General features: G+C 47.0%; 4 protein-coding genes, 2 long non-coding RNA genes and 1 pseudogene across 24 annotated transcripts; 4 read left to right on the forward strand and 3 right to left on the reverse strand.

The window, feature by feature from the left end:
- Positions 1-63,951: 63,951 nt before the first annotated feature.
- Positions 63,952-554,705, reverse strand: LOC135896268 (carboxypeptidase N subunit 2-like). Of its 5 annotated transcripts, XR_011513793.1 has the most exons (5): positions 553,974-554,701; positions 345,600-345,746; positions 332,002-332,071; positions 216,997-217,145; positions 214,939-215,073 (listed from the first exon to the last, which is right to left on the reverse strand). XR_011513793.1 is itself a non-coding variant. In XM_065424626.2 (3 exons), exons 1-3 carry the CDS (start codon positions 554,603-554,605, stop codon positions 65,962-65,964), a joined length of 930 nt encoding a protein of 309 aa, XP_065280698.1. In that variant the 5' UTR covers positions 554,606-554,681; the 3' UTR covers positions 63,952-65,961. The 5 variants fall into 5 exon arrangements, 3 of the variants coding, with proteins under 3 accessions (XP_065280698.1, XP_065280699.1, XP_070392875.1); XR_010562657.1 differs by lacking the exons at positions 214,939-215,073; positions 332,002-332,071; positions 345,600-345,746 and adding exons at positions 65,978-66,110; positions 82,633-82,746 and having other exon boundaries at positions 553,974-554,689; XM_065424626.2 differs by lacking the exons at positions 214,939-215,073; positions 332,002-332,071; positions 345,600-345,746 and adding an exon at positions 63,952-66,110 and having other exon boundaries at positions 553,974-554,681.
- On the forward strand, positions 240,408-484,493 carry LOC135896275 (uncharacterized). 2 transcript variants are annotated; one of them, XM_070536773.1, is made up of 7 exons: positions 240,408-240,434; positions 276,357-277,412; positions 313,047-313,305; positions 320,302-320,583; positions 479,146-479,707; positions 482,398-482,712; positions 483,877-484,493. In XM_070536773.1, the coding sequence occupies exons 1-3, from the start codon at positions 240,420-240,422 to the stop codon at positions 313,209-313,211; spliced, it is 1,236 nt and encodes a 411-aa protein (XP_070392874.1). In that variant the 5' UTR covers positions 240,408-240,419; the 3' UTR covers positions 313,212-313,305; positions 320,302-320,583; positions 479,146-479,707; positions 482,398-482,712; positions 483,877-484,493. The 2 variants fall into 2 exon arrangements, with proteins under 2 accessions (XP_070392874.1, XP_070392873.1); XM_070536772.1 differs by lacking the exon at positions 483,877-484,493 and having other exon boundaries at positions 482,398-482,967.
- On the forward strand, positions 418,351-422,510 carry LOC139059567 (uncharacterized). The gene is made up of 4 exons (XR_011514200.1): positions 418,351-418,686; positions 419,835-419,891; positions 420,953-421,143; positions 422,447-422,510. It is a non-coding gene; the product is annotated as an uncharacterized lncRNA (long non-coding RNA).
- Positions 528,820-544,240, reverse strand: LOC135896273 (uncharacterized; annotated as a pseudogene).
- Positions 554,665-772,426, forward strand: LOC135896267 (carboxypeptidase N subunit 2-like). 13 transcript variants are annotated; one of them, XR_011513788.1, is made up of 5 exons: positions 561,520-562,309; positions 603,870-604,058; positions 604,144-604,449; positions 686,701-686,849; positions 766,839-772,426. XR_011513788.1 is itself a non-coding variant. In XM_070536771.1 (4 exons), exons 1-4 carry the CDS (start codon positions 554,665-554,667, stop codon positions 704,400-704,402), a joined length of 549 nt encoding a protein of 182 aa, XP_070392872.1. In that variant the 3' UTR covers positions 704,403-704,520. The 13 variants fall into 13 exon arrangements, 7 of the variants coding, with proteins under 7 accessions (XP_070392872.1, XP_065280694.1, XP_065280695.1 ...); XR_011513787.1 differs by lacking the exon at positions 766,839-772,426 and adding an exon at positions 704,260-704,520; XR_011513791.1 differs by lacking the exons at positions 603,870-604,058; positions 766,839-772,426 and adding exons at positions 671,168-671,285; positions 704,260-704,520.
- Positions 772,427-773,014: 588 nt separating this feature from the next.
- mRpL32 (mitochondrial ribosomal protein L32) lies at positions 773,015-922,471 on the reverse strand. The gene is made up of 3 exons (XM_065424628.1): positions 922,230-922,471; positions 839,216-839,404; positions 773,015-773,270 (listed from the first exon to the last, which is right to left on the reverse strand). Exons 1-3 carry the CDS (start codon positions 922,321-922,323, stop codon positions 773,071-773,073), a joined length of 483 nt encoding a protein of 160 aa, XP_065280700.1. The 5' UTR covers positions 922,324-922,471; the 3' UTR covers positions 773,015-773,070.
- On the forward strand, positions 820,895-824,414 carry LOC135896271 (uncharacterized). 2 transcript variants are annotated; one of them, XR_011513794.1, is made up of 3 exons: positions 820,895-821,160; positions 821,797-821,859; positions 824,226-824,414. It is a non-coding gene; the product is annotated as an uncharacterized lncRNA (long non-coding RNA). The 2 variants fall into 2 exon arrangements; XR_010562658.2 differs by lacking the exon at positions 824,226-824,414 and adding an exon at positions 823,889-823,995.
- Positions 922,472-1,047,500: the final 125,029 nt, after the last annotated feature.

The following is a 1,047,500-nucleotide window of genomic DNA, read 5'->3' on the forward strand; positions in this document are numbered from 1 at the left end:
TTAGCATACAGAGAAGAACAGAGCTCTTAAATGCATTATAGGGCCCACCTAAACACAAGTCATGCACAGTAGCTGTGGTGGTTCTCAATATCCTGGGTTTGGTTGTGTTGTGCAAGTGTGTTGTCACAGTTAGCAAAGGAAGTTATTTTACGAGTGATCACTCTGTCTGCATCACAATCAAAGCAATATTTTAGTGGTGCAATACTACACTTATTGGCTCCTGCTAATTGTATGTGGTGGCATGCTGTACCTTGTTTCATTCTACTGTGATTTACACGGAACATAAGGCGATTTCAAGTGGCTCCTCGAAAACATCCCATCGTAACTTGTATTAGTTTTGTTTGCCCGTAAACACCCACTACCTCATGTAATGTCTCAACAAGGGACCTTTCAGGAAATAAATAAATAAATAGAAATGACTAAATGCAAAACGCTCTGATTTCTTATTCTAATGCTCTTCAGTTGGGATTGGTACTGCAAGCATGAGTAATTAATATCTGCAAATAAATACTGGCTTCTTAACACCAAAACATATGATTTTAACTTTGTATTTATGTGTCTCGAAATGAGAAAATATTTGGTATTCGTGATCAGCGCCTTTCAGAAACTTCGCTACTTACGCAAGTGTACATAATTCGTAATTTGCTGAGCAGGCTCAAAGCCTGCCTACAGCAGACCGATAAATTTTTCGGAGCCCGCAATATGCGAAGAACCAAGCAGCGCTATGCAAGTTAATTATGCGGCAGCCGTATGGAGAAATAGTCACAGCACCTTTCGATTTGAGGCTGTGGCCATAGAGAAAGGGATGCTGTGGCGTTCCCTGACTGCGGAGTTTTGTTACTGTTTCGAAAAAAGCTATTTCGTTCCTAGATACACATGCTTGGAAAAGCTTTGTGGTCGCTGTTAATTATGCACGATTAAATCAGGATTCTGTTATGCCTCATAGTTGCGCGTTCCATTGGATTATAGCGCAAATGCTCGGTGCAGCTCGGTAGTGTATGTTCGGCTTCGTAGCTGAAGACGCGCATTGATGTCTCAGCCACGGCTATTCGTATTTCGTTCTCTAAATACATAATTAGATGCATAGAGAAATAATTATAGGTTGAACTTGAACTTAATAAAGGGGGGAAATTACGCAGAACTATTACGTCAAACTTGAACTTGCATCCACAAAAATCATATAGACAAAAATAAGCCACTGCCGACTGCTGTCAAAATTTGTTGCCAACCTTGAACACGGTTGCTCCGCCGAATGGTTGCCAGCTGTCAATAGACCGCGTCGTCCAATAGGAATGCGCATGTGATCCGCTCGTGCGGATGGAGCACGGCTGGTGCGAGGCGCACGGACGGTGTCGGGTGTCGTCACAGCAAACATGGCGCTTAAGGCTGTTTCACATGCTGCTACTGCAACGAGGGAAATCGGTGCTGTCGCACGCGTCGCAAAGCGATTTTTAGAGGGCCCATTTCACATGATTGCGACTTCAACAATGCGACTGGTGCGACGCCCAGGGTTGTTTACTGCCAGGTTTCGTGGCACACGCTGCGTAATTATTTTATTGTAATGAATAAAACGTTTACAGTATAATATTATTGACTTTTCTTGATTGGAAGCAAGTATTACGTACGTTTACTAATTTAAAAACGTTAGTTAAGATTTGTCATGGAGTGCGCGACGGCGGTTTCGGTAGTTCATTGCGACATGGCGCACGTAAACAGCTGTTCGCAGGTGGTTCTGCGCCGTGTGTTGTCTCATCTGCCTTCTATGACCGTTTCGTTCTGCCTGCGCTACAACAATCTCCAAGATGACCTATCGACCAGTTCATATTGCTACCCTCACCGCATATGCAGTATTCGGAATTCGGCTGCCACGAAGTCGTCGTGTCAGCCCAAGAAGATCCTCGCGCTACCCGTGATCAGCGCCAGCTTCTGAAGAAATGATTCGTGTATATTGCCCGTGATTACGCATATGTGGTGCCTGCTACTAGCCATATTCTTACGCCAAACGCATCAAGAAGCACCAACCCGAAAGCACGCGTGTGCCACTGAACGAAGCCTCAAATGATCTGTGTGATTACGACGTGGAATGAAAATTGTGTTGTGAAATTCAACCTTAGCGCTATCCTGGTTCGTCCATCGCCGTGCTTGCGCTGTGAATATATATATGGGAGCCCTCTCTAAATATTTCTAAAGGAGCAAAAGCTGACGCATCAAATGTGCCGAGCAGTTACCGTCACTTTTGTTGAAACCTGTTCGTTGTAACATACCATTCTAAAAGACACGCTTCTCGTCCACTTTGTTGTTCTGTGTCTCGCGCTGGCAGTATACTCGGAACTTCTAACAAGAAGACCATATCAATACGCGCTATTCATAATGCAGGATCGTAGGCCTGCGGCAAGCGCACTTGCCGTAGAATTTTTCAGCTTTCTGCTTCGCCTCGCACTTCTCTCACGGTTAGCCTGTTTTGTGGTAATAAATATTATTCTTATATTAATAATGTTATTAGATATTATAATTTCTTCGCTGTAATTTATAACAATCATCCAGATTTCTTGAGCTAGTCATGCATTAGCCCTGTATTAGATAAACATTGTTACGACATGCTTATGGGAGTCATTTCAAACTAGATTGCTCAGCCAGGGAAAGTACAAATGCAAGTCTCAATGTTTATTCAAATTTGGTATTCTTAAACAGATTATATTGGCAGAATTTTATGCCTGCTTGCATTCCCTGCAATTCAATGTTCAGAGCTGGAAAAACTGATTCCTTTTCTTGCTGTCGAAAGGCTGCTTCAATGTCGATAGCAAGCTATAATTATTCATTTCGAAAGTGTTAAGCAATGACTATATGTCTAAGCTTATCAATGCGTTTTTGTTCCACGAACACAATTAAGTTGTCTCTCTCCCTCTTTTGACAGCCATGGAATGAAACCGTTCACTTTCATGAGTATCAGGATGCAAACATTCTGGAGTTTGTCCTGAGCATTTGCCTGCATCCTATAGTGTGCATGTTTGCATCAAGTTCTGGTGTTACAATCGCAGTGATCTACACATATTGTTATATTGCAACAAAAAATTTATTTAACTTTGTTTTCAAATGTGGGCATACAGTAACAATTACATTATTAAGCAAAAAAAACTGCAGATTCAGTGTACGTGTTGGAATCTATGCGAAGTAAAGTTTTTGTGAAGTGGTCAATTAAATGCTGTTAAAGTAACTGCAATATATACTATTTGTCTTACTTTCAACCATCCAACATGTCATCTTTTGCAACGTTTGCTTATGCACCGCATAAGTCACAACCTTAATGTCATGTAATCTTTATGCATTACACTGTTCACAAACCATACCAAAACGCAAATGACAGGTAATGTAGATGCATGCTGCGAGACATCAACACAGTGACATTTGTTGAGCAAGGAATGGTGCGAGATGTATGCAGATGAATGAATGATGTGCTTATGTAGTTATTTGTTTATATACCTCGCAGGCTGCAAGGTTGGAGTATTATGCAAGGAGGAATAAAAAAGTTGTAACAAAAGGAAGAAGGGCACAACATTAAGAAAAAACCAGCAAAAAAAGCAGTACCAATACGTGGCACCAACTAGCCCAACATGTTTTACTGGCACAACATTATACAATACTTAACAAACAATAACAGAAAAAGTTACTGCCCATGCACCCTGTACAGACGGTAAACCTGCGAAGCTGAAATGTGCGGCCCCGGTGTTTATCACTGAGTTAATTCCAATGGTTTATTCAAGTCTTTCTATATTATTGGTTATGTCTGTGTTTCTTAATGAGGTTATGCACATGTTTGGCTTGGGTTTATCACATTGTTTATTTGTAATGCACATGTTTGGCTTGGGTTTATCACATTGTTTATTTGGAATGCCACACATCGCACTTTGCAAGATCACCATCATGGAAAGTGCAATGAGTGGTTCATTGTGTTAATCCAGCGGGTCCATCAAAGTATTTATGAATTATGTTACGCACTTGTGTTTTGTATTGCGTTAATCATAATGTTTATGACTCAGTTATGCACTGTAGTTACCGAGTGACGTACCCGGGCTGCACATTTCATTTAATTAAATACAGGGACACATCTTTGAACCTATTGGGAAGTCGGAGAGAGACTGTTGCACGCGCGCTCTGCTGCTAGAGAGAAACGACGTCACTATCGGTCTAATGAATGGCCCATCACACCTTTGCTGCGAGATAATAATGACATCATGATCTTGTTTAACCCCATCCCCCTCTGTGTCCCTTCCCTGCAATAATACGTAAATAAATGTATGTTTGAAATGCATAGGCATTTCTATGTCTACCCAACAAGAAATTTCTCCGTCCATCATGCAAGACCCATGCAATATGCAATGGCTCACACCCCCACACTAGGGTTTTTGTGATCGGACCATGAGTGTTTCGCATGGGCATATAGAGCTTCACTGTAAAAAGAATGAACAGCTTTCTGCTAGAGGCCAAGACAATTATGAGGTGTAATAACAAGTGAAAGTTTATTGAACATGGCGAGTAAATGCTGGTCGACAGGCAATAAATCGAATTTACACAAAAAGCAGAAGCAAGATCTGATGTGTGTCCATACAGATCCCAACAAGAAACGCATCCATCTCTGAAAGTGTAACAGAGGCCATGCTGACACAAGATTCTCCCAGTGTCGTTGCATCTACAGCTTCCGTAATTTCTCTAGGCAGCCGATCTCCACAGAATGCTAGCTTCCTCTACAATGCACTCTCCACATCTGAGCGTGCATTGTAGAGGAAGAAGCTAGCATTCTGTGCAGATCGGCTGCCTAGAGAAATTACGGAAGCTGTAGATCTAAAAATGCTGGGTTAATCTTGTCAGCACGGCCTCCATTAAAATGGATGCATTTCCTGTCAGAAAACGCACATGAATGTTTGCTTCTCCTTTTTGTGTATGTTCAGTCTATTGTCAGCGAGCATTTACTCAGTGTGTACATTAAAGTTTTGGTTGTTAGATCATCTCGGTTTTCTTGTTCGTCCTATGTGTTCTCTGGTGCCATTTGCAGCCAGGCTATTCATTTTTTCTTTAGTCTTCAACAAGTCACTTTAATAGCCCTTATGATGCTTCTGTGTACCTTATAATATCTTTTATTTGGCCATTGTAGCAAGAATGTATAGTGTGAAGCAGTAAGAACAGGGTCCGCTAACTTCTAATAAAAAGGTTTATTGTGAAAATGCAGTGATCTATAAAGGTTACCAGAAAGTAGTACAGCAATAAAACCTGATAAAGACTAGTGCTTGATGAAATCAAACACGAAAGCGGGAAAGGGAGAAAATACATATAAGATATACAAGTCCAGGGAAAAAAACATTGTGATCACCAAGTGTGCATGTGGCTACCTTCCAGAAAACTCATTTATTTCCCAATGGCATGGAACTGGAAGAATGTGCTTGCATAAGCAAGGTGTCAGTCTGTCTACTGGAATAACAACAGTGTTTCTTGAAATTCTTTAAAACTAATGGTAGCGCTAAAAAGGAACGGACACACGAAGAAAAGACGACACGACGACGAAGAAACGCTACTGACAACTGGTTTATTTTTCGCAAGAATTCTATATTTAAAAGAATCGCAACACATGCGCACAACCGAACTACACCAACCTTCTTATCGCCATATCAAAAACAATGTCATGCACGCGAAGCGAGATGATAAAACTCCCGAGCAGCAAGAAGTGAACACATGACCAATTGAAGAAAAGCCATACCGTTACGGTTTTTTAAATTTCTCCAGAAGTGTGCGCTCAGCCGAGTACAAATTAATTGAAGCATCGCTGATGCACAGACCCGCCTTTTCTTGTATGTGGAAAGCTTCCAGCAAAACTCTAGCTTTTGCACTTGCACTTCTGCCCAGAACCTTTGCTTCTTTAAACCGTGGCACGCACTCGCAAACTATCACATGCGAAACTAAATTCGCAAGTTTGTCTTGTTTTGTTATGTTTTGAGACTGTTCCCTTAAGCGGTCATTCAGGCAACGCCCCGTCTGCCCGATATAGCACTTGCCGCAGGACAGGGGAATAAGGTATACCACTCCTACGGCACAACTGACGAAGACATCTTCATGCTGTTTTTTGCAACCGCGCTGACCTTCACCGCAGATGCGGGGGCACAGCCTCGCCAACTTGTTTGGCGCAGAAAAAACAAGCGGCACGTTGTGCCTGCTGGCCACCTTTTTGAGGTTGTGTGAAACCTTATGAATGTAAGGCATCACCTCAGGTTTGGTCTTCACGCGTTCAGGTGCAGCCTTCATTCGTCGGGGCACTAATTTCTTGAGGAGGGTATCAGCGACAGCTACGAGGACCGAGCAAGGGAAACCTGCGGCCAATAGCCTGCGAACCTGATAGTCAAAACTAAAAGGCATTTCGTGCGGGCACGACTTTTGAAGCGCCGATTCTATGCAGAGCGATGCAACTGCTCTTTTCACGGTCTTTGAGTGGGATGATTCATAGGGCAAAAGTTCTTTCTTTGCACGTGGGAAATACCCCCAACAGGTGTGTCCCTTAGTTATCCTCAGCCTGAGGTCTAAAAAACGTATCTCGCTATTTTGCGGAAGTTCATGGGTAAAAGCCAGGCCTTTACCATGGTCATTAAAGGTAATTAAGACCTGTTGTACAGACTCTTCAAAAGAAATGTCATTACGATCTTTTAAAAAGATCAAAAAATCGTCGACATACCTAAAAACTTTTAAAACCGGGCCTCCAATAAAATCTTGATCCAAAAGGCGATCAACATGGGCTAAAAAGATGTCGCACAAGATAGGTGCAACACAGGACCCTATACAAATGCCATTGCGCTGCAGAAAAGGCTGCTTGTCAAAAAGGATAAAAGTGACAATCAGGTAAAATTCTAAAAGCTTTAAAAAATCATCAAGAGACACTCCTGCAGTGGACTGACAAGAGAGTTCGCCTGAATTTTCGACAGCTTCCTTCACAGCAACTAAGAGTTCAGGTTGAGGGACTGAATGTTGAGGATGTTGGATGTTGAGGACTGAATCCTCAACATCCACAGAGAAAGCATAACCGACACGGCGGTTATTCCCGAGACTGTTCGTAACTTCTTGGGATTTTTTGGTCAGGAAGGGGTCGTTCACTTTTGTCGACTTCAGTTTACTTAGCAGAAAGCGGCTGACACATTGCTGCCAGGTTCCGTTCTCACTAATAATCGTCCTAAAAGGAACACCGGCTTTGTGGGTTTTTGCTGTGAAGAAGGCGTTCAAGGAGTTCCCTCTGCAAATGGAGATATCATTGCCTAATTTTGTCAGATTCAACTCTTTGCAGAAGTTCGTGAACCTAGTTTTTACATGCACATCGCTTTTCTTTACTCGCACAAAGTTCTTCTCTACTGCTTGCAAGGCTTTTTCCTTGTACATGCCCGCGTGCATGACGACGAAGCCTCCGTCTTTGTCCGCTTCAAAAGAGAGAGCTTGTGTTCCTTGAAATGTGCAACAATCCCGTCTAACGCACGTCTCAAGGTACGACTGGCCGTGTTGGGAACAACCTTTGCGATGCTGTCTACTCCCTCAAGAAGGCACCTCTCACGGTCTTCTCCTTTAACCTTCTGGGCGATGTTTCTATTAGTGGCGAGCAGGTCGTGCACTGGCACAAATGCATCAACAGCGTATTTTGGCCCTTTTTGCAAAACTTGCTGAACCTTCTCGGGAATCGTGACATCCCCTACAACCACAACTGCCTTCTTGGGTGCACGCTCATTTCTTGCAACATTACTGAGAAGGTGCTTAAGTAAGAATGACCCATTTACCTCTGTGATTTGAGCAGCCTGAGACTTGAAGGCGCGATACATCCGTGCAGCGAGCCAATCTGGGTATTGGGTATTGCAGGCCAGGTGTAGCCAGTCTTGGAAGAGCCTTACTTGGCGCCAGACCTCTGCTCTGAGAATCTTGCACAGTCTCTTAACATGGGCCCAGGAAGGCTTGATCGGGCCGAAGAGCGCGACAACTTCATTCGGTATCCAGCCTTTCCGAAGGTAGAAGGCTAGGCGTCGTGCGCGGCAAGTGGCATTGACGATGTGGCTCAGAAGAAGGTTGATGAACGAGGGTGACGTGACGTGAGACGCCGAAGGTGAAAACACACAAAAAGATGGGCCCACTGTACTAGAAATATACTTCAATAAAACTTGGTGCTGGGCTAGTTGGTGATGCATTCTTTAAAACTAATTGACCAGCAGGCGCAACGTGCCGCTTGTTTTTTCTGCGCCAAACAACTTGGCGAGGCTGTGCCCCCGCATCTGCGGTGAAGGTCAGCGCGGTTGCAAAAAGCAGCATGAAGATGTCTTCGTCAGGTGTGCCCTAGGAGTGGTATACCTTATTCCCCTGTCCTGCGGCAAGTGCTATATCGGGCAGACGGGGCGTAGCCTGAATGACCGCTTAAGGGAACACTCTCAAAACATAACAAAACAAGACAAACTTGCGAATTTAGCTTCGCATGTGATAGTTTGCGAGTGCGTGCCACGGTTTAAAGAAGCAAAGGTTCTGGGCAGAAGTGCAAGTGCAAAAGCTAGAGTTTTGCTGGAAGCTTTCCACATACAAGAAAAGGCGGGTCTGTGCATCAGCGATGCTTCAATTAATTTGTACTCGGCTGAGCGCACACTTCTGGGGAAATTTAAAAAACCGTAACGGTATGGCTTTTCTTCAATTGGTCATGTGTTCACTTCTTGCTGCTCGGGAGTTTTATCATCTCGCTTCGCGTGCATGACATTGTTTTTGATATGGCGATAAGAAGGTTGGTGTAGTTCGGTTGTGCGCATGTGTTGCGATTCTTTTAAATATAGAATTCTTGCGAAAAATAAACCAGTTGTCAGTAGCGTTTCTTCGTCGTCGTGTCGTCTTTTCTTCGTGTGTCCGTTCCTTTTTAGCGCTACCATTAGTTTTAAAGAATGCATCACCAACTAGCCCAGCACCAAGTTTTATTGAAGTTTCTTGAAAGGTGCTGGCATGCAGGATTGGCAGACAGACAGACAGACAACGAACTTTATTTAGCCCTGAGGAGCTACTTTCAGGACCTCCTAACGGGAGGCCATTGTAGCCGCTGGCCGCGCCCACGTAAAGGACAGAACGCCGTGACGCTCCGCTCTTTCCTGGGCCCTCTGGATAGCCTGGGCTTGCTTTCAGAGTACCGTGCATCTGATGGCCTCCTCCCATTCGGCTTCGCTGGAGAGGAAGTCGTTAGGCAACGCGGGACATCGCCATGTGAGCCATTGAGCGAAAGGTTTCAGTGCAGTAAGGACAACTAGGGTCCACATCCGAGTACATCCTACTGAGGAATCCCCGCGACGGGAAAGATCCCGTCTGCAGTATTCTAAGTAATTATTTTTTTCCTGCACTTGGACTTTTTCTCTATTTTCTTTCTGTAGCATTTTTATTTATGTTTGGCTGCATCAAGCACCAATTTTTATCTATCCTTCAAAGATGTCTTTCTTTTTCTGGGAAAACTCGGGGAAGGCGGGAGATGGAAATTCAAGACGATGAGCAACATGAGAACAAGGTGAAAGTAGGAGCCAACGTTTCCACAAGTGGACCTTGAAGAAGACAAGTCCACTTGTCGAAACGTTGGCGCCTGCTTTCACCTTGTTCTCGTGTTGCTCATTGTCCTTTTTTTTCTGGTAATTTATATAACTCGCCACATTTTACAAATGAACCTCAGTTGAAAGTTAGTCCTCATCCATATCTCATCCATACATATCATGTTGACCGCAAATAAGACGGGGACAGAGGGAGAGAACACATAAACAGCACGGGCGGTCAAAGTGAACTAGGCCAAAGCGAAGTTCTTCTGACGCAGCAGCAACTAGGCCAAAGCACCAACAACACCAACTAGGTCAAAGAAGTTTTTCTGAAGCATATCTAGTGTTATCCTGTTGATACTGCGTCATGCTATGCACGCTTGCAACATTTGTGTGTCTGTGTGCGTGTGCGCGCGCGCGCGCGCGTGTGTGTGTGTGTGTGTGTGTGTGTGTGTGTGTGTGTGTGTGTGTGTGTGTGTGTGTGTGTGTGTGTGTGTGTGCACGTGGATTTGAATGTGAGATCGGGCCCTTGGGCAGAGGTATCATTCTTCTCCTGTGCAGCCTTATGAATTGATTAACTATTGTGCAACAGAAATGCGATGGAGAGGAACGAAGTGAACACGCAGAGCGCTTCATTCTTGTCTGTTTTATATCTGTTGCGCTTTAGTTAATAATGGATACACACAAACTCATCTAGTTTTCAGTTATTATGTCGGGCTTATAAGCCCGCTTGTGTCCTGGAATATTTTCATGGCTATGTATCCTGTAATTTAATTTCTGGCCATGTGCTTGCAAGTCGCGTGTCAATCTCCTGATTTTCCTGACAATCTTGTATGATCTGCAGGCCAAGACACTTTCTGGTGAATCCATGCAGGGTGTAATCTGCACTACAACTGCTGCTTTGATTGCTTTCATTTCAGCTTTTCTAGGTGTAGGATGACCTGGAATGGTAGTCACTTATATGGGGTTTAGTTTTATGTAGTGCCATATTACTGTTACACTGATATTGCCAGATCTGTGTACTAAATGTGCCTTATGTTTGCTTGCATCTTCATGATTAGCAACCTCCTCTGTGCGTTTGGCAGTTGCATATAGTCTCCTGGCCTAATTCTTTGCCCCCATATTTCACGGTATGGGCCTGTTGTTTTTCAAGTTCAGGTACTCCCGAGGTTGTGTTTGTGAAGGGAGGGGTAGTCGTCTTTGCATCTCATATGCTAGCTGGCATAGTACCTTGGGACGAGGTTCTGAGCTCTTGAGACAAAGAATTTGTGCTGCAGGCTGCGACTCTACTCTGTCTAGGTGCTTGTTCATTAGCTCTTTCTCATAGAGGTCTTCAAGCATGGTAAAGTTGGAAAGACCTGTTATTACTACCCGATGCCTGTATTCGATGAGTTGTCTTTTTCGTGTGCTGCTGGTAATTCATACCGTACCATACCTTGGACACAAGCACAGCATCTGCGATTTTCTATAGTATCCGCTCGCCCACCCCCGTTATTTCGAGATTATTCTTTTCACCAGGTTTGGAAGTTGCATCCAGGCATTGCATAATTGTTTCACCCACGTGCTGGCTCTGCCGTCATTGGCTTACACTAGCTGAGGATTTGTGGATGTTGACTTGCGGGCATATTTGTCCAGCTATGTGAATCACAATGTGCAATCTGGGGTAGTTCTTGATTCTAGTCTTTCTTTTTTTCTGACGTCGATATGAGCTGGCTTATCAGAAAGCGAGAGGCCAGACTGGCCAAGAAAGTCTGCAGTGTTGTCGAGGGCTTCTTGCATCATTCTTGATTTCTGTATAAGATAGCTTTCCCATGGACTGTAATACACCATAGGCTGTAGTGTCTCTTGTAGTATGCTCGTGTTGTTGGTGTGTGTGGGCCAAATGTACCTCCAACTCTCACCTGGAATTTTCGGTCTTTCAGGAAGTTACTGTTTAAGTGCTCTACCAGAAATGTTTCTGCTCATCGTTCCTCTTACTAAAGCAGCATGAAGTACTGCTGTTAAAAGCCTCTTCACTCTCTTCATTCTTTCATAAGCGGTATTACACAATGTCCTGCAATAAAGCTTCTGCTGCTTATGGCCCACTCATATCTGCCAGAAGGGACAACACTTGAAAAAGGTTTTCTTTGTACCATGTGTGCGACGAAGTATGAGCATTCATGCCTTGACATTTATACATCTGTAGAACCAGCTTCCTGACAGAGTACTTGCTATACCTGATCATGCTTATTTGTGCAGTGCTGTTGAACAATACATATTGATGCAATGAATATATACACACTCGAATTATCACGAAAGATGGTTGTTTTACAATTCTGCCCTTTGCTTTTCTATTGGTGTTAAATTTTGCATAAGCATGCCCCCCTATGCAATAGTATTTCGTAGTGGAAGGGTTCAATAAAAGGTGATGAACTAAATCTAAGTGCAAGGGCTTTTTTTTCACGTATGACTCCCATCGAAATGCAACTTCCATGGCTGGCAAATCAACTCTTCACCTTGTGTTAGCAGCAGAATGCTATAGCCACAGTGGCAGCTGAACAAATTGAAAAACAATATTTCTGTCTATAATTTTTTTCTTGCCTGTATGTAAGTAAAGTGTGGAATAAGTTTGTCATTGCAAAAAAGCCCAGTTTGTGGTCTTTTATTGAATAAAGCACATATTGTGTATAGTTGAAATGCAGAAATTTGTTCTAAAATCCTTGAGTGATATATCTTCTTGCAAGTAGCATGGTATTTCATTATTTATAAAGATAGTAATCGCAGCTCGCAGCAGATATCGTTATATGGGGTTACATACTGATATATGTGATCACAAACTTATTAGAAACTTACTAGAAACATGTAAGGCATGAATGTTTCTGCACACTTTATCAGCTGTGAACGTGCAAGAACTGCTTGTACTGGCTGACTTAACTGCGCAGTTTTGATATACTTTTCTTCAGCGTGTCGTTTTACACTGTTTTATCCCCACAAGACCAGGCCGTTTGCCTGCTTTTCGCATTGTTGCTCGAGTTCTACATGATTGTGCAGGAGGGTACGTTGTCACTGTGCCACTATAGCAAGCAGCTTACTTAATCTACTAGCTGTACAGTTAATTACTTTGCAGAGCGAGTGTTCATACAGATGCAGTAAGGATACAAAGTCCGCAACATAGTCAATGTTTATTGGTTTCTGTGCAAGAAAAAAAAATCTCCAGGGTAGAGGTGCGTGCACCGCTTCTCTTCCTCTTCCACGGATTTAATGTTATCGTAGCAAATTCATTACGATAGCCTATGCTTTTGCTCTGTCAAATTTAATAAGAGGAAAGATAAGCTTTCAAGATGCATCGGGAAATTCATGCTTGAAAACCGACAAGAAAATGCAACTGAACGGTACCGCGTTCAGCGCAACGTTGAAACTTCGGGTACTTTGCTGTCTTGTCATTTGCCCTTGCCGAGGTTGAAATAATTCAAGCTGCTCCGTAAGCGCGATTTTTCCATGCTACTCAACAAAAGCACATTGTGACGACCTCGTCGTCTGCTGGGGATCGAACACCTCCTAGCACTGACAACTCGCAAAGGCGTATGAATCGCACTTCCGGTGCGACGAAAATCGCATCATGAGAAACAGGCTTTACTCGAAGCGAAGCGGGGGCGCGAGGCGTAAGCTACAGCCGCGTCAGAAACAGTCTATTTTTCTCCTTCTTATGATTTTTACTAGAGTTATCTGGCGCCCACGGAGATAGTCACCGAAGGCAGCAAGCCGGTGCACCTTTCCAGGCATCACAGTCAGTGCGTGCGATCGCCGAAAGAAACAGACGGAGCGCAGGAAGTGTGTTGTGTTTACGATAGCGTCTGAAGAAATATTTGAAGCCGTGGACTTCGTGATTTTTTGTTCCGTGCTTCGCGTGCGTGTCGCAAACGAGAAGTCCATCACACACACGTGCATTCTGAGCAGCAGGACACATGTTCAGTACGTGGCGAAATAAGTAGCGTCCGATTAGCGTACCCAGTGAACACGATTGGTTTCTGTTCTGTGTATTCGGATCGTTGCCGCGAAGTGGTGAACGCCAGCCCTTCGAAACTTTCAGAAGTAATGATACGATCAGTAGCGATAAGTTTTTATCGCCTCGTTATCGCTGCCATTCTGCGTGTGCTATACTGCGCGTGAGCCGTTTTGCCGGCTGCGACGCGCCGAGGTGACCGCGACGTTCGAGCGGTGTTCTCGCTTTTACGAAGTGTGTTCGCAAGCTACAAACCGTGATATGTATGTGCGATGTGTCGCAGCGTTGCTGGGTGTAGAAGTGTTCGTTCTACGCGATGTGCGTTTGCTCAGAAGTGAACTGTGCAGAAGCGTTGCCGATCGCGTTTTCATATTTAGTACCCTTACAGATAAGCCCTATCACACCGGCCTTTTCTGCGTCGTACATCTATCGTTTCTTTCAATAGTTGTTACTGCATGGTTGAAGATATCGGTGGGGGGAAATTAGGGAACATCATAATAATTGCATACGTCAAGACGTTCAGCGCTGTCGTGAAATGTGGACGCGCCTGAGAGCACTAATGTCATGAATGCAAATTTCTGGCAGCCTTGATTTTCATAATGTGGACACTAGTGTGAAGATCAAGAATTTCTAGATTTCATGAAGTAAATTGCTTTATATTTTGTGATACAAGCGGCTTACATAGCCAAAAATCTGTGCTGCTTGTTTTTGACTAGTGACTAAGCACAGAGTCTGTTTGTGAAGACACAAGTGGCATGGTAGATGAATATGTTATAGGTAAGAACTGGATACTCCCTTCTTATTAACTAGCAATTTTACTTTTGCTGACAAAAAGCACTGTGAATGTAAAAATGAACACGTAGGACGAGTTGTAACTATAGTCGGATACAACTTTAGAAAAAAGGGGGCGTTTACACCTCCGAGGCGGGTGCACACGAGCATCCACCAATGGGCGCGCACTCTGGACCGACGTCATGCGCCGGACAGCCGGCGACTTCGCCGCTTCGGTCATCTGGGTGGGGCCTCCCCTTTTTTCTAAAGTTGTATCCGACTATAGTAAGTGTCACAGGTATGGTGTTATATAATATTCTGCTAGCAGCCAGCAGAACTGCGTGAAAGAAATTTTGCCCAGAGTTCTTTCTTCCTCACTGGCCAGCCATGGTCACGTTACTAATGCAGGCAGAATTCGGTAAGCGAAAGTTTGTGGTTACTTTGTTTATCCACCCTATTTGATTATTTGGCTTGTGTTGCCTGTTTTGTCACGAGCCTTCAGTTTAAAGCAAACAATAGCACAAGTAGCAGCATTATATGCCTGATAAGTGCTTTATTTTCTTTCCTTGTGTTCATTTTGCGAACATTCATTAGCACATAATGTGCATTATACTGACTTGGGCCAGTAAAGTATGTCCATTAAATGTTTTTCTTGTGCACTTTCATCTGCCAGTAAGTTTACTGCTACCTATCATTCATGGGTGTGGGATGTTGGACGCTATAAGTGGCTATCTGACTGATCTTTATTTTGAATAGGTCACGGTTCCACACATTAACTGAACTGTTTTCAGCTGCGCTGCCAGACTATCGAAAGGGGCACCTCGCCTCTTGTCATTCTTTAGCATGTTCATGGCCACAGTGCGTTGTCCCTCAGAAGTCAGCTGCTATCAAAATATAATACGTGCCTATTGGCTGCTATGAGTTTATCCTGAACACGAATTTTCACAGTTATGTAAGCATTAGTTATGTGACCGAAGCCAGCCAATGAACACGAACTGCTGGCAGAATTTTCAAGTTACTCTGCAGGCAGAGTGTCTGCTCCCTATATTATGTTAGCCACACTGATTTGTCAGTGTGCTGAATTGTTCTTTTTGACAGAAATTTACTACCCAGCCAGACAAGATATTGCCAAACCATCAATTTTAGGCCCATACACATGGTCACTTCTTTATTTTATGATTTTCTGGGCATGACAGCCATGGCTTAACTTATGCACGGGGTTGAGTTGCTGCATGTGAGAAAAAAAATCACTGCGTAGCTAATAGGAATTAGACTGGTACAAAAAATTATTTATCTTTATGGCTTGTAGTATAAGTGGTGCTGTTCATTTGATGCACACAGTAACACGTGAACACAAATGTATGTGTACCTTGCATTTATGTGCATGTGTGTGTGAATAAAACAGCACAACTTCTAATATCAAGGCACGTTGCACCAACTATACCCATTAAAGATGTTCTATGTGGTAGTCAGCTGATCGTATTGAAATTTTATCACATGGTGCAGTTACAACATTTCATACCTGTATGTAAACCTATTTAAGAACTGTATTCACTGCATGCGAGAATCCATATTTTAGGCCAATGCAGTACCTGGGAGAGCAGCTTTTTAGTTAGCTTTTGCCACAGCTCATTACAGGGATCTTGTTGATTATGCCATCCAAACAACTGATATAAAGGTTTGTGTTTAGTATACCAGCAGTGAAATACTCAATGCAGCTGCACTTCTTTGTATACTAGTGAGATTAATTCCACTGCTCATTGTTCTGTAACGTGTTGTTCTTCAGTCACACATGGTGACAGTATTTGGCGTCATGAGTTCTAGGCTATTTTTCACATGGGCCTTTTGATGAAGTGAAATCTGCCTCTTCAACAGTCAGTTTAGTGGAAAGCCACCACTGAACCAATAGCTGAAAGGCCAATTCCTGCATGCTTTTCGCCAATGGGTAGTGCGCGGAAACTATGTGTGATACATCACTTCAGCTACACCAATAATCACACAGCTAAACCTGCCACATATAGTTAAGTCATTGATATAGGCAGAGGAAGATGATTTACGTATGTAACAGTTACTCATCCTTTGAAATGTGAATGACCCAAACCTTCGCGAGCATATCAGTCACAACCATCCAGCAGCACAAGTGGGAACACTTGTGCTATCACAAACAAAAACAAGTAGAATAGTACCATCGTCTCAGCTGGTTTGTTGTGATTATCTTGCCTGCAAGTTTCTTGTTTATATGGGATAGGCTTCCTACTTCCTACAAATAGCTTGTACACATATTTGACCTGCACCGAAAAGAGCTGATGTGACAAAAAATGTGTACACCTTAGTGTTATGTTCCTTTTCATGGTGTCTCAGTTTACTTATTACAGTTTTGAATTTACAGATTGCTTCTCATGTTTATAGCTAAAAACCACTGAAAACTACTTGCATTGTGACTGCGAGGTCACAACACGAGGATTTGTGTGGTATCCTTCCTGTTCATCGGTGTGTCCTTGCACTATTAATGTAAAACGTCACACCTGCAAACCTGAGCATCCACCCTTAGATTTCAAACACTTTTCTGAATGCTCGGCAGTTATGCTTACAAGCACATTGTGACAGCAAATCTACATCACCTTAATTTAAGTGCGATGTAAAGGGTTGTTTGTGCATATCCAAGCTGTTCTAGCGTGCCTGCAGGGATACAGCATTGTCCAGTGGCACCGTATAGTTTAGGCGTAACAGTGAACTAGTAAACAAAGCGGCTGATAATACTAAGCTGACCCATATGTAGGAGCATTATATTATCTAACCCACACGCAAAGTTGCTTTCAGTGTACTGAATAACCGCAATTTACCAAGTTATATTACTGCACACACATAGCGCTGAAACAAAGTCTGTACAGTGGTGAGAAATGTGCCAAGGAATGAAAGATTACTTGTGATGTGTGAATTTGAATAGTAGATGTGAATGCATACCCAATTCACCAGTATGCATGTTTTCTTTTGGAACAATTTTACATTTGGCACAGAGGCTGAGCCACTACGGCCTCTTGACTGCAAATTTCTGTGCTCTCACAGTGCTAATGGGAGTATCGTTCATTTGGCTACCCAAATAGTGAATAGGTAATAGAGCACTACAATCTTTCAGTTTTACACAGACCACCTTGTGCATTATTCACAATACTGAACCTAAGGAACTATTCGCTGGTTTGTTATGGAAATAAAAAAATGACAATGGATGTTTCCTCGCTTTTTGTGTGGCCCTTTCTTCTGCCCTACGCACCTTCATTTCATTGTCATGTGCATGTTAAAACAGCAACTAAGTAAGAAAGACAAACACAAAACTACTAACTACATCAACCTTTTCTCACCACAAGAGGTCACTGAACTCACTGCTAAACTACACTTGATAATGTCGGTTTGCTTTCAAATAAATACAGGCGCTGGCCAGCTGTTTATGTTATGCTATGCATTTTTCATTTTCCTTAAATATGGCTGTGCATGAGCTAGCAAGGTTGTTACTACATAAATACATAAAGAACATGCAGCTCATGCCCAACAAACTCATATAACCTGACTAGAGCTTATTTTTTACATGTAGAGCAATCAAAATAGAACACGCATGTATGATGCCGACAGTATCAAACAATCTCAAGTCGAACATCCTTGTTTGGTGCCATGCATGGGTGAGAGAGGGAGCATGCCTGTCATGGTACTGCTTGATTTTGTGCAATTTGGTAATGTTTGTACATTGTTGAAATGTTAAATTAGGTATGTTAAGTAGTAAGGTGGCAACATATTGGGTAGCCAGGCTGGCAAGAAAGAATGCAATTGTTTGATTTCACTCAAAATAAGTTTTCTTATCAGCAATGTAAATTTTATGCTTTCAAATAAGTACTCCCCTTGGAAACATATCTCATGAGTATGCATATACCTGCATAAGGTCACCGCTATACATACATATTGCTTTAAGCCAGTCATAATGAATTGTACATTCACTGCTTAACCTTCAATTCCTTGCTGCATGAAGTTAACCACTTATGCATAACTTTTTTTTTGCACACGGTGAGAACTTCAGTCATCGCTGAGCAAATAATTTAAGGAAAAGGCATTCCATGCATCCAACTGCTTCACTCTCTTAAAATTGGCCGAGTGAAAAAAAAAAGCACGAGCAAGCGTATCAGCAAGCTGTACTCGGAGCCTCACACGCGTGCTCAGTGGTAAAAAGGTGCGTCTTGGCGACCTACGCAAATGCATTCTGCGACAGATGTGCGTGTGTTCCGTATTCTTGCAAGCTGTCACTAGCACTACAGAAACCGCGCCACCGCGCTTCCGGCGACACTATCAGTTTCGCGTGACGCATAACGCAGCACGTTGGATAATTAGAGAGGTTTTGTTCAACCAGCCAAGGCAGCGCGCACTGAAAGTAATCCTCCGAGAATACGTTGCGTGCTGCGACGTGATGCGATTGCAATACGTCTGTAAAAGGTGGCGCAGATAAGACGACTGTGCAATGTTTCGAAGAAGGATGACGGTGCCAATGCAACACATACGGCTTGCGAACAGAATGTGGCAGCCTAGAGTCGCATTTTCACCGGAACGCGGAAACTTGAAATCAGATCTGCAAAAATATGCCGGTGTCGTCTGCTGTCAAAGGTCGTTGCCAACCTTGAACACCTTTGCTCCGACGAACGGTTGCCAGCTGTCAACAGGCCGCGTCGCCCAATAGGAGTGCGCGTGCGTTCCGCTCGTGCGCATTGAGCGTGCATCGAATTTTGCGACACCTTCCGCCTTTCGGGCTTCCGCACACAGCCGGACGAGGGCGGAACGGACGGGCGGAGCGACCATGTACGGGCCCTAAGACAGCGATGTGGATTAGGGAGCGAACGGGGATAGCTGATATTCTGGTTGATATCAAGAGGAAGAAGTCGTGCTGGGCAGACATTGCAATGCGTAAGGGAAATAACTGCTGGTCTATTGGAGTTGCCGAATGGGTGCTAAGGGAAGGGAAGCACAGTCGAGGACGGCAGAGAATAAGGTGGACGTGATGGAATTAGGAAACTTGAAGACACGTGGAACCAGTTAGCACAAGACAGGGGTATTGGAGATCGCTAGAGAAGCTTGCGTCCTGCGATGGACATCAAAATAGGATGATGATGATGATGATGATGATGATGATGATGATGTTACGACATCCATGCCAGCTTCGCGGCATGTCATTCATGTTATGTCATACATGCGCGTCATGCACGTGCGTGCTTACAGCTGGATTTGCGTCGATTGCGCGTGGGGGGGGGGGGAGGGCGAGTAACGGCGTAGCCAAGGGGGCCACGCCGGGCACTTGTAGCGCTCACTAACAGTAAATTTTGTGCTACTATGGCAATGGCGGCGCTCCTTCCCCCTCCACGGTCAATTGGGACCCCTGCCCCCCCCCCCCCTTCACACGAAACATTTTCTGGCTACGCCACTGTGGGAAAGGGGGTGTAACATTGCTCAAGACCCCTCCCTCTAACTTGTCAACGGAAACGGGGGAGGGGATAGGAACTGCCGCCAGGCCGCAAACCTTAGGCAGCGCAATTACCAGCTGCATTTCCTTTTGGACGTGAATACTGCTCTTATGTCATTACACAGTAGGATTCATGGCAGTTCGAGGGGATGTGATAATAAAAAAAAAACACATACAGCCATCAACAAGTCTTAACTTGAGCATATCTTTGGGAGCTGGGCAAGAATCTCATAAAAAGAAAAGCTTCGCACCCCTCTTAAATGCATTGTCTACTCTGGGTCACCGCCGACTGCACACTTCCGGTAAAAAAAAAATCACACAGGAACTCCTGTGGGATTTGTCTGAGTATGCGTAAGCATTGTGACTCTTCATCTACACGCAGTCCATGTCGTTATCAATGTTATAAGACTTTATCCGACGCGTATAAGCGACAGCGCTGCGGTGACACGAGCTGCTGTGATCGACGGCGCCAAGTGAATGGCGCAAGCAAAGTACTGCAGGTGACGGGGCCAGGTGCGCTAGTGACGTTCCGTTCATTTTGAGCCGTTATCGCTTTTTAGCCCTTCTCATCCACGTCGAACCATTATCAACCGTTCTCCGGCGGCGGCTGCTTGTGGCACGGCCGCGCGAACCGTATCTTGAAAGCGAACTGCAATGCGGACAGTGTGTGCCCACTGCTGAAACCTTCACGCGCTGTATTCTCACCGTTTACTTCGCTTTGAAAACAGACGCATGTACACCTATCTTGAAAGTGATCTGCGAAAAGCGCATAGTGCGGCATGAGTTGAGAGCTTCGTGAGCGCTATGTTCTCGCCGCTTCGGTTGCGTTAAAGCGAGAGCTAGCACGAAGGTGAACTCACTCGCTGCTGCGGGTTCTATTTTGAAAGATATTGTGTGGCACGGACTGACGGACGGATAGTTTTTTCTTGTTGGGTAAGTATAGAAATGCTTACGTTATCAAAAAATCGCAGGGTTCGCGAATTTCGCGATAACAACCAACACCAACCTACTCCCCCGCTGAGCGATGCCGTCTTGGTCGCCCCCTCCCCACCCCCGGGAAAAGGAACACTACGCCTCTAAGTTGAAGTAACGATGATGAAACGTTAACAACGACAAGAACGCCGTATCCTTAGGCGTTGTCCCATGGCCTCTGAGATTCGCATGCGAAGCTGGCGCACGTGAATCTAGGAGGCCATAATTGACCTCGTAATCGCATAAAAAGACAAAAAAAATACTGCCAATTGACACAGTAGAAAAATGTAAACAAAGAACTGATTTTTACCATACTGTTTGGGGAAAGAAATAAAAAATTAGACAGCCGCAACACACGCCACTAAAGCCACCACCACAGGCATAACGTCGGAACAAACAGTTGGCAACATTGGTTCACCGCTACACCAGGGGCGCTATTCTGAGGCCGAATCTTATAACGGTTCGCTTGGGGAACCGTTCCTTTGGCCTCACCTGATTGGCCAAAATTTTGATTACGTCACAGGTCGTCAGAGGCAGCGGGGCGGTACCGCAATTTTCGAATACGTCACGCATCTGTCAATCATCTTCAAAGCGAACCGGTCGTAGGGACCGGCGAAGGGGTAGTCCGCTTTGGGTTCCGTTGCTGTGGCTTGGCTGTTGGCTTGTGACCCTGGCCGCGCGCGCCTGTCACTCGTCCCCGGAGACACGCGGGCGTCGCGCGCGCGTGCGTTGGTTGCTTCGGAGGCTGTTACGTGCCTTCGTCGTCTGCTTGGCGTTGCTCTTTCGGTGTCGACCAAGGCTGGAAAGCGATACGCTTTCGAAGAAGTAACGGATACTGAGTTGCACCGCCCTTGTTGGCTTTCTAAGTATACCTTTTGCAGGCTACGCTATCAAATGGAGGAGACTCGGGTGCAAGCGTACGAGTGGCCATTCCACGCAGAGGAAGGAATATTGCGCGCTGGGGTTCATTGCCACCGGCCTGCAGCTCCCAAAGCTCAGTCGGACGCGAAGCATTCGTCGGAATTGCCTAGATCTCTGCTGCCGACATTGTCCGCAAAGTTGCCCTCGCAATTACTGTGTTGGCACGTTGAAGGGCTGGGTCAGCTTTCCCCTGACCTCAGCTTCAAAGTCAATGCCAAGGAGATATTTGCACGGTGAGATCGAATTCCCAGTGCTATCGCCAGTGTGAATAGCTTGCAGATCGCCGTTCAGCAGTCAGAAGGGTTCAACCTAGGCTGGTTCAGCGCTTCCTTCGTTCGGCTGATAAAACTATACAGTCAGGACGGGAAGGTATTGTAGAGCTCTCTTATTTGGCTGCCCTTTTTTCTCTATTTCGGGAGTGCCATATTTTGTTTCTCAATTTCACGGCACAGCGCGCACCGTCAGCACCACAGGCTTCGATTTGACTTTGCGCAGGAAATGCAGGGCCCGTATACCGTAATGTTCGATTTGAGTTCCATTACTTCCATCATGCGACGCGCCGTGGGGCAGATCGCAAGGATAGCGGCAGCGCGGCGGCGAGCGAGTCATGTCCGAGCCGATGACGAAGGGCGAAAAAAGAAGGAAAATTGGTATATTCGGCTAGTAAAGGTGTCCCTAAGAACCAGTTCACGGTTTTGTCGCGCTGTCTATTTGAGAAGTGCTGGTAGTGCGTTCATGTTGCATGCATTGTGCGAGCTCCTGGTAGCAGACGACATAGCGCTGCGCTCTGCCCACTCCGTGGCCAACTCATTTACGCTTACGATACCGCCTGTGGGCTGAGAATGCAAAAGAATGACATTAATAAATTACTTCTGCATTGCGTAAACGCCCGGCACCACAAGCTTTTACTTCAAAAGATGGCGTATAATATTTAATTTATATTTTACATTTGTTTAGCAAGCAGAAACATTCTGCAACTCCTCGATTAGCTCGTCATATAGTGACGTACACTTCAGAGGTGGCACCCTCTCATCTATTGGTCGCGTCCTCCCCTTCTTCCACCGCCGGCTTGGGAGTGGCACATCTAGTGACGTAAGTGGCGAAGCGAATTGTTCGTATTCCGAACCATTATAAGATTCGGGCCCTGGACACGCATGGCGGCTGCACAGCCGCCATTATCCGCCATGTTTACTCTCTTATTGGCTGTGCTGAGCTCACGTGCCTAGAAATTTTTGCCGGGAAACGGAAGTTTTGCGAAAAGTCATTTTGCGTTTTCATCAAGATGACGAAACGTGACGTGGAGCTGCACATTTTATACACTAATACATTTTTTTGGTCCTTGGCAGATATATTGTGATGTTAGTGCTTCAAAAAGAATGTGAGCGGTAGCGTGCAGAAGCCAGTGCAATGTATCTGCGATTGCGCGAATATGTGGTGGCGATTCAAGATATGCGCCATGCCAGCTTGCTGATTGGCTGAAGGAATATCTCGTGAGGAGCGTCACAGGTAGGGCTGTTTCGTAATCGTCATTTTGACGATGCGTGACGTTGCACTGGGCCACCATTGCTGATATTTTCCGCCATAATTTTTGCTGCGACGAGCCGCGCGAATTATGCTAATGAGCATCCATATGCAATGGCAGCCGAGAGGAATGCGTATCGCCACATTTTCCCCATCGTTTGGCGCCACGAAAATCTTTTGTTCATAACGCGTGCTCATAGTATTTGCATCGCTCTCGGGTGGTGTTGGCATTTGTGTTTGGGGCAATCATTTTTTTAAAGAACGCGTTTCTACAAAATAATATTGGTTGAACATAGCAAACTTTCAGCAATGTTGTCCACTTTTCACTGCTGCATTTGTATTGTAATCGAGATTAACGCCTTTTCGCACAATCAGACGTTATGACAACGGCCTCTTTCTAATTTATAAAAAGAAATGTACGCAAGGTGGCGCCTTGAAGTTTCCTCCCGCGGTGCGAGTAACCAGCGAAATGAACAAGAGATGGCAGCGCCGGCGCTTGCGTCGCGCTAGTGGTTATCTCTGGCGCCCGCAACGCTATCGGTGATATTCGGCCGTTTCTCAGCCAGCCGAGTCGGGCTGAGTCACTTACGTTTCACGAAATAGCGATAACGTGGCCTAGAACGTGCGCGCATCACCATTGGTAGGTCGCGTATGTTGTCTCAAGCAAGAAAACAAGCGCGTTGGCGCCGACATGCGATGACTCATTGCATTTCCCGGGGACAGGCATCCTAGCTATTGAAGCAGACGACGGCTTGTACGCAGCAGACGACGGAAGCGCGATGCGTTTTCGATGGAACAATCATACGCTTTGAGATAGCTGCTTTATTTTTACTGCGGAGAAAAATTGTTTTGCTTTACCGATAACGCTACATTCAGTATCTTCATTTCAGTTTCTTAGGCGAAACGTCAAGTTGGCGTCAAGTTACGTAAGCAAAACTGGCCCACCAGCGTCATTTTGTTTGTGTCGAGCCTACGTCACGCACCGAAGAAAATGGGGGAATGTCCAGAATAGCGCCCCAGCTACGCCGCTGCTTCGTCCAGTGTTGCCAGGTTTGGCTATATATAGCCAAATTGGGCTACATAAAAACATTTTTGGCGTTGACTTGGGCGAGTTGGCTACGTGGCTATGTTTGGGCTACTGAAAATCTGCGAATTGGCTTTGTTTGGGCTTTGAGCGGCACCTTAATCCACGCTCCAGAGGTGACTCTCATAGAGTAGAAACAAATCTTGAAGGCTATGTTTTAGCTGGCTGAGCCAGCAGCGCGGCTGTGCGTGTGTGCGTGAAATACTCTCCTCCCCCTCAGTGAATCGTTCTCTGAGCCGATGATTTTATCATTGACGCACTTAAATTTACACCGTGCTTCACCATGCTAAGATTTACTCCAGCCATGTCGTCTCATCATCTTATCCCGACACCCAATCCCCGGGCATCAGGATGGGCCTGGGTGTGGAGGGTGCTTCACAGTACACTGTACTAGCATGGCTATGCTGAGAAACGGAGAGCAATACGGTTAGGCGATCGTGGCGCCCACATGAAAAAAGGGAAGCACGGGTAGATGACACGCTTCAATGTGCCCATGGCGAAGGCGTCTGGTTGAAGTATGGCGCTGGGCACAGTGTTCGACCTAGTCCGCGTTTCTCGCGGTAAGCTTTTTACTGCCATTTTCATTTGTGTGCGAAATACACTTTAACGCCACGGGCGTTAAGGGCGCCGTGTCGCGGAAAATCCGGCGTCGACGCCGTTGTCCGTGTGAGAAAAAATGATCGCGAACCACGTAGGCCCTTCGGTTGGCGCGTGTGCATTACTGAAATAATTGTTTTTCTCAAACTAAAACACCTCAGAAAATTCGTAAAGTATGACTTACACTCAACCTGCAAACATGGTAGCGTCGAATTGTAATTTAAGTATACGTGAAAACATGTTTGTTACGCGGAACCTCCAACACAAATCCCTTTTCCAGCTGCCGTTCGAAGTCTTAGTAGGGGGCCGATGGTTTGGGCTAGTTGGTTTTCCATGAGACTGAGTGATGCAGCGCGAAGCAGTACAGGGGACACTGAGAAAAAACGAGGACAAGCGGTTACTGCCAAGTAGGAGCGGCGCGCCTCGCTCGGTTTCATGCGACATCATCCAGAAGGCACTCGCCTCCGCGGCAGCGGTGGCGCTTGCCCTGTGAGTGGAATGAAAAAAAAAAGAACCAGGAAGCTCGCCTTCGTGTGTATTGTTCGCCTCCAGTGTTTGCAGGTAAGCATTATGGTTGCATACGCTGCAGTTGCCGGGAAGCGTGAGAAGCACTCGGGGATCTTTGAATGCTATCACGTTCCACTCTTCAATGTAAATATTAAAGAGCTGAGAACCAGTTTTCATGGTACCTATTTTTCAATGCAATGGAAAGTTTACCGGTCAGAGTGTGTATTCAAGAAGTGGTAACCCGGAAAACGCCGTGAAACATTTTTTTTATCGGAATTATTTTATCTGCAGTGAGGATGTAGTCTTTCACTGGCAGCTTGCTGAAAGCGGTGATAGGTGAGCGCGATAGTGATTATACGCCGGCATTAGTGGGAGGCAGACGAGAAGTGCGGCCGTAATTGTGACAAATTATTTTGTCTAGCAATTCGAAATTCCCGCGATTCATGTTTTCGGAAGTGCTAAGTACTTTTGCGGTAATGGCTACGTGTTTTCATTTCTTCCTGCCCAACTGCTTTGGATTTTGAACAGTCAAAGTAAAACTAACCGGATTGAAAACGAAACGACGATTTTACACGTGATACGCAGTTCAGCGTCTTGCCGTAGTCATGCGTGCGCTTTTGATTTCCGAAGCATAGAATGAAGTGAAAGTGTCTAATATTACAGCACCTGCAATATTAAGGAATATTTATGTTGTTCTTATTAACAGCTGACTTACAGTAATCTCATCGACTACATCCGAAGTACCAAGATTTCAATGCCAGGCCTCGCCACTTACTGGCTTTTGAGATAGTATAACTAACTAGTGTAACCTGCAAAATTATGGAGCATGTAATGTACAGTTGTGTTATGGCCCACTTAACTAAGCATAATCCCCTAAGTCCCTGCCAACATGGTTTCAGGCGTGGTTTATCGTGCAATACACAGTTGGTAGAGTTTATTCATGATTTAGCCTCGGCAGTTGATAAGCAACAAGTTGTGGACTGCGTTTTCTTGGATTTCAGTAAAGCGTTTGATCTAGTCGCACACAGTCTCCTACTCTCCAAATTAAAAGCTTATAACTTGGATGGTAAAATAATAGCGTGGACTGCCGAATATTTGTCATTGCGGAAACAGGCTGTGGTTCTGAACGGTATATCTTCGCAATATGCATCAGTTACGTCAGGAGTTCCCCAAGGCTCAGTGTTGGGGCCACTATTGTTTTTGTTGTATATTAATGATATTTCAGCTGATATACAGTCTTCATTCAGGATGTTTGCCTATGATTGTGTTGTTTATAGAGTCGTAGATGCCATTTCCGATTCACAAATCCTGCAAGTTGACCTAAACACTATCGCAGACTGGTGTGTGCGTTGGGATATGTCATTAAATATAAATGAGACTGTTCACGTCACCTTTACAAGAAAACGAGCTAATCATCCCTATAGGTATAGAATTCATTATTCAAATATAAAAGTAAGCAAGGAATTTAAGTATCTAGGTGTGTTTTTTACTTCTGATTTACGATGGAACAAGCATGTTAACTATATTGCAAATAAGGCAGCATCAGTTTTGGGATTCTTGCGGCGCAATTTTAGTCATTTACCGAGTAACTTGAAGACGCAGTTGTACTTTAGTCATGTACGTTCAATACTTGAATATGGATGTGTTTGTTGGGACCCACACACATCTGAGCTTATAAACAAATTAGAAGAAATCCAGAACAGGGCAGTTAGATTTGTTCTTGGTAATTATAGCCGGCAGCATAGCATGACAGAAAGCAAACATAAACTTAAATGGCAAGAGCTGAAGGATCGTAGAAGGCATATTAGATTAAAATTTTTCCACGATATTTATTATTCTAAAACAGGCATAATCCGCGATAAGTATATCCAGGCACCACACTATATATCTAGGCGACTTGACCACTGTTTGAAGGTCAGGGAATTTTCTTGTAGGGGTGACGTCTTCCGTTATTCTTTTTTTGTTAGAACTGTTCGAGATTGGAACAGTTTGCCATCGACCATTGTATATATTACAGAAAATGATGCTTTTTACCACGCGTTCAACTAATTTGTTGATGTATTGATTCAAGTTTGTAACCTCCCTGCTGTAATGGCCTACGGGGCGATGCAGGTAACTAATAAATAAAAATAAAAAAATCTTTGTGAATTTAAAATTATAATTCCTACTTCAATCGCGAACAGCATGCCTATTTCTATCACCATAAATCGTGATCAGTTCATTTCCATCAACGTCTCACAACACTTTCTGGCCAGTTGTCCTCCAAGCGTCCTCCAAGTTCTTTGTTCGTGCTCCCATTCGACATTCATTTCGATAGGTTCTCCCTCAGCAGCGATTTGCTGTAACTTGAGTTTCCGGGGCCTACAAAAAAAGTGTTTTGTGGGCAAGCATTATGTAGCTGTTGTAGATGTCAAGGGTCGACCGTCACGGCATCACGGAGATTTCTTTTTTACGACGGGTTGTACAAGAAGGGGTTTACATAGTCGAATGTGAAAATGTACATACAGACAAAACTGAAAATAGCAATGGCTATATTTGGCTACAAACTTGTTTTGCTATTTTTGTGTTTGGCTACATTTGGGCTACAGTTTCTGTAGCTTTGGGCTACGCCGCGTGGTCCAACCTGGCAACACTGGCTTCGTCTCCGCAGGGTGCAACTGTTTTCCATAGAGTTACTATACTGACTCTAGAGGACAAGCTACCCATAGGGCACATGCATTAAAATCGGGAACCGCAAGAGCGCCACCATGTTGCTACGCGCCGAGGTTGCCAGCTCCTGAGACGCTTGCTAGACTTGGTGACAGTAGACAGTTTTAATCCGGCAACAGTAGCAGCGTAGCAGCATGGCGTCTCGCTTGTGGTGTAGTGATGTGTGCGTGCAGCCGTGTGTTTGGGATTTATAAGTCGGTTTTTTATTCTATGTTGCGGGAGGGTGTGGGTGTGGTCCATGTTGGCCGTACAGGTGGCAGTTATGCAACCGAGGGATGATCCTGTTCAAGTTTCCGGCGGTATGCGGTTTTCAGCGGTCACGCCTGTTGCAGGAGTGTCACTCGACGACGTTACGAGCTCGAAGCTGTGGTCAGATTCCTCGTTGGCGTTCCGTATATCTCTTCGCAAGGGCGCGGTATGTTGCAAAAGCCGCTTTCGCGATCTATCGTCGTGACGATAGATCGGGTTTTTTATTATTATAAGTAATGATCCAGCTGTAGGGCACATGTAACCGACAAACGGAAGTCTCAGGAAAACACCTGAGATGATAGTAGAGCAGGCGGCGCAGGAACTCCAGGGCACCCGAGGTACAGTGGGAGGATCAAAGCTCGAAGCAGAACGGTACGTAGATTGGGGCCGCCTAGGCAGGTGTGTGCCAGGGAGTGTTCGCACGGACAGCTCCCCTGGCACGCGCAGCCGTGCCTCGCAAGGTCGAGATATTTAAAGGCACCTGCGCCCATGATCTTTCTTTTGCCTTGGCGCAGTGAGCACGACTAACGAGAATAATATGGAGGACATCCGGTGCAGTCGCGAATGCATCATGACAAATGTACCTCGCGTCGCTTGGCGTCTGTAGCAATATCAGAGTTGGTTGTATGAACTTTATGCATAATACGCTTTGTTACGGTACCTTAACGGAATGGGTCTAGAGGACGGTGTTGGTACATTTTTTCGTACCGCCCTAATCCTATACCCCCACTACAAACACACACATACCCCCTTTTTTGTGTATACATACAATTCCTTGCCATGACGGACCATAGCCTCCTTTTTTTTTGAAAAATAGAAGAGGCTATGGACCGATTGACCAGTTCAAGTTGTCAACTTGTCAGTAACTGTCGTAGGAATCACTGTAATAAACACAATTCCACGATCGGATTGTTTACTTTCATTTTTTGTTGTAACACTGAGGACTACATAGAACTTTATTTTGTATATGTGAGAGAAGTATGTGGATATCACGAGCTTAAGCCAATGTGCGATACACAGACAAAGCAGCTGCTACAACATGAACTGCATTGAGGGCCACACAACACATACGTAATTAAAGGTGCAATATATACGGGGAAGCTTCAAAATACGCTCTGTAGCACTGCAAAGTATAACATATATTGTATGTGTACAATAAATGTTCAAAAATACAATGCATCAATGTCCCATTTGCCTTCAAGTTTATTATGAAGTTCAAGTTTACTGAAGTTTATTATGAGCATATGTACAACAGGAATCTACTAACACATCCGCAGTCAAGGTGGCTGTTCGAGGTGTGCTGGCTGCCTCAGTGTAAGAAAAAGAAATTGGGTAAATGTTGACACCAGTGCCACTGCTTCTTGCCTCTGACCTGCACGTGTCTCTGCGGCATCTTTTTGCAAATTGTGCTGGCGTGGTGAGGCGTAGGAGTCATCCGAGAGAAAGAGTATTGTTTACATGGAGAAGTGCACGCTGTTCACATTGCCTGTCACTTTCCCTCAAATGCTTCCTGGGCGACTAGGGTGACACACCCGCAGTCAAGGTGGCTGTTCGAGGTGTGCTGGCTGCCTAAACGAAATAAAAAGAAATTAGATGAATGTCGATACCAGTGCTATTGCTTATTGCCTCTTACCTGCATTTGCCTCCACGGCCTCTTGGCTTGCGGAGTCTGTATGAGGGAGCTGCTGTAGCTAGGCGTAGGCACTGTCTAAACTAAAAGAAAAGGCCATTTAAATGGGGAATTATGGAAATAAATGCAGTTGTTATGTCTGCTTCTTGCACTCTTCTTGCCTAAAAGTTTTCAAACATAGTGTCCAGAACACGCCAGCACTTTGACTTTTTCTGCTTTTTACCTGCAGGTGTTGCTGCGAGATCCTTAGTATGGCTTCGTGCAGCATTGTAACACTTGGTGGAGGCATTTGAAGTGGTAGCCAAAAATATAAAGAATCATCCTTGTCTGCACGAATGTTTCAATTTCTAAATGCAGTGGTAACTATCACTATTGGTGCAAGGCCCCCCACATCTATGCAGCAAGTGCCATAGCTCGAAACTGAATTGTTCCTTTAGTGTTTCACAAGGCATCTGATATGTCCACATTAGATGTGACGTGTTTGTTTTTATTTATCCCAGTGTGGAGAGAGCATCATTAAATGGCTGAAGTACTATAGCGCCAAACAGACGACACAAGAAGAAGAGACGCGGACGAGCGCCCTGTGTCCGTGTCTCTTCTTCTTGTGTCGTCTGTTTGGCGCTATAGTACTTCAGTAATATGCACCAAATAGCCCAACAAAAAGTTCTGCTGGAATATCATTAAATTGTTTTTTTTTTATTTTCGCGCGTCTTGTTTTTTGGTTTATTTCTGAATTTATTATGATGCTAAAGTGACTTATGTAATTGCAATCAGCTTTTGTTTTGCAGAAAAACAATGCATTTCCTGACCCATTGTTTGACATCCCCTCACTCGCATAATTTTGCAGAGTATTCTACCAATATTGACTTGCTTGACCTCCACTAAAGAGTCTTGCATTTTCAAATACGACTCTTTCCTTAAAATCATTCGACACTTCTCATAATTTCTGTACCTTGGGCTTCTGATACTCTGCAGTCACAATTTTTGCTTGTTTCTGACTAGGAATATCTTCTTTAATTAGAGCTCAAATTTTACTCTTGGAACACATGGAAGGGCTTGCCATTGCATATCTGCATAAAAGGGAAACATGTTTCATTAAATATTTGCAAAATCCAATTGAAGATTGATGAATGCAGCTTGCAGTGTGATATGACTGAATGAGCCATAAAAGTAACTCATCTCACTTGGTAAATGAAAGCACATATTAATGTGATGCACAAGATACGTTACACTAACCTGGTGGGTTGTCTTGCTTATACAGCAAAATAGTCGGTGCGTGAGAAAAAAATTACTTTTGCATAACCCTTGTACACACTGACTTAAGGAAAATCAGTTGGAGCTGTCCACATGATGTACTTATTTTACCTGCGAGTATGGTCAACAAAAATGTGTCCCAGCTGCTTAGTGGTATTCGGGATTATGTCAGTATTGCATTTGTGCCTGTTGTCGAAAATTATTGAATTTTGAAAATGCTCGCAGGGATCTGATGTGCATATGGCCGTTTATGGATACATGTAAAAGACTCAGCATCAAGTGTAAGTGAACGGTCCCACAGGCCCGGAGTCGATCATGAAAATAGATTTGCTGCACAAATTTGTGACCAGAAAAGATATTCCACATAAAATGGCATGCAAGGAAGTGTTGAAAATATTGTACAGTTAATAAAACGCCTAAGCTATTAATATGTGGGTGGATGCACTTGTTATGCAAAACGGAGGTAAGGCGTGCAGACAGGACACAAGAGTAGAGTATTTACAAGTAAACAACACGAGCGCCGCCCACTTCTCTACTCTTGTGGCCTGTCTGCACGCCTCACCTCTGTTTTGCATAATGAATCCTTACGAACTAGCTCAGCTTTCTGTCGTTCTAAGTCTCGATGCACTCGATTTCGTCCACATTAGGCACTCGCCTCTTGATTACTTCGTGGCACAGAAATACTCGGCATCAGGCTGTTTTTCTGCTGTGGCCTTTGTAGAAGCATGATTGTTCAAAGTGCAACAATTAAACAGATTCTTTGAGTTGCTTGTGGCTTCGACAGTACAATTCCAGTGCGCTGGTCCGCCTGTCCAGCAATTTCCTACTGAAGGGAAACCTGCAAATAAAAACACCGCTCCGCATGCAGAAAAATGCTCTATTGTCACGCTTCTCAAACGATTGTGATGTACCACAAGAGCTGCCTACTCGCGTGATATTCTCAACAAGGAGATATATTCGTTTACTTACACGTGAAGGTATATTCCAGACCACTTCGGGGCTTCGATGGCACATAAGGCACGAGTGCTATGACGAGTGTGCCATAGCGTCCGATGTCGACGCGCGATCGCATGTCAAACCTAAACGAAACTACTACGCATAGAGTTTCTAATTAAGTACCCATATGAAACTCTATGCTACTACGCATCCAAAAAACAGATTCGAAACCGAAATTCGCGTCATCCTTTATTGCATGAATGCGTACATCGTGATTTACATAAGTAACGGACTTAGCGATCGCTTTCTGTAAACTTAATATTAAAGTACCACCTTCATAAAGCCATCAGGTATGCGTTTTTAGATGACAAAGCATAAGGTGACCTGTACCCTTTCTCAGCTCTTTCAATAGTAATTGCGCTGGCCACATTGACCAGTAGCAACAGGGCGGCGCCCTACAGGTTCCCACTTTTCCGGCCGAGCTTTTCCTCTAGAGTTGTTCTACTAACTCTATGCTGTTTTCACAAAAAATCCGTGCAGGGGCGGAGCCTCGCATCGATGACGTATCACCATTTTCTTTTTTTCCCCCTCTGTTTGGCGACGCGGTCGGTGTGCGGTGCTTCAGTTCGGATCAGCTTAAGGTCCCTCTATTTTAGATCAGCTCACTCCACGTGATCGAGAAGTTGGCGTGCCTATCATATTTGCGGCGTGCATTGTTTTGTTTCACACGGAATGCAACAATGAGCGAGCCTGACCGACAGATGGTGATCGAAAAGTACCTCCAAGGGTTACATCATCAATAAGACGGTAGCCATCATCCATGGCTACCTGAAGTCAGACGATGAGCTTAAGCTTCTTGAGAAGTCCTTGGCTGCCGTCAACGAGAGGTATGCTGTGCGGACATCAAGAGACCTGAACAAGCCGTCTAAATGTAAGTAGTATCGACTGCTTCTTAATGTTTCACTCTGCGCATAGATTTATCATTGTAAAACGAAGTAGTAATTTTAACCAGGGACTCAACCTGGCAGAACGACTTGTTTTCAGTTGCGGTTAGTGCGCAACACTAGACAATTGATTCATATTGAATCGCCTTTTTGAAGATGGGGTTATGTATTGTTCTGGTTACCGCGACATGACCCGATGTTCAGAAATTCCGATAAACGTAAAATTACCAACTGTTATTTTTCGGTTTTCAGTCATGATTACAACCACGCACGCAAGGTAACCACGAATACACAAAATGAAAGGTCTGCCCCTGTGCTCATTACATATTTGATTTGAATTCAAGACAGCTGCGCTTGGGCGTTTGTTTTGTATGCATCTGCACTTTTTTTTGAACATTGAAAAAGCAATCGCGCGCAACACCAGACACTATTTGCGGTGGGGCTGTACTCCATGTCGTGACACGGCCGTGTGTGCCATCCGTGGTCCTGCTAGAAGTGTGAATTGGACGTCTAGCGCAAGGCATAGGCCTGATGTTGAACTCTGTATATTAGCTGAAGCTGCAGCGTCGAGCTTTTTATCGTATTATATTAAAATCCCAAGGCCCAACCAAACTGCAGCATGTTCGTGCTGCTTTTAAGTTCTCACTTTTTAACACCATACAAAAAGTATGGGTAATTATTAATTAAAGTGATAATTATTATTCTCGTTGAGGAGAGCCAGATTTTCTTGCTAGAGGCAATGCATCTTAGTTTCTTTGCTGCCATTACATTACACAAACTAAATCTAGATTTGATATTGCCCTGTGCCATGCATAAATCTAGGCACCTTCATTAAATTGTCTTTATTGTTTATTTTCAGCCAATGTCGTCTTCTCCATGATCCACTCCGGGTGCAGAATCTCTCTAGACAATGTACCGTTTGTGGTTGTCAAAGAAACCATCAAAGCCTGCATATTTGGAACGGAATACTACAAAAAAACTCGAGAGAAAAACAAAGACCAGGTATGTTACATGATGGTGCACTTGCGAACGTTTCAGTCTCATGCAGATATCCAGCATCGTTCCAAATTTAAAGATTGTGTACAGGCAGTGTAAAGAGGATTTACTTCATGTTACTTTAGGTTAGGTTACTTTAGGTTTACACCATAAATAAATATTCTTGATTTCATTTACAGGGTTCAAGCACCACTGAATGGCCGAAGGAGGTGTATGAGAAGAAGCGAATGAACCTCCAAGGCGCAAATAAGAAAGGGTGTGCAGCAACAATGAATTTGAAGTGGATTGAATTGTACCCAGATTTCCAGGTACGTAATGTGCAACCACAAGTAAAAAATGTTTGCGGGTTATTTTCTGGGCGCCTTTATCATGGCATTTGTGTCTGTAAGCAGACACGAAACAAGCAGTTTTATAACATTACTACATTGTCCTTGCAGTGGCTCGTGAGAAATTTGTAGCTGACGTCCACTATCATTGCTTCTACATCTGGTGATAGTAGGGAGTTTTAGTAGAGGGATCCGATAAGGATGCCTTCTCTCCCCTCTGATAGCCCTGAGCACGCGTTGTGCATCGTTATGGTATTGTTATCGGGGCTAAAGAACGGTCTGGTAAAAATCCCTAATATCGGCTTTTCCTGTCGCTCTTGGTGCGCAGTGCAGGCAAATTTGTCGTGGCATAAGATGGGGCACGTTATACGTGGTTGACATATGCTCAACGAAAGGTCTGTTTGAGCTAGTTGGTTAACTAGCTCAAGCAGCAATGATCATTATGGTTAAAAACAGCATGCCAATATGAGGACAAATTGAAGACGAGACAAAAGACAGCACTGAACTAACAAGAGAAAATTTATTTCCACTATTTCCAGTATATATACGAGTACAAGTGGGAAATAGCAAAAAAAAAAACACTGCGAAAGATAAAGAGTACTACACATACAGTCTCGGCATCCAAGCCGAGGCTGTATGTGTTGTACTCCTTTTATCTTTCACACTCTGCTTATTTTGGTATTTCCCACGTGTGTATATAATGGGCAAGTGGAGATAAATTTCCAGTTGTTAGTTCAGCGCTGTCTTCTGTCTCGTCTTCACTTTCTTCTCATCTTGTCACGCTGTTTTAAACCATAAAGTATGCTCAATATACGTAACAATGCCTACTTTCTAGGTGGACCTTCCCCAGCCATGCGGCCAGACAAAAGAGGGTCGGCTGAAAGCAGACAAGGCCAAGCAGCTGCAGGAGGTGCTTGACGCAGAGCAGCAGACTGTGGCCAAAGAGACGCGGATATACATTAAAATTGCCAACTGCGGTTCCCATCGTAACCATGGTTTCGAGGACATGGAAGCTTTTAGCCAAAACATGGACAGGAACATTGCTGAGCGAATTCAAATGTTGGCAAGGGAAGGAATCACATCTGTATCAGATGTGAAAAAGTGTCTGCACTATTACGTGCACGATGTACTTTTTGCAAACAAGGAAAAGCCTGATAGCAGCTGCAGGGCCTTTTTCCCAACACATCGTGATATCAGCAACCAGATCCAAGCTGTTCTTAAATAAGATCGCTTCAGTACAGTAGATCAAGAAAATGCTAGCATCCTCATTGAAAAGATCAGGGGTGAGCAACCCGAATCCTCCATTTTCCATCGGCCATATGCAGCACGCAGCTGCGTGGGTAGCAACGATTCGAACAACGTGGAAGAGAGCATTGCCAACGAGTGCGAAGACACGTTGCTGTTCTGCTTCCAGACAAAGTTCATGAGAAACATGCTCAAAAAGTATGGAGGCTCAGTAGTTTGCCTGGACGCAACACACAAAAGTGGTGATTATGCCTTACCACTTTTCTTGCTTGATGTGAAAACCCGATCGGAATACACACCAGCTGGTGTGTTTATCATACAGTTTGAGACGACCCACTGTATCGCTGAGGCTTTAGACGTTTTCAAGCAGTGGTGTGATAACTGGTCCCCACAGTACTGGATGGTACATAACAGCAAGGCAGAAATAAGTGCCATCAAGCAAGTGCTCCCAGAGAGTCAAATCTCCATCTGTGATTTCCATAGACTGCAAGCATGGCAAAGGTGGCTGCGCAGAAAGGAAAACAGTATATCCGATCCGGATGATGCCCTGAGACTCATCAAACGCTTAGCCATTGCTTCAAATCAGGATGAGTTTGACAAGGCATTTGAACTCCTTGCTGCCGCAGAGTATTGGAAAAACGAAAAATTCCTCAGTTACTTTGAAGCAGTGTGGCTGTCTGTAAAGGAGCTGTGGGTCATGTCTTACAGGCTGGAGTTTGATGTTGTCTTGACCACAAATAATGGCATTGAGGCCTAAAACAGGGTGTTGAAGGCACAGTATGCGAAAAGTACCAGTGGGAAACGGTCGTTAACATCCCTAATCACAGCTGTCGTCCATGGCTACCTTCCCGACAAAGAAGTGAAATTCCATGAGGCAGCAAGGACGCAGTCATCAGTGTACAAACAGTACAGCGAAAATATTCCTGCATACCTGCACAACCGGCCGCACGGGTTTGTTAAACATATTGACACGTGTGCTTGTCTTTATCGGGCGACACGTTTTGCCGCCTAACAAATGTTATCGCACAGCGCGGGACGCGCCTGCATGTATTCGAAGTTTCTGGAAAGTTATCGATGCTTCTATATCCGCTGTCTGTTGTCGCCGAACGTTGTGTTATCTGATTTCATCGCTTGACACGAATGGTGTAGAACTTTGTAGAAGGCATGCGGGTCCCAACGAGTTAGCGTGCACTGGTCTCACCAGTGCGCGCCAACTACCTTCTTGTTGTCCCGTCAGGACTGCGTCCAGAAGTATTGCACGCCCTACAAGACAATCCAACCGCTGGGCACCTTGGATTCTCCCGGACGCTGTCGAGGATACAAGAAAGGTATTATTGGCCGCGCCTGACCGCCGACGTCGCCCGTTATGTCAGAACATGCCGCGACTGTTAGCGACGCAAGACACCACCAACAAGACCAGCCGGATTACTACAGCCAATCAAGCCTCCTTGCCGACCATTCCAGCAGATCGAGATGGACTTGTAGGGACCCTTTCCGACGTCAACAACCGGAAATAAGTGGATCGTCGTGGTGACGGACTACCTCACCCACTCCGCTGAAACTAAAGCACTGCCGAAAGGTAGCGCCGCCGAAGTAGCGAAATTCTTTGTCGAAAACATCCTGCTGCGACATGGTGCCCCAGAAGTCCTCATCACCGACAGAGGAATGGCCTTTACAGCGGAGCTCACCCAGGCCATTCTGCAATACAGTCAGACAATGCACAGGAGAACAACTGCCTACCACCCACAGACGAATGGTCTTACGGAGCGGCTGAATACCGTATTTACTCGCCTAATGATCGCACTTTTTTTGTCAGAAAAATTGAAGCAAATTCAGGGGTGCGATCATTACGCGGGTTAAATTTCCCGGGAAAAAAAAAATTTTTTTTTTCGTCCGCGTTTGCTGCGGGATGCGAGATTGCGGGTGCGGGACACCAAAACAAAAATGGCGGCTCGCGGAGCGAGCCGAACGCGCCGAACGCAATTTTTTTTTCTTCTCGTGAGTACATTGCGTGCATTGAAACAGTTTCTTCCGTATTAGTGATGAATAATATCGTTAATATCGGCAAGTTTGCGGCAATAACGTAGCCATGTCCACTTTGAGGGGACAGAAATAGGTGGGCGCGCTTAGCTGCCAGTGACAGAAACACATGACGGGCATGCTGCGGAAACTGCGGCATCTGTCTTCACTACTTTCCGCTAAGGGTGGGCGAATATCTTAGCTGTGTTACAAGCGTCGGCGTATGAATAGGGTACACTTTTAACTTATCAGAGTAAACGTGGCTACTATCATTGCCGCGCGCGATTTGTTGCGTGCTCACGAGTGCAAAAGCAGATGAAAATAATCGAAATGCGCCTTTATTGTTTTTGTTGACATCAGCCATTATAAAGCCAACCCATAATAAAGGCAAGTTTGGTTGTACCTCATTTTGTCATGGAAGTGCGGAAAGTGATGAAAGTAATGAAATGAGGCATCTACTTAAGAATGTTTAGTGCGTGCAGGCCGCTTGGCTTGTCTTGAAGAGTCGTTCGCGTAGCATTCGACAGGTGGTAAGCGCGATCATTATTCACTAGACTTAGCACACGACATATCGCTGCGGCAAGTTCGGGGTGCGATCATTACGCGGGAAATAAAAAAAATCGAATTTTGACGACAAATTTTAGGGGTGCGATCATTACGCGAGTGCGATCATTATGCGAGTAAATACGTAAGACCCTCGCCGACATGCTAGCAATGTACAGGCTCGTCCACTCTTAGGGTGAACACGGCTCACCGTGGCCGCGCTCCGCGGGGCGCCAGTGCGTCCGGAGCGGCGGCGCATCGAAGCGAAGCGGCGCAGGCGCACACGGACTTCGGGGAGGTGCTTCGCGTCGTCTGCTACAGCGCTGGAGCGCGCCGCTGTGGCTTTGCTGTAAAGTACACTTCGCTAGACCCAGGTGACTGAGCGACCGAGGCGGCGTGGCGGGAAGGCGCACTTCTCTTAGTGGAGCATTTTCCAGCTGGTTCGGTCTACAGCTTGTGAACAGCCTGCTTAATCAATATACGTTAACAGAAACAAGCTTATCACCACATAAATCCCTTAGCATGTTTTTAATAAGTGATGAGGGTAAAAATACAGTCATTTTTTCGCGCTCTTTATTAGGCTGGTGCCATTTTATTCGACTCTCACAGCACTTGGTGTAGTGCATACCGAGAAACCTATTAGGCGTGCTCTTCTTCGTTGGAGTCATCATGTGATGAGCCTAGCGCGCCATTTCGCGCATGAGCCTTAGAAACGAGCTGTTTCTAAGGCTCAGGCGTGCGTCGCTTGCTCAGGCGCACATTTCGTTGCCGCGCCGAACGCTGCGTTGCTCGACGCTCACCGCGTCCAATACGGGGCGCGTAGTAACTGCGCCGTAGCCCATTGTCATATACCCCTTGGCGGGTCGACGGGAACGCTATCGCGTTCCGCTCTTGAAGGCGAAGCAGAGTAACGCATGAGTTGTTTCTTCGTCTAGCCGAACCAAATATAGCCAAGCAACAGCAGTTCACCAGGCTAAACAGTGGTTCAACAACTAAAATAAAGGCTAAAAACAAGAAAGGGGCTGACAGATGGGATGGCACACTGTGATATAAAGTTTCTGAACAGGGATGAAGTACCTCGGACAGGCTGGCCAACGTTTCGATAGGAGGACCTATCTTCGTCAAAGGCGGCCTCGTCATCCTCGGCGTGTTAGTTTTAAAGGGTTAGTGCAGTGACGTCACGTGCGGGTGTTGTCGCTGGCGGCTGGTTTTAAAGAGAGAGATTACAAGAGGGAACAGGCGCTGTCGTCCGACGTCTGTGAGCCTCATTCTCAAGACGACAGGACAAGAGCGTGAGAGTGGGCATGCGGGGAGAAAAGAAAAGAAATAGAAGCAGAAAAAAAAGCGAAAAAAAAATAGAAAAAAATGAAGGGGGCGCCATGGCGGCACCAAGACACAAAAGGGGGGGAGTGAAAGAAAAAGAAAGAGAAAAATGAAATTTTAAGAAATACGGGGCCTTGGGAGCGTGTTGGGGATGCGAAAGGTTAGGAGGTATTCAGGGGGAGTCGGCGGCATGTTTTTGAGGCATTAGAAGGGCCGGTCAAGCGGTCTGTGCGCGAGGCGCGAGTAACACAAGAGACAGAAAAGAAGGAGAAAACCCAGACACACACACACACACGCAAAAAAAGCATGAGTTGAAAGTGACTTGAGTAGCATAGTAGTAATAGGTCGAGTAATTTTGAAATAGTTAAGGTGGCGACGAGGAGTCTGCGGTGCAATGTATGGGGTGACTGAAAGGCAGCGGCATGGTCTTTCAAGGGGCACTGCCCCACGCGCTTAACATAGGTGTCGTTACGGCGGCATCCAGAAGGCGATATTCTGGGTTGAGGCGCCGAAGAAGGCATATTGACTTCGGAATGTGTTGTCGAGGTGGTTTCAAGAAAAAAAAAAGATTAAAAAATTTGGGGAGGGGGAAGGGGGGGCGAAATCGGTATAACAAACAGGAGGGTGACGTGTGCAGAAGCGGGCGGGGGCAAGTGTACATGGAAGAAGGGGATCGTACAGTTGGTATAGACGTAAAAACCTGAATGAGTACATTAAATTGAGTAGTAAGCAGAAAAAAAAATTTTTTTCTTTTCTCGAAATGGAAGAGTAGGTGAGGTGAAGAATTAAAGTTGGCTGGTGGCCTAATGTGTTTTGTGTATTGGTTGATGATATGAGAGTTTCAGATTTAAGTTACAGCTTTTAAAGATTCTAAGTTGCCGCGTGCCAAATTATTTCCTGTCGGGTGTAGGCAATTAAACTTGTGTATGAGGTATGATTCCATATACTTCCTTTCGCGAGGGGAACGGAAATTTGTTTGTTGTATATAGAGCCTTGCTTTGTCAAACTTATGTCCATGTTCATTAAAGTGGCTGGCTACTGCTTTGGGTAAATTGTGTTTTGTGTCCGCGCGGTGACCATTGAGTCTTGTATTGATTGAGTCTATCTATGTAGTCTTGGTTTTCAAAACTAAGACTACATAGATAGACTCGATCACCTTAAAGAAACGCTATCAAACAGGAACCACCCAAACAGTGACCTTCAAACAGCTTACATCGCTGCAACCAAACTTGATCGAGCCGAGATCCTCAAGCCCCGCCCGAGGATCACAAGAACAACAACGCCTCTTCTTACTACTAAATTCTCAAACGCACTCCCAAACGTGAATAACATCCTAAGTAAATACTACCCGATTCTCACCAGCAACCAGAAACTTAAGAAGATTTTTCCCGTCCCTCCCAGAGTGGCCTACAGACGCAACACTAATTTTAAAGATGTTCTTGTGCACTCCAAACTACAGGAAAAGAAGAAGTTGGGAACCAATCCCTGTGGCCGCCCCAGGTGCTCCACATGCAAACACATTCAATCCACTACTACAGTAAAAAGTACAGCGTCGAATTACACACACAAGGTAACTTCGGCTTTCACCTGCACATCAAGCAACGTAGTCTACTGTCTAGAATGCGCCGTTTGTAGCAAACCATACATAGGTGAGACTGGACAACAAATCAATACAAGACTCAATGGTCACCGCGCGGACACAAAACACAATTTACCCAAAGCAGTAGCCAGCCACTTTAATGAACATCGACATATGTTTGACAAAGCAAGGCTCCATATACTACAAACAAATTTCCGTTCCCCTCGCGAAAGGAAGTATACGGAATCATACCTCATACACAAGTTTAATTGCCTACACCCGACAGGAATTAATTTGGCACGCGGCAACTTAGAATCTTTAAAAGCTGTAACTTAAATCTGAAACTCTCATATCATCAACCAATACATCAAACACATTAGGCCACCAGCCAACTTTAATTCTTAACCTCACCTACTCTTCCATTTCGACAAAAGAAAAAAAAATTTTTTTCTGCCTACTACTCAATTTAATGTACTCATTCAGGTTTTTACGTCTATAGCAACTGTACGATCCCCTTCTTCCATGTACACTTGCCCCCGCCCGCTTCTGCACGCGTCACCCTCCTGTTTGTTATACTGATTTCGCCCCCCCTCCCCCTCCCCCCATTTTTTTAAATCTTTTTTTTCTTGAAACCACCTCGACAACACATTCCGAAGTCAATATGCCTTCTTCGGCGCCTCAACCCAGAATATCGCCTTCTGGATGCCGCCGCAACGACACCTATGTTAAGCGCGTGGGGCAGTGCCCCTTGAAAGACCATGCCGCTGCCTTTCAGTCACCCCATACATTGCACCGCAGACTCCTCGTCGCCACCTTAACTATTTCAAAATTACTCGACCTATTACTACTATGGTACTCAAGTCACTTTCAACTCATGCTTTTTTTTTAGTGTGTGTGTGTGTGTCTGGGTTTTCTCCTTCTTTTCTGTCTCTTGTGTTACTCGCGCCTCGCGCACAGACCGCTTGACCGGCCCTTCTAATGCCTCAAAAACATGCCGCCGACTCCCCCTGAATACCTCCTAACCTTTCGCATCCCCAACACGCTCCCAAGGCCCTGTATTTCTTAAAATTTCATTTTTCTCTTTCTTTTTCTTTCACTCCCCCCCCTTTTGTGTCTTGGTGCCGCCATGGCCCCCCCATTTTTTCCCTTTTTTTCGCTTTTTTTCTGCTTCTATTTCTTTTCTTTTCTCCCCGCATGCCCACTCTCACGCTCTTGTCCCGTCGTCTTGAGAATGAGGCTCACAGACGTCGGACGACAGCGCCTGTTCCCTCTTGTAATCTCTCTCTTTAAAACCAGCCGCCAGCGACAACACCCGCACGGGACGTCACTGCACTAACCCTTTAAAACTAACACGCCGAGGATGACGAGGCCGCTTTTGACGAAGATAGGTCCTCCTATCGAAACGTTGGCCAGCCTGTCTGAGGTACTTCATCCCTGTTCACAAACTTTATATCAAATAAAGGCTAGTATGCTTCGCATCCTGGGCTTAACCTTAGCTAAGCCACAGCCATTTTTTTAGTAAGAAAAGTAGTTTCAGTCTTTGAATTTTCCGGCGCGGCTGTAATGTTTCAATACCGTGAGTTCGCATGAAAGTCGTTGGTGAGTCAGTTACACGATACTTAGAAAAAATAAAACGGACGGCTTTGCGTTGAATCATTTCAAGGGCCTCGATGTTACGTTTAGTGTAGGGATCCCAGACGGTGCACGCATATTCTAGTGATGGCCTTATTATTGAAAAGTAGGTTAATTTTTTAAGTTCAGGTGGGGAAAGTTTTAGTTTATGTCTAAGAAAGCACAGTTTACGAAAGGCTGAGGAGCATACGTTTGATACATGTTTATTCCAGCTAAGGTTTTTCGTTATTGTAACTCCTAGATACTTGTACTCGCTGACTTCGGTCAGAAGGTGAGATGAAATATTGTAAGGAAATGAGAAGGAAGCCTTTTTGTTAGTTATCGTCATGTGCACTGTTTTCTCTAAATTTAGCTTCATGTCCCATTTATTACACCATGTATGTATGTTCTGAAGATTGGAGTTTAGTAAAACTTGATCATCTTGGCAACTAATTTGGTGAAATAAAACGCAGTCATCTGCAAATAATCTAATTTGAACAGGGGTAGTTATAACGTTAGTAATGTCATTGATATATATCAAAAAGAGGAGAGGTCCGAGGACGCTTCCCTGTGGGACGCCTGAGATGACCGGCAGGTGGTTTGAATAGCAATCATCAATACAAACAAATTGTGTGCAGTGAGAAAGGTATGAGCAAATCCAACGAATTATGAAATAAGGAAGGCCGAGGAGTTCAAGTTTGTAAATTAGTTTGGCATGAGAAATAACATCAAAGGCTTTGCTGAAGTCTAAAAAATAACATCCATTTGACCAGCGCTATTTAGTACACTTGCAAAAGTATGAATGACAGACGTTAGCTGAGTGACAGTGGAAAAGCCTTTTTGAAACCCGTGCCGATGGGGGGTAAGTACCTTGTTATCGTTTAGAAATGTAGTTATGTAGTTAGCTATGATATGCTCAGCAAGTTTGCAACATGTGGAAGTTATTGATATGGGACGATAATTAGCAATCAAGGCAGGATCACCCTTTTTCAGCACGGGCACAATCCGCGCTTTCCTCCAGTCGGAAGGAATGTTTCCTGTTTCAAATAATTTGCGGAAAATAACAACCAGGAACTCTGTGATGGCTTCTGCGTAACGGCGCAAAAAAATATTTGGTATCCCGTCAGGTCCAGCGGACGCTTTAGTTTTGAGGTTGAGTAGCATGGAGAATACGCCAGATGAAGAAACAATGTCGGGGGTCGAGTTGGGAGACTTGGTACTGGGTTGAACAAATAAACCTTGATGGGAAAACACACTCTGAAAATACTTATTTAATGCCTCAGAGATTTGCGATTTATCAGCAAGCTGCACACCTTGACATGAAATGCGCGTAATTGTTTTTTTTCTTTTTCTATAAATATTTCCAGAACTTATGTGGTGAGTCACGAAGAAAATTTGGCACGCTATACTGAAAGCAATTTTGTTTAGCCTGGCGCAAAGCGCTTTTGAAGTTAGCCTGATATATTTTAACTCTATTTCGACAGGCACCCCCACGCTTCAGTCGTTTGATTTTTCTTTTCAAATGTATTATTTCTCGCGTGATCCAAGGAGTTTTTTTACAAGTTTTCTTTGTTCTATTAGGAATGTAGTTATCAATGCAGTACGTACAGGTTTCTTTAAATTTATTCCATTGTTCATACGTTCTGTTTCTTGGCTGAGAAAGACGAGGTCGAGAATAGATGCAGCTTCACCGTGTATGCGCGTTGGGTGCTTAACTCCTTGTTGCAAATTATGAATCAGCATAATATCACACATGTATGAAGCATTTATGTCATTGTTTGTACTAGGGAAGGGACTATTCCAGTCAATATTTGGGAGAATAAAATCACCGACAAGGTATATTTTATCACGGCGAAATTTAGACATGTGATCGGCCAGATCACATAAATATTGAGGTGGTGAATCAGGTGGTCTGCATACAGCAAAAAGCACAAACGATCTACCCCCGTACGACAGTTTCAAAGTCACACTTTCATGGTTAGCTATTTGCTGCAACATGTGAGCCTCTGTGTTTTGATTCACCAGGACCGCAACGCCCCCTCCACGTGTTGCTCTATCACGGCGAAAAACTTGATAAGAGCGGGGGAAAACAGTTTCATCATCAATATCATCTCTCAGCCAAGTCTCGGTTATAACTACGGCGTGTGGATTGTGAATCAACAAGATAGCCTCCAAAGCCTCCGATTTATTTACAACACTACGTGCATTTATATTAAGTAAGCGAAATTCCTTAACACGAGGTTCTGAAAGTCAGTCTTTGCCTTGATAACTGTTTTTATCACCGAGCTGAACTCTGCTGTTATCGCTGTCATCCCAGGTGTAAAGCATTTTTTCGATTCGCAGCTTGTCATTTATCAAGGTAATTTTTTTCCCTTCATCCCTCTCTCTTTTTGCGCTGTCCCACAGTAATTTACGCTTCCTAAGTGTGTTTCGTGAATAATCGTTCTGTATTGAAATATTACTGCCTTTTAATTTCTTGCAGTTTCTCAAGAGTTTTTGCTTTTCGTTATAGTCCTGGAAGAACCCAATTACAGGGCGGTTTGTTGCCTTTTTTCCCAGCATGTGTATTCTGCCCACAGAACTGCAAGATACATTAAGCTTTTCTGCGAAACCTTCAGTTAGAACCTTCTTTATCATGTCAGCCTCAGATTCCCCGGGTTCCTCTTTTACTCCAAAAACAAGAAGGTTTGAGCGGTGGCTCCTGTCTTCTAAATCAGTTATTTTCGACTGGAGTTAATATATTGTTTGTTCTAGAGTGTCAATCCTGTTTGTCTGCTTCTCCAAAGCTGTAAACCTTAGTCTCATGTCATTCATGAGTTTTTCCATATTGCTCTGTTGCTCTCTCAAAGCAGTCACTTCAGTGGCTAGGCCTTTTTGCCCTTTAAGTAATTCTTTCAGCATTTCACTAGTATCCGGACCGGGATTAGTTTCAACGTCTCCACATAGGAGCAGTTTGCACATACGAAAGGCATTGTAGGCATTTTCAACGAACTGCTGTGGGCACGGCAGGACCAGAAGACAGCGGCAATCACTTTTAACAGAACAGTAATCGGTACTAACCTGCACAAGGCAGAAGAGAAGCTTGTGAGACCACATGCCTACGCTGTTCCCGCCGCACCCACTGAAGACAAATTCCTGTTGACGTTCTTTTAAAGGCGATTCGGACAAGGTCACGTGGTGGCTAGGTGGCGTTCCAGGCTTGATGTCACGCGGGAACGGACAATCAAAAAGAAGAGGCTCCAAAGGTGACGGTGCAGCCTGAGAACACGTGTCGATTGCTGATCCATTTACTGCAGTCGTTGATGCAGCAGAACTGGGCAAGAAAACCTGCACAAGGCAGAAGAGAAGCTTGTGAGACCACATGCCTATGCTGGCCCCGCGGCGCCCACTGAAGACAAATTCCTGTTGACGTTCTTTTAAAGGCGATTCGGACAAGGTCACGTGGTGGCTAGGTGGCGTTCCAGGCTTGATGTCACGCGGGAACGGACAATCAAAAAGAAGAGGCTCCAAAGGTGACGGCGCAGCCAGAGAACACGTGTCGATTGCTGATCCATTTACTGCAGTCGTTGATGCGGCAGAACTGGGCAAGAAGACCTGCACAAGGCAGAAGAGAAGCTTGTGAGACCACATGCCTACGCTGGTCCCGCCGCGCCCACTGAAGACAAATTCCTGTTGACGTTCTTTTAAAGGCGATTCGGGCAAGGTCACGTGGTGGCTAGGTGGCGTTCCAGGCTTGATGTCACGCGGGAACGGACAATCAAAAAGAAGAGGCTCCAAAGGTGACGGTGCAGCCAGAGAACACGTGTCGATTGCTGATCCATTTACTGCAGTCGTTGATGCGGCAGAACTGGGCAAGAAAACCTGCACAAGGCAGAAGAGAAGCTTGTGAGACTGCATGCCCACGCTGGTCCCGCCGCGCCCACTCTAGCAGATCACTTGAGTTTTATCTTTTGGTTATCTTTAGTGCCCTCAGTATAATAAACTTGCTAAAGTAGCCTCCTCTGACTTGCATATAATTGGGGGGGGGCTAAAGTAATTATGCGTGATATGCTCCATACAGACTCTATAATCATCTAGCCAAATTGCCTTTATAAGAACCTCGTTGAGTTGCATGAGGTGGTCCAGACAAGTATAATTTTCATTATGCAGTCTTATGGAGTTAAACTCTCACACTATTGCCTGTGTGCCTATATTCTTCCCTCCAATCGGTCACACTTATGTATTGCATGCCATACTTCACCTCCTAAATACGTTTGCATAAAACAATAGGTTTTCTTGCTTTATTAGGTAGCTGCTGAATGCCTAGTCAGTATGAGTGTTGAATTCCTCAAACTTGTAACAAATCATTAACCTTTTAATGTTAGAAGCTCACAATGAGTCCCAAGTGCAGGTTCGTTTCAGGCTGGAAGCTGGTCGCCTTTATACATTACAGAAATTTGAGTTGGTAACATGGTATAGGAAACTGCTGTATCATATAACGACCAGCCCAGTGCAGTAGTTGCAAACCATACCATGACAGCACAGCTCAATGCTGACAATTCACTGTTACATTACCATAATTTTTCTCCATTGCTTTTCCCTTCTTCATTTGGCATGGGATAAAGCTTGTTCTTTGCAATTACTTATGTGTAATGCAAAGGATTGATTTTACTTTCCCTCGGGTTTACCAAGATGTCGCAAGGAGGCTTGCTTCAAGCTCAAGCTGCCCTGCACTTAATTTTTGAACTATTCACTTTTTGATATAGTGCAATTATTTGTTGCACTTCTTATCAAATTGAGCTTTCATACTGCGAATAATGCACTCTAGAGCACCTAGAAAATGTGTTCTGCTACCCACATACATGGTTTAGGCAAAAAGTACCTTAATGTTTTCGCACAAAAGTTCTATCATTGAGAGTTTGATGGAAGCTTGTCTGTCGCGGCGGAACATGACAAAGAGTGACATCTACTGATCAAATAAAATTTTAAAAGCTAGACAGTTTGGCGTGTATTCGAAAGCCTTATTCTCCATGAGGCAAAAAAAGTAGAAGTCCCTACTTAGTAAGTTTTAGCATGTGACGCATGCATCGTGCATAACACGGAGAGGGTTCTTTCGTTTCGATAAGTGTGTGTCCTGCTGATTGTATCTCTAAGGACCTCACAACTACAGGTGTGGCTTCCAGTTTCTTTCCTGGCCATTTGCACTGGAGTTCATGCAGTCACTGTTGTGCTTAATCATTGCTGTGTGCTCTGTCAAAGCATTCGATGCCATGAATTGCCATTTGCATCAAGCAAAGTTCTTTTCAGTTGCATGTCTGCCAAAGTTCAATCTAGCCGATAAAATACGAATTTACATGCACATTATACTTTTGAGTATAGGGCACGTAATGGTGGAACCTTGCTGTAAATGTGCATATAGATTTCTTTCATTGTGCATTCTGTGCATTTAAGTTTTTCAATCTACAAGCAATAAGATGTAGAATTTGGAAATTACTGTTATTGATATTTGTTCATAACTCTATTCAGTATGGAGCATTTCTTCTAAATACTTGTTCAGCAGTAATCTGTCAAATAGAACGTAGAATACTCTTTGTAAGACGCTGTTGTTATGGACATTCATGAGCTAATAAGTATGCCACTGACCAGGTGACACAAGTAAAGAAAGTAATCGTCTTGCCCTACCTGCATGAGATTAGTGACAATCTGAAAAAGCTCAAGAAATGTGTCGGTGTAGATATCGGTTTCGCTGCTCCTTCAAAGCTGTCTAGTTTGTGAACGAGGGTAAATGCGGATACGCGCAAGCCATGTGGGTGCAACAAGGCCCACCGAAAACCATTGGTTTCTTGTGTTGAAGGGGCGGTTTACTGCATCCCGTTGGGCTGTGGCAAAGAGTATGTGGGACAGAGAAGTAGATGCATCAGCAAGCGATTACGTGAGCACACAAACAACGTTGCGAAACTAGCCCTATCTGGCGACCTTGCCGGACATTGTGCATGCTGCAGATACAAGCCTCTGTTTTATCGCATTCCATCGCAGGCCAGACACCTGACCAGTTCACCAGAGAAATAGTAGAAGCTGCAGAGATTAGGAATAGTAATTGTGTTAGTTGCCCATCTGTCTCCTTATTGGAGAAAGAAATGTTTTTGTCACATTAGCTGCCTGTGTGAATTCATGTTGCTGGGTTGATTTGTTTGTGTCGTTCTTCTGCCTTCCTTTTCTGTGCAGTGATATCATATCTGCTCTCATGCAGTAAACACTCAGTTGATAGTTAGCACTGTGTCCCATTTCTTTCGTCCATGTGCTCCTGCGCTACTGCGTAAATAACCATTGTTAGAAATTGTTGAGGTAGAATGGGGCATTGCAGCAGTAATCACTAGGAACAGCATCACCAGCAAGTGAATTGCGTTAAGAATTGGCTGGAGTAGTCAGATCAACATGGGCACCTTCAACCAAGGTACAATTCGTTTGTTCACAGTGTGGTTTTGTTTTTTCAGACCCCTCAAGGATGGTAAGGAGGTTGAAACACATCCTTGATAAAACAAGTAGTGCCGGTAGTGCTGAGCCCGTCGCAGTCGTGTCAGCACCGAAAGTGCGAAGCTGATGTGATTTCTTGGGGCAGACTTGTGGGGAGGTAATTGACCCGTGGCAATTACGATATAGCAAAAGCATAAAAGGTCAATCCATTTCTTTTTTCTACAGTCAAGCAACAGCGTATATTAGCTTTCTTCTGTCAATTTATCTTATCAGAACTATTCTTATTTAGTAGAACATGTACAAGACCTTGTTTTTCATTAATTAGGAAAGCCTTCTGCACGGAGCAGCTACCGCAAACTCTCACATGTTGTACACTCTTAAGTGTAGTGCAATTGTTGATGTGGAACATTCTTGTAAAATGCATATAGCCGTCATTTGTAATGCACCATGCGCATTTAATACCGGTCTGCCTTTGTTCCTTCCCCAGTGTAGGGTAGCAAACTGAATATCTGTCTTCCAGTTAGCCTCCCTGCCTTTCGCATCTCATTTCTCTCCAGTGTACTAGCCAGAAAATATAGAATTTGGCAAATTTTCTTGAAATTTGTCCATGACTTTATTCAATAGGAAGAACTTGTTCTAAGGGCCTGTTCAGAAGTTATCTATAAAATACAGTGCAGTATACTATTTGTAAGACACTATTAAGATGGATATTCCATAGCCGAGCAGCCCGCATAGCTAGGTCTAGTGCGAATCACTTTAATTTTCTTAAATGTAAAATCATTTTAACAATAAAGACTATTTGAAGGATCTTTCATGTTTGCCTTTAAAGGTGGGCGTAACGCTTAAGTGATGTCACCACATTTATTGGCAGTTAGTGTAGCTCTGGTTGTCCTAAACTTTGAATATACCTACTGCAACTGATTTATGGCTACTTTGCTTCTTTTAGGTTAGTTCTCACAACGGTACAGTTCCAACATATAGCAGTTCATGTTCTGTGCAGCAGTACTAGTACTACTTCAGCAATTCCATTACATTGATTGCAGGTGCAGTTAATTCTGCTTTTATAAAAAAATGGAGCTTTGAAACAAGCAGCACGACTTCTGAGTATGTGTGATAGCGCAGACAACTAGAATGTTTGCTTTAATTCGTAATTTGAAATTAAAATCTTGAGGATCTCTCGCCGTCCTGCCCATATACATTAACACAGACATAAGGCTGAACTAACTCTTTACTTTTTCTCTTCCCTTAGGCTACGTAGCAAGGCACTTCGACACTGCGGAGATCAAAAACATGTCATCAATGCCTGCGCGCAGGTTTTGAAATATGCTAAATAAAAGTTAGTTGTCAAAAATATTGGAGTGTTTTGTTCATAGGCAAATACATTTAGACATACTACCCATGTTGAAGGTTACATTGGAACAGCACCAAAATCTATTAAAATATGCCGGATAAATTTGTTTGAATGTCACCAGCACATTTAAAGCATACTAAAATAGTTGCTAGAAAGTTTCTGGGGTGAGCAACAGAAAGTTGGTAGAATGTTACTAGGCCGTTTCTAGGTCGAGTTATAGAAAGTTGCTAGGATGTTTCTAGGTAAAGCAGTAGAAAGTTAGCGGAATGTTACTAAAAGGTTTCTAGATCGGGCAACAGGAAGTTAGCAGAAACTTACTAAAATGTTTCTAAATCGAGCAACAGAAAGTTACTAAAATGTTTCTAAGAAGTATGAAAATAGTCGATAAATCCTGCTTTTAGTGTCTAAAGGATGTTCATTCGTTGTCTAAAGAAAGTTTGTAAAAAGGCTTAGAACGACAGGAAGCTGAGCTAGTTGGTAGGGATTCATAATGTAAAATAGAAGTGAGGCGTGCAGACAGGACACAAGAGTAGAGAAGTGGACAACACGAACGCCGACTATCAACTGAAGGGAGCACTGAGGCAAAAAATGAAAGAAGACACAAAACTCATCTGCGCATGCTCAGGAATGGTAACACCACGTGTCAATCGGGTACACGTGCTGGTCTACGTGAGAGATAACTGTTAAGGCACTTAATCTCTTCCTTATGTAAAGTAATCGAAGGCTGACTCACGCACGCACTTCCACCATAATAGATATGCCATGTCTCTACCATAAGACGCGTATCTTCATTCTTATGCCTGTACAGTATCGCGCATTCATCTAACTCTGGCTTGCAGTGACAATCTCGGCAATGTAGCGAAAGATTAGAAGGCGATCCACCGGTTAACGACCTTTTATGCTCCATTAGCCTCTGATTCATACACCGTCCAGTTTGCCCTACGTAGAACTGGCCACAGCTAAGGGGAATTTGATAAACCACACCCATACGACATTCAGTAAAACTGTTGTTCTTATTGTGCTTCACTGGACAAATATCTGTTCGTTTTTTGCCTTTAACCTGCTCCTTTTTTATTCTGTACGGCAGCGCATAATTAGTTAGCCATGCAACATGCGGACTTCCTATGGAGGATGAAACTTCCGGAGCTTCAACAAAGTAGGAGGAAACACCTGTCTAATAATTCACCGTCAAATAATGTACTGGTTCTTGGAGACGCCATAGTAAGTGATAACCATAGAAGAACCCTTGCTTTAGGCCCTAAGCACTGTTTTAAGCCTAACATAAAACCCGTTGAAGATTTAAGCTTACCGCGCTGCATAACCAGGTTCGTTCCGGAAGAAGAACGCTCACGCTGTATTTCGGATTGCATTGCTAGCCTTAAACAATCTAATTCCCATTTTAAGACGCCTGACCCTGTCCGACTGTTAGTTGATTACCTTGTGGAGCATAAACTTAGACCTGTAATATCTGACAAGGAAGGTTATTTCGTAATTCTGCCAGATGACGTGTTTTCAGAAAAAGCGATTTCAGCCATAGAAAAAAATTTTCAACCAGTCAAACTCAAGCCTTCGGTAGTTAAGCAACGTGCGGTTGACCTCTTGTCAAAACATAATCTTGATAGGCTTGTTTGTAATGTCAAGATAGGTAAATCCCTCACCTTAGAACTGTTTTTCTCGGCCAAGACCCATAAACAAGAAATTCCTTTTCGTGCTATAGTGTCAGAAAAAGGGACGTGGCAGGTCTGTGTCGCTAGTTACCTACAGAACTGCCTAGCTTCACTAATTTTTTCAGATCCCTTTTGCCTACGTAATTCTGAGGCGCTAGTTCACTATTTAGGAGAGGAGAATCCGCGTGATTGTACAGCTTTTAGTATGGATATCGAAGACCTGTATTATTCCTTGCCGCATGACGGGTTGCTAAATTCCGTAAATGAGTGCATTAAAAAACAAGTGCAAGAGTCGGCTTTTATTGACAGATGCGGTGTTTCCACGGGAGCTTTTCTAGAAATTCTTTCAATGTACTTGAAGTCGACGCTGATTGGGTGGAGAGATGGCGTTTTTCTGCAGAAATCAGGCATTTGCATTGGCTCAAAGGTTGCCCCTATTCTTAGCAGCATTTACCTGAGTAAGGTTGACAACTGCTTAGAGAAAGCCTCAGGTGATAGCGTTATCAAGATATTTCGTTACGTTGATGATTACCTGATTTTCTGCAATAGGGAAGAATTAGACTCTGCTGCTACCTCGGTAAGTGAGCAATTTAAACTTTATGGGGGAGGATTAAAGTTTACCAAGGAATTACCTCAGCGACGCGTAATTCAGTTTCTTGACATTTCCTTGATCTTCGAACAAAATAATGTTTGTTGGCAGTACTCCCCAAGATCTTCGAAGCCGTTGCTAAACTTTCAATCCAAGCATTCTAAATTAGTAAAAAACGGAATCGCCATGTCGTGCCTTAAGTCTTCCCTCACAAGATCTTGCTTGCACAAAATGAGCGCCAATTTTAATGCGCAGGTCCGGCGCCTATTAGAAGCAGGTTATCCTAGTTTAGCGGTGGCCACTGTAGCTGAGCGCCTAAAGAAGTCGGTTTTGAGAAGGACGGACGTAATTACAGAGAGCAGTAATCGCAAAAAAAGAGTAGTGGCTATTCCGTATATTCATTCAGTGTCGCACAGGCTTAAAAAAGTTGCTAGTAGATATGATGTTAATGTTGCTTTCTCTGCTCCCAATAAGCTAGGAAGATATGCGCTGCCGTACAGAATAAAAAGGAACAGGTTAAAGGCAAAAAACGAACAGATATTTGTCCAGTGAAGCACAATAAGAACAACAGTTTTACTGAATGTCGTATGGGTGTGGTTTATCAAATTCCCCTTAGCTGTGGCCAGTTCTACGTAGGGCAAACGGGACGGTGTATCAATCAGAGGCTAATGGAGCATAAAAGGTCGTTAACCGGTGGATCGCCTTCTAATCTTTCGCTACATTGCCGAGATTGTAACTGCAAGCCAGAGTTGGATGAATGCGCAATACTGTAAAGGCATAAGAATGAAGATACGCGTCTTATGGTAGAGGCATGGCATATCTATAATGGTGGAAGTGCGTGCGTGAGTCAGCCTTCGATTACTTTAGATAAGGAAGAGATTAAGTGCCTTAACAGTTATCTCTCACGTAGACCAGCACGTGTACCCGATTGACACGTGGTGTTACCATTCCTGAGCATGCGCAGATGAGTTTTGTGTCTTCTTTCATTTTTCGCCTCAGTGCTCCCTTCAGTTGATAGTCGGCGTTCATGTTGTCCACTTCTCTAGAGAACTCCTGTGTCCTGTCTGCACGCCTCACTTCTATTTTGCATTATGTAAAAAGGGTTTAAATTCAATATCGGTGGCCAATAGTCGGTAGGATGTTGGTATGAAGTATATAAGAAGTTTGAAAACGGTCTAAAGAAATTCAATAGGCTGTTGGTAGGTTCTAGTAACATTTGTCTAAAGTAAGTTTATTGAAAGTTACTAGAAATTTTTGTAAGGGCAGGGTTCTACTAGGAAACATAAATACCAAAGAAAGTTGATGGGGAAAAGGCGCCGCAGTAGCTAAATCGGTTGAGCATCGCACGCGAAATGCGACGGTTGTGGGATCGTGCCCCACCTGCGGCAAGCTGTTTTTCATCCACTTTTATGTCCATCAATTTATCGTTTCTTTATTTCATTTCTTAAGCACAAGTAATTTCCCCTATGTTGTCCTCGGTGTCAGTGTTTGTTGGCTTCTGATGATATGCGGACACATGGCATTCATGTGGTCATATGAAGGAGATGGCATGTCTTGACAAACTGAATGCATCCGTGGCCTGTGTTGCCAACTAGACATAACAGAACCAACTAGTCGAGGCCTTAAAACATGCGATCCAGGCACCAAAAGTATGCTAAAGTCCCGCTAAGTGAAGATAACAATCAGAATCCTGTTCAAATTATGTTTTATTGCGTCTGCGTTAAACACAGCTGAAAAAAATTACACTGGATAGAAAAACTTATTTATTTTTACCCATAAAACCCATGTCATCGCTAAAGTTCACTAGGTGGGGACAGGTTCACAGGTGGGCTCGGTAGCTGTGCCACGACACGGCTTAACCCACTTCTGTTCACCATGCAGGAATTCGTTTGCGCTATCTCCTGCGTGCTGGTCCCCTTTCTTCTGGGCCCGGTATCAGCCATCCACGTGCACTACCCTTTCCCGGCCAGCCTCGTCACCGTGGACAACTGGCGCCCACTTCCAGCATTGGCCACTGTAGTTTCTGCGGCGCTGGAACCTGGAAACTGGACGCTCGAAGAGGAATTCAAGGTCACACCGTCATCGACTTCATCAGGCACACTGCGTATAAATCATCCCCGCCAGCCGGGCGCGCTCTGTGGGCTCGGTAGCTGTGCCACGACACGGCTTAACCCACTTCTGTTCACCATGCAGGAATTCGTTTGCGCTATCTCCTGCGTGCTGGTCCCCTTTCTTCTGGGCCCGGTATCAGCCATCCACGTGCACTACCCTTTCCCGGCCAGCCTCGTCACCGTGGACAACTGGCGCCCACTTCCAGCATTGGCCACTGTAGTTTCTGCGGCGCTGGAACCTGGAAACTGGACGCTCGAAGAGGAATTCAAGGTCACACCGTCATCGACTTCATCAGGCACACTGCGTATAAATCACCCCGCCAGCCGGGCGCGCTCTGTGGGCTCGGTAGCTGTGCCACGACACGGCTTAACCCACTTCTGTTCACCATGCAGGTCAGTAACCAGTGTCGCATTTTCGCTAAAAATTCGAGCAATAGAGGCCTTTTTCAGCTACCGAGCCCTCATTGCTGTGTTTGTATAATGTCTGATTGTATTAACAGTGTTTGCTCTTTGCTACTTATGCTATCCGGAGACATTGAAACTAACCCAGGACCCCCCACCCTAAATGAAATACTAAATGAACTAAAAGGCTTCTCTTCTGGTCAAGCCAAGCTCATTGGAGACGTGCAGAGCCTAAAGAGCCAGCTCTAAAGCACCAATAAAACCATTTCCGAACTAGGCAAAAGAATCGACAGTTAAGAATCGCACTACCACCAGCTTCAAACGCTTCGAACGGAATTAGACGCCGTTGCAACCACCACCTCCCAGACTACTCGACAGGTCTCGGTATTGGAGACTCGTCTGGACGACATGGAAAACCGCTCCCGACGAAACAACTTGTTGTTTTACGGCATTGCGGACGACACACCATCCGAGACCAACGCTCAGTCTGAGGAGCTAGTCACTGCGTTTTGCAAGGACCATTTCAATGTAGCCATTGAATCTAAGGAAATAGAGCGTGCCCACCGTCTTGGTCGCCACTTGCGAGACCGGTGCCGCCCCATAATAGTAAAATTTACCTCTTTTAAAACCAAGGAAACTGTTTTCGCTAATGGCCCTCAACTCAAAAATACACATTTTAGCATTGGGGAAGATTTCTCGCCTCACGTTCGGAACGCACGGAAGCACCTTCTCGCTTTTGCTAAAGAAAAATCTGGTCCTTTTCTTTTACGATATAAAACATTATTTATGGGCTCCAAACGCTACGTATTCGACGATGCAACCGAAACTGTCGAAGAAAAATCATAGCTACCCCCTCCCCACCCCAAATCATTAAATAGTTCCGTTCCTGGTCACAAAGCTAATCTCTCTTTTTCGATTATTTTCACATACATTCGCAGCTTTCTTTCTAAACGCCACCACGTGTCAAGCCTTATATCTTCATCCAGTAGCAATTTACTTATTCTAACTGAAACATGGTTGACCTCTGACGTCACCGATCGCGAAGTTTTATCCGACTTGCCCAACTTTAATCTTTTTAGAAAGGATCGTCTCGGCACACGCGGCGGGGGCGTCCTCATTGCTGCAAATAAACAGCTTTCGTGCTCTGTTATCAAAATACCCTGTGTCCTTGAAATTTTATGGTTAATCTGTGGTTCCGCACTACAGTCGGTGCTCTTAGGTGTTTGCTACAGGCCTCCTAGACACACTCCAGATTTTTCACGCGAACTCAACAATATTTTAACCAAACTTTCGACCAAATACCCTAATGCTCGCGTTGTTCTCTTTGGAGACTTTAACTTTCCGAATATCAATTGGATGACCCTAACCTCGTCAGCACCCAATGCGAAAGAAGCTAACGAATTTCTTGACGTTTGCCTAAACTTTAATCTTACTCAGCTGATATCACAACCTACACGAGTCACTTCCGATACCGCCAATATTCTTGACATAATCTTAACAACAGATCCAGGGAGCCTGTCTTCTATAACACTTCTAAAAGAAATAAGTGACCACAAAGTAATTCATGCTAATTTTGCCTTTGTTCCCGAAATACGCCAAGCTTGCAGGAAAACAATTCGACTATATGACAAGGAGAACTATGGGACCATCATTAGCGAACCTAATGCCTTTTTTCCATCGTTTCAAGACGGTTTTTGGGAACGAACTATTAACGAAAACTGGTCACTCTTCAAAAACAAAATGAACCGGTTAGCTGATGACTTCATCCCTAAGGTAACTTTCCGTCCCACCCGCCAAAAACCTTGGTTTACTAAGTCATTAAAATCGCTTGAAAACAAGAAGAAACGTCTTTTTCGTGTCGCCAAGACTAGAAACAGTGTTTGCGCATGGGACAAATACAACATTGCAGAAAAAGCATACTTAACAGAAGTGCGCAACGCTAAATACTCATTCTTTCACACTGAGCTACCGAAAATTCTTGCTGATTCACCCAAACGTTTCTGGCAAATTCTAAACCCACATGACACCCCTCCTGTTATCCTTACTAAGCAATCTGGTCAAGAAGCAAGTTGTTCAGAAAGTGCCAATATATTTAATATAGCCTTTTCGTCTGTCTTTACAAATGAACCCAACCCTACTGAAACAGAACTGTTTTCCGCTAGGTTACCTGAAATGCCACCCATAAGCATTAGTTTCTCTGGTATCTTGTCCTTAATTGAAAAAATGAAATTGTCGTCTTCTACTGGTACGGACGAAATAAATTCCAAGCTCTTAAAAAACACTAAGCACATATCTGTCGAACTTTTACTGCTACTGTTTTCCCAGTCACTCTCCTCAGGAATTCTCCCTTACGACTGGAAGTGTGGGAAGGTCATTCCAGTTCACAAAGCAGGTGACAGAGACTGTCCGTTAAATTACCGCCCCATATCTCTAACCAGTGTGTGCTGCAAACTCATGGAACATATCATATACTCTCAGGTCATGCAGTTCCTTGATTCTAACAGCTTTTTTAATCCCTCTCAACATGGATTTCGAAAAGGCCTCTCATGCGAATCCCAACTAGCCCTTTTTCTTCACGACCTAAATGCTAACCTCGACACTAACCTACAAACAGATGCTATTTTTCTTGACTTCACCAAGGCTTTTGATAAAGTAGCACACAAGCGTCTACTAATGAAGCTCTCTGAACTAAATCTGCCATAGGACATTCTAAACTGGATCACCCAATTTCTGACTAACCGCTCTCAGTTTGTTTCCCTTAACAATGTCAAGTCTGACTCGCTCCCTGGAACGTCCGGCGTGCCGCAGGGATCTGTCCTCGGCCGACTTTTATTTCTAATATATATCAACGACTTGCCTAATAATTTATCATGTAACATCCGCATGTTCGCTGACGAGTGTGTTATCTACCGCAAAATAAGTAACATATCTGACCAAACATCCCTACAGAATGATCTTAATAAAGTGTTCGACTGGTGTAACCGCTGGCTAATGACCCTTAATCCTAACAAATGTAAATTAGTTTCCTTCCACCGCCGCAAAAACCCGCTCCAATTTCCCTATAAAATCGCTAACATACCAGTTGAAACAAGTGAATCCTATAAATACCTTGGTATAACACTAACCCCTGATCTTTCCTGGCGCACCCATGTCACGAATATCATTTCATCGGCTAACCGATCATTAGGATTTCTAAAACGTCATCTGCGTCACTCACCCTACCACGTAAGGCTTTTGGCTTACCAATCGCTAATTCGACCCAAACTTGAGTACGCATCACCAATCTGGAGCCCTCACCAAGTTTATTTGATTAACGCTATCGAAGCAGTGCAAAATCGTGCTGCTCGCTTCATTCATTCTTCTTATTCATATGATATCAGCGTGTCATCCCTTAAGAATGACTCTGGTCTGCTCACTCTTTCGTCTCGCCGTAGAATCGCCACACTATCGCTTTACCACAAGTTTTATCACAGTTCGTTCAGCCATCCACCTTACATCGCTCCCGCCGCTCGCACATCCCCCCGCACGGGCCATCCACTTCAAGTCACCCGACCCCCGTTCCGGCACCACTACTTTTTCTGGATCATTTTTTTGCCGCGCAGCTTCAGAATGGAATGGCCTTCCCCACGACATTGTTTCAATCACCTGTCCATCACGTTTTATTCAAAGTTAATCCATATACCTGTCTTGTTAACAACCTGTGGCATTTGTAGCATCTCTGTACACCCCACCCCTTATGTAACACCCCCTTGTGGGGTCTTTAAGGGAATAAAGTGAAGTGAACTGAAAAGCACAAGGTGCTTCGATAGTTAATTGACCAGCTACCCTTCGAATGACGGCGTTTGGTCGTCTTCCATAGGAGGATCGTCGCTCGCTTTGAGGTGGAACGGAAGTGCCTGGGTGATTGTGCCGGTCGGCATCCTGCCAGGGACACCGGTCGGATCGTAGCCGTGGGGATGCCGGGGGAAGGGGGGGAGGTATTCTGTAACTTTCCATGTCGTCTGTTGCTGAAGTTCTGATAGACTGGGCTGCAGTACGCATCAGAAGGAGACAGGCGCTCCCAGCCAACCAGCACTTTTTGAGCAGACGAAATGGACCGGTCCCCTAGTCGGACACTTCCAGAATGCCCTCCAGGCCTGCGCCTGAGGGAGCTACTCAGGTTTAGGGTCCTCGTGCAGGTTGAAGACCTTGCCTGACTCAACCGCAGCTTACTCCTCTTGCCACAACGTCTAGAGCACTATCAAGCAAGGTGGTACTAGGCGAGATGCCGTACCGCCGTACCATTGCGACAGTTCATCGCAGGCCACACGCAACACCTTAACTTTTGCAGAGGTAGGGGCAGTGTGGGAAATATGTTTCGCGTGACAAGAACAGACATTCATATAACGCCCCTAGCGAAAATAACATCACCGTAGCACCGGCCTAAGCCTACTATGTAGTCTGTTGCTCGTTCAAAGTGTATTTTTTGTACTAAGCGAGGCAGGCAAGTGAGCAGTGAACGCTACTTCCACACACTGAATAAAGAAACAGAAGGAACACTTGCCATCTCACCCCAGAAGATGACTTACACATCATACTAATATCTGACGCTTTTTAAGGATTAATAGCATTATAACTGGTTTTGGGCGCACCGGTATAGACACGTCACCTTCGAAAAATTGTTAATCACCATGTGTCACTTCTCCTCTTTGTATTTCATCTTGTACTGACAGTAGCGATCAATAAGGATGTATATAACATTACTGCATTAAGAGTCAGCAAAGGACATTTGCGTTTTGTCATACGTTTCCTAGTCTACTATATAGTCTGTTGCTCGTTCAAAGTGTATTTTTTGTACTAAGCGAGGCAGGCAAGTGAGCAGAAAGTATGTGGGGAGAACAGCTAAAGAAATGCAAGGTGATTCCTAATGCCGTTTAACCTGTATAGCTAAAGCTGGGCGAGCTGGTTGATCGTCATGGCAAATGCAGCACAACACAGAAAAGTACGCAGCGCCTGTCTGGCGTACATCTCTGTCATGCGCTGCCGCTCTTCTTGCGCTGCTTTTGCTCTACAGGGAGTGGTTTTTGCTCAATTGAAAACGTGAATTAGACCACCAAGAATACCGAGTGCGCTGTATCATTGCTGGGAACGGGCTCACGCGTCAACTACGCTTGGTATAACGTAACGCATATTACCTTGGGCGCTTCGGCTGGAATGCTGCCCTAAATAGTAACAAAATAATATCGACAGGCATAATATCGACACGTGCCATGCCGCAAATTTGCGGATGCGATAAGATGCCTTTCTCTGTTGCCCATGGGAACTGCACAGGTCTCCTAATGGCGCACATAAATACTGACCAGAATCACTCGGCTTTGCCTTTTGTACTGGCTTGCCACGATGCCCACCTTAGCACTCTCCCGGGAAGACATGATTTATTGAAAATAACTGTAAATAGTACGCACGCAAAGTGGTAATAAGACACGATTATGTAAACTAAACTTTTTTCACAAATTGAGCGATTAGGATTCGTAAACAGGTCAAACGCTATATGCCCTTAAGCGCAGCACAAAGTATGCAATGTTTTGATTGGTTTCTATATTGTTATGCGGCTCAAACAAATGTAAGATGTGCGCTTTGATTATGTGGTAAGATTAGGCAGCGCGTACTGTGGATGCGACATTTCTGGTGCTCACCTGCTTTATGCACAAGGACGAGCACTTCTTTCAAGAATTCAAGCTTTAACAAAACTCCACAGGCTTCTCATTTCCTTTGGAAACATACATAAATCAAACTATACAAATTTGTAATTCTAAACTGGCTGGGGAAAGTGTCTGCGGGAAGGTTGTACTTTCACGATGCCAGCCATCATAATGTACCCAATACGTGTAGAGCCGATACAGACAGTAACCAGCAACCCAGGTAGCACACAAACTCTTGAAAACGTCGTATTAAGGGATTCAACGTCTGAAACGGATTTTTGACCAAAATCGACGCATCAAAGACGTTCCAAACAAGATAGCTTAAAAACGAGGAGTGAATACGTTTTTATAACGTTGGAAGCCCGGCAGCTTAAAAACGAGGGGTGAATACGTTTTGAAAACGACTCAAGGCGCCACGCCACGGCGCGTCAGCCTCTTTAGCGGCTTCTACAATATTCGACAACCCATCAACGCGATCCAACCTTGCGCAAGGTGGCGATACCGTCGTCAAATCATATGACCAAGGTGGCCACGTGATTCGTGATGCCGGGCAGCCGGGCGAGCCGGGCATAGTCGCGTCGTCATGGCGTCGTCGCGTCACCGCACTCGCATTGCGCTGTGGTGTGTTTGCGGCTGTTCTGAATGTGCTGCCGCTGCCCCTTGCTATGTAAGTGTTGCAGTGTTTTGCTGTCAAGAAAACGATATTCTGTGATCAGTTTGGGTTGTGCGATATGTTTGTGTGGTTTTAATGTGGAAATCTGTACTGTTTTCAATTGTTATGTGACCAAGGCGGCCACGTTATTCGTGAAGCCAGGCATAGTTGCGTTATCGCACTCGCATGGCACTATGGTCTGTTTGCGACTGTTCTGAATGTGCTGCCGCTGCCCTTTGTCATGTAAGTGTTGCAGTGCTATGCTGTCAAGAAAACGACATTCTGTGATTAGTTTGGGTTGTGCGATCTGTTTGAGCCGGGCATAATAGCGTTATCGCCCTTGCATTGCGCTGTGGTATGATAGCGGCTGTTCTGAATGTGCTGCCGCTGCCCTTTGTCATGTAAGTGTTGCAGGGTTTTACCGTCAAGAAAACGACGTTCTGTGATTAGTTTGGGTTGTGCGATCTGTTTGTATAGTTTAATTTGGAAATCAATAGTGTTTTCAATCGGAGGGCGCGGAGTGGAGGGCACTAATCAGCTCTTCAAGTTCATTGTCATGTTATGTAAGGCGCCTTTTCACTGACGCTGTAATTAAGGCGTTGAGGGCAGTATAAGGATGAAAGTTAGAGGGGCGAAATCGTGCCTGTGTGTCCCTAGCGTCGGGATCGGCCGCTATGCGTGATCCTAACAAGAAAGCATTTTTCAGAATGCGAAGAAAGGCGGCAAAATTGCTGTCTGTGCGCACCTTGCCGATCTCCGCAATAGAGCCGTCATCGTGGTATTTTAGTCTCCCGTTTAGCAAGAGTGTTGCAGACAAGGGAACTGGTTCAAACAAGCTTTTTTTAAATGATTCATTACTAGGGCGGTATTCCAAAAGGTGAGGTCAAGTGCTCGCCCTATTTTCTTCCCTCGCGCTACAGCGCACTGAGAGAATTTTGCGTGCACCATACCGTGCTTTTATCGTTTGCGCTTCAGGTTCTCGATTGTGTTTTCCCCCCTTTACCCACGTGATGGGTATTTCATGGTATTACCGGGTACCACATGCGTCCATACATTGTGTCCAATATATGAAACGGCCAAATTCGATTTTATTTGACGCCTGAAATGGTAGTAATGTGTTGAGCCCCTTGTAGCTTTGTTCTTGTTATCAATTTTTTTGGCGAATGGATACAGCATGTACGCTGCATAACTCGCTTGTGGATACTGTATACGTGAGTCGAGTATGCCCTTGGTATAAAATAACTTGTATGCTTTAGGTAGAACGATTGTTTGCAATTTGGGACATGTGTCGGAATGTACGCTCCGCCCTTCGCGCTTTACGGCGGCCTGCCGAGTTCGTGCGGGTGCCATGTGTGCGCATGGAGTTCGCGAAGCGCTCTCGCAGTTTATATATATATGTATATATATATATATATATATATATATATATATATATATATATATATATATATATATATATATATATATATATATGTGTGTGTGTGTGTGTGTGTGTGTGTGTGTGTGTGTGTGTGTGTGTGTGTGTGTGTGTGTTCTGTTCGCGTGCTTAGCACAACAGGGCATGTCGCAGTTCTTTGTCTTGTGCCACACATTTTCCTAGCGTACGTCTGTGCATTATTTGATACCGGTTTCACACGGGGCTCTTTTAACCGCTATCCCGTTTGTTACAAATCAAATTTCTCGGTCGTGATTGGCTCCTTTGCGCAAGTTACGAGAGTGAGCCAGTCGCATCGATAATTTCGATCAGGATCGGGCTTGATCGCGATCGAGAGTGGTCGTGTGATACCGGTTTTACACATGGCTCCCACATAGGGAACACTTTAAGTTCAATGCTACTGAGAGAAGAGCAAGTGCATATATATATGCCAGTGGTGGTATGTGGGCAAGTCTTTCTGGTGAAGCGAATACTTGTGCATTCAAAACATTTCAATTACCAGCGTAGTGCATCAATGTGTCTACTTCGACAAAATGGAGCACAAGTGCAGATATCTGAGCATACCTGTCCAGGGCAGCAAGTGTGTCTACATTGCAACCACTACCAGCATGTGCGGCAGTTCTATTTCCAGCAGCGGGACTGCACAATAATCAGTAGGGTGCTCTCAAGCTGTTTATCCATGAAGCTCTGCCTGGACTGTGTGCCAAATATTTTTGGACGTGAAAGTGGGGTTGAATTGGTAAACATCAGTGGAACTGTGCCTGGAGTTTGTGGCAAATGTTTTTGGATGTGAAAGTGTGAGTGAACTGGCAAAGAATTTGCTCTGGGCTACATGTGTTAAACGTTTTTCTCATTCAGAGTGCTTTTTATTTACTTTAGGAGACTGGAGATGTGCGCAAAGTGTGACATGTCAGTGTGCTAATTAATGTATTTGCTGGTTTGCAAATTATTCATTGCAACTTTGTTTTTGCCAGAGAGGTACAACTTTGCCTCTTGCAAAGGAATTTTTAGATAAAACACTTACTATTTATTATGACCATCGCTTCCTTTGTTAAACAAATGCAGCTTCCAGTGCGTTCCAGTTTATTTCCATGTTTATGCAAGTTTCTAATATGAGGCTTGCATATTCATTTCTCACGTTCTGGAGTGGCAAGATGCAGCATTACTGTCTCATCGTTCGCTGTACTACAGTAGTGTTCACTTGTTACACTGAATCCCCCGTTTAGGTATTCTGTACTAATTTCACTTTATTGCTTTTTGTTGTATGGTTATTTTTCTCGTCATTACCTTCATTGATATATCCTAAAGGCAATATTTCCAATTTTGCATTGTTCTCATTTTTTTATTTCTGTCACAGGATTGTTTTATGATGGTATGCGGTGGTATTTCTTTTTGTGCTTTTTTCAAGCTTCTTGCTGATTGGTAACATTACTTGGAGGCAGTTACCATCTGATTCATACTCTTGCATTTTTTAGTCTACTTCTTCCATTCGCTCCGATGTCACTTCTGCATAACTCTAGTCCATCTAATAGCACGTGCACTTTACTATGATAAATTAGACACTTTAGTACACACCAGGATTTTCTGTTCATTTTTGAATGTGTACTTGGAATTTTGTTTATGTGCTAGTGAATGTTCACTTTCGAGTTCATTACGAATCCTTTCTGCGACTTTTGTCATTGTTGATGTACTTTTATTACTATTTGCATTTCTCACACAGTTTGTTCGAACCTTGCATAAGCATTACATTTTAATAAAGTGTTTTTGCTTTCTCATTTCATGCACTCTTGGCATGAAGGGCTTGGTCTGGCCACCTGCCAAGACGTGGCCATTTGTTCTTCGCACGATGTCATTCCCATTGTGGTTTTAAGCTTCGTAGCTTACTAAAGGCGGTATTAGGAATTTATTATTCCTAACAGGCTCATTTTCGTACGACTTGATAGAGGATGCGCCGGCCATGCGGGGAACAGTGCTTGGCACTGCGCCATAGCTCTTACAGTCAACGCCGACGCTTCTACTCATTTGGGGCGCGATTGGAGATCGTTGTTCAAAATGCCCGATCAGTTCCACCTCACGCGATTGGCCTAGGCCGTGCCAACGGGTGCGGCTGACGACGTCTGCGCTGCATAGGCCAGTCGCGTGAGGCGAAACTAAACGCGTGTTTTGAACAACGATGTCTGATCACGCCCGTCACCCGCGAAAATTAGCTTCAGATGATCGTAAACCTTTCAAGACCGCTTCTAGACCAGCTGGTTGATGACGTCCTAAAAACGTTTAGAAATTGGTTACGAGTAGTTTTGGCAAAGGGATTACTTGCGTCTCTCCCAATCCTATTTCTAGACCAGCTTTTCGAATACGTCTTGCAGACCTGTTCTAGATCGTCTCAAGAAAGTAATTAAGCCGGACATTAGCAGAGATATACGACGTTTTCCCGCCGAAGTTCTCTCATTCGTGTCTTCTTTAACCCGTTTTTATCGTCTTGGATAAACGCTACGAAAACGTTACGTATCCCTGTTGTGCTACCTGGGAAGGACTAGAGAACGCCTCTGACGGTGCTGTGAATTATGTTGGGTCGTATAAGTTAGTCATATCTAAAAAAACGAAAAACAAATCTGGTGCGAGAATAAATCACAGGAAATGAAGAACGGATTTCTGAGCCGATGAAAGTAACAAACGCTCGAGCACTAAGGTGGAACGATGACCGAAAGAAAAAATAGCGCTCTTTGTGAAAGCCAGCGATGCTTCTGTGACGTTGCAGCGTGCAGATCCTGCGGCTACGCGACGCCAATGGCAACCTGCAATGATTAACGCTTGCGTCGTTTCATTCCCTCCTCAACGTGTGTTCGCTCAGGCGGCCCCGCACTGGAGGTCCTGCTCTGTCAGTTGGCTGAACGACGTGTTGCGCAGAGCTTCGGGTTCGGTACACTCCGCGTGGCGCCAGATGTCCGGGAAGCTCAGCAGGAACCGCAACCGGCAGTCACACTCGAGTGGGTTTCCTGCGCGGAACCGAAGGGTTCAATGCTTGTCACAAACAGTCAACGACATCATGACGAGACCGATGACGAGACATCTATGAACAAGGCGCACTTCTAGTGCAGGAGACCGGCCTAATCAGCCAAATGAGCGTGAAACACTTTGAGTGTCTACACTGCTATAAGTGAGAGAATAATAAAAAGTGCAAACAGGTTTTAATTTCTCGCGGCAGTGATCTGCGAAACGAAACAGGCATCGGTAACCATGGAATAAACATGGATGAACACCGCAGCAACATGAACGGTTAGTGGCGAACGATGTTTATGGGGGCGAGGGTGCCATAAATGAAGGTTCGGCGTGACAGAAAAAAAAAATGTTCGACAATTACGATACTCCCTAATGCGAAATTTGAGTGCAGCTGTATACGTGTCTTCATTTTGCGACATACTCAGCAAATAATTTGAGACCGCAATCACCATCTGGCAGTAGGCCAGTGCCGTCAGTGTCTTCGCAGAGGCTGTATCGGATTGCTGGAATAATTAGCGGCATCGGAGCCAGCTGTCGAAGACAACGACAATGAACGCGCTAGTAGTGCCACGAGCGCGTTCGCCTGGTTACGCCGAGGGACTCCGGCGCAGGAACGGCCGCCTAGGAGCTGCGCTGTAAAAAACTCCGACGACGGTAGCAAATTCGCAACGCCAATGTTTAAGATGCTAGTGCAGTTTAGGCGCGTTTACTCCCGATGCAGAGCTCGTCGAATCACTAGGGGCTCTGCAGATCCTATATGTTGCATGACATTTTAATGCATGTACTCACTGCGGCGGTGGCCGGTCCTACTACTGTTTTGTTAAAATCCGGGGGTCCTTTTTATGAAATCGCATGCTATGTACGCAAAGTAGCGCTAGTCAGTGGTTGTCCCGTGTCACTGGAGCACGCGAAACATAAGGTTAGCCGCTAGCTTTGCAGTGCGCTTTGGGGGCTCTCCATATTTGGCCAGCGTCAGAATTGCCAGTGCGAAGGCCGTCGACGATGGGCGCTAGCACGATAATCATCGGCACATACGCATTTGTTTGAAAACCTAATTATGGCACTTTCGACCTAAAAGCTGCGAACATAGACAAAGTTTTAATACTGCAACAATATTTCAAGCACGTGATTTGAACCGAAAAACTCCCAGTCATGAGTGCAATATATTCTATTGCGCGGCACCCAAAAACAATCTCTTTGAAAGCGAAGCATTTATTTGCCTCGTAGGAACCGAATTCAAACGCAAGGCCGTCCAAGGTCACATATTTTGTCACCGATGTGCGTCACGCACGCCCGCTTTCTGGCCGCTGTCGGCGCTATCCGCCCGCGCTGTTCCACGCACCCGCTCGCATGGCTTGGCGCTTCCTCTCCCTGCTCCACTGGCCGGGCGCCACAAACAGATGTGGCTCAGTTACACTAGCTCTGCTATGCGTCGCCTATGACTACTTGCAGATAAAAGGATGGGCCCTAGAAAGTGCCAAGCGGGAGACAAACGTGCATAGTCTGTAAAGATTACATAGGTGTGCGATGCGTACCGAGGCGGCGAGGCAGACGGCGAAGCCAACGAAATACGCGCGGCCGACAAAAGGCAGAACGCTATGCGAACAGCCGCTGAACAGGCGCCGCCGAGATCAAGAGACGCTCATCGGAGGACTCGCGGGATGCGTACTTTCAAAAGCACCGTTTTCGAAGGCAAATTTGGTTGGGCGCACGTCGCGAGGAGCCCGTGAGTTTGTTCGGGCGCCATGTGCAGGCGAGAAATGCCTCCTATTGACTTAAATAATCAGCGGCGATGGTTTCTGCAATTGTTTCGTTTGCATGGTATTAATTAGAATGGATGAGATGGTGTACGAACAGGAAATATTTACTACGAGCACCAGATGGTCATACCAAATGACAGGACACCCAGTGGTGCATGTGCAGAGTGCGCCTGGCCCTGTCTCGACACAATGCACTTTTACAGTTTCAATATTGTCACGTGGTGGTGACGTTGAATAACACAGTAGCAATACTGTGAACAACAAAACTAACTTTTATTGGGCGAACCTGTGCCCACAAAACAGGCTACACTTATAGCACAACGATAGCGGCGAACACAGTCGGCGATCGTCGAAAATCTGATCAGCGGGTCAAGCGCGTCGGCTTTTATAGATCAGTCGTCGAATGTTCCAGATTAACTGATGGGACCCGCGTGTCTTCCACAAAGTTCTACACCTTTCGTGTCACGCGATGAAATCTGATAACACAAGGTTCGGCGACAACTGACACGCGGATAGAAGCGTCGATAACTTTCCAGAAACGTTGGATACATGCAGGCGCGTCCCTCGCTGTGCGACTACAATTGTTGAGCGGCGAAACGTGGTTGCCCGATAAAGATAAGTACACGTGTCATTACCCCCCTCTTAAAAAGCATCGACCTGATGCTGCAAACAAACGAAGGTAATAAACAAAAGCACTTGTAGCAAAGAAAAGAACAAAAATGACGAAGTTCGTCAGCGTCCGTAAAACGGTTTAAGGCGCACCACGTGGACCACTTCAGATCGTGCGCGGCGCCGCTGTGAATGCGAAATGCCGTCTGGCACGACCTCATAGTCCAGAGCGCCAATACGTCGGATGACCTTGTAGGGTCCGAAATAGCGTCGGAGTAGTTTCTCACTGAGTCCTCGTCGGCGTATCGGTGTCTAGACCCAAACACGGTCGCCAGGCTGGTACTCGACGAAGCGTCGTCGGAGGTTGTAGTATCGGCTGTCGGTCCTCTGTTGGTCCTTGATCCGCAGGCGGGCGAGCTGTCGGGCTTCTTCGGCGCGCTGGAGATAGCTAGCGACGTCAACATTCTCTTCGTCAATGAAGTGGGGCAGCATGGCGTCGAGCGTCGTTGTCGGGTTCCTGCCGTAAACCAGCTTAAACGGCGTGATCTTTGTTGTTTCTTGCACCGCCGTGTTGTAAGCGAAGGTTACATACGGCAGGACCGCGTCCCACGTCTTGTGCTCAACGTCTACGTACATCGCTAGCATCTCGGCGAGGGTTTTATTCAGGCGCTCCGCGAGACCATTCGTTTGTGGATGGTAGGCAGTTTTCCTCCTGTGGCTTGTCTGGCTATATTGCAGAATGGCTCGGGTGAGCTCTGCTGTAAAAGCCGTTCCTCTGTCGGTGATGAGGACTTTTGGGGCGCCATGTCGCAGCAGGATGTTCTCGACGAAAAATTTCGCCACCTCGGCTGCGCTGCCTTTCGGTAAAGCATTTGTTTCAGCGAAGCGGGTGAGATAGTCCGTCGCCACGACGATCCACTTATTCCCGGATGTTGACGTCGGAAACGGCCCCAACAAATCCATACCAATCTGCTCGAATGGTCGACGAGGAGGTTCGATCGGTTGTAGTAACCCTGCTGGCCTTGTCGGTGGTGTCTTGCGTCGTTGACAGTCTCGGCATGTCTTGACGTAACGGGCGACGTCGGCGGTCAGACGCGGCCAGTAATACCTTTCCTGTGTTCTCGACAGCGTCCGGGAGAATCCGAGGTGCCCAGCAGTCGGATCGTCGTGTAAGGCGTGCAGTACTTCTGGACGACACATTGGATCGGCTCTGCAACGCTAAATACTTCTCCTCGGTGGACCTTAAGTCTGGCTATTGGCAAATAGAAGTCGACGAAAGAGATCGCGAAAAGACCGCCTTCATCACCCCAGACGGCCTCTACGAGTTCAAGGTTATGCCATTTGGACTGTGCTCGGCGCCTGCAACGTTCCAGCGCGTGATGGACACGGTTTTAGCAGGATTGAAGTGGCAGACCTGTCTCGTTTACTTGGATGACGTCGTTGTCTTCGCCGAAAATTTCAACGATCACCTTAGGCGGCTTGCAACAGTACTCGAGGCCATCAAGTCATCAGGGCTCACTCTGAAGCCAGAAAAGTGCCACTTCGCCTACGATGAGCTTCTGTTCTTAGGCCATGTCATCAGCAAGTCTGGAGTCTGCCCCGACCCGCAGAAGACAGCTGCCATCGCAAAGTACCCAGCACCTCCACCAGATGTCACGTGGTGGTGACGTTTAATAACACAGTAGCAATACTGTGAACAACAAAACTAACTTTTATTGGGCGAACCTGTGCCCACAAAACAGGCTACACTTATAGCACAACGATAGAGGCGAACACAGTCGGCGATCGTCGAAAATCTGATCAGCGGGTCAAGCGCGTCGGCTTTTATAGATCAGTCGTCGAATGTTCCAGATTAACTGATGGACCCGCGTGTCTTCCACAAAGTTCTACACCTTTCGTGTCACGCGATGAAATCTGATAACACAAGGTTCGGCGACAACTGACACGCGGATAGAAGCGTCGATAACTTTCCAGAAACGTTGGATACATGCAGGCGCGTCCCTCGCTGTGCGATTACAGTTGTTGAGCGGCGAAACCTGGTTGCCCGATAAAAATAAGCACACGTGTCAATATGCAAGTAAACCAACTAGCGGAGTTATGCATTTTGTTGCGTCATACTTAGTGCCTGCTTGCATCACAAGGAAAACTTGAAATTAAAATTGCAATCCGGCTGACGTTCGATTTGACCACAAGTGTCCTTCAAGTGCATAATCACTTGGAAAATGTACTCTTAAGAAAACTATTCTCTCTGCATTACGGTATAACATACGCGTTTCCCATTGGCTAGGCAGGCCTATGAGCAAAAACATATCGCATGGTATGTGATCACACGATACAAGATATAGGATACTCTGAGAATTTAGATGACACTATCTCTGCATACTCCTATTTAGAGCATTGCAGAATAAAATTGCATCTTCAGAGCCTATAAAGCAGTGTTTCATAGATTAAAATACGCTAAACGGGCAACATCGAATTGACAACACGAAAATATTATTTTTCCAAGGCCATATATATGCGCCAACCTGTTAACTGTACAATTCGTAAAATTCCTCGGGATAGCGGGAGCGAAGGGAAAGATAGCACAAATTATTTCAAAGCTGGCTCTGAGCACACGGATTGTTTTAGGAATAGATAGTGCGTACGCACACAAGAATAGCGATGATTTTAACTTTTAGACGCTCCGTCTAAGCCGAGCAGCAGGCAACTATGAACTGCAATCACTCATAAGCTGTAAACAGTTTATAGCTTGCTCGAAGCAAGCATCCCATTCTTCCACCATCAAAACACTTGCAATGGAAGCTACGCACGCACGGACACTGGCGTGGGATGCATTTTTCCAAATGGAAATAATGTTGCTTAAAGGGAAGCTGAAAGGTTTTCCAGAAAAAATGAGTGAAGAGCAGTACGCCGTGGTTTTCAACCCTCTGGATTCGAATATCGCATCGAAATTGAGTGAAACAAAGCACAAACATATTTTATTTCGACGAATAGTGCAGCAGCAGACACGCCCAGCTCGCGCGCCTCGTGACGTCAACAATGGTTCGGCTTGCAGACGACGAGTGAACGCGACAGCCATCGCCTCGCTTGCAGCTCTGTCACTGTCGCGAGCAAGATCACTTGTAAGGGGTTTATACTTGTACATACTACACGTAGGTACATACTTGTACGTACTACATGTACGAGCCGATTGCGAAGAGCCGGCCTCTCCAAGAAGCAAAAAATGCTGGTGCAAGCACTGCTTTCCACGCGAACGAAGGCGAAGTGTTAGTATCTCCTTGTGTTGCAAATGTTCTTTGGCGAGTATGTTTTGTGCTAAGCTGCATTCAGCGTTCCAGTGAGTATGTTTCCGGGCAAACAACTGTAGTGTTATGTTCCAGCATGCCTCCTCGTAGAACGTAAGCGGTGATGCGATCTTCAGCATTTGTGCGCTGCCCCAAAGCTGTCGGCAATCTACACAGACGGTTTAAACGCGGGAAAAGTTTACCGGCTGTTATAGCACGTGTAGTATACACCCTTCATCAGCGCGCCATCCGCACGCTACTCGTAACCGGCGAATTCCGTCGGCTACGTGCGATGGTCGGTTTCTTATGTGTGCGAGAGAAGGAGGAGTGCAGCGTCTTGGCGCAGGCAGGCTTTCCAACACATGCAAACTTTACGCTTGCACTGCGTTATGGTAGCTGCCTGCAGGCTGTTTCACAACACACGTGCGAATAGAAAATTCGCGGCGCTTGGCGATGAAACCTGCGTAAGGGTGGGCGATAAACATGCACCTTCCGTTCAGCGTGCGAATTTTTTTTTTTTAGGAGAACCCAAAGCACGCATTATTGATAAACTCCGGTAGTAATCGTCGCAGAAGTGGTTAGGGTACAACACTTGTTCTTGAGCGCTTGAAGTTGTTTCGCTTCACAGCAGCCTATCACTTAGCTGAAAGCTTCTTGTCTTGCAGGAACTAATGGAACATCGGAACATCGTCGCGGCCGCTGGTGTTCGTGCAAGCGTAGGCTGCACAGAACGCCGGCATGATCGGCCTACAAGTTCAATTGATGCTGCGCACGTCAACTACCACTCCTATATAAAAACAAATAAAGGAATGTAGGGTCGAGCGAAGGAGATTAGGACGGCACGCACGCAGAAATAAGCCCGGTCAGGCACGGTCACGGAGACGGCGAAAGAGCGGAACACCAGTGCTGACGTCACCACGCCGCGGTTTCCGGTCTCCGCTCGCATCGTCAGCGTCAGCAGCAGCGCGCGGCGCTTGACGGGAGGCGGAGCTACAACGCAATTTTAACTGACGATTGCGTCGCTCCTAAGTGAAAAATCCGCCCCAAAATTTTACCGTCATGGTTTATAAGGTTCCCGCATCCGTATATGAGCGTCTTATTGAATTCGACAGACTCTTCAGCTTCTTATTAGAAGTAGTAGCTTAGCGCAAATAAAACCACGGACACAAGGAAGACAGACAAGGACAAGCGCTACTCACAACTGTTTAATGGAAGGAAGGACAGTGCATATATCCTCTTGTCACGCATGCGCCTACCAAGCAGAAGAAAAGCCGGTACATGCACATCAAAGGCGGTTGCGCAAGAAGTTGAATTCGGCTGGCTGGCTGGCTGGCTGGCTGGCTGGCTGGCTGGCTGGCTGGCTGGCTGGCTGGCTGGCTGGATGGATGGATGGATGGATGGATGGATGGATGGATGGATGGATGGATGGCTGGCTGGCTGGCTGGCTGGCTGGCTGGCTGGCTGGCTGGCTGGATGGCTGGATGGATGGATGGATGGATGGATGGATGGATGGATGGATGGATGGATGGATGGATGGATGGATGGATGGATGGATGGATGGATGGACGGATGGATGGATGGATGGATGGATGGATGGATGGATGGATGGATGGACGGACGGACGGACGGACGGACGGACGGACGGACGGACGGATGGATGGATGGATGGACGGACGGACGGACGGATGGATGGATGGATGGATGGATGGATGGATGGATGGATGTTATGAGCGCCCCCTTTTGAAAGGGGTGGTGGGTTGCGCAACCAAGCTCTTGCTATTATACTGCCTAATGTCCTTCCTAGGTTAAGCAATAAAAAAAGAAAAAAACACGATGAACTCAAACAACCAAATTTTCTTATCCCCTATTGCGAACTGTGCTTTTGTACGTCTCCGTTTATTGTCGTTTGCCTAATTTTCTTCCACCAATCCTCCAATCGCCGCTTACTAATCCCTATTACGGACATGTTTACTTTTCCCCCGCTGTCGCTGAACCCAAGGGCTTCAAGTAGGCCAGTGGTGCCTAAATCGACCGCTGGGTAGACGTCTTCATATTCTAATAAAACTTGATACATAGTTTCCCTAGCTTTACCACAGAAAGCACATGCTTCTTCTTCCTTCTTATATCTCGCTTTATAGGTGCGTGTTCTAAGGCATCCCGATCTGGCGTCGAAAAGTAATGAGCTTCCCTTTGAGTTATCATAAATTCTTTCTTGCCTGATTTCGTTTTTTCCCTCTTAAGTACTTACTCATGGCAGGTTTCTATTCCATTGCCACCACCCATGAGATTATTTCTGAGCCTCTCTGACTTTCCCCTTGACGTTCTTGCTGCGTTGACCGCCCTACAGGCCGAATACTTGCTGGTAAGCTTCCTAGTTCTCTTCCTCCACTGAGAATCACTGTTTTTGCTGTACAGATACCTCAACACTATCCCAGTCCATTTACTTTCTTCCGTATTCCTCAGTCATTCTTAAAACTCATTTCTACTGCGAGCTTCCCTCACTTCAAAACTAGTTCAGCCCATATCACCCTGCACAGCTTCATCTGTAGTCTTTCCGTGAGCGCCCAATGCGAGGTGACCCACTGACTTTTGGTTCACATCGAGTCCTGATTGTACCCCTGATTTAAGGCAAACAACCGCATTTCCAAACGTGAGTCCTTGAACCATTACACCGTTCCACGTACCTTGGAGCATCTCGTCCATATTGTATTTCCATAACGCTCTGTGCTTCAATAGGCCTGCGTTTCTCTACCCCTTCACAGTTATTGTTTTTTCCTGTGTTTCCATATATCTCTCACCCTCGTTCATCCATACACCAACGTATTTATATCCCCACTGTCTGTTCACTGTTTTCATTGAATACCATAGCACCTGATTTTATAACACTAAATTTAAAACCTAAATTGTTACCTTCCTGTCCACAGATCTAAGCCCGACGTTGCAAATCACTTTGCTTGTTAGCTAGCAACAGAATGTCGTCCGCATAACATAAACCTGGAAGCTGCTGCTCTACTACTGTACCCACCTGTTTGCATGAGAGCTTAAAGCCGATATTGCTTTATTCTAGTGCCCTCTCCATCCTCACCATGTACATCATAAACAGCAGTGGGGATAAAGGGAACCCCTACCTCAGTCAATTGTTGATATAAACTTTCACCTCTCTCCTCATCCTTTCCCATTCAACGCAAACGGTTTTTTCTAGGTAATTCTCTCTCAAACGCTGCAGGCAATCGTCACCTAAGCCTTCCCCTTTCAGAATATCCCACAAAATGCGGCGGTCTACGTTTTGTCATAGGCTCCTGTAATGTCTAAAAAGGCCACATATAACGGTCTGCTTCCTACTTTTGAAATTTCAATACACTGAGTAAGAACAAACAAGTTGTCATCCAAACGCCTACCTATTCTGCAACCATGCTGAAGTTCTCCCAAAATGCGATTATACTGTGCCCATGCTTGAAGCTTTCATTTGATTGCCTGCTTTGCTAGCCTGTATATTACCAATGTTATGGTCAACGGTCTCTACGAGTGAATTCTATCTTTATTCCCCTTACCTTAATAAATTAAATTCATTCTACTTTGTCGCCAACTGTCTGGTAGTCGTCTATCTCGTAAAGTTTCTTCCACTGCTTTCACCAGAGCTTCCTTACTTTTTGGTCATAGTTCATTAATCAGCCTAACGGGAACCTCGTCTAGCCCTGTGGCTGTGAGCTTAGGAATTTTTTCTTCAGCTTTCGTCCAGCCGAAATTTGTCAGCACCAGCTTCTTTTCCACCTAGGTCTCTTTCATGCTCTTTTTTTTTTCAAATACAACCTCGTCATTGTGTTGGAAAGATTCGGCTGTTATTTTTCCGATGTAATTTAGTGCCACTTCTCCTTCCAGTCTGTTTCCAGCTTCGCCTAGGATACGTTGTCGTATTGTTGTGGACTTCCTGCCTAATTATTTCCTGTGGTTCCAAAATATTCTAGATGCGGCCTTCTTTTTCTCACGTATTTCTGACAACCAACATTCACTTTCACCTTTTAATTTTGCTTGCACCTCTATTTGAGCCATAGACTTTTTTTCCCTGTATATGTCCCATTTACTGTTTACTTCATCTTGCGGCAATTGCACCTTCTTTGCCTGCCTGCGATCTCGGGATGCTTTCTGTCGTTGGGCGATCGCTTCTCGTATCTCCCTGTTCCATCAGCTTTTCGCATTCTTTTTTCCTTTCAACGAATATGTTGTTTCTCTTTCCGTATTTCTATAGTTATTACACTTAGGAGCTCACTATATTTCCACTCTTTATTTGGCCATTTGCAAGTTCTTCCTCTGCTCTAGTGACTATATTTGTTATATGTTCAGCGTTCAAACTTGGACTAGGCAGTTTGCACTCCTTGCTCTCTTTCCCAACTACATATCCCATTTTCAAAATGATGCGTTTATGGTCACTGCCTATGCTGCTATCCCCTTCCTCATCAAGACCATTTCTCTCAACTTATCATGAATTCCTTCCGTTATCAGACAGTAATCAATTGTTGATTGCCGGTTTTACACTTCCCACGTGATATGCCCTTCACACTTAGGCCCGGTATTCACGATAACGAGATTATGTTGCTCACAAAGGTCACATTTACTTCCCGTTGTTGTTGGTATAGCCATATAAAACCTTGATGTGGGCATTCAGGTCAGCTAATAGGATAATTTCAGCACCATTCGCGAAACCCTTAATATCATCGCTTATGCATTCCGCTAAATCTTTATTCTTCTCGGTGCAGTTATTTCCGTTCCACAAGTACGTAATGCCCAGCCAAGTTTTTTTCCCACTCATTGTGCCTGATCACCATAGATGCTCTTGACATTTTGAATTTACCCTTTTCCATTTGGCTCCCTGATTGATGAGCATTCCTACTCCCCTTCCCTTTCTTTCCGACTTACTTCTGTTGTGCCCTTCCCAAACATAATTCTCAATCACTGGCGGCTCTTCCGAGTCTCTAAGGTGTGTTTCTGTAACCGCATACACCTCTATTTCTTCTCTATTTAACTGCTCCTCAGTCTCTGCCCACTTTTCCTTTTTCTGCCACACTGCATGTTTATGTAGCCTATTGCATGGCGAACTTTATTCCTTGCTTTCCTCCTTTTTCTGTTATCGACGGTGATGCTCTTCTGAGGTTCCTAGGGGACCATCTTCATTACTACCTACTCTGGCCTCATGAGCGTCCGTGGTCCCCCTAAAGAAGAAACAGCGCGTCCACCAAGTCGCCAGCCCACTTCTCGTGCAAGCCTTTAATTGGAGCTCATCCCGTCTCATTTAAAACCACCACACCTTCTTACTTCCCTGTTTACTTCGACAACCTCGAAGCTCTCGGCTCATTTTCCATATCATCTCATTAACAGCCCCTAACGGCTCTTTGTACGTGACTGTCACATACAGGCACCTCCGGCACCGCGCACACCACGATTTGCATCTGAGGGGATAGCTTGCGTAAGTCGTACCCGCCCTCCCCCCCCCCCCCTTCGCTAAGCGCTGGGGTAGTCCTGTCCCTTTCTTGTTTAGGACGTCATTTAGCCCCCCTGCTACCATGAGATGGTTGCGCACGTGGGCACCTTTGCGGTCCATGTTTCTCGGTAGGGGGCTAATCTGCAGTGTCTGGCGAACGCTGTCTGGGATACAAGGTGCCCGATCCTCTATTCCGTCTGTGTTATGCCCTATTTTGTTAGGAGTTTGCGGCCGGTGGCAGTCTGCTGGAGCCTGGCGATCTGTGCATTGAGGATCTTCTGGATACCGGCGCACACCGTGATAGAGGGCAACTCAAGGGTGGACAGCCTAGTTCGCGAACTCACGCACCGAGCAGGGCAGTCGGAAACCCTAGACGCCCCCTTAACGGTGGAGCCGACAAATGCAGAAATACTTTACCACTGCAGAGGAACGAGACTTAAATACCCCCCACCCCACACATCGCTCACACAACACGAGGCAGTCAACTGGCGACGACTGCAAGCAGGCACGTTCTTCAACCTGCACACACTACACAAAATGTTCCCTACCCAGTGCAGGGATACATGTCCGTTGTGCGGGGCAACCCCACGTTATACAACATCACGTGGGAATGCAAGCGTAATTTCGCATTCCATAAAGTAAATAACCCAAGTGCGGAACAATGGGAGGCTGTGCTCACCAGCAGCGAGCTCACAGCCCAACGGGCAATTGTGCAGCACGCCTGCGAGGCAGCAAGGCTCAGCGGTGCCCTGGAATAGGGGCGCCGACCTTGTGAAGCGGCCAGGACTCAAGACACGAAGACACCGGCCCACCGCCCATCTCTTTGAGATAAAGAGCAGTGAAGTTTTTTCATTCCATTTGCTCGCTCCATGACAGAACCCAGTGTCCGCCTTGAAAATGTCCCTACCGTGCCTCTTTCATCGCCTTTCACCCTCTCTACAATTGCTTCTGAGCACCTAGTCAGGTTTGAGTCGCAGGCGATAATCACCCTTTCACTCTCTCTCACCTCGCCCTGCTGCTCTTTGTCCGTTTCCGCGTGAGTCGGACTCGACAATGGACTCGACAGCCCATGTTCCTACAGCGCCATCTCGTGCTATCTCCATGAAGCGCCCCAGCGGCGAGCGCTTCCTGAATACACTGCCCCTATTCTAGTACACTGTAGTATGGGCATCAGTAGAGTCTCTTTGGTGTCCTGGCAATTAGAACGCACCAGCTACGCGGCAGCCTAGACAATGAGGCATGCCGCATTGGCAGCAGGGCGAGCACCATGACGTGTACCAAGCGCACGCCACCGGCGGGAAGCGGCCATATTTGATTTTGGTCTAAAAAAACTGCACTTCCACTTCCTGGTTGAGCAACGCGATCTGGCGTCCGACCCGCTAACTTCCACGCACTGCCGCTGCTTATTTTCATATCACTGTGGAAGGCACAGTTTCCCTTCTCTAAAGTTGGTTCTTTATTCTATTCTCTCCCTCCCAATGCTTATTTTCTTTTTTTTAGGCGCAACAATGTATTTATTAGTGTACTTCTTTTAACATAGATGAAGCCACCTTTCATTACTATCGAGGGACGACAGGCGTGTAGGAACACAATTTTCTAATGCGCTCCATCCTAATTGGCTAAGCAGTCCCTTCCTTCCACAAAAGAGCTTTTGAAATGAAGTGTAGCATTCACGCCTGCGTAGCAGGCAGAGAAGCACGAAATGTAAAGGTGCTAAGCTGCGACGCGTAGGAGTTCACCACAAAAGAAGCACAAACATAAAGAAATGAAGAAATAACTTTTTCTGTATTCTTGGCTCAACGCAAGGAAACACTGCATATTAAAGACATGGGTAAATGATTCCATAATGCGATCGCACAGGAGGACTATGAGGATTTACAGAAATTATTAGGCACGAAATGCTTTTTGCGCTGGTTGCTGGCCGCCTTCAAGTGACCTTGAGCCAAAAGCCAGGGCTGTTATTCAGGCACTGAAGACGAGAACGGAGCGAGAACATCCAGCCATCGTTGCGTGAACAAAACGAGATCATATTGGCGAGTAGTAAAAAAAAAAAAGAAAACTCTGGCTCCCGGCCAGAGTTACTGCCCAAACAAGTTACAAAAAAATAGTTTCCGAGTTGCTCCTAAATTTTGTTCACAATATCAGTCAAGCTGTAACTTATACTAAGCTGAAGTTTTATTTATCATTTCCATTAGCGAACGTTCAAAAGGCAGATGCAGTGCCCCGTACACTTGACTGTCATGTTTTGGCGCTGAGACAGATTTTGCTGTGTTCTTTTTAACTCCAGCGGTCCGTGAGTTTTGCGGCGTGGGTCTTAATTCTACTCTAGTCTTAGAGTAGAATTAGAGTAGGTCTTAGCTACTCTTAATTATGGCAAAGACAGAATGTTATAAACCTCTCGATGCAAAAAAATTGTATTATCAAAAATCTAAGTGCACTTAGTATACTCAGAATTAATAAAATTATTAGAAAGTTGATTTCACAGTAACACAGACTAAATCAAAACAAGTTATTAACAGTCAAGGTATCATTGCAGCGAAGCAGGGTATTGGCGCTGCCATTGAGAGAACTGCAAAAAATAATCTGAATAGAGGGATGTTGCAAAACCTGAAGTGATGAAAGATTATGTTGAAATGTATTCCCCTATGATACGATGCCATTATTAGTATAACTGAATATGTAAGCGAAGTAAAGAAAGAAAATGTGTATGATGAGAAAAAAAATGAGGGTGCTTTTAAGCGCTCGTCCCGTGTTCCTGCTTTGTCTTTGTGTCATTCTTGCGCTATGTATCCCAGTTTGTATGTATCCCACCAACACGCCCAAACTTCTTCCCAGCTAAAGTGCTTTTAAGCAGTGCCCGAATGCCAAAGACTTAGATATTTGTAATGCGAGCAATGCGGTTAACAAACATAACGATATCATCAACATGAACTTCAAATGAAGTCCAGTAATGGGAAAAGTTCGGCTAGTTGGTGATTGATCATCATACCTTGCTGGTGAAGCAGCGCACTGACACGGACACAGTGAAGACACACAAGAAAAGCAGCGAGTGTCGTCTTTTCTTGAGTGTATTCACTGTGTCCGTGTAAGTGCGCTTCTTCACCAGCAAGGTATGATGAAGGACATCAATGATTGGTCCACTATCACTGACACTAAAAAATGCGAGTCAATTGGAATGCCCAATAATGAGGTTAGCTTACGTTGACGTGACATAAAACAAGAAATTTTAATATATTTCAATGAATAAGTAATAATTCTCCTTGCACCTCTTGGACACGCTACGAAGAACAGCATTGCATTCAGTAGTGACAGCGTTATTGCATGATTTACCAAAAGAAATAGTACCACCGGCATTAAAACGCAATGAGTACTGTCAGTAAGATCATTTATATTAAATAAAGAAAACAATATTGTACCAAATATTCAACCTTGAGTCACTCCTTCACTGAGCAACAAAGGTTATATCGAACAAAATTGTTTGATCCGCTTTTAAGAAGAATTGATCATAACACGAAAGTAACACGTGTACCTTAAAAAATCGTGCCAGCGTCGTCGCACACTAACAAGTACAAGTCGATAAAAGGGCACCATATTCTATCAGATCTCGCTTATACAGATCTCGCAAACGTATTCGGGGAACCTAACACGTGAATAGACGTTAGCGCTGTACCTTCCATAACACTACAAATGTTGAAGAAGTTAGCCGAAGTAACTTACGAGGCGCGCTGCCGAAGTGTGCTTTCTTTCATGATACAAAATTTCCGTACAAAAGGAACAGAGAAAAGTGACGAGAAGGCATTACAGTATTCACGCAAAGAATAAGGAACAAGCACGTAGCGACACCATTTGTAATTTAGTAGAACTTCTTGTTGGGCGAGTTGGTAGATATTAGCGAACATCGTTTACCTGCGCGAGCAAACGAACCACAAAGACAGCGAGGGACAAGGACGGGCGCAGACGTGCAACTAAAGTTTATTCCACAAGGTACACATATAAGTACACACCCGACATACACCACTGCGCGTGCGCGAAAAAAGGCAAGGTAAAAGAAAAGTAAAACTTTGTAAAAGCGAAACGCGACCTACCTACGCTCGTCAATAAACCTCATCTCACTGTTATGTAAATAAACTGAAGTGTCACTGACACATTGCTGCCCCTTCTTTTTAATATGGTACGCCTCGAGTAGCTCTCTGGCTCGGCTATCTAGGCAGCGGCACAAAATCTTTGTTTCCGTCATTTGTAAAGTTGACACACAGATTTTCATCATGTAAGAACTTGTGTTCGTCTTCCTTCCGTTGTGCCGTCCCGTTGCGCTATATTTCAAGGTGGTTCTCATGTCAGAACGGCCGTATTTGCGTTCATTCCTTTCGTCTACTTTTGGGCTTATTCGTTCTTGCGTGTTTCTGTTTGTGTTCCCATGAATTGTACAACGAGCGCAGCGGCAAACAGGGCCGCCAATTGCTTCTACGCGCGAAGTATACAAACCATGTCTGACTGATCGCAGACGGTCTCGTTGTCGCCTAAATTAAGCATAGCATTCCTGACTTGCTAGCGTCTGGGTCTGAAGCGTTCCCGGTACGCTAAGGGGCCCGTTCCACCATTTCATTCTTCTTATTAGCTCTGGTATAGAGCTTTCCAAACCTGCAGAAAGGTCGAAGACACCTAAGCGCTGTCAAGGTCACCTGTTTTACGCGCCACTCAGAACCATATTGTTCTGGCGGCCCGTCTCGCCACTCTTAGTATTTGCCCGGGAGCTAAAGTTTCGGTGTAAATGCAAACGACAGCCAGAAAACGGCCGCAAAAAGACGGCCAGAAGCAGGCGGACGCGACAATAAGTGGACGGGTGTATCTCCGTGGGCCTCAGGGCTTCCCGCTAAACGTTCAAATTTTTTTCCTTTTTCTTCCTTTCTTTCACACACGTTTTAACTGCTGTTCAAGTTCGCGGAAAATATATCAAGTACCCAGTCATGCTCATGGCCGCCTACGTACGTGAAATTCTGGAACCATGATTTCAGAACTATTGAGAAATGACAGTATATAGATAGTGTCGGATAAATCAAGGGCTCTTTAAAGCATGTAAGGCCCTCTGGAATGGAGTTCTGTGTAATAAGTTAGCCTCGCCGCTTACAGGATTATCTGAATGAGCTATGTCGGAAGCTCGGTTGCCCTAGTCAGTAGTGCGAATCTTCCTATGAAAAAATATATTTTTCTTTATTTTTTACGCGGAAGATGGTAAGCTAGAATTTCACCTCCTCCAGTGTACTACATCTAAGGCTTGGAGTGGCACCTTACAACGGCAAAAGATGTCGAAAGTGAGTGCGGCTATACTAATCCAGGTACAACGAAATTAGAAAGGTCAACTAAGCTTCAACAACAGACGCTCCCTCACCTGAACAGGAACTGGCCTGCCTGGCGCAGTATTCTGCCACTGCCTCCCAAAGGACTCATTCGATCAACCAATGGCCCTTAGCTGCGGAGCAGCAGACCAAGGCGGCGGTCAGACCTGTAACGCAGCAGAGGGTGCTAAGAATCTCTGGACTTGTACAGGATGCCAAAGGAAACTGATCCTAGCAACCTTTAGCACCCGAACTCGAGTGATGCTAGCTTAGCGTGACTCTTTGAGGAACTATCAGGCATTGTTTGAGATATTATTGGCGCTAGTGAGATTAGAAGAACTGGTGAGGCTTATACAGTTCTGGCTAACGGCCATGTATAGAGGTCTCCCAGATAAGATACAATACGGTGTAGTATTTCTTATCCGTAAGGACATAGCGGGCAACACTGACGAATACCCGCCGTGGTTGCTCAGTGGCTATGGTGTTGGGCTGCTGAGCACGAGGTCGCGGGATCGAATCCCGGCCACGGCGGCCGCATTTCGATGGGGGCGAAATGCGAAAACACCCGTGTGCTTAGATTTAGGTGCACGTTAAAGAACACCAGGTGGTCAAAATTTCCAGAGTCCTCCACTACGGCGTGCCTCATAATCAGAAAGTGGTTTTGGCACGTAAAACCCCAAATATTATATATTATATATTAACACTGACGAATTCTATAGCAATAATGAGAGGGTTGCAATAGTCGTAATCCAACTTAATAACAGGTATAGAATAAAGGTAGTACAAGCCTACGCTCCAACATCCAGTCGTGACGATGGTGAAGTAAATCAGTTTCATGAAGATGTTGAATTAGCAATGAGAAAAGTGTAAACTCACTATACTATAGTAATAGGCGACTTCATTGGAAAAATGAGGGAAAAGCACGCTGATGAACAAGCAGTTGAAAACTACTGCGTCGATTCTAGAAACACCAGAGGAGAGATGCTGGCAGAATTCGCGGAGAGGAATGAGCTGCTAATAATGAACACCTTTTTCAGGAAGCCTACCAACTGCAAGTGCACCTGGAAAAGCCCTCATTGTGAAACAAGAAATGAAATTGATATCTCCTTTCTGCCGATCCCAGCGCAGTGCAAGATGTAGAAGTGCTAGGTAGGCCAAAGTGCATTGATCATAGGCTAGTGGAGGCTACGATTCACGTCAATTTGAAGAAAGGGCAAAATTGGTCAAGAAGAAACAGGCCCACCTAGATGCAGTCAGGGCAAAAACAGGCAAATTCAGGTTGTAACTTGCAAACGATATGCAGCCTTATATCTGAGAGAAGAAGACATAGAGGTAATGAATGAAACCGTAACAAGGCTGGCTTCAGAGGCAGCATGTGAAGTGGGAGGTAAGGCATCAAGGCAACCAGTAGCCAAGCTCTTCCAAGTAACAAAGGATCTAATAAAGAAACGACAAAAAAGGGAAGGGTCCCAGAGATAAGATAGATTTTCCGGAACTGTCAAAACTGAACAAGGAGAAAATAAGAAATATTCGAAATTATAACGTGAGAAAGACTGAGAAAGCAGTAAAAAATGGACAGAGCCTAAAATCAGTGAGAAGGAATCTTGGCATAGGACAAACCAAGACGTATGCAATCAAAGATAAGCAGGGTAATGCCATCAACAATGTCGAAGGTGTAAATGCAGCGAAAAAATTCTACACGGACCTGTGCAGTACCCAAACCAGCCACGATACCTGCATTCGAAGCAGTAGTGAACAGGTTGCAGAGGCTCCTTTAACTAGCCATAGGCTGGAAGGGCCTTGCAAGACATGAAATAGGGAAATGCGGCAGGAGAAGATGGGATAACAGTCGATTTAATAAAATCTGGAGGAAACATAATGCTTGAAAAACTGGCGGCTTTTTAGGAGGAAGCTTTAGCTCGGGCGCTCCTATCTAAATGCATGTAAAAGGAGAATTCGTTTTTCTTGACAACCAATGCACCAAATTTGACGAAGTTTGTTGCATTTAAAAAGAAAACTTAGTCTAGTGACTGCTGGTTTCGAATTTCTGAGTTAGGTTGTCAATTTTTTATTCAAAATTGGCAAAAATAAAAACTTTTCCGAGAACGAAACTATAAAGTTTACAACTCTAACTCACGAACGAAAAATGATAATACAATTCTGTAAGTTGCATCTAATAGGACATCTAAAGCGGACAATATGAATGTTACAGATGAATAAAAAAATTCTAATACGCAAATACAGCTTTTGCAGAACCATTGTAACCAACGTAACAAATTCGCGCAAGATGTAAAATGACAATCGAATTTGTCCACTTTATATTACCTAATGGATGCCGTTTACAGGACTGCTATATCTGTTCTTATTGCAGAGCTATGGACTTGTAAACATCGTGCTTCTATTTTTTTTAACTCCCGAATTTCTTAATATTTACGCAATAAAATTCAGGCCCAAAATCGAAATTCTGCTTCCAAGAGTCACTAGAATTTAATTTTCTCTCACAAATGCAACAAATTTTATTAAAATCGGTCCAGAGGTTATCTCAGAAAAACGTTTTTGCGTTTTACATGTATTTGAATAGGCCGCGTTGGAGTTGGGCCTGAGCTAAAGCTTCCTCTTAAAGGGAAGCTGAAACGGTTTTCAATTTCCATGAATTGCTGGGATTGGGAAGAACAGACCTAATAATTTACGGTTCTGAAATTTTTTTCTTCGTTTTGTTAATATAAGGGGCGGAAATCGCTTTCTAAATAACCCCCGCGGACACGCCCCCATCGCTTCCCGGAGCGCCGGGTGAGGTGGTTGCCAGAGGAGAGAACCGGCGAGAGTGACGTCACTGGCGGGGACCGAGCTGCCGGACCGGCGTGCTGGCATGCTCTGGCATGCCTCTTTCCGTCCTGCGCTTTACTGAAGGACGCTACGAGAGATTTGCCGCCACCGCCGCTCACGTTTGTTTTGCGATTTTCGTAAACTGTTCTTTCCTTCTGTGCTGCGTGAGTGCCTACAGCCAAGGGCGCTCAGCATGCCCTCGTTCAGTGCAGCATTCGGCTGCGCGAACACACGCGGGCGAGACGATGTGGTGTTTCACAGGTTCCCGAAGGACAAGAAGCTTGCAGCGCAGTGCGGTGAGGAGAGATAAGTTCGTGCCGACGAAATCAACTGTGCTGTGCTCGTACCATTTCCGCGATAGCCGGATAGCCTTACGACAAATGCGGAAACGCGTTGTTGCTAGCGTTGCTATACTCCGTTTCATACATCAGGTGCAACGCTGTGGAGGCTTGAGATACTTCTTGCAGTGGCTGCGTTCGCACTTAGAAAACGTTCGGTGTTTCTTGACCCAATTTTTGAGAAAACTTTTCATATATAAGCTCAGTTCTGAATGAAAAAAAAAGAATTTACCCATAGAAACAATCCGTCTACTTATACGGCTGCTAGCACGTTCTTTTAAATCAATTATCTTTTCGGCATTCTTTAATTGCAGCCCGTCGCGGCAGCTTCACGTGCATAATCGCGCGAGCAAACGCCGCTGGCACGCTGCGAACCGTAGACGGAAACGCACGCAGTAATAAATTTTGTTAACCGGACTTCGTGCGTAGCTTCACCAGCGTTGCACCTGAGGTATGAAATGGAGTATAGGCTTGCCTAGTGACATTCGACGTACTGTTGCAATTATCATGTTTACCACACGGCGGTGCTAAAACTGCCTAATATCTTTATGTCAGCACTAGCATGGAGCGCGCATACCGATTCTTGATCGAGCCACAATCGCAAAGTCGTTGAACCATATTCTGAATATTGCACATATAATCCACCTGACTATCTCGATCTGTATGTGTATGATAAGCAACTTCCATGACTGTACCTCGCAGCACTGCATGTGCGCGCTTTGAAATGCGGTACTTATGTTCGCGATCGTGTATCAACGCTCAGAAAACCACGGGACTTTAGACAAGCAGCGGCAAGGTGCTTGAGATCGCGGAATTGTACCCCTGTTTACAGTCTAATGAGAAGTTACTGCTTCGGCATTCTTCCAGTGACACTTTAGCGCATTTTTTCTCCCGCCATTGGAACGTGCAGCTACATGAAAAAAAAAAACATGTTTACCAGCTAAGATTTCCCACGCGCGAGAAGGTGCACACATCGCTCTCGCTTTTGGCGCACTCAACATCGTCGTTGCCGCTGTTGCCGCCATCGTTTTCCGTATCGGCTGTCGGTTCGAACATGTACGGCGAAAATACAAGCTGTCCGAGACAGCGAGAACGTTCCATAATGCTTACAACTCAGCTATGAAGCCAGAACAGAACACCGCGCTACGCTCTGAAACGGCGGCGCCGGCCGGCGACTGCCGCCATTGACGTCACAGCGGCTCCGACCAATCACGGGCAACAGCGGCGTTCGCGCGATACCCTGAGGCGCTGGTGCGCGTTTTCATGAAAAAACAGCCGCTTGCGCTTGTTTCCGCCCTTTTTGAACGAGATATTCGTGTTCAGTGGACTGAAAACTGTAGAATGCCGCAGAGAACTCATTTTTTTCGAAAAGTGTTTCAGCTTCCCTTTAAGGGAAGTTTTTATAGACGTCAAGGGTCCCGGAAAACTGGAAGAATGAAAACATCATACTAGTCAACAAAAAAGAGATAATGAATAATTAAAATGTTATAGGCCAATTAGGTTACTCCCATTATTATATAAGATATTCACCAATATAATCTCCAATAGAATAAGGGCAACACTGGACTTTAGTCAACCAAGGAAACAGGCTCGCTTGAGGAAGGGATACTCTACAATGTATCACATCCATGTCATTAATCAGGTTATCGTGAAATCCTCAGAGTACAATAAGCCTCTCTATATGGCTTTCATAGATTACGAAAATGCATTTGATTCAGTAGATACGCCAGCAGACATAGAGGCATTAGGTTATCAAGCAGTACAGGCATCTTACGTAAATATCTCGGGATATACCAACAGAGATTCCACAGCTACCTTAATTCTACACAAGAAAAGCAGGAAGATACGTATATAGAAAGGGATCAGACAAGGAGACACAATCTCTCCAATACTATTCACTGCGTGATTGGAGGAAGTATTCAAGCTATTAAACTTGGAAGGATTAGGAGTAAGGACCAACGGCGAATATCTTAGCAACCTTCGGTTTGCAGATGACATGGTCCTGTTCAGCAACACTGGAAACTAGTTACAACAACTGATTGAGGACCTTAACAGAGGAGGTGTAAGAGTGGGGTTGAAGAATAATACGGGCAGAAGAGAAAAATAATGATGAATAGCCGGGCAATCAAACAAGAGTTCAGGATCGCCAGCCAGCCTCTAGAGTCTGTGAAGGAGCATGTTAACCTAGGTCAATTATTCACTGGGAGCCCGGATTATGAGAAGCAAATTCACCGAAGAATAAGAATGGTTTGGAGCGCATTCGGCAGATCTTGTCAGATCTTGACTGGAAGCTTACGATTGTCATTGAAAAGGAACGGGTACAATCAGTGCATTTTAACGGTGCTACCATATATTGCAGAAACTTGGAGACTGACCAAGAAGCTTCAGAACAAGCTAAGGACGCTGCAAAGAGCGATGGAACAATGGAAACTGCTAGACTAATTTTTACCTTTTGCCATGCCGCGTACAGACACTATCATCAGTAAAATGTGACGATCAATATTTTTCTCTCGGGTTGACCTCTGTAAGAATAGTAGCAGGTGCCCCAGCAAGCTGACTGCAAGTAGTACAGTGCCTTTCAGGCGCCTGCAATGTCTACGAGTAGAACCATTTACCATTCGGCTGGAAGAATTCTGGAGCTTGGTTTCGGAAAAAGATGAATCGCATTTCTCGATGAGTTTATGGGAACGTTTGCTAATGTGTACGGTGACTACATCACCATATTGTTACGGGGAAGTAAGATGTATGTATTTACAATATATACAGTTACGGGGTTGTAGCTCAGTAGTCAGGGTACCACCATCTACATATCGTCGAGACATGTCAAGCTCCTCTTCACCTCACAACGTCCTTTCGTCCACAGCGGCACAAACTCGTACGTGACATTAAGCCCCGGCGGCAGAAGCATCGTCTCGATGCTTCCTATGGTGTCGAATCAGTGTGCGAATTACAGGGCTTTAGCCGCGAAACGTGTACGATATCTGTTTTTGGTGGGGTAGAAGACGTCGAAGTCACAAGTAATATCTCATACGTGAGGCTGGTGATTTGGGGAAGAACTCGGTATGGCCCGAGGTATTGCGGCTGCAGTTTTTCGCAAAGGCCGACGTGACGGGAGGGTAACCAAAGCAGGACAAGTGACCCAGGGCTGAAATGAACGTCCCGAAGACGACTGTCCTAACGATGCTTTTGGCTAGTATGAGACGCCAGAAGACGGTCACGGGCAATGCGACATGCTGTGGCCACGCGAACAATGGCGTCATGAGCATAGAACGTGGTAGTGGTGTATCGGAAGGGAGCAGCGAGTCAATAGGCAGGAGTGGGTCACGGCCATATAGTAGATAGAACGCAGAATAACCAGTAATATTGTGACACGACGAATTGTACGCGAACGTCACGAACGGTAAGGTGCAGTCCCAATCCCGTTGATCATCGGACACGTACATGGAAAGCATGTCCGTGAGTGTACGGCTGAGACGCTCAGTAAGTCCGTTTGGCTGTGGGTGTTAGGCCGTCGTGAACTTGTGGGGCGTGGAGCAAGAGTGAAGAAGGTCGTCGACAAGCTTAGAAAGAAAACAGCGGGCCCTATCAGTGAGTAGCTGACGTGGGGCACCATGATGTAGGATCACCTCATGAAGGAGAAAATAAGCCAGATCAGTTGCGCAGCTCGTAGCGAGGGCCCGCATTATGGCATAACACGTGGTATAGTCCATCGCAATGGCCACCCATTTGTTGCCCAAGGACGAAGTTGAAAATGGGCCAAGGAGGTCCAGGCCGACGCGGTAAAATGGCTCACTGGAGATATCTATAGGCTGAAGGTGCCCAGCGGGAGACAATGGAGGCTTTTTGCGGCGTTGACAAAGTTCGCAGGCAGCGACGTAACTTCGAACAGAGCGATATAGCCCAGGCCAGAAAAATCGCCTCCGCACACGGTCGCACGTACGAGAGACATCCAAATGACCAGCGGTGGGCACATCGTGCAACTGCGAGAGAATTGTCGAGCACAGGTACTGAGGAATGCCAAGAAGCAGTTCAGCACCATGTGGACTCATATTTCATCGGGTATAAGGTCCCGTCCTGGAGAACAAACATACCGAGGGAAACGTCCTGTTGCTCCGAGGTAAGGTGTTCGATGATGGATCGCGAATATGGAGCACGACGCTGCTCGTCAGTGATGCGTCAGAAGTCGGAGATCGACAAAACGCAGGTATCTGTATCGGTTTCGGTGCCATCGGGAGGGTCAATAGGATGACGGGAGAGGTAATCGGCGTCCTGCTGTAGCCGCCCAGATTTGTAGGACACGGAAAAGGTGTACTCTAGCAGGCGTAAAGCCCAGCGGCCGAGACGGCCTGTCGGATCCCTGAGTGAAGATAGCCAACATAAGGCATGATGGTCTGTCACGACGGCGACATGTCGACCGAACAGGCGGAACTTAGCAATGGAGCAAACAAGGGCCAAGCATTCACGTTCTGTTATAGAGTAGTTGCGCTCTGGTGCTGAAAGAAGACGGCTAGCATACGCGATCCCGCGATTGGTGTCCCGCTGTCGTGGGGGCAAGATAGTGCCAATGCCATGGCCGCTTGCATCAGTGCGACCTTCTGTGTAGGCATGCGGATCAAAATGACCCAACACGGGTGGATTGATAAGGCGACTGATAAGCGTTGAAAATGCTGCAGGCCTGGTCGAGTCCCCAACATAAAGTAGTGTCCTTTTTGAGGTCTGTGAGAGCACGAGCGATTTTGTCAAAGTTCTGGATAAATCGCCGGAAATAGGAACACAGCCCTAGGAAACTTCGGACATCGGTAGAAGAACGTGGCAGTGGAAACTCACCAACGGCATGAACTTTATTAGGATCAGACTGGACGCCTGCAGCGTCAATCAAGTGACCAAGTACTAGTATTTGGCGGTGGCCGAAATGACATTTCGCAGAATTTAGTTGAAGGCCAGCTCGTAGAAAAACAGCAAGGATAGCTGAGAGTCGGGGGAGGTGGCTCTCAAACGTTGGTGAAAAAACAATGACATCATAAAAGTAGCAGATGCGAGTGGTCCATTTGAATCCGCGCACAAGAGAGTCAATCATGCGCTCAAAGGTAGCAGGGGCATTGCGCAGTCCGAAAGGCGTCACTTGAAAATGGTAGAGACCATCTGGGGTGACGGAGGCGCCTTTTCGCGATCTCGTTCCTCCACTGCGAGTTGCCAGTAAAAAAAAATATTAAATTATAGGGTTTTACGTTCCAAAACCACTTTCTGATTATGAGGCACGCCGTAGGGAGGGACTCCGGAAATTTTGACCACCTGGGGTTCTTTAACGTTCACCTAAATCTAAGCACACGGGTTTTTTCGCATTTCGCCCCCATCGAAATGCGGCCGCCATCGCCCGGATTCGATCCCGTGACCTTGTGCTCAGCAGCCCAACACCATAGCCACTGAGCCACCACGGTGGGTGAGTTACCAGTAGCGAGAGCGCAAATCAATCAACGAAAAATAACTGGCACCGTGTAAGCAGTCCAGCGCGTCATGAATACGCGGAAGCGGATACACGTCCTTCTTGGTAATATGATTAAGGTGACGGTAATCGATACAATATCTCCAGGTGTTGTCCCTCTTTTTAACCAGGACGACAGGTGACGCCTACGGACTGCAGGAAGGCTCGATAATATCTTCGGAGATAATTTTGTCCACCTCCGTTTGGATCACCTGGCGTTCAGCCACAGACACACGGTAGGGCCACCGGTGTATTGTAGGAGCGTCACCAGTGTGGATTGGATGAGTGACGACACGGGTTCGACCTAGCGGGCGATTGCCAAAATGAGAGATTTCTTCATAGAACATGAGAATGCAGCGAAGGGCGTTGGCGTAAGCAGGTCGTAAATCAGGAGCTATCATTGGTGTAAACTTGTCATTGCGTGAAGTAGGAGGGGCAGAAGCTGCAGCAGTGTCGAATCGTAGTTCGGGCTTAAGAGCACCTACTCCACAGTGTTCCAAAGGGGACAGCACAATGAGAGATACACCTTCAGGAAGCACTTGCAGACACGAGCCAAAGCTCAGAAGAGGAAGAAGCGCTTGATTATTGACGAGAGTTACAATTGAACTTGGTAGCACCATTTGACGGGCCAGTAGGACTATATATATATATTTATAATAATCTCACCCACCCACCTAACTTTCTGCCGCCCTCTGCTACGCTTCCCTTCCCTTGGAATCCATTCTGTAACTCTTAATGACCATCGGTTATCTTCCCTCCTCATTACGTGTCCTGCCCATGCTCATTTCCTTTTCTTGATTTCAACTAAGATATCATTTCCTAGCGCTTGTTCCCTCACCCAATCTGCTCTTTTCTTATCCCTTAACGTTACACCTATCATTCTTCTTTCCATAGCTCGTTGCGTCGTCCTCAATTTAAGTAGAACCCTTTTCGTAAGCCTCCAGGTTTCTGCCCCATACGTGAGTACTGGTAAGACACAGCTGTTATAAACTTTTCTCTTGAGGAATAATGGCAACCTGCTGTTCATGATCTGAGAATGCCTGCCAAACGCACCCCAGCCCATTCTTATTCTTCTGATTATTTCAGTCTCATGACCCGGATTCGCGGTCACTACCTGTCCTAAGTAGATGTATTGCCTTATCACTTCCGATGCCTCGCTACCTATCGTAAGCTGCTGTTCACTTCCGAGACTGTTAAACATTACTTTAGTTTTCTGCAGATTAATTTTTAGACCCACCCTTCGGCTTTGCCTCTCCAGGTCAGTGAGCATGCATTGTAGTTGGTCCCCTGAGTTACTAAGAAAGGCAATATCATCAGCGAATCGCAAGTTACTAAGGTATTCTCCATTAACTCTTATCCCCAATTCTTCCCAATCCAGGTGCCTGAATACCTCCTGTAAACACGCTATGAATAGCATTAGATAGATCATATCTCCCTGCATTTCTTTATTGGGATTTTGTTGCTTTTTTCATGGAGGACTACGGTGGCTGTGGAGCCGCTATAGATATCTTTCAATATTTTTACATACGGCTTTTTGCACCGTGATTCCGCAATGCCTCCATGACTGCTGAGGTTTCGACTGAATCAAACGCTTTCTCGTAAACAATGGCAGCTATATGTAAAGGTTGGTTATATTCCGCACATTTTTCTATCACCTGATTGATAGTGTGAATATGGTCTATTCTTGAGCAGCCTTTACGGAATCCTGCTTGGTCCTTTGGTTGACGGAAGTCTAAGGTGTTCTTCATTCTATTTGCAATTACCTTAGTAAATACACTGTAGGCAACGGACAGTAAGCTGATCAGTCTATAATTTTTCAAGCCTTTGGAGTTGCCTTTCTTATGGGTTAGCATTATGTTAGCGTTTTTCCAAGCTTCCGGTACGCTCGAAATCATGAGGCATTGCGTATACAGTGTGGCCAGTTTCTCTAGAAGAATCTGCCCACCATCCTTCAACAAATCTGCTGTTACCTGATCCTCCCCAGCTGCCTTAACCCTTTGCATAGCTCCCAAGGCTTTCTTTACTTCTTCTGGCGTTGCCTGTGGGATTTCGAACTCCTCTAGACTACTCTCTCTTCCATTATCATTGTGGGTGCCACTGGTACTGTATAAATCTCTATAGAACTCCTCAGCCACTTGAACTCTCTCATCCATACTAGTAATGATATTGCTAGCTTTGTCTCTTAAAGCATACATCTGATCCTTGCCAATTCCTAGTTTCTTCTTCACTGCTTTTAGGCTTCCTCCGTTCCTGAGAGCATGTTCAATTCTATCCACATTATACTTCCTTATGTCAGCTGGCTTACGCTTGTTGATTATTTTCGAAAGCTCTGCCAGTTCTATTCTAGCTGTAGGGATAGATGCTTTCATACATTGGCGTTTCTTGATCAGATCTTTCGTCTCCAGCGATAGCTTACTGGTATCCTGTCTAACGGAGTTACCACCGACTTCTATTGCCCACTCCTTAATGATGCCCACACGATTGTCGTATATTGCTTCAACACTAAGGTGCTCTTGCTGAGTTAAAGCCGAATACCTGTTCTGTAGCTTGATCTGGAATTCCTCTATTTTCCCTCTTACCGCTAACTCATTGATCGGCTTTCTATGTACCAGTTTCTTCCGTTCCCTCTTCAGGTCTAGGCTAATTCGAGTTCTTACCATCCTATGGTCACGGCAGCGCACCGTGCTCAGCACGTCCACATCTTGTATGATGCCAGGGTTAGCTCAGAGTATGAGGTCTATTTCATTTCTAGTCTCACCGTCCGGGCTCCTCCACGTCCACTTTCGGCTATCCCGCTTGCGGAAGAAGGTATTCATTATCCGCATATTATTCTGTTCTGCAAAGTCTACTAATAACTCTCCCCTGCTACTCCTAGTGTCTATGCCATATTCCCTCACTGCCTTTTCTCCAGCCTGAGTCTTGCCTACCTTGGCATTGAAGTCGCCTATCAGTATAGTGTATTTTGTTTTGACTTTACCCATCGCCGATTCCACGTCTTCATAGAAGCTTTCGACTTCCTGGTCATCATGACTGGATGTAGGGGCGTAGACCTGTACAACCTTCATTTTGTACCTCTTATTAAGTATCGCAAAAGGACCTGCCACCTTCTCGTTAATTATGTTAGCGTTTTTCCAAGATTTCGGTACGCTCGAAATCATGAGGCATTGCGTATACAGGATGGCCAGTTACCTGTATTTATTTATTTATTTTAACAAACTGTTAGTCTCAATGGGACTGTTACAGGAGTGGATTTATCAGCAAGATACAGGAATACAGTATGCAGTACAGTACAGTAATACGCCAGTTACACATATAGCGGGCAACAATACAAACAGTATACAGTACAGTACAGTAATAGACCAGTTACACACCTAGTGGGCAGCAACACAAAATCAATACATTCTGAACATGATCATCAGGTCTTTATTGTTGACAAGACTGACGAGGCTGCGAGCTCAGCGAACTTTTTCAAGAAATCCTGTGCAGTTATAGATTTATCTAGGCCGTTCCATTCTCTTGTGGCTCGAGGGAAGAAGGAAAAGTAATATGTGTTGTTCGCACAAGAGTATTCATTAATCGTAAAGTCATGCTTGCGAAATGTTTCTCTAGAACGATTAAAACTAATGTAAGTAGCAGGATCCATGTTAAATGCGTTATGAATTAATTGATAAAGAAACTTCTGTCTATGGAGCGTGACGCGGCTTGATAAGGTGTCTAGGCCTGCGTAGGAAAGCAGCTCTGTGGGAGAATCAGTGCGCCGGTATCTATGGTAGATAAAACGAACAGCTTCTCGTTGAGCTGATTCGAGCATGTGTACATCTTTTTGCATATATGGAAACCATACGATGTTTGCATAATCTAAGATTGGATGGATAAGGACTTTATATGCGAGTAACTTGGTATCTGAAGTCGCAAAGCGCAAGGTGCGCTTAAGGAAGTATAAACTGTTCATTGCTTTCTTGGTAATGTTTTGTACTTGGGTTTTAGAGCTGAGATTATCAGAAATTATCACACCAAGGTATTTCTTTCCAGGTACTGTTCTGAAAACGCCGTTGCGAGTACCGTAAGGGAAATTAAGTTTTGTTTTCTTATTTGTGACAGACATCACTACAGTTTTTTCCATATTGATTGCCATGTATTGCACCACTTTATGACGTTGCCCAAAGCTGTGTTTAACCTTATTTGGTCTGCGTGAGTGTTCATTTTTTGGTATAGCACGGCTTGTATGTTACCAGCTATATTCTTATTAATCAGGAATCCGACTCCTAGTTCTCGTCTCTCCGCTAAGCCCCGGTAGCACAGGACGTGTCCGCTTTTTAGCACTGTATATGCTTCTTTTGGCCTCCTAACCTCACTGAGCCCTATTATATCCCATTTACTGCCCTCTAATTCCTCCAATAGCACTGCTAGACTCGCCTCGCTAGATAACGTTCTAGCGTTAAACGTTGCCAGGTTCATATTCCAATGGCGGCCTGTCCGGAGCCAGGGATTTTTAGCACTCTCTGCTGCGTCGTAGGTATGACCGCCGCCGTGGTTAGTTGCTTCGCAGCTGCTGGGGACTGAGGGCCAGGGTTTTATTGTTGTGTTCATATTGAAGGTTGTGGCCAAGTGCTGCACCAGGGTGGCGAATCTTGCTCTGGTGAGGGAGTGCGTTACCGGTTCTGGTCACCGGGATCAGGCCACACTTCAGGCCTGCTTGTGCAATCTAATCAACACGCGGATGTTTTTTTAATCCGGTGGAAAATTGCGCGGCACCGGGATTCGAACCACTGACCTCTTGCACGTGAGGCGGTTGTTCTACCTCTACGCCACTGCTGCTGACTTATGTACCGCGAACGATGGCAAACCGTCTTTCTTCAGACCACCAGATTCATGGAGTGCCATAGACCTCGTGATCCACTCTACAGACCTTGTTGTATCGTCAACAACGGCCCTAGTCAAGATGGGCAGTGACCACTTTCCAATCTTCACCAACATCACCGGATTTCACACTGCTGGGCGACAATTCTGTGCTGTGACAAGTTGGAACACATACAGAGAATCGTTGGATGAATCCCCTGGTGAGCTGTTCGCAGATATGCTTCGGAGTAAAAGAGTGGCTACCTCAATGTTGAAACTGCCAGATCATTTCCCTACTCCTGATTTGAAACTAAAGAACATCTGCGCAGCGCGTAGGAGTGGAGCGAAAACTAATGAAAAAAAAACGGGAAATTTATCTGCGAAAACTGAATACAACAGGATAAACGCTGTCGTCCGTCGTCACACAAAAAAGTTAAGACGAGTCCAATGGGCTGCTTTCTGTGAGAGTTTATCGGCGTTTACTCCCATGACAAGGATATGGGGAGTAATGAATAGCCTATCCCGAAAGATTCGCCTACACAGGCCATTCGAAGCACTTGCCTTAAAGCAAGGAAATGATATGCAAACCCTTGCAGAAGATTTTGCAGACGTACACACATCTGGCACATCAGCAGGAGTATCGAACGCTCTGTTGTCTGAAGCATTTCATACCATGGATACACCGTTCACCTTTCGTGAGTTGGATTTGGCGCTTAGCAAATTAAGAAGACGCTGTGCTGTGGGTCCCGATTCGATCAGCAATCAGATGCTGACAAATCTGCCATATGAACGACAACGAGCCTATCTGGACATATTTAATCACGTATGGAGCACAGGAGAGATCCCAGAAGCGTGGAAGACAGCATGGGTGGTGCCAGTGCTCAAGTCCGGAAAGGATCCTGCGAACCTCACCTCATATCGGCCAGTATCGCTAACAGCATGCGTATCAAAGTTGATGGAAAGGCTGATCATGTACGAGGTTAACATGGTATCTTGAGCAAGGAAATAGACTGCCATCATGTATGACCGGATTTCGTCCACGGTTGAGTGCCCAGGACAGTGTCTTGGATCTACTAAGCCATATCGAGCACCATCGCGTAGACGGCCTGTCCACACTCGCTATCTTTATGGACGTTGCCAAGGCATACGACTGTGTGCTTCATACAGGCATCATCAAAGGACTCCGAGCCATGGGCGTCTCGGGAAATGCTCTTCAATTCGTCCATGAATTTCTCAGTGATCGATGTGTCCAAGTTAAGCTCGGAAGTATAATGAGTGACAAGCGACGAATTTTTCTCGGCGTCCCACAAGGAAGTGGGACGCCGAGGAAAATTCGTCCTCTCCCTTGCTTTTTAACGTTGCCATAGCCAGCCTTCCAGATGCCCTGAAAGTAGGTGGGACCGCAGTTAAAATACCCATCTACGCAGACGACATTTGCATTTGGATCTCGGGGTACCAACACAAACGTTTGGCCCGGATAGCCCAGGTCGCAATCTCCACTATCGATCGCCACTTATCGACGCTTGGCCTATCTTTATCAGCAGAAAAATCTGCCTTCATACTTTTCCCGGGAGTAAGACTCAAGTCAACACGTCTGACGCTGAATATCAGAGGGCATTCAATTCTTCGTGCAACTCATGTTCGATTCCTGGGCGTCACCATCGACAATAAGCTACTATGACGTGGTGTGGTCGAAAGTGTTGTGGCTGCATCAGTGCAAAGAGTAGACGCACTTCGTCGATTGGCAGGTGTAGGTTGGGGAAACAATCCTATATCCATGCCTAAACTGAACGCTGCACTGATAACAAGCCGCATTCTCTATCAGCTCCCTCTGATATCACCGTCATCGAGTCAATTCGAGCGCTTGGAGGCAGTGCACAGAAAAGGACTTCGCTTGGCGATGGGAGTTCCATGGCGGCTTCAAACAAGAAAGTCACTAATGAGGCAGAGTCTCTTCCACTCAGCTTCTTGGCATCTCACGCCTTGCTGACGCAGCTATTAAGGCTGGGCGAGTCACGCGCAGGCAGGGCGCTTCTCCGGCGGCTAAAAGCAAGAACTCGCTCACATTTCCATGCGGCGCTGAACACTTTCCGATTTTTAGGATTGGAATGGCCTAAACGAAGTCGCCTTGACCTGCCATGGTCTTTTCCGGACGTTACCTGCAGCCTCAATGTACCCCACCTATCGACTAAACGCACCATTTCAGCTGCCGAAGCAAAGTTTATTGCGCTGGACCACTTGAGCACTGTGTTTCAAAGCCATCCACAAGAGTACACTGATGGTTCGGTGTGCGCACAAACAGATAGCTGTGCAGCGGCATTCTGCATACCATCCCTTGATGTGTCATGGTCTGGCCGACTGGATCGCATAGTTTCCTCTACAACAGTAGAAAGCGCCGCAATCACCGCGGCTTTGCGGAAACTACGGGCCTTTTCTGCACGATATGTCGTGGTGCTGACGGATTCCAAGTCAGCATTACAAAGATTACATTAGGGCCTACCTCTAGAGAAATTTACAAGGCAGTCTCTGGCACTGATTGACGACCTAACAAGCAAAGGATTTAACATAAGGTTTCAGCGCATTCCATCACACGTAGGAATTGATGGAAACGAGGAAGCTGACGCCCTTGCTCGCTTAGCGCTGACATGTGTCCCAAAAGTGAAAGCTCCAAAAGCTTTTCAAAACCCTAAGGGTTCTACCCGCCTTCACTTTAGAGAGATGCACAAGAATCCACACGAATCCTGTGTGACTCATTTATTTACACACGAACAAGCGACGCTTTTATACCGCATCAGGACCGACTTCGCGTACACCCCAGCTTGGTTATTCAAGACTGGGCTTCCCGCTTCCCCAATCTGTGTTTTCTGTGGTGACATTGGCGACATCGAACATGTCATTTGGCTATGCCCGCAGTTTGACACAGAAAGAAAAGCGATGGCCGACAACATACAAAAGAGCGGCCTTACGCACAGGACCTTTGAAGACGTTGTTTTCCCCGGAGGGCCCGCGGCATTCAGGAAGAGAGCGCAACGACTGCTGATAGCCTTCTTGCGAGACACGGGGCTCATCGACACCTGGTGACACACCCCTGATCTCAACTCGAAGGAGGATCAGGCGGAACAATTGCCGGCTATGTATGCCCGGCGAACCCCGCCTGCTTCAACATCACCACCACCACCACCACTTACCCATCATTAATTGCGAATTTGTCTGGATTGAAATAGTTAATTGTTCTCCCTCTATTGATGATTAAGATTTCATATTTGGTTCTATTTGCCGTTCCCCTTTATCAACAGTCGATGACTTTTTTTATAAATTTGATCATACTTTACATACCCTTTCACTAGAAAATAAAAAATGACATTATAAGGGGTGTTATTAGCATTATTCTACTCAATGACACAACACCAACAGTTATTTCTTACGCCAGTCTACTACAAAGTTACGGATATGAATGCTCAATTGATGTTCCTACACGACAGGTTCCTAATTGCACAGGGACGCTAATTGATCACGCCCTCTCTAACTTAAAGGGACACTAAAGCGAAACAATAAATCAGTTTAGACTAATGAAGCATTGTTTCAGAACCCTGCAGGCAGTCATTTCAAAAAGATAGTTTGATAATTAGACGAGAAAATGAAGGTCCAAGTATCAGTATTTGAGTTTCGCGCCGAAACCTCACCGCCTGTGCGTCAGCGTGACGTCAGGGATTCCAAAGTATGTTTTCGCATTTCGGCAGCTTTGGCTGAGTAAAGGTTTCTGAAACTTGCCATGTTTATTATTTGGTTCCTTTAGAACACCATGTAGTCAATCTGTACCGCTACATATAATTAGCAGGCCCTAGAAGATGCCATAAAAATCCATGACGTCACGGCCACGAGGTGCGGGAACTTCAGTAGGCGTCGCCACCCGTATTTCGTTCTTGCGCTTTTTCTGGCTTACCAAACGTGTTATCGTTGTAAGAGTGGTGTTTTTGGTGTTGTAGAAAGGTAATTTACTGATACAGAAGGAATGATTTTTCCATTTAGTGCCCCTTTAACAACTTCACCAGAGGTGAAAGTTCTTGATATTGACATATCCCATTGCTTCTATGTTTTAAATATAACTCGAGTCCTTGCTCTCTTCCACACTCTAAGTACGTTCTGGACAAAGAGAGCTTCATAACTGCCGTTGCTAATATACACCAGAACACCGCAAATTCAAAGCGCGCCGCCATATTGATGAGCGCCGGTCGCGCCACCTATCCCAAGCGCCGCGAAATAGCAGGCCTGGGCTGCCACGCCGGGAGATGCGACCCGGCGCAAAAGCAAAACTTGCGCTTTTTAGCTGGGCGGAAGGCGTGTTTCGCGTTTTAACGCGATAGCGTTAACGAGTTCGTGTCGCAGAAAAGCCGGTGTCATCGGCGTCGGCGTCCGCGGCGTTGACCGTGAGTGATAGATCATGGCAGGCACTTCATAAATAAAAAGGAACTTCCAAGATCGGCTGGGTGGGAATCGAACCAGGGTCTCCGGTGTGTGAGACGGAGACGCTACCACTCAGCCACGAGTTTTTTTTTTTTTTTTTATTACCGGCTTGGCAAAAGAAGGTACAATGTGAGTATTACATGGCCATAAAAACAACTAGTCAATGCCGGATCAGTGTGGTGTGATAAGAACGATGTAGGCTAGTCACTTTGTCCAAAGCGCTTAGCCAATCAGGAGGGTCACTCTGTGCACAGAAAAATTCGCGTATATATAACACACTTTCAATGAAATATTCATGTGCAGGGGCCTGAACAATGCGCTCATGTCTAATATCCATACGCGTTCGCCACACACTGTGCATGCACAAAAGCATTAACAGATCGACAGGCACTCCCTCTGGTTCCGCGCATGGCAGGAAGCGTATTCCGAAAGCACTTAAGGGCAACTCCTTTTTAAGGCTACGTTTTAGAATATCCCACAAAAACACTGCGTCATGACAGTCCAAAAAGATATGCTCAATCGTCTCCGGTTTTTTGCATATAAAGCAATTCACAGACCAAGGTACAAAAATGCCTTTGCTTTGCAGCCACGGTTTCACTGGGAGAGTGCACTCAGCCACGAGTTCGATGCTTCCAAGTGGTACAAACGCGCCTCTAGTGAATGCGGTGTTGCCTTCGAAACGAGCCATGGAAAGTTATACTGCGGTGTATATCGGTAATTATGAATATGTAACTTACAGAAGTCGCAATTACACGAGTAGCGAAATGCGTTTCCGCTGCATTCCTTCTGCGCTTTCCGCACACGCAGAGCCATCTTGCGGCAAACACAGAAGACCCCCTCCTCTCCATGTACGGCGCTGCCCCGACAGATGGTGCGCCACGCGCGCATTGGAGCTGTGCGAGGCGGGTCGCGGCACGGACTCTCCCCTGACAACGCTTCGCCTTGCTCTCTCTGCAGAATCAAGCGTCCTTCCTTTCTTTAGATCACTATCTGTATATCTCTCTGCCCGTGCTGATCACGACGTTTGGCTGGTGTGTATCATTTCCCCCTCCGAGATACCGGGTTCTTCGGTTCATTCCGCTTGCTCAGGCGCGCGTTTCGTTGCTGCACCGAACGCCGCGTTGCTCGACCATATGGCTCGACGCTCACCGCGTCCGATGCGGGGCGCCTCGTAAGTGATGGCTGCCCTGTAGCCCACTGTCTTACACCCCTTGGCGGGTCGACGGGAACGCTGTCGCGTTCCACTCTTGAAGGCGAAGCTTAAGCGTCCTCCAATTTTTTTCCAACCTGTCATTTTCGCTGTCTCGATTCAATCAAACTTCAAGACCTCATGTAAGTCCGCAATGGCCACACTGAGTGCTGTGCAGACTGCAGAAGCGAATACATCGGGTAAGTACGCTATTAAGTTTCTACAAACCGCGCGCTATATGCTAGAACACGTGTGAGCTGTAACATCTCCGCATTTTTGGCACGTAACCTGCGAAGGAATATACGGCACTGTGTTGCTGCATATATTATTAAAGGCTGCACGATAAGGCTTTATAAAAAGTCTACTTTTCAACATGCATCCCACGGCAAAATTTTGCCTGTGCGTACGCTTTCCGAAATCGGACAGTTTCTCGCGCCTGCGGCGCTCGTGCTGTATCAGTCAAGCCGAATTATACCATTCTCGCGCTTTCCAGCGCTCTACCTCCAAAACAGCATCACTTATTTTCCCGAGGGAGCAGTAGGGGCCGTTGTAGAGACAGGGCCTGCTCCCCTGGAACAGTATCTTTGCTCGTGCCGGTCTTTTCATTTTGTGCTCTCCGTGACTTTTCAAAAGCCTTTTTTAATGGTCCACTTTGAGTTAAAATGTTTTGAAAGCATGCAGTTGCCGAGCATCACCTGCGATTTAGAGTTCCAATAAAAGTGTATCGTTCATAAATCCCTTTCAGAAGCTACCTGTGACATCCTAATCCTGAGACAGCAATGCCTTAAAATTTAAATTGCGCTACTGTTAGCCAATCTGGTGCTGCTAATGTGCAGAATCCCACCATTCCTCATGATTACAGGTGTGCTATGCAAGCATAGACTAATAATTTAGCCATTGTTAGAACTAGCGCTTTAAGATTTTATAACTGCGTCTGTGAGCTAAAGGACATTGGCTTGAGTACTGTTTATGTGTCAATCCTATGTATTCTGTGCAGGTGCCTTGTATCCGCCTGAATTTCATGAAATCAAAGACTGGATCAAAGACATGAAGCTCTGGCCTCCTGTGCAGAAAGACAATATCATTTACTACCTTTTGAAGACAAAAGCTTGTGACCTTGAAGAAGTGAATGCCATCAAAAGTGGCAAGGTAGGCTGCTTGCTTGTGCACAAGAACATGGCCACAAACTCCATTTTTGTCAAAGGAGAAGTCGAAAAGGTCTCAGGCGTTAAGTGCGCCCCCGCATAAAGCTTGGGTCTGCCTTCAGCCCAGTGGAAGTGTCATGACAGCGGACTGCTCTTGCATGGCAAGTGCAGCGCATGCTTGCAGCCACATTAGTATGCTAATTATTTTACATGCTACCAACCTATGCATTACAAAGCCATGCAGTTTTGCTGCGTGAATTATGCACTTCAATGCGACCATCTACCATTTGCCTAAATGCAAAGTGAACTAAAAGTGAGAGAGAGAGACTATTAGAAAAACACATTTTTTTGCCGGCGCGTATAAAACCGCTGGCATGCTACTCTGTATAGGGAAGAGGAATGGGATTAAAATATTCCAGAGGAGGGTGGAAAAAAAAGAGAGTAAAGATATATATTAAATGCGCAAGTGGACCCGATACTGATATTTACAGGTGAAATGGCGGGTAAATGTAGGCTTTTCTATGTGAAATTGTGATTCCTTAAAGCTTTCCTATTAAACCAATTTATGACAGGTATTTGAGCAATAAATCCAAAACCCGCTGCTGCTTTGAAGGGCTGGGCATTGAACCTAAGATGCTGCGTAATGTTAGCGGTTCATGGCAAATCATGTTCATTTGTTGCTAAAAATTGTCTCTCGTCGTGTTACGCATGGCATTCAAATATTATGTGCTCCATTGTCTCTAATTTGCCACAGTTATCACTGTAGGGGTTAGTGGTACGCCCTATGCGGTACAGATAATTGTTCGTGTATGCCACGTCCAGTCGAAGATGTTGGTACAATGTCTCTAATAACTAAAGGTAACTGGTATTTTGATAAGTCTCAGTAGCGCAAAGGTTTTTAAGGAGTGTCTCTTATGAAGTATGAATTGGAACAAATTCTTTTCAGGAGCTCTACTCTGGAAGATGGAGTTTGCCGTCAGACTTGGTTTGACTGGCACGGCATGTACAGACAAGAGTGCTGAATGGAACCGTGGCACAAAGAAGAATGTAGTCCCAGGAGAAATACAAGACATAGACTTCAGGTTAGGAAGGCGAATACAGACTGGGAAACCTGCCCCGAGGCGACATGATCCTCAGTTTCAGAAGTTTAGGGACCATAATTCGTTTGTGTAAAGCTTTAATACAGTTCCTTTGAAAGGTCTTGCATCAGTACTGGGCCCAATGTTAAACTTAACGCTAAATGTACCAGCTGTAGAAACTACAGATGAAATACTTGCACCTCGTAGTGTCCCGTCTCATGGCTTTCATGGTGGTGCTGGACCTGACAACTGCCAGTGCTGTACCGATTTTTATAAAAAGTGTGTAGACATACCTCTAGATGAACAGCTTAGACTGGCCAAAGGAACAGTGGAGCAACGTGGCAGTGTGTGGGAAGGCAGTAGAAAGGTCAGAATAACAGCCTCAGTCACGTCAAAGATACCTAAGCGCAAGCAAACTTTGCCAGATAAAGCACTTGCTTCCCTACTGAGGCCTTACTTCAGAGGTAACAAGGCAACTATGCATGGTACACAGTGTGAAACTCTAGCCAGGGAGGCGTTTGAGCAAGAAACTGGCCTGAAAGTGGCAAGACTAGGAACTGTGGTGTCGCAAACTGAACCGTACAGGCGCCCAAATCTTTAACTGGTGTGCGCCAGCGGCCACTTTTCTGTGCGTCAGTGCCGTATGACGGGGCGAGGCTGGAAACAGCCTAGCAGACAATGGGTCCAGCTGAGCGCGCTGTGTCCGCCTGCGCTTAGCCTCAAACTGTTTCTAGCCTCGCGCCGTGATACGGCGCTGACGCATGGAAAAGTCGCCGCTCGCGCACACCAGTTAAAGATTTGGGTGCCTTTACCTATCTGCAAGTCCAGATGGACTTGTTGGCATAGACTCCATTCTTGAAATTAAGTACCCTTACACAGAAGACTGCTCCTCTTTGTTGGACAGCGGAAAATATGATGTAAGGAAGGGAAATGATGGATATTTTTTTTCTAAATCAGGCAGGGGGGTTACTACAGTCAAGTACAATTCACTATGTACTGTTGCCAAAGGAAACACTGCTTTTTTTATGTGTGGACCAGCAGGCGAACTGTCCTGGTTAATGTGAACTATGACCCAGCATACCAGCCTTGCAAGAGTGCGCAACTTGTACTTTTCTTTGTACCTTCCAGCCTTGGTAGACGACTCTCTGACTCAAAGGTCGACAGCACTTGAAGCATACAACATGTTTCTACGTGCTGCTACTTAATGACAGTATGGCAAAAGTGGTTAATTTGCAGCATATGGTTTTTTTATTGTAAATATCTTATAGTTAGTGCTCGAAGAACTGTGCGAAAAATTTTACCAACAAGAGATAACGATATAGCAAACCGAAACGCCAAATCAGCATAGAGCACACCCAGTCTAAGCCACATCAAAGTTAGCAGAACAGCATCACTAGTGCTTAATTTGAATTGAGGGCTTACCTTACTCTACACAAGTTTGACCAATTCACAGAAGGTGCAATGGCTCAATCCAGTGTAAAACTGGTACTGAATAGGTGGTAATGAAACAGTACTGTAAAAAGATGTTTGGGTTCCTGCATCAACATTTTTCACACTGCAAGAAAAGCAGCAGTGTCCATGCAAAATTCTTTGCGCACACTCGGATGAAACGTCCATTGGTACTATTGCTTGCTCGGGCTCTGAAAGTGGTGACACTGTAGACAGCTCAACAGTGTGCAGATTCTCTGCATCACAATATGTCTCAAAATAAAAATCTGGGGCTGCCTGTACCTCTTCAGTGCTTTCAACCACTACCTCGTATGTAGCAGGGACAATACCAAGCCATTCGGATGTCGACTGCTGCAGTTTGCTGTTATGCAGTTCTACTGTGCTTGTAGCTTCTAAACTTGTTTTAGTGTGACCTGGCGTCTCCATTTGCGCTGATTCACTCAGGGCATCCACTGCAGGTACGTGAACAGACGCTACCTGCTGTGATCTGCGCCCTTGATGCTGAACGATCTGTTGCTCTTGTTCTGGACAGGCAGCAGCTAGTGCTTAGGTATCAGCATGCAACAACGTTCCTAGGTTTCCAGCAGCACACAGAACATTGTCCTCTGCACTTTCAGTTTGGTCTGGTCTGTCATGGTCACTACTGGGGTGGCCGCGTTTGGCAACCAACTGGCGAGGTCGTTTGATTGGGCTTACAGCCTGCCTGATTAGCAGACGCCTGCCCATCACCACCTACACATTGAAAACAAAATACATGTTATAGTAAGAAGGGCTGTAGGTATTTCCCATGCCATCATTGTTGCGAAGATATAACGTATTCTCACAATGAAATAGAAAATACACCAGGCCAATTGTATCGAGCAACCACTTAAGAGTACAACATTCAGAACACAAGCCCACAGCACTCGAAGAAGCAGCATATGATGCTAAACCTGCTCTCATTGGAAGATGAGGAACTACAGTAGTTATAATGTTCAACTACATGTGCAGTCAAAGCCCGTATAAGAGGGTGAGCATGACAGATGCAGGTGTTGTACAGTTGTTGCACAAACCATGACAGGGCACATAAAATTGCCATCCCTACTTAAAGCTGCATCATTAGGGACCCTTTGGTACAAGACAACCACCCCACCTGCATTCCAAGAAATTAGCTCCACCAAATACAGGTTAGGCACCTGGTATCAGATCTGTTTCGCTTCTGCGAGGCCATATCGGATTGTTGGCGCTCCCTTAGAAAAGAAAACAGAAAAAAAAACACCGGTGAGAACGAGCAAAATTTTGTTACAAAATACAACAATTATTAACCACCCTATTTCCCTCCCTTTGAAAATAAAACCAGTTGTTAGAAAGCGCTCGTCCTTGTGTTTCTTCTATTCTTCGTCCCTGTTTGTTGCACACAATAAGTTTCAAGATGAATTTGTTCCAACTAGGCCGACTAGCAGTCTTGCTTCAGTTCATTTCTAGTTCTTCCGGCCCCCTTTCTACTTGTCCGAACTACAGCTTATACAACCCAGCAGTTCTGGTCCCTATTATCGCGGTCTGTGAGTGCAGAGCTCGAGTGTTAAGCTGGTTCCTGAAACTTGGTGAATGCCCAGATGAGGTGTTGCTGGTGACCGGATTGTTGCCCCCGTCTGCAGGACACGGGAGAAGAATGATAAAGATCTTGAGGTCAGAGAGCCGGAGACAGGTTAGGCATTTCAAAGAATGTCTAAAGGTGGCCTGTTCGTCTGCTTCCGATGGTCTTTGTGACGTGAAGGCTTTTGGGGACTGGTGCAGACAGACAAATATTGTGACTGAGGCTATATGGAACGATGTTCGTCGAAAATTGCCGAAGAAGAAGAAAAGAGAAGTGCCAGAGGGACGCCTTCTATTACTAGGGGGTGCAACGGTGGAAGCACGGCATCAGCAGGTGCTCAAGTTGGGGACGAAGTTCTGCGTGGAACCAAGGATCGACATCGTCGACAGGTTAGCACTTACAAGGGACATTGCCAGGAGTGTACCAGAGAAAGAAAAAGAACGATGTGTGGTGGAATGTGTGGACGTGGTGGCCAAAGCTTCGGTAAGCGATGGATGCAGACCCAATGTTGATAGGACTGCTAAGTATTTGGTTGGGAATAATCGTGTTGTTCAAGCAGACAAGGAAGGCTTTCTGGTTGTTTTACCAAATGATTGTTACTTAGAAAAGGCTTTCCTAGCGGTGAATAAGTGCTTTGAGAAATGTGACGTGAGTGTAGAAAACGTAAAAATGAAGGCGGTGGAGTTATTCAAGAAATGTGACCAAGAAAAGCCTGCGTCACATGTAAAGAACTCAAAAGGAATGAAATTGGAGATATTTTTTACAGCAAAAACCCACAAACAAGGAATTCCGTTTAGGCCAATTGTGTCCGAGCGAGGGTGTTGGCAGGTTATGGTCGCTGAGTTCCTGCAAAATATGCTGAATTCCTTAGAAGTACAGGATCCGTACTTATTGAAAAACTCGGAAGGCCTTGTGAATTTTCTGGCATCAGATAAGACAAGCTGCAGCTGGGGATTCAGCATAGATGTTCAAGATCTCTACTATTCCTTACTGCATGGGCCCCTAATGCGCAGTGTAAAAGATTGCATAACTAATGAGAATGATGAGGTGTCTTTCCACAGCACGTGTGGCATGGCCGTTGAATCCTTTCTGGAACTTCTGCACTTTTATTTAGCGAATACACATGTAGGACTCTGTGGTGAAACGTATATACAGGCAAAGCGTGTGTGCATCGGGTCAAAGGTAGCTTTCATCCTAAGTGGCATTTTTTGGGGAAGCATAGACAGAGAGTTGGCCAAAGATTTAGAAGGTGTAGTAAATAATTATACAGATATGTCGATGACTAATTGATTTTAGGCTGTCAAGTAGACAAGGGTGCTTTCAGGAATAGGGTTGTAGAAACCTTCAATTCTCAGGGCAAGGGTTGAACGTTTACTTCTGAAGTACCGGCAGATAATAAGCTACAATTTCTTGATGTCAAGTTAGAATTCCTACCGCAACATGTATATTGGTCATTTTCACCCCGAGCTGGAAAACCGCTACTGAATTATGCCTCAAACCATTCCAGGCTTGTGAAGACACGCGTACTTATCTTTATCGGGCGACCAGGTTTCGCCGCCTAACAAATGTTATCGCACAGCGCGGGACGCGCCTGCATGCATCCGAAGTTTCTGGAAAGTTATCGATGTCACGAGGTCACTGACTGAGGGCGAGCATCAGTCAGTGACCTCCTCAGAAAAAGTGGTTTACCCTCTATTCCTAACAGAAATCGCATATGTCGCTTAAAGTTTTTCTATCAATTAATTAATAATAATTTCAAAGTTGACACCTCCAATATCCTTATCTATTCCTCGGGGTACCAAACTAGAAATCGCCATTCTCTTTCTATAACACCATTAAATCCGCGAGTTAATTGTTTTAAATATTCCTTTTTTCCAAGGACCATCACTGATTTGAATAACCTCACGGATGTTGTTGTCAGACAGACATCATTACATTCATTTCAAGAGCATTTGAATTGATTGTTATTAATTGACCCTGTCGCTGTATTCTCTTGTTGAATTTCTATGTGCAATTTTATTCTTTTTGTGTCTGTAATTCTGTATCTTAACACAATGTTTCCCACCTGCTATGATCTTGCGTACAAGATCGCAGTATTCATAAATAAAAATAAAAAAAATTAAAAAACTGCTTCTCTTCGGTTGTCTGTTGTCGCCGAACCTTATGCTATCAGATTTCATCGCGTGACGCGAATGGTGTAGAACTTTGTGGAAGGCACGCGGGTCCCAACGATTAGTCTGGAACACTCGACGACTGTTGTATAAAAGCCGACGCGCTTGACCCGCTGATCAGATTTACGACGATCGCCGACTGTGTTCGCCGCTCTCGTTGTGCTTTAAGTGTAGCCTGTTTTGTGGGCACAGGTTCGCCCAATAAAACCTAGTTTTGCCTTTCACAGTATTGCTACTGTGTTCTTTGACGTCACGACCACGTGACATCTGGTGGAGGTGCTATTTGTTCATTCACCGGACGCCCCTGACAAGCTGTGATCCAAGCCCGGACCGCAAAGAGAACACCAACGTAGTCCCGGACCATCGAGCAAGCCGCCGTCTTCAACAGCTGCCCCCGGAGCACAGACTTCTACCGGACAAGACCAAGAAGATTGTGACCAAGGCAACCTGAATGGCAGCCCCAGCGTCCCCCATCGTGCTGCAGCAGCACAGGGAACCACCGACGTTCCGCGGTCCCACATTTGAGGACCCGGAAAGCTGGCTGGAAACGTATGAGAGGATCGCTACGTTTAACAACTGGGCAAGTGATGACAAGCTACGACATGTCTATTTCGCATTGGAGGACGCCGCCAGGACGTGGTTCGAAAATCGAGAAGCCACCTTGACGACATGGGACCTCTTCCGAAGCGGTTTCCTGCAAACATTTACAAGCGTCGTGCGAAAGAAGCGAGCCCAAGCTCTACTGGAGACCAGAACGCAGCTGCCGAATGAGACGATCGCGATCTTTACTGAGGAAATGAGCCGTCTGTTCCGCCACGCCGACCCAGAAATGTCCGAGGAGAAGAAAGTACGCCTACTGGTGCGTGGTGTAAAGGAGGAACTTTTCGCCGGAATGGTAAGAAGCCCACCGAAGACCGTCGACGAGTTTCTTCGTGAGGCGACAAGATTCGAGAAGACACTAGAATTGCGGAACCGGCAATTCGACCGACGCCACAAGCCGACAAGCTACGCCGGAATCCAATCACTGGCCACGGACGATCTGTGCGACACCATCGGGGCCATTGTGCGCGAAGAACTGCGCAAGGTCTTGCCATCGTCGCAGCCTCAAGTGGCCTCTATCGCCGACATCGTGAAAGAAGAGGTGCACCGATCGCTTGGAGTTCCTGAGGTGCAACAACAAGTACCGCAGCCCCAGCCAGAAGCGATGACTTACGCAGCCGTCGCACGCCGTCAAGGTCCCCCTCCGCGACCGCGCCAGGGCCCTGCAACGCCGCAATTCCGTCAACCACCGCCGCCACCGCCAGCACGCCCACCCGTCGCCCAGCGCAGCTACCCGAGAAAGACAGACATTTGGCGAGCCCCCGAACACCGCCCGCTTTGCTATCACTGCGGAGAAGCCGGCCATGTGTATCGCCGATGCCCATACCGCGACTTGGGACTGAGAGGGTTCGCCGTCAACGCGCCGCGTCCACAGCTTGGAGAGCGCCCACGTGACATCGCCGTCTACCTCACCGCTACTCAATGGAGCCCTCGACGACCGTCCCGTTCGCCGTCATCAGGCCGCTATCTGTCGTCGCAGCGCCGACCATACACCGGCCCAGCCCGGGGCCGCTCTGCGAGCCCATATCCGGAAAACTAAAAGCAGCAACCGATGGAGGTGCGGTTGCTGTTCGTCGAACTGACGAAGATTCTCCGCCGCTGACGAAGACGACGAAGAAACCATCTCGACGACCTGATGACGACACGCCGCCGTACCGAAGAAGTCGGGAAGCTAAGATTACACCGGCGAAGGACGACTTGACGACGCGACGTTCCAGCTTCAGTTCAACACGACACAGCCGTGATCCGACGCCAAGACCCAACGACGACGCTCGACGCCATGCTGCCCCACGTCACTGACGAAGAGAATGTTGACGTCGCTGGCTATCTCCAGCGCGCCGAAGAAGCCCGACAGCTCGCCCGCCTACGGATCAAGAACCAACAGAGGACCGACAGCCGACACTACAACCTCCGACGACGCTTCGTACCAGTGCCAGCCCGGCGACCGTGTTTGGGTTTGGACCCCGATACGCCGACGAGGACTGGGTGAGAAACTATTGCGCCGCTATTTCGGACCCTACAAGGTCATTCGCCGTATTGGCGCACTGGACTATGAGGTCGTGCCAGACGGAATTTCGCATTCACAGCGGCGCCGCGCACGATCTGAAGTGGTCCACGTGGTGCGTCTGAAGCCCTTTTACGCACGCTGACGAATTTCCTTATTTTGTTGTTTACTTTGCTACGGGTGTTTTCTTTATTACTTTCGTTTTTATGCAGCATCGGGTCGATGCTCTTTAAGAGGGGGGTATTGACACGCGTATTTATCTTTATCGGGCGACCAGGTTTCGCCGCCTAACAAATGTTATCGCACAGCGCGGGACGCGCCTGCATGCATTCGAAGTTTCTGGAAAGTTATCGATGCTTCTCTTCGGATGTCTGTTGTCGCCCAACCTTGTGCTATCAGTTTTCGTCGCGTGACGCGAATGGTGTAGAACTTTGTGAAAGGCACGCGGGTCCCAACGATTAGTCTGGAACATTCGACGACTGTTGTATAAAAGCCGACGCGCTTGACCCGCTGATCAGATTTACGACGATCGCCGACTGTGTTCGCCGCTCTCGTTGTGCTTTAAGTGTAGCCTGTTTTGTGGGCACAGGTTCGCCCAATAAAAGCTAGTTTTGCCTATCACAGTATTGCTACTGTGTTCTTTGACGTCACGACCACGTGACAATAAGGTGTACAGATATGTCGATGACTACTTGATTTTAGGCTGTCAAGTAGACAAGGGTGCTTTCAGGAATAGGGTTGTAGAAGCCTTCAATTCTCAGGGCAAGGGTTTAACGTTTACTTCTGAAGTACCGGTAGATAATAAGCAACAATTTCTTGATGTCAAGTTAGAATTCCTACCGGAACATGTATGTTGGTCATTTTCACCCCGAGCTGGAAAACCGCTAAGGAATTATGCCTCAAACCATTACAGGCTTGTGAAGAATGGCATAGTCATTTCGTGTTTCCGGTCAGCGTTGTTGAATTCATGTCACCACACCGTGTTAGGAATGGCCGTACGGGGTGGCAACGCGCCAGCTTTCAGCCCGCTGCGCTTGTTCCAAGCCCCCCAGACGAGGCGCCTTCTGAGAACTACGGATGACCGGCGGCCACGTGGCGCGCGGTCAGATCTGGAATGTGGTGTGCCGCCGCGCCACCCGGGACGGCGCACAGTTCTACGAGGCCCTCGGTCGGCGACACCGCGGGCTGTGCTGTACCGAGAGTTCTACAATGCCCTTTGACGTCGACTCCGGAGCCTTTGTGTGTGGGCCAAACGGCGGGGCGCTGACAAGTTTACAATGATTGGACGAACATTTCCGACCACTCGTGCTCCGTCCACGCCGAACGATGACGTCAAGCGGAGGCTTATAAGCAGCGTTTTCCGGCTGCTAGAGCATGCTCGTGTCGTGCTCGTGTCGTGCTCGTCGTAAGGAGCTGAGTCCTCGATGTTATGCTAAAAATGTAGTAGTGAGCTGTGTGCTCGAATGCTGTTTGCTGAATGTTAATCTTGCGGGCTCCATATGGGAGTCGCGCTAGACTGCCAATGTATCTTGTCTTAAAATGTCAAATCCTGTAAATAAATCCTGTTAACCGAGTTCCTCATCTACGACCTTTGACTCCTTCAAATGGTGGCAGCGGCGAGGTAGTCCGACGAGTCCTACATCTGCTTGACAGCCATAGGATCGTCCGACAACACTGACAACCGTAAAGAATGCATTTTTTGAGCAAGTTGATAGGTTGAGAAAGGCTGGGTACCAACTCGCTGTGATGTTGGCGTCGTGCGATAGGCTAATGAAAAAACTTAAACAGGATAAAGGACAATGCAAAAAGAATCAAAGGCAAAAGGATGTAGCTTCCAAGATTTCAGTGATTCCGTATGTGCACGGCCTTTCACACAGACTTAAAAAGGTGGCTGGTAGTTACGCAGTAAAAGTGGTATTTTCAGCGCAAAACAAAATAGGTAGTATGTGCTCTAAGGTTTAAAACAAGTTCGAAAGAAAGGATGATGCAAAGAAAGAATGTAGTGTCAAACATCCGCACAAGACCCAGTTTGTTGATTGCGCGATGAACGTTGTATATCAGATCCCTATGACGTGTGGTCATGTGTACGTAGGGCAGACTGCGAGATGCATTAACACCAGGTTAAGGGAACACTTGTCCAGTTTGAAAGGTCGCCCTAGCACGCATTTGCAATACATTGCCAAGAACATGTTTGCTCCCCCTGTCTTAGTAGCACCAACATTTTGTATAGGAATAGCAATCAAACCGCGAGGGAAATTGCGGAAGCACACTGGATTGAAAAACAAAAACGAAAAATGCATCAGCCATCCATCGGTTTCATTGTTAGATAAAGAAAATTCACTTCTATCATCAAATCTTTAACGCATTTTATCGTAAGTGGATGTTTCATGCACCTTGCTGTTCTTATGTTGACCGGGTGGCTTTGGCTCACGTCTTTGTTTTTTATCACAAGCGGTATATGTACTGTAGATGTGCTCTCTAGACTTGTTCGCGCAGATATGTGTGTATTATATGCGCTATAGGCGTGCTCTGGATGACTAGATCGCGCAAATCTGTGGGTTTATAAGCAGGTGGATCTTCAAAAACAAAACCAGTTGTTAGAAAGCGCTCGTCCTTGTGTTTCTTCTATTCTTCGTCCCTGTTTGGTGCGCACAATAAGTTTCAAGATGAATTTGTTCCAACTAGGCCGACTAGCAGTCTTGCTTAAATTTATACCAATTTAAAAGAGAACTAAAATCATTCTTAATAAATACTTACTGATATTGTCCATTATTTGTTTTTTTAATTTTATGCTGTTTTTTATATTGTCAGGCTGTTAAGAAGTGTACCTATTACTCATATTCTATAAACATTGTATTTACATTATAAGTGTCTTGAACAGCAAGTCCCAATACAGTCTTAGACTATGGGACCACCTTATGTATACTACGCACTTGTAATTATCTATATCTTTACTAATAAATAAATTATGAAATTATGAAATTATAAATTATGAAATTATCAGTGCGCTTTCTGTACCGCCTCTGCTATCAGCGCTGAAAATGCAGCGCTGATCGCACACATCGCATGGCGGGCATTTAAATTCTTAGAGAGCCCCTTGTAATCTCAACTCCCGCGTGCTGTCTGTCCTACGTCTCGTCTACAGTAACGTTGAACAGCAGGAACGAAAAGAAAATTGGAATTTACTTCAGTGCCACATATTTACAGCATTTATTATATACAACATGGACACGACCCTTGGAGTGCAGTGCATGGACGTCGCAAACAAATAACACGTCACCTATTTTCGTAACAATGTCAAGCAGAATGGCACAAGGTATAGAAAATAGTCCTGATAATTCAAAGCGGTGGACACATTACGTTAACTGTATAGCATTAGGGACGTGAAACAATGACGCATGCTGCCTTTTTAATATTTTTACGAAACGTTTTGCTGCAGTTCAATTTATACAAATCTTCCCCATTCGTTTCTTACTTTTGCAGTGCACTATTCATACATTTACTTATTTTTTGTCAGACTCGGAATGTGAGCAATTCTTTATGGTCATGAGCGTGATGACAGCCTATCTTCGCAGCTCGGGTACTAGCCCTTTCTGCGCTGTGTTTTTAAAATGCGCAGACAGTACACCAAGCCAATCTGTCCAGTGTTCCCGCATACTATTTCCAAAATGAAAGTGCTTAGTCAGTGGCCAGGCAAGTCACACGTCACCTATTTTCTATTTCCCGGCGGTAAGGCACTAAAGCACTGGAAGCGCAGCTAATGAAGCAGCAAGATCAATACAGAATGCCATTTGCCCTCAATAGCGGCGGGTTCATATGGCACCATCAAACCAAATAAAACATTACACAAGAGAAAAAAAGTCCTACTTTCCGGTCACTTCAATAAACTAAATCGTAGCTAAGAGCAAACATCGCTGAGATAGCTTTGTTGAGGACTCATGCATGCCTTCTTTTTTCTCGCAGCCCCAGCAAGCACAGGTACATTTCGAAAAAGCAAGAATAGACAATAACGCATTTGTAAAGCCCACTAGCTAGTCCTTGCGTGTACTACAACAAAAAACTAAAGCTAAGTTTAATACCCGGGTTCCGGTGCCGACATGAGGACCGCGCACTTAAGGCTCCTGTTTCTGCAGCTCTTTCAGGCACTTGGAGCGGTCCAGGGCACCGGCTCTTCGTCATGGGAATTCGAGGAAAATGCTATGGAGAGCCATATTCTTTGATTGTCCTGTTATTCATCTCTAAACATACCCTACTTTCTTTGGTAGTTAGTTACTTTGTTACTCACTTTGTTTGGTACTTTGTTAGTTTGTTTTCCGCTTTTGCGAATTTCAGCGCTTAAACAATGTTGTATTTACTGATATATTCTTTTGATGTTTGCTGAATATCTTTCCTCTGTGACCACCTGTATTCTAACCACCATACGATAACCGTACAGTCGATGTAGGTATACCGCATAAATAAATAAATAAATACCCCAGTCGCACGTTGCCTGACAAAGCTGAAATGTCGGAACACGTAATTCCTAAAATTTGTCAATGTCTGCCTGAATTTTCTTTGCGGGCTACATTGTAGTCCTGTTCTAACTCATGACCACGGGGAAAATATTAGGTAACCGAATACGTCGTGCACTGTTTGTGGTGTACTTGAAAAGAAAACCACTCACCTTTTCGAAAGAACAAACGGAGCAGTGCCGACACGTGTTGACTCGAAGAGCAGCCATCTTGATTACGGCACGGGGCATGAAAGCAGTGCCGCAAATAGCACGTCGTACGCGGTTTGTGCAAAAAACGGCATGGATGAAAAGAACAAAACCCCGAAACATTTTTTATAGTTTTCTATGCAGTTACAATAATTTAAAACGGCTATATTTTAGTTTTGACTTGATTTATAGGCTGGAGATTAAGATCCACAGAAAATTTCTGCTCTTTATTTGGACAGATTTCTGTCATAGAGCATTCACAGAAAATTTATTTTGTGGTACAGAAAATTTCTGTAAATTTTCTTCAAATTAACAACTTCTTTCTACACTGTGGGCGTATCAAGGCGCGAGGGTTGATAGCTTCTTTTTGACCAAGTTCTTAGCTGTCATTCAATTTAAACGCCCCGTTTTGGAGCAGCCTGTATATCTGCTAACTTCAGGGTAAGAATTTTTTTGTAAGTCTGCCCATGTTTGCACCTCATTGTTAAAACGTAGTAGTGCATGTGATATTACAGCTATCTCTTTCAACGAACACAGCAGGTCAACATCTCTACGTGTATGTGAGGGACGCCACTGTTTTAGTTTCTTCGTTATTATCGTTACGATAGTGCACCTGATAACTGAAAATAGGTGTTTTATAAGCTGCTCAGTTGAGCAAACGCAGAGTTAGGAACGGAATTACGCGCTGGTTTTAAATTAAAGATAAGCATAACCTGTTTTTCTGACAAGTCAGACTCGAAAATAATTGCCATTTTGTTTGCACGTATAGAAAGAAGCAGGACACAGCTACCTTATTTTCCAAGTAAGGAAATTCTGCGGTTCTAAGTGGCGAAACCGCGATATGATTTATGATTATGAGGCACGCGGTTTAGTTTTCACGACCTGGGGTTAATTAACATGCACCTTAATGTAAGTACACAACTCCTTTATTATTTCGCCTCCATTGAATTCCACAACCTGGATTTAAACCGCGAGTATAGCAGCGCAAGACCATAGCCGCTAATTAAGGTAAGGCGGCGGCATGACACAAACGTTCAGCATGGAGTGCAAAAATAATTGAACACGGCTTATGTGCCCAATATTAGTACAAGTTCAGTAAAACTGTTTTCGGCATCCAAGGTCCGACCGAATGAAAGACGCCATACCAATTACTCCGAAATTCCGTTAAGCGAGGGACATGCAAACATGAACGGAATGTTGCGCTGCATTCTTTTCTGTAAGACATCATCATCAGCAGCAGCCTATTTTAGGTCCACTGCGGGACTAAGGCCTCTCCCTGCGATCTCTAATTACATTTGTCGTGCGCCAACCAATTCCAACTAGCGCCTGCGAATTTTCCAATTTCATCAACCCACATAGTCTTATGCCGTCCTCGACTGCGCTTCCCTTCTCTTGGCACCCATTCTGTAACTCTAATAGCTCACCGGTTATCAAACCTACGCACAACATGGCTTGCCCAGTTACATTTTTTCTCTTAATATTAATTAGAATATTGGCTATCCCCGTTAGCTTTATAATCTACGCTGCTCTCTTCCTGTCTCTTAACTACTACGGCGTCGTTTCCCCATCCACTTTCTTGGGTATTTACGTTTCCTAGTAGAACCCTGGGAGTGTTAGCCAGCGCCACCAGTCGCAGACCTTGGCGGCGGACGTGGAACGTCCTTTCTGCCGCAGGCGTCTCGAGAACGTGTTCTTTTGGGTGAAGGCGACTGGTAAATAAACCCACACATGCTACCTGAAGGCATCAATGTTGCCGGATTCGAGACCCTCGTTATGTAATAAGTGAGAAGGAAGGGGGTTAACCGAGGGGCCCGCTTCTTTTATTAGTCATATCATAAGAATCCAACAAACACTGACACCAAGGACAACATAGAGTAAATTACTTGTGCTTGTCCTCTAATTCATCGTTTCTTTATTTCATTTATTAAGCACAAGCAATTTCCCCAATGTTGCCCTTGGCGTCAGTGTTTGTTGGCTTCTTATGACATGATTAATAAAAAAATCGGGCCCCTCGGTTCCTCCCTTCCTTCTCGTGCTTCTCAGTTGATGTTTAACATGTCCAGGAATTATGGACATTCTCCTTCGGAACTTCACAGCAACGCAAAAGTGTAAGTCAATGGGAAAATTTTTTTTCGAATTTATATTTCAGAATATAGGGCGAGGGTCAAAAAGTTTCAACTGACTACAACAAGAGGCTAGTCCCTTCTAGCAACATATGCATTTGGCACTTAGTCGGAACATTGGTGGTACGTTAAAGCAGTTAAAGAAAGTCACACAGGGAAGGTGAAGTCCAACGACAGGAGAAAATCGTTTTGCACCGTCCCGCCAGAGGGCACATTGGCTTGAAAAAGCGCCAAATTTAAACCATAAAGCGATTTATTACAGTTGGCATTGTGAAGGTATTGGTAGAGGGAGTGTTATGCAGCCTGTTGGCACGTGCAGGCTTTTGAGAAGCAGCCGAGATGGTACAGAGTGGTTATACATGTGCATGTCTTGAGCGTGCCTGGGTATGGTTCTATGCGCATGTTCGCTCTGTGTATGAGGGTGCGGGCGTGTGCCTCCGTATTTGCGTTTGCATGCGCGCGAGTGCGTGTGTCAGCGTTCGCGACGTGTGTGAGCGTTCGCAGCGTATGTGAGCGTTTGCAGCGTGTGTGCGTGCGCATGTGCGCGCGCTTACGGTGCATGCGTGGCGGCGTGTGAACGTGTACGCGTGCCAACGGGTTTTCGAATTTCAGCATGCACGATTGCGAAGAAATCTGTGCGTGTTTGTGTGGATGGCTGTGCGTGCGTATAGTGTGTGTGTGTGTGTGTGTGTGTGTGTGTGTGTGTGTGTGTGTGTGTGTGTGTGTGTGTGTGTGTGTGTGTGCGTGCGTGCGTGCGTGTGTGCGTGCGTGCGTGCGTGTGACGGATGGAGATAGAGTACGTGCGTGTGAGGGATAGTGCGTTTGTGTGCGGGGGAGACAGAAAGTGTGTTTGTGTAGGAGGGAGAAAGAGCGTGTGTATGCGCGAGGGAGAGAGAGACTGCGTGTGTGTGCGAGCAAGGGGAGAGTGTGTGTGCGTGCTAGTGCCTCCATATTTGCAAATGCATGCACGCGAGTACGTGTATGCGTGTGAGAGTGTTCGTGGTGTGTGTGCATGCCTGGATCTGCGCGTTAGTGCATGTGTGCGTGCGCTTGCGTGCTTGCGGCGCATGCATGGCGGCGTGTGAATGTGCACGTGTGCGACCGTGCGTATTCGTCTTTCAGCATGCATGCCCGCGGACAAAAGTGCGTGTTTGTGCGTGCATGGATATATGTGCGTGCGATGGAGAGAGCGTGCGAGTGCTTGTGAGGAAGAGAGTGTGTGCTTGTGCGAGGGAGAGAGAGTGCGTATGTGTGCGTGCGAGGGTGTTTGTGTGTTTTCGGGTGTGAGTGAACATTTTCCTGCTTACACCTACTCTTGGAAACAAACGCGGTGTGGAGAGCATTAAAACCCGTGTTTAAATCCTCGAGACAAGAACGAATGACACTGCATTTGTAGCATTATCTCTTTGTTAAAGGGAAGCTGAAACACTTTTCGAAAAAAATGAGTTCTCTGCGGCATTCTACAGTTTTCAGTCCCCTGAACACGAATATCTCGTTCAAAAAGGGCGGAAACAAGCGCAAGCGGCTGTTTTTTCATGAAAACGCGCACCAGCGCCTCAGGGTATCGCGCGAACGCCGCTGTTGCCCGTGATTGGTCGGAGCCGCTGTGACGTCAATGGTGGCAGTCGCCGGCCGGCGCCGCCGTTTCAGAGCGTAGCCCGCTGTTTTGTTCTGGCTTCATAGCTGAGTTGTAAGCATTATGGAACGTTCTCGCTGTCTCGGACAGGTTGTATTTTCGCCGTACATGTTCGAACCGACAGCCGATACGGAAAACGATGGCGGCAACAGCGGCAACGACGATGTTGAGTGCGCCAAAAGCGAGAGCGATGTGTGCACCTTCTCGCGCGTGGGAAATCTTAGCTGGTAAACATGTCTTTTTTTTTCATGTAGCTGCACGGCAAGAATGCCGAAGCAGTAACTTCTCATTAGACTGTAAACAGGGGTACAATTCCGCGATCTCAAGCACCTTGCCGCTGCTTGTCTAAAGTCCCGTGGTTTTCTGAGCGTTGATACACGATCGCGAACATAAGTGCCGCATTTCAAAGCGCGCACATGCAGTGCTGCGAGGTACAGTCATGGAAGTTGCTTATCATACACATACAGATCGAGATAGTCAGGTGGATTATATGTGCAATATTCAGAATATGGTTCGACGACTTTGCGATTGTGGCTCGATCAAGAATCGGTATGCGCGCTCCATGCTAGTGCTGACATAAAGATATTAGGCAGTTTTAGCACCGCCGTGTGGTAAACATGATAATTGCAACAGTACGTCGAATGTCACTAGGCAAGCCTATACTCCATTTCATACCCCAGCTGCAACGCTGGTGAAGCTACGCACGAAGTCCGGTTAACAAAATTTATTACTGCGTGCGTTTCCGTCTATGGTTCGCAGCGTGCCAGCGGCGTTTGCTCGCGTGATTATGCACGTGAAGCTGCCGCGACGGGCTGCAATTAAAGAATGCCGAAAAGATAATTGATTTAAAAGAACGTGCTAGCAGCTGTATAAGTAGACGGATTGTTTCTATGGGTAAATTCTTTTTTTTTTCATTCAGAACTGAGCTTATATATGAAAAGTTTTCTCAAAAATTGGGTCAAGAAACACCGAACGTTTTCTAAGTGCGAACGCAGCCACTGCAAGAAGTATCTCAAGCCTCCACAGCGTTGCACCTGATGTATGAAACGGAGTATAGCAACGCTAGCAACAACGCGTTTCCGCATTTGTCGTAAGGCTATCCGGCTATCGCGGGAATGGTACGAGCACAGCACACTTGATTTCGTCGGCACGAACTTATCTCTCCTCACCGCACTGCGCTGCAAGCTTCTTGTCCTTCGGGAACCTGTGAAACACCACATCGTCTCGCCCGCGTGTGTTCGCGCAGCCGAATGCTGTACTGAACGAGTGCATGCTGAGCGCACTTGGCTGTAGGCACTCACGCAGCACAGAAGGAAAGAACAGTTTACGAAAATCGCAAAACATACGTGAGTGGCGGCGGCGGCAAATCTCTCGTAGCGTCGTTTAGTAAAGCGCAGGACGGAAAGGGGCATGCCAGCGCATGCCTGCACGCCAGTCCGGCAGCTCGGTCCCCGCCAGTGACGTCACTCTCGCCGGTTCTCTCCTCTGGCAACCACCTCACCCGGCGCTCCGGGAAGCGATGGGGGCGCGTCCGCGGGGGTGATTTAGAAAGCGATTTCCGCCCCTTATATTACCAAACCGAAGAAAAAAATTTCAGAACCGTAAATTATTAGGTCTGTTCTTCCCAATCCCAGCAATTCATGGAAATTGAAAACCGTTTCAGCGTCCCTTTAAAGCAAAACCGACAAAAAAATGCGCCTGTGACGTCAGTATTGCCGCCCTTGGCTAGCGCGGCCCCGTAAGAAGCAGCCAAGCAGTTCAACTTCGTTATCTTGCTTCCGTTGGCGGCAGCGCAATGCCTTGAGAGCAATGACGCGCTAAATCTGCACTATCATTCAATCGTGCATCGTTTCTGCGATCAAGCATTCTTTCGGCAGCGCACGTTCGTTGCTACATTGACATTTTAACTTTAAATGGCTTGCCTTCGGAAGAACGATGTGAATAAATATCGACAGTCGCCTGGCCGCAAGGAACATGCTCACAGAGCCGTGCCATTCATCGCAATATCTCGAAAGGCTGGAAGCGGTCAGGTCGATGCTACCCACGATCGTTTTCCGCGTCAGTTAGGCTTTCAGAGAACGCTCAATTACAAAATATTTGTTCTTAGCTCTTACAGAAGCATGATTATTAAGCATATATTCGCTCAACTACAATATGTCGAAGACAGGCTCCAGACTGCTAATTTGCATTACCCACCCAAAACAATTATATAAATGGTAATTAACATACATTCGTAAATTGCGCACACAACTGCTCAACTTCATCCGTATCCGGAGGTTACTATCTGAACACTCGAATGTTAACAATAATGTCAGGAAGATTTACATTGATCTATTCCTTAATACTCGGTGCCATTAAAGAAGACCGCCTGTATATTGTTGGTGCAGTAGGCACCTAATAAAGCAAGTGCGAATACTCGGACAGGTTTTCTTGACGCAATTCAATTTGAACTTGGAACAGATGCACCCAACCATGCACCTCTGTCTTTACAATGTTTTCTCCTACATTGTGCAAGAAACGCCTCCGCGCCATGGTACATCAAAAAAGGTGTGCGAGAGCATTATTTGCGCTAATAGATTTCTGAGCATTGGTGGCATCAGGCTTGGTTTCCTTGCGTCATCAGGAATGAAAGGATCACATAGCTAGGGGCCCAAGCAGGTAGACTACTTCCGCCGCTGGGTCGGCGTAAGTGTACAGACAGACAGACGGACGGACGGACGGACGGACGGACGGACAGATATGTTCGAAATGGCTGAATAAAGGCAAATAATGCTATCTACCTTAATAGCAACTCTCTGGGGGAAAGCATTGGATAATGTTTTTCCGTAATTTGTAACAGATGGGGCAGTGCGGACCCGATTAGATCTGTGTTGGAACGGAAAATATCGGAATTTTAAGTTGAGTGCTTTGCCGCGAATAGATTGAATGTTTAAAGTGAAATATAATAAATCCTTCGGTTTTACGAGCAAAAACGACGATATAATTATCAGGCACATCGTAGTCGCATACTCCCGATTAATTTTGCTTACCTGGGCGTTCTTTCAACTTCAACACAATGCACGGTAAGCTACACTTCTTGCATTTCGTTGCCGTGGAATTGCGCTCGCCTCGGCTGGCATTCCAACCCACACCCTCTGACTTAGCTGCGCCACGCCGAAGTCACAGCTTTAGGGTGGCTGGAAAGGGGAGGCGTGAAAACCGACCTCTCCAAGCTTGTCGCGATGCGCAATCACTTCAATGTAATGTAGCACTGTTGTCGGGGGCGGGGGGGGCGACTGGAAAACAGTTAATTAGGGTCTGATTTATCTTGCACAAGTAATAGACAAATCGCGCAACAGAAGGTCCCCGGACTGATGTGGGATGACGACATTCTGCCACTAACGGACAACGCATGTGATTTAGACACTTGCGAATATTTGTGGCAAGGCAGCGACAAACCTAGACCTTAAGTTAACACAGAGAAATGGGGACTTATAATCTGTAATGTAAGGACGAATAATTACATGGTGTCAATTCAACAGCAAGTCATACGCATAGCCAAGCACTGTATATACCTATGCGTATATACAGGGTGTCCCACGTATCTTGAGAGAAACATTAAAAATGTGCAAATACAACGTAGCTGAACAGACTCAAGGTAATGTTGTTTGCCATCGCTTGGAGATACTCAGAGAGAGAGAGAGACAACTTCATGTAGTCGCCTGCAGAACGACACCATGACTAAATGGCGCCGTGACGCGGGCCCTGACGTCTTCTCAGCGGGTGGTCTCTACTCAACTCCAGCGCGTGTTACTCCGGCGGTTGGTCGCCCTGTGGGGCAACGTTCCGTCGGTTTCGCTCGGCCTTTGTCTTTCAAGAGCCGCCGAGACCTGCTGGACGGCCCAGGTTTGGCTTTCGTGGTCGTAGCATTCCGCCACAGCCGCGAGTCGCGGAGGAATCGTACTTGTCGAAGCCTCATTGGGGAACTTGGTGCAATCCCATAGGATGTGCGTCAGGGTGGCCCTCTCCCGCTGGCACACGCGGCACATATCACTCACATGTAATTTAGGGTATAGATGAGTCATTAACACTGGGGTGGGTAAAGAACCAGTTTGCAATTGTCTGAACAGCACCGCCTCCGCTCGGCTCAGCCCCGGGTGCGGGGGTGGGAAAGTCCTTCGAGCCAGGCGGTGGAACTGGGTAAGTTCCATGGTAGAGTGTATAAGCGCGACTGGACGAGGGCGAAGAAAGAAACAGATACACAGACACAGCGCTTCACTTTCAACTATGTATTTTATTTTCGCACGCATCGATAAATATATACCGTGTGAGCGGAAACAAACGTGACAGCAAAAAAGAACATTGAGTGGTACATTTCGTTGAACCGGACACGTGTGCAAGGCAAGGGAAAAAAGAGAAAAAAACATCTACTACAATTGTCACGAAGACAAACCAAGGAATCGTATCTCCTTTTCCGAAAGTGATACCGAAGGCTTGCTTACGCACTTTTGCTGTAATTTTGCTATCTCGTATGCCTCTACAATCTCCCTCGTCATCCTGGTATGAGCCTTATACAGAACGGAAGTGCTTTCAAACATGGGCTTGCAGGAACAATCTCGGCAGTGAATGCCCAAGTGACCCGAGATTACCTTATTGACATTGTATTGATGCTCCCTTAATCTCTCGTTGATGCATCTGCCGGTTTGACCAATATACGTATTTCCGCATGAAAGTGGGATGGCATAGACAACGTTATGAGTACAGGTTACAAATTGTTGGCGATGTTGGGTAGAACATGAGGGCCTTTTGTTATTTTCTGTGTTAACCTGTTTGCATAGCTTCTGTAGACGCTCAGGGGCAGAGAAAACTACGTCTACTCCCGATTTCGCCGCTATTCTTCTGAGATTATGAGAAATGCAATGAATGTATGGCACCACAGCAACTTTCATTGCTCTAGCATTGGTACTACTTGCATTCGACGCGTTTTTGCATTTTTTGCTTAAGCCCTCCGCGACAAAAGTTAGCATGCGCATCGGGTAACCAGAATCTGCCAGGCGCTTGGCCTGCTCTTTGAGACTGGCTTCCATTTTGTGGTCACATGACTTCGTCAAAGAATTGTTGAAACACGATGTCACTACTGCGCGTTTTACAAGTTTTGAATGAGCAGAATGAAATGGTAGGACTGGTTTATTGCCCCTCGGCTGATAACTCCAGCGTGTCATTTGTGGATAAAAGTACAAACCCAAGTCTAAAAACCTTATGAAATTGCCTATGGGGACTTCATGTGTCAAAGACAAAGGGGACAACACTTTAGTGAATGAGGTTACGGTTTTTGAAACCAGCGAGTCAAAATTGTGTGATTTGTTATTTAGAATGATTAGAAAATCGTCAACGAATCTGAACACTTTCGCGACATCGGTGTCATTTTTTAGACGTTCATCAAGAACCTGGTCACGGTTAGCTAGAAACAAGTCACTTAAGCAGGGAGCAATACATGACCCAATGCATATGCCATCTTTTTGTTTGACAACATTTCCTTCCCAAGTCGCGTAAGTCGAGTTAACATAAAAACGAAGAAGTTCTAAAAATCTGTCGCTTGTTAAACCACAAGCGTTCTGAAAACGAACCGCTCCAAACTTGTCAATGCTATCAGACACACATTGCATCACGTCATTCTGTGGGAGGGAATAGTACAGATCTTTTAAGTCAATAGAAAAAGCTCTAAAGAATTTAAAAAAAGTCTTTAAAGAATTCCACTACTTGTTCTGACTTAGTCACCAAAAATGGGTCGTCGATTGGCAAGAGCTTTAAGTGCTTTTGTAAGTAGGTCGCTACATGTTTCTGCCAAGTAGCATTCTCAGACACTATCACTCTGAGGGGACATTCCGGCTTATGCGTTTTTGCAGAAAAAAACAATTCAAGATCCCCCTTTGTGCTTTTTTTAATAGACCGGGATAAGCCATCTAGTTTGAAGCTTCTGCATAGCTTCTTTGCTTCATTTTGAACTTTCTTAAGTGTTACGTCCTTGTGGACCCTGAAAGTTGACGAAATGGCTTCACGAGCCTTTGAATTATACAGCGTCCTGTTCATCACCACGAAACCACCCTCCTTATCCGCAGGGATGAGCGTGAGCGCATTGTCTTTCAAGAACTTAACAGTCCTGTTCAAGGAGAACTTTTCGCTAAGGGGACGGGACCGCGTAAGCACATCCACAGCCTCTGATACACACCTTTCCGACTCGGCTTCAGGTACACGCTTTGACACTTGGCGTACCATTGCCAACAGATCGGGAGCAGACTTCTTTGGCTGAGTCGCGAACTTCGGCCCACATTTGAGTACTTGCTGTACCTTGTTTGGCAGTGTCACGTCACCGACGATGTGTACCTGGCTCGTCGATGCTGCAGGCTTCTTCTGTAGTCGCTGTCTCAGGCTTGGAAGAGCATGCAGCCATAGGAATTCCGTCGTGCGATTCGTAAGTTCGTTGAACATCATCATGTGGTCCTTGGCACTACACCACGTTGGACGGTCGGTTGCAGCGGCGCGGTTAGTTAGCGCTCGCGCCACTGCGTGTGCCGTCTCGTTGTGGTTATCGTGCTTCTCGGACGCATCGTTGCCCGCGTGCGCCGGGAACCACTTGATTCTAACACACCGATTCTGTCGTTGCAGGTCAGCCGAGCACAGAACGCGCACAGCCTCACCACACACTTTGCCCTTTGCATAATTCCGCACTGCACTTCGGGAATCGCACAACACCGTCTGGCACCAGGGGTCGGCAATGGCCAGGGCAATGGCAACCTCCTCCGCCTGACACGCCTCGCGGACCCGTAAGCTCGCCGCTGCCCTCGTCGCGCCGGACGACGCCTCGATGACGGTAGCTACGAACGCCGCGCAGTCTCCCTGGTATTCTGCCGCATCGACGAACCTTGCGTGCTCGTCCTTGGCATGAAAGTCGATGAGGGCCTTGGCCCTCGCCGCTCTTCTCTCCTTGTTGTACTCCGGGTTCATGTTTCTCGGGATGAGGTCTACCCGAATCCGGCGCCGGGTTCCGTCCGGGACAGAAACGTCGCTACTCGCCGCTTTCGCTCCGGGCGTGAAGCCCAAGTATTGAAGTATGCGCCTGCCGGCTTCGGTCATAGAGAGCCGCTCCAGCTGGGCGGTCCACTGCGCTTCCGCTATTTCGTCGAGGGTATTGTGTACCCCCAGGCTCAGGAGCTTGTTGGTGCTCGTACACTCAAATAGTCCGAGCGCCGCCTTGTAAGCTCGGCGTATCAGGGCGTCGATTTTATTCCTTTCACATTGCATCCAGTTGTGGAAGGCTGCAACGTAGGTGACGTGGCTGATTACGAAGGAGTGCACAAGCCGAATCAAGCTTTCCTCCTTCATCCCGGCCTTGCGGTTGGCGACCCGTCTCATGAGACGTATTGCGTTGGTAATATTGGCTGTAAGGCGGGAAATAGTCTCGCCGTTGCCCCGTCGCTTGTCTATGATCATGCCGAGCACCCGGATTTTGTCGACCTCCGGAATCACGTGGCCGTTCCTCGTCACGATCTTGATGGCTTCGTAATCCCTCGCTTCGCTCTTCTTACGTCTGACGTATTTCGGTGGTAACACCAGCAGTTCTGACTTGCTCGGTGAGCAGATCAAACCGGAACCGTTCAGCTGGTCTTCAATCGCGTCGACGGGTTCTTGCAGCGTGCTCTCAATGTGACCATCGCTGCCTCCCGGAACCCACAGCGTGATGTCATCGGCGTAGATGGTGTGCCGGACGCAATTTTGCATGTCTGAGACGCGTTCAGGTAAGGGTCGAGTTCCCTCTGATGAAACTTCATGGCCGAGGAATGTGACGACTGAAGCGCCGAGCGTGCTCTTTGGGACATTGACGAGAAGGCCGTGGTTGTCGAGGCGTTGGAAAAGCAGACGAAGGTGCCTGTGGTGTTCGTCGGCGTTGCGGGAAAAGACCAATATGTCATCAAGATAGGCGAAGCAGAAGTCGAGGCCGCGGACGACTTCGTCGATGAAGCGTTGAAAGGTTTGTCCAGCGTTCCTCAGGCCAAAGCTCATGAAAGGAAACTCGAACAAGCCGAAAGGAGTAATGATTGCAGTTTTCGGGACGTCGTCCGGATTGACGGGTATCTGCGTCTAGGCCTTGACAAGGTCTAGCACGGAAAAAACGTGGCAGCCGGAAATGCGATGTGCGAAGTCCTGTATGTGGTGAACGGGGTACCTGTCCGGAATTGTGCGGGCGTTGAGGGCACGGTAGTCCCCACAGGGCCGCCAGCCTTCGGTCTTCTTAGGGACGAGGTGAAGTGGTGAGGCCCATGGGCCGTCGGAGGGGCGGGTGATTCCCTCCTGGAGCATGGCTTCGAACTCTGCTTTGGCTATGCGCATGCGCTCCGGGGCAAGGCGACGGGCGTGACAGAAAACCGGGGGCCCTGGGGTGGTCCGGTTGTAGTGCAAGGTGGTATGCTGCACGTCGTGTGGCAACCCGCTGGGGCGCGTCAAACCGGGAAATTCGGCGAGGATGGCATGCTACGGCGAATTATGTTCGACGCTGAGTACTTTGATGCTTGGCTGGTGGGTAGTCGTTCGCTGTCCTGGCGCAGAACGTCCCGTTGTAGCGTTGATGAGACGGTCGTGGCGGCAGTCCGGAAGGAGGTTGTAGTGCGCCAAAAAGTCTGAGCCGATGATTGGCTCTGTGACGTCGGCGATGACAAAATTCCAATGAAGGTCACGGCGTAGGTTTTTAAGGTGGACGTGCAGGCGGAGCGAGCCGTAAGTTTTGATAGTGGACCGGTTTGCCGCGCTGAGCTGGAAAGACGTAGAAGGACGGGGACCTTGAAGGTGGGCTCGCGGGTAGCAGCAAATGTCGGAACCGCTGTCGACAAGGAACCGCTGCTTTGTGGCTTGGTCGGTGACGAAGATACGACGGCCTCCGGGTTGGCAGCTCGCAGCCGTGGCTACGAGCTGCCGTTGGCGTTTCCCTGATTTCTAGCGGAGCAGGGCGGTCGACATTGCCGTGCTCTGTCGCCGAAGCATCTATGGTAGTAACACCGGTCGTCGTCACCAGGATGCTGCGACGGGGTAGTGTTCTGGCCACGGCTTTGCGAGTGGCGCGTCGGGAAGTGTTGATCCAGGCGTCGTTGAATGGAGCTGAGCTGTCGGTTGATATCGTCGATACGCCGCGCAAGCTCTATGGTGTTCGGCGGTGCGGCGACAGTCTGGATGGTGGGCGATAACGGTGGCAAAGAGACCTCAATGACGCGGTCAGCGATCCCGGTGAGTTGGTCGAGAGGTAGCGTAAGCGTAGCCTGCAGAATTGCCTGGACGTGCGGTGGAAGTCATTGAAGCCAAAGTGCTCGCAGTAAGGAATCCTGGACTTCCATGTTGCCCGCGAGAGCACACATGTGGCGGAGGAGCTGCGAAGGTTTGCGCTCGGCAAGTTCTGCGGACTGAAGTTGTCGCACCTTCTGGTCGTCCGAGAGTGACAGGCAGCGAATGAGTTCCGTCTTGAGGGGTTCGTAAAGGTTGGCCGTTGGTGGATTGGCAAGGATATCCCGGACCTCGCTGGCGTAGCGGGCATCGAGGTGGGCGACGACATAGTCGTAGCGGGTCCGGTCTTGTGTGATGTGAGCAAGAGAGAACTGGGCCTCGACTTGGGCGAACCATACCTCGGGCGAGTCGGTCCAAAACGGCGGAAGCTTGACAGCGACACGCCAGACGCCGTGCGGGGCAGCGCGCGGGATGCCATCTGCCGGGGTTGTGGCGTCCTCGGCGGAACCGGCAGGATGCTGCTGCACGGAACCATTAAGCTGGTCGTGCCGTTCCTGAAGCTGCTGCTCTTGCCTCTGGACCACATCTTGCTGCGTGTGAAGCTGTCTGTTGAGGATTTCCAGCTGTCGTTGAAGGGCGTCTTGTTCGTCCATGGCGATGCGTTGTTGTTCGTTGCCCGGGTCACCAGATGTGGGGATGTCGCGGCTAGCGAAGGACGAATCCCAACATAAAAACGTAACGCTTCTTTATTCGGCGAACGATGTCAGTGGACGGGCGTACCAACGCTACGTTCGTCACAGTAGCGGATGGTAGAAGGCGGCTTTTCTCAGCCAGGCAGCCTGTTTTTATAGCCACCGTCGGTGACGCATACCTCGGGTGACATTGCGGTGGCGCTATACTTTATCGACCATGCAATCCAGCGTGCAGCTGTGGTATGCTTGGCCAGAAGATAAGATGGAAGGTGCGCAGAAATATGCGCAGAGTGTGTCGCCACACGGATGATAGCACTATACTCTTCTGTGGAAAAGACGCAAACGAACTAATTATCAGATGTAATGCATTGCTAATGAAACTATCTGATTGGTCACATTCAAATGTGATCAGAATTAATCCCACTAAAACGAAAGCTATTCTTTTCAGAGCCAGAAACAAACCTTTTCAGTTGGAACATTCAATCACTTATTTAGGCAAACACATAGCACTAGTTAATGAACACAAAATACTTGGAGTAATATTTTCATGTCATCTGAGTTGGGATGCCCATTTTAATAACCTTCGAAACAAGTTTTCTGCAGTCGCCGGTGTACTATCTCGCTGTAGAGCTTTCATGCCGACAAAAGCCAAGCTACAAATTTATCATGCACTGTTCACCTCGCAATTTAATTACTGCAGTTTAGTATGGGCAACGACAACGCAAACTAACATAAATAAAATAGTTACATTAAAAAAGACACTTTTCCGACACATTTCTAATATTGAAGCCCGATCAACAACGAAAACATTGTCGCAAACATACCAAATCATATGGGTAGATCGATACTACGAATATCGTCTTTTACAAATATTTTATTTTGCAATGAAAGAATGGAGAGATTTTCTTACATCACTAGCGACCTTGCAGCACCATGACATACCTGTGCATTTAAGAAATCCTGAACCTTGGCTTGTACCGCGCTTTCGCACCGAGTATAAGTTACAATCTATTAAACACTATTTGCCGAAAATGCTAAATAATCTTGTTCACGCTAATAAATTATCTCGTAAAGAGTTGAAGATGTATTTCGTTAACCTATAACACATATATTCATGTAAAACGATGCATATAAGTGACTGTTTTTTCTTTTTTGCCTATTTGTTTACTTGTATAAAAAGGGCATTTTTTATTTTTACATATCCATTCATAAGCATGTAACTCAGTTTTTTTCAATTTTATGTTTAGTTTATGTTTAGTAAACTTCTGCTTACGTTTTTTGTACTAAAAAAGTTATTGTTATCGCGCTGCCATGTATAACGCCTCCTGGGTCCAGTCAAGCTGCTGACGGCAGCTTTTAGCCCGGGAGGACGTTTCTAGTCTGTACTAGAACAAGAATAAACTTGAACTTGAACTTGGTGTGAGGGGAAAAGGCGGTTGTCGCTACTTAAGAAAGCGGCGGTGGCGCGTGGATGGAGGGGCTTTAGTGGGAGGTAGCGCGTAGGCGCATAGGAACGATGCCCGGCGGCCTTGTGTTTCGGCTTGAGGAGCGCGCACTGCTGCTACCAAGCCGGCGATTCAGCATGCGGAGAACACCGCTCGCTCTCGCGCGGTCGCCGCCACGGAGGAGAAGGGGGGGGGGGGAGGGTGCACGCTGTGGCGAACGGCGGCGTCGTTGCAGCACATCATTGAGATCAGCCGCCACCGAGCCGGCGCTCTGGGCCGAATCTTATAACGGTTCGGTTGGGGAACCGTTCCTTTGGCCTTACCTGATTGGACAAAAATTTGATTACGTCACAGCTCGTCAGAGGCGGCGGGGCGGTATCGCAATTTTCGAATACGTCATGCATCTGTCAATCATTCACGCCCGGTCGAAGGAACCGTCGAAGGGGTAGTCCGCTTTGGGTTCCGTTGCTGTGGCTTGGCTGTTGGCTTGTGACCCTGGCCACGCGCGCCGGTCGCGCGTCCCCGGAGACACACGGGCGTCGCGCGCGCGTGGGTTGGTTGCTTCGGAGGCTATTACTTGCCTTCGTCGTCTGCTTGGCGTTGCTCTTTCGGTGTCGACCACGGCTGGAAATGCGATACACTTTCGAAGAAGTGACGGATAATGAGTTGCATCGCCCTTGCTGGCTTTCTTAGTAGACCTTTAGCAGGCTACGCTATCAAATGGAAGAGACTCAGCTGCAAGCGTACGAGTGGCCATTCCACGCAGAGAAAGGAATATTGCGCGCTGCGGTTCATGTCCACCAGCCTGCAGCTCCCAGAGCTCAGTCGGACGCGAAGCATTCATCGGAATTGCCTAGATCTCTGCTGCCGGCATTGTCCACAAAGTTGCTCTCGCAATTACTGTGTTGGCCGGTTGAAGGGCTGGGTCAGCTTTGCCGTGACCTCAGCTTCAATGTCAATGCTAAGGAGATATTTGCATGGTGAGATCGAATTCCCAGTGCTATCGCCAGTGTGAATAGCTCACAGATCGCCGTTCAGCAATCAGAAGGGTTCAACCTAGGCTGCTTCAGTGCTTCCTTCATTCGGTTGATAAAACTATACAGTCAGGACGGGAAGGTATTGTGGTGCTCTCTTATTTGGCTGCCCTTTTTTCTTTAGTTCCGTAGTGCCCTAATTTGTCTCTCAATTTCACGGCACAGCGCGCACCGTCAGCACCACACTCTTCGATTTGACTTCGCGCAGGCAATGCAGGGCCCGTATACCATAATGTTCGATTTAAGTTCCACTGCTTCTATCACGCGACGCGCCGTGGGGCAGATCGCAGGGATAGCGGCAGCGCGGCGGCGAGCGAGTCATGTCCGAGCCGATGACGAAGGGCGAAAAAAGAAGGAAAATTGATATAGTCGGCTAGTAAAGGTGTCCCTAAGAACCAGTTCGCGGTTTTGTCGCGCTAGCTACTTGAGAAGTGCTGGCAGTGCGTTCCTGTTGCATGCATCGTGCGAGCTCCTGGTAGCAGACGACATAGCCCTGCGCTCTGCCAACTCCGTGGCCAACTCATTTACGCTTACGATACCGCCTGTGGGCTGAGAATGAAAAAGAATGACATTAATAAATTACTTCTGCATTGCGTAAACGCCCGGCACCACAAGTTTGTACTTCAAAACTTGGCGTATAATATTTAATTTATATTTTACATTTATTTAGCAAGCAGAAACATTCTGCAATTCCTCGATTAGCTCGTCATATAATGACGTACACTTCAGAGGTGGCACCCTCTCATCTATTGGTCGCGTACTCCCCTTCTTCCACCGCCGGCTTGGGAGTGGCACATCTAGTGACTTAAGCGGCGAAGTGAACGGTTCGTATTCCGAACCGTTATAAGGTTCGGCCCCTGATTGCCGCCGAAGGGAGCAAGGCTCGCGCCCAGAGATGGCTCCACGAGTGCGTGCAGCTAGAGCAGCGCCCCGGCTATGGAGCTGGTTACGGCGAGGGTTACGGCGAAACGCAACAATGGGCGCCAAAAGCTGCGCTCTAAAATGGACGCAGCATGACATCAGTGAGAAGGACACTTGCCATAGGACAAACCAAGATAAGCACGGTAATATCATCAGCAACGTTGAAGATATTGTAACTGCAGCGGAAGAATTCTATACTGACTTGTACAGTACCTAGAGCAGCCACTATACCTCCATTCGAAGTAGTAGTGAACAGGTTACAGAGGCTCCTTCTGTAACTAGCAATGGAGTTAGAAGGGCCTTGCAAGACATGAAAAGTGGAAAAACGGCCGGAGAAGAAGGAATAGCAGCCAATTTAACCAAAGATGGAGGAGGCATAATGGTTGATAAACTGGCGGCCCTTTACATGAACTGTCTATCGACTTCAAGCGTCCCAGAGGACTTGAAGAATGTCAAGATTATACTAATCCACAAAATGGAGACGTTAAAGAATTGAAAAAGTATAGGCCCATTAGCTTACTTTCAGTATTATATAAAATATTGCCCACTATAATCTATAATAGATTGAGGGCAGCACTGGGCTTCAGTAAACCGAGGGAACCGGGTGGTTTCAGTGAGGCATACGCTGCAATAGATGACATCGATGTCATTCGCATGGCATTCGCATATTTTAAAGCTCTGGTAATGTGAGCAGGGAGACCCTGTATATACTAATTTTTGGCTCGTAGGGCGTGTAAACTTTTTGGCCAGCACATGCTTAACGACAACCAAAAAAGATAGAAAAAGAAAGTGGCGTGGTTGCCTGTTAGTGACTAAATAGTGGATATGGCGTTGCGCTGCTTAACTCGAGCTCACTGGTTCCAACCACGTCGTGGAATTCGATGAGAAAGAAATGGAAAAACACTCGTTTACTTCTGTTTAGGTGCACATTAGAGAACCCCAGGTGGTGAGAACTCCACAGGGTGCCTCATAATCATATCGCCAGACGTAAAACGCCAGAATTTGTTTAATTAAAGAAACATAAAGGTAGCTGCGTCCATCGCCTTCTTTTCTAGGCGTGTAAACAAAATAAAGTATTCTCGAGTCTGATTTCCGAGAAACACTTTTTCAAATCAAATTCTTTCTTTTCGAAAACAAGTTTTGTGGTTGACAGGGCTAAAAGCTGCGGTCTGCAGCTTGACAGAGGCCCGGACACCATATTCAAGGCAGGGCTTGACCTCGACGTGAATGTCAAACCGTTAAACAAAATGTACAGAAAATAACAGTTCATAAGAATACATAATAACAGATATAATGCTTATATAAGACCAGATATATATATATATATATATATATATATATATATATATATATATATATATATATATATACCCACACATATATATATACATACATATATATATGCACACATGCATGTACATACATGAATTCACTTATGCATACACAGAAACACATTTAATACATCAGGAAAAGATATCACATTCCAAAAACACTACAATGTGAAATACAAGCGGTCACAGGAGTATTTAGCTTCTGTTAAAAAAAAAGAATATGAATGTACGTAGCTGCACGACAATAGTGGTAGTTATGATATTTCTTTTTTTTTTAGGAAAAGAGCTGTTGAAGTAATGCTAGTGTGGGCTCTACTATATCTTTGTATTTATTTAGGTTTAATGGAAGATTATATTTCAAAGACTGCCGTTTGTAAAATGTACGGAAACGCGGAATTATCCAAAAGTCAAGAGAACGTGTACGATCATTGGTATTTTGCTGAAGTAGTGCTATTGTACTAATAAAGTTTTTAAAAGTGGGTGAAGACACATAGAATGAACGCAAAACACGAAATTCATACATATGTTGTATTTTCATAATGTTGTACAACCTAAAATAATGTTCTGTGGAAGCTAAATAATCGATATTTGCGATATTGCGAACAACTTTCTTTTGTAATAAACAAATCCTCGTAATATTCCTTTGTGTAGTGGTCAACCATACGAGACTACAGTAATTAATATGAGAAGCGAACAATGCAGAATAAATTGGTTTTTTGGCTTCCACTGGGAGAATTGCACGGCAATGCGATAGAGCTCCTGTGGTCATTGAAAGTTTTTTGCATAAGTTGTCAACATGCGAATCCCATGTGAGATTAGAGCTAAATGTTACACCGACAATTTTATATGCACTGACGATTTCGATCCTGTGCCCATCGCAGTATATATCCTGTTCTAAATTGATTATTTTTTGCACGGAAGAAAAGTACTTTGGTTTTAGCTGGGTTAATCTTGAGGCAGTTAGAATTTGACCAGAATAAGAGCTTCTCAAGGACATGATTACATCTTGACGCTAGATCGGCTTCATCAGTTCCGGAGAGTAGGATAGTGCTATCATCGGCATATATGATAAATTTTGAGCTTGTGTCAATATGGACAATATCGTTTATGTATACGTTAAACAAAAGAGGACCTAAAATACTGCCCTGAGGTACACCACATTTTATATCGAGGCGAGATGAATGGTAATTGCCGATGTACACAGACTGAGTCCTGTTGGCTAAGTACGAACGGAATAGTTCGAGCTGCATACCGCGAACCCCGTAGTCCGAGAGTTTTAATATAAGTATGTTATGGATAAGTGAATCGAATGCCCTACTGTAATCTACGAAAAGACCGAGAGTTATGCGTTTATTTTCAATGTTTTGTAGCACACTTTTTTTAAAAGTTCATAAAGCTGTTTCGGTAGAGCGTCCTTTCCTAAAACCAAACTGCGCGTCGGAAAGAAGATTTATTTTGTCAAAGACGTTAGTCAGTCGAGGAAACAATATTTTTTCTAAGCCTTTAGAAAAAATTGGTATCACAGATATTGGCCTGTAATTTTTTGTCTCATTTTTATTGCCTCCCTTGACTGTTACCTTGGATCGTTTCAGTGCGTCAGGAATTTGACCTGACTGGATAGCGAGATTGAATATGTGAGCGAGCACAGGTGTAATGTATTCGATAACATATTTTATGGGCTTTATTTCTAGGTTGTCTATATCTAAAGCCTTGCTGTTCTTTAGACCTAGAAATGTTCGATAAACTTCAGCTTCACTTATATCATGCAGAGCAAAGCTTTCAGCAGGGCAATTGCTTGACGGTCTGATAACCTGTAGGTTAGTATCTGGAAGGGCGTGGTCTAGAAACGCTTGGTTGAAATGATCAACAAGCGCCTGACCGACTATTTCACGGTTATTGTGCGTTAACATTGAGGGCGTTTCCCTATTACTTTCGCGACCGAGCACTCTGTTTAGCACTTTCCAAGCGGCGTCAGGTTGCTGTTTCTTTATATCAGAAAACAACCGCTGATAATATCGTAATTTTGCCGACCGCAGCTCGGCGTTCAGTTTATTTCTGAAAGTTTTAAAATCTTTCAAATCAGACGGTACTCTTGTACGTAAGAAGGTGTGAAATAATCGATTTTTCTTATTGATAGCTTTCCTGTGGGCAGGAGTGACCCAAGGTTTTCTTATCCTTTTTGATAGTTTGAAACTTGTAAAAGGAAAATGTATCGCGTATATTTGCTGAAAAATTTCAATGAACTTAGAATATGCATCATTCACGTCCTTTATTCCTAATATAAAAGCCCAATCCTGAGCACTGATGTCACGCTTAAATATAAGTAAAGCATCGTCAGATATATACTGGACGGTGATTGCGTCCCTTCGACTATTCTCGTGAACTTTGGGGGGGAAGAAAATCATGAAGATTGGGCAGTGGTCGCTTATGTCACATGCTATGGTTTCTGCATCAGCAACTCTAGTTTCCGCATTGGTAATAAACAAATCAAGTGTCGATGAAGTTAGTACAGTGATGCGTGTCGGTGTAGTGACTATATTCACAAAGCCTATGGAAGAAATGGTGTCGTTGAAATCTTGAGCGGAAGTGCTAGCGTCAAGGGTATTTATATTGAAGTCTCCACCACAGATGAGTTTCAGACTATCTGAGGATACAAATTGCAAGAAGCTTTCGAAAAAGTTCATAAAGTGCCCAAAATTCCAATTTGGTGGGCGATAAACGACAGTAATGACGTCAGCGTTTCGTTTCAGTGTTAGTACCTCGTAATCGTTTGTGATGCATGTATAATCTGATATTACTTCATATTCTTCAGAAGCTTTAACATAAATAGCGACGCCACCGCCCCTACGACTACTGCGATTGATAAAAAAGTTTTTGTATCCATTAAGACGGAGCATTGCACACCCGTCGTAATACCATGTTTTAGTAAGCATTAAAATACTATGTTACACTTATCTTATGTAATGCCATTCCCGATTGCACGTCCACGCAACTAAGCAGCTTCTGTATTATAAACGGCTGCTTTAAGTTATCTGGTGCACTGCCTTTAGAAGCGCGAAACAGAAGGAAGGAACGACGATAGACACCGAATCAAAAGAGCGCTGACTTCCAACACTTTATTCTAATGTCGTGGCTATGCAAATGATACATACGAAGCGCCAGCAGGAAAGGCAAGAAAGAGAAGAAAGGAAAAGAACAACAATCAGCATGAGTGGCACAAGGTGATATCACCATGCTCCTAATCAGCAACCATCTAAAAGCCGTAGCTCTTTTTTGGTCAATGTAAGTGATGGCATGCTTACACGCCCCTCTCCTCCACGAGGAATCTTGACCGCCTCGATAATATCTCTGATGTACTCATCCTTGTATCTAGAAACTATCCCGCTTTTTCCGTACTCAGTCACGCAGCGCTTGGTACGATGACGCGTAGACTTATCGCATGTATGGCAGCGTAAGCTTGGGTGGCCCTAATTACCGTTACTTATATTCTTGTCGTCGTCTTTTAGTCTGGTGTTTACGCGTCTGCCAGTCTGTCCAATGTGTTTGCGTCCGCAAGACGACGGCAAGCAATAAACACCCTCGTCACAAGAGACACAACGTTTTTGGTGTTGAATGTAGCATGATTTCTTCTCTTTACTGTTGCACAGGTTTGTTTTCCTGCACAGGATTGAAAGTTTTAACGGAGCCGAAAACACATCAATGCCTACGCGTTTTCCCATTTCTTTCTTTCTTTTTGAGGCTGTGGGAAGCCTGGTGGATATACGGAATAATGGCTATTTTCTTGCGCGAAACCAGACCTGCGGCATGTTGCTTCTCAGATTGTCGCACTGTTTTCATTTTTCGCCACAACCCCTCGGCCACAGAAACCACAAGAAATTGTGGGTACCCTGCGACAGAGAGCCATCTAATTTGAAGTGCGAGGCTTTCTTCGAGCATATTGCCGCAGGGAACTCTACACATGCCAGTTACGAGCACTCTCGCGAGATACCTCATTGCTAAATTCCCTTGGCATTACTCATTGCGTCGCCATTAGAAGAGCACCAGAAACGGCTCACGCATGGCAAGACAGCACGTGTCTCTCGTGCACGCGACAGCGCCCAAGTCCGCCATCCATTGAGCAGTCACGGCGTGGGTGCTAGTCTTCAGGGCGCATGGAAGTGTGTTCGGTTTAGAGACGTGGTTGACTGTTGAATATGCTCCTGGGGCCGTATTCTGTAGCGGTTCGCTTTGGAACCGGTTCGGTCTGGCCGTTGCCATCGGTCGGCGCTTCGTTGTCGTCATCCCTGGTGGGCGGGACGACAAATTTCGTTGACGTCACACAGGTTGTCAATTATCTGGAAAGGAACCGGTTCCCTGCTACGAGAGGAACCGCGGAGAAATGGTTCGCTCGAGGGTCACGCGCGGTGGCGGGCATGATGTCGAGGGTTGCTAGGGCAATCGTGGCTGCCGGCTAGTCTCGCGCCAGCTGATGAGCCGGCACCTAGACGAGACGAGACAGAGACGGCAATGGCGGCTCCTTTGGTTGTGCTAGGTTGTGCTGCTGGCGAGCGCCGAAAGACAACGACGCGATGAGAGGCAACGACGCGACGCGTTCGGCATGGCCGAAGAAGAGTTTCGAAGGCATTTTAGGCTCTCAAAAGACATAGTGCGACGTCTTTGCGATGAGCTGGAAGAACATCTCGGACATCAAAGATTTCGTGGTGTCGACACTACGATGAAAGTGCTGTGCGCACTGCTGTTTTTTTGCCACCGGGAGCTTTCAACAGTGCGTCGGTAATGAAGAAGCGATTGCACTGTCGCAGCCTTCGGTCAACCGGATCATTACAGCCGTCGCCAAGGCCATTATGGTTGTGGGCAAAGAAAAAGGATGAGTTAGATTCACATCCACGGCGCAACAGAAAGCCGCCGTCAGCTGTCCTGGCCCAACACACACGACGCCTTTGCTAGGTAGGGGTGCTCCTCGACAAATAATACGAGTATTTCGCGCTGCCTCGCTGAAACATGAGGACCCAGCCGCCTGACCTTGTGCGAGGACATCGTTTCGGTTTCGGCGCGCGAACAAGTCCAAAACGTAAACAAGCGAGGCAAGTTGTTTTCACAACGTATGGCACACCACCTAGCGACTAAATAAGAAAACAACGCAAATAAAATTACAACTCCCAGTAGCCGTCTGCGCCGCAAGCTCACATTTATTACCGAAAATTATATTTGCAAGTGTTCTATACAAATCAATGTTTTTTATCAAACCAGCAACATCCTTCAATTGCTATACCGTCCCCCAAGTACAAACAAAAATGATGACGTGATCTTCCGGCAGACCGCCGCTCGTTTATTGGTTCCCCTCACGCCGCCCCGTTCCACTCTTTCTTCGAGTGACGTAATCCAGACGTAACAGCCAGACCGAACCGGTTCCAAAGCGAACCGCTACAGAATACGGCCCCTGTTAACTTTTCCTGTAAATTGTGAGTTTGCGGGCACAAGTTCGGCCCACATTAAGCCAGTTTGTTTATTGTGCCTCATTCAAGAGTGCTACATTTCTGGTGGAGGTGTGGCGTATGATTAGAAGTTCCCAGTTCGTAAAAGAGCGCAGCCCCGACACTCAGTGATTGGAACCCCGAGAAGTGACTACAGTACACAAGCGCACAAGCCGCCGCCTCCGTGGAGACCCGCCCGAGTTCGGACGGCTTCCTGTTGCTGCAGCAGTGTAGGCAACTGTTACCAGCGGTGGTGCAACCATGGCATCGTCACGGCATGGCATCGTCAACCATGGCATCGTCAACCGATGCCACGGTGAACCCGTGGCATCGTCCCAGCTCATCGTGGACCCGCCACGCACGCTTGAGTCCATCCACGGCGATACGTTCGGAGATGTGGAAGACTGGGTAGAACACTTCGAGCGAGTCGAATATTTCAGTGGTTGGCACGAGGCACGGAAGCTTCGCAACGTGTACTTCGCGTTAGAAGAATCAGCGATGACATGGTACGTGAAACATGAAGCGGCGCTATCTTCATGGGAAGAATTTCGGCGACAGTTGCTTGTGCCGTATACCAGCACCGATCGGCGAGAGAAGGCAGAGCACGCTCTACAATCCAGAAATCAGCGCACTAATGAGAGTGTCAGCATGTATATCGAGGACATGCCCCTATCTCTTCAAGCGCACTGATCCAAACATGACCGAAGAGAATACATTACGCCATCTGATACGTGGCGATAAGCAAGAGCTGCACAGTTTAGCTGAGTTTCGCGCCGAAGCGAGGAATATAGAGAAGGCGCTGCAGTAGTGTGCCCATCACTGCACTCGTGATGTCAACAGCGCACCAGCCCACCTCCTCCCAGCAGACCCCAGGCCGTAACACCGAAGCGCCAAGAGAACTGGTACGATCAGACGTAAAGGAGGAGCTTCGAATGCTTTAGCAACCGCAAGCCACGCTGAAAGTTTCAACTCTCGGCGCCGTCATTCAGGATGAAGTGCGGCACGCCATTATCCAGCCAGAACTTGAGACACCGCCTGTGCATCTTGAACCACCCCACCGGTGCGTCGCGGGCCGACGCACGGTGATGTGTTATGCCAACCGGCCGCGTATAGTGCTCCACTCGCGACCTCCAGCAGCCACTAGCCGACTCCGTGCAGTGGACCCCTTCTAGCAGAGCTGAGGCCACAAAAAAAGCGACGTGTACCCGACTGAACGCCACTCTGTTTCCACGGCGGAGAAGCTGGACACCTCTACAGACCATATTGCGGAGCAGGTCTTCATGGCTTTCCGATAAATGAACCTTGTCCCCATAATAGGGAAAAACCCATCGAAATTGAGGACTACTTGACCAGACAACAAGACCCGGCTGCTGCATACCAACACCAGCCACCATTGCCAGCGTCTACACGCTACCGATCACCAAGTTCACCGCCATCCTGGATTTTACCAAGGCGTCGTTCCCTGAGCCCACGTCAATAAACCTGAAGCACTTGACCTGTAGAGGCGAGGCCGCTGACGTTCGAAAAAGTCAAGATCCTTCGTCAAGTTTGCCGAGGAGCAGCGACGGATAGGAACAGAAGAATAAGATAAGTTAATAGAGAATGTCTTCAGACTTGCGTATTGCCATAGACGGTCGTGAATTGAGCGCATTATGACCAATGTTAGTGCCCTTCTGTGTGCATTAGTTGACACAGGTGCCGACTATTCTGTCGTAAGATATGCACTCACCAAGGAACTGAAAAACGTTTTATGCCATGGAGTGGACCCTATATACGTACGGCTTGTGGGCACCTCATTACACGCCTGGGAGATGTACAGCGAGAATTGGAATTCAAGGTTTTTGTTACGTCGCTGATTTTGTCGCACTACCGGAATGTTCGAAGGATGTAATACTCGGAATGGACTTTCTTCTAGCAAATTGTGCCATAGTGAATCTGCAGAATTCTAGTGCGTCCTTTTCTACAAAAGCAAGCTATAAACATGCAGGAGTCGGGGGAGCGAAAGCACGTTGCATTGCGGGTTAGCGACGATGACAAAACCATGCCACGACAACGCAGCATGCTGGTTCGATTAAGAAAAGAAGCACTAGACGACTCGGAACCTATATCGGACGCCAACGTCAAGGTACTGTTAAAGAAAGGTATTTGCGTAGGACGTGGAAATGTTCAACTACGCAATGGGTATGGTGAAGTATTGCTGTCGAACTTCGGAAGTGAATTTCAGCATGTCGGAATGCACACAGCCATTGCCTTCCTGCAGAGCGTTACTGCAGTCAGGGATGTATATAGGATACCGCCAAGGCTGCTTGCTGTACAAACTACGCATGACGCCGCAGCATCAGTTGCAATCAACCCAAGTCTGTCGCCAGCCCCGCAAAAAAAATGGCCAGGCTTAGCTTGGTTAAGCCAAGAATGCGCTGCATATTGCGCGAGTTGGGGCCCAGCTTTTCTTCCGGCTGTCGTGACGTCACGTCACGTGGTTGCGCTATAGGTCAATGGTGGCTGCGCGGCCGCACCCAAGGGCTGAACTGACTGATTGAAATATGCAACGCATGAAAATAGAAGCAACTTAATAACAAACATAGCAAACTTAAAAGAGAATAGACCCACATATGAGACGCGCAGCAATGAACAATGGCTCATACCCTCAATGGTGGCTGCCCGGCCGCGCCCAAGGGCTGAACTGAGTGATTGCAATATGCAACGCATAAAAAAACGATGGAGAGCTTTATAAACAACTTCGCAGAATGTTTCGCCACCTCGTAAAATGTACGGAGCACACCGATTATTAAGCAACGTATAATAACAGACTACGCGACCAGGCCAGTATATGGACGACCAACTTGGACGCCCAACTAGCCCAACAGTCAACTCTTCTAGTATACCAACATCCGCACCGAGTATCACCGGTTTTACCAGAGGTCACAAAAAATGTTTTCCTTGCCTGAATGAAGTTAGCATATTTACAGGAAGCCCCAAAACGGGGAATTTATGTTTAATGATAACTAGGAACTTGTTCAGCAGAACCCATTAGCACCCGTGCGTTAACTCTCTCATGAACAAGGCCACGGCTCTCCAGCAGCACAATCATTCGGAATAAGAGGCCTCACTTGCAACTGCCCCTCACTTTCGAGACCTAAATTGCTGTTATGCGTTAATTTCGAATGGAAACAGCTAATGGATAATTTTTAATAGTGAATTCTTAAGACGAATAAGATCCGAATAGACAATACCATTTGATCAGACTATGTTTCTACTTCATTTCGCATGCCGGCACGTTGAAGGGCATTGCCAGACAAAACACCGAGATCACATTGGTAAAGGCACACCGAGGATTCAGTCGGAGTACACAGGCAATACCTTTTACCTAAGAGTGCTGTTGATATTAACGTCCAATAATCGCATTGATTGCTTTTCTCGGAAAGTCGATTGGTTCACCTGGCGCTGGTCCAGCGTTTAAACGAAACGCGCTTATTCTGGTTGGCAGTTCTCGCTTTTTCATTCAGTGCATTTAGAATATTTTATAATGTTTCTTTTGCAGATTATGTCGTGGATATGTATGTCTATGTACCCTTAGATTTACCTAGAAGTGCATTGGTCGTCTGCATCTCTTCGCGCCCGCAGTTGATAAGCGTGGTTTATTTCACTATTCTTTTCTTTGATCATTATCCATGATCGATATTCCAAAAGCAAGAAAAGTGCGTTAAGTGACACGATATCAATAAAATTTTCTTACGTGGGTTCATGTTCCAGATAGGCGGTGTTAGGAATGGCCGTACGGGGTGGCAACGTGCCAGCTTTCAGCCCGCTGCGCGTGTTCCAAGCCCCCCAGACGAGGCGCCTTCTGAGAACTACGGATGACCGGCGGCCACGTGGCGCGCGGTCAGCTCTGGAATGTGGTGCGCCGCCGCGTCACCCGGGACGGAGCACAGTTCTACGAGGCCCTCGGTCGACGACACCGCGGGCTATGCTGTACCGAGAGTTCTACAAAGCCCTCTGACGTCGACTCCGGAGCCTTTGTGTGTGGGCCAAACGGCGGGGCGGTGGCAAGTTTACAATGATTGGACGAACATTCCCGACCACTCGTGCTCCGTCCACGCCGAACGATGACGTCAAGCGGAGAGCTTATAAGCAGCGTTTGCCGGCTGCTAGAGGGTGCTCGTGTCGTGCTCGTCGTTGGGAGCTGAGTGCTCGTTGTTATGCTCAAATGTAGTAGCGAGCTGTGTGCTCGAATGCTGTCTGCTGAATGTTAATCTCGCGGGGTCCATATGGGAGTCGCGCTAGACTGCCGATGTATGTCTTGTCTTAAAATATGTTAATTTGTAAATAAATCCTGTTCACCGAATTCATCTCTACGACCTTCGACTCCTTCAAATTGTGGCAGCGGCGAGGTAGTCCGACGAGTCCTACATCTGCTTGACAGTGGTAGGATCGTCCGACGAATCTAACAGCGGCTTCTGTGGCAAAAAATTGCGTGCTACTTTTGGAAAGCAATCTTAAATATAGCAGTTCACCTGGCTAAAGCTACAGTTGCTACCAGCCGACAAGTGTCGCGGGCGCACCAAAGCATGTAAAACCATAAACAAATTTTCCTGTACAGACTTTCTGCGAGAAAAACTGGGGGACTGCCAGCGTCCGCAGCAACAAACGCGCACTCGCTATAGGAGAAAAAACATTATGGGGTTTTACGTGCCAAAACCACTTTCTGATTATGAGGCACGCCGTAGTGGAGGACTTCAGAAATTTCCACCACCTGGGATTTAACGTGCACCTAAATCTAAGTACACGGGTGTTTTCGCATTTCGCCCCAATCGAAATGCGGCCGCCGTGGCCGGGATTCGATCCCGCGATCTCGTGCTCAGCAGCCCAACACCATAGCCACTGAGCAACCACGGCGGGTTCGCTATAGGAGACGACGCAGTCGACAACGACAACAAAATTGAAGACGATATGTTGCAATACCCATGCCTCAAATATCTATACGTAGAAAGAATGTGTCAATATAAATTTGCTGGCGAAATAAACGATCATTATAAAAGCGTGCGCGGGCAATTGGTCTCAGCGCCCACGGCGAAATTCCGTTGAATATGCCGCAAAGCGTGTTTCCGCCCCAGTGCAGTTAGCTCGAAGCGCCCTCGCACAAATGCTTCCACGTGCGCCTCCTCAGCTGGAGAGCACCGTTCGACCCACTTGATCATTCTCTAGTACACTCCAGGCAGCAGCTGCGTATGACGCGGCCGCGCGAGCCGTATATTGAAAGCGATGTGCAATGTTCCCTGGCAGCAGTGGCATTGCACGAGCCACACCTTAAATGTTCCTTGTTTACGCAGTTACCCTGACTGGACACTTTTCAGCCACCCCCCTCTGTCTCAAACGGCGATCTTCCTGGTGACACATCGACGTACTGCCCTCCCGGACGCTGAATCATCGCCACGTTGTGAAGCTGCGTCTGCGTGAATACATCGTGGCCTGCTGACAACATCAACAAGATTACCACTGGAGGTCGCTGCCCGGAACACCACACCTTTAAATAAGCACGCACCGACGCCCACCCTTCACTGGCAGCAGTGGCATTGCACGAGCCACATCTTAAAAGTTCCTTGTTTACGCAGGCACTCTTACCAATTCTTATTTTTGTTTTTCTTTTCTTTTTCCATACCATTGCCGCTGCTGCCACCAACTATGTGCTCCTCCTTCTTGTGTTAGAGTTTCTATTTGATTTTTATACCATGCCAACTAATGCTGAACTCTAAAAAAACATCGAGGATTTAGAGGCTAAAATTAACAGTTTAGCTAAAGACACCTCTTAAGGTGTTCGGTAGGTTCTTGCTAAAAATGAGAGATTCCGGCATTGACGTTGCGGAGTTAATGAAGGACGTTGAGTCCCTTCAATCAATTTGACAACACTGTAAGTCCACGACTTGTCGAGGACTTACATGGCCAAAATACCTCATTGGTAAACGAGAATAAAGAACTACAAACTCCTCTCACTCGTAATTACGGTCGAAGAACTTCAGCAATATTCATGTCTCAGCCATGTCGAGATCAAGGGCGTTCCCTGTTGCCAAGGGGAGGACTGCGTCGCAATCATGGAAATGCTAGGGGAGAAAGCTGGATGTCCCATATCGCCTAATGATCTCTACATTGTTCATCGTGTGCCTACACGGTCTACTGACAAAAAAAAATCATTGCGCGTTTCTGCTCTCGAACTAAGAAATCTGACTTCATCAGTAAAGCACGTAATGCCAAGCTTTGCGTCATTGATCTAGGCTTCTCTGGCATTTCTAACGCACCTATCTTCATAAACGATCATCTGACACCATGCAACAAGGCCCTGTTTTCCAAAGCCCTAACACTGATGAAATAAAAGAAGTGGATGTTTCTTTGGACTGACAACTGTGAAATCGAGGCTAGAAAGACTACTAACAACAGAGTTTTGCGCATCCGTGAGCATCCCGACTTGACTCGAATAGGCTAACAGCATATCAACCAGTGTTCATTGATGTTCATGGTTATATTGCGCTCAGTTTTACACAGACGATATTAAGGAAGGACATGACGTGGACGGACGTAGCGCAAACTACCAACTGTTTAATACTGTTAAATAACGCGCTTATATACAAGGAGGTATGGCGCGGCGGCGGGGGGGGGGGGGTATAAAAGATATGACAAGTTCACGAAATGTGATCATAGTTCGAGTCAGGCATACGTCGTTCACTTGCATTTCGTGAACTTGTCATATCTTTTATACCCACCCCCCGTGCCATATCTCCTTGTATATAAACACGTTATTTAACAGTATTAAACAATTGGTAGTTTGCGCTACGTCCGTCCACGTCCTGTCCTTCCTTAACATCGTCTGTGTAAAACTGAGCGCAACATAACCATGAACGTTCACCAACTAGCCCCCAAAGGCCGGGAGCTCGAGCGAGCGACCGAAGCAGATGATCTCCAACTCATCATTCTCCCTCAAAACCCGACAAGATTAGGTAACAGCGTCAGTGCAGACACCTTTCCAGATCTCACATTCACAAATAATGTCAACGAGGTATTCTGGACCAATCTAGGAGAGAATCTAGGCAGTGACCACTTCATTATCACTGTGTCGGTAGGCTCCCCGAAAATTCGGCGACCCTGTGGCTAGGTGGTATTCATGAACTGGGTAAATTATCGCAAAATCCCCATGCCGGAGATATCACCTGAGAACGCTGAAGAGTGGGCAACACACATACGAGACGCTCATAAAGCAACATCTAAGCGGCTAGCGCTCACAGCGGAAACGCCGCTAGTTGACAACCATCTGCTACATATGTGGGAAGCGAGAAGGGCGCTAACTAAACGATGGAAAAAACAGCGACTTAATCGCAAACTGCGCCACAGAATTGCTGAAATATCAGAGCGGGCAAACGCTTACGCACAGCAGTTAGAGACAGGGAGTTGGGCGAGCTTTTGCGACTCACTTCGCGAAACGTTACACACCTCCAAGACATGGGCGATACTTCGCAGCATAATGGAACCAGGAAAAACAAAAACGGCCAATAACCGTACTCTTCAAAAACTTGCCGGAGAGTTTTCAGGAACAGATCAGGCCCTCCTCACTAAGCTTAAATAGAAGTACGTAGGAGAAGTAAACACTCCCCCATGCACCTTGCCATACCAAGGGCAAGAAAACGCGGTGCTAGACGCTCCGATAACTAAGGCAGAACTCTTCGCGGCAGCGCAAGCTGCGAAGGGAAATACTGCTCCAGGACCAGATCAGCTCACAAATGCTATGATCCGGAACCTGAGCGACGAGCACCTAGAACAGCTTACCCGGTATTTTAATGAACAGATATCGGAGAGGGGGGGCGTGGTTCCACAACAGTGTAAGGAGGCTAAAATCGTGCTTATTCCGAAAGTAGGAAAACCTAATGATCTACAAAATCTCAGGCCGATATCACTAACCTCCTGTCTTGGCAAATTATTTGAGAAGGTGATCCACACACGTCTCACGTCTTACATTGAAGACCGCAACCTATTTCCCAGTAACATATTCGGCTTTCGCCAACATTTGTCGACACAAGATGTTTTCCTGCTACTTCGCGAAGAAGTTCTATGCAACACCATGGTTGGTGCGGAACATCTCGCCCTGGCTCTTGATTTAAAAAGCGCATTCGACACTATTTCACATGAACTTATCGTATCTGAGCTAAGTGACATCGGTTGTGGACAAAGAATCTATGATTACGCCCGCTCTTTCCTGACCTCTCGCATCGCGAATATAGGCATTGGCACTACGCGTTCGGACCCTTTTCCCATGCCCAATAGAGGTACACCGCAAGGGGCGATACTCTCCCCCCTTCTTTTCAATATCGGCATGAGACGCTTAGCCAAAACACTCGACGTCACACCTGGGCTAGGGTACGCAATATATATGCAGACGCTATTACCCTATGGGCAACCAGCGGCTCGTTAGGACAAAAAGAAGAACTCCTGCAAGAAGCAGCGACGGTTGTTGAAACCTTCGCTCGCAGCAGTGGAATGAGCTGCGCTCCCGATAAATCAGAATTTATCAGGATACGAGGTCGAGGCCGTCAAACTCACGAGCCGGTGAACCTCTTTCTAGGAGACAGCCAGATAAAGGAGGTCCAGAAAATGCGAGTCCTCAGACTGTGGCTGCGAAGCAACAAACGAATAGAACACACCATTAAAACCCTTAGGACTACGGTGAAACAGATCTCCCGTATGATCCGTAGAGTAACTTATCACCGAAAAGGTTTCAAGGAAACAGAGACGATCCGGCTCGTTCAGGCTTTTGTGCTAAGTCGTCTCACATATAGCCTCCCTTTCCAGGACCCCACGAAAACTGAACTAAAGGCCCTAGATGCGTTGATTAGAACGTCGTACAAAGCTGCTCTCGGCCTACCACAGGGAACCTCTACTGAACGCCTGCTGGCCCTCGGGATTCACAATAACTACGAAGAGCTACGGGCAGCGACGCTCATATCTCAACGGGAGCGGCTTAGCTTAACCTACTCTGGCAGAAAATTACTTTTTCGCGTGGGTTACCCTACTCGTCCACAGTATGCGGTAGAAGAACTTGAATCTCTGCCCAGAGTCCTTCGTGAAAGGATCATAGTAGCCCCAATCCCTAAGAACATGAGTCCGAAATACCACCGGGGACGTAGAAGTGCTCGAGCTCGAAAGTTAATGCAGCAATTCGGTGGAAACCCGGATACAGCTCTACACAGAAGTCTCTCGATGTGGTGCTTACAAATACGCACTCGCAGTGGTAGGAGCGGCCACAAATCAAGGGCTTGTGACTTGCGCCACGGCTAGAGTTGCATCTGCGAATACCGCAGAAGCTTCAGCCATCGCGCTAGCTATTAAAACTAAGGACGCTCTGGGACAATCGTCGATAACTCTTACAGATTCCCAAGTCGCATGTAGACTATTCCTCACCGGGAGGCTACCACACAGCACCACTCACCTATTAGGATCCAACCTAACGCAGAAACACATGATCATCTGGTGCCCGGGTCACGCAGGTCTCGAGGGCAATGAGAGAGCGGACGGCGCAGCTCGTGCTTTTGTCAACCGAGCGGTCGACCACTCTGACGAAAACCCTTTTTTACCACGAGACATCCTTGAGCACCAGCGGCGCGAGCGAAGAAAGTACAGTCCACCACACCCTGACCAATCCAGGCAGGACTCTTATGACTGGCGCCGAATACAGACGCACACATTTCCAAACCTTTATTTGAAAAATGCCATTCACCCAACGCTGTACAGCGTTCGCTGTCCTTGGTGCCGAGGCCGGCCAACTCTCGCCCACATTACGTGGGACTGCCAGAACAGGCCACCCAAAATTAATACACCAAAAATAGCCGGCAAGCTTTCCGGAAGGGAGCAGTGGGAGACTTGGCTCGCCAGCGAGGATCGGGAGATGCAACTAGCGCTCCTCGACCAAGCACGGCGGACCGCTCAAGCCAGTGGGGCCCTGGACTAGGGGCGCCACCCACTCGCTTTCTGCATTTTTCTTCTTTTAAATAAACGTATTGATATATATATATATATATATATATATATATATATATATATATATATATATATATATATATATATATATATATATATATATATATATATATATATATATATTTACACCAGTGTTCATTGTCTCACCGCTTATCATATCAATAATGGCCTTTTTCCTGGAACCTAATTAAGTTAACTCTTTCATAAGTGGATTTCATTCCGTCATTCACTTCAATGCTTGAAGTCTTGTCAAACACTTTGATAAGATTGGTAATTTCCTTTTATCATCTTCTAGCTCATTCTCATTAATTGCCTTGACTGAAGCTTGGTTATCAGACGTTGAAAAAAATCTTTATTGCTTCCTCAACTACAATTCAGAATATTTTAACAGATTAACTAGCAGTCATGGTGTTGCGGCAATATATATCTCTCCTGATCTTACTTATCGCAGACGACATGCTCTACACTTACCCATCACTAATTGCGAATCTGTCTGGATTGAAATAGTCAATTCTTCTCCCTTTAATGAACACAGGGATTTCATATTTGGTTGCATTTACCGTTCCCCTTCATCATCAGTTGATGGCTTTTTTTATAATCTTTATCATACTTACCCTTTCACTACATACCCTTTCACTTCATTACATATCCTTTCACTAGAAAATAAAAATGTCATTATAATTGGTGATATTAGCATTAACCTACTCAATGACACATCACCAACAGTTATTTCTTACACCGGTCTACTACGAAACTACGGATATGAATGCTTACTTGATGTTCCTACACGACAGGTTCCTAATGGCACAGAGAAGCTAATTGATCACGCCCTCTCTAACTTAATACCTTCACCAGAGGTGAAAGTTCTTGATATTTACATAACAGATCATTACCCATGGCTTCTACGTTTTAAATATAACTCGTGTCCTTGCCCCCTTCAACACTCTACATACGTTAAGGACAAAGATAGCTTCATAACTGCCGTTGCTAATAAAGACTTGTCTGAAATAAAAATGTTTATGATCCTTAGAAATCATTTTCTAAATTTCTTACTGTTGTTATATCACTTATGCATAAATTTACTTACAAAAGGAAATGTGCAAAAACCATTGCATTGTCTCACAATCCATAAAATGTCTAAAAAGTTATTAGCAGCTTTGCGCAAATGCGATAACCTGTACAAAAAAACTAAGCACCGGCCTTTTAATACGAAATCAATTGCCCAATAGAAAAGGTTACGTAGCCCTATAAACAGCCAGTTAAAAGTGACAAAACGAACGATTATATCTTGAACAAAAAATCTTACAAGCCGGCAATAACAGCAAATTGAAATGGAACATCGTCAACTCCTTCCTAAACAGTAATTCTAAACCAGAACAGGCATCAAAAATTATATACAATAACTCCGAGGTTAACTCCCCTATCCAAATAGCCAACGCCTTCAGCTACTATTTTTTTCATAATGAGACACCCTCTCCTTCAGAAGTAACTAGACTTAATCGTCTAGCTCCCTCACTCATTTCTTTCTTTTCCCCGCAACGCCAGAAGAAATTTGTAACATTATATGTCACCTAAAACCCACCAGTTCGGGAAAATATGAAGTTCTACCTGCTTACATTAAAATGACTGCCCACCTAATTTCTGATATCATGTATTACATTACTGATTCGATATTCAACACAGGTGTGTTTCCTAACGAACTTAAGTGCGGTAAATTTATTGCAGTTCCAAAAAAGAGGCGACAGCACGTTAATACATAACTACCGCCTTATTTGCATTTTAACTTTTTTCGGCAAAGTTGCGCTTAACCAAATATCTCACTAAATTTAACACTCTCTCCATGCCAATTTGGCTTTCGTAATGGAACTACATTTTCCTCGTCTTTTTTTTCCCGCACAGCATCAGATTGGAACGCCCTTCCCCACCACGTAGCTGCAATCACTTGCCCGACATCGTTTCAGGAAAATGTGTCCTTGTTGGCTAATCAATAACCTGCTTTTTCACGTGTTATTATTTCTGTTTTTATGCACTTGCGAAAATGTAGCTTCCATGTACTATTTTTTCTGTATACCTGTGTTTATATTTGCATATTCAACTGTACTGCCCTTATGTGATACCCCTAGCAAAGGGGTCTTTAAGGAAATAAAACTGAACTGAACTGAACTGAACAGATTTGGCACTCATTCCTCTAACTGAATAAAAAAAATAATTGACGATGGTCTATTAGCAGGTTCAGTTTTCATCGATCTAACAAAGGCATTCGACTGCTTAAACAACAGTATCATTTTTGCTAAGCGTGAGGCTATCGGTGTTCGTGGTCCCGCGCTCTCACGATTAAAAAGTTACGTATCAAAGAGAGTTCAGATAGTGTCTGTGTCTAATGTCTATTCGAGAGAATAAATCACTAACAGTGGCATACCTCGAGGATCCATCTTAGGACCACTATTGTTTTTGATTTATATCCATGACCTACCTAACTGTTGTCGTGTACTAAGTGCATTCTGTACGCTGATAATACTACCATATTTGCCTCTGATAAAAACGTGTCACTTCTTATTACCAAGCTAAATACTAATTTTGAAAATGTTTTAAGTAGATGCAATGCTAAGCTATTTTCTATTATTGCCGCCAAGACTAAATTAGTCGTATCTTCCTCACATCAACAACATTCAGCATCCTCCACTTTAACTTTTGGCTCACACACTATTTCTCCCAGGCCATGCTCATCTTATCTGAGGATTTCGCTTGACTGCAACTTGGAATAAAAAGATCACATCTCTCACATCAAAAAGAAAATAGCATACGGTATTCGAGTTCTAATTAAAACTCGTCCCTATACATTACACGTAATGCATTAATCTCGCTATACCACTCATTCATTCACTCTCACATTAACTGCGGCATAATATGCTGGGGTAACACATATAATACTCACTTGGCATCCCTCCAGGTAATGAAGAACCAATACATAAGTATTATTACAAGCAGTTCACGCTTTCCGAATGGAAAATCACCACTACATGAAACAGCCTCCTACATGAAAACAACATCGTTTCGCAGTTTTAGAAAAACGTGTCGCCCGTGCAGATCAACTCGAACAAACCGTTAAATCTCTAGAAACCAAGATAGTGGGATAGGAAGATAGGAGCAGGCGTTTCACTTTGATATTATTTGGCCTTCGGGGGGAAGCCGCTGAAACAAAAACCAAGCTTAAGCAAAAAATTGTGACTGACATATTTTCCCATATACTAAACGTAAATTGCAGCTCGATTGGAAGAATCCACCCTTTAGGGAAGACTGGTAAACAAAGACCCGTTATGTTCTTGCAGGATTTCAATGAAAAACACGCAATCAATTAAGAAACGCCCACAAGCTAAAAGGGACCAGCATTCCTGTACAAAATGATTATTCACATGAAACCTTCAGAAAATGTAAACTGCTTTGGGACAGCGCGAAGGCTGAAAAAAAAAACAAGTCAGAAAAATTAGTTTGATAGACGCGAAACTGTGGGTCAAAAATGAATACCTTAGATGGAACGATGACACAAACTCAAGGAGTAAAATCCATTACTATCGCAATACTTCAAAAAAGGACTGACTTGCTCCCCCTCAATAATTCCGAATCTTTAATAAATATCAATGAACGCAGTGTTATCAACAAGAGTGATCAGATTGACGTGATTATTCTTGTGCGTAACCCACACATTCTCGTCATCACAGAAACATGGCTGCATGACGAAATAGAAGATACAGATGTCTTTCCCTCTAATTACCGTGCTTTCCGTTGTGATAGACCTACTAGAGGTGGCGGTGTTGCTATTTTGGTGAAACAAGATATACCGGCAGTTCTCCTACGTCAAGCTGATAATCTTGAAGTTAAAATTTTACCTTCAAGATTCAAACTTCAAAAATTTTATACCATAATGCCTCTGTTTTTATTTTCGCAGTTTACCGAGCTCCCAATTCCGCTTCGCAGATTCTCAATGATCTGCGTGAACACATGGCGTCTTTTGTGCACGACAAAATTTTTCTCATAGGTGATTTCAATCTTCAGGGAGTTGACTGCATCCGCGGAACTCCTAGCGCTGATGTTATTTATTTATTTATTTATTTGAGAAATACTGCCAGCCTTCAGAGAAGGCCGTAGGCAGAAGTGGACAGTACATATGAAAAAAAAAGATTAAAAATAACAAGACAAGAACACTTTACACAAGGCTCGCACTGCGCACTGAAAAGCAGCGAAAGACCGATAGTTTGCACGTCGCTTGCACACAAACCCGTGCTACAGATATAAAAATTGTACAACGATATATTGACAGAGTGCTTGAGGAGGAAAGATTAAATCAGAACACGGATGATTCAAGCTGCGCATGCGCGTCGCTCGATATGACAAACTGCTGTAATTCTTCACTTATCGAAACATTTTGCGGGAGAACCATAGCATATGTCGCGAGATGATAAGTGTTGCAGAAAATTGAAGGTTGATAGAATTATAAAGCACTTAAGAATGACTGCATGGTGGGTTTCTCGACAATGTGTGCACTAAGACGATTCCATTCTCGAATAGTTCGAGGAAAAAATGAATTACTGAAGCAATCGGTTCTGCAGGCGAATTCTTTAACCTTTTTCGAGTGATTTCCTCGTGTGGAATGACGAGTCACCTGTTGAATGTACAATTCCTTACTGATACGCAAATTATCATGATATATTAAATACATATATTTCAACCTATCACGATGGCGTCTTAGTTGAAGTGTTTCTAAATTAGCTTTTTCTAGCAGTTGAGTCGGAGATGTGTGCCAGCTGTATGAATTAAAGACGAATCTCATTGATTTTCTTTGGACACTTTCGAGTTTACTTATATTTAATTCAGTAAATGGGTCCCATAAGACGGAAGCATATTCAAGAATCGGCCTAATAAATGTTTTTTATATGCCAGTAACTTTATTTCTTCTGTCGACTGACGTAAGGAATGTTTCAGATACCCAAGCTTCTGCATGGCCTTTTTTTGTATGTAGTTGATATGCGTGTTCCACCTGAGATCAGGCGTGATCATGACACCCAAGTATTTATAACTCTCTGCTGAAGAAAGACTGCGGCCACTTATTGAATATGGGAAGTGTACGGGAATCCGTTTTCTTGTTATTGTCATTGATACGGTTTTTTCTCATTTACCTTCATTTGCCACTCAGAACACGAACGGTCTATTTCAGATAGAGAGGAATTTAGAAGCGCCTCGTCATTCGGATACTGAATTACATTATACGATATACAATCGTCAGTAAACCACTGGTATGTCTTGAGTAATGTCATTAACAGAAATTTAAAAAAAAACAGTGGTCCCAGGATGGATCCCTGCGGTATGCCTGGCCAAACTGGGGCTGGACTGGAACTTATGCTGTCCATGGAAACACTCTGCTGTTGCAATGAAAGATATGCTTCTATTCAGGATATTATTGTAGTGTTCTTGAATATTGATTTCATTTTGATAAGTAGTTTAGGATGGGACACGCGATCAAAGGCTTTCTCGAAATCTAAGAATATAATGTCTACCTGGCTTTGCTTATCTAATGATGGGGCAAAATCATGAACGGTTTCGAGTAGTTGTGTTACCGTTGACAGGTTCTTACGAAAACCATGCTGCCTGGAATCGATCAGGTTGTTATTTTCAAGAAACTCCGATATATGTTTAAAAATGACATGTTCAAGTGTCTTCACACATGTGCATAAAATGGAGATCGGCCGGTATATCGCAATATGTGATGGATTTTGTGATTTGGGAACGGGCACGATTCTTCCATACTTCCAATCATGTGGAAGTTCCGCTCGCCGTAAGGATTCTTTAAATATTATGGTTAAATATTTCGAGCACCATTCGGCATACCTAATGAGGAAGGCATTCGGTATGCCGTCTATTCCGGGGGATTTTTTGCTGTCCACTTTCAAAAGAAGCGAGAGAACGCCTCCCTCAGTTATTGATACGTCACCTATAGCAGGGCATTCGTGAGGTAGTGTAAAGTGTGGCTGATTGCCGTCATCTTTCGTGAACACTGAACAGAAGTAATCATTGAATGAACTCGCAATGGCAAAATGGATCCGTAACAGGTCTACCAGTAATACATAGATTCGATATTGTACTCTTTTTTTGTTTGAAATGACGCCAAAATTTTGCCGGGAACGAAAGAAGACAGTTTTTCATAGTTACACTATCATAATGTAATTTAGCATTTTTGATAGCGCGTTTTAACAGTCTGCACATGTCGGAAAGTTTTTGCGCGGTATCTTCTGAGGGACTACGACGAAGTTTCTTTCGGATCTTTTTCGTCTTTCGTCCCAAGCGTACAATGTCTCTGGTCATCCATGGGTTTGTGGGGATCGCACGCGCATCCCGATATCTCCGGAGCGGCCACGCAGTTATCACGCGATAATCACGTGCTCGCTCGCGGAGGGTAGCGGGGAGAGGGCACCTTCGCCGCTCCCACTGCTCTTCGCGCCTGGCCGCGATGCTGCAGCCAAGGCACCCCGTTCCCTCCTTTACCTTTCTTGGAACCGGGGAGACTCCCCTCTCCGCCGCTCGGGGAGAAGCGCTATTCCCCCGATGCATCTTTGTCTTTCGGTGGAGGAGCTTGCGACTGTCCGCATCTCAAATCCGCCGCTGAGACCACCGCACGCCGTCCCCCTGTTGCGCCCGGCCTTTGTGTGCGACTCACCGCCCCAGGGCCCGAGCGCGGATCCACTTCGGGTGAGCTGAACTCTTATCAGCCTCTTTTGTGGTTCCCACATTGTGCGGTTTGTTTCACCCCAGACGTGCGGAATGCTCCGCCGCTGTGGTTTTGTTTTGTGTTGTATTTGGTTGTGTTGTGGCTGTTGTTGTCTGTTGGAATATTTGTACTCTAAGGTGAATAAACACCCTAGGTCGAGACTCACCCTGTCCCCCCTGGCCTGAACCCGCCGTGGTCGCAACTCACTGCGAACCGCGGGTTAGGGGTCACAGCTCTGACTGCTAGGGCTGCTGCGAAAGTGCTAACGAGCGACTGCCGCTCCATCGGCGCTGTGCGATCCAGAGAAGGGTCAGGTGCGCGCGCGCAAGCCTGAGTAATACCCCTATAGGTTTGAGCGTTGCACACACTTCCCTCGGAATGGTATGAAATATTTTATGCACCTTAAAACAAGGCTTTTGAAGAAAAGCCACAAATCAACGGAAATTTCTCCAGACTCAGAGAGGACAATAAATTGTGAAAACGAGATGTCAAGCAGGTCCAATATACTCACATCATCAGAACGCGCAAAAATCGGTACCATAGATGTATGTTTCTTGGTTTTCTGTATACAATTGAAATCTACATATAAGCTTACCATCTTATGATCGGATATACCGTCAATAACATACGTTTTCGGGCTGCGATTAAGGATGCTATTGCTGACAAGAAAAAGATCTAAAATAGAAATGGTTTGCCCTTGTATCCGAGTTGGTTCGGCAACTAGTTGTGTTAGGTCATGGAAAAGAATAATGTCAACGAAAGGCTCCGCAGAGCTGCATAAGGGGTCTGGGAATTTACTGTTCCCGTTTATGGACGGTACGTTAATATTGTTACGGGAAGGTAGAAGCGTTCGTCTATTTACAGGTAGCTTTTAATGGCTGAGCCAACAAGCGTAGAGCATCGATCCTGCTAAAACACTTCTTCGTCGTCTCCAAGACCACCATCAGCGTCGTCTTCTTTCCACATTACCGACTGTGACATCACCCCCGTCGGAAAAAGCACCTGATTGGTGCGGCTCATCGGGCGAAGAAAGGTAAGGTTTGAGACGGCTGACGTGGATGATGTCAGAGAGGGGTGAAGGCACCGTGGCATTCAGCGGAGACACTTCATATGTGAGAGGGGTCACCTGGCGAAGGATACGGTAAGGGCCATAGTATCGCGAGAGGAATTTCTCGGAAAGACCAACATGCCGAGCTGGATACAAGACTAGCACAAGAGCACCTGGTTCATAATGCACGTCGTGATGGCGCTGGTCGTAACGGCGCTTCTGGCGTGTCTGTGAAGCAGAAAGACGAATGCGGGCAATGTGGCGTGCTTGGGTCGCTGTGCCTATTACATCCCGAGTGTACTCTGTCGGCGAGTCGAGCGTGGTCGAGAGGAGTGTCTCGAAAGGCAAAGTCGGCTCACGGCCGAAGAGGAGATAGAAGGGTGAATAGCCAGCTGTGTCGTGGCGCGAGGAATTGTAGGCGAACGTGACAAATCGTAGAGCAATGTCCCAGTCGCGATGATCAGAGGAAACATACATTGCGAGCATGTCCGTTAATGTGCGGTTCAGGCGTTCGGTAAGACCGTTAGTTTGAGGATGGCAAGCGGTAGTAAGTTTATGTTTAGTAGCACATGATCGAAGTAGGTCGTCTATGACTTTGGCAAGAAAGTATCTGCCACGATCGGTGAGAAGTTGACGAGGTGCACCGTGGTGCAAGATAACGTCGTGAAGCAAGAAATCAGCGACGTCTGTAGCGCAGCTGGTCGGTAGGGCTCCAGTAATGGCATAGCGAGTTGTATAGTCCGTAGCGACGGCAATCCACCTATTTCCGTCCTTGGATATAGGGAATGGTCCAAGGAGATCAAGGCCAACGCGAAAAAAAGGGTCGGCCGGTATATCCAAAGGCTGCAGCAGTCCGGCAGGAGGCACAGCTGGTCTTTTTCGGCGTTGACACGACTCACACGCGGCAACATAGCGCCGGACGGAGCGGTTGAGGCGCGGCCAGAAAAACCGTCGCCGAATTCGGTCATAGGTCCGCGTGACGCCAAGGTGTCCAGTGGTGGGAACGTCGTGCAGTTGCTGCAGTACAAACGTTTGCAGATGAGACGGAATGACGGTTAGGAGCTCGGTCCCATCGGGGTGCATGTTGCGGCGATACAGGATGCCATTTTGTAGTACGAACATGTGAAGCGATGGGTCAGACGGAGCAGAGAGCATGCGTTCGATAATGGGGCCTAACAACTCGTCGCGTCGTTGTTCAGCGCCAATGTCTTGCAAGGCTGAGAGGGAAAGAACGCAGATCGGTGCGACATCCACTAAACCGTCCGGTACATCGACGGGATGACGAGACAGGCAGTCGGCGTCCTGATGTAGACGACCCGACTTGTAGACCACAGTGTAGGTGTATTCTTGCAGCCGTAGGGCCCAGCGACCGAGGCGGCCGGTGGGATCCTTGAGGGAGGAAAGCCAACAAAGGGCGTGGTGGTCGGTTGTAACTGTAAATGGTCGTCCATATATGTAGGGTCGGAACTTTTCCACCGCCCAAATGAGGGCGAGGCACTCGCGCTCAGTAATCGAGTAATTGCGCTCGGCGGGAGAGAGGAGGCGACTGGCGTAGGCGATAACGCGGTCGTGCCCACATTGGCGTTGAGCTAAAACTGCGCCGATTCCGTAGCCACTGGCGTCAGTGCGGATTTCTGTCGGAGCGGAGGGGTCAAAATGGGCGAGAACAGGAGGTGTAGTAAGCAGCGTGATGAGCTGCGAGAAAGCAGACGCTTGTTCAGAGCCCCAATAGAAAGGAACGTCTTTCTTCAGGAGGTCAGTCAGGGGACGGGCAACATGGGCGAAATTTTCCACAAACCTGCGGAAGTAAGAGCAAAGGCCCATAAAGCTGCGAACATCTTTGGCACAAGTTGGCCCAGGGAAATTCTGCACAGCATGAACTTTAGCGGGATCGGGGCGAATGCCTGACGAATCGACAAGGTGTCCGAGCATAGTTATTTGGCGGTGACCGAAGTGGCACTTGGACGAGTTGAGCTGTAAGCCAGCGGTGCGAAAAACAGAAAGAACAGATGAAAGTCTTTCAAGATGAGTCGCAGAAGTTGAAGAGAATACGATGACGTCATCCAAGTAGAACAAACAGATGGACCATTTCAAACCACGCAAGAGCATGTACATCATCCGTTCAAAGGTCGCCGGGGCATTGCACAAGCGAAATGGCATTACTCGGAACTGATATAGGCCGTCTGGTGTGACGAATGCGGTCTTTTCACGGTCCATGTCATCCACGGCAATTTGCCAATATCCAGAGCGAAGGTCAATAGATGAAAAATAAGTGGCACCGTGGAGTCAATCCAGAGCATCGTCAATGCGGGGAAGTGGATACACATCTTTCTTGGTGATCGTGTTTAGATGACGATAGTCAACGCAGAATCGCCAGCTGTTAGCCTTCTTTTTGACGAGAACCACAGGGGACGCCCACGGGCTGGAAGAGTGTGCAATAATCCCTTTGTCAAGCATCTTGTCAACCTCGCTCTGGATAACTTGTCGTTTAGAGGGCGACACCCGGTATATATGGGCGTCTGCGAACAGGTGCTGCATCGCCGGTATTTATCCGATGCGTCACGACCGTATACATTTGACGCAAAGGGCGATCATTCAGATCGAAAATGTCGGAGTAGGACTCGAGGAGGCCACGGAGCTGTGCGGCTTGTTGGGTGGAGAGGTTCGGTGCAATCATCTTTGTAAAGTCATCGGTCGGGGCTGATGCAGAAGGCGCAGAATGAGCAGTGGTCGAAGACGGCGCAACAGATAGAGCAGAAATGTGGCACTCGTGCGTTGGTGACAACGTGGCAAGAGACATGCCTCGAGGAACTACTTGCGGGCAATGTCCGAAATTTAGGATCGGAAGACATGTCTGATTGTCCGCAACAGAAACGATGGTGTGTGGGAAGGATACATTGTGAGAAAGCAGGACTGACGTCGCGGGAGTGAGGACATAGTCTCCATTAGGTACAGGTGGGCTGGCTAAAACAGGGATGAAGGTTGCTGCAAGAGATGGCAGGCGTATAAAATCCGCGGAACAAAGCTGAGCTGGAGCTTGAGCAGGAGGGTCAATGGGAACAGGTAGGGGTAAGTCAAGTTGTACGACGCCGGCGGAACAGCCAATCAGAGCAGAATGGGCGGACAAAAAGTTGAGTCCGAGGATCACATTGTGAGGGCAACGTTCAAGCACACTAAACAAAACGGACGTGTGGCGACCGGCGACACTGACACGAGCAGTACACATTCCAAGCACAGCCGGAGTTCCACCATCGGCGACCTGGAGCAGTCGAGTCGGAGCAGGAGTAAGTACCTTTTTCAAGCGCGTTCGAAGCTCAGCACTCATGATGGAAATTCGGGCTCCAGTGTCGATGAGTGCTGTAACGGGCAAACCATCCACGTCCACGTCCAGAAGGTTCCGATTAGTAGGCAGGGTCAGCAGAGGAATTTCAGGCCGGTGTTCTAGAGCAGCGTCACGTCCAGGAGCTGCCCCAGTTAGTTTCCCGTCGGCGAGCGGCGACGGTAAGCTGGGGATGAAGAGCGACGCAGCTGGGGCGAACGGGAGCGGCGACTATGTGGTGATGGCGATCGACTGGTCGCGGTGGCTCGAGTGTTGTCAGGTGCGTCTTCAACCTCGGTGGAGAGTGATGGCGGGCGAGGATTCAGTGGGGAGCGGCGGTAGGCGGGAAAGCTTGGTCGTGAGTGGGCTGGCCAGGAACTTCGACAGTGGCGAGAGATGTGGCCCACACGTCCACAGTAAAAACAGATGGGTCTGTCGTCATGGGTGCGCCATTCGGCCGGGTTGCGATAGCTCGGATACGGACCGTATTGGCTCCGGTGAACAGGGGCAGAGGCAGCAGACGAAGCAAAGTCAGGACGGCTGGCGGAGCAGATGGATGGAAGACCTACATTCGCAAGTTCTTGGCGAATGACCGACTGAATGAGTGACACAAGCGGCCGGGAATCGTCAAAGCACTGCGTCACAGGCATGGCAGGAGACGCTGCTTCGATTTCTCGCCGAACGATACGGACGACGTTCTCGGAGGAGGTGGGCTCACGCGGTGGACAAATGTCTTCGCAGGTCGACGAAGCTGCGGTATTGGGTGGACGCGTAAACTGTTGAACTATGCGGCGACTCTTCGCGTCGTCAAAGCGGCGACATTCGTTAATGATCTCATTGACCGTTGTGATGTTCTTATAAACAAGCAGGTTAAACGCGTCGTCCGCGATGCCCTTTAAGACGTGGCTGACCTTGTCTGCCTCTGCCATATTGTTATCTACTTTGCGGCAAAGAGCGAGGACATCCTGGATATAGGCCACGTACGATTCAGTGGACGTCTGTACACGGGTCCCAAGGTCCTTCTTTGCAGCACGTTGGCGGCCGACGGGTTTGCCGAACAAATCCCTAAGCTTCTGTTTGCAGTGGTCCCAACTCGTACTCTCTTCTTCATGTGTTTCGAACCAGACCCGTGCTGTTTTCTTGAGGCAGAAAATTACATTAGCCAGCAGAACCGTGTTATCCCACCTGTTGTGTGCGCTGACCCGTTCATAATTCTGTAACCAGTCATCGACGTCAACGTTGTCAATCCCGGAAAACATGCCAGGGTCGCGAGGCTGGGCCAGGATGACCGTCGGGGGCGACGACGGGGCCGCGGTTGAACTGTCCCCTTCGGAAGACATGGCGGCCAGGTTACGTCCGCTGCGGAGCTCCGTCTTGCTCGATTACCCCGCACCTCCACCAATGATGTTACGGGAAGGAAGAAGCGTTCGTCTATTTACAGGTAGCTTTTAATGGCTGAGCCAACAAGCGTAGAGCATCGATCCTGCTAAAACACTTCTTCGTCGTCTCCAAGACCACCATCAGCGTCGTATTCTTTCCACATTACCGACTGTGACAATATTGAGCAGTTGCGTAACATCAGCTTGATGCACAACTTGCAACAAGTGGTTACTGAGCCAAAAAAAATTACACTACTTCTGCCTCAATACTTGAGCTTGTGTTTATTAGCCGTACTTTAGATAATTATTGGGTCTCTGTTGAACATGGCATTTCTGATCATGAACTTGTGGTTTTTTCTTGCTACCTTGATCCTCTCAAATCTACTCATTGTAAAACTATTGCTGCAAAATATATTGCACGTGCCAGGGATGAGAGCATACTGGATTATCTTGACTTTCGTCTTAGCGCTTTTGGGGGACATGACACTGTTCAATTTTGGCATGAATTTAAGAACATTTGTATGCACTGTACTGACAACTTTATTCCGAATCTAGAGCTACTCCCCGGATGACGCGTGACATAGTGCACATAAAGAGAAAGGTCAAGCAACTAAGACGTCATTTCTCGTGACAAATTATAGCCCTACCAAGCAAAAGTAAATGAGGCTGTCAGTGTTGCTAAACTTCGCTATTACCAGTTAACCCTTCCTAACTACATCATAACTACTCCTTCCATGTTTTGGGGTTATCTTAGTAAAAAAAAGTAAATCAGTTGACATATTATGCATGACGGCAATCCTGTTGCCGCTAAAGAAGATATCGCTGTTCACTTCAATGCTTATTTTAACAGTGTGTTTTCGAACTCGCCCGTTTCCCCTCGTGTGAATGGCGTAGCACACAACGATGATTTTAGTTTTATTTCTTTGTCTGGCGTCTTTTCTATGCTTTTGAATATTAAAACAAGATCATCTCCTGGGCTTGATAACCTACCAAGCGTGTTTCTTCACAGGTATGCCGAAATGCTATCTCGCTTTAACCTAATTACCTTTCGTGCTTCCCTTTCATCGGCGGTTCTGCCTAACGACTGGCTTTCTGCTCGTATTGTCCCGATACTAAAGACAGGCAATCCATCACTAGTGGCAAACTACCGTGCCATTTCACTAACCTCATCTTGTTGCAAACTTTTAGAACACATTATTGCTTCTGAAATCAATAAATGTTTTGATGATAGAGCCATTCTATCTCCTATGCAGCATAGTTTTCGAAAGGGCCTCTCCACTGTAACCCAATTAACCACTGTAATTCACAGTCTCGCTAGCACTCTCGACAAATCAGGGCAAACTGACATCATATTTTTGGTCTTCAGGAAAGCATGTGATCTTGTATCGCAGGCAAAGCTAATAGAAAAACTTGAACATCTGAACATTCCTTCACATCTCGTAAATTGTATTCGCGGTTATCTTTCTAACCGTACGCGATTCGTAGTAGTTGATAATTGTTCTTACAGTATCCTTCCTGTCACTTCTGGTGTTCCCCAGAGTAGTGTTCTTGGACCATTATTATTTAACACATATATTAATGACATTGTAGACACTGTTACTCAACCCGTACAAGTAAAGCTATTTACTGATGACTGTCTCCTCTTTAATGAGATGACCTGCCAACAAGATCAAGTTACTCTAAACTCTAACCTCCAAGGCATACTAGCTTGGTGTGCGCGCTGGGTTATGCAGCTTAACATTCATAAAACAGTATTTATGAAGGTCACTAGAAAAATTTTTAAATTGTCGTTTACGTATAGCCTAGCATCCAAACCTCTTACGGAGGTGAATGAATATAAGTACCTCGGTGTTACAATGGCCAGTAACCTTAATTAGAACTCGCACATCTCTCATCTTTGCGACTCAGCTTTTAAATAGCTTTGCTACCTCAGGCATAAATTAAAGCACGCTCCTTCTGAAACTCGTCTTATCGCCTACACCTCTCTTGTCCGTCCTAAACTCGAGTATGCAGCTATTGTATGGGATCCCTATACATCGATGCGCTAGAAATGATACAACGTAAAGCAGTAAGGTTCATCTTCTCTAAATATCGCTCAAGTGATTCCCCAAGTCAGGTAATGGCTGAACACAATATTCAGTCTTTACAACTAAAAAGAAAAATTCACAGGCTTAAATTTCTCTTCTTACTGAGTAACAATAAACTATCTCTTTCTCCTGAACCTTACATAATACCCCTTACTGCCCCCCGAACAAGACATCGCCACGCTGCCTAATTAACGCCTTATAATGGTAGAACCAACGTCTTTATGTATTCCTTTTTCCCTCGCACAGTAACGGAATGGAACAGCCTGCCTTATAACAAAATTCTCAGCACTGACTCATTAGCGTTTATTACTATCTAATATTGGTGCGTGTTGTTACGAAATCTCGCTTCAATTTGTATCGTTGTGCAATATTTAATGATTTTGGCGTTGTAATAATTCTGAATTATGCGCTCCTCCTTTTTTCTATTACATTTCCAGTGCTTTGAAATTGGGCTTGTGAAACAATGTTTCAATTTGTGTCTGCCACTCTCTATGCATTTTTAGGTGCTTTACCCATCATGACTTTGAACTTTCTATTACATTTTTTTCCGGAGCTTGTTCTACTCGATCCTTCGTCAATCTATTGTGTTTTCTTTTTTTGTATGCACCATTCCCCTCCTGCATGAGCCAAGACCTGCAGTAGTCCTAAAAAATTAAAATAAATAAATAAATACTCATTTCAGAACTCACCAAACCTAATATAGGGATCTTATTCTACAAATATATGACTAAGGAACTAGCATCGATCTGCTTCTCACCTTGTGACCTGATAGCACATAGGCGCACTAGATTTGCATTCAATAATAATTCCTGTCTACCTAAAGTGCGAACTAACTGTGGAAAACAGACTGCGGAATTTTCCTCGATATCGCTTTGGAATACTCTACCACCTATAATCAAAAATGCAAAATATTTATACCAATTTAACAGAGAACTAAAAGCATTCATAATAAATACTTACTGATATTGTCCATTTTTTGAAAATTTTGTTGTTTTTATATTGTCATGCTGTCAACAAGTGTTTTTGTTACTCATATGCTATAAAGATGTTTTGATATTATTCTTAGCTCTCATCTCTACTGCTCTTGCTTTAAACATTGCATAACATCATAATGGTCTTAACAGGAGGTCCGGAAGCAGTCTTTGACTATGGGACCTCTTTATGTATACTACGCACATGTAATCATCTGTAATTTTACTAATAAATAAATTATGAAATAATGAAATAAGGTTGGGAAATTAATGTGTACCGAGTCTAGGTGCGTCGGTGGCTCATAGGTTGGTGTGCGCTGTGTTCTCTCCGCATAGATCGCATTTAGGCGAGAAGTTGCACGAAGCTGAATTCGCTCACTGTTTCTGCCACTCTTCCTCACGCAAGCGTTTTAACGCAATAGCATTAAAGAGCCCGTGTCGCAGGAAATCTGGTGCCGGCGTGCGGCGTCGGACATCGTTTAGGCAAAAATATTTTCGAACGACAGAACGACAGAAAGGTGAGCTAGTTCGTAAGGATTCATTATCGAACCACCCACACGCAGGCCATTTGATGCAAAGAATTTTACGGAATTATTTGAATTTCTCAAGCTAAAATACCTGGAAAAATCGTAAACTATAGCTTACACACAACCTACATACATACTAGCTCGCGGATTATAATTTCACTATGCGAGAAAACAATTCTGTTATGTGAAAACTCAAAGAAACCCCTTTTCCAGCGTTTCTACCATTCGCTGACCAACCGCGGCGTCTGCCATTCGCGCGCCGGCGCGCAGGTGCCTTGGGAGCCTCGCGCGTCCGGTTTCTTGCAATATCTCCAGCTGGCGCTCGCCTCCGTCGCGTCACGTGGGAAGTGGGAAACCGGCAATCGACCATTGAAATCTGTCTGATGAAAGAAGCAATTCATGATAAGTTGAGAGAAATGGTCATTGATGAGGAAGGGGATAGCAGCATAGGGAGTGACAATAAACGCATCATATTGAAAATGGGACATGTAGTTGGGGAAGAGAGCAAGGAGCGCCAAATGGCCAGTCCAAATTTGAACGCTGAACAAATACGAAATATAGCCACTAGAGACGAGGAAGAACTTGGCAAATGGCCAAGAGTGAGAATATGGTGAGCTTCTACGTGTAATAACGACAGAAACACGGAAACAGAAACAACTTGTTCTTTGGAAAGGCAGAAAGAAACCAAAAAGCTTGTGGAACGAAGAGATATGAGAAGCGATCGCCGAACGACAGAAAGCATCTCGAGAGCACAGGCAGGCACAGAAGGCGCAGTTGCCGCAGAAGGAAGTACCCACTAAATGGGAAATATACCGGGAGAAAAATCTATGGTCCAAATAATGGTGCAAGCAAAATTAAAAGGTGAAAGTGAACATTGGTTGTCAGAAATACGTGAGAAAAAGAAGGCCGCACCTGGAATATTTTTGAACCACATAAAACTATTAGGCAGGAAATCAACAACAATACAACAACATATCCTAGGCGAAGATGAAAACAGACTGGAAGGAGAAGCGGCAATAAATTACATCCGAAAAATAACAGCCGAATCTTTCCAAGCCAATGAGGAGGTTGTACTTGAAGAAAAAAAAGAGCATGAAAGAGATTTAAGGGGCAAAGGAGCAGGTGCTGACAAATTTCAACTGGAAGAAAGTGGAAGAGAAAATTCCTAAGCACACAGCCACGCGGGCTAGACTAGGTTCCCGTCAGGCTGATTAATGAACTAGACCCAAAGAGTAAGGAAGCTCTGGTGAAAGCAGTGGAAAAACCTTTAAAAGATAGATGAATACCAAACAGTTGGCGACAAAGTAGAATGAATTTCATTTACAAAGGTAGGGGGAGAAAGATAGAATTCATTCGTATATACCGTTGACCAATGCATCGGTAGTATACAGGGTAGCAATGCAGGCAATCACATTAACGCTTCAAACATGGGCAGAGAATAATGGCATTTTGGGAGAACTTCAGAATGGCTTCAGAATGGCTTCAGAATAGGTAGGCGTTTAGACGATAACTTATTTGTTCTTACTCAGTGTATTGAAATATCAAAAGTAGAAAGCATACCGTTATTATGTGGGCTTTTTAGACATTACAGGAGCCTATGACAACGTAGACCGCAACATTTTGTGGGATATTCTGAAAGAGGAAGGCTTATGTGACGATTTTCTACAGCTTTTGAGAGAGATTTACCTAGAAAATACCGTTGCGTTGAATGGGAAGGGATGAGGAGCGAGGAGAAGGTTAATACTGTTACGTAGGAAGACGCAGACGAGAAGCTATGTACAAGTATATTTACAAGAAAATACGTTGCGCTTCCCTCTTAACAGACCGCGCTAGCTTCTAATCGTCGTCGTCGTCTTCTTACTGCTTGGTTCTTCGTCACTGGAAATACTACCCCGTAGCACTACCCCCGGCGGCAAAAGCGCCGTCCCGGAGCGACTAAAGGCCGGCGTCTGAAGCAGTGTAGTAGGTCTTGAGCCTACTGACGTGCACGACATCACTAGATGCCAGAGTAGATGACGAGGTTGAGCTCACAGGAGCAATTTCGTACGTCACAGGCGTCACCTGGCGCAGCACGCGGTAGGGCCCTGTGTATCGCGAAAGGAGCTTTTCTGAAAGTCCGACGTGACGAGAGGGCTACCACAGGAGCACGAGTGCACCAGGTGAAAACTGTACATCACGGTGGCGGGCGTTGTACTGACGCTGCTGCGTGGTTTGCGAGTCCGTCAGTCGAGCACGGGCAAGCTGGCATGCATGGTCGGCGAGGGCGATGGCGTCGCGCGCATACTCGGTTGTTGAGATCACAGCAGGAGGAAGTACCGTGTCAAGGGACAAGGTCGGTTCGCGACCGTAGAGCAGATAAAATGGAGAAAATCCGCCGGTGTCGTGCCGGGCAGAATTATAAGCAAATGTGACGTAAGGAAGGGCAACGTCCCAGTCGTGGTGGTCCTTCAAAACGTACTACGACAGCATGTCGGTAAGAGTACGGTTTAACCGTTCTGTCAGGCCATTGGTTTGAGGATGGTATGAGGTAGTCAGCTTTTGTTGAACAAAGCAGGAACGCACAATGTCGGCAATAACTTTCGAGAGGAAGTTACGGCCACGATCAGTAAGCAGCTGTCGCGGGGCGCCATGTACTAAGATAACGTCACGCAAGAGAAATCTGCGACGTCAGTGGCGCAACTGGTAGGGAGAGCCCGCGTGATAGCGTATCGGGTGGCGTAATCAGTTGTGACGGCTGCCCATTTGTTCCCCGAGGATGATGTGGGAAAGGGACCGAGGAGGTCTAATCCAACACGAAAGAACAGCTCTACAGGGACAGTGATCGGCTGGAGATCACCGGAAGGTAGCACCTGAGGTGTTTTCCGACACTGGCAGGCATCACAGGCAGCAACATAGCGTCGGATGGAGCCAGCGAGACCAGGCCAATAGAAGCGGTGGCGGACGCTGTCGTACGTGCGGGTTACTCCAAAATGTCCTGCAGTGGGTGCGTCATGCATCTCAAAGAGCACAGTCCGTCGTAGAAGTTTTGGCACGACAAGAAGAAGATCAGAGCCATCAGGGAGGAAGTTCCTTCGGTACAGAATGCCGCCCGGGAGGACATATCGGCGAACGGATGCGTCGGTAGGTGTAGACCGCAGACGCTCGATAAGTAATAGCAGCCATAGGTCTCGGTACTGCTCATCGGCGGTGTTAGCGAAAACAGACACAGAGAAAATGCCGTTGGTGGTACTATTGTCGGCGTCGTCAGGCTCGTCTACCGGGTAGCGAGACAGGCAGTCAGCGTCCTTGTGTAGTCGGCCAGATTTGTAGGTGACAGAGAACGAATATTCTTGTAGGCGTAAGGCAATCTGGCAACGGCCGAATTGGCACTTCGATGCGTTGAGTTGCAGACCGGCTCGCCGAAAAACGTCCAGGACTGCTGAGAGGCGCTCGAGGTGCGTAGCGAATGTAGGGGAGAATACTGTAACGTCGGCCAAGTAGCACAGGCACGTGGACCATTTGAAACCGTGAAGAAGGGAGTCCATCATGCGTTCAAAAGTGGCAGGAGCGTTACATAGACCGAACGGCATCACTTTGAATTGACAAAGACCGTCGGGTGTTGTAAAGGCAGTCTTCTCGCGGTCGAGATCACCCACGGCAATCTGCCAATAGCCGGAGCGAAGGTCAATAGAGGAGAAATAGCGAGCACCGTGGATGCAGTCAAGGGCGTCATCAATCCGAGGTAGGGGATACACGTCCTTTGTGGTAACCCTGTTACGGTGCCGAAATCCAAGCAAAAGCGCCATGAGCCATCCTTCTTTTTTACCAGCACAACAGGTGACGCCCATGGACTACATGACGGTTCAATAATGTTCTTGGCAAGCATTTTGCGAACTTCGGTGTGAATAACTTGACGCTCAGCCGGTGATACTCGATACGGGCGGCGATGAATAGGAGGGGCATCGCCGGTATTAATGCGATGTTTGACAGCTGTTGTTTGGGCCAACGGACGATCGTTAAAGTCAAAAATATCTTGGTAGGAAATCAGAGCGCGGTAGAGCGCACGAGCGTGCTCGGAAGGCATGTCGGGTGCTATCAGTTTTTGTAAGTTGGCGATGGTACAAGTTGCCGACTGCGACGGTAGAGGAGGATCGGCTGAATTGTCGTCTACTGAAATCGATGCTACAGAGTGATCCTCGAATGAGCGAAGTTGGGCCAGAGACATCCAGCGTGGCAGCATTTGTGTCGTCAAGCCAAAATTGACCACTGGCAGGCAGACGCAATTCGCCGTAATAGATAAAACTGTGAGGCACTGTGATCCCGTGTGTAAGGAGGACGTCTTGCATAGGGGCCGTGATGTAGTGACCGTCAGGGACTGGTGGGCATGACAGGAAGTCAACGTAAGTCAGTGCCGAAGGTGGCAAGCGAACGAAGTCGACGGAACTGAGGCGAGTAGGGTGTTGTTCAGCGGGATCCAGAACAGGCAGGTCGAGGCGGAGAGTACTGGCGGAGCAATCGATGAGAGCAGAATGTGCGGAGAGGAAGTCTAAGCTGAGGATGATGTCGTGGGGACAGTGAGCGGTGACTGTGACTAGCACGATTGTTGAGCGATCGGCGAAGGAGACGCGGGCGGTACACATACCAATTACGGGGGCTGTTCCGCCATCGGCGACACGGACAAAAGGCGTCGTGGCGGGCGTGATAATTTTCTTGAGCCGGTTACGAAGGTCAGCGCTCATTACGGACAAATGCGCCCCAGTGTCTATGAGTGCAGACACAGAAACACCGTCGACTTGCACGTCAAGAAGGTTCAGATGAGTGGGCAACGTCAGTAGAGGATTTGGCGGCGTAGGGAGCAATGCAGCGTCACCTCGAGGCGCTGCATCGTCTAGTTTTCCGGCTGGCAGCGGCGTCCGAAGTAAGTCGGCGAATAGGAGTGACGGGGCTGGGGAGAGCGAGATTGTCGTCGTTGGGGCGAAGGCGAACGAGAATAGGAGCGGTTCGGTGCAGGGGAATCAGTGGCGGCGTTATCGGAGCGTGCGGCATAGGGACGAGAAGGGCCACCTGGGGGGCGAGAGTAGGCAATATAAGTAGGCCGGGTCGGGGAATTCCAGCGACTGCGACAGTGCCGAGAAATGTGCCCGATTTGATGGCAGTGGAAACAAATGGGCTTGTCGTCACCAGTGCGCCATTCAGATGGGTTGCGGAAACGTGGTGGGCAAGAAGATGCGGGACGGGGCGAAATCAAAAAGACGGGCGGGTATCAGGACAATGGGCCGAGCAGATGGTGTGAAGACCCATGTTTTCGAACTCTTGGCCGACAACTGCCTGGATCAGCCAGACCTTGACTGCAGATGTGTTGTTGGGACTGGAGTCGAAGGCAGCTGGATAGGCGGCCTCGATCTCACGCCGGCCGATCCTGGTAACATCGGCAGTGTTGTTGGGACGAGGAGTGTCGGCACAGGAAGATGTCGCTGGGGTGTTGGGCAGACGGGCAAAATGCTGGTCAATACGCCGGCTTTTAGCGAGTTCCAGGCGGCGGCACTCTCTTATAACAGCATCCACCGTCGCTACGTTGTTGCAAACGAGCAAGTTGAAGGCGTCATCGGCAATGCCTTTGAGGATGTGGGCAACCTTGTTGGACTCAGACATGTGGGTGTCAACTTTGCGGCACATAGCCAAGACGTCCTGAATGTAGGTGACATAGGACTCTTGACGTGTGCACACGGCCAGAAAGCGCCTTCTGCGCGGCAAGTTGGTGACCGTAGGGGTTGCCGAACAAGTCTCGAAGCTGTGTCTTAAGTGAATCCCAACTGGTGAGCTCATCTTCTTGCGTGCGATACCAAACTCTAGGTGTGCCGCCGAGGTAAAAGACTACGTTGGCGAGCATAATAGTAGGGTCCCACCGGTTATTGCGGCTGACGTGTTCATGCAGGCTGATGCAGTCATCGACGTCTTCCCCATCTTTGCCCGAGAATACGCCAGGATCACGGGGAACGGGGAGAGTGATGTAGGCCGTCGAGGTGGCAGCAGCGGTGGGAGCCGGCGGAATCGGGTTGCCGTCGCCGGGAGCCATGCAGGAAGGCTCGACGTACTGTCCACTGCGAAGCTCCGTGACGAGGTACAGGGAACGTCCACCTCCACCAGATATGTTACGTAGGAAGACGCAGACGAAAAGCTATGTACAAGTATATTTACAAGAAAATACAGCCCGCGCTAGCTTCTAATCGTCGTCGTCGTCTTCTTACTGCTCGGCTCTTCGTCATTGGAAATACTATCTCGTAGCAATATCAACAAGAGACTGAGGCAGGGGCGCCCTTTATCCCCGCTGCTGTTTATGATGTACATGGTGAGGATGGAAAGGGCGCTAGAAGGAAGTAATGTCGGGTTTCATCTCTCATACAAACAGGCGGGTACAGTAATAGAGCAGCAGCTCCCAGGTTTATTTTGTGCGGACGACAATGTGTTGCTAGCTAACAAGCAAAGTTATTTGCACCGTCTGGCTAATATCTGTGGGCAGGAAGGCAACAATTTAGGTTTGAAATTTAGTGTTAGAAAATCAGATGTTATGGTATTCAATGAAAACAGTGAACAGACAGTGGAGATATAGGGCCAGGAAATTCCTCGCGTAACAGAATATAAACACCTTGGTATATAGATAAATGAAGACAATAGATATACGGAAATACAGGAAAAAACAATAACAGTGAAGGGGAAGAAAAATGCAGCCATAATGAAGCACAGAGCGCTATGGGGATACAAAAGGTACGACGTCCTCCGAGGTATGTGGAAAGGGGTAATGGTTCCAGGACTTACTTTTGGAAATGCGGTTGTTTGCTTTAAATCAGGGGTACAATCAGGACTCCATGGGAACCAAAGGTCAGTGGGTCGCCTCGCATTGGGCGCTCATGGTAAGGCTACAAATGAAGCTGTGCAGGGTGATGTGGGCTGGACTAATTTTGAAGTGAGGGAAGCTCGCAGTAAAACTGTGTATGAAGAACGGCTGAGGAATATGGAAGAAAGTGAACGGGCTGGAATAGTGTTCATGTATCTGTACAGGAAAAACATTGATTCACAGAGGAGGAAAAGAACTAGGAAGCTTACCAGCCAGTATGCGGCCTGTAGGGTGGGCAACACAGCAACAAAGAAGGTCAAGCGGAAAGTCAGAGAGGCTGAAATAATCTCATGGGTGGCGTCAATGGAAGATAAACCTGCCATGAGTAACCACTTAAGAGGAAAAAACGAAATTACCAAAGAAACAACTTATGATAACTCAAAGCGAAGCTACTTTTCGAAACGAGATCGGGATGCCTTAGAACACTCACCTATAAAGCGAGATATAAGACGGAAGAAGAAGCATGTGCTTGCTGCGGTAAAGCTAGGGACACTATTGAGCATGTTTTATTACAATCTGAAGACGTCTACCCAGCAGTCGATTTAGGCACCACTGGCCTGCTTGAAGCCCTTGGGTTCAGTGAGAGCAGTGGAAAAGTAAACATTTCCGAAATAGGCACTACTAAGAGGCGATAGAAGAATTGGTGGAAGAAAAGTAGGGAAACGACTAAAAACGGAGACGTACAAAAGCACAGTTCGAAATAGGGGATCAGAAAATTTGGGTGTGGTAGCTCATAGTGTTTTTTTTTTTCTTTTTTTATTGTTTAACCTAGGTAGGACATTAGGCAGTATAATAGCAAGAGCTCGGTGGCGCAACCCACCACCCCGTTCCAAAGGGGACGCTCATAACATTCATCCATCCACGCCTCCTGTCGTGCCAGCCTCCTGCGCTCCGCCATTGGCCAATCTGTGTCACGTGGAAGCAGGCGCCGCGCTTTTGTATATATTTTTTCTTTCCAGCGCGCTCCGACCTCCATTGTTGGCCATGCGCGACGAAAGTACGGCAGACGGACTGACCGAGTGCGTTAGCGGAATGGGCGTCTTGCGCTGGAGTTTGAGGTATAGTAGCGGCGCCTGGTGGCGGCGCGCGAAACGTTATCTGGGTAGTACCGGCTTGGGTAGTATTGACACGTGTACTTGTCTTTATCGGGCGACACGTTTTTCCGCCTAGCAAACGTTATCGCACAGCGCGGGACGCGCCTGCATGTATCCGGAGTTTCTGGAAAGATGGAAAGATGTGATAAGAAGGAGGAAGAAGAAGTGCCTCGGAAGAAGAACGCCTATAGCTGTGGTCTCTTTATTTTCCTGTGTCTCGGACGTTTTTCAACATCAGAGACTGTGCAAAGGGCACAACGTCATCCTCCAGGATGGGGGATAGGAATCCCAACCAAGCGTTTGACCCTGGTCGTCCACCACTGGCTGCATCGAAGACGAGGGACCGCACTGGCCCTTCCACTGTCGCCCTTGAATCTTCCGACAGCTCAACGGTTGAAGAAATGGACTCGGACAACGATTTCACACTTGCCATGGGTCGCCGTTTGAAGAGAAAACTCAGGAGGACATCAACAGACAGTGAATCGTTGCCCAGGCAGGACAGCGGTAAGCAATCATTCACTGTTGCTTACGTCCCTACCACAGCTACCGACGATCTGAATACCTTGAACAGGCAGAGTTTAACAGAGTACTTTGAGCGAATTGCGCCAGGCCAAGTCAGCGAGATCAGAATTAACGCACGGAGGAACATCCTTTCGGTGGACGTGAACAACAAGACAATTCTGGATACGCTAAAGGCTGCCACACTACTAGGAAACATCCCAGTGCGCTCCTTCTTTGCGTATGGAAAAGGAACCTCGACTGGCGTTATTTCTGATGTGGACAAAGAAATCGCAGACACTGACCTCCAGCGGCTTCTGAATTCCACCGCACCAATAGTGCAGATTCACCGCTTCGGTCAATCCCGGTGTATTAAAATAGTTTTTGACTCTGAAGCATTACCTGACTACGTAAAAGTAGGATACGTAAGACACCGCGTGCGCCCTTACGTGCCAAAACTGGTGCAGTGTCGGAAGTGTTTCAATATAGGACACGTAAGCGCAGCTTGCAAGGGTGGAGTAACATGCCAACGGTGTGGAGGGGCCCATCAAAATGATAGCTGCGATGCTACTGCCCTAAAATGTCCTAACTGCGCCGGTCCACATGAAGCGACATCAAAGGAATGCTAGAAAATCAAGGACGAAATGTCAGTGCTTCGAAAGATGGTGCGGGACAACTCCACTCACAGACAGGCTGCTACATCGATACGCCGCCGCAGACGTCGATCGCGACACAGACGACAGCAAGGCAAGAGTACTTCTCATACAGATGGACCATCGACGGCATGGCAAACTCTTCGCTTGCCAAGTTTGCTTCTGCGATCAAGATGCGGGCCCGACGTGCCTTCTTCGGCAGCAGCACGTGGAACACATGCGCTGCATAAAATGACGCTTCCGCCGACCGACTCTGACATTGACTGGCCGTCGCTCCCACCCAAACAAACAGGCTTAAATGCGCCGGGTGATGTGTCTGCAAGGGTGGTTGAGAACGATAAGTCAGAAAATGAAAATGTACAAAGTATGCTGAAACAGCTGATAACTACGATGCGTTCACTTCTCTGCGGACTTCAGACGCCGGTTGCTAAGACCGCGCTACATGTTGTAGATGCTTTGGAACCGCTCCTCGCGGCTCTACAATAAGGCATCATGGCGCCCTCTTTTGAAAGCCAATTACGAAGATCTGCAATAATGCAGTGGAATGCCAGAGGCCTACGAGGCCGCCTCGCAGACTTTCGGCAGTGGATGTTCAAATACCAGTTTCCCGTAGCTGTAATATGTGAACCAAACATGACATCTTTACTACGCGTATCTGGATATGTGCCTCTGTGGTCAAGGAATGATCACAATTTAAGCAAAGTGCTCACTTTTGTTCGTCGGAATTTAACGTGCCTTCGTAAAGACATTCCTGCACACGCTTCCAACGAGTACGTTTGCATAACGCTGAAGCCCAAGCGGCGCACACTCTCAGTAATTGGCGGGTATATACGCCCAACATCGAGCATAGACTGTTCATATTTGCTGTCCATACTGAAAGCTTGTCCGGGTCCCCACATAGTCATCGGTGACTTCAATGCCCACCATCCCATGTGGGGCTCTGCTCCGACGAACGCCCGCGGTAGAGACTTGGCTGACTTCATGCTTAGTCAAGGCTTGATGGTGATCAATGATGGCTCGCCAACATACCTTCGAGGCTCTTACTACAGCAATTGTCTTGACATTGCGTTCGTTTCAAGAAGCCTGCTGTCTGCTACATGATGGTGTACTGATCTCGACACCCATGGAAGTGACCATCTACCAACATATGTTCAGTTGAAATGGTTACATCCCCCAGCTCCGCACACTGTGCGTTCCATCGATTGGCCAGCATTTCGAGAATCTGTGACCACCGCATGTCAAGGCATCCAAGCACCATCCAATATTGAAGATGTCATCGCGGCAACTTTACGTGACACAACAAAACACCTCAGTGCACCTTCACCTAGAGCATCTATTGATTACCAGTACGAGCGACTTCGCGCGATGCGGCGTCGAGCAGAACGAAAATACAGAAGGACCAAATCACCATTAGACGTCACTGCATCACGCCGGGCTCAGCGTCATGTCCTGCGCCACCTTGACAAGCTTGACAAACAACGCTGGAGATCATTCTGTGGCTCTCTGGATCCGAGAAAACCTCTATCTAGAATTTGGCAAATAGTACGAAGCCTTCGCTCGCCTCCACAACAGCTTCCCCCTTTCAGTGCTGTGGCCATACGGCAAGGCCGGCGTGAGGTTGAGGTCGCCGATGACTTTTGCAAATTACTCGTGAGCTCCTCGAACGATATACCAACCCATTCACGACTGACTTTCCCGTCATCTAGTGAACACCGTCTGGACGCGCCTTTTACCATGCACGAGCTCGACGCTGCGATATCTTCTTCCCGCCGATCAACTTGTCCAGGACCAGACGGAATTACATACTCCGCGATTTGTCATCTTGGAGTAGAAGCTCGAGAAATTCTCCTGGCGCTCTACAACTCTACGTTGGACACAGCAACATGTGCCTAATCACTGGAAGTGCAGTCGTCTTGTGGCTTTGCTAAAACCTGCGAAATGCCGGCAGGATCTCTCACATTATCGACCAATAGCCTTGGCAACCTGTGTCGGTAAAGTGATGGAGCGAATGGTACTGAGCAGACTGGAATGGCTACTCGAGAAAAGTGGTGGACTTCCTGATTTCATCAATGGATTCAGAAGAGGCCGATCATCCATTGACGGTGTGATCGACCTAGTATCTTCTGTTCAACAGGAAAAGAGATGCCGTCGCCTGGTATGCGCAATATTTCTGGACATCGAAAGTGCCTACGACAACGTCTTCCACCATTCGATTCTTCAGGCGCTTGAGGATATTGGTGTTGGTGGCCGGATGTATGCGTGGCTGCAGAGTTACCTCAGTGGCCGCACCATTTTCATGTCCACTTCGAATGGCGAGACTGATAGACATGAAGTTCGCAGGGGTGTTCCGCAGGGTGGTGTCCTTAGCCCAGTATTGTTCAATATGATACTGGTGGGCCTTGCAGACGAGCTACCTGAAACAGCGCGTATCAGTACGTACGCGGATGATATCTGTATTTGGTCATCTGGGGTCACACGTCCACAAGTGCGTGCATGGCTTCAACGTGCGGTTACCATGACGGCGAAGTACTTGCGCCGTAGAGGCCTGCAACTCTCAGCTACTAAGTTTGCAGTCATGGCATTTACGCGCAAATCGATGTCAAATTATCCAATCGTTGTCGACGGAACGGCGCTCCCTTTAGTCACCCACCACAGATTTCTTGGCGTGATAATACACCTCAGTCTTTCTTGGACCAAACATGTTACTGCGCTTAGGGCTAAACTGACCAACTTCATACACGTTCTTCGTGTAATATCAGGACTGAGATAGGGCCCCTCTGAGCGAAGTTTGCTCTAAGTGTACCGGGCACTTTTTGTGGGCTACATACGCTACAGCATGCCTGTGTTATCTAACATGGGGTCATCTTGTATACGCACGCTGGAGAGCCTTCAGGCTCAAGCACTACGGATATGTCTTGGCTTGCCACGCTGCACGTCAACTAAGGGCACAATAGCGGAAGCACGGGCTTGTCCTATCGACATATACAGGTCTTGTGAACCTGTGCGAACCTATCTTCACCTGCTAACCAGACACTCACGCCATCCACTGTCAACGCTTCCAAGCATCAACCTTGACTGTGCTTTTTCTAAAGCTATTGCATGTCACGCAAGCATTGTGCCTGCAAGATTCCAGGTAACCGACATCCTCGCGACACCTCCATGGACATTGCCAAGACCACTAGTGAGGCTTCAGATACCCGGAATTAGGAAGAAATCTCACGTTTCCTACATTGGCTTGAAGCAGCTCACCCTGTCCCATATATTTACTTTATATAGTGGGATTGTAGAAGTATATACCGATGGTTCGGTCACACCATCTGCCACAATGGCCGCATTTGTCATCCCACAACTTGGAATTACTCAACGATTTCGATTAGACCACAAATCGACATCTACGGCAGCGGAACTTGCGGGAACACGGGAGGTTGTCCGTTTTATGAGAACGCAGACACCCCATAAATGGACAATATTGTGCGATGCCAAATCAGCGCTACAGGCGCTAAAATACTTTTTAAACAAAGGACCATACTATCTGCTCGTGCTGGAAATCGTCGAACTTTATCACAGTGCCGAGTTAAGTGGCCACGTGATCACCTTTCAATGGGTGCCTAGCCATTGTGGTGTTTTTGGTAATGAACTCGCTGACAGTGAGGCAAGATCGGCCTCCCCTTCCTGTGATGAAGTACGGATTGCCTACTCGTGACCTGACACCAACTCCAAGATCAAGGCACTCATGCAGGACCTTACAAAGGCTTACAGAGCCCACTCTGATAACATTCACAGACGTCTACGTATGATTGACCCAGACGGTAAATTCTGTTTGCCCCCGAAGCTTACACGGAGCAAAACATCATTGCTACACAGGATTCGGCTCGGCGTTGCTTTCACCCGTCGCTACGCACACCTCATCGGCCAATCGAACAGCCCTGATTGTGTACACTGCCAGATGCCCGAAACACTGCAACACGTACTGTGCGACTGCCCAGCATATATGCTGGAGCGAAGGACATTAGACAGTTTCCTAGCCAGCGTTGGCAGAAAACTACTGTCGGAGGAAGCTATTCTCGGTCCATGGCCTGACACTGCAATTTTATTGCCTGCCACAAAAGTATTGTTGAAGTTCCTGCAGGACACCAAGCTCGACGAGCGGCTCTAGCGAGGCAACTGTCTCATGTACATAAGCACTCACCACTTCTCTTATCATCATCATCCATCCTAATACTTTCACTCCCCTTCCCTCTTCCCCAGTACAGAGTAGCAGACTAGAGCGCACTTGCTCAGGTCGACCTCTCTGTCTTTCCTATCAATAAATTCTATTCATTCATTCTGGAAAGTTATCGATGCTTCTATCCGCTGTCTGTTGTCGCCGAACCTTGCGTTATCTGATTTCATCGCTTGACACGAATGGTGTAGAACTTTGTAGAAGGCATGCGGGTCCCAGCGATTAGTCTGGAACATTCGATGACTGCTGTATAAAAGCCGACGTGCTTGACCTGCTTGACCCGCTGATCAGATTTTCCACGATCGCCGAGTGTGTTCGCCGCTACCATTGTTCTTTGAGTGTAGCCTGTTTTTGAGGGCACAAGTTCGCCCAATAAAACGCTCGTTTTGTTAATCACAGCTTTGCTGCCTTCTTAACCGTCACTACCACGTGACATCTGGTGGAGGTGCTTTGCTTTCATGTACCGGACGCCCCCACAAAGCCATGACCCAAGCCCTCACGCGGAAGACACCAACGTCGCCAAGAACCAGCGAGGTAGCCGCAGGCTGCAAGGACTGCCCCCGGAGCACGTTCTTTTGCCTGAGATGACTAGGAAGACGGCCACCAAGTCCACCCCAATGGCAGCCCCAACGTCCCCCGTCGTGCTGCAGCAGCCCAGGGAGCCTCCGACGTTCCGCGGTTCAACTTTCGAGGACCCGGAAAGCTGGCTTGAGACGTACGAGAAAGTCGCTACGTTTAAGAACTGGAACAGCGACGACAAACTGCGATATGTCTTCTTCGCATTGGAAGACGCGGCCAGGACGTGCTTCGAGAACCGAGAAGCCACCTTAACGACCTGGGCACTTTTCCGTAGCAGCTTCCTGCAAACATTTACAAGCGTCGTGCGTAAAGAGCGAGCCCAAGCTCTACTGGAGACCAGAGCGCAGCTGCCGAATGAGACGATTGCGATCTTCACTGAGGAAATGGGTCGTCTGTTCCGCCACGCCGACCCAGAAATGTCCGAGGAGACGAAAGTCCGCCTTCTGATGCGTCGTGTAAAGAAGGAACTTTTTGGCGAAATGATACGGAGCCCACCGACGACCGTAGAAGAGTTCCTTCGCGAGACCACGAGCATTGAGAAGACACTCGAAATGCGGAACGGGCAATTCAACCGCCGCACGAGCTCGACAAACTACACCGGAGTGCAGTCACTGGCCACCGACGACCTGCGCGAGACCATCAGGGCAGTCGTACGAGAGAAGCTTCAAAGGATCTTCCCTTCATCGCAACCTCAAGTGGCCACAGTGGCCGAAATTGTCAAAGAAGAAGTTCAGCGATCGCTCGGAGTCCCCGAGTTACAACCACAATCATAGCAGCCCCAGCCAGAAGCGATGACCTACACCGCCGTCGCCCGCCGTCAAGGTCCCCCTCCACGACCGCACCAGAACCCTGCAACGCCGCAATTCCGTCGACCACCGCTGCCGCCGCCAGCACGCCCACCTGTCGCCATGCGCAGCTACCCGAGAAAGACAGACATTTGGCGAGCCCCCGACCACTGCCCGCTCTGCTATCACTGCGGAAAAGCCGGCCATGTGTATCGCCGATGCCCATACCGCGACTTGGGACTGAGAGGGTTCGCCGTCAACGCGCCGCGCCCACAGCTTGGAGAGCGCCCACGTGACATCGCCGACTACCTCCCCGCTACTCAGTGGAGCCCTCGACGACCGTCGCGTTCGCCATCACCAGGCCGCTACCTCTCGCCGCAGCGCCGACCATACACTGGCCAAGCCAGGGGCCGGTCAGCGAGCCGATATCCGGAAAACTAAAAGCAGCAACCGGTGGAGGTGCGGTTGCTGTCCGTCGAACTGACGAACATCCTCCGCGACCGGGGAAGACGCCGAAGAAACTACCTCGACGACATAACGAAACGCCGCCGTCCCGACGAAGTCTGGAAGCAAAGAATACGACGAAGAAAAACGACCTGACGACGCGACATTCCAGCTTCAGTTCATCACGACGCAGCCGTGATACGACGCCAAGACCTAACTGCAACGCCAGACAAAGAACCACCGACCTCGACGTGCTTCTCGACGGCCACGCAGTTACCGCATTAGTGGACACAGGGGCCGATTACTCCGTAATGAGTGGGCACATCACCGCCCAGTTGAAGAAGGTTAAGAGCGCATGGGAGGGCCCTCAAATTCGGACCACCGGAGGTCACCTCACCACGCCGACTGGAATCTCCACGGCAAGAATAACCATTCATGACAGGACTTACCCTGCCACCTGCGTTATCCTCCAGCAGTGTTCACGAGACGTCATTCTCGGTATGGACTTCCTGAACCAACACGGCGCAATCATCGACCTGAAGTCGAAGTAAATAACGCTGCCGGAAGATAAAGTGATACTGCCGGAGAGCCCTCGTATTCACCACGCCTTGAGTGTGTTCGAAGATCAAGTGAGCATCCCGCCCCGCTCCAGCATTGTTATTTCGGTCGGGACCGAAACACCAGCTGACGTAGAAGGTGTCATCGAACGCGACGAACGTCTAGTGCTAGACCGTGAAATTTGCGTCGCAAGAGGGATCGCTCGACTGCATGGAGGGCAAACTGAAGTATTGCTGACAAACTTCAGCCAGGAGTTCAAGCACATCAACAAGGGCACGACGATCACGTACATCGAGGAAATTCTGGAAACCAGTGATGCGTTTGTCCTCTCGGATTCCGCCGCATCCACCCCGACGACGATGGTTCCCGAACCAGACTACGACATTAATCCAAGTCTCCCCTTGATTGGGCAACAGCAGCTGAGAAGTCTGCTCCGACGATACAAAGGCTGCTTTTCGACATCATCGAGGATTCGACAAACACCAGTCGCCAAGCATCGCATAATCACCGAGGAGTGCGCTCGACCACTCTGCCAGAGCCCCTACCTAGTTTCGACGCGAGAACGTGAAGCTATAAGAGAACAAGTCGACGAAATGCTGCGCGACGACATCATCCAGGCGTCGAAAAGCCCATGGGCATCCCCCGTTGTACTGGTGAAGAAAAAGGACGGAACCCTACGTTTCTGCGTCGATTATCGTCGTCAGAACAAGATCACGAATAAGGACGTATACCCCCTCCCACGAATAGACGACGCATTGGATCGGCTCTGCAACGCTAAATACTTCTCGTCGATAAACCTCAAGTCTGGCTATTGGCAAATAGAAGTCGACGAAAGAGATCGCGAAAAGACGGCCTTCATACCCCAGGCGGCCTCTACGAGTTCAAGGTTATGCCATTCGGACTGTGCTCGGCGCCTGCAACGTTCCATCGCTTCATGGACACGGTGTTAGCAGAATTGAAGTGGCAGACCTGTCTCGTTTACTTGGATGACGTCGTCGTCTACGCCGAAAATTTCGACGATCACCTCAAGCGGCTTGCGACTGTACTAGAGGCCATCAAGTCGTCAGGGCATACTCTGAAGCCGGAAAAATGCCGCTTCGCTTACGATGAGCTTCTGTTCCTAGGCCACGTAATCAGCAAATCTGGTGTCCGCCCAGACACGCACAAGACAGCTGCTATCGCACAGTTCCCGTATCCCATCAACAAGAAGGTAGTGCGTAGATTCCTTGGCATGTGTGCCTATTACAGGCGCTTTGTCAAGGACTTTTCACGCATCGCCGAGCCGTTGACACGTCTAACTAAATGTGATGTTGAGTTCATGTGAGAAACTATTGCGACGCTATTTCAGACCCTACAAGGTCATCCGACCTATTTGCGCACTGAACTATGAGGTCGTGCCAGACGGTATTTCGCATTCACAGCGACGTCGCGCACGACCTGAAGTGGTCCACGTGGTGCGTCTTAAACCGTTTTACGGACGCTAACGAACTTTCCTTATTTTGTTTTTTTTTCTTTGCTACGAGTGCTTATTTATTACTTTCGTTTGTTTGCAGCATTGGATCGATGCTTTTTAAAAGGGGGGTATTGACACGTGTACTTGTCTTTATCGGGCGACACGTTTTGCCGCCTAACAAATGTTATCGCACAGCGCGGGACGCACCTGCATGTATCCGAAGTTTCTGGAAAGTTATCTTTGCGTCTATCCGCTGTCTGTTGTCGCCGAACCTTGTGTTATCTGATTTCATCGCTTGACACGAATGGTGTAGAACTTTGTAGAAGGCATGCGGGTCCCAGCGATTAGTATGGAACATTCGATGACTGCTGTATAAAAGCCGACGTGCTTGACCTGCTTGACCCGCTGATCAGATTTTCCACGATCGCCGAGTGTGTTCGCCGCTACCGTTGTTCTTTGAGTGTAGCCTGTTTTTGAGGGCACAAGTTCACCAAATAAAACGCTCGTTTTGTTAATAGCAGCTTTGATGCCTTCTTAACCGTCACTACCACGTGACAGTGTAGACCCCTGGCTGTGGCGAAGCACGTTTCTAAGCCGAGTTTTACGTCGATTCCCACTTTTTTCTGCCCTGTTGCGAGTGCGGAGAGACTCGTCACTTCTCACAGACCACGCAGTATGTACCACCATAGAGAAAGAGATAGAACAAGAGCGGACACTCGGCGAAAATTGAAAACAGGAAACTAGTCACGCTATAGTATTGACACGTGCACTTATCTCTACCGGGCGACCACGTTTCGCCGCCTAACAAATGTAATCGCACAGCGAGGGACGCGCATGCATCCGAAGTTTCTGGAAAGTTATCGATGCTTCCATCCGGCTGTCTGTTGTCGCCGAACCCTGTCTTATCTGATTTCTTCGCGTGACGCGAATGGTGTAGAACTTTGTGGAAGGCACGCGGGTCCGAACGATTAGTCTGGAACATTCGACGACTGCAGTATAAAAGCCGACACGCCTGACCCGCTGATGAGATTTTCGACGATCGCCGACTGTGTTCGCCGCTATCGTTGTGCTTTAAGTGTACCCTGTTTTGTGGGCACAGGTTCGCCCAATAAAAGCTAGTTTGTCTTTCACAGTACTGCTACTGTGTTCTTTAACGTCACTACCACGTGACATCTGGTGGAGGTGCTTTTGGTCCATGTACCGCACGCCCCCGACAAGCCGTGATCCAAGCCCGGACCGTAAAGAGAGCACCAACGTAGTCACGGACCATCGAGTAAGCCGTCGTCTACAACAGCTGCCCCCGGAGCACGGACTTCTGCCTGAGAAGACCAAGAAGATTGTGGCCAAGACAACCACAATGGCTGCCCCAGTCTCACCCATCGTACTTCAACGACCCAGAGAGCCCCCTACCTTCCGTGGAGCTACGTCGGAGGATCCTGAAACCTGGCTCGAAACCTTCGAAAGGATCTCGACCTTCAATAGCTGGACCTCTGAAGATAAGCTACGACACGTGTACTTCTCCTTGGAAGATGCCGCGAGGACTTGGTTCGAGAACCGGGAGTCCACCCTAGCAACATGGGACCTGTTCCGCAGTAACTTCCTGAGGACGTTCACGAGCGTTGTCCGAAAAGAAAGGGCCGAAGTTCTGCTGGAAACCCGAGGCCAACTACCTAATGAGACCATCGCTATCTTTACAGAAGAGATGACCCGTCTTTTCCGGCACGCCGACCCGGAAATGTCCGAAGAGAAAAAAGTGCGCTTCTTGATGCGAGGCGTAAAGCAAGAACTTTTCGCCGGACTAATCCGAAACCCACCGAAGACCGTAGCCGAGTTCGTGACAGAGGCTACGACGATTGAGAAAACGTTAGAAATGCGCACTAGGCAATATAACCGCCAAGTGCTCACGCCTCAGTGCGCCGTCCAAGCGCTGGGCTCCGTTGATCTCCAGGAGACCATAAGGGCCATTGTGCGCGAAGAACTCCGCAAGGTCTTGAATTCGTCGCACCCTCAAGTAGCCTCGATTGCTGACATCGTGAAAGATGAGATTCAGCGATCACTGGGAGCTCCTGAGGTGCAACCTGAATTACCGCAGCCCCAGCCAGAAGCGATGACCTATGCCGCCGTCGCACGCCGTCAAGGGCCCCCGCCGCGACCGCGCCAGGGCCCTGTCACGCCACAGTTCCGTCGTCCGCCGCCGCCGCCGCCGCCAGCACGACCACCCGTCGCCCAGCGCCCCTACGCGAGGAAGACGAACATTTGGCGCACCCCCGACCACCGCCCGCTCTGCTACCACTGCGGCGAAGCCGGCCACGTCTACCGACGATGCCCATACCGGGAGATGGGACTTCGAGGTTTCGCCGTCAACGCTCCGCGCCCGCAGCAAGGTGAACGCCCTCGCGATATCGCCGACTACCTCGCCGCCACTCAGTGGAACCCTCGACGACCATCCCGTTCGCCGTCACCAGGCCGCTACCTGTCACCGCAGCGCCGACCATACAGCGGCCCAGCCCGGGGCCGCTCTGCGAGCCCATATCCGGAAAACTAAAAGCAGCAACCGATGGAGGTGCGGTTGCTGTTCGTCGAACTGACGAAGATCCTCCGCCGCCGACGAATACGACGAAGAAACTATCTCGACGACCTAATGAAGACACGCCGCAGTCCCGACGAAGTCAGCAAACCAAGACTACACCGACGAAAGACGACTTGACGACGCGACGTTCCAGTTTCAGTTCAACACGACGCAGCCGTGATCCGACGCCAAGACCTAACTGCAACGCCAGACAAAGAACCACCGACCTCGACGTGCTTCTCGACGGCCACGCAGTTACCGCCTTAGTGGACACCGGTGCTGATTACTCCGTCATGAGTGGACACATCGCCGCCCAGTTGAAGAAGGTTAAGACTGCATGGGAAGGCCCTCAAATTGGGACCGCTGGAGGACACCTGATTACGCCGACTGGAATCTGCACGGCAAGAATTACCGTTCATGACCGGATTTACCCTGCCACCTTCGTTATCCTCCAACAGTGTTCACGCGACGTCATTCTCGGCATGGACTTCCTAAACCAACATGGCGCAGTCATCGACTTGAAGTCGAAGTCGATAACCCTGTCTGAAGATCAAGCGATACCGCCGGAGAGCCCTCGTAGTCACCACGCCTTGAGTTTGCTCAAAGATCAAGTGAGCATCCCGCCTCGCTCCAGCATTGTTATTTCGGTCGGCACCGAAATACCCGCTGACGTAGAAGGTGTCATCGAAGGCGACCAACGTCTACTGCTAGACCGTGAAATTTGCGTCGCAAGAGGGATCGCTCGACTCCAAGGAGGGAAAACGGAAGTGATGCTAACCAACTTCAGCCAAGAGTTCAAGCACATCAGCAAGGGCATGACAATCGCGTACATCGAGGAAATTGTGGAAACGAGCAATGCCTTAGTCCTCACAGATTCTGCCGCATCTACCCCGCCGACCATTGTCCCCGAACCAGACTTCGACGTAAATCCAAGTCTCCCCATAAGCAAGCAGCAAGAGCTCAGAAGTCTTCTCCGACGATACAAGGACTGCTTTTCGACTTCATCAAAGATTCGACAAACACCAGTTGCAAAGCATCGCATAATAACCGAAGAGTGCGCTCAACCACTCCGCCAGAGCCCTTACCGAGTTTCGACGCGAGAACGTGAAGCTATTAGGCAACAAGTCGACGAAATGCTCCCCGACGACATCATCCAGCCGTCGAAAAGCCCTTGGGCATCCCCTGTGGTCCTGGTAAAGAAAAAGGACGGAACCCTGCGTTTCTGCGTCGATTACCGTCGTCTGAACAAGATCACGAAGAAGGACGTATACCCCCTCCCACGAATAGACGACGCATTGGATCGGCTCTGCAACGCTAAATACTTCTCGTCGATGGATCTCAAGTCTGGCTACTGGCAAATAGAAGTCGACGAAAGAGATCGCGAAAAGACCGCCTTCATCACCCCAGACGGCCTCTACGAGTTCAAGGTTATGCCATTCGGACTGTGCTCGACGCCTGCAACGTTCCAGCGCGTCATGGACACGGTCTTAGCAGGATTGAAGTGGCAGACCTGTCTCGTTTACTTGGATGACGTCGTCGTCTTCGCCGGAAATTTTGACGATCACCTTAGGCGGCTTGCAACAGTACTAGAGGCCATCAAATCATCAGGGCTAACGCTGAAGCCAGAAAAGTGCCGCTTCGCTTACGGCGAGCTTCCGTTCCTAGGCCACGTCATCAGCAAATCCGGAGTACACCCCGACCCGCAGAAAACAGCTGCCATCGCAAAGTTCCCGCAGCCCATTGACAAGAAGGCAGTGCGTAGATTCCTTGGCATGTGTGCCTACTACAGGCGCTTTGTCAAGGGCTTTTCACGCATCGCTGAGCCGCTAACGCATCTAACCAAATCTGATGTCGAGTTCAAATGGCAAACGGCGCAGGCCGACGCATTTCAAGAACTAAAACGACGCATGCAGTCACCGCCGGTACTCGCACATTTCGACGAAGACGCCGATACCGAAATCCACACTGACGCCAGTAGCCTAGGCCTCGGTGCCGTCCTAGTCCAGAAGAAAGACGGGCATGAACGGGTGATATCTTATGCTAGCCGGTCGCTGTCAAAAGCGGAAGGCAATTATTCTACGACTGAAAAGGAATGCCTCGCCATCATTTGGGCTACAGCAAAATTCCGCCCATATCTATATGGCAGGCCATTCAAAGTCGTCAGCGACCATCACGCGTTGTGTTGGCTAGCTAACTTAAAGGACCCTTCAGGACGGCTGGCGAGGTGGAGCCTCAGACTGCAAGAATATGACGTCACGGTGGTCTACAAGTCCGGACGAAAACACTCCGACGCCGACTGCTTATCGCGCGCCCCCATCGATCCCCCGCCGCAAGACGACGAGGACGACGATGCCTTCCTTGGGATAATAAGCGCGGAAGACTTCACTAAACAGCAACGAGCCGACCCGGAGCTAAAAGGTCTCGTCGAGTATTTGGAAGGGAACACCGACGTTGTCCCTAGGGTATTTAAGCGCGCGTTGTCTTCGTTCACGCTACAAAACAACCTGCTCGTGAAGAAGAACTTCTCGCCAGTCCGCGCCAGCTACCTTCTTGTTGTACCGTCAGCGCTGCGTCCAGAAATATTGCACGCCCTACACGACGATCCAACCGCTGGGCACCTAGGATTCTCCCGGACGCTGTCGAGAATACAGGAATGGTATTACTGGCCGCGTCTGACCGCCGACGTCGCCCGTTACGTCAAGACATGCCGAGACTGCCAACGACGCAAGACACCACCGACAAGGCCAGCAGGATTACTACAGCCGATCGAACCTCCTCGCCGACCATTCCAGCAGATTGTGATGGATTTGTTGGGGCCGTTTCCGATATCAACATCCGGGAATAAGTGGATCGTCGTGGCGACGGACTATCTCACCCGTTTTGCTGAAACTAAAGCTCTACCAAAAGGCAGCGCAGCCGAAGTGGCGAAATTTTTCGTCGAGAACATCCTGCTGCGACATGGTGCCCCAGAAGTCCTCATCACAGACAGAGGAACGGCTTTTACAGCAGAGCTCACCCAAGCCATTCTGCAGTACAGCCAGACAAGCCACAGGAGGACAACTGCCTACCATCCGCAGACGAATGGTCTCACAGAGCGCCTGAACAAGACCCTCGCCGATATGCTAGCAATGTACGTCGACGTCGAACACAAGACGTGGGACGCGGTCCTGCCGTACGTAACCTTTGCGTACAACACGGCGGTGCAAGAAACAACACAGATCACGCCGTTTAAGCTGGTTTACGGCAGGAACCCGACGACGACGCTTGACGCCATGCTGCCGCCCGTAACTGACGAAGAGAATGTTGACGTTGCTAGCTATCTCCAGCGCGCCGAGGAAGCCCGACAGCTCGCCCGCCTGCGAATCAAGAGCCAGCAGAGGACCGACAGTCGACACTACAACCTCCGACGACGCTTCGTCGAGTACCAACCTGGCGACCGTGTTTGGGTCTGGACCCCGATACGCCGACGAGGACTCAGTGAGAAACTACTCCGACGCTATTTCGGACCCTACAAGGTCATCCGACGTATTGGCGCTCTGGACTATGAGGTCGTGCCAGACGGCATTTCGCATTCACAGCGGCGCCGCGCACGATCTGAAGTGGTCCACGTGGTGCGCCTTAAACCCTTTTACGGACGCTGACAAACTTCGCCATTTTTTGTTCTTTTCTTTGCTACGAGTGCTTTTGTTTATTACCTTCGTTTGTTTGCAGCATCGGGTCGATGCTTTTTAAGAGGGGGGTATTGACACGTGTACTTATCTTTACCGGGCGACCACGTTTCGCCGCCTAACAAATGTAATCGCACAGCGAGGGACGCGCATGCATCCGAAGTTTCTGGAAAGTTATCGATGCTTCCATCCGGCTGTCTGTTGTCGCCGAACCCTGTCTTATCTGATTTCTTCGCGTGACGCGAATGGTGTAGAACTTTGTGGAAGGCACGCGGGTCCGAACGATTAGTCTGGAACATTCGACGACTGCAGTATAAAAGCCGACACGCCTGACCCGCTGATGAGATTTTCGACGATCGCCGACTGTGTTCGCCGCTATCGTTGTGCTTTAAGTGTACCCTGTTTTGTGGGCACAGGTTCGCCCAATAAAAGCTAGTTTGTCTTTCACAGTACTGCTACTGTGTTCTTTAACGTCACTACCACGTGACAGTATTAATATCGACGAATTGGGGTCGCGAGCATCGAAAAAAAGAAGAATGTGAAATGAGATTAACAGAAACTGTTTTATTTATTTTTTTTATTTTTTCCCGAAAAAATTAAGAATATCTGCGTATAAATTAAATTAAACTTTGCGGCTTACTTTCGTTGCGTAGCGACAGGCGAACCGGCGAATGACGAGCCAGATGTTTGTGTCATTCGTCAGACACGCCGCCTGGGGCACTGGGGCACGACGCCGCTGAAAGGATGGGACGCTTACCGCTGCTGTTTTTCCAGATTACGTTCCTCGGTGCCTTATCTCCGCGGGTTCTCGATACTTGGCCGCGCTGGGCTGATCAAGCATTCCTGTCCCGGTTTCCAAAAGTGCAAGGATGGCCAAGTTCGGTTCCTTCTTCTACTGGTGGCTGGCAACATGGTCCCTTCACTGACGCCCTCGCAAGCTATGAAGCGGGATATAAAGGCCAGCAAGGCACCACTTCGGTTGGGCACGACGCCGCTGAAAGGATGGGACGCTTACCGCTGCTGTTTTTCCAGATTACGTTCCTCGGTGCCTTATCTCCGCGGGTTCTCGATACTTGGCCGCGCTGGGCTGATCAAGCATTCCTGTCCCGGTTTCCAAAAGTGCAAGAATGGCCAAGTTCGGTTCCTTCTTCTACTGGTGGCTGGCAACATGGTCCCTTCACTGACGCCCTCGCAAGCTATGAAGCGGGATATAAAGGCCAGCAAGGCACCACTTCGGTTGGGCACGACGCCGCTGAAAGGATGGGACGCTTACCGCTGCTGTTTTTCCAGGTTGGTTACTTCAAAGATGCATCCTGTATAAAATGCAGCCATTACTGCCTTGTTGCGGTGTCGTGCCCGACCGAACTGTATGATAAGATGCGGCGTTTGCTGCTGTTCTTTTCATTCTTGCGCGAAAATTCTGCATGTCTGTTGTTGTTGCTGTCGGGTGATATTGAATCAAATCCCGGCCCTACCGTCGAACAAACACTTAACATTGTTCTTGAAACTGTGCGTAGGCTAGAAGCTGGTCAGAATACATTAATCGGTGAAATTAAGAGGCTGAGCGAAAAGCAAGATGCTACCGATAAAGAAATTAAAAGCTTGACCGAGAGAGTGGTCACTTTGGAGGCAAAGCTTGTTTCACATGCCACCTCACTGTCTAACAGCTCTGATCATGCTAGTGGCTCATTTGCCGATCAACTTCGGGCAGTAACGTCAAGGTGTGACGATGCTGAGAACAGAATGCGACGGTGCAATCTGTTGTTCTTTGGAATCCCCGACGAGGATAAAGAGATTTGGTCGACTACAGAAAGAAAAATTATTGCCCTATGCTCAGATAAGTTGGATATCACAACTGCCAGTTCACAGTTTGAACGTGTGCACCGGCTGGGAAAATTTGCTTCAAATAAATCAAGACCAATAATTGCCAAGTTTACGTTATTTAAGGATAAGCAGGAAATTCTCACTAGCGCACATAAGCTGAAAAATACTGGGATCTCTATTAGAGAAGATTTTTCACTAGCTACTCGACAGGCACGTAAGAAATTGCTTCAATTCGCCAGAGAACGTAATTGTCCCTACAAATTGAATGTTGACAAACTTCGTATCAATAATACCACGTATATTTACGATAGTTGTTCTGATTCCGTAGTACCTGCTCGATAGCTAGTTGCCGATGTGCGCGGTGCTAAAGTCCAGCGGCTATCAACTACACGCGCACCTTCACTTTCAGCATCATTCACCAACATCCGCAGTCTGTTGCCAAAACGTGTCATGCTTGCATCATATCTTGAAGATAGCATGTCTGATGTTGTATTGTTAACCGAGACCTGGCTTAATGCAGATGTAGGTGACTCCGAGTTATTTCATACTTCTAATCAGTACGCCATTTATCGCCATGATCGTTCACATAAAAGGGGGGGCGGCGTGTTGGTGGCCATCAATAAAACTATTCCTTCTTTTCTCGTTGACACTGACACTGCTCTTGAGGTAGTTTGGGTGGCTTGTCCTACTTTATACGGGAAGTTACTGATGGGTGTGTGTTATCGCCCACCTGCCACTGACCGCTTGTTCGTGTCTGATCTTCATAAAAGTATTACCAGGGCCCTTGAACAGTTTCCCACTAATAAAATATACCTATTTGGGGATTTTAATTTCCCTGACATTAATTGGTCTCGCTTGTCTTCATCGAGCACTGATTCAGGTGATTTTATTGAGCTGTGTTTAGAGTTCAATCTTACGCAAATTGTTTCTGAGCCTACCCGCGGTACTAACATATTAGATCTTATTCTCACAACAGAGCCACATAGCATAAGCCCTGTAATACAACTTGATGGATTTAGTGACCATAACCTACTGCAGTTCTCAATTTATATTCCACTAAAATTCGCTGGTGCTGAACGTAAGATAAGGGATTATAACAAAGCTAATTACGAACAAATTAACAATGAACTTGAGGTTTTCCTTCAGGAAACGTTTCTTCCATCATTTACAAATAATTCTGTTGAAGTGAATTGGAATTCATTTAGAAATATTATTTCACTCCTAGTAGACAAATATGTGCCACTACTCACTATATCTAATGACAAACGTAACTCATGGTTTAATAAATCACTTAGATCACTCCGAAATAAAAAGAAAAGGTTATACGCTTCTGCTAAACGGCTATCGTGTCCCTCGGCATGGTCTAAATATAAGGATTGTTTAAAATCTTACTGCCTAGCAATATGTGAAGCCAAAAAGAAGTATTTTTCCAAAGATCTGTCCTCACTTCTACACACTAACCCTAGAAAGTTTTGGCAAGCTATCTCTACTGATCGTGGCAGTAATACAGTAACATTACATGACGCTGACAATGTTCCTGTCCCTGCATCTGAGTGTGCTTCAACTTTCAATTCGTTCTTTAGCTCTGTGTTCACCAATGAAGACTGCTCTTCCATTCCCTGTGTCTCCGACCTTCATTATCGCTTCATGTCCCCTATAAATATTAGTGTTGAAGGCATTTCAAAACTAATACGCGATCTAAAGGTGTCTACATCAAGTGGCATTGACAATATTAATTCTAAAATTCTAAAGAACACGTCAGCTATATCCAGTCAGATTTAGTTCTACATCTTTCAGCAGTCTTTATCAACAGGTCTTCTACCTGCTGACTGGAAGATAGCCAAAGTTATTCCTATATTCAAAGATGGAAACAGGCACTCACCTGGTAACTACCGCCCCATTTCACTAACATGCATTTGTTGTAAGCTTCTCGAGCACATCATTGCCTCCCATTTATCCCACCATCTTGAATCTAATAACTTTTTCTTTCAAAATCAACATGGTTTCCGTAAAGCGTTGTCTTGTGACACCCAACTTTTGGAATTTACATCAGATTTACATTATGGCATGAATAACAGCAAAATGATTGATTGCATCTTTCTCGACTATGCAAAAGCATTTGACAGAGTGGCTCACTGTCGTCTAATAGCTAAATTAAGTGCTCTTAAGATTGACTCATTAACATTATCTTGGCTTCGCAATTTCTTATCTAATCGGCACCAGTTTGTATTTGTGAACAACTTTAACTCCTCCACGTCTGTTGTAACATCAGGTGTACCCCAGGGTAGTGTGCTAGGCCCTCTTCTTTTCCTAATCTTTATAAATGATTTACCGAGCAACATTTCCTCCTGCATACGACTCTTTGCGGATGATTGCGTCATCTACAGAACAATTAACTGCCATAATGATCACCTAACTTTGCAAAATGACCTTCACCTAGTTAATCAGTGGTGCGACCGTTGGCAAATGACACTTAACACATCTAAGTGCTGCGTTCTTTCCTTCACTCGTACGAAATCATATCCTAATTTCCCTTACAAAATCTGCTCATCGGAAGTTCCCCGTGACTCTACTTACAAATATCTTGGCATTCATTTTTCTACTAACCTAGCCTGGAGCTTTCACATCGAGAAAATATGCGCTAAAGCTAACAGAACGTTAGGGTTTTTACGTCGTCATCTGCACCTCACGCCATCTACCATCCGTCAACAGGCCTACCAAACTTTTGTACGCCCTCAACTTGAATACGCTTCTTCGATCTGGTCTCCTCATCAACAATACCTAATAGATAAATTGGAATCCATCCAAAATCGTGCTGCCCGCTTTATAACTTCTAACTACAGTCGTCAATCTAGCATTACCCAAATTAAACGCGATGTTCTCCTGCCGGACTTGGATTCCCGCCGCTCCGTTGCTCTCCTATGCCTCTTTCATAAATACTACTATAACTCATGGTCTAGCCGCCTGTCGCTTGAAACTCCTTCTCGCACATCTACTCGACTTCATAATCATCTCAGTTTCAGGCGCATTTTTGGCCGCACACAGTCATTCAATAACTCTGCATTACCACGCGCCATCGCACTATGGAATAGCCTTCCAAATAATATTGTTTCAATAAAAGATCCTGCGAAATTTCGTGAACATTTGGAACTTCACATGTTCCTTTGACTTTTTTGTACGACTTTGTATTGTATTCGCCTTTGTATTGTTTTTGGACTTTGTTTTCCATTGTATTTCCTTGAATTTGTATGTATTTTTCCAATGTTTAACACTGTTCTTTTTTTTCCAATGTACAAACGTATTTGTTTCTCTTGCCATGCAGTTCCCTTCTTTGCGTTAATTATTTGTCATTTTTCTGTAACCCCCCCTACTCAATGCTCCCCCGAGCCTGTAGGGTAAACTGAATAAATAAATAAACGAAGCGAGAGAGACCGGCCGCGTATCTGAGCGTTGGACTGTTCGGGCACCCGTCTGCCTGTTTTTCTATTTTGGGATTTAGCCTGGTTTGGTGGGCTCCTGGCGAATTATTGCGTTCATTCGGAACTTCGGCAAGGCAGCACTGCACTATTGGACAACGGCAAGGTGAGAAACTTTGTTCGACAGTCTACGACGCACTTCAAGCAATTGGGCTTACTGCCCGGCAACTAGGCTGGACTTGTGACGCAGTTAATGAAAAACAGCGTGGCCGACGTGGAGCAGTTATATTAGAATTAAAAAATCGTACTGGGAGATGTTTGCGACGCTTCCTATAAGCCCCAATATTGTTTTAACTAATTTCCCTAGTTTTTGGGCACGCTAGTCGCACAGGGTGCTGTGACGCAGTTTCGCGTGTACTGAATTTTGCGGCGACAAGTTTGGGGGCTTTCTCTGACTGCCAACATTATTGAAACTAATTTCATTACTTTTTGGGCTACCTTTAAAGCACAGTGGGCGCGCCTGGCGCTGTGACTCGGTTAGTGAAAATCAGCTCGGCCGTGGTGCGCGGTTTCGCGCTTTAATGCACGAACAAGTTCATGGCACTTTTCATTCTCTGACGCCCAACATTGTTGAAAATTATTTTCGATACTTTTATGCTATGAGGCCCGCTGGCCGCGCCTGTTGTGACGCAGCGAAAAGCAGCTCGGCCGTGGTGACAGTTTGGCGCGAACTGAATCTTACTGTAACAAATTTGTCGCAACCTTTATGTCCCTGCGACAATTTAAGCCTTCTTTCTTGACGAGCAATCGTCAAGGGTGATAACACGGGAGTGCGTTGGTTGCACCTGCAGAAAGCACAAGTGATAATCCAAGGAGCTCAAACGCCAGGAACTAGTAACTTGAAAATTCTCTCTTCTGTACGGTACCCACGCATTTTGTCTTGAGTGCGAGTAGAAGGAATTCTGCGAGCGTCCAGCATGCTCTGGTTGAGAGCCTGTGTTGTGGCCACCTCTGTGTATTCGTAGCGTACTATAGCGTCGGTTGTAGCCAAGTTCGCGAAACGCGCCGTTGCCCGCGTATTCGAGCTATTAAAGTGCAGGAAATAAGTATTGGGAAGAGGGGAATGCTTGGAATTAGAATGTGTTCGTGGTATGTACGGTATTGCTTGGGATGAGTCGGGTATTTTCTACGCCGTGTGTGTAAATACGAACTGCTTTTGTTTGTAATGCCGCCCGCTAACCACTTTCGCACGCTTCGCCTCTGCAGGCACTATTCTTACATGTTATACCAAAATAACGCTTGTAATTTTTTCAGCTCACGTCGTCTGGTGGAGCTTCCTGCGGAAACTACTGCTGCTTACTTGGTGCCACAACGCTGGATGAATGCACAAAAAGCCCGCGACGAGCATTTACAAAAAATAAAACAAACGTTAATTTTTCCACATTTCACAAGGTGTCTTGCGTCTTTATGAAATTGCACGTGGCACATATTCAATGGAGGCTTGTGAAGATCATTCGGAATCAATTTTACCTAAATCATTTGCAAATAAATATTTAATAAATAAAAAATAAATATGTAAATAAATATTTGCTGGAAAAGCAAAAAAAACGGATCTGCCGTGACGCGCATCAGCTAGAATTCAAAACGCGCGCGCGCAAAACCGAAACCGGAAGTGTGCTTCAGGTTTTAACATCCACGGCTTGGTGCGCTGCAGTCAATTCGGCCGCTGGTCTCTATGGGAGTGTCCGCTCTTGTTGTATTCCTTTCTCTATGGTACCACGCTGCGAGCTAGCCGCAGCCTATAGTTTAACGAAAACAGACTCTCTGTGAGACGTAATGCTGGAAGGAGAAGGAATCGGCGACGCCGATCTGGAGAAACCTGGCTCAGCCTCGAAAAAGCGTCACCGTCGATACTTCTGCGCCGTGGGCTGCCATGAACAAGAAGGCCTCAATCCCAACATCAGATGCTACCGTTTTCCTTCAAGGCATCACGAATCGGAGTGTCGGGCGCGCTAGATAGCTGCAATTCGTCGCGCAACTTCGCGCTATGCTGACTGCCTCGCCTGTCTTGAAGCTTGCTTGATTATCTGCGTTCTAAAATTCGGTGTTTTGCGCCTACAGTCCCGACAGCAGACCGACATATAGCAGCAGGCATGGCTGGTGATTCACGATTCGAGACCCGGCCACAGCGACAATCCACAATTCGACTGGTGCGAACTGGTGAAGTAGCCAGGTGTTTACAAATGACCACAAATGGTCGGGCTGATTCGGTGACAATTAATTCACTACCCCACTAGGATCAGCACAGGTTAGGGAGTTAAATGTGCTCATCCTTGACCTCAAGCCAGCACGCTGAGGTCATTTCTCTTCACCTAGGTACTACGGGGAAGAAAGTTGTTCACTCCGTTTCTCCCTAGCCGAGCTGGCAGACAGAATGCGAGGCCAGAAAGGCGAAGAAATCGTGTCCGAGGTGAGTTTGTTGCTATTGTGTTGCGACTGTAGCATATTAAATTTTTATAGACGCAGCGGGATACGTTTGGAAGTGAGGTGTCTTCTCGGATGACTTTAGTGGCAACGCATCACGTCGTGCCGAGCCGGTATTAGTAATACGCGCTACTTCATAATTACCCTTGCGCACAAGCACCTTAGAATCGCTACGAATCTGCGCTACGTAGCCAATATCAGTGTTACTGTACAGCTTTCACAAGGATCTACTGCTATGAAATTGCATAACGACCATTTTTCTATAGCATACATTTCTTCCGTATTAATCCGCAGGGCGTAGTGTTTTGCCAGTGTGGCTGTACAGCTCTCACAACGATTTACGGCTCAGATTGCATGGCGACGCAAGTTTTAGTACTTTCACATACAGAGTACAAGATATTCTATTCTCACGAATCTCCAAGTGTGTTGTATGCTCAGTTACATTAGGAACTAATGCATCAGCACGACGTAATTCTTTGCCGTTAAAGTCATCCGAGAAAACACCTCACGACCAAACATATCCCCCTGCGACTATCAGAATTTAATTACCTACCGCCGCTAAAAAAAAAGAATTCGCATCGCCACGGCAGTCGAATTCATAAAATGTTTCCGTTCCCGCGAATCTCCTTAAGTGTGCGGTATGCTGACCTCGTTCAACGACACTAATGAACAATGCACCGGCACGATGTAATGCTTTGCCACTAAAGTCATCCGAGAAGACACCGCACTTCCAAACGTATCCCCCTGCGACTATAAAAATGTAATATGCTACCGTCGCAACAAAAAAGTAACAAACTCACCTTGGACACGGCTTCGCTTTGCGGCCACGCATTCTGTCGATTGTGCTGCCAGCTCGGCTAGGGACGAACGGAGCTGTTTCCCCGTAGTACCTAGGTGAAGAGAAATCTCAAGGACCGATTTCTATCTAGCAACCACTGCTCCACGCGAATGCGCAGAAAGAACGGAGAAATCCAATTACGATGTGCTCGTTAGCGTTAAGGAGCTCGTGCCGCAGAAAAGCCGGTGTCGTCTCTGTCGGCGTCGGCGGCCTCGGCCATGAGTGATAAAAGGCACTTTTGAAATAAAAACAACTTGCAAGACAGGCTGGGTGGGAATTGAACCAGGGTCACCGGACTGAAAGACGGAGACGCTGCCACTGAGCCACGAGTTGGGTGGTTCAAAGCGGGATAAAAGCGCCTCTAGTGAATGCGGTGTTGCCTTAGAAATGTGCCGTAGAAACTTATACTGCGGTGTATATCGGTAATTATGAGCATGTAAATTACAGAAGTCGCAGTTACACGAGTAGCGAAGTACGTTTCCGCTACGTTTCTTCTGCGCTCTGTGCACACGCAGAGCCATCTTGCGGCAAACGCAGAACACCCCCCGCTCCTCCTCCTCCTCGCAATGTGCGGCGCTGCCCCGACACGTGACGCGCCATTCGCCCGCTTCTCCCCTTCGGACAGTGCGGAGACCGGTGTGAGGATGCCCCAAAAATTGGAGGACGCTTAAGCTTCGCCTTCAAGAGTGGAACGCGACAGCGTTCCCGTCGACCAACCATGGGGTGTAAGACAATGGGCTACGGCGCAGCGACTACGCCCCCCGCATCGGATGCGGTGAGCCCCGAGCAACGCAGCGATTGGCGCGGCAACGAAATGTGCGCCTGAGCAAGCGACGCACGCCTGAGCCTTAGAAACAGCTCGTTTCAAAGGCAACACCGCATTCACTAGAGGCGCTTTTTTACCGCTTTGAAGCATCGAACTCTTGGCTCAGTACTTTAACATGGGACGATTCAAGCTTATAACCATTGATTTTTTCGTTACTTATTAGAGATAAACAGAAAGGCTCTAAATAAATTGCAAAGAGCAGCGGTGACAATGGACAACCTTGCCTCACTGATGATCTGAGTTTAATGTTCTCAGTTAGTGTCTTATTCAGCACGATGTTTACTATGCAGTCATTGTATATCATTTTTAGACCATCGAGTATAACTGTGCCTATGTTAACGTGTTCAAGGATACAAAAAAGAGCTTCATGCGACACACTGTCAAATGCCTTTGCTAAGTCCAGCTGCAACATAGCGACCCGTCCGCCAAAAATGTCACAGCACTCAAGAATACTACGAGCTACATGCACATTTGTAGAGATAGAGCGACCTTTTATGCCACATGTCTGGTGTGGTCCGACTAGAAATGTGATGACACTCTGCAGTCGTTTTGCCAGCACTTTCGTATAAACTTTGTAGTCGGTGTTCGTGAGCGTTATCGGACGGTACGCGCCCACAGATAGCAGCGTAGCATGGTCGTCGATTTTAGGGATCAGCACCACGTGAGCAGCACGGAAAGAGAGCGGCATTTCTCTCGTTTCGTACGCCTCCGTGATGACTGCGTGTAAAATGGGCGCTAGTTCATCGGCATAAGCTTTGTAGAATGCGGCACCGAGGCCGTCTGGCCCAGGTGTCTTCCCCAGCGGTAGTTCAGTTATCGCCTGTTTTATTTCGTCTACGCTAATGGGTTTCTCCAAAAGGGCTCGAGTATCACCATCTAACCGTGGCATTAAATCAAGGGTATCCTGTGTCAGCGGAATGCTCCCACTTCTTTGTACACCTATTAAGTTCTCATAGTGCTCGACAAATGCACGTTCAATTTCTTCAATGTCGCTGGTAATAGTGTTCTGATACGTAATTTCTCTGATTTCATTTTGTGTTGCGTATCTCCTTTCGTCACACAATGCGCGCTTATTAGGAGTTTCCCCCAACCATATCTTCTCAGCTCGCGCCCTTATTACTGCCGATCGATACTTTTCGACGTCCATAGCCTCGAGCTCACCCTTAGCTTCACAGATGTCTTTACCGTATATCCGGGGATTTGAGGCTTCCATGCTGATCATAAAATCAAGCTGGCATTGCAATTCCTCGATTTTTTCCATTTCTTTATGACGGAGCAGTGTTCCCCCTTTCGATAGCTATCAATTTGACGTCGTTCTTGAATTGGTCCCATTCAGCCGCACGCGACTTTGCTGCAATGCCGGTCATGCTTTCTATTTTTTTCTTTACTTTTTCGTTAAATATCTCGTCCCCCAGTTATTTAACATTAAACTTCCATAACTGCCAATTGAATTGCGTTTTCTTTCTCTTGCCCCCAACTGTCACCATTACAAGACTGTGATCACTAAAAGAGACATGCTTTACCTCATACTTAGTGCACATGCTCACAAAGTCAACCGTGGCGTACACTCTATCGAGCCGCGCACTGCTGCCACGCTGGAAGTGTGTGAACACGGGTCGATTTCCATTTGAAAGCAACCAGCCCAGGTCTTCCAAATCATTCTCTTGGATTAGTGCATCTAGTACCTTTGCACTTTTGTTGCGGCAAAGTACAACTTTAGCTCTGTCCTCTGCCATCAGCACACAATTGAAATCACCAAGCATAACAATACGTTTCGAACACTGCAGATAAGACTCGATTCTTTCGAAAAAGGCTACGCGCTCAGTCGCGCTATTCGGTGCATAAACACAGATCACTCGCCAGGGGTGACCAGAAAATAAAAAGTCTATAATAAGCAAGCGTCCTGCTTCCGAGATAACAATGCTCACATCAGAGATTCCTATGTTGTCACGAATGAATATCGCGCAACCACCAGATGTGCTCACAGCATGACAAATGCAAACATTGTAGCGCGTTCGAAAGGTTTCCACCATGCGGGCCGTCTGATCCTCACTCTCGATTTTAGTTTCTTGCACTGCGACTAGATCTAAGTCATTTTCCAAAAACAGGCGGCTCACTTGGTACTGCCTTCTCCGGGCCGCTAAGCCCCTGACATTCAGTGTGGCTACTCGCATTGGCTTTTCAGTATCACCGTGCATATTATGTGAGGAGCAAACGGGTCGCACAGCGCTCACCTCTGTACATGACCGCACAGCATTCGCATCATTGCAGACGGCCATTCCTTGCAGTGTCATGTCTGGCACATCTGAACCTTCTTCGACGGACGGTTGCCGGCGCGACAATCCATTGCCATCCGTGCACTTGAAAAAATTGGAGGACGCTTAAGCTTCGCCTTCAAGAGTGGGACGCGACAGCGTTCCCGTCGACCCGCCAAGGGGTATAAGACAATGCGCTACGGCACAGCGATCACTTACGATGCGCCCCGCATCGGATTTAGCGCCCACCTATCACGCGGTGAGCGTCGAGCAACGCAGCGTTCGGCGCGGAAACGAAACGTGCGCCTGAGCGAACGAAACGAACCAAAGAACTCGGTGTCTCGGAGGGGAAACGATCTACGCCAGCCAAACGTCGTGATCGGCACGGGCAGAGAGATAGATAGTAATCTAAACCGGGAGCCCGGCGAAGCGTCGTCAGGGGAGAGGGAGTCCCGCGACGCGCCTGGCAGCGGTCCCAATGCGCGCGCGGCGCGCCTCCTGTCGGGGCAGCGCCGTACATTGAGAGGAGGGGGTCTTCTGTGTTTGCCGCAAGATGGCTCTGCGTGTGCGGAAAGCGCAGAAGAAATGCAGCGGAAACGCACTTCGCAACTCGTGTAATTGTGACTTCTGTACGTTACATGTTCATAATTACCGATATACACCGCAGTATAACTTTCCACGGCTCGTTTCGAAGGCAACACCGCATTCACTAGAGGCGCGTTTGCACCGCTTGGAAGCATCGAACTCGTGGCTGAGTGGTAGCGTCTCCGTCTCACACTCCGGAGACCCGGGTTCGATTCCCACCGGGCCAATCTTGGAAGTTGCTTTTTATTTATGAAGCGCCTGCCGTGATTTATCGCTCACGGTCAACGCCGCCGACGCCGACACCCGACGCCGACGACACCGGCTTTTCTGCGACACGAGCTCCTTAACGCTATCGCGTTAAAATCTTGCGCGACATGTTGTACAGGCACCCGTGAAGTGCAGACCCCAGCGCCTACTTCGGCGCCGCGTCCGCCTCGCGTTTATCTGGGGGAACGCTGGGCTTCGGCCTGAATGGTGAGCGTCGTACCGGTGCCGCTTTCGCAGGCGGCTCCTCGGCATTCAGGCCACCACCCGGGTCGTCACTTTTCACCGTCTCGATGTGCGCCCGCTTATTCGACGATGAAGTCACGTCGGTCTCCATTGCGCTCGGCGCGTCGGGATCCGTCGATGTTGCTGAGCCTTCCTTGGCTTTTTTCGACCGGTGCAGCGCGTCCTTTGACAGGTCAGGCTGCCTTTCTTGCAGTGGCTGCTGTTCGCTAGGCACCGAAGTAACGGCTCGCTGCAAGGGGGCGGGGGCCGTTGCCGGGGGCGTTGGTTGTGGTTCCAACTTCGCGTGCTCTACTGCCTCCGTTTCCTCAGCTTCTGCCTCGTCCATGACGAGCTCAGAAGAGTCAGTACTCCTTATGGGCCCTGTGACGTTCGCGTATGTAGGCGCACGCTGACTTTCGTCATGACCGAAACGTTTGCAGCGCGAGCATCGTGGCACCCGGCACTCTCTGCGAACGTGACCTTTTCCGTGGCAGCGCAAACAAAGCGGTGGCCTTTCAGGCACCACTAATAAAGCAGGCTCTCCGGCGACACGCAGCTGGTGCGGGATATCATCACTTTTTACACCAGGCTTCAACTTGAGAATCACCAGACGCGTAGTGGAGCCCTTGTCTGTCACGCCCAGGGCGCGCCAGCGCTCTCGTGAAACTTCCGTAACTTCGCCGTACGGCGCTAAGGCCTCGCGTACATCTTCATCGCTGACGTTATGGAGGACCCAGTGCATCTTAACACGTAGGTCTTGGTTGTTGGGATCAACCACCAGGCATCGCCGGCCCTTGACAGTAATTGTTGCAGCTGTTAGCAGTTTGTTGACGGCTTCCGAGCTTTTCATTGTTACGGCCCACACGTGGTTCATTTGGAAAGCTCCCAAGGCGACAACCTCGGGGAGCACTTTCAAGCTGTCCAGGGCGTCACGGTAGTCCTCAACTCTGCACGGCCGAGCACGGATATCCCCATGCAAAAAAAACAGTATTAAAAACAATCCGACCTTTCGGCAGTTGGGGCAGCATCACTTGGTAATCCTGGCTGTCTTCAACAACAGGCGATAAGCGGTGCTAAAAGATATTGCAGGCAAACCGGATGCGAGATCAATTGGAACAAGAGCATCGGATTTTGGCACGGAAGTTGGGACAACACACCGTCTGTCTTTGCGGAGTTACAATGGACCGTGTCTCCTTCGAAATATTTGGGGGTGCCGCTTGAGCACTACGAGAGTGCCGCGCAGTACTGGGAAGATGAGACGTCGCGCGTAAAAGAGAAAACCGGAGGATGGCAGGGTCGTGATTTGTCAATGTTTGCAAGGGCAACTGTTTGTAATTTGTTTTTAATTGCCAAAGTGTGGTATGTCCTCCAATTTTTGTCGATGACCCGTGTGAATGTACAGAAAATACACAGACTCTTTGCTGTTTTTATCTGGGGTTCCACTTGGGAAAGGGTCAGCCGTACCAACTTGTTTCGTCCTGTTCGAGATGGTGGTCTTGGATTGTCGCATTTGTTCTTACGACAGATTATTTCTCGTTTTGTCTTCTTACGAGATCAAAGTGATTCATTCTTGCGTACGATGATCCAGATCCGTTTGAAAAGCGTTTTGCCTGAATTTATTGTGTCTAGTGCACAGCCTGTACACTATCGGCTTAAAGGCTACTTGCGAGAGGTAGTCGACTCCCTTCGAATATTAAAAGCTCGGTTTTCCCTTCAGTACCTGAGCACAGTAACAAGAAAGAAACTTTACAAGGATTTAGTTGACGTTATGATGCCAGTGCCATTGTGCTGAATGAAATACTATGGAGGCCCAGGACAAGATGTTTTAAAACGAGTTAAAAAGATGCCAGTGAGAACAAGCGTAAAGTCGTTCTTCTTTAAATTGCATACATCTACCCTTCCGGTCAAAACATGGATAGCCGACAAAGGAATATCTGTACCATGGACGACCAACTGTGCGCTATGTAACAAGCCGGAGACCATTGAGCACGCTTTCATTGAGTGCTGGGACGCAATTTTTTATTGGGATGTCTTGCAAAGAACTCTTAAAAAGGAACTGCCGATAACAGCACAGGGTATACGTTTCCTGCCGGTAGACAGCCATCAGGGCTTTCCGTATGACATCATAATGCTCCTGGGCCTCCATAGTCTTTGGAAGACACGGATGGCGGTAACGCACGCCGATGTGAATGCGCGCCCAGCGCGAGAAAATTTTGTTGAAAGCATTATTTTCATACGTGAGATATATCGTGTACAGGCAGATCCGCCTGACTGGTTGGGTAATCTTGATGAATTAGTGAATTTCAAGAAATTTTAGCTTGTCACGTTGGTCCAAGTAGTCCAAAGTGTTTTTATGTATGTCATTTTGTGAATAAAGAAAAAAAAATGGCTGTGGCTTAGGTAAGGTTAAGCCCAGGATGCGAAGCATACTAGCCTTTATTTTAGATGTTGAACCACTGTTTAGCCTGGTGAACTGCTGTTGCTTGGCTATATGTGGTTCGGCTAGACGAAGAAACAACTCATGCATTACTGCTTCGCCTTCAAGAGTGGAACGCGACAGCGTTCCCGTCGACCCGCCAAGGGGTGTAAGACAATGGGCTACAGGGCAGCGACTACGCGCCCCGCATTGGACGCGGTGAGCGTCGAGCAAAGCAGCGTTCGGCGCGGCAACGAAATGTGCGCCTGAGCAAGAGACGCGCGCCTTAGAAACAGCTCATTTCTAAGGCAACACCGCATTCACTAGAGGCGCTTTTGTACCGCTCTGAAGCATCGTACTCGTGGCTCAGTGGTAGCGTCCCCGTCCCACACTCCGGAGACCCTGGTTCGATTCCCACCCAGCCCGTCTTGCAAGAGTTGAGCCAAAGCCACTTCTCCTCTGTCGTGACGTCACGGTGTCACGTGGTTTCAAGGCGACACCGCCGCGCCTGAGGAGCTGGGTTGAGCTCTCGTAATATGCTTCGCATAAAAGCTCTTGGCTCAGTGGTAGCGCCTCCGTCTCGCACTCCGGAGACCCTGGTTCGATGCCCACCAAGCCCATCTTGCGAGTTGTTTTTTATTCATGAAGTACCTGCTGGGATTTATCGCTCACAGCCAATGCCGCCGACACCGACGGCACCGGCTTTTCTGCGACACGAGCTCCTTAACGCTGTCCCGTTAATACGCTTGCGTTTGATAAGTTTTCTCGCTCTCTCTCCATCCAACTTCCAGCGTGCGTCGCTCGAACACTCGTGTTTAGGCGACGCGGCTCCTCTTTCCGCTCACAGCGCGATTCCTAGGTGCAGCGTCGAATGCGGGGACGCCTCTGACGTGATCGCTGCACCGTAGCGCGTCTGATGGGAAAGCGGCCCCTGCGATGTGTACCGAGCTGCTGCCGAGGAGTCATGCGTCTGCGTGGTGCTCCCAGCGAAATGGAGGACGATCCCATCGAGGCGTCAGCCCCATGATCGCGTCCGCCTTCATGGCGCGTCGCGGCCCGCCTCTCCGTGCCGATCACGACGTTTGGCTCGCGTAGATCGTTTCTCCCTCCGAGACAACCGAGTTCTTTGGTTCGTTCCGCTTGCTCAGGCGCACGTTTCGTTGCCGCGCCGAACGCTGCGTGTGACCCAAGAGCATGCCGAGCGAATGAGCGGGCAGTGCTAACGGGGTGCGATAACGCTATCGCGTTCCACTCTTGAAAGCGGAGCTTAAGCGTCGTCCAAGATTTTATGCGTAGCATATTACTAGAACTCAACCCAGCTCCTCAGGCGCGGCGGTGTCGCCTTCAATACCACGTGACACCGTGACGTCACGACAGACGAGACACGGGGCTCCAACTCGCGGCGTCGCCTTCAAGGCTGACCACGTGACACCGTGACGTCACGACAAAGGAGAAACGGGGCTCCAACTCGCGCCGTCGCGGCGGTATATAAGCAGCTGCGCTTGCCTCTGCTAGAAACTCACGAGGTGAGATGCCTCCTGGAGACAGAGCTGCTCGTTGGAATGAGAAGCGAAGGTTGTGGCGTGCTACAGAGACTGATGAAGAGCGGGAAGAACGTCTGGCCAGGCAACGTGCTCAGTATGCGGCTCGGCGACAAGTTACTTACCAAGCGCAGCATTCCGGGCAAGTTGGTAATCCATTGCTTAAATGATATTGCGCGACATAAAAAACGACACGGACGTGAAAGAAGACGACACACCAAGCGCTTGGTGTGTCGTCTTCTTTCACGTCCGTGTCGTTTTTTATGTCGCGCAATTTTTACTTACCAAGTTTAGCCACCAATATGCTTCGCATCTGACTAGGCGTAACCAAGCTAAGCCTCAGCCAATTTTTTTTTTACGTGAACCTCCGTGCTTAGCGTTCGCGGCTTGCGTTTCTCGGTAAACATTGCGCTTGCATACGCTCCAGTTGCTGGGAAGCAATCCGGGATCTTTGAATGCTATCGCGTTCCACTCTTAAAGGCGAAGCTTAAGCGTCCTTCACTTTCTTTTCACAGCGAGTATCCGGGCTCATCGAATGAGATGTGTTTCTGTTAAAGTGCGCGCATGACACTAAGCTTGTTAATTTAGTTAGCGAATGTTTACGAATTTACACGGCCGATAAAGCTACTAACCTCGATTTCATAGCTGTGTATTAATTTGCTATCGCAATCAATGCTCCGCCTCCTGGGCGAAACTGCACCTGTTTTGTGGTTTCTGTGATATCCAATCCGAACCGTGGTATGAATCTGAAGAAAGCGTTCGCGACATCTCATCGAGGCTACTTAACATGCAGCTATTCGAAGACGCCATTGAAGACAACCTATGTGGAAGCACACATAGGTTTGTGTAATATTGTTCCTTGTGAGCAACGTCCAATGATTCGGAAGTTATATATTTTTAATGCAGAGGTGTCGGTTCTGCCTGCCCGGTGTAAACTAAAGCTGTCGGGTATCCGAATATTTCTGCCTAACCACGCGTGTTTCTCGGAAGAAGTTGAACGAAATTGTGAAATTGAGCAGTCAGCAGTTTCCCATTAGGTACAGAAATTATTTATAAGCAAGAGTGTTAAGTGCTATGCCTATGTTCTTTCACGTGACAGTGTTGAAATAGGCACGGGAAATCATACATTAGATCAAACCAGTGGTATTTTTTGCTTAACCTGGGAAGCAAGCCTATGCTACACCATAGCAGAGTCCTTCCATTTTTTTTTTCTGGTCACGAAACTGCCGCCTCAGTTTCATATAGAGCCAGCGCCCACCGCTAGAGGCGCAACCGTGCATGAGAGGGCACGCGAACGCCGCTACCACTGTGGTTGTGTGTGGGGCAGCCTCGGTATTCTAGCTTTCTCAACTTCCTCAACCGTCACTTTAGTTTCACGTAACTATTTTTAACATTGAATATGCTTAAATTACTGCCTGAGCACGTCTTCTGCCTTGATACGAGCGCATGGGACGAAAAATAAAGCCGCTCATAACATGGAGCTTGCGGCGGTCTCAGACCAAAAAAAATAGAAAGAAATGTGGGATTTTAAGATCTAGAACCGCGATACGATTATGAGGCACGCCGTAGTGGGGGACTCAGGATTAATTTTGACCACCTAGGATCCTTTAAAATGCGCCTAAATTTAAATAAACGGGTACGGCGGGAACTATCAGCCTGTGGTTACCCGTGCTCTTTCTTGAATGCTGTCGAACGACAAATGGCACGTCCGCAGTTACCCCATGCTGCCTCTAGTCAAAAGCGCGCCGGAATACCCTATATCCCGTCCACGAGTGAAGCTCTAAGCCGTATTCTGCGTTCATACAATGTTCAAGTGGCACACATTCCAAACCAGAAACTACGGCAATCACTCGTCAATGTTAAGGACAAATTACCAAAAGAGAAATTCCCAGGTGTTGTGTACGTTGTCCCATGAGCGGATTGCGACTACGTGTACATTGGCGAAACTGGTGACTTTGAAAGGCGTCTCAAACAGCACAATTATGACGTCAGAAAAGAAAATGTGAAATCCAGTGCCTTCGCTGAGCATGCCACTTCAAGCGGCCACGCAATCGACTGGGGGAAGGCACGTGTTCTTGCCAGGGAAAAAGGGCTATCTCGACGCCTTTATCTTGAGTCCCTCATGATCCAGACTACTCCACACACTCTGAACAGGAGCGATGGCAATCTGCCGTCAGTGTATGCGCGCTGCCTGCGTCACGTGTTCTAGACTATTTAAGCGAGCTGCTCGAGCACCTTTGTTTATTTTACATGTGAACAAGGCTCCCGTGTGGGAGCCGAAACGTCTTCTTTTCTTTTAAATCTTTATTTGGTCGGCGAAGTGCCCCGGGTTTTTGTTTACCCTTTTAACCATGTTTCATCCCGACCAGACGGGCTTCCGTCAAACACTGAACTTCATGCAAGAAGTTTGTTAAAAGCATGACACTGATATAAGAAATAACATCAAACGTAAGCGATATGCATTGGGGGGCAGGAAACAAACACCAGCAAACGAATGGCAATAAATACAGAATGCATAATCGATTGTTTCTATAAACAAGAAAGTGCAAAGCATAAGCATTTCATAACACATGGCAAAACAACTCTCAAACAAACACAACTAGCTACATCACAAATACAGCAATCTTTTTAAATGGCTTGTTAGAGATACCACCATTCTACTTCTTCAGCTGTTACTTGCAACACGTGTTCGGTATCGTTGTCCCACCCCACCACTTCAATTAAACAGCCCAGCACTCGAAAAATAGCGCGGCACATGCACAGAACGCACCCGATCACTCAGCTCGCCTCGCACTGCGCACGCGTTTCGGTACGCGAACGATGCCCTCTGCGGCACAGTGGCGCCGCGTCGCGGTACCTTTGGGCAGCATATGAACCTCTCCCATAGCGTGACGGCGGAGTTTCGTGACCAGAAAAACATGGACGGACTCTGACCATAGCTATCGCGGCCTTGACCAAGGATAACAAGCGCCATTCCTTTTTAAAATATGTATTCTATATTTCAAATGCCACGTGGTAAGTGGGGTGATTTCTATTGACTTGTCGACACTTGCAATGCAGATGTCACTGCCTTCACCGATACGTGGATGCCCCTATTAGCAACGATGAACTATCGGAATGTGACAAATCGTTCAATATCTACCGATGTGACCATGACGCCGACAAATAGGAGGCGTTTTAATCGCTCTTTCTGATCCATTGTACTCATATATTATACCATTTCAGTATCACGTGTAATTTGATAGGGTGTGCGTTCGTATCAGTCATCGTGATATCGCTTCATATTGTCACGAGAGGAAAAGCCAGTCAGTCATTTCTAAGCGAACTGCCGTTTACAGTTCGTTTTTACAGCAGCTACCACGCACACTTCTTCTTCCGCGACTTCTAGCGTAACTAGTGTGTGCCATTACCCCTCCCTCCAAAAAAATAAAGATAAATAAATAAAGTTGGGGCGATGTTAAATGCCACAAGGAGAAAATAAAAGAAATGAGAAAGACAACGGACGTGAAGACAGGGGCCGCATCACAAAGTTTGTGGATGAGAGTCAGATGAGTTTTCGTTATCTTGTTCAGTTTGCGATAATTGACACAGAATCGTAGTGAACCGCTTACTTCTTTCTCGTTTATCAGGTCTGACAATGCAAAGAATTCTATCAGATCTCTTGATTTAGACCCTTTTATGAGTCGCCGCTTCTTTATTAGGTTCTTTCTTATTTGCGAAAGCTTAGTTAATGCTTGACTTCATGCCCTACCTCCCACTTCAATTGCTGCTTCTGAAATCACCCTAGTTACGGTTTCATTCATTACCTCTATGTTATGTTGATGTGCTGTGTCTTACCAGTACTCACGTACGGGGCACAAACCTGGTGGCTTACGAAAAGGGTTCTGCTTAAATTGAGGACGATGCAACGAGCTATGGAAAGAAGAGTGATAGGTGTAACGTTAAGGGATAAGAAAAGAGCAGATTGGGTGAGGGAACAAAACAAGTTTATGATATCTTAGTTGAAATCAAGAAAAATAAATGGGCATGGGCATGACACGTAATGAGGACGGAAGATAACCGATGGTCATTAAGAGTTACGGAATGGATTCCAAGGTAAGCGAAGCGTAGCAGAGGGCGGCAGAAAGTTAGGTGGGTGGATGAGATTAAGAAGTTTGCAGGGACAACGTGGCCACAATTAGTACATGACCGGGGTAGTTGCAGAAGTATAGGAGAGGCCTTTGCCCTGCAGTGGGCGTAAGAAGGGTGCTGCTGCTGCTGCTGATGATGATGTTGTTGATGTTCCTGTTTTAAAGCTACATATTTCTTTGCGAGCACCAGTCTCATAAGGGTATTTGTAAGCGTATGATACACATACAAGGGAGTGGACACACACAACACTAAACTTACGCCTGAAGTTTGGTTTCCTGAGCTCCGCTACAAATGCGCATGATCAGGAAAAAGTTGAAAAGGCACACAGGTGAGGAACTAAATGGTGATCAGCCGCAGGCACGTCACGATTATTTCTGGATAAGAATTCGCGCTTCTTGCTAGACAAGAGTGATGCGACGCTTACGCACTTGTCCCTTTTCGAAACCTTGTGGGCTTCGATCATTTCTCCCCTAAGGCTGTCTGCCTTTTGCGATTACACACGATTTACCAAACGGAAGCCGCCAGCCACAGTCGCGACAATGCCCACCAAGGTGCGCACTGGCAACGATTTTGTCATCATATGTGTGTTCACGAACACGTTCGTTCAGGCACCACCCGGTTAGCCGGAAATTCTCGTTATAACTATACAAACTTTATCAATACATAACGTATGAGACGGCTACCTTCTCGCCCCCGGTAGAAAATACCTCCGTAATGCAGATCCACTTAGCCCAGTGATTAGACTTGGTGAAGAAGCTGTTCTTTCTTCACTAATTTTACTGTCTCTCTTCAATACAAGAGAAATTATAGACTTTGCTAACCTATGACCATTGCCCATTACACGGCCTAAAACTTCTACATCCCGCACTATGTTGGGATTGGCAGAGAGTATGAAATCTATTTCATTTGTTGTTTCTCCAATAGGGCTTTTCCAGATCCCCTCCCTGTTACTGCGCTTCCTGAAGAAGATATTCATTATTAGGTATCTGCGAATTGTGCGAATTCTCTCATCTACTCTAATGTCCTGCTCACTACAGAGAAGCATGGACGAGTTCCCGGGTACGGATAAGGAATTAGTACAAGCCCTTAAAAACTGACATATCGGGCAAGACACCAATACTACGAGGAGTCCAATTAACTACACGGGTGTAAAAAACGAGAGCCTCGCCGCCCCAATAACCAAGGGAGAGGTCTTTGCGGGAGCTCAGGCGGCCAAAAGAAATACTAACCCTGGTGCAGACCAAATTACAAACGCAATGATTAGGAACCTCAGCGATAAGGCCATAGAGGTAGTGACAAACCATTTTAACGAACACTATTGGCTCAAAGGGAAGATCCCTGATGAATCGAAAGAAGCCAAAATTATAATGATACCGAAATCCGGGAAGAAGCCATCCCTGCAGGCACTGAGACCCATATCTCTGACGTCGTGGATGGGGAAGCTTTTTGAACGGGTTATTCCCACTCACCTTCAAAACTTCATAGAGGACAAGGGCCTATTCCCAACCACTATGGTGGGTTTCCGAAGTGGCCTGTCCACTCAGGACACATTCCTCCTATTAAAAGGGGAAGTCCTGAGCTCCGTACTCAAAGGAGGAGAACATTTAATACTAGCCCTTGATCTAAAAGGAGCGCTCGACAATGTCTTGCATAAAGACATCCTATCCGAATTAAACAACATCGGATGCGGTGGAAACACCTTAAATTACATAAAGGCTTTCCTAACAGGGAGGAGTGCTAGAATAAGCGTAGCACAAGTCACGTCGGAACCTTTTCAGATGCCAAACAAAGGTACCCCTCAAGGAGTCATCATCTCTCCTCTGCTCTTTAATATCGCGATGAAAGGACTCGCGCGGGCCCTGGTTGATGTACCGTGGTTGAGATGCACCTTATATGCGGATGATGTCGCTTTATGGGCAACGCGCGGATGCCTGGCTAGCAAGGAGCAGACACTTGAAGAAGTTGCAACAGCAGTTGAAAATTTCGCCAGGGCCAGCGGGCTCAATTGTGCCCCAGATAAATACGAAATTATCAGGGTACATGAAAAAAAATACAAAAGTAATGGACATATAGATACAAATTGAAGGAGTGAAAATAAAAGAGGTAACCATTGCAAGAATTCTGGGTTACCGGGTTCAGAGTAACGGAAGAGTAGACCACACAATAAACATGTTAAAATCAGCGACGAAACAAGTTGCCAAAATGAAACAAAGAATAACGTATCACAAAAAAGGAATGAAGGAGGCGGATACAATTAGATTAGTACAGGCCCTTGTATTCAATAAGGTAACGTACAGTCTACCTTTCCGCACTCTAAACAAAAGTAAAGAAGCCAATATTGAGTCTATTATTAGGAGCGCCTAGAGGGTGGACCTAGGGCTGCCGGTAGGCACACCAACCCAAAAACTATTAGAGCTCGAAATACATAATATCTACTCTGAGCTGAAGACGGCGGTACTGACCACGCAGAGAAGTCGTCTAAGCCAGGCGAGGGTGGGGAGAGAGATACTCACCAGGGTGGGCTTCCCACCGTACCCCCCTAACCTGGACGAGGTACTGGTGGCAATCACGGATCCCGTCCGATGCAAGATCTCGGTCACTCCCCTGCCCAAGAATGTGGACCCAAACCAAAACAAAATGCGGAAGAGTGCGTGAGATGGCTTGGTAAACACCTAAAAAACAAAACAAATGTTTTGTATGTGGACGCTTCCAGGTTCAACTGCAGTTGTACGTACAACTGCAGGTACAACTGCCGTAGCAACAGTAATTGGCAGCGACAGGAGAATGTTAATGAGTGCCTCCCTGTACACGTCCTCGATCGCCAAGGCGGAATGCTTTGCCTTTGCCCTGGCGATGAAAGAGCAAGAACGGAGGGAGGAACCACACACGATTATCACCTCCGACTCGCAAGATACGCGCCGTTTCTTTTTGAATGGCGGCCTCCCGATAAAAATTAAAGATTTCCCGGGCAGGATATTGACAAACGGATACAAGTTGATCTAGTGTCCGCGACACACAGGCCTGGAGGAAAATGAGAGTGCAGATGCTTTTGCTCAAGGGCTCACGAACCGAGCAGAGCCTCGACAGCACTGCGAATCCCGCCAAACATTCCAGAAGGAGTGAAGCGAGGAGGACAACGACCTATCCCGAATTACCCCTCACGAATTTCTTGCTCTCCAGCGCGGCACGCGACCAAAATACAGCACCGCCCATAAATCATTAGAAGGGGAGTACACCATAGACCTCCGCAGGATTCAAACGGGGGTCTTTCCAAAGCTACAAATATGTAACAAAATATTTCCAATGCTGTTTGGGCACACCTGTCCGTGGTGTGGCAGCCCGCCATCGCTATATCACATTTCCTGAGGCTGCCAAAATAGACCACCATATTTAAATACCTTTTTAGGGAAGTTTTACTTATCGAACACTTTGGAGAAATGGGAGGCACAACTCGCCAGCTCCGACCCGGAGGTGCAGCTTTCGCTTTTGGATCACGTCAGGCAGGCGGCAGCAGCCAGTGGAGCCCTGGACTTGGGGCCCCACCCATCGAGCTCATAACCTTTCATCCCAGCCCTTTCAATAAAGTTATTCGTCCTCCTCCTCCTCATCTACTATTCCTAGAATCGATGCCATAGTTGCCGATTGTTGTTCACCAGCCTACTTCTTCCCTACTCTTGCACTGAAATTGGAGCGTAAGCTTGTACTGCCTTTCACCTGTATCTCCTATTTAGCTTTATTTTGACAACTGCTGCACTCTCATTATTTTTGTAGAATTTGTCAATGTTGCCCGCTATGTGCTTATGAATGAGAAATCCTACCCCATATTCTCTCTTATCTAGAAAGTCTATGTAACAGAGGACCATTAGTAAGCACGGTAGTACCAGTTCTTTTAAGTTCACTAAGGGCGATGATATCCCAGGCGGTGCCTGATAATTACTCAAGTAGCCCCGCTAAGCTAGCCTCACTCGTCAGGGTTCATGTGCGTTGACAAGTTCAGTTTCCAGTGGTGGCCTGCCCGGATCTAAAGATACTTAGCACTCTCGCCCGCGGCGAAGGCATCACTGCCGCCTTGGCCAGATGCTCCACAGCCGCTGAGTACTGAATGCCACGGGTTTATTTCAGGAGTCATTCGGCAGGTAGTGGCCGAATACTACACCAGGGAAACCAATTGCTGTTTGGTAAGGGAGTGTCTTTTGTTGAAGCTTAGTTTGGTTGCACTGGTAATATTATAGCTCCACAGGCTTTCGGCATTTTTTCCCGAAAGCCAGTGTTTAAGCTTTAAAAATGTAGTGGCCTGGACGAGGATTTGTACAAATGACCTTCAGATTAGAAGCACGGTGTTCTAACTCTGCTACGCGCTACTACCTTTGTTGCACATAGTCAGTGACTAGACGAAAAGAAAGGAAGTTTACAACAGCAGAGTTTAGGGTCAGTTGGTAATGCAGGTTTGACCACAGTGAATCGTCATAGACGGGGAAAAAAAGATGAGACAGACGGGACAAGCACTTGTCTCGTCAATCTTACATTCTGTCCAGTCTATCGCGATTCACCGTAGTAAAATAAGTTAAATGAAAGATTCCGTGAAAAATATTTAACCATACCGCTATCAGATCGGCGTGCCCAGGATACGTCTGTAAGTGGACATTGAATACTCAGGTATTGTGTGCGGACCAATATTTTTTGTTACTCAGAACAGAGATGCGCATACTTTATTTATTTATTTATTTATTTATTTATTTATTTATTTATTTCGGATACTTTCCTGGCCCGAAGGCATTACAGAAAGGAGTGGTAAGTGAAAAAAAGTACATAATTATACAATAATAGGTATTACAAAATGGCAGAAAATACAGCGGTCTTGAAATTGCCAACGTCAGAAATGGCAGCGATGGAGGGAGGAAGGTCGTTCCAGTCGCCGCTGGTTTTAGGAATAAAAGAACCATGACACATCTTTGTTCTAAAATATGGAATACCAACTTTACACATGTGATCGAAACGGGATGAAATGTATGAAGGGCGAGTAATAAGATGATCCTTTAATAGTGGGTTGCGGTGATGCAGCCTGTGGAAAAGACACAGTCTAAAACATTTACGGCGCAATGAAAGCTCCGGTAATGTAAGTGTGTTTTTCATGGAAGTAATGCTGGCGCAACGGGAATAGTTAGATAAGATGAAACGTGCTGCGCGATTCTGGATGGATTCTAGTGTGTTTATCAGTGTGATTTCATGGGGATCCCATACGGTGGATGCATATTCTAGCTTTGGTCGCACTAATGTTTTGTAGAGGGTAAGCTTTATCGGCATAGACGCAGCAGAGAAATTTCGACGCAAGTATCCAAGAACCCGGTTAGCGTTATTAGTGACGTGTTTGATGTGCGTATGCCATGATAAATTACGTGAAATATGGACACCTAGGTATTTGTAAGAGTTGACGGATTCAAGAGAAGTATCGTGAAGTAAGTAAACACGCATGTTGTCAGTGTTAGTGCGGCTTGATACATGCATTGTTTTAAATTTATTAACGTTTAGTCGCATGACCCATTTACCGCACCAGTGGGATATGCTTCTAAGATCGTCTTGAAGCTTATTAGAATCAGTGTTGTTAGTTATTTAGCGATAAATGACGCAGTCATCTGCGGAAAGCCTGATAGATGAATGGGAAATGCATTTAGGAAGGTCGTTTATGTAAATCAGGAAAAGCAGGGGTCCCAGTACTGATCCCGGTGGTACACCCAATGTTACGGAAGTGCGAGAGGATGAACATTCATTAGCTGAAACGTACTGAGTTCGATTAGACAGAAAGCTTTTAATCCAGTTTAGTACATTAGGGTCAATGTTAAGCATGTAAAGTTTAAGAATGAGGAGATCATGTGAAGCAGTGTCGAAAGCTTTTGCGAAGTCCAAAAACACGCAGTCTACATCGAAGCCCATATCAGTATGGGTAAATAGGTCATTAGTGAAACATATGAGTTGCGTTTCACATGAAAATGTTTTTCTGAGACCGTGTTGTTCAGTCGAAAAGAAGAAATTAGACTCAAGGAAATCAATCAGATGAAAATGTATAATATGCTCCAATATTTTGCATAGTATACTTGTCAGTGCTATAGGACGATAGTTATTGGGGGAATGAGTGTTACCTGATTTAGGGACCGGAACAACCTTGCCAAGCTTCCTATCGCTTGATCAGCATATAAGAATGACCATATAAGCCAATTCACGGTTTCCCTTTAAAACACTGTATATATATATATATATATATATATATATATATATATATATATATATATATATATATATATATATATATATATATATATATATATATATATATATATATATATATATATATTTTCCATTGACTAACCCAGCGGGCCGCCATACCAAACCAGCGCAAGGAGGACGGTTTCGTCAATGACACGTCTGTGTGTTGCACAGCAGTGCACGAAACTTTAAAAAAATTCGCCTGAATTTGGCTGGACCACAAGATGGCTGAGGTTTCTCCCCACTTTTGCGAAGTGCCATAAGCGCGCCTTCTTTCATTCATTATATCCATGCTGTCCGCTCCAAAAAAAAAATTGCTACTAATTAACGCTTCTCCTCTATCTGCCTTGTCTTGGGTTGTGCACTTGCTGATACGTTAAATTATGAAGAAAGCTGACCATCAACACAGTTTGTCTGTCTGTCTGCCTGTCGGTCTGGTGATAACAGCGTCGGTTTTGATCAATTGGCCCTTTGGGTTATCCACATCTATGCCGCTCACACAACATAGGAAGTGTAGCTTTCTTGTACACGCATAGCTTCAAAGATTATGCTATAGCAAAGACCTTTGCGAAACTCTCACCGTCGAGACTGGCACTTGTTACACTGGCCTGCAGGGGTAGCAGGCTGGCCTCGAGCACGGTGGCGATTCGGTTGTGCGAGAGGTCGAGCACGCGAAGCGCTGGCAGCTCCTCGCCGAAGTCGACAGGCAGCGTCGTCAGATGGTTCCGGCTGCGCACGGGCACCATAAACATAAAACACGTTGAAGGATCGACATTTGGGCGAGTAGGTTCTGGCTGAACATCTTGAACATCTTGAACATTATGACGTAGGGAAACACCAGGTACAACAGAACCGGCATGGATCAGCCCATTTTTAACTATTTTATTTCCAGTAGAATACAGACTCTTAGGGTGTCCCAACTAACGTTAGCGAAGTTGTTCAACAATACAACCAGGTTAAGAAACATGTTGCAAGATACTATTTCAAGACTTCAATGTGTTCGGTCGAGCGAATACCATAGGAGTTATAATTTTATCTTGCATCGTTTTTCGAAATATTTTCAACAGCTTAGCTAAAGTTAGCTGGGACACACGGGTATATAGAGGTATACAGAACATGTCCCTTCCCATGTTCGCCTTTCCATGTTGGTTCTTCATTTCGTGGTCTTTTGCTGCACTCTAATTCTGGTACACCTATTATACACTTTTCTCTTGAGGGATAATGGCAACCTGCTGTTCATGGTCTGAGAAGGTCTGCCAAACGCACCCCCGCCCACTCTTATTCTTATGATTATTTCCGTCTCATGATCCGGATCCGCCGTCACTACCTGCCCTAAGTAGATGTATTCCCGTACCACTTCCAGTGCCTCGATACCTATTGTAAGTTGCTGTTCTCTTCCGACACTGTTAAACATTACTTTAGTTTTCTGCAGATTAATTTTCAGACCCACCCTTCTGCTTTGCCTCTCCAGGTCAGTGAGCATGCATTGCAGTTGGTTCCCTGAGTTACTAAGCAAGGCAATATCATCAGCGAATCGCAAGTTACTAAGGTATTCTCCATTAACTTTTATCCCCAATTCTTCCCAATCGAGTTCTCTGAATACCTCCTGGAAACACGCTGTGAGTAGCATTGGAGAGATCGTATCTCCCTGCCTGACGCCTTTATTTATTCGGATTTTGTTGCTTTCTTTATGGAGGACTACGGTGGCTGTGGAGCCGCTATAGATATCTTTAAGTATTTTTACATACGGCTCGTCTATACCCTGATTCCGTAATGCCACCATGACTGCTGAGGTTTCGACAGAATCAAACGCTTTCTTGTAATCAATGAAAGCTAATTGACAACAAAATTGGCTGATCCATCTTTGAGAGGAACTGGTCGTAATACGAAAGTGAAACGTGTAGCCTAAGAAGCCGTACAAATACATGCGTATAAATGTCCGGTCTTATTAATTAGAACCTATTGAATAAGGTCATTTGCTTATAACTCATACATCTAATTAGCCGATGTGAAACATATAGGATCCCATAGAAAATCCCGTTTTTCGCCTATAGCATAGTATGTTATTGAATATGGGAGTTATGGGGATTACGGGTTTCTTGCAGTGGAGCAGTATCGATAGAAGGGTGAAGCAGTGACAGCGATAACAGGCACGGAAGGCGTGTGCTGCTACGAGGCCTAAACACCACCTCTGAGCCTACCACGTGTCATTGCTTCGGAGCCGACGCTATGCTAGATGTGTATGTGGCGAAACAGCGTCGTTAGGCCTTACTCACACCGCCGTCAAACGTTTCGCTTCGTCACTGTCACGTCAAGAATAAGTACAACAGGCGCGACTGAGAAGTGTACTAATCGGCGACGGCGGCGTTGACGTCGACAGCAGCATTGTTTTGTGTTATCATACAGGAACATGTGAGGCTTGGCTAACTCAATTAACGATTGGGCGTTGAAACGCCCTTCGTCATTGTCCATGTCGCACATTTCAGCACCACCGAAACGCACAGCTCAATATTCGATGTGCCACGCGTGGAACGCAGATATAAACAAAGCAGCAGCCGCTGCTGTTGCCAGCTTCAGCTTTCTAAAATGGCTGTTTTTCGCGACGAATTCTTAATTTCTGATTGGTCCATTTTATAGCGGCGGGGCTCCGTCACCGTGATGGCGACGGAAACGTAAAACGCCGGCGACCCGTCCATGAGGAGAAAAGAACTCGGAAACCCTCTCCTTTGAAGAAAACCGGTGCCGTGATCGTGACGCAACGGAACGTTTGACGGCGGTGTGTACGATTGTGTTCATTCAAAGAATGCATGTGGGTTGTTTGGTGGCGCAAGGGCCAGGTACGTGCGCGTACATTTGTACATGCCTATCGCTATGCGGTACACGTTAGCACGAAGATGGCATTTGTACTCCGGCGAAGAAATGGTAAAACAGACAAGCATGGGCGATCATGAAGTCAATAGAACGTAGCACAATTTCCACCTGGCGTTATATGCTACGAGGAAAGTGCTGTGGAAAGATGGCCTGTCCTGGAGATAGCATATTCTAATATGGCGCCTCAGAACGCGAGCTGTCCCAACAAAAAAAGAGGAGAAAGTAACGTGGGGGGTGCCTCAAAGAGCTGGGTGGCTTTCCAGCACGAGTGGTATGCGTGCGATCGTGTCGTAAAATGATTTGTTCAATAGAAATGCAATAAAGCGAAAAACCCTATCTTGGCGTATTGGTCACATGGCTGTGTGTGACATCAAAGGCTCCATTTCTCGATCGGTATAACATTATTTCAACCTAGTGCAGCGGTGCACTAGGTCGAATTTTCCATCGGAATAAAAAAAAATTCCCCGTGTTGATAAAATTGCATAAATAGGCCTGGAGTGTGGCCTGATCCCGGTGACCAGAACCGGTAACTCACTCCCTCACCGAAGTGGGATTGGCCACCCTGGTGCAGTACTTGGCCAGAACCTTCTATATGAACACAACAATCAAACCCCGGCCCTCAGTCCCCAGCAGCTGCGAAGCAACTGACCAAGGCGGCAGTCAGACCTGCGACGCAGCAGAGGGCGCTAAGAATCCCTGGCTCCGGACAGGCCACCATTGCAGTATGAACCTGGCAACGTTTAGCGCTAGAACGTTATCTAGTGAGGCGAGTCTAGCAATGCTATTGGAGTAATTAGAGGACAGTAAATGGGATATAATAGGGCTCAGTGAAGTTAGGAGGCCAAAAAAAGCATATACAATGCTAAAAAGCGGGCACGTCCTGTGCTACCGGGGCTTAGCGGAGAGACGAGAACTAGGAGTCGGATTCCTGAATAATAAGAATATAGCTGATAACATACAGGAATTCTATAGCATTAACGAGAGGGTGGCAGGTCTTGTTGTGAAACTTAAGAGGTACAAAATGAAGGTTGTACAGGTCTACGCCCTACGTCCACTCATGATGACTAGAAAGTCAAAAGCTTCAATGAAGACGTGGAATCGACGATGGGTAGAGCAAAAGCAAAGTACACTATACTGAAGGCGACTTGAATGCCAAGCTAGGCAAGAAGCAGGCTGGAGACAAGACAGTGGGGGAATATGGCATAGGCACTAGGAATAGCAGGGGAGATTATTAGTTGCGTTTGCGGAACAGAATTATATGCGGATAACGAATACCTTCTTCCACAAGCGGGATAGCTGAAAGTGAACGTGGAGGAGCCCAAACGGCGAGATTAGAAATAAGATAGAACTCATACTCGGCGCTAACCCTGGCATCATACAAGATGTGGACGGGCTCAGCAAGGTGCGCTGCAGTGACCACAGGATGGTAAGAACTCGAATTAGCCTAGACCTGAGGAAGGAATGGAAGAGACTGGTACATAAGAAGCCGATCAATGAGTTAACGGTAAGGGGGAAAATAGAGGAATTCCAGATCAAGCTACAGAACAGGTATTCGGCTGTAACTCAGGAAGAGGACCTTAGTGTTGAAGCAATGAATGACGATCTTGTGGGCATCATTAAGGAGTGTGCAACAGAACTCGGTGGTAACTCCGTTAGACAGGATACCAGTGGGCTATCGCAGGAGACGAAAGATCTGATCAAGAAGCGCCAGTGTATGAAAGCCTCTAACTCTTCAGCTAGAATAGAACTGGGAGAACTTTCGAAGGTAATCAACAAGCGTAAGACAGCTGACATAAGGAAGCATATTACATATATAATTGAACATGCTCTCAGGAACGGAGGAAGCGTAAAAGCAGTGAAGAAGAAACTAGGAATTGGCAAGAATCAGATGTATGCGTTAAGAGACAAAGCAGGCAATATCATTACTAATATGGATGAGATAGTTCAAGTGACTGAGGAGTTCTATATAGATTTATACAGCACCAGCGGCACCCACGACAATAATAGAAGAGAGAATAATCTAGAGAAATTCGAAATCCCATAGGTAACGCCGGAAGAAGTAAAGAAAGCCTTGGGAGCTATGCAAAGGGGGAAGGCAGCTGGGGAGGATCAGGTAACAGCCCATTTGTTGAAGGTTGGTGGGCAGATTATTCTAGAGGAACTGTCCACCCTGTATACGCAATGCCTCATGACCTCGAGCGTACCGTAATCTTGGAAGAAAGCTAACATAATCCTAATCCATAAGAAAGCGGACGCCAAAGATTTGAAAAATATTAGACCGATCAGCTTACTGTCAGTTGCCTACAAACTATTTACTAAGGTAATCGCAAATAGAATCAGGAACACCTTAGACTTCCGTCAAGCAAAGGACCAGGCAGGATTCCGTAAGGGCTACTCAACAATAGACCATATTCACACTCTCAATCAGGGGATAGAGGAATGTGCAGAATATAACCAACCCTTATGTATAGTTTTCATTGATTACGAGAAAGCATTTGATTCTGCTGAAACCTCAGCAGTCATGGAGGCATTACGGAATCAGGGTGTAGGCGAGCCGTATGTGAAAATACTGAAAGATATCTATAGCTGCTCCACAGCCACCGTAGTCCTCCATAAAGAAAGCAACAAAATCCCAATAAAAAAAGGCGTCAGGCAGGGAGATACGATCTCTCCAGTGCTATTCACAGCGTGTTTACAGGAGGTATTCAGATTCCTGGATTGGAAAGAATTGGGGATAATATTAATAGGGAATACCTTAGTACCTTCCCATTCGCTGATGATATTGCCTTGCTTAGTAACTCAGGGGACCAATTGCAATGCATGCTCACTGACCTGGAGAGGCAAAGCAGAAGAGTGGGTCAAAAAATTAATCTGCACAAGACTTAAGTATTGTTTAACAGTCTCGGAAGAGAACAGCAACTTACAATAGGTAGCGAATCACTGGAAGTGGTAAGGGTATACATCTACTTAGGGCAGGTAGTCACGGCGGATCCCGATCATGAGACGGAAATAATCAGAAGAATAAGAATAGGCTGGGGTGCGTTTGGCAGGCATTCTCAGATCATAAACAGCAGGTTGTCATTATCCCTCAAGAGAAAAGTGTATAATAGCTGTGTCTTACCAGCACTCACCTACGGGGCAGAAACCTGGAGCCTTACGAAAAGGGTTCCACTTAAATTGAGGACGTCGCAACGAGCTATGGAAAGAAGAATGATGGCTGTAACGTTAAGGGATAAGTAAAGAGCAGATTGGGTGAGGGAATAAACGCGAGTTAATGACATCTTAGTTGAAATCAAGAAAAAAAATGGGCATGGGAGGACATGTAATGAGGAGGGAAGATAACCGATGGTCATTAAGGGTTAAGGACTGGATTTCAAGGGAAGGGAGGCGTAGCAGGGGGCGGCAGAAAGTTAGGTGGGCGGATGAGATTGAGAAGTTTGCAGGGACGACATGGCCGCAATAATTACATGACCGGGGTTGTTGGAGAAGTATGGGGGAGGCCTTTGCCCTGCAGTGGGCGTAACCAGGCTGATGATGATGATGATGATGATGATGATGACGACGACATTATTCGGTTTGTATTAAATAGAAGATAGACCACAACCTGGCACCTACCTAGTGGCGAGTTTGCAAGAATGAGTCAAAGAGTGTTTCACATGAACACGTACAGGCTCTATCATAGCATACCAAATCACGCGCACGCACACAAAAGAAAAGCGTTGTGACAGGGATCAAGTGCACGTCGTCGGATGAACGAACATAAATCGAAAGAGTTCACTGGCTGAGGAGCGACGCGAACATATTCAGGGAGGGCTGCACTACGGCATTGTTTGTGACTTCATTCCAGTCAGTTACTGCCCTTGGGGAAAGAAAGGCGAGTGTATCAAACAGTTATGGCGACTGTAAATATATCTGACTGCTCGTGCCTGCCTTTCTTTAATAGCTTGTCCCACAGAAAACGAGAAATATCTTATCATATATTTGCCTTGTAATTCCCTCAATGTAAGACTCAACATTTTAATCCTTAATTTTGTACAGGTAGCGTGACTACACTTAACAGAGATAGAAATCTCCCCCCTGCATTGTCGACATAATCTGCCCATCCATATTTTTACAACAGATCATTGACCATCTGCAACTACGTTATACATGATTTTCCTTATATATGTTGTTTATATTTACATAGGTGTATTAATGTCTACATATATAGGCTTTGATATGTGTGTGTACACGTGTGAATATACTTGAATATGTATTCTATGTATTTGTATATATATGGGCGCTTGAACTTGAACGTTACTTGAATGAGAGTAAATTCTAATCTTGTTCATAGTAAAATATTTAGCGCGCACAATTGACAAGGACACAGTGAAGGCGGACACACGAGTGCTTACTCACAACTATTTTATTTTCCGAAAGATAGATAACATATGTACCCCAGCTATCAGCGCTTAGCATGTGCAACAAGAGTGGTCAGTAAAACAGGAACAGAATAAAAACAGACTAAGAAGGTTCATCCAGTATTTAAAAATGCAAATTCATTTTCAGTGATTGCAACCGATGGTTGCCTTTTGCATTTTTCAGCGCACTTTTTCATATGAAATGCTTCTGTGATTTCACTTGTTAGTTTATTTGTATTTGAAAACAAAATGTCAGTGTTAAAAAATACCGGATCACAATGACATAGATTACAGTGGTTCGACAAGTGCGAACGGTTTTATTTTCTGAAAGAACGTTCATGTTCTTTTAGACGGGTGTTTATGCACCGACCGGTTTGTCCTATGTACATGTTGCCACAGGTCAGCGGAAGCCGTTACACACCACCTATTCTGCATTTTGTGAATTTTTTATCGTCTTTTAGGTCGCAGCTGCATTTTTTTACCCTATTGTCTAACTTATTGGAAATAGCTTGGCACAGTTTTTGCACCTTGCTAGGAGCGCTGAAAACCAATTCAACGCCATACCGGGTGGCAACACTCTTTAACCGATGGGAAAAATAATGGACGTAAGGTACAACCACAAGGCGCTTTTTGTTCGTGCTAAGCCTGTTCCTTGAATCTGTGGGTTGTAAACCCTTTACTATTTTTATTACCTTATCGGCCGCTCTGACTGTTTTTAATCTGTTTCTGCTTTACTGACCACTCTTGTTGCACATGCTCAGCTATGATAGCTGGGGTATATATGTTCTGCATCTTTCCGAAAATAAAATAGTTGTGAGTAGGCGCTCATGTGTCCCCCTTCACTGTGTTTTTGTCACTTGTGCGCGCTAAATATTTTACTGTGAATTCGTACCAACTCACCCGACTATCAGTTCTGCTGCAGTTCGAATCTCATACCCATCCCTTATGTAATACCCCTGAAATCGGGGGGTCATTAAGGAAAATAAACTGAACTGAACTGAATTGAAATGATGTGCGTTCGAAGTTGTTATGTAAGCTCTACTGGCAGTTTTTATATGCTTTCCATTTGACGAATTTTTTGGTTTGTCAAATGATAACGAATGATTAAAGCGTAGTCTAAAGTTCACTACGGAATTGCAATAAATGCCAAAGGGCACAGGAGTATTCAAACTGCGTGCTTGCCTTAGGAAAAAGAGAGGGTTTAGGTTAGACCAACTAGACACCAAAATAATGTGTTTTCCATACCACAAGTTCAGAACATCCTTAAATGATAGATTACAGCAAATCTGTATATGGCTAGGATTATATGCATGTTTGTTCTCTATGAACAAAAAATATCATCATGAATGGCTCTTGCCCCGATGAATATTCTTGCTCCCGTCATCAAGCAAAAAATGCAACGGCTCATAGCCCCGTAAGGCACAGGCTACCAACATTCATCAAAGTGAAGCCAAATGCGATTATATTCTTGCTAATCACGCATACAACATACAGAACAATATGCCGAAAACTGTCATCATGAATGGATCGTACCCCTGTGAGCAATAGCTCATATCTTTGTAAGCAAGCAAACAATGCAATGACTTATAGTCCCATAAGGTTCATGGCTACTCAATTTGCGCGACTTAGCTGCGATGACACTACCCCTGCTTTTGTCGGTGACTTCAATTTGGATGTGTCCGTACCAAAAAGGCAGCCGTTTACGCGTTCCGTGTGCGAACACAATGCTTGCGATTGCACACCGATCTGTCTACAACAAGGAAAGCGCAAACCGATGCATTTGCGGTATTGACACATCCTCATTGAAATCGCCAACAACGACAACAGGGGTAGTGTCATCGCGATCCGGCCCAACCGACCACCCAGCGGCGTACGTGCAATGATCTGACATTATCAAAGATTGTGATTGCAGTTGCGAGTGAAATAATGACCACCAATCAAGAAAACAAATGAGTATGCGTACCTTTCGTCACCATGACGACCAATCAAGACCATAAATGAGTTCGTATCTTTGTTTGAAATTATGTTATCACTTCCGTGTCGTGTGATAAACAGCTTCGCTGGTCAACCACCTTCACAAAGTCGAATGGCTCATGAATTTCAAGATGAGGCACTGTCTTCTTCTGAGTAAAAATTCATTACGACGATTACGACAGTCCCTAGTGCGAAATTTGAGCGGAGATGTATACGCATTTTCATTTCGCAACATATTGGCTGGCGCGGACAATCTGTCTCGTGTGGCACGTTCCAAATGGAGCGAAGTGTGATGCGACTGCCTCGCTAATCGAGAGGCAGCGCATAGGTCATGCGCAGCCGCGTTTCACGGCAGGCGCCGCACACAGAGCTCCCGTTTCTTTTCAGTAGACGGTCAAAGCTGGCGAGCAAAATTTTACAGAACATACGGGCTACGCCAGAGCCAATGAAGATGCCCTGCTTTTGTATGTACAAGTGATTTGCGAAAGAAATTAGGGCAGCACCAAGATCACTTTTCGGCAGCTCGAGGACGTGTTTTTTACGGCGAAAACACATAAGGAAGGACTACCGTTCAGATGTATCGTCAGGGAAAGAGGGGCTTGGCAGATCCATGTTAGTGGTTTCCTGCAAAGGAATCTTATGAAGCATCGTTCCAGCGCACAATTGAACAGGGACGAGGAGAGAAAGACAACACGAACGCCGGACTTCAACTAGAACGACGTTTCCTAATGCTAATCATAACCAACTAGCCCAGCTGTCCATACTTAAGGAATCTTAATAGTTTAGGTGTTGAAGACGCATTTGCTTGCAGGAACTCTCTTGATGTTGCTAGATTTTTGAATGACAATAAGTCTTCAGGTTATATGTTTTCTATTGACCTTGTTGATCTGTTCTATTCTATCCCACAGGCTGAGTTGTTAGCCGCTGTACTATCATGCATTGAAAAGAATGGGGCGGTTTCCTTCCAGAACTCTGCCGGTGTTTCTTTCGCGAATTTCTTGGCAACGTTAGAGTACTACTTGTCTTGCACGGTGGTATTATTTGAAGACCAGATGTTTGTTCAGAAAAAAAGAGTTTGCATTGGTTTCTGCGTGGCTCCTGTGCTATGTAACATCTTTCTTGCGCAGATGGACAGGTCACTGGCGGATACTTTTGACGAAGCCAGTGTGCTGAAAACTTTTAGATATGTTGATGATTCTTTAATTACTTTAAAGAAACAGGTTCGCTCATCTTACCTACAAATAGTGGAAGTTTTATCTCGTTTTAATCTACTTGGAAAAGGTTTGGACTTCACCCATGAGCTTGCCCAAGGCAACAGAATGCAGTTTTTAGACTTTGGAATCACCCTTAAAGACCAAAGCTTTTGCTGGATGCATCGCCCTCAAGCACAAAAAGAACTAATGCCCTATGATTCCTCACATTCAAAAACAGTAAAACGCGCCATTGCTCAGATGTGCCTGGAAGCGTCACTGAAGAAATCTTGTTGCCATAAGGCAGAGGAAAGCTTTCAAACCCAGATTCGGAAGTTGGAAAAAGCAGGCTTTCCAACTTCGGCCTTAACTGGAATAGCTGAAGCCTTGGTGCGAAAATGGAAGAAAGAAAGTAGAAAAAAGGGCGACCAAGATGAGGTCACAAAAAGAAAAAGTAGACCGGTTGTCATCCCGTACACCCATAAGGTAGCGCATAATTTGAAGCATGTGGCGACAAAATATAACGTTCCTGTGGTTTTTTCCGCCCCAAAGAAACTGGCTGGCTTGTGCGTTAAAACTGATCCCAATAAGGTAAACAAAACTGAATGTAAAAAGAGACATGCAGCTCCGCCTGTTAAATGTGCCGTGGGAATATCAAATTCCTCTCACATGCGGAGAGAAGTACATCGGACAAACCGGCCGCTGAATTAACGACCGATTAGAGGAACATAATCGGCATTTACAAAATGGCACTGGTTCTCATCTGCCGCATCATTGTAAAGCCTGCGGAAGAGAAAAGAAGATTGAGTGTGTAGCAAGGCTGAAAGAAGCAAAGGTTTTAAACAGAAGTAAGGACCAGACAGCCCGTGAACTGTTGGAGGCCTTCTATATTAAAAGAAACAGTAGCGATTGTATTAGCGCCCCATCTATCTCCATTTATAAGAATGAAACTGCTTTTTTAGATAGACGGGCGTGAGATACGTGTGTGCCTCACATATATTTCATCTGCTTTTTTTGTAAAACCCTTGCGCGCATGTTTGGTTCTTGCTACCCATCTTGATTTGTCCTTTTATTAATTCGTATACGCGGTGAATAAAAAGTTGGAAGTTGCGCCTGTCCCGTCTAGCTTGCTATGTGTTGCCTTTTTCGGCGCTACAGCCCTCGTCTGGAAATGGTCAGTAAGTTCAGTCACAGCTCGAAAGTGCCCCTCGTGTGGGACAGAGTAAAATAGTTCTTCGGCGTCGATGCAGTTCGCTCATCTGATACATTGCCGTAGAAAACCTTTCACACATTTGGAGCTCCTGATCTTGAAGGGATACTCTGGTGACAACTTATTCAGATGCTCTAGGAGGTAGCTGCTCAACCTGCCAGCAGCCCCTCTCGGAGAGCACATGCGGGCATGTCGCTCTCAGTGGGTGGCTTCCTTACTCCAGGATGCTATGGCCCTCGGCTTGCTCGATCAACCAGTTGTGTCTGGTCCTCCGGGTCAGCGCTGGTCAGCAGCTCCTTCCACTGCTCTTCAGATGGCGCTCTGTTTGCTGGCACCTCCGTGACACCATTGCACCCGAGAACTGACAGTTGTATTTGTATAGTGTGGGATGCATCTCGTGTAATAATGTGGCCTGTGTGCAGTCTTCGTAGGTTCACGGCTTCTTCCAAGAGTGGGATGAGGTAATGGGTATATTTTCCCGTTAACATGTAATGTTCTAAAATGTTTCTAAATGTTCGAAATGGCAAGCAATGGTCTATTCGCCGGGATTAAAAAAGTTGCCCCTAGTGAAGTATTTCAAAGAAACCAGCATGTCATGTCAGTCAACTTTTCGAAATGCACACGTTTACTATTGACGTCGCTCGCCGATGTGTGTCGTCTGTTTCTTTGGGAAGACGATGAAATTATAATTTGCTGTTTCTGCACCATGATTACACGCATAACGGTACACAGTGAGTCTTTCGATATCATTTTTTTTTATTACAGCGAAGCTGTCTGTGGCTACGATCTGGAAAAAAGAACATGTCGAAGATGTTGACAAAAACAAATCATGTGGTCCGATCCTGGTGATTGTGCAGAAAGGGTCCAAGCTCATACCCCATCACATACCCCTATGGGCTCTGGAACCTGTAAGGCGCCTTTGAACTACCCTTGTCACACATGGGACCCAAAGAGGTCCTAGGCACAAGGGTAAAAAGAAATGTTCTTGGAGAAAATGTGTTGTACAACTTTCTTAAAAACGAATTCTCGGGGCCAACCGCGCAAACGCTCTAGTGCCACTGCTCGCGCGTTCGTCGTCGTCTTCTTCTTCCATAGCTGGCTCTGTTGTGCAAAAAACTATCATCATCAGCAATGGCTTGAGCGTTGTCTTCTTCCACAGCTGGCTTCGTTGCTGCTCATCATTACAGCGTAGAATTTTACTTCTCCTCTGTCGTCGTAAAGGGGAGGCCGCATTTATGATGGTAGAGCCATTCCTTAAGGAGCTATAAGCCATTCATTGTCTTACGTGACAGACACATTTTACAACAGAGGTAATACGCAAATGTGTGTACGTAGCTATATCACCGCGTTGAGCACAGATTGGGACAATAAATATGTCCGTACCTCTGTTCAATATTCTGGGTCACCTCTGTGTCATGTGCTAAACAGCTTCGCTCGCCATCCACCTTCACAGAGTGAAACGGCTCATGATTGTTGTTGTTTTTTTGGCGGGGGGGGGGGGGGTCTGCGCGCGGCTACATCACGTCGGTTTGACAAACCACGAGGCAACTAATGACCTAAACCTAACCACTAATGACGCTAACTCACCTTTAGCCCCTGTTGACTCCGGCGTCCCGCAAGGGTCTGTGCTCGGTCCTTTATTATTCCTAATTTATATTAACGACTTGCCCACTCACGTTTCCTCGAACATTTGTCTTTTTGCGGATGACTGCGTCTTGTATCGTAAAATAACTAATTCTTCAGATATTCTACTAATTCAGGAGGATCTCAATAACATAAATGAGTGGTGTCGTACGTGGCGCATGGAATTAAACATTAGAAAGTGTAAGACAATGAGGATTTCTCGTACTAACGTCATCTGCCCCACCTATATGCTAAATAACATCCCACTAGAATGTGTAACGTCATATCGATACTTGGGGGTTCACATTGCCAGCAATCTATCCTGGAAAACTCACATTGATCACATAACATCTAAGGCCACTCGCACACTAGGATACTTTCGTCGAAAATTTTCTCAAGCACCATCATCACTAAAACTCTTACTGTACACAACTTACATTCGCCCACAACTAGAGTACGCGTCATCAGTATGGGACCCCGGTCATGACACCCTCATACAGTTTCTAGAGGCAATACAGAATCGATCAGCGCGTTTCATTCTCACCAACTACCAAAGAACTGCGAGTGTCACTAACATGAAAACTCTCCTTCACCTCCCGCTGTTATCAACCAGTAGAAAACTATCTCGCATATGTCTTTTCCATAAAATCTACTACCATAACACATATTTACGTTCTATCTTTGTCCAACGCCCACCATACATTTCATCTCGCTTAGACCACCACCAAAAGGTAAACATTCCGCACTGCAACACCGTCGGCTTTTCATATTCATTTCTTCCCCAAACGAGGAAAGATTGGAATAACTTACCCGCATTACTTACAAGCATTATTGACACCAATAACTTTAAAAGCACACTTCAAAGCTTCATGTTATAAATTATTGTTGCGTTTGCTTGTTCTGTATAATAACTGCTTTTATGTCATTGTTTTTACATTTTGGCTTGTATTTTTATATCGTATGTTCTTTCCTTTCTTTATTTTGTTATTCCGTGTATTTTTGCAACGCTCACAAGTTTCTTTTTACCATTATTATTTTGTATACGATGTTTTTTTCCCATGTTGTTTGCCTTCCTTTCTTATTTGTGATTTGCCTCTGTATTTACTTACTTTGCCCCTCCCCTCTGCAATGTACAACCGTACCTTGAGGGTATGATAAATAAATAAATAAATAAATAAATAAATAAACTTTTCAGAGCAAGCCGTATATGATAGCGTGTTTTGTGTCAAGCCTGAACCGGCTGGTTCTTGGCGCCACAGCTAGTGGTAAATAGTAAGGAGGACTCGCTAATAGTTTCAATTCCGACATACATTGCCTGGGCTGAAAGGACTAAAGGCAGCAAAACTCTGCCTGACTAGGTCCATCCACCCATACATTTGCTCAGAAGCAGTGGAAAAATATATATAGAACAATGGCTCTTCACATTAGAACAATACAAAAAATAGTTCAAATACAGGATGAGAGGATTAACATCACGAACAAGCGTCTCAAATTATGACACAGAATCAGCAATAGCTTATCACAAGAGCAAAAACACGCAAAAAGAAGAGAAAGCTATAACCGGCACGCAATAGTAAAAAGTACAACATGGTGCAAGCCCTATAGAGAATGTAACATAACAATTAGAAGCAAACTCTAGAGAATATAGCAAAGTACAAAGGAATGCATCACGTAACCGCGCAAACAACAAAAGACAAAGAAGGAAACACACAGGACAGGTGCGGAACTTCAACTTCAGACAGACGAAGTTCCGCGACTGTCCTGTGTGTTTCCTTCTTTGTCCTTTGTTGTATGCGCGGTTCCATGATGCATTCCAATATCGACCACCAACTAGCCCACCTCTCCCTATTAAATAAGTACAAAGGAAGTAGGATAATAAAAAGAAATATTTTCCTACTCAAAAACTTCTTTAGGACATGGTGCCAGAGGGTAAGTACATTTCGACATTTTTTAAAGTGAGTTTTGACCTACATTGTTTTACAAGTTCGTGGATATAACCATTGTTGTAGAGAAGATTAGGTATTTGGTGCAACAATGTTTGATTTCCGTAGATTGTTCTGCATAAACCATAAAAGTGTTCTAAATCGCTCGTGTGGGAGATCGTTATAAATTTCATTGTGAATATATAAGGCAAGTTTAAGGTTGCAAAGTTGGCTAATGGTGAGTAATTTAAGCATGTAACGTTAAGAGACAGGAAGAGAGCGGTATCACAGCGGAAACATGGATAGCCGATATTCAAGTTCACGTTAAGAGGAAGAAATGGAGCCGGGCAGGTCATGTAAACAAAAGATCTGATCAAGAAATGCCAATGTATGAAAGCCTCTAACCCTACAGCTAGAAAAGAACTGGCAGAACTTTCGAAGTTAATCAACAAGCGTAAGACAGCTGACATAAGGAAGTATAATATGGATAGAATTGAACACGCTCTCAGGAACGGAGGAAGCCTAAAAACAGTGAAGCAGAAACTAGGAATTGGCAAGAATCAGATGTATGCGTTAAGAGACAAAGCCGGCAATATCATTACTAATATGGATGAGATGGTTCAAGTGGCTGAAGAGTTCTATAGAGATTTATACAGTACCAGTGGCACCCACGACGATAATAGAAGAGAAAATAGTCTAGAGGAATCCGAAATCCCACAGGTAACGCCTGAAGAAGTAAAGAAAGCCTTGGGATATATGCAAAGGGGGAAGGCAGCTGGGGAGGATCTGGTAACAGCAGATTTGTTGAAGGATGGTGGGCAGATTGTTCTAGATAAACTGGCCACCCTGTGTACGAAATGCTTCATGACGTCGAGCGTACCGCAATCTTGGAAAAACGCTAACATAATCCTAATACATAAGAAAGGGGACGCCAAAGACTTGAAAAATTACAGACCGATTAGCTTACTGTCCGTTGCCTACAAACTATTTACTAAGGTAATCGCAAATAGAATCAGGAACACCTTAGACTTCTGTCAAGCAAAGGACCAGGCAGGATTCCGTAAAGGCTAGTCAACAATAGATCATATTCACACTATCACTCAGGTGATAGAGAAATGTGCGGAATATAACCAACCCCTATATATAGCTTTCATTGATTACGAGAAAGCGTTTGATTCTGTCGAAACCTCAGCAGTCATGGAGGCATTACGGAACCAGGGTGTAGATGAGGCGTATGAAAAAATTCTGAAAGATATCTATAGCGGCTCCACAGCCACCATAGTCCTCCATAAATAAAGCAACTAAATCCCAATAAAGAAAGGCGTCAGGCAGGGAGATACGATCTCTCCAATGCTATTCACAGCGTGTTTACAGGAGGTATTCAGAGACCTGGATTGGGAAGAATTGGGGATAAAAGTTAATGGAGAATACCTTAGTAACTTGCGATTCGCTGATGATATTGCCTTGCTTAGTAACTCAGGGGACCGATTGCAATGCATGCTCAATGACCTGGAGAGGCAAAGCAGAAGAGTGGGTCTAAAAATTATTCTGCAGAAAACTAAAGTAGTGTTTAACAGTCTCGGAAGAGAACAGCAATTTACAATTGGTAGCTAGGCACTGGAAGTGGTAAGGGAATACATCTACTTAGGGCAGGTAGTGACGGCGGATCCGGATCATGAGACGGAAATAATCAGAAGAATAAGAATGGGCTGGGGTGTGGTTTGCAGGCATTCTCAGATCATGAACAGCAGGTTGCCATTATCCCTCAAGAGAAAAGTCTATAATAGCTGTGTCTTACCAGTACTCACCTACGGGGCAGAAACCTGGAGGCTTACGAAAAGGGTTCTACTCAAATTGAGGACGACGCAACGAGCTATGGAAAGAAGAATGATAGGTGTAACGTTAAGGGATAAGAAAAGAGCAGATTGGGTGAGGGAACAAACGCGAGTTAATGACATCTTAGTTGAAATCAAGAAAAAGAAATGGGCATGGGCAGGACATGTAATGAGGAGGGAAGATAACCGATGGTCATTAAGGGTTACGGACTGGATTCCAAGGGAAGGGAAGCGTAGCAGGGGGCGGCAGAAAGTTAGGTGGGAGGATGAGATTAAGAAGTTTGCAGGGACGGCATGGCCACAATTAGTACATGACCGGGGTTGTTGGAGAAATATGGGAGAGGCCTTTGCCCTGCAGTGGGCGTAACCAGGCTGCTGATGATGATGATGAGGTCATGTAATACGTAGGTTAGATAACCGGTGGACCATTAGGGTTACAGGATGGGTGCCAGCAAGAAGGGAGCTCAGTCTAGGACGGCAGAAGGCTAGGTGGGGTGATGAAATTTAAAAATTTCTCAGGCGCTAGCTGGAATCGGTTGGCGCAGGACAGAGGTAATTGGACAACGCAGGAAAAGGCCTTCGTCCTACGGCGGACATAAAATATGCTGCTGCTGATGATGATAAAGTTAGGCCTGTTAAAAATGACACAGTATGTTCAGTTGGTTGCAGATTTTCTACGCAGCGAACAGCTCTCTTTTGTACAATTAATAACAATTCTAGGTTCGTTCTTGAAGTTGTACTCCACATTAAGAGACAGTGTTTCAGATGAGAATGAACTAGTGAGTATACAACTGGAGCTTGAGCCGGTTTGCTACCAGATGCCTAAGTTTGTATAAGACAGAAATTGATTTAAACATACTGGCATGTACTTTGTTGATTTACGACGCACAACTGAGGTTTTCATGAAAAAGTACACAAAAAAATTTAAGCAATGGGACACGCTCGACGTAATCGAAATCTAACGAGAATGGTGTAGTCTTCGCGCTTATTTGTGCTCTTGAATAAAATATATTGAGTTTTATTAATGTTTAATTGCAGCTGGTTAGAGTCAAGTCTGTAAAATGATGGCGATCGATAGGGCCATTCAGGCTACTCACCTATTTATGCACATTTTGCCATCGGTATTATACACACGTATACAGTGTTGATGTTTGTGCAGACTCCTTATGAGCGACTAACAAATGTTGCAAAATTGTCGCTCAGCGCAACGAGCCCCTTCAATGCATAATTTTATCTAATCTTGTCTCCGATTACATAGCGAAAAATCTGGTCTGTTATCATGGGCCGTATAACATAAAGCTATGACGTTTTAAGGAGCGTGCAGGTTTGGGCTACTTGGTAAGACATATTGACAGATTAACAGCACAATTGCGGACGATGGCATGCGCATCCTGTCAGCCGTCTTGTTTTCACCCACTGTTGGGCTGTTAATCTTTTAATATTCCATTCTAATTTCATTCCCTATCTCCTGACGTCGAATATATGTAACTGCTGAAGTTCGGGACGCGAGATCGGGATGCGACCAGCAGCGTTGTTGCAATAGCCGGAACACTCTCCTCAATTAGAGGGGGTCATGACCCGCCATGGCGGCGTAGTGGCTTGATGTTGCACTGCATTTCGATGTAAGCCGTATTGGGCGCACGGTAGACAACGCCAGCTGGTTGCTGTGGCGTCCCCACAATGACGTGCCTCCTAGTCATGCCGTGGTTTTCGTACGCAATTGGAACAAATAATTGACAGTTTCCTTTCTAGGCCGACTTGACAGCTCTGGCAAAAGAAAAGCATTGGGCAGTAGTGGAGACGGATTTGGTGCAGCCGAGCTAGCTCAGTGGAAGCAGATAATCGAGTATGGATAGTGGTGCCGGCCTGTGCGCTGGGTGCGCTTCCCTTGCTTAGCTTGCGTTGGCTGGTTGAAAACTGCAGAGGCCCGTGCAGCGGGAACCTAAAGGTCACCGCCCGAGCAGTCCATACAGAACGTACTGCCCCGGTGTTTATCACTGGATTAACCCTGACGGTTCGTTAAATGACGGCTTCGTAGGCTGCTCGTTCCTCGGTACGCAGTTGCCGCTTGCGCTCGGCTGCACGAGCCTGCTCTTGTGCCCGGGCTGCAAAATAGGCACAGCGTAGACGAGCTTGTTCCCGGTTCTGCTCGCGGCGTTCCTGATCGAAAGCTGCCTGCTGCGCAGGAGCACGCATGACGCGCGGCCTACCCATTTCGGAGCCGGAGAGAAACTGCTGCACATGCGCTCTGCTGCGACGGAGAGCAACGACGTCAGTACTGGCGCAGCCAAGAGCACGCCTCTCCCTATCTTTTTTTTTTCGCGCATGCTCACCATTGACTACGCTAGAATGTACGATGACTCACTTTATTCATTTAACACCGGGATTAATAACATCACAGAGAGGAGTAAGTAATATGGTGTAATTACATCAAGTGATTGGAAATGGCAGTCTTAAAATTGTTACTATCGATGATGCAGGCATACTCGGCAGTAAGGCGGTTAGGTCCCTGCTTGTGGTTGGCACAAAAAAAGAAACAATACATCATCATCATCAGCAGCAGCAGCAGCAGCAGCCTGGTTACGCCCACTGCAGGGCAAAGGCTCCTCCGATACTTCTCCAACTACCCCGGTTACGTACCAATTGGGGCCATGTCGTCCCTGCAAACTTCTTAATCTTATCCGCCCACATAACTATTTGCCGACCCCTGCTACGCTTCTCTTCTCTTGGAATCCAGTCCGTAACCCTTAATGACCATCGGTTATCTTCCCTCCTCATTACCTGTATTGCCCATGCCCATTTCTTTTTCTTGATTTCAACTAAGATGTCATTAACTCGCGTTTGTTCTCTCACCCCATCTGCTATTTTCTTATCCCTTATCGTTACACCCATCATTCTTCTTTCCATAGCTCGTTGCGTCGTCCTCAATTTAAGTAGAACCCTGTTCGCAAGCCTCCAGGCTTCTGCCCCGTACGTGAGCACTGGTATACACAGCTGTTATACACTTTTCTCTTGAGGGATAATGGCAACCTGCTGTTCATGATCTGAGAATGCCTGCCAAACGCACCCAAGCCCATCCTTATTCTTCTCATTATTTCAGTCTCACGATTCGGATCCGCGGACACTACCTGCACTAAGCATTCCTTAACCCCTTCCAGTGCCTCACTATCGTAAACTGCTGTTCTCTTCCGAGATGGCTAAACATTACTTTAGTTTTCTTCAGATTAATTTTTAGACCCACCCTTCGGCTTTGCCTCTCAAGGTCAGTAAGCATGCATTGCAGTTGGTCCCCTGAGTTACTAAGCAAGGCAATATCATCAGCGAATCTCAAGTTACTAAGGTATTCTCCGTTAACCCTTATCCCCAATTTTCTCAATCCAGGTCTCTGAATACCTCCTGTAAACACGCTGCAAATAGCATTGGAGAGATCGCATCTCCCTGCCTGACGCCTTTCTTTATTACGATTTTGTTGCTTTCTGTATGGAGGACTATGGTGGCTGCGGAGCCGCTATAGATATCTTTCAGTATTTTTAAATACGGCTCGACTACACCCTGATTCCGTAATGCCTCCATGACTGCTGTGGTTTCGACTGAATCAAACACTTTCTCGCAATCAATGAAAGCTATATATAATGGTTGGTTATATGCCGTACATTTCTCTATCACCTGATTGATAGTGTGAATATTGACACGTGTACTTATCCTTATCGGGAAACCACGTTTCGCCGCCTAACAAATGTAATCGTACAGCGTGGGACGTGCCTGCATGTACCTGAAGTTTCTGGAAAGTTATCGATGCTTCTATCCGCTGTCTGTTGTCGCCGAACCTTATGTTATATGATTTCATCACCTGACGCGAATGGTGTAGAACATTGTGGAAGGCACGCGGGTCCGAACGATTAGTCTGGAATATTCGACGACTGCTCTATAAAACCCGACGCGCTTGACCCGCTGATCAGATTTCCGACGATCGCCGACCGTGTTCGCCGCTATCGTTGTGCTATCAGTGTAGCCTGTTTTTGTGGGCACAGGTTCGCCCAATAAAAGCTAGTTTTGTATTCCACCGTATTGCTGTTTTCTTCACCGTGACTACCACGTAACAATATGGTCTATTGTTTAGTGGCCTTAACGGAATCCTGCCTGGTCCTTTCGTTGACGGAAGTCTAAGGTGTTCCTGATTCTATTTGCGATTGCCTTAGTAAACACTTTGTAGGCAACGGACAGTAAGCTGATCGGTCTATAATTTGCTAAGTCTCTGGCGTCTCCTTTCTTATGGATTTGGATTATGTTAGCGTTCTTCCAATATTCCGGTATGCTCGAGGCCATGAGGCATTTTGTATAGAGGGTGGCCAGTTTTTCTGGAACAATCTGCCCACCATCCTTCAACAAATCTGCTGTTACCTGATCCTCCCCAGCTGCCTTCCCATTTTGCCTAGCTCCCAAGGCTTTCTTTACTTCTTCCGGCGTTACTTGTGGGATTTCAATTTCCTCTAGACTACTCCCTCTTCCATAATCGTCATGGGTGTCACTGGTACTGTATAAATTTCCATAGAACCCCTCAGCCACTTGAACTATCTAATCGATACTAGTAATGATATTGCTGGCTTTGTCTCTTAACGCATACATCTGATTCTGGCCTATTCCTAGCTTCTTCCTCACTGCTTTTAGGCTTCCTCCGTTCCTGAGAGCACGTTCAATTCTATCCATATTATACTTCCTTATGTCAGCTGTTTAACGCTTGTTGATTCACTTCGAAAGTTCTGCCAGTTCTATTCTAGCTGTAGGGTTAGAGGCTTTCATATATTGACGTTTCTTCATCAGACTTTTCGTCTCCTGCGATAACTTGCAGGTATCCTGTCTAACGGAGTTACCAGCGACTTCTATTGCGCACTCCTTAATTATGTCTATAAGATTGTCGTTCATTGTTTCAATACTAAGGTCCTCTTCCTGAGTTAAAGTCGAATGCCTGTTCTGTAGCTTGATCCGGAACTCCTTAATTTTCCCTCTTACCGCTAACTCATTGATCGGCTCCTTATGTACGAGTTTCTTCCGTTCCCTCCTCAAGTCTAGGCTAATTCGTGTTCTTACCATCCTATGGTCACGACAGCGCACCTTGCCGAGCACGTCCACATCTTGTGTATTGCCAGGGTTAGCGCGCTGTATGATGCCAGGGTTATAAAGAATACATGTCAGTACGATAATGAGGCACACCATCTTCGAACAGGTGGTAGTTGTGTGAATAAATATAAGAGGATGCTATGTTTATGTAGAACGGGGTTGAAATAATAAATTGATTTGGGTGAGTTGGTTTATGTTGAGAGTTTGCATAACAAGGCGCGAAAAATGAAAATGAAGGAACACATGCTACAGGAATTGCGCTACTTACTACAAACGGTTATACATTTATGCTCTGAGCATCAGGTACATCATGCACTCATCATCATACACACAAAAATCAAAATGAGAGAGATCATACATACGATTGTATGTTCAATCAGTTCAAGTGCCTAGATACCTCGAAAGAAACGTCACTTCTTTTTCTTGCAAAACCAAAGATGGACAGCCGACGCACTTATCCCTGGTATCTGTATAAAATATGCCTCAACTATTTCTCGTTCTGTATTTGTGCTTTCTTTCCTCAAGAAGGGTGCCTCACCAAAGATGGGTGTGCACGTGCAATTTTTGCAATGCTCATTGTACAAACCGGTCAGTGCTTCAGTGACAGGGCTAGACAGCACAACAATGATCTTAGAAAAGGATACTGCAGTCACTTGGCTGAGCACTGCAAAAACGAATAGACAGAGTCGAGCAGATTTACGTGGAAGTGAGAGATCGGGCATATTGACATGACTTAATCGATATTGCGTTTGCAGTGCGGCAATACTTAAATAAAATGAAACCAGCAGAACGGTTTTTGATGATGAAAGGTGGTTAAATCAGCGCGTGTAATGACGGGACGGCGGCAGAATGCAGGGAGGACAATCGCCGAACTTCAACAGAGAGATAACAACTGAACATGTGGGTCTCCGATGCAAGAGCAATATCCGAGTTTCGAATGGAATAGTGTGTTATACGAAATAGGCTTTAGGTTAGTAGAGGCGAGGAAGAAGTTCCACTTTACGTAACCAAGCGAACGATTCAAAATACTGACTGTCTGGGCCTAAATATACATACACGTATTCAACAAAGTTTCGCACATACGCTGTCGCACATTGTTGCGTGTGGCCAGGTTGGCATCAGAGATTAGTATTAAACAGCGGCAAATAGCTAGGGCTACATGCCCAATGACCGAAGTTGTTTCGACGGTGTGTTTAGAACCGTGTTCGCTAAGCACACCAGCCCGACGCGCTATAAATTACAGCATGGACTGCCCAATTACCAGTGTTGTTTGGGCTCAAGAAATAAAGAAGGAAAGAAAGATAGACACACAGATTCACTTTCAATGAAGAGCCACACGTACCATTTTGCACTGTTAGATACGGACCATTAATAAGCATTGATCAAGTGCTCCGAACGCAACCACTCACCGTCGTATTTCAACTGTGGTGCGCGCATGCGCGTCGCCCATACTACTGGACCCGCCAGAGCTACAAAGGAAACCCATTTCTTTGTAGCACTTACCTACGTTTGGGTTGATGTCTCATTTTCCCCTGGTCATTTTCCCACGCCAGCTGGTCATCCGTCAGAGCCATGACCAACCCGTTCATGTTGTTTACGCAGATTCTTCTACCCGCTACGGCAGCGATGGCCGGCGCCCTTCAAAATACGACTGGCAGCGTCACCCCTGCACTCCCTTTCATACTCTGTGGAGACTGCGCAAACGGACCGCTGCCTCAGCTGGATTCTTGTGCAAGCCTTCACCGGAGACCAGCGCACTCAACTTCCATTCTACTCGACTACTTAAACATCTTCCTACCCCGGGGTACTCTCAGTGGGCACTCCAGCGGGTCATCCGTCAGAGCCATGACCAACCCGTTCATGTTGTTTACGCAGGTTAGTAACACATACTCACGAGCAATAAAAACAGCGCTAAACGACAGGACGAGTGAAAGGACACAGGCAACAGCGCTGACTAACAACCAAAGTGTCTTTATTCTTTCAGTCAGCATAATGTCACGTGGTAGTGACGTTAAAGAACACAGTAGCAGTACTGTGAAAGACAAAACTAGCTTTTATTGGGCGAACCTGTGCCCACAAAATAGGTTACACTTAAAGCACAGCGATAGCGGCGAACACAGTCGGCGATCGTTGAAAATCTGATCAGAGGGTCAAGCGCGTCGGCTTTTATAGAGCAGTCGTCGAATGTTCCAGACTAATCGTTCGGACCCGCGTGCCTTCCGCAAAGTTCTACACCATTCGCGTTACGCGATGAAATCAGATAACATAAGGTTCGGCGACAATAGACAGCCGGGTAGAAGCATCGATAACCTTCCAGAAACGTCAGACACATGCAGGCGCGTCCCTCGCTGCACGACTAGAGTTGCTACGCGGCGAAACGTGGTCACCCGATAAAGATAAGTACACGTGTCAATACCCCCCTCTTAAAAAGCATCAACCCGATGCTACAAACGAAGGTAATAAACAAAAGCACTCATAGCAAAGCAAAAATGTCGAAGTTCGTCAGCGTCCGTAAAAGGGTTTAAGACGCACCACGTGGACCACTTTAGATCGTGCGCGGCGCCGCTGTGAATGCGAAATGCCGTCTGGCACGACCTCATAGTCCAGAGCGCCAATACGTCGGATGACCTTGTAGGGTCCGAAATAGCGTCGGAGTAGTTTCTCACTGAGTCCTCGTCGGCGTATCGGGGTCCAGACCCAAACATGGTCGCCAGGTTGGTACTCGACGAAGCGTCGTCGGAGGTTGTAGTGTCGGCTGTCGGTCCTCTGCTGGCTCTTGATTCGCAGGCGGGCGAGCTGCCGGGCTTCTTCGGCGCGCTGGAGATAGCTAGCGACGTCAACATTCTCTTCGTCAGTTAAGTGCGGCAGCATGGCGTCAAGCGTCGTCGTCGGGTTCCTACCGTAAACCAGCTTAAACGGCGTGATCTGTGTTGTTTCTTGCACCGCCGTGTTGTACGCAAAGGTTACGTACGGCAGGACCGCGTACCACGCCTTGTGTTCGACGTCGACGTACATTGCTAGCCTGTCGGCGAGGGTCTTGTTCAAGCGCTCCGTGAGACCATTCGTCTGCGGATGGTAGGCAGTTGTCCTCCTATGGCTTGTCTGGCTGCACTGCAGAATGGCTTGGGTGAGCTCTGCTGTAAAAGCCGTTCCCCTGTCGGTGATGAGGACTTCTGGGGCACCATGTCGCAGCAGGATGTTCTCCACGAAAAATTTCGCCACTTCGGCTGCGCTGCCTTTTGGTAGAGCTTTAGTTTCAGCAAAACGGGTGAGATAGTCCGTCGCCACGATGATCCCCTATTCCCGGATGTTGATATCGGAAACGACCCCAACAAATCCATCCCAAACTGCTAGAATTGTCGGCGAGGAGGTTCGATTGGCTGTAGTAATCCTGCTGGCTTTGTCGGTGGTGTCTTGCGTCGTTGACAATCTCGGCATGTCTTGACGTAACGGGCGACGTCGGCGGTCAGACGCGGCCAGTAATACCTTTCCTGTATTCTCCACAGCGTCCGGGAGAATCCGAGATACCCAGCGGTTCGATCGTCGTGTAAGGCGTGCAGTAGTTCTGGACGCAGCGCTGACGGTACAACAAGTTCGTAGCCGGCGCGGACTGATAAGTTCTTCTTCACGAGCAGCTTGTTTTGTAGCGTGAACGAAAACAACGCGCGCTTAAATGCCCTAGGGACAACGTCGGTGTTCCCTTCCAAATACTCGATGAGGCCTTTTAGCTCCGGGTCGGCTCGTTGCTGTTTATTGAAGTCTTCCGCGCTTATTTTCCCAAGGAAGGCGTCGTCGACCTCGTCGTCTTGCGGTGGGGGATCGGTGGGGGCGCGCGATAAGCAGTCGGCGTCGGAGTGTTTTCTTCCGGACTTCTATATTACCGTGACGTCATGTTCTTGTAGTCTGAGGCTCCAACGCGCCAGCCGTCCTGAAGGGTCCTTTAAGTTAGCTAGCCAACACAATGCGTGATGGTCACTGACGACTTTGAATGGCCTGCCATAGAGGTAAGGGCGGAATTTAGCTGTAGCCCAAATGATGGCGAGGCCCTCCTTTTCAGTCGTAGAATAGCTGCTTTCCGCTTTTGACAGCGACCGGCTAGCATACGATATCACCTTTTCAAGTCCTTCTTTCCTCTGGACTATGACGGCACCGAGGCCTAGGCTACTGGCGTCAGTGTGTATTTCGGTATCGGCGTCCTCGTCGAAGTGTGCAAGTACCGGCGGCGACTGCATGCGTCGTTTGAGTTCTTGAAATGCCTTGGCCTGCGGCGTTTCCCACTTGATCGCAACATCACATTTGGTTAGATGTGTTAGCGGCTCCGCGATGCGTGAAAAGTCCTTGACAAAGCGCCTATAGTGGGCACACATGCCAAGGAATCTGTGCACAGCCTTCTTGTCGGTTGGCTGCGGGAGCTTTGCGATGGCAGCTGTCTTCTGTGGGTCGGGGCGTATTGATTTGCTGATCACGTGGCCTAGGAACAAAAGCTCATCGTGAGCCAAGGGGCACTTTTCCGGCTTCAGAGTGAGCCCCGATGACTTGATGGCTTCTAACACTGTCGCAAGCCGCCTAAGGTGATCGTCGAAATTTCCGGCGAAGACAACGACGTCATCCAGGTAGACAAGGCACGTCTGCCACTTCAGTCCGGCTAACACCGTGTCCATGAAACGCTGAAACGTTGCAGGCGCCGAGCACAGTCCGAATGGCATGACCTTGAACTCGTAGGGGCCGTCTGGCGTGATGAACGCAGTCTTTTCGCGATCTCTCTCGTCGACTTCTATTTGCCAGTAGCCAGACTTGAGGTCCATCGACGAGAAGTATTTAGCGTTGCAGAGCCGATCCAATGCGTCGTCTATCCGTGGAAGGGGGTACACATCCTTCTTCGTGATCTTGTTCAGTCGACGATAATCGACGCAGAAGCGTAGGGTTCCCTCCTTTTTCTTTACCAGGACTACAGGAGAGGCCCATGGGCTTTTCGACGGCTGGATGATGTCGTCACGCAGCATTTCGTCGACTTGTTGCCTAAGAGCTTCATGTTCTCGCGTCGAAACTCGGTAAGGGCTCTGGCGGAGTGGTCGAGCGCTCTCTTCGGTTATTATGCGATGCTTTGCGACTGGTGTTTGTCGAATCCTCGATGACGTCGAAAAGCAGTCTTTGTATCGTCGGAGAAGACTTCTGATCTGTCGCTGCTTACTCATAGGAAGACTTGGATTCACGTCGAAGCCTGGTTCGGGGACAATGCTCATCGGGGTAAATGCGGCTGAATCCGAGAGGACAAAGGCATTGCTGGTTTCCAGAGTTTCCTCGATGTACGCGACCATCGTGCCCTTGTTGATGTGCTTGAACTCCTGGCTGAAGTTGGTTAGCATAACTTCCACTTGCCCTCCGTGGAGTCGAGCGATCCCTCTTGCGACGCAAATTTCACAGTCGAGCAGTAGATGTTGGTCGCCCTCGATGACGCCTTCTACGTCAGCGGGTGTTTCACTGCCGACTGAAATAATAATGCTGGAGCGCGGCGGGATGCTCACTTGATCTTGGAGTATACTCAAGGCGTGGTGAGTACGACAGCTCTCCGGCGGTATCGCTTGATGTTGTGACAGCGTTATCGATTTCGACTTCAGGTCGATGACTGCGCCATGTTGATTCAGGAAGTCAATGCCGAGAAGGACGTCTCGTGAACACTGTTGTAGGACAATGAAGGTGGCAGGGTAAGTCCGGTCATGAACGGTAATTCTTGCCGTGCAGATTCCAGTCGGCGTAATGAGGTGTCCTTCAGCGGTCCGAATTTGGGGGCCCTCCCATGCAGTCTTAACCATCTGCAACTGGGCGGCGATGTGTCCACTCATTACGGAGTAATCGGACCCTGCGTCGACTAAGGCAGTGACTGCGTGGCCGTCGAGAAGTACGTCGAGGTCGGTGGTTCTTTGTCTGGCGTTGCAGTTGGGTCTTGGCGTGGGATCGCGGCTGCGTCGCGTTGAACTAAAGCTGGAACGTCGCGTCGTCAAGTCGTCTTTCATCGGTGTAGTCTTGGCTTTCGGATTTCGTCGGGACGGCGGCTTGTCGTTATGTCGTCGAGGTAGTTTCTTCGGTGTCTTCGTCGGAGGCGGAGGATCTTCGTCAGTTTGACGAACAGCAACCGCACCTCCATCGGTTGCTGCTTTTAGTTTTCCGGATATGGGCTGGCTGACCGGCCCCGGGCTGGGCCAGTGTATGGTCGGCGCTGCGGCGAGAGGTAGCGGCCTGGTGATGGCGAACGCGACGGTCGCTGAGGGCTCCACTGAGTAGCGGCGAGGTAACCAGCGATATCGCATGGGCGCTCGCCAAGCTGTAGACGCGGCGCATTGACGGCGAACCCTCTCAGTCCCAAGTCGCGGTATAGACATCGGCGGTACACATTGCCGGCTTCTCCGCAGTGATAGCAGAGCGGGCGGTAGTCGGGGGCTCGCCAAATGTACGTCTTCCTCGCGTAGGTGCGCTGTGCGACGGGTGGGCGTGCTGGCGGCGGCGTAGGTCATCGCTTCCGGCTGGGGCTGTGATGATTCTGGTTGCACCTCAGGAACTCCAAGCGATCGGTGCACCTCTTCTTTCACGATGTCGGTGATCGAGGCCACTTGTGGCTGCGACGAAGGCAAGACCTTGCGCAGTTCTTCGCGCACTATGGCCCTGATGGTCCCACGCAGATCGTCCGTGGCCAGTGATTGAATTCCTGCGCAGCGGGTAGATCTTGTACGGCGGTTGAATTGCCGGTTCCGCATTTCGAGTGTCTTTTCGATGCTGGTGGCATCGCGAAGGAACTCTTCTACGGTCTTCGGTGGGCTTCGTATCATTGCGCCGAAAAGTTCTTCCTTCACACCACGCATCAGAAGGCGGACTTTCTTCTCCTCGGGCATATCCGGGTCGGCATGGCTGAACAAACGTTTCATTTCTTCCGTTAAGATGGCAACGTTCTCATTAGGTAGCTGCACTCGGGCGTCCAGCATGGCTTCGGCCCTTTCCTTGCGCACGACGCTCGTAAAGGTGCGCAGGAAGCCGGTACGGAAGAGGTCCCATGTCGTCAAGGTCGACTCCCGGTTCTCAAACCACGTTCTGGCGGCATCTTCTAAGGCAAAGTATACATGCCACAGCTTGTCGTCGGAGTCCCAGTTGTTAAAAGTCGCGATTCGTTCGTAGGTCTCCAGCCAGGATTCTGGGTCTTCAGTCGCTGCTCCATGGAAGGTCGGTGGGTCCCGAGGTTGTTGCAGTATAACGGGGGACGCTGGGGCAGCCATTGGGGTTGTTTTGACCACGATCTTCTTTGTAGACTCAGGTAGAAGTCCATGCTCTGGGGGCAGTCCTTGCAGTCTGCGGCTAGCACGCTGCTCTTTGGCGATGTTAGTTTTGTCCTCGGGCTTCGGGCTTGGATCGCGGCTTTTCGGGGGCGTTCGGTACATGAACGCACTAGCATCTCCACCAGATGTCACGTGGTAGTGACGTTAAAGAACACAGTAGCAGTACTGTGAAAGACAAAACTAGCTTTTATTGGGCGAACCTGTGCCCACAAAACAGGCTACACTTAAAGCGCAACGATAGGGGCGAACACAGTCGGCGATCGTCGAATATCTGATCAGCGAGTCAAGCTCGTCGGCTTTTATAGAGCAGTCGTCGAATGTTCCAGACTAATCGTTCGGACCCGCGTGCCTTCCGCAAAGTTCTACACCATTCGCGTTACGCGATGAAATCAGAGAACACAAGGTTCGGCGACAATAGACAGCCGGGTAGAAGCATCGATAACTTTCCAGAAACGTCGGACACATGCAGACGCGTCCCTCGCTGTGCGACTAGAGTTGCTAAGCGGCGAAACGTGGTCGCCCGATAAAGATAAGTACACGTGTCAATATATATGATCCACCGCTATCTGAAACCACAGAAACAGAATTGCAATTGCGCAGGGGGATTGCAATTAATGTGATAGGAAGGCAATCTCCTTCGGAAGGAGAGAAATAGATGGAAGGCTAGATGGAAGGCGTCTGTGTGCCTTCACTCGTCCTGTCATTTGGCGCTGTTTTTATTGCTCGTAATCATGCACCAACCAGCCCAAATGCGTACTCTTCTGCAACGCATACTCCTCCGTCAAATCGGCTCACCGATGTCTAGTCTAGCTGGCGTGCCCTTCCAGCGTTAGCAATGCATGAATGCTCGCTTTAAAACATTTTGCTCTCAAATTTGCTCTCAAAAGAAGAAGAAGCCGTGGAGTGCGAATGCACATCGCGTCAGCTCCGCATTTTCTTATGATTCTCGGCAGAAAATCGCATTTTGTGGAGAAATCCATTGATCTTCAAAAGAACAGGTGCCAAGGAGTCCAAGGACACCATTCTCTACCAGGTGGGCCCGTTTTTCGGCCGTCAATCGGTCCTTCCTCTCGCTGCGTGTGGCGGTAGATCTACACCTAACTAGAACGCCTCGACACCTCGAACGGCTCCGCCGCAGCGGTGGCTGAGAGAGCTCGGCCTACCGACGGAGATACCCAGGCCCTGCTCCCTAATGGAAGTCGTGAGCGTGGGAGGCGAAGAAATGCAACCGGAGGAGTTCGGAAAAGAATCAGGTTGGTGCGAAGTTAGAAGAGGCACAAAGAAGCGATGCAGCGGTGGTGCCGGATTGGCGGGACACGAGCAGCAGGAAAGAACCTTCGTCGGGGAAGCAAAAAATAGAAACAAATGGAAGAACGAACGCAAGGTGCGACAAATCATCAAAGCAAGTAGGCTCCCTAACCTGCCAAAAGAGGACTACAGGGTTATCGTGCGTCCACGTGGCGGACTTAAGGTATCAGACTACAAGCTGGATCGCATTTACTACTGTCTGCGCAACGCTGCCGGGGTCGGCCGAGAGACAGCGGAGGAAGACAGCATATGCATAAACAGCAAACAAAATATAGTGGTGCTCAGCACGCCTTCCGAGGACCGAGCCAGGAAATATGGGGCTATCAATAAGCTACGCCTTGGAGAACAAGAATTTGAAGCAAGTGCTTACAGAGCAGCTCCTGATAATACATCCAAGGGTCTCATCAGAGGAATATCGCAGGAAGAAAGTCTGGAGGACATAGTGACCAGTCTGGTCACGCCACGCAATCCTGGAGTCTTGCACGCCAAGAGAATGGGTAACACTGACAACGTGATCGTTTTATTTGAAGGTTTTCATGTCCCAAGATATGTCAGGTATGGAGCGATGCTTATCCAATGCTCCTTGTATAAAAAACACATCGACATATGCTATGGATGCGGAAGAACAGGGCACAGGGCTGACGTGTGCCCCAACCCTGAAGACAAGATTTGCCGGGGGTGTGGGTGCAAGAATCCACAGCAGGATCACAACTGCAACGCGGAGTGCCAACTGTGCGGCAAAGACCACCTCACGGGAGACAAGAAGTGCCAAGCAAGATACAAGATACCGTACCTGGTCAGGAGACGCCGCTGGGAGCGACGGAGGAGGGAAGAAGAGGCCGAAGAAGAAAAGTACTACTACCACAACTACAATGAAAACAGAGGGAGCAACAACAATAATCTTAAGACTGTAGCGAGCAAGCAGCCCTCAACCGACAGAGAAGACACAAGCAGGAAAAACTATGGAAGACACCGCTCCGGTTCCTTCCCGAGACTGCCAGGGGAAGCCGGTCGCCAACGCTCCAGGTCCAGGTCCAGGACCAGATCGTGGACGAGATCAAGGTCCAGGTCCGGTTCGAGAACTCATCGAGGGGGAGACGGGAGCAAAGCACAGGTGAGCTGGGCAAGCGCGGTCTCCGGCACTGCTACTCAATCGCCTAAAGTTAAAGGGTCCGCCCTAGAACAGGAAATGACACAGATTAGAAACATGTTAGAACAGATTACCCGAGAGAATGCAATGCTTAAAGATGAGATCAAGCAGCTTAGGGCAGAAAACGCGAAGCTTCAGCAAGAAAAGAATGGCAACGCACCCTCCGCCAGTACGACGTCGACGCGGAGTCGGGCTCCTACGCCCGTTCCAACGCAAGCGAACGGAGAAGCACCACCACACAAAATGAGGGCGCAAGAAACGGCTGAAGAAAACAGCGTCTTTGCAATCAGCGAGGTTATGGGAACGTTTAAAGGAATGTTCGATGGGTTACAGCAACAAATCACAAACATGTATGTAGAGATTAAACAACGATTCGATGGATTAGATAATAGAGTAGCTGCACTAGAAAGCACACCAAAGGATATTAGGCCAGCAGGCGCAGGACCGGTTAAAAGCAAGCCGTATAGCAGGCCGAATGCGGTAGAAAATAGCAAGGCCACCGGGGAAGAACAGATAAATCAACATGGCGCCGCGTAACCAATACGCGATTTGGCAATGGAACTGCCGCGGGTATCGTCGCAAGCGAGGAAACCTGCAGCAGTTCATAACAAGTAAGGAGGCGCCAGATGTCATCGCCCTGCAGGAAACCGGGGGGATCGCAAAATTATCGGGGTATAAATCGTATAGTGCTTCCGGCGAGAAGGCAACCGTCACGACGCTCATACACAGAAACCTCTCGGCTGTCGAGCACGATACCGGTGTGCGCGGCATAGACCACGTCCTGATTGAAATAATCCCCTCCCGTAAAGAAGAGGGAAGTCTATTTATTCTGAACATATATAGTCCACCCCGGCACAAGCCCAAATTCGGCCCACTATTCCGCAAAGTGTTGAGCGTAGCGCACAAGCAGGCACTAGTCGTGGTCGGCGATTTTAACGCGCCACACGCGGCTTGGGGATACAGCATAGAGAACATTAAGGGCCGAAGCCTGTGGGCAGACGCTCAGCACGAAGGCCTAACGCTCATAACTGACCCTCAGGCACCAACCAGAATAGGAAACAGCGTAACCAACGACACGACACCAGATCTCACATTTACGAAGAATGTAGCAATTTCTCAATGGACAAACATGCAGGAAAGCTTAGGTAGTGACCACTACATCGTCGTCACAACGGTACAAGCAGGACCAAGGAAAAAGAGGGGGAGAGAACTGAAGCTAGTAGAATGGGACTCTTTCCGCAAAATCCGACAAGATGATGCGGACGACACTATAACGGACATAGAGAAATGGGCAGAGAAACTGCAAGAAAACATTAAACGAGCTACCAAAACTGTTCCAGAGGAGGCAGGTATAGAGGAGATGGATAGCAGATTATTGCACATGTGGGAAGCGAAAGGTAGCATGCTGAAAAGATGGAAAAAGCAAAAACATAATCGGAAATTAAGGAAGAGAATTGTGGAATTAAACAAGGAAATCGAGATATATGCAAATAGGTTAACCCAACAGAAGTGGGAAGCCACGTGCGACTTGATGGAAAGGCAGATAGGAATGTCCAAGACCTGGAACATTCTCCGATGCCTCTTGGACCCCGGAAGTACAAAAACCATACAAAGACACAATCTACAGAAGGTTATACACAGCTACAACGGCACAGAAGAAGAGCTCTTCCGAGAGCTCCAAAAGATGTACGTTGGAGATGCGGATAGAGAAGTACTTCCAGATTACCTAGGTAACGAGAATCCAGATCTTGATACCCCTATTACGGAGGCAGAAGTCAGATATGAACTGACCAGGCTCAACTCGAAATCTGCACCAGGACCTGATGGGATAAGTAACAAAACACTTAGAAACCTCGACGATGTATCCATCCGAGCTCTCACGGACTACATGAATAACTGCTGGGAGCAAGGCAACATTCCAAGTCAATGGAAATCAGCCCAAATTATTTTTATACCAAAGACTGGAAAGAAACCACAACTGACGAACTTAAGGCCCATATCCCTGACATCCTGCGTCGGTAAACTCATGGAACATGTGGTTCTCACACGTCTCACGAGATACATGGATGATGGAGGACTTTACCCACATATCATGGTTGGATTTCGACCAAAGTTATCGACGCAGGACATCATGCTCAAACTAAAACATCAGATCATAGATGCGGGTGAGAAAAGTCTAGACACTAAGGCCATACTAGGTCTCGATCTAACTAAGGCCTTTGACACCGTCACGCACAAGGCCATACTACAAAATCTCCAAAAACTGGATGTAGGACGTAAAACATACGCGTGCATCAAAGACTTCTTGACAGATCGTACCGCAAAGATTTCAATTGGAGAATCCAAATCGGACGCACTCAAGCTAGGTAATAGGGGTACCCCGCAGGGTTCAGTCCTATCTCCCTTTCTATTCAACGTGGCAATGATTGGTCTTCCTGCGAGACTCGAAAAGATAGGACTCGGACACAGCCTCTACGCGGACGACATCACCCTTTGGGTGGCGGGTGGAAGCGATGGGCATGTGGAAGAGATCCTTCAAACCGCAGTAAACACGGTAGAAGACTACATCAAAGACAAGGGACTGAGATGCTCCTCGCAAAAATCAGAACTTCTGCTCTATAGGCCCACATGCCGCGGTCGAAAAAGCATTAGGGAAAGGCCGGGCATTGTGGTCACAGTAGAAGGCACCACAATACCGATAGTGGAGAACCTGAGAATACTGGGACTCCGCATATCCGAAAACGGCCATAACGGAGAAACCATTAGACTACTTCACAATAGTGTTCAACAAACAATCAGACTAATAAAGCGGATATCCAACAGGCACTATGGCATGAAAGAGCACAATCTCATCCGATTAATAGAAACATTCGTAATCAGTCGTATTGTATATGTGGTTCCTTACCTCAAGCTCTACGCTGCGGAGAAAGCCAAGATAGACTGCATTATTAGAAGGGCCTATAAGCAAGCCTTGGGACTTCCGGCAAATACGTCAAACGAGAAATTCTTGGCGCTCGGCGTGCACAATACATTAGACGAACTTATTGAGGCACAGAGAGTAGCGCAGTATGAAAGGCTTACGCAGAGTTTGACGGGGAGACACATCTTAGATGACATCGGAATAACCTACGAAGCACAGCACGGAGTGCGGAGAGACATCCCAAGGAAAATAAGGGAACATCTATCAATACCTCCACTCCCCAGAAACATGCACCCGGAGTTTCACCAAGATCGAAGAAACGCACGAGCGAGAGCTCTCCACAAAAGATTCCGTTATGCCAGGGACGTGGTCTATGTGGACGCGTCGGAGTACGCAACTGGACAGAGTATGTCGATAGTTGCTACGAGTCTAGAGGGTGACTGCAGAGTTAGTGGGACGGTGAAAACATGGAAGGCAGAGGTGGCGGAGGAAGCTGCCTTAGCACTGGCAATAGCCTCTACGGAAGCCAACATCGTAGTAAGCGACTGCAAGACAGCAGTCAAGAACTATGCAAAAGGAAGAATCTCGCCGGAAGCACTCAGAATTTTAAACAACTTTCGTGAAGATCGCGACATTCACATTATATGGGCACCCGCACACTCCTCCCTTCCCGGGAACGAAATAGCGCACAACCTGGCTCGAGAACTGACAGGCCGAGCAGGTGACACGCAACAAATACTGGGAACGGAGAGAGACCGGATGACCAGCTTTAACGAGATCACCAAACACTATAAATTGGGAAGGGCCCATTTCCCCCCAGCACACTCCTCGTTAAATAGACGGCAAGCGACGGCATGGCGCCTCTTACAAACAGATACATATCCGAACCCGGTGGCCTACCACCGCTACTACCCGGACCTTTACACGGATAGATGTAGATTCTGTGAAGAAAGGGCGGACCTACAACACATGGTATGGGCTTGTCCTCGTACACCCATACAGAATAAAATAATTAAAACCAGAGAGCAGTGGGAGACCGCGTTGCTCAGCTGTGCACCGGAAGACCAACGCAAGGCAATCCAGCAGGCCGAAGATGCCGCCAGGGCCCAAGGGCTCGAGGCCGTCATTTAGGTAGAGGCCTAGGTCTCTAATCTGCTGTGCACAAATAAAGTTTATTCCTCCTCCTCCTCCTCCTCAAATTTGTGATCAGTGACAGCAAAACTGCCATACAAAATTTTAGCAAGGGAAGGATCTCGCCTTTAGCGGCCAGAATCCTAGGCCAGAGAAAGCTAGACAGAAAAATTCACATAATTTGGAATCCGGCGCACGAAGCCGTCCCCGGCAACGAGGCGGCCCACGAGCTGGCTCGAGATCTCTACCGCCGAGCCGCTACGGGGCCCCTCGATGACCGAGGGAGCGGAGAGCGCATGCTAAAATATGGGGAGATCACGCAGCATTATAAATGGGCTCGTAGACTGGTATCCCCGCCAGACCCAAAACTAAACAACAGACAAGCAGTCGCGTGGAGAAGACACCAAACTTATACATATCCGCACCCGGTTATGGCGAACCACATGTTCCCCGAGGCCAGGAGCGATAAGTGTAATCTTTGCGGGGCGAGAGGGACTCTCGACCACATAATATGGGAATGTCGGTACTCTCCCGGGGGAACGCACAAAATAGGTAGCAGAGACACCTGGGAGACCCTGCTGCGCAGCTCGGACTCTGAGCTCCAGCTCCGGCTCGTCCAACTGGCTGAAGAGGCTGCTGGGACCCAAGACCTCCCAGCCTGCATCTGAGGCGGCGGCACTCGCCCCTGACCTGCGTGTCGGGGGGTGGGTAGATCACGTTCTCCGTTGGACATTAAAGTTTATTCTATCTATCTATTTTGCTCTCGTTGCTGCTGCTCAGTGGGGATATTGAATCTGATCCTGGGCCCACTACTGAACTGAGGGGCTGAGGGAAATTCTTGACGGACAAAAGAGTATGCAGAAGCGATTAAACACCAATGAGTCTAAGCTTGAGAACGTGGAAACCATAGCAGCCAAATATGCGGAACTCGGAGCACAATTCGTGAACATGCAAAGAACAATACATAATTTAGAAAAGAAACTAATTGGTATAGAAGATAGGAGAAGACGAAACAACCTATTAGTCTTCGGCTTTAAAGAAGATGTGGGTTCCGCTCATACGTGTTTTTCCGTAGCTCCGGATTTTCGCCCCGTTTGCTGGTTTTTTTCCCGCTACCGGAACTTTCTTGTTTATGAACCACTTTGGCGGTTCATAATTACTACTGGCGCCTATCTACAAGGTCCGTCGGCATCAGCACCCTCCTACTTCGTCGTCCAGCTCGAGCTCTTGCGCGGCTTCGTGAGTGCGAGTGCCCCCGCGGCACTCGCCGCGTCGGCGCGGTCATCCAAGCTGCTGTCCGCTACGTCGAGGGAGCGGAACATTACCGATGAAACTGCCATCCAAGCCAGGAGCGTCTCCTTTGTGGGGACAAGTGCAACGTGCGAAGGTGGTACCCTGAGGATGGATACCACCAACATGGAGCAGAACAGCCCTGTTGTCGTGGCGCACACTTCAGCCAAGAGAACGAAGGAAGCTACTGGCCTTCCATCAGATGAAAATGTAGCTCCAGCAGCCTCGAAAAGACCTCGCTAATCACAAGGTCTGCCCGCACGACCGACACGTACGTCTCCGGAGTCGCCAACGACATCGTGGCACAAAGTGGTTATCAAGCCTCGTGCTAGATATGACATGTCCACTCGCACCACCGTATCATTCAAGCGGCCCTGGACGCCTGCCTGGAGACTTGCCTATTTCAAGGTTTCGCTCTACAGAAACCTACTAATACGGTCTCAGTATGGTTTTCTGCTATGGCACTAGTTTATAAACTCGAAGAACTGCAACAACTACAAGTCTCGGAAGAATGTATCCTGCCAGTCCAGGCGTACCTCGCCAGTGGTACCTATTTGACGTGGTTAATGGCGTTGACCTTGACGAAGAACCGGAGAGGCTCCTGCAGGAACTATCGTGTCCCACACACAAGGTCGTGGCTGCTCGCTACCTAGGAAGCGTTCGTACGTGCCTAATCACGCTTCAAGGTCCTAATTCCCCACCTGAACGTATCCTGTATTACGGCTGTGTACTGCGCCCGCGTCCGTTCAAGCCTTCCGTTGTGTACTGCTACTCTTGCTTTAGACAGGGACACATAAAATCAACGTGCCCCTACCCACTCAAGGACGACACCATGGAGCCTGAACCGTCTCCATCGTGTAGATGCGGCTTATGCCAAACAAACGATTATGACATCACTTCCACGACGTGTCCTACGAAGTTGAAGGCCACTAAGAATGCTCGATGACGCTATTCTCGACAGCCAGTAAGGAACCCTCGAGATCCACCAATGAAACAAGTCCCTGTGTACAACCATTACGCCGTTCTGGCCTCGCTGAAAGAGGACGCTAGCCAGGTGACAATAGCAAGTACAGTGACAAGTGATGCTGCCACTCCTACATATAGCACAACTGTTAGGTCGTCCACTTCACGACCACAATGAGCATCACAATCGATTCCATTGGCAAACGAAGAGTTCGAGATCGACACTCGCCTGGCAACTTTTGAAAATGAAATCCAACGTCTCAAGGAACACCGTACAGTGCTCCGGCGTCGTCATGATGGAGCGCGGTCGTCGCATACGTCGTCGACGTCTATAGTCGGATGCAACTTTAGAAAAAAGGGGGCGTTTACTCCTGCGAGGCGGATGCACACGAGCACCCACCAATGGGCGCGCACTCTGGACCGACGTCATGCGCCGGACAGCCGGTGACTTCGCCGCTTTGGTCATCTGGGCGGGGCCTGCCCTTTTCTCTAAAGTTGTATCCGACTATAGTCTTTTTCATATGGCTAACCCGGCATCTGTGTCGAAACCTCTTTCAACCCCAGAACTCTTGCGCTTTGTTGCGCAACAGCTCCAGCATCTCTCCTCGGTTCCACTGGCCAATCTTATGATGGCTGCTACGAACCTATGATGGCTGTTACGCCTTCAAGTGTGCCAGAAAGCATCTTACAGTGGAACTGTCGCGGCATCGCGGGGAAGGTCGGAGAGCTGCGTCAGCGTCTCAGATATGGGAAGCTGCGTGTTTGGGCTCTACTGCTTCAAGAATCCAACGTCCTGCCACCCATTTCAGGATTTGTGGCATACTCATCGCCTTCAATGTTGGATCGTAGGAGTGCTACGCCCGATGTCCCACCAGGAAAGGCTGGAGCGTATGTAAGATGCTCTCTTCATCAGACCCGCATTGATCTTTCACGGTGGTGTACCTCATTGCAAGAAGTCGCAGCCGTATTGGTTCGTCTCCTACGCACGGACATTATCATCGTTTCGTTCTATGCCCACCCCTACAGTGGTCGTGCGGCTCGGTTGTGCCTCGGCTGGTTGGCGCACCTACGAAAGAAACATCCTGGTTGCCCCATTATGGTAGAAGAAGATTTTAACGCACCCCACATCACATGGGGATACGTTATTTCCAGTGCGCGTGGTACGTGTGTGCTGGACACATTTATGGACGCCCAATTCACTCTGCTTAATAATGTGTCAGTGTCTACTCGTCGGCGTGACCATCCTCACGCGCCGCCACACTCACCGGACTTATCTTGGTGTCTAGGAAGGACGACCATCTAGGGGTCATGTGAACACGACTGCTAGGGTAGCGACAATCGTCCGATTCACGTTGGCTTATCTTCGGGTGGAGCATGCCGCCTCCACCGACTATGTCGAGTGGTGGACTTGGATCGATACAGGGCGGTATCAGAAAGCACTTTATCCAACTTCATGCTGGACCCGTCCCATTGTCTTAAGGCGGCATTAGCTGAGGCAACACGTACGTCGTGGGTTAATGAATCGCGAACCACTCCTGATTTGCAACTTATGCGCCTCTGGGCGTCGCGCCGCCAAGCAGAACTTGCATCAGAACGTGACCCTGCATCAAATACCCTTCACTTAGAGGCAGAACGCCTTACTGCAGTAGCTCGGCGCCATGAACACCACTTAGAACGTGGCCGCTGGATGGACTGGTGCTCTTCTCTCGGACCTTCGTCGTCCAATGCCTGTATTGGGCGCATTTTCCGAAAAATGGAACGTGGTCAACGCCCTCCAAAACCCGCAGCCTGCGCCCTGTTAGCATCGGGCCAGACACCAGCAGTATTTGGAGAAACTGTCGCCCACACCTTGTTTCCTGCTTTCAACACAGCACCGCCTCCTTTCGTTGTTCAAAACGGCCTTCCCGTGGACGCAGGCACGCCCCCTACGCTCTCCGGCATCAAGCTGTCTTCACTATGGCGGAATTTTTAGCGGCAATAGACCTGTCGAAGCCAAGCAAGGCACCAGGACCGGATGGCATACCGTATGAACTTTATGAAAACACGGAAGGCAAGGTTCTCGAAGTGCTGTTGGGGGCCATAAACAAAGCTTGGGCTGCAGGAGCCATACCCGATTCTTAGCGGTATGCAGAACCGGTGCTAATTCCCAAACCCATAAAACCCCAAGATAATATTGCTACCAAAAAGCCACCACAGTGTGGCTGCACTGAAGAGGAGGAAGACGACGTGGACCCGCTTGATATAGCGTCGCCATTGTGGCCTTCCGTTAGCTTCCTCTGAATAAATGTATATAGCATTGGGTTACAGCTACACGTAACATTAATCGTCACTTACAGCGCATACATAGACGGAGGACAAAAAAGGACGACGTAGACGAGCGCTCGTCTACGTCATCCTTTTTTGTCCTCCGTCTATGTATGCGCTGTGAGTGACGATTTATACCATGGAATACCAACTAGCCCGTACTTAAACCTTGCTTCGTAACATTATTTTGGTTGAAGTGAACGTTCCCCCGTACCCGTCATGGAGCTTCGCAGCGGTCGCAACGGCGACAGTGCAACTTCGGCTCCTGCTGGCGGCACTTCATCTACACAACCGTTTCCACCTGCAGCCCCGACCTACGTCGCCGTTTCCCCCTCTCGGAATCCTGGTGTTTTCAACGGAGTCCGCAGTCCTGATGTTGGCGACTGGCTCCGCTTATACGACGTATCAGCACCAGCCACAGGTGGGATCCGACTATTAGGCTTGCGAACGTTCTTTTCTACCTCGACGGAGCTCCACTTGCATGGTTCCAGACTCACGAAGGGGAGATCTCGAGTTGGCATCTCTTCAGCGAGAAGCTCCGCGAACTTTTTGGCAATCCGTGCGGTCGCCAAGTCAACGCCAAAAAAGCCCTTGCCACACGTGTACAGACGCCGATCGAGTCCTACGTGTCGTACATTCTCGACGTCTTGGCCCTTTGTGCCAAGGCTGACCCGACCATGTCTGAGGACGAGGAGGTTAATCACGTCCTCAAAGGTATTGCGGACGACGCCTTCAATTTACTGGTGTTTCCGAACGTCACCAGCATCGATACGATCCTCAAGGAGCACCGCCGTCTCGAGCAGGCTAAAAGCCGCCGGGTATACCAGCACATCACGCGACTTCCCAACACAGCTGCTACGTCATCCTGTAACGACCTCTTCCTCCAGCCGTCGCGATGTGACAACTTGACCTGCATCATTCGACGTGAGGTCGAAGCGGCACAACTGGCGGTCCCTTTGTTACCATCACCTGATCATTCTCCGGAGACAATCTCCTTGATACAGGCCGTCGTCCATCAAGAGTTGTTCAACGTCGGCCTGTAATCCATTCGTTCCGTACGCTCAGAACCTCTCTCGCCACGCACGTACCCACCACGCTCCTCTTACTCTTATGGACAGCGCAACCCCTCCGAATGGCGCACCGTGGACGACAAGCCGATCTGTTTTTACTGCGACGCATTGGACATGTCGCTCGCCATTGCCGCAGCCGCTGGACTTCTCAGACGCTCTATTCTTCTGATTACCACCCTCGCCCCTCTAGCACATCCTTTTCCTTCGCCCCTTCTATGCCCGCCCCATCATCTGACCCTGCGACACCTTTGACACGACCCCGCTACTCCCGCTCACCTTCTCCCTCCCGTCGTCAATCTCGTTCGCCCCCGTCACGCCGTGCTCCTTCTCCGACCTACTCGCTGCACTCCCGACCGGAAAACTATATAGTGCAGCTTCTGGAGGTGAAGCTGCAATGACGACATTGGCCCGAAATCCTCGCTTCACATTACCCACGAACAAGAATCTTTTGGACGTTCTCGTCGACAATGTTCGTGTGTGCGCGTTGATTGACACTGGGGCGCATGTGTCCATTATGAGTGCTGCTCTTCGCCGTCGGCTCAAGAAAGTTCTGACGCCCGCACCGAACCGAGTTGTACAAGTCGCCGGCGGAAGGACTGTCGCTATTGTTGGCAGTTGCTCTGCTCGTCTCACCATTGCTGAGAGACACACCGTCGTTCTCTTCTCCGTCATCGAGCAGTGCCCTCACGATCTCATTCTCTGGCTGGATTTCCATGCCAATCATTCTGCCCTCATTGACTGTTCGGCCGGCTCACTTCGCCTTGACTTGTCTCTTCTTGCCGACCCTGTAGACCCGCCTCCAAGCCGTTTGAGCTGCATGGATTTTATTCGCCTACCGTCTCACTCTGTGACACACGTCGACTTGTCCTGACCAGCTGTACCTGACGGTAATTATGTGGTCGCACCAATTCCGGCAGTTACACTTACACGTGGTGTTACCGCGCCGCACACTGTGCTGACACTTACTGGCAACCGCACCTGCCTTCCCCTTGTCAATTTTGCCCTAACCACGCAAGTTCTGCCTCAGGGGATTTCATTTGCTATAATTAGCGCTTTGCAGGATGATGAGATCGAGCCATTCACAATGGAAGATCATCACAGCTCAGCCTATACCGTGACGTCATCGCACGGTACTGACGTTGACATTGAGAAGATAGTTTCCTCCGACCTTACACCTGCTCAAGCTGAAGCTCTTTGTCGCCTTCTTGAAGGCTATCGCGACATTTTTGACTTTGACAATCGACCCTTAGGTCAAACGTCCGTCGTGGCCCATCCCATAAACACTGGCGATGCCAATCCTATTCACCGACGTCCATATCGTGTTTCTGCGTCCGAACGAGCTGTTATCTAACAGGAAGTCGAAAAGATGCTTGAAAAGGGCATTATCGAGCCTTCCTGTAGTCCCTGGGCTTCTCCCGTTGTACTTGTCAAAAAGAAGGATGGAACGTGGCGTTTTTGTGTAGATTATCGCCACCTCAACAAAATCCGAAAAAGGACGTGTACCCTTTGCCACGTATTGATGACGCTCTGGACTGCCTGTACGGTGCCACCTATTTTTCTTCTATCGACTTACGGTCCGGCTACTGGCAGATATCCATCGACAACATGGACCGAGAGAAGACTGCATTTGTTACCCCTGACGGCCTTTATCAGTTCAAGGTGATGCCTTTCGGTCTCTCTAACGCGCCCGCCACCTTTGAACGAATGATGGACTCTTTGCTTCAGGGCTTCAAGTGGTCCACCTGTTTGTGCTACCTGGACGACGTCATCGTTTATTCGCCCACTTTTGACACGCATCTAGACCGTCTTTCAGCGATTCTTGACGTGTTTCGCCACGCCGGTCTCCAGCTGAACTCGTCAAAATGTCATTTCGCTCGCCGCCAAATCACCATCCTTGGACACCTCGTGGACACCCGAGGCGTGAGACCTGATCCGGACAAAATTTGCGCCGTTACGAACTTTCCTGTTCCGAAGCCTACCAAGGACGTTCGCAGTTTCGTGGGGCTGCGCTTTTATTTCCGACGCTTTGTGAAGGATTCTGCGACCATCGCACGTCCCCTTACCGACCTCTTGAAGAAAGACGCCCCATTTTCTTGGGGACCTGACCATGCCGCCTCTTTTTCGCAGCTCACTGCTCTCCTTACCACGCCTCCAATTTTGGCCCACTTTGACCAGTCTGCCTCAACGGAAGTTCGAACTAATGCCAGTGGTCACGGCATAGGAGCAGTGTTAGCACAACGCCAGCGTGGACATGATCGTCCTGCTAGTAACAGCGCGAAATGTAGACAAGAGACGAGACAAGAAGACACCACAAGCTCTGACTTTCAACAGCGTTTATTCCGAAAGAAACACGGCTTCTTATAACCATTGCCCACACGTGTCGCAGTCACGTGATCGCACATCATGCGAAACAAGCACTTTTTTTCTTTTATGCACTCAAGATAGCGGTCGCACGTGCACAAGCTCAAGTTCTTTTTTTGTCAGTAACAAGGATGGCGTGCTGACGCATTGGTCACAAAGTCTGGTAATCTCGGCTGCCTCAATTATCTCCCGGACCAGCTGGTCATTGTGTTTCTTCAGCACTTTACAGCGTCTAAATTCTGCGGCGCAATCTTTCGAGGGGCAATCCCTGATATGTATGCCTAGATTCCTGTTAGAATGCTCGACGCTAAGTTTGTGTTCCTTTAGTCTTTCATTTGCGCATCTATAAGTTTGCCCTATATACCTTTTTCCACATTTCAGCGGTATTGAGTACACCACGGCTTCTGTGCACTCCACAACACGATTCTGGTGATTAATCGTGCACCCTTCCTGGTTTATCGGCTCTTCAGCATTGACGCGTCGGCAGAGGCTTTTTTAGTTTTTTTCGGGGCAGTAAGCACTATTTGAAGTAGTAGCTTAGCGCAAATAAAACCACGAACACAAGGGAGACAGACAAGGACAAGCGCTTGTCCTTGTCTGTCTCCCTTGTGTTCGTGGTTTTATTTGCGCTAAGCTACTACTTCAAATATGGACGACCAACTAGCCCAACAGTCAACTCTACTAGTAAGCACTACATTAACACCAGCTTGGCGCCCAATCTTTTTCAAGCGGTGAGATAAGTTGTGCACGTATGGCAGGGCCACGGTCCGTCGTTTTTCTTTCATTTTTAGCTTCTCGCCACCTGACTCGCCATGGGCACGGTCGAGCTTTAGGTTCTTGCTCATTTTTTCCGCAACGGACACAAGAAGGTGCGACGGGTAAAGGCCGGTCCACACGACGGACCAAATTGCTCTTTTGGACCGCGGTTCGCGCATCACGTGATAGGACGTCGCCAGTTCGCGCGTAACGCCATTGGCCCGCGCAAGACTGCGGCCCTCGCGGTCCAACAAATCGCCGAGGCTTTTCCCGCTTCGGTTTTGGCGGCGGACCACATGCAAACCGCAGCGATTTTGGCTTAGCCAACGAATGTTGTCCGGCAACAGAGTGTCTTCAGCCAAATCCAATCTAGTTTTCGGCTCGGCAAAAGCCAGTCAAGCCAGTCGTTTTATGTCTACCGTTCCTCCTGCACGTGCGTGCAGCAGATATATTTTTTAAACACCGTGTTCTCTGGAGTGACGAGGAGGTTTTTTTCATTTTGTATGCCTCGTTGAGCAGTTCTCGGCTTTGTGGGACTCGAGCGGGAATGATAACAATGATAACAATCTGGCCGAGAGTCTAGCTGGTTGGTCTGCTCTACCGTCTGATATGGCAGTCCGCCGTGTGGATGCGCTCTGCGCCGGACCGGACCGCGCCGGGCTGTGACGTCGCATCACGTGACCGAGCGGTCCGCGGACTTGGTCCGTCGTGTGGATCGGCCTTAACCAGCCCTACTAAGCTGGTCAACCTGCCGACGAAAACTTTGTTCCATTGCGTGGATGCACGATTTTTTGAGTGCATTTGTTAGACAAAGGTGTGCAATTGCTCTCTTCACTAGTTTTGAATGCGCTGATTCGAATGGCAGTGGCGCCTTGTCGCCTCTGGGTTCATAGGCCCAGCAGACCTTCCCTTTGGAGAGCTCGAGTCGGAGATCAAGGAATCTCAAAGACCCTTGCGTGGGGACCTCGTGGGTAACAGCAAGCGGCTGAAGCGCATGACTAAAGCATGTTAGTGCCTCCGAAACTGCTTCATCTGAATTCGTGCCAGAGCCATCACATAGAACCAAGTAATCGTCAACATACCGAAAGACTGCCCGGGCGGTCGTTCTGGTTAGGGCGTTCTGAAGTAATCTATCTTTCTGGGCAAGAAACAAATCGCTAAGTGCAGGCGCAATACATGACCCTATACAGACGCCGCGTTTCTGGAGGTACACATTCCCTTCCCACGTAACATAAGTGGACTTCAAATATACAGAAAGGAGTTCCAGGAACCCACCAGTTGAAACCCCGGAGGCGTTCTGAAAAGCGACAGCACCGTGTGCATCTATACATTCTTCCACGCACTCCAAAATTTCATGTTTGGGGATCGAATAATATAAATCTTTAACGTCTACAGAGCATGCTGCAAAGTCAGTGCTAGAATTGTCTTTTAAAAACCTTATTACATCGTCTGAGGATTTCACCTGGAAAGGATCATCAATAGTTAGTAGTTTTAGTTTTTCTTGCAAAAACAGGGCAATCGTTTTCTGCCAAGTGCCCTTCTCAGATACTATAAGCCGCAGGGGCCACTGAGGTTTATGCGTTTTTACAGTGAAAAACATGTCAAGGGATGATTTTTTGCTAGTTTCGATGTGACGCACAAGGCGGTCGAGCTTGAGATTTCCGCATAGCTTCTTTGCAGCTGACTTTGCTTTCCGCAGAACAGACTTTTCATGGCTGTTAAAAACCGAACTTAAGGCCTCTAGCGCCTTATAGTCAGCTGCAAAGAAGCTATGCGGAAATCTCAAGCTCGACCGCCTTGTGCGTAGCATCGTAACTAGCAAAAAATCATCCCTTGACATGTTTTTCACATGTAAAAACGCATAAACCTGAGTGACCCCTGCGGGTTATAGTATGTGAGAAGGGCACTTGGCAGAAAACGATTGCCCTGTTTTTGCAAGAAAAACTAAAACTAACTATTGACGATCCTTTCCAGGTGAAATCCTCAGACAATGTAATAAGGTTTTTAAAAGACAATTCTAGCACTGACTTTGCAGCATGCTCTGTAGACGTTAAAGATTTATATTATTCGATCCCCAAACATGAAATTTTGGAGTGCGTGGAAGAATGTATAGATGCACACGGTGCTGTCGCTTTTCAGAACGCCTCCGGGGTTTCAACTGGTGGGTTCCTGGAACTCCTTTCTGTATATTTGAAGTCCACTTATGTTACGTGGGAAGGGAATGTGTACCTCCAGAAACGCGGCGTCTGTATAGGGTCATGTACTGCGCCTGTACTTAGCGATTTGTTTCTTGCCCAGAAAGATAGATTACTTCAGAACGCCCTAACCAGAACGACCGTCCGGGGAGTCTTTCGGTATGTTGACGATTACTTGGTTCTATGTGATGGATCTGGCACGAATTCAGATGACGCAGTTTCGGAGGCACTAACATGCTTTAGTCATGCGCTTCAGCCGCTTGCTGTTACCCACGAGGTCCCCACGCAACGGTCTTTGAGATTCCTTGATCTCCGACTCGAGCTCTCCAAACGGAAGGTCTGCTCGGCTTATGAACCCAGAGGCGACAAGGCGCCACTGCCATTCGAATCAGCGCATTCAAAACTAGTGAAGAGAGCAATTGCACACCTTTGTCTAACAAACGCACTCAAAAAATCGTGCATCCACGCAATGGAACAAAGTTTTCGTCGGCAGGTTGACCGGCTTAGTAGGGCTGGTTACCCGTCACACCTTCTTGTGTCCATTGCGGAAAAAATGAGCAAGAACATACAGCTCGACCGTGCCCATGGCGAGCCAGGTGGCGAGAAGCCAAAAATGAAAGAAAAACGACGGACTGTGTCCCTGCCATACGTGCACAACTTATCTCACCGCTTGAAAAAGATTGGGCGCCAAGCTGGTGGTAATGTAGTGCTTACTGCCCAGAAAAAACTAAAAAAGCCTCTGCCAACGCATCAATGCTGAAGAGCCGATAAACCAGGAAGGGTGCACGATTAATCACTAGAATCGTGTTGTGGAGTGCACAGAAGCCGTGGTGTATTCAATACCGCTGAAATGGGGAAAAAGGTATATAGGGCAAACTTATAGATGCGCAAATGAAAGCCTAAAGGAACACAAACTTAGCGTCGAGCAGGCTAACAGGAATCTAGGCATACATATCAGGGATTGCCCCTCAAAAGATTGCGCCGCAGAATTTAGACGCTGTAAAGTGCTGAAGAAACACAATGACCAGCTGGTCCGGGAGATAATTGAGGCAGCCGATATTACCAGACTTCATGACCAATGCGTCAGCACGCCGTGCTTGTTACTGACAAAAAAATGACTTGAGCTTTTGCACGTGCAACCGCTATCTTGAGTGCATAAAAGAAAAAAAGTGCTTGTTTCACATGACGTGCGATCACGTGACTGCGACACGTGTGGGCAATGGTTGTAAGAAGCCGTGTTTCTTTCGGAATAAACACTGTTGAAAGTCAGCGCGTGTGGTGTCTTCTTGTCTCGTCTCTTGTCTACATTTAGCGCTGTTACTAGCAGGATGGAAAACCAACAAGCCCAAGCTGCTATTCTAGCGACATGATCGTGTTATAGCTTATACCAGCCGACTTCTATCACCCGCCGAACGCAATTATTCAATCACAGAGCGCGAGTGCCTCGTTCTTGTGTGGGCCGTTGCGAAGTTTCGTGCATACTTGTACGGACGCCCCTTCTGTGTCATCACTGATCACCACGCGCTCTGCTGGCTATCCTCGCTTAAGGACCCCACGGGATGACTCGCTCGCTGGGCATAACACCTGCAAGAGTATGCCTTCTCCGTGGTATATAAGACGGGACGCTTGCACCAGGATTCTGATTGTTTTTCCTGCTACCCCGTCGATGAACCGGCTGATGCGGACGCCATCGCTTGCGTTTTCTCTGTGTCCCAGTTGCTTGAAATCGGCAACGATCAACGCCGCGATCCCTCATTACTAGCCCTCATCGACCATCTGGAGTCAACGCCTGGCGACGCCTCTCTCCGGATGTTTCTCCTTAAGGAGGGGACACTATACCACCGCATTCTCGATCCACACGGCCTTGACCTTCTGCTCGTAATTCCATCGCACCTGCGTTCGACTGTCCTCCAACAACTTCACGACGCTCCTTTGGGTGGACACTTGGGCGTCTCGCGCACATACGACCGTGTACGACGTCGATTCTTTTGGCCGGGTATCGCCCGCTCCGTGCGGCGATACGTTGCCGCTTGTGAGCCCTGTCAGCACCCGAAGAAGCCCTCCACACCTCCAGCTGGATGTCTCCAGCCCATCGACATCCCACCGGAACCCTTTTTCCTTGTTGGTCTAGACCTGCTTGGACCGTTTTCTCTCTCGGGCTCCGGAAATAAATGGGTCGCCGTCGCTACTGATTATGCTTCGCGGTACGCAATCACCAGAGCCCTTCCGACAAGTTGTGCTACTGACGTTGCTGACTTTCTGCTCTATGACATCATTTTAGTGCAGGGTGCTCCGCGGCAATTACTCACTGACCGTGGCCGCAGCTTTCTATCGGCAGTCGTCGGGGACATCCTCCGCTCCTGCTCGACAAAGCACAAGTTCAGCACGTCCTACCACCCACAGGCCAACGGCCTCACGGAGCGCCTCAACGGGACCATCACCGACATGCTTTCGAAGTACGTTGCGACCGACCACCACGACTGGAATCTTCACTTACCATATGTGACGTTCGTGTATAATTCATCGCGTCACGACAACGCCGGCCATTCACCATTCTATCTCCTATATGGCCGAGAACCCGCGTTGCCCTTAGACACTTTGTTGACCTCGGCCACACGTTCAGCCACTAAATACGCCCGCGACGTGATCGCACACGTCGACCACGCGCGCCAGCTCGCCCGCACCCGTCTCGAGGCCTCGCAGGAGCATCAGAGACGCCTCTATGATTGCCACCATCGCGACGTGCACTTTGCTCCGGGTTCTCTGGCGCTTCTCTGGTCACCCATTCGACGTGTGGGCCTTTCTGAAAAGCTGCTGTCGCGCTGCACTGGCCCATACCATGTGGTGCGACAAGTGACCGATGTCGCGTATGAAGTCGTCCCCGCCGACCTGTCAGCGTCATCGTCGGCTGCAAGTGACATCGTTCACGTGGCGAGACTAAAACCATACCATACTCCTTTCACCGCGGATGTGTAGATTAAGCACCGGGACGGTGCTTCTACAGCCGCGGGTGATGCTACGAAACAGCCACCACAGTGTGGCTGCACTGAAGAGGAGGAAGACGACGTGGACCCGCTTGATATAGCGTCGCCATTGTGGCCTTCCGTTAGCTTCCTCTGAATGTATATAGCATTGGGTTACAGCTACACGTAACAATATCTCTCATATGCGCGCAATAGCACTAACCTCAACGTTAGGCAAGCTGATGGAGCGTATGTTCGCGACACGTATTACATGGTGGCTGGAGCGGTACTCATGGTATCATCCGGGTCAAATCGGGTTCCGTGCTCATCTCGGCGCAGAGGATGGCCTTGTGTACCTATCTTCTATGGTTCTCATTGGAGGCCGCTCCCGAAGAATTCGCACGATTCTAGCAATGGATATTCGTAAAGCGTACGGCCATGTGAGTCACGAAGCAATTGTCAGAATTCTCCATTGGCTTCAGTTCCCTAGCCGTGTCTGCACATTCGTCGAAGCCTTCCTGCGCGCTCGCATCTTCTCCATTCGCTTGGCTGGCCAAGCAGAAGATCAGTTCGTCGCACATCGGGGTGTCCCACAAGGATCTGTGCTCGCACCAGTCCTTTTCAATATTGCTCTCCTTCCACTGCCTTGGAAGTTAGCTACGATACACAACGCACAGTACATAATGTAGGCAGATGACATCACTGTCTGGTTAGTTGATCCTGAAATCTGCCACCAAGAACAAGCGCTCCAAGAGGCCCTAAACGTGACGCACAACTGGTGTGCTCAGATAGGCCTTGACATTTCCAAAGAAAAGACGACGCACAATTATAAGCAATATGAAAGGAAACACAGGAACGCGTAGAAAACACCCTCAGACCCAGCTATGTGGGTGACACGCAGCGGCCACCGTCAGAAACAAAATGGAAAGGGGAACGCTGTTCTAACAACTGTTCGCACTCCAACTGCTCGCACTCCTGCCGTGCGTCTGCAAAGTGTGGAGCTTCGAACCGCCAGCAGGCGGCGATAACACTGTTAGATATTGCGTCACTGATAGCTTTTTGCGCCAAATCATTACAAAAGGTAGCACTGTTCTTTACTTCGATATTGATTTATGGTAGATCTTGTAAATCAGGAAAAAAATGGACTTTAAGGATGAGTTCAAAATCAGTTTATTAGCGCTTGCCCAATATTACAAAGATATGGAAGCAAATGAAATAAGGCAATAGCGTCATCGCTACTTACGCTCGTCCTTTGTTTTGTTCGTCGATGGCCTAATAACGTGTCATGCCACTGTCGACTTGAACGACGGTCTCCATTCTTTGGGGCAGAGACGCGTAGATGGATGGATGGAGTAACTTTATTGAAAGGTCCTGCAAGCTACGGGGCGCAAGATGCCATAGAGCGGGCTACTCCCACGTTGGGACCGGGAGTTGTAACTCCCTGGACGCATCGTGGGCTCGCTGGACGCGTAGAGAGCCTCGATGAATGCGGTATCATGCTGAAGGCGCTTCCACTCATGTTTGCCCATGCCCATGTCTTTTTCTTGATTTCAACTAAGATGTCATTAACTCGCGTTTGTTCCCTCACCCAATCTGCTCTTTCCTTATCCCTTAATGTTACACCTATCATTCTTCTTTCCATAGCTCGTTGCGTCGTCCTCAATTTGAGTAGAACCCTTTTCGTAAGCCTCCAGGTTTCTGCCCCGTAGGTGAGTACTGGTAAGACACAGCCATTATATACTTTTCTCTTGAGGGATAATGGCAACCTGCTGTTCATGATCTGAGAATGCCTGCCAAATGCACCCCAGCCCATTCTTATTCTTCTGATTATTTCCGTCTCATGATCCGGATCCGCCGTCACTACCTGCCCTAAGTAGATGTATTCCCTTACGACTTCAAGTGCCTCACTGCCTATTGTAAATTGCTGTTCTCTTCCGAGACTCTTAAGCATTACTTTAGTTTTCTGCAGATTAATTTTTAGACCCACTCTTCTGCTTTGTCTCTCCAGGTCAGTGACCATGCATTGCAATTGGTCCCCTGAGTTACTAAGCAAGGCAATATCATCAGCGAATCGCAAGTTACTAAGGTATTCTCCATTAACTTTTATCCCCAATTCTTCCCAATCCAGGTCTCTGAATACCTCCTGTAAACACGCTGTGAATAGCATTGGAGATATCGTATCTCCCTGCCTGACGCCTTTCTTTATTGGGATTTTGTTGCTTGCTTTATGGAGGACTACGGTGGCTGTGGAGCCGCTATTGGTATATTTCAGTATCTTTACATACGGCTGGTCTACACCCTGATTCCGTAATGCCTCCATGACTGCTGAGGTTTCGACAGAATCAAACGCTTTCTCGTAATCAATGAAAGCTATATATAAGGGTTGGTTATATTCCGCACATTTCTGTATCACCTGATTGATAGTGTCAATATGATCTATTGTTGAGTAGCCTTTACGGAATCCTGCCTGGTCCTTTGCTTGACAGAAGTCTAAGGTGCTCCTGATTCTATTTGCGATTACCTTAGTAAATAGTTTGTACGCAACAGACAGTAAGCTGATCGGTCTATAATTTTTCAAGTCTTTGGCGTCCCCTTTCTTATTTGCCTCAATATACCCAAAAACCGGAACAGCTGCAGAGCTGCGCACAAATTTCGCGTTATGAAGTAACGTATTCATTGAAAATTTTTTGACGTGAACGAAGATTCGACAAACACCGGTTGTAAAGCACCGCATAATAACCCAAGAGTGCGCTCGACCACTTCGCCAGAGCCCTTACCGAGTTTTGACGCGTCAACATGAAGCTATAAGGCAACAAGTCGACGAAATGCTGCGCGACAACATCATCCAGCCGTGGAAAAGCTCGTAGGCGTCTCCTGTATTCTTAAAGCAAAAGGACGGAACGCTACGTTTCCGCCTCAATTATCGTCGACTAAACATCACGAAGAAAGGCGTATGCCCCGTCCACGGATAGACGACGCATTGGATTGGCTCTGCAACAGTAAATACTTCTCGTAGATGGATTTCAAGACTGGCTACTCGCAAACAGAAGTCGACGAGACGGATAGTAGAGAGACCGCTTTCATCACGCCGGACGGCCTCTGAGTTCAAAGTCATGCCACTCGGACTCTGCTCGGCACCTTCAACATTCTATCGCGTGATGGACAGGTATTAGCACGATTGAAGTGGCAGAACTGTATTGGTTTAAAATGTGGAGTTTTACGTGCCAAAACCACTTTCTGATTATGAGCACGCCTTAGTGGAAGACTCCGGAAATTTCGACCACCTGGGGTTCCTTAACGTGCACCTAAAATCTAAGTACACGGGTGTTTTCGTCGCCATCGAAATGCGGCTGCCGTGGCCGGGATCCAATCCCGCGACCTCGTGCTCAGCAACCAAACACCATAGCCACTGACCAACCGCGGCGGGTGAACTGTATTAAGGCGAAAGCCTTTAAAGGGGCACTAAAGGCTACCAGAAACTCAAGTTAAAGTGGTAGATCAATGCTCTAGAACGTATAAGGCGTCAATATAATCGTGAACAGAGCTTTAGTAACCGAGAAATTGAGGTGAATGCATGACACGATTTGAGACCCCCCAGCGACATTCCGGTACTAGCCCGATGACGAAAGCACTCCTCATAATTTGTGTTACTAATACTCAACTACTCGTATTAAAAGTATTTCATTCGATTATAAGATGGAAAAAAAATGCTACTTGTCTACGTCTATTCGATTCTAAGAAAAAATAACATTTTGACGTTACCCTTCAGTAATATGGGTGTTCGAAAGGTTTCGTTTTCGCTCGACTCTGCGCGCTCGACTCTGCGCCGCGCACGCTTTGGAGTTTCAGTAGTTTGGTTATCGCGTCGTGCTCTGAGGGTTATGCTGGCTCGCGAAACTTTCATTTGGAACAAGCAGCGAGAATGCCACGTCCATGTGATGTCGTGGGAAGCCCTCGTTGCTTTCCCGCTCCGCAGAGCCGGTGTCGAGGCCGCCGTCGTAGTACGCAACGACGCCGGCAGCGCGAGCCCTCAGCAGCAGGTAGCGCTCGTCAGTGCTCAGATCGCTGAAGTTGAGCCCACCATCGCGAGCCAATCTGTCGGTGTCAGGGTCCTTTGCGACGAGCGTCGAAGTTTGCGTCATAGAATGAAGTACCAGCTTATGGGCGTCTTGCGCTGGAGGATGGATGGATGATTGAGGCTCAACCCTTTGAATCGGGCGGCGGCGGAGCGCGCCACCTAGCCTTTAATGGCTAGGTGGCTAGGGCTAGGGGGCTAGGTGGCTAGGGGCGAGGAGTTTGAGGTATAGTAGCGGCACCTGGTGGCGGTGGGGGAAACGACATCTGGGTTGTACCAACTTGGGTCGTATTGAGCCCTGGCTGTGGCGAAGCACGTTTCAAGGCCGAGTTTTGCGTCGATTCGCACTTTATGCCCTGTTGCGAGTGCGAAAAGGCTCGTCACTTCTCACAGACCACGCCGACCACGCTGCGAGCTCGCCGCAGCCTATAGTTTAACGAAAACGGACTCTACGTGTGCCGTGGGTCGTAATGCTGGGAGCAGAAGGAATCGGTGATGCCGATACGGAGAGGCCTAGCCCAGCCTCGAAAAGGCGTCCCCGTCATTTCTTCTGCGTCGTGGGCTGCCATGAACAAGAGGGTCTGAATCCCAACATCTGATTCTACCGTTTTCCTTCAAGTCCTCACAAAGTGGAGCGTCGGGCGCGCTGCATAGCTACAGTTCGTCGCGCTGAGTAAGCGAAACTTCGTGCCATTCAGACTGCTTCGCCTGTCTTGAAGCTTGCTTGATTATCTGCGTTCGAAATTTCGGTCTTTTCCACCTACAGTCCCGACAGCAGACCGACATGCAGCAGCCATGGCTGGTAATTCACGATTCGAGACCCGGCCACAGCGACAATTAACAATTCGACCAATGCGAAGTGGTGAAGTGTGTGCAAATGAGCGCCAATGGTCGGGCTCATTCGATGACAATTCCCTACTCCACTAGGAGCAGCACAGGTTAAGAGAGTTAAATGCGCTCATCCTTGATCTCAAGCCAGCACGTTGAGGCAGCGAAGCAAGGCAGTATTGATTGCAGCACATCGATGTTCGAGCGCTGTCATTAAAAGCTACATCAAGCGAGCAGCCCACAAGCTCGCGCTACAGCGCGATTCGCACGTACGTGCGAGCTCATATCCATTGCATCAGTTTAGCGGCATGCAGTCAACAAAGATTGCAGGAGGCCCGCCGTTTGGCGGCATGTCGAAAGACCGCTGCCGTACGTCGCGGCGCGTACGATCGTGCGCTCGAGCAGTTCGTACATCGCGGCGCGTACCGTCGTGTGCTCGAGCAGTTCCGTACACATGATGTCTGCTTATCGCTGCTGTGGATTCATTTATAGCACGCATTTCCTCGCGTTTGTGCGCCTGAATCTAGCAGCTAGCGTGCAAACTTTACCTGTAGTTCCACGTCGTACGCGACTCGCTTCACTTGCGATTGACACCGTGCTAAAACTTCGCCGCCTAATTCTTGAACGACGTACACGTATTCGGCACTGCATAATTTCTTGCCTTTACGCAGCGTGCCACCCCTGAAAATATCTTCGGTGCCCGATATACGCAGCAGGCCGTGCTACAACACAACCGAAAGTGGCGGGTCCATATTGTAAACGTGCTTTCCGATGCAGACGACCGAGCTTGATACGACCCATTTTAGGACAGAGGGTGCTTCTTAGCACCTTTCTCGCAACACCCCCCTGGGCAATGCAATAGCCCCATGGTCGCGTGTTTCTCCTTCCGCTAGCCACCATACTCCCGCTTTCGCTCTGCTGTCGGCTCTGTCGTGGCTCTGTTTCTGGGCGCGCGTTTGCGTTTTGCGCAGGAAAGCCGTAGCGCCGTCTCCGGACGCCGTTCTACTCACCGATGGCGCAGCGTCACTATGACACCATGATGTCAGTACTCCTCGATCGGAGGGCGGGCGAGTTGAACTACGCTAGAGGTACGCGGACGCTTCAGAACGCATTTTCTCTTAAAATAAGTCTCTTCCTTGGCACGAAACAAGCGTTTCGAGGTTTCTGGGATGGTATTTCAACAGTCCACGTTGACTTAATAGTAACCTTTAGTGTCCCTTTAATGGCTCATACACGCAGCGTCCGACCGTCCGTCCGTCCGTGCCCTTAAAGGTGCCAGCTGTGGCCTCTCCTCCTCACACTTTCTCAGCAATCGCGTGATGGCACAGCGGCGCATAACAACAGCTGCGGTGCCACAGCTATGTCCTTTCCCTCTTATAGTCTCTCAGCAATCGCGTGATAGCACAGCGGCGCGCGCGGCAACGCTCATTCGTCAGACGTCTCGTTGCAGCAGTCGAGTTAGACGGATGGCTCCTAAGCGGCCCGGTGATCATTCGACGGCGACCGGTTCAGAGAAGCGCCCCAAGAATGTGGATTCCCCCGATACCATATGCCAAAAGAAGAATGAGCGAATGCGCATGCGGTGGGCTAACATGCCACCGGGCCATTAGAGGCTAACAGCCTCTAATGGCTCATAATCGCGGCGTCCGACCGTCGGCACAGGCTTTCGCCGAACACACTTTGGGATTTACAAAGTGTCCTTCAATTTTGTCTACTTGGATGACGTCGTCGTGCTCACGGGAAATTTCGGTGATCACCTTAACGGCTTCCTACAGTAGTGGAGGCCATCGAGTCATCAGGGCTCACTCTGAAGCTGGAAAAGTACCGCTTCGCTTAGGACGAGCTTCTATTCCTGGACCATGTCATCAGCAACTCTGGAATACGCCCTGACCGACTGAAGAAAGCTTCCGTCGCAAAGTTCCAGCAGCCCATCGACAAGAAGGCAATGCGTAGATTCCTCGGCATCCATGCCTACTACAGGCCCTCTGTGAAGGACTTTTAGGTGTCGCTGAGACGCTGACACAGTTAACTTAATCTGATGTACAGTTCAAGTGGGAAGCGCTGCAGGCCGACGCATTTCAAGAACATGAAACGGCGCATGCAGTCGACACCAGTACTTGAGCACTTCGACAAGCACACCAACACAGAAATCCACACTGACGCCCGCCAATAGCCTAGGCCTCACTGCCGTCCTCCTCCAGAGGAAAGACAGATTTGAACGGGCTATAGCTAAGGCTAGGCAGTCGCTGTAAAATGCGAAAGGCAATTGCTGTACGACCGAAAAGGAACGCCTGACCATCATTTGGGCTACAGCAAAATTCCTCCTTACCCATATGGCAGACCGTTCAAAGTCGTCAGTGACCATCACGCGCTGTGTTGGCTTGCAAATTTATTGGACCCTTCAGGACGCCTGGCGCGGCGGAGCTTCAACCTGAAAGAATACGTCATCACTGTAATCTACAAGTCGGGACCAAAACACTCTGATGCCGACTGCCCGTCTCGCGCTCCCGTGGAACCACCGGCTCAAGATGACGAAGACGAGGACGCCTAGGTACACTAGGTGCAGACGATTTTGCCGAGCAGCAGTGGACAGACCCGGAGCTCATAAGGTTTGCTTAGTACTTGCAAGGCAAGATCGACTTTGTCTCGAAGTTATTTAGGCATGGATTGTCTTCGTTTCTCTTACGAAACGACGTCCTGGCGAAGAACGTTTCTCCAGCCAGCGATAACTACCTTCTCGTTGTGCCCGCATACCAGAAGTACAGCACGCCCTGCACGATCAAGGGCATATCGGGTTTACCCGTGTGCTAGCAAGAATACCACGTAAGTTCTATTGGTCGTACCTGACCGCCTACGTCGCCAGTTACGTGAAGACATGTCAAGACTGCCGAGACACCACCGATGCAAGACACTACCGACAGTGCTGGCGGGATTAGTACAGCCGATCGAGCCTCCTTGCCGACCATCCCAGCAGATCGGGATAGACTTTTTGGGACCTTTTCGTACGTAAACATCCGGAAACGATTGGGTCGTCGTGACCGCCGACTACCTTACTCGTTACACCGAAACGAAAGCCTTGTCCAAAGGTAGCGCAGCGGAAGTAGCCCAAATTTTCGACGACATCTTGCAGAGACATGGTGCACCAGAAGTCCTCGTTACTGAAAGAGTAACGGCTGAAAGCTTAGCAGAAACTCAGCTTAACCAAGCCATCCTGCAGTATAAGCGGACAAGTCACCGGAGGACCACTGCCTACCACTCGCAGACGAATGGCCTAACCACTCAACAAGACGCTCGCCGACATGTTAGCGATGTACTACGTCGACGTCGAACACAAAGCGTAGGATGCCTTGCTTCCGTATGTCACCTTTACTAAAAACACAGCATTGCAAGAAACAACACACATCACATCGTTCGACCGGGTTCACGGAAGAACCCGACAACAATCGACGCCATGCTTCGGCATGTCACCGACGAAGAAAATGTCGACATCGCCGCCTATAGGCTGTTTCACATGACGCGATTTTCAGTCAGTAACACAGCGAATTCCGTCGCTCAGCGACCGCCGCTACATCGTGGGCTCTCCGTGATTGGATTCCAACAAGTTGGTTGCGCCGTCTCCGAGTCGCAGGGATCGGCGCAATGTAGGCGGGGTAAGGTGTAGCTTAATGAGAGCAGCATTCCGGGCAAGTTGGTAATCCATTACTTAAATGATATTGCGTGACAAAAAAAACGACACGCACGTTCCTCTCGCGTCCGTGTCGTTTTTTTGTCGCGCAATATAATTTAAGCAACGTGTAACGTACCAGAAAGCGCCGCTTTCCTGTTTTACAGCGCGTTGGTAGCTCTGTGGAGCAATGTCACGCGCCAATTATGTTTTAATAGGGCGTACCAACCTGCGCCTACGGCTTAGGAGATTCATTAAAATATTTTTCTTCCGCTTACACAATTAGTTTAAAAGGAGAAGGCACGTACCCACTTGATCGCCACCGCCGTCAACGTCTTCGTCGCTACAAATTGTGTCAGCTGCTCCTGCCCGCACACTCAAAGTAGCTTGTTCTTCCAGGAAGAATACCCATCCCAGAAAGAAACTTGTGGCTTCCATAGTAACAACGAAACTAGAGTGTACTAAAGGGAACCACCCAAGCGACGCCGCACAAGCCACACGGTCATACTTTCGTTGTTTTGCAGCGTCTCACTCACCGCATCTGCAAGCTCTCATGGAGGCTCAACGATTTTAAACGTACAAAAATGGTGAACTTATTATATTATCGAATAACAGAAGCATCCGAATATTTGACTAGTTTTCATGTTACTTTTATTTAACATAGTAGGCACAGATACTTCGTGAGCAGGGGGCGACCTTGCGCATCACTGCGACGGAAATCGCGCTGCTGCAAACGCATGTGAAAGCTGTCAGCGAAAACCGATCTGCGATGTGCGCGGCAGAACGATATTCATGCCCCAATCTCGCCATGTGAAACAGCTTTATCTCCAGCGACAGCTCACGAGCCCGACAGCTCACCCGCCTGCGGATCAAGAACCAGCAGAGGCCGGACAGCCGGCATTACAATCTGCGACGAAGGTGCGTAGAATACCACCCCAGTGCCGGTGTTGGGTTTGGAGCCCGATATGCCGACGAGGCGTCAGTGAGAAACTATTGCGATGCCATTTAAGACAGTTCAAGATTATCCGACGCATTAGCGCACTGTACTATGAGGTCATGCCAGATGGTATTTCCCGTAACACGATCTTGGATTGTAGCGCGAAGTGACACGGACACAGATTAGAAGCAGACAGGACAAGCGCTGTGATTTGCCAATCCCAGCGGCGCCGCTTACGACCTGAAAAATTCCATGTTTGCGCTATAAGCCGTTCTAGCAGCGTTTATTCGTTGCTTCGCTACTTCCTGTTTTACTAACTGCGCTTTAGTTTTCGCTCCCATTTATTTATTTATTTATTTACTCATTTATTTTATTTATTTTACCCTCAGGACTTACATTAAGCATTATAGAGGGAAGGGGCTTTAGCATACCAGTATATATAATATAAGTACAAGGAGAAGTGAAGAACATAGTTATATCGCAAAGAAATATCGACTGGGCACGGCGGACCACACGGAAAACTGGCTCTGAGCATGCCTCCCCTTCTGCTTATCCAGGTTCTGCTGCTTGGCTTCGCCGATGAAAACGATACATGCTACAACCACACCCGCTGGCCAGTATCAGCCGATACAACTTTCACCGATCCCCCTGTCCATGACACTGCAAGGCTCGCCCGTCCCCCTGCCGGCCACTTCGGTTGGGGAGTGACGTCATCCTCAACAACCAGTATAAGAGCAGATCCCCAGCGCTTCGACTTCACTGGGCACGGCGGACCACACGGAAAACTGGCTCTGAGCATGCCTCCCCTTCTGCTTATCCAGGTTCTGCTGCTTGGCTTCGCCGATGAAAACGACACGTGCTACAACCACACCCGCTGGCCAGTATCAGCCGATACAACTTTCACCGATCCCCCTGTCCATGACACTGCAAGGCTCGCCCGTCCCCCTGCCGGCCACTTCGGTTGGGGAGTGACGTCATCCTCAACAACCAGTATAAGAGCAGATCCCCAGCGCTTCGACTTCACTGGGCACGGCGGACCACACGGAAAACTGGCTCTGAGCATGCCTCCCCTTCTGCTTATCCAGGTTCTGCTGCTTGGCTTCGCCGATGAAAACGACACGTGCTACAACCACACCCCCTGGCCAGTATCAGCCGATACAACTTTCACCGATCCCCCTGTCCATGACACTGCAAGGCTCGCCCGTCCCCCTGCCGGCCACTTCCGTTGGGGAGTGACGTCATCCTCAACAACCAGTATAAGAGCAGATCCCCAGCGCTTCGACTTCACTGGGCACGGCGGACCACACGGAAAACTGGCTCTGAGCATGCCTCCCCTTCTGCTTATCCAGGTTCTGCTGCTTGGCTTCGCCGATGAAAACGACACGTGCTACAACCACACCCGCTGGCCAGTATCAGCCGATACAACTTTCACCGATCCCCCTGTCCATGACACTGCAAGGCTCGCCCGTCCCCCTGCCGGCCACTTCCGTTGGGGAGTGACGTCATCCTCAACAACCAGTATAAGAGCAGATCCCCAGCGCTTCGACTTCACTGGGCACGGCGGACCACACGGAAAACTGGCTCTAAGCATGCCTCCCCTTCTGCTTATCCAGGTTGGTTGCTACTCCTCATGCAGAAGCGATAACCGTATGTTGCTGGTCCTGCCATGCCCACGGCGTTTGATGTGCATTGCATGTGAATGCTTAATTGTGTGAAAACTGCTCTTATGCGGTGATGTAGAAAGCAACCCTGGCCCCCCTGTTCAGGAAATGTTCGATAAAATCATGAAATCCCAAACCATCATACAGCAGGAAATTTTGGAAATGAAAGCTTTCCAAAGTAAGCTAGATATATCTCTCAGCTCCTTAGCAACTAGACTAGATCGCATTAAACATCTGTTTGGCGACTTCAAGGCCCGTATTGAACCACTTGCTCCAATCAAACAGCATATGAATTCGATAAAGCAGTCATACCCCAAGCAACATCAAAAGCTCACTGACCTGGAGGATCGCAGTCGTCGCTCGAATTTGATTATACATGGCATAATGGAAGATACTTCTGAAACTGAAGAGGAACCTAAAAATAAGGTGATTTCTGAGGTCTTTGAAAAACACCTTGGTGTCTCAACGTCATCCATGGCCGTATACATAGAATAGGAAAAGCTAATAACTCAAACCGACCTGTAATCGCATTCTTCCAAGATTTTAATGAAAAAAAGGCCCTGTATGCCAATGTCAGTAAACTTAAAGGTTCGACTTTTTCCATACAAAATGATTATTCTAAGGAGACACTAAGAAAACGAAAATTGCTCTGGGAATCTTGCAAAACTGAAAGGATGGCTGGAAAGAAGGCTTATCTCGTTCATGACAAGCTCAAAATTGGCAACAACATGTACGCTTGGAACGATTCAACTCAACAACGGATTAGCCTTTCTCCTCTCTCTCTAGTAACTCTGATTGACAGACCACCTTAGATAACCCAGATCTTCGTGACCTTGTTATCTTAAACATAAATGCCCAAAGCATAGTGAACAAGGCAACTGCCCTTGAGATCGCTTTGTTTACTCACAGCCCTGATATAGTTGTTATAACCGAGACTTGGCTTCACTGTGATATTACTAATGATTGCATCTTTCCTCCACCATACACTGTATTTAGGCGTGATAGGGGGTCACGAGGAGGTGGCGTAGCCATTTTACTAAAACCGAATGTTTCCGCTATAGCTCTAAATTCACCAGAAAACCATGCAAGCCTTGCTCTGAAAATCACGTATCTTGGCTATACTTTCAGCTTATGTGCACTGTATAGGCCCCCTAATTCAGATCTGGACTATCTGCATAAGCTGCAGGATTTTTTGTTCAACTATAGAAATAAAAAATTCATACTTGCAGGGGATTTCAATCTGCCAACCATAAACTGGTCTAACGAAAACTTTGGATGTTCTGAAAATGCTGGCGCTATCTATGATATAATGTTGTCCCACAACCTTCAGCAAATAGTCACCGAACCAACTAGAATACATGGTTCTACTGAGTCAATCTTAGATTTAGTATTCATAAAACGCTCTTTTTGTGATTACACAGTATCTGTTCATGACGGGATATCTGATCACAAGTTACTAGTAGTATCTTTACCTGTAGTCCACGGACGTATAGAAAAAGCAAAGCATAAGAACGTAAAAAACGTAAAAGATTATTCAAAAGCACTGGATGAATCCATCCTTGATTACTTGGAATTGGCTTATGAAAGCTTTGAGGGAACCAGTGTCACACAGTTATGGAACGCGTTCAAGAAACACTGTATGTATTGTATCAATAGCTTCATACCTGATAAGAAGAAGCGCTTAAAGAAAGCAAATCCCTGGATAAATCGGCACATTATTCACCTAAAATGATGGCTTAAACGGCTGAAAAAAGTCAAGAATGTCAGTTTTAGTCAGTCAGCTATTTCAGCAGAAGAGCTTTCTTCTAACATTAATTCAGCAAAAAAACATTACTTTACGGAGAGTGTTCCACAATTTATGCGACATGATCCCCATAAATTTTGGGACCACCTTCGAACTTCCCACAAGCAAATAAATCAAATCACTGTGCATAACAACGTCATTACATGTCCTCAATCAATTGCTACGCATTTCAACGCCTACTTTCATTCTGTATTTTCTGAAGAAAGTGCCAATGAACATGTGTTTGACCTTCCACCTGAAGAATCAATCACTGTATCCTACGAAGGCGTTGTTGAATCCCTACTCTGGCTAGATACCAAAAGTTCGCATGGTCCAGATGACATACCAAACGCCTTCTCACGCCGTTATGCTGAATCATTAGCTCATTTCTTAACAAAAATTGTTTGTTTATCTTTATCGTCTTTTTCATTGCCCCCCGACTGGCTAACAGCCAGAGTAGTGCCTGTGCACAAAAAAGGGGACCGCGCGTGTTTAAGCAATTACCGTCCGATTTCTTTGACGAGTACCTGCTGCAAACTAATCGAACACATTATCGCTAACCACATACTTGAAATATTAAACTCTAGAGGATGCTTGTCTCCATTTCAACACGGCTTCACGAAAGGTTTTTCAACTGTCACGCAGTTGGTTACTGCTATCCATAACTTTAGTTCCGTATTAGATAAATCTGGACAACTGGACATAATTTTTTTTAGACTTCAGCAAAGCGTTTGATAAAGTTCCCCATAATAAACTTCTTGAAAAACTGAAATTAATAGGCGTGCCCTTGACTTTAGTAAACTGGATTGCTTCCTACCTACAAAATCGAACACAGTTTGTGGATATTGGTGGCATCTCTTCCACCTTACTCCCAGTGACATCTGGCGTGCCCCAAGGAAGTGTACTAGGCCCACTGTTGTTTTTGGTTTATATAAATGACATTGTGTGTTCCATTGATAGCAATGTTAAAATTGGTTTATTTGCCGATGACTGCATGCTGTACACCCCAATAAGTTCTGTGGCTGACCAAATATTACTGAATGATGCTTTCTGCGAAATTGTGGCCTGGTGTGACAGATCAGGAATGGTCTTCAATTCTGATAAGACTGTGCTTTTGCGCATGACAAGAAAGAAACGTCCTATCCCCTTTAGTTACTCTGCTTACGGCACTACAATCTCGGAAGTAAAAAAATACAAATATTTAGGCGTTTTAATAAATTCACAGCTTAACTGGAGCAACCATGTTGATCACATCTGTTCATCTGCGTTAAAAAAACTTGGATTTTTGAAACACAAGCTCAAAGGAGCACCCAGTCACGTTAAGCTATTAGCCTATAACTCTCTTATTCGGCCCAAACTTGAGTATGCGGCTATAGTGTGGGACCCGTACACCAAAAAAGATATAGCAAAAATAGAAAACGTGCAAAGACGGGCTGTGCGCTTCATTTACAATAAATTCAAGAGAACTCATTCCCCATCTGCTTTAATGGCCGCCAACGAAATTAAACCTCTTCATATAAGACGGAAAATTGCTCGATTAACGTTTCTTCATTCACTCATCTAGGGAAAGTTTAGAATTTCTTCTTCACCTTATGTTACACCTTCCGCTACACGAAAAACCCGTCACAAACATACTCATGCCCTAACACCATATTTTGCGAAAACAAACTTGTTTAAATACTCGTACTTTCCGCGCACAATAAACGATTGGAATGCACTGCCTGAACACATTGTCTCAAGTGACAGTTTTGAAAGGAATCTTAGAAATGAATTTTGATGTGCTGATTGATGTGCAATCTATTTCATTTTGCTTGTTTCGCTCATTTGTATCATGTATCCAACCTTTTGTCTATGCAATAACTTCATGGCGTTTGTAACTATGCCTTGTTATCTGCCCTTCCTGCTTGGACCACATGAGGTCTGCAGTATTATGTAAATAAAAAAAAATAAAAAATAGAGCAACTACAGGTAAATGAGCACAAATGTAACACAGAAAAAAAAGCTTAAAAATCAAGTAATAAGAATAGAAAAACTGAAGCACCGAGTAAAAGCAATGAAAATAACGATAGCAATGATAGCACCTGCTGAGCGATAGCACGTGACAACGCGGTAGTAACGCAGTTTTGAAGTAGGTTTATAATTCGTTTGTAGTGCTCTGCGAAAACGGTCTGTATCTGCGATAGCGACTAGTGACGCAGGCAGGCGGTTCCACTCGAGACATGTTCTCGGCAATAATGAGTATGAGTAGGTGACTGTAGGTGAGTAGGTGACTTTAGAAAACTAAAGTAATGTTTACCAGTCTCGGAAGAGAACAGCAATTTACAATAGGCAGCGAGACACTGGAAGTCGTAAGGGAATACACCTACTTGGCGCAGGTAGTGACGGCGGATCCGGATCATGAGACGGAAATAATCAGGAGAATAAGAATGGGCTGGGGTGCGTTTGGCAGGCATTCTCAGATCATGAACAGCAGGTTGCCATTATCCCTCAAGAGAAAAGTATATAATAGCTGTGTCTTACCAGTACTCACCTATGGGGCAGAAACCTGGAGGCTTACGAAAAGAGTTCTACTCAAATTGAGGACGACCCAACGAGCTATGGAAAGAAGAATGATAGGTGTAACGTTAAGGGATAAGAAAAGAGCAGATTGGATCAGGGAACAAACGCGAGTTAATGGCATCTTAGTGGAAATCAAGAAAAAGAAATGGGCATGGGCAGGACATGTAATGAGGAGGGAAGATAACCGATGGTCATTAAAGGGACCCTGAAACGATTTTGGCGATTTTCTACAAACGTACTGAGTCGTTAGAGTAGGTTCTTCTGATCATTAATTGATGCATCTAAGTGCTCTGCGTAAAGCTTGTAATTTATGATAAGGTTTAAAAATACACATCGCTGCCGATCGCAGCGCACTGCTCGGCGGAATTTTAAGCCGCCCCTACCCATATGATGCAAATAACCCATATTACGTCACATGGGCGAGCTATCTGATTGGCTGACCAGGGCGCGTTGTCGATAATTTTTCCAACTTTATGGTGAACAAATGATGCTCGTAATAGTTGGAATGTTAGTTACTTTGTTTTTGTAAAAAGAAAATAGCTTAAAGAGAATACACAAGAATAGTTTTTTAGTACACTTCAGCACTTCCGGCACACAGCAAGGGTCGTCTGCTTGTGTTACAACGTACTCCATTTCGACGAGAGCTCCGCGGTCAGAGTCGGTCTCAGTGTTTTCGCGAGCACTATGATTCGACTTTGTTGCCTTGTGGACTGCAAACCTAGCGACCTGCAAACCGCGAGTTCCGTATTAGGGCAAACGCAAGCGCAAGGGGACAGGGTCTGGCCGCTTGACTGTGCCGGGATGAGCCACGAGATGAGTAGAAGGGCAAATGTGAACGGTCTACACAGTGCAGCCATCTGGTGGCACAGAGCTCAACCATACACAGTAGCAGCAACGAAGTGTATTCTTTGCTGCTGGTGTGTATTTTTCGCAGGAGTGTATTCATCAACACGTTGATTTATAAATGCTTAAAATGCTTTACACTTGGTTAGAGCAATATTAGCGCTTTGTTTGACTGGTTAAGCGCTGCGCCAGCAAGTGTCTGGACCGTGCAGACCGATCAGGCTGCTCACGTACGTCTACGCTAAAGTTCCTTCATCAGCTTGAGTTTATGCCTCCAGTCATTTGCCGAAATGACCAGCTTGCCTGTTTTTAGCGGAGTACCGGACACGTTCGGCGCTACGACAGAATTCTCGCAACGCACGCTGCTTCGATAGCTCTCGGTCGACGGCCAAGCGGCTAGCGGAGACGTCTCGCGCGGGAGGGGGCGTGCTCCTAAACAACCGGAAGTGAGCGATGTGACGTCGCATCGTGACGCTGAACCAGTGAAGGCGGAGCTTAGCGCCGCTCGCTCGGCGACCGAGTTGAGGAGGAAAAGCATAGCTAGGGAGGAGGGTAACTTCTAATCGCTTGCAGCTCCATTAATACGTAACGCTTCACTTAAATTGGGGTGCGAATGTTCTACTTAAGCTGTACCCTAAGCGCCTACAAAATTTGTCTGAACCGTTTCAGGGGCCCTTTAAGGGTTACGGACTGGATCCCAGGGGAAGGGAAGCGTAGTAGGGGGCGGCAGAACGTTAGGTGGGCGGATGAGATTAAGAAGTTTGCAGGGATGGCGTGGCAACAATTAGTACATGACCGGGGTTGTTGGAGAAATATGGGAGAGGCCTTTGCCCTGCAGTGGGCGTAACCAGGCTGATGATGATGATGAGGTGACTGTGCGCTGCGCCGGTGCATGAGCTTTGAAGCGATGATCGACACGTGCGGAGATATGAGATGCTAGTGCAGTGTACCGGGACTTTAGCTCTTGGTAATCATAGTAGATGTTGTGAAAGAGGGAGAGACGAGATAATTTTCTTCAGGAAGAGAGAAGGGGAATGCCAAGAGCAAGTTTCATGTTATTAGCGCTAGCAGTACGATGATAATTGTGAAGAATGAGTCGGACCGATAGATTTTGCACTCTTTCAAGGGTATTTGTTGGAGTAGCATGCCCAGGGTCCCATATCCAGCACGCGTATTCGAGGTTAGACCTGACATAAGTGACGTAGAGTTGTTGTTACGGTGGAGCTAAAGAAAAGTTACGACTGAGATGGCCAAGCATACAGTTAGCTTTCGACGTAATGTATTCAGTGCGTCTTTTCCATGAATAATTGCTAGTAATATGCACACAAAGATATTTGTAAAACATTGCTGGGTCAAGGGGAGTATCATTAAGTACGTAGACAGGTCAAGCTGACTGGTTACGGAAAATTCTCCTTATTTTGTATTTAGAAGTGTTTAGTTCCATTAGCCAAAGCGTGCACGGATGCAGTAGTATTATTGAGATCATGCTGGAGTGTTAGTGTATCACGCTAGTGTTAGCATAGTGTAGTTAGTATCATTTGTGCTTTCAATCTTGCGGTATATAACACAGTCGTCAGCGAATAGACAAATGGAACTTGCGATTTGGTTAGGAAGATCATTGATATAAATTTTAAAAAGTGACGGTGCTAAAAAGGAGCCTTGAAATACCCCTGAACCGGCCGGAACTTCAGCAGAATCGTTATCATTAATGCCGACATGTTATGTACGATTAAAAAGAAACTCTAGAATCCAGTTGAAGACCAAGGGATCAATGTATGGCTGGCCGAGTTTTAGTAGGAGTAAGTGGTTGTTAATTCTGTCGAAGGCTTTTGCAAAATCTAAAAATATAGTCTACAATAAAGCCAGCGTCTATAAAAGTATGGAGATTGCTACAAAATGTTAATAACTGCGTTTCGCAGGAGAAGGACTTACGGAACCCATGTTGATTGTTATGAAAAACAAATGGCTGAAGGCTTAGCTTGGTTAAGCCTGGAAGATTGCGAAAGCAATACCCTTGGCTGCGCCTTGGTTCGGCTGATCGTGTGGACATGGTTACCCTTTGTTAAACTTATGGCTATACGTCATCCGACATAGCGCAAGGCAGCGCGCCGACCACTGCGAGGAGCCGAGCTGTAGCCCCATTTATCCTCCTAGCGTGACGTCACAACAGCGAGCGCCCTCTCTCGGTAGCGCCGCAGCAGCGGCGCGCAAGGCTTCGCCTCCACCATCGATGCCGCGAGCTGGGGCCCCGTCTCTCGGTCTGGCGTGACGTCACATGGTCATGTGACGCGCAGCTGTGTAAGGAGGCGCCACGACCACCGATGGGCCGAAAGTGCGAGCAGTATTTCTTTCGCAATAAAACCTGTTTGATTCCAAAACATTCACAAGATGGGAGAAAATGATGTGTTCAAATATTTTACATGGTACTGATGTCAAGGAAATAGGTCTGTAGCTGTATGGGTTACGGGTATCGCCGAACTTCTGAAGTGGCACCACCTTGCCTTTTTTCCAGCTCTGGGAAAGGACCTATTGTTCAGTGATTTTGCAAAAATCAGGTTTAATATAATGGAACTATATTTGGTAGTACCCTGCAAGAATTTGGACGTTATGCTATCAATACCGTACGAAGAGGATCTTTTTAGGTTGTTAATAATGGAGCGGGTACCAGATGAGTCAAGTAAAATCGGTTCCATTGGAAAGAAGCTACATGCTATGAATGGTGGAGAGTTGCCAGAGTGAGTGGGGCAAAATGAATGGGTGAAAGCGATGCTTCGACGTGCAATGACGGCTTAGAATTATCTCTACTAATCCATTAGTAAGAGTTATAGCCAGTAGCGTAGCCAGGTCGTCTGGCCCCCGGGGCCCATAGGTCTTCTGTCACCCCCCCCCCCTTATGTTGTCAAGGAAGGCGAGGATATCGACAGTTTCAGCACCAGTACAGCCGCCTTGGATACCGCGCACGTTCCCCGGGTCCCCCTCTCCATCGCTTTCTTTCCCAGAGATCGCGAATGCAGCAAATATACGCGCTGTTTTTCCTGCGCCAAATAACACAGGGTGCTGCATTGATAACGTGTGATAAGCCCATGTGCACATCTTCTGTCAGACTGTAAGGCTTGGCAGCGAATACAAATGCGGCATCGTGAAAAATATGACTCACGTCACAAGTAACAAAAATATATTTATAATAAAGTTTTAATTACCAATTTTAGCGGCAATATTGCATTTGCAAAATTGAAGACCGACATTCATATCTTGCTCAACAGCAACTTCACAAAAATCGTCGTAGGTACTATGGCACGCAGTATTTTGTCTGTGGGCAGCCCTGAACGAAAACGAAAATAAATTGTTTGTCAGTTACGCTGATCTCCCCACCCTATTAGAAAACGTCACCTGCCTCCCCGCTGCGCGGGCGCCAATGCTATGACAATTACGAGTTCTCCTCATTCTGATCAATAAAGCCTTGTTTTCATTTGCTGCTATACGGACAAACGTGATTATCCGAGCTGCGGTACCACCGCAAGATTGGGAACAGAATAGAGCACGCTTCGCGTCGATTCTTAGCGTCACCATAAAAAAAGAAAGAAAAGGCTGCGATGAAGCCTGTGCCAGCAAAAGCTTGCACTACTATTGGTCTGCAATCACCATGGAGAGGATTGAGGGATCAACGTCACTGGTCCACTATTTAATATTTCTGCCGCTGCTGCCATACTGGGCGCCGCCCGCAGTGCCAAAGTACTGTAGGCTGTAGCACCCAAAACGATTTTGTTTAAGAAGTTTTTTGTTTAGTTAATAATAACTTTGAGTCCTCAATTCTCGAATTGAAGTGCTTCCTCTATAAGTACTAATTACGGGATTACTGAGGATATGGTTATTACTTATCTGCCATATTTTTCGCGCTACAGAGTTCCTAGTAATGACAAAAAGAAATAACTTCATAGAATCTCGATCGGGAAATATCCTTACAAAATTCGCCTTTTTTTGATTAAAATTCTGTGCAGCTGATACAGACACTGTACTTTTGACATGAAGTCACACAACAACAGTTTTCTGAAGCTTTCGAGGGTAAGAAGGAAAGCGTGAAACATAACGGCAGGATTCGCAGCGGCTTCTCGGAGCGAGCGGGAGCAGGGAAGTAAAAGCGAGCCGGACATCGCGGCGGGCCCGCGACTACAGCCTGTCGAGTCATACGCCGCCAAACTCTTCGGCCGAACCCAGTCTGAAGGCGATCCAGAAAATCCCATTCGCGACTTTTGACGGCCCCACTTATGCAACGTCGCTCTCAACGAACGCTTCCTCGTAAACGCGAGCGCCGGGCGCGCTGGTTGAACGCCCTCTTGCTGCTGTCTTTGTTCGTCTTCGCTGCGCGATCCAATCGGAAGAGGGGCCCAAGGGCCCCAACTCCTTACAACGCCTTACTGTATGTTTAGCGACTCCTGCTCCCAGCACGAGCGCACAGCACGAGCGCACAGCACGAGCGCACCCCACATGAAACGTTCCTCTAAGGCGAGTAGTTTAGCGACCATTTCGCGAAATAACATTTTTAGCGCGCACATTCGTGCAATTATTTTGTGGGGTGTTGATAGAGCTGCAGCCGACAATTCTGCGGCGCAACGAATCGGGTGCATGAGCTCGGGCTACTGGATACAGGAGCATTCTTTGCAATTGGCACCCAGTCAAGCCGGCGGAAAGAGGGGTGTCTTCAGGCGTATGTGACACCCCCCCCCCCGCCATCTGGCCCCTTGCACCCGGGGCCTACGCCCCCCCCCCCCCCCCCTGTTGCTACGCCACTGGTTATAGCTGGACCATCACGGCTTTTTACGACGTTCCAAAAGCAAGACTGCGAGTCGGCCTAGTTGGAACAAATTCATCTTGAAACTTATTGTGCGTAACAATTCTTCGTCCCTGTTTGTTGAGCACAATACGTTTCAAGAGTTCGAAAAGCGTTTCGGATTCGTTCTGAGTAACGATAGAGTAGTGTTATAGAAATTAAATTTAGTTTCTTTTAAAGCATTGCAGTAGACTTTTGCTGCGATGGCATAAGCGGACCACTAGTCAGTAGTTCACGATTGTTTTTCAGCACAGAAAAGCCTGCCTCTTTTGTTAGACAGTCTGTTAAGGTGTCCAGTGTACCATGGCGCGTTAGATCATTGATAAACCTTTCTTAAGGGAATGTATTTGTTTATCAGATGCATTGCTTTACCTTTAAATGATGCCCATGATTCTTTGACTGATGCGTCGGTGTAAGATGTATAAAAGCTCTCGAGGAAGGAAGAAAGATCGGTGCTGATAGCGTCAAAGTTAGTCTTATTATAATCTCTGATAAGTTTAAAGCGCTTTCTCCTTTTAGCGGATAGAGAGGGACGGACATGAGTACAGAAAGCAGTAATAGCAAAAAAGAGTAGTGGCTATTCCGTATATTCATTCAGTGTCGCACAGGCTTAAAAGGTTGCTTGTAGATATGATGTTAATGTTGCTTTCACTGCTCCCAATAAGCTAGGTAAGATATGCGCTGCCGTACAGAATAAAAAGGAGTGGGTAAAAGGCAAAAAACGAACAGATATTTGTCCAGTGAAGCACAATAAGAACAACAGTTTTACTGACTGTCGTATGGGTGTGGTTTATAAGATGCCCCTTAGCTGTGGCCAGTTCTACGTAGGGCAAACGGGACGGTGTATCAATCAGAGGCTAAGGGAACATAAAAGGTCGTTAACCGCTGGATCGCCTTCTAATCTCTCGCTACATTGTTGCGATTGTAACTGCAAGCCAGAGTTAGATGAATGCGCGATATTGTACATGCATAAGAATGAAGATACGCGTCTTATGGTAGAGGCATGGCATATCTATATTGCTGGAAGTGTGTGCGCGAGTCAGCTTTCGATTACTTTTCATAAGGAAGAGATTAAGTGCCTTAACAGTTATATCTCACGTAGACCAGCACGTGTACCCGATTGACACGTGGTGTTCCTCAGTGCTCCCTTCACTTGACAGTCGGTGTTCGTGTTGTCCACTTCTCTACTCTCGTGTCCTGTCTGCACGCCTCACTTCTATTTTGCATAATAAATGAGACCATTTGATTGATGGAAAATTAAAATCACCTAGAAGAAAAACTGATATACTGGGAAATTGGGATGAAATTTGGCTTAGGCAATCATGAATTCCCTCGCAAGAAGCTGTTGGAGTTAGGCGGGCTGTAACAAATTCCAAAAACAATCTTTCGAAAAGAAATGGCTATACAACACCACACTATTTCTAAGTTGCATGGAATATTCAAACGAGCACATTCAAAGCTTGAACGAAAAAAACAGTCAAAAACACAAAGGACAAGAGGAGAAGTTCACATCACAACGACTGGTGTGATGTGAACACCATCCTTTGTGTTTTTGACTGGTTTTTTCGTTCAAGTATGTACCAACTGGCCCAGATTTCAACCCTTCTACATTCAAAGCATTCATTCACACAGTGAGGACACCGCACCCCTTCTCTCAGTGCGGTCACTACGATATACGGTTAATCTTATCTCGCACTGAAAAACTTCACGGGTAGAAATTTTGTGCGGTAGCCAAGTTTCAGTCAGCAAATTATATCAGCATCTGTATCAATTATTAAGGCGCTTAGACTGTCTCTTTTCGGGATATTGGCAGAAAGCACGGAACATTGAGGTAAACCCCGGTCCTGATCACGGTGACGCTAACCCTGCTCCCGCACTCGAAACAACCTATAACGCTAATTCTCGCCTCGAAATGACCAGAATTCCGTCCTGAGTGAACTCGCGTTAATACGTGCTGCGCAGTCAAATACAGATAGCTTAGTTGGACGCCTTGCCGCCCGCGTCGACAAGTTGGAGCAAACCGTTGAAGCAAATAAAGCTTGATATCCTATCCATGGCACTGAGGCTGGTTCTGTTATTTCCAAGCTTTCGTCGGAAGTGCAAGCGTTAACTGAAAAATGCGACGACTCGGAGAATAGACTTCGGCGTTGCAACTCGGTCTTTTTTGGTCTCCGTGACGTCGTTGGCGAGTCTTGGGAGCAGTCCGAGGACCAGATTATTTTATTCTGCCGTGACAAACTGGACGTATCAGTCGATACTAATAACATTGAATGGGCCCATGGACTAGGTCGATTCGAAGAAAAGAAGTACCGCCCTATTATTGGGAAGTTTGCGCGATTTAAACAGAAATCCCAAATTCTCTCTTGTGGCGGGAGGTTAAAAGGCACATCGTTTGCTATAGCGAAGATTATTCCGCACGTGTGCGCCTGGCTAGGAAAAAAACTTAATCTTTGCGCACAGGAGAGAAGCCTTCCTTTTAAGGTTAGGTTCGATAAACTTATTATAGGCAACAAGCGTTTTCTTTACGATGCTCAGACTGACTGTGTTATCGAATTCCAATCCTAGCCACCAACACGTGCTTGCACTCACCCGTTTTCAGCCTTCGCCCTTGCAACGCCTCCTATAATATACTATGCCTGGAACGTGAGCCGCAAACGCGCTGCCCTTCCCTCGCCTGTACTCTCCTCCTTTTGGTACGGTGGCGAGCGCCTCTTGCGGCCAGCCCTTGTAAACACGCCGGTGGCACGGCTACCGGGAGACGCTACCGGGAGCGACGTCGGCAGCCAAGCTAGGGTGGCTAGAATGGGGAGGTGTGAAGACCGGCCTCCGGAAGCTGGCCCCAAAACGCGTTCCTGCCGCGTGACGGCGCTGCCGGCCGGGGCGCCGTTTAGGGCGCTGTAGTTTCTCGTGGCGTCGGCATACCTCCGGGCGGGAAAATGATTTGGTAGCGCTTAGTTTTAGCGTTTGAATGTGTTAGAATCTGACCAGACTTCTTTCTCTGCATTGTAGATGCTGAGAGAATTTAATGTTTCGCTGCTCTCATTCCACATGGAAACAGCGAGCACCGACTATGCAGCCGACACAGCAACGGTTTTTGCGAACACCTCTTGCCAAGATTAGCGCGCTTATTCCTTGCCGAAAGTATAGTTCATAGGAATCGCCGCGCAAGGCCAGCGCATTGGAATAACCTTGAATGTGTCGCCCGCACATAAGTCACATATCTGGGATTGAACATAACCTTAAATGGAGGAAGTTCATGCAATATATATCAGCATTGTGGTGAAGAAATTCTAGAAAGTACAACGCGCTTGCGATTTAATACATGTTTATTGGAGATAACACAGTTATTGCATAAAATCACATTTTTACAAAACACAGGGCTTAACCTTCTTGGCTTTGTTGTGTATGGCACACTGATTTAAGCCTTTGAGGAAAAAGTGAATACGTGTTATACAATAAAACCTAGACACCGATCCTGTTAGATCAGCGTAATGCTTCCTGCAGCCAATCTGTGGCACATTGGCTGCTAGAAGCAAGAAATTTTTGACAACTTTTGCTTGCAGTCGCGTAGGGCTAAATGCACGGAACCTGTCCTCGAGTGTCTGAATGAGGTTGTATAGACAGACTGAGGGATACAGAAGCCCCCCTCCCCCCCCCCCCTATGTCCCCATGCACCCCCAGACTGAAATGCATAAGCTTGCATACTTCATTATAATGATGAACTGCGCAGGAGTGGGGTGATCATTGGTTCCGTTGGACTGTCTCACAGTATACCAAATGAACGCTCCAAGCAGTCCTGACTGAGGCAGAAGTCATCAAGAACCTGAACCCAACCTTCTCAGTTAGATACGTCAAGAGGTCTTTAGTGGAATGTATGGTCACACGCAGACCTTCTGATGTGCCCTTGCTTAAGAAGCCGAGCCCTTTTGCATGGGCCTCCCACTGATCCAGAAATGCTAGCATGCTGTTAAGTGCAGTTTCTTGAGCACTGCCACGTCTGAAACGCGAAAAGCATTTACCACCGACACACGAAAATGAGCACAGTTGCTGTGGGCATATCTCAGAGCTTCAGTTGGAAACCGTGATGTCATATGGCTTCAATTGCTTGAGCCATCACGTCAATGAACACCCTTGTTGGCTCCAGATTTGAGTACTGTTGCTCAATATTTTCTTTGTGCAAGTCCATAGCGTGCACAACTGCACTGTTGAAAATATTGAAGGCCAGATTTACCCGCATCTTTTCGAATCCACTAGAATATGTGTGTGAATATGTCAACTTGGGTGCAACTTTCAATGTCAAGGCACTGCTGTTGACCTTCCATGTCGTTGTAACATGTCCACAGGGTGTCAAGGGATAGCGACAGCAGCTCACACCAACTACTTTGAAGAAAAACTGAGGAAACATTAGAAAAACACAGCTGCACTACACCGACCACGACAGTCACTTTACACTGCACCGTGGCCTACGAGACTGACAAGCTCACGGCGCCCCCGCGCTAGCCATCCTACCCGCGCCCCCGACGGAAGCGCCAAATTTTCCCTTAGTGGGAGGAACGCGCAGCGGGGCCTCCCTAGGCAATGGCGGCGGCGGCGCGGTCTTCACACCTCCCAATTCTAGCCACCCTAGCCAAGCGGCTGGCGCGTCGTGAGCTTTCGGCGGCGGCGGCAGTGGTTGCCATGGGGACCGGTACGGTGGCGCGCGCCGTCCTGCGGCGCATGGTCGCAACACTCGGCAGAGAGCTCCCAATGGAAAAGAGAGCGACGTTCCAGGCATATAGTTATAGGAGGCGTTGGCCCTTGACTCTTCCACTCCTGTCTTTGAAGTAACTAATCACCTTATACAGGATGTGCTTTCGAACGTCCGTAGTTACTTATCAAAAAAGGGTATCGTGGAAGCTTTTCAGGATAGTTAAACCGACTTTGCCGTCTTTGCTGCATCATGGCTAATTCCGGACATCGAAAGCGCCGAACTATTGCAGTATGCCACCTCATTCATTTCTTATACATACGATAGGATTTCGCGTATGGGCGGTGGTGTATTGGTCTTTGTTGAATCCAGCATAGCCTAATGTTCCGTTGCGATTAACTGCAGCCTAGAGATTGTCTGCGTTAAACTGCCCCTCAAAACATGTACGAACATACTTATAGCATGTTATCGCCCTGCGGACTGTGACGACGCCTTCACTAATAACTTGCACTTGGTTCTAGTTAATTTGACTTCCCGGTTCCCCAAGGCCAATTACATCCTTTGTGGCGATTTCAATTTCCCTCATATTGACTGGAAGAACTCAACCGCATCCTCATGGTTATCCAGACTTTCTTCAGTTAAACCTATTGTTCAACCTTACTCAGGCTGTGCACTCGCCCACTCGGGGCTCTAACATACCCGATCTTGTTCTGGTCTCAAACCCTGACTTAGTTTCATCAGTGTCCCTTCCTCTGGAACTAAGTTATCACAAAGCCGTAACATTCCACCTATCTTTTCCCACTAGAAAAAAAAACAACCAATAAGAAATACATCAGGAACTACAACAAGGCGAACTTTTCTGCGATTAACTCCGAACTAGAATCTTTCTATGAATGTTTTCGTCAATCTGCTTCTTCACGATCAGTTAACAATAACTGGTTTCTGTTCAAGCAGCAAATTCAAAATTTAATTGGCAAACACGTCCCTCTGATTCGCATTCGAGGTAATGCAGGCCAGCCCTGGTATTCTAACTTGTTAAAAAGACTATCGCGCAAGAAAAAAAGATTGAATCGTGTCGCTCAGAAATCGTCCCCAGCATCTAAATGGAAGAAATACTCGGATTGCCTGCGCGAATATGCTTGTCTTTTGAGGCACTTGAAAAGCAAATTTCATCACAAAGATCTAAAAAAATATCATTAGTGTTAACCCAAAAAAATTTTGGAGCATCTTAAAACCAAAGAATCAATCCCATAGCATTGCGCTCGTTTATCCAGACGACTGAAAGTGAGAGAGGCACAAAGGAGACTCTGAAGTTCCACTTGATCAGCGGGCTGATGTCATGAATTCCTATTTCTCGTCTATTTTCACCTCTCAATCTGTTCGTGATGCACCGCTGCTGCCTAGACCAAATTTTGGTGCAATGCCGCCGGTTGTCATCACAGTTGAAGGTATTTTGTGCCTCATCAACAAATTAAAGATTTCGAGTGCTCCTGGACCTGGCAATATTCCTACAAAGTTCCTTAAAAGTACCAAGGAAGTGTCGAGTCGCATCATGCAGATAGTTTTTGTGCAGTCCCTTTTAGAAGGTGAAATTGCGCACGACTGGAAGACTGTGAAAGTAACCCCGGTTTTCAAAAAGGGCAACCGCTCTGAGCCGTGAAATTATCGGCCTATATCGCTGTAATGCGTTGCATGCAAACTAATGGAACACATCATATATTCCCACGTCGCAAGTAATCACTAATAATTTTTCTCTTTTTCCGCAAGCACCACGGCTTTCGCCCCTGGTTATCCAATTATTCAATTATTCCAATTACAATTATTCGAATTCACCACAGACCTTAACTTGAACTTGGATTCGTCTTTTCAGACCTAGGTCATTTACATCGATTTTTCAAAGGCATTTGATCGTGTTCATCGTCGTCTCATGGCAAACTCCGTTGTCTTAATCTTGACCCGCTTATCTTGTCATGGATCAAAAGCTTTCTAAGCACGATCTCAGTTCACAGTCATTGGCAGTAAGCTTTCAACAGCAGCACAAGTAGTATTTGGCGTCCCTCAGGGATCAGTTCTTGACCCGCTTCTCTTTCTGGTTTTCATAAATGACTTGCCATCTGGAATAACGTCATCTATTCGCCTCTATGCTGATGATTGCGTTGTATTTCGTCGAATTTCAAACAGTAAGGATGAATCATTAGTACAACGTGACCTAAACCTAATGCAAACGTGGTGCTCGCGCTGGTTCATGGAGCCTAATACCTCAAAGTGCAAGTGCGTAGTTGTTTCACGCAAAAAAAAAAAAACTAATCGGATCTATTACGAAAAAAAGAGGTCAGGTGTGCAGACAGGACACAAGAGTGGAGAAGTGCACAACACGAACGCTGACTATCAACTGAAGGGAGCACTGAGGCGAAAAAAGAAAGAAGACACAAAACTCAGCTGCGCATGCTCAGGAATGGTAACACCACGTGTCAATCGGGTACACGTGCTGGTCTACGTGAGATATAACTGTTAAGGCACTTAATCTCTTCCTTATGTAAAGTAATCCAAGGCTGACTCACGCACACACTTCCACCAATATAGATATGCCATGCCTCTACCATAAGACGCGTATCTTCATTCTTATGCCTGTACAATATCGCGCATCCATCTAACTCTGGCTTGCAGTTAAAATCTCGGCAATGTAGCGAAAGATTAGAAGGCGATCCACCGGTTAACGATCTTTTATGTTCCATTAGCCTCTGATTGATACACCGTCCCGTTTGTCCTACGTAGAACTGGCCACAGCTAAGGGGAATCTTATAAATCACGCCCATACGACAGTCAGTAAACCTGTTGTCCTTATTGTGCGTCACTGGACAAATATCTGTTCCTTTGCGTTTTACCTGCTCCTATTTCCTCTGTACGGCAGCGCATATCTTACCCAGCTTATTGTATTGGGAGCAATGAAAGCAACATTAACATCATATCTACTTGCAACTTTTTTAAGCCTGTGCAAAACTGAACGAATGTACGGAATATACTCGTTTTTTGTTATTACTGCTTTCTGTAATCACGTCCCTCCCCCCTTGAAACCTAATTCTTTAGGCGCTCAGCAACAGTGGCCACTACTACCGACACATGTACCCGACTGACACGTGGTGACACCATTCATGAGCTAGCGCAGATGAGTTTTGGGTCTACTTTATTTTTCCGCCTCAGTGCTCCCTTCAGTTGATAGTCGGCGTTCGTGTTGTCCACTTCTCTACTATTGTGTCCTGGCTGCACGCCTCTCCTCTTTTTCACATAATGAATCTTTACCAACTAGCTCAGCTTTCTGTCATTCTAACCGGCATGAGGATGCATTCAAAATCCATGACCTAAGATGAACGAGAGCGCATGCGCGGCCTCAGAAAAACCAGTTCTTTGTCTGTTGATGCAATTGATGGCTTGCTAACTGAGTCACCACAGGCAATTCCTGCTGCTTCAATAATAAGTCTGGTGCATTCATTAGAATGCCTAGCTAAGATAATGGTTTCTTCAGAAAGCGGGAAACAGCCGCATTGTGCGCAATGAACACCTAGAAACCTTTCCCGCCCTTTGCACACTTTATTGCTGTGTTCTTGTAACCTAACGTTAAGACATCTACCTGTCTGCCCTACATAAGACCAACCACATTTCAGAGGTATTTTATACACAACACCTGTCGAACAAACTATACTTTTTTCTATGAATAATACTGCAAATCCTACGTTCCTTAGCCACAGGATTGATTCTGACACAAAGCTGGGCAATTTTTTTTAGAGAATACAACGTCGATACCTGCTCTTTGTCCTTTTTTCTAAAAGCTTGTGGGAGATTCCATGAATCTACGGGATAACAGCTGTTTTGTTTCTTCGATCATGTACCTGAGGCTCAAAGCTGTGAGGATCGGTGCTAAACTTACTACGAAAGTTCTCCGAGACTGAGACAAGAAGGTTGCTCGGGTAGACTGCCGCCCTTAACCGAGCTATCACCGAACTGAAACTAAGTTCTATCAAATGGTAACAGGATTTCGTTTGTGCATTATCCAATGAAGCCTGAATGATACCTCTCTTAACGAGTTTTGAATGGGCAGATGCATAAGATAACAGAGGCTTGTTGGCTCCCGGCTCGTACATCCAGCATACATGTTGCCGGTTAAAAAATAACTTCAAATCTAAAAACCTGAGTGACCCATTCACCTGAAGCTCTTACCCACCGTGGTTGCTCAGTGGCTATGTATGGTGTTGAGCTGCTGACCACGAGGTTGCGGGATCGAATCCCGGCCACGGCGGCCGCATTTCGATGGGGGCGAAATGCGAAAACACCCGTGTACTTAGATTTGGGTGCAGGTTAAAGAACCTCAGGTGATCGAATGTTCCGGAGTCCTCCACTACGGCGTGCCTCATGATCAGAAAGTGGTTTTGGCCCGTAAAACCCCATGTTTAGTTTTTATTTTTTTTAACATGAAGCTCACGTATTTCGTTATGCCGATTATTTTTTGGTTCTGGTTATTTATGAGGACAGCTGTGTGGCGACCTCTGTTCGTCAAACGTTAGATCTGTTTGAAGAATGCTTATCTTCGTCCACACTCACACATGAGTTTCAGGTGAATGGGCACTCAGGTATTCAGATTTAAAGTTATCTTTTACCCGGCAACATGTATGCTCTATGTATGAGTCGCGAGCCCACAAGCATGTTATCCTATGTATCTGTCCATTCAAAACTCGTTAAGAGAGCTATCGTTCAGGCTTGTTTGCATAATGCACAAACGAAATCATGTTATCATTTGATAGAACCTAGTTTCAGTTCGCAGACAGCTCAGTTAAGGGCGGCAGGGTACCCGAGCTACCTTCTTGTCTGTCTCGGAGAACTTGTGTAGTAAATTTGGCACCGATCCTCACAGCTTTGAGGCTCAGGTACATGATCGAAGAAACAAAACAGCTGCTAACCCGTACATTCATGAAATCTCCCACAAACTTCAAAAAATAGGACAAAGAGCAGGTATCGACGCTGTATTCTCTGCTACAAAAAAAAAATACTTGCCCAGCTTTGTGTCAGAACCAATAATATGGCAAAGGAACGTAGGATTTTCAGTATTAATCATAAAAAAACAGTATACAGTTTGTTCGAAAGGTGTTGTGTATAAAATACTTTTGAAATGTGGTCGGTCTTATGTAGGGCAGACAGGTAGGTGCCTTAACGCTAGGTTACAAGAACACAGTAATGAAGTGTGGAAAGGCCGGGAAGGGTTTCTAGGTATTCATTGCGCACGATGCGGCTCTATCCCGCTTTTTGAAGAAACCACTATTTTAGCTAGGCATTCTGGTGCATGCCTAGGCTAGCTAGGCATGCACCAGACTTATCATTGAAGCAGCAGCGATTGCCGATGGTGACTCAGTTATCAAGCCATCAATTGCATCAGCAGACAAAGAACTGGTTTTCCTGACGTCTCACATGCGCTCTCGTTCATCTTAGGTCATGAATTTTGAATGAATACTCATGTCGGGTTGATGCTTTGTAGGGGGCGCTTTTGTTTTGGTGTCTCAGTATATATATGTTTGTTTCTCCAAATAAAAATCGCTCGTAAGTCAGTGCTTGTCTTCATCGTCCTTTTATGTCCCTCGTCTATGTATGCGCTGTAAGGGACGATTGATACCATGGAATACCAACTAGCCCGTACCCAAACATTGCGTCTGTCATTTTGCGTGTCGATCTCGTGTCATGTTTGTAGCACCGGGGCAATGCTTTTTGGGACGTGGGCGTTGACACGTGGACTTGTTTACCTTTTCCGGATGAGCGCTTTTCACCGTCCAACAAATGTCATCGCTCAGTGCGGGACGCGTCCGCACGTATCGGTAGTTTCTTCAACGTTATCTATAGTTCTGTTGTCGCCAAAGCTTGTGTAATCTCATTTCATATGCGATGCGAATTGTGTAGAACTTTCTCGAAGACGCGCGTACACTACCGATTACTCTGTAACCTTCGATGACTCGTGTATAAAAACCGACGCGCTTGACCGGCAGATAAGATTTCGATGACCGCCGACAGCGTTCGCCACTGTCGTTGTGCTTTATACGTAACCTCTTTTTGTCGGCACAGGTCCGCCCAATAAAAGTTAGTTCCGTCATTCACAGTATTGCTACTGTGTCCTTTACCGTAACTACTACGCGGCAATGTTTTGCGCACAAGGTACTTGTGATTCTCACATTTTGTTTTTGTGTTACTTATTACCCCTATCTTTCTATTACTTCTGTATTCTAACTTCATTTGTAAGCTTATTCTTGTTTTCTATATTCTGCTCACTCTGATTAGTTAAGGGCAAATGAGACATCCACGCAATCACGGCAATTGCTACAATGAAAACTCATACAGATTCCTCGAAAGAAAAGCCTAGTAGTTGAAGAAAAGTTCTTCCTGATCTGGGACTCAAACCCGGGACCACCCCCATTCCGGGGCAGCCTGATATTTGCCACTTGCACTTAGTTTCTATGTGGCTGTCTTAGTTGTTGTGCTAGACAAACATAATTATTTTCTATGTTTGCTGTCAATGCGCACGTACTATAAATCTCTATGTTTAGTTACACCTCGCTCTTCTTGCTGTATGCTATCTCTAGGGCGCATGGACCCAGGAAAGCTTGTTGAAGGCTTTATTTTCTGCGCTCCTAAACATCCGGTGATGTTTGAATAAAGTTTCTTTGTTGGTTTGTCTGTTAATACAATGCAGACTTGTATGTTCAAGAGCAAGGAATATGCATTGGATCCTGCGTCGCTTCTGTGACCTGTGACATTTTCTTGGCGTCAGTTGACCGTATCAGGGGACATCGCAATAGCACATAAAAAAGGACACGGACAGGAACATGAAAAAAGACACACCGAACGCTAGTGTGTCCGACCAGCCAAGGTCGAAAAAAAAAAGAAAAAAAAAGAAGAAAAGTATACTTAATTTTGATTCGGCCCACTCCAAATTAGTAAAGAGAGGGATCGCCAAGACATGCTTACGTGCTGCCCTGGACAAGTCCTGCTCATACAAGGTTCATGAAGGCGTGAATTTACAGGCGGTTCGCCTGACAAAGGCAGGGTTCCCTAAGGAACTTGTGGCGTCCATGACTGAAGGCCTGACAAAAGTGGTTAAAACCGGTGATCGGCCGTTTACGATTGGGCGACAAGCTTATGAGCGGGCTAGATGCGTGGCACTGCCCTATATTCACCAGCTGACCCACCGCCTTAAAAGGTGGCGGAGAAAGGCCATGTCCGAGTTGTGCTCACGGCACCGGATAAACTCAGGAAACTTTGCAAAGTTGTCAGTGGCGTGACTTGCAGAAAACCACCCTGCCCAATTAAACACGAACTGCCTTGGATGGAGTGCAGGACAAATGTGGTGTACAGAATCCCACCGTCATGCGGAAGTTGCTACATCGGCCAAACTGGCGGGTGTATCAACGTTCGACTAATGGAGCACAAGCTGCGTGCCGAGGCACCATCGGGATCTGGGCACTTGGCGGCACATTGCAAGCGCTGCGAGAATGAATGCATGCCGTTCTTTGATAAGACTCAAGTGATTACATCTAGCACAGATCAGAGAGAGCGTGAGATACTCGAGGCCTTCCTTTTTCATCGGCAAAAACAGGTCTGCGTAAGCCAACCTAACGTATCTTTGACGGCAGAAGAACTAAAATTCTTCCACAAAAAGGTGCCATTGCGCATGCGCTTTACATTGATCATGTAGCACGTGTCTTTTTGCACATATATTTGTGTCCTCCTGAGCATAATGCCAGTTGATCTAGCGTACGGTGCGCCTCTTTTCATGTTCCTGTCCGTGTCCTTTTTTACGCGCTAGTGCGATGTCCCCTTATACGAATAACCAGCAACTAGCCCAGCTTTCTGCCTTAAAGGTCAGTTGACCGCGAACTGCTTTGACGATAGGTTCTATTTAAGGCAGTTAGGTACGTCAATGATTTTTTTTATTATGTATAACAGGAACCATGATTTAGCCATTGACCAGTGAATTAAGGAGGTCTTGCATGACTTTATGCTACATGGGAAGGTCGTGGTTTTTACACATGAAATCCCTTCCCGTGGCGCTCCTCAGTTTTTAGAGCTGTCTTTAGTTTTTTAAGTTGGTAGTATAACCCACGTGCACAGAAGGAATCGCTGCCGTACGATTCGGCACATTCGGAGTTCATTGAGCAATAGGCAATCTGCCTCGAGTCTTCTCTCATGAAGCCGTGCCCTCACGCCATGTGTGCTCGCATGAAAATGCAAGCACGCACACATTTTCATGCAAGAGCTGCTGAGGCGATTTCCGCTGTTCTTTCTATGCTGTTTGCTGTGAGCGCCGATAATGGGTGGTGATCTTGACGGCGAATGTTTTTCTTCAATGTTTTGTCCAACACAAGACTGGTGACTTGATGTTAAACGTTACCTTGCATGTACCACTGCTGTTTGTCTGAGTAGTGCACAAACCACAAAGGGAGAGGTGTTCGCTCGAGGCGTTGTGCGCCATATTTCATAACCTCTGAGAGGGTTGAGCATTGTCATGACTTCACATGGCACATCGCGTCGTGCCAAAAAGCAAATAAAATTACAATCGCATTATGAGGCAGGTCGTAGTGGCGCACTCCAGATTAATTTTGGGGCACCGTGGAGTTCTTTAACGTGTTCATAAATTAGAGTGACCGAGCATTTTTTTATTTCGCCCCCGTTGAAATGCGGCTGCCATGGTCAAATCCGCGACTTTGAGCAATGGCATAGCCGCAAAGCTATGGCGGCGGGCTTAGATGTGTTGATTTCATGTGCGAGCGCTTCCGTTGTTTCGCCTAGACCTGGGGTTCGCTTCGTAAGTTCTCCGCTATACATACTTGCATGGTTTTATTTTTCAGAAATAGCAGGAACGCACCGTACCGTACCTTAAACTTACGTTTATCCAGTGTTTGCTTGCCTTCTCACGTCACCTTTTCCCCATCTCCCCTTCCCCCGGTATGTATTTGTATGGGAACTGCGAGCGAAGAGGGGCAAGGTTGTTATTCACTTGTTTCGCTATTGCGTCGGTTCTACCCATTCTGTGCCTCCTCTGCCCCTCCACTCTTCCATTCTATCTAGCTTCACTCTGGACTTGCACATTGGTAGAAAGGTAAGCCCTTGCGGGCGGTCACGGATAATTACAGCTGCTAAGAGGCTAATGTGACGGCGACCTGGGAGCTCCAGAGGGTGATCTGAAGTGAATGCGCGACAACGACGGTGGACGAAGAAGGAACACATACACAGAGGGCGCCTCATCATGCTTAACCAACACACCCAACTATCCATGCTAACGTCGTAAACTCTAGTGGGTATTGTTCACATTCGATCCGGTGTGGTCCAAACCATGTTCTCGCGGCTCTTTTCTTCTCTGCCTCACTCTTTCCATGTATATACATGCTCTGAACCAACCATCGACGCGTTGTGCCGCACAGCAGCAGGCAAAGCAGCAACAGCAGCAGCAGTAGCAGCAGCGGGAAAGTCGAAGGAAAAGGCAAAGAACGGTTCGCTGTAGAATAAGGATGTCAGAAAAACTATGCCAGACCGTACGTAAAATGTTCGACAACGTTGTATACGAGATATCGCTCAAATGGGGGAAGACCTACGAGCGCCAAACGGCCAGACGTGTCATTGAGCGGGCATGGGAGCATGAGTTGTCTATAATGAAGAAAGGTAATGCGCACATGGCTGCACATTGCATGGTTTGCTTGGCCGGCAGATGTCAGCCATCACTGCATGAGATTCAGACAATTGGAAGGAGTAGTGATACATTGCACGGTTGGCTTGGCCGGCAGATGTCAGCCATTACTGCATGAGATTCAGACAATTGGAAGGACTAGTGATACATTGCATGGTTGGCTTGGTCGGCAGATGTCAACAATTACTGCGGGAGATTCAGAAAATTGGAAGTCATGATACACTCGCAAGAGAACCTTTGGAGGCATATCACATAGAAGAGAGAGACACGAGTTGCATTAGTGATACGCCTGTTTTTCTGTGTGGAAACGAGATACACCAGGTAAAACGTCACTGTAGTCATTCTAGAGCACACTGATGCACGCATGCGCATTTGTTTTTATTTAGTAGTACGGCAGGCCAATACCTTGGCCCAAGCAGGAGGGGCATTACAGCAAACAAAAAGAAAATACAGACAGGAGCAAATGTTGCATAAAATGAACCTAATGCATAAAAAGATGCAGGAATCACACCTCTACAGCACTAAATTCACAAAAAAATACTTTTCCAATGCAGCCATCAAATCGCCTGACTCAAATACACCGATGGGAAGTGAATTACACTCGTTCACCCTTGGAAGAGAAACCATACTTGTAAGCGTTTGTTCTAGCGAAAATTGGCGCAAGCAAATATTCTTGACTGTGGCGTGTTCTTTTCGCAGTAGGCTGACACACAGAAGTGGGTAACGCCATCTTTTTTCCAGAGAGAGTATTGTGTAGTAGTGCACAGCGATTAATTTTTGTGCGTGTTGGTGGTGTCTGTATTCTGCTTTGTAACATTAATTGAGACGGGGAATCTTTGCTGGCATATTTTTCGTATATAAATCTCACAAATTTTCTCCGGACTCGCTCGAGTTCCATAATGTCACTTTTATTATGCGGGTCCCAGACTTCAGCAGCATATTCTAATTTAGATCTCACTATTACATTGTAGGCTAATATTTTAGTCCTTATAGGCGCGTGTTTAAGCTTCCTTTTTACGAACCACAGTTTCTTTAATGCCGCTGAGCAGATATCGAGATATGTGTTGACCATGTGATTTTATTGGTAAGAGTAACTCCAAGATATTTATATTTTACGACTTCGGTGACAGCTTTGTTTTCAAGCTGGTTATGAAATTTGCTGGGAGGTTTGTTTTCTTGTTACGTGTAAAAGGACGGTTTTTTCCGCATTGAGCTGCATTCCCCAATTCGAACACAATCCAGAGATTGCAATGAGGCATCTCTGCAACACATCATAATCATCATGGGATACAATTTCCTTGACGATAACACTGTCATCAGCGTATAACCGGGTGGATATATTGGCAGGAATAACATAAATCTTATAATTGACACAAAATAAAAATAACAAAGGCTCTTACAGACAGCCTTGTGGAACTCCTGAGGTGACCTGACGGGCACTAAAACTACAATTCAGAACATCAAGAAACTGTTCCCTATCTTTCAGGCACGCATGAATCCACTGTACAATACAAAGCAAATTCAAATTTTTTCTCATTTATATAGTAACTTACTATGGACTACCACAGCCACCGTAGTCCTCCCTAAAGAAAGCAAGAAAATACCAATAAAGAAAGGCGTCAGGCAAGGAGATACGATCTCTCCAATGCTATTCACAGCGTGTCTGCAGGAGGCACTCAGAGACCTGGGTTAGGAAGAATTGGGGATAAGAGTTAATGGAGAATACATTAGTAACTTGCGATTCGCTGATGATATTGCCTTGCTTAGTAACTCAGGGGACCGATTGCAATGCGTGCTCACCGACCTGGAGAGGCAAAGCACAAGGGTGGGTCTGAAATTAACCTGCAGAAAACTAAAGTAATGTTTAACAGTCTTCGGAAGAGAACAGCAATTTGCAATAGGCAGCGAGACACTGGAAGCGGTAACGGAATGCATCTACTTAGGGCAGGTAGTGACGGCGGATCCGGATCATGAGACGGAAATAATCAGAAGAATAAGAATGGGCCGGGGTGCGTTTGGCAGGCATTCTCAGATTATGAACAGCAGGTCGCCATTATTCCTCAAGAGAAAAGTGTGTGATAGCTGTGTCTTACCAGTACTCACCTACGGGGCAGAAACCTGGAGGCTTACGAAAAGGGTTCTACTGAAATTGAGGACGACGCACCGAGCTGTGGAAAGAAGAATGATGGGTTTAACGTTAAGGGATAAGAAAAGAGCAGATTGGGTGAGGGAACAAAGGCGAGTTAATGACATCTTAGTTGAAATCAAGAAAAAGAAGTGGGCATGGCCAGGACATGTAATGAGGAGGGAAGCTAACCGATGGTCATTAAGCGTTACGGACTGGATTCCAAGGGAAGGGAAGCGTAGCTGGGGGCGGCAAAAAGTTAGGTGGGTGGATTAGATTAAGAAGTAGAAACATGGCCACAATTAGTACATGACCGGGGTAGTTGGAGAAGTAGGAGAGAGGCATTTGCCCTGCAGTGGGCGTAGCCAGGCTGACGATGATGATGAGTATGGGGAACCCTATTAAGGGAACAGGGTAGGCAAAGTTTCCGAAAAAAATCGATTTTTTGTTTTTGTGTAATTTAAAATCTCTATTCATTCCTTAACATGGTCCAGTGTTTCATTTGCACGCACGCGAAATATTTGCCTCAAAATCAACATTTTTCGAAGCCTAGGCAGCATCCAGCCGCGCCCCCTTTGACACATTCTCGGGATCTCTGCCTCTCCTAAACTGAAAAATATAAAAATTTTTCACCGCCTATTTTTTGTCACGTTTAGCAGAATGGCTGTCACTCATCTGGAAGCAGTGAAAACTTAGCTAGCATATTTCACTTAGCCAAATGAATTTTAAGACGCAACTGGATTACTCGCAAGGCGCGGCGTTTTGCTCATGCTTCGGCGTGTTTTCGCGGACAACCGAATTTGTTTATACTTTGGTGCTGGTTATTTAGTGGTAATGCAATGACGAAGCCAAAGAAGTGCTTTAAGAAACGTCTCTTGCACGGAAACCGGCATAAGTCGATCTCCAATGACGCCCATTCTCCGCAACACAATCCAGGAGTGGGCGCCGCGGCCACCACGTACGCGTCTGCATCGAAGCTTTCGCACTCGGCGGAACGCTTTAAGCGGAACGCTGGTGTTTCAGCAGCTCTCAAAGCTTGAGCTTCTCCAGAAATGTCTTCATGGAAAAACTCAGAACGCGAATGAGGCGTTCAACAACGTTGTATGGGAGCGCGCTCCGAAGAATGTCCTTCTTGTCCTCAAGACGCTGAGCATAGCGACAATGGATGATGTGCTAACTTTAATGACCGCAGAATTGCTCGAACCTACATTTTGAGGTCATTCGGAGTTTCTCCAGGACGGTTCACAGTCCAGTGGTTGCGCGAATCTTACCGGTGACGACTGTACTTTGCAGAGAGGGCTACACGACTGGTCACTTAGGAGGTCTCGAAAACGAGGCAGCTAGCACAGAAAAGAACTGTTGACGATGGAGGGGACTACCAGGCTGGTGGCTATTGAAAAAATGCGCCAGAGTTTGTTTCTATAGTCCTATATTGCAATAAAGCTCTTTCTTCCACTTCAAAGCCAATTATCTCAAAACACCAAATTTTGCTGCATTTGACCCTTTTTTTCAGAAACTACAAGAGCTAGGGAGATAATATTTTCCAGATATTGAGCAAACATTGCAGGTAGTCTACTGAACCAGGATTATAAATATTCTTACAGGGGATTTTTTTTACAGGCTATTTACTGCAGATTTTGCCTCTAAAATTTGGTGGGTCCAGTAAAAAAAAGAAAACAAAAAACTAATCTTTTGAAAAAAATAATCCTGGTTCAGTAACACTACCTAACATTGCTGATTACAATTCTACCTAAGTTAATGTTCTAACCCCAGCAGATCATGAGAAAAAGGGTCACGAACATGGGCTAAAATGCATGGCAAGAATAGGACCTACCCTGTCCGCTTAAGTGTTTTGCTAAAGTCCAGAAAGAGCACATCTATTTGTCCAGATAAATCAAGTATTTGAGAAAGTTCATGCACGGTTGTTATTAGCTGAGTCACCGTGGAGAGTCCTTTTCCGAAACCATGCTGAAAAGGTGATAGTATGTTATGATCTTCCAAGAACCCTTGTATGAAACCAGCAAGATTATGTTGCAATAGCTTCCAACTCGTGCTAGTAATAGATGCAAGCCGGTAGTTTGAAACTTTGAAAGCGTTTCCTTTCTTGTGTACCGGCACAACAGGCGCTTTGCGCCAGTCTGCACATATTTCTCCCAATTTTAAGGATAACTGAAAAAAATCTGAAATACCGATATTTGTTGGGCGTATTGCCTCAAGAAAGCATTTCGAATGTTATCAGTACCAGCAGATCTTTTCATATTTATATTTAGAAGCAGCTCCAGGACACCCTCAGGAGTGATTAAAATGTCATCTATCGATGGGCTGTATATGTGCTTGAAAGCTCAGTCTGTTCGCGATCCGCAAACACATTCGAAAATAAGCATTAAAATGTTCTGCATTGCTATGCGCATCTTCTATTTTAATTCCATGAACTTTAATGCTCTCTATCTGCTGTTTCCTTTGGCTTAGGTGTAACCAAACATTTTTCGGATCACTAGAAAGAAATTATTCAATACTCGTGATATAGAACCTATCTCTGGCCAAATTTACCTTTATCAGTAATTCTTATTTCAGATGCTCATCTGCGCGGTCGTCGTTTTGTCCCTCTTTCTCAGTCGTTTAATTTTACGTTTGGCTTGGATAATTTACCAATTTATCGACGGATTGAGCCGTGATTTTCGAACAGCTTTGGAGGGCACAAACTTTTCAGTACAGTACTTTACAGTATTCTGAAATCGCTTCCATGAGAGCTCAACATTATTATCAACTATTTTAAGATCTGTATCTAGATAATGTATGACTGCTACATCATCGGCCTTAGTAAAATATCTAATTGATTTTACAGTTTTAAGACTTCGATGCATTTTCGCTGGCACATCCACAAAAAAGATATATGCTTGTGATCATATGTGCCAGGCTCGACCACCGCTGTTCCGCCAAAAAATATTTCGCTCAAGAGCAGAAGATCCAGAACATTATTTCCCTGGGTATCATTGTTAATACCCCGCTGCAGGTTAAGATGGAGCATAATGTCTATCGCCAAGTCACCAGAACCCGATGAACCATAATTTAAGTGATACCAGGTTAAACATGGCAGGTTAAGCTCACCTGTTATTATCAAGTTTTTTCCTCTCAGTCTTAAAAGATGGTCACAGAATTTATGCTTATATGAGTCGTCGGCCCCTGTAGCTCGATATACAGAACATAAGAAAAACGACATTCCCCAGATAGACACCTTGAAGAACAAACTTTCGTGTCCCATGGTTCGATTATGAAAGTCGGATTTCATTGCGACTGCAATGCCGCCACCGAGAGAACCTCCTTCTATACATCTTTTTTATACAGGTGATAGCCTGGTGGAACAATTTCATCGTCGTGAATGTCTTCATGCAACCAAGTTTCGAAAATGACGCGAGCATGGGGATCATATAACAAAACCAAATCTTCTAACTTACCTATTTTATTTACGATACTTCTGGCATTGAACGAAAGAAGCCGAAGCTGATGTACATACACGCGCTAGCTTTTGGTCACTGAGCAGTTCGTTCCAGATTTTTGTTTGCGGCGCCGTGAGCTGTCAGTTGCAGCAATCCTTTTTCACCAGTTCGAGGCATCATCGCAAGAAAAGTACTGGTCATCAATTCGGAGCTTGTCGTGTATCAGCTGGACCCTCTTCCGCTATATTTATTTGTCTTTGCACTATTCCAAAGCAATTTGCGTTTCCACTGCGTGTCAGCGCAGTAATCACCCTGGATATAAATATCTGTCCCTTTTAGTTTGCGTGCATTCTGCATGATTGAATGTTTTCTCGCGTAGTCCTGAAAATACACGATAATCGGCTTGCTCTCGAAATTCTTCTCTAGCCTATGTATTCTAGCCGCCGAAGTACAGCTCACGCCCATTTTTTTTTCAAGAAGCAATTTGTTTATAACTTTATTGCGTAACAATGATGCGGTTTCGTTGGGAATATCTGGAATGCCAAAAACTATCAGGTTTGGCCACCTGCTGCGATCTTCCAGGTTGATCAGATTGGCTTTCTGTGATTTGAGCATCTCTTTTATTTTGCCTACAGTTCCGACCAAGCTAGAATCTGCGCTCGTATTTGTTTTTACGTGTTCTTCCAACTGAAACGCTTCTAAAAACTATTTAGAGCTTCTTGCGTAGTCTCAAGGCGCGTTTTCAAGGCCGATATATCATTTCTTAGTGTCTGTTGTCCATTCATCAATGATTTAAGCATTTCTTCAACAGTTGGCCCAGGCTTTACCTCGACGTCGCCACACATAATCAATTTGCAGGAACAAAAACAATCAAAACCTCTACTTATACAAACTTTGGGGCACGACGGAACCACTAAAAACGTATTATCACTACGTAACAAACAGTTGTGACCAACCTGAATGAAGAAAATGCATCGCATGGTGAATGACCTGCGCCAAGCGCTTTCGCCGTGCCCGCTGAAAATCCTCGGGGGTGTTGGGCTGCTGAGCACGAGGTCGCGGGATCGAATCCCGGCCCGGGCGGCCGCATTTCGATGGGGGCAAAATGCGAAAACACCCGTGTACTTAGATTTAGGTGCACGTTAAAGAACCCCAGGTGATCGAAATTTCCGGAGTCCTCCACTACGGCGTGCCTCATATTCAGAAAGTGGTTTTGGCACGTAAAACCCCATGTTTAATTTTTATTTTTTTAACATGAAGCTCATGTGTGGGTGTGAGCAGAAATAAGCATTCTTCAAACAGATCTAACAGATCTTTGGCGTACCTAGACAGGAACGTCATGTGACGAATGGGCAACACAAAAATCGAAAAAGTATTTCGTTATGCCGATTATTTTTTGGTCTGGTAATCCTCGGGTCTGGTAGAGTCTTTATAAGGATAGAGGCTGGTGGCGTCACGAATCCATGGCTTGGACGAAGGGGCGGGTCGCTGATAACGCCGTGTATCCGAGCTTCATCGCTGATGTCGCTTGATGTTGTTGAAACCGGCGTTATCGTAGCCGCTAGCAAAGCGTCGTGCGCTGTCAGCAACAGAGCCTGTACGAAGAAAACGCATCACATGGTGAATGACCTGCGCCAAGTGCTTTCGCCGTGTCCACTGAAAATCCTCGGGTTTGGTAGAGTCTTTATGAGGGTTAAGGCTGGTGACGTCACGAATCCGTGGCTTGGACGAAAGGGCGGGTCGGTAATAACGCCGTGTATCCGAGCTTCATCGCCGATGTCGCTTGATGTTGTTGAAACAGGCGTTAGCGTGGCCACTGGCGAAACCTCTTGCGCTGTCAGTAACAGAGCCTGTACGAAGAAAACGCATCGCATGGTGAATGACCTGCGCCAAGCGCTTTTGCCGTGCCCACTGGAATTCTCCCTGCTCTACTGTAAGAATAAGACAGTTATAGTTGAGCGCTCGACCTATCGTTTCCTACTTTTCTTCCTAAGTCTTTATTTCCTGTTTGCGCAACAATGTATTAATCAGTACATGTGAATGTTGCCACGTCAATAATTTCAATTTACGTCGCAAGGCTAATGTTTCTAGTTTTCGTTTGCAGCTTCACTGTCCAACCACCTTTACAGTGTGGATTAGTGACCTTTTTTTTCAGCAGTGTATAACCCAGTGGATGGAGATGTAGGTAATGTAACATTTGATACGTCACTTTAATAAGTAAATCATAATGAGCTAGCATTTCAGTGGAGATTACAACATTGACTTATTAACTCCATCTGTATCGCATAAAGTCATAACGGTGCTGGTTCCTCGTAGATTCAATAAAGTCATTAATACGCCTGCACGTGTTTTCCGCATGTAAGCTCCGTGGTAGACCTCTTGAAAACTAATCTCGCTCCTAATGACGTTGTAAATGGAGTCCTTGCGTCGCAGCTTAGCGATTACAAGCCTATGTTTATTTAGTATCTTTGTTTGCAAGAAAAGAAACAAAGCTATACCTGATGATCGAAAGATAAAAAAAAACCATTAGTATGCATAAACTTGAATCATTTCGCGCTACATTAAGAGATGTTAATTGGGATGAAGTGTACAGCTAACGAACACGTGAGTAAGCCTGTTATCCCAACTATCGCACTGAAAAAAAATCAAAATCTCGGAAACCTTTGACCGGAAATAGAAACCTTTGGGCAAGTAGGTTCGTGTAGTATTTGAGGTGATAGCGCTGTATTCACACTGACATGAAAGGCAACAGGAGATGCACTGTCAAATGATTTTATTTCAGAAGCGTGTGGTACTTATATAGACAAACCGAATACAAGGTATTCTTATACAAGAATACAAACAATATTTTGTATTAGGTTTGTCGATATAATTACCGCGCCCCTGTGAAATACATGGGGTTGATAGCGAGCGTATCTCCTGTCGTCTTGCTTGTCTCGCTATGCCGCCATTCCCTCTGGTCGGGGGACCTTGTAGCGCCCGTCGACGCCGCAATGCGAGAAGGGCCAAGGTCGGCGCTCTGCAGCCGACACCTTGGCGCCGGATGCGAAAGAAGAGAATTTCATTTTTCTCGGCTCATTTTTGAATGTTGGAGACAGAAAACTTGCCATCTTGCTTGAGGAAACTGTTCTAGATATGTTGAAGATTATTGGGTGTGCATGAAAGAAAACCACAGCGAACCAGTTAGCGAGACACTGTTATAACCATGTTCAAGAAAACGCATGAAGGTCGACAATTGACGCCCGGAACTCCTTCCGTAGGGCGCTTGCAGTACCTTGACGGAGACACGTCTCGGCGGCTCCAACACGTGCTACAATACTAGAGGAGAGAAAAATCTTGCGATATGACTCTCGCCATTCGAAAATCATAAAAAAGGAGCATCGTCAAGGCTTGCATCGATCAAGCAGTTGAAAAACCATGCCGCCATGCTGTGGGAGAGAGCACTGATTTGCAATTAAGCCGCTTAAGGAAACAGTGGGTACCCCAAAAGCATGGTGGTGCAAATGTGCGAAAACATGTTGCCGGAAATCGGGGCCAACAAAGAAAAGGCAGAAATCACCAGAACAAAAGAAACTGAAAGAATGCGTGGTGCTGCCTTACACGCATGGCTGTCCCGTAGAATAAAAAAGACAGCCCAACGCCATGGCATTCAGTACGGTTCTCCGCTCCACAAAAACTAAAGGCATGTGCAAGAGGCTGAACGCTGCATCCAAAGAAAAAAACAAGTGTTACATTGTGCCCGACTGAGCACGCGAGAAAGCACACGGAATGCGCTACTTCAGTGGTTTACCAGATCCCACTTGATTAGGGGAAAGTGCACATTGGGCAAACCGGACGCTGTCTACGCGACAGGTTACGGGAGCACAAATACACGTGCCCGCTCGTGACAGCACCTAGCAACTTGGCTGCGCACTACAAACAGTGCAAATGCTCTCCGCTACTAGAAATAATCGTGGCCATGGCACATGAAAAACAAAAACGGAGTGAGAAATATGGGACGCACTTGGGATGACAAAAGAAAAAGTGGAAGCACTCTGTCCATCATCGTCATCGAAGCTAAGGTCGAGTTTGCCAGCACGAACGGGTGCAAGTGGACGATGTTTCTCCGGCCTATTGCACCATCACTGTCGCCTTGTCATATATTTTCATATCTCCGTGCGCCCCCCTCCCCACATCACCATATATATGTAAGCGTGTTCTTAAGCAGTATCAAACAAGTTTGTAGTCTGCACCACGTACGTCCACGTTTTGTTCCTTATTTGAAGGAAAAAAACAGTCAAAAACACAAAGGACAAGAGAAGAGGTTCACACCACAACTACTGGACTATCTATCAACTTAGCTTTATTAGAAACGGCGTAGTCCCTGCAAGGCTAGCACAGCATGCGCAACCATATCATCGCTAATCACAGAGCATGAAAAGACAAGATATCGTACCTATCGTCACCGACCTAGAAATGCAAATTCCTTATCAAGTAAGCGCACCGAGATTGTACTAATGCAGTCGTCGCCTAATAAGCTGATGTAGCACGCTTCTAGGATTTCTCGCTCTTCTTTGCCCTTGCCCCTACCAAGAATCATTACATTGCTGAACAAAGGGTAATAACCACATTCATTGCAATGGCGAGGCAACTTTGCACCTTTATCTGACCCCAGGGAGGAAAGGTGCTCACGCAGGTAGTCACTAATACATCGACCGGTTTGGCCTATCTAAAATATTTCGCATGTGAGAGGGAACTTACTCACAACCCCTGCGACTCATGCCGTAAAACGGTTTTCATGCTGCGTTGTGCAAACGTGGTTCCTTGTCCCGCCTCAAGAAATGCGCGAGCACAAACCCGAGAGCTTACAAGGGGCAGAAAACACAGCACTTACTCCCTGCTTGGCGGCAACCTTCTTGATGTTGTGGCTCACTTTATGCACATACGGCCTGACTTCAAGTTTCCTACGTTCAGTTGCCCCACCATCTATCAGCTTCATACGTTCCTCCTTTAGCCTTTGAAGGAGCGATTCAGCCACCGCTTTCAAAAGGGGCGGAGGGAACCCTGCGGCTTCTAAACGTTGGAATTGTGCGTCAAAGCTACTTTTAACAGCGTGGTGACTGCTTCTTTCGAGTGCATTACGGAAACAATTCATTGCAATCCCTCTTTTTACAATCTTCGAATGTGCAGACCCAAATAGTAAAAGAGCTTTCTTGCTTCTAGGTGAGACCATCCAGCATGAATGCCCGTCATCAAAGAATGTTGGTTGCAGTTCTAGGAATCTCACGGAATGATTGCTAGGAAGTTCATGAGTGAAACTAAGAGTGCGTGAAGCAGCTTTAAAAGCAGTCAATACATCGTCTACTGCCGCGGGCAGAGTGTCAATAGCTAAAAGCTCTAAATGTACTAAAAAATCGTCCACATACCTAAACACTTTGCACTCACGCTTGCTCTGAAGGAAGCCTTGAAGTCTGGCAAAGCACTGGAGCAACACTAGAGCCAATACATATTCCTTTTTTTCTGAAGCAACAAGGAGCCTTGTTGCACGCTACCGGAACGAGCGGGGTCTCAAAGATGCCCATTCTGCTGAAGGTTTTCCTGTTTTGAATGTTTCCCTTGGAATGCAGCGATTTCCGGCCGGCCGAGCCCGCCCAGGCACTACCTTTCTGCGACATGGACTGCCGGTTTCCCTAACATCGCCCGACGAACAGCAATGGCACTCTGCATGCACCTGTTCTTGGCATCGACAACTTCTTCGCCTGGCAACCAAGCGCTACTATCAGCGCTCGTGATCCGCCTGGTCTACATAAACTGCCGCCGTCCGGGGGCCAGTTGGGGCATGCTACCGCAACGAGCGGGGTCTCAAAGATGCCCATTCTGCTGCAGGTTAGTTACCCCCCGAACGCGAAATGCATTCGATGTAATGATTCTTTCTTATTTGCGGTGTCGTGCCCCCTGGACGCCCTTGATGGTTGGCGGTGGCTGTTGGGCCCGACGCTTTGTTCTTTCTGTATCAATGGCCATCTAGTTTTTCTTTTACTTGTTTTGTCTGGCGACATTGAAGTGAACCCTGGACCCCCAACTCTTCAGTCCATATCAGATGCCATTGCCCGAATGGAGCTCTCGCAAAACACCATGTTGTCCGAACTTGCTTTGATCCGTTCTGCTCAGACAAATATAGAAAAAATTGTCAGTGGTCTCTGCAGCCGTGTTGATGTACTAGAAAAAAAAAAGTTGAAGTCTTCCAATCCGCTGACCAACCCACCGCTAATCCTGTCCTTGAAGAGCTGTCCTCAGAAATCAAGGAGCTTGCAGGGAAATGGGACGATTCAGAGAACCGCCTTCGCCGAAACAACCTGTTGTTTTTCGGAATTACAGACGCCAGTGGCGAAACGTGGGCAAAGTCTGAGTCGCATATTACATCATTCTGTGCGGAGCACCTTGAAGTAACAATCTCGTGCTCTGATATCGAGCGAGCTCACAGGCTTGGTCGTTATTACGATATTAAACAACGTCCCATTATAGTCAAGCTAAGCAGCTTTAAAACTAAATCGAATATTTTGTCTGCTGGATCTAAACTGAAGGACACGTCATTTTCAATTCGAGAAGATTATTTTACACGTGTACGCAAAGCTCGAGCTAAGTTACACGCATATGGCCTCAATAGTAACTTGCCTTTTAGGATCCATTTTGATGAGCTAGTAATTGGTAACAAGCAGTACACTTACGATGCCGGATCTGATTCTGTAGTCGAATGGAAAATATACGTTTTACCGCGGATTCCAAGGCTTCAACAGCTAACATCGTATCGGCCAGTACATCGCCCTGTCAGCGCACCTGCAGACCAAACAATATCGGCTCTACTTACCGATATCCGTAGCTACTTTCCTAAAAGGGAACGTATCGAAGCCAATCTAGAAGATAACATTACTGACATCGCTGTTTTTACAGAAACATGGCTAACCCCTGATATATCATCCGATGAGCTACTAACTAATATGCCATTTTCTGTGCAAAGACGTGACAGGGTCGGACGGAAAGGTGGTGGTGTTCTAGTTTTCGTGAATCCTAACTTACCTTCCTCTGCGCTCGATATTGAATGCCACCACGAAATTCTCTGCGTGAACATATTTCTCCCTGGAAGCACTAACACACTCATCGCTTGCTATTGCGCGCCTGACTGTGCCATTTCCTTTGTGGAAGAACTTCACACTGTCCTTCTCGGTTTGCACAACCGCTTTCCTAGAGCCAACGTTATTCTCTGCGGTGATTTCAATTACCCTGATATAAACTGGGGTACTTTATGCGCTACTTCTGGCCAACCCAAATAATTCCTCGATCTTGTACTTACGTATAATCTTACACAGACAGTCATATGCCAACTAGGATCAACAACACCCTTGGCCTAGTTTTTGTTTCGCACCCAGAAATGGTCCACTCAATGCCTCATGCTCACGGTCTCAGCGATCACAATATAATTTTATTTAACCTATCAGTGTCGAAGCCTCCCCGTAAGCCTTCCACTAAAGTTATCCGTGATTATAACAAAGCAGATTTCACTACTATGAACGCTGCACTCACGAATCTTTTGCACACCTTTACACAGCTCGCTACTTCCCGGACTGTTAACCAAAACTGGTAAATATTCAAGCGCAAACTCTTGGCACTAATTGAAGCCTGTGTTCCAGTCATTTACATTCGTGGCGACGCTGGTAAACCCTGATTCAGTAGTGCCCTAACGAAGCTATCCCGGAAGAAAAAAACGTCTTTTTCGCATAGCTAGGCGTTCTAGTTCAGCCCTCAGGTGGGAAAAATGCTTCACATGTCTCAAAGAGTATACAAGCCTCTTGAAGACCTCCAAAAAGAAATTCTTTCATCAGGATGTACTGAACATAATGAGCAATGACCATAATGACCATCTACTTCAGAAGAAAATATAAGCGCTAGCTCAAGCACTCACTTCACACGGTCCGGCGCGGATTGGTCAAGCCGTAATCAGCGAGAACCGCGTCGCCTTGCAGGCGGCACAGAGAACGTGGGTTGGTGCGCTCCCAGAGGTCGGGTGAATAACGTCGACCGCGACCCTGTCCCTCTACTTGTCGGAGCCTCTACAGCGTCCGAGACAAAAAACTTATAAACAAGGGTGATCAGTCCGACCCGAAGACCACAACTGAGACTATTTATTTAACTTGCTCTAGCCTACTTCACATTCCTGTGAAAGTGGGAAACAGACATATGATGGCTTTGGTTGACAGCGGTGCTTCTGTGTCTATAATAAATGCCAAGCTGGTAGATGCAAGTCACCTGCATTGTAGAAGAGTACTACGGGTGCAATGCTACGATGGAAAAGTGGCAATGCATAATCAATGGGCATCAGTAAACATCGATTTCCAAGGTCATGAAATAGGGAGTGAAGTACTGGTGATTGAGGGGGTGACGTACGACTTTCTGCTACCCAGACCAGATATAAAGAAACTAAAAATCAACGTATACTGGGACGATGTGGTTTTAGTGGAAGGACTGTCAAGGTAAGAGACACAGCCGGATCGAAAACATAACCTGCGAGTTGTCAACTGCGTGCAGGATATTGCAACGACCTATCCTGAACTGGTATGCCTAGGAAGCTATCCACAAACGATGACGTCACACAAGGTGCCTTTCGAACTAACTGACAAGACCGTCATCCGAAAATCACCTTATAACATGTCAAGAGAGCGCAAGATATGGTTGAAGAAGGAATTGCAGGAGATGCTAGACGCCAATATAATCCGGCCTTCAGTGTCACCCTTCGCCTCTCCCATAACTATTGCGCCGAAAGAAGATAGAACTTTCAGACTGTGCAAGATTACAGGGTTCTCAATCGACAGACAAAACTTATACCATTTCCCATGCCGAAGATAGACACGATTATAGATGAGACAGGTGGTTGCCGAAGTTTTTCACGTATTGACTTGTGCAATGGTTTCTGGCAGATTTCACTAACCGAAGAAACAAAAATGTACACTGATTTTATCACGCCCTTCGACATGTACGAGTATAACCGGCTTCCTTTCGGCTGGAAAAACTCGCCAGCATGGTTCCAGAAGATTATGAACGAAGTCCTGAAGCTTTTCCTAGGTGTCTTTTGTAACGTGTACATAGACGATATTATTGTCTTCTCCAAAACAGAGGCGGAGCATAAGGAACACCTGTCACAGGTATTAAATGCCTTGAGCTTGGCACACCTCAAGGTTAATTTCAAGAAAAGTGCGTTCTTTCAAAGAAAAGTTGTGTTTCTTGGAAGTGTATTTGATGGGACTACCAAAAGCACGAAACAGGAGTCCGTCGAGAGGATATCCCAACTGGTAAAACCACATGACGTGCACTCATTGCGTGTGTTTTTGGGATTAGCAGGACATTTCAGACCCTTCATAAAAGACTTTGCCATAAAAACATGATGCCTCACGCGCCTAAGGCAGAAAGAAGTTTCATTTGAGTGGGATGAGGAATGTGAGAGAGCCTACCGTGATTTGGTGCACAGAATCTCTGCTGACCCTATTCTACGCATACCAGATTTCACTTTACCCTTTGAACTGAACACCGGCGCCTCACACTATGGGACAGGTGTAGTCTTGTACCAGAAATGTCCAGAAGCATCCGACCGAGAAAAGCGATACGTAGTAGGTTTCTACAGCTACACCCTCAAGCCACCTGAAGTCAACTACACCACTACTGAAAAGGAAGCTCTTGCAGTCCTTAAAGCAATTCAGTACTTCCGCACCAACCTAGAAGGTGCGAAGTTTACTTTGTTCACCGATTACCAGGCCCTCCGTCATCTCTTGAATAAGACCCAACCTAAGGGACGTATCGCCAGATGGGTGAACTACTTGCAGCAGTTCAATTTCACCATCTCCCACAGACCTGGACCCCTTTTGACTGATGCAGATGCATTGTCTAGACTGATGATACAGGCCACCAACGAACAATCGGAAGAAATCAAGGAAATTAAGTTGTGGGAAGGCACTGAACAATTGATTTTTATGGAAGGTCGCTATCACGTCCCGCCAACGCTGGTTTCCACGGTGCTTTATTTGTACCACGATAGCCCAGAATCTGGAGGACACGGCGGATTTTGGCGCACCTACAACAAGCTAGTCAGGAGACTTGCGTGTCCTCACATGAAAGAAGACGTCAATCAATACCTTCGTTCATGCCACATTTGTCAAGTCAACAAAGTGAAATATAAGCAGCCTATGGACACCATGATACGGACACCCTGCTCGGCTCTTCGTCATTGGAAATACTATCCCGTAGCAATATCTTGCCATTCGAAGGTGCCTTTTGAAGTTATACACCTGGATTTCGCCGAGCTAAATAAGAAACGAGAACGAGTCCGAAAAACGCAAGCTTTTCTTCTGGCCATAGATGAATGCACCAGGATGGTCGCGGCACGGGCAGGAAAAGCAGATGCGAATAGTGTCATCGCCCTTCTCGAACGGGATATGCTTAGGACAACCAGGACGACTGTATGTGACAATGGTGCAGCGTTCAAGAGTGAAAAACTAGCAAGATGGGCTCGAGACCACAGTATATCAATCCAATTCTGTGCGCTATACCATCCCGCGGCGAATGGGCTTGCAGAGCGTGCTATACGAGATGTGAAGCAATACATCAGGATGTACGATAGTTTCCCTGGTGGATGGAAATGCTCTTTAGAAGCAGCTGTAAGACATCACAATCGCTCCTACACCAGTGGCTTGGGATGCAGCCCGCAGTTCGCTTCTTCAGGAGAGACCCCTATTCTTCAAGCGGACCTTGAACTGGGGCTGTTAGACAATCTCAAGATCGTCGAGGAAAGGAAACAAAAATCACAGGAGGAGAGGTACCGTAAACGAATGAAAAAAAAATTTTGACAAGAGACATTGCTCAGCTATCCCAGACATTCAAGTCACCGACCTCATCCTAGTTAGGAAAGGAGTAAGAGAATCCAGTGCCAGATTTTATGGTCCTTACTCTGTGACAAAGACAGCCACTCAGAAAGGAATATTGAAGACTGTGTGGTACATTGCCGAACGTGGCTCAGTTGAATGCGCTTCGATTGGAAACGTTCTCAAGTATTACCCCAGGAGGGGTTAGCAAAAGAAACCTGGAAGGGTGAAGCGGTATGAGCCTTCGAATAGAAGATGAAGATGCGCAAGAACCTGGGTTCAGGAGAAGCGAAGGAGGAAGTTAGAATAAAATGGTAGACAAGATGGACGCGAGTTCCATAGCAATACTTTTCGTCTATTGCGTCCTTTAACTAGGAAGGCTACATGTGTAAATATTTTCGTTGCACTATATCTTCAAGTTTTGTTACCTCCGACCTGCCTCCTGCTTCATCAACGCCGATAATCACGTTGAAGAAACTTTGATAGACTTCAAGTAGAAAAGAACGAACTTAACTGTATTGTTGTGTGAAATTCATTGTGTTTATTTATTTATTTTCTATTTATTGATACTGCAATACCACTTTAGGGATTTTGGCAGGAGGGGAAACATCACAAGAAGTCAACGAACAAATACATAGATACATAAGAGTAAATAAACTAATATAAGCTAAAATAGAAGGCATACGGTAAGTACTAAGTTAGACACGATGTAAACAAGGTAAGTGAATGCTGTTGAACTTCTGTGTTTGTAAGCTGGTTCCATTCAGTTATTGTCCGCGGAAAGAAAGGGTATTTAAAGGAGTTGTTACGTGTGCCAAACGGAGCAATTCATAATAGGTGTCTTTGTTTAGTGGCATACCCGGATGAAAAGGTTGTTACGTCTGAAGTATCTCATTTATAGTGCCCCTTTACAGTTTCATACATTAATTTTAGCCTAGATAACCAGTTTCTCTGGGTTATTTGTGGCAAGTTGGCTATGGTTAAAAGGGCAGAAACAGAGGCACGACCAAAGCTGTTATATATGAATCGCACACAATTTTTGTGCATGCTTTCAATCTTCTTAATATGGGTCTGAGTGAAGGGGTCCCAGAATATGGCTGCATAATCTAATGATAGGAGAATAAGCGCTTTATATGCAGTCATGTGGACATCAGGAGTAGTAAATTTTAAAGCTCTTAGTAAAAAAAAAAACAACTTACCATTTGCATTTCTTACGACATAATCAATGTGTTTAGTCCAGTCTATGTTACTTGTTAACCAGAGGCACAGGATTTTGTAATGAGGTACTTCGTGAAGAACACAGCTCTTGATAGAATAGATAAATGTTAATGGTCTTTCTTTGTGTGTAACTCTGATGAAGAGTTTTTTCATAGTTAGTACACATTTGCCGCATGTCACACTACTGAACAATTTGTTGAGTGTATCATTTAAAAGAGTTTGGTCAGCTGTACTGTCTCCTTCCTTGTAAATCACGCAGTCATCGACATACAATCGTATGTTGACAGGAATGTTGCAGACAATATTGCTATGGAACAGCCGCCACAGTGTGTCAGCACAGAGGAGAAAGAAGACGACGTGGCCGCGCTTGATATAGCGTCGCCAACTTTGCCACCGTTGGTCTACGTGTAAATAAATATATTGTAAATAGACTTGTACATCAGCTACACATAACAATATTATTAATAAACAAAAGAAAAAGGAGGGGTCCAAGCACCAACCCCTGGGGTACGCCTGAGTCCACAAATACTTTGTTTAGCCTAAAACAACAGACACAAGAAAGACGGCAGGACAAGGCGCTACTCTCAACTGACATCATTTTATTGCGTCACTCCTTTATAGACAGCTGAAACTAGAGGAACATGCGCAGTGAGCAACATGGGGAAGAACCACCACCATCCGATCACAAGAGCGCACTCATGCGACAGAATAAAAAAAAGAATAACATATTCAGCACTTGCGCTTCGTGTTTCTACAGGTTATGCAGATGGTGACTGCTTATCAAGACAGAATCAATACAACGTGTCCCGTTCCTGATTACACCGCTTGCAAGGACTGTACGTGCCCGCCCTTCATCTGCACTACCCTGGATTTCAAATCACCACTGGACATGACAGCGTTGCCTGCGGTTGTTTCTCTCGCTTGCTGGCCATCATGGTCACCTTCGGAAGAAAGACTACTAAAGCAGCCGCCGCAGCCAACCATTCCGGGATCTGGCGCCGCCACAGCTTCCAGGCACTTACGCTTCGTGTTTCTACAGGTTGGTTATTCCTATCGTTGTGTAAATGGCTAACCTTTTAGAAAACTGGCATCAGATCCCTCCCAATGCCTGTACATGCTTGCATGTCGCGTGTTCTGTTGAAGATTGTGCCGCTTTATTGCCATTTTTTGTCTGTTTTCAAAGTTGCTCTTACTGCTTGCTGGGGATGTCGAGCTGAATCCTGGTCCTCTTACCGAAGAACAAGAACAGGAAATGTTTAAGGCTATTATGCAGTTACCATCAATCTTAGGAAAACAATCCGACATTCTTGACGAAATTCGTTCGCTTCGAAGTAATCAGCAGGCCATTGAACAAAAAGTAGAGGAGCTCGCAGCCAAGTTTGTGTGCGCTGAAGACCGCATATCGTGTGTCCCACAGTTACAAAAATCGATAGAAATGATATCGTCTCGTATCGAATCAGTTGCTTCCTCGTTTGCGACAGTCTCCAAAGGCCAAGACGATCTAGATAACAGAGCAAGAAGGAACAACCTGATCTTTCATGGCCACCCAGATTCCGAGAATGAAACATGGGCACTGTGTGAAGAGCGGATTCTGACTTTTTGCGCTGAGAAACTAAGTGTAGAACTTAGCTCGATGGCTATGGAAAGAGCGCATAGACTTGGGCGTTACTCACCAGAAAAAAAAACGGCCGATTCTAGTAAAATTCTTGTCTTTCAAAGACAAGCAACGCTTACTTACAGCTGCCTCAAAACTAAAAGATACCGGTTTTGTCATCAGGGAAGACTACTCGAATATAGTAAGGCATGAGCGGGAAAAGCTCATACAGTTTGCCAAGGAACATGGCGGTGACTTCAAACTTAATGTCAACAAACTAAAGTTGGTAAAACAAGTTTACATGTGCGACAGCGCTACTGATACCGTGAAAAGCATAAACCAATAGCCATCAAGGTGCCCTGCATCGCAGAAAAGAGCAGATCCTAAATCCGACTTTATAATTATTGCTGTCAACTGCCGCAGCCTCAAGAACAACAAATAGTTTGCTGCACTCTTGGAATTGGTCAAACCACATGTGGTCATTGGCACCAAGTCAAGGCTGGACGAATCAATAGGCACCTGCGAGATATTTTTGCCTAATTACAATGTATACCGGAAGCAGCGTAACAAGCATGGCGGTGGTGTCTTTGTGTCTTCGATAATGGACTGAACAGCATACCTCTTAACACAGAAAGCGAGACATGCGAAACGGTCTGGTGTAAGGTCATACTGGCTAATGGTTCCTCAATGGCTATTGGTTCGTTTTACAGATCTCCAGCCCCTAAATCACCGCAACCCCTATTTGAGTTGAGCAACATCCTACTAACCCTGGATGCATCTTACGTTATTTTAGGTGGTGATGTTAATTTACCTAATGTAGAATGGGTCTCCCTTAAGCCGAATATAAAGACCACATCGCTTCTTCATACTGCTTTTCGTGAAATGATTAACACTCATTCCCTATTTCAGTTTGTGGAATGCCCAACTAGAATAGGCAGCAGTAGTGCAAATGTACTTGATTTGATTTTCTGCAATGATCACACCCTGGTTTCTTCAACCACCACAACTCCCGGTTTAAGCGACCATGAAGTGGTAATCGCAAAATTATCCTGTTTTTCCAAGCACCGCAGAAAGCCGCCACCACGTACGGTATTTCATTACGACAGAGGAGACTATACTCTACTTGACAAACGTGCGTCCCATATTAGAATATGGTTGTGCGACTTGGGACCCTGAAACAAAAACACTTATCAGCGAACTTGAACGAATTCAAAAACGAGCAGCAAGGTTTGTGTCCGCAAACTATGATTTCACCAAAAGCAGCTCTCAGATGTGCAAGACATTGGGCTGGCCTCTGTTGCAAGACAGATACCGTAGACTTAAGCCATTTTACAATATTTTTATAGGCGCAACATGTTTGTCTACAGATTCATACATGAAAGCTCCCAGCTATATATCCTCCCGTTCAGATGATTCTTTAAAGGTTCAAGAATACCAATGCCGTATAAATGTCTTTGAAAACTCATTTTTTTCCAAAACAGTGCAAATTGCCAGAAGTTGTCTTAGCCTCACAATCTTCTTTTGAAAATGCTCTGTCACGCGTTTTGCTGAATTAACTTTTGTTGAATTAATTTTTTTTGTGCTGTGTTGCGATGCGTTTTCAGACTCTTTGTATACGCTTCTTCATATGACAATATTTATGTCTTTTTTGCTTTCACGATTCTTCTGTTATCAGTTTGCTCAGTATTGGAATGCGTTGTATTTTTTTTTGTTGTTGTTTCTAATTACACAGTGTCACCTGCTCGACGAAGTATGTTTTGCAACTGCACCCCCCCCCTACAAAAATGCCCTCAACGGGCGCTGTAGGTACCTGAATAAATGAGTAAATAAATAAAACGTTTAAAAAAAACTAAACGAAAAAATTCCTGGATAATCAGAGAGATAATTCATGCTAGAAGAAAGCTAAAATGGAAGCGAAAGGCGTCTTCAAAGAATTGCCGGCCAATTGACAAAAGCTGCATTTCTAGTATGAGCCGCGAATTAACAGGGCTAATCAAAGAATCTAAAAATACATTCTATAATGTGACATTACAGTCTCTGAAAAACGCCCCCGGAGAATTTTGGCGACATATTAACCCCCCAGCTGCTTCTCGTTCGCATGAAACTGGAGATATGCGCTCTAAAGAAGGCAGAGGATTTCAACTCTTTCTTTTCGTCAGTCTTCAGTTTCAGTTTCAGTTTGTTTATTCAGACATACATTGCCTGGGTTGAAAGGACTAAAGGCAGATGAGCTCTGCCTGACTAAGGTCCCTCCACCCATACAGTTGCTCAGAAGCAGTGAGAATAAAAAAAGAAAAACAATGGCTTTGTACATTAAAGCGCCACAAAAAGGTTTTCATGAACAGAATTAACATCGCGATTAGGCATCTTAAATTGAGTAACGGAATCACACAATAATGCAACAGCAATAACTCTTGGCAAGCACAAACGCGTACATAAATGGCAACATTCAAAAGTACAAAGTTTGTGCAAGCGTTATACAAAATGTAACATAACAATTCCTAGCAATGTATAACTGTTAGAAAACGCAGCAGAACACACACGCGATAAGGGCTTCCTGCCCGATTTTGCAGATGAATCTGACAGGCCTCCTTTTCAAGATATAGAAGTTGACGAAAAGGGTGTATTTAACCTCTTACTCCACATGAACACTAAAACATGTACGAGGCCTGACGGAATTCCTCATCAATTTTTACAAAAGTACGCAGAGTGGGTTCCTAAATTTCTGTAACTTTTCAGGCATCTATTAACCAATGTTCCTTTCCCAACGCATGGAAGCGGGCTAAAGTTATCCCAATTCTTAAAAACGGCAGCAAATCAGAGGAGGAGGAGGAATAAACTTTTGTTTTGGAAACAGTATTCCGGGGTAAGCCCCGGTTCTACTCTCGGTGGGAGGTCTCCTCATTCCAGGAACCCTCTGGTCTTCGCTGCTTCCTTGGCCCTGGCGACGAGACGTCGTTGCTGTTCCAGGTCCTCGGAGACGACCTTGGCCTCCCACGTTTCTATGAGGTCTTCGCTTTGTCTGGCGTTGCAACAGTCTCTTGGTGAAGGCAATGCGTCTTTGTCTAGATGCCATGGACATTCGAGGATCAGGTGCGCTAAGGTGTCCGGTACGCCGCACATTGGGCAGTGGTATCCTTGTAGCGTTGGGTACAGTCTATGCATGATGATTCCGTGGATATAAGTATTACTTTGCAGTCTTGAGTGTAGTGCTTTCTTCTTTGTTGAGCTTTGGGTGAGGCGGTGGGTACACCTTGCGTTCCAGCCTGTGATCTTGAAGGATCCCTGAGTACGTGATGGGTACGTTCTCTGCCTCCGCTGGCGCAGACCGGGCGTCTCGAGAGTAGGAAGGGTTGGCCCGGCAGGTGTGGCCTCGGGTCGCGGCGCGTGCTGCTTCGTTCCCTTCCAGCCCCTCGTGCCCAGGAACCCATGTCACGCAGGTGTAGCGGATCGGAGTACTGCTGTGCTTCAACAGTTTCAGTGCTTCTGTCGACACGCGACCCTTAGGGTAGTTCCTGACGGCTGCTTGAGGATCGGAGAAGACAGCTGCGTCCATGCACGTGGTACTTGGTAGGGCGATCGCCGTCTCTTCTGCAGTCTCGGGGTTTCGTGCACGGACTGTGGCAGACGCTAGCTCTCTGCCCTGAGAATCTCCGACGCTCAGGGCGTAAGCGTTTCTTTGTGGGTATTTGGCTGCGTCGGTGTATCTGGTGTCCGGATCTTGCCTGTGTCTTCGCCGTAGAGCATCCACTCGGGCTTGTCTTCTTTTCTTCTGGTACGTGGGGTGCATGTTGCGTGGAATTGGGGCTATGACCAGGGATTCGCGGAGGTTTGAAGGAATTCTTTCGTTTCGGTCCGTGGTGGCTATGAAGTTTCACCGCAGCTCAGCCGTTGCAGCACTGATCTTCCGGTAGGCGTGAGCTTCAGTCGTTCTAATTGACTGGCTTTGTGAGCTTCAGCTAGCTCTTGCCAAGTGTTCTGTACGCCCATCTTGAGAAGTCTCGTAGTCGAAACCGTAGATGGTAGGCCCCGTGGCGATTTTGGGGGCTTTCCGTATTTGAATGTAACTTTTTTCTACCTCTATATTTTTCAGCGCGAGGTAGGGCCTGCCGTATGTTATTCGACTGGTGAGGACTGCTTGCATCACGCATAGTGTGTCTTGTTCTTACAGGCCGCTTCTATGGCTTGCAACTCTAACTCTCCTGACGAGATGCGTGAGCTGTGATAGCGTTCGCTGTAGTCGCGGGACACTGGCCGCCCCGGACCCGTCTTTGTGTATGTGTAGCCCTAGAACTCGTAGGGTTTCCACTTTTGGAATGGGCGTTACATTGAGGGTGACGTTAGGATTGGTTTCATCGTACGCGGGTGGCCTGCCTCTAGGTCTTGACTTGTGGACTAGGTGTTCCGACTTCTCAGGAGCACAGCGGAGGCCGCATTTGTGCAAGTAGTTCTCGATGGTATCTACTGCTTCTTGCAGGCGTGTTTCTTGTGTTCCAGTGTTTGAGGGCCTTGTCCATAACGTGATATCATCTGCACAGAAAGCGTGTCTTGCGTCTGGTATCGCGTCAAGGAGGCTGGGTAGTTTGAACATTGCGACGTTTAACAGCAACGGCGATATGACAGAACCCTGCGGGGTGCCTTTGCTCGGTAGTGGGAAGCTGTTGCTGCGCAGGTTGTATATTCCAACTGGGGCCATGCGGCCCGTGAGGAAATTCCTGACATAGTCGTATGTCCGAAAACCGCAGCCCAGGTCTTCGAGGTTGCAGAGGATAGCTTCGTGACTGCCGTTGTCAAACCCTCCCTTTACGTCGATGGCGTAAATCGATTATTTGCTTCTGGTACTCAGTTGGTCGATGAGGTCTTCCTTGAGTAGAAGGAAGACATCTTGCGTTGACAGGTTCTGCCTGAAACCGAACATAGTGTTTGGAAAATATCCGTTGCCTTCGAAGTACGAGGTTAGCTGGTTGCGAATCATAAGCTCGAAAAGTTTCCCTACGCACGAGGTAAGGGAAATTGGGCGCTAGTTCACGATGCTGAGCTGTTTATTTGGGTTGGGGATCATGGTAATCTCCGAGTGCTTCCATGCAGCCGGTAGCTTTCCTCTCTCCCAGCATGCATTGAAGTACTGGAGCAGGGCTGCGGTAGCCTGCTGCAGAAATTTCCGAAGATGCTTGTTCATGATCCGATCTTTGCCCGGGCTGGTTTTTCTGGCGAGCGTCGATAGTGCTGCGAGAGTTCAGCATGCGTGAAGGGTTGGTCAAGGTCGGGGTTTGGTTTCCCACCGTAAACTTTGACATGTGCCCTCGTATTAACGGGTAGGTCGCCGCACAGCTTCTTCTGTATTCCTCGGAGGAGGTTCTCTTCCGATCCAACGTGGTTGTGCACGAGCCTACAGAGGTTGTGTCGCTGCTGCGTCTTCGTAGGGCCGTTGTCAAGAAGGGCGCGCAGGAGATGCCACGTCGTCTTTATGCTCAGGGTTCCTTGGAGTTTGTTGCAAAATGCATGCCCGTTCTGTCTTCCTAATCTCGCCGCGTATGCCTGTGCTTGCTTGGTGAGGAGGGCAATTCGCTTCTTTTATTTCTTGTTTAGCTTCTGTCTCTTCCACCTCTTGAGGAGAGCTCTTCAGCCCTTCCAGAGGTGGAGGAGGTGCGTGTCGACGGCTGGCACTACTTCATTCAGCTGTATTGTTTCCGTGCGGCGTTCTGCCATGTCGAGGACTTTCTCCAGGCAGTCATCTATGTTCTCGATGGTGGTCTCGACATTTAGCACGTCTCTGAATGACTTCCACTCCGTTACCCGGGCCGTTCCAAGCCTAGCAGGCTTGCGAGTGGGAGCCACGGTTAGTTGGAGGATGTGGCGATCGCTGCCCAGGGTTTCTGGGAGTCGGCTCCATTCTGCCGAGGGCATGTTTAGCGTGAAGGTTAAATCAGGGTTTGCGTCTCTGGAGACACTAATATCTATCCTCGTTGTTTGGAGTAGGTCATTCCACATGGTGAGTCTGTGATGTTGTGCAGTGTCGTGCACTTGGGCTCCTTTCTTCGTGGTGGTCTGTTATCCCGAGGCCGTGTGTGGGGCTTTGAAGTCCCCTACTATAACAACTTGAAGACCATCGGTGCGCTTCTTAATTTCTCGGACGAGGTGGTCGAAGTCTGAAAGGGCGTCTCTGGGAGGTCTGCACACACTGACTACGAATACGCTCTTCAGCAATGTCCTCTCCGGTATGATTTCAATTAAGGTGTGTTCCATCAGTGTTGACGGGTTCCAATTCCTGTACAGTGAGATTCTTCTTGGTGAGGATTGTCGTGCGGTTTCTTTGTACGTGGGGGTTGTACCCTTGTAGCCGGACGTTTTATGTATTCGTTTCTTGCAGCGCTATGAGGTCGGGTGGGTCTTGTTTGACAAATTCTTGTAAGTTAGCATGCTGTGGTCGATTGGAACGACAGTTCCACTGCCATATGCGGAGAGTTGAGAGCGAATTTGTAGTCCTGTGATTAGGGACTGCCATATTCGGTTGTTTCTGTTCCCTGCCGGCGCTCGTGGGTAGGTGAAACTGAACGAGAGGCACTTCGGCCGTTTGCTCGCGGCCGCTTTCTGTCGGGCTGAATGTCATTTAGTGACGTGTTGAGGTGCTGTTTTGTTACGTACGTCTTCTTGATGTGGGCTATGAAGTTGTTTTGTTGCGCTGCGAGTCCATCCACCTTGGCGTCTAGCGTGGTGATCTTATTGGCTATACGGCAAAATTCGTTATTGCTGCCTCGACGATTTTCTCAATTGTGTCGTGGGTACTTTTCATGAGAGTTTCTTGGAGGATTTGGAATCTTGCGTCAACTACGAATTCAACATCCACGTCGGGAAGTGAGGGTGCCTGCCGATCAGACGGATTTAAATTCAAAATTGCAGAGGGTAAGAAATTGGTGTGAAAGCTGGCAAATTGTTTTGAACTCTGACAAAACGGTTTACATGTCAATCACTAGAAAACGAAGTATTATTGATTGCGCTTATTCCATTGAAAGTGTCGCGTTAAAAACAGTGTCAACATATAAATACTTGGGTTTAAAGCTTACCTCGGATTTGCGTTGGAATGAACACGTTGATTACGTATCTACCAAGGCCCAGAAAGCCTTGTGGTCACTTAGATGAAATCTGTATAATGCTACCCCTGAAGTAAAATGCCTGGCATATAAAACTTTCATTCGACCGGTTATGGAGTATGCAAAAATTGTGGGGGACCCATACACTTCATCTAATCAGTCTAAGCTGGATAAAATTCAGCGGCTGGCTGCACTGTTTATTTTTAACAAATATCGTCGTTCCCACTCTCCTACCCAGTTATGTGAACTTGCTGAACTTCCTTGTCCAGAGTCTAGAACTGAGTATGACAGTTTGAAGTTTCTTTTTCTTATTATTTATGGCTATGTTAAAATTGATAAAGATGACTATTTTTGCTTCTCTCCTAATAACTATTTTCGTCATCGCCACAGAATGTATATCGCTCCTCCTACTACTCGCAATGATTTTTTTAAATACAGCTTCTTTCCGAGAGCAATAAAACAATGGAATGTATTATCAAACTCAATAGTAAGGACGTCATCCTTACGCGACTTTCTTGAACATGTCAAAAGCACATATGTACGCATACCATAACTCGGTCAAATAGTTATACTGTACACGTGGCTATCGTATTACATGCTGTATTTGCCATGGTGCTAATATCAGCGCATTACCCAAAATGTACTTTATTTTCTTTATCGTGTAAATATATTTTTGCTTGTATTGTGACCTACCACTCCTCTAATAGCCCAAAGTTGGGCTGACAGTATAGATAAGTGAAAAAGGAACTGAATAATTTCTAGGCATGTTGCCCTTGCTGCTGCCGCAGTGCCCACTCCATTAAAACCATTTCAAATGCTGGTAACTCGCCATGAGGGAACTTGTTTCAGTATTTCCATCCATGAAGAATTCCAGCTATCGCCGTAATTATATGTGAATTATTGTAAATGTCCACACACTGTTTGCTACACTACTGCCTTGTCTGGTCTTTTGGGTCACGTCAAGCTACGTATGTAGCTTTTAACCCAAAACGGCCGTCCAGTATTTAAACTGGAAAATAAAATTGATCTTATTTGATACCCCCCCCCCCCCCCTCAGCAGTTGCAGTGGTGGTGTTCCAGTTTCGCTGGACATTCAATTTCGCAGGCTCGGGATAGGGAGTCAATTTTTTACAGCGACGCTGTCAAGGGTTAGTTTCCCCAGTATCGTGTCCGCGGGTAGACAGAAAAAACTCTAATCAACAGCAGACTCCAGCGTCGCCGCCTTCTTCCAAAGCAGTGGCTCGTTGGCACACCTCGGTCCTACCGCGCGAACGCGCTCGTACCACAGCTCCTGCGTTCGTCGTCACCATTAATTAATTTGACACAAAGACGTAACCAATAATTTAGAAAGACTAATGAATCGTCCGGATTTACGCAGTGATACGAGTGGGGCCGCACGTTTCAGCTTCGCTGGTTAACCAACTGTTACGGAGTGCTTTGGCTGATAGTTTTTTTATTTCTTTTGGTCGTGTTCTTTCCATCATCATGTTCGTTTCTGGTCTTATCGGCGTCAGTTATTGTTAACTTCCCATATGCTTTTTCAATTAATTGTATTTGTCACTTTTTTGTTTTTATAGTTAATCTGCTGCTTTCGTTAGTGTATTTCTTAGTTTTATTTCCCCTTACGCCACTGAGCATGTGTTGGTGGGCTAGTTGGTTAAGCATGATTACAAAGACGGCGCCGAATAAAACAACGCACGAAGAAGGGGAACACGAGACAGCACGTAGGCGCACGTTGGTGCGCCTACGTGCTGTCTCGTGTTCCCTTTCTTCGTGTGTTGTTTTATTCGGCGCCGTCTTTGTAATCCCCTTATGCCGTTTAACTGTTTTTAAGGTGGCCTTGAGGATGAGCGTTTCCCTGTCGTATCATATTTTTTGCGCCAGTGACAGACAATGTGCCCGCTTTGTCTTTGTGCTCGCAATGTGATTGTACTTGCAAATCTGTGTGGCGCAGGTTGCCCATGCAAAGGCTTTCTGTCGTTTCATCAGATAACGTTTGTAGTCCTGTCCTGTTTTTCTTTTCTTGTTCATCTTGCGCATAACGTTAATTATTGTATCAAAGAAAATAAAGGATCTGCTATTCTTTACACTACCAATGAAGGTTCTGCTGAATTACCGTTAATCGATCAGAGTTTGTGTATTGAAAAAAAAAATGCGGGGCACTAGCGCCCAAATCTATGTACAAGGGTGTTTGCTCCTTTCGCCCCATCGAAATGCGGCCGCCGTGGTCGGGATTTGGTCCCGCGACCTCGTGCTCAGCAGCCCAACACCATAGACACTAAGCAACCACGGCGCGTTGTGTGTGTATTGACTTGGCTGACATTTTCAATTATTTATTAGGCCTAGTTACTAGTTTCCACCACTCAAATGCTGCGAATTTCATTTTCAGAAATGATAACAGCATGCAGCATCCATAACTGTTTTTAGCTATTTAAAGATGGTTCTCCTCAGAAAAATGACAACTTACAAACTTCTCACTCGAACCATTTACCATAAGAAAGAAGGGGAAGGACTGCGTTATCGAGCTCCCTCTTTCTTTGCAGGCGAAATAAATGAGATTCCGCGAGGCATACACGACACAGTCAAACCTTTCTTTTTTTTTCTGTTTCGAATACGCATGCGCATCGTGCATATCAATTTCACGACGACTTTGTGGAAGAAACAGTGGACAGTAACGCTTCTCCCGTGTCCACCCTCTTTTCTTTCATGCCGTGTTTGGCTTTTGCGCTCTTTGTTCACGTCTAGAAAAATATTTTAAATTCAGGATGATTCATTTGACTTGCTTGATTATAATTTTAAAAAGACGCACCGCTAATCACTGAAGCACTTAAGAAAAGAAACTTCCCCACGTTTCCACATGTTACAATGAAAAACCTCCGAAAAGATATTATAATTCATGGGCGGCGTGACGTAACGCTAGCAGAACAAAACAGACGGATAAAATGAACAGGTCATGCACATGTCCTCTCTCTTTTTTTTTTCCCCAATTCGTCTCTTCCTTTTTTGTATGCTTCACAAGTCGCGCCGCTTATCCACGAGTCCAACATCAACCTTTAGTAGCAACAGCTTGATTGGGCTAGTTATTTCATCTTGAGTAGAACTTAAAACAGCTGTCGTCCTGTTCTGTGTGTTTTCGCTTGTCTTTGTCTTCTTCGCGCTGCTTCAAGTTTTAATGAACCTTCCTTCCACAGCCTGTTAGATTTGTTGTTGCCGAAAGCCTTGCGGAGACATAAGGCCCAGGTAACAAAGCTACGAAAATGACCAGCGATAACCTTTCTTCGAGATACCTGCAAATACCAGTATGAGAAATTGCGTGAGCTTGTATTCGGTGATCACCGAATTTCTGAAAGCCCACACCGTTCTATGAACGATAAAAAAAAGAATATGGACACGAGGCTTTGCCTGTTCGTGTTTCTTTTCCGCGTTGTTTACACCGAGTACTTTTTGGACTTGCCGAAATTGCATCTATTCTACATTCTATGAACAGCCTAGTAGAGGTAACATAAGAACACGACTTGCTTGAATTAAGCGAAACCGAAGTTCTTGAGAGCCAGTAAGACGGTAACGTGACAAAATTACAGCGAAATATGATCAAACGACATCAAGAAGGAACCCCAAGTAACCGCCTCGTTTATCCTCACCATCTGTACAAGCACGTTGCCTTAGTACATTGAAACAGCCACGATATGCAATACCACGCCTTATAGCTTACATTCGGACGCTCTTTTGAGTATCAACGGTTCATCTCTCAGAGCTGCCGAGGCCACCTCACCTATGAAAAATGCTGTGCACGCGACCACCTTGCAGACAACTTGGGCACCCGGCATACTCTCGGTCCTGTCCTGCATAGAAGAAGCAAACGGAAAATACAATATTTATGGTCCAAGAGAATATTTCCTTGAAAGAGACGAGCAAACGTCTGTCGTTTGTATGGTGAAATTCCTAAGCCGATCTGGCACAGCAGTGGGTAATCCGCAACGGTTTTCGGCGGCTGCTCGAACCATGGGCGGAAGCGGAAGCAGCCAGCACGGTTCCGTGACCCAGTCAGCAGCAGACCTCTGTGCCTTCGAGATACAGGGAATATGGGGCTCGGGCCGGGAAGTTCAAAACACCCAGGAGCATACTGTGCGAGAGCCTTGTTCCAGCTGACGGACACAACGCAAGGTGTATCTGGGTCTCAGGCGTCGAAATAACGCCCCAGTTATCTGGAGCATCCTAAAATAGACAAACTTTACCATTTAATAGCGCCAGAGGCAATGCAACATATTCCTAGATCTCCTACGACATAGAAAATATTAACTTTACACACTGGCTACGAGGATGTTTCAGTGGAATGGGAAAGAAACCTGAAACAACATCGATGACGTTAAACAAATTTTCTTAAAACTGAAAGAGGTCTTCTGTGCGCAGACGACCCCTGATTTCCACTCATACCAGCTCACTAGCCAGTAGGTTATGTCTCTTTGCGGCGGAAAAGGCGTCAAAGGGAAAAAGGGCAAGCAAAAAAGCGACCAGACGGAAAAGACCATTCGTCATAATTTCGTTCCGAGGACATACGCGTTATAAGGTGCAAGTGCCTAAACAGGCTTGCACTGCGATAGCAGAGCAGATAGACAAAGAACTTGAAATTGTGAAATTAAACAATTATCCTAAAAGAACACGCAAATAATTCATGCACAGGGTTACCGACGTATTGCTAATACAAGTATTCTTTTTTTTGCGTCTTATATGATAACCCTCCAGTAACTCCCCCATGACGAAGCATTTTTGCTTTTGCCATTTTGCAAATATAACAGACACTTATATCACATGTGGCGAAACCACAGTGCATAGGCAAACGCATAAGCATCTTGTTGACTACAAGCTCGTGCTCCCTTGCTGTGCCACTAAGACAACAGAGTGTACTGCCGATATAGACCCAAATGCAATTGAACGGAATTACATAGATCACGCCAACTGCGCAGCCAGCGTACAGCCAGCTGCCGCGGTGCGGAGGGAGACAAATTTTATTGACGAAGGCAATTACGGATGCAGCATCCCTCCGCCTAGCAGACGGCCGAGATCCCCTTGGTCTCCGCGGCTGCCTCGGCTAGCTGGACGGCCCAGACCTGGTCTCGCTGCTCTGAGCTGAGCGGCAGCCTTCCACTGCTGCCGGTTTTGAATTTTCCGGCCCTCGAAAGGAGCCGCCTTCGCGCATGCCCGTAGAATATGTGGCAGATACCGCACCGCCCTGCCCTTACATAATTTACATTGATCATTGTATTTCCCTGGATATAATGTGCTGCAGGCCACCCGGTTAGGATACATGTTTGTTTGCAGGAGGCGCCAGCCTACCGCCTGCTTCTTCGTTAGCTCTGGATGAGCTGGTGGGTACCGGGCTGTTCCCAGCCGAAAATAATCGATGATGTTCTTTATATTTTTTTGTAGCTGACTCACTTGGCCGGAGAGCAAGTCCTTGAGCTACGTTGTGAGCTGCCTCGTTGCCGGGGAGAGAGGAGTGCGCGAGCGCCCATATAATTTGGATAGTGCCGTGATGATGGTCGACACCTTGGTCTGAAGCATCATTACATATATGCTGTAGTGGCGAGCTAATTAGATTGGCAACAGAAGTAATTGGTTCGGCCTTCATTTCATCTATTCCTGCCGCAGTGGATTTATCTAGGTTTCGAAGGAACGTGAACACTTCATGTTCACTGCACGGCTTTAAAGATATAGAACTTAAAACGGGAAGGCAATGTGCTGATTATTTCATGCTTTCTATATTGTTTCTGAGACAATTCACCAGAGGATAGGAGACGCGCATTAAACTTGTCTCTCAAAGTAGCGCCACTGTAGTTGACTTTATTGAGTAGTTATGTGGTAGGAACATGACATCTAATCCTTCCTGTAAGGTCTCTAAGAAAATTCGTTATTTTCGTAGGACAGTTTAAACTGAGGCAAACTTACTCTTGTAGCATTCTTTCCGTGCCTTTATAATATCAGAACATAAGTTATTTCTTAGTTTTTATATAACTTGATTGTGTCTAGATCTTCTAATCGGATGAATTTCTCAACAAGTTTGTCAGGTGCTAGAATTCGCCTAAACAATGCCCTTGTTACATGGCTTTCGAGACCTTTTGTACGTTTTTTTTACTAACCAAGGAAATGCGCTATCATATTTGCTTTTTACTAACTCAAGGAAGAACTTGTACGCTATACTAGGATTTTCCTCATGGTAAGAATCGCTCCATGCAATGATTTCTATCATATGTATAAATATAGCCAGATTATCTCGGTTGAGACGTCGGTATGCGATTTGTTGAGGTGACAGCTTTTTCTGTTTTCTTAATAACAGGGCGAAAAAGCAATACATAGGTAGGTTGTCGCCTAAATGAAATGTAAGCACACCAGATAGAACACTACACGACTCATTATTTGTGCCACAGAGATCTATTAACGTGTCACTCTCTAAGGATATCCTTATTGATGACTGGATAAAATTAGTGCACTGAAGTGCATCAATGACCTTATAAATCAGGGGGAAAAAGACGTCGTGGGGAGCACTTCGTCAAAACAAAGATATAAAAGATATGAGCAATTATAGCATCCGACACGATTCTTTCCACAAGTATCTTAAGATATTTCGCTGCTTTATGCGGTGAGCTAAACAAGAACACGGGGAAAGCTCGAGCCAACGTTTTGGCAAGTGGACCTGTCTTTCTCAAGGCGACATATGCTTTCCTCGGTACAGTATTTCTAGGTGCAGTTCTTCCAAAGGGGAGAGAAGGTAATACGTCTGGGGGAGGCAACAAAGGAGGCTGTGTTAGCGGCGAGGAGGAGTCGATTTTAATGAAGAGAATGGAGGAGAGGTCGGCCTGGAGAGCGTGTCTCTAGCCTGCTACTCCTCACTGGGGAATGGGGAAGTGGGAAATACAGGGAAAGGTAGGTGGCGGATGATTATGATATGGTACAATGAGATACTATATACACGTTGTCCAATATGCGGATGCGCACTGGAAACGCACTACACTAAGAGTAATCTTGTCCTTACAAAAAGTAATCTTGCCACAAAAAGTTTTTGCGCAAACACATTTCGCACTGACTACACGTCTCACAGCTTCTAGAGGCGATCGTCTAAACCAGTCTCACTTAAAAAGTTCAAAAGTGCTTTTATGGCACGTTGGGCACAGTCAACACTCCTCCACGCGCCCACAAGCTTTTCTTCTAAAAAGGGGCGGGAGTCCAAGCTGTCAACAGTAGATTTGAGTTGTCTTCGTTCGGTCGCATATTGAGGGCACACGCAAAGTACGTGAGCTATTGTCTCGAGAGCGTGACAGACGCTACATTCAGGGTCCCGTGCCTGTCCAATCTTGTGAAGGTATCGGTGGGTGTATGCCACACCCAGCCGTAATCGATGAATGAGTGTTTCCTGGCTTCTCCGCAACCGAAGTGGAAGCCGGAATTGTAGTCCAGCGTCAAGTCTATATAGGCGCTCTTGTCGATGTTCGGGGTTGTCCCAATGTCGTGCCGTAGAAGTTTTAATGGTGTTATGGAGCAAGGTGTTAATGTCATACCGGGAAAAATGAATTTTTACAATGGTGCCGTCAGTGTGCGCCTTTTTTGCTTCCGCGTCAGCCTGTTCATTTCCAGCTATTCCACAATGGCCAGGAATCCACTGCAGCACTATGGTGTGCCCGGAATGAGACGCCTCAGCAAGCAGAGACATGATGTCATAAATGAGAGGACTATATGCGGTTCTGTCATTCATATAATTGCTGATGAGTTGCAGTGCTGGTTTTGAATCACAGAACACTGTCCACTTCTCGAGACTCTGTTGCAGTATGCAGCGAACTGCTTCTCGAATTCCGGTCAACTCAGCCGCTGTAGACGACGTCCTGTGCCCTGTCTTGAACCGTTGTGCGATCCCCATTCCTGGCACTGTGTAGGCAGCCGCGGAAGAGGTCTGTGTCACGGAACCATCTGTAAAAACATGTTCATAATGTCCATACATGTAAGCAATGTATGATAGCGCGAAATGCTTGAGACCAGCAAGCGGCATTTTCGACTTCTTCTTTATTCCAGGGATTGAGAGTCTCACCGTTGGCTTTGCCATCGTCCAGGGTGGAACTTTGGGTATGTCATATGGTTCGAAGTCCGACGGCAATAAGTCTTGCTGCGACAACACGGCTTCTGAGTAAGCGGACACAGGCCGTACCCTTGTGATGTTCGCGAGTGGATAATTCCTGTGTCTAGTCAGTAGCCTTAGATGTACTCGCAATGGCTCATGTTGCAGATAAACTCGAGCTGGGCACGCACGTGCCTCTGCAATAGTGCCCCAAGTAGAAGCACATCGTGGTAGACCTAGGCAAATTCGCAGTGCGCGAGCCTGAGCACTTTCAAGCGTGCGTATAGCAGTTGTACTTAGCCGAGAAAGTACAGGCGCACTGTAGCGGAAGTAGCCAACAAAAAGTGCCTGGTAGAGCTGCAGAAGAGATGACTTGGATGGCCCCCATGAATTTCCAGCCATATGTCGAATGATCTGAGTAAAGCTGTCCAGCTTTCTTCTTAATCCAGAGAGGTGCTTCGACCAAGATAAGTCACGGCCGATGGTGACTCCGAGAAACTTGAAGTGGGTTACTGCAGGTATAATCTTCCCATTAATCATGACGGGGTAGCAGGCCATTGACTTCCGTGTAAATGCCATGGTTACACTTTTTTCCGGTGAGAGCTGCAGTCCGCGACTGTTTAGGTATGTCGACGTTATTGACACCGCGCGCTGCAGCTTCGTTTGCACTTGCAAGCGCGTTAAGCTCGTGGTCCACATACAGATGTCGTCTGCGTACACAGAGACCGAGACGGTGCGTGCGTGTTCTTTGACCAGTCCAATGAGAACGATATTAAATAAAGTTGGGCTCAATACACCTCCTTGAGGCACTCCACGATAGACGGGGTGGTTCATTGTTTCACCGTCTGGAGTTGTCATGAATATTGTTCTCCCTCGAAGATAGCTGGCTATCCACTGATGCATACATCCCCCGACGCCACATTCTTCTAGGGCATTTAAAATTGCATCATGTAGAACGTTGTCAAAAGCACCCTTGATATCTAGAAAGACAGCAGCCGTTATTCGACGACGACGTTTCTGATGTTGAACAGTTGTTACTAGGTCGACGACGCTGTCGATTGACGACCTACCCTTTCGGAAGCCTGTCATTGCGTCTGGATATATATTACGGTTCTCCAAAAACCATTCCAGGCGCGTCAAAACCATGCGTTCCATGGTTTTACCTATGCAACTGGCAAGCGCCACAGGTCTGTAGGAAAGCATAGCATGGGGTGTCTTGCCTGGTTTCAGTAATGCCACAATTTTGCTTGTCTTCCAATGTGCAGGCACAGTTCCCGAGGACCAAGAGAGATTATATAAAGCCAGGAGCTCTTCAGTCGCTTGAGGGCCTAGATGGCGCAAGGTAGAATAGGTAATACCATCAGGACCAGGCACACTTGAGTGTCTTGAAGAGGAAATCGCTGCACGCAGCTCTTGCAGCGTGAATGGGAGGTCGAGACGATCGTCCATTGTTGGAGGAGCGCACCTGAGCACTGAAGCTACCGATGTTGTAGATCCAGAGAGGTGTATGCAGAAATCTTCTGCCATTTCCTTCTCACTGCGCTTCTGGATGATAGCCAAAGCTCGGAAGGGACGTAGCTGTTGTGGAGAAGATGGTAGTGCTCGTACAACATGCCATATTGTGGACAACGGTTTTCTTGGGTCCAGGCTGGTGCAAAAAGACCTCCAACGTTGTCTGTCGAGCTTGTCTAAGTATCTTTGAATTTTCTTTTGCACACGGCGTGACGTCCTCAAGTCGGATATCAATTTAGTTCGCCTGTATTTCCTCTCGGCGCGACGACGAACAGCCCGCAGCTCTTCATATACAACGTCGACGGATGTTCTTGAATTTGATGCTTGGATGATGCATGTTGTTGCGTTCATTGCTGCTGTAATTCGCTCTTCAATCTCTTTCGGTGAAATTATAGAGTTGCAGGATTCTTCTAGCTTGTTCTGAAAGGCATCCCAGTCAGTGCGTCGCGTATGAGAACATGGAAATCTTAGCGGCGAGGGTAATAGAGAATAATTGTAGCGGCAGAAATTGGTGCTCGTGGAAAAAAAATAACCAGAGTGCAAATAAAAAACGCAAGAAAGGAAGAGAAAAAAAAAGCTAAGCAACCAAACTAGAAAAAAAATAATAGCTACATGCCGTTGTTTATCATTTCAAAATTAGCATAGTGAATAGATTCTAAAGCTCATAATGCAAACAAGGGGTGAGGCTTGCAGACACGGACACAAGAGAAGAGAAGTGGACACAAGATCTCTTGTGTCCGTGTCTGCAGGCCTTACACCTTCTTTGCATAATGAATCCTTACCAACTAGTTCAGCTTTCTGTTGTTCTGATCTTCTAAAGCTCGCTTTGAAACGTTTATGCCTGTTGGTTGCAATGTCTTTAACTTACGGATGAGGTGCGATTCTATGTATTTGCTGTCGCGTTTTTCATAGCAGTGCAAACAAACATTCCGGTGGCTGTACCCCATTGTGTAAGCTCCACACGAAAGCAAGACGGGGACGTTCATGCTGAGGTCGAGCTTATCTGCTTCTTTTTCTTCCTCAAGAATTGCCTGTCTACCTTGTAACGCTATTTGTGCAACTGCCGCATGTCATGCCGCCTGGTGTAATAATATGCAACTGCAATACAAAATTTATATGTACCGACGCTACGCGGCGCACATGTCACATCACGTGTCTTGTGGCGCTCGTGTATCTTGGGTCATTCTTCCGCTACATGCTAGCAACGCTGCCGTGGCTCCCTGACTGCGGCCAGCTGTCCCGGAGGGAACCGGGTATTTCTTCTCATTCCTGCTGTTAGCTGTGACCGACACCAGCGGTGGCGGACAGCATCGCCAACCGAAACGGCTATTAAAGGAACCCAGGACAGCTTACGCTGTAAAAGACTTTAATTGCCCAGATAATATAACCAATGCATTCTTACGCCGCTACGCACAGCCACTGTCACACATCAGGGCAGCTATTTTTCGTGCGTCGTTCAGTACAACGTGCCTGATAGATAGTTCGTGCATTGTTCGTTTAAATGGAAGTTTTAAAAGGGAGATTTACTGTTAGCGAATAACATCCGCATCGGATAAAATCCCGGGGCATATTTTTGCGCATTTAAGTATTGTATTATATTATAGTGAAGCTGTTAGCTTTTCGGTTATCGGCATTTTTCGCGTTCGTTCGTGAACAAAAATTATTATCGCCAACAATGGTTCCCACCCACCTAAGCAAAGAAAGATGCAATGGCTCATACCCCTTGTAATGCAGCGGCTACAGTAACTCAGCAATGTGAAAGCAACAGTGCATACGCTCATTGAATTCACCTCAAAGCAGCATACGTTTCAGTAAAGAACCAGTTCAAAACACACATCCGAACCACCAAAGGTTGAGTCACTTTAGCATGCGCTAAGCAGAATGAAAGCGACAGCGTGCACGCTCACGAGACTATAATTAAATTACTTGACATTCGAATGCGTCATTACGTCCTATTACTTGTTTCTCCCACCAAAGGCCCTTAGTTTGAGTGCCTAAATTACCTCTGCGTTAATTTACTGTGCATTAAAGACTTCTCCTAAAGCAACAATAAAGGTCGTGGGTCCGAGTGCCTATATTCACTTAATGTTAATTATCTGTGGCTTAACTAATGTCGCTTTTATTAACACAACAACACGTGGATTCGACTGCCACCAAAGGTTCAACATTCGACTCCCACCAAAGGTCGGGGGTGCGAATGCTTGAAATAACTCCATCTTAATTAGCATTGCCTTAATAAACGCCAAACGTCGTGGGTTCGACCCCCATTTTGTCGCCATCGAAAAGCACATCCGTTTTCGGAGGGCCTGAGTGGTGATATAATTTTTTTCTATTTATTGAATTATTTGTGGCATACTGCAGTATGACAACCAAGCAGGTGGGCGTAGAACAAAGTACAAAAGAACATAATGCAAAACACAATGAGACACGTGAGAGAAAACAATAAAGAAAAATATATAAAGTCAGTGATGATCAAAGAAAACAAGGTAATGATGGCACGAAGTTAGGTACTGCATAAATATAAAGAAGATGAGTTCACTTTCAAGCGCTTTCACATCATCACCCATCAAAACATTTTCTAGTAAGGCGTTTCATTGTCGGATAGTGAACCTAAAAATTAATCTCATGTCTGAGAAGAGCTGTGCGAGCAAAATAAGGTACTATATGAAAAACATAGTTACCACGGCCAACATGGCATTCCGTGTTGGCCGTGACTACCGGCGGATGAAGTACGGCAGCATGAATATTAAATTTGTGGCGACACACTCTGCGCATATTTCTGCGCACCTGCCATCTTATCATCTGGCCAAGCATACCACAGCTGCACGCTGGATTGCATGGTCGATAAAGCATAGCGCCACCGCCATGTCACCCGAGGTATGCGTCACCGACGGTGGCTATAAGAACAGGCTGCTTGGCTGATAAAGGCCGCCTTCTACCACCAGCTACGGTGACGAACGTAGCGTTGGTATGCCCGTCCGCTGGCATCGTTCACCGAATAAAGAAGCGTTACGTTTTTATGTTGGGATTCGTCCTTCGCTAGCCGCGACATCCCCACAAATTGATAAAAGTACAATAACAATAATTACTCTAGCAACGGCTCCTTTTTCATCTAAAGACAAATGTTTTTTAGTCGTGAGTCGGTGAATCCTTGTGACGAAAGTAGCTAAAGATCAACTTAGCTGGCTTCATCGGAACTATAATTTATACATTTTTAAATGCCGTTTTAATGTAACCACGACCATATAAAGTAGGCAGACAATGGCGCCAAGGAAATCGTAAGGGAAGTAAGCTGTGGTTTAAACTGAAATATGGAAAATAATGTAGAAAGAAGAAAATGAAAGTGGGCGAAAAGATTACTTGCTACTGGTGGGATCCAAGCCTACAACCTCGGCATAACACGTGCGCTGCACTACCATTTGTGTTGAACCGACAGCTATCGGTCTGGTCGATATCTTGGGTGTTTATTTGCACTAGATGTACCTCTGGGCATAAAGTTTGTTTAAAATAGACTAGAGAAAACTATGGCGCTGCAGTCGTTGACCCGCCATGGGAAGTAAATGGATTTCTGTGATCTTTGTGCTTGTGGATTCAGACGTTCTTGTGGCTTTGCATGTTACGCTTTCATCATCATCATCAGCCTGGTTTCGCCCACTGCAGGGCAACGGCCTCTCCCATACTTCTCCAACAACCCCGGTCATGTACTAATTGTGGCCATGCGGTGCCTGCAAACTCCTTAATCTCATTCGCCCACCTAACTTTCTGCCGCCCCCTGCTACGCTTCCCTTATGCTACCTGTTACTCTTTATATGCCTTCATTTTCGCAAATTTTACAACGAACTTCATCCTTCGAAGTATAGGAGACGCTGGGAACACGCACGATCGCTACAGATTGCAACGAGTGAGCTTGACGATGTGGCCAAACTCATATACGCCAAGCGTCTCAAGGAACTGGTATGCCCGCGATAAATTCATACGGGCGTTTCGCATTGCCTATCGATGCATGCGTTCGTGGCCGAATGGTTTCAAAATAAGGCTTCTGCGCTAGAGATCTTGTGTTCGAATCCTGCTGCCGGATAATATTAATAATGTTCGCTTTATTATTTATTACGCAGTACATTGCTCAAAAAGGCGAGTTTACGGAAGTCATGAAGCCGTTTGTTTAAAGCCAGAATGACGAAGTTTATGCAAAGCCACACACTTTCTATAACTCCCATGCTGGCTCAACCGTTCTCATTGCAGGTGCCGTAGAGACAAGTGCTCGCTCCTGCAGCTATTGTATGAAACCCCCATGTTCCTGGGAGGAGTGTTAGGCAGAGCCACTCAGGACCATGGAAGGTGTAGAACATCATTTTTTTTTTGCCATATGGTGTCACGTAACACGTGATATTAGGAGTAGGCACATGGTTACTAAACAATCGTATGCTACCTAATTGCAAGAAGCCCGCAAGATTCGAGACCCTCACTACGAATGAAAAACAGGTTTTCCCGCTCAAATTAATACAAGCGCCAGATATTTTAGTCCAAGTGCCAGTCCAATTAATCGAGGTGTCAGACATTTAGTCCCAGTGCCAAGTAATTTAATCTACGCGCCACGTATTTTAATCCTCTCGCAAATGAATTTAAACCAAACATGCATTGCGGAGGTATTCTAGCAAGTTCAACATGGCTTGAAATGTTATAATTTTGCGCATAACAAACAACTGAAGAGATTTCTCGAAGAGCGTTGTCATGTGACAATAAAAGATGCATTTCCCACGTGATACATAATCAAAATAATGCACTGTTAAGGTCATTATATTATTACCATAAGCAGGTTATGCAAAACGCAACTATTTGATGAATTTGCTTGCGCGTATTGGAACAAAGGGGCATCCGTAACAAACCGTTCATTTATAAAGCTGCACACTAAAAACAAAGAGAGATCCTGGCACTCTCTCTGAGGGAGTATGTCCCATATGAGGGACTTGTCCCATATTTCACTCTATTTTCTAGAGTATATCGACCCTCTTTGAGAGAGAGTAGGGCAACTCCTGGCAGAGTTTTGTTACTCCACCGCAAGGGTGAGCTAGTACTCTTCCACAGAATGTTAATACTCTCCCCACAGAGAGTGCTAGTACTATTCCACGGAGGGCTGATACCCTCCCCACAGGGGTAATAGTACTCCCCCAGACCGAGTGTTCTACTCCTCCAAACCAAGTACTTCTACTCCAAGCCGAGTGTTTCTACTCCCCCAGAGGGCTTGTACTTCTTCAGAACAGAGTTCTAGTACTCTTCCAAATAGTGTGAAAGCACGATGTCGATCCATGGTCACGTTTGAAGGGATTCGCAATATATACATGTGGGGAATATTTGATTTCTTCGTAAGCAGCTTCTGCACTTATGCTTGGTGAATGGGATGTAATCCGTAGTCGCGGAGTTACTCACATGAAATATTTTCTCTCCTAAAAGGTAAAAATCTTTATTGAACAGTCACAAGACAAACTGAATAATAATTTGAGAAACATACTGACAAACACATAAAATCAGATTACAATGATGCCCATGAATTTTAGAACACATCTTCTTATAAAACATAAGTATATTCTCTAAAGTTTCATCAGTATTGCAGTGTATAAATATCCTTTAATTTCAATTGACTACTTGTTTTCAAAAGTAAAGTATACAATTGAAAGTTAAACATACAACAAACATGTGCAAACTCACAAAGTATTGACACTGTGATCGAAGAGAAATATGCGCCACATAACTGGCCAGCAAATGTATTTCTGGCACAAAACGTGTGCACTTATGTGGCAGAGGTTACCAGATGAGCTGCTATGCATGTGGCTGGTAATGTAGGTAAATTGTGCAAGAAACTTTTTTGTGTGCCATATTCTAAGATCCCAGCTCATTTGATGAAGTCCTGTACAGCGTATGGATGTCCCTGAATGAGAGTACAGTGAATTTAGACATGTGTTGTATATTTTCATGTAAGGCTTCAGGACTAGCTAGCTTTGCTTATATTTCAAATGAAATTATTCATGTATGGGCTGCACCCCATTGTTTTTAAGTGTGTCTTGTCGTGGTTCTGCAACAATATCCTGCCCAGTCGCAAACCAGTACAGCACCGTATTATATTTTCTATTCGGTTGGTCGCCTCACGAAAGTAGTTGCCTGGTGCTGTTGGAATTCATCCATTACACCTTCTCACAAATAAATAAAATTTAATTTACAATATTATCTAGTGGGTAGCAAATGAGTAAAGCTACAAGGAGCACTGGCATTAAAATCTTCCGCAACAAATTTCTTGTCATAAAAGCAGCTTTTCTTTCCCATTACGGTAAGACTGCTATACTTCTAAAGAGCAGCTTGCATAAATACATGATCAATTATTGTGACTCGCTGAATACGCCATCTAACTGAAGTATAGCTTGGCTTCAGACGTGAACCTAAAATCAGATGTGATGAATATGATGCACCAAAGGCGACATAAGCATAAGTACAGGCAGGGAAGTGCACGAAAAAGACAAACAAAGATGCAAAACCTAAATTGAGAATGGCACCATCCTGTTTCACATATCCTTACCCCTTTCCATGCCCGTGGATTTTGCATGCGACTATGCATATACTTGCACAATGAACCAACTACCTGAATCCAAAGCTTTTTTCCTACTGATGTGGTTAAGATGCGCTAAAGAAAAATTATCGAACGTACAGAATCTTCTCAAAACAAGTACATCTGTGTCTAGGAAGATTAATACATCACCTCACTATGCGCGCTACCTTAAGTCCAGAAAAATTATGTCTACAGAAGCCATGAAACTAAGGGGCTTTTGATTAACACTATAGGTTCACATCCGCCAATTGATGAACAACTGTTCTACTCGGATGTTCTCAGTTCTTTGCATTGAACACGTCTCTACGTCCACTAGCATACTTCGTTGGCAAGGCAAGTAGATTGGAGAAGCCACGATTTTACATTTTTAGAATAATTGTCAATTCCAAGTTCCCATTCCAATTCCGGCTTCTAAGACGTAGTGTGTGCACCATGGTGTACACAGTTAAAAGCCTTAAGTGCTCCTTGCTTTCACTTCCGGAGGGATGAGCGTTTCTAATGAACCAGTTTTATCAGCCTGTACGTAAACTACAATGACCTCTTAAACGTGGGATTCTCTTCCTCCAATGCTTCCCCTTTCTGGAACCTGAAAGGAATCCATAATTCTAAAATATGGTGTAAAAAATAGATAAAAAGGAAGACATGAAAATCTGCCTCCTAAATTGTCAGCATTTACAATACAGAATCACAGTGGTTTCTATTTGCACCCTTGCATTCACATGCTGTTAATTGTAAGCTAGTAAAGCTGTTAAATGTATGTAAGCATCTAACCAAGCATGAGCTGTTGCTTTTTACAGTGAACACAGGCACCGTGCTCATTGCAAGTATGTATCATGTCACTAAGCAAATGTGCAATTTCAATGTGCCACTGTTTTTTTATCACGTGGATATAGCTGTTGAGAGGCAAGACAAAAAGCAGTCACTTCTCACAACTAATCAGCCTTTTTTAGACATTTCTAACTTTTCAATGACGCTTGCTCCTATATGTTTGTCTCCAGAGAGCATACTTGTTTTTGACTTTCCCACCAGAGACAATTACATAAATATACCATGTGAAGATGACTGCATGGAGTACGTGAGAGTTTTCATCTTGGTGTGACATACTGTATTTTGATTTTGTTGACATTTAGTCAAATGGTACACCCAATATACCCACATTCTGGTTTTCTTGTCCAAATTACATGGCAATGTATTTTGGTTTTTTGGCGTGCGCTCCTCTGCACTACGTGAAGTCGCACTGGGCTGGCTCTTTGACATTCTTGTGTCCTTGCAGCTGCCTTCTTGCGTTATATAAAGCGGGCGCCTGAAAAATATCATGTGCATAAGTCAACACGAGCACATGGTGTAAACAACATCAAGACAGACAAGGTCATGGCACTAAAAGGAAGTCTTAGGTGTTAGTCTTCCGACTGAAATGCATGCGAAACATCTAAATGACTGCCACAGTCAACTGGTAAACTAACTTCAATATTTAGATTTAAACAAAAAGAAATAACAGACAGTTCATCCTCGTTCGGCACCAATGTTAAAATAATCCTGCTAATAAATAGAATATTGGTCATTGTCAGATGTCATAGGTTTGTCATTAGTCTGGTGTGCAGCAGACACCACTTGTGACATATCCTAATCACGTGCCCAGTGTGCCTCCCGCACCATCTCTGGTTGTGCCACTGCTCAAGCCATAATTTGAGGATCATATCTACAAACATAATGCTCAGCAGGGATGAAAATATGGTCCTCCAGTTCAATGGATATGATTGGACGTGCCTATAATAAAGGGCAACAAGGCTTGTTATGGCAAGCTTACCCACATTTCAATAATGACAAGTAAGTTCACTGAGGCCTGCATCTAAGCCTACTAAGAGGCATAAACTTATCTTGATTTATGTTGTGCTCAATGGAGTTAATTTTGACAGGCTCGACTACTGCTGCAGTTTTAAATCTAGCATTTTACATTCTTCAAGGCATGTAAACGTTGCAGTTATACCGCAGTTATTAGTTTATTAGACCAACTCTTTGTTTTTTTGTAAGACAGACGACTCCTAACACGGAATACACACAGCAACCGTCATTTTCGATGCCGATGCAAAACTCCCTGTTTGTCAATTCACCAAGTTCGTAGACAAAACCACCCTTTCAGATTCGCACCATGCTCGAAAACCGCAAGAGGAGACATAAAATCAGACATATAATCACACCATTTCAATACATGAGCAAAAACAGTTCAGTCTTAGGGCTAAACAGCATGAGAGCGATTTAGTGCGCGACGGCGACGAGCGATGGTTTCCAGCGACAAAAGAGGCCGTCGCTTGAACAGACCGCTCGGTTCTGGAAATCTAGAAATCGTTGCTCGTTTCCCGGAAGTGCTATAAGCGACTAGCCAATAGCGTAAAGCCGGAACTGTATGTACTACTGATTGTCGCGCGGAACGAGCAAACAATTGAATTTTTATACATGCAAGGATAAGAACCTACTGCAGGACCTTCGGAAATATCTTATGCTACTTTTTACAGTAAAATACATCAGCTTAAATTACTGCAGCACGCGTTACGCTAGTTTCTACGCGTGTTCATTTTGCAGCCCTCACACCGGCAACACCGGGGAGGCATCGCTCAAAATCGTCGCTCGGACGGATTGCAACTTGTAGGCGACGAGCGAACGCGTCAGCCATCTCCATCGCATCGCTTGTACCTGTCGCGCGCAAGATCATTTATATGGGGCTTATACGTTATGCAGCATAAAATATGGATTCCTCATGCGCTTTCAGTGTGTTCAGGATAACGCACCCAATTGACCTCTTGCAGCATGCAGCTGAATGCCTGCGGCAAAGTTTCTAACTAGCACATGGTGCTGCACGTAACTTCAGTGGTCGCAGATTACCCATGGGCGAGACACAGTTAAGCGCACGGCTTATTTAAAACGACAGCATGCCGCCAGCAAAATGACGCCTTCTGTTATGCGACTCCTTATTTCAACAGAATTCCGTACACAGTAGACTGCCAAACTGAATAAATCCAAACATACAAAACGCTAGCTGAGCACGCTCTGCCTAGGCTCGGAATCATGGGCTGGTAGACAAACCGTGTTAACTTATCCTTTATGCAAAAAAAGAGGTGAGGCGTGCTGAGAGGACACAAGAGTAGAGAAGTGGACAACACGAACGCCGACTATCAACTGAAGGGACCACTGTGGCGAAAAAAGAAAGAAGACACAAAACTCATCTGCGCAAGCTCAGGAATGGTATCACCAAGTGTCAGTCGGGTACATGTGCCGGTATGCGTGAGAGATAACTGTTAAGGCACTAAATCTCTTCCTTATGTAAAGTAATCGAAGACTGACTCACGCATGCACTTCCACCATTATAGATATGCCATGCCTCTACCACAAGGCGCGTATCTTCAGTCTTATGCCTGTACAATATCGCGCATTCATCTAACTCTGGCGTGCAGTTCTAATATTTCTCTACATTGCCAAGATTGTAAGGTGATCCACCGCTTAACGACCTTTTATTTTGCATTAGCCTCTGATTGATACACCGTCCCGTTTGCCCTACGTAGAACTGGCCACAGCTAAGGGGAATTGTATAAACCACACCCATACGACAGTCAGTAAAACTGTTGTTCTTATTGTGCTTCACTGGGCAAATATCTGTTCTTTTTATGCCTTTTATCTGCTCCTTTTTCCTCTGTACGGCAGCACATATCTTACTTAGCTCATTGGGAGCAGTGAAAGCAACATTATTATCATATCTACTTGCAATTTTTTGAAGCCTCTGCGACACTGAATGAACGTGCAGAATAGCCACTACTCTTTGTTTGCTATTACTGCTTTCTGTAATGACGTCCGTCCCCCTCGAAATCGACTTCTTTAGGCGCTCAGCCACAGTGGCCACTGCTACACTAGGATAACCTGCTTCTAATAGGCGCTGGACCTGACGCCTATTAAAGCTAGCGCTCATTCTGTGCATGCAGGATCTGGTGAAAGAAGGTTTAAGGCACTATTGGCAATTCCGTTTTTTACTACTTTGGAATGCTTCGATCGAAAGTTTAGCAACGGCTTCGAAGATCTTGGAGAGTAATGCCAACAAACGTGATTTTATTCGAAGACCAAGGAAATGTCAAGAAACTGAATTACGCGTCGCTGAGGAAATTTCTTGGTAAACTTTAATCCTCCTCCATAAAGCTTAAATTGCTCACTCACTGACGTAGCAGCGGAATCGAATACTTCCCTATTGCAGAAAATCAGGTAATCATCAACGTAACGAAATATTTTGATAACCCTATCCCCTAAGGCTTTCTCTAAGCAGCTGTCAACCTTACTCAGGTAAATATTGCTAAGAATAGCAGCAACCTTTGAGCCAATACAAATGCCTGATTTCTGCAGAAAAACGCCATCTCTCCACCCAATCAGCGTCGACTTCAAGCAGATTGAAAGAATTTCTCGAAAAGCTCCCGTGGAAACACCGTTTGTTAGCAGTACTCCCCAAGATCTTCGAAGCTGTTGCTAAACTTTCAATCCAAGCATTCCAATGTAGTAAAAAACGGAATTGCTATGTCGTGCCTTAAGTATTCTCTCACCACATCCTGCATGAACAAAATGAGCGCCAGTTTTAATATGCAGGTCCGGCGCCTATTAGAAGCAGGTTAACCTAGTGTAGCAGTGTCCACTGTGGCTGAGCGCCTAAAGTAGGTTTCGAGGGGGACGGACGTGGTTACAGAAAGCAGTAATAGTAAAAAAAAAGAGTAGTGGCTATTCCGTACATTCATTCACTGTCGCACAGGCTTTAAAAACTTGCAAGTAGATATGATGTTAATGTTGCTTTCACTGCTCCCAATAAGCTAGGTAAGATATGCGCTGCCATGCAGATTAAAAAGGAGCAGGTAAAAGACAAAAAAAAACAGATATGTGTCCAGTGAAGCACAATAAAAACAACAGTTTTACTGACTGTCGTATGGGTGTGGTTTATACAATTCCCCTTAGCTGTGGCCAGTTCTACGTATGGCAAACGGGACGGTGTATCAATCAGAGGCTACTGGAACATAAAAGATCGTTAACCGGTAAATCACCTTCTAAACTTTCCCTACATTGCCAAGGTTGTAACTGCGTGCAAGAGTTAGATGAATGCGCGATATTGTACAGGCATAAGAATGAAGAACATCTTCAAGGGGCAGCGCAATAAGACGAAGACAGATGGCAGGAACACACAGGACAGCGCTGAACTCACTACTAACTTTATTCGAAGGCATACACAAACTTGCGTGCACAACCCATAACCACGTGCCCTCCCATCGATGGCGTCATTATCAGTGCGCAGGCAAAACAAACGCAAAACCCTGTATTTTAATGCTACACTATGAGGCGGCTTAAAAATTCAAATTGACTGTCATGCAAATTTAACGATGGCATGCTTACGCAATGCGACCGTTTTTTTCTGATATAGTAGGCCTCAATAATCTCCCCTCGCGAGGTCTTATTTTTATGCGCGGAAAGTGTTGCGGTGTTTTTATAGATTAGAGTGCACCCATGCTCAGAGCAATGCCGCGCGACATGCGAGTAGGCATTACCCGTTAGCGAGAGCCTATGTTCCGACAATCTAATATTAAGGCAACGACCTGTTTGACCGATATAGACGTCACTGCAGGAAAATGTAAGCTCGTAAACAAGTCCCATTCCACAGTGCACAAACGGGGAAGTATGCTTAACAGTACAGCCTTTCCCAGCATGAGTGGAGGCAGCCTAGGCCAATTTCCTACCAATCTTACAACAAATTTTCATCATCTTGTTACGGGCAGAAAAAACAACCTTTACATCAAACCTGCCTGCTACATTCCTGAGGCTGTGTGATAGTTTATGCACATACTGCATTAGATATGGAAAGGCTGTACTGTTAAGCATACTTCCCCGTGTGTACACTGTAGTATGGGAGTTGTTTACGAGGTTCCATTTTCCTGCGGTCACGTCTTTATCGGTCAAACAGGTCGCTGCCTGAATATTAGATTGTCTGAGCATAGGCGCTCGCTAACGGGTAATGCCTACTCGCATGTCGCGCGGCATTGCTCTGAGCATGGGTGCACTCCCCAATCTATAAAAACACCACTATACTTTCCGCGCATAAAAATGAGACCACGAGGGAGATTATTGAGGCCTACTATATCACAAAAAAAGGGTCGCGGTCTGTAAGCATGCCATCGTTAAATTTGCATGACAGTGAATTCGAATTTTTAAGCCGCCTCATAGTGTAGCATTAAATTACAGGGTTTTGCGTGTTTTGCCTACGCGCTGATAATGACGCCATGGATGGGAGAGCACGTGGCTATGGGTTGTGTACATAAGTTTGTCTATGCCTTTGAATAAAGCTAGTTGTGAGTTCAGCGCTATCCTGTGTGTTCCTGCTTTCTGTCTTCGTCTTATTGCGTTGCCCCTTCAAGATGTTCAACCAGTACCAACTCGCCCAAATGTCGATCCTTCTGTAAGAATGAAGATACGCGTCTTATGGTAGAGGCATGGAATATCTATAGTGGTGGAAGTGCATGCGTGAGTCAGTCTTCGATTATTTTACATAAGGAAGAGATTAAGTGCCTTAACAGTTATCTCTCACGTAGACCAGCACGTGTGCCCGACTGACACGTGGTATTACCATTCCTGAGCTTGTGCAGATGAGTTTTGTGTGTTCTTTCTTTTTTTGCCTGACTGCTTCCTTCAGTTGATAGTCGGCGTTCGTGTTGTCCACTTCTTTACTCTTGTGTCCTGTATGCACGCCTCACCTCTTTTTTTGCATAATGAATCCTTACGAACTAGCTCAGCTTTCTGTCATTCTAAGCTCCATTTTAAGTGCCCTCTCGCCTCACGTCTTATTGAACATACTATCATAGAGAAAGGAATACAACAAGAGCAGACACTCCCATAGAGACCAGCGGCTGAATTGACTGCAGCGCACCAAGCCGTCGATGTTAAAACCTGAATCACACTTCCGGTTTCGGTTTTGTGCGCGCGCGTTTTGAATTCTAGCTGGTGCGCGTCACGCCGACTCCGTTTTTTTTTGCTTTTGCAGCAAATATTTATTTACATATTCATTTCCTATTTATTAAATATTTATTTGCAAATTATTTTATTAAGTAAAATTGATTACGAACGATCTTCACAAGCCTCTATTGAATATGTGCCATGTGCAATTTCATAAAGGCGCAAGACACCTTGTGAAATGTAGAAAAAATTACGTTTATCTTATTCTTTGTAAATGCTCGTCGCGGGCTTTTGTGAATTCATCCAGCGTTGTGGCACCAGGTAAGCAGCAGTAGTTTCCGCAGGAAGCTCCACCAGACGACATGAGCTGAAAAAATTACAAGCGTTATTTTAGTATTAATATCTAAGAATAATGTCTGTAGAGGCGAAGCGTGCGAAAGTGGTGAGTGGGCGGCATTACAAACAAAAGCAGTTCGTATTTACACACACGGCGTAGGGAAATAACCGACTCGTCCCAAGCAATACCGTACATACCACAAACACATTCTAATTCCAAGCATTCCCCTCTTCCCAATACTTATTTCCTGCACTTTAATAGCACGAATGCGCGGGCAACGACGCGAACTTTGCTACAACCGACGCGGTAGTACGCTACGAATGCACAGAGGTGGCCACAACACAGGCTCTCAACCAGAGCACCAGAGCATGCTGGACGCTCGCAGAATTCCTTCTACTCGCACTCAAGGGAACATGCGTGGGTGCCGTTCAGAAGACAGAATTTTCGAGTTACTAGTTCCTGGTGTTTGACCTCCTTGGCTTATCACTTGTACGTTCTGCAGGCGCAAGCAACGCAGTCCCGTGTTATCACTCTTGACGATTGCTCGTCGCGTTTTCGACAAGCGTGGTTACCGAAAGAAGGCTTAAATTGCTGTGGGGACATAAAAACTGCGACAAATTTGTCGCAGTAAGATTCAGTACGCGCCAAACTAACTCACCACGGCCGAGCTGCTTTTCGCTGCGTCACAACAGGCGCGGCGAGCGGGCCTCATAAAAGTATCGAAAATAATTTTCAACACTATTGGGCGTCAGAGAAAGAAAAGCGCCATGAACTTGTAAGTGCATTAAAGTGAGGAACCGCGCACCACGGCCGAGCTGATTTTCGCTAACCGAGTCACAGCGCCAGGCGCGCCCACTGCGCTCGAAAGGTAGCCGAAAAAGTAATTAAATTAGTTTCAATAATGTTGGCAGTCAGAGAAAGCGCCAAAACTTGTCGCAGTAAAATTCCGTACACGCGAAACTGCGCCACAGCACCCTGTGCGACTAGCGTGCCCAAAAACTACCGAAATTAGTTAAAACAATATTGGGGCTTATAGGAAGCGTCGCAAACATCTCCCAGTACGATTCTTTAATTCAAATTAACTGCACCACGACGGCCACGCTGTTTTTCGTTAACTGCATCACAAGTCTAGCCTAGTGGCCAGGCAGTAAGCCTAATTGCTTGAAGTGCGTCGCACAGACTGTCGAACAATGTTTCTCACCTTGCCGTAGTCCAATAGTGCAGTGCTGCCATGTCGAAGTTCCTAATGAACGCAATAATTCGCCGGGAGGCCACCAAACCAGGCTAAATCCCAAAATAGAAAAACAGGCAGACGGGTGCCCGAACAGTCCAACGCACAGAAGCGCGGCCGGTCTCTCCCGCTTCGGCGGTGTGTCCAAGGTAAATATACCTGGTAGCGAAGCTTCCATAGGAGCCCATACGTTCAAAACATGGCGGTCCATCACCGGTTCATGGGGCTTAGCGCCATCTGTATGTGGTGGGAACACTTCCGGCGGAAAAAAAAAATAACGTGACGCCATGTCCGTTAAAAGCAGAAGTGACGTCATTTTGTTCTCGTAGGCGCGAAATTTGTTTCGTTGTTCTTCCTTTGGAGCTATATATTCAAATGCCCCGCCATTCGACTTGATGGGCGTTTCGAGCTTTCAGCGTGGAAAGTGATGCAGGAAAAGGCCAGCCGTACGGTTGTCGAAATCGCATCCCTGCACAGAACATATGGTGTTGGGCTGCTGAGCACGAGGTCGCGGGATCGAATCCCGGCCACGGCGGCCGCATTTCGATGGGGGCGAAATGCGAAAACACCTGTGTGCTTAGATTTAGGTGCACGTTAAAGAGCCCCAGGTGGTCAAAATTTACGGAGTCCTCCACTACGGCGTGCCTCATAATCAGAAAGTGGTTTTGGCACGTAAAACCCCAAATATTATTATTATTATTGCACAGAACATACTTTCTTTGGAGGCCGACGAAAGCTTTAGGTGTAGAGTGCTGATCCTATTGTCGGACGCCAAGCCCGTCGGCCAGCGCAGTCGCACGAAAACAACTACACAATTATCTGGCGGTCGTAACTCACTACTTTTGACTGAACAGATTAAGAAGCAATGAAGCTACCCGCGTCACCAAATTCAGACAAACTTCGACAAGCAAGACAGCACAAATTGTGAGGGGGGCGTATTTCAACAGGTGATACGAGTGCGCCTTTCTGCCCATTTCAAGACGTGCATTGCACTGCGAGTGATAGTGGCGTCAACGCCCCCTGTAGCGATGGGCGCTGAAAAGAAATGCATTTATTAATAATAATAAAATTAAACGTATTTTCTTAACACATCACCAATATATAAGATTGACTAGGAATTTTATTTTCGTTAAATGAATCTAACTGTGTCTCGTTTGAATTAAAAAAACGCGTTTTTCTGTCCCAATGTTTGTTCCCTCCAAACATAGTCGCGCTTCAATCGCTGCTCCCATAACCCCTCATGCTGATGTCGGTGACAATCTGTACTGAACCGCTTTTCGCCCGAAGCTTCGCGACCTATTTGAATCGACCTTGGTGTGTCTGCCGAATGACGCAAACATCTGGCTCATGCCTGGCTCGTCATTCGCCGGTTCGCCTGTCGCTAGGCAACGGAAGTAAGCCGCAAAGTTAAATTTAATTTATACGCAGATATCTTTAATTTTTCCGGGAAAGAATAAAAAAAGATAAAACAATTTCTCTTACTTTCATTTCACATTCTTCTTTTTTTCGATGCTCGCGACCCCAATTCGTCGATGTTAAAAGTATAGCCTGACGTGTTTCCTGTTTCCAATTTTCGCCGAGTGTCCGCTCTTGTTCAATCGCTTTCTCTATGATACTATGGTTCTGGCAGCGTTTGCGATTCTCAAAGCTCTTACAGATAGCGGCAAGTGATAGAATCACATGCACTTATCGCGACGACTGGCTTTTTCGATTGACATCGAAAGACGCAGCGCGCTTGCTTAGTCCGTTGTCAATCGCGTCGGCTGAGCGCCGCCACGACTTCACGGCGATAGCATGTCATATACGCAGAATGTGCACCTAAGTTAAAATTCACTTACCGTGGAGGATTTGTTGTTATATCCAACGAATGACGAACGACTGTCGTATTTTCGCGGCGACGCGAGATGGCTGATACACAATCTCCCTTGGACGGCCTTCATTGCTGCTCGCTGTACGGATCACCTTTCTCCGGTGCTGTGTTGTTCCGCAATGTTGAGCGCGCGCGCGGTCGAGCAAGTCCAAGTGAAAAAGTAGAGCGCTCACTACGCGTTCCTTTGAACTGTGGCTGTCTGTTCTGTTAGAAGCAAAACGGTGTGTTCTTTGCTCAGCGTGGGTGAGTAATACATCGCCTTGTTCGGGGCCAGCCTCCTAGAGTTGAAGCAGAAGATTACGATACATTTCGCTCTCTTTTGCCGCAAAAGTAGAAGGGGCCTTCTACTCTCTCTCTCTCTCTCTGAAGGGGAGAGTCAAAAGCACATTTCACTCTCTCCTTGAATACGGAGTGAACAATGCATTTCACTCCACTCGACATTTTGAGAGTGTAAAACAACGCTTTGAAGAGTCAATCGGCCGCTTCACTCCTGCGATACCATCTATAGTTTTTTAGTGTGGTCAATAGAGGCTAAAAAGAGCGTCACCTGACATCTCATTATTTCATGATTATATTGCGCTTAGTGTAACACTGACGATTTTAAATGAAAAACAGGACGTGGACGTGCGTAGCGCCGGTTGCGCTACGTATATCCACGTCTTGTCCTTCACTTAAAATTGTCAGTGTAACCCTAAGCGCAGTATAATCATGAACGTTCACGAACTACCCTCCTCCATCTTTAGTAAATCTGATTATTTGGTTTTTTACAAGCTCCATCGACATGAATATCAAATGAACGAGCTTCAAACAATCTCAGCTATTATATCCACGTAGCGCATCTCAGGTCACGTTGTGTCACGGGATCCCACGTAACATTCGCCAGCCTATTCATTATTTTCATCCATATTAAAACGGATGCCAAACGATCGGGCTTCGAAGGAGCTCTGCGATAGTACCCACGAAGGGCACGCCAGACCACGGGGTAAAGGATATCAGGCGACCTTGCATAACCTTCGCCAAGCTCATTGGTCGTGCCCAACCACGCAGACATGGATATCAAACGAATGGGTATCGCAAAATCTATCCGATGGTACCCACGGTGTCAAAAATAGTGTTACGTTATTCTCATGGGTCATTTCCAACCATAATGATATGAATATCAAACCGACGCGCTTCGAAGAAGCTATGCTATGAAGATATGAAGTATGAAGTATGCTATAACGATATGAAGTACGCACGTCGCGTACTTCATACTACGTGAACAAGAACCACGTAACATCACGTAATCTTCACAAGCCCATTGATAATTCCCAACCATGCCGACACGGATATGACACGAACGGGAATCGAAAAAGCTACGCGGTGTTACCCACGTAGCTATCCCAACGCCAGGCGGCGAAGGCTATCGCGGGACCTCAGGTTGATGCAGGTTGGCGACCGAAAAAATGGCTTCCGTAGTGATGTCCTTGGCCTTATAGTGCTGGCGTGTCCACACGTTGTCGTTGACTGTATACACGGCTGTTTTTCTATTGCGGGCCTGTTGTTGAGTCTCTCTGGGGTCGTGGAGAAAAACCCAGGACCAATAACGGAAGAAATGTGCAAGGAATTCCTCCATAACGAGAAGGAAATTTTGTCTAAACTCGCTGCGGTTCGAGACAAGCAAAGCTCGTTTAAAACAAGAATCCTAGACATGGAGAACCGGCTTCTTGTTATCGAGACTAAGGTACAAAGCTTAGACAAGACTCGGAACAGGCTTGCAACTCTTGAGGGAATTGCAGCTGACCGCAGGGTTGAGACATCTTGTCTGGACAAACATCTGGATGATCTGGATAACCGTTCACGTTGAAGTAATCTTATCATTAGAGCAATAAAAGAAGACGAACATGAAAGCGAAGAGACCCAATTAGGCAAAGGAAGAGACGGACTCTTCAGAGCTACTCTAAAAGTGATGATGATGATGATGTGTGGTTTTTTGTGGCGCAAGGGCCTGGTTTGGCCAAAGAGCGCCATGACAAGTGGTAATGTTGACGATGTATTATGGAAGATGTGACTCGGCTGTAAAGTGGCCTAAAAATATTCGCTGTAAACTGCGTAAAATTAACTTGTTATAAAATTATGGCGATGACAAATGGCGAATACTATGAACATTAAAATCCATCGTAGAAGAATGATGCAAAGTAGAAAAATATAGGATGTTAAAATTACTTGGAGCACTGCTGCCTCGCCAGAGCCTTTGAAACACAAGGGCCTAGAGGCATGTGCGATACGAAAAAGCTATCGCAGCGGCATCCTCTGAAGAGAGGACCCGCTACGAACATGTGGGGCTAAAAACATGCAAGACAACATCTTTCAAAAAGCTTAGTACTGCGTTGGTGTCAAATAAAGGTTCTGGGCCGAGTAACATACCAGGATGAAGGGGGATGTGCTGTCGGTATGCTAAGGGAAAATGTTTCTTTCTTTCATATTCGGCTTCCCGACACTCCAGGAGGACGTGGAGGACGGTCAGCCTCTCCCCGCATCTACCGCATGTTGGAGGCTCGTTTCCCGTGAGTAAAAAGTTATGTGTGCCAAAAGTGTGTCCTATTCTTAGACGACAGAATAGGACATCTGTTCGGCGTGATTTTGTTACGGAAGGCCAGAATCCTAACTGTGGCTTTATCACGTGGAGCTTATTATTTGTTTCCGCGTCCCACAGGCGTTGCCAGTGGTTGCGTAGTTTCCTCCGTAGAAAGGGCTTCAGATCTGTGACAGGAACTGCAGTGGTGGGATTAGCAGAATGCCATGCAACTGACGTGGCCATCTGGTCTGACAGAACATCACCTTCGATGGCCCTATGACCTGGCACCCAGCATATAATCACATGCTGGTTAGATACATATGCTTTGCATAAGACGGAATAAAGTTCGATTATGACAGGATTTTTGTGCTTACAGAACGATATCAGAGCCTTCACAACACTTAGGGAGTCAGTATATATGACTGATTTTTTGAGTTTTGATTTCCTAATATGCTTCACGGTCGACAATATTGCGTAGGCCTCAGCCGTGAAGATACTAGTTTCCGTATGCAGTACGTCGGATTCCGAGTAGGATGGACCGACGGCTGCATAGGACACCCCGTCGTGTGACTTCGATGCGTCTGTGTAGAACTCCGTGCAGGAGTGCTTGTGTTGGAGTTCCCGGAAATGCATTTGGATTTCAATATCTGAAGCGTGCTTTGTAACTTAAACGAAAGATGTGTCGCATTGTATCAGCTGCCACTCCCAAGGAGGTAGGAGCTTGGCTGGATGCATTAGGCGAAGCTCGAGGCGTGGAACATGCATTTCTTCACTAAGCTCCCTCACACGCAGCGAGAAAGGCTGTCTTACGGAGGGACGATTGCGAAAGGGTGTAGCGTATGTCATCTCGTTAACGGTATTATAGCACTGATGTTGAGGATTAGAGTGGACTTTCAAAAAATATGTTTGGCTGATGTGTGTTCTCTGGATATGAAGTGACCACTCATTCGATTCTGCATATAAACTTTGTATGGGACTCGTTCTGAAAGCGCCAGTGGCCAGACGGATTCCTAGATGGTGGACCGGATCTAGCATATTTAGCGCGCTCGGGGCTGCAGAATGATAGATCACGGCACCGTAGTCTAGTCGTGATCGAATTAGGCTCTTATAGATATTCATTAGACACTTCCTGTCACTACCCCACGTAGTCTGGGATAGAAGTTTCATTAGATTCATTGTTTTCAGCCATTTTTGTTTAAGGTGTTTAATGTGGGGGTGAAAGTGAGTCTATAGTCAAGTATGACACCTAGAAATTTGTGTTCCTTGTTTACAGGTATCTGCTGTCCAGACAGTTATAAGCAAGGATCCAGGACCAGGCCTCTCTTTCTTGTAAACAGAACACAAGAACTCTTGTGAGGATTGATTTTAAATCCATTCTTCTCTGCCCACTGTGACACCTTGTTCAAACCATGCTGTACCTGTCTCTCGCAGACTGTGAGGTTGCAGGATTTGAAACCTATTTGTATGTCGTCTACGTAGACGGAATAGAAAATAGCTGGTGGTAAGGATGCACGAAGCGTGTTCATCTTTACGACAAAGAGCATGCAGCTGAGTACGCCACCTTGGGGTACCCCAGTTCCCTGTAATCGGGGTTTTGCTCTTTCTGGAGCGTTCGAGTGAGCCTCGCCGCTCCTTCGGCGCTTGGTGTGCCTTGAGGTTAGGTGTAGTGTCCATTGCCTCGTGTGAGGCGCCGGACACGTGCTCTTGCGAGCGAGAAGTAACTAGAGAGGGTCCCGCCTTGGGGGCAAGACCCCTGCGCCCACCAGCCCGGAGGTCGATGGGGCTCCCAGAGGGATTTGGCTGCGCCGGCTGTTGCCAACGCAGGAAGGGGCCGAGGAGGCCGGGGCAGCCTCAGCTGCGCCAACCTTCGGGGTCGATGATCCCTCATTCAGGGTTGACGGAGCAGCGCTAGCTGCAACCGCCGTGGGGGCAGATGGCGTAGCTGCCGACTCACTGCCTGTGGGCCAGACAGCCGCCGGAGGCCGTTGTGACGCTGCCCCCTGACGCGCCACTTCGGCAAAGCTTTTCTTTGGCAGGTATGCTACCCGCCTGCGTGCCTCTTTGAATGATATGTTTTCCTTTACTTTGATTGTGACTATGTCTTTCTCTTTTTTCCAGGATGGGCACGACCGCGAGTATGCGGCGTGCTCGCCTTCACAGTTTACACAATGGAGAGTGTTCACGCAAGCTTCAGAAGTATGTTCGTGTGCACTGCACTTCGCACAGGTTTGAAGGCCTCGGCAGCTCTGCGAGCTGTGGCCGAAGCGTTGGCATTTAAAACACCTTAGGGGATTTGGCAGATATGGTCAAACACGGAGCTTGATGTACCCGGCCTCTACAGACTCGGGCAGAATACTTGAGCCGAAAGTCAATAGAAGGTGTTCGGTCTTGATTTCTTTGCTGTCACGCCTGATCTTAATTCTTTTAACATTGATAACGTTCTGGTCACTGAAGCCCTCCAAGAATTCATCCTCAGTGAGCTCCAGCAAGTCATCGTCCGAGACAACACCGCGGCTTGTGTTCATGGTGCGGTGCGGGGTTACTGTTACTTGGGTCTCCCCAAATGACACAAGTTTCAGCAGCTTCTCATACTGCTTCTGATTTTGGAGCTCCAAAAGGAGATCGCCACTTGACATTCTCGACACCTTATATCCTGTACCGAAAACTTCGGTCAAAGACTTGGAAACAAGGAACGGTGAAATGGATCGCACTAGTTTGTCTGGCTTTTCTGAGTGAATGACGTGGAATCGAGGAAAGTTGTGGACTTGTCGTCCGAGAAATTGAAAGAGGTCTTCGGTGCGCCCTCGTTTCTGAGGGCGATCAGGAAGTTTGGGGAAAGAAGTTTCAATGAAAATGTATAAAAATTCGGCAACAGCGCCGACCACCCACCACGGAGCCCAACGAGGGGACGCGGCAGAGCTTGCATGCAAGTCTGCACGACGCCAGCCGTACGCCGCCACTATAACCAAAGATGGTGTACCCAAGATTGGATAGCCACACAGGGTTAACCCTTGCCGCCAAGAAGAAGGAAGTAAATAGAAGAGAGAAGAAGACAGGAAAGATGTAAAGTGAGAGATAAAGATGAAGGTTTGAGAAGAAAGAGACAGGAAAAGGCGACTACCGATTTCCCCCGGGTGGGTCAGTCCGGGGGTGCCGTCTACGTGAAGCAGAGGCCAAAGAGGCGTGTTGCCTCCGCCGGGGGGCCTTAAAGGTCCGAGCACCCGGCATTGGCTCAACCCCCAGGATCCCCCTTTCCCCGGACACGGCTAAGCCGCGCACGGCTACACGCGGGAGGGTCCAACCCTCGTGTGCTCGGGTCCGTGGTGTCGCAACACACCAAACGCCTGCTTGCGCAGACGCCCCTGCGGGGCTACTCTAAAAGTGAATGTATCTTCTATTGCTAGAATTCATAGGTTAGGCAAGAAAATTTCTGGTAGAACTCGACTAGTCATCCTGTATTATGTATTAATTGCTGCATTGTTCAATTACTAATAGGAGGTCCCCCTGACAGTTCTTGTAACTCCGGAACCTCCTTCTGTAATAATGATGAATGATGAAAATAAAATAAATAAATGAGGGTGGCAGACTATAGGGACAAAATGAAAGTTTTGCGATACTGCACAAAACTGGAAGACATGCATTACAGCGTAGGTAAAGATTTCTCTAAGAGAGTACAGGGAATAAGAAAGAAGTTATGGGACTCGGCAAGTGAGGAAGTGAAGGCAGGAAAGAAGGCAAAGCTTGTTTTTGATAAATGAAAGGTAAGCAATACGCTGTATAGCTGGAATGAAGAACGTGAGGAAAGGTGCAAACTGCGAACTGATTCCGGAGCAAGTGATAATTGACGCATGCAGGGCCAACATGCTGGCTTCAAAATAATCAATGTAAATTCAAGGAGCCTAGTAAACAAAGCGCACGCGCTTGAAGCTCTAGTTCACGAACCTGACATTGCTGTAATTACTGGCTACATAACAATACACTCGATGGCGATATTCGCTGGCTAGGAGGGATCGAGATCGAAGAGGCATGGCCCTTCTGGTGAAACGTCATATTTTTCACCTTAGAAGTACCAGGAGATGTTGAGGCTCTATGGATTACAAAAAAATTGAATAATCGCAGTGTATTCATCGGGGGGATATACAGACCTCCGTACTCTCCTGTAGTACGCAACTTGCTGCTAAGAAAATTCGGCGAAACGTATGTGAAAGGGCAAGACAGCATACTGTTACTGCTGTTACTGTTTGTTGTAAACAAGAAAGAAGGTGACCTTGCGGTACAAATACAGCATCGGTCCACGCGAAATAATAAGAGTAACAAATTATAAATATCGATTAACATTTACTCAAGACTTGAGGTGGAATAGGGATATCAACCACGTCTGTAGCCGGGCAAATTAAGTCTTATGGGTCTTATGGGACTTCAGGCGAAGACTGTACAACGCAACTCCTGAAGTGAAAAGCCTGGAATATGAGATATTAGTAAGACCAATTATTGAATACGCTAAGATTGTATGGGACCCACACACCGCAACCAACCGTCATAAATTGGACAGAGTTCAACGATTCGCCTTCAGCTTCATATTTAATAAATATCAGCGCCTGCACTCTTCTACTCAACTATGCACGCGGGCAAACCGCTCCGCTTTAGAACTAAGCACTGGGTTTCACCGATTGAAATTTTTATACCTAATTATTCATAACCAGGTTAAAATTACTGATTTCTGTGTAATTTCACCAGATCAACGCTCCACGCACAAGCACAGTTTATACACACAGCCGCCAGTTACACGAAACGATATATTCAAGTATAGTTTTTTTCCGAGGGCAATCCCCCCTCCCCGCTCCCCCAAAATATAGGGAATGAATTACCCAACCCACTTGTCAGTGCTTTTACTGCTGATTTGGATAATCTTTTCTTCCCGAATATGAATGCGCCATAGCAACCTTTTCTGTATCTGATGTGCATACTGCGAGCGGGTTGTTTCTTTGATCACAGCAGGTCAATTTTTACAGATACTGCTATTGTTTTCTTTTCGTTTCTCCTTCTACATGTACCAATATTTCGTATTTTTTTCTTTGTTGTATTACTATCCACTCCTGCAATGGCCTTTTCTTGGACTCACAGCATAAACAAACAAACAAACGTAACAGACTGTTGAACCAATTGACGTGGATATCGCGCCGAGAGGTAGTGACATTGAAAGCGATGTGGTACTGATAGATGGACTGAATTGGCAAAGCATGCCATAATCTTTTTCTTTCCTCGCACACACACAGGATCACTGAAGTACTTGCAAATTCTGGCTTGGGTAGTTGCCCTTTACACACTGACTACGCTGTTGAATTGCTGCAATGGTCTCGTTACTGCTGATTTGCTATGGCCCAATGCAATTACTGCACACTGAATAAACAGGAAAAAAATTAGTTTCACTTGGTTTTTTCTTTTGTGAGCAAGTCAATATCTTAGGGCGATATGTTTGCAATGATCGCGGAAGCATAGCGCGCTAATTAAATTTAGGAGGAATTATTTTCTTCCACTTCCATTAAAGACATCATCCCCATCCAAGAAACAGGTTTTCATTGGTAGGAAATTAAGCTGTTAGGAAGCTGAGACGGTCGTGGCAAGCGATGACAGTTTTGTGTAGCAAGTTAGGTAAACATGTTTTCCAAAGTATGCTTGATGTTGGTGTTCTAAAGTGGCTATGGTGTTGGGCTGCTGAGCACGAGGTCACGGGATCCAATCCCGGCCACGGCGGGCGCATTTCGATGGGGGCGAAATGCGAAAACCCCCGTGTACTTAGATTTAGGGGCACGTTAAAGAACCCCAGGTGGTCAAAATTTCCGGAGTCCTCCACTACGGCGTGCCTCATAATCTGAAAGTGGTTTTGGCACGTAAAACCCCATATTTTTTTTAAAGTATGGTAACGCCTGCCAGATTGATCGTTGCATAAAGAGCACTCTGCTTATTTTTATTGTGCGCACGCTGCTTAATTGAGCAAGCTGCCCCAAATGAGCCGCATGTGCTAAGAGAAATCTTTAAAGAAGTTTGTCACCAGAAAGTGCAGCGATGCAGATGAGAAGGTTTTGTGACGTGTATCCTGACAATATTGCCACCTGGTAGTGACGGTAAAGAACACAGTGGCGATACTGTGAAGGATGAAAGTAACTTTTATTGGGCGAACTTGTGCCCACTAAAACAGGCTACACCTAAAGAACAGCGACAGTGGCGAACACAGCCGGTGATCGTCGAAATCTGTTCCGCTGCTCAAGCGGGTGAGCTTTTATACATGGGCCATGGAACATTCCAGAGTACTTGCTAGTGCCCGCCTGTCTTCCGAAAAGTTCTACACCATTAGCGTCGCGCATACATGCAATCACATTACACAAGGTTCAGCGACAACCAACAGCGGATTGAACCATCGATAACATTCCAGAAACTTCCGAGACACGCAGGCGCGTTCTGTGCTGAGCGATAACATTTTTTAGACGGTGAAAAGCGCTCATACGTAAAAGATAAACAAGTTCACGCGCCCATTTTATATTATATCAATGCTATGGTGCGCTATAATATGACACTCTTGCTGCTTGCGCACCTGAGCCTATCGCCAAGCGTGCATATAAATGAAAATAGCGAGCGGAAATATTAGAACAAATGAGGAAATATATAGTACAAGGCTGTGCGAGCTCAAGCATTGCAGTGTTGGAACTAGAGAAATTGTAAGAGGAATATTCTCACGAATTTTATTCTGTTCTCATCTTCCGTTCCATCGAGTAGCCAATTCTGGTGAAAGCGGGCGCTCGACTTGTTCGAGCCAAAGTCACACGGCGAATATTACAAAAAAATAGAAATGACCGTTATTGTCTATAACGCCTAGTCATGTTACTGCCCACCCAGGGTTCGGAAAGGCACGTACATCTTTTCACATAGACATCAAATTTTTGCAGTGACAACCCACAAAGCAGCACAGCAACCCCAGCAACAAGACCATAACAATTTAATAACATTGTTAATGCGTGAAGCGCCACTACCCAAGCTACAATTTTCAAGTAGTTTCGTCTGCATATGCGCGTGCGAGAAAAAAAAAATTATGCCAAGCTTTACCTATTCAGTTCTTGACCTATTCTTGATCTATTCAGTTCAGACTTGACCGAATACCTAAACGAGGAACTCTGGAGCAAGGCCCACGTTCCGAACGTTGTGGACACACGCGGAAATCGTGACAATTCCCAAACCCGGCAAGGAGCCCGCGATCGACGCCCTGCGTCCCATCTCACTGACTTCGTGCCTCGGCAAGCTGTACGAGAGGGCCATCGAAACCCGCCTACAACATTACACAGAGGACGGTGACCTCTTCCCGCACACCATGCTTGGCTTCAGGCTGGGAGTTTCTGCGCAAGATGCGTTCCTAATCCTAAGGGAAGAAGTTCTCAAGGGCATCCCGAAGGGAGGAGAACACCTCCTGCTCGCACTCGACCTAAAAGAGGCCTTCGATAACATCTCTCACGAGGCCATTCTCAAGGGTCTGAATGATATCAGCTGCGGGGAGCGCATCTTTAATTACGTTAAATCGTTCCTGACGGGCCGCACGGCAACCATGGGAATAGGCCAGACTCGATCGACGTGCCGAAGAAAGGAACACCGGAAGGGGCAATAATCTCCCCGATCCTCTTCAACGTCGCGATGCTAGCGCTGACCAAAGAGCTACGGAAGGTCCCCGGCCTAGGTTACACCCTGTACGCAGACGACATCACGCTCTGGGCCACCAAGGGCTCCCTAGCGCGAAAAGACGTGACCCTTCAAGAGGCCGCGACGGCCGCGGAGAGATTTGCGGCAGTGAGCGGGATGCGTTGTGCGCCCGAAAAGTCCGAGGGGATCCGGGTGCACGGAGGAGGAATCTACAAGCCCCCGGCCTTATCGACCTCTATCTTGAGGGCCAGAAGGTCACGGAAGGCAATAAGACGAGGATTCTGGGTTTTTGGATCCAGAGCAACCTGAAAGCCTCCCACACCATCCAAACCCTAAGGTCTGCCACCAACCAGATCTCGTGGATTATAAAACGAATTACAAGAAGCCGCAAGGGCATGCGAGAAGAGGACACGCTTCGCCTCGTCCAGGCTCTGGTGATCAGCAGAATACAGTATAGCATGCCGTATCACTATCACTCGCTAAACAAATGCGACCAAGAACAAGTCGATGCCATTATCAGAGGCGCGTACGAAAAGGCCCTGGGTCTCCCTGTCACCACCTCAAACGAGAAGCTAGCAGCCCTCGGGATCCACAACACCTTTCCTGAGCTGTCGGACGCGGTTATGGCTTCGCAAGAGGCCAGACTACAGAACACGGCGGCGGGTAGAGCCGTCCTCCACCGGAGCGGAACGGCAACGGAGCTCCGTGCCCTCGATGGGCAACGATCACTCCCGCCGGAGGTCAGAGGCAAGATCAAGGCGAACCCGATACCGAAGCACATGACTCGTGAACTCCATGAAGGACGACGCAATGCTCGCGTCGACAGACAGCGCCGACAATTCAAGGGTGACCCGTACGTAACGTACGTGGACGTGGCGGCGTACCCTGTAGGGGGCTTCTTCGCGGTAGCCGCCGTGAACGGGAGAGAGAACTCCTTCACCCTCGCGGCCTCCGTAAGGGCAGAGACTCCAGCTGCGGCTGAGACCATAGCCGCGGCGCTGGTAACAAAGCAAGAAGACAGGGTAGGCAGGGAAGTCCATGTGGTTACAGACTCGCAGCAGGCCTGCCGTAATTTTACCAACGAACGAACACCGCTGCTGGCGGCTCAGATTATAGGCCCGAAGCTGCAAGAATACCATCAAATCACATGGACGCCGGGGCACGCGGGTCTGGAGGGGAACGAAAGGGCGAACGCCCTAACTCGAGCGCTAATCAACCGAGTGGGGTAAGACCAATCGTCTCATGAATACCCACCCTTTACCTTCATGCTCCTGCCGTCTAATTACTGCGATCGACTCGAGATCCAGCGACTCAACCGCAAGATTTATCCTCCGCCTCACAGAAAGCGCAGCACTGAAGATGCCGTAGCTCTCCGACTTATTCAGACAAGCACATTTCCAAACTTACACGGATACAGTAAAATGTTCTTAGATACATATCGCGGCATCTGACCCTGATGCGGCGACACATGCCCTACACTCTTCCACATATCGTGGGGGTGCGGGGGCAAACCTCAACACTTGTGGGGTCTTAGGGTCTCACAGGAGTAACGACCACCGCGGATTCGAGCTTAGCGAGCCACAGGGCCGCGTCAGCCGTCAGCCTCTAGCGCCGCTGCGCGCGAGCTCAGGCCACAAGGGGCTACCGACCGACGCACGCAAGAACACAGTATTGCCCTAAGTTGACGGAAACCGTTTATTGCCTCCAACGGCGCCCAACACTACACGAACGCCCGGTCCCGGTACGGCGGGGAACCAAAGGGGTCCCGCACCAAGGGCGAAAAATATAGTTAGGGGCGCCTGTAGCACGTCGCTGCGAGAGCACAGGCTCAAGCTGGGACGCGCCGCTAGAAAAAGTCCCGGCGGCTATGCTACTTGCTCTCGCGATAACCGATGGGCCAACTCGTGAGAGCTCGGGCAATCCCCTTCGGCTTGGGCCTCCGATGAGTGCGGCTCGGCGTGGTACGACCTCGCGCGAGCACTAGGCACCCGTTCTTCGGCTTAGCGTCGGGATAGGAACAACACGAGGTACGCGCTCCCCGCACGGGCAAAGGCACCGTGCGTGAGCTCAGTCCTAGTCACAAAGGTGTCGGCGGACGAGAGAGAGCATGTTCAGTCTCGTCCACTCACACGGCTCACTGTGGCCGCGCTCCGCGGGACGCCAGTGCGTCCGGCGCGGCGGCGCATCGAAGTGAACGGCGCAGGCGCACATGGACCCAGGGGAGGTGCTTCGCGTCGTCTGCTACAGCGCTGGAGCGCGCCACCTCTTGCTTTGCTGTAAAGTACACTTAGCTACACCCAGGTGACTGAGTGCCCGAGCCGGCATTACGGGAAGCCGCACTTCACTAACTTCACTAATACGCATTTCCCAGCTGGTTCCGTCTACAGCTTGTGAACAGCCTGCTCAATCAATATACATAAATAGAAACAAGCTTCTCACCAGATAAATCACTTAGCATGTTTTTTATAAGTGATGAGGGTAAAAATACAATCATTTTTTTCGCGCTCTTTATTAGGCTGGGGCAATTTTATTTTACTCTCAGAGCAGTTGGTGTAGTGCGTACCAAGAAACCTATTAGGCGCACTCTTGGTTGGAGTCATCATGTGATGAGCCTAGCGCGCCGTTTCGCGCATGTCTTGATGCTAGAACAAATGTGCTTAATTGACTTAAGAAAACGACCTAAACCCGCTATAAATTTTGCAGAAAGTTAGAGAGCGATTGTTCAAACACGCATCATCATGTTTGCCATGGATTTTACCATTAAGGAGGGCAATAGTATTACTACGACAGCAACTAAGAAGTGGTATCCGTTGATTCGCACTCTCTTATTGACGCGTTAATGTCGCTGGTAGGAGAGCATGGAGTGCTTTACGCGATGTAGCAAAGTGCTCTCCCCGGTATAGCAACTGATTTGGCGGCAATTTAATTTACTCCCCCTTTTCATCTTCCTAAATCCTATAAAAGAACTAAATTCATTTTTGTTGTCACAGTTTGGGTAAGATCACCGAAGCGGTGCTGGTCTTCTGATGGCTACCTGACGCTAGAAGTCACATTCTCATTTAGAGGAATCGCCGGTCAATTATTTGATAACGTTGATTAGGTGAAGTAAAACATGTTGTGACGACGTTTTTTTTTTCTTGTTCTTTTTTCCCTTGGAGTCAATGCACGCCGCTTGCGAATGCTGTTTCCGTCGGTTTTGAAAAGGTAATTGGAGTGGAAAATCTATAATCTACATGTCTGTTTTCTAGCTTAAATTACGTCTTTCCGGGTAATTAGGTCGTTATTCGCTTCTATTTAATTTCAGTACTTCCTCGGAATGGGCCATATGCATATTCTCACTAGCTTATAATAATTTGTTAATTGTGCGGTATACGTCCCGAAGCGCCATATGGCATCTGAGTTAAGCCATACAGGTGGGCATCGGATAAATTTGGAGATTAGGAGGAATTTATTTCTTCTTTTTTTAGGGGTAAGCGGGGGTGGGCTGGGCTGAGTGGGTGAAACCCAAATATGAATACAGCACAGGAACCCTTGCCGCGAACAAGCGATGCTGTTGCCGTCGTGGGGAAGTGGCCGGTCCGTGTGTTGGACGAACGCGGCCAAGATGTTTAAACCGGCGGTCACGATGCCGGCCCGGTGTCGTCTGCCCACCGCATGCCGGTGGTCTGCAAACGGGCTCGCCATTTGTAAAAGCTAAGCCCGGCCCAAGCCAGGTTGCTGTGGTAGAGCCAGTCTACTTTTTAACTGACCATGGGCGTCAGCCCGATCAACCACCGAGCCCCCCCCCCCCTTTTTTTGCTTAGGTCATGCTACCCCGTCTTAGCTTAATGTGATGATGCGGTGCAGCCAACGACTACTCAACTGAGAATACAGCATGAGTGACCGGCCGCTCCGGAGTTACATTCTGGGATGACTCGCCAAATCGAAAGACACCAGAGGTGTTTCCATTAAACGCATTTCCGTCGACTTGCATGATGAATTTCATGTTGTTCGGTTGCTGGTTGCCATCGCACTTCGGCAATAAAAACGCTGTAATAGTGCAGGATAATTTCATTTCCCCGGTGCACTTTGGAAACTAGCCATGTCGCGGGTACTGGAAAAAGAAAGACGCCGCATCGTAGATCTATGCCTACAAAACTATGCTCAACGCGTTATATCGGAGATGACAAAAGGCCACTGAAAACTGTAAATAGAATCCGCCAGGCTTACAAGAATGCTCCCCGTAAAGCCCGGCAAAGAGTGACCATTGTTGCGGCGGCTGCTGCAAACCCGACCTCCACCGAGAAATTAAGAACAGCCTCAGGCTGGGTGACGTGCCTGACAGGAATATCAAGCGTCTCCTCTACGCCCCAGCCTAATAAAGAGCGCGAAAGAAATGACTATTTTTGCCCTCATCACTTATAAAAAACATGCTAAGTGGTGAGGAGCTTGTTTCTGTTTATGTATATTGATTAAACAGGCTGTTCACAAGCTGTAGACGGAACCAGCTGGAAAATGCTCCAGTTAGTAAAGTGCGGCTTCCCGTAATGCCGCCTCGGGCACTCAGTCACCTGGGTGTAGCGAAGTGTACTTTACAGCAAAGCAAGAGGCGACGCGCTCCAGCGCTGTAGCAGACGACGCGATGCACCTGCCCTGGGTCCGTGTGGGCCTGCGCCGCTTCACGTCGACGCGCCGCCGCGCCGGACGCACTGGCGCCCCGCGGAGCGCGGCCACGGTGAGCCGTGTTCACCCTAAAGGGCAAGATATAGTCAGGCCCCGTACACTCTCAAGTTCAACAAATGGCCACAGAGGGCGAAAAAATCGACCGCGCGCTGCTGCTAACAAAACCACCATAGTAGAATCACTTCGGGATGCTTACGTTAGTTTAAACATTTTCCGCTAGAGGCGCCGTAAAAAGCGCAATTTTATCTTACAAACTTTCTCTTACAATTACCGAAGCATTTTTATTACATAAAAAAGAGGGCGAAATTATCATTGCCAATTAGATATTGTACTCTTTGCAAGCAAGTTTGTTTGTTTGTCACTATAAACGCAAATAGCGTCCAGCATCATCGATCTTGCACGTGACCTCTGGCCTGGATTCAAAATTTTTACCGGTATTTTCGAGTGCATAGCGGCACGGATTCATTCGTTCGTGCACTCAGACTGGTTCCTTCTTTTTTGCTAAAACTAGTTTATTGCGCTTCGATGTCTCGCGTTACTTAACCTGGGGTGAAGTGACGTGTTTGCAAGCGGACATGTAATCCCGAAAGTTGAGTATCGGTCGTGAGCCATTCGGAACACGTCTGTATCGAAACGAGAGCTGGATTCTGGTGCGGCTGACAATGGCAATAACGGTGAGTCGTTTAACACCACTGCTTGAATCGTTATATAATATTCGTCTCATTAACTTACAGGCGGAAACAAGTTAATGAACTAGACCCTGCACAACATATGGTTGTTGAGATCCTCCGTTGCTGTTTCCTAAATAAACCGTTACTTGCGAGGCTGTCGTTATACACACACAATCGGGAAAGAAAGAGCGATATCAGAACGCGCCTCTCATTTTTCATCTTATTGTAGCCGCGGCCATAGGTGACTGGGTAGCCTTAACAATATACACATAAAACTTTTTTTCGAGTCCGCCGGCAACTTCTTTCGTCCACAAAACCGAATAATTCTTTGGTAAAATGATGTGAATGTACACAATTTAATGTATTAAACAGTTGCAAGCCTGATAATTCACTCATATTTCGTATTAGTTGGTTCCAAATGTTCTTGCTGTTCAGTTTGCTTTACCGTAGGACATATATTTTTGCAGTAGTGAAGCGGTGCATCATGTCCGTGGAGAAAAATAATGCATCAGTTCTAATAGCTTCATGACTTTCATGCATTTGTTTGTGGAGCCAGCAGTGTGATCTCTTCCAGTGTATAAATGAACACAAAAATGTTCTCATTTCTGATCTTAAAAATACTTCATCTGTTTACATGCATTCTATAGTTAGGCAGACATAAATTTATGGACAACAGCAGTATTTATTTGACGTGCGGCTTAAGCACCCTAGAACAGACAGGGTACATTTGCATGTGTTCTGTAGTCGCAAACCATTACAATATATATGTCACACCTTTTTGCATTTCATATTGCAAAATTTTGCTTTTTCGATTTCTGATTCAGTCAAAAATTCTGTTCCAGACATGCAGCAATGAGGACGGCACCAGTATAAAGCAACACACTCCACGCACTAAACAGAAGCTGCTGCCTGCTACAACAAGGTCATTGTGTGGACGTTGGCTACTACTACAAGGTAAACAACACATGGTTCCGAAATAAATATGTTTCATATATGCTGTATTGGCTTGCTGTTTGCAGGAGATATGAATGTCTGTTCATATTTATGGTTCTGTATAATTGGTTCGAACATGAAAGAAAACACACAAGAGTTTGGCTACTCTGTGCTGTATCTCATGTGCCACCATTCTGCCCCAACAGAGTCCATGCCAAGCATATCTTGGTCATCACAGGAGCTCCTATCCACACCAACAGAAAGGGGCTAGAACCGAATTTGCAAGACTTTTACACCACGAACAAAGAGCATGCAGAAGAATTTGCATGAGATATCAAGTCTACAGATCACTGTGTCAAGACTGAAAAGAGCTTCAGCTACCATTCCACCAGCATGGACAAATTGGCTGCGTCATCCAGGTAGCTCAAAAAAGACTTTATAGAAATTCTTCGTCTTCTGATGCACCTGCAACTTCTTATCAAGCACGGACGACGCTGGCCAAAAGAGTTCCATCAGTTTGCCCTTAATCAGCTTCCTGGCCATGTCAATTCCATTTGTGCCAAGTGTGATTTTTCTTCTATAAATGCAAGCTTCTTCATTGCCCATTCTCGTTAGAGATCATTCATCCTCACCCAAACATAGAGGTCAACCGATTCTTCGCTGATACTTAATACCAGTCACTGTCTAGTACCATAACATATCTGTAGCAGTACCTTTTAGTGTATGTTGTCATGCACCATTCCTCTCCTGAAATAGCTGATGCAACATCGACATATGTCTTGCAAGCTTTCTCATTTTCCATATTCCTAGTCTCGTTGATGATTGCTCTTCTTCCTCGATAGCCTGGGTCTTTGCGCAAGCTACACTGAATGATTGATTGCAGAATCTGGTTTTGCTGCCCCACTTGGTTGTGGTCGCCGTGTTACATTTCTAGGATGTTGGGGCCTGTTCAGTTGCATTGGTAACAGTCTCTCGAGGTAACCATTTGCTCCTGCAGTCCGCACAGCGACATAGACTCCCGGTATACACGCACCGTAACTGGTGCTCCCGTTCGTTCTTTCCTGCCACAGCCATAGGAAAATTGTACTTGTGGCCTGCCTCGGCCATGATTTGTTCAGAACGGAGACCAGCATATGTGCTTACTTGGTCTGACGTGTTTGAAGTTGATAGCCACATGAGTGGAAAGGCCCGCAAAAATGGCTGCCGAAGGTGTTGCTCACGAAAGCGACTTGTCCATATTGAGACAAAGTGGGACACCAAATGTAAGCCACACATTAGCGGCCCTCGACAGAAAAGAAACGTGCAGGTTGGAAAGGAATTAACGCTAAAATGCCGGATAGTCCATTTCGCTGTGTTGGTTGTGGCAGCAGATGCCTGCGTCACCTGATTGCTTCGCAATGGAAGTCGCTCATCTTCAACGGCAACTGTCGGTTAAAACAGGTGCAATGCTCTGTCCAATCTGTTTGTACTGCTGGCTGTCGCTCGTTACCAGACCACCACATGCGACGCAGGCAAGCATTATGCCTGTAAGTAGGAGGCTGAATGTATCCTAAGAGACCCATGTATGCGAATGCTCACTGTTGCCATATGGTTCGTAGCCAATGTATAATGTATTGTCTGAACCTCATGCATTGATTGATTGCTGCTTCACCCGCCGTGGTGGCTCAGTGGCTATCGTGTTGGGCTGCCGAGCACGAGGTCGCGGGATCGAATCCCGGCAGCCGCGGCCGCATTTCGATGGGGATGAAATGCGAAAACACCCATGTACTACTTAGATTCAGGTGCACGTTAAAGAACCCCAGGTGGTCGAAATTTCTGGAGTCCTCCACTACGGCGTGCCTCATATTTGGAAAGTGGTTTCGGCAGGTTAAACCCCATAATTTAATTTTTTTTATTGCTGCTTAATTTCGCTGTCGTCTTACTTGGTTACGGTCGCCGCGTTATGTTTTTCGAATATGGCAGCCAGGTCAGTTGCATTGGGAAGCAGTCTCTTGAAGTAAGCATTTGCTCCTCCAGTCCACACAGCGACAGTGGCTCCTAATTTACACACACCGTGATTCATGCTCCCTGTTCAGCCTTTCCTGCTGCAGCCATGGGCAAATTGTGCCAGTAGCCTTTCTCGGCGCGATTAAGCACGAACGGAGACCGGCATACGTCCTTGCATGGTTCGACGTGTGTGAAGTTGGGTGCAAAGGCCCGCAAACGTGGCTGATGAAGGTGACGCCCACGAAAGCGACTTGTCCATATTGATACAATGTGGGACACCAAGTGCGAGCCACACATTAGCGGCCCGCGAAAGAAAAGTAACGTGCAGGTTGGAAAGGAGTTAAGGCTAAAGTGCCGAGTAGTCCATGTCGCTATGTTAGCTGCGGCAGCAGATGCCTCGTTCACCCGATTGCTTCGCAATGCAAGTTGCTCATCTTTAACGGCGACGCTCTGTCCAATCTGCTTGCGCCGCTGGTGGTCGCTCGTTACTAGACCGCCATGAACGGCGAGCTGTTTACGAGTTCGCGTCAAAGATTCCAGCGTATCTCGACATACACATTTTATTTCTACCATTGCACGAGAATGTACACTGCTTGTCTTCTGCCAATAAAGTCGCACGTTCTGTTCACTCACTTGTGGCGTGTTTGTATGGGCGTCAGTAGAGGCTCTTTGGTCTCCTGGCAGTTAGAACGCACCGGCTGCGCGGCAGCCGAGTTATTGAGGCATGCCGCATAGCCGGCGGGGCGAATAAGGCGCGTACGAGCGGATACAAGCGTACACGACGGGCCAAAAGCGGCCATATTTGATGATGCTCTAAAAAAAAAATGCGCGTTTCCGCTTCCTGTTTTAGCAGCGTCATCTGGCGTCCACCTAGGTAAGTTCCATGCGCTGCCGCTGCTTATTTTCGAACCACTGCCAAAGGTACAGTTTCCCTTCTCTAAAGTTGTTCTTTATTCTATGATATAGTCCGGCGTAACGCGCGCGCGCGGCCACGCGCGGCGCGGTTAAGCGACATCGGTGAAAAGCGCGCACTCTACAGTCCGGCGTCCCGGCGTAGCCGGCGTGCTTAGGCGCGCTTGGCGAGCACAACGCCGCCGGCGCGGACATAGAGCGTGTTCTATTTCACGCGGCTGCCGCTAGACCAGAATGCACTGCGCGCTGCAGCGCCAGCGAGCAGAAGGCAGAATGGCGGCCTGCGGTGCGCGTACTGACAGTGCGGCTGTAGTTTTTTCAACATCCGTGCGGGATGACAGCGCGAGTGAGGATGCCTGCTTGAAGCGATTTGCAACCTTCCATGTGTATACGATGTGAAACGCATGGACTACCGCGACACAGAGCGCAAGAACAGCGCGTGGGAAGCTATACGAAAGCAGTGTGGTCTCGCCACAGGTAAGCTGCATTTCGCAGCTCCTGTACTAGCTGGTGGTAGTCGCCGAGTTGAGGGCGCTTGTCGAATAGCTTTCGCATGTACATGCATGGTCCGCTTCCGTTTTTGACGTAGCCGAAATACTAGCAATATGAGTGCGATGTTCTGGCTGTCAGGCACGGCGGCCGCATTTCGATGGGGGCGAAATGCGAAAAACACCCGTGTGCTTAGATTTAGGTACATGTTAAAAAACCCCAGGTCAGAAAGAAAGTGGTTTTCGCACGTAAAACCTTATGTTTTTTTCTTTTCTGGCTGTCAGGACAAGTTAACGCCATCCCGCAAAAGTTTTCATTTTAGCGCACAAACAGCGCGCGGAACGAGAAGCGCGCGCGCTACCCGAACGGCGAGAGTATATATATGACGCGCATGCGCCATGTAAACAGTTGTTCGCCGCGGCGGTGAAGTTGCGCTCCCGGACGCACAGATGGCGCCAGCCTCGAGCTGCGCGCGCACGCCGAACTCTAGAGGAAGCAAATTTCTTGCACCCCTGGCGTCGCTAGCGCAGCGTATCCGACTTCGCCTGCCACGGCCTGGCGCGCCTAGAACGCCGGACTATATCTTGGCCTTAATGCCCCAACCACTGGCACGCGCCGGAAAGCTTCGGCGAGCGCCGAAGAGCCGAATGCGTCAAAGTGTCGGTCGGGAACTCGGCGAAGCGGAACGTCGCGCAGCGATTATGTCTACTGCCAATGCTAGAAGTTTGCCGACGCGCGGCGAAGCTGCGCCGGCGTGCAGCAATGAGAGGCTGCGACGAGTCGCAGGCGTCAACCAATCGGAGGCTGCGGAGCCTCCGACTGCTAGGCCTGTAATGGTCGACGATGCGAAGTGCGCCGGCGCCAACGATCGTCCGAGTTTTTTGGACGCACGACGTGCGCGACAGTGTTCCTGAAAGACAGTGTTGTAATAGTAGGCCGACAACGACACGACCGACCGACGACCGTGGGTTGTGGAAGTGCGACGTGGATCTGAAGCGACTTCGAACGACGCCGACTAATCCAACCTGGCCACTGGGTTCCACCGGGCTCGGTACGATCGTCTGCTAAAACAGCCAACCGAATCACGATTGCCGCAACGTCTGTGCTTGTTGTATGTGCATTTTGTTGTGCTCAAAACGAATGGAAACACGTTTACGAGCTCCGAAGTCTGGATAATCAACACTCGCCTATCGCCGATGTTTACGTTACGCGTAGGCCTAGCGCGTCCATCGAGTTCGAAACTGGCGAGTGAACGAACTCACCTGAGAAACTCTGTCGAAGGAAATGAATTTTCAGGTCCGTTTGGTGCTGCAGTGATTTAAAATATGACACTCTTGACTTCGTGTGACCTGTGATGTGGTGAATGAACCATGTGGAAGTTGGGTTGGTCAACCGCGGCGTGTTTCGTGTGGTGTCGGTTGACTCAAGTTTAACGGGCAAGCTCTGCGCTCTTACCAGTGGTAAAGATAACTTCCGAAAGCGAAATACACTAGTAGCCGAACTATTAGAAGTACTTACATAATCAGCCGTGCCGCCTGTTTCAGCTGACACTGCGCTCTTCTATTCGGCATGTGATCCAGTTCAGTACAAGTTCACTGTACTCATTCACTCACTTCTTTCTAGTGCGTCCGTCTTTTGGGCTAGTTGGGCATAAATCGCTTGTGTAGCAATCAAGAACACTGACGCACTGAAGCATACGTGACAACGCAGTCATGTTTGAGTCAGTGTGTCGTTATAGTTGAGCACTGCAAAAAGAAATTATCTGTTTGCAACGTGTGCCCTGTGTGCAGTGCATAGCAGGCCCTGCATCATGCAAGACCTATGCATGTAGGAGCGTATACCACGATTGCTTCGATGCCCGCTTCAGAAGCAGCAAGTACTGAGTCAATGAAACTGTAATTGATATTTTATCTCACTTTTTGCTTATGGAAAGTGTAGATGGTGTGAGTGAATTGTGGGGAAGGTGAAAAGGTGTCATCAGTGTTTTGTGCTGTCAGTATGCTTAAACTGCTGGAACCCCTTCAGCTTCTACTAAAATGTTTCTTGCTGCGATACTATAAATTGTAGTCAGGACAAAGATCTACTCAAAACCAAGTTACTAATGCATCTGCGCAGAATGTGTTTGATTAACAAGTTAACGCTTCCACAACAACAATATTGTCACGAGGTCGTGACGTCAAAGAACACAGTAGCAGTACTGTGAAAAGCAAAACTAGCTTTTATTGGGCGAACCTGTGCCCACAAACAGGCTACACTTAAAGCACAACGAGAGCGGTGAACACAGTCGGCGATCGTCGAAAATCTAATCAGCGGGTCAAGCGCGTCGGCTTTTATAGAGGAGTCGTAGAATGTTCCAGACTAGTCGTTCGGACCCGCGTGCCTTCCACAAAGTTCTACACCATTCACGTTACGCGATGAAATCAGATAACACAAGGTTCGGCGACAACAGACAGCCGGGTAGAAGCACTGATAACTTTCCAGAAATGCCGGATACATGCAGGCGCGTCCCTCGCTGTGCGATTACAGTTGTTAAGCGGCGAAACGTGGTCGCCCGATAAAGATACGTACACGTGTCAATATCCCCCTCTTAAAAAAACATCGACCCGGTGCTGCAAACAAACGAAGGTAATAAACAAAAGCACTCGTAGCAAAGAAAAGAACAAAAATGGCGAAGTTCATCAGCGCCCGTAAAAGGGTTTAAGGCGCACCACGTGGACCACTTCAGATCGTGCGCGGCGCCGCTGTGAATGCGAAATGCCGTCTGGCACGACCTCATAGTCCAGAGCGCCAATGCGTCGGATGACCTTGTACGGTCCAAAATAGCGTCGGAGTAGTTTCTCACTGAGTCCTCGTCGGCGTATCGGTGTCCAAACCCAAACACGGTCACCGGGCTGGTACTCGACGAAGCGTCGTCGGAGGTTGTAGTGTCGGCTGTCGGTCCTCTGCTGGTTCTTGATTCGCAGGCGGGCGAGCTGTCGGGCTTCTTCGGCGCACTGGAGGTAGGTACGGACATCAAGGTTCTCCTCGTCAGTGACGTGAGGCAGCATGGCGCCGAGGGTCGTCGTCGGGTTCCTGCCGTAGACCAGCTTGAACGGCGTGATCTGTGTTGTTTCTTGTACCGCCGTGTTATAAGCGAATGTTACGTACGGCAGGACGGCATCCCAGGTCTTGTGCTCGACGTCCACGTACATCGCTAGCATGTCGGCGAGGGTCTTATTCAGCCGCTCCGTAAGACCATTCGTCTGCGGGTGGTAAGCCGTTGTCCTCCTGTGCCTTGTCTTACTGTATTTCAGAATGGCTTGGGTGAGCTCCGCTGTAAAGGCCGTTCCTCGGTTGGTGATGAGGACTTCTGGGGCGCCATGTCGCAGCAGGATGTTTTCGACAAAGAATTTCGCCACTTCGGCTGCGCTACCTTTCGGCAGTGCTTTTGTTTCAGCGAAGCGGGTGAGGTTGTCCGTCGCCACGACGATCCACTTATTTCCGGTTATTGACGTCGGAAAGGGGCCCAGCAAGTCCATCCCGATCTGCTGGAATGGTCGGCGAGGAGGCTCGATTGGCTGTAGTAATCCGGCTGGCCTTGTCGGCGGTGTCTTGCGTCGCTGACAGTCTCGGCATGTTCTGACATAACGGATGACGTCGGCGATCAGGCATGGCCAATAATACTTGTCTTGTATCCTCGATAGTGTCCGGGAAAATCCGAGGTGTCCAGTGGTCGGATCGTCATGTAGGGCGTGCAATACTTCTGGACGAAGTCCTGACGGGACAACAAGAAGGTAATTGGCGCGGACTGGTGAGAAGTTCTTCTTCACGAGTAGACTGTCTTGAAGCGTGAAGGAAGATAATCCGCGCTTAAATGCCCTGAGGACAACGTCGGTGTGCCCTTCCAAATAATCGACGAGGCCTTTAAGTGCCGGGTCCGCTCGTTGTTGTTCGGCGAAGTCTTCCGCGCTTATTATTCCAAGGAAGGCGTCGTCATCCTCGTCATCTTGCGGCGGTGGGTCAATGTGGGCGCGTGATAGGCAATCGGCGTCTGAGTGTTTTCGTCCGGACTTGTATGTTACAGTGATGTCGTATCCTTATAGTCTGAGGCTCCACCGTGCCAGCCGTCCTGAGAGATCCTTTAAATTCGCTTGCCAACACAAGGCGTGATGATCGCTGACGACTTTGAATGGCCTGCCATATAGGTAAGGGTGAAATTTCGCTGTAGCCCAAACGATGGCGAGGCATTCCTTTTCGGTTGTAGAATAATTGCCTTCCGCTTTTGACAACGACCGGCTAGCGTAAGCTATCACGTGTTCATGTCCATCTTTTCTCTGGACCAGGACGGCGCCGAGGCCTAGGCTACTAGCGTCAGTGTGGATTTCGGTATCGGCGTTCTCGTCGAAGTGCGCAAGTACGGGCGGCGACTGCATGCGTCGTTTGAGTTCTCGAAATGCCTCGGCCTGCGGCGTTTCCCACTTGAATTCGACGTCACATTTAGTTAGCTGCGTCAGCGGCTCAGCGATGCGTGAAAAGTTCTTGACAAATCGCCTGTAGTAGGCACACATGCCAAGAAATCTACGCACTGCCTTCTTGTCGATGGGCTGTGGGAACTTTGCTATGGCAGCTGTCTTCTGCGGGTCGGGGCGGACTCCAGATTTGCTGATGACGTGGCCTAAAAATAGAAGTTCCTCGTAAGCGAAGCGGCACTTTTCCGGCTTCAGAGTAAGTCCTGATGACCTGATGGCCTCTAGTACTGTTGCCAGCCGCCTAAGGTGAACGTCGAAATTTTCAGCGAAGACGACGACGTCATCCAAGTATACGAGACAAGTCTGCCACTTCAATCCTGCTAAAACCGTGTCCATCAAACGCTGGAACATTGCAGGCGCCGAGCACAGTCCGAATGGCATAACCTTGAACTCGTAGAGGCCGTCTGGGGTGAGGAAGGCGGTCTTTTCGCGATCTCTTTCGTCGACTTCTATTTGCCAATAGCCAGACTTGAGGTCCATGGACGAGAAGTATTTAGCGTTGCAGAGCCGATCCAATGCGTCGTCTGTCCGTGGGAGGGGGTCCGTCCGTCTTCGTGATCTTGTTCAGACGACGATAATCGACGCAGAAACGTAGGGTTCCGTCCTTTTTCTTCACTAGGACAACAGGGGGTACCCACGGGCTTTTCGACGGCTGGATGATGTCGTCGCGCAGCATTTCGTCGACTTGTTCTCTTATAGCTTCACGTTCTCGCGCCGAAACTCGGTAAGGGCTTTGACGGAGTGGTCGAGCGCATTCCTCGGTGATTATGCGATGCTTTGCGACTGGTGTTTGTCGAATCCTCGATGACGTCAAAAAGCAGCCTTTGTATCTCCGGAGCAGACTTCTGAGCTGCTGTTGCTTAATCATAGGGAGATTTGGATTAATGTCGTAGTCTGGTTCGGGAACCATGGTCGTCGGGGTAGATGCGGCGGAATCCGAGAGGACAAACGCATTACTTGTTTCCAGAATTTCTTCGATGTACGCGATCGTCGTGCCCTTGTTGATGTGCTTGAACTCCTGGCTGAAGTTTGTCAGCAACACTTCAGTTTTCCCTCCATTTAGTCGAGCGATCCCTCTTGCGACGCAAATTTCACGGTCTAGCAGTAGACGATGGTCGCCTTCGATGACGCCTTCTACGTCAGCGGGTGTTTCGGCGCTGACCGAAATAACAATGCTGCAGCGAGGCGGGATGCTCACTTGATCTTCGAGCACACTCAAGGCGTGGTGACTACGAGGGCTCTCCGGCGGAATTGCTTTATCTTCCGACAGCGTTACTGACTTCGACTTCAGGTTGATGATTGCGCCGTGTTGGTCCAGGAAGTCCATACCGAGAATGACGTCTCGTGAACACTGTTGGAGGATAACGAAGGTGGCAGGGTAAGTCCGGTCATGAATGGTTATTCTTGCCATGCAGATCCCAGTCGGCGTGATGACTTGTCCTCCAGCGGTGCGAATCTGAGGGCCTTCCCATGCGGTCTTCACTTTCTTCAACTGGGCGGCGATGTGTCCACTCATTACGGAGTAATCGGCCCCTGTGTCGACTAAGGCGGTGACTGCGTGGCCGTCGAGAAGCACGTCGAGGTCGATGGTTCTTTGTCTGGCGTTGCAATTAGGTCTTGGCGTCGGATCACGGCTGCATCGTATTGAACTGAAGCTGGAACGTCGCGTCGTCAAGTCGTCTTTCCTCGGTGTAGTTCTGCCTTCCAGACTTCGTCGGGATGGCGGCGTGTCGTCATTAGGTCGTCGAGATGGTTTCTTCGTCGTCTTCGTTGGCGGCGGAGGATCTTCGTCAGTTCGACGAACAGTAACCGCACCTCCCTCGGTTGCTGCTTTTAGTTTTCCGGATATGGGCTCGCAGAGCGGCCCCGGGCTGGGCCGGTGTATGGTCGGCGCTGCGGCGACAGGTAGCGGCCTGGTGACGGCGAACGGGACGGTCGTCAAGGGCTCCACTGAGTGGCGGCTAGGTAATCGGCAATGTCACGTGGGCGCTCCCCAAGCTGTGGACGCGGTGCGTTGACAGCGAACCCTGTCAGTCCCATGTCGCGGTATGGGCATCAGCGGTACACATGGCCGGCTTCTCCGCAGTGATAGCAGAGCGGGCGGTGGTCGGGGGCTCGCCAAATGTCCGTCTTCCTCGCATAGGTGCGCTGGGCGACGGGTGTGCGGGCTGGCGGCGGCGGCGGTGGACGACGGAACTGTGTCGTCACTGGGCCCAGCCGTGGGCGCGGAGGGGGAACGTGACGGCGGGCTACATCGGCGTATGTCATCGCTTGCGGCTGAGGTTGTGGCGATTCAGGGGCTACTCCAAGTTGTTGTTGGAGCTCCTCACGCACGGCGTCGGCAATCGAAGTCACTTGAGGCTGTGATGACGGGAACAGCTTGTGTAGCTCCTCCCGCACGACGGCTCGGATATTCTCGCGCAGGTCGTCGGTGGCCAGTGACTGAATTCCTGCGTAGTTTGTAGAGCTCGTGCGGCGGTTGAATTGGCGGTTCCGCATTTCGAGTGTCTTCTCGATGCTGGTGGCCTCGCGAAGGAATTCTTCTACGGTCGTCGGTGGGTTTCGTATCATTGCGCCGAAAATTTCTTCCTTCACACCACGCATAAGTAGCCGGAATTTCTTCTCCTCGGGCATATTCGGTTCGGCGTGGCGGAAGAGACGGCTCATTTCTTCCGTAAAGATGGCAACGTTCTCGTTAGGTAGCTGTGCTCGGGCGTCCAGCATAGCTTCGGCCGTTTCCTTGCGCACGGCGCTTGTAAAGGTGCGCAGGAAGCCGGTACGGAACAGGTCCCATGTTGTCAATGTCGACTCCCTGTTCTCGAACCATGTTCTGGCGGCGTCTTCTAGGCCGAAGTATACATGCCGCAACTTGTCGTCGGAGTCCCAGTTGTTGAAAGTCGCGATTCGCTCGTACGTCTCCAGCCAGGATTCCGGGTCTTCAGTTGCTGGTGGGAAGGTAGGTGGGTCCCGAGGTTGCCGTAGGATAACGGGGGACACTGGGGCAGCCATTTGGGTTGTCTTGACCACTATCTTCTTTGTCGTTTCAGGCAGAAGTCCGTGCTCTGGGGGCAGTCTTTGCAGTCTGCGGCTAGCACGCTGGCCGTGGGCGATGTTGGTTTTGTCCTCGGGCTTCGGGCTTGGATCGCGGCTTCGCGGGGGCGTTCGGTACATGAACGCGCAAGCACCTCCACCAGATGTCACGTGGTCGTGACGTCAAAGAACACAGTAGCAGTACTGTGAAAAGCAAAACTAGCTTTTATTGGGCGAACCTGTGCCCACAAACAGGCTACACTTAAAGCACAACGAGAGCAGCGAACACAGTCGGCGATCGTCGAAAATCTCATCAGCGGGTCAAGCGCGTCGGCTTTTATAGAGCAGTCGTCGAATGTTCCTGACTAGTCGTTCGGACCCGCGTGCCTTCCACAATGTTCTACACCATTCACGTTACGCGATGAAATCAGATAACACAAGGTTCGGCGACAACAGACAGCCGGGTAGAAGCACCGATAACTTTCCAGAAACGCCGGATACATGCAGGCGCGTCCCTCGCTGTGCGATTACAGTTGTTAAGCGGCGAAACGTGGTCGCCCGATAAAGATAAGTACACGTGTCAATATGCCGATGCACAGCATATGTGCTTACAATAAATACATTCCGTAAAGGTGAACGACTCGGATCAAACTTTGTAGTGGCACCGTAAAAAGTGCTGCCATGCGTATTAGCCACTACGAAACTGCTGCACGTCCAACCCTCTTCCTTGGAGGCACTTCTATAAAGACTGTTCGGGCCCTTCCTATTCTGGGTGTAGCATTTAGCTGTTCTCTCAACTTTTCCTCATATGTCACCAGCACTGTATGTAAGCACCGGCCCTTTCTTGGGTTTGTGTCCCGTGTATCCCTTCCCTGATGACCTAAGGTTTTCCGAGCACTCTACACTTCTATTATTCTTTCCCGACTTGAGTACTGCTCATCAGTATAGTTCCCGTACCAAACTCTCGACGCTAACAAATTTAAGCTTGTTCAGCGCCGGAGAATACGCACCCTTTACTCCCGTCTTTTCGGTTGTCACGAGCTCATGCCAGCCTTCGAGGATTGCCTCAAACCCCTCAAGTAGCACACCCTGCAATACCAACGCAACATTGCTCTAGCCTATACTGCAGGGTGTTGGACGGCTCTCTGGACAGCACTAATCTTTCTTCAGTTCGTCTGAACAAGTGGTCAGCACAGCCTGAGCCCTCATCACGCCTCTATGGCCCGACACCACAACTCCATGATTATATCTCGCATGCAAAGCTTTCTCTCCACCCCCCTGGCGATTTGGATTCTCCTTCCTTGGAACCAGACTGAATTAGCACTCCTGTGTGTTGTGCACCTGTCGAATGTGTGCGTGTGTGCCGTGCTGTGTTATTGATCAAGTGTGTGTGTGCACGTGGAGGGGAAGGAAGTGTCTTCTGCATCATGCAAATTCGTGCTCTAGATGGCTGGTTATCAGATGTTCTAACATACAGGCATCAGCCTTCTTTTTAGTCTAGTGTGCCAAGTTACCACTAAGATTATTATTATTGTTATTATTAACGCGATAGCGTTAAGGAGCTCGTGTCGCAGAAAAGCCGGTGTCGTCGGCGTCGGTGTCGGGTGTCAGCGTCGGTGTCGGCGTTTGCGCCCGGCGTTGACCGTGAGCGATAAATCACGGCAGGCACTCCATAAATAAAAAGCAACTTCCAAGATGGGCTGGGTGGGAATCGAACCAGGGTCTCCGGAGTGTGAGACGGAGACGCTACCACTCAGCCACGATTTAAATGCTTCCGAAAGGTACAAACGCGCCTCTAGTGAATGCGGTGTTGCCTTCGAAACGAGCCGTGGAAAGTTATACTGCGGTGCATATCGGTAATTATGAACATGTAACTTACAGAAGTCGCAATTGCACGAGTAGCGAAGAGCGTTTCGCTGCATTTCTTCTGCGCTTTCCGCACACGGAGAGCCATCTTGCGGCAAACACAGAAGACCCCCTCCTCTCCATGTAAGGCGCTGCCCCGACAGATGGCGCGCCACGCGCGCATTGGAGCTGTCGCGGCTCGGACTCTCTCCCCTGACAACGCTTCGCCTTGCTCCCTCTGTAGAATCAAGCGTCCTTCCTTTCTTTAGATCACTATCTCTCTATCTCTCTGCCCGTGCCGATCACGACGTTTGGCTGGCGTGCATCATTTCCCCCTCCGGGATACCGAGTTCTTTGGTTCGCTCCGCTTGCTCAGGCGCACGTTTCGTTGCTGCGCCGAACGCCGCGTTGCTCGACCATATGGCTCGACGCTCACCGCGTCCGATGCGGGGCGCCTCGTAAGTGATGGCTGCCCTTGTAGCCCATTGTCTTACACCCCTTGGCGGGTCGACGGGAACGCTGTCGCGTTCCATTCTTGAAGGCGAAGCTTAAGCGTCCTCCAATTTTTATTATTATTATTATTAGATTCATCACTTTAACCACATTGATTGCATTGAAGTCAGCGTGACACATAATTCAAAATATTTCGGGAGCTTTGTGGGCTCTCCCTTCTAAAAAGAGTGCCAAAGATGTACGTCTTCTTCATGAAAGTAGTGGTGTTGTCTCGAACACTGCTGATGCCTTTGCAGAACATTTCTGTTTGCTATATGGTGTGAAATATGCTTCAAGTAACCTTTCTTCTCAGTGTGGAACAGTGTATGCTAACTGTCAATGAAAACCTTGTTTCCAAGTATATGAAGTGCCTTAAACTTTCCCTTTCTTGTGGTGTTGATGGTATTTCCTCCACAGAGCTTAACCTTTTTAGACGCTGTCTACACAATTGGACACAGCAGGAGCGTGCATCAATAGCAAAAGCACTGATGAAAGTAATGGTATTTAAGATGTGTTTCATACATCTTGAAGCACTTATTATTGAACCTGTGCTGCAATTTTGAATAACGTGCAGAATGTTCTAACAAAATGAGTGGGAAGGTAGACGGCTGGGTGTTGTTACTCTGTGTCAGTACGTTGTATGTAGCGGCTTCACTTGTGTCATTGTTTTTTACAATGTCCTGCACCATGCATAATTGTCAAATTGCTGGATAAGTGCTTTTCAAGCTTTTCACAACACGAAATAGTACATGTTCTCATATTTTGTGTTCCTGTAGTGAATTTTCGCATGGAGTCAAAATTTTGTAAACTTGACAAAACTCGCTAAACAATTGAACATTCTTAATATTTGCTGCACCTGTACACTTTCTATGATTCTGAGGATGTAATAGATGTGGTGAAAGCAACATTTCAATCAACGGGATAAAGTGGTGTCTGAAAGGGTTAAGACGTATGGAAGCATACTTGTTCCTCGTTCTCACAAGCATCTTCAATAGTTCCCTAAAGTCTAGTACCTCTTCTAGCACTCGGAAGGTAGCATGAACATTGCCCATGCACAAATCAGGTGCTAGATGTGCAGTTACTAGCTGCCAACTTATATCTGTCCTCTTCAGTGCGTCAGGTGTTTGAATCGATATGGGATTCCTCGCTTTCTGTTAGTGCTAAGAGCATTTTAATAAATGAACAGCATGACTTTGTGTGCCGACAACTTAAAACTATTTCAGACTGTCAACAGTGTTCACCACTGCATCGACTTCCAAAAAGACATTTTTTTCACTCTCAAACTGCTGCAGAAACAATAAGTACTCTTAAATGCTTCCAACACTATGACACTAAGTTATATGCACAAAACGCACCATGTGAAATTTTTATACACCCTACGTGATGCTCCACTCCTTAGGGTCGATGAAATGAAAGATCTTGTTGTGTACTTCGACAAAATGCTAAGCTTCTCTTCACATAGATAATTACACAACATGCCCTTCACACTGTTGCAACTGCATGCCGTTAGTTGCATGATTTCCACTCGCTTGTTGTGTTCATGAAATTCTGCTGTGTGTCTCCCACTACTAGAGTATGCCTCTGTAGGAGGGGAGTGCAATGAGCAAATCTAATTCTGACCTCATTGAACGCATCCAGAATAAATTGATGTTTATCTTCAAGCACCACTTTTGCCATTCTGGCAACCACAGTTGAGCCTTCTCAAATATACTTCAACTCGCACCTCTATATTCAAGTCTTAATTAATCGCACCTTTTGTTCCTGTATAAGGTGGTCCATGACATTATACATTCCTTAAAGGTCGTTAAGCGCACCAGTACAAACGCTCTCTAGCTGTTTCTGGGTACTACAATGAAAATTTGAATGATTGATTATTATCGTAGTATAAAATTGTGCTTTTTACATATGTACTAGTATACTATTTTAGTGCAGTAGCTTTTGTGCAATTAAAAAAAGGGCATGAATTAAGAAGAGAGAGAGAAAATGATAAATGAAAGGTAGGGAGGTTTACCAGTACTGAGCCCGGTTGGCTACCCTACACTGGGGAAAGGGAAAGGGGGACAGAAATATTAAAAGAAGAGAACGTCCACTGGGGATATCAGTCGGTCACTCAGTCCGGATCACAGACGCTGACTGAATCCGGTATCTTTCAAATATCGCAGCAGCGCTTTTGTGGCCTTTTGTAGCTGCGATATGCGTGGCCATGGTCCCAAGATCTTGTTCAAGGTGAACGGCTTTCCATCTAGCTGATTGAGAGCTCTGCAGAGGTCTTGCCTTTCATCTTCAAAAGATGGGCAGTAGCACATTAGGTGTTATATGGTTTCCTCGACACCGCAGGCATTGCACTCGACGCTATCAGCCATTCCAATCAAAAATGCATATGCACTGGTGAATGCGACTCCCAAACGTAAGCGGCACAGCACTGTTTCCTCATTTCGCGGAAGACCTGGTAACAGCCGCAGTTGCGTAGAGTGATCGAGGGAATGCGAACGATGTTGAGTAAATTCAGGTGTGTGCCACTTTTCCAATGTCAAAAGAGTGCGCTAGCTTGCCTAAGTGTTGGGCTGCGTCGGTCCGCGATAGAGGTATAGAAACAAGGGTTGCTCCTTCGGGGGCTTTCCTAGCAGTTTCGTCAGCGAGGTCGTTGCCGGAGATACCGCAATGACCAGGCAGCCACTGAAACACGACGTCGTGTCCTTTCATGATCATGTGATGGTGCATTTCTCGTATCTCCGACACGAGTTGTTCACATGACCCGCGACGAAGAGATGACAGCAGAGATTGTAAGGCCACCTTTTAATCGCAGAATATTGCCCACTGATTAGCCGGTTGGTTATTAATATAATCAACGGCACCTCGGAGGGCAACAAGCTCCGAGCCGGTCGATGTTGTCAAGTGAGAAATCTTGTATTGGATGCTTAGTGATCGTGATGGTATAACCACTACGCTGGTGGAGCTGGTCTGAGTGGAAGAACCATCTGTATATATGTGGACTCGATCAAAGTAGAAAGTGTGCAAACAATCCAGAGCTGCTTGCTTCAAGGCCAAGGTAGGCAGGACGGTCTTCTTTCTTATCGCTGGAACCGTAAGACGCACTTGAGGTTGTTTAAAACACCACAAAGCTGAGGTTGAACGTGCTGAGGGTGTGAAGCGCGGTGGTAAGGAGGCACGATGGATGCTGACCTTGTTGGAGAAGGACGCCTGTGGTCGTCGTTCTGGCATGAATTAGGAAAGTGCAATAATATGCTATGTGCCTGATCATATGCATTGTGCTAATAATTTCTTCTGAGTTTTAATAATGGCTGGCTACTGTATGCACTGTTGTGCAATAAAATAATATGCCACAGCAATTATTGCGTGCCTCGCAGAACAAATTGAACATAACTTTCTCAGTCAAGACAACATAGCAGGCCGAAAACAATAAACTGCAATTTTTCTTTTTGTGGTGACGAAGTGTATAAGTGAAAATAACCTGTTTATATATTTCTTATACTATGCAAATGAGCTGTTCCCATACATTCGAATAAGTGCTTCAATAGTACGACTTGGCAAAGGGCAACGAAAGACTCCTATTAAAACCCTCTGATTCTCAAGCTTGTATTATCTGAGGGTATGTCATTTCATTAATCTAAAGAAAGGCAAACTTGATATGTTGAAACCAGTTACAATAGAACATGGCCCTTACACTGTGAAAATGTTTTGTAGCATTACACTCAATGTGAACGCCTCCAGATGCGGTGTTGATGCATCAAAACATGCTAGAATAATAGAGGTGCTCCATGGGCTAGATTTGGCAGAATCAAGAATTGGGGGAGACAGGATACGAATTACATACATTTTAGCTATTCTATATTTTTTTGTGAGTGCTACAGGTGTTTCAATTCTGTTTTGCTGATTTTCTCAGAACCCACTTTTTCACCTTTATCTCATGCACCAACAAGCATAATTATATTGTCACGGATGCTTTATCTGTATCCGGTTACCGTGTTTCACCGGCTAAAAATGTTAAAACGTTATCGCTCGGTGCAGGAAGCGCCTGAACGTATCGGAAGTTTCGCAAATGTTATCGATGGTTCTGTCTATTGTCGACGAACCTTGCTAATCTGATTGCATACGAGACACGAATTGTGTTGTAGTTTCTGGAAGGCGCGCGGGCACCAGCAAATAGGCTGTAACTTTCGACGAATGACGTATGCAAACCGACGCGCTTGACCCGCAGATGAGATTTTCTACGATTGCCGTCATTGCTCGCCGCTATCGTTGCGATTAAGCCGGCACTATTTATTTACCCTCACTAGTACGTGGCAATATTTCCAACACAGATTTTTTTTTCAGTTATACATTGCATGCCTAATTCTTACATAGTTGGCTGCGCAATGAGCTACCAAAAAAAATTGGAGGACGCTTAAGCTTCGCCTTCAAGAGTGGAACGTGACAGCGTTCCCGTCGACCCGCCAAGGGGTGTAAGACAATGGGCTACAAGGGCAGCCATCACTTACGAGGCGCCCCGCATCGGACGCGGTGAGCGTCGAGCCATATGGTCGAGCAACGCGGCGTTCGGCGCAGCAACGAAACGTGCGCCTGAGCAAGCGGAGCGAACCAAAGAACTCGGTATCCCGGAGGGGGAAATGATGCACGCCAGCCAAACGTCGTGATCGGCACGGGCAGAGAGATAGAGAGATAGTGATCTAAAGAAAGGAAGGACGCTTGATTCTACAGAGGGAGCAAGGCGAAGCGTTGTCACGGGAGAGAGTCCGAGCCGCGACAGCTCCAATGCGCGCGTGGCGCGCCATCTGTCGGGGCAGCGCCTTACATGGAGAGGAGGGGGTCTTCTGTGTTTGCCGCAAGATGGCTCTCCGTGTGCGGAAAGCGCAGAAGAAATGCAGCGAAACGCTCTTCGCTACTCGTGCAATTGCGACTTCTGTAAGTTACATGTTCATAATTACCGATATGCACCGCAGTATAACTTTCCACGGCTCGTTTCGAAGGCAACACCGCATTCACTAGAGGCGCGTTTGTACCTTTCGGAAGCATTTAAATCGTGGCTGAGTGGTAGCGTCTCCGTCTCACACTCCGGAGACCCTGGTTCGATTCCCACCCAGCCCATCTTGGAAGTTGCTTTTTATTTATGGAGTGCCTGCCGTGATTTATCGCTCACGGTCAACGCCGGGCGCAAACGCCGACGCTGACACCCGACACCGACGACACCGGCTTTTCTGCGACACGAGCTCCTTAACGCTATCGCGTTAAAATGAAATGGTACAATAGTTTTTGATATATGACATCGTCGTGCAGGTGTTTGCAAAGCGATCTTGCAGACAGACGATGCGCGAGCGCTGATGTCGATATTTTGTACTCTGTTGTTTCAAAAATAAAAACAAACTGTTGCGGCAGGTGTATATTCATTATTCAAACGTGTTTTATGCGAAGCATATTACGAGAGCTCAACCCAGCACCTCAGGCGCGGCGGTGTCGCCATGAAACCACGTGACACCGTGACGTCACGACAGAGGAGAAGTGGCTTTGGCTGAACTCTTGCAAGATGGGCTGGGTGGGAATCGAACCAGGGTCTCCGGAGTGTGGGACGGAGACGCTACCACTGAGCCACGAGTACGATGCTTCAAAGCGGTACAAAAGCGCCTCTAGTGAATGCGGTGTTGCCTTAGAAACTAGCTGTTTCTAAGGCGTGCGTCTCTTGCTCAGGCGCACATTTCATTGCCGCGCCGAACGCTGCTTTGCTCGACGCTCACCGCTTCCAATGCGGGGCGCGTAGTCGCTGCCCTGTAGCCCATTGTCTTACACCCTTTGGCGGGTCGACGGGAACGCTGTCGGGTTCCACTCTTGAAGGCGAAGCAGAGTAACGCATGAGTTGTTTCTTCGTCTAGCCGAACCAAATATAGCCAAGCAACAGCAGTTCACCAGGCTAAACAGTGGTTCAACAACTAAAATAAAGGCTAGTATGCTTCGCATCCTGGGCTTAACATTACCTAAGCCACAGCCATTTTTTTTTATCTAAAAGCACATACAGATCACTAACTTATTGTTTGAAGCTTAGTTTAGAGCAGGCTGTTTTAGGCCAGACTTTGACGGATGAAGACGGAATAGTCCAGCAGCAGTGCGCCGCAGCCGAGGAGCGAGCTTCGGCGCGCGTCGGAGCTTGTCTCCAGTGGTTGGGCGCCCTTTCCCTCCAGCCGAAGCGAAGTGACGCGTTCGCTTGCCAGCGCGCGCCGAAGCTTTCGGCGCGTGCCAGTGGTTGGGGCATAAGAGTGGACGAGGCTGTACGTACCGGGCGCCGTCCCAAGGAGGAAGAGAGCCGCTACCGTCACGGCAGTAGCCACCAGGGGCCGCTCCGTGACGTTACAAACTATAACAGTAAAGGGAAAGAGAAATGCAGCCATAATGAAGCACAGAGCGCTATGGGGATACAATAGGTACGAGGTCCTCCGAGGTATGTGGAAAGGTGTAATGGTTCCAGGACTTACTTTTGGAAATGCGGTTGTTTGCTATAAATCAGGGGTACAATCAGGACTCGACGGGAACCAAAGGTCAGTGGGTCGCCTCGCATTGGGCGCTCACGGGAAGACTACAAATGAAGCTGTGCAGGGTGATATGGGCTGGACTAATTTTGAAGTGAGGCAAGCTTGCAGTAAAAGTAAGTATGAAGAACGGCTGAGGAATATGGAAGGAAGTAAATGGGCTGGGAGAGTGTTCAGGTATCTGTACAGGAAAAACATTGATTCACAGTGGAGGAAAGGAACTAGGAAGCATACCAGCAAGTATGCGGCCTGTAGGGTGGACAACACAACAACAAAGGTCAAGCGGAAAGTCAGAGAAGCTGAATTAATCTCATGGGTGGCGGCAATGGAAACGAAACCTACCATGAGTAACTACTTAAGAGGAAAAAACGAAATCAGGAAAGAAACCATTTATAATAACTCAAAGGGAAGCTCATTACTTTTCGAAGCGAGATCAGGATGCCTTTGAACACGCACCTATAAAGCGAGATATAAGAAGGACGAAGAAGCATGTGCTTGCTGTGGTAAAGCTAGGGAAACTACGGAGCATGTTTTATTAGAATGTGAAGACGTCTACCCAGCGGTCGATTTAGGCACCACTGGCCTCCTTGAAGCCCTTGGGTTCAGAGGGAGCAGTGGTAAAGCAAACATGTCCGCAATAGACATTAGTAAGAGGCGACTGGAGGATTGGTGGAAGAAAAGTAGGGAAACGACAAAAGACGGAGACGTACAAAAGCACAGTTCGCAATAGGGGATCAGAAAATTTGGGCGTGGTAGTTCATAGTGTTTTTTTTTTCTTTTTTCATTGTTTAACCTAGGTAGAATATTAGGCAGTATAGCAGCAAGAGCTTGGCGGCGCAACCCAACGCCCCATTCCAAAGGGAGACGCTCATAACATCTATCGATCCATCCAGCTCCGCCCTCACCGCGAACCACCGCGAGTGGCGCGCCACCGCTAAAACTGGTTCGTAGCAAGCACGAGGTGGCTACGGATTGCAGACATGGGTGAAATGCGCCCGCGCAATGGCGCGTCGAATTCCCCAAATCCCCACACACTTAAAGACGCTTAGCACGTCATTTGAGCAGTGGGAGGGACAGCTGACCGGCGATACCCTGGCGGGACAAGAAGATCTCGTCCAGCAAAGACGCCGAGAAGCCATGGCCAGTGGAGTCCTGGAATGAGTCCTGGACTTCAAGAGCAACCACTTCGATGGTCCGAATAAATGTTTTCTCTCTCTCTCTCTCTCTATCAATATCACATCGCTTTCAAGGTAAATTCCTCTCGCCGTGATATCCCCGTCTATTGGTTTAGCAGTCAGTCACGTTCAACGTAGAGTTACGTGAAGTCACGTGACGGGCTTTTCAGCTCCGTTTCCGTGGTGTTGCTTCGCGACAGAAGCACTGGCTGTTTGATCGCCATGCGTTCAGTATGCATGTCTTTATGTTTGTGCATCACCCAATGACTAGCGAAAGTCACGTGACACTTCTCACGTTGTCTGACTTGCTCTTCATGAATACCATCGCAGCGAGTCTTCGAAGCCAGTTCGCACGATATCCATGTCACTAGGTTGGGAAGCACCTATGGGCCCGCGAAAGTTAGGTGAGCTTACGTGATACCCTTCGCTACCTGGTCTGAGGTTGACTACGTGGGTACTCCCACACAGCTTTTTCGATTCCCGTTCGTTTGATATCCATGTGGGTATAGTTGGGAATTACCCCTGGCTTCCGAAAGTCAAGTGATCTTACGTGACTCTTTTTCACGTGGCCTGAAGTACGCGACGTGCATGCCCTCGCATAGCTTCTTCGATGCCCGTTAGTTTGAGATCAACATCGGCATGGTTATGAATAGACCATGAGCCTGGCAAAAGTTGCGTAATGTCACGTGAGACCAATTTCCTCGGGTTTTGACGTGCGCGACTTGCGTACCAGCACAGAGCTTGTTCGAAGCCTGTTGGTTTGATATCTATTTCAGTATGGTAGGGAATGACCCATGAGCCTGGCGAAACTTACTTAGTGTCACGTGACTCCCTCTTCCTAGTGGTTTAACGTTCGTTACGTAGGTACCATTGCATAGCTTTTGCGATTCCCATGCGTTTAATATCCATGTCTGCACGGTTGGTCCTGGCGAAAGTTACGGGAAGTCACGTGACACCTCGTGATTTGACGTTCGCAACGTGGGTTCCCTTGTAACCCACGTAGCAGTTAGAAGGGAAGGGAATCGTAGCAGAGGGCGGCAGAAAGTTAGGTGGGCGGATGAAATTAAGAATCATTCATATATAAAACAGCACCAAAAAACACGGACAATGGAGGACACAGGACGAGCGCTGAATGCCAACAGCACCTTTATTGGAGCCTGCACAAGTACACACGATTTGCAACAGGCATAAAGAGAGTGAAAGAAGGGTAGGGGAAGGTGAGTCATCGTCGGTCAGCTACTTCTGCGTATGCGTCAAATACATTAAACAATATAAAAGAAACCAAAAAATGGTGGACACAGGGCAAACTGCTTAACTTCTAAGGAACTTAAGTTTTTTATCACAAAGTCCAATAGAAGGGGAACTAACACAGGTGGCTCCTAACTGACACATTGAAAATGCCTCAAAGATTTCTCCGTCCATCTGATTGCTGTACTTTTTCAACACACGTGTTTGGCCAAGGAGTGGAGAACAGCCACACTTGGCACAATGAACAGCCAGATTACTGCCAGTCTTAATCTTGACACAGTGTGCATGCTCACGCAAACGTTCATTGATACAGCGTCCTGTTTGCCCAATGTAAGTGCAGCCGCAAGAGGTGGGCATGGAATACACTACATTGGTACTGCAATCTACAGGCTTGGCGACATGTTGCTTATTGCACGGTCCAGGTGTTCTCCGGCTTTCGTTTATTTTTTTGCAAATTCTTCCCAACTTGTTAGGCGCAGTGAACACGACCTTTGTACCAGCCCGGCCTGCGGCTTTCTTGATGCGATGAGACACACCATGTATATACGGGATCCAACAGCCTTGTTAAGACATCACCCGCCTCGCGCTGTTTCTTGGGGGAACGAGCCTCTTGCAATAAAACTTCCACCAAGGATGACAGCAGTTGTTCAGGATAGCCACTTGTTTTAAGCCGCTGGACTTGATTAGAGAGGCTGCTGGACATCGAGTGGTGGCAAGGGCGAACGACCGCATTTCTAAGGGCCCCGAGCGATGGAGCGCTTCAGCACTTCAGAATGGTTGGATGTGTAGGGAAGAAGGTGTTTTTGGAACGCGGGGCATACATCCAACACGTGTGCCCTTCCTGGAGGTGTAGTGCAAGGTCTAGGAAGTGGAATTGAAGTAGTAAAGGCAAGGCGCAGAAGACCAGGACTCTAGAAGAACACAAACGACAGGACGACAGTTGTGAGTGGCGCCGGTCCTGTCGTTTGTGTTCTTCTTCTTGAGTCCTAATCTTCTGCGCCTTCCCTTTACTACTTCAAGCATGAACCAACTAGCCCAAGCAAGAGTTTTATTTGCGTTTTACTAGGAAGCGGATTTGGCCTTTTTTCAGCAATTCTCTTGTGAACGTCAAACCTCGATAGATGCACTTGAACTTTTCAAACACTTGGTCGACCAGGGTTGTGGCTTCATTAGGGTGGGCAGAAAGGATCACCAGAAAATCGTCGACGTAGTGAAACACCTTCTTAACAAGAATTGTGCTGAGTGGCTCCTGGAGGAGACTCATAGTGTGCCAACAATAGATCACTTTTTTGAAGTAGTAGCTTAGCGCAAATAAAACCAGAAACACAAGGAAGACAGACAAGGAGAAGCGCTACTCACAACTGTTTAATGGAAAGGAAGGATGGTGCATATATATATCCTCTTGTCACGCATGCGCCTACCAAACAGAAGTGAAGCCGGTACATGCACATCAAAGGCGGTCGCGCAAGAAGTTAAATTTGGCATCCAGTAATGTGATAGAAGGCTCACTCGCACATCTATCTCTATTCTTCTTGATAAAGAAGAATAGAGATATTACTGGATGGCATCACTGGATGCTGAATTGCCGAATAGAGATATTACGATGGCATTACTGGATGCCGAATTTAACTTCTTGCGCGACCGCCTTTGATGTGCATGTACCGGCTTCACTTCTGTTTGGTAGGCGCATGCGTGACAAGAGGATATATATTGTCACGTGGTAGTGACGGCGAAGAAAGAAGCAGTACGGTGGAATACAAAAACTAGCTTTTATTGGGCGAACCTGTGCCCACAAAACAGGCTACACTTATAGCACAACGAAACCGGCGAACACAGTCGGCGATCGTCGAAAATCTGATCAGCGGTTCAAGCGCGTCGGCTTTTATACACAATCGTCGAATGTTCCAGACTAATCGTTGGGGCCCGCGTGCCTTCCATAAAGTTCTACATCATTCGCGTCAGGCGAATAAATCAGATATCACAAGGTTCGGCAACAACAGACTGCGGATAGAAGCATCGATAACTTTCCAGAAACTTCGGATACATGCAAGCGCGTCCCGCGCTGCGCGATAAGATTTGTTAGGCGGTGAAACCTGGTCGCCCGATAAATATAAATACACGTGTCAATACCCCCCTCTTAAAAAGCATCGTCCCGATGCTACAAAGAGAGCGAAACACAAAGGGACACTTATTAAACATGAGTAACGAAACAACGAAAAGAAATAAAGTCCAAAGGTCAGTTGCGCGAAATCCCAAAGTTCGTCAACGCTGGTGGTACGGCTTGAGCCGCACAACGTGGACAATTTCTGGTCGTGAGCGGCGCCGCTGTGACAGCGAAATGCCGTCTGGCACGACCTCGTAGTCCAGTGCACCAATACGTCGGATGATCTTGTACGGTCCAAAATAGCGACGCAAAAGCTTCTCGCTCAGTCCTCGTCGGCGTATAGGGGTCCATACCCAAACACGGTCGCCGGGCTGGTACTCGACGAAGCGTCGTCGGAGATTGTAGTGTCGGCTGTCGGTCCTCTGCTGGTTCTTGATTCGCAGGCGGGCGAGCTGTCGGGCTTCTTCGGCGCGCTGGAGATAGGTAGCGACGTCAAGATTTTCTTCGTCCGTTACGTGCGGCAGCATGGCGTCGAGCGTCGTCGTCGGGTTCCTGCCGTAAACCAACTTGAACGGCGTGATCTGCGTTGTTTCTTGCACCGCCGTGTTATAAGCGAATGTTACGTACGGCAGGACGGCATCCCAGGTCTTGTGTTCGACGTCGACGTACATCGCTAGCATGTCGGCGAGGGTCTTATTCAGCCGCTCCGTAAGACCATTCGTCTGCGGGTGGTAAGCCGTTGTCCTCCTGTGCCTTGTCTGACTGTATTTCAGAATGGCTTGGGTGAGCTCCGCTGTAAAGGCCGTTCCTCGGTCGGTGATGAGGACTTCTGGGGCGCCATGTCGCAGCAGGATGTTTTCGACAAAGAATTTCGCCACTTCGGCTGCGCTACCTTTAGGCAGTGCTTTTGTTTCAGCGAAGCGGGTGAGGTAGTCCGTCGCCACGACGATCCACTTATTTCCGGTTATTGACGTCGGAAAGGGTCCCAGCAAGTCCATCCCGATCTGCTGGATTGGTCGGCAAGGAGGCTCGATTGGCTGTAGTAATCCGGCTGGCCTTGTCGGCGGTGTCTTGCGTCGCTGACAGTCTCGGCATGTTCTGACATAACGGGCGACGTCGGCGGTCAGGCGCGGCCAATAATACTTTTCTTGTATCCTCGATAGTGTCCGGGAAAATCCGAGGTGCCCAGCGGTCGGATCGTCATGTAGGGCATGCAGTACTTCTGGACGAAGTCCTGACGGGACAACAAGAAGGTAATTGGCGCGGACTGGCGAGAAGTTCTTCTTCACGAGTAGACTGTCTTGAAGCGTGAAGGAAGATAATCCGCGCTTAAATGCCCTGGGGACAACGTCGGTGTGCCCTTCCAAATAATCGACGAGGCCTTTAAGTTCCGGGTCCGCTCGTTGTTGTTCGGCGAAGTCTTCCGCGCTTATTATTCCAAGGAAGGCGTCGTCATCCTCGTCATCTTGCGGCGGCGGGTCAATGGGGGCGCGGGATAGGCAATCGGCGTCCGAGTGTTTTCGTCCGGACTTGTATGTTACGGTGATGTCGTATTCTTGTAGTCTGAGGCTCCACCGTGCCAGCCGTCCTGAGGGATCCTTTAAATTCGCTAGCCAACACAAGGCGTGATGGTCGCTGACGACTTTGAATGGCCTGCCATATAGGTAAGGGCGAAATTTCGCTGTAGCCCAAACGATGGCGAGGCATTCCTTTTCGGTTGTAGAATAATTGCCTTCCGCTTTTGACAACGACCGGCTAGCGTAAGCGATCACGTGTTCATGTCCATCTTTTCTCTGGACCAGGACGGTGCCGAGGCCTAGGCTACTGGCGTCAGTGTGGATTTCGGTATCGGCGTGATCGTCGAAGTGCGCAAGTACGGGCGGCGACTGCATGCGTCGTTTGAGTTCTTGAAATGCCTCGGCCTGCGGCGTTTCCCACTTGAACTCGACGTCACATTTAGTTAGCTGCGTCAGCGGCTCAGCGATGCGTGAAAAGTTCTTGACAAATCGCCTGTAGTAGGCGCACATGCCAAGAAATCTACGCACTGCCTTCTTGTCGATGGGCTGTGGGAACTTTGCTATGGCAGCTGTCTTCTGTGGGTCGGGGCGGACTCCGGATTTGCTGATGACGTGGCCTAAAAATAGAAGCTCCTCGTAAGCGAAGCGGCACTTTTCCGGCTTCAGAGTAAGTCCTGATGAACTGATGGCCTCTAGTACTGTTGCCAGCCGCCTAAGGTGAACGTCGAAATTTCCGGCGAAGACGACGACGTCATCCAAGTATACGAGACAGGTCTGCCACTTCAATCCTGCTAAAACCGTGTCCATCACGCGCTGGAACGTTGCAGGCGCCGAGCACAGTCCGAATGGCATAACCTTGAACTCGTAGAGGCCGTCTGGGGTGATGAAGGCGGTCTTTTCGCGATCTCTTTCGTCGACTTCTATTTGCCAATAGCCAGACTTTAGGTCCATGGACGAGAAGTATTTAGCGTTGCAGAGCCGATCTAATGCGTCGTCTATCCGTGGGAGGGGGTATACGTCCTTCTTCGTGATCTTGTTCAGACGACGATAATCGACGCAGAAACGTAGGGTTCCGTCCTTTTTCTTTACCAGAACAACAGGGGATGCCCACGGGCTTTTCGACGGCTGGATGATGTCGTCGCGCAGCATTTCGTCGACTTGTTCTCTTATAGCTTCACGTTCTCGCGCCGAAACTCGGTAAGGGCTCTGACGGAGTGGGCGAGCGCATTCCTCGGTGATTATGCGATGCTTGGCGACTGGTGTTTGTCGAATCCTCGATGACGTCGAAAAGCAGCCTTTGTATCGTCGGAGCAGACTTCTGAGCTGCTGTTGCTTAATCATAGGGAGATTTGGATTAATGTCGTAGTCTGGTTCGGGAACCATGGTCGTCGGGGTAGATGCGGCGGAATCCGAGAGGACAAACGCATTACTTGTTTCCAGAATTTCCTCGATGTACGCGATCGTCGAGCCCTTGTTGATGTGCTTGAACTCCTGGCTGAAGTTTGTCAGCAACACTTCAGTTTTCCCTCCATGCAGTCTAGCGATCCCTCTTGCGACGCAAATTTCATGGTCTAGCAGTAGACGTTGGTCGCCGACAATGACGCCTTCTACGTCAGCAGGTGTTTCGGTGCTGACCGAAATAACGATGCTGCAGCGAGGCGGGACGCTCACTTGATCTTCGAGCACACTCAAGGCGTGGTGACTACGAGGGCTCTCCGGCGACATTGCTTTATCTTCCGACAGCGTTACTGACTTCGACTTCAGGTTGATGATTGCGCCGTGTTGGTCCAGGAAGTCCATACCGAGAATGACGTCTCGTGAACACTGTTGGAGGATAACGAAGGTGGCAGGGTAAGTCCGGTCATGAATGGTTAGTCTTGCCGTGCAGATCCCAGTCGGCGTGATGAGGTGTCCTCCAGCGGTGCGAATCTGAGGGCCTTCCCATGCGGTCTTAACTTTCTTCAACTGGGCGGCGATGTGTCCACTCATTACGGAGTAATCGGCCCCTGTGTCGACTAAGGCAGTGACTGCGTGGCCGTCGAGAAGCACGTCGAGGTCGGTTGTTCTTTGTCTGGCATTGCAGTTAGGTCTTGGCGTTGGATCACGGCTGCGTCGTGTTGAACTGAGGTTGGAACGTCGCGTCGTCAAGTCGTCTTTCGTCGGTGTAGTTTTGGCTTCCAGACTTCGTCGGGACGGCGGCGTGTCGTTTTGTCGTCGAGATGGTCTCTTCGTCGTCTTCGTCGGCGGCGGAGGATCTTCGTCAGTTCGACGAACAGCAACCGCACCTCCATCGGTTGCTGCTTTTAGTTTCCCGGGTATGGGCTCGCAGAGCGGCCCCGGGCTGGGCCAGTGTATGGACGGCGCTGCGGCGACAGGTAGCGGCCTGGTGACGGCGAACGGGACGGCCGTTGAGGGCTCCACTGAGTAGCGGCGAGGTAATCGGCGATGTCACGTGGGCGCTCGCCAAGCTGTGGACGCGGTGCGTTGACGGCGAAACCTCGCAGTCCCATCTCCCGGTACGGACATCGTCTGTAGACGTGACCCGCTTCTCCGCAGTGGTAGCAGAGCGGGCGGTGGTCAGGAGCACGCCAGACGTCCGTCTTCCTCGCGTAGGTGCGCTGGGCGACGGGTGGTCGTGCTGGCGGCGGCGGCGGCGGCGGACGACGAAATTGCGGTGTTGCAGGACCTTGGCGCGGTCGCGCAGGGGGGCCTTGACGGCGGGCGACGGCGGCGGCGTAGGTCATTGCTTCCGGCTGCGGTGGTTCTGGTTGCACCTCAGGAACTCCAAGGGATCGGTGCACCTCTTCCTTCACGATGTCGGCGATAGAGGCAACTTGAGGCTGCGACGAAGGCAGGACCTTGCGCAGTTCTTCGCGCACAATGGCCCTGATGGTCTCTTGAAGGTCGTCCGAACCTAGTCCTTGGATAGCATACTGCGGCGTGTGCCCCTGGCGGTTATATTGCCGGGTGCGCATCTCCAGAGTTTTCTCGATCGTCGATGCCTCTGCAGAAAACTCAGCCACAGTCTTCGGTGGGTTACGAATAAGTCCGGCGAAAAGGTCTTGCTTGACGCCGCGCATCAGGAAGCGAACTTTTTTCTCCTCCGACATTTCCGGGTCGGCGTGCCGGAAAAGTCGGGCCATCTCTTCCGTGAAGATTGCGATCGTCTCGTTTGGCAGCTGTACTCTGGTTTCTAGTAGAGCTTGGGCTCGCTCTTTTCGCACGACGCTTGTAAACGTGTGCAAGAAGCCGCTTCGGAATAGGTCCCACGTCGTTAAGGTGGCTTCCCGATTCTCGAACCACGTCCTGGCGGCGTCTTCCAATGCGAAATAGACATGCCGCAGCTTGTCGTCGCTGTCCCAACTGTTAAACTTAGCGACCCTCTCATACGTTTCGAGCCAGGTTTCCGGGTCCTCGAATGTTGATCCGCGGAACGTCGGAGGTTCCCTGGGCTGCTGCAGCACGATGGGGGATGCTGGGGCTGCCATTGGGGTTGCCTTGTCCACAATCTTCTTGGTCTTCTCAGGTAGAAGTCCGTGCTCCGGGGGCAGCTGTTGAAGACGGCGGCTTGCTCGATGCTCCGGGACGGCGCTGGTGTTGTCTTTGCGGTCCGGGCTTGTATTACGGCTTGTCGGGGGCGTCCGGTACATGGACGTAAAGCACCTCCACCAGATGTCACGTGGTAGTGACGGCGAAGAAAGAAGCAGTACGGTGGAATACAAAAACTAGCTTTTATTGGGCGAACCTGTGCCCACAAAACAGGCTACACTTATAGCACAACGAAACCGGCGAACACAGTCGGCGATCGTCGAAAATCTGATCAGCGGTTCAAGCGCGTCGGCTTTTATACACAATCGTCGAATGTTCCAGACTAATCGTTGGGGCCCGCGTGCCTTCCATAAAGTTCTACATCATTCGCGTCAGGCGAATAAATCACATATCACAAGGTTCGGCAACAACAGACTGCGGATAGAAGCATCGATAACTTTCCAGAAACTTCGGATACATGCAAGCGCGTCCCGCGCTGCGCGATAAGATTTGTTAGGCGGTGAAACCTGGTCGCCCGATAAATATAAATACACGTGTCAATATATATGCACCATCCTTCCTTTCCATTAAACAGATGTGAGTAGCACTTGTCCTTGTCTGTCTTCCTTGTGTTTGTGGTTTTATTTGCGCTAAGCTACTACTTCAAATATGGACGACCAACTAGCCCAACAGTCAACTCTAATAGATCACTTATTATGAGCGCAATACGAGAGCCTATGCAAATCTCGTTCTTTTGCACATAGAACTCTTCATTATGCTGGATGACGGTAGATCTGCGGTAAACCTGCAGCAGGTCCAGGAAATTGGCGACGCTGGTACCAACCGCATTCTGGAACCGGACTTCACCTATCGTTTCTATGCCTTCCTGCACGACGGCGAAGAGGTCATCTTGAGGTAGGGAATAGTATAGGTCCTTGATGTCTACCGAGAATGCCTGTGCTCTTTTGAGGCTTGACTCCTTTAGGAACTGGTCTACCTCTGTCGAGTTGCGTGTTAAGAACGGGTCATTTATTGGAAGCTGCCTGAGACCTTCTAGAAGGTAGGACCCTAAGCACTTTTGCCAATTACCCACTTCCGAAACAATGACTCTGAAGGGGTGGCCCATCTTGTGAGTTTTAACAGTAAAAAAGGCGGAAAGGCACATTCCTTTGGAGCGCTTCATCGCCTTAGACAACTTTTCTAGACTGGCTTCCTCACATCTGCCTACGGCGAACTTCTTGGTCTTGGAAGGGTTGAACGCATCGGCAACTTTGAAATTTTCTTTGAGTGCGCATTCTGCGGAAAAGTGAAATTGCAGGGAGTGGCATACAACAAAGCCGCCTTCTTTATCTGACACTAGCAACTTTAAGTCACTACATCGCAGCGATCGGATGATGCTTGATACCTTCGGCCGACTGGGACTGGAGGATCCCAAAGAAAAATTGGAGGACGCTTAAGCGTCGCCTTCAAGAGTGGAACGCGACAGCGTTCCCGTCGACCCGCCAAGGGGTGTAAGACAATGGGCTACGGCGCAGCGACTACGCGCCCCGCATCGGACGCGGTGAGCGTCGAGCAGCGCAGCGTTCGGCGCGGCAACGAAATGGGCGCCTGAGCAAGCGACGCCCACCTGAGCCTTAGCTCGTTTCTAAGGCAACACCGCATTCACTAGAGGCGCTTTTGTACCGCTTTGAAGCATCGAACTTGTGGCTCAGTGGTAGCGTCTCCGTCTCACACTCCGGAGACCCTGGTTCGATTCCCACCCAGCCCATCTTGCAAGTTGTTTTTTATTCATAAAGTGCCTGCTGTGATTTATCGCTCACGGCCAACGCCGCCTACGCCGACACCAACGCCGACGACACCGGCTTTTCTGCGACACGAGCTCCTTAACGCTGTCGCGTTAAAATGCATCAACACACTCCAGAATCACCCTTTCGCAGTCGGGGGAAGCGGCTCTACTCGCAGTCGTTCTAACAAGTGACACCGCTTCGACTTTGTCAACCTTAGGCGGAACGCAGAACTTAGGTCCCAAGCTCAAAACTTTCTCCACTTGGTGCGGAATAACTACCTCTCCCATTTTGGCAACTGGCTGGCCAGGCGGAGGCCCAGGAGGCTTACCAGTAACTCCGGGACGAATGGCACGCCAAAGAGCTTCTGTGAGAAGAGACACCACCATCAGCTGTCGGCGAAAGTCTTGAGCGAGCCTGCTCGAGGACGAATTCCTTGAACACCCCAGTAGAAGTAGGTTCTTCAGGAGCCGAATCTGCCTCCAAGTCTCCGACCTCACGAGGCGGCACAACCTGAGCGCTTGGTCCTCAGTAGGCAGGAAAGGGCCTACCAACAAGGCTACTTGCGGAGGCACGAATGAGCGTTTGATGGCGAACGTAAACAGGCGGGCGTTGCAGAAGGCGCGCACAGAAAGAGCTGAACAAACGGATGGCTCACAGAAAGCACAAAAAGGAACACTGCTCGCAGACGATGAAAGATGACTCAGAAGGGTTTGAGTGTGAGCTAGCTGGTACGGATCATTCATATTTAAAACAGCGCGAAAAAAACACGGACAAAGGAGGACACAGGACGAGCGCTGTCCAGGACACAGGACCAGCGCTCGTCCTGTGTCCTCCCTAGCCCGTGTTTTTGGCGCTGTTTTAAATAGGAATGATCCGTACCAACTAGCTCGCACCCAAACCCTTCTGAGATTAAGACGTTTGTAGAGATAGCGTGGCCACAATTAGTACATGACCGGGGTAGTTCGGGGAGTATGGGAGAGGCCTTTGCCCTGCAGTGGGCGTAATCAGGATGATGATGATGATGATGATGATGATGATGATGATGACGACGATGACGACGGCGATGACGACGACGACGACGTGGGTACCATCCCCTAGCTTTTGCAATTCCCATTCGTTTGATATCCATGTCTGCATGGTTGGGAAGGACTCATGGACCTAGCGAAAGTTACGTGAAGTCATTTGACACCCTTTTCCTAGTGGTTTACCGTTCGCTATGTGGGTACAACGCATACCTTTTGTAATTCCCACTCGTTTGATACACATGTATGTATGGTTGGGAATCACGCATTGACGAGTGAAAAATACGAGAGATCACGTGACACCCTTTGCCATGTGGTTTGACGTTCGCTACGTGGGTACAATTGCATAGCTTTTGCGATTCCTATTCGTTTGATATTGACACGTGGACTTATCTTTTTTCGGGTTAGCGCTTTTTCCTGCCTAATGAATGTTATCGCTCAGCGTGGGACGCGCCTGCATGCATCGGAAGTTTCTGGAATGTTATCGAAGGTTTTATCCGCTGTCTGTTTTCACTGAACTTTGTGTAATCTGATGAACGACGCGAATGGTGTAGAAATTTCTGGAGGACACGCGGGCACCAGTGATTAATATGGAACATTCGATGGCTCGTGTATAAAAACCAACGCGCTTGACGGGCAGATCAGATTTTCTACGATCGCCGACATTGTTGGCCGCTATCGTTGTTCTTTGAGTGTAGCCTGCTTTTGAGGGCGCACGTTCGCCCAATAAAACACTAGTTTCGTCAATCGGAGTTTTGCTGGCTTCTTCACCGTCAGTAGTACGTGACATCTGGTGGAGGTGCTTTACGTTCATGTGCCGAACGCCTCCACAAAGCCGTGATCCAAGCCCGAAACCTGAAGACAACCACACATGCCCAAGACCAGAGAGCTAGCCGCAGACTGCAACGACTGCGGCAAGATCAACGACCTCAATGGCAGCACCAGCATCATCCATCATGTTAACCAACCCGGAGGGCCTCCTACCTTCCCTGGAGCTTCGTCGCAAGATCCAGAAACCTGGCTCTAAACATTCGAAAGGCCCTCAGCCTTCAACAACTGGACCTCTGAGAATAAGCTACGCCATGTGTACTTCTCCTTGCAAGATGCCGCGAGGACATCGTTCGAGAACCGGGAGTCCACCCTTACACCGTGGGACCTGTCCCGCAGTAACACCCTGAGAACCTTCACTAGCGCTGCCCGAAAGTAAATGGCCGAAGTTCGGCTGGAAACCCGAGGGCTACTACCCAACGAGACCATCGCCATCTTCACGAAAGAGATGACCCGTCTTTTCCGGCACGCAGGCCCGGAAATGTCCGCGAAAAAAAAAAGTGAGTTTCTTGATACGAGGTGTAAAGCAAGAACTTTTCGCGGGGTGACATGTGACACCACCTAGTGATACCGCCAATCAGTGGAGCCCTCGGCGACCATCCACCCGCCGTGGTTGCTTAGTTGCTATGGTGTTGGGCTGCTAAGCACGACGTCGAGGGATCGAATCACGGCCATGGCGGTCGCATTTCGGTGGGGCGAAATGCGAAAACACTCGTGTACTTAGATCTAAATGCATAATAAAGAACCCCAGGTGGTCTAGATTTCCGAAGCCCCCCATTACGGCATGCCTTATAATCAGATCGTGGTTTTGGCACGTAAAACCAATAATTTAATAATTTTTTTCGACGGCCGTTACCTGTCGCCGAACGCCGACTATCATCATCACCATCATCAGCCTGTTTTATGTGCACTGCAGGACAAAGGCCTCTCCCTGCGATCTCCCATTACCCCTGTCCTGTGCCTACCAATTCCAACGAGCGCCCACGAAGGTCCTAATTTCATCGCTCCACCTAGTCTTCTGGCACCCTCCAATGCATTTCCCTTCTCTTGGTACCCATTCCGTGACACTAATGGTCCAACCGTTATTTAACCGGCGCATTACATCACCTGCCCCGCTTCATTTTTTTCTCTTGAAGTCAATTAGAATATCGTCTATAACCGTTTGCTCTCTGATCCAAGCCGCTTTCTTTGTCTCTTAACGTTACGCCTAGCAATCTTCGTTCCATCGCTCTTTGCGCGGTCCTTCACTTGTTCTCATGCTTTTTTGTCAGTCACCAAGCCTCTACCCCATATGTGAACACTGGCAAACGCTGACTATACACTGGCGCAGCTCGGGGCCGCTATGCGAGCCCATATCCGGAAAACTCAAAGCAGCAACCGATGGAGGTGTGGTTGCTGTTCGTCGAACTAGCGAAGATCCTCCGCCGCTGACAAAGACGCCGTGGATCCGGTCTTGACGACATATCAACGAGACGCCACCATCCCGACGAAGTCTGGAAGCAAAGAATAAGCCGACGAAAGACGGGCTGACTACGCCACGTACTAACCATAGGTCAACGCGACGCAGCCGTGAACCGACACCAACATCTAACTGTAATGCCAGACAAAGAACCACCGACCGCAACGTGCTTCTCGACGGCCATGCAGTCACCGATATAGTGGACACAGGAGGCGATCCCCGTCATGACTGGTCCCATCACCGGCTAGTTGAAGAAAGTTAAGACTGCATGGGAAGGTCCTCAAATTCGGACCTCTGGAGGACACCTGATTACGCCGACTGCAATCTGCACGACAAGAATTACCGTTCCTGGCCGGTCTTAACCTGCCACCTTCGTTATCCTCCAGCAATGTTCACGAGACGTCATTCTCGGCATGAACTTCCTGAACCAACACGGCGCAATCATCGTCCTGAAGTCAAAGTAGATAACGCTGTCGGAAGATCAAGCGATACCGCCGGATAGCTCTCGTAGTCACCGGGGCTTGAACGTGCTCGAAGATTAAATGAGAATCCCGCCTCGCTACGGCAGAGTGTTATTTCCGTCGGCACCGGAACACGTATCCAGCTTTTCTGGACATGAGCGTTTACTTCGCGTGAGTGCCACCACGTGGCGTACTAACCTTAAACTTTTGAAACTTCCCGCGGTGACGCGTGATGACGTCAACCAAACAAAATAATAAAAAATATAAACTATCCCTGCGCATGGAACTTCGCCACAATGCTTGTCCCGCCGGTGTTATCAGTGTTCTTGATCAAGCGTATTCGCTCGTCGCCTAGAAATTACTCGTCATCCTAAGAGCGTTTAGTCGCGACGAGCAATGGTTGATTCTGGGCTTTTGATGCGGTTCTTTTTTTTCCTTTTTTTCTTTCTTTTTTCTTTTTTTTCGTTTTACTATTTATTTATTTATTTTATTTATTAGATACGTGCATCGCCCATGCGGGCATTACAGCAGGGGGGATTACATAAAAAAGGAAGGAACAAGTAATCACATACATAAAGCGTGATAAAACGCATCATTGTTTTCAATATTAACAATGTCAGGCGAAACAGCATTCCATTCTCTGATAGTCCGAACAAAAAAAGAATACCTAAAGACGTCACCCTTGAAAGGATACTCGCAGACTTTCAGCGCATGGTCGCGTCTCAACGACGTATAAGTAGGCGACTTAATATATCTTTCTCTCTGAATCCCTGTTTTTTGAATAATAAACAGCGTGGAAAAATTTCAGCCTCAGGTTTTTTCGCCGGTCTTTTAATGCCTGCCACGATAATTTAATTTTACTTTCTGTCATACTTAATTTTCTACTATAGTCATTAAGAACAAACCTAGCTGCTCTGTTCTGCACTCTTTCAAGCTGTTCTGTGAGATCAGCCGTGTACGGATCCCAACAAATACAACCGTAATCAAGTAAACTACGGACATAAGTGAAATACAATTGCTCTTTTAATTTATTCGGTATTTGACTGAAGTTACGGCGGAGGAAACCCAATGAACGTATTGCCTTATTTTTAATATGTGTAATGTGTCTGTTCCATCTTAAGTCCGACGTCATTAAAATTCCTAAATATTTGTATTCGTCAAGTTTCTTTAATGCCATATTACTCAAGGTATAAGTGCATGGCTCAAATGCGCGCTTCCTTGAAAAGGTGACGTGAACACATTTTTCAACATTTAGTGACATTTCCCACGTATTGCACCACGTTCCTATAAGGTCTAAGTCAGTCTGTAATAATGAAATGTCATTTGCGTCATCTCTGACTCTATAAATGACACAGTCATCCGCAAACATTCTAAATGAAGACGTAAGATCACTTTCAATATCATTAATAAAGAGTAGAAATAAAAGGGGACCTAAAACTGATCCCTGAGGAACACCTGAGGTAACTGGAACATATGCAGAAGAAAAACCGTTGAGCACCACTGACTGCTCTCTTGCACGAAGATATTCGGCAATCCAAGCTATGACACTATTGTCCAATTTGTAGGCCTTAAGTTTTGAGATGAGAAGATCATGTGCAACGACATCAAAGGCTTTTTTGAAATCTAGAAATATGCAGTCTATTATTTTGGTTTTGTCTATTGTCGAGGCCAGATCATGAAAGAATTCTACTAACTGTGTAGAGCATGAAAAACTTTGTCGAAAACCATGTTGACTAGAGCTTAGAATATTGTGCTTAACTAAGTGCGACATGACCGAAGTATAAATTATGTGTTCCATTAACTTGCATGGGATACTTGTTAAAGATATCGGTCTGTAGTTTTCAACGGCACTTCTCGATCCGCCTTTGTGAATGGGTACAACCCGTGCCAGCTTCCAATCACACGGTAAACAAGACTCAGATAAACACTTTGTAAATAACCGAGAAAAGTAAAAACACAATATTCCAGAACAGTTTTTAAGAATCGCTGCCGGAATATCATCAGGGCCACAAGCGGTCGTCGGCTTCATCTCCTGTAGTAATTTACGTAAACCTTCTACACCAAATATAACCTCAGGCATTTGTTTAATGTCCATTTGGCAGATCACATTAACACTACGAGAACGCCTTGGTCTAAACGCTGACAAGAAAAAATCACTAAAAAGTTTCACTTTGTCTTCATCAGCGTCAATTATGGTTTCAGAGCTCTTTAAAGGGGGGATAGAATTGTTTTCTTTACCGTTGCACTTAACAAATCTCCAGAACTCTCTGGAATCTTTGAGCAACTTCACACCAAGGTTTTCGAAATACGTATGCTTGGCCTGCTCCGCGAGATTCTGAAAGCTTTTTTTCAAACATTTCAGTTCTAACCAAGTATTCGGGGACTTCGCTCTCCGAAACTTGAGATAAGCTCTCCTAATTTTTTGTATTAGTGTGCGCAGCTGGTGAATAAACCAAGGCTTATCCTTTGACCGTTTAGATGAGATAACATGAGTAGGAACAAATGTATTGCGCAATTCAAACAGCTTGTCTTTAAACAGCTTCCATAACTCTTCAATGCTCAATTCATCAACTAATGCATCAAAGGTAGGAAAATATGACTCAAACGCCGAAATTATAGCCGCGAAATCAGCCCTCTTATACACGTAAATCTTTCTGGGTTCCTTCTTCGGTACGGACACATATTGACCGTTTATATCAGCAGTAAAAACACAATGGTCACTTAAGCCGGGAAGTACATTCACATTTGTTAAAATGTTCGGGACATTACATAAGAGCAAATCAAGTACGTGACCTCTGCTGTCGCTCCGTGACGCATCACGAATGTACTGTTGAAATGAAAAATCACAGACGAGATCAAAAAAAGCACAGTACACATGGCCAGTGACCGACGCTACCGGGTCATCGCACGACCAGTCTATACCCGGAAGATTAAAATCTCCCCCTAGTATTATGATATCGTTCTCAAGCCTATCAAGGAAAGCAGATAGCTGAAGAAACTGGTCGTATGATGTTCCGGGAGGAAGGTAATATGATCCAATAACTAGACTTTTCCCATTAGATAGCCTCACTTTGCAAAAAACAGACTCAAGATCGGCTGTAGAACCTTCCAGTGGAACACACGATAAGCTTGAGCGAACTAGAATAAATACCCCTCCCCCTCTTGCTCCTCGATCGCGTCTGAAACAATGATAGCCATCTGGAAAAACTTCAGAATTTAAGACACTCGAGTCCAACCATGACTCAGTGCCAATAACTATTGATGGCTCAAGTGATCTAAGAAGGATGTGGAAAGAATCGACTTTATTTCTTATGCTCCTGCAGTTTATCACCAAAACGCTGAGCATTTCCTTTATGTTAGTCACTGGTGATGGTCACATCTGCTTCACTTTGTTGGTCACGCTATCAATCTGATAGCGGTTGTTGCCCATGTACAAGGTATCAAACTTCAGTACTGCTTTTATACCGTCTTGCCGATTCTGTTTCGCGAAATTCCATAAAAGGCTTTTTTTATCCCTCACCATGCGTGAAAAATCTTCGGAAATGCTGTAGTTCGTGCCCTTTAACTTGCGTGCATTTTTTAACACTTGTTGGCGTTCTTTGAAAGAGGAAAACTTCACTATAATTGGGCGGGCTTTATCTGCTCGATAGGTTCCTATCCTGTGAGCGCGCTCAATTCCAACATCATGAAGTTCCAGCTTAGTGCGGCACAGGTTTGAGACAAGTTCGCTTGATTTAGTTGCGTTTTCGCCAGTATCACTATCTTGAAAACCATAAAAAAGTAGATTATCCCGCCTTTGACGATTCTCGATATCGTCAATTTTTGAACAAAAAGTCGACAATGTTGCCTGATTCTGACGCTGCTGTGCCTCAACGTTAGCCAGTGAAGAACGAATATCATCCACTCCTGTGATTGTTTCTTCTAATGACACAATACGTGCCTTTAGTTCTTCTATTTCAGCAGAGAACTTGTTCTCCATTGCTGACAGCTTTTTCAATATTGTGTTTTGGCCTTCAAGTATTCGTTCAAACTGTGCAGTATTGGGCCCTGGGTTCGGCTCTATATCGCCTCCACACAGCAGCAAAATCAGTAAATAGAAAGCGGAACGCCTCCAAACAACAAACTGACGTCGTACGAGCACCCTGCGCGACTTCGAAGAAACACACTGCTTTGAACACAAGAAAAACAGAGTTTGGGGTGGAACCGCCAAAGCAATGCAGACATTAATCGAAGAATAGTGCTTGTGACTAACCTTCGAAAGCAGTAAACAATACATAAGGGTTGATGCCATGTCGCCGGTTCCACGCCCCGTCGTCGTAGTGCCGCTTCGAGGCTTTTGTAGCTGAAGGATACCGCCAGCGTTTCCCAGGGCACACAGTTGCCATTCGTGAAGTGGGAAGAAGTCAGATTCAGCGAGCGCCGGGCACGTCTGTTGGTCCCAGAGCCACGCAAACGGTAGACCATCGCAGTTCACTTCCAGTTGGGCGTCGCCGCCTACATACGGTGATGTCGAAGTGCAGCGCGACACAAAAACGTCCATGAGGCCAATCTGCGAAAGCAGTAAACAATACATAAGGGTTGCTGCCATGTCGCCGGTTCCACGCCCCGTCGTCGTAGTGCCGCTTCGAGGCTTTTGTAGCTGAAGGATACCGCCAGCGTTTCCCAGGGCACACAGTTGCCATTCGTGAAGTGGGAAGAAGTCAGATTCAGCGAGCGCCGGGCACGTCTGTTGGTCCCAGAGCCACGCAAACGGTAGACCATCGCAGTTCACTTCCAGTTGGGCGTCGCCGCCTACATACGGTGATGTCGAAGTGCAGCGCGACACAAAAACGTCCATGAGGCCAATCTGCGAAAGCAGTAAACAATACATAAGGGTTGCTGCCATGTCGCCGGTTCCACGCCCCGTCGTCGTAGTGCCGCTTCGAGGCTTTTGTAGCTGAAGGATACCGCCAGCGTTTCCCAGGGCACACAGTTGCCATTCGTGAAGTGGGAAGAACTCAGATTCAGCTAGCGCCGGGCACGTCTGTTGGTCCCAGAGCCACGCAAACGGTAGTCCATCGCAGTTCACTTCCAGTTGGGCGTCGCCGCCTACGTACGGGGATGTCGAAGTGCAGCGCGACACAAAAACGTCCATGAGGCCAATCTGCGAAAGCAGTAAACAATACATAAGGGTTGATGCCATGTCGCCGGGTCCACGCCCCGTCGTCGTAGTGCCGCTTCGAGGCTTTTGTAGCTGAAGGATACCGCCAGCGTTTCCCAGGGCACACAGTTGCCATTCGTGAAGTGGGAAGAACTCAGATTCAGCTAGCGCCGGGCACGTCTGTTGGTCCCAGAGCCACGCAAACGGTAGTCCATCGCAGTTCACTTCCAGTTGGGCGTCGCCGCCTACATACGGTGATGTCGAAGTGCAGCGCGACACAAAAACGTCCATGGGGCCAATCTGCGAAAGCAGTAAACAATACATAAGGGTTGTACATACGTACATACCGATTAGGCTAGCTTCTTTACGGAGTAAAGAAGTTAGCCTAATCGTCAGAAGTACTTCGGGGCAGCCTTTCTGCAGTCCGCACACATTGTTAACGTCCGAACATCGCACAGCGTCTACTACAGACGCCGTCATGGACGGATTTTGATTTCGCACTATCGAATTCGTTAAGGTGCCCTCAATTATTTCGCTAGCGACTCGGCAATGCGCACTCATGGGCTACCGCCGCAGCTGCAAATCTAGATGTGCTTAAGCATTAAGACATATACATGGATAAGTTGTTTTTTCACCTTAACACAAAAGTCACGATACAAGAGTTGAGCTAACTGTCCTTGTGTCGTCGCAGGTTGTGAGACCGGGTTAGTTGGTATTCCATGCTAAAGTGACTAGCGCAAGAGTGGACACGGGGCACTAGAGGCGACAAGGATAAGCGCAAATATCTTACTGGGTGCTTGTCCTTGTAGCGTCTTTAGTGTTCCCTGTCCACTCTTGCACTAGTCACTTCCGTTTGTGTCGTCGTCCGTTAGCATGCTATAGGCAAAGCTGTTCGCAGTATTACGCCTCCATTTACTGGCCACCAGGCCAGATACACCATTGGGTACGACATATACAGTACTTGCAGTTAGTTTCCAAAGTAGTATCCTATGGCGGTTGTCCACGTGCGTGAAGCAAGAACGATATTTAATATTATTGTGCAGTAATATATGCGGGATTTGTGTGTTCTCCACATTCTCTATCATGTTGCCGTTCCGCCTTTATTATATAGCTGCAATGTAGACTAGCATCTATCGAACGCCATAAAGGCTATCCACATACTCAAAGACCTCACGCACAACTCCTGACGCTTAATTGTATTCAAGAGTTGTGCGACTGCCCAGGACATCCTTAACGAATGTTACATAACACATCATGAGGTTTTACTTGCCAAAACCACGATTTCATTATGAGGCACGCCGTAGTGGAGGATTCGAGAATAATTTAGACCACTTGGGATTTTTTAACGTGTGCCTAACCCTAAGTACGCGGGTTTTCGCATTTCACACCCGTTGAAATACCGCTGCCGTGGTTGGGATTCGATCTCGAGACCTCGCGATTAGCAGCCGAACCCAATAAAGCTAAGCAACTACGGAGGGGAAGGAATGTTGGCAGTAGGAGGAAGGTGACAGCCGGAAGGTGAGACAATTTGTTCCAATGCTCATTGCGCGAAAATCGGTACCATCTGTCGAAGAATGACACCGTAGAATGCACTGTATTCAATGAGTGAAAAAATTATGAGAATCCTATGTATGTGCGAATCGATGTAAGCAAAGCTTTCTGCGTTTCTTGTCATTGTCATGCGTAATCTCCACAGAATAGACAGGCACTCTCTAATGAAATGCTGTCAATGTTTGCCTGATTACGCCTGCCATTGTGATGCAAATAAACGGGCGCCTTCAACTCTTTTTCTCAGAAATAAACGCTGAATGAAATGCTGACGTGATCCTAAACAAGATCAACAAGCGCCGTAGTGCTCGATCTTACGACGCCCATATTCGTAAGCTTATATTCGGGATTTTTTTTTTACGGGGGGGGGGGGGGGGGGCGTTGTGCTCTTGTACCCTAGAAATGTCCCTCGGACGTCTCTGATGTGCACGTTTTTATTCTCAAGTACGCAGTGAAAACTCTCATCGCTGCAAGTTCATGATGTATTGGTGGCAGGCCACCATGGCGTGTCACGCAAGTATGACTACGCTGATTCGTTTGGGTTGACATATAATATTTTGTGCGTCATACTTCGCCATTTCATTTTGAAAACTACGCCAGAGCTTGAACAGGGCGGCCAACTCACTACGTCCCTTTTCTCTGTTTAATTCCGCAAAATGTGTGTCTATCGCTGTGGTTACCAAATACGCCCAGCGGTATGCTATACGACACAAGCCTTTCTGGTGGCTGAGCAACCGAAGTCGCAGGCTTTATTCAACATGGCGTCGACGTCGTTGAATATGGCTATCCTCAATTGCTCTTCGCGAACTTCGCTCACCGCCTTCTCTCCAGTGTCATCTCTTACGCTACTCGCTCCTGCTAGACACAACACAAACACGCAACGACCTTAATGAAGTATCAATTACGCGCTAGTTGACACACTGTCGACGTAAATTTCCGCTGAGCACCGGGATTGGAGCGTTGTCCTGTATATGGTGACATTATCCGTCTACAGCCTCGCTCAACAACACCGCTCGTTACTCATCACGTTTTTTTTTTGTCGGCAAGAGTATAGTGTATTTCCTCTGAATGTGCTTTCGGCTTTAGGCGTGACCTTGCACGCCCGCTTATTCTGTTACGTTGATGGCGGCCGTTGTCGTCAGGATGCCACCTCATTCTGAGCTTTGCAGTCACCAGAGAGCACAGAAAGCTGTCTTCACAAACAAACCACCGAGATTCGAGCCCATCTCCCAAATGCTCCATCTTGCATTTGGGAAATAGGCACGCTAACCATTACGCTACCACCTACCTCCACCAATTTCTGTTTATCTATCTGCCTGGAGCAATTGCCGGACTTGTTCGCCAGGCTAAACCCGCCTGCTGTTACAATTCACCTCCACCACCATCCCACTTCACGTTTTTGCCGCAGACGCAGGCAGAATGGATGCAAAAACGAAAAAAAAGTAAAGATTTCTTGAGCGGCCAGCTGGCACATGACCTTAACTTCGGCAGGTTATTCTCATTGGAGCACATGTAGGCTTGCGGCTGTGTGCAGATTGTGGGTCGCCTTAGCTTTATTGTAACAGTGTCCTTGTGTATGGTGTCCCTCCCACATGTACTCAGTGTTTACTCTCTCCCTTCCGCTTTCTATTCGCCTTTCCCCCACCCCCAGTGTAGGGTAGCAAACCGGATGCTGTTCTGGTTGACCTCCCTGCTTTTCCTACCCTTGTTTTCTCTCTCTTCTCTCTTCTCTCTCTTGCTTTCACCGACTCTTTTCAGCTAGAACTCAAATGCCGGACAAAAATGATACCTACCGTTGAATATTTTTTTCTTGTTTTCTTGGTTTCAACCAAAAACGCTGATTTACAAAAATAGTGATCTTTTTAAGAAATGGCATAAGGATACTACATTTCGAGGTCATGTCGTTGTGTCAATACGGGCCGGCACCACGTATCGACGAAAGGGCATCACAGTGCCGATGCACGCGGCAGGTTACTGAATGAAGAAAACAGGAAGCGACTGTTTTGCAGTCCTCGCAACATAGTATAACATATACGAAAGGCACGGACAAGAAGAGAAGAAAGAGAGGACGAATAAAACGAGGAGTTAGAGAGGCCGGGCTGTGCTACGATCACGCTACCATCATCGTCCAATTCTCCTGTAAATAAAACAATTTCTTCGCAACTCCTCGTAACAATATTGTACACAGAACACAAGGCGCCCACCACCATGACATTTTATTTTTGACAACTGCGACACAAAATGGCGGACTGATATACTTCCTAAAGGGGTTTAATTTTATTTTTTCATCGCAGAACCGCAAGCACAGGTTGCGTCGCGCGTATACCGCAGCCACGTACTGTGGCCGCACTCCTTTTCCTCTAACAATGTGGCCCCCGGCGGCTTTACGCGCTGCCGTAGGTGGCGGATTGGACTGTCACTCCAGAAGCTTAAATGCACAACCTCTTTGCATAGAAACGACGGCATGCTTGTTAACATATTGTTGGCTTGGATATGTTTGGCACGAGGCCCAAGACCCTGTCTTCTAACACATTCTTATGTTTGCGTTCGCGTCTCTGTCTTGAAGGGACTATAATAATAATAATAATAATGCCTTTATTTTCCATCTCAAGGATGTGGGAGGGGGAGAGAAAAAGCTACATATCCAGCTTGACGGGCTCTCGCCTCCCCGATACAATACATGATGTTTAGAAAAAAAAAGGCAAACAGTACAAGCATATCAGTACAGACAAAAAGGAATATTACAAATGACAATTTTTACAAAAATGTACAATTCCAAAAAACAAAGTGATGTGTATAATATGTCGTACATTTCAGACAGAAAGTGCCGCCCTTTCACTTATAAGTGAAACAAAATGACGCAAATCTTTTGACCGGGTGCGTTGGAGATTTAAATTGTAATGTTGGCACAGGTTTAAGAGATGTGGAAGAGTGTATCTGAGCATATGTTGTCCGTAACCTGTTCTGAATGAATGTATGTGCCAAATATCGGTGTTTCTGGTTGCGTAGGGCGTATGTAAGGCGAAAAACGCGGTTCTAGTATAGTATTCGCGCAGTATAGTAGTAGCGTAGTAAGAGTCACGAGAATGGCATCCGTAACCGCAAGCGCCACGTTATGGTCGTAACTTGTCGGGACAGCGTAGTTGTAATCCACAGAACCTGCCAGTAAGGAATACGTGGCTAGGCATGGCTGATGAATAAGTAATTGCGAAGATTGGTTTTCAGTAAAGGTTTGTTACCAAGAACGGTGGGAGCTTATACTGCCGCAAAGGACGGATGCTGCACTCTAAGAAAAAAGAGAGTAAAAAGTGAGTCACGGCAACTTGACTCGCTTTTTTCTTCCGAAGACCCACTTTTACGCGAGTAGAGTCAGAAAACAAGAGTCAACATTTGCGCGTGGTTCGTTTGACTCTCAATAGCACGCGAAGAGTCGTCGTGGAAGATCGCTATTCCTCTGGTATTTGAGATGAGTCTGGCGAGAGAAAGATTTTAATGCAGGAGAAGAAATACAAAATAAACTCTTCTGTTTTAGGCAGGCCCTCGGGTTCCTGTCCTGGTTGTAATGCGGTGTATCATTCTTTCATCCTTGTCATGTTCTGCAATTACTTCGAACTCTATATATTGATTTTCCTTGACCATGTTTGTTGATACCTCGCACGCTTAAGCGATAGCTGGTTTCCTATGCTAAGGAAGACCTGGATTTGCCACACTGGATTCTGACCATAAGTAGATCTAAAAAAAAGTATTGGCTACTAAAGAGAGCACAGCACGAGATAAGTTCAGTAGGCGCCCTCAACAGTGTCGATTGAAAGTGTAATTCCGCGACTTAAAATTTAATTTTGAAGATTTAAGTTCAAAAATCAAGATCTTGTTATGAGGCGCACGGTAATGGAAAGCTGCAGATTTATTTTCAGCAGCTCGGGTTATTTAACGTGTACGGAATCCACGGTATACGCGCATTTTCGCATTCTGACCCCGTTGGAATGTGACGGCCGCGGTTGTGGTTGGACCCGTCACCTCGAGCTCAGCAGCGGAACACCAAAGCCACTGGGCTACCGCAGTGCGTTGCGATCCGCGACCAGAAACAAATATTAGTGTACGCAACACTGCTTTGGAACCCCCTAGAAATATAAAAGCAATAACACAGCAGTTTCACCCCAATGCTGCATGAACCACTGCACGAACTATTGCACGAACCAAGGTTCGTAGTTTCATCGGCTGAATAAACTGCAGTAAACATTCGCTTACTCCTGAAATTAGCAAGCACTGGGTCACGCGCGCACGTGCAAACATCAACAGATCTCACTCAATGACGGCGAACACTCGCTGTCACAGCGTTGGTGAGATGAAGGGCGCGAGCAGAGCGGACCGAACGCTTCTGCTGCCTCTTCCTTCAACGCGTCTCCGAAAATTTGCGCTATCTGAGCACGCCCTTACCTCCCCCCCCCCGCCCCCCCACTCCCAGCTTTGCATCCATCGGAAATTATCTCCAAAACAGAGCGAGGGTGGCGCAAGACCGGGCTAGAGCAATGGCTAGAGGAGAAGCGCGCTAAACTAGCGCCTCCCTCTCCCGGCTTGCGCGCGTTTTATCACGTGACCTCCTTAGATACTTGACTTGGGGCGCCCATCCAGCCCGGCTCAGCCTCGAACACTTCCTTTAACGCGCACAGTCAACGGCGCGGGATGGGATCTTATCGCACTTAACTTTATACGTAAGCTCGCGGTAAAACCGACAGATATATTTCGACGGTTGTGCCCATATAACTGCTATCGCAAAATTCGCAATAAACAGAAAATTTTACTGAGGACCAACAACGCTGCTTCTCCACGTCGTGATACAGCGGTGAACGATATTTCGGGAAAATGTGTTGCTAAATCTCCGTCAAACACTACGCTCGCATTTGGTGACAGCGGAACGCAGTCGCAAGAAATTGTGGAGAAAATACCGGAGTTCTGGCAGATTCAGGTGCACTAGATTATTCAGTAACGTCGGCGGCTTTGTAGTTATACCTTACATCAGAGCAAACTGCACTCGACAGAGATCAAGGGCAGCCGCACCGTTATAGCTAAGCAAATTAAGAAACGCCGCGTCTTCCCACTTCGAGCACGCTCCGACAGCCCAACGATAGATATTTCAAACGTAACCGCACTCGGACGAGCAAATTTTGCTTCTGCGAAGTGAACGTAGCGGGTATTTCAAGACGCGTGTTAAATTCACGGCTGTTTCATTCGTGAGCATTACTTACGTGACGTAAAATTATCAGTGAGCAAAACAGTTTTTGTTTCAACGCAAGGAAAAAAAACCGAAACTAGTTGTGCGGATTCAAATGATCCAAAGCCGAAGCCGTCAGTAGTGTGACGCCATTTTTCAATTGTGTTGCATCTCGCGCGAGTACGTTGTCGTCGAGTGGTGGTTCTTTATTCTATGGAGTGGTTCTGAAAGCGCTGCGTTAGGGGCGACTGCAACCAGGCGTTGCGGCAAGTTACGGTGGGAACTTCTGTCCGTGCTGTGTGATTGCGACGAGGACGACTGCCGCCAGCAGCGGCGTGTCGCCGATTTCGTCTTTGCCGACATCGAGCAAGTGCAGCGCCGGAAGTGTTGCGTTTTGCACTGCATTTTCCTTGTGATATGGGAGATCGCAACGCAGAGACGACCAGATGCACACGAAAGACTACCAGCGGAGAGTGACCTGTGCCCTATTTCTCTTAACCTCTCAGGTAAGCATATCAGCTTTTGTTCCGAGTTTACAAACGGCGCGTAATCGGCCCTTCCGGCACGGCTAAATTTTGCGCCACGTTTCTCTTGGCAGTTCACAGACGTTTCTTAGGCATGCGTGGGCGTATGTATGCGAAAATACTACTGGCAGACGGAAGCCTCAGGAGAGCATCTGAAATTATAGCAAAGCTGTACTGCCATAGATAAACACCTTTCTTAACGACTCCAATGACGAGTGGCTGCGTAACTTGAAGTGTAGTGTGACCAGTGTGACTTTCGCTGGCGAAGACAGGTGGTCGAAAAAACAGTTGTCTATTCTGAAGATTTACTAGCGCTTTAGGTATATTACCGCGAATAATAAAAACGCTACCACGCTGTATGGCTGTGTCAGGCGATGTGGCAGCACAGATATTTTCGTAGCAGTAAGGCGGCTGCATGCACGAGCGAACAGACACAACCCTTTAAAAGCGCTGAAAAAGAACAAATTAAATGTGCATTTGGCGTCAAGTCGGAAAAACATTGGCTTACAGTATAAGCCGATGTATAATGCTATTATTTTTTGTCATCTTTATTTTCACGGTTGTAAATATTTAAAAGCATGAATTTGCTGCAACCTTTATATAGTAAATCCTACTAGGCGCACAAAACCTGGCTGTGTTGTGTAGAGAATTTGTGCTATTCCTACTGGATTTTCTATTTTTTTATGAAAAAGAGGGTCTTTTTATTTGTAGTCTTATGTTAGTGCAGATATTTGGCAAGCAGAAATGAGTTGATTGCAAAGTTGTATCTCCCGGTGAGCTGCACATGAACCCAAGTTTATCATGTCTTGGCTATTGTAAGGTGCATATAACAATTTTAAGTATATACAGCCGTAGTTGGCTTTGTCACTGTAGCGTATTTTGTAAGAGTAGAATGCTATGATTATATTACTGTTTTCATGCAGAAATACCTTTTTTTCTTGTACCAAGAAACGCTCACATCATTGAATGAAATGAGGTGTGGTGTATTTTTCTACTAATTTAATAAAGGAAATTTCGTCTGCGGTGTATCAGAGATTAGTTTACTTTCTTTTACTAAACAATGCATTATCTCCTCTGCTACTGCTGTTGTTCTGTGTATCTTTGTAATTTTGAAATGTACTTTATTTTAGGTATTCAAGAAATGGCAACATCCAGAAGAAGACGCCATCTTATCCAGCACGTTATGGGTGAGACAGATCGTAGCAGGCACTTTTGCATATCTCATTAGCATATGATGCTATTTGTTTTAATTTTTGTGTCCACTTTCCTGGCCTTTTTCATTTCAGCATTATTGTGCAAAGGGTAATACTTTTACATCTAGATAGAGTAATCGTCCAAAAGAGAGAAACATGGCTGTAGGAGACGACACTCATAAGCCTCCTTTGTCCATATCTCTATGTTGCGCAGTTACTCTGTCATTATCTACCAACAAGCACAAATTCTTCATCAGCTACATCTACTAATTCTCCATTATTACAATTTAATTGATACAACATTGAAAGTACAGAGGTTCACAGGAAGACAGAGACTTGAAATGATAAGAGCCGTAGAACAAGGAGCATCGCTGGAGCCAATGTTTCGACAAAGAGAAGGAGATAAGTTTTCTTGCCAAACATTGGCTCCAGTAAAATTTCTTGTTCTATCACTATTTACGATTAAAAGACAGCATTAGTGCTCTAGTTGAAGTATTATGCATTATGGAATAAAAATTTGCTGGGTTAAATGTCAGGAATGTGAAATTTCTTGCGTATTTTAATGCTACAGCGAAAGCCAGAAAAACAAGATGTAGAGAACCACATTGTTATTTGTCACTACCCAGTTTGGCCAGCTTCATTCAGAGCTTGCACTTTGTTGCATTAATGACCACTGGAATTCATTAATTGAATTGCTTCGTGATTTACTTATATTCAGAGATATTGAACTTGTTTTAATGCAGCTTAACATAGTGCATGTAAAAAATATACAATGACATTTTAAGAGGCTGGCAGTTGACTAGCAAATCACTTGATGGTATGTGCTCAGGTTACCATTGAGCTTCCACGCACAAATCGGATGCACATTTTTTTTTTCATTGCTTGGATTTTCATAAACATAAGTACCATTTCTTCTTTGTCGATGTTCTAGTTGTGTTGTAGGACCTAACTGTTTACATTTATTTGTATTGGTATCCATGTTACACAGACAGCTGAATTTTTCTTGTAAACTGTGACATGGTAGGACTAAGAGCGTTTGTGCAAATTTGCTGCAGGTACACTCTGGTGGCTCCCGCCCCTGCATCCTACGACCACCGTGTCCTCACTATGTTCACTAGGGAGTTCGAAGCCTTTGGCGGCTCCTGCCACTGCGTCCTGCCACCACCGTGTCCTGGCTACGTCCACTAGGGAGTTGGCAGCCTTCGTGATGATGCCAAGCAGGCTGGAAGCTGACAGAACGATCGAGGTAAATACATGTAATTAAGTGGCAAATTTTTGAGTGAAGTGGCTTGTAGCCACTCAGCAATAAAAGAATTAACTTAGAAGCAGTTTAGACTCCCTGCTATCGGTGCAGGAATGCTCAAGTCCATCCATTTTGCCTTAGCCGCCAAGAGGCTATGTGGATTAGACGAAATGCGATGCAAATATTGAAACTAGTAGGAGACCACTTGTACAATTTTTTTTTCTTGCTTGACACAAAACTGCTTTGGTAAAGCTTTAGCAATTTAAAAACAATGCACTGCTTTCATACATGTTATTGGGCATAAATTTACTAGGACTGCCTCAATAGTAAGTATGCCGATAAACTTACACCAAAACTGACTTTTTTTGCTAGTTCATCCTCATCTCTGTGCACTGCTGCATAATTTATCTTCCTGAAACCAGTTTTTGCGTGCAGCACAAGTCCTAAATATGTGGATTAAATAAATTTGCAGCTTTTGCTGTAAGCGAGTTCTATGAAAATAAAGTTAATAGGCCATTTTGTCCATTTTTAATGACCCGTAATAAACTGAGCAGTGGCTAATAAGCAGTTCAATTTTTGGTGTAAGGCCTCTCTTTATTGTCCTGAAAAATTTGGCCCCCTTAATGAAGGAACAAATTTTTTGGCTATGCCTTTTATGATGCATAGTTTGGTGCGTTACACAAGTATTTCTTGAAATTAACATTTGTCCTATATTGAAGGGCCTCCAGTTTTTCGAAAAGAAATTTCAAGTGGTCGTGTGCCAGGTCGGGACAGCTCGCATGAAATAGCCTACTTACAGAAATAGGGGGGGGGGGGCATACCCGCCGTGGTTGCTCAGTGGCTATGGTGTTGGGCTGCTGAGCACGAGGTCGCAGGATTGAACCCCGGCCACGGCGACCGCATTTCGAGGGGGGGGCGAAATGCGAAAACACCCGTGTACTTAGATTAAGGTGCACATTAAAGAACCTCAGGGGGTCGAACTTTCCGGTGTCCTCCACTACGGCGTGCCTCATAATCAGAAAGTGGTTTTGGCACGTAAAACCCCATTATTTGAATTTTTTTAGGGAGGGCCCAATACACTTGACTTTATGTTAAGATACTATTATTGGTCTACAAAAGACGGAATGAAAGATACTGTCCTATAAGCAGCTCTTCACATTCATTTATACTTTTGCACATCTGTATACCTCAAGTCTGGTGACTTGTGTCTGTTTTCATTATCTGCTTTGTGCCGATGGTAAACTTCAGGTTTGCCCTATGATGGAGAATATTTTGTTGCTTATAGATATGGATCTGTGTTTTTCAGGTTGCCTCGAAATTTTGCCCAAGCCGTGCCACACACTTGGGCCAGGCCTCTTGCAAACGACGTATAACCAGGCTCAACGCAGGATGTCGAGTGAGTCTGGAGATCGAGGCAACCTGCTGTGCAACCAGCGTGCAACCTTTGGTGACCCTCAATATGTTCCACCTATTTCGCAGCTGCACTCAGCTTCCACCTATCCAAACCGCATCGCCAGCTGTGGTCACTCATCGAACCCTGGATGAATGTTGGGGTGGAGTGATTTGAAGAGACATTTTTTTGTCTCTTCAAATCCTTAGCAAATACTTGTGTTATTATAATTAATATGTGTCTTTAGTGCCTAGTTTTTAATGGTTCCTTTCTATTAGAATTCTCGCCATCGATTCCTGCAATTATAATGTATGTCTGTCTTTATGCACAGTTTTTCATAGTTCTTTTGTACTTGTCTATGTAATTGATAGGTTCATACTTCTTGTTATACAGAAGGCTTAAATGCAAACTTACGGCATTTTTTTCTTCCTTTTGATAATCTACAGCACTGCAAAGTGTTCAAGAAATGTAACCCAACGTGGGCTCTGGTGCAGGAAAAATTTAAGAGCAATATAGAGTACTTATTTCAAGCACCCATTATTTTTGGAAAAGTAAAGAATATAGGAGCACAAAAAAGAAAATATTAAACTAGAGAAACATGAGTTCCCCTCATAAGTCTGATAATAATATGACTTCCCTTCACTGCAAAGACACCAGTAATATACTCGCATACAAGGTTTGAAACAAGAAAGCTATGATGCCCTTGGCATTTCTCAGTGCCTATTTGTCACACTGACGAATGTCAAAGGCATCGTAGGTTTCATGTACGCATTGGTTGTGTTACACTTTTGAGTATTGCATTTCTCAAACACAAAGGTTTACAGCAGTGCTTTAAATAGCAAATGCATTTCCTAATTTATTAGTGCAAGAGGAACAGTACAGATCATGTAAAAATTTTTTTACAGACTATATGTCCATGGATGCACGCTTCTGATGACATAGCAGTGACGTGGTCGTGGGATGAATGACTTTATTTCAGATTTAAATATTGGCTTCCAAGTCTGGGTTACTGGGTTAGTCTCCTACACTGAATAGTCTAGGTCAGAGCTCATTTACTAGAGAAAGTGAATTAAACTAGGAATTATAAACATCAAAAGATCTTGTTTAGGAAATTAATGCGACAATCAGCAAGGTTCTTTGGGTATTGATTTCCAAATTTGTAGGATATATTTTATGACTGGTTTCATTATTGTGAGAAGAAATATTTGTTTATTGTCACACTAGAGTTGGCTGCCCCCATTTGTATACAACCCCTTTACAGGCTGAAAATTCAGTGTGTTACCCTATTTACTCGCATAATGATCGCACTTTATTGTAAAAAAAATTGACTCAAATTCAGAAGTGCGATCATTACGCTGGGTAAATTTCCCACCAAAAGAAAAAAATATATCCTCTGGCATTTGCTACGGGATGACAACAGGTCAACAAAGAGGTGGCTGCCTCTGTATGTACTGCGGGACACACACACAAAACAAAAACATGGTGGCCGGCAGAGCAAGCCGAACGCGCCGAACACGATTTTTTTTACTTTTCGTGAGTACATTACGTGCATTCAAACAGTTTCTTCCGTATCAGTAATGAATAATATTGGCAAGTTTGCGGCAATAACATAGCCATGTCCACTTTGAGGGGACAGAAACAGATGGGCGCGCTTAGCTGCCTGTGACATAGGAACACATGGCGGGCATGCTGCGGAAACTGCGGCATTTGTCTTCACCACTATCCTAAAATGGCACGTTTCCGCTAAGGGTGGGCGAATATCTTAGCTGCGTTACAAACGTCGGCGAATGAATAGGGTACACTTCTAACGTGTCACTGTAAACGTGGCTGCTATCATTGCCACTCGCGATTTGTTGCGTGCCCACAAGTGCAGGCGAGGAGAAACGAAAGACGCCTTTTTTGTTGTTTTTGTTGACCACAACCATTACAAAGACTACACATAAAAAGGCAAGTTTGGTTGTAGCTTTTTTTTGTCATATAAGTGCGGAAAGTGATGGAAGGAATGAAATGGGGCATCGGCTTAAGAATGTTTGGTGCGTGCAGACTACTTGGTTTGTCTTGAAGAGTTGTTCTCATAGCAGTTGACAGATGGTAAGCGCGATCAATATTAGCTAGACTTGGCACATGACATATCGCTGCGGCAAGTTTGGGGTGCAATCTTACACGAGAAATAAAAAAATTACCGACGATTACGTTACTTCCTAATGCGAAATTTGAGCGCAGCAAATAAGCTGTTTCACCTTTTCGATAGATTGAGGCAAAGAAATCGAGCAACACATGTATGCGCTATCACAGAATTTTTTTTTATTTTTCACACGTATTCCTTTAACAAAGACTCCACTAACAGTTCTTGACAGTCATGAAGGAAGCTTTGTGGTCGGAGAAATAGACTGATATATGTTCGACTTGGTACACCAATGCTTGATTCTCAAAGACGAGATCTATACAAGTGCCTCGCGAGGTTGTCACAGCCGTGGGACGCGTTACGAGCTAGAGGAACGGGATGTTCTCCCGCATAAGTGTTAGGAAATTGCTGTTTGTCTTTATGTCAACATTAAAGTCCCCCACTACTAACATCGGTGTGGATCGATGGACGGTTAATGCGAGTTGCAGGAAGTGCACGACGTCTTTCGTGAGTGCGGTAGGGGCGAAGTAGGCAGCTACTACCAGCAAGCCGTTGGGCAACTTTGCGGCGCACAGTTCGCCAACTTCAAAGTTCGAGCCGGCGCTTTGACAACCGGAGACTCGCAGGAAGAGGTGGGAGGGGGGCGGCGTGTACACCCAGCGGCAAACGATGGGGGCAGAAGCGCGTGCAGCAAGCGGACAACACGATAAAGGGAGGAGGGAAGAGATAGCAGCCACTGACTGATGCCGCTGACGCCGATAGTGAGTCAACCCCAGCTGCGGAGTTGGTTTCAGGGACAACGCCGCCGATGCCGACACAAACAATATGATACCCTCGCTTCCGCAGCGCTAAGAACCAGGGGGGGGGGACCCTTTCCTCCTCTTTCTGCATGGCGGCGACGGTGTTCTATGCAGTCACGTTATCTTGACTCTCTAGCGGCGTCAGCGGCATCCAGCGGTATCAGTCGGTCGCTGCTAGCGCTGGGGGGATGAAAGGGGGGCGGAGCTGGTTACGAGGCCGACGACAACGCCGACGACGACGACGCGAAACCCAGGAACGGACGCCAAAGAGCTGCGCTCTAAAAATCGAATTTTGACATCAGAATTCACGGGTGCGATCATTACGCGAGTGCGATCATTATGCGAGTAAATACGGTATTAGGTTGTTTTTGGCTTTACGCACTCAATGTTAAGGGATGCAAATGGTGACACACAACAGAATGCAAAAATGACTAATGAATGCAAGCAGGGCGTGGGGCTTTTTAGGCAGATGCATGCGTGTGCTATTTATAAAGCTCCCCATGGTATGCCTGAAGGCATTTGCTAACACTTTGGTAGAAAACACTGACACCCACTTATTAAGGGGAAATACTCCTCAAAACAACCTTTTTATATTTTTGTACTAGAGATTTGAATATACTGTGATTCATAAAGTGTTTTATTAGATTTAAATTGTCATTGATTTTTGTGTAGCTGCTGTTCTTTAGTTATGGTCGTACACAGTGGCAAAATATTCTTGTGGGCACTTTCCTGTGTATAAAATTTTCAGAAATAGCTTCATGCTGTATCTTATTTAGCTAGTTATATACTGCAAAGTGATGACAGCTATCGAAACGGCTTGTACAATTACTGGAACTATGCAAAAAATATTAGGCCACATTAAATAATTTTACAGATTGCACTTTCAATGAGATATCAGCATTCTGCATATCTTGAATAGTATGTATGCCAAATTTCGTTAGTATAGGACAATTATAAGTGCATAAGGTTATTGTCATGCTATTGTGAGAAAAAGTTTTTGAAGTATATTGTAATTTTTTTCACAATAGCATGAGAAGTATGCAAGATTAGTAGGCAGGCCTGTCTGCCTGCCTACTAATCTTGCATACTTCTAGTAACTTTACATGCTGTTTGAATAGATATTGGCACTTTGCAGTCTACAAAGAGCTGAGTTAGCTGCAGCACACTGCTTTTTGTGAAAATTTAATACACAAGAAAGTGCCTGCAAATATGACTATGTATTTTGCTGTTGTGTAGGACATAACTCGAGAAGCAGCTAAACAAAAACTAATGGAATATGTAAAATCTGCATGAAGAACTCTACAATTGGCTCTCTTTTCAAACCTCTAGTACAAATAATAAAAATGTTTCGAGTAATATTCAATCAGCAAAATGTTTCCCTTGCTACAGTGACCTACAACATAGCGACAAAAGTTTAAGGGAAGTCCTCTTGTCAAAGCGACTCTGGGCTGTCTTCCCAAGGGCTTCTGTTAAAGACTGCATTTTCCTGCATTTGTCAGGAGAGCAATACAAAAATGTTTGTGAATGTGAAAATGGTATTGGCACACAAGCAGAAAAAAAGGCAGTTCTGTGAAATGTAGACTTGATTATAACTTTGTTCGACATTTACATTCCGACTGCATATATTTATTTCGTGTTTTGTACTGAGTGTTTCAGCGGTGACTGCCGCTAATTATTGAACATAACTGCTTCATGACAGTGCGACTAACAGAAATTTATAGCAGTGGCAGACATTAGAATTACAGTACTCAATGACGTCTACTTTGTAAGAACTCAGACTAGCACCAGTTCTGAGATACACATACCCAAAAAGTAATGATCAAATAGATTTCTCTTTCACACAGAATTGTCCCACAAGGCTTACAGAACTCATTGTTTGTCAAGTACAAGCAGATTATGTGCCAGATGTAATTTATGCTCAGTAAATACATAAATCAGTCATGCGAGGTGTCTCACTTTAGGTTGCAAGTTCGAACTTCTTTTAATCTTGCTTGTTTTTATTTTGTTTCCTTTGTGAGCATGAGTGAGTTGGTGTGTGTGAAAACTTTTATTGTACTGAGGTCCGGAGGCTCGACTTCTCAAGCCAAGGCGGGCCGCTCCCACGTTGGCACTGTCAGGCCAAGCCTTTCAGCGACATCATGGGCCCTCTGGACTGCCCTTAGTTGGTCCTGAAACAATGGGCTTTGAATCCTTTTCTCCCACTGTGTCCATTCTTCAACGAGGTTGGGGAGAGTCGCGGGACACCCCGCCAGCATATGTCTGATTCCAATGATGCCATTACAATCATTGCATTCCATCTTAATCTCCCTCTCTGGATATATTTTATTAATGGTGTACGGTGTGGGATATGTACCCGTTTGCAATAAGCGCAGTGAGACTGCCTGAGCCCTGTTCAGTTTTGAATGTGGCAATGGCAATTGTCTGCGTCCTAAATAGTAATGTTTGGTAACATCATTGTATGTTAATAAATGATCTCTGGATTCCTTCGCTTGATGGTGAACGGCTCGGTTGTGACTGTCACGGTTAGCAAGTCCTCGTGCCAAGTCATGAGCAACCTCATTGAGGTTTACCCGAGTCTCGTCCACTTTCCCCATATGCGCAGGAAACCATCGGATTTCAGTTGTCATAATCACAATGTTTTCAAAAAGTTTAGCTGCAACTCCAGCTACGTAGCCTTTATCAAAACACTTTACAGCGGTTTTCGAATCACTGTAAATGAAGGCCCACTTATTACTCCTAATGGCTAGAGCAATTGCCGCTTGTTCCGCCACCGTGGGGTCCTTGGTAAAAATTGTGAGAGCGTCTTGCACCTTCCCTTGATAATTTGAGACAATGGCCGTATAGGCTTCTTTACCGTTCACCCAGGCGGCATCAACTATAGCTGCCAGTTGGTTCTGCTGCTCTATTTCCTTCAAGAGTGCTTTAGCTCTTGCCTTTCTCCTTTCGACATTATATTCTGGATGCATGTTTCTGGGGAGAGGGTTGGTTCTGATCTTGCTCCTAACTTCAGTCATTAATTCTACTTCAGCCTCTATTGGACTCCTCGATGTATTCAGTTCTGCACCTATTGCCTGTAATATGTTCCTGCCAGCTCGTGACTTTGTCAATCTTTCGTGTTGCGCTAGCTGTTGGGCCTCCGCAATTGCTTGCATTGTATTGTGCACCCCTAGACTCATGAGTTTGTCGGTTGCAGCGTTACTGGGTATACCTAGGGCTACTTTAACGAGCTTCCTGAGCATCACATTAAGTTTGTTAGGTTCTGCCTGCTTCCATTTGAATAATCCAGCTACATAAGTGAAGTGACAGAGAGCAAAGGCATGTATTATCCTTAAAGCGCTGTCTTCTCCCAGGCCTCTGTGTCTATTGGTAATTCTCCTTAGTAACCTAATGACCTCATCTGTTTTATTCGAGATATGTTGTATTGTTCTGTAGTTAGTATTGTTTCCGTCTATGTGATACCCAAGAACCTTGATTTTTTCAACTAGCCTGATTGCGGATCCTTCATGAGTATATAAGCACACTCTTGGCTCATCTTCCGGAATGTAACCTCTTGGTTTACGACCTTTTCTGCAATGTTTAATGACTAAGAGTTCTGATTTGGCTGCCGAGCATTTCAACCCCATGGCTTTCAGTGTGTTCTCTACAACGTATAAACTTTCCTGTAATCTGTTCTCTGTCTGTCCTATATTGCCCTTGGCACTCCATATGGTTATGTCGTCGGCATATATCACATAACGTATACCCTCAATTTTCTCCAGATTTCTTGCAACCTTGGACATTGCTAAATTGAATAGCATGGGTGAGAGTACAGCCCCTTGTGGAGTGCCCCTATTTCCCAAATTCTTAGCTTCTGATTTAAGCTCACCCAGCATGGGTTGTGCAGTTCTATTTCTAAGAACGTCCTTAATCATGTTAAAAAGTCTCTTACCCAAACCCATCTCCGAGAGAACGTCAAGTATTGCCTTATGCTTTATACGATCAAAAGCTTTTTCCACATCCAATCCCAAAAGAGCTTTCGTATGCGCTGGGCTAGCCTGTATAAGTTGATGTTTGATCAGCAGCATAGCATCCTGAGTTGACAGCCCTGGACGAAAGCCGATCAAGTTGTATGGGAGGATCTCGTTCTGCTCAACGTATTTCGTGAGTCGATTTAGGATGACATGTTCCATAGCTTTGCCTAGACATGACGTTAAGGAAATAGGACGGAGGTTGTCTAGAGTGAGTTGTTTGCCTGGCTTTGGTATGAGGATAGTATTGGCCACCCTCCATTCCTCTGAGTATACCCCTTTTCTCCAACATTCATTGAAGTGTTCAGTTAGATAATAGATTGATGCATCATCTAGATTTCTTAACATCTTGTTAGTTATTCCGTCAGGTCCAGCCGCCGATCTACCATTAAGACTGTGAAGAGCGGCCCTCACTTCACTCTCAGTGAAGTCCCGGTCAAGTTCTTCTCATATGCCTCCCGTATACTCGGGGCTCTCCTCTCCTTCGTTTGGCTGTTTAAGTGGGAGATATTTGGCTGCGAGACTATCCATGATATCCCTCTCTGTTTTATCTTGGCTTTCCTGATGATCCAACTTAGCTATAGCTGTTCTCTTGCTTGTCCTTGTTTCATTCTCGTTGAGCAAGTGCTTGAGGAGGTTCCAGCTACCTCCATGTTTGAGTCTACCATCAGCCGAATTACAGATCTCATCCCACTGTTGCTTCACGAGGGTCTTCGAATGATCATCAATTTCTCTGTTTAATTGCGCTATTTTTTTTCTTAGCCTTCTGTTAAGTCTCTGCGTTTTCCATCTCTGTAATATAGCCTGTTTGGCCTCAATCAGATGCGCCAGCCTGCTGTCCATAGCTTCAATATTTTCCTCTGTCCTGATTTCTTTAGTGGCCTCCTTGACGTCCTCTCTGAGCTGGATGACCCATGTCTGAAGGGGCTCCTGCTCGGCATGTGGAGGCCCCACTGTCCCTCTGTTCGCCCTAATTTTTCTGAAGTGATCCCAATCAGTGAATTTGAAGATTCTTGTTTCCTGTCTCGGTATGCGTATGGTTATGTGTATGATGTAATGATCGCTTCCGAGATCCAAGTTTGAATTTTCCCAATTGGCTCCTCTTGAATTGTTCACAAAAGTAAGATCTGGCGTGGAGTCCCTGCTTGTGGAAGTGCCACAACGGGTGGGATACGCAGGATCAGTAATCAAGCATAATCCCAGATCCATGGCAAGACTCCATAGCTCCTCTCCCTTCTTTGTGTTCCAAGCGTATCCCCATGTATGATAGGGAGCATTAAAGTCCCCTCCAATAATGAGAGGGGAGTTTTTGGCAACCGAAAGCACCTTGTTGAAGAGTGCTCTCAACCTTTGTCTCATGTCGTTAGGACTGCTGTAAATATTCAAGCAGAAAATGCTTTGCGTCTTACCTCTGTTTCTTTTAAGTATAATCTCAACTAGAATAAATTCAAACCTGGAATGTCTAAGGTGAATCTCATGCTCAATGTACGGCAACTTTTTGTCAATGAGAGTCGCCAACCCCCTCCCCATTCTTTTGTCTCTACATATAACTTTGTACCCAGTGAGCATAATTTCGTCCGCTAAGGTTTCCTGCAGCATAATTACCTTTGGCCTGGCCTCAGATCACCTGATCACCTGTTGCAGTGCTGCTTTTTTGTGTTGGAACCCACGACAATTCCATTGCCACACGTTAAATCCATGATTACTGTCCATTGTTATTAGGTGAGGATGCCTTTCTATTACCTGCTATTTTCCTCTTTGTGATGGCCCCCGACAATCCAGGAATGGACTTTATACTATCCGCCTCCGATGGCAGATACTCATCGTCGTCATCCCCTCGTGCCTCCATTTTCCTAAGTCTTTTCTGTGCCGTTAGCCTCCATTTCCACAATTTGTCCACTTTAAAGTTGGTCGTTTCAACTGTCTCTCTTAACGCTTTAATTGCCTCTTTTATTTCACTGAGGGCTGAGAAGACTGAATCACCCTCGGAACTCACCGCTCTCTTTTTAGGGGCAGGGGAGCTGGATTCCCCTGGATCGTTGCTTTTGCTCACAGGTCTATCTATCTCTACACTAGCAGGGCTTGACTGCTCTTTTTTACGAAGCTCTACTACCTGCCTGGTCAATTCTTCATTAGCTTTTCTTAAAGAGGCTACTTCTTTAATTAATTGCTCTATTCTGGCATCATTGTCATCACCCACAGCCGCCGAGGCGCCCCCAGCAACCCTCGCCATACCTTTGACTTTGTCAGCCCAGGTGGTTCCTGGCGTCGTCTTCTCGCCAGGGATTGAGTCTCTTTGCACGAAGTGCACCTGCGCGTCCCTTGACTTGGAGCGCCTTCTCTCCCTGGATAGCGAACGATGCCTGGATCTGGTGCGGCTCCTGGAGCGTGAGTGCTCCCTGTCCTCGGGGCGATGGTTGGGCGCCAGCTGATGCGCCTCCGACTGCGCTCTTGTTGACGACCGAGTCCTGTTGCGCTCTCTTCGACGGAGTCGTACAACGTAAGGGACTTGAAATCTTTTCTTACAAAATTTGTCGCCGGTAGGGTGATCGCCGTCACAAAATTTACACCTAGGTACACACACATGTTCATCTCCTGGGTTGCGAGTTCCACAACCTCTGCACTGAACAAAGTCAGGTGTTGGACACACATCAGAGCGGTGCCCGACCCTTCCGCAGGTGAAGCAGACGTCGAATTGCTTCCTGTAAAGGTAGCATCTCACTAGTGTGGATCCATACCTGACAAAATTGGGCACTTTGAGTCCATCGAAAAGTACTATGACCGATTCCGACGTCTTGATGCGCTTAGCAGCCAGCGCAAGCGGGTTCAAGTCATGCACGATGTTTCTTGTTATCATAGCTTGGGAGTCTCTGGTGTCCACTCTTCGGATGACGCCTTTGCATGTGGCATGTGGTGCCGCTTCGTATGCATTTACCTCGTATTCCGCTGCCATGATCTTGAAAGACTTGATTCTGACGTACTTCGCAGGATGTTCGGCCTTAGGTGTGCTGACTACGATGATATTTTGAGTGAAGTTTGGGCAGACAACATCTTCACGGGCCTCGTCTTCCGTTAGGCCGGACGCCTCAATGACTGCAGAACCAATCGTGGTGGTGCTCACCTTGTTCAAATTGAGCCCTCCTCGAGGCCCTATAATGATCTTGCTGTGCTCCTCAGGCAGTTGAGGCATTCTCGAAGCTCTGATAACCCGATTCTTAATCATTCCACCGACGGCGGTTTTCTTGGCGCCATGATCTCGCTGACTGCGTGGCAATGTGCTCTCCTCATCCACAGCCTTTGTGCTAGCTCGTGATCTTCGGCCAGCCACGACTTGCCAGCCGAAGTCTTCCTGACCATTGTTTCTTTCATTTCCAGAAAAATCTTCATCTCCCATGCTTGTATCCGCCATGCCTGCGGGCAGGTGGGCTTACTAGGCCCAACAAGGGCCCTACTCCTCACTAAGCTTAGCTCCGCTAAGCTCAAGTCGGCGTCTAGGAGCAGAAAAGGTTCTGTAAAATTGTGAAAATAGGAGCCCCACCTCGAATCTTGGTGTCAGTCGATTCGCCGTCGCTTCGTGGATCCAGTGGTATGCTTCTTTTCGTTGTACTCTCAAAATTGGCGAGCGGAGCATGGAAAAAGAGACGGAGCCGATGCTTCCACGTCTGCACTGCTCGGCGCTTCTTCTTCTTCCCCCAGTGAGTTGGTGACCTTGGCACATATTGTCAAAACTGTTTTTTCATCACTGGGAATCGATAAATTTCATTTACACATGAAATTCCCAGTTACTGGTATGGTAGGCTTCGAGCTTAATTCCCTTATCTTTCATATGTTTATCTACCAAGTAGTTTTATCGTTCATTGAAACATATCCATGCAATGCAGAGTGGGCACCCAAATTATCAAGATCTGTTCTTGCTTTCTACCCTGCTCTGGTGTTTTCAAAACCTAGCATTGGTGCAATGGCCTGTCTGCACCTGCAGAAAAGTAGTGAAGTGGCTAAAGTTAAAGGTCAACAACATAATTAAGATACAAAGCAAAAATATAAGTTCGCAATTGTCCCCCATAACCAGAGTTTTGCTTAGAATTTAAAAAAATGGACATTCTGCTCGGGTGTGAGAGTTGCTTTGGGCACCAAGGGGACTACGTAGCACCTGTGCTAGTGTACAGAAAGCAAAAAAAATCACTCCAGATTGGAGCGGCAGCGGAAAGTTCAGCACAGATGTTTTATTTCACGCACCATTAATGTGGCTTATCATCTGCTCCTGTTGTATTGGAACGCATACATTGGGAAGACAATCCTTTGCGCCATTGTTACCTTAGCGGGACACCAGAGAAAGGTAGAAATAAATAAAATCGAGAACAGGTATTCACACTTGGTTGCACACAGTGTATTATCTGGAAGTGTTTCACTCTACAAAAGACTACTGTGATAGTTAATCATAATGACAAAGACAAAAGAATTAAAATAGGTATGTGTCAGTCATCCGTCCGTGACCTCCAGTGTTTATAGAAACACTTCTTTCTGTATATGTGCCAAGCCGTAGGGAGGCTTTATGTAACTCAGTCAGGCTTGCTTAGGTAAAGATTGGAATAAGGGAAATCACAAGAACATTGTATGAATGATTTGTAAATGTGGCACCTAATGTAACTTATTCATGTATGGGCTGAGGATAGATTACAGCCAGTGCATAATGTGCTCTTACAGGATGACTTGTGATGCGTAAAAGAAGCCTTCCTTACATCTTCCTCTTTGTTTCTTCTGGATCTTTGTGCACTATGTGTATTGTTACAGCTGCGTGCATGTAGCTGGGTATAGTTTATGTGTTCTGCTTCCTTCCTTGTCCTCATAATTCATGCGCCATCTTTGCCGTAACAAAATACAGCTACCTGTGCTACTTATTTTGTCAATGTGTTTGCATTATGGAAAGTTTTGTATTAGCGGTTATTTCTACCTGTGAAATTGTCTGTGTCAGCTATTATACTTAGTCTTGCAAAAGTATGTTTCTCAACATAAATAAATGATCAGTATAAGTGTTGCTGTATTTATTTTTGTAATTTTGTCAGTTATGAAGTTTTTATACACTGTTGCATGTTGTATGACAGAATAAAATTGATGCACAACTTTTTAATGTGGTGTTTTTCAGATCAATTTTCATCTCACGCTAACATGCACAAATTGTGTGGGAAAAAGTGCCAACAAGAGTACCATAAGGTAAGACAGCTGTTTTTACTGTTAGATTGGATTATCAATTGCCAACCAGTTGTTTTTAACAAGCATAGTATAATGCATAGATAATGTAATCTAAGTTGGAATGTTGTTTTTATTGCACTTCATTATATGGGTCTCATTTGCACATAAGTGCAGCCTTTCTTATTTGTTATGTGTAGCTTACTTGCTTAGAATGTTAAGTCGTAAGTTTAGAACAGGGAAATAGGTTGAACTTATAAATCTTTTGACATATTGCTACGGAATAGTGTTACCGATGACGAAGAGGCGAGCAGCAAGAAGACGACGACAACGATTGGAGGCTAGCGCGGGCTGTTGCCTCTTGGCCAAGTGCGGCGTATTACGTTGTAAATATACTTGTATATAGCTTTTCATTTGCGTCTTCTTACGTAACATATCTGGTGGAGGTGGACGTTCCCTGTACCTCGTCACGGAGCTTCGCAGTGGACGGTACGTCGAGCCTAGCTTCATGGCTCCCGGCGATGACAATTCGACTCAGCCGCCTCCGACCCCTCCTGCCACTTCGACGACCTACATCTCTCTCCCTGCTCCTCGTGATCCTGGCGTATTCTCGGACAAAGATGGGGACGACGTCGACGACTGGATCAGCCTGTACGAACACGTCAGCCGCAATAACCGGTGGGACCCTACTATCATGCTCGCCAACGTAGTCTTTTACCTCGGTGGCACACCTCGGGTTTGGTTTCGGACGCACGAAGAGGAGCTCACCAGTTGGGATTCGTTCAAGCAAAAGCTCCGAGACTTGTTCGGCAACACCTATGGTCACCAACTTGCCGCGCAGAAGGCGCTTTCCGGCCGTGTGCAGACGTCAACAGAGCCCTATGTCACGTACATTCAGGACGTCCTGGCTCTGTGCCGCAAAGTTGATGCACACATGCCTGAGTCAGACAAGGTATCCCACATCCTCAAAGGCATTGCCGATGACGCCTTCAACTTGCTCGTATTCAACAACGTCGCGACGGTGGATGCTGTAATCAAAGAGTGCCGCCGCCTGGAACTCGCTAAAAGCAGACGTATCGATCAGCAGTTTGCCCGTTTGCCCAACACCCCAGCGACTTCTTCCTGTGCCGACGCTCCTCGTCCCAAGAACACCGGCGATATTACCAAGATCGTTCGGCGTGAGATTGAGGCCGCCTATCCGGCTGCCTTCGACTCCAGCCCCACCAACGCACCGGCAGTCACGGTTTCCCTGATCCAGGCAGTTGTCCGCCAGGAGTTCGAAAACATGGGCCTTCACACCATCTGCTCGGCCCATCACCCTGATACCCATCCGGCTTCTTCGATTCCGCCCCGTCCCGCATCGTCTTACCCACCACGTTTCCGCAACCCAGCTGAATGGCGCACTGCTGACGACAAGCCCATTTGTTTTCACTGCCGTCGCATCGGGCACATTTCTCGGCACTGTCGAAGTCGCTGGACTTCCCCGACCCGGTCTGCTTATACTGCCTATTCTCGCCCCACGGGTGGCCCTTCTCGTCCTTATGCCGCACGCTCCGATAATGCCGCCACTGACTCTCCTGCGCTGAACCGCCCCTATTCTCGTTCACCTTCACCCCAAGGACGACAATCTCGCTCTCCCCAGCCCCGTCGCTCCTTTTCGCCGACTCTCTTCGGACGCCGCTCCCAGCCGGAAAACTGAATGATGCAGCGCCTCGAGGTGACGCTGCATTGCTCCCAACGCCGCCAAATCCTCCACTGACGTTGCCCACTCATCTGAACCTTCTTGACGTGCAAGTCGACGGTGTTCCTGTATCTGCTCTTATAGACACTGGGGCGCATTTGTCGGTAATGAGCGCGGACTTTCGTACCCGCCTGAAAAAAATAATCACGCCCGCCACGACGCTTGTTGTCCGTGTCGCCGATGGCGGAACAGCCCCCGTAATTGGTATGTGTGCCGCCCGCGTCTCCTTCGCCGATCGCTCAACACTCGTGCTATTCACAGTCATCGCCCACTGTCCCCACGACATCATCCTCGGCTTAGACTTCCTCTCCGCACATTCTGCTCTCATTGATTGTTCCGCCAGTACTCTCCGCCTTGACCTGCCTGTTATGGATCCCGCTGAACCACACCCCAGTCGCCTCAGTTCCGACGACTTTGTTCGCTTGCCACCTACGGCACTGACTTACGTTGACCTAGTGTCATCCCCACCAGTGCCCGACGGTCACTATATCGCGGCTCCTATACAAGACGTCCTCCTTACACACGGGATCACGGTACCTCATACCGTTTTATCTATTACGGCTAATTGCGTCTGCCTGCCAGTGGTCAATTTTGGCTTGACGGCACAACTGCTGCCACGCGGGATGTCTCTGGCCCAGCTTTGCTCATTCGAAGATCACTCAATAGCATCTATTGAGGTAGACAGCAATTCAGCCGATCCTCCTCTACCATCTCAGTCGACAACTTGCACCATCGCCGACTTACAGAAAATGATTGCGCCCGACATGCCGTCCGAGCACGCTCGTGAGCTCTACCGCGTTCTGTTTTAACGCGATAGCGTTAAGGAGCTCGTGTCGCAGAAAAGCCGGTGTCGTCGGCGTCGGTGTCGGCGTCGGCGTTTGCGGCGTTGACCGTGAGCGATAAATCATGGCAGGCGCTTCATAAATAAAAAGCAACTTCCAAGATTGGCCCGGTGGGAATCGAACCAGGGTCTCCGGAGTGTGAGACGGAGACGCTACCACTCAGCCACGAGTTCGATGCTTCCAAGCGGTGCAAACGCGCCTCTAGTGAATGCGGTGTTGCCTTCGAAACGAGCCGTGGAAAGTTATACTGCGGTGTATATCGGTAATTATGAACATGTAACGTACAGAAGTCACAATTACACGAGTTGCGAAGTGCGTTTCCGCTGCATTTCTTCTGCGCTTTCCGCACACGCAGAGCCATCTTGCGGCAAACACAGAAGACCCCCTCCTCTCAATGTACGGCGCTGCCCCGACAGGAGGCGCGCCGCGCGCGCATTGGGACCGCTGCCAGGCGCGTCGCGGGACTCCCTCTCCCCTGACGACGCTTCGCCGTGCTCCCGGTTTAGATTACTATCTATCTCTCTGCCCGTGCCGATCACGACGTTTGGCTGGCGTAGATCGTTTCCCCTCCGAGACACCGAGTTCTTTGGTTCGTTTCGTTCGCTCAGGCGCACGTTTCGTTGCCGCGCCGAACGCTGCGTTGCTCGACGCTCACCGCGTGATAGGTGGGCGCTAAGTCCGATGCAGGGCGCATCGTAAGTGATCGCTGTGCCGTAGCGCATTGTCTTATACCCCTTGGCGGGTCGATGGGAACGCTGTCGCGTCCCACTCTTGAAGGCGAAGCTTAAGCGTCCTCCAATTTTTCCTACAACGATATTTTTGACTTTAACGATCGTCATTTGGCCCAAACTACAACTGTTAAACATCGCATTAATACCGGCGATGCCCCTCCTATTCATCGCCGCCCGTATCAAGTGTCACCGGTTGAGCGTCAAGTTATTCACGCTGAAGTTCGCAAAATGCTTGCCAATAACATCATAGAACCGTCATGTAGTCCATGGGCGCCACCGGTTGTACTGGTAAAAAAGAAGGATGGCTCATGGCGCTTTTGCGTGGATTATCGGCACCTTAACAGGGTTACCAAAAAGGACGTGTATCCCCTACCTCGGATCGATGACGCCCTTGACTGCCTCCATGGTGCTCGCTACTTCTCTTCTATTGACCTCCGCTCCGGCTACTGGCAGATTGCTGTGGACGATTTCGACTGCGAGAAGACTGCTTTTGTAACTCCGGACGGTCTTTATCAATTCAAAGTGATGCCGTTTGGTCTATGTAACGCTCCTGCCACTTTTGAACGCATGATGGACTCCCTTCTTCACGGTTTCAAATGGTCCACATGCCTGTGCTACTTGGACGACGTCATAGTATTCTCCCCAACGTTCGCTACGCACCTCGAGCGCCTCTCGGCAGTCCTGGACGTTTTTCGTCGCGCCGGTCTGCAACTGAACGCATCGAAGTGCCAATTCGGCCGTCGCCAGATTACCGTTCTTGGGCATCTCGTTGACGCGAACGGAGTGCAACCGGACCCAGGCAAGATCCATGCTGTTACGCGCTTTCCTGTTCCGAAGTGTGTCAAGGATGTGCGCAGCTTCATCGGCCTTTGTTCCTACTTCCGCCGTTTCGTGAAAAATTTCGCGGCCATAGCACGACCACTAACCGAGCTTTTGAAAAAAGACGCCCCTTTCCAGTGGGGCGATAACGAGGCCTCTGCATTCTCGCATCTAGTCGACGTTCTCACAACGCCTCCCGTTCTGGCCCATTTCGATTTTTCTGCGCCTACCGAAGTTCGTACTGATGCCAGCGGTCACGGAATTGGCGCAGTACTGGCACAACGCCAGCGCGGCAACGACCGTGTTATCGTTTACGCCAGCAGGCTCCTCTCACCCGCGGAGCGCAACTATTCCATCACTGAGCGTGAGTGTCTGGCCCTAGTTTGGGCGGTTGCGAAGTTCCGCCCATACTTATATGGCCGACCCTTTTCCGTTATCACAGACCATCACGCGCTTTGTTGGTTATGCTCATTGAAAGACCCTTCAGGAAGACTTGGTCGCTGGGCCTTACGCCTCCAAGAATATTCGTTCTCTGTCACCTACAAATCTGGCCGACTACACAAGGACGCTGACTGCCTGTCTCGCTACCCGGTAGACGAGCCTGACGACGCCGACAGTAGTACCGCCGACGGCATTTTCTCTGTGTCTGCCTTCGCTAACATCGCCGATGAGCAGTACCGAGACCTATCGCTGCGAGTACTCATCGAGCGTCTGCGCTCTACACCTACCGACGCATCCGTTCGCCGATATGTCCTCCAGGGCGGCATTCTGTACCGAAGGAACTTCCTCCCTGACGGATCTGATCTTCTTCTTGTCGTGCCAAAACATCTACGACAGACTGTGCTCTTTGAGATGCATGACGCACCTACTGCAGGACATCTTGGCGTAACCCGCACGTACGACCACGTCCACCGCCGCTTCTATTGGCCTGGTCTCGCTCGCTCCGTCCGACACTATGTTGCTGCCTGTGATACCTGCCAGCGTCGGAAAACACCTCAGGTGCTACCTGCCGGTCATCTCCAGCCGATCACTGTCCCTGTGGAACCGTTCTTTCGTGTTGGATTAGACCTCCTCGGTCCCTTTCCCACGTCATCCTCTGGGAACAAATGGGTAGCCGTCGCAACTGATTACGCCACCCGATACGCTATCACGCGGGCTCTCCCTACCAGTTGCGCCACTGACGTCGCGGACTTTCTCTTGCGTGACATTATCTTACTTCATGGCGCCCCGCGACAGCTGCTCACTGACCGTGGTCGTAACTTCCTCTCGAAAGTTATCGCCGACATTGTACGTTCCTGCTCCACTCAACACAAGCTGACTACCTCATACCATCCTCAAACCAATGGCCTGACAGAGCGGTTAAACCATACTCTTACCGATATGCTGTCAAAGTACGTTTCCAAGGACCACCGCGACTGGGACATTGCCCTTCCTTACGTCACATTCGCTTATAATTCTTCCCGGCACGACACCGCCGGATTTTCTCCCTTTTATCTGCTCTACGGTCGCGAACCGACCTTGCCCCTTGACACGGCACTTCCTCCTGCTTCGATCTCAACAAGCGAGTATGCGCGCGACGCCATCGCTCTCGCCGACCATGCACGCCAGCTTGCCCGTGCTCGACTGACGGACTCGCAAACCACTCAGCAGCGTCAGTACAACGCCCGCCACCGTGACGTACAGTTCTCGCCTGGTGCGCTCGTGCTCTTGTGGTCGCCCTCTCGTCACGTCGGACTTTCACAAAAGCTCCTTTCACGATACACAGGGCCCTACCGCGTGCTGCGCCAGGTGACGCCTGTGACGTACGAAATTGCCCCTGTGAGCTCAACCTCGTCATCTACTGTGGCACCTAGTGATGTCGTGCACGTCAGTAGGCTCAAGGCCTGCTACACTCTTTCCAAGTCCGGCCTTTAGTCGCTCCGGGACGGCGCTTTTGCCGCCGGGGGTAGTGCTACGGAATAGTGTTACCGATGACGAAGAGGCGAGCAGCAAGAAGACGACAACAACGATTGGAGGCTAGCGCGGGCTGTTGCCTCTTGGCCAAGTGCGGCGTATTACGTTGTAAATATACTTGTATATAGCTTTTCATTTGCGTCTTCTTACGTAACAATATTATAAGAGACTTGTGCGGTGGTGAATTAAACTTCTACATGAGTTACATAATATTTTGGGGTCTCATCAAGGTTCTGAGTGGCATTGCAGTGTCATGCATATGCAGCTGCAGGCTACATATTGGATTTTGCTTTTGCTACATTTTGCTTGGTTGGCTATTGATTCCAGTTTAATAGTAATGAGAACTGTCTTGCTTTCATAGTGATTCTGTGCTGACTGATACATTTGAATTTTCCAGAAGACAATAACAAAGATTGATGAAATATTAACTTTTTCTTGCTAGCCTGCCATGTGCTTTTTGGCACGTTTACTGTGGATTCTTTGTTATCCTGTTGTCTTTTCACAGTAGTCTTCTTGAGAACTAGCCGTAGTCGTGTGTACTTACAGCAAGAGTTGTTGACACATCTTGAAAAGCGGCTCGACACTGCCATCCAAGAGTGAAATGCCTTACATGGATCAGTTGCTTTACTTTATTTGCAAGAGACCGGCACCACGGACTAAGGGTAACATGACACACACTGCTGGAGTCATCAAACTCGTCTAAAATAGTTACCGGAATCATTCTTGCAGTTTTCATGTCACACTTTATCTTGAGTCGTCTGACTCATCTAAAATTGTTAACCGACTCCCTTAGCACTAGTCTTGTAACCCATTTGAGAGAGTATAGGCAACTACTACAACAGAGTATGCATGACTATTGTGTGCGGAGTCACGCAAACACCTTGTATGGAGCACAGATAGTCTCGGCACTCTCTGCCAAAAGAGAGTTCGGGTGTCTCCCACAAAGTGTGTCATATACGTGACGAGTCCAGACTCTTCGAAAAGAGTAAGGGATACACTTTTTTTTTCTTAGTGTGTGGGTGGTGACTCCAATCATTTACTCGGCACATCACACATCTACACTGGAATTCATATTGTTCCGCCAACTCTAGCTTATATTCTCTCCCCTCTAAGCTGCGACTTCGCCTGCCACCCAGGCCCCAGCTTTTCCTCTTTGTCCCCCGCTTCTTTCCCAGTCTGCTGACACGTGCTTCCACTGATGCTTGCTCCTCCTTTTTCTCAATAAATAAAGGAATTCATCCATGCATGCCTAAGTTACTGCAGAAAATAGCGTGTCTTTATCTCCATGACCACACTGTCTCTCACCTGGACTCTCCCATCGCAAAACAAAGTTGCTGTGTTCCAAATGGCTGGGGTTCACATATACAATTTTCTAAGAATGGCCAGTAGCACGGCGGGCAATTTTCGGTGGGTGACGAGACATTATATAGAACACCTTCTCTGCCATATCCACACTCAGTGCTCTGCTTCGTGAGCTACTATTAGCCGCTACGACGATGTACGAAATGAAAAAACCTAGCTGGGCTGGTCGCGCGCAGCTCTTTTTGGATTCGTGATGCGTCGGTTTGAAATAATAATATTTCTTATCTAAGCCTAAATTACAGCGATATAGGCGAGGTGATTTACGGTAGCTAGTTGGCTTGGACTAACGACGCTCTTCACGCAGCACTTTAGTCTTATGTGTTTGCGAACGGGAATGAAAGACAGGAGGGTAACACGCCTTCGTGAAATGAAACATTCGGAATAAACCTTTGTTTAGTGGTTGGACATATGTCGAGGGTGCCCAATACGAACAATCTGCAAGTCTGTATCACCTTGCAAAGGGGAACTCAGATGAAATGTTGTCTAACGGATAGGCTTTTAATTATCGTAAGTAGATCTTATTGAAATTCCTTACCATGAAGTGAAAGCCGACTAATAAGCATTTAAATTTTCTGTGTTCTTAAAACATCCTGTTAGTAAAAGGTTGCTGTGATTTACAGCCCCCTAAATTAAAACGTGAGTTATGGAAAATAAATTGGTGCGGTAAATGTGTAAACGCAGACGCAAGAAAAGGCCTAGTCCATTTCCCAGTATTCTCTCAATAAAGATGGAGCACTTCTATACTCTCACGTTGTAGTAATGTCAAGAACAAAACACTTCCAAAAGAGTCAGTCACGAATGTTACTCATTATAAGATGAGCTTGCGCTGGAAAAGAAAATAACACTCAAAGATACCGATAGCTGCGCGCACAGTGCTTCCTCTGATTCTGATCTACGGATCAAGGCGTCGGTTCGTCAGATTGGAATGCTCCTACAGTCGCGGACAGAATATTATGGACCATGAAATCTAAGAAAAAGCTGAATATCTCCGCAACCTCACAACGCAATCTGGTATTTGCATTTTGGACCTCGACTAGAATATGCTAACAACGTTGTCGTGGGCAGTTTTACTGGTTACTGCTACAGGCTGCTCGGGAATTGAACGTTTTCGGAGATTCCGTGGTCCATTTTATTCTGTCCGCGACTGTACATCGCAGCGCAATCTCGGGTAGGCAAATGTGATGGAGAATGAGCGCCAGTATTCGCTTCACGCGCGCAATCTGATAAGATAGCGCTCTTTCGCTATTGAATCCGCGCCAACATACTGGATATTAGAAACACATGCAGGCGCATCTTGAGCTAACTGATAACTTTGGAACTGCGGTTAGACGCTAAAAAAAGCACCCCCTTAAAAAAAAGAATACAGTTGCTTTCAATATTAGTTTAAACATAGTGCTGGTGGTTGTAGGGGTTGAAGGAACGGGACTTCGCGGATGAAAACCACAAACTTGGGAGGGATTTATTCTACATTATTTACAAGGAGGTGAGCGTCAAGTAACTGTCGTACAGACATTACGGGCCAGCAGCAACTCGGACGCTGCGGCCCGCGGCAAGAAGTTCGAGAGAGGTGAATCAGGGAATCAGGGCATGTCCCAGAATGCTCAGGTCTCTCTGGAAGGCTTCTTATAAACCCATCGAGCACTGCAAGTCACGTCATGTTTGACCAATGGGGAGAGTCCACTCCGATGACGCCACTTTCAGCCAATGGTAGGCGCCCGTGTCGTGGTGTCACACCTGGCGGCTTGCTGCGGTCTTGCCTCGCAGACTGGCAATGCACTTCGAACGAGGAGAAGGGGAGGGCTGCACCTGCTTCATTGTCGGATGCCCACCTGCTAATCCCGGTGGCGCACGAACTTGTTGGCACGTAAACTTGTTGCCTTAAACTTGTTTGCTCGGCCGCTTCTCTGGAATGCACTTTCCTGCTTCTGCATTCCTCAATTAGCTGTGCTGCCATCCGATGTGGTCTGGGGAACTCGAAGTAGCCTCAGGAAACAGCTCCATATCTAACAGCTCGTCCTCGCCCCGGTTGTTCTGAATGGCCGGTGAACTCAATTCGCTGGCCATGAGGAACGCTGATAGAAGCTGCAGGGTACTGGGGTCGAGCCTCGTTTGACAACCCTCGGGATCCTGGGCCCTGGAGAACATATGTCAAACAAACCAAACAACACAGCGCTGCCCCACGTGTAAGCGCAGGCTCTTCACCCCTGACTCGCCAGGCTATTACTGAGTCAAAATGAACCCTGATCTTTTATTTCCCCAATTTTGACAAAACAGTTCCAACCACCCTTCCAGACCGCTATGCATTTCTCCTCGATTGCCGACAAGACCAGAGTACTATTGTTGTTGCAAAACAAAAGGGTCGTTGACGATGCAAACAACAAATGAAAACAGCCGAACATAACTTAAGTGGCCTAACTACACGAACAGCATGTTTCCAATCTATCGCAGTGGCGTACTTATCACACGTATTGGTGCCACTGAACAATCTGGTCAACCTCACAGGTACGTAATCACAAGCGCACTAGCCTTGTGGTCACTAAACAAAACGCGTACTTGCATTGTAGGCAAACTTTTCACTTACGCTTACTCACGTTTTTTCCTTTAGTCCCTCTAGGACACGTGACATAAACGAACAATTAAACTTGCGGGACTTACACACTCCGCAGAACTCTTAAAAATAATGCGTCTTCTACTAACTCTTTCCACGCACGTTCACTAAAGAAGTCAGAATACGGCTGCCCTCAACACACACGAGCAACCCAGTCATAAATCTGCTTCCTTCCGTCCACACAGGACACGCGCTAACGGAACTAAAAACGCTTCTCCGTGCAAATCACGCACTTACTGAAAATCTACGCGCTTAACCTTCGAAAATTCAAAAACACTTAAAAAGAAAGAAGGTTAAATAACACACACGCGCGTTACGATAGGCCTCTCAACAATAACCTTGACCCTCAGGTTACTCACACATACACACACAAAAAAAAACCTATCTACTTATTAATGAGCATCTCGCGAGACTACATGTTTACATAAACCTCATCTTTCAAATCACGGAGCTTCTCAAACGAAAACACAAACAAAGCTCAAACCTTACACATTGAAAGAAATCCTAGTCTCAAATCGCGAAAAACTTCCGATGCTCAAAAATAAAACAAAATAACATTTCACTTCTACGGAAGCTCTCTTGGCTTCCCGTACCCGATTGCTTACGACTGGCTCATACTCTGAGCCGTCCCCGAGCTGGTCGCGGCTTGAAAGCTACTCTGGCTGCCGAGAGACAACAAAAGGGCTGACTAACTATCAGCTCCCCCAAGACGTTACGGTCTCCTGCCAATTTGCGTCCTCGCGCCCCGCTTTCAACACAAACTCGATTGACCGCGTCGCTACTCCCCACCTGGTCTCGTCCTACCACCTTGCGTTTCTTCGAACTGCACGCTGAGCTTTGAAAAGAACTACGGAACGACGAGGAGCTTAACAGCCTCTTGCCCTTTGTCCGCGTCCGTGCAGAACATTCTTCGCGGTCTCCCTTTGACCTGTGGCTCGAACGTTTAGGATGCGTCAACATCGTCAGTGACGACCGCACCTTTCTTCTCCTCGCGCCCTGCCCATTTGGGGTTCCCGCCATCTTTGGCGGCGCTAAATTAGTTACCGTCTTTCGGTCTTTACCGCGCTTCTTTTTACGGCGCTTTCTCTTCGCACTCACTTTCATGTCGCCTCGTGCCTCGTGCTGGCCGGTACACATTTCGTCGGCCCAGATCGGCCTCTTACCCGCACAGTCTGAGTGATTTACATTTATATCGACCCTCTCTCTGCCTCGACTGGCGGACAGCTCAACCGACTCTGGCACAATGCAGCAGGCTTTACTCGAGTAAGACAACTCGCACTCTTGCGAACTGCCCTCTACTACATTGCCCAGCTCACGCTGTGCATCGGCACACAGCCTGTCGGTATCAATCGCTGTCTCACGCGCACAGTCCGAATGATTAACTGAACCATCCCTATCTAGGCTATCTAGACTGGCGGAGAGCCGCACCGATCCCTGAACAATGCAGTTGTTCTCTCGTGGACTACAGTGCTCGCCATCCCGAGAATTACCCTCAACTGCACCGCTCAGCTCGCACTTCACTTCTGCACGCTCATCTGGCTCTACATGGGTGCTCGCTTCTGTCGGGTCAGAAGTACCCTTTTTTCCGCTAGCAACCTCGCTAACATTACCAGCGACGCACACACGCGGTAACTGTGCCAATTTGTTCGCAGCTGGCCTAGCTGTCTCTACAGTCATCTGTTGGCACAGCACCTCGTCGCTCTCTCTGCGGCCTTTAACGGCCTCTGTTGCCACTAAGGCATTGTTAGCAGCTAGCCTTTTCCCTTCACTTATCAATCGGCTGCCAATCTCACAGGCACTAATCTTTTCCTCGGCTTTTGGCGAAAATCTGCTAAACACTTCCACATTCTTTCGCTCTCTACTTCCTACAGACTTCTCAGACAGCCGTTGTCTCTGTGCCAATAACTGATCACAATCCTGTATCGCTTTGATCAGTGCTGCCTTCTCTCTCTCATACTTTTCCTCTCGCTCACGTTCGCGTTCATTCTCACGTCCGTGACGCTGACACCTAAGAGCAAGTTCTTGAAGCTCCTGCTTCCGTTCATTCTCGCGTTCTTCACGCTGACGCTCACTCCTAAGCTCACGACGCTCTCGCAAACGTACACGACGCACACGCTCCCGTGGCTCCTGTATCACCTCCCAAGCAAGCTTAATGCTTTCATCATCATTGCCACTATCTTGAATCGCCTTTATGATAGCTGGCATTTTCATCCGTTCGTCCGCCTCAACTCCCAAATCGTCGCACACCAACAACAAGTCTAACCTCGTCAACCTTCTAAGATCCATGGCAGCTGCCCCGACAGGTGGTTAAAACTGTTTTCCTTAATTAATTTGTGCAAACACACAATGCAACAAATTCCCGATTCCCAGAACTATCAAAATTGAACACACAACCTTTGAGTCTGGCGAATCATAAGGAAAAAAACCACGCGCTCACTTACGGTTGCAGCACCCTGCCATCCGGTTCATTCGTCCGCTGTCCCCGGTTCCTCCGGACTCCCTGGGTCGAAGGCTCGCTCCTTCTTCGATACTCCCAGTCTCTTCGGACCTCTTTCGACGAAGGCTCTCTCTTCTTCGCTCTTCCCGGTTCCTTAGGATCTCTCTCGACGAAGGTTTATCTGTAGCGCTGCCACCAGCTGATGCATTCGGAGGCGATCCTACCGCTGCCAACCAGATGTAGGGGTTGGAGGAACGGACTTCGGGATGAAAAACCCAAAACTTGGGAGGATTTATTCTCTACATTCTATACAGGGAGGTGAGCGTCAAGTAACTGTCGTACAGACATTACGGGCCAGCAGCAACTCGGACGCTGCGGCCCGCGGCAAGAAGTTCGAGAGAGGTGAATCAGGGAATCAGGGCATGTCCCAGAATGCTCAGGTCTCTCTGGAAGGCTTCTTATAAACCCTTCGAGCACTGCAAGTCACGTCATGTTTGACCAATGGGGAGAGTCCACTCCGATGACGCCACTTTCAGCCAATGGTAGGCGCCCGTGTCGTGGTGTCACACCTGGCGGCTTGCTGCGGTCTTGCCTCGCAGACTGGCAATGCACTTCGAACGAGGAGAAGGGGAGGGCTGCACCTGCTTCATTGTCGGATGCCCACCTGCTAATCCCGGCGGCGCACGAACTTGTTGGCACGTAAACTTGTTGCCTTAAACTTGTTTGCTCGGCCGCTTCTCTGGAATGCACTTTCCTGCTTCTGCATTCCTCAATTAGCTGTGCTGCCATCCGATGTAGTCTGGGGAACTCGAAGTAGCCTCAGGAAACAGCTCCATATCTAACATGGTATAAACAGGGCCCCCAACAATGCACAGCGGCGCCGATTGACATACAGGAAATTGAAAAGCAAACCACTTTACAATTACTGGTATTTATCAAACCAGCATATCATGGTTTAATGTAGCCCTGTATTCCAGGGGCCAGTTCCACCACGGGTACTGTGTCGGAGCTCATATTTCATGTCAGCATTAATTGTCACAAAATCAAAGCATTTTTTCTTTAGATCTTAACATTAGACAGCCAAAATACATGCAGCGAAACCCTCACCTTAATATTTCAGTACTTTTTGTTCTAACGTACATATCCGTGCTGATCCATATGTTACAAAGTGCTGAAAATGTACCCAATGCTTTCCTCCAGGAAGCTGTTTTTATTCCTCATGATGCCGGGAACCCGAGTCTGATGCCACCAACGCTCAGAAACCTAATCGGGAGCGCGCACAATGTTCTCGCACACCTTGTGGCATGTACCGTAGTGCTGAGGTGCTTCTTGTATAATGTATGAGAATCGGTTGTAAAGACACGTGCAAGGTTGGGTCATGTGCTTAAGCTCATGAAGCTGATTTCTGCCAAGATAACCTGTCCAAACTTTCACACTTACTTTATAAGAAGTCTACAGGACCATCAATATGCCGGCTGCTTTTAACTGCACGAAACAAAACTATTCGAACGATGCAAACAATGTTAACATCATTTTATCATTCAAGTGTTCAGATTGGTAACCTCTAGATGCGGAGTAAGTTGAGAAGTTCTTTGCGTAATTAACAAAGCTACGTTATTTAAATTTTCAGTAATGGTTTTTACGTGGTTAAAGAAAATGAGCAGTTTGGAGCCCGTCCTCGAGATTAAGCAGCCAAGGGAACAAATTTCGACTAAATATGCTTCTGTAAGAGCAATGAGAACAAAAATTTTCCAAGTAAACACTCTTGGAAGATGTAACTGACGCAGAAAAAGGACACCTGTAAAATCAAAGAAAGAACAGCACTTCATGACGGGACACACACAGGGGGAACCACACACAAAATGCGCTAACATTAAGCGCTGCTCTTTATGTGATAATGAAGCAACTAGCCCATCAGTCATTCCTTCCAAACCTCTAAAGTCAACCTGACCACATCTAGCGTTTTGTGATGCTGTCATCAATAGTATGGCCCCGTGAACATGTTCCCCATGGTTACATAGTCGCGTTCCATTTTTATTCACGGTGCTTTCTCGAAGGCAAGAATTTTAAAGTTTTAGTGTCAATGCGGCAGTGAACGTGTGCCGCCGAAAGCTTGCTTGGTCGCAGAAGCGATGCATGACGGAATGATGGTGCAGATTTAGCGTGTCGTCGGCATCAAGACAGCGCACTGCCGCCGAGGGAAGGAAGATAACGAAAGTGAACAGCTTGGTAGCTGCTCAGGGAGCCGTGCCGATAGTGGCGGTGCCATCATGACAAAATCTGAGGCGGCCATATTGACGGCTGAGGCGTTTTTTTCTTTTATTCAATTTTTTTACAACGAAGTCGTTAAGAGTATGCTTTAACTCGGGCCCAACTCCGACGTGGCCTATTTACATAAATGTAAAATGCCGAAACGATTTTCTGAGATAACCCCTGGGCGGATGTTAATAAATTTTGCTGGATTCGGGAGCGAAAGGTAAATTCTAGTGACTATTGGAAGCGGAATTTCTATTTAGGGCTTCAATTCTGGTAAAAGATTTTCAAAAATTTGAAAGTGCGAAAAATACAGAAGCACGAAGTTTACAAAGTAATAACTCCGCACCAAGAACTGATATCGCGGTTATGTAAACAGAATCCTTTAGACAATTCGAAGCATACAAATCGAATATGCCGATTTATATCTTACGTGAAGTCGTTACGTTGTGAACAAGGGTTGTGGAAAAGCTGTATTTCCACATTACTAAATTTTTTTCGATTCATGCGTAATATGCCAATTTTGTCCGCTTTAGATGTGCTGTTAGATGCAATGTACATAATTGTGATATCAATTTTCAGTGCCAAAAGACAGAGTTGTAAAGTTGGTTTCGTTTTCTGAAAATTTGTGATTTTTGCCAATTTTGAATAAACAAATGATGACCTAAATAAAAAATTCTAAACCAACAGTCACTAGATTTTAAGTATTTCTTTTAAGTGCAACAAACCTTGTAAAATTTGATGCAGTGGTTGTGGAGAAAAACGAATTCTCCTTTTACATGTATTTATATAGGACCACCAGAGCTAAAGGTTCCTCTTAAGGGCTACTTTTCCCACTATCGCGTCCGCGTATAGAGCAAAATCCCGAAGATAGCGTAATACCGGCCTGACCCGCAGCAGAGGTTCAGCAAGCGTTCAGCTCTCCCCATACGTGGGCTAATCCCGAATGTAACGCCATGCCAGGCCGACCAGCGGCGGAGGTGAAGCAGGCATTAAGCACTTCCCATACGTGGGCCGATCCCGAAGACAGTGCAACGCGGTGCCCACATACGGCGGAGGTGCAGTTCGCCATTAAGGGGCCCATATACACAGCTTTGCTGGTCATCTTTCTTCACAGAGTGGGAGGGCACTGAGATTTTTTACTTATCAAACATCAGGTCATCGACGGCGAAACCAGGGACACCAAAGCCGTCCTCGGGCTCCACCTAGAAAGCGCCTTCGACAAGGTTACGCACTCTGCCATCCTCGCGCAGGTATCGCATCTAAACCTAGGCGAGAGGTCGTACGAATATTTCAAAGGCTTCCTCACCGGCAGATGGCGGAGCTCAGACCCGGCGACCTGAAATGGACGAGAAGACATTAGGGAGCCAGGGCACTTCCCAAGGCTCCGCCATCTCACCCATTCTATTTAATCTTGTTATGATTCAAGTTGCCAAAAAACTATGCCAGCTTGAAGGACTGAAGCACGCGATATACGCGGACGACATTACGCTGTGGGTGGACGGGGGCAGTTATGCCCGCACAAAATCCACGCCACAGACGGCAGTCGACACGATCGAAGAAAGCTTGGAAGGTACGGGACTGCGTTGCTCCCCACGTAAGTTGGAGCTCCTGCTTTACCAACCGATCAAAACGCACACAATCAAGAAGCAAAGGAAACACGAAAAGATCAAGATCCGCACCAGGGATGGTAACACAATACCGACGGTCACCAAGATCCGAGTCCTGGGCATGACGATCGGAGCGCTCGGCAGGAACAGAGACGCCATCACCCGCATCATGGGTAAGGCGTCCAATGCCAGCAGACTGCGCAAGCGCGTTACCGCCAAGAAGGGAGTCACGAAGGAGGAAAAATTCATCAGGCTTACACACTCCTTCGTACTCTGCCAGTGTACGTGGCAGCCTTCCACAAGTGGGTGAAAAGCGAAAAGAACAAGCTAGACATCTTGTAAGCCCTCCTAATCCGGAGGGCTTACAAGACACCCCTCGGTCTACCTGAAACTACCAACACGAAACATCTCCTCCAGCTGGGCATACACAACACGCTCGACGAGATCGTCGAAGCGCAAAGAGCCGCTCAGTTGGGAAGATTGTCATCAACAAAGGCCGGCAGAAAGATCCTGTGCAGTCTAGGCATCGGTTATCACGAACAGCAGGGACCAAAATGCCCCGTCCCCGACCACGTACGATGAAACGTGTGGGTTGACCCCTTGGCGAAGAACATGCACCCGGAATTCAACGAAGGCAGAAGACGCGCTATTGCCAAGGCACTGACGGACCTGCACGCGGAAGACACCGGTGCCAGATACGTGGATGCAGCCGAATATGCCGGCCGCAACTGCTTCGCGATCGCGGTGGTCGACTCCGTCCGGGCGACTGCCAGCACATCGAGCAAGCAAGTGGAGGAAGCAGAAGAAATAGTCATCGCCCTGGCCATCGTAGCCCGAGAATGCCACATGATCCTCAGCGACTCCAGACAGGCGGTGAGGAACTACGCCAAGGGAAGAATTGCCCCAACGTCGGCACGCGTCCTGCTCCGACAGGCATACCGCGACAAGAGGACTCGAATCAAGTGGTTCCCGGAGCACGCAGGACAAGCGTCGGAGAAGCATGCCAATCGCAACGAAACGGCACACGCCCGAGCGCGAGGATTAACCGACCGCGCCCAAGGCAATGGCTGCCCGTTGTGTTTCAGCGCCAAAGACCGGATGACCACCTATAATGAACTGTCCAAGGCTTTCGGTTGGCCCGTAGACTTCTCCCGCCGCCCTGCAAAGGGCTCAGCAGGTCGCAGGCCGTGCTGTTCAGGTAACTACAAACGAGAACACTTCCAAGCCCGGCGCTATTGCATAGGATGTACCCAGAATCGCACCCCCATGACAAGTGCAGAGCGTGCTGCAGGGAGAAGGCCACATTCGAGCACATGCTATGGGATTGCTCCAAACAACCAAGCCAAGCTAACTCAGGACATATACCGCCGCAGCTTGAGGAAGCAACGTGGAGCGAAGGCCAAGAAAAACAACTACAGGCCGTCCAGCAGGTCATCGAGGCGATGGCTAGGCAGGAGCCTGGCGAGCCGGCAACGCGAGCGGGGATCCTCGCAGAGCACTCGCTGTAAGAGTTGGCAGTCGTAGCTGTAGGGAGGACCTTGTGGCGACAGGACTAGGCCAGCAGGTTATATTTACATAATAACATTTTAAGCAAGACACATTGGCAGTTTACCGCGACTCCCATATGGAGCCCGCAAGACTATCATACAGCAAACAGCTTACGAGCACACAGCTCACTAGTACATTTCTAGCATGACAACGAGCACTCAGCTCCCGACGACGAGCACGCTCTTGCAGCCGGTAAACGCTGCTTATAAGCTCTCCGCTCGACGTCATAGTTCGACGTCATCGTTCGACGTCACCGTTCGATGTCCCCGTGGACCAGCCCTTCTGGCGGAGGGCTCTCAAACACGTGCCGCACACACGCACAGGGGAAAAGGGTCCGCAGCCGACGTCAGAGGGCTTCGTAGCACTCTGCTTTGTCTCGGGTGGCGCAGCCGAGTACCACATTCCTTAGTTGACTGCGCGCCACGTGGCTGCCAGTCATCCGCAGATCGCTGAAGTGCACCCCGTCTGGTGGGATTGGAACACGTGCTGCGGGCTGAAAGCTGGCACGTTGCCACCGCGTACGGCCATTCCTAACACCGCCACGATGACGACGTAGGCCACGTCCGAAGCGCGCCTTCGCGCTTTACTGCAGGCTCAATAAACGTTTTCCCAATCTAATCCAATTACTTATCCGCGTTTGTCCTGCATGCGTGTGCGATAGAAACAAGAAGCAGGTATGCATAGAAAATCTGAGGTGGCGGCGGCAGGTCGTAGCGCAGAAGTTAACATGCCCAGCCCCTCCACGTACTTACATCTGCATTGACATGGGTTCGTGGTAGTGATAGCGACCACAGCTCTACTTTTTCTGCGCGCGCTAGCCATTGTGAAACTAAGGATGTAGTTAGCATGCCCAGCCACTTAATGCAAATTGCAGCAGTTACGAGTGGTGGAACCCCGCTGGGGCTGATTGTGAAGAAAGCTACCTTTCTCTGCCCACTCTCGCGATGGTGAAGCTAAAATGAGGAGGAGGCCTGACGGACGCAACGTTGATGGCCACCATAACAGAATGGATGGATGACCTGCGGAAAGGACGAAGCACACCAAGTTTTTAGCACTTGGCCTAGAGTAAAGCGCTACAATGGCTAGTATGCCCTCACGGATATGATAGACCGAACTGCTTCTCACTGCCTACACTGGACTGATACTAAGAAAATACTCCGTTCGCAGACACCACGCTACACTGAAATTAGCAAAACAAAATCAGTTTATAAACTGATAGTGTCAATTATCTGGTGTCCTTATTGTGCGTGTGAATGGCATAAAGGTCCTCGCAATGAAATGGTAGTATCTTTGTTTTTGCTGCAGTTGCACACAAACAAAATTCGTTGAAGTCATCGGACAGCGATCTACCAGCAGAGAAGACCAACCCGCAAATTAAAAATAATTGCTGGTTTCAGATCTTCCAATGTACTTTGCGCTCAGCTACTATCTGTAATATTTTTGTTTCTTTTTGAGCTCTTATGAAGAGGGAAACTCCACATTACTAAAATATCAACAACAGTACACAAAATAGACTGGCTTTGAAGCTGTGACCACGCACCGCACTTTTGTACATTCAGCACATGTAGTATTGGGGCAACGCGTTTGAGCAAAATGATTAGGTTTTCGGTAAAAGCGCTGTTACAGGCGGGAAGAAATCGTTGTCATGCCCGGTCGAAATAATACCATCTGAAATCTTATTTACCTGACATATTGTTTGAGAAATCACTATAACCCTTTATACGTTTGCTTCGTATGAGTTATGTACTAACTTGCCTCGTCAATCTTAAAAATGTATTGTCTTTGTGGGAGAAGGCTTTCGTGAAAAATGGCCCAACATAACAGTAAAACATCCAGCATGGTTTATGTCCAGATGATTGACGAAATTCTACACTGAGAACGTGTCGACTAGCGTGCGATTGAAAGTTGAATTATGATCGTTGTAAGCTTGTGTTGCGTCTAGCACGAGCGAGTAGTGTTAGCGATGTCATTGGTGTGAAAATGGTCAGCTCGGTCTGCGATTTGTTTTTGTGGATCTCCACATTGAACGTCGCAGTCGTCACGATGAGAGCACTCCCATGACATCATTAGCTCAGTGGGCTGGGAAGGCTCGAGTGGTAGCTCACCTTTAGGGATATAGGTAACAATTATTGATGTACGTACTTTGCGATGATGAAACATATTCAGAAACACCACTGGTGCTGTCTAACTATTCGTAAACAGGCCCCCAAATTTCAATTGGCCCACCCCAAACATTAAGTAGGCCCACCCCCAAATTTCAAGTTGGCACACCCTCAAATTTAAATTGGCCCACCCTCAAGTTTTAAGTCGGCCACGCCCGATTTTCTTTTTGCCCGGCCTTAAACTTCAAGTTGGCTCAACCCCGAATTTCAATTGGGCCACCCCTAATTTTCAAGTTGGTCCACAGACGAATTTCCATAAATCGTCCTCCAAATTTCGAGCCGACGCACCCCAAAATTTAGGTTGGCTCACCCCCATATCGCCCCCAAATTCAGATTGGCCGACCCCGAGATTGCTCCCACATTTAGGTAGGACCAATCCCATATCACCCCCAAATACATATTGCCCGCCTCCACAACACCACCAAATTTAGATTGGCTCACTCCAATACCACCCGAAAATCTAGGTTGGCCCATCCCCATATCAGCCCCAAACTAACGCTGGCCCACCCCTCGATAACCTCAAAATTAAGATGGCCCACCGCAAATCGCCCACCAACTAAGGTTAGTCAACCCATATTTTACCCTCCAATTCAGCTTGGCCCAGCCGCGCATCACCCCCATGGTTAGGTTAGCCCGTCCCCATGTCAGCCCCAAATTTAGGTTGGCCCACCCCCATATCATCCCCAAATCCAGGTTCGCCCACCCCCATATCAGCCCCAAACTTAGCCTAGCCCACCCCTCTATCACCTCAAATTTAGGATGGCCCACCGCAAATCACTCCCACATTTAGGTTAGCCCACCCCCGTATCACCCCCGATTCAGCTTCGCCCAGCCCCATATCAGCCCCATGGCTAGGGTGGCCCACCCCTCATATTCCTCCCAAATTTAGGTTCTCCCACCCCCGTATCCTCCCCAAATCCAGGATGGCCCACCCCCTATATTGCCCCAAACTTAGGCTTACCCACCCCTATATCACCTCAAATTTAGGTTGAGCCAACCCCATATCAGCCTCACATTCAGCTTGGCTCACTACCATTTCACCCCAAATTTAGGTTGGGCCACTCCCATATCACTACCACATTCAACTTGACCAATCCCTGTATCACGGCCAAATTTATGCTGACGCCACTTCCAATTTCAAGTTGGCCACCCCACCCCTTTTTATAAAGACCTATGTATTCATATGGGAAATGCGTCAAGTTTTTTGGCGTTACAGACACGATTTCGCACGATTTTGCTACCAGATCACTGGGGCACTCATCCAAGAATGCTTCGCATTAAAAGCAACTGCACCGAACGAGCGACGCCATATGTTGATCCTAAATACTGACGGCTAGCCAAGCTAGCTTCTCTGTAGAGCGACCGGGGCAGACACAGCACGGGACATTTATTCAAATTGTTTTTTACGGCCGCACCTACGGATTCATACCACTTGGCTGTAGGGAACACATTACCAGTAGCTATTAATCAACACGCTGCACATCTTCTCCTATTTATTGCATTTCTTAATTGGATGAATCTTTAGAAATAATTAACGTTCGGGCAGCGACTCAGCTTAGCAGACACTTTGTTCCGCACGAATGTTGCATAGGGATGGCACTGGCCACCGAGTGGCATTGTGGCCCAGGTTGACCTCATTCGCTCGGAGTATGTGCCATTAAGGACAGGGGAAAGTCGAAGAAAACGCACCTTCCAGAAGGACGCAATAAGAATGGCCATTTTGTTCTCCCAGGTTCCACGCTACAAAGCACGAAAGTTTTTTTTTTTCATAGCACAAAGCTTTGCGCAAGCTTCTAGTTATGATGTCCAATGAGTAAAACCTTCATAAATGCGATGATTTAACAAATGAACACGACATTGCTGTGTTTTAGGAAGGAAAAATGGAAAACATAATATTTCAAGAGAACGACTGGAAAACCAGAACCGAAAGCAAATCATGAGTTTTGTGTTTTTGCCATCTGGTGGGAGACTATAAAACTAAGTCCTATGCGGCTGTAAAAAAAAAAAACGGCGCCACTGAAAAACCACAACCGAAAGCAAATGTTGGGTTTTGTGTTTCTGCCATCTAGTGAGAGACTACAAAACTACGTCTTATGCGGAAAAAAAAAAGTCCGAAGCGAGAATCGAACCGCGGCCACCGCGAAGCGTGACTAATGGTGCCTGCAATTCTACCGCTCGGCCACGGCTTCCGAGGGTTCGCGCAGAGGTACGAACATCGTTTTATAGATACCACGTAAATTTTCACGACAGTGTTACAAAAAACGCCTTTGGGAACAGTGTTAGGCCATGTGTGGAGACCCGAGCTAGGCATCAATCGAAAGCTGAGTCTCCGGACTACATACGCTGCACTGCGTATTACGATAGAAGCCGTAGTGTAATCACAGCCACGGTTCTTGCTTCGAAAATGGAGTACAAATTTTCGTCCTTTCCATAGGCTTCCATTTCTAAATCTTTAGCCGCTGTGGCAACAAAATTCTTACGTGCCATAGAAAGATCACTGCATTCGGCTCGTGTGGATTGTCTTCCAGAACACTTCTGTCACCTGCGTTTTTTGATAACCGACCTGCAGCTTTTCTTATTCGCGAAAAACGCGCTCGTTCCCTTGAAAACGCGCTAGCTTCGTGCCGGGGCCGCTTGGGGCGCTAGTTGGTACGTGTCCAGGAAAGCTGGATATGCCCGCAGGCGTAGAAGGCGTCATCGAGGGCGACCAGCGCCTACTGCTCGACCGTGAAATTTGCGTCGCAAGGGGGATCGCTCGACTGGACATAGAGAAAGCGGAAGTGATGTTGGCCAACTTCAGCTAGGAATTCAAGCCCATCAACAAGATCGCGACAATCGCCTACATTGAGAAAATTGTGGAAACCAGCAATGCGTTTGTCCTCTGGCATTCGCCCGCACCTACCCCGACGACTATAGTTCTGGAACCAGTCTTCGACGTAAATCCAAGTCTCCCGATGACTAAGCAGCAACGCTCGCAAGTCTTCTCCGACGATACAAAGACTGCTTTTCGACATCATCGAGGATTCTACAAACACCATTCGCAAAGCATCGCGTATTAACCGAAGAGCGCGCTCGACCACTCCGCCCGAGCCCTTACCGAGTTTCGACGCGAGGATGTGAAGCTATTGGCCAAAAAGTATACAAAACGCTGCGCGGCGCCATCCTCCAGCCGTCAAGAAGGCCGTAGGCATCTTATGTAGTCTTGGTGAACAAAAAGGACGGAACCCTACGTTTCTGCGTCGAATATAGTCGACTGAACAAGATCATGAAAAAGGACGTATACCCCGTTCCACGGTTAGATGACACATTGGATCGGCTTTGCAATGCTAAATACTTCACGTCGATGGACCTCAAGTCCGGCTACTGTCAAATAGAATTCGACGAGAGAGATCACGAACAGACCGCCTTCACAACGCCAGACGGCCTCTATGGGTTCAAAGTTATGTCATTTCGACTTAGCTCGGCGCATGCAACGTTTCAGCGCGTAATGGACACGGTGTTAACATGATTGGTGTGGCAGACTTGTCTTCTTTACTTGGATGACGTCGTCGTCTATTTCGGAAATTTCCATGATAACCTTAGGCGGCTTGCGACAGTACAAGGGGCCATCAATCATCAGGGCTCAATCTGAACCCGGAAAAGTGTTGCTTCGCGTATGATGAGCTTCTGTTCTTTGGTCACGTTATCAGCAAATCTGCAGTCCGCCCCAACTAGCAGAATGCGTCCTGCCATCGCAAAGTTTCTGCAGCTCATCGACAAGAAGGCACTGCGTAAATTCATTGGCATGTGTGTCTACTACAGGCACATTATCAAGGACTTTTCGCGCATCGCTGAGCCGCTGACACATCTAACTAAATGTGATGTCGAGTTAAAGTGGGAAACGCCACAGACCGACGTATTTCAAGAACTCAAACGACACGTGCAGTCGCTACCGGTACTTACGCACTTCGACGAGGACGCCCACACCGAAATCCACACTGAAAAGCCGTCAGCGACAATCACGCGTTGTGTTGGCTAGCGAATATGTAGGACCCTTCAGCACGGCTGGCGCGGTGAAACCTCAGATTGCAAAAATATGATATCGCTGTAACCTACAGGTGCGCACGAAAACACTCAGATGCCGATTGCCTATCACGCGCCCCCATTGACCCGCCGCCGCAAGATGACGAGGATGACGACGCCTTCCTTGGCATAATAAGCGCGGAACATTTCGCTGATCAGCAAAGAGCAGGCCAGGATCTAAAAAGCCTCGTCGAGTATTTGCAAGAGAACACCGACGTTGTCCCTAGGGCATGTAAGCGAGGATTCTCTTCGTTCTAGCTTGAAAACAACCTACTCGTAAAGAACTTGTCACCAGTCCGCGCCTGCAACCTTCTTCTTGTTCCCTCAGCGCTGCGTCCAGAAGTACTGCAGGCCCTACATGACCATCCGACTGCTAGACATCTCGGATTCTGCCAGATGCTATCGAGGATGCAGGAAAGGTATTACTGGCCGCACCTGACCGCCGACGTCACCCGTTACAACATCAAGGCATGCCGAGAGTGTCAACGACGCAAGACGCACCACCAAGGCCAGCGGGATTATTACAGCCGAACAAGCCTCCTTGCCGACCATTTCAGCATATCGGGATGGATTTGTTGTCACCCTTATTGTACTGTGTTACTTTGTACTTTGTTTCTTTGATAAGTCTCCTTTTGCGTTTGACGCTCCTGTTATGTTTGTAGCATCGGGACGATGCTTTTGGAGAGGGGGGCATTGACAGGTGGACTTGTTTATCTTTTTCGGGTGAGCTCTCTTCTCCGTCTAACAAAGACTTTCGACGATTGCCGCCGTTGTTCACCGCTATCGTTGTTCTTTGAGTGTAGCTTGTTTTTGAGGGCACAACTTCGTCAATAAGAGGCTAGTTTCGTCAATCACAGCTTTGTTGCCTTCTTCAGCCTCACTACTGCGTGACAACATCCATGTCGACCTGGTTGCTTAAGATGGACGCGCTAAGATTACGTGATTTCACGTGACTCCTTTTCACGGAGTCTGAAGTGTGCGACGCGCGCATTATCGCATCGCTTGTTCGAAGCGCGATCGTATGATATCCATGTCACTATGGTTGAGAATCAAACTTGCGCTAGTGAAAGATACAGGAAATCACGCGACATTCTTTTCCACGTGGTTTGACGTTCGCTACGTTTGTATGATTGCATATCGTGTGATTACCGTTCGTTTGACACCCTTCTCACTGTGTTTGTGCATCACATGTGGGCTTCCGAAAGTTACGCAAGGTCCCGCGACATCCTTTACCACGTGGTCTGGCGTGCCCTTCGTCGGTACTTATGCAGAGCTCCTTCGAAGCCCGATGGTTTGATATCCGTGTCAATATGATTGAAAATCAGGAATAGGCTGGCGAATCTTACATGAAATCCCGTGACACCACGTCACCTGAGATGCGCTACGTGGCTTAATAGCAGAGATTGTTTGAAGCTCGTTCATTTCATACCCATGTCAATAGGGCTTGTAGAAAACAACATGATGAGTTGTTGGGTTGCGCTCTTTTTATCTTCTATTTAACAGCTTTATAAATCATCGGTTTAGTAGGCATGTCCAGGAATTCTGGACATTCTCCTTCGGAACTTCAAAGCAACGCACAAGTGTAACTCAATGGAAAATTTTTTTTTCGAATTTATATTTCAGAATATAGGGCGAGGGTCAAAAAGTTTCAAATGACTACAACAAGAGGGTAGTCCCTTCTAGCAACATATGCATTTTGGCACTTAGTCGGAACATTGGTGGTACGTTAAAGCAGTTAAAGAAAGTCAGACAGGGGAGGTGAAGTCCAATGACAGGAGAAAATCGTTTTGCACCCTCCCGCCAGAGGGCCCATTGGCTTGAAAAAGCGCCAAATTTAAACCATAAAGCGATTTATTACAGTTGGCGTTGAAAAGGTATTGGTAGAGGGAGTGTTATGCAGCCTGTTGGCACGTGCATGCTTTTATGAAGCAGCCGAGATGGTACAGAGTGGTTATGCATGTGCATGCCTTGAGCGTGCCTGGGTATGGTTCTATGCGCATGTTCGCTCTGCGTATGAGTGTGCGGGCGTGTGCCTCCGTATTTGCGTTTGCATGCGCGCGAGTGCGTGTATGCGTGTGTCAGCGTTCGCGACGTGTGTGAGCGTTCGCAGCGTATGTGAGCGTTCGCAGCGGGTGTGCGTGCGCGTGTGCGCGCGCTTACGGTGCATGCGTGGCCGCGTGTGAACGTGTACGCGTGCCAACGGGTTTTCGAATTTCAGCATGCACGATTACGAAGAAATGTGTGCGTATTTGTGTGGATGGCTGTGCGTGCGCATAGTGCGAGTGTGTGTGTGTGTGTGTGTGTGTGTGTGTCTGTGTGTGTGTGTGCGTGTATGTGTGTGTGCGTGCGTATGACGGATGGAGAGAGAGTACGTGCGTGTGAGGGAGAGTGCGTTTGTGTGCGGGGGAGACAGAAAGTGTGTTTCTGTGCGAGGGAGAAAGAGTGTGTGTATGCGCGAGGGAGAGAGACTGCGTGTGTGTGCGTGCAAGGGGAGAGTGTGTGTGCGTGCTAGTGCCTCCATATTTGCAAATGCATGCACGCGAGTACGTGTATGCATGTGTGAGTGTTCGCGGTGTGTGTGCATGCCTGGATCTGCGTGTTAGTGCATGTGTGCGTGCGCTTGCGTGCTTGCGGCGCATTCATGGTGGCGTGTGAATGTGCACGTGTGCGACCGTGCGTATTCATCTTTCAGCATGCATGCCTGCGGACAAAAGTGCGTGTTTGTGCGCGCATGGATATATGTGCGTGCGATGGAGAGAACGTGCGAGTGCTTGTGAGGAAGAGAGTGTGTGCTTCTGCGAGGCAGAGGGAGTGCGTATGTGTGCGTGCAAGGGTGTGTGTTTTCGGGTGTGAGTGAACATTATCCTGCTTACACCTACTCTTGGAAACAAACGCGGTGTGGAGAGCATTAAAACCCGTGTTTAAATCCTCGAGACAAGAACGAATGACACTGCATTTGTAGCATTATCTCTTTGTTAAAGTGAAACCGACAAAAAAATGCGCCTGTGACGTCAGTATTACCGCCCGTGGCTGTCGCGGCCCCGTAAGAAGCAGCCAAGCAGTTCAACTTCGTTATCTTGCTTCCGTTGGCGGCAGTGCAATGCCTTGCGAGCAATGACGCACTAAGTCTGCACTATCATTCAATCGTGCGTCGTTTCTGCGACCAAGCACGCTTTCGGCAGCGCACCTTCGTTGCTACATTGACATTTAAACTTTAAACGGCTTGCCTTCGGAAAAACGATGTAAATAAATATCGACAGTCGCCTGGCCGCAAGGAACATGCTCACGGAGCCGTGCCATTCATCGCAATGTCTCGAAAGGCTGGAAGCGGTCAGGTCGATGCTACCCACGATCGTTTTCCGCGTCAGTTAGGCTTTCAGAGAACGCCTAATTACAAAATATTTGTTCTTAGCTCTTACAGAAGCATGATTATTAAGCATATATTCGCTCAACTACAATATGTCGAAGACAGGCTCCAGACTGCTAATTTGCTTTAGCCACCCAAAACAATTATTTAAATGGTAATTAACATACATTCGTAAATTGCGCACAGAACTGCTCAACTTGATCCGTATCCGGAGGTTACCATCTGAACACTCGAATGATAACAGTAATGTCAGGAAGATTTACATTGATCTATTCCTTAATATTCGGTGCGTTAAAGAAGACCGCCTGTATATTGTTGGTGCAGTAGGCACCTAATAAAGCAGGTGCGAATACTCGGACAGGTTTTCTTGACGCAATTCAAGTTGAACTTAGAACAGATGCACCCAACCTTGCACCTCTGTCTTTACAATGTTTTCTCCTACATTGTACAAGAAACGCCTCCGCGCCATGGTACATCAAAAAAGGTGTGCGAGAGCATTATTTGCGCTAATAGATTTCTGAGCATTGGTGACATCAGGCTTGGTTTCCTTGCGTCATCAGGAATGAAAGGATCACATAGCTAGGGGCCCAAGCAGCTAGACTACTTCCGCCACTAGCTCGGCGTAAGATTACAGACAGACAGACGGACAGACGGACGGACGGATGGACGGACGGACAGATATGTTCGAAATGGCTGAATAAAGGCAAATAATGCTATTTACCTTAATAGCAACTCTCTGGGGGAAAGCATTGGATAATGTTTTTCCGTCATTCGTAACATATGGGGCAGTGCGGACCCGATTAGATCTGGGTTGGGACGGAAAATATCGGAATCTTAAGTTGAGTGCTTTCCCGCGAATACATTGATTGTTTAAAGTGAATTATAAGAAATCCTTCGGTTTTACGAGCAAAAACGACGATATAATTATCAGGCGCATCGTAGTCGCAGACTCCCGATTAATTTTGCCTACCTGGGCGTTCTTTCAACTTCCACACAATGCACGGTACGCTACACTTCTTGCATTTCGTTGCCGTGGAAATGCGCTCGCCTCGGCTGGCATTCCAACCCACACCCTCTGACTTAGCGGCACCACGCCGAAGTCACAGCTTTAGGGTGGCTGGAAATGGGAGGCGTGAAAACCGACCTCTCCAAGCTTGTCGCGATGCGCGATCACTTCAATGTGGCACTGTTGTCTGGGGCGGGGGGGGGGACGACTGGAAAACAGTTAATTAGGGCCTGATTTATCTTGCATGAGTAATAGACAAATCGCGCAACAGAAGGTCCCCGGACTGATGTAGGATGACGACATTCTGCCACTAACGGACAACGCATGTGATTTAGACACTTGCGAATATTTGTGGCAAGGCAGCCACAAACCTAGACCTTAAGTTTACACAGAGAAATCGGGACTTATAATCTGTAATGAAAGGACGAATAATTACATGGTGTAAATTCAACAGCAAGTCATACGCATAGTCAAGCACTGTATATACCTATGCGTATATACAGGCTGTCCCACGTAACTTGAGAGAAACATTAAAAATATGCAAATACAACGTAGCTGAGCAGACTCAAGGTAATGTTGTTTGCCATCGCTTGGAGATACTCAGATTAATTTTTTATTTGGCCTAATTAAATAACTAGCCCTAATCATTTATTCAACTTCTCAAATATTATAATTCGGTTAAAAGTGTCAATGAAAAAACTGTATAGCAACACGAATACTCCCAATCCAACAAAAAATGCAATGCCTCATAGCCCCCTAAGACAGAGGCTATGAGCCCTCAGTAAAGTCAAGCGAACAGTACTTAAATTCTTTCTAATCACGCATACAACATACAAAGCAGCATGTCGAATAATGTCATCATCAATGGCTCATACCCCAGTAAGCAAGCAAAAAATTCAATGACTCATAGTCCCGTAAGTTTCATGGCTACTCACTTTGCGTGAATTAGCTGCGATGACACTATCTTTGTTGTTGTTGTCGGTGGTTTCAATGTGTATGTGTGGGTATCGAAAAGGGAGCGGTTTACGCGTTCCGTGTTGCAGACATACCCCTTGGGATGCCACACTGATCCGGCCCAACCGTCCATCCAGCGGCGTACGTGCACCGATTTGACATTCTCAAAGAATGTGATTGCAGTTGCGAGTGAAATAATGACGACCCGCAGGACAATAAATGAGTTTGTACCTTTTGTTCAAAATTATGTGTCACCTCCGGGTCATGTGCTAAATAGCTTCGCTGGTCAACCACTTTCACGGAGTGGAATGGCTCATGATTTTTTTTTTACTTTCTCTTTGTCTTTCTTTTTTCGTTTCTTTCTTTGTTCTGTTTTTCATTCTTTTGTTCCTTCTTTCTTTTCTTCGTTCTTCTTTTCCTTTGGTTTCTTCATTCATATTCAGCCACTGCATCTTTGCTTCCTTACGAAGGTATTAGCCATTCCTGATTATGTCGTTCTTTTTTCGGGAAGGAGCCATTGCTGCTGGTATTTTTTGTACCATTCCTCTACTTTTCTTGTATTACTCTTCTACTTTGTATCACTGGACTAGACACCGCTTATTGGGGGACGGGGGGCGGGGGGTGTATGAGCAATTGCTACGAGCCACTTGAGCCCTTCGCCTTAATAAACCGTGTGCCAATGTAGCCGTGCGGTTTGGGGCTGCTTCCACCTCGGGCACTAGGGTCGGAACTCATGTTTCCCTTGACTAGCATACTTATGGCAACATTAATTATTAAAAAAAATCCGGTATTTTCTTTCTTTATGTGTTCACAATAGACACTTAAAATATATTCCGCAAGGAACTTACCCCAATACTTCAGTACTTTTTGTTCTAACACACACGTGCGCGCTACTCTATTGGTACAATGCACTAAAAATTATCCGTTGCTCTCCACCCGGCAGCTTAATGACGCCAGAAAACCGACCCTGATGCCACCAACGCTTATATAGTAATCGGGAGCACGCACAATGTTCTCGCACACCTTGTGTGATATACCGTAGCGCTGAAGTGTTTCTTGTATAGCGTAGGAGCAGAAGCAGAAGTGCACTGTTGGGCACAGGTGCTTAAGTTGATGAAGTTGAATTGCGCCAAGAAGACCCATCGAAGCAATCGCACCTGCTTTTTAAGAAGCCTACTGCACCATGATCATCAAGGCAGTTATTTTTTAATGGTGCCAAACTTTAATAGAGCAATATGGATCTTGCTGACATTATTGTTATCATTCGAGTGTTGAAATTGCTAGCCTCTAGATACGGTGTAAATTGATTAGTTGTTTGCGTAATAAACGAAGGTACGATAATTAAATTGTCAATAATTGATCTTAGGCAGCTAACGGACATGATTAGCTTGGAGCCAGTCCTCGAGATTATCTAGCTGAGAGAATAATTATTAAACGTGTGTCTGTATTGCACAAATGTTTTAGAAGTAAACTATTTGAAAGCATAACTGATGCTGAAAAAGAACGTTTATAAGGGCGACCTGACCAAGCCCAGTCTTTTGTGATAATCTGATCAATGGCATCGCTCCGTGAGTACTGTACATTCCTTGCGGCCCGTCCGCTTTCGATGTACATTCGTTTATTCTCTCGAAATCGAGCAGTATAAAGCTTTAATATCAATACAAAAGCGAGCGTGTGCCGCCGAAAACTTGCTTGGTCGAAGGAGGGATGCACGACGCAATGATGGTGCAGAGTTAGCGCGTCATCGCCGTCAAGAGGCAAGGGAGATAACGAACGCGAACCGCTAGCAGCTCCTCGCGAGACCATGCCGATGGTGATAGTGCCGTCGAGACAAAATACAGGGCGGCAGTACTAACTGCACAGGTGCGTTCACAGCGAAGCTATGTATGTACATACCTTTGGCCCGAAATGCATTTGTCGTGTCAGGGAGCAAAAATGCCGGCCGATCCCAGAGGTTGCGGGGTATCGGACTGTCATGTATCATGGTTGCGGGGTATCGGACTGACGGTCATGTCATGCTTTTGTATATATGGAACAATGAGTTCTGCCTCCCGTATGTCCCCGCCAGAGCATTACGTACACGTGACCGCTTTACCTTACCAAGAGTAAGGACAAGATATGGCAAACGTGTCCATGCCTTTTATGTACCTGATGTATTAAATGACCTGCCAGATAAAGTTTTATCTTCCAGCACACGGAAAGAAGTTAAATCTTATATTTTTGATTTGTATGTGTAATTTGGTTTCTTTTCTTTCTTTCTTTCTTTCTTTCTTTCTTTCTTTCTTTCTTTAGTTTTATTTTTGAGTTTTGTACATAACTGATTTACTGTGCCGCTCCGTGGCTTGCTCCATTCTGCCGAGCGCTGCCCCACAAGCCCATTGTTGGCTTGGGCAGGCTCGTATTTGTGTGTAATTTTCGAAATAAATAAATCATTTATATATATATATATATATATATATATATATATATATATATATATATATATATGCGGCGGAGGTGAAGCAGGCTTCGAGTGCTCTGCCAATAATAATAATAATAATAATAATAATAATAATAATAATAATGAAGATGCATTGTTTTCCGTCGATGGGTATGCTGGAATCGCACATGGCTTCACGCGCAGAAGGCATTGCCATATATGCAGAGGAGGAGATGCATGTATGCTACTATACAACCTTAACTCGTAAGAGGAGAGGGGCACCGACTGTGGAGTTGTGTGTGCTGTACAAACGAAAGACGGAATTATAATATCCACTGTCTATATATATTCAGGCACACCCAACTGTGGTATTAAGAAGTTCATGACCACGCACTTTGCATTGGTTAGCCGCGATGACACTACCCTTGTGATCACCATTGGAGGCTTCAATGTGGGCATTTCAAAACCAGAAAAGAAATGGTTCACTAGCTTGTGCAACAAGAATTTGGTTTGAAGTGCTAGACCAATCGAAGTAACTCAATTAAGTAGCAACGGTCGTGCATAGATTCTACTTTGGCCAAAATTCTGTCGAAGGTTGTAACCGGGCCAACCCGCATATATCACAGTAACCACAAGGCTATCGTCACTACCATTACCAAATGGTGAAAATAAATACATGACCCCTTGTCTAATCCTGTCTGATGTGCTACAGCTTAACTGGTCATGCATCTCCACAGAGTGGAATGGCTCCTAATATATATTTTTTTCTTTGTGCGTTGGTTTCGCTTTCAGAAAGTGATAATGGTATAAAGGCAGTGCCATTCAATCTTGTCTCTGTGGATATAAATAAGATTCAAGTAAACTCTGTATCCGCGCCGTGCTTGCTTAGTGTGTGTGGTGTTGGGCTGCTAACCCTTAAATTAAATTAAATTATGGGGTTTTACGTGCCAAAACCACTTTCTGATTATGAGGCACGCCGTAGTGGGGGACTCCGGAAATTTCGACCACCTGGGGTTCTTTAACGTGCACCTAAATCTAAGTACACGGGTGTTTTCGAATTTCGCCCCCATCGAAATGCGGCCGCCGTGGCCGGGATTCGATCCCGCGACCTCGTGCTCAGTGCTAACCCTTACAAAAATGACTTTAGACTGTCTACAGAAAGTCTATAGACTTTTTATAGACGACCTTGCCTTTAATATAGAATCTATAGATTTGGACTTTTGTTGATGCAAAGTCTATAGACTGTCTATAGACAAAAGTCGATAAAGTTTCTATTTCTTTTTGTCTATGCGCAGTCTATAGACAGTGTATAGAAAAAAGTCGATATGGTGTTCGTTTCTTTTTTGTCTGCTTTCCCACAACAGACACCTATAGACAGAAGTCGATACTGCCTCTATTTATTTTTCTCTATCATTTGTCTATAGACTTTCTATAGACAAAAGTCGATAAGATTTTTATTTCGTTTTGTCTATTCGCAGTCTATAGACAGTCTATAGAAAAAAGTTGATACGGTGTTCCTTCCTTTTTTGTCTACTTGCTCTCTATACACTACATATAGACGAAAGTCTATACAGCCTCTATTTATTTTTCTCTGTTATTTGTCTATAGACTTCCTATAGACGAATGTCGATAAGAATTCTATTTCTTTTTGTCTACTCGCAGTCTATAGACAGTCTATAGAAAAAAGTCGATACAGTCTCTCTTTATTGTTGTTCATTCTTCGTCTTTAGACTGTCTATAGACGAGAGTCAATAAGGTGTATATTTCTTCTTGTCTATTCCCACTCTACGTAGTTCTTCAAACATCCGCAGACCGATGGTCTTACGAAGCAGCTTCTTCGAATAATAACAGACATGCTCTTCATATATGTTTCTGATAACCATCGTGACTGGGATACTGCTCGCCCGTTTGTCATATTAACGTGCAATTCATCACGCCACGACACTGCACGTTACTCGCCGTTTTATTTGTTGTGCGGCCGAGATTCAGTATTGCTTTTATACGAAGCATATTACGAGAGCTCAACCCAGCTCCTCAGGCGCGACGGTTTCGCCTTCAATGACCTTTGACCCCATGCCATACCACGTGACACCGTGACGTCACGACAGAGGAGAAACGGGGCTCCAACTCGCGGTGTCGCGGCGGTGTATAAGCAGCTGCGCTTGTTTCTAGGTGGCTTTGGTTCAACTCTTGCAAGATGGGCTGGGTGAGAATCGAACCAGGGTCTACGGAGTGTGAGACGGAGACGCTACCACTGAGCCACGAGTACGATGCTTCAAAGCGGTACAAAAGCGCCTCTAGTGAATGCGGTGTTGCCTTAGAAACGATGCGGTGTTGCCTTAGAAACGAGCTGTTTCTAAGGTTCAGGCGTGCGTCGCTTGCTCAGGCGCACATTTCGTTGCCGCGCCGAACGCTGCGTTGCTCGAGGCTCACCGCGTCCAATGCGGGGCGCGTAGTCGCTGCGCCGTAGCCCATTGTCTTACACCCCTTGGCGGGTCGACGGGAACGCTGTCGCGTTCCACTCTTGAAGGCGAAGCAGAGTAACGCATGAGTTGTTTCTTCGTCTAGCCGAACCAAATATAGCCAAGCAACAGCAGTTCACCAGGCTAAACAGTGGTTCAACACCTAAAATAAAGGCTAGTATGCTTCGGATCCTGGGCTTAACCTTTGCTAAGCCACAGCCATTTTTTAATACAATACTGTCTACCCCTCAAGAGTCCGTGTCTTAGTATACAAGCGATATCATTGCTCGAGCCCAAGAAACACGCCAAGTTGCTCACCATTGCCTTTGTGCTTCTCAGAACAAGAGTAAAAGCATTTGCGACAGTATTTACCGGGACGCCGATTATATTCTCGGGGATCTTGTCCCTCTTCGATCTCCCACCCGCCGTTTCGGCCTCTCGGAAAAACTTATATCCCGCTACTCCGGCGCTTACCGACTCCTTTGTCAGGTAACCTACGTAACCTACGGTATGTCTCCGGTCACACCTACTACTCGCTTCATCCAGACTTCCCATGACGTCTTTCAGGTCAGCCGCCTAAAACGCTACCAGTCCTTTTCTGCCTAAAAAGCAGCGGGACGGCGCCTCCACGCCAAGCGCAAATATGTTACGCAGCTCTGCACAAAGCTGAGGAACATGAGCACGAGCTTAGGTGTGGAGAAGTGAACGGTTTAATGACTAGCCTGCTTTGTCAATTACTGTAAAAAACTGTACATTCTGTAAATCAAAAAGTATGCGGTATTACGTGACAAGACCATGATCTAATTGTGAGGCATGGCGTAGTTGGGGAACTTGGAAATTTAGACCACCTGGGCATTCTTAACGTACACCTAAATCTAAGTACACGTGTGTCTTCGCATTTCGCCCCCATCGAACTGCGGCCGCTACAATGTATATGCGCTACTCGTCATGCTTCTTCTCTACAAATACAAGTTTAGACTAATACAAAAGTATTAGTCTAAACCTAACTTAACGGGAAGCTTTAGCTCCTACGTGGGAAATCATCAATCCTTTCTTCTTACGACGACTGCACCGCAATTCATGAGTTATGTTGAACTTAAAAGAAACAGTTAGAATTAGATTTCAGAAACCCAATTTTTATTTAGCTTCCAGTTTCCTAAATTCAAAAAAATTGCAAAATCTCAAGAAACAATACTCGAAGTATACGACTCTGTACCTCAGCAACTAAAGATGATGTCGGAATTCGCTAAGCTGCACGTAATATTTCATTTAATGCAGACAAAAATGATATATCATATGCCACCCTGAAATACACCACCAACTCCTGAATATGGTATTCGCAAAATCTTAACAGGCATTGTAACTTCACATAAGTTATAAATTCATACATCGAATTTGTGCGATTGAAATGCTCCAAGGGATGCAGTTTAGAGGGATGCGATATCCGTTTTCATCCGCACTAACGGATTTGTAAATTTCGTACTTCTTTTTCAAATTTGCCGATTTCGGATAATTCTTGTCAGCTATACCATGGCCTAGATCAAAATTATTATTGCAGCGATCACTGTGATCTAACGTTCTCTCTTGAATGCAACAATTCTCATTCATATCGGTTGAGCGATTTTCTGATAAAATCATTTATGCGTTTTACATGTATTTGAGCAGCCGGCATCGAAGAAGCGCCCGAGCTAAAGCTTCCTCTTATTGAATCACACTGGTTCTTAGAAAACACAAGAAAAATAACGCTGACTATACCGAAGCCCGCGGCCGCAGTTGTGCACAAATAAACAGAAAAACAACGAAGAAAGGGAACCCAACGCAAGCTTTGCGGGAGCTGTTATCTCGGCCAGACATCTAACCCGGAATGTCGACGAGCTGTCTGGCAAGGTGTCTAGAAAATCGTGGATTCATTGCAAGTCGAGCCAGTAGCAGGTTGTCTTCAAGATAACGCTGATACATAAGCGCGCTCGTTTCGAAGTGCCGAGGGCAAGCAACAGTCTCAGGGTGTGCTTCTTTTTATTGTGTTTTCTTTAGTTGTGCGTCATTGCATTTAGGTGCATGTTAAAGAACACCAGGTGGTCAAAATTTCCGGAGTCTCCCACTACGGCGTGCCTCATAATCAGAAAGTGGTTTTGGCACGTAAAACCCCATATATTAAATTGCGTCATTGCATACGTCACGGCGCGAATTTCAAATCTTTAAGGCTGATATGCCACGTGGTGGCGAAAAAAGAAACTAAACGCATGTCCAGAATTCCTGGGTATGGATGCCTCTGTGTTTCAATGTACGCTAGCAAATCCATCAAATAGCCACGTTTCGCATAACCTGCTCGTGGTAATAATTATAATGTCCTTAACAGTGCATTATTTCGATTATGTATCACGCTGCAAAAGCATTTCTGATTGTCACATGACAGCGCTCTTCGAGACGTCCGTTCAATTACGTTAGCATCGGCGCAAAATTATAATATTTCACGCTATTTTGACCTTCCTAGAACACCTCCGCAATACATCTTTGGTTTAAATTCATTTTCGAGAGGATTCAAATACGTGCCGCATAGATTAAATTACGTGACACCGGGATGAATTGCGTGGCACCTTGATTAATTTGACTGGCACTTGGATTAATTTGAGCTGGTCAAACCTGTATAGTAAAGGATACCTACGGATTAAAGTTTTGTCTTATGAAGGCAAAAGACAATAACAACATGGAAAGCATGGTGCAAATTAGCTGCTTTTAAAGTTAAATGCAAAAACTGCCTCCTCAGCACGTGTCGGTGTTAGAGAATATTATTTATTTACCTATGTATTTATTGTTATTTATTTATTATACACGGCAGACCCTTGGTTCCGAGCAGGTGTGCAGTTTCAATATTACCGACAAATGAAAAGGGCAGCATTAGAAACTGTTTCCAGATTAGCGTAATAGGACATAATACAAACATAAATAAAGAAACAGTAGCAACAGAGACTAAGCCTGAACCTTTCAATCCCAAATTGTGCCTAGAAAACAAAAATACTCATAGGTGTCTGATCTAGAGAAAACACAGCACCATTTTTCCTATCAGCACATAAAAACGGTTGGACAGTCACGTGAAATTTCGGCAAGTTTGCTGAGAATACCAAACGCACGCAAAAAAAATCAAATTCGTTGGTTCAGAGGGAAGTCAGCCAAATGGGGACATTTCAGAAAATGGTCCGAATGCTATAACCAATAATACGCCGCCATGTTACCATGCATTGCCAAGCAGAAATTTGGGTGCCTCGTTTTTGTGTGAGAAGCTTTTAAAAACGTTCGTGCCCGTATTTCTCAGTGCTGGCATCGCGCATAACTTTTAATACCTGTAGCCAAGGGAGAGTCGGAAACGCGCGCGATAGGAGAATACATAGAAAGGCAGGGATGTTAACCGAATAGTTGTGTCTGGTTCGCTACTCTGCGGAGGGAGAGGTAGTAGGCAGAACACAAGATTAAAAGACAGAGGGTACAAAAACATCAAAGAGAGCACAACACATGCGCTAAATCAAAGGACGGTGAAGCGCCAGAAATGCAAAGAAGCAGGAAACTTGCAACCTCTAACAAATGAAGGCTGAATGTTACGCGCTATTGCGCTATGTTACCTTACGGTAATGAACTCAAACTCGAATGCTTCACGTGCATAAGGAATGTCAACACTTTCAAACGGTGATAATGCGTCCATCTGTTATTGATCCTTTTGCACATAATTTTAATCTGGATGCAGCTGGGACAGGGGACATAAAAGGGCTTACTATGACAACTTGAAAAGAAGACGGCGAGCGAGCGTGGTGAAAAAAGTCTTGCCTTGGCACTGGAAGACAAAGCGTGAACTAGCAACATTGTAAAATTTGTACGTCACCGAACGGTGGCTCGACGTGTTAGTAGAGAAATACCAGCCTGTGGAATTCTGAGGCTGAGCAGAACGCGGCATTTTACCAAACGGTAACGCCACCCTACAAAGATCTCGTGTGACGAAACCATGTTAGATGATCAGTGATAGTAGAGCCTTAACAAGTGTGCTTGTGAGCATGCATAATTAAATGACTGTCAAATTTGTAGTCCAAACGCAGTAAGTTTTTTCTACTGGTGACCTGAAGCAGAGCAAGTTTGTCATTTAATTCCATGGATCAAGCCTGGCGCCACTCTTGAACTGGGTTAAGGTTCATCTTTAGGCAGTGTTGGTCTCTCGGTGAAGTGATAGGTTTGAGGAGAATCCAGTCATCTGAAAATTACTTGACTCCTACTGATAAGGTGTTCGTAATGGGAACATCGCGAACAAGACGACGACGGCGTGAAAGGACACAGGACGAGCGCCGACTCACAACTACGTTTTTCTGGGATAGCCATCAAAACGTCCAGATATGTTGATAATTTTTTGGTTTTATTTGGCAAAGATGACTCTACCAACAAGGTGGATGAAATAATGGGTATTTTTAGTGAGCTTGGTCAGGGTTTGAGGTTCACCTCGGAGCAACCAAAAGAAGATGAACTACAATCCTTTGACCTTATACTACGTCTTCTGGACGATCATGTCTGTTGAAAAAAGTTCCCCCGTTCTGCCAAGCCCCTGTTGAACTTCGCCGTAGGTCATTATAAAGTAGTAAAAAATGCCATTTGTGTCTCCATACTTCGCGCCGTCCTGGTAAAAACATGTGGGAATGCGATGAGTGAAGCCTATGCACGTCAGGTAGTCAGACTGGAGGAAGCTGGGTACCCGCATAGCTTAACAATGGGCAGCTCTGAGAAATGAACTAAATGGGTAAAAACCCCGAGGAGGCAGGAGGCCGAAGGAACTCGCAGGAAGAAGAACGTGGTAGTTGTACCCTATGCACATCGCCAATCTCATGGCTTGGAGATGGCTGCAAATCGTTATGGGGTGCAGGTTGCCTTTTCGGCTCCTGGAAAATTGAGCGCTATTTGTCCGGCGGCCGATAGGCGAGAAAGAGGAGCAGAACGCAATCCTAACGTACGGTGCAAAGTGAAACATGTTAAGAAGTATGTATGCTGCACTACCAATGTGGTATACTCTTTCCCGCTCAAGTGTGGGCGAGTGTACATAGGGCTAACCGGCCGGTGCAGAAATGTAAGACTTAGAGAGCATGAATTGGCCTTGGACAAGAATGATTATGCGCATGTCTCTGCCCATTGCCAGCAATGTAAGTGTAAGCCTCCGCTCAAAAAGACAAAAATTTAGTTTTAACATACTGATGCATCCACCAGATTAGTCGTGGAAGCAGCCCACATTGCGCGAAAGGGCACGTGAAGCATTAGCCAGCCTTCGATCGCGCTTTCTCAGCAGGAATTAACGTACCTAGATAGCTCGATACGGTAACAGATGCCCTCTATACACGTGGCCCGGTTGTGCGTTCTTCAATTGACCATGTGATCGCCTGTGTCGCTTATATACATGATGTGTGTTTCAGTAAACGTAGTTGTGAGTCGGCACTCGTCCTGTGTCCTTTCACTCCATCGTCGTCTTGTTCGCGCTGTTCCCACCATGAATGTATACCAACTCACCCAACTTTCCTCTTTAGTACATGATACACGACTAATCTGTAACTGTGGTGATAATATACATGTAGATAAGGGACGCGTCTGGGCAAAGAACACTGCCCTGGGGAACCCCGGATGATACCAGGAGGGCTCCAAAGAGCAGTTCTTCCCCTGAAAAAAAGTGAAATCGATGATAAACGTAAGAGTCAATCCATTTGAACAGGCGTTTATTGAAAAGTAAGCTCGCACAGGTTGAGTACAAGTTCAATGTGCAAAACAGGATCAAATGCCTTATATAAATATGAAAATGAATACATTTTTACGCCTAGCTGTATTAACTGTAACTGACAATTCATGAATTGTATCTAGTTACAAGGAGGTAAAGAAACCTTTTCTATGGCGCAAATACTCCGCCTATCCTCGTCCAAAGCCGGTAGACTAATTCTAAGTGAAGCTAATGTCTCCCCATCTCCCTATCTCGAGCACGCTGTTACCCTACCGAGTGAAATTAGAGACAACTACAGAGTCTCACCGTTTCCCAGAAACGTCCACCCACTATACAACGTGGGTAGGCGCCGGGCCCGCACCCGCGCGATTCTCGACCGCACCGACGCGGATCGTGAAGCCACCGCATTTGTGGACGCGGCCCAGTACGGCAATACATCAACATTCGCGATAGCAGTTGTGGACGGCAACCGAACGTTACGGTCATCGGCATCGGTTATATCGACCACCAGCGCTAAAGCCGAACAGATAGCCGTAGCCATCGCCATGGCAGACCCCACATTTGCCGATGTCCTCACGGATTCGCGTGCTGCAATTCGGGCTTACGAAAGCGGCAACGTATGGAAAGAGGTAGCGCATATACTACTAGCAAGCTCAAAAGAGTGCAAACGATGCCTCTCCTGGTTCCCCGCTCACATGGGGAAGATTTCCACCCGCAAAAACCCAACCTCAATGAAACGGCCCACGACCGTGCGCGAGAACTTGCCCGCCGCGACGGTCCCACGGCCTCCGAGGGGCTGGACATTCAGTTTAATTACCCGCTACTCACTTACCAAGAAATCACCTCACACTATCGAAAAGGCAGAATGAAATACCCGCTCCCGCACGCCAAGCTCGAGCGCGCGCAGGCGGCCGCGTTTCGAATGCTGCAAACGGACTCGTATCCGTCACGAGGCCTATTAAGCCACTACAATTCAGAAATCCCGGCAAATTGCCCAGACTGCCCAGAACCCTATTGCTGAATCTCGCACGTGCTTTGGCAATGTGCCGCGTTACCAGAGGGCCCTCTCTCCAGTGAGCCCGAATGGGAAGAAGTCCTCGAAAGCCCGGACCTCAAACTCCAACTCAAGGCCGTCCAGAGGGCCCAAGAACTGGCGGAGCGTCACCACGTTCCCGTCCCGACTTGGGCGTCGCCTACTGTTTCGGCCCAACGAGCTCCCCGCGTGCGGTCTCCAACGGCTTAGACCCCTCAGGATCTCAATAAAGTTCTTGACTGACTGACTGACTAGCCCGGTTGGAACTAGACAAGAAATAAGTTTTGCTGCCAAATATACAGTGAATAAAACTGTTCCATAGCTCGGAGACAGGATGTTAATAAAGTTCGTCGGTACTTAACAGCATTACGTCGATCAAGGAGCCAATCAATCCGAACGAAAGCCTTCGTAAAGCATATTCCGAACACAAAGGTTAGTATATGTCATATTGGGTCGGCATAGTGGTGCGGGCAAGCGTTCGTTATTTCATCTAAATCAACGGAACTACTTTTCAGTATAAGTGTCACATGTAGAACGCCTTCATAGCTTATAACATCCGCAGAAAGAGTTGGAGAATGTGACAGTTCGCTTAGCCAATGAAAATACGAATTTATCAGCATTTTGCTTACGCTTTTTCGCACATGTTGCCGCTACAAAAAACGACGCTTCAAGTGCATGCAATTTCGCACGAGTTTTCAGCTATCTCGATACAGGAAGCGGGCGTAGCACGCGCAATAGAGTGGCAACGACACCCTGGACCTTATAGTGTCAGTTCCAGTTAAGGTCAGGTAATTCATACTATTTTTTATCACTACTTCTCTAGCAGTCACAGGGTGTCTTTCGGATGACTGAACTTAAATTTCTTGCTTTAAATTCGGAGAGGAGCACTTCGCGAACAATTACTGGCATATTTCTCTTACACGAATTTGCTGCGAACTGCTCGAACATATTGTTACGCGAAGGAGTCAGTAAGACGAGCAACTATTTACAGGTTATATTTACAACAGCGGTTGTAGCGCTGGCCGATTAGATTCACCGCGCGAGCTGTTAAGAACGGCCAGCTGCAGTGAAAGTTTGCCACCCAGTTACAACTATGGCGGCAACATTCCGGCGCTGTTAAGAACGGCCAGCTGCAGTGCAAGTTTGCCACTCAGCTACAACTATGGCGTCAACATTCCGGGAGCGTCGCCGCCAACTTCTAGCCACAGCGTGACTAAATCGACTTTGTGTCGGGGAACAATACGGGCATTCCCCACTCTCCGTCGCTTCAGCTAGGATGCGTTCGATGAAGCAGGCTTTGTGCTGAAACCACCACCAACCTCTAGCCTCATCGCCGTTGTGACGGAACGAGTAAGGAATAACTATTGTTCCCAAACTCCCAAACGCGCTACCCGGAACGGCTCCGAGTTCTACGGGGCCCCTCTGAGGTCGGCTCCGGACCTTCGACACCTCTGTGCATTTGTGTGTGTAGACCGTCCTGCGGGGAGGCGGCTAGTTTGCGATGACGAAATGAACGTTCGCATCACCTTGTATCTATTAAAGTTTCGCATCCATCCATCCATCCATCACCTTGTATCGGGAGAGGACTGAGTGTTTAAAAACCACTGTTGTGCGGCTGCTCAGGACACGCTCTCTCAAGCAGTCATGTTAGACTGATGTACTTTCTCAAACAGTCATGTTAGACTCATATAAATGCTGTAAATAAACCCATATTCCTCGTTCTCGATGAGGCGCACTCCCTCCCTTCGTCAACGTCCTCAGCGTGGATACGTTGGGCGACGGCATGGGCCAGCTACCTTCTAATTCATGCCGGACTCCAATCTTGACAACGGATCACAAGCGATGGGATTGAGCCCCCAATCCTGACAGAGCCCAGTTCTTCCTATTTTTTCCTCGAGTGATGGCGCCCACGCGCATTGTTCAAACAATCAAAGATCACACGCGTGTAGCATAATCCCTCAGCGGCAGAAGCGACGTCCGAGCGTCTAAAGGTCATAACTGGGGGGGGGGGGGGTTGGTACTGCTTCAGTCGTGTAACGTGAACGATATATCACTGAACTAGGAAGCAGATGGTGCGTCAGGGGCGATCTCGTAGGTGACGGGGGTCACGGCGCGAAGCACTCGGTATGGGCCTGTGCAACGACACAGCAGTTTTTCTGATAGGCCGACCTGACGCGACGGATACCATAGAAGCACCAAAGAACCAGGCGGGAAGTGCACGACTCGGTGTCGCCAGTCGTACAAACGCCTTTGACTCTGTTGAGATTTCAGAAGGCGGTCACGGGCAATTTCCTTTGCGTGGGCACAGCGGGCGATGGCGTCAAGTGCATATTAACTGGCCGGTGCCGCGTGAACAGGGAGCATTGTATCGAGGGGCAGTGCTGGCTCTCGGCCGAACATAAGGGAAAATAGGGGGGAATAACCGGCGGTGTCATGGCGCGAGAAATTATAAGCAAGTGTGACAAACGGTAGAGCGAGGTCCCAATCAGTGCGGTCTGAAGAGACATATTTCGCTAGCATGTCTGTGAGAGTGCGATTTAGACACTCCATGAGGGCATTTGTTTGCGGATGGTATGACGTGGACAGCTTGTACTTAGAGCTTCCTCTTCTTTCAGACGTTCGCCCCGAACAACCGAACACCCTCTGCACCACAGCATTTGTTCGCTTACCTCCAAAAGCCCTAACCTTCGTCGAATTGGCCTCAATGGCAATCATGGCTGATGGAGACTATGTCGTCGCACCTATTTGTGATGTCCTTCTTGCACGCGACATCCCTGTGCCACACTTCGTCATAACCCTCACCTCTAATCGGATGCGTCTCCCCGTTGTTAATTTTGGCTTCACGAAGCAAGTATTTTTTGAATGCATAGCGGTAGCCACGCTCCGGTCAGTGACAGACGACCACGTCACTGCTTTTGCAGCCGACGCGTCTCCAGATCCTCCTGATTACCCACAGGATGTCTTGAACTTGGACGGCCCATTACGTCCCATGGTCGCTTCGGACCTCGCACCAGACCAAGCAGCCGTCCTGTATCGCCTTTTGCTTTCCTACCGCGACATATTTGACGTTGACAATCGACTACTTGGTCAGACGTCCCTTGTTAAGCATCGGATAAACACTGGTGATGCAGTTCCCATTCACCGCCGACCATATCGCGTGTCCACGGCAGAGCGGCAAGTGATTCAGCAGGAAGTAAACAGGATGCTCGCCAGAGGTATTGCTGGGCCCTCGTCGAGTCCTTGGGCGTCGCCGGTCGTGCTCGTCAAAAAGAAAGAAGGCTTGTGGCATTTCTGCGTTGATTACGCCGCACCTCCAACACAATGTTGCGTGAAGGACGAATCAGTAAGACGAGCAACTATTTACAGGTTATCTATCTATCTATCTATTTATAGGTTATCTATCTATCTACGAAACTTCGCCACGTGCACTTGGACCACAACTAGAACACCGATACCGCGTCACTGCTTCCATGATGCCAATCCTTCGCTGTTTTGGGACGCGTCACTTGAGGCGCCACCTATTCACGTGACGTCGACGCGTCGGTGTATAAAGGAGCAGCTCCAGACGTATACTTTCAGTGGGCACGGCGGACCATCGACAAGCATGTGGCTTAAACCGTTCTGCTACCTCGTGCAGGTGCTTGCTCATGGCCTGGCCGGATCAACGATACTACAACTGCCGCAGCCTGACCTGTCTTCAAGAAATCCAATCGACCATCCCTACCTACGAAACTTCGCCACGTGCACTTGGACCCCAACTAGAACACCGATACCACGTCACTGCTTCCATGATGCCAATCCTTCGCTGTTTTGGGACGCGTCACTTGAGGCGCCACCTATTCACGTGACGTCGACGCGTCGGTGTATAAAGGAGCAGCTCCAGACGTATACTTTCAGTGGGCACGGCGGACCATCGACAAGCATGTGGCTTAAACCGTTCTGCTACCTCGTGCAGGTTAGTAACTGCTATAGTACGATGAGAAGTGATTGTCGCGGTCTTTTGGTCTTGCCGTGCCCCCTACGGTGTGCTTCTATTGTCCATGATGTGTACTGCGTGTGCTTGCTGTTGATGTGCGGCGACAGTGAGTTAAATCCCGGCCCCACTGACGGTAGTGGGGCTTCTATCGAATCCATGCTGAAAGAGTTGCTGTCTGGTCAGAACAAGTTGGCAGCGGACGTGAGTGCGCTCAGGGAGCAACAGAATAAGGTGGAAAACGTTATAGCTGATTGGGGAGCCAGATTCATTGAATTAGAAAAACGAGCCTTGAGTGTAGATGACCTTGAGCGTACAGTGAAATCACTGCAGGCAAAGTTGACTGATCTGGAGGATAGGAGCAGGAGATCCAATCTGGTAGTCTTTGGCATTCCGGAGGATGCCGGCGAAAGTGAGCCTATTCTTAAAAATAAAGTTCTTGATGAGGTGTTCTCTGCAAAGCTTGCTGTTCCTTGCAAATCCGTCGGCCGAATTCATCGTCTTGGTAGCAAAGGTAGCAAGAGACTAGTCATAATTTACTTCCAGGATTTTACCGAAAAACAGCTTGTCTTAAAAAGTGCGTACAAATTAAAGGGTAGTCGAATATCAATTCAAAACGATTACTCGCGCAGCACACTAAGAAAACGTAAACTTTTGTGGGATAGTGCTAAAACTGAAAGAGAACAAGGCAAGAAAGTTCGCTTAATTAACGATAAGATGCGTGTTAACCATGAGCTTTTCGCATGGGATGACAGTAAGAACTTGAGGATCAAAACTGACGACCATGTAAATACTTCGAAAAATGACTGACTTGCCTCCGCTTACACTTCGCCTGGCGCTAAAGAACTGCTAATTTTAAACATTAACGCCTGAAGTGTCGTTAATAAATCGGAAAGCCTTGAGGCAACTATCATGGGTTACAATCCCCATGTGGTTGTGATAACAGAAACGTGGTTGCATGACAATATTGAAGATGCTGTTGTGTTTCCCCCATCTTATCGAGCATATCGCCGTGACAGGTGTACTAGAGGGGGCGGGGTGGCGGTTTTGGTAAAAGAAACTGTATCCGCTACTCTGTTATGTCAGGCCGGTAACTTGGAATCTGTTACAATAAAGCTTACTTGCTGGGATAAATCATTCTTGTTATTTGCAGTTTATCGAGCACCTGACTCGCCCCCAGAACTCTTTCGTGATCTTTTTGCACGCATGGTTTCATTCACAAGCGATAAAACACTACTTATAGGCGACTTTACCCTACCAGATATTGATTGGGAGAACGAGTTTCTCTGCGCCGGCATTAATTCACACTTAGGTTACTTGCATGACATCATTCTGTCTCACAATCTACAACAGGTTGTGAGACAGCCAACGCGCACCTATGGCACATCAGCAACCATACTTGACCTCGTTTTTGTAAGTCGTTCATTAGAAAACTTTCTTGTCTCGGTTGAGCCTGGAATTTCTGATCATAGTCTGGTATATTTTTCTTGTTCTTTGGAAGTGCTTAATACCAAAAAGATTGAAACAACCACTGTTAAAGATTTTTCTCGTGCCAGAGGCGAAAGTGTCTTGGATTATCTTGAAGGATGCCTTGATAACTTTCACACTAACAATGTTACTGTGCTTTGGGATAAATTTAAAGAAATTATCACTCACTGACTTAGCAACTTTATTCCTAATAAAACTAAAAAAACATCCAAGACTACTCCCTGGATAACGAGAAACATCTTGCACCTTAAAAGAAAAGTTAAGCGCTTGAGACGACGATGTGCCTCACGTGTTTCAATTCACGACATCCAAAATAAGCTCAACCAAGAAGTACGGCAAGCTAAGCGCTGGTATTTTCACCATACATTGCCAAATTTTATTCAAACGGCAGCCCAAAAATTTTGGGCTTTTTTAAGCGCAAAAACTAAACCAATTGACCAAATTGTTCACGAGGGCCATGTCATTGTCGAAAAACAACGTATCGCGGAGCACTTCAATAATTATTTTCAGAGTGTTTTTTTCAAATTTCGATGGTGTTATAAACCTTAACCTCATGTCATGTAACTCGACCTCTGATATTGTTTCGCAACCTGGTGTTGTGTCGATGCTGCTGAACCTCAAAACTAAATCATCTCCAAGACCAGACAACATACCGAAAGCGTTTTTGCGCAGATATGCTGAAGCGTTAGTCCCTTTTCTTGTCGTTATCTTCCGTTGCTCGTTATCTTCGGCTAATCTTCCTACAGACTGGCTAAGTGCACGTGTCGTTCCCATACCGAAAAGAGGTGACAAAACCCTAGTAACTAGTTATCGTCCAATATCATTAACTTCATCATGTTGCAAGTTAATCGCACATATTATAGCTAATGAAATAACCAAATTCCTAAGTGACAACAACGTACTGTCCCCACATCAGCATGGTTTCCGGAAGGGTTTCTCTAGTTTAACACAATTAACCACAATTATTCACAACTTTGCAAGTGCTCTTGACAAGTCAAGCCAAATTCACGTAATATTTTTAGACTTTAAGAAAGCGTTTGACCTTGTTCCTCACAATAAACTCATAGAAAAACTACAGTCGATAGACCTTCCAGCCTATATTATTAACTGGGTGGCGGCTTATCATTCGGTATCGGCACGCTACCGCAACGAGCAGGGTCTCAAAGATTCCTATTCTGCTGCAGGTTTTCCTGCTTTGGATGTTCCCCTTGTAATTCAGCAATCTTCGGCCGGCCGACCCCACCCAGGCACTACCTTTCTGCGACGCGGACTGCCGGTTTCCTGAACACCGCCCGACGAACGTACCTGGTCTTGGCATCGACAACTTCTTCGCCTGGCAACCGAGCGCTCTTGGCATCGACAACTATTCCGCCTGGCGACCGAGCGCTACTATCAGCGCGCGTGATCCGCCTGGTCTACATAAACGGCCGCAGTCTGGAGGCCAGTTAGGGCACGCTACCACAACGAGCAGGGTCTCAAAGATGCCTATTCTGCTGCAGGTTAGTTAGCTCCCGAACGCGAAATGCATTCGATGTAATGATACTTTCTTATTTGCGGTGTCGTGCCCCCTGGACGCCCTTGACGATTGGCGGGTTCTGTTAGGCCTGACGCTTTGTTCTTTTTGTATCAATGGCCATCAAGTTTTTCTTTTACTTCTTTTGTCTGGCGACATTGAATTGAACCCTGGACCCCCAACTCTTCAGTCTATATCAGAGGCCATTGCCCGAATGGAGCTCTCGCAAAACACCATACTGTCCGAACTTGCTTTGATCCGTTCTGCTCAGGCAAATATAGAAAACATTGTCAGTGGTCTCAGCAGCCGTGTTCACAAGAGGGAGAACGACACAGGACAAGCGCCACTAACGTTATTTCTGGAGTTCCCCAAGGTAGTGTCTTGGGCCCACTGCGCTTTTTTTAATTTTTATCAACGATTTACCTAAAGATAATACGGTCCCCATAGCATTTTTTGCAGATGATTGCGTAATTTATAATCCAGCTAAATCTCTTTCTGATTAATGAGAACTAAGTCTAAACCTCCAGAAAATAAATAACTGGTGCATTACTTGGCAGATGCAACTAAACGCGGCAAAATCCGTTGCAATGAGCGTTTCCAGGAAAAAAAGCATCCTAGAATGGCCGTACTCCATAGGTGATGACGAGCTTGCCAGAGTCGAACAACACAAATACTTGGGCGTATGGACAACGTCAGATCTGCGATGGAATTTACATATCGACCCCGTTTGTGCGAAGGCCAACAAAGCGCTGTGGAGACTTCGGAGAAATCTGCACAATGCCAGCCCAGAAATCATATGCTTGGCTTACAAGGAACGCGTACGGCCAATCATGGAGTACGGAAAGGTGGTGCGGGATTTGTATACAAAAAGTCATTGCAGTAAGCTAGATAGAATACAAGGACTGGCTTCACGTTTCATATTTAACAAATGCCAGCGTTTGTACTCGCCAACTTAACTTTGTAAACTAGCTCGCCTTCAACCACTAGAACAAAGGACAGAGTATAAAAGATTGCAATTAGTTTTTTGATAATTGAAGAGCAAGCAAAAATATGCAGATCAAAGTATATAGAAATAAAAACTGGGGAAACAGGTGGGCTCGGTGGCTGCGCCACTACACTGTCGTCTAACCCACTGGTTTTCGCCATGCAGATGATCGCCGCTGCCCTTTCGCACGTGCTACTGGCCGCACTGGCAACTGCTTGTTCTCGGACCCCCTCGGAGCATGCGCCATTTTGTGACCGGTTTTCGGATCAGCGAGGCGTCGCACATGACTGCGCTTTCCCGGTCACCTACGTACTGCCAGCGCAGCAATGGATGCTCAATTCATCGTGGGTTCCCGCATCGACATCGACGCTCTCCAGCTTGTCCACTATAAAAGACAGCCTACCGCTCCGGCCGCTCTGTGCGCTCGGTGGCTGTGCCACGACACTGTCGTCTAACCCACTGGTTTTCGCCATGCAGGTTGGTACAAGGCACAGCCTTTTTGCTAAGAGGTCTAGCGACTATTGTCTGGTGCAGCTTCCGAGCCCCCATTGCTACCTTGCTCTTATGGGTGAATGTGTGGAAGTGATTCGCCGCTTACTAATACTCTCTGGCGACGTTGAAACTAACCCGGGACCCGACACGAACGTTGTGTTGAAAGAATTGCAAAAGATTTCAGCCAGTCAGAATACACTAATCAGTGAAGTTCAAGGTTTAAAAAATCTGATTTTAAACACTGATAAGATTCTAATGGACCTGAACAAACGAATGACCAAACTGGAACATCATTACCAGGCCATGATTCCACTTCAAGATGAATTAGAAGCCCTCAAATCTGCCGCTGCTCAAACTGCCAGCGTGATATCCGGCCTCGAAAATCGCCTAGACGATGCAGACAACCGGTCCCGAAGGAATAATCTAATTTTCTATGGCCTTCCTGATACTAACCCTAAAAAAACCTTTGCACAATCAGAAAAGTTGATCATTGATGAAATCACGGATATCATGAAAGTAAACCTTGAGTCCAAAGATATTGAACGTGCTCATCGCCTTGGACGCTTTTCACCTAACCAGCACCGTCCCATCATTATCAATTTCGCGTCATATAAAATAAAAGAATCTGTCTTGTCTAACGGCCGCTAGCTGAAAGGCACTAATTATAGCGTGAGCGAAGATTTTTCACCCGCAGTCCGGAACGCCCGAAAACATCTTATCGCCTATGCCAAAAGTCAGTCTATGCCTTTTTCCATGCGTTTCAAAACGCTCGTTATGGGTTCCCAGGGCTAGGATAATGACGATTTGACGAAATCAGTTAAAAATATTCAGTAGCAATCATTGCGTAAAATTCATGCAGTTAATAACCGCCCTTCCGCCGCTAAGAAAAACCTTTCCTTATCTATCGTTTACACTATTGCCCGCAGTTTCATTCCCAAACGTGACGCAATATCAAATCTCGTGACGTCATCTAACAGCCACTTGCTAGTTATAACGGAAACGTGGCTCACAAGTGAAATTAGGGACGATGAAGTAGTCCAAGACTTGCCAAACTTCGATGTTTATCGCCGCGACCGTCAAGGGGCACGCGGGGGGGGGGGGCGTTCTTATTGCCTGTAGTCGTGAATTATCCTGTACACCAATTATTACTTTTTCGAACTTAGAAATACTATGGCTTCTTATTCGCTCTTCCCCTCGATATGTCCTTCTAGGTGTGTGCTACAGGCCACCTACCAGTAATCCAAACTTCTCATCAGAACTTAACAGTACTTTATGCCAGATTACAGTTAGCCATCCTAACGCTCATATCCTTCTGTTCGGTGATTTCAACTTTCCCATTATTGATTGGAATAACCTAACTTCCACAATAAATAACACTGAGGCGAAGGATTTCATCGACATCTGTTTGAATTTTAACTTAACACACCTTATCTTAGAGCCGACACGTGTAACGCGCAACTGCGCAAACATTTTGGACCTTATACTTACTGACCATCCAGACTTATTACCATCGGTTACCTACCTTCGTCCTATCAGCGACCATAGTGTAATTCATGCCACATTTGACTTTGCCCCAGCACCCCGTGTTTTTTCCAGCAAAACTATCAACCTGTACGAAAAAGCAAATTTTGAAGCCATAAATGAAGAATTATGCACTTTTTTTGCCGTCTTTGAAACCTCATTCAATGAACGATCTGTTCAAGACAACTGGGAACTGTTTAGAAATAAAATGAATGAACTAGCAAGCAAGTATATTCCAAAACCAACATTCCGTGCGAATAATCAGAATCCCTGGTTCAATAACAATTTAAAAAGGTTGGAAAATAAGAAAAAAAGACTTTTTCGTAGTGCAAAGTTTAAACCAAACCCAACTTCATGGGATAAATATTACACCGCTGAGAATGAATACTTACGTGCTGTCCGCAATGCCAAATGGTCTTTTTTCAATAATGACTTACCTAAAATGTTAGCAGACAACCCCAAGAAATTTTGGAAAGTTATTAACCCAAGTAACACACGCAGTGTAACTCTTGTTGATGATATGGGTGAAATCGTGCCTGAAACTGAGTGCGCACTCATATTTAACAACGCATTTTCGTCAGTATTTTCTAATGATAATAACGTACCATTGAGTAATGTCCCCTGCAACATAGTTTCTAGCATGCCGAGCGTGGTGTTTTATCCTGATGGTGTTTTGCGCATAATTGAAAACCTTAAACTTTCCTCCTCAGCAGGTATCGATGGTATAAACTCTAAACTGCTAAAAAATACAAAATATATTTCTTCATCATTTTTGTGTCTTATATTCTCGCAGTCACTTTCTACCGGTTCCAAGCCTCACGATTGGAAGGTGGGGAAGGTCATTCCCATCTACAAGGCTGGTAATAAGAACACACCACTAAATTATCGACCCATCTCTCTAACTAGCCTTCCTTGCAAAATCATGGAACACGTCATCTACTCCCTGATCATAAATCATTTGGACGCGAATCAATTTTTTCATTCGGCACAGCATGGGTTCCGCAAGGGTTTCTCTACCGAAACGCAACTAGCTCTATTTCTACACGACTTACATGTAAACCTTGAGTCTAACCAACAAACTGACGCTATTTTTCTGGACTATGAAAAGGCCTTTGACAAAGTTTCTCACCGCCACTTACTGCTAAAGCTTTCTTCTTTGAACTTACACAGTGACGTACTCAAATGGCTCGAAGCAGTCCTAACTGATCGCTACCAATTCGTTTCTGTAAATGACAAATCATCCACTCTTCTCCCTGTAACTTCTGGAGTCCCTCAGGGATTAGTTCTCGGTCCTCCTCTTTTTTAAATTTATATCAACGATTTACCCCAACACGTAGCTTGTAAGATACGAATTTTTGCCGATGACTGCGTGATTTACCATCCAGTTTCTAATGCTACTGACGAAAACACCTTACAACAAAGTCTTAACAACGTGCAGTCTTGGAGTGAAAATTGGCTGATGACTCTTAATCCCAACAAATGTAAACATATATATTTTACCCGTCGCCGTAACCCTTTCCTGTCCTCTTATACTATAGTAAACGTTCCCTTAGAATCAGTAGAATCATTTAAGTACTTGGGCGTCACACTTTCCCGTGATCCCAGTTGGGGTACGCATATTTCCAACATACTTTCATCAGCTAACAGAACTTTTGGCTTCATGAGACGACACTTGCGTGACGCCCCGCAGAACGTAAAACTACTTGCTTTAAAATCCCTCATCAGACCGAAAGTTGAATACGCATCACCCATCTGGAATCCATATCAAGTCTATCTAGTTAACGAGCTCGAGTCCTTTCAAAACCGCGTCGTCAGATACATCCATTCCTCATACTCATACGACGTAAGCGTATCATCCTTAAAAGCAAAATCTGATCTACAGCCCCTTGCACGTCGCCGTGCTACTGCTAGCCTTTGCCTCTTTCATAAGTTTTTTTACAGTACCCTATTTCACGAGCCATATATCACACCACCCGCACGCATATCTCTACGAACTGGGCACCCATTACAAGTCTTACGCCCACGCTCCCACACAACTTCATTTTCCTCGTCTTTTTTTCCCGCACAGCATCAGATTGGAACGCCCTTCCCCACCACGTAGCTGCAATCACTTGCCCGACATCGTTTCTGGCAAATGTGTCCTTGTTGGCTAATCAATAACCTGCTCTTTCACGTATTATTTTCGTTTTTATGCACTTGCGAAAATGTAGCTTCCATGTACAATTTTTTCTGTATACCTGTGTTTATATTTGCATATTCAACTGTACCCACCCCTTATGTAATACCCCTAGCAAAGGGGTCTTTAAGGAAATAAAACTGAACTGAACTGAACTGAAAAGACACCGGCATAACATGTACATTGCTCCTCCGAGACACCACAACGATTGCTTTAAGTACAGTTTTTTTCCGCGAGCGATCAATGAATGGAACAGGCTGCCAAATTCCACTGTTTCATCTGAATGTGTACCTTCTTTCGTTAAAAAACTGAATGACTTAGTGTTTAAAGATGTATAGTGTATAGTGTAGTGTATTGTCAATCAGTGGTATATGTTTATAGTTGTTTGTAGAAGGAGTACTTATTCTTTTGTATGTATATTCCTGTCCACCCCTGTTATAGCCCAAATGAGGCCGACACTATAATAAAATGAAATGAAATGAACAGGGATTTACTAGGATAAAGCGCGTGAAAATGTGTTAACAATGTTGGCAGTTTTGAAGAGTGGGCAGTGAAAGCGATTCCTTGATGTCCGTCACACTGTAGTTTCGCGAGTATTACCTTGTGATATATCGTGCTGCTTTATTTTGTATTCTTCGGAGCCCGAACAAAAACGAGGCATAGCCACAGTGCTGCCATAAGTCCACAAGCTTTCCCACAACTTGAAGAAAGTCGCTACTAGGTTTGCTGCGCCAGTTGTTTTCTCGGCACCACGGAAGTTGGCTCGACTGTGTCCGCGCATAAGCAGCGTTGACAAAAAGTCAGGCTACCAGAAAAAGCACACCAGACAGTACGTGAAATGTGCGACGGGCGTTATATACGAGATACCGCTGAAATGTGGGAAATTCTACGTTGGACAAACGGGGAGATGTTTAATGACCGGGCCCGGGAGCATGAATTGTCTGTGATCAATAAAGGTAACGCGCATTTACCTGCGCATTGTACGGTTTCACAGGAAGGCAGATGCCAGCCACTGCTGCGTGAGATAAAGATACGTGGCAGGAGTGGTGATACGTTAGCAAGAGAACTTTTGGAGGCATATCACATAAAAGAAAGATGCACGAGTTGTATTAGTGATACGCCTGTTTTTCTGTTTGAAAATGAGTTGCAACTGTTAAAAACATCACTGTAATTGCTCTAGGCAGCACTGGTGTACGCATGCACTTTTGTTCCTTCTCCCTGCCCTGCTGTAAGAATAAAATCAGTTGAAGTTCAGCGCTCAATCTACCATTTCGTTCTCTCCTTCCCAAGTCTTTAATTTCCCCTTTTTTGGCGCAACAATGTATTCATTAGATATGTAAATGTGGATACTTTCTCAACAGGGATTCCCTGAATCGTGTAGTAGCTCAATTCCGGGTTATGTGCTCTCGTGAAAGTCATGGCCTTAGTTTTAGAAGTGTTAATTTCCATTTGCCACTGGCAACACCAAAATGCCAGTGTGTCGAGGTCTATCTGTAATGAGTTCTCATCTTCAGTGTTACTGATTCGTCTGTAGATGATAAAGTCGCCTGCGAATAACCTGATAGTAGAAGATAGTGTTTCCTATGTCGTTAATATAGATCGGAAACAATATTGGACCTAAGACCGAATCCTGTGGTACACCGGATTTTGCATGCGAAAGTGAAGATGAGTACCCGTTCACTTAGCCTGATTGACTTCCTAGGTATATTTCTGGCACAAAATACATTTCTTGAAAGAAATGTGTTTTGCGCCACAATGTATACCTAGGAAATCTAAGCACCAACTTGCCCAAGAAGAAGCCCTTTTGGAGTATCTTTCTGTTTGACTTCGGTTGGTTAAAAAATTAGTCATCCGATTTATAATCCAACTGTTAATGTTAAAGTTCGCTAGTTTCATTATTAAGCGGATGTGCGGAACCTTGTCAAATGCTTTTGCAAAATCAAGAAATATAGCATCTATTTTTAGTCCACCATGAACGGTTTCATGGAGCTCTGTTACCAATTCGAATAGTTGACTTTCACAGGAACGACCACGAAGGAAACCATGCTGGTTGCTAGAGCAGAAATTGTGATGTGTTAGAAATTTCATGACGGTGGATGATATGATGTGCTCTAGTAATTTACAACATATGCTTGTTAGTGAAATGGGCCTATAGTTTAAAACTAAGGGGGGATCACCAGGTTTAAAAATGGGAATCACAAGTTATGCGGAAATCAGGCGTCAGGCACGCATCCTGTATCAACTGCCTGTTGAAAAATAGCAGCCAAGATACGTGATATAGCTGGTTTTGTAAGCTTTAGCAATTTTGTGCAGATGTCATCTCGTCCGGGTGCCGAATTATAGGTAGACGATCTATAGCGGCTCCTACACATTCGCGAGTGACTATGAGGTCCTTCATTGAAGTATTTACACTGAAAAAGTTCAGACCTGGTGGCACTGGTTCTGATGTGAAAACCGAACAAAAAAAGTGTTTAATTCTTCCGCAACATCGGATTGCCGAAGAGGCTCGCCGTCTTTCGTTATCGACACAAGGGATGGTGACGATGGTTTCGGATTTAGTGCTTCCCAAAATTTTTTACAGTTGTTTTTTAACATTTGTGATAAGTCGTAGTTGTAAAAGATTTCCTTCGCTGCTTGAATTTCTGCTTAGCAAAGTCTTGCCTATTCGAGATAGCATTACCAGTCATCGGCAGAGGTTGAATGCTTTGCGTTTGAGTACATTCTTTTCTTTTTATTAATGCACCGTTTATCATGTGTTGTAAACCGCGTGTTTTTATTTGAAGATATGATTACTATCATATTTTTTCTTATCATATCATCTTTATCTTTATCTTATCTTTATCATATCATAATTCTTTGAATATATCTTTCCTTTAGTTCAGTAAGCGTCCTTTGAAAGACCTGCCAATGTTCGTTTTTACCACGCTCGTAAAAGATCATAAAAAAAACTGCATATATGTTGTTAGTAGGTCATTATTTAGTGCGCGTACATCCCCTCTGTTGTAATCGTATATGGTTTTCTTTGTATTACAAGGTTTTTCATATTTTATGGTATACTCGCAGTGAATAACATTGTGCTCACTCATGCAGTCAAGGACGTCAAGGCCGCTGATATTCAGAGCACGTCCGAACTGAATAAAATTGAGCCTGTAGCATTGAAGGCACCAGATACTGGAGAGGAAAAGCCCAACACGGGAACGTTAGAAGAGCTATCTGCAGATTTGCTCATCGCGCCTACGTCAGATGGACTTGATAGGTTGCTAAAAGTCAGCCGGTCGGCTTTGATAGCCGAGCAAAAAAAGGATGGCAGCCTAGAAAACATGCGCTGCAATGTCAAGGAAGGTATCGCCAAGAGAAATACTCGTTTTGTGGAAAGAAGTGGGGTCCTGTACCGGAAGTATCTAGACCACAGGAGAGTGGAGTTCGATCAGCTGATCGTGCCTCAGTGCTACCGTCGGGATCTGTTGCGCTTGTCGTATGGAGGTTCGTGGTCCGGACACCTAGGAGTTAAGAAGACTAATGACCGTCTCTTGCAAGAGTACTATTGGCCAGGGTGTTTTCGTGACGCAGTACACTTTGTGAGGACATGTGACACCTTTCAGCGGGTGGGAAAACCAGGGGACAAATCGAGGGTGCCGTTGAAGTTGGTACCTATCATTACGGAGCCTTTTAGACGGCTCGTTATTGATACAGTGGGACCTCTGCCGGAAACAACCACGGAGTATAGACACATTTTTACTGTGATCTGCCCAGCGACAATGTTCCCTGAAGCAGTGCAGCTTAAAGAACTCAGCTCAGTTGAGATAGTCAATGCACTGCTGTCCATATTTGCGCGAGTTGGTTTTCCTGCGGAAAATCCTGTCAGATCAGGGCACAGTGTTTACTAGCGCTTTGACAACAGCCTTTCTCGAAAGCTGCGGGGTAAAGCTGTTACACAGCTTAGTGTACCACCCACAGTCGAATTCCGTTGAGAAGCTCCACTCCGTCATGAAGCGCGTGTTGAGAGCATTGTGTTTTGAACAACAAACTGACTGGGAGCTGTGTCTGCCTGGGGTGATGTTTGCATTAAGGACCGCGCCGCATGCGGCCACAGGGTTTTCGCCAGCTGAGCTGGTCTACGGTCGCTCGATGCGGTCTACGCTTCGCATGCTTCGAGACTCGTGGGAAGGCAGGGGCGACGACCCAGTTGTGGAGGAGTACGTGCTTAGGCTCCTCGAACGCTTAAGAAGGGCACAGGAGTTGTCAGGTGAAGCAATGGCACAGGCCCAGCAGAGGGCCAAGGTTTATTATGATCGGACAGCCAGGGCCCGTCGTTTTGAGGTGGGCGATGAGGTAATGATATTGCGCACATCGCTAAAAAACAAACTCGACGTGCAGTGGGAGCGCCCAGCACGGGTTGTTCAAAAACTGTCGGACGTTAACTACGTGGTGAGTCTGCCAGGAAAACGGAAAGCACAGCAAGTTTACCACTGTAATCTCCTCAAACCCTATAGACAATGGGAAGCAGTGGTGTGTATGATGGTAAACGTTCCCGAAGAGCTTCCGGGACTAGGCTCAGTGAGGAACAGGGAAGACACCGATCGAGTCATTAGTGACTTAATCAGTAAAGCACCGCTGTCGCCTGAGCAGAAAACCGAACTACACCAGCTCTTACAAGAGTTTCAAGGTCAGTTCTCTGAGAGGCCTGATAGGACTTCTGTCCTTACTCATGAAATGGAACACACCTCCTCAGAGCCAGTACGATCCAAGGCGTACCGTGTGTCACCCCGCCAGTGCGATATTATGGAGGCTGAGGTAAAGAAAATGCGGTGTTATTGAAGCGGGTGAGAGTGATTATACCTCCCCTTTGATTTTAGTTGAGGTACCAGGCAAGGAACCTCGTCCTTGCGTCGACTACCACAGGCTTAATTCCATCACTAAAGATCAAATTTATCCGATCCCTAACATCGAGGAGCGCCTTGAGAAAGTTAGTAGCGCTCAGTTTATTTCCACCCTAGATCTTGTCAGGGGTTATTGGCAGGTTGCACTTACAGAAGAGGCTAGTAGGTATGCGGCGTTTGTATCGTGCGGTGCCGCAGGCAAGACATGACCAGAGGCTCCAAGCAAGGGGAGCGGAAAGCGTCCCCGTTTATTCAACAGCCGTGTATATATGCACTAAGTGGGAGAGGGTGTGTTCCCTCACCACCATGTGTCATGGGCGATACCGATATCGGTCACGTCACACGTGCCGTAGATGCGAAGCCAGCGCTGCGCTAGATACGATACAGCGTTCATTTCACCAATGAGAACATTCCGTCCTAAAGTTTTGAGTTTTGGTTTGAAGAACGTGTCATACTGCTTTTCAAGCCTCATGGGCAAAGTGTTGCGGGGACAGGAAGAATTCGCTTTACCGTATTAAGACGACGTCGCGATATTCTCCGCATCCTGGTCTGAGCATATGACACACTGGCGGGCAGTGCTAACCCGCCTGCGCGAAGCGGGCTTGACAGTCAAGGCTCCCAAGTGCCAGTTAGCACAGGCCGAGGTTGTCTACCTCGGTCACGTGATTGTACGGGGTTGTCGCCGCCCCTCTGAAACAAAGTTGGCCGCTGTGCGAGACTTCCCGCAACCGCGCACGAAGAACGATATTCGGTCGTTCTTAGGTGTCACCGGCTACTACCAGAGGTACATCCCCAGTTACTCTGATATCGTGGCTCCCATGACGGATGTTCTAAGAAAAGCAGAGCCCCAGACAGTCGTCTGGGACGAGACACGGGAAAGAGCCTCTAGCGCCCTAAAGAGCGCCCTAACAAGCCAGCCTGTGCTACGATCGCCAGACTACACGAAAGGGTTCGTCGTTCAGTGCGATGCTAGTGAGCGAGGCATGGGCGTTGTACTGTGCCAACGGGAAAATGAAGGAGCGGAACACCCCGTCCTGTATGCTAGTCGTAAGCTGACTAGTCGTGAGCAGAATGTGCGTGTCTCGTGTGGGCCGTTCAGAAATTATCATGCTACATAGCCGGCTCGAGGTTTATCATTGAGACGGATCACTGCCCTCTCCAATGGGTGCAGACCATATCTTCCGAAAATGGCCGCCGCCTGCGCTGGAGCCTCGCTTTGCACCAATATTCCTTTGAGGTGCGTTACGAAAAGGGGAGTCTCAATGGTAACGCCGATGACTTAAGTGTAGGAATCAGCCTCAAAGTTGTTTGTTACTGATGTTTTTTTTTTCCAGAGGCATGATTTTTAACATATTGCTTTTGTTTAGTGTTTCAAAGTCATGACGTGCTTCCTAGTGCAATTTTCCAATTTGTGGGCGCGTTCTGAGTGCTGCTAAACTACTGTAAGGAACTAGGCAGTAGTATAAATGGGGAAAGAGCCTGGCATGACTTAGTGAGGGTTGTGTCGTGCTTGCTGACTGAGCGGTTGAGTTTCGGCGTAGTTCTAACACTTGCTGGGAACGAGAACAAAAAAAAGCAGCTTTCCCGAAGTCACTTTGCAGTGTCCTGTGTGAACCTGAACGTGAGAACGAGGCCTTCTCGGTGCGCTGCGCTCAAGAAACGCCGAGGAACGACCGACTTCGGTTATGAGCATCATCGACATCCCTCCGTACAGCGGATGCAGTCCCCTGACCATCGGGATCTCCTTCTCCCGGCGGGGCGGTCTGTTACGTTTCGCCTCCGACGTGCGGTATAGCCGGCGCGGGTGCAACGGACGCCGGGGCTTCGTTCAAAGCGGCGAACATTTTGGCCAGTTCAGCGCTGCCGCAACGCCTCCTGCCAAGCGCGTCCAGGCATATTTCAATGCCACGTGTCTTCATGTGTGCGTGTGTGTGTGTGTATGCATGTTGGTGCCCACGCTTGTCAAAGCGCGGCAGCCGGGGAGAGGAGCTCCCCAAAGGTGCAGCGAGGAAGTCTGACCAGCGCCGGCCCGGCGGAAACGTCACTTCTTGTCACAACGTGTCCATGCGCCGCCGTCAACGTGCGCCTCATCCGAGCCGTTCCTTCTTGCCCTCGACTCAGAGAGTATAAAAGCAGCTGCCCCCGGACGCCGAGAAGCTTCGACTTATTCAGTCGAGTAACGTGGTCTCCCGTTTCTCCACTTCGGTCGACCTGACCGGCCGCTCTTTTGCGATGCTAAAATATAAAGTTGTTCTGTTAGCAGTCCACTCATCGTTTGCCAGGACCTTCGGATGCTTCCAGCTGTGCCCCAGGCCGCCAGGCCAACGCTACCCTTGGGGCTTGCGACTCATTTGCAACACAGCACCCAAAACGATTTTGTTTAAGAAGTTTTTGTTGAGTTAATAATATGACTTTGAGACCTCAATTCTCGAATTGAAGTGCTTCATCTGTAAGTACTAATTACGGGATTATTAGGAATATGGTTATTACTTATCTGCGACATTTTTCACGCTACCGAGTTCCTAGTAATCACAAAAAGACATAGGTTCATAGAACCTCGATCGGGAAATATCCTTATAAAATTCACCTTTCTTTTTTGATAAAATCTGTGCAGCTGATACAGACACTGTACTTGCGACATGAAGTCACACAACAACAGTTTTCTGAAACTTTCGAGGGTAAGAAGGAAAGCGTGAAACATAACGGCAGGTTTCGCAGCGGCTTCTCGGAGCGAGCGGGAGAGGGGAACTAAAAGCGAGCCGGACATCGCGGCGGGCCCGCGACTACAGCCTGTCGAGTCATACGCCGCCATACTCTTCGGCCGAACAGAGTCTGATGACGATCCAGAGAATCCCATTCGCGACTTTTGAAGGCCCTACTTATGCAACGTCGCTCTCAACGAACGTTTCGCCGTAAACGCGAGCGCCGGGCGCGCTGGTTGAACGCCCTCTTGCTGCTGTCTTTGTTCGTCTTCGCTGCGCGTTCTGAATGGAAGAGGGACCTAAGAGCCCCAACGCCTTACAACGCCTCACTGTATGTTTCGCGACTCCTGCTCCCCGCATAAACGCACAGCACGAGCGCATCCCACATGAAACGTTCCGCTAAGGCGAGTAGTTTAGCGACCATCTCGCGAATTAAACTTGTTAGCCCGCACAGTCGTGCAATTATCTCGTGGGGTGTTGATCGAGCTGCAGTCGACAATTCTGCGGCGCAACTCATCGGGTTCCTGAGCTCGGGCTACTGGGTACCGCAGCATTTTTTGCAATTTGCGCCTAGTCAAGCCGGCGGAAAGAAGGGTGCATTCAGGCGTAAATGACACTCCCCCCCCCCTGGCCCCTTGCACCCGGGGCCCACGGCCCCCTGGCCTCCCTGTTGCTTCGCCACTGGACCCACATCATGCCATCTCAATTAACTGCCTTGAAAGTGTCCAGAATCGCTCCGCTCGGTTTATACTCGCTAATTACCATCGTACGGCAAGCATAACAGAAATGAAGACTACTCTGAACCTGCCTTTGCTATTAACCCGGAGGAAACAATCTTACCCATGCTTATTTCATAAGATTTACTACCAGAACGCTGCGCTTCGGTCGGAATTGATTAATCCAGCACCATTCATCTCCTCACGTAGAGATCATACGCATAAGGTACATGTTCCTCTCTCTAACACACTAACACATTCGCAATCATTTTTACCTAAAACATGCAACAAATGGAACCGTTTGCCAGCATCTATTGTTAGTATACGTAATCCTGTTCAATTTAGAAATGGTTTAGTTAACTGCATGTAAATCTTAAAACTTGCGTTCAATATATCATGTGACTTGTTTTTGTATAAGTACTATTTTTGCAAATTAAGTATGTATGAGTTTACCTATCATTCCTAACTTTTATATTGAAGTGTATCATGAGATCTCTATGGCGAACTACCACTATTATTTTTTGTGTAAGATAGTGAGCAAGTATAATTTTCCATTGTTACTTATAATGTGCCTTTCCTGAATATCATTCTTTTACCTCCTTTATGTAGCCTCTCCCCTCTATAATGTATACTTACTCTGAGGTCAAAAGCGTGGCAGTTTGGGCGAGTTGGTATGTCATTACTGTTTTAGGCTTGTAGCGCAGGTCGGAAGAGCAAAAAAGAAAGGAGGTAGGGGTAATCAAAGGGAACGGAAAACAGAGTGAGCGCTAACTTCCAACTGAACAGTTGAACAGATGAACAGTTGAACAGTTGGAAGTTAGCGCTCACTCTGTTTTCCGTTCCCTTTGATTACCCCTACCTCCTTTCTTTTTTGCTCTTCCGAGCTGCGCTGCAAGCCTAAAAGAGTCGTTACTCTGAGGGTACTGTAAATAAATAAATAAACAAATAAATAAATAAATAAATAAACTGCGCACAAATTTAGAAAGCCATGGTTACAAAACACTTTAAAATAATTACGCGCGAAAATTGTTTATTTCGTAACTTTATTTCAACGAAGCCTTAAGAAACTTTACGTCAATTTAGGCTTCAACAGAATAAAGTAAATAGCCTTCTGCGTCGCGAGAGAAGGATGTACTTACAAAATTTATTTAATGTTGACGTTATTAAAAAGGCATTGTTTGGAAGCGTAATAACACAATTCTTGGACGAAGCGGTTGTAATTAGACTATTAGGTAAATTGCAATTATTGGCAATGCAATGCCAGAAAAGGAACTAGCCGAATCTTTGAACAATCAACTTGAGAAAAGGGGGTAGCAGCGAAACACAAAGGACGCGCACACAAGGAAAAGGCGTTCAATAAAGTACAGTTGAAAGTACAGCGTATGTGCGTGTCTAACACCTTTTACTTGTGTGCGCGTCCTTTGTGTTTCACGGGTACCCCATTTTTTCATGTTCATCATGCACCAACTGGCCGAAGAGCTTGCGCTCATGCACTTCTTTCAACAAGTATTTTACTAATTTAGCAAAGAGTTCTCACGATCCAAATTGTTCGCACTATCTAACTACAAGGTCCAGCCAATCTGCATTTTTGACTCAAACGACAGTTATGGAAATAATTGACACTTTCTGATCTATCAGAAATAGTAATGGTTGCGATGCCGATGGTTCCGAAATTGGGCCTGCAAAGTTCGTACTAGATGCAATCACTCCGGCGTTGACACACAGTTATAACCTTCATACTGAAAAGATTTTGCGCCAAAAAACAACACACACAAGAAAGACGACGACACCGCGGGCGCTACTTCAGCTGTTTAATGAGGGTGAAAGCACTCGACATATATAGCCCTCCACAACACCGCGCATGCGTACAAGGCAACATGGAATACAAGGTTTTATCAGAGTAGGCGCGATAGAAACTTCAGCTCAGCATCGTAAAGAAAAACCGACGTATCACTAACACAGTTCGGACCCGCTTTCTTGATGTAGAAGGCTTCCAATGTTTCACGTGATGTCTGATGCTTCCCTCTACCCAAAATCCTCGCATCATGGAACCGTGGAAAACAATCGGTGCAAGCCCTACAGTGACCCACAAGTCGCTCACCTTCATTATTCTTTATACCTCTTGCATGTTCCCTAAGTCGGTCGTTGACACAACCCCCCTTCTGTCCAATGTAGGATTTCCCGCAGGACCGAGGAATTTCATATACCACGTTTGTGGTACACTTAACGAAACGCTGACCATGCTTCTTCTGACAGCCAAGCATTTGGCTTTCGCAAGTTATGCGACGGCTTAGCTGGGCAAGTATTGGGGAGTGGAGAACACAACCGGTAGTTTATACCGGTTAGCCACTTTTTTCAGGCTGTACGTGACTTTATGGATGTATGGGACCACCATAGGCCACTCTTTTTTCTTCGGCTCCACCCTACTTACCCCAGCCTTCAACTTCTCCAAGAGCGTTTCTGCCACAGGGACCAAGACCGACTCAGGGAAGCCAGCTGCAATGAGCCTGCCCAGTTGGTTGTCAAAACTTGCTTGCATCTCATGGACATACATCTACGCTCCCCAAAAGCTTGCCCAGCTAAGCCATCGCATAACTTGCGAAAGCCAAATGCTTGGCTGTTAGAAGAAGCATGGTCAGCGTTTCGTTAAGTGTGCCACAAACGTGGTATATGAAATTCCTCTGTCCTGCGGGAAATCCTACATTGGACAGATGGGGCGTTGTGTCAACGACCAGCTTAGGGAACATGCTTAGGGTGCAAAAGGTTTAAAGAATAATGAAGGTGAGCGACTTGTGGATCACTGTTGGGCTTGCACTGATTGTTTTCCACGGTTCTATGATGCGAGGATTTTGGGTAGAGGCAAACATCAGACATCACATGAAACATTGGAAGCCTTCTACATCAAGAAAGCGGGTCCGAATTGTGTTAGTGATACGTCGGTTTTTCTTTACGATGCTGAGCTGAAGTTTCTATCGCGCCTACTCTGATAAAACCTTGCATTCCATGCTGCCTTGTACGCATGCGCGGTGTTGTGGAGGGCTATATATGTCGAGTGCTTTCACGGTCATTAAACAGTTGAAGTAGCGCCCGTGGTGTCGTCGTCTTTCTTGTGTGTGTTGTTTTTTGGCGCAAACTCTTTTCAGTATGCAAGATCACCAACTAGCCCAGCACTTAACTCTTCTAAAGTTATCATCATCAGCCTGGTTACGCCCACTGTAGGGCAAAGGCCTCTCCCATACTTCTCCAACAACCCCGGTCATGTACAAATTGAGGCCATGCCGTCCCTGCAAACTTCTTAATCTCATCCGCCCACCTAACTTTCTGCCGCCCCCTGCTACGCTTCCCTTCCAGCGGTGGCGGTGGCGTAGAGGTAGAACACCGGCCTCACATGCAAGAGGTCCGTGGTTCGAATCCTGGTGCCGGCAATTTTCCACCGGATTAAGAAAAAATCCGTGTGTTGATAAAATTGCACAAACAGGTCTGGAGCGTGGCCTGACCCCGGTGACCAGAACCGGTAACGCGCTCCCTCACCAGAGCAGGATTGGCCACCCTGGTGCAGTACTTGGCCACAACCTCCTTTATGAACACAACAATCTAAAGTTATAACCTTGTTTAACTGATGGTATTTTCCAAAAGTCGCCAGGTTGCTAAAGTTATAGTGTTACACAAGGGCGGCGATAAAAACGATTCAACTAACTATAGAACAACGTCTTGGCAATTTTTTCAGAACCTCTGGAACAATAATTTGACAGCCGCATTAGATCCTTTACAATAAAGCATAAATTGATCACAAACATGCAGTTTGGATTTACGAGAGGTCAACCAAGTGAAACTGCTATTCTAGCACAAAAGGAAATTATTAGATTCTTTCGAACGTCAGCTATGCACATTGGGTATCTTTGTGGACTACTCAAAGGCACTGCATAAATCATGGCACCTTACTAGAAAAGTTTACCTATTATGGTTTTCAAGGTCTTTTTTTTTTTGAAGTTCATAGAATCATATCTTCAGCACTGCATGCAACAACGTGCGATTTGAAGCCACTTATCGCAGGAGTACCACAGAGAAGCATTTTGGGCCCCTTGCTTTTTTGTATCTATATTAATGAACTAGTGAGTATTGACAACGACGAGAAATTTATTGCATATGCAGATTACATTACAATTCTCGTAACCGAAAAAATGCTGAAGATGTCATGATTAAAGCCAATGAGGTGCTGTCAAAATAATCATCTTGGAGTATCAGGAACTCGTTAACAATAAATGTTAATAAAACAAATGCTGTACTTTTTAGGCCAAGAAATCGAAATATTGATACTTGTACCGTTTTGCAGCTTAACAACCCTGTTTTGCCTATTGTTCCTTCCATAAAGTGTCTTGGAGTAATTGAATTGGATTGGAAAAACTTAAATAAAAGTCCTGCAGGACGCACGTCAGCGCGCAGTGGGCGTCTCCCACGCAGGGACCGACAGGGAATAGCTGGCGGCTGCGCGAGCTTGCTGGACGGCCCATTGCTGGTCTTGTAGGAGCGGGCTTCTTAGGGTCTTCTCTCACCTCTCGGAGGTAGAGTCGGGCGGAGCGTTTCTGCACTCCCAGAGGACGTGTGCGAGTGTCGCCATGACCCCGCACGAGGGGCACGCATCGTCTGGGTAGACGTCCGGGTAGATTATTTGTAAGGTGGCCGGGTTGGGATAGGTATCCGTCTGTAATAAGCGTAGCCTTAGCGCCTGCGGCCTGTTTAGTTTGGGGTGCGGGGGCGGAAAGAGACGTCGTCCCAAGTAAAAGTGTTTGCTTATTTCATTGTAGGTTATTGGGGCATCCCTGTTCGCCTCCAACTCATCGAGACGTAGTTGCCCGGGGGCGACGGCGCGGTCGGTAAGCGCGCGCGCAGCGTCGTGGGCTGTCTCGTTGAGGTTGGGCGGGGCGCCCGGAATCCGACCTAGGTGGGCGGGAAACCAGATGACGGTGTGGTGTTTGAAGGTGCTTGGATCAGCGCCGCGGAGGATGCCTAACGCCTTGACGGAGACGACTCCTCTCTCGAACTCTTTGATGGCTGGTCTCGAGTCGCTGAATATTGTCGTTCGCTTATCGTCGAGCATTGCCAGGGCTATGGCCACTTGCTCCGCCACCTCGGGATCACGTGGGCGTACCGTGGCGGCGTTTAAAGTTCGTTGCAAGGACGAGACCGCTACCGCGGCGAAGGCTCGGTTGCATCGGCAGGCGGCGGCGTCCACGAAAGCGACGTCGTCCGCTTTCTTGTTTACTCGTTTGAGGAACGCGGTGGCCCGGGCTTGGCGCCTGCCTCGATTGTGTTCCGGGTGGACGTTTCGCGGAATGGGTGCGATCGTGATCAGGTCGCGGAGCTCGCGGGGAACCGGCGTAAGCTCCGGTGGATCCTGGGTGTTAAGTGGGAAGCACCCGAGCTCGCGCCAGATGTGACGGCCGGTCTTCGTCATCGTCAGTCGTATCATCTACGCTCTCTCCTGAGCCTCAGCGATCTCTTCGAGGGTATTGTGCACCCCGAGCTCGAGGAGTCGATACGTCGGCGTCGTGATCGAAAGCCCAAGGGCCCGCTTCACTACCTTTCGGATTAGTGTATTGAGCTTGTCACGCTCCGATTGTTTCCACTTATGCATTGCTGCGACGTAGGTGAAGTGGCATAGGACGAACGCGTGTACGAGACGCAGCAGACTGTCTTCTTTGAGGCCGTGGTGACGGTTGGCCACCCTGCGTACAAGTCGTATTGCGTTCTCCGTCTTTGTCGTCAGCTTGTGGACCGTTTGGATGTTGGATCCGCCTGCCTCAATAATCATTCCCAGTACTCGGATGGAGTCAACCCTGGGGATTGGGCGACCGTCTCTGGTGCGGACAGTGATGTTGCGCTCGGTCGGTGGTTTCCATCCGTTAGGTCTTTTGCCTCGTCGTTTTGGGCTGTACAACAACTTCGATTTGGCGGAGGAGCACTTGAGGCCCGTGTGGTCGAGGTAGGATTCGGCAGTTTCGACTGCCTCCTGCAGAGCAGATTCGATAAAGCCATCCGACCCCGCGGAGCACCGAATGGTGATGTCGTCCGCGTATACCGTATGGTTGAGGCCTTGTATCTTCGACAGGCGTTCGGAGAACCCAATCATCAGCAGGTTGAACAGCGTCGGCGAGAGGACGGAGCCCTGGGGGGTGCCACGCTGTCCGAGCTCGACCTCTTCCGACGTGAGGTCTTCGACACGGAGCACGGCCTTGCGACGGGTTAGGAAGGAGCGGACGAACTCGTAGAACCGGCGCCCGAGCCCTAAGGCCATGATCGCCTTTAGTATTGCCGAGTGCTGGATGTTATCGAAAGCCTTCTCCAGGTCCACGCCAAGTATGGCGCGGGTGCCCCAAGTAGCCCCGGCTGATTTGGTGTTTCAGGAGAAACATCGTATCCTGAGTCGAGAGCCCGGGTCGGAAGCCGATCATGTGGTGTGTGTAACAGTCCTGGTCTTCGAGATACCGGCCGACTCTGTTGAGTACAAGGTGCTCGGCCACCTTACCCACGCACGACGTTAGCGAGATGGGGCGAAGGTTATCGACGCCAGGCGCCTTGCGCGGTTTCGGAATGAGGATCGTCTGGGCTAGTTTTCAGGAATCAGGTAACTCGCCCCACCCCCACACGTCATTGATGGCGTCCGTGAGGTACACGACCGAGGGGGGTCGTCTAAGTTCCGCAGGAGCTTGTTGGTTATGCCATCGGGGCCTGGGGCGGAACGGCCGTTTAGTTCATGGAGAGCCCGGCGTATCTCTTCGACGGAAAAATCGGCGTCTAGGAGACTATTGTCGGTACCGGTGTAATCGGGATATAGGGTCGGCGGGCCTTTGGGTATCGGCAGGTACTTATGCACAAGCGTCTTGACGATGTCATCCGGCGAAGCAGTGCCTTTGGCCTGGTGAAGGACTTTGGTGAGCGAGTGGCGCTGGTTTGTGCGGGTGTTGGTGTCGTCGAGCAGGTGTTTGAGGAGGTTCCACGTCTTCCCGTTGCGGACCTGTCCGTCGACGGAGTTACACACCTCGTCCCATTGTTGGTTGGATAGGGTGCTGCAGTATTCCATTATGGTCTGGTTCAGTTGTGCAATGCGTTTGCGGAGCCTGCGGTTGAGACGCTGGCTCTTCCATCGTGTCATTAGAGACTGTTTGGCTTCGAGCAAGTGCGCGAGGCGGCTGTCCATCTTCTCGGTTGGCATATCCGTGCTAAACGTTTTCGTGGCCTTAACGACGTCGGCCTTGAGCTGAGCCATCCACGTCTCGAGGTTCGGGGCAGTGTCTGGAGGGAGTCGTGAGGCACGAGTCTTGCGAAAGACGTCACAGTCGACCCACGTGTACGACTTGGGCTTCCTGACGATGCTGGGTAAATGCACGGCCAGTATGAGATGGTCGCTGCCAAGATCCTCCGCAAGATTGGACCAGCGGGCATCGGCTGTGTTCTTCACGAAGCAGAGATCTGGAGTGGTGTCTCTGTGCCTGGATGTGCCGATACGGGTAGGGAACGCCTTGTCTGTCACTAGGGTGAGATCGAGCTCGTTCGCATGCTGCCACAGCGCGGTGCCCTTGGGGGTGTCATATACGTAACCCCAGGTGCGATGCGCAGCGTTGAAGTCGCCAGCAATGACGAGCGGGTTTGAGCCAGCAAGACGTATGGCTCTCTGGAAGAGGCGTCGGAAACGGTGACTCGTTTGTCTCGGGCTGCTCTACACGTTGAGTATGTACACACTTTGTCGGGACGCGTCGCTTGGGAGAATCTCCGTCATGACGTTGTCCACCTCGGACGGCCCGAGGTCATGCGCGAGGCAGGTGAGCTTTTTAGAGACCAACGTGGCGGTGCCACGTCCTCCCGCGAGGCCTGGTAACCACTGGTAACCGGTAAACGTGGCGGTGTGTGTTGAAGTTTCTTGCAGAAGTATTACGTGGGGCTTGGCATCGTGGCTACGTAGGTATTGCTGCAGGGAGGCTTTCCGCGTAGTGAAACTCCTGCAGTTCCACTGCCAGATGCGGAACGCTTCATCTCGCCTGGCCATCTTGATGCTTGTGGGGGTCGGCCCGGGCGCTTGACGGTTGGAAGGGGGCCGCGTGTGTGGGTGGATTGAGCGTGGGGTGTTGTGTCGAGACCGGCTTAGCAGCGGCAATGGCGGGGGCTACGACGTTTTCGAGATAATCTTCGACTGTCCCCAACCGATTACCGTGGGCCGCGAGGGTTGACTGTACGTGGGCCATATTCTCTCCGAGAAAGCGGAGGCTCTCTTTAATTGCCTACAGCGTACTTTTAATCTCTTCTAACTCGGGTTTCAGTTCTGGTATGGCGCGAGCTACGGCGTGTTTCTTGGGCGCGCTCTCGCCGTCCGCGCTATCTGCGCTAACAGGGTGTGGCGGTCGTGACGGGGCTACTGCCTTCGCAGCGTTTTCGACGGCGGGCATAAGGGCTGCGCGCGCGCTCCTGTCGTTCTGTAGTTCGGCAATCGCGGCCGTAAGTTTGAGGATTGTCTCTTTCATAGCGGCGTTTTTGCGTTTGCGTAACGCTATCTCGGATGTGTTGGTGTCTGTAACGTGCTCTGGGAGTGAGCCCGACCCTACCTGTGATGTGGTGTCGTTTCTTCTTCCCCGGACGACATCTGTCCAGGTGAGGGAACCTCGTTTCTTCTTGCTTGTTGGTGGTGCTGGTGAGCTTGGCAATCGTTGACAAGAGGGCCCGGAGCGGGATCCAGAACGGGACCCGGGCCCGGACTTGGAGCGAGAAATGGAGCGATCCCGAGATGCGCCGCGCGGCGCACCGCGGGAGCGGGCCCCTGGTCGGCTCCGGGATGTCGATGGCCGCCTGGAGCGGCTCCGAGATCGGCCCCTGGATCTGGAGTGGGATCGGTCGTTGTCAGCGGCCCGGGCACTTCCAGGGATTTGTGGGTAGGCGTCTTCGGTGGTAGCGATGGCGGACTTGGGCATTGTAGCGCAGTCGTCACCGTTCCTCGTCGAGCGTACTCTCTCCCATCGCCGTCGACGGACCACGTATGGCATGTGGTAGCGTTCCTTGCAGGCTTTGTCGGCGGTGAGATGGGGGCCACCGCATAGCTTACATTTGAGTGCACAGTGGTGCTCCCGATTGGGGTTTGGGGCACCACAGCCTCGGCAAATAACGTCCCTAGGGTTTGGGCACACGTCCGCACGGTGGCCGAGCCGACCACAGGCGTAACATATGTCGACCTGTTTGCGGTACAGCGTGCAGTGCATGAGGACCGAGCCATAGCGCACGAAATTGGGCACTCGATGGCCGTCGAATGCCACGATTGCTGCGGTGGTAGTGCCTATGCACATGGCGGCCAATGCCAGTGGATTTCTGTCATTGACGATTTTCGAGTCAATGTCCGTCGGCCCATCTTCCACGGTGACCCCGCGGATGACTCCCTTACAAGTGGACTGTGGTGCCGCTTCGTAGGCACTGATCTCGTGGGTGACGCCTTGGATGCAAATTTGCTTTACTCGCGCGTAGCGGTTAGCATTTTCTCTGAGCGGAGTGCTTGCCACTAAGATATTCTGTTTGTTGTTGGGGCAAAGCGTGTCCGAGTGTTGTTGTGCCGGGCTGAGGCTAGCCGAGGTGGCAATGGCGTTGGCAACCACCGCAGGGCCAACCATTGCTATGTTAACTCCCCCACGAGACCTTATAATAATAGGGATGTCATCCTTTGGCAACGGCGGCATTCTGCTCACGCGGATGATGGTGTTTTTAACGTTTTCACGGCCGCAAGTCTCAGTTCCTCCACGTTTCAGCATGCCATATGGTGGAGTATGGTTAACGCTCTCACGTTTGGCTGCGGCGCGGCCAGACGTGGCAGTCTGCCAGCCTTGATCCGGGGTGATGTCCTCCAAGGCAATGTCCTCCCCAGCCACGTGGTATTCCATGTCTGAGCACAATAATTGTAGCCCATGCAGCAGCGGCGACGTCGTGGAAGAGAGAGCAACGCACCAGAAGCGTCGCCGCGCTCGACACGTCGGATTAGAAGCTCCCCTCGTTAGGGCTAGCGAGGCGGCGGCCGGGTGACGATGGCAAACCCGCTGTAGATGGTAGAGATAAACACTCACAGTGTCCAGGAAAGTGTCCACAGGGTCCGTGCAACTTCACAAAGCCGTATTGCCCAAATATTTCCTTGAAATCGTGAAAAATCGCCACGAAAACATTGGTAGAAACAAGAGCCGAATAGAATTCGTCCGCGCACTTCGGCGTCTTCTTCTTCCTCCCTCTGGGAGTAATATTTGAGCAACATTTGTCGTGGAGTGCTCACGTGGAAATGGTACTGGGTATGCTCGAGTGACTCGAATACTATCCAAGTGGAGTTTTTTTTCTTCCAGAAAGTATTAAACTTCTATTTGAAAAGCTCAATTTGCTGTCAATACAAAACATTTATGAAAATATGTTACTACAAAGTTATATGACCCGTATTAAAAAAAACAACGACACCCTAAAAAATATGTCCAACATATTAGGCAAAAAAGGTAAGGCGTGCAGACAGGACACAAGAGAAGAGAAGTGGACAGCACGAACGCCGTGTTGTGTTGCATTCGTGTCGACGTTCGTGTTGTCCACTTTTGTGTCCTGTCTGCCCGCCTCACCTTTTTTGCATAATGAATCCTTACCAACTAGCTCAGCTTTCTGTCGTTCCAAGTTTCGAACTTAATATCAAAACATAGGGCGGTCAGTACATCATCATCGTCATCATCATCATCAGCATCATCATCAGCCTGGTTCCGCCCAATGCAGGGCAAAGGCCTCTCCCTTACTTCTCCAACGACCCCGGTCATGTACTAATTGTGGCCATGTCGTCCCTGCAAACTTCCTAATGTCATCCGCCCACCTAACTTTCTGCCGCCCCCTGCTACGCTTCCCTTCCCTTGGAATCCAGTCCGTAACCCTTAATGACCATCGGTTATCTTCCCTCCTCCTTACATGTCCTGTCCATGCCCATTTCTTTTTCTTGATTTCAACTAAGATGTCATTAACTCGCGTTTGTTCCCATACCCAATCTGCTCTTTTCTTATCCCTTAACCTTACACCCATCATTCTTCTTTCCATAGCTCGTTGCGTCGTCCTCAATTTAAGTAGAACTCTTTTCGTAAGCCTCCAGGTTTCTGCCCCGGTCAGTACAAAGAGTTCTGAAATATGGGAACTACCGAGGCCTAGAACAAATTATACTTATCAAATGCTACGTTTTCTACTGCCCTATCATTTAAACAAGGCAAACCTAAAGTAATGCTTATTTCTGTGCTAGGGTAAACATATTTCTAGAGGCAAACATGTATATAGACGCTTGAAGGTTCTTTGAAAAGGTTTAATTCTTGTATGATAATTTTTGTACTGTGCGTATCAAATTCTTCTGAATATCTTACTGTATGAAAGATTTTCATATGTTGCGTCTTATAATAGGGATGTACATAGTGCTGCATTTCTTTATTATTACTTGTGTACTTTGTGATGCTCTCACGTCGAGATGTATTTATGAGAATTACTCATCATGTATGCTTTACATTTTCCTAATACTTGCTCATAGTTATCATGAGAAATGTTTCGCAGTTATTAGTGTGGAAATCCTATTTTTCCAATTTCTATTGTATTTACCTGTGCTCATCCTTTGTTGTATTTGTTGCTGTCTGTAAAACGGGGCCATGGACCACGTCAAGCCTTGCTGACTTTTTGTCCTCAGCATCAGTTTTGTGTTGAAAGAAATTTGATTTCATTTGATCTGATATGTTGATTTGCACCGCTCGTTCTTTCTTATGTTCATATAATGCGTGATATACCCCATTAATCTTGGTGTACTTTGGTGAAACAGGAAATTGTTTGTTCGGAAAAGGGGGATGTGCTTGCACGCTGTTATTACACTGTTGCATCTTCTGTATGTGTGCCCACGGAAGCCACGGGACGATGACGTCACGCGGCTTGTATATACGACTGGCAATAAACGTTGGGGGCTGTTCTGCATGCCTTCGAGAACTGGCCGTGACCTGCGAGTTCTTTCATCGCCGATAGCTGGCCGCATGGTCGCTGCAGGGCTGCAGCACGCGGCAACACGATAGAAACCAGTCAGACTGACCTCTTGTTTCTTGGTATCAGCAAAGTTCTTGATCGTGCCTTTCATTCCAAGCTTCATCAGAAACTGCAACAGCAGGAACTTCCTTCCTTACTTATTTTTCGTTCAATATCATACTTCGTCGAACGATAAGGCTAAAATTAAACGAGGGCGCTGACGAAAAAGTGTCAAAGATTTTGGTCGTGGTAATGATGTGGCATTATTGAGCCCTTGCAAACGGAACTTGAAAGCTGCCGACGTAATGACGTTGATAGCGTGTGGAAAACATTTAAAAATGTTATTTTCTCAATCAAACAATTCATACCATTGAGAACCGTAAAACCAAACCGACTTAATCCTTGGATTAGCCGTGAGATAATCTAGATTAGGCGGAAGTTACAACACCTCAGGAAGACGAGAGCTAAAGAGTCAGCACATTGTGAAGTCCTGAAGAAGAAATCAGAAGAGGTTGAAATTGCATAATTTCACTATTTTATATTTACTCTGCTAGGCTTGATCAAAGCAAAAGATGCAATAGTTTGGCGATATCATGCGCAAACTAAGAAAAGCGTGTAGCAAATGTTGTTGGACCGAAACCTTGTAACAGAGTGCAAGAACATTTTCATGGCTGTTAACCACTACTTTCAAAATGGATTCACTGTTGGATACGCTTACCAGCAATACACATGAATTCATAATAGTGCAGATGTTCAGGCCATATTTGTTGAAGGTGCGTCGTGTATGCGAAAAACACGTAAGCGAGAAATGAGTTGCGGACCACATAATTTTCCGAGTAACTTCTCCGCCTTAGTTTATTTAGCACTAGTGAGCTTCCCTTTGTCTTGAAGTAGAGGCGCGTATTACCCATCCCCCAAAAGGGGCGACGAATTAAGTGTTAGTAACCCATTTCGATTACATGTTGTAAATTATTAGATTATGAGGTAGCAGGTAAGTAAATGTTTTTTTTTTAACAGCTAAAGATATATCCCTGTGCCTACACGGACATAGGAAAAAAATGTCCACAACGCAACCTGTAAATACTGTTCATGACCAGGGTTGCCAGATTTGGCTACTTTGCGCCAAATTGGCTAATTTTTGAGGCTGTTGGCGGGGGAAAAAGGCCTTGGCGGCTACTTGGCTACTTTTTTGGCTACTTTTGAAATAGCTTTACTATTGTGAAAATTGGATAGAAACTTGTGTAGCTTATATTATGCAGCAAATTTTTAGGCCAACGCACGACGACGACACTCCAAATCTTTTTAAGCTGGTCCATCATCATCGCCAATCTGACTGGGGCGCTTTCATTTTATGCAAAGAATTTTGTACTGGTGACTTCACAGCGTGTTCCATCTTCGCATTGACGCTCCGCGTCAGGCTTTCCGCACACTGGGCTCCTTCTATTTTCGGAGTTCTGGCAGCCCGCTGGTAGCCATACGGCAGCCAGCTAGTGCCGGTCCTGATGGGAAGTTAACGTGAGGTGGAATCCCAAGACAACCGGAAGCTGCCCGAAGTTAGCAAAATCGAACACTTGTACAGCTGGCCGCTGGATAAACGTAAACATGCTACCACCATGTCAGCGGCCGGTCTGGCCGGCGCGCTTTCGGCGTAGTCGGTCCATTTATGTGTTCAAAGCTTGAAAATGTACAGCTGTATTCGGGAATAGGATCACTTTTGCGAGATTTCGCGCGACTGGACATCTCACTTTGCAGAGCGCAACAAAAGGCCTGCGACGCGTCCAATGCCAAGACGCAAAATCGCACGTAAATAATCGCGAGAGCGATCGCTCGAGGATGCCTCGAGCGTTGACATTCTTCGAGAAACGTGTGCCAAGATTAACTCAGGCACCTGAACTGGAGCTGTGATTCTGATTTGTGATAATATTCTAGTCATACTACGTGCTGATCAAAGCGCTCTTAACTGTAGTCATTTATACACGTTTCATAATTTTTTTTATGTTCCTACATTTACTAAAAGAAGCTTTAAGTGTTGGCTGTGATAAAGTCTTCAGAGTTGCATAATAAATGAAAATGCAACGGTTTTCCATAACGTGGCTACTTTTTTTGGCTACATTTCTCTATGTGGCCAAAGTTCGCTACTTTTCTGGCTACCTTCCGTGATTTTTTTGCTACATTTCAAATGGTGGACCTGGCGACCCTGTTCACGACTGTTTTGCGACAATTCACATTTCTGCACAATTCTATATATATATATATCTATATATATATGAGATTTCACGGAGGCTTTTGACAAAGTGCCGCACAGTAAACTTATCTATAAAGTTTAATGTATTGAACTCTCCCATTACAATATTAAATGGGTTACTTCCTTTTTAGAAAACAGAACGCAGTACGTACAGGTAAATGATACCATTTCGGAGGCCTCGCTTATCACTTCTGAAGAACCACAGCACAGTGTTTCAGGGCCATTACTTATCTGTAGAGGGCTCGGTAAATACTGTTTCAAAGTCGGTGTCAATTAAGCTATTCGTAGATGACTGCACAATTTTGCATGCTATTATTTAGGTAGGTATTCATGACGACTTGCAGTTATCAATTTCAAAAATTCAACAAAGGTGTGAAAATTGGGATATGCATATTAACCCTGACTTAACTACGTCTACTAATTACGCGTAAAGAGAATAGTTTGTCATTGGATAGAAAAATTTGAAATGTCTATGTCCTAGGAAGTTGTCAAGTACAAATATCCTGCAGTGAGTATGATAAATGGTTTGACGTGATCATCACCTATTTCAGACAGTTGGACGAACTCATTTGGTCAGTATTGTTTAAGGAGGAAGCTTAATTATGCCCTGCCTAACTCAGCTCACTAGCTCACAAGACTTGGTAGATAAATATTTCAGTACGCGTGAGAAGTTTGCGATCCACCCACAAAAAATATAAGCTGAAGTCAGAAATGGAACAATAAAAGGCAGATATATTTGTCTACCGAAAATACAAAATGTTTGACTCTCATTCACCGCTTATGGCCAGTAGCGCTGGCCATAAGCGGTGAATGAGAGTCTAATTTACTATTTACCATTTACCAATTTACCATTGAGAGTCATATTTATCATTTAAATGTACCATTTCTGACTTCAGCTTATATTTTTTGTGGGTGGATCGCAATCTTCCCACGCTTACTGTTGTATTTATCTACCAAGTCTTATGTGCTAGTGAGTTCAGTTAGGCAGGGCATAATTAAGCTTCCGCCTTAAACAATACTGACCAAATGAGCTTGTCCAACTGAAATAGGCAATGACCACGTCACATCATTAATCATACTCACTGCAGGATTTACAGCTTCGTTGAAAAATAACCCACCCTAAATTTTTGCATAAGTCATCGAATGACAAAATTTGAGATAGACAGTTACTAACAGGCTATCATAGTTTCAGCACATCGATAACATGTGTGCATCTACCTCACAAGGCACAAGTTAACGCCACCCTTATAGGGCTCCTAGCCTATAGATCACATATATTCCAGAACATTAGTACGCATGCATAACATGGAATCCTTTCTCATTTTTATTTTTTTGATCTATTTACACCTACTACATTCCGTGGTCGGGATTTTAGTAGGTGGGAAATGAATACATGGTCTGAACACAACAACATTGGCGGAAGAAGAGAGAGAAAAAAAAAGAAAAATGTATACAATGCAATCCATATACTCACAGATATACACATATATAGACAGATATATACAGATATAACATATCCATAAACACACATGCACACACATACGATAAAAGGGCGTATACGAATACAGGCTTCAAATAGAACATATACACCCGATCCGCTTTATTTGCAATAGTTATCGATCTACTGGTTCACCTTCTAAACGTAATGTTGCGGATGAGATGGTTTTATTTACGAGATTATCGAGGGGGCATAGAGTCGGGATCGCAGGTCGGGCACAGTTCTTTTCTGCACCGTGGGCCGTTCTTCCATCTCCTCTTCTTTGGTTCTGCCGCGCAGCATAACATCTTCCTCCGGCATAGAAGAAGCTCGCAGAGTGAGTCAGAGAGCCATATAGCTAGTATTTCTTGATTAGGGAACCCCTTGACGGTAGTTTCAGTCGAGCCACATGAACCACTTTAGTCTTCCGCGACCGGCTATTATTGGCGGTCAGTTTTCCCATGACGTAGTCGACGTCACTTAATCATCTGGGTATCATGAATGAACGCCTGTACGTGGAGATGAACTTGCGATACGAGCCCTTCTTCCGTATTAGCCCCGAGAACGAACGCGAGCGGCGCTGCGAGCGCCGCTCGCGTGACGTCAGGGCACGGACTCGCGCCTGTCGTCTGCTACAGTTCGGGCGTTGTCCGGGCGCTTTCTGCGGTGTTTTCGTTTGTTCGCCCTCGTTCTCTCTGCTTGTATACTTATGGTGGTCGTCTCAAATATATTATTACGACGTCTTCCTTTGCGAACATTTATTCAAAGAGGTAATTTCTTAGACAACAATGCAGCTCTCGAAGGCAACGCTACAGTGCCAGCCGAAGCGACGCAGACCAGCCCATTGCGGGTTTTTCATACGCGGATAGACAATCGCAAAAGCATAGCCTATATGAATCCAGTTATGATACCATACCTGCCGCGGTGCACAGAGTATGTCACAGAGCTGGCTATATATGACCTCTACAGCAGTTACGTTGATTTTATTCCGCTAAAACAGGTTTGCTCACGACGAGTAGTTCCTGGTATAATATCGAATTTTCGCATTTCCTCACAGAAACGCTCGGCAGTAGCACGGTGACTTAACTAATACTCTAGCTTAGATTCTACACGTCTCACTTGCTTCATTAACTGCTTGTCAACATTAGGCGGTTCTTCAAGTGTTTATTTTTTTTAAGCGGCGGAAATTTGAAGTAAAGTTAATGAAGGCTTACAGCTATTTACAGAGTACAAATAGGAATGTACCAATATATATTCCCTTTTCCGTACTACGCGTTCAACTCACCTCTTTAGAGCGCGTTTGTTAATGATTAATAATGAATGTTATGTTCCTCTTTTTTGTCTATGTTACCAAGTGTATATCATTTATTTATTTCAATGCCGGAGTGTGTTTTGCATTGTTATCGTGGAAATATTTCACTGTGCTTTCATATATTGTATAACTGCAATGTTTTATGGCCACTATATAAATGTAATTTATATGGCGCTTGATGTGTAATCCCATGCAGCCATATTGCACCTAAGCGGGTGAGGTTACCTCAAGCCGCGTCTGTGCGGATTTTTTCCCTCATCCACCTCCATTTACCCCTCCTCTGTACATGTGTGTGTGTAAATGGAAATTAATAAATCAAATCAAACTCACTTGAGAAATTTACTGGTGCTTGTTGCTTGAGGACTATACATGACGAATCTGTTTGGCAAACTGACACAGGCTGCTTGGCCCAATTTTTTTAGTGAAGTATGCCTGCTAGACCGCATAGCTGCAGCCAGAAAGCAGTCGAAGCGTCAAAGACTAGTAGTATGGGACATATTGAAGATATCGAAATTCCCCCGGTGGAGGGTCAGAAATCAAGTGAAAGTATATGCAAGGCTTGTGTGCAAGCTTTCTTTATGAATGTTTGTGATTGGATTGGAGCAAACTTAAATTAGCCTGCAAGGTTCTCTTTTATGTACCGACGAAGCGAATAGTTATCCGTTTGTATAATTAAATAACGCTGGATCGAGACATGGTGAGACAAAAGGTGCTTGAATTTTCCTTTTGAAGGCAATCTAAGCTGCGTAGTTGTAGCTCGAGAATAGTTTAGCCATTCCAGTTGGCGCTGTAAAAAAATGCTTTATGGTTTTAATTCGAAGTTGAAGTGAACTGATGGGTTTCGCGAACATAGCGTGCCTCGCCATACGGACAGTCGATTGCTACCGTTACGTGATCAGGGGTGTGCCATATTGTCGATAAAGGTTACTGAGGGCCACTATGATACATTTCATCACTTTCAATTGAGTGGCTCTCGATCTTAACAACGAAACTTTTCTCTCAGGTGATTGCTACTATGGTGTTTGTGAATTAATTATGTAAATACTCCACATGACGCGCCGTCGTGTTAGCAGCCATGAGCAATTCGTTTTTTGGAGGCCTGTTTCAGAGGGATATGAAAGTAGCAGCAAACATTTTCATAAGAAATGCGCGCCTAACTATTTTTTTACGCATTAATGAATGGCTATATTTGAATAGAAGAACACACCAGAGTAATAGGAATCATGATGACAGCTTCGCTGGGCAGTGTCTTTCTAACATCGGATAACATGTTGACGCCAATTACCAAATTTTTCTTCCACGTAAAATGCAATACCTCTCATAGCTAAATACTAAAGGAATGTTAAGTATTTAGCGAAGCATCATACACAACTTCGCGCGTTGAATTTGCAGATATTCTTTTTTTAGACAAAATTTACCGATAGTCACGGCGCATATATGCATTGCAAGAACTAGTAGACCCCTTTAACGCTACTTAGCTTGCGATATCCAAGCCGAAAAGTTTCTCGACTCACACGCTTTTGAAGAAGAAACTGTGGTTAAGGTATGGCAGCTGAAAGAAGCCGACGTATTCTTCAATACGTACGGCTCGAGCCACCTATACCCCAAGCATACAGGAAGGGAACGAGCGCGCGCGGCAGCCGAGCGAGCCGGAGCGAATGGCGTCCTGGCCGTGACGTCACTCGCGAGAGGGCGCCATTCCTCTTTCTCGGGGCTAATAGGTGTCCACAGTAATACATGATCGCCAGAAGCGAAAGCGACATGTATATGCCCGGTGTCATAGCGTGCCTTGGTTGAAACTTGCGAAGACTGTTCTGAAGCGAGCTAGCCGACGCGCTTCTTCGCCACGGCACAATATCTGCGGAATGGATGTGCCTTCGTTCAGTGTCAATGGCAAAATTGTACCCAAGAACGTTTGGGGCCTGCGAGCGTACAAATGATAGAAAGGCGCATGCCCAGTTACTTCGTGCTTGGCGGTATTGTTGGTGTACGTGGCAAAGGAGCAGCAAGGAATTCCAGTTCCTGTGATCAGCTGAGACGTAGTGACATCTTGGTAAGCGTATGATTCGTGCGTTTGGAGAGGCCATTTGTTGGTGAGTCCTACGGCCTAGAATGGCGATAAGTAGAACCGCAAAAGCTCAGCAGTTCTTCAACAACGTCGGAGGTGAATTGGCGTCCACGGTTACTTATAATACATGGAACGCCGTGACGCAGGATGACAGAATGAAGCAGAAAGGCACAACACTTCGGCGGCGGCAGCAGAGGTAAGCGCGCAGTCTCAGTATAGCGTGTCAAGTAGTCGACGCTTTTTTCAAATGACAAGGTAGGTGGTTTCATTGGTTGCAGAAAGCCTACACGAGGTGTCGCCGGCTTCTTATGACGTTGGCAACCTGGGATACTTGTAATGAACTGTCTTGTGCTCTTCCATAACTTCGGCCAATAAAAGGGCTGGTATAATCGATGAGATTGAGACTGAAATAATTAGAAGAATAAGAATGGGCTGGGATGCGTTTTGCAGGCATTCTCAGATCATGAACAGCAGGTTGCCATTATCCCTCAAGAGAAAAGTGTATAACACCTGCGTCTTACCAGTACTCACGTACGGGGCAGAAGCCTGGAGGCTTACGAAAAGGGTTCTACTTAAAGTGAGGACGACGCAACGAGCTATGGAAAGAAGAATGGTACGTGTAACGTTAAGGGACAAGAAAAGAGCAGACTGAGTGAGGGAACAAACGCGAGGTAATGACATCTTAGTTGAAATAAAAAAAAGAAATGGGCATGTGCAGGACATGTAATGAGGGGGGAAGATAACCGATGGTCATTAAGGGTTACGGACTGGATTCCAAGGGAAGGGAAGCGTAGCAGGGCGCAGCAGAAAGTTAGGTGGGCGGATGAGATTAAGAAGTTTGCAGGAACAACATGGCCACAATTAGTACGTGACTGGGGTAGTTGAAAAAGTATGGTAGAGGCTTTTTCCCTGCAGTGGGCGTAACCAGGCTGATGATCATGATAATCGACGAAGCGTGCGAGCAAAGCCAAGGGGACCCAATTTGAGGTCATCATGCATGACACGATAAATAGCAGCATGCGAGCGTTCGGGAACGACTAGGAGCAAAACAAAAGATTATGGGGTTTTACGTGCCAAAACCACTTTCTGATTATGGGGCACGCCGTAGTGGTGGGCTACGGAAATTTCGACCACCTGGGGTTCTTTAACGTGCACCTAAATCTAAGCACACGGGTGCTTTCGCATTTCGCCCCCATTGGAATGCAGCCACCATGGCCGAGATTCGATCCCGCGACCTCGTGCTCAGCAGCCCAACACCATAGCCACTGAGCAACCACGGCGGGTGACTACAAGCAAGGAAGCGACTTTGGCAGAGTAATTGTTTTTGTAAAGCAGGCCGTCACACAGCGTAGAGGGCGGTGAAATGCCTTAAGGACAGAGTCACCACTCTCGAGTCCTCGCTCAGCCTACGTGAAACCTCTGGGATAGATACACTTGTCAGAATCCAGTCATTTTCACGCCAGTTAAAAACCATAACATCAAGGTACGAGGACGCCGAAAACAGATTACGTAGATCAAATTCACTTTTATTGGCATCAGCGATGAGTCTGGTGAAGATTGGACGACTTCAGAGCAAAAGGTCATTCAACTCTGCGCTGAAAGGTTGAAACTTACTTTATCAAGCGACCAGTTTGAACGAGTGCACAGAATTGGTCGATTCGCTCATGACAAATGCAGGCCAGTAATCGCTAAGCTTGTCACATTTTGGCCTCCTAGCTTCACTGAGCCCTATTATATCCCATTTACTGCCCTCTAATTCCTCCAATAGCTCTGCTAGATTCGCCTCACTAGATAACGTTCTAGCGTTAAACGTTGCCAAGTTCATATTCTAATGGCGGCCTGTCCGGAGCCAGAGATTCTTAGCACCCTCGGCTGCATCGCAGGTCTGACCGCCGCCGTGGTCAGTTGCTTCGCAGCTGCTGGGGACTGAGGGCCGGGGTTTGATTGTTGTGTTCATATAGGAGGTTGTGGCCAAGCACTGCACCAGGGTGGCCAATCCTGCTCTGGTGAGGGAGTGCGCGCGTTACCGGTTCTGGTCACTGGGAACAGGCCGCACTCCAGGCCTGTTTATGCAATTTTATCAACACGCGGTTTTTTTTCCTGTGAAAAATTGCGCGGAACCGGGATTCGAACCACGGACCTCTTGCACGCGAGGCGGGTGTTCTACCTCTACGCCACCGCTGTACCAGCTGACGCTCCAAATACCCATGTTATTTACTGGATTTCAGTATAAAGAAATTCGGGATTACAACAAAGCTAACTACGTTGCCATCAACACTGATCTTCAGTTATTTTTCAGTGACTCATTCTTGCCGTCTTTTTCCCAACGTTCCGTTAACGAGCACTGGATACTTTACAAAGACAATTTACTCGCACTCGCAGACAAATACATTTGATGATGATGATATGTGGGGTTTTCTGGCGCAAGGGCCACTCATGGCCATAGAGCGCCAAGCAATGTTTTAATGGAGTCAGTGATGCAAGTAATGATCAATGGCGTCGTGGTTGGCTATATCATTGGAACCTGGCATAGAGTCCTTAAAACAACAGTAAAATTGATATATATCTATTAAAGTTGTCACAGTGACTTTTTAGATGTACTATGAATTAAAAAGATATGTTCTCATGGAGGGATGCAATAAAATATGTAAGTGCTAATAGCACTACTGCCTTAAGAGACCCTTAAGTGCAAGGGCCTGTAGGCACGTGCTCTACAAAATGCTACTATCGCAGCAGCAGCGTCTGGTAAAATGCTGTGCTACGATTCTCTTCGGCCTATGACTTGCGATGAATTAACATCTTCCAGAAAGTTAAAAACTGACTTTCTGTGAAAAAATGGGTCAGCACCAAGCAACATTGCAGGATGAAAAGGAATGTTTTGTCGATAGGCTAGAGAGAAGTGTTTTTTGCTTTCAGTTTCCATTTCTCTACACTCCAGGAAGACATGGAGGACAGTTAGTGTCTCGCCACATCTACAGCATATGGGAGGTTCGCTACCGGTCAAAAGATATGAGTGCGTGCCATACGTATGACCTATCCGAAGGCGGCAGAAAATGACCTCGATTCGCCGTATTTTCGTTATCGGCGGGAAATTTCGTAATTGTGGCTCAATCAAATGGAGTTTATTAGAGGTTTCGGTGTCCCACTTCTGTCGCCAATACCGCCTAAGTTCTTTGCGCAAAAATGGCTTTATGTCTGAGTTAGGGATACCTACGGACCAGTTGCCAGCTTTCGTTGCAATGGATGTGGCAATTTCATCTGCAAGCATGTTGCCCTTAATGCCTCTGTGCCCAGGTACCCAACATAATATGACGCGGTGATTAGATGTATATTGACACGTGTACTTATCTTTATCGGGCGACCACGTTTGGCTGCCTAACAAATGTTATCGTTCAGCGCAGGACGCGCGTGCATGTAAAAGAGGTTTCTGGAATGTTATCGATGGTTCCCTCCGCTGTCCTTCACGGCAACTTGTGTAATCTGATTGCATGTGTGCGCGACGCGAATAGTGCAGAACTTTGTGGAAGGCACGCGGGTCCCATCGGTTAATCTGGAACATCCCACGACTGATCTATAAAAGCCGAAGCGCTTGACCCGCTGATCAGATTTTCGACGATCGCCGACCGTGTTCGCCGCTGTCGTTGTGCTATAAGTGTAGCCTGTTTTGTGGGCACAGGTTCGTCCAATAAACGTTAGTTTTGTCTTTCACAGTATTGCTGTTCTGTTCTTAACGTCACCACCACGTGACAATATGCTGTGCACAGGAGCGAATATAGCTCATTGAGTACAGGACTGTTGCGTTTCTGGAGTGATATTAGAGATTTTGCGACACTAAGGGAGTCTATGAATATAATAGCCTTTTGCAAGTTCATTTTCTTAATATGTTTAACAGCTGTGAGTACAGCCTATGCCTCAGCAATGAATATGCTTGTTTCTGGGTGCAGGACGTTGGAGTCTGAAAATGATGGACCGACGGCTGCATACGAAACGCCGGCATGCGACTTTGAGGCATCTGTGTAAAATTCCTGGCAAGAGTACTTCGACTAAAGTTCAAGAAAGTGCATTTCAATGTTTACCTGGGGAGCGTTCTTCGTTATTTCAACGAAGGAAGTATCACACTCAATGAGCTGCCATTGCCACGGCGGACATAGCATGACAGGAGCCATAAGAGGATTTTCAAAAAGTGGAACATCCATTTCTTGACTGAGTTTCCGTACACGCAGCGAGAAGGGTTCTCTAACTGCCGGTCGATTATTAAATAAAGTTGCAGATGTCATATTGCTTACACTTGGGCAAGAGGGATGCTCACGGTTTGCATTTACCTTCAGAAAATACATAAAACTTGAGTGCGACCTCTGAAGATGGAGCGACCACTTATTAGCTTCAACGTAAAGGCTCTCCACAGGACTTGTCCTGAAGGCACTGGTCGCCAGGCGGATACCTTGGTGATGGACAGGATCCAGCATCTTCAATGCATTAGGGCTAGCCGAATGATAAACTATTGCCCCATAGTCTAAGCGTGTTCGAATGAGGCTCTTGTAAAGGTTAAGAATGCATTTTTTATCACTACCCCACGCTGTGTTTGACAAAATTTTAAGAATGTTCATGGTTTTTAGGCATTTGTTTCTGAGGTACTTCAGGTGTGAAATAAAGGTTAATTTCGTGTCTGAAATAACGCCTAAAAATTTGTGTTCTGTACTCACAGGTATGTGCTGTCCCTGAAGTTCAACTTCAGGATTTGCTATGAGACCTCTTTTTTGAGTGAAAAGAAGACAGGTACTCTTGCTGACATTGAGCGTAAAGCCATTTTCATCAGCCCACTTAGACACCTTGTTTAAACAAAGCTGTACTTGTCACTCGCAGATAGCGAGATTACATGACTTAAATCCAATCTGAACGTCATCAACATATACTGACTAAAATATACTACGCTGTATTGATGAGTGCAAGGAATTCATTTTTATGATAAAAAGTGTGGAGCTAAGCACGCCACCCTGCGGTACCCCAGTTTCATGTAGAAATGGTCTCGAGAAAACATTACCAATTCTGACACGGAATGTGCGATTTGATAAATAGCTTTCGATTACATTAAGCATTTTTCCGCGGATGCCCAACTCTGATAAATCACGTAGAATTCCATACCGCCACGTGGTGTCGTAAGCCTTTTCCATGTCTAAGAATACAGAAAGAAAGAACTATTTGTGTATGAAAGCGTCGCGAATGTATGCTTCAATGCGAACGAGGTGGTCTGTCGTCGATCTGCCTTCCCTGAAACCACAGTGATATGGGTCAAGAAGCTTGTTTGATTCAAGGAAGTGCAAGAGCCTGCGATTTATAATTTTCTCAAAGAGCTTACATAGACAACTTGTGAGTGCTATGGGCCGGTAGCTTGCCACAGAGGACGGATCTTTACCTTGTTTCAAGACAGGGACTACAATCGCCTCTTTCCATGCCAATGGAATGTCTCCTGTTTCCCAGATAGTGTTGAAAATAGACAACAGAGCCATCTGCGTGTCAGGGTGAAGATGTTTTATTATTATGTACATGACTCTGTCGGCTCCTGGCGCCGATTTCGTGCAGCCGTTCAAGGAAGCTTTGAATTCAGCAATGCTAAAAGGATGATTGTACGGTTCACTTCCGCTAGCTTTACGGTTCAGTGCCTTACTTTCAGCTATCTGCTTATGTTGCTGGAATGACTGCGAGTAGTTCGCAGAGCTAGAAACTCGCTCGAAGTGTCCTCCCAGAGCGTTCGCCTGGTCTTGAAGGCTGTGGCCTTCATCATTAACCAAAGGTATGTTGTAGGTTTGTCGAGTAATTAATTTTCTTAGCCCGTTCCGGACTTTTGCTTCTTGTGTATAGGAATTTATGCTTGTGACGTATTTTTCCCAGCTTTCTCTTTTAGCGATACGACCCGTTCGTCTGCCTTTGGATTTCACGTGGTTAAAGTTGATGAGATTTTCTGCCGTTGGAGATTGACGTAGTAAACGCCAGGCTTTGTTTTGCTCCTTACGCGCATTCTTGCATTGCTCATTGCACCGCGGCACGCGCCTCTTTTTTGCAGTCCCCTTCGTTTGTGGAATGCACTCTATTGCGGCGTCAATTATAAAAGCGGTAAAATAAGCAATAGCATCGTTCACACTAAAATCTTTAAAAGTGTTTCGCTGCATCTGGGTGATTTCCTCAAATTTTTTCCAGTCTGCGGATGCAACTTTCCATGGAGGAGGGTGTGGTAGGAATTCATCTTGTTCTAGAGCTTTGAGGCAGATGGGAAAATGATCATTTCCATATGGGTTTTGGACTACCTCCCATTCTAGGCAAGGCACAAGTGTAGCCGAGCAGATAGCTAAATCTATCGCAGAGTACGTACCATGTGCTGTGCTATAGAATGTCGGCTCCTTTTTATTTAATATACATGCATCTGAAGAAACAAGAAAATTTTCTATTAAGCGGCCTTTGACATCGCATCGAGAGTCTCCCCAGAGAGTATGGTGCGCGGTTAAATCCCCAACGAGTACGTAGGGCTCAGGCAGCTCATCGATTAGACTAAGAAATTCTGTTCTTTGGAGTCGATAATGGGGTAGTATATACACAGAAGAGATTGTAATGAGTTTACCTAACAGTAAAGCTCGAACCGCAACTGCCTCAAGAGGCGTTCGGAGTTCCAAGGCCTGGCATGTTACACGCTTATCAACTATAATCGCGACACCGCCGGACGAAGCAAAAGCACCGTCACGGTCCTTGCAAAAAATGTTAAATTGGGGTAGAAATCCTGTCTGTGTAAGTTTTAAATTGGTCTCTTGTACACACAGCACCTTCGGATTATATTTACGCAAGAGTTCCTTGACATCATCGAGGTTATGTAGGAGACCCCTGACGTTCCATTGTAATATTTGTCTCCATAGTTAATAGTGTGTGTGTGTGCTGTGTTTAGGAGAGGAAATTTGATTTAGACTACAGGGCCTTCCCAGGCCCTGTAATGCGGAGTTTGTCTTTCTTGCCGCCGTCCTGAGACTGGCGGCGGTGCTTGGGCGCTTGCTGCGCCGTCTGGCTTGAAGTAGTGTCCATTGCCTCTTGAGAGGCACTGGACGTCCGCTCTTGTGAGCGGCGCGTTTGTCGTGAAGGCTACACCTGAGCAGATGAGACCTTCGTGCCTACCAACCCTGAGGTCGATGGGCCCTCTTTCTGTGACGGCGTGGCAGCGTTGGCTGCTATCACCGAGGGGGCTGGTGGCACAACCTCGGTCACACTCTTTGTGGGCCGGGCTGATGCCGGAGTCTGCTGCGGCGTTGCCCCCTTACGCGCCCCACCAACATAGCCTGCGGTTTGAATGAATGAAACACGTTTCCGCGCTTCTTGAAACGATATATTCTCTTTAACTTTCAGTGTAATAATATCCTTTTCTTTTTTCCACGTCGGACATGATCGGGAATATGTGGCGTGATCACCGTCGCAGTTCACACAGTGGAGTGCGCCAGTGCAGTTGTCGGAAGCGTGCTCTTGACCACATTTTGCGCACGTGAGACGGCCTCGGCAGCTTTGTGAGCCATGGCCAAATCTTTGACATTTGAAACATCAACGTGGATTTGTAATATATGGTCTTACTCGTGTTTTTGTGTATCGTGTATCGAGAGATTCTGGCAGAACACTTGTAGCAAACGTTAGAACGAGATGTTTTGTAGGAATTTCTTTGTTGTCGCGCTTGATCGTTATTCTTTGTACATTGACAACTTCTTGTTCCTTCCATCCTTCGAGTAGTTCTTCTTCACTCAGGTTCAAAAGATCGGCGTCTGATACCACACCTCTGGATGTGTTCATACATCGATGTGGCGTCACTGTGACTTCGACATCACCAAAAGCCAGAATATTTGAAATCTTTTCACGTTGGAGCTGGTCACGTACTTCAAGCAGTAGGTCGCCGCTAGCCATTTTAGTGATCTTGTATCCAGGACCAAGAACATAGGTGGGAACTTTCGCAACGGTGAATGGTGAAAGGGTTCTTACTGTCTTATCAGGGCACTGACTATGTATGACGTGGTAGCGCGGGAAGGATTCCCTGCGTTGGGCAAAGAATTGAAAAGTTTCTTCGGTGCGCCCTCTTTTCGAAAGAGGGCAATCAGGAAGTCGGGGAAAGGTGCTTAAAGCCATCAATAACTTATTACATTTCGGCAGCTATGCCAGCCACCCACCACCGAGCCCAACAAGGGGACGCTGCGAGACCCGAAGGAAACGCAGACGCCAGCTGTATATAGCTACTATAGCCCAATATAATAGATCCAAGGTTGGATGAACTACACCAGGTTAGCCCTTGCTGCCTGAAGAATTGGAAGTAAACGAAGTGAGAAGAAGACAGGAAAGGTGGAAAGTGAGAGAGAAAGATGAAGGTTTAAAAGAGAGAAAGATAGGAAAAGGCAACTACCGATTTCCCCCGGGTGGGTCAGTCCGGGGGTGCCGTCTATGTGAAGCAGAGGCCGAAGAGGTGTGTTGCCTCCGCCGGGGGGCCTTAAAGGTCCAAACACCCGGCATCGGCTCAACCCCCAGGATCCCCCTTGCCCCAGACACGGCTACGCCGCACACGGTTACATGCGGGAGGGTCCAACCCTCGTGTGCTCGGGTACATGGTGTCGCAACACACCAAACGCCTGCTGACGCAGACGCCCCTGCGGGGACAAATATGTTTCCTACGACAGCCTACGACAGCCTACGGCAGCCAACGACAAGCCTAAACCATGGTTCGTAAAAAAACTTCGAACACTACGTAATAAAAAACGTCTGTACCGCAATGCTATAAACCGTGCAAGCGAGTCCTCATGGAGCAAGTACAAAAGTTTCCTTAGTGAGTACGCTTTAGCCTTACACACTTTTAAAGACAAGTACTTCGTTCACGACTTACCTTCTCTCCTGAAGACTAATCCGCGAAAATTTTGGTAAACGTTAACATCAGGTCACACTTCCGATATTTCCCTGCTAGACGACAGACAACAACCTCTTTCAGAAGGGGAATGTTCATCGCTATTTAATGCATATTTTTCTTCTGTTTTTACAAGGGAAGACCATTCCGATATTCCAGTGGTTCCGGATTACGATTACCCATTTATGGCACCCATGAATATTTCAACTGAAGGCATTGTTAGCCTCATTAGCGAACTTAAAACCACATCTGCCTGCGGTATTGACAATATTAACACTAAGCTATTAAAAGAACACAGTATCTATCTCAAGTGTCATTCTGTATCATATCTTCAAGCAGTCCTTGTCGTCTGGTGTCCTGCCCGTTGACTGGAAGATTGCGAAGGCTGTCCCCATTTTTAAAACTGGAGACAGACATAAGCCTGAAAACTATCACCATATATCGTGAACATCTGTGTCATGCAAACTATTTGAGCACACAATCGGCTCGCACATTTACACGGACCTAGAAAAAAAATAACTTTTTCTTTCAGAAACAGCATGGCTTCAGGAAAGGTCTATCTTGTGAAACAGTTACTGGAGTTTACCACCGATCTACACAGCAGTGTGAACACCAGTCAACAAATAGACGCCATTTTCCTGGACTTCTCAAACGCTAGCGTTTAGCGCGAACGACAAGGACAGCGATAGACGACATGCACAGCGCTGTGTATGTCGTCTATCGCTGTCCTTGTCCTTCGCGCTGTACGTTAATTTTGATCATGAATAACCAACTAGCCCAAGCAACCACCCTAGTTCTCAAAAGCATTCGATCGCGTTGCCCACTGCCGGTTCATTTCTGAAATATCTCATCTAAGTATCGGCTCACTAACACTTTCTTGGTTTAGAAACTTTTTATCACTTCATCGCCAATTTACCGTTGTTAACGATTCTCCACCTATCACTGAGGTCATGTCTGGTGTACCACAGGGGAGTGTGTGGGGCCTCTGCTTTTCCTAATATTTATTAACGACCTACCTCCGAACATTTCCTCTTGCATACGACTGTTTGCAGACGATTGCGTTGTTTACCGACCGGTTAATTCCATTAACGATCATACCGCTTTGCAGCATGACCTTCACACTATTACCGACTGGTGTAACATGTGGAAAATGTCTCTTAACCCTCACAAATGTAATAATATATCGTTCTCACGCAAGCGCACTAGCTCCATGTTTACATACACCATAAATAACACAAATCTGTCACCTACCACTACTTACAAATATCTTGCTGTAAACCTCACTAGTAGCCTTTCTTGGTCTTCGCATATCACTACAACTTGTGCAACTGCATCTAAAACGCTTGGCTTTCTGAGGCGCAACTTGCAAAATTCATCTGCTGACATCCGTAAATTAGCATACCTCACGTTCGTACGCCCGCAATTAGAATTTGCATCCGCTGTATGTTCACCACACCAAGAATATTTAATAACCAAGCTGGAAGGCATCCAGAACAGAGCTGCTCGATATATAACTCGGAATTTTGATTGAAAGTCAAATTTAACGCAGATAAAGCTCGATATTTATTTACATCCCCTACACATCCGCCGCAAGGTTGCTTTGCTCTGCCTATTGCACAAATAAGTTCAGTTCAGTTCAGTTCAGTTTATTGTCCTTAAAGACCCCCGGAGGGGGTAATACATAAGGGGTGGGTTTAACATAAGTTCCACATTTGGTACACTTCATAAGTTATATTCAAAGTGATCAATCACACGCTGTAGGAATGAAGACAGGCAAGTGATGCTAACAATGTCAGCAGGAAGGCCGTTCCAGTCTTTAGCTGCTCGAGGAATGAACGAGGCGGAAAAATGAGTGGTTCGGGCCCGTGGCCGTGCGACTTGCTACGGATGACTGGTGCGGTGAGAGATGCGTGCTGCAGGAACGATGTATGGCGCATGATGAAGGGTACCGAAAAAGAACTTGTGATAGAGCTCAAGACTAGCAATGCGTCGGCGATTAGATAGCAATGTTAGTCCGGATTGTGTTTTAAGTGCGGAAATACTGACATCATGTGAATATTGTGAGTGAATGAACCTAGTAGCGCGGTTCTGAACAGATTCAAGTGAGGTGATAAGATATGTTTGGTGCGGGCTCCAGATGGCAGATGCATATTCAAGTTTTGCCCGAACAAGGGACTTGTAGGCAAGCAGTTTTACGTTTTGAGGTGCCTGGCAGAGATTACGTTTTAAAAACCTAGTGTTTTATTAGCAGATGATATGATATTAGAAATATGTTTATGCCAGGATAGATCATTGCATACAGTGACACCTAGATATTTATAGGACCCTGCTAGTTCGAGAGGCATGCTTCTAATTTGGTAGGGAAATACCAGGGGATTACTGCTACGAGTGAAAGACATAACTTTACATTTTTGCACATTTAGTTTCATTAACCAATCGTCACACCATGTTAGTATGTTGGTGAGGTCTTTCTGCAGGGCTGTTTGATTGCTGGTGTTACGTACAGTTCGATAAATGACACAATCATCGGCGAACATTCGGATATTACAGGACACATGTGAAGTTAAGTCATTAATATATATTAAAAATAATAGGGGGCCAAGAACCGATCCTTGAGGGACGCCTAATGTGACTGGCACAGGGTTATATAGGTGATTATTTATAATGACAGATTGGGAGCGGTTGCTAAGAAATTCAATGATCCAATTCAAAACATCAGGATGCAAATTAAGTCTTGTAAGTTTCAATATTAGACGTTGATGAGGAACTTTATCGAAGGCCTTAGAGAAATCCAGGAAAATTGCGTCAGTCTGTATGTTACTGTCAAGGCTAGTGTGAACATCGTGCATGAAAATGGCCAGCTGTGTTTCACAGGAGGAACCTTTGCGGAATCCGTGCTGGGCGGGATGGAAAAAAATGATTCAAGTCAAGAAAATTCATGATAAGAGAGTAGATGACATGTTCCATGATTTTGCAGGGGACGCTTGTTAGGGAGATGGGGCGGTAGTTAAGAGGCGAGTTTCTGTTACCTGATTTGTGAACTGGAACGACCTTCCCAATTTTCCAGTCATCTGGAATGAAACCTGAAGAAAGAGACTGGGCAAATATCAAGGACAAATAGGCTGCAGAAATAAGCTTCGTGTTTTTTAAAAGTTTTGGGTTAATCTCGTCTATGCCGGAAGATGATGAACACTTGATTTTGTCAATGATCGCACAAATAGCGTCTGCATTGAAAGCAATGGCTGGCATTGACGAGTTTATACTAAGCGATGACGAAATGGGAGGCGCATTAGATTCATTGGTGAACACAGAAGCAAAGTCCGAATTGAACGCTTCGGCGCAATCGGAATCATTAATAATTTCGTTCAATTCGTTAGTTATCTTAATAGTGCGCGTTTCGCTTTCGTTTATAACTCTCCAAAATTGCCTCGGGTTATTGATTAATAGGTTTGGTAGATCATTGTGATAAAATGAGTGTTTAGCGTGACGCCGTGCGTCGACGTAGCTCTGTTCGGCTTCATAATATTTATCCCATGCGCATGGGCGTCTTCTCTGTTTGGCGGCGCGATACAGACGCTTCTTTTTGTTTTCTAGGCGTTTTAAGGCCTTTGTGAACCATGGTTTTTGCTGACAAGAACGAAAGGTGACTTTAGGAATGAATTTATGTGCAAGATCACTTAGTTTATTTTTGAAGCGCGTCCAATTTCTGTTAACGGAATGGTCTTGAAAAGTTCATTCGAATATAGGAAAGAATGTATTCATAGCTTCAGTTATAGCTCCGTAATTTCCTTTGTCGTATAGACATATTGTTTTCTTAAAGGTATCCCGTGTCGACAAATTGAACGAAAAAGTGGCATGGATGACTTTGTGATCACTGATCTCAGGTAAATAAGAAATGGATGAAAGGCTGTCAGGGTGGTCGGTTAGTATGAGATCGAGGACGTTAGCAGTTTGCTGCGAAATCCGGATTGGTTCAGTTACTAGCTGGGAAAGATTAAAGTTGAGGCAGAAATCGACAAAATTTGTGGCCTCTGTGTGTCCGGATACCGAGAATTATTGTATGGTACGCCAGTCTATTTGTGGGAAGTTAAAGTCACCGAAGAGCAGGATTTGCGCGTTTCGGTGGGTGGTTACCAGTTCGCTTATGACGTTGTTAAGTTGATGGCAGAAGTCAGAAGTAGCACTGGGCGGTCTGTAGCAGATACCAAGTAGCACTTTTTTTGGATAGGTATGCATTATGACCCATAACATCTCGAGATCTGATGTGACGTTAATTAGCGAGCATGGCAACTGCTCACGAACAGCGACTAGCACACCACCACCACGGGTTCCTGCGCGGTCGTTCCGATAGAGGCAGAAACCGGGCAGGTCGGCTATAACTTCGCTATCAGCAACGGCGCTGCTCAGCCATGTCTTAGTTAGTAATAGTATGTTGCTACCGGTAGATGAAACTATGTTCGACACAAATTCACGCTTTGGGAGGAAACTGCGCACGTTCGTGTATATTATAGAAAGCGAAGCGCTATCTCTGGAGCAAGTTGGTGTTGTGTTATTTTTCTGTTTGCGGTGATGTAGCTGCTATGACAACTCTTTGACACTACTCGAGGCGGCATCAAAGGTGTATCTTCTGGAACCGATGAACAAAGTCTTAAAGCGGAGTGAAAACGGGGCGCCTTTACCTTTTGCGAAAGCAACGAGATGTTCTCGGGCATTTCGTACTGATCGCGAAAAGTCCTCGCTAATACTGTAGTCAGTGCCCTTAAGCTTTCGGCCACTCGAAAGGATGTCAACTTTGGTTTTATGGAAAGTAAATTTTGCTATCAGGGGGCGAGAGTGATTGGCAGAGTGACGACCGATGCGATGTGCACGTTCTATTTCTTTTGGGTCGATGGTTAGTTGCAACCTATCGCGGCAAAGTTCCACAATCAACCTTTCGGAGTCGGCAGTGGTTTCCGAGCTGGAAGGGTCAGGAATGCCGTAAAAAATTAAGTTGTCCCGCCGTGAGCGATTTTCAGCATCGTCGATACGTGCTTCGAGCTCGGAAATGCGAAAAATAGCCTGTTCAGTCGTGGTGCGCATTGCATCAACTTCGTTGCGAATGGGCAAAAGCGTCTGGTATTGACTCTCAAGATCATTCATTCGTTTGCTTAGATCAGTAATTGCTTTATCGGTAGAAGTAAGTTGCGACTTAAGACCATGGATTTCAGTGATCAGCTGGTTCTGACCGGCGGTTAGTTTTCGCAATTCGGTTAGTAGGTTTTCAGGAATGTTAGGACCCGGGTTTGTTTCCACATCACCGGCCAAAATCAGCAAGGCATGAATAATATGAGCACATTCGACAGCAATGGCGGCACAGCAGTGCGGGCTCGGCAACTGCATCAGGAAATAATTGCTAGATTTTTTAGCAAAGAGAGCCTATGGTTGACTAACCTGCATTGCAAAAGCAAAAGGTTTAGCGAGCTGTGCAGATGCGCAGTCGCCGAGCCCACAAAGCTGTGTTGACGGCCGCCCACAGTTTATATCTGGTGACTGCGTTGCTGTTGCTGACGATGGGGATTGCCACCCTCGACTGAGGACCACCGGCCGCCACTTCTTCTGCTGGATGTCCGGGTATGAAGCATCGCTGGTACGGAAAACCTGGATGTTGGCTGGCTCGTTTCCTTGGAAGTCCACCACGCACCTCGACGAAGCTGATGTAGCAGGAGCGGTTATCGTAGGCAGCAGGAAATGCACAGTAGCGAAGGTGACGATCTGCATTGCAAAAGCAAAAGGTTTAGCGAGCTGTGCAGATGCGCAGTCACCGAGCCCACAAAGCTGTGTTGACGGCCGCCCACAGTTTATATCTGGTGACTGCGTTGCTGTTGCTGACGATGGGGATTGCCACCCTCGACTGAGGACCACCGGCCACCACTTCTTCTGCTGGATGTCCGGGTATGAAGCATCGCTGGTACGGAAAACCTGGATGTTGGCTGGCTCGTTTCCTTGGAAGTCGACCACGCACCTCGACGAAGCTGATGTAGCAGGAGCGGTTATCGTAGGCAGCAGGAAATGCACAGTAGCGAAGGTGACGATCTGCATTGCAAAAGCAAAAGGTTTAGCGAGCTGTGCAGATGCGCAGTCGCCGAGCCCACCGATGGTTCATTCCGATAAGCCATGCATATTACCCCTCGAAACCCCCGTACGTCCTCAAGGTTACCTAATCATTTTAGCTTCAAGCGCGTTTTCGGTCAAGCCACTGTTTTCAATTTATCTGCTGTACCTCGTGCCATATCTCACTGGAATGGTCTTTCCGATGATATCGTCTCGATAACTGATCGCAAAATATTTCGCGAATGCCTGTGCGTGCTTTTTACATAATCTCCTTCCTTTTGTATATCTGCTTTGCTTGAGCATGCTGTGCTTTGTTTTGTTTTTTAGTTCAGCCACTGTACAGTTGTCTGAGGTTTATTTTTAGTTGTTTCCATTGTACTCCACAATTCTTTGTTACATTTCCCCCCTTACTCAATGCCCGACAGGGCCTGTAAGGTGTTTTCTAAATAAAAGAAAAATAAATATACACCAATTGGTTCGGTTACAGCCTTAGACAGAATCTTGGCCAAAGTTAAATCTATACGCGGCCGTTGTTGAGGAGTTGTGTGACTTGGATAGTCGAAACCAAACTCTTCTAGCATAAATTGAGTCAACCATTTCTTGTCTGGTTTTGGAATGTCCACATTGAAGACTCCAACGATGATCACAGAGCCAATGTCATTACGGCTAATCCATGCAAAATGCGTGGTCATGAACTTCTCGATATCACACTTGGATGTGCCTAGAAATATATACACAGCGGATATCACAGTTCCGTCTTTCGTTTGTACGACGCACACATCCCCACAGTCGATGGCATTCTCCTCTTACGAGTCAAAGGTGTATGGTTGTATACACATTTTGATCTTTGCTTATATGACCATGCTTCCTGCTCGTGAGTCCATGTGTTGTTAACAAATGATTCCACTATAACCATCAATTTGAAACAATGCATTTTGATTGGCTAATGTCATTTTTATATTATTATTATTATTATTATTATTATTATTATTATTATTATTATTATTATTATTATTATTATCTGACTGCTCTAGAGGGTCTGATATTTTGTGCATTAGGGTTGGTGTATCTGCCTGTGACAGCGCCGTGCCAATGTCGTCCTGTGCAGATTGCTCTGATCCTCTTCCTGATGATGACCGTTTCATGTGTTGCAAAGAGTGTAAAAAAACCTTTCATTTGCGCTCATCCTGTTCAGGAATCGCAGAATCAACGTTCATTTCGATGGGTGCGTTCAAACGTGACACATGAAAATGTCGCCATTGTCGACAGGGAAAAAACCGACCCTCGGCTGCAGATGCATCTGTTACAGAGGAACTTGATGCTCTGCAAAGCCAAATAGGAGCTATAAATCAGAAACTGGACAGTCTCTCTTCCCTTAGACCTGATATCAATTCGTTGTTGTCACTTCCTGCTAAAATCGATCAGCTTTTGGTGCTGACGTCGACTGTCGACACTCTACAGTCTTCCGTGAATCAGATTCAAAATTCAGTTTCAGTCATGTCAACAAAGTACGACGATTTTCTGGTTAGAATAGAAGCAAGTGAAAAAGAAATCAAGCAAGCCAATTCGGAGGTTTCATCACTCACGCTCAAAGTGCAGGAGCAGGAGATCGAGATCCAGTCTTTGAAAACTGAAATGAACAAACAGGAGCAGTACAGTCGCCGTTCAAACCTCGAAATCCACGGCCTTCCTACTGCACCTAACGAGGACTTGCGCGCTGTTGCGGCGAATCCAGCAAAAAAATTGACCATCAAAGACTTCGACAGCTCTGGCATTCTTGCCATCCATCGCTTACCGAGCAAAAAGAAAGATAATAGTCCAGTCGTTCTGATTAAATTTGCTTCGGTATCTGTAAAGGAAACTTGGATGGCTTGTCTCCATAAACTGCAGAACTTATGCGGAACTGATACTGACCACAAACATTTTAATGGGAATTTTACAGCAGCAAACCGGGAACTGTTCTGGCTTGCCAGGAAAAAGGGAAAGGAAAAGAATATAAGTATGTTTAGACAAAGGACGGAAACGTGTTTGCTAAGAAGGAGGAGGGTGCCTCTTTAATCCGTGTGAACGACGTGAATGATCTGTTGCGCCTAACGTAATTGGTTCAAATCGGTCTATCATTCACTACGGCTATCTTTTTCAAAAACAACCTCATGGCTCTGTGCGAGAGTTTGGTTGCCTTTCAAGCACTTGTTCCTCAGCTTTCCTTTCCATCAACAGTTACCACAGTTCACGTTAATATCCGCAGTTTGCAAAAGCATTGGGACACATTTTGTACTTACGTTGATAACATTTTACATAAATTGGACGTTTTTGTTCTTACTGGAATGAATATATGCTCGGCCGAGACGAACCTTTTCACTCTTCCAGGATTCGTTTCCTTTTGGTTCACTCGAGACGCTCAAAGAGGCGGAGGGATAGCAATTTTAGTACAGCATACTTGGAGTGTGGAACAGGTAGCGGCTAATTTTTCTAGTGCGGAATCTTTGGCACTGAACATTTCAAACCAACTTAGTCATATTTCACTCTTGGCAATATATGGACCACCCTGAAGTAACCTGTCCTTGTTTCTCAATGAGCTGGAGGCTCATTTACAAAGAACGACGTTAGTTCCTAACATATGCCTAGTAGGCGATTTCAATATAGATATTCTTAATCCCATTGCAACCTCGGTATGCGTTTACTTAGATATCATTGCAAAGCATGGCCTTGAAAGTATTATTAATATTCCAACTAGGGAAGAATTGCTTCTTAATAATTTAGTAAAGTCTTGTATTGATCACTTCAACATCCGCACGGAGTCTGCTTCAGTTCATGGTGCAGTGTTACAACAGAAAGTTGCCGGCCATTGCTTCATAGCTTGTCAGTTACGCTTTCCTTCTGGGTCGTTATCATGTTCTAGCCCCAACACTTGCCACGCTGTTACCGATACGGCTACTTTTGATAAACTGGTCGCCTTGTTCGATTGGCCAGGCCTGCTTGAAAATACCGACAGGCCCGAGCTATGTAATGAATTTTCACGTTCGATGGACATTATATATAAATCCAGGGAAAGGACAATTTACGTTCGCCAACGCCGCCCGAACCAGCCCTGGTTGAACAGCATAATATTATCCGCTATCAAAGAAAAAGACCTGCTTTGGCAACGGTGCAGGCGTTCGCCTAGTAATTGCATTCTGCGTACACAATTTAAAACTTCTCGAAATAAAGTAAATGCCCTTATTCGTGCAGCCAAGCATTCGTACAAAAGAAACCGCTTTTATGAATCTCGTAGAAGTCCTAAGAAAACGTGGTCTCTGATAAACGAGGTGAGAGGACTACCTTCAGATTCGGCTAAAGATATTCAGAATCATTTTGATTCAGATTTATCAACAGTCGTTGACAATTTTAACCAATTTTTCTCTCAGTTTTCTGGGGTGTCTAAGCAATCATGCTGCACTGGTAGCACTGCTACTCCTGTAATTGAATCCGCTTTCCTGCCCACTATGACGAAGAAGAGCTTTACTCGTTATTGGGCAGCTTTGACAGACATCAATCACCAGGTATCGATAAAATTCGCATGTTTGATCTATACAGGAACTACGGCTTTCTGAAAAATGTCGTGCTAGAAATCCTAAATGGGATAATTACAAGCGGAAGTATTCCTACGCGGTTAAAAACGGCCGTAGTTCAACCACTTCTAAAAGGTGGCGAAGCAAAGTGTGTGCATAATTATTGCCCCATTTCTATCCTGCCTAGTATGGCAAAAGTTCTAGAAAAGCATGTCTTCTTAGTAATGAAGAGCTTTATTAACAAAGCGGGGGGGGGGGGGTTCCCGAATGGCAATACGGTTTTATTGAAAAAAGGGGCGCTGAGGCTTTATTAGGAGAATTGAGTGACCATTTATTTTCTTCACTTGAAAAAAATCTTGTATGTTGCGCACTTTTTTTAGATGTGGCAAAAGCCTTTGACACGGTATGCCATTCGATTATGCTAGAGAAACTCTACAATTCAGGTTTTCGAGGACCTTTCTTCCGATTGCTACGCAATTTCCGTACAGATCGCTCCCAGATTGTTTCCATTTCAGACATTTGCAGTTCCCGTGTTTTTCTGAAGGCCGGTCTGCCACAGGGTTCCATACTGTCTCCCTTACTTTTTAATATATACGTTAAGGACGTGTGCAACGTGCTATCTGTCTGCAAGTTATTTCAATATGCAGACGATACTGCAATTTTAGCCACACATGTGAATTTCCCGGACGCATTCTCAATCCTTCAAAATGACGTCGGGAAATTAATGGATTATCTTGGTGCAAATGTAATTGACATCAATCATTCTAAATCAAAGTTGGTTTGCTTCCATAGCCCACTGAAGCCTGTTTCACTTTCTTCTTCACTTTATCTGCACAGCTCTCGATGTATTAATTGTTCCTGCCCTCCAATAAAATTTTCGGACTCTGTGAAGTAATTGAGCATATGGTTTGATTCTAGTCTTCTTTTTTTCTACTCACTTGTCTTACATAAGTGCCAAACTTCGTAAAATCGTCTGTTTACTGTACCACATCAAAGTGTTTTTACCCTTGTCTGTTAGGAAACTTTTGGTCCACTCGTTAGCCTACAGTGTGCTCAGATATGGTATTACAACATTTGTACATTGTTCTAGTACCTGGCATCACTGTGTAAATAGGTTGCTAATGTGTATGTTAAAAAGTGTTACTTATGACGTATACAGACCACAATGGATGAACCTTTTTCAGATGCTAAAAATGCCGAAAATGCGCTCACTGTTTGTTCAAACAGTGGTACTGAAACGCTTCTGGACGGATACCTTTAAAATCCGCACTGTGCCTTGCCATCCTTTACGGCATGCGCCTGCTTTTTCAGTTCCTCACACACGAACCAGATTTGGCAGATATACTCGAGCCTTTTATGTTCCAGATATATTCAATGCCCTTCCTTCTGAAGTTTCTTCCTGTAAGTCTGTACGCGACATTCGCAAAACTTTAAGGGCATTGTACACAGAATGATTATAGGCGTCATATTTTTATTTTTCCTGTCATTGCTGAAACATGTCTTCGCTCTGGTCGTTTCTTCGCTTTTTTTTCTTCGTTGTTGTTTTTCGTGATTCCCTTTTTCTTTGCCTTGTGCTTTATCACTCGCTACCTTAGTTTTCAATGTCTTTTTGTTTTTATTTCTTGCAAGAGAAAGAAAAGTCAGTTTCTGGCTGAGTCTTGTTATTGACTGCCGGGTTTCGCGTGACAAGCCACTGTGATGGCTTAGGCGAACCCGATTTCTGTACTTATACTTGCAGATTTGTTAATAAAGTATTATTATTATTATTATTATTATTATTATTATTATTATTATTATTATTATTATTATTATTATGATTATTATTATTATTATTATTATTATTATTATTATTATTATTATTATTATTATTATTATTATTATTATTGCAACAAGAAGAACATGAGAACTTGAAGGAAAAACTGGCTGACCTTGCGAACAAGCTAGAGCTGAACTTTTCGATCTCGTACATTGAAGCAGCCCATCGGTTGCCTAGCAAAAAAGAAAACCAAACTGTACTTATCCGTTTCTCGACAGTACCAGTGAAAGAGGCGTGATTTGACGCGCGTAAGAAACTACGACAGTTACGTGTGACTGATTCAGACTTGAACCTTTTTTTCAAAGACAATCTAACCAAGAAGAATCGGGACCTGTTCTGGCGCACGCGAATGGCAGCGAACGAAAAAGGATTCAAGTACTGCTGGGTGAAAGGCGGAAAATTTTATGCAAAAAAAAGACTCAAATGCCTCTCTCATTCGTGTCAACCGGAAAGCTGGTATTAAAAGAATTGTTTTAGCAGAATGGCAGCTACTTTCAGTGAGTTATCCAATCTCACCTCTTTCAAGAAATTGTTTCGGCGCACGTCACCACGCGATTTTACACTTGTGAATATAAACATTAGGAATCTACGTAAATACGGGGAGTAATTAAAAGTGCTAGCTGAATCTTTGCTTGATCTTGTAGATGATTTTGTGGTCTCAGAAATCAACGTGTCAGAATATTTCCTACATATGTTCTCGTTAAATGGATACAGGTGTTGCAGTATAACGCGGACTAACCGTAGAGGCGGCGGCATTGCTATATTTGTGAATTCAGAATATGACACTTCACTGGTAAACTTTACGTTCAGGCATGCGGAATGCCTCGCCGTAAAGGTTCATTGTGTAAATCATGAACTGTTATTGTTAGCGGTGTACCGGCCCCCGAGTAATAGTGCTACTCGTTTTTTGTTGGAACTAGAAGAAGCATTGAAGGGGTGGTCATCAATAGATCAAGATTGCCTGGCAGGAGATTTCGATATTAACATTATATGTCCAACGAACACCTTAGTATCAGAATATTTATCCGTTTTGGCATCTTATGGTTTCACGCCAACAGTGATTGCCCCGACAAGTGAGGAAATTTTGAATGGCCGTTTTGTAACATCTTGCTTAGACCACATTGTAGTTCGAGCACCTAATCATTCGCTCTATTCTTGTGTTATCACTCATAGATTATCTGACCACTACGCTGTCGCTTGCCGTGTATCTTTAAGTGTATCGTTCGTTGGCACGCAGTATTCAAACGACAAGGTCAGAACCACGTCAGAATTTCAGATTAAGTTTGTGGATCTAAGGAAACTTGACAGTCTCATTGGGAATTTTACTTGGTCTTCGTTGATTGACGGTAGGCCCTCAGACCAAGTAGTGTGCGATAGCTTTTTTGAGCGTCTAGCACATTTAGAACGGCACTGCACGTTTTTCAGAAATAAAAAGTGCAGGAAAGGCTATTAATGGATTAATTCCGATATTATGCAAGCCATATCTCACAGGGATTGGCTTTGGAAAAAACATAATCGCACCCCTAACAATAAAGACTTCCAATTAGAATATAATATTGCAATAAATAAAGTAGTTGCTCTTCTCCGCGCTGCAAAACGTCGCTTTTTCTTAAACAAATTTCATCTATCGTCCAAAAGTGCTAGCAAAACTTGGTCGCTGATTTTATTTATTTATTTATTTATTTATTTATTTAGTACCCACAGCGCCCATTCAGGCATTACAGTGGGGGGGGGGGGGGGTACAGAAGAGAAACAAGCATCAAAATTGCAGGTTTGCATAAATTTGTGCAAGGCAACAACAAACTATTATAGGCCGACAAAAAAAAAGAAAGAAAAGCACACAGCTAAGTTGCACACAGCCTTATCGGAAACAGGCACGTTGCAGATGTCACATGTCACATTTGGAAAAAAAAAGAGAGTACATAAAGCACAATGATTACAGAGACTTATAATGAAAAAGCAAAAAAAACAAATTGAATAATAGGTTGCAAAAAAAAAGAAACAATGCAGCGATTAAGATACAGTGCGACACGGTGAAAAAAAAAGAAAAAAAAAGAGGCACAAAAAGAAAATGTCATTTGCAGCTGGGATTGTTTATAGGTCATGATGATTGCTAGACGTACACGGGATCTTTACTAAGCCTTAAGGATCAAAAGATTCTATTGCTTTTAATGCAGAAAAGAACTTGTTAGGACAAGAAATTCCTACAATTGAGGAAGGAAGTCGGTTCCACTGACTGATGGTCCTTGGGAAAAACGAGCTGCTAAAGGCCGATATATTACATTTGTATTCTCTTATCTTCTGTTCATGATCTTTGCGTGCTGATGTGTAGTGAGGCTGGTTTATGTACACGTCACGCGGAATTCGAGCATAAGAGCGATAAATGCTGTGCAAAAGCTTCAGTCGAAACGACGCTCTTCGGTGCTGGAGAGTTTGCCCGTTTAGCATTGCCTTAGATTTAGTTGCACTAAACTGCCTGTCATACATTGCTATATCTAGTACATATCTTGCCGCCGTGGACTGAACTTTTTCTAGTTTTTCTTTGTTGTCACTGATGAAGGATCCCACACAGGGCATGCGTATTCGAGCGCAGATCTTACATATGATTTATATAGTAGCTCCCGGGTTTGTTGTGGAAACGCACGTGTATTTCGTCGTAAAAATCCCAAGCTCCGACAAGCTTTGCCTACGGTATAATCCACATGCCGATTCCATGATAAGGAGGGGAAAAAGTAAACGCCTAGGTATGTATATTCACACACCATTTTTACTGGACAGTAGTTTATCGTATATTCAAATTTTCCAGGATTTTCTTTTCTGGAGAACCTCATACACACCGTTTTCTTGAGATTCAGTTTCATTTCCCATCGCTCACACCACTCGTGTATGGCATATAAGTCGTTTTGAATTACGAAGCAGTCACTTTCACATGTAACCTTACCGTATAATATACAGTCATCTGCAAATACCCTAATACGGGACTGTACATTTTCATTAATGTCATTGATATAAAGTAGGAAAAGAAGGGGCCCCAGAACTGATCCTTGAGGTACCCCTGACGTTACATTACTTATTGCAGATTGTTCGCCGTTTACGACTACATATTGTCACCTCTCGCGTAAATATTCAGTGATCCACGCAATAACTTGGGGATTAATATTAAAACTGGTTAGTTTCTGCAGTAACAGGTAATGTGAAACGGTGTCGAATGCTTTTTGAAAGTAAAGAAAAATACAGTCGACCGACGATTTGTCGTCCAGGGCTGCCGCTAAGACATGTGTGAACTCTACTAGTTGTGTGACGCATGATAATCCTCGCCTAAATCCACGCTGATTTGGGTTAAATAAAAAATTGCTATCTATATGTTTGACTACTGCAGTACATAAAACATGCTCTAGAACTTTAATGCACACATGAGTTAGTGAAATCGGACGGTAGTTATTAGTAATGTTGCGCGGGCCAGATTTATGTATAGGAGCAACCGATGCCATTTCCCAAGCAGCCGGAAGTGAACTGCGTTCCAAGGACTTCTCAAAAAATAATTTTCAAATACATTGGCACTGTATGAGAGCAAGACTTCAACATAAAATTGGATAAACAGTCAGGGCCCACAGCTCTTGCACAATTTAAATCACGAAGCAGTAATTCAATGCCCCAAGCTTCGATCACTATTTTAGGCATGGGTGTGGATTCGTGTTCTAACAATTTCAGATCTTTCCGATAATCTGTTGGGGCAGAGAACACTGATCTAAAATAAAGATTGAACAACTTGGCCTTTTCTGTGGCGTCGCAAATTGTAACATCACCATCGGTCAAAGCGGGGATAGAAATGTCTTTTTTATTTCGTTTTATATGCTTCCAAAGTTCCTTCGGACTTTGCTTTATCTTACTTTCTATTGTTTTAAAGTAGGCTGATTTTGTTTGTATTGTAGCGTTGTTCACTTCCCGCGTTGCCAGTTTCAGTTTACAAAAGTTCTCTTTAGAAGGGTATCGTTTAAATGAACGGTAAATTCTTTGCCTACGCTTCACTAAAACATTCAGTTCTTTAGTGTACCATGGCTTACTTCGATTACGCCTTCTAGTCAATACCTATGACGGAACAAACCGGTTGCGCAGTTCAAAGATTTTTTCTTTAAATAGAACCCATAGGTTTTCCACAGAGTGCTCATCCGCAAGTGTTTCGAACACAACGAAATATGCTTCCAGTGAAGCATTGATTTCATTCCATTTCATTTTATTACCTTAAAGACCCCATTCGGGGTATTACATAAGGGGTGGTTAACATGTGAACATAGGAAAAGGCAGGTGTTACATTGAAATACAAGTTTCAACAGTTTCTAGAAATTGTGAATGACATGTGATGGCAGCGACATTATTGGGTAGGTCGTTCCAGTCCTTGGCAGCTCGAGGAAAAAATGATGATTGAAAAGTGACAGTTCGTGTTCGAGGACGAGAAACTTGGAGTTGATGGCTGGTGCGCTGTGACATGCGTGAAGATGATGGCGTGACGTAAGGCGGGCGGCTTAGTGAGCTGTAAAAAAAATTTTGATAAAGAGAGAGCGTGGCGATGCGACGACGAAAAGCAAGAGATGCTAAGCTAGATTGTGCCTTTAAGTGTGAAACGCTGATGTTATATGAATATGAAGAATGGATGAATCTAGTCGCACTATTCTGAACCGACTCGAGTGCATTGATGATATATGTTTGATGAGGGTTCCAGATGGCGGCGGCATATTCCAGTTGTGGCCTGACAAATGATTTGTATGCGAGTAGTTTGACGTGCTGTGGAGCATGACGAAGATGACGCCTCATGAACCCAAGGGACTTGTGTGCTGACGAGATTACGTTAGTAGCATGCGCATTCCAGGAAAGGTCATGGGACAGGGTTACGCCTAAGTACTTATAGGTTAGAACTGATTCTAGTGGGACGTTTGCAATTGTGTAAGTAGACAGATAAGGATTACGACGGCGGGAAATTGAAATAAATTTGCACTTGTTAGGGTTCAAGGTCATTTGCCAATGGTTGCACCAGTCCTGCACATTATTAAGGTCATTCTGGAGAGATGCTTGGTCAGAGATGTTATTCACAGTACGATAAATCACACAGTCGTCAGCGAACATACGAATAGGACAAGATACATGCAGCGGAAGATCGTTAATGTATATTAGAAAAAGAAGCCGTCCTAAGACTGAGCCTCGAGGGACACCTGAAGTGACAGGGAGGGGTTCGGAGGAGACGTTGTTGACAAAGACGAACTGGGAACGATTAGTAAGGAATTCTTTTATCCATTGTACTACAAGAGGATCCAAGTTCAATCTAGATAATTTTATTAGCAAGCGGTTATGAGGCACTGTGTCAAAAGCTTTAGAGTAGTCTAGAAAGATTGCATCGGTTTGAACGTTGTTATCAAGATTAACGTGGAGATCATTAAGGAAGATAGCTAGTTGTGTTTCACATGAAAGCCCTTTACGAAAACCATGTTGTGAAGGATGAAAGAAGTTTTCCGAGTCTAAAAAGTTCATGATATGCGAGTATATGACATGTTCCATGATTTTGCAAGGAACACTAGTTAATGAAATGGGGCGGTAGTTTAAGGGGGAGTCTTTGTTACCTGCTTTGAATACTGGAACGACCTTTCCCACTTTCCAATCATCCGGTAAAGTACCTGTAGACAATGATTGCGTGAACAACAGAGTGAAACATGCCGCGGATATATGCTTAGTATTCATTAGGATCTTTGAGTTAATTTCGTCTACACCAGAAGAAGTACATAATTTGTTTTTTTCAATGATTGATAGTATACCATCTACCGAAAATACAATGGGTGGCATATGTGATGTTATGTTAGTAGGTAGTGGAGAGTCTGGAGTGGTAGTTTCTTTTGTAAACACGGAAAAAAATGCTGTGTTGAATATATCGGCGCACTCGGCGTCCGTGGCGGTGTCGCCTGCTGCGTTTGTCACGCTGATGGTACGAGCTTCTTTGGGATTTAAAATGCGCCAGAACTGCCGAGGATTTTGAGTAAGTAGCTTGGGCAGGTCGACGTTATAGAAAGATTTTTTGGCAGTGCGAAGGGCACTCAGATAGGCGTTCTCTGCCGTGTAGTATTTCGACCAAGCCTCGGTGCTTCCAAGACGCGAGGCTAGCCGGAAGCGACGTTTCTTTTGGTTTTCAAGCTTCTTTAAAGCTCTGGTGAACCATGGCTTATTTTGATTAGTGTGCATAGTTATTCTTGGTATATGTTTGTTTACGAGTTCATTAATTTTATTTTTAAATAGTGTCCAGTTTTCCTGAGGCGAGCGCATATGGAATAATGTCTCAAAAGTAGAAAAGAAGTCACCTAACTCGTAATTAATAGCTTCGTAGTTCCCTTTATCATATAGGTATATAGTTTTGTTAGATTTTGGCTGTCGCATGGGTTGAAAGTTGAAGGTGGCATGGATTACTTTATGATCACTTACCTCACGGAGGTATGTTATGGATGATAGACTGTCAGGATGGCTGCTTAGTATGAGGTCGAGTACATTAGATGCGTGTTTTGTAACCCGCGTAGGCTCTAGCACAAGTTGAGTTAAACTGAAATTAAGAGACACATTAACAAATTCTTTAGCAGCTTCATTGCCTGTGATTAAAGCACTATTGTTAGTCCAGTTGATTTGCGGAAAATTAGTCACCGAAAAGCAGGATTTCTGCGTTAGGGTGGTTTTCCCTAAGTTTGCTCAAGATGTTAAGTTTATGCGAAAAATCAGGAGTGTTATGTGGTGGTCTGTAACAAACGCCCAAGAGAACAGTCTGTGGTGAAGCGCGGCAGATTAGCCATATTATTTCCAATTCAATCTCAATGGTTACAAGTGTGCACGATAAATGGTGATGCGCGGCGATTAGCACACCACCACCTCGTGAGATTTCGCGGTCTTTCCGGAAAAGGCAGAAATTCGGCAAGTCAGCAAGAACCTCAGTATCGGTAATATCGTCAGTGAGCTAGGTTTCAGTTATTATCAGCAAATTACTGTTAGACGACAACACGAGGTTAGACAGAATATCGCGTTTAGGAAGGAAGCTGCGTGCGTTGGCAAAGATTACGGAAAGGTAGAGGTTAGCTCGTGTCGATACCGTAGGGCGTTTTCCGCGTCGAGTTGGCTGCTATTGCAATTCTTTCACACTCTGTGTGCGTTCATCGAAACCATAGCGCTTATTACCCATAAACAGTTTTAAAGCGCAGAGAGTAAGGTGCCGATTTGCTTTTTGCAAATGAAAGAAGGTGTCTGCGGGCCAATTGAACAGGACGCGTAAAATCCTCGCCAACACTGAAGTTTGTTCCTTTGAATTTAGGGCCGTTCGAGAGAACAAGATCTTTTGTTTTATGAAAGGTGAACTTCACTATTATGGGGCGGTTACGATTAGCTGCACGATTGCCCAAGCGGTGCGCGCGCTAAATTTCTTTTGGGTCAAGAGTGATGCTCATATGTTTGCGACAGTGGTCAATGATTATGTGCTCCGATTGCGCGAACGACTATGACCCTGAAGATTCATCAATTCCATAAAACATTAGATTGTTGCGCCGAGAGTGATTCTCGGCATCATCAAGACGCGCTTCCAGCCTCTGAATTGTGTGTGCTGCACGGGCAGCATCACTCTTCACGCTGTCTATATCAGAACGCAAGGGGATTAGGTTTTGGTGCGGATAGGCTCTTAAGTTCCTTTAGTACGGCTTGACTATCAGGTCCAGGGTTAGTTTCGATGTCAACCGCCTGCAACAGTAAAGAGCGAATAACATCACAACACTGAACAACAATGGAAAGGCAGCAATGTGGGCCCGGCAGCTGCAGTAAAAAGTAATTACTTGAACGCTTCGTGAAAAGACTATGATTTACTAACCTGCATGTAGAACATCAGCGGATTAGCGTGCTGTGTTGAAGCGCAGCAGCCGGGCCCACAAAACGCCTCCGTGCGCGCCTGCTCTTTTATATCTGATGGGCGAATTGATGTTGGTGGCGATAGGTATTCCAGCTGCAAGTCGAGTGACGCTGCCGGGAACAGTGGCGCTGCCGGACACACGGACGGTGTCAACGGTCTGGAAGTGATGCGGGCATTCATTGGGTGGTAGAAAGCAGTTGTGTCGTAGTCGACATGCCAGGCAGGATGCGGTTGGGGTGCGTCTAGAAAAACCATAGCCAGAGCAGGGAACAGAACGTAGATCATCGCGGGAAGTGACACCTGCATGTAGAACATCAGCGGATTAGCGTGCTGTGTTGAAGCACAGCAGCCGGGCCCACAAAACGCCTCCGTGCACGCCTGCTCTTTTATATCTGATGGGCGAATTGATGTTGGTGGCGATAGGTATTCAAGCTGCAAGTCGAGTGACGCTGCCGGGAACAGTGGCGCTGCCGGACACACGGACGGTGTCAACGGTCTGGAAGTGATGCGGGCATTCATTGGGTGGTAGAAAGCAGTTGTGTCGTAGTCGACATGCCAGGCAGGATGCGGTTGGGGTGCGTCTAGAAAAACCATAGCCAGGGCAGGGAACAGAACGTAGATCATCGCGGGAAGTGACACCTGCATGTAGAACATCAGCGGATTAGCGTGCTGTGTTGAAGCACAGCAGCCGGGCCTATTGATTGGATATCAGCCTTGGCGTAATTGTACATGCACCGATTCTTCTCACTGTAAACGCTTACATGTTTCATATTTATTTCGCTTAGCACGACGTCATGATCACTTATCCCTGGCAATATTTCAGTGTTCTGGACCATTTCTGCCATATTTGTGAAAAAAAGATCTAGGATATGACTTCCTCGCGTAGGTTTCAGCACAGTTTGTCTTAATGAAAGGAGGTTGATGAAATCGGCAATTTCAGATGTGAAGCTAGGAGAGCTTCCAGAGGCTATCGGCTGTTCATTCCAATTGAGATTAGGCAGATTAAAGTCCCCACCCACAATGACGTAATCGGATGTGATTTTTGTAGCTGTGGCAGTGAAATGAGACAATTCCCTGGCTGAACCAATTGGTGGCCGGTAAAAGGAGCAGACTGACAGAGATTTGCCGTTCGGGAGCTTCAGCTGACACCAAACAGCTTCACTCCTATCTTCTATAATATTTACGCGTGTAGAAGGGATGCGCTGGCCTACCAAGATAAATACACCACCTCCGTGGTGATTTCTATCTTTTCGATAAACTGTAAAGTTATTAGGAAATACTTCAGAGCTTGCTACGTCTTCATCGAGCCATGATTCGGTGCCAATAACTACACTAGGTTTGACCATGTGCACTAAATTGCTGAAAGCATCAACTTTGTTTTTAATGCTCCTACAGTTGACTACCAAAAAGGAAAGTGAAGTCGATAAGGAGTTATTGGGCCATTTGCACGGCACACCCTTGTCTGAAAGGTCATCATAGGTGTACTTGATGCCGTCTATGTAGAGTGTGTCATGCCTTAATTGCACACGTGCGTCCTTACTTTTGTGTTCCTGAGCAAATCGCCACAGGTTTCGCCTTCTCTTGCGCACTAGCTCAGAAAAGTCTTCCGACATACTGATACCTGCATCTTTCAAATTCTTGGCCTTTCCTAAAATCAGATGTTTTTCTTTCAGAGACCCAAACCTTGCGATCAAGGGTCGCGTTTTCCCTTCTCGAAATTTTCCAAGTCTATGGGCTTTTTCGATCGACTGAGGGTTAACTTGCAATTTTGTTGCGCATACTTCCTTCAAAAGCAATTCAGATGATGACCAATATTCGCGAATATTTGTATCAGGTATGCCGTAGAACACGAGGTTGTGCTGCCTACTACGATTTTCAAGATCATCGACCTTATTTTGGAGCAGCTGTATCACCCCGTGCTGTGCGTCATAGTGTGCGATACACTCAGTAACGGCGGATTCTAAGTTTGGTAATACTTACATTTTACTTCAATTGACGACACACGTGCAGTCAAATCATTTATAGCTGCCTTCTGTTCCGCTTGATTCGCCTCAATAGTATTAAGCTTTCGAACAATCACATTTTGCCCATCCAAAATTTTCTGTAGTGTCACATCAGTGTTAGGGCCGGGATTCATTTCAATATCACCACACAGTATTAATAATAAGAAATAAAAGGCATAACGACGCAACAACAAAATGCGATGCCTTGAGCGGTTTCTGGCGTCGGAATGCATACGCAGGATACAGGGTGGAACCGGCAGGATAAGAACTGCAAATGTTCTACATGGTATACATTCACTAACCTGCACGAGAAGCAGAACATGCGTGAGCGGCATTGCCATAGCACTGCCGGTTCCACGCCCCAGAGGGACACTGCAGTCTGCCGCCTTTTGTAGGCAGGTGATAGTAGTTGTGAACCATGGTTCGTTGACTGTGGCTGGACATACGCCGGATTCCAGTGGAGTAGACGTCACCAGTCCAGGATCGCGTGCGTTGAAGATTTCGTCGCTGTTGCATGCGAATACTTCGGTGATGTTGGCCATAATCCTGTGGTTGTCGCATTCGTGACCTGTTGAAAGCGCTCCGGAACTACGTGCAACCTGCAAGAGAAGCAGAACATGCGTGAGCGGCATTGCCATAGCACTGCCAGTTCCACGCCCCAGAGGGACACTGCAGTCTGCCGCCTTTTGTAGGCCGGTGATAGTAGTTGTGAACCATGGTTCGTTGACTATGGCTGGATATACGCCGGATTCCACTGGAGTAGACGTCACCGGTCCACGATGGCGTGCGTTGAAGATTTCGTCGTTGTTGCATGCGAATACTTCGATGATGTTGGCCATAATCCTGTGGTTGTCGCATTCGTGGACTGTTGAAAGCGCTCGGGAACTACATGCAACCTGCACGAGAAGCAGAACATGCGTGAGTGGCATTGCCATAGCACTGCCAGTTCCACGCCCCAGACGGACACTGCAGTCTGCCGCCTTTTGTAGGCCGGTGATAGTAGTTGTGAACCACGGTTCGTTGACTGTGGCTGGATATACGCCGGATTCCACTGGAGTAGACGTCACCGGTCCACGATCGCATGCGTTGAAGATTTCGTCGCTGTTGCATGCGAATACTTCGGTGATGTTGGCCATAATCCTGTGGTTGTCGCATTCGTGGCCTGTTGAAAGCGCTCTGGAACTACATGTAACCTGCAAGAGAAGCAGAACATGCGTGAGCGGCATTGCCATAGCACTGCCGGTTCCACGCCCCCAATAACCATCTCAGAGGGAAATTCGAGACAAAAATCTGTGATAGAACATTTTCCCGGAAACCCTGTCGAAACAGTTGACTTGTTCAATCATTTCTTCAGTCAGGCTTCAACAGAGGCGTTATCTAAGCCTTGGTAAGATGTGATGCTTGGTGATTCATTGACAGCATCTGCATTTTTACCGCGGCTTTCAAAATCGGACCTTCCCCGGATCATTTTCAGTTTTCGAACGAATAAACCTCCTGGAGTAGATGGAATATCTGTAAGCTTGCTGCGAAGAAACATTGAGGCGCTTTCAGATATTTTCATGTTAAATGGCTTCCTAGATATAGGAACTTTGACACAACATCTAAAAGCTGCTTTAGTTAAACGACTCCATAAGGCAGGAAAGAAATCAAGTATTGAGAACTACCAGCCTATATCCATTTTGTCCGTATTATCTCAGGCTACAGAAAAATGTTTGCTTGATGTTGTGAATTCTTTCATTCAAAAGTTTTCAATTTCGTCTGACCGACAATTTGGTTTCGTGCAAGGCCGGGGTACAATTTTGCTCCTGGAAGAATTTGCTGATGATTTGTGTTCAGCTTTCGAACTCAATCTCTTTAGCTGTGCTTTGTTTCTCGACGTATCCAAAGCCTTTGATTCAGTTTGCCATGACATATTACTTTGCAAATTATATCTTTCTGGTTTTAGGGGCCCCTTCTATACTCTACTTCAAAACTATCTCACCGACAGGTCTCAAATGGTTGTTATAGGTACCAAATACAATAGCAGCAAATTATCCCTTCGTGCTGGCGTCCCTCAAGGGTCAATTTTATCGCCTCTTCTGTTTAACATATTTGTGAACGATTTCATTTCAGTAATCCCAAGTGGTAAAGTGTATCAGTATGCAGACGATATCGTGCTTGTAATAAAGCATGTTCATTACAAGAAGGCTGTTGAATATCTGCAGCAATCGGTGTATGAAGCTATGGTCTGGCTTTTTAAAAACAAACTTACTGTCAGTCAAGAATTAACAAAAATTATATGCTTCAAGAATTCCCTAAAGACTGGAACCACCGTCATTCCAGTGCGTCTTCATACCCAAGACTGCTTATCCTGTAGGTGTACTCTTGTCGAAAATACAAACTCAAATGAATTACAAACGCATTAATTTCGATAGTGACTTGTCATGGCATAATCATGGGGCGCATGTATGCTCCAAACTAAAATCTGTCGCATGTTTGCTATTTAACATTAAAAGTTTGGTGCCGCTTCAGACTAAAAGAAATGATAGTACATTCCCATGCATACAGCACCTTAAGGTATGGTATAACGATTTTCGCTTTCTGCTCCCAACGTTGGCAGGACAGATTCGATAACTTCTTAAAAAATACATTAAAAAGTGTGGCATATAATCGCGTGACACCATCAAACAGAGATATTTTTCATGATCTCCGTTTCCCATCCTTTCAATCTTTATTCATTTCTACGGTTGTGCTGTGCCATTTCTGTACGGATGAATTTAAGTAACCACACGCCTCTCCGCGACCGCTGCTCAAAGAAAAGTGCTTCGTTGTACCGCGCGTATCTACTAGATACGGAGCAGCAAGACGGTGCGTGTATGTCCCCAAGATATTTAATAATTTGCCAGACGACTATTCTTCTGTGGACTCTCGGTCTAAATTGAAGAGTCTATTACACATGTTGTAATACAGATGTATGTACTTATTTTCCTTTTGTTTGTCGCAGTTGTGTAACTCTACGCTTTTGTTTCGATGCCTTGAAAACCTGATCTACGTTTATCACGCTCATTTGTTTCCCTTTTTCTTTGTTGGTTTTAAATTTGTGCATGTACACTGCAACCACATCGCTTAACTGACGACGCCGGGCCACGTCACACAAGTCACCATTGGCTTAGATGGGCCCGTTTTGCTGTGCTGATTTTCTTGGGTGCTTCATAAAGATTATTATTATTATTATTATTATTATTATTATTATTATTATTATTATTATTATTATTATTATTATTATTATTATTATTATTATTATTATTATTATTATTATCATTATTTGCTGAGTGCTTCACTCATGCTGATCCGCGGATCAGCCGGGTGCTGCACTATTTTCGGGATCAGCCCACATTTTTATCCACAGTCACTACAGGTGCATTGGGGGTAGAGGTATACAGCTTCGCTGTAAAACGTCAAAACCTCTGGCTAAATACAGGTGTTACAATATTCGAAAGATAACGTAAACGGGATGGACTTGGTGAGCGCGTCAGAGGACAGCTTATAATTGCAAGTGCTATGTCGCTTCGCATGCAATGACGGGAGCTTAGAAATATGTTCAAAATAATGATTCTAGATTATTCGCTTGTTGCATCTGAGCCCACAATCGCTGGTGCGCTACTTACATCTGCATTAAAGGATAACATTACCTTTTACACTTTTCTGCAAGGAGTGCAGCAGATATAAGAGAGTTTGCGGGCAACACAGACGCAATATCGCAGGGAATGTGAGGGGATAAAAAAAACATTCGCTATGGCTTATCTACAATAGGAGACGTCATATTGTCGAGTTTGTTTCTCGGCGCTGGAGAAATAAATGTTCTTTTTGTTTAATTTAATACTAATAATGCACGATCATTTCTTGCGGACGTATTATAACGGCAAAATCGAGCTTGAAAGTTTGAAATCATGGCCGGGAACATATACAGCACAGATTTTCACATTATAAGATACAAATGCATTTTTGGAGGGTTGTAGAGGCAGAAATTTTAGAACTGACACACAGAAAGAAACGAAGAGATGTTGGCATAGCTGCTGTGTTGTGCAATTTCTGCTGCTGTATTACTCCAAGATGAACCAACTAGCTCAGTTAAACACCCTTCTGGCGTACAAATGCAGTTGTGTGTAGATAGGTGCGGCCCTAACCCATTTTTGACACAGCCACAGAGGCGACCCCATTATCCATAAATGCAATAATTTCGCACGCGCAATATGTGTATAGTGCTGATATAAATGTGCGCATAAAGGATGCAGTTTCTGTTACTTGTACATTGCTTGAATGTAAATTTAAAAGCAGAAAGAATTAATAAATTTAGAGGACGTTTAAGCTTCACCTTTAAGAGTGGAACGTCATAGCATCCCAAGACCCCTTACTGTGTTTCATGCTTCCCGGCAACTGCAGTTTATGTAACCGTAACGTTTACCGGGAAACGCTGGCGGCGAACCCTATACATGAAGGCAAGCTTTCTGTTAGAATCGCGGCCTTTTGCGTGGGTCGATTTCCTGTTATTGTTTCGCACATTTAATATTTCAGTCTGAGAAAAGAAATGAGCTGCTGCTGCTTTTTTTCATTACATTTGTTTTTGGGCTGCCGCTCTCATAACTCCGAGGAATAATTCTGTAACGAATGAAAGACAAGGTATGAGTAACTTTCGTGGTAATAGACTGGTTGAGTAATCGTGGTTAGGAATTTATTTCAAAATTCCTTTCGCCGAGGCGACGTCCGACGCCGGATTTTCTGCGACACGCGGCCCTTAATGCTATCGCGTTAAAATGATTGAAGCTGAATGAATTTTACTTCTGTATGCAACCCTTTGCATTAAATTATCGCTTACCTGTAGCAAAAGTATAGTTATTTCTTCTACCGCCCATCAGATTGTGGTTTGTGATTATCCATTCCCTGTCAATTTGAACTCCATGCTCTTAGACGTGCATGAAATTTCTACGAGTGAATGTGGTATTCACCAGAGATTGCAACTTCCCAGACAAAAAATTAAATAGTAAGACTGAACAACTGCGTATTTCCAGAGACCTTTCTGACCCTACCTTCACATTCAGCCTCTCTCAGATAGTGAATGTGTCGACTCGTGGTACTAACACGTTCAACCTATTCCTAGTACACAAACCGGAACTTATACAATCCATTCACTGCATTTACGAGCTTCGTGTCCATAACATCCCCATTGAAAAATATTTGTATGTCCTATAACTTGCTTATCCAATAATCCAATATGGAACATATAGGATTACAGATTTTTAAAGGAACCTCAACTTCAACTTCAAATTTGTAGCCTTAATATTCGTTGACCTACCCAAGGCCTTCGACACAATTAATCACAAAATTTATTGTGGTAAACTTGAAGCCATTGGAATAACTGGTCCGCTTCTACTTCTTATCCGCAGTTACAAGATAGAAAACAAGTCGTTAACATTTCTGGGTACTACTCTAAAGAAGCTACTACTAACATTGGTGTACCACAGGAGTCCATATTAGGTCTTCTACTTTTCCTAATTTATATTAATGATCTGCCCAGTTGCCTCTCCTCATCGAAGTGTATTCTGTACGCTGATGCTACTACTATATTTAGTTCTAACAATTGTATATCAACGATAACACGTGAGCTAAACGAAGATCTCGTGGAAATTTCCATATGGGGTGAACTTAACAAGCTGCAGAGTAATCATTAAAAGACAAGTTTCGTCGTCTTTGTCTCCCATCAGCGATCGCCTGATCTTCTTCAGTCTATTTCCATCAACAATCACTTAATCACTGCAGTTCATTATTGCACCTATTTAGGTGCGATATTTGATGGCCATCTTAAATTTCACCTTCACATAGCTAATGTGAAAAATAAGATGGCCTATGGAATACGTGTTTTATTCAAAGCACGACCACATTTCTCATTCTCTATTCTCAATTCGTTTTATTATGCTTTTGTTCATTCTCATATTAACTATAACATTGAATCATGGGGAAACGCTTATAACAGTCACCTAACTTCGTTGCAAGTCATTCAGAACCGAGCTATTTGCCTAATAACATGTTCACCTCGTAGCATTAGCGCAAATCAGCTATTACATTCACATAATATTTTGAATGTGACTGACCTTGTTAAATATAACTTTGCCATATTTATTTTTACGGCATTGAACAATGATATTCCAGTAACCATCATACCAAAGACATATAAATAATACTAGATTCGCAGGAAATATGAACTTAATTTTACCCTTCGTTCGCACCTAAACAGTCATTACACTGTTCAGCTTTATCTCTGTGGATCAGGTTACGATTCCCTTTAAAATTGTTCAAAGCTCACAGATTTCGTACAGAATTTAAACATTTTCTTTTAGCTTCCTCCAACTGGCCCATTTGAGTGTAGTATGAGTTGTATTATTAACTTTTCCTTTGTTTCTCTATTGGTCTCCCGCATTTCTTTTTCACTTTCTTTCTTCTTATGCTATTTTTGTTGTTTTACCTTTTATTGACTAATCCGAAGCCTTGTTGTTGTTTAATACATTCATCTGCTACTTTTCTGTTCATTTATGCCCTGTCTCCTAAAACCTTTATTATCGTAAATTTTACATGTTGCCATTGTTGTTTGTATTTATAATTCTAGTCATTATGCACAGCACAGGAGGTCCCATTTCAGTTTCTAACTACGGGACCTCCTTCTGTATATACGTATGCTGTAATTATCCTTATTTTTGTCATGAAAAAAAACTTATTCTGATCCTGATTCTTATACAAAACCTGTTTTTCCCACATGTCATATGATGCTATTGGATATAGGAGTTTTGGGTAAACATGTTCTTTTCAATACGCATACTACTGTTTACCCTGTCAATTGAGGTACCAACCCGACAACCACCAAATAGCACGGTCGGTGTTGACAAAATAATGAACACGTCGAAATTTTTTCTGCGCTTTATTCTGCCTTTTGTACGACAGTCGACGAAAACTGTTTGATATTGAAGCAACAACTTCTATGACTTCCCGAGAAGCAAGTACCGTAAGTCCGAATCCGTGACACGACACTGGTAAGTCATGGTTTAGGAATTCTATAGGAAGCTATAAAAAAGGAACCTCTTTCTTTCTGCCAAACAAGTAAACTCAATTTCTCGGTGGGATAAGTATTTGCAAGTTCTTCATAAAAGCAACAGAATGTTATGACGATCAAAGCAAAACCTTTTTCGTCGGCATTTGCTCAGTTTTCTTTGTTTAAACACTCACAAATTCTCCCGTCTAAAACGACAAATTATACCTCTTATAGTATGTCCCTATGCTATTTGGATTGTTCACCCGTACCTTGTGATCAGAGGTGACGAATTCACTCTTCTCATCTGTCTTCATTCACGACATCTCTCCTGATAATTCCTCTCTCCCAATCCAAAACTACTTTCAAATGTCTCAGATAGCGTAAGTGATATGAAACCAACCATTGACATCCCACATTAGCATCACGTCGCAATTATTCACGACTGCGGTTTTCCCGTAAGCTGTTCTGGATTTCGTCAGCCTAAGTGAAACACTTCAACCACATCGTGCTTCGCGTTCTCTATTTAATTCTTTTATCATACAATAACTACATGATTAGACTAACGCTTTCAGCCAATCATTCCTTCCGGTAGACATGGATGAGTAGAATAAATCACCCTATTGAATTGTGAATGAACATAACCCTTTGGTTTACGCGAAGCATTATCTAAACATCTATGCAGTCGACCACACACAATGCGTTGATGGTCGTTTTACTCATCGTATTTCTGTGGCATCATACTGTTGTGTAATGGCACGAATGGCGTTGTCTAATTAACATATGGTACTGTTTCTGTTCTTATGTTCATGTTTTTTGGTTTCGCCCTGACGATACATTTTTTTACTATATCAATGACCTTACTTAATACTGATGATCGCCCACCCGATATTATTTAGTAGCCTGCTAGGCTCCCTTAAGGGTAATAAATGATAATTTGATGATGGTGTATGGTTTCGTAACCGTGAATATGCAGAATGTGTCGAAGTTCTGATGGTGCTATTTGGACAATTATAAATTGCGCATTTGAGAGCCCGGTGTCGATAAACAAAAGCCAATCGCAAACTGTGCCCCATCATCATTTCCGGAACATTCATTTGCAGGAAGCACATCTGAAGCCTGGCATGGAAAGGACAGATAGTAAGCAAAGTGCCTGACGCACTTTTTTGAGAGAAGGCTTTCGCTAGAATGCACATAATAATATCTTGTCGCGAGTTTACTCGAGCAACGCGGGCACTCGAGCGGCACCGATAGTGCACCCTTATCGTCGGCGACCGATTGCGCTGGAGCCACTTACGACAGGTCAAGGTTCCGAAGCATCGCCGCCGGCCGGGCCATAATGGAGCGCTTGAGCTCGGACACATCTGTGTTGCGTAGCGCCAAGCTCTCCAGGCTGGCGAGAGCTGCCAACCACAAGTCATCCAGGTATCCCACCTGAGCAGAGTCGATGGTCACGTGGCGCATTCCACTGGGGAGCAGGCCGAAGTCACGTGTCAGGTTGAGTGGTCCGGCCGCATCGACAACGGCCAAGGCACGCAGACTCTGCATGTCGGCCAGAATGGCCCATGACGGAGGCAAGCTGCTGTTACCACTGAACGTGACGTTCTCCACGGAGCAACGGAGGCCGGCGAACGGATTGTCCTCCTCGGCAAACTCGAACGTCTCCACGGTGACATTGTTGAGCTCCAGCGAAGTGGCGCTTACATCGGTAAATGCTCCCGCGGGCAAACGCTCTAGGCGGCTGTCCCGCAGCACGAACGAGAGTGTGGGCCGTGACAGGGGTCGTTGGATGAAATGCTCAAAGTCCACGGCACTGCCAAACTCAGCGCAAGTCACCGAAGCAGTCGTGTTACGACTCGAGATGTGGCAGGATGGCGAGCCCAGTGCCGCGCCCACGAGAAAAAGCCAAGCGAGAGCTCCGTGTGACATGCTGGTGCCAGACTGTCTGAGGCAGCCGCTCGCGGGGAAGCGCGCGCGACAAGATAAGGATGTCTTCTCTCTCTCTCTCTCTCCCGTGGCTGGCCGCGAAATTCGTGCAGTCTCCGGTTGCCGACACGGGACACCCGCGGGCTCCTGCTGCTGCTGCGTTGGTGGGCGTCACGGCAACGCAGGTGCAACGTTGCAAGCGTAAGCACAGAACACCAATCCCCTATGGTATTTTTCCGCGCTGCACTCTTCACGTACAGACGTGAGTCCAGGGGCACAGCCATATGATTCTATAACGGCGTGGTTCTCCTTAAACGCAGTCTCCCGAATTTCTTTAAGACTGTGCCTACATAATGGCTAAAATGAAAAGTTACGATGCATGTGGCAAACGCAGTTTCTTTTGTGTTGTTTAGGACATAAGCCTTGCCTGTGTTTTGCTGCATTCTGCGCGTGCATACCTATCCAAAATATTTATTTATCCACGTGAATTGGAACATTTATGAGCCTTTCATGGAAAGTAAGATTGTCCGACCAGCTTTGACGTTTCTTCCGCCATGACGTCGTTTTGAAACCCAGTGCCGATTCTACCACATTTTCTGAGGAAAGTTGCCTCGCGCAAGGCAATGCCGACCACTCGCTCTGTGTGGGCAGCCCTGCCTCCGATCGGCGCCACGTGACAGCCCGTGACGCACCGCGCACGGCAGGAGCCCAGCGGAAAGCACGAGAAGGATGAAAACCATGTGATCAGGTTTCTCAGATACAAGCTTCGCAGATAGGCACGCCCTTCGTTCCTTGGCGCCGGCGATGACTGAGCGTGCGGGAACATTTCTTTCCGGTTCCTGTCAAGCTTTCTTATCCTATGTTTTTTTTAAATGCACGACCTTTGATTCGCAAGAAATATTGCTTGCCACTATGTGATTCCATTCCTTTGAAAATAAGAAGTGCCGCCCAGTGAATGCGTTTTTACAGGAAGGTTTATATTTTCGAGGTGGTAATGAAAGCTGTGCTTCGCCGCCGGAAAAAAAAATGTGCTGCTCCGCCTACGGCGAGTCAGTCGTGTCCTTCGCCGGGACCGGTTCGCAACGTGCGATGGCGCCTGTGCGAGTGGCGTTGCTTCTGTTTTGTCTGGGACCCGCGTCGGCGGCTTCTTGCCAGGATACGGACTACCTAGGGACATGCACTTCCAACTGCGGCAGCTACAAGTTCTTTGTGTGCAGCAACGTTCACAGGGTGAGCGATTATTATCACTATGTTCAGCAGGCACTGCACTACCCGAATCTTTGGCTCGTCCTCAAAGACAGTCATTTGGACTACTACCCGGCGGGATCGTTTACCGATGGCAACTTAACCGTAATTGAGTTCCGAAACGCCCGGGTGAACAGCTTCACGCAGTTTGACACGGGACCGAACCCGTTCCTTGGCGCCGAGCAGACTGTGAAAACTGTTGTATTTCGTGAGGAGAGTAGCCTGCCGGGCAGCTGGGCACTCTTTAGCAGGCTTGCCAAGTTGACCAAGGTTGAATTCCGGGACATGGCGCATCTAGAGCTAACCAGCGACTTCAACCTGCTGCCAGCGAGTGTGGAGAAAGTATACATATACAACTCCAGCATCGGCTACGTGCACCCTCGATGGCTCTCCCAGCTGAATGCTCTCAGAGTGGTCATCATACGCGACACCAATCTGAAGCAGTTCGTCCGGTCCATGCTGCCTCGACCAGCGCCGTTGCTCAAGGAACTGGATCTTGAGTACGTGTACAAGGCTAGTGAGTTGGGCCACCATCACCTATCCATTAAACGTTCTTTGGTAACTCAAACTTTCTCCTGCTAGAACAAGTAAAAAATTTGGCAGTTTCAGCAGATTTTTTTTTTATTCAAGTACCCTAAAGGCCCATGCGGGCATTACATAGGGATGTTAAATGAATTAGTGATATATACAGTATACGCATTTCAACAGATAATGCATGCTACAATAAAATGAACACAAGCTGAAAAACAGCAAAACAAAAAAAAGAAACCAGTAAGCATAATACAACGACACGTCCTAAACGCTGAAGGTACATATAGATTTCAACTGGGTGTTACACAAAATCAACCTAGCTTGGTTACTTTATACAAGAAAAAATACTTGATAAAAACGTGCACATACCATAACATACTGCATAAACAATGAAAAGCACAAGCAGAACAAATTTTATGCAGTACAAGTGACCCTGCGCTAACCCAGAACAAAACTATTTGCGCAAGGAACATCAAAATATGGTGAGGGAGAAAAAAAAATACAAGGCACGCAACGACACAGTGATGCCTATAACAAATAAGCACGAGAATACTATGTTAGTACGTTAAAATGCTGTTTTAGTTTTGCTAGAAAATCATCGTGACTTAGAGCAGATACGATTTCATGTGGTAACATATTCCAATGATATATCGCGAGAAAGAGGGGCGAGTGTCTCAAGAAGTTAGTGCGCGCAAGAACGGGCTGCACTTTAAAGGAATGATCAAGGCGCGGGAAGATACGATGGGCGGGCCTGATATGGCATGCGCTGAAAGACGACCCGCAGTGGTATAGCTTGTGAAAATGGGAGAGAAGTCCTATCAATCTTCGATTTTCTAGCGAGGGGAGATTTAGAGATATCTTTATGTTAGTGATGCTAGAAGTTCGTGAGTAATTTTTCGTGATGAAGCGGGCTGCTCTGTTTTGTACCGACTCGAGCTTGTTTATGAGGTACGATTGATGCGGATTCCAAATAAAAGATGCGTACTCCATTTTCGAACGAACTAGTGTCGTATAGGCTAATAATTTAGTGGACTTGTATGCCGAGTAAAGGTTACGCCTAATGTAGCCAAGGGTTTTACAAGCGCTGCTAGTAATCGCATCGATGTGATGATTCCATGAAACGTTTGAAGATAAATGAATTCCCAAATATTTTATTGTTTGCGCATGTGCAATGCTAATGTCGTTCATTACGTAACGGGTAACCCTAGGGTTACTGGATCTAGTGAAGGCTATAGCCTTAGTTTTGGAAACATTGATTTCCATTTGCCACTGTTTACACCAGTCGGTAATTTTCGCGAGGTCAGATTGCAAAATGTCAGTGTCGAAAGAGTTAATTATTCGTCTATAAATTACGCAATCATCTGCAAATAGTCTTATTGTAGATTTAATATTATTGCTGATGTCGTTGACGTATAGCAGGAATAAAATTGGTCCCAATACAGATCCCTGCGGCACTCCGGATTTTACTAGTGATCGCGGAGAAGAAAATCCATTAGTAGTTACGAATTGGTACCGATTAGTTAAAAAGTTACTAATCCAATTCGTAATCCTACTATTTATGTTAAAATGGCGAAGTTTTAATAATAAACGGTTATGAGCTACCTTATCAAAAGCCTTCGCAAAATCAATAAATATGGCGTCTATTTGTGAGGACTCGTTGATAGCTTGGTGCAGGTCAGAGACTAACTCGAATAACTGCGTCTCACATGAGCGACCCCGTTGGAAACCGTGCTGGTTAATGAAGAGGAGATTGTGATCACTTAGGTATTTCATAATTGCTGATGATATAATGTGTTCTAAAAGTTTACATGGAATACTGGTTAGTGAAATAGGTCTGTAGTTTGAGACAGATGACGGGTCACCGGACTTAAAGATTGGAATTATTTTAGCTATTTTCCATTCGTTAGGAACACATCCTGAATCAATAGATTGTTGAAAAAGAGCAGCGAAAATGCGAGATATCACTGGTTTAGTCATTTTTAGTAGTTTTGGACAAATTCCGTCTGGACCGGGAGCCGAGCTGTTAGAAAGACGATCAATAGCAGCTTCAATGCCCTTTTGGGTGATAACGATATCACTCATGATGGAGGTAACAGAACCGAGTTCAATGTTAGCCGGAACGGGAAGTTCACTTGTAAAAACAGAACAGAAGAAATAATTTAATGCCCTAGCGACCTCCGTTGATGAAAGGAATTCACTGTCTTTCTTTATGGAAATGAAGCCTGATGATGATGGTTTGGGGTTTATTACTTTCCAGAATTTTTTTGTGTTGTGGGCTAACATGTTCGAAATATCATGGTTGAAAAATTTGTCTTTGGCTGCTTCAATTTCTGTTTTGCATAACTTGGATTGTTCCCGATAACATTTCCAGGTATCATGAGATGTCGAATTTTTAGCTTTTGAATAAGCGCGCTTCTTTTTATTTATACAGCGCCTTACGTGAGAGGTGAAGCACGCACTTCCAGTAGACAGAGTTATTTGTATTTTTGGTATGTACTTTTCTTTAAGTTCAGTCAGCTTGTTACAAACAATCATCCAGTTATCATTGCTATCATGATTATGCATCCCGCTCAAGAATTCTACACAAAAAGCCGAGAGCTCGCTGGTTATCATTTCAACATTTGCTCGCGCATAATCATAAATGGTTTTCTTTTCCTGTACACTTGTTTTGCGCTTTATATCGTATTCACAGTGAAGGACGTTGTGGTCACTAATGCAATCTAACACATGAACAGACACGTTGACAGGTTCAGTGGTCAGCACAAGATCCAAGATAGCATCCCCCCGTGTTGGTAAGGAAACTATTTGGCTTAATCCGTACGAAGAAATGACGTCAAGAAAATCCTTACATTCTGCTTTCCTTGGGCCGCCTTCAGCTGTAACCGTCCGCCAGTTAATTCCAGGGTAGTTAAAGTCACCAGCAAGAATAATAGGTGAGCCGGGAAATTTGCTACTGACAAAGCTAAGCGATTCGTTCAGGCATTTGACGAACGTGTCCTGCGAATCTGGAGGACGGTAACAAACACCAACGGCACAAGTTACACGTGAGATCTGAAGCATGACCCACAAAATTTCAATACAAGAACCCGTGTCAAGTAGGCGTGCTTGGAATTCCTTTTTTACTGCAATTATAACACCACCGCCTCGTGTTACTACCCTGTCTTTTCGAAACAAAATAAAATTTTTAAAAAGAGATAATTCATTGTCGCACACGTCGCAAGAGAGCCATGTCTCTGTTCCTAGTATTATATCAGCTGAGCAGGACTCGACAAAAGCACAAAGGTGATCCTGTTTTTTGAAAATACTTCTGAAATTTGCCACAATAATAGACAGTTTTTTGTCATCTGCATTGAAACGTCAATTGCCATTCACGGGAGCCTCGTGTCTAGGGATGGCGACCACTTCATTGTTAGAAGGGTCGACTGTGAAAGTTCCGTTGCCCCATTATAAGCTTATCAAACTGCAATTTATATTTTTCGTTCTGCTGGCGCTTCGCGCGTGCGAAATCACGGAGAGTTTTTCTGATTAGTTGCATTCGCGGTGAAAAATCTTCCTCGATCCAGACTCGAGGGGTTGCAAGGTCTTTTAGTTTGAAAGAGTTTTTCAAGATATTGCTTTTGTCTTTGAAGTTCAGAAGTTTAACCACAATGGGCCGAGTGCCATCGGGTTTACGTTGACCAACTCGATGGGCTCGCTCTATTTGACCTGCTTGGATACCCAGGTTTGCCGTGACAAATTCAGAAATAAGCTTTTCCGTATCACTCCACTTTTCAGCAGCTTGTTCGGGAATACCCTTGAATACGAGATTATTTCGCCTCATTCGATTATTCAAGTCATCCACAACGATGTTTGCTTGTTGAATCTGTTTCTGTTCTATGTTCTTCAACTGCACTTTAGATTCTTGAAGAACAGAACCGACAGCCGTAACGCTTTCACTCAAGTTGTCAACAGTCTCAAGTCGCTCTTCAATTTTCGAGAGTCGCCTTTTGACGTCTGTCACAGTAGTGTGGATATCTTTAAGTTTATTGGTCACTTCTTTGTGAAATCGCTCGTTTGACACTGTAAGTTCCTTCATTAATGTGACAAGTTGGTCAGTCTTATCCGGACCCGGATTAACCTCAACATCTCCCGCACAGACCAGTAAATGAACAAGAGAAAAAAGTAAAAGTACTAGGCGTCCACCCACGAAGTAGCGCCTACCAAAGTAACACGACCGGAGCCACACAAGGCTGCATGGCTCCGCAATTCTTCTCGGTTGAACGAAACAGCCAATGCGGGTGCGGTAAGTGCACAAATCAATACCCATAACTAGTCACTCAATGACAGTGGACACAATGGGGAGTTGCAGCCAGCTAGCGATTCAAAAGTCCTTAAAGAGGCACATTGCTACACACTCACCTAGAAAAACAGCACACTGTTAGCTCGGAGCTCTGGGCTGCAAATCCCGCTCGGTCGGCGTAGGCGATCCTTTTTACTGGACAGAACAGCCGACTAGAGGGTGCTGCAGGCGACGAGCAGTAACAGGACCGGTGAACTGCTGATTGTACCGGATTAGATGGCGATTTCAATACACGGCCCGAGGTAGTAGGGCACGTGTCTCGTTGATCAGCAATCCGCAGCAACCAATACGATTCAGCTGACGCCGTTAAACCCAGTGCTGTGCACCCTCAGGGCAGTCGGAGCCTAGAAAAACAGCACACTGTTAGCTCGGAGCTCTGGGCTGCAAATCCCGCTCGGTCGGCGTAGGCGATCCTTTTTACTGGACAGAACAGCCGACTAGAGGGTGCTGCAGGCGACGAGCAGTAACAGGACCGGTGAACTGCTGATTGTACCGGATTAGATGGCGATTTCAATACACGGCCCGAGGTAGTAGGGCACGTGTCTCGTTGATCAGCAATCCGCAGCAACCAATACGATTCAGCTGACGCCGTTAAACCCAGTGCTGTGCACCCTCAGGGCAGTCGGAGCGTTTCAGACGAGGATCACTGGTGGACGAGGGTTGAGGTTTTCCTGCGTCGCTCTCGCTCGGGCTGCTTCCTTGCTGTGGTTCAGTCGGCGCCTCGACGTCTTACTGGCGCAGTCGACAGGATAGGTTCGGAAGACAAGCTGAACGCTATCAAGACAAGCCTTAGATAATGTATTGCATTATCTAAGGCTTGGAAGATAAATATTACCATCCACCTGGAAAGCAGCAAAAAGTTAGACGGATGGTTTCTCAGAAAGAGACAGAGTTGGGGGGAGCCTCTAAGAAACCTATCTGGGCTCCCTTCCTTTGTTGGCAGCAGCACCTCAGGCACAATGATCAAGAACCCATTTTGCTTCATTGCACAGGTTTTGACCCTCTTGCTGCCCGCGCAACCGCTTTATCTCGGTGAAGGATTCGCCCGATCTCCCTCTTGCCAAGCAAATGACGTTGACTTCGAGCATCCAGCACGAGCTGATTTTTGCTTGATCAACGACCTCATCATGACTTCCATCAACGTGTCTGCGCCTGCGCTGTCAACGGTGACGTCACATCACGGAGACAGCATGCCCTATATAAGAAGCTTCCCATCGCCGGTTGCAACCAGTGGGCTTGGCAGCAGCACCTCAGGCACACAGCTGAAGAACCCATTTTGCTTCATTGCGCAGGTTTTGACCCTCTTGCTGCCCGCACAACCGCTTTATCTCGGTGAAGGATTCGCCCGATCTCCCTCTTGCCAAGCAAATGACGTTGGCTTCGAGCATCCAGCACGAGCTGATTTTTGCTTGATCAACGACCTCATCATGACTTCCATCAACGTGTCTGCGCCTGCGCTGTCAACGGTGACGTCACATCACGGAGACAGCATGCCCTATATAAGAAGCTTCCCATCGCCGGTTGCAACCAGTGGGCTTGGCAGCAGCACCTCAGGCACACAGCTCAAGAACCCATTTTGCTTCATAGCGCAGGTTAGTAACTACTTATCGGCCTACTGCTATCGTAGCGACAACCGCTTTTTGTTGGTGCTGCCCAGCCCACTACGTATAAAGAGAGTTTGTGCATACCTTTTTTCTTCCCAGGACGATCATTTAAAATGCGGTGATATTGAATCAAACCCAGGCCCAGACACGACTGAAAGGGAAATGCTCCAGCAGATTCTATTAGGTCAAAGTTCTCTGAAATCATCTGTCAGTGACGTTCTTGCAATACGGGGCTCTTTTGAGAAAAAAAATAGATGGTTTGACCGAGAGAATCAAAAATTTGGAAGATTAGGTGGCAACTATCAAGACCGTAAAAGCAGAACTAGAGCACGTGAGGTCAACTATTAATAAACTGGAAGCCACTGTATCACACCTTTTAACTAAAACTGACGACTTCGAAAATCGAAGCTGTAGGAATAACTTACTTATTTACGGCATAAAAGAAGAGGAAAGGGAAACAGAAACGGAAATTACGGACAAAATAACAAAGGACATTCTTAGCGAAAAACTTGGAGTTTCGATAACGAGCATGCAAAGATGCCATCGAATAGGTAGGAAATCAAACAGGAATCGTCCTGTCATCATAAATCTGCATGATTACCGAGAGAAGACTTTAGTAATGAAGGCATGCCCGAAATTGAAAGGTTCAGAATATTCAATCAGCGAAGACTACTCGAAAAGAATACGTGATCTCAGAAAGAAATTATGGGAAAGCGCATCACAGGAAAAGGTAAATGGTGCCAACGTTAAGCTTGTTTTTGATAAGTTAAGCATTAACGGTGATATGTTTGGATGGGATAATGCAAAAAACAAACGGTATAAAATCCTGAAGAACCATAAATGACACCACAAAGAGACCAGCCCTGCATTCAAAATCTTAAACTGTCGTAGCGTCGTCAATAAAGCTGCAGAACTTGAGGGCATGCTGTTCTCGCATGATGCAGACGTTGCCATGCTTACAGAGACGTGGTTGAGCAGTGAAATATTTGACAGTGAGTTTGTTCCTAAGGGCTATAAGGTATTTCGGGGTGACCGTGACAGAAGAGGTGGAGGAGTGGCCATTTTGTACAAATCATCAATGCAACTTTTTAGTATGCCCGATGCGCAAGATATTGAAGCTGTCTTTTGCAAAGCATACATCAGCAAGGTCCGCTTCATCCTTGGTGTTTTTATAGGCCTTCAAACTCTTCTGTTGTGGCACTTGAAAACTTAAGGAAATATATGCACTGCCATGTAAAATCAGATTACAGAATACTACTGGCAGAGAACTTTAATTTACCAAACATTGATTGGCACACCTTTTCATTGCATTCTGCTCACAGTATTGATAACACAATCTTTGATATTGTATTCACGTTTGACTTGCTGCAAATGGTAAATAATTTCACGAGAGTACAGGGAGCCGTAGGCTCAATTCTGGACTTATTTTTTGTAAGTGGCGCCATCCGAAATGCGATAACCTGTGAAGTCACAAACGGGATTTCTGATCACAAAGCTGTCTTGTTGAGCTTGTCAAATCTCTACCCTGATCACAAAAACGGTGTTCATTTGTTTCCCAATTTTTCTCGTGCTGATGATGAATCTATTCTGGATATGCTTGCATTCTACTTTGATAACTTCAGAAACAGCACTTGCAATGTAAATGACTTGTGGATTTCTTTTAGGGGAATTGTCTCTGAATGTATCCAACGATTCGTTCCCACAATTGCAAAATCTTCTGTGCACCGTAACCCATGGATTTTTCGCGAGACGTTACGCTTACAGCGAAGGCTTAAAAGGTTAAAAGTGAAAGCAAGAACAAATGTAACCTTAAAATCTATTGTAGAAGGCACTTCAGAACAACTAAAACAGAAAATAATTTCCGACAAAAAAAAATATCACGGAACGATCCTGCCTTCGTTTATTAAAACGTCTCCCGAGAGATTCTGGCGCCAAATCACACCTAAATCTTCTTCTACCAGTGGGTTCATGATAGACGGCAAATGTGTAAGTGATGAGGCTGTCGTTTGTTCTGCTTTTAACAAATTCTTCCTGTCGGTATTTACCAAAGATAATGGCTGCCTTCCCAACTTTTCTATATCGCTTCCTGTTATATCTGACGTTGTCATTTCTGAGAGCGGCGTTTTTAACTTGCTATTGAACGTTGATACTAAAAAGTTACCAGGACCAGATAAAATACCAAACGCGTTTTAAAGCGTTATGCGGAATTGTGTGCTAAGTACTTGTATGTCGTATTCACCATATCTTTACGCGATGGTTCCCTACCGGATGACTGGAGGACGGCCGAAATCAAACCTTTACATAAATCCGGGAGAAAAACACATATAGACAATTACCGACCAGTACCTCTTACATCTACATCATGCAAAATTTTAGAGCATATAATTCATATACATATATTAGGTTTCTTAGAAGAGCACAAGGTACTTACAGATGTCCAACATGGTTTCAGGCATAGGTTTTCTACATGTACTCAATTAGTTGAGACTGCTCACGATCTCGCACAGGCAATTAATGAAGGGAAGCAAACAGATATTGTGTTCATGGATTTTCGTAAAGCATTTGACAAGGTATCACATAACAAATTATTCAATAAATTAGGGTATTATATAAAAAATGAACAGATACTTACATGGATCAGAGCCTATCTTACTAACAGACACCAATTTGTCACCTTAAACAATACTTCTTCTAACAATACAGAGGTTGCGTCTGGAGTCCCCCAGGGATCAGTTTTGGGACCACTTTTATTTCCATTACTTATAAATGACATTGTCGCAGAACTTTCAGTTTCCGTGAAACTTTACGCAGATGACTGTATTTTGTATGAAAAGATATCTTCTGTTGATGATCAGGTGCGTCTAGATAATGACCTGGCAAAGGTCACTGCTTGGTGCGAACAATGGCAAATGACAATTTTGAAAAAACTGTTTTTATGAGAATCACACATAAGAAAGAACCTCTTCAATTTGCATATAATATTGACAACGTATCTCTATCAGAGGTAAAAGAGTACAAATATTTGGGCCTATGGATAAGCAATGAGCTTTTCTGGACGAAGCACATAGATACTGTTGTTGCGAATTCTTTGCGTAAACTGTTTTTCTTGAGGCGCTCACTGCAATCATCTACTACTGGTGTTCGTTTACTGGCGTACAATTCCTACATTCGTCCGTTGCTGGAATATGCCGTAATTATTTGGGGCCCATTCACTTTAACCAATATTAAAAAACTGGAACGTGTACAGCATAAGGTAGTTAGGTTTGTTTTTAGTTCATACGGCCGCGCGTCTGTTGGTGAACTCGTAAGGCGCAGTGGATTACCCCTGGTGACTGGGCGCAACCGTATCTGTCGATTAAAGTTCCTCTTTCAACTTGTAAACGGACATTATAAGGTTAACGCTTCCAAGTTATTTACTTACTCATCAGGTTATAACACGAGACGAAGGCATGCTTTATCGATAACCCCCATCAACGCACGGAATAACTGTTTCAAATATTCTTTTTTTCCTAGGACAATAACAGACTGGAATAATCCTAATTCTCATATTGTTACCCAGAATTTCTTGTCAATGTTTGAAAAATGCTTGCAAATGTTATGAATTCGTGTGCGTTATCTGCTTGTATGTTGTTTTTTTCTTGTATGTATTCTTCACCAACGTCTGAAAATTCCTGCATATGTGATGGATTTGTATGTGTTTACATGCTTGTATATTTCTATGATCTGATTTCAGATCGCAGTGTCTATAAATAAAATAAATAAATAGTTTTGAATGTCATCTATCTTCAATACGGACGGCGTCAAATAATCCCCTAGCCTTCTTATGCTACTTATGTGCTACTCCATTTTTTTGTGTGTGGGGTTTTACATTCCAAAACCACGGTCTGATTATGAGGAACGCCGTAGTGGGGGACTCCGGGAATTTGGACCACCTGAGGTTCTTCACCGTGCACCTAAATCTAAGTAGGCGGATGTTCTCGCATTTCGCCCCCATTGATATGTGGTGGCTATGGCCGCGATTCAATCCCGCAACCGCGTGCTTACCAGCCCAACACCATAGCTACTAAGCAACTACGGCGGGTCGTCTTAATTTAGCACTTTCCCCGTCTGCTGATCTCATAACGCTTCCTGTGACAATCCCAGACCCATCCTTTCGCTTTTATTTGATAACTTCACAGGTGGACCTCAGCCACTTTTATAAGGTATACGTGTGACGAAACTTACACATGACGAATGCGCAGATCATATCAAAGAGAGACTTGGCACGAGGAAAGCATGCATGCTATCTCTACCTAATGCTAATATGGTTAGAGCGTTGGGCTGCTGTGCGCCAAGTTGGATCCCACCATCCGTCACGCATTTCTTTATGGCATGATAGGATGGCTCAACCCGGCCGCGAAGGATCTCGCAGAAAACTTGAGGTTTGTCTAGCATACGCGAGCACATGGCCGTGTGTGCGAAACTGCAATCTTGTAGGACATATGAGGAACGTGATAAACTTTGATAAATGAGTGTGTGCCCGTCATGCGCGCACGCGCAGCTGTCAAGACGCTTACAGCGCGTCAGAAGAAGTTGTCTGGCCCTGGAGATGGTGCGTTCTTTACATTCTGAAAGAAATTAAGCAAACCACTGTCGTTATTTGCTCGGCTCAGTAATTGCCATGGAGCAAAATGTTGTGCAAAGAGTAACAGTTTTATAGCAAATAAACAACCACATCAAGAAAGAAATCATTTGGCATAGTATGCAACATATGGGTTGGATCTGATATAGTCGTACCGATATAAAAATTTTCCAGATCGAATGTTCATCTTGGAATCTGTGTGAACCTAAGCTTTCGTAAAGCGCGTAATCAAATGCTATAAGTTCGCTAGTTCATTCCTGTGCCTCTCGTATGAAAACAAAAATGAGCATGCATGCATGTGCTCTCGCGCTACGCAATGTGACGCACACGGTAACCACCTAAAATATTGCGTAGGAGCAATGCAAATATGCGTGCGGTTTTGGCCTAATAATAGAGCATGCAGCTGGTTTGCTCTGAGATCCAGGTTCAATCCCACCATCGGGCCAGTAATTCAATTTTTATTTCACAGTTGAGCTATTCGTGAAGACAGCAGCACCCAGCGGTGGTCAGGAAAAGGCGGGACGGCTTGCAAACAAGGTTTCGCTTTAGTATATACCCCTATAACTTATAAGCATGTGATCACATATTCTGACAATTACGGGTAGCTAAATTTTGCACACTTTCATTTCGTAACTTTTTAAGCAATACTCTAGCCAAACTTTCATGCCTCCGTCTCAACCCTCTCGCACTGTCAAGGATCCGTTGCTTTCTTACTAATGGATTCCAGTACATAGCTATCGGAAATCATTGCTCGACCACTACTAGCGTCATCTCCGGAGTACCACAGGGGTCCATCCGCGGTCCCCTTCTCTTTCTCATCTTCATAAACGACCTTCACAGCGGCATATCATCCAATATCCGACTTTTTGCAGATGACTGCGTAATCTATCGTCGCATTACAGACCCAACCAACCATGCAATGCTCCAAAAAGACTTACATTCATTAGAAACCTGGTGTTCCAACTCTTTAATGAGACTTAGCATCTGCAAATGAAAAGTTACGCAGGTATCCCGTAAACACTCTAACAAGGATCCCCCATACTTTTAAAACTCGACAGCCCTATCCACCGTTGAATCGTATCGTTATCTCGGTATCACTATTAATTACCCGCCGTGGTTGCTCAGTGGCTATGGTGTTAGGCTGCTGAGCATGAGGTCGCGGGATCGAATCCCGGCCACGGCGGCCGCATTTCGATGGGGGCGAAATGCGAAAACACCCGTGTACTTAGATTTAGGTGCACGTTAAAGAACCCCAGGTGGTCGAAATTTCCGGAGTCCTCCACTACGGCATGCCTCATAATCAGAAAGTGGTTTGGGCATGTAAAACCCCATTATTTAATTTTTTTTTCACTATTAATAGATAGTTGACCTGGTCCGACCATATAACAAAATTTGCTACCGACACCAATAAATCACTTGATTACGTCAGGCGTTTCCTTGCGCTGTGCCCCTCATCCACAAGAAAACTAGCTTATGAAACTTTTATTCGAAGTAAACTTGAATACGCCTCAGCTATTTGGAGCCACGACCAAGCTTACTTAATTAATATATTAGAATCAATACATAACCGTGCCGCTAGATTCATCAATTCCAGATACAGCCGTGAAGAAAGTGTCAGTGCGATTAAATCATCTCTAGGACTCGAACCATTGGTGTTGCATCGGAAAATTGCAAAACTGCGCCTTTTTCAGCGACATTATTATAACTTCCCCGAGCTGCATGGAAGGCTTCTAATCCCACCAGCCCGTAGATCTCGTCGCCTTTTTAACTTTTGCAGCATCCAGCGCTTGCATGGTTCAACATTTTCGTTTAATCAATCGTTTTTGCCTAACACCATTATAGAGTGGAACAATTTACCGGGTAGAGTTGTCAGTGAGCGCAACCCCATTATCTTCAAGCAGCTGCTTACTGAACACCTTAAACCCTAACCTTATAATGACCGTACTGTGCCTTCATTCTTTTGCGATTGCCTTCTCACATTGTGACTGTTCTGCTGATTTGCTTTTGCATTCTATTCAGTGTGCCTCTTAGCTTTTGTTTTTGTTCTAATACGAATCAACAGGCTGCGTTTCGTAAGAAATTGTAACCATATCTTTGTTTCTACCCTTATCTTCTGTAACCCTCCCTTATGTAATACCCCGACAGGGGTCCTTAAGGAAAAATAAATAAATAAATAAATGATGATGATGATGATTATAACGCGCTTTGCCAATCTGAGATGCTCACGAGTTATTGCTTTTATTTTCTTTGAATTCGAGCTCTTTGAAACATGGATTCTATGAGGGTTGCTGTATGGGTTCGTTACGTAGTGCAAAAGGACGGACACAAAGAAAAGCAAGTTTGTTATGCAATGTGCATTCCTGTGGCTGTGCTTCTGTCTGCGCTACAAGAAAATTTAAAGTTGGACGTTCGCTACGGTTATGGCAGGGTGAACAAAAACAGGAACAGCGCAACACAGGACGAGCAAGTAAAGAGCACAGGACAAACCGCTGACTAGCAACCAAATGTTTTATTTGCAGAAGCAGCATATAAAGACATCATTGAAGGTGACATAAAGAACATAAAAAGAGGGATAATAAGGATAAGCGTCAGCCACGGAGATAATCCAGTTCTTTTGTTGAGAGCGTGAGGGACGCCGAACTGACGCACTCGTCCGTTCTGCGTCCCTCACTGACGCTTATCCTTCCTTATCCCTCTTTTTCTGTTCTTTATGTCACATTCAGTTATGTTTTTGTACGCTGATTCTGCATATAAAATATCTGGTTGCTCTTTACTCGCTCGTCCTGTGTGGTGCTGTTCCTGCTTTTATTCTGAAGATGAACCAAGCAGCCCCTTTGAACACACTGCTGCGTGAATATTTTGTCATGTGGTGCTTCTGAACCTGAGGCCGTGAGATCATATTATGAATGCGGCGGCCACATTTCGATGGGTGCTAAACGAAAGAAACGATAGTGTGTCATGCATTGTGTGCACGGCAGAAAACCCCAGCCGGTCAGACTTTATCTAGACTACTTCACAAAGGTGTGCCTCATAGTCCTCTGGCGCTTAAAATCCCAGAATTTTTTAACTTTCATTTCAATACAATGTGCTGAGCCGTCTGGACATTTTTTAGGCACTAGACGCATGTCTCAGCTTATTGCAAATATTTTATGCTGTATATTTTTTCTCAAAGTCGAGTTCTTCAAAGTAGGACGAGATATGCTTGAAATGCTTGCGGTACATTATAAGCAATGACATCACGCATACAAGACAGGTCTATGAATGCCAACGTTATACTAATAACTAAGAAGGAACACTTGAATTGAAAAGAATTGAAGAATAATAGGTCCATTAGCTTGCTTTCACTACTGTATAAAATATTCGACAAGACAACTTTAAATAAAATCAGGGTAACACTTGACTTCGATCAGCTAAGAGAACAGGCGGGCTCTGGGAAGGGATTTTCTACAATGGATCACATCCATGTCATCATTCAATTGAGAAATCTGCCTGCCACAATGAAGTTCTCATATAGCTTTCAGAGATTCTGAAAAGTCATTTGATTCCGTAGAGATATCAGCAGTCATGAAGGCTTGCGTAATCAAGCAGTACAGAAGGCATACGTAATTATGTACAAATCAAGTGGAATCTACAAAGATTCCACTACTACCTTTGTTCTCCACAACTAGAAAATTGCCTATCAAGAAAGAGGGGTCCTGCAAGGCGACAAAATGTCTTCATTGCTATTCACCATATGGGGTGGAGAAGCAGTCATGCTATTATACTGGCAAGACTTAGGACTGAGGAACAATGGCAAATCTCTCAACGACCTTCAGTTTGCAGATGGCATTGTCCTGTTCAGCGACACTGGTGATGTATTTCAACAAATGAGTGCGGATTTTGAGCGAGAAAGTGTAAGAGGAAGGTTGAAGATTATTGCGCAGAAGTCAAAGGCAATGCTACGCAAAGCCTAGCAAGGAAACGAAAATTCATGATCGCCAGTCAGCCGCTATTGTCTGTGCAGGAGTACGCTCATCTAGGTAGATTACACACAGTGGACACTGATCAAGCGAAGCAAATTTACAGAAGAAGAGAAATGGGTCGATTGCACACGACAAACATGACCGAATCCTGACTCAAAGCTTGGTACTGAACATGATAGTAGAAGTGTAGAATCATTGCATTCTGCCGGCGCTAATAGATGGAGCGGACACTTGGAGGTTGACAAAGAAGCTCGAAAACAAGTTAAGGACGCGCAAGGAGCGATGGAGCAAATTGCAGGGCGCAGTGTTAAGAGAATGGACGAGAGCGGAGTGGTTCAGAGAGTACACGAAAGACGGCAATATTCTGCTTTACATCAAGAGAAAAAATAGAGCAGCGCTGTTCAAGTCATGCGTAGGGCCGATAACCAGTTGGCCAGTAGAGTTACATAATGACTGCCATGTTAAGGGAAGCGTAATCAAGGACGCCAGAAAATTGGGTCGGGTGATCAATTTAGGAAATCGGCAGGCCCATGTTAGAATCAGCTAGCGCAAGAACGGAGTACTTGGAGATAACTAGGAGAGGCGTTCGTCGCGCAGTGGACATAAAAATAGGCTGGTGATGATGATGTTGATGGTATGCTCCTAAAGAGGGAGCAATTGCAAGTACATGCATCATTTCTTTCGACCGCTATGCAGTAGAGACACTCATAGGGCGCGTGGGAGGTGAACCAGTAACATCCTCTGGCGTCACGCAATATCAAAGCGAAGCATTTTTTGGCGGCACGTTGACTCTGTCTGCCGGTCCATCCATCAATCCTGTTAGATCGTCATGGTGCCGCTTTGATGTCACAATGGTCTAACTAAATCACCTTTACTGGACTTAATCATTATGTATTTGACTGCACGGTATATATGACATGATGAAATCAAGAATTTGATGGAAACCGGGAGGAGACATTGTTAGTTGAAACATGGAAACTAATTAAAAGTATGACATTATATTTATGACGTCGATGACACGCATGTAGTGATATATCTCTTAGCCACTGTGATGTCATCGTGGTAATTTGTTTAACCGTGTCATCAAAATCATCATCCTATTTTCATGTCCACTGCAAGACGAAGGGCTCTCCCGGCAATCTCCAATTATGCCTATCTTGCTCTAGCTGATTTCAACTTGCACCTACAACTTACCTCATTTCATTAGGCCACCGAATTTTCTGCTGTACTCGACGGTGCTTTTCAACTTGCACCTGCAACTTACCTAATTTCATTAGCCCACCGATTTTTCTGCTGTACTCGACGGCGCTTTCCTTCCCTTGGTACCATTTGTGTAACTATAATGGTCTGCCGGTTGTCTACCCTGGAGATTAAATGGCATGCCCAGCTCTATTTTTACCTGCTCTAATCACTCTAACTCTATCATATCATATCTGTCTTGCACGCGTAATATTTATGACATTGCATGCACAACCTTAGTGACATGGCATGCATAACGTAACATGATAAGAATGACCTGCATTTGTGATCCATGGCATGTTATGACGCACATGCGTGACACAACACACGTATTATGACACAACCTAAGAAGTATCGAAAAGGCATAACATGTATATTATGACAAATTTGATGAGATCATTTGCATAAACAACCACGGGAATGACAGGAAATGCATTTTTTTTCGTTATTTGTATCACGTCATTGATATCATTGTGCATTCCTAGGTTGGGTCCACGGAGGAAGGAAACTAAGGAGAGGCCCTGACGTCACTCTTTGTGAAGCAAAAGTGAAGCCGGAAGTTGGCGTTGCTCATGGCGATGCTCCGCCTTTTGTGCCACCCTCCTCTCTTGTTTACATCTCTCGCGAAACCACGCCGCGCTGCGCGTGGTATCGCGCACGGAGCGCGCGCGCTCGCGCAACATCCGGCAGAGCACGGTGCAGGTAACACAGCGCAACAAGACACGGTAACTAACGCAAACCCGCCCACACAGCGCCTTTGCCACGGCACGAAACCTACCAGAGCAACACGTGTGAGTGCTCAAAAAATCAGAACAACGCCGCCATTGTGGCCCAAAAGGCGTGGCCATGCAGCAAAAAAAAAATAATAAAAAAGCAGCAAAAAAATGGGAACCTACTACGTCATTTCCGCCACACTTTTCTCCTAGCGCGCGGAGGGAGTAGGGCCTCTCCTTAGTTTCCTTCCTCCATGGTTGGGTCACTAGGTATGTGCTCGTGGTGGTGCACGTCATTACGTTATTCATCATTTGAAATGCCTCAGTATTTGTGCCGTACTTGTAATGTTATGCGTGCATGCCATTTCTGCATTGCATGCTGCCTAGACATGTCACCTGTCATGTTATGCATGTACCTCTTTCTTGTCATGCCGTGACATTGATGTAAATTACGTCACGCATGAATTTAACGAGATGTAATTGATGCCATGACATGAATGGCGTGCCATATTTGCCACCGATGTTACGTATGTCATGTTGTACTTGCATGTCATGCATGTCACGTCTTCATTTCATGTCACGCATGAAATGTCATGCATGTCATAGCGTGTAAAGCTATGTTCACACTACGGTCTTAACGCGCGTAACAGCTCTTTCGGCGTATCGAACGTAACGGCTGTAACAAAAGTTACGGCAGTTAAGCCGGCACCTTTGTTCACATTTACTGCTGCGTAAATTACGGCTTTTAAAACAGGCCAATCAAATTTGGAGCAGCAGAACCGACGTCACCAGTGGTCCAATATGGCTCCTGTCAACATGCGAGCGCTGGCCGATATCGAAGAAATTCACGCTCAAAACAAACTTATAGTCATGTATTAAATCGCACAAAGACGACGAAGGCGACGCAGAAGGGTTTGGGAGCCGCAAGTATTTCTCGACAGGGCCGTGGACGGTGATTTTCACAACCTTTTCGCTAAGCTCCGAGTTGGTGACGCTGTGATGTTTCATAACTTCATGCGCATGTCGCCCCAGCAGTTCCGCTTCCTTGAAAACCTAGTGAGACCACCCATCGAAGTTCGGAGCACGCATCTGCGGCCATCGATTTCCTCGGTGGATAAACTAGATGAACTTAAAACAGTCTCGCAAGGCGCACTGCACAAATTTGCACGAACACAGTCAACCTAATCGTGCGCACGGAATGGCGGAATGGCACTACCCGCGCCTGGAGCTGTCTGCAGATGCGAGAACAGAGGTGTCGTCACCGGTTGTTGAAAACTGAAAGCTTATCGCTCATTGGCTGTGTCGCAACGGTCGTAATATCACAGTCGTAAATGTTGCCGACCCTTTAACACTCTCACCCACGATTTTTGCGTGAATTGCGCACGTTGGTACCTTTAAGTTCGCCGTCTGAACTAGACGCATACGCTTGTCGAGCTTCCGCTTACGCATGTTACGAAAAATCGGCGCCTTACGAACGTGGTCTGAACATAGCATAAGAAAAAAATGATCTGAAAGAAACTGTTCGGCAAACAGGAGCATGCATGAATGAATCTCAACACCAGACGAGGTTTAAATCGTGCAAAGAGTAAAAGAATGACATGATCAGGCCTGTCCAAATATTCTGGTTCAATTTAGGAACCGAAGAAAATGCGACGCACTCTTATTAAAGGCTAAAAATACTCGGTATTCGACATCCGACATAAGTTGCTCCTCAAGCGCCCAAACATTTGTTAACGAGCATTCTTGCCCTGCTATGGTTTGCTAGGGATGACATTCGAGAAGAAACATAGTTCGAAGTACAAATTTCTGTGGACGAAAGATAGCAAGATACCAGCCCGGATTGATCAGCAGGTGTAATTTATGGGCGCAACCACCGCCACCTTCAGGAGGTTACGTGACCCCTTGATTTCAGGCGTTTTAAGTGGATTACATTGCATCATGGCGTTAGACTATGATGAGGTAAATCGCATTTGTGCATCTGAGAGACTAAGAGGACAAAAATGTTTCCATGTAAACATGCAATCCGCGATAAACTAAGTGGACCAGTTATAGATTCCTGAAGACTTTCTGTTAAATTTTGATGTAATATTGCTTACGGACACCTGGTTCACATCTGCAAATGAAGTTGTAAAGGTCTCAAACTATTCAACATTATTTCTAAACTTACCTAGGTGACAGGGCGGTGGATTATTCATGCATTTAAAGAAGGTATTCAATGTGACATCAATGATCAGTTCGGATTTGTGTCGTCTGATGTTGAAAGTTTTGTAAACAAACATAAAAACATGTATTAAAACTGAGCTGTGTATGGCTAGCATCCTGGGAATTCTTCGTGGTGCAACGTCGACAAAAACTATCATCATCAATGGCTCATATCTCCAAATTCAATGGCTCATATTCCTGTAAGGCAAAAATGACTGTTAATTTGCCCCAGTAAGGATTTCCGTTGCTTAAGCTCCCGCGGCGACGGCAGCTCGACTAGCATGCGTAGCAGAGAGTGACCTAATTACTCTTTTGCACGTAAAAGTGAAACCCATCTACTGATTGATTTGTGTTGTGAGACAGCTATGGGAAGAGTAGAACTTGTTGCAAGGCGAGTTGGCTGGGATCTAATGAATACATTGTTGCGCCAAAAGAGGAAAATAAAGACTTGGGAAGGAAGAGTACGAAACGACAGATTGAGCGCCGAACTTCAACTGATCTTATTCTTACATAGCTAATGTATTCATTAGCTATGGGGAGGCCACGTATAGTGAGGACTCCCGAAGAGCTGCATGTTTAGGAGGTCCTTTTCCGGTCCTCGCTTTGTAGGTGCACAAAGTACCGGTGCAGGTCAAGTCACAGGCTGCCAAAATGTTTTAACCCAATGACTAGGAAAATTTCACCTGAACGGCGCCAAGTTAATAGTTTCAACCTACGTCCCAATGGGTAATCGTTCGTTTTTATTTGCAGCTTCGCTGTCCAACCACTTTACAGTTTCGATTGGAAACCATCTTTTTTTCACTAGTGTATAACTCTGTTGACGGATATGGGGGTAACTTCACCTGAATTTGATACCTTACTTTGATATGTAAATCATAATGATCTAACAGTTACTTGGTGTAGACTACAACACTGACATGTTAAATCCATCTCTATCGCATCAAGTGCTGGTTTTACGTGGATTCAGTAGTGTCATTAACACGCCTGCAGGTGTTACCCCGCATGTAAGCTCCGTGATAGACGTCTTGATAACTAATCTCGCTCTTAATCTTACTTGTGAAAAGTCGATATATAGCTAACGAACATGAAACGAAGCGCATGATATATATTTATTAATTTTATTTATTTATAGTACCCTCAGGGCTTACAATGAAGCATTACAGAGGGGAGGGGCTAATAGATACATATAAGTATGCAAGAAAGGAGAAAGGAAACTACGAATACTAATCAGATGACAATGCATGGCACAATGTAAAAATAACGCGAGAGCGACACAAACCAAAGCATATTACGGTAAAAAAAGTAATTATACAAAGAAAAACGGAAAACTTCGGTAATACAGATTAAATATACATACATGGTATATAGGACAAGTTAGAGTGAGACAATAAGCACAGAATGATAGAAAATAAAGCACAATACAAAATACACTGTTTGTGGATTAGGTAGATAATAAAAAAGAAAACTTATAAACAATACTGATCAGGAGAAAACGGAATCGCTTCGTTGTATATTCACATCAAGGCATACTAGATAATATTAGTAAGTGCCTTACGGAAGTTATCTGCGTTAGTTATATAGACTAGTGGATCCGGTAGGTGATTCCATTCCTGGCAGGATTTTGGAAGAAATGAATTACCATAGGTAGACGCTTTGGGCAATGGGATGTTCACCTTATGACGATGATGGAAGCGTGCAGAAGTAAAAGAGGCTGGTTCGATAAAGCGTGACTTGAGTGTATGAATTAAGTGGTATATTTTATAGAACAGACAAAGGCGAGCGATTTTTCTGCGTTTGGAAAGGAGATATGTTGAGGGCAAGTCTGATGCTAGTTACGCTTGCTGTGCGCTGGTAAATGTTAAGAATAAAACGAACGGACCGATTCTGCACAGCTTCTAAGCTGTTAATTGATCATAATTGATGAGGGTCCCATATTGAGGATTCATACTCTAGATTAGGCCGAATGTAGGTGACATATAACTGTTTTTTTCAGGGAAGAAGGTGCGAGTGAAAAATTTCGTTTAAGATAGCCCAGCATGCGGTTAGCTTTTGATGTAATGTGTTCGATATGTCGTTACCATGAGAGATTATTTGTAATGTGCATCCCGAGGTATTTATAACAAGATACTGATTCAAGTGGGATGTTGTTAAGATGCTAGTTATAAAAAGATACTTGGCTGCGTGAGATTCTCATGAATTTACATTTTGAAGTGTTAAGATTCATGTGCCAGTGGGAGCACCAGGTTGTAACGTTATCAAGGTCTCATTGTAATGTAACCAATCAGAATCGTTAGTTATTTTTCGGTAAATTACGCAGTCGTCGGCAAACAAAGAAATGGAGCTAGTGATTTGATTAGGCAGGTCGTTAATATAAATGAGGAAGAGTAAAGGGGCCAACACAGAGCCCTGATGTACACCCGATTCTACTGGCACCTCTGGTGAGTCATAGTCATTGATGGTTACATATTGGGTACGATTACAAAAAAAAGCTGCAAATCCATTTGATTATTAAAGGGTCAATATTTATAAGGCTTAGCTTATAGATAAGTAACTGGTGATGAACTTTATCAAAGGCTTTAGAAAATCTAAAAAATACAGTCCGTCGCAAACCCCGAGTCCAAGAACGCATGCAAGTCATTAGTGAATGTTATTAGTTGGGTTTCACAAGAAAAAGATTTTCTGAAACCGTGCTCATAAGGGCTAAAAAATTGTTTGACTCAAGAAAGTTTACAAGGTAAGTGAAAATGATGTACTCAAAAATTTTGCAGGGTACCGAAGCTAATGAGATGGGTCTGCAATTCAAAGGGTGATGTGGTTTTCCCGATTTAAAAAGCGGGCACACCTTACCTGTTTTCCGATCAATGAGTAGGGCACTGTCGTTAAGTGATCTAGTAAAAATAAAGGTAAGTGTGATAGAGCTGTATTCTGCAGTGTTTTGGAGAAACTTGGAATTAATACCGTTGTGGCATCCCACACTGCGCATATTTCTGCGCACCTTCCATCTTATCATCTGGCCAAGCATACCACAGCTGCACGCTGGATTGCATGGTCGATAAAGCATAGCGCCACCGCCATGTCACCCGAGGTATGCGTCACCGACGGTGGCTATAAGAACAGGCTGCCTGGCTGATAAAAGCCACCTTCTACCATCCGCTACCGTGACGAACGTAGCGTTGGTATGCCCGTCCGCTGATATCGTTCGCCGAATAGAGAACCGTTACGTTTTTATGTTGGGATTCGCCCTTCGCTAGCCGCGACATCCCCACATCTGGTGACCCGGACAACGAACAACAACGCATCGCCATGGACGAACAAGACGCCCTTCAACGACAGCTGGAACTTCTCAACAGGCAGCTTCACGCGCAGCAAGAGGTGATCCAGAAGCAAGAGCAACAGCTTCAGCAACGGCACGACCAGCTCAATGGTTCCGTGCAGCAACACCCTGCCGGCTCCGCCGAGGACGTCACAACCCCGGCAGATGGCATCCCGCACGCTGCCCCGCACAGCGTCTGGCGTCTCGCTGTCAAGCTTCCGCCGTTTTGGGCCGACTCGCCCGAGGTATGGTTCGCCCAAGTCGAGGCCCAGTTCTCCCTTGCGCACATCACACAAGACCGGACCCGCTACGATTACGTCGTCGCCCACCTCGATGCCCACTACGCCAGCGAGTTCCGGGATATCCTTGCCAACCCACCAACGGCCAACCTTTACGAACACCTCAAGACGGAACTTATTCGCCGCCTGTCGCTCTCGGAAGACCAGAAGGTGCGACAACTTCAGTCCGCAGAATTAGCCGAGCGCAAGCCTTCGCAGCTCCTCCGCCACATGCGTGCTCTCGCGGGCAACATGGAAGTCTAGGATTCCTTCCTGCGAGCACTTTGGCTTCAACGACTTCCACCGCACGTCCAGGCAATTCTGCAGGCTCAGCTTACGCTACCTCTTGACCAACTCGCCAACATCGCTGATCGCGTCATCGAGGTCTTTTTGCCGCCGTTGTCGCCCACCGTCCAGGCTGTCGCTGCACCCCTGAACACCATAGAGCTTGCGCGGTGTATCGACGATATCAGCCGACAGCTCAGCTCCATTCAACGACGCCTGGATCAACACTTGCTGACGTGCCACTCGCAAAGCCGTGGCCCGCACACTACCCCGTCGCAGCTGCCTGGTGACGACGACCGGTGTTACTGCCATAGACGCTTCGGGGACAGATCACGGCAATGTCGACCACCCTGCTCCGCTAGAAATCAGGGAAACGCCGACGGCAGCTCGTAGCCACGGCTGCGAGCTGCCAACCTGGAGGCCGTCGCATCTTCGTCACCGATCAAATTACAAAGCAGCGGTTCCTTGTCGACAGCGGTTCCGACATTTGCTGCTACCCGCGAGCCCACCTTTAAGGTCCCCGCCCTTCTACGTCTTTCGAGCTCAGCGCGGCAAATGGTTCCACTATCAAAACTTACGGCTCACTCCGCCTGCGCGTCCAGCTTAAAAACCTACGCCGTGACTTTCATTGGAATTTTGTCATCGCCGACGTCACAGAGCCAATCATCGGCTCAGACTTTTTGGCGCACTACAACCTCCTTCTGGACTGCCGCCATGACCGTCTCATCGACGCGACAACGGGACATTCTGCGCCAGGACAGCGAACGACTGCCCACCAGCCAAGCATCAAGGTACTGAGCGTCGAACATAATTCACCATACCACGCCATCCTCGCCGAATTTCCCGGTTTGACGCGCCCCAGCGGGTTGCCACGCGACGTGCAGCATACCACCTTGCACTACATCCGGACCACCCCAGGGCCCCCGGTTTTCTGTCGCGCCCGTCGCCTTGCCCCGGACCGCATGCGCATAGCCAAAGCAGAGTTCGAAGCCATGCTCCAGGAGGGAATCGCCCACCCCTCCGACGGCCCATGGGCCTCACCACTTCACCTCATCCCTAAGAAGACCGAAGGCTGGCGGCCCTGTGGGGACTACCGTGCCCTCAACGCCCGCACAATTCCGGACAGGTACCCCGTTCACCACATACAGGACTTCGCACATCGCATTTCCGGCTGCCACGTTTTTTCCGTGCTAGACTTGGTCAAGGCCTACACGCAGATACCCGTCAATCCGGACGACGTCCCGAAAACTGCAATCATTACTCCTTTCGGCTTGTTCGAGTTTCCCTTCGTGAGCTTTGGCCTGAGGAACGCTGGACAAACCTTTAAACGCTTCATCGACGAAGTCGTCCGCGGCATCGACTTCTGCTTCGTCTATCTTGATGACATATTGGTCTTTTCCCGCAACGCCGACGAACACCACAGGCACCTTCGTCTCGTTTTCCAACGCCTCGACGACCACGGCCTTCTCGTCAATGTCCCAAAGAGCACGCTCGGCGCTTCAGTCGTCAAATTCCTCGGCCATGAAGTTTCATCAGAGGGAACTCGACCCTTACCTGAACGCATCTCAGACATGCAAAATTACCCTCAACCAACCACCGCTAAAGACCTTCGCCGTTTCCTCGGCATGATGAACTTTTACAGGCGTTTCTTGCCACACGCAGCCGAGTACCAGGCTCCCCTCCATGATGCCTTGGCTGGTCTACGAGGAAACCAACCCGTAACGTGGACACCGCCTTTAACATAACTTTTTGAAAAATGCAAAGCTGCTCTTTGCACCGCCACACTTCTCTCCCATCTTGTGCCAGACGCTCCCTTGGGGCTCTTCACGGACGCCTTTAGCATCGCCGTAGGCGCCGCCCTTATGCAGCACGTAGACAACACCTGGCATCCCTTGGCGTTCTTCTCCAAGAAACACTCAGCTCGCAAAACGACCCCTTCTGCGGCCAGTCCCACCGACGAAACCACGAGCCCCGCGCCGTCGAGTTCACCAGCTTACTACAGAGAACTTCTGGCGATATACGAAGCAGTTCAGCACTTTCGCCACATTCTCGAAGCACAACACTGCACTATCTACACCGACCATAAACCTCTGACCTACGCCTTCTCTCAGCGCCGCGACAAACTCCCACCGGTTCAGCAGAACCAGCTCTCGTTCATCGCCCAGTTTACCACCGACATCCAACATGTCAGCGGGAAGGACAACGTGGTCGCTGACGCGCTTTCACGTGTGGCAGCTATTAGCCCTACACAGGTAACAGCTGATGTCCTCGCCGAGGCTCAGACTACGGACGCTGAACTGCAGGAGCTTCTTAAGGGCGGGTCCTCGCTACAACTGCAACAAGTCCCCATACCTGAATCGACAAAGACTATCTACTGCGACATGTCAACAGCACGAAGCAGGCCTCCCGTGCCCCTTTCCCATCGCCGTGGCCTCTTTAACCGGCTACATAATCTCAACAATCCTGGCATACGCGCCTCTGCACGCCTCGTGGCTGACCGCTATGTCTGGCCCTCCATGCAGCGTGATTGCCGCACTTGGGCGCGCTCCTGCATTCAATGCCAGCGCGCTAAGGTGACCAGGCATGTCACTTCACCACTCGGCGCATTCCGCCAGACCTCTGGTTGGTTTCAACACGTCCACCTTGCAGCGGTGGCGTAGAGGTAGAACACCGGCCTCGCGTGCGAGAGGTCCGTGGTTCGAATCCCGGTGCCGGCAATTTTCCACCGGATTTTTAAAAAAAATCCGCGTGTTGACAAAATTGCATAAACAGGCCTGGAGTGTGGCCTGATCCCGGTGACCAGAACCGGTAACGCACTTCCTCACCAGAGCAGGATTGGCCACCCTGGTGCAGTACTTGGCCACAACCTCCTATATGAACAACACAATCAAACCCCGGCCCTCAGTCCCCAGCAGCTGCGAAGCAACTGACCACGGCGGCGGTCAGACCTGCGACGCTGCAGAGGGTGCTAAGAATCACTGGCTCCGGACAAGTCGCCATTGGAATATGAACCTGGCAACGTTTAACGCTAGAACGTTATCTAGTGAGGCGAGTTTAGCAGTGCTATTGGAGGAATTAGAGGGCAGTAAATGGGATATAATAGGGCTCAGCGAAGTTAGGAGGCCAAAAGAAGCATATACAGTGCTAAGAAGCGGGCACGTCCTGTGCTACCGGGGCTTAGCAGAGAGAAGGGAACTAGGCGTCGGATTCCTGATTAATAAGAATATAGCTGGTAACATACAGGAATTCTATAGCATTAACGAGAGGGTGGCAGGTCTTGTTGTGAAACTTAATAAGAGGTACAAAATGAAAATTGTACAGGTCTACGCCCCTACATCCAGTCATGATGACCAGGAAGTCGAAAGCTTCTATGAAGACGTGGAATCGGCGATGGGTAGAGTGAAAACTAAATACACTATACTAATGGGTGACTTTAATGCCAAGGTAGGCAAAAAGGAGGCTGGAGACAAGGCAGTGGGAGAATATGGCATAGGCACTAGGAATATCAGGGGGGAGTTATTGGTAGAGTTTGCGGAACAGAATAATATGAGGATAATGAATACCTTCTTCCGCAAACGGGATAGCCGAAAGTGGACGTGGAGGGGCCCGAACGGTGAGACTAGAAATGAAATAGACCTCATACTCTGCGCTAACCCTGGCATCATAAAAGATGTGGACGTGCTCGGCAAGGTGCGCTGCAGTGACCACAGGATGGTAAGAACTCGAATTAGGCTAGACCTGAGAAGCGAACGGAAGAAACTGGTACATAAGAAGCCGATCAATGAGTTAGCGGTAAGAGGGAAAATAGAGCAATTCCAGATCAAGCTACAGAACAGGTATTCGGATTTAACTCAGGAAGAGGACCTTAGTGTTGAAGCAATGAACGACAATCTTGTGGACATCATTAAGGAGTGTGCAATGGAAGTCGGTGGTAACGCCGGTAGGCAGGATACCAGTAAACTATCGCAGGAAACGAAAGATCTGATCAAGAAACGCCAATGTATGAAAGCCTCTAACCCTACAGCTAGAATAGAACTGGCAGAACTTTCGAAGTTAATCAACAAGCGTAAGACAGCTGATATAAGGAAGTATAATATGGATAGAATTGAACATGCTCTCAGGAACGGAGGAAGCCTAAAAACAGTGAAGAAGAAACTAGGAATTGGCAAGAATCAGATGTATGCATTAAGAGACAAAGCCGGCAATATCATTACTAATATGGATGAGATAGTACAAGTGGCTGAGGAGTTCTATAGAGATTTGTACAGTACCAGTGCCACCCACGACGATAATGGAAGAGAAAGTAGTCTAGAGGAATTCGAAATCCCACAGGTAACGCCGGAAGAAGTAAAGAAAGCCTTGGGAGATATGCAAAGGGGGAAGGCAGCTGGGGAGGATCAGGTAACAGCATATTTGTTGAAGGATGGTGGGCAGATTGTTCTAGAGAAGCTGGCCACCCTGTATACGCAATGCCTCATAACGTCGAGCGTACCGGAATCTTGGAAAAACGCTAACATAATCCTAATCCATAAAAAAGGGGACGCCAAAGACTTGAAAAATTATAGACCAATCAGCTTACTGTCCGTTGCCTACAAACTATTTACTAAGGTAATCGCAAATAGAATCAGGAACACCTTAGACTTCTGTCAAGCAAAGGACCAGGCAGGATTCCGTAAAGGCTACTCAACAATAGATCATATTAACACTATCAATCAGGTGATAGAAAAATGTGCGGAATATAACCAACCCTTATATATAGCTTTCATTGATTACGAGAAAGCATTTGATTCTGTCGAAACCTCAGCAGTCATGGAGGCATTACGGAATCAGGGTGTAGACGAGCCATGTGTAAAAATACTGAAAAATATCTATAGCGGCTCCACAGCCACCGTAGTCCTCCATAAAGAAAGCAACAAAATCCCAATAAAGAAAGGTGTCAGGCAGGGAGATACGATCTCTCCAATGCTATTCACAGCGTGTTTACAGGGGGTATTCAGAGACCTAGATTGGGAAGAAATGGGGATAAAAGTTAATGGAGAATACCTTTGTAACTTGCGATTCGCTGATGATATTGCCTTGCTTAGTAACTCAGGGGACCAACTGCAATGCATGCTCACTGACCTGGAGAGGCAAAGTAGAAGAGTGGGTCTAAAAATTAATCTGCAGAAAACTAAAGTAATGTTTAACAGTCTCGGAAGAGAACAGCAATTTACAATAGGCAGCGAGGCACTGGAAGTAGTAAGGGAGTACATCTACTTAGGGCAGGTAGCGACGGCAGATCCGGATCATGAGACAGAAATAATCAGAAGAATAAGAATGGGCTGGGGTGCGTTTGGCAGGCATTCTCAGATCATGAACAGCAGGTTGCCATTATCCCTCAAGAGAAAAGTGTATAATAGCTGTGTCTTACCAGTACTCACCCACGGGGCAGAAACCTGGAGGCTTACGAAAAGGGTTCTACTCAAATTGAGGACTACGCAACGAGCTATGGAAAGAAGAATGATAGGTGTAACGTTAAGGGATAAGAAAATAGCAGATTGGGTGAGGGAACAAACGCCAGTTAATGACATCTTAGGTGAAATTAAGAAAAAGAAATGGGCATGGGCAGGACATGTAATGAGGAGGGAAGATAACCGGTGGTCATTAAGGGTTATGGACTGGATTCCAAGGGAAGGGAAGCGTAGCAGGGGACGGTAGAAAGTTAGGTGGGCGGATGAGATTAAGAAGTTTGCAGGGACGGCATGGCCACAATTAGTACATGACCGGGGTTGTTGGAGAAATATGGGAGAGGCCTTTGTCCTGCAGTGGGCGTAACCAGGCTGATGATGATGATGATGATGACCTTGATATCATAGGGCCTTTGCCTCCAGCTGGACGCTATCGCTACTGCCTCACCGCCATCGATCGGTACACTCGATGGCCTGAGGCATGGCCCCTCGAGGGAATCACTGCGGAAGACGTCACCTCGGCCTTCTTCGCCGGCTGGATTGCCCGCTTCGGGCCCCCTCGCCGCGTCACCACCGACCAAGGACGACAGTTCGAATCGCACCTTTTCCGGCTGCTCGGGCTGACCATCGGGTTCGAACGCTCGCGGACCACCAGCTACCACCCATGCGCCAACGGGATGATCGAACGTTTCCACCGACAGTTCAAAGCAGCCATCATGTGCCACCCGGACTCAACCTGGCCTGAAGCCATCCCAGCCGTCAACCTAGGTCTTCGCGCCACCTTTAAGCCCGAAATTCAGGCTACACCCACAGAGCTCGTCTACGGGGAACCTCTCCGCCTCCCAGGTGAATTTCTCGCTGCACCGACATATACCACCGCGACGTCAGATCCCTCCGATTTCATCGCCCGGCTCCAACGCACTATCGCTACCCTCCGCCCGTCACCTGCAGCTCACCACTGTAAGACCGCGCCCTTCGTCTTCAAGGATCTGGCAACGTGCTCGCACACTTTTCTCCGCGACGACACCGTCCGCCAGCCTTTACAGCCACCTTACAGCGGACCCTACCCAGTTATCCGTCGCGACGACAAAACCTTCACCCTGCGCATTAAAGGGAACGCCATCCACGTCTCTATCGACCGGCTGAAGCCGGCCTACACCGATTCCGCCGAACCAGCGAATACCAGTACACCCACAGACGTCCATCCACGACCGACGACATCGCAGCCCGCTTCCGTCACTACGCGCAGCGGACGTCGCGTACGCTGCCCAGATTTTTTGAAGCCCTGAGGGCTCTCCACTCCGCGGGGGGGTGATGTGGCGACCCACACTGCGCATATTTCTGCGCACCTTCCATCTTATCATCTGGCCAAGCATACCACAGCTGCACGCTGGATTGCATGGTCGATAAAGCATAGCGCCACCGCCATGTCACCCGAGGTATGCGTCACCGACGGTGGCTATAAGAACAGGCTGCCTGGCTGATAAAAGCCGCCTTCTACCATCCGCTACCGTGACGAACGTAGCGTTGGTATGCCCGTCCGCTGACATCGTTCGCCGAATAAAGAAGCGTTACGTTTTTATGTTGGGATTCGCCCTTCGCTAGCCGCAACATCCCCACACCGTCAATACCACATGATGATGACCACTTTATCTTGAAAATTCTGGCTCGGTTACCTGCTGGGTCTAGGGTAATGGGATCCATCGCCGGAAATTTAACGGATGTAAAAGGGGGATAGTCACTTAAATTTTCTGTGCAGAATGATTGGGCAAACGTGATCAGCGTTTAATGACGTTTTGGCGGAACGAAAAATCTGCATTTTTTGTTGGATAATCTTTTCAGGTGGTTATTGCACCAAGGGACGTTAGAAGGTTGATCAGTTATTCTAAGTGGAATATATTTGTAGATAAGATGCATTACTAGTTTTAAAAGACAACAACATTTCTTGAACTTATAAGTCTACATGTGTCATAAGGAAGTAGTCAAGAAAGGCTGATAGCTCAGAGTTTATAGCGTTAAAATTAGCCTTTTTGCAGTCCCTAATATATTTGGTGTCTTTCTTTACTTTTGTAGGTGGGATGGAAATGTAAAATTGTAAGATGTCATGGGCGCCTAGGCCGGGCACGTGGGTCACCGGTGAAACCTTATCAGCATGAGTGGTCAGAATCAAGTCAAACAACGAACTTATAGTAGATGTGACACGTGTTGGTTTGATAACGAGCTGTGCAAGGTTAAAATCTACGCAAACGTTAAGAAATATTGTAGCCTCTGCAGATGTCGGATTAGCAAAGGGGCAGGAACGTGACCAGTCAATGGTTGGGAAATTAAAGTCTCCTAAAAGAAACATACGTGAACCAGGAAATCGAACGGATATTTCGCTTAGGGTGTCATGAATTTTTCCTGCAAAATCACAATCGTCATTAGGACGACGATAACTGACCCCTATGATCATTTTTTGAAACCAATAGATAGGCAGCACCAGAGTAATTCCAAATTAGTAGCTACACTCAAAAGGAATTATTCAAAACTAGAGTTATTAAGAATTAAAACACCACCGCCTATTCTATCGGCGCGGTCTAGCCGATATACAGTAAATTTCTTGTTGCACTGAAAGAGCTCGCCTGTCGCTATTTTGTCAGAGAGCCAGGTTTCCGTTAGCACAACAATATCAGCTCCAGTATCGTTAATAAAACTGTTCAAACTATCTCTCTTAGGAAAAACGCTCCCGATATTAGTAAAGATTACGGATGCTGTTACCGATGGGCCTCCACCCTTTCCGTGAGCCTATTTATTTCCCGCATAGACACGCCCAGATCGCGTTGCTCCTGGGGATATGGCCACAGCATTGCTCGTTTGTCTGCCAGTATCCACTTCAATAACGGAATTTTCGTCGGCATTCAACATGTAGCACTTTCCTTCCGAAAATGGTCTTTTGTAGCTTAATTGGAAGTTAGTGTTCAAGCCTCGGTAGAGGCTTGAACATCTTCGTGAATTTCCAGGGTAGCCAGCCTGAATATGAGGGCCGATGTGGAAAATGTGCCCTGGTTTTTCACAATTGTAACACAATGGTCGACGATCGGTGGTGCGCATTTATCGGCGCTTAGAAGCTACTGGAGTTGCATAAAAGGTTATCAATGGCCCCGGGTTGTGACAGGTGGGCCATGGCGCTACTGTGGCGTCGGTATTGATGACAATGCACGAGCGACGGCATCGGTATCGCTGTATCCGGTTGTCTTGACGCATGGCTCGGGGCATGGTCAAAGAGGTGCAAAGCTTTGTCGGAGTTCCTGGCACACGACTTCAGCGACGGAGGCGACTGCGAACACGTTCGGCCTCGCTGTTTGCTTCAGATTCTCCTTGCGCACTATCTCTCTGATCAATTGACGCAGAGAATTTTCGTCGGTTGACACCAGCACTGAGGCTTCTGCAGTTGTGAGCTCCAGCGTGCCGGCGGTATTGCTGGTGCCGCTGCGGCAGCGTCCGCTCGCTTACTTTTATGCGAAGCATACTAGCCGCACAACCACGCTCTTCCTTGCTGCGCCGCGTGCGGCCGCGTAGCTACCATACGACGTCATAACAGCTGCAAAAGCGGAGGCTCAACTCGTGCGCTCGCTTGCGGCCGCGTAGCTACATAGCCGGGTCTCAGCTCGTGCGCTCGCCTGCATGAGTTGTTTCTTCGTCTAGCCGAACCAAATATAGCCAAGCAACAGCAGTTCACCAGGCTAAGCAGTGCTTCAACAACTAAAATAAAGGCTAGCATGCTTCGCATCCTGGGCTTAACCTTAGCTAAGCCACAGCCATATTTTTTTGCCTCCCTAATGAATTTTTTCACTGTTGCCGGTGGGTTGCGTACAAGGCAAGCGAAGAGCTGTTAACAATTTGACGCCACGTATGTGACGACTCTGCTTTTTGACTCGGTCATGGCTAAGCAAAGGTTCCATGTCTTCGGCAAACACCGCGACACCCTCATTTGATTTTTAATACGCGACTCAAGAAGTCGTTGAGCGTTATCCCACCGATTCGTATTTCCGAAGGTCTCACGTAACCGACGACAAAACTCGTCCCAGTTTTGCAAGTTCCCCTCGCGGTTCGCAAACCATGCTCTTGCAGTCCCTTCAAGCCGAAGTACATATTCGACAGCTTCTGGCCGGAACGCCAGTGATTTGAGTTCGCTCTGCGTTCATAGCGGCCCAGTCAGCCTTCAGCACGTTCACCTCGCAGGGGCGTCTGCGTCAGCAGGCGTTTGGTGTGTTGCGACACCACGTACCCGAGCACACGAGGGTTGGACCCTCCCGCGTGTAGCCGTGAGTGGCCTGGCCCTGTCTGGGGAAAGGGGTATCCTGGGGGAAGAGCCAATGCTGGGTGCTTGGACCCTTAAGGCCCCCCGGCGGAGGCAACACACCCCTTTGGCCTCTGCTTCACATAGACGGCACCCCCGGACAGACCCACCCGGGGGAAATCGGTAGTCGCCTTTTCCTGTCTCTCTCTCCCTCTAGTCTTCGTCTTTCTCTGACTTTTCATCTTTCCTGTCCTCTCCTAGCTTCTGCTTACTTGCAGTAAAACACGTTGTGGGGCTAGTTGGTGCATAGCTTTCAGTAGCACCAATAGCACCTTCCAGTAGCCCGTGGGCATCACCGGTTGTCTTAGTAAAGAAAAAAGACAACTCGTGGCGCTTCTGCGTTGAATACCGTCACCTCAACAGGATAACAAAGAAGGATGTTTATCCTCTGCCTCGCATTGATGACGCTCTTGACTGCCTTCACGGATCCCAATACTTTTCACCAATGGACCTCCGCTCCGGCTATTGGCAGATTAGCGTCGATGATCTGGACCGCGAGAAAGCCGCCTTCATCACACTGGACGGTGTGTAACAAGTTAAAGTCATGCCCTTTGGATTGTGCAATGCGCCAGCTACATTCTAGCGCATGATGGACTCTCTCTTGCGCGGCTTGAAGTGGTCTACATGCCTCTGTTACCTCGACGATGTGATTGTGTTTTCGCCGAACTTTGAGAGCCATCTGCGGCGCTTCACAGCCATACTCTCCGCATTTCGCAGGGCTGGCCTTCAGCTAAACTCCTCCAAGTGCCATTTCGGTCGCCGTGAAATTAACAGGCTCGGCCATCACGTAAGCGCCGCCGGAATCCAACCTGATCTACAGAAAGTTCACGCCGTGCGAAATTTTCCTGTACCTTGTTCAACAAACGATGTCCGAAGTTTTCTGGGCTTATGCTCTTATTTCCGGCGATTTGTGAAAAATTTTGCCGACATCGCTCACCCTCTCAATGACCTTCTTAAGAAAGACGTCTCTTTCTCTTGGGGACGACTGCAGGAGAAAGCCTTCTCTACGCTGACTGAGGGGCTTACAACTTCCCCAATTCTGTCAAACTTTGACCCTTCTGCGCCCACTGGAGTGCGAACTGACGCGAGTGATCAAGGCATCGGCGCTGTCCTCGCTCTGCGTCAGCAGGGCCAAGACCGTCTCATCGCTTACGCTAGCCGCCTTCTTTCCACGCCCGAGCGAAATTACTCCATTACTGAGAGAGGATGTGGTCCGCTCGTATGGGCGGTCGCGAAATTTCGGCCGTACCTTTTCGGTCGGAGCTTCTGCGTCGTAACCAATCATCATGCCCTCTGCTGACTCTCCTCTTTGAAGGACCCAACTGGATGACTTGAACGTTGGGCATTGCGTCTACAAGGATATACATTTTCTATTATGTATAAGTCAGGGCGCCTGCATAAAGACGCTGACTGCCTGTCTCACAATCCCGTGGATCAACAGGACAATACCCATGCAGACTCAGACATCAGTGTTCTATCCCTCTCCGGCTTCCTCCATATTGGCGACGAGCAGCGCAAAACTCCTGCTATTCGAACACTTATGCAACGCCTAAGCTCCTCGCCTAATGACCCGTCCCTCCGGACGTTCACCTTGCGCGATGGAACTTTATACCTTCATAGCGTTCGTCCTGACGGCCCGGAGCTCCTCCTAGTCGTTCCCAAGCACCTTCGATTCGCCTTGCTCCAGCAACTTCACGACGCTCCTACTGCCGGACACCTTGGTATCCCTCGTACATGCGACCGCCCACGGCGCCGCTTCTTCTGGTCCGGCATTTATCGCTCTGTGCGCCGTTATGTCGCTTCTTGCCACCTGAGTCAGCACCGGAACACGCCTTCTATGCCTCCCGCTGGTTTGCTGCAACCAATTGATATCCCTGCAGAGCCCTTTTTCCGGGTGTGCCTAGACCTCCTTGGCCCCTTTCCAATTTCGATCAAAGGAAACAAATGGATTGCTGTAGCAACCGATTATGCCATGAGATATGCCATTGCACGAGTGCTACTAACCAGCTGCGCTACAGATGTCGCCGACTTTTTACTATATGACGTCATCCTGCACCACGGCGCCCCTCGCCAGTTGCTGACGGATCGCGGCCGCTACTTTCTAGCGAAGGTCGTCGATGATCTGCTCTGCTCCTGTTCTACAGAACACCAGATTGCTACCGCTTACCACCCTCAAACGAACGGCCTCAGCGAGCGACTGAACCGCACGCTAACTGAAATGCTGGCCATGTGCGTTTCCGACGATCGCCGCGACTGGGACATCGCTTTACCATATATCACTTTCGCACACAACTCGTCCCGTCACGACACTGCCGCATTTTCACCATTTTACCTGTTGTATGGCCGCGACCCCACCTTGCCCTTTGACACGTTGCTACCTTCGGCAGTACTATCACCCAGCACTGGTTACGCTGGCGATGCTATTGACTTAGCCGCGCAGGCCCGAGTAGTCGCCCGTCATCGCCTCACAGTCACGCAAGCTTCTCAAAAGCGATTCCCTTGTCCACCCGGTTCCCTTATCCTTCTCTGGACGCCTTCACGTCGCGTCGGCTTGTCGGAAAAACTACTTTCGCGTTATTCTGGTCCGTACCAGATCTTACGCCAACTGTCCGACGTGACATACGAGATTGCCCCAGTCGGTCAGCCTTTACTGCCTCCCAAGGACACCAGCGATGTTGTTCACGTCACCAGGCGTAAGCCCTATATCCTCCCATTAAGTGAGGCTCTGTAACTTGCACCGGGACCGAGCTGCTCCACCGGGAGGGTGATGTTACAGTGAAGGGAAAGAAGAAGTTGAATTGTACTAGAGGAAGACAAAGTCAGGCAGTTGCCTGAACGGCCTATACCTCAGTTGTAAATATACATTATCTTACACTCGTGGGCCTGCTTTCTTCCTGCAACAATACGAAAAGTTGCCCAGTCTAGTGTCATTTGGGGATGTTCCATTGACAGTAACTCCACACTGCACTTGGAACACCACCCGCGGCGTTGTCTCTGATGATGATTTGCTCCAGCTGACAGAGGCTGAGCTCTTGGAGGGCTTCAGTTAGCAGAATCCTGTTAATGTCAGAAGAATTAAGATGAGAAGGGATGGCGAAGAAATTCAAACGAAGCAACTAATAATCACCTTTGGTTCAAGTGTCCTGCCCGAGTCATTCGAGGCCGGCTACATAAAGCTCCGTGTTAGGCCATACGTGCCGAATCCCCTCCGATGTTTCAAGTGCCATCGTTTCGGCCACATTTCGCAAAGCTGCCGAGGCCGTCAGACTTGCGCGAAATACAGTGCCCATGAAGACTCATCTGAAGCTTGTGAGAATTCTCTCCACTGTGTAAACTGTGATGGGGAGCACGCCGCGTACTCGCGGTCATGCCCATCCTGGAAAAAAAGAAAAGTAAATTGTAACAATTAAAGTAAAGGAAAATATGTAAGCTTCAAGGGGGCACGCAGGCGGGTATCTCACCTGCCCAAGAAAACATTTGCCGATGTGGCGCGTCAGGGGGCAGCGCCACAATGGTCTCCGGCGGCTGTCCGACCCACACCGAGTGAGGCGGCAGTGACGCCATCTGCCCTGTGGGTTCTTTCTGAATAAGAAGGAACCCACATATTCATCATCATCATCATCATCATCATCATCATCAGCCTGGTTACGCCCACTGCAGGGCAAAGGCCTCTCCCATATTTCTCCAACAACCCCGGTCACACATATATTACTGTTTTGCAAACAGAAGCATTTCCTCAGTTTATCTCAGCATAGTTTCCCCGTCTATAGTGCCTGAACTCGAATGGGAAGTTATGAACAATCTTTACGGGAGCGACCACTTCCCATACTGCTAAGAACATACATATAAAGAAAACGGATATCTACCACAGGCTCCTAGGTGGAAGATCTATACAGCCGACTGCGAGAAATTCCGAACCCTCACTAGTATCTCATGGAATGACATGTCTTCTTTAGGAATTGATGCAGCTGTGCTGTACTTTACAGCCTTCATTATAGATGCTGCATCTAAATGCATATCTGAAGTAAGTGGCTCGGCATGCAGACGGTGTGTCCCGTGGTGGAACGACGAATGTAAGATCGCTCGTAAAAAGCAGCAAAGAGTGGGGCCTGCTACGCGCTTCTCCCACTGCAGAGAATCTTGTCAACTTTAAAAAAAGTAAAGTCCCAAGGCAGGAGAACCCACCGACAGGCCAGAAACGAAAGCTGGCAGAAGTTTTCATCGAGTATTAACTCGTTTACAGATGAGGCCAATTAGAGGGCGGCAAACTTTTTCACTCCCTCTGGTAAACACACAGGGCGATACACTGCAAGATCAGGCAGGCTCACTTGGGGAGCACCTTGAGAGCATGTCAAGTTCAAACCGGTATTCGCAATCCTTTCTGAAATATAAACAAATAGAATAATGTAAGCCATTCATAAGAAAATGTCCACAGAATGAACCGTACAGCTGTCCTTTTAGTATTGCCGAGTTGAGAGCTGCCTTGAGCTCATGCAAGAGCTCTGCACTGGAATCTGACAGAACCATGTATGAAATGATCAAAAACCTACACAATGACACCCAACTTACACTACTCACAATTTTCAACACCATTTGGGCTGCAGGATACCTTCCAACCGCATGGACAGAAGCCATTGTGGTTCCTGTTTTCAAACAAGGCAAAGATCCTTCCTCAGTGGCAAGTTACCGCCCGATAGCCCTGACAAGTTGCCTTTGTAAGGTATTTGAAAAAATGATTAATCGGCGACTCATCTATTTCCTTGAGATGAGCAAAATGCTTGATCCCTATCAGTGCGGCTTCCGAGAAAAGCGCTCCACAACCGATGATCTCGTACGTGTTGAAGGAAATATCCGGGATGCATTTATACATAAACAGTTCTTATCGGTATTTCTCGATTGGAAAAGGTGTATGACACAACGTGGCGCTGCGGAATCTTAAGAGTCTTGTCAGAAATGGTAATCCATGCTAATATGCTAAACCTAATAGAAAGCTATCTGTCCAATCGTACCTTCCGGGTAAAAGTCGGCAGTGTGCTTTCACGTTCTTTTACGCAAGAAACGGGTGTACCCCAGGGAGGCATGCTCAGCTGCACGCTCTTTATCGTGAAGATGAACACGCTTCGTGCTTCATTACCACCGGTCATTTTTGTTCTGTGTACGTCGACGACATTCAAATAGCTTTGAAATCCTGTAACCTCGCAGTGTGCGAGAGATAGGTGCACCATGGCCTGAACAAAGTGTCAAAGTGGGCAGAGAAAAATGGATTTAAGATCAATCCTAACAAAAGTTATTGTGTTGTTTTTACAAGAAAGAGAGGCCTGATCCCAGATCCTTGCGTAAACTGTGTGGACAACAGATACCTGTAAACAGGGAACACAAAGTCCTAGGTGTTATACTTGACTAGAGACTCACTTTCGTCCCCCAAATTTACCATATTTAAAGAAATGTCTAAAAACAGCGAACGGAATGAAACTTCTGTCCCAGACTACATGGGGAAGTGACAGGAAGTGTTTCATGAATCTCTACAAGAGCCTCATTCGATCACGATTGGACTATGGTGCCGTGATTTATCACTCTGCCGACCCGAGCACGCTAAAGATGCTAGACCCTGTCCACCATCTAGGAATCCGACTGGCCACTGGCGCTTTCAGAACAGGTCCCATTGAAAATTTATATGTAGAATCAAATGAGTGGTCACTTCATCTGCAGAGAACATACATCAGCCATAGATATTTTCTGAAAGTCCACTCTAATCCTCAACATCTGTGTTTTAACACCGTTAACGATACGACATATGCTACACTCTTTCGTAATCGTCGAGCCGTAAGACAACCTTTCTCGCTACGTGTGAGGGAGCTTAGCGCTGAAATAGATGTCTCAATCCTCAAACATAGCCTAATGCCACAAGCTAAGCTGCTACCTTCTTGGGAGAGGCAGATGAAACAAAGCGATTTACCTTTCAGGCAAGTTACAAAGCACGCTCCAGAGATTAAAATCCAAATGCATTTCCGGGAACTCCAGTAGAAATACTCCGGCCCGGATTTCTACACAGACGCGTCGAAGTCAGGCGACGGGGTGCCCTATGCAGCCATCGGTCCATCCACCTCGGAAAGCGATTTACTGCATCCGGAGACTAATAATAAGCTCCTTGTAATAAGGCCACAATTAGGTTTTTGGCCTCCTGTAACAAAATCACGCCGGACAGATGTCCTATTTTGTCGTCTAAGAATAGGACACACATTTGGCACACATAACTTTTTACTCACCGGAAACGAGCCTCCAACCTGTGGTAGATGCGGGGAGGGGCTGACCGTCCTCCACGTCCTTCTGGAGTGTCGGGAAGCCGAATCTGAAAAAAAAAAATTGGAGGACGCTTAAGCTTCGCCTTCAAGAGTGGGACGCGACAGCGTTCCCGTCGACCCGCCAAGGGGTATAAGACAATGCGCTACGGCACAGCGATCACTTACGATGCGCCCCGCATCGGACTTAGCGCCCACCTATCACGCGGTGAGCGTCGAGCAACGCAGCGTTCGCCGCGGCAACGAAACGTGCGCCTGAGCGAAAGAAACGAACCAAAGAACTCGGTGTCTCGGAGGGGAAACGATCTACGCCAGCCAAACGTCGTGATCGGCACGGGCAGAGAGATAGATAGTAATCTAAACCGGGAGCACGGCGAAGCGTCGTCAGGGGAGAGGGAGTCCCGCGACGCGCCTGGCAGCGGTCCCAATGCGCGCGCGGCGCGCCTCCTGTCGGGGCAGCGCCGTACATTGAGAGGAGGGGGTCTTCTCTGTTTGCCGCAAGATGGCGCTGCGTGTGCGGAAAGCGCAGAAGAAATGCAGCGGAAACGCACTTCGCAACTCGTGTAATTGTGACTTCTGTACGTTACATGTTCATAATTACCGATATACACCGCAGTATAACTTTCCACGGCTCGTTTCGAAGGCAACACCGCATTCACTAGAGGCGCGTTTGCACCGCTTGGAAGCATCGAACTCGTGGCTGAGTGGTAGCGTCTCCGTCTCACACTCCGGAGACCCGGGTTCGATTCCCACCGGGCCAATCTTGGAAGTTGCTTTTTATTTATGAAGCACCTGCCGTGATTTATCGCTCACGGTCAACGCCGCCGACGCCGACACCGACGCCGACGACACCGGCTTTTCTGCGACACGAGCTCCTTAACGCTATCGCGTTAAAACATTTCCCCTTAGCATACCGGCAGCACATTACCCTTCATCCTGTTACGTTACTCGGTGCAGTACCATTTATTGATACCAACGCTGTAATAGGCTTCTTGAAAGAATTTGTGCTACATGTTATTGGCCCCATAACTTCATAGCGCTTCGTCTCTTCAGAGGATGCCGCTGTGATAATTATTTTGAATAGCGCATGCCTCTAGGCTCTTGTGTTTCAAGGGCTCTGGCGAGGCAGTAGGGCTCTAAGCAATTTAACATCTCGCATGTTTTATATAATTCATCATTCTTTTTAATGCATTTTAGTATGTAAAATGTTTTTTATTATTTAAAAATACTGAAAGATATCTATAGCGGCTCCACAGCCACCGTAGTCCTCCATAAGGAAAGCAAACAAAATCCCAATAAATAAAGGCGTCAGGCAGGGAGATACGATCTCTCCAATGCTATTCACAGCGTGTTTACAGGAGGTATTCAGAAACCTGGATTGGGAAGAATTGGGGATGAGAGTTAATGGAGAATACCTTAGTAACTTGCGATTCGCTGACGATATTGCTTTGCTTATTACCTCATGGGACCAACTGCAATGCATGCTCACTGACCTGGAGAGGCAAAGCCGGAGGGTGGGTCTAAATGTTCATCATCATCATCATCATCATCATCAGCCTGGTTAGGCCCACTGCAGGGCAAAGGCCTCTCCCATACTTCTCCAACAACGCCGCTCATGTACTAATTGTGGCCATGCCGCCCCTGCAAACTTCTTAGTCTCATCCGCCCACCTAACTTTCTGCCGCCCCCTGCTACGCTTCCTTTCCCTTCGAATCCAGTCCGTAACCCTTAATGACCATCAGTTATCTACTCCCCTCATTACATGTCCTGCCCATGCCCATTTTTTTTTTCTTGATTTCAACTAAGATGTCATTAACTCGCGTTTCTTCCCTCACCCAGTCTGCTCTTTTCTTATCCCTTAACGTTACACCTATCATAATTCTTTCCATAGCTCATTGCGTCGTCTTCAATTTGAGTAGAACCCTTATCGTAAGCCTCCAAGTTTCTGCCCCGTAGGTGAGTACAGGTACGACACAGCTGTTATAAACTTTTCTCTTGAGGGATAATGGCAACCTGCTGTTCATGATCTGAGAATGCCTGCCAAACGCACCCCAGCCCAATCTTATTATTTGGATTATTTCCGTCTCATGATCCGGATCCGCCGTCACTATCTGCCCTAAGTAGATGTATCCCCTTACCACTTCCAGTGCCTCGCTACCTCTTGCAAATTGCTGTTCTCTTCCGAGACTGTTAAACATTACTTTAGTTTTGCGCAGATTAATTTTTAGACCCACTCTTCTGCTTTGCTCTTCCAGATCAGTGAGCATGCATTGCAATTGGTCTCGTGAGTTACTAAGCAAGGCAATATCATCAGCGAATCGAAAGTTACTAAGGTATTCTTCATTAACTTTTATCCCCAATTCTTCCCAATCCAGGTATCTGAATACCTCCTGTAAACAGGCTGTGAATAGCACTGGAGAGATCGTATCTCCCTGCCTGACGCCTTTCTTTATTGGGATTTTGTTGCTTTGTTTATGGAGGATTACGGTGGCTGTGGAGCCACTATAGATATCTTGCAGTATTTTTACATACGGCTCGTCTACACCCTGATTCCACAATGCCTCCATGACTGCTGAGGTTTCGACAGAATCAAACGCTTTCTCGTAATCAATGAGAGCTATATACAAGGGTTGGTTATATTACGCACATTTCTCTATCACCAGATTGATAGTGTGAAAATGGTCTATGGTTGAGTAGCCTTTACGGAATCCTGCCTGGTCCTCTGCTTGACAGAAGTCTAAGGTGTACCTGATTCAATTTGCGATTACCTTAGTAAATAGTTTGTAGGCGACGGACAGTAAGCTGATCGGTCTATAATTTTTCAAGTCTTTGGCGTCCCCTTTCTTATGGATTAGGATTATGTTAGCGTTCTTCCAAGGTTCTGGTACGCTCGAGGTCATGACCATCCTTCAACAAATTTGCGGTTACCTGATCCTGCCCAGCTGCCTTCCCCCTTTGCATATCTCCCAATGCTTTCTTTACTTCTTCCGGTGTTACCTGTGGGATTTCTAATTCCTCTAGTATATTTTCTCTTCCATTATCGTCATGGGTGCCACTGGTACTGTATAAATCTCTATAGAACTCCTAAGCCACTATCTATCCGTATTAGTAATGATATTGCCGGCTTTGTCTCTTAACGCATACATCTGATTCTTGCCAATTCCAAGTTTCTTCTTCCCTGTTCTTAGGCTTCCTCCGTTCCTGAGACCATGTTAAATTCTATCCATATTATACTTCCTTATGTCAGCTGTCTTACGCTTGTTGATTACCTTCGAAAGTTCTCCCAGTTCTATTCCAGCTGTAGGGTTAGAGGCTTTCATACATTGCCGTTTCTTGATCAGATCTTTCGTCTCCTGCGATAGTTTACTGGTATGCTGCCTAACGGAGTTACCACCGACTTCCATTGCACACTCCTTAACGATGCCCACAAGATTGCTTTCATTGCTTCAACACTGACGTCCTCTTCTTGTGTTAAAGCGGAATACCTGTTTTGTAGCTTGATCTGGAATTCCTCTATTTTCCCTCTTACCGCTAACTCATTGATCGGCTTCTTATGTACCAGTTTCTTCCATTCCCTCCTCAAGTCTAGGCTAATTCGAGTTGTTACCATCCTGTGGTCACTGCTGCGCACCTTGCCGAGCACGTCCACATCTTGTATGATGCCAGGGTTAGCACAGAGTATGAGGTCTATTTCATTTCTAGTCTCGCCGTTCGGGCTCCTCCACGTCCACTCTCGATTATCCCGCTTGCGGAAGAAGGTATTCATCATCCTCATATTATTCTGTTCCGCAAACCCTACTAATAACTCTCCCCTGCTATTCCTAGTGCCTATGCCATATTCTCCCACTGCCTTATCTCCAGCCTGCTTCTTGCCTACCTTGGCATTGAAGTCGCTCATTAGTATGGTGTATTTGGTTTTCACTCTACCCATCGCCGATTCCACGTCTTCATAGAAGCTTTCCATTTCCTGGTCATCGTGACTGGATGTAGGGGCGTAGACCTGTACAACCTTCATTCCGTACCTCTTTTTAAGTTTCACACCAAGACCTGCCACCCTCTCACTAATGCTATAGAGTTCCTGTATGTTACCAGCTATATTCTTATTAATCAGGAATCCGACACCTAGTTCTTTTCTCTCCGCTAAGCCCCGGTAGCACTGGACGTACCCGCTTTTTACCACTGTATATGCTTCTTTTGGCCTCCTAACTTCACTGAGCCCTATTATATCCCATTTACTGCCCTCTAATTCCTCCAATAGCACTGCTAGACTCGCCTCACTAGATGACGTTCTAGCGTTAAACGTTGCCAGGTTCATATTCCAATGGCGGCCTGTCCGGAGCCAGTGATTCTTAGCACCCTCTGCTGCGTCGCAGGTCTGACCGCCACCGTGGTCAGTTGCTTCGCAGCTGCTGGGGACTGAGGGCCGGGGTTTGATTGTTGTGTTCATATAGAAGGTTGTGGCCAAGTACTGCACCAGGGTGGCCAATGCTGCTCTGGTGAGGGAGTGCGTTACCGGTTCTGGTCACCGAGATCAGGCCACACTCCAGGCCTGTTTATGCAATTTTATCAACACGCGGATTTTTTTTTAATCCGGTGGAAAATTGCCGACACCGGGATTCGAACCACGGACCTCTTGCACGCGAGGTGGGTGTTTGCAGCGGTGGCGTAGAGGTAGAAAATTAACCTGCAGAAAACTAATGTTTAACAGTTTCGGAAGAGAACAGCAGTCTACGATAGGTACATGTACATGTACTTAGGACAGGTAGTGACTGCGGATCCGGATCGTGAGACTGAAATATTTAGAAGAATAAGAATGGGCTGGGGTGCATTTGGCAGGCATTCTCAGATCATGAAGAGCAGGTTGCCATTATCCCTGAAGAGAAAAGTGTACAATAGCTGTGTCTTACCAGTACTCACGTACGGGGCACAAACCTGGAACCTTACGAAAAGGTTCCACTGAAATTGAGAACGACGCAACGAGCTATGGAAAGAAGAATGATATGTGTAACGTTAAGGGATAAGAAAAGAGCAGATTGGGTGAGGGAACAGACGCGAGGTAATGATATCTTAGTTGAAATCAAGAAAAATAAATGGGCATGGGCAGAACATGTAATGAGGAGGGAAGATAACCGATGCTCATTAAGGGTTACGCATTGGATTCCAAGGGAAGGGAAGCATAGCAGAGGGCGGCAGAAAGTTAGGTGGGGGTATGAGATTAAGAAGTTTGCAGGGAAAACATGGCCGCAATTAGTACATGACCGAGGTAGTTGGAGAAGTAGGGAGAGGCCTTTGCCCTGCAGTGGGCGTAACCAGGGTGATGATGATGATGATGAATTTTAGTGATTATAGTACACGTCATTAATCATAGCCATAATTTTACTACGTGTACATTTTGTGCAATTTACACCAACTCTTTTAGGCCTATTTACAGCCACGTCACATTAAATTCACAGAACCTATAAGACCCATCAACCCATCAACAATGTTGATATCAAAGGAATACCATTTACAAAGGAGGAAGACTGCATTTCTATTGTAACTGCCATTGCCGATAAGGCGACATGCTCTGTTGCTCCGGTCGAGATCGAGATAATCTTAAGGAGACCGCACTCCCCACGCACTCGAAGGTCACGCGCACAATCACGTCGTCGTGTGGGTCACGGTTCGTGAAGTCCTTCGCACAAGGCACTTCGCCGCGCACATCGCCGCCTCGCTCTCGGCCAGTCAGTGCAGACCACAGCCCAACTCAAACGCAAAAAGGGAACCGAAAACTAGCGATGAAATAATGGTCCCGAGAATACACAGATTCAAAATACATGCGATACGGTATTGTCCCCTTGGGCCCTGTGACTGGCGCAAACCACGGCAGAGCCGGTACGCGCACTCTACAGGCAACACGTATCACACACACAAAAGAAAACATAAATAAAGAATTAGAGATCAGTGTATTGGAGGGCAGGAAAACCAAACAACAAATGCAGTGAAACACAAAAAAAAATGTAGCGTGGCACTATTAACAAAACTAAATTATGATGCCGTGCCGGCTTCCCTTCTCAATACGCGCTTCTTTCAGTCGTACTCGCTGGGGTCGCAATCCTGCCGTCCCCCCAGCTTTCCCGACGCAGAGGTGGCGAGACGCGCTACCCGCTCCACAGCGATATGTCACCTCGCGCCCCGGTTGAATGCTTTCGGCTCGGTGATTGGGGTACACTGAACCTTGCCCGGTCCTCACCCACGCGCAGCGCCTGACCAACCGGGTGCCACGAAGTGCGCGGCTTAGCGGCACCTGCCGCAGCGAATATATCGCTCGCGTTCTCTTTCGCGGCGACGAGCAACGCTCCGCGACCGCCGAGCTCTGTCGACGCCTCCGTGACCTCTGCGCCATTTCGCGCGGCCTCTTCCTCACCCTCTGGTGTCTGCCAGGGGTCCGCACCTCGCGCCCCCGTGGTGTGTGGTAACTCGCCAGCCTCCGCCGCGCCACACACTTCGCCGCCTCTCTCGGCTTGCGATGTCGGCACCATTTGCCTGCGCGGCGGCTGACGTTTTTCGTGGCCAGCCTCTGACCATCGTCACCCACCACACCGCCCGATTCCCGAAGCACCGGCCTCTCGTTCGCTTCGAGGGCCCCGGCACCGAAGGGCTTAGGCACGAGGGAGGGTACGGGCTGTGCACGAACCTGCGCAAGGCTCCCTCCAGAGGGATGAGGTTGGTCAGCGGTGACGGTCGAGCCCGGCAGGCACTCTGTGTTTCGAATGCTCTCGTTACGGCCCTCCCTCGCGCGCAACAGCGCAATTTCCCTCTCTAACTCGAGGACGCGCTGGGAAGACCGTGCCGCATCGCACTCCTCCGCCTCGCGTTGTCGCAGCTCTCGCGCTTTCCTGCGCTCGCGACGATCCGCCCCTTCTTTGGAGCGCATGTCGCGCAAAAACTCCCGGAGCGCTGGCCCCTCAAGGCCCATCTGCCTACCGACGGCCACGATGCGCTCCAATTCCTCGAGGAGTCCATCAGCCGTATCTCGGCCTTCTCCCACTCTCGGCGATACGCGTCTGTTCCCCCCGCTATGCCTCGTGGTCACGGAAGATCGTGGTCAGCAAGTCCTGTCGTGCGGACGCCAGTTGTCAAAGATTGGTGGTGGGGTAATTCGCACTCTCCGAACCGGAGGGGATGGGGCGACAACAAACCCAACCCGCGTGCGTTTATTGAGGGTTCGACTGCTGACCGGCGATAAGGTCCACGCCTGATCGACCGTGAACCAGAGGCATGAGACGGGAGGCGACGTAAAACACACACATTCAATTTAATAAGATAAAATCATGCCCGAGACATAATGGAAAAAAAAACATGCAAACTTCCAGTAGTGGGTCCTAGCTCGCGGAAGGCGTGCGGGTCACACAGCACACGCCCTGACGCCACTCGCGCGACACTAAGCCCACCACGTGGGAACCATTAAAACTCGCGAAATACCAAAAAATCCGCGACACAAATGAAAAATATACGCGACAATAAATACGGCAGACACTACACTAACAGAACATACAATAATTAACACGCGATGGATAAATAAATGAAAGATTAAACGCGATTAAAAAAATAGAGAGTCCGGCGGAAAGTTCTGAGAGCGGCCTGGAACACGAGGCTTATCTGGGGCGTGCTTGCCGAGATCCCGATCTGAAGAGCGTCGGGCTGCTGGTACCTCGCTGCCGAAGATCCTGACGGACTTGCACCGTCTGTCGATCGAACGGCGAAGACTTCGGCCTGGAGGTTTCAGCCTGCCGACCACATCTTCAGCTGTCTCCCGGTGCACGACCCCGCTCCTTCGTCCTCCAAGCTGCTCTGCCGCTCCCCGAGCCACCTCGTCCCTCCGCCGCACTCAGGCGACACGCGTGACCAAACCGGTCTGGCGAGCTCAAGGACAATGGGAAGCTCTCTTCCCCATCGCCGTGCAAGCGGCGTGGCTGCTGCTGCGGCAATGGTGGCCATCGTGAGGGGGGCGCTGGCATGCACTCTGTGACACTGTTATCTCAACCTGAATCACGTGCATAATGTCAATCCGTCCCCAACAGACCTCTTATGGCTTCATACTTCACACCGTCCGAAGAATTCCCCACACATCGCTCACAGTCCGTTACTATTAACTACTACACCTCTAACCGTCTACCAGTAACATCGGGCGTTCCTCAGGGAACTGTCCTTGGCCCCCTCCTATTCTTAATTTATATTAATGATCTACCACAAAACTTATCATGTCATGTCCGTCTGTTCGCCGACGATTGCGTTATTTATGCCCCAACTACTAATACCGCTGATCAAGAATCCCTTCTGGACAATCTTAACCGCATTCAATCATGGTGCAATCACTGGTTGATGACGCTTAATCCCAATAAGTGCAAACTCATGTCTTTTCATCGTCGTCACAACCCGCATTTATTTACATACAAGATTTCCGATTCCCCTGTCGAACTCGTTTCGTCCTATACTTACCTCGGTATCACTATCAGCAATGACTTATCATGGCGCGAGCACGTAACAAAGCTAATATCATCTGCGAATAAAAAACTAGGCTTTCTTAAACGTCATCTTCACGACGCCCCTCAAAATGTAAAGCTACGTGCTTATAAATCATTAATCAGGCCAAAACTTGAGTATGCATCTGCCATCTGGAATCCACAGCAAGCTTACCTCATCGACTCATTAGAAGCTGTGCAAAACAGAGCCGCCCGTTTCATTCACCGCCAATACTCATCCTATATCAGTGTTTCATTTCTCAAGCTACAGTCCCAATTATGCAGTCTTTCCCTCCGTCGCCGTATTTCTAGCCTGTGCCTATTTCACAAATTTTATTATTCCCAGCTCAGACAGCAGCCATACATCTGCGCACCGCCATCACGCACGTCTCGCCGAATTGGTCATCCGCTGAAAGTATCACGCCAACGTGCCCGTACGACTACATTTTCCCAGTCATTCTTCCTCCGAACAGCAAGCGACTGGAACGACCTTCCCCATGAAATTGTAGCCATCACCTGTCCATCAACCTTCCTAGTGAGTGGGCATAGGAGTGGGCATGAGTGGGCATAGGAGCAACGCCTTCGGCACCGCCCCTAATCGTCAAACTTTCGCCATGCAGGTCATTCAGGTGCTCCTCGTGCCATGGTTATCGGCTGTGGTCAGTGACTGCTCAAGCTTCACCCCGCTGTCAATGACGGTCCCTTGGATTGGCCGGCCGGACGAAATGTCAGCTGCGTCGACCTGCTGCGCGGTTGACTATGATGGACCTGCAATTGTACAACTCGTCTACTGCCCAACAGCGCAATGGACAACTGCATCAATCACCGGGGACGATTTAAGCAGCCGGCTCGCCAGCGTTTCCTTCAGTGGGCATGGGAGCAGCGCCTTCGGCACCGCTCCTAATCGCCAAACTTTCGCCATGCAGGTGTGTACCTACTTTTCCCTGTATGCGAAAAAAAGCGACAATCGTTGTTTGTTGCTGTTCCCATGCCCACACGTCTTGCGCGAAACCTTGTCGGAGTGTTTTTCTATGGCGTTACTGTTATTGTGCTGCGGGGATATTGAATCTAACCCTGGGCCCACCACTAGAGCAGATGCACTTCTTGATATCGAATCTTTACCAGACAACCCCGCTGAACAAATGGGTGCCCTTTTTCGTTTGCTAAAGGATGTTCACACACGTTCATTACAGAGCACAAAATTCCAAACCGAACTAGCAGCCGACATAAAAAGCATTAAATCTGGACAAAAAAATATTGAAGCCAAAGTATCTGATATCCAAACAAGACTTGACGCCCTGGAAAAGAAATCCTGTACAATAGACGACCTTGGTGCACAAATTACACATATACAGTCAACTACTGACTTGCTGGCTGTACAGAACAACCTCTTGCAGTCACGTGTTGACGAAATGGAAGATCGGTCACGAAGAAATAACCTAATATTCTATGGTTTGCCTGATGCGAAGGAAACATGGCAAGAAACGGAAACAAAATTAATTGAACTACTAAGTAAAGTCGTATATTCATTTCCAGCTGGTTCAATTGAGCGTGCGCATCGTCTGGGCACTCTATCACCGAACAAATGCCGCCCCGTTATTGTGAAGCTTGTGAACTTTAAAACCAAGGAACAGCTACTTTCCGCACGCAAGCTGTTGAAATCAAAAAATGTAACAGTATCTGAAGATTTCTCGCCCGCCACCCGTGTTACACGAAATAAACTAACCGAATTCGCCAAAAACCTTCCTGGTTCCCCATACTTCCTACTCAGCTACAATAAGGTCATTGTTAATAAGAAACGCTACACTTACAACACATTGACGGATAGCATCGAAGAAATTAAAACCAATGAACGCACTGAGCGGCATGAGCCCTTCACTAACACTGCAAATGCTATGCCCTAGGAAGGCGAGAGGGGTGCTGGGCGGCCATTCGCACAACTGTCTATCATGTACACCAATGCACGCAGCGTCGTCAACAAACATGATTCATTGTCATCGGCGATAGATTCCTGCTCTGCGCACATTGTTGCTCTTATGGAAACTTGGCTCTTTCCTGACGTACAAGATTGTGAAATCTTTCATGAAGCCTCACATTTTAACATATACCGATGCGACCGCACTACGTCTCGAGGTGGGGGCGTACTACTTGCGATTTTAAATGATATTCCTTCATCGAGCATATCAGCTAGCACATACCTCGAAATCGTCTGGGCATCAGTAAAAATTGACCATCGTAAACTCATTTATTAGCATGTGCTATAGACCCCCTTCTTCCGCTTCCTGTTTTTTAAATGAACTGCATGACGTCCTTAATACGATTTACACTCGGTTTCCCACGTCACCCGTCATACTTTTAGGGGATTTCAACTTCCCTAATATATTATGGAATACGAACCCTCCTACTTTAACTCCGTACTCAACCGAATCACAACAATTTTTGGATATATGTTCTGCATTTTCGTTAACCCAAACTGTTTCCGAACCAACCAGATTATCCGCTACTGCACCCCACACACTTGACTTAATTCTAACAACTACCCCTGATCTTCTCTCTGATGTTACTTGCTATCCTGGAATTAGTGACCACCTACTGCTAAACTTTCACATCGAAACAACCGCGCCAAAACGCTCAAAACAACGCAAAACTATTTTTGACTACAACAGAGCAAACTTTGACGCAATCAATACTGAACTCCATGCATTCATAGACATCTTCTCGCATAACTTCGACAATAACTCAGTGCACGCTAATTGGGACGCATTCGAAACTAAAGCGCACGAACTAATAAAAAAATACATTCCAAAGCGAGTCATCACCACTCATTCGCAGGCACCATGGTATAACATTCATTTAAAACGGCTATCCTACAAGAAAAAACGTCTTTATCGCGCAGCCAGGCTCTCACCTTCTAATTTACGTTGGGATGCGCACAAGGCTGCATCTGACGCTTATCTTGCAGCCATTAGAGACGCCAGAGAAAACTATTTTTCCACTGTGCTTCCGTCGATGCTAGCCTCTAGCGTAAAAAAAAATTGGAGGACGCTTAAGCTTCGCCTTCAAGAGTGGGACGCGACAGCGTTCCCGTCGACCCGCCAAGGGGTATAAGACAATGCGCTACGGCACAGCAATCACTTACGATGCGCCCCGCATCGGACTTAGCGCCCACCTATCACGCGGTGAGCGTCGAGCAACGCAGCGTTCGGCGCGTCAACGAAACGTGCGCCTGAGCGAACGAAACGAACCAAAGAACTCGGTGTCTCGGAGGGGAAACGATCCAGCCAAACGTCGTGATCGGCACGGGCAGAGAGATAGATAGTAATCTAAACCGGATGCACGGCGAAGCGTCGTCAGGGGAGAGGGAGTCCTGCGACGCGCCTGGCAGCGGTCCCAATGCGCGCGCGGCGCGCCTCCTGTCGGGGCAGCGCCGTACATTGAGAGGAGGGGGTCTTCTGTGTTTGCCGCAAGATGGCTCTGCGTGTGCGGAAAGCGCAGAAGAAATGCAGCGGAAACGCACTTCGCAACTCGTGTAATTGTGACTTCTGTACGTTACATGTTCATAATTACCGATATACACCGCAGTATAACTTTCCACGGCTCGTTTCGAAGGCAACACCGCATTCACTAGAGGCGCGTTTGCACCGCTTGGAAGCATCGAACTCGTGGCTGAGTGGTAGCGTCTCCGTCTCACACTCCGTAGACCTGGGTTCGATTCCCACCGGGCCAATCTTGGAAGTTGCTTTTTATTTATGAAGCGCCTGCCGTGATTTATCGCTCACGGTCAACGCCGCCGACGCCGACACCCGACGCCGACGACACCGGCTTTTCTGCGACACGAGCTCCTTAACGCTATCGCGTTAAAATTTTGGCGCACCATTAACCCTCCACCACATGACACTATCACTTTATATGATTCTTCTGACGAACCCGTACCCAACAATCTTCGTGCGACCCTTCTTAATCAAACATTTGTACAGAATTTTTCCTCTGCTTCTTCAAATGAATTACCCCTGGCACAAGCGTTCAACTACGTAGCTATGCCTCCAGTACGAATCGACGTATCTGGTGTCGCTAAGCTTATCTACGGGTTAAACAACTCGTCCTCTCCCGGCTTCGACGATATTAACACCAAATTTTTGAAAAACACCAGTACCTACTTCTCTATTATATTAACAAAAATATTCCAACAATCCTTGGACACGGGTACGCTCCCCGAAAAATGGAAAATAGGAAAGGTGATTCCAATCTTCAAATCAGGCAATAAAAACTTTCCTTGTAATTATCGCCCTATTTCTCTCACCAGTAACTGTTGTAAAATACTAGAACACGTAATCTACACTAACTTGGTTAACTTTCTGGAATCAAACTCATTTTTTAGCGCCGCCCAATACGGCTTTCGCAAAACATATTCATGTGAAACGCAACTTATGTGCTTCACTCACGCATTGCACCAAATCTTAGATCGATCATCTCATGCCGTTTGCTTATTCTTAGATTTTTCGAAAGCGTTTGACAAGGTCTCACATAGATTACTGCTTCATAAACTAAATCAACTAAATTTAGACACTGACTTGTTAAAATGGATTGAATTTTTTCTTACACATCGTTCACAGTTTGTTGTCGCGAATCCGTGCTGCTCTGCTTTTAGTCACGTTTCTTCAGGCGTTCCGCAGGGATCGGTTCTAGGACCGCTTTTGTTTCTTATCTATATAAATGACTTGGCGCCTCTCTTAAAATCTAACGTTCTTTTATTTGCTGACGACTGCGTTATCTTTCGCGAAATAAGAACTGTTAATGACACTACCCACTTACAGACCGATCTAGATGCGGTTGCTACTTGGTCCGAAACGTGGTTCATGGAACTTAACACTAGTAAATGTAAAACTATGCACATTTCCCGCACTAAGACCTCCATATCTCCTTTTTACCTTAACAATGTTCAATTAGAATCAGTCATCTCGTACAAATACCTTGGCATTCACATTACCACTAACTTAACCTGGAACATTCATATTGAACATATAGTTAGCAATGCAAACCGCATGTTAGGATACCTACGTCGTAACTTTCTTAGAGCGCCATCGTCACTTAAACTATTGCTGTATAAAACACTAATACGTTCATAGCTGGAATACGCATGCTCGATATGGGATCCAAGTCCGGACAAGCTTGTAACGGCACTAGAACTTGTTCAAAATAACTCCGTTAGGTTTATTTTGTGCAACTACAATAGAACTGCTAGTATTACTGCCACGAAGTCTAATCTTGCTCTCCCATCCCTGTCTGCGCGCCGCCAAATTTCCAGACTAACTATTTTTCTTAAGTTGTACTATCATCCTGTTTTGCGCGACCAATTTATCTCTAGGCCTCATTATCGATCCCATCTCATCGATCACAGCCACAAAGTTGATATTGACATTTGCAACACTAAGCATTTCTTTCACTCCTTTTTCCCCAGGACTAGTCGCGATTGGAATCACCTTCCTTCTGATACTGTATCTATCAGTGATAACCATCACTATCGAAATCTTCTAGCCAACAATGTATAAACATGGTATTTGTAATGTTGTTTTTTCATGTTATTGTGCTAATATTTTACGTAATTTTTCCAATGATATAGCTAACATTGTATAATGAGCGAATATTGTATTTTTCTTGTACGTTTTGCTTGTATATTAACACCACTCCCCTCTGTAATGCATTTGGCCCTGAGGGTATCATAAATAAATAAATAAATAAATAAATAAATAAATAAATAGAAAAAGTTACATCCCACCTGTCATTATGAAAAAAAATGTTTTACTTTCTCACGTTAAACCCACCCCTTATGTAAAACCCCCTGCAGGGGGTCTTTAAGGAAATAAAAATGAAAAAAATGAAACCTAGATTCTTACCTTAAGCCTCGTTGCCGATCCCTCGTACATTTTAATGCACGCAGCTTACGGAAACATTTTGATGACATTTATCATTTCCTATCATCCAGTCAGCACCACTTCTCGGTCATCTGTTAGTGAAACCTGGCTCAGCGAAGCCGATAACAACTTGTACTCTTTTTCATCTTATACGCCAGAATACTGTCACTGGAGTGAGAGCTGTCACGGCGGCGCAGCTGTCTTCATTTCATCAGAGTTAGAATATTCCAGGCGTCGGGACTTAAAAATTAATCAGGTAAATTGCGAATTCGTGTGGATTGAGCTGAACGCATCATTTCTCGATATTGACGCCAAAAATTTAGTGGTTGGTTCTATTTATCGATCGCCGTCGTCCTTTAATGATTATTGTTTAGAACTAAACCATGTTTTGCACACGCTATCGCTAGAGTGTAAAAACATCATTACTATGGGTGACATCTTTTAGATGTTCACAGTTCATCATACATTGGTTATACAGATACATTGAATGGACATGGCCTCGAATCACTTGTAACTGCACCTACTCGGCGGAATATAAATGGTCCGGATACACTAACTGACCATGCATTGTCGAATCTCATGGTTACTCCTGGATCTGGTGTCATTGAAGTTTCACTAATTGATCATTATCCAATATTCGTGCGTATAAATTCCAATATGAATATTCCAGATATTCATGTTAAAGGAAAAAATCTCGACAAAACTTCATTTGTTAGGAAAATCGCCGAAGTTAATTTGCACCCCGTTACGTCGCAATATAGTCCAGAAATCGCCTTCGAATTGTTTTGCAATATAATTTCTAACGCTACTTCCGAATCAACCACAATAACCACGAGTAAGAAAAGGTTCGCTTTTCCGCGTTGTCCGTGGATGACTGATAATCTTCTCAAATGCGTGCGCAGAAAAGATTATCTTTATTAAAAAACAAAAAAAAGAAGCCATTTAATTTGACCCTGCTCACTCCTTACAAGTGCTACTCGAATATTTTGAGCAGGCTTCTTATAAACGCTAAAAAAAAGAGTATTATGAAAAGGAAATTGACCGTGCTGGCAACGATTCTAAATAACAGTGGAAAACTATCAATGAATCTTTAAATAGAACATCGCCAAATCCCGCCATAACTGCTATTCAAGTTGGGGAACAAACCCTTAATAATCCTTCAGCCATTGCTAACGCCTTTGTCGATTCTTTTTGCCCCGACCAGCCACGTCTCTCAGTTCACATCGACAAGGCTTATCATCGTTTGCCACACAGTTTTATGCGAAGCATACTAGCCGCACAACCACGCTCTTCCTTGCTGCGCCGGGCGCGGCCGCGTAGCTACCATATGACGTCATAACAGCTGCAAAGCGGACGCTTAAGCTTCGCCTTCAAGAGTGGAACGCGACAGCGTTCCCGTCGACCCGCCAGGGGGTGTAAGACAATGGGCTACGGCGCAGCGACTACGCGCCCCGCATCGCACACGGTCAGCGTCGAGCAACGCAGCGTTCGGCACGACAACGAAATGTGCGCCTGAGCAAGCGACGCACGCCTGAGCCTTAGAAACAGCTCGATTCTAAGGCAACACCGCGTTCACTAGAGGCACTTTTAACGCGATAGCGTTAAGGAGCTCGTGTCGCAGAAAAGCCGGTGTCGTCGGCGTCGGGTGTCGGCGTCGGCGGCGTTGACCGTGAGCGATAAATCACGGCAGGCGCTTCATAAATAAAAAGCAACTTCCAAGATTGGCCCGGTGGGAATCGAACCCGGGTCTCCGGAGTGTGAGACGGAGACGCTACCACTCAGCCACGAGTTCGATGCTTTCAAGCGGTGCAAACGCGCCTCTAGTAAATGCGGTGTTGCCTTCGAAACGAGCCGTGGAAAGTTATACTGCGGTGTATATCGGTAATTATGAACATGTAACGTACAGAAGTCACAAGTACACGAGTTGCGACGTGCGTTTCCGCTGCATTTCTTCTGCGCTTTCCGCACACGCAGAGCCATCTTGCGGCAAACACAGAAGACCCCCTCCTCTCAATGTACGGCGCTGCCCCGACAGGAGGCGCGCCGCGCGCGCATTGGGACCGCTGCCAGGCGCGTCGCGGGACTCCCTCTCCCCTGACGACGCTTCGCCGTGCTCCCGGTTTAGATTACTATCTATCTCTCTGCCCGTGCCGATCACGACGTTTGGCTGGCGTAGATCGTTTCCCCTCCGAGACACCGAGTTCTTTGGTTCGTTTCGTTCGCTCAGGCGCACGTTTCGTTGCCGCGCCGAAAGCTGCGTTGCTCGACGCTCACCGCGTGATAGGTGGGCGCTAAGTCCGATTCGGGGCGCATCGTAAGTGATTGCTGTGCCGTAGCGCATTGTCTTATACCCCTTGGCGGGTCGACGGGAACGCTGTCGCGTCCCACTCTTGAAGGCGAAGCTTAAGCGTCCTCCAATTTTTGTACCGCTTTGAAGCATCGAACTCGTGGCTTGGTGGTAACGTCTCCGATAACGCAGAACGTAACGCAAGCCGGTAACACCGGCTTTTCTGCGACACGAGCTCCTTAACGCTGTCGCGTTAAAATAAAGGCTAGTATGCTTCGCATCCTGCGCTTAACCTTAGCTAAGCCACAGCCATTTTTTTCTCGGTCCAGTTTCCCCAGAAGAGGGGAGGGAAAGAGATAAGAAGAAGGCAGGGAGGTCCAGTTCCCCAGAAGAAGTGCGCATGACCATTCTGAGCTTAAAGAACACTGGAGCTGATTTAGATAACTTCAACTCTTCTCATGTAAAGCTTATAGCTCATCTTATCAGTGACAAACTCTCACACATAATAAATCTAATCTTCAAAACAGGCGTCTTTCCTAGCTGCTTAAACATCGCCAAAGTTATTCCTGTTTTCAAAAAAGGTAGCAAGAACTCGTTATTAAACTACCGCCCTATATCTATTTTATCATTTTTCAGCAAGATAATTGAAAAGTTATTCGTAGTACGTTTAACTAGCTATTTCACAAAGTTCGGTATTTTGTCCTCTAATCAATTTGGCTTTCGATCTGGTTATTCAACTGAATTAGCGCTCGTTACTTTAACCGATCATCTTAAAACAGCCATTGATACAGGTAAATTGGCTGGTACCTTGTTTATTGATTTTTCTAAGGCATTAGATTCATTAAATCATGACATACTTTTTGCTAAACTAAACGCTGTTGGCGTGTGTGGTCCAGCACTTTCCCGAATTCGCAATTATTTACATGATCGAAAACATATCGGTTCTATTTGTGATACACATTCGCGAACCAAACTTACTAATATAGGGGTAACACAAGGCTCAATACTAGGACCAATTTTATTCCTCGTGTACATCAATGACCTTCCAGAATACATTACACATTCCAGTTGTATTTTACACGCTGACGCCACAACAATTTATTCTTCTAACACTTCCTTGGAATCGCTAATATCTTACCTTAATGCCGACGTGGTTAAATCGTTAATTGGTGCCGAGATAATATGCTCAGTATTAACGCTACTAAATCGAAAGTCGCAATTTTTTCATCCGCGCAAAAAAGTGTACAGGAGAAGCCATGCATTAACATTGGTCCGACTTCGCTTCAGGCTGTTGACCATGCAACATTTCTTGGAGTTGAACTCGACAATCATTTGAAATTTACAAATCACATATCCTTATTAACGCGTAAAGCAGCATATGGTATCAGAATACTAATCAAAGTCCGCCCCTATTTTCCTATACGTATATTAATTTCACTCTACTACGCATTTACTCACAGCCACATCTCTTACTGCATTTCTTCTTGGGGTAATACGCAACTCACTTGGCACCCCTGCAACACACACAAAACCAAGCTTTGAGAATAATCAGTTACAGCCATTTTTCAAGTAATGCTCTGCCATTACTCCGCACATATAATATTTTGTCCGTAGTGGATGTAAATAAATGTTGTCTTAGTCTCCTGACGTATAAATTTTGTCGAGGAGAATTACCAATTTTGTTGATATCGAAAGACCAAACCCCCCATTTCACTGGCACTCGATTTTCACACCATAATAACTACCTCCTACCGAAACGAAGGACTAGCTACGGCAAACTTACTGCTAACTTTTTGGCAACATCAGTATGGAATTCACTACCACCCTCCAATAAATCATCTCCTTCCATTCGTTTATTTGATAGAAAAATTCGTCACCACTTCTTGGGAAAGTGATTGTGTTGTATATTTTTTACTCTTCTGTATGTCGAATAATACTCCTTGGATCTGCTTTTCGTGTTTATACTTTGTTGTTATGACTATGACAACTTTGTTTGTTAATACTTTCTGTTCCTAGGATTGCTACTGCTGTTGTTAACCGCATTAAATATACTTTTTCTATGTACTTATTGTTGGAGATCCCTCCTCAGTATTTGACTATGGGACCTCCTAGAGCTACTTCTGTAAAACATTTCAAACGCATCAATAAACTGGAACTGAAACTGAAACCACTACATATTCATTACCACTAGCATACCACTGGCCATACCTGGCATTTGCGCCATTAAACCTCAAACATCATCATTCAGCACATTCATGCACGCCACTGTGAAAACTCGGGGGGTTTGAAGGTTTTGAACGGTCACCTGTGTTGGGCTTGCCAGCGCCGCTTCTTCAACAGGAGTGGTCGTTGAAAGAGGTGGTCCTTGCAGGAGACCAAATTTTGGGATGAGGCCTTGCAGGCGGTAGTTTGCTCGGTGTGCAAGCGCGTTGACGCGCGGACGTCTCTCTAGGCTGGGCGTAGGGTGGCTCAAAGGAGTTCTGATCATGAGGAGACGAGTGAAATACCCAGAACTTCCACGAATGTCGCGGATCACTGAGTACGGGGGGCTCCAATTGCAAGCGAGTGACCTGTCGCGCTCTATCGGCGCACACGAGAATAGGGAACGCAGTCTGTGTTGAACAAACGGTGTTGTACTGCTAAGCCCGGTGTCGCGGGATCGAATCTCGGCCGCGGCAGCAGCATTTTATTGGGGGAGAAATGCAAAAACACACGTGTACTTAGATTCCGGTGCACGTTAAAGAAACCCAGATAGCCACATTTTCGGGCCCTCCCCCTACGGCATGCCGCATAATAAAATCGTGGTTTTGACACGTGAAACTCCATAATTTTTTATCCAGAGTAGAAAGGAGACCGTTATCTGCGGTCTCTTAGACAATACAAGGGTGTATGACAACGTAGACCACAACGTTTTGTGAGATATCTTGGAAGGGGAAGGCTTGGGATGGGATTGCATCCAGCTTTTCAGAGACATTTACCTAGAAAATACCGTTTGCGTTGAATGAGAAGGGATGAGGAGCAAGGAGAAAGTTGATATTGACACGTGTACTTATCTTTACCGGGCGACCACGTTTCGCCGCTTAAGAACTGTAATAGCACAGCGCGGGACGCGCCTGCACGTAACCGAAATTTCTGGAAAGTTATCGATGCTTCTACCAGGCTGTCTGTGGTCGCCGAACCTTGTGTTATCTGATTTCATCGCGTGACGCGAATGGTGTAGAACTTTGTGGAAGGCCAGCGGGTTCGAACGATTAGTCTGGAACATTCGACGACTGCTGTATAAAAGCCGACGCGCTTGACCCGCTGATCAGATTTTCGACGATCGCCGACTGTGTTCGCCGCTCTCGGTGTGTTTTAAGTGTAGCCTGTTTTGTGGGCACAGGTTCGCCCAATAAAAGATATGTAACGAAGAAGAGTAGCCGCCTGCGCCACAGCACCATCGCTACCGGCATGAGCTCGTGGTTGCTGTCTTTCGCCGAACGCTTGTGACAGCTGCCCGTTCGCGCCCGTTGCTAATAAATCTCTTAGCAAGTGGTGGACGTGCTGGGTTTCGACCACCCTGGAACTTCGGAGTCGCACTCTACCCCCCATCATGCCCGACGACGCACGCACTCCTCCAGCTCCTCCAACGGCGCCGGCCACCTTGGTTTGTGCCGGTGCCTTGCATCAGCGAGATCCCCCTATCTTCTCCGGCACAGATGACAAAGACGTTGAAGATTGGATCTCGTCTTATGAGCGAGTGAGTGCCCATAACCAGTGGGACGACGTTACCAAGTTAAGAAACGTCGCCTTTTATCTTACGGACGTTGCGAAACTATGGTTTCTCAACCATGAAGCCGACCTCACTTCGTGGTTGGTCTTCAAGACCAACTTTACCCAAGTTTTTGGTCGGCCTGCAGTAAGAAAGCTTCGTGCAGAACAACGTTTGCGCACACGTTCCCAAGAGACCGGAGAAAACTTCACGAGCTACATTGAGGACATTGTCGACCTTTGCAAACGGGTGAATGCGTCAATGTCAGAGGAGGAGAAGATCAAACATATAATGAAGGGTATTCAGGACGACGCATTTCAAATGTTATTATCGAAGAGTCCTCACTCTGTCGCTGAAGTCATCGAATTGTGCCAGAGTTACGACGAGTTGCGCAGGCAACGGCTTCACACCCGACGTCCCACCCCGCCCGCCGACTCTCTATCCAGCCTTGGGGTCGACGACTACAACCATGCTACTCTCTTCATAAAAATCCAGGAATTCGTTCGCGCAGAGGTCGCCCGCCAGCTATCGTTGATATCTTCTGTCCAGGAACCACCCCCTGCTTTGCATCCTACGATCCGCGACTTCATTCAAGAACAAGTCTCTCAAGCCGTTCCTCCCGCCGTTGAGCAGCCACCAGTCACGGCTCCTCTCACTTACGCTGAAGCAGTTTCCCGATCTCGTCCACAAGCGCCCCTGCCGCCCTCTATGCATCGACCACCGACATTTTTGCCGCCATCTATGCCGCTTCACGACCGCCGGCATTTTCCTCCTATGCCGCTGCCCGACCGACAGCCTTTTCCGAATCCTCAACCGCGACTCGGACCTTACCCCCACCAGTGGCGCACCTTCGATGACCGCCCAATATGTTTTGCTTGCGGTGGTGCTGGTCACGTGGCGCGCCATTGTCGTCGTGGCATGCATCCTCTTCAGAACATCCGGCGGGCGCCACCTTTCCCCGCTCCGTTTTCCTCGTCGCCTTCCAGCCTTCCTACTTCTTCCTTTTCCCCTGACCGCCCAACCGCCTCTACTCGCCGCTCACCATCTCCCCGCCGTCGCTCGCTTTCTCCGATGCGGCGTCGTCCCGTGTCCACCGAGCAGGAAAACTGATGGCCGCAGTTCCCGAGGCACGAACTGCGTCCACGTCGCAATGCCCAAGTCCTCGTCCCTCTCCAGCCAACGTCATCGAAGTCTCTGTCGAAGGAATCGCCGTCCTGGCGCTTGTAGATACAGGAGCCGCCGTATCCGTAATTTCCGCCGAACTCTGCCGCACACTACGAAAGGTTTTGACGCCTCTCTCCGACTTCTCCCTTCGAACCGCGAACGCTCAAAATATAACGCCTCTCGCTGCCTGTACTGCTCGCGTCTTCATTCAAGGTCTACTGTATACCGTCGAATTCGTCGTGCTGCCCACTTGTTCCCATGACATCATATTAGGCTGGGACTTCCTTGCAAATAATAACGCCGTTATTGACTGTTGTCACGCCGAACTCGAACTTTCTGCACTTCCAGACGTCGAGCCTATCGACAACGACCCTTCCAGTGTTAAACTGTTTGTTTCCGAAGACAATTCCGTCCCTCCACGCTCTTCCCTGCTTGTGCCTGTGTCGTGCGCCGCTATTTCTGATGCCACTGTTTTCTTTACGCCCTCTGAGCTGTTCATTCGCCGCCGATGTTCTCCGCTTCCCTTTGCTCTCCTTACTCTTCGCAATGGCGTCACGAAAATGGTCGTCGACAATCCCACAGCCTGCCCTTTAGCTTTATCTCATGGTGAATGCCTCGGCCTTGTTCAACCAGTCGACACCTTTTGCATCTTTGACACTCCTGCCGTTTCTACTTCTGCGGGCCTTGGCGCACTTACTTGTGACTCTGCGGTTGATCAGTCACTCCTCGACGCTTTCCACTGCTCCATCGACGATGGCACGTCATCTTCAGAACGAAGCCAGCTTATTGCTCTCCTGCAGAGGTTCCGCGCTTCTTTCGACAGCCATGCTTCCGGTTTGGGCCGCACATCGACCGTTTTTCACCAAATAGATACCGGCAGTCACGCTCCTTTACGGCAGCGCCCTTACCGAGTTTCCGCCTCTGAGCGCCGTGTCATTGACCACCAGGTTGCTGACATGCTCAAGCGTGGCGTTGTGCAGCCTTCCAACAGTCCCTGGGCATCACCGGTCGTCCTCGTTAAGAAAAAGGATGGCTCTATTCGATTCTGCGTCGACTACCGACGTCTGAACAAGATAACGCGCAAGGACGTTTACCCGTTACCGCGCATCGACGACGCCCTCGACTGTTTGCAGGGAGCTGAATTCTTTTCTTCGCTGGATTTACGTTCCGGATACTGGCAAGTCCCCTTGGCACCATCTGATCGACCTAAAACAGCATTTGTGACACCTGACGGATTGTACGAATTCATCGTAATGCCTTTCGGCCTGTGCAATGCTCCCGCCACTTTTGAGAGAATGATGGATAATATTTTACGCGGCCTCAAATGGAACACCTGTTTATGCTACCTGGATGACGTAGTTGTCTTTTCCGCTGATTTCCAAACCCATCTCAGCCGTCTCGAGCAAGTTCTCAAATGCCTTACTGTCGCGGGACTTCAACTTAACTTAAAAAAATGTCGTTTTGGTGCCCGAAAGCTCCCTATTCTTGGCCATGTTGTATCACGAGACGGCGTCCTTCCGGATCCAGCCAAGCTCCGCGCTATCACCGACTTTCCGCAACCAAAGAAGTTAAAAGAGCTTCAAAGTTTTCTTGGTTTATGCTCATACTTCCGACGTTTCATTCGAAATTTCGCTTCCATAAGTGCACCCTTGACAGCCCTTCTAAGTGGCGACAAAGAACTTTCCGCTTGGTCGCCCGCCTGTGATGACGCCTTCACGAAATTACGCCGCCTGCTCACCTCGCCACCTATCCTCCGCCACTTCGATCCTGCAGCACCCACAGAGGTCCACACCGATGCCAGCGGCATCGGACTTGGCGCCGTACTCGCACAACGAAAAGCGGGCTTTGATGAATATGTCGTTGCCTACGCGAGCCGAACTCTGACAAAGGCCGAGGCTAATTACTCTGTTACAGAGAAAGAGTGTTTAGCAATTATTTGGGCCCTTGGAAAATTCCGTCCTTATTTGTATGGTCACCCTTTCGATGTCATCACTGACCATCACGCCCTTTGTTGGCTGTCTACCCTTAAGGACCCATCTGGCCGACTTGCTCGCTGGGCCCTTAAGCTACAGGAGTACGACATCCGCGTCCTCTACCGTTCCGGCCGCAAACACACGGACGCTGACGCCCTTTCTCGCTCACCGGTCTCCGCTGACTGCGCTTGCCTATCCGCCCTTGAGCCCACAGTTCCATCTCATGCACTGCGCAACATGCCGTCGGAGCAGCGCAAGGATCCCTGGATCAGTGCTCTCATCAGCATCCTTTCTGATCCATCCACCTCATCACCATCGCGCGCTCTTCGCCGCCAGGCTACCCACTTCTGCATTCGCGACGGCCTTCTTTATCGTCGTAATTACCTCTCTGACGGTCGCAAGTGGCTTCTCGTGATACCCCGCCATCTCCGTGACCTTATCTGCGACGCTTTCCACGCAGACCCTCAGTGCGCACATGCCGGCCTCTTCAAGACCTATGCTCGACTACGCATCCGATTTTATTGGCGAGGCATGTATAACTACGTCAGAAAGTTCATTCGCTCCTGCGCTCCGTGCCAACGCCGAAAATTACCTCCCGGACAAGTCTACCCGTCACAACCCCTTCCCTGCCCTCGTCGGCCTTTTGATCGTGTTGGCATAGACATCTACGGACCGCTACCCTCCACACCAGCAGGCAACCGCTGGATTATTGTTGCAGTGGATCACTTAACCCGCTATGCTGAAACAGCTGCTCTGCCGACTGCCACCGCCCGCGACGTTGCCTCGTTTCTGTTACGACATTTCGTTCTTCGCCACGGTGCCCCTCGCGAACTTCTGAGCGACAGAGGCCGCGCCTTTCTTTCCGATGCTTTGAAGGCACTACTCGACGAATGCCGAATCGTTCACCGCACCAGTACAGCGTACCATCCGCAAACTAACGGCATGACCGAGCGCTTCAACCGTACTCTTGGCGATATACTCTCCATGTACGTCGCCTCTGATCATTCAAACTGGGACCAAGTTCTCCCTTTCGTGACGTATGCGTACAATACTGCGACCCAAGCAACTACTGGTTTTTCCCCTTACTTTCTCCTATACGGACGAGAACCTTCTACTACTCTCGATACTATTCTGTCATATACACCTGACGCGTCCGAAAGTACTCCGCTATCTGAAGCTGCTCGTCATGCTGAGGAATGCCGCCAGCTTGCCCGCTCTTTTTCCACCGAGGACCAGTGGCAGCAGCAATCCCGTCAACCTGCCGGCCGTTCTGCACCAACTTTTTTGCCTGGCTCTCTCGTATGGCTTCGGGTACCCGCTACTACACCCGGCCTCTCCTCAAAACTTGTGGCAAAGTACCTAGGACCCTACCGCGTTCTCGAGCAAACGTCCTCCGTCAATTACATCGTAGAGCCCCTCACGCCATCGACGGACCTACGCCATCGCGGCCGCGAACTTGTCCACGTCTCTCGCCTTAAGCCGTACTACGACCCAATAGTAGTCTCTTCGCCTTGAGCCGCCAGGATGGCGCCTTTTTCTGCGGAGGGCGATTGTAACGAAGAAGAGTAGCCGCCTGCGCCACAGCACCATCGCTACCGGCATGAGCTCGTGGTTGCTGTCTTTCGCCGAACGCTTGTGACAGCTACCCGTTCGCGCCCGTTGCTAATAAATCTCTTAGCAGATAGTTTTTGCCTTTCACAGTACCGCTACTGTGTTCTTTGACGTCACGACCACGTGACATCTGGTAGAGGTGCTTTGCGTTCATGTACCGGACGCCTCCACAAAGCCGTGACCCAAGTCCTCACGCGGAAGACACCAACGTCGCCAAGAACCAGCGAGGTAGCCGCAGGCTGCAAGGACTGCCCCCGGAGCATGGACTTTTGCCTGAGGCGACTAGGAAGATGGCCACCAAGTCCACCCCAATGGCAGCCCCATCGTCCCCCGTCGTACTGCAGCAGCCCAGGGTGCCTCCGACGTTCCGCGGTTCAACTTTCGAGGACCCGGAAACCTGGCTCGAGAAATATGCGAGGGTCGCTACGTTTAACAGTTGGGACAGTGACGACAAGCTGCGGCCTGTCTATTTCGCACTGGAAGACGCCGCCAGGACCTGGTTCGAGAATCGAGAAGCCAGCTTAACGACGTGCGACCTGTTCCGAAGCGGCCTCTTGCAAACGTTTACCAGCGTCGTGCGAAAAGAGCGAGCCCAAGCACTACTCGAAACCAAAGTGCAGCTACCAAACGAGACGACCGCGATCTTCACGGAGGAGATGGCCCGTCTCTTCCGGCACGCCGACCCGGAAACGTCCGAGGAGAAAAAAGACCGCTTCCTGATGCGGGGTGTCAAGCAAGAACTTTTCGCAGGACTTATTCGTAACCCGCCGAAGACCGTAGCTGAGTTTTCTGCAGAGGCATCGACGATCGAGAAAACTCTGGAGATGCGCACCCGGAAATATAACCGCCAGGGGCTCACGACGCAGTCCGCCATCCAAGGACTGGATTCCGACTACCTTCAGGAGACCACCAGGGCCATTGTGCGCGAAGAACTGCGCAAGGTCCTGCCTTCGTCGCAGCCCCAAGTGGCTTCATTCGCCGACATCGTGAAAGAAGAGGTGCACCGATCGCTTGGAGTTCCCGAGCTGCAACCACAATTACCGCAGCCCCAGCGAGAAGTGATGACCTACGCCGCCGTCGCACGCCGCCAAGGTCCCCCTCCGGGACCACACCAGGGCCCTGCAACGCCGCAATTCCGTCCTCCGCCGCCGCCACCACCAGCACGCCCACCCGTCGCCCAGGGCACCGACGCGAGGAAGACGGACATTTGGTGAGCCCCCGACCACCGCCCGCTCTGCTATCACTGCGGAGAAGCCGGCCATGTGTATCGCCGATGCCCATACCGGGAGATGGGACTGCGAGGTTTCGCCGTCAACGCACCACGCCCGCACCAAGGTGAACGCCCTCGCGATATCGCCGACTACCTCGCCGCTACTCAGTGGAGCTCTCGACGACCATTGCGTTCGCCATCACCAGGCCGCTACCCCTCGCCGCAACGCCCACCATACACTGGCCCAGCCCGGGGCCGCTCAGCGAGCCCATATCTGGAAAACTAAAAGCAGCAACCGATGGAGGTGCGGTTGCTGTTCGTCGAACTGACGAAGATCCTCCGCCGCCGACGAAGACGACAAGGAAACGATCTCGACGACCTAATGACGACACGCCGCCGTCCCGACGAAGTCAGGAAGCCAAGACTACACCGACGAAAGACGGCTTGACGACGCGACGTTCCAGCTTCAGATCAACGCGACGCAGCCATGATCCGACGCCAAGACCCAGCTGCAACGCCAGACAAAGAACCACCGACCTCGACGTGCTTCTCGACGGCGACGCAGTCACTGCCTTAGTCGACACAGGGGCCGATTTCTTCGTAATGAGTGGGCACATCGCCGCCCAGTTCAAGAAGGTTAAGAGTGCATGGGAGGGCCTCCAAATTCGGACCGCTGGAGGACACATCATTACGCCGATTGAAATCTGCACGGCAAGAATCACCGTTCATGACAGGGCTTACCCTGCCACCTTCGTTATCCTCCAACAGTGTTCACGAGACGTCATTCTCGGCATGGACTTCCTGAACAAACACAGCGCAATCATAGACCTGAAGTCAAAATCGATAACGGTGTCGGAAGATCAAGCGATACCGCCGGAGAGCTTTCGTAGTCACCACGCCTTGAGTGTTCTCGAAGGTCAAATGAGCATCCCGCCTCGCTCGAGCATTGTTATTTCGGTCAGCACAGAAACACCCGCGTAGATGGCGTCATCGAAGGCGATGCGTCGCAAGAAGGATCACTCGACTGCATGGAGGGAAAACTGAAGTGTTGCTGAGAAACTTCAGCCAAGAATTCAAGCACATAAACAAGGGCACGACGATCGCGTCCATCGAGGAAATTCTGGAAACCAGTAATGCGTTTGTCCTCTCGGATTCCGCCGCATCCACCCCGACGACGATGGTTCCCGAACCAGACTACGACATTAATCCAAGTCTCCCCGGGATTGAGCAACAGCAGCTCAGAAGTCTGCTCCGACGATACAAAGGCTGCTTTTCGACGTCATCGAGGATTTGACAAACACCAGTCGCCAAGCATCGCATAGTCACCGAGGAGTGCGCTCGATCACACCGCCAGAGCCTTTACAGAGTTTCGACGCGAGAACGTGAAGCTATAAGAGAACAAGTAGACGAAATGTTGCGCAGCGACATCATCCAGCCGTCGAAGACCCCGTGGGAATCCCCTGTTGTCTTGGTAAAGAAAACGGACGGAACCCTGCGTTTCTGCGTCGATTATCGTGGTCTGAACAAGATCACGAAGAAGGACGTATACCCCCTCCCACGAATAGACGACGCATTGGATCGGCTCTGCAACGCTAAATACTTCTCGTCGATGGACCTCAAGTCTGGCTATTGGCAAATAAAAGTCGACGAAAAAGATCGCGAAAAGACGGCCTTCATCACCCCAGATGGCCTCTACGAGTTCAAGGTTATGCCCTTCGGACTGTGCTCGGCGCCTGCAACGTTCCAGCGCGTGATGGACACGGTTTTAACGGGATTGAAGTAGCAGACCTGTCTCGTTTATTTGGATGACGTCGTCATCTTCGCCGGAAATTTAGGCGATCACCTCAAGCGGCTTGCGACAGTACTAGAGGCCATCAAGTCGTCAGGGCTTACTCTGAAGCCGGAAAAATGCCGCTTCGCTTACGATGAGCTTCTGTTCCTAAGCCACGTAATCAGCAGATCTGGTGTCCGTCCAGACCCGCAAAATACAGCTGTCATCGCACAGTTCCCGCAACCCATCAACAAGAAGGCAGTGCGTAGGTCATGTGCTTTGTGACTGCCCTAAGTTTGTGGAAGAGCGTGATAGGTTGGTCAAGGACCTTACGCGTCTCGACAGCGCACCGTTGTCGGAGGATGTTATTTTAGGCTCTTGGCCAGACGCTCAGTCTAGTTTCAAGGGCATCAAGGCAGTACTGAACTTTTTAAAAATTACGGGCCTGGACTGCAGACTTTGAACATGCCAAACTGCTTGCCATATCTTCTACATCTTCCTTCTATCGTCATCGTCCCCCATCATGCACCTCTTTCTTCCCTCTTTCTTTCCCTCTTCCCCTTCCCCCAATGCCGAGTAGCTGGCTAGATGAATATACCTCAGGCCGACCTCTCGGCATTTCGTGTCATTAAACTCTCTCTAGATTCCTTGGCATGTGTGCCTACTACAGGCACTTTGTCAAGAACTTTTCACGCATCGCCGAGCCGTTGACACGTCGAACTAAATGTGATGTTGAGTTCAAGTGGGAAACGCCGCAGGCCGACGCCTTTGAAGAACTCAAGCGACGCATGCAGTCGCCGCCGGTACTTGTGCACTTGGACGAGTACGCCGATACAGAAATCCATACTGACGCCAGTAGCCTAGGCCTCGGTGCCGTTCTAGTTCAGAGAAGAAACGGAATCGAACAAGTGATAGCTTACGCTAGCCGGTCGCTGCCAAAAGCGGAAGGCAACTATTCTACAACCGAAAAGGAATGCCTGGCCATCGTTTGGGTTACAGCTAAATTTCGCCCTTATCTTTATGGCAGGCCATTCAAAGTCGTCAGTGACCATCACGCGTTGTGTTGGCTAGCGAATATAAAGGATCCTTCAGGACGACTGGCGCGGTGGAGCCTCAGACTACAAGAATACGACATCACTGTAACCTACAAGTCCGGACGAAAACACTCCGATGCCGATTGCCTATCACGCGCACCCATTGACCCGCCCCCGCAAGACGACGAGAATGATGACGCCTTCCTAGGAATGATAAGCGCGGAAGATTTCGCTGAACAGCAACGGGCAGACCCGCAGCTAAAAGGCCTCGTCGAATATTTGGAAGGGCACACCGACGTTGTCCCCAGGGCATTTAAGCGCGGATTATCTTCCTTCACGCTTCAAAACAATCTACTCGTGAAGAAGAACTTCTCACCAGTCCGCGCCAATTACCTTCTGGTTGTCCCGTCAGGACTTCCTCCAGAAGTATTGCTTGCTCTACATGACGATCCGACCGCTCGACACTTCGGATTTTCGCGGACACTATCGATGATACAAGAAAAGTATTATTGCCCACACCTGACCGCCGACGTCACCCGTTATGTCAGAACATGCCGAGACTGTCAGCGACGCAAGACACCACCGACAAGACCAGCCGGATTACTACAGCCAATCGAGCCTCCTTGCCGACCATCCCAGCAGATCGGGATGGACTTGCTGAGACCCTTTTTGACGTCAATAACCGGAAATAAGTGGATCGTCGTGGCGACGGACTACCTCACCCGCTTCGCTGAAACTAAAGCACTGCCGGAAGGTAGCGCAGCCGAAGTGGCGAAATTCTTTGTCGTAAACATCCTGCTGCGACATGGCGCCCCAGAAGTCCTCATCACCGACAGACGAACGGCCTTTACAGCGGAGCTCACCTACGCCATTCTGAAATGCAGTCAGACAAGGCACAGGAGGACAATGGCCTACCACCCGCAGACGAATGGTCTTATGGAGCGGCTGAATAAGACCCTTGCCGACATGCTAGCTATGCACGTCGACGTCGAACACAAGACGTGGGATGCCGTCCTGCCGTACGTAACATTCACTTACAACACGGCGGTGCAAGAAACAACACAGATCACGCCGTTCAAGCTGGTCTATGGCAGGAACCCGACGACGACGCTCGATGCCATGCTGCCGCACGTCACTGAAGAGGAGAACCTTGACGTCGCTACATATCTCCAGCGCGCCGAAGAAGCCCGACAGCTCGCCCGCCTGCGGATCAAGAACCAGCAGAGGACCGACAACCGACACAACCTCCGACGACGCTTCGTCGAGTACCAGCCCGGCGACCGTGTTTGGGTATGGACCCCGGTACGCCGACGAGGACTCAGTGAGAAACTATTGCGCCGCTATGTCGGACCCTACAAGGTCATTCGACGTATTGGCGCACTGGACTATGAGGTCGTACCAGACGGAATTTCGCATTCACAGCGGCGCCGCGCACGATCTGAAGTGGTCCACGTGGTGCGTCTGAAACCCTTTTACGGACGCTGACGAACTTCCTTATTTTGTTGTTTGCTCGGGTGTTTTTCTTTATTACTTTCGTTTGCATGCAGCATCGGGTCGATGCTTTTTAAGAGGGGGGTATTGACACGTGTACTTATCTTTACCGGGTGACCATGTTTCGCCGCTTCACAACTGTAATCGCACAGCGCGGGACGCGCCTGCATGTATCCGAAATTTCTGGAAAGTTATCGATGCTTCTACCCGGCTGTCTGTTGCCGAACCTTGTGTTATCTGATTTCATCGCGTGACGCGAATGGTGTAGAACTTTGTGGAAGGCACTCGGGCCCGAACGCTTAGTCTGGAACATTCGACGACTGCTGTATAAAAGCCGACGCGCTTGACCCGCTGATCAGATTTTCGACGATCGCTGACTGTGTTCGCCGCTCTCGTTGTATTTTAAGTGTAGCCTGTTTTGTGGGCACAGGTTCGCCCAATAAAAGCTAGTTTTGCCTTTCACAGTATTGCTACTGTGTTCTTTGACGTCACGACCACGTGACAATATCAACAAGCGACTGAGGCAGGGGTGGCCCTTCACCCAACTTCTGTTTAAGATGTATATGGTGAGGATGGAAAGGGCGGTAGAGGAAAGTTATATAGCGTTTAATAAGTCATACAAACAGGTGGGTACATAGTAGAGCAGCAGCTTCCAGGTTTGTTTTATGTGGACCACATTAACTTGCTAGCAAACAAGCAAAGTGATATGCAACGTCTCGCTATTATCTGTGGACAGGAAGGCAATAATTTATTATTATTGTTTACATGTACCTTACATGCCGACGAGAAGGCACGGTGTAAGGGGGGGGGGATACATCAGTACAATGAGTGGAATACTCACGCAATATGGAAAATTAATACAACATTAGCAAATACAATATGAAGGGCAACAACAAAAAACAGTAAACACAATAACATAGCATAACAACATTATAAACCTCTTTGCATGTATACAGTAATGACTATAGTAAAAAAATTTGGGATCACATAAATTCCTTTATTACCTTGTAGAATGTTGTATACTGATATCGCGTATCACACTACATTTTCATAATAATCACTTATCGGCCATGCAAGCAGCAGTCGGCAGATCACATGTTCATCACCCTATAAAAAGGGCACGGCATCAATAAACGTTGTCTGTTCCACCATGGCGTCCGGCTGATACGCTACAGTTGGCGACGAGGAAGCGGTGGTGATGGCCGTCGGCAGGATCGGCGAGTATCATCTCGGCACAAACGCGTCATGGGACGAATACGTCGAGAGGCTAGAAATGTTCTGCGAAGCTAACAAGATAGCGAAACAAGAACAGAAAAGAACCGTCCTGCTGAGTTGTTGCGGCGAAGAAGCGTACGGGCTCATCGTGACTCTGGTGAAGCCATCAAGACCGACAGCAGCAACCTACGAGGAAATTAAGACGGCGGTTCGCAAGCACCTGCATCCAAGGCCTTCAGAGCTGCGGTTTTGGCGACGAGCAGCCCCCATTGGACATCATGATGCCAGATCGTTTCGTTTGCGGCCTCCAGAACGAAGCACGACTCCGGAACGACTTCTCGCAGAACACGACCTTACGTTCAACGTGGCGTACGACATGGCCGCGACCGCAGAGGCGACAGCCAAGCAGCAGCGGGACATAGGGATGCAAGGCCGAGACTAGGCGAAGGACTGCCAGGGCATGATACAAGCACCCCGCACGAAGCAAGACTCCACAGCAGAGGGATCTAGTTGCTACCATTGCAACGGTAAGCACGCACCGCATTTATGCAGTTTCAGAAAAGCGGCATGCTTAAATGCAAAAGGGTTGGACATATAGCGAGGGCTTGTCGTTCAAAAGACGAAAGTAGAACGGTCCGGAAAACGCCTGAGCAAAAGAGGAAAGTTGAAAAGAGCAAGGGCTGTACGAAATGAGTGCATTGTTTTCACTTTGCGAAGTGAATGAGCAAGAACATAAGTTTATGGTTAAAGTACAGATACGAGGACAAGAAGTCCTGATGGAGGTTGGTTCCGGAGCATCGTGCTCAATAGTGAGTGAAGACACATTTCGAGTAATCGAGAGAAATCGGGGTGAAATACCACTCCATGATTCTGGAACAACTCTCGTAACCTGGTCAAAGGAGGCGTTACCGCTGCTGGGTCGAGCAACAGTCTTGGTAGAATTCAAGGGCCGGAAGGCAAAGCTGCCATTGTTGGTAGTAAAGAGTCGAGGCAACAGCCTGATTGGGCGAAACTGGTTTAGGGCATTAGGCATTTGCTTGCGGGGAATCGAGCAAGCAAACAAGGAAAACGTGCCATCACCACTTTCCGAGGTGTTTCGCAGGGACCTTCCTGGCTTGAACGGACCACCAGTTCACATCGAAATGAAAGACGACGCCCAACCAGTGTTTCTCAAAAGTCGACCAGTTCCACTGGCCCTCAAGGACGACGTGGGCAAGGAAGTGGATCGCTTGGTGCAACAAGGGGTATGGGAACCCGTCGCGTACTGCAACTGGGCCACACCACTGGTGGTGGTAAGAAAAAAAGACGGAACTTTACGCCTGTGTGGTGACTACCGTAGCACCGTAAACAAAGCTATTAAAAGCAGCGGGTATCCTTTGCCCTATACCGCTGAAATGCTCGCAGCTCTGGGTTCAAGCAAATTTTTTTCAAAGCTGGATCTAGCTCAAGCTTATTAACAGCTCACGCTAGACGAAGAATCGGCTGAAGTGCTCCCAGTAAACTCGATAATGGGACTGTACAAAGTCAAACGGCTGCCGTTTGGAATTTCGGTGGCGCCGTGGGTATTTTAACGAGTCATCGATACGCTGTTAGCAGGCATTCCCGGCGTGAAAGCTCATCTTGATGATATCTTGATTTCTAGCCGTAACGCGGAAGAGCACGCCGAGAGATTAGAAACCGTGCTATCGCGTCTGCAGAATGCGCAGTTAAGAGTAAACAAAGAGAAGTGCGAATTCAACAAGCCGAGCATTGAATTCTTGGGTCACAGGATTGACGCCACGGGAATACATCCGAGCCGAAGCAAGACTGACACCATCCATAAAGCGCCCGCACCCACAAGCAAAAAGGAGCTGCGAGCGTTCTTGGGGTTACTAAATTTTTACAGCAGTTTCCTCAAGGGTAAAACTGAAGTGGCAGAACCACTCTATCGACTGCTCGACCATGACTACGAATGGAAGTGGACAGGTGAGCACCAACGTGCGTTTGAGAGACTAAAAAAATTGCTTAGCTCCGACTCTGTACTTGTGCCCTATGACACCAAGCGTCCTTTAATTTTGTGCTGCGACGCATCTCCTGTGGGAGTGGGGGCAGTGCTAGCCCATCGTACGACTGATGGGAAGGAACAGCCCATAGCTTATGCTTCCCGGACGCTTGGAGCCAGTGAACGTAACTGTGCTCAGATTGATAAAGAGGGCTTAGCTGTTGTCTTTGGCGTGAAACGGTTCCACCAGTACCTTGCTGGGCGAGAATTTACGGTCATAACGGACCACAAGCCGTTACTGGGCCTGTTTAACACGGACAAGAGGGTGCCTCAAGTTGTGTCGCCCAGAATGCTCCGTTGGAGTTTATGTTTGTCTGCTTATAACTACAGCCTTCAGTACAGGCGAGGCCAAGAAAACTCCAACGCCGATGCACTCAGTCGTCTGCCAGCTTCGGGAGACGAAGACGAGCCACAGCCACCTGGGGACGTGCTCCTGTTGGAAGCGGTCGAGTGTGCGCCGCTTCAGGCGGCAGATATCGTTGTGCTGATCAAGAAGGACAAAGTCTTATCCACAATAAAGAAATGTATCCTTAGTGGCTGGTCGTCAACACAACTGGACAGCAAGTTCGCGCCTTACGAGGTGAGGAAGTCGGCGTTGTCGTTGCATCGTGATTACATACTGTGGGGGAATCGCGTTGTAATTCCTAACGCAGCAAAAGAAAGTGTGCTTCAACTCCTGCATGCAAATTACCCTGCGATGAGTGCCATGAAAGCATCAGCTAGAGGGCTCATGTGGTGGCCGAAAATGGGCCACGAAATTGAAAAGTTTGTACGGCACTGTCAGCCATGTCTGAGTAACCGGCCAAAGCGATCCCAAGGTTCCAGTGCATTTTTGGATCCAGCCAGATCAACCTTGGAGTCGCCTACACATCGATTTCGGTGGTCCAGTTAACGGAGAAGTATTCTTAATCGTGGTAGACGCCTACAGCAACTGGGCCGAGGTCGATGTCATGTCTTCCATGAAAGCTACAGCTGTCGTCACCAGCTTAAGGAAGATGTTTGCGACACACGGGGTGCCAGACGTTATCGTTTCGGATAATGGCACAGCATTCACTAGCTCGGAGTTGCAAACGTTTTTAAAGTGCAATGGTGTGCATGCTATTTTCACTGCACCTTACAATTCCGCAAGTAATGGTAGGGCGGAGAGTATGGTAACAGAAGTTAAAGAAGCGTTAAAGAAGCAAAGGAAGGTTCAACGCAGTGCAAGATTTCGCGGTTCCTGTTTAAACAGCACACGACGCCACATTGGGTCACGGGAAAATCTCCGGCAGAATTAATGATTGGACGAAGGCTGTGGACAGCCTTGGACAGACTTCATCCGGACCGACAACAGGCGCCTGCACCACAACGACCGGAGATTAAGAGGTTCCGTGTAGGTAACGCGGTCTATGCTAAAAGCTTTTGTCCAGGTCCAAGGTGGAGGGCGGCCTGGGTTGTGGCAGTCCGAGGCGCGGTGTCGTACATCGTCCAGCTGGAAAACGGCGAACGCCATCACGGGCACCAGAACCAGTTGAGGAGCGCCTTGACGAGGCTCGAAGCCGATCCAGTCTCAAGTGCAGACTACCACGTCGGGCTGCCTCCTGCAGCCAGACGACCACAACAGCTGCCGGCCAGCACGGAAGCAGCCAACGGGGCAAGTCCGGGCCAAGCTACCCAAGACGCGGTCGAGTCGCGAAGATCAACACGCGTTAGACGGCCTATCGCACGTTATGGCGCTCATGACTTTGCAATTTGCAATTTTTGCTTTGCAATTTTGCAATTGTGTAACGAATCTTAGGAGAAAGGAATGTTGTATACTCATATCGCGTGTAACAGTACGTTTTCGTGATAATCACTTATCGGCGACGCAAGCAGCAGTCGGCAGATCACTTGTTCATCACCCTATTAGCCCCGAGAACGAACACGAGCGGCGCTGCGAGCGCCGCTCGCGTGTCGTCAGGGCACGGACTCGCGCCTGTCGTCTGCTACAGTTCGGGCGTTGTGCGGGCGCTTTCTGCGGTGTTTTCGTTTGTTCGCCCCCGTTCTCTCTGCTTGTACACTTATGGTGGTCATCTCAAATATATTTTTACGACGTCTTCCTTTGCGAACATTTATTCAAAGAGCAAATTTTTTTGACAACAATGCAACTCTCGAAGGCAACGCTACAGTGCCAGCCAAAGCGACGCAGACCAGCCCATTGCGGGTTTTTCATACGCGGATAGACAATCGCAAAAGCATAGCCTATATAGGAATCCAGTTATGATACTATACCTGCCGCGGTGCAACAAGTATATCACAAAGCTGGCTATATGTGACTTCTACAGCAGTTACGTTGATTTTATTCCGTACCCGCCGTGGTTGCTCAGTGGCTATGGTGTTGGGCTGCTGAGCACGAGGTCGCGGGATCGAATCCCGGCCACGGCGGCCGCATTTCGATGGGGGCGAAATGCGAAAACACCCGTGTGCTTAGATTTAGGTGCACGTTAAAGAACCCCAGGTGGTCAAAATTTCCGGAGTCCTCCACTACGGCGTGCCTCATAATCAGAAAGTGGTTTTGGCACGTAAAACCCCAAATATTATTATTATTATTATTTTATTCCGCTAAAACAGGTTTGCTCACGACGAGTAGTTCATGGCATAATATCGAATTTTTGCATTTCCTCACAGAAACGCTCGGCAGTAGCACGGGGACTTAACTAATACTGGAGCTTAGATTCTACACGCCTCACTTGCTTCTTTAACTGCTTGTCAACATTAGGCGGTTCTTCACGTGTTTATTTTTTTTTAAGCGGTGGAGATTTGAAGTAAAGTTAATGAAGGCTTACAGCTATTTACAGAGTACAAATAGGAATGTACCCATATATATTCCCTTTTCCGTGCTACACATTCAACTCACCTCTTCAGAGTGCGTTTGTTAATGATTAATAATGTAGGTTATGTTCCTCTTTTTTGTCAATGTTACGAAGTGTATATCATTTATATATTTCAATGCCGCAGTGTGTTTTGCATTGTTATTGTGGAAATATTTCACTGTCCTTTCATATATTGTATAACTGCAATGTTTTATGGCCACTATATAAATGTAATTTATATGGCGCTTTATCTGCTACTCCATGCAGCCATATTGTACCTAAGAGGGTGAGGTTACCTCAAGCCGCGTCTGTGCGGCTTTTTTCCCTCATCCACCTCCATTTACCACTCCTCTGTACATGTGTGTGTGTAAATGGAAACTAATAAATCAAATCAAATCAAACTCACTTGAGAAATTTACTGGTGCTTGTTGCTTGAGGAATATACATGACGAATCTGTTTGGCGAACTGACACAGGCTGCTCGGCCCAATTTTTTAAGTGAAGTATGCCAGCTGGACCGCATAGCTGCAGCCAGAAAGAAGTCGAAGCGTCAATGACTAGTAGTATGGGACATATCGAAGATATCCAAATTCCCCCGGTGGAGGGTCAGAAATCAAGTGAAAGTATATGCAAGGCTTGTGGTGCTTTCTTTATGAATGTTTGCGATTGGATTGGAGCAAACTTAATTTAGCCTGCAAGGTTCTGTTTTATGTACCGACGAAGCGAATAGTTATCCGTTTGTATAATTAAATAACGGTGGATCGAGACATGGTGAGACAGAAGGTTCTTGAATTTTCTTTTTGTAGGCAATCTAAGCTGCGGTGTAGTAGCTCGATAATACTTTAGCCATTCCAGTTGGCGCTGTAAAAAAATGCTTTATGGTTTTAATTCGAAGTTGTAGTGAACTGATGGATTTCGCGAACATAGCGTGCCTCGCTATACGGACAGTCGATTGCTACCGTTACGTGATCAGGGGTGTGCCATATTTTCGATAAAGGCTACTGAGGGCAACTATGAAACATTTCATCACTTTCAATTGAGTGGCTCTCGATCTTAACAACGAAACTTTTCTCTCAGGTGATTGCTACTATGGTCTTTGTGAATTAACTATGTAAATACTCTACATGACGCGCCGTCGTGTTAGCAGCCATGAGCAATTCGTTTTTTGGAGGCCTGTTTCAGACGGGGATGAAAGTAGCAGCAAACTTTTTCATAAGAAATGCGCACCTATTTTTTTCCGCATTAATGAATGGCCATATTTGAATAGAACAACACACCAGACTAATAGGAATCATGATGACAGCTTCGCTGGGCAGTGTCTTTCTAACATCGGATAACATGTTGACGCCAATTACCGAATTTTTCTTCCACGTAAAATGCAATGCCTCTCATAGCTAAATACTAAAGGAATGTTAAGTGTTTAGCGAAGCATCTTACACAACTTCGCGCGTTGAATTCGCAGATATTCCTTTTTTAGTCAAAATTTACCGATAGACACGGCGCATATATGCATTGCAAAACCTAGTAGACCCCTTTAACGCTACTTAGCTTGCGATATCCAAGCCGCAAAGTTTCTCGACTCACACGCTTTTGAAGAAGAAACTGTGGTTAAGGTATGGCAGCTGAAGGAAGCCGACGTATTCTTCAATACGTACGGCTCTAGCCACCCATACCCCAAGCATACACGAAGGGAACGAGCGCGCGCGGCAGCCGAGCGAGCCGGAGCGAGCGGAGTCCTGGCCGTGACGTCACTCGCGAGAGGGCGCCACTCCTAATTCTCGCCGCTAATAAAAAGGGCACGGCATCAATAAACGTTGTCTGTTCCACCCTGGCGTCCGGCTGATACGCTGCATAGAAAAGTACAGGAAATATATTAAAAGAAGGCGAAACGTGTTAAAAAATTGAAACGGCGTATTTATCGATTAAAAGATTGGCGAACTGCACTATGTTTCGATTGGCAAGCGATGTTATCTGGTATAGCGTTTAATAAACGGACCGCACGGGGTGTCATATTTGGCGGACAATCCTACCCATGTCAACCAGATGTAGGAGTCGTCGGACGATCTCGCCGCTGCCAACATTTGAAGGAGTTGAAGGTCGTAGAAAGGAACTCGGTGAACAGGATTTATTTACATATTAACATTTTAGGCAAGACATACATCGACAGTCTAGCGTGACTCCTATATGGAGCCCGCAAGACTAACATACAGCAAACAGCTTACGAGCACACAGCTCACTAGTACATTTCGAGCATGACAACGAGCACTCAACTCCCGATGACGAGCACACACCAGCAGCCGACAAACGCTGCTTATAAGCTCTCCACTCGACTTCATAGTTCGACGTCATCGTTCGACGTCACCGTTCGAAGTCCCCGTGGACGGATTCCCAGTGGGCGGAAACGTTCGTCCTGTCATTACAACCTAGGCGCCCCCCCGCAGGACGGCCCACACACACAAAGGCACCCACGTTCGAGTGTCCGGAGCCGACGACAGAGGGCTTCGTAGAACTCTGCTCCGTCCCGGGTGGCGCTGCCGAGTACCACATTCCTGAACTGACTGCGCGCCACGTGGCTGCCGGTCATCCGCAGTTCTCTGAAGTTCCCATCTGGTGGGCTTCGAACACGTGCAGCGGGCTGAAAGCTGGCACGTTGCCACCCCGTACATCCATTCCTAACAGCTCCTCCATGGCCCGGAAAATCTCGCCTGGCCAGTGCTGGCAACCGCTGGGCAGGAAGAGAATGGCTGGCGAGCAAGACGATGGCTTTGCTCTCTGCAACCCCTGCGTACTTGGAATGCCTTCAACCATCTTACAACAACTGGCACAGAAGAGTCGACCCGGCAACACAATACCGCTCAGCGTTCAAACGCCCGGAATTAGCTGCTAACCCACCAGGCTTCCTATCACAATTTCCGTGCCAGTCACTCAACTGCAAATCCCAAATTTTGCCCCAAAATTTCATGCCGCCAAAGCGAGCGTTCACGTTGCTCTTGAATTCGACAAATCCCGACCGTCGCGCTGCACAAAAGTAAAGGTTTACGCAGAACTGAACCGAAGGCTCTCAACTACCAATACCCGACTATAACTTAAGCAGCCTAACTTCACGAACAGCCTGTTATTACCCTATCGCAGTGGCGTACTTATCTCACGTACTGTTGCAACTGGACCGTCTGGCCAACTCCACAGGTACGTAAATACAATCGCGCTAGCTTTGTGGTCTCCAATGAAACGCGTACTTGCGACGCTTACTTACATTTGTTCCTTTAACCCACACAGGACACGTTCCTTAAACAAACAACAAAACTTGCGTAACTTACGCACACCGCAGAACCCCAAACAAATGCGTCTGCTAATTACTAGTTCTACGCACGCTTACTAAAGAAGTCAGAATACGGCTGCCCTTAACACACACCAGCACAACCAAGTCATTACCAATCTGCTTCAATCCGTCCACACAGGACACGCGCTAATGGAACTAAGAACGCTTCTCAGTGCAAATCATGCACTCACTGAAAACAACGCGGTTAACCTTAGAAAATAAAAAACGCTTATAAAAAGAAAGAAGGTTAACTAGAACACACGCGCGTTATGATAGGCCCCTCACCGAAAACCTTGACACTCAGGTTACCCGCACACAAAAAGAAAGTCTATTTACTCATTAACACTCGCGAGACTGCATGTTTGCATAAACCCCATCTTTCAAATCTCGGAGCTTCTCAAACGAAAACCCAAACAAAGCTCAAACCTTACACATTGAAAGAAATCCTAGTCTCAAATCGCGAAAACTTTCCGATGCTCAAAATAAAACAAAACAGAACGTTTTACTTCTACGGAAGTTGCCTTCGCCTCCCGTTTCAAATATTTACGACTCACTCATACTTTGAGCCATACACGAGGGGGTCGCGGTCTGAAAGCTACTCTGGCTGCGGAGGAACAACAAAAGGGCTGACTCACTATCAGCTCCCCCAAGACGTTACAGTCCCCTGCCAATTTGCGTCCCGGCGCCCCGCTTTCATCATGACCTCGATTGACCGCGTGGCTACTCCCCACCTGCAAAAGAGTATGCATTTGGGCTGGTTGCTTCATGATTACGAGCAATAAAAACAGCGCTAAATGACGGGATGAGTGAGGGGACACAGACAACAGCGCTGTTGTCTGTGTCCCTTCGCTCGTCCCGTCGTTTAGCGCTGTTTTTATTGCTCCCCACCTGGTCTCGTCTTGCCACTTTGCGCTTCTTCGTACTGTACGCTGAGCTTCGAAGACAACGACGAAACGATGAGGAATTTAACTGCCCCGTACCCTTTGTCCGCGTCCGTGCAGAACATGCTTCTCGGTCTCCCTTTGACCAGTGGCTCGAACGTGTTTGATGCGTCAACATCGTCCGTGACGACCGCACCTTTCTTTTCTCCGCGCCCTGCCTTTTCGCACCTGTCGCCGTCATTGGCGGCGCTACATTAGTCACCGCATTCCTATTTTTAGGGTGCTTCTTTTTGCGGCGCTTTCTCTTGGAATTCCCTTTTATGTCACTTTCTCGTGCCTCGTGCTGGCCGTTACACATCTCATCGGTCCGAATCGGTCTCTCACCCGCACAGTGTGAGTGATTATCATTTAAATCAACTCTATCTTTGCCTCGACTGGCGGACAGCTCAACCGACTCTGGCACAATGCAGCAGACTTCACTGGAGTTATGCAACTAGCACTCTTGCGAACTGCCCTCTACTGCATTGCCCAGCTCATGCTGTGCATCGACACACAGCCCGGCGGTCTCGATCGCTGCCTCACGCACACAGTCCGAATGATTCTTAATTAAATCATCCATCTCTAGGCTACCTAGACTGGCGGAGAGCTGCACCGATCCCTGACCAATGCAGTTGAATTCTCTTGAGCTACGCAGCTCGTAATCCTGAGAATTACCCTCAACTGCATCGTTCAGCTCGCGCTTCACTTCGGCACGCAGATCTGACTCGACATGGGTGCTCGCGTCTGTCAAGTCAACAGTACCCTGTACCTTGCTAACGACCTCGATACCATGAGAGGCGAAGCACACACGCGGTAACTCTGCCAATTTGTTCGCAGCTGGCCTAGCTGTCTCTACAGTCCTGTGTTGGCACAGCACCTCGTCGCTCTCACTCTGGCTTTTAACGGCCTCTGCTGCCACTAAGGCATCGTTAGCTGCTAGCACTTCGAGTCCACTTATGAACGTGCTGCTATTCTCACAGGTACTACTACTCTCGCCTTTCGAATAAAATCTGCTATCTGCTTCTTCCCACTTTCACTGCGTCCAGCCTACAGATTTCTCAAGCCGCTGTTGACTTAGTTCGATTGCCTGCTTTAAACCTTGAATCTCTTTCTTCAATGCCTCAATGTACTGCCTTGTTACTTCTGTTAGGCCTTCTTCCTGTAAAATGTTTTTCAGTTCCTGCGTAGCTTTTTCCTGTTCTTGCTTAAATTCTTCCTGCTCTTGCCTAATTGCTTCCTGTTCCCGTTTTTTGCTTAGAATTCGGTTACCCATTTGTCCGGTGAATTTCAAATCATTGTTACTTTCTAGAATGGTTTTACGAATCTCTGATTCCTTCACGTCCTTTTCTACGTCTACCTCGATCTCCTCACAAAACCACAACAGGTCAGCTCTCGTCAAACACATTAGGACCATGGTCGCTACTTCAAGCTTTGGCTCTGCTGTCACAGAATACTTGCTGCGATACCCGCGCAAATCAGAATACAAGTAAAAGATCCCAGCGAATCAAATCCAAAAACACAGAGAAATTGAAACCTGGTAAATCTTACAGCCAAAACCAAACGCTTACCCACTGAAGCAGCACCATATCGCCAGTCCTTCCCCGCCGTATCCAGTCAGGTGCAAGAGGTGGTCGCCCAAGTCGCCTCCAACTTGATCAGTGTGCCGGTCGGTCACCATGTGCCAACGTCCGTCAGCTGCTGTTGCTGTCTCCGAGTCGTAGGCCGATCTAGGAGCCGTACGCTGATCTAGGAGCCGTAGGCCGATCTCACCGCTGCCAACCAGATATTACATTTGGCAGTCGTAGCTGTAGGGATGAACATGGCAGGAACTAGGCGAGCAGGGTTTAGTAGCAGTATTTACATTTTAAGCAAGAGACATTGGCAGCATAGCGTGACTCCTATATGGAGCCCGCAAGACTAACATACAGCAAACAGCTTACGAGCACACAGCTCACTAGCGCATTTTAGCATGACAACGAGCACTGAGCTCCCGACGACGAGCACACACCAGCAGCCGACAAACGCTGCTTGTAAGCTCTCCGCTCGACGTCATAGTTCGTCGTCATCGTTCGACGTTACCGTTCGAAGTCCCCGTGGACGGATTCCCAGTGGGCGGAAACGTTCGTCTAGTCAATGTAAACTAGCCGCCCCCTCCCCCCCCCCCCCCGCAGGACGGCCCACACACACAAAGGCACCCACGTTCGAGTGTCCGGAGCCGACGTCAGAGGGCTTCGTACAACTCTGCTCCGTCCCGGGTGGCGCTGCCGAGTACCACATTCCTGAGCTGACCGCGCGCCACGTGGCTGCCGGTCATCCGCAGTTCTCGGAAGGGCTCCCCGTCTGGTGGGCTTGGAACACGTGCAGCGGGATGAAAGCTGGCACGTTGCCACCCCGTACGGCCATTCCTAACAGGGGTAAAGCTGAAAAGTTAAAAGCGTGTGTATTACCAGAAATGCGGGTGCAGCTGAACTGATTGCTCAGTCTTTGTGACGTCGAGGATGCGTTTTTCATGTTCGATAACGATTGGCGAACTGTTTGAATGAATCTGTGTAATAATAATATAAGGGAAATATCCCGGTGAGTAGTTAGTGGTTGCAATGAAAGGTCGTCTTTTATTTGGGTTACACTAGACTGGTTGCTATAATTTTTTTAAATGAAACGGCTCGCTCTATTCTGGATGCTTTCCAGGAGTTCGATGACACATTTAGGTCCAAAATATAGCGTTAAAAATCAGGTCTTGTGGTATCTTAACTTGTGTTAAGATTTGCCACTCTTGCGCGTGGTTTGCCGTCCATTGCAACTCTGCGCGGGACTTGATAAGCTCTCGTAAAAGCGTCGTTCGCTCGGACAACCATGGCACGAATTTGCTGAAATAGTTCAGCACTCCCAGCATCCGCTGGACTTCAGCCTTTATCGTTGGTGTCGGCATGCTCGCCAAGCTTTCGATAAGCTTTGGGTCAGGCGATATGCCCGTTCGGCTTATGACGTCACCAAGGAATTTGACTGATTTCGCACCGAACTTGCATTTCTGCGCGTTGAAAGTCAATCCTGCTTTCTCGGCCCCCTTAAACACTTCCGTCAACCGTTCATGGTGTTCTTTTTTACTGGAACCCCAAACTAAAATGTCGTCAATGTATACCAGCACACCAGGTAGGCCCTCGAATACTTGACTCATGGTTCGTTGAAATACCTCCGGTGCGGACGAAATGCCGAAGGGCACACGCAGGAAACAGTATCTCCCAAACGGTGAAGAGAAAGTGCAGATCTTATATGTGCGCTCGTCAAGTGGTATCTGATGATAGCCGGAGTTCGCGTCAAGACAGCTGAAGTACGCGGCATTGGTTAAGCGGGCTTCCAAATCCTCGCGCCTAGGAAGCGGAAAATGCTGCCGCTTTATCTACTTGTTAACAGCTCTGGGGTCCATGCACACCCGTAGCATGCCATCTTTCTTTTTTGCCAAAACTAAAGGACTGGCCTAGTCGGTAGGCTCGTTCACTTTAACAATAATGCTAGCACGCACCATTCTTTCAAGTTCCTTCTTTAGAGGTTCTTCCTGTGCCAAAGGAACTCGTCGAGCTGGTTGCACGACTGGCACCGCTCCAGGTTGCAGGACCATGCTGTATGCCTGCTGCAAACAACCTAGGCCCTCGAAGACATGCCTGAAATTTTTGAGAAATCCGTCGTTAGAAATCTTGTCTACGGCGCCTACTACGAAGGTTTATTGAGAGAGTGGCTTATAAATTCATGAATGCAGCGTGCTGTACACTGCGCATCACCGATGCGCATCCACGCTGATATAATCAGTACACGTGTCCGATACAATGGGGATACAATAGACACGAGGTAGTTCGGGGTATGTGGAAAGGCATAATTGTTCCAGGACATACATTTGGAAATGCGGTTGTTTGCTTGAAATCAGGGGTACAATCAGGTCTTGATGTGAACCAAAGGTCAGCGGGAAGCCTCGCATTGGGCACTCACGGGAAAGCTACCAATTAAGCTGTGCAGTGTGACATGGGCTGGACAAGCTTTCAAGTGAGAGCAGCTCACAGTAAAATTGATTATGAAGAGCGACTAAGGAATACTGAAGAAAGTAAACGTGCTCGCAGCGTTTCAGTTATTTGTACAGTAAAACTAATGATTCACAGTGGAGGAAAATAACTAGGAAGCTTAGCAACAAGTATGCCACCTGTGTGGCGTACTGTGCGGCAACAGAGAACGTCAAGTGGAAAGTCAGAGAGGCTGAGATAATCTCATGGGTGGGGGCAATGAAATAGAAACCTGCCGTGAGTAAGTACTTGGGAGTAAAAAATAAAATCAGGAAAGAAACAATTTATGATAACTCAAAGGGATGCTCATTACGTTTCGAAGCGAGATCAGGATTTCTTAAAAAACGCACTTATAAAGCGAGATATAAGAGCGAAGAAGCTTGTGCTTCTTCCGCAAAAGCTAGGGAAAAGCTGGAGCATGTTTTATTAGACTGTGAAGATATCTGCCCAGCGGTAGATTTAGAGATCACTGGCCTCCTTGAAGCCCTTGGGTTCAGCGAGAGCAGGGGGAAAGTAAACATGTCTGCAAGAGAGGTCAGTAAGAGGCGATTGTAAGAATGGGGGCAATAGGGAAGTGACAAACAATGGAGGAGTAAAAAAGCAAACTTTCCAATACAGGTCCAGAAAGTTTGGTAATGGAAAGTCACCGGTTTCTTTTTTTTAATTTTTTAACGTAGTTAAGTCATTAGACAGTAAAATAATAAGAGCTTGGTGGCGCAACTCACTGCCCCTTTCCAAATCTCATAGCATCCATCCCGCCATCCTGGGAGAGCAGTTGCGCCGACGTCACATCCGTTACAGGAAGTTGATGGTGGACCCCGGCATAAAACACTTTCGCGGTAAAAACGAATTTTAACCTGCTAACAATATCTTGATCATTTGCTAGCAACCAGCAGGCTTTACAAGCTCCTAGCTTGCTTAGTGGAAAACCACACTGCCACAGTATTTCCTCCTGCACCAGCCACTTCACTATGCAATATGTTCAGAGCCCAAAGGTAACGCCGGAAGAATTAAAGAAACCTATGGGAGATATGCAAAGGGGAAAGGCAGCTGGGGAGGACCAGGTAACAGCAGATTTGTTGAAGGATGGTGGGCAGATTGTTCTAGAGAAACTGGCCACCCTGTATACGCAATGTCTCATGACCTCGAGCGTACCGGAATCTTCGAAGAACGCTAACATAATCCTAATCCATAAAAAAGGGGACACCAAAGACTTGAAAAATTATAGACCGACCAGCTTACCGTCCGTTGCCTACAAACAATTTACTAAGCTAATCGCAAATAGAATCAGGAACACAGACTTCTGCCAAGCAAAGGACCAGGCAGGATTCCGTAAAGGCTACTCAACAATAGATCATGTTCACACTATCAATCAGGTGATAGAGAAATGTGCGGAATATAACCAACCCTTATATATAGCTTTCATTGATTGCGAGAAAGCGTTTGATTCTGTCGAAACCTCAGCACTCATGGAGGCATTACGAAATCAGGGTGTAGACGAGCCGTATGTAAAAATACTGGAAGATATCTATAGCGGCTCCACAGCCACCGTAGTCCTCCATAAAGAAAGCAACAAAATCCCAATAAAGAACGGCGTCAGGCAGGGAGATACGATCTCCCCAATGCTATTCACAGCGTGTTTACAGGAGGTTTTCAGAGACCTGGATTGGGAAGAATTGGGGATAAAAGTTAATGGAGAATACCTTAGTAACTTGCGATTCGCTGATGATATTGCCTTGCTTAGTAACTCAAGGGACCAACTGCAATGCATGTTCACTGACCTGGAGAGGCAAAGCAGAAGAGTGGGTTTAAAAATTAATCTGCAGAAAACTAAAGTAATGTTTAACAGTCTCGGAAGAGAACAACAATTTACAATAGGCAGCGAGGCACTGGAAATAGTAAGGGAATACATCTACTTAGGGTAGGTAGTGACGGCAGATCCGGATCATGAGACAGAAATAATCAGAAGAATAAGAATGGGCTGGGGTGCGTTTGTTAGGCATTCTCAGAACATGAAAAGCAGGTTGCCATTATCCCTCAAGAGGAAAGTGTATAATAGCTGTGTCTTACCAGTATTCACCTACGGGGCAGAAACCTGGAGGCTTACGAAAAGGGTTCTACTGAAATTGAGGACGACGCAACGAGCTATGAAAAGTAGAATGATAGGTGTAACGTTAAGGGATAAGAAAAGAGCAGATTGGGTGAGGGAACAAACGCAAGTTAAGGACATCTTAGTTGAAATCAAGAAAAAGAAATGGGCATATGGGCAGGACATGTAATGAGGAGGGAAGATAACCGATCGTCATTAAGGGTTACGGACTGGATCCCAAGGGAAGGGAAGCGTAGCAGGGGGCGGCAGAAAGTTAGGTGGGCGGATGAGATTAAGAAGTTTGCAGGGACGGCATGGCCACAATTAGTACATGACCGGGGTTGTCGGAGAAGTATGGGAGAGGCCTTTGCCCTGCAGTGGGCGTAACCAGGCTGATGATGATGATGGAAGTGGTAAGGGAATACATCTACTTAGGGCAGGCAGTGACCGCGGATCCGGATCATGAGACTGAAATAATCAGAAGAATCATAATGGGCTGGGGTGCATTTGGCAGGCATTCTCAAATCACGAACAGCAGGTTGCCACTATTCCTAAAGAGAAAAGTGTATAACAGCTGTGTCTTACCAGTACTCACGTATGGGGTAGAAACCTGGAGGCTTACGAAAAGGGTTCTACTCAAATTAATTGAGGACGACGCAACGAGCTATGGAAAGAAGAATGATGGGTGTAACGTTAAGGGATAATAAAAGAGCAGATTGCGTGATAGAACAAGCGCGAGTTAATGACATCTTAGTTTAAATGAAGAAAAAAATGGGCATGGGCAGGACATGTAATGAGGAAGGAAGATAACCGATGGTCATTAAGGGTTACGGACAGGATTCCAAAGTAAGGGAAGCGTAGCAGGGGGCGGCAGAAAGTGAGGTGGGCAGATGAGATTAAGAAGTTTGCAGGGACAACATGGCCACACTTTGTACCGGAGTAGTTGGTGAAATATGGGAGAGGGCTTTGCCCTGCAGTGGGCGTAACCAGGCTGAAGAAGAAGGAGAAGAAGAAAAAGAAGAAGGAGGAGAAGATGAAGATGATGATGATGATGACGGTGATGATGCACTGATGATGCACCCGAGTACGTCCATTCTTCGTATGAATCCTAGGTAGTGCGATTGGTTGCAGTAACTTCGTGGACTTCAGTGGAGGGGATTTGCGGCGCTGATATTCATGACTTTTTACGAAGCGCTTTACAGATACAGAAAATTTGGGCCAGTAGCACTCCTGGCAAACTATGGCGAGAGTGCGTGAGAGCCTAAGTGACCAGATGTGGGCTCGTTGTGGCACGCAAGGAGAATGTCATCAAGCATGCCAGTAGGTACAACGAGAAGGTAGGCTTTACCGCTGCTGTTCGAGTTTTTCTTATACGAAACACCACTTCGGAGGCAGAAGGCCAAGAGACTGCGAGAGGCATCGTGGTATGGAAAAGTTGGGTCCTTGGAGATTCTCGATGAATGCACCGATTTCGGACTTCTCACGCGGCCGTGTGATCCAGTCAATTGCGGCGAGAGCCCCGAGAAATGAGCTGTCGTCCTTAGCGTCGGGGTCACAAACATCGTTGCGCGCACATGACAACGAATCAGCGTCTTCGTGCTTGTGGCGTGATTTATATACGAAGGTAAATTCGAAAATTCTTGCAGACGAAGGCTTCGTCGTGCGAGCCGCCCGCTGGGCGCCTCGCACGATTTTGGTCCCGTATGTTGGTCAACCAGCACAATGAATGATGGTCTCTCACTACTTTGAAGAGGCTAACGTAGAGGCTAAGGCCGAAACTTTATTGTGGCCCCTACAACAGCAGGCACACTTTCTCCTAGGTGGAGTATTTTACCTCTGAGCGAGAAAGAGTACTTAAAAGCACTTCCTGTTGGGCTAGTTGATAGCTCTTCATTATAAAATATAAAGACGCCAAATAAACGAACACTAATATATAATAAATAAACGCCCTGTCCAGTTCTCTTCTCTTGTGTGTGTCCGTTTATTTGGCATCTTTATATTTTATAGTGAAGGAGTAGGGCTGACGGAATCTATCACGCGCCCTGTGCTCTCTTGGTGTTAGACCTGGATGGCGTCAAGACCCACGCTGCTAGAGTCGGTATAGACTTCAGTATAAGCATCCTCATTAAAGTGAGAGAGAACTGTTGGTGTCTGCAAACGCTCCCGTAGCCTTGTGAAAGCCGCATCGGGCTCTTCATTCCAGACAAATGGTATGTCTTCTCGTGTGAGGCGAGGCAGAGGTTCCGCATACTCTCTACGCTATAGAACCTTGTACATCGATACTAAACGATGTGTTTTTGATGAAACATCTAATTCTGTAAAAAACATTGTGTAGCAATCATCCCGTCCTCTACAAAAAACGAATCAACCAGAACTTGCACCTAGAAAAGATTTTTCGTTTTCCGCAGTCTTTACTAACGCACGTAGGTATCTTCCGAAGCGCGAGCTTATATCTATCATATCATGAACAGGCAGCAACTTGCTCATTCTAACAGAAACCTGGCTACACAATGACGCCACTGATACCGAAGTTTTGGCCGAGCTACCCGACTTCCATGTTTATCGAACTGACCGCGTAAGCACAAGGTGCGTTGGCGTTCTTGTAGCAGTTCACCGGTAACTGTTGTGTTCATTTATTAAAGGGAAGCTGAAAGGTGCAGCGGTGGCGTAGAGGTAGAACACCCGCCTCGCGTGCAAGAGGTCCGTGGGTCGAATCCCGGTGTCGGCAATTTTCCACCGGATTAAAAAAAAGAAAAAAATCCGCGTGTTGGTAAAATTGCCAAACAGGTCTGGAGTGTGGCCTGATCCCGGTGACCAGAACCGGTAAAGCACTCCCTCACCAGAGCAGGATTGGCCACCCTGGTGCAGTACTTCGCCACAACCTCCTATATGAACACAACAATCAAACCCCGGCCCTCAGTCCCCAGCAGTTGCGAAGCAACTGACCACGGCGGCGGTCAGACCTGCGATGCAGCAGAGGGTGCTAAGAATCCCTGGCTCCGGACATGCCGCCATTGGAATATGAACCTGGCAACGTTTAACGCTAGAACGTTATCTAGTGAAGCGAGTCTAGCAGTTTGGAGGAATTAGAGGGCAGTAAATGGGATATAATAGGGCTCAGGGAAGTTAGGAGGCCAAAAGAAGCATATACAGTGCTAAAAAGCGGGCACGTCCTGTGCTACCGGGGCTTAGCGGAGAGAAGAGAACTAGGAGTCGGATTCCTGATTAATAAGAATATAGCTGGTAACATACAGGAATTCTATAGCATTAACGAGAGGGCGGCAGGTCTTGCTGTGAAACTTAATAAGAGGTACAAAATGAAGATTGTACAGGTCTACGCCCCCACATCCAATCATGATGACCAGGAAGTCGAAAGCTTCTATGAAGACGTGGAATCGGCGATGGGTAGAGTGAAAACCAAATACACTATACTAATGGGCGACTTTAATGCCAAGGTAGCCAAGCAGCAGGCTGGAGACAAAGCAGTGCGGGAATATGGCATAGGCACTAGGGATAACAGGGGAGAGTTATTAGTAGAGTTTGCGGAACAGCATCATATGAGGATAATGAATACCTTCTTCCGCAAGCGGGATAGCCGAAAGTGGACGTGGAGGAGCCCGAACGGCGAGACCAGAAATGAAATAGACTTCATACTCTGCGCTAACCCTGGCATCATACAAGATGTGGACGTGCTCGGCAAGGTGCGCTGCAGTGACCACAGGATGGTAAGAACTCGAATTAGCCTAGACCTGAGAAGGGAACGGAAGAAAATGGTACATAAGAAGCCGATCGATAAGTTAGCGGTAAGAGGGAAAATAGAGGAATTCCAGATCAAGCTACAGAACAGGTACTCGGCTTTAACTCAGGAAGACGACCTTAGTGTTGAAGCAATGAACGACAATCTCATGGGCGTCATTAAGGACTGTGCAATGGAAGTCGGTGGCAACTCCGTTAGGCAGGATACCAGTAAACTATCACGGGAGACGAAAGATCTGATCAAGAAACGCCAATGTATGAAAGCCTCTAACCCTACAGCTAGAATAGAACTGGCAGAACTTTCGAAGTTAATCAACAAGCGTTAGACAGCTGACATCAGGAAGTATAATATGGATAGAATTGAACATGCTCTCAAGAACGGAGGAAGCCTAAAAACAGTGAAGAAGACACTAGGAATTGGCAAGAATCAGATGTATGCGCTAAGAGACAAACCCGGCAATATCATAACTAATATGGATGAGATAGTTCAAGTGGCTGAGGAGTTCTATAGAGATTTATACAGTACCAGTGGCACCCACGACGATAATGGAAGAGAAAATAGTCTAGAGGAATTCGAAATCCCAAAGGTAACGCCGGAAGAAGTAAAGAAAGCCTTAGGAGATATGCAAAGGGGTAAGGCAGCTGGGGAGGATCAGGTAACAGCAGATTTGTTGAAGGATGGTGGGCAGATTGTTCTAGGGAAACTGGCCACCCTGTATACGCAATGCCTCATGACCTCGAGCGTACCGGAATCTTGGAAGAACGCTAACATAATCCTAATCCATAAGAAAGGGGACGCCAAAGACTTGAAAAATTATAGACCGATCAGCTTACTGTCCGTTGCCTACAAACTATTCACTAAGGTAATCTCAAATAGAATCAGGAACACCTTAGACTTCTGTCAAGCAAAGGACCAGGCAGGATTCCGTAAAGGCTACTCAACAATAGATCATATTCACACTATGAATCAGGTGATAGAGAAATGTGCGGAATATAACCAACCCTTTTATATAGCTTTCATTGATTACGAGAAAGCGTTTGATTCTGTCGAAACCTCAGCAGTCATGGAGGCATTACGGAATCACGGTGTAGACGAGCCGTATGTAAAAATATTGAAAGATATCTATAGCGGCTCCACAGCCACCGTAGTCCTCCATAAAGAAAGCAACAAAATCCCAATAAAGAAAGGCGTCAGACAGGGAGATACGATCTCTCCAATGCTGTTCACCGCGTGTTTACAGGAGGTATTCAGAGACCTGGATTGGGAAGAATTGGGGATAAAAGTTAACGGAGAATACCTTAGTAACTTGCGATTCGCTGATGATATTGCCTTGCTTAGAAACTCAGGTGACCTATTGCAATGCATGCTCACTGACCTGGAGAGGCAAAGCAGAAGAGTGGGTTTAAAAATTAATCTGCAGAAAACTAAAGTAATGTTTAACAGTCTCGGAAGAGAACAACAATTTACAATAGGCAGCGAGGCACTGGAAATAGTAAGGGAATACATCTACTTAGGGTAGGTAGTGACGGCAGATCCGGATCATGAGACAGAAATAATCAGAAGAATAAGAATGGGCTGGGGTGCGTTTGTTAGGCATTCTCAGAACATGAAAAGCAGGTTGCCATTATCCCTCAAGAGGAAAGTGTATAATAGCTGCATCTTACCAGTACTCACCTACGGGGCAGAAACCTGGAAGCTTACGAAAAGGGTTCTACTCATAATAACGTTGACACTCACTCACTCAAATTGAGGACGACGCAACGAGCTATGGAAAGAAGAATGATAGGTGTAACGTTAAGGGATAAGAAAAGAGCAGATTGGGTGAGGGAACAACCGCGAGTTAATGACATCTTAGTTGAAATCAAGAAAAAGAAATGGGCATGGGCAGGACATGTAATGAGGAGGGAAGATAACCGATGGTCATTGAGGGTTACGGACCGGATTCCAAGGGAAGGGAAGCGTAGCAGGGGGCGGCAGAAAGTTAGGTGGGCGGATGAGATTAAGAAGTTTGCAGGGACGGCATGGCCACAATTAGTACATGACCGGGGTAGTTGGAGAAATATGGGAGAGGCCTTTGCCCTGCAGTGGGCGTAACCAGGATGATGATGATGATGATGATGAAAGGTATTCCAGAAAAAATGAGTGAACATCTGTTCACTCAAAAAAAATGAGTGAACCTCCGAATTCGAATGAAAGAAATTCGAGCGAAAGAAAACGCAAATATATTTTATTTCGACTAAAAGTGCAGCAGCGGACACGCCCAGCTCGCGCGTCTCGTTTCCGTCTGTGATTGGTTGGGCGCCTCGTGACGTCAACAACAGTGTTGTTTAAATGCGATCGTCGGCATTTGTGCGCTGTCCAAAGCTGTCGGCAATCTACAAAGACGGTTTAAACGCGTGAAAAGCTTCCCGGTTCATGCAGTACGTGTAGCGACCTTCATCTGTGCGCCATCCGCACGCTACTCGTAACCGAAGTCGTAAAGGCGGCGAATTCCGTCGGCTACGTGAGACGGTCGGTTTCTCACTGTGCGCGAGAGAAGGGGGGAGCGTAGCGTCCTGGCGTGCGCCGGCTTTCCAGCACATGCAAACTCTACATTTGCACTGCGTTATGGTAGCTGCATGCAGGCTGTTTTACAACACACGTGCAAATCGAAAATTCGTGGCGCTTTGCGACGAAACCTGCGTCAAGGGCGGGAGATAAACATGCACCTTTCGTTCAGCGTGCTAACACGAAGGAGCTCGCAGTAAATCAAAATCCAGGTTTGGGCGAGTTCCTGTATTCATAAGGCCTTCCAACACCAGTTATTATCAGTCAGGCCGCACTCGTGCCGTCTTTGTTTTCGTTGCTCCGATCGTTTCGGATTGCGTTTAGAAAGCCTGCCAGTGGCAAGTAGTCCTCTCTGCGCCGGGCCTTAGACGAGCCGACTTGACTGGCAAAACCAACGCACGCATTAATGATAAATTCTGGTGATAATCGTCGTCACGGAAGTGGTTGGAGCACAGCACTGTTGTTCTTGAGGGCTTGAAATTCTTTCGCTTCACAGCAGCCTCCCACTTCGTTAAAACCTTCTTGTCTTGTGGGAAGTAATGGAAGACAACATCGTCGCGGCCGCTGGTGTTCGTGCAGCCGTAGGCTGCACAGAAAGCCGGCATGATCGGCCCACCCCTTCAGTTGATGCTGCGCACGTTGACTACCACTCTACATACACGCAGACACACCAACAAAGGAATGCAGGAAATTTACCACGAAATTTCGCTGTAGCCCAAACGATGGCGAGGCATGCCTTTTTGGTTGTAGAATAATTGCCTTCCGCTTTTGACAACGACCGGCTAGCGTAAGCTATCACGTGTTCATGTCCATCTTTTCTCTGGACTAGGACGGCACCAAGGCCTAGGCTACTGGCGTCAGCGTGTATTTCGGTATCGGCGTGCTCGTCGAAGTGCGCAAGTACGGGCGGCGACTACATGCGTCGTTTGAGTTCTTGAAATGCGTCGGCCTGCGGCGTTTTCCACTTGAACTCGACGTCACGTTTAGTTAGCTTTGTCAGCGGCTCAGCGATGCGTGAAAAGTCCTTGACAAATCGCCTGTAGTAGGCACACATGCCAAGACATCTACGCACTGCCTTCTTGTCGATGGGCTGCGGGAACTTTGCAATGGCAGCTGTCTTCTGCGGGTCGGGGCGGACTCCATACTTGCTGATGACGTCGCCTAGGAACAGAAGCTCATCGTAAGCGAAGCGGCACTTTTCTCGCTTCAAAGTAAGCCCTGATGACTTGATGGCCTCTAGTACTGTTGCAAGCCGCCTAAGGTGATCGTCCGAGTTTCCGGTGAGGACAACGACGTCATCCAAGTAAACGAGACAGGTCTGACACTTCAATTCTGCTAAAACCGTGTCCATCACGCGTTGGAACATTGCAGGCACCGAGCACAGTCCAAATGTCATAACCTTGAACTCGTAGAGGCCGTTCGGGGTGATCAAGGCGGTCTTTTCGCGATCTTTTTCGTCGACTTCTATTTGCCAATAGCCAGACTTGAGGTACATCGACGAGAAGTATTTGTCGTTGCAGAGCCGATCCAATGCGTCGTCTATTCGTGGGAGGGGGTATACGTCCTTCTTCGTGATCTTGTTCAGACGACGATAATCGACGCAGAAACGTAGGGTTCCGTCCTTTTTCTTCACCAAGACTACAGGTTAGATGATGTCGTCACGCAGCATTTTGTCGACTTGCTGCCTTATAGATTCACGTTGTCGCGTAGAAACTCGATAAGGGCTCTGGCGGAGTGGTCGAGCACACTCATCGGTTATTATGCGATGCTTTGCGACTGGTGTTTGTCGAATCCTTGATGACGTCGAAGAGCAGTGTTTGTATCGTCGAAGTAGACTTCTGAACTGTTGTTGCTTAATCGTGGGGATACTTGGATTTATGTTGAAGCCTGCTTCGGGAACTTGAAGTCAGGTTGAAGTCTTGAAGTTCGGTTGAAATCTGGTTCGGGAACCTCCACCATATGTCACGTGGTGGTGACGTTGAAGAACACAGTCGCAATACTGTGAAAGACAAAACTAACTTTTATTGGGCGAACCTGTGCCCACAAAAAGAGGCTACACTTATAGCACAGCGATAGCGGCGAGCATGGTCGGCGATCGTCGAAAATCTGATCAGCGGGTCAAGCGCGTCGGCTTTTATAGAGCAGTCGTCAAACGTTCCAGACTAATCGTTCGAACCCGCTTGCCTTCTTCAAAGTTCTACACCATTCGCGTCAGGTGATGAAATCAGATAACATAAGGTTCGGCGAGAACAGACAGCGGATAGAAGCATCGATAACTTTCCAGAAACTTCGGATACATGCAGGCGCGTCCCACGCTGTGCGATTACATTTGTTAAGCCTGTTTCACATGATGCGACTGACACGACGAAAATCGGTGCTGTCGCACGCGTCGCAATGCGATTTTTAGAGGGCTCATTTCACATGATTGCGATTTTAACAATGCGACTGGTGCGACGCCCAGGGTTGCTTAGTGCCAGGTTTCGTGGCACACGCTGCATAATTCATTTATTGTGGTGAATAAAACGTTTACACTATAATATTATTGACTTCTTTTGATTATAAGCAAATAATATGTACGGTTACTCATTTAAAAACGTTAGTTAAGATTTGTCTTGGGGTGCGCGACGGCGGTTTCTGTAGTTCAGTGCGACATCGCGCACGTAAACAGCTGTTCGTAGGTGGTTCAGCGGTGTGTGTTGCCTTATCTACCTTCTATGACCGTTTTGTTCTGCCTGTGCTACAACAATCTGCAAGATGACCTATCGACAAGTTCATATAGCTACCCTCACCGTATATGCAGTATTCGGAATTCGGCTGCCACGAAGTTGTCGTGTCAGCCCAACAAGATCCTCGCGCTACCCGTGCTCGGCGTCAGCGTCTAGAGAAATGATGCGTGTATATTGCCTGTCATTGCGCATATGTGGTGCCTGCTCCTAGCCATATTCTTACGCCAAACGCAACAAGAAGCACCAACCCGAACGTCCGCGTGTGCCCCTGTACGAAGCCTCAAACGATCTGTGTGATTACGACGTGGAATGAAAATTGTGTTGTGAAATTCAACCTTAGCGCTAGCCTGGTTCGTCCATCGCCGTGCTTGCGCTGCGAATATATATATGGGAGCCCCCTCTCAATATTTCTAAAGGCGCAAAAGCCGACGCATCAAATGTTTGGAGCAGTTACCGTCACTTTTGTAGAAACCTGTACGTTGTAACATAGCATTCTAAAAGACACGCTTCTCGTCCACTTTGTTGTCCCGTGTCTCGCGCTGGTAGTATACTCGGAACTTCTAACAAGAAGACCATATCAATACGCGCTATTCATAATGCAGGATCGTAGGCCCACGGCAGGCGCACTTGCCGTAGAATTTTTCAGCTTTCTGCTCAGCCTCGCACGCCTCTCACGGTTAGCCTGTTTTGTGGAAATAAATATTATTATATTATTAATGTTATTAGATATTATAGTTTCTTCACTGTAATTTATAGCAATCGTCCAGATTTCTTAAGCTAGTCATGCATTTAACCTATATTAGATCAACATTGTTACGACATGCTTATGGGAGTCATTTCAAACTAGATTGCTCAGCCACAGAAAGTACAAATGCAAGCCTCAATGTTTATTCCAATTTGGTATTCCTATACATTATATTGTCAGAATTTTATGCCTGCTTGCATTTCCTGCAATTCAATGTTCAGAGCTGGAAAAACTGATTCCTTTTCTTGCTGTCGAATGGCTGCTTCAATGTCGATAGCAAGCTATAATTATTCATTTCGAAAGTGTTAAGCAATGACTATATGTCTAAGCTTATCAGTGCGTTTTTGTTCCACGAACACTTTTAAGTTTTCTCTCTCCCTCTCATTGACAGCCATGGAATGAAACCGTTCACTTTCATATGTATCAGAATGCAAACATTCTGAAATTTGTCCTGAACATTTGTCTGCGTCCTATAGTGTGCATGTTTGTATTAAGTTCTGGGGTTACAATCGCAGTGATCTACACATATTGTTATATTGCAAGAAACAAATTTATTTCACTTTGTTTTCAAATCTACAATGTGGCCATGCAGTAACGACTGCATTAATAAGCAAAACAGAAAACTGCAGATTCAGTGTACGTGTTGGAATCTATGCGAAGTGAAGTTTTTGTCAAGTGGTCAATTAAATGCTGTTAAAGTAACTGCGATATATACCATTTGTCTTATTTTCAACAATCCAACTTGTCATCTTTTGCAAGGTTTGCTTATGCACCGCATAGGTCACAACCTTAATGTCATGTAATCTTTATGCATTACACTGTTCACAAACCATACCGAAACGCAAACGGCAGTTAATGTAGATGCACGCTGCGAGACATCAACACAGTGACGTTTGTTGAGCAAGGAATGGTGCGAGGTGTATGCAGATGAATGAATGACGTGCTTATGTACTTATTTATTTATATACCTCGCAGGCTGCAAGGTTGGAGTATTATGCAAGGGGGAATAAAAAAGTTGTTACAAAAGGAAGAAGGGCACAACATTAAGAAAAAAAAACAGCAAAAAAAAGCAGTACCACTACATTGCACCAACTAGCCCAACGTGTTTTACTGGCACATTATACAATACTTAACAAACAATAGCAGAAAAAGTTACTGCCCATGCACCCTGTACAGACGGTAAACCAGCGAAGCTGAAATGTGCAGCCCCGGTTTTTATCACTGGGTTAATTCCAATGGCTTATTAAAGTCTTTCTATATTATTGGTTATGTCTGTGTTTCTTAATGAGGTTATGCACATGTTTGGCTTGGGTTTATCACATTGTTTATTTGGAATGCCGCACATTGCACTTTGCAAGATCACCATCTTCGAAAGTGCAATGAGCAGTGGTTCATTGTGTTAATCCAGGTGGTCCGTCGAAGTCTTTCTGAATTATGTTACGCATTTGTGTTTTGTAATGCGTTAATCATAATGTTTATGACTCAGTTATGCACTGTAGTTACCAAGTGACACACCGGGGCTGCACATTTCATTTAATTAAATACAGGGACACATTTTTGAACCTATAGGGAAGTCTGAGAGAGACTTCTGCACGTGCGCTCTGCTGCTAGAGAGAAATGACGTCACTATCAGTGTAGCCATTGGCCCGCCACACCTTTGCTGCAAGATAATTATGACATCATGATCTTGTCTTAACCCCGTCCCACTCTGTGTCCCTTCCTTGGAATAATGCGTAGATAAATGTTTATGTGTTAAATGCATAAGCAATTTCTATGTCTACCCAACAAGAAATGTCTCCATCCCTCATGTAAGACGAACAATGGCTCACAACGAACAATGGCTCACAACCCCCGAAACAATGGCTCATACCCCTACGCTAGGGTTCTTGTGATCGGACCATGAGTGTTTCGCCTAGGCATATACAGCTTCACTCTAAAAAGAATGAACACCTTTCTGCTAGATACCAAGATAATCTCATGAGGTGTTCTAACAAATGAAAGTTTATTGACCATGCCGAGTAAATGCTGGTCGACAAGCAATAAATCGAATTTACACAAAAAGCAGAAGCAAGATCTGATGCGTGTCCATACAGATCCCAACAGGAAACGCATCCATCTCTGAAAGTGTAACAGCGGCCATGCTGACACAAGATTCTCCCAGTGTATTTGCATCTACAGCATCCATAATTTCTCTAGGCAGCCGATCTCCACAGAATGCTAGCTTCTTCCTCTACAATGCACTTTCCACATCTGAGCGTGCATCGTAGAGGAAGAAGCTAGCATTCTGTGCAGATCGGCTGCCTAGAGAAATTACGGAAGCTGTAGATCTAAAAATGCTGGGTTAATCTTGACATCACGGCCCCCGCTAAAAATGGATGCATTTCCCGTCAGGAAATGCACATGAATTTTTGCTTCTCCTTTTTGTGTATGTTCAGTCTATTGCTTGTCAGCGAGCATTTACTCGGTGTGTACTATTAAAACTTTTGATTGTTAGATCATCACGGTTTTCTTGTTTGTCCTATGTGTTCTTTGGTGCCATTTGCAGCCAGGCTATTCGTTTTTTTTTAGACTGCAGCAAGTCACTTTAATAGCCCTCATGATACCTTATAAAATCTTTTATTTGGCCAATGTAGCAAGAATTTACAGTGTGAAGCAGTAAGAACAGGGTATGCTAACTTCTAATTAAAAGGTTTATTGTGAAAGTGCAGTGATCTATAAAGGTTACCACAAAGTAGTGCAGCAATAAAACCTGATAAAGACTAGTGCTTGATGAAACCAAACATAAAAGCAGGAAAGGGGGAAAATACGTATAGATATACAAGTCCAGGGAAAAAAAACAGTGATGACCAAGTGTGCAAGTGGCTACCTTCCAGGAAACTCATTTTTTCCCCAATGGCATGGAACTGGAAGAATGTGCTTGCATTGCATAAGCAAACTGTCAGTCTGTCTATTGGAATAACAACAGTGTTTCTTGAAAGGTGCTGGCATGCAGGATTGGCAATTGTAATTATTTTTTCCTGCACTTGGAATTTTTCTCTATTTTCTTTCTGTAGCATATTTATTTATGTTTGGCTGCATCAAGCACCAATTTTTATCTATCCTTCAATGATGTCTTTCTTTTTCTGGGGAAAATTCGGGGAAGGCAGGAGATGGAAATTCAAGACGATGAGCAACATGATAACAAGGTGAAAGTAGGAGCCAACGTTTCCACACGTGGACTTTGAAGAAGACAAGTCCACTTGTCGAAACGTTGGCTCCTGCTTTCACCTTGTTCTCGTTTTGCTCATCGCCCTTTTACAACTCGCCACATTTTTACAAATGAACCTCAGTTGAAAGTTAGTCCTCATCCATATCTAGTGTCATCCTGTTGATACTGCTCCATGCTATGCACTCTTGCAACATTTGTGTGTGTATGTGTGCACACGTGTGGATTTGGATGCGAGATCGGGCCCTTGGGCAGAGGTATCATTCTTCTCCTGTGAAGCCTTATGAATTCATTAACTATACTGCAACAGAAATGCAATGGACAGGAACGAAGTGAACACACAGAGCGCTTCGTTCTTGTGTGTTGTCTATCTGTTGCACTTTAGTTAATAATGAATACACACAAACTCATCTAGTTTTCAGTTATTATGTCAGGCTTATAAGCCCGCTTGTGTCCTGGAATAACTGCATGGCTATGTATCCTGTAATTTAATTTCTGGCCATGTGCTGGCAAGTCGCGTGTTAATCTCTTGATTTTCCTGACAATCTTGTGTGATGTGCAGGCCCAGACAGTTTCTGGTGAATCCATGCAGGGTGTTGTGCAGGGTGTAATCTGCATTACAAGTGCTGCTTTGATTGCTTTCCGTTCAGCTTTTCTAGGTGTAGGATGACCTAAAATGGTACTCACTTATATGGGGTTTAGTTTTATGTAGTGTCATACTACTGTTACACTGCTATTGCCAGATCAGTGTACTATATGTGCCTTATGTTTGCTTGCATCTTCGTGATTAGCAACCTCCTGTGTTTGTTTGGCAGCTGCATATAATCTCCTGGCCTAATTGTTTGTCCCCATATTTCACGGTATGGGCCTGTTGTGTTTCAACTTCACGTACTCCCGAGGTTGCCTTTCTGAAGGGAGGGGTGTTTGCATCTCATATGCTAACTGGCATAGTATCTTGGGACGAGGTTCTGAGCTCTTGAGACAAAGAATTTGTGCTGCAGGCTGCAACTCTACTCTGTCTAGGTGCTTGTTCGTTAGCTCTTTCTCATAGAGGTCTTCAAGCATGGTACAGTTGGAAAGACCTGTTATTACTACCCGATGCCTGTATTCGATGAGTTGTCTTTTTTGTGTGCTGTTGGTAATTCATACCGTACCATACCTTGGACACAAGCACAGCATCTGCGATTTTCTATAGTATCCGCTCGCCCACCCCCGTTATTTCGAGATTATTCTTTTCACCAGGTGTGGAAGTTGCGTCCAGGCATTGCATAATTGTTTCACCCACATGCTGGCTCTGCCGTCATGGGCTTACACTAGCTGAGGATTTATGGATGTTGACTTGCGGGCATATTTGTCCAGCTATGTGGATCACTATGTGCAATCTGGGGTAGTTCTTGATTCTAGTCTTTCTTTTTTTCTGACGTCGATATGAGCTGACTTATCAGAAAGCGAGAGGCCAGACTAGCCAAGAAAGTCTGCAGTGTTGTCGAGGGCTTGTTGCATCATTTTTGATTTCTGTATAAGATAGCTTTCCCACAGACTGTAATACACCATAGGCTGTAGTGTTTCTTGTAGTATGCCCGTGTTGTTGGTGTGTGTGGGCTAAACGTACCTCCAACTCTCACCTGGAATTTTCTGTCTTTCAGAAAGTTAGTTTAAGTGTTCTACCAGAAATGTTTTTGCACATCGTTCCTCTTATTAGAGCAGCATGAGGTACTGCTGTTAACCCTTTAATGACGAGACATATAAATACCGAGAAAACATGTTTATTGTTCTATCTAAATATGCAAAACACGTCAATCGTAAGCATAATCAACAAAAAGAAAAAATATTTTGCAGAAATTTTTCAGCAATAGAGGGAAAACCCCAGGCAGGAAACTGGAAGTGGGCTTCACCCCATTGAAGCCACGTAGCTTTATTTTCCATTTGTATAGACAGCTCTTATCATATGTGAACCAGAGGTGCCCATTTCATTTGCTTTACATCAGATGTGCGACACCAATGCAGCTGCATACGTTGCATTGGCCTGTCTCCTCTGAACTTGCTTGCACAAGACAGTGAGTCACGTGCCAAACTTCTTCTTCCTCGTCCAGTTTTCCTGCTCTAAACCAACAAATTGACAACCAACAACGCTTGCTGCTTGTCATTCAGTGTTGGCCGAAGACATTTAGCTAGAAACTTCGTACTCGATACTTAAACTCGACAAGAAAAAAATTCTTTTTTGGTGTGTTGCCTGTAGGCAACACTCGTCAATAAAGGGTTAAAAGCCTATTCACTCACTTCATTCTTTCATAAGCGGTATTACACAATGTCCTGTAATAAAGTTTCTGGTGCTTATGGCCCACTCATATCTGCCAGAAGGGACAACTCTTGAAAAAGGTTTTCTCTGTGCTATGTGTGCGACGTAGTATGAGCATTCATGCCTTGACATTTATACATCTGTATAACCAGCTTCTTGACAGAGTACTTGCTATACCTGATCATGCTTACTTGTGCAGTGCTGTTGAACAATACATATTGATGCAATGAATATTTACACGCTTGAATTATCACGAAAGATGGTTGTTTTACAATTCTGCGCTTTGCTTTCTATTGGTGTTAGATTTTGCATAAGCATGCCCCCCGTGCAATAGCATTTTGAAGTGTAAGGGTTCAATAAAAGGTGATGAACTAAATCTAAGTGCAAGAACTTTTTTTCGCACCTATGACTCCCATCGAAATGCGACTTCCATGGCTGGCAAATCAATCCCTCGCCTTGTGTTAGCAGCAGAATGCTATAGCCACAGTGGCAGGTGAACAAATTGAAGAACAATATTTCTGTCTATAATTTTTTTTCTTGCCTGTATGTAAGTAAAGTTTGGAATAAGTTTGTCATTGCAAAAAAGCCCAGTTTGTGTTCTTTTATTGAATAAACCACATATTGTGTATAGTTGAAATGCAGAAATTTGTTCTAAAATTCTCAGGTGATATATGTTCTTGCAAGTAGCATGGTATTTCATTACTTACAAAGATAGTAATCGCAGCGGATATCGTTATATGGGTTTACACACTAATATATGTGATCACAAACTTATTAGAAACTTACTAGAAACATGTAAGGCATGAATGTTTCTGCACACTTGATCAGCTGTGAACGTGCAAGAACTGCTTGTACTGGCTGACTTCACTGCACAGTTTAGATTTACTTTTCTTCAGCGTGTCGTTTTATACTGTTTTATCCACACAAGAACAGGGCGTTTGCCTGCTTTTCGCATTGTTGCACGAGTTCTACATAATTGTGCAGGAGGGTACGTTGTCACTGTATTTACTTAATCTACTAGCTGTACAGTTAATTACCTTGCAGAGCAAGTGTTCATACAGATGCAGTAAGGATACAAAGTCCGCAACATAGTCAATGTTTATTGGTTTCTGTGCAAGAAAAAAAAAATTCTCCAGCGAAGAGGTGCAACCAAACGTGCATGTAATATTTTATTCAAGCCACGGATTTAATGCTATCGTAGCAAATTCATTACGATAGCCTAAACTTTTGCTCTGTCAGATTTAATAAGACGCAAGATAAGCTTTCAAGATGCATCGGGAAATTCGTGCTTGAAAACCGACAAGAAAATGCAACTGAACGGTACCGCGTTCAGCGCAACGTTGAAACTTCGGGTACTTTGCTGTCTTGTCATTTGCCCTTGACGAGGTTGAAATAATTCAAGCTGCTCCGTAAGCGCGATTTTTGCATGCTACTCAAAACATTGTAGCGACCTCGTCGTCTGCTGGGGATCGAACACCTCCTAGCACTGACAACTCGCAAAGGCGTACGAAGCAAACGTGAAAATGCACTTCATTTGCTGTGCAGAGTGTCAACAAACGCATAGAAATCGGAGAATGCAATCTGCGGTACAAGTTTTTTATTCTCCCTTCGCGTACGTACCGAATTCGACGATCCACGTCTCCGCGTATTGCACTTGTCGATCGAGACGCCATTTTCCAAAACAAACCAGCGAAATAGCTCCTTTGGCAGCTCTCCGCGCAATTTCGACGGAAAATCGCAGCGATCGGTGCGACGGTGCGACCAACCGGTTGGTCGCAGCCGAAAATCGGGGGGTCGGCACTGCGACTGCGATTTTCATCGCAAACGACGGAAATCGCACTTCCGGTGCGACGAAAATCGCATCATGTGAAACAGGCATTAGGCTGCGAAACATGGTTGCCCGATAAAGATAAGTACACGTGTCAATAACAAATTAATTGAACTAACGACCACCTACCGTAATGCCTCCATCCTACTTTTCGGGGACTTTAATTTCCCAAACATAGACTGAAGCAACTTACCATATTCTTTAATAGTAAGTCCCCCAGAGACAAGGGATTTCATCGACATTTGTTTGAACTTTAATGTGACACAATTCGTTTCGGAGCCAACGCGTGTCACACCAGAATCCGCAACCATTCTGGACCTCATCCTGACTAATAATCCCAGTACCCTCTCATCAATTACACACCTTCGAAAAATTGGCGACCATAATGTCATTCATGCTACTTTCTCTTTTCCTGTAACACCAAATAAGACACATAAGAAAACTATAAGGCTTTACGAGAAGGGTGACTATGACGCAATTAACCGCGAACTTGAGACCTTCTTCCCCACGTTTGAAGCCGCGTATCGCAATCAGTCAATAATCCATAACTGGTCGATGTTTAAGGATAAGTTAACAGATTTGGCTAACAAATATATTCCTAAAGTTCACATTCGCCCCAGTAATCAAAAACCTTGGTTTACTAACGCCTTAAAAAACTAGAAAATAAAAAGAAACGTCCTTACCGAGTGGCTACAAATAACGGGAACTCGCATCGATGAGAAATCTACATAGCTGAAAACGAATATCTGATTGCAATCCGCAGCGCAAAGCGTTCCTATTATGGCACTACACTCCCAAATTTGCTGCGCACTAACCCAAGACAATTTTGGCAAGTAATAAATCCTCATCCTGTTCGCACTAATAAACTCACCAATGACTCACACGAGACAATTACCGATACTGAATGCGCTGACACTTGTAATTCCGCATTTGCAACAGTATTTACGAAAGAAATCGAAACAAACATTTCTTTACCTTTGTACAACATTGAAGGTCACATGCCGTGCATCACATTTTGTGCTGGCGGAATTTCATCCATAATCCAGAAGACTAAGCTATCATCTTCATTTGGCATTGATGAAATTAACTCTAAACTTCTAAGGAACGCAAGACACATGGCTGCATTATACTTGTCCTTACCGTTCTCACAGTCACTCTCTTCAGGAAACATGCCGGGTGATTGGAAAGTAGGAAGAGTCATTCTAGTCTACAAAACAGGTAACAGGAATTCTCCATTAAATTATCGACCCATCTCACTAAAAGCGTGCCGTGCAAAATCATGGAACATGTCATCTACTCGCAAATCATTGCCTCCTTGGACAGTAATCCCTTTTTTCACCCTTCACAACATGGTTTTCGCAAAGGTTTCTCTTGCGAAACTCAATTAGCTACTTTCGTTCATGACTTGCATACTAACCTTGACATCAATGCACAAACTGACGCAATCTTTTTAGATTTAGCAAAGGCATTTGATAAAGTATCCCACCAACGTTTGCTACTAAAACTTCAACTGTTGAACTTGGACCCTATACGTTCTAATCTGGATAAAGGAATTTTTGTCTAATCGCACACAAATGATTTTAATCAACGGTAACCTATCAAGTGCCCTCCCAGTAACCTCTGGTGTGCCCCAAGGATCTGTTCTTGGTCCCCTGTTATTTTTAATATATATTAATGATTTACCTCAGTGTGTCTCCTGTAATATACGCATCTTTGCAAACGACTGCGTCATCTACCACTCTATCAATAACTCATCTGACCATACTGCACTCCAAAATGATCTTAACAATGTTTTAGTATGTGCAGCAATTCGCTGATGACCCTTAACGCCAACAAATGTAAATTGGTGTCCTTCTCCCGCCGTCGCAACACTTCCTTCTTCCCATATGCGATTAATACCACACCATTAGAATCAGTACAATCCTATAAATATCTAGGTGTAAACCTATCTCACGGTTTGTTTTGGCGCGCACATGTCACTAGCATTATCTCTGCAGCTAACAAAACCTTAGGTTTTCTAAAACAGAATCTACGGCAGGTCCCATAAGATTTAAAATTACTACCATATAAGTCACTTGTCAGGCCGAAACTGGAAAACGCGTCAGCCATCTGGAACCCGCATCAAGCATATCTCACCGACGCATTAGAATCAGTTCAAAATTGTGCTGTTAGATTCATTCATACTTCATATTCATACGACGCCAGCGTTTCATCACTGAAATCAGAGTCCGACTTGTCAATACTTTCATGTCGACGTCGCATTTCCAGTCTTCCCTGTACCACAAGTTCTTCTTTTCTTCCCTTAATCAAGAGCCTTACATCACAGCAGCAGCACGCATATCTCATCGCACCAGCCATCCACTTCAAGTGGCACGCCCACGTGCACGGACAACCGCCTTCGCAGCCTCCTTTTTTTTTCCGGACCGCCACAGACGGAAACGGCCTTCCCGCCAACATCGCTAATACGACTTGTCCATCTTCGTTCACAGAACTTGTAACCAACCATTTTGTTAAATAATTATCTCTGACAATGTTTTCCTACCTTATAGAAACACAGCCTTTAAGTAATGCCCCTTTACGGGGTACTTTTAAGTTAATAAACTGAACTGAACTGAACTGAACTGAAAACTTATTAAACGCAACGGTATTGGGGCATCCTCGCACGGTCCCCGCATGGCCCCAATGCGCTCAAACAAGGCGAAGGGGAGAAGCGGGCGAGTGGCGCGCCACCTGTCGGGGCAGCGCCGTACATACATTGCGAGGAGGGAGTCTTCTGTGTTTTCCGCAAGAAGGCTCTGCGTGTGCGCAAAGCGCAGAAGAAATGTAGCGGAAACGTACTTCGCTACTCGTTTAACTGCGACTTCTGTAATTTACATGCTAATAATTACCGATATACACCATAGTATAACTTTCTAAGGCACGTTTCTAAGGCAACACCACATTCAATAGAGGCGCTTTTGTCCCGCTTCGAACCATCGAACTCATGGCTGAGTGGTAGCGTCTCCGTCTCACACTCCGGAGACCCTGGTTCGGTCCCCACCCAGCCCATCTTGCAAGCTGTTTTTATTTATGAATTGCCTTCCGGGATTTTTCGCTCACGGCCGACGCCGACACCAACGCCGACGAAACCGGCTTTTCTGCGGCACGAGCTCCTTAACGCTGTCGCGTTAAAATAGCACGATACGATTTTGCGTTGATATTCGGAGGCTTAACAAGATTACCCCAAAAGGGTGTATACCCGTTGCCACGTATCATCGACGCACTGGGGTGTTTGCAAGAAGCGGAGTTGTTTTCCTCGTTAGATCTCCACTATGGCTACTGACAGGTGCCTATGGCTAAAGCTGAGTGTTCCGAACCCGCGCATGTCACACCAGCCGGCTTGTATGACTTCATTGTAATGTTGTTCGGTCTGTAACGCGCACGCCCCCTTTGAAAGCGTGATGGACGGCATCCTGCGCGGCCTGAAGTAGCATACTTGTCACTGCTACCTCGATGACGTCGTTTTCTTTTCCTCTCATTTTCCGACCCATCTTCGCCATTTATATCACGTTTCGACAAGTCTCCGTAATGCTGGTCTCCAGCTTAACTTAAAAAGTTTCTATTTGCAGCTCGAAAACTGGCTATATTAGGCTACGTGTTGTCTCCAAAGAAGGCATTCTTCCTGATCCTGCTGAACTTCGCGTGGTATCCGAATTCCCGAAGCCCACTAACTTGAAAGCACTACGCAGCTTCAGTGGCCTATGCTCGTATTTTCGACGATTAGTTCGCAATTTCACTACTGTGATCTCACCCCTAAACCAGCTTCTCCTCAGCGACAATGAAGTTTCTACTTGGTCTGAAGCCTCTGATGATGGCTTCGCGGCTCTTCATTGCCTACTTAAGTCTCCGCAAATCTTGAGCCATTTTGATCCGAGCGCACCTACATATTGACACGTGTACTTATCTTTATCGGGCGACCACGTTTCGCCGCTTAACAACTGTAATCGCACAGCGAGGGACGCGCGTGAATGTATCCGATGTTTCTGGAAAGTTATCGATGCTTCTGCCCGGCTGTCTGTTGTCGCCGAACCTTGTGTTATCTGATTTCATCGCGTAACGCGAATGGTGTAGAACTTTGTGGAAGGCACACGGGTCCGAACGATTAGTCTGGAACATTCGACGACTGCTCTATAAAAGCCCACGCGCTTGACCCGCTGATCAGATTTTCGACAATCGCCGACTGTGTTCGCCGCTATCGTTGTGCTTTAAGTGTAGCCTGTTTTGTGGGCACAGGTTCGCCCAATAAAAGCTAGTTTTGTCTTTCACAGTACTGCTACTGTGTTCTTTCTTCACCGTCACTACCACGTGACATCTGGTGGAAGTGCTAGTGCGTTCATGTACCGAACGCCCCCGCAAAGCCGCGATCCAAGCCCGAAGCCCAAGGACAGAACGAACATCGCCCAAGACCAACGTGCTAGCCGCAGACTGCAAGGACTGCCCCAGAGCACGGACTTCTACCTGAGACGACAAAGAACATCGTGGTCAAGACAACCCCAATGGCGGCCCCAGCGTCCCCTGTTATCCTACAACAACCTCGGGACCCACCAACCTTCCATGGAGCAGCGACTGAAGACCCGGAATCGTGGCTGGAGACCTACGAACGAATCGCAACATTCAACAACTGGGACTCCGACGAGAAGCTGAGGCATGTCTACTTCGCCTTAGAAGACACCGCCAGAACTTGGTTTGAGAACAGGGAATCGACCTTGACAACGTGGGACCTGTTCCGTAGCGGCTTCCTACGCACCTTTACAAGCGTCGTGCGCAAGGAAAAGGCCGAAGCTATGCTGGACGCCCGAGTGCCGCTACCAAACGAGAACGTTGCCATTTTTACGGAAGAAATGAGCCATTTGTTCCGCCACGCCGACCCGGATATGGCCGAGGAGAAGAAAGTCCGCCTACTGATGCGTGGTGTAAAAGAGGTACTTTTCGCCGGGATGGTAAGAAGCCCACCGAAGACCGCCGAAGAGTTTCTTCGTGAGGCGACGAACATTGAGAAGACACTCGAAATGCGGAACCGGCAATTCAACCGCCATACAAGCTCTACCCACTACGCAGGAATTCAATCACTGGCCACGGACGATCTGCGCGAGACCATCAGGGCCATTGTGCGTGAAGAACTGCGCAAGGTCTTGCCTTCGTCGTAGCCTCAAGTGGCCTCGATCACCGACATCGTAAAAGAAGAGGTGCACCGATCGCTTGGAGTTCCTGAGGTGCAACCAGAACCGCCGCAGCCTCAGCCGCAAGCGATGAGCTACGCCGCCGTCGCCCGCCGTCAAGGTTCCCTTCCACGACCGGGCCAGGGCCCCGTAACGCCGCAATTCCGTCGGCCACCACCGCCGCCGCCAGCACGCCCACCCGTCGCCGAGCGCAGCTACCCGAGGACGACCGACGTTTGGCGCGCTCCTGACCACCGCCCGCTCTGCTACCACTGCGGAGAAGCAGGTCACGTCTACCGACGATGCCCATACCGAGAGATGGGACTACGATGTTTCGCCGTCAACGCGCCGCGTCCACAGCTTGGAGAGCGCCCGCGTGACATCGCCGACTACCTCGCCGCTACTCAATGGAGGTCTCGACGACCGTCGCGTTCGCCATCACCAAGCCGCTACCTGTCGCCGCAGCGCCGACCATACACTGGCCCAGCCCGGGGCCGGTCAGCGAGCCCATATCCGGAAAACTAAAAGCAGCAACCGATGGAGGTGCGGTTGCTGTTCGTCGAAGTGACGAAGATCCTCCGCCGCCGACGAAGTCGACGAACAAACCATCTCGACGACCTAATGATGACACGCCGCCGTCCCGACGAAGTCAGCAAGCCAAGACTACACCGACGAAAGACGACTTGACGACGCGACGTTCCAGCTTCAGTTCACCACGACCCAGCCGTGATCCGACGCCAAGACCTAACTGCAACGCCAGATAAAGAACCACCGACCTCGATGTGCTTCTCGACGGCCACACGGTTACCGCCTTAGTGGACACAGGGGCTGATTACTCCGTCATGAGTGGACACATCGCCGCCCAGTTGAAGAAGGTTAAGACTGCATGGGAAGGCCCTCAAATTCGCACCGCTGGAGGGCACCTGATTACGCCGACTGGAATCTGCACGGCAAGGATAAGCATTCATGACCGGACTTACCCTGCCACCTTCGTTATCCTCCAACAGTGTTCTCGAGACGTCATTCTCGGTATGGACTTCCTGAATTAACACGGCGCAGTCATCGACCTGAAGTCGAAGTCAATAACGCTGTCGGAAGATAAAGCGATACCGCCGGAGAGCCCCCGTAGTCACCACGCCTTGAGTGTGCTCGAAGACCAAGTGAGCATCCCGCCCCGCTCCAGCATTGTTATTTCGGTCGGCACCGAAATACCCGCTGACGCAGAAGGTGTCATCGAAGGCGACCAACGTCTCCTGCAAGACCGTGAAATTTGCGTCGCAAGAGGGATCGCTCGACTGCATGGACGGAAAACTGAAGTGTTGCTGACAAACTTCAGCCCGGAGTTCAAGCACATCAACAAGGGCACGACGATCGCGTACATCGAGGAAATTGTGGAAACCAGTAATGCGTTTGTCCTCTCGGATTCCGCCGCATCTACCCCGACGACCATGGTTCCCGAACCAGACTACAACATTAATCCAAGTCTCCCAGTGATCAAGCAACAGCAGCTCAGAAGTCTGCTCCGACGATACAAAGGCTGCTTTTCGACGACATCGAGGATTCGACAAACACCAGTCGCCAAACATCGCATAATCACCGAGGAGTACGCTCGACCACTCCGCCAAAGCCCTTAACGAGTTTCGCCGCGAGAACGCGAAGCTATAAGAGAACAAGTTGACGAAATGCTGCGCGACGACATCATCCAGCCGTCGAAAAGCCCGTGGACATCCCCTGTTGTCCTGGTGAAGAAAAAGGAGGGAAGCTTACGTTTCTGCGTGGATTATCGTCGTCTGAACAAGATCACGAAGAAGAACATATACCCCCTTCCACGAATAGACGATGCATTGGATCGGCTCTGCAACGCTAAGTACTTCTCATCGATGGACCTCAAGTCTGGCTATTGGCAAATAGAAGTCGACGAAAGAGATCGCGAAAAGACCACCTTCACCACGCCAGACGGCCTGTACGAGTTCAAGGTCATGCCATTCGGACTGTGCTCGGCGACTGCAACGTTTCAGCGCGTCATGGACACAGTGTCCATGACGCGTCCATGACAAGATTCCTTGGCATGTGCGCCTACTACAGGCGCTTTGTCAAGGACTTTTCACGCATCGCCGAGCCGTTGACACGTCTAACTAAATGTGATGTTGAGTTCAAGTGGGAAATGCCGCAGGCCGACGCATTTGAAGAACTCAAATGACGCATGCAGTCGCCGCCGGTACTTGCGCACTTCGACGAGTACGCCGACACAGAAATCCATACTGACGCCAGTAGCCTAGGCCTCGGTGCCGTTCTAGTCCAGAGGAAAAACAGAGTCGAACAGGTGATATCTTACGCTAGCCGGTCGCTGTCCAAAGCAGAAGGCAACTATTCTACGACCGAAAAGGAATGCCTTGCCATCGTTTGGGCTACAGCTAAATTTCGCCCTTATCTTTATGGCAGGCCATTCAAAGTCGCCAGTGACCATCACGCGTTGTGTTGGCTAGCGAGTATAAAGGATCCTTCAGGACGACTGGCGCGGTGGAGCCTCCGACTACAAGAATACGACATCACTGTAACCTACAAGTCCGGACGAAAACACTCCGATGCCGATTGCCTATCACGCGCCCCCATTGACCCGCCGCCGCAAGATGGCGAAGATGACGACGCCTTCCTTGGCCTGATAAGCGCGGAAGACTTCGCTGAACAGCCACGGGCAGACCCGGAGCTAAAAGGCCTGGTGGAATATTTGGAAGGGCACACCGACGTTGTCCCCAGGGCATTTAAGCAAGGATTATCTTCCTTCACGCTTCAAAACAATCTCCTCGTGAAGAAGAACTTTTCACCAGTCCGCGCCAACTACCTTCTTGTCCCGTCAGGACTTCGTCCAGAAGTATTGCACGCCCTACATGACGATCCGACCGCTGGACACCTCGGTTTTTCCCGGACACTCGCGAGGATACAACAAAAGTATTATTGGCCACGCCTGACCGCCGACGTCGCCTATTATGTCAGAACATGCCGAGACTGTCAGCGACGTAAGACACCGCCGACAAGGCCAGCCGGATTACTACAGCCAATCGAGCCTCCTTGCCGACCATTCCAGCAGATCGGGATGGACTTGCTGGGACCCTTTCCGACGTCAACAACCGGAAATAAGTGGATCGTCGTGGCGACAGACTACCTCACCCGCTTCGCTGAAACTAAAGCACTGCCGAAAGGTAACGCAGCCGAAGTGGCGAAATTTTTTCTCGAAAACATCCTGCTTCGACATGGCGCCCCAGAAGTCCTCATCACCGACAGAGGAACGGCCTTTACAGCGGAGCTCACCCAAGCCATTCTGAAATACAGTCAGACAAGGCACAGGAGGACCACGGCCTACCACCCGCAGATGAATGGTCTTACGGAGCGGCTGAATAAGACCCTAGCCGACATGCTAGCGATGTACGTCGACGTCGAGCACAAGACCTGGGATGCCGTCCTGCCGTACGTAACATTTGCTTACAACACGGCGGTGCAAGAAACAACACAGATCACGCCGTTTAAGCTGGTTTACGGCAGGAACCCGACGACGACGCTCGACGCCATGCTGCCCCACGTCACTGACGAAGAGAATGTTGACGCCGCTAGCTATCTCCAGCGCGCCGAAGAAGCCCGAGAGCTCGCCCGCCTACAGATCAAGAACCAACAGAGGACCGACAGCCGACACTACAACCTCCGACGACGCTTTGTTGAGTACCAGCCCGGCGACCGTGTTTGGGTTTGGACACCGATACGCCGACGAGGACTCAGTGAGAAACTACTCCGACGCTATTTCGGACGCTACAAGGTCATCCAACGTATTGGCGCTCTGGACTGTGAGGTCGTGCCAGACGGCATTTCGCATTCACAGCGGCGCCGCGCACGATCTGAAGTGGTCCACGTGGTGCGCCCTAAACCCTTTTACGGACGCTGACGAAATTCCTTATTTTCTTTTGTTGTTGTTTTCTTTGCTAGAGGTGTTTTTATTTCGCTTGTATGTAGCATCGGGTCGATGCTTTTTAAGAGGGGGGCATTGACCCGTGTACTTGTCTTTATCGGGCGAACACGTTTCGCCGCTTAACAGCTGTAATCGCACAGCGAGGGACGCGCCTGAATGTATCCGATGTTTCTGGAAAGTTATCGATGCTTCTGCCCGGCTGTCTGTTGTCGCCGAACCTTGTGTTATCTGATTTCATCGCGTAACGCGAATGGTGTAGAACTTTGTGGAAGGCACACGGGTCCGAACGATTAGTCTGGAACATTCGACGACTGCTCTATAAAAGCCGACGCGCTTGATCCGCTGATCAGATTTTCGACGATCGCCGACTGTTTTCGCCGCTATCGTTGTGCATTAAGTGTAGCCTGTTTTGTGGGCACAGGTTCGCCCAATAAAAGCTAGTTTTATCTTTCACAGTACTGCTACTGTGTTCTTTCTTCACCGTCACTACCACGTGACAATATCTTCACACTGACGCCAGTGCTGTCGGCCTTGGTGCCGTGGTCGCACAACGTAAGACCACTAATTTCATTTCACTTTATTTCCTTAAAGACCATCGTGTGAGGGCGTTACATAAGGTGTGGGACACATATAGGTGAACAACAGAATACACAAAAAGTTTTGGATGAGTTATACAAGCAAAAATGATTATTCCGATGTCAGCGCACACCTAATTTGGTTAAGGAATATAGATAGGCATGTGATGGCAGCAAGTTCTTGGGGAAGGCCGTTCCAGTCGCTAGCAGTCCGCGGCAAGAATGACCAAGAAAAAGGTTTTCTGCGTGCTCTTAGTCGAGATAGCTGCTGCTGATGTACGGTGCGAAGAGAGAAACGTGGTGGAGGAGGGCAGATGTAGGGTTCCCGTGATAGCTCGGAATGAAAGAATTCATGAAATAAGCATAAACTAGCAATGTGGCGGCGAAGTGCAAGAGTAGGTAGGTGGGACTGCGATTTCAGAGATGATATGCTGATATCAAAAGAGTACGAGGAATGAATTAATCTAGTTGAGCTGTTTTGAACTGATTCAAGTGAATTAGCAAGGTATACTTGCTTGGGACACCAGACGGGCGATGCGTATTCTAATTTTGATCGAACTAGTGATTTCTATGCGAGTAGCTTAACATGCTGGGGGGCAGAGTGGAGATGACGCTTTAAGAAGCCAAGCGTTTAGTTAGCAGATGAAATAGTATTCGCGATATGGCTATTTCACGCAAGATCATGACTACGATGAACACCGAGATATTTATAAGATTGGACAGGGTCGATAGGAACGTTATAGATAGTGTAGGGAAACGGGAGAGGATTACTGTGATGGTGGAAAGATATATATTTGCATTTGTTTATGTTAAGCGTCATTATCCAGTCGTTGCACCAGTTTTGTACAAGATTTAGGTTATCCTGTAGGGATTGCTGGTTAAAGGCGTCCGTAACTGCTTTGTAAATGCCGAATATGTGGTCGCCTACGCCAGTTGTCCTCTCACAAAACCTGAGGCCAATTAGTAACAGAAGAAAAGTAACTGGCCATCGTATGGGCTCTTCAGAAATTTCACTGATATCTCTACGGCCGATCCTTGGACGTGGAGGCTAATCATCACGCTCTTTGCTCTTGCGAACCTTCAAATACAAGTCGGGCAGCCTCGCTCGTTTGGCCCTCCGAATCTAGGAATATTGACACGTGTACTTATCTTTATCGGGCGACCACGTTTGGCCGCCTAACAAACGTTATCGTGCAGCGCAGGACGCGCCTGCATGTAAAAGAAGTTTCTGGAATGTTATCGATGGTTCCCTCCACTGTCTTTCACCGCAACTTGTGTAATCTGATTGCATGTATGCGCGACGCGAATAGTGCAGAACTTTGTGGAAGGCACGCGGGTCCCATCGGTTAATCTGGAACATTCCACGAGTGATCTATAAAAGCCGACGCGCTTGACCCGCCGATCAGATTTTCGACGATCGCCGAGCGTGTTCGCCGCTATCGTTGTGCTATAAGTGTAGCCTGTTTTGTGGGCACAGGTTCGCCCAATAAAAGTTAGTTTTCTCGTTCACAGTATTGCTACTGTGTTCCTTGACGTCAAGACCGTGTGACAATATGATATCCGTGTGGTCTATTGCTCTGGACGCAGACACTCTGACGCCGATGCCCTCTCACGCTTCCCACTTACTTCGGACGCCAGTACTTCTACCTATTGACATAATATCTCACCATTTGACATCCTGGACATGGCCTCAGAGCAACGAAAAGACCGATGGGTCGTCATGATATTCTATTTTATGTCAAATCCTCCGGCAGCTTCGGCACATCAAGCGTTACGCCAACCAGTGCAGCATTTCACCATCCGCGACGGACCGCCGCAGCTACCACAATGACGGCCGCACGTCGCTCTTAGTAGCGACCCGCCACAATCGAAAAATTCATGCTCCGCTTTTTACTCTGACCCACAGTGTGGTCACGGTGGAGTGTCAATGACCTTCGCATACGATTTTGCTATACGCGTGTGGTATTTGATTGTTTCAATGAGGCGCGTGGGCGCCATCCCCCGACAAAAGAGGAGAAAGACCGAACTGGGCTCGCGCTGTGAATCTAACCCGTCAGCGCTGCAACCGCTGTTCTAAATATAACCAGTAAATAGTTGCTCGTCTTACTGACTCGTCCTTCGCGTAACATTGTGGTGTAGGTGGACCGTTCCCCGTCTTCGCCACGGAGCTCCGAAGCGGCCGCACTGTTGTCTTCGCAGCCATGGCTTCGGATGGAACCACCCCGTCGCCACCTACACCTCCGGCGCCAACCACAACGTATGTTACGGTTCCTAGTCTCCGTGATCCTGGGACATTCTCCGCCCAAAATGACGTTGACGTCGACGACTGGCTCAGCACTATAAGCGTGTTAGCCAAAGCCACCACTGGGACCCTACCATCATGCTTGCCAATGTGATCTTTTACCTGGACGGGGCACCGCGTGTCTGGTTTCGCACCCATGTGATCGATCTCTCCAGCTGGGACATTTTCAAAGAGCGGCTTCGCGATTTATTTGGCAACCCGTCAGGTCGCGAAAAGAGCTTGCCACCCGTGTCCAGTCGTCGACCGAATCCTGTGTCTCCTACATACAGCAAGTGCTCGCGCTTTGCCGGAAAGTCGAGGAGCACATGACCGAGGTTCACAAGGTGGGCTATATCCTAAAAGGCATCACGGACGACGCCTTAAATTTGCTCGCCTATAACGACGTTTCTACCGTCTACGCCATCGTCAAAGAATGCCGCCGCTTCGAGGTAGCTAAAAGCCGCCGCGTCGTCCCACAGTTTTCATGGCTCCCAGACACCCCTGCCACGTCCTCTTGCTCCGCTCCTACCGCCACACGACCATTTCAAGAGAACGTCACACGTATCCTTCGCCGTGCGATTGAAGCGGCGAGTCTGGCCCCCTTCATCCACGACCCCCTCACGGTACCTTTGACCACGGGGCCCCCACTATTTCCGTTATTCAAACAGTTGTGCAGCAAGAAATTGCAAGCGTTGGCATCCCTACCACGTGCTCTGTCTCCCGATCTGATTCGGCACCCATTCCCATGTCCACAACCTGTATTGACCAGTATTTCGCTCCCAGACCACGCAATCCTGCTTGATGGCGAACCCCAGACGACAAACCGATCTGCTTCCGCTGCCACCGCGTTGGTAATGTATCACGCCACTGCCGCACCACCTGGATGCCGCCGTACTGAAGCTCATTCCCTGCTCCTCGCCCATACGCCGACACTCGCCGTTATTCACCTCGCCGTCTGTATCCTACTTCTGATGCCCCTGGCAGCCGCTCCTCCGTGCGATCGCCATCGCCTCAACGCCGTCGCTCCCCGTTAACCCAACCTTGCCGCTTTTCCTCGCCAAACCAACGGACGGCAAACTAGGCCATCCAGCTCTTGTAGGTAGTGCTGCATCACGTTCGTCCTGTCTAAACCTTCCGTTGACGCTCCTCACCAGCACAAACCTAATTGAAGTAGACGTAGGTGCTGTTCCGTTCACGGCATTAACTGATACTGGAGCCCAAGTGTCCCCATGAGCGCTAACTTAAGTCGTCGCCTCAAAAAAGTTCTTACGTCTGCCTCGGACAGGGCGGTGCGGCAGACGAGCTCGTATTTCAACCCGTCGTATAGCTACTCGGTTGGAGGCGCGAGGATAATGTCGCGTACCGCGGCTGCTTCGCGTGGTGTTAGATCCGCAGTAACGTGATGAAACTTTGTTTCTTGAGACACAATTCTCCAGGATGAAAATTTGGCTTGCACTTGCGCGAACCAAAGAGCAGGGTCTGCAGGCCAGAAACACGGGAGTTTTCGAGCGACGGCGGAGACGGCAGCATATCACTGGGATTCGTAGAGTCTCTCTGTCGGGGCAGCGTCGGTGGCTGCCATACGTTGCAGCTTCGCGCTTAGTAGGCTACCTGTCCAGCATTATTGAAAGCTGTAGTGTTTGCTTCTGGAAACTCCGGGTGACCATTTATATGGAGGAGAGTTCTGTCGACACGTTAAGCTGTTTAATTATTTATTACAATAGGTATACATGACTGTGTAGGAAAAATCACACGAGCGCGTCTGTTCCATGCGGTAGCGTCTGGTCTGCGCGGCGGTTCTGTGCCTAACATGATCTAATGTTTATTTTACCCGCGCTATCCGGCGGCATACCGAGGCCGCTCGTGGTTGCCAGACGCTGGAGGCGAAACCGAAACTCGCATAACCAAAATAGTAGGCTCCCACACTGTAACAGAGTTTTTTGGCAACGCCTCCTATGGATGCATACTTTCGGGACTTGCGAGGAAGTTTCGGTGGTGATTGAGCCACCGAAAAATTATTGGGCAAGAAATATTTCGTCGGTAAATATTTCATTTACTTTTCTTGTTGTACGCAAGAACCAATTTTTTTTAGAAAGAAACAGCATATGTTCAAGCGCCAATGTTGGTACAGTTTGCATGGAACGGCCCATACATAAATGAACTCACTGCGACAAACAAACGTCGTGAAGAGCACAGTTCAAGATGATAGAAGACTGGGATCGAGAGTTACTATTGTTTTATGACTAATAACAACAGCGCACTAAAACAGAAGATAAAAGGTTGCGTAGACACAAGGCACGCCTCCCTTCGTCTTCTTTATCAGAACGTGGTTGTTATTAGCCAAGAGTATAGCTGTCTTAACATAGAAACCTTTATAACCTTTGTCTACCTACTTTCCTAACCATTAGGTAGGCAAAAAACTGGAATGTATCACCATCTGAATCGAATATTGAATTGAATATACCTTTATTTCCAACAGATTGGGGAAGACAGGGAAGAAAAGCTGCAAGTACGTGCAGCTTGAAAAGACACCCTGCCCCCTATGACCACAAGACATGGTCATCGCGGAGCTGCCGCGTGTTTTTAACAATACAAAAATACACAGTTTGCAAGAATGCATGAGAAGCGTTAAGTGAAAAGTGAATAGTTGCTCGTAATGAAGTTACAAAACGTTTCACACATGACAAATGAAAAAAAACATATATGTACGCATATATATGTAATATAAATGTGAATAAAAAGCTGTAAACTCATCGAATCTGCACTTCTGAAATAGCTGACCATATAAACATGAATATTAGTCCCGCTGATTAAGTCGAGAAAATTCTGATGGGGTAAGGGCACGTATATTATTGCCAGATTTGTAAGCATTTAAAAGACTTGGTAAGTTGTTTTTTTAGCATTTGCAAGCTGTAATTAGTTCTTTCTAACACCGTGCACTGTCCAGGGTTCTGTGTTTCTTGTGAAACGTGAGGGGACACGTTCTTCTAAACATGATAGTTTAACAAGGGATAGATCGCTTTTCCTGTTCATGTGATAAAACTTCTGAAAACTCGACGCCTATAGATTTCGTGCACTGCGATGATTTTAAGCTTGTCAAATAAATGGCCGGTGTGTGAATCATACGGATCATTTGCGAAGACGCGTACTATCCTTTTCTGTAATAAAAATAATTTGTTTAAATTCGTATCAGTTGTAAGGCCCCATACGAGGTGACAATAATTGAGATGAGAGGCGAATAAGGTGTTATATAATAGGACTTTAACTGATGTAGGAAGAAGGTAACGGTTTCGGCTTATTACACCTGTTATCTGATTCAGTTTTTGCGTTACAAAGTTTACATGGTCATTCCATAGCCGCGATGAAGAAAAATGCACGCCTAGGATTTTGATGCTTCCTACAAATTCAATCGGATCATTATTATACGCTATGGCATGTAGTAAAATGGAGGTGCTGCCTTTTGGCCAAAAAATTATAGCTTTAGTTTTGGTTGGGTTGACACATAAACAGTTTTGCTTAGACTATGTACTAAGTACATGACCATGTACAACAACTTTGTAGTATATCAATCTCGTGTGAATACATACACATACTCTTTTTTTCCTAGAACCATAAGAGACTGGAACGATTTACCGAACGCCATATGTGATTCTCAAACTGTAGAACATTTTGAAACCGAAGTTACAAAATATTTTCTGAATGGACCCTCATGATCTAACATTTCTCGTGTAAGTTGTAGAGTCTAGTATTGTTATGTGCATAATGTTTCGATGTATGTGATGTAATATGTATCATGTAAGTTGTAGTATGTAGTACGTGATGCATTTTTCGGCTACACATTGCTGCTTTGTTTCACATAACGGTTGTTAAGTCAGATTTTGTATTATATTTATGTATAATGGCACGCTTTGATTAAGTATTAGCTATACAGTGCTGCTTTATATAAGCCGTGATGCGTTTTGTGCCACTATCTTACCTCACCCCTGTAACGGCCCAATCGGCCAACAGTACCTGCAAATAAAAATAAAATAATGTTCAGGAGCACATCATTTGATATGGTGATAAGCTCGGTGTCAGAACGTGATGTTATAAATAAACTGGTGTTGTCTGCGTAAATTAAAATTTTTAGATTTAAATGAATATATACAATATCGTTAACATATATATTAAAAAGCAAACAACCCAGAATGCTGCCTTGAGGTACTCCAGAAAGTATAAACCTCTCTTGGGACCTGAAGTTATTTATCTGTACATACTGGCGTCTATTTTGAAGATACGACTTCAGAAATTCAAGAGGAAGTCCTCTAACTCCATAACGATTCAGCTTATGAAAACTATTGTGGCTAATATAATCGAACGCTTTACTGAAATATACAAATAAACCAAGAGTTATGAGCTGTTTTCGAAATGGGTAAGGATATATTCTTTATGATGCACTAGGGCTAACTCTGTAGACTTGTCTTTTTGAAACCCATACTGAGATTCGCTAATTAAGTTGTGCTTATTACAGAATGAGTTTAACGTACAAATATTATTTTCTCTAAAGCTTTGGAAAAGATAGGGAGAACTGGTATGGGCCGGTAATTATTTATGTCTAGCTTGTTGCCTTTCTTATGGAGTACTGTTACTCTCGCACTCTTCATCTTTGCAGGAAAAACACCAGTCGAGATGCATAAGTTGTATATGTGTGCATGTAGTTCAGTGATCTCATGTAGCACAAATTTTACGGGTATTATTTGTATCCCATCAGGACCAATGCATGACGAGTTTTTAATACTAGAAAATACTGTATGCACTACATGGACATCTGTAGGCTGGAAAAAGAGCGTGTTTTGATTTGGAGGGAAAGTAAGGTCAGGAAGTTTTGCAGAAGTAACATAGGTATCGCGATAAAAAAAAATGTTTATTAAACTGTTCGACCATCTCCTGTCGTGATAACTTCTTTCCTTTGTAAGCAATTTGTTCTATAGACTCTCTCCTTCTTTGTCGCCCCAATATAAAATTCAGGTTATTCCAAAGTTTATGGCTCTGAGAGCCAGAAGAAAACATCTGGAAATAATATGCATCTTTTGCTTTTCTTAACTCTTTGGTTAGTTTATTTCTATACTCTTTAAAAGCCTTCAAGTCAGCAGAGTCACGGTATTTTACAAATTTACTATTAAGCTGGTCACGCTTCTTTATTTTCTTAAACAGGTATTTTGTTAGCGAAGGCGTTCTGAAATTTTTATGCTTACTTTTTTGCAGACGAAGTGTTTTGAATGCAGATCAACAAACGTTGTGATAAACTTAGTGTAAGCCATTTCCGCATTACTTTCCTGAAGGATATTATCCCAGCTTACCTCGCGTAGTTCTGCCTGAAATGCCTGCAGCGTTTGTTTAGTAATGCCTGGATAAAATATGTCAGTTGCGTTGCTGCGTATCGCAATATGTGCACTTTCAACGTACATACATATTGGCATCTGATCACCTATGCAATTCGCGAAAACACAACTGCTAATACATGAAGGGCGATAACTTGTCAAAAAGAGATCAAGCGTAATTTCTCTTGTAGCTGTAAGCCTAGTTGCTGATTATATGGCATTAATGCAACCGTTCTGGACAAATGTGTTTAAACTCGCGCGTCGTTGCGTTTTCAGAACCCATATCAATATTCACGTCGCCACCAATAACAACACATTTTTGGCTTTCACTGGCGAATGACAACAGGTTATCCACAAACATGAAAAAAGCATTCAAACGGCCATCAGCTGGTCGGTAACAAACAGCAAATAACGTATAATTGGTTTCAACACATAGAACCTCAATATTTTCATCCGTGCACGAAAAGTTGCCAGATAGATCACATGATATAGACTCATTTACCAACGAGGAAACACCTCCTCCACGCCGTGATTCTGTTTAAATAGAAAATTTTCTTATTAAATAAATGAAAAATATTGCTAGCGTCAGTTACCACGTTTCAGTAAGCATAACTACATCACACAATTTTTTTATTTCTGAAAAGAAGGTTTTCAGTTCTGTTGTTTAATTATTCGGAGATTGCACATTTGAATGTATACAGCTTAATCCTATTTTTTTGTACGCGTAGTGTAGAGAACCGTTCGGTCTTTGTTTTATAGCCTAGGTGCATAATGGTTCTACTGAGCTCAAAAATACCTCTTATTAATGAGCTAGGGCAGAAAGGTCGTCAGAACATTTCACAAGAACCGCAGGATCCACCATTTTTACGTACCAGGACTTTCCCATTAGAACACCAAACACACCTATAGCCAGAACTTTTTGCCCATTCTTTAGCAAAGTAGAGAAGCTTTCTAGTACGGAGGGTCAGGTTTTCAGCTATGTAAACCCTATCCTCACTGTTTGTCAGGTTTCGTGTCAGGTTTCGACAAAGTCAGCAATATCATTACTAATATGGATGAAATAGTTCAACCGGCTGAGGAGTTCTACAGAGATTTATACAGTACCAGTGGCACTCACGATGATAATGGAAGAGAGGATAGTCTAGTGGAATTAGAAATCCCACAGGTAACGCCGGAAGAAGTAAAGAAAGCCTTGGGAGCTATGCAAAGGGGGAGAACAGCTGGGAGGATCAGGTAACAGCAGATTTGTTGAAGGATCGTGGGCTGATTGTTCTAGAGAAACTGGCCACCCTGTATACGCAATGCCTCATGTCCTCGAGCGTACCGGAATTTTGGAAGAACGCTAACGTAATCCTAATCCATAGAAAAGGGGACGGCAAGGACTTGAAAAATTATGGACCGATCAGCTTACTGTCACTTGCCTACAAACTATTTTCTAAAGGTAATCGCAAATAGAACCAGGAACACCTTAGACTTCCGTCAACCAAAGGACCAGGCAGGATTCCGTAAAGGCTACTCAACAATAGACCATATTCACACTATCAATCAGGTGATAGAGAAATGTGCGGAATATAACCAACCCTTATATATAGCTTTCATTGATTACGAGAAAGCGTTTATTTCTGTCGAAACCTCACCAGTCATGGAGGCATTACGGAATCACGGTGTGTACGAGCCGTATGTAAAAGTACTGAAAGATATCTATAGCGGCTCAACAGCCACCGTAGTCCTCCATAAAGAAAGCAACACAATCCCAATAAAGAAAGGCGTCAGGCAGGGAGATACGATCTCTCCAATGCTATTCACAGCGTGTTCACTGGAGGTACTCAGAGACCTGGATTGGGAAGAATTGGGGATAAAAGTTAATGGAGAATACCTTAGTAACTTGAGATTAGCTGATGATATTACCTTGCTTAGTAACTCAGGGAACCAACTGCAATGCATGCTCACTGACCTGGAGAGGTTGAGCAGAAGAGTGGGTCTAAAAATGAATCTGCAGAAAACTAATGTTTAACAGTCTCGGAAGAGAACAGCAATTTGCAATAGGTAGCGAGGCACTGGAAGTGGTAGGGGAATACATCTACTTAGGGCAGATAGTGACGGCGGATCCGGATCATGAGACGGTAATAATTTGAAGAATAAGAATGGGCTGGGTGAGTTTGGCAGGCATTCTCAGATCATGAAGAGCAGGTTGCCATTATCCCTCAAGAGAAAAGTGTACAATAGCTGTGTCTTACCAGTACTCACCTACCGGGCAGAAACCTGGAGGTTTACGAAAAGGGTTCTTCTTAAATTGAGGACGACGCAACGAGCTATGATAAGAAGAATGATGGGTTTAACGTTAAGGGATAAGAAATGAGCAGATTAGGTGAGGGAAGAGAGAGAGAGAGAGAAACAACTTTACTGGTCCATTGCGAACTGAAACGCGTTAAGCGTCTGATGGGGTGGCTCCCTCTTCGCGGGCTCCATATGCTTCCAGGGCCGCCTGGCCCCTGTGGATCAGTCGGAGCTGGTCTTCCAGGGCGGGGCTGGACAGCATGATCTCCCATCGCTCGGAAAGAGTGGGGATAGCAGGGGGGTTAGTTATGGGTATAGGTGGGGGGTGGTCAATGGAAAAATTGCACTCTCCTATGACGTGCCGAAGGGTGCCTAATGCATTGCAGTGAGGACATGTGTTCTTATATCTCTCTGGGTACATTTTGTTCTGGAGGCAGGGGTGGGGAAAGGATCCTGCCTGGATTTGCCTGTATATTGTTTGTTCGGCTCTGGTCAAGGAGTGGTGGGGGTGCGGGAATGTCTTCCTGCCGTCCCTGTAATATCTGACTATATCTCTGTAATTTGTGATGGGTTGCCATCCCATTGCCTCCTCCTCGTTGGCCCGGGAGTTTAGCGCTCGGGCCTGTTGATGAGCATATTCATTGCCCTCAACTAAGGAGTGAGCCGGGACCCAAACTAATTCGATTGCTTGTTTAGGAGGCGTAGCTTTACCAAGAATTTTTAGTGCCCCAAGGGACACCCAGCCAGATCTGTAGTTCTTGTATGCAGCTTGTGAGTCCGTGACGATCTTGGTGACGTTTGGTTGCAGGAGTGCGAGAGCTATCGCTACTTCTTCTGCTTCCTCCGAAGACGGAGTGTAGATTGATGCGCAGGTGACCAGCTTTTCTAGCCCGGTGACCACGACTGTTGCCCTCGTGGAGCGTTTCGATAGAGAGGCGTCTGTATATAAAACAGTGTCGTCTTCCTCCAGGGTCCTGGAGATGGCTCTTGCGCGGGCGTCGCGTCGTCCGGCATGCCTTGTGGGGTTCATGTTGCGTGGTAGTGGTTTGCATTCCAACTTCTCACTCAGCTTTTCGGGTAATTGGTCGTGGCGGGTGTAGTGCGATTCTTGCCATCCTAGCTTGCGGAGGACGCTTCTGCCCGCCTTGGTCTGGCTAAGGCGTACCCTTTGATTGGATAGGTGGGCTTCTACGAGCTCGGCTACTGTGTTGTGGACTCCCATTTGAAGTAATTTTGTCGTGGATGAATTTATGGGAATACCCAGGGCCTGCTTCGTGGCTTTCCTGATTATTGCGTCAAGTAGTAAGACGTCCTTCTTCAGGAGCTGCAGGTACGGCGCCGCGTAGACGATTCGTGATATAACAAAGGCCTCAACGAGGCGCAAGGTGTCCGATTCCTTCAGACCCCTCCGCCTGTTGGCCACTCGTCTGATCATGTTCAAGATTTGGTCTGACGTGAGCTTCATTTTTCTAATCATGGCTGTTGCCTTGCCGTCTGCCTGGATCAGGAGGCCCAGGATCCTGAGTTGTGGTACCGGGAGGATCCGGTTCCCTTCCAAAGTGATTTCTATATTTTCTGCTTGGGTACTTGATGCACGTGGCCTGACAACGGTCAGCTCCGATTTTTGAGGCGAACAGCAAAGGCCACATGTCTTCACATAGCTGTTGATCGTGTCAGCCGCTTTTTGTAGCGTGTTTTCTATCCAGCCATCCGACCCTGCCCTCGCAGTCCAGAGGGTGATGTCGTCGGCATATAATGCGTGGCCCAGACCATCTATTGATTCGAGAAGCTTGGGCAACGGCAAGAGAGCCATGTTAAATAACAGGGGGGAAAGGACCGAACCTTGCGGCGTTCCTCTATCCCCCAGGGAGATTGGTTGGGATGTCTCCTCTCCTATTCTGATCCTTGCCGTTCGGTTACGAAGAAAGTCTCGGATGTAGTTGTAAGTTTTCACTCCACAACCCGCGTTGCGCAGGTTGCGGAGGACACTTTCATGTGTGACGTTATCAAATGCCCCTGTGAGGTCTAGCGCTAGTATCGCTCGCGGCGCCTGCTTCGTTGCTCGCTTAATTACCAGTTCGTTGAGTTGTACGAGAACATCCTGGGTGCCCAGGTGTTGCCTAAAGCCATACATTGTCTCTGGCATCTGATCGGTGGCATCAAGATGTCGCTGCAACCTCTTAAGTACCATACGTTCCATGACCTTCCCCACGCAGGACGTGAGGGATATCGGTCGCATGTTGTCGATGTGAGGTGTCTTCCCAGGCTTGGGTATGAAGCGGACTTCTGCCTCTTTCCATTCGTGTGGAAGATTGCCAGACTCCCAGACCCGGTTCATATACTCGAGCAGCTGTCTGCGGGCCTTGTGCCCGAGGTTGTTAAGTAACTTGTAGGTAATGGAATCGGGTCCCGGCGCACTGCCCCTGTTGCTCTCGGAGATTGCTGAGATCAACTCGGTGTCAGTGAATGGCTTATCTAACGCTTCATTGGTAGGTCCTGCGTAGTCGGGAGGTGCGATATCACCCTTCTCCGTTTTCAGGTACTTGGCCTTCAGGTCGTTGATGAGTTTGTCGGCACCCCCAGTATAGTTGTTGAGGGTGCGTGTGAGGCTTCGATTAGTGGCGCTCTTGCTGCCGAGAGGATCGATCAGGTGACGAAGGAGGCACCACGTCTTCCTGGTAGAAAGGGTGCCCTGCAGTCCATCACACACGCTCAGCCAGTTCTCTATGCACAGCTTGGACGCGTATTCAGCTGCTTGCTTGTTGAGATCATGGATGCGTTTGCGAAGTTTCTTGTTGTGTCGTTGTTTCTTCCAGCGTCTGGTGAGGCTGTGTCGTGCTTCCCAAAGGTGGGCAAGCTTTGCGTCCACACAGGGTGTCTGCAGTGTGGTCGCAATTTTCTGGGTGTATTTGTCTACCAGCTCGAGTTGTTCCTTAGCCCATTCCCCATACGATTTGGTGCTGTTCGTGTCCTCGTCTTCATCGGCTGCTTGCCTTTTTCGAAGTTTGTCCCAGTCAGTTATCTTTGTTGTTCCCAATCGGGCCTTGAAGGCGGGCCCCCTGATCGCAATACTGAGGATATCGTGGTCCGACCCCAGGTTCGCGCCTGTGTTCTGCCACGACACGTCCAAGGTTCCACTCAGCAGGGTAAGGTCTGGAGTGGTGTCCCGGGTTGTACTTGTGCCCATGCGGGTGGGAGTGTCTGGTTCGTTGAGTAGAGCTAATGTGTGCTGATCCATGAGGTTCGCCAGCACCCTGCCTCTCTTGGAGCAAAATTTGTAACCCCATATTGTGTGAGGCGCATTGAAATCTCCTAATATCAATAGGGGTCGGCTGCCCGCCTCTCTCTTGCTGTCGAGTAATGTGCCCTCTATGTCAAGGCTCTTCTTGGAGGGCCGACAGTATGCGTTGAGTATAAAGATGTTGTTTTTGCTTCCTATGCCTCTGCTGTGAATTTCCAAGAGAACGTGTTCACACCCTCTCTGAATGGTAATGTGCTGCGTTGCAGCAATGTTGCTTCGGACTAGGATGGCTGTGCTTTTCTCACTGGGATCGGTGTATGTAACGTACCCCGCGAGTTTTGGTCGCGAGTTCGTTTCTTGAATTGCAAGGATATCCGGTTTGTGTTCCGCATTATCTATGTATTGCTGTAATTCGCCTATTTTGTCTTTAATTCCTCGGCAGTTCCATTGGGCTAAGATCGTTGTATCTTCCTTCCTATTTTTACGCCTGGCCGCCATCTTGGCTCCGGTTGGTAGTCGTGAGACTACTCGCCATGCACGGTTTCCCATACTGGGCTCCCTTTTTAGCTTTTTGAGTGGTTAGTATAAGCTGGTTGACATTAGCTTCTAGCGCGTCGAACTTGGCCACCTTGGACGTTATCAGGCCGATTTGGCTGGCAAGCTGTGTGACCATCTCGGTGAGGGCTTCAATGGGCTTGGCCCACGCCGGTTCCTCAGACGGACTCGATTCAATTTTCTCTGCCTCCATTGCTGTTACTGGGGGCTCCGGTTGAGCGTCCCTCTTGGCAATTTTGCGTTTTGTGACATCCTCGCTGTTTTTCGATTTTTCTAATGCCTCCATGCGTGCAAGAAGCGCGCTGATTTGCTCATTTTGCTTAACTACAAGCGCTTTGAGTTGCATACATTCCTCACAATCTTGCTTGGGAGTCTGGGGAAGGGGAGGGAAATCTTTGTTGCTAAGAGCGATAGGAGATCTAACTGCCCAGCCCACCTGTTTAGCGGCGTTCCTCGACGGTGTCTGGCTCCGGGTCTTCGACCTTGAGCGCGACTCCCGGCGGCGCCCGCTGCAGCTGCTGCCGGCCACGTCACCCGGCGACGACGTTCTCGAGCCCGGCTTTGAGGCGCAGCTGCTGCTCCGCCCTCGTCCGCCTTCACAGGAAAGAGAGTGATTCCGGTACCCTGACGTAGCTGCTCCCTCCCGACGTGGCGGTTTGGAGGATTCTGCGGGCGTGTAGTTGGTATCTTTCCGCTCCCACCGGCGTTTCCGTACCACGTACGGGATCTTGAAGCGAGCTCTGCACACCTTGTCTGCGGTCAAATGTTCTCCTCCACAGAGGTCACACTTGGGGGTACACTTGTGCTGTTCATCGGGATTTCGAGCACCACATCCCCGGCAGATCCGGTCTGTTGGATCAGGGCAAACATCCATGCGGTGGCCCAGGCGACCGCACTGATAGCAGATATCTGTTTTCTGTATAACGAGCATTTGGCGAGCAGGCCCCCGTAACGAACGTAGTTCGGCACTTTGGGTCCATTGAAGGCGATCACCACAGACGTCGTGTTAGCGATGCGGTTGGCCTCTACAGCAGTGGGATTATATTCGTTGACGATGTTCTCATTGATTTCTTGAACCGTGTCTCCGAGGGGGACGCCTCGTATGACTCCCTTGGTCATGCCATGGGGGGCCGATTCGTAGGCGCTGACCTCGTGCTCATTTCCTTGGACGACAATCTTGGTGACTGCAACATACCGGTTAGCATTTTCTCTTTTTGAAGTACTGATGACAACGATGTTTTGCTGGTAATTTGGGCATATCACGTCCCGGATCCATTCTTCTTTGGTGACTCCCGCCGCAGCGTAAATGGCCCGGCCAACTTCCATATGGCCGACCTTGCTGATATTCAGACCACCGCGTGGTCTCACCACGATCTTGGTATCGTCTCGGGGCAGTGCAGGCATGCGCGCTCTCTTGATTAACGTATCTTTGGCGTTCTCGGGTCTACGACCGGCACCGGAGGGTTTTGGTTGAAGTGCATTGGGTAGACCTAGGTCTCGCTGACGTGGTCGGGACTTGCGTTCACCGGCGATGCGCCAGCCCAGGGTCCTGGTTACTTCTTCGGGGTGAATATCCTCCCCCTCTATTTCAACACTCATGGGAGTGGCCATGATGCAGGTGGAGTTCGGAATAATGCGCGTTCCAGCAGCGACCGCCCGTCGGCCGCGGCGGCTAGGCCAAGCGGTCGGCGGAGCAAGCCTAGGCTTAGCGACGACTCGCCTTGGGTGGGCACACAATCGTCCTTAAAGTCCCAAAAAATGGTCCCCTACCTTAAAGGCAGGTATCCTCGTGGTCCTGATGACGACACGGAACACGTGGTGCAAGAATTCTTGTAGCACAAGGTGATGATCCGGCACAGTCATCGAAAAACTGCGAAGCCGATGCGAAGCGCGTCCCACCGGTTATGCGCCTTCTTCTTCTCTCCTTAGGTGAGGGAACAAACGCGAGTTAATGACATCTTAATTGAAGTCAAGAAGAAGAAATGGGCATGGGCAGGACATGTGATGAGGAGGGAAGATAACCGATGGTCATTAAGGGTTACGGACTGGATTCCAAGGGAAGGGAAGCGTAGCAGGGGGCGGCAGAAAGTTAGGTGGGCGGATGAGATCAAGAAGTTTGCAGGGACGACGTGGCCACAATTAGTGCATGACCGAGGTTGTTCGAGAAGTATGGGAGAGGCCTTTGCCCTGCAGTGGGCGTAACCAGGATTATTATTATTATTATTATTATTATTATTATTATTATTATTATTATTATTATTATTATTATTATTATTATTATTATTATTATTATTATTATTATTCGCGAGCCAAGCATCGGCCAATTCCTGGCATGCAAAACGTACGATTATTCCTCGCGGCATCCCGGGCTTTGCAGGTAACCTATATAGGGCTACGACATCTTGCCAGCACAACAAAGCAACCTGTAATCTTCCGGCGACTCCATTTACATTACTCGACAGGTCTTCTCCGTTATCCTCAGTCACACCTTGAATTTCCAGATTTAATCACCTGCTCCATCTCTCAAGATCCTCAACATCAGATTCCGGCTGTGAAAGCTGCTGAAATGCGCCCTGTTCTCAATTTTCTCCAATCGGTTCTTATCGTCTTTCATGTCTTTCTCATGAGTATCCAGCCACCGTTGAGTAGCGTCGAAATGATCAGACAAGACCTGAACAGATTTTTCCATGCATGAAACTTGTGCCGGAAGCTCGAGAAGAGAACTTAGCTTGCGGTCAATTTATGCCACCTTAACAAGGATGTTGTTTTCAGATGCTTGATTTGCAACGGGAACATGGCTCTTGCCACCGACAGGCTTACAGAATGAGCATTTCCACGTTTTCGGTAATGTCTCGCTCTTGCTATTAAACGCCTTTTCGGATACTCCAGAACAATCCCCTACATGAAAAACAAACTCGCACTCAGAGAACCCGGTCAGAACCGGTCAGCATCGTCCAGCGAAACTCGGCAAGCACTACAACGGCCCGTTTTGCACGTCTTGCACTATAGAAAGGAAGAAGGCTACGGCACTTCAAGAGACACAAAACACGTTGAAATGTTCAACCGTTTGATGCACTTCGACGGCAGCAGCGGAGCAAAAAAAGAGAATAAAAAGGGGGAGTTAAGGCAACCAACCTGGGAATTGCAGAAGAGCAGTTTAGAAGCGTGCGCGATGCGCTCCGCGGCTGCCGTCAAGTGATGGGAAACGCCTCACGAAATGATTGTTGATCCATGCCAGCAGGGGATGCACACGTCAGTGTCCAATTTCTTGCCGCGTCAATTTCAAAGAAGAAAGGCCGCTGGTCCGGCGATGTCGGAGTGGTTTGGCACACCAGAGTGGTAGTTCCTCAAGCGTTGTACGCTCCGTATTTGCTTGTAGGTCCGTGGCGAAAAACCTGGGAATTGCAGAAGAGCACTTTAGAAACGTGTGCGATGCGCTCCGCGGCTGCCGTCAAGTGTCAGTCGTCACCATGCGGATTTGCGTGGTGATGATTGCGTGACGTACTTCCAAGGAAAGGATTTTAGGTGCAGCCCAGCAAAAATTACTTTGACGTTAAAATTACCAAACAACGTATCCAAAACCATGGGAACGGATAACAGTTAACTCATAGGAAATATGTTTGAATCAGTCGCGCGACAGCTCCTCAACAAGTACGCGAAAACTTTCTCAGTAAAGAAAGCAGACCATCGTTCTCGGATACGTGCATCTGATCAGCTGGGAAACATCAATTTAAAAAAAGAAATTGAAGAGCTAGGCATTCCACATAGAGAGGATTGGAGAGGCCTGCGTCCGCGAGACGTCTGTCTTGAGCAGGCTACAGCTGTAGAGCCTTCACGGCAAACTGAAAGCTTACCAGCGCGTTGTGTGTGCTGAGTTCGTTGTACGTTTCACAAGCTGTCGAAAAGTTACGCAGTTTTTATTGCGCCAGTAATGGTGCCCAACTCGTCTTCTCCGCAGAAGGAACGCCCTGACTGGTCTTCCAGTGGATATTGGTGAGGAGGTGCCCGTGCTCGAGTTTCTCAATGTAGGACGCAACAAAATTACCACCTTGGACGAGCGAAGTCTGGCTCCCCTGAGACGAAACGGAACCTACGTGTACCTTTTTGGTAGGTGCGAGCCCAAATGGCTAATTTCCAATATTTTATAATTCATTCATATCAAAAATACAAAAGAGAGACATGAAGTGCGGCAATGTAGTGATACAAGCATGGCGTTCTGAATAGCTGAATTTTGGTGCTAGTCCTGATGCAGGCAATGGTGCTGCTGAAAAGGTGCAGGTGATGTGAATAGATAGATTGCTCTAGTCTTGGGGCTTTGTGTAAGAAAAAGTAGTGTTCACATGTTTCGCAGGCTCTGAAATTAAAGATCGTTTGAGTGCTTGTGGCAGGAGGCGCTTTAATTGCTGTCATGCTGGAAGGGTGTCACAAAATGTGTCCCTAGAAAATAGGTCTCGCCGGAACAACTTGATTTTATTCGGCCGTCCCGACACCGCGAAGTAGACATGGGCTGAATCAGAGGAAAAGATTCTGTCCTGTACAGAGCAATTAAATGTGTCCCTCGAACTAAAATCTATCGAGACAGCACATAGAATAGGGCGGTACTTTGAGCACATGAAAAGACCGTTATTAGAACGTACAATTTATATCCTTTAATAAAAGACAACTTGTCCTTGAGGCTGCCTCGAGGCTAAAGGGAACACCATTTGGCATTAGTGAAGACTACTCAAAGAAGGTTTGGTTTGAGCGCGAAAAGTTGCTTCAGATTGCTAAATCGCGTGGCAGTGACTTCAAACTTATCTTCAATAAGCTCAAAACAGGTAAAAAGAACTACAAGTATAATGCTGGTTCTGATGATGTAATCGAGTTAGACGGATAGCCGTCACAGTTCGCTACATCTCGTAAGACAGCTCACAACCTGAATTTCATTGTCGTGAATTGTAGAAGTTTAAAAAATAAAAAAACATGACTGAATCTTTTTTGGAATCGACAAAACCACATGTAGTCATTGGCACAGAGTCATTGCTAGATAGTCCAGCCTACAACGGCGAACTATTTCCGTCAGACTACACTTTGTACAGAAAAGACCGCAACAGCCACGGTGGTGGTGTCCTTGTTTTGATCCACAGCAGTCTCAGCAGCACTCCCATCGACGTAGAAAGCTGCCTTTGTGAAACGGTCTGGTGTAAGGTGATGCTCTGTAGCAATGGGATCGTTCAACAGGCCCCCAAAATTGCAGGTCACTGCAGCCTTTCTTTCAAATGAATAACATCATGCTCTCGTTAAACACGACATATATTACTCTTGGTGGCGACTTTAACTTTCCCAATAATAAGTGGGACAACTTCCAACCACAGAACAATTCCTCGTCCCTTATTTCCACAGCATTTTGCGAGCTGATAAACGCCAAGTCTCTGTCCCAGTTCGTTGAACGCTCAAGAAGGTTAGAATCAGCTAATGAAAGCATAACTGATCGGTTTCTCAGTAACGATCGAGATCTTGTGTCCAGCGTCACCGTAATTCCCGGTACAAGCGGCCACGGAATCATTACTGCAAAATTTACGTATACAGCTATGCGCCGAAAAAGCCCACCGCCACGGAAGGTGTTCATTTGTAATAAAGCAGATTCATCATCATCATCATCAGCCTGGTTACGCCCACTGCAGCGCAAAGCCCTCTCCCATACTTCTCCAACTACCCCGGTCATGTACTAATTGTGGCCATGTTGTCCCTGCAAACTTCTTAATCTCATCCGCCCACCTAACTTTCTCCCGCCCCCTGCTACGCTTCTGGATTCCAAGGGAATCCAGTCCGTAACCCTTAATGACCATCGGTTATCTTCCAAGATAATAACTTCCAAGATTTCAACTAAGATATCATTACCTCGCGTTTGTTCCCTCACCCAATCTGCTCTTTTCTTATCCCTTAACGTTACACCTATCATTCTTCTTTCCATAGCTCGTTGCGTCGTCCTCAATTTAAGTAGAACCCTTTTCGTAAGCCTCCATGTTTCTGCCCCGTACGTGGGTATTGCTAAGACACAGCTGTTATATATTTTCCTCTTGAAGGATAATGGAAACCTGCTGTTCAGGATCTGAGAATGCCTGCCAAAAGCACCCCTGCGCATTCTTACTCTTCTGATTATTTCAGGCTCAAGGTCTGGATCCGCGGTCACTACCTGTCCTAAGTAGGTGTATTCCCTTATCACTTCCAGTGCCTCGCTACCTATCGTAAACTGCTGTTTTCTTCCGAGACTGTTAAACATTACTTTAGTTTTCTGCAGATTAATTTTTAGACCCACCCTTCGGCTTTGCCTCTCCAGGTCAGACAGCATGCATTGCAATCGGTTCGCCGAGTTTATAATGAAGGCAATATCATCAGCAAACCGCAAGTTACTAAGGTATTCTCTATTAACTATTATCCCCAATTCTTCCCAATCCAGGTCTCTGAATACCTCCTGTACACACGTTCTGAATAGCATTGGAGAGATCGCATCTCCCTGCCTGACGCCTTCCTTTATTGGGATTTTGTTGCTTTCTTAATGGAGGACTACGGTGGCTGTGGAGCCGCTATAGATATCTTTCAGTATTTTTACATACGACTCGTCTACACCCTGATACCATAATGCATCCATGACTGCTGAGGTTTCGACAGAATCAAACGCTTTCTCGTAATCAATGACAGCTATATATAATGGTTGGTTATATTCCCCACATTTCTCTACCACCTGATTGATAGTGTGAATATGGTCTATTGTTGAGTAGTCTTTACGGAATCCTGCCTGGTCCTTTGGTTGACGGAAGTCAAAGATGTTCCTGATTCTATTTTCAATTACCTTAGTAAATACTTTGTGGGCAACGGACAGTAAGCTGATCTGTCTATAATTTTTCAAGTCTTTGGCGTCCCTTTCTTATGGATTCGGATTATGTTCGCGTTTTTCCAAGATTCCGGTACGCTCGAGGTCATGAAGCATTGCGTATACAGGGTGGCCAGTTTTTTCTAGAACAATCTGCCCACCATCCTTCAACAAATCTGCTGTTACCTGATCTTCCCCAGCTGCCTTCCCCCTTTGCATAGCTCCCATGGCGTTCTTCTTCCGGCGTTACTTGTGGGATTTAAGACCAGATTACTCATCCCTATCTCTGGAACTTGAGGGCTTTCTACCTGAATTTCTTCGACACACCTCAAACATCGACAGTTATTCTGCCTGGTCCCCGCAGGGGCGTCTGCGTCAGCAGGCGTTTGGTGTGTTGTGACACCCGGTACCCGAGCACACTAGGGTTGGACCCTCCCTCGTGCAGCCGAACACGGCTGGAGGTTGAGCCGATGCTGGCTCAACCTCCAGGCCTGGAGGTTGACCGATGCTGGGTGCTTGGACCTTTAAGGCCCCCGGCGGAGGCAACACACCGCTTTGACCTCTGCTTCGCATAGACGGCACCTCCAGACTGACCCACCTGAAGGAAATCGGCAGCCACTTTTTCCTGTCCCTCTATTCAATCTTTCGTTTTCCCTCTCGCTATTTCTTCTTTCCTGTCTTCTTATCACTTCTTCTCACTTCCCAATTTCTAGTCGGCAAGGGTTAACCTTCAGAAGAACTTCAGTTTGGCCTAGCTGGTATTTACTGCAAATCATATTGACCGCAAAAAAGACGGGGACAGAGGAAGAAAACACATAAACAGCACAGGCGGTACCTGTGCTGTTTATGTGTTTTCTTCCTCTGTCCCCGTCTTTTTTGCGGTCAATATGATTTGAAGGGTTAACCTGGTGTATGTATCCAACCTTGGATATTTTATATTGGGTTATAGTGGCTACGTACAGCTGGCGTCTGCGTTTCCTCCCGGACTCGTGGCGTCCCTTTGTTGGGCTCGGTGGTGGACGGCTGGCGTAGCTGCCGAAATGAAATTATTCTGCAGGGCTAAGACGTCATCCCCCCCCCCCCTTTCCTATCGTCCTCTTTCAAAAAGAGGACGCACCGAAGAAACTTTTCAGCTATTCAGCCAGCGCAAAGAAACTTTCCCCCGCTTTCATGTGATACACAGTCAAGATCATGAAAAGACAGAACTATCTCACCTTTCATCGTAGCTAAATGCCTTACCGACACACTAGGTGCTGGCTACAAAGTGAAAAAATGAGCAGTAGCGACCTTCTTCTTGAGGTCCGCGACACTCAACAGCATGGCAATCTCTCTAATCTCTAAACCCTCTAATCAAAATAGTTTGATTAGCGCTCGTCCTGTCGTCTTTTCTGTCTTTGTCCCTGCTATTTTGCGCTAGTCTTTTGAATACTGATGACACACCAACTAGCCCAGCTTTCTGCCTTGATCAAAATAGTTGCGAGTGCAGCGAGTGTCGTCTTTGTCCTGTTTGTCTTCACTGTGTCCGTGTCAGTACGCTGCTTCACCAGCAAGGTATGATGATCTCTAACCTCCTAGCATTCCGTAATATGGCAATCACCGTTACTCCCCACCGATCATTGAGCACGTGCAAAGGAGTCATCTCTGATGAATATCTATTGAGCCTAAGCGAGGAACAGCTCCTGGAGGGCTGGAAAGAACACAATGTTATCCAAGTTCAAAGAATAAAGATCAAGCGAGACAACCAAGATATTCCTACTAAGCATCTCATCCTTACATTTGTATCGAGCGTGCTACCAGAAGCTCCAGAAACGGTATATACTAAAATTAGATTCAGGCCTTACATCCCAAACCCCCGAACATGCTTCAAGTGTAAAAGATATGGCCATGGTTCGCAAAGCTGCCGTGGCCGACTAACCTGTGCAAAGTGTGGCGAACACGAACCCGAATCAAACTGTAATGGCACACTCCACTGTCCCAACTGGGATGGTGGACACCCAGCATACTCTAGAACTTGCCCTACATGGAAAAAAATACATAATCACAATCAGAATCAAAGAAAACATCTCATTTCAAGAAGCGCGGACACGTGTTTTTTTTTTCCATACCTCAGGGTATGCTGGTGCGGCGCGCAAGGGGGCAACGTCGCAGCAGACTCCGGCTCCGGCCTAGCCCACAACGAGTGTGGTTGCGGCCTTGCCACCAGCACCCCTGGCGTCAGCAGCCAGCGCTGCTGCGCCGTCCCTGAAGGAGGGCCCATCGACCTCTGGGTTGGTGGCCTCCAAGGCCCTGCTTTTCGAGGCAAGGCCTACGACGAAAACCCCTCACTCGTGTGAGCGGAAGTCCAGCGGCTCCCAAGAGTCGATGGACACAACCCCGAGCCAGAAGGCGCATCTAGCGCCTCGGGAGCAGCGCGAGCCTGGCGACCGCTCCAAGAAAGACAAAACCCGTACCATGATCACGGGGCCTGAAAAGGCTCCGTAAGTCATTTCTCTAACTTGACTCTCTTGACACACAGCATAAAAACACGAACAATATGGCTACACAAATAATACACTGGAACGTTAGAGGTCTTATCGACAACCTCGATGACATTAAAGAACCCTTACACAAACATAACCCAAAGGTGCTGTGTGTTCAGGAGACACATCTTAAATGCACACAAACAAACTTTCTTTGTCAGTGCGCCATCTACAGTAAAGACCGCAACGAGGCGAATACCTCGTCTGGCGGTGTAGCAATAGTTGTAGACAAGTCCGTAGCTTGTCACCATGTCGCCCTTCAGACGCCCCTTGAGGCAGTGCCAATTCGGGCAATTCTTTTTAATAAATTGATCACTGTATGTTGCTACATACACCCTAATTTTCATCTGGAAAGAAGTGATTTTTACAACCTAATTGACCAGCTTCCGGACACTTACATAATCGCAGGCGATTTTAATGCCTCCCACACGATGTGGGGAGACTAGCGATGTGATGCGAGAGGTCATTTCATTGAAAACTTTCTTGTGAACTCCGGTGCATGCCTCTTCAACAAAAAGGACCAAACTTATTATAATATTCATAATAAATAATATTCATCAACAGACCTGTCTAGTGGCTCGGCTTCAATTTTCCCAGACTTGCATGGCATGTAATAAAAAATGCATAGGGAAGTGACCACTTTCCTGTAATGTTAAATTCAATGCCTCAACATGAATGCCCCCTACATACACCCCGGTGGAAACTAGCATCCGCCGAATGGAATGATTTTAAGCAAGCAACTTACTTTTCACGAGATCTTATCTCTGATGTTAACATAGACAATGCAGTAGCATATTTTACTTATTTTATAATCGACGCAGCTGAAAAGTTCATTCCCCAAACACAAGGTCTCTCTTTAAAAGACGGTTTTCCTGGTGGAATGAACAGTGCAGACTGGCCCGAAAGAAACAAAACAAAGCGTGGGGTTTGCTGCGTCGTTCCCCGACTGCAGAAAACCTCATAGAATTTAAACTGGCAAAGTCACAAGCAAGGCGCACACGGAGACAGGCAAGGAGGGCTAGCTGGGAGCGGTTTCTCTCGGGCATCACTTCCTATACCCAAGAGTTCAAAGTATAGAATGGCGTAAGAAAGATAAAGGGGCAACAAATCCACCCTCTGCCCTTAGTGGACGACCAAGGGACTGCCTTGGAGGACCAGGCGAACGCTCTGGGCGGAAACTTCGAACATGTATCAAGCGCCACACATTACACAAAATCATTCCTCAAATATAAACACTTAGCTGAACTTAAGACATTTGATCGTAAATGCCGTCCGGATGAACCATATAAACGTCCTTTTAATGTTGCCGAGCTTAAAGCTGCATTGAGCACATGTAGAAGCTCTGCACCGGGAGCTGATAGAATCATCTATGACATGATTAAGAACTTACACGAAGACACACAAATGACACCTCTGGCACTTTTCAACTCTATCTGGGCTGCCGGATACCTCCCATCCTAATGGAAGGAAGCTATTGTTATCCCCGTCTTGAAGCTGGGTAAAGACCCTTCCTTGGCGGCAAGTTATCGCCCGATAGCTCTTACAAGTTGTCTGTGTAAACTATTTTTTAAAAAATGATTAATCGTAGACTAATACATTTCCTTGAACTGAACAATATGCTTGATCCCCATCAGTGTGGCTTCAGAGAAGGGCGGTCCACAACTGATCATCTTGTACGCTTTGAAGGAAATATCCGCGATGCATTTGTACATAAACAGTTCTTCTTATCGATATTCCTCGATATGGAGAACGCGTACGACACGACGTGGCGATACGGGATCTTGCGAGACTTGTCGGGGATGGGCATCCGTAGAAATATGCTAAACATAATAGAAAGCTATCTGTCCAAACGTATCTCCCGCGTGAAAATCGGCAATGTATTGTCTGGACCTTTTATACAAGAGAATGGTGTACTTCAAGGAGGTGTGCTTAGCTGCACGCTCTCTATCGTGAAAATGAAGCAAGACTGCGAGTCGGCCTAGTTGGAACAAATTCATCTTGAAACTTATGGTGAAACTTATGGTGTTTCTTCTATTCTTCGTCCCTGTTTGTTGCGCACCATAAGTTTCAAAGTGAAAATGAACACCCTTCGTGCTTCGTTACCGCCAGTTGTTATTCTGTTTACGTAGATGATATGCAAATAGGTTTCAAATCCTGCAACCTTGCAGTGGGTGAGAGGCAAGCACAACAGGGCTTGAACAAAGTATGTAAATGCGCAGACGAAAACGGATTTAAAGTGAACCCGAACAAAAGTTCTTGTGTGCTTTTCACAAGAGAGATAGGGCTCGTTGCAGACCCCCCTATCGATATGTATGACCAGCAAGTCCCTGTGAACAAAGAGCACAAGCTCTTAGGTATCATACTTGACTGTAAACTAACATTTATTCCACACATAAAGTATCTCAAGGAGAACTGCTTAAAAACAATGAACTTACTGAAAATTTTATCCCATACAACATGGGGCAGCACCCGCCGTGGTTGCTCAGTGGCTATGGTGTTGGGCTGCTGAGCACGAGGTCGCGGGATCGAATCCCGGCCACGGCGGCCGCATTTCGATGGGGGCGAAATGCGAAAACACCCGTGTGCTTAGATTTAGGTGCACGTTAAAGAACCCCAGGTGATCAAAATTTCCGGAGTCCTCCACTACGGCGTGCCTCATAATCAGAAAGTGGTTTTGGCACGTAAAATCCCAAATATTATTATTATTAAGATGGGGCAGCGACAGAAAATGTTTGATGAATCTTCACAAAAGCCTCATTCGATCACGATTGGACGACGGTGCCGTGATTTATATTTCTGCACCCCGAGCGCGCTGAAGAGACTAGATCCGGTTGACCATTTAGGAATCCGACTAGCCACTGCCGCTTTCAGAACAAGTCCCATCGAAAGTTTGTATGTAGAATCAAATGAGTGGTCACTCCATATCCAGAGAACATGCATCAGCCAAACATATTTCCTGAAAGTCCACTCTAATCCTCAACATCCGTGTTTTAATACCCTTAACGATATGACATATGATGCACTCTTTCATAATGTTTCCTCTGTAAGACATTCCTTTTCACTTCGTGTGAGGGAGCTTAGTGTTGATAGGATGTCCCAATCCTTAAACATCGCCTAATGCCTCCAGCTAAGCTGCTGCCTCCTTGGGAGTGGCAGATGATACAATGCGATATATCTTTCATGCAAGTTACAAAACACGCTCCAGAGATTGAAATCCAAATGCATTTCTGGGAACTCCAATACAAACACTCCTGCACGGAGTTCTACACAGACGCATCGAAGTCACGCGAGGGGGTGTCCTATGCAGCCGTCGGCCCATCCTCATCGGAATCCGACGTACTGCATCCGGAAACAAGCATCTTTACGGCTGAGGCCTACGCACTATTGTCGGCTTTAAAGCATGTAAGGAAAGCAAAACTCAAGAAATCTGTTATATATACGGAATCCCTAAGTGCTGTGAAGGCTTTGATGTCATTTTGTAAAGCACAAAAATCCAGTAATCAATAAACTATATTCCGTCCTATGTAAAGCGTACATATGTAACCAGCATGTCATCATATGCTGGGTGCCGGGTAATAGGGGCATCGAAGGTAACGTTCTGGCGGACCAGATGGCCACATCAATTGCATCATATTCTGTTCATCCTACCGCTGCAGTCCCTGTCACAGATCTGAGGCACTTCTTGCGCAGGAAACTGCGAAACTACTGGCAATGCTTGTGGGACAGGGAAACAAGTAAGCTGCACGTAATAAAGCCACAATTAGGGTTCTGGCCTTCTGCAATAATATCACGCCGGACAGATGTCCTATTCTGTCGTCTTAGAATAGGACACACATTTGGCACCCATAACTTTTTACTCACTGGAAGTGACCCTCCAGCCTGTGGAAGATGCGGGGAGAGGCTGACCGTGCTCCACGTCCTCCTGCAGTGTCGAAAAACCGAATCTGAGAGAAGGAGTCATTTTTCCTTAGCATTCCGTCAACATATTCACCTTCATCCTGTAATGTTTCTCGGTCCAGAACCGCATAATTATACACGTTATTAGACCCATACATTCCTACACGTCCTACACGTTATTCCTACACGTTATTAGTCCCATACTAGTGTAGGACTACTAGGACTATTAGTAATACTAAGTATTAGTATTATTAGTAGGACTATTAGTAATACTAAGTGTAGGACTACACTTAGTCCTACACGTTATTAGTCCCATACATTCGTAGCGCTTCCTCTCTTGAGAGGATGCCGCTATGATAGTCATACTGTATAGCACATGCCTCTAGGCCCTTGTGTTTCAAGGGCTCTGGCGAGGCAGTAGTGCTCCAGGTCAGTTTACCATCTCACATATCTTTTATAATGCATCATTCTCTCACGATGGATTTTATTGCTCATAGAACATGTCATTATCATCGACATAGTCTTATAACAAATAGATTTTACGCACTCTAGAGCGACTATATTTAAGGCCCTTTTACAGCCACGTCACATCAACCTCATTGAACTCATAACTACACTGCGAATTCATCAACACTGGCTTGGCGCTCTTTGGCCATACCTAGCCCTTGCGCCAATAAAAACCACACATTCATTCAATTCTGCATGGTGTTTGTTTAAAGCTAAGCTATTGTCATCAGTTCAAATTCACGTCCCATCACGCATCGTATCTTCCCAACGGCAAACTGATAAGCTATGGATGAACCGCAACCTTCGAACAATTCTTAACAGAAGGCACCGATTATATCGTCACGTGGTAGTGACGGTGAAGAAGGCAGCAAAACTGTGATTAACGAAACTAGCGTTTTATTGGGCGAACTTGTGCCCTCGAAAGCAGGCTACACTCGGCGATCGTCGTGCCCTCAAAGCAATACACTCGGCGATCGTCGAAAATCTGATCAGCGTATCAAGCGCGTCGGCTTTTATACATCAGTCGTCGAATTTTCCAGACTAATCGCTGGGACCCACGTGCCTTCCACAAAGTTCTACATTAATCGCGTCGCGCACACATACAATCAGATTACACAAGGTTCTGTCACAGACAGCGGATGGAACCATCGATAACATTCCAGAAACTTCCGACACATGCAGACGCGTACTGCGCTGTGCGATAACATTTGTTGGGCGGTAAAACGTGTCGCCCGATAACGACAAGTACACGCGTCAATATCGCAAATATTGCGCATGCCCAGGTTCCGACAAGTATCTTAATATGAATGACCTAAGCAAGACTATAAACAAAGAAATGAGGAAAGCTGAGGCTACATACCTGCGCACATTAGGTGACAAAATAAAATCTAATCCGAAAGATCTCTGGAAGTACGTCAAAAGTAAAAGGAACAATAAAGTAGCTGTGCGTGATGCTATAGATGACGTAAATTATGGTGATGACGTAACCAGCAATACTGAGCGCTTTAATCACTACTTCCAATCAATATTTTCCGGCACTGCTGCTATTGTGAAAGACTTACCAATTCCTACCGACTTCGAACAAATGGAAAACATAGAAATAACAGAACAGGGAGTTGCTTCACTGCTCAAGAACGTTTAAGTTAGTTCCGCATTTGGTACTGATCACATTCCAAACTATGTCTTAATGAACTGTGCTGCATCCGTCACCCCATTTCTAGTAATTCTTTTTCAAGCATCCATCGAAGAGGGATCCCTGCCTATAGATTGGAACATTGGTAACGTAGTACCTGTATTTAAAGGATGGCTACAAGACAATGACAAAAAAATGTCAGACCTATTTCACTAATTAGCGTCTCATGTAAGCTACTAGAGCATATAATATATACCAACTTAATGAGTCACTTACAGAGCATCGGATTCTTTTGCCCCATGCAACATGGGTTTCGCCGGCGCTTCTCGTATGACACTCAGCTAATCGAATTCATCCATGATATCGCATCATGAATAAATAACGGACACCAGGTTGACTGCGTATTTCTGGATTTTCAGAAAGCTTTTGACTCTGTTGCACATTACCTTCTACTGACAAAATTGTCTGCCATCAAAATTCCAGCATCACTGATGAAATGGCTCGAGGCGTACCTGACTGGTAGAAGGCAGCGTGTTGCCCTATGCTAGACAAAGACAAAACCCGAACGATGCTCTAAGAAACATGCAGCACAGTACACGGCTTGCAAAAGTAATGTCTTATATGAGATACCCCTAAGTTGCCAACAGGTTTATATTGGTCAAACCGGACGGTGTACCACCGGTAAGAGGGTACCGCTTGCTAAAAATTACTTTCTAAACACTGAACCATTGATCGAGGTAAGTAGTTACGAGTACTTAGGCGTTGTCTTTAAAAATAATCTTTCTTGGAATGACCATATAGAGAGCGTGGCGTCTAAGGTTAGACGTATGTTAAATTTTCTAAAACGTAATTTCTGGAGAGCCACTTCTCAAGTACCAACGGAAATATTTGCGACTTAAACTTTTCTTTAATATTTACACGGGCAAGACTGGTTTGTGCAGGGACACATACATGAAGAACCCAAGTTACATATCACCCGGAACAGATCATCCGCTAAAAGTACAAGAGTACAAATGCCCTATCAATTTATATAAGCATTTCTTCTTTCCAAAAACTGTACATGATTGGAATAAACTGCCGCCTGAAATTGTTACAGCAACGCCATCTGTGTTTGAGAATTTGTTGTCGAAACATTTATATGTTTAGTTCAAAAATGTGTTTTGCTTCGGAAAGAAAAGGAGATTAACCTTTCCTGTCCGCGGCTTTCTGCCTTAATCGCTGTTCTTTTGTCATTACATTATTATTATTATTATTATTATTATTATTATTATTATTATTATTATTATTATTATTATTATTATTATTATTATTATTATTATTATTATTATTATTATTATTATTATTGCGTTGCACTATGTACTAAATTGTATGTATATTGTATTTCATAATAACCTTAGGTGTAATGTTCTATTAAGTACTGCATTTTTCAACATTAATATTGTGTTGCATCATGTATTACATTCATCATTTGTAAATTCCTTCCCCCTACTCTAATGCCCAACATAGGGCGCTGTAGGTATGTAAATAAATAAATAAATGAATGAATAAATTATGGCAATAGCGCGAAGCTTAAGGCGAGAGAATGAGGTAAAGCAAGTCGCCTATTTATGGCACTCATAATAATGTTTACGTCTGCTGAATTTTATCGGTGCAGGCAATGAAGTCAACGTTCCTGCGAAGTTCAAGGTGAACATATAAACATGAGATCAACAGACTCCACAACTGTCCACCTTGTAGAAGAGCCTCACTACACAGAAAGCAGCTGTAAACCACCAAGCACAGCCTGACCTGAATTAAAATAAATTATGCGCATAAACATCTGTGTAGAAATTGCTACGCATCCGAATTAACGGCCAAGATTCAGCGTAAGCCCACTATTGGGCTGGCTCACGGAGAGTGCGGAAATGCAGGGACTCCGAGACGGCATCGTGTCTTTCTTGCTCTCGTCCTATGTATTCTTAGCGCCAGTTAGTATGTCTCAATTCCGGGTTGGGCTTTACACCTTGAAACCGTATCTGCAGCTGCACGTGATCGTATGGCGCCGTTATGTTGGGATGTAATATGTCTACGCGCTGCTCATTGTCAATCGCCGTTGAAGGTATTAAGAATGGAGCACTTACTGCTCCCCTTCAATTACTCGCATGTTGGCATTATGTCCTTCTGCTTATGGCGGAAAATGCAGAGATTTTATATCATTGTGCGCGTTCTCCATACATGCATACAGCCATAAGAAGCTGAGGAAGGCCCACTGTTCTCGCCAGTACGAGTAGATTGGGAAAGCGCCAAGAGAGCGCATAGTTTCTTGGCAGAGAAGCGATAACATCTGAAAAAAGCAATGCTGCAGGCTTGTGCTACCTTGCAGAATCACAACCCAATTTTCAGCGAAGCTGTTTCTTTCAAGCAGTGGCTATAGCCTATCAGTGGATTTCAAATTGATCACATAGCTTGATATGCTGCGCCTATATAACTTATTACTTGTATGTTTCAAGCCATTGGCCGTATATAATGCTCTCCAACCTTTAAGGAATTTTTCACAACGGACGTTTTACGTTCCGAAAACAATGGCCCTAGGGTCAAACTCCCTCTCGCCACCCCCATTGTTGCTAAATTTGACCTCGGTTGGTTTTCCATTTTTCTGGACAGCGGAATAAATTCTGCTTTTTTTTCGAGAAACACAAATACAACGGTCGGCATCGCTTCCATACCGATTTCACAGCAATGGCCACTCTAGGCGACACATTTTGAACACACTTTTAACTTAGCTGCTCAAAATTTCCAAGAAATGTAAAGAAGCTCTATAAGAAGATTTATAGGAGACTTATAAAACTATATTTTATGCGAAGCATATTACGAGGGCTCAACCCAGCTCCTCAGGCGCGGCGGTGTCGCCATGAAACCACGTGACACCGTGACGTCACGACAGAGGAGAAGTGGCTTTGGCTCAACTCTTGCAAGACGGGCTGGGTGGGAATCGAACCAGGGTCTCCGGAGTGTGGGACGGAGACGCTACCACTGAGCCACGAGTACGATGCTTCAAAGCGGTACAAAAGCGCCTCTAGTGAATGCGGTGTTGCCTTAGAAACGAGCTGTTTCTAAGGCTCAGGCGTGCGACGCTTGCTCAGGCGCACATTTCGTTGCCGCGCCGAACGCTGCGTTGCTCGACGCTCACCGCGTCCAATGCGGGGCGCGTAGTCGCTGGCGGGTCGACGGGAACGCTGTCGCGTTCCACTCTTGAAGGCGAATCAGGGTAACGCATGAGTTGTTTCTTCGTCTAGCCGAACCAAATATAGCCAAGGAACAGCAGTTCACCAGGCTAAACAGTGGTTCAACAACTAAAATAAAGGCTAGTATGCTTCGCATCCTGGGCTTAACCTTAGCTAAGCCACAGCCATTTTTTTCCATGGACACTGGAGAAATTTACTACGCGCCTTCCACAGGCATAAAGAAATACTATAAATGCACGAGGGTTCTGCAATTACTTGCCAAATTTCTAGTCAGGAACGCTAAACTATTGCCACACAATGCACTTAATATGGTCCTCATTCCCACAAATTATAAACTTGGTTAACCTACTTTAAGGCATCGGCAAACATACCTCAAAACAGTTCTGCGACACTTTTTAATAATGGATTAGACTTTTTTTCTAACCACTGCAGTTAACCCACGCGCATTTTACGTCACACAGATAAATGCCGTAGCGTTTCTGCAGTTCTCGCTCAGCTTGATTTTGGTGGCATTTGTGCTATTGCCAAATTAACGAGGCAATCGCGCGTCGCTCGTAAGGAACACTCACGGCGCTCAAGAGCGCATACTTTCGTAATTTCATTTCATTTATTTGGGCAAAACAAATACAAGGTTTTGGCCGCAACGTAAGGTAAAAGGAGGGCGTAATCCTCCTGACTAAGGCCTTTACCTCGCTGTAGCAGCAGAAGTAGCAGTCTACTGATAAAACAAAGTACAACTCATAAGACAAAAGACTTCAAAACCATTTACCGCAAAATTTTAAGCACATTGAAAAGTATCAACCGTTTGCCAAATAGCAAGTAACTAAATAAATGCAGCACACAAAAAAGTAAGAACATTCTGGTATAAACAAAAGTTATATGTTCAGAATATAACATTAATAACATTACTATTGACATTAAACAAAGAAACTCTATTAACATTCGTTAAACACGCTTCGTCAAACAGCTTCGTCAACAATGTTAGGGTACGTATTACATAAACACATGGTTTCATATTCAACGTTTGCGTGCCATATTTTGTCCTTGATTTCTTTATTACTATTGGTGTGTGACGTACGTTGCATCCTGTGTCTCTACTCAGGTAACGAGTTGAATACAGTTCCCTGTTGCTGGAGATCTCTTTAAACAGCCGTATGCAGATCTTTGTTTTGTGAGAGTCTCTAATATTAGGAATGTTGTAGCGCATCATTAGTATAGAAGATCCTATGTATTGTTTTCAGAAGTTCAGCAACCGAACAGTTCGCCGTTTCAGTACTGCCAATTTTTCTATATCCGTTTTATTACCGTTTCCCTATACTAAGAGGCAGTAGCTAAGATACTAGTACACAAACGAAAAGTACAATTGTATGAGAAGCCTGATAGGCACGAAGCATCAGATCCGTTGTAGCAAGCCAACAGATCGTGCAACCTTAGTGCGTACCTTATTCATGTGCTCTGTCCAGCTTAGGTTGCAAGGTCATTTAATTAGGTCATTGCAATTAATTGCAATGACCACCAATAACCTACCTGCTTTGAAATTTACCTCCACATGTCCTATCATCCAGTCCTTGCATACACCGAATATAAACAGGATGCCTCGTTTAATTCACAGACTAAACTGCATGAAGGTCATGTAATTAACGCATGGAAAAAAAACTAGGGTTAAAGAATTATTTGTAATCCTCCTAAATAAACAAGAAACTCAAAAATGTCTCGACACATTCAGCTTCAGATGGCGCCCATTCTACTGAATCTAAAGGTTCTGTAGTACTCACTTATCTCGGTACATTGCAAAGCCTAGGTAAAAATGTCAACATGACACTGTCAAACACTTGTTCAGGAATACTTTTGCAACGGGTGTATTTGACCCACACCTATTTAACATCGCACACATAGCAGACATCCTCACTTGGCTAAGTTTGATTTATGTGGTTTTCATATTTACGCCAAGGCAGCGTGCTCAGTTTCGCGCCACATATAAAATACACTCACACAGTTGCAGACGTAATTTATTCCGAAGGCCTCAATTGCTCTAGACACTTTGAAGCTGGAGTTCGTTTTTCTCATTATGCCAGATATGAGCAAGGCGTCTAGTACACTTCACCAAGGTTACCGGAGTTCACCGTAGAAACCTTTGTATTGCAACATTCCCCTTGCATTCTCCAACTTTGACGTTGGTGGCGTGTGTAGTTAGGCCAAGGCAGCAGACTAAATTTAGCGCCACACACAAAATATGTTCGTGATGCCTCCTAGCACTTGCACGCGTAATTTAGTACAAAGGCTGCATTTACCCTACACACTTCTTTCTCTACACATTGTTCTTAACAACACGCTGATTTTCGCTAAATGTAAAAAGAGGTCTTGCCTTGTTCAGCAGGAACAGCGGAAAACCAGCTGGCACATTTTATGAAACATAAAAACGGGGAAAAACGAGAGTCCACAACTTATTTGCTGCGGTTCTACTTTAACCAGGAACGTGAAATTTTCGCCACACATTACAATTAGAATGTGACCTTGACTGAATTTAGAATGGCGTCTTGAAGAGTTGCTGTAGGACTGTAAGCAGCATTCGGGAAAAAAAGTAGTATGACACACTGGAAGGCATTAATAAGTAACTTTGAACAATGGCTGTGACTGACCTACGCACATTAAACAAATACCTTTCGTGACTCCAAACATGCTTCCTCCTTCAACACAATATTAACACCGCGCCTCTCATAGTTCACTGAGGAGACTGGAGAAAAGAAAATACATGCCACGTACCAGGCATAAAATTTAAGAGAACTGCATAATAAACCTACATACCTGAAACTTTTAGTACGCATCACCCGTATAACTGGTCTTCCTTGGTAAAATACGAAATCTCTGCTACCTTTAGTCGTGTCACCAAAGGGACACAACTTTTAAAGTGCTTCATTTACCACGTTCAAACGAGCCGAAAACAACGGTTGAGCAAGTTTAATCTAACCGCTAATTGTTACACAAGCTTTGCTTACATATTTCCTCTAATAGTATCCCATTTTCTTAAAATATAAAGTTTGTGAGTTAAGCTCTTTTCAGAAAACTATGCAGACACGCAAATAAAATTTTTTAAGCGCTTCTAGTTGCAAAAATGTATTCGCCGTACTACGTTGTTGGTCAATAATGCGTAGAGCTTTCGTCTGCTTGGTTGGTAGAACAGCCGCACCAGAATGGCACTAGCACGTAGTTGGATCCCTGGGTTCAAACGAATTTTTTAACTACCGATCCACCTTCGTGTGATAATTGCGCATGCTTTTTGTCACTCTCGGGTTATTTACGCGTGGATACCCTTTCCCTTTTCATGAAACGCCTTTGAACTTTAATTATTTCGTTACATTTACCTTGCTTACCATGCTGCTTGCAGGAAACCCGCTTCGGTGTGACTGCCACCTAAGATTCCTGGTGGAGTACGAGGAGAGCTGGACGTACTCGGAGTGCGCCCTGCCTGAAAAACTCAGGGGTCGCTACTTTGGAACTCTCAGAGCAGAGGAAATGATGTGCGACTAGAGTAGCGAGGTTTTATGGCCAGGCCTGCACCCACGAGATTGGCAGTGTGGCAATTTCGTCCCTCACTTTATAGAAAAATTGTGTTTTTTTTTTCAAGTAAATACCTATCAAGTGGTAACTTGGACAAGTTGCTGTGACATAGTTGGGGTTTTATAACAGCGAAACAAGACGGAACATCTGACCAACAGACATGCGCCTCTCTCTGTCATGCCGCAAGCGTTATGTTGACCAAAGAGGCCTTAGCCGATGTTTAATCGGCGGTTAAGGGAACAAGTCTATAACTGATGCATCTTCAGCTCTTCAGAAGGAACAAAAGAAATTTGAGGGGGTAAAAAAACAGGACAGGCAGGAAGTTATGGTGTCCTGAAGCATGCCTATAGTGTTCCTTCGACGCCATCTGGTCACTTCGGCTAAGTTGCCATGACTGCGAATGCGTGCCTGAGTTTCGAAGATGTGAAGTTCTGAAACGCTGTCGGGACCAGCTGACACAAGGCCGTGGAAATGTCCAAGTTAGGCACTACGTGCGTGTTCGATTGCTCTATCAAACGAAGAAATTAATTTTTGTCCCTTGTCTACGTCATTGCCCCGTCTCGCATTTGAGCTTATTAAGGCAAAAGCTTTAAGTGGCTCATGGGTCGAAAAATTCTATGTCCGGCGTTGTCGAAAAATTTCAATTCCGTTGTACCAAAAATTCAATTGTACCAAAATTGATGGACGTCGAAGTCAAGACATTTGGTGGGATTGAGGGTGAAGTTTATTAAGGCACAGTTAAATAGGATAGAGTTAAGGCACTCGAACCCTCGACCTTTGGTGAGACCAAATTTCAATGACACCAAAATTATAGGTGTCACCAATGACGGTCCTACCCACGTCCATTCTCGAGCCGAATGACGACTTTTGACGTGAATGAAGCGAAGTTAATCAGGATGCAGCTTGTAGCGCCACGAGTGTCTCGCCTACAAGGCAGGCCGCACGTGCGTGAGAATGGAAGCGCGCTCAACCTGAGCGACCGCACCCGAGATCCCGCGGCTGCACCGCGTCTGGTCGGCTACCTCTTCACGCCGCCTCTCACAAATTCGTGACGCGGACACTGCAAGTTGCGCCGCTACGAGTTATATTAAGATAGTTAAGGCACTTCAAGACCTTTGGTGGGAGTCGAAGCCACGATCTTTGGTGTTAATTAGGGTGAAGCTAATGACGACACTTCAAAATGACTTCTTCTTGGGCAAGTTGGTGCTTAGATTTCGTAGGTATACTTGTTCTTGTCAAAAAAAAATACACTATAATGATGGGCGACTTCAATGCCAGGGGGAATATGGCATAGGCTCTAGGAATAGCAGGGGAGAGTTATTAGTAGAGTTTGCAGAACAGAATAATATACGGATAATGAATACCTCCTTCCGCAAGCGGGATAGCCTAAAGTGGACGTGGAGAAGCCCGAATGGCGAGACTAGAAATGAAATTGACTTTATACTCTGCGCTAACCCTGGCATCATACAATATGTGGACGTGCTCGGGAAAGTGCGCTGCAGTGACCATAGAATGGTAAGAACTCGAATTAGCCTAGACTTGAGGAGGGAACGGAAGCAACTGGTACATGAGAAGCCCATTACTGAGTTAGCGGTAAGAGGAAAAATATAGGAATTCCGGATCAAGCAACAGAACAGGTATTCGGCTTTAACACAGGAAGGGGACCTTAGTGTTGAAGATATCGTCACGTGGCGGCGACGTTGATGAACACAGTAGCAATAATGTGAAAACCAAAACTAACTTTTATTGTGCCAACCTGTGCCCACAAAAACAGGCTACACCTATAGCACAACGATAGCGGCGAACACGGTCGGCGATCGTCGAACATCTGATGAGCGGGTCAAGCGCGTCGGCTTTTATACATCAATCGTCGAATGTTCCAGAGTAATCGCTGGGACCCGGTGCCTTCCACAAAGTTATACATTATTTGCGTCGCGCACACGTGCACTCAGATTACACAAGGTTCGGCGACAATAGACAGCGGATATAAACATCGATAACATTCTAGAAACTTCCGAACCGATACATGCAGGCGCGTGCTGCGCTGTGCGATAACATTTGTTAGGCGGTGAAACGCGTCGCCCGATAAAGACAAGTACACGTGTCAATACCCCCCTCTTAAAAAGCATCGACCCGATGCTGCAAACAAACGAAAGTAATAAAGAACCACTCGTAGCAAAGAAAACAACAAAATAAAGAAAGTTCGACAGCGTCCATAAAGGGTTCAAAACGCACGACGGACCACTTCAGATCGTGCGCGGCGCCGCTGTGAATGTGAAATGCCGTCTGGCACGACTTCATAGTCCAGTGCGCCAATACGTCGGATGACCATGTAGGTTCCAAAATAGCGTCGCAATAGTTTCTCACTCAGTCGTCGTCGGCGTATCGGGGTCCAAACCCAAACACGGTCACCGGGCTGGTACTTGACGGAGCGTCATCGGAGGTTGTAGTGTCGGCTGTCGGTACTCTGTTGGTTCTTGATCCATAGGCGGGCGAGCTGTCCGGCTTCTTCGGGGCGCTGGAGATAGGTAGCGACGTCAAGATTATCCTCGTCATTGACGTGCGGCAGCATGGCGTCGAGCGTCATCGCCGGGTTCCTGCCGTAAACGAACTTGAACAGCGTGATCTGTGTTGTTTCTTTCACCACCGTGTTGTAAGCGAGGGTTACGTACGACAGCACCGCATCCCACGTCTTGTGCTCGACGTCGACGCACATTGCTAGTATGTCGGCGAGGGTCTTGTTCAGGCGCTCTGTGAGACCATTCGTTTGCAGATGGTAGGCAGGTGTGCTCCTGTGGCTTGTCTGGCTGTATTGCAGAATGGCTAGGGTGAGGTCTGCTGTAAAAGCCGTTCCTCTGTAGGTGATGAGGACTCCTGGGACACCATGTCGCAGCAAGATGTTCTCGACGAAAAATTTCGCCACTTCGGCTGCGCTGCCTTTTGGTAGAGCTTTAGTTTCAGCGAAGCGGGTGAGATAGTCCATCACCACGACGATCCACTTATTCCCGGATGTTGACGTCGGAAATGACCCCAGCAAATCCATCCCAATCCGCTGGAATGGTCGGCGAGGAGGTTCGATCGGCTGTAGTAATCCTGCTGGCCTTGTCGGTGGTGTCTTGCGTCGCTGACAGTCTCGGCATGTCTTGACGTAATGGGCGACGTCGGCGGTCAGACGCGGCCAGTAAGACCTTTCCTGTATTCTCGACAGCGTCCGGGAGAATCCGAGATGCCCAGTGGTTGGATCGTCGTGCAGGGCATGTAGTACTTCTGGACGCAGTGCTGACGGTACAACAAGAAGGTAGCTGGCGCGGACTGGTGAGAAGTTCTTCTTCACGAGCAGGTTGTTTTGTAGCGCGAACGAAGACGGCCTGCGCTTAAATGCCCTAGGGACAACGTCGGTGTGCCCTTCCAAATACTCGACGAGGCCTTTTAGCTCCGGGTCTGCTCGTTGCTGTTTAGTGAAGTCTCCCACGCTTACTATTCCAAGAAAGGCGTCGTCGTCCAGGTCGTCTTACGGCGATGAGTCAATGGGGGCGCCTCATAGGCAATCGGCATCAGTGTTTTCATCCGGGGTTATAGGTTACAGTGCGGCGTTTCCCACTAGAACTCGGCATCACATTTGGTTAGATCGGTTAGCGGCTCCGTGATGCATGAAAAGTCCTTTACAAAGCGCCTATAATAGGCCCACATGCCAAGGAATCTGCGGACTGCCTTCTTGTCGATTGGCTACGACAACTTTGCGATGGCAGCTGTCTTCTGCGGGTCGGGGCGTACTCTAGATTTGCTGATGACGTGGCCTAGAAATAGAAGCTCATCGTAAGCGAAGCGGCACTTTTCCGGCTTCAGAGTGAGCCCTGATGACTTGATGGCCTCTAATATTGTCGCAAGCCGCCTAAGGTGATCGTCGAAATTTCCGGCGGAAACAACGACGTCATCTGATAAACAAGACACGTCTACCACTTCAGTCCTGCTAACACTGTGTCCATGACGCGCTGAAACGTTGCAGGCGCCGAGCACAGTCCGAATGGCATGACCTTGAACTCGTACAGGCGGTCTGGCGTGGTGAAGGTGGTCTTTTCGCGATCTCTCTCGTCGGCTTCTATTTGCCAGTAGCCAGACTTGAGTTCCATCGACGAGAAGTATTTAGCCTTGCAGAGCCGATCCAATGCGTCATCTATCCGTGGAAGGGGGGTACACGCCCATCTTCGTGATCTTGTTCAGTCGACGATAACCGACGCAGAAGCGTACGGTTCCGTCCTTTTTCTTCACCAGAACTACAGAATATGCCCACGGGCTTTTGGACGGCTGGATCATGTGGTCGCGCAACATTTCGTCGACTTGTTGCCTAATAGTTTCACGTTCTCGCGTCGAAACTCGCTAAGGGCTCTGGCGGAGTAGTCGAGCGAACTCTTCAGTTATTATGGGGAAGAAGACGACGAAAGGAGCGAGCGGACGCATCTCACCTGGGTTTCGTGTTTTTTCTTTGAACGGCCGGATTTTTGAGTCGCACCTTAATGAAAGTGCATCGACCGGATGCATGAAGTTGTGTGGACCACCGCGAACCCAAATTCCGAGGTAGGTGACCCCTTTTTTCGTATTTAGAGGATTTTTGTGTGCCGAGAGGAGCGTCCGCCGCTGGGCCTAACGCAGACTTCGGCCTTGGCCGGGGGAGCGGTAGGCCCAGCCCGAGCCTCGGTGAAGCCGCCAGCGCAACATCGAACCATGGGTGATTACGCAAGTGAGCATTGACCTAAGATGATTACCGCTATGCGTGTAGAGGTGGACGGCATCGAAATTTCTCCGGACCAGTGCACAAGATCGCAAGGCTGGAAAACTGCCGGTGAGAGAGTCAGGCACAAAGGCATGGGAAAGATAGGCCTAAATCCCGTACTTCAAACGAGCCAAGATGGCGCCAAGGCCACGGCTGATGTCAACAACCTTGGTGGTGGCGCCACTGGCAGCGATACACGTCACTCAAGGGCGAAATGCATAAACAAAGGCAAATTGTTGAAATGCGCGCGCATGACAAACTTGCCGCGCGGCGACATAAAAATCGTGTTACGACGGCGAGGCGGGCTCCACGTGAGTGACGTGACTCGTGTTGAACTAAGTCATGCAAGTGCGGCGGCGGCACAGATCCCCGCCAATGAAGCAAGTGAAGACGTCGTGTGCCCCAACCTACAGCAAAATAGCGTAGTGGTTAGCACCTCCAAGAGAGAGCACGCCGACCGATACGCTGCAGCAGGAAGGATCGACATACGCGGCACGGCGCACGAAATAAGTACCTACGAAACGGCCCCCCACGGCACGGTGAAGGGCGTCATAAGGGGCATCCCGCTCGAGGATACGGCGCAGGAGATTCAGGACAATGTTGTGCACAAGCATAACCCAACGGCCCTACAGGCAAACCGAATCGGTAAGACCCGATCAGTGGTCGTTGCTTTCGAAGGGCACAAAGTACCCAATTACGTGAGATACGGTAATCTTCTCACGGAGTGCACATTGCACAGAAAACAAATCGACGTATGCTATGCGTGTGGAAGAGTGGGCCACAGAATGGACGTGTGCCCGGATCCTTCGAACACGATCTGCCGAGGGTTCGGAATCTCCAACCCCGCCGAAGACCACAGATGTGTCCCGAAGTGTGGCCTGTGCGGAGGCAAACACCTAACCGCGGACAAGGCCTGCAAAGCCCGCTTCAAGACGCCCTACGTCGTCCGCCGGCGACGCTGGGAACGGCGCCGAGCAGAGGAAGAAGACGCCGGGAGAAGAAACCGAGACAAGAAAGGTCCTGCAGGCGGACCCCGCCGTAGCGCTTCCAAACAACGGGGCCGGTCGCGCACGCCAGACCGCAGCAGCAATAACAGTGGCGGCGGAAACGGCCGCCGGAGTCGCTCCCGCTCGAAGACACCATCCGGTGGCAACAACGGCAGCGGCAAACGCTGCTCGCGCTCCCGGACCAGTTCGAGATCCAGGGCCAGTTCAAGGTCCCGGAGCGAGTCAACCGGACGCCGAGGCATCGCCGAGAAAAAGGTGGTCTGGACCAACAGGTCTCCCGTCGCTCGAACCAGCGACACCGAGTTCCCACCGCTCAGCCCCCCTCAACCCCTTAACTCGCAAGCGAATCCGCGAAAGGACAGTAGCGAAGTGTTAGAACTTGAGAGAATCATAGAGCGCCAAAACGCTCAGATTCAGGAGCAGAACGCCCAAATACGGACGCTTATGAATAAGATCGAAGCATTGGCGAATAACGGCAGTTCGGCAAATTCTAGCCCCCAAAACAACATCACGGCGGCAAACAACGCCGCAGGCTTGCGCAGGTTGCCGCGGAGGGACCCCACTTCGCCCCGCCTAGGGCGGGTGGCGGGAGAGGCTGGGGTTACGCAACGTGCAGCAAGTAATCAAGAGGCGATGGACGCCGAAATGAGCCCCGCGAGCGGAGAGGAAGCGACGACCGCAGAGACCGCGACCACGGCAACGACACAGATCCCGCGAGAAGGAGAGCTAACGGCCATTTTGGCCGCAATTTGCCAAATTAATGAAAGGCTAAGCAAAATGGACGCCCGACTAGAGGCTGTCGAGAGTCAGCCTCAGATGCGATCGGTGAACCACAAGCGCCTAGCGCCAAAAGTAGCCTCAACAGCGGTGAGGAACCGCTTCACGTCCCTGAAAAAGGAGCGGTCTGAAAAAATCAAAGGCGCGATCGCGAAAAGGCGCAATCGACTCGAGGCGTCCGGAAAGGATGATGCAGAAGCCAAGTAAGAAGCACAAGAAGAAAACCGGGGCGGGGGGGGGGGGGGATACCACCGTAATATACCAATGGAACTGCCGCGGGATTCGCAAAAAAGAAGCGCAACTATTTTTACACATTGACGGGCACGAAAACAAGCCCGATTTAATTGCTTTAAAAGAAACAAACGGGAAACCAAGACTCCCGGGGTACGTCACTTACACGAACCCCACGGAGAGAGGAACGGCGGTGCTCGTCCGCAGCAACGTGGCGGCAACTCAACATGTCACGGCGGAGGGTGGGTGCGAGCACACGCTAGTCGAAATTCATGCGAGTGAAATTGGCAGCTCGGGCAATTTATTTGTAATGAGCGCGTACTGCCAGCCGTCACAACGGCAGTACGAGTTTGACCGCATCGTGAGCCAGGCAATAGGGTTGGCGGGGACCAGACCACTCCTGATCCTCGGCGACTTCAACGCCCCTCACACAACGTGGGGATATAAGTTTCAGTCCAAGAGAGGAAAAGCATTGGCCAAAGCAACGGAGGATCACGAGATGGCCCTCCTGAACGATCATTCATATTTAAAACAGCGCCAAAAAACACGGACAAGGGAGGACACAGGACGAGCTCCTGTGTCCTCCCTTGTCCATGTTTTTTGGCGCTGTTTTAAATATTGACACGTGTACTTATCTTTATCGGGCGACCACGTTTGGCCGCTTAAAAACTGTAATCGCACAGCGACGGATGCGCCTGCATGTATCTGACGTTTCTGGAAAGTTATCGATGCTCCTACCCGGCTGTCTGTTGTCGCCGAACCTTGTGTTAGCTACTTCATCGCGTAACGCGAATGGTGTAGAACTCTGTGGAAGCCACGCGGGTCCAAACGATTAGTCTGGACCATTCCACGACTACTCTATAAAAGCCGACGCGCTTGACTCGCTGATCAGATTTTCGACGATCGCCGACCGTGTTCGCCGCTATCGTTGTGCTATAAGTGTAGCCTGTTTTGTGGGCACAGGTTCACCCAATAAAGGTTAGTTTTATCTTTCACAGTATTGCTACTGTGTTCCTAACGTCACCACCACGTGACATCTGGTGGAGGTGCTTTTGGTTCATGTACCGGACGCCCCCGACAAGCCGAGATCCAAACCCGGAACGCAAAGACACCACCAACGTAGTCCCGGACCATCGATCAAGCCGCCGTCTTCAACAACTGCCCCCGGAGCACGGACTTTTGCCTGAGACGACCAGGAAGATCGCCACCAAGTCCACCCCAATGGCAGCCCCAGCGTCCCCCATGGTGCTGCCGCAGCCCAGGGAACCTCAGACGTTCCGCCGATCAACATTCGAGAACCCGGAAACCTGGCTCGAGACGGATGAGAGGGTCACTACGTTTAATAGTTGGGACAGCGACGACAAGCTACGGCATGTCTATTTCGCACTGGACGACGCCGCCAGGGCCTGGTTCGAGAATTGAGAAGCCACTGTAATGACGTGGGACCTGTTCCGAAGCGGCTTCTTTCAAACGTTTACAAGCGTCATGCGAAAAGAGTGAGCCCAAGCACTACTAGAAACCAGAGTGCAGCTGCCAAACGAGACGATCGCGATCTTCACGGAGGAGATGGCTCGTCTTTTCCGGCATGCCGACCCGGAAATGTCAGAGGAGAAAAAAGTCCGCTTCCTGATGCGGGGCGTCAAGCAAGAACTTTTCGCAGGACTTATTCGTAACCCGCCGAAGACCGTAGCTGAGTTTTCTGCAGAGGCATCGCCGATCGAGAAAGCTCTGGAGATGCGCACACGGCAATATAACCGCCAGGGGCTCATGCCGCAGTACGCCATCCAAGGACTGAATTCCTATGACCTTCAGGAGACCATCAGGGCCATTGTGCGTGAAGAACTGCTCAAGGTCCTGCCTTCCCCGCAGCCCCAAGTGGCTTCGATCGCCGACATCGTGAAAGAAGAGGTGCACCGATCGTTTGGAGTTCCCGAGCTGGAACCACTATTACCGCAGCCCCAGCCAGAAGTGATGACTTACGCCACCGTCGCACGCCGCCAAGGTCCCCCTCCGCGACCACGCCAGGGCCCTGCAACGACGCAATTCCGTCGTCCGCCGCCGCCACCGCCAGCACGCGCACCCGTCGCCCAGCGCACCTACGCGAGGAAGACGGACATTTGGCGAACCCGCGACCACCACCCGCTCTGCTATTACTGCGGAGAAGCCGGCCATGTGTATCGCCGACGCCCATACCGGGAGATGGGACTGCGAGGTTTCGCCGTCAACGCTCCGCGCCCGCAGCAAGGTGAACGCCCTCGCGATATCGCCGACTACCTCGCCGCTACTCAGTGGAGCACTCGACGAACGTCGCATTCGCCATCACCAGGCCGCTACCTCTCGCCGCAGCGCCGACCAAACACTAGCCCAGCCCGGGGCCGGTCAGCGAGCCCATATCCGGAAAACTAAAAACAGCAACTGATGGAGGCGCGGTTGCTGTTCGTCGAACTGACGAAGAGACTGCGCCGCCGACGAAGACGACGAAGAGACCATCTCGACGACATAATAACGACACGCCGCTGTCCCGACGAAGTCAGGAAGCCCAGACTTCACCTACGAAAGACGACTTGACGACGCACCGTTCCAGCTTTAGTTCAACACGACGCAGCCGTGATCCAACGCCAAGACGTAACTGCAATGCCAGACAAAGAACCACCGACCTCGACGTGCGTCTCTACGGCCACGCAGTTACCGCCTTAGTGGACACAGGGGCTGATTACTCCGTAATGAGTGGACACATCGCCGCCCATTTGAAGAAAGTTAAAACTGCATGGGAAGGCCCTCAAATTCGAACCACTGGAGGACACCTCATTACGCCGACTGGAGTCTGCACGGCAAGAATTACCGTTCATGACCGTACTTACCCTGCTACCTTCGTTATCCTCCAACCGTGTTCACGAGACGTCATTCCAGGCATGGACTTCCTGAACCAACACGGCGCAATCATAGACCTGAAGTCAAAATCGATAACGCTGTCGGAAGATCAAGCGATACCGCCGGAGAGCCCTCGTTGTCACCACGCCTTGAGGGTGCTCGAAGATCAAGTGAGCATCCCGCCTCGCTCCAGCATTGTCATTTCGGTCGGCACCGACTCACCCGCTGACGTAGAAGGCGTCATCGAAGGCCACCAACGTCTACTGCTCGACCGTGAAATTTGCGTCGCAAGAGGGATCGCTCGACTGCACGGAGGAAACACGAAGGTGTTGCTGACAAACTTCAGCCAGGAGTTCAAGCACATCAACAAGGGCACGACGATCGCATATATCGAGGAAATTCAGGAAACCAGCGATGCGTTAGTCCTTTCGGATCCTGTCGCATCTACCCCGACGACCGTAGTTCCCGAGCCAGACTTCGACATAAATCCAAGTCTTCCTATGAGTAAGCAGCAACAGATGAGAAGTTGTCTCCGACGATACAAAGACTGCTTTTTGACGTCATCCAGGATTCGACAAACCCCAGTCGCAAAGCATCGCATAATAACCGAAGAGTACGCTCGACCACTCCGCAAGAGCCCTTAGAGAGTTTCGTCGCGAGAACGCGAAGCTAAAAGACAACAAGTCGACGAAATGCTGCGCGACGACATCATCCAGCCGTCGAAAAGCCCGTGGGTGTCTCCAGTAGTTTTAGTTAAGAAAAGGACGGAACCCTACGTTTCTGCGTCGATTATCGTCGATTGAACAAAATCACGAAGAAATATGTATACCCCCTCCCACGGATAGACGACGCATTGGATCGGCTCTGCAATGGTAAATACTTCTCATCGATGGACCTCAAGTCTGGCTACTGGCAAATAGAAGTCGACGAAAGGGATCGCGAAAAGACCGCCTTCATCACGCCAGACGGCCTCTACGAGTTCAAGGTTATGCCATTCGGACTGTGCTCGGCGCCTGCAACGTTCCAGCGCGTCATGGACACGGTATTAGCAGGATTGAAGTGGCAGACCTGTCTCGTTTACTTGGATGACGTCGTCTTCTTCGCCGGAAATTTCGACGATCACCTCAAGCGGCTTGCGACAGTACCAGAGGCCATCAAGTCGTTAGGGCTTACTCTGAAGCCGGAAAAATGCCGCTTCGCTTACGATGAGCTTCTGTTCCTATGCCAAGTAATCAGCAAATCTGGTGTCCGTCCAGACCCACAAAAGACAGCTGCAATCGCGCAGTTCCCGCAACCCATCAACAAGAAGGCAGTGCGTAGATTCCTTGGCATGTGTGCCTACTATAGGCGCTTTGTCATGACTTTTCACGCATCGCGGAGCCGCTAACACATCTAACCAAATGTGATGTCGCGTTCAAGTGGGAAACGCCGCAGGCCAAGGCATTTAAGAACTCAAACGACGCATGCAGTCGCCGCCGGTACTTGCACACTTCGACGAGGACGCCGATACCGAAATCCACACTGACGCCAGTAGCCTAGGCCTCGGTGCCGTAGTAGTCTAGAGGAAAGAAGGACTTGAAAGGGTAATATCGCATGCTAGCCGGTCGCTGTCAAAAGCGGAAAGCAACTCTTCTACGACTGAAAAGGAATGCCTCGCCATCATTTGGGCTACAGCTAAATTCCGCCCTTACCTCTATGGCAGGCCATTCAAAGTCGTCAGTGACCATCACGCATTGTGCTGGCTAGCTAACTTAAAGGACCCTTCAGGACGGCTGGCGCTGTGGAGCCTCAGACTACAAGAATATGACGTCATGGTAATATACAAGTCCGGAAGAAAACACTCCGACGCCGACTGCTCATCGCGCGCCCCCATCGATCCCCCGCCGCAAGACGACGAGGACGACGACGCCTTCCTTGGGATAATAAGCGCGGAAGACTTCAGTAAACAGCAACGAGCCGACCCGGAGCTAAAAGGCCTCGTCGAGTATTTGGAAGGAAACACCGACGTTGTCCCTAGGGCATTTAAGCGTGGGTTATCTTCGTTCACGCTACAAAACAACCTGCTCATGAAGAAGAACTTTTCACCAGTCCGCGCCAGCTACCTTCTTGTTGTACCATCAGCGCTGCGTCCGGAAATACTGCACGCCCTACAAGACGATCCACCCGCTGGACACCTCGGATTCTCCCGGACGCTATCGAGAATACAGGAAAGGTATTACTGGCCGCGTCTGACCGCCGACGTCGCCCGTTACGTCAAGACATGCCGAGACTGTCAACGACGCAAGACACCACCGACAATAATGCAAAATAGAAGTGAGGCGTGCAGACAGGACACAAGAGTAGAGAAGTGGACAACACGAACGCCGACTATCACCTCTTCTCTACCACTTCTCTACTCTTGTGTCCTGTCTGCACGCCTCACTTCTATTTTGCATTATGAATCCTTACCAACTAGCTCAGCTTTCTGTCGTTCTAACCACCGACAAGGCCAGCAAGATTACGACAGCCGATCGAACCTCCTCGCCGACCATTCCAGCAGATTGGGATGGATTTGTTGGGGCCGTTTCCGATATCAACATCCGGGAATAAGTGGATCGTCGTGGCGACGGACTATCTCACCCGTTTAGCTGAAACTAAAGCTCTACCAAAAGGCAGCGCAGCCGAAGTGGCGAAATTTTTCGTCGAGAACATCCTGCTGCGACATGGTGCCCCAGAAGTCCTTATAACCGACAGAGGAACCGCTTTTACAGCAGAGCTCACCCAAGCCATTCTGCAGTACAGCCAGACAAGCCACAGGAGGACAACTGCCTACCATGCGCAGACGAATGGTCTCACGGAGCGCCTGAACAAGACCCTCGCCGACATGCTAGCAATGTACGTCGACGTCGAACACAAGACGTGGGACGCGGTCCTGTCGTACGTAACCTTTGCGTACAACAGGGCGGTGCAAGAAACAACACACATCACGCCGTTTAAGCTGGTTTACGGCAGGAACCCGACGACGACGCTTGACGCCATACTGCCGCACGAAACTGACGAAGAGAATGTTGACGTCGCTAGCTATCTCCAGCGCGCCGAAGAAGCCCGACAGCTCGCCCGCCTGCGAATCAGGAACCAGCAGCGTACCGACAGCCGACACTACAACCTCCCACGACGCTTCGTCGATTATCAGCCTGGCGACCGTGTTAGGGTCTGGACCCCCCATACGCCGACGAGGACTCAGTGAGAAACTACTCCGACGCTATTTCGGACCCTATAAGGTCATCCGACGTATTGGCGCTCTGGACTATGAGGTTGTGCCAGACGGCATTTCGCATTCACAGCGGCGCCGCGCACGATCTGAAGTGTTCCACGTGGTACGCCTTAAACCCTTTTACGGACGCTGACGAACTTCGTCATTTTAGTTCTTTTCTTTGCTACGAGTGCTTTTGTTTATTACCTTCGTTTGTTTGCAGCATCGGCTCGATGCTTTTTAAGAGGGGGGTATTGACACGTGTACTTCTCTTTATCGGGCGACCACGTTTCGCCGCTTAAAAACTGTAATCGCACAGCGAGGGATGCGTTTGCATGTATCCGACGTTTCTGGAAAGTTATCGATGCTTCTACCCGGCTGTCTGTTGTCGCCGAACCTTGTGTTATCCATTTCATCGCGTAATGGTCAGAATACATGGAGCGAACTTTCACGACGAAGTTCGGGCGGCAGACAATCAGCCGCAGCGCGACGCCGTATGTTCGTCGGGCTGCGCTACATGGCCGCCGCCGGCGATTCGCGGCGTTGTTATCAGTGTGGCTAGACGAGGCAGATGCGCTGTAGTGAAACACATGACAAAAAAAAACTAACAACTATTATCGCTTTTGAATTGCGGAACACTCTAAAAACACGCAAAATTTTGTTTAGAAATGATTTCTAGTGTTTTTTATGTGTTTGAGATATTCATGTGCCGATGTAGTTTAAAGAAAGCGGCGATGCTATGCGTTGTGGCAAAACTGGGCGAGTAAACAACTTTCGGCTCCTCCAACTCCGCGGCTCTGTTCTGTGGCTCAACGCGCGCGCGGCCGCGCCGCTTTGGATGCCGCCGGATTCCAGCCGCGCCGCTTTGGATGCCATGAATACGAAAAGCGGGAGACCTGCGTGAACGATAGAGCGGCATGGGGATACACGGACAAGCGGGGAAGCCTAGTCGGAAGTCGGGGCGGATGGTGAGAGCTGATTGGCCCCCTCTGGGGCGCCGCTCGTTTGCCGCTTCCGCTGTCGTCGACGCGCGACGAACTTTTCTGCGCCAGCTAGATCGGCGGCGAACGACGTTTTCTGTGCCGCCGCGCGTCCCGCGTACGCCGCCGGGCGTCGAACGCCGACTATTCGTTGCATATTCGCTCCATGTATTCTGGCCTTAACGCGAATGGTGTAGAACTCTGTGGAAGGCACGCGGATCAGAACGATTAGTCTGGAACATTCGGCGACTGCTCTATAAAAGCCGACGCGCTTGACCCGCGGATCAGATTTTCGACGATCGCCGACCGTGTTCGCCGCTATCGTTGTGCTATAAGTGTAGCCTGTTTTGTGGGCACAGGTTCGCCCAATAAAAGGTAGTTTTGTCTTTCACAGTATTGCTACTGTGTTCTTAACGTCACCACCGCGTGACAATATGAATGATCCGTACCAACTAGCTCGCACCCAAACCCTTTTGAGACTCCTGAACGAGCCGGGCGTAACCACCAGAAGAGGCAACAGTGCCGCGAGGGACACCACGCCGTACCTCTCGTGGTTATCAGGCACGCTAGACGTCTCCTGGAGAAGCGAAGAAGTGGACCTGGGGTCTGACCACAGCGTGATCGGCATCACGATCCGAGGCTCCCGATATCGGGCTGTGCTGGGGACGGCGCGGATCACGGATTGGGACAAGATGAGAAAGTTTACCCAAGAACAAGAAGAGGCGTCCGAGGAAGAATCGGGACAAGCTGAAACACAAAGGACCTACACCGAATGGGCGAGGGACCAGAAGAAGGCCCTCGATAAATTTACCCAAGAAATCGCAACGACGCCGCAGACATCGTACGCTGACCCACATGTGGGCGGCCCGACACCCGTTAACGCGGCGGTGGAAACGTCAGAGACACAACAGAAAGCTGGCCAAGCGCATAGCAGTCTTGAACAAACAGATCGCCGAGCACGCGGCCAAACTATGTAAGGAAAATTGGCTGAAGACCTGCGACGGCCTGCAGGACAAGCTCTAGACGTGGAAGACGTGGTGTCTCTTGAGGCATCTGATCGACCCGCTGAGTAGCAAAACTGCGACCAATCGCAACCTCACCAAAGTATTGAACACGTACAAGGGAGACGGCCGCAGGCTCCTGGAAGACCTGAAGGCCAAGTACTTAAAGACAGAGGAGGGCCAGTACCCGGTGTTCGAGAGGTACGAAGAACCCGACAACGAAGAACTGGACCGGCCATTTACCATGACGGAACTGTGGACAGCGATAGATGACAGTAACAAGAGAAGTGCACCCGGCAGGGACGGCATAACTTACAAATTACTCGGTAACATGAGCGGTACAGCGGCCAGCGGCCTCCTAGAGCGCAATAACGAAGCCTGGGAGAGCTCGCAGTTGCCGAAGGAATGGAAGGACGCCGAGGTCCGCTTCATTCCAAAGCCCGGCAAGGCCCTCACGATAGACAACATGCGGCCCATCTCTCTCACATCCTGCATGGGGAAGGTGATGGAGCGCATGGTCCTTAGAGAATCATTAGAGAATCCGGCTCAGTCACACGGAACACGGACGAGCCGTCCTACGCAAAATAGGATGGCAGATCGAGCCAGTACCCATCAAGACGGCCCTTCCGGAAGACTGGAAAACGATCATTTAGACAAAACCCCTTCCCCGGAACATGACGCCGGGCAAGGACGACGAGAGGCGCACCGCGCGAGCTAAAGCACTAGCCCGGAAGCTGGAAGAGAACCCCAGGGTCCTCTACGCGGACGCCTCGCTCCGAAAACACAGTGACCGTGCAGCGGTGGTGGTTACATCAAAAGACAGGCTGATTGTCAGCGCGTCCCTGAAGACAACAGACCCCGCAGTTGCCGAAGAAGCGGCCGTGGCCCTCGCACTCGCACAGCCGAGCGTGGACACCGTAGTCACCGACTCAAAGACAGCCTACAGAAGCTTCCGCAGGGGGGTAATCTCCTCCGCGGCCCGAGCCATTCTAGCCAAGCACAAGCCTCCGGGAAGAGCCATAGAGCTAGTGTGGGTCCCGGCTCACTCGCAGGTAGCACGCAACACCATCGCCGACTACCATGCCCGAGAAATGTCAATCCGGGACGAGCACGAGCCGGAAGAGCTACCGCACCCGGTCACCAGCTTTCGGGACATTACCCGGATGTACCGAGAGGAAAGGTGCAGACTGCCAGAACCGCACCCCAAACTCACCAGGCAACAACAGACGATCCTGCGTCGAGCGCAGGCGAGATCGCTTGCGCATCCCGTACTCATGAACCGCATGTACCCTGCGGAATACAATATGTTCTGTCCTTTTTGCAGAAGAGAAAAGGGCACCGTGCCGCACGTCTTGGCAGAGTGCACATAACTCAAGACCCCCCCTCCTCTTCTTCTCACCAACGCCCCCAATCCCCAACCCCTTGAGCGATAGGCGACCTGTTATCCAGCCCCGCCCTACCGATTCAGCTCGCACTGACGGACAGGGGCCAGGAGCTGCTGGAAACATATGGGTCCCGTAACTAGGGAACCACCCCGTCTGGTGCCTGCGTGCACCACCGATTTATTTCGGGCCCAGCAAATGTTGCTTCATCGTCATCATCATCATCATCATCATCGGTTATTATGCGATGCTTTGTAACTGGTGTTTGTCGAATCCTCGATAACGTCGAAAAAGCAGTATTTGTATCGTCGGAGAAGAGTTCTGATCTGTTGCTGCTTACTCATAGGAAGACTTGGATTTACGTCGAAGTCTGGTTCGGGGACTATGCTCATCGGGGTAGATGCGGCAGAATACGAGAGGACAAAGGCATTGCTGGTTTCCACAATTTCCTCGATGAACGTGATTGTCGTGCCCTTGTTGATGTGCTTGAACTCTTGGCTGAAGTTGGTTAGCATAACTTCCGCTTTCCCTCCGTGGAGTCAAGCGATCCCTCTTGCGGCGCAAATTTCACGATCGAGCAGTAGATGTTGGTGGCCCTACATGACGCCTTCTATGTCAGCGGGTGTTTCGGTGCCGATGGAAACAATAATGCTGGAGCACGGCGGGATGCTCACTTAATCTTCGAGCACACTCAAGGCGTGGTGACTACGAGAGCTCTCCGGCGGTATCGCTTGATCTTCCGACAGCGTTATCGATTTTGACTTCAGGTCTATGATTGCGCCGTGTTGGTTCAGGAAGTCCATGCCGAGAATGACGACTCGTGAACACTGTTGGAGGGTAACGAAGGTGGCAGGGTAAGTCCGGTCATGAACGGTAATTCTTTCTGTGCGGATTCCAGTCGGCGTAGTGAGGTGTCTTCCAGCGGTTCGAATTTGAGGACCTTCCCATGCAGTTTTAACTTTCTTCAACTGGGCGGCAATCTGTCCTCTCATTACGGAGTAATCGGCCCTTCTGTCCACTAAGGCGGTACCTGCGTCGCCGTCGAGAAGGACATCGAGAAGCACGTCGAGGTCGGTGGTTCTTGTCTGGCGTTGCAGTTAAGTCTTGGCGTCGGTTCACGGCTGCGTCGTGTTCAAGTGAAGTTGGAACGTCGCGTCGTCAAGTCGTCTTTCGTCGGTGTAGTCTTGGCTTCCTGACTTCGTCGGCTCGGCGGCGTGTCGTTATTATGTCGTCGAGATGGTCTCTACGTCGTCTTCGTCGGCAGCGGAGGATCTTCGTCAGTTCGACGAACAGCAACAGCACCTCCATCGGTTGCTGCTTTCAGTTTTGCTGATATGCTCGCAGAGCAGCCCCGGGCTGGGCCGGTGTATGGTCGGCGCTGCGGCGACAGGTAGCGGCGACAGGTAGCGGCTTGGTGACGGCGAACGGGACGGTCGTCGAGGGCTCCACTTAGTGGCGGCGAGGTAGGCGGCGATATCGCAAGGTCGTTCGCGAATCTGTGGTTGCGCGCGTTCATGGCGAAACCTCGGAGTCCCATCTCCCGGTATGGGCATCGACGGTAGATGTGCCCTGCTTCTCCGCAGTGATAGCAAAGCAGACGGTGGTTGGGGGCGCGCCAAACATCAGTCTTCCTTGGAATGCTGCGTGGGGCGATGGGTTGGCGTGCTGGCGGCGAGGGTGGTGGTGGACGACGGAACTGTGTCGTCACTGGGCCCTGCCGTGGGCGCGGAGGGGGAACGTGACGGCGGGCTACAGCGGCGTATGTAATCGCTTGCGGCTGAGGCTGCGACGATTCAGGGGCTACTCCGAGTTGTTGTAGGAGCTCCTCACGGATGGCGCCGGCAATTGAAGCCACTTGAGGCTGTGTTGAAGGGAACAGCTTTTGTAGCTCCTCCCGCACGACCGCTCGGATAGTCTCGCGCAGGTCGTCGGCGGCCAGTGACTGAAATCCGGCGTAGTTTGTCGAGTTAATGCGGCGGTCGAATTGCCAGTTTCGCATTTCGAGTGTCTTCTCCATGCTGGTGGGCTCGCGAAAAAACTCGTCGACGGTCTTCGTTGGGTTCCGTACCATTCCGGCGAAAAGTTCCTCCTTTACACCACGCATCAGTAGGCAGACTTTCTTTTCCTCGGACATTTTCTGGTCGGCGTGGCGGAATAGGCGGCTCAATTCTTCTGTAAAAATCGCGGTGGTCTCATTAGGCAGCTGCACTCAGGTTTCTAGTAGTGCTTGGGCTCGTTCTCGGCGTACGACGCTTGTGAATGTCTGCTGGAAGCAGCTTCGGAAAAGGTCCCAGGTCGTTGAGGTGGCTTCTCGGTTCTCGAACCACGTCTTGGCAGCGTCTTCCAATGCGAAGAAGACATGTCGCAGTTTGTCGTCGCTGTTTCAGCTGTTAAATGCACCGACCCTCTCATACGTCTCAAGCCAGCATATCATATTGACTGCAAATAAAGACGGGGACAGAACACATGAACAGCACGGGCGGTAACTTTCAACTGTTTTATTCACGGCAGCCCGTGGGCATATATCGGCATATAGAACATGCGCAGATCGTAGCAAAATGAATCAGGAACACCTTAGACTTCTGTCAACCAAAGGACCAGACAGGATTCCGTAAAGGTCACTCAACAATAGACCATATTCACACTTTCAATCAGGTGACAGAGAAATGTGCGGAATATGACCTACCCCTATATATAGCTTTCATTGATTAGCAGACAGCGTCTGATTCAGTCGAAACCTCAGCAGTCATGGAGGCATTACGGAATCGGGGTGTAGACGAGCCGTATGTAAATTTACTGAAAGATATCTATAGCGGCTCCACAGCCACCGTAGTCCTCCATAATGAAAGCAACAAAGTCCCAATAAAGAAAGGCGTTAGGCAGGGAGATGCGATCTCTCCAATGCTATTCAGAACGTGTGTACAGGAGGTATTCAGAGACCTGGATTGGGAAGAATTGGGGATAATAGTTAATAGAGAATACCTTAGTAACTTGCGGTTTGCTGATGATATTGCCTTCATTATAAACTCGGCGAACCGATTGCAATGCATGCTGTCTGACCTGGAGAGGCAACGCAGAAAGCTACGTCTAAAAATTAGTCTGTAGAAAACTAAAATAATGTTTAACAGTTTCGGAAGAGAACAGCAGTTTACAATCGGTAGCGAGGCATTCGAAGTGGTAAGGGAATACATCTACTTAGGACAGGTAGTGACCGCAGATCCAGATCATGAGGCTGAAATAATCAGAAGAATAAGAATGGGCTGGGGTGCGTTTGGCAGGCATTCTGAGATAATGAACAGCAGGTTGCCATTATCCCTCAAGAGAAAAGTGTAATAGCTGTGTCTTAAATACTTTGTTTAGCGCAAAAACGACAGACACAAGAAAGACGACAGGACAAACTACGTCTGTCGTTTTTGCGCTAAACAAATTATTCATGGATTCGCACCAACTAGCCCGCCAACGCATTGAGCTGTGTCTTACCAGTACTTACGTACGGGGCAGAAACCTGGAGGCTTGCGAAAAGGGTTCTACTTGAATTGAGGACGACGCAACCAGCTTTGGAAAGAAGAATGATGGGTGTAACGTTAAGGGATAAGAAAAGAGCAGATTGGGTGAGGGAACAAACGCGAGTTAATGACATCTTATTTGAAATCAAGAAAAAGAAATGGGCATGGGCAGGACATGTAATGAGGAAGGAAGATAACCGATGGTCGTCAAGGGTTACGGACTAGATTCGAAGGGAGGGTAAGCGTAGCAGGGAGCGGCAGAAAGTTAGGTGGGCGGATGAGATCAAGAAGTTTGCAGGGACAACATGGCCACAATTAGTACATGACCGGGGTAGTTGAAGAAGTATGGGAGAAGCCTTTGCCCTGCAGTGGGCGTAACCAGGCTGATGATGATGACTTGTTACACTGAATAAATTTAGTAGGTATAGACCGTTTCGTCGGGCGAGGAGGATAGGGCGCGCGGAGAGCATTTCCTCCTGTCTGGCTTGGGCGATTCGGCGCGGCGCTGCTTGAAAGTATTGCTGTCGCGTGCTGCGGAACGATTTCGAGATGTTTTAGATGGTACTTTGGGAAATTTACACCATGTCCGTTCTGTTAAGGTTGTCAGGGAAGCCTTTCGGTGGATCCGTAACTACAGTAGGCGGAAATATCTCTTGGGGGCGCAAAAATGTGACGCGCTCTATCAGCCGCGGTATACGCACATTATCAGCCGCGGTGTGCGTATGTGTTGTGAACTATTTTGCTTATATCTGTTTTTTATTCAACAATAAAAACCGGTGTCTCTGTATTAGCAGCATGAAATGGTAAATCTGCTCACTATCTGATCGCTTGGCGTAGGAAGTAAAACATAAAGCATAAGAGCGCATGCTCGTGCACGGCAAACCTAAGGCAACCACGAAACATCTAAGCGACAGGCGCTATCAAATATTTGCGATGCACCGGCATTGTTCTCGCGCATTTCAAGTCTAGTAGGGTCCAAATTACCATATGCCTACCCTAGCCTTCCTGCATGAGGCCGATGGCGCTGCTCAACACAGCGATCACAACGGTTGGTGAACCAGCACGATACATACGTGCGCTGCGCGCTTCGGCATTGCCTTTTTGGCCTGCATACAGCCGTAATATATGAGAGGTTTCGCATAAAAAGAATTCGATGCCTATTTTTGAGAACATTTTCCTAATACGTGTGAGTGCGTTGTAGAGAACGGAACAAACACAACCGAAAAAAAATTCGGTTATCATCCTCTTTCTCAAAAAAGCAAGATAAAACGGGCTAAGGCCGCAGAAAGACCTCTCACAGTCACGCCGCACAACGTTTATAAATATATAACCGCTGATGCCGTATGCTTGGACCGTGGCGTATATAGAACAAAGATATATGTAATCTGGCACCTACCACTGCTTAGGACGCTCGCGCAGTTCGTAAACAGTCCCTTTGCTGGACAAGCTTAATTCAGACTTTAAGGTATGCTGCTATTACTTGCCAAAACTATTTTATTCGGGGGTGGAAATCTCATCCATCGAACCAAGTAGTCACGCAATGTAACCTGCAGCGAACAGTTTGAACGCTTGTCAAAGTATAACATCACAGCTTCTATCGTAGCAGAACGGTGTCCACGCTGTTACGATCGTTGCGTATGTTTCATGGCTCCTAAACCGCAGCTTAGAAATAGAGAAAAATATAAGTGAGGCGTGCAGACAGGAAGGACACAAGAGTAGAGAAGTGGACAACACGAACGCCGACTATCAACTGAAGGGAGCACTGAGGCGAAAAATGAAAGACACAAAACTCATCTGCGCATGCTCAGGAATGGTAACACCACGTGTCAATCGGGTACACGTGCTGGTCTACGTGAGAGATAACTGTTAAGGCACTTAATCTCTTCCTTATGTAAAGTAATCGAAGGCTGACTCACGCACGCACTTCCACCCTTATAGATATGCCATGCCTCTACCACAAGACGCCTCACTTATATTTTGCATAATGAATCCTTACCAACTAGCTCAGCTTTCTGTCGTTCTAGAAATAGAGGATAATACTGCAATAAGGTCACATTAGTGATTGGAACATTCACAAATGCATAATCCGAGGCTGATTGTAGACTCAAATATGCGCGCACACCTCACGCTGCGTGTTCCGTCCACCTCAACGCCAGCAGAAATTCCGGCCATGACGCCTTAAACCACTTCAGCACGTCTCACAGAACCGTTTACCACGTAGAAGACGCACGTCATACTAAACAGACCGCACGACCGCGAAAACAAACGCCAGAACCTACCGCCGAGCGTATACCTGCCATGCAAAAAACCGCTTTCACCCAAGCCAGTATGGCGCTGCTCATAGGCGGCGCCACTGCGTTCACAATATGGCGGCGCCTATGAAAAAACTGTCTATACTGTTGCGCAATGTTGCGATGAATACATTTCGCGCCACTATCAAGTTTACATAGAAAATTAAGGCAGTTAATTAAAGTTGAGGTAATTAAGACGGTCTACCTCACGACCTTCGGGGGAGAAAACTAGTCATAGGAATCATAATGCAATCATTGCCTGATGACCCTTCCAAAACGATGACAGTCATATTTATCATCACTAAAGACCTTCATACGCGCTCAACTCATTCCGTTAAAGTCCAGAACTCGTTGGCAACTGATGTTAAAGATATAAGGACAAGCCAAAAGAAAATCGAAGCTCAAGTTACATCAATCCAGAAGAGGCTTGATGAGCTTGAAACAAAAACTAAATCGATTGAGCTCCTAGAGCGCGCTGTTGATCACGTAGGGGACTCAGTCAAGTCGGTTGACGCCCATCTTGGCCATTTAGAATCCCGCCTGAACGAGCAAGAGGACCGCTCCCGGCGCAACAACATAATTCTTCGAGGCATTCCAGATTCTCAAGAACCATGGGAACAATCCGAGTCCAAGATAAGGTCCATCTTAGCAGGTGCGCGTGACGCCCTGTCGGACAACGCGATCGAGCGTTATCCGACGCTTAGGATCATATACGCAAGACAAATGCCGCCCTATGATCGTCAAATTTTCTGATTTCAAATTAAAAGAAGAAGTTCTTTCAGCAAGAGCAATACTGAAAGAGAAAAATATAAGCGTTAGCGAAGACTTTCGTGCAGCCACACGTGAAGTGAGGCGCAAACTATTCCAGTTTGCTAAAGATCAACCTGGCGCACCCGCCTACCAAGTGCGTTACAAAAAAGTTAATAATAAATAAACAATACGTCTACGGCCCGATAAGTCAATGTGTCAAAGAAAACGAGTCTGTCACGAACACGAAGAGCTGCAGACAATGCAGGGCATGCGCCTGGGCAGTCGACGTCCCCTGCTCGCTCTGCGAGATAGGAACGCGACAGAGTCAACAAACGCAACCTATCGAATACTTCAGTTCTTTTTACTAACATCCGAAGCATTATCAACAAACGCGTTGCACTGGAATCGGCCATCGACACATGCGGGCCGGACATTATCGCGTTAACCGAAACATGGCTTCATCCACAAATCGGGGATCAGGAATTATTAATGAACTCGTGCGATTTTTCTGTTTACCGCTGTGACCGCGATACACGCCAAGGAGGTGGTGTACTGCTGGCGATAAATAAAAGGCTGCCTTCAAATTGCATTAAAATTGCATCCAGTTTGGAGATTGCATGGGCAGTCGTTAAACTAGCACATCAAAAAATAATTTTGGGTGTCTTCTATCGCCCCCTGAATTTCACTGCAACATATGTGAGCGATTTGTACGATGCCATTCATAGTGTTTGCTCTCGTCACACCACAGTGCCAATTTTCTTGCTTGGCGATTTTAATATGCCAAATATTATGTGGTACAATGATCCCCCCACAGTGTATCCTAACTCCTCTATGGCGCAAGACTTCTTAGAATTGTGCAATACCTTTTCGCTGACCCAAATCGTTAAGGAACCAACAAGAATAACCACGTCTTTTTCCAATACACTTGACCTTGTTTTTACTACCCGACCCGATCCTATTTCCGACCTAACATGCTTGCCAGGTATCAGCGATCATTGCCTACTTTCATTTAAAGTTTGACTCGAGTGACCTAATCCGATTAAAAAGATCAAGACATTAAGAAATTTTGACAAGGCTGGCTTTCTTTCAATTAATAATGAACTCGCAGTGTTCCTTGATGAATACTTGCGTGAATTTGAATGCCGTAATGTTCAGTCAAACTGGAGCATCTTTGTTAATAAAGTGATTGAATTAACAGATAGGCACATTCCTATTTACACAATCACCTCTAATCTAAAGAAAGCATGGTATACTCATCAGCTAAAACTCTTGTCTAATAAAAAAAGCACCTGTTTAAATCCGCTAAACTAAGCAGTACCAATGTTCGTTGGTCAGCCTACAAACAGAGTGCCGATGAGTACGCGCAGGCCCTAAAAGACGCCAAAGATAACTTCCTAAGCAGCACATTACCTTGAATGCTTAAAACTAACCCTAAACAATTTTGGCGCACGGTTAATTTTAAAGACAATAATGTAATAGTGCTCAGTGACGCTAATGGTGACGCTATACCGGCCAACCAGTGTCGCGGAGTACTAAATGGAGTTTTCGCAAAACATTTCTCGTTACCTAGCAATTCCACTCCGCCACACCTACGACCATATGACCATGATGTAACGTTCCCTCTCATTATCAGCTATGATGGTGTCGCGAGCATCATTAGGTCACTAAAACCATCCTCTGCGCCGGGTAGTGATCACATTAAAGTGAAATTCCTTCAAAGCACAGTTTGTTACACATTGTTGCAACTTCACGTGTTTTCGAAGTGCGCGCGCCTTTTATCGCCTCATCGGGCGATCCTTCAGCGTTCGGACTATCACTACTAGCACGTGCTCCTTCCTATCCTCTTGCCACTCGGCTACTTATAAATACGCTCTACACCTTTGAATAAACGTTCATTTTGTTTGCTGACTACGCTGATGCTTCACTGGTCTGGCGTTATTGCGAGCACGCCATGGCTATGCTACAGTGGCGACGAAGATGGACATCGCCCATGCAGTGAAAGTCGACGCTGAACCGGAACCCACGCAGAACCGAGAAACCAAGGTCATCATGGCTCACCAACTTCCCGACATCGAAGAAGGCAAAGATAAGTGGAAGCCGTACCTTATTAAAGTAGAAGCATACTATGAAGCGAATGCGATTGAAGACTCGACTAAGAAAAGAGCATTGCTTGTTGCTGCGTTAAATACGCATACTATCCAAGTGCTGGCAGGGAAGGTGGCTCCGCGCAAGCAAAATGCATTGACGTATGAAGAAGTCGTCGATGTTTTGAGTGAGCACTACAGTCCTAAGAGACACGAAATCACCGAAAGCTACAAGTTCTTCAGTCATTGTCAAGCGGAGGGCGAGCCTATTAATGAATTCCTGGTAGACATTCGCCGAATAGCTGACAATTGCAATTTTGTCAGTGCTTTGGATCGCATGCTTCGAGATCGCATTGTTCGTGGAATACGGTCAGGTTCCCTGCAGAAGCAGCTACTGGCACAGCGGGAATTAACGCTACAAGACGCTGAAGCGATGACCCTTGCAGCTGAGGCTGCGGATAGTGATGTAAAAGAGATGATCGGACCGGCAACGACACCCGTGTTAAAAGTACAGGCGTATCAGAAAGAAACTCTAGTGGATGAGAGGAGGGCTGCCGTACGTCAAGAATGCGCAAGGTGCGGTAGCACAAAACATAATGGCGCATGTTGCCCCTGGTCTAACGCTCGCTGTTACCGCTGTGGACGACGTGGTCACCTTGCAAGGAAATGTCGAAGTCGCGGGGCTCGAGAACAAGGCACTGCGAGGACAGCCCAAACTAACACCCTCTTGGGGACGGAAGCCTCAGCCGACGAGGGATCCGAAGCCGCCCACATTTGGACTTTGGTATCCCAACGAAAAAGCTGTCTGGAACCGCCGATCCGCCGAACGTTTGCTTGGTGCGGTGTGCAGCTGAGCATGGAAGTCGATACCGGGTCGCCCGTTTGTGTAATCCCGCGCGAACTATATTATAAGCACCGTGAGCAATGGCCGAAACTGAAACCGTCCAGTCTCAATTTATCTTGCTACACAGGACGCCTTCCAGTACTTGGGGAGCTTGCGCTCCAGGTTTGTCATAAAGGGTTGACAGTGGAGTGTGCGCTGACAGTTTTGGACTGTGCGGGACCAAGCCTGTGCGGTAGCGATTTAATCCAGCGGCTGAACAGCGCAGGTGCTCCAGTGGTTGGTTTTGTAGAGAACTCAGCGGCAACAAATGACTCGAGCGAATCCAGCGTGAACAGCACATTCAATGACTACAACGACGTGTTCTCCGAGGAACTGGGGCTAATCAAGGGTCCTCCAGCCAGCCTGCACATGAAGGAAGGCGCCGTACCCAAGTTCTGCAAGGCCAGACCCATTCCATACGCGCTACGCGAGCGAGTGTCACTCGAACTAGACCGTTTAGTTTCTGTGGGCGTGCTGTCGCCGGTGGCACACTCTGAATGGGCAACGCCCATTGTCGTAGTCCTTAAGAAAGACGGCGCACTAAGAATCTGCGGCGATTTCAAGGCCACAGTAAATCCAGCGTGTGCAACTGAGCAATACCATTGCCAATCATTGAGGATATGTTTGCCCGATTACACGATGGGGACTATTTCAGCACTCTGGATTTACGGGATGCATACAATCAAGTGGCGCTAGACGATAACGCGAAGAAAGTTTGTGTCATTAATACGCCAAAAAGGCTATTTTGCTACAATCGACTTCCTTTCGGTATAGCCTCAGCGCCCGCGATATTCCAAAGAAAAATGGATGAGGTATTGGCTGGCCTTCCAGGAGCACAGGGTTATCTTGACGATATGCTCATTTCCGCAAAAGCGAGTGACGGCGGCGAAAGGCTGAAAAACGTCTTACAGCGCTTCCGAGAGCACGGTGTAAAGCTAAGGTTCAATAAATGCAACTTGCGCAGCCCAGCAGTAACTTATCTAGGCCATCGGATCGATCGTGATGGGCTTCATCCGACAGAGAAAAACCTTGACGCTATCATGAAGGCACCGAGCCCCTGTAATGTCAGCGAGCTACGTTCATTTTTGGGTATGATTACTTTTTACGTGCGGTTTCTGCCGAACATGTCAACCACACTTGGCCCATTGTATCAACTGCTTGAAAAGAACGCACGCTGGCAATGGAAACAGCCGCAAGAGCACGCGTTTGATCTTGCCAAGCAAAGCTTTAAAACAGCCAAGGTTCTAGTTCATTTCGACCCTTCGAAGGAACTTAAACTTGAATGTGAGGCGTCTCTGTAGGGTGTGGAAGCTGTCTTGTTTCACACCACCGGTAACGTTCACAGGCCCATCGGTTTCCGCTCGCGAACAGGCGGAGCGCAACTATTCGCAGCTCGAGCGAGAGGCCCTGGCACTGGTATTCGGCGTCACGAAATTCCGTGACCACCTCCTAGGTCGGGAATTTACATTAGTGACTGACCACCAGCCTTTGTTGGGCCTGCTGAAATCGGACAAGCAGACGCCCACAGTGGCCGCCGCACGGATACAACGTTGGGCACTCCACCTGGGGGCATACCGTTACGGGCTACAGTACGCACCAGGACGACAGATGCTGAACGCTGACGCCCTGAGCCGACTTCCACAGAGATCTCCGGAATCTGACGATGACGGTGAGCCACCCGAATATGTGCTGTCGCTAAACCAGCTGAACAATGGCACCATAACAACGCGTGAGCTGAAAGCATTAACGGCTTGTAACGGTCGAGGTCAAACGGTACATATTGACACATGTACTTGTCTTTATCGGGCGACAAGTTTTGTCGCCTAACAAATGTTATCACACAGCGCGGGACGCGCCTGCATGTATCCGAAGTTTCTGGAAAGTTATAGATGCTTCTATCCGCTGTCTGTTGTCGCCGAACGTTGTGTTATCTGATTTCATCGCTTGACACGAATGGTATAGAACATTTTAGAAGGCATGCGGGTCCCAACGTTTAATCTGGAACATTCGATGATTGCTGTATAAAAGCCGACGCGCTTGACCCGCTGATCAGATTTTCGACGATCGCACGGATAGATCCACGGATAGACGACGCATTGGATCGGCTCTGCAACGCTAAATACTTCTCGTCGATGGACCTCAAGTCTGGCTATTGGCAAATAGAAGTCGACGAAAGAGATCGCGAAAAGACCGCCTTCATCACCCCAGACGGCCTCTACGAGTTCAAGGTTATGCCATTTGGACTGTGCTCGGCGCCTGCAACGTTCCAGCGCGTCATGGACACGGTTTTAGCAGGATTGAAGTGGAAGACCTGTCTCGTTTACTTGGATGACGTCGTTGTCTTCGCCGAAACTTTCAACGATCACCTTAGGCGGCTTGCAACAGTACTCGAGGCCATCAAGTCATCAGGGCTCACTCTGAAGCCAGAAAAGTGCCGCTTCGCCTACGATGAGCTTCTGTTCCTAGGCCACGTCATCAGCAAGTCTGGAGTCCGCCCCGACCCGCAGAAGACAGCTGCCATCGCAATGTTCCCGCAGCCCACCGACAAGAAGGCAGTGCGTAGATTTCTTGGCATGTGTGCCTACTACAGGCGATTTGTCAAGAACTTTTCACGCATCGCTGAGCCGCTGACACAGCTAAATAAATGTGACATTGAGTTCAAGTGGGAAACGCCGCAGGCCGACGCATTTGAAGAACTCAAACGACGCATGCAGTCGCCGCCCGTACTTGCGCACTTCGACGAGCACGCCGATACCGAAATTCACACTGACGCCAGTAGCCTAGGCCTCGGTGCCGTCCTAGTCCAGAGAAAAGATGGACATGAACACGTGATAGCTTACGCTAGCCGGTCGTTGTCAAAAGCGGAAGGCAATTATTCCACAACGGAAAAGGAATGCCTCGCCACCGTTTGGGCTACAGCGAAATTTCGCCCCTACCTATATGGCAGGCCATTCAGAGTGGTCAGCGACCATCACGCGTTGTGTTGGCTAGCTAACTTAAAGGACCCTTCAGGACGGCTGGAACGGTGGAGCCTCAGACTACAAGAATACGACATTACTGTAACATACAAGTCCGAACGAAAACACTCAGATGCCGATTGCCTATCACGCGCCCCCATTGACCCGCCGCCGCAAGATAACGAGGATGACGACGCCTTCCTTGGAATAATAAGCGCGGAAGACTTCGCTGATCAACAACGAGGGGACCCGGAGCTAAAAGCCCTTGTCGAGTATTTGGAAGGGCACACCGACGTTGTCCCTAGGGCATTTAAGCGTGGACTATCTTCGTTCACGCTTCAAAACAACCTACTCGTGAAGAAAAACTTTTCACCAGTCCGCGCCAACTACCTTCTTGTTGTTCCGTCGGCGCTGCGTCCAGAAGTACTGCATGCCTTACACGACGATCCAACTGCTGGGCACCTCGGATTCTCCCGGACGCTGTCGAGAATACAGGAAAGGTATTACTGGCCGCGTCTGACCACCGACGTCGCCCGTTACGTCAAGACATGCCGAGACTGTCAACGACGCAAGACACCACCAACAAGGCCAGCAGGGTTACTACAACCGATCGAACCTCCTCGTCGACCATTCGAGCAGATTGGGATGGATTTGTTGGGGCCGTTTCCGACGTCAACATCCGGGAATAAGTGGATCGTCGTGGCGGCGGACTATCTCACCCGCTTCGCTGAAACAAAAGCTCTACCGAAAGGCAGCGCAGCCGAGGTGGCGAAATGTTTCGTCGAGAACATCCTGCTGCGACATGGCGCCCCAAATGTCATCATCACCGACAGAGGAGCGGCTTTTACAGCAGAGCTCACCCAAGCCATTCTGCAATATAGCCAGACAAGCCACAGGAGGACAACTGCCTACCATCCGCAAATGAATGGTCTCACGGAGCGCCTGAATAAGACCCTCGCCGACATGCTAGCGATGTACGTCGACGTTGAGCACAAGACGTGGGACGCGGTCCTGCCCTATGTAACCTTCGCTTACAACACGGCGGTGCAAGAAACAACACAGATCACGCCGTTTAAGCTGGTTTACGGCAGGAACCCGACGACGACGCTCGACGCCATGCTGCCCCACGTCATTGACGAAGAGAATGTTGACGTCGCTAGCTATCTCCAGCGCGCCGAAGAAGCCCGACAGCTCGCCCGCCTACGGATCAAGAACCAACAGAGGACCGACAGCCGACACTACAACCTCCGACGACGCTTTGTTGAGTACCAGCCCGGCGACCATGTTTGGGTTTGGACACCGATACGCCGACGAGGACTCAGTGAGAAACTACTCCGACGCTATTTCGGACCCTACAAGGTCATCTGACGTATTGGCGCTCTGGACTATGAGGTCGTGCCAGACGGCATTTCGCATTCACAGCGACGTCGCGCACGACCTGAAGTGGTCCACGTGGTGCGTCTTAAACCATTTTAAGGACGCTAACGAACTTTCCTTATTTTGTTATCTTCTTCTTTGCTATGAGTGCTTACTTATTACTTTCGTTTGTTTGCAGCATCGGGTCGATGCTTTTTAAGAGGGGGGTATTGACACGTGTACTTGTCTTTATCGGGCGACAAGTTTTGTCGCCTAACAAATGTTATCACACAGCGCGGGACGCGCCTGTATGTATCCGAAGTTTCTGGAAAGTTATAGATGCTTCTATCCGCTGTCTGTTGTCGCCGAACGTTGTGTTATCTGATTTCATCGCTTGACACGAATGGTATAGAACATTTTAGAAGGCATGCGGGTCCCAACGTTTAATCTGGAACATTCGATGATTGCTGTATAAAAGCCGACGCGCTTGACCCGCTGATCAGATTTTCAACGATCGCCGACTGTGTTCGCCGCTATCGTTGTGCTTTAAGTGTAGCCTGTTTTGTGGGCACAGGTTCGCCCAATAAAAGCTAGTTTTGTCTTTCACAGTACTGCTACTGTGTTCTTTCTTCACCGTCACTACCACGTGACAATATTACATGGGTGGCCCAGAAACGCAAACGGAATGGCCCGGGCCGTACTGCCGTTTTTTTGACCGTAAGCTCGAATTATCCGTAGCACATGAACTGGCGTACTGGGGTAATAGGGTCACAATACCGGCCGAAGCTAGGGAGCGAGTGCTGCATTTTCTACATGAAACGCACCAGGGTTCACCGGCAATGAAATCTGTCGCACGTTCTTTGTTCTGGTGGCCAGGCCTCGACAAAAATATTGAAGACATGTCTGCACAATGCCAGTACTGTGTGCAAAATCTGCCGATGCCAACTGCAGCTCCCGTCGTTAACTGGCCTGAAACAGGCGAAAGGTGGTCCCGAATTCACATTGACTACGCGGGTCCGATCTGCGGAAAAATGATACTCGTAGTAGTCGACGCCCACACCAAATGGCTCGAAGCAATACCTTTTCACATGCCTCAACGCAGACTACCATTGACTGTCTGCGTGGCATTTTTCAGCAGGTTTGGAATACCGCGCACGACCGTTTCTGACAACGGGACCCCATTTGCCAGTCAAGACTTCGCGTTGTTCGTGCCAAACAACAACATTGTGCACCTTCGATGCGCTCCATACCATCCCCAGTCTAATGGTGCGGCGGAAAGGGCAGTGCGAACGATAAAAGATGGTCTTCGAAAAATGACCAAAGGAAAACTGCAAGAGAACCTAGTACGGTTGCTTTTTAACTACCGGAGGACTCCGCGAAAATCGGGTAAATCCCCAGCAGAGGTACTTTTGGGCTATCAAATACGCTCACGCTTGGACACATGCTTTCCTCCAGCGATTGCAGGACCAAAAGAGGACCAAGATGACTGGCTGCCGCTGCCTGCAAGTGAAGTGTATGCCCGCAATTACAGTGCGGGGAGCAAGTGGACGCCCGGCCATGTGAAGGCGACGTCGGGAGCGAGAATGGTGACCATGGAAACATCAGACGGAGTTGTCCAGCGGCACGTAGACCAGGTCCGCCCGCGACAAGAAGTACCAGGGGACAAACCGACAGTAACTACGACCACCACACATCGCAGTGAGCCGGACCAAGCAACACAACTACAGCATCCAGAAACGGTGAATCCGGATGAAGGCATAACTGCTCGGCGCATTCCAAATGGCACCGGTTCTCCAGACTTTGTGGCATCAGATATTCCGGTGGCGCCGTTGCATACAGGTGTCGCCCAACAAACTCTGAGACGCTCAACGAGAGAACGCAAGCCAGTGCAACGCTTTCATTTCTGAAGAGGAAGGAATGTTGCAACTTCACGTGTTTTCGAAGTGCGCGCGCCTTTTATCGCCTCATCTGGCGATCCTTCAGAGTACGGACTATCACTACTAGCACGTGCTCCTTCCTATCCTCTTGCCACTCGGCTACTTATATATACGCTCTACACCTTTGAATAAACGTTCATTTTGTTCTACTGACTACGCTGATGCTTCACTGGTCTGGCGTTATTGCGAGCACGCCATAGCTATGCTACACACATCAATCACCTTAACTAAAGTTTTCCAGCAATCATTGCACGATGGTTTTCTTCCATCCGAGTGAAAAGTCGGGAAGGTAATTCCAATTCATAAATCGGGCAATAAGCATTCCCCTCTAAACTAAAGACTGATTTCGCTCACAAGTATACCTTGTAAGATACTAGAGCATATCTTGGCTTCTCACTGGCAGCAGCGGCATTGCATGACCCACATCTGCAGCCTGATTCCTCTGTTTGCGCAGCTGTCCTTGTCAGCCGCTGTTTCTTCGGGCTGCGCACGGTTGCACCGCACATGGGTTCCGCCTTTACATCGCTAAACCCTGGATAATTGACGTCAGCGCCGCCACAACCAGCCTCACTCGACTCCTTACGTCGAGCGGAACACGTGGACACCCAAAGCAATACTGTGAGTCGCTTGCTTCACGAATTACCGGACTCTGAACTTCGCAAGAGGCGCCCGCCCAGCTAAGCTTAACGACGGGTACGGTCTAGCCGAAGACCTTGGCCCACTTCGGCGCACCAATGGCCACCAATGATGGCGCCGAGATGAATCTCGAGCACGCACAAATCCCACTTCCTGATGAACCTGCCGGCGGAGACTGGCTCACTGTTAAGTACGGTCGGAAGAAAACATCGACTTCCACCAATCCACCCCTCCAACCCCGACAGCCATCGGTTCCCCGACAAGCCCGACTACCACCGCTACCCCGAAATGACCTCAAGGTAATCATCCGCCCCCGAGTAGGACTCAACCTTGCCACCTGGACCACGCCACAGGTTGCTGAAGGCATCAAGCTGGCATGTCAGCACCCCACTACTGAGCACGTACGGACCCTTACAGTAAGAATTGACGCAATACAAAACATCGCTATTGCTAGCACACCAAACGAAGAGCTAGCTATGAGCATCCGTCGCATCTCTACAATTCACCTGGGCGGTCGAGAATTTGCAGTCACGGCATACGTGGCGGCACCCGACAGCTCTGTCAAAGGGGTCATTCACGGCATTCCTGCAGGAACTCCCACAGAAGTCCTCCTTAACGGACTCTATGCACCTGGCCGAGAAATCTTACATGCCCGTATGCTCGGACAAACTGCTACGGCAGTGATCACACTCACTGGCAAGGCTGTACCCTTCTACGTGCGATACTACAGCGGTGAAATGCGATGCAAACCATACCGACCAACCACGTATTTCTGCCGCATCTGCCACCAAGTCGGCCACCGGACCGATGTATGCCCAACTCCAGAAGCAATCGTATGCCCCCAGTGTGGTACACGGAACCCCACTCAGGACCACCCCTGTCACCCCCGGTGCGTCTTATGCCAGGGGCCTCATCCTACGGCTTCCAAGGAGTGCCCTGATCGACTGAAGAAGGCATCTTCAGCATCCCAAAGGACCAGCCGCCGGGACTACTCACGGTCGAAGTCTCGGTCACGTACAGACCAGCAACGGAGGCGTTCCCGCTCCAGGTCTCGCTCCTGCTCGCGGAACCAACAAGGAGGGACCCGGAACCTCAGCGGACCTGCTGTACCGGGATCACAAGCGGTGAGCTGGTCAGCACGGCTTTTCCCCTCTCACACAGCCCACCAAGACAACACCCTGTCATCGCGTCTACACACAGCACCCACCCCACACAATTCTTCACCCATAAACAATACTGATGTTCAACTCCAAATTCTAGCTGAGCTAAAGGCCATCAGATAAGAAAACAAACGCCTTCATGAAGAAAACAACAAACTTCGCACGCAGATTGCAGAACTATACGCCACTCGTACTGCCACTCAGCATTCCACACCAATAACCGCACCCTCAATGCCATCATCTTCAGAACGTTCTGAACCGATGATTCTCGCGGAATCAGCAAAACCGACAGAAATCGCACAAGTCGAGGAGAAAGTTGATGTACTGCAACGGCAGCTCCTAGCAATGCAACAAAGCATCCAGCAACTGGCAAGTGTTATTGAAGAAACACGGCTCGCAAAAGATCAGCGACGCAAGAAAGTTAGAACACTAGTACAACAGGAAGTAGAGCAGGGACACCCTGCCGATCCACCCGTCAGCCAGGACGAATAGCAAACCCAACCACAGGAACGAAACCCCACTCATAATCTGGCAATGGAATTGCCGCAGCTACAAACGCAAGCAAGGGTCACTAAGACAGTACATAAGTAATGCCAAAACGACACCAAGCGTAATCGCACTACAGGAAACAGGCACACACCCAACTCAATCTGGCTACAACACACATACCACCACGCCTGAAAGCCGCGTGGCCACACTTACAGCTAAAACGCTCACAACCACACAACATACAATAGACGGCAGTGACGTCGATCATAACCTAATTGAGATCCTGCCGCTACAACGAGGCCGAAAGAGCCTTTTCATATTGAATATATACAGCCCACCCAAGCAGAAGCAGGCCAAGTTCGACTACTTGATGACTAAAGCGATTGGCATAGCCAAAAATAATAGTCTGCTGATTGTAGGCGACTTCAACGCGGCTCACCAGGCATGGGGCTACACGACAGCCACATCAAAAGGCACTGCACTCCAGTACACCATACAGCAGCACCGTCTCACCATCCTCACAGATCCCGCATACCCCACAGGTCTAGGAAACAGCGTCTCCCGTGATACATGCCCTGACCTCACCCTCACTAAAGGGATACAGCAAGCTGCCTGGCACATCACGGAGGAAACTCTGGGCAGTGATCACTGCATACTTTCCACCACACTGAACGTTACGCATGCACGCCACCCGATAAAAAAGACAACGCTCACAGATTGGACAGCTTTTCGCAAAGAGCGAGCGGGTGACTCCTCAACCGGTATTATGGATCTCGATCAGTGGGTACGAGAGCTCCTACAAGACGTAGCCAGACATTCAAAACAGATCACACTCACCACAGACATACCGGCCGTAGACCCGCACCTTCTTCACCTCTGGGAAGCACGTAGAGGCCTTGTTAGGAGATGGAAGCGCCAAAAACATAATCGTAAATTGAAACTACGTATAGCGAAACTCACGGCAACCGCGGAATGTTATGCTGGGGAGCTCACCCGTCACAACTGGCGACAACTATGCAACAAGTTGCAGGGTAATGTTAGCACGGCCAAAACATGGTCGCTGCTACGCCATCTTCTTGACCCCACACAAAGCAAGGCAATTAGCCAGCAAACAATTCAACGTATCCTCCACAACCATCCGGGTTCTGATGACGAAATCCTGGAGGAGTTGCGGGCGCGGTACATAGGCGATTTCGAACCCCCACAAGGACAACCTCCAACCTACAGCGGGAGCGACAATTACGACCTCGACAAGCCGATCACTATCACTGAGGTGCAACAAGCACTCCATGCACTCACACGAAACACCACCCCAGGCAAGGACAAAATAAACAACAAGCTCCTGCGCAATCTGGATGATGGCACCATTCAATCTCTTACTGACCTCTTTAATCATCACTGGGAAGCGGGTACGCTACCAGCAGACTGGAAGCACGCGGACATCATTCTCATTCCGAAGCCAGGCAAACTCTCCAGCTTAGAAAATATGAGACCAATCTCATTGACTTCATGCCTAGGGAAGCTTCTGGAACATGTCATTCTGAACCGGCTTCAACCTTACTTAGAATCCAGCGACCTCTTTCCCGAAACAATGTTCGGATTCCGGCCCCACCTTTCTACCCACGACATCCTTCTTCAGCTGAAGGAACAAGTCCTTGAACACATCTCACCGCACAACACCGGAGCTATTTTAGCACTCGATCTCAAAGGCGCTTTCGACAATGTGGCTCACCATACCATCCTTACAAACCTAAGCCTCACGAACTGTGGTCGTAATACTTACAATTATATACGCGCCTTTCTAAGCAACCGCATGGCCACAATAGGCATTGGCTCACTCAGAACCCCGACGTTACCTACTCGCAACAAAGGAACCCCACAAGGTGCTGTTCTATCACCGACCCTTTTCAATATTGCTATGATGAAATTACCTGACAAACTCAACGCAATACCAGGAATCAGGCATGCAATATACGCCGATGACATCACTATCTGGACCACCACTGGTTCCGAAGGAGAGAAACAAGACGCCCTTCAATTCAACAAGCGACCGACGTCGTCCAGCAATATGCAAAAACAAGTGGTCTCCGGTGCTCCCCCGAGAAGTCAGAACTATTAGTCGTTGGACATAAATCACGAAGAAAACTCAATGAACTACCCCACATCACACTCACCCTCGACGACAAAGAAATACCCACAGTAAACCGCGTCCGCATTCTCGGACTCCACATACAACAGGACGGCGGAGGCGCATACACCATCCAACGTCTCAAGCAGACCACCTTCCAAATCATGCGAATGGTCAGCCGTATCACAACCAAACAATACGGACTGAAAGAAGACGACATTATACAGCTCGTCCAGGCCCTGATAATCAGCCGCATTGCCTACGCTGTCCCGTACTTGCCCCTCACTCCCAAGGAACTAGATCAATTAGACGTACTTCTTCGGAAAGCCTACAAGCAAGCGCTCGGCCTTCCACCGGGAACAGCGACACTCAAGCTTGAAGCCCTAGGAGTCCATAATAATATAAGAGAAATTATAGACGCCCACCTCACAAGCCAACGAGAACGACTAGCCCTTACACCAACAGGAAGAGCAGTCCTAACGCGCCTAGGCTACCCCACACACGGCAAAGGCCACGAACAAGCTATTCATCTGGCCCCCAACTTCCGGGAACACATCAAGGTAGCCCCTATCCCCAGAAGCATGCACCCGGAACATCATGCCGATCGTCGCCAAGCTCGCGCAAAAATTCTACAGACAAAATATGGCAGTCTCCCCACAACACTATACACAGATGCCGCGCAGTACCCCCAAAAAGCAGCCATGACGGCCAGCGTTGTCGACTATAACCTACAAGAGGTGGTCTCGATGACGGTCCGCACTGCCAGCGCCCTCGTAGCGGAGGAGACAGCCATCGCCTTGGCCATCACCTCTAGTCCAACCAACGAGTACGTCACAATTATTACTGACTCCCAGGCGGCTTGCCGTAGCTACGCGAGAGGCAGAATATCTTCAATCGCCCACCGACTCCTCAAACAAGCCTCCCAATTCCCGGACGTTGAAATAGTGTGGACTCCAGGACACGAGTCCCTCCGTGGAAATCAGCGTGCGCACGCTGTAGCCCGAGCTCATGCCTCCCGGGCGCCACAAGAGAGGGATACGGCCGCATCCATGGAGCCCGTACCTTTACAATACAACGCCATACTACAACACCACAGATTGAACAGACGACAATACCCGCCTCCACACAAGACCCTCTCACGTGAAGATGCCGTAACATGGCGACAACTACAAACAAACACATACCCCCATTTAAGCAGACTACACGCAATACACCCAACACTATATTCATACAAATGTCCCCTTTGTAATGAATACGCCTCGCTATATCACACCACATGGGCGTGCCCCAACGTGAAGGCGGCCCCGCAAATACCCAACCCCACACCCGAGCAGTGGGAGGCCGTGCTGACTAGTTCGGACCCTCGTAACCAGCAGCAACTGGTGCGACGGGCCCGGGAGACAGCAAGAGCCGCAGGAGCCCTGGACTAAGGGCGCCTCCCGCACAAGCAGAAAACACCTGCTTGTCCTTTCTTTTTAATAAATGTTGCTCCTCCTCCTCCTCTTCGGCGAACATCTTCGTGGTGCCATCCCGCCGCCTTGCTTCCCTGGACGGTGCTGAGTCATCCACACTGGGTGAATTTGCGACTGCGTAGCCACTTCGTGGTCTGCTGCTGGCATCGGCAAAATCGCCGACATCGACGCCTGCTCTTCACTGGCAGCAGCGGCATTGCATGACCCACATCTGAAGCCTGATTCCTCTGTTTGCGCAGGTATTCCCGAGTTTTCCTTGTATTCCTTTTTTTTCCCCTGCCACTGCTGCTGCTGCTGCCATCCACCGTTTTTTTTCCTATCCGAGCCTCTGTTTAATACTCATAACATGCCAACGAATGCGGAACTATTAAAGAAAATTGAGCAGCTGGAAGTTAAGATTAACAACATGGCTAAAAGCACGCATGAACTAATCTTTGGTAAGATCTTGCTAAGAATGAGAGAGTCTGGGATTGACGTTGTCGAGCTAAATAAAGAATTTGATTCCTTGAATACAAGTGCCGAGCACCTGAACGGACTTGTAGAAGAACTACGTAGCCAAAATACAACCCTAATTGCTGAGAACAAACAATTGAAATCTCAATACCAGTCATTGACTCGCAAGATGGAGGAGCTTGAACAGTACTCTCGGCTTGGCAATGTCGAGATCAAGGGCATTTCCTGCTCCCAAGGAGAGGACTGTATCGCAATAATGACAACAGTAGGAGACAAAATTGGCTGTCCCGTATCGCCTAGCGATCTGGACATTGTTCATCGTGTTCATCGTTCATCTACCCACCAGAGCTAACGACAAAAAAAATATCATTGCTCGGTTCTGCTCCAGAGCTAAGAAAGCTGATTTTGTGAGCAAAGCGCGTAAAGCCAAACTCTGTCTTAGTGACATTGGATTTTCTGGCTCATTTAATGTTCCCGTCTTTGTTAATGTGCATCTAACCCCATCCAACAAGGCTCTCTTTTCGAAAGCCCTAACTTTGAAGAAAGAAAGGAACTGGATGTTCCTTTGGACGGACAACTGCCAAATCAAAGCTAGGAAAACCACTAACAGCAAAGTTCTCCGCATTCGAGCCGAATCTGACCTAACCAAAATAGACTAGAGCTCTTTGTTTAACCAATTGACATAACAATTATGGCTTCCCTACCGAAACCCCATCAAGCGAATTCCTTTTAAGGGGATTTCATTCCATCATTCATTTTAACGCGAGGAGTCTTCGTAAGCACTTTGACTCAATCGATAATTTCTTCTCATCGCTAATTAGTTCGTTTTCGCTAATTGCCATTACTGAAACTTGGTTATCTGACGACGACAAAAATTTATATTGCTTCCCTAACTATAAATCGGAATACTGCAATAGATTAACGAGCTGTCACGGTGGTGCGGCCATATTTGTTTCTCCTAATATTGCTTATCGAAGAAGACATGACCTATCCTTAACCATTACTAATTGCGAATCTGTTTGGATTGAATTCAGTAACTGCTTTCTTGCTCAGGACAACAAGGATTTCATATTTGGCTGCATTTACCGTTCTCCTTCATCATCAGTTAATGATTTCTGTACCAATCTTGATCGTATCTTACATACTATATCACTAGAAAATAAGAATGTTGTTATAATGGGTGATATAAATATTAATTTACTCGATGAAACATCAGCCATATGTATTCACTATACTAGTTTGTTCCACAGCTACGGATATGATTGTTTAATTGATGTTCACACACGTGAAGTTCCTAACGGCACAGGTACACTTATTGATCATGCTCTTTCTAACCTCCTTCATTCACCAGAGGCAATAGTTTTGCACATTGACATTACTGATCATTATCCCCTTCTCTTACGCTTCAACTCCAACGTACGACCTTGCCCACTTTCACATACTAAAGACGTTCTAGAAAAAGTCGGCTTCATTACTGCCGTTGCTAATACAAATTGGTTTGAAATTAAATCACTAAACGACCCACAGAAAGCATTTTCCCCAATATTTTCACGTATTATATCATACCTACGGTAGTTCACCTGCAAAAAGAAATTTAAAAAAACTCTAGGATTTTCTCACAATCCATGGATCTCGCAGCAGTTATTAACAGAATTGCGTAAACGGGATACATTATATAGGAAAACCAAAAGGCAACCGTTTAACATGAACTCACGTGCCCGATATAAAAACTTCTGTAACACTCTTACCTGTAAACTAAAATCAGCTAAGCGATTGTATTTCGAGCAAAAAATTTTACAGGCGGCTAATAACAGTAAAAAAAGGGGGAGATTGTCAACTCTTTCTTAAATAGGAACACACGACTAAACCAAGTACCCAGAATTTTAAATGATGGAGTCGAGCTAAATTCCACTGCAGATATGGCCTAGGTTTTTGTAGTTTTTTCTTTCCTAACAATTTACCTTCCCCTACACAGACCATCAGCTTGAACCGTCTACCTCATATATTCTTTTTATTTCCTACAACGCCGGAAGAAATAACTGCAGTTATATATACAATCTAAACGTGACAAGCGCTGGAATTGATGAGGTCCACCCTAACATTAAATTAATTGTGCACTTAATTTCAGATATACTTTCATTTATTGTTAATTTATTTTTCGAAACTGGTATATTTCCTTCTGAACTTAAGCGTGGCAAAATCATCCCAGTTTTTAAGGAAGGCGATAGCTCATTATTAAATAATTACATATCTATTTTCATTCTACCATTCTTTGGGAAAGTTATTGAGAAACTAATTGAAATACGGCTAACGAAATACCTTTCTAAATTTAATATTCTCTCTTCCTGCCAGTTTGGTTTTCGCCACGGATATTCCACAGAGATGGCACTTATTCATCTTACTGATCAACTAAAAAAATTAATCGACGAAGGATTTTTCGCTGCCTCAGTTTTTATCGATCTAACACAAGCCTTTGATAGCATAAATCATAATATCCTTTTTTCGAAGCTGTTGGCATTTGTGGGCCTGCTCTCTCACTACTAAAAAGCTACTTATCGAACAGAGTTGCTTCCATTTCCAACGCTTATTCTAGGCAGCGCATTACTAACGTTGGTGTGCCCCAGGGATCTATCCTGGGGCCACTTCTGTTCTTGGTTTATATTAATGATTTACCTGACTGTCTTTCTCCCACAAGATGCATTCTGTACGCAGATGACACCACTATATTCACATTTCATAAAGATATCTCATCTCTTATTAAGTTAAATGCTGACTTAGAAAATATCCTAAGGTGGTGTAATGTTAACATGTTATCTAATAATGCAACTAAGACTAAATTTGTTGTATTCTCTTCTCATCAGCGAAACATACCATCCATTCCACCTATCACTTTCGGTTCTCACCGTCTTCCTCCAAGCTCATCTTCATCTTTTCTTGGTATTCTACTTGATTGTCATTTGAAATATCACAATCATATTGCTCACATAAAAAAGAAAATAGCCTATAGTATACGCATCTTAATTAAAACACACCCTTACTTCTCACGTGCCACATTACTCTCACTTTACCACTCTTTTGTCCACTCTCACATTACTTATGGCATAATATGTTGGGGTAACACCTATAATACTCATACCGCATCTCTCAAGACAGTTCAGAACCGAGCCATAAGAATAATTACTTACAGCCCCCGCTTTTTTAATGCCACTTCCCTACTACACGAGAATAACATACTTACTATATCTGGACTCACTAAATACAACCTAGGTATATTTTTCTACAGATTTGTGAATAATGAGCTACCATCGATCCCATTTTCGCCTTCTAACCTGATGATTCATAGTACCACCAGATTTGCGTTGAATAACAATTTTCTTTTACCAAGAATCCGTACTAACTATGGTAAACAGCCCGGAACACCCTATGGAACACCCTTCCTTTCACAATAAAAAACACAAGATCTTTATCACATTTTAAAAGAGAACTAAAAATGCATTTTTTTATTGACAGATTAACGACAAGGATTACTGTAGTCGGTCATTGTTCGCTTTTTTTTTTCTCTTTTTTTCTTCCCTCTTTTTTCTTTTGTAGTTGTAAATAAACTGCTGGTATTTTGTTCGCGCACAATTTCGCTGCTACCATGAGATATGCTAAACCTTGTTATTTTTTGTAATCAATCCTGTATTTTGTTCTGTAACCGTTCTTTTCTTGTTGCTTGTATACTTCCTTATTATATGCTGTTGTCGCTTTTAGATGTTAATTACAATAACTGTTCTTGTACAGGAGGTCCCGATACAGTCTTTGACTATGGGACCTCCTTCTGCATACTAAGTACTTGTAATTGTAACCCAACTTCTAATTATAAATTTTTCATTCTGATTCTGATTCATCTTGCTACTTTTTTGGAGTCGAATTCATTTTTCGCACCATCACAGCATGAATCTCGCAAATCATACTCGTGTGAAACCCAACCAACACTTTTTGTACACAAACTAAACCGCATTCTTGAGAATCCTTGGCTGACTGCATTTTCCTTGACTTTGCTAAAGCCTTTGACAAAGTGTGTCACAAACTGCCAATCTATAAATTACGCCTACTTACCTGTATTTTAATCTGGATTGAAAGTTTTCTTGCTAACCGTCCTCAGTTTGTTTCAGCTAACGGCGCGAATCCTGAAGAATGCACAGTCCATTCTGGTGTACCGCAGGGCTCAGTCCTCGGTCCTCTTCTTTTCCTCATCTATATTAACGATTTATCATCCTGCGTTTCCTCATCCGTTCATTTGTTTGCCGATGATTGCGTAATTTTCCGATAAATAACAAGTTCAAGAGACGCCGCTCTTCTTCAAGCTGACATTAACGCAGTCTTTGAGTGGTGTAATATATGGCTTATGGAACTAAACATTAAAAATGCTAATTCATGCGAGTGTCTAGAAAGATTACTAGTTTACCCACTTATCACTTAAATAATTCACTACTCGACAGCGTAGCTTCATATAAGTACCTCGGAGTTCACATCAGTAGCAATCTAACATGGGATACTCACATCTTTCATGTTGTTTGCAACGCTAATGGAATGCTCGGATATCTTCGTCGTAACTTTGCGAAATCACTTTCGTCTCTGAAACTAATGCTATATAAGATTCAGAAGAACTTCAGTTTGGCCTAGTTGGTATTTACTGCAAATCATATTGACCGCAAAAAAGACGGGGACATAGGAAGAAAACACATACACAGCACAGGCGGTACCTGTGCTACCGCCTGTGCTGTGTATGTGTTTTCTTCCTATGTCCCCGTCTTTTTTGCGGTCAATATGATTTGCAGTAATGCTATATAAACACTCATTCGCCCTAAGTCAAACTAATGCTATATAAAACACTCATTCGCCCTAAGTTAGAATATGCCGCTTCGGTTTGGTATCCGCATTATAATAGTTTGGTACATACGCTTGAAATGGTGCAAAATAATTTGGTCCGTTTTATACTCTCTAATTACAGTCGAATCGCGAGCATCACGGTAATGAAAGCTAACCGTAATCTACCTACGCTTGCTTCTCGACGTGCGATGCTTCGCTTAAGCCTTTTCCACAAACTGTATCATCATCCCTACCTGCGTGATTTACTAATACTTCCTCCCCATTACGTTTCGCACCGTTTGGATCATGCTCATCAAGTTGGCATTCCGTTGTGTAAAACAGAATCATTCCTACATTCCCACATACCACGCACAACAAATGATTGGAGTTGCCTTCCCAAATTGGTAGTAACAATTTCAGATCATGAAAAATTTGTGACTTCATTAACCAATGCTCTGTAACATTTTGTTTTTGTCTGCCTCTTTATAGCTATTATTGTATAATTAGAAAAACTGGACTGCTTCTTTGTATATACATAGTATTTTTTGTAATATGTATTTTGCCTCTTCATAACTACTATCGCATAATTAGAAACATTGTGCTGCCGCTTGTAGTTAAAACATTGTTTTTTGTGTGTGTTTTGTACCACTCCCCTCTGTAACGTCTGTTGACCCTGAGGGTATCATAAATACATAAATAAATAATAAAAAAAAATTACTCAGTGGTAATTCTTTTGCATATGAATTTCATATGACACGTATGTCTCGTTGGGTACAGGTTAACAAGTTGATGTTAGCAGATCAGATTCGTACGCGTTGAGAAGGGAAGGAAGTGTGGGTTGAAGGCGCTCTTTCCCCGTATTGATGCGTGCTGTTAGCATGAAATCGAGGGTTCGACGGGAGCCCGTCTGGTCGGGATGAAGCATTGAAGAAGTAAAACGAAGGACACCGACCAACATAGAAGTGCTAAAAAATGAAAAAATCTAAAAGACGTTTCGGCTTTGATTTTTGCAGTACAGTGTCGAATGCCCTTGCCGAGCACGCGGATGCAACGGGCCACAATATCGACTGGGATCGCTCGAGAATTATCGGCCAAGAAAGAAACCAGAAATCGCGTCTGTATCTGGAGTCACTGGAGATACAAAAAACACGTCACACGCTTAATCGAAATGAGGGGACCCTCCCCCCGTCATACACGCACTGCTTACGTCACGTTCTAAAGCATACATAAGCTTCCATGAACCTTCCGTCATCCCATTGTGAACAAGGCTTCCGTAGCGAAGCCGAAACGTCTTTTAGATTTTTTCGTTTTTTAGCACTTCTATGTTGGTCGGTGTCCTTCGTTTTTACTTCTTCAGTGCTGTTAGCATCAACCAGCTTTCGGGGTGACTGAAGAAGAAGAAGAAAAAGAAGAAACTTTAATAAAGGATAGTCCGGCAGTGCTTGCTGTGGTGGCCTCAGGTGACGGCTCGAAGTCCTTGGACTCGAGCGGCATCTTCGGCTTGCCGGACGGCCCAGAGCTGGTCTGCCAGGTCTGAACTTCTGATAGCCGCCTCCCAGCGGCGGCGACGCCTACGGAGAAGGTCCCCGGCGGCTCCCGCATCCGGGGCGGCGTCGGGAAGAAGCGAGCTCGAGTCTTCTCCCACCCTGGCAACGGCCGCGATTATGGACGCGTCGCTAACGGAGCTGGTCTGATTGCCGTTGTTGCCGGCACACTCCCAGAGCATGTGTCGCAGCGTTGCTCTCTGTCCGCATGTTTTACACGCGTCTGTTGAATATAAACGCGTATAGCAGTGGTGTAAGATAGCGGGGCTAGGGTAGGTGTGTGTTTGGAGCAAGCGTAACGTTACGGCCTCGTTCCTGTTCAATTTGTCGTGCGGTGGCGGGAATGTGCGTCTTTCGAGTCTGTAGTGTTGGGTGAGGTCTCTGAACGTGGTTAGGCGATCGCCCCACGCCCAGTGTGCTTCTTGTTGTGTTTCTGTTGTAGTGTCCCGATCCGGCAGATCCGATGCCCCGCTCTCGGGGGCGGAGGCGGCCACATAATCAGCGACGGCTCGGCGTGTGAGACCTCGAGCCGTGGCGTGGGCCGCCTCGTTGCCCGCGAGCGGAACATCGGTATGTGCCGGGGTCCAGAGGAGGAAGACCGTAGAATTTTGGCGTTGCGAGGGCGATGACGAGTCGCCGTCGTCAGAAATTTGGAGTATGCGGGCTGCTACCCGCGAGACACGACCGCGCGCGAAGCCGCGGATTGCCGCCTGCGAGTCGCTGATCACGATCGCAGCGTTCGGCACCGAGACGAGTGCTAGGGCTATCGCGGCTTCTTCGGCCGCCTCCGTGTGTCCCGTGGTCACCGTGGCGCTCGCGAGGCACTTACCCGAGCGGTCTACAACCGCTATCGCGTGTGCGCTTCTCCCTCCTCCATATGGAGCCGCGTCTACGTATACCGCCTCGTTGCTGTTACCAAACTTCTTCTGTAGGTCGCTTGCTCGTTTGTTGCGTCTCCCAGTGTGGTGCGTAGGGTGCATGTTCTTGGGAAGCGGCGGGATGATCAGGCGGTCGCGAACAGAGGCGGGAACCGCCGTCTTCTCTCCATGTTGGGTGTGGTACGCGATGCTGAGCGACTCGAGGATGCATCGACCTGCCTTTGACCTCGATAATCGTTCGTATTGTGCAATGTCGTGCGCCTCGATTAACTCGTTAAGGGAGTTGTGAACTCCGAGCTCTAGAAACTTGTGGGTGCTCGCGTTGAGTGGAACGCCGACCGCCCTCTTGAAAGCCTTTTGGATCATGCATTCGAGTTTGTTTTTTTTTCGGACCCGATCCACCTCAGGTAGGGGGCAACATACGTTATGCGGCTTATCGCGTACGCCTGCACGAGACGGATCGCGCACTCTTCACGCATACCATTGCGTCTATTCGTGATGCGACGCAAGAGTCGGATCGTGTCATCTACCGAACGACGAAGTATTCGCACCGTCTCTCCGTTATGGCCGTTTGCTTGCAGGTGTAACCCTAGGATTCTAATTTTCTCTACGTGTGGTACGGGAGTACCATCTGCCAATGTGATGCGTATTTTGGAATAATCCCGTTCCTCTTCGAGCAAGGTTTTACGACCTCTCCTTGTGGGTTTGTAGAGCAAGAGTTCGGACTTGGTAGCCGAGCACTCGAGGCCCGTTCCACGCAAGTAATTCTGAACCGCATCTACTCCTGCCTGTAGCGTTCGCTCGACGTGACCGTCACATCCTCCCCCGGGAACCCAGAGGGTGATGTCATCCGCGTAGAGACTGTGATATAATCCTTCTATTTCTGTTAATTTCTCGGGTAGACCAAGTAGAACTAAATTAAAGAGCAATGGTGATATGACGGATCCTTGCGGCGTGCCCCACGGACCCGTCTCAAATTCCGGCGATTCCTCGTCGCCGACGACGACGCATGCGCGCCTGCCCGCGAGGAAATCTCTAACGTAATTATACATTCTTTGGCCTAGTCCTAATGTTCTAATTGTTTTTAAGATCGATTCGTGCTTAACGGTGTCAAAGGCCTTTTTAATATCTAAGCCTAGAATTGCCTTAGTGGAGCTGGTAGTGTCGTCTACGATCTGGTGTTTAAGCTGAAGCAATACGTCCTGTGCGGAGAGGTTGCGGCGGAATCCTAGCACGGTGTGCGGGAACGCGTCATGATCTTCGAGAAAGTCTGTCACGCGGGTGAGAACTGCGTGTTCCATGACTTTGCCGACGCAAGACGTAAGCGAAATCGGTCTTAGATTATCGAGCGTAACTTGTTTGCCAGGTTTAGGAATCATGATAACGCGGGCCCGCTTCCACGCTTCGGGAATCGAACCCTCTCGCCAGCACTCATTGACGTAGGCCGCGAGTCGGGAGATTGACTCGTCGTCTAGGTTGCGGAGAGTCTTGTTGGTAACCCGGTCTGGGCCGGGCGCCGATCGAGTGTTGAGTTCGAACAGGACTATCCGAATTTCCGATTCGCTAAATTCCGCGTCCAGTTTCTCGTTTGTGACGCCGTCGTACTCGGCGTGCTGGATGCTTTCAGCCTTCTTAAAATAACGGTCACGTATTGCGTCGAGGAAGTTATCACCTTTATAATCTCTGACTAGTCTACGAGTCTTGTGGCCTTGAGCGGACCGAGTCTCCTCCGGATCTAATAGGTGTCTAAAAAGGCGCCAAGCGCTCGCCCCGGTCATCTGCCTCTCGAGGCCGTTGCACGTGTCTTCCCATTGTGCCCTGCATACCTGAAGTGCGTGTTCTTCGATGCCTCTGTCTAATTGTGCTATGCGTTTGCGCAACGCCTTATTATGTCTTTGGCATTTCCATCTCTTTAGGAGGGCTCGCTTTGCTTCCCACATGTGTAGGAGCCTACTGTCAATTATTTCGAGGTTCGCTTCGGGCGGAACATCGCTAGTTGCTGCGCTACGTCCCTTCTGAGCGTCTCGGTCCACTCATCTATGTCCGTAATCGGCTCGTCGCCTCGCCCCGCTTCTTCTCGCTTCTTGCGGAACATGTCCCACTTCACGAGTTTGAGCTTACGACCTTTGCCCTCAGGGTTAGTACCACGACCGCTCGGGCCCGTGCCTATCGTGATCTCGATCAGCGCGTGGTCGCTCCCCAAATCTTCCTGCGTATTTTGCCAGTGCGCTGTTGTAACATTTGAAACGAACGCAAGGTCTGGTAACGTATCGGCACTCACGCTGTTCCCTCTGCGTGTAGGATCGGCGGGATTCGCGATCAGTGCAAGCCTTTGGTCTTGCGAGTCTTCCCAAAGGTGTTTGCCCTTGGGTGTTTCTCGGGTGTAGCCCCAGGCTCCGTGGGGCGCGTTAAAGTCGCCCGCAACAAGTAGAGGCTCGCCGCCGGAAGCCGCGCGTGCGCCCCGCAGTAGTTCCCCGAATCTGTGCTGCAGCGTGGGTTTACTATACACGTTAAGGACGAAGAGTCCTCGGCCGCTCTTAGGTATTAATTCTACGAACACGTGAGGAATATTTACGCAGGCAAGCTCTCGCTGCGCCACAGTGATATTACGTCGAACGAGCACGGCGGCGACCGGCAACGGGCGTGGCGGGGGAGACGGCTGGCGCGGCACCATCGCCCCCGGCCTAGCGCCACCCGCCACGCGGGGAGTAGCTCGTTTCCTTCTTTGCCTGTTCTCCGTCGCGGTCGCGTCTATGGCTTTGTAGCCGGCAAGTTTAACCGGATGGTTTGTCTCCTGTAAAAGGATCACGTCCGGTTTCGTCTCACGGCTGCGTATGAATTGCTGGAGATTAGCCCGCTTCCTCCTGTAGCCCCGGCAGTTCCACTGCCAGATTGTGTATTGTTGTTTCCCAGTGTTAGTGTGCTTCGTTGCGTGTGTAGCCATGGTGATGCCTGCGTTTAATTTAACCCGTCACCATCGAGGCGACTTGGTTGCTGCTGCGGTTGCACCTGCGGTTGAATCTCTACGTCTGTAAGCGTGTTTTGCTGCTGCTGATTGTGTTGTTGCTGTCTAGCGTACGGCTTGCTCATTGTTCTGATTGGTCTGCCTGCAGCTGGCGATAGCCTCGCTTCTATGTCGTCTATGCGCGCCAAGTGCGCGGCGAACATTTGTGTTATTTGTTCAGAGAGCTTAGCTAGCGCGTTACTGAACATTTCGTTCATATGAGCCGTCTGTTTTGTAAAACTTTCCTCGAGGCTCTTCTCGATGTTGTCTACACGTTTCTGTAGTTTCTCATAACGGCCGCATCCCTGTTTGCTCTCGGGTCTTGCGGGATCTAGTGCGATCCTTTTCGCGGTAACGGGACGATCGTCGCGTTCATCCGCCGTCTCCCTCGAGCTGCCCTCGTTGTCCGTGTCCATCTCGGCCGGCTCAGGCCGTGATGGAGTCGGTGAGCGAGGCGCCGAGGACGGCGACATCGTCGTTTGACGTTGCGATGGTTGCTGCGGTTGTGGAGCCTTGCCTTTCAATTTGATATTCTCCTCTCTAAGGAGCGCATTTTCGCGTTTAAGCTCGCCAATTATTGATTCTAATGGTTCTAAACGTTGTTTTAGGACTCGCTCTATCACTCGCTCGAGCTCGTTCCCACCGCCACCGCCGACGGTAGGCCCGCCAGAGCGGCCCGCCGAAGCGCCTCCGCCGCCGGGAGAAGCGGCGACAGCCGCCCAGCTCACCTGTTGCCCAGTGTTCCTGTGACCTTGTTGCTGCCACGGCTGCTGCTGCTGACTTTGCTGGTTGATGTGGCCCACAGCTGCGGTGCCCGGGCCGCCGCCACCGCGCGTGATCGACGTGCTTCTCGGCGTCTGTGTTCGGTTGCGAGAGTGGGATCGGGATCGGGATTTTCCCGCGCCGCCCTTCCCGCCACGGCTAGTCGAGCGTCCTCTTCGGTTGTCGGTGACTAAATGACGGTCTATCTCTGGAAAATGGAGGTAGTAGCCGGCGTTGCCATTACAGTCGCTGCTGCTGTTGTAACCGCTGCCGTACGCTGTAGCTGCTTCTTCCTCTTCTTGTCTTTTTCGCTCTATTTGGCGACGCTTGACTATGTATGGGGTCTTGTACCTCGCCTTGCACCTGCGGTCTCCCGTGAAGTGTCCCTTGCCGCACAGTCGACACCGCGGCACGCATTGATGGTCAGGCGACGGATTGTTGCGTCCGCATCCACGGCAAATCTTGTCGTTGGGATTGGGGCACACGTCTGCGCGGTGTCCCAGCCTTCCGCACTCGTAGCACACGTCAATCTGCTTCCTGTAGAGGGAGCATCTGACGAGCATGGGGCCGTAATATACGTGTCTCGGTACGTGGAATCCGTCGAACAAAACGATTATGTTGTCCGTGTTGCTCATGCGTTTCGCGTGCAGCACTCCGGGGTTGCGCTTCGTCACTAGATTAGCGATGATGTCTGCCGGGCTCTCGCTCTTGGAAATGTTCCTAATGAGGCCCTTGGAAGTGTTCTCCGGGGCGGCTTGATAACTATTCGCCTCGAACTCTCGGTCTCCGATGCAAAGCTTGCGAATGGCTCCGTAGCGTTTGGCTCTGTCTTCAGACGGCGTGCTGAGCACCACCACGTTCTGCTTAACGTTGAGGCAGATGCTATCTTCCCCGGCCGCTTCTCTGCTTACACCCGCCGCGTTACGTAGGCAGCAGTAAATGCGATCCGTCCCGTAATCGCGCACGTTGAAGCCGCCTCGGGGGCGTGCGACGATTTTGTAATCGTCCGGCGGTAACTCTGGCATTCGGCTTGCCATGGCAACCTGCTTCACTTGACGGGCGTACTTCCTTTTGTACAGCGCTGTAGTGACTCCCGCTGTCGACATGGCTACCGTCCGTCGCTGCATGTGCCCATGCTGGTTATGCGCCGACTCGGTCGCACCGTCGGCCTGTTTCTTCCTCTTGACATTGCACCACCCCGCTCCCTCGCCGAAATCTTCCGGCCTAATATCTGTTCCGTCTACCTGGACAACTTCCATTTAACGTCAGGAAAAGCCTGACACTTTGCCGTCGGAGACTGGGAGCTCCAATGAGGTCCGGCGATACGGTAGGCTTGGCACACCCCGCCGCCGCGGCGGCCAGGCAATAGTGGCATATACGTGGAGATAGGCTTAGCTTGCCCCGCCTGCGTGGCGGGACAAAAGGCGCTGCTTATCGGCCAGAAGATGGGCCCACCTGGCGAAACTTGGTGTCGGGGGAGTCCTGATGAGTCCGCCGATTGCTGGTAAGAAGAATTACCACGAGAAGCTCGATAATCCGCCAAAAACATACGAAAATAGAGGAGCCGACACGAAGCACGCCTGCACTCCGTGGTCTTCTTCTTCTTCCCCGGGGTGACTGAAAGAGTAACTTTTTATTTTCTTGTAAGTTTGATAGATGCCGAATGTGACTTATATTATTTCTTCCTTCTATATTAAAACAAACGCTGAGCCGATGCTGATACAAATTAAAAATTTTTATTATGCCAGTTTCAAGAAAAAAGCGATTGGTGGTGGTTCCATAATTTGCATTAAAGACCTTGAGAAGAAACTTTTTTTGCAAAATGTAAATTTTCTGTAGACAGGACGATGTTGCAGTGCCCCATACCAGCTCGCAATAGTTAATGTGAGAATAAAGTAATGAGTTGTAAAAAAGCAGTTTAATTGGCTTAGGAAGAATGTATCTAATGCAGCCGATTGCGCCAGTTATTCTAGCTAACTGCTTGAGAATTTGGTCCGCATGTGCTGTCCATGACATAGTTGAAGAAAATACTACATCGAGACATCTAAAATGATCAACTATTCCTATTTCTTTGGAGTTAAATAGGACACTTTTGTGTGGAGAATTGATCATGTAATGCCCATATTGAAAACAGGTGGCAAGAATGAGTCGACCAATTATCGACCAATATCCGTAGCATCTGCCACTCGTACTCTGTTAGAACACGTTCTGTCATCTCAAAATATGGAATACATGACTAACGAAATTTTAGTTTTATTTGCTAAGCAACATAGCTTTCAGCAGGGGCGCTCTTGCTAGACACAGCTTTTTGAACTTACAACTGACATTCACACCAACCTGCATGACCAGTAGAAACTGATGCGGTCCTTATTGATTTCGAAAAGGCATTCTATCGCGTAGGTCACAAGCATTTGACTTCTAAAATGAGGCTTACTAAAATAGAAAATAGTCATCGATTGGGCTCAAGAATACTTACTCGACAGGCATCAAGCGGTATTTGTTCATATTGTTCTTTCTAACATCTAGCCCGTCATGTCCAGCATACCCAGGGCTCGGTGCTGTAGCCAAGATTATATGTAATCAAGATAAACAATAATTACGGGGCTATAAATTCAAACATTCATATTTTTCCAACTACTTTGCTATTTACCGGTTTGTTATTGACCGTCCCAATTACAGCCAAATAAAACGGGACCTGCAGAAAATAAACGTGTGGTATTTTGATCTGGAGATGAATATTAATATCAAGGAAACAAAGCTAATGTGGCTTACTACCCAAAAAAGCTTGCCGCGAATTTATCGAATAAATAATGATGCAATTTAACCAGACTGCATGCATTCGGCGTGCAGTCTGTCTGGCCGCGCTGCCTGTAGGACGCTTCCATTTGTATTTGATAGTATCCGTGTTTTTTTTTTTTGGGGGGGGGGTGCTTTTACACACAAGTGGTGTCTGTCTGGCAGCGCTTCCGGTGGGAAACCTGCATTTGTATTTGATAGTATTCATGTTTTTTCTCAGGCTTTAGCACGCACGTGTTCCGCATGCAGTCTGTCCGGCCACGCTGACAGAGCGAAACTTGCATTCGTATTTGATAGTATTCTTGTCTTTTCTCAGGCTTTTGTCTTTTCTCAGGCATTCTTGTCTTTTCTATGGCCGCCATTGGAATATGAACCTGGCAACGTCTACCGCTAGAACGTTATCTGGTGAGGCGAGTCTAGCAGTGCTATTGGAGGAATTAGAGGGCAATAAATGGTATATAATAAGGCTCAGTGAAGTTAGGAGGCCAAAATAAGCATATACAGTGCTAAAAAGCGGGCACGTCCTGTGCTACCGGGGCTTAGCGGAGAGACGAGAACTAGGAGTCGGATTCCTGATTAATAAGAATTAGCACACAGGAATTCTATAGCATTACCGAGAGGGTGGCAGGTCTTGTGAAACTTAATAAGAGGTACAAAATGAAGGTTGTACAGGTCTACGCCCCTACATCCAGTCATGATGACCAGGAAGTCGAAAGCTGTTATGAAGACGTGGAATCGGCGGTGGGTAGAGTGAAAACAAAATACAGTATACTGAAGGGCAACTTCAATGCCAAGGCAGGCAAGAAGCAGGCTGTAGACAAGGCAGTAGGGGAATATGGCATAGGCACTAGGAGTAGCAGGGGGGTTAATAGTAGAGTTTGCGGAACAGAATAATACGCGGATAATGAATACCTTTTTCCGCAAGCGAGATAGACGAAAGTGGACGTGGAGGAGCCCGAACGGCGAGACTAGAAATGAAATAGGCTTCATACTGTGCGCTAACCCTGGCATCATACAAGATGTAGACGTGCTCGGCAAGGTGCGCTGCAGTGACCATAGGATGGTAAGAACTGGAATTAGCCTAGACCTTTACGTGTAGACCACCTTTATGAGTATCAACTTATGTGTTCTTTTAAAGGTGACATGATTAAGGGTACTAATCATATCATAAACATCGCGAACTTGCAACGGAATCCTTCTTTTCGCCTAAATCGATATACAGAACACTGGGAAGTCCCGCGCCCTCGGACTAATTATGGCCTTCAAGCACTCGCCTACTGTCTTCCCTCTACACTTAACAAATATAGTCTAAATGATGTAAACATACGCCATACATCCAAGAGCACATTACTGCAAAAATTTGTGTGAGTAATAAACTTTTTGGTTTGTCGGTTGAAAAGTATTTCTTTGCTATTTCTAAGTTGTCATTTCTGGTTTTCATGCATACATGTATGCGTATATGCATGTGCGTATGTATATATATATGTATAAATGTGTGTATATATATGCGTCTGTGAATAGCTATATATTGACCTTGCCACAAGAATGTACTACGAATATCTTGCCATGTTGCTGCCTGTTGTTCATTCGGGAGGTAGGACTAGTCAAGCTGCCGTTATGCAGCTTTTATCCTGTTTTCCCTACCACATTGTATATATCAGTGTACTTATGTGGTAAAAATAAACTTCTTCATCTTCTACCTGAGGAGCGAACGGAAGAAACTCGTACATAGAAAGCCGATCAATGAGTTAGCGGTAAGAGGGAAAATAGAGGAATTCCAGATCAAGCTACAGAACAGGTATTCGGCTTTAACTCAGGAAGAGGACCTTAGTGTTGAAGCAATGAACGACAATCTTGTGGGCATCATTAAGGAGTGTGCAATAGAAGTCGGTGGTAACTGCGTTATACAGGGCACCAGTAAGCTATTGGAGGAGACGAAAGATCTGATCACGAAACGCCAATGTATGCAAGCCTCTAACCCTACAGCTGAAATAGAACTGGCAGAACTTTCGAAGTTAATCGACAAGCGTAAGACAGCTGACATAACGAAGTATAATATGGATAGAATTGAACATGCTCTCACGAACAGAGGAAGCCTAAAAGCAGTGAAGAAGAAACTAGGAATTGGCAAGAATCAGGTGTATGCGTTAAGAGACAAAGCTGGCAATATCATTACTAATATGGATGAGATAGTTCAAGTGGCTGAGAAGTTCTATATAGATTTATACAGTACCAGTGGCACCCACGACGATAATGGAAGAGAGAATAGTCTAGAGGAATTCGAAATCCCACAGGTAACGCCGGAAGGAGTAATGAAAGCCTTGGGAGCTATGCAAAGGGGGAAGGCAGCTGGGGAGGATCAGGTAACAGCAGATTTGTTGAAAGATGGTGGGCAGATTGCTCTATAGAAACTGGCCACCCTGTATAGACAATGCCTCATGACCTCGAGCGTACCGGAATCTTGGAAGAACACTAACCTAATCCTAATCCATAAGAAAGGGGACGACAAAGACTCGAAAAATTATAGACCAAACAGCTTACTGTCAGTTGCCTACAAACTATTTACTAAGGTAATCGCAAATAGTATCAGGAACACCTTAGACTTCTGTCAAGCAAAGGACCAAGCAGGATTCCGTAGAGGCTACTCAACTATAGACCATATTCCCACTATCAATCAGGTGATAGAGAAATGTGCGGAATATAACCAACCCTTATATATAGCTTTCATTGATTACGAGAAAGCGTTTGATTCTGTCGAAACTTCAGCAGTCATGGAGGCATTGCGGAATCAGGGTGCAGACGAGTCGTATGTAAGAATACTGAAAGATATCTATAGCGGCTCCACAGCCACCGTAGTCCTGCATAAAGAAAGCAACACAATCCCAATAAAGAAAGGCGTCAGGCAGGGAGATACGATCTCTCCAATGCTATTCAAAGCGTGGTTACAGGAGGTATTCAGAGACCTGGATTGGGAAGAATTGGGGATAAACGTTAATGGAGAATACCTCAGTAACTTGCGATTCGCTGATGATATTGCCTTGCTTACTACCTCACGGGACCAATTCCAATGCATGCTCACTGACCTGGAGAGGCAAAGCAGAAGAGTGGGTCTAAAAATTATTCAGCAGAAAACTAAAGTAATTTTTAACAGTCTCGGAAGAGAACAGCAATTTGCAATAGGTAGCGAGGCACTGGAAGTGGTAAGGGAACACATCTACTTAGGGCAGGTTGTGACGGCGGATCCGGATCATGAGACGGAAATAATCAAAAGAATAAGAATGGGCTGGGGTGCGTTTGGCAGGCATTCTCAGATCATGAACAGCAGGTTGCCATTATCCCTCAAGAGAAAAGTGTATAATAGCTGTGTCTTACCAGTACTCACCTACGGGGCAGAAACCTGGAGGCTTACGAAAAGGGTTCTACTCAAATTGAGGACGACGCAACGAGCTATGGAAAGAAGAATGATAGGTGTGACCTTAAGGGATAAGAAAAGAGCAGATTGGGTGAGGGAACAAACGCGAGTTAATGATATCTTAGTTGAAATCAAGAAAAAGAAATGGGCATGGGCAGGACATGTAATGAGGAGGGAAGATAACCGATGGTCATTAAGGGTTACGGGCTGGATTCTAAGGGAAGGGAAGCGTAGCAGGGTGCGGCAGAAAGTTAGGTGGGCGGATAAGATTAAGAAGTTTGCAGGGACGGCATGGCCGCCATCAGTACATGACCGGGGTTCTTGGAGAAGTATGGGAGAGGCCTTTGCCCTGCAGTGGGCGTAACTAGGCTGATGATGATGATGATGATTCTAGAATCTGGTCAAAATAATCCGTAAAATGTTTCGTGTTACCATTTGGGGGCGGTATGCCATTGAAATGATTTGATTTCGATTTTGTATTGTTAGAACTTCATAATCATCGGTAACGTCACTAAGGTTAGGCAGAATGTGGCACCTTTTGCACGCGAGAGTATAGATAGCAACACCGCCACCGCGTTTGTTAAATCTGTAAAGGAAAAACATTTCGTAACCAGGCAGCTGTAGCATCTTGCTATCAGATTGATACCAGATTTCGGTGAGCATAAAAACCGTAAATTCGAAAGAGAATTGTTTTTGAAGTAGAAAGATTTCGTCTTGCTTGTTGCCTACCGAGCAGGCGTTAAGGTGCAAAGCGGTTTCACAGTTTGGGTCATTAGCTTTACCTGTTGTGGTAGGGCTAATTCGTGATAAGTCATTTTTGTTTGTTTGTTTTGTGATCAAAGAGCAGAACGACGGCAGATTTCAATTACCAGGTGAGCTATGATCATCGCCTATTACTGGCTTTGCACGACTGCTTTCCAGCGAGAAGAGCTTGACAAGGTCACTCTCGCTGGCTATCGGCACAACCGCTGAGCCATCGGATTGCCTCATGATTATCTTTCCATTCTGTGACCACACAGACTTCCAGTGATGCTCATACTTTTTTTTAACAGCGAAAGCAAGCAGTTTCTTTTGTGCCGGGCAGAGGTGCTCATTGACGTATACAGGATCAGAATTTTCCAGTCCAATGTCAGCGTTTTTCAGCCTCATCTTGGCTTTCTGCAGGACAGTATCACGTTTGGCTCGAGACCGGAACTCAACTATAATATTTGACTTATTTGCTTTTCGTGTTGGTACCCGATGACAGGATTCAATGTCACATTCTTGAATTGACTCACTGATTGCATTTTCTATCGTTGAGACAATGTCAACCATAGATTCGCTGTCACTTTTGACGACTCCTTGTATTTCAAGGTTCGCCCTCCTTGAATATTGCTCGGACAGAACAAGTCGCTTGTCCAAATCGAGCACCTTCTTTCCAGACTGGTGTGCATTGATCGAAGCGTCTCATTTTCAGCAGCAAGGTTATTGCTTTTAGCGATTTCCACGTTTAGTTTTCCCTCAAGCTCTTTAATAGAGTCATGTGCAAACTCGAGGCTTTTAACTAAGCCTTCATTTTCACTCTTTAGTTCTCGAATTTCATTTCGCATTTCCCGCTCTATCCTTTCATGAAATAGCTTGATTTCAGCTTTGGTTTCTTCTTTGAACTTTGCGAAATCAAATTTCAAATCCTCTTTCATTTTTGCCACTTCCTTGCCAGTCATTTTAGAACTTGTGTCCCCTCCCCCTACAGCCAAAGAAACACACTCAATAAGTTGGCGAACTAAATAGCAAAAGTTGGCGAAACACTTGGCAGCAGCGACAAGCGACTAATAGCAATGCGTATAATGAATGGGCTCTTGTGCTTTCTCTCCAGAAAAGAGCTCTACGTTTATTAAGTTCAAGTTCATCTGTTGAAGCAAATCTTTTCGAAACATTTCATGTTCGCAATTTCTTTCATTTATTCAATTTCAGTTTGGCTCTTCACATTTTTTATAAAATCAAGCATGACTTTAACTCTTTTTCTAATACTTATAATTCAAGAAACGTTGCGTATGGTCTACGTTCCGTTGCCCTATCTACTGTAAGACCCAGAACAAATTATGGTAAACAAACAACCGATTATCAAATTATAACATTGTGTAATGCCTACCAGTCTCTTACTCAGATTGCTTTAGAAAGTTATAGTGTGTCTGTATTTAAGAAAAAACTGACGATTATTTCCCCCCCCCCGGTTAAATTTCAGCTAATTCTGTATACTTGTTTTGTTTTGTATAATTCTGTATAATGTTTTATTGTTAATTGATATTTATTATTGTCTATCATTAACTATTTTTCTATTGTGATCATGTTTGCTCATTTGTTTTTTCTTTTTTTTGTCCATGCGGCCCCCGTTTCCGTGATGTGTGATCGGGGTGTAGGCCTTGTCAGGAGGTATGCTTGGTCTACCTCCTTTAGCCTCACCTCGAGGGCATATTGCATATAATATGGCCAAATAAACATACTACTACTACTACTACTACTACTTTGCACTAACCTGCTATGAAGGCAAGACGAGATTAGGGTGCTTCCAACGCGCTCGTCGCTACTGCCAAATGCCGCAAAAGTGGACGAAGGTACCTCTTTTGCAAGTGTGAAAGGTCACGTGAGAGCCAAAGTAGCAGGTCAATGCGCAGCCGACGGTGGCGCCTTCCCGAACCAGGTGGGTCCAGCTAAAACCCCTCCATACACGTTTCCGCCGACCAGGTTAGGTACTGCCAACCTGCCCTCCTCCTCCTCCTCCACGCTCCTCTCCCACTCACCCCTTAGCTTCCGGCGGCAAGCGGAACTTACGTAGCTGCAGCTTCCTGTTACGAGTGGAAGTGACGCTTTGTTTTTTAGCGTTGTTTACTTTCGCGTCGCTGGAAAGGCTTTAATTCCACGAGCTGCGGTTGAAACTGTGAATGCGATTCCATCGAAGAACCACCGCCTACTGTAACCAGCGATCTGCTCGTGTTCGCTGCTTCGCGTCAACCTGCAACGGGTTGTGGCACGAGCGACGACGTATAGTGGAATGTAGCGCCTAGGCGCTTGGAGACCACTGCCGTTTTTCGTGCATTTGGAAAACAGCGACCGCGAACTACTAGTTCAGCGGAATAGAGAGCATGTCCCCTTTGCATGGTGACTGCCACAGCTCTGCTAAGCACGCGCCGGCGTCTCACCACCGTCAAACGGCAGTCAACGCGGAAATTCCCGCAGCGCAACTCCAGGAAGCGCAAACGCCGGAACCGGAAATTTTTAAACCGGAAATGCCGGAACCGGAAATACCGGAACCGGATTTGGTGTGAGGGGAAAAGGCGGTGCACAACAAAGGTTGTCGCTACTTAAGAAAGCGACGGTGGCGCGTGGATGTAGGGGCTTTAGGTCCAGCGTAGTCCGTGTTTTCACAGCGGCAGGCTACAGGATGAATCAAGGCTGGCGCCCAGTGCGGCTGCGTGGGTGTTTTCAGACTGGGATACATAGCGCAAAAAATTACACAGGGACAAGCAGAACACAGGACGAGCGCTATCCTGTGTTCTGCTTGTCCCTGTGTAATTTTTTGCGCTATGTATCCCAGTCTGAATGCATCCCACCAATACGCCCAAACTTCTTCCCAGCGTGGGTGTTCCCTGCGATGAAGGCAAGACGAGATTAGGGTGCTTCCGTATGATAGTATTTGTGTCTTTTGACAGGCGTTTGCACGCACATGTTCCACATTTTCTGTCCGGCCGTGCTACCCGTGCAAAACATAATCGTATTTGCTATTATTCGTGTTTTCTTGGGCTTTTTGCACGCAAGTTTTCCGCATAGTCTGTCCGGCCACGTTGCCGGTGCGAAGTTCGGATTCATATTTGATAGTATTCGAGCTTTTTCTCGTGCTCTTGCACGGAAGTGTTCCGCATGCAGTCTCTCCGACAGCACTGCCAGTGCAAAACACATCCATATCTGTGCTTTTTCTAAAGCTCTTGCATGCACATGTTCCACATACAGTCCCTCAGGCTGCCCTGCCGGTGCTAAGCCTGCATTCGTATTTGTTAGTATTCGTGTTCTTTGGCGGGCTCTTTCACGCAGGTGTTCCTCGCATTTGTATCAAAGCGGCCACATTTAGTACATGACCGGGGTTGTTGGAGAAATATGGGAGAGGCCTTTGCCCTGCAGTGGCCGTAACCAGGCTGATGATGATGATGCAACAAGTTGGCAGGGACAAATAGAGTAGAGACAAAAAAAAAGAACGCCAGGCCGAAGTGCTAGGCTAATTGGTTCTGCATGTATTTTTCATCAAAGCGGTCAAGAAATTGACTCGAACCGGCAATGTAGACATGCCAAGACATGCAAAGTAGACTGCCACTTCGAAGCGCTGTGGAAGAACTGGTGGGCTAGTTGCTTATGCATCTCTATCTGATCACAACACACAATAAATTGACAGGAATCTACGTAGTAGACATTACAAAGCGCTGTGGACGAATTAGTGGGAGGGCTAGTTGTGCTGTCTGATCACAGCACACTAAATTGACTGGGACGAACATAGTAGACGGCTTAATGCAGTGTAAGGCTGAAGTGGTGGGTTAGTTGATTGTGCATGTATTTTTTATTAAGGCGCACAAGAATTTGACAGGAACCGAAAGAGTAGACACCAAAACGCGCGTTGGACGAAGTGGTGGACTAGTTGGTTATCAATGTCTGTTTAGTCACAGCGCACTATGAATTGACAGGGACTGGCAGAGTAGACACCACAAAGCGCTGTGGACGAACTGGTGGGATAGTTGGTTATTCATGTCTATTTGAACGCAGTGCTTAATAAATTGACAAGGAATGACAGAGTAGGCGCTACAACGCGCTATGGAGGAAGTGGTGGGTTGGAATATTATGAATGTCTGTTTAGTCAGAGTGCAAAAAAAAAAAATCACAGAGATCGACAAGTAGACACAAAAGTGCTGTGGACGAATTAGTGGGCTAGTTGGTTATGCATGCCTTTTTATTCATAGGACGAAATAAATTGATAGGAAACTGCAGAGTAGGCACTGCAAAGCGCTATGGATGAAGTGGTGGGCTGGAATGTTATGCGTGTCTATTTGGTATGCACGTCCATTTTGTCTATTTGGTTGTATGTGCTGTTGCCGCATGGCGGCATAATCTTAAGTAATGCCCGCGATTTCACCCCTTACAGACGAAGAGTTGGCTGCATTGTTTTGCATTACAACCACCACTCGATCCTGGTACATGATAAGGAATTCAACTTTATTGATAGTTTTTTTTATATTTTAACGTTGTCTTCGAAAGATTTAACTATATGATCCTTGACATACATGCGCAACCCTCCTACTCTATTTTCTGTCTGCATATATTTGTTTCCCATCAATAAAATTATTCAGTTGTAAGTGCCTTGTCCGGTCTTCCCTCTTTGCGCTGGTCTTTGTGCGCTTTTATAGTTTCAAGATGCAAGTAAATCAACTAGCCCAGTAGTACATTCTGGTACACTCGGCAGCTCGCGCGACCTGCCGCCCGACGCCGTGGCTGGCGTCGCTTTCTCGCCACTAAGATGGCCACACGCTTTGCGAATACAACCCCAAGGCTGGCTCTCTTGTGCGAGACCCCAGGCGCATGTGAGGAGTCACTGTCTGGGTGCTTGTGGCACTGTGGCTCAAATCGCCACAGCCATGGCCAAAAAAGCTCTGGAGGTCTGCCAGTACACTTATCAGGCATATCGGTGATTGTACTGTGACAGGAGACAGCGGGTTTAGGTGCGCATAATTCGGGAATACGTACTGTGTGCCGTGACTATTGCCCCTTCCCACGCTTGTTAAGCTTCACCGCATTACATTATGTATGTTTCACCGCACAACATTTCTGTGCTGAGGCAAAGCTGCCAGTCTGGAACCGGCATTATGCGAAGCACTGTGCTTTTTATTAGGCTTCGAAGCCAATCGCGAGGATTACAGAGGCGGAATCAGTGCCGTTGCTGGCAGCAGCGAATTCTTTCAATGAAAAACACGGCACCGTACGGCAACAAGGTCAATAGCGAACGTCGAAGCAGCTAGGCGTCGCGTTGCCGCGGTGGTGGCTACGACTGCCAGCGGATGTGTGTGCTCTCGAGAGCGCCGGTTCAAGCCGGCGAGATGATCAATACGGCGGTATTGGCTTGAATGCCTTATGGACCTGCGGTCACGGCAAGAAAGGCAGGAAAATCGGACGGCAAAGGGTACTTGCGCCGGAAATTTCAGATGTTCTTACACATTGATTCTATGGGGTACATGGTGGTGCCGAGAAGCCATTCTCATTGTTGGGCATGTCCTGAAATTCGGGCGGCCGGAAACTCGATCGTTAACTGTGCAATGGCAACTCCTCCAACCGACGACACGGCGTCAAAGACAATTCATTACGATTCCTCTATTTTACTCGAGCCAGCGTTAGGGTAACTTTCGTTCCTTTTAATGAAATGACAGCTTATTTTCCCTGATAGCACAAATTCCCTGAGTATTTCCAGGCTATTAAAAAAACCTGAAAATTTCCGGTTGGTAGACACTCCGCTGCTGCCTGCCTGGACTGCCTGCTGCACGCCTGGACTATAGATGGCTGCCTAACTGCATCCTGCACGCCTTTGATATCACTGGCTTCCTGCCTGTATGCCCTGCTGCTCGCCTTGATCAGGTCTGGCTGCCTGCCTAGGCTGCCTGATGCAAATAAAGACGGTGCCCCGAGCACGAGCGGCTGCAACGGTCGCTGCTCCCTCAGTTGCTGCCAGGTGGCGAACGAGTCAGACGTCCGGGTCTAATTCCCGCCGTTGTCTACTACACTGTTTACCTAGACTGCCTGCTGTCCACCTGGAGTACCTGCTGCCCGCCTAGACTGCCTGCTGCATTCCTGGACTGCCTGCGGCCTGTCCGGACTTCCTATGCTGAACTGAAAGCCTGGACTGCCTGATGCCCGCCTGAACCATCTGCTGCTTGCCTGAACCACCTGCTGCCCGCCTGAACTGCCTGCTAGGACTGTCTGCTGCCCGCCTAGACTGCCTGGTTCCTGCCAGGAATGTCTGCTGCATGCTTGAACTACCTCCTGGCTATCTGGACTACCTGCTAGCTGCCTGCTGCTCAGCTGCTACCTGCTGCCGGCCTGCTGGCTGCCTGGTACCCGCCTGGACTGCCTGCTGCCCATCTAGACTGCCTGCCTGGACTGCCTGATGCCGGCTTGGACTACGCCTGCTGCCCACCTGGACAGCCTGCTTGGACTGCCTGCTGCTCGCCTAGGTCACCTGCTTCCTGGACGGCCTCCTGCCTTCGTGGACTTCCTGCTGGCTGCCTACCTGCCTGGACTAAAGACTTGACTTGCTCCTAAACAAAGCTGCTACACTTATAGTCGGAGATCATTCAGATTATCCAATCATATGCTACACCAACAGTTTCCTAGTGTACCTTGTTCTCTTACTGTTGAATGCCAGTAACTCCTGACTTGCCTTTTCTGCCAATCCTGTATCACAACTATGTCACTTACACAGCAGCATAAAAACCAGCTCAAAAGATATTTTGGCGAAAAAGATAAAATTGCTTGCCTGTAAATCACTTCGGCAGTCAGAACTGGGAAACGCATCGACCATCTGGAGCCCACATTGAACATATCAAAACTGACTTGACGCTGTTCAGAACCGTGCTACTAGGTTCACTCAATATTCATATGAAGTCGGTATTTCTGTACTGAAAGCCAAATCGGGATGAACACATCTAATTGCCGACGCATTGCTAGTTTCGTACTCTATCAGGTTTTCTCAGCACTCATCATGTGCCTTACATCATTCCCGGGAAAACACGGGGAAGGCGGGAGATGGAAATTCAAGACGATGAGCGAAACGAGAACAAGGTGAAAGCAGGAGCCTTTAAAGTCAATGTTTCGACAAGTGGACATTTCTTCAAGGCGACATATGCTTTCCTCGCCACAATATATATAGGTGGGGTTCTTCGAAAGAGGAGAGGGCCTAAGGCGGGTGGGTGCGGCAACGAGTGAAGGTGTGTTAGCGTGTCGAATTGAGAATAAAGGAGTGCTGTGCGCAAGGCCAGGGACACCGCCGTCTCTCAATCACGTGTCAACGCCCGTGTGTCAGCCGGCGTGTCCACAGCGTGCACAGCAGCCCTCTATTACCTGTTTTACCGATGCTCATAAAAGAAGGAAAATACTGAAATGTTATAAATAAATTAAGGGAGGAAAAAGGAGAGAAAGAGGAAAAAAGAAAAAAAGAAAAGGAAAACGCTAAGAAACCAAACTAAGTCTTGTGGCCTATAGCTTGAAATTTAGCACAGCGAATACATTCTAAAGCTCCCTTTACAATGTTTATGCCTATTGCTCGCAATGTCTTGAACTTATACGGATAAAGTACGATTCTCTGAATTTTTTTTTCCCCATTCAGAGCGGACATCGGAGTGTAAGATGCAGAGTTTAAATCCGTCAAGGTTATGACCTGGTTGGTTGAAACGCTTTGCGACAGCTTTGGGCAGCTTTTTAGTTGTGTCCGCGCGATGTCCGTTTAATCTGACGTTCATTGATTGTCCTGTTTCACCGATATATGGTTTCTTACAGAAGAAACATTCAAGCATATAAATAACATCCGAACTTGCACAAGAAAAACTATATTTGACTTCATGTGTATAACTATTTGCAGTGCTTTTAATTTGAATGTCACTTTGAAGGTGTCTGCAAGGTTTGCGCCTGGGGCGACAACATGCTTTTATTACGGGGGAATCCTTCTGGCTGACTTTTGCGTGCACTAACATGTCTTTAATGTTCCTGTTGCGACGATAGGTAAACCTAGGTACATGTGGGGACGCTTTTCTCAGACGCTCGTTATTCAAAAGCGCTTTTTGTTGGGCTAGTTGGTAGCTGTTTACTATAAAATATGAGTACATCAAATAAACGGACACACAAGACAACATGACAGGGCGCCACTCGCAACTGCTTTATTCACAGAACGCAGGCACATATACACCTACAGTCAACGCATGCGCAGAAACTTACATTCACGCATCTAATCAAACATTCTGGTTGAAGCCTATCACATAGGCAAGAAAGGCAGCTTCTGCGTTAGCGAAACTTCGTTATCATTATTTATCATTATATAAGGCCTAGGTTTCTTGAGCGTTGTGTATGATGACTGTTTCATTAAATGCGTGCTTGTAAGTTTGCTCTGAGCGTATGCGTTGTCTGACGGTACACATGTGTCTGCATTCTGTGAATAAAGCAGTTGCGAGTGGCACCTTGTCCCATTCTCTTCTCTTGTGTGTCCGTTTATTTGGCGTCTTTTATTTTATAATGAACAGCTCGTTACTTGACAATATTGGGTGGTACTTTCGTAGGATGTTTATGTTTGGGAGTGCATTAAAACATTTTGTTATAAAGGCCGGCGGTCTGTCAGATTCCGGTGTAGGCTGTTCCTTCGCCAATTCCGACTGTCTCTCCAATCTTGACGCGACATCATAAGCTCTATCGAGAGCAACTTGGGGATAGCTCCTTTCTGCTGGAGTTGTTTTAAGGTCATACTGGTTGTGGATATAATCGTTGTCTTCACTGCAGATTCTTATTCGTTTCGCTTGTCCAACAAAAATTCCTTGCTTGCAGTGTCGCGGGTGCTGACTGTTGTAGTCTAAATATTGCTGGCTATCCGTAGGTTTCCGGCAAAGCGTCGTTCTCAGTTTTCCGTTTTCTACGTAGACCGTCGTGTCCAGGAACTTGATCTGACTAGGAGAGTGGTGAGCAGTAAATTCAATGCTCGGGTGAAAGCGATTGAAATGTCTAATTAAGTCGGTTAACGCGCTTGTGCCGTGTTCCCATATTATAAATATTTCGTCAATGTAACGAAGATATGTGTGGAGTTTTAGTTGGTAGGATTTCAACAGGTCTGCTTCAAGCTGTCCCATGAAAATGTTCGCATACGTGGGAGCGAATGGTGTTCCCATGCTAGTGCTGAAAGTTTGCAGGTAGCGAATAGAATCGAATTCGAAATAGTTGAGCGTGAGAACTAACCTAAGGATCGACAGGTAAACTTCTGGAGCGTGCGCTTGGGAATTGATTGCAAGGGATTTAGAAACGGCTTCAATTCCTTCACTCATAGGTATGTTAGTGTAAAGGACAGAAACAACCAAAGTGACTAGAACAGCGCGGTCGGAAAGGATTTAGTTGCCGTTGATGCCGCCGATAATTCGAAGGAAGTGCAGCGGGTCTTGAACAAAAATGGGGGGGAGGGGGATGTTTGGCAGCTGGTGATTTAAGAATTCAGATAGCGACTCAGTAAGTATGTTGTTATTAGACACAATAGGCCGACCTGGGATTTCTGCTGTAAATATTTCTTCGACCGGAACATTATGTATTTTAGGAAGAAGATAAAAGCGGGCTGCTTTTTTGTTCTCGGGCATCAGGAAGCGATATTCAGATTGCGTGATTAGTTCCCTGTACAGAAGCTCCGCTGTTGTGTGTTTCACAGTATTGTTGTAATCTGAAGTTGGGTTAGAGTCGAGTTTTCTGTAATGGGTGTGGTTGCTCAGTTGTTTGGTGGCCTCATTCTGGTACTATTCTATAGGCGAGATTACGATACTGCCGCCTTTGTGTGCTGGCTTTATTGCAATATCATTCCTTTTCGCAAGTTCTTTAAGGATTTGGTATTGAGCGGGCACAAATTTTTTGCGTTTCTGGCAATGCCGCGCTGATAAAAATTTCCTTTGATATCAGCTTTACGTATAAATCCAGGTCTGGGCACTGTTCGGTTTCCGTTGTCTATGTGCTAGGTGGGCTAAGAGAGCCTCTAGCTTCCTTCCCTACGTCTGGCCTATCGAAAAAGAACTCCTTGATGCGCATGCGACTTGAAAACTCTGTTATATTTTTGTGGAGTTCGTATTCGTTTACTGCGTTGTTCGTCGCACATAACGTCAGACCACGTTTCATGAGATAACTACCTCGGGGCTCAGACTCTCGGATATGTCTACTACATTGCTGCAGTGCTCTGGATGCTCGCCTGTAGGACTATCGGGGGAGCTACGTGCTGCAGGGGTTACATAAGTTTTTTTGGGTGGATCTGCAGCTCTAGTATCCTTGTGCTCGTATTTCGTAATTTTTCCTTACTAGTTTGGACGAATTGTTCAAACAAGGGAGGAAAAGTTCTCTTCGGTTGAGATAAATTTATGCTGTCGAGTTCATCAGCAATTATAAGTTGGTCCTTGCAGAGTTCTGTCCTAGAAAATCCATCGCTCTCTCTTATTGATATTCTCGAAGCACTCCACTTCAATAACAGCCAGGAGTTTAAAGAACCGAGGGCACATCTAACCTTAATTCTGCGACCTTTTGGGATTTTCTTGTTTAATGCAGCTAGTGTAAGGTTTTAGGTGAAATCTGTCATTTGTTTGTTTGGCGGCGAGTTTGAGGGATTGGAGGAAAGGGCAAGATTTGTTGTTGCCTGTGCTATCCCTAGTGCGTGGTAGTCGCTTCTGTTTGGTTCGGGCAGACCTCCGGCCCAAACATCTTCAGGTGGCGTCTTTTTACGCTTTTCTTGTGCAGGCCTGCACCTATGTCTGTCTGTGTATCTGTCTGTGTATCGGTCTGCTTATTAGTGTAGCTGTTTGTGTGAAGGCTTCGAGGCTGGTTGTGGACTTCCGTATGAGCGGGTGTTGTAAGGGTGGTGTTGGTTCCACGTCCACCGTCTGTATAGATGCTTCTTGGGTTCTAACTTTGGTGGAATGCGCGTGCGAGCTGCTGTTTAAAATTTCAGGCGCGTGTTTCTGTGTTGAAGCTAACTGGGATGCAGGATTTATTGGTGTTGTTGGTTGCATCGATTTAAGAGTTCCTGAGTCTATACTTGATGTTGTTAGCCATTGCCTTGAGGCAATGGCTAACATCAACAACAATGCCTAACAGAATGTCCAGAAGAAAATCATTGACCTTACATGTCCCTAGTGCGTGGGCTAGGAGTGTCTCCGATTGTTGAGTAAGTGGCCTGTGTTTGGTTACGATACTGGTAAGTACTGTTGTCAGGGTGATTTCTGCGTTTGGTCTGTTGGGTGTGCAAATCATGTATGAGCGTTTTCATGGCCTTAACTGTGTTGTCAACGGTGTCGGGGTTAAGGTAATTTGTCTCGCAGTGAATGACGGAATGTGTGATGTGCTGTGGTGCTGCGGCAATGAGGTCTCGGATGGTGTGTTGAGGCGCCGCTCTTAAAGCTAGTGTGTTGAGTGTTGGCCTGGTTGAAAGTGTTCGTGCATGTACTTGTAGTGTCTGTCTAATTAGTGTTCCGTGTGACAAGGAAAGCAGAGGGCGCTCACCTTGTTCCTTCATCTTCCGTCGGTAGAAATCCAGGGACAACACAGTGAACGCGGGAGATGGAAATTCAAGACGATGAGCGAAACGAGAACAAGGTGAAAGCAGGAGCTCCAGCTTTCACCTTGTTCTCCTTTCGCTCATCGCCTTACATCATTCCTGCAGCACACATCTCTCAAACATGAGCAGCAAGACACATGGCCGCACAGCTCATCCCTCCCCCCTCATTCATTCATTCGACCTGCCAAATACTGGAATGGCCTCACTGCGGACACTGTTGCCATAACTTGTCCATCCTTGTTCGAACAGCGTTACTGATCCCTCTGGATATAGCTAATCATGTGTACATGATGTGGAACACATGTGAAACACGCCCCTTATGTAATACCCCCTCCCTTTAACGGCAGTAAACTGAACTGCATAAAGTTGCAACATACCTTGCTTCCGTTGGTGATATGCATTGTCACTGCGTTTCAAGTGCGTATAATTAACCAACAGTATATTGTTCAAGTCAATTAAAATGATTGTGCCAAGATGCTGATAATGTGTGCTAAAAATTAGTGTGCTTACCATAAGTTAAATGCAGTGGACCAAGCTATCTTGTTCAATCATTACAACTTTTAATTTATGCTATTGATATTTCCCGTAGTACATTGTCGTCCATATAGCGGCCATTAGGGTAAATCAAAAGGAAAGAAAGCATACAGGCATATTTATTGAACTAGGAGTCTCCACTACTCTAGCATTCTGATCACGAAGAAGATTGCTTCATCAGGTTCTTGCTAAACCATGCTGGCCGTGGGCGGTCCACCTTAACCCGACGTCCTCCCTGCTTCTCTTCTCCCTGGTAGGCAATGACCACTTCCTCTTCCACTGGCTCCAGCTTTAGCTCCTTGGCAATGGTATCACGCAGCTGCTCAGTCTCCTGCTTCACCTTGCCATAGCAGTGGCCTGAAACACACAACAAACGTAACGTCACAAAGGGCCACCATTCCTGCTCAAAATTTGTTCTCAATGAACTGAGCATGTGTTGGTGGGCTAGCTGGTTAAGCATGATTACAATGAACAAGAATTCAAAGTCATCGAAGGTCATCAAAGTCATCGAAGGTCAAATCAGAGTAGCCTGACAGACCAATAGACACCACTTTGGCATAATACGTAATTCTGCGGAAACCGCAAGGTGGAGAGAAGGGATTACTAAAGAGAAGATGAGATATCAACCCAATCGTAGCAACTGCTACAAAGGAAACCCATGTTGTATTTACTGATGTATTCTTTTGCTGTTGCTAAATATGTTTCCATTGTTACCACCTGTATTTTAACCCCCCTACGATAATGCCGTACAGGCGATGTAGGTATACCGAATAAATAAATAAATAAATACGGGTTCCTCGAAAGAAAAGCCTCTCAGTTGAAAAATAAGAATTCGTCCTGGTCCGCGACTCGAACCTGGGACCATCGCCTTTTCGGGGCAGCCACTCAACCATCTGAGCTAACCAGACTCAGATAGCAGGGCGAAGTCGAATTCATCAACTCAAAGCAAAGGCAAGAGTTTGGCGTAATAGTTCTGCGGAAGCCCGCAAGGTGGAGAGAAGTAATAAAGGGAAAATGACACATCCACCTAATCGTAGCAATTGCTACAAAGGAAAGCCTTACGGGTTCCTCGAAAGAAAAGCCTCGCATTTGAAGAAATATGGTAGCACAGATGGTAGAGCGGCTGCCCCGGAAAGGCAGTGGTCCCGGGTTCGAGTCCCGGACTAGGACGGATTTTTCAACTGCGAGGCTTTTCTTTCGAGGAACCCGTATGGGTTTCCTCTGTAGCAAATGCCACAATTGGGTGGATGTCTCATTCTCCCTTGACTAAAGGACCACTTCGTTGCATGTAGCTACAATATATAAAGTTACATTAGATGTGACATTACATAACTAATGCTGACACGCCACTACTGCCAAGCCTGCCTTTGTTGAAGGCATCACTGCTATGAGCACAACAGTTCTCACTAGATCCAGTCCTGCTCAATATTACAACCGGGCTCGGTAAAGATACTTTGCGATTGTATTGTCACGTGGTGGTGACGTTGAACACAGTAGCAATACTGTGAACGACAAAACTAAGTTTTATTGGGCGAACTTGTGCCCAGAAAACCGCCTACAATTATAGCACAACGATAGTGGCGAACACGGTCGGCGATCGTCGAAAATCTGATCAACGGGTCAAGCGCGGAGGCTTTTATAGATCAGTCGTCGAATGTTTCAGATTAACCGCTAGGACCCGCGTGTCTTCCACAAAGTTCTACACTATTCGCGTCACGCATACATGCAATCAGGTTACACAAGTTGCGGTGAAAGACAGTGGACGGAACCATCCATAACATTCCAGAAACTTCTTTTACATGCACGCGCGTCCTGCGCTGTGCGATAACATTTGTTAGGCGGCGAAACGTGTCGCCCGATAAAGATAAGTACACGTGTCATTACCCCCCTCTTAAAAAGCATCGACCCGATGCTGCAAACAAACGAAACGAAAGTGGAGGTGCTGGGTAAGTCCGGTCATGAATTGTTCTTGCCGTGCAGATTTCAGTCGGCGTGATGAGGTGTCCTCCAGCGGTCCGAATTTGAGGGCCTTCCCATGCGGTCTTAACTTTCTTCAACTGGGTGGCGATGTGTCCACTTATTACTGAGTAATCAGCCCCTGTGTCCGCTAAGGCGGTAACTGCGTGGCCGTCGAGATGCACGTCGAGGTCGGTGGTTCTTTGTCTGGCGTTGCAGTTAAGTCTTGGCGTCGGATCACGGCTGCGTCGTGTTCAACTGAAGTTGGAACGTCGCGTCGTCAAGTCGTCTTTCGTCGGTGTAGTCTTGGCTTCCTGACTTCGTCGGGACGGCGGTGTGTCGTCATTAGGTCGTCGAGATGGTCTCTTCGTCGTCTTCGTCGGCGGCGGAGGATCTTCGTCAGTTCGACGAACAGCAACCGCACCTCCATCGGTTGCTGCTTTTAGTCTTCAGGATATGGGCTCGCAGAGCGGCCCCGGGCTGGGCCAGTGTATGGACGGCGCTGCGGCGACAGGTAGCGGTCTGGTGACGGCGACCGGGACGGCCGTCGAAGGCTCCACTGAGTAGCGGCGAGGTAGCCGCCGATGTCACGAGGGCGTTCACCTACCCGATGAAGCGGTGCGTTGACGGCGAACCCTCGCAATCCCAGGTCGCGGTATGGGCATCGGCGGTACACATGGCCGGCTTCCCCGCAGTGGTAGCAGAGCGGGCGGTGGTCAGGAGCGCGCCAAACGTCTGTCTTCCTCGGGTAGCTGCGTGGGGCGATGGGTTGGCGTGCTGGCGGCGGGGGTGGTGGTGGACGACGGAACTGTGTCGTCACTGGGCCCTGCCGTGGGCGGAGAGGGGGAACGTGACGGCGGGCTACAGCGGCGTATGTCATCGCTTGCGGCTGAGGCTGCGACGATTCAGGGGCTACTCCGAGTTGTTGGAGCTCCTCACGTACGGCGTCGGCAATCGAAGCCACTTGAGGCTGTGATGACGAGAACAGCTTCTGTAGCTCCTCTCGCACGACCGCTCGGATAGTCTCGCGTAGGTAGTCGGTGGCCAGTCACTGAACTCCGGCGAATCTTGTCGAGTTGGTGCGGCGGTTGAATTGCCGGTTCCGCATTTCCAGTGTCTTTTCGATGCTGGTGGCCTCGCGAAGAAACTCCTCGACAGTCTTCGGTGGGCTTCGTACCATACCGGGGAAAGTTTCTCCTTTACACCACGCATCAGTAGGCGGACTTTCTTCTCCTCGGACATTTCCTGGTCGGCATGGCGGAACAGGCGGCTCATTTCTTTCGTAAAGATGGCAACGTTCTCGTTAGGCAGTTGCACTCGGGCGTCCAGCATAGCTTCGGCCCTTTCCTTGCGCACGACCTTCGTAAAAGTGCGCAGGAAGCCTCTACAGAACAGGTCCCATGTTGCCATGGTCTACTCCCGGTTCTCATACCACGTTCTGGCGGCGCCTTCTAATGCGAAGTATACATACCGCAGCTTGTCGTCGGAGTCCCAGTTAAAATTCGCGATTCGTTCGTAGGTCTCCAGCCAGGATTCCGGGTCTTCAGTAGCTTCTCCATGAAAGGTCGGTGGGTCCCGAGGTTGTTGCAGGATAACGGGGGACGCTGAGGCAGCCATTGGGGTTGTCATGGCCACGATCTTCTTTGTCGTCTCGTAGCAGTCCGTGCTCTGGGAGTAGTCCTTGCAGTCGGCGGCTAGCACGCTGGTCTTGAGCGATGTTGGTTTTGTCCTCGGGCTTCGGGCTTGGATCGCGGCTTTGCGGGGGCGTTCGGTGCATGAACGCACAAGCACCTCCACCAGATGTCACGTGGTGGTGACGTTGAAGAACACAGTAGCAATACTGTGAACGACAAGACTAAGTTTTATTGGGCGAACCTGTGCCCACAATACAGGCTACAATTATAGCACAACGATAGTGGCGAACACGGTCGGCGATCGTCGAAAATCAGATCAGCGGGTCAAGCGCGTCGGCTTTTATAGGTCAGTCGTCGATTGTTCCAGAGTAATCGCTCGGACCCGCGCTTTCCACAAAGGTCTACATTATTCGCGTCGCGCACACATGCGATCAGATTACACAAGGTTCGGTCACAGACAGCAGATGGAAGCATCGATAACATTCCAGAAACTTCCGATACATGCAGGCGCGTCCTGCGATGTGCGATAACATTTGTTAGGCGGTGAAACGTGTCGCCCGATAAAGACAAACAAGTACAGGTGCCGATACCTCTCCCCACCCCCTCTTGAATAGCATCGACCCGATGCTGGAAACGAAATAAAGAAAACACCCGTAGCAAAGAGAACAACAAAATAAGTTCGTCAGCGTCGGTAAGATGGTTTAAGACGCACCACGTGGACCACGTTCCAACGTTCCAACTCCGGACAGGCCGCCAATGGAATATGAACCTGGCAACGTTTAACGCTAGAACGCTATCTAGTGAGGCGAGTCTAGCAGTGCTATTGGAGGAATTAGAGGACACTAAATGGGATATAATAGGGCTTAGTGAAGTTAGGAGGCCAAAAGAAGCATATACAGTGCTAAAAAGCGGGCACGTCCTGTGCTACAGGGGCTTAGCAGAGAGAAGAGAACTAGGAGTCGGATTCCTGATTAATAAGAATATAGCTGGTAACATACAGGAATTCTATAGCATTAACGAGAGGGTGGCAAGTCCTGTTGTGAAACTTAATAAGAGGTACAAAATGAAGATTGTACAAGTCTACGCCCCTACATCCAGTCATGATGACCAGGAAGTCGAAAGCTTCTATGAAGACGTGGAATCGGCGATGGGTAGAGTGAAAACTAAATACACTATACTAATGGGCGACTTTAATGCGAAGGTAGGCAAGAAGCAGGCTGGAGACAAGGCAGTGGGGGATTATGGAATAGGCGATAGGAATAGCAGGGGAGAGTTATTAGTAGAGTTTGCGGAACAGAATAACATGAGGATAATGAATACCTTCTTCCGCAAGCGGGATAGCCGAAAGTGGCGTGGAGGAGTCCGAACGGCGAGACTAGAAATGAAATAGACTTCATACTCTGCGGTAACCCTGGCATCATACAAGATGTGGACGTGCTCAGCAAAGTGCGCTGCGGTGACCACAGGATGGTAAGAACTCGAATTAGCGTAGACCTGAGGAGGGAACGGAAGAAACTAGTACACAAGAAGCCGATTAATGAGTTGGCGGTAAGAGGGAAAATAGAAGAATTCCAGATCAAGCTACAGAACAGGTATTCAGCTTTAACTCAGGAAGAGGACCTTAGTGTTGAAACGATGAACGACAATCTTGTGGGCATCATTAAGGAGTGTGAAATGGAAGTCGGTGGTAACTCCATTAGACAGGGTACGAGCAAACTATCGCAGGAGACGAAAGATCTGATCAAGAAACGCCAATGTATGAAAGCCTCTAACACTACAGCTAGAATAGAACTGGCAGAACTTTCGAAGTTAATCAACAAGCGTAAGACAGCTGACATAAGGAAGTATAATATGGATAGAATTGAACATGCTCTCAGGAACGGAGGAAGCCTAAAAACAGTGAAGAAGAAACTAGGAATCGGCAAGGATCAGATGTATGCGTTAAGAGACAAAGCTGGCAATATCATTACTAATATGGATGAGATAGTTCAAGTGGCTGAGGAGTTCTATAGAGATTTATACAGTACCAGTGGCAACCACGACGATAATGGAAGGGAAAATAGTATAGAGGAATTCGAAGTCCCAAAGGTAACGCCTGAAGAAGTAAAGAAAGCCTTGGGAGATATGCAAAGGGGGAAGGCAGCTGGGGAGGATCAGGTAACAGCAGATTTGTTGAAGGACGGTGGACAGATTGTTCTAGAGAAACTGGCCACCCTGTATACGCAATGCCTCATGACCTCGAGCGTACCGGAATCTTGGAAAAACGCTAACATAATCCTAATTCATAAGAAAGGAGACGCCAAAGACTTGAAAAATTATAGACCGATCAGCTTACTGTCCGTTGCCTACAAACTATTTACTAAGGTAATCGCAAATAGAATCAGGAACACCTTAGACTTCTGTCAAGCAAAGGACCAGGCAGGATTCCGTAAAGGCTACTCAACAATAGATCATATTCACACTATTAATCAGGTAATAGAGAAATGTGCGGAATATAACCAACCCTTATATATAGCTTTCATTGATTACGAGAAAGCGTTTGATTCTGTCGAAACCTCAGCAGTCATGGAGGCATTACGGAATCAGGGTGTAGACGAGCCGTATGTAAAAATACTGAAAGATATCTATAGCGGCTCCACAGCCACCATAGTCCTCCATAAAGCAAGCAACAAAATCCCAATAAAGAAAGGCGTCAGGCAGGGAGATACGATCTCTCCAATGCTATTCACAGCATGTTTACAGGAGGTATTCAGAGACCTGGATTGGGAAGAATTGGGGATAAAAGTTAATGGAGAGTACCTTAGTAACTTGCGATTCGCTGATGATATTGCCGTGCTTAGTAACTCAGGGGACCAATTGCAATGCGTGCTCACTGACCTGGAGAGGCAAAGCAGAAGAGTGGGTCTAAAAATTAATCTGCAGAAAACTAAAGTAATGTTTAACAGTCTCGGAAAACAACAGCAATTTACAATAGGCAGCGAGGCACTGGAAGTCGTAAGGGAATACACCTACTTGGGGCAGGTAGTTACGGCGGATCCGGATCATGAGACGGAAATAATTAGGAGAATAAGAATGGGCTGGGGTGCGTTTGGCAGGCATTCTCAGATCATGAACAGCAGGTTGCCATTATCCCTCAAGAGGAAAGTATACAACAGCTGTGTCTTACCAGTACTCACCTACGGGGCAGAAACCTGGAGGCTTACGAAAAGAGTTCTACTCAAATTGAGGACGACGCAACGAGCTATGGAAAGAAGAATGATAGGTGTAACGTTAAGGGATAAGAAAAGAGCAGATTGGGTGAGGGAACAAACGCGAGTTAATGACATCTTAGTTGAAATCAAGAAAAAGAAATGGGCATGGGCAGGACATGTAATGAGGAGGGAAGATAACCGATGGTCATTAAGGGTTACGGACTGGATTCCAAGGGAAGGGAAGCGTAGCAGGGGGCGGCAGAAAGTTAGGTGGGCGGATGAGATTAAGAAGTTTGCAGGGACGGCGTGGCCACAATTAGTACATGACCGGGGTCGTTGGAGAAATATGGGAGAGGCCTTTGCCCTGCAGTGGGCGTAACCAGGCTGATGATGATGATGATGACGTGGACCACTTCAGATCGGGCGCGGCGCCGCTGTGAATGCGAAATGCCGTCTGGCACGACCTCATAGTCCAGTGCGCTGTTTGATCCGCACCGATGGCACCGGCTGTAGGAACCTCAGTGCTGACGCCCGTTATTGCAACTGGGTCGCAAGCCCCAAGGGTAGCGTTGGCCTGGCGGCCTGGGGCACACTGGAAGCATCCGAAGGTCCCAGCAAAGCATGAGGCGACTGCTAACAGAACAACTTGTTTATTCTAGCATCGCAAAGAGCGGGCGGTCAGGTCGACCGAAGTAGAGAGACGGGAGAGCACGTTGCTCAACAGAAGAAATCGGAGCCTCTCTCCTGGCGTCCGGGGGCAGCTGCTCTTATACTCTCGGAGTTGAGAGCAAGAGGGAAGGTCACGGGACTACGTCACGTGACAGCGGCGACGGACGGACTGAGAGACACGTTGGAACAAGGAGGTGACGCATCAGACGGGCCGGCGCCGGTCAGACCTCCTCGCTTCACACTGGGGGAGCTCCTCTCCCCGGCTGCCGCGCTTTGACAAGCGTAGGCACACACACACACACGCACACACAAAGACACGTGGCACTGAACATGCCGGGACGCGCTCGGCGGGGCGCGCTCGCGGCCGCTCCGAACGGGCCAAAATGTCCGCCGCTTGGAACGAAGCTCCGGCGTACGTTGCATCCGCGCTGGCTTTACCGCGCGTCGTAGGCGAAACGTAACAGACCGCCCCGCCGGGGGAGGGAGATCCCGATGGTCAGGGGACTGCATCCGCTGTCCGGAGGGATGTCGCTCGATGATGCTCATAACCGAAGTCGGTCGTCCCTCGGCGTTTCTTGAGCGCAGCGCACCGAGAAGGCCTCGTTTTCACGTTCAGGTTCACACAGGACACTGCAATGTGACTTCAGGAGAGTTGCCATTTTTGTTCTCTTTCCCAGCAAGCGTTAGAACTGCGCCGAAACTCAGCCGCTCAGTCAGCAAGCACGGCACAACCCTCACTAAGCCATGCCAGGCTCTTTCCCCTTTTATACTACTGCCTAGTTCCTTACAGTAGTCTAGCAGCACTCAGAACGCGTCCACAAATGGGAAAATTGCACTAGAAAGCACATCATCACTTTGAAACACTACACAAAAGCAATATGTTAAAAATCCTGCCTCAGGAAGAAAAACATCAATAACAAACAATTTTGAGGCTGATTCCCACGTTAGGGGCTTCGACTTAAGCCATCGGCGTTACCGTTGAGACTCCCCTTTTTGTAACGCACCTCAAAAGAATATTGTTGCAAAGCGAGGCTCCAGCGCAGGAGGCGGCCATTTGTGAAAGAGATAGACTGCAGCCATTGGAGAGGGCAGTGATCCGTTTCGAAGCATGCGAAGCGGAGATCGCAGCGAGCGACCGTACACTAGCTCAGCCGGCGAAAACCCCGTAGCCGCATGCGGCGCGCTCCTCAATGCAAACATCACCCCAGGCAGAAACAGCTCCCAGTCAGTTTGTTGTTCAAACCACAATGCTCTCCACACGCGCTTCATGACGGAGAGGAGCTTCTCAAGGGAATTCGACTGTGGGTGGTACACTGAGCTGTGTAACAGCTTTACCCCGCACCTTTCGAGAAAGGCCGTCGTCAAAGCGCTAGTAAACACTGTGCCCTGATCTGATTGGATTTCCGCAGGAAAACCAACTCACGCAAATATGGACAGTAGTGCATTGACTATCTTAACTGAGCTGAGTTCTTTAAGCGGCACTGCTTCAGGGAACTTTGTCGCTGGGCAGATCACAGTCAAAATGTGTCTGTACCCCGTGGCTGTTACCGGCAGAGGTCCCACTGTATCAATAACGAGCCGTCTAAAAGGCTCCGTAATGATAGGTACCAACTTCAACGGCGCCCTCGATTTGTCCCCTGGTTTGCCCACACGCTGACAGGTGTCGCATGTCTTCACAAAGTGGTCTGCGTCCCGAAAACACCCTGGCCAATAGTACTCTTGCAAGAGACGGTCCTTAGTTTTCTTAACTCCTAGGTGTCCGGACCACGAACCCCCATGCGACAAGCGCAACAGATCCTGACGATAGCACTGAGGCACGATCAGCTGAATGAACTCCACTCCCCTGCGGTCTACATACTTCCGGTACAGGACCCCACCTCTTTCCACACAGCGAGCATTTTTCTTGGCGATACCTTCCTTGACAATGCAGCGTATCTTTTCTAGGCTGCCATCCTTCTTTTGCTCGGCTATCAAAGCCGACCGGCTGACTTTTAGCAACCTATTAAGTCCGTCTGACGTAGGCGCGATGAACAAATCTGCAGAGAGCTCTTCTAACTTTCCCGCATCGGGAATTTCCTCTCCAGTATCTGGTGCCTTTAACGCTACAGGCTCAATTTTATTCAGCTCGGGCGTGCTCTGAATATCAGCTTGCCGCGCCTCTGACCCTTTCTCATCGTTCGACAACGTCGGCCCCGCAACTACCGCCTTTGCAGCGAGCTCCCGAACCTTCGATCTGGTTAAGGCCTGAACGCTAGCCTCACCAAACAAAAGCCCCTTCTCGCGCAGGAGGTGATCGGACCTGTTCGAAAATAGGTACGGGTACTGGGGGGGGGCAGCATAGATGACACTGCCGCCTCCACCTCAAGTGCTCCGAAAGGTCCTTCAATAAGCACTTTTGCTACGGGCAGACACACGCTGTGAGCTTCCACAGCTTGCTTGATCCATGCGCACTCGCCCGTGAACATATTGGGTTCTACGTAAGAGGGGTGAACTACATCCATCGTAGCTGCGGAATCGCGAAGCACTCGGCACTCCTTCCCGTTCACGAGGAGGTCTCGCATGTAAGGCTCGAGAAGCTTCATGTTCTCGTCAGTGCTGCATAATGACAAAAACACTACTTTTGTTTTTGTTTCCGGACACTGCGCCGAAAAATGACCCGGCTTCTGGCACGTATAACAAACGCGCGCTTGCCTCGTCTCGAACCGCTTTCTGCGTTCGGCTTCGGCTGCCGCCGTCTCCTTACGTTCGGTCGGACTGCTTTCACTCGCATCCGCAGTACGTGTGTCCCCCTTTGCTCTCATGGGCGTGAACTTCGGCCTCTCGAACTTAGAGCCAAATTCACCCTTTTGACCGTCCTTAGCTCCGCGAGCCCGACGCGTCACAAACTCTTCGGCTAGCTCAGCGGCTCTAGCCACCGTACTAACGTCTGGCCTATCCAAGACCCAGTACCGCACGTTCTCAGGTAACCGACTATAAAACTGTTCCAGCCCGAAACACTGCAGAACTTTCTCGTGGTCACCAAACGCTTTCTCTTCTTTGAGCCACTCCTGCATGTTTGACATAAGCCTGTAGGCAAACTCTGTATACGACTCACTTTTGCCTTTCTCATTTTCTCGAAACTTCCGACGGAACGCCTCCGCGGACAGCCTGTACTTTTTTAGCAGACTCGATTTCACTTTGTCGAAATCCTCTGCCTCCTCTCTCTCCAAGCGAGCGACTACGTCGGCCGCCTCGCCGGGTAACAAAGTGAGCAAGCGCTGTGGCCACGTTTCCCGAGAGAACCCCTGCTTCTCGCACGTTCGCTCAAAGTTAACCAGGAACAAACCAATGTCCTCTCCAAGCTTAAACGGCCGCATCAGGTCAGTCATTTTAAACAATACTCGTTCTCCTGCACCGTGTGCCTGACTTCCATTACGAGCGCGTTCCATCTCCACCTCGAGACGCTTCATTTCCAAAGCGTGTTGACGGTCACGCTCTTCTTTTTCTTTCTCGTTTCGTTCTTTTCGTTCAAGCTCATCTCTCTCTCTCTGTTCTTTACGTTCAAGCTCATCTTTCTCTCTCTGTTCTTTACGTTCAAGCTCCTTTCTTTTTGCAGTCTCCCTCTCCTCAGTGGTCTCAAGGCATTCCGACAGCTCGTCATCCTCAGCTCCTAACTCAAGAATAACCCTTAGCAGTTCTGGTTTTCTGAGTTTGTCTGAGACATCCAGACCCAACTCTCTTGCAAGCTCCAACAATTTCGGTTTGCGCAACGACTTCAAATCCATGGCTGCTCTGAATGCTGCTTTCTCTACTGCCTACTATTGTCTTGCCGCAACTAACCCGGCAGCAACGACAACCACAATTACCAGCTCTGTTTCTGACACTAACAAAAGCCTGGCAAAACTCAGAAGAAGAAAGTCCCGCACTCACCAAACCTCGCAGCCAAGATTTCAGCGCAGTCGTTCCGCTGCAGGCAACCAGTCATCACACAGGGCTCGTTGCACTGCTCCCGGATGGTCGTTGTGCTGCTCAGCATACAGTCAACCGCATTTCTTCGCTGCTGGCCTCCGTTGTCGCGATCTCACCGCTGGCAACCAGATGTTTGAACCCCACCGATGGCACCGGCTGTAGGAACCTCAGTGCTGACGCCCGTTATTGCAACTGGGTCGCAAGCCCCAAAGGTAGCGTAGGCCTGGCGGCCTGGGGCACACTGGAAGCATCCGAAGGTCCCAGCAAAGCATGAGGCGACTGCTAACAGAACAACTTGTTTATTCTAGCATCGCAAAGAGCGGGCGGTCAGGTCGACCGAAGTAGAGAGACGGGAGAGCACGTTGCTCAACAGAAGAAATCGGAGCCTCTCTCCTGGCGTCCGGGGGCAGCTGCTCTTATACTCTCGGAGTTGAGAGCAAGAGGGAAGGTCACGGGACTACGTCACGTGACAGCGGCGACGGACGGACTGAGAGACACGTTGGAACAAGGAGGTGACGCATCAGACGGGCCGGCGCCGGTCAGACCTCCTCGCTTCACACTGGGGGAGCTCCTCTCCCCGGCTGCCGCGCTTTGACAACCGTAGGCACACACGCACACACAAAGACACGTGGCACTGAACATGCCGGGACGCGCTCGGCGGGGCGCGCTCGCGGCCGCTCCGAACGGGCCAAAATGTCCGCCGCTTGGAACGAAGCTCCGGCGTACGTTGCATCCGCGCTGGCTTTACCGCGCGTCGTAGGCGAAACGTAACAGCGCCAATACGTCGAATGACCCTGTAGGGTGCAAAATAGCGTCGCAATAGTTTCTCACTGAGTCCTCGTCGGTGTATTGGGGTCCAAACCCAACCTCGGTCGCCGGGCTGGTACTCGACGAAGCGTCGTCGGAGCTTGTAGTGTAGACTGTCGGTACGCTGCTGGTTCTTAATCCGTAGGCGGGCGGGCTGTCGGGCTTCTTCGGGGCGCTGGAGGTAGGTAGCAACGTCAAGATTCTCTTCGTCAGTGACGTGCGGCAGCATGGCGTCGATCGTCGTCATCGGGTTCCTGCCGTAAACCAGCTTAAACGGCGTGATCTGTGTTGTTTCTTCCACTGCCGTGCTGTAAGCGAATGTTACATACGGCAGGATGGCATCCCAGGTCTTGTGTTCGACGTCGACGTACATTGCTAGCATGTCGGCGAGGGTCTTATTCAGGCGCTCCGTAAGACCATTCATCTGTGAGTGGTAGCCAGTTGTGCTCCTATGCCTTGTCTGGCTTTACTGCAGAATGGCTTGGGTGAGCTCCGCCGTAAAGGCCGCTCCCCTGTAGGTGATGACTACTGGGGCGCCATGTCGCAGTAGGATGTTCTCGTGGAGAGGAAAGTCCGCCTACTCATGCGTGGTGTGAAGGAAGAACTTTTCGGCGCAATGATACGAAGCCCCCCGAAGGCCGTAGAAGAGTTCCTTCGCGAGGCCACCAGCATCGAGAAGACACTCGAAATGCGGAACCGGCAATTCAACCGCCGCACGAACTCGAACAACTACGCAGGAATTCAATCACTGGCCCCAGACGATCTGCGCGGAACCATCAGGGCCATTGTGCGCGAAGAACTGCGCAAGGTCTTGCCTTCGTCGCAGCCTCAAGTGGCCTCGGTCGCCGACATCTTTAAAGAAGAGGTGCAGCGATCGCTTGGAGTTCCTGAGGTGCAACCACAATTACCCAGCACTTCCACCAGATGTCAAGTGGTAATGACGGTGAAGAAAGCAGCCAAACTGAGGAAGACGAAACTAGCGTTTCATTGCGCTAACTTGTGCCCTCAAAAACAGGCTACACTCAAAGAACGCCGACAGCGGCGAACACAGTCGGCGATCGTCGAAAGTCTGATCAGCAGTTCAAGCACGTTGGGTGTTGTACATCAGCCGTCGAATGTTCCAGAGTAATTGCTGGAACCCGCGCGCCTTCCACAAAGTTCTACATTTTCGCGTCGGGCACACATGCGATCAGATTACACAAGGTTCGGTCGCAGACAGCGGATGGAAGCATCGATAACATTCCAGAAACTTCCGACACATGCAGGCGCGTCCTGCGCTGTGCGATAACATTTGTTAGGCGGTGAAACGCGTCGTCCGATAAAGACAAACAAGTACACGTGTCAATATTACTATGTCGTCCAGGTAGCATAGGCAAGTTTTGCACTTTAGGCTCCGTAGAACAGTGTCAATCATTCGCTCAAATGTTGAAAGAGCATTACATAGGCCGAAATGCATTACGTTAAATTCGCAAAGTCCATCACGTGTGCCAAAGGCGGTTTTGTTTTCCTTGTCCGCATCGTGCATGGAGATCTGGCAGTAACCGAAGCAATCAATGCTGCAGAAATACTCTGCGCTCTGTAATGAATCTAGTGCATCCTCGATTCGGGGCAATGAATATGCATCTTTTCGTTGTTCAAGGCATGGTAGTTTGGCGTAAAAGTTCCGCGGAAACCCGCACGGTTAAGGGAAGTATAGTAAAACCTCGTTAATTCGGCCCCCGTTAATTAGGAAATTGAGACGCGCCATCTGGTCCCGTCAAACATGTACATAACCCTATGGCACGAAACTCCCGTTAATTCGGACGTATTTCGTCGTGCTTCGGTTAATTCAGATAGTTCGCGGAGATAGTGCCACCCGATTGTGCCACCCGATCCTATATAGGTATATAGGATCGGGTGGCACTAGGGGGTGTTCAAATCACGCCGCCAGCGATGGCGTCTCCGATTAGCATGCCCCAGTCTCAAAGGCCATGCTTGCATATGCTGGGAGTGCCGAAAGGCCGGAAATACGTCAAGGCCGCCATGTTTATTTTATTGCTTCATAAAAGACAAATGCTTTGCAGAAGGGTTGAAATCCGGGCTAGTTGGTACATACTTGAAGGAAAAAACCAGTAAAAAACACAAAGGACAAGAGGAGATGTTCACACCACAACGACTGGACTATCAACTGAGCTTTATTAGGATCGGTGTAGTCCCAGCAAGGGCAGCAGAGCATGCGCAACCGCATCATCGCTAATCACAGAGCATGAAAAGACAAGATATCGCTTCTATCGTGACCGACCTAGAAATGCAATTCTTTTTCAAGTAAGCGCACCGAGTTTGTACTAATGCAGTCGTCACCTAATAAACTGATGTAGTACGCTCCCACAATTTTTCGCTCTTCTTTGCCCTTGCCCCTACCAAGAATCGTTACATTGCTGAACAAAGGGTAATAACCACATTCATTGCAATGGCGAGGCAAGTTTGCACCTTTATCTGACCCCAGGGAGGAAAGGTGCTCACGCAGGCGGTCATTAATACATCGACCGGTTTGGCCTATGTAAAATATTTCGCATGTGAGAGGGAACTTACACACAACCCCTGCGACACATGCCGTAAAACGGTTTTCATGCTGCGTTGTGCAAACGTGGTTCCTTGTCCCGCCTCAAGAAATGCGCGAGCACAAACCCGAAAGCTTACAAGGGGCAGAAAACACAACACTTACTCCCTGCTTGGCGGCAACCTTCTTGATGTTGTGGCTCACTTTATGCACATACGGCCTGACTTCAAGTTTCCTACGTTCAGTTGCCCCACCATCTACCAACTTCGTACGTTCCTCCTTTAGCCTTTGAAAGAGCGATTCAGCCGCCACTTTCAAAAGGGGCGGAGGGAACCCTGCGGCTGCTAAAGGTTGGAATTGTGTGTCAAAGCTACTTTTAACAGCGTGGTGACAGCTTCTTTCGAGTACATTGCGGAAACAATTCATTGCAATCCCTCTTTTTACAATCTTCGAATGTGCAGACCCAAATAGTAAAAGAGCTTTCTAGCCTCTAGGTGAGACCATCCAGCATGAATGCCCGTCATCAAAGAATGTTGGTTGCAGTTCTAGGAATCTCATGGAATGATTGCTAAGAAGTTCATGAGTGAAACTAAGAGTGCGTGAAGCAGCTTTAAAAGCAGTCAATACATCGTCTACTGCCGCGGGCAGAGTGTTATTAGGTAAAAGCTCTAAAAGTACTAAAAATCGTCCACATACATAAACAGCTTGGTTAAGCCAAGAATGCGTTGCATATTGCACGGCCTTTTTTTTTTATGCGAGGCATTAGCCGCACTATCACGCTCTTCCTTGCTGCGCCGCGCGCGGCCGCGTAGCTACCATATGACGTCATAACAGCTGCAAAGCGGACGCTTAAGCTTCGCCTTCAAAAGTGGAACGCGACAGCGTTCCCGTCGACCCGCCAAGGGGTGTAAGACAATGGGCTACGGCGCAGCGACTACGCGCCCCGCATCGGATGCGGTGAGCGTCGAGCAACACAGCGTTCGGCGCGGCAACGAAATGTGCGCCTGAGCAAGCGACGCACGCCTGAGCCTTAGAAACAGCTCGTTTCTAAGGCAACACCGCGTTCACTAGAGGCACTTTTGTACCGCTTTGTAGCATCGAACTCGTGGCTCAGTGGTACAATAAAGAAAAAAAAACTCGTGGCTCAGTGGTAACGTCTCCGTCTCGCACTCCGGAGACCCTGGTTCGATTCCTACCTAGCCCATCCTTTTTGAGGGCGATGTAAGGATGGATGGATGGATGTTATGAGCGTCCCCTTTGGAACGGGGCGGTGGGTTGCGCCACCAAGCTCTTGCTACTATACTGCCTAATATTCTACCTAGGTTAAAAAAGAAAAGAAAACATTATGAACTACCACGCCCAAATTTTCTGATCCCCTATTGCGAACTGTGCTTTTGTACGTCTCCGTCTTTTGTCGTTTCCCTACTTTTCTTCCAACAATCCTCCAGTCGCCTCTTACTAATGTCTATTGCGGACATGTTTGGTTTACCACTGCTCCCTCTGAACCCAAGGGCTTCAAGGAGGCCAGTGGTGCCTAAATCGACCGCTGGCTAGACGTCTTCACATTCTAATAAAACATGCTCCGTAGTTTCCCTATAGCTTTAGCACAGCAAGCACATGTTTCTTCTTCCTTCTTATATCTCGCTTTATAGGTGCGTGTTCTAAGGCATCCTGATCTCGCTTCGAAAAGTAATGAGCTTCCCTTTCAGTTATCATAAATGGTTTCTTTCCTGATTTTATTTTTCCCTCTTAAGTAGTTACTCATGGCAGGTTTCTTTTTCATTGCCGCCACCCATGAGATTAATTCAGCTTCTCTGACTTTCCGCTTCACCTTTGTTGTGTTGTCCACCCTACAGGCCGCATACTTGCTGGTAAGCTTCCTAGTTCTTTTCCTCCACTGTGAATCAATGTTTTTCCTGCACAGATACCTGAACACTGTCCCAGCCCATTTACTTTCTTCCATATTCCTCAGCCGTTCTTCATACTCAATTTTACTGTAAGCTTCCCTCACTTCAAAACTAGTCCAGCCCATATCGCCCTGCACAGCTTCATTTGTAGTCTTCCCGTGAGCGCCCAATGCGAGGCGACCCACTGACCTTTGGTTCCCGTCGAGTCCTGATTATACCCCTGATTTATAGCAAACAACCACATTTCCAAAAGTAAGTCCTGAAACCATTACACCTTGCCACATACCTCGGAGGACCTCGTACCTATTGTATCCCCATAGCGCTCTGTGCTTCATTATGGCTGCATTTCTCTTCCCCTTTACATTTATGGTTTTTTCCTGTGTTTCCATATATCCATTGCCTTCGTTTATCCATACACCAAGGTATTTATATTCTGTTACCCGAGGTATTTCTTGGCCCTGTATCTCCACTGTCTGTTCACTGTTTTCATTGAATACCATAACACCTGATTTTCTAACACTAAACTTCAAGCCTAAATCGTTGCCTTCCTGTCCACAGATATTAGCCAGACGTTGCAAATCACTTTGCTTGTTAGCTAGCAACACAATGTCATCCGCATAAAATAAACCTGGGAGTTGCTGCTCTATTACCGTACCCGCCTCTTTGTATGAGAGATTAAACCCGATATTACTTCCTTCTAGCGTCCTCTCCATCCTCACCATGTTCATCATAAACAACAGCGGTGATAAAAGGCACCCCTGCCTCAGTCCCTTGTTGATATGAACTTTCTCCTCGCTCCTCATTCCTTCCCATTCAACGCAAACGGTATTTTCTACGTAAATCTCTCTCAAAAGCTGTATACAATCGTTACCTAAGCCTTCCCCTTCCAGGATATTCCACAATGTGTTGCGGTCCACGTTGTCGTAGGCTCCTGTAATGTCTAAAAAGGCCACATACAACGGTCTGCTTTCTGCTTTTGATATTTCAATACACTGAGTAAGAACAAACAAGTTGTCATCCAAACGCCCACCTATTCTGAAACCATTCTGAAGCTCTCCCAAAATGCCATTATTCTCTGTCCATGCTTGAAGCTTTAATTTGATTGCCTGCATTGCTAGCCTGTATATTACCGATGTAATGGTCAACGGTCTATACGAGTGAATTCTGTCTTTCTCCCCCTTTCCTCTATAAATCAAATTCATTCTTTGTCGCCAGCTGTCTGGTATTCATCTATATTTTAAAGTTCTTTCCACTGCTTTCACCAGAGCTTCCTTACTTTTTGGTCCTAGTTCATTTATCAGCCAAATGGGAACCTCGTCGAGCCCTGTGGTTGTACGCTTAGGAATTTTCTATTCCGCTTTCTTCCAGTTTAAATTTGTTAGCACCAGCTGCTTTTCCCCTTGGGTCTCTTTCATGCTCTTTTTTTCAACAAGTATAACCTCGTCATTGCCTTGGAAATATTCGGCTGTTGCTTTTCGGATGTAATTTATTGCCGCTTCTCCTTCGAGTCTGTTTTCATCTTCGTCTAGGATATGTTGTTGTATTGTTGTTGACTTCCTGCGTAATAATTTTATGTGGTTCCAAAATATTCTAGGTGCGGCCTTCTGTTTCTCACGTATTTCTGACAACCAACGTTCACTTTCACCTTTTAATTTTGCTTGCACCAGTATTTGAACCATAGACTTTTTCTCCCGGTATATTTCTCATTTACTAGTTACTTCATCCTGTGGCAACTGCGCCTTCTTTGCCTGCCTGTGCTCTCGAGATGCTTTCTGTCGTTCGGCGATCGCTTCTCGTATCTCCTTGTTCCACCAGCTTTTCGGTTTCTTTTTTCCTTTCCAACGCACATGTTGGTTCTCTTTCCGTATTTATGTCTTTATTACACTTATAAGCTCACCATATTCCCACTCATTACTTGGCCATTTGCCAAGTTCATCCTCAACTCTAGTGACTGCATTTGCTATTTGTTCAGCGCTCAAATTTGGACTGGCCATTTTGCTCTCCTTGCTCTCTTTCCCAACTACATATCCCATTTTCAATATGATGCGTTTATGGTCACTACCTATGCTGTTAAACCCTTCCTCATCGATGACCATTTCTCTCAACGTATCATGAATTCCTTCTGTCATCAGACAGTAATCAATGGTCGATTGCCGGTTTCCCACTTCCAACGTGATCTGTCCTTCACACTTAGGCCCTGTATTCACGATCACGAGGTTATTTTGCTCACAAAGGTCCAGCATTGACTTCCCGTTATTTTCGGTATAGCCATCTAAATCCTGTATGTGGGCACTCATGTCACCTAACAGGACAATTTCAGCACCACTCCCGAAACCCTTAATATCAGCGCTTATGCATTCCACTAACTCTTTATTTTTCTCTGTGCAATTTTTTCCGGTCCACAAATACGTAACGCCCAGGCAAGTTTCTTTCCCACTTATTGTACCTGATAACCAAAGATGCTCTTGACATTGTGAATTTACTCTTTTCCATTTGGCTCCCTGATGGATGAGTGTTCCGACTCCCCCTCCCTTGCTTTCCGACTTAGTTCTGTTGCACCCTTCCCAAACATAATTGTCAATAACTGGTGGCTCTTCTGAGTCTCTAAGGTGCGTTTCTGTAACCGCATACACCCATATTTGTTCTCTGTGTAACTGCTCCTCAATCTCTGCCCACTTTTCTTTTCTCCTGCCGCCCTGCATGTTTATGTAATCTATTGCATGGCGAGCTCTTTTTCTTGTTTTCCTCCTTTTTCTATTATCGACGGCGATGCTCTTCTGATGTTCCGCTAGGGGACCTTCTTCATTACTATCTACTCTGACCTCCTGAGCGTCCGCGGGCCCCCTAAAAAAGCAACAGCGCGACCACCAAGTCGCCAGCCCACTTCTCGTGCTAACCTGTAATTGAAGTGGATCCCGTCTCGTTTAAAACCACCGCAACTTCTCACTTCCCTGTTTACTTCGACAACCTCGAAGCCTTTCTCTCGGCTCATTTTCCATATTGCCTCATTAGCAGCCACTACGGCTCTTTGTACGTGACTGTCACGCACAGGCACCTCCGGCACCGTGCACACCACGATCTGCACCTGAGGGGATAGCTCACGCAAGTCGTCCACACCCTTCGCCAAGCGCTGGGCTAGTCCTGGCCCTTTTCTGTTTAGGACGCCATTTAGCCCACCTGCTACTATGACGAGGTTGCGCACGTGGGCATTTTCCGCGAGCCTTTCTTTTGCTCGCTCCATGACAGAACCCAGTGTGCGCCCTGGAAATGTCCCTACCGCCACTCTTGTCGCCTTTTACCCTCTCCACAATTGCTTTTGAGCACCCAGCCAGGTTTGAATCGTCTGCAATAATCACCCTTTCACTCTCTCCTACCTCTCCCTGCTTCCCTTTGTCATTTTCCGCGTGATTCGGACTCGACAAGGGGCATTGTCCCCTCGGCTCCTGCTTTTTCCGCGTAGCGGCTTCAAGGTAGGTGCTGCTCTTTCCAGCTAACCCATCATCACCCTGCCTGCGTTCCGCGTATTTCTCTGACCCTCCCGCGCCTGTCACGTCGGGGGTCTGCGTTCCATTGTCACGCAAATTCTTGATCACAATGGCGGCCCTGTTCAGCTTTTCCTCGGTTGCTTCCAGTCTCTTTTCAACTACCTTCCGTGCCTCACGCTCAGTGTTTAGCTCATTTTTGAGCTCTTGCACCTGTTTGAGAAGCTCTTCCTGGAAACCCTCCATTTTCTGCATCCTAGTATCGACATCACATTGCGTGCCGGTTGATTCGACACCCTCTCCATTCTCACCCGTCTCCTCATCTGCCTTGAGGGTCGCCCCCATACTGCCTGCTTTGCCGGCTTTCTCGCCATGTATTGCACGGCTTTTTGCAAATACTATAATACTATATCAATGCAGAGCACGTGCCTTCTAGAAAAAACCGATACGCACAGGATCCAAATCCTCAAAATGCCGCAAAGCAACTCTCGCCACTGTTTCAAAAACAATCAATGCCGCGGAGACCGAAGGTATGACGCGCTCAACCACGCGGTCACGTTCTCACTTTTCTACCAAACACGCACAGTAAAACCACTAATAGCTATTTCTCTCGCCACTTACAAGCTACTACTTAAAGACTACCAACACTCAACGTCACACTAGGCTGCACATGTTGGAACACGTGGCGCGAAAGGACGCTCTAATCATCCTGCAAAACAAAAGTACACGAAGCACACCCGCGCACCCGAAATACGAGAGACAAATAAAAAAAGGAACGAAACGGAAAAGCCCCCAATTACTATTTAAATGCAAAAAAACAGCAGATAAAAACAGGCAAGCTCAAAGCATGCACAAAAACTTATGATTTCGTCGTCGCCACGGAGCCCCGAAAAGCACATCCATTCGCCACCAAGGTTAGGTTAGGTTAGGTTAGGTTAGGTTAGGTATCACGCGCCGGCGCAGCGCCCCTAGCGGGAGGAGCGGGAGCCAGGTGGTGGCTGCGGCCGCGCGCGAGTTGGGGCCCAGTTTTTCCTCCGGCTGTCGTGAAGTCACGTCACGTGGTTGCGCTCAAGGTCAATGGTGGCTGCCCGGCCGCGCCCAAGGGCTGAACTGAGCGATTGCAATATGCTACGCATAAAACTTTGCACACACGCTTGTTTTGAAGGAAGCCTTGAAGCTTCCTGTCAAATTTTGCTAAAAGTATCGCCCAAGGGCTGAACTGAGCGATTGCAATATGCTACGCATAAAACTTTGCACACACGCTTGTTTTGAAGGAAGCCTTGAAGCTTCCTGTCAAATTTTGCTAAAAGTATCTGGGAAAGCACTGGAGCCACACCAGAGCCAATACATATTCCTTTTTTCTGATTGGAACAAGGAGCCTTTGAATTCAACAACAGTGGATGACAGATAAATGGATAAGAGCTCTAGAAAGGCATCCACCAACATACCACATGCATTCTGGAAGTTTACAGGACTGCAGTGATTAATAAGTTCACGCACAGCTACAAAGTGTTCATCGTGGGGAATGCTGTAAAAGAGGTCTTCAATGTCCACTGAAAAGGTCATGTTGGCACCAGTGATCCCACTATTAAGGACATCTACCAACGCTGCCGAGCTAGCCACGCTGAATGGATCCTGCACTGGGAGGGCCGTCAAATGTCGCTGAAGAAATTGACTCACTAACTTCTGCCATGAACCTGTCTCCGTGATGATGGCTCTCAGAGGGCAACCCACCTTGTGTGTTTTTGCTGAGAACAACACTTGCAGGCGGTTCCCCTTGCAATTCATGACACTTCGCGAAAGTTTTTCCAAGTTGTTTTCTTTGTTTCCTCAAGGTTGAAGACGGATGCAGTGAAGCTCCTTTTCATGCTCTGCGATTAGCGATGATACGGTTGCGCATGCTCTGCTGGCCTTGCTGGGACTACACCGATTCTAATAAAGCTCAGTTGATAGTCCAGTCGTTGTGGTGTGAACCTCTCATCATTCCCTTTGTGTTTTTAGACTGATTTTTTCCTTCTAATAGCCAAATCTACGTCTAAAAAACATGGCGGTAATGACGTACTTCTGGCTTTGCAGTCGCTTTTGGCGCTTGGGGCTACCTCTGCATCGCTATGGTTATCGGCACAGTAGTTATCGGTCTATGCTAGCAACCTTAATCTATACATACATGTTTTTTTTCTTTATACACGTATTGCTGTCCGCCATATCCGACGTTGTCTTTTGCTTGTGCAGTTGTGTGGTTGCGGAGTTGTGCAGTTCTTTTCGTTGTCGTTTTTATCGTGTTTATGGGTTTGCGTCAGGTGCGTGTGTGAGGACGGCGGAACTTTTTTTTGCGTGTGTTAAATTTTGTTTGCGCTTTTCTTTTTCCGTTATTACTTTTTTTTTTACATTGTGCGTGTACCCGTCGCTTCGTTGCCTGGCCGCGCCACCTCGTGCCCCACCGACGCGGGCGAAGTATGAGGCGAAGGATTTGGCAGCAAAAGTAGAAATATTGAAAGCCGTGAAGGCCGGGGTGCCTCGGCAGGTCATAATGAATAAATTAAACGTGAAGAGAAGCACGCCCAGCACGTGAATGAAAAATGAAGCGGAGATTCTTCAGGCGTACGACAGTGTCAAGTTCGCTGACAACAGGAAGAGACGGCAGCGCATCCGAAACTTGGTGTTGTGAAGCTCGATTGCCGATTCGTGCGACGCACAGCTTGCCTTTGAGTGGCCCCCTTATCTGTGCGCAGGCCGAAGAGTACGCGCTGAAGATCAGCATCGAAGACGTCAAGGCTTCGGAAGGCTGGATCGACCGATTCAAGACACGGCCTGGTCTTCCGAAGCATTTGCGGCGAGAAAGGGGCTGTGAATGAAGGCGTTGTCGAAGATTAGACGGCCTGATTACTCGCACGCCTAGCCGATTATGATGCCTGCGACATTTTTAACGTAGATGAGACGGCCCTCTTCTACAAAGCCCTGCCGAATAAAACCATCACATTTAAGGGGGACACCATTGCGTTGGCGGTAAACGAAGCAAGGTCAGAATAACATATGTAGTTTAGGAGAACTTGTTGAAGGGTTGAAATCTGGGCCAGTTGGTACATACTAGAAGGAAAAAACCAGTCAAAAAACACAAAGGACGAGAGGAGAGGCTCATACCACCGCTCTGTCAAATTCCGATAAGTAAACATTGCACAAGATAGGAGCAACGCAAGATCCTATACATATACATTGTTTCCGCACGTAAAAGTCTTCTTTAACCTGAATGAAGGTAGAGTTGAGGTAAAACTCTACCTTGAGGTATTTGAGTTGAGGTATTTGGCAGAGCGGTAAACGAAGGGACCGATCGTGATCAGGTTGTTACCGTGTTTCGTTATGTTGACGATTTTCCTGTACTTTTAAAAAAAAGCAAGCCAGTTCCACGTATGACGACGCCATCGCAGGTGTACTACACATCTTTCAGCGCCTTGGCAAAGGTTTGACTTTCACCCCTGAACTAACAAAGGATAATAATATTCAGTTTTTAGACAGCGCTATGAGCTTCTGTGACGACCATGTGTGCTGGAAATATAACCTAAGATCCCAAAAGAAATTGTTGCCCAACGATTCGGCCCATTCGAAAACGGTAAAGCGGGCAATAGCCACCCAGTGTATCATATCAGCCTTAAGAAAGTCCTGCACACACAAAATACAGGAAAGCTTTGAGAGGCAGATTGTAAGGCTGGAAGAAGCAGGTTTCCCGCAATCAGTCATTTCAGCAGTAGTAGAGGCAGTGCTTAAGAAGATAAAGACGGAAGGCAATATTACTGAAGACGCAAGGGAGCGCAAAATAAGAAACGTAAAGTTGTGCCTTATGTTCACAAGACTTCCCACAGCTTAAAAAAAGTTGTGAAACGGTATAGAGTTGAGATAGCGTTCTCGGCTCCCGGCAAGCTCACTGGGCTATGCTCGCGCATAGAAAAAAGTAAAGATAGCTTCCAAGGGTGCGGAACAAAGCACTCCATTTCCCACGTAGACTGCAGTGTTGGAGTAGTTTATCAGATACCTCTATCATGCGGCAAAGTTTACACAGGCCAAACAGGAAGGTGCGAGAATGTGCGCTTGCGTGAGCATGAATTGTCAATTAGAAATAAAACGAATGGGCACCTGCCTGTCCACTGCTTGGCGTGCACGTGCAAGCCGATCATGAAGGAAGTAAAGATTTTGGCTGGCTGCTGCCGAGATAGCCGAGCGAGAGAGCTACTCGAGGCGTACCGTATTAGAAAGAAGGGTCAAGACTGTCAGTGACACCTCAGTTTATTTACACAACAGTGAGATGAGGTTTATTGACGAGCGTAGGTAGGTCGCGTTATGCATATACAAGGTTTTATTTTATCTTTTCTTTTTTCGCGCACGCGCAGTGGTGTATGTCGGGGGTGTACTTATATGTGATCTTTGTGGAATAAACATTAGTTGCAAGTCTGCGCCCGTCCTTCTAATTGTGAACTGTTTCCGACACAGCGGCTTTGTCCGTGACGGTGATTCTTTGGAAGCCGCGGATGCGGATGTTAACCGAAATGCCGAGGAAGATGACAGTCGCTTTGACAGACTTCTGCCTCCGGACGTCCCACTGGACGAATACATCCACATCGATAGTGACGTTGCCGGTCGCCTCAACGACGACGAAATACTGGATCTACTGGGCGACGAGGAGCCTTACTCTGATAGCGAAAATGCGCCCGTCATGGATGCGTGTGAAGTGCCGCACCGCACTGCTAGCGATACCGATGACGCCCTTAAAGGTTTCGGAGGACAGCTGTGTGGTTTCTCCCGAGTCTGCGTGGACTGAACCACCTACAAGAACTCCGAAAAATTGTGCTTTCCGTGCAAATTTCTCGCGCGCAACAAGCAAAAATAACCAGTTATATTAACGCCAGTTGCAAAATAACGTATATTTACAACTGGCGTATATGGCGTTCAGGCAACTGCCAGACTTCGTCTTCGTCTAGTCCAATTTAACTTCTTCGCTCCCTTCACCGCAACAATATTATGAAGGTATGTTGATGTTTTAGGCATATTTTGAGTTATTATTGTCGAAACCTCGTTAATTCGACATTCGGTTAATTCGGACATTTTCTTCAGTCCAGTGAAATCCGAACTAACAGGGTTTTGCTGTAACTGAAAAATTATGGAGACAATCGATGTAAGCAAAGCTTCCTGTGCTTGAATGATTGAATATCATTAGCGGTGACACTGATGGCTAAAGCTTAATTTCTTCAACGTTTAGGCTAACACGAGAGTGGCGAGTTGCTGTTAAACGTTAACTTGCCTGTACCATTGCTGTTCGTCTACGTAGTACACAGAACACACAGAGAGAGGTGTTTGCTTGAGGCGTTGTTGGACATGGCACATCATATTGTGGCAGAAGTATTAAGCTTGAATTTGATTATGGGCTGTGCGAGCCAAAACCACAATCGGATTATGAGGCACGCCGTAATGGCGCGGATTCGGATTATTTAACACCGTGATGTTCTTGAACGTGTCCCACAATCTAAGTGCACGCGCGTTTTCTATTTCGCCTTCGTCGAAATGCGGCTGCAGCGGTCGGGATCAAATCCTTGCTGTGTCTGAGGCCCTCCTTCAGAAGCTAAAACTAGGAACACGAAGAAAAGATGACCGTCGGAAGACCGACAAGCTTTTGGTTGTGCCGTAGCTGCAGAAGTCTTCACACAGACTCAAGAAGGTAGCCAACAGGCATGGGGTGTCCGTTGTGTTTTCGGCACCAAACAAGCTGGCACACTTATGCCCACGCATTTGCAAATCGAAAAAAAAACAGGTTGTCAGCTAAAACATGAGGAGCCGTTCATCAAGTGTTCCACAGGAGTGGCATACGCCATTCCCTTGAAGTGTGGAAAGGCTTATGACGGCCAAACCAGCCGCTACATTAATGAACGCTTGGGGGAACATGCCCGAAATTTAAGTATCTTAAAGGACAAGTACGCACATTTGGTCGCGCAACTGAATGCACAGGTTCCAAGGCTCGATTGGGAGAGACGAAAATTCTCAATAAGAGTGCCGACGCGACGGCGCGCGTCAGTTTGGAAGCGTTTCACATACAGAAATATGGCAGCAAGTGCGTAAGCACCCCCTCTGTATCGCTTTTTGCTGCAGAGCTTCAATTTTTGGAAGCGACCGCTTACTGATTTGATTGTATGTTAGTATCTCTCGCCTTTTTTAGTTTTTTCTAGTTTTCTTGTTTTTCTGCGCCTGATTCCGTTGACTGCCGGCACGTTCGTTCATCGATGCGCAATGTCATTTTCCCCGATTGTATCACTCCCTTCCCCCTTCACTTCTGCCTTTCCCCTTATATAATGTATCCGTCTTCCGTCAATAAAATTTAGTTGACAGTCAACGCTTGTGTCTCGTCCTTGTTACTTTGTGGTTGCATGTGTTTGCGCTGTTACAATTTTTATGCCAAGGATCAAATCCATGGCCTCTAGCAATGCCATAGCCGCAAAGCTAATGCGGCGCGCACAGAAGTGGTGATATGACGGTAGACCGCTTCCATGGTGTCTCCTGGACCCTGCGGTGCGCTTTAATTAATGTGGCTCTGCTTCTGGACGCCCTGCATAAGTTGCCCGTTTGACATATTTGCTAGGTGCTTATTTTTCAGAAATAGCAGCAACGTACTGTACCGTACCTTGAACAGCTTATCCTATTTCCCCGCAACCACTGTCGTATAGTAGTGGGGTTTCCTTGCCTTCTCATGTCACCTCTCCCCCCTCTTGTATGGGAACTGCCTGTTCTCCCTCTCCTTTTCTCTCTACAGTTATATCTGCGTCCCCTCTGGCCTCGCACGTTAATAGCAAGGGAAGCGCTGCACTTTCTGCAGTGCTTCTGAGGGGAGTTACGGATAATTACAGCTGTCAAGCGGCTAATGTGGTCGATGGCCAGGGAGCTCCAGAGTGCATTGTGCACGTTCGACGCGGTGGTGTGAAAATGAGTTTCTGCCCTGTCCCGTTTCTTCTCTGACTCACGCCTGTCATCTATATGCACGCTCTGAACTACCTCCGAACGAAGTGCGCACGACATCAGCAGCCCACGGCGGCAGCGGCGGCGTCGGCGGCAGCAGCAGCAGCAGCAGCAGTGGGAAAGCCTACGGAAAAGGCAAAGTAAGCTTAGCATGAATAATGCTACGAACGGGTGGATGTCTGATTTTCCCTTTATTAATTACTTATCTCCACCTTGCGGGTTTCCGCAGAACTATTACATCAAACTCTTGCCTTTGCTTCGAGTTGTTGACAAATTCGACTTCGCCCTGCCATCTTCTAGCCGTCTGGCTAGGTCAGATGGTATAGCGGCTATCCTGGAAAGGCGGCGGTCCCGGGTTCGAGTCCCGGACCAGGACGGATTTTTCGTCAACTGCGGGGATTTTCTTTCGAGGAGCCCGTAGAGGTTTCCTTTGTAGCAGCTGCTACGAACGGGTGGATGTCTGATTTCCCTTTATTAAAGCACGGTAGTCTACACAAAAGCGCACCAACCCGTCTTTCTTACACACCAATTACGAGCAAGAGCTGGAGCAGGCATAGATGATGCTTCGTTTTAGCATGTCGGCAACGTGGGGGTTGATGATCTAAAGTTCGGCGGAAGAGACTCAATATGGTCTACGATGCACGATAGAAGTTCCATCCGCGTGTATCCAATAAGCCGTCGTAGCAGTCTGTCCCAGAAGCGGAGAATGCACGTCAAAGGAGGCTGTATGCTTGAACAACAACAGCAGTAACTTCTGCGTCTGCTGCGGCGTCAACTCGGTGGAGATTGTACTAGCGAGAACGGAAGCAGGAAACGCATCCATAGCTGTAGGTGGTTGGCTAATTTCAGTGTTTAAGACGAGCACAAAGCCAGGCTGAGTGTCGACGACGCATGAGCACAATGTCTTTAGGAAGCAATATGGGCTCATTGAATGTGTTCAATATAGCCAAAGTGGCAGTGCCCTTGGTGAAGCTGGGTGCTAGCGCAAACCCTTTGTACAGGCAACATGCTGACGGCCCAACTAGAACGTCACCATTGGTGAATTCAGTTTACTGCAAGAGGTTGCTAGTACCCACGTGGCACCACACAATCGTCAGCAGTTAAGTGAACGCGCGATGGGTACACGTCGGCTGGATTGTCCGTGTCCGTCAAATGAACGAGGCGCTGTTTGCACAATATGAAAGCAGATGCAGAAGAGAAATTCCCACTCTAGAATAGGCATCACCATCATCATCAGCCTTGTTACGCCTACTGCAGGGTAAAGGACTCTCCCATACTTCTCCAATTACCCCGGTCATGTACTAATTGCGGCCACGTTGTCCCTGCACGGCCTGTCCGGACAGGCCGCCATTGGAATATGAACCTGGCAACGTTTAACGCTAGAACGTTATCTAGTGAGGCGAGTCTAGCAGTGCTATTGGAAGAATTAGATGGCACTAAATGGCAAATAATAGGGCTCAGTGAAGTTAGGAGGCCAAAAGAAGCATATACAGTGCTAAAAAGCGGGCACGTCCTGTGCTACAAGGGCTTAGCGGAGAGAAGAGAACTAGGAGTCGGATTCCTGATTAATAAGAATATAGCTGGTAACATACAGGAATTCTATAGCATTAACGAGAGGGTGGCAAGTCTTCTTGTGAAACTTAATAAGAGGTACAAAATGAAGATTGTACAAGTCTACGCCCCTACTTCCAGTCATGATGACCAGGAAGTCGAAAGCTTCTATGAAGACGTGGAATCGGCGATGGGTAGAGTGAAAACTAAACACACTATACTAATGGGCGACTTTAATGCCAAGGTAGGCAAGAAGCAGGCTGGAGACATGGCAGTGGGGGAATATGGCATGGGCGCTAGGAATAGCAGGGGCGAGTTATTAGTAGAGTTTGCGGAAAAGAATAATATGAGGATAATGAATACCTTCTTCCGCAAGCGGGATAGCCGAAAGTGGACGCGGAGGAGCCCGAACGGCGAGACTAGAAATGAAATAGACTTCATACTCTGCGCTAACCCTGGCATCATACAAGATGTGGACGTGCTCGGCAAAGTGCGCTGCAGTGACCACAGGATGGTAAGAACTCGAATTAGCCTAGACCTGAGGAGGGAACGGAAGCAACTCGTACATAAGAAGCCGATTAATGAGTTGGCGGTAAGAGGGAAAATAGAAGAATTCCAGATCAAGCTACAGAACAGGTACTCGGCTTTAACTCAGGAAGACGACCTTAGTGTTGAAGCAATGAACGACAGTCTCATGGGCATCATTAAGGACTGTGCAATGGAAGTCGGTGGCAACTCCGTTAGGCAGGATACCAGTAAACTATCACGGGAGACGAAAGATCTGATCAAGAAACGCCAATGTATGAAAGCCTCTAACCCTACAGCTAGAATAGAACTGGCAGAACTTTCGAAGTTAATCAACAAGCGTTAGACAGCTGACATCAGGAAGTATAATATGGATAGAATTGAACATGCTCTCAAGAACGGAGGAAGCCTAAAAACAGTGAAGAAGACACTAGGAATCGGCAAGAATCAGATGTATGCGCTAAGAGACAAACCCGGCAATATCATAACTAATATGGATGAGATAGTTCAAGTGGCTGAGGAGTTCTATAGAGATTTATACAGTACCAGTGGCACCCACGACGATAATCGAAGAGAAAATAGTCTAGAGGAATTCGAAGTCCCAAAGGTAACACCGGAAGAAGTAAAGAAAGCCTTGGGAGATATGCAAAGGGGGAAGGCAGCTGGGGAGGATCAGGTAACAGCAGATTTGTTGAAGGATGGTGGACAGATTGTTCTAGAGAAACTGGCCACCCTGTATACGCACTGCCTCATGACCTCGAGCGTACCGGAATCTTGGAAAAACGCTAACATAATCCTAATTCATAAGAAAGGAGACGCCAAAGACTTGAAAAATTATAGACCGATAAGCTTACTGTCCGTTGCCTACAAACTATTTACTAAGGTAATCGCAAATAGAATCAGGAACACCTTAGACTTCTGTCAAGCAAAGGACCAGGCAGGATTCCGTAAAGGCTACTCAACAATAGATGATACTCACACTATCAATCAGGTAATAGAGAAATGTGCGGAATATAACCCACCCTTATATATAGCTTTCATTGATTACGAGAAAGCGTTTGATTCTGTCGAAACCTCAGCAGTCATGGAGGCATTACGGAATCAGGGTGTAGACGAGCCGTATGTAAAAATACTGAAAGATATCTATAGCGGCTCTACAGCCACCGTAGTCCTCCATAAAGCAAGGAACAAAATACCAATAAAGAAAGGCGTCAGGCAGGGAGATACGATCTCTCCAATGCTATTCACAGCATGTTTACAGGAGGTATTCAGAGACCTGGATTGGGAAGAATTGGGGATAAAAGTTAATGGAGAGTACCTTAGTAACTTGCGATTCGCTGATGATATTGCCTTGCTTAGTAACTCAGGGGACCAATTGCAATGCATGCTCACTGACCTGGAGAGGCAAAGCAGAAGAGTGGGTCTAAAAATTATTCTGCAGAAAACTAAAGTAATGTTTAACAGTCTCGGAAGAGAACAGCAATTTACAATAGGCAGCGAGGCACTGGAAGTCGTAAGGGAATACACCTACTTGGGGCAGGTAGTGATGGCGGATCCGGATCATGAGACGGAAATAATTAGGAGAATAAGAATGGGCTGGGGTGCGTTTGGCAGGCATTCTCAGATCATGAACAGCAGGTTGCCATTATCCCTCATAAGAAAAGTATATAATAGCTGAGTCTTACCAGTACTCACCTACGGGGCAGAAACCTGGAGGCTTACGAAAAGAGTTCTACTCAAATTGAGGACGACGCAACGAGCTATGGAAAGAAGAATGATAGGTGTAACGTTAAGGGATAAGAAAAGAGCAGATTGGGTCAGGGAACAAACGAGAGTTAATGACATCTTAGTTGAAATCAAGAAAAAGAAATGGGCATGGGCAGGACATGTAATGAGGAGGGAAGATAACCGATGGTCATTAAGGGTTACGGACTGGATCCCAAGGGCAGAGAAGCGTAGCAGGGGGCGGCAGAAAGTTAGGTGGGCGGATGAGATTAAGAAGTTTGCAGGGACGGCGTGGCCACAATTAGTACATGACCGGGGTTGTTGGAGAAATATGGGAGAGGCCTTTGCCCTGCAGTGGGCGTAACCAGGCTGATGATGACGATGATGTCCTTGCAAACTTCTTAATCTCATCCGCCCACCTAACTTTCTGCCGTCCCCTGCTACGCTTCCATTCCCTTGGAATCCAGTCCGTAACCCTTAATGACCATCGTTTATCTTCCCTCCTCATTACATGTCCTGCCCATGCCCATTTTTTTTCTTGATTTCAACTAAGAAGTCATTAACTCGCGTTCGTTCTCTCACCCAATCTGCGACGACTATCGCCACTTAAATAAGATCAGGTGAAAAGACGTCTACCCACTACCACGCATCGATGACGCCTTAGATTGCTTGCACGGAGCTAAAAACTTCTTGTCCGTCGATCTTCGATCCGGCTACTGGCAGATTTCCGTTGATGAAATAGAGCGCGCGAAGACGGCCTTCATCCGTTCAAAGTCATGCCCTTTGGCCGATGCAATGCTCCTGCGACATTTGAACGTGTGATGGACAAAGGCCGACGTTGCTCGGCCTTTGACAGATCTAAAGAACACGCGGTTCTCATGATGCCCTGAGCAAGCTCACGCATTCGCCGCTCTCATCGGGTTTCTGACCATCCCTCCCATACTTGCCCACGTTGATCAATTTGCACCGACCGAAGTCCACACTGACGCAAGCGGCCACGGCATCGGCGCTGTTTTTGCCCAAAAGCAGAATGGTACCGAGTACGTGTAGCTTACGCCAGCCACGTGCTGTCACCTGCTGGGAGAAATTACTCCATCACCGAGCGGGAGTGCTTGGCTTTAGTTTGGGCTGTCGCCAAGTTCCGGCCATATTTGTACGGCTGCACGTTTTCGGTGGATGGATGGATGGATGTTATGAGCGTCCCCTTTGGAACGGGGCGATGGCTTGCGCCACCAAGCTCTTGCTACTATGCTGCCTAATATCCTACCTAGGTTAACCAATGAAAAAAAAAACACTATGAACCACGTCCAAATTTTCTGATACCCTATTGCGAACTGTGCTTTTGTACGTCTCCGTCCTTTGTCGTTTCCCTACTTTTCTTCCACCAATCCTCCAATCGCCTCTTACTGATGTCTATTGCGGACCTGTTTCCTTTACCACTGCTCCCGCTGAACCCAAGGGCTTCAAGGAGGCCAGTGGTGCCTAAATCGACCGCTGGATAGACGTCTTCACATCATAATAAAATATGCTCCGTCGTTTCCCTAGCTTTAGCACAGCAAGCACATGTTTCTTCTTCCTTCTTATATCTCGCTTTATAGGTGCGTGTTCTAAGGCATCCTGATCTCGCTTCGAAAAGTAATGAGCTTCCCTTTCAGTTATCATAAATGGTTTCTTTCCTGATTTTATTTTTCCCTCTTAAGTAGTTACTCATGGCAGGTTTCTTTTCCATTGCCGCCACCCATGAGATTAATTCAGCTTCTCTGACTTTCCGCTTCACCTTTGTTGTTGTGTTGTCCACCCTACAGGCCGCATACTTGCTGGTAAGCTTCCTAGTTCTTTTCCTCCACTGTGAATCAATGTTTTTCCTGCACAGATACCTGAACACTCTCCCAGCCCATTTACTTTCCTCCATATTCCTCAGCCGTTCTTCATACTCAATTTTACTGCGAGCTTCCCTCACTTCAAAACTAGTCCAGCCCATATCCCCTTGCACAGCTTCATTTGTAGTCTTCCCGTGAGCGCCCAATGCGAGGCGACCCACTGACCTTTGGTTCCCGTCGAGTCCTGATTGTACCCCTGATTTAAAGCAAACAACCGCATTTCCAAAAGTAAGTCCTGGAACCATTACCCCTTTCCACATACCTCGGAGGACCTCGTACCTATTGTATCCCCATAGCACTCTGTGCTTCATTATGGCTGCATTTCTCTTCCCCTTGACTGTTATGGTTTTTTCCTGTGTTTCCATATATCCGTTGCCTTCGTTTATCCATATACCAAGGTATTTATATTCTGTTACCCGAGGTATTTCTTGGGCCTGTATCTCCACTGTCTGTTCACTGTTTTCATTGAATACAATACCACCTGATTTTCTAACACTAAATTTCAAACCTAAATTGTTTCCTTCCCGTCCACAGATATTAGCCAGACGTTGCAAATCACTTTGCTTGTTTGCGAGCAACACAATGTCGTCGGCATAAAATAAACCTGGGAGTTGCTGCTCTATTACTGTACCTGCCTGTTTGTATGAGAGATTAAACCCGATATTACTTCCTTCTAGCGCCCTCTCCATCCTCGCCATGTACATCATAAACAGCAGCGGGGATAAAGGGCACCCCTGCCTCAGTCCCTTGTTGATATGAACTTTCTCCGCGCTCCTCATACCTTCCCATTCAACGCAAACAGTATTTTCTAGGTAAATCTCTCTCAAAAGCTGTATACAATCGTTACCTAAGCCTTCCCCTTCCAGAATATCCCACAAAATGCTGCGGTCTACGTTGTCGTATGCTCCTGTAATGTACAAAAAGGCCAAATACAACGGTCTGCTTTCTGCTTTTGATATTTCAAAACACAGAGTAAGAACAAACAAGTTATCATCCAAACGCCTACCTATTCTAAAGCCATTCTGAAGCTCTCCCAAAATGCCATTATTTTCTGCCCATGCTTGAAGCTTTAATTTGATTGCCTGCATTGCTAGCCTGTATGTTACCGATGTAATGGTGCAGGGGTTGGAGGACGGACTTCGGGATGAAAACCAAACTTGGGAGTATTTATTTTACATTATATACAGAGAGGTGAGAGACAAGTATCCGTCGTACAGTCATTACGGGCCGGCAGCAACTCGGACGCTGCGGCCCGCGGCAAGAAGTTCGTGAGAGGTGAATCAGGGAATGCTCTGGTCTCTCTGGAACGCTTCTTTTAAACCCTTCGAGGACTGGAAGTCGCGTCATGTTCGACCAATGGGAGAGTCCGCTCAGATCACGCCATTTTCAGCCAATGGTTAGCGCCCGTATCGCGTTGTCACACCCGGCGGCTCTCTACGGTCTTGCCTCGCAGACTTGTAATGCGCTTCTTCAAAGGAGGAGAAGTGGGGCGCTCATGCCCCATTGTCCGAAGGCCCACCTGCTCCCGGTGCTATGGCCCCGCAGCGGTAGCAAATGTCATCTTCAAAGGCGAAGGGCGACGATTGGGCTCCATTGTCCGAGGGTCCCTTCTAATCCCGGCGGCGTACGAACTTGTTTGCAAGTGTCCTGCCTCAGGAATGTGGCACCCCTGCTTCTGCATTCCTCAATTAGCTGTGCTGCGATTCGAAGTGGTTTGGGGAACTCGAAGTAGCCTCAGGAAATGGCGCCATATCTAACAGCTCGTCCTCGCCCCGGTTGTTCTGAATGGCCGGTGAACTCAATTCGCTGGCCATGAGGAACGCTGAAAGAACCTGCAGGGTATTGGTGTCGAGCCTCGAATGACGAACTTCGGGATTCTTGGCGCTGCAGAACAGACGTCAAACAAACAAAACAACACAGCGCTGCACCACGTGCAAGCGCAGGCTCTTCACCCCTGACTCGCCAGGCTATTACTGAGTCAAAATGAATCCTGATCTTTTCTTTCCCCAATTTTGACAAAACAGTTCCAACCACCCTTCCAAACAGCTATCCATTTCTCCTCGAATGCCGACAAGACCAGAGTACTATTGCTGTTGCAAAACAAAGGGTCGTTGACGTTGCAAACAACAAATGAAAACAGCCGAACATAACTTAAGTGGCCTAACTTCACGAACAGCATGTTTCCAATCTATCGCAGTGGCGTACTTATCGCACGTATTGGTGCCACTGACCAATCTGGTCAACCTCACAAGTACGTAATCACATGCGCACTAGCCTTGTGGTCACTAAACAAAACGCGTACTTGCGTTGTAGGCAAACTTTTCATTTACGCTTACTCACGTTTCTTCCCTGAAAGTCCTACAGGACACGTGACGTAAATGAACATTTACACTTGCGGGAATTACGCACTCCGCAAAACCCTTAAAATAATGCGTCTTTTAATAACTCGTTCCACGCATACTTATCAGAGAAGTCAGAATACGGCTGCCCTCAACACACACGAGCAACCCAGTCATAAATCTGCTTCCTTCCGTCCACACAGGACATGCGCTAATGGAACTAAGAACGCCTCTCAGTGCAACTCATGCACTCACTGAAAACTACGCGGTTAACCTTAGAAAAATTAAAAACACCTAAAAAGAAAGAAGGTTAAATAACACACACGCGCGTTACGATAGGCCTCTCAACAATAACCTTGACCTGCAGGTTACTCACACACAAACACACAAAAAAAGCCTATCTACTTATTAATGAGCATCTCGCGAGACTACATGTTTACTTAAAACGCATCTTTCAAATCTCGAGCTTCTCGAACGAAAACACAAACAAAGCTCATACCTTTACATATCGAAAGAAATCCTAGCCTCAAATCGCGAAAACTTTCCGATGCTCAAAATTAAAAAAAAACAACACTTCATTTCTACGGAAGCGCTCTTGGGCTCCCTTTCCTAACGCTTACGTCTGACTCATACTTTGAGTCGAACCCGAGGTGGGCGTGGTTTGAAAGTTACTCTGGCTATCCAAGGACAACAAAAGGGCTGACTCATTATCAGCTCCCCCAAGACGTTACGGTCTCCTGCCAATTTGCGTCCTGGCTCCCCGCTTTCAACAGAAGCTCGATTGACCGCGTCGCTACTCCCCACCTGGTCTCGTCCTGCCACCTTGCGTTTCTTCGAACTGCACGCTGAGCTGTGAAAAGAACTACGGAACGACGAGGAGATTAACTGCCCCGTGCCCTTTGTCCGCGTCCGTGCAGAACATGCTTCGCGGTTCCCTTTTGACCGGTGGCTCGAACGTTTTCGATGCGTCAACATCGTCTGTGACGACCGCACCTTCTTCCTCGCGCCCTGCCCTTTTGGGTTTCGCGCCATCTTTGGCGGCGCTACATTAGTTACCGTCTTTCGGTCTTTACCGCGCTTCTTTTTACGGCGCTTTCTCTTTGCACTCGCCTTCATGTCGCCTTCTCGTGCCTCGTGCTGGCCGGTACACATTTCGTCGGCCCGGATCGGTCTCTTACCCGCACAGTCTGAGTGATTTACATTTAAATCTACTCTCACTTTGCCTCGACTGGCGGACAGCCCAACCGACTCTGGCACAATGCAGCAGGCTTTACTCGAGTAAGACAACTCGCACTCTTGCGAACTGCCCTCTACTACATTGCCCAGCTCACGCTGTGCATCGGCACACAGCCCGTCGGTATCGATCGCTGTCTCACGCGCACAGTCCGAATGATTAACAACTGAACCATCCCTCTCTAGGCTATCTAGACTGGCGGAGAGCCGCACCGATCCCTGAACAATGCAGTTGTTCTCTCGTGAACTACGGAGCTCGCCATCCCGAGAACTACTCTCAACTGCATCGTCCAGTTCGCACTTCACTTCTGTACGCACATCTGGCTCTACATGGGTGCTCGCTTTTGTCGGGTCAGCAGTACCCTTTTCTTCGTTAGCAACCTCGCTAACATTACCAGCGACGCACACACGCGGTAACTGTGCCAATTTGTTCGCAGCTGGCCTAGCTGTCTCTACAGTCATCTGTTGGCACAACACCTCGTCGCTCTCCTTGCGGCCTTTAACGGCCTCTGTTGCGACTAACGCATCGTTAGCAGCTAGCCTTTTCCCTTCACTTATGAATCTGCAGCCAATCTCACAGGCACTACTCTTTTCGTCGGCTTCTGGCGAAAATCCGCTCGATGCTGCCTCATTCTTTCGCTCTGTACTGCCTACAGAATTCTCAGAAAGCCGTTGTCTCTGTGGCAATAACTGATCACAATCCTGTATCTCTTTGATCAGTGCTGCCTTCTCTCTTTCATACTTTTGCTCACGCTCAAGCTTACGTTCCTGATACTCACGTTCGCGTTCATTCTCACGTTCGTGACGCTCACACCTAAGAGTAAGTTCTTGAAGCTCATGCTTCCGTTCATTCTCGCGTTCTTCACGCTTACTCTCACTCCTAAGTTCACGACGCTCTCGCAAACGTTCACGACGCTCACGCTTCCGTGGCTCCTGTATCACCTCCCAAGCAAGCTCAATGCTTTTGCCATCATTGCCACTATCGTTAATCGCCTTTATGATAGCTGGCGTTTTCATCCGTTCGTCCGCCTCAACTCCCAAATCGTCGCACACCAACAACAAGTCTAACCTCGTCAACCTTCTAAGATCCATGGCAGCTACCCCGACAGGTGGTTAAAACTGTTTTCCTTAATTAATTTGTGCAAACACACAATGCATCAAACTCCCGATTCCCAGAACTATCAAAATGAACACACAACATTTGAGTCTGGCGAATCATAAGGAAAAAAACCACGCGCTCACTTACGGTTGCAGCACCCTGCCATCCGGTTCATTCGTCCGCTGTTCCCGGTTCCTCCGGACTCCCTGGGTCGAAGGTTCGCTCCTTCTTCGCTACTCCCAGTTTCTTCGGACCTCTTTCGACGAAGGCTCTCTCTTCTTCGCTCTTCCCGGTTTCTTAGGATCTCTCTCGACAAAGGTTTATCCGTAGCGCTGCCACCAGCTTATGCATTCGGAGGCGATCCTACCGCTGCCAACCAGATGTAGGGGTTGGAGGACGGAGTTCGGGATGAAGACAAAACTTGGGAGTATTTATTTTACATTATATACTGAGAGGTGAGAGACAAGTATCCGTCGTAAAGTCATTGCGGGCCGGCAGCAACTCGGACGCTGCGGCCCGCGGCAAGAAGTTCGTGAGAGGTGAATCAGGGAATCAGGGAATGCTCTGGTCTCTCTGGAACGCTTCTTTTAAACCCTTCGAGGACTGGAAGTCGCGTCATGTTCGACTAATGGGAGAGTCCGCTCAGATGACGCCATTTTCAGCCAATGGTTGGCGCCCGTATCGCGTTGTCACACCCGGCGGCTCTCTGCGGTCTTGCCTCGCAGACTTGTAATGCGCTTCTTCAAAGGAGGAGAAGTGGGGGCGCTCATGCCCCATTGTCCGAAGCCCCACCTGCTCCGGGTGCTACGGCCCCGCAGCGGTAGCAAATGTCTTCTTCAAAGGCGTAGGGGGACGATTGGGCTCCATTGTCCGAGGGTCCCTTCTAATCCCGGCGGCGCACGAACTTGTTTGCAAGTGTCCTGCCTCAGGAATGTGGCACCCCTGCTTCTGCATTCCTCAATTAGCTGTGCTGCGATTCGAAGTGGTTTGGGGAACTCGAAGTAGCCTCAGGAAACGGCGCCATATCTAACAATGGTCAACGGTCTATACGAGTGAATTCTGTCTTTTTCCCCCTTACCTTTATAAATTAAATTCATTCTACTTTGTCGCCAACTGTCTGGTATTCGTCTATCTTTTAAAGTTTTTTCAACTGCTTTCACGAGAGCTTCCTTACTTTTTTGTCCCAGTTCATTTATCAGCCTAACGGGAACCTCGTATAGCCCTGTGGCTGTGCGCTTAGGAATTTTCTCTTCCGCTTTCTTCCAGTTTAAATTTGTAAGCACTAGCTCCTTTCCCCCTTGGGTCTCTTTCGTGCTTTTTTTTTCTTCAAATACAGCCTCGTCCTTGCCTTGGAAAGATTCGGCTGTTACTTTTTGTATGTAATTTATTGCTGCTTCTCCTTCCAGTCTGTTTTCATCTTCGTCTAGGATATGTTGTTGTATTGTTGTTGACTTCCTGCCTAATAATTTTATGTGATTCCAAAATATTCTAGGTGCGGCCTTCTTTTTCTCACGTATTTCTGACAACAAACTTTCACTTTCACCTTTTAATTTCGCTTGCACCAGTATTTGAACCATAGACTTTTTCTCCCGGTATATTTCCCATTTACTGGTTACTTCATCCTGTGGCAACTGCGCCTTCTTTGCCTGCCTGTGCTCTCGAGATGCTTTCTGTCGTTCGGCGATCGCTTCTCGTATCTCCTTGTTCCACCAGTTTTTCGGTTTCTTTTTTCCTTTCCAATGAACACGTTGTTTCTCTTTCCGTATTTCTGTCGTTAATACACTTAGAAGCTCACCATATTCCCACCCCTTACTTGGCGACTTGCCAATTTCTTCCTCCACTCTAGTGACTATACTTGCTATTTGTTCAGCGTTCAAATTTGGACTGGCCATTTTGCTTTCGTTGCTCTCGGTCGTTACAGACCACCACGCCCTCTGCTGGCTGTCTTCCCTCCGGGACCCGACAGGACGGCTTGGTGACTGGGCTTTGCGGCTCCAGGAATTTTCATATGTTGTCAACTATAAGTCTGGACGTTTGCACAAGGACGCTGACTGCCACTCGTGTCACCCCGTGGATCCTCCCGATCCTGCTGCGCATGATCCGGTGACCTGCGGGATTGCTTTGACTGACATGACCGACAAGCGCGCTGAACAACACGATGCATCATTACAGTCCATCATCGCTGGAGTGCAATCTGGCAGCACCTACGGTACGTGACACATGTTCGTGCTGTATGACGGCATCCTCTACCGCCGCAATATCAACCCTGACGACCCCGAGTTGCTCCTTGTCCTTACTCGTCATGTGCGATCCGTCGTTCTCAAACAACTTCACGATGCACCGACGGCGAGACACGGAGCTTTACGTACATACGACCGCGTACGACGCCGATTCTTCTGGCCGGGTCTCTACGGCTCTGTGCGTCGTTATGTCGCAACTTGCGAATTGTGTTAGCGCCAGAAGAAACCTCCCCTGCCACCTGTCGGCCGACTCCATCCAAATGGAGTTCCCTCTGAACCATTCTTTCGCGTAGGCCTTGGCCTGCTTGGCCCTTTTCCGACGTCGACTAGAGGAAATGGGTGGATCGTTGTCGCTACTAATAAGGCGACACGCTACGCGGTAACAGAGGCGTTGCCGACTAGTTGCGCAACTGACGTGGCCGATTTTCTTCTTCACAACGCCATTCTTCAGCACGGTGCACCTCGACAGCTCCTTACAGACCGCGACCGCTCGTTCTTGTCTCGGGTTGTCAACGACCTCGTTTGCTCTTGTGCCACTAAGCACAAGCTGTCCACCGCCTACCACTCACAAACGAATGGCCTTACAGAACGTCTCAACCGAACAATCGCAGAGATGCTGTCGATGTACGTTTCCAACGATCACCGCGACTGGGACGCCACGCTGGCCTACGTGACATTCGCGTATAACTCGTCTCGACATGACACCGCAGGGTATTCGCCCTTTTACCTTTTGTATGATCGCGACCCCACTTTGCCCTTTGACACCATCCTACCTTCCGTGCCCCGCGTTGCCACTGAGTACGCTCGTGAAGTCATCGAACGCGCTCACATGGCGCGTCAAGTCGCCCGATCGCGTATTAAGCAGGAGACACATGGTGCGATTCGGCGTCCGATCCGACGTGCGGCGCCGCATGCTCCGGCATGCGGCATACGACGACTCGGGGCACACGGTGCGTGCATCGGAAAGATTGAGCGGCGCGTAAGCTCCGCCCAGATCCAGCGCCCCAGCTTTACTTCATAGCCACATCGAGAAACGCAATATAAACAGCTCTGCACAGCACTGCTTCGCTTTACGCGAACACTGTCATTAAATATATGCCCCTGCGAGTGACAGAACACTTCACAACGGCGCATTGTTTACTGACGACTCCGTTAACAGCCAGCGGCAGGGCCGGTAGGCCTAGCTAGGCAGACGCCACGGCCGCCAGCGCTTACGATCCAACCCGAGCTCGTCGAAGAGCGCTTATGTTTGCCAAAAGAATTAACACTCTACACTTAGGTCACCCGTAATTAGATACAATTGGTGTTTGCTCGACGCAGTCGTTGCGAAGGGCAAACGTGCAAGCAGTGGCGTAGCTAGGTGGTATTGCACCCGGGGCCCATAGGTCTTCTGTCACCCCCCGCCCCCCACCCTCCGGGGGTGTAGTCGAGGAAGGCGAGGATGTCGACAATTTCCGGGTGTCAACACCACTACAGCCGCCTCGGATACCGCGCACGTCCCCCGGGTCCCTCTCTCCTTCGCTTTCTTTCCCAGAGATTGCGAATGCAGCAGGTATACAGGCTGTTTCTTCTGCGCCAAATAACACAGGGTGCTGCACTGATTACTTGCGATAAGCGCATGTGCACATCTTCTGTCAAACAAACTGTAAGGCTTGGCAGCCAATGCAAATGCGGCATCATGGAAAATGTGGCTCACGTCTCAGGCAACAAAAACATCTTTATAAAGTTTTAATTACCAATTTTAGCGGCAATATTGCATTTGCAAAATTGAAGCCCGACATTCATATCTTGCCCTACAACAACTTCACAAAAATCGTCTTAGGTACTATGGCGCGCAGTATTTTGGCTGTGGGCAGCCCTGAACGAAAACGAAAATTAAATTGTGTGTCAGTGACGCTGCTCTCCCTACCCTATTAGAAAATGCCACCTGCCTCCCTGCGGCGCGGGCGCCAATGCTATTACAATTGCGAGTTCTCTTTATTGTGATCAATAAAGCCTTGTTTTTATTTGCTGCTATACGGACAAACGTGATTATCCGAGCTGCGGTACCACCACAAGATTGGGAGCAGAATAGACCCCGCTTCGCGTCGATTCTTGGCGTCACCATAAAAAAAATGCCGTGACGAAGCCCGTGCCAGCGAAAGCTTGCACTACTGTTGGTCCGCACTCGCAATGGAGATGATTGAGGGATCAAGGTCACTGCATCCACTGTTTAATATTTCTGTCGCTGCTGCCATACTGGGCGCCACCCGCAGTGCCAAAGTACTGTAGGCTGTAGCACCCAAACGATTTTGTTTAAGAAGTTTTTCTTGAGTTAATACTATGACTTTGGGTCCTCGATTCTCGAATTGAAGTGCTTCCTCTATAAGTACTAATTAAAGGATTATTCAGGATATGGTTATAACTACTCTGCCATATTTTTCACGCTACCGAGTTCCTAGTAATCACAAAGGCACATAACATCACAGAATATCGGAAAATATAATTACAAAATTAACCTTTTTTTATAAAATTCCGTGTAGCTGACACATACACTGTACTTGTGACATGAAGGCACACAACAACAAAATGATAAAGAAACGGTTAGCTAGGACTAGGAGAAATATCTTTTATTGAACACTGCGAAACTGATAAAGAACGAATACAACAATTCAAAATTGATAAATAGCACATTGTATACATACTGCCGATGCACAAACCATGATGGGACATCGAGCGTTTTGCACTAAAGTAATGACCGGTAAGGACACATTTCCTTCAGAAGTTCTTTTTCCGACACTTCGCTTCTGCAAACACATTACAGTAGTAAAGATTATATATTTTTTACGTGTTCTTTTTCTATGGTCAGTATCGCCAAGTTTGACAGAATTTCATCACTCGTGGTGGAGCGCAGAGACGTCTTGATCAGCTTTAACTTGGAACAGTTCCTTTCGCGTGATGCAACTGACACGCAGTTCGTGAGGAACAAGCGAAAGATAACAGTAAGTAAGAAGTTCCATTTGGCGATAAATTCCAGGAACTCCAAGCACCGAGTCTGACGACGATCCAGAGAATCCCATTCGCGACTTTTCACGGCCGCACTTATGCAATGTCGCTCTCAACGAACGCTTCGCCGTAAACGAGAGCGCCGGGCGCGCTCGTTGAACGCCCTCTCGCTGCTGTCTTTGTTCGTCTTCGCTGCGCGTTCGGTTCGAAAGAAGGACCCAAGAGCCTCAACGCCTTATAACACCTGACTGTATGTTTAGCGACGCCTGCTCCCAGCATGAACGCACGGCACGAGCGCACCCCACATGAAACGTTGCGCTAAGGCGAGTAGTTCAGCGACCATTTGGCGAAGTAAATTTTTTAGCCCGCACATTCGTGCAATTATTTCGTGGAGTGTTGATAGAGCTGCAACCTAAAATACTGCGGCGCAACCCATCGGGTACATGAGCTCGGGCTACTGGATACCGGAGCATTCGTTGCTATTTGCGCCCAGCCAAGCCGGCGGAAAGAGGGGTGCCTTCAGGCATATATGACACCCCCCCCCCCCTCCGGCCCCTTGCACCCGGGGCCCACGGCCCCCAGGCCCCCCCTGTTGCTACGCCACTGCGTGCAAGCGAAGCGAGCAGCCTCGCTCAGACGGTCGTTGTGTGATGTCTGCCCGCAAAATGCCCTCGCGCCGGGGCTCCCGATCTCGCCAGTAGCTTAGTGCTAGTGTACTAGGCGTTGCTTTGCATAACAGGCACATGTTCGAGATAATTTTACCGAAATGGTAGCTATTTCGTGTCGTAAACAAACTGCAGCAGCCAAGGGACAAAAAAAAAAAAACGACACTGCGAGAAACCGGCCAGCTAGCGCAGCCTCGGTGGAGGGAACGTCGGAGAACGTCACATGCCAGCCGCGCTGTCATTGGGTGCGGCCAGACGACGGTGCGGTTGTCGTACGCGTCGGACGATGAAAATCTGCCCGGTTTGTCGCACGCCGGACGTCCGATCCGGCGCTTCGGCACGGCAAAACACCTCGATTCCGGCTGCCGTTCCGGCGCGTCGGACGCCGGATCGGACACTGAATCGGACCGTGTGTTTCCCGCTTTAGCCTTGCAACATCTGGAAAAAGAGCATTATGACCGGTCCCGTCGGGATGGTCAGCTCGCCCAAGGTGCTTGGGTGCTGCTTTGGTCACCATGTCGTTGGGTCGGCCTGTCCCAGAAGTTTCTCTCTCGCTTCATCCGCCTTGTCCAATCTTTTATCATCTGTCACATTACTTACATTGCGCCCTTTCTCGACTGATACAAAGCTGAAAAGACTAAACTGGACATCATCAGAGGAGCCTATAAGCAGGCCTTAATACCACCCAACCACACCCGCACGGAATTTTTACTACAATTAGGTAGTGGAAACTAGTTTAACACGCTAGACGAGTTAATCGAAGTGCAACGTCGATGCAAACTAGAGCTGCTTACCCTCAGGGAAACGCACCACAGCATTCTAACCAAGCTTGACATCACCTTCCACCGCCAGCATGGAGACAAACACCCAATACCACGCGACATTCAGCAATGGATACACGCCGACCCTATTCCCAAAAACATGCACCAAGACCACAGCAAAGAACGCAGAAAGGCACGAGCTACCTCCCTCATCAAAGCTTATGCCAACACCGCGGGCGTCCCCTACATCGACGCAGCTGAATACCAAGATGTACGGCGCTTCGCGGCGATTACCATAGCAGGCGGCTTGCTCCGACATGCTGTCAGCATCGTTACCCGAAATGCCCAGACGGCCGAGGTAGTTGTCATCGCCCTGGCCACTCTTGACCCAGCCTGTCGCACCATACTGAGCGATTCTCGCGCAGCAATCAACAACTACATCAAGGGTCGTATTTCTCAACAATCCCTCCATATCTTAGAAAAAGCCCCGCATTCGTCTGAAAATCAAATCACCTTCGTCTGGATCCCAGCACACGCCGGCGTTGTCCACTCGCACCTCACCAACTTTAACGATGTTACACACTCCGTAGCACACCCGCCGTGGTTGCTCAGTGGCTATGGTGTTGGGCTGCTGAGCACGAGGTCGCGGGATCGAATCCCGGCCACGGCGGCCGCATTTCGATGGGGGGCGAAATGCGAAAACACCCGTGTGCTTAGATTTAGGTGCACGTTAAAGAACCCCAGGTGGTCAAAATTTCCGGAGTCCTCCACAACGGCGTGCCTCATAATCAGAAAGTGGTTTTGGCACGTAAAACCCCAAATATTATTATTATTACACTCCGTAGCACAAGGACTAGTCAACCGTGCCGGGGACAGTGCAGGTGCACCCGCAGGACGCGACCGCCTTACAAGATACAACGACCTTGTGAAGTCATTTTCCCTCGCCAGAAGAACCTTCCCCACCCTTCACCGCAAGTTAAACAGAGCACAGGCAACCACCCTTCGCCTGTTACAGACCAATACATACCCCTTCCTCCCACGCTATCACATCATATACCCAGACATCTACCCAAGCCAGACGTTCAAGATATGTAAAACTCAATCAGCAACCCTCCCCCAGATGCTATGGGAGTGCAAACATCAATACCGATATCTCAATTCCGTGACCCTCTCGTCGAGATGGCACGCCGCCCTGCGCAGCTCCCATCGCGACGACCAACTCTGGGCTACCCAGCAGGCCTCCGAAGCGACGAAGAGGCAAGACCTCGACGTCCCAAAAATTTGAGATTTTTTTTTTCCTGATTGCCCTCACATTTGTTATAGGAAGCTGAATTCTGAAGACAGTATAGCCCGTTTTATTGGCGAGACAGAAAGTAGCCCCGAACCAGTGTGCCGCACTGCTCTCCTCCACGCACTAGAATGTGCGAATCGCCTTTTCTCTAAGCGGCAGCTTGGAAGGGTAGCGCTGTCAATGCAAATCAGTGTAATTCTAGCATATTCTGTCTGTGATTGCTGCCAGATCAGATGACCATGTTGAACAGACTACCACTGTGCTGTATTTGGTCGCCAAAATACCTTTTGGAAGCGAATGTGAAGTGCATCTTAAGTCGCGGCAACTTCGTGGACTCTGCTGCTGCATTAGCAGATAAGGGTGGGATTTAGATCGCCAGCATAAGCAGAACTGACTTGACACCATCAGCTACGTCTCCTGTACACTCAGAAGAGAGAGAGAAAACATTTATTTCAACCATAGAGGTCGTTGCTCTCGAGGTCGAGTGCGTGCCATCCTCATTCCAGGACTCCATTGGCCATGGCTGCTTGAAAAACTTCTTGAATGAGGTCTTCTTGGCCCACCAGGGTGTCGCCAGTCAGCTGTACCTCCCACCGCTCAAACGACGTACTAAGCTTTTTCAAGTGTTGAGGTGTGCCCCCGCACCCCCATGAGATGTGGAAAAGTGTAGGGCGTGTCGCCCCCCCCCCCGGTGGGGGGGGGGGGGCAATGCCGCAATATCTTAGTGGGTACATTTTTCTGTATCTTTGTAGGTTTGGGAATGTGTTTGGATATGTCTGAAAGATTCACAGTCTGAAAGACAGGTTCAGAAGATTTTTTCAGAGAGCGCACTGTGATGAAGTGGGTAGCACCCCTGATCAAATTGGGTATGAACGAAAAGTGCGCATTCGAGTCCGTCAACTATGTTTTAAGATGATCATGCTTGGCAACCAACATTCTGGTAGAAGTTGACCGTGATGCAAAGGGGAAAGGCAGCTGGGGAGGATCAGGTAACAACAGATTTGTTGAAGGATGGTGGGCAGATTGTTCTAGAGAAACTGGCCACCCTGTATATGCAATGCCTCATGACCTCGAGCGCACCGGAATCTTGAAAGAATGCTAACATAATCCTAATCCATAAGATAGGGGATGCCAAAGACTTGAAAAATTATAGACTGATCAGCTTACTGTCAGTTGCCTACAAACTATTTACTAAGGTAATCGCAAATAGAATCAGGAACACCTTAGACTTCTGTTAAGCAAAAGACCAGGCAGGATTCCGTAAAGGCTACTCAACAATAGACCATATTCACACTATCAATCAGGTGATAGAGAAATGTGCGGAATATAACCAACCCTTATATATAGCTTTCATTGATTACGAGAAAGCGTTTGATTCTGTAGGAACCTCAGCAGTCATGGAGGCATTACGGAATCAGGGTGTAGACGAGCCATGTGTAAAAATACTGAAAGATATCTATAGTGGCTCCACAGCCACCGTAGTCGTCCATAAAGAAAGCAACTTAATCCCAATAAAGAAAGGCGTCAGGCAGGGAGATACAATCTCTCCAATACTATTCACAGTGTGTTTACAGGAGGTATTCAGATACCTGGATTGGGAAGAATTGGGGATAGAAATTAATGGAGCATACCTTAGTAACTTGCAATTCGCTGACGATATTGCCTTGCTCAGTAACTCAGGGGACCAATTGCAATGCATGCTCACTGATCTGGAGAGGCAAAGCAGAAGAGTAGGTCTAAAAATTAATCTGCAGAAAACTAAAGTAATGTTTAACAGTCTCGGAAGAGAACAGCAATCTACAATAGGTAGCGAGGCACTGGAAGTGGTAAGGGAATACATCTACTTAGGTCAGGTAGTCACGGCGGATCCGGATCATAAGACGGAAATAATCAGAAGAATAAGAATGGGCTGGGGTGCGTTGGCAGGCATTCTCAGATCATACCCACGAAACACAGAACCTCTTAAAAACTTCTTGAAACGGCTACAAACGGCTATAAACGTCTTGGTCTATGATAAGACTGAAAATAGAATTTCTTCTAAACATAACCTCAGCACTTGGACTATGCTACAATATATTCTATCTGCGGCAAAACCCACTACTGGTGTCACTAGAGTCTGTTTTGGTAAACGCATTCAGAATGTCTAACTCAAGAACTTTTCTAGATCTTTTTGTCTAAAAGTGCATAAAATGCTAAACGACGTGTTAAATGTGCGGTTACCGTCGGCCGTCGGCGTTAGCGAATAAAAGACGCCACAGGCAAATCGAACTCGTTGGAAGCAACATAAGTTAATTGGCTTTACCATTAAATAATTTCACACCAGAACTTCAACAATCAAAGGCGTGTTATTGTTTTCCATATGGGGCGCGCACACGACGCCTGTAGACCATTCTATGCTCGCGCAGCAGGTATTTACAGCTGCAGGAGCGAAACGCCGGTGTTGCACAGCGGTGTCACAGAGCCACCGCGCTGCGATCACTTCGGCGGTGTAATCCAAATTTGCCGGACATCTCATTCTGTGCTGGAAACACTGAGAGGCAGGAAGTTTGAAAAAACGGCCACCGCCGCCCGCTATGTTTCGGTCGTGGGTTCGTTATCCTGTTGTGCGTCATTCTAAGCCGTTCTGTACGTTTATACTGGATATTAACTGGAGTCATTTAGGTGTGCTGATGCTGTGTGCCGTGTGTTTTGCATCAGTGCTTCGTGACATCGGCTGTATTGCGTGTTTTCGCCGACGGCTTACTACCACAATGGCGGGATCTGCGTTCGCCGCCTTCGTGTCTCGGTGCGTCTTTGTACGTCGCACGTTCGGATAACACTTTTTCCGGTAAGTGAAATGCATTGCGCTTCGTTTTTCGTCAACAATGTGAACATATTTAGGTGTTACCCGCGACAATTCTTGATATATGGGCTCTTCTGCCCTGCGAGTTTTCGTCATTACTTTTACGAGGGTACTGCTTGTGTTCAGCCGTTCAGCACTACCTCGCTCCACGACTTCCGCAACAACAGTCAGAACTTTGCCCTGCTTGTTGGTCTTTGTGGTTAACGTAGCACGAACCAACCGAAAGGAGTCCATTCGAAGACGACGCGCTGGCTGTAATGCTGAACCAGACTGAACTCGCCCTATTTTGTGTCCTTTAGTTCTTGCGTGTGCGCGCGTGTGTCAGTGACTATGCAGTTTGTAGCGTTCCCACTTTATAGCAAAACAAAAAATATAACTGCAGTGTTTACTTCATCTATACAATTCCAAATTAAATCGTCTGCTGATGTACAAATTTCACTTGTGTTTTGTTATAAATAAGCAGCAAAACCTTTAACCTAGTAGGTGCTTCATCTGGGAGTGAAATCACGACAGCTTGGCATTTATTAATGAATGACTGTGACTGGGTCACCTTATTTGTAATTGCAAATCTGCCTTTCAACTGACTTGATGCTATCTTATGTTGTCCCTTTCACTCTATAGACGGCTGGACATCCTTCTTGTACCTTGGCGCTAGCTGGATGACGGGACCTCATCATGATCAGTGTAAGCCAATGTACTGTACCCTCTCTGGTCTTCCCAGTGCTTTTTATATGGCTTAAGGCCAGGGAGCGCTTCGTGGTAAAATAGTTAGTTGGTGTCTCACAAACGGCCATTTTTTTGCACTGGTCCATTATAAGCTGCCACTATTATAACCAATTTCTCAGTGCCGGTGTACATACACAGTTCTACTAATAATTAGTTTCCCTAAGCCTTACAAAATTTACGTGTAGGTAGTCATTGCTATGTAAGAACTCAAAATTAACTCTGCTGTGTCATAGAAGTATTCCATACATGAGTAAAAATTTTCTACAACAGTGTACATTACACCTTGCTTCCCTAATGCACAAATGTATTCAAGCCAGTATTTGATTAGTTTGGTATTCTAAATGTTTTCTGTGTGATTTAGTTTCTTTACAGGAACTTGCTGTACAGCATTAGCAAGCAGTCTAATTTAAGATTTATGTGTGCTGTAAAAGGTGTTCTTTGCCGCTAGAATTGATAAAACATGGGCCAAGGCTTCCATACAAGGACAAACTTCAATTTCGCTCTAGCACCATCAGCACTAGGCTGGCGCTTGCAAAATGAATCACATCAAGTAGCTTGTGCCAGACTGTTTTTTAACCTTATTCTGAGGAGATCACAAAGTCATCTGTGGAGGCGCCTGCGTCTGAGATATAGATTGCGCTGCAACATATGTGCGTGTAGAACAGGCATGATGCTGAGGGCTCCAGCAGTTTGCAGAGGTGCTTTTAAAATTTTGTCATATCTGCAATTTTACCTGTGCTGTTTTTTATCACCTATTTCAATAATATCATTGGAGGTGTTATCAAAATTTATCAATCTCTTTGCTCTGGCCCATTAGCCTGCCACATTCGCCTTTTCACTAGGTGGGCAATTATTCTGCATGGACCATTACTTGAATACACCTTTTTGTGTGCAGTGGCTTCTCAGTTGCAAGTCAGCATAGATGCTCAGAATTACCTGAGGCTATAGATACACTGATGAATTTGCCACCTATACGAATCACTTTGCACTTTCTCACGCAAACAGCATGTTAACACTTCCAAGTCAGTGGGCAATGTTATCGTTTGATCACATCATGAGATACTTTCAACTTTGTATGACGCATCATCCAAGGTGTTGCGTCATTTGTGTGAGGTATTGCCCGAAGCCAATTAGGGTCACATGAAAATATATCAACAAAAGTGATTGATCCAGCTAGGAGTGTTGCTTTGGAACACTACTTTATCACCAGTCCTCCTTTGCATGCTACCTGCTTACTCTGTACTGTGTATGTTTAAGTTTGAAAGAAAGGCAACAGCTAGGCAGCGCAAAATGCCAAACTTGCTTTTAGTTCAACAATATAAAACGCTATTTAACTTTTTAATTAAGTTAGTACATCATTTACCTGCAGAGTGAATTACTGTTCTAAACTGATTATATTTTGCAGGAAGCTTCTCAGACTTGTTTGACAGGTTGATAAGTGGCTTTTTAGCCACAAAACACCATACAATAAATTAAAGGCTGACTTTGACACTGCTATGCAACTTAATGACTATGTGCCAGGAACAAGGTCTCTGAGTTGTGGCGCTGGCTAACACTCCCAGCGTTCTACTAGGACACACAAATACCCAAGAAAGTGAATGGGAAAACGACGCCGCTGTAGCTCAATTGGTAGAGCATGCGAAATGCGAAGGCTGTGGGTTCAGTTCCCATCTGCAGCAAGGTGTTTTTTCATCCACTTTAATTTCCATTAATTTATCGTTTCTTTATTTAATTTATTAAGCACAAGTAATTTCCCCTATGTTGTCCTTGGTGTCGGTGTTTGTTGGCTTCTTATGATAGGAAATATACTAGTCATTTTAAACATCATCGCATACATACCTTAAGATACCCGTAGTTTAAGAGAAAGGAGTGCTTAAATTTATTTTCAATGTGAGCCAAACTTCTTACTTAGCACATATTGCTAATTGAAGTTCCAATTTCAACATTCCCATTTCTTCCCTTGCCATTTTTTTCCTGTTCTGTGCAGGTATTGCTTTCCTATGTCTACAAGAACCATCATGCGTGGCCTGTGACAGCAAGCTTTTGTGGGCAGCCAGTGCTCTCCTACAAAGGCTGGCCTACTCTGGCAGCGGCGGCAATCATCTTCAAGATTTATCCATGATCACCCTTGCTGCTATTTGTCACTCTTCTTAATTACACTTTCTGCATCTTTTCTAATTTATTAGGTAATAAAGTATGAGTATGTGACATGGTGTGATGTTGATGCCTTGCTGCATTTTCGCTTGCAATCACCTTTTATGCATGAAAAGCTCATCATGCAGTTTATGAAAAAAAATAACAGCATATTATGATTTATCTTTCAGTTCTTGTAACATGCAACGTACAAGGAATTCACTAATGGATGGTATGCCGAAGAACTCGCCATTATTTCTGCGTGATGCTGTGCAAGCATGTGGCGTTACCTTACAAGAGGCACCCACAAAGTAAGTTACAATTTACTTTTAAATGAAGCATGGACATCAGAAAAAATATATTTATATTGCTAGTTAGAGTGGTTCACAGAGTGTTTTTCCAGATGTGTACTATCCTTTATTTCTTAACTCATTGCAGCACAGTGGCTATTGTGCCCCCTGTAGCTGAAACCAGGATGTAATTTTTGCCTGAACTGCAGCATCACTGACAAAATTTTTCTTTGATAGAAACTATTTCTATTTGGTGGAGATCCAGCAGGGCGAAGTTTTGTCAATAATGACGTGTTTCATGCAGAGATGTTCTTGTTTAGGTCAATGAGTGAACATTGGAATTATATCAGCATACAATACAGATCTTGTTTTATTTGCAAAATAATTCTGATAGGTGGCATTCAATTGATTTGTCTAATTAAAAAGCACGAATTGACCAATGAGGCTGTACTACACTATTCCTATGGTTTACATCTGGAAAAACTACCTCTGCATCACTCTATCCGACAATAAAACTTTTTTTTTTCTGATGTCCATGCCTCATTTAAAATAAATTGTAACTGTGGGCAAACATCGTGTTACTGTAACAGCTGCCGCAAAAATTTGAGGGAATGTCTTATAAAAGTCTTCAGTTCTTGTAAAGCTGTCTATTAGCCAACTTTTAGCGTAACGTTAGCAGGGCTTACTGAAGTACTTCTAGACGTCCATGGCTACAAAATGTCTTGATCAAGACAGCTACTAGGCTTTTGAATTAGCCGTTCAAGACATCTTTTAGACATCAAATAGCTGCTTGCGTGTTTCGTGGGTAAACAGCAGGTTTTCATTATCCCTCAAAAGAAAAGTGTATAATAGCTGTGTCTTACAAGTACTCACCTACGGGGCAGAAACTTGGAGGCTTACGAAAAGGGTTCTACTTAAATTGAGGACGACGCAACGAGCTGTGGAAAGAAGAATGATGGGTGCAACGTTAAGGGGTAAGAAAAGAGCAGATTGGGTGAGGGAACAAACGCGAGTTAATGACATCTTAGTTGAAGTCAAGAAAAAGAAATGGGCATGGACAGGACATATAATGAGGAAGGAAGATAACCGATGGTCATTAAGGGTTACGGACTGGATTCCAAGGGAAGGGAAGGGAAACGTAGCAGGGGGCGGCAGGAAGTTAGGTGGGTGGATGAGATTAAGGAGTTTGCAGGGACGACATGGCCACAATTAGTACATGACCGGGGTTGTTGGAGAAGTATGGGAGAGGCCTTTGCCCTGCAGTGGGCGTAACCAGGATGATGATGATGGTGACTATGCTGGCCTCGCGGATCGCACTTGACGGGATCAAAGCGTCCGCTGTCCAGCTAGATAACGGGTCGAACGCAGTTGAACATTTAAAACAAACTTTAATTACACTGAGAAGGTCAAAAAAGCAAGTCAAAAATACACAAAACGTTCAGTTTTAGCCCCGTAAAAAAGTGGTCCGGTCTCTAGGGCTGGTGGGGCGAGTCTGCCCGTCCCGCGCTTTTCCAACTGTGGATTCCATCCCCGTCGACGCCCCCGGGCACGGGAAACAACAGCCGACCACCCCGAAGCGTCGTCACTGGGTTTCTTTCAGGAACCGAACGGAGGGAGCGGGGTCCTTTCTCTCGCGCACAGCTTGGAGTCCGCGGGGGGCCAGTGAAAGAGAAAGCCATAAAAGTAAGGGAGGCTCGCTTCCCTCTTGAAAGAAAAGTCTGGCCGTGCATTCGCGACGCGCACAGAACACTCCCCGTCTGGTGTCTTCCGTTGTTAAGACGCCACCACTATATCACGGTCACAGCAAACGCACAACTTCTGTTGTTGGCCGGAAGAATGTTTTCACAACCCCGTCTTTGGCTGTTTTCAGCTCGACCTTGCGCACCCTTCCATCTGCGCTGGGCAGGCTTCGTGTAATCACTCCGACGGGCCAGTCGTTGCGGGTTGCTTCTTTATCCCTGAGTAGAACGACGTCGCCTTCTTTGAGGTCGGGTTTTGTTGCTTGCCATTTTCGGCGTTGTTGCAAAGTAGTGACATACGTTGTGCGCCAGCGCTTCCAGAACTCGTCAGCCAGGTTTTGCACGAGACGCCAATGCCGTTTGTAGAGGTTGCTTGTATCTAACTGCCCAGTTGTTACAGATGCGCTTCCGTGTTTTTGGGTTAAGAGTGTCGCCGGAGTTAGGATTGTGGGATCTTCGGGGTCAGACGAAGTAGGAGTTATGGGCCTGGCATTAATGATGGCCGCAACTTCTGCCAAAAAGGTTGCAAGAATGTCATGCGTGAGTCGTTGATGACGTGACTGCATGAGCATTGAGTCAAGAATGCGACGTGCAATGCCTATCATCCGCTCCCACGCACCGCCCATATGGGACGCGTGCGGTGGATTGAATATCCATTTGCAGCCGTTTCCGCTGAGGAACTTGCCTATTTGTGAGCGATGAATGCCCTCAGCGCTGATTCCAAGTTCTCTGCAAGCTCCGATAAAATTGGTCCCGCAGTCAGAGCGTATTAGCTTGACGGGCCCTCGCACTGCTAGGAACCTTCGGAAGGCATTAATGAAACTCGACGTATCCATTGATTCGATCAGCTCAATGTGCACTGCGCGAATGCTTAAGCAGGTGAACATGACTGCCCAGCGCTTGCTGTTTGCAACACCACCTCTCGTTCGGCGAGAGACAATCATCCAGGGACCGAAAACATCGATTCCAACATTCGTGAAAGGAGGATCTGTGCTGATTCGGTCTGCCGGAAGGTCAGCCATCTTCTGGTCGTGAAAACGCCCTCGCAGCTTCTTGCATGAAATGCATGCTTGCAGCACGGATGAGATGCACCTTTTACCTCCGACGATCCAATACCCAGCAGCTCGTACAGCTCCTTCTGTGAAGTGTCGGCCCTGGTGTTGCACGCATTCATGGTGGTGGCGCACGAGAAGCTTCGCCACATGGTGCCGACCCGGCAATAAGAGAGGGTGTTTCTCATCGTCTGGAAGGTCGCTTCTGTTCAAGCGGCCGCCGACGCGGATCAAGCCGTTGGCGTCTAAGAATGGGTCAAGCCTTCGAAGCGAGCTTGTCTTGTGAACCTGCTCTCCTCTCTGGATACAGCATATCTCTTCATAAAATGCGTCCTGCTGTACTGCGCGAATGATGACGAGCCTGGCTTTGGAGAGCGCCTCAACGGGAGCTACCTCTCCTTGTGATGCGTTCTTTGCGCGATGGGCAACCTGGATCAGACTTGCTACAGCACGAGTGAGAGATTTCCAGTTCGAGAGTCTATGAAAGCGTTCAGCTCCGAGTCGCTGTCGTTTGTTCACCTCCGTCGCCAGAGTGCAGACTTCAGGGCGTATTTCTTTGTCTTCGTCAGGATTTGAAAGAATGAAGCTCGACGTCCGTGCTTCCTCTTCTCGTCGTGAGAGAAAATCAGGTCCGCACAACCAGTTCGTGCTCTTAAGCTGTGCCGCTGGAATCGCTCTAGTGGCGTGGTCTGCTGGATTTTCGTCTGTGTGAACGTATTTCCATTGTTCAGGTTGCGTGCTGCTACGTATCCGCTGCACCCTGTTGGCCACATACACGTAGAACCTTCTTGTTTCGTTGTATATGTAACCCAAGACCACTTTGCTATCCGTGTAGAACGTGACCGAGTTCGGCTGGAAGTCCAATTCTCGTAGTATAGAATCGGTCATCTCTACAGCAAGCACTGCTGCACACAACTCAAGCCTGGGGATGGTGTGTTCTGGTTGTGGAGCAAGCTTGGCCTTTCCCATCACAAATCCGACGTGTCTGTTTCCTTGCTTGTCAGTCACGCGTAGGTATGCCACAGCTGCGACGGCCCTTGTGGACGCGTCTGAAAATACATGAATGTCCCTGCTTTCGGCTTCAAGCGTCGAGACTGGCGCATACGTTCTTCGCACGTGAAGGTGCTGTAGTGTCTGGAGAGAGTTCTTCCACTCGTCCCATCTCTGCTTTTTCTCGTCCGAAAGCGGTGTGTCTCAGTCATAACCCTTCGTCACGAGGTCACGGAGAAGGTACTTGACTTGAACCGTTATTGGAGCCACAAATCCTAGTGGATCGTAAAGGCTGTTGACGGTCGACAGCACTCCTCGCCGCGTATATGGCCTGTCCTGACGAGGAGCCCTGAAGACGAAGCTGTCGTCGCCTATGTCCCACAGTAGACCGAGACTTCTTTGCGTAAGCGACGCGTCTGTGCCGAAGTCGAGGTTCTTCAGTCCCTGGGCGTGGTCCTCTCGAGGAAATGCATTCAGCACATTCTGCCTATTCGAAGCTATTTTGTGCAGCCTTATGTTAGCTGTTGCAAGCATTTTCTGCGTTCTTTGCAGCAGACTAATGGCATCTTCTTCGCTCGGAAGAGACTTAAGTGCATCATCGACGTAGAAATCTCTTTCAACGAACTTCCTGGCATCTTCGCCAAATCGGGGGGCAGCTTGTTGGGCAGTCCGTCGAAGGCCATACGTTGAAATAGCTGGCGATGGGCTGTTGCCGAAAACGTGAACCTTCATTCGGCACTCTATGATTTCTCTGGAGATATCGTTGCCCTTAAACCAGAGGAACCTCAGGTAGTTCTGATGGTCCTCGCGAACCATGAAACTGTAGAACATTTGCTGGACGTCCGCTGTAACCGCAACTGGTTCTTGCCGGAAGCGTATCAAAATCCCCACGAGGTTATTCGTCAGGTCAGGGCCGGTCAGGAGGACGTTGTTCAGAGATACCCCTTCATACTGAGCGCTGGAGTCAAATACGACTCGGATTTGATCAGGCTTCTGGGGTTGGTGAACGCCGAATATGGGCAGATACCAACATTCTTCGTCCACGTGAAGTGGTGGAGCTTCCTCCGCATGACCCTTGATGAAGAGCTCGTTCATGAAGTTCACGAAACGTTCCCTTGTTTCAGGATTTTTTCGCAGGGTACGCCGTAGCGAGAGCAGACGAGACAGAGCTTGTTCTCTGTTGTTCGGAAGCCGACTTCTCGGTGTGCGAAAGGGGAGAGGGGCTACCCAATTGTTTAATTTGTCTTGGGTGAATTCACTGTTCATTATCTTGAGGAATGTCTTGTCTTCCATGGAGAGAGCACGCTGGTTGTCAAATTCTGTTGTCTCGAAAAGATTCGGGGCCAGGTTGTCATCCAATGTTGCTGCCAATCGTAAATCTTTTGAGACCTTATCCGCAGAGTAGAGAATCGGCGCCTCCCTAACAAAGAAATGTCTTGGGCATGGCTCAAAAAGAGATGGTCGCCCACTGTCCAGCACATGGGTCTTGAACACATTGACGCTGCCCGTTTTCCGCGTTCGACCAACGCAAACGTCACCGACAATGACCCATCCGAGGTCGAGCTTCTGAGCATACGGCGCGTCGTGGGGTCCGTTGATTGTCTGACGAACCTTGTGAGCTCTTAGGATGTCCCGGCCAAGAAGGAGCAGTATTCCAGCCTCCTCGAGAGGCGGAATGTGATTTGCTACTGACTTCAAGTGCGGGTAGTGCATTGCAGCGTCAGGTGTCGGAATTTCCTCTCTGTTTTCTGGAATTGCCTTGCACTCGAGGAGAGGTGGAAGAGGAAACTTGACTTCGCCTGACATGCTCTGCACGAAAAAACCATGAGCGACTCTTCCAACCACTTCAGTACTGCCGGAGCAAGTGCGGAGCGTGTATTGCGTAGGCGTCCCCTTCACTCCGAAATCGTTGAGGAGTTCTGGCCTAACCAACGAGCGATTACTCTGGTCGTCAAGAATCGCGTACGCTCTAACTGTCTTCTCAGGCTGAGTCTCATGGGTGACCTCTACGAGGCAGATTTTGGCACACGACTTTGTGCTGTTGTCAGCGTTTGCCACTTCAGTACGCCTAGATGTGACTCTTCTTTCTGAGTCATCTGTGGTACTGTCATCAGACCCACTAGTCCTTGACGGCTCTGAGGTTGGCGGTGCTGGGTGAAGCGCTGTGGCGTGGTCGGTGCTGTCGCATATGAGGCATATTACAACTGCCTGACATTGCCACTGCATGTGGTTCTTGGATGAGCAGCATCGTAGGCAGATCCCTTGCTTCTTTATGAAAGATTGCCGCTCCTCCAAGGTTTTCTCACGGAAGGCGCGACACCTTTCCAAAGGGTGAGGTTTCTTGTGATATGGACACCACCTTTTCAAGTCCTTCGATTCCGGTTGCTGTTCGTAAGCAGTGGCATCTTGATTAATTTTGGTAGAAGCAGGATCCACTTCTGTTTTTCTCGCTGACACAGACGATCTTTGCCGCGTGGTCTTGGTAGCATTGTCCTGCTTCCTCTGATTGAATTCAGACGGCGCATTTTGTGCATGCAAGATGAAACTCGGGTCGTTCCTCATGCTGGCCTGATCTCTAACAAATTTGCAAAAGAAAGAAAAGGGTGGAAATGCAGTGTCATGATCTTTTTTGTATTTCGACCCCGCCGACATCCAATTTTCTTGAAGTCCTGATGGCAACTTCGAAACAATTTTGTTGACCCCTCTTGCGGTATCCAAATAGCCAAGACCGGCGAGATACGGGTCAGCTTTCGCAGCCTCGAGTTCTAGCAGGAGGTCGCCAAGTTCCTGGAGTCTGGTATTTTCCCGGTAAGCTATCTTCGGGAAGTCTTCCAGCCGCTTCAGTAGTGCATCCTCAATTGCCTCAGGGCGCCCGAAGACGTCGTCGAGCCGTTTCCACACAACGTTCAAGCCCGTTGAAAAGTCATCCACGTGCACCGATTTCAACCTCCGAGCCTGATTTGACGATTCAGGGCCAAGCCATTTGATGAGGAGGTCTAGCTCTTCTTGGGCAGAAAGACCTAGATCTCTGACGACACCTTTGAACGATGATTTCCAAGCGCGAAAGTTCTCAGGTCGATCATCAAACTTGACAAGACCGCTTGAAACAAGGTCTTTGCGGCACAGGAATTTGAGGACATCGGCTAGCTCTGACCCTGAACTGTTGTGTGTCGGGGCGTGCACAAGCGGGTGCGGACCAACTCGTAAGTTCATAAGACGACTCGTAGCTCCAGCATGCTTACAACTTGGGTTGTTAGGGGCAGCATCGTAGTCAGGTGGACGGTCATCAGCTCGCAGACGCATCGAATTATTCGCGGCTGTGTTGGCCCTCGGCGACGTGCGAGCATTGTTTACGTCGTCGCTTGAGTTGGTAACGGCCTCCTCAGTAAACACGAGCGCAGAGTTGCGTAGGGCTTGCTGCTCATCGATATAACTCCTAGTCTGCAGCGTTCGGTCCACAGGAGGGAGCGTGCGCATGCGCTCCCCGCCATCCTGCTCCACGGCTGCCTCGAGCGCATTCGCCTGTGCGTTTGCAGCTGCCGCTTCTTTTTCGTGCTGCAAAATATCCAATTCAGCCTCAATCCTTGCCTTTTCAATACGCATCGCGGCCTCTCTGCGACCAAACTCTGCTCTGGCCCGGACGGCTTCAGCTTGTGCGCGTGCTTGTACGGCGGCTAGGCTGATTGTTGACGAGCCCGATCGTCGTGACCTCGAAGAAACGCTTGAGTGGGCCGATAGAGAGTGCTGCGACGTTACCTCTTGTAAGCGGTCGCGTTCTCGTTCTGAAGCCTCACGTAATTTGTCGCTCACAGTCACATAACGATCTGCGTCGATTGCTTTTTGAAGTTCCAATTCCTCCTGGGTTTCAGATCTGCTCGTTCTGGCGAGGAAGGTAGAGTATCTGGCTGCGACGTGTTCGTAGCGCTCATAGCTTGCGCGAAGCTGCGTTGCGGCGTTGTTAACGTCTTCCTCTTTTGCACATGACACTTTGAAAATAGCTGTCTCCACATTCTTCCAGGCAGCGTCTATTCTCCGGCAGTGCTCTTCGCGGCTCGTTTCATACGTTTCTTTGGCTTTCATGGAAAACGTAGTTGCTCTTTGTGGTCGAATATTTGCCGTGGAAGCTTCATGCTCAGCTGTCATAATTTGAGACGTTTCAGGCGTCAGCTTGTCCTGATCCATTTTGGCGTGCGTGCTTCACGACGTATCTCACTCAAAGCGGACGTATGCCGTGAAGCCTGCTAAGCTGCGCGATGAAATTTGAAACGAGCCCACCTTGTCGTTGCCCTGTGTGCCGTCAGCTGCTCAACTTGTAGGCGATGCCGTGTCCTTGCAGTAGGCGGATGTCATGGTCCAACCGGAGGTCTTGCCGTGCGACGTATTCCACTGCAGCGGATGTTGAGTTGGCGGCCGATGGCAGTCGACTTCACTTTTTTACTATGCTGGCCTCGCGGATCGCACTTGACGGGATCAAAGCGTCCGCTGTCCAGCTAGATAACGGGTCGAACGCAGTTGAACATTTAAAACAAACTTTAATTACACTGAGAAGGTCAAAAAAGCAAGTCAAAAATACACAAAACGTTCAGTTTTAGCCCCGTAAAAAAGTGGTCCGGTCTCTAGGGCTGGTGGGGCGAGTCTGCCCGTCCCGCGCTTTTCCAACTGTGGATTCCATCCCCGTCGACGCCCCCGGGCACGGGAAACAACAGCCGACCACCCCGAAGCGTCGTCACTGGGTTTCTTTCAGGAACCGAACGGAGGGAGCGGGGTCCTTTCTCTCGCGCACAGCTTGGAGTCCGCGGGGGGCCAGTGAAAGAGAAAGCCATAAAAGTAAGGGAGGCTCGCTTCCCTCTTGAAAGAAAAGTCTGGCCGTGCATTCGCGACGCGCACAGAACAGTGACCGTGATGTAATACACAATATTATGAAACAGTTCGTGAAGAATATGAAGGTGTGTGCTTTTCCGCTCTGTACTGAAAGCCGTGCCTACCATGTGCCAGCCGTTGCTATAGTTCACCTGGGCTGTCCCGTGCTTCAGAATTTTGCTGACAAGCTGTCTGGCCAAAGCCGCGCATTGCAAGCTGTCTCTTACTTCTGAAACTAAGGTTGTTACAAAGAGTACTTGTTCGTTTTTCAGCTATCTCAAGTTGGCAATGTGCCCTTGCACAGGCACCACTCGAGACCTACGTGTGCGCATTTTTTTTATGTATCTGGTTGACAGAGGCATATTCGTGGCCATTGTCACCATGTCATTTTATTGAGTACTCTCTGTTAAGGGCCCATCCGGTCTAGTTGTATTACACTTCTCTATTTTGTAAAGCTTGATGCTTGGGTACCAGGTAAACATTGCTTAGAACTGCTCCACGAAGATTTTAGGAGCACAAAGGCCAGCATAACCTGTTAACTCGGAGCTTCGCTAGTTGCCAGGATTGGGGCGTACACTAGTGTGGGTCACTGCATGGCACATGGAGACTCCTCTGATTGTTGCCACTTGAGTGATAGAGTTCAATGCTAAACATACAACCATAACATGTTGCACGTATGTTACGTGTCAACAATGTTCAGACTTGGCTCGCCTCCTATCTAGACCGCGGGCAGAGCTGTGGCAGGGCCTCTACGCCCATCGCATACGATTTTGCGGCTACATTGAAGCTCAAAGCTTAGTAACGACATACTAAGTTTCACAATTTCAAAAACTTGTTGAGACCTCTCAGGAAAACAAGAAAACTTGCCACTCGTTGTCAACAGTACATTCCCTATGCCTCCTTTAGCATGCTCCCACATATGAGCACGGGGCCAGACAATGGACAGCTCTGTGATCACAAAATGCCGGCGCCCTGATAAAGCAGTCTATAGCTAAAAGAATGTCGACTTAGAATGCAAACTTTCATTTATGTGTGTTTAATAGTTTTCTTAATAATGCAACCGCAGTTAGGGAATATTCAGAATGCTGTGTAGAACTTGTGCTGATTTTTGTGGGAAACTACTAAAGACGTGGGGCTGGGGTTTCAGATTACGAAACTAGAAGCTTCAATCCAAATCTCAACATATACTTTATATGTTGTATATATAACTCAACATATACGCCGCAGCAGATGTATGAACTAGCTATTTTATTTTTCTCACAGCGAATATCACAAAAGTCAACATAACTTTCGAAGTGCGAAAAACTCTGAGCACACGCTGCTGAAAAATTAGCAGGTGTGGTCCCTCTGTATCCTCATGCACATGAATCACAACAAAATGCTGCCGGAAAACCAAGAAATTGAGACTATTTTCATCACTACAGAGGAAATTATGACATAGTGCCAACTACATGAGCATAACTAAATCACTGAATCGAGATCACTGTCCCTGCAAATGTCGCGAGTTGGAACATTTTACCTCAATTGTGAACGTTTTAGATTTCTCCAACAAGAGCTCCTGGTCACACCCATAATGCCTTCCACTCGTCTTGCATGTTGCTGCTGCCTACTTGTTGCTGGCTAGGTTGGTGCAGTGCAGACAAGGCTAGGGCACGCACCAGCCAAGTAGTGAAGAGTCAAATGCATGCAACACAAAGCGAGGAGGGATTGCCTATCGTGCGCTAATAAAACTTGCCTGAAACTTCCATTCAGCTGGTTTCACGGTGGTGGTGATTAGAAGTGCATAATAAAAGAACCCTTGTCCTCGCTTTTTTCTTTTCTTTTCTTTTCTGGTAGAACCCATAGCTTTCACTGCACTGAGATGGAATATAACTTGCAGTGTGAGCACAGAACACATGCACTAAGCAGCTTAATGTCCATGCATTAGCTTCCTGTCGCCCGGTTAATTTGCGTCGTCAGTTTTGTCACGTCCACAGCATCATTCGACAGTTTCTTTTTCTTTTTTTCCGTCATAAGCTTGTGCACAGGACACAAAAATATGGATGAGTCATCGAAACCTCACTACTGATATGCTCAAGATGTAACACTAGGGCCAGCCCAACTATTCACCATCCATGGTGGGCATGACTCATAATCAGAAAGTGGTTTTGGCACGTAAAACCCCATAATTTAATTTTTTTAACCATCCATTGTGGGATTGTGTTGGCACTCCGGATATCAAGTGCTTGAGGGAGGGATTGGATTTTACCTCAAAGTGCTCCTTGCGCTAAGGACACTATGCTATCGCTATGGGCCTTCGCGTACACCATCAGCACTGACCAACGAATGTGATTCTTTTCCTCCTCCCCTCCTTCCAAATAACCAGGTTGTTGAGCCATTCTTGTTACAATAAAGGAATTCAATCAATCATTCAAGCTCTAACAGAGGCGCTGTTCCTCCGAAAACAGGACAACATACCACACATGGCTGTACACACGTGTTCGATTGTTGCATCACAGGATTTCTTTACTATTGTTGTGCTTCTATGAAATTATATTTATCCCCTCATCTGGCACTTTCCACCGGAAACATGAATAATAAACAAACTTGTGCTGCTGATCTCAGTGTCAAGTTCAATATTGTCACGTGGTAGTGACGGTGAAGAAAGCAGCAATACTGTGGAATACAAAACTAGCTTTTATTGGGCGAACCTGTGCCCACAAAAACAGGCTACACTTATAGCACAACGATAGCGGCGAACACGGTCGGCGATCGTCGGAAATCTGATCAGTGGGTCAAGCGCATCAGCTTTTATAGAGCAGTCGTCAAATGTTCCAGACTAATCGTTCGGACCCCCGTGCCTTCCAGAATGTTCTACACCATTCGCGTCAGGTGATGAAATCAGACAACATAAGGTTCGGCGACAACAGACAGCGGATAGAAGCATCCATAACTTTCCAGAAACTTCGGGTACATGCAGGCACGTCCCACGCTGTGCGATTACATTTGTTAGGCGGCGAAACGTGGTTGCCCGATAAAGATAAGTACACGTGTCAATATCATGTTGCGGCAGCTGCATTTCATAGATGTGCTACGTAAAATAACTGCGAAAAGTGTATGGAACACCAGGCAACGCTGCGAACGGAATACGTGCAGTCATATGTAATGTGCAAACATTATTTGTCGCTACAGCAATAGCTTGGTTCATGCCTGCATATCAAAAATGGTACAAGAATGGTGCAAGCGATCAATCCTAAAACAAAACATTATTGCTTGCTATAAACTATGTAGTGTGTACTATAGTCGAACCCGCTTATAGCGATACCGGTTCTAACAATATGTCGGTCATAACAATGAAAACCTGCTGCAACGTCAACTTTTGTAAGTTTCCTACGGAGAAATAACCCGCTTACTACTATGTCCATATGCCGCATTATTGGTTCTGACAAAGTCTGGCTGCTGGGTGTCCATGTAGAAAGTAATGGAATGCGAACTCCTTGAAAAGAAAAAAGAAAATGTAAAATGCGAGCCACTGCACAATCGCCCGCCACCTTGACTGCCGCCACACGCTCCTCTCCATGAGATGCATGCCCGCCTCGCGCGCATCTCTCCCCTCACCCTTCCACCCGTCCAAACATGAATGGCCTGCGCCCATAGCTCTGCGCCGCGCCACCCTCCGAAACACGAATGAACCGTGGCAACTGCGCTGACAACGCTGCCAGTGCTGCCCCCAAATTGCTCGCTGGGCCCTCACAATTGGTTCTTGATTCTATGGCCCTCATTCCAATTCTGCTAACTGATTAAGTCACTCGTGCTTGTCTTTGTTCAATGTGTCGAAGTCGTTATTGGTCATGTTGTTTCTCAGCCTCGTTTGACTCGCAGCCAAAACGGAAGATGGCTGATCCGCCCACTTAACATCGGCAATGCACGACACTGCTGGTGAATAGAAAGCACCCTGCTAGAGATTTGGAAACAAAGTACTTCTAACCGACAAGGCAATCGTGGCAAACGTGCTTGCATCGGATAGCGACAGTGATGACCACAACGGCAGCGCTGATGCAGTAGGGCAGGCTGCCTCAACGTTGTTTCTGCGGGAGGTCTGTAAATGATTCTGTCTATAGATGGTCTGTAGATAGTCCCAGATGGGCTTGCTTTTGCGAGGGACCTTCTACTTCACTATGTGGAGCATCTGGATGCCTTGGAGAAGGATGTCAGCAAGCTTTGCGTAAAGGAAACAAGGCTGACGGACATGTGGTTTTCTCGTGCAAACCAGTAGGAAGTATGTAGCGATCACGTCCAAACATTTCTTCTGGATTTCTCAGGCTGAGATGCTGCCTTGGCAACCTTCCCGAATTTTTCAAAAGGCACCTTTTGGGGCTTCCAAAGCGATGCCTCGGCAGAGCTCGCATGTGACTTGCCGCCCGTGAGCCCTCCTTGCTTCCTGCACGCTCTGATCGCAAGTTGTTAACAAGCAGCGGCTGTCGGAGTTCAAGAATGGCACTGCTATATAACAACTGCAAAGAGGGTTCACAGTTAAACGAGTCAACACAATCAGTAGCTGGATGGAAGAAAATGGTGAGGAAGAGCCCAGGCATGGTGAAAACATACTGCAATGGTTACAAAGATAAACTGAGGAATCGTATCGCCTTGCACCCGTGTACGGTTCACATTTTTTTCCCGCTACCACGGTATATATGACTGATGCGTGCAAAATAAAATCTATGGTTGAAAGTAGCGCTGTCTCTATCTGTTTCTTTCTACGTCCTCGTTCAGTCCCGCTTACACACTCTATCATGGATTCAAACCAACTAGCCCACCAACGTGTTTTAATCTTTTGATCCAATACTTTCCCATTTTACTCATGTACTAAGATAGCCTAGCTCGTGGGCACTCGGCAAAACACACGTGTAAGCTTGTCTCCACGGCCTGTACAGACGAGACTGTACGTCTCGGAGAAGGAGACAGGTTTGGCCATGCAACGCGAGGGCATGTTAGGCTACTGCTACTACCACATGCGTGGATAGTGCTGAACAGTCTACTGTGGCCATGCAGCTCATCAAAGCCTGTGCAACTTTCTAGAGCAGTCTGTTCTTGACACCCGGCTGCACCCTATGTATGTGCCGAAAACTAGGGGAGGGCAGTGCTGCCAATGCAGAACTTTCCACAGCATTTATAAATATTACAAACAGTGTAATTAGCCCCTTTACTCTTTTCTTTGTTCTTTCTCACTGTGCCTCTCCCTAAGCTGTCCACAGCTGTTTACCCCTGCTAGCTTATGTTCAGTGTCTGCAAGACAGTTACAGTCCAACCAGCAGAACCCTCTCCTTTTTGTTCTCAGCACCACAAATAACATTGTTTGCTCATCCTTTGCTCGCGGCAGCATCGTGATGGTCAGGAATGCAACCCTAAATGTCAGGATAGGAGGTGACAGTGGACTGCTCTGCGGATTTTTGATGGTGCACTCTGGGTGGATGGACGAATGTGCTTTTCTTTCGTATGCTGTCCCCTCATGCTACATTTACCACAAAATAAACCCTAATCAATGCAGGCGACCAGAAGAATACTTCACCATGAGAAGGAACTTGTCATGCCAATGTTCAGTTGTAGTCCAATTTACACTTTACACAACTACAAAACGACTACGGCACATGTCAAGGCAGTGCTCGTCACTCACGAAATGTAAGTGGTTGGGTGGGGTAGACATTTTTGCCGACCAAAGCAGATCTCCTGTCACCACACCTGTGTTGAATCCGCAAGAGCATTTCTTCTTTCCTAAATGAACGGCGTTGCCTAATGGTGGAACCTGAACCACTCGCAAGATGACTGCTGTAGTACCCTCACCTTAAGCCAATTTAAAATTTAACGAGTGAAAACTTATAGCAAAAAAAAAAAATAGAGGAACTCATACGGGGGCTTATGAGCCTCCTCGCAGTCAACGCTACACGTCACAGCCAACGCTATATGGTTTTTTGTTCTTCTGGCTCAAGCTGTTCACCCAAAAATTGACAATTTCCATTAAGATTTCCCTAATCTTAAAGCTATGCAAGGGACTGATAACGAATATTCATAGCACCTATTTTGTTTAATGCAACAGAAAGCTTGCAGTCTAGACAGCCCAATCGCAGCAGTAATGTAGAGAGCATTGGGGAGCATCATGAAAATATTTCATTCTGTAGTGATGATTACGTTTACGTAGGCCTGAATTAGATTACACGCAGAAGTTGACAAGTGCGGTTAAGAAATTATGCCTTGATGCAAAGTGAAGTCTTACCGCAAATGCTGTGGGCCAGATGGAAGTGGCCGCAGATGTGGCAGCTCTTGATGTAGTCCTTGGGCTTGATGCGGAAGAAGGGGTGCGAGATGCGACGCATCAAGCGGCGTTCCAGGCTGACCCGACGAGTAGGCACAGCCCACACCACACCCCGATCTGGGAGGTCACCCACCAGTGCGGGCCTCCAGCCTGCATTATCATCAGGAATGCACATTACACCTGTCCTCGAGCATTTTCAATCAACACATGTGGCAGAAAATGCACTTCGTCTTTTTCTGTATCACTACTCTAGTAAGCAGCCTAAAGTCTACTGCCTCATTCATGAATACAAAATTCACAGAAAAATATGATAAGTGCCTGAAATGTCCCACAAAGACTTACGAGTGTAGCCATTATATTTCATCCCTACTGCGGCCTCGAGTTTCCCTAAAGAAGCGGGACTGGTGTCACAAGTCGCATTATTTCTTCAATTCTCAACCCCCGCATCCTATAAATACATGCCTATTAAGCATCGCTTCTTTAAGAATGGGCCGCAAGCCTATGTGCCGCACCGTTTCGCAAATGGTAGGAAACATGATCTTGGGTACATCCAGAGCTCATTGAGCTATGAGCGTTCGTGACTGCTGTTTTGTGCATGATTAAATTGTTCGCAGGAGATGGTGAGCGCTGGTAGGGTCGAGACCATGATGGTTACACACCCGGGCTAAGTGAAGCTGGGCTTCACGTAGCATGGCTGTTGTTTTGCATGCTATGAAATTGCCTGCCAGTGAAGGTGACCGCTAGTAGAGTCTGAACCACGGTGGAAGCACACCCGGCCTACGTGAAGCCATCTTCGTCCGCAGCTATTGTTTTGTGTGTGATTAAATTGACTGCCGGTGAAGGTGACCGTCAGCGTAGTCTGAACTATGGCGAGAACCAGCGTGTGTATGTTTGATCCATGTCTAGACGGCAAGAGGTGAACACCGGCACCTCGAGAGGTTTATAAAGATGCGCCGATCCGACACTTCCGCAGTCTGCTCCGGGGACGATAAACGAACGCCGAGCAACTCCCGGGTAAATAAGGTGCCGACATCACGCCCCGACACGGAACACCACCAGCCGCCGTGGAATCCAGCCGCTGACGTCGAAGCGCCGACTTCAAGGGTCACTTAGGGGCCGCATCGGTTGGGACGGTCTGTCGGCGCGCCCGGTTTGCTGCATGTCACTTTTGATTCTGTGGACTGTGGACTCTAAATATTTGCTTTCCCGATTACTGTTTAGGAATGTGGTTTGAACCAACGTTCACTGTTCACGTTTCGATTGCACATAGTAATTGTTCAACATTGTTACACCTGTTCTTTGGAATTGTCACTTTCATATTTTTTCCAACATATTCACATCCACTGCTTAATAACACCAGTTTGTTTTGTTGCTGACAAATCGCATTAAATTACTGCCCGTTTCTTGATTTCATCAGGCCTTTGTCTCGTTCACGATGGCAATTGGTGAAAGTCAGGCACCAGACTCCACCCCCTAATGCCACTACTAAGGAGGAGCTAACGCATCGACTGAGTCGTGACAACTGGCATGCCCCAATGTCCATCAAGGGGTTAAAACATCAAAATGAACGTTGTATAGATATAAAGAAAACTTGCTGTCACCAAATGACTAGACTATATTCTGCGACTCAGTGACAACCCTGGAAGCCCTCTTATCAACTCAGCACCGCAGCCCACATCAACAATCGGTAGCTGAGACACGATTATGCTACCATCAAGCGGTGGACAGAGGCCACCACATTGTATTTCAGTGGCTACCTAGGCACTGTCGCATTAATGGTAATGAAAGTGCTGATTAAGCTGCCCGTGAGGCACATGATAAATGTGAAAGCACCTCGATACCACTTTCAAGAACAGATGCAGTGCATGACTTTTTTTTTAGGCTTGTAGCGCAGCTCAGAACGAGCATAAAAAGGAACGTGGAAGGGGTAACGAAAATGAATGGAGAACAGGGTGAACGCTAACTTCTAAATGATGGTTTACTTCGTGTAACGATCCGCCCGGGTTAGTGAACAAGGGAGGGCTCCAGGTACCCTCCGTTAGACGCTCCGCAGTGTGGTGGTGATGAACGATCACTGACCGTCGAGCAGCGGTGTTTATCGTGGTGCGGTGACCAATGTTGCCTACTGAGCATGGCAGGCCTCCGAGTCTGGCGGGCCAACGAAGATTGTGCCCGAGGAGGCGTCAGATGCTTGTTACATTTCTTGACTCGTAAGCCTACTTATACACTCGGTGAACCATGTGACAGGAAGAGAACACAAAACCAAGGAACAAAAGCAAAAGGAACCATGCAAAAAAACATATTCAGACAGCCTGTAGGGGCAGTCTGAGATACGCCAATTCATTGCTTGATAATGGTAATGAAGGTGAGCTTACACGTGCATGGTCAAGACCTATGATAGCTTTTGCTTCAATGATTTCTCTTCAAAGCTGATTATGACTACGACCTAGAATGACACATTCTTCTAAAACAGGTCCAGAACTACACGTTTTGCAGTTTGCACAAGAAATCCCCCACCTGTAATACAATTCTTAGCATTGTAACAATGTTCGGGCAGCCTATCATTCAGACACCGGCCAATTTGACCGACATAACGTCTTCCCGCACTTGAGTGGAAAACAATAAACAACATAATGTGTGCAATTAATGAACTTTTTATGATTCTTATCACAGCTAGGAGGAGCCTCATTCGGATTAGTGAGCGTGCAAATCCTCGTATGCTTGTAAGGGGCAGAAAACGCCACACAAATATTTGCTCGATTGGCGATTTTCTCAATATGTGAGACGGTGTGGATATACGAGATATGCTTGTCCTACCCCGAGTAGTTGTAGGGTTATCTTCGTGCCGGTTGTCTTTCCTAAACTCTCTTAGAATCCGGTCTGCTACTGAAACTTTTAAGGACACGGGATAACCAGCCTGCGCTCACCCTGTTCTATGTTTTTTTTCGTTACCCCTTCCACCTTCCTTTTTTGCTCGTTCTGAGCTGCGCTACAAGCCTAAAAAGGTCATGACATACCACCTCGCCCAAACTGCCACACTTTAGATGTAGTGCAGGACCTCAGCTGTCTTTGCCCATATTGTTACTCAAAAGTAAATGGAACACACCGGAGTTCACCAACCGGCACCTATATGCCATGGACCCGCATATGAGATTACAACTTTCACCTGGTTTTAACCAACGGGTAGCAACATTACAGTGACTCCTGCGAGTAGGAGTTTTTTTCACAAGTGCTTACTCATTCCCAATTGGAATGGTGAACATGTAGTGCCGAAGGAACGACCACACATCTCCTGTGCAACTGCCCCACATACGAAGATAAGAGGAGTGCCCTTTAGACAGCTTTGGAGCACTTAGATACTGTAGGGGTTGGAGTACGGGACTCCGGGATGGAAACCACAAACTTGGGAGTATTTTATTCTACATTATGTACAGGGAGGTGAGCGTCGATTAACAGTCGTACTGTCATTACGGGCCAGCAGCAACTCGGACGCTGCGGCCCGCGGCAAGAAGTTCGAGAGAGGTGAAACAGGGAATCAGGGCATGTCCCAGAATGCTCAGGTCTCTCTGGAAGGCTTCTTATAAACCCTTCGAGCACTGCAAGTCACGTCATGTTTGACCAATGGGAGAGTCCACTCCGATGACGCCACTTTCAGCCAATGGTAGGCGCCCGTGTCGTGGTGTCACACCTGGCGGCTTGCTGCGGTCTTGCATCGCAGACTGGCAATGCACTTCGAACAAAGAGAAGGGGAGGGCTGCACCTGCTTCATTGTCGGATGCCCACCTGCTAATCCCGGCGGCGCACGAACTTCTTGGCATGTAAACTCGTTGCCTTAAACTTGTCTGCTCGGCCGCTTCTCTGGAATGCGCTTTCCTGCTTCTGCATTCCTCCATTAGCTTTGCTGCAATCCGATGTGGTCTGGGGAACTCGAAGTAATCGCAGGAACCAGCTCCATATCTAACAGCTCGTCCTCGCCCCGGTTGTTCTGAATGGCCGGCGAAATCAATTCGCTGGCCATGAGGAACGCTGATAGAAGCTGCAGGGTACTGGGGTCGAGCCACGTTTGACGAACTTCGGGATCCTTGGCCCTGGAGAACAGACGTCAAACAAACAAAACAGCACAGCGCTGCACCACGCGTAAGCGCAGGCTCTTCACCCCTGACTCGCCAGACTATTACTGAGTCAAAATCAACCCTGATCTTTTATTTCCCCAATTTCGACAAAACAGTTCCAACCACCCTTCCAAACCGCTATCCATTTCTCCCCGAATGCCGACAAGACCAGAGTACTATTGTTGTTGCAAAACAAAAGGGTCGTTGACGATGCAAACAACAAATGAAAACAGCCGAACATAACTTAAGTGGCCTAACTACACGAACAGCATGTTTCCAATCTATCGCAGTGGCGTACTTATCGCACGTAATGGTGCCACTGAACAATCTGGTCAACTTCACAAGTACGTAATCACAAGTGCACCAGCCTTGTGGTCACTAAACAGAACGCGTACTTGCATTGTAGGCAAACTTTTCATTCACGCTTACTCACGTTTCTGTCCTGAAAGTCCTACAGGACACGTGACATAAACGGACAATTAAACTTGCGGGACTTACACACTCCGCAGAACTCTTAAAATAATGCGTCTTCTACTAACTCTTTCCACGCACGTTCACTAAAGAAGTCAGAATACGGCTGCCCTCACACACACTAGCAACCCAGTCATAAAGTCTGCTTCCTTCCGTCCACACAGGACACGCGCTAATGGGACTAAGAACGCTTCTCCGTGCAAATCATGCACTCACTGAAATCTACGCGCTTAACCTTACAAAATTCAAAAACGCTTAAAAAGAAAGAAGGTTAAATAACACACGCGCTTTACCATAGGCCTTTCAACGATAACCTTGACCTTTAGGTTACTCACACTTACAAAAAGAAAGCCTATTTACTTATTAATGAGCATCTCGCGAGACTACATGTTTACACAAACGCATCTTTCAAATCACGGAGCTTCTCAAACGAAAACACAAAGCTCAAACCTTACACATTGAAAGAAATCCTAGTCTCAAATCGCGAAATCTTTCCGATGCTCAAAAATAAAACAAAATAACATTTCACTTCTACGGAAGCTCTCTTGGCTTCCCGTTCCCGATTGCTTACGACTGACTCATACTTTGAGTCGAACCCGTGGTGGGCGTGGTCTGAAAGCTACTCTGGCTGCCGGGAGACAACAAAAGGGCTGATTCACTATCAGCTCCCCCAAGACGTTACGGTCTCCTGCCAATTTGCGTCCCCGCGCCCCGCTTTCAACACGAACTCGATTGACCGCGTCGCTACTCCCCACCTGGTCTCGTCCTGCCACCTTGCGTTTCTTCGAACTGCACGCTGAGCTATAAAAAGAACTACGGAACGACGAGGAGCTTAACTGCCCCGTGCCCTTTCTCCGCGTCCGCGCAGAACATTCTTCGCGGTCCCCCTTTGACCGGTGGCTCGACCATTTTGGATGCGTCAACATCGTCCTAGACGACCGCACCTTCTTCCTCGCGCCCTGCCCTTTTGGGTTTCTCGCCATCTTTGGCGGCGCTACATTAATTACCGACTTTCGGTTTTTACTGCGCTTCTTTTTAAGGCGCTTTCTCTTTGCACTAGCCTTCATGTCGCCTTCTCGTGCCTCGTGCTGGCCGGTACACATTTCGTCGGCCCGGATCGGCCTCTTACCCGCGCAGTCTGAGTGATTTACATTTAAATCTACTCTCACTTTGCCTCGACTGGCGGACAGCCCAACCGACTCTGGCACAATGCAGCAGGCTTTACGCGAGATATGCAACTCGCACTCTTGTGAACTGCCCTCTACTGCATTGCCCAGCTCACGCTGTGCATCGACACACAGTCCGTCGGTCTCGATCGCTGTCTCACGCGCACAGTCTGAATGATTAATAACTGAATCATCCCTCTCTAGGCTACCTAAACTGGCGGAGAGCCGCACCGATCCCTGAACAATGCAGTTGTTCTCTCGTGAGCTACGGAGCTCGCCATCCCGAGAACCACTCTCAACTGCATCGTCCAGCTCGCACTTCACTTCTGCACGCACATCTGGCTTTACATGGGTTCTCGCGTCTGTCTGGTCAGAAGTACCCTTTTCTTCGCTAGCAACCTCGCTAACATTACCAGCGACGCACACACGCGGTAACTGTGCCAATTTGTTCGCAGCTGGCCTAGCTGTCTCCACAGTCATCTGTTGGCACAGCACCTCGTCGCTCTCACTCTGGCCTTTAACGGCCTCTATTGCCACTAAGGCATCGTTAGCAGCTAGCCTTTTCCCTTCACTTATCAATCGGCAGCCAATCTCACAGGCACTACTCTTCTCGTCGGCTTCTGGCGAAAATCTGCTAGACACTTGCTCATTCTTTCGCTCTGTACTTCCTACAGAATTCTCAGATAGCCGTTGTCTCTGTGCCAATAACTGATCACAATACTGTATCTCTTTGATCAGTGCTGCCTTCTCTCTCTCATACTTTTGCTCTCGCTCACGTTCGCGTTCATTCTCACGTCCGTGACGCTCACACCTAAGAGTAAGTTCTTGAAGCTCATGCTTCCGTTCATTCTCGCGTTCTTCACGCTGACGCTCACTCCTAAGCTCACGACGCTCTCGCAAACGTACACGACGCGCACGCTCCCGTGGCTCCTGTGTTACCTCCCAAGCAAGCTCAATGCTTTTCTCATCATTGCCACTATCTTGAATCGCCTTTATGATAGCTGGCGTTTTCATCCGTTCGTCCGCCTCAACTCCCAAATCGTCGCACACCAACAACAAGTCTAACCTCGTCAACCTTCTAAGATCCATGGCAGCTGCCCCGACAGGTGGTTAAAACTGTTTTCCTTAATTAATTTGTGCAAACACACAATGCAACAAACTCCCGATTCCCAGAACTATCAAAATTGAACACACAACCTTTGAGTCTGGCGAATCATAAGGAAAAAAACCACGCGCTCACTTACGGTTGCAGCACCCTGCCATCCGGTTCGTTCGTCCGCTGTTGCCGGTTCCTTCCGGACTCCCTGGGTCGAAGGCTCGCTCCTTCTTCGATACTCCCAGTCTCTTCGGACCTCTTTCGACGAAGGCTCTCTCTTCTTCGCTCTTCCCGGTTCTTTACGATCTCTCTCGACGAAGGTTGATTCGTAGCGCTGCCACCAGCTGATGTATTCGGAGGCGATCCTACCGCTGCCAACCAGATGTAGGGGTTGGGGGCACGGACTTCGCGGATGAAAAACCCAAACTTGGGAGTATTTTATTCTACATTATGTACAGGGAGGTGAGCGTCGATTAACAGTCGTACTGTCATTACGGGCCAGCAGCAACTCGGACGCTGCGGCCCGCGGCAAGAAGTTCGAGAGAGGTGAAACAGGGAATCAGGGCATGTCCCAGAATGCTCAGGTCTCTCTGGAAGGCTTCTTATAAACCCTTCGAGCACTGCAAGTCACGTCATGTTTGACCAATGGGAGAGTCCACTCCGATGACGCCACTTTCAGCCAATGGTAGGCGCCCGTGTCGTGGTGTCACACCTGGTGGCTTGCTGCGGTCTTGCATCGCAGACTGGCAATGCACTTCGAACAAAGAGAAGGGGAGGGCTGCACCTGCTTCATTGTCGGATGCCCACCTGCTAATCCCGGCGGCGCACGAACTTCTTGGCATGTAAACTCGTTGCCTTAAACTTGTCTGCTCGGCCGCTTCTCTGGAATGCGCTTTCCTGCTTCTGCATTCCTCCATTAGCTTTGCTGCAATCCGATGTGGTCTGGGGAACTCGAAGTAATCGCAGGAACCAGCTCCATATCTAACAATACAAAGAGGAGAAGATCTTGGACCTGTGGCCTCGTGCATCTGGCATGTTGTGATAGGAGTTTGGACTATTTGAATGTCGCGGCCGAATGCGCGTGATTGCTGTGCGGCGGCGACGGACGAGGAAGAAGAGAAGGACCGGTGTCTGGGCGGAGACGGCAGCCATGCGATCTGCCTGAGCTGCCTGGGCTGGCCTTCCGTACGAGCCGAGCAGTCATCTACCCAAGGCCGGTGTTCCTGGGTGTGCTGGCAGAACAGGCCGGGCTGTCCTTGGTCTTCAACCGGCCTGCTCCACTGCTGGCCGAGCATCCGACAGCGGCATGTTCCGGTGCAGCTAAGCCTCACGAACGGTCTACCCTGTGGCGGGCCGACGTCCCGACCCTGCTGTCGCGCGAGTGGCTCGTCGTGTGCCGGGCACCCGCCCCGGCCTCCAACACCTGCGCCACTCGCCGCTCGAGATTCCTCTCTGCGCCTCTTCGTGCCGTGAGTGCGTGAGACCGACGCGCTATCGGACGCCTTCCGACATTGACGCTGAGCGCGACGATACTTACGCGACAGACATTTAGGAAAAGAACTCTGTGTGTGTTATCGTGTACGTTATCCTAGTCCCGTCCCCGTGTCATTAAAGCCTCTCTGTGTTCATTGTGCCATCCCTGTGTGCTTGAGGCCTGGGCCCACATCCTCCTATCACAAATTTTGGCGAGCCTGCCAGGATATTCAAACGCACAGGAGGAGCGATGGAGATCGAGAGGTTGTACGCCATAGGGAAAGAGCTAGGAATGACAGGAGCGGAGTTAAAGCGTTGGATTGATACAGAAATCGTGAGGGAACGCGACCAGCGCGCCCAACATCGGGAAGACGCGAAAGCGCAGGCGCTAGAGGCCGAAGCGCAGGCAGAACAAGAGCGTCTACGACTAGAAGCGGAAGAACGAGTGCTAAAGCTCAAGATCGAGCTCCAGGAAAAAACTACTGGCGTACAAAGCGCACAGAGAGACAGCACTACGGAACAGTCGGTTACCAGGGCGGCTCCTGAGCTATTCAGTCCTCATAAGTTGATCCCGCCCTTTAACGAAGCCCGGGATGATTTAGACGCTTACTTGCAACGTTTTGAGCGAGTGGCAACAAGTCAGGAATGGCCCCGCGCAAAATGGGCGCTCTCCCTCAGCCTCTGCCTGACAGGAGAAGCGTTGACGGTCATAGGACGGCTTGATTCTAATGCAGCCCTAGACTACGACCAGCTGAAGGCTACTCTCCTTCAGCGCTTTCGGTGCACTGCTGAGGGATACCGAGAAAAGTTTCGAAACGCAAGGCCCGAAGACAATGAGACTGGCCTACAATATGCAGGTAGAATATCGGGCTACTTTGACCACTGGCTTGAAATGTCCCAAATTGAGAGGACCTTCGACTCCCTCAGGGACACCATGATTGCTGAACAGTTTTTGAGAAGATGTTCTGCGTCACTGCGAGTGTTCCTGAAAGAAAGGAACTGTAAGACCCTCGCTATGTTGTCAAAGAATGCCGATTGTTTTATAGAGGCCCAAAACTTAACCAATCTAGGTAGAGAAAAGTTATCCAAGGAGGTCGTGTTAGACTCTGCTCGCAAGAATGAACCTCCAACAGCTATGCCACGTGCAACTAATCGGTGCTTCCTTTGTGATAAAGCGGGACATCGAGCTTCGGAGTGCTGGTCTCGGACTAAAGAGGACTCTACAGGTCGCGGATGGTCCGGCAGAAAGGGACAAGGAGGTGAAACCTCAAGAAGGAAAAATCAAGGACAAGCTTCGTGTATTCTGGCTCCATCGCAAGCCGAAAAGCCGACAGATGAGAGTGGGGGATACATCGTGCTTCAAGGTGGCGAAACGGTCCCAATAGTCAACATGACGTTAATGCGACAAGGTCCCAGATGTGACAGTGGAAATCTGCCAGTGAGAAAAGGCTTTCTCGAATCACAACCGGTGTCTGTCTTACGAGACACTGGCTGCAATACCGTGGTCGTGCGACTCTCTTTGATACCTGAGGACAAAATGACAGGAACAAAAAGTCCAGTGTTCTTGCTAGACCGTACAATCCACTACTTACCGGAAGCCATAGTATACTTAGACAGTCCGTTCTTTACCGGCGTCGCACGAGTTAAATGTATGCAAGATCCCCTGTATGATGTTGTACTGGGAAACATTGAAGGTGCCCGTGCACCTGATGACCCGACCAATTCATGGTCTCCGCTGAAACATAACAGCGACAAGATAAGTTACCCTGCCAACAGGATGCCATCCACCGCTCAAGCAGAGCTACCAGACGTAGAGGGCCAAACGTTGACCACAGCAGCTAAAAACGCAGCCGGATCCTCGAGACATAAAGAAGACTACGAATCTGGTACCGAGCTCGTTGCTGTGACAAAAGAAACGCAGATACGGTCCCTGCATACACTGCCTGTCCCGCAAGTCGCAGTTACTGGGATAGAACAAGGCAAACTAAAAGCTTTACAGAGAGACGATGGGTCTCTGAGGACATGCTTCGAAAAGGTCGGCAAGATGATGGTCGCGGATGGCCGCGCAAGCGAATATTACTTAAAGGATGAAATTTTATACAGAAAGCACACAGTGTCAGGTGGGAAGATACTAGACCAGCTAGTGGTGCCAAAAGACCTCAGGGAGATGGTGATGAAGTTGGCTCATGAAGGGATCCTCGCCGGTCACCAGGGTATGACGAGAACGGTGGATCGAATTGTTGCTGAATTTTACTGGCCAGGGGTCCAGTCGGAGACGAAACGGTTTGTTAAGTCGTGCGACGTCTGTCAACGAACGGTGCCGCGCCATTTAGTCGGACGCGCTCCACTGGGTACGATGCCTGTAATTGAGACTCCCTTTGCTCGCGTAGGCATCGATATTATTGGTCCTTTATCCCCAACTTCAGATAAAGGCAACCGTTACATCTTCACTATGGTTGACTTCGCCACCAGATACCCTGACGCTGTCGCCCTGCCGTCTACCGAGTCGAGAACTGTTGCGGAAGGACTCGTCGAAATGTTTTCCCGAGTGGGCTTACCGCGGGAGATTGTCAGCGACCGCGGATCCTCTTTCATGTCAGCTGTGATGAAGGAGTTCAGTCGTCTCCTGTCAATTAAGCAATTGCCAACCACGCCGTACCACCCCATGGCAAATGGATTAGTGGAACGATTTAACGGCCCGCTAAAGCGCGCGCTCGGACGGATGTGCCAAGAGCGACCTAAATGTTGGGACCGCTACCTCGGCCCGCTACTCTTCGCGTACCGAGAAGTGCCACAGAGCAGCATCGGTTACTCGCCATTTGAACTGTTGTATGGGCGCTATGTCCGTGGTCCGATGGCTGTGCTAAAGGAATTGTGGACAAATGCCCGTTTGGATAACGACACGAAATCTTCTTACGAATACATCATGGAACTGCGTCAACGGCTAGAGCGTACGTGCGCCATCGCCATGCAAGAGCTCACGAAAGCGAAACAGCAACAGAAAACGTATTATGATAGGAAAGCCAAGATGCGAGAGCTCAATCCTGGAGACAAAGTACTTGTTCTCCTGCCTGGTGAAAGGAATAAATTGATACTTATGTGGAAGGGACCTTTCAACGTTGTAGAAAGGAAAAGTCCGTTGGACTATGCTGTTGACCTTGGGAGCAGAACAACAGTATTTCATATAAATATGCTAAAAAAATATGAAGAGCGACCCAACAGCGAATTGCTTCAGGTAACAGCGACAGCGGTGGGTACAGATGACGCAACAGGGCTAGAGCTTGAAGAGACGACGCCGCCTTACCCGTCACTTATCCGAACACAGACATCAAAGGACATCGCCATTTTGAACCAACTGACTATGGATCACCGACTCAAAGCTGAAGTCGAGAAGTCTCGGAGCAGTTCTTTTGCAAGAACCCGACGGGCGTTTGCATCCCGTGTCCTACGGTAGCCGCAAGCTTCTGCCGCGTGAAGCTGTCTACTCCACAATTGAAAGGGAGTACCTCGCCATAGTGTGGGCTGTACATAAATTTCATGTGTACCTTTACGGTAAACTGTTCATCGTGCAGTCCGACCACCAACAAGTGCCATACCTCAATTCGGCGAAGCACGTGAACAGTCGCGTGCTACGTTGGAGTTTACTCCTTATGGATTATGACTTTCATGTGGAGTATATTCGTGGATGTGATAACGTTGGTGCAGACTATCTAAGTAGAATAGCTACGGACACGGACTAATCTGTCATGAGAGTAATAATGTGAACTGTGTCACTTGTGATACCCCGTAGTGCTACCCTCCTCGACTTCTTGAACTTGGGGGGAAATGTGATAGGAGTTTGGACTATTTGAATGTCGCGGCCGAATGCGCGTGATTGCTGTGCGGCGGCGACGGACGAGGAAGAAGAGAAGGACCGGTGTCTGGGCGGAGACGGCAGCCATGCGATCTGCCTGAGCTGCCTGGGCTGGCCTTCCGTACGAGCCGAGCAGTCATCTACCCAAGGCCGGTGTTCCTGGGTGTGCTGGCAGAACAGGCCGGGCTGTCCTTGGTCTTCAACCGGCCTGCTCCACTGCTGGGCGAGCATCCGACAGCGGCATGTTCCAGTGCAGCTAAGCCTCACGAACGGTCTACCCTGTGGCGGGCCGACGTCCCGACCCTGCTGTCGCGCGAGTGGCTCGTCGTGTGCCGGGCACCCGCCCCGGCCTCCAACACCTGCGCCACTCGCCGCTCGAGATTCCTCTCTGCGCCTCTTCGTGCCGTGAGTGCGTGAGACCGACGTGCTATCGGACGCCTTCCGACATTGACGCTGAGCGCGACGATACTTACGCGACAGACATTTAGGAAAAGAACTCTGTGTGTGTTATCGTGTACGTTATCCTAGTCCCGTCCCCGTGTCATTAAAGCCTCTCTGTGTTCATTGTGCCATCCCTGTGTGCTTGAGGCCTGGGCCCACATCCTCCTATCACACATGTGCAAAGTCACAAAGGCGCTGCTGCGTTGCTCGAAATGCACCAGCCTGTATGACCGCCTTTGACTCAGCGATGAACGCTTGTGTGTAAGAGTGCAAACTGTGAACTTCTTTCTTCCTTCTCTTTCAATCAGCTTTCCCCCTTCCCCTGTGCAGGGCAGCCTACCGGGCTCAGCCTGGTTAACTTCTCTGCCTTTCCCATTTGACTCCTCTCTCTCTATCTCTGCTGTCACCACTTCTACCAATAAAATGTGAAACAATTCAGTGTTCGCGTACTAACACCCGTATTCAGAAATGCATTTTAACTTGAAGCTCATACTTGAATTGATCTAAGTGACGCCTGGCATGAATGTGCCCAAGACACTCATTGTGTTTCCTTCGGTGCGTTCACGAAATTTAGATCAAGTCAAGCATGCACTTCAAGTTAATATGCATTTCTGAATGTGAGGATAAAGGAATGCCATGCGTGAGATTTATTTCAATAAAGGAGTTAGTGAATTTTGATAAGGGCAGTTTCTTTTAACAGTGATGGCAACTAACATTCTAACTGCCTCTATCCCAAATGAGTTATTATTTGTTTCCACAAAAATTATGCTGCCCATAGAAACAATTATCCTCTAGCAATACAACAGCTTAGTATGCTTTCGAAACAGGTCAACTCATCTTTTTACCTTGTAAAAAAATGAGTCAACCTGTTTGGCATAGCTGTATTTGTATGGCACAGGTGTTCTTGCTGTGCCACAGGGGCAGCCAAGGATAGCTATAGGGGCTTGTTGGTACGGCATATCGGAAATCAGCGCGAACAAAGATAATTGAGCTCTTTTGAGGATAATGAAATGGAAAGTTTACTGACGCAAGCGTCGCCGAAAGCTGATATGCGTCTAGCTTCTATTATCAAGCAGGTCATCTCACACCTGCTTCTACTGATGATGACTGTTTCTTTAAATCTAGGGTTGCATTTGCCTCTCTGGCAATGGATGTCAAGGAAGCCGACAGCGGCCAAGTTGTTTACTTTGCTATTGTGTTCTCAAAGCCTGTCATTTATGCATCTGCCTGTTTGACCACTGTAGGACCGTCCACACCCGAGTGGAATGCGGTATACCACACACGCGATGCGATCAATGAATTTGTTTTTATGTTCTTTTTTGCATGCGGTACGTGCGATTCTTTATGGTTTTGTGTTTTTACACAGGCTGACCAACTTATTAGGCAGCGAAAATACAATGTTGATAGCAGACAGTTTCAGGTTTTTTCTTAAGAAGCCAGAGGATTGTGGGATTGTCTGCTCTGCTGCAGCGAGTATGCAGGCGGTAATCTTCTCATTCATTTCGTCTATTGTTAGCTCATCTGATATGTTATCCATGGTGGCCTTTTCGGTAAAGAGAGGCCAGTCTGCTAGGGGGAGTTTCCAACGGGGTGGTCTTAATGGTATGCTAGGAAAAGGAGATGTTAATGATAGCAGGCATATGGTCACTACCATAGGGGTTGTCAATAACACTCCATTGAAAATCGCCAAAGAGAGATGGAGAGCACAGTGCCAGATCTAAGCACCTCATAGCTCCTGTGCTTGGGGAGTAGTAAGTTGCCGCACCGGTGTTTAAAAAACATGTCATTTGTTAGGATAAAATCTTCAAGCGTTTGACTTCTGTTGTCAGTAGTTTTACTACCCCATATTGTGTTATGTGAATTAAAATCACCGCCTATTAAAAACGGTTCAGGTAGCTGATTTAAAATTAACTCTAGATCTCTTATGGTAAAATGTGAATGTAGCGGAATGTGCATTGAACAAATGGTGATGGTTTTGTGAGCTAAAACTGTGACAGCAACGGCTTCAACGTGAGTGTTAATGGGAACTTCTCTGGATGCTATAGACCGTTTTTTCGTAGGCGCCGCCATATTGTGAGCGCAGTGGCGCCGCCTATGAGCAGCGCCATACTGGCTTGGGTGAAAGCGGTCTTTTGCATGGCAGTTATACGCTCGGCGGTAGGTTCTGGCATTTGTTTTCGCGGTCGTGTGGTCTGTTTAGTATGACGTGCGTCTTGTACGTGGTAAATGGTTCTGTGAGACGTGCTGAAGTGGTTTAAGGCGTCATGGCCGGAATTTCTGCTGGCGTTGAGGTGGATGGAACACGCAGCGTGATGTGTGCGCGCATATTTGAGCCTACAATCAGCCTCGGAGATAGATAGTGTATTTCTGAATGTTCCAATCACTAATGTGGCCTTATTGCAGTATTATCCTCTATTTTTAAGCTGCGGTTTAAGAGCCATGAAACATACGCGACGATCGTAACAGCTTGAGCGCGGGTACCGTTCTGCTACGATAGGAGCTGTGATGTTATACTTTGACAATCGTTCAAACTGTTCGCTGCAGGTTACATTGCGTGACAACTTGGTTCGATGGATGAGGTTTCCGCCCCTGAATAAAATAGTTTTGGCAAGTAATAGCAGCATACCTTACAGCCTGAATTACGCTTTTCCAGCAAAGGGACTGTCTACGAACTGCGCGAGCGTCCTAAGCAGTGGGTGCTGGATTACATATATCTTTGTTCTATATACCGCATGGTCCAAGCATACGGCATCAGCGGTTATATATTTATAAACGCTGTGCGGCGTGACTATGCGAGGTCCTATTGCTGCGTTAGCCCGTTTTCTCTTGCTTTTTCGAGAAAGAGGATAACAGAATTTTTTTTTTCGGTTGTGTTCGTTCCGTTATCTACGACGCACTCACATGTATTACAGAAATTTTGTCCTCAAAAATAGCCATCGCATTCTTTTATGCGATCCCTCTCACATATTATGGCTGTATACAGGCCAAAAAGGCAATGCCGAAGCACACAGCTTACATTTGTATCGTGCTGGCCTCACCAACCACAGTGATCGTTGTGTTGAGCAGCGCCACGGCCTCGTGCAGGAAGGCTTGCGTAGACATATGGTAATTTGAAGCCTACTAGACTTGAAATGCGCGAGAACAATGCCGGTGCATCACACATATTTGATGGCACCTGCCGCTTAGATGTTTCGTGGTTGCCTTAGGTCGGCCGTGCATGAGCATGCGCTCTTATTACTCCCTACGCCAGGCGATCAGATATTGAGCAGATTTACCATTTCATGCTGCTAATACAGAGACACCGGTTTTCTTTGTTGAATTAAAACTGATATAAGCAAAATAGTTCACAACACATACACCGCGACTGATAATGTTTGTACACCGCGGCTGATAAAACGCGTCACATTTTTGCGCCCCCAAGAGATATTTCCATCTATATACTGTGGTTACCGATGCACCGAAAGGCTTCCCTTATATGAACGGACATGGCGTAAATTTCACAAAGTACCATCCAAAACATCACGAAATCGTTCCGCAGCACGCGACAGCAATACCTTCAAGCAGCGCCGCGCCAGATCGCACAAGCCAGAGAGGAGGAGAGGCCCTCCGCACGCCCTATCCTCCTCGCCCGATGAAACAGTCTATACCGCCTGGCAGAACAATGGCTACACCACCTGACAGTCGGTTCGTCTGGGTACGGTCGCGCCGTACAACCGTGAAACCTTTTAAAATGTTTTTGTGTTTTTCGCCTAGGTTTGTCTCCTGTAAACACAGGGCCACAGGAGAAAAGTAACTGAACATGTTTTTAATGTCACTCAGGTTGTGTAAGAAACCTCTACAATTCCAATGGATCATAAAAGCCATTATAAAATTGAAAGGTAAAAAATGATATTATTGAGTGAATAGGAGATAAGAAAGATGTTAGGTGACATGGATCTGAAGGCAGATACAATGGAGCGATAACCCATTAGGTTATCGCCTTCTTATTTTGGGTAGTTATTGGGAGTTTGTCCCTCTTTATGCGCTCGAGAGAGCACTTGTCCTTCGGTGTCGATGACACCAGGGTTTTTGCGTCAACCTCCATCGCTCTCTCCGAGGCGCTGGAGGACCGAGAGTTTGGCGCCGAGACACCTGTCTCGGACCTTGGTGTTCGCTTGATCTTACAGCCCTGCGGGACTGCTGTCTCCAGGGCCTTCGAAGAGGGTGGAGCAGTACTGACTGCTTCCACCATGGGAGCGGGAGGCGTCACTACGGGACCATTGTGCGTGGGTTCTTTCTTTTGGAATTTCTTTTCCTGTTATATCACGATTGCATCAGCATAACTAAATATGCATACCTAAAGCCACCTCACCACTGCTCCAAAAGAACCAACCATGACATGTGCATACTATCATGTGCTGCTAGGCGTGACTCATTATTTAAAAACTTCTTGTGCGCAAACAGGGACAAAGAAGAGGAGCAACACACAGACGAGTGCTTTCTAACAACTGGTTTTATTTTCGAACTTCCTGCTTAAATACCCACAGATCTGCGCGATCTAGTCAAACAGAGCACACCTATAGCGCATATATCTCTTGAGATAAAATGCCGTAGACCAAAGCCACCTGGTCAACATAAAAACATCAAGGCGCATGTAACAAGCACTTACGATGAAAATACGTTATAGATGCGATGACAACAGCGAATTTTCTTTATCTAACATTAAACAGAAGGATCGCTGATGCACTTTTTCTTTTGTTTTTCAATCCAGTGCGCTTCCACAATTTCTCTAGCGGTTTGATTCTTATGCCTATACAAAATTACGGTGCTACTAAGACACGGTGAGCAATTGTGTTCTTGACAATGCATAGCCAAATGCGTACCAGGGCGACCTTTCAGACTAGATAAGTGTTCTCTTAGTCTCGTGTTGATGCATCTCGATGTCTGCCCTACGTATACCTGACCACACGTCATAGGAATCTGATAAACAATGTTTTTCACGCAATCAACAAATTGGTTCTTACGCGGATGTCCAACACTACATTCATTCTTTGCATCATCCTTTCCTTCGAACTTATTTTTAACCTTAGAACACACACTACCTATCTTGTTGTCAGAGCCTGAGGAATGCTCACAGTATTATGAAATAAAAATAACTAAAACAGCCCACTTACCTCATCTAGCTGCTCGGGTCTAAGAGCGTGCGAGTTTACCGGATGTTTTAGTTCTTCCAGGCTGATTTCAGAGTTGGAGGTTGCCTTGTACTCATTAAATTCGGTGCTAGTGTCATCCTGCTCTTTCATGGTACAGTTAACGACTCCACTCCGCTCCACGTACGGCTTCATCAAATTACAGTGGTATATCCTCACCTCCTTCCTGCGACCAGGCATTTTCAGAGCATAGTATCTGAAAGTTTGTGCAGCACTTTCACGGGTCCATCCCAGTGAACTTCGAGCTTGTTCTTTCTTGAAGGTTTGAGGATTATTATCTGGCCTCCGGCGTTAAACATACGAATCCTCACATTCTTGTCGTAATAGAACTTGGTGTTCTTTTGAGCGACTCCCATGTTCTTTTCGACTAGTTCTTGGGTTGCACTTGGCCGTTCCAGCAGATTTAACACCTATTCTACCACTGTTGGACTCTCTCCTCTTTCCTCACACATCTCTCTCAACATTCTCAGTCGAGGACGGAGTGTCCTCCCATACACTAGTTCTGCTGGCGAGAACCCTGTAGCCTCATGAAGAACCACTCGCAAAGCAAACAAAGAGGCCGGAAGACAATTCTCCCAGTCCGCCTTGTGCTCGTAACAGAGCACCCGCAAAACTCGCTTAAGCACTGAATGCCACCTCTCTACACTATTTGGCTGAGGGTGATAGACGGAACTGTGTATCAACTTTACCCCGTACTTTTCTAAGAATGTGGAAGTCAATGAGCTGGTGAATACTGACCCTTGATCTGCCTAAATTTCAGCTGGAAACCCAAATTGTGCGAATACTGACAAAAAGCGCGTCTACTACTTCAGTGGAGCTGAGCTCTTTCGGAGGGATTGCTTCTGGAAACTTTGTAGCCAGACACAGCATGGTAAACAAGTACCTCTAACCCGACTTTGTCTTTGATAGAGACCCTGCTGTGTCTATCACAAGTTGTCTGAAAGGTTCTGAAATTAAGGGCACTACTTTTAGTGGAGCTTTCCAGGTTTTTCTTGGTTTACCCGAGCGCTGGCAGGCGTCGCATGATCTTACAAAGTTTTCTACGTTTTTGAAACAGCCAGGCTAGTATTCCATAAGCAATCTTTCCTTGGATGGGCGGATGGATGGCGGCTATACCCTTTGTAATGGGCGGTGGCTGGTGCCACCTAGCCTTTTGCTCCCCCTCCTATTTTATTTTTTTTCCTTTCTTTATATCCTCTTTCCTTTAAACTAGTTTTCACTCCCCTCCTTCCCCCAAAATAACTATCTAAAAAAGTAGAGGAAACATTATCCCCCCGATTTATGGCATTATCTCTCCCTTGACTTCCTCCACCAATCCTCTAGCCTCCCCTTCGTTACTGCCACTCTTTTCTCGTCTACTTGCCCTCGTTCCCCGGGAAAACCCAATGCCCCTTCCATATCTGCCACTGTTCCCTCTGCCAGAGTCGGGCGAACGTGTGTGCATCTCAGCACTATATGCTCAGTCGTCTCCATTTCGGCTCCGCAAGCTGTGCACCAAAGGTCCACGTCTTCAAATTTAGCCCTGCATGTTTTTGTTCTCAAAACCCCCGTCCTAGCTTCGAATAATAGTGAGCTGCCCCGCAATTTATCAAATAAGAGCTCTCTCTAAATCTCCTGTTTTTGTGACCTATACATAGATAGCGCTGGCTTTCCGAGCATTCTTTCTTCCCACATTTTTCGTTCAGTCTCCTTCACCTCCTTTCCCACACTAGAACCACGTTGGACCCTCTCCCTCGGCTGTAGGTATCTATTCCTCAGCTTCCTCGTTCTGAGTGTCCACTTTGTGTTCAAACTTTTCATGTATAGATATTTGTACACTTTTCCTGCCCCCCTTTTTTCCTCCAGTGCTGGGAGTCTCTGTTCATATTTTAGCTTACTTATTGCCTCTCTACCTTCGAATGACGTCCATCCCATGTCCCCCTGCACTCCCTCATTAGGGGTGCTCTCGTGCGCTCCTAAAGTCAACCTGCCTACACTTCTCTGTCTCGTTTCCATGCATGCCTGAACTTCCGATTTCATGCACAGTACTGAATTTCCGAATGTGAGGCCAGGAACCATAACCCCTTTCCATACGCCCCTAACCACCTCGTACCTATTATAGTTCCATAGTGCCTTGTGTTTCATTACAGCTGAGTTCCTTTTCACTTTTTCAATCATAATTTTTTCCTGTTCTTCCAAGTACTTTTTGTCCTCGTTTAGCCATATGCCCAAATACTTGTATTTTTCAACATGATCAATCTTAGTGCTTTGTATTTCCAATGGTTCCCCCTTTCTTCATTGTATACTATTATCCCACACTTCTCTCTACTGAATTGCAGTCCCAATTTTTTTCCCTCCTCTCCACATATGCTCATTAGTTCCTGTAGCCCTACTCGGGTGTCAGCAAGCAATACAATATCTGCATACATCAGTCCGGCTAGTACTTGAGCTACCTTCTGCCCTTCCAGCATATAGCTTATGTCGGTTCCTATTGTGCTCTGTTCTAGTCTCTTTTCCATTTGGCTCATGTAAATCATAAAAAGCAGAGGCGACAATGGACAGCCCTGCCTGAGACCTCTTCTTATTTTAGCTGGCTTTGTAGTTTCCCCCTCCCATGTTATTTCTACCTCATTATCTGTATAAACTTGTTGTAGGAACTCAATCATCTTTCTATCTAGACTATATTCCCTCAACTGGCTCCATAACTTTTCTCGGTTTACATTATCATAGGCTCCTCTAATGTCTAAAAAAGCCATCCATAGCGGTTTCTGCCTGGCTGTCGCTATCCCTGTGCACTGTGTTATAACAAATAAATTATCATCTAGCCTTCTGTTCCTTCTAAATACATTCTGCAGTTCTCCCAAGATCTCTTCACGTTCTGCCCATTCCTCCATTCTCTTTTTCACCATCTGCATTGCTACTCTGTATATGACTGATGTGATAGTTATTGGCCTGTAGGATTTAATGTCCTTGCTTCCCTTACCTTTGTAAACTAATATCATTCTGCTTGATTTCCAGTCCTGTGGAACATCTCCCCCTACTACTATTTGTTCAATAAGTTGTCGTAATTTTGATTTACTTTTCTGGCCTAATATGCTTATCAATTTCATAGGTATGCCATCAGGTCCTGTCGCTGTTCCCACGGGGACCTTGTGTTCAATTCTGTCCCATTCCTTAGTTGTCATCCTTCTGTACTCCTCCTCTAATTCTGTCCTGCTGTTGTCATTGTTCTCCATTTCGCTACGCATTGGCTCTGCAAATGCTGCCTCTATTGTTAACCTATTATATTCCTGAGCTTCCTCTCCCTCTGCCTTTGTTCCTTCTGGTGTGGTCAGTGAGTGCTCAACCACCTCTGTCTTCTTACTCTGTTGCCTTATGTGTTCCAAAAATTTCTTAGAGGCATTTCTGTCTTTTTTTCGTATCACTAACATCCACTGTACCCCAACTTTTGCTATCTTGGCTTGAATTAATGCCAATGCTTCTCTTTTCATTGCAAGGTAATCCTCCCATTTTGTCTCCACCTCTTCTGGTGTTGCTCCCCTTTTCTTCGCTGCTCTGTGTTTTCTGCACGCATCTTTGCGTTGCTCTATGGCCTCCTTAACTTCTCGGTCCCACCAGCTTTTCGGTTTATATTTTCCCTGCTTACTTCCTAGTTTCCTAATCTGTCCCTTCTATAGCTCTCGTTTAAAAATACCTATTAACTCGTCGTACGTCCATGCCCTTTGCGGTTGCTTGGATACCATGCTTTCAATGTTTTTCGCCGCTTCTTGTAGCTGCCTGTCATTCAATTTGCTCATACCTTTCCTTTCTTTTAGTTTCTACCAGTGGTACTGTCCTTCCAAAACTGATTTTGATTCGTTTGTGATCACTCCCCAGGCTTTTTGTACCTTCCTCATCAATTTCCTTACATCCCAACCGTTCATACAGCTTGTGGGACATTAGGCAGTAGTCATTTGTGGAGTTGGTATTATTTCTTTCCCATGTTATTTTCCCGTCGCAGTTAATTTCAGTATTAACTATCACTAAATCATGAGCCTCACAAAAATCAACTAACATATGCCTTGTTGCATCTGTCGCGCCGTCAAAGTATTCCAAATGTGCATTCATGTCCCCTAGCATGATTATCTCCCGTTTCATTGCTAACTCCCTGATGTCCTTGGTCATACATTTGAAATGTTTTGCATTCTCCTCTTTCAACTCATTCCCCGTTTTCAGATACACAACTCCCAGGATTGTCTCAACATAGTCCCTTGAGCCACATGTTCTCACTGCAGCTCTCCCTTACCCTTTCCCAGTCCTGTCCCTTCACTAGCGCCCCAAGGCCTCCTCCTCTGCGTTCTTTCCTTTTTCTGTTGCACCCAACCCAGGTGTATCCCGCAATGAATGGTGGCTCTTCCTCATCTCTTAAATGGGTTTCAGCAACTCCATATACCTGAAAATTTTCCGTTTGTAACTGTTCTTCTATTTCGTCCCACTTAATGCGATTTCTTCCCCCCTGCATGTTGATGAACCCCACATTTACTGCCTTCTTCCTCTTCCTCCTCCGTGCTCCTGTCCAGCCCCCCCTCCCCTGTCTTTTATCTTTTATGTTTTGGCATGCAGGGTCGCCCTGCGTGCCTGCAAAAAACCCTCAGCCCTACAACCCACCCTCGTTCCTACCTGCCATCCCGCTGGTGTAGTGTAGTGAATGCCATCTGGGCCGAAAGGGGGGAAGTTTTTCCCCCCGATCATTCTGTTCACCTCCACCACATCACGCCTGAGGGCTCGCCCCAACTCCCTAATCATTACATTTGCCGCCACTACCTGTTCTTCAATGAAAGGGCCCTGTCCCCTGACCTCTGGGACAGTACACAGGGCAATGTGCAATGCCTGAGTGGTCGCCCTTAATTTCGCCACTCCCTCTTGAATCTGTCTGCCCAGCATTCGCCCCCTATTCTGCAGGACGTCATTCACCCCAGCGTGCAAAATTACCAGGTTTCTTCCCTCTCCGTTTTCATTCAGTTTGTTTTTGGCTCTCTCCGCCACAGCTTCGAATCGAGCCTCCGGCATGCATTCAACTTTCACCCGTCTGTCATACTGCACTGTTCTGAGGAGTGCTGTTTGCATTCGCGATACGTTGGAGCTTCCAACGACCTAGACCTTTCTGTCTTCAAGCAAATCTTGCCTCCCTCCTGTCTCTGTCGGCTGGGTCTTCCCTGCCTCCTCGCCTTCTCTGCCTCCTGTCGTCTCATCTCTTTGTACCAGTGTCTCCCGCGGTCCCCACGTTAACGTGTCCGCCCCCATTCTGCTCCACAGGGTGATCCTCCCGCTTCCTTTTTTTTCAATTCCTGCTGTGCCTCCCTCTCAGCTTCTCTCTCTCATTTCTTTTAATAAATTGTTTTTCCAGTTGCTGCCCTTTCTCTCGCTCCTCACTCCATTTCCATTTTACAGCCTCCATTCTTGAGGCCCACTCCCTCCCGACCCTTTCCTCAAACTCTGCGCGTTCCGTTTTTTCTTTCTCGAGTTCCTCCTTTGTCCTCGCCATTTCACTCTTTAGCTGCTTCTCCAAATTCTCAATCACCTTACACAGCTCTGCACACGAAGCCGTTCCCTTCCGCCTCCGCCATGGTTTTGAATGTCGTTTCATCCAAATAACACCATCGTTCACACCTCTCACACTGGACGAGGTCCCCGCCTTCCTCCTTGGCTTTTCTAGATGGTCGTCCCATGAATTCTCTTGTCCTACTGTTATTTACCAGTGTAAAAGCAAGGAAAAAAATTAACTATAATAAAGACCACTGGGAATCTCTACAAGAATAAAGAGAGCTAGTAAAATAACCAAACCAATAACCAGAGGAAAAAAGAAATAAAAAAGGACAAAGAAAAAGAAACACCCTTTTAGCCCTAACTATTAAACTTTTAGTCCTAACTGTTATGTGTTGGCCACGACCTACTTTATCGCCCTACTTTGGCTAAGTGTTCGCCTGGCTTCGCAGTGCTCCAATTCTCTGCAACCTACGTTTCTATGCTGGCCCTATCTCCATTCAGATTTCCCGGCACTGTAATTAGAAATAAAAATAGAAATAGAACTTAGCTGTCGGCATCCGTCCATCTCGGTCTCGGCTCCCGTCTCCCCGGCAGCAACAGCCTTCGATTTGTTTATGCCTAGGTGGCCAGACCACCCATTTCTATGACAGAGACTCAAAAGGTCCTCCCTGTACTTAGTAGGTATGACTAATGTGGTATCCTGTGTTGATTCTGGTTTCGGTTTTGGGTTTTTACATCAGGGCGCCACTCAGTGCCAAACGCTGTAAGCTGCCTTCCTGCTTCCCCTCAGAGAAATAAAAGGGCATTCCTTGTCTGGTCCCCGACTGGAGCAGTCCGGCTCTTTTCTTGTGGCGCTGCACGCCCCGGCCGTTTAGGCCTCATGCCGTAACCCTTCCGTCCGGCCGCCCCGTCGAAGCTACAACAAACTGAGTTCCAGTACCCGTCTTGGGAGGATGATGAGATGCAGCCTTGCACACATAGAAAATTCACAAAGTACATAAGTATACAGTAACAAACATCTGTGTGCCACTTGGGACAGCACTGATGGGTGGCTCATTCGCCCTGAGCCTGACTCGAGACAGTCTCTGTGGCTGTCGTGGATTGGCATTGTGCATAAAAGCACTTTACACTCCATAGTGCCCCCCCCCCCCCTTAAGAATGCTAACGACATTCAATGTTAAAACTTTTTTCTTTTTGGCATGAAAGACAAATTAGTATGGCGGCTACTACCGCAGTGAAAATGCATACATGTTTATGCTGCAAGAAACGTAACATACAAGAAATGTATGGTATCCCTTCTGCGGGGATGCTAAGAAATGAAGAAAAGTGTTCCTACAACTAGGATCCACGGATAAATCTGCAGTATAGCAGTAAGTACAGCGTGCGTATAGCACCGTTTATGCTGCCAGGAATCCCCCCATTTGAAGGATACTGCTGATGTCTTATTCAGCTAACAAACATGAAAGGAAATACTTTTGGCGTTAAGAGCCGAATTCGCATGGGAGGGTTGAAACCTCTGTAGACAGTAACCGAAGGCAACAAGCTACTTGGAATCATAATCCTTAAATCGTTCCGGAGGTTGTCTATGGCGTGTAGACCTACGGAGGACTGGTTCAAGTTGTAGAGGAGGAACAGCAGAAGTGTTACTCGTACTAGGGCTAGAAGGTGTGTCTGACGCAAGGAAGCAGGAGGAACGATACGTTCACCTCGGAGAAGCAGATTATCCATGTAGGACAATTCGGACTGTACAGCAGCATACACCTGTACCTCTGGCGGAAGGTCCGCCGCAGTTCTCCATCCTTTTACTATTTTGTCTTTTAATGCTTCGCATCCGGTCGCCTGAAGAAACGTGCAAAAAGAATGTTTCCATGTGAGCCACGGTACCGAAGGAGTACCGGGTAATGCAAGGAAAGGCGGCATGGGTGGTGCGAACGCCATGCTGGGCACGGAGAACAAAGCTCAAATCCCCTTGTGCACCGCATATCTTCTCTGACAGGAAGCAACTACCTGGGGAAACCTTCCAGGACTTCGTCACCGCGCTACAAAGGCTAGGGCCTGCGTGTGCGTTCGGCGCTTGGCACGACAAGTCTCTTCGCGACCAAATTCTCCAAGGCATCGCATCAAAAAGAGTTCGAGAACAGCTACTGTATGAAGGATCATCCCTCACGCTCAAGAAAGCCGAGGGAATCGGACGAAGCGTGGAGCAAGTTTACAAGGAACTTGAAGTCTTCAGCAACTCGTCTATTCGGCGCGTGTTGACGCAACACCAAGATGGCGTCGCCAGCCATCTCCTTCCTCGCCCGGGCGCGCAAGATGGCGGTCACCACCCCCCTTCTCCCTCGACCCGGCGCCTTCAAGATGGCAATCAACGGCTTCGCGGGCAGTCGCATCGAGCGGCCGGCCAACCTAACGTCCAGCCCAAACTCTGCGAAGCCACTGGAGAACTCGCACCCCATTGTTACCGATGTGGTTCATCTCGCCACATCGCATCCGATCCAGCCTGTCCGGCAAAGCATGTTACCTGCGGTGCGTGCGGAAAAGTGGGACATTACACTTCGGTTTGCTGTTCGGGGAACCGAACGCAGCGACAGCCTCCTGCTCAAACGCAGCTTGTTTCCATTACCGCTGATACAGAATCAGCCTCTACAGTCCCGTTTGTGCTTACAATTCAAGCACCGAATTTCCGTCCGGCAACAATTCGCGCCAAAGTCCTCATTGCGAATACCACACTCAAGTTGCTTGTGGACACAGGAGCTACACTGTCGCTGATGAACAGCTCCCTATACGAAGAACATTTCAAGGTTTTTCCATTATCTCCTTCGAGTCTTCGACTCAAGAATTATTCGCAGCAAGAAATTCTGCATTCAGGACGTTTCTCCATGCTCGTCAAGTATCGCAACAACGCTGCAGTAGTGACATTTCACGTCACGAACCAAGGCACTTCTCTTCTGGGCTTAGATGCCATTCAAGCTTTGGGCATTGACATTTAAGGGTCTTCGCTCACATGTCAAGTATCAAGACTTCCAGCTGACCCAAGCGTTCAGCCTCCGTCTCTTCCGCACAACGCTCCAACAAAGTTCGCCCATCTGTTCTCGGGACAATTGGGACTTGTAAAGGGCTTCGTCCACGACGTTCGTCTCCGACCTTCAATGCAACCAGTCTCAGCGAAACTGCGTCCTCTACCTCTGGTTCTCCAGGAGCAAGTCTCCGCCGAGCTGCAATGCCTGGAATCAGCTGATGTCATCGAACGAGTCACTGCTTCCAAATGGATTTCTCCGCTCGTCGTCGTTCGAAAGAAGGACAATTCCATTCGACTTTGCGTCGATCTTCGAGACCCAAACAAGGCTATTATCATTGACGCCTTTCCACTACTGAGGGCTGCAAAGTGTTGCATTGACTCGCTGGTGCTACTGTCTTTAGTAAGTTGGACTTGCAGTCCGCGTATCATCAGGTTTTATTATCCGAGAAAAGCCGTAAGCTTACTACTTTTATAACTCATGACGGTCTTTTCCACTTCAAGCGTGTGTGTTTCGGCTTGGCATCTGCGCCATCCGCTTTCCAGCAGATCATGTCATCTGTTTTGAAAGACTGTCCAGGTACCTTGTGCTATCTTGATGATGTGCTTGTATGGGGTCACACTCAACGTGACCACGACAGAAATTTGCAAACAGTCCTGTCTAGGATAAGTAATGCAGGCATGTGGCTTAACCACAAGTGCTTGTTCAGTGTCCCAGAATTAACTTTCCTAGGACATAAAATTTCCGCCAACAGCACTTCGCCGATGGATAGCAAAATTCAGGCAATCGTGGAGGCGCTACAGCCTAAGGACAAAAAGGTTCTACATTCATTTCTGGGCCTCACGGGATATTATGCTAAATTTATCCCGCAGTATGCCGAATTGCTAAGGAAACTGGGATCGGGATACGGAATGCAGCTTTCAGGCTATTAAAGACGTACTTGCATCACGCCCAATGGTACGCATGTTCCAACCATATCTGCCTATTGTTGTGACGGTTGATGCTTCTGACGTTGGCATAGGAGCTGTCCTACAGCAAAAATGCGGAAATGAGCTCTTTACGGTAGCTTATGCTTCTCGTACGTTATCTTCCGCAGAGCGACGGTACTCCGTAGGCGAACGGGAAGCATTGGCATGTCTGTTTGCGTGTGAACATTGGCATGTTTACTTGTGGGGTCGACAGTTCACTCTACGAACTGATCACCAAGCTTTAGTCGCATTGCTATCTTCAAAAGGTCCTGGACAGAGACCGTTAAGAATTTCAAGGTGGAATGCAAGATTGCTGTACATTACAATTTCTCCACTCAGTACTGTAAAGGTGACCAAAATGTCATTGCGGACGCATTGTCACGCCTACCTGTCCCTCCCGAATGTGAACCAGCACTAGATGAGGAAATAGTGTCTTTAGTTTCATCTTGTATTACAAAGAAGGAATTCCAAGCAGCCACACAGGCAGATCCAGTGTGCCAAGCATTAAAAGATAAAATTGGTATGGTGGCTACTAACGTAGTGAAAATGCATACATGTTTATGCTGCAAGAAACGTAACATACAATAAATGTATGGTATCCCATCTTCGTCGCCAGTTTGTTGTAGCTTCGACGGGGCGGCCGGACTGAAGGGTTACGGCATGAGGCCTAAACGGCCGGGGCGCGCAGCGCCGCAAGAAAAGAGCCAGACTGCTCCAGTCGGGGACCAGACAAAGAATACCCTTTTATTTCTCTGAGGGGAAGAAGGAAGGCAGCTTACAGCGTTTGGCGCTGAGTGGCACCCTGATGTAAAGACCCAAAACCGAAACCAGAAGTTAACACAGGATACCACAACTAATTGATCTAGAATCCTGCCCTTTTGGTCTCTGTAGTGCTGATACAACAATCCTCCTCTCTCTTGTATTGTCACGTTGCGCCTAGAAATGCCTTCTTTAGCTGTGTGATGCAATTTAGCTAAGCTGTCATTCTTTTGCTTCTTTTGTCATTCTTTTACTCGGCTGCCAGTGATTCTCTGTCCACACGTAAGAGCTGATCAAAGTTCTTTGAGGCCGGTAATAGAAACGATCCTGTCTCACTTGTGAGTGCGGCAACTGGCTCTTCCTGCAGGCGTGAACTTTGACACCCTAGTGATATGCTCTCATTGAGCTGGTCAGCTGGCAAGGTTTCCTCAACCATGTTTTTTGGCCCTCGAGCCTAGCTCCGATTCGGTTACTGAAGCTACCTCTTTTGCTACTTCCGCTCGAGCAGCTTTTGCATTTTCAGCCAAAAGCGATGCAATTTTACGAGCTTGGCCTCGCGTCAACGCCTGTACTACGCCCTCTCCCAGTTAAGCCCTTTGTCACGCAGTAACTGATCCGAACGAGTTGAAAAATGTAAGGGTAGTGCAGCAACAAGAATTTGGAAACTGCAGCGTCAGTCACAAGCTTCCTGAGCAGTCCACTGATTTTGACTTTGGCCATGGGCAGACACATGCTGTGTTCTTCTACAACCTGTTTGATCCATGCTACTTCTCCCGTGAAGTCATCTACCATCACGTAAGACGGATAGACAGTGTCCATAGTGGCGGCACTGTCTTGCAGCACCCGGCATGGTTTTTCATTAACTTGCAGGTCGTGAATATATGGACTTAAAATTCCCACATTTTCGTCTTTTTCATCCACGTAGGAGAAAACAACATTACGCTTCCCGCAGTTTACAGCGATATGTACTAGTTTGTGGCACTTATAGCAGCGGATCCATGTAGAAGATTCAAATTTTCTTTTCTGGTCTTTTTATACGGTTTCCCCATTTGACTTCTCGCTCTTTTCTGAGAGCCTTTCCTCCACATCTACAGGCTCCGGTTGTCTAGTCTACGAACCCTTTTTGAACGGAAATGGTTTCCACAGTCCAATTCGACCATCCCAATTTCTGTCCTCAGCATTCAGCTTTCTACATATTGCGTACTCTTCGGCTAATTCAGCTGCCCTTTCCACAGCGTTTACGTTTTCTCTGTCTTGCACCCACAGCTTCACAGATTGTCGGATGCTTTTGTAAAACTGCTCTAGACACATGCATTCAATAATCATGTCTCTGCTCTCGTACGCTTCCGCGCTTTTCAACCATTCGACTAGGTTTGCCTTTAAGCCATATGCAAACTCCGGATATCCCTGGCTATCCTTCTTGCCCGTGCTTCTAAACCTTTGCCGAAAAGCTTTGGCTGAAAGGCGGTACTTCTTCAAAGGACTAGCCTTAACCTTCACATAATCATAGTATTACGATATCATCGAGCGATGCTCAAGAAATGAGCTGCCACGAGAACGACGATGAAGTTGGTCGGTGCCCTCACGAGCGTGTCAGCCTGGCTGCCTGGCTCCAGTGCAAGTAGCATGTAAATAGCCTCCTTCCTCTGTGTCTTTCCACACGTAACAATATGTATCTTGTGCACTGAGTCTGGCGATTACTTCCACAGCCTCACATGGCAACACAGACAGCAACCGTTGTGACCATGTACTTAAACCGAAGTTCATCTTCTCGCAAGTCCTTTCAAAATTTCCTAGGAACAAGCCTATGTCATTCCTAACCTCAAATGGCTTTAACAGCCTGTCCATGCGGTATGATTCTGCCTCACTTGATCATCCCAGAGCCCCTTCAATTCTTCGAGACAACTCCAAACGTTTTCTTTCAAGGTCAAGTTGCATTTTTCTTAACTCCAGACCTTTCTCGCATTCCTCTCTGTCCCGTTCTATCCATCTGTCCCGTTTCTCTCTTTTCCTAAAAAGTTCTAACCCAATTTCAATGTCCTTCTCACTGGCCTGTTCAGAAATCAGCTGCAATATTCCCAATTTTAGCATTTCCTTGCGTACCTCTAGGCCCAGTTCCTCACCAACAATCAACAATTAATCTCTCAGCAATGTCCTGAACTCCATGATTGCTGCTTTACTGCCTTGGTCCTGCTCGCTAAACATACCTAGGTAAACACAACCTAGCTAACAACAATCCAGCTTCCCTACTGTTCTAAACAGAACAACCAAAAAATGAAGCCTAGAGAGTGAAAGCAAGAACCCAGCAATCGCCGCAGACACAGCATCATATCACAAAGTCCGTCTCATCGCTGCCAGCCAGTCACAAGAGTTGGCGTCGGCCATGAAATAGATGGTAGCTGGCCCGTGCCATCGTCTGACTGATCCACGCTTAGGACTTTGTTGAAGGGAGGGACTTGTTCTCATCGAGAACGAGGAATATGGGATTTATTTACAATATCTACATGAAGGGTGGAGAACGTTACCGGTCATCAGTCTAGCGTGACTGAAAGAGAATGCACCCTGAGCAGCCACCAACGGCTGCATAAGAACACTCTGTCCTCCCTAGATCCCTAGGTGAAAGAAAACTGCTATTCAATCTTCGTCCAATGAGAGAGTCATCGTAGTCGACCCACCTTTAAGGGGGAGGGTTCACACACTCACTCCCGCACTTTGGTTTCACTGAACACACCGAGGTGAGAGGGTTCTTGTAGACAGGAGTCCTGAACCGAGCAGGCGCCTCTTGATACCAGAGCTGACCCCGCAGTCAGTAGCCGCCGCGTCTATCCATTGACTATGACGACATCTAGGGCCCGTGAGAAAGTACCGCAAAACATCCCCTTCTGGGAGTTCCTCCGCTCCAAGCAAACCGTGAAGACGACAACGAATCGACTAACAATACCCGGTCCGCCAAACGTGGCTAGACATGCCGGTGCCATCGGGCTGTTGAAGAGGCACATAGTTGCCCTTAAAAGCGAGTCATCGCAGTGGGCTGGGAAGGGTTCGGAGGACGCTTCTCCGAAGATCGCCAGCTTCCGCAGGCCAATCGTAACAGGGCATACCCGTAGTGCTCGTTAAGAAAAAAGATAAGATACTTCGATTCTGCATCGACTACCGTAAATTGAACAGCGTAACTAAGCAGGATGTATACCCCCTTCCCCGTATCGACGATATGTTAGATCGGCTCTGATGTGCAAAGTTTCTCTCCTCCCTGGATCTCAAGAGCCGATATTGGCAAATAGAAGATGTTTAGTAAAGCACGTCCACGTCCTGTCCTTTCTTAATATCGTCTTTGTAAAACTGAGCGCAATATAACCATGAAATAGAAGATGGATGAGCGGGGCTGAAAAAACAGCATTTGTAACCCCGATGGCCTGTACAAACTCAAAACGCTTCCATTCGGCCTCTGTTCCACGCCTGCAACCCTCCAGCGAATGATGGACACTGTCTGTGCTCGCAGGATTGAAATAGCCGTCGTGCTTAGTGTATTTGTATGATGTGGTGGTATTTTCCACAACATTTGACCAACATCTAGAGTGCCTGCGACTAGTGTTAGAAGCTATTCATGCAGCAGACTTGACAATTAAGACGAAAAAATGTCAATTCGGCTTCGATGAGCTTTGGTTTCTTGGACACATCGTCAGTGCTGAAGGCGTCCGGCCAGACCCCGAAAAGACCACAGCTATTGCGAGGTTCCCGACATCCACAGACAAAAAGACAGTGCGATGTTTTTTGGGTTATTGTGCATACTACAGAAGACTTGTGGAAAGCTTTTCAAAGATTCCCGAGCCCCTTACAATACTAACAAAAAAGAACCTTTCATGTGGAAAAGTGAACAACAAGATGCCTTCGATGAGCTAAGGAAATGCTTGCAAGCTTCTCCAATCCTTGCTCATTTTGATGAGACAGCAGACACTGAAGTTCATACCGATGCGAGTAACGTCAGCCTCGGTGCCATACTAGTGCAATGGAAGAACAGCCAGGAGAAAGCAATAGCTTATGCCAGCCGTAAGCTCTCGAAAGCAGAGGCAAACCACTCAGCAGTCGAGAAGGAGTATCTTGTAGTCATTTGGGCAATATGTAAATTTCGACCCTACCTTTATGGTAGACCATTTAGAGCAGTCAGATATCATCATTCACTTTGCTGGCTGGCAAATCTATCAAGGCAATGAAGGCAGAAAGCTGGGCTAGTTGGTGTGTCATCATTATTCTAAAGACTAGCGCAAAATAGCAGGGACAAAGACAGAGAAGACGACAGGACGAGCGCTAAACATCAACTGGTTTTTTACTGCGAGCGAAGGTACATATATACATTTCGTTGGTGAATGCGCACACAGTGTTAAAACAGTACAATTGCATTCTAATCAAAATGTGGCAGACTGTTCTGTAAGTACATTTTTTCTTTTTTGGACAAGGCAAGTGAAGCCGTGCTGACACAGTTATCACCTTCCCTGTCAATGTGATATGCCTCACAAATCTCGCGCCCCCACCTTGTGCCTCCCCTACCAAGCACACACGTGGTGTCAAATGCAGGCAGGCACCCGCATCGCTTACAGTGCATGGACAAATGGCCGCCCCCCGCTAATGGATCTACCAGCATTCGGTGCTCTCGTAGCCGTTCATTTAGGCAGCGGCCAGTCTGCCCCACGTAGCATCTGCCGCATGAGAGAGGTATGCGGTATACGACCCCAACAATGCAGGGTACAAACTTGCGTGCATGTTTTATGGCGCAGACCGGTTTTTTTCTTCTCGTTTACGGCTTTGCACATGCGCACCAGCTTTTCGGGGGCAGTGAACATCACGTCCACACCGCACTTCTCTCCAACTTTTCTCAGCCGGTGCGATAGCTGGTGCACGTACGGTATAGCTGTACGTTTCAGCTCCTTGCAGCTTTTTTCCGCTGCTACGCCAGGGCGTCCACCTGCTCTGATTTCTTTCAGGAGGCATTTCACCACAGCCGTCACGATCTCTTTCGGAAACCCGGCGTTCTGCAACCGGAGCACTTGCATCTGCAAGCTAACCTCAATTTTATGGTGGCAGGACTTTTCGAGAGCACCACGCAGGCAATTTTTTGCAATGCCCCTCTTAACCAATTTTGAGTGAGCCGAATTATATGCTAGAATTTCCTTTTTTGTGCGAGGCTGATACGACCAGCAGATGTGCCCTGTGCCAAAGTACAAACACAGCTCGAGGAATTGGAGACATCCGTTCATCGGCACTTCATGCGTGAACCTTAATTTGCCAAAACAATCACCAAAAATTTCTAAAACACTTTTTACAACCTGTGGTTTGTCGCTCTCGTTTTCAACATTCACAAACACAATAAAATCATCGACATATCTAAAACACCTAACAACACGTTTTTCCTGTTTTATGCACGCTGCCACGCGCTTGTCAAATTGGCCTAAAAAAATTTCACTAAGTATTGGAACTATGCAGGAGCCTATGCAAATACCATCTTTCTGCACGAAAAACTTGTCGTTAAAACAAATGTAGGTGGAAGAGGGGTAACACTCAACTAATGCTACAAAGTCATTTACGGAAACCCCGCTACTATTTTGGAACTGGACAGCCCCCCAGTTTTCAATCCGCTCTTTTACTGCGTCTAACAACTCTGTTTGGGGAATGGAATAAAAGAGCTCAATATCAACTGAAAAGGCAAAATTGGCTTGTGAAGCACTATCTTGCTCACCCAAAAATTCAAACACATCCTTTGAGTTGCTCACACGAAAAGGATCTTCTACGTCTATTTGGCTAAGATGCTTTTGTAGGTATTTTGATACCAGACCTTGCCAGGCTTCTTTCTCGAATACAATTGCTCTGAGAGGCATGCCTTCCTTGTGGGTTTTTGCAAATCTCAAGGATCCATCCAGACAACTAACAAGATGGAGCCTTAGGAATCAAGAGTATGATATTACTGTCGTATACCGATCCGGGAGGAAACACAGCGATGCCGACTGCTTGTCACGCGCACCAGTCAAGACAACTGTGTCAGAAGAAGACGTGTTCCCATTTTTTTGGCACTGCTGATGCGTCACAAATCGCTCAACAACAATGAGATGACCCGGAATTGCTTCTACTTATACAGCGCCTGGAGGGACTCGACGTTCAACTCCCGCGTGTTTTCTCTAGAGGGCTATCCTCGTTCAGTCTGTGAGAAGTGTTTAACTCAGAACAGCGAGACAGTTTTCACTTGTCGTACCCACAGCTATGCGAGAAGAAATTTTGCATGCATGTCTCGATGAAATAACATCTGGACACATGGGCGTGAGCAGTACATTAGCCAGCATTCGTCTGAAATACTACTGTCCTAAGTTATTAGCATCAGTGCAGCACTATGTCAAGACTTGTCGCGAGTGTCAAAGGCGCAAGATTCCATCCGTAAAACCAGCAGCCCTCCTCCAGCCAATACACCCACCAAAAGCCCCATTCCAACAAGTTGGTATGGACCTCCTTGGACCCTTCCCAACATCATCTTTAGGCACAAAGTGGATAGTTATGGCCACGGACTACTTGACCTGTTACGCAGAAACCGATTCCCTGTACAGTGCAACGGCTGTCGAAGTTGCAAAATTATTTGTCAACAATATCGTGCTCAGGCATGGCGGTTCCACAGTTATTACCGATCATGGAACAGCCTTTACTGTGGACCTAATAAAATGCTTGTTGCAAATGACACATATTGATCATAGGAGAACTACGGCGTACCACCCTCAGACAAACGGTTTAACTGAACGCCTTAACAGAATACTGGCTGACATGCTTTTGATGTATGTCAATGTTGAACATAGCCTGTGGGATGAAATTTTGCTTACATCACCTTTGCATATAATACAGCCGTTCAAGAAACAACACGAGTCGCCCCGTTTGAATTTGTATTCAGCCGAGCAGTAACGGCAACTTTGGATGCTATTTTGCTGTTAGATGAAGAAAACGATAACTCATCCGACCTAGATGATTTCTTGCAAAGAGGCACGACAGATGGCAAGGTACCGAATACGCCACCAACAACGCATCGACTCCAGCCGGTACAACCAGCGACCGATAATTTCATCCCGCTCGTTATCAGACCGGTGACAAGGTGTGGGTGTGGACCCCAATGCGACGCCATGGACTGTTTGAAGCTTCTCTGCCGATACTTCGGCACTTAAGAAATACTTCATCATGTAAGCGACGTCACTTACGAAGTGAAATCTGCTGGACATGACAGCCCAAGACAGCGCAACTCCACGCAAGTTGTGCATGTTGTCTAAGTGAAACCCTATCACAAGAGGTAAGAAAAAAAAGTGAGAGCCCACAGGAACCCCTACCTTCTTTCACACATCGGGCTGATGCGGTAAGGAGGGGGATAATGCCGTGACAACTTGGTCACATTCAAGTTGCGCGCCCTTCGTATTGGACTGTGCATGCCATACCAACTGGTATTGTTCAGCAGCAACAGGCAGAGATCTTGTGGCACGAGTAGCCGGTTAGACCAGGCTCGCATGCGCCCTGCGCATGAGGTATCACGCGCGAAGACGGTTCAACGTCAGTTTTAGAACGCGACTGCCAGGGAGTCTTTATGACCACAGTGACTTTTAGTTGTGGGCACAGCTTCGCCCTTATTATTGTTTTGTTAACCTGTACTTCTCAAAATCATTACAACATTATCGTCCCACCATCATCGTCACACCATCGACCTCATACCAGTGCACCCAGTGTCGCCATCCCATGGTGGTCATAAAGTCATCATGTACAACATTATTTCCACACAAACGTTATCCTATAGTTGGTGTGCCATTAGCACACCACCATGACTCGAGCATCATCTACAGTCATCATCCTATTGTTGTCAAGCCATCATTGTCCATCGTCACTCCAACGTCGCCATCCTATGGTTGTGATGTAGTCGCCTCCAAACCACTGCCACGGTACCACGGTACCACCGTAACCATCACATCATTGTCATCGCTCCGTGGTCTTTACACTGTTATCTTACCATCGTCGCTCCTCGAGCATAGTCATATCGTGGTAGACATGCAGTTGTCATCATGCCGTTGGGTCATTAAACCATTGTCAGTTTGTCGCAGTGATTTGATGTGGATATGCCGTTCTCTACATGCCTTTATCGTAATTTCACCCTTGCCGTTGTGTCATCATACCGTCGCATTCATGCCATTGTGGTCGTTCCATCGTCATCAAGCGCACCACATTTATGTTGAGAGAGAAACTTCCCAGTGAAAATGTCCACCTCGGTTGTGTGGTCTCAATTTGCAAATGGTCGCTATGAAAGAACACTGTTCTGCACAAACACCAATGAAAGCTTTGCTTAATTTGATTACCACAGCGCATGGGATCTGTAGATTATCTTTTTTCTCATTTTCCCCCCTTTTAACACACATGGGACCTTCCAAAGGTTGTGAATTTTTAACATGAAGGTTCTTTGATAGTTATCTTTGATTATGCCAAGAGGCTGGGTGAAGTTCATGCGATGGTTATGCTTTATATATTGGATGTTTTCTTTTGAACATACTTCCATTGATAGTGCCGTGTGGTCTCCCCCTTTTACTCAATCCACGTCTAACCGCACTGCAACCATGGAGTATTTTTAGAATACTATTTAGGGAATTTTTATGCAAGAATATTTTAGGCCCACCCTTCTCCTTTGCCTGTCCGGGTCACTGAGCATGCATTGCGATTGGTCCCCTGAGTTACTAAGCAAGGCAATATCATCAGCAAATTGCAAGTTACTAAAGTATTCTCCATCAACTCTTACCCCCAATTCTTCCCAATCCAGGTCTCTGAATAATACCCCCTGTAAACATGCTGAGAACAGCATTGAAGAGATCATATCTCCCTGCCTGACGCCCTTGTTTATTGGGATTTTGTTGCTATCTTTGTGGAGGACTACGGTTGCTGTGGAGCCGTTAGATATCTTTCAGTATTTTCACATACGGCTCGTCTACCCCCGATTCCGTAACACCGGCATGAGTGCTGAGGTTTCAACTGAATCAAACTCTTTCTCGTAACCAATGAAAGCTATATATAAGGGTTGGTTATATTCCGCACGTTTCTCTTATCACCTGACTGATAGTGTGAGTACGGTCTATTGTTGAGTAGCCTTTACGAAATCCTGCCTGGTCCTTTGGTTGACAGAAGTCTAAGGTGTTCCCGATTCTTGACTTTGTAGGCAATGGACAGTAAGGTGATCAGTCTATAATTTTTCAAGTCTTTGGCGTCCCCTTCCTTATGGATTAAGATTACGTTGGCGCTCGTCCAAGATTCCGGTACGCTCGAGGTCATGAGGCATTGCGTATACACGGTGGCCAGTTTTTCTAGAACAATCTGCCCACCATCCTTCAACAAATTTACTGTTACCTGATCCTCCCATCCTCCCAGCTGCCTTCCCCCTTTGCATAGCTCCCAAGGCTTTCTTTACTTCTTCCGGCATTACTTGTGGGATGTCAAATTCCTATAGACTATTTCCTCTTCTATTATCGTTGAGGGTGCCACTGGTACTGTATAAATCTTTATAGAACTCCTCAGCCACTTGAACTATCTTATCCATAGTAGTAATGATATTGCCGGCTTTGTCTCTTAGCAGCATACATCTGATTCTTGCCTATTCAGAGTTTCTTCTTCATTGCTTTTAGGCTTCCTCCGTTCCTGAGAGCATGCTCAATTCTATCCATATTATACTTCCTTATGACAGCTGTCTTTCGCTTGCTGATTAACATGGAAACTTCTGCCAGCTCTATTCTAGCTGTAGGGTTAGATGCTTTCATACATTGGCGTTTCTTGACCAGATCTTTCGTCTCCTGCGATAGTTTACTGGTATTCTGCCTAACGGAGTTACCACAGACTTCCCCTGAACACTCCTTAATGATGCCTACAAGATTGCCGTTCATTGCTTCAACACTAAGGTCCACTTCCTGAGTTAAAGCCGAATACCTGTTCTGTAGCTTGATCCGGAGTTCCTCTGTTTTCACTCTTACATCTAACTCAATTGATCGGGTTCTTATGTACCAGTTTCTGCCGTTCCCTCCTCAAGTCTAGGCTAATTTGAGATCTTAGCATCCACCACAGCGCAGCTTGCCGAGCATGTCCACACCTACGATGCCAGGCTTAGCGCAGAGTATGAGGTCTATTTCATTTCTAGTCTCGCCGCTCAGGCTCCTCCATGTCCACTTTTGGTTATGCCGCTTGCAGAAGAAGATATCCATTATCCACAAATTATTCCATTCCGCAAACTGCTAATAACTCTCCCTTGCTATTCCTATAACCTATGCCCATCGAGGTCGCCCATCAGTATAGTGTATTTTGTTTTAGCTTTACCCATCGCCGATTCTGCGTCTTCATAGAAGCTTTGGACTTCCTGGTCATCATGACTGCATGTAGGCGCGTAGACCTGTACGACCTTCAATTTGTTACTCTTATTAAGTTTCACAACAAAGCATATTTAGCGCCAGCAAACAAGGACGGAAGGGAAACGACACCACAATGCGCAACCTTCACAACAAGACATGCCACACTCTCGTTATTGCTATAGAATTCCTGTATGTTACCAGCTGTATCCTTATTATTTAGGAATCCGACTCCTAGTTCTCGTCTCTCCGCTAAGCCCCGGTAGCACAGGACGTGCCCGCTTTCTAGCACTGTATATGCTTGATTTGCCCTCCTAACCTCACTGAGACTTATTATATCCCATTTAATGCCTGTGAAAAAAGGTTTATTGGCGGCTCCTAACGCGAAGGCGCAGCTACCGGGAACGGCGAGACAGCCCGAAGCACTGTCCAAAAAGACTACAGTAATCAACAGCGCGAGTGGAGCCGAGCCACGCGTTGGCGATGCGGCTGTGCCGCGAGGCCCATCTTCTTCTTCACAATCTCCCCCCAGACAAAAAGAGCCATCCTGGCGCCTTAAGAATCAGGAGGCAGAGGGTCGTGGTAGGGCTTCAGACGCGAGACGTGGACAATGTCACGTCCACGCCGGCGCAAGTCTTCAGGTGGTGACAGGGGCTCAATGAGAAAATTCACCGGGGATGTTTGCTCCAAGACTCGGTAAGGCCCTTCGAATTTTGGGACGAGTTTCGAGGAAAGCTCCGGCATTTGGAAAGGGACCGACAACCACACAAGAACGCCTGGAGCGTAGGTGGTGCTTGGAAGAGTGTCGATGCGGTTTTCTTTCTGGCGCTGCTGTTGCTCTGCCGTAAAGGAGCGCGCTAGCTGACGGCATTCTGCGGCTTGTCGGGCGACGTCGGACACAGGTAGACACTCGGAGGCATCAGGACGGTATGGAAGGAGCGTGTCAATAGTATGCGTAGGCTCGCGGCCATACAGGAGGAAGAAAGGTGAAAATCCCGTAGTGGCCTGGATTGCGGTGTTGTACGCGAACGTGATGAATGGAAGGATGCGGTCTCAGTTACCATGATCCGATGCCACGTACATAGAGAGCATATCACCAAGTGTGTCGTTAAATCGCTCTGTGAGCCCGTTACTCTGTGGATGGTATGCCGTGCTCGTCCGATGAATAATGTGGCATTCCGAAAGCAAACTTTCGACGACTTCGGAGAGGAAGGCGCGACCTCGATCGCTGAGGAGTTCTCGAGGTGCACCATGTTGAAGCACGAAGCGATGTAGGACGAAAGAGGCTACATCCCGCGCTGTAGCACTTGGTAAAGCAGCAGTTTCGGCATAGCGTGTCAAATGGTCAACAGCAACTACGATCCACCGATTGCCATCTGGCGTCATAGGAAGCGGGCCGTATAGGTCGATGCCGATGCGATCGAAGGGTGTGGCAGGGCACGGGAGCGGCTGCAAGGCACCAGACGGCCATAAAGGCGGCGATTTGCAACGTTGACAGTCAAGACAGCCTTGAACAAACTTTTGTACAAAATTGTACATGCCGCGCCAGTAGTAGCGGTGGCGAATTCGTTCGTACGTCTTGAAGACTCCGGCATGGCCACACTGCGGATCATTGTGGAAAGCGGCACATATTTGTGACCTTAAGCTGCAGGGAACCACCAGAAGCCACCGACGATCTTCAAAGGAGTAATTGCGTCGGTGCAGCAGCTGGTCACGCATGGCAAAATGAACTGCTTGGCGTCGGAGGGTTCGGGATACAGGGATGGTCGATGATCCAGATAGATAGTCGAAAAGAGAAGCGATCCATGGGTCATGACGTTGTGCGGTGGCAAAGGAGTCCATGTCGAGAAATGACATGGTGTGCGCGGAAGTTGTTCCGCAGGCCGAGTCTAGAGATAAAGGTGAGCGAGACAGGGCGTCTGCATCGGAGTGTGTTCGCCTGCTGCGGTATACGACGCGAATATCATACTCCTGGATGCGTAATGCCCAGCGGGCTAGGCGGCCAGTGGGATCTTTCAAGTTGGCAAGCCAACAAAGCGCGTGGTGATCTGTGACCAAGTCGAATGGGCGCCCGTACAGGTATGGTTGGAACTTGCCAAGTGCCCATACTAAGGCCAAGCACTCTTTTTCGGTCAGGCTGTAATTGGCCTCAGATTTCGTGAGCGTGCGACTCGCATAGGCGACTACGTATTCGGGGTAGCCGGGCTTTCATTGGGCGAGGACGGCGCCGAGACCGACTCCGCTGGCATCCGTGTGTACCTCAGTTGCAGCTGACTGGTCGAAATCGCCAAGAATAGGTGGGGAGGTGAGAAGACGATGCAGCGTGGCAAAGGCTGAGTCACATGCAGTGGACTAGGAGGAGAGGGTGGTGTCACCGTGCAGAAGCTGAGTCAATGGCGCCATGATCCATGCGAAATTCCGAACAAAGCGCCGGAAATATGAGCATAGGCCCACAAAGCTTCGAAGTTCTTTGATGGTCTGAGGCTTCGGAAACTCAGCGACTGCTCGAAGTTTTGCAGGATCAGGTAGAATGCCGTGCTTGGACACAGCGTGGCCTAAAATGGTGAGCTCTCGCGCGGCGAAGTGGCACTTCTTGAGGTTGAGTTGGAGGCCTGCTTTCATTAGACAGGGCAAAACAAGTCTGAGGCGGAGCAGGTGAGTTGGAAAATCAGGCGAGAAAACCACGACATCGTCAAGGTAACACGGACATATAGACCACTTGAGGCCACGCAGCGTGTTGTCCATGAGTTGTTCAAAGGTGGCAGGGGCGTTACAAAGCCCGAACGGCATTACGTTAAATTCACATAAGCCGTCAGGCGTAATGAATGCGGTTTTCTGGCAATCGGCTGTGGCCATCAGTACCTGCCAGTACCCTGAACGCAAGTCAAGGGACGAGAAAAATTCTGCTCCCTGAAGACTGTCGAGGATGTCATAGATGCGCGGCAAAGGATAGACGTCTTTGTGCGTTACCTTAATTAGCCGACAGTAGACGACGCAATAGCGAATAGACCCGTCCTTCTTGCGAACGAGAACGACAGGAGATGCCCAGGGGCTGTGCGATGGTTGAATAACGTCACGGCGCAGCATATCTTCGACTTGGGTGGTAATGACACGACGCTCTTCGGCAGAGACGCGGTACGGTCGTTGACGTAACAGCTGATGTGAACCGGTGTCAATGTAGTGCTGCACTTCCGACGTGCGGCCCAAGTGAGGTTGTGAAACGTTGAATGAACTTCTAAAGTGCTGCAGGAGATAAAGAAGGTCGGCGCGTTTGGCAGGTGTGAGGGTATCAGCGATGGCACTCGAGAATGCATCCCTGGACGTCTCCTCAAGCGCGGAAATCGATGATGACTGGCCGGAGTCGACATCAAAAGAGTCTCCCAGGACGTCAACCAAAGATGAAGAGTCGAGGAGTTCCACAAAGCCAAGGCATTCACCAACGAGCAACGTAATAGGCGCACAGAGGGGATTACAAATGTATATATTGCTGCAGCCGCCGGCCATGTCAAGTGTTGCGAAGGGTAGTGGGAGAGATTTACGGCTCATGAAGACGTCGAACGGTGTGAAGAGGACCGTTGCATCAGTGATGGCATCACAAGAAACGGGTACGGGGGCGAAGAAGCCAGGTGGAATATGTGTGTCCTCGTGCACGGTAAGTTTAGAAGGGAGGTCACAATCTTCGTGCAAGGGTGGGTCACAAGGGGAAAATTCAACTTCGGTGCGTGCGCAGTCGATCACGGCTTTATGGCGGGATAAGAAGTCCCATCCGAGGATGACGTAATGCGAGCAGGTGGGAAGAACAATACACTCTACTATGTAAACAATGCCGTGAATAAGCACACGTACAGTACAGGCTGCGTGCAAAACTTCCATAAAGGTTGTTTTGAAGATTGACCATGTGAGTAGGTCACTTTCGTGGTTGTGAAACCAGAGTTCAGCAACACCAGCCAGATAAAAGATGACGTGGGTTAACTTCGCTGGTTCATCCCACTTGTTCATATGACTCACCCGTTCATATGACGCCAACCAGTCTTCTAAGTCTTCGTCGTCTGCACCGTAGAAGATCTTGGGGTCCCGTTGTCGTGGAACGCCGGTGCAAGTGACGGACTGTGGCGTCGGCGCCGTTTGGGATGAGCTGTCGGTCATGGGGGGTGATAGCGTTCTTGATCGCAGCTCCAGGGTTTCAAGTGACAGGGTTTAAGTACCCAGCACCTCCACCAATTGAGAAGAGGTTTATTGGCGGCTCCTAACGCAAAGGTGCAGCGACCGGGAATGGCGAGACAGCCCAAGCACTGTCCAAAAAGACGACAGTAATCAAGAGCGCGAGCAGAGCCGAGCCACGCATTGGCGATGTGGCTGTGCCGCGAGGCGCATTTTCTTCACACCTGCTAATTCCTCCAATAGAACTGCTAGACTCGCCTCACTTGATAATGTTCTAGCATTACGCATTGCCAGGTTCAGATACCAACGGCGGCCTGTCCGGATTCAGAGATTCTTGGCACCCCCTGCTGTGTCACAGGTCTGACCGCCGCCGGGGTTAGTTGCTTAGCAGCTGCTGGGTACTGAGGGCCGGGGTTTGATTGTTCTGTTCATATAGAAGGTTGTGACCAAGTACTGCACCAGGGTGGCCAATCCTGCTTTGGTGAGGGAGTGCATTACCGGTTCTGGTCACTGGGATAAGGCCGCACCCCAGGCCTGTTTATGCAATTTTATAAACACACAGATTTTTTTCTTTTTTTTATTTGGTGGAAAATTGTGCGGCACCGGGATTCAAACCACGGTCCTCTTGCCCCTGAGGTGGATGCTCTACCTCTATGCCATCGTTGCACCACAATTGCACATACACAATTGGAACGAACAAAAATGCTGATGCAGCTCAGACAGGCAAGACCAATTTCTTTTGTAGTGCTACACAACCGTTCCCTTAAACGATAAACTAAAATATTCAGGTGTGAAAATAGACTGGTCAGCGCTATTGTAAGCCATACAGCAATACTGTAACGGATACGAAAGGCGCGGACAAGAAGAGAGAAGAGAAGACGAAGAGAACGAGGAGTTTGAGAGGCCGGGCTGCGCTACGATCACGCTACGATCATCTCCTGTAAATCGTCCATCTCCTGTAAATACGTCCATCTCCTGTAAATAAAACCATTGCTTCGCAACTCTTCGTAACAGTTGTGGTGGAAGGTGCGGGGTAATCAACACCCGAAGACGGAGGCTGAACCACAAGTTCTTCGACGGAGCCGTCGCCTTGCTGGACTCCCACTGAATCCACCAGAGTTGAATATGTCCCACGACGCAGACGAACAACGGCCCATTCCAACTTCTACGCCGACAAGTTCTGTTCTGCAATTGAGAGATGCACGTCCCTTTGCCGGAAGATCGGATGAAGACATCGAGGAATCGCTCATCCATTATCACTGAGTGAGTGCCGCCAACAAGTGGAACAGCGCTTCTCAGCATTCAAATGTCGTGTTCTTTCTAACGGATACTGCATTGTTGTGGTTCGACAATCACGAGGAAACGTTCACAACATGGGGAAATCAAAAAGCGATTTGGCGACTCCGGAACAAAAAAGAAAAGGGCAGCACAGACACTACTGCAACGTGCGCAAGTGCCAGGCGAAACCTGCACGACCTACATTGAGGCAGTAATAAAACTGTGTAGGATGGTGAACTCTGGAATGTCCAAGGAAGACAAAGTCGTTACACATCCTAAAAGGAATTGCCGAGGATGTATAGAATTTCCTCATCGCAAAAGACAACCTGGCTTTCGTAGCTGACATCATTTGGCACTGTCGCACTCTCGAGCAACTAAAGACGAGGCGCATCACGCCGAAGTTTGGCAGGCTAGCCAATGTGACGACAGTTGCAAGCATAGACAGCAACCAGCCCCTTGATCTTGCACCAACGATCCGACAAATAGTTCGAGAAGAGCTCAGCCTGCACGCGCAAGTGACACATCCAGGCACTCATACCTTCTGCCTACCACCAGATTTTGAGCCAAACGTGCCATCCTTCTCCCCGTATCCTGCGGCAAGGGGCACTGAGAATTATGAACTCGCGCCCGGACAGCAGCCACGTCCCTAAGACAGAGGCCCTACTTATGACGCTCGGCCACAACGAGAGCAGCCGCGTTTTTACCCCCGAGGTCCTGTGACTTCTGTCAGGCTGTGACAAGAACAGCACCGACCCTACTACCACGACGTGACTTATGAAAGATATAACGGATTTCAGCAAGCAGCAGGGACACGTTATCCACATGACAACGAACCTTCACGCCGCCCGCAGCCGCCTACCATTCGTTTCGAGGAAGACGCTGTAAACCGCGACCCTCCTGCGTGCTACAACTGCAGTTCCAAAGGCCACATAGCTCGGTATTGTCGCCAAGGCCGTCAATCACGTAGGACACCTACGATGCTCTCGCCACCCAGAACCCGTACTTTATATGACTTGCGGACGACCGATTTGCTTCCAATGGACCACTCCTCACACGAGACCAGACGCAGCGATTTGCCAGCATCTGAGCGAAGTTTGACGCCACCAAATAACCAACCCTGCCGCTCTCCATCCCCTCGGCGCATTCTTCCTCACCACCACCGGGAAACTAGCATCCACGGCCAATGGAGGTGTGGTCGCCGGACGGTCTTTGCAAGAAATACTTCTGCCTGTTGTGATGTTCAAAAACAAAGTGAATGTCTCGATTGTCGGAATACTGACCATGGCGTTAGTTGATACTGGGGCGACTGTGTCTGTGATGAGCCTCGCTTTCAAAAACCATCTAGGCCACAAAATTCATCTTAAAACTTATTGTGCGCAACAAACAGGGACGAAGAATAGAAGAAACACAAGGACGAGCAATAAGCGCTCGTCCTTGTGTTTCTTCTATTCTTCGTCCCTGTTTGTTGCGCACAATAAGTTTTAAGATGAATTTGTTCCAACTAGGCCGACTCGCAGTCTAGGCCACAAAGTTATGTTTTCTTGGAAGGACGGTATTACCTTTCGTGGAGTAGGCAGCGAGTTGCTTCATTCCCTTGGTGTTTGTGCTGCGAGTGTTTTATTGGCTGGGAAAGTGTTTGTGTTGGAATTCCTTGTTCTTTCTCGTTGTTCGCACAATGTTATTCTTGGTATCGATTTTCTTGAACAGTGCGGCGCTTCCGTGGACTGTGGTTGTGGCGAAATATCATTGAACAAGTTATTTATAAATATCAGCACATTCCGAACAAAGCTCGGGTGGTGAAGACAGGGACAAAGACACACTCAGTGTTCTTGATGAAGTGATTGCACCATCGTGGTGCCTGACGCCCATTCGTGTTTCTGCAACTACTGTTGATGCTAATTGTGTTGGCCTTGTAGTTAGGCCTCTCCGCATAAACTGTGCTAAAAAAGATATACTTGTGCCCTGCTTTGTCGTGTGCATGACAAAAGGAGTCGCCACATTGTGGGCACTGAACTGTTCCGCCACGCCAGTTGTCCTTCTACGCAGTATGAAAATCGCTCTCTTCGATAAAGCCACATGTAGCTCAATAGCGGCACTAACTACGAACGTCTCTACACCTTGCTCTCCTTGCGATAATCACCATTCTGAAGAGCTAATGCTTGGCATGATCAGCAAGGCTCTCGGTACATCGGAACGGCAAGTACTGGTACTGCTCCTTGCCAGGCATGAGGCTGCATTCGACTTCACGCATGGAGGTGTGTAGTATCTCAATTTCAGCTTCTGTTTGCCCTTACACGCCGCCAGTGGCGACAGTGTTGCCACCTGTATATATACATGCCTCTGAATAGAGAGTGCTAGTTCCATGGCGCCCCCCCCCCCCCATCTGCGGCTACCGCCGAAATACCACAATGGCGACGAAGATGGGACCTTTCCCAAGGCGTAACCGCACCTGCAACTTTACTACGCCATGAGCTGTATCGTGCTCGCTCCGCCACCCCCATTTTTGCCTGTACCCGGCCGCCCTCCTGTTCCCTGGCCGCAATGGTACCGGATGTTCGAGAACTTCCTGCTGGCATCAGGAGCATCCGACTTCAAGCCCGAACGTCGCAAGGCCCTGCTGATACACAGCCTCAGCGTTGAGGGTCAACGTGTCTTCTCCAGCCTACTGCTTACGTCGGATGCCGCCCAGAGCGGCGAGTCAGCTGCCGGCAGTAAACGTAGTAAGGATAGCGGGGACACCGCTCAGCCTTCCGTTTATGACGAAGCTATCGAAACCCTAAAGCAACATTTCACAAGCACAAGCAATGTCGTCGCGGAAAGGCATCGGTTTTGCCGTCGTATGCAACAACCGGGGGAGTCTGTACAGGAGTATGTTGCTGCACTACGTGCTCTCGCGGTAGTATGTTCTTATGTGTCTCTGGAAGACTCACTTCGTGACCAGTTCGTGGAAGGGGTCGCATCCCAGCACCTTTGCGAATGCCTTCTTCTTGAGGGCTCGACCCTCTCGTTCTCCTGAGCAGCGGCAGTAGCTTCACAAGTCGAACAGGCCAATGAGGACATTCGGGAATTTGTTTCCGGCAATGTGCAGTGCATATCAAGGCACTCTCGCTTGGCGCTATGCGACCATAGAAGCGCTGGAATGCAGCACCCTCCGCGTAAAGACGCACCCCTATGTGAACCTCATACCGAGACGAGCCTGCAGCCCGGCAGCCGCCAACCTGCCTCGTATCTGCGCCCATACAACTCGTCCTCTCACTGCTATCGTTGTGGTTCGCGCCAGCGCCATGCCGCATCACCCCGCTGCCCAGCCCAAGGTCAACATTGCTATCATTGTGGTCTCATTAGTCACTTCAGCGCGGTATGCAACAAGAAGCTACAGGCCGTTGTGGTTCATGAGCTTAGCGAACAGACATTGCCCGACAATGAAACCTTGCCTGACAAACTGACAATGAAGCTGTGAGCATTCTATGTGTGACCGCATCCGGCCACGCTGGAATTCTAGTCAAGGTAGCAGTTGGTCACGCGATTTTAACATTCCTTATCGACTCCGGATCTTCAGTCTACATTCTAGCGGGGAACTTTTTGATAAACATTTTGCCGAACAGGTGCTGCTATCCACGCCCTATGTGCAACTGTTAGATTATTCAAAAAAGCCTATTCCAGTGCAAGGATGCTTTCTTTCGAAAGTCACAAACAAGGAATGCGAGGCGTCCATTCTGTTCTACATTGTCTCGCAACGTACATCGCTTCTGAGTGTCGACGCTATTATGGCTCTCGACTTCCAGATTGATGGCTCGTCCCTCCGCTGCCTTGAGACTACTACATCAGCTAACAGTGCTACCAACGTACAAGTTCCAGCTCAGGAACCAGTTTCATCTGCACGTCTTCCAGCACAGTTGCGCAATGAATTTGCATGTCTTTTCGACTCAGCCCTCAGCCTAGCAAATGGGTTTGTACATCGTGTCAAAGTACGGCTCTCGATTCCACCCATTGTAGCAAAACTTCGCCGCCTTCCTCTTTCACTCCCGAGCTTGGGTATCTGAGGAACTTCGTCAGCTAGAGCACTTGGGCATGATAGAGTGCATTAACGCTTCAGAATGGTGTCTCCGTTTGTAGTTGTTCAAAAGAAGGATGGAGGCATTCGTGTTTGTGTGGACTTACGAGAGCCTAATAGAGCTGTCATGACGGATAGCTTCCCTCTTCCACACACCGAAGAACTCCTCCACAGTCTTGTTGGGGCAACGAAATTTTCTGCGCTAGATCTCGAGTCGGCCTATAACCAGGTTTTGCTCGATCCTGAAAGCTGTGACTTGACCGCTTTCATAACTCACGATGGCCTCTTCCGCTTCAAACGCGTTTGGTTCAGGTTGGCATTCGCCCCTGCTACATTTCAACAAATTATGTCGAAAATCCTTCAAGGATGTTCTGGTGTTTTGCTCTATATTGATGACATTATTGCTTTCGAGAAGAGCGAACAGGAACACTTAGCCAACCTGACCGCTGTACTGGGGGGCATTAAGAAAGCAGGGCTCAAGTTGAATGACAAGTGCCTATTTGGCGTACAGGAACTTTCCTTCTTGGGACACAGGACCACACCGCAAGGCATCGCTCCTTTGCCAGAGAAAATTGTTTCCATTATGAATACTCCGACGCCCACTGATAGTACTAGTCTGCGCTCTTTCCTCAGACTGATCGAGTATTACGCCAAGTTCGTTCTCAGGCTTGCTGATGTGGTAGAACTAATGCGAGCTCTTCTCCGGAAGAACCAGCCATTCATATGGAATGATGCTGCAGATGCCAGTTTCGCCCAGGTGAAGTTTCTGCTCTCTTCCAGCAAAGTCCTGCACATGTTTGATGCGTCCCTTCCAGTTGTAGTGTCCACTGACGCGTCTGACTGCGGTCTGGGTGCTGTTCTCCAGCAGGTTGATGGCCACATGCTGCGAACTGTTGCCTTTGCTTCACGCACACTTTCACCTGCAGAGAAGAAATGTGGAGTTGGAGAGCGTGAAGCGCTGGCGTGTGTTTGGGCCTGTGAGCATTGGCATACGTACTTGTGGGGACGGCATTTCACATTGCGCACGGACCACCAAGCTTTGGTCTCGCTGCTCTCTTTTCATGGCACTGGGTGCCACCCCCTTCGCATTGCACGCTGGTCTGAACGGCTGCTTCGCTACAATTATACAGTAGAGTATCAGAAGGGGTCTCATAACCAGGTGGCGGATGCCCTTTCCCGCCTTCCAGTTCCGTCTCCACAGGAAAATATCTCATTTGATGAGGTTGTGTGCTTTGTTGAGTTACCGTGCCTCACTAAAGAGCAGTTTCAACAGGCCCTTCGTGATGACTGCATGTTAGAACAAGTCAAGATCTATGTCGCCACATCTTGGCCTGCACATAAGACGCTCTCGGGCGAACTTCAGCCTTTCTTCTTCGTATGTGAAGAATTTTCCGTCGTTGACAACCTGCTTCTGCATGGCGAACAAATCGTCGTTCCCTTGTCTCTCACACCGCAGGTAATCACTGCTGCCCATGAAGCTCACTCTGGTATAGTTCGAACAAAAGCTCGGCTACCAGAACGGTACTGGTGGCCAGGCATGGACAAGCAAGTGGAGCTTTCTATCCAGAACTGCAGCATGTCAGATGGCTGACAAAAGTACAAAGACTGCTGCCACCCCCTGCAGCCAGTACCCCTGCCAGAGCGTCCATGGCAGAAGCTTGCTGTTGACATCGTCGGCCCTATAGAGAGAGCCCCACATGACTGCAGATACGCCATTACGCTCATCGACTATTTTTCCAAATGGCCAGATGTTCAATTCTGCAGTGAAGTATCCTCCTGCACCGTCATAAACTTTTTGCTTCACGTGTTCGCCTGTGAAGGCTATCCGGATGTGTTGGTCTGCGACAACGGGCCCCAGTTCTCATCTAGGGAGTTCATTGAGTTCCTCAAAGATCGCGCCATCCGCCTTGTGCACTCTTCCGTTTACTACCCCCAAACGAACGGACTTGTCGAGCGGTTTAACCAGGTCTTCAAGAATTTTGTGCAGGTCGCTATGCTTCAACAGCGTCCGCTTCGCCAAGCGGTAACCGAGTATTTGGGCATATATCGCTGCACGCCACATGCCACTACGGGAGTTGCACCGTGTGTTCTCCAACACGGACGGCGACCAAGAACACGCCTTGACGTTGTGGGTCACCCGTCACCAGCTTTCTTCAGCGATACTGTTTCCGAACTTCATCGTCTGCGCCAACGAGTTAAGAGCAAGCAAGACTACAGCAAAGAGTACACAGACCATCGCAGGGCCGCGAAGAAGACAACAGTGTCTGTTGGTGATTACGTTAGAATTAAAAAAAATGGCTGTGGCTTAGCTAAGGTTAAGCCTAGGATGCGAAGCATACTAGCCTTTATTTTAACGCGACAGCGTTAAGGAGCTCGTGTCGCAGAAAAGCCAGTGTCGGCGGCGTCGGTTTCGGCGGCGTTGGCCGTGAGCGATAAATCCCAGCAGGCACTTCATGAATAAAAAAGAACTTGCAAGATGGGCTGGGTGGGAATCGAACCAGGGTCTCCGGAGTGTGAGACGGAGACATTACCACTGAGCCACGAGTTTTTTTTTTCTTTATTGCCTCGCTTTTCACAGAGTTTACGAGATCAGAACAGATTAACAAGATAATAGTACCGAGAGCCGTCAGCTGTTTGCTGACTACAAGCCATCAGTATTTCGGCATCTGCAACAACATTTATAATCTTGGAAACCACTCTGGTACATACGACTGCACCTTCTGCACTTCGACAAAATGGGACACCGATTCGCAAAAATATTCGCGAACCGGTCTAGCGTCAATATCCGCATTGTGTACAGCAGTCCGAGTTCGCCATATAATGTGCAGGCCCAGGAGCATAACCAGATCGAAAGGCACACCATCGTCGTTTTCGACCGTGAGATAACGGATTCTGTGCGGGCTTAATGGCAACTCTTTTTTCAAGGTTCTCTGTAAGATGTCCCAGAAGAACACTCCACCCCAGCAATCTAAAAACACATGCTCAATTGTTTCTGGTTTTTTTGCATAACAAACAATGAGTACCCCACAGAACAAATAAACCCTTTTCTTCTAACCATGTTTTAACAGGTAAGGTTCGTGTGTGCAGCTTAAAAAGAAAGGTTTTAACCCCTGGTGCAACTAGCATTTTTTTAACGCGTTTCAAAACATCTTTTCCTTTGCCTGCACAGTATAATTCACGGTACAATGGCACAGGAAATAACACATCCACAAGGTCCTTGTACAGTTTTTTGCGTGACACATCTGTCAAATATTTCAAAGAAAAACGCACCGATAAGAAGCGGAAAGATGACACCACTTCTTTTAGATGGTCCTTGCTGACACACCAAAGACACAACAAACTCTGGTAGCACTTTACCCAGCCTCAGTTGAATCATAGTTCTGAGAAAAACAAATCGACTGACGAGTTGTCTCACATACAGATGCACTAGACCAAGCCCACCATCACTCCCTCTTTTAAACAGATTTGTTCAGCTCGTTTTTTCCCATAGAGAGCTCCAGATAAAGACCGCAAACTCTGTGCGTTTTTTGTACATTTAACCTGCTGCAATGCAAAACTTGCATAACATACCATAGCTTGCTTACAAGAAATAGGTTGCACGTCATGGCCCGTGCGAAAATCGACTTATCCCATCTTTTCCACCTTTGTGCATTATCACGTAACACCTCTGCTTGTTTTTTCCAATAAGGCTCATTATCAGAGTAGTACTGTAGGGGTACTCCTAAGTATTTTGTCGGTGTTTCTTGCCATTTAATGTTCAAAAACATCCTTGGTGCGACGTCCCATTCCCCATGCCAGAACCCAACGCACTTGTCCCAGTTTACTGCACTACCACTTGCTTGACAAACTTTTAACAGCATTGACAGTATGCATTATACTCTCATGATCAACACAGAAAACTGCAATGTCATCAGCATAAGCAAGACGGCTTACCTTGGCTTGATGTAACTGAAATCCACGTATTGCGTTGTTCCTAATTACGCTTAGACAAAAGGGCTCAATATATATGCAAAAAAGAAGCGGTGATAATGGGCACCCTTGTCTGACCGAGTGCTGCACTGGTATGTATTCACCTACTGATTTGTTTATTATCAATCTCGTCGTACATCCGGCGTAAGCCATCCGCACACCTTCGCTGATCACATTGCCCACATTCCCATATTCAAGCATACATAGAAGCAGGTCGTGCGGCACGTGGTCGAATGCCTTCTCAAGGTCAACTTGCAGCATAGCGACACTTAATTGCATTGCGTCACAGCATTCAAGGATTGATCGTGCTATGTGTATATTTGTCATAATTGTCCTTCCTTTTATTCCGCACGTTTGATGTGGACCGACTAAATCTTTGATTACGGTCTGCAACCTGTTAGCCAATACTTTCATTAATATTTTATAGTCTATATTTGTCAGGCTAATCGGCCTATACAATGTGACGTTACGTAATTTGATTGGGTCGTCAGTTTTTGGTACTAGGACCGTGTGTGCTGACAGAAAGGACGGCGGTAGATGTGTGTTCGCGCAAGCCTCGTTGTATACTTCAGTCAAAACAGGTGCGATAACACCCTTAAACGCCTTGTACAATGCAACACTTAAGCCATCCGGTCCCGGTGATTTGCCATTATTTAAATGGTCAATCGCATTCTTAACTTCCTCTACTGTTATGGGCACTTCTAATACTTCCCTAGTTTCATCATCTAATGTTGGCATCAATGACATGAAGTCTTTTTTAAATCTATCAGTGTCAACTTGGCTACGAGAAAACAATACTTTGTAATATTCCAAAAAACAACTTGCTATTGTTTCTTTGTTGGTAGACAGTAACCCATTATGTTCTATTTCTGTTATTGCATTTTGGGAAGCATATTTTTTTTCGACTCCCAAGGCACGTTTTGTCGGCATTTCTCCTGTGCTCCATTTTTCAGCTCTGGCTCGAATCAATGCTCCATTGTATCGCTCTTGGACTATCAGCTCAAGTTTTTGCTTTATGCTTTTTATGTCTTCTAAGCAATAACCGGGTTGTATACTTTCAGCTTCCAATAATTGCTTCAGATTCAATCTAAGACAGGACTCGACTTCTTTTTTCGCGTGACTTAAGACACTGGCCCTTTCAAGTGCTTTCAATTTAATTGTTTGCTTACAAATTTCCGATTTATGTCCCCAACTATTTAAGTTTTGAGTTTTTGTTTTATCTATAGCCTTGAGAAACTGCTCACAAAACTCGTCGTCTTTCAGCAAGTTTGCATTAAATTTCCAAAGATCCCAGGAAATTGCTTTGCTATTGGTTTTTTTCCTTTCCAACACGGAAAGAAACCAAACAATGATCACTAAATGCAACAGGTGTGACTCGATAATCTCGACACGATTGAATTAGTTCAGCCGACACATACACTCTGTCAAGTCTAGCATGGCTCGCACCCTGAAAGTAGGTAAAGGTGACCGCTTTTCCACCGCAAAGACATTCACCCACGTCTTCTAGATTAAATTCTGCAATCAAGTCTTTCAAAACAGCAGTACTTGCATCATTGTGTTTCCCACTGGTTTTGTCATGTTCCGTACAGACACAATTGAAATCTCCTGCCAGTTTTAGTCTACGCTCGCATTTCACGTACGTCTCCATTTCTTCAAAAAAAAGCTTTCGCTCTTGAGCCTGAGTTGGTGCATAAAGACAAATTACTCGCCAATTTTCTGCTGACAGGGAAAAGTCAGATACAATGAAACGGCCTGACTCACAGGTAGTCACCGACTGCACTACAGCACCAAGACTCTGCCGAATTAACAAAATGCACCCCGAAGACCTCCCCACCGCATGGGCAACACACACGTTATAGTGTCTCGTGAAAGGACGCACCATACGCTCTGTCTGATTCTCTCTCTCTACTTTGGTCTCCTGAATGGCTACAATATCAAAATCATGCTCTGTTACGAGGCGGTAAAGTTGGTTTTGCCGCCTGTTGGCACTAAGCCCTCGGACGTTAAGTGTTGCAATATTTATCAACCTCTCTAAGGACTCCATATTGGCTAGTGACACCAGACCGAGCCTACGGCGCTCCCCTCACAGACCTTGCCTTGTAGCAACACACAGTCCAGTTGACGCTCAGGGCGTCGACTTGCCGCCGCTGCATGTAAGCGACGCCGACCGCTGATGGCTGGTGGCCACCCGAGGCTTTTTGGTTCCAGGCTCGGTCCCACGCCTCTCCATTGCTCGTAGCCAGGTGTCTTGAGAAGCCGTGCTTGCTTTGCTGAGTCGGCGCTTCGTAGGTGTTGCCTCGGCGTCCATTGCAGCCTCATCCATCGAATCACTGTCTTCGAGCGTCGCAACGACCTCGCTTACTGCGGTCTTGAGTTCAACTGTTTTCTCGCCACTCCCGGACGCACTTAGTGGCAGCTGCTTTCCTAAAGAGTGGGTTTCAGAAGGGCGCTCTGCCGAACCTTCTTCGTACTTTCCCGTCGGTCTTCCAGAGTGGCGTCTGCTGCCCAAGCGTCTGCAGCCTTGTTCTCTTGCGCACTTGCTGAGCTGGTGGACGCTGCCACTGCGGCCGCGTCGCTGATAGACGCCACCATCCCAGCCACGCTCTCCGCTTCCTCTTCATCCATGAGCATCTCGCTCCGGTCTGCTTCACCGCCTACGCTTGCAACTCTGGCATACGAGCGAGTACAATTAGCCTGCTCGTGCCCGAACGCTCGGCAAGCAGCACACCTGGGCACTCGGCATTCACGTCGTATGTGCCCAGTGTTGTGACAACGAAGGCATAACGGGGCACGTCCAGGCACAACCACTAGCGCAGTGCCGCTACCAAGACGCATCTGATGTGGGATGCGGTCTGGTGTGACACCATCGCGCAGCAGAAGACGCACTAGACGAGTCGTTGACTCGGCACCCTCAAAGTCCTCTGCCTTCCACCGGTCACTGATGACTTCCTTTATCTCGCCATACTCTCGGAAGGCTCGTCGAATGGTCTCAGAGGTGACGTCGAACGCGACCCAATGTAGCTTAATCCTGAGTTCTTGCCTCACTGGATCAATGACGAGGCATGTCCGGTTCTTCACCAGTAATGGTCCGGCGTCTAGCAGCGTCTGCTTTGCCTCATCTGTCTTCATGTTCAGCAGCCACACGTGCGACATTTGGTATGCACCAATTCCACCTACTTGCTGAATTACTCCAACATCCTTCAAGGGCTTCCGGAAGTCGTCGATTCTATAAGGCCGTCCAGTGACGTCGCAGTGCAATACAACTGCGTGCCTTTGTCCTTCACCTGTTGGTAACGGCGGCAAGATGACACGGTAATCCTTGGGCAACGCGGAACACGGGGTACCACGGCCAACGTCGGCCGCTTTCGCAGCTCTCGAGGAGCCCTCCATTCTGCGTCCGTACTGCACGGCGTCCAGAAGCAGAATGACCACTGAGCCACGAGTTCGATGCTTCAAAGCGGTAAAAAAGTGCCTCTAGTGAACGCGGTGTTGCCTTAGAAACGAGCTGTTTCTAAGGCTCAGGCGTGCGTCGCTTGCTCAGGCGCACATTTCGTTGTCACGCCGAACGCTGCGTTGCTCGACGCTCACCGCGGCGGATGCCCGGTGAGCGTCGAGCGGCCGCAAGCGAGCGCACGAGTTGAGCCTCCGCTTTTGCAGCTGTTATGACGTCATATGGTAGCTACGCGGCCGCGCGCGGCGCAGCAAGGAAGAGCGTGGTTGTGCGGCTAGTATGCTTCGCATAAAAACCTGGAATATCGATTAAGGGAGACTTCACGTTTAGCCACCTGAGAAAGGTACGTAATCCGTCAAGGAGGTCTATCAACGTTTCGGCTTGATGATGGACGAACCTGGAACGCGTCGAAGCTATCCAGGGTACCTGCAGCTTCAGCCACATGGAATCTGCAGCATAATGCCGTTTCCGAACTCGTGACTCTGTCGTCGGCGTCTCAGCAATCCAACGATTACGCCTGAACAGCTCGACCCGAAGCTTCACCAGCTACGCCCACGCTACGAGCTCCAGCGTCAGCTGTGTCGGATGACGTCGGGTCAAACCACCGAGGAACAGAAGGCCTCCAGATCGATACCGGGACCACATGTAGCTTGGGTGCTAGGTGCAGACGGGTGCAGTGTCAGAACTTGAGTGCTGCACGAACTATGTGCAGATGGCTGTGTGTCTCTGCGAGCAATTTGTCGTTTTTTGCTTTGTCTTTTTGTCGTTTCTTGTCCTAGGCCATGCTGTATAGTTATCTCATACAGCATTATTAGCGATGAGCACATGACATGTATGGTTGAAGATATTTGTAATTAATTGCAAATACTGTATATATGTCTAACAATACTAATCTATTAATTATTAGTTACCTTGTTCTTGTAAGAAGGGGAATATGTAGTATCTCAGTTTCAGTTTCTGTTTGCCCTTACCCGCCGCCAGTGTTGTCACCTGTATATATACATGCCTCTGAATAAAGTGTGTTAGTTCCGTTGCAGCCGTGACTGTATTCGTGGTTCCCCCCCCCCCCCCATCTGTGGCTACCGCCGAAATACAACAAGATGCACGCCTTGATTTACCGTCGTCTCACGCTCTTCACAGAATAGATACCGGCTCAGCACACCCCATCCGCCAGAAGCCCTACCGAGTGTCATCGTCTGAGTGCAAAGTTATTGCAGAGCAAATCAAGGAGATGAAGAACAAAGGCGTCGTTCAAGATTCGTCTATGCCATGGACAGCCCCAGTAATCCTGGTCCGAAAAAAAATGGCTCCTGGAGATTCTGTGTGGACTACAGATATCTAAACGCAGTTACGAAGAAGGATGTCTGTCCACTACCACGAATCGATGATGTCATTGATTGCTTACACGCTGCTTCTTACTTCTCAACACTTGATTTGCGATCGGGGTATTGGCAAATACCTATGGACCCTGCCGACAAGTAAAAGACCGCTTTCATGACTCCAGATGGCCTATTCGAATTTAATGTTATGCCTTTTGGCCTTTGCAATGCTCCTGCCACCTTCGAAAGATTCATGGACACAGTACTATGTGGTCTAAAGTGGGAGATATGCATGTGTTCCCTCGATGATGTTGTAATCTTTGGCTGCACGTTTGAAGAACATAACGAACGCCTCAGCCTCGTTCTCGACTGCATTAAGCTGGACTGGCTCTAAACTCAAAAAAGTGTCGGTTCGGCGAACGTCAAACACTGGTCCTGGGACACTTAGTCAACAAGGATGGCGTCAGACCCAATCCTCGTAAGATTGAAGCAGTGAGCACCTTCAAGCCACCGCAGTCAGCACGAGAACTCCACACATTCATTGGCCTATGTTCGTATTTTCGTCGTTTTGTTCCCCGGTTTGCCAACATCGTTTACCAGTTGACAAGTATTTTGCGACAAAATGCATCCTTCAATTGAACTCATCAGTGTCATGTGAATCATTCTCTCAACTGAAGTTTATCCTAATGTCAGCACCCCTCTTGCGTCACTTCGATCCATCTTGCCCGACTTAAGCTCACACTGATGCTCGTGGAATCGGAAAAGAAGCAGTGCTTGTACAACGTCACAGTGGCGCAGAACATGTCGCATATGCCAGCCGTTGCCTGAGCGAACCTGAACGCAATTTTACAGTTACGGAACAGGAATGCCTGACAGCCGTTTTCGCCATACAAAAGTTTCGCTGTTATCTTTACGGTCAACCATTCAACATTATCACCAACCATCATTCTTTATGCTGGCTGGTCGGTTTGCGTGATCCCTCTTGTCGCCTCGCATGTTGGGCGGTGTCCAGGATGTTGGGCGGTGTCCAGGCGGCCTCCAGGAATACAACTTTGTGGTATCGTACAAGAGTGGCCATCGTCACGCTGACTGCATCTCTCGGATTCTTCTTGCTACTACCGACTGTCTCGCTGTTGTTACTTCTACGTTCCCTGACGCGGCAGACTTTCAGCGAGAACAACGGAATGATATTACCCTCGATCCGCTTTTTGTCGCCGCACATACTTCTAAAGGCAGCGGTCGCTTTACTGTCCGTGATAAATTGCTCTACAAAACTAATTACTCCGGGCATGGAGCGCGTTTTCTGCTAGTTATCCCCGAGAGACTCCGCTCCGACGTTCTATGCCCCATGCATGACAATGTGACATCCGGCCGTTTCGGCTTCGTACGAACGCTGCACTGCACACAGGAGCGCTTTTACTGGCCCAAGACGCACGAAACAACCAAGCGCTATGTTGCTCGTTGTGAAACATGCCAAAGTCACAAGCGACCGACCACCGCAGCCCCAGGTCCCCTTCAGCTATCGACACCGCCCTGTACGCCGTTCTAGCAAGTAGGCATTGACCTTTTGGGTCCATTCCCGTTATCTAACAACAAGAACCGTTGGACAATTGTCTGCATAGACCATCTTACACGGTATGCAGAAACTGTAGCCATATCGTCTTCCACCGCTGCTTGCGTGGCGGTCTTCCTGCTGCGTTCCGTGGTCCTTCGTCATGGCCCACCACATGTCATCATCAGCAACCATGGTCGCCAGTTCACTGCTGATGCCATTGAAGAGTTACTTCGTTTGTGCATTCACAGTTCCGTCATTCCACGCCGTATCATCCAGAGACCAATGGCGTCGTTGAAAGGACGAACAGAATGCTGACTAACATGCTTGCCATGTACGTCTCCTCCAATCATAAGAACTGGGACGACGTGCTTCCATACATCACTTACGCATACAACACGGCGAAACACGAAACCACGAGCTATAGCCCATTTCATCTCCTGTATGCAAGGTTACCGCGAAGCCCTCTGGACACTTTCTTACCCTTCCTACTGCACAGAGACGATTCTGTATTGAAGACTTTGTGTCTCCCCGAAGAAGCCAGTCGAATAGCTCGTCTTCGTACTCTGGCCTCGCAAAGTCGTTCACAAGAGCGATACGACGACTGTCATGTACAAGTATCGTTGGAAAAACAGTGACTTGGTCCTTCTTTGAACACCGCAACGCAAGCGTGGATTGTGACAAAAGTTCTTGTCACAACATTCAGGCCCATTTGTAGTCGTGGACCGCCTGAGAGAACTCACTCACGTCATAGCTCGCCTCCTGTGCAATGGTCGCCGATCAAGCAGAACTCAGCTGACTCCTATAGCTCGCATGAAACCTTTATACCCTGCTTGTCCATCCCGACTCGCCCCATGGGCTTTGTCCACTTGCAGGGAAATGTAACGGATACGAAAGGCGCGGACAAGAAGAGAGAAGAGAATACAAAGAGAATGAGGAGTTTGAGAGGCCGGGCTGCGCTACGATCACGCTACGATCATTGTCCATCTCTTGTAAATAAAACCATTTCTTCGCAACTCTTCGTAACCAAACGTATAGCATACCTTTTCCCAGAAATAAATAAACCTTACTGCAGCAGAAGCTTGATGTGGGCGAGCTAGTTTTGCATACTTGACACAAATCTTACTGCACAAAGCATTTGAACAAAAATGAATGTGAGATATCAATATACTTCAACACACTGTTTCAGAGAGGACAATTAGTGTCCTGAGAATATCCTCTAATATTATAAACATCTCGGTTTTTACAACGTCCTTAGGATGACATTCGCCGGTTCATCTCGACAGCATTTCTCGCAGGACCTGTTCAAGGTGTACTGACACAAAATTTCAGTCAGGATAATTTGTGTGAGCACTTTCTTTGGGTAACCAGACCATCTACAATATATAAAGGGCAAATGAAGCATAGCAGTGCTACTCGCTGGGCCAGTTGGTTCATACCGATGCTTGAGAAAAACCAGCAAAAAAAATTTTGATGCAAACACGGAGGAAAGAAGCAACACCACAACGATGGACTAGTAGCCGACATATATTGAAGAATGGACCATCCCTCGAACACCAAGCTGCCAAAGCATGCACAATGCTAGGTACAAAATTCTTTAAACTGATAGATACAGAATTTACTCTTTCTCTTTCTAGTTCCTTATATTTAAAACTCGGCTTTTGAGGAAAGCTATCTCTATCACTCAGAGATTGAAGGAACACTAATGCATTTTCCTTCCTCTTGTTCAGCGGTATGAAATGCCTAAAGTATTTCTCTTCGGTTTTTCTCCTGCCTCTGCCGAGAATTGCTACATGAGTCACACTTATGACAGTGAAAAGCCAGGTGTCCAGCTCCTTGAGAGTTGGTCAATGCATTGCTATAAGCAATACATAGCTCATCAAAAAGAACGTAATCACCAGGGAGGAGGTGTGTTTATTCTTGTACATGACAGAATCGGAAGTGTACCTGTTGTGTCCGAGATTAAATTCGGGTTTTGGTAAACGGATGTGAACGGGTGCAGCCGCATAGTGGGAGTGTCTGGAACTACACGTGAACGTTCCCCATTGTGTCGATGGGTGGCACCACATCCCTGGCAAGCCCTGTTGTGGGACAGTCACATGGACAGTGTGTTCGCGCCAAGTGATGTTGTGTGGTCGCCATATCTCTGACAAGGCTACGTTCATTATGTGTACTACGTGTGGAATAAAGTAATTCCCAGTACGAAACAGTACCGTTATACTGTGATGTTTCTTCAGAATGTATTTGGCGCAGAATATTGGTTTCTGGTGGTAACAACCTTGTGGTGAGATCGCTTTACAGGCCACCATCTTCAACGAGCATATAACTATTTCACAGCTTCGCACGATCAGTGTTGGTCTTATCGGAAAGTATTCTACTTGGGAGCGATTTTACCATGCCTGAAGTTGTATGGGGTGACTGCTATCCTGTAGCGATGAGCGCTTCGGCACTTCACTTGGCTTTCATTGAACTAACACGGAACAATGAACTTGCTCAGTTTGTAAATTTCCCAACGCGTTACGGTTTGGCTAAAGACAGTATGTTTGACTTGTTTAGCAACAATGATGATTTCGTTGAAGCAGTTACGGCAGCCCCAGGAATAAGTGATCACGAGGTCGTAAATGCAACAATAGGGTGCAAGAAGTTACAGGTTAGCAAGAATTGCCCGAGAAAGATTTTTATGTATGAACAGGGGAATTATAATGCTATAGGTGAAGAGTTACACTTATTCCTGCCAGTATTGCTGGAATACGACAGTCAGTACAGCATGGAAAGATTATGGGCTCTGTTCAGAGACAAAATCCTGTCTTTGGTCGCTGTATACATTCCCTTAAGAGTGACATCATCTAGACGTAGAATGGATAAGCCTTGGATTAACAAACTGTGTCTGTCAATAAGAAAGAAGGCCGGAGTATACAAGGCATTCAAGATAGCACCAAGTCAGAACTTATATGACAAGCTTAAAACTAACTGAAAACTTGAAACAAGAATTAAAGGCAGCAAAAAGAACATACTTGTCGCTAGCTGATAAAATAAGATCTAATCCTAAGGAGCTATGGCAATATGTCAAAAGTAACAGAAAAGACAGTGTTGGCGTTCCGGCTTTCCAGCATGAAAATTATATGTTAACTGATGACACAAAAAAAGCAGATTGCTTTAACGAATATTTTCACTCCGTCTTTACAGCATGTTGGCATACTCCGATACCTGAATTACACGAACAATTACCTCAAATGCATGACATCATTTTAAATGAGGTTGGAATTAGGGCTCTGTTGGGCCACATTAATCCTCATTCTGCTCATGGTCTAGATGGTATATCAAATCACGTCTTGAAGCGCTGTTCCCACAGTATTGCTCCCATCTTGGTTGAATTATTTAATAAGTAAATAAATTCTCAAAGATTGCCTAGTGACTGAAAAATAGCCAATGTAACTCCCATATTTAAAAGTGGTTGTCGTGATTTGGCAAGCAATTACAGAACAGTGTCTTTGACATCTGTTTGTTCTAAAACACTAGAACATGTTATTTACTCTGGTCTTATAAGGCATCTTCTCGACTATAATTTTTTTATCCCAACCCAGCATGGATTTCGCATGGGATTATCCTGTACCACTAAATTTACTGATTCGTACACGACGTTGCACTTTGCTTTAACAATAGTACACAGACAGATGCTATCTTTATTGATTTTCGAAAGGCGTTTGATGTAGTCCCGCACGACTTACTTACAAACTGTCATTTCTTGGCCTCCCCGATTCACTTTACGGTTGGCTTAAAGATTATTTGTATAAACAGCAGCAAAAAGTGGTTCTGAACGGTGTGATGTCGAGAACGGTTAATGCTCTATCAGGTGTGCCTCAAGGGTCAGTCCTTGGGCCGTTGCTGTTCCTCATAATTATCAATGATTGAAGTGAAGGCTGTGTTTCAAATATCAGATTGTATGCGTATGATTGCGTTGTGTACCACCCTGTGTCACGTGCTGAATATACAAGTGTGCTGCAGTTTGATCTCGAAAAAATTTGTTCCTGGTGTGCTAAATGAAAAATGGGTGGAATCTAGGGTGGAAAAAATCTAGGGTGGAAGCTGCTGTTCACACGCAGAAAAATAACCAGGTTAAAGCTTTTACACAACATTAACAGCAGTAACACAGGAATCGATAGGAATGTATATTTAAAACCACCTCATTATCAGTCTAAGAGACGCGATAATTCCAAGAAAATAGGGGCCTACCAAAGTCATATTATTGTATTTAGGTTTTCATTCTTTCCGCGAACAATTGCAGCGTGGGATTTCCTCCTGAATGTAGTGTCTGCACCGAATTTTTCATCTGCCGTTAGAGAACATTACATGAATCTGTTTTAGACAATATTTCCAGTATGCTGTTTTATGCATTGTGTAATGAATTTTATAATCAGAAGATGCTAGTATTGGATCTGTTGTCTTTCTCTACTAATTACGATAATTGTATATTTAATACCATCGCTGATATGATGCCGTTTTTCGTGAAGTTGACCTTTATGTTTGTAATTGACCCCCCTACGATAATGCCCAACTCGGGCGCTGTAGGTATTTGTAATAAATAAATAAATAAATAAATGCACAATTCTCGTGCATCTGGTAATTGACGCATCAGCCAGTTTGGCCGATATACACCTTACCCCACATCAACGGGATTTTGTATATAAGTTGCGTTGTGCAGTTAACTTATTTGCTTGCATGATTGGTTTGGCAGGCCTTTTTCTTTTTTCCCACATTTTCAATGCACGTGCACAGCCCCGACAGCTTACACGAAGCAGAAAGCACTACTTCTGCAGCATGCCACCCAGCAACTTTCTTGATATTGTACGACATTTTACAAATATACAGTATACGAGTATATGGCTCAACATTTCCACATGCAAGTACATGTGTAACTTGCAAGCGGGAAATCGTCAACCACCAGTACTCTCTTAATTCTACAGCCCTCACTCAAGCCAACTCACTAATCAGCTTATGTGGTCTGCACACATAATGCCACTTATAAACCCAAAAGATCACGTTCTCATGACGCCTGCGGCAGAAAGGACGTTCCACGTCCGCTGCCAAGGTTTGTGAGTGGTGGCGCTGGCTGACACTCCCAGGGTTCTACTAGGAAACAAATACCCAATAAAGTGGATTGAGAAACGGCGCCACGGTAGCTCAATTGGTAGAGCATCGCACATGAAATGCAAAGGTTGTGAGATCGTTCCCCACCTGCAACAAGTTTTTTCATCCACTTTCATTTTCATTGCTTTATTGTTTCTTTATTTCATTTATTAGGCACAAGTAATTTCTCCTGTGTTGTCCTTGGTGTCAGTGTTTGTTGACTTCTTATGATACGATTCCAAAGGAAGATTTCATAACTTCCCCTTTTCCACAAACTGTATTGTAATTTCCCACCACCTCAGAAACACTATTCTACTTCACCGAGTATGTCTGCATGGTTTCTCTAATGCCTTCAACAAATCTTTCTTACCTACTGCTATGGAATTGTGAAACGCGCTACCCGACAATATTGTAAATGAAAGTGATTCAGGTAAATTTAGGCACCTATTGTTTTTTAAGCCCTTAACCTACCACTAGTGTGCTGTTACTCTAATGTCTGCCTTTTTTTTTACTGCTTTTTTATACAGCCGGTTGTGCTGCCATTTCTACTGCCGGTTTGTACCTTATTTTTTGTTTTGTTTCTATTTTTTCTCTCCTATCTTCTAGCATGTATACTAAGTTTTGTTTACTATTGTATAAATAAGTTAAAACCATTGTACAATAATGACCATAGTGTTTATTGATGTGTTTGCCCCCTCCTTATGTAATACCCTGAAAGGGGCCTTTAAGGGGCAATAAATGATGATGATGATCACATGAACTTTATTTCTTTGTTTTTGTTGGATTTTCGGACTCAGCTGCCCCCTTAACCACTTCTGACTGAAAACCCACTGGAGTTAGCCTGCGATCTTGGCAGTCAAGGCTTTCCTGGATGACATGACAAATCCTGGATGGCGTGACAACTGCTTTTCTGTAGCACACTGGAAACATGATGTGGCTATACTTTTTACCAACTTTGAATGGCTTGATTCAAACAGTAGGAAAGCCTTCACAGTTTTATGGAAGTATATGCAGCAAACATGGCTGTCGTCTCGAATTATTGGTGTTATATCTAAAACCTAATGCTTTTTCTTTAGGAAGTTCAAAGCCAAAATTCATGGTGTAGGTGTAGAATAGTGTAGAATGTGGCTTAAGACATTTAAAATCAGTTTTAAAGTATGTATGCAGAGAAAACAACAACACTCAGCCCCTCGTGACATTGACATCAACAAAGTGGGTTTGTAAATATCAAAGCTAGAGCAAACAGCAGTGCTACCTCATGAGTTTGCATTGGCTACCATGCTCCTTGCGCGTGCTCTTCCTCGTCCCACAAGATAGCTCATTGCTATACTCCCAGACCTCCTCGGTTATTAGTCATCATGGGACATGCCACTGCAACAGTTTTTGTCATGGATTTCCCACACTATCTGCATCGACTGTGCTGCACTGACCATGAATGAAACATGAAAACAGCACAATGTCAGGTTAATACTCATGCCTAACACATTTAGGGCCGGAAATAGTCATGCGTAGGCTTCCCCACAATCACCCTCAGAAGTGAACCAAGTTTGCAGGTGCCACTGGACGCGAAGAGTGGACGCCACTGAAGGGCAGGGCGTCCACTCTTCCCAACCTCAATTTGAGCTTAAAAAAACAGGTATACCTATACTTATACCTTACCTTACCTATACTTTGCCTTACTGAAAATTGGGTTGATGAACGAAGAAATCAGTGGCATATTCGAAGTAATACCATTAAGTAGGTCACGAAGATTTTTAATTACACAGAGCACCGCAAAAGGATGAGGTTGAATTTTGATGCACACACACACACACAGTGCCAACTTTCAACGACAAATTTTTAAATTTTCGCATGTGCACAATTGTGTACATAGCTGGGCCATTGAAAACAAACACAGAAATGCCAATATTGAAAGGCACAAACCAAAGAACCGATACGAGTCGAAACAGCTTAATCGCAACAGACAAGACAGACAGACAATGAACTTTTATTGAGGTCCTGAGGGACTACTAGCCGGTGGAGACCCGTTGGGGCCCCCAGCTCGCCGCTGGCTTCTCCCATGTCGGAATCGGGAGGCCAAGCCTCCGCTCTTTCACGGGCCCTCTGGAAGGCCATGGACTGGAGCTCGAGTTCCGTACTAGATATGGCTTCATCCCAGTCCCGTTCGCTGGTGAGGGACGTATCCTGTAACGCAGGACACTGCCAGAGCATGAGATAGAGTGCTAACCTCCTCCCCGCAATCCGGGCACTGTGGGTCAATTTCTGGGTAAATTCGGCTTAAGAAACCTCACGAGGGATATGACCTCGTCTGAAGCATCCTAAGCGTGATCGATTGAGATCTGCATAGATTTGGGTGTGGAGGCGAGGAACCGCCTGCGTTCCTCTTTTAGTGGGAGACGATCTCATGAAAGGTTAATAAGGGGTCGCTGTGGCCGAGCTCCTCCGGATCCAAAGTAGCCCCACCGTCGTCGCGGCGCGCCAATTCTCGTACACGGCGGTGAGCAGTCTCATTGGGGTTCGGGTGGCCCAGCAGCACACTGTCGCCCATGTGAGCAGGAAACCATATAATATAATGCACGGGGTCACAATTAGTTCTGGACTTACTTTTCAGAATCACCTCCACTTGTCTCGCAACCATTCCCGAAGCGAAAGCCCTGACGGCCATACGTGAGTCAGTGTAGATCTACAGCCTTTTTGAATCCTGCGTCGCCAGCGCAACCGCCACCTGTTCTGCCACGTCGGCCGTCACAGTGCCTACCGAGGCCGCAGATTGGAGCTCGCCCTTTTCGCTGACCGCCGTGACCGTGAATTTACCGGAGCGCCCATATTGAGCTGCGTCCACGAAGGCTTCCATGCGGATCGTTTTCTTCAATATCGCCCTGGCACGAGCTGCTCGCCTGCCCGCATTATGCTGTGGGTGAAGGTTTCTAGGGAAGGGACCGATGACGTAGGTCCCTCTGGAGTTCTCGTCCAGCTGAACCGCCTCGCTGTGATTATAACGCGGCTGCAAGCCCACCGCCTCCAAGAGGCGCCTACCGGAGCTGGAGCCCGAAAGCCTCGTGATCTGCGCCACTCGTTGCGCCTCTATGAGTTCAAGGGTAGTGTTATGAACGCCGAGCTGCATTAGCCTGTCCGTGCTCGCCGTGACCGGAATACCCAGTACCTTCTTGACGCTTTTCCGCATCAACGTGTCAAGCTTGTCCCTTTTAGTTTTAGTCCACTGCAGGGCCGAGACCACATAGTTGATGTGGCTCATAAGAAAAGCGTGATGCACCCTAAGTAGGTTGTCCTCGCCTAGGCCCCCCTTCTTACTTGAGACTCATGATTAATCTGAGAATCGCAATATGCTTGCGTTTTTGCATGGCCACCTCAATAACTCAAGAAACCGCACCACTTTCTCGTAACTAAAATAGCATCCTCATTATGCTAGAAAAGGTATTCCAGGCCATCAAGGCACGCATTGCCATGGGTGCAGCAGTGTCCCAATCTTTGAAAAAACTATCTTGAACAGGGTTCAATGCAGAATGACAAAATAAATTCTTGAGGCTTATGAAATGTTTCAAAATCAGTGCGTGAGCTTGCCTTCGGTAGCAGTCTTGGAAAAGGAGAAGCGGTTCCTGGAGTTATCCAGATAGCCTTGCAAAAGTGCAGTGCATTCAAAAGAGCAAGCAAGTTGTGATTAAGCTGCTTTGGTAACGTATCGGCTTCTGTTAACATTCATGCTTTTGTTTTCGTTAGTCATGGTATGTATATATATTGTGCACACACACACATACACACACACACACACATAGAGGGAGAGTGAAATAGGATTCATTATGCATAAAAAGGTGAGGCGTGCAGACAGGACACAAGAAAAGTGGACAACACGAACGCCGGCATAGGAGTGACGCCGCTGAAATAAATTTCCTGCAGCGCCACTGTCAGCAAGGTATCTCGCGATTTCAACCAACAACTAAGCTACCTCACTCTCTTTCCTGGCTGGCAACATTGGGACTTTAGATTTGAATATTGATACGTGTACTTATCTTTATCGGGCAACCATGTTTCGCCGCCGAACAAATGTTATCGGACAGCACGGCACGCGCCTGCATGCATCCGAAGTTTCTGGAAAGTTATCGATGCTTCTATCCGCTGTCTGCTGTCGCCAAACCTTGTATTATCTGATTTCATCGCGTGACGCGAATGGTGTAGAACTTTTTGGAAGGCACGCGGGTCCGAACGATTACACTGGAACATTCGACGACCGCTGTATAAAAGCCGACGCGCTTGACCCGCTGATCAGATTTTCGACGATCGCCGACTGTGTTCGCCGCTATCGTTGTGCTTTAAGTGTAGCCTGTTTCGTGTGCACAGGTTCGCCCAATAAAAGCTAGTTTTGTCTTTCACAGTACTGCTACTGTGTTCTTTACCGTCACTACCACGTGACATGTGATGGAGGTGCTTGTGCGTTCATGCACCGAACGCCCCCGCAAAGCCACGATCCAAGCCCGAAGCCCGAGGACAAAACTAACATCTCCCAAGACCGGCGTGCTAGCCGCAGACTGCAAGGACTGCCCCCAGAGCACGGACTTCTACCTGAGTCGACAAAGAAGATCGTGGTCAAAACAACCCCAATGGCTGCCCTAGCGTCCCCCGTTATCCTACAACAACCTCGGGACCCACCGACCTTCCATGGAGCAGTGACTGAAGACCCAGAACCCTGGCTGGAGACCTACGAACGAATCGTGACTTTTAACAACTGGGACTCAAACGACAAGCTGCGGCATGTATACTTTGCCTTAGAAGATGCCGCCAGAACGTGGTTCGAGAACCGGGAGTCAACCTTAACGACATGGGACCTCTTCCGTACCGGCTTCCTGCGCACCTTTACGAGCGTCATGCGCAAGGAAAGGGCCGAAGCCATGCTGGACGCCCGAGTGCAGCTACCTAACGAGAACGTTGCCATCTTCACGGAAGAAATGAACCGTCTGTTCCGCCATGCCGATCCGGATATGCCCGAGGAGAAGAAAGTCCGCCTTCTCATGCGTGGTGTGAAGGAAGAACTTTTCGGTGCAATGATACGAAGCCCACCGAAGACCGTAGAAGAGTTCCTTCGCGAGGCCACCAGCATCGAGAAGACACTCGGAATGCGGAACCGGCAATTCAACCACCGTACAAGCTCTACCCACTACGCAGGAATTCAATCACTGGCCACGGACGATCTGCGCGAGACCATCACGGCTATAGTGCGCGAAGAAGTGCGCAAGGTCTTGCCTTCGTCGCAGCCTCAAGTGGCCTCGATCGCCGACATCGTGAAAGAAGAGGTGCACCGATCGCTTGGAGTTTCTGACGTGCAACCAGAATCGCCACAGCCCCAGCCGGCAGCGATGACCTACGCCGCCGTCGCACGCCGTCAAGGCCCCCCTCCGGGACCGCGCCAGGGCCCTGTGACGCCGCAATTCCGTCGTCCGCCGCCGCCGCCGCCAGCACGCCCACCCGTCGCCCAGCGCACCTACGCGAGGAAGACGGACATTTGGCGAGCCCCCGACCACCGCCCGCTCTGCTATCACTGCGGAGAAGCCGGCCATGTGTACCGCCGATGCCCATACCGCGACTTGGGACTGAGAGGGTTCGCCGTCAACGCGCCGCGTCCACAACTTGGCGAGCGCCCACGTGACATCGCCGATTACCTCGCCGCTACTCAGTGGAGCCCTCGACGGCCGTCCCGCTCACCGTCACCAGGCCGCTACCTGTCGCCGCAGCGCCGACCATACACCGGTCAAGCCCGGGGCCGCTCTGCGAGCCCATATCCGGAAAACTAAAGGCAGCAACCGATGTAGGTGCGGTTGCTGTTCGTCGAACTGACGAAGATCCTCCGCCACCGACGAAGACAACGAAGAAACCATCTCGACGACTTAATAACGACCCGCCGCCGTCCCGATGAAGTCGGGAAGCCAAGACTACACCGACGAACGACGACTTGACGAGGCGACGTTCCAGCTTCAGTTCAACACGACGCAGCCGTGATCCGACGCCAAGACCTAATTTCAACGCCAGACAAAGAACCACCGACCTCAACGTGCTTCTTGACGGCCACGCAGTTACCGCCTTACTGGACACAGGGGCTGATTACTCCGTCATGAGTGGACACATCGCCGCCCAGTTGAAGGTTAAGAATGCATGGGAAGGCCCTCAAATTCGGACCGCTGGAAGACACCTCATCACGCCGACTGGAATCTGCACGGCAAGAATAACCATTCATGACCGGACTTACCCTGCCACTTTCGTTATCCTCCAACAGTGTTCACGAGACTTCATTCTCGGTTGGACTTCCTGAACCAACACGGCGCAATCATCGACCTGAAGTCGAAGTCAATAACGCTGTCGGAAGATAAAGCGATACCGCCGGAGAGCCCTCGTAGTCACCACGCCTTGTGTGTGCTCGAAGATCAGATGAGCATCCCGCCTCGCTCCAGCATTGTTATTTCGGTCGGCACCAAAATACCCTCTGACGTAGAAGGTGTCATCGAAGGCGACCAACGTCTACTGCTAGACCGTGAAATTTGCGTCGCAAGAGGGATCGCTCGACTGCGTGGAGGGAAAACTGAAGTGTTGCTGACAAACTTCAGCCAGGAGTTCAAGCACATCAACAAGGGCACGACGATCGCGTACATCGAGGAAATTCTGGAAACCAGTAATGCGTTTGTCCTCTCGGATTCCACCACATCTACCCCGATGACCATGGTTCCCGAACCAGACTACGACATTAATCCAAGTCTCCTCGTGATTAAGCAACAGCAGCTCAGAAGTCTGCTCCGACGATACAAAGGCTGCTTTTCGACGTCATCGAGAATTCGACAAACAGCAGTCGCCAGGCATCGCATAATCACCGAGGAGTACGCTCGACCACTCCGCCAGAGCCCTTACTGAGTTTCGCCGCGAGAATGTGAAGCTATAAGAGAACAAGTCGACGAAATGCTGCGCGACGACATCATCCAGCCATCGAAAAGCCCGTGGGCATCCCCCGTTGTCCTGGTGAAGAAAAAGGACGGAACCCTTCGTTTCTGCGTCGATTATCGTCGTGTGAAGATCACGAAGAAGGACGTATACCCCCTCCCACGGATAGACGACGCATTGGATCGGCTCTGCAACGCTAAGTACTTCTCCTCGATGGACCTCAAGTCTGGCTATTGGCAAATAGAAGTCGACGAAAGAGATCGCGAAAAGACCGCCTTCATCACCCCAGATGGCCTCTACGAGTTCAAGGTTATGCCATTTGGACTGTGCTCGGCGCCTGCAACGTTTCAGTGCGTGATGGACACGGTTTTAGCGGGATTGAAGTGGCAGACCTGTCTCGTTTACTTGGATGACGTCGTTGTATTCGCCGGAAATTTCGACGATCACCTTAGGCGGCTTGCCACAGTACTAGAGGCCATCAAGTCATCAGGGCTCACTCTGAAGCCAGAAATATGCCGCTTCGCTTACGATGAGCTTCTGTTCCTAGGCCACGTCATCAGTAAATCCGGAGTACGCCCCGACCCCCAGAAAGCAGCTGCCATCGCAAAGTTCCCGCAGCCCACCGACAAGAAGGCAGTGCGTAGATTCCTTGGCATGTGTGCCTACTACAGGCGCTTTGTCAAGGACTTTTCACGCATCGCCGAGCCGTTGACACGTCTAACTAAATGTGATGTTGAGTTCAAGTGGGAGACGCCGCAGGCCGACGCATTTGAAGAACTGAAACGACGCATGTAGTCGCCGCCGGTACTTGCGCACTTCGACGAGTACGCCAATACAGAAATCCATACTGACGCCAGTAGCCTAGGCCTCGGTGCCGTTCTAGTTCAGAGGAAAAACGAAGTCGAACAGGTGATAGCTTACGCTAGCCGGTCGCTGTCAAAAGCGGAAGGCAACTATTCTACAACCGAAAAGGAATGCCTCGCCATCGTTCGGGCTACAGCTAAATTTCGCCCTTATCTTTATGGCAGGCCATTCAAAGTCGTCAGTGACCATCACGCGTTGTGTTGGCTAGCGAGTATAAAGGATCCTTCAGGACGACTGGCGCGGTGGAGCCTCAGACTACAAGAATACAACATCACTGTAACCTACAAGTCCGGACGAACACACTCCGATGCCGATTGCCTATCACGCGCCCCCATTGACCCGCCGCCGCAAGACGACGAGAATGACGACGCCTTCCTTGGAATGATAAGCGCGGAAGACTTCGCTGAACAGCAACGGGCAGACCCGGAGCTAAAAGGCCTCGTCGAATATTTGGAAGGGCACACCGACGTTGCCCCCAGGGCACTTAAGCGCGGATTATCTTCCTTCACGCTTCAAAACAGTCTACTCGTGAAGAACTTCTCACTAGTCCGCGCCAACTACCTTCTTGTCCCGTCAGGACTTCGTCCAGAAGTATTGCACGCCTTACATGACGATCCGACCGCTGGACACCTCGTATTTTCCCGGACACTATCGAGGATACAAGAAAAGTATTGCCCGCGCCTGACCGCCAACGTCGCCCGTTATGTCAGAACATGCCGAGACTGTCAGCGACGCAAGACACCGCCGACAAGGCCAGCCGGATTACTACAGTCAATCGAGCCTCCTTGCCGTCCATTCCAGCAGATTGGGATGGACTTGCTGGGACCCTTTCCGACGTCTACAACCGGAAATAAGTGGATCGTCGTGGCGACGGACTACCTCACCCGCTTCGCTGAAACTAAAGCACTGCCGAAAGGTAGCGCAGCCGAAGTGGCGAAATTTTTGGTCAAAAACATCCTTCTGCGACATGGCGCCCCAGAAGTCCTCATCACCGACAGAGGAACGGCCTTTACAGCGGAGCTCACCCAAGCCATTCTGAAATACAGTCAAACAAGGCACAGGAGGACAACGGCCTACCATCCGCAGACGAATGGTCTTACAGAGCGGCTGAATAAGACCCTCGCCGACATGCTAGCGATGTACGTCGACGTCGAACACAAGACCTGGGATGCCGTCCTGCCGTACGTAACATTCGCTTACAACACGGCGGTGCAAGAAACAACACAGATCACGCCATTCAAGCTGGTCTACGGCAGGAACCCGACGACGACGCCCGACGCCATGCTGCCGCACGCCACTGACGAGGAGAACCTTGACGTCGCTACCTACCTCCAGCGCGCCGAAGAAGCCCGACAGCTCGCCCGCCTGCGGATAAAGAACCAGCATAGGACCGACAGCCGACACTACAACCTCCGACGATGCTTTGTTGAGTACCAGCCCGGCGACCATGTTTGGGTTTGGACACCGATACGCCGACGAGGACTCAGTGAGAAACTACTCCGACGCTATTTCGGACCCTACAAGGTCATCCGACGTATTGGCGCTCTGGACTATGAGGTCGTGCCAGACGGTATTTCGCATTCACAGCGGCGCCGCGCACGATCTGAAGTGGTCCAAGTGGTGCGCCTTAAACCCTTTTACGGACGCTGACGAAATTCCTTATTATTGTTGTTTTCTTTGCTACGGGTGTTTTTATTTCGTTTGCATGTAGCATCGGGTCGATGCTTTTTAAGATGGGGGTATTGACACGTGTACTTATCTTTATCGGGCGACCATGTTTGGCCGCCGAACAAATGTTATCGCACAGCACGGGACGCGCCTGCATGCATCCGAAGTTTCTGGAAAGTTATCGATGCTTCTATCCGCTGTCTGTTGTCGCCGAACCTTGTATTATCTGATTTCATCACGTGACGCGAATGGTGTAGAACTTTTTGGAAGGCACGCGGGTCCAAACGATTAGACTGGAACATTCGACGACCGCTGTATAAAAGCCGACGCGCTTGACCCGCTGATCAGATTTTTGACGATCGCCGACCGCTGTATAAAAGCCGACGCGCTTGACCCGCTGATCAGATTTTCGACGATCGCCGACTGTGTTCGCCGCTATCGTTGCGGTTTAAGTGTAGCCTGTTTTGTGGACACAGGTTCGCCCAATAAAAGCTAGTTTTGTCTTTCACAGTACTGCTACTGTGTTCTTTACCGTCACTACCACGTGACAATATTAAATTCAAGCCAGTCCAAGCAAAGTGCAGCATTGAAGAAAAACAAGACAGTGGGTGAGTCTCTTGTGCTTTTCAGGGTGGCAGAAAGTGGATCGCAGATTTGTACAGGGGAAGAAACAGACGCATTAGCACGTTTGGATCTATATAACAGCACTGTCACAAATAGGTCTGAAGTATTGTGAACTCAAGAAAACGAAGACTCGAAATTCAGACTAAGAGCAGAGTGCAACCATACAGTCCAGGGGCTACCTTGAAACCTCCACATCGAAAAGGGCAGGCCGCAACTGTCGCAGGCATCAATAACAGCCACAGAAGCGAGAGGTCAGGGCTATGCCATGATACAGTTCTCGCCCACATACTAGAGCAAACGGAACATAGCCAAACATTCAGACAGAAACTTCATTGATTATCTAGTGAATCGGACGGATTCACATGATTTTGCCATGGAGTTCTCTATGTCATATGGTACACGGGTGCTGGCACCCATTCAGTCGTTCTGCCAGTAGAACTAGACAATTGCTAAAGTTACTCTGCACAGGTTCATGACATTTTGTGTCTGGTCCTGAAGATGGACACTTTAAATGTGACAATTTCACATTTTGATGACTCATTACTACTGTAGCCTGCTTCTCTACTACTTCTCTGCCCAAAGTGCCTGTCCATGACAACTTCACTGGCAACAGCATTGTTGCAAACGCCCAAGAAATCAAAAATTTTAGAAGTGGCACACAGCAAATATCACCATTAAATTAATACTGGAAGCGCAATTTCAAGGCGGGACAAGAGAGGACAATGACACACAGGGCAAGCGCTAATCTTTATTGTTAACGTTTTACCCACTTACATACACCACAGAACAGTATTGCGCAAGCGCAGTGCCCATCAAGCCACAAATGCGTGGCACCACAGAGCGTACAGACTACAGCAGCCCTTCTAAAAACTCGATTTCCTAGCTACACAATACAATTGAAATATCGCTAATGCAAGCACTCTCTTTCTAATATGATATGATTCCATGATTTCCCTGACCCAAGCATTCCCACTCCTGCCTAAAATCCGGATACCAGAAATAACTGGCTCACAGGCACAGGACCTACAACATATAGGAAAATGAAATGAAGCTTCATTAGCTATAGTTCACTCATGTTCCCATGCCCGATCATTGACACATTGCCGGTTTGTCGGAGATAAACCTTTCTGCATAAGCGAAATCCTGTACACAATGCCAGCGGCACATGGGCCTGGCATGCTTCTTTCCTCGAAGTTCCTGAAATGTGTGGGCATAATAACCCACCAAGTTTGCATGGTGCAAAAAAACCAATAGGCCTTTCGTGCCTTTAAACCACAATCTTCCAGTTATGCAACACCCTGTGAAGGTAGTGCACCACTTCAGGCCTTTCACCTAGTTCGAAGAATCGGAAGAGGCTCTTCCCTGCCCTTCAGTGGGCCTCTTCGATTTTCCACTTCTGGCTACCCGCGAGCTGCCACAGCCTGCCAGGGTGCCTTCCGTTTTTTGCTCCGCCCACTGTGCCACGCACTTCCGCTGGGCATTCGTTTTACTAGGGCTGGACGATTCTGGCTACCCGCAGGCTGCCAAAACCAGCCAGGACTATATTGATCTGGCTGCTCTCTGGAAGTTCTCTGGCTAGCAGATGACTAAAGGAAGCGATGAGCCCTCACCACCATCTTTGTGGGGACTTGACAACTTGCAACAAGGGTAGTGTGTATAAGTGCGACTGGACGAGGACGAAGAAAGAAACAGATACACAGACACAGCGGTGCGTTACACAACAAGGGTACTTGAGGACTTTACCTCGCTCAGCTGACTGGCTAGTCTTCTTCGAATTTCCTTACTTCTAGCATTATGTTCTTAGGTTCTAACGCACCGTTCCGCATTGCAAGTATGTGTGTGTGTCCCATGAAGGCTTCTTCCCGGCAGTGAACAGCGCGCTGTGCTTGCTTGCGTGGATGTTATCTGCATCGTGTTCCGCACAAGTTGTAAACATTCATTCACACAGACTGCGGCACATTTTCGGTTCATCTTTATCTGGCAGTGTTCCTTTTCACATATCTCGTGCACATATGCGGTGATATCTCCTATTTCTGCAGTTAGTCAAGGCATTGCAGGTAGACCGTGTTCACTCCGTCTCTCCGTCGTATGCTTGGGTGGCAACTCGAAACCGGTATGTGTTCGAACTGCAGGTCACTGATGTTAAGATTGCACTGGTTGAGTAAAAGACACAGGTAAATTAGGTTATTGCTCTCATGATCACGATCAATATTGTTTTTTGTGTGAAACTTTTCGTTAGTCACAGGTGATGTGCATTTTCATGCGGCAGCCGCATCTCTAGCTCCTTAGGGTCATAAGAGAAGCACCATCAGCCGAAACAAACTTTCCAAAATTGAAACCCAAGCAGGTCGGCACTAAATTTTTTGCGTGTCTATGTACCTGATATCCTGCTTTTTCATGTTGTCAAGTGATGACACAACAACAGCTTATCACTGTCGCCTGTAGGCAGCACGATCGCTGTGAGCAGGGGTCCTCAAGCGATTGCTTTCAGGGATACAACTTAAGCACAATTTTGCGTCTTGGCATCGGACAGGCCAGAGGCAGTCTGTTGCACTTTGCAAAGTGAGCTTGGCCCAGTGCACGTCCTGTGCTGAGTAGCGTGAAATCTCACAAAAGAGATTGTATCCCTGAATTTAGCTATATATTTTCAACAGATACAACAGATAAATGGCAACAGATAAATGGGCCAACTATGCCGAGTGCTGTCATACAGGTAGCATTTTTACATTTATCGCGCAGCGAACTGCCCCTGCATTCGATTCTGCAAACTTCGGGTAGAAATTGGGTTGTCTTGGGATCCCAGCCCACATGACTTCCTATCAGGACTGGAACTAGCTGGCTGCCATCTGGCTGCCAGAACTCTGAAAATTTAAGAGGCCCAGTTTCTGAAGGTAGGCCTCGGACACAGCTGTCAAAATCGAGTTAGGGAAACCAGCCGCCTGTAGGCACTCAATCTGGCAATTAAAGCTTCACTAGCACCAACTCTAGACATTCAGTTGCGATTGCTCATTTTACCATCTGACTGTGTGATGAATCAAACGGTAAGAGCTCTTTACGAGCTCACGGAGAGTATTTCCAGCAAACATGTAGCCCACAAAAATGCGTGTTAATATCTAAAAACAGCAAGATGTCATTATTAAGAAGTTGAGGAGTAAAAACTAAGCCTTTTCTACGTAGTCAAAGGAGGTTCACAATGTTCTCAACAGCACAGGTACTCATATGGAAGGTATTAGAATAGAAAATCATGAGAAAGTCATCTACATATTTAAAAACGGAGTATCTTCCGGTTGTCTAAAAGGCTATTCAAGACGCAGTCAATAGACACTAATAGAATATCACAAAGCTGGGGAAACACACATACCAATACAATTTCCCTTTCACTGGATATGAACCTCATCAAAAAGAAACAACTTCTGAACTAAACGTAACAGCGCAAACTTATAAGACGAGCCACAAAAAGAAAGACACGACACACACTGGCGCTGACTAACAACTTCTTTTTTCCTTCCATCGTCGATCGGCGGAGAGAACAGAGGAGGATGCAAAATCCGGCATGATGCCTCATACGTGTCGTGCGCTGTCGGCGTGGTGTATGGCATTCCACTCTCTTGTGGTAAGACATACGTTGGTCAGACAGGGCGTTGCGTCAATGAGCGACTCAGGGAACATGCGCAAAAACTAAACAAAAATATAGATAAAGGAGCGCACTTGGTTGCGCATATAAACTCTTGCAGCAATTGTGAGGCGCGACTTGATCGGACAATTATCCTTGGAAAAAGCAAGAATGAACATGCGCGGCTTGCCTTAGAGGCCTATCACATAAAAAGACAAGGAAATAATTGCGTTAGTGACACATCGTTGTCCCTGCACCAATCAGAATTTGATTTCATACGTTTGCGTATATGATAAGATGGCTGACGTCAGTAATGCATTCTGTGCGCCTGCGCGATTATGTGGCCTAGGTATATAAATGCATCGACGATGGAAGGAAAAAAGAAGTTGTTAGTCAGCGCCAGTGTGTGTCGTGTCTTTCTTTTTGTGGCTCGTCTTATAAGTTTGCGCTGTTACGTTTAGTTCAGAAGTATGTACCAACTAGGCCCAAATGAAGTGTTGCTGAAAAAGAAACAAGTTGAGCATAGGTAACATCCTAGCAAAACTAAAAAATTCTCAACAGAAATCCCTGCAGAGTTCTGGGATGCCATATCACCATTTCCTTCAATACAAGAGCGCACAGCAGGCAAAAACACAGCAAGTGGTACTGAATGAAACAGGTCCTCAATATCTATGGAAAACGCAAACTTACAGGAATTATGCGATCCCAAGGAAGTTGTCACTTCTTTCGAATTTCTAACGACATAAGGGTCACCAATACCCAGAGCGTTTAGATGTTTTAAAAATTCGATGAGCTGCAGCTGCCCAGGTACCCTTCTCACTTACAATACTGTTAAAAGGTATGTAAAATTTATGCATTTCAATGCTAAAATATAGACATAGTGATGAAGGCTTACAATCGATAATAAACTTAGCCAACCTAGATAGTTCCATATCTTGACACAATGAAACTGCATTTGTCTTTAGCTTGGTCATGCTCGCTCTTGCAGGCGCAAAGTTCTTGGTTAAAGCCTCAGCAGCTTTTTTTACCAAACATAGCTGTTGGCATCACCATAAAGCCACCATCTTTATCCGCTTGTAAAAGACAGATAATTTTCCTTGCAAAATTCCACAACAGTGCTCATTTTATCCTTAGTTCATAAAGGGGGACATCTGTCTTCAGTACGCCATCAACACCATCCAACAGGCACCTTCACTTATCATCATTTTATGCTTCTTTGGCCACCCAAGCTCATGTGCCCAAGAAGCTTGTGTGCATGCACACTCAGTTGAATGTTAAGCCCCGGTCCTTCTTTGAGGGTCTTAGAAATCATCATCAGCCTGGTTACGCCCACTGCAGGGCAAATGCCTCTCCCATACTTCTCCAACTACCCCGGTCATGTACTAATTGTGGCCATGTTGTCCCTGCAAACTTCTTAATCTCATCCACCCACCTAACTTTCTGCCGCCCCCTGCTACGCTTCCCTTCCCTTGGAATCTAGTCCATAACCCTTAATGACCATCAGTTATCTTCCCTCCTCCTTAGATGTCCTGCCCATGCCCATTTATTTTTCTTGACTTCAACTAAGATGTCACTAACTCGTGTTTGTTCCCTCACCCAATCTGCTCTTTTCTTATCCCTTAACGTTACACATAGCTCGTTGCGTCGTCCTCAATTTAAGTAGAACCCTTTTCGTAAGCCTCCAGGTTTCTGCCCCGTACGTGAGTACTGGTAAGACACAGCTGTTATACACTTTTCTCTTGAGGGATAATGGCAACCTGCTGTTCATGATCTGAGAATGCCTGCCAAACGTACCCCAGCCCATTCTTATTCTTCTGATTATTTCAGTCTCATGATCCGGATCTGTAGTCACTACCTGCCCTAAGTACACGTATTCCCTTACTACTTTCAGTGCCTGGCTACCTATTGTAAACTGCTGTTCTTTTCCGAGACTGTTAGACATTACTTTCGTTTTCTGCAGATTAATTTTTACTCACCCTTCTGCTTTGCCTCTCCAGGTCAGTGAGCATGCATTTCAATCGGTCCCCTGAGTTGCTAAGCAAGGCAATATCATCAGCGAATCACAAGTTGCTAAGGTATTCTCCATTAACTCTTATCCCCAATTCTTCCCAATCAAGGTCTCTATATACCTCCTGTAAACACATTGAATAGCATTGGAGAGATCGTACCTCCCTGCTTGACGCCTTTCTTTATTGGGATTTTGTTGCTTTCTTTATGGAGGACTATGGTGGCTGTGGAGACCCTATAGGTATCTTTCAGCATTTTTACATATGGCTCGTCTACACACCGATTCTGTAATGCCTCCATGACTGCTGAGGTTTTGACTGAATCGGATGCTTTCTCGTAATCAATGAAAGCTACATATAAGGGTTGGTTATATCCCGCACATTTCTCTATCACCTGATTGATAGCGTGAATATGGTCTGTTGTTGAGTAGCCTTTACGGAATCCTGCCTGGTCCTTTGGTTGACAGAAGTCTAAGGTGTTTCTGATTCTATTTGTGATTACTTTAGTCAATAGTTTGTAGGCAACGAACAGTAAGCTGATCGGTCTATAATTTTTCAAGTCTTTGGCGTCCCCTTTCTTATGGATTAGGATTATGTTAGCATTCTTCCAAGATCAGGGAAATGTGCTGTGGAAATTGCACATCTTAAATCATGGTAAAGTGATCAGGCTTCGGTTTCGTCCTTCCAGGTCCTTTAGGCAGACGGACAAGGCACTGCCACTCCATTACAAAAGGTACAAATTGCCTATTGTTTTTCCTGCACCACACAAACTTGCTGGGCTGTGCCCAAGCATTTCGGGACCTTCGAGGAAACCCATCTGTGGAAAGAAGCAAGCCAGGACTTAAGTCACATGCGCCGTTGGCATTGTGCACGAGATTTCACTTACTTTCAGAAAGGTTTATATCAGACAAACTGAATGATGCATCAATGATCGGTCACGGGCACACAAGCGATCAGTAGCTAATGAAGCTTCATTTCATTTGCCTATGCATTGTAGGCCCTGTACCTGTGTACAAATTCTTTCAGGTATTTGGATTCTAGGTAGCTGTGGGAATGCTTCGGCCAGGGAAATCGCGGAAGGGTTTCATATTAAAAAGAAAGTGCCTCTATTAATTATATTTTGGTTGTATTGTGCAGCAAAGAAAAGGAGTTTTTAGAAAGGCTGCTGCAGTCTGTGCGCTCTGTGATATGATGCATCTGTGGCTTGATGGGCACTGTGCTCCCCCAATCTTGTTCTGCTGTATACATATGTAGGCAAAATGTTCCCAATAAAGATTTGTTGCGAGTAGAGCTTGTCCCGCGTGTAGGTGTCTTGTCCCTCTTGAAACTGTGCTTACCAGTATTCATTTGATAGTATGAACCAACAAGCGCATGAATTTTGTTAGAATATCACCATGTCAGCATCAAAGCTAGTTATGCTTCATTTTTCATTCCAAATCACACAGCTAAGAGAGCAAATTATTATTCACTATCGAAAACATTTTTATTGCATTGCTTTGCCATGAACGACAGAAAGCTGAGCTAGTTGGTAAGGATTCATTATGCAAAATAGAAGTGAGGCGTGCAGACAGGACACAAGAGTAGAGAAGTGGACAACATGAACGCCGACTATCAACTAAAGGGGCACTGAGGCGAAAAAAGAAAGACACAAAACTCATTTGCTCATGCTCAGGAATGGTAACACCACGTGTTAATTGGGTACACGTGCCGGCCTACGTGAGAGATAACTGTTAAGGTACTTAATCTCTTCCTTATGTACAGTAATCGAAGGCTGACTCACGCACGCACTTCCACCATTATAGATATGCCACGCCTCTACGATAAGACGCGTATCTTCATTCTTATGCCTGTACAATATCGGGCATTCATCTAACTCTGGCGTGCAGTTACAATCTTGACATTTCCTTGATCTTCGAACAAAATCATGTTTGTTGGCAGTACTCCCCAAGATGTTCGAAGCCGTTGCTAAACTTTCAATCCAAGCATTCAGTAAAAAAACGGAATTGCCATGTCGTGCCTTAAGTCTTCCCTCACCAGATCCTGCATGCACAAAATGAGCGCCAGTTTTAATGCGCAGGTCCAGCGCCTATTAGAAGCAGGGTATCCTAGTGTAGCGGTGGCCACTGTGGCTGAGCGCCTAAAGAAGTCGGTTTCGAGAGGGATGGACGTGATTACAGAAAGTAGTAATAGAAAAAAAAGAGTAGTGGCTATTCCGTATATTCATTCAGTGTCGCACAGGCTTAAAGAAGTTGCTAGTAGATATGATGTTAATGTTGCTTTCACTGCTCCCAATGAGCTAGGTAAGATTTGCGCTGCCGTACAGAATAAAAAGGAGCGGGTAAAAGGCAAAAACGAACAGATATTTGTCCAGTGAAGCACAATAAGAACTGCTTTACTGACTGTCATGTGGGTGTGGTTTATAGAATTCCCCTTAGCTGTGGCCAGTTCTACGAAGGACAAACGGGACAGTGTATCAATCAGAGGCTCATGGAACATAAAAGGTCGTTAACCGGTGGATCGCCTTCTAATCTTTCGCTACATTGCCGAGATTGTAACTGCACGCCAGAGTTAGATGAATGCGCGATATTGTACAGGCATAAGAATGAAGATATGCGTCTTATGGTAGAGGCATGGCATATCTATAATGGTGGAAGTGCGCGTGCGAGTCAGCCTTCGGTTACTTTACATAAGAGATTAAGTACCTTAACAGTTATCTCTCACGTAGGCCGGCACGTGTACCCAATTGACACGTGGTGATACCATTCCTGAGCATGCGCAGATGAGTTTTGTGTCTTCTTTCTTTTTTCGCCTCAGTGCCCCTTCAGTTGATAGTCGGCGTTCGTGTTGTCCACTTCTCTACTCTTGTGTCCTGTCTGCAAGCCTCACTTCTATTTTGCATAATGCTTTGCCATATAGAGCAATATTCTATCACCACAAGATACTTTGTTGCTTCATACAATACTTTTGTGCTGCAGTGCGTCCAAGTAGGTGGCACAAACTAGCTTCTAATTTGTTTGTGTTTGAATCTAACTTGTCTTTGACGATGTGCTGCTTTATTATTTTCAGTATTTCTTACAGACTTTCGCTTTGCAGAGTTCTTGGATACAAAATTTTAAGGGTCATGTTGCCTGGTGAAGTTTCTGCTATAGTTGCCGGGAAGCGGCCACTATCGCTTGGTCTGTAAGCACTCGGTCAAACTTACGCCTCGTTTTCCGCCGTAATTTTGTAGTACTGCCGCTGCACGGAAGAGGACGCGCCCCATTTTGCAAGTCGTCTGTTCTCTGACCAATGGGAGTAGCATCAAGGCAGAAAACGCCAGGAGAAAAGTGCGGCTACGAGAGAACGATGGAAAGGTTCCGACTGATGTATGTCGCGGGCCGCTTCTTTCGCCGCGACGATAGAGTGGATTTTTTAGCATTGCTCCAGGAGGGCAAATGTAACCGGCAAACGGAGGCCTCAGGATAGCACTTGAGACTATAACGGAGGCGGCGCAGGCTCTCCGGGGCACCCAAGGGGTAGCGGAAGAGGGGGAAGCAAACGACCGTTTTAAGACTTGCACGTTGCATTTCATTTTAGAAATAAACGTGCGGCACAACCGTGCTTAAAACACTATAAAGCAAGTGCAGCCAAATCGAAGTGACGGCCGTCTGACGCGCGACCAAGGTGGGCTAGCACAGAAAGCCTGTTCGCCGCCCGCGAATGATGCGTCGCTAGCACGTGCACACAGTGCGGAACATTTTAAATGACTGTGTGGTACAGCGCGAAGCGGGACAGGGGATACAGGAAAAAACGAGGACAAGCGCTTCTCTAGTTTTTTTTCCTGTGTCCCCTGTCCGGCTTCGCGCTGTACCACAGAGTCTAATTAATGGAAAACCAACTAGCCCAAAACCATCACCCATATAAGTGCGTAACACTTACTGTTGAGTTGGCTCACACGAACAAAGCCGTTGGCATTGTTGAGAAGAGCGTCAGAAAACCTGAGAATCTTCTCCACAACAGAGAAAAATGCCATAATGAAGCGCCGTTTGAGAGTACGGTTGACAACAGCGGACGCAACACCTCAGAATAAAACCAACAGCCCCAATGAAGAGACGGTCGAGACGGTCATTTGAGAGAGGCCGGCGCTGGTTGCACGCACTCGGCATACACTCGGTAGCAGACACGAGCACTTCATAATTGGATTTCTCTGCTCTTTGTGCGCATGCGCGAGGAGCAGTGGTCGCGACGAGCACTTCGGATTTCACCGCTGTTTCTGCGCACGCGCGAAGAGCAGTAGTTGCGAGAGAGAAATGTGGGGACTTTTGGTGCTCAAAATTTCTCTTCGCCTAGCTACTACGGGGAAGAAAGCTGTCAGCATAGAGAAAGCTGTCAGCTCCGTTTGTCCCTAGCCGAGCTTGCAGCACAGAATCGACAGGATGCGTGGGCGGCAAGACGAAAAAGCCGCGTCCGAGTTGAGTTTGTTGCTATTTTGTTGCGACGGTAGCATATTAAATTTTAGGTAGTGACTACAGACGAGCACATCGAAAATGGATTTCACCGCTCTTTCTGCGGGCCGGCGTTGCGCGTACCCGGTGGTTCTAAAGCCTGTTTCACATCATGCGAGTTTCGTCGCACCGGAAGCGCGATTTCCGTCGTTTGCGATGAAAATCGCAGTCGCAGTGCCGTCCCCCCAATTTTCGGCTGCGACCAACCGGTTGGTCGCACCGATCGCTGCGATTTTCCGTCGAAATTGCGCGGAGAGCTGTCAACGGAGCTATTTCGCCGGTTTGTTTCGATGGCGTCTCGCACGACAAGTGCAATCGCGGAGACGTGGATCCTCGAATTAGGTACGTGCGCGAAGGGAGAGTAAAAAACTTGTGCAGAATGCATTCTCCGATTGCTATGCGTTTGTTGACACGCTACACAGCAAATGAAGTGCATTTTCACGTTTGCTTCGTGCGCCTTTGCGAGTTGTCAGTCCTAGGAGGTGTTCGATCCCCAGCAGACGACGAGGTCGTCACAATTTTCTTTTGTTGAGTAGCATGCAAAAATCGCGCTTACAGAGCAGCTTGAATTATTTCAACCTCGGCAAGGGCAAATGACAAGACAGCAAAGTACCCGAAGTTTCTACGTTGCGCTGAACGCGGTACCGTTCAGTTGCATTTTCTTGTCGGTTTTCAAGCATGAATTTCCCGATGCATCTTGAAAGCTTATCTTGCCTCTTATTAAATTTGACAGAACAAAAGTGTAGGCTATCGTAATGAATTTGCTACGGTAGCATTAAATCCTTGGCTTGAATAAAATATTACATGCACGTTAAGTTGCACCTCTTCTCTGGAGAATTTTTTTTTCTTGTACAGAAACCAATAAACATAGACTGTTGCGGACTTTGTATCCTTACTGCATCTGTATGAACACTTGCCCTGCAAGGTAATTAACTGTACAGCTAGCAGATTAATTAAATTGCTTTCTATATAGTGGCAAAGTGACAAAGTACCCTCCTGCACAATTATGTAGAACTCGTGCAACAATGCGAAAAGCAGGCAAACGACCTGTTCTTGTGGGGATAAAACAGTATGAAACGACATGCTGAAGAAAAGTAAATCAAAACTGTGCAGTGAAGTCGGCCAGCACATGCAGTTCTTGCACGTTCACAGCGGATCAATTGTGCAGAAATATTCATGCCTTACATGTTTCTAATAAGTTTGTGATCACATATATTAGTGTGTAAACCCATATAACCGATATCCGCTGCGATTACTATCTATATAAGTAATGAAATACCATGCTACTTGCAAGAACATATATCACCCGAGGATTTTAGAACAAATTTCTGCATTTAAACTATACACAATATGTGGTTTATTCAATAAAAGACCACAAACTGGGCTTTTTTGCAATGACAAACTTATTCCAAACTTTACTTACATACAGGCAAGAAAAAAAATTATAGACAGAAATACTGTTCTTCAATTTGTTCACCTGCCACTGTGGCTATAGCATTCTGCTGCTAACACAAGGTGAGGGGTTGATTTGCCAGCCATGGAAGTCGCATTTCGATGGGAGTTACAGGTGAGAAAAAAAGCTCTTGCACTTGGATTTAGTTCATCACCTTTTATTGAACCCTTACACTTCAAAATACTATTGCATAGGGGGGCATGCTTACGCAAAATCTAACACCAATAGAAAGCAAAGGGCAGAATTGTAAAACAACCATCTTTCGTGATAATTCGAGTGTGTAAATATTCATTGCATCAATATGTATTGTTCAACAGCACTGCACAAATAAGCATGATCAGGTATAGCAAGTACTCTGTCAGGAAGCTGGTTCTACAGATGTATAAATGTCAAGGCATGAATGCTCATACTACGTCGCACACATAGCACAAAGAAAACCTTTTTCAAGAGTTGTCCCTTCTGGCAGATATGAGTGGGCCATAAGCAGCAGAAACTTTATTGCAGGACACTGTGTAATACCGCTTATGAAAGAATGAAGAGAGTGAAGAGGCTCTTAAGAGCAGTACCTCATGCCGCTCTAATAAGAGGAACAATAAGCAAAAACATTTCTGGTAGAGCACTTAAACAGTAACTTTCTGAAAGACAGAAAATTCCAGGCGAGAGTTGGAGGTACATTTGGCCCACACACACCAACAACATGGGCATACTACAAGAAACACTACAGCCTATGGTGTATTACAGTCTATGGGAAAGCTATGTTATACAGAAATCAAGAATAATGCAACAAGCCCTCGACAACACTGCAGACTTTCTTGGCCAGTCTGGCCTCTCGCTTTCTGATAAGTCAGCTCATATCGATGTCGGGAAAAAAAGAAAGACTAGAATCAAGAACTACCCCAGATTGCACATTGTGATCCACATAGCTGGACAAATATGCCCGCAAGTCAACATCCACGAATCCTCAGCTAGTGTAAGCCCCTGACGGCAGAGCCAGCATGTGGGTGAAACAATTATGCAATGCCTGGACGCAGCTTCCACACCTGGTGAAAAGAATAATCTCGAAATAGTGGGGGCGGACGAGTGGATACTATAGAGAATCGCAGATGCTGTGCTTGTGCCAAGGTATGGTCCGGTATGAATTACCAGCAGCACATAAAGACAACTCATCGAATACAGGCATCGGGTAGTAATAACAGGTCTTTCCAACTTTAACATGCTTGAAGACCTCTATGAGAAAGAGCTAACGAACAAGCACCTAGACAGAGTAGAGTCGCAGCCTGCAGCACAAATTCTTTGTCTCAAGAGCTCAGAACCTCGTCCCAAGATACTATGCCAGCTAGCATATGAGATGCAAAGACCCTCCCTTCAGAAACACAACCTCGGGAGTACCTGAACTTGAAACACAACAGGCCCATACCATGAAATATGGGGGCAAACAATTAGGCCAGGAGACTATATGCAACTGCCAAATGCACAGAGGAGGTTCCTAATCATGAAGATGCAAGCAAACATAAGGCACATATAGTACACTGATCTGGCAATAGCAGTGTAACAGTAGTATGACACTACATAAAACTAAACCCCATATAAGTGAGTACCATTCCAGGTCATCCTACACCTAGAAAAGCTGAAGTGAAAGCAATCAAAGCAGCACTTGTAGTGCAGATTACACCCTGCACAACACCCTGCATGGATTCACCAGAAACTGCCTGGGCCAGCACATCATACAAGATTGTCAGGAAAATCAGGAGATTGATACGCGACTTGCAAGCACATGGCCAGAAATTAAATTACAGGATACATAACCATGCAGATATTTCAGGACACAAGTGGGCTTATAAGCCCGACATAGTAACTGAAAACTGGATGAGTTTGTGTGTATTCATTATTAACTAAAGCGCAACAGATAGACAACAGACAAGAACGAAGCGCTCTGTGTGTTCACTTCGTTCCTCTCCATCGCATTTCTGTTGCACTATAGTTAACGAATTCATAAGGCTGCACAGGAGAAGAATGATACCTCTGCCCAAGGGCCCGATCTCACATCCAAATCCACGCATGTGCACACACACAGACACAAATGTTGCGAGAGAGCATCGCATGAAGCAGTATCAACAGGATGACACTAGATATGGATGAGGACTAACTTTCAACTGAGGTTCATTTGTAAAAATGTGGCGAGTTATATAACTTACCAGAAAAGAAAAGGACGATGAGCAAAACGAGAACAAGGTGAAAGCAGGAGCTAACGTTTCGGCAAGTGGACTTGTCTTCTTCAAGGTCCACTTGTGGAAACGTTGGCTCCTACTTTCACCTTGTTCTCATGTTGCTCATCGTCTTGAATTTCCATCTCCCGCCTTCCCCGAGTTTTCCCCAGAAAAAGAAAGACATCTTTGAAGGATAAATAAAAATTGGTGCTTCGTGCAGCCAAACATAAATAAAAATGCTACAGAAAGAAAATAGAGAAAAATTCCAAGTGCAGGAAAAAAATAATTACAACTGCTAATCCTGCATGCCAGCACCTTTCACGAAACACTGTTGTTATTCCAGTAGACAGATGGACTGACAGCTTGCTTATGCAAGCACATTCTTCCAGTTCCATGGAATTGGGAAAAAAATGAGTTTCCTGGAAGGTAGCGACATGCACACTTGGTGATCACAATGTTTTTTTTTCCCTGGACTTGTATATATTATGTGTATTTTCTCCCTTTCCCGCTTTTATGTTTGGTTTCATCAAGCACTAGTCTTTATCAGGTTTTATTGCTGTACTACTTTCTGGTAACCTTTATAGATCACTGCATTTTCACAATAAACCTTTTAATTAGAAGTTAGCGTACCCTGTTCTTACTGCTTCACACTATACATTCTTGCTACATTGGCCAAATAAAAGATTTTATAAGGTACACAGAAGCATCATAAGGGCTATTAAAGTGACTTGTTGAAGACTAAAAGAAAAATGAATAGCCTGGCTGCAAATGGCACCAGAGAACACATAGGACGAACAAGAAAACCGAGATGATCTAACAACCAAAAGTTTAATGTACACACTGAGTAAATGCTCGCCGACAATAGGCTGAACATATACAAAAAGGAGAAGCGAAAATTCATGTGCGTTTCCTGACAGGAAATGCATCCATTTCTAATGGAGGCCGTGCTGACAAGATTAACCCAGCATTTTTAGATCTACAGCTTCCGTAATTTGTCTAGGCAGCCGATCTGCACAGAATGCTAGCATCTTCCTCTACAATGCATGCTCAGATGTGGAGAGTGTGTTGTAGAGGAAGCTAGCATTCTGTGGAGATCGGCTGCCTAGAGAAATTATGGAAGCTGTAGATGCAAAGACACTGGGAGAATCTTGTGTCAGCATGGCCTCTGTTACACTTTCAGAGATGGATGCGTTTCTTGTTGGGATCTGTATGGACACACATCAGATCTTGCTTCTGCTTTTTGTGTAAATTCGATTTATTGCCTGTCGACCAGCATTTACTCGGCGTGTTCAATAAACTTTCACTTGTTAATACACCTCATAATTGTCTTGGTTTCTAGCAGAAAGGTGTTCATTCTTTTTACAGTGAAGCTGTATATGCCTATGCGAAACACTCGTGGTCCGATCACAAAAACCCTAGTGTGGGGGTGTGAGCCATTGTTTAAGGGGGTGTGAGCCATTGCATTCGTCTTGCATGATGGACGGAGAAATTTCTTGTTGGGTAGACATAGAAATGCTTATGCATTTCAAACATACATTTATTTAGTATTATTGCAGGGAAGGGACACAGAGGGGGATGGAGTTATGACAAGATCATGATGTCATTATTATCTCGCAGCAAAGGTGTGGTGGGCCATTCACTAGACCGATAGTGACGTCGTTTCTCTCTAGCAGCAGAGCGTGCGTGCAACAGTCTCTCTCCGACTTCCCAATAGGTTCGAAAATGTGTCCCTGTATTTAATTAAATGGAATCTGCAGCCCCGGTGTGTTACTTCGAAACTACAGTGCATAACTGAGTCATAAACATTACGATTAACGCATTACAAAACACAACTGCGTAACATAATTCAGAAAGACTTTGATGGACCCGCTGGATTAACACAATGAACCACTCATTGCACTTTCCATGATGGTGATCTTGCAAAGTGTGATGTGTGGCATTGCAAATAAACAATGTGATAAACCCAAGCCAAACATGTGCATAACCTCATTAAGAAACACAGACATAACCAATAATATAGAAAGACGAATAAACCGTAGGAATTAGTGATAAACACCGGCGCCACACATTTCAGCTTCGCTGGTTTACCGTATGTACAGGGTGCATGGTCAGTAACTTTTTCTGTTATTGTTTGTTAAGTATTGTATAATGTTGTGCCAGTAAAACATGTTGGGCTAGTTGGTGCAATGTATTGGTACTGCTTTTTTTTGCTGTTTTTTTTCTTGATGTTGTGGCCTTCTTTCTTTTGTAACAACTTTTTTATTCCTCCTTGCATAATACTCCAACCTTGCAGCTTGCGAGGTATATAAATAAATAAGTACATAAGCACGTCATTCATTCATCTGCATACACCTCGCACCATTCCTTGCTCAACAAATGTCACTGTGTTGATGTCCCGCAGCGTGCATCTACATTAACTGCCATTTGCGTTTCGGTATGGTTTGTGAACGGTGTAATGCATAAAGATTACATGACATTAAGGTTGTGACTTATGCGGTGCATAAGCAAACCTTGCAAAAGATGACATGTTGGATTGTTGAAAGTAAGACAAATTGTATATATCGCAGTTCCTTTAACAGCATTTAATTCGCCACTTGACAAAAACTTCACTTCGCATAGATTCCAACACGTACACTGAATCTGCTGTTTTTTTTGCTTATTAATGTAGTTGTTACTGAATGGCCACATTGTAGATTTGAAAACAAAGCTAAATAAATTTGCTTGTTGCAATATAACAATATGTGTAGATCACTGCGTTTGTAACACTAGAACTTGATACAAACATGCACACTATAGGATGCAGGCAAATGCTCAGAACAAACTCCAGAATGTTTGCATCCTGATACTTATGAAAGTGAACGGTTTCATTCCATGGCTGTCAAAAGAGGGAGAGAGAAAACTTTTGTTCGTGGAACAAAAACGCATCGATAAGCTTAGACATATAGTCATTGCTTAACACTTTCGAAATGAATAATTATAGCTTGCTATCGACATTGAAGCAGCCTTTCGACAGCAAGGAAAGGAATCAGTTTTTCCAGCTCTGAACATTGAATTGCAGGAAATGCAAGCAGGCATAAAATTCTGCCAATATAATCTGTTTAGGAATACGAAATTCGAATAAACATTGAGACTTGCATTAATTTGTACTTTCTCTGACTGAGCAATCTAGTTTGAAATGACTCCCATAAGCATGTCGTAACAATGTTTATCTAATACAGGTTAAATGCATGACTAGCTTCAGAAATCTGGATCATTGCTATAAATTACAGTGAAGAAACTATAATATCTAATAACATTAATAATATAAGAACAATATTTATTTCCACAAAACAGGCTAACCGTGAGAGAAGGGCGAGGCTGAGCAGAAAGCTGAAAAATTCTACGGCAAGTGCGCATGCCGCAGGCCTACGATCCTGCATTGTGAATAGCGCGTATTGATATGGTCTTCTTGTTAGAAGTTCCGAGTATACTGCCAGCGCGAGACACAGGACAACAAAGTGGGCGAGAAGCGTGTCTTTTAGAATGATATGTTACAACGTACAGGTTTCTACAAAAGTGACGGTAACTGCTCGAAACATTTGATGCGTCGGCTTTTGCGCCTTTAGAAATATTTAGAGAGGGCTCCCATATATATATTCGCAGCGCAAGCACGGCGATGGACGAACCAGGATAGCGCTAAAGTTGAATTTCACAACACAATTTTCATTCCACGTCGTAATCACACAGATCATTTGAGGCTTCGTTCAGTGGCACACGCGTGCTTTCGGGTTGGTGCTTCTTGTTGCGTTTGGCGTAAGAATATGGCTAGTAGCAGGCACCACATACGCGCAATCACGGGCAATATACACGCATTATTTCTTCAGAAGTTGACTCTGAGCACGGGTAGCGCGAGGATATTGTTGGACTGACACGACGACTTCGTGGCAGCCGAATTCCGACTACTGCATATGCGGTGAGGGTAGCAATATGAACCAGTCGATAGGTCATCTTGTAGATTGTTGTAGCGCAGGCAGAACGAAATGGTCATAGAAGGCAGGTGAGACAACACACAGCGCAGAACCACCTGCGAACAGCTGTTTACGTGCGCCATATCGCACTGAACTACCGAAAACGCCGTCGCGCACTCCAAGACAAATCTTAACTAACGTTTTTAAATTAGTAAACGTACATATTATTTGCTTGTAATCAAGAAAAGTCAATAATATCATACTGTAAACGTTTTATTCATTACAATAAAAGAATTATGCAGCGTGTGCCACGAAACCTGGCAGTAAGCAACCCTGGGCGTCGCACCAGTCGCATTGTTGAAATCGCAATCATGTGAAATGAGCCCTCTAAAAATCACATTGCGACGCGTGCGACAGCACCGATTTTCGTCGTTGCAGTCGCAGCATGTGAAACAGGCTTAACGGGTGCGTTGCGTTCACCCAAATAGCCAACTAATGCTGATTTGGCTTGGCTCCCGTTGGATTTTTAAAAGGTGGCGGTAGAGCGCTTTGGACGTTTCTTGTGAGCGACTGTGAAACCGGGTGTAATCTTTCTCTATGGTGAAACCTTTTCGAGGTGTTTCTGCTTCGTATTTTCGATTTAAGTGGTCGTCGCTGCCGTGGTTAGTCTGTTTGGCTGGTTAGTACATGTGCAAACGGCATTTGCCTATGATTGTGATGCTCCGGAGTTGTGGAACGTCGTCCGCTCTATGCAAGTACTTGCGTTGTCGCGACATCATTCGAACACTATACGATCAGAACAGAAACAAATGCTATAACCTCCCCCGGTGGTCGTGTAGGCGTCACCTCTTAAAGTATTGGGCAATGCACGGTGGGAGCCCGTTTTATCTGCGGATTCGTGCTTGCACCAACTCTGACGAAAATCTGATCTTTCGGGACCTATGAAAGCAGTGCTGTATTGTTTTTGTTCCCTGCTTAGTTCGCCTGAATGTGTGCTGTTGTGATTTGTAAGTTTTCCCCCGTCGGTCTGTGCCACATGCCTCGAATTCAGATGGTTATCGCCTGTGGTCATTTTATAACTTTGCTGCAGAATTTTCCCCTTAAGTCAAATAAACTTGGGAAGGAAATCGTGAAGCTTTACTCCCGAAACGCGCTTGTACGTCCATAGAATTTAGAGTTCAAATGCAACACATATCCTCATTTAAATTTTAGAAGAATTTATGATTTCATTAAATTGAAATTGCAGATAAACAGAATTCAATAAATTGAAGATTTCTACATGCACACCAAATAACTTCTGCAAAGTAAAACGGTTTGTTACAATAAAGTTCAATATTTGGAGGTCTAATCGTACAAAATTGATTGATATAGGGGTTGATTGGATACAGGGTGTGCATATTCTCACGCCTGCTTCCATAGTCAGTTGTTACGTGCCGGTCTACTTGGGCAATAAACAATAAACCAAGCAACAATGTTAATTTTTTTCAAACTGTTCATATATCGGGAGCACACCAAGAAGGTGATCTAAAACCTCCAGGCATATGGTGACTTTCTGTTCCAAAAGAAAAAAACAGTAATAGTAGTAATGTGTACAGTGGCATGGCAGAGTGAACAAACAAAAAAGCTGTCTTTTTAAGATAATGCTACATTTTTTTCCTAATTACAGCAGCCATGCGAGGTGTTCTAGATCAGTAACAATATTTGAAAATTCATTGTAATGGGCCAGTCTGTTTCCCCCAGATTTATAATGGCCTCATATTCTTGCAAAGTTAATCATATTACTCCTGCATCCTTAATACATTGAACTCCTGAAATGTTTTATCCCGGCCACTGCTCCTCATCCACCATGCTGCTTCTGCTTAATAGTTCTCAAGGCAATTATATTGCCCTCCTCTCCCTATTATTCAGGCAGAGAAACAGATCCACATGGCATCAAACTAATTTTCACTTGCACATGCCCTGACGTTCAATGCATTGCAGTTGAGCTAGAAGCTAGAGGGAAGCTAGAATTAGCACTACTGAAATGTGAAGGTTGTTGGCAAAGGCGCCCACAGTGTGTGAGGCCACAGTTTATGCGAAGATAAAAGTTTTGAGAAAAATTACATAAATTTTGCAGTTGATATTGTTGTTTTATTAAGGCTGCTCTTGCTTTAGTTATCTTTTTTTTAGTCACCATTTGTGTTAAATGTCACAGCATTTGCTATTATACCATTGACAATATATCATGGGGGTGGGGGGTCCTCATCTGGATAGTTCATTTCTAATGCATACACTTTGCATGGCTTGTTTGCGTTGCCAACACCTACTGTATTACTTTGCAATTAAAACCTTCACAATTGTTTTTCACGCAAAAATAATACAAGCAGTCTAAAAATGTTCCTTTGTATCATGCAACATAGCGCTCCTCTCACATAAAGCTGTATGTTCTCGAGACACAAGTAAACAGCTACATGTTAGCTGCAAAACCTCTTAAATTTGCAACAATATCGAATATATTGAGACAAAAAAAATATTTTGGTGAACATATTGCTGCAGATGCTGACCAGCACATGAGTAGTGCTTCTTTTATTACAAACATTTAATAACCTTGCAGAGAGTGTGTACCACTCAGATCACAATCATTTTATTGAGATATTTTTGTGTCATTTGCATGTGGCAGAAAATAGACCTTTTTCATCTGTGGTGTGGCAGCAGTGCATTCATGACCCCACAGAACTTCCGGTCAGTCATTTTCGAAAGTCAAGTTTTGCCGCATAGTATAACGTAGGCACATATTCTTGATGTTTCCAGATATAAAAAGCGCGCACCGTAGGTTGAGCTCATGTATACGCGTTTTTTGTTGCATTTAACACTGCAATTAACTTGTCAAACACTCCAACACTGCAACAAAACTGGTGCCAGATGTAAGCTCCTATAAATTTTTTGGCTATTGTAACTTACGTTTCTCCGTACTATTTAACCGGAAGTATTCTGGGAACTATGTTTGTAAGCATGAAAAGGGTCTATGTTTCACAGGAATTGACATGAAGTTTAATTAAAGCTAAGCAACCGCCTCTGTCATGGAGCAGGGCTGCTGTGCATTTGAATCCAGGTGGAGTGTTGAGTGGAGAATTCGGGAGTTAGTCATATTTACCTATCCTGGAGCCTCTTAAGAGGTCTCCTACAACATTTAAGCTCAGCCTTTCTGATTTCTTACAGCATGGTTATTACAGGTGGTACAAAATATTCCATTGTACAGTTTCTATAATTCTTTGGGAAAACATCCATCACTCCACTAAACAGGAATAGGCTCAATAGGTTCACTGGTATCATCTATAGTGTCTCCATCCAAGACCTATTGCTATTACAAGGCATTGCAGACATTCAGTGACGTAGCCAGAAATTTATTTCAGGGAAGGATTCTCCACTGGCCACTACCACTCCCCCATCACCTCTCTCTCTCGCACTATATAAATGTGTGGAGGGTTTTACATCACACCAAGACAAACTCCTAGCACTCCCCGGACAGGAATGCTTTAGCAATGAGGATGCACATTTTTACATTGCAAAAACAACTTTGCTTAACTTCTGACAAAAGTTTTTCATTGCTAAGGCATGCAGCCACTACGCTTAAAATTATGCTATCATCCTTGTGCTGTTTTTAAAAATGATTATATTAAAAATAACATTTTGTTTACAAATCGATGTACTTATATAATGTATATTATGACCTCGTTGGTACATTACTTAGGAAAGCGAACTGTGCTAAAAACATGACAGCGCTCTGTCTTGTGTCTCCTTGTTTGCAGCCCACACTTGTTGCAGCCCAAGTAACCGTGGAGGTCAGCGTTATTTTTTTACCAGATTTGCTAGTGAGTAGTTCAGCCATGGCTGTGTATGGAAGAGAGAACGCACTATTTTGCAAGTCGCCTATTACTCAATTGCAGGCATTATGGGCATGCTTCCCTGACACCTGGCTATTCTAAAGACTGCAGAGCAGCAAGCACAGCACATGCTATGACAGGGTAGGTGATCTCAGCTAAGGCAACTGGCCACGGCCATCTGGTGTTGAGCGATCGAGCAGTGATAAGACAATCCCCCTATGTTCCATAATTTTTCACTTAACTTCATTCTTGATACCCTTAATGCGCGTCACCACCCTAGCCCCCTTACCGTATCCACCTCCCCACTCCCTGGAGCTCTCTGAAACTCTTTTCAGCTAGTCACTGTCGCACTTTTCAACATTCACGGGGTTGTTGAATGACACAGCATTCTCTAACATTCCTATATTTATGTTTCTGTGTGAACATCGAAGCCATTCACCTAGCTCCCCTAGTTTGTTGTGGCGGCTTCCTAGCTTCTCTGGTCCAGCACCCGTCCTTGATATAAATTGCCACGCGCAAATCAACATTCTGTAGGCCTTTCTTTCTTGTCCCTTTTTTTCTCCATTTTTTCATTCTTAGTAGTGTGACTTTGATTAACATAATCAAAGTCAGAGTCAATGGAAAGTAAAAGAAGAAAAAGAAAGGTGGGGGTATATATAGTGTTTTTTATGAGTTTTCTAAACAGGCAAGTTGTAATATAAGTAAGTTGTATAATAGCAAGCACCAAGTATGAAAGAATAAAAAACGCATTTGCACTTCTCGTCTGATGAAATTTACTGTGCTTTTACAGAAATGAAAATCATTGAAAAAGAAGTGAGTGTTTACGTTGAGATATGAGCATGTAATCTGTAAGCCTCGTAAGCTTATGTCAAGTAAAACAACATGAAATTCTGAGAGATTGAGCTTCTTAAATACACATGTTATAATAGGAACAGCAACCTTCTTCAGGATGATAAAATCACTGTAGATCAAGGTTCTCCACGTAGTGGAAACATTGTTAAATCTGTTAAGATGTGAATGTGGGCAAGTTGGTAACAAATTTCTAACTTGCTAAAGCACATTACTGTCCTCATCGAACTAATAACGATAGTTTCTTGTACATGTGTTTTGATCACATTCAGCACAACATTATGCATTTTTATCTTTCTTTAATACACTCTGTAGCCCCTCAATGGATTCAAGATGCTAGAAACCTATGTTGAACTACAAACTGCTTGCCATTAGAAAAGGCAAGGAGTCAGTTCTTGTGTTAGAAATACTTATTAGTTAGAGAAAGGCTAAAATTTACTATGAACATTAGCCATGTTTTGAAGTTTTCATCCTACTCCTTTTACAGTTGAAGCTAGCTTGCTTCTCAGGTTACTTGTGCTTAGTATTAAAGCACAACAAACAGATGAATGGCTTGCCGGGGCGTTATCCACAGAAAGTGGTCACTTTTCTCACTCTCACCGTAGTGTTTGGGCTGCATAGCAGCCAGTGCAGTGCCACTGAGTGTCGTGTGCCGATGTGCCAGATTTTCTTAGCATGTGGACACTCCTCCCACAAGTTTCTTCGATGTTGTCTTGACGAGGGCCGAACAGTGAATGAGCCAGTTCATCTTGAAATTTTATAATTGGCGTAGAGTTTCCTTCAAGCATGCCACGAATGTTCCACGCATTTATGATGGCACTTCCAACAAGCAACTCAACAGCTACCTTTCTGTACCACTTGAGTCCTTTTCTAAGGCAGTTGTCGTATAACGTCATTTGGTCACTATAGTCGACGCTCTTTTTTGCTGCATTGTAATCGAGACAAGCCTGATGTTTCATGATTGGTGCACCGTCCCTTGTTTTCTTCCCACTGTCCACCAAAGTTGCTTCACATTTGGTGACATATGTGAGTATCAGAACAGGCCTCTTGTCCATCCACTTCAGTGCCTTCACTCCATTTTTGGACTGAAGTCCGGTAACACTGCCATTTGCAACCTTTACTTCAGCGAGATCTTTTGGCAGCCCTTTCCTCACTGAGCGAACTGTGCCACAAATGAAAGTGTCTTCCTTTAGAAGGCGAAGAGTGAGCGGCAAGCTCATGTAGAAGTTGTTTACGTACAGCGGGCACACAACTTCCTTGTAATTATGCAGGAGTTTCAAGCATACATCTTCGGCGTGTCCGATGCCCACTGTTCAGTCACACTTTCCGACATATACATCAACCTTTAGCCTGTAACCGTCTTTGGTACATGCCTTGAACAGCCTGACTCTGTAAGACCGAAAGTCTGCCATGCCATGGCACTATTGTTTCCTCTATCACAACCTCCTTTCCCGGCTCAAGCACAGTGGCAAAAATTTTGGTTCAGTTTCTCTACCAGAGGATGGATCTTAAAGACATGATCCTGCAACTCTGCAACCAGTTAATTGTCCGCAAAATGCCGGAACCTCAAAAGTAGGGAAAAGGCGGTCACAGCTCATTTTGACGAATGAGTTCAACAGCATACAGGTTACTTTTTGCCCAGTAGTGACTCAGATAGGAAGATGGACGAGGTTAATACAAATTGGTATTCCAACAAATGCTTTCGTTTGTTGGAGATTGGTTTCGACCCAATTTTTCAACTTTGATTTAGATTTGGGAGTAGGAAGACAGAGGAGACCAATACAAATCAGTATTCGAATAAATGCTTTAATTTCTTTGGCATTGGTTTCCGTCCAATTTTGCAACCGTGATTTAGATTTAGGAGTAGTTTACTTCAACACTGGTGTGAACCTGTTTGTTTCATTGACCATCATTTGCCAAATGGCATCCGTAATAAACATTGAACATAAAGATGGGGCATAACGGCTAGATGGCAACTGAATGATAGTAGGCGGCCTAGAGTGCGGTGTCACACTAGGCGAAGTGGTTGCTGCCGGTGTCCATTTCTCTAGAGATGGGCTGAGAGAAATGAGAGCATAGTATCCTGAATCATTCACCTCAGAATCATCAGTCAGGTCTGACTCTCCATTCGACATGCTGGCTGAGGTCTGTGATGGTTCGTAAACACTATCTTTGTCACTGATTTCACTGTTTGTCCACTGCTGAACATGTGACGCTGAAGCACTTGACTCATCCGCTGGTGATCGCGAAGTTGCTGGTGCATTCTTCTGGCCCAAAACTAAGTTTATTTGTTTCCTCTGCATTGTGCTTTTTTTTGCATCCGTAAGGGGCATGAGGATCTATCTATTAGACATGCTGAAAAGTTTGGGAGTAGCAAGAAAAATGCAGGTACTTATTCCAACAGCACGTATTTCAATAACTGCGGCAAAAACTTTGCAAGAAACCCAACTGAGAAATGCGCCGCCACTCCACTCTCCGAAACAAACATGCCACCCATGTCCAATGCAATAAAAAGATATATTAGTTGCAATTTCAAACCTCAGATATGGCAACACAAGAGCGAGAATTCTTGCGAGTCACGCCGCACACAGCATAAAAACGTTTTCGTTGAGTGCATCGTGGATTGCCAGTGGGTCATAGCATTTAACATCAGACAAGTAGTCTACTTGCTATCTATAACCTCACACAACAAAAATCGTACCTCTGAGTTCAAGTGTCATGATGTTATCGCAGCAGCAAGCAGATGAATGCCTGTAACTTTGCTGCTGCATAGGAGGAGCACAGGCTGTGCTGTGATGTCATTCAGCGCGACACGTGACTTAGATTCAAGGCAGCATCACTTATTTGTTGAATCTGTTGCTTCAGTGTAATTAAAGCTTGGAGGAATAATGAAAAATACAACCCGAATGTCTGGGTGCTTTTGTTTTACTTCGCACTGTAGCAAGAGAGATGAATTTCCGTTTCGTCTCCTTTTTCCAACGTTTGCACGCGCGCAGAGAACGAAACTATACGTCATTGTCTACTGTGTTCCAGCATTGCGATCATGCTCTTTCATCCTCTCGCGTTTGCCTCAGTGCTGGGGCACTGACTTATACCGCTAATCACGTGTTCTCGTGTAGAGCGCGCATTATCGTCCGCTACAGGAAACGAGACAAGCGCAACAGCTCGCGCGACGCCGTCACCGGAAGTGCGCCGGTGACGGTGAAGAAAAGAAGACAGCAGGGTATACCCGTCGCGCGACCCCTCGGCTCCGGTATGGGAGTATGCAGTGAACGAAATTCGCTTACACAGGCGAAACGGGGAATGTCGAGAGAGTGCTTATATAGGCGGCGACGCTCGCCTCCTGAAGTCATGTGTTCGTGGCACTTCAATCATTGTCTCTCTGCTGTTAATGAACCAATTTGAAAAATTCTTGCTGTAGAACACTTCTTAGAGGGCACGTAACAACTTTCAGCGTATAACCAAAATTTGTTATGTAGCCTGTGAGGGGCCCTTTAAAACAAACTCGGTAAAAATCGGGTGTACCGTGGGATGTTGTTACAGCTGCGTCGAGCTTCACAGCCCTCTGCACAAGCATTGCTGTGAAGCCTGTGGCAGAAATAGAGTTTTATTCAATCAAAGGACTGCATAGAGCGCGCTCTCGTGTTGTGCTACGTGAATTAAATCATTCGTTTTCTGCCTGCACAAACGTTTGCATCTCGAGTGGATTTCGAGCACACCGTATAATAATGTGCAGTTCCGTCGTGCTTCGCACCACTATACACAAGCACTGCCGTAAAGCTAGTGGCAAAAGTACGATGTCATGAAACCAGATCAATGCATATACCACGCTCTTTTGGTGCGCTGCGTGAATGAAAACGTTTGTGCAGGTTTGTCTGCCTGCACAAACGTTAGCATCTTGAGTTAATATCAAACAGACCATATAATATGTCACATAATGTGCAGTGTTGTCGAGCGCTTCACCGCACTGCATGCAAGCATTGCCGTAAAGCCTGTAGTATAAATAGGGTTTCATGAAGTAAAATGAATGCGTAAACCTCGCACTTGTGGTGTACAAGGTAAACAAAGAATTCGTTGCCATGTCTCCGCAGCAGTTGGTCACGTTGATTTGTGTGAGCATATAGGTTCATGTGCCCCATCTACCTATGTGATGAGAAAATAAGCAAGAATATCAGCTGCTATGTGTCGATGCATATGCTTTTTATTACAAGGTGTAGGAGCAGTACATCTTACTGCTTGAGTAAACCACTCATGGAAACATTACGTTCCTTGAACATTGTAGCTATTTAATAGCCTAGGAAGCGCGCTATATTGGAAGTTGCAATTTTTTTTCTGTTCGCAAAATTCAATAACTCAATGCTTTTTCTAAAAGCAAATTTCGCAATGATACGTGTGCTGCGTCAGTAAGTTAAGTAGGCAGCACATAATGAGGCTAAACCAGAGGAATATGTGCAGTTAGGGATTTATACAAATGTACAGAGTATTTAAAAAAATGTTTTTTTTCAAATGTTTTCAGTGTGGAGTAAGGAGTTGCATATGCGTCCAGCGCTGATTTCCAGCGCTTAATTTTTGTTGAACCTTGATGTAACAAAGACGTAACACTCAGCACTCTACTTTGTTACATCAAAATTTTTTTTACAATGGAACACTGCATTCTACTATACGTGCCGCTCATGCGCCCCAAAATTTTGACCCCTCTAAGGAAGTCACTGTTTTAGGTCACTGTTCTTTAAGTTTCGTCCGAAACTTAGATAACGCTACTTCCAACACTCGTGAAACCAGCAGCCACGTCGGCTTGCCGCCTTTACACCGGCCGCAAATTACTTTTTAAAAATGTGGCACGCGCGGGCCGTGTATGCACTCTGCGGCGCGCGGACCGCCATATGCACGGGCACGCCCAGGCAAGAGACGTCGCGCGCTCTCCTACCCTAGCGCGCGCTTGATCACGGGACGTGGACAGCGCGCATAAAGCTGCCATCCTTCTCGGCTCACCCTCGCACCCTTTCATTCGCAATTAACCCCAGCATGTGGGATGCAACGGGGCACTATAATTTTTGTCACACTTAGACTTTAAACCAAACATCAGGGCGATGGCGAAAATTTGCTTAGGGTGTCCAAAAATTGCTATCGCAATAATGCACTATGGAGAAAGGTATTATGCAAATTATATGTGGATGGGTCAAAACTCCCTAATTTCCCAAACACGCACCCATCCACTGGCACGCTGCACACATGGATCCCGCGCGGCACGCTGCATAATAAGGCGCATCGTTCTTCTCTAGCTCTATGATCATTTCTGCAGTAGTCACTTGGCGAGAAGCTTAATTTCCAGCCTATGCGCAAGTGTCGTACCTGAATTTCTAAAGTGCACGGACCATATATGTTGGCAAAATAATCGGAACTCACTATTTAGACTCACCAAAATTATACTTAGCTGCTTGAACTCATAAGAATATACTACTCAGCCGTGCTCACTCGGGCTCAAACTCGCCAAAATACTGCTCAGCTGGGCTCACTCAGACTCGTGGGATGATCTGAGGGAGTTGACTCATCAGTGAGTTTTCCAGCGTATGATGTGTGCTGAACCACAAACCTGGCTTTCTTGAATAAAAACAGTTGGTCACTATATGGATGCACATAAGTGTAATTCAGAGAGCACGGCATTGTAAAGGCTGCCACGGTTACCATGCCATGCTGCAGCTCATTTCAATCTTGTCAAATGCAATACCCCTGCCAGCTTTTAGTCAGTCGATCAAATGTGATTGCTATTTATCTCATCACAACACCTCATTTTCCTGCCTAAGGCTTTGGGTGAATTTTGCTTGGCATCCATTTTGTTACTCTAACAGGTTACCAGTTATCTGTTGCCTATACGAAATTTGAAGTTGTGCACATGTCATGTGGACTCCATGCCAAACTCGTAGTACTGCATGCATTTTTGCAGTTAGGTCTAGAGTTACAGAATCGCGTGTGGGAGTTACTTTAGTTAGCAACTGTAGCTTTGGAACAAACATGTGCATGAGAGGGTGCTTAAGTGTTACCTGTCAAGACTAGGAGCACCAAGGCAACTTGTGTAGTAAAGGCATAGGCAGTACGAGCCCACAGATTTTACTAAGTGTGGCTGAGGTGATGCGTCTAGACTTCACTATGAAGAGAGCCAAATAAAAGATTGCCTATCCATCATATCTATTCTGGAGCCTTTTCTTGAGCTTTTCTAAAACATTAAGCTCAGCGTGTACACTTTATCACAGCATAATTATTACATGTGATATAAAACATTATATTGTGTAGTTTCTCCAACTCTTCGTGAAGGCATCTATCCATAGATTAAACAGGAATAGGCTCAATGTTGACATATCTCCACAGTAGCATCTCCAGGACCTCCTACTGTTATAATGCATCACAGACATTATTTAAGTTAACTCCAAAAGTGAAGCTCTTCGTTAACATTGCCTAAAATTGTATCTTTATATAGCAAAGTGATCATGCATAAATCTGTATGTCATGACAGAACAGTTCGTTTCTCACGGACTTTAGTTTACAATTGTTTTCAAGTTCAGGAAAATTGTGCAGTGGACTAGTTGGTTAGACATACTTAACACTGTTGTGCGGAGTGACGAAGGGACAGGACTTGAGTGAGAAAACAACACACGAGACCTGAGCACAAACTATCAACTGGTGATTATCACAAGACAATGATTCTGCTGAAAAGTAGGAACCAAAGGAAAAGAGAAATCGTGGAAGCATACAACCTCAAGATGGACCCACAGGGCTCATGTGTCAGCCCGCCGTCTATTTCACTCAGCAATAAAGAGATTAGCATAATCGCTGACAATAGAGGGTGTAGGTAGACCGAGAAGAGGACTCCTGTGCATGCGTGTAGGCTTTACGTACGCTTCACTTGCAGAAAAATAAACCAGTTCATAGTTTGCGCTCAGGTGTTGTGTGTTGTTTTCTCGCTCAAATCCTGACCTTTCATCGCTCTGCGCAACAGTGTTAAGTTTTCAGGTTGTTCACTATGTGATGTAGGAAGGGTAAAATTGATGGGAAATCCCAATATTCTCGGGCATATTGCGAAAAATATGGCCCAAGTCAAGTGTCATTTTAGGCTTCACTGTCCCCTTTTATAGGGCAAATAGTAATAGTTTGAATTCTATGGACGCTGGTTGCTTTTTCTGACTTAACCTAGGCGGTGCTCAGCTCTCAGTTGAAAGGAATAGGTAAACAGGAGGACTTGCCACATAAGCAGGAGGTAGCACTCCACACAGACTTAAGCTTAATATACTGCGTGCTTCCACAGCCCTAGGGGGCTAGTCTGTAAGTGTTGACTAAGTGGACTCTCCAGTCCAGTACACGCTGAATGAATAGAGCACGGTGACGATTGCCACTTGCTCTACCAGCTTAGAGCTCTACCTAATCAGTGTGTGCTGAAACAGTCCACTTAGCGGATACTTACAGAATCCTTCCCTAGACTGATGTCAGTGTTGGTAGGTTGCAAGTATTGCACTTTCTTTCGTTTCATGTGGGCAGTTCCCACGCATGGATGTCATTTAACAAATTGTATTCATATTGCCTTTGGTCTACAAATTTCTAATTCATGCTTATAACCAGGCCTACCAGCTCTTGTCCTGCATATTTATGTAGCCTTCTCATTTCTGCATTAACACTGCACTTATTTATAGCAAATTGGAGTCATTCTCCATTACACCCTCAAGCACTTGAAGTAGACACTGCAATAACCCCAAGGGAGGGAGGACGGTAACACAAAAACCCCATTTGGGTTGTAGTGCTGCTGAAGGATGCTCACATACCATTTATGCTACAATTCTCAGCAGACATTCCAAAGTTTGTACGAGTTCGACTTTAGCTGGCTAAATTGAATGGATTCATTTTGAAGGCAATTCTTGCAACACTTGGTCAAACTGAATGAAACTGGACAGCACAATTAGTTGTGTTCATCTACCATTTATACGACTGCTGCCTTGAGCGTTGTGCCTGTTACTTTGCCTTTCATTTCTGTACTATCAAGTTCAAGTACACATGCACTTTATCACTGCACAAGTAGAATGGCTTCAAAGCTTTTCCTGGGCATTCAACAGTCACTACTTATTCCTATAAACCTTCCTGCATGTGAAGGCAAAAGAAACTTATTAATTCATGCTGGAAGTATAAAAAGACAGGTATTTGCACAGAAAATGTTTATTTTGAGCACCGAGGTTCTTGCTGGTGTAGATATGGTGCTGGCTCCCTCCTTGCCCAAAGCATGTGCTTGCTGTACACAGCACCAGATGATGGCTTCCTAGGTCAAAAGATCAAATTGAAATAAGAGACATTTTGTTTTACTCCGGAAAGAGAAAGCAGGATTGAGACATTAACATGTATAAAAAATACTTGCCTAAAGAAAAATTAATACACAAGCAAATTCACTAAAGAGGTTCACTTTCAAGAGGAAAAGTATGGTTTGGATGAAAATTACAAGGAAGCTTCACTGCTCATTGAGGTTTCGGTTCAGTAGTTGTTGAACCACGAAGGTTAGCATGCTACATCTTGCATATTATGTTTTGTAGAACAATATTGCACTTTGAACAATGTAGTGCCTATTTAAATGAACTGACAAGGAACGCTGAAACTCCAGGCTAGTTTGGTCTGCACAAGATATGATACAGACACTGTACTGCATTCATTGAGTGTTTTTGTCACTGATCTCATGCACCAAGGTCATTCACACCTATCGTACATGAAATGCAGTTACTTCTCTGAAGCTTCATCTAGTCCTTGAATTTGCTGCATGCTTATGTCTAAGGGAGTTCGTTTGGTTCCTGTTAATGTAGTACATCTAAGCAACTACTATCAAATGCCCGTAGTGTTCCCTTGCATGTACAAAACATCCTTGGCCCTTTCAATGCACAATACTCATTACATTTGACACTTGGGACTTGTGCAAGGCGCCATTTAGTATTATATGCTTGTCCACATCTGATAATACGTTCATAGCTGGGTCATTCCCATGCCAAATGCTTTGGTTGTTACTGTGACCATTCCACACTTTTCCTTTAGAATCTTCTTGTCCACTTTTAAGGGAGCATCCCACGACACAATGTCTCCATTCTAGTGGTGCTATGGAGTTAACTTATGTGCTAGTTGTAGCAGATGACGTCAACTGAACGCCACTGAAGATAAAACTCTCTGCGAGAATTCCTTTTGCACAAAAAATGCAAACAATACAGAATAGTCAAAATGTAGTTATCTGGCAAGACTGGCTGCATCCATCATCTTTGTTTGGTGCAATTCTGAGGTGGCTCCATGTTACAAGACGCTTGGCGATTATTGCCATGTGACTGTTCGCGACTCTATAAAACACAAGAATGGCCTTGCTCCGGCCTTTCTCTTTGTGCAGCGGCCATTGTTATTACTCGTCCAATCGCACCGTGTACTCTTCGTGTGTCCATAGACTAAATTCGTCACCACATTGTTTTTCCCGTATTTCGTGAGTGACCGATGAACTCATCTTGGGGTGGGACTTCTTATCTTTGGCGTCCGCTTCTATCTCTTGTCGTCAGGGCCTCACACAATTGGATTCCACTGGCAATTCTCTTCCTAACCACGAAGAACACATTCGTCTCGTCACCTCTTCCGATTACGTTCTTTGGCCACCCAGAGAAGAGATTATAGGTGTCAACTCCTGTAACATTGTGGATGGCGGCATACTCATTCTACCCTATGACCATACCCTATCTCGAGCAATTCTGATTACCCCTGGCCTTATTCGCTTCTCTGAGGGGTCAGCATTGCTTACTGCAATAAACCAAACTCTCGAACCCCAACTGTTGCCTCGTGGATCAACTGTCACTTGAGCTGTTAACACTCATGTCGTTGCAATTGTCACGAAGACAGCTCAGTGTGTTCTTGCGTCTATTACCGTGCGCTGAACAAAATCGTGCGCAAAGATGTTTACCCCGTGTCACGGATGGATGATGCACTAGATGGACTCCACGGTGCTGAATATTTTTCTAGCCTTGACGTTAGACCAAGCTACTGGCAAATACCGATGTCCAAATCCAACAAAGAAAAAACGCCATTTGCTACCCCTGATGGGCTCTACGAGTTCAGTGCGATGCCTTTTGGACTCTGCAATGTGCCTGCCACATTCGAATGCATGATCGATAAGTCTTGTGTGGCTTGAAATGGAAAACCTGTCTGTGTTATCTCGACGACATTGTGTTTTCAACCAAGTTCTCACAACATTTACAATGTCTTGATGAAGTCCTTGCCTGTCTTGCAAATGCTGGTTTGCAGCTCAACGCACACACGCACGTGCACACACACACACACACACACACACACACACACACACACACACACACACACACACACACACACACACACACACACACACACACACACACACACAAACGCAGTTTCGCCAGCAAGGCCATCAAAGTTCTGGGGCACATAGTCAGCAAAGAAGGCATTCGACTGGACCCCGAGAAGCTTGCTGCCATCCTCGAATTTTGTGTCCACTGCATCAAAAAGACATGCACAGTTTTCTTGAACTTGCTTCTTCCAGCACTTCATGTGCAACTTCGCTAAGCTTACGTCCCCGCTCCACCAACTCCTCGCCAGTAATGCGCCCTTTGTTTCGTCTGACAAATGTGAACATGCTTTCCTGCTTTTGCAACATGCCCTGACGTCAGACCCAGTACTGTGCCACTTTGATCCGACCGTGCCCACCATCTTTCACACCAACGCTAGCAGTCAGTCTCGGTGCCATTCTACTGCAATGTGGCAATACATTCCGCAAACGAGTAATTGCTTATGCTAGTCGTGCACTAACCAGTGCAGAGAAGAATTACTACACCATAACCAAGCAGGAGTGCCGTGCTGTTGGGTAGTGCAAAAATTTCGCCCATATCTTCATGGCCGCCATTTCACAGTCGTTACCGACCATAACACACTGTGCTGGCTTTCATCGCTAAAGAATTTATCAGGTCACCTGGGTTGCTGTCTCCTTCACCTACATGAGTATGATTTCAATGTCACCTACAGGGCTGCAAAGAAGCATCAAGACACCGATGCTCTCTCTTGCTACCCTCTGCTGAATCATGACGATTCACCATAACCTCTCCGTGATTGTGTACGTCCCGAGTCCTCTTCATCGGCTTTACCCATTGTAACCCTCGAATGGCTAAGACACGACAGCCCATCTGTTCTTGTGTCCCACCAACACGACCCATACTGCTGAACTCTTCTCCAACGCATGGAAGGTTATTGGTCACCTCCAAACGCCTGACTTTGCCGACAACTTAATCAATTCAAGCTGCACAATGGGGTTTTACATCGCAACATTTATTACATCAATGGCAACAAATGGGTCCCGGTCATACCATGTTCTCTGCAATGTGAGGTGCTTGAAGCCTTTCACGATCATGCGACAACTGGTCATCTAGGCTACCACAAGACTTACAACAGAATATGAAGTCGCTGCTCCTGGCCTGGCCCATCTTCAGCCGTTGCCAAGTATGTTGCACCCTGCGTTCATCGTCAAAGTCGCAAACGACCAACAGCTCCTTCTGGCTCTTTACAACCTCTGCCTTGTCCCGCTTCACCTTTTGAAGTAGTTGGAATAGACTTGTACGGTCCTCTTCCCACGACCTTACATGGCAATCATTGGGATTGTAACGGCCGTAGACCATCCAACATGCTATGCGGAGACAGCATCTCTACCATCTGGGACTGCTGCTGAAGTCGCCGATTTCCTTCTACACAACATTATCTTACACCGCAGCACTCCGCGCGTTTTCAGTGACCGCAGCAGTCTTCCTCTCTTCTATCCTTACCGAAGTTCTGTGCGCCTCTAACACAATTCGCAAGACGACTTCCAGTTACCATCCGCAGACCAACAGCTTGACGGAGTGTTTTCACCGTACCCTCTCCGACATGATTGCGATGTACATCCGCCCTGGCCACACGAACGGGGATGCAATCCTGCCGTTCATGACATTCGCCTATAACATGGCTACGCAACGTACTACTGGCTTTTAACATATTTTTTTTCATCTATGGCTGTTCATAAACTTTCATTCTTGATGTATCATTTCTTTCGACTCCTTTACACCCATCAGTTCCTTTCTTGGAACAGTTTGTGTCTCGCCTCGCGGAGTGCAGTCGCCTCACCCCGCTTAAGAGGAAGCTTTAGCTCGGGCCCAACTCCGACACGACCTATTCAAATACATGTAAAACGCAAAAACATTTTTATGAGATAACCCCTGGACCGATTTTGATAAAATTTGTTGCATTTGAAAGAGAAAGTTAAATTCTAGTGACTGTTGGAAGCGTAATTTCTATTTAGGGCTTGAATTTTCTTAAATCGATTTTCAATTATTTGACCGTATGAAAAAAGTAGAAGCACGAAGTTTACAAATTCATAGCTCTGCATCAAGAACAGATATCGCGGTTCTGTAAACGGCATCCATTAGAACATTCAAAGCGGACAAATTCAATATGTCATTTTACATCTTATGTGAATTTGTTATGTTGTTTACAACGGTTTTGCAAAAGTTGCATTTCCCTATGATTTATTTTTTTATATTGATGTGTAACATATCAATTTTGTCCGCTTTAGATATACTATTAGATGCAATTCACAGACTTGTATTAACATTTTTAGTGGTTGAGTTACAGAGTTGTAAACTTCATAGTTTCGTTTTTTGAAAATTTTCGAATTTTGCCAATTTTTAACAAAATATTGACGACCTAACTCAAAAATTCGAAACCAACAGTCACTAGATTTTAAGTTTGTCTTTTAAATGCAACAAACTTCGTCAAATGTGCTGCAGTGGTTGCCGAGAAAAACGAATTCTCCTTTTACATGTATTTAGATAGGAGCACTCGAGCGAAAGCTTCCTCTTAACACCGGCATCTCCCAGGACGCTTGCAAGTTTCGTAACGACTTGACCCACTGTGCTGTGACTTTTTCTCCTGGTGATGAAGTTCTTCTTTGGACTCCTGTGTGTGTTCCTGGCTTATGCAAAAAATGTCTCGTGTTTTATTCGGCTTTCCACGGTCATTGAGCAGACATCACCTGTCAATTACCATGTCTCGCTTGTTAGAACGCCACCCGATTCCTGTTGCTGTGACACAGAGATAGTGCGTGTCTCCCGCTTAAAACCAAATACTTGACGCATTTTATAGTACTTACGCGCAGCCAGGCGGCCGCTTCCACAGCGAGAGAGAATTAGCGTGGGCACAACACATGGCTGACTTTCAACTTCATCATCTGCACATCTTTTCCATCTGCATATATCATCACCAGCAGCACAGTTTAACCCTCGGGGTAGTAGCCCGAGCTTGGCTGGAATAAAGCGGTTCTTTACGATACATACATACATACATATATATATATATATATATATATATATTTCTTGCACTTCAAGAAACTTTGTTTGACCTCGAAGACTTGAGCACTGAAGTGATGGCGCTAAGTATATACAAGACCTCATAGTAGGAGACAGTTCAATTTCACAGCCCGAGTCCCCTTGCTGGTGTAATCTTCCTTCGTGTAATTGTCGCATACTTGGCTATCACTAACACTGCTTTGCCTTTCTGCAAACTGCAGCCTCTCTCTTTTTTTTCTGCTAGTCCGAGCATAAGTACTGCCGCACATGACTGCTGTTGATTCTGATTTCGAGTGAATCTGGCTTGGCTTCATTACGGTTACTCAGTGAATTATAGAGAGAGAGAAATAGAAGAGAGGAAAGGCAGAGAGGTTAACCAGACGCATGTTTGATTTGCTACCCTGCACTGGGGAAAGGGGTATAGGGATGAAGAGAGTGTTCCACAGCTATCGTGCACTAAGATTTAAAAAAAAACAGTTCCATTACTCGAAGAAAACCTAGTGCATATCGTTTCCAGTAAAGTGGAGTAGCAGCCAGTAATTCTTTCGTTACTGAGATTTAATTTGGTAATTACAGTTATCTAACTCGAGAAGTACCCTCATAATTTTCAGTGTCGATGAGGCATTTGTTGGCATTTCAAAATGACATCTAACTGCAGTGTTTGCAGCGACATACTAATTGCATACAATTTTACTGACTAGAAAATAACCTCACGAACTATGAAAAATACCATGTGAGTGAACTCTCACCCGCATCATAAAGCAGTGCCCTCAAATAAGCTGATTTAAAGTAACTGCATTGCCTATCGCAAACCCGAAGAGACAGCGCACCACCTTGATAATGGTACGGAAGGAGCCCCAACAGCAGGTTTCGCAGCTTCGCAGCTACTCCTTTCTCTCTACGTCACACTTATTATCCCTCTCTCAAGGCCAACTGATAAATGATATGCTAGGAGAATGCCAGCAAACTTTAGAGTAGGAAAAAATCGAGAGGCAGACATAGACAAAGAGACAGGAAGGTGGCTGTCTGCCTCTCTATGTCTGCCCCTCGATTTTTCCCTACTCTAAAGTTTGCTGGCATTCTCCTAGCATAACCATGTACCAACTAGCCCAACAAGCCACTCTCATGATAAATGATAACAAAAGCCCTTTGATAATGCAGCCAAAGTGCAGCTCTGACCACACACGAAATGTGAAGAGCAATGTAATAGGCACAGAATGTTTCAAAATCCAGACTTTGCTTGCACCGCATCGAAAGAGTGCGGGCGAAGTTATATTTCGCACCAGAAACTTGCTTCGGACCAAAGCCAATATAAAGTGAGCGTTTTATTTTTCATGAAAGTGTACACATGCTGCAAAAACAGGTTCGTGTCAACAAATAAAAGCGAAATAAACACACTGGAAAGCGACCAACTTGTAGAGAAAAGGCAAAACCAATGCGTTTACGAAAGTAAACATACCACTTCTATGAGCAGAACTGGCAATCAGAATGTCGGCACACACACACACAGACAAAGAAAAACTATGTGCTCTTACTATCTATTAATTCGTAAGCTCCGTTGAACATCAGCCTAGAGGACGTGTTCAAATAGGTCTCCTTTTGCAGCTATGCAGTACTGTCTATTTTATCACACCTTTAGTGGCTTTCTTGATGACCGATACCGGAATTCTACGGCAGACATCCGTTATCCTTACCTTGAACTAATCTGACGTCCATCTAATCACGTCCGGCGCAATCTTGGACATAACCCCAAAGAAAGAAACTGAACGGAGAGAGGTCAGGTGACCTAGCTGGCCTATTTACAGGCTCGTGCCTTCCAATCTATTGCGCATGAAAAGTAGCACCCAACCAGTTTCGTGCTCGGCTGCTGCTGCATGCAGGTGGCCCATCTTGCTGATACAGCAGAAGTGGAAGATGTGACAGCGGGACTTTGCTGAGAAACTCATCCACCACTCCTTCAAGGATTTCATTCACATAACGCTGTCCAGTCAGTGCGTGATTGAAGATGGTACTGATTATTGCACTGGTGTAAATTCCAAACCACACATTGAGCGACCACTGGTACTGGCGCCGATTGCGCTGTACTTAATGTAGATTGGAGTCCCTCCAATAGTGTGCGTGAATGACAATGAATGTATATATGATGGCACCTGCACTGTTCTTTTGCGCAAACTCAACATGCCACAGGTTCTTAATGTCAAGATGTAAAACTTACCGGACCCGGCTTGTCTGTTAACAATATACACTATAGAACTAACGTCTAAGGTTATCACTAAGATGACTGCTAAAACCCCTTAATGCTTACATTAGGACCAGAATTCACAAGTGGCTGTAATATCAACATGTAAGCGCTCAGAGGGTTCCTGAAGCACTGTTGAGCACATGAACATAACTTCCAGCCGGGATATACACGTGCGATGGGAGACAATGTCACACTCTTAAAAGTCACTCGTTACAAAGCAATAGACAACACCCTTTCTCACAAAACCTTATAACACTAGTAAAATTTGTTGGCCAAGTTTCGATTTATCCTTCTTTGAAGCAAGCACATAAAGAGAACATCCCAGTCTTCATCCACGATTAGATCACCAGTATTAAATGGACCCACCTTATGGGTTATTTGGCAACAGCATGTGTATGTCCATGCTTGTATCGTTTATTGATTGTCCCGCTCTAGTAGAATGGACGACCACCCAGCCTGATCATGCACTTTGTAATGAAGCTTCTTTCTATAAAATCACAAATACCGACCGCACACACAACCTCTGTCACATCTGCACAGAGCACTCGAGCGTTACGCTGCGGAGAAAGGTTACCAGAAAATGGCTGTTGACAGCGCAGCGATATTGCTATGCAAAGGCACATATTACTATGTAAACGAACGCTGTTTCCCGCGCGTGCAATGACGCCGCAAAGCACTCATTTAGCGACTTCATTCACTACCGCCCTTAGTCGGCGGACGGCAGACCTGGACCATGTGTCAGGAATGTGCGTTTACATTGCGAGATAAATTATGGATACTCTTTATTTTCTCTAAACAGGTGCGCGCACATGCCGCACTTGGGTCATCTGCCATTTACACATTCTGCCGTGTAGCAGCACCGTAACCAGGTAATGTTACGTTTAAGTGATTGTGAAAAAGGCTCTTACAAGTTTGAAGCAACCTAAGATAAACAGTGTCGTCTAATATGCGTTCTCGGCGCTAGTACACTGTGGCACTGGCTGATCGGTGCGGCGGTCCGCGGGATGCGTCACAAGGAAAATAAGCTGGTAAGGAACCTGGAAATGAAGTATCAGGCAGCCGAAAGCGTAAGTTTGCATAGTAGAGGCACATCGAATGGAAAAGTGAAGTACTTACGATAGCTTACGCTAGCACAAGCCCCCAAAAATAAATGATCCACATCTTTGTCCAGTTGCTTGAGCGTAGCTCCTCTTCGAGCTTGCCATTCTGCCGCCAAAACCAAAGACGGATGTGACATCACGGACGCGAAAAACAAAGAATGTATGCGACATCCCGGAAGTGACGTTTGAGTGAACCTAACGCCTGCGTTCCGTCGACCGGGTGAACGGAGACATTTTCCTTTCTGCGCAGCGCGAGGAGCAGTAGTTGCGAGAGAGAAATGTGGGGACTTTTGGTGCTCAAAATTTCTTTGCCTAGGTACTACGGGGAAGAAAGCTGTCAGCTCCGTTTGTCCCTAGCCGAGCTTGCAGCACAGAATCGACAGCATGCGTGGGCGGCAAGACGAAAAAGCCGCGTCCGAGGCGAGCTTGTTGCTATTTTGTTGCGACGGTAGCATATTAAATTCTATAGTCGCAAGGGGATACGTTTGGAAGTGAGATGTCTTCTCGGATGACTTTAGTGGCAAAGCATTACGTCGTGCCGATGCATTGTTCATTAGTGTCGTTGATCAAGGTCAGCATACCACCGACTTCAGGGGAATCGCGGGAACGGAAACAGTTTACGAATTCAACTGACGTGCCGATGCATTAGTTCTTAATTTAACTGATAGCGTCCTCGAGCACCCGCACCGGTGCGCACCGGGGCGCCTTGGTGCGCACTTTCATCCTCGATCACCGGAAGCGCACCTTCTTGGAGCGGTTTTCCATTGCCCCGTCTCGCACCAAGAAAATCGGCGGTGCGCCGGGGTGCAATCCCAGCAAGCACTGCGGGACGCACGCGCACACTGCCGACTGCAGAACCGTGGATGCTCTGGCCCGATAGCTGCGGTTGCAACGGAGTTGATGGAGTTAGCCAGTGGAGATGTCGGCAATGAGAAAGGAAGCACTGCTAATTGCCGCAATCGATGAGCTTTTGTCAAGTTCGTCTGACAGCGAAGATGGCATGCTTGTCGACGGCCGAAAGTGGACAGCCTCGTTGAAAGGGTCTTTAGGATTAATTATAAGATCCACTGGTGTTTTCTTGCAACCAGGTATGTCGGAGCACTCAGTTTGACAAGGTTCGAGCGCTTGCCGCAGATGCTCAGCACCTGCAAACAACAAAATGTGCGCGCGCGCGTGTTCGCGCACGTCTTGCGCGCCAGGGGCAAAGTAGCGCTGCATGCAAGCACCCTGTAGGGTGCCTCGATGCGCGCGCCCGCTCCGCTGAGGGTGAAGACAACTGCGTCGTCTGCTACGGCGGCTGCCATTGCCATGCCTACTTCAGAGGCGCGGGGCGTGCGCCAACAGGCTTTTTGCACTTGCCGCTGCAAAAGCGCGCTTGTCTACGCGACCAAAAGACAATACAACTGCGTTTCACGCCTTTTCTAATGAAGTGTCAACAGAACAGGCTTGTAAGGGGCAACTGTCCAAATATTTTAAGATTTGGACGGTCGTTTCTCCTAGCACACGGCGACTCGGGTGCTAGATTGGAAAGAGTTCATAGAGCGCACTAGGAACCTAACTGCAGGATTAAAATAAATTAATAACAGCAATATAATAAGCAGGTAGATTGCATTCAATTACTAAATTGTGTAACTAATTAAGAACGCTCCAGTTGCCTTATTCACATTTATTGTCAACCTAGAATGACGGTTTTTTTGTAGAAGAAAAAAGATTAATGTGCTTTACGTACCTTGTCCTAAGAAATAAAAGCCAGCGCATTCGCCACACGTACACGAACCGAATATCGCAGTACCTGAGCCGCGCATGCATGCATTGTGCACTGAAAACCCCAAATATCTCCAGGCATTTTTATACGCGTGTAGTCGGCCATTCGAACTTGGCGGGACCACTGTATATTGGTCAAATGATGAGGAAAGTTATTAGTCGCAGTGAAAATACATCCGTTTATACTCGAATGGAATCGAAATTTCGAGGTCATTAATAGGTCAAACTAATGAGAGTCGACTGCATTAGTATATTCAACGCGCACTTAAGACAGTGTTTTAAAGACAAAATAACAATCTATTGTCGCGATCAGAGATTAGTTGAAAGCAAACAATCATTAATATTGTTTAAAACCATGAAAGTTGTTTATTTGCCCCGAAAAAATATATTTCAGGGTACTTTGAAGGCATGTTTGCACAGATTATCCTTGTCTTCAGAACCTGGAGTCAGTGCAATTTAGGACACTTATTAGGTGTAAAAATAGGAACTCTGCTAATGCTAGCAGCATGAGTGTACTTCAGCGTGGATAGAAGCTTAGGTTAAATTAACTCCCGCACACGTCTTGCTTGCGTGACCATTGAGACGAGCTTTCTGAAGGTGTCGGAGGAAGATGCGCAGTCTCAATCTTGCGTACCTGTCGGTCAGGGTTTTCCGTATTTCTTCATCATGGCTTGCGCACAGCTTCAAGCGCGGTCGGTATGCTTGCTTGCAGCAGACCTTTCCTAGGTATGCTGTAAGTGAGCGGACAGGTGACTTCATTGTCACTAGTTTGCCTGTGCACCATGAGTTTATCCCTACAAAGTGCTCCTCGTAGATTTTGAGCATGTGCATCACATCATCACTGGGATAAATTGGGTTGTCACCTTCTGACACATATTCCTTCAGAGCAGTCAGAGAGGCATGTTCGTCACTAGCACATCCCAGTAGGGCATCCTTGCATTGCTGGCAGCTGACAGACGGCAAGATTCCTTTCAAAATGAAGCCTCCTATGTAGTGTAGAATGCTGCACTCTGTTGTGGACAGTTCTTCAATGAACAGAATTTCTGAGTCGTTTATCTCATCAGCTTCCACTTCTGTCCTTTCTTTCTTTGCCTGGGAGAGAAGGTCTACGAGATATTCGCGGTCGATGTGCGCCACCGGTCAGCACCAAGAGAAAAGGCGACAGAGCGAACGCACGTGTTACGGCCGCCGCGCCGCCGCGAGAAAGGGCATGAAAATGGCCGCAGGTGGACTGTCCCGGCCGAGGAGGCGGCACTCGCCCTCCCAAAGGGTGACCTCACCCTAGAGAGGGCGCGCGCGCATCGAGGCACCCTAGCACCCTGCAATGGGTGCAGTTTTGTCCTCGATGTTGACCCTCCGCAGTGCGCCACCACGGCGGTGCAAGGCGCACCACTCTGGTTTCGGGGCAACCCCGGGGCAAGGTGATGGAGGACGCTATGAGCATACAACACACTTGGAGATTCGTGGGAATGGAAATTTTGTACTCTGTATGTGTAAGTACTAAAACTTGCGTCGCCATGCAATCTGAGCCGTGGATCGTTGTGAGAGCATACAGCCACACTGGCAAAACGCTACACCCTGCGCATGAATACGGAAGAAATGTATGCTAAAGAAAAATGGTCGTCATGCAATTTCATAGCAGTAGACGTTTGTGAAAGCTGTACAGTAACACTGATATTGGCTAGGTAATAATCCCGGCTGTTACAATGTCAAGCTCATATACGGGGCGCTCTATGTGGGCGAAACAAGGGCTCAGACCGCTAAAACCGCGTGCGAAATAGCTCTGAAGGCCTGCCAGTACACTTGTTCGGCGTCTCCGTGCTTGTACTGCGACAGGAGACGTGGAGGCAGGTGCACACGTATATCACACTATCCTCTCACTGGCCGCTTTCCACTCTTGGTATACTTCGCCGCAATACACAGCGCATGCTTGATTGCGCGACACTAGTGCCTTGCGGCGAAGCTGGCATTAGGCAAAAGGCATTATGCAACGCTCGAGCCATCTTGTCCGTCACTGCGGATAGAAAACGCATACACGTTCAAGCCATTTGAGCTGCATCATTTTGTCGATGTTTACCCCTCTTTACTAAATGAAGAGGATAACGTACGCCTATGTGGGTGATCTAAAAGATTAATAAAAAGCCGGGTAACATATGTGCAGTCAGTGAAAAAACACTATAGGCCTCCACACTCCTGAAAAAAAAAGAAAAAGAAAAGATGCAATTCAGTGGTGACCCTCTGGAGGTAAATCCGCCCCTATGTAAGCACAGCCGGCTCATTAGTCACAAAGTAGGAGCTGAAGAGAATTTTTAATGCTCATAACACTACATTGACAGCGATTAACTTGTGGTCAGCCAGTGACAAACGCATTGCACGAAACAGTGAGACTTTCTTTAATCCGCAATGCTTATGTGGCGAACAGGAGAGCAAAAGATGAAAACAATGTTTTCATACAATGCAAGTCATCCATGTACTGGAATTGCATTTATCATTGGTGTAGTGTTGATTCACTTTCTGAAGTCCAACCTTTAATGCAGCCTAGTTTCCGTTGGTGCAAGTGCTTCTACTGGAAACATCCAAAATATGATTTATCAAATCAGGTTGCCGTCTTGTAATTTTTGAAATTTTCCTCTGGTCTTAAGTCTTTTCTGAATCTGGAAGAGCTGGCTGATTGTACATTTCATCTCGGGATAGTTCACACACTTCCAGCAGCACAGGTTACCACTTTGTTGAGTGCAGATGAGCACTGCAAATTCTATCATTTTGATGAGGCACCGATCTAATGCCGCACACTCTTGCCACAACACTTTCTCAACTTGTACTGTACTTGTTTCTTCCACTTGCAGCACCAGGGCTAAGGCACAACAGCAGTAACATTTCTAGCAGAAAATGCTTGCTCCTTGGCATCTGATCCCCCGTTCATTTGCTACTTTCTTCCATTTTTTTTTATGTGATGCTCCTGCCTTTACACACTGTGAGACTGTTCTCTTTCATGCGTTTCCTTGTACTCTTTCTGTCCGCTTCTTGCTCAACATACCGTGCATGCCTTCAGTCATGTCCAATTGATCGATGCAGTCTTGTCCTTTTCTCTCTCTCCTCCAGAGCCTGCAACTTTCGACAACCTAGCAATATTCTGCTTCTTTTTGTGATAGTGCCTGGCTATATGTTGCTGATGCCACACATTCACTTTGCAATGGTCTATTAAACCACACACATAAATTAATAGCTGTGTAAAGCCTTGACCCTCCAGCACATCCACAAAATTTATGCAGAAGTGAAAACAAAGATTACACTTAATTCCTCACCACACGTTACTATGTCTGCATCAAAGCCAGTAGCCTGCTGTGCGCCAGCAGTGCTGAGTGGCTCAGGAGTGGATGGCAGAATAATAAAACGTCATTGTGTACCACACCAATGTCTGTGCCTCGTTTTCTTGTGAAGTCCACATCGCTCTAGCGACGTTATCAGCAGTTTTACTTTGATCCTGCTATGGCCAGGACGCGTCTAGTCCATACTGAAGAAGAACAATGTGCATGTTAAGAGCACCGGTGTGAGCAACAGCGTGAAGGCTACGGGCAGCTGCTATAGCCAGACCCGTCTTGTCTGCAGATCCATAATGTCGGGTAGCTGCTCTGTGACCGATGAAGAACAGTGTGCCCGTGAGGATCACCTTTGCAAACAGAAGCGGGAATGGGCACGAAAAGCATCGGCGACCAATTGCAGTATATCACAGTGACCACGAAGCAATGGTTACCATGGTGACAAAGTAAATAGAAAATCAAAGATAACGAAGTTGTGTGTATGTTTCTTTTTTTTACAATATAGCAATTAACCATATATAACTCAATACACTTGTCAACAAGTACAGCTTCAGCTGGCCTTCCATCTTCACATAGTGGAAGGGCTCTGAATTGTAGTTTTTTATCATTTGTCATCAAACTTGTGCATTTTCTTTTTGTAATGCTACAGAGTGTTTCGTGCTATTATTGTTTTCTCTGCTTTAGCCTATTCTGCACCAGTTGCTGGCATTGTCTCTTGCCTAGGTGTTGGTCCGCATAACATGCTAGAGATGCCATAGACAGCTTAATCACAGGGTGTTCAATGTAAGAGAAGGTCAAAATTACTGGTGTTTCTCATTTTTTAAGCAGGCTTTTTTGAACTCTTGTGTGATAAAATCTCGCTTTGTTGATAAACAAGTGATTATCTTTGACAAGTTGTTTCCAATGACATTTTTTTCTGCGTCGAAAGTTCACACATTTGCCAACAAGGTGCACACACGACTCAAAGAACTTTGAAACTTTATAGGTCTTCCTTCATGCTTTGTCACTTGGTTTGACATTTTATTCCCATTTTTGATCTCATTAACCTGGCTGCTGTGTGGGAATACTGAACTTGCTACTTAGTACTCAGCACGAAACAATGCTTTAAAACCACTGTGTTGTCCACTTGCCTCACCATGTCACTGTGTTGTTTTGATCAGAATTTTTAATCATAAGTACACTGTTACAAACTTGCGCATGACAAGTATGTAACCCTATATGCAAGCAATGCACTGTTTAAAGCCGAGCTAAATACTTCACCAAAAGAACTGCTTTCACCTCCAGTCCACTCTTTTTAGTCTGTTGTCGAAACATCCTGCCAAATACTGCCATTGCTATTGTGTCCTGCAACAAATGTTCATTTTCAGTAGATCTTAATTGTTTTGTTTGCTAGCGCAAGTAATATGCCTGAAAATGTACTATGGTGGTTCGCTGTCCTCTTCAGGATGACCAATTTTCCTGGAAACCATAATATCCAGAAGAATGGCATTTAAAATGTGCATCACCAAGGTCCTTCAGAAGAGCAGAGCTCAGTGTTTGAGCCTTGACATCACTCCATAGAATACCTGCATATCATTTGTGCTCAATTAACCTTGCTGCAAGACTTTTTCCAAGAGCAAGGCCTAGAATGTTGGTCAAATTTTGATGCTCTGACCTAGTTTGATGTGATTTTCTGTGACATTTTTCTCTATTCCTTTCTTGATTATTTTGGATAGTGGCCTTCTTAGGAGATATTGCTTCATTAGATGTTTCCTAGGAAGGAAAATCTTGGATGCCTTTATACCACACTAGTGCGCATCATCTGTATGGAAACAAAGCGCTGCCTGACCAGAGGTCTGTCTGCGGCAGCTGCTGTGAATTGCGCCCGCACATCACCCATGTGCTGCTCTCGTGGTCTTCCAATTAGCAACGCAGCCGCGCCACACTTCGCTTTGTTTGCGAAATGTCACACGAGACAGATTGTCCATGCTAGCCAATATATTACGAAATGGAAACATGTATAGAGCTGCACTCAAATTTCGCATTAGGCAGTAGGCGAAATATTTTGTAAAAATAACAATTATATAATTACCATGCAATGAAACCAATCAATGTGTACTGAACCAAACTTGTCACCTAATCGCACTGCAGGGAACCTCTAATCATGTTAAGTTACACCAAAGGCTTGTCATATTTAAATAGTCTCTTGTGCACGCAGTGCATGAATTGGATGTCATTGAAAAATATGTGAATGCCTAAGGGAGTGCAATCAGGACTGGCACTTTTTTCAGTTTAACTGTCAGTTCCCTATAGGTTGCTTCGCTATAGGGAGGTTATGCTCTAATAGAAACAGTTGGAAGACGGTTCTGTGCACCATTGTCACTTCCATCTATATTTTGTTTTGCACTGTGCATTCGTTTCAGACCCATCAACTAGCCCAAATTAATTTACATATCTCATAAAAGCAAGTGCACTGCAGTTGGAGCTTTGGAAATAGGCCTGTGTTTAAAACAGGTTCGAGTGGTCGACACATGAAGTGGGCTCATTCATGTGAGTACCAATGTCAGTGCTGTATTGTCTTTTTTTGAAGAGTATATCGATCGATTGTTCTTGCTTTAGACAAAGTCTAGTGATCTAGAGAGCATATCATAAAAGGCTGATGAAAAAGGGAACACTTTTGGATTTTGCATGCTAACTACTATCTTGTCAGCTGCTACAGGTTTTGTAAATATTCAGTAAATATATTTGGTGCATCTCTTTTCCTCTGTAACACTTTCATGGAGGTTGCGGACGCTTCCAGACGCAAGACTGATTTATGCAGCAGGCGCTCCTTGGCAGCATCTGCAATGCTAGCTCAAGGCAAGAATGCTTTGGGCACGTTGCCATCTGCGTCCACAGTCATCCTGGCACAACCGCCATGGTATGTTGGCCACAGAAACGTCACATGGGTTGACAATATGTGTAGGCTGCTGGGAGCACAGTTGGCAGGTGGGCTTTGCTTGCCTTGCACGGTTTAGATTCCAGCTTATGATCTTGAAAATCTCACCTTGTGCTTCTACTGAGCATTACAAGCAATGGTGTCTGTCCTTTGGCGTCATTATATAAAACTTTTCACCTGTGTTGCCATCCGTTTACAGCAATGTTTCTGTAACTTATCTTATGTTCAAGTGCCATTGTAAGTTAATTCTGGTTCACACATTTGACCCATCCTGTCATGTCTCGGCACCAAATGTTACGGAACTTGTATATGTGAAAATAGAGGGTTTTCATACCATTTTCTCCTCTAACATAGGATACTGATGATGTTTAGAGCATCGGCAAATGTCTATAGCGTCGTTTTTGCGGAGAAATCGGCAAGGAAATGCTCTGTCCTGACAGACGCGTGTACCGTGATGGGGCCGATAACACCTGTGTGAATCAGGCCTTCGTGAGGAACATAGTTGTCAATTTACCTTTAGACCAGACTTGCTATGTCAAGAATTGCTGGATAAAACACACTTCTCTTTTTCAGAAAGAGATAACTGAAGTGTTTTGGAGGTAGTCCTAATTTCCTGCCTCTGGCTTGAGCAGATGTGCAAGATGCAAGCATAAGGTCCATAGAATTGACTGCACCATATGAAGGTGCACCACTGTAAATGTTCGGTTTGCCTGCAAGACTGTGAAACATGCTTTGTTAGGAGTCTTATGGCTTCGGTAAATATTACGTCTCAATGTGCAGAAAGACGTCTCAAGATGTTGAGCTTTAAAGGTGTACTTCCATGATATGTTTGACTATTCATTTCTTGCGTTAAATCAAGTTCCTAGACTTCTAAACACTAGAAAAAATTGTGGCAAGCTTCAGAGCGCAGTTAGTAATTTACTAACTTTTCTACAGCCAATTTCAGTGTCGTTTCTTTTTATACAGTGGAACCTCGATACGATTCTGCTTAATACGTTTTTCAAAATGCTAAGTTTTTTTCTTTTCCCGAAAATCCGATTTGGTTGGATAATATGTTGGATGATACGATTTTCCTATGATACACTTTATTTTCCCGTTCCTGTGAAGATCGTCATCGTCATTGGATGATACGATTTTCCTATGATACACTTTATTTTCCCGTTCCTGTGAAGATCGTCATCGTCATGATCGTGAGGACCTTGTCCTTAAAGTTCTTTGTCTGTCTGTCTGTCTGTCTGTCTGTCTGTCTGTCTGTCTGTCTGTCTGTCTGTCTGTCTGTCTGTCTGTCTGTCTGTCTGTCTGTCTGTCTGTCTGTCTGTCTGTCTGTCTGTCTGTCTGTCTGTCTGTCTGTCTGTCTGTCTGTCTGTCTGTCTGTCTGTCTGTCTGTCTGTCTGTCTGTCTGTCTGTCTGTCTGTCTGTCTGTCTGTCTGTCTGTCTGTCTGTCTGTCTGTCTGTCTGTCTGTCTGTCTGTGAAGATCGTATCAACGAGGTTCTACTGTATTTCAGTTTTTATTTCTCATTAACCCTTTATTGACAATTTTTGCCTACAGGCAACATACCAGAAAAAGAATGTTTGTCTTGCGTAGTTTCATTGTTCAGTACCAAGATTCTGGCTAGGTGTCTTTGGCCAACACTGAATGAGAGGCAGCAACTGTCATTTGTTAGTTTAGAGCAGGAATACTCGACGAGGAAGAAGTTTGGCATGAGACTCACTGTCTTTTAAAAGTAAGGTCAGAGAATACACGCCGATGAAAGATATCCAACTGCGGTGGTGTCACACATCTGAAGTAAAGCAAAAGAAATGTACACCTATGGTTCATATGTGATGAGAGCTGTCTATACAAATTGAAAACAAAGCCTCAGGTGGCTTAGGGTGAAGCCCACTTCCAGATTCCTGCCTGGGGCTATTGTATTAAATAATTACCCCTTCATATCAGTAAAATCGTAAAACTTTCCACATATTTATTCATGAGGTGGAAATGTGCACATCAGCTGCTGTGAAATATGACCTCACCGAGCATTCGACCTCACTCAACCTCAAATTTGTCCATGAGGTTGCCATTGCCATAGCTAAAAAATTTTAACAGCCAACCAATGTCGCATCACTTTGAGAGGTTGAGATCAGCTTAGGTTGACTTCATTACGTCAGCCGTGTGAACCTTGTGAGGTTGGCCATCTTTGCATGGAAGTCTACATTCTATGGCCCCCTGTAGAATCCTGGGGTGCTATGACATAAAATGATTCCAAACTTTTCTATTCCAATTCTGCAATCAGCCCACCACGATTGGTCAAAACTTTTTCAGGCCACTCCAAAACTTCACCAGTCTGTCACGCGACGTCACGAAAACCGTGATGGCTCTCCATCTGATATACGTGTACACACTGATTATGAATGATTAAACCGCACAAAAGAAAAATAATTATTCCTGATTCAACGCCTTTTCACCATTAGCCCTCTGCTTTTGGTTCAATGTTTTTGGGTGACACCCACCTTGCCTGTCTGTCACGCGACCTCACAAAACCGCAAAAACTCACTGCATCAGACGTGTACACGAAAAAAATGCATTAATATGCTGAACAAAACTGACAATTTCTCTAAACAGCCAGAGACTGCCCCGTTCTGAAAGGAATAGAAGATGGCTGCCCACCGATCGCGCAGGGCCTCGCTACTCGCACCTGCCGGTCCGGTCAGCATGTATTTATTTGCACATGATAAACCTTTTTCATGGCAGTAAAACGTTATCGAGCCCTTGCGACATGTATACAGCATCGCTCTGCCAACTCTTCCTTGCCGAGGATCCGTTTTAGCGGCATTCTTATCCTTCTGTTGCAAGCCGCCGCGATTTTCGACCAGTGTTACGACTTTGCACCGCTGCACCACGATTACGACTTTGTGGTCCCGTAGCGCTCGTCACCCGTTTCGTGACAGAGCGTTGGTAGCGAAGACTCCGAGCCAGGCGTCGATGAGAATAACAAAAGGGACTTTATACACTCTATACAGGTCATTATACAGGACATGAACGGGTCGGCACTGGGGCCGAGATCTCACAGCAAACGCGACTGCTCCCGCACGGCGACGTCCGGCGAAAACACGTGACACATCTCACCCCAGTCGAGAGCGGCACTGTGCTCCCGGTGGATCGGCGGATCCGGTTTTCGAGGCGACCGCCTCGCGGCTTTATACTCCCCGAGAACCATTGTCACTCAAACGGCCCAATACAAAGTCAGCACTCGACGGTCGTCCGAGAGGTCCAACCAGCGACCGCGCTGGCCACACGGTTCAAAGTTCGCGCGCGCGGTGACCTCCAGGCAAAAGGAGGTGCGGCGCCGGGCTGTCTGGCCCTTGTTGACACGTTTGAACATGCTGCCCGCCGATGCTTCTCCGCAGGACACCGCTGCCTGACGGCTCAGCATCTTGACTTGTCAAGGGAGAATTTGGGTGGTCGCAGGATAAATTCCGCATCTTGCAGATTCGGAATCCGGGCTTGTGGTGGGCTTGTGGCACAACAGCATCCCCGCCCTCAGATAAGGCGCCGGGAAGACGAGCTGCCTCCACGTGGCTCGGATGCCAGGCGCGCACGTTCGTCACGCTCGTCCAAGTTCACGTCCAATGTCGGGACGCCAGGTAACTTCACGTGCCCAGGTCCGACTCGCCAGGACAGGAGCTCCGCTTACCGCGTTGTCGCCCAGGCACCTCGACCAGATCCGCTCGGGTCGTTCCTAAGCCCTTGCTTCTCGCCACTGGTCCCGGTTGGTCGTTCTGCAGCTTGCAAAACCGACCGGCAAAAGGCAACACCTAACACGAACAAGTGCCCTCTGTCTCCCGTCAAACACCAGGCAAGGCCCTAATCCAAATCAACCTAACTAAATTGCTATCCCCCCCTTTTGCTCCCGCTGCAACAAGGAGGCAGGTGTACGATCTGGTACACAAAGCTCAAACAACCAGTTTTCAAATGAACAACACTCCAAAATATCAAGAACAATTAATAATCAACAATAATAATGACAAATAGAATGGTCCCCTTGAAATCGCTTGGACCGAAAACATACTACTGAGAAAGCAAATGAGGTCATTCATTTTTCCTGGCGATATTTTCGCGGAATCCGAAGCTGCTTATATTTGCGACCCTGCTTATCCGTGTAGCGGCGGTACAATAAGCCAGATTCCTTGCCAAATGAAACCCTCTTTTTTTTTCACTCCCCGTTTGACACCTCTTCCTCAGATCGGCTAGTGAACAATCTTCCTGTTGCTCGCGAATCCGAGTTTCCCTTTCAACTGCAGCCTGCTCCTGCCAGCTGGCGGAAACCGGAGCGAGTGTGGAGCCCGCGTCTCCTAATTGCGGCGTCGCGTCCATATCGCGGCTAGCACTGCACGCGTCACTCCCACTCACTTCCAGAACACGCTCGCCCAGGCCAGCCTCCGAGCTCTGCCTCTCCGGTGCCTGCTCGCCACTCAAGTTACCTTGATCAGTCCGTGTGCCGCACCACTGTTCGCCTACCGACGCAAAGTCAAGTTCCCTCGATAGCGGACGCGCTTTGGATCGCGTGAGGGCCATGTACGCCACATCGGCAAAGAATGATTTGTCCTGATCCTTAAGCAGCTGCTCCGAGCTATTTGAGAAGAGGTGGGGAAAGTGCTCCAGGAGGGCGGCAGACACAGCGGCTTCTGTGTTAAGTTTCCCAAGCTCTCCTTCAATGATAACCGTTGCGATCGGTAAACAGACACTCTCCTCCTCGGCCACTTGCCGTATCCTAGCACACTCTCCCGTAAAATCACTCGAGGAGACGAAAGACGGGTGAACAACGTCCATAGTTGCTGCAAAGTCCCAAAGTGCACGGCACTTCTTACCGTTTACCTTAATTTCCTGCACATAAGGCTCCAATAGACGTATGTTTTTGTGAGTTTCCTGTATTGTTGCAAAAGCAATTCTCTCTGGGCAGCTTGCAGCGATGTGCCCTTGCTTTTTGCAATTGTAGCAGGTTAACGGTTTCCGTTTTTCAAAAGAACGCGTCGTATCGTTTCGCTGTTTTGGACCATCGTCATCATTCTGAGATGCATTTTGTCCTTCCCTTACAGTTTCGTTGGGAAGGGACTCGTCTTCCCGAAACTCGCGACGCGTGATTTGCTTCCGTTCGTCGGGCTTCCCGGAAAACTCATCTCTTATATCAGCTTTTTCTACGCGCACTGCCTTGCTGTGCAAGCTGCGGCGGATGTAATACTCTTCCGCTAACTCTGCTGCCTTGTTTAGCCTAACCTCCTTTAGCCTATCTTGCAGCCAGAGCCTGACCTCCTCATCAATGCAACGGTAGAACTGCTCCAACGCGATGCATTCGACGATTTTGTCGCGGTCGTCGTAAACCTCTTCGCCCTTCAGCCATTCCACCAGGTCGCCTTTTAGACGAAACGCGAAGTCAACATTTGACTCCCTGCCCTTTTTTGCATACCGGAACCTCTGTCGGAAAGCTTCGGGCGACAATTTGTACTTCCGCAGTAGCGCTTCCTTCACATCACTGTAGCTCTCAAAGGCCTCTTTCGATAAGCAAGTTATTACGTCTGATGCCTCCCCAGGAAGCAAGGCTAACAGATTCTGTGCCCAGAGGGATCGCTCAATGCTATTCCGTTCGCACACGTGCTCAAATTTCACGAGGTATTTGGCCATATCCTCTCCGACGACAAAGGGTGGAAGTTGATCGCGTATTCTTCGAACGTTAGAAGTGAGACTAGGCGCCGGCGAGCTATTTCGGGTCTCCAACTCTTTCATTTTAAGCTCGTGCTCGCGACGTTCCCTCTCTCTCCTTTCCTCCTTTTCCTCCTCGCGACGTTCCTTTTCTGCCTACCACTCCCGACGTTCCTTTCCTTTCCTCCTCGCAACGTTCCTTCTCCCTCTTTTCCTCCTCGCGACGTTCATTGATATCCGCCCAGGCCTCTGCGGCTTCCTCAGCCGTTACATCCCCAGTCCTCATGACCTCAAGGATCGCATTCTTTCTTTTGGTTGAGCCCAACTCAATGCCCAACTCCTCACAAATTTCGAGAAGTTCCTTCACCTCGTACTTCTCCATCGTTCACACTGTCCTCCTGCTGTTAACCCTTTTTGAATATACCTGCCGTACGCTACTATAACACTACTAGTAAGACATATGCAAGTATTTCACACACTGCCCCGTTTACCCCCTCAGCATCCCCTGGTTTTCAAAACACTCACTAGGCTTGAAACACACAAGGTTAACACAATGCAACACCAAATCCTTCCCTAAGCTACTATAACCTGTGTCAGAGAAAGTCTGGTGTTTGAGGTAAACTTCAGGCACTCACCGCGCCGAGGTAGCTGATGCCGGTCAATCCCGTAGCTGCCATCCACTGTTACGACTTTGCACTGCTGCACCACGATTACGACTTTGTGGTCCCGTAGCGCTAGTCACCCGTTTCGTGACAGAGCGTTGGTAGCGAAGACTCCGAGCCAGGCGTCGATGAGAATAACAAAAGGGACTTTATACACTATATACAGGTCATTATACAGGACATGAACGGGTCGGCACTGGGGCCGAGATCTCACAGCAAACGCGACTGTTCCCGCACGGCGACGTCCGGCGAAAACGCGTGACACATCTCACCCCAGTCGAGAGCGGCACTGTGCTCCCGGTGGATCGGCGGATCCGGTTTTCGAGGCGACCGCCTCGCGGCTTTACACTCCCCGAGAACCATTGTCACTCAAACGGCCCAATACAAAGTCAGCACTCGACGGTCGTTCGAGAGGTCCAACCAGCGACCGCGCTGGCCACACGGTTCAAAGTTCGCGCGCGCGGTGACCTCCAGGCAAAAGGAGGTGCGGCGCCGGGCTGTCTGGCACTTGTTGACACGTTTGAACATGCTGCCCGCCGATGCTTCTCCGCCGGACACCGCTGCCTGACGGCTCAGCATCTTGACTTGTCAAGGGAGAATTTGGGCGCTCGCAGGATAAATTCCGCATCTTGCAGATTCGGAATCCGGGCTTGTGGTAATGGCACAACACCAGCCACCGCAAGATAAGTAAGGTGAAGCAGACTAATCGGAGAAGCCAGCACCACCCTCTTCATGCGGTTATCTTTTTTCACGGTGCTGGCTCGGCCCCATCGAAACCCTCTCCACTAGACCGTACTCCTCACCTCTTGTCAGCCAATCAGAGAAGAAAAACCGCCAAGTGTAGGCAATGTTATTGGTTTTGAAAGTGAACAAAGGTGACTTCCTATAAACGAGGAGAGTTTTTGATTGGGTTGTTCAGACCACGCTGCAGGTCACCGCCCGATGCTTGCACCGGTGGTTACGTAAATTTGATGTCAGGAAATTGGAATCAAAACAGCTTGAAATCATTTTATCTTATAGCGCCCCTGAATGTGCTTTACTTTAGGTGCGTTCAATTCGCCTGCACCACCTGAACCAGTTCACGAGGTGTTGCACCCTATCATTCGTTCCAGTGGTGCAGCAATGGCGCCCGCTGAACCACTCCATTCATTTCAAAAGGTGCAGGGCTGGTTCATGATTTTGCTGCACCTACTCCGCTGTCGGTGCCGACTTGGTGCAGGCGTACAGGTGCGATGCAGCAGTGCATCAGACAATCCAGCACATGGGCGCAAGCGGCATTAAAAGCCCGCTTACGCACGTCTGATGTGTCTACAAGTGTGGTTTGTAGTTAGGCCCACAAGCTGATAATACTTGTAATTCATGATCTTCCAAATGCACGCACCCTGTGCACATTAGTCGGGCATAACATAACGCCTGCACCGCATCTGCACCTTGCCATTCGTTTCGAGTGTTGCGCTGTGCCTGCACTGCAGAAACAAGCTGCACAATTTCTGAACTTCTCGTGAACCTCCGTTAACTGGTTCACAGTTGTGCAGGTGAATTGAACAGACCTTTTAAGTGCTTCCACATGAAGTTCTTATTTGCCCTTGCGTTGCTTGGTGGCCTGATGGCTGCTTCAGGTATTGTACACAATGTTCGATTCAACGTTGAAAGAAAATTCAAGGATATGAATGCTCAAGAAGGCCAAAATTTAGTGACATACAAATGCATTAATTCTGCACATAAACTAAAAATTGTCAAATTTCCTTCTTCCTAGCTGCAATCAGTTAAGCATGCTACCAAGTTGGAATTGCTGGAAAAGTGTAAAAAAAGACAATTCTCTTTAATAGTGTAGAGTGTCGACTGATAACTGGCCTTACAGCCAGAAATGATGTGCTTACCTTGAGGAGGATGCTTTAGTTCAGTGCCAACTCTAATCTCTTTATTCAAATACATGTAAAATGCAGAAATGCTTTTGAGACAACTACTGGAATAATTTCAATGAAATTTGTTGCATTTGAGAGAAAAAGTTAAATTTTAGTCATTCTAGGCTGCATAATTTTGATTTAGGACCTTGAATATTTAGGGAATATTGCTGAGAGTCAGTAAGCTTAAAAAATATAAGCACGAAGTTTACAATTTCATAGCTTCTGTATCAAGTTGTAAACTTCATACGGAAATCTTTTAAATTTCACAATTTTCAAAATTTCCTGCCACAAAAAAATTGCCCCATAGAACAGTCGCTACATTTCAGCTTTTTTTTTTTACATGTAACCACCCTATCGAATTCCGTTGCTGGCTTTAGAGAAAAACTTTTCCCATGTATTCAGATAGGAGCTCCCGAGATAAAACTGCCTCCAAGTCAGGTACACCATTGTATTAAAGAACATTATAAGGAGAAGGAAAAACATTTATTAAAAAAAGAAAGGAAAAGCAGGTGTCTTTCTGCTTGTGTGGGAGGCGCCCTTAGTCCAGGACTCCTGCGGCTCTTGCTGTCTCCCGGGCTCACCACGCCTGGTGTAACAAGAATTGTGTTCTCATCTGAATTACTGGAGTATACTTTTTCCTTTGTCATAGGTGGAAAAGTAATGCATCAGCTACGTTCTCACACCTACACTGTCCTTATTGGTATGTAGTGTGACTAAATTCTGCTTCTGCATTAGTTGTGTTGATAGCATGCTTGTTACAAATTCTTATTTGTTCCTTTTGCAAATTTTCATTTTGTTCACAGAACTTTCCAAAAGGGGAACGTATCCAATAAAATAACGCACTAATTTACTTTCATGCTGAAGATTCATAACCCTTACAAATTGATGTGGTTTCTACCTGGTGATCTTCACTGCACTAAAGAGTTATGAGCTAGGTACTAGTGTATCCCAGCAACATCATGAGCAAGCAACACCATCTTCTCTCATCTCTTAGAGAAAAGAAATCGTTATATCTTTACTTCACTCTGAAAAATGCTTAAAGCATAAAAATATCACTTGTTTTTTTTAATTTTTACATCTTATCGTACACAAGCGCATATTAAACAATGAACAGTACACCTCATTGTCTTTTCCCATCCAGTCATCCCTGGCCCAAGACTATGCGACTACCAGGTCAGCAAGCGAAATTAACGAAAGTGTACCACACATGAAATAGGACGCTGAAAAACTTATAGATAAATTGTGTTGTAGTTTAACCTAACCCCCCCCCTCCCTTCTCCTACATGACAAAAACTTGTTTGTCAAGGTAGCATCAGAAAACACTAAATTTCTTTTCTGATTGAAATTAAACCTGGAAAGTATTCTATCAAGTGCAGAGGGCAGAAGAGCATTAGCAAATAGCATAGCTTTCAAGATTTTTCACACAGTGCCTATAGGTTGCCTTGATGCTGCCTCCAATCTCCCCTGTACTGAAGCATGCACACACATTATACCTCCATTGATACCGAAGTCCCACTCAAGTCTCTGGCCACCGCAAATCATCCTGCATGTACCGCTGACAAAGTGTACATATTTGGAGAAGTTATTTCTGCTTCAAACATCTGATGGGCCAGAAAACTATAAATTTCGTTATGTCACCAATAACCAAAACACGAATTAATATTCCTGCTTGCAGGGACACAAACTGACTGCTGTTACTGAACAGCGCTCCGTGGCATTCAAGTGAAGAATGATCTTGATCGTCACTTATACGAATAATCATTCGGTTGTATGGCTGGAATTGCTAGGTCATGCGAATTGCAGTGGAGCTGCTCAGTGTAGTGACTGACTTGGGGCTGCTCAATTTTTTTTTGGTGCCACTCTAATGTCCGCCAAATAAAAGAAAATGTTTCTTTCTACATTGTGTCTTATCATAGCTTTGCAATTTGCAAGCACAGTACAGCAAAAAAGGGGCCTTGCCTTACACTGGTTCTGTTTGAAATAGGCAATAGCTGTTTATTTCGGCATACATGCTGCAGTTTGTGCTCTGCAGGTCTCCAAGCATGAGTGCCTGCTTCCGAGAAGACGACAGCTGTAAGAAACAAATGACTCTGTGTCACACAACTACAAAAACATGAAAGTGCCTGCTTTATGATAAATACAAAAAAGGACAACTCAGGCAGACTGGCAGAGCAGTCATCAATAATAAAACAAGACATTGCACAGTTTACTTGCCTAAGAAATGAGGTCTGCACATCAAGCTTAGCAATTCTCGGCAGCTTGCTCGCCTTATACAATCAGTCCACATTGTTAGCTCAACATATCCGTTTGATGGATTTCACAGTCCTCTTTAACACTCTGCCTGTCCCTTACTTCACTTGTTGTTGTTTGTTTGTTGTTGCTGTGAACACCACTGAAATTACAGTGGAATCTCATTGATAAGTGCCCAGGCAATTGTAGCTGTCATTTGTTTTAACATCTATTTGAACAAACCAGTTGGGCAAGGGCCTAAAAACCAGCAATTTGGAACCATCAAGTTACAGTGCACAGGGCTGGGCAAACACTTTGAAATTGGGTGCCAACAGCACAGAAGGTTCGCACTACCTGCCGTGGTTGCTCAGTGGTTATGGTGTTAAGCTGCTGAGCACGAGGTAGAGGGATTGAATCCCGGCCGAGGCGGCCGCATTTCGATGGGGGCCAAATGCGAAAACACCTGTGTACTTAGATTTAGGTGCACGTTAAAGAACCCCAGGTGGTCGAAATTTCCAAAGTCCTCCACTACGGCATGCCTCATAATCAGAAAGTGGTTTTGGCACGTAAACCCCACAATTTAATTTAATTTTAAGGTTTGCACTAACTTTCCAAATGCAGGCAGATTTAGGTGAACAATCACATTTAAGGTGGAGCTTATGTGCTGCTGATCTATGGTGTAAAAACACACATCTTGCTTTTACGTTGGCCTTGTTAATCAAAGAAACATGTGTGCCATAGAATCTTGACTGTGGGTAATATTAGTGATAGCCACATTAGACAACTGCACCCATCCTACTGTAGAGCTTCTTTGCATTCTCATGGGAGGAACTTTTGAAGTTCAACCATGTTATAGTTCTGCACAGCGAGGGCAATTTTGTTTCAAGGCCAATGAACCAGGAACGCAAAACATTTGTCTATGGAGTGAACAGCGTACCCTACTTTTTTAAACTTACTAAGCTGATTGAGCGTATGTTTTCTGTCCATATCGCCAACAGCAACCTGCCAGTATCCAGAACGAAGATCAATAGAAGATAAATAGCTGGAACCGCGGAGGCAGTGAAGGGCATCGTCTATATTTGGGATCGGGTAGACGTCCTTCTTAGTAATTTTGTTCAGATGACAGAAGCACCACGTGCCGTCCTTCTTAACCAAAACCACAAGTGACGCCGAGGGACTCGAAGAAAGCTTAATGACGTTTTTATCTAGCGTTTTGTTCACTTCACTTAGAATTACTCGGCGTTCCGATGCAGAAACTTGATATGGTCACCGGTGAATAGGCGTAGCATCGCCAGTATAAATCCGATGCTGGACCGCGAGCGTCTGGCCTAAAGGGCGATCGTTTGAAGTAAAAAATATCTCGGTAGGACGATAATACTTTGCAAAGGCTGTCAGCCTGCGCAGAGAAGAGGTCCACCGCAACCATTTTCTTTATGTTGGCATCGGTGCCCGAGGCTGGTGCGAGGGGCCTGCTAAGCTCAGAAGAACCATTGGTTGATAAAGCTGCTACGTGATGGTCGCCGAGACAATCAACGTTGACGAGACAAATACTTTGCAGTAGGATTTGCTTTCCCAATCCAAAGTTAAAGATAGGCATGCGAGTATGGTTAGCAGTAACAGTCAGAATGCTGTGAGGCACGGTGATGTCATACTGTAGTGGAATGTTGGGCAGAGGAGTGACGAGGTACTTGCCATCAGGAACAGGTGGGCAACACAACAATTCAATATAGACTATTGACTTCGGTGGCAGGCGAATAAAGCAGGTGGGGCGTAAGCGGCACTGGGGTGCGTTAGAAGGTTCTACGAGAATCGGCATCTCAAGGCAAATGGCAGAGCAGTCAATAAGAGCAGAATGCGCAGAGAGAAAATCGAGTCCGAGAATTAGGTCATGGGGCAATGAGCAATCACGGTGAAGAGGACAGGAGTGTGGCGGCCGGCGATGCTCACACATGCCCTACATAATTATGCTGATGATAGGCACAGTACTGCCATCCGCAACGCAACCAACGCTGGGGTGAAGTGCTTTTTCAGTCGTCGTCGGAAGGCAGCACTCATAATAGAAGGATGTGCTCCTGCGTCGATGAGTGCAGTGACAGGTGTAATGGTTGGAGTCGGGCATGAAATAGATGGTAGCTGGCCCATGCGGTCATCGAACTTATCCATGCTGAGGACGTTGTTGAAGGGAGAGACTTGTTCTCATCAAGAACGAGAAATCTGGGATTTATTTGCAGTACCTGCATGAGAATGTAACAGTTCATCAGTCTAACATGACTGAAAAAGGAATGCACCCTGAGGAGCCGCCAACCGCTCCTTAAGTACACTGCATGTCCTCCCGAAATCCCTAGGTGAGGGAAAACGGAAGTTAACCGCCGACCAATTCGGAGCGTCCAAAGTCATCGTAACCAACCCGCCTTTGAGGGGGAAGGTTTGTGCACTCACTTCTGCACAGGTTGCGCTGACCACACCAAGGTGAGAGGGTTTTCGCAGACACTGTGCTTCACCCGAGCAGGCGCCTCTTTATCCCAGAGTTGACCCTGCAGTCAGTGGCTACCGCATCTGTCCATTGACTGACGCGTGAGAAGGGTTCTAAGATGCACGAGACAGCACCGCAAAATATCTTCCAGGAGCTCCCCTGCTCCAAGCAGACCTTGACGGCGTACACGCTAACAATACATGCTCCGCCCACTGTGTCTAGCCATCTCGGCGCCCTTCCGTTGGGGACGCGGCGCATTGTCCTCCTTACAAAACCAGTCGCCGCAACAGCCATGGTGGCACCCATGGGCTGGGGACTGATGTCTGGTCGTCCTTTCAAAGCGAGTCGTCACAGCAGACCTGGTGGCGCCTTTCCGTCGGTCCCTTCCTCGAAGATCGCCAGCCCCTGTTGGTCGAATGTAACACAGGATACCCGTCAACGTCAAGAAAGTTATGGTTCGCAGGTAACATGAGCAGAGAATTTGAGGGCAGGGTCGACAACACAGCTTCACCTCGAGAAGGTGTAGTGCCTAGTTTTTTGGCTGCATCCAGGAGGCGATAGGCGGCGAGGAGAAGCGACGTGCCTGGGGCAAACGAGACTGATGGCATTGAGGTGATGGCGAGTGGCTGTAGCGAAGGTTCGGAGGTAGGGCATTAGCGGCAGTGGGTTCTAGGCGGTTGGCATAGGAAACAGTAGGTCCAAAAGTGCAGGAATAAGCGCAGGCCTATGTCCGAGGAGGTGGTGGCCATTGGTTGCGGCAATGACGAGCGACGTGGTCGATGCGACAGCAGTGGAAGCAGATCGGCATGTCATCAGGGGTACGCCATTTGGACTGGTTGCAATAAGTGGCACAAAAGGAGTGCCAGGGACGAGGAGGGCCGCTAGAGAACGGGGGAATGCCGGGTTGAGTCGTTGAACACACGGAGTTCAGACCCATGTTCTCAAATTCCTTTCTGACGACGGCCTGAATCCTGGCAATTGTGGTTGCTGGCGGGCCGGGAGGTGTCACGGAGAAGGCTGGCCAACAGGTGGCCTCGAGCTGGCGGCGAACAATACGGGTTAGGTCATCACAGGTGGTCGTCTGATGTGGTCAACCCTCACATGTCGACGTAGCAGCAGTGTTGGGTAGCTGCGCGATGTGGTGTGTGATACGGCGGCTCTTAGCATGTTCAAGGCGACGGCATTCATTTATCGTGTCGCCGATAGGAAAGACGTTGCCGAAAACAAGAAAATTGAAAGCGTCATCGGCGATGCCTTTTAGCCACCTTATCTGCTTCAGGCATAGTATCGTGGGCTTTGTGGCAAAAAGCCAAGACGTGTAGAATGTATCAAACGTATGGCTCTGTAGATGTCTGGACACGCGACGCAAGAGCCTTTCTCGTGGCAACCTTGCGCCCAAAGGGGTCGCTGAACAGTTCTCGTAGCATTACTTTGAAACTGTCCCAGCTCATTATCTCGTCATGCGTTTGGAGTCGCACGCGTGGGGTGTCACCGAGATAAAATATTACATTAGCAAGCATAATTGTTGGATTCCACCTGTTATTAGCACTGGCGCATTCATAGAGGTTGAGCCATTCATCAACGTCCTGTCCCTCCAGGCCACAGAAGAGACCAGGGTCATGATGTTGGGCAACCATAACGATAAGAACAGTCGGACAAGCTGAAGCCGTTGCAGATGCGGTCTCGTCACCGGGAGGTATGTGATAACCTCGATGTACCGACCACTTCGGAGTGCCGTGACGAGGACGGGGTCGCTAACCTGCACCAGAATGTTGCACAGACACAGACGAAATACACAGATGAAAGAGGCTATTTACACTGGAGCCAGACAGCCAGGCCGACACTCGCTCACGCCATGAGCCCAGACACACTTCATCTCTTCCTTGCGGCGGCTCGTCTCTTGAGCATCTCTCGATGAGATCATAATAATATGAATGTCTGTACTACATAGTGTGGTGTGTAGTGTGTGACACGGTGCGGCAGATGGAGAGAGACAAGAAGCAGACGAGACAGAATGTGCGCGCAGAGGCGAATTCCGTACTGGATGGAAGACAACGTTGAAGAGCGTCCGGCACGTGAGCACACAGCACAAGAAGAAAAAAATAAAAGGAAAATACATCCAATCAGAAGAAAACATGGAGCTTCCAGAGGCCAATCAGGAAAGGACAAATCGACCAGAGCGGCAGTAAAGCGAGGTGCGCTGGCAGAAGAAGGGAGAGTTCCAGGAAGCGACGCCAAGAGAAGGTCGGCCACCAGACCAGGAGTTCAAGACCGGCCGGCAGGTTCCGGACCCGAGCCACCAGGACTTCACCCAACCGGCACCTCCTGCCAACCCGTTCCTGGGCTTCGCCACTCTACCTGATCGTGAAGTGCTGCTCGAAACCGGCGAGTTTCTGCGCCCATGGGCAGAACGAGAGCAGTCGGGCTACGGGCCTGAGTTCTACGCCCAGCTGCCTGGCCTGAACGCCACCACCATCTGCTGCCGCCTGCCTTTCCTTTTCAAACTGGAGCCACTACACTCTGGTCGCCTATTCATTCACCGATCCCATCGACATTGCGGTGACACATTACATTTTTTTCTGTTTTCCAAATCCCCTTCACTAATGCGAAATTTCGCAGCATCCCCCCTTCAAGTATTTATTGAAGAAAACTTTCAATCAAGAATTCATTCATGCTGATGTAATTATGCAATGAAAAACAGAACTTCATTCAACTTGCTTGAACAATGAATAAAGAAATTAAATGGAAACCATTAGTCGGTTGGACTACACCTTGATGGGCAACATAATTGGTGAATATATATCCACAATTTATTGCCTTCCATATCAGTCAATTTCATCGCTCCGAGAAATTTTATAAATTTTTTTTCGCGCTTGCATTACTATGACCACAGCTAAAGTAATGCAAGGCGGCAAATTTATTCACTGCTGCCAAAAATCTCTAAAAAAATTTTTTTTGCCACTTGTCGGCAGGAACGCAAGTGGAAAACTGCTTAGCAAGATTTGTATCTAGCAAATACGTGTGCAGTTGGCATCTTCATAACAATAGAGAGGTGGATCATGCTACACTGAGGCTCAAAGGCTAACTGGACAAACCTAGCTGAGCTAGACAAGGGTGGACCAGTGCATGGTACTGGCTCGGGTCAGGCCAGGGAAAAGTGTCCATGCAGTGCTCTACTTTTATGCACTGTTTTCAAGTACTGAAATATCATCCTTAAAAAAATTCTAGGTATTGCAAGCATACTATGCTCTTCTATATCCATCACAGCTGCCTCTCATTTTCACAACTACCTAAGCTTTATAGCTCAAAATAGCTGTAAAAATAAGGTATACTGAAGCATACAATCATGTTTTGTTTATATGCTCCTGTCGTATGTTGAAAGGCAACGTTTTGGTTGCAAGGTGACTTTCAGTTGTGTTTTGCCTCGGCACCATGACAATGACGTATTGCCAAAAATTCATTCAACAAGAGAGATAGCAGTTGATGCCACAACGTCACGCTTACCCTTTAAGTAGCCAGAACACATTTTTACACAAAATGAATTCGCCCAAGGCGCACGATCACCAGGTCACTACAGATGTTAGTAAAGCACTATTTCACACAACTGTTGCACATTCCTTGCAACTGTTGCATCTTCCTTTCCTTAAATTCTTTTCTTTTTCAGATGGAAGGGGTGGTTTGCATAAAATTAAAATATCCGGATACACAAAAATACGGAGCAGTAAAGAAAGGTAAAGTGGCAGATGAGCAATATTCTCGCTCCAACGTAGTGATAAATGAGGTGCTGCAAATGCTTCTTAACAGTCATGCTTTAACGGTGCGAGTGGTGCCTGCATTATGTTTAGAAAAAAATTACGATGCACTACCGAGGTTTTGCTTCGTTAAACATGTTAAAGGTAAACAGCGGGACTGCGCTGTTATACTCTGCGTCGTCGCAAACTTCTGAAAGGCGTCACAGCGCATCTACTGCGCGTAAATGGATGAAGTAAGGCTATCAAAAGCTCACCTTAAATACAAATCGCAGCGCCGAACCTACGCGTCTTGTTGGAAAGACGAAGCGAGTGCTCTTCAAAACGCAATAAACAATGCTCACATATCAATTTATCAATTAAGATCGTTATAAAACGCTTCTGTGTACTCGCGGTGCAAAAAATACAAACTGTTTGAAGAATTTAAACCATTTAAACTGGGACTGAATCCTTCAATGACACGGACGCCCTGCAACAAACCAATAGAAGCGCTGAAAACGAGAGTAACGCTTACAAAAAAAAAAGATAGCTTTCCTAGTTTCTGTTTCGGTTTCTGATGCATGAAGCGCTACCTGCTTCCTGCAAAAAGTGTCATGCAGCTTCCTGTTTACTTTTCGAAGTTGGCGTAACTAACGCAGCTGAGTCTCGAAGCTTTCGTGTGCCGTTATGCATAACGCAATGTCATTGAACAGATGCTGCGAGTATTTGTGGAGCCTCTAGAAAGTTCTGCATCGATACGTGTGTGTCTTTGTATACGCGCCATCTCTGGAGGTAAGCAAACCCTCTCAGCCAGCTTGCGCCGACCTTCGTTGCAAGGGCAATATTTGTAATTTAACTACATGCTTTAGCGGTATACAGCTGCGTCTGACCGCCACTCTCTTATAGGCCTCATGAAAAGTTGTATTGACACCACTACATGGGTTCTACCGTAACCGTAATCTCTATCGAAATCTTAACCAGCGTTTTCGTTTGCTTCATTTCTAATTCGATTGCAAAACAAGATACCATTTGTTGGTACTCATCGTTCATTATATGCTTAGCATGTTGGCTTCGCCCGATTTGTCCAGAACAATATATATATATATATATATATATATATATATATATATATATATATATATATATATATATATATATATATATATATATATATATATATATATATATACATATATATATATATATATATATATATATATATATATATATATATATATATATATATATATCATCGCCTTGTAACAGACACGTCGCTATCGGAGAAGCTCGCAGGTGGGTGTGCCGTTTTCACTGCCTAAAGTACGCATGAACGACGTAGATAATGACATCTAGTGATTCATAAATAACTTGGAGTAAAGAAATGCTTTGTTGCTGCGAAATTTTAGTAAAAACAAAGCAAAGATACGCCTGAAATGTTTTTCAGTGAAGTATTTGTGCGCATATTTGGGGACGTCTTCTGAAACGTGCCACTTCGGCGATAGTTTGCCTAGGCAACAATTTCGCCTTCAGGCGCGCGCTGAGATGCTAAGATTGCATAAAAAAATACAAATTGCATAGCAAAATACAGTGGTGACTACCAGCTGATGCTTTTTACGGGAATTACAATATATGTAGCAATCAAAATGCAAGAAAAAGTAGCAACAGAAGAAAACAAATTAAACACCTGTGAGTTTATGCAACCATGCACTTGTGCATATATATGTGCTCACAGGTAGTTCTAGCTTTCTTTTATTGTGTCCGTGTTTTGCTGCCCTACCCAGATACCATTCCATGATGACCGACCAACAAGGCCATATTGCCACCCTTGTCGATTTCATTTCTAGTACAACAGGCATTTTTCAATATGTTCCTTGGGATTCTGGGCGTACTGTTGCCCTCATTGCCATGGCTGCCAGTAGCACGTGTGTCCTAAGGTTCTGTATTCATAACAAGCAGCTTCCACAGGATATAAAATCGGTGTTTACTGGTTTCGCACCATTCGTATATCGGTCACAGATAAAGAATTTTGAAGATTGTACGTGCTAAATGACTTCAGCAGGCGTGTCTCCACAGTGATTACCTCAGCGTGCAGATGTTTGATCAGTATGAGCGTGCGTCGCTAGGAATCTTCTCTGGAGGCACCTGCACTTAGCTGATCAGGTCACCAAGTTCCTTTGACAACCTCAAATAAGACTACTACGGGCTCATGTGAACAAGGATTGACAGAAAGCAACAAGTGATGTCTACGTTTCTGAAGGTTTCATCCTTCCCAACAATGTGTGCAAAGTTGTTGGCCGGTCCAAAATTTGCCCAAGCTACCAGCTGGACTAAACCGCAACTTCCCTGCCCGTCATAAGTTTCCAGAAGAGCCCCACAAAAAGATGGTGTGAAGATGAACTCGGAAGGTTTAGATGCCCTCTTATGATGTAAGCCCCAACCTTCTAAGTTACCTGTAAAATGTGTAGTCTTACCTGAAGAGTAATTCATTGTGTGTCATACCAGCTGACAAAGAGGGTGGTTTTGCAGTTTTTTCCTTTAAATGTTTCTTGGAAAAAGACAGTCAAGCGATTTCTGCAGTGTTCAATGAACGCAAGGATGTATCACTTATAAAAATAGCAGCGAAACCAAGTGAAATTTACAGAAAGTTGAATCTTGATAAACTAAGGAAAAGTAATTTTTATTAAGTGCACAAGGAGGATGTTCCTTTTCGGGTCATAATTTCCGAAAGGGGTATCTGGCAGAAGCAAGCTGCCCTGTACCTGGTTTCAAAGCTGAACGCCTTGATTTTGTTAGGTTTCACGGCAAAAAGGGCTTCAAGGCCTTCTCAGCTAAGGTCAAAGAATTGTATTGTTCTATCCTGCTCAATTACCTTATTCAATGTGTCGAGGATTGTATTGACAAATATGGCGCCGTAAGGTTTTCACAGGAAGCAGGTTGTTTCAGTAGAAGGGTATTTAGAATTATGGTGTTTTTACATGTCGTCAACCTTTGCACAGTGGAACAATAGGCTGCATCTGCAGAAGAAAGGCATTTGCATAGGGTTGTGTCTGGCTCCCGTCTTTAGCAACCTATATTTAGCACAATTAGATAGGCACATATGTGACCACCTCACGGGACTAACAGTTTTTCAGCGAGCTTTTAGATTTAGATTGTCAACAATTCTTTAGTGTTTCTGGATTTCCCTAGTAATAGTTTTCTAGAAAAATGTCCTGATGTCTAAGATTTTTCGCGAGTGTTTGATGCCTCTTGAAGTGACTTTTGAAGTGCAACACGTTTCAGTTTCTTGACTTTCAGTTCATCTCTACTGATAGTAGGACTTGCTGGGCTTACAGTCTATGAGCTAAGAAACCCCTTCTCCAATTTCATTCAGCCCATTTGAATTTGGTGATGAGGGGCATAACTAACTAGTAGGGATGGCTTTCTGCCCACTGCCGCGCATGTGGATGTAGGCCGAAATTCAAAAAAGGTTTTATCGTTGCAAAACATGGAGACCGTGTTACACGTGAGATAATCAAAGCGCGAGAAATTCCACGTTTAAAGGATGATTGCATCAGCACCCCTCTATCTCTCTCACTGACGAGGAGATCAGATACCTCGGGCTATCACCACGTTGAATTTTGTGTCGCTTCTAAGCATGGTTGGTGGGCTATTGTGTGACTGTATAAATAGCAATGCTTTCTGAAAAGAAAATAAACAGTTGGAAGTTCAGCGCTCCGTTCTCTCTTCTATCCCTTCTGGTGGCTTTGCACTGTTAACCTGACTTTGAAGCGTAATTTATCAACAAGCCCAATCTTACGCCCTTCGTAACTAACATGTGTTTCAAAAACGTCCTAATGAAAACCAGTTTCCAGCATGAGGCTGCAAGTCTTAAGGAGGCTGGTTACCCTAACCACGAGTTGGTGTCGGTGGCAGAAAGGCTGCTCAAACAGGAACGTTCGAGACGATGCCTCCGCGCAAATGCAAGAGCTTGCAGCCGTGACCAGGTGAAAACCGCTGTGATTCCGTACATACACCAGATATCACATAGCCTGAAAAAGATAGGAAGCCAAGGTAACATGCGGGTGTTTTTTCAACTCCAAAAAGGCTAAGCACCTTGTGTAAAACCACTAACCCAATAAGGACAAAAAATCCGGTTTGTGGTAGAATCGCAAAGATGAGTTCGTCGGATACACTGTAGGAGTGCTCTATCATATTCCACTGCCATGCGGTAGATGCTACATAGGCCAAACCGGAAGATGCGTTAATGAGCACTTAAGAGAGCACAGAAATATAGTGTATCAGGTGACGATTTTCTTGCTTTGCATTTACATGTCCATGTCGCCCTCTTCTAAATGACACCGCTGTTATATACAGGGATAAGCACAAGTGTGTAAGATTAATAGTAGAAACGGGGCAAATACTCTCGGCCGCTGGCCAATGTATCAGCAAACTATCACTATCATTGCCTGTGAGAAAGTTACATTATTTGCGCATGCCATGAAAGTTGACTGCATTTGCAATGGATCATTTAGATTTCTTGGTGTTTTCTTGTTGTACCGGTTTTAGACAGTGTGGCTCTACTCATGAGCCATATATACAGTCGACTTCCATTAATTTGATCACCCTTCAGGACTTTTACTTGCCAAAACCAGTTCTGATTATGAGGCATGCCCGTTAATTCGATCCTGACGGGACCATTGAGACTGGTCAAATTCAACAAAAAGCATAAAAGAACATCCAAACATGCCATTGCTTCACTTTGCAGTATTTGCCTTTAAGATTAACTTTGGCCGCGTTTCAATTTAGCGCTACACCTGCAACCATCAACAGCTACCAACTCGCCCAGTTTACTATTTTTCTTAATGTTAGCTTCACTGCAATACAGCCATGTTATGCATAGAACCATACCAAGCAGGGAAAGGTGCCATTGTGGCAAGACAGCACGTGTTCCCTAATTTACGTACATGCACAAGTGCAGTCTCCAGTCACAGTATGAGCACCAAGACGCCTAATAGGTGTATGGGCAGGCCTTCAGAGTTTGATATATTCACACTCTTTTGTTGGCTTTTAACATCTCCTCGACTTATCGCAGTTTTTTCAACTTACTGCCTTCCTTTTTGCTGGCTTTCCCAAAACACATGATTATTTTCCACTTCTCTGTGCATGGCACATTTTACTTAAAGAACACGTACTAGGCCTCATTAACGATCTCATATGCGAGACATGCATGGAAGGTGAAAAAAGGACTCAAATCACCACTAAAACATAAACAGCTCTGAATGGCTGCCAGTATGCTTATTAGGTGGCTAGGTGCTCCTACTGCGACAGGAGACTGCATGCCTGTATAATCAAGGAACACGTGCTATATCCTATGACAGTGGCCTTTTTCCATTCTTGGTATGCTTCACCACAGTAAGTTGCATATGCTGTAGCGCATAACACAGCTGTATTTGGGCGAATCTGACCAGTGAGGTTCGAATTATCCGACGAAGGCCAATTTTGAGATTGAAATACCAGAAGTTTGGGCTCACAGAAATGTATTTCATTAAATAAAAAACAATCATCAGCAAACAACTTTATTTAAAAGGGGTAACTGACTACTTCTATATGATTAATATATATTAAAAATGACAAGAGGCCAAGCATGCTGCTTTGAGGAACACTGGAAGTAACTGGCACTTCATGGGAAGGGCAATCGCTTATGCTGACGAATTGTTTGTGCTTAGTTAAGTATGCAGAGATTCAGCCAATTAAGTATGGCAGAAGATTTGTGATTTCGAGCTTCTCAATGATTTTAGAGTGTCAAACAAGCTCAAATGCTTTTCTGTCTGCAATACAGGAATATAGCATCAATCTGGCCAGGTTTATCAAGAATGCTAGCAGATGCTTGCATGTATAAACCCGTGATCCAACTTCCAATAAATCGTTGAAAGTACCACTTGTGTGTGTCTCTTCTCTCGTCTCTCTTGTCTATGGTTTCTGCGCTAAGCACTAAAAAAAAATGTTGTACCGACAATGTTAAAAGTCCACCCTTGCAATGTAAAGTTTCCTTTCTTTTTCAAAAATACTCCACACTTCTCTGAAATGTGAACGTATTTCTTATTCAACATTCAATAGGTCAGTTTCGTCAAACATCAATATTTAATTCTATCCAGAAATATCTGAATACGAAAACCCCTACTACATATGGGCCTTGAGTGGAGCAGTATGGCCTTAAATGTGTGTAACCAATGCTACTTACAGGGAACACAAGAGGCGAGTCTGGGGTTTTATGTGCAAAAACCATGACATGATTATGAGAGGCACCATAGGGGGGACTCCGGATTAATTTTGACCACCTGGAATTCTTCTATGTGCACTCAATGCATGGTGAACAGGTGTTCTTGCATTTCTTCTTCGTGGAAATGCAGCTGCTGCAGTCGGAATTTGATTCCGTGCCCTTGGGATTAGCAGCACACAATGCCTAAGGCATTATGGCAGGTTTTGAAACTCGAGAGGTGGAAAAGAAACCATGGAAAGCTTTAGAAGAGATGTTTTTTAGATTGTTTGACACATGTAATGCCACTCACAACCAGGCTTCTGGTCAACTGATAAGTTTGTAAATGAGAATGACTGAAAGGTGATAGTATCTGCCGCACCAAGATGACATCAGGAACATGTTCACATTGTCCAAATGATAATCTTTACAGCCTCAATTGAGAAAACAGGTCTGTTGGCTGCCTAAAGGCAAGGCATCCTTGCTGCGCGACTAGAAATTACTGAGCAAAGCAAAAAAGTACCTGCTCTATATGTCCGCTCACGAACTGCAGTTCCCTTTGAGAATGGTCACCACATGCACCTCACTTTGTCCCTACAGATTCCAGTATGTGTAATTATTGACAGAAAGGAAGATTTGATAACTTCTAATTGCCTATTCAATCGAATACAAGTGAAATGGTCAACAACTATTTGATTTACATTTGACATTTTGAACATTCGCACAGCACAAGCCATACTCGAGAAGAACACCATCAGTGCAGATTGTGAAACACCTCACGAGTAGGGAAAAAAAAAGCTTCGTTTTCAGGGCTCTGAAATTATTTTGAGTTTTGTGCAACTGCACCGTCAGTAGCGTACCTACTGGTGATCATCAAGAGTTCAGCATTTAATACACCTGCTTTTACCAACACTAACAATACGAGATATTCCTCTAACAATTCTTTCCTTCCTCAAATAAACACTAATACTCAATGTTTACTGCTCTTTTATGGCGATTAAAGACTAAATTAAACCGCCCCATATTAAAGCCTGCCGACATTAACATTCAAGAGAAATATGAAGAAATATTTACTATCGACACTACTGGCTACAGCCTCATTACTATGAACATATATTATATACAAATTTATTTTACCGCTTTCAGTGCTTCTGCATTTGCCTAATATATCGCTTTTTTCTCTATATCCCATTGTCTTTATTTTTTCCTTCCTTACTTTTAGAAATTTTAAGTTTTTTGTCGCACAGTATATATTTCACTTGTACTTTGCATACTGTAAGCATATTTTTGTTTCTAATTATCTCGTACATTAACCTTGTGTTCTTTGATATGTGTCATCCCTATGTTTCCATAACATGCCAATTACTACATTTTTATTTATTCATACGCAGCATCTATTTCATTTGCTTGTATTTGTAAGCACCTTCCTTGTATTTGATTACTTGCTTCATTAACTTCGTGTATTCTGATGTGTATCACTGCTATGTTGCCATAATGTATTAATTACTATACTGTTAAACTACTAATACGTCCCACTGACAGTTTTTGTAACTCCGGGACCTCCTTCTGTACTAATGATGAATGATGAAATAAAATTTAGGTGTTCTGCATCAATTGTGTAATTATTAGGTATTAAACATCACCATTGCTAGATGTCACAGCGGCACCACTCCCCAGGTTTTGAGCCACCTCTAGTAGAACGAACAAGTGATCTTTTTTCATGAAGTGGATTGGCTTCCCACATGACATCATTAAGAATACACAAAGCAAGTCTCCTCATTAAGCTTATTTTCAGTAGGATATGAAGGCATAGTAATTGATGTACCTGTAAAAGTAAACACACTAATGTAGATGTTTCTTGAGTCCAATGGTAGACTTGCCTGAGATAGCAGATTGTCTGCCACTGTTATCTACACACATACTATCGACTAAAAAAGTTTACGGACCACTGGATCTCGGGAAACGCTAAATATCCGAGCAGACTTTAAAAGTAGCCAGTAAAACCGTACATCACAATGTTTGCATATACTAGTAGAGGCTGTAAATGGGAATACCAGGCTTCGTTTTGAGGCTGTGGAGATTTTCAGCTTTTTGTGAGATCCCTTCATTCGTTAACTTTTTGGGTCGATAGTACATTTGTATGTGTGTTGTAGGGAAGGTGTGAATTAGAGAGTTTCTCCAAAAAAGCAGGGCTTTGCTATAGATGTGCCAGGCTGTAGATGGGCAGGCAAAGAGTGAAAAAGAATGCAATAATGTTTAACAATGGCAGAGTGACGACAGCAAGCAAAGCAAAGCAGCAGAGGGGTACATGTGGTGGCAGAAACTTGCACTGTACCTATTGCACTTATCTTCTTGTACTGCAGGTGAGTGCAGAGAGTAAGTTACCGTGACTGCACACTGTACAAAACATAAGCGCTCTATCTAAACTTCGTTTTGAACCCATCATCACCACAATAACAAAAAAGCTGCATCTCTAAGTGGCACAGGAACACACTAGTTTCAAGTAAACTGCAAGTAGCCAACACTACTGTCATTGCACGATGTCGTGTCCAATGAGGCAGGACATATCCAAGGCCACATAGGATAAAAGTGACATTGGAGAGGAAAGGCTTTAGAGGAGGGTAATTTTTAACCACTTGCAGCTCTTTATATAGCATGGTGACGTGAACCTTTTTTGAGTAACCATTCGAGGAGAGATACTGTGTACATGTAGGTAACACACAACTAAAATAGTTTCAGGGACCCTTTGGGTGATGAGGTTAACATTTAGTCTTTTTTTTTATGCACCGACAAGGTTCTGTTACACATGTACAGTTTTTCCATGAAATTTTTTTTCCTTATCCATTTGTGTTGTACCTGTTTTTTTACCAATAAACTTCCAGTTGTGAATAGGTGCTCGTGTGTGTTCCTTACTTTCCTTGTACGATTTTGTTGTGTTTTCTTTAACTTGTCTTTCCTCAGCGGCAATGCTGATGTCATTGTTATTGATTTCTAGTGCTTTAAGCTAATATGGCCAGTCCTACACAATAGAGAAAGAGTGAAATAAAGAAATGCGCAAGATATGCATGCTGGGATGTGAAGTGATTGCTTACGATGGGGCAGGGTGGACACCTTAGGGAATGATGGCTGGAACAATGTAATAATTATTTTCTTTTTCACACTTTCTCATTGGTCTCAGCAGCATTCTGCTTACATTACTATCAGCAGGTCTACCAGTAAATGATAAACAAATTCTGACATTATACCAGCTAATAACTGCCTTGCTCAAGATAGACAACTGAGCTATTTCATGATAGGAGTGTTTGAAAACTTGCATCAATACTGACTGAACGAAATGCTATTTTGCTTCAGCTACCTAGAAAGAACTAGCATTAGTGGGGTTAATCTCTTGATATGTCTTATGGTAAATGAATGGAGGTGCATTTGCCCATTTAGAATGAGAATAGTGGAAATTAATGGGACATTGAAAAGACACTTCAACATTCCGACGGTTCTTACAATTATGAAGGGCATGACAGTTCCCGTAGCATTACTGTTCTGCTTGCCGTTTAAAAATTACCAGCTTACTGCTGTGGTTTGGACATTAAACTCTACATTCGACCTCGCACTGGGCGTTCTTGTTGCACCTGCCTTGAACCCCACCCTTTCCATGCATATGAGGTGTGTTGAAAAAGAAACCGAACTTTTGCTATAACAGCTTTGCTGCTTATGGTACAACATCTTAAATGCTGTCCCCTTCAAAATAGTCCCCTCTACTGGCAATGCACTCTTCCCATCTTTTCTTCCATTTTTGGAAAGCCTCCTGGAATGCAATTTCTGGAATGGCATGCAGGTCTCTTCTCGCATTGTCCTGGATCTCCTCTACGATTTGGAAAGGGTCTAGGTCCGGAGAATGTGGTGGGTGGGGCACAAAAGGAGTGTGGTGTTTCGCTAAGTAGCTGCGGACAAGGAGCGACATGTGAGCCAGGGCATTGTGATGATGCAACATTCAAGCCTGATTTTCCCACAATTCAGGCCTCTTACTGCACACAGAATCTCTCAAACCTCAAGCATGCAAGGGTTCTCTGGCAAACTTCTTTGTTTACCATCTAACCATGCGGCACAAATTCATGATGGGCGATGCCTTTGCAGTCAAAAACCACAACCAACATCACCTTCATTTTTGACCGACTCATGCATGCGTTTTTTGGACGAGGAGAACCTTTGGCCACCCACTGCGACGACTGCACTTTCGTTTCAACATTGTAGGCATAAACCCATGTCTCATCACCTGTTATGATGTTCTTAAGAAAGTTTTCATCGTCATTTGCAGTGGCAAGCATTTCCTGGCTGATTTCAACACGGGTCTATTTCTGTGCACCAGACAACAAACGTGGCACAAATTTTGCACTGACACGACGCATCCCAAGTTTGTCACTCAAAATTTCATGACATGATCCTACGCCGATACCCACTTCATCAGCGACTTCTCGAACAGTTTGTTGTCTAAACCTGCCGCTACATGCGCTCAGTAGCCGCAGCGCGCTCCCTCTGCAGATTTGCACGCTATTTCAAAAGTTCGGTTTCTTTTTGAGCCCACCTCGTATATATTGCTGCACACATACACACACAAATACCTTGAGTCATAAGTGAGCACTGTGTCTGTCCCCTTTCCTTTTCCAATCAGTTGACACTGTTTTCGTTCTAAATACTTTCTAGGAACTCGGCCATCAAGAAACTGTCTTGCAAGTGCCCTATATTATCTGTGTTGTACAGTCCAGTTTGTCAGTCCACGTAAATTTAGCATTGTTTATAAATTCTGCTTAAGTGCTTCAAGATTTTATGTATTCTGTACACTTCTACAGGTCAACATGACCACATATTTCGTGTAAGTAAAAGTTACTATGAAGAAAATGCTCGTTTTATTTGAAGACTAAGCAGTTTAAGTGATAATGGATGTCATGACTAGGTAAAGTTAATGAAAAGTGACCAAACATATTTTCCAAAGAAAGGCTATGTATATGTATTACAGGCAATACAAACCTCTATTTGCATGCCGCTGCTATAGGTCCCATGACCAGTGTGACTTGCTTTCTGTAAGCAGTACAGACTGTACAGAGCTGTCAAGTCAGCTAGTCTTTAGTCTATCTAGCTTGCTTTCCTGGTGCTTTCATGTATACAAACCAGAAGGCCGCCTTCTACAGTATTATGCTGAAGATTATAAAAGGTTGCCTGACACTGTGCCTTGCAATGTTCACAGGCATTCGGCTTACCAGGAGACATCATTTGTGTTGGCAACAGTAGGTGAGAGGTAAATAAAAAATAAAGTACACATTATTTATTTATTATTTATTTATTTTAAAAGCCTTCATCTTCGCTACATTGTGCAACATGAGGATGCCTTTCCAAAGGAATGTAGCCAGTGCCATCTGCAAGCACATTGCTCACCAGCTGCAGTGGCTTCATATCGACACAGGTCACACGCAAAGACATCGTTGTACTTGAAGTGAGGTGCATGTAAAGCACCACAATCCAATAAAACTGCTCATCTTTTATACATGTACTGCGTTTTTGCTCCCACTTTGAGGTTGACATTTAGAATGAATGACATCATGAGCCAGAATGCCCTCAGCCATCGCATACAAAAACTGTCCCAACTTTCATTCAAATGACTCAACCTAACTGCGATAGGCTAGCAATTTTCTTGTTTGGATATGCTGTTCAGTTAGTGCATGCTATAGTGCAGGCATACCCCCAATTGAGTTAAGCATTGTGAAAATCAAGTACACTACATTGCCTACTTAAGCACATGAACATTTAAGCAACAAAATCTTTTTCTGCTCATGCAGTGACCTACAGCTACAAAGGAAGACACAAAGACAGTGCAGACGTATAGGTAATATCAAGCTTTGATGCAGACATAGTAAGCTGTGGTGAGGAATGAAGTGTAATCTGTGTTTCCACGTCTGCATGAATTTTGTGGAAGTGCTGGAGGGTCAAGGTTTTATACAGCTACTAATTTATGTATGTGGTCTAATAAACCATTGCAAAGTGAATGTGTGGCATCAGCAACATATAGCCAGGCACTATCACAAAAAAGAAGCAAAATAATGCTGGGGAGTGGTTGTCGAAAGTTGCAGGTTCTGGAGGAGAAAGACAAAAGGACAAGACTGCATCGATCAATTGGACATTACTGAAGGCATGCACAGTATGTCGAGCAAGAAGCGGATAGAAGGAGTATTAAGGAAACGCATGAAGGAGAAGTCTGACAACGTGTGAAGGCAAGAGCATCACATAAAAAGAAAAATTTGAAGAAAGTAGCAAATGAATGGGGAGATCAGATGCCAAGGAGCAAGCATTTTCTGCTAGAAATGTTATTGCTGTTATGCCTTAGCCCTGGTGCTGCAAATGGAAGAAACAAGTACAGTACAAGTTGAGAAAGTGTTGTGGCAAGAGTGAGCGGCATTAGATCGGTGCCTCATCAAAATGATAGAATTTGCAGTGCTCATCTGCACTCAACAAAGTGTGGTAACCTGTGCTGCTGGAAGTGTGTGAACTATCTCGAGATGAAATGTACAATCAGCCAGCTCTTCCAGATTCAGAAAAGACTTAAGACCAGAGGAAAATTTCAAAAATTACAAGACGGCAACCTGATTTGATAAATCATATTTTGGATGTTTCCAGTAGAAGCAGTTGCACCAACGGAAACTAGGCTGCATTAAAGGTTGGACTTCAGAAAGTGAATCAACACTACACCAATGATAAATGCAATTCCACTACATGGATGACTAGCCTTGTATGAAAACATACTTTCACCTTTTGCTCTCCTGTTCGCCACGTAAGCATTGCGGATTAAGGCGAAGTCTCCCTGTTTGGTGCAATGCGTTTGTCACTGGCTGACCACAAGTTAATCGCTGTGAATGTAGTGTTATGTGCATTAAAAACTCTCTTCAGCTCCTACTTTGTGACTAATGCGCCGGCTGTGCTTACATAGGGGTGGATTCACCTCCAGAGGGTCACCACTGAATTGCATCTTTTCTTTTTCTTTCTTGCTTTCCAGGAGCGTGGAGTCCTGCATTAATAGTGTTTTTTCACTGACTGCACATATGTTACCAGGCTTTTTATTAATCATTTAGATCACCCACACAGGCGTGTGTTATCCTCTTCATTTAGTAAAGAGGGGTAAACATCGACAAAATGATGCAGTTCAAATAGCTTGAATGTGTATGCGTTTTCTAGCCGCAGTGACGGACAAGATGGCTCGACCGTAGCATAATGCCGTTTGCCTAAAGCCAGCTTCGCCGCAAGGCACTAGTATCGCGCAATGTGCCTTACGCTGTGTATTGCGACGAAGTATACCAAGAGTGGAAAGCAGCCAGGAGGAGGAGGAGGCATGAACGTTTATTGTAAGAAACAGCGAGAAAGTGTCCTTTCTTCGCCCTAGGTGGGCGGCTCTCTCAGTCCAGAAAGCCGTTGGCTAATGCTGCAGCCCGGGCCCGGTCCACCAGACTTCGCTGATCTTCCAGGCTCTGTGCCTTTAACATTGCCTCCCACGTTTCTTCGATCGCTTGTAGCGGTTTTGAGGCATCATCTTCACTGTTTTTCTCGCGGTGCGGGCACACCAACACCATGTGTGGGAGCGTGTCTGGAACGTCACAATACCAGTCAGAGGATACAGTGTGATATTGGCCTCGAGCTCCACCACTGGAAAAGCTGGCGCCACCGTCGGCGTGACGTGCTAGGAGGGATCACGTGGGCATAGCGGCCGCGTCGGCTGCTTCGGGAGCGCCGAAGCGAGCTGAAAACGAGTTTAAATTCCCTCGTACGCTGCGGTACTCATTTAGTGGCGAAATTTTCCCGCTTCGAGTGTCTCCTTTACAACGCTTGAAAGCACTACAATAGGTAGTGGCTGCCTTTGAAGGCGCGCAACATCGTAGGCTACTGCTCGGTGCCGCAAGGCCGGACGCACGTAACGGCGGTCGGTGTCAGCCTTGTTCACACGTAGCCGCAGGACAAGAAGCTGCGTGAAGCTTGGCTCGCGAAACATAAAACCGGCAAACAGTCATCGGCTACAACTCGGGTATGCAACAAGCAAAGACGCGAGGAAGATTTCTGCTACGGCGACGGGTCTGCGATGCTCGGAAAACGCGACTAACGAAAACATTAGTCGGGCAGCGATTCCGCTGCCCGACTAATGTCATAACGGTTTGGTCTATGAACTTGTCGATGCTATAGATACTGGCAAGTTCAGTGGAGTGGAAAGGGAGCGGTAAGAAGCACAATAAAGAAGAGCATGGCATATGGTCATGTTTATGTTATGAATTAATGCACTGGATTACAAAAACAAGGAAGAGGAGGAAATCGCAGGCTCAGAACACCGATAAATATACAGTGCGACGCAACTCGAGAAGTAATATTGAAAGGTCAAAGAATTTAGAAGAAAAAAAAGATTGAATCGTCGCGACGGCACATCACAGTCCCCGTAGGCGTCGAAATCTCTACAATGAAATTATTTTTGAACAGCTCTGATAGCGCCAACGAAACAATGGTTGCTTGTATACTGTCATATGCTCGTATTCTGCGGCCTAAAGCTCATGGCACGGTGCGAAAACGCGCGCGGAGAAAGCGAAACAGTGCGCGGACAAGCATGCAGACGCGCAGTCGGTCGCTGCGAATCTGCGCGATCGCTGCATTGAGGCTTCGTTCTATTACGCTCCATTTAGTTATACAAACACAATAAAAACACATTTCACATAGTTTGCTCTCAGCGTTTACCTACGTTTCAAGCAAGAAGCCGGTTCGGGAGACTCCATCGCTGCGACCGCGCGCAGTGGCGTTCACTGTACGTATTCGGTAAAGAGATAGCGTCTGTAAACGATTGTGTGCTTTCAGTTTTCCCAAGATTATTATTTAGACAGTAAAAAACTTCTCTCGTTTCGAAAGTACTTACAGAAATGTTCGGGAGAGCTCGCGCGGGGTGTTTTCCGTGAGCGCTGACAGCAAAACCTATGAGGAGCGCGCCGCATGATCCCTCAAACTACGCCAGCGAGGCGCTTCCGATAGATGGCGACTCCGTAACTCCTCGCCGCCAATACGTGCGCACCTGCCGCCACGTCTCCTGTCGCAGTACAAGCATGGAGACGCCGAACAAGTGTACTGGCAGGCCTTCAGAGCTATTTCGCACGCGGTTGTAGCGCTCTGAGCCCTTGTTTCGCCCACATAGGGCGCCCCGTATATGAGCTAGACATTGTAACAACCGGGATTATTACCTAGCCAATATCAGTGTTACTGTACAGCTTTCACAAACGTCTACTGCTATGAAATTGCATGACGACCATTTTTCTTTAGCATACATTTCTTCCATATTCATCTGCAGGGCGTGGTGTTTTGCCAGTGTGGCTGTACAGCTCTCACAACGATCTACGGCTCAGATTGCATGGCGACGCAAGTTTTAGTACTTACACATACAGAGTACAAGATTTCCATTCCCACGAACCTCCAAGTGTGATGTATTCTCACTTACATTAAGAACTAATGCATCGGCACGGCAGTTAATTGATAAACTGCTTCCGTTCCCGCGATTCCCCTGAAATGTGTGGTATGCTGACCTCTATCAACGACACTAATGAACAATGCATCGGCACGACGTAATGCTTTGCCACTGAAGTCATCCGAGAAGACACCTCACTTCCAAACGTATCCCCTTGCGACTATAAAATTTAGGTAGTGACTACAGTGACGGGGCCTGGCACTTTAACATCTGTACTGCAGTGACGGGGCCCGGTACTTTAACATATGCACTACAGTGACGGGGCCCGGCACTTTAACATATACACTACAGTGACGGGGCCCGGCGCTTTAACCTCAGCCCTGCAGTGACGGGGCCCGTCTCCTTGATCACAGACGGGACCGGCACTTTACATCAACACTGTAGCGATGTCAATGGCTGCACTTCTTTCAAACATTCTATGCGAACAACTTCGAGCACTTCACGGCAGGCAGTGAACTTTATCAAGGCCCTGAGGAGCGACTCCGAAACCCCCCTTAAGAGGAAGGGGGCCGCCGCGAGCCGTTTCGACGTTGGGACGGGCAGGCCGTGCCTGACCGCCTCCTCCCACTCTTCTTCCGTGGTGAGATGACCGTGGTCCCGTAACGAGGGACACCGCCAGAGCATGTGTTCTAAAGTGCAAGTGGATCTCCGCAATCCGGACACCTGCCCCCTCACGGACGCGGCGTTAGGTTGCCCCCTGAGATCCACCACGGCCGCCGCAAACCGGTCGGGCGAACCGTATTGGGCGACGTCGACGAACGCGACCGATCGTGGATCGTTGGCGACGGATCCGAGAAGTGCGGCCGCTCGGGCCCGGCGTGTGCCTACATTGCGTTGCGCGTGCACCTTGCGCGGGAACGGCGAGACCATGACGGCCTCCCGCGACCACGCGTCGAGCACCCACCGCCTTTCCCTGACGGGTTAAAGTCCAGCGCCTCCAGGATCCGCCTCCCCGCAGGCGAGGAAGCGAGCCTGGCAACCTGGACTAACTTCTGTGACCCAACCTCATCGAAGGTGTTGTGAACTCCCAGCTGCATGAGCTTCTCGGTGCTGGCGCCTATGGGGATGCCAAGCGCTTCACGGACCACGGTATTTTATGCCAGTACTGTCCACAACACCACGTGAATTTTCACGATGTCAGCAACTTCCGTGCAGTAATGGAATACATTGATTGCACACATACGGATCGAACGACCGCAACGGGTACTTGTCCATGAATGCACAATCTTTTGCGTATGCACTGTAACACCTATGATGATTATAATAAAGAAAGAAAGTTCACTCTAATGGAAGGGGAACGGTAAAAACACATTAAAAAAGGCACGGCACATGTTCCTGCTTGTGTAGCACCAGACAATGAATATTCTACTGAATTAGGAAAAAGAAGCAGCGGGTAATTGATCGCTTACAAGACCGATAAACATGCAGTTCGATGAAATTTGAGAAATAATGATATTGAAGCTTCCAAGACTTTAGAAGAAAAGAAAAAGAAAATTAAGACTGAATCATCGCGACGGAACATATCACAAGTCGCTGTAGGCGTCGAAGACCCTAGCTATAACGAAATTATTTTTGAACAGCTCCGATAGTGTCCATGCAGCAATGGTTGCTTGCGTGCTGTCAAATGTTCATATGCTGCGGCATAAAGCTCACGGCACGGTGCGAAAATGTGCTCGGAGCGAAAGCGATCGACATGCATGCAGACGCGAAGTCGGTCACCGCGAACCCGTGCGATCGCTGCATTGCAGCTTCATTCTGTTATGCTATATTTAGTTACACAGACAGCCATCCCACTATAAGAACATATTCGACATAGTTTTCTCAGCGATTGCTTACGTTTCACGCAAACCGGTTCGGTGGAATCGCTTGCGGTGACCGCTCTCAGTGTACCAGCTTACTGTACGTAGTAGGCAAAGAGATAGCGTTTGTAAACCATTCTGTGCTTTCTGTTTGTCCAACATGATTATTTTAAAGTTAAAATACTGCCATTTCGAGAGTACTTGCAACATTGTTCAGGAGGGCTGCCGCGTAGTATGTTTATTTAGCCTTTATTTAACGCCGACGCATGTGAGGCGCTTCCGACAGATGGCGACTCCGTTAGTCGTCCTCGCCATAGAGTTTCCTACAAGAATTTTGTAGGAAACTCTATGGTCCTCGCCCCCAATACCGACATCTTTATAGAGATGGCCCCGTCGGTATAGTGTTGTTGTTAAAGCGACGGGCCCCGTCACCGTAGTGTGGATGTTAAAGTACCGGGCCCCGTCACTGTAGTGCAGATGTTAATGTGCCGGGCCCCGTCACTGTAGTCACCCGACCACATCGAAAATGGATTTCACCGCTGTTTCTGCGCACGCGCGAGGAGCTGTAGCTGCGAGAGAGAAATGTGGGGACTTTTGGTGCTCAAGATTTCTCGTCGTTTAGGTACTACGGGGAAGAAAACCGTTTGCTCCGTTTGTCCCTAGCCGAGCTTGCAGCACAGAATCGACAGGATGCGTTGCCGGCAAGGCGGAAAAGCCGCGTCCGAGGTGAGTTTGTTTCTATTTTGTTGCGACGGTAGCATATTAAATTTTATAGTCGCAAGGGGATACGTTTGGAAGTGAGGTGTCTTCTCGGGATGACTTTAGTGGCAAAGCATTACGTCGTGCCGATGCATTGTTCATTAGTGTCGTTGATCAAGGTGAGCATACCACACACTACAGGGGAATCGCGGGAACGGAAACAATTTCTGAATTAACTGCCGTGCCGATGCATTAGTTCTTAATGTAACTGACAATACAGCACACTTGGAGGTTCGTGGGAATGGAAATCTTGTACTCTGTATGTGTAAGTATAAAACTTGCGTCGTCATGCAATCTGAGCCGTAGATCATTGTGAGAGCTGTATAGCCACACTGGCAAAACACTACGCCCTGCGGATGAATACGGAAGAAATGTATGCAAAAGAAAAGTGGTCGTCATGCAATTTCATAGCGGTAGACCTTTGTGAAAGCTGTGCAGTAACACTGATATTGGCTAGGTAATAATCCCGGCTGTTACGATGTCTAGCTCATATACGGGGCGCTCTATGTGGGCGAAACAAGGGCTCAGATCACTACAACCGCATGCAAAATAGCTCTGAATGCCTGCCAGTACACTTGTTCGGCGTCTCTGTGGTCAGCCAGTGACAAACGCATTGCACGAAACAGTGAGACTTTGTTTAATCCGCAATGCTTATGTGGCGAACAGGAGAGCAAAAGGTGAAAACAATGTTTTCATACAAGGCAAGTTATCCATGTAGTGGAATTGCATTTATCGTTGGTGTAGTGTTGATGCACTTTCTGAAGTCCAACCTTTAATGCAGCTTAGTTTTCGTTGGTGCAAGTGCTTCTACTGGAAACATCCAAAATATGATTTAACAAATCAGGTTGCTGTCTTGTAGTTCTAGAAATTTTCCTCTGGTCTTAAGTCTTTTCTGAATCTGGAAGAGCTGGCTGATTGCACATTTCATCTCGAGATAGCTCGCACACTTCCAGCAGCACAGGTTAGCACACTTTGTTGAGTGCAGATGAGCACTGCAAATTCAATAATTTTGATGAGGCACCGATCTAATGCCGCTCACTCTTGCCACAGCACTTTTTCAACTTGTACTGTACTTGTTTCTTCCACCTTCCATTTGCAGCACCAGGGCTAAGGCACAACAGCAATAACATTTCTAGCAGAAAATTCTTGCTCCTTGGCATCTGAGCTTCCCATTCATTTGCTACTTTCTTCAAATTTTTCTTTTCATGTGATGCTCTTGCCTTCACACACCATCAGGCGTCTCCTTCATGCGTTTCTTTAATACTCCTTCTGTCTACTTCTTGCTCGACATACCGTGCATGCCTTCAGTCATGTCCAATTGATCGATGCAGTCTCTCTCCTCCAGAACCTGCAACTTTCGACAACCACTCCCAAGCATTATGTTGCTTCTTTTTGTGATAGTGCCTGGCTATCTGTTGCTGATGCCACACATTCACTTTGCAATGGTTTATTAGACCACATAATAAATTAGTAGCTGTACAAAACCTTGACTCTCCAGCACTTCCACAAAATTCATGCAGACGTGGAAACACAGATTACACTTCATTCCTCACCACAGCTTACTATGTCTGCATCAAAGCTTGATATTACCTATACGTCTGCACTGTCTTTGTGTCTTCCTTTGTAGCTGTAGGTCACTGCATGAGCAGAAAAAGATTTTGTTGCTTAAATGTTCATGTGCTTAAGTAGGCAATGTAGTGTTCTTGATTTTCACAATGCTTAACTCAATTGGTGGTATGCCTGCACTATAACATGCACAAACTGAACAGCATATCCAAACAAGAAAATTGCTAGCCTATCACAGTTAGGTTGAGTCATTTGAATGAAAGTTGGGACAGTTTTTGTATGGGATGGCTGATGGCATTCAGGCTCATCATGTCAACATCAACGTGGGAGCAAAAACGCAGTACATGTATAAAATATGAGCAGTTTATTGGATTGTGGTGCTTTACATGCACCTCACTTCAAGCACAATGATGTCTTTGCGTGTCACCAGTGTCGAAATGAAGCCACTCCAGCTGGTGAGCAATGTGCTTGCAGATGGCACTGGCTACATTCCTTTGGAAAGGCATCCTCATGTTGCACAATGTAGTGAAGATGAAGGCTTTTAAATTAATGCATACTTTATTTTTTATTTACCTCTCACCTACTGTTGCCAACACAAATGATGTCTCCTGGTAAGCCGAATGCCTGTGAACATTGCAAGGCACAGTGTCAGGCAACCGTTTATAATCTTCAGCATAGTATTGTAGAAGGCGGCCTTCTGGTTTGTATACATGAAAGCACCAGGAAAGCAAGCTAGATAGGCTAAAGACTAGCTGACTTGACAGCTCTGTACAGCCTGTACTGCTTACAGAAAGCAAGTCACACTGGTCATGGGACCTATAGCAGCGGCATACAAATAGAGGTTTGCATTGCCTGTAGTACATATACATAGCCTTTCTTTGAAAAATATGTTTGGTCACTTTTCATTAACTTTACCTAGTCAGGACATGCATTATCACTTAAGCTGCTTGGTCTTCAAATAAAACGAGCATTTTCTGCATAGTAACTTTTACTTACATGAAATATGTGGTGGTGTTGACCTGTAGAAGTGTACAGAATACATAAAATCTTGAAGCACTTAAGCAGAATTTATAAACAATGTTAAATTTAGGTGGACTGACAAACTGAACTGTACAACACAGATAATATAGGGCACTTGCAAGACAGTTTCTTGAGCGCCTAGTTCCTAGAAGGTATTTAGAACGAAAACAGTGTCAACTGATTGGAAAAGAAAAGGGGACAGACACAGTGCTCACTTATGACTCAAGGTTTTTTTTTTGTGTGTGTGTGTGTGTGTGTGTGTGCAGTAATATATACGAGGTGGGTTCCGCTCTGCAGGAGGCAGTCGAAAGTGCCGAATCCTACCTCGACCACACGGGCCTCAAGTGCTCCTCCGCCAAATCGGAGTTGTTGTTGTACAGCCCAAAACGACGAGGCAAAAGACCTAACGGATGGAAACCACCGACCGAGCGCAACATCACTGTCCGCACCAGAGACGGTCGCCCAATCCCCAGGGTTGACTCCATCCGAGTACTGGGAATGATTATCGAGGCAGGCGGATCCAACATCCAAACGGTCCACAAGCTGACGACAAAGACAGAGAACGCAATACGACTTGTACGCAGGGTGGCCAACCGTCACCACGGCCTCAAAGAAGACAATCTGCTGCGTCTCGCACACGTGTTCGTCCTATGTCACTTCACCTACATCGCAGCAATGCATAAGTGGAAACAATCGGAGCGTGATAAGCTCAATACACTAATCCGAAAGGTAGTGAAGCGGGCCCTTGGGCTCCCGATCACGACGCCGACGTATCGACTCCTCGAGCTCGGGGTACACAATACCCTCGAAGAGATCGCTGAGGCTCAGGAGAGAGCGCAGATGATACGACTGACGATGACGAAGACCGGCCGTCACATCTTGCGCGAGCTCGGGTACTTCCCACTGAACACCCAGGAACCACCGGAGCTTACGCCGGTTCCCCGCGAGCTCCGCGGCCTGATCACGATCGCACCCATTCCGCGAAACGTCCACCCGGAACACAATCGAGGCAGGCGCCAAGCCCGGGCCATCGCGTTCCTCAAACGAGTAAACAAGAAAGCGGACGACGTCGCTTTCATGGACGCCGCCGCCTACCGATGCAACCGAGCTTTCGCCGCGGTAGCGGTCTCGTCCTCGCAACGAACTTTAAACGCCGCCACGGTACGCACACGTGATCCCGAGGTGGCGGAGCTAGTGGCCATAGCCCTGGCAATGCTCGACGATAAGCGAACGACAATATTCAGCGACTCGAGACCAGCCATCAAAGCGTTCGAGAGAGGAGTCGTCTCCGTCAAGGCGTTACGCATCCTCCGCCGTGCTGATCCAAGCACCCTCAAACACCACACCGTCATCTGGTTTCCCGGCCACCTGGGTCGGATTCCGGGCGCCCCGCCCAACCTCAACGAGACAGCCCACGACGCTGCGCGCGCGCTTACCGACCGCGCCGTCACCCCCGGGCAACTACGTCTCGATGAGTTGGAGGCGAACAGGGATGCCCCAATAACCTACAATGAAATAACCAAACACTTTTACTTGGGACGACGTCTCTTTCCGCCCCCGCACCCCAAACTAAACAGGCCGCAAGCGCTAACGCTACGCTTATTACAGACGGATAACTATCCAAACCCGGCCACCTTACACATAATCTACCCGGACGTCTACCCAGGCGATGCGTGCCCCTCGTGCGGGGTCACGGCGGCACTCGCACACGTGCTCTGGGAGTGCAGAAACGCTCCGCCCGACTCTACCTCCGACGGGTGGGAGAAGACCCTAAGAAGCCCGCTCCTACAAGACCAGCAATGGGCCGTCCAGCAGGCTCGCGCAGCGGCCGCCAGGTATTCCCTGTCGGTCCCTGCGTGGGAGACGCCCACTGCGCGCTGACGCGCGTCCTGCAGGACTTTTATTAAAGTTTTTCCAATCCAATTCAAAAAGAAACCGAACTTTTGAAATAGTGTGCCAATCAGCAGAGGGAGCGCGCTGCGGCTACTGAGCGCATGTAGTGGCAGGTTTAGACAACAAACTGCCATTTCCGTGTTTCGCTCAGACCGTAGTTGGCGAGCTACAGCCGCTGAAGTGAGCACATGAACAAGCTGCTCTTCGGATTGGTGCTAAAGTGACAATGAAGAAATTGGAAGAACAGTGTGTGTGTGTGAAGTTCTGCTACAAACTTGGGAAAACTTTCACAGAGACTTTTCATTGCTTAGCCAAGCACACGGGGAGGACTATGCGAGTCGCACGCAGTGCTATGGTTGGTTTAAGCGTTTTGAAGAGAGAAGAATGTTGGTCGGTAACGATCCCAAGCCTGGACAACCTTCCACATCCACAGATGATGACCACATTGAGAGAGTTCGAACTGGGATTTGTGGAAATCGTTGTTTGACTGTTCGAGAAGTCGCTGATGAAGTGGGTATCGGCGTAGGATCATGTCATGAAATTTTGAGTGACAAACTAGGGATGCGTCGTGTCAGTGCAAAATTTGTGCCACGTTTGTTGTCTGGTGCACAGAAGCAGACCCGTGTTGAAATCAGCCAGGAAATGCTTGCCACTGCCACTGACGATGAAAACTTTCTTAAGAACATCATAACAGCCGATGAGACATGGGTTTATGCATACAATGTTGAAACGAAAGTGCAGTCGTCGCAGTGGGTGGCCAAAGGTTCTCCTCGTCCAAAAAAAGCACGCATGAGTCGGTCAAAAATGAAGGTGATGTTGGTTGTGTTTTTTTACTGCAAAGGCATTGCCCATCAGGAATTTGTGCCACATGGTTAGATGGTAAACAAAGTTTGTCAGGGAACCCTAGCATGTTTGAGAGATTCTGTGTGCAGTAAGAGGCCTGAATTGTGGGAAAATCAGGCTTGAATGTTGCATCATGACAATGCCCTGGCTCACACGTCGCTCCTTGTCCGCAGCTACTTAGCGAAACACCACACTTCTTTTGTGCCCCATCCACCATATTCTCCAGACCTAGACCCTTTCCAAATCGTAGAGGAGATCCAGGACAATGCGAGAAGAGACCTGCATGCCATTCCAGAAATTGCATTCCAGGTGGATTTCCAAAAATGGAAGAAAAGATGGGAAGAGTGAATTGCCAGTAGAGGGGACTATTTTGAAGGGGACAGCACTTAAGATGTTGTACCATAAGCAGCAAAGCTGTTATAGCAAAAGTTCGGTTTCTTTTGCAACACACCTCATATGCATGGAAAGGGTGGGGTTCAAGGCAGGTGCAACAAGAACGCCCAATGCGAGGTCGAATGTAGAGTTTAATGTCCAAACCACAGCAGTAAGCTGGTAATTTTTAAACGGCAAGCAGAACAGTAATGCTACGGGAACTGTCATGCCCTTCATAATTGTAAGAACCGTCGGAATGTTGAAGTGTCTTTTCAATGTCCCATTAATTTCCACTATTCTCATTCTAAATGGGCAAATGCACCTCCATTCATTTACCATAAGACATATCAAGAGATTAACCCCACTAATGCTAGTTCTTTCTAGGTAGCTGAAGCAAAATAGCATTTCGTTCAGTCAGTATTGATGCAAGTTTTCAAACACTCCTATCATGAAATAGCTCAGTTGTCTATCTTGAGCAAGGCAGTTATTAGCTGGTATAATGTCAGAATTTGTTTATCATTTACTGGTAGACCTGCTGATAGTAATGTAAGCAGAATGCTGCTGAGACCAATGAGAAAGTGTGAAAAAGAAAATAATTATTACATTGTTCCAGCCATCATTCCCTAAGGTGTCCACCCTGCCCCATCGTAAGCAATCACTTCACATCCCAGCATGCATATCTTGCGCATTTCTTTATTTCACTCTTTCTCTATTGTGTAGGACTGGCCATATTAGCTTAAAGCACTAGAAATCAATAACAATGACATCAGCATTGCCACTGAGGAAAGACTGAAGTTAAAGAAAACAGAACAAAATCATACAAGGAAAGTAAGGAACACACACGAGCACCTATCTATTCACAACTGGAAGTTTGTTGGTGAAAAAACAGGTACAACACAAATTGATAAGGAAAAAAATGTTCACGGAAAAACTGTATATATGTAACAGAACCTTGTGGGTGCATAAAGAAAAAAAGACTAAATGTTAACCTCATCACCCAAAGGGTCCCTGAAACTATTTTATTGGTGTGTTACCTACACGTACACAGTATCTCTCCTCGAATGGTTGCTCAAAAAAAGCTTCATGTCACCATGCTATATAAAGAGCTGCAAGTGGTTAAAAATTACCCTCCTCTAAAGCCTTTCCTCTCCAATGTCACTTTTATCCTATGTGGCCTTGGCTATGTCCTGCCTCATTGGACACGACATCGTACAGTGACAGTAGTGTTGGCTACTTGCAGTTTACTTGAACCTAGTGTGTTCCCGTATGACTTAGAGATGCAGCTTTTTTTTTGTTATTGTGGTGATGATGGCCTCAAAAGAAGTTTACATAGAGCACATGTATTATACTGTATAATTTAACCGTAAAGGAATCTGTATATCTATATTTTCAGTTCATGATGAATCTATGTGTATTAACACCTTCTTGCTGTGAACGAATTTTGTTCATTTGTCCTCAATGCATTCCATGTATCAGGGAGGCTCGGGTTCCCCTCAAGTGACTGATGTCACTTTTATCCCGAGCCTGCCCTCATCCTTGAGATGAAAAATAAACTGATTTGATTTGATTTGATTTATGTTTTGTACAGTGTGCAGTCGCGGTAACTTACTCTCTGCACTCACCTGCAGTACGAGAATATAAGTGCAATAGGTACAGTGCAAGTTTCTGCCACCACATGTACCCCTCTGCTGCTTTGCTTTGCTAGCTGTCATCACTGTGCTATTAATAAACATTGCATTCTTTTTCACTCTTTGCCTGCACATCTATAGCCTGGCACATCTATAGCAAAGCCCTGCTTTTTTGGAGAAACTCTCTAATTCATACCTTCCCTACCACACACATACAAATGTACTATCGACCCAAAAAGTTAACGAATGAAGGGATCTCACAAAAAGCTGAATATCTCCGCAGCCTCAAAACGAAGCCTGGTATTCCCATTTCCAGCCTCTACTAGTATATGCGAGCATTGTGATGTACGGTTTTACTGGCTACTTTTAAAGGCTGCTCGGATATTTAGGGTTTTCTGAGATCCCGTGGTCCGTAAACTTTTTTAGTCGATAGTATGTGTGTAGATAACAGTGGCAGACAATCTGCTATCTCAGGCAAGTCTACCATTGGACTCAAAAAAACATCTACATGTCTTACATTAGTGTGTTTACTTTTACAGGTACATCAATTACTATGCCTTCATATCCTACTAAAAATAAGCTAAATGAGGAGGCTTGCTTTGTTTATTCTTAATGATGTCATGTTGGAAGCCAATCCACTTCATGAAAAAAGATCACTTGTTCGTTCTACTAGAAGTGGCTCAAAACCTGGGAAGTGGTGCCGCTATGACATCTAGCAATGGTGATGTTTAATACCTAATAATTACACAATTGATGCAGAATACCTAAATTTTATTTCATCATTCATCATTAGTACAGAAGGAGGTCCCGGAGTGACAAAAACTGTCAGTGGGACCTATTAGTAGTTTAACAATATAGTAATTAATACATTATGGCAACATAGCAGTGATACACATCAGAATACATGAAGTTAATGAAACCAGTAATCAAATACAAGGAAGGTGCTTACAAATACAAGCAAATGAAATAGATGCTGCGTATGAATAAATAAAAATGTAGTAATTGGCACGTTATGGAAACATAGGGATGACACATATCAAAGAACACAAGGTTAGTGTACGAGATAATTAGAAACAAAAATGTGCTTACAATATGCAAAGTACAAGTGAAATATGTACTGTGTGACAAAAAACTTAAAATTTCTAAATATAAGGAAGGAAAGAATAAAGACAATGGGATATAGAGAATAAAAGCGATACATTAGGCAAATACATATTAAAGTTTTTCCAATCCAATCCAATTAGGCAAATACAGAAGCACTGAAAGTGGCAAAATAAATATGTATATAATATATGTTCATAGTAATGAGTCTAGCCAGTAGTGTCGATAGTAAATATTTCTTCATATCTCTCTTGAATGTTAATGTTGTGCGGCAGGCTTTAATATGGGGTGGTTTAATTTAGTGTTTATTTGAGGAAGGAAATAATTGTTAGAGGAATATCTCGTATTGTTAGTGTTGGTAAGAGCAGATATATTAAATGCTGAACCCTTGATGATCACCAGTAGGTACGCTACTGACGGTGCACTTGCACAAAACTTAAAATAATTTCAGAGCCCTGAAAACGAAGTTTTTTTTCCCTACTCGTCAGGTGTTTCACTATCTGCACTGATAGTATTCTTCTCGAGTATGGCTGGAGTACATATTTGTGCTGTGCCAATGTTCAAAATGTCAAATGTAAATCAAATAGCTGTTGACCATTTGACTTGTATTCAATTGGAGAACACGCAATTAGAAGTTATCAAATCTTCCTTTCTGTCAATAATTACACATACTGGAATCTTTAGGGAGAAAGTCAGGTGCATGTGGTGACCATCCTCAAAGGGAACTGCAGTTCCTGAGCGGACATATACAGCAGGTACTTTTTTGCTTTGCTTAGTAATTTCTAGTCGCGCAGTAAGGATGCCTCGCCTTTAGGCAGCCAACGGATTTTTCTCAATTGAGGCTGTAAAAATTATCATTTGGACAATGTGAACATGTTCCTGATGTCATCTTGGTGCGGCAGATACTATCACCTTTCAGTTACTCTCATTTACAAACTTATCAGTTGACCAGAGGTCTGGTTGTGACTGGCATTACATGTGTCAAACAATCTAAAAAACGTCTCTTCTAAAGCTTGCCGTGGTTTCTTTCCCACCTCTTGAGTTTCAAAACCCCCATAATGCCTTTGGCATTGTGTGCTGCAAATCCCAAGGGCGCATAATCAAATTCCGACTGCAGCAGCTGCATTTCCACGGGGAAGAAATGCAAGAACACCCGTTTACCATGCATTGAGTGCACATAGAAGAATTCCAGGTGGTCAAAATTAATCCGGAGTCCCCCACTATGGTGCGTCTCATAATCATGCCGTGGTTTTTGCACATAAAACCCCAGACTCACCTCTTGTTTCCTGTAATTAGCATTGGTTACACGAATTCAAGGCCATACTGCTCCACTCAAGGCCTATATGCAGTAGGTGTTTTCATATTCTGATATTTCTGGATAGAATTAAATATGGATATTTGACGAAACTGACCTATTGAATATTGAATAACAAATATGTTCACATTTCAGAGAAGTGTGGAGTATTCTTGAAAAAAAAACTTTACATTGCAAGGGTGGACTTTTAACATTGTTGGTACAACATTTTTTTAGTGCTTAGCGCAGAAACCATAGACAAGACAGACGAGAGAAGAGACACACACAAGTGGTACTTTCAACGATTTATTGGAAGTTGGATCACGGGTTTATACATGCAAGCATTTGCTAGCATTCTTGATAAACCTGGCCATATTGATGTTATATTCCTGTATTGCAGACAGAAAAGCATTTGAGCTTGTTTGACACTCTAATTGAGAAGCTCTAAATCGCAAATCTTCTGCCATACTTAATTGGCTGAATCTCTGCATACTTAACTAAGCACAAACAATTTGTCAGCATAAGCGATTGCCCTTCCCATGAAGTGCCAGTTACTTCCAGTGTTCCTCAAAGTAGCATGCTTGGCCTCTTGTCTTTTTAATATGTATTAATGATATAGAAGTAGACAGTCGCCCCTTTTAAATAAAGTTGTTTGCTGATGATTGTTTTTTATTTAATGAAATACATTTCTGTTATTTCAATCTCAAAGTATGCCTTCGTTGGATAATTCGAACCTCACTGGTCAGATTCGCCCAAATACAGCCGTGTTATGCGCTGAAGCATATGCAACTTACTGTGGTGAAGCATACCGAGAATGGAAAAGGGCCACTGTCACAGGACATCGCACGTGTTCCTTGATTATACAGGCATGAAGTTTCCTGTCACAGTAGGAGAACCTAGCCACCTAATAAGCATAGTGGCAGCCATTCAGAGCTGTTTCTTACGTTTCAGTGGTGATTTGAGTCCTTTTTTCACCTTCCATACATGTCTCCTATATGAGACCGTTAATGAGGCCTAGTACGTCTTCCTTAACTAAATGTGCCGTGCACAGAGAAGTGGAAAACAATCATGTGTTTTGGGAAAGCTAGCAAAAAGGAAGGCAGTAAGTTGAAAAAACTGCGTTAAGCCGAGATGTTAAAAGCGAACAAAAGAGTGTGAATATATCAAACTCTGAAGGCCTGCCCATACACCTATTAGGCATCTTGGTGTTCATACTGTGACTGGAGACTGTACATGTGCATGTATGTAAATTAGGGAACACGTGCTGTCTGCAACAATGGTACCTTTCCCTGCTTGGTATGGTTCTATGCATAACAAGGCTGTATTGCAGTGAAGCTAACATTAAGAAAAATAGTAAACTGGGCGAGTTGGTAGCTGTTGATGGTTGCAGGTGTAGCGCTAAACTGAAACGCGGCCAAAGTTAATTTTAAAGGCAAACACTGCAAAGTGAAGCAATGGCATGTTTCAATGTTTTTTATGCCTTTTGTTTAATTCGACCAGTCTCAATGGTCCCGTCAGGATCGAATTAACGGGCATGCCTCATAATCAGAACTGGTTTTGGCAAGTAAAAGTCCTGAAGGGTGATCAAATTAATGGAAGTCGACTGTATATATGGCTCATGAGTAGAGCCACACTGTCTAAAACCGGTACAACAAGAAAACACCAAGAAATCTAAATGATCCATTGCAAATGCAGTCAACTTTCATGGCATGCGCAAATAATGTAACTTTCTCACGGGCAATGATAGTGATAGTTTGCTGATACATTGGCCAGCGGCCGAGAGTATTTGCCCCGTTTCTACTATTAATCTTACACACTTGTGCTTATCCCTGTATATAACAGCGGTGTCATTTAGAAGAGGGCGACATCGACATGCAAATGCAAAGCAAGAAAATCGTCACCTGATACACTACATTTCTGTGCTCTCTTAAGTGCTCATTAACGCATCTTCCGGTTTGGCCTATGTAGCATCTACCGCATGGCAGTGGAATATGGTAGTGCACTCCTACAGTGTATCCGACGAACTCATCTTTGCGATTCTACCACAAACCGGATTTTTTGTCCTTATTGGGTTAGTGGTTTTACACAAGGTGCTTAGCTTATTTGGAGTTGAAAAAACACCCGCACATTACCTTGGCGTCCTATCTTTATCAGGCTATGTGATATCTGGTGTATATACGGAATCACAGCGGTTTTCACCTGGTCACGGCTGCTAGCTCTTGCATTTGCATGGAGGCATCGTCTCGAAAGTTCCTGTTTGAGCAGCCTTTCTGCCACCGACACCAACACGTGGTTAGGGTAACCAGCCTCCTTAAGACTTGCAGCCGATTGCTGGAAAGTGGTTTTCATTAGGAAGTTTTTGAAACACATGTTATTTATGAAGGGTGTAAGATTGGGCTTGTTGATAAATTATGCTTCAAAGTCAGGTTAACAGCGCAAAGCCACCAGAAGGGATAGAAGAGAGAACGGAGCGCTGAACTTCCAACTGTTTCTTTTCTTTTCAGAAAGCATCGCTATTTATACAGTCACGCAATAGCCCACCAGCCGTGCTTAGAACGCCACGACAAAGCGACACAAAATTCAACGTGGTGATAGCCCGAGGTAACTGATCTCCTTGTCAGTGAGAGCGATAGAGGGGTGCTTATGCAACTGTCCTTTAAACGTAGAATTTCTCCCGCTTTGATTATCTCACGTGTAACATGGTCCCCGTGTTTTGCAACAATAAAACATTTTTTGAATTTCGGCCTACATCCACATGCGCAGCAGTGGGCAGAAAGACATCCCTATTAGTTATGCCCCTCTTCACCAAATTCAAATGGGCTGAATGAAATTGGGTTTCTTAGCTCATGGACTGTAAGCCCAGCAAGTCCTACTATCAGTAGAGATGAACTGAAAGTCAAGAAACTGAAACGTATTGCACTTCAAAAGTCACTTCAAGAGGTCTCAAACACTCGAAAAAAATCTTAGACATCGGGACTTTTTTCTAGAGAACTATTACTAGGGAAATCCAGAAACACGAAAAAATTGTTGGCCAATCTAAAAGCTCGCTGAAAAACTGTTAGACCCGTGAGGTGGTCATATATGTGCCTATCTAATTGTGCTAAATATAGGTTGCTAATGACGGGAGCCAGACACAACCCTATGCAAATGCCTTTCTTCTGCAGATGCAGCCTATTGTTCCACTGTGCAAAGGTTGGCGACATTAAAAACACCATAATTCTAAATACCCTTCTACTGAAACAACCTGCTTCCTGTGAAAACCTTACGGTGCCATATTTGTCAATACAATCCTCGACACATTGAATAAGGTCATTGAGCAGGATAGAATAATATAATTCTTTGACCTTAGCTGAGAAGGCCTTGAAGCCCTTTTTGCCGTGAAACCTAACAAAATCAAGGATTCGTCAGAACCTTTTACAAGAAACTGGTCACCAATCTCTTTAACGTTCATCTTTGAAACCAGGTACGGGGCAGCTTGCTTCTGCCAGGTACCCCTTTCGGAAATTATGACACCATACCACCAAATTATGACACCACCATATAAAAACACCATAATTCTAAATACCCTTATACTGAAACAACCTGCTTCCTGTGAAAACCTTACGGCGCCATATTTGTCAATACAATCCTCGACACATTGAATAAGGTCATTGAGCAGGATAGAATAATATAATTCTTTGAGCTTTGCTGAGAAGGCCTTGAAGCCCTTTTTGCCGTGAAACCTAACAAAATCAAGGATTCGTCAGAACCTTTTACAAGAAACTGGTCATCAATCTCTTTAACGTTCAGCTTTGAAACCAGGTACGGGGCAGCTTGCTTCTGCCAGGTACCCCTTTCGGAAATTATGACCCGAAAAGGAACATCCTCTTTGTGCACTTACTAAAAATTGCATCTTTGAACTTTTCCTTAGTTTATCGAGATTCAACTTTCTGTAAATTTCACTTGGTTTCGCTGCTACTTTCATAAGTGCTACATCCTTACGCTCATTGAACACTGCAGAAATTGCTTGACTGGCTTTCTCCAAGAAACATTTAAAGGAAAAAACTGCAAAACCACCCTCTTTGTCAGCTGGTATGACACACAATGAACTGCTCTTCAGGTAAGACTACACATTTTACAGGTAACTTAGAAGGTTGGGACTTACATCACAACAGGGCATCTAAACCTTCCGAGTTCATCCTCACACCATCTTCTTGCGGGGCTCTTCTGGACACTTTACTTATGACGGACAGGGGAGTTCCGGTTTAGTCCAGCTGGTAGCTGGGGCAAATTTTGGACCGAGGCCAAGAACTTTGCACACACTGTTGGGTAGGATGAAACCTTCAGAAACGTAGACATCACTTGTTGCTTTCTGTCAATCCTTGTTCACATGAGCCCGTAGTAGTCTTATTTGAGGTTGTCAAAGGAACTTGGTGACCTGATCAGCTAAGTGCAGGTGCCTCCACAGAAGATTCCTTGCGACGCACGGCTCATACTGATCAAACATCTGCAGGCTGAGGTAATCTCTGTGGAGACACACCTGCTGAAGTTGTTTAGCACGTACAATCTTCAAAATTCTTTTTCCGTGACCGACATCCGAATAGTGCGCAACCAGTAAACAACGATTTTATATCCTGTGGAAGCTGCTTGTTATGAATACAGAACCTTAGGACACACATGCTGCTGGCAGCCATGGCAACGAGGGCAACGGTATGCCCAGAATCCCGAGGAACATATTGAAAAAATCCTGTTGTACTAGAAATGAAATCGACAAGGGTGGCAATATGGGCTTGTTGGTCGGTCATCATGGAATGGTATCTGGGTAGTGCAGCAAAACACGGACATAATAAAAGAAAGCTAGAACTACCTGTGAGCGCATATATATGCACAAGTGCATGGTTGAGTAAACTCACAGGTGTTTAATTTGTTTTTTCTGTTGCTACTTTTTCTTGCATTTTGATTGCTACATATATTGTAATTCCCGCAAAAAGCATCAGCTGGTAGTCACCGCTGTATTTTGCTATGCAATTTGTATTTTGTTATGCAATCTTATCATCTCAGCGCGCGCCTGAAGGCGAAATTGTTGCCTAGGCAAACTATCGCCGAAGTGGAACGTTTCAGAAGACGTCCCCAAGTATGTGCACAAATATTTCACTGAAAAACATTTCAGGCGTGTCTTTGCTTTGTTTTTACTAAAATTTAGCAGCAACACAGCATTTCGTTACTCCAAGTTATTTATGAATCACTAGATGTCATTATCTACGTCATTCATACGTACTTTAGGCAGTGAAAATGGCACACCCACCTGCGAGCTTCTCCAATACCAACGTGTCTGTTATAAGGCGATGATATATATATTATTCTGGACAAATTGGGCGAGGCCAACATGCTAAGCATATAATGAACGATGAGTACTAACAAATGGGATCTTGTTTTGAAATCGAACTAGAACTGACGGAAACGAAAACGCAGGTTAAGATTGCGGTAGATTACGGTAGAGATTACGGTTACGGTATTACCCATGTAGTGGCAATACCACTTTCCATCAGGCCAGTAAGAAAGTGGCAGTCAGATGCAGCTGTATACCGATAAAGCATGTAGTTAAATTACAAATATTGCCCTGGCAACGAAGGTCGGCGCAAGCTGGCTGAGAGGGGTTTGCTTACCTCCAGAGATGGCGCGTATACAGACACACACGTATCGATGCAGGACTTTCTGGAGGCTCCGCAAATACACACAGCATCTATTTAATGACATTGCGTTATGTTTAACGGCACACGAAAGCTTCGAGACTCAGCTGCGTTGGTTACGCCAACTTCGAAAAGTAAATAGGAAGCTGCCATGGCACTTTTTGCAGGAAGCAGGTGGCGCTTCATGCATCAGAAACCGAAACAGAAACTAGCAAACCCATTTTTTTTTTGTAAGCGTTTATCTTGTTTTCCGTGCTCGGAAGTTATTCCATTGGTTTGTTGCAGGACGTCCGTGTCATTGAAGGATTCAGTCCCAGTTTTAATGGTTTAAATTCTTCAAACAGTTTCTATTTTTTGCACTGCCAGTACACACAAGCGTTTTATAACGGTTTTTATTGATAAATTGATATGTGGCCATTGTTTATTGCGTTTTGAAGAGCACTCGCTTCGTCTTTCCAACAAGACGCGTAGGTTCGACGCTCCGATTTGCATTTAAAGTGAGCTTTTGATAGCCTTACTTTATCCATTTACGCGCTGTATATGCGTTTTGACGCCTGTCACTAGTTTGCGACAACGCAGAGCTAGTATAACAGCGGAGTCGCGCTGTTTACCTTTCGCATGTTAAACGAAGCAAAACCTCGGTAGTGCATCGTAAATTTTTTCTAAACATAATGCAGGCACCACTCGCACCGTTAAAGCATGACTGTTAAGAAGCATTTCCAGCAGCTCATTTGTCACTACGTTGGAGCGAGAATATTGCTCATCTGCCGCTTTACCTTTCTTTACTGCTCCGTATTTTTGTGTATCCGGATATTTTAATTTTATGCAAACCACCCCTTCCGTGTGAAAAAGAAAAGAATTTAAGGAAAGGAAGATGCAACAGTTGCAAGGAAGGTGCCACAGTTGTGTGAAATAAATAGTGCTTTAATTACCAACATCTGTAGTGACCTGGTGATCGTGCGCCTTGGGCGAATTCATTTTGTGTAAAAATGTGTTCCGGCTATTTAAAAGGTAAGCGTGACGTTGTGGCATCAACGGCTATCTCTCTTGTTGAATGAATTTTTGACAATACGTCATTGTCATGGTACCGAGGCAAAACACAACTGAAAGTCGCCTTGCAACCAAAACGTTGCCTTTCAACATACGACAGGAACACATAAACAAAACATTAGTGTATGCTTCAGTATACCTTATTTTTACAGCTATTTTGAGCTATAAAGCTTAGGTAGTTGTGAAAATGAGAGGCAACTGTGATGGACATAGAAGAGCATAGTATGCTTGCATGACCAAGAAATTTTTAAGGATGAAATTTCAGTACTTGAAAACAGTGCATAAAAGTAGAGCACTGCATGGACACTTTTCCCTGGCCTGACCCGAGCCAGTGCCATGCACTGGTCCACCCTTGTCTAGCTCAGCTAGGTTTATCCAGTTAGCCCTTGAGCCTCAGTGTAGCATGATCCACCTCTCTGCTGTTATGAAGATGCCAAGTGCATATGTATTTGCTAGATACATACCTTGCTAAGCAGTTTTCCACTTGCGTTGCTGCCGACATGTGGCAAAAAAAAATTTAGATTTTTGGCAGCAGTGAATAATTTGCCGCCTTGCATTACTTTAGCTGTGGTCATAGTAATGCAAGCACACAAAAAATTTAGGAAATTTCTGAGAGCAATGAAATTAACTGGAACTGGACTGGACTATAACTGGACATGGAAGGAAATAAATTATGGATATACATTCACCAAATATGTAGCACGTTAAGGTGTAGTCCAACCGACTAATGGTTTTCATTTAATTTCTTTATTCATTGTTCAAGCAAGTTGAATGAAGTTCTGTAATTCATTGCGTAATTACATCAGCGTGAATGAATTCTTGATTGAAAGTTTTCTTCAATAAATACTTGAAGGGGGGATGCTGCGAAATTTCGCATTAGTGAAGGGGATTTGGAAAACAGAAAAAAATGTAATGTGTCACCGCAATGTCGATGGGATCGGTGAATGAATAGGCGACCAGAGTGTAGTGGCTCCAGTTTGAAAAGGAAAGGCAGGCGGCAGCAGATGGTGGTGGCGTTCAGGCCAGGCAGCTGGGCGTAGAACTCAGGCCCGTAGCCCGACTGCTCTCGTTCTGCCCATGGGCGCAGAAACTCGCCGGTTTCGAGCAGCAGTTCATGATCGGGTAGAGTGGCGAAGCCCAGGAACGGGTTGGCAGGAGGTCCCGGTTGGGTGAAGTCCTGGTGGCTCGGGTCCGGAACCTGCCGGCCGGTCTTGAACTTCCGGTCCGGTGGCCGACGTTCTCTTGGCGTCGCTTCCTGGAACTCTCCCTTCTTCTACCAGCGCATCTCGCTTTTCTGCCGCTCTGGTCGATTTGGCCTTTCCTTATTGGCCCCTGGAAGCTCCGTGTTTTCTTCTGATTGGATGCCTTTTCCTTTTATTTTTTTCTTCTAGTGCTGCGTGCTCACGTGCCGGACGCCCTTCAACGTTGTCTTCCATCCAGTACAGAATTCGCCTCTGCGTGCACATTCTTTCTCGTCTGCTTCTTGTCTCTCTCCATCTACCGTACCATGTCATGCACTACACACCACACTATGTAGTACAGACATTCATATTATTACGATCTCATCGAGAGATGCTCAAGAGACGAGCCGCTGCGAGGAAGAGATGAAGTGTGTCTGGGCTCATGGCGTGAGCGAGTGTTGGCCTGGCTGTCTGGCTCCAGTGTAAATAGCATGTAAATAGCCTCTTTCATCTCTGTATTTCGTCTGTGTCTGTGCAACATTCTGGTGGAGGTTAGCGATCCCCGTGCTCGTCACGGCACTCCGAAGTGGTCGGCATATCGAGCTTGTCAACATACCTCCCGGTGACGAGACCGCATCTGCAACGGCTTCAGCTTGTCCGACTGCTCTTATCGTCATGGTTGCCCAACATGGTGACCCTGGTCTCTTCTGTGGCCTGGAGGGACAGGACATTGATGAATGGCTCAAGCTCTATGAATGCGCCAGTGCTAATAACAGGTGGAATCCAACAATTATGCTTGCTAATGTAATCTTTTATCTCGGTGGCACCCCACGCGTGTGACTCCAAACACATGACGAGATAACTAGCTGGGACAGTTTCAAAGTAAAGCTATGAGAACTGTTCAGTGACCCCTTCAGGCGCAAGGTTGCCGTGAGAAAGGCTCTTGCGCCTTGTGTCCAGACATCTATAGAGCCATACGTTTGATACATTCTAGATGTCTTGGCTCTTTGCCACAAAGCCCACGATACTATGCCTGAAGCAGAAAAGGTGGCTAAAATGCATCGCCGACGATGCTTTCAATTTTTTTGTTTTCGGCAGCGTCTTTCCTATCGGCGCCATGATAAATGAATGCCGTCGCCTTGAATAAGCTAAGAGCCGCCGTATCACACACCACATCACGCAGCTACCCAACACTGCTGCTAAGTCGACATGTGAGGGTCGACCACATCAGACGACCACCTGTGATGACCTAACCCGTATTGTTCGCCGCCAGCTCGAGGCCACCTGTTGGCCAGCCTTCTCCGCGACACCTCTCGACCCGCCAGCCGCCGTATCACACACCACATCACGCAGCTACCCAACACTGCTGCTAAGTCGACATGTGAGGGTCGACCACATCAGACGACCACCTGTGATGACCTAACCCGTATTGTTCGCCACCAGCTCGAGGCCACCTGTTGGCCAGCCTTCACCGCGACACCTCTCGACCCACCAGCAACCACAATTGCCAGGATTCAGGCCGTCGTCAGACAGGAATTTGAGAACGTTGGTCTGAACTCTGTGTGTTTGACTCAACCCAGCGTTCCCCCGTTCTCTAGCGGCCCTCCTCGTCCCCGGCACTCCTTTTCAGCCACATATCGCAACCCGTCCAAATGGCGTACCCCTGATGACAAGCTGATCTGCTTCCACTGCTGTCGCATCGACCACGTCGCTCGTCACCGCCGCAACCAATGGACATACACCTCCTCGGACATACACCTGCGCTTATTCCTGCACCTTTGGACCTACTGTTCCCTATGCCACCCGTCTAGAACCCACTGCCACTGATGCTCCACCTCCGAACCTTCGCTACAGCCACTCGCCCTCACCTCAATGCCATCAGTCTCGTTCGCCTCAGGCCCGTCGCTTCTCCTCGCCGCTTATCGCCTCCTGGATGCAGCCAAAAAACTAGGCACTACAGCTTCTGGAGGTGAAGCGGTGTTGTCGACCCTGCCCTCAAATTCTCTGCTTATGTTACCTACGAACCAAAACTTTCATGGCATTGACAGGTATCCTGTGTTACGTTCAACCAGCGGGGGCTGGCGATCTTTGAGGAAGGGACCGACGGAAAGGCGCCACCAGGTCTGCTGTGACGACCAGCTTTGAAAGGACGACCAGACATCAGTCCCCAGCCCATGGGCGCCACCATGGCTGTGGCGGCGACTGGTTTTGTAAGGAGGACAATGCGCCGCGTCCCCAACGGAAGGGCGCCGAGATGGCTAGACACAGTGGGCGGAGCAAGTATTGTTAGCGTGTACACCGTGAAGGTCTGCTTGGAGCAGGGGAGCTCCTGGAAGATATTTTGTGGTGCCGTCTCATGCAGCTTAGAACCCGTCTCACGCGTCAGTCAACAGACAGATGAGGCGGCCACTGACTGCAGGGTCAACTCTGGGATAAAGAGGCGCCTGCTTGGGTCAAGCACAGTGTCTGCGAAAACCCTCTCACCTCGGTGTGGTCAGTGCAACCTGTGCAGAAGTGGGTTGGTTATGATGACTTTGGACGCTCCGAATTGGTCGGCGCGGTGAACTGCTGTGTTCCGTCACCTAGGGATTTCGGGAGGACAGTGTATTTAAGGAGCTGTTGGCGGCTCTTCAGGATGCATTCCTTTTTCAGTTATGTTAGACTGATGAAGTGTAACATTCTCATGCAGATACTGTAAATAAATCCCAGATTCCTCGTTCTTGATGAGAACAAGTCTCTCCCTTCAACAACGTCCTCAGCGTGGGTAAGTTTGATGACCGCATGGGCCAGCTACCATCTATTTCATGCCCGACTCCAACCATTACATCTCTCACTGCACTCATCGATGCAGGAGCACATCTTTCTATTATATTATAAGTGCTGCCTTCCGAAGACTGAAAAAGCACTTCACCCCAGCGTCAGCACGCGTTGGTCGCGTTGCGGATGGCGGCACTGTGCCTATCATCAGCATATGTACGGCATGTGTCAGCGTTGCCGGCCACCACACTCCTGTCCTCTTCACCGTGATTGCTCTTTGACCCATGACCTAATTCTAGGACTAGATTTTCTCTCTGCGCATTCTGCTCTTATTGACTGCTCTGCCAGTACCCTTTGCCTTGAGGTGCCGATTCTCATAGAACCTTCTAACGCAGCCCAGTGCCACTTACGCCCCACCTGCTTTATTCGCCTGCCACCGAAGTCAACAGCCTATACTGAAATGTTGTGTTGTCCACCTCTTCCTGATGGCGAGTACCTCGTCACTCGCCTGCCCAACATTCCACTACAGTATGACATCACCGTGCCTCACGGCATTCTGACTGTTACTGCTAACCATACTCGCATGCTTATCTTTAACTTTGGATTGGGAAAGCAAATCCTACTGCAAGGTATTTGCCTCGTCAACGTTGATTGTCTCGGCGACCATCACGTAGCAGCTTTATCAAGCGATGGTTCTTCTGAGCTTAGCATGCCCCTCGCACCAGCCTCGGGCACCGATGCCAACATAAAGAAAATGGTTGCGGTGGACCTGTTCTCTGCGCAGGCTGACAGCCTTTGCAAAGTATTATCGTCCTACCGAGATATCTTTTACTTCAAACGATCGCCCTTTAGGCCAGACGCTCGCGGTCCAGCATTGGATTTCTACTGGCAATGCTACGCCTATTCACCGATGACCATACCAAGTTTTGCATCGGAACGCCAAGTAATTCTAAGTGAAGTGAACAAAATGCTAGATAAAAATATCATTAAGCTTTCTTCGAGTCCCTGGGCGTCACCTGTGGTTTCGGTTAAGAAGGACGGCACGTGGCGCTTCTGTGTGGACTACCGTCATCTGAACAAAATTACTAAGAAGGACGTCTACCCGCTCCCAAATATAGACGATGCCCTTCACTGCCTCCACAATTCCAGCTATTTCTCTTCTATTGATCTTCGTTCTGGATACTGGCAGATTGCTGTTGGCGAAATGGACAGAAAAAATATGCTCAGTCAGCTTAGTAAGTTTAAAAAAGTAGGGTACGCTGTTCACTCCATCGAGAGATGTTTTGCGTTCCTGGTTCATTGGCCTTGAGACGGCATTGCCCTCGCTGTACAGAACTATAACATGGTTGAACTTCAAAAGTTCCTCCCATGAGAATGCAAAGAAGCTTTCCAGTAGGACGGGTGCAGTTGTCTAATGTGGCTATCACTAATATTACCCACAGTCAAGATTGTATGGCACGTATATTTCTTTGATTAACAAGGCCAACTTAAAGCAAAATGTGTGTTTTTACACCATAGATCAGCAGCACATAAGCTCCACCTTAAATGTGATTGTTCACCTAAATCTGCCTGCATTCGGAAAGGTAGTGCAAACCTTAAAATTAAATTAAATTGTGGCGTTTTACGTGCCAAAACCACTTTCTGATTATGAGGCATGCCGTAGTGGAGGACTTTGGAAACTTGGGGTTCTTTAACGTGCATCTAAATCTAAGTACACGGGTGTTTTCGCATTTTGGCCCCATCGAAATGCGGCCGCCGTGGCCAGGATTCGATCCCACTACCTCGCGCTCAGCAGCTTAACACCATGGCGGGTAGTGCGAACCTTCTGTGCTGTTAGAACCCAATTTCAAAGTGTTTGCCCAGCCCTGTGCACTGTAACTTGATGGTTCCAAGTTGCTGGTTTTTAGGCCCTTGCCCAACTGGTTTGTTGAATTGGATGTTAAAACGAATGACAGCTACGATTGCCTGGACACTTATCAATGAGATTCCACTGTAATTTCAGTGGTGTTCACAGCAACAAAAGATTAGGTGAAGTAAGGGACAGGCAGATTGTTAAAGAGAACTGTGAAATCCATCAAACGGATATGTTGAGCTAACAATGTGGACTGATTGTACAAGGCGAGCAAGCTGCAGAGAATTGCTAAGCTTGATGTGTAGACCTCATTTCTCAGGCAAATAAACTGTGCAATGTCTTGTTTTATTATTGATGACTACTCTGCCAGTCTGCCCGAGTTGTCATTTTTTTATTTATCATAAAGCAGGCAATTTCATGTTTTTGTAGTTGTGTGACACAGAGTCATTTGTTTCTTACAGCTGTCGTCTTCTCGGAAGCAGGCACTCATGCTTGGAGACCTGCAGAGCACAAACTGCAGCATGTATGCCGAAATAAATAGCTATTGCCTATTTCAAATAGAATCAATGTAAGGCAAGGCCCCTTTTTGCTGTACTGTGCTTGCAAATTGCAAAGCAATGATAAGACACAATGTAGAAAGAAACATTTTCTTTTATTTGGCGGACATTAGAGTGGCATCAAAAAAAAAATATTGAGCAGCCCCAAGTCAGTCACTACACTAAGCAGCTCCACTGCAATTCACATGACCTAGGAATCCCAGCCATACAACCGAATGATTATTCATATAAGTGACGATCAAGATCATTCTTCACTTGAATGCCACAGAGCGCTGTTCAGTAACAGCAATCAGTTTGTGTCCCTGCAAGCAGGAATATTAATTCGTGTTTTGGTTATTGGTGACATATCGAAATTCATAGTTTTCTGGCCCATCAGATGTTTGAATCAGAAATAAATTCTCCAAAGATGTACACCTTGTCAGCGGTACATGCAGGATTATTTCCGGTGGCCAGAGACTTTTGAGTGGGACTTCGGTATCAATGGAGGTATAATGTGTGTGCATGCTTCAGTACAAGGGAGATTGGAGGCAGCATCAAGGCAACCTATAGCCACTGTGTGAAAAATCTTGAAAGCTACGCTATTTGCTAATGCTCTTGTGCCCTCTGCACTTGATAGAATACTTTCCAGCTTTAATTTCAATCAGAAAAGAAATTTAGTATTTTCTGATGCTACCTTGACATGCAAACAAGTTTTTGTCATGTAGGAGGAGGAGGGGGGTTACGTTAAACTACAACACAATTTATAAGTTTTTCAGCGTCCTATTTCATGTGTGGTACACTTTAATTTGGCTTGCTGACCTGGCAGTTGCATCGTCTTGGGCCAGGGATGACTGGATGGGAGAAGACAATGAGGAGTACTGTTCATTGTTTAATATGCGCTTGTGTAATATAATATGTAAAAATAAAAAAAACAAGTGATATTTTTATGCTTTAGGCGTTTTGCAGAGTGAAGTAAAGTTATAAGGAATTTTTTTTTCTCTAAGAGATGAGAGAAGATTGTGTTGCTTGCTCATGATGTTGCTGGGATACCCTAGTACCTAGCTCATAACTCTTTAGTGCAGTGAAGATCACCAGGTAGAAACCACATCAATTTGTAAGAGTTATGAATCTTCAGCATGAAAGTAAATTAGTGCTTTCTTTTATTGGATACGTTCCCCTTTTGGAAAGTTCTGTGAACAAAATGAAAATTAGCAAAAGGAACAAATAAGAATTTGGAACAAGCATGCTATCAACACAACTAATGCAGAAGCAGAATTTAGTCACACTACATACCAATAAGGACAGTGTAGGTGTGAGAACGTTGCTGATTACTTTTCCACCTATGTCAAAGGAAAAAGTACACTCCAGTAATTCAGATGAGAACACAATTCTCATTCATTCTCAACACACAACACAAGCCCGGGAGACAGCAAGAGCCGCGGGAGTCCTGGACTAAGGCGCCTCCCACACAAGCAGAAAGACACCTGCTTTTCCTTTCTTTTCTGTAATAAATGTTTTTTCTTCTCCTCCTCCTTATGTTCTTTAATACAATGGTTTACCTGACTTGGAGGCAGTTTTATCTCGGGAGCTCCTATCTGAATACATGGGAAAAGAGAAATAGTTTTTCTCTGAAGCCAGCAACAGAATTCGATGAGGTTGGTTACATGTTTAAAAAAAAAACGCTGAAATGTAGCCACTGTTTTAGGGGGCAATGTTTTGTGGCAGGAAATTTTGAAAATTGTGAAATTAAAGGACTTCCGTATGAAGTTTACAACTTGATACAAAAGCAATGACATTGTAAACTATGTGCTTATATTTCTTAAGCTTACTGACTCTCAGCAATTTTTCCTAAATATTCACGGTCCTAAATCAAGATTATGCAGCCTAGAATGACTAAAATTTAACTTTTTCTCTCAAATGCAACAAATTTCATTGAAATTATTCAGGTAGTTGTCTCAAAAGCATTTCTGCATTTTACATGTATTTGTATAAAGAGATTAGAGTTGGCACTGAACTAAAGCATCCTCCTCAAGGTAAGCACGTCAATTCTGGCCATAAGGCCAGTTATCAGTCTACACTCTACACTATAAAAGAGAATTGCCTTTTTTTTACACTTTTCCAGCAATTCCAACTAAGTAGCATGCTTAACTGAATGCAGCTAGGAAGAAGGAAATTTGACAATTTTTAGTTTATGTGCAGAATAATGCATTTGTATGTCACTGAATTTTGACCTTCATGAGCATTCATATCCTTGAATTTTTTTCTATGTTGAATCTAACATTTGAATCAATTGAATCAAAGCAGCCATCAGGCCACCAAGCAACGTAAGGGCAAATAAGAACTTCATGTGGAAGCACTTAAAAGGTCTGTTCAATTCATCTGCACAACTGTGAACCAGTTAACGGAGGTTCACAAGAAGTTCAGAAATTGTGGAGCTTGTTTCTGCGGTGCAGGCACAGCACAACACTCGAAACGAATGGCAAAGTGCAGATGCGGTGCAGGTGTTATGTTATGCCCGATTAATGTGCACAGAGTGCGCACATTTGAAAGATCGTGAACTACAAGTATCAGCTTGTGGGCCTAACTACAAACCACACTTCTTATAGACACATCAGACGTGCGTAAGCGGGCTTTTAATGGCGCTTGCGCCCATGTGCTGGATTTTCTGCTGCACTGCTGCGTCGCACCTGTATGCCTGTACCAAATCTGCACTGACAGCGGAATAGGTGCAGCAAAATCATGAACCATCCCTGCACCTTTTGAAACGAACGGAGTAGTTCAGCGGACGCCACTGGAACTAATGGCTGGGTGCAACACGTCGTGAACTCGTTCAGGCGGTGCAGGCGAATCGAACGCACCTAAAGTAAAGCACATTCAGGGGCGCTATAACATAAAATGATTTCAAACTGTTTTGATTCCAATCTCCTGACATCAAATTTACGTAACCACCGGTGCAAGCATTGGGCGGTGACCTGCAGCGTGGTCTGAACAACCCAATCAAACACTCTCCTCGTTTATAGGAGGTCACCTTTGTTCACTTTCAAAACCAATAACATTGCCTACACTTGGCGGTTTTTCTTATCTAATTGGCTGACAAGAGGCGAGGAGTACGGTCTAGTGGAGAGGGTTTCGATGGGGCTGAGCCAGCACAGTGAAAATAGATAACCGCATGAAGAGGGTGGTGCTGGCTTCTCCGATTGGTCCGCTTCACCTTACTTAGCTTGCGGTGGCTGGTCCAAAATTGTGGCGGCTTGCAACAGAAGGATAAGAATGCCGCTAAAACGGATCCTCAGCAAGGAAGAGTTGGCAGAGTGATGCTGTATACATGCTGCAAGGGCTCGATAACGTTTTACTGTCATGCAAAAAGGTTTATCATGTGCAAATAAATACATGCTGACCGGCAGGTGCGAGTAGCGAGGGCCTGAGCGATCGGCGGGCAGCCATATTCTATTCCTTTCAGAACGGGACAGTCTCTGGCTATTCAGAAAAATTTTCAGTTTTGTTCGGCATATTAATGCATTTTTTTCGCGCACACGTCACTTTGATGCAGTGGGTTTTTGCTGTTTTGTGAGGTCGCGGGACAGACAGGCGAGGTGGGTGTCGCCCAATAACACTGAACCAATAGCAGAGGGCTAATGGTGAAAAGGCGTTGAATCAGGAATAATTATTTTTCTTTTGTGTGGTTTAATCATTCATTATCAGTGTGTACATGTATATCAGATGGAGAGCCATCACGGTTTTCGTGACGTCGCGTGAGAGACGGTTGAAGTTTGGAGTGGCCTGAAAAAGTTTTGACCAATCGTGGTGGGCTGATATCAGAATTGGAATAGAAAAGTTTCGAATCATTTTATGTTATAGCACCCCAGAATTCTACAGGGGGCCATAGAATTAGACTTCCATGAAAGATGGCCAACCTCACAAGGTTCACACGGCTGACGTAATGAAGTCAACCTATGCTGATCTCAACCTCCCAAAGTGATGCAACATTGGTTGGCTGTTAAAATTTTTTAGCTATGGCGATGGCAACCTCATGGACAAATTTGAGGTTGAGTGAGGTCGAATGCTCGGTGAGGTTATATTTCACAGCAGCTGATGTGCACATTTCCACCTCATGAATAAATATGTGGGAAGTTTTATGATTTTACTGATATGAAAGGGTAATTATTTAATACAATAGCCCCAGGCAGGAATCTGGAAGTGGGCTTCACCGCAAGCCACCTGAGGCTTTGTTTTCAATTTGTATAGACAGCTCTCATCACATATGAAGCATAGGTGTACATTTCTTTTGCTTTACTTCAGATGTGTGACATCACCGCAGTTGGATATCTTGCATCGGCCTGTATCCTCTGACCTTACTTTTAGAAGACAGTGAGTCACATGCCAAACTTCTTCCTCGTCGAGTATTCCTGCTCTAAACTAACAAATGACAGTTGCTGCCTCTCATTCAGTGTTGGCCAAAGACACCTAGCCAGAATCTTGGTACTGAACAATGAAACAAGGCAAGACAAACATACTTCTAGTATGTTGCCTGTAGGCAACAAATGTCACTAAAGGGTTAATGAGGAATAAATTAAAAACTGAAATACAGTAGAACCTCGTTGATATGATCTTCACAGGCACTGGAAAATGAAGCGTATCATAGGAAAATCGTATCATCCAACATATTATCCAACCAAATCGGATTTTCGGGAAAAAAACATTTCGAAAAATGTATTAAGCAGAATCGTATCGAGGTTCCACTTTATAAAAAGAAACGACACTGAAATTGGCTGTTGAAAAGTTAGTAAATTACTAACTGCGCTCTGAAGCTTGTCACAATTTTTTCTAGAGTTTAGAAGTCTAGGACCTTGATTTACCGCAAGAAATGAATAGTCAAAAATATTGTTACGGTGAAGGGAAGGAAGAAGTTGGATTAGACTAGAAGAAGACGAAGTCTGGCAGTTGCCTGAATGCCCTTAACATCAGTTGTAAATATACATTATTTTACACCTGTGGGCCTGCTTTCTTCCTGCAACATTTTGGTGGAGGTTCTGGGTACAATCACGGAACTTCGCAGCGGACGTCATCTACCTGCCGCCACAATGGCAAATCAACCGGACGATACTGATGCAGACTCGGACATCAGTGTACTATCCCTCTCCGGCTTCTTCCATATTGGCAACGAGCAGCGGAAGGATCCTGTTCTTCGAACACTTATGGAACGCCTAAGCTCCTCGCCCAATGAGCCGTCCCTCCGGATGTTCACCTTGCACGATGGAACTTTATACAGTCGCAGCGTTCGTCCAGACGGCCCGGAGCTCCTCCTAGTCGTTCCCAAGCACCTTCGACTCGCCTAGCTCCAGCAACTTCACGACGCTCCTTCTGGCCCGGCATTTATTGCTCTGTGCGCCGTCATGTCGCTTCTTGCGACCTGTGTCAGCGCCGAAAGACGCCTGCTATGCCTCCCGCTGGTTTGTTGCAACCAATTGATATCCCTACAGAGCCCTTCTACTGGGTGGGCCTAGACCTCCTTGGCCCCTTTCCAATTTCCATCAAAGGAAACAAATGGATTGCTGTAGCAATGATTATGCCACGAGATATGCCATCGCACGAGCGCTACCAACCAGCTGCGCTACAGATGTCGCCGACTTCTTACTAAACGACGTCATCCTGCACCACGGCGCCCCTCACCAGTTGCTGACGGATCGCGGCCGCTACTTTCTATTGAAGGTCGTCAACGATCTGCTCCGCTCCTGTTCCACAGAACACCAGAGTGCTACCGCGTACCAACCTCAAACGAACGGCCTCACCAAGCGACTCAACCGCAAGCTAACTGAAATGCTGGCCATGTACGTTTCCGACGGTCACCGCGACTGGGACGTCGCTTTACCATACATCACTTTTGCATACAACTCGTCCCATCACGACACTGCCGGATTTTCACCATTTTACCTGTTGTATGGCCGCGACCCCACCTTGCCCTTTGATATATTGCTACCTTCCGCAGTACAATCACCCAGCACTGGTTACGCTCGCGATGCTATTGACTTAGCCGCCCAGGCCCGAGAAGTAGCCCATTATCGCCTCACAGTCTCGCAAGCTTCTCAAAAGCGACGCTACGACTTTCGGCACCGAGACTCCCATTTTTCACCTGGTTCCCTTGTCCTTCTCTGGACGCCTTCATGTCGCGTCGGCTTGTCGGAAAAACTACTTTGCCGTTATTCTGGTCCGTACCAGATCTTACGCCAACTTTCCAACGTGACATACGAGGTCGCCCCAGTCGGCCAGCCTTCAGTGCCTTCTAACGTCACCAGCGATGTTCACGTCGCCAGGCCGAAGCCCTATGTCCCCCCATTAGGTGATGCTCTATAACTTGCACCGGGACGGAGCTACCCCGCCGGGAGGGTGACGTTACGGTGAAGGGAAGGAAGAAGTTGGATTAGACTAGATCAAGACGAAGTCTGGCAGTTGCCTGAACGCCATTAACATCAGTTGTAAATATAGATTATTTTACACTCGTGGGCCTGCTTTCTTCCTGCAACAATATCATGTAAGTACCCGTTTAAAGTTCAACATCTTGAGACGTATTTCTGCACATTGAGACGTAATATTTACCGAAGCCATAAGACTCTTAACAAAGCATGTTTCAGTCTTGCAGGCACACCAAACATTTACAGTGGTGCACCTTCAAATGGTGCAGTCAATTCTATGGACCTAATGCTTGCATCTTGCACACCTGCTTAAGCCAGAGGCAGGAAATTAGGACAACCTCCAAAACATTTCAATTATCTGTTTCTGAAAGAGAGAAGTGTGTTTTATCCAGCAATTCTTGACATAGCCAGAGTGGTCTAAAGGTAAAGTGACAATTATGTTTCTCACGAAGGCCTGATTCACACAGGTGTTATCGGCCCCATCACGGTACACACGTCTGTCAGGACAGAGCATTTCCTTTCCGACTTCTCCGCAGAAACAAGATGCTATCGACATTTGCTGATGATCTAAACATCATCAGTATCCTGTGTTAGAGCAGAAAATGGTGTGAAAACCCTCTATTTTCACAGATACAGGTTCCGTAACATTTTGTGCCGAGACATGACAGGATGGGTCAAATGTGTGAACCAGGATGAACTTACAATGGCACTAGAACATAAGATAAGTTAGAGAAACATTGCTGTAAACAGATGGCAACACAGGTGAAAAGTTTTAGATAATGATGCCAAAGGACAGACACCATTGCTTGTTATGCTTCAGTAGAAGCACAAGGCGAGATTTTCAAGATCATAAGCTGGAATCTAAACCACACAAGGCAAGCAAAGCCCACCTGCCAACTGTGTTCACAGCAGCCTACACATATTGTCAACCCACGTGACGTTTCTGTGGCCAACATACCATGGCGGTTGTGCCAGCATGACTGTGGACGCAGATGGCAACGTAGCCAAAGCATTCTCGCTATGAGTGCCTGCTGCATAAATCAGTCTTGCGTCTGGAAGCGTCCGCAACCTCCATGAAAGTGTTACAGAGGAAAAGAGATGCACCAAATATATTTACTGAATATTTACAAAAACTGTAGCAGCTGACAAGATAGTAGTTAGTACGCAAAATCCAAAAGTGTTCCCTTTTTCATCAGCCTTTTAAACTATGCTAGATCACTAGACTTTTATCTAAAGCAGGAACAATCGATCAATTCTCTTCAAAAAAAGACAATACAGCACTGACATGGGTACTCACATGAATGAGCCCACTTCATGTGTCGACCACTCGAATCTGTTTTAAACACAGGCCTATTTCCAAACCTCCAACTGCAGTGCACTTGCTTTTATGAGATATGTAAATTAATTTGGGCTAGTTGATGGGTCTGAAACGAATGCACAGTGCAAAACAAAATATAGATGGAAGTGACAATGGTGCTCAGAACCGTCTTTCAACTGTTTCTATTAGAGCATAACCTCCCTATAGCGAAGCAACATATAGGGAACTGACAGTTAAAGTGAAAAAAGTGCCAGTCCTGATTACACTCCCTTAGGGCATTCACATATTTTTCAATGATGTCCCACTGATGCACTGCGTGCACAAGAGACTATTTAAATATGACAAGCCTTTGGTGTAACTTAGAATGATCAGGGGTTCCCTGCAGTGCGATTAGGTGACAAGTTCGGTTCAGTACATATTAATTGGTTTCATTGCATGGTATTTATATAATTGTTATTTTTACAATATATTTCGCCAACTTCCTAATGCGAAATTTGAGTGCAGCTCTATACATGTTTCCATTTTGCAATATATTGGCTAGCATGGACAATCTGTCTCGTGTGGCACTTCACAAACAAAGCGAAGTGTGGCGCGACTGCGTTGCTAATTGGAAGACCACGAGAGCAGCACATGAGTGATGCGTGGGCGCAATTCACAGCAGCTGCCGCAGACAGACCTCTGCTCATGCAGCGCTTTGTTTCCATACAGATGATGCGCACTAGTGTGGTATAAAGGCATCCAAGATTTTCCTTCCTAGGAAACATCTAATGAAGCAATAGCTCCTAAGAAGGCCATTATCCAAAATAATCAAGAAAGGAATAGAGAAAAATGTCACAGAAAATTGCATCAAACTAAGTCAGAGCATCAAAAATTGACCAACATTCTAGGCCTTGCCCTTGCAAAAAGTCTTGCAGCAAGGTTAATTGAGCACAAATGATATGCATGTATTCTATGGAGTGATGCCAAGGCTCGAACACTGAGCTCTGCTCTTCTGCAGGACCTTGGTGATGCACATTTTAAATGCCATTCTTCTGGCTACTATGGTTTCCAGGAAAATTGGTCATCTTCAAGAGGACAGGACACCACCATAGTACATTTTCAGGCATATTACTTGCACTAGCATACAGAACAATTAAGGTTTACTGACAATGAACATTTGCGGCAGGACACAATAGCAATGACAGTATTTGGCAGGATGTTTAGACAACAGACTAAAGAGAGTGGACTGGAGGTGAAACCAGTTCTTTTGGTGAAGTATTTAGCTCGGCTTTAAACAGTGCATTGCTTGCATATAGGGTAACATACTTGTCATGTGCAATTTTGTAACAGTGTACTTATGATGGAAAATTCTGATCATAACCACACAGTGGCATGGTGAGGCAAGTGGACAACACAGTGGTCTTAAAGCATTGTTTCGTGCGGAGTACTAAGTAGCAAGTTCAGTATTCCCACACAGCAGCCAGGTTAATGAGATCAAAAATGGGAATAAAATGTCAAACCAAGTGACAAAGCATGAAGCAAGACCTATAAAGTTTCAAAGTTCTTTGAGTCGTGTGTGTACCTTGTTGGCAAATGTGTGAACTTTCGACGCACAAAAAATGTTGTCATTGGAAAGAACTTGTCAAAGATAATCACTTGTTTATCAACAAAGCGAGTTTTATCACACAAAAGTTCAAAAAAGCCTGCTTAAAAAATGAAAAACACCAGTAATTTTGACCTTCACTTACATTGAACACCCTGTGATTAAACTGTCTATGGCATCTCTAGCATGTCATGCGGACCAACACCTAGGCAAGATACAATGGCAGCAACTGCTGCAGAATAGGCGAAAGCAGAGAAAACAGTGATGGCACGAAACAGGCTGTAGCATTACAAAAAGAAAATGCACAAGTTTGATAACAAATGACAAAAAAATACAATTCAGGGCCCTTCCACTATGTGAAGATGGAAGACCAGCTGAAGCTGTACTTGTTGACAAGTATATTGAGGTATGTATGGTTAATTGCTATATTGATTAAATAAAGAAACATACACACAACTTCGTTATCTTTGATATTCTATTTACTTTGTCACCATGGTAACCATTGCTTTGTGGTCACTGTGATATACTGCAATTGGTCGCCGATGCTTCCGTGCCCACTTCCGCTTCTGTTTGCAAAGGTGATCCTCACGGGCACGCTGTTCTTCATCAGTCACAGAGCAGCTATCCGACATTACGGATCTGCAGACAAGACGGGTCTAGCTATAGCAGCTGCCCATTGCCTTCACGCTGTTGCTCACACCGGTGTTCTTAACATGCACATCGTTCTTCTTCAGTATGGACTAGACGCGTCCTGGCCATAGCAGGACCAAAGTAAAACTGCTGATAACGTCGCTAGAGCGATGTCGACTTCACAAGAAAACGAGGCACAGACATTGGTGGGTACACAATGACGTTTTATTATTCTGCCATCCACTCCAGAGCCACTGAGCACTGCTGGCGCACAGCAGGCTACTGTGGATTCAATTTTGTCGACGCAACTTTTTTCTACACACCCTGTCGATGTATGCACTATTGGTCGTGGTCAGAACCTAGCCATATACAGCTTCGCTGTAAAAATAGCAGGGGAAATGGAAGCAGACACGTTAAATGCATCACAAAGGAATGCAGCAAGCAAAAAGATGCGGTTTCTGCAGCACAAGCCAAGACCTTGTACAGCTTGTGGCAACAAAATGCAGCACAAGCAGATAGCTCAATCACTTCGCAGTTGTTCTAGCCTTGTGAACCGGAGCAACTGGCTTTCCTGTCCAGGAAGCACGGGCAACGACACTGCACACATGTTGGTAATATCAAGCTTTGATGCAGACATAGTAATGTGTGGTGAGGAATTAAGTGTAATCTTTGTTTCCACTTCTGCATGAATTTTGTGGAAGTGCTGGAGGGTCAAGGTTTTATACAGCTATTAATTTATGTATGTGGTCTAATAAACCAGCAACAGATAGCCAGGCACTAGCACAAAAAGAAGCAAAATAATGCTAGGTTGTCCAAAGTTGCAAATTCTAGAGGAGAGAGAGAAAAGGACAAGACTGCATCGATCAATTGGACATGACTGAAGGCATGCACGGTATGTCGAGCAAGAAGCAGACAGAAGGAGTATTAAAGAAACGCATGAAGGAGAAGCCTGATAGTGTGTGAAGGCAAGAGCATCACATGAAAAGAAAAATTTGAAGAAAGTAGCAAATCAATGGGGAGCTCAGATGCCAAGGAGCAAGAATTTTCTGCTAGAAATGTTATTGCTGTTGTGCCTTAGCCCTGGTGCTGCAAATGGAAGGTGGAAGAAACAAGTACAGTACAAGTTGAAAAAGTGCTGTGGCAAGAGTGAGCGGCATTAGATCGGTGCCTCATCAAAATGATTGAATTTGCAGTGCTCATCTGCACTCAACAAAGTGTGCTAACCTGTGCTGCTGGAAGTGTGCGAGCTATCTCGAGATGAAATGTGCAATCAGCCAGCTCTTCCAGATTCAGAAAAGACTTAAGACCAGAGGAAAATTTCTAAAACAACAAGACAGCAACCTGATTTGTTAAATCATATTTTGGATGTTTCCAGTAGAAGCACTTGCACCAACGAAAACTAAGTTGCATTAAAGGTTGGACTTCAGAAAGTGCATCAACACTACACCAACGATAAATGCAATTCCACTACATGGATAACTTGCCTTGTATGAAAACATTGTTTTCACCTTTTGCTCTCCTGTTCGCCACATAAGCATTGCGGATTAAACAAAGTCTCACTGTTTCGTGAAATGCGTTTGTCACTGGCTGACCACAGAGACGCCGAACAAGTGTACTGGCACGCATTTAGAGCTATTTCGCATGCGGTTGTAGTGATCTGAGCCCTTGTTTCGCCCACATAGAGCGCCCCGTATATGAGCTAGACATCGTAACAGCCGGGATTATTAACTAGCCAATATCAGTGTTACTGCACAGCTTTCACAAAGGTCTACTGCTATGAAATTGCATGACGACCACTTTTCTTTTGCATACATTTCTTCAGTATTCATCCGCAGGGCGTAGTGTTTTGCCAGTGTGGCTATACAGCTCTCACAACGATCTACGGCTCAGATTGCATGACGACGCAAGTTTTATACTTACACATACAGAGTACATGATTTCCATTCCCACGAACCTCCAAGTGTGCTGTATTGTCAGTTACATTAAGAACTAATGCATCGGCACGGCAGTGAATTCATAAACTGTTTCCGTTCCCGCGATTCCCCTGAAGTGTGTGGTATGCTCCTTGATCAACCCTTGATCTTGATCAACGACACTAATGAACAATGCATCGGCACGACGTAATGCTTTGCCACTAAAGTCATCCGAGAAGACACCTCACTTCCAAACGTATCCCCTTGCAACTATAAAATTTAATATGCTACCGTCGCAACAAAATAGAAACAAACTCACCTCGGACGCGGCTTTTTCCGTCTTGCCGGCCACGCATCCTGTCGATTCTGTGCTGCAAGCTCGGCTAGGGACAAACGGAGCAAACGGTTTTCTTCCCCGTAGTACCTAAACGACGAGAAATCTTGAGCACCAAAAGTCCCCACATTTCTCTCGCGCAGCTACTGCTCCTCGCGCGTGCGCAGAAATAGCGGTGAAATCCATTTTCGATGTGCTCGTGGCTAGCACAAGCCTGTTCGCCGCCCGCGAATGATGCGCGGCTGTGAGTGTATCAGGGGAGCGATGAGCTACGCTCAAACTGGACAAAGATGTGGATCGTTTATTTTGGGGGGCTTGTGCTAGCGTAAGCTATCGTAAGTACTTCACTTTTCCATTCGATGTGCCTCTACTATGCAAACCTGCGCTTTCGGCTGCCTGATACTTCATTTCCAGGTGCCTTAACAGCTTATTTTCCTTGTGACGCATACCGCGGACCGCCGCACCGATCAGCCAGTGCTACAGTCAGCGTTTTTAGATCTCTTTAGATCTAAAAACGTTGGCTACAGTGTACTAGCGCCGAGAACGCTTATTAGACGACACTGTTCATCTTAGGTTCCTTCAAACTTGTAAGAGCCTTTTTCACAATCACTTAAACGTAACATTACCTGGTTACGGTGCTGCTACACGGCAGAATGTGTAAATGGCAGATGACCCAAGTGCGGCATGTGCGCACACTTGTTTAGAGAAAATAAAGAGTAATCATCATTTATCTCGCAATGTAAATGCACATTCCTGACACATGGTTCAGGTCTGCCGTCCGCCGACTAAGGGCGGTAGTGAAGGAAGTCGCTAAATGAGTGCTTTGCGGCGTCATTGCACGCGCGGAAAACAGCGTTAATATGAGCCTTTACATGGCAATATCGCTGCGCTGTCAACAGCCATTCTCTGGAAACTTTTCTCCGCAGCGTAACGCTCGAGTGCTCTGTGCAGATGTGACAGAGGTTGTGTGTGCGGTCGGTATTTGTGATTTTCTAGAAAGAAGCTTCATTACAAAGTGCATGATCAGGCTGCGTGGTCGTCCATTCTACTAGAGCGGAACAATCAATAAACGATACAAGCATGGACATACACATGCTGTTGCCAAATAACCTTTAAGGTGGGTCCATTTAAAACTGGTGATTTAATCGTGGATCAAGACTGGGATGTTCTCTTTATGTGCTTGCTTCAAAGTAGGATTAATCGAAACTTGGCCAACAAATTTTACTAGTGTTATAAGGTTTTGTGAGAAAGGGTGTTGTGTATTGCTTTGTAACGAGTGACTTTAAAGAGTGTGACATTGTCTCCCATCGCACGTGTATATCCCGGCTGGAAGTTATGTTCATGTGCTCAACAGTGCTTCAGGAACCCTCTGAGCGCTTACACGTTGATATTACAGCCACTTGTGAATTCTGGTCCTAATGCAAGCATTAAGGGGTTTTAGCACTCATCTTAGTGATAACCTTAGACGTTAATTCTATAGTGTATATTGTTAACTGACAAGCTGGGTCTGGTAAGTTTTACATCTTGACACTAAGAACCTGTGGCATAATGAGTTTGCGCAAAAGAACAGTGCAGGTGCCATCATATTGCCACCTGGCGTTTTGAGCCAGCGAACATTCAGCATTGCGTGCCCAGCAAAACGGCGAAGAAGACGACAACGTCGAAGATCCCGCACCAGCTGGAGAACCGTCGCTCAGTGCTTGGCATTTTTCATCTCTGGCTGATCCTACTGTCACTTATTCTTGTGTTAGAGCGTAACAAACTGGTGGAGGTGCGGGGTAATTTAATCTATGCACCACACCCCTCCGAGCAGTAGGAGCTCCAGCCCTGTACCGGTGGTTACGCCTGTACACCGCGCCAGCAGAAGGATCCGTGGACAAGCCCCTGAGTTTGGACTCCTCCCAGAGAAAATGGCAGCTCCGACCACGCCAACAGGTATGGAAGGCCCAACGCCGATTCATTGTACGCTGCTGAACCCGCGAACGCCAAACCCTTCCACGGCGACATACATGAGGATGTTGAAGACTGGCTGGTCCACTATGAACGTGTTGCCACGTTCAACAAGTGGGATGACGCAGAGAAACTGAAAAACGTATATTTCAGCCTTAACGATGGTGCACGTGTTTGGTACGAGAACCGTGCAGATGCCCTAAATCCATGGGCAGAATTCAAACGCCAGATTCTTGAGACGTATGCGAGCCCTGATCGCCGGGAGCGAGCTGAGCGTGATCTCCAGTCCCGTATACAAATGTCAAACGAAGGTGTCGCAATGTATGTCGAGGACATGACGCGTCTCTTTCGACGAGCCGACCCCAGCATGTCGGAAGAAAAGAAGGTGCGGTACCTGATGCGCGGAGTGAAAGAGCAGCTGTTCGGCGGTCTCGTGCGCAGTCCTCCCAATACTGTGTCAGAATTTCTTTCCGAGGCCGTCACTATTGAACAGACGCTTCGGCAGCGGGCACCACGATACGAACGCCAAGTGAACGCTGCCTCACATACGGACTTCTTCGGAGCTCTCGGGGGCCACGTCGATTTCTTTCGAGAGCTCATTCGTTCCGTAATCCGCGAAGAACTCCAGAAGCTGTCGGTACCCTCACAGCCGACGCTCAACTCCTTGTCCAGCGTTCTCCGTGACGAAGTCCAGCAAGCGCTAAGAGAACCACCCTTCAACACCGAAGCTCGACCACTAAGAACTGACAGCTCCCGCATGTCGTATGCGCAAGCTTTGAGGCCCCACCTCCCTCCCCGCTTCGCACCGCGCGCCCGGCTATGCTACAGCCCGTCCAAGCGGCCTCGTATTACCAGGACCACCGACAGGCCCCAAGGAAATCAGACGTGTGGCGGGCACCTGATCGCCGTCCCCTTTGCTTTCACTGTGGCGAAGCTGGGCACGTCTACCGACAGTGCTCCTATCGAGAGCTCGGACTACGCGGATTTTCAGCAAACTCGCCGCGACCTAGGTTCGGCCAGCGTCCTCCTGAAATTGAACAATACGTTGCCCAACAGTGCGGATCCCCATCAACTCGACACCAGTCACGCTCCCCTTCGCCGCCACGGTTTTCTCCGACTCGCCGTACGTATTCGAATGTGGTGCGGGGTCGGTCGCCCAGCCCGCGCCGGGAAAACTAACCACAGCGGCCTTCAGGGGCGAGGTCGCTCAGTCTGGACGTGCTCAAGGACCCCTACTGACGCGTACGCGGACCGATGATACATCGACGACGACGGTACCTGCTGATTACAGAAAAAGAATTTCCTTGGACATTCCTGTACTCCTCGACGGTCGTGAATTGATTGCTTTAGTGGACACTGGAGCGGATTATTCTATAATCAGCGAAAAACTGGCCACCCTTCTGAAGTGACAACGCCTTGGAATCAAGCGCCAGTTCGTACAGCTGGCGGGCACATCGTCACCCCACTCGGCATGTGCACGGCAAGAATACAGATTCGCGGCTCTACGTTTGTTGCCAGCTTGAGCATTCTCCCTCAGTGTTCTCGAGACCTAATCATCGGCATGGACTTTCTCAGGGAGCACGGAGCTATCATCGACATTCGCCAACGCCTCGTCACTTTCTCGACAAAGAGCGCGGCAGCGACGACAAACACCATCCACCCTCGAGCACCTCTTCGTGTCGTCGACGACGCTGTCACGTTACCACCACGTGCAAGTGTCGTGGTTCAGGTGGCATGTGACAGACTCTTACACGGTGAAGCGGTCGCAGAAAGCAATCGCTCTCTCCTGCTTTCTCAAGGTGTTTGCGTAGCAAGAAGCCTTATTGATCTCCATGATGGCCACTGTGAGGTTCTTGTCACGAACTTCAGCTACGAACACCGGCACCTTTTCCCCGGTACTGTCATCGCCTACGCCGACCCGATCGCAGACGTCACGGAGTGTTTTGTTTCCGAGGCAATCTACAATGCTGAAGCATCTATACGCAACGTCGACATTAGTCCTACGCTTCCTGAAGAGAACAAACAACACCTCCGTGAGCTGTTGCTCCAGTTCCACTCTTGCTTTGCACGGTCGTCGAAGATACGTCAAACGTCGATTACGAAACACCGTATCATCACCTATGACGACGTATCCCCCATACGGCAACAGCCTTATCGTGTTTCCCCGACCGAACGACATGCGATTCAAACGCAGGTGAAGGAAATGCTTCAAGACGGCGTAATACAGCCTTCATACAGTCCCTGGTCATCGCCAGTCGTTCTCGTTAAAAAGAAAGATGGCACGCTTCGGTTTTGTGTTGACTACCGGAAGCTAAACAACGTCACAAAGAAAGACGTGTACCCGTTGCCTCGTGTCGACGATTCTCTGGATAGACTGAGGCTCGCGAAGTATTTCTCCTCTATCGATCTGAAAAGTGGCTACTGGCAAATTGAAGTAGATGAGCGGGACCGTGAGAAAACTGCGTTTGTGACTCCGGACGGCCTTTACGAATTTAGAGTACTCCCTTTCGGCCTCTGTTCCGCGCCAGCCACATTCCAGCGAATGATGGATACAGTTCTCGCTGACCTCAAATGGAAAAGCTGCCTCGTCTATCTCGATGATGTCGTTATCTTTTCGGAGACTTTTGACGAGCACCTTCGACGCCTTCGGAATGTACTCGAAGCCATTCGATCGGCTGACCTTACACTCAAGCCAGAGAAATGCCATTTCGGTTACGAGGAACTGAAGTTCCTTGGTCACGTCGTGAGCGCGGCAGGTGTTCGGCCCGATCCCGAAAAGACTGATGCCGTAGCTGCTTTTCCCACACCAACCGACAAGAAAAGTGTCCGACGGTTTTTGGGCTTGTGTGCCTACTATCGGCGCTTCATTGAAAATTTTTCGAAGATTGCAGAGCCGCTATTTCGCCATACACGTGGCGACGTACCATTCCTCTGGACTGATGAACAACAGACTGCCTTTGCGGAGCTACAACGTCGATTGTCTTCTCCTCCCGTGCTCGGTCATTTTGATGAGGATGCTGACACAGAAGTATGCACTGACGCCAGCAATATCGGTCTCGGAGTTATCCTGGTGCAACGGCAAGCCGGAACTGAACGAGTTATCGCCTACGCGAGCCGCACTCTGTCACGGGCAGAGTCCAATTATTCCACCACAGAGAAGGAGTGCCTTGCGGTTATTTGGGCTACTACAAAGTTTAGGCCGTATCTCTACGGGCGGCCATTTAAAGTGGTGACCGATCATCACGCTTTGTGCTGGTTGACCAACCTCCGAGACCCTTCTGGACGATTGGCACCTTGGAGTCTGCGACTCCAGGAATTTGACATCACCATCGTATACAAGTCCGGTAGGAAACATGAAGATGCTGACACGCTATCAAGAGCACCTGTTGCATCTCAGAATCCTGACGAGGAAGACGACAGTGCCTTCCTGGGAGCCCTCAGAAGACCGGACCTGCTCGCTAAACAACGAGCGGACGCTGAGTTAAGGCCCATCATTGATCACTTAGAAGGCGGCATCGCGCCCATTCCTCGCCCACTTTCGCGACGGTTGTCGTCATTTTGCCTTCGAGAGGGCATCTTATACAAAAGAAACACAGGTGCCGGCGACAAGCCACATCTGCTAGTAGTACCTCAAGCCCTTCGCGACGACATCCTATTAGCCTGCCAAGACGAGCCGACATCTGGTCACTTGGGTTACTCAAGGACTCTGGACAGGGTACGGCAAATGTACTACTGGCCTGGACTGACTGCTTGCGTCAAACGCTACGTGAAAGGATGCCGTGAATGCCAGCGCCGAAAGTCACCACCCTTCAAGCCTACAGGCCTTCTACGACCCATCGACCCTCCGCGTACGCCGTTTGATCAAGTTGGAATGGACTTTCTTGGACCATTTCCCTTGTCTTCCTCCGGCAATGAGTGGATCATTGTCGCAACTGATTACTTGACGCGATACGCTGAGACGAAGGCACTACCACGCGGGACAGCAACGGAAGTTGCCCAGTTCTTTATGCACCACATTGTGCTTCGGCATGGCGCACCATCATTCATCATCACTGACCGAGGGAAGGCATTTACGGCGAAGCTTCTGGACGACATCTTGAAGTTGAGTTACACGATTCATCGAAAGACCACTGCATACCACCCTCAGACTAACGGCTTGACAGAAAGACTAAACAAAACACTGGCAGACATGCTCGCTATGTACGTGGATGTGCAGCACAAAACGTGGGACGAAATCCTGCCGTACCTAACGTTTGCGTACAACACTGCCATGCAGGAAACTACACGCTTCCCGCCATTCCGCTTCGTTTATGGTCGAGTTGTCCAAACTATGCTAGATGCCATGATGCCATATGAAGATACCGACCAGCTCGACCAGTTAGCTCCTGACGTCGAGGAGTACATTCAGCGCGCCGAGGAAGCGCGTCAACTGGCCCGCGTGCAATAAGACAGCAGCAGTGTACCGATGCAATAAGGTACAATCTTCACCAGCGACAAGTTACCTATGAGCCTGGTGACCAAGTTTGGGTTTGGACCCCCATTAGACGGCGAGGCCTCAGCGAGAAACTCCTGAGCAAGTACTTCGGACCATACACAGTACTAAGGCGTGTAAGCGACGTGAACTATGAAGTGATTCCAGACGGAGACCTACCATCGCCCAAGCGCCATTTACCACGCGCAGAGACTGTACATGTCCGCCTCAAGCCGTATTTTGCACGGTGATGTTAAGTCTACTGGTGAAACAAACTCTTGTTTTTTTGCTGTCGTCGCGTCGTCCTCCAAAGAACTGAGAAGTCATTTTTTTTTGTTCCCGCCAACAGAACCCATTTCTTTTGCCTCGTGTGCATGCCCGTATGTGCGCTAGCGTGTTTCCCCCCCCTTTTTTTATGTCCTACCTAACGCGCGTACCTTTCGTGTACGTCTTGTGTTTGAGCATCAAGTCGATGCTTCATAGGGAGGGGGAATAATGCCACCTGGTGTTTTGAGCCAGCGAACATTCAGTATTGCGTGCCCAGCAAAACGGTGAAGAAGACGACAAAGTCGAAGATCCCGCGCCAGCTGGAGAACCGTCACTCAGTGCTTGGCATTTTTCATCTCTGGCTGATCCTACTGTCACTTATTCTGGTGTTAGAGCGTGACAATATATACATTCATTGTCATTCAAGCACACTATTGGAGGGACTCCAATCTACATTAAGTACAGCGCAATCGGTGCCAGTACCAGTGGTCGCTCAATGAAGTGGTTTGGAATTTACGCCAGTGCAATAATCAGTACCATCTTCAATCACGCACTGACTGGACAGCGTTATGCGAACGAAATCCTTGAAGGAGTGGTGGATGAGTTTCTCATCGAAGTCCCGCTGTCACATCTTCCACTTCTGCTGTATCAGCAAGATGGGCCACCTGCGTGCAGCAGCAGCCGAGCACGAAACTGGTTGGGTGCTACTTTTCATGCGCAATAGAGTGGAAGGCACGAGCCTGTAAATAGGCCGGCTAGGTCACCTGACCTCTCTCCGTTCAGTTTCTTTTTTTGGGGTTATGTGAAAGATTGTGCCGGACGTCAGATTAGACGGGCGTCAAATTAGTTCAAGGTAAGGATAATGGATGTCAGCCGTAGAATTCCGGCATCGGTCATCAAGAAAGCCACTAAAGGTGTGATAAAATAGACAGTACTGCGTAGCTGCAAAAGGAGACCTATTTGAACACGTCCTCTAGGCTGATGTTCAACGGAGCTTCCGAATTAATAGATAGTAAGAGCACACAGTTTTTTTGTCTGTGTGTGTGTGTGTGTGTGTGTGTGTGTGTGTGTGTGTGTGTGTGTGTGTGTGTGTGTGTGTTTGTGTGTGTGTGTGTGTGCCGACAATCTGATTGCCAGTTCGGCTCATAGAAGTGGTATATTTAATTTCGTGAACGCATTGGTTTTGCCTTTTCTCTACAAGTTGGTCGTTTTCCAGTGTGTTTATTTCGCTTTTATTTGTTCACGCGAACCTGTTTTTGCAGCACATATACACTTTCATGAAAAATAAAACGCTCACTTTATATTGGCTTTGGTCCGAAGCAAGTTTCTGGTGCGAAATACAACTTTGCCCGCACTCTTTCGATGCGGTGCGAGCAAAGTCTGGATTTTGAAACATTCTGTGCCTATTACATTGCTCTTCACATTTCATGTGTGGTCAGAGCTGTAATTTGGCTGCGTTATCAAAGGGCTTTCGTTATCATTTATAAGTCGGCCTTGAGAGAGGGTTAATAAGTGTGACGTAGAGAGAAAGGAGTTGTTGCGAAGCTGCGAAACCTGCTGTTGGGGCTCCTTCCGTACCATTATCAAGGTGGTGCGCTGTCTCTTCGGGTTTGCGATAGGCAATGCAGTTACTTTCAATCAGCTTATTTGAGGGCACTGCTTTATGATGCGGGTGAAAGTTCACTCACATGGTATTTTTCATAGTTCGTGAGGTTATTTTCCAGTCGGTAAAATTGTACGCAATTAGTATGTCGCTGAAAACACTGCAGTTAAATGTCATTTTGGGATGCCAACAAATGCCTCATTGACACTTTGAAAATTATGAGGGTACTTCTCGAGTTAGATAACTGTAATTACCAAATTAAATCTCAGTAACGAAAGAATTACTGGCTGCTACTCCACTTTACTGGAAACGATATGCACTAGGTTTTCTTCGAGTAATGGAACTGTTTTTTTTTTAATCTTAGTGCACGATAGCTGTGGAACACTCTCTTCATCCCTATACCCCTTTCCCCAGTGCAGGGTAGCAAATCAAACATGCGTCTGGTTAACCTCTCTGCCTTTCCTCTCTTCTATTTCTCTCTCTCTATAATTCACTGAGTAACCGTAATGAGGCCAAGCCAGATTCACTCGAAATCAGAATCAACAGCAGTCATGTGCGGCAGTACTTATGCTCGGACTAGCAGAAAAAAAAGAGAGAGGCTGCAGTTTGCAGAAAGGCAAAGCAGTGTTAGTGATAGCCAAGTATGCGACAATTACACGAAGGAAGATTACACCAGCAAGGGGACTCGGGCTGTGAAATTGAACTGTCTTCTACTATGAGGTCTTGTATATACTTAGCGCCATCACTTCAGTGCTCAAGTCTTCGAGGTCAAACAAAGTTTCTTGAAGTGCAAGATATATATATATATATATATATATATATATATATATATATATATATATATATATATATATATATATATGTATGTATGTATGTATGTATGTATGTATGTATGTATCGTAAAGAACCGCTTTATTCCAGCCAAGCTCGGGCTACTACCTCGAGGGTTAAACTGTGCTGCTGGTGATGATATATGCAGATATATCAGAATACTGATAGAATACTTCTCGAGTTAGATAATTGTAATTACCAAATTAAATCTCAGTAACGAAATAATCACTGGCTACTACTCCACTTTACCGGAAACAATATGCACTAGGTTTTCTTCGAGTAACGGAACTGTTTTTTTAATCTTAGTGCATGATAGCTGTGGAACACTCTCTCCATCCCTATACCGCTCTCCCCAGTGCAGGGTAGCAAATCGGACATGCGTCTGGTTAACCTCTCTGCCTTTCCTCTCTTCTATTTCTCTCTCTATATAATTCACTCAGTAACCATAATGAGACCAAGCCAGATTCACTCGAAATCAGAATTGCTACGTTTCTCCTAAGACGCGCGGTATAGCCGGCGCGGATGCAACGGACGCCGCGGCTTCGTTCAAAGCGGCGGACATTTTGGCCCGTTCAGCGCCGCCGCAACGCCTCCCCGCCAAGCGCGTCCAGGCATGTTTCAATGCCACGTGTCTTCGTGTGTGCGTGTGTGTGTGTGTGCATGTTGGTGCCCACGCTTGTCAAAGCGCGGCAGCCGGGGAGAGGTGCTCCCCAAGTGTGAAGCGAGGAGGTCTGACCGGCGCCGGCCCGGCGGATGCGTCACTACACTCGTCTCAACTTGTCTCTCAGCGTGTCCATGCCCCGCCGTCACGTGGCCTCACCACGAGACGTTCCTTCTTGCCCTCAACTCCGAGAGTATAAAAGCAGCTGCCCCCGGACGCCAAGAAAGAGGCTCCGAATTCTTCCGTCGAGTAGCGTGCTCTCCCGTCTCTCCACTACGGTCGACCTGACCAGCCGCTCTTTTGCGATGCTAGAATAAACAAGTTGTTTTGTTAGCAGTCGACTCATGCTTTGCCAGCACCTTCGGATGCTTCCAGTTGTGCCTCAGGCCGCCAGGCCAACGCTACCCTTGGGGCTTGCGACCCAGTTGCAACAACTCGTGCCAGCGCTGGGATTGCAACAACTGGTGGCAGTGGTGGGATCGCGACAACGGAGGCCAGCAGCGAAGATATGCGGTTCACTGTATGCTGAGCAGCACAACGACCATCCGGGAGCAGTGCAACGAGCCCTGTGTGATGACTGGTTGCCTGCAGCGGAACGACTGCGCTGAATTCTTGGCTGCGAGGTTTGGTGAGTGCGGGACTTTCTTCTGAGTTTTGCCAGGCTTTTGTTAGTGTCAGAAACAGAGCTGGTAATTGTGGTTGTCGTTGCTGCCGGGTTAGTTTGCGGCAAGACAATAGTAGGCAGTAGAGAAAGCAGCATTCAGAGCAGCCATGGATTTGAAGTCGTTGCGCAAACCGAAATTGCTGGAGCTTGCAAGAGAGTTGGGTCTGGATGTCTCAGACAAACTCAGAAAACCAGAACTGCTGAGGGCTATTCTTGAGTTAGAAGCTGAGGATGACGAGCTGTTGGAATGCCTTGAGACCATTGAGGAGAGGGCAAAAAGACAGGAGCGCGAACTTAAAGAGCAAAAAGAGAAACAGGAGCGCGAACTTAGAGAGCAAAAAGAGAAACAGGAGTGCGAACTTAAAGAACAGAAAGAGAAAGATGAGCGCGAACGTAAAGAAGAGCGCGACCGTCAACAAGCTTTGGAAATGAAGCGTCTCGAGATAGAGATGTAACCCGCTCGTAATGGAAGTCAGGCACACGGTGCAGGAGAACGTTCAATATTGTTCAATATGACTTACCTGATGCGGCCGTTTAAGCTTGGAGAGGACATTGGTTTGTTCCTGGTTAACTTTGAGCGAACGTGCGAGAAGCAGGGGTTCTCTCGGGAAATGTGGCCACAGCGCTTGCTCACTTTGTTACCCGGCGAGGCGGCCGACGTAGTCGCTCGCTTGGAGAGAGAGGAGGCAGAGGATTTCGACAAAGTGAAATCGAGTCTGCTAAAAAAGTACAGGCTGTCAGCGGAGGCGTTCCGTCGGAAGTTTCGGGAAAATGAGAAAGGCAGAAGTGAGTCATATATAGAGTTTGCCTACAGGCTTATGTCAAACATGCAGGAGTGACTCAAAGAAGAGAAAGCGTTTGGTGACCACGAGAAAGTTCTGCAGTGTTTCGGGCTGGAACAGTTTTATAGTCGGTTACCTGAGAACGTGCAGTACTGGGTCTTGGATAGGCCAGACGTTAGTACGGTGGCTAAAGCCGCCGAGCTAGCCGAGGAGTTTGTGACGCGTCGGGCTCGCGGAGCTAAGGACGGTCAAAAGGGTGAATTTGGCTCCAAGTTTGAGAGGCCGAAGTTCACGCCCATGAGAGCAAGGGGGGACACACGTAGTGCGGATGCGAGTGAAAGCAGTCCGACCGAACGTAAGGAGACGGCGGCAGCCGAAGCCGAAAGCAGAAAGCGGTTCGAGACGAGGCAAGTGCGCGTGTGTTATACGTGCCAGAAGCCGGGTCACTTTTCGGCGCAGGGTCCGGAAACAAAAACAAAAGTCGTGTTTTTATCATTATGCAGCACTGACGAGAACATGAAGCTTCTCGAGCCTTACATGCGAGACCTCCTCGTGAACGGCAAAGAGTGCCGAGTGCGTCGCGATTCCGCAGCTACAATGGATGTAGTTCACCCCTCTTACGTAGAACCCGATATGTTCACGGGCGAGTGCGCATGGATCAAGCAAGCCGTGGAAGCTCATAGCGTGTGTCTGCCCGCTTGAGACGGAGACCACAGTGTCATCTATGCTGCCCCCCCCCCCCAGTACCCGTACCTATTTTCGAACAGGTCCGATAACCTCCTGCGCGAGAAGGGGCTTTTGTTTGGTGAGGCTAGCGTTCAGGCCTTAACCAGATCGAAGGTTCGGGAGCTCGCTGCAAAGGCGGTAGTTGCGGGGCCGACGTTGTCGAACAATGAAAAAGGGTCGGAGGCGCAGCAAGCTGATATTCAGAGCACGTCCGAACTGAACAAAATTAAGCCTGTAGCGTTGAAGGCACCAGATACTGGAGAGGAAATGCCCGACACGGGAAAGTTAGAAGAGCTATCTGCAGATTTGCTCATCGCGCCTACGTCAGACGGACTTAATAGGTTGCTAAAAGTCAGCCGGGCGGCTTTGATAGCCGAGAAAAAAAAGGATGGCAGCCTAGAAAACATACGCTGCATTGTCAAGGAAGGTATCGCCAAGAAAAATGCTCGTTTTGTGGAAAGAGGTGGGGTCCTGTACCGGAAGTATCTAGACCGCAGGGGAGTGGAGTTCGATCAGCTGATCGTGCCTCAGTGCTACCGTCAGGATCTGTTGCGCTTGTCGCATGGGGGTTCGTGGTCCGGACACCTAGGAGTTAAGAAAACTAAGGACCGTCTCTTGCAAGAGTACTATTGGCCAGGGTGTTTTCGGGACGCAGACCACTTTGTGAGGACATGTGACACCTGTCAGCGGGTGGGCAAACCAGAGGACAAATCGAGGGCGCCGTTGAAGTTGGTACCTATCATTACGGAGCCTTTTAGACGGCTCGTTATTGATGCAGTGGGACCTCTGCTGGTAACAGCCACGGGGTACAGACAAATTTTGACTGTGATCTGCCCACCGACAAAGTTCCCTGAAGCAGTGCCGCTTAAAGAACTCAGCTCAGTTGAGATAGTCAATGCACTACTGTCCATATTTGCGCGAGTTGTTATGCAAAATAGAAGTGAGGCGTGCAGACAGGACACAAGAGTAGAGAAGTGGACAACAACACTTCTCTACTCTTGTGTCCTGTCTGCACGCCTCACTTCTATTTTGCATAATGAATCCTTACCAACTAGCTCAGCTTTCTGTCGTTCTAAATTTTGCGCGAGTTGGTTTTCCTGCGGAAATCCAGTCAGATCAGGGCACAGTGTTTACTAGCGCTTTGACAACAGCCTTTCTCGAAAGGTGCGGGGTGAAGCTGTTACTCAGCTCAGTGTACCACCCCCAGTCGAATTCCGTTGAGAAGCTCCACTCCGTCATGAAGCGCGTGTTGAGAGCATTGTGTTTTGAACAACAAACTGACTGGGAGCTGTGTCTGCCTGGGGTGATGTTTGCATTAAGGACCGCGCCGCATGCGGCTACGGGGTTTTCGCCAGCTGAGCTGGTGTACGGTCGCTCGCTGCGGTCTCCGCTTCGCATACTTCGAGAATCGTGGGAAGACAGGGGCGACGACCCAGTCGTGGTGGAGTACGTACTTAGGCTCCTCGAACGCTTAAAAGGGCACAGGAGTTGTCAGGTGAAGCAATGGCAAAGGCCCAGCAGAGGGCCAAGGTTTTTTATGATCGGACAGCCAGGGCCCGTCGTTTTGAGGTGGGCGATGAGGTCATGATATTGCGCACATCGCTAAAAAATAAACTCGACGTGCAGTGGGAGGGCCCAGCACGGATTGTTCAAAAACTGTCGGACGTTAACTACGTGGTGAGTGCCAGGAAAGCGGAAAGCACAACAAGTTTACCACTGTAATCTGCTCAAACCCTATAGACAAATGGAAGCAGTGGTGTGCATGATGGTAAACGTTCCCGAAGAGCTTCCGGTCGAGCTTCCGGGACTAGGCTCAATGACGAACAGGGAAGACACCGATCAAGTCATTAGTGACTTAATCAGTAAAGCACCGCTGTTGCCTGAGCAGAAAACCGAACTACACCAGCTCTTACAAGAGTTTCAAGGTCAGTTCTCTGAGAGGCCTGGTAGGACTTCTGTGCTTACTCATGATATAGAACTTACCTCCCCAGAGCCAGTACGATCCAAGGCGTACCGGGTGTCACCCCGCCAGCATGATATTATGGAGGCTGAGGTAAAGAAAATGCTACAGCTCGGTGTTATTGAGGCGGGTGAGAGTGATTATACCTCCCCCTTGATTTTAGTTGAGGTACCGGGCAAGGAACCTAGTCCTTGCGTCGACTACCGCCGGCTTAATTCCATCACTAAGGATCAAATTTATCCGATCCCTATCATCGAGGAGCGCCTTGAGAAAGTTAGTAGCGCTCAGTTTATTTCCACCCTAGATCTTGTCAGGGGTTATTGCAGGTTCCACTTACAGAAGAGGCTAGTAGGTATGCGGCGTTCATTTCACCAATGGGAACATTCCGTCCTAAAGTGTTGAGTTTTGGTTTGAAGAACGCGCCATACTGCTTTTCAAGCCTCATGGATAAAGTGTTGCGGGGACAGCAAGAATTCGCTTCACCGTATTTAGTCGACGTAGCGATATTCTCCGCATCCTGGTCTGAGCATATGGCACACTTGCGGGCAGTGCTAACCCGCCTGCGCGAAGCGGGCTTGACAGTCAAGGCTCCCAAGTGCCAGTTAGCACAGGCCGAGGTTGTCTACCTCGGTCACGTGATTGGACGGGGTCGTCGCCGCCCCTCTGATAAAAGGGTGGCCGCTGTGCGAGACTTCCCGCAACCGCGCACGAAGACCGATATTCGATCATTCTTAGGTGTCGCCGGCTACTATCAGAGGTACATCCCCAGGTACTCTGATATCGCGGCTCCCCTGACGGATGCTCTAAGAACAACAGAGCCCCAAACAGTCGTCTGGGACGAGACAAAGGAAAGAGCGTTTAGCTCCCTAAAGAGCGCCCTAACAAGCCAGCCTGTGCTACGATCGCCAGACTACATAAAAGGGTTCGTCGTTCAGTGCGATGCTAGTGAGCGAGGCATGGGCGTTGTACTGTGCCAACGGGCAAATGGAGAAGTGGAACACCCCGTCCTGTATGCTAGTCGTAAGCTGACCAGTCGTGAGCAGGCGTACAGCGCCACCGAGAAAGAGTGTGCGTGTCTCGTGTGGGCCGTTCAGAAATTGTCATGCTACCTAGCCGGCTCGAGGTTTATCATTGAGACGGATCACTGCCCTCTCCAATGGCTGCAGACCATCTCTCCCAAAAATGGCCGCCTCCTGCGCTGGAGCCTCGCTTTGCACCAATATTCCTTTGAGGTGCGTTACAAAAAGGGGAGCCTCAACGGTAACGCCGATGGCTTAAGTCGAAGCCCCTAACGTAGGAATCAGCCTCAAAGTTGTTTGTTACTGATGTTTTTCTTCCTGCGGCAGGATTTTTAAAATATTGCTTTTGTTTAGTGTTTCAAAGTGATGACGTGCTTTCTAGTGCAATTTTCCCATTTGTGGACGTGTTCTGGGTGCTGCTTGACTACTGTAAGGAACTAGGCAGTAGTATAAAAGGGGGAAAGAGCCTGGCATGGCTTAGTGAGGGTTGTGTCGTGCTTGCTGACTGAGCGGTTGAGTTTCGGCGTAATTCTAACGCTTGCTGGGAACGAGAGAAAAATGGCAACTCTCCCGAAGTCACTTTCCAGTGTCCTGTGTGAACCTGAACGTGAGAACGAGGCCTTATCTGTGCGCTGCGCTCACGAAGCGCCGAGGGACGACCGACTTCGGTTATGAGCATCATCAAGCGACATCCCTCCGGACAGCGGATGCAGTCCCCTGACCATCGGGATCTCCTTCCCCCGGCGGGGCGGTCTGTTACGTTTCGCCTACGACGCGTGGTATAGCCGGCGTGGATGCAACGGACGCCGCCCGCCGCTTCGTTCAAAGCGGCGGACATTTTGGCCCGTTAAGCGCCGCCGCAGCGCCTCCCCGCCAAGCGCGTCCAGGCATGTTTCAATGCCACGTGTCTTCGTGTGTGCGTGTGTGTGTGTGCATGTTGGTGCCCACGCTTGTCAAAGCGCGGCAGCCGGGGAGCTCCCCAAGCGTGAAGCGAGGAGGTCTGACCGGCGCCGGCCCGGCGGATGCGTCACTACACTCGTCTCAACTTGTCTCTCAGCGTGTCCGTGCCCCGCCGTCACGTGGCCTCATCACGAGACGTTCCTTCTTGCCCTCAACACCAAGATATAAAAGCAGCTGCCCCCGGACGCCAAGAAAGAGGCTCCGAATTCTTCCGTCGAGTAGCGTGCTCTCCCGTCTCTCCACTACGGTCGACCTGACCGGCCGCTCTTTTGCGATGCTAGAATAAACAAGTTGTTTTGTTAGCAGTCGACTCATGCTTTGCCAGCACCTTCGGATGCTTCCAGTTGTGCCCCAGGCCGCCAGGCCAACGCTACTCTTGGGGCTTGCGACCCAGTTGCAACACCTCATGCCAGCGCTGGGTTTGCAACAGAATCAACAGCAGTCATGCGCGGCAACACTTATGCTCGAACTAGCAAAAAAAAGAGAGAGGCTGCAGTTTTGCAGAAAGGCGAAGCAGTGTTAGTGATAGCCAAGTATGCGACAATTAAGCGAAGGAAGATTACACCAGCAAGGGGACTCAGGCTGTGAAATTGAACTGTCTCCGACTATGAGGTCTTGCGTATACTTAGCTCCGTCACTTCAGTGCTCAAGTCTTCGAGATCAAACGAAGTTTCTTGAAGTGCAAGAAATATATATATGTATCGTAAGGAACCGCTTTATTCCAGCCAAGCTCGGGCCACTACCTCGAGGATTAAAGTGTGCTGCTGGTGATGATATATGCAGATGGAAAAGATGTGCAGACGATGAAGTTGAAAGTGAGGCATGTGTTGTGCCCACGCTAATTCTCTCTTGCTCTGGAAGCGGCCGCCTGGCTGCGCGTAAGTACTATAAAATGCGTCAAGTATTTGGTTTTAAGCGGGAGACATGCACGATCTCTGTGCCACAGACACGGGAACCTGGTGGCGTTCTAACAAGCGAGACAGGGTAATTGACAGGTGACAGGTGACAGGCTCAATGACCGTGGGAAGTCAAATAAAACACGAGAAATTTTTTGCATAAGCCAGGAACGCACACAGGAGTCCAAAGAACTTCGTCACCAGGAGAAAAAGTCACAGCACAGTGGGTCGAGTCGTAACGAAACTTGCGAGCAGCCTGGGAGACGCGGGTGTTAAGCGAGGCGAGGCGACTGCACTCCGCGAAGCTAGACACAAACTGTTCCAAGAAAGGAACTGATGGGGTTACAGGAGTCGAGAAAGGAATGATACATCAAGAATGAAACTTGGTGAACAGTCATAGATGAAGAAAAAATGTTAAAAGCCAGTAGTACGTTGCGTAGCCATATGTTATAGGCGAATGTGATGAACGGCAGGATTGCATCACCGTTCGTGTGGCCAGGGCAGATGTACATCGAAATCATGTCAGAGAGGGTACGGTGAAAACACTCTGTCGAGCTGTTGGTCTGCGTATGGTAACTGGAAGTCGTCTTGCGAATTGTGTTAGAGGCGCACAGAATTTCGGTAAGGATAGAAAAGTGGAAGACTGCTGCGGTCACTGAGAAGAACGCGCGAAGCGCTGCGGTGTGAGGTAATGTTGTGTAGAAAGAAATGGGCGACTTCAGCAGCAGTCCCGGATGGTAGAGATGCTGTCTCCGCATAGCGTGTTGGGTGGTCTACAGCCGTTACAATCCAACGATTGCCATGTAAGGATAAGGAAGAGGACCGTACAAGTCTATTTCAACTACTTGAAAGGCGAAGCGGGACAAGGCAGAGGTTGTAAAGAGCCAGAAGGAGCTGTTGGTCATTTGCGG

This window comes from Dermacentor albipictus, chromosome 4 (genome assembly GCF_038994185.2).
Source record: "Dermacentor albipictus isolate Rhodes 1998 colony chromosome 4, USDA_Dalb.pri_finalv2, whole genome shotgun sequence".
In the NCBI taxonomy this organism is placed as follows: Eukaryota; Metazoa; Arthropoda; class Arachnida; order Ixodida; family Ixodidae; genus Dermacentor; species Dermacentor albipictus.

Coding starts and splice junctions, on each gene's coding strand:
- LOC135896275 (XM_070536773.1), top strand. Junction 277,413..313,046: donor CTCCCCTTCTGCTTATCCAG/GTTGGTTGCTAC, acceptor CTTGGAATGCAG/CGATTTCCGGCCGGCCGAGC.
- LOC135896268 (XM_065424626.2), bottom strand. CDS start 554,605: ATGTCACACGGAGCTCTCGCTTGGCTTTTTCTCGTGGGCGCGGCACTG. Junction 217,146..553,973: donor CTTCGGAACCTTGACCTGTC/GTAAGTGGCTCC, acceptor GCCCGTGCGCAG/CCGGAACCATCTGACGACGC. Junction 66,111..216,996: donor AACAAGTGCCAGTCTCGACG/GTGAGAGTTTCG, acceptor GGTTCCGCGCAG/GAAACCCACTCGAGTGTGAC.
- LOC135896267 (XM_065424618.2), top strand. CDS start 561,677: ATGATCAAGAACCCATTTTGCTTCATTGCACAGGTTTTGACCCTCTTG. Junction 562,310..603,869: donor CATTTTGCTTCATAGCGCAG/GTTAGTAACTAC, acceptor TATTATTCCCAG/CTCAGACAGCAGCCATACAT. Junction 604,450..766,838: donor GCCAAACTTTCGCCATGCAG/GTGTGTACCTAC, acceptor CTGTTTACCTAG/ACTGCCTGCTGTCCACCTGG.
- mRpL32 (XM_065424628.1), bottom strand. CDS start 922,323: ATGGCATTTTTCTCTGTTGTGGAGAAGATTCTCAGGTTTTCTGACGCT. Junction 839,405..922,229: donor TCGTGTGAGCCAACTCAACA/GTAAGTGTTACG, acceptor ATGATAATGCAG/GCTGGAGGCCCGCACTGGTG. Junction 773,271..839,215: donor TCTGGCCCACAGCATTTGCG/GTAAGACTTCAC, acceptor TGTGTGTTTCAG/GCCACTGCTATGGCAAGGTG.